Below are 850,622 nucleotides of genomic sequence, written 5' to 3'. Positions count from 1 at the left end.
GGATAACAGTTGGTTTCGTTACCGATGAGCCTTGATGGGAACTCCCCCAGCTGTTTTTTATTTATAAAATAAAGCGATTGGGAGTTCCTGTTGCAGCTCAGTGGAAACCAATCTAACTAGTACGCATGAGGACGCAGGTTTGATCCCTGGCCTTGCTCAGTAGGTTGAGGATCTGTCGTTGCCGTGAGCTGTGGTGTAGTTTGCTGATGTGGCTCAGATCCCTCGCTGCTGTGGCTGTGGTGCACGCCAGCAGCTACAGCTCTAATTCGACCCCTAGCCTGGGAACCTCCACATGCTGCAGGTGGGGCCCTAAAAAGAACCAAAAAATAAAATAAAATTAATAAAATGAAATAAAATAAAATAAAAACTTTTCCTGCCCCAGACCCCAGGACATCGGAGAGCTATGTCCTTATTCCTAAGGGGGAACCTGTTGGTGGGCTTAAGGGGATCTCCTACAGTTGCTTTCAAAATGTGTGTGTCTTGGAGTTCTCTTATAGCGCAGTGGGTTAAGGATCCAGCATTGTCACTGCAGCAGCTTGGGTTGCTGCTGTGGTGCAGGTTTGGCACCTGGCCCAGGAACTTCCATACACTGTAGGCACAGCAGAAAAAACAAACAAAAACAAAATGTGTGTGTCTCTATGTGCATTTTTCTGGGGGAGGGTCTATCGCTTTATGGCACAGGTGTTCGTGGCACCGAGTTCCTTCTCCTGCTTCCCATGCCCTTGGAGGCTAAGCCTCCCTTAGGGGGTGTTCACGGTAGCCTTGTTGCCGGGGTGGAGTCTTATCAACAACCTGATGGCCTCTGGGATCACGATCAGGTGGTTGAATAACCCAGGGCGCAACAACACTGGGAAGACCAGGCAGCTGGCAAAGAATGAGATGGGGAACACAGGCAGGCACCGAGGCAAAGTGCACGGGAGAAGCAGAGACTCTGTGTGCGTAAATGCACAGAAAATGGTTACCCAAGTGTCCTCTCAGGAGAGAAATCGGAATTTTCATTGTATGGGAGTTCCCGCTGTGGCACAACAGGATCAGGGGCATCTTGGGCGTGCTGGGACCCAAGTTCGATCTTCAGCCCAGCACGGCGGGTTAAGGATCTGCAGCAGCTGCGGCTTAGGTCCCAACCATGGCTGGGACCTGATCCCTGACCCGGGAACTCCATATGCCGAGGGGTGGCCAAAAAAGAAAAAAGCATTTCCATTGTACGCTCTTTTACAGCGTTTGGGTTTCATTTTATTTTTAAAACTTCTTTTGGATATTACCATTTTTTCTTCTTTTTTTGTCTTTTGTCTTTTTTTAGGGCCGCACCCGAGGCACATGGAGGTTCCCAGGCTAGGGGTCTAATCGGAGCTGTAGCTGCCAGCCTACACCACAGCCACAGCCACACCAGATCTGAGCCATGTCTGTGACCTACACCACAGCTCACGGCAACGTCAGATCCTTAACCCACTGAGCAAGGCCAGGGATCAAACCCGCAACCTCATGGTTCCTAGTCAGATTCATTTCTGCTGCACCACGATGGAAACTCCTGGATGTTATTTTTATATGTGCTTGGATTGCTTTTTCATTGGCTCTTGTTAGTTTCTTTTATTTATTATTATTTTTTTTTGGTCTTTTTGTCTTCTAGTGCCACACTGGTGGCATATGGAAGTTCCCAGGGTAGGGGTCTAATCAGAGCTGTAACTGCTGGCCTACACCACAGCCATAGCAACGCTGGATCTGAGCCGCGTCTGTGACCTACCCCACCGCTCACGGCAACACCGGATCCTTAACCCACTGAGAGAGGCCAGGGATCGGACCCGCAACCTCATGGTTCCTAGTTGAATTCGTTTTCTGCTGCTCCATGACAGGAACTCCAGTTTCTTTTAATTTTTAAAATTGTATTTAATTTATTTCTTTTTAATTTTTTGGCCATGTCTGTGACATGCAGCAGCAGCAACCCGAGCCCCTGCAGTGACAGCACCAGGTCCTTAACCCACCAGGTCCTTAACCTACTTTGTAAAAACTCATTTCGGAATGACCCAAGCCTGACGTTGTCACTTCCCAGGGCCCTCCCTGCAGCCCTCTCCGCTGCCCCCTCCCCACTCCTTGCCCCTCCGTCAGCCCCCCATACCCTATGGTGCTAACCTCCTTCCTTGTCAGACTTACTCCTGGACTGAAAGATAGGCTGGGAGTTCCCGTTGTGGCTCAGGGGTTAACAAACCTGACTCGTATCCATGAGGATGCAGGTTCGATCCCTGCCTGGCCTCGCTCAACGAGTTACGGATCCAGCGTTGCCGTGAGCTGTGGTGTGGTTCGGATCTGGTGTTGCTATGACTGTGGTATAGGCCAGCAGCTGCAGCTCAGATTCAACCCCTAGCCTGGGAACCTCCATATGCTGCAGGTGCAGCCCTGAAAAGACAAAAGACAAAGAAAAAAAAAAAGATAGGCTGATAAGAATTACGGAAGATGAGACATTTGGGCAATAGAACCCGTGCTGAGGAAGGAGGCTGCTCTACCTTCAAGCTGCAGATAGTCTAAGAGCAAAAACAAAGCTACGACAACTACCAAGCCAGCTGGGACGAGCCTGGAAAGAAGGGCCTTGTCAGGGCTCCAAAGATGCGGCAGAGGGGAGCAGCCTGGGGAGGGGTCCTCGCTCAGTCCCTCTCAGCGGTGTGAACAGCTTGTAGGCAGGCCATGGTCTCCTTCTGAGCCTCAGTCTCCTCATCTGGGAAATGGCACAACTAGAGCCTCGACCTCAGAGGGTGAGGTCCCCTGGGTGAAGCACTGGCCCCCTGGTCCTTAGTGAGGGCCCCACAAATGGGGGGGAGGGGTTACAAGCAATTACAGGAACCCCACACTGAGTCAGAACAAATCTTCCTTCTCCACAACTTCTAGAGGGGACCAAACTAGGGACCCCCAGGTTAGCAGGCTGAGTAACGGCTGTGCTGCTGATGCTATTAATGCCGTTTCTCCTTTGCCAAGGCCTGACCCCATGCCAGGCAACATGCCTCAGCTGCCTGCCTCTCCCCAGGGACCTCCCCACCCCCACCCCTGCCCCCGTGAAGCAGGCACCCCCCCCCAGTCTGGGAGGAAGCTCTCTCATCTCAAGTTCCAGGGAGAGGCACTGATGCCCTGAGAGGCTAGTGCCCCGCTGGGCTGGTCCCTGGGTTCCCCTGCTCCAGCACTGTGATCTCAGACCCCCACCCGCCTCCACCCGCTGGGGCCACGGGGGCCAGACTCCTGCTGACTCAGCTGGGCCGGCCCAGGCGCTTCGGGGAGAGTTAGCAGATTGAGGGAGGAATTCGAGTTGAGCTTCACCATCCGTCTGTCCATTCTCTAAAATCTGGGTTCCCAGCTGGTTCAGCTGTGTGTGTGTGTGTGTGTGTGTGTGTGTGCACGTGTGTACACACGTGTGCGCGACACTGCGGGCAGGCCGGATGGGGTGGGAGCCGTGTCCTGGCCCCGAGCATCCTCCTCTGGGCAGATGGGATTTGTTTGGTTCCACGGGCCGTCTCCTGCCAAGTGAGTCATCCGCTCTGCCTGTGACGTGGGGCGGGGGCTTGGGGACGGTGTTTGCTTTCCTGGGCTTGACGTGACGCTTAACCCCTCGGAGACAGTAAAGATGGTACCTGGATGGTACCCTCCAGTTTCCTGGCAACCAGGCCTCCTTTGGCCCCTGAACCCTGTCTTTTCTGTATGGCTGGGCCAGGCTCCCGGCTCCTGGGAGGCCACCACGTTCTGAGGGTCACCCACACCCTCCCTGTTTGCTGTCATTGTTTCCCCAGCAGCTGGAGAGGCGCTCACTCCCCTCCCTGGCTGGCTCAAGGTTTCTGTGAACCAGTTTGAAACAAGAAGAGCAGCATTCTCGGAGCCCTGAGAGAGGGGCGTGCAGGACCAGGGCAGAGGTCTGGCCTATCCTCCTTCAGACAGACAGCCATTCTCCTCTCTCCGACGGCAGGGCCTCACCCCCCACCTGGGAGGAGTTTAAAGATGCAGAGTCCTGGGTCCTTTCTCTGTGATTAGAGTTGGGTGGGTCTGGGAAGGGCCCAGGAAAATGCATGCTAACACACACGTACCCCCCGGGATGCTGAAGCAGGTGGGTTTCTGAGCTGCGCTGAGAAACATAGCTGTGAACAGAAAGAGATGCAACACATGCTCAGGCCCTGGTCTACTCCTGCCAGGGAAGAACCCACAGGCTGAATGCAGCTTGAGGCCAACCTGGGTTTGAATCCTGGCTCTGCCATACATCTAGCTGTGTGACCTTGGGTAGGTGGCTTAACCTCTCTGAACCTGGTTTTCCCATCTGTAAAATGGAGAAGAGCCAGTGCTCCGGGATGTGTGCAGAGCACCTGGCAGAGAGGCCCTCCGAGGGGACAGGAGGAGCTGGCCTGGCTTCACCCTGTGTTTTGTAACATGTATTTACTTTTCTTGCAGGACAATGCAGATGGAAAATCATGCTGGCCCACAAGCCCACATGGCTGACTCACTTTCAGCCCTGGGCTGGGGGCCTGGTGAGTTCCCCACAGCCCCCCTGGGACAGGAGGAGAGGCTGGGCCCTGGCAGCAGGACAGGAGAGGGTCTGTGGTGAGTCACCCACTCTGCCTGCCCCTGAGTCATCCCCCAAGAATGTGCCTCCCCTCCACCACCCCCGGCCCAGGCCCCTGGCAGGCTGCTGCATCCTGGCCACCTCCCCACTGCACCACCTGGCAGGCAGTCCCACCCTGCTGTCCCTAAGGGAAGGGTAACCCTCCTGTCAGCCCCCTCGCGATGTAGGTGGCACCTGTACAGCTGTGCCTGCTGTCAAAATATTGAAACAGCCTCTGACCAGTGGTTGAAGAGTGGCTGCTCTGAGCTCCCAGTGCTCCTGGCCTTTGCCCACAGACCCTGAGGGGTTAAGCCTCTGCTCAGCAGGGGCCCTCTTGGACCCGGCCTTACCCACAGGCTGCCTTAGCAGGCATCTTGCACATTCAGGCCTCATCCTGAACCCTGGATGGCTTTCCAGCAGCACTTACTCCTCAGATGGACACCTCATTTCAAGCCCATCCCTGGGCCTCTCAGGTCAAGCTGCGAGGGCCACCCAGTGCGGAGGTCACGCTGTCAGGGCAGAGAATGGAGCTGGGTGGGGCCATGAGCCAAACAGGCTCTGCCAGGCCTGGGATCCCCGCAGGACAGGCTGCCCGACCCAACCCCAAAACTCCCCTCCCCACCACCAAGCCTACTTCCTCCTGCCCCACCCGCCAGGGCTCACGCTGCCCAGACCGGTGGGGCTACATTTCTCTGGGGCCAATGCGTGCCGGCCCCTGGGGATCGCCCAGGTCAGGAGGTCAGGACCCCGTTTCCCTCCTGAGCCTGGGGGCCTGAGTGATGGCCAGGCCAGGCCACATGGGACAGAACACAAATCAAATCATGTTTTCTGCTTGAAGCCTACCTGGGTTTGCATCCTGCCTCTGCCACGCACTCAGCTGTGTGATCTTAGGCAGGTGGCTTAACCTCTCTGGACCTCAATTTCTCCATCTGTAAAATGGGAAAGAGCAGTGAGCTAAGAAGTCAAATCCCTGCTCCTCCATTTCCCAGCTGTGTGACCCTGGGAAACTGGATTCAACCCTCTGAACCTCAGTTTCTCCGTCTGCAAAATGAGGACATCCTGGGACCAGCTCCATAGGGTCTTTTTTTTTTTTTTTTTGGTCTTTTTGCCATTTCTAGGGCCACTCCTGCGGCATATGGAGGTTCCCAGGCTAAAGGTCTAATCAGAGCTGTAGCCGCCAGTCTCCACCAGAGCCACAGCAACGTGAGATCCGAGCCGCGTCTGCGACCTACACCCCAGCTCATGGCAACGCCGGATCCTTAACCCACTGAGCAAGGCGAGGAATCGAACTCGCAACCTCATGGTTCCTAGTCGGATTCGTTAACCACTGCGCCATGAAGGGAAGTCCTCCATAGAGTCTTTTTTTTTTTTTTTTGTCTTTTTGCCATTTCTTGGGCTGCTCCCTCGGCACATGGAGATTCCCAGCCTAGGGGTCGAATCGGAGCTGTAGCCGCCAGCCTACGCCAGAGCCACGGCAACATGGGATCCGAGCCATGTCTGCAACCTACACCACAGCTCACGGCAACGCCGGATCGTTAACCCACTGAGCAAGGCAAGGGATTGAACATGCAACCTCATGGTTCCTAGTCAGATTCGTTAACCACTGAGCCACGACGGGAACTCCTCCATAGAGTCTTGAAAGGATTCAGTGAAGTAAGACATGTGACAATGACAGACAATAAGTTTTGTTGAGTGTTTACTATATGTCAGGCCCTGTGCTAAGCCCTTGCCTTGTGGGGTTGGCACTGTGTTTTCTGGATTCACTGAGGTGTGAATGCATATACACATATGTATATATTTTAATATATATAGAAAAAAAATATATATATTTTTTGGCCATGCCTGAGGCATGTGGAAGTTCCGAGGGTCAGAGATCCAACCCATGCCACAGCAGTGACCCAAGCCACACCAGAGGCAACGCCAGATACTTCACCCGCTGCCCCACGAAGGAACTCCCAGGAGGCACATAATAAAAATGTACCATTTGGGAGTCCCCTTGTGGGTTCAGCAGTAACGAGCCTGACTAGTATCCATGAGGATGCAGGTTCAATCCCTGGCCCCACTCAGTGGGTTAAGGATCCGGTGTTGTCACAAGCTATGGTGTAGGTCGGAGATGTGGCTCAGATCCCATGTGGCTATGGCTGTGGCTGTGGGATAGGCCGGCGGCTGTAGCTCCGATTCATCCCCTGGCCTCAGAACTTCCATATGCCGTGGGTGCAGCCCTAAAAAGCAAAAAAAAGCAAAAAAAAAAAAAGACATCCAGTGCCTACTCAAGGCGATCAGGAGGGGCCCCGGAATTTATACCCTGCAGTCTGAGCCAGTGCCCTGTGTTCCCTCCACCAGCACCGTTCAGCAGCCGGCAGGCACTGAGCAGGCGCCCGCAGAGCATTCATTGTGTTGAATGAATGAGCGAATGAATGAATGAACAAGAGGGTCCCTGCGCCATGGCCCCAGGGAAGCCCCCAGAGGAGGATCATTGAGGGTTCGGAGGTCCTGAGTCAGAACCGTGGTGGCAGAGAAGGGAGCCCTTCGCTCATTCCCCCCCCAGTTACCCGGCACCTACACTGTCGCAGCCCAGGTCTGACACTCAGGGTACAAGCTGAGTCCAAGGGACACAGGTTCCTGCCCTCGGGGAGCTGGCGGCGGAGGACTGGGGCGGGGAAGGGGGACCATGTAAATATGAGGTCCCCGTGGGTGGATGATGGCACCTCTCCCATGTCCCCAACAATGGAGCAACCCAGGCAAAGGCACAGACCGGGTGCCTGGGGACACTGATGGGAGGCACAGGACCCCAGGCTGAGGGCGGCCGAAGGCCTGGTGGGGAAGCCAAGGGAGCCCCTCACTGGCAGGGACCCCGGTTCCCTCTACCTCCTCCCTCCTCCCTCCCAGCACCCACATGTCCAAGGAATCGGTTTTCCCCAGTCCAGCCTCGGGGTGGGGAGGGTGTGGGAGATCCTGACCTCTTGCCTCCACAGTGCCTCCCACATGATGTCACCCATCCATTTATGGAGCACCTACTGTATGCCCTGCCCTGGAGGAAGCAGCTAACAGGATGCGGCCTGCGTGTACCATCTGGGCAGGGAACGGGATAGAAAAGCAAGCAGGCAAGGGCATTTAAAAGAAAAATGAAGTGACCTTGGAGTTCCTGCCATGGTGCAGCAGAAACCAATCCAACTAGGAAGCACGAGGTTGCGGGTTCGATCCCTGGCCTCGCTGAGTGGGTTCAGGATCCAGTGTTGCCATGAGCTGTGGTGTAGGTCGCAGGCCGGGCTCGGATCCTGCGTTGCTGTGGTTGTGGCGTAGGCTGGCAGGTGTAGCTCTGATTCGGCCTGGGAACCTCCATATGCCGCGGGTGCGGCCCTAAAAACCGAAATCAATTAATCAATCGATCAATCAATGAAGTGACCTCAATGCCCAGTTGTGGAGCAGGGGCTGATGAAGAGTGGAGCCGCCAGGCTCTGGAAAGGCGGGGGGTGGAGGGGGGGTCAGGAGGAAGGGCCTGCAGGCCTCCCCGGGAAGGGGACCAAGGCTGTGCTCAGGAAACCAGCAAGTGCTGGGTTTTTGCCATTTGTGCTTTAAACTAGGGCTGCCCCATCTCGGCCACGTTGCCCTTCTGCCTGTCCACCCGGGTCTGGACCTGCCCGGGCCCTTTGTCCGCCCTCTCTGCTGAAGCCAAACATTCCTGCCCTGGACCCAGGAAGCCAGGCCACCGCGGGCCATTCTCTGGTCACCGGCTCAGGCTTAATCCCTCACCGGGGCCCAGGCCTCGGAAATGATGAGTCAACACGAGTCAGTTCCAGACAAACACCCCCTCCTCCCGGCCCTGGGGTCCCTGCTCCACCCCCACCCAGTTCATCCTGTTCCCAACAAGGGCCCAGCCTCTGCTGGTCCTGGACGACTCGGAGCAGCCTGTCTGATGGCCTGCCTGCAACCATGGACACACTCTCATTTTAAGGCCAGCACAAGCCACACACGCTACTGAGCTCGTGAAAAGTGACTCATGCACTCAGATGTTCAATTTTGCTGGTTAGAGTCTATTTATTTATATAGATATATGACACCTTCATATCCATTTAATTAATTTAAACAGCTGCCTGTGGCTGGTGGCTATCACACTGGGATGGGGGGGTGCTCCAGGCAGGCAGAGAGGTGGACGGCCTGGAACCCTGGCCTCTCCCCAGGGTAAGGCCAGCTTGGAGGGGCTGGCCAGGTAGCTGGGGCCTCAGGGACTGACGTGGGAGGGGACCCTTGGGGGCCCACTGAAGAGGCCAAGCTTCGTTCTCAGTGCCCGTGGCTGTCTCCCTACACCTGCCCAGCTGCTTGGTCTCACCCCAGCCTGGACAGAATCATAACCTGGCCTAACTTCTTTTTTTTTTTTTTTGTCTCTTTTTTAGGGCCGCACCTGCAGCATATGGATGTTCCCAGGCTAGGGGTCGACTTGGAGCTGCCGCTGCTGGCCTCCACCTCAGCCACATTAATGTGGGATCTGAGCTGCATCTGTGACCAGCAGCGCCGGATCCTTAACCCACTGAGCGAGGCCAGGGAATCTAACCTGTGTCCTCATGGATGCTCGTCAGATTTGTTTCCACTGAGCCACGACGGGAACTCCCTGGGCTGACCGCTTAATGCTGCAGTGCCAGCCCTGTGGTCCAGCCTCCTTCATCTCCCCCCAGACCTCTGGCTGCCGGCCAGCATCACGACCCCCACCCCCTGCCCGCCCCGCGCTGTTCTGACTCTGAATGGGGACCCCCGCCTCACATCCGATTGCCCAGGGAGACTGATTTTCAGTTCCAGAATGGTCAGAGAATAGATTCGTGTTGCTGTTTAAGCCACGGAGTGTGTGCTACTCCATTGCAGTAGCAGCATTAGTGGGAAATTCAGGCTTGAGGGTCCCTCTCCCTTGCCCCACAGGGGGCTTTGCTTGCAACTGTCAAGGTGACTTGGGACCAAAGAAAGGTCAGGGCGGAGGTGGGACAGTGGGGGCTGGGGAGTGGGCATCTTCTTCCCGCTCTGCCCCCTCCCCTCCCTGCCCCCGGGGAGCCGCCCAGAAGGTCCACCCTGGACACTTTCCCAAGGGTAGGGCAGTGTGTGGGTGGCCCCCCCAAGGCCAGCGAGATGATCCACCCCAGGGGGAGAGCCTTACACAACACTCCCTGATGCTGTGTTTGTGGGGTGAGCATTCACCCCAAGGAGTTAGTGTCAGACCCAAGTTGAATCCTAGGACCCATGCCGTGTCAGAAGCGTCATGAATACAAAGAGTTTAGCCATAAAAAAGGAAGGAAGCACTGAAATTTGCTACATGAATGAACCTTGAAAACGCAATGCGCAGTGGAAGAAGCCAGACCCCAAAGGCCACGTGGTGCAGGATGTCACTCATAGGAAAAGTCCGGAACAGATAAATCTATAGAGACAGCAAGTAAACGAGGAGTTTCTGTCATGGCGAAGCAGAAACGAATCCGACTAGGATCCTTGAGGTTGAGGGTTCAATCCGTGGCCTCCCTCAGTGGCTTAAGGACCTGGCGTTGCCTTGAGCTGTGGTGTAAGCCAGCGGCTGTAGCTCCAATTAGACCCCTAGGCTGGGAACCTCCATATGCTGCAGGTGCGGCCCTACAAAGGAAGGAAGGAAGGAGAGAGGGAGGAGAATGGTTGCCCGGGTCGGGGGTGGCAGGGGGATGAGACATGACTTGCAAAGGCTGCGGGGCTTCCTTGGGGGCTGATGATGTCTAAGTTGGCCGTGGTTGTAGGTGGTGCCCTCCGCAAACCGGTGGGCTGTGCGGCGATGGTTGTTTCAGTAGCGCAGAGTTATGACTTCCCGATACGGCACCATCTCAAAGCCACCCTCTCAGCAGAGTCCCCGGGGGACCGACCCTCTCTCTGGGCTGGTGCTAGTTACCACTATTTTGTTTTAGACTTTTTCAACGTGATGTTTTTGTTATTGTGATCAAATATATAAAACAGAACTTCCAGAGTTCCCATTGTGGCTCAGTGGAAACGAATCCGACTAGGAACCATGAGGTTGCAGGTTTGATCCCTGGCCTCGCTCAGCGGGTTAAGGATCCGGTGTTGCTGTGAGCTGTGGTGTAGGTCACAGACGAGGCTCAGATCCCGCGTGCCTGTGGCTGGCAGCTGTAGTTCTGATTCAAACCCTAGACTGGGAACTGCCATGTGACGCAGGTGTGGCCCTAAAAAGTAAAACAAAACAAAACAAAAAAACACCGAAAAACAAAAAACAAACAAAAAGAGCAGAACTTCCAACTGCAACCATTCCGCAGGGCTTGGGTCAGCAGCACTAAGTACACTCACGCTGTTGTGCAACCATCACCGCCATCCCTCCCCGCAACTTTCTCAGTTTGCAAAACTGAAACTCTGCACCCATTAAACATTAACTCCCCGCTTCCCCTCCCCCTGCCTGGCAACCAGTCTTCCACCGTCTGTCTCAGGGACCCGACCACTCGAGGCACTGCACGTAGCTGAGCTCCTGCAATATTTGTCCTTTTCTGCCTGGCCTCTTTCCCGGAGCATACAGTCTTCAAGGTTCAGCCATGAACTTTTCCTTACTTTTTTTTTCTGACTGCACCCGAAGCACATGGAAGTTCTTGGGCCAGGGATCGAATCTGAGCCTTAGCTGCACAGCTGCAGCAACGGCAGATCCTTAACCTGCTGTGCCACAGCAGGAACTCCTGCTTACTTTTTTTTTTTTTTTTTTTGCTTTTTAGCGCTTCACTTGCGGCACATGGAGGTTCCTAGGCTAGGGGATGAACTGGAGCTGCAGCTGCCGGCCCACACCACAGCCACAGCAACACCAGATCCGAACTGCTCTGTGATCTATATCACAGTTCACGGCAACGCCAGATCCTTAACCCACTGAGCGAGGCCAGGGATTAAACCCACAACTTCATGGTTCCTAGTTGGATTCGTTTCTACTGCGCCATGACGGGAACTCCTCCTCCTTACTTTTTTTTTTTTTTGTCTTTTTGCTATTTCTTGGGCTGCTCCCGCGGCATATGGAGGTTCCCAGGCTAGGGGTCGAATCAGAGCTGTAGCCACTGGCCTACGCCAGAGCCACAGCAACACGGGATCTGAGCCGCGTCTGCAACTTACACCACAACCCACAGCAACGCCGGATCCTTAACCCACTGAGCAAGGGCAGGGACCGAACCCACAACCTCATGGTTCCTAGTCAGAGTCGATAACCACTGCGCCACGACGGGAACTCCTCCTCCTCCTTACTTTTTAAAGGCTGAATAACCTCCACACTATCCTCATTTTACTATTATTATTATTATTATCATTATTACTATTTTTGTATTTTTGCCATTTCTAGGGCCTCTCCCGCAGCATATGGAGGTTCCCAGGCTAGGAGTCTAATTGGAACAGTCTAATTGGAGCTGTAGCTGCCAGGCTACACCACAGCCACAGCAATACAGGATCTGAGCCACGTCTGCAACCTACACCACAGCTCACGGCAACGCCGGATCCTTAACCCACTGAGCAAGGGCAGGGACCGAACACGCAACCTCATGGTTCCTAGTCGGATTCGTTAACCACTGCGCCACGATGGGAACTCCCATATTATCCTCATTTTAAAGGAGGGACCCTGCAAGGTGACAGGGCCAGAACCCACCTGTAGGCCCACCTGGCTCCAGCATCCACCACTCACCACATTACCATTCGGCCCCTCCCTAGCGCCCAGCTGATCCCCCTGGAGGCATCCTACCTTTGCTCTTGCTCCCTCCCCTCCTCCCTGAGAGCTCCTTGGACTCAAGGCTTTTACTCCCCTTGGAACACTGACTGCACATGCAGTGTCTGGTGGAGTCCCAAAGCATGTGTGGAGGTGACCGGACTTGGGGGTGGGCTGGGGGTTGAGTTGAGTGGAGCCTAGCTGTGTTGCTCTCTGCATTTTTTTTTTTTTAATCTTTATAGGGCCACACCCACGGCATATGGAGGTTCCAAGGCTGGGGATCCAATCAGAGCTGTACTTGCCAGCCTACACCACAGCTCACAGCCACACAGGATCGAAGCCACGTCTGCGATCTACACCACAGCTCGCAGCAATGCCAGATCCTTAATCCACTGAGCGAGGCCAGGGATCGAACCTGCATCCTCACGGATGCCAGTCAGATTCGTTTCCACTGAGCCACGACGGGAGCTCCTGTGCAGCCCTCTCGGTCAGGCTTCCCCAGATCAGTCTACTCAATCTAAGCTGCCCAGTGACCAGGACACCTACAACCTGCTCACTTGTACCTGGCCACCCTGCCAATGATCCTGAGGTTCCCAAATCTAGGAGGTCTCTGAACTATGCTCTTAGGAGAGCAAAGAAGGAACATGATTGTACACAACCCCCGGGACAAAGGAGACACAAAGGAGACACGATGCAGGAACCAGGGTGTGGGAAGGAAGGAGAGGTGACTGGTTGATGGGTCCTAGTTTTCTTTTCTTTTTTTTTCCTTTTTAAGGTTCCACCCATGGCATATGGAAGTTCCCAGACTAGGGGTCGAATCAGGCTACGGCACAGCCACAGCAACATCAGATCTGACCCCCGCTGTGACCTACACCACAGCTTGTGGCAACGCCAGATCCTTAACCCACAGAGCGAGGCCACAGATTGAACATGCATCCTTGCAGACACTAGTTGGGTTCTTAACCTGCTGAGCCACAGCAGGAATTCGGGGTACCAGTTTTCTTTTGGGGCGATGAAAATGTTCTGGAACTAGATAGCAGTGGTGGATGACCAATCTTGTGAATGTACTAAAAGCCACTGAGTTTTATATTTGAGAATGATTAAAACTGGTAAGTTCTATAGGATGTGTATCATGTCACAGCAAGACAGCACCCCCCTCTCCACAGCTTCAGCACCCTCCACGCCCTTTATATATTCCAGGGCCCAAGTCAAGGGCCCTAGTAGCACAGCGAGCTTTCCAACTGAGGGCATGTCCCTGCACAATGCTTTCTGGGGGCCTCTGTGTTTGGACTGGGTGCAGCATTTTACTCAAAGAAATGCATTACTAATAGTTGAATTTCCTGTGGCAGGGGTCGAACTGCGGGGAGATAGTCAAAGATGTGCGGTGATTGCTGGAGTCTTCAAAACCCACCCTACCAAAACACAGCTTTGGCTCAGTTCCTGTAGGGCAAGTAGGCAGCAGCAGATAGAGGCCGAAGGTCCTGCCTCTGACCTTCATGACCCCAGCGTTCCCATCAAATCAGACCACCCTTTTGGAACCTCCTCAATCCTGAGCCAGGATGCCTGGCTATCTTTGCAGTTCAGGCTGCAAAATCCCATCATCCAGGTCCTTCAGCTAGAGCCCTGGGGGAAGAAGCCCTGGGTTTGAGTTCCTTATTAGCTGTGTGACCGAGGGCAAGTTGCTCAACCTCTCTGTGCCTTAGTTTCCTTATCTTTAATCTGAAGGGTAACAAGTTTTTGCCTTAAAAGTTTTTTTTTTTTTTGGTTAGCTTTAATTCAAGCCTAGTTATATAACATAAAATGAACCATTTTCATGTGTACTGTTCGGTGGCATTTAGTGCATTCAGTGTTGTGCAAACGCCACCTCTTGGCGTGCCAAAACATTTCATCACTGCAGGAGTCATTTTGGAGGATTAGATGTGTGAAGGTGTGTAAAGCCTTAGAGCTATGCAGCAGGTGCTAAATAAGTGCTCAATAAATGGTAGGGTGATTGATAGGAGAACTCGCAAGAGGAAGCAGGTGGAAGGTGGTGTGATTACTAATTCGCTTCCATTGGCTGGAGGAGGAGGGAGCTAGGCTCTCACTTCCCTCTGGACCCCTACCCACGCAGCTGGCCACCCCCGAACTCCCCACCTCCACCACCCCCTCCCCTCATGTACTCACCAGATGGGGACGGGGGCGGAGCGGCGCTGAGAGTAGCCTGGAGACCGGGAGCCTCCCCGCAATCTTCTATGCTGCTTGTGGCTTTTCTTGACCCCCCTGCTCCCCGCATCTCCCACCCCGCCTCCTACTCCCACGAGCTGTCACCTTCGGGGGCAAAAGAGACACGCGTGGGGGCGGCCAGGAAGATTCTGCCCGGGTGGAAGAGAGTAACGGGGGCGGGCGGCCACGCCCACATGTAGGAGGAGCTCTCGGGAGCGACCTCCCCCTCCGGAGCGCACCACCTCCCTCCCCAGGGCTGACAATTACAGCCGAGCATCCTCGGTTCCCTAAAGAATCCCCGGGAGTGCCCTCCAAGATCTGCCAGCCAGCACGGCCAGACGCGTCTGTTTAAAAGAACCACGTGAGGAGCTGACGAACAAGCACGTGCCCAGGCTCTTCTCAAATGGTGCCCGAAAAAACAGATTGCCCCTCCCGATCCTTTCAGGTGTAAACATTCCGCTCTGATTATCTTGTGTCAACTCAAGCCTCTCGTGTTGTCACAACCGCCAACAGTGTGAACGAGCACTTGGTGCCCTGCACGGACGCCCGGGAGGAGCCTGGGAATTTCTCTGATGAACCTACAGTAGAGCGGATCTTCACTCTACTCCTACCTTGCCCAGCAATTTCCCCTTCTTGAAGACCCAAGGAGCCGTGGACGGGCTTTTGCTGCCACAGTGTGGCGAAGATGGGGGCCGTGCACTCTATTTTCAGCCTTACCCAAGAAGGAGCCATTGACAGTCTTTTGCTGCCACCTTGTGGCAAGGATGGGAATCGTGCGCTCCATTTCCAGCTTTGATAACCTTAACCAAGAAGGAGCCATTGACGATCTTTTGCTGCCACCTTGTGGCAGTGATGGGAATCGCATGCTCCTGGACAACCTTTAGCCAAGAAAACGCACTGAGCATCTACGGCTGCCAGATCCCCAGGAAGACCCTGCTGCCGTGGGGCAAATGAATGAGACAGACAAGACACAGTCTCTGCTCTCGCGGAGCTCACGCTCTCCTTGGACAGACCTACAAATAAATGAATGAATGAATAAGGAATGTGATTGCAGAGTGTGACACAATGCTAGGAAGGAAGAAAAAGGATTGGTTGTCACAAGTGCAATGATATATCTGTCTCCCTGTACACACTCTCCCTGCCGTATCAACCCGCTGAGCGGGGCCAGGGATCGAACCCGCATCCTCATGGGTACTAGCCCAGTTCATTTCCGCTGAGCCACAACAGGAACTCCCTCACTCCTTGAATCCCTTCCCTGTTTATTTTTTTCACCTTGGCATTTTCCCCCATCTCACATAATGCTATATATTTGGCTCATTTATCGAATGTCTGTCTCCCCCACTGGAATGTAAACTCCACAAAACTCTACCTGTTTTGTTCACTGATGACTCTTCAGCACTTGATAAGTCCTAACACTTAAGCGCTGTGTAAACGACTGCAAAGTGAATGAAAGATATACCAGATACCGACAGGCCCGCTACTCGGGGCAGAACCGAGAGGGTTCTGGGGCGTGGCCAGTGGAGGGACCGGACTCAGAGCCCAGGAGGAGAGAGGGTTGGCCCGAGTTAGGGAACTGTACTGGGATAGAGGGGCGGGACAGGCAAGGGTTCGCCTGGAGGCAGAGCTAGACTAGAGCCGGAGCCTGGGGGCGGGGTCTTCCTGGGGCTGGGCCACGCGCGAGGCGCGAGCTTTAGGGGCGGGACCTATGGAGGCGGGGCCTGCTTGAGGCGTGGCCATACGGGAGGAAGGGCGGGGTGGGGCGTGGTCAAACAAGGAAGTGTAGTGTAAAAGGCGGGACTAAGACTGGGATGGGGCCAGTCCAAGGCGGGGCCAGGCTGGGGCGGGGCCTGCCCAGGGCGGGGTAAATCTGGGCGGGGCCATGGCTGAGCCGGGGGCGGAGGGAAGGGGTTGGCTGGGGGGACGGGGGCGGAGCCAGTCCAAGATCTCCGCTGTCCTGGGTCCTGGAGCGCTCCCGCCCTGGCAGGGCTAGCTCCCGTCCCTTAAGTCCCTCCCTGACCCGCCCGGCCGCAGGGTGTGCAGGATCAGACGCCCCCGGCTCAGCGACCGCAGCTGCACCCAGCCCCAGGCTCTGAGCTTCGGGCCAGGCGGCCGCAGGGGACCCTGGAGGGCTCAGCTCCGCACTGCCCTGGGGCTGTGTCCCGGGAGACTCCGAGGGCGACGGTGAGCAGGGCTGGGGGTGGGGGGGATGTGCGTGTACATCGGTGTGTGTGCATGTGTGTGAACGTCTGTGCGCATCAGGAGAATTATATGGGAGCCTGGAGTTGGGTAGGTGCGTGCTCCAGGGAGCTGGGTGTGTGTGCAAAGTTGAGTGCGTGTGCAAGGGCAGCCCCGTGTGGGAGGGCAGTCGTACGTGTGTGTGTGTGTGTGTGTGTGTGGCCCCTGCGTGTGAAACTTGGTGAGGACTGAATGTTAGTGTGTCTTGGAGGAAAATGGGAGGGCAGGTGCAATGAATCTTGGGGGGACTGTGTGTTCCGGATGTCGGTGGCAGGCTGTGGGCTGCGTGGGTGAAGGAATTGTGGAAGTGTGAGAACTGCGAATGTGTGTATTTCCATGTGGGTGGACTTACTGGGTTTTCCACGACCCTCAGCATGAAGGGGTGGGGCAGGAACGTTGTGTGTACCAATTACTCCTGAGGAGGGAGAGTGGTCGGGGGCCAAGGGTAACGGACAGAACAGGGGTTTGGGGACTGGCCCAAAGTAATCTGGGGATCCCTGGCGCCCTTGACTTGAGATGTGTGGGTGGCGTCAAGGGTGGGCCTGCCCCTGGTTAGGGAGCAGTGGGCAGGGCTCCTGCTTCACAGGATGGGTGCTGCCGCCTCACCAGTCGCCCTCACTCAGGCTCCGTGCCCACTTCCTGCCTGGGTGGCTGTCGCTGGTCGTCCTGCAAGAACATGGTGCAGAAGTACCAGTCTCCTGTCCGCGTCTACAAGTACCCCTTCGAGCTGGTCATGGCGGTGAGTGACCCCAGACCCTGAGGTCCCTTGTGTGACAGGTGGAGGGATACCAGAGGTCAGCTGTGATGGGAAGAAGAGGGAGACCCCCTTGAACCCCCCAATCAGAAGGAATTAATGAGCTACTCCACTGACTGGGTGGGTCCAGCCTCTAACCAGGACCCTTCCGCCTGGCTGTCCCACCTTTCATCGCAACTTCCGGAACCCTTGCCCACTGACCAAAACACAAGGTCTTTCCCTCCTTTCCTTGTTGAAGCTTATCTGTCCTCTCATCTCGGTCCCCTTCAATAGAAAACAAGCATGTCAGGGGCCAAACCACTGCTGTCATTTTGTGTAGTAATAATAGTTATTATTATATATATACTAATGATGATGACAGTCTGCGGCATTAAGTCTTTACAGATGTTATTTCGTGTAATTCCCAGGAGCTCTTCTCATTCTCATTTTACCTCTACTAAAGAGAAGCTTGGACAGGTGAAAGGACGGTTTTAAGTTCTGGGGCCAGGAAGAGGGAGAGCCAGGCCTGGATCCACAAGGGGGTGTGGGCGGTGGCTCCAGAACCTAGAGTTTAGCCACAACATCCCCAGTGTCCTCCCTCTGCTCCCCATCCCTCCCCTCTGCTCCCCTTCCCTCTCTTCCAAGAAAGCTAAGACCAGGAAAGAGGGGGATGCCAGTGGGCAGGGAGGGCCTGAGAGCGGCTGTTTTCAGGGTTCAGACTAACTAGGTGGCACAGAATTGGCTCCTGAGCCCTCAGCCTCCTGGCTCAGTGGTCTGCGCACTGTGGGGCAGGAGCTGGAGACAGGTAGATGAGGGGTTCCTTCTTGGGGCCACCACTCTGCCTCTCAGAGCCTCCCTCCCTGGTAAGATAGGGCAATGCTGTGGGGTTGTGGTGCAAAGTCAATGAAACGGTGTCTGGTGCCTCTGGCTCAGTGCCTGGCACACACTAAGTGCTCACAAAATGCGGCTGATCCTTCTATTACACCACAGAGTGTTGTAAGTGATTATATTGAAAGTGCTAGAAACACCAGAATCTACCCCCATCCTCCTCACCCTGCCCCTGGCTTCTTAATCCCAGCCTTCTATCCAAGGTCTTTCAGAGCACTTGATGGCTCTGTGTGTGTCCTGCCTCATCTATTCTCTGAATCTACCTACACGTGTTTACAGTCAAATAAAGGATTAAAAGGCATCATTAGTGTTCTCCATACATGTTGTGCTATTAGATTTGGATGGTTCCAGGTCAGGAAAGCAGCAGGTGCAGGCTGGGTTTGTATGGACAAGCTGGGTGACCCTGAGCAAGTTACTTAACCTCTCTGAGCCTACATTTTCCATATCTAAAGTGAGGATGACATGGTTTCCAAACCTGGGCATCTGCTGTAGATTAAATGAGTCAATACATGTAAAGATCTCAGGACAGGGTCCAGCACAGACCAAATGCTATTACTGTTGTTGTTACTGTTATTGTTGTGGCTGTGTGACTCTCTCGGACACCTAGGGATGATGAAGGGACCTGGGGATATGCAGGCGGAAGCGCTGGGCCCCTGCCGTCGCTCGGCCGTGCTCTGGCTGCATGTCTTTGGAAGCTCACTGAATTTCTCTGAACTTTTGTTTCTTCCTTTGTGAACGGGACTGGTTATATGTGCCTCATGAGGTTGTTATTAGGATTGAAGGCGATTATGGGGTGTGTGTGGCAGATGCCTAGTACAGGGCCTGGTCTATACTTAACAGACAATACATGCCAGCTAAATACAAATAATTTGTCCTCTATCTAAGGCTCCAGGCAGCGCACATATTCTAAGGCCTTAGGACACCGTTCATCCACCCATTCATTCCTTCATTCACTCAATAGAAGAGAGACACTGCACCCACCTGTCTGGGACAACCCATAGCCTAGAAAACCATGAAGTCATAAAACTGGGACAAAGAGCTATGGAATGGAAAACTAATAAAATTTTTTGGCCACGCTCAAGGCATGTGGAAGTTCCCGGGCCAGGGACTGAACCCAAGCTGCTGCCGTGAAAACAATGGATCCTTAACCCCCTGTGCCACATGGGAATGCCTGGAAAACGAATACTTTTTAAACTATTGCCTGGGCTTAATAAGTGTAAATTTAATTTAGCATGTTTAGGATTCTCAAAAAATATTTACAATCATTGCACTTTAAAACAGAACATGCCAGAGTTCCCGTTGTGGCACAGCAGAAACGAATCTGCCTAGGAACCATGAGGTTGTGGGTTCGATCCCTGGCCTCGCTCAGTGGGTTGAGGATCCGGCATTGCTGTGAGTTGTGGTGTAGGTTGCAGACACAGCTCGGATCTGGCGTTGCTGTGGCTCTAGCGTAGGCCAGCAGCAGCAGCTCCAATTAGACCCCTAGCCTGGGAACCTCCATATGCCTCAGGTGCGGCCCTAAAAATACAAAAAAAAATTTTAAATAAAAATAAATAAAAATAGAACATGCTGGGAGTTCCTGTTGTGGTTCAGCAGAAATGAATCTGACAGGTATCCATAAGAATGTGGGTTCGATTCCTGGCCTCGCTAAGTGGGTTAAGGATCCAGCATTGCCATGGGCTGTGGTGTGGGTTGAAGATGCGGCTTGGATCCTGTGTTGCTGTGGCTGAGGTATATAGGCCTGCGGCTGCGGCTCCCATTTGACCCCTAGCCTGGGAGCTTCCATGTGCTGTGGGTGAGGACCTAAAAAGCAAAATTTAAATAAATAAATAAATAAAATAAAATCGAACGTGCCGAAGTTCCCATTGTGGTTCGATGGGTTAAGAACCCAACCAGCATCCATGTGGATGCAGGTTTGATCCCTGGCCTCGTTCAGTGGGTTAAGGATCGGGCATTGCTGTGGCTGTGGCGTAGGCGGGCAGCTGCAGCTCCAATTCAACCCCTAGCCTGAAACTTCCAGAGACCGTGGGTGTGGCCAAAAGAGGAAAAATGAAAATAAAAATAGATATAAAAGGTAAAATAAATAAAATAGAACATGCCTGCTAATGTAGCACTTACAAGTAGGTGGTATTAACAGGACTGCTAGAATATAAGAAGCATATTTTGTGGGCTTCACGCTCCATAACTGAGGGCAGGAGGGCTCAGTTACTCCCCCGGCTATTAACATTCTCTGTAGATGGAAGACAGGCCCGTGGGTACAGCAGGAAACAAAGGTTCCAGATATTTACTATCTGTATTGTGCTCATTGGTCATTTGTATGTTTCAAATCCTCTGTCACCTCATCTCCACACAGTCCTTGCTGGTGAAAGGGCCCTAACTGTTCCAGCAGCACCCACAAAGCCACTCTGCCGACTGTTTACAAAACATTACTGTCCCCAGAATAGCGGCATAACTCAACACAACTTGCTTGCAGGGTGGACACAAAAGGGGTTTTCTGCACTTAATATCGGTCTTTGTTTCTCAGCGAAACACTTGCCCTCAGTTTGGGTCAGATGCCAGGGACGTTTCAGATGAACTCAGCTATTCTGACCACATCCGAGGCAGCAGACACGCCAGCCTTCTGGGTTGTCTGTTTAACGAAACTGACTTGAGAATGAAAACGGTCACTTCGCTTCTTCAGAGATCCAGCCGGCACTGAGGTCCACAAACCACTGACCCTGGGTTCGTGGGATTGGTTATCAAATAGCACGAAGGCAACCTTCCTAGGTCCAGCTTAAAATTTTCAAGAAAATGGTCTTTCCTTTAAAAAATGCAACGAATCCAGTGGATGGGTGTCTCTCTCCTTGTGCCGCATTCCTTGATGTGAATGCCGTTTCTGAAGGATGGAATTCGGTCTCTAGTGACCTCGGCTTTCATCCTCTCTTGATAGCATTCTGTATCACTGGGTTCACGACAATGAGTTTGCATTATCTTGGTCAACAGAGGAAAACAATGCAGACAATGGAGGCGGCTGTGTGTCTGGGTTCCCAAAGGATCCCTGGTCCCTTTGCATGTGGGGGTTCCAGAAGGTGAAGGGTCTTGGTGGAGAAGCCAGGATGCAGGACACAAAGGCATTTGAGCCCTGAGGGCCATGCTCTGGTCAGCCTCCGGCCCCTTGGGAGTGATTTCCAGCTCATCTGGGCTGTTCCCCTGCATGAGTGGACGTGGCCAGCCAGAGCCATCAGGCTGGGTCCCCGTTCCAGCCTCTCACCTGTGAACCAGAGAAAATAAAAGGCCCCTGCTCCTGGAGAGTTGAAGTGAAGGGACCTGGGTACCTGGACAGTGCCTGGCAGGATGTTTTCTGCTTGTAAAACATCCCTCAGGTTTATTATTATCATTATTTATGGTGGTAACAGCTTTTTTTTGAGCTATAACTCACCTACCATACGATTCACCCATTTAAAGGGTCCGGGTCAGTGGGCCTTCAGTATAATCAGAGAATTGTGGGACCATCACCTCTGTCAGTTCTAGAACATTTTCATCACCCCCAAAAGAAACCCCATAGCTTTAACCGTCATCTCCTAAACTCACCCCATCCAGCCTGGCCCTAGACGACAACCACTAATGTACCCTCTGTCTACGGATGTGCATATTTTAGACATTTCATATAAATGAGATCAGACACCAGGTAGCCTTTTGTGATTGGCTTCTTTCACTGAGCATCATATTTTTAAGGTTCATTCCGGTTGTAGAATCGATCAGAGCCTCCCCCCCCCCGCTTTTTTTTAAGGCCTCACTCATGGCATATGGAAGGTCCCAGGCTAGGGACTGGAGCTGCAGCTGCCAGTCTGCACCATAGCCACAGCAGCACTGGATCCGAGCCACATCCGTGACCTATGCTGCAGCCTGCGGCAATGCCAGATCCTTAACCCACACTGAGCGAGGCCAGGGATTGAACCGCATCCTCATGGATACCATGTCCGGTTCCTGCTGAGCTGTAATAGGAACTCTGGTAGATTCTATTTTAAATTTTACTTAACAAACACATACACAGAACCTACGAGGCCCCAGGCTCTGTTCAGAGTCCATTCAAATGTGAAGTCATGTGCTTCATGAGCCTGGGAGGTCCGGCGGGAGGCCCGCCTCTACAGGTGAGGAGCCTAAGGCCTGGGAACGATGAACGTATTACCCAGGGCCACGAAGCAGACACATGGCAGCTGGGGACACTCACATTCCCACTCACGAGCGCTGCCTCTTCTCAGGGCTGAGGCTCTGAAGTTACTGGGGTGGCTTCTGGGCTGAGGAAGTGGCCCCGCTGGGGGAGTTACCATCAGGACTGCAGCTGGAATGGCTGCACCCCATCAGGACCCCACAACGGGGAGCAGAGCCAGCCCCTCGGGCCAGCTCAGAGGCAGGTATTTTATAGCAGCCTCCGCTGCCGCACAAGAGGAAACAGGCTTGGAGGGTCGAGAAGACTGTTCCTGAGCCCAGGCATTTGCTTGCTAGGGCTGCGTCACAAAACAGCACAACTGGGTGGCCTAGACCCACTGAAATGTATCGCTTCCCAGTCCTTGAGGTCAGATATCTGAGATCCAGGTGTGGACAAGGTCTGGCTCCCTCGAAGATGCTCAGAAAGGATATGTCCCGGGCCTGTCTCCTGGCATCCCTGGCTTGTGGCAGCACAACGCCGACGTCCCATGGCCCATCCCCTGGGCGTGTGCACCTGCGTCCAAATTTCCCCCCTTTACAAGGACACCCTAGTGACATCATTCTCACTTGATCACCTGTCTAACAGCCATGCCCCAGTGCAGTCCCATCCTGAGGCCGCCAGGGTTAGGTCGCCAACCCGGCTTTGTTTGCGGGGGAAGCACAAGTTCAGCCCACACATCTCAGTGAATGACCTCATCAGCAAGTGGCAGAGACTGGAATTAAGGGAGTCAAACTCCACAGCCTGGGTGCACGCCCAGACATTCTAGATTCTGGTTCTAATGATCGGGAGACATCAGGGCGCCCGTGGCCAAGGCAGCTTCAGGAATGACCTTCCAGGAGTTCCTGTTGTGGCTCGGTGGTCATGAGCCCAACTTGTATGCGTGAGGAATGACCTGCCACCTTTTAGCGGCCACTGTCCACGGGTCCCTGTGGGGCTCCAAGCCCTGTGGCTTCAGGTTATCAGTTTCTGTGAACCTGGAGAAGGAAGATGGTAGAGGATAGAATTTCATCAGCATAGGCTGTCTGTGTGGAGGGGGGTGTATAGAGGTGACGGCTGTCAGTGGCAATTAAGTGTTAAAATATTTAAAGACCTGGAGTTTTGTATCAATAAACAGTTCGTCACTTAGCAAATGGGTTATTAACGAAGAGCAGCCTCTGAAGGTGAATCCTCACAGCCCAGGCCCTCCGCAGTTACTACGCTGCTAGAATCGTTGTTATGGATGTAGTTTTAATAAAGCAGCAGGGGCCTTATTTAAATGCGATTGAGTGAGCTCCCTGGAGCCTGTCATCTGATCCTGTTGCTAACAGACTAAGGGAAGCAACATTTTCCACCCGGGGTTGCTTACAGGGCTCTGATTTGGGCTGGGAGGTCATCCACAGCTCAGCAAAGTCATCTTCTGATTTCAGAGTAAACTCCAGCCCTCCCCCCGCCCCCCCCGTTCCTAAGGTCAATGCGTTAACTTATGCACACAGGCATTCCCCAAACACTTACTGTTTCCACTCTTTGTGCCAAGCACCGTGCCAGGGGCAGGAGCTACAAAAGAGGTGATTCTTAGCACTTTTGGAAGATGTCATTACTCTGTGAGTTGGCTTGCCTGCTTGTTTCTATGGGATTTGCTTGTTGTATGGGTCTTTGTCATTAAATTAAGCTTTGGAAAGGTGGAGCCCATGTCTGTCTTGTTCTTGTTTAGTCTTGACCTGGTTTTCCTGGCATGATCCCTGCCTGCAGTGTGTGTGTGGGGGGGCGGAGAGAGAGTCAGAGAGTCCAGGCGAAGCCATGAGAGTAACCCGGGGAAGAAAGAAGGAACACACAGACGAGCCCGTTGGTCAGCAGCCAGAGGCGTTTTGGGTCAGCCAGGCTGAGCCCTGCTGGAGGGGGGACGCCCGCCCCCGCCGCCCCCTAGGCAGAGGCCCGCGAGGCAGAACTTGTCTCTCTGAAGAAATGGATGTGGCTTCGTTGGGCCCCTGTGAGTTAGAAAGTGGCTAGAGGGGTCAATGTGCTTCCTCGAGGATTCGGGGAGCTTTGGAAGGTGTCGAGCAGGGCAGGGGCAAGATCAGAGCTGCAAGTGGAAAGTGGATTGGAGGCGTCATTCCACTGTCACTCCATTTCTCCCTCCCTCCATCCCTTCCTTCCTTCCTTCTCTCCCCCTCCCCTCCTCGCCCCTCCCCTCCTCCTCTCCTGCCCTCCCTCCCTCCTTCAGCAAACACTGGCTGGGCGTCTACAGCATCCCAGGGGTGGAACAAGGGCACCAGGGAATCCAGTGGGGGAAGAAAGCAGACCTAGCAATGGAGGCGTTGCCTACCAACAAATAAACACAGACACGACACCCTCTTCCAAGCCACAGCCTGGTAGGGCTATAAACCACCTTTTTAAAAAACCGTGCTAAAACAGACATAACACAAAGGTCACCATGTTACGCCTTTTTAGGGGCACAGGGCAGTGGCGTTAGTGTGTTCACACTGCTGTGCTGCGGTCACTGTCACCCATCGCCACAAGTTATTCCTCCTCCCCACTTAAACTTGGCCCTGTTTAAACACTAGCTCCTCATCCTCCCCTCCCCCCGGCCCCTAGCAACCACGACGCCAGGTTCTATGTCGATGATTTGCCGACTCTAAGGCCCTCATGTCAGTGGAATCATACAACATGTGTCCTTTTGTGTCTGGCTTCTTTCGCTGAGCATCATGTTTTCGAGGTTCATCCAGCCACGTTCAAAGCGTCCTTCCTTTTCATGGCTCCATAATATTCCACTGTATGGCCGGACCAGATTTTGTTTACCATTTGTCAGTGGACATTCGGGTTGTTTCCACTTTTTGGCTTTTGCGAATAATGCTGCTGTGTGCACGGATGTATGGATGCCCACTGAAGCCCCTGTTGGTTTACTCTTGTCCATTAAAAAAGAAAAAAACAAAAAACTAGGAGTTCCCGTCATGGCTCAGTGGTTAATGAACCCAGTTAGTGTCCATGAGGATGTGGGTTCAATTCCTGGCCTTGCTCAGTGGGTTAAGGATCCGACGTTGCTGTGAGCTGTGGTGTAGGTCACAGATGTGGCTTGGATTCTGTGTTGCTGTGGCTGTGGTGTAGGCTGGCAGCTACAGCTCCAATTGGACTCCTAGCCTGGGAACCTCCATATGCCTCAGGTGCAGCCTTAAAAAGACAGGAAAAAAAAAAAAGACAAAAAAACAATTTGCTGTGGGAGTTCCCTGGTGGCTCATGAAGTTAAGGATCTGGCATTGTCATTGCATGGCACAGGTTTGATCCCTGGCCTGGGAACTTCCGCATGCCATGGATGAGGCCAAACAACAACAAAAAATAATCTACTACATGGTGTCTGGTACTGTGCTAAATGCCTTACTCATCTTATCTCCTTTTAATCTTTTTTTTTTTTTTTTTTTTTAGGGCTGCACCTGTGGCATATGGAGGTTCCCAGGCTAGGGATCAAATCAGAGCTACAGCTGCTGACCTACACCACAGCTCATGGCAATGCCAGATCCTTAACCCATTGAGCGAGGCCAGGGATCGAACCCGCAACCTCATGGTTCCTGGTGGGATTCGTTTCTGCCACGCCATGACAGGAACTCCACTCTCCTTTTAATCTTTACAGCCGGCCCTTACAGAGTCAGCATCGTCATCGTTATCCTCTTTTCCTGAGGAAACTGAGTCTCAGTGAAGCTGGGGTCAGCCCACTGGCAAGTGGCAGAGGAGCATCTAAAGCCCATGCTTTGTCTCTGCCCTGCTCCCACACCCTGGCCCTGCCCCCTGGCCGCGTCCGGGTGCCCTGGCTGCAGGGTGCTTCTGATGCTTTGTCTCCATCTTCTGGGTCCCCTCAGCTGGCTTTGATGAGAATAGCAGCAGGTGTTTCAGCTGCTGCAGGGCCATCTGGATACAGCTGCTTCCTTCCATAGACAAAACAGTAGTCATTTCAAAAGGTTCCAGGAGAGCGTAGCCCTGAGCCTCCCACACCTGCGTCCCTTCATCAGCTGGGACAACACTGTTGCCATTGGGTGTCTGATGCTCCTTCACCAGGTCTGAACAACTCTGCCAAGAGGTGGGGGAGCCACACAGTGGAATATTATTCGGCCACGAAAAGGACAGAAGCACGGACATAGGTGACAACGTGGCAGAACCTCAAAAACATGGCCCAGCGAAAGATGCCAGACACAGAAATGACATGACTCCATGTGTATGAAATATCCAGAAAAGGAAAACCCCGAGGGACAGAGAGGGGATTAACGGTAGCCTAGGGCTGGAGCAGGGGGGATGGTAGTGACTCTGAAGGGTGTACGGTTCCTTTTGGGGGGGTGATGAGGCATCTGGGATTAGATAATGGTAACAACTTTGTGGATGGTCTACAGCCCACCGAATCGTGCACTGCAACAGGGTGCATCTAATGACGCGAGAATTAGGTCTCAGCTTAAAAAAAAAAAAAAGAGCTGAGGCAGCTGAGAAGACTGACGGTCTGTCCTGGGGTTCCCCGGGGCTTGCAGGGGAAGCTGGGGGGTTCAGGACAGCTCCTGAGGAGAGCAACAGGGAGGGGGGCACTTTTGTGCGACGGTCACACTGAAGTGAGTGCCGCAGTCCAGCCTGCAGCGCAGAGGGGGAAGGTGACGTCTTGGCTTAGATAAGACACCGGTGCGATTTGGAAGGCTGGGCTGTTCCTTCCCCACTTTGGGTGGAAGGTGTGGGGCGAGCAGCACGCCTGTATCCTCCGAACGCTCGAACAAATGTACGTGAGCAAGAGCAGGAAGGAAGGAGGGAGGGGCAGGGAGGGCGGCTGTCAAGTGATTAGCAGAAATAGCTTTTCTGAGCTGTACTCTCCCTCTTTCAAATCTGCATGCATTCAGCACAAGCTCATGTAGAAGGTACCCTGGGCCAGGCAGCGCTCTCAGAGCTTCACCTTAATTCCCACCCAGCCAGCTCCAAAACTCAGGAGCGTAGCAGGCTTTTCTTATTTTCCCTTTTTAAAAATGTTTCTAAAACTTCTTATTCTCCTTCTAACAAATGAAGGAAGGAAGGCTCTCTGAGCTTGAAGACTTCTCCAAGGCCAGAGAGCTGGGGCCGAGCAGAGCAGGGATCCCACCCCGACCCCAGGACCCACGCCCTTGCCAACTGTGCTGCCCTGTCATCCACGCTTTCGTCCTGTAGTGTCCACGTGGGGCATTTCGACAAGCACTGGGGATGCTGGGCTGACGGCTTTTCGCTTCAGCAGTTGTGACACAGGAAGGAACCTGAGCATTCGATGAGGTCCCCTTTACTGATGAGCCTCAGGGAGAGGAAGTGCTGAGTTCAAGGTTACCCCACCTGGAGGTGGGCAAGTCTGGCTAGGAATCCAGCCTCTCTCTCTATGTGCAGAGTGCGTCGGTGTGGATTTTTGCAGGCCGGGTAGCCCATGGAGGCCTTCAAGGGTAGTTTCCATTGGCTTCTGCCTGCCCTGCTGTGGTCCTGCCTGGCCGTGTCTGGGGCCTTGGATCAGCTCCCTATCTGAGCTGGCAGGCTTGGGTGTCCCTCTCCAGCCACCGGGCAGCAGGGCTAAAACGGAATCCTTCTGCTACCTCGTGAAACTGAGGAGGCCACACCATGTGTTTGTCCGGCAGGGAGACGCTCAGGCCTGATGTGTGGGGACGGCGTCAGTGTCTGAGGCTGCTGGGCGGGGAGAACGCTGGCCATGTGAGCCACTCTCCAGCACAGCAGGGGCTCGTGAACAGCCTGATCCTATAAGACCCTCTGAACTGCCCAAGGCAAGGGGTCCCCAACCTCTGGGTGTCAGGCCAGCAGGACTCAGGATGTCCAAGTCACTGACACCTGTGATGGAGCCAATGCCCCAGGACAGGGTGGTTCAGGATCCGGGTCTGGGGCAGACGGGCCTGCGCTCCAACCCCGCTGTTAGGGGACCAATGACCGAATCCGCCCACCTTAGCCAGGCAGGACAATAGCCCCTTGCAGGAGTTGTTGCACAGCAGGAGCCCAGTAAGGACCGCTGTGCTGCCCTAAAGACGGACCAGGAGGATGTGGGGGGGCCGGTAGGAGGCAGGAGCCGACCAGCCTCCCAGGATCCTTGGCACTGAAATCCATCTCGGCTGAGAGATGCCGGCGCCACCTAGAAGGACCCTGAGCCAGACCACATGGGGGACGAGGAAGACGATGGGTCAGAGACAACCCGGCAACTAACTCTATTCCCGTCAAACCAGAGATGGCGAGTCACACGGCAGAGTAGTTCCCCGGGGTGCCCTCGTCATGCTGCTCTCCACCCGCGCCCCGTCCCAATACAGTCCCTTGCTTTGTCAGCACGTGTGTCTCCTCGGACAGTTCATTTCCGAGTGTGAGACAAGAGCCCACGCTCAGGCCCTGGAAGGGGTCCCCCTTCCTGTGACGCCGCCACTTACTGGCCCTGTGAGGAGCCTCAGTTGGCTCATCTGTAAAATGGGGAACCCTAGTTTCTATCCCAACAGGAGGTCCTGGGGACAAAATGGTGCAGTCAGCCCTCACACATACCGTCCTGACAGTGACATCCAACACCCGCCCTCATGACCACAGGGACTCCCCAGCTGACAACCTGCTGACCCTGGAGAGCTGGCACTGGGACAGAGCCCTTAGGTGAGGGCCCTGGGCACTGGGGGTCCCCGGCGCCTGGCTCCACCGTTAGAGCTGCCACTGTTTACTTGAGGAGGCAGTGCCTTCCGCTGAGAGTCAGGGAGACCAGGGCCCATTACCTGTCTGCTGCCCACCAGCCCATCCTTATCTGGAGGCTCCAAACCAGGCTCTAGGGAGGAGAGCCTGTTACAACAGGAAGTCGTCTGTCTACAAGCACTGAGCTCACGGCCTGTCATTCCCCTCCCTGGGCCCATGTCCTGGGGCTGTTTGGGCCACTGGCAAGGTTGCACTCTTTCTTTTCTTTTCTTTCTTTTTTTTCTTTTTCTTTTCTTTCTTTTTTTTTTTTTTTTTTTGCTTTTTAGGGCCACACTTGCAGCAGATGGAGGTTCCCAGGCTGGGGGTCCAATCGGACTGTAGCTGCCAGCCTGCACCACAGCCACAGCAACACAGAATCCAAGCCGTGTCTGCAACCCACACCACCGCTCACAGCAATGCCGGATTCTTAACCCACTGAGCGAGGCCAGGGATCGAAGCTGCAACCTCATGGTTCCAACTCGGGTTCATTAACCGCTGAGCCGTGATGGGAACTCCTGCATTCTTTGTCCACTGGCTTTTATTAGGCCTCATGTGTGTCAAGAACTGAGATGGGTGTGGGTCTGAGGCCAGTGCCACCAAAAAGCACATAGCCCAGGCCTTGGGCACGTCTTGGGCGAGCATGGATGTGGTTAGAAGTTGCCTTAGGTGCACAGAAAATGAACAGGACTGAGAACGGGGGAGGAGGCAGCCTTGCAAGGGAGACGGTACGGGAGGGTGTCCCAGGAAGGGGGACCCGCACAGACAAGCCCCTGATCCAGGTCCCCTCCACTGCAGAAGCCGCCAGGACTCAGGCCTCCCCACCCCTTCACTGCCAAGTGGATCGATCAGTGTTCCCAGCAGAGGAAGCAGCTGGTGGAAGGGCCTGTGCAGGAACAAGCTTGGGGTGTAGATGTGTCTCCTGTGGCTGCCATGACAAAGGACCATGAACTGGGTGGCTTAAACAGCAGACGCTTTTTACCTCACAGTCCAGGAGGCTGGAAGGTAATCAAGGTGGTGGCCAAATTGGTCCCTGGTGAGGGATTCTGCTCGAGGCCTCTCTCTCGGCTTCTGGCGTGGCTGGTAATCCTTAGTTTTCCTCATCCCACTTGGTGCCTTCATCTTCGCCTGGCGTTCTCCCTGTGTGTGTATCTGAGTCCAAATTCCCCCTTTAAAAAAAAATAAAAGACAGGAGTTCCCACTGTGGCTCAGTGAGTTAAGAACCTGCCACAGTGTCCATGAGGATGGGGCTTTGATCCCTGGCCTCACTCAGTGGGTTAAGGATCCTGTGTTGCTACAAGCTGCAGCACAGGCCACAGTTGCGGCTGGGATCCCCCGTTGCTGTGGCTGTGGCTGTGGTGTAGGCCGGCAGCTGCAGCTTCCATTCGACCCCAGCTGGGGAACTTCCATATGCTACAGGTGTGGCCCTAAAAAGCCAAAAAAAAGGGGGGGGGCAGAAGTTATCCTGTGGCACAGCATGTTAATGATCCGGCGTTGTCACTGCAGTACCTCAGGTCACTGCTATGGCACAGGTTCAATCCCTGGCCCGGGAACTTTCACATGCCTTGGGCACAGCGCCCCCCCCCCCAAAAAAAGGACACCAGTCATATTGGTTAGGGGCCTCCCCCCACTCCAGTATGACTCCATCTTAATTAACTATATCCCAACAAACCTATTTCCAAATAAGGTCACATTCTGAGGTCCTGGGGGTTAGGAATTCAGCGTATGAGTTTTGCCACAGGGTGGATGACACGCAATTCAACCTGTACCGGTGTGTTTCACACACAGCAGGAATGAAGGAGGCTGGGTGGGAGGTGGGCTGGAGGGACAGAGCAAGGCGTGTGGGGCTCGTTCTGCGCAGCCAGGCCTGTTTGGAGTATGTCATTTCATCTAGGGGACAAGAGAGAGACTGTGGAACAGAGAGAATGGAGTGGCTCGGGGCAGGGGCCACTGCCTGGCAGGAGCTGAAGGACTGAAGGAGAAGAAAGGAGAAATCATGACCCCTGGAACTGTTTCCAAGCTGCTGAGCAAGGGCTTCCTGAGGGATCGGGGGCTGAGCCGGTCTGGGATTCAAATTCAGGTTCACCATTTTGCACTGTGTGACCTTGCATAAGTTACTTAGCTTCTCTGGGCTCCAGTTTCCTCATCTGTCAAATGAGGATGACATTTGGAGGAGTAAAGGGAAGAAAATGCACAGCTGGAGGAATGGAGTCAAGGCTCACCGTGTGTCAACTGCTCAGAGACATGATCTGGTGACATCCTTACCTCCAGCCCATTGTATAGATGAGGAGATGGAGGCTCAGAGAAGGCAAGTGACTTGCCCAAGGTCACCCAGTGAGAAGAAGCAGAGACTCGAACTAAGCCTGACCAATTCTGAAACATGCACCCCTTTTCCTCCACACATTTTCAAAAACTGTCAGCATCCCTCTGCCCATCATGGAGGTGGCCTGAGTCCAGCTCCTCTGGCTCCCTCCACTCAGAAGGGGCTGGAACAGAGCTGTCTCAGGTTCTTGCAAAGCTGTGCTGTGCCACCACTTGAGTCTTGCTGCTCAGGGAAGGGAAATCGTGGGTGCTTACCTGGCACCAGGCTCTGCGTGAGATACTCGCCCTGGCACATACCCATTTTCCAGATGATGAAACCGGCTTGGAAAGAAAAAGGAACTTTCCTTTCCTTTGGGAGGAGGTGAAGCTCGGCTTCAAAACACCCAGGCTCCTCTCACTTTGCTGTGCAGCTCCTTCCTCAGTGGAGGAAATACCTTCCTTTTTTTTTTTGCTTTTTAGGGCCGCACCCGAGGCATATGGAGGTTCCCATGCTAGGGGTTGAATCGAGCTACATCTGCCAGCCACAGCCACAGCCACAGCCAACGTGAGATCCGAGCCACATCTGTGACCTACATCACAGCTCACGGCAGATCCTTAACCCACTGAGCAAGGCCAGGGATCAAACCTGCATCGTCTTGGATACTAGTTGGATTTATTTCTGCTGCGCCACAAAGGGAACTCCCAAGAAATACCTTACTTTGTCTTTTTTTTTTTTTTTTTTTTTTTTTTGCTATTTCTTGGGCCGCTCCCGTGGCATATGGAGGTTCCCAGGCTAGGGGTCGAATCAGAGCTGTAGCCACCAGCCTACGCCAGAGCCACAGCAACGCGGGATCTGAACCACGTCTGCAACCTACACCACAGCTCATGGCAACGCCAGATCCTTAACCCACTGAGCAAGGGCAGGGACTGAACCCGAAACCTCATGTTTCCTAGTCAGATTCATTAACCACTGAGCCTTGACGGGAACTCCAGAAATACCTTACTTTGAAAGAGGGTTTGAGGCGGCCTGAGATGTGTAGGGGAACACAGTTCCTAGGGGGCCTCCCTTGCCAGTACTCTTGAGTGCAGACTCCTCGGGGCCCCACGGCATATTCTCCCCTGGGGAGAGTATTCTAACCCTGGGTGTTTGTACAAAGCAACCAGCTTCTATATGTGGAGGCAGCCCTGTCCTCCTGATCCTGGAGGAGGACACGCTAGGCTGGCCTTGAGGGACCTGGGGTGACACCAAGGACACCAGGCATTTCTTCCTTCCCCCTCCCCCACTGCTAAGCTGGGTGGTGTTGCCTCTCTGCCAGGCGCCAGGAGCGAGGAGCCATGGGGAGGAGGTGTGTGTCCTCAGATGCCAGCACTATTTTGGGAGCTCACTTTGATCCTGATTCCAGGACACGTGGGCTGTGACAGGCACTGGAGCAAACCCTGCTTGAATACTGTTAGCCACAGATGCCAGATGCCCGCACGCCCCCCAGCGGGCTGACCCGGGGAACTCGTGGAATGGGGCTCTCCAATCTGGATCTTCCAATCTGGATGCCCTTTTTTTTTTTCTTTCACTTGCCTAATTGCCCTGCCTAGAACCACCAGGACAATATTGAATGGAAGCTGCCAGAGCAGACATTCTTGCCTCATTCCTGATCTTAGCGGGAAAGCATCAGTCTTTCACCAAGGATTATGATGGTAGCTGGGGTTTTTGCAGGTGCCCTTTATCAGCTGGGAAAGTTCCCTTCTATTCCTAGTTTGTTGAGTGTTATTGGGTTTGTTTTGTTTTGTTTCGAAATCATGAAGGACTATTGGTTTGGTCAAACTTTTTCCCTGAAAGATGTCCCCAAGCTAGCCCACGTTTCCCAGGGCAAAAACTCAAACTCAAAAAGTGATTTGCCAAGTCATGGCTCAGGCGCTCCTGTGTCACTGCTCTAAAACAGGTGTTAGGAAGTTGGTCTTGGTAACACAGCAGTTTCATGGACAGGGACGCAAACGAGAAAACAGCCCAGCAAGGGCAGGCAGGAGAGGGGTGTGCGTACTCTGGCGGCCCCAGCCCCCCTGGCGCTCACTCGCGCTCTGTCCCCAGGCCTATGAGAAGCGCTTCCCCACCTGCCCCCAGATCCCGGTCTTCCTGGGCAGTGAGGTCCTGCACGAGTCCCGGAGCGCCGATGGGGCGGTGCACGTGGTGGAGCGGAGCTGCCGGCTGCGCGTGGAGGCCCCGCGGCTGCTGCGGAAGGTGGGTGCGGGGCGGGGGGCTCCTGGAGAACCAGGAACCCCGGAGGAAGGTGGTGGGGACGGGCGGGTGGTGGGGACGGCGGGCGGGCGGGTCCAGGCCGAGGGTGGGATGGAGTGGGGTGGTTGTGCGTGTGTGTGTGTGTGTGTGCGCGCGTGCGTGCGCTCGCGCGCGCTTGGAGAAAAGTTCTGGGGTGGGGATGAGAGCCTGGAGGCTGGGCTGAGAGTGAGGTTGTGCGGGGCAGGAGGGGGTAGGACTAAGGCCAAGAAGGGCTCCAGAGTTGGGAGGCTGGGGGAAAGGGGGATGGAGGCGGGCCTCCGGGCTCCAGCTCTTGGGCCGGTTCCGGGCAGGAGGCCGGAGATTGAGGAATCTGGGGGTCAGGGGTTCTGGGATCCGACGATCCAGGCTGGGCTGGTGGGCACGTGCAGAGAGGGGCATGAGAGGTCCTGGGGTCTGGGGGAGGGGACAGGCCAGCCTTCGGGGGTTCCCGCCCCCAGCCCTCCTACTCACGTCCTGTCCCTGCAGATCGCTGGAGTTGAGCACGTGGTGTTCGTGCAGAGAAACGTCCTGAACTGGAAGGAGCGGACGCTCCTCATCGAGGCGCACAACGAGACCCTCGCCAGCCGCGTGGTGGTCAAGGAGAACTGCAGCTACACGGTGAGCACCCTCCCGGCCACCGCCGCCCTCCCAGGGCGCTTTCACGTAGGACACGGGCGCTCCGTGAATCTGCAGTTCACAGACACAGTCGATAATGGTATACGTACACCGTAGTTTAAGCAGCCTTAAAAACTGCTTTCAACATACTCCGAAAACATTATCCCTGCTTATCTGAAATTCAAGTACGACTGCGCCTCTTGCATTTTAGTGCCTGAACCTGGCAACCCTGACGCCTCCCTCCCTTGCCTCTCCTTCCTTCATGAAACTGTGCCTCCCTTTCTTCATCTGTAAAATGGGGTTAATGATGGCCCCTGTCACATAGATGATGGTGAGGAGGAAATGAAATATCTAAACCCTTTAGAGTAGTGCCTGGCACATACTAAGGACTGGATGTCAGGTTAACTTTAAAAAAAAAAAATAAATTTAATTGGAGTGTAGTTGACTTGGAAAGTTGTGTTAGTTTCCGGTGTACAGCAAAGTAAATCAGTTATACACAGTCATACATCTGTTCCTTTTCAGATTCTTGTCCCATACAGGTTATTACACAGTACTGAGTAGATTTCCCTGAGCTATGCAGTAGGTCCTTGTTAACCTACATGTTAACTTTTTTGTGTGTGTGTCTTTTTAGGGCTGCACTGGTGGCATAGGGAAGTTCCCAGGCCAGGGGTGGAATCGGAGCTGTAGCCGCCGGCCTACAGCAGAGCCACAGCAACGCCAGATCCGAGCAGCGTCTGCGACCTGCACCACAGCTCACGGCAATGCCAGATCCTTAACCCACTGAACAAGGCCAGGGATCAAACCCACGTCCTCATGGATACTAGTCAGATTCGTTTCCAGTGAGCCACAATAGGGACTCCCCCTACATGTTAACTTTTAATATAGTTAATGATAATTATTATCTTCTAGTACATACTGATTGAGCACCTACTATGTGCCAGGTTTCCTGCCAAGTCTTGGGCACATAGTAGGGCTTCAATCTGCCTGATCTTTGCCCTCACGGAACTTCCACTGCAGCGGGAGCCACAGATGAGGGAAAAAAATCAACACATACTTAAAACTTTGTCACAGGTGCTAAGAAAGGATCTAGCAGAGAGGTCCTGCCTTGGCTCAGCGGGTTAAGAACCTGACTAGTATCCATAAGACTGCAGGTTTGATTCCTGGCCTTGCTCAGTGGGTTAAGGATCTGGCATTGCCGTGAGCTGTGGTGTAGGTCACAGACGTGGCTTGGATCCCTAGTTGCTGTGGCTGTGGTGTAGGCCAGCAGTTGTAGCTGATTTAACCCCCAGCCTGGGAACTTCCATATGCCGTGGGTATGGCCCTAAAAAGCAAAGAAAAGGCGGGGGGGAGATCTAGCAGATGGAACTACAGAAAATAAGAGGAGGTGACAGTGTCTTAGTGTCCCCCAGGCCTCTCTGAGGAGGTGCCATTGAAGCTGTCATTGAAGGGCCGGGAAGAGAGTTTGGGAGGAGGGAACAGCATGTGTGAAGACCCTGAGGTGGAGGGGTGAGGTCTGAGAATGGGGGCTGCAGGGGCCCGGTCCTGCTGGCCTCGGGGGGCTGCAATGAGGAGTCTGGAGGTATTTGCTGGGATGGAACCCAGCTCTGCCCCTCTCCTGCTGAGTGACACTTCCCCACCCGGGACCACCTTTCCGTATCTGTAAAATGCGGATGTGAGCAGAATCTGCCTCACTGGGTGCTGGGAGGAACAAATGAAATAATGCAGGTAAACCCCTAGTTCATCCCAAAGGGTAGCGTTAATGGCGGCAACCGAGGGTGGAACTATGGCACATTCCAGGTATTTCTGATGTGGCTTTGCCCAGCTCCCACCCCCCAGGGGACCTCGCCCTGTTCATCTATCTGATCACCAGGCACTTATATACAGCAGGCATCCAGTCAATGCTCAGCACTCCTCTCACACCTCCAACTCCTCTTGGGGTTTCCTGGAAATGGGGTGTTTACCTCCGGGAGGTGTTGGTGGGCGTTTTTTGCTTTGTTTTGCATTTTTTAGGGCCACATCTACGGCATATGGAGGTTCCCAGGCTAGTGGTCTAATTGGAGCTGTAGCTGCCAGCTTACACCACAGCCACAGAAACGCTGGACCCAAGCTGCGTCTGCAACATACACCACAGCTCATGGCAATGCCAGATCCTTAACCTACTGAGCGAGGCCAGGGATCGAACCCACAACCTCATGGTTTCTAGTCGGATTCGTTTCTGATGTGCCACAATGGGAACTCCCTGGTGGTCAGAATTTGTAAGTCACTTTTAGTGTAGTGTTTCGTCGAGTAAGGTCTACCAACAGCTGTGATCGGCATTACCAAAGCTGCTTGTAAATACAGATTCTTAGGCCCGCCTCGGACCTGTTCGGCCCAGACATCTGCATATTTGACCCCTGTGTCTGCCCATGGACATTGGAGAGGCGCTAAGCCTGGGTCTGCCTAGTAGCTCTGTCAGTGAAATTTGTCTTTGCTTACATATATATGCATATTTGTTTGTAATAAATATATAAGTACATGAAAATGCAACATATATAATAAATTTTTTTTCTTTTTTGTCTGCCACCTGGCATATGGACTTCCCAGGCCAGGGATCAGATCCAAGCTGCCGTTGTGACCTACACTGAAGCCGTGGCGATGCTGGATCCTTAACTCATTGTGCCAGGCCAGCAATCAAACCTGCTTGCTGGCACTGCAGAGATGCCACTGATCCTGCTGTGCCTCAGTGGGCTCTCCAATAAATATTTCAATAATATGAAATATACTATGTATTATAATTTATTTATAATGAAATATTAAACATGTTATTTAAATGGATTATGTATGTACAACTTTTAAGAGCCAGGAATGTCAGACCCACTCTCTTCTGCACCTTCCTGAGAAGGCTCTCTGTTCTCTAGGCAGGGCCCCTTGGTACTGCTGCTGCCCTTGGGTGTTGCAGGCTGTGATATGCTGCCCACTGCAAGCTCTGGCTGGGTCCAGGTCCCCAGGAGAGCCCCCCCAACACCGAGGCCGTGTCACCACCCCTGCTTGGCTTTCAGGTCCACCCTGAGAACGAAGAGTGGACGTGCTTTGAGCAATCCGCCTCGCTCGACATCCGGTCCTTCTTTGGTTTTGAAAGCGCCTTGGAGAAGATCGCCATGAAGCAGTACACGGCCAACATCAAGAGGGTAAGAGGCCGGCTCCTTCAGTCACAGGGAGGAAGGTGTGCAGACCTTGGAGCCTGCAGACCCCGCATCTGCCACCCCGAGACCCTTAACCTTCCTTGGCCTCAGTCTCCTCATCCATAGAATGAGTTTTCTAATCAAGGTCACATCACATGAGATAATGGATGGAAAGCACCAGAGTCATGGTCTGATGCTCCCAGGCTTGTACGCTGAGCTCCCTGGACAGAGGGACACTTTGTGCTGTTTGGTTTAGAGACCTCAGGCCCGTCCCTGAGTAGAGGCCTCTTGCAGTGAAATGGGTGAATTTCATTTTAATAATATATTTTATCCATGTATTTCTTTCTCTTTCTTGTCTTTAGGGCCACACCCACGGCATATGGAAGTTCCCAGGCTAGGGGTCGAATCCGAGCTGAAGCCGCTGGCCTATGGCACAGCCACAGCAACCTGGGATCTGCGACCTACACCACAACTCACGGCAACGCCAGATCCTTAACCCACTGCTCGAGGCCAGGGATTGAACCCTCATCCTCATGGATGTTAGTTGGGTTTGTTAGGCTGAGCCACAACGGGAACTCCTCCACGTGTTTCAATGTAAAACTGACTCGGGGGCTATTTGATATTCCTCATTTGGTACTTGGTCTTGGACATCGGTGCGTCTCTGACCTTCCCAGCACGTTGCCACTTGGGCCGGCTGAATTTCAACCTCTCATAGCCTCGTCAGGCTTTGGCCAGAGGGGGTGGGGCTGACCCCCAGGCTGTCCTCCACCGTCTCACGTGTCTGTCTCTCCCGCTTCCAGGGCAAAGAGGTGATCGAGCATTACCTGAAGGAGCTCATCTCCCAGGGCACCTCTCACATTCCCCGGTGGACGCCAGCCCCCGTCCCACAGGAGGACGCCCACCCTCAGGGTGGGCTGAGGGATCCTGGCTCCCTGGAGGTCTGCAGGCCTGGCAGCGCTGGGGGGCCCAGCACGGAGACGGTTGGTACTGAGGGTAGGTCGCAGCAGCCCCCACTCTGGGCTGCAGAGGGCTTGCTCAGTCCCAGGGCAGGGGGTGGGGGAGTGGGGAGAGTGGCCAAGGATCCCCTTGGGGTCACGACTCAGTGTCCTTGCTCTCCTGGCTGCTTTGCCTTCTCTGTGTTCTCAGCCAGAACTGACTTATTTCTAGATCTGGAATTGATTGATCTGGTGCCTCATGGCTGCCCTTTTCTCTGGTTTTATTACCGTGGTAAATTACGTGAGCAATGCAATCATGGGAGGAGAAAAATTCACACTGATCAGAAGAGGCAGGAAATAGGAAGTACTGCTTTTCCTTCCCTGAAGCTTACACCAGTTTTCCTGAAATCTAGGAATAAATACATCCATAACATGCACACACATGCGTACATACATGTGTAATCCACGCTGGATAACTGAGAGCGTATACACATTCCATTTGATATCTTTCTGTTTTTAATTTTCTTTTAATGGACATACCCGAGGCATATGGAGGTTTCCAGGCTAAGGGTCAAATTGGAGCTGCAGCTGCTGGCCTACACCACAGCCACCCCAGATCCAAGCTACATCTGTGACCTACACCTCAACCTGTAGCAACGATGGGTCCTTAACCCACTGAGTGAGGCTAGGGATCGAACCAGCATTCTCACAGAGACTATGTCAAGTTCTTAACCTGCTAAGCCACAATGAGGATTTTTTTTTTTTTTTTTTTGCCACCCCTGGCATGTGGAACTTCCTAGGCCAGAGACTGAACCCAGACCACAGCAGTAACCAGAGCCACAGCAGTGACAATGCCAGATCCTTAACCCACTGAGCACCGGAGAACTCTTTGTTGTTGTTGTTGCTATTTTAGGGCCTCACTCTTGGTGTATGGAGGTTTCCAGGCTAGTGGTCAAGTCGGAGCCGTAGCCACCAGCCACAGCCACAGCAACCCCGGATCCGAGCCACGTCTGCGACCCACAACACAGCTCATGGCCACACCAGATCCTTAACCCACTGAGTGAGTTCAGGGATCAAACCCGCATCCTCATGGATCCTCGTCAGGTTCGTTAACTGCTGAGCCACAAAGAGAACTCCCAGGGATTTCTTATTTTGCTTTTTTTTTCACTTACTAATGTTGCTTAAACAGCTTTTTGTATCAGTGCATGTGTCTCAGCACTTGGCAGTATTTTGTGGTGTGGTTGCACCGTAACTTATTTCTTAATAAACATTTATTGGAGTTCCCGCTGTGGCGCAGAAGGTTAAGGATCCAGTGCTGTGTCTGCAGCGGCTCAGGTTGCTGGTGAGGCACAGGTTTGATCTCCTGCCAGGCGCAGCAGGTTAAGAATCCAGTGCTGCCGCAGCTGTGACAGCTGTGGCGCAGATTCGATCCCTGGCCTGGGAATTTCCATATGCTTCAGGGGCGGCCGGAAAAAGGAAAGAAAGAAAGAAAATGTTCAGAACATAACCTTAAAGGAAAAAACCTTGGATACAAAACTGCACACACCTCACGATTCCAGTTTTAACCACGTGCACTCATGCTCATGATCACTCTTTTCTCTTTGGGGCCGTGGAGTGTAAGGGCTTGCCTGATGCAGACAGGCCACGCGACCAAAAAGACATCCGGGGCTGTGTTTCAGGAGAACAGAATTTGTTTGTTCAACAAATATTCATGCTGCACCCACTGTGTGCACTAGCTGGCTGTCGTTGTATGTATGCTTTTAAACTATTCAAAAAAATTTTTTATTTTACAACCCTGCACTTCTCCTCCCCTTCTGTGCACACACTCAGCAGGTCATGCCCTGGATCATCCCTATTTTATTTATTTATTTATTTATTTTTGTCTTTTTGCTATTTCTTGGGCCGCTCCCGCAGCATATGGAGGTTCCCAGGCTAGGGGTTGAATCGGAGCTGTAGCTGCTGCCTATGCCAGAGCCACAGCAACGCGGGATCCAAGCCGCGTCTACAACCTACACCACAGCTCACGGCAACGCCGGATCGTTAACCCACTGAGCAAGGGCAGGGATCGAACCCGCAACCTCATGGTTCCTAGTCGGATTCCTTAACCACTGCGCCACCACGGGAACTCCTCATCCCTATTTTATACCAGGCCTCCCCTTCCTTCTCCATCCGCACTGTCCACCAGCAGAGCGGTACTCAGGCTGGCTGGCAGGAGGCAAGGTCATGCCCCTGCTCCCCTGCTCTGAATCACTGAGCCTTTGTGCTGAGGAGAAAGGGCCTCACATCTGCCTGGAGGCCGGAAGGAAGCTGGCATCTCCTGCTTCCCTCGTGTTTCCTCCCTCATCCCTCATTGCCCCTCCCCGTCTCCAGCATCGCTGCTCCTGACCACTCTGAGGTGTTTCGGGGGTCACAGCATCCGTCCTGCCTCTGCTGACCCCAGTGCCTAGTGACGCAGCTGGCATGACCACCAGCCCTTGGAGGGAGGCGCCAGTCCTGCTGCTGGATGTTCAGACACTGTTTTCTTATGATGCCTTCTGTACACAAAGAATGGGCTATGCCCACAGGGGCTGCTCTCTGTGGACCATTTCCACCCATGGCCGAGATGCTGAAATGCTGAGACGCTGCACCGTGTCAGCATCCGCCACCCCAGGAGTTAAGAGTGGGCAGCAGCAACTCAGCTTGGAGCCCCGCCTCTAAATGCCGGCACACGCGGGCCTCCAACTAACCAATCGTGGAGACGAGACTGAATGGTGGGAATGATCCATGCAGCTCCTGGGCTGTATTTTGGGGTCAGGGCTTTGTCTACCGAAAGCCTCATAACCCTCAAGGGGGCTGGGAGGTGGGAAGGCAAAAGGAACTGGTATTTATCCACTGCCAGCTTTATGCTGGGCACATGACATGCATTTACCCTTTGAAGTTAACAGAACTTCTCTTGGCCTCCGCTTTGTCTTCTCTAACGTGGGAACAACAGAGACACCCTCCTCCCCAGGGCTGTTGGGAGAACTTGCAAGATGATGCAAGTCAGCAGATGTGAACTCGTATTGGTCTTGATCTTCAGAGGGTGGGAATTATCTTGACTCCTGAGGGTCAAAGGGACACACCAGTCACCACAGTAAGGTCCAGGCTTGCTTGAGTTTTCAGAACCGCCACGGAAATGGCTTGCAAACACTAGAAGCTTTGAAGACCAGTGGCTGTTTGGTGAAAGGGCCACCGTGCACTTTGAACTACGGTTCAGAATCGAGGTGACCAGTGAGGCCAGGGTGCCAGAAGGGGCAGACCATGCAGCATCTCCCTCTTGCCCTGAACCCCCTCTTCTCTTCCAGGAGACAAGCTGGAGACAGATTACATTGAGAGGTGCCTGGGCCATCTCACGCCCATGCAGGAGAGCTGCCTGATCCAGCTGCGGCACTGGTTGCAGGAGACCCACAAAGGCAAGGTGGGTCAGCGCCTGGGCTGCAGCTCCTGGGCCTCAGGCATGGCCCCAGGGGGACGAGGGAGAAAGCCTCATGTGAGGAGGTCTGCGTAACTAGCAAGGCTGGACACTTCTATTTTGCCTTCTTTTTAGTATGTCTTGTTTCATGTACTCTTTTTTTTTTTTTTTTGTCTTTTTGCCATTTCTTGGGCCGCTCCCACAGCATATGGAGGTTCCCAGGCTAGGGGTCCAATCATAGCTGTAGCCACCGGCCTACGCCAGAGCCACAGCAACACAGGATCCGAGCCACATCTGCAACCTACACTACAGCTCACGGCAACGCTGGATTGTTAACCCACTGAGCAAAGGCAGGGACCGAACCCGCAACCTCATGGTTCCCAGTCGGATTCGTTAACCACTGCGCCATGACGGGAGCTCCTCTCACGCATTCTCTTCGTACCACAGACAGCAGGGTTTCCATCCTCGGTGCTACTGACATTTGAGGCCGGATGGTTCTCTCTCTTTTTTTTTTTCCTTTATTTCCTTTATTTTTTGAGCTGTTATTATTATTTTCTTTTGGTGGCTCCCAAGGCATGTGGAAATTTCCAGGCCAGGGATCAAACCCATGCCACAGCAGCAGCCTGCCCCATAGCAGTGACAATGCCAGGTCCTTAAGGTGCTGTGCCGCTTGGGAATTCCCCAGAGGGTTCTTTACCGTGGGGTGTCCTGTGCTCTGTGGGGCGTTGAGCAGCCTCCCTTAGAGGCCAAGAGTTCTTCCCCAGTTGTGACAACCAAAAATGGCTCCAGACATCATCAGTGTCCCCAGGGGAGCACTGTCACCTGAGCACAGACATAGCTCTGTGGCCCCACGTTCACAAAACCAGGCATAGAGTTCTTTTCTAAGAGATTTAAGGACTTCCAAGGGTAGACTGTTGAGTGCATGTGGACTCTGAAATCAAGGTGTCAGTGGGGGTGGTTCCCTCTGGAGGCTCCGAGGGGGAGTCTGTGCACCTCTCACCTCGGCTTCTGATCGCCACCAGCAGTCCTTGGCTGTGGCTGCATCACTCCAGTCTCTGCCCCCGCCTTCACGTGGCATCTCCCCTCTTCATGTTCCGTGTCCCTGTCCAAATGTCCCTCTTAAAATAAGGACAAGAGGCATGGACGAGGGCGCCCCTAATCCAGTATGACCTCATCTTAACCAGTTATTTCTGCAAAGACCCTGTTTCCAAATGGGTCACATCCAGAGGTTATGGGTGGATGTAATTTGGAGGGGCCCCATGCAGCCCAGCACAGGGGACATGCACCCTGTCTCGGGGGGTGTCCCAAACAGGACCTCTTGATTTGTCCTCTCTTTCTTTTTGTCTTTTTAAGGCCACACCAGCAGCATATGGAGGTTCCCAGGCTAGGGGTTGAATCAGAGCTGCAGTTGCCAGACTACACCACAGCCACAGAAATGCAGGATCTGAGCCACATTGGCAACCTACACCATAGCTCAAGGCAACGCTGGATCCTTAATCCAGTGAGCAAGGCCAGGGATTGAACTGACATCCTCATGGAACTAGTTACCAGTTTGTAACCCACTGGGCCACATCGGGAACTCCCCCTTTGGTTCTTGTATCTGTTTATTTCTGCTTCGTTCCCTCAGACACACTTCCCTGCTGAGCTCGGATCTTGGCCGCCCATGGCCTTCAGTGCCACCTCTGCCTCTTTAGAAAAAGGGGTTTATGCAGCTTTCTTTTTTTTTTTTTGTCTTTTTTAGGGCTGCTTCCCTCGGCATATGGAGGTTCCCAGACTAGGGGTCGAATGGGAGCTGTAGCTGCCAGCCTACACCAGAGCCACAGCAACACAGGATCCGAGCTACGTCTGCGATCTACACCACAGCTCAAGGCAACGTCAGATCCTTAACCCACTGAGCGAGGCCAGGGATCAAACCCTCAACCTCATGGTTCCTAGTCGGATTCGTTAACCACTGCGCCACAGGGAACTCCCATGCAGCTTTCTTCAGATTTAAAATTGTCTACATCCTGATTGGTCTGGCCTGGACCGTGTCCACCTGAAGCTATGGAAGTAGGGTCCTGTGATCAGCTATTCCAACTAAAGCCCTGGTTGGTGTTGGGGAGCAGCTTCCCAAGAGAAAGAGGTGCACCCCCAGCACAGGAGGAGGACAGTTGGCCCTCCAAGCTCACATGTTCACTGCAGTCCAGCCCTGACTGTGCTGTGGTTGAGTTTAAGGTCCTTTTCCCATCTGAGGGTTTTGCAGATAAGACAAGAGACCCACTTCCAGTCTTTGCTCCTGGGTTGGGGAATCCTGTGCAAAGGACTTTCTCCTCCTTCTCCCCCCAGATCCCTAAAGACGAGCACATCCTTCGGTTCCTGCGGGCTCGGGACTTCCACCTGGACAGGGCCCGGGAGATGCTGTGCCAGTCGCTGAGCTGGCGAAAGCAGCACCAGGTGGACCTCCTCCTGCAGACGTGGCGGCCTCCTGCCCTCCTGCAGGAGTTCTACGCAGGGGGCTGGCACTACCAGGACATAGGTGCGACCCTCACCCACGTGACATGAGTGCATCCTTGGGTCCCTGCCCAATGTGCTTTGAATGCCTCTTTTCATTTTAGGTTCTGATTTTTCCTTTCGGCTCTTCTGGGCATCTGGGGATGCCTTGGAGGTGACAACCCAGCCGTGAAGGCAGAGCTGGGATAGATGTCTGGGCTTGAGACGAGATGTTTTTCCCAGGGATTGGGTCAACTCATCATTGCTTTCTGGCTGCAGGAACACTTCATTAATGTCTTGGGGCTACCGCAGCAAATGACCGCAAGCTGAGCGGCTTAAAGCAACAGAAATTTATTCTCTCGTTGTTCTTGAGGCTAGAGGTCCCAAATCAAAGGGTCGGCAAGGCAGTGATCCCTCCCTCTGAAGGCTCTGGAGGAAAATCCTTCCTGCCTCTTCCAGCTTCCGGTGGCCCCAGGCATTCCTTGGCTTGTGGCCACATCACAGTCTCTGCCTCTGTCCTCCCATGGCCTTCCCCCTGTATTTGTGTGTCCTCTCCTCTTCTTATAAAGACCCCAGGTCACTGGATTTAGGACCCGCCCTGATCCAGCATGATTTCATCTCGAGATCTCTGACTAATCCCACCTGCAGAGAGCCTATTTCCAAATAAGGTCACATTCTTATTTGGACACGAATTGGGGGGCCCTTTTTAACCCACTACAGATATCATCCTTCGACTTTTTTTTTTTTTGTCTGCACCCAAGGCACACATGCGTTCCTAGGCCAGGGACTGAACCCACACCACAGCAGCGACAACGCTGGATCCTTAACTGTTAGGCTACCTGAGAACTTCCCATCTCTGGATTTTTTTTTTTTAATGAAACTGCCATTGAAGACAGCGCCTGTTTTGCTTTTCAATGTCCTTTAGTTAAAAATTCATGTATATTATTAGGGCGATTGCTTGACTCTCCTGAAGAACTGGTTGAAACACTTGCTTTCAATATACAGTCGATCTTTGCTATTCATGGATTCCGCATGTGTGAATTGGCCTACTCACTGAAATTAACTTGTAACCCCCAAATCTATATTGGGCGCTTTCACTGTCCTTCACGGACGTGTGCAGAGTGATGAAAACCTGAGTCACCCAAATGAACACGGCCCTCCGCAGCTGAGGTTGAGTAAGTGTCCTTTTGCCTCCCTGCTTCAGCTCCTACTGTAAACACGTGTCCTTTCTGCAGCCTATTTAGTGATGCTTTTTTTTTTTTCTTTCCCATTTTTGGATTGATCTTGCCCGGTACAGAAGCACCACATTGCCAAGTACAGGAAGGCTGTGATGCACCTTATGAAGAAGACAAGCTAAGCGCCATTCAGGCATGGGTTACAGTGTTGCTGGCCTCCTTCAGTGTCAGTGAATCAACAACATACATTAAATAAGGTGTCCTTAAGCAGAAACACATGCAAAACAAAGTTACCATCCATCGGTGACAAGAATGTCCTGACCGGAGGCTGGCAGGAACTTAACCTCTTACTCCCCCTAGAAACAGTGGTTCTGTGCTCCCTGACTCAGTGGTATGACCTTAGAGAACATAACTACTGCAGATACGGCCCTAAAAAGACCATACATACAAACATACATACATAAAAATAAAAGTATGTAACTCTGTTTCCCTTCTGTCCCCACCTCGCTCAACCCTACCCCGAAGACGGCCGCCCGCTGTACATCCTGCGTCTGGGCCACATGGACACCAAGGGTTTGATGAAGGCTGTGGGGGAGGAGGTGTTGCTACAGCACGTGAGTTGGGGTCCCCAGAGCCTCCGGGCTGCCTGTGGCTGGAAGAGCCAAGTCCACGTTCGCCAGCACCTTCTCTGCCTTCCAGGTTCTTTCCGTCAATGAGGAAGGACAGAAGCGCTGTGAAGGGAACACGAAGCAGTTTGGCAGACCCATCAGGCAAGAACCCCGACGGGGGCAGCCCCACCCCCACCCCAACAGTAACAGCAGCCAAGGTTTATTGGCACAGGTGCCATGCCAGGGAGCCTGCTAGACACTTTTCAGAGGTGCCCTCACCTGATTCTTAACCCTACGAGGCAGGGGCTCTTAGTATCCGTGTTCTTTGTGGACGAGGCTCGGAGTGGTGAGGTCATTCAAGGCTGCTGGCGGGGAAGGGGCAGAGTTGGCAAGTGAACCTGTTCCCATCTGGCTGGGACTCAGGGACTTTCTCCCCATGCCATGCTGCCTCCCAGACTTGGCTTTTGGAGACCCGCTCTCCCACCTGAGATCCACCTTGGCTGTCTCCCAGGCAGGTGGACCTTGCAGGTGCCACGGCACATCCAGGGACCCACTGCCTGTCCCTGGCTGCCCCAAACTTCTTTTCTTTTCTTTTTTTTTTTTTTCCATCTTTTCTAGGGCCACTCCCAGGGCATATGGAGATTCCCAGGCTAGGGGTTTAATCAGAGCTGTAGCCACCGGCCTACATCAGAGCCACAACAACAAGGGATCCGAGCCTCATCTGCAACCTACACCACAGCTCATGGCAATGCCAGATCCTTAACCCACTGAGAAAGGCCAGGGATCGAACCTGCAACTTCATGGTTCCTAGTTGGATTTGTTAACCACTGTGCCATGACAGGAATTCCCAAACTTCTATTCTTGCACTGCGTTTCCCATAACAATACCTAGAGTGTCACCACCCCCAAAGGCACTCAGGCTTTCTGCGCTGTGGCTTCCTCTTCTCTAAACCCTTCCTAGGGCTTCTTTACAATTTCTCCAAAACAATGACTCAAGAGGTGATGCAGACACGTACCCACAAAGCACTTCCTGTGCAGCAGGAACTCTCCCAAGCTCCTTGGTTCACGTCACCCTAAGCAGTCTCGGAGGGAGGGACAGGCAGGACCTGGTACTGATGCTTTTCATCCCCAAATAGCCTGATCTTTGAGAGAATTAAGTTACTCTGCTATCTGGAGCTTTCCTAAAGGGGCAGCCAGTGGGTTTGGGACGGGGAATCTATCAATCAGGGTTCTGGCCAGAAGCAGAATGCCCCCGTATGGCTCAGGTGACAGGATGTCACAAAGGGGTCCTTGGAGCGGGTGGGCAAGGTGAAGGGAACGAAGCTGGATGGACAGGTTCCCAAGGACCAGCGGCTGCAGCAAAACGGTCATTTTCCCAATGAATTAGTTCTAATGATGTGGAGGCACAGAGAGGTTAAAGTAGCCTAGCCATGGCCACGCAGCACATGGCAGAGCTGGGACTGGAACCCAGACCATCTGGCAGTGGAGTGTGTGCTCTTAGCGCTTACGCTCTGTTTAGCCACCAGCATCTTTTCAGCAATCAGTGGTAACAGCTGGCTTTGATGGAGCGCGTGCTCTGTGCCTGTCCTTGCAGAGAGCTTTCCACAGACCATCTCATTTAAACCTAACTATTGACGAGATGGGGACTGTGACTATCACAGGCCATGTCTCATGGCTCAGGCACCTGAATTTGGGTCTCTGAACCTCTGAGCCATGTGGCCTTCCCACGGTAGCAGGATCCACAAGTGTGTCCTGAGGCCCCTGCCTCCTCCCCGGCTCCCAGTGCTGCTTTACTGAGCCTCCTTGTCCATTCCTGTCTGTGGGCCCCCTGGGCCCTCGAGGATGCTGCCAGGACCCTGGGAGGCGGCTGGGCAAGGTGGAGTGAGGGGGCGTCTCTGCCGCAGCTCTTGGACGTGCCTGGTGGACCTGGAGGGGCTGAGCCTGCGGCACCTGTGGCGGCCGGGGGTGAAGGCGCTGCTGCGCATGATCGAGGTGGTGGAGGACAACTACCCTGAGACCCTGGGCCGGCTGCTCATCGTGCGAGCCCCCCGCGTCTTCCCTGTGCTCTGGACACTGGTAAGAAAGAGCAGGAGCCCGGGATGGGAGGGGGTCCCGTCGGTGAGCGGCCCCACCCACTTGTCATGTGCTGTTTCTTCTCAATGACAGTTTTTTTGAGATATAAGTCATAGCCCATAAAGTTCACCCTTGTCAAATGTAGAATTCAGTGGCTTTTTTTTTTTGCGTTTTAGGACCACACCTGCGGCATATGGAGGTTCCCAGGCTAGGGGTCTAATTGGAGCTACGGCTGCCAGCCTACACCACGGCCACAGCAACACAGGATCCAAGTCACGCAACCTACACCACAGCTTATGGCCACGCCAGATCCTTAACCCACTGAGCAAAGCCAGGGATCGAACCCACAACCTCATGGTTCCTAGTCAGATTTGTTTCTGTTGCGCCATAACAGGAACTCCATCAGTGGCTTTTAATGTAGTCACAGAGCTGTGCAACCATTACCACTACCCACATTTTCATCACCCCAACAAGGAAGCCCCATCCCCAATAGCAGCCCCTACCCACTCCTCCCCCCAGCCCCTTGCAACCATGCCTCTTCTTTCTGTAGGGATTTGCCTGGTCTAGACATTTTTTTCTTTCTTTCTTTTTTTTGGCCTTTTCTAGGGCCGCTTCCTGCGGCATATGGAGGTTCCCGGGCTAGGGGTCTAATTGGAGCTGTAGCTGCCGGCCTACACCAGAGCCACAGCAACGCAGGATCCAAGCCGCGTCTGCAACCTACACCACAGCTCACGGTAACGCTGGATCCTTAACCCACTGAGCAAAGCCAGGGATCGAACCTGCAACCTCATGGTTCCTAGTCGAACTCTGTGTTAACCACTGAGCCACAAAGGGAACTCCTAGATATTTCATGTATGTGGAATCCTGTGGGGCTTTTTGAGTCTGATTTCTCTTACTTAGCATAATTTCAGGTTCACTCCTGTTGTAGCCACAATCAGTACTTCATTCCTTTTTATATGTGAATAATATTCCATCATGTGGATGGACCCCATGTTATATATTCACTGTTCAGCTTTGTAGACCCAAAAGCCATGCTTAGGATTCCACAGTGTTCCTGGGACTCCTGTGACCTGATTCTGAGGAGTGTTGGGATCCTGTGCTATAGGGATGTGAAAACTTTTTGCCCACAATTTATACTAAAAAACATACTTTAGGGAGTTCCCACTGTGGCTCAGTGGGTTAAGAACCTGACTGGTATCCATGAGGATGAGGGTTTGATCCCTGGCCTTGCTCAGAACATCAAGAATCCAGTGTTGCCGTGAGCTGTGGTGTAGGTCTCAGACACTGCTCAGATCCTGCGTGACTGTGGCTGTGACACAGGCCGGCAGCTATGGCTCCGATTCAGCCCCTGGCCTGGGAATTTCCATATCCTGCAGGTGTGGCCCAAAAAGAAAAAAAAAATAGAAAAGAAATACACTTTATGTTGCAACCTGGTCTCCTCGTGTGTGCACATGGCCTGGGTGTACACACATGTATACACACACACACACACACACACACCCTGAAACAACAGATTCTCAAGTGATGGTTCTCGCTAACCATTTACAACATGCTTTGCTGTTCTCTTCTAGTTCATTCCAAACAGGCTACTCACAGCACCAAGGTGATTTCACAGCCACCACCAGGTTATCGCTGCAGTTGAAAAGCTCTGTCCTGAGGCCTTGCTACTGAAATGCGGCCTTGCAGGCCAGGGCAGGGTGCCAGGCCCCCTCTGTCCTCCAGACTTGGGGTCAGCATCTTACCAGCCCTGGGGATTCGGTGCCTGGAAGCCTGAGAATCCCTGCTGTACTGAGAGGCTCAATCAGGAGGGAGATTCAAGCGTTGAGAGTTAAACGGGCTCTGTTTTAAAGCACCTCCTGTGTGCCGGGCACCTGTCCCAGCTGCGGGGATGTAGTGTGTCTCCCCCTGTGTCCAGGGGGGTATGTTGGGAGAGAAACTCGATAGCCCCACCCAAGAAACTGCTTCACAAAGCCCTGTAACAAGGGCAGGGGGCGTCCAGGGTTATTGGGGAAGGAAGCCGGGCGGGGACAAGGGGGGGATAACTTAGACTGGGGAGCCAAAGGAGGTCCTGGCTGAGACCTGGGGAAGGAGCAGGAGGAAGGGTGTGGCGGGCAACCCACACAGCAAGGACAAAGGTCCAGAGGCAGGACCCAGCCGGGTGCTTCTGAGGGACTGAAAAACCCTGCAAGGTGACCAGATGCTCAGGGGCCAGTGCCTGTGGAGCCCAAGATGGGACCTTGTCCTGGGGCAGCAGGGAGCCAAGGCAGGGCTGTAGGAGGAGAGGATATGAGCAGACCTCTGGGATGGAAAGCTCCCTGGCTCCTGGGGCTGCCTCAAGGCTCTGACGGGGCTGGATTGGGGGGCAGGAGCTGCAGGAAGGACAGGCAGGACTTGCTACTGAGACGTTTTATCTCCAAGTGGCCTGATTTTTTTTTTTTTTTTTTTTAAGGCCCGCAGTCCTGGCATGTGGAGGTTCCCAGGCTAGGGGTCAAATTGGAGCTACACCTGCTGGCCTACACCACAGCCACGCCAGATCTCCAACCCAGGGATCAAACCCGCATCTTCATGGATACTAGTCAGATTCATTTCCATTGCGCCACAATGGGAACTCCTCCAAGTAGCCTGATCTTTGTGAAAATTAAATTTCTTTGCTGTTTGGAGATTTCCTAAGAAGATGCATGTTGGGTGGGGGTGGGAGCCAGTCAGTTGGGGTCCTGGCTGGAAGCAGGATTCACCCACATGGCTCCACTGGGTGGAGGGGTGACACAAAGGAACTCCTCACAGGGGTGTGGGCAGGATGGAGAGCCGCTGCCGTGAGCCCTGCCCACCCCAGGGCCCTGCCCACCCAGGGCCACAGGGACAAGAGGCATGTCCTTGTTCTCAGAGCCCCAGGGGAGCTGGGACAGGTGAGGGTGGGGGCTGCCGGGGGCACTGGAGCAGGGAGGGACCAGGGGAAGAAGGTTCCCCTCCCATCTCCTGGTGCCATGTCCTCCTTGGCCACAGCAGATGGAAGCCAGCACAGGAAGCCAGGTTGCTGAGCCCACAGGGACCACCTCCCGGCATGTAGGGTGGGGGCTGAAGGCGTGGGACCCACATAGGTAGGGTTTCTAGTTCCCAATCCATCTTTTGCTGGTGGCATCCCTTGCTGAGCCGGTTGGTGCTCTGCCACTCTAAGTGCCTGGCTATTGCCTGCCTCCCTTCACCAGCTACTTCCTGCACCAGATACCACCCCAGCATTAGGACACCGTGAAAAACCAGATTGACATGCAGCTTAGAGCTAGGTGTTGAAATCCTTTCCATCTGGAAATAAATAAAACATGGTCATCCACATGATGGAATATTATTCAGCCATGAAAAAGGAGTTCTGACTTGGGCTACCACATGGATGAACCCTGAAAACATGACCCTCAGTCAAAGGAGCCAGTCAAGAAAGGGCTCATATGTGTGATTCCTTTTTTTTTTTCTTTTAGGGCCACACATGCAGAATATGGAAGTTCCCAGGCTAGGGATCTAATCAGAGCTATAGCTGCCAGCCTATGCTGCAGCCACAGCAATGCAGGATCCGAGTTGAAACTGTGACCCACACCACAGCTCATGGCAATGCCGGATCCTTAACCCACTGAGCAAGGCCAGGAATCAAACCTGCATCCTTGTGGATACTAGTCGGGTTCTTAACCCACTGAGCCACAACAGGAACTCCTGTGTGATTCCTTTTCTATGAAATCTCCAGAATAGGAATCATAGAGACAGAAAACCCCAGAGAGCCAGCCTGGCGGTTTCCAGGAGCTGTGGGGAAAGGAGAAGGGACCGAATGCTAATGGGTCTGGGGTTTCCTTTTGAAGTGACAACAGTGCCTTGGAATTAGAGGTGATGGTTGCCCAAGAAAGTGAACTCAAAGCCATCAAATTGCTCACTTTAAAATGGTTAATTCTGTGTTCTGTGAATTAGACCTCAATTAAAAAAAACCAACTTTGCATCTTGCCCCATCTCCCCCACGTCAGATCAGCCCCTTCATCAACGAGAACACCAGGCAGAAGTTCCTCATCTACAGTGGCAGTAACTACCAGGGCCCCGGGGGCCTCGTGGACTACCTGGACAAAGACGTCATCCCCGACTTCCTGGGGGGCGAGTGCCTGGTGAGGCCCTGGTGCTCCTGGAGGGGTTGGGCTGCAGGGTGGAGGGAGGCTGGAGAAGAGCGGGCCGCTTTGTGCATGCTCTTACCTGGGCAGGGCCATGCTAGCTCTCTGGGGGCAGAGCTAGTTTTAGAAGCTGCCCCAAAGAGAGGTAACTGCTCCCCAAAGAAGGGGCCTTCCTTTCAAACATAGTGAGTGAAGCAGAAGTTTCCTGGAAGCTCAGAAACCACGCCAGTCAAAGGCTTACCCTTCTGTATCCCCATCCAGGATGTTGCTAGGCAGCAGTCAGAGTTTACCTGCTGGCTTTGCACCCTCTGCTGCAGGGGGAGGTGACGCAAATGTCCCAGCGGCCTGGACCCTGGAGCTGGTACCCAAAGGGCTTTATCCCCAACCGCTGCCACACAGCAGGGGACAACCAAGCAGCTGCTTCCAGGGGAGGGGGCCCCAGGCCCCCTTTATTGCCTCCCAGCTTCTATTGCCTCCTTATCTCATCTGAGTGCAGAAGGGCCGCCCCTATTCCTTCTCTAACGGAAATATCAAACAGCCGGCTCGTATGATTTCAACATTTCCTAGGAATTTTGCCAAGCTTGCCAGGTCTCTGCGGTTGTCAGGATATGTATGCATGTTCTAAGTATGACTCCAGGGGTCTCCGAGCACCTTTCCGTGGGTCAGCCAGGCCTAGCTGGGCCCCGACCTGTCCCTTGTGTCTTTGTCCCCCAGTGTAACGTCCCCGAAGGAGGGCTCGTCCCCAAGTCCCTCTATGTGACAGAAGAGGACCAGGAGCACGAAGACCAGCTGCGGCAGTGGACAGAGACCTACCAGTCAGCCAGCGTGCTCCGCGGGGCCCCCCACGAGGTGCGGGGTCCCGGCCTGGGAGGGCCCGCTGGGCTGGGTGTCATCCTACATCAGGGATCCTGCAGCCGAGCTGGCGATGAGGGTTCCTGGGCCAGGGATTGGTAGAGGGTGTGTGCTCAGGAGAGATCTGTGAGGAGGCTGGGGGAGGATGAGCCTGAGGCAGGAGCTAAGCCACGAGGCGATTTTAGCCCTGGTCTGGCCCACCTGTGGGGGCTGACCTCTTTTTTGGGGGTGAGGGTTTTTTTGGGCTGAACCTACGGCATGTGGAAGCTTCTAGGCTAAGGACTGAATTGGAGCTGCAGCTGCTGGCCCACACCACGGCCACAGCAACACAGGACCTGAGCCCCGTGTGCACCCTACGTACACCACAGCTCACAGCAACACTGGATGCCTGATCCACTAAGTAAAGCCAGGGACTGAACCTGCACCCTCACGGACACTACCTGGGTTCCACTGAGCCACGACGGGGACTCCCTGAAGGGGGCTGGCCTCTTGTACCCTCACAATAGCCAGTCCTTGGCTCGGGGTCCCCCTGCAGTGGGGTGGAACCTCCCAGGCATTTCAGACAGAGGCGGGTCTGCCTGTTCAGAGCGATTCTTGGACTGGGCGTGGCTGGGAGCCCACACCCCCTGCAGCTGACCTCTCTGCCCCAGCCCCTTCCAGGCCGGGCGTCCAGACCTCACCTGGCCCCTGTCACCTGTCCACATGCAGGTTGTCGTGGAGATTCTGGAGAGAGAGTCAGTCATCACCTGGGACTTTGACATCTTGCGAGGGGACGTGGTGTTCAGTCTGTACCATGCCAAGCAGGCGCCCACGCTGGGCCCCCAGGAACCCAGGGCCAGGGCCGGCGGGCAGCGGACGGATAAAGGCCGGGCGCTGGGCGGAGACTACAGCCGGGTGGAGGCCCCCCTTGTCTGCCGGGAAGGAGACAGCATCCAGGTTCCGGTGCTTAGTTCATTATTCATTCATCACACGGACTGCATGTTTGCTGTGTGCCAGGGTTCTGGGGACACAGCAGTACACAGACCAGACCTGGTCCCTGCCCTGAGGGACCCTGTGGACCGTCGGGGGAAGGGACAGATTCTGGCAGGTCTACGGCCTGGGGCCCCAGGACCCCATCCTTAGAATCCCGAGATTTAGAATCAAAGATGCAGGTTGCCAGGCCCCTGTGGGCGTGGGGCCTGGCGCTCCCATCCCTCAGTCTCTGCCTGGTTTCTGATGCACAGTCTAGTTTCAGAACCGACACAGCAGAGAAACTGTGAGTCTGGGAACAGCCCTCAGACATGTCACCAGAGCAGAAGCCACCCTTGCTGACCCCTCATCCTCCACGAGGCTGGTGCTTCACACACACACACACAGGCGAGCACTGCAGATCTTACTGAAGGTTTCATAGGGGAATTGAGAAGACAGCAGTCACATCACACACCAGCACCCCTGCTCCCGGGTCCCACCAAACATCCAAGGTCACCCTTTTTATAACAACTAACACCCGCCTTTCTTGCTGTCCCCTGGCCCTCAGCAAACTCCAGGCACCTTCAAGCTCTGACCCAAATCCCTCCCCAGGGAGGGAGGTGTCAATTTGCAAATCCCACTCAGCAGGACAGAAGCCCAACAAAATCCAGGCTTCTAACCAAACCCCACCTCTGTTGGCCTGCAGCCGCACCCCCAGACCTCACTGCCCCCAATGAAGAGGGAGGCACTCAGCTGCCAGGGATGTGGGGTAACAGCAGAGAGGGGCAAGGATGGCTTTGGGGCACCCCAAAAGGAAGGGTTTGCTGGGGGACTGGTTCAGAAGGGGGCTCCAGTCCCCAGGCAGACCAGGGCCTCAGGCGTGGCTGCTGTGTTTCAGGGCTCCCACGTGACCCGGTGGCCTGGCATCTACCTGCTCCAGTGGCAAATGCACAGCGCCCCCAGCCACGGGGCCTGCAGCCTCCCGGGCGTGGAGGACGTCCTGACGGCCCTGCAGAGCCCCGGCCCCAGGTGCAGACTCCTCTACTACTACGAGGTGCTGGCGTCCGAGGACTTCAGGTACCAGGGGCCGGGACTCCCCTCCAGGTCAGGCCCCCAGCATGCCCAAGCCCCCTTCCCTCCCAGCTGGGGCCGCTGGATTCACCTCCCAGACCTGCCCTTGAGCTTCCCACGGTGGGTGGCGTTAAACTTTCCAGGGGCTCAGCACCTTCTCATGAGCAATCAGGCTGAACGTGAGGTCTGTCTCAGCCTCAGCTACAGAACTTTCTCTTCAAATAAGACCCCAACAGAAGCCCAATATACCAGATTGATGGGTTGGGGGTGAAGGGGAGCCCCCTTATTTGTAGCCTCCCTCCCCTAGAATTCCATGCACTAGGGTTTGGACTGCTCTAGAACATTCTCGAATAATGCCCCATAGACAACTCTCCCCAAGTGTTGCTGTCAGAGAGACAGAAATGCAATGGTTAAGACTTCCTACAGAGTTCCTGCCGTGGCTCAGCGGAAACAAATCCGACCAGGAACCATGAGGTTGCAGATTCGATCCCTGGCCTTGCTCAGGGGTTAAGGATCCAGCGTTGCCGTCAGCTGTGGTGTAGGTGTCAGACACAGCTTGGATCTGGCATTGCTGTGGCTGTGGTATAGACTGGCAGCTATAGCTCCAATTAGACCCCTAGCCTGGGAACCTCCATATGCCGCAGGTGCGGCCCTAGAAAAAGGACAAAAGACAAAAAAAACAAACCTCCTACAGAGTTTCCATCGTGGCTTAGTGCTAACGAACCCAACTAGTGTCCATGAGGACACAGGTTCAATCCCTGGCCTTACTCAGTGGATTAAGGATCCAGTGTTGCCATGAGCTATAGCGTAGGTTGCAGACATGATTGAGGCTCCCATGTGGCTGTAAGCTGTGGTGCAGGCCAGAAGCTACAGCTCCAATTTGACCCCTAGCCTGGGAACTTCCATATGCCGTGGGTATGGTCCTAAACACACACACACACACACACACACACACACAAACACACAAAAGACAAAAGACCAAAAAAAAGACCTCCAGCACTTCCTGATTGCTGTGTGACCTCAGGCAAGTCACTTTACCTCTCTAAGTCCCAAATGGTAAATGGGGACCTGGGGAGCCCCTACGTCATGGGGTTGTCCTAAGGATGAGATGGTTGGGGAGGGGAGCCTGTGCTTCATCTGGGCATACAGTAAACATCTAATAGTGGTTTATTCCAGGCACTGTGTTTTATCTTTTAAAAACAAATGGGATGTTGCATCCTGCTTTTCTAATGTATCTGTGTTAGTTTCCTTCTAAAAATGACACTTTAAATTCTTCACTATGGAGTAAAATTTAGGCTCCAAGAGGGTGTTGCTTGTGGACCCCCGTCCCACAGCCAGTGGAGAAAAGCTGGGCCAGCTTCTCTACTTCATTTTTATTATTTTTATTTTTTGTCTTTTTCAGGGCTACACTGGCAGCATTTGGAAGTTTCTGGGCTGGGGGTAGAATTGGAGCTGCAGCTGCTGGCCTACACCACAGCCACAGCAGCGAGGGATCTGAGCCACACCTGCGACCTACACCACAGCTCACAGCAACGCCAGATCCTTAACCCACTGAGGGAGGCCAGGGATGGAGCCCATGTCCTCATGGATCCTAGTTGAGTTTGTAACCAGCTAAGCCACAATGGGAATGCCTCGCTTCTCTACCTCAAAGAGAGACTCTGCCAGGTGTCACAGGGTACAATGGTGCAATGTTCTCTTTGGGAAGGGGCTTTTTTTTCTTTTTTTTTGCCTCAGACTACAGTGACTTGATGTGGGATCTCAAACCCCAGACCAGGGATTAAACCAGACTGCAGTGGTGAAAGTGCCACGTCAGAGCCACCAGACCACCAGGGAACTCCCAGAAGCAGCCTGTTTTGGCCACTGGGCCTCCGTGCAGGGGACAGAGACCGAGGCCCAGAGGGACACATGCATGTAGATGCTACTTGCCAGCCTGTCTGGTCTGGTCAGTTTGGGGGGACCCTTGACCACATCCTCAACAGAGAACCAGCTCAAGGCTATTTTGCTCAATGGGCAGGCTCTGGGCTGGCCCTGGGGGGATCAGACAGACAGGGTCTGCCATCACGGAGCAAGAGACCACGTGACCACACCCGGGCAGAGATGGATGCCAGGATTTATTCCAGCCTGGGGTCCTTGCCCAAGGTCACACTCCAGGAGGTGCCCAGAGGCCTTAACATGTGGTGCTATTAGAGCCCAGAACCAGGCCTGGCACAGGGTGAGCAGGGCTGTGGGCGAGGTATCTGGGAAGTGACACTGGAGTTGAGTTCTAGGTGGTGTGCACACGGTCATCTGGGGGGCTTGTCAAAATGCAGACTCTGATTGTGCAGCTCTGGGGCAAGCCCGAGGAGTCTGCAGCTCTAATCAGCTCCAGGACATGCTGGTGCTGCTGGTCCCTGGACCACACTCTGAGTAGCTGGGCCCTGAGGCCTCACTGTCCAACTTGGGAGCTACTAGCCAAAGAGAGCAATTTAAACACAGCCATTAGAGTTCAGTAAAATTAAAAATTTAGTTCTTGGGTCACACTGGCCACATCCCGAGTGCCCAGAAGCCCCACCTGGTCAGTGACAGTCACACTGGATGGTGCAGATATGAAATGTGTGCATTACTGCGGAAGTGCGAGCTCCTGAACAGCTCTGCTCTGGAGCGAGTGCACTAGACTAGGTGGGCAGGAGAGAGAGGCTTTTGAAAGGCAGCAGGCACAGACACACAGCCCCCAAGACAGGGAGGTGGGTGTCAGAGGAACTGAAAGGAGGAAGGGGTGAGGCTGGAGATGATGGGGTGCCCCCGGGCCATGCTGGGTCCTTGGGTCAGTGAAGCCCTGGGCCCTGTTTGGGGGGCAAAGGGGTGCAGGGAAATGGGTGTGGCTTCCTTTCTCATCACACCTTCCCTCGCGTTTCCCTCTGCACCTGCCCTCTGTGCCTGGGGTGGATACCAGCCTGTGGAAAGAGCCCTGGGGCCTCATTTGCAGCATCACCAGCTTTCGCACCGCTGCCTGTGGCCCCAGGGCTGTGTCCCCACCAGGAGGCAACGTGTGTGCCCTTCCTCCCCAGGGGCTCCATGTCCAGCCTGGAATCCTGCACCAGCCGCTTCTCCCAGCTCAGCGCCGCCACCTCCTCCTCCTCCTCCGGCCACTCCCACAGCAGCTCCCTGGTCTCCAGATAGCCAGGCCCGAGCCGTGCGGGGCAGCTGGCTCCCCTCCCACGTCCGCAAGTGTCCATGAGGCCTTGGGACCATGTGGGCTGCAGCCGTGGGTCTGGACACTGCCAAAGTTGGAGTGTCTGGAGCTCCATGGGCTCTTCAGGTTGTGAGGACAGAAGCATCTACAGGCTCCATGTAGGAAAAGCCAAGCGGTGGGTTGACCATGTTTGGGCCTGGGGGCTTGGGGATGTCATCAGGCTCAGTGCCTTCTCCATCTCTGGCTCTGCTCCCTGGGGTGGCCTCCTTCTCAGGGGCCTTCGCTATGTAGGGGACCCCATCGCCAGGAGGCTTCCTCCCTCCCTCCCCCAGCTCAGCTGCAGAAGAGCATCTGTCTCCTGGCAAAGTCTCATCCAACCTCCCAGAATTGAGCCTCACCATTTGCTTGGGTCCCAGGCTGGCCCCTGAACCAACCACAGTTGCCAGGGTATGGAGAACATGGATTGGCCTGCAGGGCCTGTGTCCAACCTGGACCAATCACTGTGCAGAGAGGGCCTGGATCACAGGCGTGTCCCTGGGGCCAAACATCTGGTCTGAAAAGCACAAGGGTGGGGTGCTTCTGAGACTACTGGGGTTCCCCCCATGAGAAGCTGAAATGATGGGGTTCACCATAGCATCTAATCCCATAGCCATGCCCTGGGACCCAAAATATGCCCGTGAACAGTTATATGAGTCACAGGCTCCATGTTCTATGTGGACTTAGAAATTCCCACCCACTCTGGACTTGAAATTCATTTATCCCGGGAAGGCCTAACCCTGACCACCCCCGACTAGAAGAGGGTGGGAAGGCCTAGGGTCTCTGTTGAGTTCTAGGCAGTGATGAGGCAGCTTTATACTCTCTGGAGGTCCCTTTCTCTCCTGGGAATCTGTTTAATTATGACTGTTCTGGTTATAAGTCACCTCCCAGTGGCTTGAACAAAAAAGGATGACCAGTTATGGGTGCTGTCTAGGAGGTCTTGCTTCAGGCAAGGCTGGATCCAGGCTCTCAGCATGGCAGCAGGACTCCTCTGTGGGATGGGGGTTATGGCTTTGCTGCAGCTGCTCTGGGGCAAATCTGACCCTCAGAACCAGCTCCAATACTGAAAGACGTGCCCCAAGTTCCTACATTGGAGGGACGCGGGTCTCCCTGGAGCCTGAGGACATTTCTCCTTTCATTTCCTGGGCCTCCAAAAAAAAAAAACAGGTCAGAGGTCACCACTGGCAACCTGCAGTCTGATCTGGCCTGCTTTTAGTATTTTCATTTTTTGCATCAACAAATGGTTTAAAAACTGGGGGATTCCCCAATTCCAGTTCTCTTGTGGCACAGGAGGTAGGGGATCTGGCATTGTCACTGCAGCGGCTAGGGTCGCTGCCGTGGCATGGGTTCGATCCTTGGCCCAGGAACTTCTGTATGCTGCAGGCATAGCCAAAAAGGGGGGGAGGGGCTTCCACACAGAAATCAGGATTTCCAGCTTCCCTAAGGCATATAGGAGTGCTGGCAAAAACAGAGCCACCACTGCTGTGTGAAGGGAACAGAGCTGTGCCCCTGGATGGGGTCGTCCCAGCCTCCACCCCTCTCTATCGACCTACCCCTGCCCCCTCTGGGCCACCTTATCTTGCCTTATCTGCCTGGCAGGGACCTCACTGACATTGCTCCGCAGTCTGGGATGGAGAGGCTCAGGCTTACTCTTCTCTCGCAGCCTTGTTTACGGCTGGGGTCACCCCTGGCTGACACCCAGAATCCCTGGACCTCGCCTGGGGGTGGGTTCACAACCACAGGGATTGTCACCTCCATGTGGTTTGGCACGATGGGGCAAGAACCTATTTCCATGCCACCCCCAACCCAAACCTAGAGCAGAGGGAGGGCGCTGTCCTCAGAGACACCCTCTTCCCCGCGGGGAGGGAGCCTCGCCCACCACCCACCGCAGTGGTGTCTGGTCTGCATCTCAGGTATAGGAACAAAACCCCCAACTCTGCATCAAGGTGTGCGTGTGCTCGAGGGAGGGAGAGAGGGAGGAAGGCCGGAGACAACCTCAAAACCAACAGCTCCCGTGTCACCAGCACTTACTGCCGAGAGCACCTCGCAATATTTTCAACCACCTAGGTCAATCTCTGTCTTGTCTCTACAAACTAGAAGCGTTCTGGCGTAGGCTGCCCTGGCACGCCCTGCACACTTAGTGCCCAGGACCAGCACTCCCTGAAGAATGGAGAAGCCTTCCCTTGGCTTGGGCTTATACATGGCTTGTGACAACCAGATCCTGGATCTGCTGGTTGCAGGGACCAGGGTCTGCCCTCAGCAGCCCAGACTTTAATGGCAGCTGTGAGGAGCCCTAGGCCTCTACTTGAGAGCTCTCGCTCCCTATCTCCCTAGGGAAAACCCCAGTGCAAACAGGCTTAAGCAACAAAGGGAACCCCCGGCTCCTGGAACTGGGAAGGCTGAAGGTGGGGCTTGCTCCAGGTATGGCTGCATCCAGGAGTCCAGGGTTTTCAGGCTCCTGTGCTCATCCTTAACCTCACTCAGGCCTCTTGGCTCTATGTCATCTTGTGCGCTGGCCTTGTACCCTCCTCCATCTGGAGGGAAGGTGGCTGATGGCAGCCCCTAACCTACAACCACAGGGTTCTCAGTCTCTAAGGCAGAAAAGAGACCCTTTGCATCTCAAATCCCAGGGAAACCTCTGCGCAAGTCACGCGCTCACTCCTGTGGCGGCTCACTCCATACTGGCGAAGGGGCCGGGGCCCTGTGATCGACATTTCCTCTAGAATTAACCGTGGGGTGGGGGAGGGCCAGCCACCCAGTGGCCAAGGGGAACTGGGCCCCAGGAGCATCAGACGGTCACAGAGGAGTCCGCTATGGTCCTCCTCCTGGGGGCCCGGGGGCCCACGTTGGCGCATCATTATCAACAGCCCTTCTTCCTACCTTTGGGAGGCTTGGGATTAAAAGCCTGCCAAGCCATGGCTTCTAAACTGGCCCAGACCCAAGGGCTGGGAGCTTCTCGGCTTGGCTTCTTTCTCCATCTTGTTCATTAACCTAGTGTGGACTGGACAGAAACGGTCCACTAGCAATAAGGACCTGCCCAGACACTGGGTTTAGAAGCCTGGGTCTTAAAATTTAGTCAAGGTGGGGGGTCAAACCCTAGCTGTGTGACCTCCAGCAGGTGACTTAACCTCTCTGTGCCTCAACATCCTCATCACCCTTAGGGGATAGCAGTGCCTACCTCATTCACTGGGTTGTAGTGGGACCGCCTGAGAGTGGCCGTAAAGTCCCCAGCCCAGCGCCCAGCACATGGAAGGTGCTCAGTAGGAGTTATTGGTTATTCTGATTGTCTCGCTTCTCATCCAAAGACTCAGAGGCCTTCCTAATAGGAGGCTCAGCACCACGGGCATCTGGGTAGCAGCGGGGGTCGGGATCCTATCTCCCTCCCACTTGCCCTTTGTAGCCACTCCTTGCTCTCTGGGCACATCTACCAGTCGGAAGAGCATCATTCCAAATGGTGTTCCCCATGACTGGCTACAGAATATCCTTCCTACGGGTTGAAATAAAGGGCGTTTGAGACTTTTCCCCCTATGCTGCCTCTGGAATCTGCCCCCCTATGAGATGAACGGATCACACGGTCTGTTTCAGCCAGGAAATCATGACATGTCTTGTTCACCTGATTGTTTGCTCCACCTGAGCATTAAACGTTTTAGATTTGGATCGACCTCTTTCTGTTGTCACCCTGGAGATCTCCCTGGGTGTGTTCAAGAATTACTTGGCTGGGGTTTAAAAGACTCAAGAGCATGTTCAACAGGAGTGACGCCATTCTCAACGGGTTGCAGATTGGTTCTTAGGGCCGGGGAGGAGAGGTACAAAAATCACTTTTTTTTTTTTTTGCTTTTTAGGGCTGCACCTGCCATGGCATATGGAGGTTCCCAGGCTAGGGGTCCAATCAGAGCTACAGCTGTCAGCCTACATGACCGCCACAGCCACGCCAGAGCCAAGCCACGTCTGCAACCTCCACCACAGCTCACGGCAATGCCGGATCCTTAACCCACTGAGTGAGGCCAAGGATCGAACCTGCAACCTCATGGTTCCTAATCGGATTTGTTTCTGCTGTGCCATGATGGAAACTCCAGCTTCTGGGGACTCCTGGTGTTCCTTGGCTTGTGGCCACATTACTCTGGGCTGTGCCTCAGTCCTCGTGGGTCTCCTCCTTTAGAAGGATATCAGGCATTGGGTTTAGAGCCCCACCCTGGCATACAGAAGTTTGAAGGCTAGGGGCCAAATGGTGGCAGCTGCCGACCTATGCCACAGCCACACCAGATTGGAGCCACATCTTCAGCAACCCTGAATCCTTAACCCACTGAGCGAGGCCAGGCAGCAAACCCACATCCTCATGGATCCTAGTCGTGTTCTTAATCGGCTAAGCCGCAATGGGGACTCCTTAGGGCCTCCTCTAAATCCAGTATGATTTCCTCTCAAGATCCTTAACCAGGAGTTCCCGTCGTGGCGCAGTGGTTAACGAATCCGACCAGGAACCATGAGGTTGCGGGTTCGGTCCCTGCCCTTGCTCAGTGGGTTAACGATCCGGCGTTGCCGTGAGCTGTGGTGTAGGTTGCAGACGCGGCTCGGATCCCGCGTTGCTGTGGCTCTGGCATAGGCCGGTGGCTACAGCTCCGATTCAACCCCTGGCCTGGGAACCTCCATATGCCGCAAGAGCGGCCCAAGAAATAGCAACAACAACAAAAAAGACAAAAAAAAAAAAGATCCTTAACCAATTACACTAGCAAGGATCCTACTTCCAAATAAGGTCACGTTGTGAGGTTCTGGGTGGACACAATCTCGGCGGGGCGGAGACTGCAGATGCACACAGCGCAGGAGCATCTGTTCACGTACATGACTATCCGTGCAGTTCGTCAGTGCATTAGATGCAGGCCTCTGGGTCCCACTCAGCACTGCCGGCGCAGAATCTTGGGGGCTGGTTCCCAGATTCTACTTGCCAGGTGCCCAGGTGAAGGTGAGGGCCTGCTGTCCATTGTCCTGGGCTGCTCTGCCCTGTCCCTGGGTTTTAATCTAAGTCCCAGAGTCGCATCAGAGGACAGCCAAGACCTGATGTCAGGAGAGGGTGGGGGCCTGTCCAAGGGCACCCGCCCTTCCTGTGAGCGTGCTCAGGACACAGAGCAGGGGGCTGGCTGCTGCAGCCATCAGGGGATTCTGAAAAGGGTCCTTTGTTTGGAGGTTTTTTTTTGTTTTTTTGGGGGGGGGGCTGTGCCCACGACATGTGAAAGTTCCCAGGCTAGGCGGTGAACCACAGCGGCAACCCAAACTGCTGCAGTGACACCACCAGATTCTTAACCCACTGCACCACAAGGGAACTCCAAGGGTCCCTTGTTTTGGAGCAGGAGACCAAGGACCATCAGCTGGGAGAGCACAGACGGTATGGTTTCTGTGGCTGCGTTAGGGCCCTTTCTACACAGGCTGCCGTTACCCAGCCCTGCCCAACACACCAAGTGGAAGGAGCGGAAGTGGCCATTACATGATGTGGTACAGAGCCTGCGCACACACCCCCTGCCACTTTCACGCACTGCTCTGGAGCTGCGGGCGAGGGCTCCTGGGGGAACCACCAGCTGCCCATGGGTCTGAGAAAGAGCCCCCTGGGGCAGGCGAGCTGGGATCAGTTCTGAGCCGTGGGTCACTGCTGACGTCTGGGAGGCCCCACGGGGTCTGGGTCTAGAGAGGGCAGATCACAACACACCCGGCCTCCTTGAGGCCCAGGGCCTGCCTCTGGGACCAACTCTTCGACGCCAGGGGCCTCCGCAGAGGAGGCGGGTCTCGGGGGCTAGTGGCTCCTGTGGGAGTCTGCGCCGAGCCTGGAAGGAGCGGGCCAGGGCCGCGCTGGGTGGCTCTCAAACGTACCCATCCCCTGCCCATTTCCCCTCCCCTCCCTTCAGTGCCCCCACCAAGGCACTGCTGAGAAATGTGAATCCCCTAAAAGCACAATCTGAAACCCCTGACCTAAGATCTGGAGCCACAACACGGATTCTTTGAGAATCTGATGAGAGCTGTGGCATCACATTTGAGTCCTGTTTCCATGTCAGGGTCCCTGAGCCCAACTGTTGACCCCAGGATTGGAAACTTTTTCTGGGGTCTTTCCATGCTAACATTGCATAAAGAGCACCCCAGCAGCTGAGATACGTGTCACCACGGCGACTGCCCGGCCACAGTCCCACACCAAGCCCCTGGACTTCTAGTCCACATTCTGTGCTCAGGGGTCTTCCCTCACCCCCACAGGGTGGGGAGGGGACCCTTGCACTGCTGTAACTCGTCCAGGTTAAACCCAACCAGCGATACTGATGACTTAGGCTCTTGTTTGTGTCACCAGGGTCCCCCCACAACGACACCACAGGTAGGTATTGGAATCTCAGATACTTTTGTGTGTTTTTTTTTTTTGGTCTTTTTTGCTATTTCTTGGGCCGCTCCCGCGGCATATGGAGATTCCCAGGCTAGGGGTCCAATCGGAGCTGTAGCCACTGGCCTACGCCAGAGCCACAGCAACGCGGGATCCGAGCCGCGTCTGCAACCTACACCACAGCTCACGGCAACGCCGGATCGTTAACCCACTGAGCAAGGGCAGGGATCGAACCCGCAACCTCATGGTTCCTAGTCGGATTCGTTAACCACTGCGCCATGACGGGAACTCCTGGAATCTCAGATACTTTTGTATTTCCTGCCCCATGTCCCATCTGAGCTCTGCAAATGCTCATGTCCAAAATGTGCCTCTGCTGAGGTGGCATGTCATATGTTTCAGACTCTTTGGGTTGTCAGAGACCCCCAAATCCAATGCAAACTCCCTCGGGCAAAACGGAAGTAATTGGAAGTCCAAGAATGATCTTGCTTCAGGTATAGCTGGCTCCAGGGGCTCAAACAACGTTCTCCTCTTTTTTTTTTTTTTTTTTTTGTCTTTTTAGGGCTGTATCCATGGCATATGGAAGTTCCCAGGCTAGGGGTCAAATCGGAGCTGCCGCTGCTGGCCTACCCACAGCCACAGCAACATAGGATCCAAACCTCATCTGCGACCTACACTATAGCTCAAGGCAATGCTGGATCCTCAACCCACTGAGCATAGCCAGGGATCAAACCCTCGTCCTCATGGATACTAGTTGGGTTCATTACTGCTGAGCCACGATGGGAGCTCCCATCCTCATTCCTTCTTGGTTAGCTTCTTCTTCACTCTCCTCTACCATGTGATCCACACCCTGGAAGCCGGACAGTCCTGGTGGAGAGGTTCTCACCCCTACTTCCAGAAGAAGTTCCAGGGCAGGTTCTGACTGTCCAACTGGGACAGATGCCTATCTCTGAACCATTCACTGACACCACCTGGGACCTGGAGGGAGGGAGGGGGCAGTGCTGGCCAAACCACAAGGATGGAGACTGGGGGAGAGGCAGTGCCCCAAGGCCACACCAGGGAGGTACATGGCCTGAGGCCTTGGCTAAGGCTCTGGATGCCCAGCCCACCTTTCCTGGGCAGAGGGCATCTGGATGCAAGAACCTGCCACTCTCTCTGATGGCGACGTCTGCCCACCCTGCCCTGTGAAGGGCAGGCTGGGAGGGCCCGGGAGTTAACCCCCAGGAGCGGCCCTCAATGCAGTGAATGAATATAGGCTTCTAAGTGCCCCGGTTCCCCACTAGCGTTGGCCAACTCCGAGCTCCTCTTTCCACCACCCTCCCCACCAGGAGGCCCCAGGGGTTGAGCCGGGTCAGTGGTCCACAGAGGGAGCTGCTCACCCATGTGCTGTGTACGCACTGCCTTCCCTTCCCCACCTCACTGTTCTGTCCCCCAGGAGGGCTTCCTGGGGCCACTCCCCAAATAAACTACCTGCCCCCACATCTTTATGTAAGGTTTTGCTGTGGGGGGACCCAGCCTAGGACAGGAAGGTACTAAAAGAAGAGAGACTGGAGGTTGGACAAAGATAAATACCTGCCATGACACATTTTTTAAAAATCCATGGGCCACAGGGAGGGCGAAAGTGGGCAGGACTCGCACTGCTCATTGCGTCCCAGGGACCCTCAGGCACAGACCCTCCCAGGTACTGCTGGGCCCCCTCTGGCCTGGAGTCCACTAGACACAGTGCTGTAACTCGCCACCCAGCTGCCAGCACAGCTAAGAACAGAGATACCCTTGGTGGAAGACAGAGCCTTCAGGGCAAGGGTTTCCAAAGCCCGCTGACTTAGGACCCCTGGGGGTGCTCTCTGTAGATCCCTGGACCCCTCTCCCCCTGAGCTTCTGACTCCGTGGGTCACTCTTGGGGAACATGTTCAGACTGGCAGCTGGGCTTCGGAGCTTGTTTAGGAATACACCAAAGTGAGTCTGAGGTGCCTGGGAACTTGGCTGAGCTCTGTCACGATTTCATATCCATGAACACAAGCAGCAAAATATCAAAGCAGCCCAGGGGCTCATTAAAAAAAAGAAGAATACAAAACTTCCAGGTGGAGATGAAACACAAGGTCCTTGGAGGAACATGACACCCTGGCTGTTTGTTTCTGGAAGGAGGAATAAAAACTTCCTGCACTGCTGGTGGGAGTGTGTATTGGTGCAACCACTATGGAGAACAGTATGGAGATTCCTTAGAAGACGAAATATACGATCCAGCAATCCCACTCCTGGGCATATATCCAGACAAAACTATAATTCAAAAAGATACATGCACCCCTAAGCTTGTAGCAGCACTATTCACAATAGCTAAAACATGGAAACAACCTAAATTTCCATTGACAGATTCATGGATAAAGATATGCTGTATGTACACAATGGAATACTACTCAGCCATAAAAAGGAAGTAATGCCATTTGCAGCAACATGGATGCAACTAGAGAGTCTCACACTAAGTGAAGTCAAAAAGACAAATACCACATGACATTGCTTATATGGAGAATCTAAAATATAACACAAATGAACCCGTCTACGAAACACAAACAGATGACGGACATGGAGAACAGACTTGTGGTTGCCAAGGAGAAGGGGCAGAGGGATGGACTGGGAGTTTGGGATTAGCAGGTGCAAACCAGTATACATAAGATGCATAAACGAGGTCCTACTGTGGAGCACAGGGAACTACATTCAATATCCTATGATAAACCATAATGGAAAAGAATATTTAAAGAGTATATATATATACACACACACACGCACACACATATATATGTATAACTGAATTACTTTGCTGTACAGCAGAAATTAACACAACATTGTGTATCATCCATATTTCAATTAAAACAAAAAACCTACAGCATTTGCCTGGATCTTTGGATGAGAGGCGGTCAAGTCCCTGGACATGCTGTGACGGCCACCCCTCCTCCCTGGTCAGGATCCCAGGACAGGAGCTGAAGGAGGAGGTGGAACTTAGCGGCTTGGTGAGGGTACTGTGGGCTGATGGGTTCACCAGAGGCAGGATCAGATGTGCCCCAGAACACCAACAGACTTTGGCCTGAGGCACCTACCAAAACAGCCAATGCCTACAGCGTGCAGGCTGGCATGGTGGCTCACCACTCCCCCATCTTCAGGGGAGACACAAAGACACACACCCGCAGACGCCTGCCTGCGGGAACGTGGAGGCTGGGAGCTGGCCTGAGACATTTCACGTCTCTGAACCAAATTCTTCCTACTTTTTTTTTTTTTGGCCGGTGGGGTGGGGGGAAGGCTGCACCAAAGTTCCCAGGTCAGGGATTGAAACTGAGCCACAGCAGGGACACCGCTGAGTCTTTAACTGCTAGGCCACCAGGTAACTTTTTTTTTTAATTTTAATTAATTTATTATTTATTTATTTTTAGGGTTGTACCTGTGGCATATGGTAGTTCCCAGGTTAGGGGCTGAATTAGAACTGCGGCTGCCTGCCTATACCACAGCCACAGCAACACAAGATCTGAGCTGCGTCTGAAACCTACACTGCAGCTTGTGGGAACACCAGATCCTTAACCCAGTGAGCAAGGCCAGGAATCGAACCTGCATCCTCATGAATACTAGTCAGGTTCTTAACCTGCTCAGCCATGACAGGAACTCCAGGGAACTTCTTTTAAAAAAAAAAAAAAAAAAAAAATGCTTGATATTCTCTTGTGGTGCAGTGGGTTAAGAATCCAGCGTTGTCTCTGCAGCAGCTTGGGCCACTGCTATGGCCAAGCCGCTGCTGTAGCAAGGATTTGCTTCCTGGCCAAGGAACTTCCACATGCTGAAGGTGCAATCAAAAAAAATATTTCTTTTAATTTAAAAGAAATTTCAAATGTTTTTGGTCACAGCATGCAGCAGCTGATGTGGGAATCTCAGTTCCTAGACCAGGACTCAAACCCAGGCTGCATCGGTGAAAGTGCTAAAGTCCTAAAGACCTGGAACTCTCCCTTTCTAAAGTGAAACCACATGCTCAGCTGCAGTGATAGCTCAGTCAGCCTCCTGCACACATGCCCTATGCAGCTTTTCTTCAAGGGGTTATGCTTCAAGAAGCCTCATGTGCTTCTCTCTCAGAATCCCTGTCTCCACCTTGAACCCAAGCCTGAGCCACCCTCCTGGAGGATGAGACACCACGCAGACCAGATCTACATCCTCAGCTGTGGCCACCCCCGACCAGGCCCCAGCTGGCCCCTCAGCTGATCGCACACACAAGAGTGAGCCCAGCTGGAAACAGTGACCCTAACCCAGATCAACAGAATCACCCAGCTGACCCTAGAATCACAAGAAGCAATTATTTTCCAAGAGAAGCAATGACTTTTTGTTTGTTTGTTTGAAGGGCCGCGCCTGTGGCATATAGAGGTTCCCAGGCGAGGGGTCAAATCAGAGCTGTAGCCAAGGGTCCACACCACAGCAACGCAGGATCCAAGCCGGTCTGAGACCTACACCAGATCCTTAACCCACAGAGTAAGGCCAGAGATCGAACCTGCAACCACACGGTTGCTAGTCGGATTCGTTTCCACTTGGAAATAATGGGACCTCCTGGTTGTTGTTTTAAACTACCAGTTTGGGGCCAGTTTGTTGGGCAGCACTATGCAAACCACTGCAGTTATCATCCAAGAGGAAGGTGCCGGCAGATCCCATCCTAGGTGAAGGCCCCCTGCCTGCTTCGCAGGCGATCCCCTCCCGCCACGTGCCCACATGGCCTCGTCCTTGTGTGCACATGTGCCCGTGCGGGAGGGTGCTCTCGCGTTGCTTCCTCTTCTTATAAAGACACCACGCTCATCACATCATCTAAACCTAATTTAAATAAGCCAAAGCCCCCACCTCCTAATACCATCATACTGGGGGGGTGGGGCTTCAATATGTGAATTTGGGGGGACACATTCAGCCTGCAACGTGCATGGATCTGAGGATCTGACGGAAGCAGCAGCACCGCCCCCACTTCCCCTCCCGAGAAGCTGCTAAACATTCACGGGGCACGCTGTCCCCAGGCACTTCCTGAAGACCCTTCGGGACCACAAGTTACAAACTCTAATACTCACGGGGATGCAGGTCACAGACGAAGGAAGCCGGAGGATGGGGCTCCGAAGAGCTGGAGGCAGCGGAGCCAGAAGGGACCTCGATTCTGAGCCGGCAAACCGCTTGCTCACGGCCTTGCAAGGGCGCCAGCTTGGCCTGCGAGCTCTCTCTCTTCTGATGAGAAACCAGAAACCTGGAGTTGTTACGCTCCTGAATGTACTAGTTTGGTCGCTTAAAATACAGTGTGGACTTAGCCTTTTTCCTTCAAGCGTGGCCCAGGCGCCCAAGTCATCACCACCCAGGAGCTCGCGAGACTTGCGCACTTGCGGCCCCGCCCCAGGCGGGAATCGGAGGTTTAACGAGCCCTCCAGGTGGTTCCAGTGGATTTAAGTGAGAAGACCCCCACCCCCCACCCCATTGAACAACACAGACCAGGGAGCTGGAAGTTCCCTGTTGTGGCTCAGTGGGTTAAGGACCCGACACAGTGACCATGAGGATGTGGGCTCCATCCCTGGCCTTGCTCAGTGGGTTACAGATCTGGCCCCAGCACGGAATTCCCATATGCTGCAAGTGCGGCCCTCAAAAGGAAAAACAAAAAAACCCAACAGGGAGTTGGATGTGTCCTCTGCTGCCGGCTTATAACCCCTAGGCAGCCCCACCTGTCAAGACCTAGGCGGGCCTCAAGTCCGCAGTTCCGAATTCAGAGGGTGCTCATCCTTTGATGGTATCAATTTATTCAAGTGGTAAAAAAAACCCTCTTGGCAGTAGAGCCTGTAAACATGATTTCACCCCTCTTCCCTTCTAAGGATCTTCCCTTGACAGGAAACAGAATTCTAGTTGGCAAACTCAGTGATGAGGTCTGTAAAAAAGGGTCCCGTGATGTGGCCGTTGCCCCTTCAACCCACCGGGTCCGAGGGGGCTGGCTGGACCCTGCACTTGGCCATGGCTCAGCCATGACAAGTTCCATTCGCTGGCAGCCCCATCCCAGGAGGCTGGAGGCTCTTTGGCAGTGGGGCAGGCCCTGGGGGATGGGCCTCCAAGCAGCAGACACAGGCAGGCGGGGAGGGAGGCAGTCTCTCCAGGAAGCGCTGGACTACTGGGGTGGCATGTGCCACGGCAGGCGTCCGGGTGAGGAGCTGAGGCACAGGTGCTGTCAGGAAACCACCCAGATGGTCAGGGCCTGGCATTTCCCCTGCAGAAGCCGGAGCTCGTGGAAACAAGCCCTCAAAACAGGCTGTGATGGGTAGCCGGAGGCTTCAGTCCTTGAAGGGGTTACAGGTGTCACCTGGCTGCTCCTTCTCAACGGCCAGGAGCTCCCCATTCGTCTCCTGCAGCGGGTGGTAGGCATAGGCCCCGACCAGATGCCGGCTCCGCTTTGCCCTTGACCCAAGGAACAAGGACACGTTCACAGCCATGCTGATCAGCAGAAGGAAAACCAGGGCCAAGGTGAGGGCCAGCCAGGTGGTCCTGTGGGCAAGAGAGAAGCCCCGACTGGGGATGATGTTGGGTGATTCAGGCTGGGGTGTGCTGCAGGGGCCCAGGGTCCAGGACTGTGCAGGGACCATCAGGAGCAAACGGGGCTGGGTGGGGGTAGGCACTCCACGCCTGCTTGGAGCAGCGGCAACAGTTCTCATGTGGGACAAAGGCCAGCACTGCCACATCTGATCTTTCAAGAGAAGCCGTTATATGACTGTTACTGATTTTCAGATGTTGCTAGTAAATGATACTTTTAACTGCTCAGGCCAAATGCAATAGTTTGGGATCTCGTCTGCCCTGGGAAGCAGGGGTTTGTGTCTTGTGCTCCCAGGGATGCTGCCCACAGAGACCGGGCTCCCTCCAGGGTCTTCAAAGCAGACAGAGCAGGGAGGACCCACACCGCTCCTCTAGGCAGGGAGCTGGTGGGGGGATGGATGGGGTCCTTCAATGATCTTTTTTCCTACACAGTCTTTGCCTGAGCCCTCAGCCCCAAAGAGGACACAAGCAGGAGTTCCTGCCGTGGTGCAAAAGGATGGGCAGCCTGTCTGGAGCACCAGGACGTGGGTTCGATCCCTGGCCTGGCACAGTGGATTAAGGGTGGGGCATTGCCTGAGAACTCCATATGCCGCAGGGCAGGCGGGGCGGGGAAGCAGACTGCTGGACCCCTCAGCCTGCCACAGCACCCCTCCTTTGCTCTAGTTCTACATGGTCTCATACCCAAGGAACCTCAGCTTGGGGTGTGGGGCTCCAGGGGGCCACTATCCCTGCTTTCTGCATTTCTCAGCATGCTTCCAGGATTTTCCTCTGGGCTGCACTCAAGTTATGGGGTCAGGACCTACAGGAGGGACCCAGGATCTGCATCTGATGAGCTCCCAGGTGCTGCCTCCAAGACAAGGTCGAGGGGCTCTTCGTTCACACCCACGCCCGTTCCCACCTGAGGGGGTGGGGCTGGCACCCAGGGCTGGGTTATGGGCTGTGAGAACCATGGGAAGTGGTTCTTCCTCCAAGAGTTTCTTTGGGCTCCCAGACCAACCACCTCAATTCTTGCACCCAGATACTTTTTCTTTTCAGGGTCACACCTGCAGCACAAGGAAGTTCCCAGGCTAGGGATCGAATCAGAGCTGCCGCTGCCAGCGTACACCACAGCCACAGAACACCAGATCTGAGCCGTGTCCATGACCTGTGCCACAGCTCACAGCCACATCAGATCCTTAACCCACTGAGCCATGATGGGAACTCTGCCCAACTCTCTTTTTTTTTTGTCTTTTTTGTCTTTTTTGTTGTTGTTGTTGCTGCTATTTCTTGGGCCGCTCCCGCGGCATATGGAGGTTCCCAGGCTAGGGGTTGAATCGGAGCTGTAGCCACCGGCCTACACCAGAGCCACAGCTACGCGGGATCCAAGCCGCGTCTGCAACCTACACCACAGCTCACGGCAACACCGGATCGTTAACCCACTGAGCAAGGGCAGGGACCGAACCCACAACCTCATGGTTCCTAGTCGGATTCGTTAACCACTGCGCCACGACGGGAACTCCCCAACTCTCTATCTTACTGTCTTCGTCTTTTTAGGGCTGCACCCACGGCATATGGAGATTCCCAAGCCAGGATTCAAAATGGAGCTGTAGCTGCCAGCCTCTGCCACAGCCATGGCAATGTGGGATCCAAGCCCTGTCTGTGACCTACACCACAGCTCATGGCGACACCGGATCCTCAACCCACTGAGCAAGGCCAAGGATTGAACCTACATCCTCATGGATGCTAGTCAGATCAATTTCCTCTGAGCCACGACGGGAACTCCCCAACCCTTTAATACACCCCCTTGCACTAGAAAACAGAGATAAAACCTCCAAGATAAGGCTTGAGCACATGGGGGTGCCCAAGAATGAAGTGAATTCCTCAGGGCTTCACGCTTCTGCACTGGGAACAGAGAAAAGCAGCCCACAACCTGCTCCATCAGTTCCACTGGGTTGGTGGCTGGGGTCCTTCTCAGCATCTCCCTGGATGGTTCAGGTGGCTGCAAGCATCAGCTGGGACTCTTTGTGTGCTTATGTGTGAGAAATGTCACATGGGTGCCCAGCTGCCACCCCCCCAGCCCCGCCCAGTCCCTGAGCAGAGGCCACACCTCCTCTCTCCTGCCCCAGCTCCCACCAAAGCACCCACCTGGTGGAGACAGAGAGCTCTTCTGTCTTCAGGGTGGCCCCGGGAGGCGGGAGACACTGCTTCACTGCAAGATGCCAGGGAGAGGCTGAAGGTGGGGAGGGGAGGGGTCTGCCCGCTGCTGCCCCAGAGGGCCCGGGAGGGGCTGTACCTTGGGAGAGGAGGCTGTTCAGGGTGGGTGACCAGGTGAGGCTGCAGTTGCCCGTCTGGGGGTCACAGGGACACTGGTGCTCACACTTGCAAGGGCTCTGGCAGCCTGGCCCGTACCAGCCGAGGGGACACTCTGTGGGGAGGAGGCAGAAGGACACGGGTGAGGCCTTGGGGGCGGGGCTCTCTCTGCGAGGCCAGCATGGGCCCCTGTGTGTGCAGAGCTGGGCTGACACAGAAGCGCCCCAGGCGGGGCTCCCTCCCTGCTGATGCAAGGGCCATCCAGCTTACCCTGCACACATGTGTCTCCAGTGAAGCCAGGGGGACAGGCACAGGTCCCCCGTATGGGGTCACAGGTGGCTCCATTATGACACTGGCACTTCTTGGCACAGTCCTCCCCAAAGAAGCCGCTGGTGCAAGCTAGGATGGGGGAAGGGGGGCGGTCTTTGCAAAATCCAGTCTTGCGCCACCCAGGCCTGGGCCAACAGGATGGCAAACACACCCAAGTGGCCCCACAGGTTCAGGCATTCTCCCTACAGCTTGTTCCAGAGAACTTGCTATGCGGCAGGCCCTGGGGCTGCGCCCTCGCCAACTTCCGGTCTGGCAGGACAGGCAGCCAGCGAGCCAGAAAGCAGGTGTCAAAGGACAATGAGGACACAGGTGGGAGGGACCAGACTCAGGGTGGCAGCAACAGAGCACAGAGGGAGGGGGTGGGGCGGGGAGGCCTCCGAGGACACTGAGGCTGAGGCTTGGAAAGCGTGGTGATGCTGGAGCACCCGGGGCCTGGAGGACCAGCCGAGGAATTCAGACTTCTCTCTTAGCGCCAAAGAAAGCCACTGCAGCATTTAAGCTGTGGATGGCTGTAGTGGACTGAACTGTGTCCTCCTGCGAAGACACATTCTCACCCCCAGAACCTGTGAGATCATTTGGAAAAAGGGTCTTTGCAGACATAAGTTAGGGATCTCGGGATGAGAACACCCTGCATTGAGGGTGGACCCCAAATCCAGTGGCCTGGAATCCGTGTAAGAAGGCGGAGAGGAAGCCTGGACACAGGAGAAAAAGCTGTGCTGGTGAAGCCAGAGGCAGGGACCGGGGTGATGCAGCCATAAGCCAAGGACTGCAGGAGCCACCAGGAGTGGGGAGAGGTAGAAGGGACCCTCCCCTAGAGCCTTCAGAGCGAGTCTGGCCCTGCTGACCCCTTGATTGCGGAGTTCTAGCCTCCAGAACTGGGAGAGAATTAAGTATTGCCATTTTAAGATCCCGTTTGTGGAATCGGCTGCAGCAGCCCCAGGACACTAACTCGCTGATTCACGCATGAGGCAAAAATAACAGGCAAGAGGCAAGTGACCTGCAGCCCAAGAGGCAGGCTCGGCCGCTGCCAGGCTCCCCCTGTCCTGTGTGCCTGGGGGGCCAGGGAGGAGGCTGGCCCGGTGGCTTTTACCTTCACTGCAGTTGGACCCTGTCCATCCAGCTTCGCAGCGGCAGCCGGCTGCCAAGACAAGACCGAGAAGGCCAGGTGAGGGCCTGGGCAGGGTGGCGGCAGCGAGAGGGGGGTGCCCGGGCTGGAGCTGCCTCCCGCAGAGCCCCACTCACTCTCCGTGCAGAGCCCATGCTGGCTGCAGTTGGCGGGGCCACAGTCCAGCTCGTCGCAGGCAGCACCCCGCCAGAAGCTCCCCACGCACTGGCAGTGCCCCTCCACACAGGTGCCATGGCCGCTGCAGTCAGGCGGCTGGCAGCGGGGCTCGTGCACGCACACCACAGTGGACACGCTGCGGGGACAGCGCCACATGTTGTCCTGGCTGTGGGAGACAGGAGAGTGAAGCAAGGCTGAGGTGCTGGCCCGCAGAAACCCCTCAAAGCGCCCCCTGCATCCCTGAGGGCTGCCTCTCCCTGCCTCTCTCCGCTGTGCCTTCTCTGGCCTCTTAGAAGGTCTTCCCATCCCCATGATCCCTTCCATCCCAGGGCCTTTGCACGTGCTGGGTGTTTTTTGTTGTTTTTTGCTTTTTAGGGCCGTACTTGTGGCATGTGGAGGTTCCCAGGCTAGGGGTCCAATCAGAGCTGTAGCTGCTGTCTGCGACAACCATAGCAATGCCAGATCTGAGCCACGTTTGTGATCTACACCACAGCTCAGGACAATGCCGGATCATTAACCCACTGACCGAGGCCAGGGATCAAACGTGCATCCTCGTGGATACTAGTCAGGTTCTCCTCCACTGCACCACAACAGGAACTCCCTGCGTGTGCTGTTCTGTGCCCACTCCCACCCAGCAGCTGCCTCCTCACCCTCCAGATCTCAGCCATGCTTCACTATCCCCAGGTCTTTCCTGATCAATCACCCCCTTCCATCCACCTGGGCAGAGCGGGCATGTATACTTCCTGGAAGGAGCGAGAAGCGGGGGTCTCCGTGCCCCCTCTCTCTGCTGAAGCTCCAGGGCCTGGCACATAGTAGGCACTCAATATTTGTGAATGAGATCGTCAGGGACAGGCCTGGCCTCGAACCTCAACAAGGGGGCTGTGGTAGGCTTACCAGTGATCAGACGGGTAACTGGCCAAGGTCCCGTTGAGCACGAAGGTGGCGGAGCCCCCTCCGTCCAGGTTGATGGCGTTGACCACGTCCTGTTTCAGCAGGAACTCTGCCATTTCCCACAGATTGATGCTGCAGCACAAGAGCGGTGTCGCTGACCATACCACGGCCGTTTTCCGGTTGACACATCTTACTTTCCATGGTGGGGGTGGTATCACACACCCACTGTGGCAGGCAAATTTCTGAATGGCCCCCTAAAGGTGTCCCCTTTCAGTCCCTGAAGCTCTTGACTACAACCAGAGATCACTCTCGTGACTGTGTTATGAAACGTGGCACAGCCATCCGCAAATGGGGACACTGTCCTGGATTATCTGGGCGGACCCAATGGAATCACAAGAGCCCTTAGAAGCTCAGGATGTTCTCAGGCTGGGGGCAGAAATGGAAGTGAGAGAGATGGGAAATACAAGGGGGTTAGATGGATTCGACACATTTCTGCAGCTTGAAAGAGGAACATCGGTGGCCTTAGGAGTGGAGAGGCTCTGCTGACAGCCAGCAAAGGCATAAAGCCCTCAGTCCTACAATCGCTGCATCCTGCCAACCTGAATGAGCCAGGAAGAGGAGTCTTTCCCAGAAGCTCCAGATGAGCACCCTGCCTGGCCAGCAGCTGGACTCTGGTCTGTGGGACTCCAGGAACAGAGAACCCAGGTGAGCCCTCCCAGACTGCCGACCTCTAGAGCGATGTATGATCTAATAAATTAGTGCAGCCTGGGCTAGTTTGTTACACAGCAACAGCAAACTAGCACACTCACTTTACAGAGGAGAAAAGAGCAGCTCAGAGAGAGCAAGGGACTTGTCTGTGGCCACAGACCTAGCAGCTGGCTGAGCTCGGACTGGAACTGAGTCACCTCCCTGCTACCACTGTGATACTTTCCTTTCACCCCAACCACAGCTCAGAGATGAGGCCCTAAGTTGGGGAGACTGAGCACAAGTGTGTGGAAGATGACGAAGTCTTAGAAGTGGGACAGACCCAGGGACCCTCTACTGGTGGGAAGACAGGGTACAGACGGGTGTGATCGTCCCCAGGGGATGGCTGGGGGTCAGAAGAGCAGCTGCTGGTGGGGTGAAGTTCCTCAGAGCAGGACTCAGCCCTGGCTAAGAGACCCTGGCTCACAGCACTCACCCCCGCTGCTCCGTCTGCCCGTCCACATGGAAGAGCACCAGCTGCCCCTTCCGGTCGTGGCCCACAGCTGTCCGGGCCGATATCACGTTTATAAATTTGCTGAAGGAACCTGAGGGAGAGACAACCTAGCTGAGCACCCAGGCTTCAGGAGGCTTTCTGGGCTCTGCCCACTACTTCCTGCCAGTCCAACACCACTCTCCACCTCCAGTCTATGCAGCCAGCTCTCCCTGCCTCCCCTGCCCTGTCCCAGTGGTCTCTACAGAGTAGCCAAAGGGCTCTTCTTCAGTGTCGATCAAGAAACATCAGCCTCCAAATGACAACACTCCAACAGTCTCCCATGTCCTTAGAAAAAATCCAAATGCCTTACCAAGGCCTGGCATGACCTCCCTGACCTGCTTCTTCTACCGTATCTCCTGGGGGCACCCTAACCCCCTCAACACCTGCAGCCACCATCTGTTCCTTCTGACCGGACTGTGCCTCTCCTTGGCTCCTCCCATGGCTTGCTCCTTCTGACTTCAGTCACCTCCTCCATGTGCCTTCCCTGATTGCAGGGTCTCAAAGAGTCCATTTCCTGAAGTTGCTGCTGTGGCCTAGCAGGTTAAAGATCTGGTGCTGTTCTGCAATGGTGCCAGTTCGATCCCCTGCCCGGAGCAGGGGGTTAAGGATTGGGTGTTGCCACAGCCGTGTAGGTCACAGCTGCACCTGAGAACTTCCATATGCCGTGGCTGCCGCCAAAAAAATAAAATAGCCTTTTTCCACATCAGGGCCAATGGCATCATCCCTTCCCTGTCCCAGCATTCCACATCCCAGTGGTTCTCAAACTGGAACATCAATCAGAATCACCCGGGGGGCTCCTTAGAGCACACACTCTTGGGTCTCACCCCCAGGGATTCTGATCCTGTAGTTCTGGGGTGCGGGAGAGAGAGGGAGGAGGAGGGCAGGTGCTGAAGTTGTGCATTTATAACAAGCTCCCGGGCAATGCTGATGCTGCTGGTCCATAAACAACTTAGCAACACTTCTCTGTTTCCTTGTCCATGTGCCTTTCCTCCAACTTTATTTTTCTTTCTTAGCACTTACCCCTTCTTTTCAGCATACTCTATATTTATTTTCCTCCTCATATGTTCCATGAGAGCACGGATCTTATCTGTCTTAATCCACACTGATTCCCCAAGACCTAGAATAGCACTTGCTGAAAAACTACACCTCGCTGGCCAGTCCTGCTTCTCAAGCTGTTGCCAACACCCCCACCCTTCACCCACATCTCACTGCAAGCAATGCCCCCTTCCCTACCTGTCTCCTGTGTCTCGTCACACTCAGCCACCTGACTCTCATTGATGTGGATGCTTCCATTGCGAATCAGCCACACGACCCCACTCAGCAGCTGCACAAAGGGGTTCTCAGTGTCCAGAACCTCCTCTTCAGACAGGTACCTGGACACAGGGAAGGCAGGAGATGAGATTCATCCAACAGCAGTGGCAGCCCCACCCCTGGTCTGGCTACTCGATCCCTCCTCATGGCCCAGGAACCTTCCAGGAACTGGAAGCAGCATTTACAAATAATCTACGCATCCCAGTCAACACTTCATTTAACAGAAACAACCGTTCCCAACAGGTCTCAAGTCCACCTATGGTGGCCCTCAATCTCTCAGGCTGTCACTCCAACCAAAATACCACTTGATGCCAGAAAAAGCCTCTTAATTGGTCTCCTTGCTTCTACTATGACCTCATGTCCAGTCAGAGTAAGCTTTTAAGGAGGAGTTCCCGTCGTGGTGCAGTGGTTAACGAATCTGACTAGGAACCATGAGATTGTGGGTTTGATCCATGCCCTTGCTCAGTGGGTTAAGGATCCGGTGCTGCCATGAGATGTGATGAAGGTTGCAGACGCGTCTTGGATCCTGTGTTGCTGTGGCTCTGGCACAGGCTGGCGGCTACAGCTTCGAGTAGACCCCTAGCTTGGAAACCTCCATATGCCACAGGAGTGGCCCTAGAAAAGGCAAAAAAAAAAAAAAGTAAGAGTAAGCTTTTAAATAACCAGAGTCAGGAGTTCTCTTGTGGAGCAGGTTAAGGATTTGCCGTTGTCACTGCAGTGAAGCAGCTTCGATCCCTGGCCCAGGAACTTCCACCTGCCACAGGTATGGCCAAAAATTAAAATAAATAACCAAAGTCAGTTCTGTCCTCCTCTGATACTTTGCTCCTTCCTTCAGTCCCTCATACATACCAAACCCTTCTCTGCACCTCTCGCCTTAGCACTGGCTGTTCCTTCTGAGGCAATGCTCTTCCTCCAATTCTGACACTGGCTGACTTGTGATGATTAATCTTCAGATCTCAACTCAAAGGTTACCTTCTCAGATAAGCCAATCCTGATCACCTTCCCTAAATGTAACACTCTATTAACAATCAGTTCAACCTGTTCATGGCTTCACTGCACATATACAATTTGATTGATTTTCCTGCCTTTTGTTTATTTTCCCTAGTCACGGGAGAGGTCTGTGAAGGCAAGGACCGTGTGCTTGTTCACAGCTACATCTCGGGGTACAGCACTACTCGACACAAAGCAAGCGCTCCACAATACGGGAACATGAATTAACTTGTAAGGAAGGTATTACTGTTTCCATTTTGCAGATGAGGAAACGGAAGCTCAGCTTGGTTTGGGAACCTTAACACGGAAGCAAGGCTACCCTCCAAATCTCAGGCCCTCTGCCCTTGACAGTCATGGGGCTCCCCGCCTCCTCACCCAGTGACGAGGGTCCCGTCGCGGCGGATCCCGAACTGCGCGTTCTGCAGCCCCTCGGCGTTCCCCACCAGCCGCCCGTCGCTCACAACGTTCCCCAGGCACTCGCCAGTGTCCATGCGGAAGAAGCCGCCGTTCTGAGCGACGCTGCAGGCGCGCTCCCGCGCAGTCTCTTCCACCGTGACGCGGCGCCTCGACGCGCAGCCGCCGGGTCCTCCAGGCTCCAGTACCGAGAAGGTGCGCAGGGGCTCGGCGGCCCGTGTCAGGTGGCCCGCAACTGCGCGGCCTGAAAAGTGTGAGACGAAAGTGCGCACTGAGGGGCCGCGGGCGCTGGGGGTCGCGGAGGATGGCAGCCAGCTCTCATGCTCTCGGGGGCCGGCGCGCACCCTTGCGCAGTCCCGGGAGAAGCGCGTGCGCGCGCGGGGGTAAGGCAGCAGCAAGTCGTCGTCGCGGGAGGCCCTGCGAAGATAGGGCAGCCATGAGTTCCGAGGACTATGCCCCAGGCAAGGAGACTCCTGAACTAGGCTTGCCCCCGAGAGTGGTACTCACCCCAAGCCGAGATAGCCGGACGCCTCACCGAGGAAATGGCACAGCGCAACGAGGAAGAGAAGGCAGCGGCCTATGGAGGCCGCCATGTTGGACTTGGTTGCCGGTCACGTGGGCTCGCCCCACGTGACTCGGGTCCTCTGGCGGCGGCTTTTAGCCCTGAATTGCTTCCTTTCGTCGTTTATCGCGTGATCTCGTCCTGTTTGTATTTTTGTATTTTGTTCTGACGGTATGGTGGCGGGAGTTTTTATTTATTTGTTTGTTTGTCTTTTGTCTTTTTAGGGCCGCACCCACGGCACATGGAGGTTCCCAGGTTAGGGGTCTAGTCGGAGCTACAGCCTGCAGCCTACACCAGAGCCACAGCAACGCCAGGCAGATCCAAGCCGCGTCTGCAACCTACACCAGAGCTCATGGCAACGCAGGATACCCAACCCACTGAGCAAGGCCAGGGATCGAACCTGCAACCTCATGGTTCCTGGTTCGGATTTGTTTCCACTGCACCACAAGGGGAACTCCGTGTTGGGTTTTTTTGTTTGTTTTGGGGGTTTTTTTGGAGGGGATGGAGTTTTTTATGTTGAGGGAATTTCACGTTTAAGGAAAGTTGAAAAAGTGCTATAAGGAACACCCGCATACGTTTTATTTATCTTTACCAATTGTTACCGTTTGTATAAAGTATACATTTTCTATGTATATAAAGTATATTTTTACTGTATATATACAGTATTGTGTGTATATATAGTATTACTGTATAAAGTATTTTACTGTATGTATATTCATGTACATTTTTTCAGAATCATTTGCAGCCAGGCTGCAGACACTACGGCCTTTCACCTGAGCACTTCATGTATCTTCTGCCAACAGATTTTCTTATATAACCACAGGTCAAGTAAAATGAGGACATTTCACACTGATAGAGTTCTATTAACTAATCCACAGCTCACATTCACATGTTGCCAGTTGTCTCTATAAAGCCCTTTATGGCTGGTCCAGGGCAGTGTCCAGGGTTAGGTGGCCTTTTGATGCCACTGTAAAGCACAGGCCACCCAGGACACAGTACAAGTCTAATTGTCCTTTGGTGCCAAGAGTACTCAGGGCCAGGCAGTTGTTGGTTAAGAACCCAACCAGGAGTTCCCGTTGTGGCGCAGTGGTTAACAAATCCGACTAGGAACCACGAGGTTGCGGGTTCGGTCCCTGCCCTTGCTCAGTGGGTTAACGATCCGGCGTTGCCGTGAGCTGTGGTGAAGGTTGCAGACACGGCTCGGATCCCGCATTGCTGTGGCTCTGGCGTAGGCCGGTGGCTACAGCTCCGATTGGACCCCTAGCCTGGGAACCTCCATATGCCGTGGGAGCGGCCCAAGAAATAGCAACAACAACAACAGCAAAAAGACAAAAAAAAAAAAGAAAAAAGAAGCCAACCAGCTGAAGCTCTGATTCAAACCCCTAGCCCTGTAATTTACATATGCCACAGGTGCTGCAGAAAGAGAGAGAGAGAGAGAGAGAGAGAAAAAAAAAAGAGTTCCCATCATGCCTCAGTGGTTAGTGAATCCAACTAGGAACCCTGAGGTTGCTGGATTGATCCCTGGCCTTGCTAAGTGGGTTAAGGATCCGGTGCTGCCGTGAGCTGTGGTGTAGGTCGAAGACATGGCTCAGATCCCGTGTTGCTGTGGCTCTGGTGTAGGCTGGCTGCTACAGCTCCGATTAGACCTGGGAACCTTCATATGCCACGGGTGCGGCCCTAGAAAAGACAAAAGGACAAAAAAGAGCATGCCAGGCGAGCCCTTTTCTGTCCACAGTGCCTGAGCTCAGGCCCCTCTTTGAGCCACTGTCAGGACACTGGGTGGAATAGTGTCTCAGTGTCTCCCCAGATGAACACCCTCCTAGAACCTCAGAATCTGATCTTAACTTGAAAACAGGATCTTTGCAGATGTGATTAGTGAAGACGAGGTCATCCTAGGGTAGGGTGAGCCCTGAATTCAATCCAGCTGGTGTCCTTAGGAGAAGAGAAGGAGACACACAGAGAGCAGAAGACCAGTTGAGGACAGAGGCAGAGACTGAGGGATGCAGCCACAAGCCAAGAACATCCACGATTGCTGGCAACCAGAAGCTCGAAGAGAGGCTCAGAACAGATTCTCCCCTCCAGGCTTCAGAGAGAGCAGAGCCCTCTGACACCTTCGTTTCAGAAATAATACTGTCAGACTTCAAGTGAGCCCCTGGGAGCATCCCTGTGAACTTGAGGGAACCACAGATAGTTCACTTTAGTGAACAACGTTCAAAATGATTGCTCCCCTGTGAGTTAAATGATCTAGCCTGATGCAGATGTGTTGATGTGGAGGGAATGCCTTTCTTATTATTTTTTTGGGGGGCCGCACCCGCAGCATATGTAAGTCCCCAGGCGAGGAGTCAAATTGGAGCTGCAGCTGCTGGCCTACGCCATAGCCATAGCAATGGCAGATCAGAACTGCATCTGCTATCTACGCTGCAGCTCCCGGCAACGCCAGATCCTGTAACCCACTGAGCGAGGCCAGGGATCCAACCCAAATCCTCATGGAGATGAGTCAAGTTCTGAACCCTCTGAGCCACACCGGGAACTCTGGGGGATGTCTTTCTAATCTTTATATCCAGGCGACAGAAATCATCAGCAAACCAGCAAAGCCTGCCACCAACCTCCCTGCTCCTGATGGCCTCTGTTCTCAGTCAACTAGGAGTTGCAGGTGGCGGGCAGTCTTTGCTAACTTCTGGCTTCTCCCTACTTTGAGGTTTGTCACACCCTTGTCAAATTGTTATATGCCTACTAGAGAAGAACAAATGTGACACCATATCAGACCTTTCTTTTACTTTAACCTTTGTATTCTGTTGCTCTTGCTTCAAGTGGAGGATATTGCCTCTAGCCTGAAATATGCAGGGGAGCCCATTCTCAAGACTCTGACCTTTAAATGTGTAACACTTTTGCATTCACAGAGATAAAAAGTTGCAGAACAGAGAATAGCATTTGTCTTGTTGTAGGTTTATAGCAACATGGTGACCTGACATATGCAGACAGCTGCGAGAACAAAGGGTTATGACAAGAAGAAGTTTCCACCAACCAACCACACCCCGTCCTCTTTTAGTGTAAAAGAAGCCTAAATTCTAACTAGGATACTCTAGTCTTCTCAGGATGATGGTTTTCTGAATAAAATCACTATTTCCTATTCCTGTCATGGCTCAGCAGTAACAAATGCAAGTAGTATCCATGAGGACACGGGTTCCATCCTGGCCTCGCTTAGTGGGTTAAACTATCTGAATCTGACGTTGCTGTGAGCTGTGGTGAAGTTTGCAGATGTGGCTCGTATCTGGTGTTGCAGTGGCTGTGGTGTAGACCAGCAGCTGCAGCTCCTATTCGACCTCTAGCCTGGGAAACTCCATATGCCGCGGTGCGGCCCAAAAAAAAAAAAAAAAAATTCCTTACTTTGCCTCTGCGCTTTCTCTATAGAAGACTTTCCTCTGCACCTAACTGCTTCTGGTTTGCTGTTGCTCGTTTCAATTTTTTTTCCTTTCTTTTTAGGGATGCATCTACAGCATTTAGAAGTTCCTGGGCTAGAGGTCCAGTTAGAGCTGCATCTGCCAGCCACAGCCACAGCAACGCCAGATCTGAGCTATGTCTGCAACTTATACTGCAGCTCATGCCACGCTGGATCCTTAACCAACTGAGGGCAGCCAGGGGTCGAACACGAGTCCTCATGGGTACTAGTCTGGTTTGTTACCACTGAGCCACAATGGGAACTCCTCAGTTTATCTTGTAACAACACCCAAAGTACAGTTCTAGCCAAACCAACTAACTCAGGGCTTCCTCCTTTGTTCACACCTACTCTTTTCAGAAAACCTTGGTCCCCTCCCTCTAAGCATCCTCATCTGGGCTCTCCAGTTGAAACTGACAGCACCAACAGCCTGAACCTAGCCAGAACACGGACTGGGACCTGAACCCATGTGCCGGTACTCGAACCCAGCCTAAACCCAGACTGGGACTTGAACCCACGGTTTCAAATTAGAATCACTCACCCAATGTCTGAACTCACTTTAGGTTCTTCATGCCTCCACACCCAAGGAATTCAGCGAGAGATAAAGCGATAGGCAATAGTGACAGAAATAGATTTATTAAGATAGGATGCTTGTGAGAGATACAAGCAGGCAGGCACGGAAACTCTGCCCTGAGGATCCAGTGGGCTACAGTTTTATCATCCAAGGGGAGTGGGGATCGGAAAAGACCGCTTCTTCCTTTCTGGGAGTAGTAGCGACTCCACGGTATCTGGTAAGGTGTGTATTCAAATCAGCAGAAGGGAGGTCCTCAAATGCTTGCCCTGGATCTGAATCTGAAATGCAGGCCTCATCCCATCCCCCACCCAATGACCTGAGGCAGTTCTTGCACCCCCACTAGTCAAGCAAGCCTGCCTTGTTCTGATGGCTTTTTTGAGCAATGTATTTACTTACAATGATCTCCCAGATCTCCCCTAGATTTCCTTCTTTATCTGTGATCCTTTATTGGGACTTCTACAACCACCTGTGGCTATTCCATCCCTATCACAACCATTTGTGGATTCAGCAGATTGAGTACCTTTTCTCTGCTAGATGCTAATAAAACTGGCAGATGGACCCAGCCATGTTGGAGTTTGGATCTGAGTAAGCTATGAGAGTGGAGAAGAAGCAGGACAAAAAAAGAAAGGTGTCCCAGGGGTGGCAGAGAAGGCCTGTGTAAGCCCATTTAGACAGAGACAGAAGGATAGGGAAGGTGCAGCACTATATACAACGGCCAAGACATGGAAACATCCTAAACGTCCATCGACAGAGGAGTGGATCCAGAAGATGTGCTACCCTGGAGTTCCCATCGTGGTGCAGTGGAAATGAATCCGACTAAGAACCATGAGGTTGTGGGTTTGATCTCTGGCCTCACTCAGTGGGTTAAAGATCTCACGTTGCCATGGGCTGTGGTGTAGGTTGAAGACGTGGCTTGGATTTGGCGTTGCTGTGGTTGTGGTGTAGGCTGGCAGCTGTAGCTCTGATTAGACCCCTAGCCTGGGAACCTCCCTATGCCACGGGTGCAGCCCTAAAAAGAAAAAACAGAAAACAAACAAAAAAACCCCCTGATGTATAGCTCTGGGAACTATATCTAGCCACTTATGATGGAGCATGATAATGAAGAAAAAAGAATGTATACATGTATGTGTGACTGGGTCACCTTGCTGTACAGTAGAAAATCGATAGAACACTGTAAACCAGCTATAATCAAAAAATAAAAATCATTATGAAAAAATTAAAGAAGATGTGGTACATATACACAATGGAATATTACTCAGCCTTTAAAAGGAAAGAAATAATGGCATTTGCAGCAACATGGATGGACCTAGAAATTACCGTGTTAAGTGAAGTTAGACAGTGAGACACCACCATAAAATGCTATCACTTACATGTGGAATCTAAAAAAAAAGACACAATGAATTTCTTTGCAGAACAGATACTGACTCACAGATTTTGAAAAACAGGGTTTCCAAATGAGACAGGTTGGGGGTGGGGGGATGCACTGGGGGTTTAGGATGGAAATGCTATAAAATTAGGTTGTGATGATAGTTGTACAACTGTAAATGTAATAAAAGTCATTGAATAATAATAATAAAAAGAAGAATGATTGGGAAGGGACAGCTGTGCGGAGATGGGCGCCAGAGCCCTGTAGGCAGAGGGCACTGCAGAGCCTGGAGCGGTTCAGAACCTGGGGAGAAGAAGAGGAAGATGAGCCAGGAGGGTGGAGGCAGGAGGGCCAGGCCATTGCCAGACCCTGCAGGGTTCCAGGGAAATAAATTCTGATTTCAGTCCAAGAGAAACAGGAAGATTTTGAAGGGTTTTGTTTTGTTAAAAACAGTTTTATTGAGGTGTTTACATACCATACACTCTTTTTAAATGATTTTAGTAAATGTCCAGAGAGACTGCAGCATCACCTTAAAACCACTTTGAGGATGTTTTCGTCACCTCTGAGATCCTCTGGATTCCATTTGTATTCAGTGTTGGGAAAAGGCCAATCTGGAGATGCAGAGAGGAGATTAGTGGTTGCCTGGAGCTGGGGGTGGAACAGGAAGAGGTTGCCGCTTTCCCCAGAGATAAAGCTGGTAGGATGGTGGTTGGGTGTTGTGGCCTTTCTTGGAGCCCTCAGTTCACAGTCCTTGGCTGTTCTTACTCTGCAGCTTTGGGCCATACATCTGATACATACACCATCTTTCTTTTTCTTTTTTTCTTTTTTGGCTGCCTTGTAGCACATGGAGCTCCCAGGCCAGGGATCAGTGCTGAGCCACAGCAGCAATGCTGGATCTTTAACCCACTGTGGTGCACCTGGAATCGAACCTGCATTCTAGTGCTGCAGAGACACCGCCAATCCCATTGCACCACAGCAGCAACTGCAGAAGATGCCTCTTCTGTAGCTATGAGCTTGTTCATACATTTTAGCAGACTCCTTTGCTGAGAGCGCTGAGCCTCAACTGGGCATGGAAAGTAGCAAATATATGTTTCCTTCACCAGGAACACAATCTTTGTGCATTGGTCCATGTTTATCAGTCGAGGGGAAGAAGAACCCCTTTAAGCACCGAACCCAGTCTTTCCTGCCTGCCATAAGCTTGATGTGCTTGGTTACAATTGTCTCTTAGTGCCCATGTCCTCGCCTTGACTGTCATCTCCATGAGCAGGAGACAGACGGGCTCCAGGATGGACATTTACAACTTCTCTCTTGATTACACCTTTTTTCTTTCTTTTTTTTTGTCTTTTGTCTTTTTAAGGCCACACCCTCGGCATATGGAAGTTCCCAGGCTAGGGGTCAAATTGGAACTACAGCTGCCAGCCTGTGCCACAGCCCCAGCAACAAATGATCCAAGCCACATCTGTGCCCTATAACACAGCTCACGGCAATGCCAGATCCCGAACCCAGTGAGCAAGGCCAGAAATCAAACCTGCATCCTCATGCATCCCAGTCAGGTTCCTTAACCACTGAACCACATGGGAACTCCTGTTTACACGTCTTAAGGCAAGAGACAAATACAACCTTCCTCTTGCTTGCACTGCCCGAAGCAGGACATGGGTGGGCTCCAGAATAGACATTTACAACCAGCCACCCATCTATATTCCAAGATAGAAAAAAACAACAAGCACAAGGAAAATACCTGGAACTTGTCTTCTGTGAACTTGTTCAACAGGATCTTTTAACAGGATCCAAATAGGGGTGGAGCCCTGCTTGGGCAATAGACCAAAATGCCATATACTTCCCATCCTCAGGGTCAGGGGGACCCAACTATACACATGCATCCCCTGGGTCAAAAAGGGAGGAGGTGCCAGGCCGTAATAAGTCTAGATAACCTTCCCATTATACTTTGCTTTTTAGGGCTTTACCTGCAGCATATGGAGACTCCCAGACTAGGGATTGAATAGGAGCTAGAGCTGCCAGCCTATGCCACAGCCACAGCAACATGGAATCCAAGACGAGCCTTCAGCCTTCACCATGGCTCATGGCAATGCCGGATTCCCAATGTTGATGCTCACTGAGGCCAGGGATCGAACCCACATCCTCATAGGTACCAGTCATATTCGTTTCTGCTGCACCACAACAGGAACTCCCTTCCTATCATATTTTGTTGAGGATTTTTAAATTTTTTATTTATTTTTATTTTTTGCTTTTTAGGGCCCCACCCCAGGTACACGGAAGTTCCCAGGCGAGGGGTCAAATTGGAGATATAGCTGCCAGCCTACACCACAGCCACAGCAACACAGGAATCCCAGCCGTGTCTTCGACCTACGACACAGCTCACGGCAACACCGGATCCTTAACCCACTAAGTCAGGCCAGGGATCAAACCTGCAACCTTGTGGTTCCTAGTCGGATTCTTTAACCACTGAGCCACGATGGGAACTCCTCAGCCACTGTTTTTAGTACCTCTTTTCAGTGCCTGGCAGTGGCAGAAATCCAAAGAAGTGATGATTCTGGTGGGGTTCACCTTGCAAGTTTTTCTTCTATCTTTGCATTAGGATTCCCTTTTTAAAAAATTTTTATTTATTTTTTATTTTTTGCTTTTTAGGGCCGCACCTGAGGCATATGGAAGTTCCCAGGCTAGGGGTTGAATGGGAGCTGCAGTTGCTGGCCTTGACCACAGCCACAGCCACACTATTTATTTATTTTTTAACTGAAGTGTTGTTGAAGGATTCCCTTTTCTTGAAAATGACTTGTAAGCTCAGCTTTCTCCCAGACTCATTCCACCCTGGTCACTGAAGCCTTCTAAAAGTGAGTCTGTATGAGGCTCTGCTAACTAGTATGTCCCAAATTCAGGAAAGAGGGGTGGGGTGCGGTGGGGGGATTGGGGATGAGGGGTGGGATATAATCCCTACCCCGAACTCCAGTTCCATGCCGGTCTTGGTAATCTTTTGTTTGAACTGCAATGTGGAAGAAATCCCTGAAGTGTACAAAGTGCCGAGTGGGTATTAAATTCTGCTCCTGCTTCCGCTAGAAAACTACAACCTCAAAAGTGAGTCATGCTCGCCAGCACAATCCAGGTACATTCCTGTTGGCCTGACAATTCAAGAGCACCTTCGGAAAGGCATCGGGGGGCTGCAGTAGAGAGGAATAGACCAGCTTCTAGAGGGCTGGTTTATTTAATTTAATTTAATTTAATTTGCTTTTGAGAGCCACACCTGTGGCATATGGAGGTTCCCAGACTAGGGGTCTAATCGGAGCTACAGCTGCCAGCCTACACCACAGTCACAGCAATGCAGGATCCAAGCCACATCTGCGACATACACCCACAGCTCATGGCAACGTTCGGATCCTTAACCCACTGAGTGAGGCCAGGGATCGAACCTGTGTTCTCATGGATGCTAGTCAGATTTGTTAACCGCTGAGCTACAATGGGAACTCCTAAAGGGCAGGGTTAGAAGAAATTACTCCCCTCACTGGATTATTCAGCTTTGCACAAAAGGAGTAAAGCATATTTTAATTCATTTTCCCAGAATTCAGATTCTCTAAATTGTCACAGGTGTTAATGGTGTGGCTCAGTGGGTTAAGAACACGACATGGTGTTCATGAGGGTGTGGGTTTGATCTTTGATCCCTGGCCTCACTCAGTGAATTAAGGATCTGGTGTTGCTAAGAGCTGTGGCGTAGGTTGCATGTGACGTATGGATTCGACCCCTAGCCTGGGAACTTCCATATGCAGAGAGTGTGGCCCTAAAAAAAAATAATAATAATAAAATAAATAAATTTTCATGTAAAGATGACTGTCAGCTACTTTGTGGCAAAGCAAGACGATGGACTTAAAGACCCTTCCAGTCCAACAACTGGGTTTTTCGCCGCTTGCTGACCCCCGACCCTTTTTTGGCTGAGCCCACAGCATTCAGATGTTCCCAGGCCAGGGATCCAAACCATGCCACAGCAGTGACAATGCCAGATCCTTAACCACTCTTTAGGTTTCTTTTTTTGATGCCCATAAAATCAGTACCACAGACACACCTGGGCCCATAGTAAGGTTCTGGGTCTTTTTCCAGACATGAGATTGGTGTCTGAGCAGCATACACATTTAGATGCTCGCACACTGAAGCAGAACGGGAGGGAAGAAGAGCAAGCTGGGGACAAGAGAAATGTCCATGAGTCAGCTGCCCCTTCCCACTGCTTGGGGGCAAACGCCCATGGAATGTGACATCATCACTGTGTGGTAGCAGGTGGCACTTGCAGGGCAGGCATGGTTCTCGGTACTCTGCAGACACGGTTCCCACAGGTGTGGAGGTACCACTGAGGCAGGTGCCATAATTACCCCAGTACTGATGGGGAAACTGAGTCATGGGGAGGCTAGATGACTTCACAAGAACACAGAGCTCATGAGCGGGGCGGCTGGGATTCGGACTTGGGTAGCCGGGGCACAGAAACGCCGCACTAATCACCCTGCTACGCTGCCTTTTGGGACATGACAGGACACACAAGCTCTTTGCATGGGATCTGAAGATCTTCTGTGCTGCCTTTCATGGTCCTATGTGGAGTTCTAGGTCATGACTTGGACTGTTATTTTCTGAGCCCCTTCTTTCTCCCCCACGAAGGATGCACCAGTTGACATCTGAACAATTCACCTTTAAGACTCAAGTTTACAGAGTTCCTGTTGTGGCTCAGCAGTAACGAACCCGACTGGTATCCATGAGGATGCAGGTTCGATCCCTGGCCTTGCTCAGTGAGTTAAGGATCCTGTGATGCTGTGGCTAAAGCGTAGGCTAGCAGCTGCAGTTCCGATTTGATCTGGGAACTTCCATATGCTGCAAGTACAGCCCTAAAAGAAAAAAAAGACTCAAGTTTGTGGGTCTTTAGATCCTGGGTTGCTGGGGTTGAAGACTCAAAACGGAGCCCTAAAAGTTGCCAGAAAGTCTGAGAATCAAGACTCAATGCCCACTTGACGGCACTTCCCATTTATTCATCTGCTCCCGGACCAGGGTCCATCCCAGCCCCACCTCCCCCAGAGGATGACGCTGGGTGGCTTTGCTTCAGCTGCCTCCTGACCCAGGCCCTAGGGCTTAAAGAAGGAAGGACTAAAGGCATGTATTTCATCTTCCTGGTGGGCGACAGGCCTGGAAACTTCCGTGTCAGTGGTCGCTGAGTAGTGCTGGTACAGAAGGCTGCAGCTCTCTGTCTGCTGGGGGGTGTTCCGCCAGGATGTAGAGGAAGCCACCCAGAGCTGCGACGGCCATGGCTGTGTTGTGGGAGGAGCAACCGTCTAGGGGCAGAGGCAGAGGAGCAGCCGTCTGGGGGGCAGCCACCGTTCCATGGCAAGGGCTTTTCAGATGTTCCCCCAGCCAGCCTGGGGCCCCTGGATCACCTGGGCAGGGCTGGGCACCCACCTGCCAGCCTCCATGAGTGCTGGCTGCTAAAGGCTCCTTTCTCTGCAGAAATGTCTTCAGCCAGTCAGAGCCTCCACATCTGGGAGGTTATGCTGGTGATTTCTGGGTGTGTGTGTGTGGGTGGGTGACTCCGTGCTGTGATTTACGCCCCAGGGCTTCCTCCCATGGGATCTGACCTGAGGCCCACACCCTGGTCCACTCCTTCCCACCTTCTGTGCTCAGGCCCCCCGTGAGACCTTCTAGGAAGGCACCTGATGGCCCGGTTTCACAGATGGGGAAACTGAGGCTCAGGGAGCAGAGCTGAGCTCCCAGCCCTGGTGACTCTACAGCTTATTTCTTCACCTCGATGGCCTCCCTCATTGCTGCCTGGGCCCCACCTGGTCCCAGGCCACCCTGAACACCTGCCTGAGCCCCGAGCCCCTTAGATGTTGTTTAATCCTCTGAGCTGAAAGTGGGCAGCCCACCTTTAGTCTCAGGGCAGGTGTGAGGGGCTGGGGCTTTCCCCTCCCCTCCTAGACCTGGAGGAGGAAAGGACCCCAGGCCAGCCCCTTGCAGGGAGGGAGAAGGTGGATTTCCAGGAGCCTAATTACTAACCCTGGTGATCCCTGCTTAGCGGTGGCCTTCCACAGGCCACATGTCATGGGAACCACTTTGCACAATGATCTACCATTAACCCCCATAAAGGAGGCATTGCTTGGTCCCCATTTTACAGATGAGGAAACTGAGGCTCAGAGAAATTGAGTGACTCCCACAGCAAAGAAAGGCAGAAGCAGACTCAAACCCAGACACTCTGACGTTCAAACCTCTTGGTCGACGCAGGTGTGTGTCGTGAGGGAAGGCGGGTGCCTCTGCCTCCCGGGCAGCTGTCCAGGCTGCTGGTCAACCTGCGGGGGCCCCCCCCCCAGGAGGGACCTTGGGCTTTGGAATTCCTGCAGCTCTGTCTCCAGCCTTCAGGTCGGTCCTAGTATCCAGCTGTCAGTCTCTAGGGAGCAGCTAGCTCTCCAGGGAGCACGCAGCAGGCCCCCGACCACCGGCTATCAGCAGCCCCTGCCCCTGAGTCGGGCAGACCTTGCCAGGGCAGGGGGCCTGTGGAGGTATTCTGAGAACTTCCTCTCCCTTCCCCTGCCCAACTACAGCTACCAAACAGACCCATCAGATTTGTGACTTCACTCTCTTTTCTTGTCACCTGCAGGTAGATGGCGAGGCTGTAGGGGGTTGACGCCGAGACATTTCGGAGCTGGAATCACTCCCCGATGTGTGCTGGACGTCTACTCTGAGCTGGCCATCCCACCTCCCTTCCTGTTTTGTCTTGCATCTGTTTATATTTTTATTAATAAAAAACCCTGAAATCAAGTCTTCTCCTTTCCTTCTTTTTCTCTCCTTCCCTCCCTCTCACCATCCCTTCCTTCCACATTGTGTCTTGCTTTCTTCCCTTCCCCAAGTAGGTGTATCCTCGTCTAACTTTCTCTACGGTGGTAGGCTACCCACATAACTGATCATCCCAACCAGGGTACATCTGGAATGGCAGGGGGACTACTCATAACGGCTCCAGGACAAGAGATGTAAACTGAGGATGCTAGGACACGTGGCCACCAGGACTGTGCTGGCCACTTGCCCGCTGGCTCAAAGATCCCCTTTCCGCCCTGTGCTCCAAACCCCAGTGCACCAGCTCCTCCAAACTACACTTCCCAGACTGCCTTGCCTACCAGCAGCAAACTACACTTCCCAGACGGCCTTGCCCACTAGCAGCAGGCAAACTACACTTCCCAGACAACCTTGCCCATGACCAGCAGGCACAGGTGGAACAAAGGGACAAAGACAAGGTATTTCTCCCCCTGCCCCTCTCTGTCTCCTCTGTGTCCAGTTTCCATAGGCTCTGCTCACGGCGCCTCCTTCCTGCAGTGGTGAATTTCTGTTTTCTCACCTTTTCTGTTTTCAGCAACCGCGGCCCCTCTCAGATGAGTTTCCTACGTTCAATTCCCACTGCTGATGTTCCTGATGTGGGTCCTGTTTTCCTGACTAGACCTTGACTGAGAGGGGTTATCAATGCGATTTTCAGTGTGTAATACACTGAACCATTTATATTCCCTGCACTGGAGACATTGTCTCTGAACTCCCCACTTTCAAAGAGGAGGGCATCAGAGACCCCCACCCTTCCCTCCTGCTCCCAAACACGAAGGCCCTCCACCTTGGCTCCTCGGTGAGAGTGGGAGCCTGTTTTCATGTGTGAGCCGTGTATATCCTTTTTATGATCCATTAGTTTCCTGCTACGAAGTTCCCTTGGGTATTTTCATTACCTGTAAATTGTTTTTCTCGCCTCTTCACTCTTCTCAAAGAATGCTGTTGGTGGTGAATGGCTTTAGGTAATTCTTCACCGTCAGCAGCTGGAAGAAGAGTGCGAGGTGAACTTTTCAGGATGGATTTTTAAATGTCATTGGTGAAGCCACCCTGCCCCCGTCCCCCAAGCAACTCAGGTCTTCTCTTGAATCTGGAAGCTCTTCAGGAAGTTTCCTCAAGCTCCTGGTACAGATATTTTCACAGCACCTGAACCTGTATCTACTGAGGTTTCCCAAATTGGTTCCCCAACCACCCATGTCAGAGTGGCCAGAGGAGCTCAGTGAAAATGCAGGTTCCCCAGCCCTTCCACCTGTAGCATCTATAGGTCCAGTTTTCATGTTAAAAACTCCTCTGTTTTTTTGTTGTTGTTGTTTTCTGGTTTTTTTTTTTTTTTTTTTTTTGCTTTTCAGGGCTGCACCTATGGTATATGGAGGTTCCCAGGCTAGGGGTCCAGTTGGAGCTGTAGCTGCCGGCCTATACCACAGCCACAGCAACACAGGATCTGAGCCACACCTGTGACCTACACCACAGCTCACAGCAACACCGGATCCTTAACCCACTGAGCAAGGCCAGGGATGGAACCCACAACCTCATGTTTCCTAGTTGGATTCATTTCAGCTGTGCCACAACAGGAACTCTCCCTAAAAACTCCTCTGTTTTATTTATTTATTTTTTTTCTGTTTTAAAACAGACTATTTTGGAGTTCCCGTCATGGCTCAGTGGTTAACGAATCCAACCAGGAACTATGAGGTTGTGGGTTCGATCCCTGGCTTCGCTCAGTGGGTTAAGGATCCGGTGTTGCCATGAGCTGTGGTGTAAGTCGCAGATGCAGCTTGGATCTTTGTTGTTGTGGCTCTGGCGTAGGCTAGAAGCTGTAGCTCCGATTAGACCCCTAGCCTGGGAACCGCCATAAGCCACAGGTGCAGCCCTAAAAAGAAAGAATAAATAAATAAATAAATAAAACAGACTATTTTATTTCAAAAGCTTTGCTCTTTGTGTATCCTAAGCTTCTCATTTGGGAAGCTGGCATTTCCTGGGAGCCTTGACTGTACCCAGCCCAGGCTAGGTGGTTTCATATGTCTAGTCTTTACAGCTCAGGAAGGTGGAGGTTATTTTGCTCATTATTTTATTTTCATTTTTTTGGGCCACACCCACAGCATATGGACGTTCCCAGGCCAGGGATGGAAGCCAAGCCGTAGCTGTGACCCACGCCACAGCTGTGACATCACAGGATCTTTAACCTGCTGTCCCACAGCAGAAATTCCTGCTCATTTATTTACAGATGGGAACATTGAGACTCAGAGAGGTGAAGCAACTGACTCCAAAGAAGACCAGCTGTGTGGTGTCACAAGGCTGGAGAGGGACGGTGTCCTCTGCCTTTCCACCCTGCGCTTCTGTGTCACCCCCTCCCAGACATCTCCCCTGACCACCCCGCCTAAAGAACCTTCGCCAGTGATCTTCTCTTTCTCAGCCTGTTGTCTCCTTTGCAACCGTGATCGGAACTTGCATTTCACTTATTGGTTTGTTTCGATGGTTTCTGTCTCTTCCTCTTTATTCTATTCCCTGCCTAGTTTCCCTGGAGCCTAGAACAGGGTCCAGCACATCATAGGTGCTCAGGGATACTGGATTAAGAAATAAATTTGGGAGTTCCTGTCGTGGCGCAGTGGTTAACGAATCCGACTAGGAACCATGAGGTTGCGGGTTCGGTCCCTGCCCTTGCTCAGTGGGTTAACGATCCGGCGTTGCCGTGAGCTGTGGTGTAGGTTGCAGATGTGGCTCAGATCCCGCGTTGCTGTGGCTCTGGCATAGGCCAGTGGCTACAGCTCCGATTGGACCCCTAGCCTGGGAACCTCCATATGCCGCGGGAGCGGCCCAAAGAAATAGCAAAAAGACAACAACAACAAAAAAAGAAATAAATTTGTTAATGCAGGCACAGGGGCCCAACATCTTCCAACAAGACTGCCTCTCATCCTTCCAAAGCTCCGAGCTTATTTCCGTGTCTGTGTGTGTGAGCACACATGTGCACACATGCATATTGCATATCCCCCCACACACACCACTGCATCCTTTCCCCACCTGGTGTAGAAGCTCAGTGTCCCCCACCCCCTTCCGGATCCCAGCCAGGGAGGAAGTGCGGCTCACCAGGCCTCCCAAAGCATCCTTCCTGCGGCTTCTGCCAGCTGAGAATGGCCTCCAGCCACCGAAGCTTGTAGAAGTCAGAGAAGCCACCCAGGCCACAGAACATGACTGGAAGCAAAGACAGGAGACCCCCTGCAGGCCAGCCCCCAGGCCACCTCTTACCACTCCACCATGAGGCCACCTGCTAGAGAGGCAGGACCAGGTGGTGGGCACTCAAGCAGCAACTGGAAGGAGGCAGCCCCCAGGGTTTGCCGTAGTGGGCAAAAGTTCCCAGACCCTGGTCATGCCTCCGTTTAGGCCTTCACATGGGGCCACTCAAGGGTCAGAGTCAATGGAGGGTGCTGGACATCTAAGCCAAGGAGCAGCCCCCTAGGGACCCTCTTCTACCTCATATCTAAGGCTTTAAGGGTCTGTTTGCCAATTAGCTACTTGGTCAGTCCATCCAGAGCTCTACCACTGGGTTAGCTTGTGAGGGCAGGAAGTCAAAACAGTGGCAGATAACATATAGGATGCCCACTTAAATTTGAGTTTCCAGGAGTTCCCATTGTGGCTTAGCAGTAACAAACCCAACTAGTATCCATGAAGATGCAGGTTCCATTCTTGGCCTTGCCCAGTGGGTTAAGCATCCCGTGTTGCCGTGAACTGTGGTGCATGTTGAAGATGCAGCTCAGATCCTATGTTGCTGTGGCTATGGCGTAGGCTGGCAGCTGCAGCTCTGATTCAACCCCTAGCCTGGAAACTTCCACATGCCACGGGTGCAGTCCTAAAAAGACAAAAAAAAAAAAGTTTTTAGGAGTTCTCTGTGGCACAGTGGGTTAAGGACCTGGAGTTGTCACTGAAGTGGCTTGGGGTTGCTTCTTGCACCTCTGGCCTGGGAACTTCCACATGCTGCTGGCTGGGCCAAATTTTTTTTTTTTTTTGAGTTTCCAATAAATGATGCATAAAAAGTTGTTAGGTAAAGCGTATGCAATGTTTGGGATATACTTATACTAAAAATATATTCATTGTTAATCAGAAGTTCAAATTTACTTGGGCCTTCTGTGTTTTCACTTGCCTAGCCTGGCAGCCCTAGCTTGTGTGTGTGTGTGTGTGTGTGTGTGTGTGTGTCTGTGTGTGTGTCTGTGTGTGCACGCGCTTGCATGTGCCTGGAATCAGGGACACCCTGTTGCTTTGTTCTTAGAGCAGAATGCGGGGTGGTCCCTACTGTTTTCCATGAAGATGTCCCGGGTGGGGTAGGTGTAGCCGATGGCTTCAGCTCTCCGGTTCAAGTCCATCATGTTGGCGCAGAAGAGATTCATGTAGCGCTGGCTTTGGCGGAACAGCCCCTCCGTGCATCCCCTCTGGGGTGGGGGAGAGGGGAACAACACCAAGAGTCAGGGAAGGTGGTGGTCTGAGCGCGCTCTGATACAGGGAAAGACCCCCCCTGCTGCTGTCTTGAAATGGTTTTGCAAGTCTTCCTCCTTTTCCCAGAATTTTTTTCCCACCCACCTTCCCAGCTTGCTGGGGGCTCAGACACTGGGAGTCAGAGAGATCTGGGTTCGAGTTCCGGCTCTGATACTCTGGAGTCCTGCAATTTCCACTCCCTTGGGTAACCTCTGTGGGCCTCAGGGGTCTTCATAGGGAAAGGGCGATACAGCTGGGAGCAGCACCCGGGGGTGGGGGTGGGCCAGCTCACGGGGCGGGTGGTACCATAACCAGGACCTGCTGGACACTAGAAGTCACTCCAAAGCCATTAGCTGCTGTTCCTACATTTTTTTCTTTTTGTTACTACATTCGGATTCCTGGCTGGCTCTACACCCCGCAACCGCGACCGCAGCAGCTGCCCTCACCCTAGGCCAGCTACAGCGATACTCAAACCCTGGGCCTCGGAGGGGTCTCACTGAGAGGACAGAGGATGAGAAGGGGCTTTAGAAACTTCTACAGCAGTGTGCGAGCAACTTTCTAGCTGCTGAATCTAATAATCACAATAATTTTCCTTGTAATTTGGCTTTTGCTGTATACAAAAACAGGGCTCAGTGGTTAACGAATCTGACTAGGAATCATGAGGTTGCAGGTTCGATCCCTGGCCTCGCTCAGTGGGTTAGGGATCTGGTGTTACCATGAGCTGTGGTGCAGGTTGCAGATGTGGCTTGGATCTGGCACGGCTGTGGCTGTGGTGTAGACTGGCAGCTGTAGCTCCAATTGGACCCCTAGCCTGGGAACCTCCACATGCTATGGGTGCAGCCCTAAAAAGCAAAACAAAAAAACAAACAAACAAAAAACACTGGTCTGCCACAGCTTGCAAATAAATAGTAACAAAGTCTCAAAGAAAATCAGCAAGTCCTTTCTCTGCTAAGAATTTCTGGACATTGTGTAACATTTTTGAATAGAAAAAGCAAGCCCCAATTTCTATATAAATAAATACGTTTAAAATGAGTATTTAGCAAAATTTGAGGGGTTTTTTTCCCCCTTAGGGCTGTACCTGTGGCATACGGCAGTTCCCAGGCTAGGGGGTTGAATTGGAGCTGCAGCTACCTGCCTTCACGGCCACAGCAATACCAGATCTGAGCTGCATCAGCGACCTACATTGCAGCTTGCAGCAATGCTGGATCCTCAACCCACTGAGCAAGACCAAGGCTGGAACTTGCATCCTCATGGATACTATGCCAGGTTCTTAACTCGCTGAGCCACAATGGGAACTCCCTTTCTTTTCTTTTTTCTTTTTGTTTTTTAGGGCTGCACCCGTGGCATATTGAAGTTCCCAGGCTAGGGGTCAACCGCAGTCACAGCAACACCAGATCTGAGCATCTGCGACCTACATCACAGCTCACGGCATCGCTGGGTCCTTAAGCAGCTGAGTGAGGCCAGGGATCGAACTCTCATCCTCACAGATACTAGTTAGATTCATTACTGCCTAGCCACGACAGGAATGACACCCCCTCCCCGTTTTTGACCATGCCCTTTGCCCTCAGCACGCAGAAGTTCCTGGCCCTGGGATGGAACCTGTGCCACAGCAGTGAAAATGCCAGATCCTTAGCTCACTGCACTGCTAGGGAACTCTGCAAAATTTGAGTTCTTTTTTTTTTTTTGTCTTTTTGCTATTTCTTTGGGCCGCTCCCGCGGCATATGGAGGTTCCCAGGTTAGGGGTTGAATCGGAGCCATAGCCTCCAGCCTACGCCAGAGCCACAGCAACGCGGGATCCAAGCCGCGTCTGCAACCTTCACCACAGCTCACGGCAACGCCGGATCATTAACCCACTGAGCAAGGGCAGGGACCGAACCCGCAACCTCATGGTTCCTAGTCGGATTCGTTAACCACTGCGCCACAACGGGAACTCCTGAGTTCTTGAGCTTAGGAGAGTGTTGGGACTGGAGAGGTGTGTGTGTGGGGGGTGCGTTTTGGTCTTGGTTTGGTTTTCTAGAAGCAGCTAGCAACTGACTTTGTCCTAAGAGCTTTTCCATTTGTGGTTTACTGAGTTCTTTCTGCTCTCTCCTTCTCTCTCTCTCTTTCCTCTGGACTTCCCTCTCTCTCGGTTTTTCTGATGCCCTATGATCCAGCTCAGCTTGCAGAGCTCTCCGTGCAGTAGAATCTTGGTCCCCCACCGTCCACCAGCTTGGCTGGATTTCATTGCGGCTGAGTGGCAGGCTACTCACTTTCCCCTCCTGAAGTCCAAAGCACAAGGTTAAAGCCCGCTTGTTTTCCTGGTGTGAACGTACAAGACTACATTGTCAGGAGCCCCTTCGGGCCTTCCTGCTCCTCCTCGGGGTGTGGTGGGCACTCACCATTCTGGCCGAGAGAAAGAAGAGCATCTGGTGGGACAGGCAGTAGCCAGAGCAGCCAGGCTTTGTCATGAGGTTTCTGCAGAAGTCTGAGAGCCTGCAGGGCGGGCTGCTGTCTACCCTGTGGAAGAGTTGTTCCGGGCTGTTAGGAGCATCCTAAATGAAGCCCAAGGGCATGGAGCTTTCCCTGGTCCTGATTCCCCCTCTAGCTATTGGTCCCCAGGCACACGGCTGAGTCAGATAAACACAGGTGTCCTGTGCCTGGATGGGTACCCCCAAATCAGTACCTCCCAGGATGTGCTGGGGGAGACACCAGCAGCTGTGACTTCCCATTGCTCTGTGTGACCCCCAAGTACTGTCTTCCCCAAAACTGCCCTAAACAGTGGGTCCCTGGGCCCAGCATGCCCATTCCCCACCCCTGTGCCAGTCCTGCCCCATAGAAGGGACAGGGCAGGTCCCTCACAGGAATGCAGCCTCTCTGGGAGCCCAGCTCTGTCCTGGCCTAAACACCTCTCTGAAGGATGCTGAGAGGATGGCGGCCTGGGCAACTGCTGCCCCTTCTGCTCATGGGTCCTGGGTCCCTGCAGCCAGGGCTGCCCCTGGAAGTCTGTTCTAAGCTCACTGCACAGGAGGATAAAACAGTGAACTAAACTCGGCTGGGTCCTGTTTTCTGAGACCTATAGCCCTGTCCTGCTTTCTGGGACTGGTTCTTCTCTGCAGATGCAATTTCTGTTTTTATTACAGAACCATAAAACTGGAGAAGTGGTCCACCCTGGGAGGTCAGCCTACTGCGGTGGGGTCAGGGAATGTTCTGGAGGAACAATGCTGGAGCTGGCCCTGAAGTGTGAGCAGTTACTTAGGCCCAGGAGCTGGGGTGGAGAAGGTGGGAACAGACCCCACAGAGGTGACTGCTGGGCACAAGTAGGAGGGAGTCGGTGCCTTTGAGCATCTGAAAAGCGGCCCCAGGGGCTGTACCTGGAGGACAGAGGAGCTGGGGCTTTGTTCTGAGAACAAGGAAGCTTCACACTGGGGTGGGGCCTTCAGATGGGGTTTTGGAAAGACCCCTCTGGTGTGGGGAGACCAGTCAGCTGGGGGAGGTGGGGTGGGAGTACAGGGCGTTTGAACCAGCCTGGATGCCTCAGGTAGAGAGAGAGGGGCTGACTCACATGATGGGGGTGGGAGAGGCAGTGCCAGGGCGGGGCCAGGCTTTGGGCAGACCCCCTGGGGACTTGGAGAGCCAGTGGGTTGGGAAGACTGATGCGGAGCTAGCGCTTTGGGGTTTCCAGGAAGAGGGGCAGGTCCAGGGGGCCCACCCAGTTCCCAGCAGCTGCGCCAGACACAGGTCACTGTGCTCCTCTGAGAAGGAGTCCTGTGGCTTGAACGAGGTGTAGACCATGGAGTCGCTGGTGTGGGTCCAGGCACGCGGGAGCTTCCAAAACCCAGGCTCAATGGTTGGCTGGAACTCTGGCAAAGAGGAGGGGTTTGGGGAGACCCAGGAGCCATGGGCCTTGCCATGCTTACTGCCCCCAGGCTCCTGCTGCTCCAAGCCCAGTTTCCAGAAACCAGGTGTCCTGCCCCAGGCAGTCCTGACTGCACTCGGGTGACTTCAGGGCTCTGAGCCTCGTGTGCAGGTTGGGCACTGCATTTGAAACACTCAGGAAGCTACTTTTCTAAAAATAATTTCTTAAGGAGTTCCTGTTATGGCTCAAGGGAGACAAACCTGACTAGTATCCATGAAGATGTGGGTTCAATCCCTGGCCTCACTCAGTGGGTTAAGGATCTGGCATTGCTGTGAGCTGTGGTGTAGGTCACAGATGTGGCTCAGATCCTGAGTTGCTGTGGCTGTGGTGTAGGCTGGCAGCTGTAGCTCTGATTCTACTCCTAGCCTGGGAGCTTCCATATGCCGCAGGTGCAGCCCTAAAAAAAAATAATAATAGGAAGTGATTAGGATGGGCTCTATGTCCATTGCATCCCATGGAACCTCGAGACATATAAATAGGGTTATTCGCCTCCTTTGTTTTTTCTTCTTTTCTTTTTTTTTTGTATTTTTTTTTATTTATTTTATTTTATTTTATTTATTTATTTTTTTTTTTTGTCTTTTTGCCATTTCTTGGGCTGCTCTTGCGGCATATGGAGGTTCCCAGCTAGGGGTCGAATTGGAGCTGTAGCCACCGGCCTACGCCAGAGCCACAGCAACATGGAATCCGATCAGTGTCTGCAACCCTACACCACAGCTCACGGCAACACTGGATCCTTAACCCACTGAGCAAGGCCAGGGATCGAACCTGCAACCTCATGGTTCCTAGTCGGATTTGTTAACCACTGTGCCACGGCGGGAACTCCTTTTTTGTCTTTTTAGGGCCACATCCATGGCATATGAAAGTTCCCAGACTAGGGGTTGAATGGGAGCTGTAGCTGCTGGCCTGTGCCACAGCTGCAGCAACGCGGGATCGGAGCTATGTCTGTGACCTACACCACAGCTCATGGCAATGCCGCATCTTTTAACCCACTGATGGAAGCCAGGGATCGAATTTGCATCCTCATGGATATGAGTCGGGTTCATTCCCACTGAGCCCTGATGGGAACCCCTACTCACCTCCTTTGGTTCCATTAGAACGTGGAAGTCTTACAAGACAGACTTCTTCAGGATGACACAGGCTGGGGTGGTCTTAGGCACCAGGCCTGGAAGAGGGGGGGGGCCCTGACTGCGGAGAGACAGGTGGGTACTGGGGTGGGGGCCGCTGGGGTGTGGTCACACGAGCCGGCTGCTGTCTGGCCAGTCATCTCCCCTATCACCCCCATGTACCCGGGACCTGGGAGCCTGGGAGGCAGAGTCAGACAACTCAGGGGGCTGGTTTATACACCACCCCTGCCTCACCCAGGAACAACTCAGGCCAGGGCTTATAGGGTGGGGCTCTTGGTGAGGTGACTCATGGCGGACAAGGAGACAGACGCTGTGCCTTATAAGGTACAAGAGAGATGCTAGCAAGACACCAATGTTTGCTGTGCAAAGGACCGGACTGCCTTTCCCATCTCTGCCCCCCACCTCCCTGGGATGAGGATGGAGGTCCCCAAGTCTAGACATGAGCTGAACAAGTGAGGGACACTCGTCCCACCCCTGCTGCGTGGGTGGGGGAGGCATCTCAAGCTGAAGTCAAGGATGACCCAACATCCCAGGGCAGCTGCTTATGGGCAGGACCAGACCCTCTCTTGCACCAGGAGGTTATTTCAATAAACACCCCCAGGTCCTGCCTGGGTTCCTAAGAAACCAGATGCCACCCGTGCTGTTACCTCTTAGGTACTCAGGGTCACTCAGCCTGAGGTAGAAAATGGATCTGTGGAGGAGAGGAGCCAGCTTGTCTGCCAGCTCCCCCACACGCAGGCTGAGCAGCTGCAGCTGGGGATCCCGGGCCCACTTCTCCCGGACGCCTTGGAGCTGTGCTGGGAGCAAGCAGAGTTCATTCATTCCAACATCTGACAAACCATGTGGACAGGAAAAAAATTTGCTGAGCTTATTGGAAATTAGGCCTCCGTGGGGCTCAGCTGGGTCCTGGGGGGTGGGGCCGTAGGGGGCTGAGAGTTTGAACTCTGGAGCTTGAACTCTGGATCTGCAGCTTGAGTTGCAAATTCAGCCTCGAATGCTTTCTTGTTGGGTGAGCAGGGAGTTATTTTCTCTTTCTCTGTCTCACTTTTTTTTTTTGTATTTTTGCCTTTTTCTAGGATTGCTCCCATGGCATATGGAGGTTCCCAGGCTAGGGGTCCAATCAGAGCTGCAGGCAACGGCCTACGCCAAAGCCGCAGCAACATGGAATCTGAGCCGTGTCTGCAAGCCTACACCACAGCTCATGGCAACGCTGGATCCTTAACCCATAGAGCAAGGCCAGGGACCGAACCCGCCACCTCATGGTTCCTAGTCGGATTCGTTAACCACTGTCCCATGACAGGAACTCCTGTCTCACTTTCTTCATCTGTAAAATGGGGATAGTGAGAGTCTTTGCTTCTTAGAGGAGGGGGTTATTAAGGATTAAAGGAACTAAGGCATAGAGAGAACTTAGCATTGTCCAGACTGCTAAGTGAACACTTTAAGTTTAGCTGTTACTATTCATTAGAGCGACTCTCGGTTTGCTGTACAGGAGGGAAAAATGTGAGGGAGGGAATCAGATGGCAGGGTAGAGAGCCACTGTGTGCAGTTGAGCAGGTTGTACACTGCACAAGGGTAACACACATTCCTATCAGGGGTTTGTTCAGGTTTCAAGACCATTTTCCAGCAGATGGCAGTCAAATGACTTGAGAAAAGGGGCACCTTTTTCTAATTCTTATGGGGGTGCTCTGCGGACTAACAGTGGTCCTGCAGGGGTGGGAGAGGATGGTGGTGAGGGGGAGAGGAGGTCAAAGAGGTGGCCAGAAAGAGAGGAGATGTAAAGTATATCAGTGCAGGGCTGAGAGGTTGAGATCAGGTAAGGCAGGTGCCTTCAGGTAGGGCACTGGGTGGGGGAGGGGCAGATGAGGTTTAAGGAGGGTGCTGAGCCAGGCTTGGGGGTGATGGACCCTGTAATACCCTTCCCCCCGACTTAGCTCCCTCTCTGAACTTGGACAAGGCAGTCTAGTTCAGAAGCCTTGTTCTAGACCATTTGGCTGTACCTGCAGATGGAACGTCCTGCATGGCAGCCAGGAGGGCGGCTGAATCATCAGAGTAACCAGGTGAGCCCAACCTGGCCTCACGGTGGTCCTGGTCCTAAGCCTTGTTGCCATCTCTCCCTGCATGTGTGGTGTGGGGCTGCTTCCACATTCTGAACCCCCCTTCACCGCTGACAGAGGGATCCTTTGCTCTCTTAGGTCAATGTCTAGCCCCAAGCAGAGAGCACCTAGGAGACTGATGGCTATTCTGTTGCTCTGGGATCCCTCCCAGAATGTGAGTCCCACCTCTCTTTTCTAGGAACGCAGGCAGGACCCTCATAAGGAGTGCTGAGGTAGCAGCTAATTTTTACCCCCTTTGAGCCCCCTCCCACTTTGCATGGGGCCGACCTGTGAAACCAACAAGAAACTGGGGGATGATGGCATGTGACTTCCAAGGCGGTTGTAAAGGACACGGAGCTCTCTCCTGGGTCACTTGCTCTGGGGAAAGCGGCCGCCACGTTGCGAGGATGCGGAAGCAGCACATGGAGGGGCCCAGAGGGTGAGAAAGCCAGGCCTCCAGCCACCAGCCGGCGCCCACCCGCAGGGCGGAGCACAGTGAAGGAGAGGCAGCTCCTCCAGCACCAGAGGAGCCTTCGGATGACCACAGCCCTGGCCTGCAACCTTGTGTGAGACCCTGCATCGGAACCACCCAGCTAAGCTGCTCCTGGATTCCTGACCCACAAAAACCATGAGATAATAATTGTTGTTGCGAGCAGATAAATTCCGGGTGATTTGTTACTCAGCAATAGGCATTGAAGGGGAGGAGCAGAGACTGGAGGGGGAGGGGGCAGACGGCAGGAGAAGTCTGCAGAGAGGGGCGCCGCCTGGTGGAGGATTTGATGTGGTGCCCGTGGTGCCTGCTTCAGCTGCCACCACCCTCCTTCTAAGCCGCTGCTGCCCTGCATCGATTCAGAGACTGGCACTGAGTCAGACAGTGCAGGGCTCCAATCGACCTCGTTCACTGACTCGCTGTGTGACCCTGGACATTCTTTTTTTTTTTTTTTTTTTTTTTTTTGCTATTTAGGGCTGTACCTGAGGCATATGGAGGTTCCCAGGCTAGGGATCAAATCAGAGCTGCACCTGCCGGCCTACCCCACAGCCACTGCAATTCCAGGTCTGAGCCATGTCTGCAACCTACACCACAGCTCACGGCAGTGCCAGATCCTTGACCCACGGAGGAGGCCAGGGATCGAACCCATGACCTTGTGGTTCCTAGTTAGATTCATTTCCGCTGCACCACCATGGGAAGTCCTGGACATTCTCTAAAGCCCATTTCTTGTTGGTATAAAGGGGATGATGGTGATAATGGACTCAGCTCAAGGGTTACTGGGAGAAGTCAGTGAACACCCCATGTGTGCTTAGCAGGCACTCAAGCAACATTAGCTTTTACTGTCACGTGCACCCCAAAACCCACAGCCCAGGGAGCCACCTGAAGCCCCACCTCTCTCCACAATGAGCCAGCAGACCCACCGGGCTGCTGCTGTCAAGAGCCTGTTGCCTAGATCTGGAACGTTCATTTGACTACAACCAACGCCGTGCTCAGCACCCGGGGGGGACATAAAAGTCAGGACGATGCCGGAGTTTCCGCTGTGGGGCAGCGGTACCGGCAGTGTCTTGGGAGCACTGGGAAGCAGGTTCGATCCCCAGCCTGGCTCAGTGGGTTAAGGACCCAGCATTGCTGTAGGTGAGGCTTAGGTTGCAGCTGCGGCTCCTATCTGATCCCTGGCCTGGGAACTCCATGTGCCACGGGTCAGCCAAAAAAGAAAAAAAAAAAGGACGATGCCTACCCTGCCCGTAAGGGGTGTTAGAGTCGGTGGATTTGAATCTGAGGCCCCTTCTTATCAGCTGTGAGGTATCAGGGGATGACTGAATCTCCCTGTGCCTCAGTTTCCCCACCTGCAGAAGAAACACCTCCCTCTCTGGACTGTTGGGGGATTACAGGCAGCAGGTGCCCAGGCAGCACGCCGGGTGTGTCTGGGGGGCCCTGTCAAGGCTTCATGGGCTCTCTCCTCCATTAAAAAAGCACACTGGAGGAGTTCCCGTCGTGGCTCAGTGGTTAACGAATCTGACTAGGAACCATAAGGTTGATCCCTGGCCTTGCTCAGTGGGTTAAGGATCTGGTGTTGCCGTGAGCTGTGGTATAGGTTGCAGACGCGGCTTGGATCCCGCGTGTCGCGAGACATGTTTCTACAATATTTTCTTAGCCTTTTTGCTGAAAACTCTATCTTGTCCTGCTTTACTTTACCCCATCTTCCTGCTTGAAAAACAGTCACAGTAACTGTGAATGACTTAAGCTTAAGAACAAAGACCTAAAGGCATAAGTTATTCATAGCATCAGCTGAATGAGGACTTAATGCGTTGGTCTAGGCACGCTGGACCTGTGCAGACTGGCACGTGGTTTGCACAGCATGATATGTCCTCTTAAGAATAAAAGAGGAGCCCCATAGCCCCAAGGGGTTTATGAGGGGTCATTAGCTGGATATGCATTAGCAAAGAACAACCGAGGTGCAAACCTAGGCATGCCGTGTTGCTGCACATATGCATGCTGTCTACAGAAGCACAATGGTGATTCTCTAGATGCTCTGCATAGGTAGCTGACACCAAGCTTCCTCAAATGCTAATGATTGTTAAATGCCTAAAGATCAGAGTAAAAGCTTAATCAGCAACCAGCTATGTGACTTTTAAAACAACTTAAAAAACCCCCTATATCCTGCACCTACAACCCCCTTCTCATTTAACATAATCCTAAAAAACACAATAAAAGCAGTGTGGTTTCTTGAGGCGGGGCTCTTGGTCCCTGAGACCTTGAGGGCCTCCCCCCCCCCCCCGCCCCCCGCTGCTGTTTCCCACCTTTACTTAAGATAAATGTCTGTGTCTTGTTTTATGGTAACTTTTTTCCTTAAGTTTCACAGCACCCATTCTTCAGCCCTATCCTGCTGAGCTGGTTTCAACACCTGCGTTGCTGTGGCTATAGCTCCGATTGGACCCCTAGCCTGGGAACCTCCATATGCCTCGGGAGCAGCCCTACAAATGGCAAACAAACGAACAAAAAACCACAAGATTGTTTTACAACTAGATTGTTAGAATGTCTGATAAAAATGGAAAATTATGTATTAAACCATTTTCTTTGACGTATAAGTTCATTTTTCTTCTCCCTAACTTAATAGAAATTAAAACATTTTCGGGTAGTTCCTGTGGTGGCTTGGCGGAAATGAATCCGACTAGCATTTATGAGGATGCAGGTTCGATCCCTGGCCTTGCTCAGTGGGTTAAGGGTCCGGCGTTGCCATGAGCTGTGGTGTAGGTCACAGACACAGCTTGGATCCCTCGTGGCTGTGGGTGTGGCGTAGGCCAGTAGCCACAGCTCTGATTCCACCCCTAGCCTGGGAACCTCCATATGCTGTGGGTGTGGCCCCCCAAAAAAACCCCAAACAAACCCAAAAACCCATTTTCATGGGCCCCTAAAAGTATCATGTACCTGATGGGGAAGCTGGCCCTGCGTGTTTATGATTATTATTAATTTCTACAAGAATCAGAGGCTGGGGCTGGGGTTAAATGTCTTGGCCCACCCCGGTCCTGGCCTGGAGGGGAGGGGCCAGGGTCTCGAGGGTCTCCAGGATCCAGGCTGGGGGCGCAGGGTCGTGGGGAGGACACCAAGACAGTCTGAGGTGTGAGGCCACGACGCAGGCCAGGGAATGAGGGATGAAGCCTGACTGGTGGAAAGCTACAATGGCAACACCGAGGGGTACCAGGGAGCAGGGAGCAGGGTCGGTCAGAGCCCGGGCTGACACCAAGCCAGCTCTTTGTCCCTTGGGTGGGAGAGGGGCACGTGGCAACCCTGTGTGTGTGTGTTGGGGGGGGAGGATGGCTCCCTGTTGGTCTTGGCCTGTCTCCAGCCCCTTCCTTGGGGATCTTATATCCTTCAAAGCTGAATAAACACTTGGTCCTTTTCTCAGCGCTTTCAGGTGGCTTTGGCTGGATGCGTTGGGGGGGGCCCCTGCCACCCTCCCGCGACTACCCCCTTCCCTCTGCCTGCCTCTGTCCTGGCGTTTCAGGAGGGACAGACTGTCCAATGAATCGTTTCCTCCCAGGAAAATAACAATTTCCAAATCTTTTCTCAGTGGGGCTCCAGACACCCAAAAGAAGCAAGCTGCCCTCTGCCCCTCTTTCTTTTCCCTTCCTTTCTTTCTTTGTTTTCCTTTTTTGTTTGTTTATTTTGTTTTTTTAGGGCCGCACCTGAGGCATATGGAGGTTTCCAGCTAGGGGCTGAATCAGAGCTGTGGCTGCTGGCCTACACCACAGCCTCAGCAACGCAGGATCCAAGCCGCATCTGCGAACTACACCACAGCTCACGGCAACACCGGATCCTTAGCCCACTGAGCGAGGCCAGGGATTGAACCCCCAACCTCATGGTTCCTAGTCGGATTTGTTTCTGCTGCGCCACAACGGGAACTCCCTCTTTCTTTCTCTCTCCCTCCTTTTCTTTCTTTCTTTTCCTTCCTCCCTCCCTTCCATCTTTCCTTCCTTTTTATTTTTTGGGGCCACACCTGCAGCATATGGAAGTTCCCAGGCTAGGGGAGCAATCAGAGCTGCAGCTGCCGGCCCACAACACAGCCACAGCAATGCAAGATCTGAACCAAGTCTGTGACCTACACCACAGCTCACAGCAACTCTGGATCCTTAACCCACTGAGTGAGGCCAGGAATCCAACCTGCGTCCTCAGGGATACTACTTGGGTTCTTAACCTGCTGAGCCACAACGGGAACTCCCGCCCCTCCTCCTTTATATCAAAGCAGACTATTTGGGAACCAGAGGTGGGCAGGTCCTGGGGGTGCAGAGCAGGCAGGAGCGTTGAGAACTGGTTTCCCAGAGGCCAGTCCAGGGCAATAAAAGCACACCCACCTTCCAGGACCCGGAACCCCACCACGCCATCCAGGTTGATTTCGGGCAGCCTCTTCTCCAGGAAGGATGTGGCTCTCTCCAGCGCAGAGAGGATGAGGCCTGTGACAGTGGCCTTGCCCTCTGGGGTGTCCAGCGGTGGCAGCAAGGAGGGCTGCAGTGGTGGTGGGGCCAGCAGCAAGAGCAGGAGCAGGAGCCCCGGGCTGGACATGGCTGGCCTTCTGCGAGAGGCTGGTGCAGCGCTTCAGCCCTGGTGGCCTGGCCCCATGGGCCCTCCTCCCACCTCCTCCTCCTCCTGCCTCCTCCTCCTCCCCCTGCAGAGTGGCAGAGGAGTGGCTGGGCAGGGCTGACCCAGCAGCATGGGCACAGGACTGGCAAGGGCAGGTACAGGTGACTGACTGCGGGGTGTAGGGGTGGGCAGCAGTCAGGTCAGCCCTGGACTTGGAGCAGGCTGGCTGCAGGCTGGCTGCAGGCTGGCTGCAGGCTCGGGGGAGAGGTGTCTGCCCTGGGGGAAGGGTGTCTGTCCTTTTCCTTCTCACCCCCCACTCTCCAGGCCGGAAGGCTACATCTTTGCATTTTTTTTTTTTTAAAGGGCCACACCTGCGGCACATGGAGGTTCCCAGGCTAGGAGTCCAATCAGAGGAGCTGAAGCCACCTGCCTACACCACTGCCATAGCAACACGGGATCTGAGCCCCATCTGCGACCTACACCACAGCTCACAGCAACGCCAGATCCTTAACCCACTGAGTGAGGCCAGGATCGAACCCGCAACCTCATGGTTTCTAGTTGGATTCGTTTCCACTGCGCCACAATGGGAACTCCACAGGCTATGTCTTTCTTTTTTCTTTTATTTTTTCTTTTTTGCTTTTTAGGGCCGCACCTGTGACATATTGAGGTTCCCAGGCTAGGGGGCTAATCGGAGCTGTAGCTGCCAACCTACACCACAGCCACAGCAACGCCAGATCCAAGCCGAGTCTGCAATCTACACCACAGCTCATGGCAATGCTGGATCCTTAAACCGACTGAGAGAGGCTAGGGGTCGAACCTGCATCCTCATGGATTCTAGTCAGATTCACTAACCACTGAGGCACGACGGCAACTCCCACAGGCTACATCTTTGATTTAGCAGTTGCAATTACAAAGTTTGTTTTGTTTAAAATAAGTTTGGAATAAACTCATTTGAAGGCACACTTGCCCCAAACTGAATACTTCTTAGAGCGGCTCCCAGCCAACAGAAACAGAATGAGCCATAAAGGCAAGCTTCACGGGTGCTTCAAAATCTTCAAGTGGCCACGTTAAAAGAAGCAAAGAGAAGGAGTTCCCCTCGTCGCGCGGTGGTTAACGAATCCGACTAGGAACCAAGAAGTTGCAGGTTTGATCCCTGGCCTCGTTCAGTGGGTTAAGGATCCGGCATTGCCGTGAGCTGTGGTGTAGGTTGCAGACTCGGCTCAGATCCCGCGTGGCTGTGGCTCTGGTGTAGGCTGGCAGCTACAGCTCTGATTAGACCCCCTAGCCTGGGAACCTCCATATGCCGCGAGTGTGGCCCTAGAAAAGACCAAAAAAAAAAAAAAAAAGAAGCAAAGAGGAGCATGTGAAGTGAATTTTAACAATCTATTTTATTTGAATGCATAGATTCAAATATCTACGATATTAAGATAAGCAATGAGGTCCTGCTGTACAGCACAGGGAACTATATCCAATCACTTGTCATAGAACATGATGGAAAATATATATACCTTTCTGCTGTAACTTCTCCAGAGATTAAACTTCTCTCCTTGCTGGCTGGGAGGAGTGAAAACTTTGTGATCTTTAAAAAAAATCATTTCATTAGCAGACAGAAACTATTATATATAAAATGGATAGATAAACAACAAGGTCCCACTTTATAGCACCAAGAAATGCATTCAATATCCTGTGAAACACCACAGTGGAAACAAATATGAAAAAGAATGTATATTATGTATAATGAAACCACTTTGCTGTACAGCAAAAATTAACACACCATTGTAAATCCACTACACTTTAATAAAATAATTTAAAAAATAATTTCAACTTGCTATCAATATAAAAAACAATAAAATTAATTTTTTTTGCACTCTTTTTTTGGGGGGCCTCATCTGCAGCACACAAAATTCCCAGGCCAGGGACCGAAGCCGCTGCAGTGACAATGCTGAATCCTTAACCTGCTGTGACACAAGGGAACTCCTGCATTCCTTTTTAAGTATTATTTCTTTTCCTACAAAGTCTTTGAAATCTGGGGAGTATTTTACACTCGAGGTGCATTTCAGCTCAGGTTCGTCTCAGCTCGAGCCCACAGCCGTGTGTGCTTCTTGTGTCCCATATGGGACAGTGAGGACTTCGTGCCCCCACGCAGCTCACTCACCATGAAAGTCCATCTGTTTCCAGGTGGCAGTGTCACTGTTGCAGTACTGGGTGCTGCCCCGAACCTTGCTGGGACTACTATGTGTGTGCCATATGACCCTCCTGAAATCCAAAAAATTCTGCGTTCAGAAACATACCTGGCCCCTGGGTTTCAGTTAAGACATTACAGATCTGTAAAAATAATAAAAAATGCCACCACCAAAATGTGCATCCGATGCTCTTCATGGGCAGACTCCAGGTCAGGTTTTCTCATTTCTTTCTTTCCTTTTTTCCTTCTCTCTCTCTCTCTTTCTTTTTTAGGGCTGCACTTTAGGCATATGGAAGTGCCCAGACTATAGGTCAAATCAGAGTTGCAGCTGCTGGCCTACATCAGAGCCGCAGTAACAGCAGATCTGAGCCACATGTTCGACTTATGCCACGGCTTGCAGCAATGCTGGATCCTTAATCCACTGAGCAAGGCCCATGATTGAACTCACATCCTCATAGACACTATTTGGATTCTTAACCTGCTGAACCACAATGGGAACTCTTTTTTATTTTTTTTCATTCTTTTCCTTCCCCAGCCTTTTAAGAAGCTTCTCTGAACATTTAAAGGTAATAGCTTTATTGAGATATAATTCGCATGCCCTTTTAAAGTGTATAATTCAGCAAGGTCTTTTTTTTTTTTTTTTTTTTGTCTTTGCCATTTCTTGGGCTGCTCCTGCGGCATATGGAGGTTCCTAGGCTAGGGGTCGAATCAGAGCTGTAGCTGCCAGCCTAAGCCAGAGCCACAGCAACGCAGGATCCGAGCTGCGCCCGCCACCTATACCACAGCTCACGGCAACGCCAGATCCTTAACCCGCTGAGTGAGGCCAGGGATCGAACCTGCAACCTCATGGTTCCTAGTCGGATTCGTTAACCACTGCGCCATGACGGGAACTCCCAATGTCTTTTTTTTGGCCTTGCCCATGACATGTGGAATTTTCTGGGCCAGGGATTGAACCCTCGTCACAACAGCAATCCAGGCCGCTTCAGTAACAACACTGGGTCTTAACCTACTGTGCCACAAGGGAACTCTGTAGCAGTGTCTTTTACAGAATATTCACAGAGTTGTGCCCACACCACCACTGTCTAAGTCTGGAGTATTTTCATCACCCCAAAAGGAAACCCCACACCTCTTAGCAGCCACTCCTCATTCCCCTGACGCTAGGCCCTGGCAACCACCATCAGCTTTCTGGTTCCATGGATTTGCCTGTTCTTGATATTTCACAGAAATAGACTCATACAACATGTGACCTTTTGTGTCTGCCTTCTTTTACCAAGCACATGCTCCCAAAGTTCATGCATGTTGCAGCATGAATCAGTGCTCCCTTCCTTTTTATGCCTGAATAATATTCCATTGTATGGATAGATCACATTTATCCATTCATCAGCTGATGGATATTTGAATTGTTTCCATCTTTCTGCTATTGTGAATAATGTTGAAATAAATATTTATGGGTTTTGTTTATATACCTAGGAGTGCAATGACTGGGTCACGTGGTAACTCTATGTTTAACGTATTGAAGATCTGCCAGGCTTCTTTCTGCTACAACCACTAGCCATGCAAGTGGGTACCCTGTGTACAGTGTTTGTCCAGAACTCAGGTGAAAATTTTAATACAACAGATATACTGTATTTTGTTTTTGTTAAGTTTTTCTTTGATTCCCCAAGAACCATTTTTTGCTCTCCTGGGTGTGCCACTGAGAATGACTGTCATCACGTCTGTTAATGCTTATAACAACTCCTGAAGTGGGTACTATTCTTATCTTCTTTTATACCTTAAAATCTGAGGCTCGGGGTGGGGGGGTAAGTGACTTATGACCCCCTGTGTCACAGCTGGTACATGGTGGCTCAGGGACTCCAACACTTGAGTCCACATCTTAACTGTTGGGTAATTCTGCCAGGGTTCAGCCTCCTGTCTTTGCCAGGGGAACAATACCCTCTTGACCTCTGGAAGGATTAAATTTCATGTGTGAAGCAAGCCAAGCCGGCAAGCAGGCCGAGCAGGACTGGCTAGTGATGCATCTTGCCTCTCTCTCCCGACAGAATCAATCCCAGCTCCTTCCTTAACTAGGGGTTCACCTTTTGGGCAGGGGCATTTACTCCCGGTGTGTCACAGCTGTAGCACCTGGTCTTTATCCTGTTAGATCATCAGAGCAAGAGGGGCTCTCAGAGGTCTGAGGTCCCTCTTCCTTAGTTTACAGGTCAGGAAAGCAATCTGCCTAAGATTAAGGATCCGGTGAGGTCAAGGTCTGGGGATCCCAGCCCTGTCCCAAAAGGGGCGGGGGAGGGGAGTGGGCAGGGTACATGCAAACGAAGGCAGGTCTCTGTCTGTCCATCCCTCCACCTATACATATTTACTCGTCCTTCCTTATCCTGTTCAACTCGGTTTCCAGCCCTGCCTCTGCGGTACGCTCACGAATGTGTGAACTTCAGTGTCCTTACCTGTAAAAAGAGGAGTCACTGAGCTATTGTGAGAAGCTAATGAGACATGTGCCAAGTTCTGAGCTGGGTTCTAGGGTCCCTGCAGGTTCTGGGGCAGCTCCCAAGGTGAGGGCAGTGGGGTAGCTTCAAGGGGACCCCTTTCAAAGTCAAAAAGCTGTCACACAGAACTCTTCAGTGTCGCTACTTTGGGAGGTGAAATGGGAGGGTCAGTGGGGAAATTTTCCCTTCTTACTACGGATACTTAAAATCATTACAGGAGTTTACATCGTGGCTCAGCGGAAACGAATCCGACTAGAAACCATGAGGTTAGGGGTTGTTGAGGAGCCGGTGTTGTCGTGAGCTGTGGTGTAGGTGGCAGACGCGGCTGGGATCTGGCATTGCTGTGGCGGAGGGTGGCAGCTGTAGCTCTGATTAGACCCCTAGCTTGGGAACCTCCATATGCCAGGGGTGCCCTAAAAAGACAAAAAAGAAAAAGAAACATACTATGACACAACCAGGTCCCTACTGCCTCCCTCCCACTTACTCCCCCACCCTCCCAGGCAGGTCACCTCTGATTTCTAACAGAAAAGAACAGTTTTGCTTTTATAATGGAACTGTCCGGTGTGCACTCGAGCCTCTGGCCTCCTTTCTCAATATTATGCTTGAGTTTCATCCAAACTGTTATCTCACTGTCTATTGAACTTCAAAGAAACACATGTTCCTAGATCCCCACGGAGTGACAGCTTTGCCGTAATAGCTCTAAATCTCGGCCTCCCGGAGGCTCCTCCGCGGTTCCGCGGGCCCCTGCCTGGGGAACCACGTCCAGCCTCCCTTTTCTCCGCCCGTCTCGGAGGCTCGGTCTGCGGCTGCGCGGTCACGTGACGGTTGCCGGCCCGCCAAGATGGCGGCCTCCAGCGTCGCTCTGCTGGCGGTATCCGTAACCCTGCCGCTGCTGCTGCTGCTGCTGCTGTTGCTGGTGGCGTGGAAGCGCTGGCGGTGGGGGCGCGCGTCCCGACACGTGATGGTCGTGGTGCTGGGCGACCTGGGCCGCAGCCCTCGCATGCAGTACCACGCGCTGTCGCTGGCCAAGAACGGCTTCTCCGTGACCCTCCTGGGGTTCTGCAGTGAGTGCAGGGGCTGGGGTCTGGGAGGGAGGCTGCACCCTCAGCTTTTGTCCCCACGGGGCTGAGGTAGGGGCGCCCCTTTTCTCTCTTCCTCCAGCAGCTCTCTGACATTGGCCCAGCCGCATCCTGGCTTGCACAGCTGTTGTCAGGTTTCTGTCCATCCTCTGCGGGGTGGGTCACTAGGAAGAGTCAGCATAAATCTAACGCCTGCCATATGCCACGACTGTGCTAAACTAAATGCACTCAGTGAACAGTCTCACTTGATCATTCTCCTGTAGGTGATAAAATGGACTGCTATCCAGGTGCATGTGACTTCCGGGCCCGTGCTGGTAACCGCATCTCTGAAACTACTCTTGTCGGGCTGTGTCTGAACCGACAGGCAGCTTTTCTCCTCTCCATTCCTCACCCTCAGGGCAGAGCTTTGTAGGCAGGAGATGTTTCATTTTCCCATCATGTCCAGCTTTTTCTCTCAGTGTGCAGGGGGAGGGGTGTCTGCTTCTCCATCTTACTCCGCCTTGACATCTTTAGAGGGTAGCTCAACCCCCATCAGCGAAAAGCAGGAATAGCTCCGGTTGCCTCTGGCCCCTGTATTTATTTATTTATTTATTTATTTATTTACTGAGTCTTTTTAGGGCTGTGCCCTCGGCATATGGAGTTTCCCAGGCTAGGGGTCAAACTGGAGCTGTAGCTGCCAGCCTACACCACAGCCACAGCAACGTCAGATCCGAGCCTCCTCTGCGACCTACACCGCAGCTCAGGGCAAGGCCGGATCCTTAACCCACTGGGCGAGGCCAGGGCTCGAACCTGCATCCTCATGGATGCTAGTTAGATTTGTTTCTGCTGAGCCACGACGGGAACTCTGTGGCCCCTGTTTAGTCTGCTATCCCAGGGCGAGGGGTTGGAGTGAGACTTTCTAGGTGTTTCTCTGTGGTGTGATAATTCTACTACCCAGGGAATCTAGATCAGCTTGAGTGCCTACTGTGTTCCAGACACTGTTACATAAAAGTAGATAGGATTCCAGCTGACCCTCTGTGGGTGGTCTAGTGGAATCTGGACAGCTGGCGTCATTCTCTGTTCTGGCTACTGAAGAACAGAGACAGGTTTGGGAAAGTCTCACTTTCCAAAACTCTTCCCTGTTTAGCCTGGGGTGTGGGATCACCTGATGTTAACTTAGATTGTCTTGTTCAGCACATTAAAGGTGGACCTTCTTTTCAGACTCCAGACCCCGTGAGGAGCTCTTGCAGAGCGACAGAATTCAGATTGTGAGTTTGACAGAACTTCCGAGACTTACAGGTAGGAAGCAGTTAACTTCAGATTTGTCTGAGTCTCTGTGTGTGTATGTATCTGCAAATTGCCAAGAACTCCTTTACTAGTGAGAGCTGTCTTCTGACTTGCAGTTGGGCCCCACATTCTCCAGTATGGAGTCAAAGTTGTATTTCAGGCAGTGCACTTGCTGTGGAAGTTGATGTGCAGGGATCCAGCCGCCTACATCTTTCTCCAGGTACGTGGTAGCTCTGCCTCCCACTGTGAGAACAACTGTGAGCAGTTTTCTTTAGTTTCCGGTTTTTAAAAAAGTCCAAATTGGTGAATAAACTGCATGTTCATGTGTAAGTGTGTAAAAACTTTTAAAAACATGAGTAGGAGCCTCTGGTATGTGTTCATTCGATTTATGGTACCCATGCCTTTTATTTTTCAGTGTCATTACAGATTATATTGTACTTTCTACTTAGCTAAATGTTTTACGTACATTATCTCATTTAATTCTTTACAACATTCATAAGGAGTAGGTTCTCATATTACCTACATTTGAAAATGAGGACCTAGGAAGTTCCCTTGTGGTGCAGTAGGTTAAGGATCTGGTGTTGATGCAGCTGTGGAGCAGGCTGCAGCTGCTGAGAGGGTTTGATCCCTGGTCTGGGAACTTCCACATGCTGTGGGTGCTGCCAAAAAAAAAGAGAGGAAACCTAGACACAGAGAGGTTTTGTAAGTAACATCAAGTAACGTCGACATACACACCTAGGAAGTGCTGGAGTCAGGATTTGAATCACTGACTCTGGTTGTCACTCTGGTTCTGGATTTATACTCTTAATCTCTTCCCTATACTGCTTTTTAAGACAGAGAAACTCCTTTTAATTGGCGGTGTTGTATCTTGACATGTGATTAGAGTACCTAATGTATTTACTTAGTCGAACCTCTTTTTTTTTTTTGGTCTTAATGGACACTTAGATTCTTTTTTTTTTTTTTTTTTCCCACTGTACAGCAAGGGGGTCAGGTTATCCTTACATGTATACATTACAATTACATTTTTCCCCCAGCCTTTCTTCTGTTGCAACATGAGTATCTAGACAAAGTTCTCAATGCTATTCAGCAGGATCTCCTTGTAAATCTATTCTAAGTTGTGTCTGATAAGCCCAAGCTCCCCATCCCTCCCACTCCCTCCCCCTCCCATCAGGCAGCCACAAGTCTCTTCTCCAATGGACACTTAGATTCTTACCGATTTTTTTTACTTTTACAAATAGTGTGACAGAGAGCATCAGTGAACGTGTGTCTTTCGCATGGGTCTGGATTCTTCTTGGGGTAAATTCCTAGGGATGGAAATGCCTGATCAGAGTCCATGCACTTAATTATCTTTTATTTTTATTTTTTAATTTTTTTGCTTTTTAGGGCTATACCTGTGGCATATGGAGATTCCCAGGCTAGGGGTCAAATCGGAGCTACAGCTGCCGGCCTATACCACAGCCACAGCAATGCCAGTTCCAAGCTGTGTCTGTGACCTACACCATAGCTCATGGCAACGCTGGATCCTTAACCCACTGAGTGAGGTCAGGGATCGAACCCGAAACCTCATGGTTCCTAGTTGGATTCATTTCTGCTGAGCCACATTGGGAATTCCAGAGTCCATGCCCTTAAAAAAACATATTTGAAAATTTTAGTTAATTTTTATTTTTTGTTTTTATGTATTTTTATTTTTTGAGGGCTGCACCTGAGACATATGAAAATTCCCAGGCTAGGGGTTGAATCAGAGCTGCAGCTGCCAGCCTACACCATAGCTCATGGCAACACTGGATCCTTAACCCACTGAGCAAGTCCAGGGATCGAATCCACATCCTCATGGACGCTAGTTGGGTTCATTACCACTGAGCCACGATGGGAACTCCCTTTATTTTTATTTTTAAATTTTTTATTTTTATTTTTAATGATTAGTAGTATTTATTTATTTATTTGGCCCTGCCCTTGGCATGTGGAAGTTCCTGGGCCAGGGCCTGAACCTGTGCCACAGCTATAACAAGAGCCACAGCAGTGACAACACCAGATCCTTAATATGCTGAGCCATCAGGGAGCCCTATTTTTGATTTTTTAAATTTTAAATTATTTATTATGCTGCGGTGGGCCCTAAAAAACACACCAAAAAATTATGTATTTTTAATTTTCATTTTTATTTTATTTGTTTATTTTTTTGCTTTTTAGGGCCACACGTGTGACACATGGAAATTCCCAGGCTAGGTTTTGAATTGGAGTTGCAGCTGCCACCCTATGCCGCAGCTACAGAAAGGACAGATCCAAGCCATGTCTGAGACCTACACTGCAGCTTGAGGCAGTGCTGGATCCTTAACCCACTGAACGAGGCCAGGGATTGAACCCGCATCCTCATGCAGTTTGTTTCCATTCAGCTACACGGAAACGTCTATTTTTTATTTTATTTTATTTTTTAAATTTATTTATTTATTTATTTTTGTCTTTTTGCCATTTCTTGGGCTGCTCTTGCGGCATATGGAGGTTCCCAGGCTAGGGGTTGAATTGGAGCTGTAGCCACTGGCCTACACCAGAGCCACAGCAACGCGGGATCCGAGCCGCGTCTGCAACCTACACCACAGCTCACGGCAATGCCGGATCGTTAACCCACTGAACAAGGGCAGGGACCGAACCCGCAGCCTCATGGTTCCTAGTCGGATTCGTTAACCACTGCGCCACGACGGGAACTCCTATTTTTTATTTTTTAATTAAATTTTTTTTGGTCATGCTGTGGTGTATGGAGTTCCTGGGCCAAGGGTCAGATCTGTGCTGCTGTTGTGACCTACACCACAGCTGCGGTAACTTGGGATCCTTCAACCCATTGTGCTGGACTGGGTGGGGGTCAAACCTGGTTCCTGATGCTGTAGGGATCCTGTTGCACCATGGTGGGAGCCATGCCCACGGCATGTGGAAGTTCCTGGGCCAGGACTGAACCTGCGCACCACAGCAGTAACCTGAGCCATAGCAGTGCCAATGTCAGATCCTTTTTTTTTTTTTTTTGGTCTTTTTGCCATTTCTTGGGCCGCTTCTCGCAGCATATGGGGGTTCCCAGGCTAGGGGTTGAATTGGAGCTGTGGCCGCCGGCCTACACGGATCCTTAACCCACTGAGCAAGGCCAGGGATCGAACCCGCAACCTCATGGTTCCTAGTCAGATTGGTTAACCACTGAGCCACGACGGGAACTCCCTACAATGCCAGATCCTTAACAGCTAGCCCACCAGGGAACTCCTCCATGCCCTTTTCTTTTTCTTTTTAGGGCTGTACCTGCGGCATGCGGACATTCCCAGGTTAGGGGTCCAGTCAGAGCTACAGCCTCCAGCCTACGCCAGAGCCACAGCAACATAGGATCTGAGCCTCATCTGCAACCTACACCACAGCTCATGGCAACGCCAGATCCTTAACCCACTCAGCGAGGCCAGGGATTGAACCCACAACCTCATGGTTCCTAGTCGGATTTGTCTCTGCTGCGCCACGACACGGGAACTTCTCCATGTACTGTTAAAATGTTGTGATGTATGGGAGTTAGAGCCCTAGCCTGGGAACTTCCATATGCTGAGGGAGTGGCCCTAGAAAAGGCAAAAAGACAAAAATAAATAAGTAAACAAATAAAATGTTGTGATGTGTTCTCGGTTAGTCCTGGAGTAAGGCTGGGCCAGTTTGTCCCCCACTCAGTGGGGAGGCCTCTCCCCCCCCACCTCACTACCACCAGGCCTTGCTAAATGTTTTAGAGTTTCTCTTATGATAGGTGGAAAATGGTACCTCTTTGCTCCATTTTTCATCGAGGATATCAATGATCTTGGACTTTTAAGGTTAGTCACCTTTTTTTTTTTTTATGACTTAAACCTTTTGGCCAGAAAGAGGGTCTTCCTTCTGCTTCTCGATTATCAAGAGCTCTGTGAAGATAATTAACTCTTTGACGTATATGTTGCGACTCTTGCTTGGTTTATTCGGAACCGTGTGGTCTGGTTTCCTCTTCTTCATCCAAGTCTCTCTTTCCCAGAACCCTCCAGGCCTGCCTGCCATTGCCGTCTGCTGGTTCGCGGCCTGCCTCTGCGGGAGCAAGCTCGTCATCGACTGGCACAACTATGGCTACTCCATTATGGGGCTGGTGCACGGCCCCGGTCACCGCCTCGTTCTGCTGGCCAAGTGGTGAGGGTCTGGGAGGAGGGTGCAGACTCCGACCCCGAACTGTGGCAGAAGGAAGGGCCAGTGTGGAAACCCGGGGGAGCTTGTTCCCCATGTGCTCTGGGGGCGGGGGTGCGGGCAGGGCTGGGGAGTTGGGCTGACGCATGTTACAGGCGATGGAAACAGAGCTGAGCCAAGGAGGGCATCGGTTAGCCCCTGAAACTGAAAGTCTGGAGAAATGGCAGACTCTGTGCTTGGGAAGGGCGTCCTCAGGAGCCCCCATCCCTCTCTCCACGTTCCCTCCTGGAGGTGTTTCTCAGGCTCTGGGAGCTGCTCCCACCCTCCTCCCCACCCATCAGGTTCAGTGGAGAGAGCAGGCCTCTGATCGGCTCCTGCTCCCTGGTGTCCTCTGACCCTCCCTGAGCCTGGGGGGCTTCGATACCCCATTGTCTCAGGTCTGGGACAAGTGCTGCACTGAAGAGCTGGGGTCCTTGGTGCACCCAGACCAGATCCCCAAATGAAAACCAGGGGTGCTGCAGCCGATGAAGCTGGAGAGGGAAGAAGGCCCTGGGGAGCACGTTAGACTGGGAGGCAGAAGTGTCTCCTCCGTGTGGACTTGCAGCCTCAAGCCACTGGCTGGCTGGGGCCTTTTCCCTGAAGGGCATTTGTGGGTGGAGGTCACGGCCGTGTGCCAGGCTGCGTGCCAGGCCGCGTGCCAGGTTTCAGGCCAAGACCTTTATCCCATTCGGTCTCCACGGCCCCCCAAGTGACGGTGTCGTGCAATCACTCTGTTCTTATTTATTTTTATTTTTGTTCTTTTATTGGGTTTAATTAGATTGGTTTTATTGCTGTTATTTTATTTTTCTAATGATTTTTATTTTTCCCATGATAGGTGGTTTACAGCGTTCTGTCAGTTTTCTGCTGTGCAGCAAGCAGGGTGACCCAGCCACACGTACATGTCTACATTGTTTCTGAGTACCCACTGGTAGCATCCTTAATGACCATATTTCTTTTTTTAATGAAAAGCAATTTTTTTTTTGTCCTTTTTGCCATTTCTTGGGCTGTTCCTGCAGCATATGGAGGTTCCCAGGCTAGAGGTCGAATCGGAGCCATAGCTGCTGGCCTACACCACAGCCATAGCAGTGCGGGATCCGAGCTGCGTCTGTGACCTACACCACGGCTCATGGCAATGCCAGATCCTTAACCCACTGAGCATGGCCAGGGATCGAACCCGCAACCTCATGGTTCCTAGTCGGATTCGTTAACAACTGAGCCACAACGGGAACTCCTGAAAAGCAATTTTTATTTTCTTCATTATGGCTGGTTTACAGTGTTCTATCAGTTTTCTACTGTTCAGCAAGGTGACCCAGTCACACATACATGTATACATTCCTTTTTCTCACATTATCATGCTCCACTATAAGTGACTAGATATAGTTCCCAGGGCTACACAGCAGGATCTTATGGCTCATCCATTCCAAAGGCAGGAGTCTGCATCTGTTAACCCCAGAGTCCCAGTCCATCCACTCCGTCCCCCTCCCCCTTGGCAACCACAAGTCTGTTCTCCAAGTCCATGATTTTCTTTTCTGTGGAAAGGTTCATTTGTGCCATATATTAGATTCCAGATATAAGTGATATCATGTGGTATTTGTCTTTCTCTTTCTGACTTACTTAGTATGAGAGTCGCTAGCTGCACCCATGTTGCTGCAGATGGCATTATTTCGTTGTTCTTTATGGCTACGTAGTATTCCATTGTGTATATATACCACATCTTCTTAATCCAGTTATCCGTTGATGGACATTTAGGTTGTTTCCCTGTCTTGGCTGTTGTGAATCACTCTGTTTTTATAAACTGGGACCCCAGGCTGAGCGTCCTCATGTCCCTTACCACACAGCTGGGAAGCGTGGGCTCCAAAATTCAGGCCCAGGCAGTCCAGCTCTGGAGGCTTTCCTTGCATCCTGAGTAAGGAACAGCCCGTGGGACCCACACGTGTTCCGTCACCCCTTTCGTTTCCAGTTCTCTTTCAGTTCTTCCCTGTCATCAGGGCTTGAGTCTCAGTTTGGAGCTAATCTGTTGCTAATGCCCCGCTGACATTAGCTAAACTCCCCTGGTCACACATGGGGAGCGAGCCTCAGCCCCACAGCCATTGCAGGGAATAGCGCCATGTGGCTGAGATTTGATAACGAGGCCTTTATTGTATTTCTTCTTCTTTCATGGCAGGAGAGACTGGATTTTCCCTTCTGTGGTGATAAACGGTTTCCCATGAAAGCAATTGTATTTAAGCCGGAGAACAATATGATTTAAAGAAAGGTGTGAAGGAGAGAATAGTACAGGCAGCGTTCAGAGCAGGCACTGGGAAGAATTTGGGAGACCCCAGCTCTGCAGCCTCTTCTCTATGAGAAGGTGCAGAAGTACATGGCGCTGGGGTAGGGGTGCCCAGCCCAGCTCCGGGCTGACCACTGACATGTCTTTTCAGGTACGAGAAGCTCTGTGGCCGCCTGTCCCACCTGAACCTGTGTGTGACCAACGCGATGCGGGAAGACCTGGCAGAGAACTGGGGCATCAAGTAAGGGCCTCAGGAGGCAAGGGGCCCCTCCCAGCACGGTTGGCTGCTGTGTCGTGTTGCCAAGGCATCGGGAGCTCCAGGAGGTTGTTGCTGGCTTGGGGAGGCTGAGGGCGTTTCTTTCCCGGCCAGCCACATGGTGCAGGCAGTTTGCATGTTAGGACTTCTCTCTGCGCCTCCCCAAGAAGGAAGGAAGTGTCCTGTCGGAGATTTGGAGCCCCAGACATCCTCCTTCTAGATCCTTCTGGGTCTTATATTCCTTACCCTTTCTCCCACCCTCCATAAAGCCCCACCATGATCTCGTTGCAGAGCTGTGACCGTCTATGACAAGCCGGCATCTTTCTTTAAAGAGACGCCCTTGGACCTGCAACACCAGCTCTTTATGAAGCTGAGCCGCATCTACTCCGCATTCAGGGCCCGGTACGTCGGCTGTTCTCAGCCTTCAGCTGCCTTCTGTATGGTCGTTGTGACCTGGCCCCTCCCCCATCTCCTTGCCGCAGACCCAGGGATCCGCGAACCCAAGGCCTGACAAACCTGTGGCTGCGGGCCCGCTGCCTGTTTTTGTAAATGATGTTTTATTAGAGCACAGCACATGTATTTACATGTTGTCCGTGGCTGGTTCTGTGCTACAAGAGCAGAGCTGAGTTTTGCAGCAGGGATGGTGCGGCCCCCAGGCCTGCAGTGTTCTCTCTTGGCCCTTAGGGAAGTGTTTGCCCTGCACTGGGCTGTGGGTGTCCTCCCCCCGCCCCCGCCGCCCGTGGTTCCTGACCCTCTGGCAGGGTCTGGGCACCTGCGTGTTCTCTGGGCATCTCCCAGGGCTAAGGAGAGTTGCCCGGGACAGTTGGAGGGGCCATAGCGGCCTCCTCTTAAGTTGAGGGATGAGGCGTTCCTGCTGTGGTGCAGCGGGATCATTGGTGTCTTGGGAGCTCTGGGATGCAGGTTTGATGCCTGGCACAGTGGGTTAAGGATTTGGTGTTGCCACAGCTGTGGCTTGGGTCGAGACTGTGGCTTAGATCTGATCCCTGGCCTGGGAACTCCATGGGCTGCCAGGCTGCGAAAAAATGGAAAAAAAAAAATTTGAGGGATGCTGAGAACCTTGAGCCCTGTGAGGCAGGAGCTGAGTTGGTTTTATCCACTATTGTGATTCCCTAGCATACATGCTCACACAGAGAAGTGGGCCTCGGGTGGTAGGGCCTCCTAGTGGCTCTGATGTGGCTGCACACTGACCACCGGGAGCCTGTGGGCCTCGCTGTGGCGGGAGATGGCCATCCGCGGCCTGAGGGCCTGCTCTGTGGCAGCTCACAGGCTGTCTCTGCTCCTGCAGCTCAGAGCCCTCGGACTCGGACATGGAGCGGTCGGCCTTCACAGAGCGGGATGCCCAGAGGGCAGTGGTGACCCACCTTCACGGGCGGCCAGCGCTGTTGGTCAGCAGCACCAGCTGGACAGGTGTCTGGACTGCCCCCCCCTCCCCCCAGGCCCTTTGGTTTCATACAGGCCCCTGGCACAGCCTGCGTCTTCTGCGCGGGGCCCCAGGGAGAAGGGGGGGTACACTGAGCTGGGTGGGGACATGTCTAGAAACTGGCCACTGACGCTTGGTTCTCTTTTCTCCCAGAGGATGAAGACTTTTCCATCTTGCTGGCAGCGTTAGAAAGTAGGTGTGTGGCTGTGATCAGGAGGCAGGCTTGTCAGGGGCTGTGGAGCTGGGAGATGCGTGCCTGGCCTTGTGTGGTGTCCTCTGCCATGATCTCAGGGCCGCTGGGCGGCCGGCCCAAGGACTCGGGGTGCAGGTGGCGGGCCTGACTCTCTGTTTGGGTCCCCGAGCCACCAGCCTCGCTCTGAAGGGCCGCCTCCAGGAGGGGGATGGAGTGGTTGGGAGCAGTGCCCCTCCCCCACTCCCTGGACCTCCCCGTCCCGCCTCCCCTCCCCCATCCATGCTGTCAACCCCTCTCTCGGCTGAATACAGGTTTCTAGTTATCACGTATTTCATTTCTTCAACACAGAATTTGAACAGCTGATCAACGATGGAGAAAGCCTCCCTTCTCTGGTCTGTGTTATAACAGGTACCCACCTGGGACTGGGCCTGTTCCCGTAGTCAGTGGGGGCAGTGGAGTGGACGGAACACCCATAACCTTGGTCATGGGTGCCTTCCCCGTGTCAGGCACATGGTGTGTGTGGTTGATCCTCACCTGGTTCTCTGGCACGTGGTTTTCTGCAACAGCTTGGCAGAGGGGAGGCTGAGATCAGAAGGGCTTCCCAGCAGGGCAGAGTCTAGATCTGCATCTCAGGTATCATGACCTGAGAGATGCCGAGCTGCTTTCTTTGCAGTAGTCTTCGAGCATCTTTTTGTTGTTGTTACAAATGAGAGGAGTCCATTGTCCAATGTAAGACTGTTTCCAAAGTTGCCCAGCAAGGGGAGAGAAGCAGAGAAGATTGGGGTGGAGAAGGAGGGTCCTGGCCCTAGTGGCCCACCTAGACAACCCCGCCCCCTGGGTCCCCAGGGGTGGCAGGAGCGCCCCTCTCAGGCTGTGCCATCCTTGGGGGGTGGGCAGTGTGCGGGGCATAGGGCAGTCTGTGAGAGAAGCTGTATTGGGTGCTGTGCTTCCCGGCCAGAGTTTATCCCACCGTGTTCCCATCCTCAGGCCCGCTGGGCACAAGCTGCTGGGGGGAAGGGCCGTGATCTCTGGTCGGCGTGCACACTCCTGGGGGTTTTTGGAAGGGGCTGGATGGGAGCCTGATTGGAGTTGCCGAGTGTGGGCCTCGCAGGGGCTTCTCAGGCCTGGGGCTCTGGGACGGGGCCAGGGGTGGGCTGGTACAGTGACTGGTCTTCTCTGCCAGGCAAGGGGCCACTGAAGGAGTATTACAGCCACCTCATCTGCCAGAAGCGCTTCCAGCACATCCAGGTCTGTACCCCGTGGCTGGAGGCCCAGGACTACCCCTTGCTTCTAGGTAAGAGCATCTGGCTGGAGGCCTCTGGGGAGCGGGCTGGGGTTTAAATGGGTGTAACTGAGGGCAGGGGACAGAGGTTTTCTGAAAAGGCTTAGTAAGTTTTTTACCAGCCTCTTTGGCCTAGTCTTTATTTTTACAATCCTTTAAAGATTTAAAGCCATCTTCAGAGCTCCAATTGTAGCTCAGTGGGTTAAGAACCCAGCTACTATCCATGAGGATGCCGGTTCGGTCCCTGGCATCACTCAGTGGGTCAAGGATCTGGTTGGTGTTGCTGTGAGCTGTGGTGTAGGTCACAGATATGGCTCCAATTTGATCCCTAGCTTGGGAACGTCCATATGCTGCAGATGTGGCTGTAAAAAGAAGAAGGAAAAAAAAAAAGTCATTCTCTGCTCAGGGGCCTACACTCGCAGGCCTCAGGCTGGGTTGGGCCCTGACTCCTGGACACGTGGCCGTTTCCTGGTGCGCCAGCTCCTCCCTGCCTGGTGGGCCCCGGAGCTGTATGCCAAGGTCAAATCTGCATGCTCCAGGCCTCCACGCCCTCCTGTCAGTCCTGCCCTTCCATTGGGCAGAAGGGCTGGTCTGGGCTTGGGTGGGGGCTACTTCCCAAGTCTGAGAGGTGTCGAGTTACACAGTGTGGGTTTGCTCAGGGAGGATGCCCGCCCAGCTCCTTCCGGCTTGCTCCCTTGGCTTGGTGCCCGTCGGTCGCTAAGGCCTCGGTCTTTAGCAGCCAGTCCACGGTCTTGGGGGCTCCTCTGCAGGCGGGAGCGCCCACCCCACCGAACAACGCCGGGTTGCGTCCTTGGCCTGATCTTCGGTGACACGTGGTGTTCCATTGGGGCTGCTTTGGGTTCCTTTTCTATTATTGAGAGAAAATATACATAGCAAAATTTGCCATTTTAACCATTTTCAAGTGTGTGCAATCCAGTGGCACTAATTATATTCATGGTGTCCAACTATCGTGACTGTGTCTTCCCTAAATGTTCCATCATGCCAAGCAGAACCTCTGAATCAGTTTTTTTTTTTTTTTTTGCTTTTTAGGGTACTCTGAACTTATGAGCAGTAATTGTTATAGCTTTTAAGATCTATCTTGGTTGAGAGTTCCCTGGTGGTGCAGCCGTTAAGGATCTGGCACTGTCACTGCCGTGGCATGGGTTCTATCCCTGGCCCTGGAGCTTCTACATGCTGCAGGCATGATCAGCCCCCGCCCCCTAACCACATCACCACATCGTGGTTAAGGAGTAAAAGGGGGTTTGGTGAAGGGTGGGCAGTTTTCAGAAAGGGCCGAGTGGCTGGGGTGGCAGGTGGGAGGCACCTCCGTGTCCCTGCCCCACACGAGGCTGCTGGGCCAACTCCAGGCGGTCATCTGCAGGGTTGGGGGAGATATTACCCCCTCTCCACTCCTCCCCGAAGGCCTCGGTCCACAGTCCCATGGGATGTGTGGTCACCGCGTGCACAGCTGGCACTGACGGCCCCTCACCCTCACGCTCACCCTGCAGGGTCGGCGGACCTGGGCGTCTGCCTGCACCGCTCCTCCAGCGGCCTGGACCTGCCCATGAAGGTGGTGGACATGTTCGGGTGCTGCCTGCCCGTGTGCGCCGTGAACTTCCCGTGGTAGGAACAGAAACCCAGTCTTCCTGGATCAGGGTCTCGCCTCGGCAGTTGGGGGTGGGGGGAGGAGGCAGGGAGACCAGCTCGGTCAGAATCGGCCCCAGAGACCTGCCTGGAGGCCGCGTTGTTGGGGCAGCTCAGCCACCCACAGGGAGCGGGAGCCCTTGCAGACCGGGCGGCTCCCACTTAGGGCTCATATTGGATGAAAGCTCTGAGTTTGGAGTCCCTTGTGGCTTAGTGGTTAAGGATCCAGTGTTGTCACTGCTGTAGCACGGGTTCCATCCCTGGTCTGGGAACTTCCACAGGCCGTGGGCGCAGCCAAAAAACAAAACAACCACCACAAAGCTACGAGCCTTAAATTCTCCACGTGGGGGCTTTTGCTCATGGGCAGGATTGCGCTGCACTTGCCCTTCAACTCACGTGGACCTTTCTTTTCTCTCCCTTTTGTCTGCGCTCACGTAGTTGGATGCGGATCAGTTAAGTGAGTGTGATTCTGTCTCCGCTCTTCCTGGCAAAGATGGGCAGGAGAGGGTGTCTGGAAGGGGCTGTGTTGGAAGAGCTTCTAGAGACAGTGGCCCCACTGAGGGGCCAGCCTCCGCATGGGAAATCCAGGATGTTAGACCCCAGGCTCAGGTCATGTTGGGGTCAGCCAGCCCCCTTATCACCTCCAGGCCTGTGTCCAGCAGAGTTGTCTTGTATCTGGTTTCTCTGCCGTGGAATTAAAAAAAAAAAAAAAAAAAAGCAGAACTTACCGAGCATGTTCTCAAAGAAAAGAGCATGCAGCACAGAAAGTCCAAATACCTCCTTACTGCTCCTCCTTCCCCAAGTTGGTATGGATTTTAATTTTTTTCCTTTTTCCTTTTTACAGTCATACTTGCAGCATATGGAAGCTCCCAGGCTAGGGTTCAGATTGGATCTTCAGCTGTCGGCCTGCACCACAGCCACAGCAATGCGGGATCTGAGCCACGTCTGTGACCTACACCACAACTTGCAGCAATGCCGGATCCTTAGCCCACTGAGCAAGGCCAGGGATTGAACCTGCGTCCTCGCAGAGACAATGTCGAGTTCTTAACCTGCTGAGCCACGTGGGACCTTCCGGGTTTTTAATGTGTATCCTTCCAGGGCTCTTTTTCTGTCCGGATGCCAAATCTAAGAACAGACTCCCTAACCCAGACCTGACCCCCAGCCTAGCCCGCAGGTGGGTGGGGCCTGGGTGGCCACTGTCTCTCCTCCCTGCGGCTTCCAGAGAGCCCGCCTTGTCTCCGCAGCTTACACGAGCTTGTGAAACACGAGGAGAACGGCCTGGTCTTCGAGGACGCGCAGGGGCTGGCAGCTCAGCTGCAGGTAGCATGTCTGCCTCCAGCCTGGGGCTTGCAAGGTTTTGGAGATTCCTTGCTCCTGACCTGGGCTGGGTCTGGGTGAAAAGCGGACGGAGGGAGGGAGCGGTGGTCTCATGGCCTGGATCCCTGGTGGGCCTGGGGATCAGGGCTCACACCACCTGCCATCTGGGTTTACTGAGCCCACACCACACAGGTGACGCTAGAGCCAGGTGGACTGTGTGTGGCATTTAGGGAGCGTTTGGATCCGGGAAGGGAGTGAGGATCAAGGGAGCTTCCTGGACCAGTCTTAGGCGATGGATGGGCATCTTCAAAGGATACTGATTTCTTAACTACATATGACAAAAAGTACTGTCATCATTGACAATCTGTGGATGAAGGGGTGTGGCTGTGTTCCAGTAAAACTTTATTTGCAAAGACAGGTGGAGGGCGGCCTGTGGCGCACAGGCTGGAGTCTGCAGACACCTGGCTTAGTTTAGCAGAGCTGGGAAGAGCAGACATTGCCTGGCTCTCAGCATGGGCAGGATGATGCTGGGCTGAGGCCGAGGGGTGGGTGCTCTTGGTGGAAGGAGCAGCATGGCAGAGGTGGGGGCTGCTGCAGGGCACGGGCTGTGGATGGTGAATGCTGCAGCTCGGCTGTGCTGTCAGGTCAGAGCCGAGTAGGAGATGAGCACGGCCTGGGTGTGAGGGCCCCCCTGTGCCTGGTGATGGAGGGGTCTCGCTGCCTGGGGACACTGGGGTCAGCTGTGTTGAGAAGGGTTCGTTAGCCGGGCCTGGTGTGGAAGTGGGTAGGGGCGGGAGGCCTGCTGGAGGCTTCTGGAGACTGTGGTGGTTCAGGACGTGCGGTGATGGTTTGAGCAGACTCACCGGCCTGGAAGCTGGGGCTGGGGGATGTGGGGGAGCCTAGGCTGCCCGAAGGAGGAGGAGCAGCTCAGGGTGGCAGCTGGGAAGGGGAGGGAAGGGTGAGGAGGTAAGTTGTTGCCTTTATTTTTCTCTTAGTTGCTTCTCTCCAAGTTTCCTGATCCTGCTGGCAAACTGAACCAGTTCCGGGAGAACCTCCGCGAGTCAGAGCAGCTTCGCTGGGATGAGAGCTGGAAGCAGACGGTGCTTCCTTTGATTTCGGACACATGACCCCTCGGGGTGCCCACAGAAACCCCAGAAGTGTCTGTACTGGTGGAAAGGCCCTCACGCGGACGTCCTCCCCTCCCTCTTCCTCCCCAGAAGCCGGTCTGGTCCCCTCCTCTCCTCGCAGCCACCTCCGCTGCTGGCCAGTCCCCGGGCAAACTCTGTAGAGCAGCGCCGCCTGGTGGACGGCAGCTTAAAGGAAGGGGAATTAAGTTACTTTAATCTTTGGGTTTGTGGCCCGGCAAACTGGTTCTGCCTGGTTTCTTTGGAGGTGCTGAATCTCTTCACTCGTATTCTTTTTCAGTCTTGTGAATCCCCCCCCACCCCCGAATCTTATGGCCTTCCTGTTATTTGCTTGTGGCATCTTCAGCTTCTCCTTGTTCCTCTTGTCTCCTGCTGTTTCTGCCTTTCTCAGCATCCGACAGGTCAGGTAGTGTCCCTGACATTCTGATTTCTGTCTTGGAAACAGGTATGCAGCCCACTGCACTGCAGGGGTTGTTAGACCGCCCATGTGTACAGCAGGCTTGGCTCCCTGAGGGACGTGTGTCCAGGCTGGGGACAAACAGACTTTGTGTATGTTTTTATTTGCACAAATGAAATGCTTATCACTGAGCCTTAAATTTTCATCTCTAATGATTTATGGTGATTTGCTCAAGAACTGAGACAACAGGCAGAAAGGGGCACAAACACACTTGAACAGTTTAATGTGGAACAGCGTTTGCGGTTCCTGATTCAGAATTTAATGTTCCTCAAACATTCAAGTCCAATGGACATTTTAGCAGCTTTCCCACATAAAAATTCTGTATATTTACAGCAGAAATCAACAGAACATTGTAAGTCAACTGGAATAAAAAAACAAAAAATTATTTCTAGGGGAGTTCCCTGCTGGCTCAGCAGGTTGAGGTGCTGTCACTGCTGTGGCGCAGGCTTGATCCCTGGCCCCAGAACTCATGCATCTGTGGGTGCGGCCAAAAAAGTCCTAAGATGGTGATTTAATTTTCACATTATTTTTCAAAACTGTAAACCTACAGTGTTAGTTTCAGAATTGTCATCTCCAAGCGCTCTTCATAGGGGAACAGCTTCTGATCATGACCAGGCACCACTTCCCACAGGATCCCAGCTTGGTCTGGAAACAGAACATATGTGTCTCAGGGTGCTGGGGTTTGGGGGGTGGGGGCATATAGACACAGATTTCCAGCCCCCATCCCGACTCCTGGAATCGGCCTCCAGAGGTGGGGCCAGGAGTCTTGTCTGTAAGCCGCTCATGGCAGCCAGGTCTGCCGTCTGTCCACTGGACCATGTGCACCCCGGAAGGTCACGGCCTGGCTGGGTTCCCTGTCACTCCCTGCATCCCCCACCCAATCCCAGGGCACAGCTCGCTCCGAGCCGAGGTTTGACCATGTCTGCCTGACCATTTGGATGGACGTGCCTTTGAAAGGGCTCATGTCACCTTTGTAAGCACAGATGTCTGACGAGCCCTTGGGGAGGGAGGATCATTTGTCCTTACTTTTTATGAATGGAAAATTAGTATTTATAAAATGAAATGCTGGACAGTGTGTAAGTGTCATGATCCTGCCTGAGTAGAACATGTCAGCAATATTAATTGGTGTGTATGCACTTTTCCCATGTGTATGTTAACATGATTTTTTTTAAAATAAAAATGGGCTTATACTACATATACTGTTTAGTACCCTCAGCTTTCTTCACTTGAAATACACTGTGGGGAGTTCCCTGGTGGCTCAATGGGTTAGGAACCAGCATTGTCACTGCAGCAGCTCAGTGGTGTACGTTTGATTCCTGACCTGGAACTTCCACATGCGTGGGCGTGGCCAAAAAAAAAAAAATAACGCATGGATATTTTTTCACATAAGCATCTGAAGAAGGACTTCATTATTTCGAGGCTGAATAGCCCTCTGTCAGTGGGGCATGGTGTACGGGGGTGGGCACTGGTCGTCTCTGTGGCAGAGGCAGCAGTGGGAGGGCTCTGCTTAGTGGGGGTGGTTGGGGCAAGTACGGTGGTGGCCCTGGTCAGCCCTGGCATGTGGTGGGCATTGCGGGGCAAGGGTCATGGGGTTTGGGGGGTGGAAAGTGGAGCCCGCTGCCTGGCTCTAATCTGTGGATCCCTGGGTCATTACTCAGCTGCCTCGCATGGAGGTGTCCTCTGGGCTGAGACAGGAAGACAGCACACCCCACCCCATCCCCACGCTGGAGGGGTGGACACAGGCCACAGGTCGGGTCTGAGGACTGTGCCCACCTGCAGCAGTGAGGATCCAGGCAGACTCCTCCCTCCTCTAAAAGCATCCTTTGCTCTTCATTTACTGTGGGTTTGATCTAGTAAGGACAGCTGCCCTCTTCCTGAGTATGCTCGCATGCCAGCCCCATGCCACCTGCAAGTGGATGTTTCCACTGTACAGTGAGGACGGGGAGAGGCTGGCCCAGCGCCACCTGGGTGGGTGGCGGGACCCAGCTCTAGAGCCCACGCCTGACCTCTGTGTGGCCAGAACTCATCTACCCTGATACCCGCTGGCATCCATACCGTCTCCGTTTTGACAAGGAAACAGGCCCAAAGGCTCTCAAAACCTGCCCTAAACACAGGCCAGGACTGCTGGTCTCAGACTTCCGAGATGACAGTGTAAACTGCCTCCCTCTCCCCAGAGCACCCGCTCCCTCTGCTGACCTTCTGGACGGGGGGGTGGGGGGGGTTGTCTGCCCAGCAGATCATGGTCTGGGGCTCCTGCCTTGGCTCCAAGGCCCCATTCTTTGACTTTCCTAGCTACTGCCTCCCTGGAGTCCTGTGTGGAGCCAGCACAGTGTCCCCGCAGGCCTGGGTGGCCGGCCTCTCAGAGCTAGCAGCCCCGAGTCCTGCAGTGGATGGCAGCCTGTCCCAGGCCCAGGGCTCACCCAGCTCCGTGATGAACAGCTGGCACGTCTCCGGGTTGCGGACAGTGAAGGCAACGTAGGCATCAGGAGCCCGCTGGTCCTTCCGGCACGCAGAGAGCTTCTGCAGTACCCCGACCAGGGAGAGGAGAGTTTCCGGGCAGTACAGCACATCTGTGGTGAGAACCCCAGGTTACTGGAAGGGGCTCCTCCAGGACCCAGGGCCCCAGTGGCCTGAGCTGGGCGATACCTGCTGCAATGACAATGTCTGGCTGGAGGGCCGCGAGCTGAGGGACTGTCACCACGTCCCAGTCCAGCCGGGCCACTGTCACCCTGGGGCTCTCCGCCTGGGGGGTGTCGTGTCCTGGGGGCTCGGAGGGGGCGCTGACACTCGGCTCCAATGAGAAGCCATTGAGAAGGACGTTCCCGCGGAGCTGCTCGAGGACAAGGCTGTGACAGTCGCTGAAGACGAACGCGCGGGGATGGCACGTCTTGCAGATGGCCAGGCCCGTGAGGCCGGCTCCACTGCCCAGCTCGAGGACAGTCCTGGGGGAGGAGGGGCCGTGTCCGGGGCTGCGCTGTGGCCAGGCAGCCCGGGGCCCAGCCCTGCGCCCCAGGTCACCTGTGAGCAAAGGCCGCCGGGTGCTCCAGGGCCCACTCTGCGAGGTAGAGGGCGGCGTTCCACGTGACCAGGCCCGTGGTGCCGTGGGAGATGATGGCTGAGCTCTCAGCCAGCGTGACTGCGTCCCCGGAAGGCTAGGCGGGAACAGGAGAGAGAATTAACCCAGTGACCAGGGCCCCATAAGGAATTAGGATTTGAGTCTACATGTCACGGGAAGCAGAGTTCCCCATTGTGGCTCGGTGGGTTAAGAACCCAACTAGTAGCCATGAGGATGTGGGTTCGATCCCTGGCTCCGCTCAGTGGGTTAAGGAAGTAGCGTGGCTGTGAGCTGTGGTGTAGGTCACAGATGTGGCTTAGATCTGGGGTTGCTACAGCTTGTGGTGTAGCCTGGCGGCTGTAGCTGCGATTCAACCCCTAACCTGGGAACTTCCATAAAATGGGGGTGCGGTCCTTAAAAAAAAAGTCACAGGAAGCCACCGGCAAGAGATATGACCCTTGTGAGGCCAACCTGCCAGTAGAGACAGAAGAGGGAAGAGGTGGGGCACGTGGTGGACCTGGGCACAGAGACCAGAGCCCACAGGCATCCCTGGAAATGCAGGGGCCCAGCCGGGAGAGGACTTGCCCAGCCCAGGAGTGGGGGGCGTGAGGGCTCTGCGGCGAGGCCCAAAGGGCCCCTAGAAACAGAACACGTCATTTCAGTAATAAAGGCTACTCAAAGGAGCTCCAGGGATAAAAACAGAAAACAGATGAACCCTTAGGAGATGGGAGGTGAAAGGAGTGAAATTTTAAAAACCAAAAAGAAATTAAGAGCCTCTTATAGGTTGAATCACTTCCTCCCCAGAGTCACAGGCTGAAGTCCTCCTTTTTGGAGACAGGGTGGGGTCTTTAAAGAGGGAATGATGTTTAACGTGAGGGTATAAAGGCGACCCAAACCCAGTCTGACTGTGTTCTGATGTGAAGGACGCTGGGACACACAGGAGGGGAGACGGCTGTGTGCAGGCTGAGGAGGGAGGCCTGGCACTCATCCTTCCCTCGAAGCTTCAGACGGACCAGCCCTGCCCACACCCGGCTTTTTTTTTTTTTTTTTTGTCTTTTGTCTTTTTTGTTGTTGTTGTTGTTCCTATTTCTTGGGCCGCTCCCGCGGCATATGGAGGTTCCCAGGCCAGGGGTTGAATTGGAGCTGTAGCCACCGGCCTACGCCAGAGCCACAGCAACGAGGGATCCGAGCCGCGTCTGCAACCTACACCACAGCTCACAGCAACGCCGGATCGTTAACCCACTGAGCAAGGGCAGGGACCAAACCCGCAACCTCATGGTTCCTAGTCGGATTTGTTAACCACTGCGCCACGACGGGAACTCCTTTTTTTTTTTTTTTTTTTTTTAAATGTCTGCACCCTTGAAACTAGGACGCTCACGGGCCAGGGATGGAATCTGAGCTGCAGCTGTGGCTGCCACCGCCACAGAGACAACAGACAACGCTGGATCCTTAACTCACTGCACCACATCAGGAACCCCCAACACTAATTCTGGACTTAGAGCTTCCAGCACTGTGAGATGACAAATTTCTGCTGTTTAAGCCACCCATCTTTAGGTCCACTGAATGGAAAATGAAAGCAAAGAACAAACACTGAAAAAACAAAATTCGAGAGACCACTCCTGAAAAATCAAAGATTGGAAAGGCATATTAAAGGAATATACAACTGCGCCCAAGGTCACTGACCCAGAAGGATCTCAACCTTGAGAGGCAGTCTAATAGAATTACTGGACTGGGAAGAAGGAATGCTCTGGCTGTCTCAAAGAAAAGGGCATGGACAAAAAAGGGCAAGAAAATTAAATGATTATCAGGCTTTTGCACAGTAATGCTTTATGGCAAAAAAAAATGGAGAAATATATTTAAGAAACTCAGGGAGTTCCTGGTGGCTTGGTGGGTTGGGGATCCAGCCCTGTCGCTGCTGTGGCATGGGTTTGAGCCCTAGTCTGGGAACCAACCATGCGAGTGCAGCCCCCACCTCAAAACAAAAAACAAAAAACTCAGGAAGAGAAGGTGTGAGCCAGGATTCAAGGATAATCGGCTCAAACTGTTATTAATATGCAAGAACTCAGGACGGTCCACGCCACAAGCCCTTCTTAACCTCTGAGAAAATGAACTTGAGACAAACCAAATGGCTAGAAACATCAATATACAGCCCAGCACAGAGACTGAGAAGAGACTTTGGTATGTGCACAAGGTTGGTACCGTTTCTGCCTGAATCCCTGGACCCTGTGACTGAGTTAGGCCACCTGGCGAAGGGACACTGAAGATGCACTTAAGGTCACAGAATTTGACATTGGGACGGTAGCCTGGATTACCCAGGTGGGCTCGATTTAGTCATCAGGCTGAAGTCTGGGAGATGCAGAGGAAGAGGAGGCAGCAGGCATCTGAAGCGGTTGTTGGCTTTGGAATGAAGGGGGCACAAGTCAGGGGACAGGGTGGCCTCTAGAAGCTGAGAACCACCCCGGTCAAGAGCCAGAGAGGAAAAATGGAACCTCAGTCCTGCAGCCACAGGAAATGCAATTGTGCCAAATGACCTGAACAGCCTGGAATGGTTCTCCCCCAGGGCTCAGTCCTGCAGACGCTTTGGTTCTAGCTCTGTGAGTCTCATGTTAGCACACTTCTGACAGCTAACTACAAGGAGGTACTGATGTTGCTCTGAGCAGCTGAGTTTGTGGTGATACTCTGTAACGGCTCTGTGACGACAATGTAGGAAGGATGAGGATAGACTGTATAAAAATGTTCACAGTTACACTAACCACAGTTGGTGGCAGGGTTTAGCCTGTTTTTGTTTTTTTTTTTGCCATTTTTCTTGGGCCACTCCCGTGGCATATGGAGGTTCCCAGGCTAGGGGTCAAATCAGAGCTATAGTCGCCGGCCTACGCCAGAGCAACAGCAATGAGGGATCTGAGCCGCGTCTGTGACCTACATCACAGCTCACGGCATCGCCGGATCCTTAACCCACTGAGCAAGGCCAGGGATCAAACCCGCAACCTCATGGTTCCTAGTGGATTCGTTAACCACTGCGCCACGACGGACGGGAACTCCTAGCCTGTTGTGTTGAGTCGGTTGCCTCAGTAATATGGGGATAAAGCCAGTAGGCGGGTGGGGAATAGCCTAACGTCATCCCCTGTGACCTTGAGAAGCAGAATTTCCAGTGCAGAAGAAAGCAGATGGGGACACAATGCAGAAAAGGCCGAGTATAAACTCTGCCGTTCTGATTTTGCGTTAGAAACAGCAATAAGGACTCAAGGGATATTTTCTCTTAAATAGTATGGATATGGGAGTTCCTGCTGTGGCTCAGCGGTTAATGCACCTGACTAGTATCCATGAGGACGTGGGTTCAGTCCCCAGCCTTGCTCAGTGGGTTAAGGATCCGGTGTCACCATGAGCTGTGGTGTGGGTCGCAGATGTGGCTCAGATCTGGCGTGGCTGTGGCTGTGGTGGAGGCCGGCAGCTCCAGCTCTGATTTGACCCCTAGCCTGGGAACCTCCGTATGCTGTGGGTATGGCCCTAAAAAGACAAAAACAAAAACTATGGCTATCTATCTCCATTCATATCCTAGCTCTGTCCATGGAAAGGCCTAGATAGCAGCAGGGATCATCTCTAATGCCCAGACTGTGTATATCTGAATATCATTTCCCATTAAGAGAAACCAGGGCTTCTTGAAGATATGGCTGATTTCAGGTCTGGAGCAGGAAACATACAAGATGAGTCTGGAAAAGCTTCACATAAAGTGAAGTAAGAAATCTACGAGGTGGAGTTCCCGTCGTGGCGCAGTGGTTAACGAATCCGACTAGGGCGCCTGCATATGAAGGGAGGTTTTGAGCCAGACCTGGTCAACAGGCAAGTCCAAGTGCAGGTGTCCAGGGGAACTCATGGAAATGAGAAGACCGCAGAGCCAGTACTCTGCAAGGGAGGGAGGGCTGGGATAGGGATGGGGCAGATGAGGGCCCTGTGGCCCGGCTGCCTAAGTCCTTGACGAGATTGACAATTACCATGGTGGCCGTCTTGCAATGATGTAATAATCTAATTCTTTTGTGTGGTTTTCTTTATATACATTTTTTTCTTTTTTAGTCTTTTTAGGGCTACACTCATGGCATATGGAGGTTCCCAGGCTAGAGGCTGAATCTGAGCCATAGCTGCCGGCCTCCACCACAGCCACAGCCATGCCAGATCCAAGCCACGTCTGTGACCAATACCGCAGCTTGCAGCAACACCAGATCCCCAACCCACTGAGGGAGGCCAGCGGTCAAACCCACATTCTTATGGATCCTTGTTGGGTTCTTAACCCTCGGAGCCACAAAAGGAACTCCATTTCTGTATCTATGTTTTATAACAAAAGGTTAAAGTATTCTTTTTTTTTTTGTCTTTTTTTTAGGGCCCCACCCACGGCATATAGAGGTTCCCAGGCTAGGGGTCCAATCGGAGCTGTTGCTGCCAGCCTACACCAGAGCCACAGCAATGTCATATCTGAGCCATGTCTGCAACCTATACCACAGCTCATGGCAACGCTGGATCCTTAACCCACTGAGTGAGGCCAGGGATCGAACCCGCAACCTCATAGTTCCTAGTCAGATTTGTTTCCGCTGCACCACGATAGGAATTCCTAAAGTGTTCTTTAACCATGAAACAAACATGGTTCTGTGCAGAACGGATTTCTGTGGGGTGAGAAGCCAGAAGACCAGTCAGAAGGCACAGCATTTGTCAGGGTGCTGATGGTGGCAGTGGACAGTGAGAAGGGACTGCTGTCCTGTAACATCCATCCACCAAGTATTTACTGGAGTCTGAGTGCCAGGCCCCTGCTTGCAATTCACGTGGCGGTGCTTTAAGCCCAGCCACCTCGTAGGACGACAGGTGTTACCTGTTGAAGGGCTTGGTTTACAGATGAGGCTCAGGAAGGTTAATGGACCTCGTCTAAGACCACGGAGCTGATGCGTCAGGATCTGAACCCACATGAGGCTGACTGCAGCTTGAATTAACTGTGTGTGTGTGTGTGTGTGTGTGTGTGTGTGTGTGTGCGCACATGCACATGTGTGGACGGCGCATGTCTCCTACCAGCAGATAGCTCCGGTGGCAGTGGGTGGACTCCTCGGCCATCAGGACTTTCGCCAGCACCTCGTACAGCTCGTCCAGAGGCTCCGTGTGGACAGCCTCATGCTGCGGGGAGGGGCGGGGAGGGGCAGGGAGGGCGGGTGGCGCTTCAGCAAGAGGGTTAAGGTGACCCTCACAAATCATACCAACCAGACACCTGCTGGCTTTTACTGTGACTTGTAAAAACGGCTGGATGATTTTCACCCTATCTGGAGGGGAGGCTGGGGGTAGCCTGACTTAATACAGGGCACCTGGTTGGGGAACATGGGGGGGGGCTCAAAGAGAGGTTTAGAGAAGGGGAGGGTGCGGTATAGTGAAGGGCAGCAGAAAGGGGGTGAGAGCTGGCAGGACAGAGGGAGAAGGTGGGGTTTCCCACACTCAGGGGTTGCCAGGTGGGAGAAGGCTGGAGACCTCTGGAAGCAGAGAGGAACTGCCCTGGCCTCCCGCTTCCTCCGCCCTCCACGGCTTCTCATCAGTGGAACCCAGTTGGGAGCTGCTGCCCATGGAGCCCCCTGCTGTACTGGGGTCTGCAGGGCAAGGGCATCGGATGATCTGTGCTCCCACTTCTGGAGAGCCAGCTGTGTCCCCAGCGCTGCCTGGTCACCGGGGGATGGTGCCCATCACTGACCTTTCTGATGAGCTCCGAGAGGAAGCTGCGGGCGTACTTTACCGGTGGTGGATGCCTCATGCACAGAGGATGGTGCACGGTCTGTGACAAGGACACAGTGTGGGCTGCTGGAGAGATGCTGCCTTTTTTTTTTTGTGCTTTTTAGGGCTGCACCTCAGCATATGGAAGTTCCCAGGCTAGGGGTCGAATTCGAGCTATAGATGCCGGCCTACACCACAGCCACAGCAATGCAGGATCTGAGCTCCATCTGCAACCTACGCCACAGCTCCCAGCAATGCTGGATCCCAGATCCACTGAGTGAGGCCAGGGATCAAACTTGCATCCTCATGGATACTAGTTGGATTTGTTTCCCGAGCCACAATGGGAACTTCTGAGATGCTGCCTTAAGTCCCCCTCAAGCTTCAAGTGAACACAGGGCAAACCCGTTACTCTATCCCTAGAATTCTGGCCCTGGTTGACCCTCACGCATCTAAGTATAAGCCTTTCCCCAAAATATTTCTCACTACAGTGGCATGGACTGTGGCAGTATTTCTAATGCCCTTTCTGTGAAGGAACATGGGATGCAAGGACTCAGGCTAACATCCTGCTGTGGACTGAATTATTTGTGCCCATTTCAAAGTCACATGTTGAATCTAACACCCAATGTGGTGATATGGGGGGTGGGGTGGGGGCATGATTAGGTCATAAGGCTAAAGCCTTCATAAATTGGATTACTGCCCTTATAAAAAAGACACATCCCTTCCCGGGGTTCCCATTGTGGCTCAATGGATTAAGAAACTGATGTTGTCTCTGCAAGGATGCGGTTTGATCCTTGGCCTGGCTTGGTGGGTTAAGGATCCAGTGTTGTGGCAAGCTACAGGGTAGGTCTTCAGATACAGCTTGGATTTGGTGTGGCTGTGGCTGTGGCTTAGGCCTGCAGCTGTAGCTCCAATTTAACCCCTGCCCAGGAACTTCCACATGCCGCAAGTGCAGCTGTTAAAAAAAAACACAGAGAGCTCCCTCCCCTGCTGTCATGGGAGGACACAGCAAGAAGACAGCCATCTATGAGCCAGGAAGCAGGCCCTCATACAGCAATCTGCTGGCACCTTGATCTTGGACCTCCCAGCCTCCAGAACTGTGAGGTATAAATTCCAGCTGTTTATAAACCACCGGGGTGGTGGCATCTGTTACAGCAGGACCAAGACATACGCCTTCTCAGGGCAGCTGGCAGGCACCAGAGTTTACAGTGAGGACAAACGTGGGACTATCTGGCTCCGAGGAAGAGCCGAGAGCCCACATGGTGGGAAGAAAGCAGATTCTGCACCTGCTCTTCTGGAGCGCACATCTGGGGCTGCAGGGCTGTGGGGCCCGCACAGAGCAAGCTGGCCTCTGCCTGGGATGTGGTGGAGGGGGATGGGGACTCTCAGGGCAACGCTTCAGCTGAAGCCTCGAGAAGCAAAGAGCAAGAGAGGGAGTTCCAGGCAGGAGGGCAGCTTGGGTGGGCTCTGAGGCTGCCCTGGACCAGCCTTTTTGGGGACAGGAGCAGGGAGAAGAGAGGCCTGGTCACATGAGGCTTGTTCGCTGCGGGGGGGACACGATTTGATTCGAGGGCCACAAAACACCCACACGACTCTTTAGGGGCTTTCTGGGTGGCCAGTGTTAGGCTTTAACCCCAGGGTGAGAATCAGAAAAGGCTGTAAGATGGGGACCTCAGAGATGTTGGGTCTCCTGGATCCCCCCGGGGTCTCCCTAGTTACGCCTGCATCTTCGCCACGTGGTGGTCAGATGGGTGCTCTTGGTTTGCTCTCCACACACAAATTCTGAACCTGTGCTCTCTGGATGGACTGCTGGTTGGAGGCAGGTGTGCGACTCACATGCTTTTGTACACGAAACCTACTTTCCTGCTGCATTTTTCTCTAGGGGGAGAGTCCGTAACTTTGGGGTTTCAGAAGGATTCATGACCCTTCGGTGGGTAAAGAGCCCAGATGCAGTGTGATCCACACCTGATCCACAGGGCCAGGGGCAGCGGGGGACAGGCCAGGCAGAGTGGTGGTCCTGCCTCTACCTGCACCTAGATGTGTCTTAGAGTCCAAACCCCACCTCCAAAAAGCAGGGGTCCATCCACAGCTAGAAAAGACACAGGGATGGGCAAGACTCGCCTCCTTGTTTTCCCCTTATACACAAAGAAGAAAGTCTCTGAGCAGCTAGGAAAGTCTCTGAGCAGCTAGCAAACGCTAGATGTTCCCACAGCTGTCATCTTCACTTCCCTCTGTGGACAGTTTAAAAAAAAAATCCCCAGATTCCCTCCTCTCCTGTGGATTTTTGTACATTTTGATGTCTTCATCTAAGAAAACAGAAGCGCTGGAGCTGTCTGAGGTGCTCAAGCCGGATGCAGTGTCTTTTTTAAAGGATACGTGTGCACACACCGTGGGGCTGTTACATCTTCATGGGCAGCTCAGGCCAGTGACCCGTCCCAGCGATTCTGTGATTCTTACCTTCTGCAAAATATCCAGCAACAGCTCAGAACCTGACGAGTCTCTTAATTTCTCTTCTAGGCTCTATCCAAAGAGAGGGGGGCAGAGAGAGAGAAATCTCAAGGGCATTATCACAGGAACATTAAACATGCAATAGGACATGTTGGCAAAGTGCTAAGTGATCTCTCCCCAGAGACCTGGGGCCAAATGATGTGAAGCCACACACGGCTGAAAGCCTGACCTTGAGACGTCCGGGTTACATCCGGATGAGTCAGAGGAAGAATGTCAGAAGACAGACTCCGTTTGCATTAGCCCTGGCAGCTTAGCCTCACCTGGGTCACAGATCAGCTTTGTGGCTGAACTGGTCCGCTAGGAACTAACACCTACCTGATAGGCTCCCTGAGACCCTCTCGTGGAAGGTTGCCTGCATCGCTGCAGAGATCCCAGCTCCTATGTCACCTCCTTGGAAGGCCTTCCCGTTTCTCCTAATTTGATCCGTTTCCCTGTTGTACTTTCCTGCTTATAGCTCTCCCATCTAAGCAGAGCCTTGTTTATATGCTACCCATCCTGGTGTCTGGCTCATGTGCCTTCAGCAAACATGTGGTGACAGAAGAAAAACACTAGCTAACACATATTCATGTAATCTGACCACAGCCCTCTGAGGTTCAGCATCATTCCAACCTCTGTTTTACTTGTAAGGCACAGAGAGACAGTCACTTGCCCAGGGTCACACAGCTTGTGCGGGGTGGGCCCAGGATTCAAAGCAGGCAGGTGGTCTTCCACGTCTGCTCCCAACCTTTCTGGTCAAACCAGTGATAACAATAGTTCCCACTGCACGGAGGCTGTGGGTGTATGTAAGCAAGTGCTTAGCATGGGCCTGTGCAGAGTAAGCACTCACTTCGCCTGAGCAATTATAGTCAATATGGAATTGGGACCCATGCATTGGGGCATCATAAAGGTTTAAATTTTGGGTTAAAAAATGTATAATTCCTTTCTGATGGGAAATGCTCTCCCAGAATGTGATATTGTTTATATCAATGAAAGAATATAAAAGACTAACTACCACTCTTAAGATGGGGCAGACGTGGGGAGGAATATGTGTCCAAACTGAGTCATCCCAATGAGCTCACCGCACATGAATTATGAGTTTAAAGAAGGCAGTGTCCTTAGAACCCCTGTCTTGGCAAAAGGCAGCAGCTACCTCTGCCCTGTGCCTGTGTGGGATGGCAGGTCCCCTGGGCAGGGAGGTGAGCTTTTTCCCAGACAGTTCTGTATCTTCCTGTCTCTTCCATCAGCTGACTCAGAACATTTTGTCCAATGCTACTGATACTATGAGTTCAGGAGGCCCAAGGGGGTCTGTGACCTGGTCACTGCGCTCAAGGCAGCGTGGTCTCCCGCTGTCCTGAGACTGCTGGCTATTTAAATGAGCAGCAGCAGCAGCTGTTACCCAAGGCCAGGATGATAACTGGCTAAAGAAAAGTCACGAACTGTCCGTGACCCTAAAAACTCCAGTGAAAAAAGGGAGTTGGAAGGAAACCTCACATTCCTTCAATTTGAGAGATTCAGTTTGCAAAGTCAGCGAAGGGTAGGAAGGGCCCCAGGGACGGAAGGAGCTGATGGCTGAGCGCAGGGTGGGCCAGGGGCGCGCGGATGGATCTCCTGCTCTGTGCCGCCAGCCCGGGAGAGCTGCGAAGATGCTGGGGGACCCAACGTGTTGCCAGGAGCAGAGGCCTCACGTGGCAGGGAGGGCGTGGGTGTGAGCCCGGAACCCGGTCCCATCCTGACCCCCCCCCCCGGCGCCCCCCTACCCGCCTTCTGTGCGCCCACCTAGCCGCCCACCTGCCAGGGGAAAGTGCGCAGTGCGCGCGCCGCCAGGAAGCGGCGCTCGAAACTCCACAGCAGGCTCGCGGCGTCCGCGGTCTCCTCTGGCGCCATGGCGGGGCGGGGCCGTGGCGTTCCCTGGGAGACGGGGCGGGAGCAGGGCGGAGCCTGGAGGCGGCCCGAGGCCATACGCAGGCAGGGGCGGGGCCAGGCTCTGCTGCTGCCCTGGGAGGCGGGTCTTGGGAGTGTCGAGGCGGGGCGAAGAGCCCAGGAGGAGGGGCTTAGGGCGGGGCCAGGGTTCAGGAGGCGGGGGCAGCAGGTCGTGCGTGCGGAGGTGGGGCCCGGGGGCGGGCCGAGGCGTGGCGGGGCCCTAGGAGGCGGGACTTGGGGATGTGGGAGGTGGGGCCATGGGCGGGAAGGGGCGGGGCAAGAGCTTCGGTGGGGGCGGAGTTAGCGTTTGGCGCCAGGTTCGGCCGGGTGGGGCAGCGAGGGTTCCTTGGGAGCGTCCAGTCAGGCCATGGGCCAGGTAATCATTCTCGCCGTTCCCGCACCTTCTCGAGGGTCTTTTTGGCAGGGCCCTATGGGCAGACCGTCGCCCCGTGGGCCTTTTCCCAGCCCTGCGCCGTCCCTCTGGGGCTGCGTCCTCAAACCCACCCTGGTGCATGTATCTCTCAGCTCTGTGGACCGCGGCTGCCCTTTCTCTCCTTGGAAGGGTGCTGGGGTGAAGGTGTTGGTTCGCAGCCCTCCCCTTACACGGAGGGCGAGGAGAGACTAAGCCGCAGGCCCCTCCAGGTGGTAGGTGGCAGTTTTAATAAGCGAGGGAGCTTACTTGCCAGGCTTGTCTTGGCCTCGAAGCCGATAGCGCCCTCCCGCCAGAATCTTAGCAGCTTGAATCTAGGCCTTCACGGAGCCCCGTCACTGGCCGTCCAGGGGTTTCCACGGCTGGTTGCTCCCTCCAGGCTGCTCCCTCAAATTCTTGAGACTGCTTGGACCGTGGGAACCGTGGGCAGAAGTACATACTGAGGGGGGCGGGGAGCCTTTCGGGGTCAGTTTGGGGTCAGCCATTGGTCACCTTGTTACCCAGCCAGGTTTGTTTGCCAGACGTGCAGCAGGGCAAATACTGAGGTGAGGTTTGCAGAAAGGGTTTATTCACAAGGCAGCTGTTCAAGGAAACGGAAAAAACAAATCTTAACCACTTTCTTTAATGTTGTATAAAAAAGTAACGAGTAGAACCAAAAGTAAATTAAACATAATCACATTTGCTTATACCACAATCTCAGTTTTTCATATGAACTTTACTATTCAAACAGCAGAAAGTAGGTGGCAATTTAGGGATTGGGAAAGAGATAAAACCAAAACCACTTTACTAGCATGATTATTCTATACTGCGTATAGCTTACTCACAGAGATGGCGTCTCTTCTCCGCTGTGTAGGAATTCAGTTTGTATATAAAATTGAGCCTGCTCAGGAGTTCCCGTTGTGGCTCAGTGATGTGGGTTCGATCCCTGGCGTTGCTCAGTGGGTTAATGATCTGGCGTTGCAGTGAGCTGTGGGGTAGGTCACAGATGCGGCTCTGATCCCGAGTTGCTGTGGTTGTGGTGTAGGCTGGCAGCTGCAGCTCTGATTCGACCCCAAGCCTGGGAAACTTCATGTGCCATGGGTGGAACTCCAAAAAGCAAAAAAAAAGTAAAAATATAAAAAATAGAAAAATTGAACCTGCTCAAAAGGTGAGGGAGACTAGAAATGATAGGTCCATATCTGGGTGCATTGTCATACAGTTCAAACAGTGGTGTAGCTACTAGCTTGTAATTTTTAGGGACGGCAAATAAGGCTTTCTCTTAAAACTGAACCAAAAACAACGTCTTGTGTTGCTTAGGTTTTGTAATGTGTGCAGGAATATATGGACACCGAGGAGGTTCAGAATTTGGTCTCCACCTGTTACCAATGCAATCATCAGTGACCCAGTCTTGTAGGACTCCTTCTTGACGACCCAGTATCTCTGTCATTAAGCGTCTTAGCCCTTCATCTTCTCCTGGCTTAAGCTCACCACCAGGTAACTTGAAGAAATTTGTTCCCAGCTGTAGCAGTAACACATGGGGTAGCCGGTGCTCATGGGCAATCAACACCGCTTCTACAGTCCTCCTCGTGCCAGTGTAATCAAATTCCTCCCTCATGTACTGAAATCTGGCGGCAACAGAGCTGACCTTCTCATAGAGGGGCTCTTTTGTACCAAAAGTATAATTGGTAGGAGGGTACGGGTTGATGGTGAGGGGTTCCAGGGTGAGGAAGCTGGTGTGCTGAATGTACCTCCTGCCACACTGATTGACCTCCCCTGCCCCGTTGGGGGGTGCTGCGAGTTATTGGGCAGCACCACGGACATGCTGGCGAGCCCTGGCACTAGCAGTGAGCGGAAAGGGGGAGGCAGGGAGATCAGTGTCCCACTCAGCAGCTGCTGCCTGCCATTAACAAGGGAGGTCAAGAGGAGGCCAAAAAACAAATGTTTTGTTTGTTTGTTTTTGTTTTTAGGGTCACACTGTAGCATATGGAGATTCCCAGGCTAGAGGTTGAATTGGAGATGTAGCTGCCAGCCTACACCACAGCCACTGCAATGTGGGATCCGAGCCACGTCTGCGACCTACACCACAGTTCATGGCAACACTGGATCCTTAACCCACTGAGCAAGGCCAGGGATCACACCTGCGTCCTCATGGATGCTAGTCAGATTTGTTTCCACTGCGCCACAACGGGAACTCCCAAAAACAAATCTTAAATGAGCCTCCCCACCCCTGTTTACAGGCAAAAGAAGCAGGGTGGTCTGGGATGTGGGTAAGGGGGTTGGAAATAAGAGAAAAGGTGAGTTAGTTGTCGTTTTGAAACCGAACACGGCCTGTGGGGTTCCTGGGCACAAAAGCCTTTCTGTGTCCCCTATTTCTTGTTCTTAGGAAATGGGCCTCATTCAGCCTCTGTGACCTCCCCTGAGTTCCAAGGGGCAGGTGCAGACAGGTGCTGATCAGGGAAGGAAGGGGATGCAGAGACAAGGGAGGAACCGTCCAGAAACAACAGTACGGCCTCGGGGCAGGACCCTGGTTCCCTCTCAAGGGAAGCACATAATAATATAGGCATCTCATACGCCGAAGAGAAAAGTTAGATTCCTTATTCTTCTTTTTGAAATGAATACTTCAACACTGAACAGCTTAGAGTCCTTCCTTGTCCTTCTCCCTGGCTTAGTTACACCCTAAACACAGTCACCTGTAAACTAAAGATCAGACACCCTGAGCACACTTGCCTGTGGGTTAAAGATGATTAGCACGTGATGTTTTTCAGGAACTTTCCTACTTTGTTCTCATCTCTGATCCATATGCCCTTTTTGCAAGTACTGTTACTCTAGGCAAGAACTCAGAAGACCCCCAGCGTGGTCAGGCCTAGATCTCCCAACTCCAGCTTTGATGACTGAGATTCCTCCAGAGAAGAAAGAGTGCATGTTTGTCCCAATCCTGATTCCTCTCTGAAAACCTGTTTTTCTCCTTTTTACTATAAAATTCCTCACACTTCTTTCTAATAGGGGCACAGTCTTTAGGGCATGAGCCTTCTGTGACCCTCCTTTGCTTGGCAAAGCAATACTCTTTTTTCTCCTTTGCCCCAAACTCTGTCTCTGTGTTCCAGGTTGGCACTGGGAGACAGAGGCCGAATTCTGGCAATGGTTTTGCGTGGGTGCAGCTAAACTACAGGCATCTTCAGGAGACCCTTGTCCAGAATATGCCTGTTCTAAGGGTGAAGTTCTAGGTCCTCTGACGTCAAAAGGTCACGGGAGGTGGGGGCGGGGGGGGGGAAACTCGCGCATGCCCAAAAGGAGGGGAGGGTTAGCCATGCTAACCAGTCTTAACTGGCTCCAATTAGACACAGCTGACTCCACCTTCCTGGAAAACAACTTGGGTGAACATCTTATTGTTTGGGCTACATGATGCTTGGAGGACATGTGAGTCTTTTGTAGCAACAACTAAAGTGAGCTTGAGCGGTGAGGGCAGGTTGCAGGTGTAATAGATTTAACCATGATGCCCTGGGGTTCATCAGCCTCTCAATGACCTCCTCTAAGAGGCGGCGGGAGCCTCTGCTCCCCCAGCCTTTGGGTCTGTTCCTAACCCCAGAGTCTTTAGTTCACCAAATACTAAGCACCAGCTTAGCTATGTGCCTGCCATTGTCAGGCATTGAGGATGCAACAGTGAGAAGAACCAGGAGTGGTTCCTGGGCACAGGGTCTCATGGGGGAAGTGGGTATTGAACTATCGCAAAAATAGGAGATCCCTTTGGGGCTCATCGGTAACAAACCCAACTAGGATCCATGAAGATGCAGGTTCCATCCCTGGCCTCGCTCAGTGGGTTAAGGATCTGGCGTTGCCAGGAGCTGTGGTGTAGGTCGCAGTTGTGGCTCAGATACCAAGTTGCTGTGTCTGTGGCGTAGTCCGGCAGCTGCAGCTCCCATTTGACCCCTAACCTGGGAACTTCCATATGCTGTGGGTTTGGCCCTAAAAAGCAAAACAAACAAACAAAAAACAAATAAGAACAAACAAGAACTCTCACACAAATAAATCTAAAGGCACAATGGCAAAGTGCACTGTGCCACCAAGCACACGGAGCTGTGAAGGCTTCCCATAGGAGTTTTGACTTTGAAGGGAAAGGAATCCAGAAGAGTAGAGGGCTCCTGGGGGTGGGGGTGTGGTGGTACAGAGGGGGGATGGGGAAGAAAAGAAAAAATTACTTCCATTCGACCTTATTGTGTCTTGAGTGAGGAGCAGGACAGTGAAAGGCAATGGTGCTGCCTCTGGAGTTTGAAGTGTGTTCAAAATCTAACTCGTTTACCTTCGCAAATCTCATAAAATGCCACGTGGAAGTGGCTTGGGAGCTCATTTGTTAAATATGTTCGCACAAGGTGGAGGAGGGGGAGAGATGAAATCTTATTACCCCTTTCAGATGAGAAACATCTGAGAACAAGTGAGGAGAATTAATTCTTTTTTTTTTTTTTTTTTTAAAGGGCTGTACCTGAGGCATATGGAAATTCCCAGGCTAGGGGTTGAATTGGAGCTTTGGTCGCCAGCCTACGCCACAGCCACGGAAAGGTGCGATTCGAGCTGCATCTGTGACCCACACCACAGCTCAGCTCACTGCAACGCTGAATTCTTTAACCCACTGAGCGCGTCCAGAGGTTGAACCTGTGTCCTCATGGATACTAGCTGGGTTATCACTGAGCCACAGTGAGAACTCTGAGGAGAATTAATTCTAATTGAATGCATTTATTCTCTCCTATTTGTTCTTCCACCAGAACCATGGGAGCACAGGATCTAACACAAAATTTTTGCTTTTATTCCATCAATGCTTAATTTAAAGAGGGCAGACTGTGGTTATTGTTGTGTTTTTACATGGAATTAATGGTGTTGGGTCTGAGATGTTGCATGAATCCTTTGAGTTACAGCATCTTGGGGGAGAAACACCTGACACCCACTCTGGTTGCGCCTTGGTCCTAAAGGAACCATGTCGGAGCTTCCTCAGGTGTACTGGTTCACTTGTGCTGTTTTGATCAGCTCTCTGCCTGCAGTAAACAATGGTGACCAATGAGAATGGGTCAAACTCATAAATACTGAGCTCTTATTAACACATGATGGCTATTAATTACCTTTCTTCTGAAGAGCCAAAGGGGCACAGTCAACACTGGAGTAAGTGATACCGCATGATGTTAGAGTAAGATATTAAAAAAATCTAGGCCGATCCAGCCTTCCTGATGCCCCAGATGGGAGGCTGACCGGGGAAGGACCCTGAGTGGGCCATCCCACTGAATTGCACACAGAAGATACTTTGTTCTATGCGTGTGGGTTCTTGGGAGGGACAAAGGTCATAGCGTCACATATCTCAGATCTGAACCTGGAAGGCACTCAAGGGATTTGTGATGTCCCCTGGGCTTCATAGCTCTGGTGTGTTCAGAGGTAAGTGAAGATTAGGGCTACTGTTTTTTTTTTTTTTTTTGCTTTTTTTAGGGCTGCACCCTCAGCATATGGAGGTTCCCAGGCCAGGGGTCCAGTTGGAGCTATAGCTGCCAGCCTATGCCACAGCCAGCCACAGCAATGTCAGGTCTAAGCCGCCTCTGCTATCTACACCACAGCTCCTGGCAACACCAGATGCTTAACCCACTGAAAGAGGCCAGGGATTGAACCTGCAACCTCATGGTTCCTAGTTGGATTTGTTTCCACTCACCACAACAGGAACTCCTAGGGCTGCCGTTTTAACATAAAACATGAGAATTCCAGGTGATATTGACATGGCGAGAAGAACGAGGATATATCCATACTGGTGGCAGAGCCCATGTGTATGTGCATGTGTTATATAGCAAAGGTTCAACTTCTTTAGATTTGAATTTGAAAGAAAGATTTGAGGCTTTATTAATAATATAAGTTAGTGCATTTTAACGGTATGGAATGGGTTGCCTTTTAGAAATTATGCTGCGGGCATGGCTGTTCCATCAAGACATTGACATTTTTCCTGTCTCTCTCTTATGGCTAATGGTTTTTGTAGAAAAGGGCCAATTGATTTCTTTCTAAAATGTTGCTTCAGGGTGTAGAGACCTTTGCAGGTCATGTTTCAGCTTATAGGAAAATTTTATAGTTACATATAAGTTATGTTAAATATGGGCTTTGTAATGGAGTTAAGGTTAGGTAAAGGTCTTGACCTTGCTTAGGCTGTTGAGCATGTTCAGGAGGCTCTGGTGCAGCTGAGACAGGTGCTCTTTGAAAGCAAAGGAATGGTCAGGATTGGGTGTAACAAAGGACAAGGGAGTCTCATGATATACCTACGGAAATGTGGAAGAGGGTGCCTCGGGACCATATAATGCTTGGGTTGATGGCAGGACCAGTGCCATGGGTTGAATTGTGTCCCCCGCAAAGGTTGGAAGTCCTGTCCCTGGTACCTAGGAATGTGACTTGATTTGGAAATAGGGTCCCTGCAGGTATGGTTAGGTCAGGAGGAGGACACCCTGGATTACTGGGGGCTCTAAATCCCATGTGAAGACAGACACAGAGAGAAGCAAGCCCTGAAACGGTGGACGCCGAGATTGTGTCTACAAGCCAAGGAACGCCAAGGGTTGCCGGCAACCACCAGAAGCTTGTAGAAGCAAGGAAGGATTCTTCCCTACAGACTTCAGAAGGATCACGGCCCTGGGACACCCTGATTTCAGACCTCTAGCCTCCAGTTCTGTGAGACAAGGATACATCCATACTGGTGGCAGAGCCCATGTGTATGTGCACGTGTTATATAGCAAAGGTTCAACTTCTTTAGATTTGAATTTGAAAGAAACACGTGTCTGTCATTGTAAGCCACCCAGTGTGTGGTTGGTACCTTGTTAAGGTAAATGAATGCAATTGGAACATAATTTTTGGAGCACAGTGAAAAATGAAAATGTGGGCCCTTTGTTAAAAAAAAAGGAATCAAGATTTTTAAGATCATTCCAAGCTGGGGCTTTTCTTATCTCTGGGCCCTGTATGGCTGCCTAGGCTGCAAGACCATGAAGCTGGTCTTGGTTTCTGGGTTCTCAGAGTGCTTTGCCCCAAGGCACTCAGGAAGTGGCTGAAGTGAATTATTACAATATGCACTTATCACCTACATGGACCTGCAGACTGCTCACTTCTTTTACCAACAAAAGGCTGTGAATGTCACACCAGCAACAAACAGAACTGCAAGTCCTCCTGTGACAACCCCAAGACCAATTACTATGTTTTAGAGAGCAGATGCCCTCTGCATTTCCACTCCTGCTAAAAAAATCAGACGGTTTTAAATTGTCTGATTATTGAGAAGCTGCTCATGAGTCCCTGGGAAGTTTCCCATCCAGGCGCTAGTGAATATTAATTACAGAAATGAAATGTACATTTAACCCAAGGAAGTGCTCAGTGTAGAGAAATCTCACAGGGCAAGTCGTTGAAAGCCGATTTACTAAACGACCTATTTGCCAGATGACCCATTTGCCTAATGACCACTTTTACCAAATGACCAATTTGCTAGAAGCCAATTCACTGAAAATCAGTTGGTGGGATGTCCTGCTTATCAATAACGGATGGTCAAACATACCTTACCCCAGGCTCCTGGGACTATGGGACAGGGTTAGGGGCTAGAGAGTTGAAGGAAAACTCTAAAAGTTAAAAAAAGACAATAATTTAGAGAATTGTCATTCATTTACTTAGTTTTCTGCAAAACAGTCTGCTTCCTATAAATTCACAAGAGGATTGTGGGCAGTGGCTTGGAAGAAGGGAAGAGAGTGCAGGAAGCCGTTCGTTCTTTGTGGTCACTCTAAGCATCTGATAAATCACTGGGCAATGTCTTTTTTTTTTTTGTCTTTTTGTCTTTCTAAGGCCACACCCATGGCATATGGAGGTTCCCAGGCTAGGGGTCAAATCGGAGCTGTAGTCGCTGGCCTACACCACAGCCACAGCAATGCAGGATCTGAGCTGCGTCTGTGACCTACACCACAGCTCACGGCAACACCGGATCCTTAACCCACTGAGCGAGGCCAGGGATGGAAGCTGCATCCTCACGGATCCTAGTTGGATTTGTTTCTGCTGTGCCCTAACAGGGACTCCTGGACATTTCATTTAAATGAAATCATATAGTATGTGGTCTTTTGTATCTGCTTTCTTTCACTGAGCATCATGTTCTCAAGGTTCATTCAAATTGTAACATGTGTCAGTACTTCATTTCCTTTCGGTGGCTACATAATATTCCAGCGAATGGATAGACCATATTTTGTTTATCCATTTATCAGGTTATGGGCATTTGGGTTGTTTCCACCATTTGTTTATTATGAATAGTGCTGCTATGGGCGTCTGTGTATACATTTTTATGTGAACAAGATTGACTTTTTTTTTTGGATATATGCAAATGGGAACCTTTTTTTTTTTTTGGTGAATCTTTTGGTGATCTATGCGTAATTATCAAACACAAACACATAGGCTTGAGTTCGGATATCAGCCTTGCATTTCTTTTTTCTTTAGGGCCGCGCCCAAGGCATATGGAAGTTCCCAGACTAGGGGCCAAATTGGAGCTACACCACAGCAATACTGGATCCGAGCTACGTCTGTGGCCTACACCACAGCTCATGGCAATGCCGGATCCTTAACCCACTGAATGGGGCCAGGGATTGAACCCACATCCTAACCCACATCCTCATGGATACTAGTCAGGTTCTTCATTCGCTGAGCCACAAAGGGAACTCCAAGCCTTACATTTCGAATCCCAAACAGCTTTGGTTTCTTCCTTGTTAAAATGGGGAGATAAGAGCATCTATCTTTAGGGTTGTTGGGAAGACAAAAATGAAATAACTCACATCAATTTTTTTTTTTTTGGCTTTTCATCTTTTCCAGGGCTGCACCCACGGCATATGGAGGTTCCCAGGTTAGGGGTTGAATCCCGCCGGCCTACACCACAGCCACAGCCACCCCAGATCCGAGCCGCGTCTGCAACCTACACCACAGCTCATGGCAATGCCGAATCCTTAACCCACTGAGCGAGGCCAAGGATCGAACCCGCAACCTCATGGTTCCTAGTAGGATTCGTTAACCGCTGAGTCAGGACAGGAACTCCAACACATCAAATTTTTAACACAGCCCTGGACACTTAACCTTGGTCAGGGATGTTTGTCGCTATCATTGCGTTGTGATAACGTGGGCAGGGTTGGGTGGCTGGGGTGTGGAGTCGGGTGTGGGGAACACTTAGAAAGCAGGGGGTTATAACTCATCATGCCTGTACTTTTTAAAAATTTAATTTATTTAAAAATTTTTATTATAGTGGATTCACTTTTTAAATATATTTTATTATAGTTGGTGTACACGCCTGTACTTATTATGTTTTAATTTTTTTCAGAACTGCCCTTCCCTCGTTGCTGCCTCCCAGATCCACGTGGACTTGACTCATTTTAGAAGCTGCTCACCCCATTGATGTTATAACCAGGGTCTGCATACATCACAATTGGCAGGACCCGCTCATGTTTGGCAAAATGGAAGCATTCTGGAAGTTCCTTCTTCTTACAGACATTGAGGGGAGGGTGTGCGTGCTTCAGCGCTTGGTCAACAGCTTCCTCCTGCCTGGGCTTGGGCAGGAGCATCCCAAAGCTGCCGTAGTCCACGATATCACACTTGACCAAGTCCCTGAAGCTGATGTAGTTGCTCAGGAGGATCTTGGTGACATTGGGCTTCTTTTTCACGATGGTCATGCCGTGGTCTGATGTGATGATGACGTTGAGGTGCCGGGTCAAGCCGTCCCTCTGGATGGCTTCCAACAGGTACCCGATGGGTCTGTCGATGGGCCGAATCCTCACCCTCCTGTCCTCTGTCTCGGGCCCGAAGCGGTGCCCCATGTCATCAGAGTCACGAAGTCAAGGTTCGCCTCGGTGAACCAGTTCACGACGATCTCGATATTCTCCTGCTCTTCTGCCTCATTGTCCTTCAGGTGAGGGTATGACTCCACCAGGGACCGCCGGCCGGCCTCCCCTTCATACTTGGCACCTCCCTGGGATAGTGGAATGATGCCCTTTCCCTCCCCTGCAAGGCCAAGAAGAGAAGCCTGTCAGGGGCATTTCTCTCTTACTGTGCAAAGCCCAGTGTGCCAGCCTCCCTGCCCTGGTCCAGGGGCATCAGAAACACGTGGGCTGCGGACGGAATTGGGTGGGGCTGGGCTTCCTTCCTGGCATCACCAGGATCTCGTGAAATCTAAAACACTCCTAGTTGTGAGATGTGCCTTTATTTTACATACTCCTGTGAAGAAAAATGCTGCCAATGACAGTAGGACGCGCCAGTGATTGTAGGATGCATTTCGATTCTGGACGGCAAAATGAACAAAAAGTGCCTGGGGATGGAGGAAGAATGGTACTAAGGTGGTGATGGTGAGTGATTTCTTTCATCTCTTAGTGCTTCAGTGCTTCTACCTGTAAAATGCCAAAAAGCTGATGGGATTTTTTTTTGAGGATTAATTTAAGTAACTTTCAGATAAAGTGTTGGGCATCGTCTTAGGGCACATAGTGGGCACTGATGTCTTTGCCTCCAGACCTAACAAGCCACCACAAGCCTTCCCATTGCCCTGGTGGCTGGTTTGGAGCCCCTTGAGGGTTCGTCTCCCTGCTCTCGCTCCATGCCTGCTTCGGGATGGGTGGGCCCCACATCAGGCTGCAGAGGTGGGATGTGGCTCTGGCCTGGTCAGCCAGGGGACATTGCATCCTCTGGCCACAGTGGCTGCTTCAGCCTTGGGCCCATGTCCCAGTCAGAGTCCATGACATGAGATCGGGGGACTTCTTCTGGGACTGTTGGAGAATCTGCTTCACTGGTTCCTGTCTCCAGTGCTTATAAAATCCGGGGGTGTTTGCAAGAGGGGGAGACTGTTATCTTGTTCCCATGCAGGTATCTGCTCAGATGGGGGCTTGGAGACCCACCCAGAGGCAGAGAACAGGGCAGTTAAAGGTGTGCTCGATGATGGGTTGCCTGGTTTACCTCCTCTCTCCCACTTGGGTACATGCTACTCAAATGCTCTCCACCTCAGTTTCCTCATCTGTAAAATGGGGATGTTAATGCCACATCGTGGGATGGTTGGAAGGACTAAATGCACACAAAGCATGTTAGTAAGTCTTCAGTGGGCTCAGCTTTTATTTTTCCTGAAGAGAAACAAAGAGCATTGGGCAGACCATGTGGTCAGGCGAGGAGGGGGCAGTGATCATTTCCTCTGGTTTCTGTCTCCTGAGGGGGACTGAGGGTGGATCTGGAATGTGCCTGTAGACCCCAGGTTTGGGGGTCTGCAGAAAGAAGATGAGATCAGGGGCTCTAGTGATGACAGAAATGGTGTAGCAGGGGGTATGGGTTTCCTTAAATCAGAGGAATATGTCCTCCATGAAAAGTGGCTGAGTCTTGCAAGGCCTGGGCAGGGCCTGGGGTTGCTGCTTGACCCTGAAAGCCTTGTCCCTGGAGCCCAGTGACCTTCACCTTGTAGGCAGGGCAGTAGATCACAGGCAGCAGGCAAAGGGGCCCTGCCTCCCCATGGGAGGAGCTGCTGTCTCTTCCCTCTCCTTGTCCCCAGTGGATAAACCAGGGAAAGAGGGGTGAGGGGCCATAGAGAACAGACCACAGGTCACACTCCTTCTACTCCAGGCTTCTGAGGTCCCCAGAGGGTCTACGGTGAGGGTGGGAACAGGCTGGGGAGCAGGGCTTTGGCTTGGATCCAAGATGAAGGTTTTGCCATGAGCAGAACTGAATCTTCAGACTGAAAATGAGGCTGTTTGAACAACAGAAGTAATTTCAAAGTCATGAAAATATTAAGTGATTTGCTTATCAGCAGAAAGGTGATTTTTGACAAAGCCGGGTAAAATAATTAGGAAAATATTTTTTTTTTTGTGCTCTCACCACAGAGTTAACAGTAAGATGGACTCATCTCCCTTAATAGGTTCTGTTGTAAAGCAGCAGCTCAACCAAGACCTGCACAACATAGGCAGTCGATAGATTTCTGGTTCTATGAACGACTGACCTGCTTATCTGGGAAGCACGTATTTTCCTTCATCTCAGCCATTAACTTGAGGGCTCTTCTGTGACACTTCTTATGTCACCCAAGGTTTGGATGTTCTGAAAAACACTCTCAAGTTCATTGGCTTTAGTAGAACCAGGAGAGGGAGCTGGGGTAACGGTGTCAACCTGGTATGGAGAATAAATGGTGGAGACAAACTGTGGGATAACAGCACCTGTGCTGTGGCTGTCTGGTACCTGGTTCATGTCTATCTGGCCTGCCAATAGGCAGAAGTGTATAACCAAGTGTGATGCCAAAACTTCCCACGTACCATGTGTGGGAGAGAAGCAGGAAAGCAATTTGTGAGTTGTGGGGGCTGCTGTTGGTGTCCCACCTAGATCCCCTTGCTGGGCTAGTGCACCCACACCCATTTCTCTGAGGCTGGTTGCTACTGTCTCAGAGCTGCTCCATCTTCTGGAAAATTCCCTCACCAAGCAGCTAGGTCCTGCCTTACTGGGCAAGTATCCTATACTGTTCCTCTATCCCCAGCAGCCTGTGGCCAGTGATGGACAGGAGGACATAAAGCCAGCTCCCTGGCTTCAGGGTGGGATAAAATGGGGGTGCAGTCCATGCTCCAGAGCTCCCCGTGGGTTCCGGCTGAGGCTGGTCTCCAGCTGGGGCCATGTCTCACTCAGCTCCTTGTCTTGCCCTGTCACTTTTCCACACTCCCATCTCCTGAGAGCTCTTCCTCGATGCATTACCTGCACTGAATCCCTGCCTCAGGCTCTGCTTTGAGGAAGCTTGACCCAAGACAAAAGTCAGTACTAAAGACTTTGCAAGGTTCTAGAAGCTTGAAATACTGTCCCCTCTGCCCTCCTCTAGAATGTGAGCTTTGGGAAATCAGGGGCTGTGCTGATTTTGTTGATAGCATTTTTCCTGGGACCTAGAACAGGCCTGGCTGAGTGCTGCTGCCTGCTGATTAAATGTGGGTTGAATGAATGCATGAATCACATATCCTTTTAGGTGTGGAAAACCCATGCTATTCTCACTCTTGATTAACTTATGGAAATAGTTACAGAAATGCTTTCTCTTTTGGGTTCTAGCATCTTATTTGTAACCTCCACAGGTAACACATTTTCCTTTCTGATAATAGAATTTCTATGGTTGCTTTAACTTGCAAATCCTCTAATATTTATTTATTGCATTTCTGATTGGCATTAGACATAATTCTCAGTTTTCAGTGACGGTACTTTGTTTAACTTCCATGTAAATCGACTTTGCTTTCCAGTATGGAATTGACTGGAAGGATGAAACTTCTAACATTTTGTACAACATATTTGACTGGCTATTTTATTATGTGGAGTAAACTGACATTGACATTGTGAGGGACTTAGGCAACCCTGCATATTCAGTTAAGTTCCTGGTGTTTGCATTGTTAAATCTCAGATATTCCCAACTTGAAATTGTTTTCTTAGGCTGTGTTCTCAACACACACACTTTCTTTAAAGATATCCCAAACTGTAGTCTTAGGAAACTATGTTCTTTTTTTCACTTGGTTCCATAGGAATTTTATGAATTATGCCTCTTTGTGAAATGAGTTCCAGAGAGAACTGTATGTGTGTGAGCATGCATGTAAACACACACACACACACACACACACACATGCACACACACACACGCACGCACGCACACACGACTCTGTTTATTTGGGACCCATGATAATCAAAAGCGCTGTTTTCAACAAATACTTCTGAGAAACAATCCGAGCACTTAATTGGATGCAAAAGAGTGGGTATTTACTATTCTACCCTTTAATTAGCATAATCAGTGTTTCTAGTAGCAATAGCAATTGGAAAGCGCTAGTTTTATTAGGTGCATTATTCTTCTTTAGTGTAGTGTTGCATCAGTACGGCTATTACTCTTAAGTTGCTTCGTTTAAAACAAGAGTTGGTACTTATTAGGGCAAAGCCCTAAGACTGTTGTACAGAATCTACCAAACTCTTCAGAACCAATCATTAGAGGAAGAGTTTTCTGTCTGGTTTTGCATTTTGTCTTGTCTCTTCCTTTAAGGGACAGCATTAATGTCACCCTTAGGAAGGCCTGTGAAGGGTTCACCGCAGTTGTGCTTTGGTGGAGAGTGTGTGCAGTGGTTTAGGGAAAGGAGTTAGTTACTTGTTCTAGGGAGTGACTAGTAGAAAGAGGCGGAGTGCATATATTTGAAATCCAGGAGGTTGGTTCTGAGTGTTTTCATGGCTTTCTTGTGTCCTGGAGGAGTCTGTGGACAGAAGGACTGGCTAAGTGTCTGTATTTTCTTATCCTCCCACACCCTTTTGGAGGTCAGATTATTATTGTTATTATTATTATTATTATTATTGCTTTTTAGGGCTGCACCGATGGCATATGGAAATTCCCAGGCTAGGGGTCAAATCAGAGCTACAGCTGTCAGCCCACGCCACAGCCATGGTAATGCAGGATCTGAGCCACGTCTGTGACCTACACCACAGCTCATGGCAGTGCTGGGTCCTTACTTAACCCATTGAGCAAGGCCAGGGATCGAACCTGCAACCTCATGGTTACTAGTCAGATTCGTTCCTGACTCCCTGGAGGTCAGTTTATTATTCTTAGAACCTTTATGATGTGTGAGAGAGACATGGCTTGGGCCAGTATTGGGATGTGTCATCTTTCCATTAATTCTCTGTTAAGCAAAAGCTGCTGACCCCTTTTTCTCACGGCTCTTCCAAATTTGGAGGCGGTGTCTGGGAGACCGGCTGACACCGAGAGCCCTAGCTGCCCTCCCCACCCTCTCTCCAAACTCCCTCCTGGAGTAGCCTCCCATGGTCCTGTTCCAGACTCTTAACAGCCACGAGGATTCCACCCACATCATCCCTCTGCCATTTCACATCCTAATAATCTCTGCGGCTCTTCCACGGAGAAGAGAAATGTGCCCTTAGGTTTTCCTGTTTTTTCTGGGTCTAACAGTCAGAGCTGCCTGCCTTAGAGAATTAGGACTTCTGAACGGGGTGAAACCCCTCATCATTGATCAGATGCAGTTATCCTGGGAGCTCCTTTAAAATCCCTGCCTGCTTTCAACGAAGCCTCTCTGTTCATAGCCCGACCACTCGACAAGTCTTGATGGCATGTGATTATGCTCACGGACCATGGCGAGTGGCCACAGAGGTGGTCAGGAATCCTATTTCTAGGCATTAGCTTCCAAAGCAGGCCGCTTCTCCTGGATCTTGATGGACTCTGGCAGCATTAGTGTTACTGAAGGAAAACATTTCAGTCCTATTAAAGGTTAATGCATCAATCTCCACGAAGCCTGACTGGAAGAGACTCAGAAGAAGCATGGCTTTCCCCAATGATGGATACAGGGCAGGCCTCCTCCTGCAGCCCTGCCTGGCAATGCAGATGTGCCCTGGAGTGGCATTTGGCATTTGTCCCCCTGTTTCCGGAGGGCTGACCTGGGGCCACAGGCTTGCTCTGATTTCAGCAGCTTTTGTGCCAGCTCCTCAGGGAGCTGGCTGATGGCCCTGTCCCAGGCAGGAGCTGCCAGTGGCAGAGCACAATATACCAACTTGACGTTCACTGGCCAAACAAGTGGCGTGTTGTCAGTCGCCTGACCCCACACCAAGTTCTCTTTTTGTACAACCATTTATGGATTCAGCAAAGAGGAAAAGCACTCTGATCATGAGTTGAGAAGAAGGAAACAAAGTCCTGCAAATAAATGACAAGGAGACGCGAACCGCGCATCAGAAAATGCCAGGGAGGGAGAATATCGCTAGAAGCCTCATGCCAGTGAACAAATTTCATAGTGAGAGAGGCTCTGGGTTTTGAATAATGAATTAAGGAAGACTAGGCTCATCCCCTTGGCAGCTAGGCAAATACAAGATTCATTCTGAAATCCATGCCTAAATGCTTTGGCCACAGAAGAAATATTGTGTCATGGTTAACGGTTAAGAATTGCTTAGAGTTCCGGTTGTAGTGCAGCAGAAACGAAACTGACTTGTATCCATGAGGACTCGAGTTTGATCCCTGGCCTCACGCAGTGGGTTAAGAATCCAGCGTTGTCATGAGCTGTGTTGTAGGTCACAAACATGGCTCGGATCTGGCGTTGCTGTGGCTGTGGTGTAGGCCAGCAGCTGTAGCTCCGATTTGGCCCCTAGCCTGGGAACCTCCAAATATCTCAGGTTTGGCCCTAAAAAGCAAAAAAAAAAAAAAAGAAAAAAAAAGAAAAAAGAGTTGCTGAACCCAAGGTGAGTTCAAATCTTAGCTCTGCCTCTCACTAGCTTTGTGGTTTTGAGAAGTTATGATATCCCCAATTTATCTCAATTTACTCATCTGTTAAATGGACATAATCATAGAACCTACCTTAGAGTGGTTATAAATTAATGTACATAAAGTGCTTAAATCAGTGCCTGGAATAGTGAGTGTCCTGGATATTATTTTCTCCGGAGGACAGAGTTTATTTGCATGGTCTATGCCTCAGAGTTTAGAAATGCTGAGACAGAAGAGGAAGGAATCGAGAGTGCTGAGTCAGGGGGAGAAAATGAACCTGAGATAGAGTAGGGTCACAGACAACCCTTGCGGTCCTTCTAGAGCTGTGTTGTCCAGGATACTAGCCCCTCATCTGTATGGTATTCAGACTTACGTTGAAATTACTTAGAATTAAGTACAGTTAAAAATTCAGTTCCTCAGTCTCACTAGCCACATTTCGAGGGCTCAGTTTTGACCTGTGGCTTGCAGTTTCCACGTTGGACCGTGCAGGACAGAACCTGTCCATCATCATAGACTGTTCTATGGGATAGTGCTGACCTAGAGCTCTTTTGACCACCTGAAGTTGTGCTAAAACGATTCTGCTTCCATTCATAAGAATGACTGATTTTTGAGCAGGGTCGAGCCATTCGTGCTAAGCACCTTACTTGTGTTATCTCAGTTAACCCTCCCAATGAGCCTAGGAAGCAGGGATCCTGACAGCCCTCATTCTAAGGGTAGGACAAGTCAAACACAGAGGAGAGGTCATCACCCAAGGTCACACAACTGGAGCAGAGTGGAGCTGGTTGGATCTCCATGAGTCTGAGTCTACAACCTGCGTTCTGAGCTGCTGCAATGACACCCCCTTGCAATGCAACACGCACGACATGAGCTGGGAGCATGGAGGTGAAATGTCAGGGCCTGGGGTAGCTTGGGAGCCAAAGCTGGTGTCTTGGGGGAAGAGGAGGAAGATCTATTCTGAAGTGATGACTTTGGAAGCTCATTGAGAAAATGCAACAGGTTGGGGGCTGGGAGTTCAACACACAACCCTGATGTCTGCCTTTTGGAAACAAGAGTGAATGGCCGCTGGGTTACTTTCAAGCACATGTTCTCATCAGAGTTTCTCATGCCTTGAACGATCAACCTTGTTCCTAAGGGCTCTTATGTCTAAGTCAGAGGCAAGTGTATAAAGAGATATTTATTAAAGAGCTGCTGGATCCAGACTCTGTGATGAGCCCTGAAGGTCCAGCCTTGATTAAGCCAACTCTGCCCTCAGGGAGACTCATCTATCCAAACTGCTAAAAGCCACTGAGCTATGCATTAAATGTACATCTTATTTAATCCTTACATCAGCTCTATTAAGTATGCACAACACCATGATCCCTATATCATGGTTTTTTTTTTTTTTTTTTTTTTTTTTTTTTTTTTTTTTTTTGCTTTTTAGGGCTGCACCTGAGGCATATGGAAGTTCCCAGGCGAGGGGTCGGATTGGAGCTACAGCTGCTGGCTTATTCCATAGCCACAGCAATGCAGGATCCGAGCTGCATCCTCGACCTACACCACAGCTCACGGCAACGCTGGATCCTTAACCCACTGAGCAAGGCCAGGGATCAAACCTGCATCCTCATGGATCCTAGTTGGGTTCATTAACTGCTGAGCCATGAAGGGAACTCCCATGATCCCTATATCATGTTTAGGGAAATAGATGCTGAGAGAAATAAGTCACTTGTCCAAGGCCACACAGCTTGTAGCCCATCCACGTGCCTAGGAATGAAAGGCCATGTCCCAGGAAGTCAGCCCAGGGTTTCCAGTGGTACTTGTCCCTGGGCAGTGATCCAGAGTGGGAGAACGCCATTGTCCCACCACTCAGTCTTGTTCTGGGCGGCCCTGAAAGAGTACTCCGGCGTGTCTCTGTGTTAAAACGTCATGTTGTGAATGACTCATGATCTTCAATCAGCGACCTTGGGGATAAAGGAAGGAAGGTCTGTAAGTGCTGTGAACGGATGCTGCCGGGGGTCCACGTGGGCTTAGGACCACATCCCTTAACATCCTTCCGGTTGGCCTCCTTCATCTGGGAGCTGCCCCTCTGGGCTTCAGACCTCTTTCTCTGGGGCGCAAATGTTGGCAGCCACAAAGGAAGAGCTCGTCTCATCTCATACCTTCCAGATTAGATCTTCGTCCTGAGCAGACCTCACAGCCCAGGGGGAAGTTGGTGTTGGCTGTGGAAGCTGATGAGGGAGGCAGGAAGACAGGGAGGCCAAGTTCCTCGGGCTAATCTGTGTCCAGAAGCTAAGAGTCTGGAGTCTGGACACTTCCTGTGATCTCACATTGTACCAGGAAAGAGGGACTGCATGTCTAAGGGGTGAGCTGAGATCCAAGGGGAGCGCTGAGTGTCCACTCCTCTGGCCTCCTGGGAGACGAAGCCTCTGTGTGACTCCACTGATTGTGATAAGGTGGTGATGATTTCTCCTGTTGTTTATGGTAAGCAGGACCTTCTATGACTAGAACCTGATGGTCATGGGCACAGAGAAGGGAAAAGCTCTCCAAGGGGTCAAAAGTGCTGCCAAACTCCTGGTGGGTAAAGTCCCCAGCCCCCAATTCCCACAGCTCCTGGCGGCCACTAATCTGCTTTCTGTCTCTGGATTTAGCTATTCTGGACATTTCCGTAGAAATGGACTCATACCTTATGTGACCTTTCATGAATGGCTTCTTTCCCTGAGCATCACATTTCTCAGCTTCATTCATGTTTTGGCATGAATCTGTACGGCATTCCTTTTTTATGGCTGCATAATATTCCATTGTCTGGCTAGTCCACAATTTTTCTGTCTGTACATCAGTTGATGAACGCCTGTATTGTCTGCATTTTTGGCTGCTGTGAATAATGCTGCCATGAACGTTCATGTGCAAATAGCTATTTGAGTTCCTGCTTTCAATTCTCTTGGGCATATGCCTAAGTGTAGAATTGCTGGGTCATAGGGTAACATTATGTTTAATGTTTAATAGACTACCAGACCTTCCCACCAGCAGTGTTCAGGGGTCCCAGTTCCGCCATATACTCACCAACACTTACTGTTTTCCTTTTTTAATGACCTACTTAGTGGGTGTTATTGTCCTTTTGACTTGCATTCCCCAGATGCCTGATAATGTTGAGCACTACAGCCTGTGAATACCATGACTGAGAGTCCTCTGATAGGGGGCTAAAGGCCAAATGGGCAAACATTTTGGAGCCTCACAAATGAATAGACTTCTGAAATCTACAAGGAACACTCTTGCCGTTATAGCTTCCTGAGGGCTGAGCCATGCCTCACAGCAGATGAAATAGAAGCGCAGAGCTAACTCACCCAGGTGGCGGCTTGCCTTTGCCTTATTTAAACTGTAACATTCTGAACCCTGTTCTGTGTGTCTCTTCCCCCCAGTAGAGAGCAAATCACTCTGGAATTATGAACCCCTGTCATTTCACCTATTCCAGTGTTTTTCCATGGTGTTTTCCACCACCAACATTAGAATCGATTGAGTTGTTTGATAAAAACACAGATTCCTGGGTCCCTACCCTAGTCCTTGCTGAATCTTGCAGTTGGGACGTGGGGTCCAGTAGTCTGCATTTTAACAGCCTCCCCAAATACTTTGATGTCTCATGACACATCAGCACCACTGGTTCTGGGGCTATTAGTCATTCATATATGCACATGGATTACTTCTAGCAGATTGCCCTTTTATTATTATTATTATTATTTTGTCTTTTTAGGGCAGCACCCGTGGCATATGGAGGTTCCCAGGCCAGGGGTCTAATTGGAGCTGTAGCCACCGGCCTACGCCAGAGCCACAGCAATGCCAGATCCAAGCCTTGTCTGTGACCTACACCACAGCTCACGGCAATGCCAAATCCTTAACCCATTGAGCGAGGCCAGGGATCGAACCTGTGTCCTCATGCATACTAGTCAGATTCGTTTCCACTGAGCCACGACGGGAACTCCCAGATTGCCCATTGATCCCAAGATCTGGATTGATAGTAACCCTAACCCCCACTCCCTGAGGGACCTGGGGAGGGCAGGCAGCCATCAGAACCTGGGTTACTTTGGTATCTGGGGAAACCTGGGGCTCCAGAGCCACTGGGAGGATGTGGGAGGAGGGATTGGAGGAAGCCACAGGCACAGAAACGTCCCCTTCCTGCTCTGAATGGATTCTGGCATCCATGCCCTGGGACCCAGAGGTCATCTATAACATCAGCTAAGTAGACTAGGCTGGGAACCAAGCATAGAATCCATTTCCCCCTCCGAGCGATATTACCCAGGTTTCAAACAACTAACCTAAAATGAGCTCAGGGAGCATGACCTCCCATCCTGTGGCTTCGCTCGTCCCAGTAACCGTATGAAGGGAGCCATCTCTGCAATGTTTGGGTTATTTCCACCCTGACACTTAGAATCATGTGCCAGCCAGTGGCTGGGGACCATCCATGACTCAGCAGGGTTTCCACTGCCTCGTCAGTTCTTCCTTCTCCCTGCTCAACCTCTTATCCTGGTCGGGGGCAAGTTTTGGACATGTGGGCAAAAGAAGACACAGGAGAGGGAAGGCTAAGAAATAGGCAGCTGAAGGGGGCAGCCATCCCAGTTTTACCTGAATTGCATTTTCTACTCTGGAGACAATTGGGGGGTGGGGGGTGGAGGGGCTGGCTGGAAAAGCTGTGTGAAGGCTGTGCCTGGGGTTCCAGAGCCTGCAAAGGAGCTGGTTTCACTTGGGTCCCATGATGCTGCACAACAGGGGCTGGACTTAGAGGGAGGATACCTGGTCTTGGCTCTTGCCGAGTGCGTGCTCTCTCCCTGGGCCTCAGGCTCCTGTCTGTAGCATGAGTAGAGTTCTAGCCATTTCCAAGGGCCTCTCTGGCTGCATCACTCTGGGAGTCTCTCCTTGCTGTCATTTCCGTGTCTGGCGAAGTGGGTAATTAGGCTAGTGAAACAGGACGTGGATGAGCTCTCCCAGTGAATGGGATGCCTGCTGCTTGCTAACTATGCTTTAATCGGGGTACAGTGCACACTCCCACATCGTTTCGGTTATGGCAAGGTGCGGGTAGTTCACCCAGCCGAGTGTTTGAGGCCTGGGAGCGAACCCAGCTAGACACCACTCCTTCCCTTGGTTCTCAGAGACCAATATTTATTTTTTTCCCAAATACTTGCAGAGTGATTTGGGAAACCAGGAAGTCCGGAGTTGACCTGGCCTCTTCCTTGCTCCTTCCCTTTCTCAGGTATTTGGAGTCAAGTCCTATCGTAGCGTGCCTTGGGGTGTTTCCACTCTAGGGGGCGAGGGAGAGTTAAAAGTAGAGTGAGCACCTTCTGGGCGCCTGCAGGGCTCCCTGTGTCTCCTCTTGGAATTTCTCTACTCATAAGCCCTGCTGAAAGGAAGGTCTTGGCATTGTGTTTGTACCACATCTCCTCTCTGTGGTTATTTGGTTGGTTGGAAACCCAATTCTTAATTTTTTTTTTTTTGTCTTTTTGCTATTTCTTTGGGCCGCTCCCGCGGCATATGGAGGTTCCCAGGCTAGGGGTTGAATCGGAGCTGTAGCCACTGGCCTACGCCAGAGCCACAGCAACGTGGGATCCGAGCCGCGTCTGCAACCTACACCACAGCTCACGGCAACGCCGGATCGTTAACCCACTGAGCAAGGGCAGGGACCGAACCCGCAACCTCATGGTTCCTGGTCGGATTCGTTAACCACTGCGCCACGACGGGAACTCCGCTTAAATTTTTAAAAAAAAATTATAGTTAATTTACAACTGTTGGAAACCCAATTCTTTCTCGAGATTTTAACCAAGAGACCCAGTAACTAACAGCAAGTGGCCAGTGGTGGGCTCTGCTGTCTTCCACGATGAACCAGGATCAGAAAGAGAAAGCTGGTCACAAGTGAGGGAAGCAGAGCGAAGAAAACCCATAGAACTGTTAAGAAAGACCACCGGGCTTCTGAGAGCCAGAAGGAGGAAGTTTGGTTTCTATAATTGCAGTTTTTATTCCTGGATTCCCTTTAATTTTGTTCCCAGGCTTATGAGTTTGCCCGCCAGAGCCTTGCCTCCAGGTCCTTTTCCTTGAGCTACCGTGAATGGATTTCTGTTTCTTACAGCTGCTGTTCCCTGAAGTGGCTGAGAGCAGGGCTGTGCGTCATTTATTGTGATGTCTCCCCGGCACAAAGTATGGAGCCTTGCCCTTAGTAGGCATTCCACCAGTGTTTGCTGGGTTTAATCAAACAAACACCCTCTGCCCATTTGTAGATGGCCAGGAACAAACCCAACAGGTAGGAAGTGGACCTCGATTTATTCAGGAGTCAGGCCAACGGAGAAGGGCTTTCTCACTCCCCACCTCTTCCTTTAATGTGCCAGCAGGAACAGAAACATTCTCTCTCCAGGAAGCTGGAAGCAGGAGTTCCCGTTGTGGCACAGTGGCTAACGAATCCAACTAAGAACCATGAGGTTGCAGGTTCAATCCCTGGCCTTGCTCAGTGGGTTAAGGATCCGGTGTTGCTGTGAGCTTTGGTGTAGGCCGGTGGCTACAGCTCCGATTAGACCCATAGCCTGGAACCTCCATTTGCCACGGGAGTGGCTCAAGAAAAGGCAAAAAGACAAAAAAAGAAAAAAAAAAGAAAAAAAAAAAGAAGCTGGAAGCAGACAGCCATACTTGCATTCTATCTGGGAACCCTCGTGACACATAGTTCTACTCTTGGCCTGCCTAACTGGCCACTGTCACCAAAACAGGGATCCGTCCTCTCCTGTGTTTTTTCCCTCACTTCATTTTTCCCTTACCAGTGCCGTGGGCTAAATGGTACCCCCTGCCCCTCCCCAAAGATAGGTCTACAGTCTTAGTCTCAGAACTTGTGAATGTTGCTTCATTTGATTTGATTTGTTTGGTTCTTTGGCTGTGTCCATGGCATGTGTAAGTTCCTGAGCCAGGGATTGAATCCATGCCACAGCAGCAGCCTGAGCCTCTGCAGTGACAATGCCGGATCCTTAACCTGCTGTGCCACAAGGGAACTCCATGTTGCCTTATTTGAGCACAGGGTCTTTGCAGATGTAATTCAGTGAAGGGTTGTGAGACAAGGAGATTGTCCTGGATTATCTGTGTGGGCTTAAATGCAAAGATCTGTGTTCTTATAGGAGGCAGAGGAGGACAAGACACAGAAAAAAGGAGATGGACCAAGGAGGCAGAGGGACCAAGGGGGCAGAGGGGCGTGATGCAGCCACAAGCCCAGGAGTGCTGGCAGCCACCAGACATGGAAGAAGCAAAGACAGATTCTCCCCTAGAGCCTCGAGAGGGAATATGGACCCCTGACACCTTGATTTTGGACTTCTGGCCTCCAGACTTTCTGTTGCTTTAAGCATCCTATGGCACTTTGTGACAACAGCTGCAGGGAACAAATACACCTGTGCCCTCAGTCTCAGGTGGTTGCAGCTTCTCCTCTCACTCCAGGCCTTGGAATCCCGAGCAGTCATGACCTTTTTGCTCCATTGCCCTGGTGTTTCAGGCTGACCCTTCCTCTTGTGTGATGCGTGGACCTGCAGCATTGGCCTCCACTGGGGGCTCAATGGAAATGTAGATTCTCAGGTCCCACCCCAGACCCACTGAAACACAGTCTGCATTTTAACCAGATCCCCAGGTGATTCACGAACACATTCAAATTTGAGAAGCACCAGTGGAAGCTCTCAGGTGGCAACTAGAGCATTTCTCCTCCCGCAAGTATCCTAGTTTCTTCATGTCAGATCTGTTAAATATGGTGGGGAGATTTTGTAAAAAGAAACCCAACCCTTAGCTTAGAACTGCACATTGATGTGTTATGGATGCAATGGCGAGATGTCTGAACTTTGCTGTAAAAGATTCAAGGAAGGAGAGAAGGAGGGAAAGAAGGAAGGCAGGGAGGAAGGAGAAGGCTTTGGGTGGGGATAGTGGAATAAGACTGGTAAAATGTGGACAGGTTCTTGCACCTCCATGTTGGGTGGAGGGGGCTTCATTGCGCAGTTTTCTCTGCTTTTTCTGCATGTTGGAAATTTCCATAATGAAATGTTAGGAAACATCCTGGTTTCCCAGCCTTCCTTATGTTTAGTTTTTTTCCATGGCTCTGTTTTTTTCTCTCCTCATGGTAATGGCTGGTGCTGGAGAGACATCTTTTCTGTCTCGGCCTGTGCTTTTCTTTGCTCTGTTTGTTCATGTTTGTGGCTTTCTTGGCTTCTGGGACTTTTTCAGCAGAGAGTTATTGCTGGGGGAGTAGGATGGGAGCTGATTAAGGTTTATGGCCTTGTCTAACTGGGTTTCCAACAACATCTGCTAGCCTTGTATTGTTACTGGCAGCAGGAATTTAATTTCCCTTCTCTTTCTCTACTCTCTCACCTCTTTTAGACTTTGTCCACTGGCCAGAGTATCACGTTTGGGAGCTTTGGCTCTCTGATTTACATGTGATTTGCATATTACAATCTAGTCCAGGGATTCCAATTAGGGGGTGAGTTTACCTCCAAAGGAACATGGGGAACTGTCTGGAGACATTTTTGGTTGGCTCGACTAGGAGAGGGATGCTGCTGGCATCTAGTGAGTGGAAGCTGGGGATACTGCTAAACACTTTATAATGCACAGGGCAGCCTCCCCGCCCCCACCCTGGTCCCTAAGACAAAGAGTGATCTGGCCCCAAAAGTCAATGGTGGGACATAGAGACAGCCCGATCTAGTCTTTTTTGTTTGTTTGTTTTTTGTTGTTGTTGCCATTTCCTGGGCCGCTCCCGAGGCATATGGAGGTTCCCAGGCTAGGGGTTGAATCGGAGCTGTAGCCACCGGCCTACGCCAGAGCCACAGCAACGCAGGATCTGAGCCGCGTCTGCAACCTACACCACAGCTCACGGCAACGCCGGATCATTAACCCACTGAGCAAGGGCAGGGACCGAACCCGCAACCTCATGGTTCCTAGTCGGATTCGTTAACCACTGCGCCATGACGGGAACTCCCCGATCTAGTCTTAAAGATCATCCAAGTGCACTTGGCCACACTTTCTTTGCTTCTGTCCCATGAAGGAGAGGTGGATTCATGGCTTATGACAACATCCAAAGGAAAGTTTACTTCTTATAGGTTGATTTTGGCAGTGAATGCAAGGGACGGCTCATTTGTGCAGGTTGTGCCCTGCACACCTCCAGGAGGCACCACCCACAAAATATTCATGAAAACAACCCTCTCAGAATTTCCTACACAGCTCTAAGTGGTTGTTCCGGTTTTGGGGTTGCCCTAGGGGTTCTGGAACTGGGAGAGACTTTATATCTGGCCCTCAGGGGCTGTGAGCATGCCATCGAGGGTCCTTTCCAGAAGGGAGGAAAAGTGGAACTGTGAGGACCCCACTTGCATTATTCTTGACCACCATCTCATTATGGAGTTTCTCCTTTTCACCCCTGGGCCATGGCCTTTGGACTAGATCTAAAATTGTCAGATTATAATATCACGGCTTTTGTTTGAAATATGGTGGTGATAGCTTCTTATTTTCCATTGGTTCCTTGGGGGAGGAAATACATGCTGTTGCCATAAGACTTCCTATCCACCCACTCTTTGCTTGGCGGGATTTCCTTAGTTTCACCAGCATAATTTATTCTTGCTGGCCCTCAATCACTTTGCAATAAAAACTGAGATTGCAAAAATGTTCATTGTCATTACCAGTGATGGAGCAGTAAGTACAGGCTTCTGGAGAGAGAGGGAGGAAATCAGGTGATTTAAAATAGCAGAATGAGCTGCTCACCCCCAGAGAATGGCTTTTCATTTTGGCAAGATCTGAGGGGAATTACGACAGAGTTCAGGGGCACGGAGGGACAGGGCTGGGAGGTATGGTCACCCATTGCACTGGGAGCCTGTGCCCTGTGGGCAGCCCCATGGATGGAGCTTTGATTTCTTGGGCCTCAGTACTGGGTCACTGGCTGCAAACCCATCATCACACCATTGGGCCCAGGCCGGATGGTAGACCACTGAGGTTTCTGCCAGGCCTCTTCCCTTACTCCTCCCTCTGATGCCAGTCTTGACTCCCCCCTGGGGGTCCACCCCCTCCATGGGTGACATGGTTTGTGTGGGGCTTGCTATTGCTCGCCTTGACCTGGAGGTGGGCGTAGGGGCCCAGCTTGGGTGGTCACCATCATTCCATCCCCCTGGCCACAGAGATTGGTTGTGAGAAGCAAACTGGCCCAGTGAGAGTCAATCTCAGTCACTCTTAGGAAAGAGAAGTAGACAGAAGAATTGGAAGAAGTAAAGAGAGAGCTCCATCATTCTGATGACATAGTTTGGGGATCTGGATATAGCCACGCCTATAGCTTTGGGTTAATTATATGTTACAGTTTCAGTCACGCTCCTCACAAAAGATAGGGTGGCGTCCTGAACCCCAGTGCCTCTGAATGTGACCTTCTTTGCAAATAGGGCCATTGCAGAGGTGAGGTCATCCTGGAGTAGTCCCTTAAGCCAAGAGACTGGTGTCCTTATCATAAGATGGCCATGTGAAGACAGAGACCCAGGAAGAACCTTGTGGGTGGATGGAGGCTGAGAGAGAGGCATCTCCAAGCCAAGGAAAGACAGAGATCACCAGCAAACCAGGGGAGGCTTTCAGAGGGAGTATGGCTAGATCAACATCTTGATTTCAGGCTTCCGGTTTCTAGAACCATGAGACAATGAATTTCTGTTGTTTTAAGCCATATAGTTTGTGGTACTTTGTTCTGGCAGCCCTAGGAAATTAATAGAAGTACTTTCAGATGAATAATCCTCCTCTTTCTCCTCCTCTTTCTAAATCATCCTCATCCCTTTGCCTGAGCAAAAGAAAGGGTCTCCTCCAGATGTGGAGACTGATGTGCAGAGTCCAGACTCCATGGTCACTCAGTGCCCCTCTTCATTGGCTCCCGGGCCTCGGGTTAGACCATAAGTCTGGGGCTTTCTGGAGCTCCATGCTGGAGAACCACCCCTATTACCTGTTGCCTTTACACAAAGGCTGATGCTCACCTTCTGGTTATCTGAGCTCCATCCAGGACCTATTCATGGTAGGCAGAATTAAGATGGTCCCAAGGAGGGGAGATGCGCTTGGGTTTGGGATGGAAATACTATAAAATTGGGTTGTGATGATTATTATACAACTATAAATGTAGTAAAATCTGTAAAATTCATTGAGTAATAATAATTAAAAAAGATGGTCCCAAGATCCCTGTCCCAGATATACATGCCTTGTATAATTCTCTCCCTTTGCATATGGGTAGGACTGGTGGCTGGCTCCTAACCAACAGAATGTGGAAACATTGAAGGGATTTTACAGATGTAACTCAGGTCCCTGAGCAGTTCACTTTGAGTTAGCCCAAAGGGAGATTATCCTGGGTGGGCCTGACCTCATCAGGTGTGCTCTCAGAAGAGGGTCCAGAGGAGAGACTCCTGCCGGCCGTGAAGAAGCAAGCTGACACAGGTTCTATGGCTGCAAGGAAATGAAGTCTTCCAACAGTCACATGAGCTTGGGAGAGGACCCCAAGCCTCAGATGAGAAGCCACCCCGGCCGACACCCTGATTTCAGCCTCGTGAGACCCTGAGCAGAGGACTAAATTCAGCTGTGCCCTCTGAACCTGAGAGATAATAAATGAGCATTGCTCTAAGCTGCGAAGTTTGTAGTTATTTGTTATGCAACCACAGAAGATGAATACATCTTTCCATTTTAAGGAACTACCAGGTGCTGTGGCCAAGACCTCCAAGTGTGTGTGCATGTGTGTGTGTATATGTGTCTGTGTGTACATGGAGGTGGGGTGATAAAGGGTGACTGGTGGAGCTAGATGGGAAGAAGGAGGGCCAAGGCGGGGTTTGCCAAGGGGGGCAGTGGGAGGAAGTGATGGCCCTTTGGATGAAGGAAAGGAGCAGCCTGATCAATATGCAGACCTGCTCAGGGCCCAGCCTGGGGCTCTGGAGGGAGAACCCAGCCCCCCAGAGCCAGGTCTTAGGAGCCTCCTTCCTAGACAGAGGCCCCCCTTCCACTGCCTTGCAGGTGGTGCTGAGGGGCAAATACTTGGAAAAACACACCTTTTGTGAGGACGCCAATTTCTTTCTCATGTGAAGAGATGATGAACGGGGCTATTTCGAATTAATAACCAATTTTATTTAAAAAGTCCTCTCTCCCTTCACTCAATTTAAAAACTCTTTCCTTGGGAGTTCCCTTCGTGGCGCAGTGGTTAACGAATCCGACTAGGAACCATGAGGTTGCGGGTTCTGTCCTTGCCCTTGCTCAGTGGGTTAATGATCCAGAGTTGCCGTGATTTGTGGTGTAGATCGCAGCCTCGGCTCGGATCCCATGTTGCTGTGGCTCTGACGTAGACTGGCAGCTACAGCTCCGATTGGACCCCTAGCCTGGGAACCTCCATGTGCTACGGGAGCAGCCCAAAAAAATAGCAAAAAAGACAAAAAAAAACAAAAAACAAACAAAAAAAACCCCCAACTCTTTCCTTCACTCAAACAGCCAGGGCTTCTGTTTTTCATGCTGCAAGGAAAGGATGCCATGGGAGGAAGTGGAGAAAGCAGAACCCCTGGCTTCGGATTTTCACATTCTTGGCTCCTTATGGGAGCCACAGAAGAGTTGGGGTGCAGAGAAAAGTTTAGGGGATACAGGAGAGTAAGAACCAGTCTCTCCTGTCTGCTTCCCTGAGGAAGGAAGCAAAGATGTGGAAAGATCCCCAAGAAGAGGCGCTTTGTCCTTGACACCAGCGGAGCTCCAGCTGGAAGGAACCATGACCCCACCCCTCAAAAACAATATCTGTGGGATTTGGGAGCAGAGGTGCTGGGAGCCTGAGCTGATGACACAACCCTGGAGACATATCAGTGTGCAGCTGGCCACCATCTATACCGCCTGGCCCAACAGAGATGCTCAAACAATATGTGTCAAATGAAAGGATGAGTGCATCTCATACTAAGTGAATTAAGTCAGAAAAAGAAAGACAAATATTATGTGATATCACTTCTATGTGAAATCTAAAATATGGCACAAATGAACCTGTCTACAAAACAGAAACAGACTCACTGACACAGAGACTAGACCTGTGGCTGCCAAGAGGGGCAGTGGGAGGGAGTGGGATGCACCGGGAGGTTGGGGCTCATAGATGCAAACTATTCCATTTAGAATGGATGAGCAATGAGGTCCTACTGTACAGAAAAGGGAACTATATCCAGTCTCTTTTGATAGAACATGATCGAATATGAGAAAAAGTATGTATATGTGTGACTGGGTCACTTTGTTGTGCAGCAGAAATCAATAGAACGTTGTAAATCAACTATATACTTTAATAAAAAAAATTTTTTTAAAAGGATGAATACAACCTAAGCTGTCTAAAAACTCTCTGGGAAGATTTTCTCTACCAGCATCAGAAAAGCTAATGAGAGTCATGTGGTCCTGGCTGTGGGGTGAGGGCTCGGATATCCACACATGTGACAGCCCCTAGGCACAGGGAGGCCCTGCTGTCCAGGTGTGGACCTGAGGGGCTCAGAGTTCTGACCCGACCAGCCAGATCAGCTAAGCCTGATGCCTGGGGTATGGCCTCCCCCTGCCCTGCTCCCTGCCTGGGACCACCATGCCCCTGGGCCCTTGGACTCATTTAGGAAGCTTGCAGGGGTGGCCATGGGGCTCCTCAGACCTGAACCCTTTGAGAGCTGCCTCCTGGTGCAGAAGTGGGGCAGCAGCAGCATCTCTTCCCTTCTCTCCCTGAGCTAATGTGCCCGAGAGGTGTTGCTTGGAACTCCAGTTAGTTAGTCCTTGGGCCAAGAGAGCCCCTTAATCATACTTTGTGTCAAGCCTACCCCTGGAGTCCAAAGAGGTCTTTGGGTGCTGGCAGCACCAATTTTTATCCATTATTTTTTCTATTATGGATGATGCTTTTCCACATTGGAGTCAGACAGAGGTTGACTCGAGCCCAGCTCATGAAGACAAATGCTGGTGCTTTTGCTGGGTCTGGGGTGGGCTCTGTGTCATTAATACAACATATTCAGGGTGACTACCCATCGCGCAGGAGAGTGGAGAATGTGCAACATTCAGAGATGTTTGGAGTGAGGCCTTAATTGGAAGGAAAATCCTGGAGGGCTGTAGGCATGCTAGTGGCAGGGATTGTCCCTGCATCTGGAACCCGAGGCTGAATTCCCTACGTGGAACCCTATGTCCAGGGCTGAGTTCAAATCCTGCTCCTGCTTCTCAGCCGCTGTGGGACCTCAGGAGAGTTTTGTACATTGGTGGGCCTCCGACAGCTCACCTGTTCTGACTTCTGATCACTGTGACAAGAATTGAAGGCTATGATGATTGTGGGAGCTGGTAAGCCTTTTTGTAAGCCAGGAAGTGGTTCAGCCACTCAAGACTCTCAAGTTTCAGCTGGGGGCCAGGCTGTTCCCCAGGGGGTGTTGGGAAATGCCTGGAGACATTCTTGGTTGTCGCAATAGGAGGTGGGGGCACTCCTGGCACCTTGAGGGTACAGACCAGGGATGGTGCCCAACATCTCACAGGGTGCAGGATGGTCCCACCATAGAGAAGGATCCGGTCCCAAACGTTCGTGGTGCTGAGGCCGCAAAACCTGTTTTAAAGCAGAGACTGTTCAGCAGCTCGATACATGGGAGGCCGGTTATAAATAAGAGGGACAGAGGAACACGTTTTTTTTTTTTTCTACAAGGGAGGAATTAAAAAGGGTACTTTTTTTTTTTGTCTTTTGTTGTTGTTGTTATTGTTGTTGTTGTTGCTATTTCTTGGGCCGCTCCCACGGCATATGGAGGTTCCCAGGCTAGGGGTTGAATCGGAGCTGTAGCCACCGGCCTACGCCAGAGCCACAGCAACGCGGGATCCGAGTCGCGTCTGCAACCTACACCACAGCTCACGGCAACGCCGGATCGTTAACCCACTGAGCAAGGGCAGGGACCGAACCCGCAACCTCATGGTTCCTAGTCGGATTCGTTAACCACTGTGCCACGACGGGAACTCCAAAAGGGGTACTTTATGTACATACATTTTGTTATTTATAGGTAATACACCCACATGGTCCAAGATCTGAAAGGTATGCAGGATGTACAGTCCAGAGTCTTCCCTTCCTGTCCTTTGCTGGAGGAACCCCTGTTGCCAGTTTCTTTCTTTAGAGCCTTATTTATTTATTTAGAGGTCCTCTGTGCATCTCTAACCAACTGCATGCACATATCCACGCATAGCATATGCACTTATATGTGCACACTAAACATATTCGTGGTACCTTGCTTTTGTCACTTAATCCATTTTGGAGATCACGTCCTACTGGCTGCAGAAAGCTTCCTCACTTTTTCTTTCAAAGGTGACAAGTATGTCATTCTAGGCATGTCTAGTATTTATGTAGCCACTCCCCTCTGGACGGACAGTTTGTTTTCATTCCCTTTGCTATTATAGTCACGAATGTAATGAATAACTTCGTCTGTACATCATTTTCCACCGAGCACGTATGTGAAAGATGTAACATTAGGATAAAGTCCTACAGGTGGAACTGCCAAATAAGAAAGTTCGTGCATTCCTAATTGTACGGGATGTCACCAAATTACCCTCCCTTGAAGCTGTACCCGTTTTCGTTCCGATGGCAATGAATGTAGGAGAGGCGTTGGGGTGATTCTGTAATTCAAAAAATTTGCTTCTCACTGTTTGTATCTTCTCATCAAAGGCCTCCGGGGAATAAATAGAAGGTGGGTGTGCCTTACAATATTTTCGTGCCCATTGTATTCTCAGCAATCAGGACCTGGGATCTGCCCACAGGAGATCTTTTAAGTGTTAGGAAGTTAATGCCTCTGAGAAGTGGCATTCACTTTCTCCAGAAAGGGCTCTCTCGTTCCTGCTTCCTGGTGCTAACAGTTCCCAAATGACTTGCTTCTCAGAGTTTACACATAGGAAAATCTCTCGGCAAATCTCCCTCTGAGTGGTTGCCCTGCTTTGTTTTAGTTTCTGACTCAAGTGTCCCTTTGAGAGTCTTGATGGAAGTCGTGAGACTCTCTCCTTGCAAAAAGGCGCCAGCAGTTTGCCCATCACTTCAGAGATTCCTGGACCCCAGGGAGCAGCTCCCTGAGTGGGGATGAGGCTCCCGCTGCCAGCACGTATCTCTGCCCCTCCAGAGGGGTCTGCGGATTCCTACTTCCTGGGTGAGTGATTGGTCAGTTCCTCAGCCTTGCTGAGCCTTAGCTTTCTCATCTCAGGAATGGGGACAACACTTCCTTTGCAGAATCGTAATGGAGATAACGGAGGCAGAGCACCACTGGAGAAATGGAAGCTATTGTTAGTCTTACTATAGTGGAGTCCTTTGCATCTTTAAAAAAAAATTTATTCTTTTTAAGGCCACTCTTGTGGCATATTGAAATTCCCAGACTAGGGAATTGGAGCTGCAGCTATCAGCCTATACCACAGCCACAGCAATGCCAGATCTGAGCTGCATCTACAACCTACACCGCAGCTTGTGGGAAGGCTGGATCCTTAACCTACTGAGCGGGGCCAGGGATTGAACCTGCATCCTCATGGAAACTGGTCAGGTTGTTAACCCACTGAGCCACAACGGGAACTCCATGGAGTCCTTTTCATCTCGACTGTCTCCTGCTCTGCCTCTCTTTTAGACTGGAATCTCTCTATTTGGTAGCAACTGGGATTCTGGAACAATCATGTTCCTTCCTTTCACAGAGACCTCGTATGTGCTGCTCCCTCTGCCTGAAACACTTTTCCTTCTTCTGGACGCTCAGAGTCTCTTACTCGCTGGTCCACTGCCCCTCCTTGCTGATGCCTTCCTTGCCTCTCAGATTTCTAATGGTTTGCCCTTGCCGTCCTCTCTCAGGGAAGCTCTCCTCTTCCTTCTTGGTGCCCCTGACTTGTGATGAGATCTGCGTGTTTGCTTATCTAACATCTGTCTCCTCTGTTGGACCACACCCTCCAGGTGCGCTGGGGGGACTGGCACAGGCAAAGGCCCTGAGGCAGGTCGGGGCTGGCGGGAGGCACAGGCAGGGACCTCTGTGATCTGGCGCAAAGCTCGTGAGGGGAAGAGAAGACGCGAGGGGCCAGACCGAGGGGACCTTCTCTTGCCGAGAGACAGAATTTGAATTTTCTTCAAAGAGCATTGGTGTCCCTTCAGTTTGCCAGTATTAAGCAGGGGAGTTACCTGACCTGCGTTCTTTCAAGTTTTATTATTTTTATAAAATTTTTTAATGATTCGCTTTCAAGAAAGCTCACTGGCTGCAGTGTGAGAGGCAGGGTGGAGGGTGGGGTGGGCCTGGGCATTGGAGAGATCCCGGGAGGCTGCCGCTATGGTCCCTAGAAACAGCCCTGGGCGTTCCTGGATGTTCTAAGCTAGTGCTTCTTCCAGGGGGTGACCCCGACTGGATGGGTGGCCTGAGTCTCCCCAGAGCTCACTGACAATGGACTCTGTTTCAGGGAACAACAGATGCTGAGCTTCCCCCAGCATCGCAGGCTAGCTGCAGGGTGGAGCTTACCCGAGATGGTGGTGAAGTGGGTTGGGGAGGTCATTGTCACCGAGGGTGGCCTTCATGCCCTCCTGGGCCAGGCGGTCCCTGTTGGGGGTGTCCATGTCCCGGTCGTAGTCCCAGCAGAACCCATCGAAGGAGATCAGTGGCCGCTTGTGGAAACTCTTCCTCCTGGGGATGGGGATGGGGATGGGGACGGGGACGGGGACGGGGTGGCAGCTGGCCCAGTCCAGCAGGATGGACAGCAGCAGCATAAAGACCCCGGGCCCCGTCATGTCCCCAGCGCCTCCCACGCTCACATCACCCAGTTCACTGCCGCTCCGATTTTCTCCCGTTTTCATCTGCGGTTGAGTGAAGTCCAAAGTGCTAATTCCTCCCTGGCTCTGTTATGGATCAGAATACCTGGGGCGTAGTGAGATGGCATGTTTGACGTGATGAGAAAGTTCTGGAGGCGGTGGTGGTGGTTGTGCGACATTGTGAATATGCTGAAGGCTGCTGAACGATACACTTTAAAAGGGTAAAAAATGCTAAATATTGTGTGCAATTTACCATGATCAAAAAAAAGGCAAACCACATGAACCATTGTGGACGCTTATACAATGCCACTGTTGTGAACATTTGGAGAACAAAGTAGCCTGGTGCTTTCCTCTGCTCAGTGTAGCCTGTTTTTATAGGGAGAACAAATTACTGTTCATTATGACTCTGAAAACAGCCGCTGTGGATTGACTGCTCGGGAGGGCGAGGAACTGGGTATACATCACCTCCGCCATCCCATTTAATGTTTCTGTGAAATCCTAGAAAGGTTATCCGTTGAAAATTCCCCATGCGAATTAAAAACAATCATTGTGGTCAAATACACATGAGATAAAATTGACCCTGTTAACCAGCTGAAAATGCACAAATTCTGTGACAGGACATTCACAGTGCTGTGCAGCCACCACCTAGGTTCAGAATATTTTCGTCACCCCCAAAGGGAAATAGGACTCCATACCTAAGAGCAGTCACCCCTCTTTCCTTCCTCTCCCAAGCCCCAGCAACCACTAGTCTGCTTTTTGTCTGTCTGGATTTACCTATTCTGGACATACCATCAGAGTGGAATCATACAATATCTGGCCTTTCCTGTCCAGCTTCTTGTACCGAGCACCTTGTTTTTAAGCTTCATTCGTGTTGTAGCTGTGTGTCAGGGCTTCCTTCCATTTTATGTCTGAATAATATTTGGCTGTATGGGTGTTCCACGTTTTATATGTCCATTCGCCAGCTGATGGATATTTGGGTTAATTCCACCTTTTGGCTATTGTGAATAACGCTGCTGTGAACATTTGCATATGAGTTTTTGTTTGAACACTCTCTGCTTTACAGTTAAGTTTTGCAACATATCTATGAGGTGGGTTTTTTCTTTGCAGCTGAATAAGCAGCTCAGAGAGGCTATGGATCCACTCCAAGGTCACAATGGAAGGAAGACTGGGACTGCAGTTTTAATACCTGGCTACACTTTTGCTGCACACAGAGGGGTTAAATTCCCCAAGGGAGCAACGTGCTTTGAGCAGGCTTGAGCATTCACCCATCCACCCCACATCTATTGAGCACATGCTATGTGCTAGGTGCCAGAGATACAGGCATATAGATGTGGAGGTTGCCTGTAGGTGGCTCAGAGTCCAGGGGACAGGCAGACAAGCAGAGGGTTCCACACAATGGAAGGGCCCGGCCACAGGTGTGATGGGAGGTGATGCACGAGCACAGGGAGACGGTCCTAGCCCGGAGAAGCCGCACAGGGGAGGGCTCCCTGGAGGAGGTAGTGCTCGACCTGAGTTTTGCAGGCTGGGGGGAATTAGCCTATTGGAAGCATCATTGCTTAGCTGCTCATCCAGCTCTGACGGCAGTCTCCTAACAGATCTGCCTGTGGCTGCTTCCTACAGGTACCTGAATGACATTTACTTTCACAGCTTTAGAAAGATCTGGGATTTTCATAAAGAGGTCACCAGTGGGTCTTCCAGTGACAGGAGGTGACAGTTTGCCCAGGATGGTTTGTTTGTTAGTGTTTTGGCTATACTGTGCAGCAGCTTGACGGGGGATCTCAGTTCCCAGACCAGGGATTGAACCTGGACTGCTGTGGCGGACGTGCTTAATCATAACCACTAGATCACCAGGGAACTCCCTTGCCCAGGTTTTTTGGTGAAGTGTTTGGAAGGTTTTGTCTTGGTGTGGGTGTACTGCAGGCTGGATATCAGACCCAGATAAGGTGACCTGTCTCCCCTTTCCTGAAGTTGCTTGAGAATTCTGTTCCAGGTATTTGCTTAGGTTGAATTTTGGGGGTGAGGCGGTGGTGTGTCAGGGGAGTTCCATTTTGTGTTTGCACAGCTTGGCCTCTTCTATTAATTAGCACGGTGTTTTGCTATATGGAGAAGTTTGGTAGAATTTTATGATGAGCACGCAGCAAAGCAGTTGAGAGCGTTTTGTAGCTTGTAGGCCAGGCTTACATCTCTGCTCTGCCACTTACTACCTGTGACCCTGAGACAAGTCCCATTGCCTTTTGTGCCTCTGTTTCCTTCTCGGTAAAAAGGAATAGTGATATACTTCCTGGGGTTGTGAGGCTCCAACGAGATAATGCTCTCGGCAGGAATGTTTACTGCTCCTTCCGTATCCATGGGCTCTCTTTCCCCTCCCCGCCCCCTTGTTATCATGGCCCCATGAATTGTGAGTGGAAGCCACAGGTATCACTTCCAGGCCGAAGGTTTCAAGGGCTGGTGTATAACATGGCTCACCCTTTCATCTCCTGCCCCAGTGACTGTGGAAGCCTGGAAATGGTAGAATTTCCAGCATTCTGGGTCTTTGACTGACCACATAGAATATAGTCCCTGTTTAACCCTTGGTGGGCATGGAATGTGAGAAGTCAGCCTTTGCTGCCAACCCACTGAGCTCTGGGGGTTAATTTGTTACTGTGACAGAACCTGGTCTACCCTGGGCTAATGCAGCAGGTAAAGCACTTACATTGGTCCTTAGTATTGACAAGTGCTCAACAGATGTTAGTTACTTTCAGTATAGTGATAAACTGCCACTGATGCCAACGGTGCTATTTTGTGCTTGGACAAACTGGACTTGGCATTCCTTCCAGCAGGTGGAAGGGACATATGATTGGGGGCCAATAAAGCATCATTATCATTATCATTATGTCCCTGGATACCCTGGGTGGCAAACAGTGATGTATGCCACTCTGAGAGGGCCAGGCCTTGGGGAGACCCACTCTTGATTCCAGGATTGGGACTGCCCCAGGCCAGGCATCCTTTGGTCTGGAGAGAACTTTGAGTCCCTGGTGTGTAGATGCTCCGAGGAAATGCAAATACTTGTACTCCATGGTTTGGCCCTCTGGGAACTGTGTATTAATCACTTAGGCCCTTTTGGGGGTAATTCACAGCTCTCTTGATATTCTGGAAACACATTAAAAACAGCCAGCAGTCCTGCAACGCTCCTCCAAGTCCATTGAAACTTCTCCAAAATGCAACATTTGGTATAGTCAGGAGCGCTTTGGGGAGGTGGCTGGCTAGAGAGACGTCTCATTATAGTCACAGGATGCCTATGGTCACAGCATTGCCATGCATCTTGTTTTGTCTTTGGTGGGTACTGGTCTGGAAGGCATCAATCCATCATTTGCTTAGCAAATATTTATTGCACTTTGCATAGGATGGAGGATAACATATGGAGAAGACAGTAAATCTCTTCCTGCTGCTATGGTTTCAGGCTGTCCTGGTACTCAGCTGTGGGTCATGCACGCTTGAGGGTCCTGCGGTTTCAGGAGCATCTTGAAACCATGCCACCTGGACTAGAATCCTCTTAGCCACACAGTAGAGCCATCTCTGACTCTGATTTTCTTTTGCACGGCTGTTGTATCAGTCATGGGGAACCGTTACAGAAGGGCAGTGCATTTTTTGAAACTGATGGTTGATCAAGAATACCATTAAATTTGGTAAGAAATCTATTTTATTTATTTATTTAGTTATTTACTTTGTCTTTTTCGGACTGCACTCGCAGCACATGGAATTTCCCAGGCTAGGGCTAGAATCGGAGCTGTAGCCACCGGCCTATGCCAGAATCACTGCAACGCCAGATCGAGCCATGTCTGCAACCTATACCACAGCTCACGGCAACACTGGATCCTTAACCCAATGAGTGAGGCCAGGGATTGAACCCATATCCTCATGGATTCTAGGTGGGTTCATTAGCCACTGAGCCATGATGGGAACTCCCAAGAAATCTACATATTTGTAACATAGGCACTGGGATGGAGATGGGGAGATTTCTAAATGCATCCAGTCATCCTAGCCAAAGGTAATCATCAGAACTCTTGGTGGAAATGACAGAAACCCACATCTTACCAGTGTAGGTAAGAAAAGGGACCATGCTTTAGTCTGGTTTTCCCTCAAAGCCGACCCTGAAACAAGGATGGAAGTGCCAGTGGCTTATCTGGGAGGTGACCCCAGGGAGCACCCAGAGGGAATTGGGGAAGTGATTGGAGGAAGGGAAGGAGGCCAACACGGGGAGCTTCAGTCTGGGATGCATGGCGAGTACCAGTGGGTCAAGAGCAGGGCAGCTGGGATAGGCTTTTTGGGCATAATTTCCCTTGCCATTGAAGTCACTCTGCAGAAAGGCAAGGATGCAGCTGGGCTTGAGGAGCCAGGGCCTCACACACCGGTAGAGCTCTCTCTCCATCTCTGTCTGCCTCTGCATATCACCTTAATTTTCTCTCACTCAAGACTTTGTCCATAAGGTGAGGCATATGGCCACAAAAGTGCCTTTCTGTTTCACTCCACAATTCCTGACATCACAGAGCATGGCTATATTCTACCAGTTCCAGCTAGGAAAAACAAATCCGAGGGAAAACTCTGATTGGCCTATTTGGATCGGATGCCCATCCCCGGACCAATCACCTGTGATGACCAAGCGGGTGGAGTCATGTAAGAACACGGCAGCTCCCCCTGGAACCACCTGCCTGGGCTAGGAAGGGACACAAGTCACCATAGAAGGGAAGGGTGGTAGGCGGGAAAAAAAAGGTGTCTGTGATGAAAGGACAGCATTAGGGGCTGTGTCTTGTTAAGCCTGTTAACGATCAGGGCTTTGAACATTTTTTTGAATATAAAGTTTCACTGTGGTTCTCTCAGCATGACTGAGCAGGAAGGAAAAACCTAGCATGAGCTGGACTTTCCTATCCACAGATCAATTACAGTGCTTCTCAAGGGGTGTAAACTCTGATAGGGTCTGCTTATGATGGGGCTGAAGTCGAGCAGGAGGAGAACTGGTATGTAGGACTCTCTAATGTCTTTCCTCCATTGAGGACTGTCGAGTTTAGGTTCTGGCTGGCAGTGGATGCACCTCAAGTGTGGGTTCATACAAAGGACTCTGTGTTTGTGTGTGTGTATGTGTGTGTGTGTCAGGTATTATCCAAAGATGAGTGAAACATCCCACAAATGCCCTTTTGCAGTGTGATTGCAAACTGTTTATTAAGAGGTGGAATTTATGCCCCTCCTCTCACACTGGGCCGGCCCACGACTTGCTTTGACTAGTAGAATGTAGCTGAAGTGATGATGTTTGACTTTGGGTCCCGGGCTTAAGAGCCCTATAACTTCCCTTATTTTTGCTCTCTTGGAAGCCAGCACCAAGTAAGCCCTGGCTGTCCTGCTCCAGGGACCTGGGGGAGAGGGCTCTGGAGGATGAGAGGGCACATGAAGGAAAACCAGGTTCCTGGGCACCAGCAGCAGCACCTGCCAAGTGCATGTGTGAGGCTATCATTGACCTTCCAGCCCAGCTGGACCTCTAGCTGCTTGTAGCAACATAAGTGAGCCCAGGTGAGACTAGCGGAGAAAATGCCCAGCCAACTCACAGAATCACGAGAAATAATAAATTGTTGTGGTTCAGAGCTACTAAGTTTTGGGTGCAATAGAAATAGCCCATGAGACTTGGAGAACAGACTCATGGTTGCTAAGGGGGAGGGGGAGGGAGTGGGATGGACTGGGAATCTGGGGTTAAAAAGCAATTATTATTAACCCCAGATGAGCCATGGGGTTAAGCAATGGAGTGGATAAGCAATGAGATCCTGCTGTATAGCACAGGGAACTATAGCTAGTCACTTGTGATGGGGACATGATGGAGGATAATGTGAGAAAGAGAATATCTGTATATATGTGTGACTGGGTCACTCTGTTGTATAGTAGAAATTGACAGAACACTGTGAATCAACTATAATGGAAAAATAAAAATCATATATATATATATATATATATATATATATATATATATATATATATAAAGAGAAATAGCCCATGAGGATGTGAGCGTGTGGGGTACACAGTGTCTGTCTGTTGATCCCTGAGTACATAGGACCCAACCCAAAGCCAGCTTATGTCCTCATTGCTCTTTGCGTTTGAAAATTTTATGAACATTTTCTTTTTTTTTTTCTTTTTCTTTTTTGTCTTTTTGCCATTTCTTGGGCCACTCGCACGGCATATGGAGGTTCCCAGGCTAGGGGTCGAATCGGAGCTGTAGCCGCCGGCCTTCACCAGAGCCACAGCAACGCGGGATCTGAGCTGAGTCTGCAGCCTACATCACAGCTCACGGCAGCGCCGGATCCTTAATCCACTGAGCAAGGCCAGGGATCGAACCTGTAACCTCATGGTTCCTCGTCAGATTTGTTAACCACTGTGCCACGATGAGAACTCCTATGAACATTTTCTTTAGATACAGTATGTTAAGAGCGGTTTTAGGTTCACAGCAAAATCAAGAGGAAGGTACAGAGATTCTCCATATGTCCTCTGCCCTGCAGATGCACAGCCTCCCCCCTTATCAACATTCCCACCAGAATGGTACTTTTGTTTCAGCTGATGAACCCACACGGGCACATCATAGTCACCCAAAGCCCATAGCTTACATTACAGTTCACTCTTAGTGTTGTCCATTGTATGAGTTTGGACAATTTCTATGAAATTATCACAGATTTGGACCATCCTCAGGGAAATCCCAAAGCTCAGAAATTATGTTGCCTCCTGGCATCTTCTACACGTAGTTGAACCTTGGCAATTCCTAAATAGAATCTGAAATAAAAAAAATTAACAAATGTATTTAAAAAAAAATACAAGCAAGATTTATGTTGAGTGTTCAACTAATTGCTAGTGTTAAGTTAAGCCAGATCATGTTTTCGAAGACTCCTATGGCCCCAAGGTTGGCAGGATCTGAATGGCCTCCCAGCATCTGTGACATCCGTACAAGGGTCGGTTCAACTGCATTGGACTCAGGTCTCTCTGGGCTAATAGGCTATTTCCTGAAGACTCGTGCCAGCACTTCACACCCCCTCCTCAAAATCTCCACAAATACAACCCCAGAAGCATTGGCACAATATTGTTTTAACTGAAGATCTCAGGAGGACATGGAAGAGAGTATGCCACATGCCACATGGTGAAAACTTATTTTGTAAATTTTCTCGTTGTATGGTCACATCACTCTGTCCTTCCTCCCTGTAATTTCTTCCCTCTGCTCTCTAGCCACAGCCCTTTCTCCAGCCACACCCTGCCTTTCAAAACCTCTTTAGCTTGCATGCTTCCTTTAGCAAAATCTTTAGCTAAACCTGTGCATGCCCCTGGGGGATCTTAGTCCACCTGACAGCTATGGACTTCCAGTGACATCTTTCTGTTCCAGGCAGCCCTTCTGGTGTGGCTTCCATGCCTCCTGGAGAGCTCATCCTTATCTTCAGCTGAGCTCTTGTCCTGTAACTTCAATCTATTGCAACCTGTCTGATATCTTGGGCCACGCTGAACACATAGAATTCTTCTTTCTTACAATAGACGTTTGAATATAACTGTATTTCTCCTCTTCTTTTCCCTCCCTCCTGCCCTCATTCTCTTTTCTTTCCAGAGCAGGGGTTGGCAAACCTTTTCTGTGATGAGCCAGATAGTAACTATTTTAGACCTTGCAAACCTGACAGTCTCTGTCACAACTACTCAGCTCTGTCACTGGAGCACGATAAGCAGCCCTCAACAATGTGTAAACGAATGGAGGTGTTCTGAGTTCCAATAAAACTTTATTGGAACGGCAGGTCAGATGTGGCCCTTGGGCCATTGTTTCCTGACCCCTGCACCAGGATATTCTCTTCAACCTGAACATCTCTGATTCTTTTGATTATTGCTTATTTGGTGTGGCTTTGGTTTTCTTCTCTATTGTAGCAACCATTTTCTGAATGCCTGTTAGTTTGTCCATCTCTCTGAAAATGTGGCTCTGAAGAGTTCCCTGGTGGTTCAGGGGGTTGATGAGCTGGTGTTGCCACTGGCTTGGGTTGCTGCTGCGGTGCAGGTTCGATCCCTGGTTTGGGAACGTCTGCATGCCGCGGGCACGGCCAAAGAAAAATATGGCCCCCAGAACAAGATGCATACCCTGCAAGTGTAATGATGTAACACCTTCTCCTGCCACATTTTGAGCAGGAGAAAGAGAGCAGGAGTGACTGCCACCCTTGGCAACTCGTGAAAATCTGGTGAGACATCTCTGTGAAGGAGGTAAACCCGTTCACCCACAGGCTGGCAGGAAGGCGACTGGGAGTGTGATCTCTTGAGCGTGAGTTTAATATTTGATGTGCAGAGATCTCTGGCTTGTCTGACTGAGATTAGAAGGGGAGGACTTGTCCACAGAAAACAATTTCTGTCCCCAAGTGAGGATCCCGCAGATAATCGTGTGAGCAGAACTTCCTGAGAACAAAGATGAGGGGAAGAGGAGGTGTTAGGAGAGTGAAAAGGTCAATAATTAAGGCTGTGACTGTGCTGGGAGAGGCGAAAGAAGAAAATTAGACTGCCAGGCGTGAATAACGAGAAATCTGATGGAATTAGCAGTGCAGAACCGACACTGAAAGCTTCTTTATTACTCTCGTCGTCAAAAGTTTTTACTTAGACTGGATGGGGGAGGAAAAGGCAGGTCTATTGAGAATCCCACTTCACTAAGTATGGAAGGAGGATCTTGGAGAAGGTCTCAGAAGACAAAGAGACACGCGAGGGCTCAGTAGAAGTCTCCAGAGGCTGAGCCCCCTTTTGGTACAATACACAGTTGGGGAGTTCCTGTCGTGGCTCAGTGGTTAACAAAACCGACTAGGAACCATGAGGTTGTGGGTTCCATCTCTGCCCTTGCTCAGTGGGTTAAGAACCCGGCGTTGCCGTGAGCTGTGGTGTAGGTCGCAGACGTGGCTCGGATCCCAGGTTGCTGTGGCCCTGGTGTAGCCCAGCGGCTACAGCTCCGATTCGACCCCTAGCCTGGGAACCTCCATATGCCGCGGGAGCGGCCCTAGAAAATGCAAAAAGACAAAAAAAAAAAAAAAAACCACAGCTGCGGGGGGGGGGCAGGCAGATGGCATTCAATTGGGTCTTTTCTTGTCCAGCACAAGCACCTCTTAAACACTGGCTGTTCTCGCAGGCTAGTTCAGATATTCTTCTCTGCCCTCCTAGACTTGCTCTCGGGTGAGCCCATCCAAGGCCCCCGCTTTCGCAGCCGCGCCTCAGCTGATCACCCTCCACGACCCATCTCCAGCTCACACTTCTCCTTCGAACACCAGACGTACACATCCAGCGTGTTTCTTGCTTTTCTCCCCTTGTCAACAAAGTCGACGTCTCATGCTTGACACGCCCGCAGCCACCAAAGCCAAACTCTTGCTTTTCAACCCCCCCCTTCCCTGTGCCCCAGCCGTGCCTCCCCCGTTCCTTAAGTAGCATGCTGGCTACCCAGCTGTTCCAGGCAATGAGCTAGATGTTTTCCTCTTTTTCCCTCTCTCCTCATTAGCCAGTCCCGTGATTCTGAACTTTATCTCAACTTGCTCACTCGCTCCATCTTTGCCGCCGCTGTCTTTTGCTGTCACATCTCAGCCAGGCTTTGGTTGTAGCCTCCTAACGGGTCTTCCTGCTTTTGCTCTCAGCCCTCAGCAATCCATGTCCCACCTGGGAGCTAAAGGAACCTCAGCGTCTCTACTTTGGCTTCCCATTTTCTGGAGAACAACATCGAGACTGTGAGTCTCCCGATGGCTCCTGCCCTGCCCGCGCCCCAACCCCGGCCTACTCTGCTTCAGTCACCCTGGCACCATTGGATACTTTAGACCCAACAAGCCTTTTCTCACCTCAGAACCTGTTGTTCTAACCTGGAATGATTTTCCTCTGCTCTTCTCCAAACTAGCCTCTGATCATCCTTTAAGTGTTAGCTTAAATTTCATCTCCACGGAGAGGTCTTTCCTGACCTCCTTTATAAGGTGGACTCTGTTCCCCATCTCACTCGCTTGCCACTCTCTTCAGGGACTTTTGGATTTTGTGTTTGTCTCCCCCAAGAGCCCATCAGCTCCTTAAGGACAGGGGCACACCTACCGTGTTCATCGTTGTATCACCGGCACCCAGCACAGTGCCTGACACAGGATAATTGCTCCATAAATAAATCCAGGGTGAAGAAATAAATAAATGGAGAGTTACTTCTATGAACTATAGATAATGAGATTAAACACTTCATGTTTTCCTTAGTCAGGCATTATGTGCAATTAGGCATACAATAAATGATGCTAATGACAACATCTGTGTCTTGCCTGATGTTCATCACCAATCACTAAATTAGTCAGTTGTGCCTCTTTTGACAGTTCTGTTTTCAACCTAATGATTTGTCTCTTTTAACTTATGGCTGTTGGCTTCATTTGGGTTTGTTAGCCTGACAAACTGGCAGATTGTGTTAGTATTTGCTCTTTTGTTTACAATGACGTTAATTTTAAAAATGTCTTTGCTTTTGCTAAGGAAGCCCTAGTTAGGACACTGTATTAGTCAGGATGGTCTGGGTTATGCTGCTGTAACAACAATCCCCAAATCACAGTGGCTCAATGCAGCAAGGTTCCTTTTGTTGTTGTTGTTTTAGGCCACACCAATGACATGTGGAAGTTCCTGGGCCAGGGATCGAACCTGTGGATCTGCAGTGACCTGAGCTGCTGCAGTGCTAACTTCAGATCCTTAACCCACTGAGCCACCAGGGAACTCCTGCAAGGTTTACTCTTGGTCACATTACATGCCTAGTGTGTATCTGTGTGTTTTTGCAGTAGTCCATCCAGTCTTAGTGTCTCAGGGATCCAGGCTGGTGAGAGCTCCACCTGCATGTGTCTCCTTGATCACCAGCACAGGGAAATCACAGTCTCTTTAGCCCTCCACCTGGGAATGACCCAAGTTACCTCTGCTCATATTTCATTGACAAAAGAGAACACATGGTCAAGCCAAATCACCCTGTGCCCGGAAGGAGAACCAGAATATTTGTAAACAGCCTCACTGACAACTCCCATCAGTCAGACAGAAGACCTCACCAAAATACAGTTACTTATCTGTGATTCTTCCCAAATTCTTTCTTTTTTTTTGTCTTTTTGTCTTTTTATGGCTACACCTGGGGCATATGGAGGCTCCCAGGCTAGGGGTTGAATCGGAGCCACAACTGCCAGCCCATGCCACAGCCATGGCAACACCAGATCTGAGCTGCATCTGCGACTTACACCACAGCTCACTGCCATGTCGGATCCTCAACCCACTGAGCGAGGCCAGGGATTGAACCTGCATCCTCATGGATACTAGTTGGGTTTGTTAACCACTGAGCCACGACAGGAACTCCCCAATTTCTTTCTTTTTCTTTTTGGCTGCGCCAGCAGCATGTGAAAGTTCCCAGGGCCAGGAATTGAACTCCTGCCATGCAATCACCCAAGCTGCAGCAGTGACAATGCTGGGTCCTTAACCTGCTGAGCCACAGAGGAACTCCCTTCCCAATTTCTGAAGTGAATTATAATCCATTAGCCTTCAGAAGATATGTGCATTTCCAAGCTATTAATTTGGCACTGTCTTTTTTTTTTTTCCCCCCAGAATGTCAGACTTGTTGGAGGATAGCAGGTGTGATGGTTAAAAGGAGGGCTTTGATGTTAGTTTGCTTGGGCTCAGGTGCTATTTCTACTGCTAACAGGTTGGGTGATCTTTAGCAAGTTTCTTTACCTTTTTAATGTTTCATCAGTAAAATGGAGATAACAACAACAACAATAGTATCATTTATCCCTATGGGCCACAAACATATGGACTCAAACTACTACTAGTTATTATTACTGATTTGGGAGGCTGTTACTAAATTTTGTCAAAATTAGGAGTTCAGGAGTTCTCATTGTGGTGCAGCAGAAACGAATCAGACTGGTATCCACATGATGCGGGTTCGATCCCCGGCCTTGCTCAGGGGATCAGGATCTGGCATTGCCGTGAGCTGTGTTATAGGTGGAAGATGCGGCTTGGATCCCTCATGGCTGTGGCTATGGCATAGGCTGGCACCTGTAGCTCTGATTTGACCCCCTAGCCTGGGAATGTCCCTATTTACTTCGTTTTTTTAGTGTATGGCCCTAAAAAAGCAAAATAAATAAATACATAAGTATAAGTAAAAATAAAAAAAATTAGGAGTTCAATAACTTTGAACTCTTGGTTGGGATTTATCACTGAAGGAAGAGATTTCTGAAGAGCAAGCCTGGGGGAGAGGGGCCAAACTTAGTGGATGTTTTAAAGGTTGTGGACTTTAATTGGATTGTTATGATCTTTATACAACTACAGATGTGATAAATTCATTTGAGTAATAAAACAAAATAAATAAAAAGCCACTAAAAAAAAATAAAGATCGTGGACTTTAGTTTTATGGACTCGGGACTGAATTCTAGCCCAAGTGCCAGAAAACAAAGCAGCCTTTGTTAAATTCCATTGCTTTCCTGGGCCTCAGCTTCATCTATGACAAATGGAGTTAACAAGATCCATTTTTCAGAGCTGATATAAAGATGATTAAGTAAGAGAGAATGGAAGTAACTTCTGTCTCTGTCGTTGGTCAAAAGCATTTGTTTACTTCTATATTAAAATTCTATTGCTGGGTAACAAATTACTACAAACTTAGCAGCTGGAAACAACCCTCATTTATTATCTCACAGTTTCTGTGGGACAGGAGTCTGGGCAGGGCTTACCTGGGTCTCACAGGCTGTAATCAAGGTGTCAGCTGATGCTGGGGTCTCAGCTGAGGCTTGGGTTATGCCTGGCTTATTTGGTTTGTTGGCTAAATTCATTTTCTTGAGTGTCTCCATGCTGCTCCTTGGAGGCCAAGGTGTGAATCTGTCTGACACATCACCTTCTTTAAAGGGCTCCCCTGATTAGGTCAGGCCCACCCAGGACAATCAATCTCTTTTAACTCCAGGCCAACTGATTAAGGACCTTAATTACATCAGAAAACCCCTTCTCCTTTGCAGTGTAACCTAATCATGGATTCTGACCACACTCAAAGCGAGATTATACAGGACGTGGACACCAGAGGGCGGGAATCTTGGGGACCATCTTAGAGTTCTGCCTTCCTCATCTCCCCCCCGCCCCCCAGAAGAGTATGTGGTGGGGGAGCGGGAGTATCATAGATGAGCACATCTCAAAAGTTGAGAGAGCCTGGCGCTGGGCTGGGATGGAGGAGGCTGAGAGGCGAGTGTGAGACTGTTCATTTTGTGTTTTGTGGGGGCTGTGCTTTCCCAACCTGCCCAGACCAAGGTAAGACCTGGTTGTTTAGATTCCTTTTCTCTCTTCCTCCTGAAGCAGTGCCTGCAGCCCCCCAGCCCTTCCCCTTCCCATGTGAGACCCACCAGCTGTCAGCTGAATAACCAGATGCCATGATCAGAGATGCAGGTGAGCAATAGGTGGTATCACAGGAACAGAGCAACACCCATGATGCTTCTTCTCAATGACTTCACAGACCATGGGTCAAGGACAAGCCTCAGGTGACATAAAACCTAGAGAGAAAGCAAGTTTCTTGTTTCTTTTTTCGGGCCACACCTACAACATATGGAAGTCCCCAGGCTGGGGGTCAAATTGGAACTACAGCTGCCAGCCTATGCCACAGCCACTGCAATGCAGGATCCAAGTTGGGTCTGTGACTTATACCAAAGCTCACAGCAACGCTGGATCCTTAACCTCCTGAGCAAGGCCGGGGATTGAACCCACAGCCTCATGGATATTAGACATGTTCATAACCCGCTGAGCTATAATGGGAAATCCAGAACCTAGAGAGAAAGCTCTAAAGCCTGGCATTTTAAGTGGTGGTGTTTTTCTTTTGAAACTGCCAGAGGTTGGCGGCTCCTTGAAACCACACAGTAGTGCTCAGTGCTTCAAAGGAGGCCCCAAGAAGCTGGTGTGAGAACCAAATGACTACCCACCTGTGCAGGAAGAGAGTCGCTTCCTGCTCACAGGGCCATGGGGCGCAGTTGACGATAAGTGATACAGAGGTCAAGGTCGCCTCAACACAAAAATGCACTAACCCTCTGGTCTCTAGATTCTTTTCAGCAAAGGCTTGAGTGTAATAAGGTCACTATCAGGGATCGAGCTGAGAAGGTCACTCTGAGGTCGTTTTCAGAGGAACTGTGACAGATGCCCACAGTCCCCTAATGGGACTGCAGGGCCGGAAGCACCCGGGGATGTCTTTTTTTGTTTTTTGTTTTTGTCTTTTTGGGGCTGCACCCATAGCATATGGAAGTTCCCAGGCTAGGGGTCCAATTGGAGCTGTAGCTGCTAGCCTACACCACAGCAATGGCAGCACAGGATCCGAGCTGCTTCCGAGACCTACACCACAGCTCAAGGCAACGGGGGATCCTTAACACACTGATCGAGGCCAGGAATCGAACCCGAATCCTCAAGGATACTAGTCAGATTCGTTTCCGCTGGGCCACGATGGGAACTCCCACCCCAGGACGTCTCCATCTGCCCCAGAGCCCCCTCACTTCCCTCTGCAAACGCAGCTTGTCCTGCACTTTTAGGTACACTCAGTACTTGTCAACATCTGCTCCGCAGAAGGGATGGAAAGAGCTTGCTTGTACATCACTGCCAGGCAGGATGGAGAAGGACCCTCCTCTCTCAACAACAAAAAAAATGGCCTGATAGAGTAAGATGGAGCATCGGTTTGCATCATGAGGCATTCTTAGAATCGATGCAAGTCCAAAGGGGGAGGGAGGGCCCCAGCCGGCCTGGGGCTGGGAATGACATTGATAAAGCCAGTGTCACTCGGCGGGATACAGATTAGAAGCAGCTTTTGTCCTCGCCCCAATGCTAAATGGGCTGCCTGTGAGATGAACTAAAATTCAGAGTCAGGAAACAAGTGCAAAAGCTCATGTACCATCGAGCTTGTTGATAAATGTTAATGAAACAGGAGCAAGCGCCGAGATGGGGCAATATTGATTAAGAGAGGAAAGAAAAAGCACCGAGTGGTTCCTGACAATCTCAGGCATTATGTTTAAAGAGTCTCTTGCCACGGCATACATCCTTGTAACATGGGCTGTGATGTATGCAGTATGTGGTGATTGTGTTCCCTCCCTGCTCCCCTCCTCTCTCTCCCATTCATTCTGTCTCTCATGCATTCATTCAACAACCATTTGAGTGACTGTTATTATAGTTAGTGCCTACTAACTATGCAGGGCCGCTTAATAGGGTTAAAATAGGGGGCACACAGACTAACTCCCTCTTGGAGTTTATGTACAGTGGTAGGAGAGATGCTTTAAAAGGCAACTTCAAGGCTTGGTGGATAACGGGAAAAGACAAGGGCCCCTTCATGGGGATGGGGGGTGGGAAGGCTTCTCCGGGGAGGTGGCGGCTGGGCTGGGACTGAAGGATGAGGAGGAACAAGATGGGGGCCAGGAGGAGGGATGCTGAAAAGCATCCCTGTGAAGGATTGGGGGAGCAGAGTAGCGCTTCTGAGGGTTGTGGTGGGCAGCTGGGGTGGGCAGGAAGAAGGGTAAGAAATGAGGCTGGAGGGGCATGTGGCTAGTGGTAGGCACCCCGGGTTAATTTGTGTCCCCTTAAAAGATGTGTCCCTGTCCTAACCCATGCTACCTGTGAATGTGGCCTTATTTGGAAATGGGGTCATCGCAGAGGCAATCGGGTTGAGATTGTACTGGATTGGAAGTGGGGAGGCCTAATCCAAAGACTACTGTTTTCACAAGACAGAGAAGAGGGAGGTTTAGATCTGGAGACACAGAGACACAGGGAGAAGGGAAAATGCAATGGAGGCAGAGACTGGAGTGATGAGCTACAAGCCATGGGATGCCAGGGATTGCCGGGAGCACGAGCAGCCGGAAGAGGTGAGGAAGGAGTCTTCCTAGGAGCCTTCAGAGGGAGCACGGCCCTGCTGACACCTTGATTTTGGACTTCTGCCTCCAGAACCACGAAGGAATAAATTTCTGCTGTCTTAAGCCCACTGGTTTGTTACAGCCGCCACGGGAAGCTAACACAGAGGGTGGACATGTTGGGGAACACACCTGTTCCCTCAGTTGCCCAAGGAGGAAAGCTGTGTGATGTTGGGAGCCGCCAGCTCCATTGCCCACAGGTGCTAGAGGGGCAGGGGGCAAACAGAGGCCCCACTGAGAGGGACAGCCACCCCTCACCTTTGGTTGATTGTGCCATGTGCTCTGATTCTTCAGTAGACGTTAGAGATCAGATTTTAAAAAATATGTGAAAATCCTCATTTAAAAATATGTGGTGGCTCAGGGGTAACTAACCCGACTAGTATCCATGAGGACCTGAGTCTGATCCAGTGGGTTAAGGATTCGGCATCGCTGTGAGCTGCGGTGTACGTCACAAACACTGCTTGGAGCTGGTGTTGCTATGGCTGTGGCCTAGGCTGGTGGCTACAGCTCCGATTCGACACCTAGTCTTGGAACTCCCATATACCTCGGGGTGCCCATAAAAAGACAAACAAAAATTTGGCAGCTAATTAACAAATATGTAAAAACATGGTGCAGGCAAAACCAAACAGGTGCACAGTGTTGCTGTGGACAGTTGTCTAACTGCCCAAGACGTCATGAGAGAAGTTTAAAAGCCAATGACATCACCTATGTCAATTGCTACACACAGTTCTGTCTCTTTTGGGACAATATGAAAATGACCAATTTCCCATTAGCATTGCAAAGAAAATACGCCGGAGAAGAGCTGGGTGCTGTCTCCAGGGAGACCGAGAATGAGCCTCAGCGAGGCAGCTGAGGTCTATTATCCTCTCACCCCAAACTTTCTGAGGCAGCGTCCCTCCACATGTAGAGGACCTCAAGCTCTATTCTGGGGACAGTGGGAACTTCACACTTTAATGTGTACAGACAAGTCGCAAGAGGATCTTACCAAAATGCAGATTCCGGTCCGGGTGAGGCCTGAGGTTCTGCGTTTCTGATAAGATCCTGAGTAGGTGCTGATGCTCATGCTGCTGGCCAGGGACTCCACTTAGAGCAATAAAGTTTTCGAGGATCTGGGCTGCCACTGTGCACATCAGAGGAGAAGTTCCTCAGCTCCGACACACGTTGAGCCTAGCCTGCCTGCCCACTGTCTGGGGCTGGATGGGGTCATAAGCAGGAGAGATGGGAATTCTGTTTACTTTCAGAAGCCAGGGCTAGGGAGTGTTGCTCAAATTGACAGAAAGACTTGGAAGAGGTTCCCCTTGTTGTCTTGGGCAGGTCTGACAGGCAGGAAACGAAGGCATCTGGAGAGCCAGCTGCGCTCCCCAGACCAAATTCCAGCTTCATCCTGGGGAACCCCGCTGTATCTCCTTCTCACCCAGGCCTGTGGTGGCTGGCCATTCTTCTCGTGCAAACATTTTTCTTTGCTTTCCTGGAAAAATTGGACCCATAAATTGTATCCGCCTTCAGGCAGTTTAACTTGCGTGGCCAGCACTTACTCAGCAGATAATCACCAGCCTCATTAACCTTGGCTCATTCTCAAGAGGGTCTTTTTTTTTGAGGAAGTGGGGAGTGTTGGTGATGGTTGTAGTGGTGGAACTTATGAATGACTCTTTGATAATTTCGGGAGTATGTTGAGAGCAGAGTCATTTATTCTGCTGAGTCAATGCAGTTGGTGTCCCAAGCCCTGTTTGTTGGTGTTGATGTGTGTGTGTGTGTGTGTGTGTGTGTGTGTGTGTGTGTGTGTGATGTGAGTTCAGGTGTACACAGTCAATTTATATGCTGAGTAGTGACCTCTCCCTGGAGGTGTGTTTTACCCACCTGGTGTTGCCAGGAGATCTGAAACCTAATGCCTTGGGTTCTGTTAGCACTGTGTTTTTCAAAATGGGGTCCTTTTCCCACCTGCGTCACATCACCTGGAGAGCTTGCTAAAGTGCAGATTCCTGGGCTCCACCCAGACTCTCTGGTGCTTGGGCCTAGGAATCTGCATTTTATCAACCATCATTGATCCTGATGCACAGAATCTGGAGAATCGGTGCTGTAGGTGAGATGCACAGAGTTCTCTCTGCATGTCTGCTGGGTCGTCCCAGCACCTTTGGGTGGTTGTCTCACTTGTATTTTAGCTTAAAAAGGACTTGTGTTTCTCAGGGATTAATGGGTTGATGTTTTGTTTTATTTTATTTTATTTCATTTTATTTTATTTTGCTTTTTAGGGCTGTACCCATGGCATATGGAAGTTCCTAGGCTGGGGGTTGAATTCGAGCTGCAGCTGCTGGCCTACATCATAGCCACAGCAACACCAGATCCAATGCCGGATCCTTAACCCACTGATCCAGGCCAGGGATCTAACCTGCATCCTCATGGATCCTAGTCCGGTTCGTTAACCACTGAGCCATGATGAGAACTCCTGGGTTGATGTTTTAAATGAACACTGTGGCCCGGTGGGATGACCTTTGCTGCTCACCTTCATGTCCTCATGTTCTGCCAGCAGCCCTGGTTAACAGCTTAGGACTCTTGCCTCCCTTACTCCCTCAAGACTCCACAGCTGGTAGGTGGTAGAGTGGGGCTTCAACCCCAGGCACCCTGGCTGTGAAGTCTGTTCTCTCTTTCTTTTGTGTGTGTGTGTTTGTGTTTTTGCCTCAGAAGTTCCCAGGCCAGGGATTGAACCCATATCTCAGCAGTGACCAGAGCTATAGCAGTGACAATGCTGGCTCCTTAACCTATTGAGTCACCAGGGAGCTCCTTGAAGTCTGTTCTCTTGTCCACTGTAGCATGCATGCAGCTGTAGCTGACTGGGGCCACTGATCAGCACTCACATTATTTTGCACACAGAACTTCTTCCTGCACCCATCACCACTTGCTTGTCTAGCCATGCATGGGGTAGACCAGATGTACCAGGAAGTACCATGCCAGGAACATCCTCAGCCAACCACTAGCAGGCACTGGAGGGTAAACAAAACCCAGCTTTGGAGTTTTCATTGTGGCACAGCGGAAACCAATCTGACTAGAAACCATGAGGTTGCAGGTTTGATCCCTGGCCTGGCTCAGTGGGTTAAGGACCCAGCATTGCTTGAGCTGTGGTGTATGTGGTGTAGGTCGCAGACACAGCTTGGATCTGGCGTTGCTGTGGTTGTGGTATAGGCTGGCAGCTGTAGCTCCTATTCGACCCCCAGCCTGGAAACTTCCATATGCCATGGGTGCGGCCCTAAAAAAAACCCAGCTTCCTTCCCCTTCAGGAGACTAGGTTCTGAGACTTGCTTTAGGCAGTATCCCTGAATTTCCAAGAGTGAATGAGCGCCAGTTGCCCACAGCAGGGACCTACTCATCACCCCTCTGGTATTGGCTTCCTCACTATCTCATGGCCCCACTTCCCTATGTGAGCTTCTTAGGATCACCTCCCAGATCACTACTTCTCCCCAAACCCTCATCTCAAGGGATCTGCATCTGAGAAATCATGTGCTTGAACTGCCTTCAGCATATCATCTCATTTAATTTTCACATCAGCCTAGCCCAATAGGAACCATCATGGTCCACTTTATAGATGAAGAAATGGAGGCTTAGGAAACTAACGCCCCTTGGCCAAGCCTGGGAGTCAAGCCAGGACTGGAACCCAGGTCCATTGGCACCAAAGCCCAAGCTCTCAGCCTGTACTTTATACAGTGGAGTTTTGGGATAAGTAGTGGGTTGTGTGTGGCATGTGTTGAGGTGGGCGAGTTTTGATCTTCTTTTGTCCCACCCGCCCACCTCCTAGCAAGAGGGACTTTGTGGTGCACATCTCTAAACTCAGTTTGGGTAGAGAAGGTGAGAACCATGATATCAGGCCCCATGCCATGTGTCGAGCCAGAGTGCCTACCTTGGGCTCAGCTTACTTGTGTCCATGCCTTTTCTTTCTTTCTTTTTTTTTGGGGGGGGCATACTTGTGGCACGCAAAAGTTCCTAGGCCAGGGACTGAACCCTCACCACAGCAGTGACCCAAGCCACAGAAGTGATAATGCCAGATCCTTAACCCACTGAGACACCAGGGAACTCCCCAAGCCTTTGGATAATGACTTGAGCTGAACTCAGCACAGTGAACTCTAGGCAAGACAGACTCTTTCTGGTGGAGCCCCCCACTCCCCACTGCCCTGAGCCTAAGCACACTGTGCCCCCTGCGTCCCCTGTGAGCTGACCTCTGAGTGCCAGCAAAATGCTTCTGTCAAAACCGACTTTTCCTGTTGGGAAGGCTTGCAGGGTTTTTGTGTTGATCGATTTCAAGTCTGTGATCTTGTTTGCAGCTGCCTGGGTGGTTCTCAAGGTCTGCCTTCATGTTATAATTTTGCACTTGAGCCCACAGGCTATTCTGCCAAGAGCACAATTTTTATTTAAAAAAAGTAAATAATAAACTGCTCTGGAATAGTAATAAACTTCCAGTGCCTCCTGGGGTCCAGTCTCTCACTTGCTCGTATGGTGAATTCGGCAAGTTCTTAGGCTCCACAGGTATAAGACAGTGAAGCCACACACTCACCTGGCAAATATCTATGGAGTATTAGTATGCACAGGCCTGTGTGTAATAACAGAGGAGGGAAGTGCTATTCTGGAGAAGAAATGGTGATTTGAGGAGTTCCTGTCGTGGCTCAGTGGAAACAAATCCCACTGGGAACCACGAGGTTGTGGGTGCGATCCCTGGCCTCGATCAGTGGGTTAAGGATCTGGCATTATTATCTGTAACAACCATAGAAGATTCTCTGTACACACAGTCATGTAAAGCACCCATAAATGTACAAATAAGTGGGATTATACCGTGTGTATTATCTTCAATTTGCTATTTTTAAAAATTTAGAATATATCATAGACCTCTTTCTAAGTGCAGAAAGAGCACTTCATTTAGAAAAACTCCCTGTGACAGAAACTTGCAAACATATACAAAAGTAAAAAGAATAGTAAAATGAATCCTTTATCCAACTCAACAATGATCAACTCTTGGCCAAAAATATTTCATCTAGATGCTCCCTCCACCTGCTTCACCCCTTCCCACATTATTTTTAAGAAAATCCCAACTGCTGTGTCACTGCATTTATAAATATCTCAGTATGTAACTCATTCCTTTTAACTTACTGTGTAATAGTCCACCAATAAGTAGAGCATAACTTATTTATCGTGTCTCCTGTTGAGGGGCATTTCAGCAGTGTTTAGTTTAGGTAAAGACATTCGCTAGTTGTAAATATGAATTAAGTGAAAGGGTTTTTTCCCCCCCTTCTCTGAAGGGGCCCTTATATTGAGGATGCAGATTCTCTAGGCCTGAGTAAGACAAAAGGTTGCTTCATTGCTGCCTCCTTCTATGCCATACCCAGTGAGGAGGAAGGGCCAGGTCCCTAAGCTAGGCAGAAAGGGAAGAGGTCTACTGGCCATGGGGTGGGGGCGAGGTGTTCATCCCCACGGCCTGGTCAGGGAGACACAGAAGGTTCACCAGTGGGTCCCATCAGGGGTTAGGAAGAGACCTGGGTATGGCAGTTTCTGGGGCTGCCACAGCAAACTGCCACATCTGGGTGGCTTAAGACAACAGAAGTGTATTCTCTCAGTGTTCCGAAGTCTGGAGTCAAGGTGTTGGCAGGGTCATGCTCCTGTGGAAGTCTCTAGGGGAGATCCTTCCTGGCCTCTTCTACATTCCAGTGGCTCCTGGCATTCCCTAGCTTGGGGCTGCATCACCGCAATCTCGGCCTCTGTCTTCATCTGGCCTTCTTCCCCGTGTATCTGTATGTGCTTTTCTTAGAAAGATGCTGTCCTTGGACTTACGGCCTAATAATCTCATCTTAATTCGTACCTTAATTATATCTGCAAAGACCCTATTTCCAAATAAGGCCATATTCTGAGGTTTGGGGTGAATGTAATTATGTTGAGGGGATACTCCTCAAACTCCTATGGGACTATCCTAGTGTTTCCAGGGGCTCAGGCAGAAGGCCAGGGCTTTTCAGAGGCTGAATGGGTGTTACTGTGGTGGCCGGATAGTCACAGGCCAGGCCACAGGGCAGTTAGGGCACATTCACCTGCTGGAAACCAATAACCCACCTTTTGGCATGTCAGCGGGAAGATCCAGAAGAAGCCTGGAGGTTGGTGTTTCTGGGGATGGTTCAGAAGCTTCATGACATCTGGGCTCTGTGTTGTGGATTCTACAGTTCTCTTGGCTTTTCCTTGTGGTTATAAGATGACTGCTGTGGCTGAAGCAGAAAACCTAGAGAGAGAAATAAGGAGAGAGAAAAGAGAGAAAGGGAGGGAGGGAGAAGAAGAAGGAGGAAAGAAGAAAAAGGAAAAGGGGAAAAAGGAGGAGGAGGAGAAGGTGGAGGAAGAAAAGAAAAAGAAGAAGAAGGAGAAGGAGGAGGAGGAAGAGAAGGGGAAGGAGAAGAAAAAGAAGAAGGAGAAGAAGAAAAAGAAGGAGAAAAAGAGAAGGAGGAGGAAGAATGAGAAGGTGAAAAAGAAGGAGAAGGAGAAGGAGGAGGAAGAGAAGGAGAAGGGGAAGAAAAAGAAGAAGGAGAAGGAGGAGAAGGAGGAGGAGGTGGAGGAGGAGAAGAAAAAGGAAGAAGAAGGAGGAGGAGAAGAAGGAGGAAGAGGGAGGAAGAGAAGGAGGAGAAGAAAAAGAGGAAGAAGGAGAAGGAGGAAAAGGTGGAGAAAGAGGAAGAGAAGGAGGAGGAAGAAGAGAAGGAGGAGGGTAGGAAAAGAAGAAGGAGAAGGAGGAGGAGAAAAAGAAGGAGCAGGAAGAGGAAGGAGAGGAAGAAGAAGGAAAAAAGGAGGAGAGGAAGGAGAAGAGGAAATGAGATTAGTCTTCCTATGAAGGGGGAGACCTCTTTCTCAGGAGACCTCCCTTTGCATCTCACTGGTCAAGACGGGGTCATGTGGGCACCCCTAGCTGCAAGGGGGGCTGGGAAAGCAGGCATCTCTTTTGTTCAGCCTCTGTAGATGGAGCTAAGGGAGAAAGAAGGAGTGGAGGAGGGGCCTCGACCTACAGACCAGCAACCCTCCACCTCTTCCAAATAAAGCTCCAACGAATTCATTACGCTCGCCTATTTCCCTGCATTCAGTTTCTCTGCCAGAAGAAAGTCGTATCATCTTGCTATCGCTTAAGATGTACGTGCATCAGTTCACGCCAGGGCTCTCCTCATTAGGAGGCAGCTTCTATTTGGAGGGCTCCTGCCCCAAGAGGGGGACCTTCTGGAGTGACCCTATTAAATCCGTAGCTTTAGTTTTGTTCCCCCTACGATTAGGACAGTGCTGAAACGAGCATCCTTGTCCATAAATATTTGTACAGCCACCACTGTATTTTGGTGGGTTGCGCTTGCGGATGGGGTTGCTGTGTTGGAATACTCGGTATGTTCTTGTTGGGAGCTTCCTCTGGGGCCAGATGAAGATCCCACTTGCTCATCTTCAAGCTGACAGTAACCCAGAATTTTCAGGGAAAACGATGCATTTCTCTCGCTTCCCTCTCAAATCCATTATCTCGGCCTGCCGTGCCTTCCCTGTTTTGGCAGCGAGGTTCTCTGATGACTCTGGTGCTGCTGTATACATTATTCATACATCTTTTTATATCACCTACTGTGGCACCAGCTGGGGACAGCAAATACTACAAACATGGCACCAACAAAAAAGAATGTATAATCAGTCTTTAAAAATTCCTTCTTGTCTGCCAAGGCCAGCACGTGAGGGTGGAAAGTGAGCAGCTGGCTGGTCCTGCTAATTTTGAGGCAGCTTCACTCTGAAAATGACGCCTGCTTCACCCCCAGTCTCTCCCTGACCTCTGGAAGAGGCAGGTCCCAGGAACCCAGCAGATTTTATGGGGGGGGAGTACATGTTTGGTGCTGTGAAAAAAAAAACAAAACGAAAAACACATTGAGGGTTATTATTACTGGCTCTATCTCCCAGATGCTGATGGGAAGTGGGGCTTTTTGGTTATTGCTTATTTATTTCTTCCTTCTATTTTGTTGTCGTGAGACATAATATTTATAAAGTGCATTAATTTTAAACAATTTGATGATTTTTCTTTTTACACATGTGTACACCTGTTGTTGCGGGTTGAATTGTGTCTTCACAAAACATAGGTTGAAGTCCTAACCCACAGGACCTTAGCCTGTGACCTGCCTTGGTAACAGGTTGTTGTAGATGCAACTAGTTAGGATGAAGTCACACTGGATTGGGGCCGGCCCTTAGTCCAATATGACCGGTGTCTTTGTAAGAAGAGGGAAATTTGGACACAGACCCACACACAGGGAGAAGGTCATGTGAAGAGGAAAGCACAGAGTGAGATGATGCCTCTAGGAACTAAGAAGTCAAGGTTGCTGGCAGCTTGGGGTTCCTCTTGTGGCTCAGCAGGTTAAGGACCCAGTGCTGTCTCTGTGAGGATGTGAGTTCGATCCCTGGCCTGGATCAGAGGGTTAAGGATCTGGTGTTACCATAGCTGTGGTGGAAGTTGCAGAAGTGGCTCCGATTTGACCCCTAGCCTGGGAACTTCCATGTGCTCCAGGTGCCGAGTGGAAAAAAAAAGATTGCTGGCAACCACCAGAAGCTGGTAGGAAGTCATGGAAGGAAGTCTACTTCCTTAGAACTGTTGGAGAGAGACCATGGCCCTGATGACATCTTTATCTCAGACTTTTGACCTTCAGAACTTTGAGATTGCAAATTTTTGGTGTCTTAAGCCACCTGCTTTTCTGTGTGTTGTTGTGGTAGCGTAGCAAACTGATATTCCTGTGTAACTGCCACTGAGATGTAGATAGAGCATCTTTTCAACACCCAGACATTTTCCTTGGGCTCCTGCACAGATCATAACTTCCTACTCCACCGAGGTAACCATCTGTTCTGATTTCTATGGTTATTGATTGTTTTGCCTATTTTTTTTGTCTTTTTATGGCCACATCCATGGTATATAGAGGTTCCCACGGTATATAGACAGGCTAGGGGTCTAATCAGAGCTACAGCTGCTGGCCACAGCCACAGCAACACAGGATCTGAGCTGTGTCTGCAACCTACACTACAGATCATGGCAACGCTGGATCCTTAACCCACTAAGTGAGGCCAGGGATCGAACCCACAACCTCATGGATCCTAGTGGGATCTGTTTCTGCTGCATCACGAAGGGAATTCCCAGTTTTGCCTCTTTTGACTTTTATATAGCTGAAATCATCCAGCAGTACCTCTTCTGTATGCAGCTTCTTTCACTCAACGTCACGTCTGTGGGATTCCCCATCCTGCTGCATGTGGAGATTATTGCTGATTTTCCATAAACTGTTATTAATCGCCTGCAGTATGCTGGTGCTGTGCTGGGCCCTGAGGATAGGGGTTCCTTGTCCAGTTTGGAGGGGAGAATTGTAAACCACTCACCACGAGATGGTGTGGACACTCACTGATGGGGGTATGGGGTTTGGGAGCCTGCAGAGCACAGGGAAGCCAGGCAAGTCTCCACAAAAGAGGTGGGATGTTTGTGCTGGACATTCTGGGTTGGTGGACTGGATGGAGCAGAGGCATGGAGTTGGGGTGCAGAGTTGTGGGAGGAATCCGGTGTGGCTCAGGAATAAAGCATTGCAGGTGAGTGAGAGAGAGCTATTGACTAGTGCAAACGACAGCCCAAACTGGCCTACCACCTGCTTTTGTAAATAAAGCTTTATTGGAATCCACTCATGGCCATTCCTTTACATATGATGTTTGGTTGCTTTTGCACTCCAGCTGCAGCCTTGAGTAATTTAGGCCATGTGGCCCACAGAATGTCAAATATTTACCCTCTGGTCCTTTACAAAAATGTACAATACATGAACTCTGGTTTTGCTGATGCCAGGAGTGTTGCAGGCACCCTTCAATTATGTTCCTGCTTAATAACCACAGTAGCCCTGCAAGGCAGCCGTTACTGCTCCCACTTTATTTTTTTTAAATTTTTTAATTTTTTGAGATTTAATGATTTTTATTTTTTCCATTATAGCTGGTTTACAGTGATCTGTCAATTTTATACTGTACAGCAAGGTGACCCAGTCACACATATATGTATACATTTTTTTTCTCACATTATCATGCTCCATCATAAGTGACTAGATATAGTTCCCAGTGCTATACAGCAGGATGCTCCCACTTTAAAGATGAGGCTCCTTAGGCTCAGAGAGGTAAAGCGATTTTTTATTTTATTTTTTTAATTTTGGCCACAACCCACAGCATGTGCAAGTGCCTGGGCTGGGGGCTGAACTCACCCCTCAGCTGTGACAACACCATGTCCTTAACCGGGCCACCAGGGAACTCCTAAAATGATTTTTTAAGGTCCCAAGACAGCAAGAGAAGGAACCTGATTTCAAAGGAACTTCTCCGGAGTAACTGGAATCTCTCCAGCCATCGGCGATTATTGGACTAGGTGGAGGCCAGATTGTGGAGTCAGCCATGCTTTTTTATTCTTGGGGAATGGGGTCGGGGGGACATTGAAGGTTCTCAAGGAAGGGAATGGTGTGATCAGACAGTCTGAGACCGTCCCATCCAAGCCCTTTGCTGGGTGTGGGGTCCAGGACTCATCAGGCTGAGTTTGCACTCACCCACCACCTTCTTCTCAGGAGGGTCGTTCATCTGGGAAAGGAGGGAATGTGCTGACCAACATCCTGTATTTCTTTTTTTTTTTTGGCCGCCCCACAGCCTATGGAGTTCATGAGCCATAGTTGTGACCTAAGTTGCAGGGGCCGCAACGCAGAATCCTTAACCCACTGTGCGGGGTCAGGGATTGAACCTGCGTCCAGCGCTCCCAGGACACTGCCGGCTCCCATTGTGCCACGGAGGGAACTCCCATCCCGCATTTCGGAGTTAAGCCTTGAGGATGGTGGGTAGAGAGGAGAGTCGTGTATCAGCTCAGGGCCGGGATTTTGATCAGAGCGCGTGCCCGCGTGAGGCGCGCTGCGTGGCGGGTTTCTGCACGTGAGCTCATCTCAACCGCATTACAGACCAAGGGGGGGGGGGCGCTGTTCCCAGCGCTTCTGTGCAGGTGCAGAGGATAAGGTCTCATCCCTCAGAACCGAGGTTAGTGGTTTCAGGGCCTGCTGGGAGCGGGGCATGTGGAGTGACTGCTAGTAGGCGTGGGGTTTGTTTTGAGGCAAAGAAAATACTCTGGAGTTAGAGAGTGGTGCTGGTTGCCTCACTTGGTGAATTTGCTAACAACTACTAAAGTGTACACTATTGCAGTGAGTCATATCTTAATATTTAAAAAAGAATAATAACAACAATAATAAAAGACTCTCTCATCATAATGTCACAAGGAACATGGTCAGGGCCAAGGCTGAACCCAGGCTGTCTACCTCCAGGGTTCAGATGTTCATGTCATACCTAAGAAACCCCAAATTACTAGTTTTATATGCTTTATTTTTATTTTATTTCAACAAATTTTAATGGAGTGTAGTTCATTTACAATGTCGTGTGAGTTTCAGGTGCAGAGCAAAGTGATTCAGTTATACATATGCATATATCTTTTCAGATTCCTTTCCCATGTGGGTTATTACAGAATATTGAGTAGTTTTATATGCTTTCAAGGGGACACATACACAGATTCAGAAGACAATGGGGCAGGGTTGTTGCATTGATGATGGAAGCCCAGCCCTGCCACACATCTGTGGTGCCTCTGTTTCCCTGTTTGGCAAAGTGTTTGGTAAAAATAATACTGATCTCCTAGGGTTGCTGGGAGGAGTGAAGGAGTTAACACAAGTGGTATATTCTGCAGTGTGTCCGGCTGGTAGCAAGTGCTGAGTAAATGTTCTCCTGTCTCCTTCTGGGTTGTCAGGATGCTTGCGCCTTGTCTTTGAGCTTGGACATGCCTGCAGCTGCCTACCTTTGTTTGCCCAAGATATCAGACTGATGCTGTGGTCCAGGTAAAATGTGAGGGGCAGAAAACCCCCAGGGCTTGAGAGCACTAGACCAACCTTTGTTCTTGTTCTCCATTGCCCTGATTTTGAGCACGATGGGAGTCAGGCTTAAAAAGATCTGATGGTACAGGGGTCACATAATAATTGGACTGAGTTCTAATTTTTAAATGAGCATTTGAGGGAACCCGGATAATCAAAAACTTTTGAATTCAACTGACTCTCCATTCTTTGCTGGGTCTTTCCAAGGCCAATCTTTGAAATGGCCATACATTTGCATAATAGCTTCCATAAAGCTAATCATTTTAGGTCTGGAAGCATTTTTGCCTGGGGCTATGATGGCCTTCCAAGGGTTCCCTAGCTGATATGTGAAATCAGGGGAATTGAGGATTTTTTAAGATGGAACAGGTGGTGTTGAGGACTCCTAGCTGTGGCCCATGTGGAAGATGGAAGGATAGACCAGGCTCCGGGAAAGGTGGCATTGACCTTGTTCCTCCTGCCATTCTGGGGTGTGTTGGGGGAGGGAGAAGAACCCAGAGGAGACTGGTGACAGTCTGTAGTGGGTTTATTTATTATTTGGGAGAAATTTCCCAAGTCGGTCCTGAAAGCAGTTTCTGGCAGACTCCCTTGACTTGGTGAATACCACGTAGCAAATGCCATCCTGTCAGATTTTCTTCCTATTTTTGCCTCTGCTTCCCAGATACCCAGGAGCCCCAACCACTGGGTAGTAATCATTCTGTTTCCATGCTTCTTGAGTTGATACATTTAAAATAACCTGAACCTTGAAAATCTGTATGTCATGGCAATGAAGGGAGGTTTCTTCCTTCCTTCCTTGCTTCCTTTCTCTCTCTCTTTCTCTCTCCCTCTCTCCCTCCCTCCTTTCCTTTTTAGGGCCACACCCAAGGCATATGGAGGTTCCCAGGCTAGGGGTCAAATTGGAGCTGCAGCTGCCAGCTTACACCACAGCCACAGCAACGTGGAATTCCAGCCGCATCTGTGACCTACACCACAGCTTATGGCAACACCGGATCCTTAAGCGACTGAGAGAGGCCAGAGATTGAACCTGAATCCTCAGGGGTGCTAGTCAGGTTCTTAACCTACTGAGCCACCACAAGAACTCTATGGTAGGTTTATTTTAATTGAAAGTTAATTATTTTTCTATTCCAGTGGTACAAGACTCCAAAGGTACAAAAGACCTCCTAGAGACTGAATATCTTTGTCCTGTGGCCCACCCCCCAGTTCATATGTTGAAATCCTAACCCCAAAGGTGGCGGTATTTGGAGGGGGGTCTTTGGGAGGTGATTAGACCAGAAGGGTGGACCCCTCATGAATGGGATTAGTTCTCTAGACCCCCAGAGAGCTCCCTTGCCTCTTCTGCCCTGTGAGGACACAGTGAGATGACAGCTGTCTGTGAACCAGGAGACACTAAATCTGCTGGCACCTTGATTGTGCATTTTCCAGCCTCCAGAATTGTGAGAAATAAACTCCTGTTGCTTGTAGGCCACCCAGTCCATGGTGTTCTGTTACAACTGCCTGAATGGCCTGACACTGGGGTACACACTGAAGAGTCACCCTTCTACCCCTTCCCTCTGCCTCCAGTTTTCCCCCATAAGCATCAGTGTTATCAGTTTCTTGCCCCCTTCCATATCTCTATCTCTGTACCTATACCTACCCATCTCCTATAAAGGATAGCTTACCCTAAACACTGCGTTGTGCCTTATTTTTTCCATTTAAATAATGTACGGTTTCCTATTGCTGCTATAATAAATTACTGCAAACCATACCCCAAACAGCACTAATTTATTCTTCTACAATCTGGAGGCCAGAAATCCCAAATGGATCTCTCTAGGCTAAAACCAAATTGTTGCCTTTCCTTGTCTAGTTTCTGGAGGCTGCCTGCATTCCTTGGCTTGTGGTCTCTTCCCTCCATCTTCAAAGCCAGCAGCATAACGTCTTCAAGTCCCTCTCTGACGATGGCCCACCTCCCTCCCTATTATAAGGACACTTGTGATTGCATTGGGTTCAGTTGGATAATCCAGAGTAAGTCTCCTGATGTCAAAATCCTTAACGTAATCATACCTTTAAAATCACTTTTTCCACGTGAGGGGATATATTCTCAGGTTCCAGGGCTGGCACATAGACTTTGTTTACTGGGATTGGGGGGGCGGGGCGCATTATTCTGTCCATCATCTTGGAGTTTGTTCCATGTTAGGACATAGAGTATTCTTTACCTTTTATTGGCTGCACACATTTATCCCATTGTTTGATGTGCCCTAATTAACCAATCCCCTCCTGATGAACACTTAGCTTGTTTCCAGCCTCTTGCTCTTAGAACCAGTGCTGCAAGGAATAATACTTTATGTGGCACGTCTGCTCATATAGCTGATGAATTTCACTTGCTGTGTCCAAGGGAATGTAATGTTATTAGATTTTTCAAGATTGCTCTAAGGTGGCTAAACATTTATTACAGAAAATTTCAAATGTATCAAATATAGAGAGACTAGTTTAATGCATGATGTATATCCATGATGCCATTCAACAATCCAGCAGGAGTGCCTGTCTTGGCTCAGCGGTAATGAACCTGACTAGTATCCATGAGGATGCAGGTTCGATCCCTGCCCTTGCTACAGCTCTGATTTGACCCCTAACCTGGGAACTTCCATATGCCATGGGTGTGCCCTAAAAAGATAAAAACAAACAAACAAACAAAAAAACAATCCAACAACTTGGAATGGATTTACAAGCAGATCCTGCTCAGTAGCATCGAGAACTATGTCTAGATACCTGCAACAGAACAAAGGGTGGGGGAAAAATGTATACATTTAAGAGTAACTTGGTCCCCATGCTGTATAGCGGAAAAAAATTAAAATAATAAAACAAGAAATAAAATAAAATAAAACAAACAAAAAACCCCCAAAAAACAAACAAACAAACAAAAAAAACAATCCAGAGTTTCTGTCATAGCTCAGACAAAATGAATCTGACTAGTATCCATGAGGATGCAGGTTTGATTCCTGGTCTCACTCAGTGGGTTAAGGATCCAGCATTGCTGTCGTGAGCTGTGGTGTAGGTCGCAGACATGGCTTAGATCTGGTGTTGCTGTGGCTGTGGTGTAGGCCAGCAGCTGTAGCTCAGATTCAGCCCCTAGCCTGAGAATCTCCATATGCCGCGGGTATGGCCCTAAAAAGGCAACAAACAAGCAAACCAACCAATCAACCAACCAAAGACAATCCAGCAATTGCCAGCTCATGGCCAGTCTTTTTTTTTTTTTTAACTTTTTATTTAGTGATTTTTTTTTTCTTTTCTATTTCTTGGGCCGCTCCAGTGGCATATGGAGGTTCCCAGGCTAGGGGTCCAATCGGAGCTGTAGCCGCCGGCCTACGCCAGAGCCACAGCAATGTGGGATCCGAACCGCGTCTGCAACCTACACCACAGCTCATGGCAACGCTGGATCGTTAACCCACTGAGCAAGGGCAGGGATCGAACCCTCAACCTCATGGTTCCTAGTTGGATTCGTTAACCACTGTGCCACGAAGGGAACTCCCTATATAATGATTTTTATTTTTTTCTAAAACTCTCCAGTCTTGTCTCATCTACAGCCCCTAAGCACTTCCCACCCCCACCCTTAGCACCTCTGTTATTTAGAAGCAAAGCCCAGACATCATATATTCCAAAGGAGAGATTAAAAGTTTTAAACAGATAGCATCTGTAAATGAGACTCTTGTGGCAGGACTGAACAGAGAGGAGAATGCTTTGCAGGTGTTACATTTGGAACACTGTGTTCCTAGGACAGTGGACCCCCCCCACACCCCCCGGAAAGCCTGGCCATCTGCCATCTGCCATCACTGCCGTGGTTGTTGTGGAGATGGTGACCCCCCCTCCCCAGGTGGCTCCTTTTCACCCAGAGAATGATCTCAGAAATCAGCATTGCACTGCAGTTTTGCAGAGACGATGTTCTGGATGGTTGAGTGGCTGGGAACGAGCTGACTCAGCCCGCTGCTTTGGAACTCTGACACCGAGCGGTCAGGAGCCATAAAAAAGTACTTTTGACCTGCCGTGTCTGCACGTTATCAGCTGGTGAGAGGCCTTGCTGTCACAACACCAGAACCTTGGTATCTTGCCTTATCAAATTTTCGCACCATTTTTTTTGAGAGTCATAAAAAAGGATCTGAGTGGGGACAGGCTTTTGGGGAGACTGGCTCTCTGTGTGTGTGGGGGATGCTTTCCTCCACTGCTCGTATCTTAACGAGAGATGGACCCTATCTCCGTGAGTCCTAGGGTGTGGCCTTTCGATGGTGTAACCGGGAAGGGAAGTTATCCTCCTTCAGTGTCAGGAGCCTTGGTTCCTCTCTGGGTCACTGACTCTAACGAAACATCCCAGGGAGGCAGGCACGGTGATGTTGTGCCCAGTTTCAAGATGGGGAAAGAGAGGCACAGAGACGTGAAAGGACACCGACGTAACCTGGCTCTGGAGATTTGCATCCCCTGTGTTCCAGCGGTGATTTCTGGGGGCTTCTCCGTGCCTCTGCCTCCACAGCTCCCCTCTGCTCCAGGCCCACTGGATCTCTCCTCCAGGTCATTGCAGCCTCTCTGACGGGCTCTTCTGCCTCTCTCCTTCCTCCTGCAGCAGCCAGGCTATGTCAGCCCCTTGCTCACAGCACCTGTGGCTCCATCTCACTGGGCAAAGCCAAGATCCCCCGCTGTGGCTCTACCCAGGGCCCCCCTCACCTGCTCTAGGTGATTTCTGCAACCAACCAAGCCTCAGGCCACTCACTCTTGCTGTTCCCTTCCCTGGAATGCTCTTGTCATAAGAGAGCTGTAGGACTTGACCATGGCCTTCAGGGTCATCCTCCATGGCCAGGCAGCTAAGACTGCAGCCCACGCCCCGTACTTATTTCCTTTCTTGATTTACTTTACCCTTTAGCTCTTAGAACTCACTCACTTTCTACCTGTATGTATGTGTGTGTGTATGTATATATATATGTATTTGTATATGTGATGTGTGTGATTTATACATGTAATGTCTCAATATATAGCTATATATACATATATTACCACTGTATATTAACCAGCTATAATACTATAGTAACACATTCCATACATGATGTATTAATAACACATGTTAATATATTAATTTTCTTTTTTTCTTTTTTGTCTTTTTAGGGCCATACCCACAGTATATGGAGGTTCCCAGGCTAGGGATGGAATTGGAGCTGTAGCCTCCGGCCTACACCACAGCCACAGCAACAGGGGATCCGAGCTGCGTCTGCAACCTACACCACAGCTCACGGCAACGCCGGATCCTTAACCCACTGAGCGAGCCCAGGGACCAGACCAGCGTCCTCATGGATTCTAGTTGGATTCATGACTGCTGAGTCACATTGGAAACTCCCTTCTTTTTTGAAAGTTTTATTGAAGTATAGTTAATTTACAGGGTTGTTGTAATTGCAGCTGTGCAACAAAGTGACCCAGTCGTATATTTGCATATATCCATTCTTTCTCAGATTCCTTTCCCACATAGTTTATCACAATATTCTGGGTTGAGTTGTCTGTGCTATACAGCAATTACATTAATTTTCTTACTGTCTGTCTTCCTCAACTAGACTGTAGCCCCCTGAGATCCATGATTTTTGTCTGTCTTGTCCGCTGCTGTATTCTCAGTGTCCGAAGTTGTACCTGGTGCACAGTAGGTGCTCAATAACCATTTTTTGAGTGATGCCTGGGTCTAAGGCTGGTCAGAGAACTCTGATTACAGCAACCCCATCTCAGAGTGGACAGGCTGTCTGTTATCTTGAGAGCGGTAGTTTCAGCAGGGTTTGGCTACACCTCTGTTGGGCCCTGAACCAGGCACCACCGTTGTAAGGAAACTTCATCAGAAATCCAACTTGTTCCTAAAAGACAAAAAAAAAAAAGCAGAAGTGAATGATTTCACGCTAGAATTATAAAACCTGCAGAGAGCCATTACAATTCAGGCTGACTTTTTTTTTTTTTGTCTTTTGGCCTTCTCTGGGGCTGTTCCTGCTGCATATGGAGGTTCCCAGGCTAGGAGTCTAATTGGAGCTACAGCTGCCAGCCTACACCACAGCCACAGCAACCTGGGATCCGAGCCGCGTCTGCGACCTACACCACAGCTCCTGGCAACACCAGATCCTTAACCCACTGAGCAAGGTCAGGTATCGAACCCGAAACCTCATGGTTCCTAGTTGGATTCTTAACTACTGAGCCAAGACGGGAACTCCCAGACTGACATTTTTAATGAACTTTGGTGTTTCAGATGTGGGAGGGGTGAGCAGTTAACTATTTGGGATTTTCTGGTGCCTGAAACATATCCAAAAATGTTCCAGGCTCAGGGAGTTCCTGTCGTGGCTCAGCAGTTAACGAACCCAACTAGTATCCATGAGGATATGGGTTTGATCCCTGGCCTCGCTCAGTGGGTTAAGGATCCGGTGTTTTGGTGAGCTGTGGTGTAGGTCGCAGATGCGGCTCGGATCTGGCATTGCTGTGGCTGTGGTGTAGGCCGGCAGCTGTAGCTCTGATTAGACTCCTAGCCTAGGAACCTCCATGTGCCTCAGGTACGTCCCTAAAAAGACCAAAAAAAAAAAAAAAAACCCCCCAAAAAAAACCAAAACCACAAAAAACCACAAAAAAACCCCCCAGAGGTTCCAGGCTCATTCCCAGAGCCTTGAATTGTTAATATAAGATGGGGCTACAGGCACCCCCTCCCCCATTGGGGGAGAAGGAGTGAGTAGAGGGGTGCTGGAGGCCTCCATTCAAGGACCCCTGGGGGTACTGCAGCACGCCTCAGTGGGGGAGGCGGGGCTGTGTCTCCTTTCCTCCAGAACCACGTTTTATCCCCCATCTGCTGTTACATCTGTGGTGATAACATCAGCCTCTCAGAGTTCACAAGAGTACATCAAACTGGACACTTGGGAATCAAATTCCCTTCTGGAATTTAACTCTTTGCTAGATGTGGGACTCCTGGGTTCTGGTGAACCTGCAGTGGGACAAGTGGGGTCATGTAAGGTGTCTCCTTGGGAGACCCTGCTTGGAGACATTCTCAGGTCAATTCTTAGTCACATTACCAACTGGTCTGCTTTTAGCTTTTCGGCAACTTCAGGTCAGTTTTTAAAAATTTTATTTCATTTTTAAAAAAGTATCCTTCTAGTTATTTAATTAATTTTGAAATGATTTCTTTTCTTTTTAAAAAAATTAATTAATTATTTTTCCGCTGTACAGCATGAGGACCAAGTTACACATACATGTATATGTATTTTTTCCTCCCATTGTTGTGTTGTGATGTAAGTATCTAGACATAGATCTCAATGCTACACAGCAGGATCTCATTGTAAATCTATCCCAAGAGCAATCATCTGCATCCATTAACCCAAAGCTCCCGATCCCTCCCACTTCCTCCCTCTCCCCCAGGGCAGCCACAAGTCTGTTTTCCAAGTCTATGATTTTCTTTTCTGTGGAAGCGTTCATTTATGCTGTATATTAAATTACAGTTATAAGTGATATCATATGGTATTTGTATTTCTCTTTCTGACTTATTTCACTCAGTATGAGAGTCTCTAGTTCCATCCATGTTGCTGCAAATGGCATTATGTCGTTCTTTTTTATGGCCGAGTAGTATTCCATTGTGTATATATACCACATCTTTCTAATCCAATCATCTGTCAATGGACATTTGGGTTGTTTCCAGTTCTTGGCTATTGTGAACAGAGCTACAATGAACATGTGGATTCATGTGTCTTTTTCAAGGAAAGTTTTGTCTGGATATATGACCAAGAGTGGGATTGCTGGGTCATATGGTAGTTCTATGTATAGTTTTCTAAGGTTCCTCCATACTGTTCTCCATAGTGGCTGTACCAGCTTACATTCCCACCAACAGTGTATGGGGTTCCCTTTTCTCCACACCCCCTCCAGCACTTGTTATTTGTGGACTTATTAATGATGGCCATTCTGACTGGTGTGAGGTGGTATCTCATGGTAGTTTTGATTTGCATTTCTCTAATAATCAGGGATGTTGAGCATTTTTTCATGTGCCTATTGGCCATCTGTATATTTTCCTTGGAGAAATGTCTATTCAGGTCTTTTGCCCATTTTCCCATTGGGTGGTTGGCTTTTTTGCTCTTGAGTTGTATAAGTTGCTTGTATATCCTAGAGATTAAGCCCTTGTCCGTTGCATCATTTGAAACTATTTTCTCCCATTCTGTTTAAATGATTGTTATTTTTTATCTTATATTTGGTTTACAGTGTTCTGTCAGTTTTCTACTATATAGCAAAGCAACCCAGTTTTATATATATATAAAACACATTCTTTTTCTCACATTATCATGCTCCATCACAAATGACTAGATATAGTTCCTAGTGCCATATAGCAGGATCTCATTGCTTATCCACTCCAAATGCAATAGTTTGACTCTATTAACTCAAAATTCCTAGGCTATCCCCCTTCCTGCCCCTCCCCCTCGGCAACCACAAATCTGTTCTCCAAGTCTGTGAGTTTCTTTTCTGTGGAAAGGTTCATTTGTGCCATATATTAGATTCCAGATATAAGGAAAATATGGAACACTTCACGGATTTGTGTGTCATCCTTGTGCAGGGGCCATGCTAATCTTCTCTATATCGTTCCAGTTTTAGTATAAGTGCTGCCGAAGTGAGCACTCAAGTCAGTTTGGATGTTGCCTCAGAGGAGGTTTAGGTATTTCTCTAAGTTCATTTCTCTTGTTAATTTATTGCTTTTTCTTTTAAATTGTGCAGTATTTCCAACATGCAGACAAAAACAGACCATAAGGAAATCATACCCCCATTAGTAACATAACATTGCAACATTTGCTTCAGCCCTTTTATGGTTTCTAGGAAATGACATCACAGATACAGCCAAGTCACCCTACCCCATCCCATATCCCTCCTTCCTGGAGGGAAGCACTGTCTGAAGCTCCTTCCTGCACCCGATTCCCCAAGCACATTCTTGCCCCACAGGCTTCTCTGCAAAGTGGCTCCTAGGAAGGACCTCCTATGTCTGGGCCACTCCAGTGTCCTGGACCCGGGAATACCACCTTGGTATATGATGAGACAAATGGCCTGAGAAGCTAAAGAGAGAAAAAGATACAATTGGTTTTCCGATTTTCTTTCACACATGTATGTACTTATTTTGCACTCCTATCTCTTTTCTTTCTCTCAACTGCAACCAGCTGCCAAAAGTTAAAACAAAATGAGAATGTTGTGATGGCTCAGTGATTGACTTTTAGTTTCTGTCTGGATGCTCAGCACAGCAAAAGAGCTGCCCAGGGAATTGTTTGCGTTTGCAAATGTGTGCTTGCTCACTGTCCCCTGCCACCACTGCCCTACCCGACCAGTAACACATAGTTGCTCCATCCATGGTTGTGTTGCTGAACAATTCAGCTCAGTGTTTAGCTTTCCAGAAGAAAGGTATGTTCCTATCAATTACAGGTTGGCATAAAAATACGTAGGGGTGGAATAAGGAACTACTGCCTCCTTGAATAACAGGATGAAAGTGAAAGCCAAGTAGCTGAATGAATCCATACGAAAAAAGGCATATATATATTTAGTTTTGTTGTCATTCATTTATAAATATTTAGGAATTTCTATTGTGATTTCTCCTTTACCTCATGAATTATTCAGAAAGATATTTTTAATTTTCCAAATGTATGCTTGTATTTAGCTGTCTTTTTGCTGTTCATTTCTAATTTTGTTGCATTATAGTCAGAAAATATCATCTGAATAATGCCAATTATGTGGGCTTTGTTGAGATTTCTCTTATGGCATTATATGTGGTCAGTATTTTCCATACGTGGCATACATGCTTAAAAGGAATGTTGGTGATCTGCCTTTTAGGATCATTTGTTTAATTTTAAAATATATAATCAAGATTAGCAGTGTAATTAAAATCTGCCTTCTTTCACCATCTGCTAGATCTCTCAGAACCTTAAATGTTAGGCAGGGTAATGTGGTGTGGTGGTCTTTAAACCACCGCACCCCAGCAGAAACTGACTTTCTTGGCTTTTGCTTCCGTAGTTCCAGGCTATGTTGTTGACAAAAGCTATGTTTTGCTGTTAAGAAAAAAACAAAACCAAACCAAAACCCCTGGAATCTCAGCTGTTTCACGAAATGGCCATTTAGTTGTTACCCACATTACAATCCAGTGCAAGTCAGGGGCTCTCCTTGGTGACCCTTCTCCAACAGTGTTTCAGAGATCCGGGAGGTTTCGGTCTTGTAATTCTGCCATCTCAGAGTTTTTAATTTGTAGTCACATGAATGGAAGAAGAGGAAGCATGGAGCACTCACACTTGCTTTTAATTCCCTTTAACCAGAAGTGGCATGTGATTTCTTACATTCCTATTGGTGGAAATGCAGTCACATGGTAACTGCAAGGGAGGCTGGGAAATGTAGTCTATCTGCATGTCCAGGAAGAAGAATGGTGTCGTGAACACAATATTGTGCCTGGTGCATGGAAAGTGTGCTAAATATTTCTTTTTTAAAAATTTTTATTATTTATTTATTTATTTATTTTTACATTTAGGACTTTTCCCCTAAACTATTTATTTTATTATTTTTAATTGTTTTTTCCCCAATACAATTTTTTTCCTATTGTATTGCATGGGTTACTTTTATTGGGGATTTGTCCGTCTTTCCATATAACTTTCTCTCTCTTTTTCTGTCTGCACCCATGGCATATGGAAGTTCCAGGGCCAGGGATCAAATCTGAGCCACAGGTTCGACTTACACCACAGCTACAGCAAAATGGATCCTTAACCCACTGTGGCAGGCTGGGGAATGAACTCACACAGTCACAGAGACAATGTCAGGTCCTTAAACCTACTGCACCACAGCAGAAACTGACTTTCTTTGTTTTTGCTTCGGTAGTTCCAGGCTGTGTTGTTTGGTATATTCAGCTTAATGATTATTGTATCTTCTTGGCCAAGTTGTCAAGATCTGTATTAGGATGAATGAAAAATATTTTAGGGCGTTTCCACTGTGGTGCAGTAGTAACGAATCTGACTAGTATCCATGAAGATGTGGGTTTGATCCCTCACCTTGCTCAGTGGGTCAGGGATCTGGCTTTGCAGACACGGCTTGAATCCCGGATTGCTGTGGTTGTGGTGTAGGCCAGCAACTGCAGCTCCAGTTTGACCCCTAGCCTGGGATTTTCCATATGCTGTGCTTCTGCCCTAAAAAAGTCACACACACACACACACACACACACACACACACACACACACACACACACACACACATACACACAGAGAAAAGTATTTTATACGGTCATGGAGGGGTGATATTTTCAGGGGTCCTTGAAGACCCTCCTACTCCTCCATTTCACAGATAAGAACAACTGAGTCCTGGAAAGGGAGGTCACTGGTCTCAGTAACTAGTGGCAGAATTGAGATCAGCACTGCAATAGCCTTGCCTCTCTGCCGTCGTGTTCTTCCTCTCTCTCCACGCTACTGATTTCTTCGGTTTCTCCCCGCAAACCTCCCAGTGCTGAGTACATAAAAGATAGTGATTAATCTGCGCTTCTCAAGAAAGTCCTTTCCTGGTTGGCATTGGGAACAAGAAATCTCAGTGGATAAAAAACATCAAATCGTAGCACTTCTGTGAATGGCTCCCAAATTAGTCCCTTTACCTTTTCTCCCCCCATGAAGCACAGTTGCAGGGAACGCACTTAACCTGAGATGAAGCACATATTAAAGCAGGGTTCTCTCCATAGCATTATCTATTACTCTAATGAGCATGAAAAAGGGGAGAGAGGACGCGCTCTCTCTAGCTATTATTACCTCCACTATAGAGTTGACATACACAAGCTCATTATTGTGTTATGTTTTATTCAACAAAATAACTTTAATGTTGTAGCTTAAATTGAATTCGCTAAAACATCTTCATCTCCAGCATAATGTGCCTCAAGTGTCTTCTTGGTGCCTGCGTTTTCTCCAGAATTATAGTGCTGAAGCTATGGAAATGGCGAAATTATATGCAATCTGCAAAACAATGTGGCTATAACGTGGTAATTGGCCTTCCACATAATTAAAGGAACATTTCCTCATCAGAGCTGTACCATCAGAGACCCAAAGGCTATCGTTGTACAAATCATCCACTTAGGAAAACCTTTATTCCCAGTAGCCTATAAAAATCTGGTTATGCAAACAGATTTGCTTATTCAGTAACATTAATGACTTCTCACAGTTAAAAAATAATCAAGGTGATTGACCTATAGTCTGCCTCCTTCGTGACCAAGTGTCATTTTTATTTCGACAGTCGGGAGCTTTTTGACTCTGTGAAAATTATTCACAGCTTGCATCAAGACCCAGGGAAAGCGTCTCAGAAACCAACAACCTGTGTATTCCCAGCCTGTTAATCAATAGAAAATCACTTCAACTGGATTAGGGTCTTGTACCTGGCAGAAACACTTTTACAGACAATGGAATTGGATTCTTACACTTGATGTGATACCCTCTTAAGTCAGACCACATTTTTGTTTGATAGGCACTTGCTAGAAAATTGCTTCAGGGTCTGTGCAAGAGCTGAACTCCTGTTTTTTTAAAAATTTAATTAAAAAACAGTATTAAATGTTTCAAGTTATTTTGAATATGATCTTTAAATATGGCTCTGAATAACCCATACCGAGGAAACCTCCAATCAGTGATTTTTGAGACGGCGTCTGATGGTTGATTGGTTTTAATCATGGATCTCTCCCCTTCATCTGTCTCCTGGGTTCTATTCTTACTCCTTTGCCCCTTCTACTGGGGGATCACCTACTCCCAGGTCCTCCAGTCTTTATTTACATACCAGAACTCTCTGCACAACTCCACTCTGGCGTTTCAACCTGTGCACGGGTCACCTCCACTTGATGTCACCTCCCTCTTGCACTGACCTCAGCTTACCCTTCCATTCCTGATTTCCTCTTCTGCCTGGGCTCATCAGGTCCAACTCACCTGACCATCCATCATGCTCCCAAAAAACTTAGATACCATCATGCCTTCTTCCCTTGCCTCCACTGCCATGAAGTTAGTCCCCCTCTCCTCTCTATCCACATCACCACAACCCTGTTTCAGCCAACCGTCTTGTCTCCTTTGGGTTACTGCAGCCTCTTACCTTGTATGCCGCCCTCCCATCCACTCTTCAACCAGATTTCTCTCTTCATAGCTCAGAGAGCATCATTACACTGCTTAAAGACACCTACTGGCTTCCTTTGTCCACGCGCTAAACGTGACTGACAAGAACCTTTACAGTTTGGTGCCAACTTAATTCTGCATCCCTCAGGTCTTACTCTAACAGTGATATGACCTGCTTTAGGCACCTTGAGTGTTCTTCCGTCTCTTAATCTTTGCATATGCTGATCCTCTGCTTGGAACAATCTTCCACCAACGTCCTTATTCACCTAGATAACTCTTCTCACCTTCTAGCTTTCCACTGAGGGGTTGTCTGATGAGGGAAGTATTTCTGACCACTTCATACTAAATTAGGGGCCCCTTCCACTGCCCATGCAAATCTTATCCTAGCATTTTCCAACAACCAAAGCAGATTACAAACAAGGGTTTGGCCCAGAGCTTGGGAAAAAATATTTCCTCCCCACATGAGACTCTAAGATGTTAATTGGGATACCCTTGCAACTTCCTCTTTTCTAACCCAAGTTCAGTGTCACCCGGCACTTGCAGGGCAGGGCTGGTGACCGTACAGGGAGCAGTGATGCTTTGAAAGTCAACTGGAGAACAGTGTCATTGACAGATGGCACCTCAGAGTGCAAATTAATTCAGAGAAAGAAACACACCCCCTGGAGAAAATGTCCCCAGCCTAATGACCATGCTGGAACATGAAGGTCATTTTTTGTGGGCTCTTGTATGTGCAAATGGCCAGAAGGTTTTGCTTTCTGGGAGGAGAGGAATGATGTTCCTTGGGTAAATGTCCATTTCTGTTGCATTGATTCAAAATGCTTCCAGAAGAGGTTTGAGGAGAGTGGTGACAGTGTCAGTTATGACTCTGCTGGCCATAACTGACAGGGGAGTGGGTCACTCTGCGTGGCCGTGCAAGGATGTTTTGAAAAGTGCCTTGGTCCCCCACCCAGGAGTGACTGATCTTGCAGCCTGATTGAGGCTATATTTGCAAAGGCCCAAAACCATGTGCTTGCTCAGAAGCCTAAAAAAATCTTACCTTTCTGACCTCGTCTGCTAAACTCCATTTGCTCCTTACCCCGCGTCTCCAGACAGAAGGGCTTGTAGTATCCTTTACCCATAGCCCTTTGCGAGTCTCTCCTTTAACTGCCTCTCAGCAGGGAGCAGGAGGAAATCCTTGATGAATCCATTTTACAAGAGGGTTTGGAGGACTCTGGTTAGACCCTGAGGTGTTTGCATTTTTAAATTGGTTACTAGTTATCGCAAATGAGTTTCTAATGAGTAGAGCTTCAGGCATTGTAGGGAAATGAAGTGAAAATATGTAAATATTGTGGGGGAAGTCTCCCTTCGCCAAGACTGCCCTATGAGTGACTTTTACTTTCCCTAGCTGCCTTTGGAGTTCAGTGGCTTTCTCAACTCTTATCTGGGGGTCCTTGGGAATGGGTGGTTAGGGTGGTTATTTTAAAGTCAGGTTTGTAAGTTAGGATAGCCTGGTGAAGTTATGCAATATCCTGTTTGCTGTGGCAGATTGTAATAGCAATACTATCTCCCATCCCATGGATTCTTCTAGAAGTCCGCCACCGCCCCCCTCTTTGAGAGGTGGAGTACAAAAGTCCCCCCCCTTTAAATCTGTTTCCACAGAGAGGGCACAGCATTTGTAACTCTCCATGACTTGGGAGGCTAAGTTCTCTTTGCAAGCTCAGGCTTTGAACCCAGCCACCATGCTGTGAGGAAGCCCCAGCAGCCTGTGGCAAGGCCCATGTGGAGAGGAGCTGCAGCCTCTGGCTCATGGCACTGGCTGGGCTCTCAGCTGACACTGGCACCAACCTTCCAGCCATGGAATAAGCAGTCTTGAGAATGATCCCTCCAGCTCTCAGTCAACATGCCCCAGCTGATACTGTTCAGAGCAGAAACTAGCCTTTCTTGTGGAGCTCTGAACGATTTATGTAATTCTTTTTAAGCCACTGAGTTTTGGGGTGGTTTTTTATGCAGAAAAGATAATCAGAGCATCTCCTTTGCATAAAGTTCTGTGGAGGTGATTAAGAGGACTCGAGTCAGAATGCCTGTGTTGAAATCCCCTCTCCACCTTGCATCACTAGGGGACTTATGGCAAATTCCTTAACCTCCTTGTTTCTCAGATTTCTCACCTGTAAAATGGGAATGATCATAACATCCTCTTCATGGATGTCATGAAGGTTTAATAATAACAGTAGTCGTAATAATATGGATGGGTAATTCTAGCCCTTGAATGGGAGTTTCTTTACAAATACTTTTGGAATGCCTATTAGATGCTTGACTTTTCTAGGTACTGAGGAGAGAGGGATAAGAAAAATAGCCTTGGTCTTTCCCTTTTAGGGCTTACAGTGTAGGGGGGCACATGGACCTTAAACAGATAAATAACAAGTCAATATGATGACCAATTATGATAGCTTTTCTGAGGAAGTAATATTTAGACTGAGGCTTGAATGAGGTATGGGCATTAGTCAGATAGAATTCCCAGGGAAGAGCATGTGCAAAGGCCCTGAGGCTCTAGAGAGAGGACTCCCATGGTCCCAATTTGGGGCTCACGCAATACATCACTATTACACCTTTCCTCAAAGCATCTGTAAGTGCTTCTTCCTGGCAAGTATCTACGTGGCTTCTGGCTTCTTTTGGTAGAATTGCACTAATGCCCATGGTTTGAAATATCCTTGTGGCTGCTGGCTCCGAAAGCAAAATGCAATGAACACAATGAAGTGTGCATCAGTCAGGATTATTGACTGCAAGCAACAGAAACTAGCTCCATCTGTGAAGCAAGAAGAGAGTTCACTGTAAAGTTCTTACAGGCAGCAGAATACATAGGTGGCTGGAGGACCAGGCTTGGGGAATGGGCAGGAATGTGTGTGTGGACTGGGGGGGAGCTGTTGGATCCAGCCAGCTGGAGCAATTGACTCATGTCTTTGCAACCCTTTATCAAGAATCTAAGTCTTGGTAGGAGGCATCATGAGTGTTTGGGAAGGGGGTTGGCAGTGGGAAACAGGCTTTGAGATTTGCCCCCTGCCAAGGCTGTACAGTGAGGACTTCTTCCCAAAGACAGATCAGGTTGCTAACTGAGGTGTCGGCCACAGACAGACAGATGTCCACCATGACACCTTTCCTGGAATGCTTTTCATGGAGAAAGGAGGGTGGCTGTGTTTCCTGGCTACTCTGGCTTCCTTGAGAGAAGTAGTGACTCAAGAATTCATTTTGGATTCATTTCTGCCTTCTCTCCACCTTCTCCTGATGGGAGGCACCATCGGGGTCTGAGAACGTATCTGACCAGGAGACACGTGCTAGCCTCGTTGTGAGGCAGCAGCCTTACATAAAGATGTTCTCACACGACATCATTGCCTTGGACCCCTTCCTAATTCACCGGTGGCTTTTATAGCCTTGGCTTCCTGACATGTACGCACAGCATTTGTCACTTATGGGACTTGGTGCAGCTTCAGGCTGGTCTTCTTCATTTCTCCTCTGCTCTGTATTTTCATTTCATTGGAAATAAGCCAAAGCGTTCTCTCCTTTGTGCCTGGCACACAGACCCTGGCTCTGAACTTGAGACGGAAAATTGTGCTCCTTTGTCAGTACATGGGTGGGTCTGATCATCCAGGCTTTCTGGGCCTCCCTGGAGTGGGCTGATGGGGAAGGGCAGGGATACTGAGCCAAGTAGGGGTGGGGAATTGAGTCAGCTTTAATGAGGGGGTGGTAAACCCTAACATTCTCATTACTCTGTTCAGAGGGGGTGGAGAATGTGGGCAGGCCTTGGTGGGAGTTGATGCTATATGAGGTGGTTCAGCCATGGGGGTAGAGCCAGAAACTGCAATTTTTTTTTTGTCTTTTTAGGGCTGTACCCACGGCATATGGAAATTCCCAGGCTATGGGTTGAATCGGAGCTACCTCTGCTGGCCTACGCCACAGCCATAGCAACATGGGATACAGGCCTTATCTGTGACCTACACCACAGCTCATGGCAACACAGTATCCTTAACCCACTGAGCGAAGGCAGGGATTGAACCCGAGTCCTTGTGGATACTAGTCAGGTTCGTTACCACTGAGCCACTATAGGAACTCCAGTAACTGCAATTTTGAACCAGTGCTGATGCTTGATCCAATTTTTGTAGCCTGAGAAGTGGGGGAAAGGGTTCTATCTGGCGCCTGAAGGTGTGGGTGTTGGTGATGGAGTCCGGTCTCTTGAGGGGGAGCTAGGAGGGTCTGGGCAGAAGTGCACCCTGGTCTCATGGCTTTGTAGTTAAAAAGATCACACTGGGAATCCTGGATGTGCCATTGATTTGGTGAAAGTGACTTAAATTTCTCTCTTTGAGTCTCCTCATCTGTAATACGGGGTTAAAAATGGAAGTCATACCTCATAAGGTTATTGTAAGGATTAATTGATAGGATGCCTGGTAAGCTCTTACCATGGTTCCTGGCACCTAGAAAGTGCTCAAAACATATTAACTATTGTTAATTAAGACTGGGGAGGCTGTGGCTTCTTGTCCATGAAGGTGGGTGCCCCTGGCTTACCCCAGGACCACCACACGTAACTCTATAGCTAAAGGTGGCTTCCAGGAACCACTGATGGTATCCTGTGCAAGTCTGTCCAAACTGGGTTGGTATCTTCAATGCCCATGCCTGAGGCTGTGGGTTTCCTCCAAAATGTCTGCAGCTACTCTCATCTCCAAAGACAGTCCCTTTAGACTCTCCCCTGCTTCTCTCTGATACTCTCCTCCCCTGGGACCCTCAGATCCCTTCTTTCTGCCTAGACTCTTTGGATACCCAACTTGTGTCCCTGTCTCCTAGGGTTCTGCTTTTCTTTAGGCAGCCCATTAGCTAATGGTCCCCAGCAAGTGCCAAATTCATGTTCTTGAAAACACAACCCCAGGCAGCCCAAGAGCAGTGGTTGGGTGCCCCTGAATGCCACGTCTTGGTGAGGGGTTGGCTCATAGATACGAGGAGTGGCATCTTCTCCAGTTCCTTCCAGCTGAGGAGGATGGAGGGGCAGGAGCCAACAGCCTTTGCTCTTGGCTGGTGAGAAATCTTGGTCTTTCAGATTCAGCTGAGTTGGGTGTCGAGGATCAGTTAAAGTATGTGAATGTTGATTTTGGTAAAGGTCAGAGGGATGAATGTCTTGTCTTCATCTCTTTCTGGGGTATTCCTCCAGGCTCTAGCATCTAATCCACTGAGGCAGAGAAGGATATGTGTCGACTGATGCAGCCAGACCATGGAGCAGCTCTCTCCTGCCCATTTTCTCTCCACCTCTCCCTTCTGTATCTTTGTTTTTGTTCCCTCCTCCAGTAGTTGGGATTTGTGTATGGCAGGGGAGGGGTTGGATCTTGGCAGATGTGTCTTGGCCTTTCATTCTTATGGCTTTGTCAACAGGAAGAAGATTGACTTTCTCTTTCCCAGAAAACTCCCAGGAAAGGGTTGTGATGGGCCCTCCTGCGTCACTTATCCACCTGTAGAGCAGGGGTTTGGAATATTATGATTGGCCCAACTTGAGTCCAGGGGCAGGGTTGGATGGATGCACCTGTTAGGAGAAGAAGGCTGGTGGGGGTGGGGCACAGACAAGGCCCCTGGGAGAAACCACTGTGACATGAGTCTAACACAGTGGATGATTCTGGTAAAGCTCTTTCCAATGCGCTCTTTTCTTAGCCATTTTAATCCCCCTTTGGAATAAGGCAGGCCATCAATACATTTAGTAATAAAATACATGATTTTGTTATGGCAGAAATTAGTGTGACGTTAAAACAAAGAAACCCACAAAGAGTTGCCAGTAACTGAGAAGTGACAAATAGATTATTTCTTATTATTTCTGTCTTATTATTCTTTATTATTTGTAGTTTTCGAAGTATGGATGGAAGTTCCTACCGTGGCTCAGCAGAAACGAATCTGACTAGTATCCATGAGGATGCAGGTTCGATCCCTGGCCTCGCTCAGTGGGTTAAGGATCTGGCGTTGCCATGAGCTGTGGTATAGGTCACAGACGTGGCTCGGATCTGGTGTTGCTGTGGCTGTGGTGTAGGCCGGCAGCTACAGCTCTCATTCGACCCCTAGCTTGGGAACCTCCATATGCTGTGGATGCAGCCCTAAAAAGACAAAAGAAAAAAGATAAAAAAAAAGAGAAAGTGTGGGTGAATATGAGATCAGGGTGACGGTGAGTTCTTAGGCTCTCAGCCTGGAGAGAGTTTGAAAGTGGAAACCCAGTACTTCAAATCACCGTGGGAGCATCTTCACAAGCCTTGACCAGACAGAGGACATGGGCTGTGTTGCCCATAGGAGACAATGATTCCAAGACTTGGGAAGCTCTGCAGACCACCTGAGGCAGCTTCTCTGGGGTGCCCTGTGTTACAAGTACAGCCAAAATGTTGCATTTGAGGTGGCTGTATAGAAATATTTTGGAAATAGCTTTATTTTCTTGTGTGTTTAATTCTACATTGCCCTAGAGGGTGGCCTGCGTGGTTTTTAGCTTCATCATATACAAGGTGGGTAATGTTTGCAGAGGGATGAGGTAACTTAACTACAGAGGCAGTGCCACATTTTTAATTAACTATTGATTTGTAGGATTTGTGTATGGAGGTTAATCAGGTACAACAAGAACAGATAACTTTACTTGGCTTCCTTTAAACTCAAGTATATAAATCTGATGTGGGGTGACTGTATATTAGAAATGGAGCTCTCTCTCTCTCTCTCTCTTTTTTTTGTCTGGAAGTAATCAATGCAGCCTCGGAGCTGAGAATAACAAACACAATTCAACCTTCTCCTATTTGTGAGAATCTGAGTTTTATTTCCTTCTTGGATTATGGAGCAAAGGGGACATATTTCTTTCGTGGGTTTGGAAAAACCTCACTTCATATGGTGAGCAACAGCCTTTCCTATGGAAGGCACAAATGCAGTATTTTCCCACTGAGTTGTCACCTTGCACACCCCAAGATCTTTGGAGCTAAGGTGCAAAGATTTGTCAGGGAAAAAATATTGTTGAGCTTCCTACTAACTCAAGAGTATCTTTGGGTTACCTTTGAAGTTCCAGTGACAAGGCTGGGAAAAATACACCAAGTGAGATTTCAAACTTGCTGAAAGATGACTGTCTCTTGATGCCAGATGTATAGAGCCATGATTGCATTTGTCCTGAGCATGGGCTCCAAGAGTGAATTTTAACCACATGGTTCTTTACCTGGAAGCCTCCCAAGAGGTCCTGGAACTCACATCTTTCTTTACTGAATCAAAACCAACCAACAAACAAGCAGCTCACCTACATGTCCTTTTGGAATTTGGGAACAGCTATAGTTTTGAGGGCCCAGAGCATCCCTCTTGGTGATGATCTTAGAGCCCTTTGTCATTTCCTGGCTTCTTTGGACCATGCTGTTGACCACTGGGTACAAAGGACAGGTTCACCTCTACCTTAGGGGGACCACTCTTTCCTACTTTCAGAGTAATCTTGATTAGTTTCTGTGGTTCAGGGTAGTCATGGGACTCAAGCTTGTTCAACCAGAGGGCTCTTTGATAGTAAAGCAGAGCTGAGCTGAGGGATTAAAAAGAGAGAGCAATACAGAGAGCCCTGAGGACACTGTTCGAACCTGGATCCAGCTGAACCTGAAGCTAGCACCATCCCCTCAAGCTTCCTGGGTACATAAGTCAATGGCATTTTAAAAAAAGTTATTTTATTTATTTATTTATTTATTTATTTATATTTTAATTAAATATCTTAAAAAATTGTTATTTTCTCAATGTAATTTTTTTTGCTATTGTACAGCATGGTGACCCAGTTACACACACATGTATACATTCCTTTTTCTCCCATTATCATGCTCCATCATAGGTGACTAGACATAGTTCTCAGTGCTACACAGCAGGACCTCATTGCTAATCCATTCCAAAAGCAATAGTTTGCATCTGTTAATCCCAAGCTCCCAATCCATCCCACTCCCTCCCCGCCCCCCTTGGCGACCACAAATCTATTCTCCAAGTCCGTGATTTTCTTTTCTGTGGAAGGTTCATTTGTGCATACATGAAAAAATGCTCAACGTCCCTGATTATTAGAGAAATGCAAATCAAAATTACCATGAGATACCACCTCACACCGGTCAGAATGGCCATCATTAATAAGTCCACAAATAACAAGTGCTGGAGGGGGTGTGGAGAAAAGGGAACCCTCCTGCACTATTGGCAGGAATGTAAGTTGGTACAACCACTATGGAAAACAGTATGGAGGTACCTCAGAAAACTATACATGGAAATATGACCCAGTCAATAGCATTTTAATACAAACTAGTTTGAGTTGTGTTTCCGCCTTTTGCAAGTCAAAGAGTCTTAATGAATGCATTGGCTGAATCTGGAAAGTTGCAGACATAATACTCCATCCAGAGAAAGAGGTGGTATCAATATAGGGCAAAAATATGTTGCTGAACTGTTTTATTAAAACAAGACTATCTAGGAATTCCCGTCATGGCTCAGTGGTAATGAACCTGACTAGTATCCACGAGGAAATGGGTTCGATCCCTGGCCTTGCTCAGTGGGTTAAGGATTTGGTGTGGCTGTGAGCTGTGGTGTAGGTTGCAGGTGCACCTCGGATGCGGGGTTGCTGTGGCTGTGGTGTAGGCCTGTAGCTATAGCTCCGATACGACCCCTAACCTGGTAACTTCCATGTGCCTAGGGTGTGGCCCTAAGAAAAGAGATTAAAACAAGACTATCTGCAAATGGCATTATTTTGTTCTTTTTTATGGCTGAGTAGTATTCCATTGTGTGTATATACCATATCTTCTTAATCCAATCATCTGGGTCACCTTGCTGTATAGTACAAAATTGATAGAACCCTGTAAACCAGCTATAATGGAAAAAATAAAAAATAAATAAAAAATCAGAAAAAAAAGAAACCCAAAAAACCAACAAGACTATCTAATGGCTCTAGTTAGAATGGTTCTGACCAACCCTGCTTCCCACTGAGAGGTGGGATCTGTTCCCTCCCCTTGAATCTGGACCCATGACTGTGGTGAGAGTGGCAATTTGTGACTTCTGAGGCTGTGACGTAAAAGGTGATTCAGTTTCCTCCTTCCTCCTCTCTCCTGGGACACTTGATCCCGGAACCCAGCCACCGTGTCGTGAGGAAGCCCAAGTAGCCGAAGGAGAGGACCACGTGGAGAGCATCTGAGCCCCACAGTCCCTGACTTTCACTGAGCTCCCAGTCAGTTTGCCATTCGTGTGAACAGGTTGTCTTGAAAGTAAGTTTTCCACTAACCAGGGTGAGGCTGCTTGGAGCAGAGATGATCTGACCCGATTTATGAGCAGAATAAATTGCTATTGTTGTGTTAAGCCACTAAGTTTTAGAGTGGTTTGTTATGCAGTGAAAGGCAACTGATACAGGTCCTACAGGAGAAGTGGGGGTGACCCTGCCAAGAAAGGGGAACGGATACTTGGTGGGCAGTACCATCAGCTGTCTGACCAGTGCTACCACTTGGCTGCTAGCTTGGCTGTTCACTCCAGATCTCATGTGTATTCTATCAGTTTGCACACAACCACTGAATCAAAAGAAGTAAAAGATTCCTTGAAGTTTAAAAGAAAAGAGACAAGGGCAATCAAAAGGAAGTGCTGTTTTACCCAGCGGGTGATAAGCTCATAGAACCTTGTTAGTCTAAGTGGTGATTTGGCTGAAAGTAACAGGTGTGTAGTGTCATTGGTGTTGACTGCCCAGCAGCCTTTGTACCTCATCTGGCCCGTTAACCCAGGGACCAGCAAACTCTTTCTGTAAAGGGCTAGGTAATAGCCATTTTAGACCTTTCAGGTTATGTGGTCTTTTGTAACTTCTCAACTCTGCCTTTGTAGGGGGGAAGTAGCCATGGACAGTATATGAATGAATGGGCATAGCTGTGTTCCAATAAAACTTCATTTACCGGAGTTCCCTGCTGGCTCAGTGGGTTAAGGTTGTAGCATTGTCTGGCTCAGGTTGCTTTACCCATTAAACTCTCACTCCCACTCTTGGCTCCCCTAACCACCGTTCTACTTTTTGTCTCTATGAATTTGACTCCTCTAAGCCCCTCATCTAAGTGTATTCATGCAATTTGTCCTCTTGTGTCTGGCTTATTTCACTGAGCATAATATCTTCAAGGTTCATCCGTGTTGTAGCATGTGTTAATTCTATTTCTTTAAAAGACTGAATAAGGAGTTCCCCTTGTGGCTCAGTGGTAATGAACCTGACTAGTAACCATGAGGATGTGGGTTCAATCCCTGGCCTCGCTCAGTGGGTTAAGAATCTGGCGTTGCTGTGAGCTATGGTTAAGGTTGCAGATGTGACTGGAATCCTGCTTTGCTGTGTCTGTGGCATAGACTGGCAGCTGCAGCTCTGATTTGACCCCTGGCCTAGGAACTTCCATATGCCATGGGTGTGGCCCTAAAAAAACCTGAATAATATTCCATATGTGCACATATTACCTTTCTTTCTTTAGTATTATGAGGCCATTGGTATTCTTTTTAAAAATATTTTTTCTCAACTCAGTTTTATTTTTTATAATGATTTTTATTTTTTCCCATTATAGCTGGTTTACAGTGTTCTGTCAATTTTCTACTGTACAGAAAGGTGACCCAGTCACACATACATGTATACATTCTTCTTTCTCACATTATCATGCTCCATTGTAAGTGACTAGATATAGTTCCCAGGGCTATACAGCAGGATCTCATTGCTTATCCATTCCAAAGGCAATGGATTGGGAATTTGGGGTTGATACATTGCCTTTCGTTTATTTTTTATTTTTGCCTTTTTATTTTATTGATTTATTTTTTGGAGAATGACTCTGTTTTAGAAGGTGTTATCCCAAACGCTGAGGTCACAGAGACACAATAAGAACTGAGAAAAAAAGTGTCAGTTCATACCCCCAGGCTCTGCTCAATGTCAGCACTTTTGGCTGTTTTAGCTTCTCTTTATATATTACCAGGATGATTCCTTGGAACTATGCTCTGATCTCCACCCTGTCTCTCTGTGCTGAGACTCTGTCACAAGGTAGAGTGGGTAGCCATGGAATCTTAGGGTTTTGAGCCTCAGTTTCTTCATCTTTAAAATTGTGCATTATGAAAAAATGCTCAATGTAACTAATTATTAGAGAAATGCAAATCAAAACTATAGTGAGGGACCACTTCATACCAGTCAGAATGGCCATCATTAGTAAGTCTGCAAATAGCAAATGCTGGAGAAGGTGTGGAGAAAAGGGAACCCTCCTACACTGTTAGTGGGGATAAAAATTGGGACAAATACAATGGAAAATAATATGGAGGTTCCTCAGAAAACTGAATATAGAACTACCATATGATCTAGCAATCCCACTCCTGGGCATATATCCAGACAAAACTTTCATTGAAAAAGATACATGCACTCCTATGTTCATTGCACCCCTATTCACAATAGCCAAGACATGGAAACAACCTAAATGGCCATCAACAGATGAATGGATTAAGAAGATGTGGTATATATACATAATGGAATACTACTCAGCCATAAAAAAGAACAAAATAATGCCATTTGCAGCAACATGAATGGAACTAGAGATTTTCATACTAAGTGAAGTAAGTCAGAAAGAGAAAGACAGATACCATATGCTATCGCTTATATGTGGAATCTAAAATATGGCGCAGATGAACCTACTTACAGAACAGAAACAGATTCACAGACTGGATAGCAGATTCGAGGTTGCTGAGGGGAGGGAGTGGGATGGACTGGGTGTTTGGGGTTAATAGATGCAAACTATTACATTAAAAATGGATAGGCAGGGAGTTCCCGTCGTGGCACAGTGGTTAACGATTCTGACTAGGAACCATGAGGTTGTGGGTTCGGTCCCTGCCCTTGCTCAGTGGGTTAACGATCCGGCGTTGCCGTGAGCTATGGTGTAGGTTGCAGACGCGGCTCGGATCCTGCATTGCTGTGGCTCTGGCGTAGGCTGGTGGCTACAGCTCCGATTTGACCCCTAGCCTGGGAACCTCCATATGCCGTGGCAGTGGCCCAAGAAATAGCAAAAAAGACCAAAAAAAAAAAAAAAAAGGATAGGCAATGAGGTCTCTCTGTATAGCATGGAGAACTATGCCCAATCGCTTGTGATGGAACATGATGAAAGATAATATGAGAAATAGAGTATGTATAGCTCTATGACTGGATCACTTTGCTACACAGCAGAAATTGACAGAACAGTGGAAATCAACTATAATAAAAAATTAAAAAAATAAAATGTGTGTAATGACTGTAGTGTATATATGTGTGTGCATATGAGTTGTGTGTGCATGTATGTGTGTATGCATGTGTGTGTGTGCATGTGTGTATATATTTAGAAACACAAATGAAGTCATGCTCTCTACAACATTCTGTAACTTCTTTTTTTCATAAACAATCTATCTTGGAGATCATTCCATGTCAGTGCATAAAACTTTGCTCTGGTTTTCAGTGGCAGCATGCATTCTGCTTTAGGTTACCCCATAAATTCATTTAGCCAGTCTTCCATGCACAGACATGTAGGTTGTTTCTGGCTGTTTGCTTTCTCAAACGATGCTGCAATGAATTTCCTTGCAACCCCACCCCTTGGCTTACTCACGTGAACGTATCTCTAAGATCAGTCCCTAGAAGTGAGATTTCTGGGGCAGAGGGGATGAGCATTTAACATTTTGAAAGATATTACCTAAATTAGACAGTTTAATTTGCAAGTGTGTCTTATTAGGAGAAAATCTGTTAGATTAAGTCTGCCCTGTAAATGTTATATTTGAGTAGTTCATTTATTAAATTGATTTGTGTTCTGCCTCTTCCCCAAAAGGGCTCAAGGAAGCTTATAGCAAGAGGAAAATCAAATAAAGGCTGAAAATAATAAACATATGGAGAAAAGCCAGAATGGTAACAGTGACAGCGAACACTTATTTTGAGTGCTTGCTGTATGCCAGACACTGTTCCAAGGGCTTTATAGGTATGAATTAATCTAAACCTCGCAGTCTCACTAGGAAACGATTATTAACATCCTTATTTCATAGATGGGGAAGCTGAGGTACACAGAGACTAGGTTAATTCTTTTTTTCTTTTTTTTTTTTTTTTTTTTGGGCCATGCCCAGGACATGCAGAAGTTCCCAGGTCTGGGATCAAACCCACACCACAGCAGCGACCCGAATAATCGCAGTGACAGCACTGGATCTTTAACCCTCTGAGCCACCAGGGAACTTCTGGATTCCTTGTTCAGCGTCACCCAGTTAGTACATGGTAGAGCTGGATTGGAACCCTAGCAGTTTCAAAGTACGCCCTCAGGAGTCAGAGGAAGGAGGAAGCTAGATAAATACAGGTTATCATTGTTGCTGTGATTTATTCATTTCAACCCTCAGCGTAGTTACTCACTCATTCAACAAATAATTTATCAAGGGCAGCTCTTTGCCAGGAGTGCTAGGGAGAGCAGCAAACAAAAGTATATGTGGTCCTTACCTTTGCATGATTTTGAAGGTCAGTTGCTTTGTAAGGGTGGGCCCCTGTTCGAGGTGTTCACTTGAGAGTAAGGACCCTCCAAGCCCCTGGAACCGCAGCCCCAGTATCCCTGCCTCCACCTCCCTCTTGTACCATCAGCCATGGACCTGATCTTTGTAAATCATCAGGATCCCCTGGGAGGGTCAGAGAGGCAAGTTTGTGGCAGCCCCCTAAGCCTGTGCCTGTGCCTGCAGGACATTGCCTGAGCAGTTACATCCTTATTGCTGAGGTGTGATAGTCTCAGGTCCCAGAGGGAGAGGGGCAGCCCCAGCTTTCTGTTTCCTGCCCCCTGGTGGGAAACGTGCTGGCCACACGGGCTCTCACCTTGCTTAGACACCTGATTGGCCAAGCTTGGATAAAATTGAGGTTTTGTTTTCCATCTGTAAAGTGGTAAAATTCAATGCCATTTTTTCCCCTGTGTCTCTCAAAAGCCTATATGAAGTGAACACAGTGAAACAAACAAAATTTCCACTCGACAAATATTTTTTCTTTTTTTTAAAAATTTTTTCTTTTATAATTTTTTTATTTTCCCACTGTACAGCAAGGGGGTCAGGTTGTCCTTACATGTATACATTATAATTACATTTTTTCCCCCACCCTTTCTTCTGTTGCAACATGAGTATCTAGACAAAGTTCTCAATGCTATTCAGCAGGATCTCCTTGTAAATCTATTCTAAGTTGTGTCTGATAAGCCCAAGCTCCCGATCCCTCCCACTCCCTCCCCCTCCCATCAGGCAGCCACAAGTCTCTTCTCCAAGTCCATGATTTTCTTTTCTGAGGAGATGTTCATTTGTGCTGGATATTAGATTCCAGTTATAAGTGATATCATATGGTATTTGTCTTTGTCTTTCTGGCTCATTTCACTCAGTATGAGAGTCTCTAGTTCCATCCATGTTGCTGCAAATGGTATGATGTCGTTCTTTTTTATGGCTGAGTAGTATTCCATTGTGTATATATACCACATCTTCCGAATCCAGTCATCTGTCGATGGACATTTGGGTTGTTTCCATGTCTTGGCTATTGTGAATAGTGCTGCAATGAACATGCGGGTGCACGTGTCTCTTTTAAGTAGAGTTTTGTCCGGATAGATGCCCAAGAGTGGGATTGCGGGGTCATATGGAAGTTCTATGTATAGATTTCTAAGGTATCTCCAAACTGTTCTCCATAGTGGCTGTACCAGTTTACATTCCCACCAACAGCGTAGGAGGGTTCCCTTTTCTCCATAGCCCCTCCGGCAGACAAGTATTTTTTTCAGTACCCAGGTGTGCCAGGCCCTAACTTGGCATTGGGGCTCTCACGAGAAATAGGATGACCAAGCTCTGCATTCTTGGAGCACGGGGGTAGGTGGGGGGACAGACATGCACCCAACAGTCACAACACAAATAGCTGCAACCATTGATGGAGTGGTTGTGTCCTGCCCGTCGCATTTCAAAGCAACTTACAGAGGTCGGCTCAGTTAGTCCTTATAGCAGCTCCAAGAGGTGGGTGTTTTTATAACTCTTACTTTGCAGGTGAGGAAACTGAGGCTCAGAGTGATTAAGTAACTTTCCCTAAGCCTCCTCAATATGAGGAGAAGTAAGGATTCATTCTCAGGTCCTTGGCTCCCAAACTTGCATCCTTAAACAAGACAGTGTTTTGCTTCTATGCTATAAACTGAGCAGGTGATACAGAGAAAAAGAACAGAATGATCCATGACAGAATCATGTGAGGACCTCATCTATCCCAGTGTGTTTGGGAAAGACCCCTAGGAGGAGGTGGTGCTGGGAAAGAGGGATGAAGGAGGAGAAGGAGCCAGTCTTGCAGAGCTGGGTGTATGTGGGGTTTTGGAGAGAAGCAGAGGGGCAGCACATGCAAAGGTCCTGAGGTAGGCAAGACTTTGGGGGATTTGCAGAATAAAAAGAAAGCCATTGTCACTAGGATCGTTGAATGGTAGGTGCCTTTGGGACTTGATGCAGTGCCTGGCACATTGCCAGGACTCAGTGGAGGTCAGCTCTTGCTGTGTCCTTTCTGAGAGAGGAGAAATCAGAAGAACTGGGAAAGCAGGAGAGTAGAAGGAAGGCTTACTTCCTCGACCCTCTGGGTGAGCAGAGCAGGTACCATGTCAAGGCATCAGCAGCAGGAGCCGATAAATCTCCTTTGGTCACCTCTGGCCTTCTCCAGGTGTGAGTCCTGCAGGGGTCCCCTGGGTGGGGAATCCTGGGAGGGTCTTGGGTCCCCACCTTTTGAGGAATTATTCTTTGTCCAATTTAATGTGTGTGTTTCCTCCCCCCCACCTCATCAGCCCTAGAATGGGAAGAAGAAAGCTCCAACCTTCTTTCAAAGCTGAGCAAATAAAGCTTTTTTACAATTGGTTCCATTGTAGAGAGAGCATTAGACTGATTTATTCAAATCAATTCTGGGTAAAAGCCATAAAAGAGAGCTTAAGAATGAGTTCTGTTTCCCCAGGAAACCCAGCTGATGGATTATCACCTGAAGGAGGGTGGGCACGTGACTGGCTTCAGAGGGGACTTGGGGGCAGCTGGCACTCAGGGCAGACTCGGTGAGCATTTTCCTGGGGGATTGAAGTCCATAGGGGCTGGGGAAGCCCTGATCCTTAAATTCCTGGGTGGGGAGAGAGGGTCCGGTGCTGCTGCTGCTGCTGGGTGTTTTTTGGGGGAGACCTTGAAGGAAGGAGACCTTGTTGTGAAACACCTTTTGGGAACAGAAGCAGCCATCTTTGGAAGGATAAGATAACCTGGTCAGAGCCCCTCCTTTTCAGCAGCTGGAGTGTGGGTGGAGGGAGGGAGGCTAAGACCCAAACAACTGAAGCAAGTTGTAGGAAGAGCCAGAATCCAAAGTCAGTGCAGTTTGCATCACAGTGTTAATGTCTTGGCTTAAGAAAACACACCTTGACAGTAAGGTCTATCATTTACCCAGCCAAAGACACTTATGCTTGGATTCGTCACTTTCCTGTTCTTTGGTATTCCAGACACGTGGAGAAGAACTCATCAGCATTGTCTTTATAAAAATTCCTTGTCGAGATTGGAGCACAGGGGAAAAGATGCTCTCCAAGCTTGCTAAACCCTAATTCACTGACCCTCTCTGCGTAGGACTGTTATTACCCTTTAAACCATGGTGCTCTTGCCTTTTTTATGCTCATGCTTGAGTCTGTCACTCATGAGCTGTGTAGCTCTTGTGAAGTTACTCAACCTCTCTGAGCCTTATTGTTCTTATCTGTACAATGGGGAGAGTGCCTACTTTATGGGGCTGTGGTCATGACTGGATGGCCTGATGCACATAAAGCAGTTATCAGTGCCTGGCTATGTCCATTGCTCAAAAGAGTTAGCTCTTTTAAAATGATTTTTACAGGGTAAGGAGCCTCTTCCCAGGTGGATAACGTCTGTTGTGTTTTTTTTTTTTTTCCCTCTCAGATTGATCTGGCCTGCATCCCATCCTCTTGCTAGGGTTGTTCATGGATGCCTCCCTCTCTCCCTAATCCTTCCTGCTGCCACTGCCCTCCCCCCACCACCAACATGTGTGCATACACAGAGCCAGTTACATGCACACACTTGGGTGTACACAACACACACTGTCCTTTCTTAGTTGTGATAGGAGAGGGTAGCGAGTGTGGGCAGTGAGCAAGAACCTGAGTGCCCACTTCTTAGCCCATTTACTCCTCAGCATTTTCCCTGCTCTGGACTGGGATGGAAAGGCTGTGTTTGGAGTGCATGCATCCTGGGACCAATAAGTGCAGTGTGATCCTCAGCATTTAACCCTTTTGACCCCTAGTTCCTTCTACAGGGGCTCAGTGCCCAAGTCCGTCAGACTTCAGAGCTGAGATGTGGTATCTCCAGGTGGTCTCATGCCCAGGACCCAGGCAAGCTGTGTTTTCTCGGGCAGCTGGATTGGGTCCCTGTGTCTGTCATCGAAATGTCCCTCCTTGGGCACAACTGTGACATCCCTGCAGGTGTGTTCGAAAAGCCTTAGATAGAGGGGAAGAGAAGGAGAGGGAAGGAGGGAGGATGGGGGTGGTTAGGGAGGGCTAGAGAGAAGGGGCACAAGAGGGAGTGAGAGGGATGGATGGGGACAGAGGGTGGATCAGAAATCCAGTCATTCGTGGCCCTGAAGGAAAAGGGGAGGTTTGCTCTGGCCATGGTGCTGAAGAGAGGTCCTGCTTCCAGGGATGGAAAGCAGGGAGCTAGCTAGTAATAAAAACGGTATATGGGTTATCAGGGCTTATGTATTGATTAAAACAGGAGGAAGCGAGGGAGTAGTTATGAGAAGGAGGGAGGGAAAGAGAGTGAGATGGAGTGAACCCTGCCTAGATGTAGATGAGGGGTCAGGTGCCACAGGTCCATGATGGGGACATAGCACATATCTTTTTTTGGGCCATGCCTGCAACATGTGTAATTCCCACTCCTGTCACAGCAGTGACCCCAGCTGCTGCATTGACAACACCAGATCCTTAACCTGCCATGTCATAAGGGAACCCCAACATGTATCTTTTCTGCAAGCCTTCACTTCCTCAGGATCCTTAGATTTTTGTCTCTCTCTGTGTGTGTATGTGTGTGTACGTGTGTAAGAACATGTGTGTATTTCTTACTGTAAAAAATTCCACTCAGCATTGGAGGCATTGCTTGGAAACTGCTTTTACTCATGCTCATAAAATAGTATGGTAGCCGTGCTGGGATGCTCTGGTGGCCTTAGCCACTGGGACTCTTGCTGAGCCCTGGCAGCAATGTGGGAGGAAAGATGAAAGATACGTCTGTTCTATCTTAGGAGACTCTTTTCTCAGCCCAAGAGATGGGGAGTTTCCTCTTCTATTTGTTTCATCAAGAGTATCTTCCAACCCGTATGGTTGCTATTATGTTTCCTCTGGTGTAATCTTCTGGAGGTGACCAGGGACTGGCTGTCTACCTTCGTGCCTCATGTTGACCTTCAAGGGACCTCCCTGCCTGCCATTAAGTCAGAACCTTCCATACAAGAAGACCAGATGTTAGGCAAGTGTCTGCATTGTGGTTTAGCGCTCAGGCTCACAAGACAGACATACCTGAATTCAAACCTTCTTTCCTTCTCTGTGGTCTTGAGTGAGCTTTCTTCACCTCGTGTTTTGTAACTAGCATGGAGGTGCACCTTCCTGGGTTGTGAGTGGTATTTGAACACAGAGAAAACTAAGAATGAGAAGCTCCTGTTGTGGCTCAGTGGTAACAAACCCGGTAAGAATTGAGGAGGATGCAGGTTTAATCCCTGATCTTGCTCAGTGGGTTAAGGATCTGGTGTTGCCATGAGCTGCGGTGTGGGTCACAGATGCAGTTTGGATCTGGTGTTGCTGTGGCTGTGGTGTAGGCTGGTAGCTGCATCTCTGATTCGACCCCTAGCCTGGGAACTTCCATATGCTGTGGTTTGACCCTAAAAAAGACTGAAAAAAAAAAAAGCAAAAAAACCCTGAGGATGAGGTTCTTGCTTAATGGTAAATCTGGAATTATTATAGGACACACTGTGGTCTTTGCTGGTTCTAAACAGTCAAATCAGCCTGATCTTACAGTGATCACCAGACAGTTCTGGGAAGTGGTATCACTGAGAGGTTAAGAGCATGGGCTCAAGGCAGATAAGGGAGATGCAGGTTCCAGCTCTGTCCTTCAGCTTCCACCTCTGTAAAATGGTGATAGTAAATAATAATGATATTGATAATAATAACAACCTCAGTAGTTATTAATATTATTATTACTAAGAGTACTACTCGGAGTTCCCGTCGTGGCGCAGTGGTTAACGAATCCGACTAGGAACCATGAGGTTGCGGGTTCGGTCCCTGCCCTTGCTCAGTGGGTTAAGGATCCGGCGTTGCCGTGAGCTGTGGTGTAGGTTGCAGATGCGGCTTGGATTCCGCGTTGCTGTGGCTCTGGCGTAGGCCGGTGGCTACAGCTCCGATTGGACCCCTAGCCTGGGAACCTCCATATGCTGCAAGAGCGGCCCAAGAAATGCCAAAAAGACAAAAAAAAAAAAAAAAAAGAGTACTACTACCTCCATGGGCTGCAGTGAAGATTTAAATAGTTAACATACCTCAGGTGTTTAGAACAGGGCCTGAGTCATAGCTCTCAGAAACATAAGCTATTATTTTGCTAATATTCTTACCATAGCTCTTATCAACTGGATGGCATGAGGAGGGAACTTAGACTTTCCGTCCTCAGTCATTGAATCTGAAAAAGGAGGCTGTGGATAAGAATTACTGCATAGAGTTAATATGAGAAAGAATTGGGTGGGTTACATCAGAGCCTCACGCAGTGGAGACATCCAATCAGTGTTTCCCTGTTACTCCTTCCCTTGGCCGTGTGCAAGATCAAGTTATAGTAAATATTGACGTGACTGCACGGCGTGGTGGTCCTTGCCTTTTAGGGGGTCATGGAATCCTTTGTGCATGTGAGTTCAGAATCTTCTAAGAAAAACAGAAATATGCACATATCATTTCAGTGGGTTCAATATTCATATGCTCTTAGGGGTTTTTATCCCATTGCCTACAAAAACTCATTTTAATTTCCCTTCACACAGTGAATTCCATAGTTTTCTAGAGAAAAAAGTGACACACAAAAATGTGCCCTTGGAGTTCCCTTGCGGTGCCAACAAGTTAAGGATCTGGCATTGTCAGTGCAGCAGCTTGGGTTGCTGCTGTGGTCTGGGTTTGATCCCTCGCCCTGCGAACTTCCGCATGCCACAGGTGCAGCCAAGAGAAAAAAAAAAAGGCCTTAAATATCAAGATAGGAGTTCCCGTCGTGGCTCAGTGGTTAAGGAACCCGACTAGTAACCATGAGGTTTTGGGTTCAATCCCTGGCCTCCCTCAGTGGGTTAAGGTTCTGGCATTGCCGAGAGCTGTAGTGTAGGTCACAGATGCAGCTCGGATCTGGCATTGCTGTGACTGTGGCTTAGGCTGACGGCTACAGCTCCGATTGGACCCCTAGCCTGGGAACCTCCATATGCTGCAGGTATGGCCCTAAAAAAGACAAAAAGATGAAAAAAAAGTCAAGATAACAATGTTGGGATGTTGAGAGTCTGAGGGTCTCAGAGGGTCTGTGCAGAAGCTTCTGAGTCTGGGACCTTTGCTGCCCAGGAGTCACTGTGCCCATTCCCACTGCTGCCCCATGGCCATGTCTGGGCTGCTCAAGATGATGGTGCTGGGGATGGGGGCTGCTTTCCTCCTCCCCCAGCGCTGTCTTTCCACACACAGGCTGTGTGGGCGTGCCTTTGACGCTCTCTTCTCTCAACTCTGCAATTTATGGTGCAGTCATGCCAGAGAGAAGGCAGGGATTCGTCTTTGTTCTAAGTGTTGTATGTGTATTAAAAGGCTCTTGCAGCAATCAGCACCTCGTGGCAGAAAACAATGGGACCCACTTAGTAAGACCAAGAGGAGGGGAGATTTGGATAATCAAGACAAATAGCCAAGTGCCCAGGATGCCTGTAGGAAGGGCTGGCAGGAATGGATTAGATAAACGCTGACGTCCGGTGTTTGCCTGGTCGTCCTGGCAGACGCTTGCTCACCAGTTTGGTTCAGAACTGAGGGAAAAATTTGGGTGCTGGGGGCATAGGAGAGAGGCTCAGAAATCCTGGGTGTGAACTGTTTAGGCAGATGAAGAGCTGGATTGTGGTGGTCCCTGGGAGGAGGAGAAGAAAAACACAGGATTCTAGACACATCCCAGAATTAAAAGTGAGATGTGACAAAGGCAAAAAATGACATTTTTGAACTTGGAATATGATGACTTGTTGGATTGTCATTTGCATCTTGATAATTACAACAAAAAATTTCAAAATGAAGGATAAACCTTAGCAAGATTATGCCCTCATTGTTGGGCTGATGGAAGGCTCATTGATGGTCCTGGTAGGAACTGTGAGTCCCTGTGTAATTGTAGATGCAGGACACACAGGTACACATTCGAAGTGAGGCAGAAGCCAAGAAACTCTGAGCAAAGATGCGTGGTGACCTGGGGTCCAGTGTGAAGGAGAAAGCCTCCCCGTCCCCAGTGACCATTGATGGGAAGTAAGATGGGGTTTATGGGGTCCTTAGCAATGGTGCAGAATGGCATAAGTCCTGACTTTTTAGTTTGGTACACTGGGGGTCCTGGCTGATATTGGGGGTCTTGGCTGACATTGGGGGTCCTGAATGACACTGGGGGTCATGGTTAGCATTGGGGTCCTGGTTGACATGGGGTCTCAGCTGACATTAGGGGTCCTGGTTGACACTGGGGGTCCTGGCCGACACTGGGGGTCCTGGCTGACATTGGGGTCCTGGCTGACATGGGGTCTTCGCTGACAGTGGGGGTCCTGGCTGACAGTGGGGGTCCTGGCTGACAGTGGGGGTCCTGACTCACACTGGGGGTCCTGGCTGACACTGGGGGTCCTGGCTGACATTGGAGTCCTGGCTCACATGGGGTCTTCGCTGACACTGGGGGTCCTGGCTGACAGTGGGGGTCCTGACCTCACACTGGGGGTCCTGGCTGACACTGGGGTCCTGGCTGACACTGGAGGTCCATACAGCCAGTGGACACACTGTCGGTGATGTGTAAGTGACACCAGGAGATACATGGCTGTGTGTCAGTTACCTGAAGAAGTTATGGGTTTTGAGGGGTCAGCAGCCCCTGTTGGGATTTCTCACTGGAGAGGAAACAGCAGTGCCTTGGGATTGGGGGTCTGTTCTTATGGGAACATGAGTGCCTGGAGAGCTTGGAGGGATGGGAGCTTTGGGGAGAGTGCTTGTCTCATCTTGGTGGATCCCTGGCCCTCAGCTAACAACCTAAGGTGGGTGTTAAGGGAAGAGGGTGGTCTTGACCGCTGGATTCCTCCCTCCATCTCCCTGACGGCTAGACGTTTACAACAGGGATTTCAGCAGGGAAACTGTGGGCTTTATGTTCCTCATGCCCCAATTTATGACCATCCCGAGATGTCAGACTCAGTTTCCTGTGACTGTGACTGACCAGCTCCTGTGTGGGATCCGGCTGTCCTCCTGGCCCTGGCCGCTGACTCCCTGATTTTGATGGTCTGTCGCATCCTTATTCAGTCTCCTTCTTTCTCTCTACCACTGCTTCTGGAAGCCTCAGGACCTGCCAACTTCAGGGCCAGGCTTGCCTTCCCTATAAGAAAGGCCCATGAGGAGTTCCTGTTGTGGTGCAGCAGAAACGAATCCGACGAGGAACCATGAGGTTGTGGGTTTGATCCCTGGCCTTGCTCAGTGGGGTAGGGATCCGGCATTGCCATGAGCTGTGGTGTAGGTCACAGACATGGCTCAGATCTGGCATGGGTGTGGCTGTGGTGTAGGCCAGCAGCTGCAGCTCCGATTTGACCCCTAGCTTGGGCATCTCCATATGCTGCGGGTGCGGCCCTAAAAAGACAAAAAAAAAGGAAAAGAAAAGCAAAGCACCTGAGTTAATAATATTAATGGATACACTTTCTTTGCGAGCCCTTATTCTCTATTAGACTAAAGGCTTTATGTGCACAATTCTATTCAGTTCTCACAATAATCCACAAGGCACTGTCATGCTCATTTTACAGATGAGGAAGCTGAAGCTTCCAAAAGTCAGTTTTGCAGCCTGAGGTTATGTGGTTAAGAGTGAAGCCCTAACCCCACTTGAGCCCTGCCCTCCAAGCCCTGGCTGAGCTAACCTGCTCTCTAAGCCCCGCTGCGGAAGGGCGAAGCCCAGGCATCTTTGGCACCCACCAAAGGACCAGGGTTAGGCTTTGCCTCGGATGTGTGCTTGCCCACATCCCTGCCCTCACCATCTCTGCATAGGCTGATTGCCTTTGCCTGCGGCTCTCTCGAGCCACCAGTATCCACTTAGGCAGAGATATGGGAATTAGAATCCTCTAAGGATGGTCAGTCTAGACTGCGTGGACCCCCAGCTCCCACAGCCTTAGCTGGGACAGCTCTGAGGTGTACCAGCTACACTTCCTCCTTGTTGGATTAGCTCTAGGTGGTCTCAGCGGTAACTTGGTTGACAACAGCGCCTTATAAACTGCCTTCCCTTTTCCCATCCCATGTCCTCAGTCTATCGCCAGGTTCCTGGAATCATCTCCGAAATAAACGACTCGCATTTGAATTCCTGTGTTGGAATCTGCATTTCCAGGCTCTCTTTGGGGTCAGGTTCATATTTTCTGCGGGGGCTGCGGGTAGCGGTGGCTGTCCAAAGACCCTGCCAATGCAGAGGGCGTATAGTCCTTCAAATAGTCCATATCCTCTTTCATAGTTTCCATCACTGCAGCTTGTTGTGTTTTTCTTTTTTGACCGCCCCTGGGCTGGGGATCAGATCTGAGCTGTAGCTGCAACCTGGGCTGCAGCTGTGGCAACGCTGGATCCTTTAACTCACTGTGCTGGGCTGGGGATCGAACCTGAGTCCTGGTGCTGCAGAGATGCTGCCGATCCCGTTGCCCTACAGTGGGAACTCCTGTAGTCTGTCGTTTTATTATTTATTTATTCCATACCTGAGAGGCCTCACGAAGAATTTACAGATCTTTCCTCAAGTGAGGGTCAAAGGGTTTACCTTTGTTCTGTCCCTTCCCCCACCTTGACATCAGATCTAGTCAAACTGCTGGGGGTGAGGCGAGGTCCCTGGGGGATCTAGCCCCACTGGCTTAGCAAACTCATACCCTTTCTTTCTCTCTCTCTCTCTTTTTTTTTTAATTTATTATTTATTTTTATTTTTTGGCTGTGCCCACGGCATATGGAAGTTCCCAGGCCAGGAATAGAACCTGAGCCACAGCAGTGACAATGATGGATCCTTAACTGCTAGGACACCAGGGAACTCCTCAAGTGCTTTATTTTCTTTCTTTCTTTCTTTTTTTTTTTTGGTCTTTTTAGGGCCTCACCCTTGGCACATGGAGGTTCCCAGGCTAGGGGTCAAATTGGAGCTGGAGCCGCTGGCCTATACTACAGCCACAACAGCTCCAGATCCGAACTGCATCGGCAACCTACACCAGAGCTCACGGCAACGCCGGATCTTTAATCCACTGAGCGAGGCCAGGGATCAAACCTGTGTCCTCATGGATGTTAGTCAGATTTGTTCCTGATGCGCCACAATGGGAACTCTCTCATGGCCTTTCTTTAGACTGTCTCTAATTTTCCTGCTTAGTGTCAAATGCTGAAAATGGAAATGGAGTTGACACTGTGACCTTGGGCTGGGCGTGGAGCATGGGGACCAGAATGCTGAATTATACTTTCTTCCTAGAGATGTCAGCTTGTTTTGTGATTAAGAGCACAGCCCCTAAGTCACAGCTCTGCTACTGTATTAATAAACACAGTGTGGGGTTGGGGGCCCACTGGGCCCACAGTGAGACGATGGAACTAAATCTCTGTTGTCCTCTGACCTACACAAACCCTACTCTGACAGGTGGACCCCAGTGATGTTTTAGGTCTCTTGGAATTAGTGTCCGTTCAGAGCCTATGTTCAGTGATCCTGGAAATACCTGCTTTTTTTCCTTTTTCTTTTTCTAGTCACTCTGGTAAAAGGCCATAGGTCCCTTTGGGGAAAGCTGGGAGCAAGATTAAGAGCATACATTTTTGGCAGTGTACGGAGGTCCTTCCTCAAGGGGACCTAGCCTCCCTGGGTCTGTAAACTGGCTCCGGTCTGGGACTTGATTGAGGGGTCAGGACCGTCTGTTTTTATGATTCAAGTTAGACTTCTGTTCGCTTGACCTAGAACTCTCCTGCTTATACAGATCAAGTAAGAGGTCAGTAGGCTTGCATCTGTTTCACTTCTAGGAACACTGTGCTTGACTGGCCAGTGCAATAGCTCTGTGTGAGTCGGACAGTTCTGACTTCTGCTTTGACACTCCTGTCCGTCAGGGTAACCACACCCCTTTGCCTTGGGGGTTGAGAGCCGCCACTTGGCCTCTGCCACCTGGGATTCAGTGACCACCCCCTGCTGCATTTAGGTTTCCCAGTTCAGTGGCAGCGGTTCCTCCCCCACCACATGTTGCCTTGAGCACGTCACTTGCCTTCTTTATGCCACTATCTCCTCCTCTGTACAGTGGGGATAATAACAGGAGTTAATTGGTGCTGGGGGGAGGGAAGAGATGGAAGAGAGAGGAAGGGGCTGGAGAAGGGGAACATGGAGGGTGCAGAGAACTCTGGGTGGGAACAGATCCTTTTCTGCATCCAATGGATGCTTCTTGAGCACCTACTGTGTACCACCCACTGTGATGGATTTAAAGGGTAAAATCATGAACAAAGTCAGAGGCAGTGACTCCCTGCAGGAGCTTAGAAGGGGAAAGTTTTATTTATTAGTTATTATTTTTAAGTTTTAAATTATAGCTGATTTACAATGAGTAGGGGAAAAATTTACACAAGCAATTGCAACGTTGTGCCAGCTCTTAGTTGGGGAAGTTCAGGGAACACAGGAGCCTGGCACTCTCAGACTGCCCTGGATCCTGGGTATAAGACGTAAATGTCCAGAAAATACCTCCTGGCTCAACTCACCACACGGCTGTGGAGGGGGGTCCCACATCGGTGCTAAGGGCACATGGGGCACACTCAGAGTTATCAATTCATCACTCCAGAGCACCTCTCAGGGTCTCCTCCTGTCATCCGTTTGAACTGCTGCTGTGCTGAGCCCTGCAGTGGTCCTCTCCCTGGTCCCGCCCTGTGTGCCTGGTCCCTGGCAACCTCTCGTCTCGCCCACCCTGCTGTGGCCCCACAGGCTTCTTGGTGCTTCCCTCCCGGCCTCCGAGCATTTGCTCAAGCTATTTCCTCTGCCTGAACACCCTTCACCTGGCTGAGAACTACTCGTCTTTGTACCTCCATTCAGTGTTCACTTCCTCTGCTCCATTCCCAGCCCCAGACCTGCTGAGGCGCTTCTGTTTTAGCTACCTTTGTCCCCAGTGCTTTTTCTTTGCAGCCCTTCACCCCATTGGCAATGGCAGTCAATCAACATCTCCCCGCTAGGCGCTGGGCTCCACCAGGGCAGAGACAATGCCTGCCATGGTCACCATTGTAACCCCTGCTTGCACCACCCTGCCTGGTCCATAGTGATGCTCGGTAAACACCCTTGATAGGTAAGCACAGCCTCGAAAGATGGTGCTTTTTTGCATTAAGCACATCATCCTCCAGGCAGAATTCTCCATGTGTTTTTTCAGCCACCTCCAAACCAGTCAATATGCAGAGCAGTACCAAGGACCAGGGTGTCCATCCTTGCAGGGCATTGAAGTCGATGTCTGCCTGTCCCTCCTTCTCTCCCTTCCTTGGGCAGGGAGACCATCATTGTGCGACCTCGGGGCCGGGCTTTGGCTGAGCGGGCCTGGCCCCGGGCCGGTGAGACCCGCGCAGGCCTCTTCCACGCGTGCCCGCGGTGCTCACGAGCAGCCAGCAGGGGGCGGCAGAGAGACAGGAGTGGTCCACGGAGGAGCCCAGCTCCGAGCCGAGCCGCGCGAACCCACCAAGCCCGCGCTCAGAAGCCCGTTCTTCCACCCACAGGCCGCTGGGTTCAGAAGGCTGCCGGGTCCTTCCTCTCCTCCAAGTGCAGGCAGAGTCACCTGGAGCCATGGCCAGCCCTTGTGGCAGCCCCGAGGACACGGGCAAGCTCAGAGGCAGGGATGGCCGGCAGAGGCGGGAGGAGGAGGACGCCCCTCCGGAGGAGAAGAGGTTGAGGCTGGGGCTGGAAGGAGGAAGCGCAGCGAAGGAGGAAGAAGACGCGCCACGTCTGGGCAGGGAAGAGACCGGCACCCAGACAGGTGGCGAAGACAGAGGTGTAAGTGGGGGGGGGGGGCGCAGCAGGAACGGGGCCTGGGGGGTTGGCAAAATGCTCCCATCGGCGCCAGGTCCAAGTTGACAATTGCGCTGCAACTCCTTCGGGCGGGCGCGGTGTGACAGCTTGTGGGGACCTCCTGAGAAACTAGATGCTCCGTTCTTGGTGGCAACTCCCTTCTTGTTTATGTAGGATAGACTTGCTGATTCTCCCGTGAAGTCACCGCTGGCAGGGGGACCAGTGGGCTCTGCAGTTGGCAGAAAAGGGAGGGGGAGCTCTGTGTCCTGGGGAACCCAGAAAGGAAAGGAGGTGGGGGTTTATTCTGAGCAGCCCTCACCTCACAGCCCCATCCGGGGCAGAGCTGTTTTAGGCGTCTCTCTGGGACTTGACTGGTTGTGTGTGCCTTCCACCTGCTAAGGGGCTTGGGTGGGAAGTACCTGGGGACAGGCTTTGCCAACCCTGCCCTGTCAGTGTGTGTGCTGGTGGCAGCTCACCAAACCCCTCGCCTGCCCTTGTCTTCTTGTCACTGCTCCCCAGGCTGGCTGGGCAGCAAGAGTTGAGAGAGAAGGCAGGTGGCTTCCAGCCCTGAAGCCAGTCCTTTCTCCCCATCCCTGCAGAGAAGGACAGGGAAGCAAAGTTCTGTGCATCTCCTCAGGTGCTGCACGGCTCTGGTCCTTGTCCGCCAAGGGTGAGGGTGGTTTGTTGCATATGTGCGCGGGTATGTGAGTCACTCCCTACGTGTATGTGGGATGGACCCCCGGGGCCAGCTTGAACCCCAGGCCCCTGATTTCTGTCCCCTCTTCTGAATCGTCCAGTTGTGACCTGGCTGACCTTACATTTGGGGAGCACAAGTGTCTGGAGGACAAACGAGGGCTGGCTGGACAGCTGTCCCCATGGTGTGGGCTGCCACCTTGAGAGTTTTAAATGGATAATGGGGTTGACCTTTTTGTTTCTTCCAAACATTTTTGTTTTTGACCATTTGCTTGGCATAACTCATCTTAAAAATTTGATTTGTGGCTAGTGAGCTCCACAAGGGAAAGGTCTCCTTGTTTCTCCTAAATCCACGCAGGCAGCAGCAGCCTGCCTCCGGTTCGCTAGGCTGCATCAAAGCCCGGCTGACTCGGCGAGGGGCTGCTCCCAGGCACTGCTTCGGAGCCCTTGCGTCCCCTGGCAGTGACTGTGCTCGGATCATGGGCCACCTGGACACTAGAAGCAGGTGAATTTTTCTCTGAGATGCCAGGAGAAGGATACTGCTTACGGAAGGTTTATAGGGACACGTCCTGGAAAGAGCGGGAAGGGATGTGTCGCAGTGTGGAGAGAGGAGAGGTCCTGGGTCTGAGACACAGCTCTGGGGGCTGCGTGATGCTGTGAAACTTCTACTGTCAGAAGCCCTTCTCTCCTCCTGTGACCTCCCTCTTACGTGGAACTTTGCCACAGACCAGGACACCTGAATGGAGTGAAGTGACCAGGTGCAGAGGGAATGCTGTGGAATGTGGGTTGGAGTCAGATTACTCAGGTTTGATTCCTAGCTCTGGCCCAGCTGGGTGACTAGGGGCAAGTTACTTAAGCTCTCTGGGCCTTGGTGTCCTCAGTGGTGAAAAGGGTATGTTAGCAGGAGGTCCTGTTTCATGGGGTTACTGTTCCTGAGATTAAGTGGAGGTTATGCATAGCATTGCGCCTGGTGTGTAGTATGTGCTCAGTGAATGTGATTTAGTGCTGAAATCCACTCCATGCATCTTGTCTGCAGCCATGCTTAGTTCTGAGGGTGCATCACAAGAGACAAAGGTCTTAGGCCAGCCTCTCCATGGTAAATGCCTTCCAGGGGGTTAAAGGTTTTATGTGCAGATGATGACATTTTAAAAAGGCAGAAACCCGAGGGAACTTTTGGTTCATGAAGGGAAGTGGGCATCTCCTGGTTTAAGGGATTATGTCATAACTGGACAGAAGTCATCCTTGCTTTCTGAACCTGAATATGATTCTCTCTTTTGGGGGAACCTGAACCTTCTGGGGAAAGAGCCATTTCTGCACTCACAGACCATGTCCAAATGGATCAAGAACAACAGAATGCTTTTTCATGAGATTCTGTCTGTGTAGACCATTAGCTCGGCTGAAATGTCAAAAACATCCTTGTTCTTTAATAGCGGATTATTTTTAGATGCAGATCATTTTGGGCTTTCCTCTGCAGAAGCTGCCCGGGCAACACCTCCCTGTCCATCTTATATCTAGATGCTTTTAAGGATAAAATATCCTTTCCTGTCACCATACCTGGTGCTCTGGATGGCTGAGGTTTACATGTGACTAGTTGTCGCTCAGAGTGGCTCCTGGGCTCAGCTCTTGCCTTTAAGGAGGGCATTTCTTCCTCTGGTGGTTTCTAGAGGATGCTTTTAGGAGGTAACCTGGAGCCCCAGGAGCCCTTTCAGCACCTGAGTCTTGCTGGATGTGCGGTGGAAGGAAGTGTGTGTGACTAGTGAGAGCTAGCGCCTCCCCCACCCAGGGATCAGAAATTTTATAGACTCCTTTTGCCTCCTCCAGGACCAGTGATGCTGAGAAGGAATCGAAAAACTGGTCCTCCCAGAGCCCTTACTGATTCTTTTGGAGGGACCCCAGGGTGAGTCTGACCCACAGCTCTTCCTGGAAGGAGAGAACAGCCTTTCCTAGGTCATTGGTTATCAACCCCAGGTGTTTTGTTCAGCTTTTCCCAAGATCGGGCAGCTTGGCATAGATTTATGGGTTGTTGCTGGGCAGAGTTGAGCTTTCAAGTGTATTAGCTCATCGGATTCCCTGAAATCCCCCGATGGACTGTCCACTCCGGAGTCCCTGGGGTTGAGACTAGAGTAGAAGGTTGTTATCAGCACGGGGCTCCCTGTAGCAGTGAATCCAGACTGTGGGTCTTTTCCCTTCACACTGGGATGGTCTGCACCTGGGTGTCTCAGCTTTGACGGTTGGGGCCAGACCATGCTCTGCTATGGGGGGACGTGCTCTCCTTTGCATAGTAGAGATGCTGCTAAGCATCTCTGGCCTCTACCCACTCGATGCCAGTAGCAATGATACCTATCCCCAGTTGCAACAACCCAGAGTGTCCCCAGACATTGCCTGGGGTAGCAGGAGCAAGCAGGCAAAATCGCCTTGGCTTCAAGCCATGAGTCTACACTTGAAAAACATATTTCAGAGTGTGGGTGTTGAGTTTGGATCCCGGCTGTACCACTCATGAGTTATGTGGCCTTGGGAAATTTATATAACCTCAGTTTCCTCATCAATAAAACGGAGATAATGAGATACAGCCTCAATAGCAGGTTATGTGTACACTCAATAAAATAACCAGGTAATAAATAGAAAATGCTTGGCCTAGCATTTGGGCAGAAAAGGTACAAAACAAACAGTCGTCTCTGTGTTTAGTTATTTGGGTGAGTCAGACAGTGTCCTTCATCCCCTCATCCATTCGTGAGGGGGGTACTATCCACATAAACCTCAGGTTGGATTTGGGTAGCATCTCATGCATGGATCTGCATGGAACTCATCAGCTTCCCCCCAGTTCCCTCCTTGGTTCTCAGGGTCCAAGATTCTAGGGGACAGGGGTGCGGGTGGCAGAGCAGGTGGCACGCAGGGTTTGCTCCCACAATGCAGAGTTCCAAAGCTGGCTGCCGGGACAGGGCGTTGAGACCAACATCTGGGTTTCAGGATTCCCATTTGAGCACAGCCGGACTCCACAGGGTGGAAGCTCTCTCTGCCGAGATAAAGATATTTCCCTGGCAACGATCTTTCAGGCTGACATGAAGACATGACCGCCCACCGGAGCGCGGTGTGTCTGCCTCGGCTCTTCTGTAATTTGTGGGGCAGGCTTCTGAGGAATGCTGTGCTCGAGCGGGAAATGGCAGGAGGTTTCCTCATCCTCTGAGAGGGAAGAGTTGGGTGCAGGAGGGTGGAGGGTCCTTGGAGGAGGAAGAAGGCATGGAGGCCATTCCTTTTAGTTGGAACAGAGAGGCTGCATCCTGAATGGTCAGATCCCCCCAGCCTCTGGGAGGTGGGGCTTCTGTGCCCAGAGCAGTTTGGGAGTGTGATCTGTGTTGCCCTTGGCTTTAATCATTTCGGAAATATTTAACCCCATTGCTGGCAAATGGGAGCTTGATTTGGGCTTCTCAGCTGGAAGGACTCAGACTGCAGGCCAATGTCCTCCTTATTTCAAAAATTTCAGCAGGATGGTCATTGTCCCTTTGTGTCCACTGGAATGTGACTTGGAGTTTAGGGAGCAGGAGGGACACCAGTTTGGGGCCTGGGGCAGGAGACTCTGCCAGGGCTGCTGGTGGCTTGGGTGGCGGCAGTGGTGGCATTCAGGAGTGGTGCCTGAATGGAGGACATCTTCTGAGATGTGTTTCCCAGGACTTAAGGATCTCCTGAGTATTGGGAATGAGGAAGATGTGGAGTCAGCCTGACCTCCAGGAAGGCAGGGATGACCATGAATTTGATTCTTGACTCTGAGACCCTGATGGCAACATCTAATTGTTGGGATGGACATTCAGACTTGAGGTTCATCAGTGATGATAGTTGAGGCCAAGAGGCACCTGAGATGGATGGGGAAAGAGAGAGAGGAGGGGCAAGAGAAGAGGTTTTCGTATAAGTCTGGGACATCTTAGGGATGAGAGGAGAAGGATCCATGAGGAAGTCCAGAGGACTAACAGGAGGATGTGTCTCCTCCGACAGTAGAGGGAGAAGGACGCGGGTCATTGGTGTTGAAGGGAGCCCATTTGATTTAATACACTCATGGGCTGTTGCTGAAGTTTTAATGGAGGCCAGTTGAGAGGGGTGCAAAGGTTCACCTGAGTCTGGACAGCCCGCACCCAGCCAGGGTGTGTGCAGTCAAACACTGGACGCTCCATGGTCTCGGCACTCCTGAAAAACTGTAGTCCATGTGTGTAGAGCCTCTGTCTTCTCAAAACACTCAGCTGTCACTTTCCCACGCTACCTTCGAAGCAGGCCCAGCCTGGATGCAGAGCCCAGCCCTGGCTGTGGTCCTCGGCCCAGAGACCCTCACTTCTCTCTGCTGGGGGCCACTTGCCTTTCTCATTCCTTTTCCAAGTATTTGAGCAGCTCCTCTGTGCCAGGCGCCAGGCTAGGTACTGGTCTACAGGACGGATCGGTCCCTGTTCTGCTGGAGACCCTGCTCCGGTGGAGGAGACAGACTCTGGTCCATGAGCCTCATCCACATCCTGCTCCCCCACCCCACTTCCTTGCCTCCTGGCCTGTGTTTGTGACTAAAGGTTCATAGACACACAGCCACACCCATTCATATCATTTGTGTCTGCTTTCCTGCTGCGATGGGAGAGTTGAGTCCTTAGGAAAGAGACTGTATGGCTCACAGAGTTGAAAATATTTATGCTGAGAACCTCAGGTGAAGGGTTTTTCACCCCCAGGTTGTCGCATGGGGGCTTGAGTATAGCTGCCCTTGAAATGCACACAGTTCTGGGGTGAAGTTACAGCAGGTGCTCACCCTGTGGGGCTCCAGACGAGAGAGAGTCAGCTCCCTACTCTTGACTTTCCTGGTCTTTGGCATCAGGGAAAGGGTGGGGGTTCTGAGTGGGGTTTTCCCACTCCTGTGGCGGGGTACCAGACTAGTGCTGTCTGATTTTTGGCTAGGGATAAGAAAGGAGGGAGGGAATGGTGACTTGGTGGCTCTTTCCTAAGCCTCTCTCTAAGATGGGTCCCCAAGTGAGTGTTTGGAGTCCTACGTTGCACAGCTGCCAAAATCTGGTGAGGTTAACCTCTTTGCTTCGACGCAGGTACAGAGCCTATAAACCACTAAGAAGAGAGAGAAAAGAAAGACTTTTTTTGCAAGCACAAGAACTCGGGTTATTGAAATTAACATTTACCCTGAAGTTTTATAATGTCTGGGCATGCATATTTAAGCATCTGCCTCAAAATCTCTCGCTAATAAGCAGATGGTGCATTTAATTCCCTTTTCTGGTTCTCTGAGCCACACAGGGCTTCCTGTACGGCCTTCCTTGCAGACAACTGTATGCGGAGGTGACAGCACTTCTGACCATCAGCACGGATGCCCTGAGAGGCCCATGAGAGCCCTATGCCTCCGGGGCTGTTCTGCAGAGGTGCTGGCTTTCCACTTCTTATCAGTGTCAGCAGGAAGGTTACTTATAGTCTGTAGGGTCTCGGCTGCACCTGACCCTCTAGACCCCACTGGCTGGAGCCAGTGTCCCAGGTGGGCCGGAGGTTTGAGTGCAGCCCTAGAGGAGGAGTGGCCTGGGAAAAACTGCAGAGGAGGAACTCCAAGGACAGGGAGGAGGCAGACAGGCAGCAAGGAGAGGTCTTGTGATTGAAGGTATGAAGGAGAAAGCACAGATTTCCAAAATGGAGAGAGGAGCAGACACTGTTAGTGTGCTCCAGTATGGCTGGGTTTTGTGAGGTTTGCTTGTTCCCTTCTCCTTGGCTCCTCTTGCTGTGTCTCAGGGTGTCACAGAAACAGGCTCTCAGGAGCTCTGCGCAGCTCCAGGTGTCAAGAGTCTTTGGGGAACAAAGAGGCTACCCAGTGGGTTTCCTTGGCTCTGTGGCCCCTCCCGTCCGGCCTCACCACCCTCGACTGTGCGCAGACCTGCCTCGCCTGTCAGCCCTTCTTCCTGGAGAAACCCGGCAGGGCTTGTGTTTTTGCTCTGGGGCTTGTGTCTTGCGTGTGTGGAAAAGGAAGACTTTGTGACTTAGAAACGTGTGGGCTTAAATTGGAAGGCAGGTGGTGCCTGAGGGGGAAAATCTACTGCCCTTTTCATTCTTCTTTTGGATTCCGTGTGCTATATGGTCCTGATGGAGCTGTAAGCCCTGGCCTCTAGGAACAGGGCTGGATGAAAGAGTCTCCATGGTCTGAGTACAATTCCGTGGCTTTTGTGCTGCTTATTAGCAACACATATTAGTGTTTGCTCGTTGTAAAGAATTTACACAATGCAAGTACATATAAAACAAAGAGCCAACAACTCTTTTACCTGCCTTTCGTCAATCTTGCTTCTCAGAGGGGACACCAGGAGGGGAGGGCTTGATGTTTGCCCTTCCAAACCTTTCTCTGCGTGTTCAAACACATAATAATGCACATTGTTTAATTTTAATCTTTTTAAAATAAAATGGGATAGCGCTCCATTTCTTGTTTGGAAAAGCTTCCTTTTCACGCAGTGGGGTGTCTTTGGCATCTCATGGTGGAACCTGGCCTCCTCCTTGCCTGTAAGGCAGTTATCCTGCTCTGTGGATGCAGCACACTTTATTTGTGGTAAAGATCCTCACACACACTGCTTGGGGTTCCGTGCTTGTGTTTCTCTAAGAGGTTCCTAGGGGCAGAATATCCAAGCACAGAAGGGGATCTGTGCTGAATTCGCATCCTGGTTAAATACGTGCCCACCCCTCAAGCCTCCAAGGTGCAGGGTACCATTCTCTGTGGGGTCATCCTCTGAAGCCTGAGGGGCACTGATCAGATGGCATTGCCCGCCTTATTTCCCCTTGGATCCATCTACACCCTGCCACCCCAGAGGCCCAGCCATCCCACCAGCCCCTCCTGACGGCACCCTGGTTTCTGACTGTGGCAGGTGGCCTCACCTACAGGAAAGTTTGCTTCCCTGAACATCCTCAGCTGTGTCGCTGCACGTTCCAAGGCTGGCATTTTCCTCCTCCAGGCCTTGCTGCTTCCCACCCGTGTGCCCTATTTCAGCTGTCTGGTCTCAGCTTCCTCAAAGGTAAAATAGGGATAATCTAGCAATGACAGCTGCCTCCTTGGCTGTTGGGAGGACTCAAGGAAATGACCCCCACTTCTGCAATGCTTGACTTGTTGGGCACGGTCAGCAGGTGCTGGGCAGGTCATTGCTGAGGTTTTGGCATGCTGGGCTGTGGCTTTACCAGAGGTATGTCCAACGCCAGGCCCTTAGTAGCTGCTCAGTAAAGGCTCGGTATGTGATGGAAAGGTAGAGATGGAGCCTGGTGGAGGCAGTGGGAGCAGACGAGAGGAAATGGGTTCATCATTGGGTCCCCAGCCGGCAGGCTCCAGGATGAACCTCCAACCTCAGAGCTCCCACCCCCTGCCCCTACTTGCCAAGGACCACAGGGCTCTGCTGTGTCTTCCAAGCCAGAGCCCAGGCAGATGCTGGTCTGTGTTCTGCTGCACCAGGGCACCTCCAGCCCCAGCTTGGTGCTGGATGCCAAGTGACCCTGAGGTGGCCGGGATTCTACTGGTTCTGAGCCCAGACACAGAAGACAGGGAAGGGCGGTTGGTACAGGACCCACAATTTGACCTTGCTTCCTCCTTTGCTCTGGGCCCCGTGAGGCACGTGGGCTTATGTGTGTGCACGTACGTGTGTGTGCCTGTATGTTGGTGTTCTTGTGTGTGTGTGTGTGTGTGTGTGTGTGTGTGTGTGTGACCTTGTCTGTGAGTTTTCAAGTCTTGGGTTTGTGCAGGACTAGGGTTTCCAGATTACCTACAGGAGGTCTAGTTAAACTTGACTTTCAAATTAACAATTTTTTAAAAAGAGTAAGTATATCCTAATGCAATATTTGGGACGTAGTACACTAAAAAATGATTCCTTGTTTATCTGAAATTCCAGTTTGAATGGCATCCTGTTTTTTTGCTTGCTCTGCCTGGCAATTCTGTGTGCATGTGTGTGGGAGGTGTTGCGGGTGTGTATCTCCTCATGTATCTCCTCATGATGGGCTGTCTGTAGGTACCAGGATGGGGATGAAATGGGAAGACCATCCAGCACTACTTTACTCCCTGAATCTGTGGTGTTGGATGTTCTGGTCCCTGGACCTGGGCTGTGGTCCCCAGCACCTGCCTCCCCCTGCCACCTCTCATCCTGCTGCAAACACAGGGCAAGAGCTGCCCTATCCACCCTCGTTTGAAGCATCGCAGCCCAGCCAGACGAGATGCAAACAGTGTGCCAGATGGCTGCAAAGCTTTTCCCTTTTTCCCTCTGCAAAGGCCCACAGATGAAACGGAAGCCCTCGTCCACACTGCTCCCCCTTCCAGAAAACCTGGACCGACAGACACTCCTCTCTCCTGGCGATTAAACTACCCCATGTTTTGCCAAACAAATAAAGCCCTTCATTTCCACTATAAACTTCTTCACAGGGGCCCCCTGAGAGATCCACCAGGTCTGATTCATCTGGTCTTTCACTGGGTGGGGCAAGAGGCTCAGCTCTCCGGCCCCAGTGAAGAGCTGCTTTCCATCTGAAAGACTCTTGGAGCCAACCACAGCCTTGGAAGAAGCCTGTCTCTCCCCGCTTGGCAGGTTCCACGTGGTTCTTGATATTTGCTTGTGAGTGAGGGTGCACTGGCATCTGGCTGCCTGGGGGGCTGTCAAGGAGGATGTTAGACTTGGCCTCTGAGTCCACTGCAGCCCTTCATGGGAAAATCCAGGAAGGACCTGTGTCCTGTATAACTGTTGACTAAATTCATCGTAGATGGGGTCTCTGTTTCCTTGCAGCTCCTCTGCAGGGTCCTCTGGGAAGTGGGTGCTGCAACCAGCTGCACCTTCACTTGCTCTCTCTAGTCTCTTTCAGGCTCCTCTAAACATGCCTTGCTCCTTTCTGCCCCAGGGCCTTTGCACTTCCTGCTTTCTCTGCCTGGAAAGCTCTTTCCCTCCCCTGTTCACCTGGTCAACATCTCATCTGCCAGCTGAGTCACCACTGCCTCAGGGCAGCCTGGCCACACCGACAAAGTCGTGGCAACCCCTGTTACCTGTTCTCACAGCACCAGGTGTCTCTAGTTAGGTCTTAGCTCCGCTGGAGATGCCTATTTCTTTGGGCATGATTCTTTGATGAATACCTCCCTCCTTCTGTACTATGATCACCATGAGGGAAGGGGCCATGCTTGTTCTAAATTCCCACTGTGTCTCTGGTGTTTAGCATGTGCTCAGGTAGAATTTGATTAATGGATAAGGCATAACCATTTCACAGATAAGGAAATCGAGGCTCAGGAATATTATATAACTTGCCTGGTGTTATAGAGTCCCTCAGAGGTAGGGCTGGATTTAAACCACCTGGTTGGTCTCTGGGCACATGCCCTTAACCACTTCACTGTGGTAGCTCTCCAGCAGCAGAAGTGAGAAAGAGTATGCAGGACATGTGCTACCAGAACCCCAGAGGTCCTCCAGAGGTGATGTGGGATCACATCTGCCTATGGACTGTCTCAGTGTATTGCATAGAATGCCCCATCTTCCTGACTTGGTTTTAGCAAAGGCCTTCAGAGTATTTGAAGCGCAGTTTTCGACGTGGGAGGTCGGAGTCTATATGATATTTAGATCTTGTGGTCTTCCATGACTCCCCAGTCTTCTTCAGTTATGCAAAATCCCCTGATAGCTGTTCAGTTTCTTTTCCCTTTTCAAGTGTTCTTAGAACTTGATCCCATAGAGTTTCCATTGTGGCACAGTGGAAAAGAATCTGACTAGTAACTGTGACATTGCGGGTTCGATCCCTGGCCTCGCTCAGTGGGTTAAGAATCCGGTGTGGCCATGAGGTGTGGTGTAGGTCACAGGCGCAACTCGGATCCTGCATTGCTGTGGCTGTGGTGTAGGCCAGCAGCTATAGCTCTAATTCGACCCCTCGCCTGGGAACCTCCATATGCCGTGGGTGAGGCCCTAAAAACAACAACAACAAAAAACAAAACAAAAGAACTTGATCCCCTAATGAATTTTGCTCCCTAGCTCCATTCCTTACTCAGGTTGACTTGGATTTTGTTAACAACTACTCCAGCCTGTGGTGAAGGCCAGATTGAAGGAAAGCCTTCAAAAAGAGGACGTGTGAAAAAAGTGAGAGCCACTGATGGGTGGGCATTCACTAGGGTCAATCCAGAGTCTGGAAGAAGGGCTGCCTTGTAGGACTGGAGGCATCTCAGGGCTGAGGGTCAGGTCCAGGTGCGCAAAAGGGGCTGAGTCTGCTGGGATGAACTTCGAGTATTTAATAAACCCCTTCTTCTCCTCATGGTTGGGAGAGAATTGATGAGGCTACTAAATTTGATGGTGGGATTAAAGACCCTTTGGGGGAATTTACCTAGAATAGCAGCAGTGTGACACAGCCAAGGTATTGATTATTGATTGCCCAATTGTCATCAGTTCATCAACCTTCAGTGATAGCCATAATTTGCATTAATTATCAGTGCATGCTTTTACAATAAAGAGGACATTCAGAGAGCGGTGACCGAGGCTGGGCACTACCCCAAATGATATGTATTTCATGGGCAAGTCTCTTGCCTGTCTAGCTCCAGGTAAAAAGATTGCCTAAATAACACATTTGGATTTTTTTTTTTAGGGCTACACTTGTGACATATGGAAGTTCTCAGGCCAGGAGTCGAATCAAGCTGCAGCTGCCGGCCTACAACACAGCCACAGCAATGCAGGATCTGAGCCATGTCTGTGACCTACACGGCAGCTCGTGGCAACACCAGATCCTTTAACCCACTGAGCAAGGCCAGGGATCGAACCCAAATCCTCATGGATACTAGTCAGGTTTTTAACCCATGGAGCTAACTCCTATTAGTTCTTTAGAGGACTCCGAATAAATGGCAAACCGTGCTGCTCAAGCCCCTCCCTTCACCCATCCATCTACCCACTCAACTCTTTCCTCCTTCCCTCCCTCCACCCATCCATCCATACACCCAACCCTCCTGCTCTTCCACCATCCATCCATCCATCCACCAAACCCTCCCTCCCTCCCTTCCTCCATCCATCCACACACCCATCCATCCATGCACTCAACCCTCCCTCTTTCCTCCATTCATCCACCCATCCATTCATCCACCAAACCCTCCCTGCCTCCCTTCACCCACCCATCCACTCACCTATTTACCTGATGTTCCCTCCATTTGTCCATACACCCACCCTCCATCACCCATCCAACCCTCTCTCTTTCCATCCATCTACCCATCCACTACAATATCCATCCATCCATCTATCTGCTTGTGCCTCAGTTCATTTATTCACAAAAGACTCATGGAGTTCCCGTCGTGGCGCAGTGGTTAACGAATCCGACTAGGAACCATGAGGTTGCGGGTTCTGTCCCTGCCCTTGCTCAGTGGGTTAACGATCTGGCCTTGCCGTGAGCTGTGGTGTAGGTTGCAGACGCGGCTCGGATCCCGCGTTGCTGTGGCTCTGGCGTAGGCCGGTGGCTAAAGCTCCGATTCAACCCCTAGCCTGGGGACCTCCATATGCCGCGGGAGCGGCCCAAGAAATAGCAACAACAACAACAACAACAACAACAACAACAAAAGAAAAGACTCATAAGCCATCTAGTAGATTCTGGGAAGGTACCTACTGTAGTGGTTGAGAACACAGGCTCTGAAATCCAACTCCCTGGGCTTAAACCAAGTTCCACTTACCTCCTAGCTAGTTCCTTGGGCAAGTTACATCGTCTCTCTGTGGCTCAGTTTTCTCATCTGACAATTGCTATTAATAGTTCCTACTGTTGTAGATATAGGAAAGGTTAAATAAGATGCTGTGTAACTCCATCATTGGAATTCCCGTTGTGGCGCAGTGGAAATGAATTGGACTAGGAACCATGAGATTGAGGGTTCGATCCCTGGCCTCGCTCAGTGGGTTGAGGATCCGGCGTTGCCGTGAGCTGTGGTATAAGTCACAGACACAGCTCGGATCTGGCGTTGCTGTGGCCCTGGTGTAGGTTGGCAGATGTAGCTCCAATTAGACCCCTAGCCTGGGAGCCTCCATATGTCACGTGCGGCCCTGAAAAGACAAAAAGACGACAAAAAAAAAAAAAAGAAAAGAAGTTCATAATCCAAACTCAGGGGCCGTTAGGTTTTCCCGTGTATTCTTATTCTTTGCAGGTGCTGCAGCTGACATGGTGAGCACAGGGAAGACCTGTACTTGAACAAATAGTGGCATACGGGGTGCTAAGTTCTGCAGTAGGGGAAGGCCAGAAAGTTATGGGGTGGGGCCTGGCCCAGTCTTGGTGGCTCAGAGAAATGTTCCCCGAGGAACTGCTGTGTCAGCCGAGACTTGCAGGGTGGGGACCAATTGGTGTCTCACCTGCAGATCCCAGACGGGGTGTGGCCGGGTGACCAGGGCCTGCAGGATTGGGTCCTGATCTCCACTGGCAGCGTTGAGTGACCCCGCCCTCCTGTCCCCTCTGCCGGAAGTCCACCGGATCTGGGAGTGGCCTGGCGGGGAGGAGGTTGGCAATGACCTTCACCCGTCATCACACTCCCTGTGTGGTGTCTGGCAAGCCTGTGCCTCAGTCTCCTATTTGGGGAGGGCGGTTAGGAATTCCAAGTCTGCTTCCATCCCAGGTCCGTTAGGAGGATGAGAGGAGACAGCAAGCGAGGGCCCTTTGGAAATGAAAGCATTCTATGATTTGAATACAAAGTGTTCTGTGGCCGTGATATTTTCCATCTTGTGAAATCGTCTTTGACCCTGAAACTGTCTTCAAAAAATGAACAGAGTTAACCCTTCCTCCCTGTCTTCCCGGGGGAGGGAATCTGTCAGATTGTTGTTGCTCTTTTATATATGAGCACTAAGGAAGGTGCAGAAATGGGGCCAGACCCAGGACGCATGGCTCTGTCTGTGCAGGATCTCAAACAGGGGAACCGCTCCGCGTTCTCTCTGCAGGCTTGCTCTGTAGGAATTCTACAGCCCTCATCTACTATTCAAAGGGGGCATTCCTGTCATGGCACAGCGGAAACAAATTCGACTAGGAACCATGAGGCTGCAGGTTCCATCCCCGGCCTTGCTCAGTGGGTTAAGGATCCAGCATTGCCCTGAGCTGTGGTGTAGGTTGCAGGTGTGGCTCGGATTCTGCACTTCTGTGGCTGTGGTGTAGGCTGGCAGCTACAGCTCCGATTGGACCCCTAGCCTGGGAACCTACATATGCCTCGGGTGTGGCCCTAAAAAAAGAAAAGCAAAAAAAAAAGGGGGGGGGCTTGAGATAGTTTCTGAAAACAAAAGTGGCTGTTGGGTGGGTTCAATCACCCCTACAACTGGGACAGCTCTGGGGTTGAAGCAAGTGGAGCCATCTTTGGAGTCAGATTTGAGCCCCATCTGACTGGGTTTGAAGCCTAGATTTTGACAGTTACAACCTGTGAGAACTTGGGCAGGTTGTTTAACATCTCTGGGCCCCAGCAATCTTGGAAAATAAGATACATTGTATTAAAACTTGTGGGAAACCTCTCACCTGGCTCCTGGAGGAGGAGGGGTGACCAGCAGGGCAGAGTTTGAGTATCGCAGGTTCCTGGCTCTGAGCGACAACACCCACAGCCGTTCCCACAAATACTTCCCTTGTGAGGTTTTCTAAGTATCAGGGATCATGCAGGCAGGATGTTGACACAGTGGTCAGCACAGTAGCCAAAATCTGTGGGTTTATTTTAGCGCTTTCTTTGATGTTTTCCCTAGTTCCATATTTTCCCAACCCTTAAGAGCATCAGAATCATGGAAGGCGGGTATTTATGAAATATCCCCATTCCCGGGGCTCGCACCCAGAGATTCGGATGCTTAGGGCTCAGCTGGTATCTGTGGTTGCCAAAGCTGAGTCTCGAGGAACCAGCCTGGCTCTGCCTTGGGGACCCAGTTTGGGAACCAGTCCTTGGAGCTACTTTGTTTAAATATCAGGGTGAGCTCTTCTACTCCATCTTGTGGGTATTATTGTCCCTGGTGGTCAAGCTGTTTCTTCCCCTTGGACTGAAATCTCCTTGATGTCAGGGGCATCTGTCACATTTGCATCGGTGAACCAAGGTTTCCCCAGGCGCTCAGTGGAAGAGCATCGCTTGCTGAAGGGGATCAGGCTCCAGGGAGGAGTGTGTGGGGGTGTGATGTAAATCTTTGTTCAAAGAACTTTCTTGTCCTTCATCTGCATTTGCTGTCAGTCTGTACAAATTACTTTGATGGAAGCTAGGGCAGCTTAAGCAAGGCTTTGCTCTGAAATAGAGCAAGGTCAGGGATGGGCAGAGCTGCCGAAAATATTTCCTGGGAGATGCTTCAGTGTCGTCCTCGCTAATTGAACTCAAGTTTTCACTCCTGTTGAACACTTCTAGCGGGACCATTTTGGTTTCTCCTGCAGAATAGTTCTGGTGCGATGTCCTGTAAAAGTGTATGCAGGTAACTGGGATTGGGTTTGGGGATGGATGCACTTCATCTATGAACAAAAACCATGCACTATGGACCTGGAGGGACAGTGTCATCATTGGTAACCGCCACGTGTGAGGTCGGACTTGGTGTCCAAAGGCGGAGCCTCCTTTATATCCTCAACCTTGATCAAACTGTTTCTGAATTCCTCACATACACATAGTACCATGATTGGTACTGACTGGATGATACTTCAGTTGCTTCCTGTGCTGGTCAGGAAAATAAACTGTAGAAACAACTTCTTGAGGGTCCTTTCTTTTGTATCAGGGCTTCTCAGAATGCTGGTCTTAGAAACCTGTGAGGGAGTCATCTCAGATGGTTTCCAGACCTGAAGATTCCAAGGTCCTATGTTTTTGAATCAGAACCTCTGACAGTGAGACTACAAAATTAACTGATAACTCAAGAATTTTTCCATCAAGTAGGGAGATTAGATGAGTATATGAATATATGTAATACAGAATAGATTTTAAAAATACATTTATTTTGAATGAAATAGATGTGTAAAAAGAAATTCAAGGAATGAAGAAGACTAGAAGGAATTGGTACAGCCACTGTAGAGAATAATATGGAGTTTCCTAAAGCAAAAAAACCCTGAAAAATGGAGTTACCATGTAATCCATCCATCCTACTCCTGGGCATATATCTGGAGAAATCCATAATTTGAAAAGGCACGTGGGGAGTTCCCGTCATGGCTTAGTAGAAATGAATCTGACTAGTATCCATGAGGATGTGGATTTGATTCCTGGACTCGCTCAGTGGGTTAAGGATCTGGCATTGCTGTGAGCTGCGGTGTATAGGTCGCAGATGGGGCTCAGATCCCTCATTGCTGTGCTGTGGTATAGGTTGGTGACTATAGCTGTGACTAGATCCCTAGCCTGGGGACTTCCATATGCCTTGGGCATGGCCCTAAAAAAAGAAAAAAAGAAAAAGAAAGAAAAGACACATGCACCCTAGTGTTTACTGCAGCACTATTTACAACAGCCAAGACATGCAAGCAACATAAATGCCCATTGACAGATGAATGGATAAAGAAGATGTGGTATGTTTATATAATGGACTATTACTCAGCCCTAAAAAAGAATGAAGTAATGCCATTAACAGCAATATTGGTGGAACTAGAGATTATCCTACTGAAAGAAGTAAGCCAGACAGAGAAAGACAGATATCATATGATATTGCTTATTTGTGGAATCTAAAGAAATAATACAGAGTTCCCATCGTGGTGCAGTGATATCATATGATATTGCTTATTTGTGGAATCTAAAGAAATAATACAGAGTTCCCATCGTGGTGCAACTAGGAACCATGAGGTTATGGGTTCAATCCCTGGCCTTGCTCAGTGGGTTAATGATCCAGCGTTGCCATGAGCTGTGGTGTGGGTTGCAGATGCGGCTGGGATCCTGCATTGCTGTGGCTCTGGCGTAGGCGGATGGCTACAGGTCAGATTCCACCCCTAGCGTGGGAACCTCCATATGCTGAGGGAGCGGCTCAAGAAAAGGCAAAAAGACAAAAAAAAAAAAGAAAGAAAGAAAGAAATGATACAAATGGGTTTATATACAAAGCAGAAATAGACCCACAGAGTTAGAAAACAAACTTAGGGTTACCAAAGGGGAAAGGGGGAGATAGATTAGGAGTTTGGAATTAACACATGCATACTACTATATATAAAACAGATAAACAACAAGGGGCTACTGTATAGCACAGAGAACTATACTCAATAGGTAGTAATAACCTATAAGGGAAAAGAATCTGAAAAAATCAGTTATATATATGTAAATCAATTATATATATATATGTAACTGAATCACTTTGCTGTACTCCAGAAACAAATACAGCATTGTAAATGAACTAGACTTCAATAAATAAATAAAAAGAAAAGTACAAGAAAGAAAAGTCACCTCAAAACTTACCACCCCGAGAAACAGACCTCCTTACTCTAAAGGGAACATCATCCTGGACTCAGCCTGTATGCAGATGGAAGGATGTCTAGAGAGATGGGCAGACCATTCTGATCATACAAAATAGGATTTTTTTTTTTTTATCTTTTGCCATTTCTAGGGTTGCTCCTGCGGCATATGGAGGTTCTCAGGCTAGGGGTCGAATCGGAGCTGTAGCCGCCAGCCTACGTCAGAGCCACAGCAATGCAGGATCCCAGCCGTGTCTGCAACCTACACCACAGCTCACGGCAAGGCCGGATCCTTAACCCACTGAGCAGGGCCAGGGATCGAACCTGCAACCTCGTGGTTCCTAGTTGGATTCATTAACCACTGCGGCATGATGGGAACTCTGGGATTTTTTTTTTTTTTAAAGAAAAAGTACGACATTTAATGTTGCATGCACTTAATTGAAGAAAAAGAAACCGAAGGACTTGGAGATGAGTGGAGGGCCTGGGCCGATGAGGACAGCAAAGCAAGAGGGGAGGGGTGCTGAGGCCGTGAAGAGCAGACTGAGAAGGGGGCTGGGCGGGAGAGGTGGAAGATGGGAGAACGGGACTAGAGGGAGAATTTTAGACCTGACGGCTCTACATGGTGGTGGAGATCAAAGCGAGGGCATTAGAATGAAGCCATTACAGTCCCTGTTTGAGCCTAGGGTGCCTCGATGCTCCCTGGGAGTGTCGTTCATTGATGGTGAGAAATGTGGACATCCTGCACCTGCCAGGGCTTTCTGAGGGACTCGGTGCTCTACTCTTGGTGCCTTTTTTATCACATGGCTCAGAGCTGTGGTCCCCACATGCTGTTCCTTGTACCACGGTCATTCTGTATAAAATGGTCATGGATCGAGGGTGAAACCAAAAACAACGAGGAAGATGTTGTGGGAAAGTGCTCAGGCGCAAAATATTGCACTTTATCCTTTCTTGGGGATTGTTCTTTATTCTGAAATAATGCCTATTCTGTCCCTTTTTTTTTTTTTTTTGGCTGTGCTCATGGCATGTGGAAGTTCCTGGGCTTCACATGCCATGGCAGTGATCCCAGCTGCTACAGTGACAATGCTGATGCTTAACCCACTGCACCACAATGGGACTCCAATTCTGTTTAATTTTATTTTGCATTTTCAGATTTTTTTTTCTTTTACAAATGCTAAGGGGTAGAAATGTCTAATACTTACTCATATCCAGTTCTCATCTCATTCTTGGCCAATAGGAGGATGACACCCCTTCCTCCATTTCCGTGGGTGGGGCCGGGCGAGGGATATGACTGGTACAGGCCAATGGGCTGGAGCAGGGTGCAGAGTGGCAGTTCCAGGCTGGAGGATTTAATGTCCAGTGCCTGGTCTTCCAGCTCTGTCTTCCCTCTGCTGCCGTGGCAGGTGATAGAACCTCTGTTACCTGAGTTAAGTTCATTGCGGAGACAGAATCTCCTCCACCTCCTGCTCCTTGGCATGGAAAACGCATGGAGCATGAGTGAGAAAAACAACTCCTGTCCTCCTAAGGCACCGAGATTTAGGGGTTGTTTGTTATTGGAGCAAAACCCAGTCCAGTTGATTGATTATGGTGGTATTTTTGGGGGGAAGCAGGGTGGAGGGAAATTGGTAGTTTAAAAACATCCTTTCTTAACCCCCTACTCCTCCAACAAAAGCGCAACCTTATGTTGGTTCCCAAATTTAAAAAAAATATTTTACTGGCTTGTGAAATAGAACAGTTTGGGAGTCAGCAGCTTAGAGAACCACAGGGTCAAGTATCCACAAGCCCAGGTTATTTCCTTTGTAGAAGCTTAGCCAACATTGGGAGTTCTTCCGTCTTTCCTGTTCCACATGCCAGGGACTCTTGAAGGCACAATGATAAAATGTTATAGCTTAAATGGTGCCCAGAGCCCACCCTGACTCAGTTCTAGCAGAATCCAGTTCTGCTTCAGAAGGAGCTTTGTGTCATCGTGATAGTTCAACCCTTTGGAGGTATTCTGTCCTGATTACGTTAAAACATGGCCACGGCTTCTGCTTTGTCATCCCCCAAATTAAACACCTCAATCACACAAACACACACTGTTGGACTTAGTACGACAGATTCCCAACTGTCACTAAGGAAGTAATTAGATTATATTTTTTCCAGTTCAACTGAAAGAAAATTGACAATAAAACCCTGATCAATATGTGCAGCTCAGGAAGTACAGCCTGCTTTGAGATGCAGGAGTGTTTGTTTTTAAAATCTATATTCTTGAGTAAAGAAAAAAAAATCTCTCTTTCCTAGAGCAGGAAGACTGAGAGCTGGACTTAGTGACAGCTTGACCCTTAGAGTCTGACAAACACAATGCACTTGCTCTGGGAAGGAAAGGTGCTTTTCTGCTTTTCGGGAAACTGTGCTTGTAGGGTGAAGTTTGCTCTCTGTCTTTGGTGGTGTGTGTCTCTGGGTGTGTGTGTCTGGGGGTGGATGTCTGCATGCAAATAACAGTGTGTACCTGTGTGGGTGTGTGAAAAATTCCCATGTGAACCTCAGCTTTGCGGGAGTCTTAGGGCCTTGAGCCCAGTGGATGCCGTTTTAGGAAAAATCACTCAAAAACGAGATAGAGAGAATTGAAATCAACTCTCAGCTCTAAAGGCACTAGGTGTGTGGGAAGCTCTGGGTTTTATCTGGGGTTCTCCTTCCTCCTTGTGACATTTTTGCTTCTTATTAGACGATGAGAATGGAAGGGTTGAAGTGGATGACGAGCACAAAAGAGTTCGAAGCCTGCGATTCCCTTTACCTCAGGGTTTCTCACCTGACCCTGTTGACATCTCAGGTTGGGCAGTTCCCTGTTGGGACGCTAAGTGCCATCTCTGGACTCTACTCCATCACGGCCAGTCACTTGCTTCCCCCAAGTTGTGACAACCACCAATGTGCTCTGACATGTGCCAGTGTCCCCAAGGGGACAACACTGCCCATAGCAGAGAACTGCCGCCTGACATAAAGTAGGAAATCAGATGAAGCTGATTGAGGCTGTGGGCCATCAGTGAGTAGTGACAGAAGGAGGGGAGGGGGATTCTGCGGGGTTGGGTAGTGCTCTGTTTCTAGATCTGGGCCTTGGTTATGTGAGTGTGTTTGGTTTGTGAGAAATGCCTCAAGTTAGCCTCTTGTGTGTGTAGACTTCTAGGCATAGGTTATAATTCAACGAAGTTTGTTTTTCGTCCTTCTAGGGCTGCACCCGTGGCATATGGAGGTTCCCAGGCTAGGGGTCGAATCGGAGCTGTAGCCACCAGCCTACACCACAGCCACAGTAACACCAGATCTGAGCTGCGTCTGTGTCCTACACCACAGCTCACGGCAACACTGGATCCTTAACCCACTGAGTGAGGCCAGGGATCAAACCTGCAACCTCATGGTTCTTAGTCAGATTTGTTTCTGCTGCACCACGACAGGAACTCCAAATTCAATGAAGTTTTTAAAACGTCAGTCACCTTTCCAGTGGTGACGACCTCCCCACGAGAACATGCCTCTTGCCAAGGGTCTCCTTCATCCCTCTCTGGAAGAGAAAAAGAGGAAACACAAGACGAAGCTGCTGGTGCAGAGCCCCCAGTTCCTACTGCACGGATGCGAAATGCCCAGGATGCTCTAAGCTCACCACCGTCTTCTGTGCACAGACAGTGGTTTGTGCGGTGGCTGTCCGCTGCCAGCCCTCAGCAGGAGAAGCAAGGCTTACAGAGGATGCTTCTTCAGACGGAAGTAGCACTAAAAACTCCCTGAATCAAGATGAAGGGGAAGCAATCCCAGGAAACACATTTGGGATAAAAAAAAATCAGAAGAGGGGTGATCTGCAGAATCAAATGATGAGCACAGAGAATGGGCACCTTAATGTGCGCTGCTGTCGGAGGAATGGGAGGGCCTTGCAGAGTGTGGGCCAAGTAGAGGAGCATTATGGGTTTGCTAGTTACATGGAGGGTGAGGCTTCTTCTTGAGGGCAGGGCAGTGACACAAGGGAAATAGCAAAACATGGAGCTTTCTAAGCAGATGTGCTAAAATCTTGCAATGGCTTGCGCTCCCAGCACACGCCTGTGTCCACACAGGACAGGAGTTCTGTAACAAGGGCCACCCACGGGGTTCAAGTTCAGATGGAGAAATCATGATGAGACTGAGGAAGCTGGCCCTGGTGTCTTGTTGATACCCATAGTTTCTGGGGTCTGGACTGTATTTCTGGAATTCCTGTTGCCATCTGTCTCCCGTTCACTCACCAAATGTGCACGGAACCGCTGTCTGCCTGGAACTTGCCAGGAGAGGAGGATATATTAACTGAGATGTAGATCAGTCAGAGGTGACTGTACCCTAACCCAAAGCAGATAAGAACCCACATAAGCATCTTGCTGGGCAAATGCCTTGGTGGACCTCACCCTGCATCACTTTAAAAAAAATCACATGTGAAAATGTATTGCGCTTCACATAGACAAATGCAATTTGTGTTAACTCTGTAGCATAGCTATGCCTATATCCTTAGCCTTTTTTTTTTTTTTTTTTGAGAGAGAGATTTTCTTGGCCAATCATCTCCAGATGATGCTGAACTAGAGATTTACTTAGAGAAGCAATAAAAAACACAGGAATGCCAGGGCTTACGCAGGAGATTCTAAAGCCATGGGGCAGAGGAACAATTCAATACAGTCCATGTAACTCTTGAAAATCCCCTCCATCTTTCATAAAGTACAGAGCTCAGACTGACCACGGCTCATCAGCTGCCACCCAGCATGTCTTTCTCCAGGGTTGAACAGACAGTGGTTTCTTGGGTGAGCAGCTGATGAAGTCATCGAGGGTCACCTTTTAGGAATATTTGTGTCTTCAGCTCCAGAATCATTCATCATAGTGAGATGTTCTCACTAGGAAAGCAGCCACAAGCCTCTGTTGCGAAGGTTGTGCCCACAACTCCCATTTACCTCTCTTCCCCCGCCCCTCTTTGTTCTTGCCAAGTACCGATGGTTCATTTTCCACAGATTAAAAGAGCCCAAGTGGATCCATACCTACGAGGGGAATTGCTGGGTCGTGTGGTAACTCTGTGCTTTCTTGTTTGAAGGACAGCGAGGCTGTTTTCCAAAGCGGCCGCACCATTTGACTTCCCCACCAGCAGTGCGCGAGGCTTCCGATTTCTCCACATCGTCAGCAGCCCTCGTTACTGGCCGTCTTTTTGAGTCTAGCCAGCCTATGACTGTGAAGTGGATGTGGTTTTGATTTTATTGCATTTCTCCAACGGCTAAGGTTGTTGAGCATCTTTTCATGTACTTATTGGCCATTTGTTTAGCTTACTTGGGGATAGATCTATTCAGAAATGAAAACTTAGGTTCATACAAAATCTTATATGTGAACATTTATAGTGGCATCATTCATAATAGCCAAAGGATGGAAATAACCTACTCGCTTTTCAACAGATGAACAGATGAGCAAACCGTGGTATAGCCACACAAGGGAATCTTATCTGGCCATAAAAGAGTGACGCTCTGGGAGTTCCCACTGTGGCTCAGCGGTCTGAGAACCCGACATAGTCTCTGTGAGGATGTCTGGCCTCACTCAGTGGGGTAAGGATCCGGCATTGCTGCAAGCTGGGACATAGGTTTTAGATGCTTCTCAGATCCAGTGTTGCTGTGGCTGTGTCGTAGGCCTCGGCTGTAGCTCCAATTCGACCCCTAGCCTGGGAACTTCCACCTGCTACCGTGTGGTCCTGAACAAAAAAAGTACAGATTCCTGGGCCCTGCCTCCTGACTCAGTCAGTCTCGGGTAGGGCCTGGGTAGGGCTGAGAGATTCTGCTGCTCGGCTTGACTTGGGGCCGGCTGGGTCCATGGGGAAGCCTCTGCCCTCAGAGCGGAGGTCTTGGTGACGGTGGCTCATATTTACGGAGAGCTTGCCATGTGCTAGGCCCTGTGCTGAACGCTCTCCTCTCATCATCTCCTCTTAATGGCACAACTTCCTTAGAAGGTGGAAATATGACCTCTGCTTTAGAGATGAGGAATAGGTTTTATTCATTTATCTTTATTTATTGATTTTTTCCCATTTTTAAAATTAGATGAATTTATCACATCTGTAGTTGTATAATAATCATAACAATCTGATTTCACAGGATTTTCATCCCATAGCCCGGGCACATCCCCCCACCCCCCAAACTCTCCTCCAGAGACCATAAGTTTTTTCAATGCCTGTGAGTCAGCATCTGTTCTGCAAAGAAGTTCAGTTTGTCCTTTTTTCAGATTCCACATGTCAGCGAAAGCATTGGATGTTGGTGTCTCATTGTATGGCTGACTTCACTTAGCATGATAATTTCTGGGTCCATCCATGTTGCAAAAAATGCTGGTATTTCGTTCTTTTTAATGGCTGAGTAATATTCCATTGTGTATATGTACCACATCTTCTGGATCCACTCCTCTGTCGATGGACATTTAGGTTGTTTCCATGTCTTGGCTATTGTAAATAGTGCTGCAATGAACATTGGAGTACATGTGTCTTTGCGAGTCGTGGTTTTCTCTGGATGCCCAGGAGTGGGATTGTTGGATCAAATGGTAGTTCTATGTTTAGTTTTCTGAGGAATCGCCGTACTGCTTTCCACAGTGGTTGCACCAATTTACAATGCCACCATTTATTGATTTTTTTGGCTGCACCCATGGCAGGCAGAAATTCCTGGGCCAGGGATCAAACCCACGCCATAGCAGTGAGCTGAGCCAAGCAGTGACAACACTAGATCCTTAACCTCTAGGCCACCAGGGAACTCCAAGAAACAAGTTTTAGAGACACGTAACTTGTTCATAGCCCCAGTAGGAAGTGGAGGAGCTGAAAGATGCACCAGGGGCATCCACTCAGGAGCCAGTGCTCTCAAGGCCACAGATTCCATGGTCCATGGATGCCTGAAGCCCTACCTGAGATTTCTGCTGTGACAGGGGTCTGGCTTAATGTCTCAGAACCCTCCAGGCTCCCAGGTATTTGAGTTTAGTGCTGCTGCCTCTGTCCTCTATCTACTTTGATCCAGAGCATCAACTGTTCACATTAATGGATTTTGTTGGTTTGTTGAGACTTGGGGCCAAGGGCAGGGTCACATCACTCTGCACTGGGTCTTGGCCAGATCACTAACTTCTTTCACTTTGCTTCACCCCTGCATCTTTCCACATACCTCCTCCCTCCTGGATTACTCTGGGGACTCTGGTTCTTGTCCCTTTATTTCGCAGAGCACCGTCACTTTCCCCTGCAAAACCCCCCAAAGTGTATAGTTGAGCCATGTCAGTGCTCAACCTGCAGGATTTTCCACAGATGGGATCTGACCTCTGGAAAGTGGTGCTTACAGATTGATGAGATGTTATTTTGTTTTTCACTCTAAAATATGTGGCTTAGCCATCAGACCTTTGGTGCCTGGCTTCAGGCCTTGGCTGGAGGCAGGTGGGGTGGAAACTGCTGCTCTGACACCCAAAGAGAAATGCACTTAAAGAAGGAGAAACTGGTTCTCTTTCGGAGGCAGAGGGAGGCTTCCGGAGCTGATGCCAGTTTGTTTGGAGGCAAAATTGATGTTGTATTAAAATTGCCCAAACTTGGGCTGGTGCCCTGTGTGTTCAGAGCTCAAAGCCATGATTGCTTGCATTTTAAAAAAATTTATTGGTTGATTTTCCATCCTGTTGCTTGGCTGGTTTCTGCTTACAGCTTCGACCTTGAGAGTTCAGTTCAATAGTCACTAACAGCACCTACTATGGGCCATCCTTATTGTACCTACTATGTGTCAGGCATTGGGGATATAAGGATGAACAAGGTAAAACAGCATTGAAAAAGAGACAGTAGTTCCCACTGTCACACCCCCCCCCCCCACTAGAGAGATCTCAGACATCCTTGCACTGCCTCCATAAAGTGAGAAGGTGAAGGGTTTTGGTGTCTGAAGCCTCTTGAAGAGGATTTAGCTGAGTTGACACCAAGGTTTGTGATGTTGGAGGAGCTAGCATTTGTGTTTAGAGGTGAGAAAATGGAGGGTGGCATGATTTTAGAGGAAGCTGAGGTTAAGAAAAGACTTTTTGGAGTGTCCACATGTAGTGGAGACCTCCAGGGAGGGTGCCTGTGGCTGAGTCTGTGGTCAGTGGGATGAGCGTATGAAGGTCTGCTTGTAGCAGATGGCCCCCCAGTATTGCCAGAACAGGAGCAGCTGCAACACTGGTGACCTCCAGGGACCTAGGGCATGCTTGGCTTTCCAACACGTAAGCCCGGAGTTCTTACGTAAACTCATGGAGAAGGAAATGAAGCCCTGATAATGACGAGACCAAATCCCCCACCTGCCAGGCATTCGGGGACTGAGAGCAGATTTAACTGGAGTTACAGAAATAGGAATGTGACATTTCTCACACCCGGGCATGGTGGAGCAAAATGCCTTCCCTCTGGCTTGGAGGGAGGGAGTGTGTCAGCAGACACGACTCCAGGTTTCCATTCTTAAACCCTGTGTCTAGAAATGTGGTTTCTGCTGGGTCCACGGACCAAAGCTCCACAAACACCACGTCCAGTGCTGCATCTCTCCTGCCCGGCACTTTCCCCAGTTCCCTTCTTTGGCCCTTAGAGCAAGGAGGTTCCAGCCTCACTTTGTCCCCTTGGAAATGAGCTGGGAGAGGAGCTTCCATGTCTCCCTGCCCCTTTAGTGAGAGGACACACTGCTCTGGTCAGTGACACAGAGGAAATGCTGACTCAATCCAAGTTCATCTCTCACTGGATGGGTTACTTTGCCTATGCTGCGGCAGTGGGGTTTACCTCCCCAGGCCCCTTGCAGCGACTCCAGGCATTTGAGGGCAAGAAAGACAGACAAGACCTGCCTCTGGCAGAGCCAGCCAGCAAGTGACTGTCCACCCATCTTGAACAACAGGGGTTTATTATCTCAGTCAAATACTAAGACCAAAGATAGCCGAGTCCAGGATTTGTGGAATGAATAGCTCGAGACAACGGGTTTCTTTTTGCCTTTTCTGTGATGCACTTGCCTTTCTCCCCATGGTCATGGAGGCTGCCACGAGCCAGATATGAAGTCCTCACGTGCCAGCACCCAAAGGCAAAAAGAAAGGGCCACGGCGTCTCCCCGCACATTTCTGTATTAAAGTCCCTCCCAGAAAAACCCCAGCAGACTTCATACATCTCAGCCTCATCAGCCCTCAATAAACAGTTGGAATTCATCTCGAGACCTGTCCTAAATCAGTCACTGGTTGAGAGGGGTTTGAGTAACATTAGGATTTAAGCTGTAGTCTAGGGAACAACAGACTTCTGTTAAAAGTGGTAAGATTTTAGGCTTTTTGATTCAGGCAACCTCTGTTGCATCTACTCAGCTCTGCCATTGGAGAGTGAAAGCAGCTGCAGACAACACATAAATGAATGGGCATGACTTTGCTCCAATAAAACTTTATTTATGAAAACAGTCAGTGGGCCAGATTTGGCTCTTGGGCTGTACTCTGCCAAACCCTGTTTAGACCAATGATGCTTCATTCCCTGAGGCTGGGGCAACCCTTCTAAGAAACAAGGCAGCTCCCTCCCTGAGCGAAACAGGAGTTCTGTGAACAAGAAAGAAGAAAGGAATAACCAGTTTCTGGGTAGTTAACAGATAGTGTCAGAGCCAAACCAGCTCTCCCATCTACCTTGTTATGAATAAAGGCAATTGGAGGATCCCCCTATAGCTGCCTGCCTGTTCACATTTGGTTACAACCTACAGAGATAAGGACAATGACCTTTTATCAGTCAGCTGTCCCACCACAAAAGTGCTATGTAACAAGCAACCCCAACTTGGTGGCTTAACACTGTTTGTATTTTTGTGGATCTGCAGATCATCTGAGCATTAGCTGATCTAAGCTGGGTGCATCTGAGAAGCTCTCTTCTGTCCTGGTGTCTCTTATCTTCTCTTGGGACCAACAGGCTTGCCTGGGTGTGTTCCCATGGTGGGGACAGAGGCACAAGAGAGCAGGAAGTACTGCATACCCCTCTTTTCAAGCTTTCAGTCACAGAATGCAGACTGACATTTCATTGGCCACGGCAAGACATAAAGGCAACGTTAAGAGCTGGAGGCACATGCTTGGACTCTTCAGTGAGAAGAACCATGAAATCATATGGAAAAGGGCCTGGATTTAGGGTGTTGAGAAGAACTGGGTCCATTAAGGCACCGCAACCGACTGCATCCCCCTCACCACCAATAAAACCCAATCCATACTTGTTTCATGCACCTGTGCCCGAATGCTTCTGGTTGCAGTCCAGGCAACAGGGACTTGCCCGGGGAGGGACCCTACAGGGTATCGCTGTCCCATAGGTCTGGGTAGAATTGCTTATGGCCAACTCTGCACTATCCACAGCTTACTTTCTTTGTCCCGAGTCCCCAAGGGGCAATGCTTGGCCTCATTCCATTCCTGAGTAATTTTGACAAAGCCGGTTTCAGGAGCCTAGAAAGAAAATCAATTGTAGATTTGAATTTTGCAGGAAGTGAGAATGGTTGAATAGATATAGGCTTTTACATACTGATAATTATTTCCTCACCACAAAGAAGGCTGGCTATTAGGAAGCTGCTGTTAGATGCATTTGCCCCATGGGCTCATGAGCTCTGTGTGTGTGTGTGTGTGTGTGCATGCGTGTGCACACATAATCTACTCGTTGGAGCTACTTCCTTTTATAATAACATTCGCCAATATTTTAAAATAAAGGGAGGAAATTAAATAGGCTTCCCCAGACAGGCACTTTGCCCTTTTAAAGTGCTTCACACAGTGTAAAACAAAACAAATAAAACAAAACTCAGTCACATTGAAAAAAAAAAAAAACCAAAAACCTCTTTGTTCAGTTGGTTTTGGCGTCAACCAAGTGAAAGTCAGGAGTTCCTGTTGTGGCTCAGCGAGTTAAGAACCCGACATAGTGTCTGTGAGGACGCCGGTTTGATCCCTCGCCTTGCTTGGTGGGCTAAGGATCTGGCATTGCCGCAAGCGGAGGTGTAGGTGGCAGATGTGGCTTGAGCCGATGTTGCTATGGCTATCGAGTAGGCCTGCAACTGCAGATCTGATTCAGCCCCTAGCTCGGGAACGTCCATATGCCACAGGTGCAGCCCCCAAAAGGAAAAAAATGGTGGAAACCAGAAGAGCGGAAGGTCCTTGGGCTCACAGCAGGGAGGTCGGTTCTGCTTACAGCAGCCCCACATCTCAGTGCCTTTTCTTAATACATACAAGTTGCTGGAAAAGACCAGGTGTTGAATGTTGAACCTTTGAGGTGATTTTTGGGGGAGGGAAAGTTGGGATGGATTCACCGATTTGGTATTCAGCAGGTATGCACGGATGCGTTTCATCCTAGACATTGTAGTGGGGACTGAGGGTCTGATAATGGGCAAAAGCAGGCAGGGTTCCTGCCTTCAGGGAGTGGACAGTTTAGGGATGCACCTTCCAGTACGGTAGCCACAGCCACATGGGGTCACTGAACTACTTCATTTTATTTTATTTTGTTTTATTTCGTTTTGTCTTTTTAGGGCCACACCCATGGCACGTGAAAGTTCCCAGGCTAGGGGTAGAATCGGAGCTGCAGCTGTCATCCTACACCACAGCCACAGCAACGCCGGATCTAAGCCATGTCTGCAACCTACACCACAGCTTACAGCAACGCCGGATAGTTTAACCCACTAAGCGAGGCCAGGGATCAAACCTGTGTCCTCATGGATGCTAGTCAGATTCGTTTCTGCTGAGCCACGAACTCCTCACTTCCTTTTATAATAGCAGAAAGTTATAATAGTGAAGTGAGGTGAGTATGAATCGAGATATGCTAGAAGTGGGGGAGTTCCCGTTGTGGCTCAGTGGTTAATGAAACCGACTAGCATTCATGAGGATGAGGGTTTGGTCCCTGGCTTTGCTCGGTGGGTTAAGGATCTGGCATTGCTGTGAGCTGTGGTGTAGGCTGGCAGCTGTAGCTCTGATTCGACCCCTAGCCTGGGAACTTCCATGTGCTGTGTGTGCAGCCCTTAAAAAAAAAAAAAAAGATGTTCAGTGAGAGGAGCCAGACGCAAAAGGCCACATATTGTAGGTCTCCATTTATATGTATCATCTATAATGGGCAAATCCTTAGGAGCAGAAAGTAGATGGTCATTGCCAGGGCCTGAGAGTAAGGGAAATGGGAGATGACTGCTAATGGATACAGGGTGTCTTTTTAGGGGGATGAGTATGTTCTAAAATTGTGGTGGTAGTTACCCAACTCTGTGAATATACTAAAAGCCATTGAATTGTATACCTTATATTGATGAGTTGTATGGTATGTGAATTACATTTCAACAAAGTTGTTATATTAAAAAAAAAAAGTCTCCCCCTGATGAGATGACACTTAGGAGGAGACCTGGAGGGGGGATATGTGTTAACCAGGCAAGAAAGGTTGGGAACAGCATTTTGGGGTGAGGTACAGCACATGCGAAGACCCCGAGGTCAAAAGGAATACAGCACATTTGAGGGACGTCAAAGAGGTTCTTGTGGCTGGGGCCTGGAAGGTCAGGGAGAGTATGAGGCGATGGAGCTGGAGGAGGGAGAGGCTGGCTCACAGGGGTCTCCTGTGAAGGCACTGGAACCACATACTGTGTCACCTTGGGCACCTTGCTTGATGCCTGTTGGTGAAATAAAGGGCTGTCTGTCATAGGATGAAACAAGATAATCATGCTCGGTAAAGATGAGCTTGTGTGGGGAGCTGTCAGAAGGGAGTGACCTGTTTGGATGGCCATTCTGAAGATATTCCTGTGGTCTCTGTGTGGAGTCCAGATTGCAGCAGGAGAAGGAGACATGGGGAGACGTGTCCGGAGGTGTTTGTAATCAAATAGCCAGAGACCGTGGCTTGATTTATGACGATGTCAGAGGGTGGCTGAGCAGTGAATGGATTCCAGAAAGATTTAGGAGGTAAACGCAACAGGACTTGGCCACTGAAGGTGGGTTGAGTGGGCTGGAGGTCTAGAGAAAAGGTTTGAGATGAACTGCTCAGTGGGTGTTCGAGTCTGAGAAGCCCTGGGACCTCTGCAAACAGGAGTGTTGGCATTTATGATGCAAAGTCTAGACTTGGAAATGCCATTTGCAGTGTGTTCATGTACCGCCAGCAACTCCCACCCCCACCCTGTGTCCCCAATTTATTACTTCTTTGTTTTAATTCATCACAGAGAGATGTTCATTTGCCTTTGTAAGAGATATGGAATGCTCCTGAGGAAGCATATTAAAATAATCTGGATTGATGTGGGGGAGTTAAATCTATTCAGATCTGCGCTGGTGTTATTATACTGGTCTAAGTCCCCTTCTGGTCGGCTGTGGGAGGACAGTCCACGCTGGACTTGCTTTGACTGGAAAGGCCCCAGCAATGAGTACATTTGGCGTGGCCAGCCGAACCCCTTCATGCCGAGAAGGCAGTGTTAAACGGGCACCTCTGCTGTTTTTTTCCCCCACATCATTTGGCAGAAATGTTGCTGGGAACTTGCTGCTGGTTTTCTCAGGTTTGATCTTGCCGTGGCAAACCTGCGTTAACACTCAGCCGTGTTATCGAGTCGCTGCTCCAGCGTGGGCTGTGAGGGACGTGACCGTGTTTTCCGTAAAACTCTAATGCAAATTGTCTCTGGAGCGCCAACCCCGTCACGTACCCTGAAGGAGAAGGGAAGGCAGCTGGGTGATTCTAGCTGCACATGTGCACTAGAGTTGTCTTCAGAAGCTCGTGCCTCTTATGTGGACTCTGAGGTGTCCCACTTTGACCTTGGGGCAGGGTTTTGGGTGTTCCATAAGTGGAAAGTCAAATTTCAGAAGGAATTTGGAAAGCTGGGTTGGGCCTATGGCTGGAATCAAGGCTGGTCCCTGCGTACCCCAAGGGAAAACAGCATGGATTTTCTTGCCGACGCCCTCTCACTGGATTCCTTGTCCTCCTGTGTCCTAGAGCTGGAGAACTCATGAAACCTATCAACTGGCTGAGGACACAAAGTAGCTAAAAAGTGCCCCACACCCTCGGATTGGGGCTTCCATTGTCACGCCTCACCCCCATCCTGGCAGCAGCCGGGCATAGCTGGGCATCCTCAATGAAATGGGCTTCCCTCCCCTGACTACCTCATTTTATTCAGCCTGAACTCTGTCCACTGCTTAGACCAATGGGTCTCCACCTTGGCTGTACCTTGGAATCTCCTGGGAGATTAAAAAAAAATTTGATGTTTGTTCACTCTGTGTAGTGTTTTCATGGTTCATCCACGTTGTAGTGTACACTGGTACTCCATTCTTTTTTTCTTTTTCTTTCTTTCTTTTTTTTTTATGGCTGCACCTGAGGCATGTGGAAGTTCCTGGGACAGAGATTGAATCTGAGCTGCAGCTGTGACCTATGCTGCAGCTGTGGTGATGCTAATCCTTTAACCCATGGTGCTGGGCAGGGGGTTGAACTCAAGCCTCTGCAGCAACACAAGCTGCTATAGTTGCTTTATTTTTATTTTTATTTGTTGTTGTTTTTGTTGTTGTTGTTGTTGCTATTTCTTGGGCCGCTCCCGCGGCATATGGAGGTTCCCAGGCTAGGGGTTGAATCGGAGCTTTAGCCACCGGCCTACGCCAGAGCCACAGCAACTCGGGATCCGAGCCGCGTCTGCAACCTACACCACAGCTCACGGCAAGGCCAGATCGTTAACCCACTGAGCAAGGGCAGGGACCGAACCCGCAACCTCATGGTTCCTAGTCGGATTCGTTAACCACTGCACCACGACGGGAACTCCCTTTATTATTTTTTTAATGGCCACACTTGTGGCATATGGAAGTTCCCAGGCTAGGGGTCAAATCAGAGCTGCAGCTGCCAGCCTGTGCCAGAGCCAGAGAAGCACTGGATCCAAGACGCATCTGTGACTTACACTGTAGCTCTCGGCAGTGCTGGATCCTTTAACCCACTGAGCAAGGTCAGGGATTGAACCCACATCTTCATGGATACTAGTTGGGTTCTTAACCTGCTGAGCCATGACCAGAACTGCAGTTGGATTCTTAACCCACTGTGCCACAGCGGGAACTCTAGTACTCCATTCTTTTTTATGGCTGTATAATGTTCCATCATAATGACAGACCACATTTGGTTTATACACTCATCCACTGATGGACATCTGGGCTGTTTCCACCTTTTGGATATTGTATATATTTTGTGAGCCCATTTATATGAAATATCTGATGTAGGCAAACCCATTGAGACAGAAAACAGTTTAGCTGGAGGGAAGGTGAAGTGACTGCTAATGGGTGTAAGGTTTCCTTCTGACAGGGTGAGAATGTTTTGGAGCTTGATAGACGTGGTGGTTGCATAACACTCTGAACGTACCAAATGATATGAATTGTCTGTACACTTTAAAAAGGCGACTTTTATTTTATATACATTTTACCCCAATTAAAAAAAAATACTGCTGCTTGTGTTCTACCTCCAGAGGTTCTAAAGTAATTGGTCCAGGAAGTGGAGCCTGGATTTGGATTTTAAAAGCTCCCAGGTAGTTCTAATGTGCAGCATGGGCCGAGAACTCCCGCTTCAATCTCTCTTCCTGGAATCGCCTTTTCATTTTCCTTTACATTTGGGGGGTAACTTGTACACTGCAGTCTAAAGACCAACTGCACTGAATACACCAGGATCCTTGCTGTGTATCTTCTCTGGATCCAACTCTGACTTACCAAGTCAGAATCTCAGGAGTGGGGCTGTACCTAGGGGACAGTACCCATTTCACCAGCACCAAACCAGGCAACTGTTACAGCACAATGATCTGAGAACTTCTTCCACAAACTCTTGGGTTTCCCCACTGTTCACCCCTCTGTGTGTCAGCTACTAGGTCACTGTCCTGCAGACATGGTATGAACAAGACACAAGTGTCCCCTCTCTTATGGACTCTCAGTGAAGCAGCACAGCCTGCAACGTTCCCTCACTTGTCAAAAATGCATGTGGCATTGTCGGTAGGGCTCACGTGTTTGACTCCTGGGCAGAGAGAGGGGAGTGATCACAGCCCAGCATCCCTTCCTCCCAGGTTGGCTCTCCCTGAGGAGTCTGAGAACACAACTCTGAAATCAGGTTCAAGCCCAAGTTTGACATCCTTCTTAGTTCTGTCTAGTACATAAGCCTGTTTATATATTCATTGTCTATGGTTGTTTTAAAGCAAACGTAGTGGCTTTAAAACAATACATGTTTGAAATTCCCTGGTGGCTAAGTGGGTTAAGAATCTGGTGTTGTCACTGCTGTGGGTCAGGTCACTGCTGTGGTATGGGTTCAATCCCTGGACTGGGAACTTCTGCCAAAAAAATAACACTCATTTGTTAGGGTTGTTTCTGTGGATCAGGGATCCAGGGTGGGGGCTTGAATGGGTCCTTTGGTCTGGGTCTTACAAAGCTGCCATGCAAGATGTTGGCTGGGCTGCACACTCATCTGGAAGCTCCAGTGGTGATGGGTCAGCTTCCAAGTGAACATGATTGTTGGCAGCATTGCAAGCTGCCAGACTTAGGGCCTCAATTTTTCATTGGTTGTTGCCAACTGACAGCTCCTTGCCACGTGGGTCTCTGCGTGCTGGTAGCTTACAACATGGCAGCTGGCTTCTCCAAAGGTGGTCAGCTGAAGAGTCTCTTAGTGAGATAGATTTATGATCTTATCTAACAATCAAACATCCCTTTAGCCATATTTTAGTGGTTAGAAGCAGGTCACAGTTTCCACCCACAGGCAAGGGGATGGACTACACAAATATACAAAAGCCAGCAGGTGGGAATCTGCCATAGTTTTCCAAATATGAAATGGAGATAACTATGCTCCCTACCTCCCAGGGTTATAGTGAAGATTAAATGAGAGGATGCATGAAAAGCTTGCTACAGAGAAAAAGCTTAATAAATATTCACTTCACTGTCATTATTATCTGCATCATGATTATCTGTGTTAACATTATCAGATTGTTACCAGTGGTCTTGGGTCTCCAGGATGTGTCAGGCACCTCCCTCTATGGCCCCAAAGTTCCTCCTGAGATCTTCCTATGCTGTTCTCACAGGACCTCCTTCATCCTGCCGTGGAAAGCTAACCCTGGATCCTATATTTGTTTCCCAGTTTGACTTGTCTGGAACATGGGCTTTTAGTTGAAGGTGACATTTTATAAAAAGCAGCATCTTAGAGTTCTCTGGTGGCTTAGGTTGCTGCTGTGGCGAGGATTTGATCCCTGGCCCTGGATCTTCCGCAGGCTGAGCATGTGGCAAAAAAAAAAAAAAAAAAAAGGCAGCAGCATCTTTACCTGAGTTCAAGGTATCTTTGAGGGTCTCTGTCCCTGGTGGTGTCTGTAACTTTGTTCTCTTCTCTACTTTGAGTTCTTCACTGAAAGAACGGGAGGGAGCTTCCTTCCTGTTTTATTTTTATTTTTTATTTATTTTTTGTCTTTTTTCTATTTCTTTGGGCCGCTCCCGCGGCATATGGAGGTTCCCAGGCTAGGGGTTGAATTGGAGCTGTAGCCACTGGCCTACGCCAGAGCCACAGCAACGCAGGATCCGAGCCGCGTCTGCAACCTACACCACAGCTCATGGCAACGCCGGATCGTTAACCCACTGAGCAAGGGCAGGGACCGAACCTGCAACCTCATGGTTCCTAGTCGGATTCGTTAATCACTGTGCCACGACGGGAACTCCCCTTCCTGTTTTATTTATTTATTTTTTAAATTATTTATTATTATTTTTTTCCCACTGTACAGCAAGGGGGTCAGGTTATCCTTACATGTATACATTATAATTACATTTTTCCCCCAGCCTTTCTTCTGTTGCAACATGAGTATCTAGACAAAGTTCTCAATGCTATTCAGCAGGATCTCCTTGTAAATCTATTCTAAGTTGTGTCTGATAAGCCCAAGCTCCCGATCCCTCCCACTCCCTCCCCCTCCCATCAGGCAGCCACAAGTCTCTTCTCCAAGTCCATGATTTTCTTTTCTGAGGAGATGTTCATTTGTGCTGGATATTAGATTCCAGTTATAAGTGATATCATATGGTATTTGTCTTTGTCTTTCTGGCTCATTTCACTCAGTATGAGAGTCTCTAGTTCCATCCATGTTGCTGCAAATGGTATGATGTCGTTCTTTTTTATGGCTGAGTCGTATTCCATTGTGTATATATACCACATCTTCCTAATCCAATCATCTGTCGATGTACATTTGGGTTGTTTCCATGTCTTGGCTATTGTGAATAGTGCTGCAATGAACATGCGGGTGCACGTGTCTCTTTTAAGAAGAGTTTTGTCCGGACCCTTCCTGTTTTAAAAGTCTGCCTCTCCCCTGCATTCCAGGTTCCCGTTTGAGAGATGTTTATATATCCAGTGCCCATTGAGTCCATTTGATGAAAAAAATCTGTTAATGTGCTGGGCCAGATGTTGTGCTTGGTTCCAGGGATGTAAAAATCAATGAGATGTATCTCCTATCGATACATCAGAGTGCAGTGGGGGAATTTAGACATGAGATAGTGTTTCTCATTTTGGGACTGATGTTCGTATTTGCATACAAAGAAATTTTAGGTGGACCAAGGGCTGACTGGGTGCTACACAGACTTGGCATTAAACAGTGGTTCAGTTACATTGTGATAAGGTTATTTACACTTTAATTCTCTCATCTTTATGACCGTCAAGAACACACGCTAGAGGTGCTAAAATGTTTTGTTAAACACTTTATATTCTCCCTTTTAAATATGAAGAGCAGGGTCTACTTCAGACCCTTCTGTAGCCAACAGTATCCAGGTAGAACTGGATAATATTGTTGCGCTGCCATTGACTTTACTTTTTGTAGGCGTTGCAGCAAATGAGTCCTTTAAGAAGAAATGTATCGAAGTAAAAAAAGTTTTGAAAAGAGGGCTGCCATATTTTAGCACCAGTTGATTATAGCTGGATTTACTACATGATTTAAATAAGTCTGGATTTTTCTGTGAAAATGTCTAAATATGCCTGTTGGCTCAAATAAAAAAATATTGTGTGATTCAAACAAAATATACCATAGGCAGCTGGTAGTGAGAAGTGTAACACAGGCAGTGTGTTTAATTTTTGAAGTAATAGTAAGGTCAAATCTTGGGGGAGTGTGAGCAATAAATACATCTCAAAATGCTAGCATTGGATTTCTAGAGTGCTCCAAAGTAAAGACTTTTGTTACTGATATGTGAGAGTTTGGTCCTACACAGCGTAGGTGGAAACTTTCAGGAAGGTTACATGGCATGCCAGGGGTTGGCTGGTTGGAAGAAACTCAGAAATCAAGAGACATAAAAGAAACGAAAATGACACTGAGAGTATTGAAAAATCCAGTGTTCTGCAGAGTGCAGGCTGCACTGTTTGAGAAATCTGGAGTTGTGTGTTCTCCTTGATTTTCAAATAACATACAATAAAATGCACAGATCTTAAGTGTTCAGTTTGGTGAGTTTTGACGGTTGTGTACATCCATGTAACCATCATGCCAACAAGATGTAGAATATTTCCTTAGCCCCAGAAAGCCCCCCAATGACCCTGATCACCTCCCATCACCTCCTAGGGGCAATTGATATTCTGGTTTCCAACATCCTAGATTCAGTTTGCGAGTTTGGGGGCTTCATATAAATGGAATCACGTTCTCCCTTTTGCCTCACTTTCCCCCCAGACAAAATGTTGTAGAGATTGATCCAAAATTGTGTGTGACAGTAGTTTCTTCCCTTTTTAATCTTTTATTGGTGAGTAGTAGTCCATTATATGAATAGTCCATAATTTGTTTACTCATCCACCACTAGATGGGCATTGGTTTCCAGTTTTTTTGTTATTCCGAAGAATGCTCTTGTGAACAATTACTTGCAAATCTTCATGCGGACATATATTTGCACTCTCTTCAGTAAATACTTAGGAGTGGAATTGCTGGGTCATAGGGTAGGTGTGTAGTTAACTTTGTGGAAAAAAAAAAAACAAAACCTGCCAAAGTGTTTTCCGAAGTGGCTGTACCATTTCACATCCTTATAAGCAACAAAGGAGAATCCCAGTTGTTCCATATTGTCATCTGCTGTTGTCATTATTTATTTATTTTCTTGCTTTTCAGGGCCGCACCTGTGGCATATGGAAGTTCCCAGGCTAGGGGTCGAATCAGAACTACAGCTGTCAGCCTATGCTACAGCCACAGCAATGCAGGATCCGAGCCGCATCTGCGACCTACACCAGAGCTCATGGCAACGCCGGATCCTTAACCCACTGAGCAAGGCCAGGGATCGAACCCACAACCTCATTGTTCCCAGTCAGACTTGTTAACCACTGAGCCACGACGGGAACTCCTGCCTTGCCATTTTCTTAATGGTGTTCTGTGATGAGAAGCTACTTAAAATTTTGATGAATTTCAGTTTATCATTTTTTTTTCTTTATTTGGTCAGGGCTTTTTGTGTTTGCCTAAGAAACTTTGCTAACCCCAAGGTTGCAAGAATATTCTCCTGTGTTTTTTTCATAGAAGTTTTATTGTTTCAACTTTGTGTTTAAATCTCTGATCCATCTCAAATTAATTTTCATGCACAGTTTGAAGTAGAGGTCAAAGTTTCCTTAATTCTCAGGTGGAGGTCTAGTTGGTTGTTCTGCCACTAGTTAAGAAAGCATTTCTCTCCTCATTGAATTGATTTGGTATCTTTGTAAAAAGTATCAATTGACCGTATATATGTGGGTCTATTCTTGAATTCTTATATTTGTTCCATTGATCTATTTTCCATCCTTATGATGATACCACACTATCTTGGTTATATGGCTTTATAGTAAGTCTGGAATTCAGGATGTGTAAGCCTTCCAATCTTGTTCCCCTTTCTCAAGATTGTTTTGGCTATTTTAGATTGCTTGTATTTCCATATACATTTTATAGTCAGAGTGTTGAGTTTCCTGAGAAACTCTTTTGAGATTGTTTGGGATTGCCTTTAATCTATAGATCGGTTCAGGGAGGACTGCTGTTTTAACAGTATTATATTAGTTATAACAGTATAATATTGCATCTTCTAATCCAGGAACATATCATGTCTATTCATTTTATTTTGGTCTTCTCTAAGTGATCTTCAGTGTAGAGTTTTTTGTTAATCTTTCTTTCAGATTTGTTCCTGGTTGTTTGATGTCTATTGATACTATTTTATTTATTATTTTATTTTATTTTATTTTTTGCTTCTTAGGGCCGTACCCATGGCATATGGAGATTCCCAGGCCAGGGGTCTAATTGGAACTATAGCTGCCAGCCTATGCCATAGCCACAGCAATGCCAGATCCGAGCTGTGTCTGCAACGTACATCACAGCTCATGGCAATGCCGGATCCGTAACCCACTGAGCAAGACCAGATATTGAATCTGCAACCTCATGGCTCCTAGTCTGATTCGTTTCCACTGCACCACAACAGGAACTCCTATTGATATATTCTATTGATATATATTAAATGGTACTGTTTAAAAATGTTATTTTCCAATTGTTCATTGGCGGTATATAATTTTTTTTTTTTTTTGCCTTTTGAGGGCCACACCCATGGCATATGGAGGTTCCCAGGCCAGGGCTCGAACTGGAGCTGTAGCCGCTGGCCTACACCACAGCCACAGCAGTGTGGGATCCGAGCTGCATCTGTGACCTACACCACAGCTCACCGCAGTGCTGGATCTTCAACCCACTGAGCGAAGCCAGGGATCAAACCTGCATCCTCATGGATGCTAGTCAGATTTGTTTCTGCTGAGCCACCACAGGAATGGTAGATAAAAATTTAATTGGAGTTCCCATTGTGGCTCAGTGGAAATGAATCTGACTGGTATCCATGGGGGCACAGTTTCGATCCCTGGCCTCGATGAAAGGAGGTTGGAGATCTGGCGTTGCTGTGGGCTTGTGGTGTAGGCCAGTGGCTACAGCTCTGATTAGACTCCTGGCCTGGGAACCTCCATATGCCGCAGGTGCGGCCCTAAAAAGACAAAAAAATAATTAATTTTTATGTATTGACCTTATATCTAGATATATAACTAAACTTCTTAATTATGGTGGTTTTTGTAGATTTCATAGGATTTTTCTATGTACAGTCATGTTATTTGCAAATAATGAACTTTACTTCTTTCTCTTGTAATTTTTCTGCTTTTTATTTTTCTTGCTTTGTAGTACTAACTGTGAATTCCCATAATATGTTGAGTAGAATAAGTAATAATGGACATCCTTGACTTATTTCTTATCTTAAGGGAAACACATTTATTGTTTTATCAGGGATATGATGTTCGCTATAAGTTTGAAAATAATGCTCTTGATCAGATTGAGGAAGTTTCCTTTTATTCTTAGTTTGCTGAGGGTTTTTTAAAAAAGGCCATAAATTGGTGACATTTTTAAAATTTTATCAAGTGTTTTTCCTACATCTATTGAGAAAAATCATGATTTTTCTTTTTCTTCTTAATGTGATGAATTATACTAATTACTTAAAAATTTTTTTATTGTTATTTCCCCAATACGATTTTTTTCCTACTGTGCAGCCTGGTGACCCAGTTACACATACATGTATACATTCTTTTTCCCCCATTATCATGCTCCATCATAAGTGACTAGACATAGTTCTCAGTGCTACACAGCAGGATCTCATTGCTAATCCATTCCAAAAGCAATAGTTTGCTTCTATTAACCCCAAGCTCCCCATCCATTCCACTCCCTCCCCCTCCCCACTAATTACTTTTTTTTTTTTGTCTTTTTGCCATTTCTTGGCCCTGCTCCCACGGCATGGCATATGGAGGTTCCCAGGCTAGGGGTTCAATCGGAGCTGTAGCCGCCAGCCTACGCCAGAGCCACAGCAACGTGGGATCCGAGCTGCGTCTGCAACCTACACCACAGCTCATGGCAACGCCGGATCGTTAACCCACTGAGCAAGGGCAGGGACCGAACCTGCAACCTCATGGTTCCTAGTCAGATTCGTTAACCACTGCGCCACGACGGGAACTCCGCCCACTAATTACTTTTTGAGTGTTGAACCAACCTTGTATTCCTGAGATAAACCTCATTTTGTCATGTTGTATTATACTTTTTATATATTGCTGGATTTGATTTGCAAATATTTTATTAAGGATGTTTATATCAGTGTTCATGAAGAATGTTGGTGTGTGGTTTTTGTTGCTGTTTGTATGTGGCTGGCCTTATAAAATGAATTGGAAATGTTCTCTCTTATTTTTGCAAAGAGTGTGGGTATGTTTACATTATTTATTTAATAAGTACTTGATAGAATTTATAAGTGAAGACATCTGAGACTGGCTTTTCTTTGTGAGAAACTATTAAACTATGGATTCAACTTGATTACTAGCTATATGGCTATTCATATTTTCTATTTCTTCTTTTTTTTCAGTTTTGTTACTGTGTCTTTCCAGGAATTTATCCATTTCATCTAGGTTTTTGAATTTATTGACACAGTGTTGTTCATTTCATCTGCTGATTATCCTTTGAGTGTTGATATGATCTCTACTGATATCACCTCTTTAATTTCCGATGGTGGTACTTTGTGTTTTCTCTTCTTTCCCTCTTGGTCCTTATTGCTAGATTTGTTTGAGGGACAGCCTCTAAAGTGGTTCCCAGTTGTCTCTGCCTCTTGGTCTTCACTCCCTTGTGCAATTTCCATCACTTTCGTCTTTGCTGAACCCTGTGAATTACTTTTAATTAACAGAGTGTGGAAAAGATGATGGGATGTTACTTTGGAGATTTTTTTACAAAATGACTCTTGCTTCCATTTTGCACATCCTTTTTTACTCTTCTGCTTGTATTTCTTACAAATAGCACATAATTGATCTTGCTTCTTTGTCCAATCTTTCAATCTGTACCTTTTACAAGGAGTGTATAAGCCATTTACAGTCAATGTAATTATTGATATAGTTGGATTTAAGTCTGCTGTCTTGGGCTTTATTTTTTATTTGTGTCTTCTGTCCCTTGTTCCTCCATTTTTCCTTTTCTACTTTCTTTTGGGTTAATCAATTATTTATTTATTTATTTTTAGTATTCTTTGTGTGCTTTGAAGTGTCCTTTTGGCTGATAAGAAAACTTCAAATTAGAAAATAATCTTTATTATTAGTGCCCCAAGGGAACTCCCTCATCTTTTTCTTTTTTTCAGTTTTAGAAACTATCTTATTTTCCATCCACCAATTTCCATTGTAGGAGTTTGTGTAAGGGGAGTTCCCATTGTGGCGCAGTGAAAATGAATCCGACTAGGAACCATGGGGTTGCGGGTTTGATCCCTGGCCTCGCTCCCAGGATTAAGGATCTGGTGTGGCTGTGGCTGTGGTGTAGGCTGGCGGCTACAGCTCCTAGCCTGGGAACTTCCATATGCCGTGGGTGCGGCCCTAAAAAGAAAAAGAAAGAAAAAAAAAAACACGCCCCCCCCCCCCAGGCAAAGATCTGGAGTTCCCGTTGTGGTGCAGTGGTTAATGAATCTGACTAGGAACAATGAGGTTGCAGGTTCGATCCCTGCCCTTGCTCAGTGGGTTAACGATCCGGCGTTGCCATGAGCTGTGGTGTAGGTCACAGCTGTGGTGTAGGTCGCAGATGCAGCTCGGATCCTGCGTTGCTGTGGCTCTGGCGTAGGCCAATGGCTACAGCTCTGATTAAACCCCTAGCCTGGGAATCTCCATATGCCATGGGAGTGGCCCTAGAAAAGGCAAGAAGACAAAAAAAAAAAAAAAAGAGTTTGTGTAAGAACAACTTAAGACCCCTCAGTGATTATTCCTACCCATTCAGTAGCCTGAGCAGTGGCAGCTGCAGACCAATCTTCAGTAGGGAACTGCCGGATGGGCATAGAGGGCACCTTTATGGAGGGCCTTTGGACCAGTCTGCCACCTCAGGTTGAGTAGCAGTGAACTCAGGAGGTGGAGCAGTCCATTCACCCTGAAATTCCTCCTTGGTCACAGCCTTCTCGGCTGCTGCCTGCTCTTCCTTTTCAGTCTCTTCAGGATCTTTGTAGAAGCAGAGATCAGGCATGACCTCCCATGGGTGTTCATGAGAGATGGTGCCAGGCACATGCAGATCTTCCCAGGTGAGCATCCACCGCATCAGACCCACTGAGTGAGCTCCCTTATTGCATGGGCTGGCAATGTCCACGTAGTGTAGAGGAGAGTCTGAGTTGCACAGAGCAATGGTAGGCAGGTTAACGTAAGAGGCTCTGTGAGATGCTGGTGGTCAGCCCTGGGGTCAGTAACCACCAGAAGTCTCAGCTCTGGGGTCAGTAACCACCAGAAGTCTCAGCCCTGGGGTCAGTAACCACCAGAAGTCTTGGCTCCAGAAGGCTGCCTGGGTTTGGTTAGTGAAGGTTCCAGGAGTGAAGAGGCCAGCACTAGGCGTGACGCTAGTGGCAGCAGCAAACTTCAGCACAGCTCGCTGGCCAGTATTCCTGGAGGATATGACACTGACATCAGCTGGGTTCTCAATGGCAACAATGTCAGGAGCTGCCAACCGAAGTTTCTCCCAGGTTCTCTTCAGATTTATGCTGTAGATGCCATCACTTTTCCTTTTGTAGATGTACTGCTCCATTTGGAAGTCAAGGTTGGTGCCACCTAGGTGGGTTCCTGCTGCAAAGAATTTGAGGACCTCCTCCTCTTTCATTTGCAGGACTTTGAGGGCTCTGGACATTGTGACAGTTTCCCTTTAAGTTACAGTGGGAATCAAGGACAACGCTGTATGGACCCCTGTCTGGGTAGCATGGAAAGTGGGAACTCTGTCATCTTTATTATTATTATTATTATTATTATTATTATTATTATTATTATTATTATTATTATTATTTAGGGCCCACTCATGGCATATGGAGATTCCCAGGCTAGGAGATGAATTGGAGCTGTAGCTGCTGGCCTACCCACAGCCACAGCAATGCCAGATATGAGCCACATCTGTGATGTACACCACAGCTCACAGCAATCTGGATCCTAAACCCACTGAGCGAGGCCAGGGATTAAACCTGCCTCCTCATGGATACTAGTCAGATTCGTTTCTGCTGAGCCACGATGGGAACTTCTTATTATTTGTGATCAGAAAAAATCCTTCTGTGTAGCACTGAGAACTATGTCTAGTCACTTATGATGGAGCATGATCATGTGAGAAAAATGCACGTATACATGAATGTGTAACTGGGTCACCATGCTGTACAGTAGGAAAAAAATATATTGGGGAAATAACAATAAAAAAATTAAAAAAAGAAAAAAACTACTGGGGTTCCCATCATAGTTCAGTGGAAACAAACCTGAGTAGCATCCATGAGGATGTGGGTTCGATCCCTCCTTCTCAGTGGGTTAAGGATCCAGTGTTGCAGTGACCTGTGATGTAGGTCACAGATGCGGCTCGTCATCTGACATTGCTGTGGCTGTGGTGTATGCAGGCTGGCAGCGGTAGTTCTGATTTGCCCCTTAGCCTGGGAACTTCCATATGCCACAGGTACAGCCCTAAAAAGCAAAAAAAAAAAAAAAAAAAAGACAAACAGAACCCCCAACTACCGTGAGCTTATCCTCAGAGGGGCTGTTGGTCTAGACTGGAAAGGACGGTGCACTAATGTGATCATCACAGCGTTATGGGTCCATACAGCACAGGGCACACACAGCATATCACCCCTCTTCTCTCTGGGCTTTGCTGTCAGGCTGCAGCACATGCGCCACACTGGCAGAGAATTCTATGCATGCAGTCCACAGGGTTCAATCTGCTGTAAATATGACTCTTTTCGAGTGTGCATTTCAGCTTCATGGTCAAGCTGTGTCTCTCTCCAGGGGCTTCTAGACTTCTGCTTGCTGTCACCTCTTCTTCCATCATAGCTGCATCTCTCAGTTTGATAAATGTCAGGGAACATTCTGAAACTCTGTGGAAAAGCTGTTTGTGTTTTAGATAAACTTCAGACATTCTTCTGACTTGGAGGGGCTGGAATCCAAGCAGTGCTTAAGCTCCCTCCCCTATCCTATATCATGATGCATATTTTAGGAAAAAAAAGAACCATGCCTTATAGGTGTTAAAGTATCATTCACTCCATTCCTCTCCATTTTTGCTTTGTTTATGACTTAGATTAATTCTGAATCTTTTGTACCTGGACTCCTATGAAAATTCCAATAAAGCAAAAATGATTAAAATTGGATTGCCCATAGATGCTGTTTTTCCCCTGGAGCGAGGTTCAGCATCTAAATAAGGGGGAGGCCCAAACCCTGCATATCAGCCTTTTAAACAAGACACAGTGGGAATACCTCCATTTGGATCCATAAATACCAAATAGGAAATCTTAAATGGGACTTTTCTCTACAGCTTTAAAAAAAATCCAATATGAGATTATAGTTTTGATCATAACTTAATTTTTCATTTCCATTTGAACTTTAATTTTACTTAAATTTTCTTCTGACAAATCTCCAAAGGAATATTTAAGTGACACAGCATAATGCTGGCGGATTATTCATATATCAACCCTTAGGCTACCAAGGAAGCCTTCATCATCTCAGAGTGAGTTTTATTGGAATCTGTAGCTCACAAAATATTGCTTTCTGACAGCTCCTGTGCAGTAGAATTTAAAGGCGTAAGTTTAGGGAGAATTTACACTTTGGCAGCATCCTCTGCTACACCTTTTAGGAACATTAAATCAGCAGGCTCCCCAGTGATACTTCTGTGGAAAGGTGTTAGGTAGGCCCCTTGCATTTATTTCCGGATAGGTGGGGGAGCTTGGAACAGCCCTTGTGCCTCTTACTTTTTGGGGCAGTATAAGTGGAAGGCAGCAGCTCTGCCCTTCTGCTCAATGTACTTTCCAAGGGGAGATCGGTCTGTCTTGGTGATGCGAACAGGGATGCAAAATCCCATTCCAGAGTTGCTGCTAAGAGCTAGTGATGCTCCATTCATTGAACAAATATTTATTGAGCACCTACTGTTGCCAGACACTTTGCTAAGTCTTGGGGACATAGTGGTGAGTAAATCAGACACGTGGGTCCCTTCATGGAGTTCATGAGCTGGTAGGGAAGACAGAAATTAAACTCTAAAAGGCACACATATGTCCATCGTAACTGGTGATGAGAACTATGAAGAAAATAATATCTCCATGGGATTTCAACCGTGACCTGGAGGCCAGGTGGAAGTTAGGCAGATGAAGGGTCTTACCTGAAATAATATACAGAAATGTTTTCATTCATGTTTTCCATGTTCCCCTTGAGTTTGAACTCTTCATGCAGTTGTTGGCAACTTGGATCTAGTTTCGTGAATTTGCTTCTTCATGTCCTTCCCCCACCCTTGTTTTCCAGTGAGCCATCTTGGCTTATTGATTTGGAGGAGTTTTGCTTTTCCTAGGGAGGTTTTAATCCACCTGCACCTTGTGTGCTCTCTGTAGATGGACTGGCATATAGACAGGGACTGAGTGAGAGATGACTGCCCTGCATGGAGCAGTCTGAACTGGTGGCCTCAAGAAAGGCTGGTTTAATGGGATCAGTCTGGGATCAAGTGGGCGAGAGTCTCTGTGGGGTCCGTTCTGTCTCCTACACTGGATTACAGAATCTGGGGCTTGTATGGAAGAGAAATCCAGCTTTACTATTCTGAGCCCCACACTGCAGGGGCTTGGATTGTGAGCAGCAAAACCCTGGCAGGGATTCTTCCCATGGAGTCTCTAAAACACCTGCTTCCTGTCGTTCACCGAGATGAGGAAGGCACGCTTACTTCTGTGGGGGGTAAGGAGGGTGGGGGCTGGCGGTGAACACTGGGGTGCTATTTTTCTCCTCAATATGTATCTCTAGCTATTTCTCTTGACTTCTTTAAAGACCAGGTTTTACTCCATTGATTAGCAAAACAAAGCGGCCTTCAGATGCCTGGTGTTGGGATCTGTGAGATTTTACTCAATGTTTCTCCTCCATGTTTCTTGCCCTTGCAAGAAATTTCTTGTGACTTTCTTTTCTTGTGAAAATAATGGCCACAGAAGAAAAGGGAAATCCCACATCATTGATCCTCCTGTATTTGTCAGCAAATTCCATGCAGTGGGAAGGCAGATACTGTGATGCCATCCTGTTGTGCTGTGCACTGTGCAGACATCACTAGTCAATCCCAGCCTCTATTCTGGTCAAATCTTCAGGATCCTTACCAGTGCAATACTCTAGAAAATTGTTGTCAATGAGTTGGGGCTGGAATATAAATGGAAATTTCTTTGCCTTCTTCACCAGAATTCGTTTGCTTTCACTGTACTACTCCTTCTAGTTCCCCCTATATTCCTTCAGCTTAGAATTTTCCAAGAAGCACTAACCTGACAAAAGAGTTTTGAGGTCAAATAAATTTAGAAAATGCTATACACTCAAATCACTAAAGGATCTCTATTATTGGAGTGAAGCAATGTGCATAATTTAGTTAACTTTAAAAATAGCTCCTATAAAAACATGAAATCTTCTGTCAGAAGTGGTATTCTATTTATTCATCAATTGTAGATGTATTTCTTATAGAACCTACTCTGTGTTAAGTTCTATTCCTGGTAATAGGTGCTCTAGAGAAAAATTAAGCAGAGAAGGTGGATAGTAAGTAGGTTGCAGGGCTGAGCAGTTTCCGTATCAGCAGGATGATCAGGGATGAGAAAGGGTGATTCCCAAACATGGAGGCGATGAGGTAGTGAGACGTGTTGATAGCCAGGAACAGACATTCTAGGCAGAGAGAGAAGCATGTGCAAAGGCCCTGAGGTGGGGCACGTCTGTGATGTTCAAGAAGGGTAACAGGGCTAGTGTGGCTGCAGTGGAAAGAATAAGGGCCAAGGACTAGGGGAGCGGGATTGAAAGGCTGCTGAGGGACTTGTAATTGGTTGGACTTCCACTGGGGTTCAGAATTGTGTGAGGTGGCAGGTGGGCAGAGAAATCAATGAAGAGACGATCAGCAGCATAATCCAGGAGAGAGATGATGGTGGCTTAGGCCAGTGGAGACGGTGAGCAGTGGTAAAACTCTGAATGTATTAAAATTTTTTGTTATTAGAGTATAGTCAACTTAGCATACCTTGCCAGTTTCTGCTGTCCAGCAAAGTGGCCCAGACACACACACACACACACACACACACACACACACACACACACACACACACACTCCCTTTCTCATACTATCTTCCATCATGGTCTATCCCAAGAGACTGGATAAAGTTCCCTGTGCTGTACAGTAGGACCTCACTGCTCATTCATTCTAAATGTAATCGTTTGCATCTAGCAACTCCATTTTTTTCTTTTTCATGTTCTTTTCCATTATGGTTTATTACAGGATGTTGAATAGAGCTCCCTGTGCTGTACAGTGGGACTTTGTTGTTTATCTATTTCGTATATAGTAGATTGTATCTGGTAATCTCAAACTCTTAATTCATCCCCTTCATGCCCTGTCCCCCTTGGCAACCATAAGTCTCTCTCTCTATGTCTATGTTCTCTATGTCTATAAGTTCATTTGTATTATATATTAGATTCCAGATATAAGTGATATCATATGATATTTGCTTTTCTGTCTGGCTTACTCTGCTTAGTATGATAATCTCTGGATCCAACCATGTTGATGCAAATGGCATTATTTAGTTCTTTTTTATGGCTGAGTAAGATTCCATTAAAACTCTGAATGAATTTGAAGGCAGACTTTGGAGGTGGGATTTCCTGATAGGTTGGTTGTGGAGTGGTGTGGCAATAACAGAGGAGTCAAGAATACCTCTAAGGATTTGGGCCTGACTAGCTAAGGAGTGAGTTGGCATAACCTGAGATAAGGATGATTTAGGGAGAAACATTTTTTTTTTTTTAGGGGGTGGGCAGGAGAGGGAGAGGATAGAACAGAGAAGATATCAAGACTTCATTTAGGACATGTTAAGTTTGAGATACCAATTAACCATGCAAATGGGGGTACCAAGAGGCAGACACAGACTGGAATCAAAATGCTTTACCACTTTTAAGCTGTGTGACCTTGGACGAATGACTTAGCATCTCTGTGCCTTATTTCTCTCATCTGTAGAACAAAGAAATGACAGTCCCCACCTCATAGGATTATTATGAGGTATAACTATTTGTAGAATGCTTAGAACAATGCCTGGCACAGAATAAGAGATAAATGCCTGTTGTTGTTGTTGTTGTTACCATATATACAAGTCTGGCTCATGCTCTGTCTCTTGGTGCTGGGCAGCCATTGAGGGTTCCAAACAGGGGGGTTACACTTAGGTTTTAGAATAATGAGTAAAGAAGGGTTAAAACCTTTGCCGACTTGGGTACCAGCTCCTACCAGCATTGCAGACACTTCTTTTTGACAAGGAGGGATCTTGTGGAATGCTGATGATTGGAGATTCATCATAAAAGATTAAGTTAGATGCAGGGGTCATTTCCCCGAGAGCATGCTTTTCTGCCCTGCCCTGGGTCGCTCAGATTCTTTATGCTCTTTATGCTTGGCTGCAGCCCTCATCTGTCTGCACTGCGCTCTGCAAGACCTCAAGGCAGAGTATCAGATCACTGCTGGGTCGGAACAGGCTTTAATCTCCTCCATATTCTCTGCTATCATCAGGGCTTGAGAGATAATTTGGTGTAAAGCGAGAAGAATCATTTCTAGGAGCAGCAGTCACTGGGAATGAAGCTTATTTCGCCTTTCCCACGGCTGGCATCTCAGCACAACGTTGACAATCTCAGTTGGCTGGTTGGAGCAGAAATATGAAATTAGTATCTTCACTTCCACTTAAGCTTCTCAGTGAAAAAGAAAAAGAAAAAAAACCCTGGCTCTTCCTGGAGCTTAGCAATGGAGTTGGTCACTCGCTTATTAAATTTCAGTTGGTGGGTCCCCAGGCTAGTCACTGTCATTACTCTCCGTGCATTTCATGCCTGGTAGGGTTGAGGGTGGCGTTTGACAAGTCCCATTTCTGCGCTCAGATCAGGAGATTTTTCTGGGCACTCAGGTGTGCAGACCTTTCCTCTCTTCTCTTGAATCTGTTTCATATCCACCTGCCAGGGGTCCTGCTTCTCTCCCCACCATCCTCCCCACTGTCCACTTAAAAAAATCACAGGAGTTCCCGTTGTGGCTCAGTGGAAATGAATCCGACTAGTATCCATGAGGATGCTGGTTTGATCCCTGGCCTCGCTCAGTGGGTTAAGGTTCCAGCGTTGCCATGAGCTCTGGTGTAGGTCGCAGATGCAGGTCAGATCCCACATTGCTGTGGTTGTGGTGGAGGCCAGCAGCTGTAGCTCTGTTCTGATCCTTAGCCTGGGTACTTCCATATGCCATGGGTGCAGCCCTAAAAAAAAAGAAAGAAAAAAAAAGAGAGAAAAAAGTAAAAGCAAAAAAAAAAAAAAAAAATCACAGAAGTAATACATGCTGCGGTAAGGCAAATTAAAAGATCAGAGAAATTTGTAGAAGAAAAATGAATATTCTCTTTCTCTTTATCCTATTCCTTTCTAAGGGCACCTTCCCACCCCCATTGATAGTATGGAGTATTTTATTCTACTTTTTGGGGCAGTAACTAACACATACCTGATCTAAGACACAGACACATGCACATAAGGGTCTTAAAATACAAGTAATTAAAAATGGTCATTCTGGGAGTTCCCGTCGTGGCGCAGTGGTTAACGAATCCGACTAGGAACCATGAGGTTGCGGGTTCGGTCCCTGCCCTTGCTCAGTGGGTTAACGATCCGGCGTTGCCGTGAGCTATGGTGTAGGTTGCAGACGCGGCTTGGATCCCGAGTTGCTGTGGCTCTGGCGTAGGCCGGTGGCTACAGCTCCGATTCGACCCCCAGCCTGGGAACCTCCACCTGCCGTGGGAGCGGCCCAAAGAAATAGCAAAAAGACAAAAAGACAAAAAAAAGTCATTCTTTTTTTTTTTTTTAAATTGGAGTATAGTTAATTTATAATGTGTTCATTCCTGCTGCATAGCAAATTGATTCAGTTACACACACACACATTCTTTTTAAATATTCTGTTCCATTATAGGTTATTGTAGGATGTTGAGTATTGTACTCCGTGCTTTACAGTAGGAGCTTGCTGATTATCCCTTTCATGTGTAATGGTTTACATCTGCTAACCCCAACCTCCCACTCCATCCCTCCCCCAGCTCCCTCCTTGGCAACCCACAAGTCTTTTCTCTTTGCCTCTGAGTCTGTTTCTTTTCACATATGCATTCTTTTGTGTCATTTTTTAGATTCCACATATAAGGGATATCATATGGTATTTGTCTATTTGTGTCTTCACTTAATATGATGATCTCTAGGTCCATCCATGTTGCTGCAAATGGCATGATTTTTTTTTTTAATGGCTGAGTAGTGTTCCATTGTGTATGTACCACATCTTGTTAATCCATTCATCTGTTGATGGACCTTTAGGTTGCTTCCATGAGTCTTGGGTATTGTGAATAATGCTGCAGTGAACATAGGGGTGCATGTATCTTTCTGAATTATAGTTTTGTCTGGATATATGCCCAGGAGTGGGATTGCTGGATCATATGGTAACTCTATCCTTTGGGGAACTTCCATACTGTTTTCCATTACCGACTTACATTCCTACCAAAAGTGGAGGAGGAGTCCCTTTTCTCTACATCCTCTCCAGCATCTATTATTTGTATTCTATTTAATGTTGGCCATTCTGACAAGTGTGAGGTGGTACCTCATTGCAGTTTTGATTTGTATTTCTCTAATAATTAGCGATGTTAAACATTTTTTCATGAGCCCATTGGCCATTTGTATTTCTTCTTCGGAGAAATGTCTGTTTAGGGCTCCTTCCTATTTTTACTTTATTATTTTATTTTTTTATATTGTTCTTTCCCCAATATAATTTTTTTCCTACTGTACAGCATGGTAACCCAGTTACATATACATGTACACATTTTATTTTCTCACATTATCATGCTCCATCATAAGTGACCAGACATACTTCCCAGTGCTACACTGCAGGATCTCATTGCTAATCCATTCCAAAGGCAATAGTTTACATCCGTTAACCCCAAGCTCCTGATCCATCCCGCTCCCTCCCCCTCCCCCTTGGCAACCACAAGTCTATTCTCCAAGTCTATGACTTTCTTTTCTGTGGAAAGTTTCATTTGTGATGTATATTAGAGTCCAGATATAAGTGATATCATATGGCTTTTGTCTTTCTCTTTCTGACTTACTTCACCCAGCATGAGAGTCTCTATTTCCATCCATGTTGCTGGAAATGGCATTATTTCATTCTTTTTTATGACTGAGTAGTATTCCATTGTATATATATATATATATATATCACATCTTCCTAATACAATCATCTGTCATGCCTTCCTATTTTTTGATTGAGTTTTTTGTTTTGTTGTTGAGTGAGGTGTTTATATATTTTGGAAATTAAGCCCTTGTCAGTCACATCATTTGCAAATATTTTCTACCATTCTGTAGGTTGTCTTTTTGTCTTGTTTATGGTTTCCTTTGCTGTACAAAAACTTGTGAGTTTGATTAGGTACCATTAGTTTATTTTTGTTTTTATTTCTATTTCCTTGGGAAACTAACCTAAGAAAACATTGGTACAATTTATGTCAGAGAATGTTTTGCCTGTAGTTTCTTCTAGGAGTTTTATGGTATCATGTCTTTAAGCCATTTTGAGTTTATTTTTTGTGTATGGTGAGAGAGTGTGTTTTAACTTCATTGATTTACATGTGACTGTCCAACTTTCCCAACCCCACCTGCTGAAGAGACCGTCTTTTTCCTGTAAAGTGGTCATTCTTATGGCTAAAAAAAAAAGTAGCACAAAAAGGTTTACAATGAAAAAAAATGTGGCTAGTGATTGATCAGTTTCAATTATTAATTCAGACTTCTGGCTGTGATAGATGAGATTTAACTTCATTTCCATCTCATACCCCACCTTTCCTTAGCCTCGACAGATTGTTATTTTTATCATACTTAGTAAAATGAATAGAGCTTATATTATTTTTGCTGTGTAAATGTTGTTCTTTTCAGAGCCAGCGCTAAGGTGACATTGTATTTCTTGTTTTCCCTGGAGTTTATAGTCTCCTTTTTCCCCTTTAAATGATTTGCCTTTGTTGTGTCTTGATTTTTTCCCCAAGATTTTTCTTACATGATTTAGATCTTCTTATTTTTCATAAAGACAACTTTCTTCAATCCCTCCTGGTTCAATCTACACTGTGCAGCTGGAATCCTGGGAGTTTCCTGCTGGATGCAGGGCTTCACTGGGCTTTGCATCTTCAGATCTTAAAGCTCTCTGGCCTGCTTGAAGGCAGGGTAGCTTCTTCCATGGCTGATCCCTCTCACTTCCTGTGTTGTCTTGGCTGGAGTTTTCTTGGCCCTGCTTCCCGTTCCCACTTCCTCACCATGCTCCAGGGATTTATTAAAACCTGTCTTTAACAGATAATTCCTCCCTCTTTCTTTTGATTCATGTGGGTCTATTGCTTTTTAAATGCCTTCATGCCATTTTAAGGGGTTTTTAGGAGGTGATAAATGCATGTACCTAGTCTGCCATTTTGAACTAGAAGTCCCACTTAGGGTTAAAAAAAAGTCTCTCTCAATTTCTGTGTCTCTCTCTGTATTATTATTTTCACTTAGATATAATCTAGTGATGGATGACAGTACTTTCAGACAAAAATAGATAGAATTTAGTGCTTATACTCCACAGTGAATAACGTGAGGGTTAATTCATCTTGAAGGTTACCTAGGGGTTCATGATGCTTTGTCATGCTTTTTAAGTGTCTAAGCCATCTAAATTTTGGTAACATCATTTAATGCTTCTCAGTGATTATGTATGAGATGTGTGATTTATAAAGTGATGAAACAGAAGAAAATCAATTTTATTAAATTTATCTTATTAAAATTAATTTTATTAAAATTATAACATATGGGTACAGATATGCACAGACATATAAAACCACAATTCATCTGATTCCTAAAGACTTTGTTTATCTACCTGACCTTTTTTTTGGGGGGGTCATGCCCACTGCATGAGGAAGTTCCTGGGCCAGGAATTGAACCCGAGCCACAGCAGTGACAACAGTGAATTCTTATCTCCTAGGCTGCCAGGGAACTCCCCAACTGACTTTTTTTAGATGTATCATGGACATCTTTCTTTGAGCCACTTTCAAATTTAAACTGGAGCTGGAACTTCTCCTTCTCATTACTGTGATTTCCAGTGAACTTCTTTCAGGTTCCTCTCTGCTTACTTTGAGCAGATAGGGAGCCTTAAAACCATGGCTGCCATTTTTCTGTTTTCTTTTAAGATTCAGCTCTAATATCACCTACTCTCCCGATTCTTTCCCAACCTGCCCAGGCATGAGCAGCAGAGGGTGCAGCTGAAAAGAATGGACTTTGGGGTTCGGTAGCTTTGTCATAGAACTCTAGTTTCAATGTCCTTTGGGTACAGTGAATGTGGGTGTGTTATTCAGCATGTCTGAGTCTTGTTTGTTCACCAATAGAATGAGGAAGGGAAGGGTGCCTGTCAGTGTCATTTTGTCTGGGATGGAAATTTGTGGGCAGAAGTTCCCCTTGTGACTCAGTGGTAACAAATCCAACTAGGAACCGTGAGGACCTGGGTTCGATCCCTGGCCTTGCTCAGTGGGCTAAGGATCCAGCATTGTTGTAAGCTGTGGTGTAGGTCACAGACTTGGCTCAGATCCTGCATGGCTGTGGCTGTGGCTTTGGCTGGCAGCTGCAGCTCCGATTCAACCCTTAGCCTGGGAATCTCCATGGGCCACGGGTGTGGCCCTAAAAAAATTTTTTTTTGGGGGGGACAGAGACCATAGCCACACACTACTGTAAGCTTAGAATCAATTTCCAACTCATGAGAAACTTGAACAGGTGTGTTGGTGCTCACCTAGAATGACACTACCAGTATGTAGTGGGATCTCATTGGACTTGAGAAATTAATTTATTACTGTGCCATCATTCATCACTTCTTTTTTAATATCTGCAGTTTGCATTATTATTTTTCTCACACATGCAGATATTTATATCAAAGAGGCACCACAGAGAAGTGGCAGAGGATAGTTTTTAGTAAATGACCTGGGGTCCACTAATTATCCATATGGGGGAAAAAAATAAATCCTGACTCTTACTTCACCCTATAAGCCAGAAATCAGTTCCAGGTGGATTTTAGATCTAAATGTGAAAGTGTAAAGAACATTTCTAATAGATAACATGGAATATGTTTGTGACCTTGAGGTTGGCAAAATTTCTTAGAACAAAGTACACAAACTGCAAAGAACAATTGATAAATTGGGTCTCATTGAAATTAAGAATTTATGTTCACCAAAAGATACCTTCTAGAGAGTAAAAAAGGCAGGTGCAGAGAGAGGATAAGCATTGCCATACATTTTTATCTGACAAAAGACTCATGTCTAAAATATGTAACCTACTCTCAAAAAATCATTTAGAGAAAGACAGATACTCCACAGGGGAAAAACGGGCACAGATTTTACGAGGCATTTCACAAAAAAGATAACAAATCATAATAAGTACATACGTAAAGTGCTTCATGTGATGGCATGTGCACACTGAGGTATATGCAATGATTGCCAGCAGGGACCTGCCATAGGGCCCAAGGAACGATACCCAATATTCTATGATCATCTATGTGGGAAAAGAATCTGAAAAGGAATGGATGTGTGTATATGTGTAACTGAATCACTGTGTTGTACAGCAGAATTTATCACAACATTGTAAATCAGCTCTACTTCAATAAAATGTTAAGAATGAAAACAAACAAAAAGAAAAATATGAATTAAACCCACAAAGAGTATCACTGCAGGTGTATCACATGGGTTTAAAAAGGGAAACGCTGACCATCGAAAGTGTTGGTGAGGCTGTGGAGCAACTGGAATTCTGTGCACGGCTGCATTACTGTGAAAACCCCTTTTGTAAGCTCTTTGGAGGTTTGCATTATTTTTCAGAAGGAACTTACACAGATAAACTACCCCCTTAAGAGGGAATAATTACAGAGACCTTGGCCCCTCCTTGTTATCTCTCAGGACGCAGCTTCAGCCCGAGTTGTTCACCAGGAAGAGCTCTGATCTTGTTCCTTCTCTGAACTCCCAAAGTCATGTGCTCCTTATGGCAGCACAGGGATAACTTGTAGACACATCTGTCCTCCCCAGTAAGCGGTGAGCCCTGCAAGGCAGGGACGGCGTTCTGTTACCTTCTGGATGTCCCAGTGCTTAGGGTGGCACCCGATGCCTAGAAGATGCTTAGTGAGTGTTGAGGGGTTACATGAGCAAAACCCCATGTGACTTCCACAGAGGGTCGGTTTGTTATTTCACTACATGAAATAGCCAGGTAGACTTTACAGGGAAGGCAGGTGCAGGAGATGTGGTCCAATATAGGCCATCTGTTGTAAGTGGAACTCACTTGGGGTGAGAGATGGTCTTTGAGGCACATCTTAGGACAAACAGGTTGTCATCTTCCAGGGCTGTTGAAACTTAGGATGGATTTTCCTTCAAATTGGGAAGGCCTGTCTTAAATTATAGATGGCATGGGATGCTTTGCATTCATTGAGGGGGGGCTCTGGGGCCCAGGGCAAGATGGGTCATCCTTTACAGGGGCCGACACTGAGCTTTAAGGACCAGCAGAGGATGTATTGGACCTCATAAGATCCCTTGGACAGGAAAGCCAGAGCATGTTTTCAGATGCAAGCCCGGAACAGGGAGGCACAAGGGCAGATGCTGCATGTTGCAGGATGGAGAGACCACCTCGCTGCTTCTCACATGGGTGGCTTGTTTAGCTGGCTGCAGCTCGAGGAGCTGCCGACGTCCCCATGCTTAATGACGTTCAGGGACGTTTCCCTGGGTGTCAGGGAGCAGGGCCCAGTGAAGCGACGACCTGCTTCCCTTTGTGCAAGGTGTTTAGTTTCATCTTTGCAGCCACCCTGATGCCCTTGTCCTGTTTTGGAGATAAGGGAGTGACCCTTGGGGTTGCTGGCTGCAGGGACTGACGCACAGCAGGTGCCATGATTTGAATGCAGACACGTTGCTCCATCCACTGCAATGCGAGGGGCCCACCCCTCCCTGCAGTCCTCTGGGGTGGCCCCCAGTGTGGCTATTGATGATAGGATACAGGACCAGGCAACCCACAGCACTGTGACTCAGTATTAGTGCCATCCTTGATTTGGGGGAGGTTAGGTTGGTAATGAGTCTCGGTTGGGCTTTTATTCTTCACCAGGCCCCCTTCATGTGGAACCAAGCGGGTCTTCTAAACCTGGGCTTCTTATTCTCTGGGCCCATGGGTTCCAGGATTGGTGGATGAGTGGCTTTTAGAGATGGGGTGGGTGGTGATGATCTGTGCTCCCCTGGAATGTATGGGGCTTTTGGGGTGACCTTTCTCCAGGTAAGGTTGTAGCTCCCATCACATTCTCAAGAGGAAGGGGTCCACCAGCACCCCTAGTTACCCAGACCACCTGTGGTTCGTGGTGCACTTTCCTGGTTTTCTCCGTAAACCCTCCTGGTGACCTGGCGAGGCACATGCTGTGTTTTCCCCACCTATGTAGGAGGATACCGTGGCCTGGAGAGAGTGCCGAGGCATTTGGCTGAGGTCATCAGCTGGGACTGAATGGAGAGGCCTTCAGGACACATGTCCTGCTGACCCAAGAGGAAACCAGCCCTCGGGTAGATACGTCGCTGTTGTTTGTCAGGGAAATGAGGGTGCTGCCACTCAGGATCCCCACCCAGGGAATGTGGGGGGCGCGTAGTGGAGCCCCCACCCCAGGGCATGGGCAGGCTTTGGCTCTGGATCAGCCATGAGGGGGCCCTCTGCCACCTCCTGGGGCCTCTGGAGAGAGGAAGCACCAGGGGCGACCTCTCCACGAGGCGCCATAGGCACAGGGCTCTGAACATGTTCTAATTGTTTTTTGAGTCAGTAGAAGAAACAGAATTTTAGGTTGAAGGAAGGAAAAGTTTACATATATGACAGTGGGAGTTCCCATTATCTTATTAACCCACTTAAGCTCAGCGGGTTAAGAACCCAACATAGTGTCCCTGAGGATGGCGCTCCATCCCTGGCCTCTCTCAGTGGGTTAAGGAACCAGCGTTGCTGTGAGCTGTGGTGTAGGTCACAGATGCGGCTTGGCTCTGGCATTGCTGTGGTTGTGGTGTAGGCTGGCAGCTGCATCTCTGATTCGACCCCTAGTCTGGGAACTTCCAAACGTTGCAGGTGCAGCTGTAAAAAGAATAAAAAATAGTGGTATATTCATCTTTATACTAACAAAATAAAAAAGAAATTAAAAAAAATTTTTTATGGAGGAAAACAGCCCATGAAGTTAAAATGCCTCAGGCCCACAGAAGTTGTGAAGTGCCCCTGGAAAGGCACCTCTATGTGATGCCCTCCCTTGTGCCAGCCGTCCCGAGGAGCTGGCCGGCTTGCTTAGGAATCTGCTTTATCTGCCTAGGAAGTTTATTAGGGTTCTTGAGCCTCATGAATCATGATGGAACCATTTGGAAGATGTCAGCAATGAAATGTACAGATAAGAGCTGTGTGTAGCCCTTGGGGGCTGACAGGGCAAAAGGCTCTGCTGGATGGAGTGGGAAACACTGGACGTGGCCTCTCTGTGAGGCCGGTCTGCTGCTGACAGAGGCTGCCCATCTGTGCAGGTGAAATATCTCAAGTCAGAATTAGCATCTCCATGTCTAACTGCGCCATTACTGCCCCATAGGCCACATCGTCACTGGTGATACGTGGGGACTGGGGGATGTGCTTGGGATTCCTGTCTGTCAGGATCTAAGTAAACAGGGTTAAAAGTACCTTCGTGACTTTTCTCAGTTCCCAGGAGTGGAAATGAGGAGTTTCTTGGAGCAGCTCTTGAGGGGGAGTGGTCTCTGTGTGGAGGGGCCTGGTGCTGCCTCTGCAGGTGTTTTGTGCCAAGGTGACTTCCCTCTGCTTCAGGGGCTGGGCGGCGTCTGGGGACAAGAGTCTCAATTATGCCTGACATTTGTTTAGCAGGGACTCCGATGGTTAAGTGCAGTAAGTCCTTCAGCAGGCAATTAATTTAAGTCCCTTTAATTTGCTTTGCCAATGAAGGTGTTCTTATAGAGCACAGAGGAGGTAATTGTGTGAGTTGCATGGTTCCCTTTGGTAGATGGGGAGAAGGGGATGCCTCCTGCCTTTCCTCTGAGACCACATAGGTGGTCACACTGGATGCCCAGCCTGCTCTGTGCTCACATTTTCTAGAACCTTCAGAAGCATCCTGAAGCCAGAGTACAAAGAAGGCCCATGCACCTGAATTTGGAGAGTCGCCTGTTAGTGGACAAGGCAGGGTTTTGTGACAGATACCACCTGGCCCCTGTGGTCTCAAGTCTCCTCTCTTAGGTTCCCCTTCTTCTGGCCATGAGAGAGCTCATCTCCCCGCTCTTCCCCTTGCCCTCTCTGTTCCAACCATACTGCTTTATGGCTCCTAGATTGAACCACCTTCCTGGACCACAGGGCCTTTGCACATGCTGCCCTTTGCCTGACATGTTCTCTCCACCCAGCTAACTCCTATTCATCCTTTGAATCTCAAATCAAGGGTAACTTCCTCAAGGACACTTTTTCTCCCTCTCTCCTCTCGTCAGAGTCCATATTGCTTTTTTCTTTTTTTCAAACCTAATGAAAATTGTGATAAGGTATATGTTACATAAAATTTGCCAATCAGTTTTTTCTGTTTTTGCTTTTTATGGCCAAACCCACAGCATGTGGGAGTTTCCAGGCTAGGGGTCTAATCAGAGCTACAGCTGCTGGCCTATGTCATAGCCACAGCAACAAGGGATCCAAGCTGTGTCCGTGACCCACACCACAGCTCACGTCAATGCCAGATCCTTAACCCACTGAGCAAGGCCAGGGATTGAACCCGCATCCTCATGGATGCTAGTTGGGTTTGTTAACCACTAAGCCACGAAGGGAACTCATTTTAACCATTTTTGAGTGTAAAGTAGCAGTAAGTATATTCATACTGTCACACAATCATCACCACGATTTATTTCCAAAATGAGTTTCATCATCCTAAATAGAAACTGTGTAGCCATTAAGCAATGACTCCCCTTTTCTCCCTCCCCCCAGGGCTCCATAGCCCTCATTCTACTTTCTGTCTGCATATATCGCTTTTGACGAGGCCGGAGAGGGCTGGTCTGTGAAGGCAGCCCTGGGCCTTCAGCACGGATGTAAAAAGAGCAGAGTCATGTTCTAGACATTCGCGTGGTTATCCGTAGGTTTGGATTCCAGCTAAGACACTTTAACTAGGTTATTTCCACCTACTGATATTAAATCCGGCTGGCATGCCCGAATCTGGCCTCAGATTTTCCCACTCAGGCTTAAGAAGGCTGCTCCCTCCCTTCACTCTGTGGCTTGGTTGGAATTATTTAGTTGGAAATCATAGAAACCTGTTCGTGTTGGCTGAAGCCAAAAAGGAGGCTTTCTTGTATGGAGACTGAAAGTCCTCGCCGTGGTGGACAGAATTCTGAGATGGTCCTTCAAGATACCAGCCCCTGCCCTCGCGTAGTTATTTACATGCCAATCCGGCCACTGCAGTCAAGGGATTTTGCAGATTAAGGTCCCAAGTCAGTTGGCCTTAAGACAGGGAGGTTATTTAGGGAGGCCTGACCTATGTGGACCCCTTGAAAAGCAGAGTTTTCCCTAGATGCTGATGGGCAAGTCAGAGCTTTGTAGCACGAGAAGGACTGGACCTCCTGTTGCTAGAGGCAGCACATGGTAAGGAAGGAGAGTTTCTTGGAGGAGTGGAGAGTGGCTCCTGCATGGCCTTCAATAAGGAACTGAGTTTTGTGCTGAGGAGGAAATGGAAGTGGGGCTTGGTGAGCACATGGCAGTGCTCTCTCTGCTGCAGAGGTGTGTGGGGCTTCTGGGGGTACAGAGGAAAGGTTCTGGAGGAGATGATGCCTGAACTGTGCCTTGAAAGGTGGGTAAGACCTAATGAGCTAAATTTGAGTATAGACATCATTTAGGCAAAGGCACAAAGTGGGAAGTGCATTGGTGTGGATGTGGAGCTGCCTGTCATTTGTGCAGAAAGCAGGATCAATGGCGCTGAGCAAGTTTGGTGCTTTGCTGGAGTTTACAGAAAGCCCAGAATAGCAAACAGGAGGTCCGAGAACAAGGCCCTCCAAAGACTACTGTCTTTTTCTTAGAAGTCTTTTAGAGGACTTGAGGGTCTCCATAAAGCACATCGCATCTCATAGACACCAGACCTGGCAACCTTTTGGCTGCAGAGCCTGTGAAATGTGTCTTGAGAGAGAGGGAGGAGGAGGTGCAGCAACATGCCGTAGCTCTGAATCTATCAAGAGAGGATGGAGACATGATGCTTCTGGGCAGGTTTAGTCATGGATCTTTCTATGGAACTGTCAGGAAGTGGCCTGGAGTCTGCAGGGCCGTGTCCTGGCCTCTCCCCACAGTGGGACCACAGCCTGTTACCCCGAGTTTTGGGGGGAGACCAGGAGGCCCCGGGCATGATGGGCTCCAGGATGTGTATGTACAGATGAGCCCACTGTTCCATTATTCTCCCTGGTGCTGCTTCAAGGGCTGCCCTGTCTCTGGCTTATCATGATGACTCCTGGGGACTTCCGTCCGTGGGCAGAGGTTTTGATTTCCAGATGCTGCCACTGCTTCGGGTCCTGTATGTTGGGTCAAAAGAGACTGTACTTAACTGGTAGGTATCCGGTCACTGGGGACTGGATGCATTTTGACTAGACATAGTTTCTCAACCTCTGGGGTCACATCATCCTTGTTGTGGGGGCTGTCCTGTGCATTGTGGGATGTTAAGCAGTATTCCTGGCTCCTATCCACTAGATGCCAGTAACATCGCCAGCCAGAAATGTTCCCAGGGCGGGGATTGCCACTGGTTGATTATCACTGGGTTAGAATCATGAGAAATGACAGATCATATTTTTCTCTAAGCCACTAGGTTCTGGGGTGGTTGTTATTCTGCAGGAGGTCATGGAGGTGGTGCCTATTACAGTCCATCCTCCAGCCCCACCTGGGACGACCCGGGATGCTTTGGGTAAATGGAAATCTGGATCACTGGCAACAGGAGAGAATCTGTATGATGTGCTGCTTTGGCAGTTCTGTGTGATGAGCAGAGCCGGGTGCAGGGTTCTGGGCTCAGCTTCCTCCAGGGTGACCTCCCTGGGAGGCAGGAGGGACCTCATACCTGGTCAGGCTCCCTTACATGGACGTTACTTATTCGTCACCCGCTGACTGACCTCTGTCCAGCCACCCTGCTAAGCCTTTGTGGGCTTTCTCTGGGCTCACTTTCATATCTGCCCTCTGCTGTGGGTCCTGGGTTATTTCCATTTTACAGATGATGACACTGAGGCTTAGAAAGCTGAAGCATGTTGCCCATGACTCCAGAACCTAAATGGGGACCGAACCCTGGCATGGCTGATTTCGAAGAAGCCAAGCTCTTAACTCTGTTTTCCAGGTCTGATTTTGCTCTTGGCTTCTTTCCAGTCCTAGGCGCTTCTGAGAAAAATCTTAATAAAAGCATAACCACAAGCAGAAGGAAAAGCCCTGTTAGGATAGGTGGTTGAAGGGCTCTCTCAGAGCGCCCATCAGGTGCAACTCTAGCTCATCTGTGTATGGGCTGGCGCTGGGGATGGCAGAGCTGGACTCGTTTGCATGTGTGCGGTTGTGTGCACGCCTGGGGGCTGGGGGTTGGTGAGCCTTTCCATCTGGTGCTGGGATGGGCCCCCTGGGAGTTGGGAGGCTCACCTGCCATCCAGGCTGACTGTTTCTCCCCACAGCATCACTCCTGTCTTAGGAGGCATCCTTTACGTCGCCAATGAGGCTAGTCTCCAAGGCAGCTTGAGCTGAGCCGTCTTTCTCAAGCAGGGAGCTCCCAGTGCGTCAGTCCGACATACTCTCACTCGGTGCTTTTTTTTCTCTTAGCGCTTTCGCGCCACGGGATCCTTGAGCGCCCAGATTTTTCCAGTCTTCAAGCGTCAGCTGAGACCCTGTGGTGCCCATGACACGTATGGTGGTTTCACTTACGAGCTCTGTGACCTTGTGAATCATTTCTTCCCTCCGGACCTTGGTTGATGATCTGAAACACGAGGATAATAATAGTGCCTGCCTCACTGTATTTGTTTTTGTGTTAGTTGTGACAGTGCATGGAGAACACAGAGCAGGAAGCACATGTCCCTGGGAGTGACCGTTGCTAGCTATTACTGTGCCGGCACGTGGAGGTGGCCCTCTCTCCTGAACTTCTGTCCTTGGGATTTGAGGTCTTTGGGACCTGGAGTTTTGTTGAAGATTGTGAACTCTGAAGTCAGGCAGACTTGAATCCCCATCTGCTAGCTGTGTGTCCTTGGGCGTGTCGCTCTACCTCTCTGTGCCTCAGTTAAGGCAGTAGGAATGTCTTCCTTATAAAACGAAATGGTTTAGCGTTCCCAAAACACTTAGAGCAATCTTGGCATATGACCAAATGCTGTATGTATATGTGTGTGTGTGTGTGTGTGTGTGTTGTAACAAACATACTTTCTTGGTGACTCAGTCCACATGTAGATAGATGTATGCAGGGTCCAGCTTCACACAGTGCTTAGCTTTACCATACCCAGTTTATATTCTTCCATTCCCTTCTGTCCTCCTTCCCATTTTTCCAATTACTTAAAAAGAACTGGAGTTCCTGTGGTGGTTTGGCGGTTAATGAACCCGACTAGTATCCACGAGGACCCAGGTTTGATCCCTGGCCTCGCTCAGTGGTTTAAGGATCTGGTATTGCTGCAGCTGTGGTGTAGGCTGGCAGCTGTAGCTCTGATTCCATCCCCTAGCCTGGGCACCTCCAGATGCCGTGGATGCGGCCCTAAAAAACAAACAAACAAACAAACAAACAAACAAAAAAGCTGTTGGTTGTGACCCACTGAATTGATCTCACAATCCGTGACTGGGTCGTGGCCTGAAGTTTGAAAAACACTGCTGGACCAGCCCTTCCCTCCCACCTCGCTCATGTTAATTGTGAGGTCCCCTGGCACCGGAAACCTCTGGCCCCGAGTCAGCAGCCTTGCCTTGTTCTCTCTCTGCCCCACCAGGCTGGGCAAATGCATTGCTCGTTGCACCTTCCAGAGCATCAGATTAATTAGACATTTCAGAGGAGATGGACTTTTAAAGCAATAGCTTCATTAGCATGGCTGTGCTGGAAGCTTTGAAAAGTAAAACGCAGTTATTTGTATGTTAATAAGCCAACCTGGGCTTCAGAAGCCAGCTGATGAGCTTTCAGCATTTCTCCAAAACCTGATTCTGCACAGCCACTCACGCGCAGCCTTGCTGATGGATCTGTGAGACCGCCATCACTGGGGTCCCTGTGACATAGCCTGGGGATAAATGAGTGGGCTTAGGGTTAGGGTTGGGATCTGAGCTCAGGCTGGGTTTACCCGAACCTCTTCATTAGGCATGGAGTTTTGTGATGCTGATGGGTACTCTGCCACGCTACATTTGTACAGCACTGAACGGTTTTCAAAGTCCTTTCCCACACCCTGTCTCAGGGTAGACTCACCAAGGAGCCCAGGCAGGTCTGCACACACATGCCCGCTTTCCTGTGGAGTCTCTTTTGCTGAGTGCAAGGTCCTTGTGCCCAGCACCTGGGATCCTGGACCAGCAGCAGGACCTCTGTAGCCTTTCCCTCCCCCTCCTCTTTCCGAACTGCTTATAAAAGGTACGATTTCTGGTCATGGCTCTGACATGTGGGAACACGAGACCCCCTGGATTCTTTGTATCTGCACTTACTTTATTTGACAAGCTCCTATTCCTGCACAGTTGTGTGAAAACTATATTTAGTCCAATCCAGTAAATTTTCTGCCACATTCATTTTTTAATTTCATTTTAAAATTAATGCACAGTAAAATTTACTTTTTGGGGGTTGTCTGGTTCTATGTGATTTAACACAAGTGTAGACTCTTGTATCCACCACAGTGAGGAGACAGAATAGCTCCATCACACCCCAAACCGCCTTGTGCTACCCCTTGGCAGTCTCACTCTCCTCCACAGCCCTAACCCCTGACAACCACCCATCTTTCTGTCCCTGTAGTTTTGTTTTTTTTGAGAATACCCTATAAATGAAATCACACAATATGTAAAGCTTTTCAGATGACCTTCTTTCATAAGCGTAACACCTTTGAGACACACACAGGTTGTTGAATGTATCAAAAGTTCTTTTTTTTTTTTTTTTTTTTTGGTTGTACTTGCTGCATGTGGAAGTTCCCGGGCCAGGGATTGAACCCGAGCCACAGCAGTGACAGCCGGGAACCCTTAACCACCAGACCACCAGGGAACGCCTCAATTGTTCCTTCTTATTGCTGAGACGTGGTCCATTGTATGGATATACCACAGTTTGTTTACCTATTCACCTGATGAAGATCATCTGGATTTGTTTCTAATCTTTGGCAGTTACGCATAAAGCTGCTTTAAACATTCATGTTCAGGTTTCTATAGAAATAGAAAATTTCATTTCTCTAGGGTACATACCTATGAGTAGAATTGCTAGGTCGCCTTGTAAGTGCCTTTTTAACTTTATGAGAGATGCCACACTTTTCTGTAGTGGCTGTCTGGAAAACGCTTATCAGTTTACATTTTCATCAGCAATGTACAAGAGTTCCAGCCGTCTTTTCCAACACTTGGTATTGTCGGTATTTATTATTTTAGCCATTCTCATAGGTGTGACATGGCATCTCCGAATCCCTGTAACTGTTCGTATTTTCTAAGATTCACTCTGCTTCTGGAACTGGGCCCCCAGGGCCCTGGGGTATTGTAAATTCAGAGAGAGAATGTGACTAGCAGAGTCTCAGACTTTCTAAGTCCTGGCATAGACACAAGAGTCAGCTCACTTTTTTTTTTTTTTTCTTTTCAGGGCTGCATCCGTGGCATATGGAGTTTCCCAGGCTAGGCGTCTCATTGGAGCTGTATCTGGCCGCCTACACCACAGCCACAGCAACGTGGGGTCTGAGCTGTGTCTGTGACCCACACCACAGCTCACAGCAACGCCGGATCCTTAACCCGCTGAGCAAGGCCAGGGGACAAACCTGGATACTAGTCAGATTTGTTTCCGCCGAGCCACGGCGGAAACTCCTTGGAGTCAGCTCATTCTCCTAGGAGACTCGGAGAGGCTCACGCCAAGGTCTTCTCAGCACTGAAAATAACAAAATAATTTTCCAAGTTCCTTCTGATCACTTCGAGCCCCACCCACACACTGGAGTTACGGGACTTCAGGAGGACAGCGTTTCTCTTACATTTATTTATTCAATAAGGACTGTCCCCCTCCTCTGGCTTTCCAGATTGGCAGCGATTGGACAGACCCCCTAATGTCCATGCCCTCCTTCCCCAGTCTAGACTTTATGTCACAGAAAATGCAGGGCACACGGCTCTTACTTTTCCTAGCTAGATTTCAGAGGGCTCTGACTCCTTTGACGTCTGTAAGCATATTCGTTGAGCCAGAAGTAATCCATCTCTGTTAAAAAGAGAAGTGTTTTGAAGCAGTCTGTTAATCGAAAGCCAGGCAGCCTTGATGGTGATGTCTGGCAGTGAATCGGGGGAGGGGAAATACAAGAATGTTTTCTGCCCGTTGGGCACTCTCTGCTCATTCTAGTTTATTTTAAATTTTTATTTATTTATTTATTTTTTAGGGCCACACCCGTGGCCTATGGAAGTTCCCAGGCTAGGGGTCAAATCAGAGCTGCAACTGCCAGCCTACACCACAGCCACAGCCACAACAATGCCCTATCAGAGCTGCATCTGTGACCTGCATCACAGCTCACGGCAACGCCAGATCCTTAACCCACTGAGCGAGCCCAGGGATCGAACCCACATCCTCATGGGATACTAGTCGGGTTTGTTACTGCTGAGACACAGTGGGAACTCCAGCTCATTCTCTTTTAATATCAGGCATCCAAATGAGGAGTGTTATATCTCAGCAGAAAGCACAGATATTGATTCATTCATGCATTTAGTAATATTGAGCACGTACTATGTACTGGGCTCCGTGCTAGGAACTGGGGATGCCGTTGTGAGCAAATACAAAAATCCTTGCCTTGTAGAGCAGATGTGCCGGTGCAGGGAGACGTCGACTGTTGAGGTACATTAGAAAGCGATTAAGCGCTGTGGGAAGAGTAGAAGAGGGCAAGGAGTGAGAAGTCCTGGGGATGGGACTCTGATTTCGGAGAAGAGCACCTGCTGCTCCTTGTGAAGAACTGGGAACAGCAGATTCTGAGTAGTCGTTGAATCAGTTTGCATCTAGAGATTCTGGAGGTCTGCTTTATGCATCCTCTGCATCACACTGCCCTGGGACTTGTGAAATAAGCAAGATTCTGCACCAACGCCAGTCAGATCCTGCCCCAGGACCCTGCCTGGTCTGCAGAATCTTCGGCTCTGGGTGGGTGGGGTGGGGGTGGGGACCCAGGAATCTCGAGTCCCATAGCTTCCCGGTTGATTCTGAAGCACCCCAAAGTTTGAGGAAGTTTGAGGACCACTCTCTTAAGAATCCAAGTTTAAAATAGGACATCAGCTTTCAGTCCCAGGAAGTGATCAGAATCGTCTCAAGCTGGGTCCAATTAAAAGAGCATTCACTGGCTTAATTCAAGTCTTGACACTGCCTGGCTTTGAAACATGCAAATGTTAACGTTGCAGCTGCCGTTGCTTAATTTTAGCCCTCATAAATACCTCGGCCCCCTCAATCGGTTCCTGGGACCCTGATTGGCAAGCACTCTCCCCCCACCTCCTCACTACATGCGGGGCCCAAGCCTCCTAACTTTGGAAACAGCAGAGCTGCACCCCCCTACCCAAATCCCTGGTCTCAGCTGTGAGCTGCCCTACTTTGCAAAATGAGAGTCTCTCAACTCATTAAATCAAAATGAGAATGAAATCCAAGAAGATAATTTTCTTCTCAGCACCTCTCAGAAAGCCACCGGCAGCCTTATCCGTGGTTAAACGTAACTTCTCGTAAGCAGCCGCTGTCTGTGGTTGGGAATGCTTGGAGGTCAAGCTTGGGAACGGTGTCCTTCCCTGGGCTTCCATCTTTCTGATTGAAGTTGTTTCTAAGGATGAGGAGAATCCTAGGGGAGGGGGAGAGAGAGTTCCGGAGAGTTGAAGGCCCTGCGTGAGGACCAGAAAGTCCTAAAGCAAACACAGCCCCACGCTGGTTAGGAGTCAGGCACCAGGACCCGTGATTTCTCAGGTTAAGTCAGAGCCTTTGGGGCCTGTTATGGGGCTGAAGGTGTCTCCCCCCATCTCCCCAACTGTTACGTAGAAACTTCAACTCCTGAGCCAGGGTCCAAATGTGACTCTGTTTGGAGATAAGGCCTTCAATGAGGTACTTGAGCTGAAGCGAGGCTGTTAGGACAGACCAGAAGCCTATCTGACTGGTGACTTTGAAAGAAGAGGAAATCTGGGAGTTCCTGTTGCGTCTCAGCAGAAATGAATCCTACTGGTATGCATGAGGATGGGGGTTTGATCCCTGGCCTTTATCAGTGGGTTAAGGATCTGACATTGCCATGAACTGTGGTGTAGGCCTGCAGCTGTAGCTCCAGTGTGATCCTCAGCCTGTGAACGTCCATATGCTGCAGGTATGGCCCTAAAAAGCAAAAAAAAAAAAAAAAAAAAAAAAAAAAGAGGAAATCTGGATGCACAGTGGACACCAGAGGTGCACACAGAGAAGCAAGACCCTGTGAGGACACAGAGAGAAAGGGGCTGTCTACAAGCCAAGGAGAGAGGTCTTATCATAAACCAACCCTGCCAACACCCTGAGGTTGAACTTAAAGCTTCCAGAACTGTGGGACAGTCAATTCCTGTCTGTGATGTTTTGTGATGACAGCCCTAACAGACAAACACAATGCCTTCAAGGAAAACTGTCTTGATGGCAAAGAATTGCTGATGCCCACAGACACAGACCACGAAGCTTTTTCTAGGCTATTTAATTCAATTACACACAGCAGTTTGAGGTCCACCAAGCCCCAGGTCTGCATATGGCAGATATCATATGGCAATGTTCAGCCCTGCTCAGTCCTGGCTGGTCCCAGGCTTGTGTTGAGTTGCTAGCTGGCCACTTAAGACCATTCCTTGGCCACCACTGACTGGCCCAAGAGTGGCCACCGGATTCAAGCTGGGCCAGTCAGATTTCCACATCTGGGTATTGTAGGGGGAGATATGAAAGCCACATGAGAGACCACATGACCCCAGGCAGAGAAAGCAAGGCTGTGCCTTGATTTCAGGTCCTACCCTGTTCCTCCTACATGTGTGCAAAGGTCAGTGGGGATGGGATAATCCAGATGGGGCTTGGTTTGGGGGTTTGTTCTGTTCTATGCCTTTGTCTCCGCATCTGTTCTGGGACCAGTGGGCAAGCCTAGGCATGTTCTTCTTACGGTCATGGAGCTCAATCACAGAAACTTTCTTCAAGCCTTTGGGGACATCAAATCTATTGAAATATCATTGGCCAAAGCCAGTCACGTGGCCAAAAGCATGTCGGGCCAAGGGTATGGCTGCAGGATGGGGTGAAGAGCGAGAGCCATGGCTTCAGTTCATCAAGGCTCTCAGCAGCTCATGAAATGGCCTCTGGGGAGTCACTGAGAAGACATCCCTTGGAGGGAGAGGCCATTGACCCGCTGGTAGGTAACCATGGCTACTCCAGGTACCCCTGTATCCCCCCAACGAGGTCTGCAAATTCATCCCTCCCATCAGAACACCTCTGTAATCTTCAGGAGTGAACTCTCACTCCCCCACCACCACCGCCACAAGACGTCAAGTCCTAAGAAGGGAGGGGTTTTGGAACCTAGACCTATTTCTAAGTCTTTGAATATAAAATAGAGACTCATATTTGCTCCAACTCAGGGCCACCCTTAATCAAACTGCTATGGAAGCAGGGTACCTTTAGGATTCCCTTTCTCCTTCCTGTGTCTTGACTCCTGCAAATCTCACCTTTCTCCTTGACTGCTTTTGAACAGAACCCCTTTTAGATGTTACATGTCACCCACCCAGGGGCATTTTCCTCTTAATAGGGGACTTTTCAAAGCCAGGATATCTTTTAAGATTAAAAAAAAACCATATATTTTACACATTGCAATTAATAATTGTATATTTTATAATTATGTTTTAAATATTACCTATAATTATATTTATATTACTGCATAAACTTGATAATATATGTATAAATACCCATATATTTTCTTTTGTTACAACCGTAACACCCCTGCATGGTAATAAAAATTCAAATGGTAAGGGAGAGTGACAAATAAAAACGAATATGCCCCTCCCCCCACCTGTCCATTCTCCAACCTGCATCTTACTCCTCAGTAACAACTTTTCACAAACCCTTCCACTTTTACTTGTTCTAGAGGTCCCCTCCCTGGGTGGGGACCATGCTTATACTCCTGATTCTTTATCATTAAACAGTTTTGTATTGACCTTTCACCTTGTGCCTCCACCTCAGTGTAAATATTGTAGAATGCACGAAATGGGTAGGAATGGATAAAGGCGTAGACTTAGCTCATGCCCTGTTCTATACCTCTCCTCCTACCCCCATTTTTATCTCTCTGTCTTCTGTCTTCTTCTTCTTCTTCTTCTTTTTTTTGTCTTTTTGCCATTTCTAGGGCCACTCTCGCAGCATATGGAGGTCCCCAGGCTAGGGGTCGAATTGGAGCTGTAGCCGCCGGCCTACACCAGAGCCACAGCAACGCGGGATCCGAACCGTGTCTGCAACCTACACCACAGCTCACGACAACACCGGATCCTTAACCCACTGAGCACGGCCAGGGATCGAACCCGAAACCTCATGGTTCCTAGTCGGATTAGTTAACCACTGTGCCACGATGGGAACTCCTTTTTTTTTTTTTTGGTCCTGTTTTCTAATGATTAATTTTAGGGCTTGAAATAACACACTCTGTTTCTTTATTTTTTTAATTTTAATTTTAATTTTTTTTATTACATTTTCTTTTTTTCTTTTTTTTTCCCACTGTATAGCATGGGGACCCAGTTTCTTTATTAATGCTAGGCAGTATTTCTTGACTCTGCACAAGGCAAGGCAGGAAGTTAGGATTACTCATTTCCTTCCTCCTGTCCTGCACTCCCCAAGTGCTTTCCGCGTCTTTCAGTGGTGAGGTTTATTGCAGCATTTATCTTTTCTTCTCAGTCTACAGGATGATTCTGAACATTGAACACCAGTAACTGGCACGTATGACGTTATGACTCTAGTTACTCTCTGCAGAATCTAGTTGGGATCCGGTCCATAAAAAAGGAGGTGCATTCCGGACATTTTATGTATAGGTAGAATCATACACTATCTGGCCTTGTGTGTCTGGCTTCTTTCACTCAGCATCAGGCTTACAGGGTTTATCCATATTGTAGCGTGTATCAGGATTTTATTTCTTTTCATTGTTGAATAATATTTTGTTGTCTTGATATACCACATGCATTTATTCATTCATCAGCTGATGCAGAGAAAGGAGATTAGTGGTTGCTTAAGGCTGGGGTGTGGGGAGATTAGAAAGTGATGGCTAAGGGGGGTGGGGTTTCTTTTGGCGGTCCTGAAAACATCCTAACGTAAGCTATGGTTGTGGTTGCATAAATCTGTGTCTATACTAAAAGCCATTGGATTGTACAGTTTTAAGGGGGTGAATTGTAAGGTACGTGAATTATATTTCAGTAAAAATACAATTTTTTTTCTATTTAAAAAAGGGAGATGTAGCCTTAGGTCACTAAATTTGTGTTCATCAAGGGAGAATGTGCCATATTTCGGTGCTTCTACGACATACTGCCACCCCCTGCCCCCACTGTTGTGATATAGATGTGTCTTAAATCAGGGTGACATGTCATCATTTAATTGTCTGTGCTTTGTCTTTCTTAGTGGTTCCTAAAATAATACTGCATTTTAAAACTGATGGTATCTTATTTTTAAAAAATATTTCTTATTTTTAAACAAAATACTTTTTTTTTTTTTTTTTTGCTTTTTAGGGCTGTACCTACAGCATATGGAGATTCCCAGGCTAGGGATCAAATTGGAGCTACAGCTACCAGCCTACACCATAGCCACAGCAACGCCAGATCCCTAACCCACTGAGCGAGGACAGGGATCGAACTTGAAACTTCAGCGTTCCTACTCAGATTCATTTCTGCTGGGCCACAACGGGAACTCCTTTTGAACAAAATACCTTTTATGGCCACACCCTCAGCATGTAGAAATTCCCAGGCCATGGATCAAACGTGTGCCACAGCAGTGACAATGCCGGTTCCTCAACTGTGCCACAAGGGAACTCCAAAAAAACTGATGATAGATGCAATGAAATATAGCAACTTGCTCTGCAAGATTCCGGCACTGCTATGAGCTGTGGTGTGGGTCACAGATGCGGCTCAGATATAATGTTGCTGTGGCAGTGGCGTAGGCCAGCGGCTGTAGCTCCGATTTGACCCTTCACCTGGGAACCTCCATATGCTGTGGGTGCGGCCCTAAAAAATAAAAAAATAAAAAAGAATATCAGGAGGAGGGCAGCAGTGAACTGTAATTCTGTAATCAAACTAATATACAATGCCTTTACTTTATCACTAAGATCATCCAGAGGCTCATTTCTGCTCCTTGTTATCACCTTCTTTATAGATCTGGCCTGACCTCCAGGCGGGTGTAAATCAACCAGCACCACTACTTCCGGTTTGTAAGTGGCCAGGTAGAGACAAATTTTCTTTCCTCAGGTCACATTAGAAGGATTAAATTCATCATTAAATACTAGGGTTGGCAGACGATGATCCGTGAGCCAAATCTGACCTGAGGCCTGTTTTTGTAAATACAGTTTTATTGGAACTCAGCCACGCCGCCATTGATCTGCCTGCTTGTATGTCTGCTTCCGAGTGCAATGTAGAGTGAGTGACTGACTCAGACACCTTCAGGTCCGAAGCCTCAAGTGTTTCCTGTCTGGTTGTTTACAGGACAAGTTTGCTGAGTCCCTGACTATGCAGACAAGGAAAGGGATGCTCCTCACGGGGTCTGCCCCTTCTCTGCCTCCTCTGGTTTTGGGTAGAAGCCCTGCAGATACAAATGCCCCCAGGGGCCCCAGACCTCCTCAGGGAGGAGGCCAAGTCCCGAAGTGTGTGTCCTTCTCCCCTCTCTGGGGACCGCTCAGGTCTAGAGCTTCTTTTTTTGCTATTTCTTGGGCCGCTCCTGCAGCATATGGAGGTTCCCAGGCTAGGGGTCGAATTGGAGCTGTAGCCACCGGCCTACGCCAGAGCCACAGCAACGCGGGATCCGAGCCACGTCTGCAACCTACACCACAGCTCACGGCAACGCCGGATCGTTAACCCACTGAGCAAGGGCAGGGACCGAACCCGCAACCTCATGTTTCCTAGTCGGATTCGTCAAGCACTGCGCCACGGCGGGAACTCCAGATCTAGAGCTTCTCATAGGAGTCAAGCCATGTCTGGGCCGTGTTCAATTTTGGAGGATTCTAGTAAATTGAGGAAGATGAAGAAGGAGCAGAGGAAGGGAGGGAGGAAGGAGAAGAAATAATTTCAAAATGAGATTTTAAAAACTATGATGTGGGAGCTCCCACTGTGGCAGAGTGGAAACGAATCCGACTAGTAACCATGAGGACACAGGTGTGATTCCTGGTCTCTCTCAGTAGGTTGGGGATCTGGTGTTGCTGTGAGCTGTGGTGTAGGTCACAGACACAGCTTGGATTCCTTGTTGCTGTGGCTATGACCCAGGCTGGCAGCTGTAGCTCTGATTTGACCCCTAGCCTGGGAACTTCCATATGCTATGGGTGTGGATCTAAAAAGCCAAAAAAATCCCACAAAAACCTATGGTTTATTTTATTTTATTTTGTTTTATTTTATGCCCTGCCATGCTATGCCATGCCTGTCACATGTGGAAATTGTTCCTGAGCCAGGGATCAAACCTGTGTCACAGCAGTGACCTGAGTTGCTGCAGCCACAATGCCAGATTGTTTACCTTCTGCGCCATAATGGAACTCCTTATTTATTTATAAATGGTATGGTATATTTTATTTTATTTTATTATTTTTTAAATGGTTTTTATTTTTTTCCATTATAGCTTGCTGACACTGTTTTGTCAATTTTCTACTACAGCAAGGTGACCCAGTCACACATACATATATACATTTCTTTTTCTCACATTATCATGCTCCATCATAAGTGACTAGATAAAGTTCCCAGTGCTATACATCAGGATCTCATTGCTTATCCATTCCAAAGGCAGTAGTTTGCATCTATTAACCCCAGAGTCCCAGTCCCCCCGCCACCCCCCCCCCCCCGCCTTAGCAACCACAAGTCTGTTCTCCAAGTCCATGATTTTCTTTTCTGTGGAAAGGTTCATTTGTGCTGTATGTTAGATTCCAGATATGTGATATCATATGGTATCTGTCTTTCTTTTTCTGACTTACTTCACTTAGTATGAGAGTCTCTAGTTCCATCCATGTTGCTGCAGATGGCATTATTTTGTTGTTTTTTATGGCTGAGTAGTATTCCATTGTGTATATATACCACGTCTTCTTAATCCATTCATCTGTTGATGGACATTTAGGTTGTTTCCGTGACTTGGCTATTGTGAATAGTGCTGCAGTGAACATACGGGTGCGTGTGTCTTTTTTTTTTGTCTTTTGTCTTTTGTTGTTGTTGTTGTTGTTGTTGTTGCTATTTCTTGGGCCGCTCCCTCGGCATATGGAGGTTCCCAGGCTAGGGGTCAAATCGGAGCTGTAGCCACCGGCCTACTCCAGAGCCACAGCAACGCAGGATCCGAGCCACGTCTGCAACCTACACCACAGCTCACGGCAACGCCGGATCCTTAACCCACTGAGCAAGGGCAAGGACCGAACCCGCAACCTCATGGTTCCTAGTCGGATTCGTTAACCACTGCGCCATGACGGGAACTCCACGTGTGTCTTTTTTAAGGAAAGTTTTGTCCGGATATATGCCCAAGAGTGGGATTACTGGATCATATGGTAGCTCTATGTATAGTTTTCTGAGGTACCTCCATACTGTTCTCCATAGTGGTTGTACCAGCTTACATTCCCACCAACAGTGCAGGAGGGTTCTCTTTTCTCCACACCCTCTCCAGCATTTGTTATTTATGGACTTATTAATGATGGCCATTCTGACTGGTGTGAGGTGGTACCTCATAGCAGTTTTGATTTACATTTCTCTGATAATCATTGATGTTGAGCATTTTTTCATGTTCCTGTTGGCCATCTGTATATCTTCTTTGGAGAAATGTCTATTCATGTCTTTTGCCCATTTTTCTTTTTTTTTTTGTCTTTTGTCCTTTTAGGGCCGCACCCACGGCATATGAGGTTCCCAGGCTAGGGGTCTAATCTGAGCTGTAGCTGCTGGCCCACACCAGGACCACAGCAACGCCAGATCCGAGCCGTGTCTGTGACCTACACCACAGCACATGGCAACGCCGGATCTCTAACCCACTGAGTGAGGCCAGGGATTGAACCCGCAAAGTCATGATTCCTAATTGGATTCATTTCTACTGTGCCACGATGGGAACTCCTTTTGCCCATTTTTCAATTGGGTTGTTGGCATTTTTGCTGTTGAGTTGTATAAGTTGTTTGAATATTTTAAAGATTAAGCCCTTGTCAGTTGCATCCTTTGAAACTATTTTCTCCCATTCTGTAAGTTGTCTTTTTAATTTTTTTATGGCTTCCTTTTGCTGTGCAAAAGCTTCTCTGTTTCATTAGGTCCCATTGGTTTATTTTTGATTTTATTTCTGTTGCCTTGGGAGACAGACCTGAGAGAACATTTGTAAGGTTGATGTCAGAGAATGTTTTGCCTCTGTTCTCTAATAAGAGTTTGATGGGGTCTTGTCTTATATTTAAGTCTTTAAGCCATTTCGAGTTTATTTTTGGGTATGGTGTGAGAGTGTGTTCCAGTTTCATTGATTTACATGTGGCTGTCCGGTTTTCCCAGCAAGGTATATCGGCTGCACCGCCTTTGAGGTATTTGTCTCCCCAGCTTGCGAGCAGGGGTGATGCCTTATGGGATTCTTGCTGAGTTGTCAGGGAACCTTTGGAAACTGAGAGATGCTTTTCAGGAGTAAGACATGATCATTATTCTTTGTGTCTTCTTATGTCCTAGTATAGTGATCATGGTTGTATGCTAAAGAAATATGTGAATATATAAGAAATATGCTTCTTCCATATATCTATATATCTATTTATAGAAAGTGTCTGAGACTGCAAGTAGAATAAAATACTGTAATGGAAGATAATTTTCATACCGTGAAATGTTTCCCATGACAGCATAAGCTTCCTGAGGGCCAGGATTGTGTCTATTCTTCTTCTTTTTTTAAAAAAATATTTTTTTAATTTTATGGCTGATATATAGAAGTTCCTGGGTCAGGGATTGAATCTGAGCTCCAGCTGTGTGACCCTGGATTGTTTAACCTATTACCCTGGGCTTGGGCATCCAAGCTGCAATTGGATTCTTAACCCACTGCACCATGGGGGACCTCCAAGGATTGTGTCTATCTTACTTAGTCTTCTTCCCCTCAAGCTGCCCTGAAGAGTGTCTGACACATAAGAGTTGCCAAATAACTGTTGAATGTTGAATGAATATGTGATTTATTTTTCTTTGAAACAGCCTTATTGAGGCATGATTTATATACCATAAAAATAACCCATTTTAAGTGTAAAATTCCATTCAAACTTACTGAAAACATTTTCCAATTATGAATGCTGCATATTGGTCTGTAAATTTTAGTGGAGGTGGGGAATTCAGGAATGTAGAAGGTAAAAGCTAAAGGTTCTCCTATTTTCTACCAAATGCTGCTTGTCAGAATTTCTAACAATTTAGTATGGGCCTTCTAGACTTTTTTGTCTGTGCCAACATAACACACATACACAGTATCACCCATACTTGCTTCTTCTACTAGCTATATACTGTCATCTTCTTTGGACTTAAGTCATTTTTGAAAACAGCTGCATGGCATAGCATTGTAGGCATGAACATGTTAAAGTGTATTTTACCAGCTCTCCGATGGTGGATGCTTAGCCTGTTTGAAATTTTGTTTTTGCTATTATAAGTGAGTCTCTAATGAAGAGCATTGAAAGAGTAGTTTTGTTCCCTTGTTGGAATGTTCCTACAGGACAGATGCTGAGTAGACTTACTTTGCTAGATCAAAGGGTTTGCACAGTTTCAGCTTTAATAAACTCTGCCAAAGTATCTTTCAAAAATTGTTTCAATTTCTGCTTCTCACCAACAGCGTTTGGGGTGTCTCTTCCCTCACAACCTTGCTGAGACCATGTTTTAGACATTCCTTACCTCTTTAGTTGTTTTCTTCCCTCTAAATTGCCAGCTTACCTCATTAGCAATTTAAAAAATTCCACCCCCCCTTTTTTTTCCCTTATAGGTTCAGAGGAATTCATGATACATCCTAGATTTTAGCCTTTTGGTTTGTTTGTTGGGTAAATTATGTATCGGATGACTTGCTAGTATGGGACAGAGGTGATGCTCTGGAGGCTCCTGGGTCTTCCGGGGGTTTAGATTTCAGAAGGGGAATTGTGGGGGCGGGTTTTCCCCATCATTTGGGACCTTGGGGGCCACTGGCTTTGCTGTCACTTCCATTTTCCTCATTGTACATGGACAACCAGATTAGAAGAAAAAATGGAAAAATGCTGGATTTTTTTGTCTCCTCCACTAGATGGTAAGCTTGGTGAGGGTGGGGACTGCATCTTCTTTACTCACTGCTGTGTCCAGAGGACCCAGGAATACTGCCTGGCACTTAGTGAGTGTCCAGTAAATACTTATTGCATGAAGGAGTGAATGGATCCTGTCATAGGGTGTCCTCAGACTGTTGAAACTTTGGAATGTCGATCATGATAATGATGATAATATCTGCCATCTACGGACTCTTCCTTTAAGCTGAATACTCTGCCAAACTCTTGGCATTCCTTGTTTCCTATAATCCTCCTAGCAAGGCTGGCATGTATAGGTTATCATTACAGGTGAGAAAACTGAGGCTCAGAGGGGTTAAGTGACTTTCCCAAGGTATCACAGGGAAGAGTTAACCCCGGAGGTGTGGCCTCCATGCATGAACTACTTATTGCTGTGCTTTCTTGGGTTGAGGCTTCTCTCCTCTTTAAGATGCTGGAAGTCTATCTTGGGGCCCTAAAGAACCAAGGAGAGAATGCCTGTCCTACCAGTCTCTGACAGAGGGGGCTGCACTGAGACTCCAGACACGAGTAAGGACTAGAGAGGCTGGAGACAAAGTTTCTCTCTTCCTGGGCATTTTTCTTGCTCGTGACATACTGATTCAGGGCACAGGTTCTCCATTCAGGCCCTGGAGTCTGTTCCTTATTATCCATGCAACATTGGGCAAGCTAGCACCCCTTTGAGTCCCTAGTTTTCTCATCTGTATCCTAGAGATGATACCAGACTTCCCTTACAGGTTTGTTCCCAGGGCTGGATAAGATGATGCATGGAAGTGTCGTCCCTTCTCCAGGCTCAGAGTTGCTTTCGGCACTTATGGACTGTCAGCTCTGTGGAGAGCTTGACCCCTGGTCCTGCAGCCTCTTGGGTCAGTATGCCTCGCTGCCCCTGTGCACACTTGAACTGGCCCCAACTTCTCTCTTCCTCTGTGAAGCAGGTGTGCCTGGCTGCCCTTGGAGATGGGTAGTGATGGCTCATCCATGATGCAGAGAGAGGAGCATCACCCTCCTGTGGAGCAAAGCCATCGCCAGGAGCCTGCAGGGCTTGGATGAGCTAGCCCCCATTTCCTACAGTCACGCATTCCGGGGCCAGCCTTGCTTTCACTCACGACTCTCAGGTGGACTCTAAATGTGCTCATGGCTTTTTAAAAGGCTGCTTTATCTTCTCAGGTGCCAGAGCTAATGGATTTATAGATTCCTCCTTCCACTGGGGACGTAGGAGATGCCTTCTTTTCTCTCACTGGTTGTGTCTTACAACCCCAAGTACCTTCCTTGCTAGAGCATGGGGAGATTTAAGAGGCGCCAAATTAATTGCTTTCCAAGCCCAGCTGGAGAAAGGCAGCCAAACTCTTGCTATTTGCTCTCCAAGTGGGTGGGGAGCAGAGGAACGCTCTGCAGAGCCAGGCGATGGCTGACCTGTGGACAGCTGCCTCGACGGTCTGGGGTTTAGACAGTGCAGATGTTTAGATGACAAAAGAGCTTCCCCTAACTGGGATTTGGCTGGTGGGGCTGTTGACTGGGGCTGTGAGAAGCCCTCCTTTTACCACTGAGAGGTGATGACCTGTTGGTATGTGTTTAAGGTATTAAAAAAAAATTATAAATGTGTAGTGGTGATTTTTTTCCCAAAGACCACTGTCTTTTTCTCGTGGGTGCCCACTGGATATGGGTGGGTGCATGTGTCAGATTTAACCAGTTCCTTCTATTTTCATAACATATATTCAGACAGAGTGATTTGCTGAGTGTTTGAATTAATTTATAGACCCTTTAAAGACTTTTTTGTTGCATACGTAAATGCACAAATTAAAAATAGCCCCTCCTCGGAGTTCCCGTCGTGGCGCAGTGGTTAACGGATCCGACTAGGAACCATGAGGTTGCGGGTTCGGTCCCTGCCCTTGCTCAGTGGGTTAAGGATCCGGCGTTGCCGTGAGCTGTGGTGTAGGTTGCAGACGTGGCTCGGATCCTGCGTTGCTGTGGCTCTGGAGTAGGCCGGTGGCTACAGCTCCGATTTGACCCCTAGCCTGGGAACCTCCATATGCCGAGGGAGCGGCCCAAGAAATAGCAACAACAACAACAACAACAACAACAAAAAAGACAAAAGACAAAAAACAAAAAACAAAAAAAATAGCCCCTCCTCAAACTGTGTAACCTAATATTTCTGTCCGCTTTGTTGTAGCCTCGTTCCTAGAACAACGTCTGGCACAAAATTAGGTGCTCCGTAAATATTTGCCTAATAAATATTGTTAAGTGTCTGGTTTGGAAGTGATGATCCTCTTACCTCTAGGTGATGTGAGTCAATGGGTAGATTGATAAATATAATTCTGGAAGAGATGAATTTTTCTTCAGGCTCATGCCTGCTGTGCCTGACCACATAGTTGAGAACCAGAAGTAGCCTGGCAGCCAAAGGAAGAAACTCTGGGGAGACAGGAAAGGGGGCTGCATTTTTAGAATATAAATAACTTTGGTCTTCTTTTAAGGATAGAGCATGACACAAGGGAGAGAGGCTTTTGGGACGATCATGCTGGCCACTCCGGCTGTCACAAATCTTTTCAAAGTCTTCTCGGATAAGAACTCTCCTATGGGAACAGAACCGCATGGTATCCTTTGGTAGCAGTGTTTTCCCACTGCACCCCCATAATGGCAGATTCTTGGTTCTAGCTGATTGGACAAGGGATGGGCACATGACTTAAGCTGGACCAATCAGGTTCTCTCTCCTGGGAATGTATCGTTGGAAATAGAGATGCTTATTCATTTCTACCCTTGCTTCTCTGTGTGAACTTGAGAGCTGCCAGTTGGGTATTTCTTGTCAAAGAGAGGCAGGGACAACTTATTTACAGAAAGAAAATGAAGGAGACCTGGAGAGAGAAACAAAAACTAAGGTCACTTGATCCTAGAGAGATGGCAAGCATAACCTTTGTGACAGCTTTCCCTGGAGTTTGTCTGCCCCTCTTACCACTGGGTTGTGTGAGACATTACTCTAATATTTAGTGTGTTAAAACTGTACTTGTTATGATAAAATGTGAATTTAAACCAGTTCAGGTGGATTTCTATCGCTTTCCACCAAAATGGCCTTAACGAGGGCAATGATCATTAAGAGACCAGTCTCCAGTTAGTTTTTGGTGAAGAATTTCAGTTTCTCTGACGGCTAAAGCTATCTTTGACAGTGAGTTCTCGGAGGAAAATGGACAGAGTAAATGGGTCAGGGGTGATTGCGAACCTTCCAGGGTGGGGCCCTGAATCTCAGACAAGGATGCTTTGGGGGCCAAGTTGGAGAGCTTTCTTTGCCTGGGGACTCTTGCGGGTCCCCCATGGACCCTGGGAAGGAACCACAGGACCCTAGGTGGCTGTAGGATGAGGGGAGGCTGACAGTGAGGATATGCATCCCAAATTTCAGGTGACCCTGGGAGTCCCATCAGACCTTGGAATGGTGCCAGATTTAAATTCCAAGCTGTTTAGAAACGAGTGGATAAAAGTACATGGTCTGTTCCCCCAGTGAGCAGTGCCAGTAAAATCAACATGAGACTAGATTTAAATTACCTTCAAATAAGGAATCTGAGGTTTACATTCCATCCATTTTTTTTCTAGTGTTTTGTTTTAAGTGAATTTCTTCAGCAGAGGCATAACTGACTCTAGGTTGAATTATGACAAAAGGCAATTTTCCACACCTAGGGCTGTTCTTTGTTTGCCCGTAAACCCAGAGTACATTGTGTGGCTGCGTGAATGTACCGTCCTCAGCCTATTAAGATTATGTATTAAAAACTGAGGTGGAAGGAGGCAGTTGGACCCTAGTAGTGATTTTCAAATCTTTTCCTTCATATTGTTAAGTTAGTATAGAGGTGCTCAAAACATGGCTTGAAGCATAAACTTTTATTATTAGTTGTTTTCTTGGAAGGCTGTTTTGAGAAGGATTCTAAGGCTGTGTCCTGGCTTAGTGGGAAGGAATTCTGTGATCTGTTAGCGATGCCTGATATGGGCATATAATTGGGAGTGCTGACCTCTGTCATTCCTGAGCCAGGAGAAATTTTTGGTAATAGCTAATGAACAGATTCATGAAGCATCTAGTTTACAGGTGGAATTGGGTTCAGCGATTTAAAGGTTTTAGAAATGTGAACTAGCCCTTGCCACTAGGAAACTTCCACTAAAGTTCATGTAAATCAAGCATATAGATATGGAAAAGAAACTCATAAAGTAGTAACTGGTTAACTGAATTCACTTATGGAATATTTGCCACGTGCCAAACTCTGTCCATGGTGCTGGAGACACAGTGATGGATACACGAGACAGATCAAATTCGTGCTCTAGTGTGGGAGACAAGATGGCAAACAAACAGCACAAACAAATTATACAACTGCATATAGAGACAAGTGTTCAGGAGAAAGATAAAGCTGGGTGAGTGGGAAGAGAGTGAGGGAAACGTGGCTATTTTAGAAAAGGTTCCAAGGACTTCTTCTTCAGGGAGATGGCAGTTGAGCAGAGACCTGTATAATGCGAGGGAGCCAAATAAAATGTACATGAATGTCTGAGAAAAGAGTGTTGCAGGTGGAGGGAACAGCAAGTGCAAAGGTTCCTAGGTAGGAACAAGCTTGCTGTGTTCGAGGTCCAACAAAGAGGCCTGTGTAGCTGGAGCAGAGTGAGTGAAAGAGGAGAACAGGGAGATGAGGTTGGAGAGAGTGTCAAGGATCGGACCATGTTTGGCCTCTTGGATCATGGTAAGCAGCTGATATTTTTGCTTTGAGCTGGATGGGAAGCTATTGGAGAGTTTCGAGTAGGGAATGACATGGTCTGATTCATTGAATGGTTGTGCTGGGGCTGCTGTTCGAAGCCTAGGCTGTTGAGGGGTGAGAGAGACCTGGGGAGCCCACTGAGGAGGGTGGTGCAGTAGAGTCTGGGAGAGGGGGATCATGGTGACTAGAACGAGGTGGTCATGATGAGGCTGGTGAAAAGTTTTGAGTTCAGGATATATTTAGAGTTGGAGCTGACAGCATTTACTGACAGGTTGGATGTGGGGTGGAGAAGGAAATTAGGATTACTCATAGGTTTTTCACTTGAGCCCAGGACCAGCTTCATGAACATGCAGTCTGTATGATTGAATGGGGCATAGAATTTTGAAGGTCCAGTGTTTGGTTTAATGCTCTACTGGTACCATCTTGAAATTTGTGATAATTTTTAACAGAGGCTTTTGCTCTTTATTTTGCACTGGATTCTGCAAACTATACAGCTGGCCTTGCTTGAGCCAGTAGGTGAATGGTGGCCCCCTTTATGGAGATGGAGGGGGCTGGAAGAGGGGGTATGGAGTTTGGACCACAGTGAATTTCAGAGGCCAGGTGGGCACCCCAGGGGAGCTGCTGGGTTTAGTTGTCTAGAAGAGTTTTCAGAAGGGGAAGCCTCCCTGCCAGGACTGGAGTCATGGAGGTGATTCTGAAGGAGGTGAGATTTGAACTGGCCTTTTGTGGAGACAATCTACCAAGTTCTGTCCCCTCCCTCTGCACAGAACAGGGGTTGGTGGTTGACAGGGTGCTGGTTACCTCCTTAACGTGGCCATTGTCTTGATTTTTATTCCAGAGCTTGGGATGGATAGTACACGTTGACTCACCAGACAGGCATACTTTTTCTCCTCCTGATTGCTTTGTTCATAGCTTCCTTCCCTCCACCCCCAACATGGTTGTTTTCTGACTCCTGAGGTGACCACCAGCTCCAAAGGTGGCCTCTGCAGTCGTTTCTGGAGATTTGAGGAGACTCAGCAGACCTGGCTCTTGAAACTCAGAACATGGTGACAAGTCCAGGCTTTGAGTGACTCTGTCAAAGGCTTAGGGCTGAGACAGCCTTGGGGGGGCGGGGGCACAGAAAGTGTCCTTGTGGGTTAACACCTCTAGATGCAGTCTCTGGAGTGGCTAGATACAGAGGGCTTGCCCTCTCTCCCTTCCTTCTCTGAGACCCTGGGAACTTCATAAAACCTCCAAGGACCTTGATCTGTCTATTTGTAAAAGATGGATAGTAACATTTCTTACTTCATAATGTTCTTGCTAAATATTCCTACTCCCTTTGGAAATAGTTCTCCCTTCTTCTCTGGGGAAGCAGAGCTGGTCCTAGGCTGCATCGTGAAGGAAGACTTGGCAGTCACCTACTTGTACCTCAGAGCTCACTTAATCTCTTTTGGCTTCCTTGGTGCACGCCCACACCCTTATTAGGACTGGTAAAACAGCATCCAGCATAGAGAGCTGCCTACCTGGTTTTCCTTCTTATGGACATGTGGCTGTTTTCCCAACATCTTCTACTCCTCTAATCATATAGCAGGGTCATGCAGTGCCTGTGCGTGTGCCTGTGCATGTGCGTGTGTGGTGTTCCCAACCCCATATCCAGAGGTAGGTCCCGATTAGACCAATGCAAGCTGGTAATTCCTCTTCCATTACCCCAGTGATTGGCTCAGGGTTGACCACCCAGGCCCAAGTCTGTGTCACTCCATGCCCACATTAATTGACAAGGAGTGGGCACACAAATTAGAATGGTCCAATAAGAATGAGCCTCGGGACTTTTGTTCCTCCCCTGTGAAGCATGTGGCCCTTCTAGTGGCCATTGCTTTTGACACCCATCTAGTGCCCAAAGTGGGCGGGGGCAAAGTAGGAGGAGGGAAAGAGAGAGTGTTTGGTGATGTTGTTGCTTGATCAAATCCTACCTGAAGTCCTACTGCTGTCCTTTTCAGTTGAAGAGCTGTTAAATTCCCTTTAACATTTTCATTTCTCTGGGGTTTAAAAAATTACTTTCATCCAAAAGTATCCTGTGTGTTACAAATATACTCTGGGTGCCAATTCCTCAAATAAATAGTGAAATAAGGCTTACACAGTTCCTATATTTATATCTAATAATGTTTGGATGATTATCCAATTCAGAGCTTTTAGAATAGGGCAAAGGGGTTATTTAATAATGATGACACTCACATTATGGAATGATGACTATACATCTTACCAAATAGTTCACTGAGGGGTACTTACTTTTTGCATGTTTATGCTATGCAGTGGATCTCTGGTATAAAATGTATGCTTATTGCTCTTTAAGGAAACAGTAAAAACCTTTGGACACATGTAACCAAGAGACTAGTCTTTCTTTGGGTTTGATCTGCTGTGCCCTGCTGCAGACTTCTCCCATGCACCCCTCTGCTGTCCTCTGCTTGTCTCTGCTGGGGTGGGATACATATCTTTATATCAGGACGCTGTTGCTATTTCAGAGAAATAATGGTTCTACATCAGTGATTTGTTCAAGGGTTCACTTTAAGAACTGAGCTTTTATCCTCAGCATTTCTGTGGAAGTTTGTTTTCCCCAGAGTCCTCTGCAAACACCTACTCCTGTCTATTGAATACCCTTGATTTTTGTTCTCCATGTCCATGACCTGCAGCTTCCACCCCCCCTTGATAATCCACGTGCTCCCATCCTTTGGTCAGCCCTGTGTTCTACACCGCCTGTGTCATTGGTAGGAGCTGTAAGACTCATTCCATTTTGGCGCCAAAAATAACCTGATTGGAGACCGAGCTGACAGAGTAAGAGCTTGGCATGCCCGCCTGAATCACGTGCACTGACTGCTCCCCATCTTGTTCCTTCTTCCACACCCCACCCCTCCCAATTCACAACTTACCAGTTCGCTGTCCTATGGTACGTCTTCTCATTTAGGTTTACAGACTTTGTACTCAAAAGGCTGTTTCCTTTCATGGGGACCTTTTCTCTGCCATGAGGACACTCTGGCAGCTGGTCATGTTGGGGGAATCTGCTTGGGACTCTCAGCGTCAGTGTTGGATTGGGTCTACATTCATCTCAAATTTTTTTCGGCTTTTTAGGGCCACACCTATGGCATCTGGAGGTTCCCAGGCTAGGGGCTGAATCAGAGCTGTAGCTGCCAGCCTACACCACAGCTCATGGCAATGCCGGATCCTTAACCCACTGAGCAGGGCCAGGGAGGAAACCCGCATCCTCATGGATCCTAGTCAGGTTTGTTAACTGCTGAGCCATGACAGAAACTCCTATCCCAATTTTTATTCTTTGAGATTTCACATTTTCTTTTTCATTGGAAACTTTTATTGAAAATAGGAAAATATCCAACTTTGCACTGCACAGCACCCTTTGAGGAGGTAAGAGTATCATCGCAGTATCTCCAGGTCTCATTGTTGATGAGAAGCTTGTTAGTATCAGTAACCCCCAAGTTCATGTTTTCTTCTCAATCTACAGAAACAGAACGTCCAGGTCTCACCTTGCGATATTCCTCTTCATACCAGTATTTTGACTTTACAAATGCCCAGCTGCCGTCCTGTGCATGTAGTCACCATCACCAGGACATTCCTGTTATGCCCAAGGCAAGGGGCAGGGGTTCTGCCAACCCTTCCCAAATTGCCTGTCCTTGAGTGAGAGGCAGGGCCTGTGCTCCATACTGAGAAGGGACCACCCCCTCCCCAGTTCGCATTGTCCTTTGTCACCTCTGCAGGGGCTCAGAGTTTCCCCAAGTCTGGGCCAGGCCCAGAGGCCCCTTGAGAAACAGTTGCCATGACCCCCATTCCCAAGTCCCTTCTCCCACAGTGCCCTCACAGTAAAATAGTGCAACACACCCCATTTCAGATGCAAACTGCAGCCCTTGTGCATGTCCACGCTCACAGACACATGCCCATGGATGCCAACCACCCCCCAGTTCCATCAGCAGCCAAACCAGAAGATTTACCTCAGACTTAACAGCTCCCAAACCACGGAGCACAGCTCTGTCTGTTCCTCCAACTATCCATGGAGGGTTTCTGTTTGTGTGAAGCTGCAGCATTAGGAAAACTTAATTACTGTCTGCATCTGGCCCCTCACTCAGAGGAGGAGTTTCCTTCCAGTGCATGGGAGATTGGAATGGGAGCTAATGGGCTAGTGCATCACAGGTCACCCCCACCTCCCTCTGGGTTCACGGTTTAACAGGGGGCCTTCTGGCCGTAATGCCTAGACTCACAGGAATGAGGTTAGTGGCACTTTGCAGGGGCTGGTGGGAGATATTTTAGGAGAGCTTGACTTTCCAGAAGTTCCACAACTGTATTGCGTGGAAGAAAACCCTGCTAATTACACCCATGTGAAACTACCAGGGAAATTTCTTCTCCCAAGATAGGGGGATCAGCATGGTATAGGGTACAGTCACCAAAAGCTAGATTGGTGCCTCTGTGCTGGGACTCGGACACTCAAGTGCTTTGGAGACTCAAGTGCTCTTTGCTTTCCAGGAGCCCGCAGCGAAGCAAAGGAGACAGACGAGTCTGCAGATAACCTTGGCCAACTGTGTTACCTCTTCAGAGCTCCTGGGCGCTGGAGGTGGACGGTGGGCAAATCCAGCACTGGGTCCTTCCTATCTGCGTGGCCTCCTACAGGTTATAGCCTTTGGTTGCAGTGTGCCCAGCTAGAAGATGGGAATCAAAACGGTATCCATCCTATACTGTGATGGGAATTAGCACATGCCTGGCACATCTTCGGTGCTCAGTAAGTGTCTGATTTAAATCATGATTTTTAAATAAATTGTCAGGGGAGTAAAACGGAGGGAGAGATGAATTTAGGAGAGAAATATGAGGAAGTGAAGACATTTGAACCACCTCTCAAGGGCTGCATAGGACGTCACATGATGGATGAGAAGGAGACAGTGCTGTGTACAGAGATGAGAGCAAGAGCAAAGACTTTTCCTTTCTTAAACCCAGTGCTCCTGATGTCGTCTTGACCCTTGCATTTGTCCCTTGCTTTCCCCTGTGTGCCTGCCTTGCCATCTCCCCTGGGTTTTGCATGTCCTGTGGTGGAGTGGAGCACACCCTGGCAGGGAGAGTGGGTCACGTCCTGGCTCTCAGGTGTGACCCCCTGCTTGTGGACGGTATCATGGTACAGAGCATGATTTCTGGAGCTGAGCTGCCTCAGCCCAGTCCCAGCTCTTTCAAAGTCAAGTGACTTTGTCTCTCTGTTCCTCAGTTTTCTCTTCTGCAAAGTGGGGATGGGATCAGCACCTCCTTCAGGAGCTGGTGTGAGGGTTAAATACCTGACTGTGTGTTTAGTGCTTGGGACAGCACCTGGCACAGGGCAAGTGCCCTTTCGCTGGTGGCCGATGCCTGCCCTTCGCACTGGCTGCTCTCTCTTCCTGGAAGCTCTTCCCCACTGGGCTGCTCTCACCTCCTTCATGTCTTTGCTCAAGCTTACTTTTCAGGGAGACCTCACCTGGCTCCCTTATTAAAAACCATAATTCAATCTGCCTCCTGGTACTTTGTATCTCCTCTTTTTCCTTCATGTTTCTTCATATATATTTTCCTTATTTGTCTGTTTGTCTTTCCCAAGTGCAGTATAAGTTTCATGGAGGCAGAGACTTTTGTTTTGTTTGATGCTATATCTGTGGTTGTCAAATATTGACTGACACTTAGTAGGTGCTCAACAAATACTCATTGAATGAATGTGAATGAACACAGTCTCTGTGAGCCATCCTTTCATCTCCTCTTAAATAGAACATCTGTCTCATTCATTCTATGCATATCTCATTCATTGGCCTATGTCAGATTACAAGATGCTACTTTATAAGCAATAAACTGCTAGATACATAGACGAGGTAACAGTTATCACTGAAGGCAAGAGTCATATTACATGTATGCTTATTGATACCACACACCCAGAAAACCACTATTTATTCACCCATCCACCTACCCACCCACCCATCCATTTATCCACCTGTTCACCCACACATCCTCCCTGTCATCTCTCTGCCTGACCATCCATCTACCCACTCCTCTATCTACTCATTCATCTATTTCACTTCATTCTATTCCACTCCTTATCCATCCATCCATCCATCCATCCCTCCATCTGTCCATCCATCCACCCACTCATCTGTCTGCTCACCCAGCTATCTCATACCATTCTGGTCTACCCCTCATCCACCCACCCATTCATGCACCCACTCGTCTTTCCACTCACCCATCTCATTCGTTCTATCCCAGTCCCCATGCATCCACCCATCTATCTATCCATCTATCTATCATCCATATGCCCATCCATTCATCCCCATATCCACTCAGCTATCTCATTCCATCCTATTCCATCATCCATCCATCCATCCATCCATCCATCCATAAACAGTAAATGTTTATTAAATGTATACTGATTAGTAGGCATTGGGATAACATTAATGACTAATATTAATAGGTAAAATGTACTGAGAACTCACTACATGCCACACACTGTGTTAAATATTTTTCAAAGAATATTTTATTTCAACAGCCATACGAAGTAGACACCATTACCACACCTGCACTCACAGATGAGGAACCTGAGGCACTGAACGGGTCCAGGATCACCAGTGCAGGAAGTGGTAGAGTCTGGGTTCAAATTCATGTTGGCTGCCTCCATCACACTTTCCCTTAACCCCTTTCTGTCCTTGTTCATACAAAGTTCACAGCCTGACAGTAAAGGCAGATGTGAAACAAGTAATTATGCAAGCAGCAGGCGCTCAGTAAATATATTTAATAGAAATGTGCTCTCTGAGTATTGGTCAAGAATGAATTCTCCTGGAGTTCCCTCTGTGGCACAGTGGGATCGGTGGCATCTCTGCAGTGACAGGGTGCAAGTTCAGTCCCTGGTCCGGCACAGTGGGTTAAAGGATCTGGTGTTGCTGCAGACACAGCAGGTTGCAACTGTGGCTCGGATCTCATCCCTGGCCCTCAGGAACTCCATATGCCTCCATATGCTATGAGGTGGCCAAAAGAGAAAAAAATGAATTCTCACTTTCTGGGGAGAAAGCCAGTTTGTGAAAATTCCCACACTCGGTGCTGTTTTGAAAACCTCACTGCCTTTTCTTCATCCTTTCCTCTGTGGATGGACATTTAGGTTGTTTCCACATCTTGGCTCTTGTGAACAGTGCTGCAGTGAACATAGGAGTGCAGGCGTGTCTCAGAGATCCTGATCTAAACTCTTGGAAAAATACCCAGAAGTAGGATTTCTGGATCTCATAGTCTTTTTTTTTTTTTTTTTTAATAGTTTTTAAAAAACTCTCCATCCTTTTGTCCAGGCAGCCAGACCATTTTACATTCCCACCAAGAGTGTACAAGGGGTCCGTTTTCTCCACATCCTCCCCCTCATGTTAGGCTTCAACAGAATATCCTTCAGGCTCCAAAAAGAAGGGATTTGCGCCCTTTGTGACCACATGGATGAACCTGGGGGACATCATGCTGAGTGAAATAGCAGTCACAGAAGGACAAATGGTGTGCATTCCACTTCTACGTGGCATCTGAAATAGCCACGCTCATGGAAGCAGAGAGTGGAGTAGTGCTTGCCAGAGGCTGAGGGAGAAGGAACGGGGATTGCTGTTCCATGGGCAGAAAGTTTCAGTTATGCAAGGTGGGTGAGTTTAGAGATGTGTGGTACAGCTTGGTGCCTATAGTCAATACAGTGTGCACTTAAAATTTGTTAAGAGGGTAGGTCTTATGTATTCTTATCACAAAACAAAAAGACAGGAAAGAAAACCTCCCAGCCTCTGACTGGTTTGGAAACCGCTGTGGATCTCTGGTCTGGTGGGGACCCTGGAGCTGATCTGGGCTGTGGCTGCAGTGGCCCCTCCTGCAGCATCCCTCAGAGGCTGGGGAAGCAGCTGGGGAAGCAGCCCCCCCTCTGGCCGGGAACGCACTTGCACCACCTCCAGTTCCTACTCACCCAGCGTTCGTTCCCACCACCAGGCATTTGTCACTCCTCTATAATTACCCAGGCTAATTAAATAAATTGATCTGCTGATGTACACTCCACAGTCACTTCTGTGCTGTAATTTGGCTTTAATAGAACCACCGCTTGAGCGAGAGGAAATGAAAGCCCCGGGTAGAAGTGGGATCTTTTAACTTTCAAGAAAAATAATTTTTTCAGGGGTTTTTGGTTCCCTGCGTGTGCATAATGTATGCACTTGCTGTCAGAATTAACTGGGAAACAGCAGCTGTCTGGTAAGGAGAGTAATTTGGGAGCCCTTTTGTCATGGGAAACTCAGATGGTCTCTGAGGCTTGACAGGAAGCTCATAACTTTGGAGGCAAATGGGGCTTGAAGCATATTGTCAGCTGTGGGTTCTGACCTCCGTGGGGATGTGCTGGTAAATGGCTGTTGTCTTGGGTGATACATGGGGTGTGTCAGGCTGAAACCCACTCCAGGTTTGGGAGTGAGGTGCCCCCAGGACCGTGTGATGATTAAGGGACCAATACCAGCGGTTCTCATGTCACTTTTGCCTTTAACAGGTGTGCATGTCTTTCTGCAAGTTGGTCCATTGATGGGAACCTCAGTTTCCTCTTCTATAAAGTGTACCACCTTGTAGGACTGTGGTTGAGGAATGAACAAGAGCTATAGAAACATTAGCTACCATCCATGTTTGTATCAAGGGCCATCTCTCACCCACCCAGCCTTTGTTAAGCAATAGCTATGAAGTGGGTACTGTCCTGGGGATGGGGTGGAGGTGGGGCAGGACACCCTGATGGGCTTAAACCTTGTTAAGATGAGAGTCTCAAAGGGGAGGCTGCTGCCCTGGTTCCACCCACAATGGGAGTCAGGATCTTGACTGCATCAATAATGCATTACTGATTTATTTCCCGTTACTATGTCCAGGCACTGGTTCAAAGACCTTACAGGTACTAGTTCAATAAATGGTAATGGTGTCCTCTGTTGAGCCCCATGTTAGAGCTTTAACATGCATGATGTCATTTTATCTTGCAGCCACCCTATAAGGTAGGTACATTTATCATACCCCCTTTAGGGAAAAGGAGAGTGAGGCACAGAGAAGTTAGGCGATGAGGGTCTCATGGCTAGTGGGAGGGAAAGGCAGGACTTGAACTTGGGACTGCCTGACGCCAGGGTTTTAACCATCTTGTCAAACTGTCATCAAAGATGGGGCTCAGAGGGGTCACACAGCACCCTGACTTATCAGTATGGGCATACAGTCTACTCAAAGTGTTATGACAATGACAGTAAATTTTGTTGAATGTGGCTGAGCCTTTGCCTTCTTGGGAAAGAGACTTTTTTGTGATTTACGTTAGGCCTGTGAGCTAAAGAGCGGTTGAGACCCTCCAGTTAACGTGGGTGAGGGAGGAAGTCAGCTCGGACCCCTGATCTCCTGGTGGCATTGTTTGTGTCTGCGAAAACTAGGCCAGGATTACAGTGCTGTTATCCATGGGCTTTTTTGTTTTCTTCTGCAAAGGGGATGGAATTGATCAATCTATTTACCCCTTCTTAAGGAAAAAAGCTTTATAGAAATATACTTAATAGCCTGTAAAACTAGCTCAGTGTGACAACACAACTCAATAGTTTTTAGTAAATTTGCAGAGTTGTGTGACCATCACTATGATCTCATTTTGGAACCTTTGCATCAGGATACATCAGTGGCCAATAGGCACAGGCAACGATGCTCAAGATCATCAGTCCATTAGGACACTGAGGAACCACCAGGATGGCTATAAAAAGATGATGGATAATAGCAGGTGCTGGTGTGGCTTTGCAGAGACCAGCATACTCAGATGGGGCTGGCAGGAGTGTAAAATAGGACAGTTGCTGTGGAAAAACAGTTTGGGATTTTAAAGAAAGTTTAGCATACCTTCACCATGTAGCCTGGCAATTCCATTTCTAGGCATCTTTATCCTGTCAAGAGTTCAGAAATAACCGAGTCACCCAAGTAGCATTTAGTAAACGTTTACTATGCACACACCAAAGACTCTGGAAACTGGCAGCACTCAAACTAAAACATGGCTTGAGGCTCAGGGGGCTGTTGTTCCAAAGCAGCTTATTAGTGAAAAAGCAATGACTGTTTATTCTTCACAGAGATTGGTTACAACATTAGAATTTTTTAAATGATAAGGAATTGCTCAGTGGTTACCTCGTATCCAGCTTGTGAAACAGTTTATTTATTTTTAAAATGTTTTTTATTTTTTTTCCATTATAGCTGGTTTACAGTGTTCTGTCAATTTTCTACTGTACAGCAGGGTGACCCAGTTATACATACATGTATAGATTCTTTTTTCTCACATTATCATGTTCCTCATAAGTGACCAGACATAGTTCCCAGTGCTACACAGCAGGATCTCATGGCTTATCCGTTCCAAAGTCATGTGCACCCGCATGTTCATTGCAGCACTATTCACAATAGCCAAGACAGGGAAACAGCCTAAATGTCCATTGACAGATGATTGGATTAAGAAGATGTGGTATATATACACAATGGAATACTACTTAGCCATGAAAAAGAACAAAATAATGCCATTTGCAGCTCCATGGAAGGAACTTGAGACTCTCATACTAGGTGAAGTAAGTCAGAAAGAGAAAGCCAAATACCACATGATGTCACATATCTGGACTCTAATATGTGGCACACATGAACCTTTCCACAGCTTATGAGACAGTTTAAATGTTTCACTCATGATGTGAAGAGGCCTAATCCAGACATGTCCCAGGTCAAGTTAGTCTTGCCAAATAAGGTAAGTGATGATTTGCTTGTGTGGCCGCACTGGTTTGGTTGCTCAGGGAGTTTTCAGGGCTGGTCTCCATTTGTTTTTGATGTTAACACTCCTGATTTTTTTATCTGAAAAAACTTAAACCTATAAACAATTTCCAACTGTTGTTTAATGCATATCTATATACCCTTCCCAGTGGTTATTCTCCCTCATTGGATCTCTTTCTCTCTCTTTACAATTTTATGGCCACACCTGTGGCATGTGGAATTTCCAAGGTCAGGGACTGAATGTGAGCCCCGGCTGCAGCAATGCTGGATCCTTAACCCACTGCACTGAGCTGGGGATGGAACCCTTGCTTCTTCAGTGACCTGAGCTGCTGCAGTTGGATTCTTAACCCACTGCACCATGGCAGGAACTCCTCTTGCTCTCTCTTTACACACACACACACACACACACACACACCCTATGAAACCAAATGGAGCGTAAGCAGCAGGTGCTATGACACTTCACCCTTGAACGCTTGATCACGTATCATCTGAGATCAAGGGCATTCTCCTCCATGACCACAGTGCAATGACCACACTTGATGAGTTTAATGATGATATAATACTCTTATTTAATGAGCACTTCAGGTCCCCCTGTTATCCTAATAGTATTCTTTATGGATGCTTTAAAAAAATCTAGCATCCAATCAAAGACAATACGTTGCATTTTTGTTTTCACAGTTCGAAAGACTTCTTTACTCTGGTGGGATTCATTAGCCTTTATGTGTGTGAATGTGTGTATGTATGAGTGTGTATGCATGGGAGTGTGTGGGTGTTCCTCCACATTTTTAAACAATCCAGGTCAGATGTTTGCCAGAAAGTCCCGTTGACAAATATAGGCTTTTACCTGCTTGCTGTCTCCTGCTTGGACTCAGGTGAGCCTTTTTGGCAGGTCCGCCATAAGCCATGCTGCGTCCTTCTCAGTGCATTGCACTGAGACACATGATGTCAGTCTGTGTCATTATCTGTGATGTTCAAGGCGAGGCATTTTAAAGTCACTTTGGTGAGGAGAGTCACTTCCTGCTTGACGCCCAGGCTAGTAACTGATTTCCCATTTGGAACAGAATGCCATGTGGACCACTGAGCCCCCGAGTGGGATGCCTTGGGATGCTGTGTGGTTACATGAGGTGCTGGGGACTGGTGTCTGGAGGGAGCAGCTGTGGGACATGAAGCCCAGAGCAGCGTGGTCAGTGGTGAAACTGTGGGTGTGCATGGGGCAGGATGGACACGGGAGCCGTGGGTGCTCATCCAGGGACCCTGGCTGGTGGCTGCCAACTGCTGAAGCACGAGTCTTTTTCTTCCTTGTCAGACTTGTTCTCCACTGCTTTTTAGTCTCTGCAACCTGGTCTAATCTTGGAAAGTGATGGACTTGAATTACAGCCCTGCCTGCACCCCTTGTGGGCTGTGTGACCTCAGACAAGTCATCTCACCTTGCTAAACCCCAGTTTTCTCCTGCCGGGTGGAGTTACAGGGACGCCTTCTCCAGCAAGGGCACCATGCTTGTCGAATGAGGCAGGTCCATGTTGGCAGGGCCTGACAGAGAAGGGATCAATACATTTGCGCTGTTATTATTTTTCTTTTTAATCTCAAGCTGTTTTCCAGGCCTCAGCCTCTGCACAAAGTGTGCTGTGTCAGCTCTTTATCCCAATGTCCCTGTTGGGTAGGACACCTCATTTTGGAGCCCCTACCGACGCCGTCTTAGGGGCTGCCCTGCTCGAAGGCAAACCTCGGGCAGTCTCATTGATTTGGGAGGTACCAGGAAGGTTGGAAGGAGTGGAGCGCCCAAGCCCACCTAAGGGGAGCTTCTCTGACTCGTGTCTCTTGAGCCACTTATCAGCATGAAGTGGGCAGCCGTGGATGGCATTGGCTTTGTTCTGGAAGTCTTCTTGGGAATGTCCCATCTGCTCAGCTGCTGACATAGATAGAAGGTTACTCAGGGCTCTGTGGCTTGGTTTGTGATCAGTAGAGATCGGAAGATGTATGTGTGTGTGTGTGTGTGTGCGCGCGCCCACATGTTTACGTGTGTGTGTTTATGTATGTGTGAGAGAGAGACAGAGACAGAGAGATAGAGAAACACACAGAGAGAAACAGAAAGAGAGAGTCAATACCCAGACCTTCTCAGCTCAGAAAAGCTGTGCCCTTATTGAATCTGACAACCTCAGACTTCAAGGAAATGGAATTTTCATGAGTTTTTCAAACTTGCATCATTCTGCATGTCAGTTAAGGCCCCAGCAGAGAACAGAGGGCACACTCGAACTGGGATAATTCACAGCAGCTTTAACAGCAGGACACAGGAATAGCGAGGATTAGGGAAAGTGGGCCCAGATAGGTAAGGAAGGAGCTGTTGGTGGACTCGTGAAGGAGCTTGGGGTGTGCAGAGGCCACATTGCAAGGAGTGATTCCCATGGTCAAGGGACATAGCCAGAACAGGGTGACCTGGAGATGGGGGATCGACGTCACAACCTCACTTCTGCCTCCTCTGCATTGTTGTGAAGCCTGGCGGAAGGGCCCTTGATGCTCTTTATCTGTGGTGATTCTGGGGCAGAGAGGAGAAGGATGGAGGGGAGATCTGGCAGGGCAAACAGGAGACATCTAGCATTGTTCCACGCAAAGTTTGCCAGTTTTTGTGCATGGACCCCCTTACTTATTCATTTCTTGCTATTTTTAAAAGTCAGTGTACTTTTATGATTTAATTAATTCTATTTCAAAAAGAAACAACCAGCTTCACTAGGCAACGCAAAAGCAAGGTATCATTCTAGCTGTGTACTTCGCCAGCCCAAGGCTCAGAGCCGGAGGTCGGCTGAAGCTAGGCTTAGACATGCAGACTGGCCAGCTTTGAAGGGGTGTTAGGGACATTACATCACAGGGACTTCCTCCTTGTAATTAAGAAGATTGAAGGAGAGTAGAAAGACGACTGCAGTATTGACAGGTGCCCTCCCCCGAAAAAGATGTCTCCAAGTCCTAACCCTCAGTCCTCCCTGAGAATGTGGCCTTATTTGGAAATAATGTCTTTAAAAAATTTTATTGGCGTGTAGTTGACTTAGAAATTTGTGTTAGTTTCAGGTTTCCAGAAAGTAAATCAGTTATACATACATATCTATATCTGTTCCTTTTCAGATTCTTTCCCCATGTAGGTTATTACACACTACTGAGTAATTACCCCATGCTGTACAGCAGGTCTTATATATAGTAGTGTATGTATGTCATCCCAACCCCCTAATCTAACTCTCCTGCCCCACATTTTCCCTTTGGTAACCATTAAGTTTGGTTTCAAAATCTTTGAATCTCCATTTTTTTAAGTTCTTTTGTATCATTTATTGTTCGATTCCACATATTAGAGATCTCATATATAATAGTTAATGTCTTTCTTGATGTAATTAAGTTAAAGAACTCAGAATGAGATCATCTTGGATTTTGGGTAGGTCCTAAATCCAGTGATTGGTCTCCTTAGAAAGGAGAGGGAGGCATTCTAGTTGTGGCTTAGTGGAAACAAACCCGACTAGTATCCATGAGGACACAGGTTCAATCCCTGGCCTTGCTCAGTGGGTTAAGGATCTGGCACTGCCATAAGCTGTGGTGTATGTTGCAGATGCAGCTCAGATCCCCCATTGCTGTGGCTGTGGTGTAGGCTGGCGGCTGCAGCTCTAATTCGACCCCTAGGCTGGGAACCTCCATATGCTTCAGGTGTGCCCCCCCCCCAAAAAAAAAAGGGAAGAAGAAAGGAGATGGAGGTTTGAGACCAGAGACACAGAGGGAAAGGCCATGTGAAGATGGAGGCAGAGATTTAAGTGAAACTTCTACAGCCGAGTGTATGCCGAATATTGCCAGCAGCTACAAGGGAGGCACGGAATGGATTGTCCCTCAGAGCTGCAGAAGGAAGCAACCCTGCCCACATGTTGATCTTGGACTTCTGGCCTCTAGAACTGGAGAGAATATACTTCTGTTGTTTTAAGCCAGTGACTCTGTGGCAATTTGTTATGACGGCAATAGCCTGCTCTTCGGGGACTGGCTCTCATTATGACTCAGCATTGTTTACTGCCACGCTCATGTGCTCCTTAAGGTCACCTTCATAATGTGCCTTCTAGGACCAGTGGCTGTATGGGCCTGCATATTGGGGAAAATAGATGGGAATGTCAGTTTCGACTTTTGTCTCTTTCTTGTGTCCCCAGTCCTGGCAGGTGTCAGCCACAGAGTAGCCAAGCAAAACCTACTTGTTGAAGGAATGAATAGACACCAAAGGTAACTAATGATATTAGCCAAAACTATGGCTGAAAATGGCAAACCTAATGCAGGCTGTAAGATGAATTCAAAGACCATGGCCTCAGTCTCCTTAGAAATCACGAGACGTGTTGAGGAGGAAGTTGATTGGCTTGATTAAATGGATGTTGTCTAGCTGTCATCATCAGCACCAGTACTAATAACAATGGCTGATATTTATCTGGGGCTTCCTTTGTTACTGAGCATTGGGCTAAATGCTTTACGTCTGTTATTTCACTCAAGCCCACAGGTACCCAGTGAGGTAGGTCCTGTTTATTCTATCTGATAGATGAAGAACAGAAGCTAATGTCTAAGCAACTTTCTCAAATGGCCATACAAATTCAGAAGCAATGGAGCTAGGGAGTTCCCATCGTGGCTCAGTGGGTAAAGAATCTGGCTAGTATCCATGAGGATGTAGGTTCAGTCCATGGCCTCGCTCAGTGGAGGCAGGATCTGGCATTGTGATAAGCTGCAGCATAGTTTGCAGATGTGGCTTGGATCTGGTGGTGCTGTGGCATAGGTGGAAGCTCCAATTTGACTCCTAGCCTGGAAACTTCCATATGCCACAGGTGTGGCCCTAAAAAGAAAAACAAAACAAAACAACAACAAAAATAACAAAAGCAATGGAGCTAGAATGGAACATGGATAGCCCGATCCAAAGCCCGTGCTCTTTACCACCCGCTCTGCCACCACCACCCCAACGTGAACCCCACGAGCATTTACTGAGCACCCCTCTTGGGTTGGCTGCCCCTGGAAACTGCACCTTCTGCCCATCATCACATGATGCAATGGTTGTCTTGCCAGCAGCCATTCTTTTCTGTGTGGTCATGCTCCTTGGCCATGGCTGATTGGTCCAGGGATGAGCATTTGACTGTGTCTAGACCAATAGCTGATTGGTCCAGGGATGAGCATTTGACTGTGTCTAGACCAATAGCTGATTGGTCCAGGGATGAGCATTTGACTGTGTCTAGACCAAGCAGAGGCCTCTGCCAGGAATTTAGAATTGGGACTGAGAAAAAGGGAGCCATAGCTCACCCTGGGATGTAGGCAGGTGCAGAGAGTTGCCATGGTTTCTGCCTTGTTGACAAGGGAACAGAAGAAATCAGTCTTACAGGGAGAGAAGCATGAGGCACGTGTTGAGAGAGAGAGAGAGAAGTATGGACTCCCCACAGCAACTTTAATGTGCATACAACCCCCCTAAGAACTTGTAAAAATGCAGATTCGGACTCAGTCGGCCTGAGGAGGGGCATGAGTGTCTGCATTTCTAACAAACTCCCAGGTGATGCTGCTGCTGCTGGCCCACAGTCCACTTCCAGACTTTCATTCCAGCCTGTGCAAGGTCTGACAGTGTCCCCGTCCTTGGATTCTGACCTGCCAGGCATAGGGCACACCTGTATCCTTAGCTTAAATTGCTCCTTTTCCATACGCTACCACAGAGAATTTCTGTTCTTTGAAAGTGTACCTGTGGGACCTCTGTGCTGGGGTCGCTGACCCATAGCCCTTGTCTCAGGGCCTGTATGGCCCCATGTCCCACTAGATTCCAGAGACCAGGTCCTGGGCTCCTTGCACCATATTGTATCTTGTTCATTGCTATGTCCCCTGCACCTGGCACATGGGCAGCATTCAGAAAGGGTTTGTTGAATGAATGCAAGAAAGAAGATCACATAAGATGCAGGAATCCTGAGGGAAAATCTTGGCTCCAGCAATAACTTTCTGGCTAAATCTCTTTCCTTAAGATATTGTTATTTCATTTGTTGTAGGGATGCTTTTAAGAGTATGACCTATTAGACTTCTCAGCATCCTGTCTTTATGTGATTTCTTTGCTTGATTGTATTTCTATTCTGACTTTGCCTAATAGGAAACCTACAGTCCAATTTGCAGTTTAATTGGTAATTGTGTAGGACTTCATGGATCTCATTTTGCCCTCTGTTCTTGACTTGCTTAATTTTTTAGTTTTCCCTGGTGCTTTTTCATACACACATATACATATTTTTTCATTTGTTCTTTAAATGATGTTTGAAATCCTTGATGAAATGAGATTGGATATAAAACATATAAAATGACAATAAGTAATAATACTAATGAGTTTGGGGTACATTAAGAGGGGCCAGGGGCCTTTATTAGTTTCCTAGGACTTCCAGGCAAAGTATTACAGCTGGGGTGGCCTAACCAACAGAAATGTATGGTCTCACCATTCCAGAGGCTGGCAGTCCAACATCAAGGCGTTGGCAGGCTTGGTCCCTTCTTAGGGCTGTGAGGGTGCGTCTGTCCCACGCCTCTCTCCTAGCTTCTGGGGGTTTGGGGCCACCTTTGGTGTTATTTAGCCTGAAGATCACCCCAATCTCTTTCTTCATCTTCATATGCTGTTCTCCTTGCTCGTGTGTCTGTCTCCAAGCTCCCAAGCTCTCCCTTTTGCAAGAAAAGCAGTCATATTGGAGTAGGGCTCACCCTACTCCAGTATGACCCTGTCTAAAGTAATTATATCTACAATGACCTTATTTTCAAATAAGCCACTTTCTGAAGTGTTGGGTAAGGGGAAGTGGTTAGGACATCAACACATGAATGTGTGTGCCTGTGTGTGTGTGTGTGTGTGTGTGTTGGGGGGGGTGTTGGGGTGAGGCACAATTCGACCCATAACAGGGGTTTTGAGCAAAGAGTTTCCTGCCTGGGGCAGGCGTCTCAGTTTTCTCATCTGTAAAATGTTACTGGAATGGATGATCTCTAAGGGACTTTCTGATTCTGATATTTGATGTTCCTCAGTGACTCTTTTTCTCTGTTCCCACTCCAAAGTCTTTGTTGCAGTGGGAAAAGCAATATAAAAAATGAATTTACTGGGAGTTGCCGTCGTGACTCAGCGAAAAGAATCCGACTAGTATCCATGAGGATACGGGTTCAATCCCTGGCCTCGCTCCGTGGGTTAAGGATCTGGTGTTGCCATGAGCTGTGGTGTATGTCACAGACATGGCTCGGATCCTGCATTGCCGGTGTCTATGGTGTAGCCGATGGCTACAGCTCTGATTCGATCCCTGATCTGGAAACCTCCATATGCCGCAGGTGTGGCTCTAAAAAGTGAAAAAAAATTTTTTTTACTTTGAAGTAATGAGCTCTCACAGGCATCTGCTGATTCAAAGGACTCTGCAAGGATGGCACCACTGCTGGCCTGCAGAGTGAATTGCTCCTTTGGGGGCAGAGGCAGTTGTGGACATTGCCCTGTTGCCTCCTCCTCATCCCACATCTGCAGCCGCCCACTCGATGTGCGGACACGGTGGTCTGGGAAGGGCTCTGCTTGGCCAGCTCCATGTGCTGCTGACATGCTGTAGAAAGGCCGGAGGGCAAAGGATAATTGGAGGACAGGCCCCTCCTGAGATCAGTGCTGCAAACTCGAGAGCCCCTGTGCTTGGGGAGCCCGTCAGCACCAGGCAGCTATGTTTTCTGTGTTCTGCAGCTCAAGACTGAATGTGTAAGTATTTCCTGTGGGAGGGAAGGCACTGGGCTGGCTGGCTTGCCAGGAGCCTTCCCTTGGGCCAGGTACACACACGTCTCCCACCTGCACTGGGAGAGAGCAGCACATCCCCTTTACCCCAGCAATCAGCTTTGTGCTACTCTGGGCTGGGTCTGATGCCCTGTGTGGGTTGAGAACCTGGAAGCCTGCCCGCACTCCCTCAAGAATGGTGTCTGAGTTAGAGTCCTTCATTGCAAACAACAGGAACGACTGTGACTAGCGTAAGAAAGAAGGGGGCTTGGGAGTTCCCTGGCGGTGCATTGGGTTAAGGATCTGGCATTATCACTGCTGCGGCTTGGGTCACTGCTGTCATGTGGGTTTGCTCACTGGCCTGGGAACGTACACATGGTAGGAAAGCATCCAAAAAAAAAAAGCAAAGAAAGAAGGGGGCTTACTGGAAGGATGTAGGGGCACCCCCAGTTGAAGGGAAAGCTGGAGAATCGGACAGCTCCAAAAGGTGTCCAGAGCTGACATGGCCCAACAGTCTTTCTTATCTGCAATCAGTGGATGGTAAAATCAATGAGAACATGCCCCCAAAGTCTCCCATCTTTATTATGGAAGCTCAGGTTAGAGAAGAGTATGATTGGTGAGGTTTATAGCCTGCCCCCCGCCCCCCAAAGAACAAACACCTCAAGAGGGAGATCTGGTGGGAGCAGCATCCACAGCCCCCTTTGGCTTCTGTGTCCTGACTCATATCCAGACCAAGATGGCACTCAGTGCGGGGAGGGACAATGGTGACTCGAGAAGGGCAGGTGGTGAACACAGAGCACCAACTACCTACCTGCAGGACACTCTGCCTCCTGGGCCCATTTAATCTCTGCCACAATCCTGGGGTTTTGTTATCTTTTCTTTCTTTCTTTCTTTCTTTCTTTCTTTCTTTCTTTCTTTCTTTCTTTCTTTCTTTCTTTCTTTCTCTCTCTCTCTCTCTCTCTCTCTCTCTCTCTCTCTCTCTCTCTCTCCCTCCCTCCCTCCCTCCTTTCTTTCCTTCCTTCCTTCCTTCCTTCCTTCCTTCTCTCTCTCTCTCTCTCTTTCTTTCTTTCTTTCTTTTGCTTTTTAGGGCCTCACCGATGGCATATGGAAGTTCCCAGGCTAGGGGTTGAATCAGAGCTACAGCTGCTGGCCTATACCACAGCCCACAGCAACGTGGGATCTGAGCCTCATCTGCAACCTGCACCACAGCTCACGGTATCACCAGATCCTTAACCCACTGAGCGAGGCCAGGGCTTGAACCTGTATTCTCATGGATCCTAGTTGGGTTCGTTAACCGCTGAGCCACAAAGGGAACTCCTCTTTTCAGGTTTAGAGATTTAGAGGACATGGAGGCATGGGAAGAGGTTAAGGGCCTTATCCAAGATCACCCAGTGGCTCAAAGGCAGAGTTGGGATTTGAACCCAAGTCTACGTAGGGCCGGTCTATTATCTTCATTGGTGGTGACTCTTGTCTCTGGATGCTGCCCGTTTCCCCAACATGGTGAAAAGAAGAGCTGCAAACATGAGCATATGGTTGCTGTCCAGGGATCTCAGTAGTTCTTGGCCCCAGAATTAGGTTAGGGAGTGGGCCAATTGGGTAGCTGCCCAGAGGGCCAGTTTATAAAAGAGCCCCAGAGGTACCACTAGAAGGAAACGGCTTTGCTCTTTTGACCATCCTTCCTCTTCCTCTAGAAGGGGCCACCAGCGATGGGCATGGATGGACTTTGATCAACTGCTTTGAGCGGGAGGCAGGGGCAGCTGCATAATTTGCAGGATCCAGTGAAAAATAAAAATGAGGCCTCTGTTAAATACGAAGAATTTCCAGAAGGCAACAGCAGAGCATGGAATGTGGGCCCCTGTGTGACCACGCATGTAGCACACCTGTGAGTCCAGCCCTGGGCTTGGGGTGATGGATGATGGATGCTAAACCTGACGGAGAAGGCCCATTCCAGTTACTTGCAGAGCTAGGCAGGCACTGAGGCACAGAGAAGGCACTGCTCGGGCCGCAGGATGGGTCTTTTTCCAACACACAATTCATGAGTGACCACCGGAATCATCTCAACATTGTGAGAGTAGTTTGAACAGGAGGTGGGTAGTGCCCAGACAGCAGTCCATGAGCAGAGCTGGTAGAGTCACCGCCAGAATTAATCTCTCAGTTAACACAGAGAGCCTAGGATGTGCCAGGTGTGTTGCAGAAGTCATCTTGTTTAACTCTGCCCTCCTTCCCTCTCCAGTCACAGGAGCCTTCTTTCAGATCCTCCAAAATGCATGGACTTCAGCTCTTCCAAGCAGGTTCTTTGCTCTGTCTGGAGCATTCTTTCTCTTTCTCCCTCCCCAGAGAACTCATCCTTCAGGTTTCAGCTGATCTGACCTTTCCAACCCTCAAGACTAGGTAGCACCCTGTGCTTTGGAACTGCGGCTCTTCTATAAATGGTGGGAAGCTACTTGTCCGATTATCTGCTTGTCTCTCTCCCCAAACATCCACGTCCTTGGGGGCAGGGACCCTGTCTGTCTAATTACTATTTTATCAGGATCAGAAGAGGCACGGGGTCTCCCTTGGGCTGCCAGGGGCTTCCAGGAAACTTCATTTCTCAGTTGCTTGGAAGATTCTGGCTACTCACTTACCTGCCACAGTGTTTTCTTGGGTGGGCCACGCGTGGTCCCCAGAGCTCTCCCCTGGAATCCTAGCTCCCAATCTGTCTCCTTTGTCATCCCGGTCAGAGCCTGGATCCACAGAGTCTACAAATGAATTCACAGTTGCGTTGCCAATTTTTCCAAACCAACCCAAAGCTGGCAGTTCTTCGGGTCCCCTCTCAGGAATTCCCCGACTCCAGTTACCAGAAGCAGAAGCCGGCAGCCAGATCCCCTTAATTAGGAAAGCGTTGGAGGATGTTTTGAAAAATGTCAGTGCTCAGGTTGCCCGTAAGTTCATTAATTTTTAAGTTTCCTTCACATTTACTTAGGGACAGTTTCTTCAAGAAGTTCCAACCAGTGCTAAGTTTTAACTGGAATTTTTGCTGTTTTGAGATGTTCATGTATCCTCGGTCCCCCAGGGTGAACAGGGAGGGCACAGAGCCACTGAGTTGTGCTTTTTTCCTTCCCTCTGGACGACTTCAAAGTTGTTGTGCAGCTGTCACTCATTTTCTAGAAACATAAATTAGTCGCCGATCGACTTGGCAACACCTAAGAAACACTCCAGCTCCAATTACAGGCTGCCAACGGCGAGTGTAGCCTCTCTCAGCCAAGGACCCAGCTTCTCGGGCCCCTAGTGCGAAGGGTCTGCTGATAGACCAGCCTTTCATGTTTCTGGAGAAGGTTTCATTCCCTGTGATCATAGTTACTTTATTCTCTACCTAAAAATCTCTCCCAGACGCATCCTTGAAATGCTGCTCTTTGGAATGTGTTCCTTTGTGCTCGGCACTCAAGTTCTCCAGGCATCTTTGGAAACTTCAGGTACCTACTTCTCTTTGGGAAGCGCCAACCAGCTAATAACAAGCTACAAACATTGAGCCCACTCTGTGCCAGAATCCTCCCTAAAAACCATATGAGGTTGCTATTGCTTTCCCAAAGGGGAGATGGAGGGCCACAGAGGGGAATTAATTTGCTCGCACCACTTGTAAGTGGCAGAGTCGTGATGTGAACCCTGGCTCTCTCTGTTGTGTCGTGTTGACCTGTGGGGACCTGTGGGGGGTCTCGTAGAAGCTGGGAGATGCTGAGCAGGAGGAAGCCTCCTTGGATAGTCCTGGTTTGGGTTCTTCAGAAGGCAGACTCAAGATGAGGGTTTGGATGCAAGGGTTTATCTGGGCTGGCCCTGTGATGAGGGAGGGGAGAGAGAGGGAATGAAGGAAGCCAGTGAAGGGCATGTCAGCGAGCTGCTTCCCTCTGTGAGTAGGTAGTGCTCAGTCCTGCCCTGAGACCATGCAGGATGGCACGGAACACCTCTGAGAGCATCCCCACCTGCGGTCCACCTGTTCTCACCTCTCACTGGTTGAAGGTTGATCCAGGGGGTGTCACTCTGCAACTCCTAGGCTGTTCAGAACCCAGGCTGACGGTGTCCCCGGAGCTGGCGAAGGGAACCATCCATGTAGATGGGAATTGTCCCCTGAAGCGGCGGTGACTGCCAAGTTGGCCTGAGCGGGTATGGGCTCCAAGCACATCTGCTACATGGACCACAAGGAAGAAAGAACCCAGAGGGACAGCACTGCTATGGTTGTAGAATTAGATTCCTGCAAACCCTCTCTGATGGGTGCTCCTGTGTTATTTCCGATCTTGATAACAACACCCCAATGCTGGCTCTGTGCCAACCATCGTGCTAAATACTTTATATATGTTATTTTTCTTAATTCTCACAACCGCCCCCCAGAGTTAGAGACCATTACTACCTTAATGCTGCAAACAGCAGGGCCCCCTATGCAGCAAGTAGCAGAATCACATCTCCAACTTGGGTCTTTCGGTTTCCCGCATCACAATACCTGACCTGCCATCTCACGAAGCTTAAACCAATCTTTGAAACAAGGAAAGCTTTGTCCACTCACTCCGTGAATGACAAACCCTGGACAATGAGATCTGCACTGGCTCACTTGACCTCGGGTTATGAGGAGTTCCTCATTCCTGATTCCAAGGAGACCTTCTGGGCTCCACAGGGACCCTTCGGAAGCAGGGAGGATCGTTGAGTGAGAAAGGTGACCACAGGCGGAGAGACCCACACAAGCACCAACTAGTTACAAATCAGGTCAGACCATTAGATTTGTCATAAACGTGTGACAGATGGTAATTCCCTAGTCTCGTATCCAACCTCTGGGAGCTATCTGTTTGAATGATGTCACCGCATAGTGTTTGAAGCCGCTAATGTGATTATCTTGAATCACTGGAGAAACACGAGGCTTGAGCAGATTTCATAATCACTCTCTTTACGCTTGCGATTGCATTTTCATCTCTCACTTCTGTTCTCATATAAGGAAAACCTCCCAATTTCTTCTCGTGGCTATTGCAATATTAATGCTGATAAGAATTGCTTTGCAATGTCGAGGCAACTGACTAGTGCGGCGGTGTGTACCCCCCCCTTCCTTGTTTTTCTTGAGTAAAGAGTAATAAAGAAAATAGCCTACCTTTACAGCAAGGGAAAATAACATCTATTTAGAGGAACTTTAGATGAAAGTATGCTTCTCTCATATTGGGTAATCTAATTCAGTAACTCTTGCTTAGCTTTTATTTCCGATGATTTAAGAGGCTGCAGTACATGGTTTTTAAAAACTCTCACCGCTGTGCACGTTTCTGAATTCTGTTTAAGAAATGAAAATCCAAATCCCATCCTTTAAAGAGTTCTGGCACTTGCAGGAGGAAGGGAAGGTCGATGCCCTGGTTCCATGGGGACCTCTCCAAGCAGGACATCTTAATGTTGATTTCTTTCCTTTCAATCCGATCCAGAGTCTTCTGGGGTCTCCTTGTTCAGCCCCAGACCCCCAAGTGCTCTGTCTCTCATCATAGAAGGCCATCCTATAGCAATGCATGACCATTTTCAGGGATACGAGCCAGGAGGGGATCCTTGGCTTCTACGCTCCGTTCTTACAGCTGTATCACATTCCTTGATATTTTCAAGAACATTGAAGAAGCAAAGAACACAGTTGTTCAGTTTTAAATAAACAACTAGAATTTCCATCCATCCTCCAGCCATTTTTATCCTTATCAGGTCAGTAAGGGCCCTTGGAATAACCAGGGGCAGGGAGCTGACAGATGGACCTGTTTCTCCTGGTCACTAGTGTTGCAGAGGACCTACTCTGCATCAGGCACCAGGCGCAGGTGCCTTTGTGTGTGGTGTCCTCTGAGGCCTGCACACCCTCTGTGCTATGTGCTGTGGTCCTCCCATTCAGGGAGGAAACAGGTGTAGAATTTTTTGGTAACACGCCCAAGTGTTCCCACGTTTACAGTGTGCTAGTGCTGGGAACCCATGCTCCAAACTGCTCTCCCAGGAAGCTGGGAAAACCTGGAAAAAACTACAGACATTTCCAGAGCACATCTACTTAAGAGGTGAGTCTCAAGTGGAATATTGGGTCTGGCTGGTATTACAATTTCCTTCCTTATAGTTTACCTTTTTTTTTTTTTTTTTTTTTTTTAATGGCTGCACCTGCAGCATATGGAAGTTCCTGGGCCAAAGACTGAATCCGAGCTGCAGCTGTGACCTATGCCATGGCTGTGGCAATGCCAGATCCTTTAACCCACTGTGCTGGGTCAGGAATTGAATCTCTGCGGTGACCAGAGCTGCTGCAGTTGGATTATTATTTTTTTTAATGATTTTTATTTTTTCCATTATAGTTGGTTTACAGTGTTCCGTCAATTTATACTGTACGGCAAAGTGACCCAGTCTCTCTCTCTCTCTCTCTCTCTCTCTCTCACACACACACACACACACACATTCTTTTTCTCATATTACCCACCATCATGTTCTGCAGTCGGATTCATAACCCACTGCACCACAACAGGAACTCCTCTTACCCTCTGTTCTAATTAGGGAGGTGGGTCCTGCTCAGCAGTCAGTGGAATGTAGGGCTGGCCACATGAAGAAGAGCCGTGTTGTGGGGTCAGAGGTGGGGCATGTATGGAATTGGTTACAGATTCCCATGAGTGAGGCCCCGGGCCTGTGTGCAGTTCCTGCCTCTGGGTTCCTTTTATGCATTATTCAGTTTATTGAGTACCTACTGTGGGCTGGGCACGAGATACAGCAGGGAACGAAAGGGATGAAAAGATCTGTTCTTGTGGGTATGCCACCTCTTCTTGGAGCTCCTGGGTGCTCTCCTGCCCACTCTTGGGCAAGACTCCTGGATCACTCTGCAGAACCCAGAGAGGGGCCAGCTGTATGCTCTCCATCCAACACGGCCCAGCGATGGAGAACCAGCCCAAGATAGACCCAACCCTTGAGCGCGAAGTCTCCAGCACTATCATGAATTTTGTTTCCTTTCTCTCGCTTAAGTTACTAAAATACATCCTTGGTGCCAGATGCTCTGAGCTGTGGGTGCTATGAACGGGGAGAGGACGCTGTCTGGGGCAAAGACGGCTAATTGGTCCCCTCAGTCCATCTCTCCCTTCCTACCAATAGCCCCCCTACCAATTTTTAGCAGGTATGTGGCTCACCAGATGAAGACTACATACCTGCTCTTGTGAGCTGCTGTTACGATTGTATCCCCCCACATACATATGCGGGAACCCTATTCCCCCTGTATCTCAGAATGTGACTGTATTTGGAGATAAGGTCTTTAAGGAGGCGATTCAGCTAAATGAGGCCATTAGGGTGGGCCCTCATCAAGCTGACTGGTGTTCCTTTAAGAGGAGGAAATTTGGATCCAAAGGGGCACCAGGGATGCACGCAGAGGAAAGACCACATGAGGACACAGGGAGAAGTGCTACCTGCGAGGCGAGGAGAAAGCAACCCTGGCAGCTGCTTGATCTCGAACTTCCAGCCTCCAGGGCTGTGAGAAGATCCACTTCTGTTTAAGCCTCCCAGGCGGTGATATTCTGTTGTGGCAGCCCTAGAGAAGGAGTATCTGCCTCCCTGGTGACTAAAGTCTGGCCAAGGGTGTGTGTATGGGGGGAGGCACGTGTGCAGGATAGTTTCTCTGGTGGGGGTGGGGTGGGGGGCATGTCATGCTCTTCTCCTTTGCTGCTACCTTCTGATGGAAGGAGGGTTGGTAATGAACCATCCAGCCACGTGAGGAGGGTGGTCAGAAATCGAGGGGAAGACACCCAGCCCCTGAGCCACGTTGGTCCTGGACTGTGTGTGCCCAGGCTCCTCTGTGGGGGAGAAAGAGACTTCCACTGTGTTTAATCCATCACGGTTCTGGCCCCTGCGATCCCCTTCAGGGCACACTGGACTACATGGTTGGCCAGACAGGAGGTTTCTCCAGGAATGCATTCCTTCCCACCTTGAACACAGCGGTGTGGCTTTTCTCATGTCACACGTTCTGTGGATTAGACAGCAGGTAGAGCTGCCCGGAGAAGGGGACACAGCTGTCAAGATACAGCTTTGTGAAAGCCGAAGGGGTGCTAACTGGAGATATTTCCTTTCTGGACATCTATGAAGACATTTTAAAGTGACTTTGAAGTGGCCGAGGCTGCCCTGGTGGCTGGCCGAGGCTGGCTGGCGTGATACTGTAGGTCAGAAGGCTTTGTGGGCTCAAGGTAATGAATTGCAGAACTTTATCTCAGTTTCCCTTGCCTCCACCCACATGAGGCAACCACATGAAGCTCTCTTAGTACCAGCCCATCTCCCCCAAAAAGAAGGTACTGATGGGGAGTGAGGTCTGCCTAGTGGGTGTGTGGGTGGAGAGAGAAGATGGAAGTGGCCCAGCCTCTGAGACTCGGATTGCTTTACCTGAAGCCCTCAGGTTGGCCCAGCTTCTGTGTGTGGTGGAGCAGGTGTAGCGGTGGAGGAGGTGTAGGGGTGGAGGTGAGGCTGACATCACCGGGGCTGTGGCTCTCCTGCTCTGGTCAGAGGAGGGGTTCAGGGCTAGCTTTTTCTGAGGTGGTGTCACCCTCCTCCTCGCCTGTCAATCCGAACAGAGTGGGCTTCCCTTGGAGCCGTGGCACTGAGTGTTTGAAGGCCATTGCACGTCCATCTGGTTGCTTTCCCCTAAGATCCAGGTCATCTCTCATTAGCTCAACCCCTTACCACAGAAGGTGAGGCAAGATTAGGAAATGAGAACATTCTTCAGGCTGGGTCGTGTTGACCTGCATGATACCAGTATAGATATTTCTGGAGTCCAAACCTGCTGTTTAAATCCTGTGTATTAGTATGACTTGGCTTCATTACATTTCCAAAGGTGGGGAGATGAACCACCAGTAGAGGAAATTTCCAGACTCAGGTCAACCTCTGCTTCATCTTTTCCACGTTAACCTCCAAGCCTTTTTGCAGGTTAAAGAACTATCTTCTCTGTCTTAATACCAGCACTTCCCACTCCTGTAATGGGTAGGGGCCTTCCTGGGGCGATCTGGGGAGGGGAGGGCCTGGGGAGGTGGCTGAGAAGAGTTTTTCTTGGCAGAGCCCTCACCCCCGAAACCCTCAACTTTGTCCTTACTTGTGGGAACTTGTTTTTGCAGCTTCAAGTTGTCACATGATGCTCAGCTTACAGGGTTAGAGAGACACACCTACGCACAATCTGAGATGGATGGTGTCCAGTATCATAGAGTGATACAGAGATGAAGAGACCTGGAAGTTGAGGGGAAGGAAATGTCAGTTCCACTTGGGGACATCAGGGAAGGCTTCTTGGAGGGGGTGGACTTTGCATTAGTCTTTGAAGAATAGAGCTTGAATGTGCAGAGACTGTGAGGAGGAATTGTAGGGGGAGAGAGGTGTGTGAGCAAAGACACAGGAGCGTGAGGGGTGGGAGATGAAGGGGGAGCCATGAGCAAGTTCACGTGGGTAAAACACAGTGTGTCAAAGGCCCGGTGGGATGTCCACTCGGACAGGTGGGTGGGGGTCGGGCTCAGAAGCTTTGAATGCTGAGGGGTAGATGAGTCTTACTCCAGAAGGGAGCGGGAGGTCTCTGAACACACTCTCTCTCTCTCTCTCTCTCTTTTTTTTTTTTTGTCTTTTTAGGACTGCATCCATGGAGCAGCCCTAAAAAGAGGTTCCCAGGCTAGGGGTCCAATTGGACCTGTAGCTGCCAGCCTACACCACAGCCACAGCAACTCGGGATCCAAGCTGTGTCTGCCACCTACACCACAGCTCATGGGAACGCCGAATCCTTAGCCCACTGAGTCAGGCCAGGGATCAAACCTGCACCCTCATGGATCCTAGTCAGATTTGTTTCCACGAAGCCTTGAGCGGAACTCCTGAGCATTCTCTTAATGCAGGAGGATCAGGGCTGGGCAAACTACAGGTTGCTCCCTGAAGCCCACCCACTGCCTGTTTTTGTGTGATCAGCCTTTCCATTTCTAAAGAGTTGAATAAAAAAAATAAACCATAACAAGAGGCGTAGTTTGTGATGTGAAAATCCTATGAAATTCAAATTTCAGTGTTCTTCAATGTAGTTTTGAATCCTGCTGATACAAAGTATATGGAAATGTGTTCTCTGTCTTTGTTACATAAGCACCAGTGCAATGTAGTCAGTTTTGCCTCTTGGCCCACAGAACCGAAAATATTTACTAGCTGTTCTTTACACGAGAAGTTTGTGAATTCCTGCGGTAGAGGATGGGGAAGAGAGCCTGGTCAGGGATTCCACAGGGGCTGCCATTATGAGAGACAAAGCAGTGGTTCCCAGTCTGTGTCCTGTGGAAATGGAGACAGATTTTAAGTAGGAAAAAAAAAAAATGATTGGGTAGAATATGTGCTTGGATTACAAAGAATTAAACAGATCTTGTTGCAGGACTTCTCGGAGGCGTTTCCAAGTTAATGTCTGTTGTGACTCTTAGGGAAGGTCATATGGCCTCGGTATTTTCCAAAGTTAATTGATGGTGGAACCCCTTTTCTGGGGGCCAGTGTTCTGCGGAGTCCGCTTTGGGAAGTGTTGGTCTAAGGAGTGGGAGGGAAGAGGGCGGAGGGAATGTGACAAGACAGGTATGGATGTGACCAAGCTGTGTGGAGGCGGAATCTCCAAGACTTGTCGGAGGGGGAGCCAGAAAGGCTCCCCAGGTTCCAAGCTCGAGATTCTGGGGATGCTGACAGTGACAGCGGTGGGGGAAGGGGTGCTCTGAATAGGGGACAGGGGAGCAGGGAGGGGAGAATGGTGTAAGGATGGTATGTAGGGACCCTGGCCACTACCCTCATCTCTAACAGGACTTTCCAGCACTCAGTGTTATGAGGCTGGAAAATAAGAACGCATGTAAAGTGCTTAGCTGAGAGCCTGGCCAATACTAACTGAACACAAGTAATAGTAATACCAGTATCGTACTCTCCACTCCTCGGTAAGCACCGTTAACCACGTGCCAGGCGTCAGCAAACTTGTCCTGTAAATGACAAGGTGCCCAATATCTTCAGCTTTGTGGGGCATCCAGTTCCTGTCCCAGCTACGAGCGTCTGTCCTTGTGGCGTGGAGGCAGCCACCACATGTATACGGAGGGGCTTGGATGGTCTAAAACCTTGTTTACAGAACCGGGCAGCGGGCGGCCAGATCTGTAGTCCACCCAGCTGTGCACTGTAATGTACTGGAGTTGAGCACAGCCACCCTTTGCCGTGGGACTTTCTTGATCAGCCGTGTTGGCGACTTGTTCAGGTTCAGAGCTGGTGAGGAGCGGAGGCAGCGTCTGAGCCCAGGCTGGCTGACCCCGAGAGCGTGTTCTTCATCCCACACTACACGGCTGGCTCTCTCATCCATTGCTGTTATTGTTGTTGCGTTCTTTCTGGTGGGTGGGTGTCAGCTGGGGCAGGAGCTCAGATGAGGGGATCATGGAGTTGGGAATGACTGTCTGGCTGTATAATTTGGCACATTTCCCAGGAGAGGGCCTGTAGAGGATGGGGGCAGTGGGCGGGGCCGTCTTCATTGATGAGGTTGGTAGGAGAAGCGTCAGCGGCAGAGGAGAGGACGGGTGAGCAGAGTGAGGTGGGCGCAGAAGGGAGAAAGCCAAGGGGGAGGAGACATTTTAAGATGGAAATGGTGGTCCAGTGTTGCAGGAACACATTTTCAGCAAGAAGAGCATCTCTAAAAGACCAGTGCCTTTGCTGGTGTGTGTGTGTGTATCAGGGGGGAGAGGGGGTCTCCTGTTGTAGCAGAGGCTGCAATGGTCCCCATTCCTATCCTTGTGGTACTCACCAATCTGTGCCATTCTGATGGGGTCCTACAGCAGCACCCACGACTCTCTGCCAGGGGCTTTCTTTCATCCCAGCAGGGGAAGACCGGATGTGCAAGGTGAGGTCCCTGCAGCCGCCCTCAGCCAGTGGCGTTGCACCTGGCAGGGGAGCAGGTAACTCGCCTGCCCACATGGGTAACCCTCCTGATGTCATACCCCGATTGGCTTCCTTCCCTTCCCCCACCCTCTTCTCCCTTCCCGGATCACCTCCTAAATAAACTACCTACACGTATCACCCAGAGAGCAGGTCAGGAAAGAGGCTGGGAATCACTCGCTGGCTCACGCAGTGGCAAGTATCGATGGAGCGCCTACTCTCTCCCGATTACAGGGATGGGCCCCTGGGGTGTGAGCACGAGTGTGCGCCATGCCTGCCTTCACTAAGCATCCATTCTCCTGGGAGCCACAGACTAGAGGGTGTGATGGAGACACACCCTTCAAAGCCATGGAACGCCAGCTACTGTGTATAAAATAAATAAGCTACAAGGTCTATTGTATAACACAGGGACTAGGGCCAATATTTTGTAATAACTTTAAGTGGAGCATGATCTATAAAAATGTTGAATCACTAGGTTGTACATCTGAAACTGATATGATACTGTAAATCAGCTCTACATCAATTTAAAAAAAAACAAATGTGAAATAGTTACAAGGAGTAAAGTGCCAGCAGGAAGCGGCAGAGTGCGGGCAGCGGTGCGGGTGTCCTTCGGATAGAAGTCATTTCAGCCCCCGCGAGATGGATACCCAGCAGCTGAGGCCTGAAGGATGAGGAGGAGACAGTCAGGCAAAGCAAGAGGGGAAGAGTGTTTGAGCTGAGGGAACAGAAAGTGCAAAGGCGTGGAGGCCAGGAGGAGCTTGGTGAGAAAAAGCAACAAACAGAAAACCAGTGTGGGCTGGATGGAGGGAGAGGGAAAGACAAAGATGGGGGAGGAGGGCGAAGGAGGGAGGGAGGGAAGCAGTGAGAGAATGAGAATAAGGGAGGGAGAGAGACCAATGGGGGTGGGGGGTGGGAGGGGGCACTAAGATGAAATGCAAACAAATGGGGAGTTGTTCCTGGTGGGGCTTCCACAGTCCCAGACGAGCCTTGTTGCTCTGGTGGAGGACTCGGCACTCATCAGAGGGGGGGCCCAAGACAGGCCTTCTGTCTCCCCACTTGTCAGTAAGTGCTCCTAACACTGACGCTTAGCAGGAGAAGGGAAATAAGTATGCAAAAAGGACTTTTGAAGCATTCAGGGTGCATTTTAAACACGCGTTGAAAACACAATAACAGGGTCAACGTGCTTTCTCTTAAGAACAGTTTCCATTTGGAACCTTTTCTTCCTTCCCACTAATAGGAACCCATCCAGGCAATTTTCTTTGCTTTCTTTCATTTTAAAAAGACTGATTTTAAAGCACCATGACCTTTACATTTTTTTCTTTCTATGGTCTTTCGCAGTGAGAGCAGGACAACAGCACACAGTGTCACGTCGCCTGCCAATCAGGGAGGGGGGGAAGCTCAAAAAATCTAAAGGGAAAAAAGTGAGTAGACAGAAGCGTGGAGTATGTAGTCGCTAAAGTTGTGTGCGTTGTTTTGGAATATTTGGAATATTCAGCAACAGTTTCTAGTAGGGAAGTAGGGTGATGAACTGTCCAGTTTGCCTGGGCCTGAGGGAGTCACCTGGACTTTCGGAGCTTAAACCTGGAAAGTTCCTGGTGGAAGGGCACAAAGGAATCCACCAGCAGTGGGCCCCCATCTCCCGTGGGCCCTCTTTCTCGGATGCCTGCATCCATACTTGGAGTCCGTATTTTTATCCTGCCCAGCCCAGCAGCAACAGTTAGCACCTCTCTTTACTCCCCAGAAAAGCCCCCATTAACCATGTGACTTTGCCTAAGGCACCCCATAACAAAGAACTTAAACATTCATATTAAGGATTTCCGTTCTCTGAGCTGGCCTCAAGCTGACCCTCCGCTAGGGTGACCAGTTATCCAGTTATGCTGGGACTGTGGGATTTCCAGGACATGATACTTTCAGTGTGTAAGTGGGACAATCCTGGTTAAACTGGGATGGTTGGTCCTCCTCCTGGGAAGGGCCTCCAGACCCTGTTCATACCACTAGTGAACTGGGGGATTGAGGTGATAGATGTTTCCAGAACCTCAGTTTTGTCATCTGTAAAATGGGAGATGATGCCATCTCATCCTTGTAAAGTGTTTAGCGTCGTGCCGGGCGTGAGCTATTTATTGGCTTATTTATTGCGTACTTACTGAATGCCCTTATTTGCCACTATTGAGATTGTGGATTTGGTGAGGTGGGCTTTGTCCAAAAGATTTCAGGGCATGACCTCTCTCATTGAAAATCTCTTCCTGGGAGTTACCGTTGTGGCGCAGTGGTTAACGAATCCGACTAGGAACCACGAGGTTGCGGGTTCGGTCCCTGACCTTGCTCAGTGGGTTAACGATCCGGCGTTGCCGTGAGCTGTGGTGTAGGTTGCAGACGTGGCTTGGATCCCGCGTTGCTGTGGCTCTGGCGTAGGCCGGTGGCTGCAGCTCTGATTGGACCCCTAGCCTTGGAACCTCCATATGCTGCGGGAGCGGCCCAAAGAAATAGCAAAAAAAAAAAAAATAAAAAAAGCCGGAAAAAAAAAAATCTCTTCCTTATGCTGCTGCCTATAATTTTCCCATTAAAGGGTCAATTCCTTTAGCTCAGGATTTCCTAAACTTTTTTACCAAAGCAGGTCAGTGACAGGAGAGAGTGACTTCTTGTCATTAGGGGTCAGAGGTATGATATGGGGCATAGTCTGAAGGTGCTGACTGTGGGGCAAGGTTTATTTGAAGTTTCTGGTTTAATCACAGGTAAAGTACAGATTCATTTCTGTCTTATATCAATTTTAAAATACAAAAGCAGTGTTTACCATTTTTTCCTAGCTGTTATTTAGCTTTTCCATACCCAAGTCTTTCAGTGAAACCGCTGATCCAGGAAGATCTGCTTTGTTCAGTCTCTGGGTTACACTTGGGCTAGCTCTTGTGTAACTAGATTTGAGAAATCTGGCTCAAATGAAAAGTATCATTGAAGATGCTCGTTATCTCGGCACAAGACAGTCATTCACATTTTAGTCTAAACGAGCCCAGGCATTAGAGAAGCTGCAGAAGTTAGCAGAAAGCACAGTGACCTGGCTGGGAGTCAGGTGTGGCTTTGGCTGAATAACTTGCCCCCTGTGAGCTCTAGTCACCAAATCTGAAAAACAAATCAGACCTGAGGAGTGGTTTGTCGCTTGTGTTCTGGAGGACTACAAGGGTCTTGGGGAGATGATGAGGCTCTACATTCCCCCCCCCTCCAGCCACCCAGCTCTGTCCAGCCAGGACTCTCCCTTTTGTCTGCTTTATGATTTAGGGTTCTGAGTAAGGTTTCAGTATTCTGTGCTAAACAAGCCATAAAACTGCTGTACTTGGCCGTCTTTCATGTCCCTGAAGATAAGCACTTGGGACGCTGCCGGAGGGGCCCTTGTTTGCATAACCCTGGGGCCCGAGTGTGGCCTCGAGTGGGTGGTATGGTGTGGGGGCACTGGGAGGGGGAGAGGGATGGCACAGCAACCAGCTGTGACAGGGAGCCAGGGACTAATGATGCTCTTCCTAATTTGGGGAGGGTTAAGGACAATTATTTATTTTGAGTGTGCCCCAGATTGTCGTCATCCTTCCCGTCCTTGGCAGAGACTCTGATGAGACCATCCTCTGCCTGGCTCTGCTTCCTGGCTGCTCTGCTTCCCCAGTCTGACATGCTCAGGGCTTGGCTGCCACCGCGTATCTACTTCACTTCCAGTGGGAGGAAATGGGAACCATCCAAGGGCCCACCAGTGGGGGAGGGGATGCCTACACTCTGGCGCATCCATCCAAAGGATGAACTTGCATTGCTCTTAAAAACAAAGAGGGCTATGTCTGTGTGACTAGTATTAAAATAGCCCCATGCTTTGGTTCAATCATAAAGCACCTTGCACAACCAATATCCAGTGTGATGATCTTTATGGGAAAAGAGCACATGTATTTGTAGGCACCTGTGTAGGTAAACGCATAGCACAGGGTCTGTAAGTCTTCACACCAAGCTGTTAAGGGGGTTCACCTTGGGCGAGGGATGCAGGAGCAACAGGGGTCCCTAAAACATCATGTGTGCCAGGCTCTGAGCTAAGCATTTCTCAGACATTGTCACATTTAATGCTTGAGTATATCTTGGAGTCACAGATGAGGAAACTGAATCACAGAGAGGTTAACTGAATACACAGCTCGTGAGGAGAGAAACCAGGATTCAAGTACAGGCAGTCTGGGTCTGGAGTTTTCTTATCTTTTCTCTTTTCTTTTCTTTTCTTTTCGTCTTTTTTGCCATTTCTCAGGCCACTCCGCGGCATATAGAGGTTCCCAGGCTAGGGGTTGAATCGGAGCTGTATCTACCCGGCCTATGCCAGAGCCACAGCAATGCCAGATCCGAGCCGTGTCTGCGACCTACACCACAGCTCACGTCAACGCTGGATCCTTAACCCACTGAGCAAGGCCAGGGATCAAACCTGCAACCTCATGGTTCCTAGTCAGATTCGTTAACCACTGAGCCACAACGGGAACTCCCCTGGGTCTGGGGTTTCTGCTTTGAGCCTTTTATGGCTTCTCTGATGAAAAGGATTTTTGCTTGGTACCCTCTCCACCTGTGTGTAACTTGAATGTTTTATTTTTAAAAATTTATTATTATTATTTTCATCTTTTGCTTTTTAGGGCCGCACCTGCGGCATATGGATATTCCCTGGCTAGGGGTCCAATCGGAGCTGTAGCTGCCGGCCTACGCCAGAGCCACAGCAACGCCAGATCTTTGCCGCGTCTGCAACCTACACCACAGTTCACAGCAATGCCAGATCCTTAACCCACTGAGTGAGGCCAGGGATCAAACCCACAACCTCACGGTTCCTAGTCGGATTCATTTCCGCTGCACCATGACGGGAACTCCTAACTTGAATGTTTTATGCTGAGGATGCACCCATGTGTCATTTATATAATATTAGAAATAGAAAAAACGAGAGGGACAGAGTGTGGCTTTTGATGTCATCATCCTATGATGACACCCTGGAGTGGCTAATGCGAGGAGGGCACGGCCCAGAGCTTGAGGTTCAGCACCAGAGGTCTGGGTTTCTCCATCAAACAGAAGCAAGAAAGCAGGGTTTGAGCTTTGCAAGAATCCCTGGGAGAGGCAGACTTGTCATGAGTCATTTGCCCCATAGTGTGAAATAGATAAGCTCTGGAAGGGGGAATGATGGCCGAGCAGTCAGAAGGTCGGGATTGGGGTTGCACCTCTTCTCCTCCTGACAGCTGGCCTTTATCCCTATCGAGAGAGACTTCCTGAAAGGCAGGGCAGACCCCGTGCCCTTGGGGGTATGGGTGTGGACAAGGTTCCGTAGTGAGCTCTTTGCTACATCCGTGTGCATTGTGCCTCCGAGCCTGACTTTCCCCTAGCGACTCTCTCTGTAGGCCACACAGAGTGAAGACAGTGCACGCAACCAACATTTACTCTGTGTTTACTTTGGGGCCAGGCACTGTCCTTAGCATATTGCCTCTCAAACTCATGAGTCACTTGGAGATCTGCCCAAAATGCAGATTCAGACTCCGTTGGTTGGGTGGGGGCAGGGCCTTAGATTCTGCATCTCTCGCAAGCTGCGGGTCTGTGGACCACACTGCAAATCCGGAGAATGAAGAGGCCAGGACAGGCTGCTGAGGTTTGGAGATTGCTCTCCCTCCAGCGGGGAATTCTTCGCCATGTTATTTACTTCATAGGGTTGCTATAAATATAGAATCAGATAGTACATACAGGCTCTTGGCACAATGCCTGGTGCAAAGCCAGAGCTTGCTAAATGGTAGCGATTATTATTATTAATATCTCATCAAAACCTTCAGCAGCCCTAGGAGGTACGTCCTGTGATGTCCCTTCATTTGGCAAAGGAGAGAACTGAGGCTTGGAGAGGTTATATGACCCCTCAGGCTCACGCCACCAAAAAGCAGCCTGGCTAACTCCAGAGTAGGGCTTCTCGACCTCAGCACTGCTGACATTTGGGGCTGATGATCATTTTTTGTGGTGGGGGCCTTGCTGTGCCCCTAGCAAGTTTGGCACCACCCCTGGTCTCTACCTTAGAGATGCCAGTAGTGTTCCCATCTCCTCCAGTTGTGACAACCAAAAATGTCCTCAGATATTGCCACCTGCCTCTGGGATGAGAAATCACCCCTTTGCCGAGGAAGAGTTCCCTGGTGGTGCAGCAGGTTAGGGATCCGGATCGCTACTGTAGTACAGGTTTGATCCCTGGCCCAGAAACTTCCACATGCCACAGGCACAGAGAGAAGGAAAAGAGAATCACTCCCTTGCTGAGAAGAATGGACAGAGTCGTGTTCCCCCACCTCCACAAAGGTTCAGGCTGTTTTTTGGGGCATCTTGGAAACATGATATTGTCATTGGGTCCCCTAAGAGTTAACAGAGACTCGGGTGTTATTCGAAGGGAATCATCTCTCATGCAGTGACGGAAGGACTCACGTCTTTTTCTTTTGAAGTGCTTGAATGGTTCCAGTTCAGCTGCTATTCAATCGTTATTCAGTGCTTTGAGAAATTTTGGGTCTGATATTATATATTACCGCTTGTTTGAGTTTGGTGCTATGAAATCATGCCATTTTTGTCTTTTTTGAAAAAGAGACATTGCCAACACCATCTTTAAGTATGCTTTTATTTGCCTTCTGGTATCTGCATATAACAGAGCTTCTGGAAAATGGAATTTATGATTTGCAATCTGTGGCCATTTCTATAGCATTCTGATTGGCAAACGGGCTTCACCTCCTAGTCTGTATTTTTCTTGTGTGCTTCCTTATGTTTGACTAATTTAAGGTTCTAATAGACGCGCTTGTAAAAAGTTGCCTTATTTATCACTGAAGCTGCCTGAGCGGCTTCAATGAAATCGCGCTGACCTCATTTAATTATTTGTAAAACCTGTGTTCCGACTCAGTTGGCAAGGGTGTGCATGTCTTTTTATGTTCAAGAAAATTAAAGAGCAAACATCAGATCATTTATTGAGTGCTTGCAATGTGCCACTGTGGTTTATTTCTCTGAATCCTCCAAGCATTTCTTGGAGGTATTTTATGCCCACTTTAGGGGCTGGAAAATGCCAATCTGAAGTCTCCATTTAAGATCACACAGAGAGTGAGTGGTAGGGGTGGGATCAGAGCCTAGAGACTGCAGGGTTCATGCTTTTTCCTGCTTTGCGGGGGCTGCATTGATGATCATGAGTGGCCTGGAATTAATGCCTTCTTTGCCCACACACTCGAACAACCAGCTCTGACTGTCTGTTTGATGCCACAGTTTCCAGATGCAGTGCTGTCCGTTATCTGGATGTTCCATCTGCCTAATTTCACACTCCAACTGCTGAGAAATAGCTGGATTTCCAAAGCCGTAGAGACACAGCCAACAAGTCTTTATTCATTCTTAGGGAAACAGAAGGATTTCAAGGCAACCTTGAGGGCCTGGTGGAATCTGAAATCCATGAGGTATAAATGGCGCCCACGTGCGTGGATGTGTGTCTTTCTCAAATGGGCTCAGGAGCTGGGGGCAGCGGTGGTGGCAGCTTGGGGGAAAAAGTGGATTGTGTTCATTCATTCAGGTTCTAGCCCTGCCAGAAAGGTAGGCTGGGAGAGAAAGGTACTAAGCCTGAAAGATGACAGCCATTTAGACCTGAGCTGGTACTGCCTCGCTTGCTAGAACTCAGTCTCTGTGGAACCAGGACAGCAGAATGCCAACACGGGGGCAACGGGCATTGATGAAGTACCAACTGTAAAGAGACTGAAAAACACTAGGAACATTATTAAAGACATAGCACAGATGGGCATTTTGATTATTTGGAGCAAGTTTCTTAAACCTTCTGGCCTCACTTCCCCTTATGTGAAATGGGGATACGACTGCACACTAAGTCCCCAGGATCAACTGAGCTTGTGCTCAAGCAAACATTTGGAAATGTTCAAATTGAATTTCATGGCAACATATGTTTGCAGGATATTTTAGGCTACGCCACAGGCCCTGGGAAGATGAGTTAGGATTAATCTTAGGGAACTCAATTAAGGTCTAGGGATTGCGCTAGTCAAGAGTCCATGGGTTACAAGTGACAGAACCGTAATTCTAACCCTCTTTAGTTGAAAAAAAAAAATTTCTTGGTTTACATAGTTGAGGTGTCTAAGGAATAGAGCTACTTCAGGTAAGGCTTGATCCAGAGGCTTGACCAACGTCACTGGGACTCAAGTTTGTTTGTTCCTCCTTTTCCAGTTCTCCACTCTCCTCTATGCTGGCTTCACTTTCAGGAGTGCCTTTCTACCAGGTGGCCTAGTGGTGTCAGGCTTTTTAGTGTCTTGGCTCTATATTCCTGCAGGAAGCAAGTGCATGTGTCCAGGCCAGTGTATCAGGAGTCTTTGGATTCAGTCTCATTGATTTCAGTTGGGTCACATGATTACTTCTAAGCAATACTGTAGCCATGGGTGCTGTATTGCTCTGACTGGCCACCCATGGGTCACAGGCTCCTTCCACGGTTAGTAGGAGGGTCAGTTTACCCCCTTCAAGGACTAGATTGGGAACAGAAAATCAGGGCTTGTGCCAGAAGATGGAGGGGGGGGGGGGGCCTCTGTCCACTAGCATGGATGCAATGGGCAATAAAATCTGGCAAATGCCAACCAATAGAGGTTCTTCCAAAGCTGAAAGGGAGTATGAAAGTTGAGGCAGTAACTCTGTCCTGGGTGGAGATGTTCAGAGAGGGCTTCCAGAAGCAGTGAGTTTTAAGCTGGGTTTTGAAGGATGAATATGAGTTTGTCAGGAGGAGATAAGGTAAGCCAAGCAGAGGGATGATCGAGGAAGGGCAGACTGAGAGCCTAGAATCAGAATGATTTTGAATATAGCGCCAGAGGCGGTGAAGAGGAAATTCTAGGGGTTTGAGCAAAAGAGGGACCTGATAAAAATGAGGTTTTATGTCAGTTTGGGGAGAAGAAAAAATGGATGTTGGGAAATAGCTTCAAGCGGTTCCCAGGATTTGAGTTTTTTGGCCCCCACATAAAAGACAGGGATTAGACCCTGGGCCAGCCGCTTACTAGCTGTGTGACTTTGCACAGGGTGCTTAATCTCCCAATGCCTAGATTTCCTCACGTCCAAATGTGTATATTCATCATTCCTGGGGTGGTTGTGAGGATTAAGTGGGTTAATTCATGTAAAGCACATAGAATAGTGCCTGGCTCATGTTTGTCAAGTTAGAATGAAACCATTTACTGCAGTCTTTCCCAAATACCCTTTTGAGGGAAACCAGTTTCATAGCTATAACAGGTGCTGCCATGAAAGAAGGAAAGAATAGTCAAATGCGTTGTGATAAGTGCTAGGTTCAATATTAACAATGATTTTCATAGTAAATATGTGTTAAGTGCTTACCATGCTCTAGGCTGTATGGTTTTTCCCCTCGAGTTTAATTCTTACAACACCCTGCAGCGTTACACAGTAGAGAGGGGCAAGGGCAGAATTAAAAGCTAAGCATGCTTTACTCCTGATACTGAGCTGTTACTCCTGACACTGCATAGACGGCCTTTCTGCAGCACTTCTCAGAGCCTTCGTAGTCACATGTACACTGAAAATTTCCAATTTCCCAAAGATATTGAATAAAAACCTTCCCTGACCCCCAGTGCATCTTATGGGCTGTGAAAACCAGCCTCTGAGCAGAAGGTGCTTAAATACCAACCAATGATGACATTAGTAATGAGGAGGTCTGTATCCATAAGGTGACATGGAGAGAACAGGCCCCTCAAAGAGCCATGCTGCTTTTCCCCCCTTAAATTACCTGGATCAGCTGCCTAATGGGCTGCCAGTGTCCTTTATAAGCCAAAATGACATGGACATGACAGAATTGGCTGGAAGGCTCCTCACCACTCCATCCCATTATCTGTGTGGTTGCAGCTTTTCTCTGTGTTTTTTTTTTTTTTTTTTTTCCCCCTCAGGAAAGAGAGGTGAGAACCGTCCCATTTAATGGGCTATTTGTTAGGGCCACCCTTGACCCTGCACTTTAGCAGTGACCTTGTCTGTTTTCTGTGAACCCCTCAATCAGCGCCACTATTGAAATGGTCAGGCCAACCCGGCTGATAGAATGCCTGATTGATTGGCCTCATCCTCTGCTGGGGAGGCAAGTGGGGGAAGGAGTGTGTCGAGATTTAGAGTAAAAATGCTGAACCATATTTTTGCACATCTAAACCACAGATGCAAAGAGAGGAGGAAATGAATGCCTCTTTTAAGCTGCTGCCAACAGTTCAACAGTTGTCTAGAGGAGGGACTGTGTTTGCCAAGACAGAGTCATTTATAGATCCCGTTTTGAACTTTGAAAATCTGTAACTTTTTGGTGGGTAGGATGGGGGGGCAGAGTAGTTGGCTTTATCTAGGCTTATTAATAATCACCAACGAAGAGGTCAAAGCTAGCGACAGGAGACTTACATAGAAGCCAAAATCCGTAGGTGTGATGTGGAAGATATAGAGACAAGAATTAGGTTCTGGAAGGCTGAGGGGTGAGGGCATCGTCCTCCTTCACTGAATGACCTCTGGTGGGGGCTGGGGAAGGGTCCCGATAGCATTTGCATCATGAGGGCTCTTAAGAACAGGAAAATAGGCTTAGACAGGTAACACCCTCCCCCTTCCTGCTCCGCCACCCAGCTGGCCCCTCCTAGTGGCCCCAACATATGACAAACTCCTGAGCTTCACATACCTAAACTCTGCTACTTTCTCCCCAAATTACCTGTCCTGCCCTCCCCACTCTGTCCATTTGGCTGTTGACCCATTGACCATGCCACTGTTTCCCTGCACTGGACTTGCGTGTAAGCCAGTCACCACACTGCATTCTTTGGACCAAAGGATTTGTTCTAGAATGGGCATGTGGCTTAAGCAAAGCCAGGGGGTTGGGAGAGAGATGCCCACTTTTTTCCCTCACTGAACTTGAAGGAGAATGCATGTGATGCTGGGGATGAGGCAGCTCTCTTGCCACTATGAGGGGATGCCAGGGCCTGGAGGAAGCAGAGCCTAGACATGGAGAGTGAAGACTGGATCCTGGTGGTATCTTTTGAGGCCTGATTATGCTGTGCCTGAAGCTAGACTTGCCCTAGGGTAGTCTCTCCATCCAGCAGCCTGGCTGGGAGGAAGCTGGTGCAATGTTTTCTCCTTTTCCACCCTTTTATGCTGCCTGCCATCCCAATCAGACTGCAGGAACATTTCCTAGAAATGCGACCAAACACATTCAGTGTCGTGTCTTGTCTTGTCTTGTCTTTTCCTTCCTTCCCTGCTTCCTTCCTTCCTTCCCTCCTTCCTTCCCTCCTTCCTTCCTTCCTTCCTTCCTTCCTTCCTTCCTTCCTTCCTTCCTTCCTTCCTTCCTTCCTTCCTTCCTTTCTTCCTTCTTCTTTCTTCTTTCTTTCTTTCTTTCTTTCTTTCTTTTTTCTTCTTTCTTTCTTTCTTTCTTTTGTCTTTTTGTCTTTTAGGGCTGTACCTGCGGCATATGGAGGTTCCTGGGCTAGGGGTCCAATTGGAGCTGTAGCCGACACCCTACACCACAGCCACAGCAACGTGAGATCTGAGCCTCGTCTGCAAGCTATACCACAGCTCATGGCAACGCTGGATCCCTAACCCACTGAGCGAGCCAGGGAGCCTCATGGATGCTGGTCGGTTTCGTTAGCCGCTGAGCCACCATGGGAACTCCAGTACACTGCTTTTTTTCTGATGAATGCCACTTTGCATGAAGCTCTAAAGAGACTTGGCGCATTAGGTTTCTTATTGCTGCTGTAACAAACGACCACAAATGTGGTCGGCTTAAAACAACACAAATTTAAGCTCTTGTATTTTTGGAGGTCACAAGTCCAAAATGGGTGTTCCGGGGCTGCAGTCAGGGCATAGGCAGGGCTGTGTTCCCTTCTGGGGGCTCTTAGGGAGTTGCTGTGGCCTGTGATGGGAATGGCAGCTCTGAGGATCTCTGAATTGCATTTATGGTCACGAGTCATGCTTCCAGTGTCTTGAACAAGCTCCTGGCTTCTGCTGAGCCTCTGCTCCCTGCTCATCTTCTTATAAATGGCCACTTGCCCCACCCTGAGGGATGTCTCCCAAACATGCTTTCTCCTTCTTTTCAGCATGCATAGGCTGAGATCTGTCCAAATCTTTAAGTTCTGGTTCCTTTTTTTTTTTTTATTTTCTCTTTTTATGGCTGCATTTGCAGCATATGGAAGTTCCCAGGTGAGGGGTTGAATGGGAGCTGCAGCTGCCGGCCTACGCTACAGCCACAGCCACACCAGATCCGAGCCCCACCTGCAACCTACACTTCAGCTTGTGGCAATGCCGAGTCCTTAACCCACTGAGCGTGGCCAGGGATGGAACCCACATCCTTATGGAGACTGTATTGAGTTCTAACCTGCTGAGCCACAATGGGAACTCCTGGTTCCTTTTTGCTTTATAATTCCGTCTTCAAATTATTTCTTTCTTCTCATGTTTTACTCTCAGCCATCGGGGGAACCTGGCTGCTCCTTTAACACTTTCCTCAGAGGTCTCCTCAGTTGAATATCCAGTATCATCACCTGCAAGTTCTGCCTTCCATGGAGCTCTGGGACACAGACACCATCCAGCCAAACTTTGCCACTTTATAAGAAGGATTGCCTTTGCTCCAGTTTCCTCATGTCTGCCTGAGGCCCCATCAGAATGGCCTTTCCCATGCGTATTTCTCCCAGCATCCTGTCATGATTCCTTAGGTATTCTCTGAGAAGGATGAGGCTGGCGTTCCCGTGTGGTACAGCAGGCTAAGGACCTGGGTGGCTGCTATGGCACGGGTTTGATCCCTGGCCTGGAGATGTCCACATGCGACACTAATGGATCCCCCTACCCCCGTGCCAAAAATAAGAAGGTTGAGGCTTGCTCTAAAACTCTCTTCTTTTCTTTCTGAGCGCTCACCAGAATCGCCCTCAGTGGGCAGTTCACAGCTGTGTAGACCTGCCCCTCAGACTCGTCCAGCCTCTACTCATTACCCACTTCCAAAGCCACTTCCTTATTCTTAGATGTCGGTTACCATGGCACCCCCACTTCTTGGTACCAATTTCTGCTTTAGTCTGTCTGGGCTACTGTAACAAAATACCATACACCGGGTGGCTCATAAACGACAGCAAGGGCTTTCCCATTGTTCTGGGGGGGCCAGCAGGTTGGGTCCTTCTGAGGGCTGGAGGATTCTATTCCGCGCTCCTCCCCCAGCTTTGGAGGGTCTCCGGCCTCCCTTGGCTTGTAGATGGTGATCACCCTGAATCTTCACATCGCCCTCCTTCTGTTCATGTCCGCTTCCTTGTCTAGATTTCTCATTTCTATGAGGACACAGCCGTCGTGGATTAGGGCTCCCCCTGATGACCCCATTTTGATTTGGACATCTGCAAGGACCGTATTTCCATAGAAAGTCACATTCACAAGTACGGGGTTGGTGGGGGCAGGACTTGGACATCTTCGCGGGACACAGTTCAACCCAGAACAGTATCTTTGGGGTCATTACTCTGTCTACTGCACTTGGGATGTTTCTGAAGCTCCCTCAACCCTCAATTTTTATACATGGAGGAGACGAACAAATGCAGATGCAGGAACAAATGCAACCACCTGGACCAATAAACCCACCCTAAGTCTGTTTCTGGGCTTGCTGGGGAATCACCCCGGAGCCCATGACGGTGGCAGGAACACCTCACAGACCCTGCCTGCCCCATGCCCAACAGCTCAAGTTGCCCACTGTCTTTGTAACGGATTTATCTATTCATTTTGCAACACACGGGCCAGGCTGATCTCATTCTTTTGTTGCAAATTTAGTGGAGCACTAGAGAGATGTTGAGTGGGATGCGGTAACCCTGAGGTGTAGGTTAGACGTTCGAGAAGAAATGGCCAAAAGTCAGCTGGAGTGGGAGCCCAGGATCTAAGACTGCCAACAGGGGGGAGCCCTGAATCTGGGGCCTCTGCCTGGAGGTGGCTCCCAGAGGGATGGGAATGGCCTCTCGGTCTCTTCCTGTCTCCCCAGCCCATGGGCTCTGAGCACTAAGCTGTGGCTGTTCTGAGTCGCTGGCCCCCAGCACTGGACATGGGTATAACCTCAAGCCCCAGAGTGATTCATCTAATCCATCAATCAATTGAATGAATGCTTAGGGGCCTCCTAAGAGAGTAGGGCCGATCCAGGCAGCCCTGCAGAAAGGTTTGCAAGGCGGTAGCCCTCCCTTCTCTGCGTTTATTCCTGCCCCTTAAGTCATTAAGCAAATACATATGGATTCTGATTTTGACAAAGTCTGAAGAGAGTTGGAGGGAGCTGACGACCAGGGACATCCATTAGATTGTCACTTTCTGAGAACTGGCACCTTGGGTTTCGTCCTGTGAATGTGGGTTCTGTTGGAGGGGAGTGGACCGGGATGCCGATGTTTGGAGGACGCTCAGTTGTGCTCTTGCTTCCAATGTCCCCCTGTTGTCTTTCCCAAAAGAAAAGCCTTTTGCCTCCTCCTTTAGAGTTGGGGTAAAATACACACGACATAAAATGTATTTTTCCCCGTCCTTTGCAGTTGGGGTAAAATACAATATAAAACTTATTTTTTTTCCACGTCCTTTGTAGTTGGGGTAAATACACACAGCATGAAACTTATTCTAACTGTTTGAACTGTACCATTTGGTGGTATTAAGTTAATTTACAGTGTTGCATCACTACTGTCCATTTCCAGAACTTTCTCAACTTCTAAACAGAAACCCTGCACCTGTTAAGGACTAACTCCCCCTCCCCTCCTCCCACAGGCCCTGGTAACCACCATTCTGTTTTCTGTCTTTATGCATTTTCCTGTTCTAGGTACCTCATATAAGTGGAATAATGCAGTGTTTGTCTTTTAGGATCTGGCTAATTCCCTTAGCACGGGAGTTTAACAATGTCTTTTAAGTAATTTCCAGGGCTCCATTCTCTGCCCTCTTTTGACTATCTGTTTTTGGGATTTTTTTTTTTTTTTTGGTTTGGTTTTGCTTTTTAGGGCTGAACCTGTGGCATATGGAAGTGCCTAGGCTAGGGGTTAAATCAGAGCTGTAGCTGACGGCCTACACCACAGCCACAGCAACGCGGGATCCAAGCTGCATCTGTGACCTACACCACAGTTCACGGCAGTGCCAGATCCTTAACCCACTGAGCAAGGCCAGGGATTGAACCCACATCCTCATGGATACTAGTCGGGTTCATTATGGCTGAGCCGCAATGGGAACTCTGTCTTTTGACTCTCTAACCCACCAGGCGTCACTGTGCCCCTAGTTCTGTTCAGGGCAAATTATGCTCAGAGATTGTGATTGTCTTTGCCAGGAATTTATTTGACACAGGTTCACTGTGGGAATTATGATTCATAGTAATAATATTTCACAAACCAATAGCCTACAGGGTAATGTCTCTTAATAAGCCAATAAAGAAGTAACACATAAACCAATGATAGATTAATGACACTATTGTTCCCGGTAAAGAGGAGATGAAAGAAGGAAGTCCAAATGTAGTTTTGTTTTGGTGTGCCTTTCTATGAGCTGGATCCCAGAAGAACCAGTCCTTCCAACAAAAAACTGGGTATCAGCTGCTAGCAGGTGACAGTACCATTGGTGGCTCGGAGGGTTAGTACTCCGGGGCTTGTGCCGCTGCCCACAGAGAACAGCCGTCTCCATCCCTTCACTTCCTGAGCCTGCTGCAGGGTTTTACATTGATGCCACCCAAGAGTGAGTAGCCTGCCCGTGGCAGGAGCAGGTGTCTCGAGATCTCCAAAGCGCTATTAGGTCAGCAAAGGGTAGCCTCGCCCAGATAGAACAACTCTCATGTTGCTGGTTAAACCTCCTGGTTTTTGTTTGTTTTTATTTTTAAGTTCGAGATTGAGTATTTTCTTAGAATGACAAAACAAATGACCATGAGCTATAAAAATTTAAAAGCTAATAAATATTAAAAAAAATCCCCAATTTTTGTTTTTATTTATTAGCCTTTTTCCCTACATTTTGGCTGCATCTTCTTTGATACCCTCTTCATGCAATAACAATTTTGTAACATTTGCTGCAGAAGCAACAGTAAGATCACTGAGCCTTTCTTCCTCCAGCTTGAACCCTCCAGATTGGTGTTTCTTACCGGGAGTTTAGAAAAAGTTTTAGCGACCCTGCTTGTTATTGAAAGTGGCATGTCAATTTCCAGGATTGTCAAAACATGTATTTAAAATCATAACAAGGCAGTTGATAACACCCCTGCCCGCCTCCCCCATTATGGGATCTGGCTCTCAATTTCTATTAAAACTCTTTGACTTTCCTCCCAGCGTAGCTCAAATCTGTCTTTTCTTCTTGTCACCACATCTCTACTCCATCTCTTGCTGTAACATCCTAACGGCCACCTCAGGTCCATCCGGGGTCACTTATAGTCTTATGGTGCTGTCCTCTGCCTACCACTTTCCCCCGCTCCCACTGCTCCAAGTCCCCAATTCTTTCTTTTAAATAATGATTTTATTTTTTCCATTATAGCTGGTTTACAGTGTTCTGTCAATATTCTACTATACAGCAAGGTGACCCAGTCACACATACATGCACACATTCTTTTTTCTCCATGGAAAGGAGCTGTGGGCAGCCTCTAGGGGTTATGGTGGCCTCCAGAAAGAAATTACCGCCCTCCCCACCCTGTCCTGTAGCCACAAGGAAGTACATCCTGCCCACAATCTGAGGGAGTTTGGGGGCAGGTCTTTCCCGGTTGAGTCTCTGATGAGGCCACAACCCCAGTGACATCTCAAATGCAGTTTAGTGAGAGCCAGGAGTAGAGAACCAGTTAAGCTGTTACCAGACTGCTAATAGAAACAGTGAGATATGAAATGCTGTTGTTTTCAGTTCATGAGACTCTGTTCTATGGCATAGATAACCAGTACACTGGGCATATCAGTATCTCTCCTCAGTGGGTAAGCCTCATGGCGGTGGGTAAAGGAGACGAGGCATCTGCATGACACCATGTGGGAAAATGTGCATGAAGGTTAGATGGCATTGCCATTATCATTATCCCTACATCCACGAGCTCGGAACTTATCACAGACAACAGGATGGTTGGCAGGTGGCGCAATGGATGAATGAATATCCTCCATGCAGTGTTAGATTCGGGGCTTCTGCCCTGTAGTCATGGGCTCATCTGGGTCTCAGCTTAACCGAGAAAAATCAAAGATAAATATGATTTCTATTTAGTTGGAACATTTTATTATCTCCTTGAAGTCCAGAGACTCCAGCAGAGAGAGTAGATTGATTTCTTGAACTTGCTTATGTCAGAGAGGTAAACTTCCACCGTGATTTACAGAGACGCTCTGCTGGAAGGGAGTTTGGATAGCCACTCTGTCCAGAGTCCTATCAAACACCTCTGGAGACACTCCCACCTCTTAGCCTTTCTGTAGTTCACATCAGCTTCTTATCTTTAAAGACCAAGGTGTCTAGCTTTTCTGTGCTGTCTTCTGGCGCTGCAGCCCCTCTGGGTCCCAAGCACTGGACTGTTCCCAGACTCTGAGTGTTGGGATCCACTTTACCAGAATAGGATCAAGCAAGTGTCCTCTGCCCTGAGCAGACCTGAAACGACAAGCGGATGTAAGGTCGGTGACATGTGCAGGGTCCAGAGGCAGGACTCCCTCCCAGGAGTCCCGGCAGAGGGAGGATGCCACGTCAGCAGCCCCCCGTTGTAGTTTCCCTCTAAACATATTGATTCGAGGTAGGAAGACCATTTCTGAAGATGAAATATACAAGGACAAGTGACCAGTTTCTTCAACGAATGAAGGACATGACGAACAGGAGAAGAACTGTTACAAATGAAAAAGAGACTCCTCAAATGCCATGTGTGGACCTTCTTAGGATCCTGATTCAAGCAAAAAAGAAAAAAAAACATTAAAAGGTATATTTGAGACCTGAACTCATTTGTTTTTATTAAGGGATCATTATTAATTAAGTTGAGGATGATAATGATATCATGGTTATGTACTGAAAGGTTTTAACTTGTTAGGAATACACACTGAAGCATTTATGGGTAAATGACATCATGTTTGGGATTTGCTTCAAAATATTCTGAGAAAACCAACCAGTTAATGAACCAAAGTGGGAAGGCTGGGCAGATGAAACAAGAACTACAGGAAATGGGAAGCAGTTGGGGCTGGACGATGGCTACGTGGGGGTCTGGTCATGCTTGCTTTTCTGTGTGTATGTTTGAAAAAGTTCATAATAAATGTTAATGAATTAAATGTCTGTCACTTCTAGGATTTAGAAGGCTGAGTCCTGGTGATTGTTGATTCAGGCTGGGGTCAACATCTCTATCTTTAAAATGGGTATAATTCCTTCCCTCTCAGTATTATTCATTGACTTCCATGTACTCTAACTCTTGTGGTATGTGCTTGGTGAGTAAGACAGAAGGTCTCTGCCCCCATGGAGCTCATGGATGGTGAGAGAGACAGATGTTAAATAGCTGTTTGCCCAGGGAAATATTTAATTGAAACTGTGGTCAGAGCTGAAAGGAAAACTAGACATGATTGCAAGAATTTATAACAAGGAGATCCCACACAGACCCAGAGAAAGGGTATCACTAAGGCTTTCCTCTTTTCCTGACATGTAGGCTGAGACTTGAAGGGTGGCAGCTTGCACAAGTGTGTGCATGTACCTACATGAGCATGCGTGTGTGTGCACATGTGTGTGCATGTACTTGCATGTATTGGCAAGGGCCCAGGGACACAGTAACAGCTGTGCAAGAATAGGAGGCACATTCCACTTTGAAGCTGGTGGGGGGAGAGAGGGTGTAAAGGGGGAGCCAGAGAGGGTGTGAGGGGGGAGCTGGTGGAGAGGGGTGGAGGGGGGGGAGGAGGCTGAGGGCCCTGCTCTCCTGATTGGAGTGAGTCGTGATGCCAGGGGTTCAAGTTACTGGGGACAACTCTGGAGAGCAGCAGCACCTTGAGAGCCCTGGGCTCGTTTCTGAGGAATCGAATTTGAGTCTGATTTAAGTTAAATGTTTCAGGCATGACTCACAGTGTCCAGGGACCCTATTATACGCTTCATTTCACAGTGGAGGCTCTGAACCAGAGATGCGGCCGCGGTTGGTGTTTGACGGGGCGCCCTGCTCTTTGCTCCCGGGTGCACTCCTTCTCAGCCCACGTTCTGGGGTCTCAGTGACAGCTGCTCTCTGCGGGGGACTAAGCCCCCTCCTCACAGCCGCTCTGGCCTTGGTGTTTGATGAGAATAAACTGCGTTTGGCTTTCTATTTATTCCCAGAGGACGAGGTGGTTTATGTGCCAGCGGAGAGAGCGGTCACTGGAGTCTGAGGTCTAACTCCCAGCTCTGCCACTCACTCCCTCTGTGACCTGGGACAGGTTAACTGACCGCTCAGCGCCTCGGTTTCTTCCTCTGTAAAAAGGAGATGCTTTCAGCCCCTTCTTCACAGGTGGTTGGGAGGAGTTAGGGAGATAAACAGAGCACATGGCATGCCCAGTGCCATGAGCTGTTGTTGCCAATATAACCTTATTATTAATAATCATTATACCACTCCAGAATTTGTACTTTAGCTATAGGTGGGGTCAAGGGCTCAAACCTTGATTTATGTCTTCTTTTTTTTATGATTATAGTTGATTTACAGTGTTGTGTCTGTTTCCTCTGTGCAGCATGGTGACCCAGTCACATATTCACATATATATATGAACGCATATATATGAATATATATTCATATACATTCATATATGAACATATACGAACGTATATATATGAACATATATGAATGTATATATATATGAATATATATTCATATATGAATGTATACATATGAGTATATATTCATATATTCATATATGAACGTATACATATGAATATATATTCATATATTCATATATGAACGTGTATATATATGAATATATACATTCATATATTCATATATATATGAACGTGTATATATATGAATATATACATTCATATATTCATATATATATGAACGTGTATATATGAATATATATATTCATTTTCTTTTTCTTATCTTCTCTTCCACCGGGGTCTATCCCAAGAGATTGGCTATAGTTCCCTATGTTATACAGTAGGACCTCTTTGGTTATCCATTCTAAATGTAATAATTTGCATCTACCGATCCCAAACTCCCAGTCCATCCCACTGCCCCCGCCCCCCCCCCCCCGCCCCCCCAGCAAACACACGGAGGCCAGACTAGGTATTAGAGCAGGGTAGAAAGACAAAGAAACCAATATATATTTTGAAGTCTGTAAGATATTCCACTTTCCTTGCAGAAAATTTGGGAAGTAGGAAATAAAGGAGAAAAGAATAATTGCATTTAGTCATCCCACTGGGAGTTGAATACCACTAACATTTTAGTGAATTGCCTCCCAAATTTTTCTCTTCTTAAAATTGGATTAATCACAGCTAGTCATGACATAATCTCAGTGTTGGTTCAGTCATGGCCGGTTTTGTTCTTCTGTCATCTGCCTATTCATTAAAGCGAACTATTAAAAATGGCCATTTTTGAAGATCAAAAGCAGTTGATTAGTAGCAACTTCATATGGTTTGCCGTAATAGTGATTTTATTTTTGATAATGTAATAAGAACCCTCGGACCCACCACCTCAGACAAAAGCTAGGTCCTTGGCAAAAACCTCTGTCTAACTGTAGAGTTGTCCTTTCTCCATTCTGCCCTCCACCAGATTCTCATCACCTGCAATCAGTGTTCACTGCTGCTTTTCTTTTTCTTTTGCATCTATATGTATTTCTCCAAAGCATGATATTTATTTTTTTTCCAGTTTTCATATAGTTCTCTTTCAAAACAAAATTGAAATCATACCTTAGAGAGCTTTTTTTGGTCCTGATTTTAAAATGTTACCTCTTGAGGAGTTCCCGTCCTGGCTCAGTGGTTAATGAATCCGACTAGGAACCATGAAGTTTCGGGTTCGATCCCTGGCCTCGCTCAGTGGGTTAAGGATCTGGCATAGCCACGAGCTGTGGTGTAGGTCGCAGACGTGGCTACAGCTCTGATTAGACCCCTGCCCTGGGAACCTCCATATCTTAAAGGTGCGGCCCTAGAAAAGACAAAAAGGACCAAAAAAAAAAAGAAAAAGTTACCTCTCGAATGTATCCTGTGCTCATTAAAAAGTCTCTGAGATTATCAAATGTAATGCTTGCAGAATATTCCATATTGTGATTGGACCATCATTTATTTATAATTTCCCCTTCTGCTTGGGTTTTTTTTTTTTTTTTTGCTTTGGGCATTTTTGATTGATTTCTTTTCTGTTGCAAATAATGCTGTATAAATTTTGATGTGTTCTCAGTGTATTTTGTTAAATTGCTTTTAAGAAAAATTGTAAAAAAAAAACCACATTCGCTCTCTGCTTCCCTTTGTGTTCCTCACCCCCAATGTGTTTTTAAAAAAATATTGCCAATTTCATATGGAAAAGGTGCTATTCAACATATTTTCATATGTTTATTGCTTATTTATATTTTTTCTGTGAATGTCCGTAGCTCATTTTTTTATTGGGGCATTTTAATGTTCTTATCGATTTGGAAGAATTCTTTATGTATTAAAGAAGATACTCCTGATCTCATAGTTGTTTCAGATATTTCCCAGGTTTATTATTTGCTTTTCAATTGAGCTTATGATGGTTTCGAAATAGAGATGTTTTTCATTTTTAGGTAATCAATTCATTCAATCTCTTGGTGATTTTTTTTTTTTCGCACTTGAAAAGCCTTTTCTATCTTAGCATCAGCTAAAATTTTGTCTAGATTTTCTTCAAGAATTTATGGTCTGTTTTTTACATTTAAAATCCTATACACATTTGGAATTCATCTTGATCTGTGTATGAGGATCTAACTTGATTATATTCCCATAAACAACCAATTTTCTCGAAACTGGTTTATGAGTAGTTTTCCTTATTCCACTGGTTTACGACGCCTCCTTTAGCATGTGATCAGTGTTTCTGTCTGTGCTCTGGTGTGGAGCAAGGATGTCTACACTTCAGCTTTATTTCCCCATCACGTCTTAGGCCTCTCAAATGCTCCTGTGGCTGCAGCCTTATGATAGGAAATCTCTTCTTTCTGCTTGCCTTTCTTTGCCTTGTGGTTCTTAGGAATTCTTGGCTGTCTCTTAACCCAGGGAATTTCCTGAATAATCTCATCACTCCTCTTCTAAAACCAATTGGAATTTCGATTGGGACTGTCTTAAACGTGTAAGTTAATTTGGGAAGAATGGATGTTTTTACACCTGTAGTCTTGCCATCCAGGCACGCTTGGGTAGGTCTGATTCATTTTTGGTTAGTATTTTGCTCTCTCTCTTTCTCCATTTTTTTTTTGGTTTTGTTTTTTGTTATTGGGAATGGAATCCTCACACCCAATATGGGTTGATGTTCTGGCTGGAAACAACAGACATACTCAAATTGAGTGATTCAAAGGGAGTTTATACATGGACTGTTTGCTAAGATGTGGGAGAAGGAGACTGTACGGATATCAGAAGATAGTAGATATATGCCCTCTGGGCTGATAACAGGGGGTAGTTAGCACCCCTAGGTTCGAGAGGTAGGAAGAGGCAGCAAAGACCAGAACCTGGTAGGGAGAGTTTTGTGGAGGGGGCCTCCTTGCCAGGCACTGCAACCTTGGGTTGGGATACCCAGCCTATTAGAGGAGACGGGGAGGGAAGGAAGTGGGGGAATAAACACCCCGAGCTCTCCTCCCTCTGACATCCTGCTGGTGTTCTCCATCAGCTAAACCACCTGGAAGCTAGAGGTCCAGGAGCCCTCTGATGTGGTCCACACAGACCAGCCTTGGGGGTGGATGGAGGCAGTGGAGAGGAGGCCTGAGCCAGATGGAAGATACCAACCCAGCAGCCTTCCCTCAGCCTGCATTCTTCTCCCACCGTCTGTATTTGTCCAGCAACGATTGATCTTCTGTCATCATTCTACTACCCAAATGCTTTTCTAAATTCTTGCTCTCTTGCTAATTCTAAGAACTTCCAGTTGGTTCCCTTGGGTATTCCTAGTTGTAAGCATATGATCTCTAAGTAATTGTTTTATCTTCCTGCTTCCAATGGTTGTGTCTCTTATTTTACTTCCTGTTTCTATTGCAAGAGTTGAGCCCTTGTCAACTTTGTGTGTTTTTGTTTTTTTTAATTTTTATTTTTTCATTGTAGTTGATCTACAATATTCTGTCAATTCCTGCTGTCACACAACAAAGTCATATGTGGTTTTAAAGAGGCCCTTTCAAGAGCCTTAATTTCAGTTTTTGAGAGTCATGAGAAATCTATGGCTTGGTTTCTCTATTTCCTCTTCCTTCTGTCTTTCTTTCTTCCCTGCCCCGCTCCATCCATCCATCCATCCATCCATCCAATATACATATAGTAAGTGCCAGCCATATTCAAGCTCTGGGCAATTCAGTGGTAAACAAGAGAGACTCTAAGCAAGCAAACGAACAAGAACAATAAAACAGCAGAGTAGCATTTCTCAAACTTTAGGAACTTATCCCACAATAAGAAATTAGTTTGGGAGTTTCCGTTGTGGCTCAGCAGTAACGAACCTGACTAGTATTGGTGAGGTTGTGGGTTTGATCCCTGGCCCTGGTCAGTGGGTTAATGACCTAGCATTGCTGTGCGCTGTGGTGTAGGCCAGCAGCTGTAGTTCCAATTTGACACCCCTAACCTGGGAACTTCCATATGCCACAGGTGCGGCCCTAAAAAAAAGAAAAGAAATTAATTTGACATTGTGTCCCAGTGTGGGTGTGCATGTGCGTACACACACACACACACACACACACACTGAAACACAAGTTTCATTAAGCCCTTCCTACATGGAAGGCAGTGTATGAAATGTGCTCTGATATTTTCTGTTCGAATTCACTTTATCTGAAAAGAAAAAAAGGGAAAAAGGAAAAAAAACCCTACTGGTTGCCATTCACTCAAATGATTTCTTGCCCCTTTCCTGGGTCCCGAGTTGCAGTTCCAGGAGAGCTGAGTCAGTGTTAGAACCACGCCCAGGAGCAGAGTGGAAAAGAGTGAGTTACGGCATTAGTCACGGGGCCGGGACTCACCTCTGAGGAAGGGTGGCTGATGACAAGAACACCTTAACCGTGTGTAGGCTATGGTTGTGCACAGGGTGGGCGGGAAGCAGGGTTTGCACAGAGGAAAGAGCTGATGGAAACAAGCTTGTTTTGCTTGCGTCTCGGGGGAGGATGAGGGTGCTGGAGCCTGACGGCGTGCCAGAGATGGAACCAGGTGGGCTGACCCTGGACGGGGTGCAGACGTCTGCAGTAGGAGCCAGGAGTCTGGGTATCCATTCATGGATGTTACAGGGATGCATATACTATGTGTGCATATATACGGAGTAAAGGAAAGGGACAGCAGGTGAGGTCTGTGTGCTCTGGCTGCGGGACAAATTACCACACCTGGCGGCTTAAAGCAGACTTGTGATCTCACTGTGGCATCACAGGGTCTCCTAGGGTTGGGCGTGTGGGTTGAGGTCAGTGGGGCCTCTGCTTAGGTCTCACGGGGCAGAAGTCGAGGCATTGGCCAGGGTTATGATTCTCAAGCAAGGCTCCGGGTCCTCTTTGAAGCTCCTTCAGGTTATTGGCTGAATCTGTTTCTTGGTGGCCTGATGACTGCGGGTCCCGTTTTCCTCTTTGGTGTTTCCTGGAAACAGCTCTCATCTCCCCGAGGCTGCCTATAGCTTCTTGCTGGGCAGCCCCTGGAGGCAACACACCACAGCTGTTCGCTTTCTTCCAGGCCGGCAGAGGCAAAACTCTCTGATCTCCCCGTTTGAAAGCACTCTACTGATTAGGTCAGGCCCACCCAGTTCCTCCCTTTTGAGGAACTCACTCAAAGTGACCTCATCACGGGAGTGCTACCCCATCTCATGTGCGGTCCTCCCCACACTCAAGGGGCGGGAGGGACCGTACCAGGACGTGTATGCACAGGGAGGGGTAAGAATTCTGCCCACCACCCACGGGCAGGGATGAAAATCAGAAATCCTGAAGTGATGAAGTCACCGAAGCATTTATTCCAAGAGCAATTCCATCTACCACTGAACTCAGAGCGAGCCCCCTGGGAGCACAGAGTCTTGTCAAAGGAGCAGGATGGTGGAAGAGTCCTTTCATATGGCAAGTCCCCTGAAGGCTATGGCGAGGAGGGGGCACCTTTCATGCCCCCCCTTCATGTCCTGGGCTCTTTTTGGACATTTTTCCATCTGATAGGCCCCTTTAACCAAAGAAGTCTCCCTGAGCAGCCATTTCCGTGGACCCCTGGGAAGCCTCTGGAAATCATCAGTATGCAGATTGGGCTTGGCTATAACTGGGCTGAGGGCAGGTGAGCTCTGTCCACAGCGCTGGTGTCCTCCCTGCCAGCTCTCTCCCCTCAGCTGATGGTTCCCAGGGGGGTGACATTAGCCCTGAGTTGATTGGGGAGCTCTGAACCCCTTTGTGTGTTTAAGACCTGCCCTGGGTGCCTGGGAGGTGGGGTGGAGGGCCTTGTGCATGACCCCCAGGTAGAGTATGTGGTCTAGAAACTGCCAGGGTTGAGATCTGGTGACAGCTAGAAAGAAGAGGACCAGACAGTTTGTGATAGAGAGAGAGACAGACAGACAGACAGAGAAAGAGAGACAGAGACAGAGACAGAGAGAGAGGGACAGAGAGACAGAGAGAGAGAAAGAAGAAGAGAGAGAAAAAGAGACAGACGAGAGAAAGGAAGAGGGGAGACAGAGGAGAAGAGAAAGAGGGAGAAGAAGAGAGAGAGGGAAAGAGAAGAAACAGAGAGAGAGAAGGAGCCAGAGAAGACAAAGAAGGAGAGAGGAGAGAGAGAGAAGGAGAGAGAGGGAAAGAGAGAGAAAAAATGATGCGGGCTTGGTTGTGGCAGGAGGTACACAACGCTTCCCTGAGGAGGTGACTTTCAGGTGAGGTCTGAGAGGAGAATAGGAGTTTGTGTAGTGGGGAGGGATGAGGGAGGTGTGTTCAGGTGGCGGTGCGTGGGCGGGAAACAAAGGCGGAGACCCTGCCATGGGGGGGTCGGTTGGGTACCGGGGGAGGTGAGGCAGGCCCGTGGGTGGGGTGCGCATTGCTTAGGGTCCTCCAGAGAAACAGAACCAGCAGGACACGTACAGATACACAGAAAGGGATTTATCAGGGGGACTGGCTCACGATTATGGAGGCTGAGAAATCCTATCACCTGCCGTCTGCGAGCTGGAGACCCAGGAAGGCCAGCGGGGTAGGTCTGGTCCCCCCCGAGAATCAGGGGGGGACCAATGGTGTAAGTCCTGGTCCAAGTTCGAAGGTCCGAGAACCAGGCTCGCTGGTGTCTGAGGGCAGGAGGAGAGGGATGAGCCAGCTGAAGCCAGGAAGTTTCCTTCTATTCGGGCTCTCGATGGATTTGTTGATGCCCCTCCTGCTTCATTGATGAGGGTGATGTTTCCTCAGTCTATGGGTTCAGATGCTAATCTCTTCCAGAAACATCCTCACAGACATGTGTGCCCAGAAGTAATGTTTTACTAAGTATCTCTTAGCCCAGACAAGCTACCCATGACATTAGCCATCACACAGGGCAGAGGAGGAAAGGTGGGCATGGCTGGCCCGCTTGGAGTCCTGGCTGTCATACCAAGGCCTCTGGGCTTTGTCCCCAGACCTTAGGGAATCGTCTAAACAGTGGGATGATGGGGTCAGATCCACATTTCAGGCAGGTCTGCACAGAATTACCATTTGAGTTGAAAGGCTCTAACAAGATCCTGCTGCCCCGGGACGATTCCGAAATCACGGCAGGGCTGTGGGCCCTTTTTGGCTTCCCCGTGGGCTAATGTGTTTAACGTGATTGCTTATTTAGATGCTGTGAATTATCTTTGATTGGGCACCGATTTCTGTTTCTCTCCTTTATTCTCCTCTACAGCTTCCGTTGAGAAGAGAGGTGGCGTGTTTTCTGCTGCTCGTGGTGCTCATATGCGTGTCCTGAAAGCCGGGTGGGCTGTGGGCAGAGTGGGAGGCTGCTGGGGTGTGGAAAGAATCCAAACTATTCAGAGGCCTTAAGCTGCCATCTGTACTCTGTGGTGGGAGTGGGTTTGATTCCTGTCCTGTCTCATTCGAGCCTGGATGCTGAGGGATAGCTCTTCCCTTTTGGTGTCAGGGCATGACTTTCTGGCTTTGGGTGGGCAGGTAAAAACTATGAACATCCCACACTGTTGGAATTTGGATGGGGTTGTGCAGCTGGGTGGACCATCTGAGGGTAGCAAGAAGGGGGAAGCAGGAAGGATGCCCTCAGCAGATGGCACACATCACAGCTGCAGTGGTCGTCAGCACAGGGCATGTGTGATAAGTCCATTTCGGCAGCCATGGGTGGACAGAAGGCCCTGACCAGCCTCCCTCTGCATCCTTGGGGCTGCTGGACAGAGTTGAGTGGCCCCTCCATGCAGTCTCCTCTCCATGTGCCCCCTCCCCAGTCTAGTCCCCTCAGAGACCCAATGACTCCCCCAGGTGGTATCTCATCCCCTTCTCTATCCTCTTCCAGGCTAGGTGATACTTTGCAAATTTGTCTTCATGGACCTTAAGTGCCAAGTGGTTTCTCCTTTCTCAACAAGCTGTCCTCTTGCAAATCGAAAGTTGGGAGCTTCCGAATGATTGATCCTGATGTATCGAGAGCCCTCTTTATTTTTCGTCTTTTTTTTTTTTAAGGGTCGCACCCACAGCATATGGAGGTTCCCAGGCTAGGGGGTCTAATTGAAGCTGTAGCTGCTGGCCTCTGCCACAGCCACAGCAACACTGGATCTGAGCTGCATCTGCGACCTACACCACAGATCACGGCAATGCTGGACCATTAAGCCACTGAGCAAGGCCAGGGATCGAACCTGCATCCTCATGGATGCTAGTTACTTTCCTTTCTGCTGAGCCACGACGGGGTCTTTAAAGGTTTTAAAGAGCCCTCTTTGAAAGTTAAAAAAAGGGACACTGTTTTTCTCTTTGTACTCACCCAACACATACTTATTGAGCACTTATTATGTGCCAGCTGTGTTCTAAGTGCTGGGGGTGTAGCAGCGAATAAAACAGCCATCCCTGCCCTTGTGAAGCTCATTTAACAGGCAGGGGAGGCACAATGACGTGTGTGTCTCCCTGAGCAGAGGAGATGTGAAACAGGCACAAGAATGCCTAGTTCAAGATGCCATCTTGCTTTGTCCTCATGAAACATCTCTGGAAAAGCAACCAGAATGGCTCAGTCTGAGATTCAGTTCTTGCACATCCCTGCTGGAGAGGGTTCGATCTGTCGCTCGTCACTCAAGGACTTCACTGTGACTCCCACGTGCATATTTAAGTCTGGTCCCCACTGCTTCCCTTCACGAGCTCCATGTCCCTGTCAAACCAAGCTGATGTGCAGACTCCTGCATGTGGGGTATGCTTTCCTGCCTCCGAGCCTTCGCTCCAGCCCTTCCCCTGTCCAGAGAGCCCTCGCCTCTCCTTTTTGACTTTCTGAATTCAGTCCACTCTACAAAACCCAACTTTAAATACGGAAAGTTCTTAAACTTAGTTCAGAGTAAGTCAGTTATACCTGGTTTCAAATCCTGGCTCAGCTTAGGCCAATCACTTGGCCGCTTTGAGCCTTGAATTTCTCATCTCTCCACTGGGTTGGTATGAAGATTAGGTGGGCTAACGCCATGGCATGCCCTCATTCAGCGTGAACTACCATTAATTTCCCCTGTGATGAGTTGAGACTTTGGCAGGATGTTGTGATGGGGTGAATGTATTTTGCATGTAGATGGATGTGAGTCCTTTGGAGCCTGGAGGGTGGACTGCGGTAGGCAGCAAAATGGCCCCCAAAGATGTCAACTTCCTAATCCCTGGAAAGTCCAAATATGCTATCTTACATGGCAGAGGGGCTTTGCAGTTGTGATTAAGTTAAGGATCTGGAGATGGGGAGATTGTCCTGGCTTGTCTGGATGGGCCCAGTGAAGTTACAGAATCTTCTAAAGAAGGGAGGCAGCAGGGTTGGAGTCAGAGGCTGGTTGGAAGATGAGACTCTGCTGGCTCAGGATGCAGGAAGGGTCATGAGCCATGGAACACAGGCATCTTTCAGAAGCTGGGACAGGCCAGGAAACAGATTTTTTCCTGGAGCCTCCAGAAGGAGTATGGCCCTGCTGAGCCCTTGATTTTAGCCCAGGGAGACTCATTGCAGACTTCTGACTTAGCGTGCTGTAAGATAACACGCCTGTGCCAAGATACGAAGTTGGTGTGAACTGCTACTCTAACAACAGAAAACTAATTTACACCCATCTTCAGACATTCCTGCCCTTCCTCTGGTAAACCTGGAAGGTTCAACGGACGTTAGCACTAGCTAGTCAGTATTTCTAGTTAGCATGAAAGCCATGGGCACTTTCTTTTTTTTTTTTTCTGTATCTTTGCTTTGCTTTTTTTTTTTTTTAATTATTTATTATTATTTTTTTCCCACTGTACAGCAAGGGGGTCAGGTTATCCTTACATGTATACATTACAATTACATTTTTCCCCCAGCCTTTCTTCTGTTGCAACATGAGTATCTAGACAAAGTTCTCAATGCTATTCAGCAGGATCTCCTTGTAAATCTATTCTAAGTTGTGTCTGATAAGCCCAAGCTCCCGATCCCTCCCACTCCCTCCCCCTCCCATCAGGCAGCCACAAGTCTCTTCTCCAAGTCCATGATTTTCTTTTCTGAGGAGATGTTCATTTGTGCTGGATATTAGATTCCAGTTATAAGTGATATCATATGGTATTTGTCTTTGTCTTTCTGGCTCATTTCACTCAGTATGAGGTTCTCTATCTCCATCCATGTTGCTGCAAATGGCATGATGTCATTCTTTTTTATGGCTGAGTAGTATTCCATTGTGTATATATACCACATCTTCCGAATCCAATCATCTGTCGATGGGCATTTGGGTTGTTTCCATGTCTTGGCTATTGTGAATAGTGCTGCAATGAACATGCGGGTGCACGTGTCTCTTTTAAGTAGAGTTTTGTCCGGATAGATGCATGGGCACTTTCCTTAAGGACCCTTTGCCACCTAGATGCCTGGGATCCTTGCTTTCCTTATGTCTGAGGGGGTCTATGTTACAGAGGTGACATAACCTGACTGTGCCTGGCAGGGGCCAGGAGTCAAAGGCCTGAGCCCTGGACCTACACAGACCTCTGTCTGAATCCTGGGAGGGCCCTAAATTTCTGTGAGAACTTGGGGAAGTGACTCCCCACCTCCAGTCTTGTATCCTCGACTATAAATCAGGAGCGCTATGTCAGGGCGTCCTAAAGAGCAGATGAAGTGAGGCAGGTAAACTCTGTGTACCATGCCCGGCACACAGTAGAAATACTCCGTGTATGTTAGTGGTTGTTATTATTTGTATCCTTGATTGTTGTTTTTTATTCTGATGCAGTCATGGGCTTGTGACTGTTTTAGGGTAATTTCTACTTTTTCAGGGATTGCGGATGCTGCAGTCCTAAGAAACCCAAACATGATTGCTCACGGATCGCCGCTGCACAGAGCACACACGATTTGATGTGCAGAGACGAGTGGATGCAGAGAGATGGGCGGGATGGCGCCCCGGGAGGAGTTCTGAGTGGGACCATGGGTAATTAGCGACACTGAGTCCCCACTCTGTGCCTGACGCTTGCGAAGGGCTTTGCGTGCATCTGCTGATTTGTTGTCCCAAATGGCCCTCTGCAGAGTGGGAATTAGCATCCCCACAGGACAGAGGAGAGATCGAAGGCCAAGGAGCCACTCAGCCTGCCCCGGGTCCGACACCTAAACTCCGGGCCCCACTGCCTCTAGAGCTTCCTCTTCCTGGGAGAGCCCGGAGTCCCGAGCAGCCCCGCTGTGCCCAAATGCTGGAAAGGCCTAGGGAGACGTGCGACTCCCCCAGGACCAGAGCTTCCCCCTTGAGACAGCGCAGTTCCCTCACTCGCCGTGCGAGGGGGTGGAGTGGAGCTGGCAGGGCCTTCCTGGCGACAGCTCTGGATAAAGCCGCTCAGGCATGTTTTGAAGTGAGGCTGCCCTAGGGGGTGCGTGGGGAAGGGCTGTGCTATTGATGTTTCCCATCAGGACGCTGGCGGTTTCTTCATTTCTTGTCCCTGAGCCTCAGGAGTCCTTAGTGCAAGCTGCCAAATTGCTTTGTGCTCTAGAAAGTGGGGTGCCTCTTAACTGAGAAAAAAACGGGCATTGTCCACCAATAGCCCCCACTGTTAGAGCTTCTTATAATATTAACAAGGTGTCCACAGCATTCCGCAGAAAGCTCTATGCTGCTTTTTCTGTCTTTCCTTTCCCTTGGTTCTTTCTTCCCTCCGTCTTGACTACTGAAGGGACTCTGTCCTTGCTTTGGTCTGGGGCTGCAGCATCTGAATAGTTCTCTGGGATATCCGTGTGGCTGTTTAATTTCAATGAATTAAAAGAAAATTTCAGCTTTCCAGCTGTGTGACGCATAGCTGTGGCTGCCGTGTTGGACCCCACAGACAGAACAATTCCACTGTCGCAGAAAGTGCCATCAGACCGTGCTGGTCTAGAGCATTCATTCCTTCACTCATTCAGCTCCTGTTTGCTGAGCACCTGCTATGTGCCAGACCCTGCTGCAGTGGTCAAACAAGAAAGGAAAATCTCTTCCCAGGTGGAGCGACCTCCACGGTGGGTGAGACGATCAATGGGAAAGTCGTTGCAGGATCCGAGAAGATTCTGTGATGATCTAAGTGGGAAAAGACTGAATGAGAATGGATACATGTATACATGGGCTGAATCATTTTGTTGTACAGCAGAAATTATCACAATCTTGTAAATCAACTATACTTCAATAAAACTTAAAAAAATGGGAGAAGAGCCCTAAAGGAAGCCAGCAAGGGTGAAGTAATGTAGAGAGATGCTGGGAGGGCGGGGACCCAGGTCTAGTTGGGGAGGGTAAAGACCAGGCAGGTGCAGACCCATGTCCCTAAAGTCTCATGCCTGTTGCCCACTCACTGGAGCCTTTGGCTGGGTCGCGCTTGCTCAGAACGCAGGGGAATGAAGAGGAACCTCCCCAGAACGATGGCCTCCCTTCTGCATGGGTTGTGCAGCACCTGGTAAGAGGCTGGTGGCGGCAGGGTGTCAGGTCTTTCCCCTGGGGGAAGGCAGGGTGCTGCCAAAGGAGTCTCTGTTCCAAAGGACAGACTCCTCCCCCAGTTGCCACTCACTTGCCAAGGAATTAGAGTCTGGCCTGAGAGTCGACCTACTTCCACTCTCCAAACACCGTAGATGGATAGTTCCCTCTTTATAAAGGGCTTGCCTAGAGCCGAAGTGGCAACGCCAATGACTTGTCGCTGGTGAGAGGAGATTTATTACTTCCAGCCAGCAGAATGAAGGGTTCCGTGGACATCTGTCTGCTTCTGACCGCAGGTAGTGTCCAGATGAGGGTTGGTCAGTGGGCTGAGGCCGCTCCGGGCCTGGTGTCTTCCATCATTGCTTCCAGTCGGTGTCCAGCTTCCTGAGAGCTTAGCTGGAGGTGACAGGTGGACGGGCATGGCTTCCCCCAGTGTCTCCGTATGGGATAATGGCATCATGTCTTCCACTTAGAAAAATACTGAAATTTAAAAGGACCTCTGGCCGTTTATCTGTCATCTGTCCAAGCAGACAATTACTGCCTGGGTCTCGAGGATGAAGGTGGCCATTGACTGGATATAAGGTGGCAGGAAAAGTTTGGGTTCGGCTTTCACAATCATAGGCCTGGGTGGCATTCTGTGGGAGGGAGGTATGGGGCCAGTGGAGGCAGTGACTGTATGTTTCATCCACGGAATATGGCCCCGGGGTGATATTTCATGCCTGCTCTTTATCCTTGGTGGAGACTTTCATTCTCTCTGTCTGGTAACTTTTATTTGTTGTGTGATCACCAAATGCTAGGCTGGGTGTCTCCATCCTCCGGGTTGCGTGTCTCAGTCCTTCTAACGACCCTGTACATTTGGCCCCATTCATTTACAAACGAGTGAGCTGAAGATCAGACGTTTGAGATAATGTCTAGTCACACAGCAACTGAGCCTCAGAGCTGGGATTCCGGTCTTGGAGTCCAGCTCCAGAACCAACTCTCCTCCTTGGAGTGGATATGCCTTTAGCAGAAAACATTTAGGAGATGGGGCTTGGCTCCAAGGCTCGGCAGGCAACAGCACCCAGTCGGAATTCAATATCACTGTTTGTTTTCATTGCTTTTGTTTTTGCTTGAAATGATATTGCTTCTTTTTTTTTGTCTTTTTGCTATTTCTTTGGGCTGCTCCTGCAGCATATGGAGGTTCCCAGGCTAGGGGTCCAATCGGAGCTGTAGCGAGCCACAGCAACGTGGGATCCGAGCCGCGTCTGCAACCTACACCACAGCTCACGGCAACGCCGGATCGTTAACCCACTGAGCAAGGGCAGGGACCGAACCCGCAACCTCATGGTTCCTAGTCGGATTCGTTAACCACTGAGCCACGACGGGAACTCCTGATATTGCTTTTCTATTTACAGCAGGGATAAAAGTTTCCTCTAAAAGTCAATGTACTTTATGTAAAAAAAGCAATTCTGTTTAAATAAAAATGTGAAAGAAGTAATTGCAATGGGGTGTGAATGTGGGGAAGAGTGACCGTGGCATGAGAATGCCCACACCTCTTATGAAGGCTGAGATGCAGGGTGCTCTTTGCTGGTTCTAAGGCAAAGGGCATCGTAGGTGGGCCTTCTGGGCCTTCAGAAGGTGAAATGCTAGGTGCTACCATGCACGTGCGTGCGTGTGCATGTGTGTGGGCGAGCACGTGAGTCCTTAGGGACCACTGTGGTAGAGCTGAGGGCTGGCACGCGTTGACCGTGGAAAATGGGGAGGGGTGTTTCTCTGAACATCTTAGAAAGGGGAGGTTCGATTGTGGTTAAGTGGGGCAGGGCTGAATTCTCCCTCTCCCTGGGAAACACCTGCACATCTCCTCAAATGAGGTTCCAGCCTCTTGTGCTCATCATCTCCCTGAATCCTCACAACACCCCCCTGGATGCTTGTGGTTCCCATTGTACAGATGAGGACACTGAGGCTCTGGGAAGGATGTCATTTGTCTAAGTCATACATTTCTGTGCAATGGAGCCAGGGTTTACATGCAGGAAGCCTGACTGCAGAAACCCTGCTCTTAGCTTCTGTGTTATAGTTAATCATTGGAGCTGCTTATGCACATTCGGTTCCTCTTCTTTGGACCTCAGTTCTCCAAGGGATCTAGGAAGAGGTGATGATTTCAGTCGTTTTTTTGACCCCTTGGTGCCTGGATGCATGCAGTGACTTCTAAGCTGCTGCACTGGAGACCTTTATGTTGTTTTTGTTTTTGTTTTTGTTTTTGCTTTTTAGGGCATATTGGAGGTTCCCAGGCTAGGATCTTCATCTGCCAGCCTACACCAAGCCACAGCCATGTAGGATCTGAGCCGCATCTGCAGCCTATACCACAGCTCAGGGCAATGGCGGATCTTTAACCTGCTGAGTGAGGCCAGGGATCAAACCTTCAACCTCACGGTTCGTAGTCGGATTTGTTTCTGCTGCACCACGATGGGAACTCCGAGACTTGCATTTTTGAAAGATATTTTCACGGGATGTGGGATTCTGAGATGATAGCTCTTTTTCCTTTGAGCATTTTGTTTTTCTAAAATTTAATTTAATTTAATTTTTATTAAAATATAGTTGATTTACAGTGTTGTGTCAATTTCTGCTGTACAGCGTAGTGACCCAGTCTGTCAAGGGAACTATATCCAATCTCCTTGGAGCACTTTAAATTGTCTCTCCATTTCCTCTGGATTGTGTGGTTTCTTTTTAAAAAATTATTAAATTTTTATTGGAGTACAGTTGCTTTGCAATGTTGTGTTAGTTTCAGATACTGCAAAGTGATTCAGTTATACATAAATTCCTTCTTTTTCAGATTCTTTTCTCGTATGTTATTATAGAACACTGAGTAAAGTTCTCTGTATTATACAACAGACCTTTGTCTTTTTATCTGTTTTATGTATACTAGTGCATATATGTTAATCCCAAATTCCTAATTTATGCCCCCTCTCCCACATGTTTCCACTATAAGTTTGTTTCAAAACCTGTCAGTCTGTTTCTGATTTGTAAATAAGGTCATATGCATCCTTTTTATTTTTTCTTTTTGTCTTTTTAGGGCCACACCCACGGCCCATGGAACTTCCCATGCCAGGGGTCCAATCAGAGCCACAGCTGCCAGCCCACACTACTGCCACAGCGATGCCAGATCCGAGCCACACCACAGCTCATGGCAATGCTGGACCCCCAAACCACCAAGTGAGGCCAAGGATTGAACCTGCAACCTCATGGTTCCTAGTCGGATTTGTTTCTGCTGCACCACGACAGGAACTCCATATGCATCATTTTAAAATTAAATTCCACATATAAGTGGTATCGTGCATTTGTCTTTCTCTGACTTCCTTCACTTAGTATGAGAATCTCTAGGTCCATCCATTGGATTATGCGGTTTCTAATTAGAGGTCTCATAATATTTATTTTTGTTCCCCTAAATGTAATGTGTCATTTTTTCCCTCGTCTTCAAGATTTTCTCTTTATCTCCTCTTTTGGGGCCACGGTTGGATGGAACTTCCTTCCTCCCATTTGAGTGGAGGTGGGATGAAGAAACTTGCTTTGGCCAGAGGAATATAAGTACAAGGTTCAAGAGACTTTGCACACTTTCCCCACTGTCTTTCCCATGGCAAGTGGCAACAGTGTTTAAGATGCTCTGTAGATCCGTTCTATTGTGAGGACAGAGGGGACCAGTGGCTCCAGGTGAACTGTCACGAACATGTAGCATGCAGTATATCAACTGTATGGCTATTAAGATTTGAGGGATGTTTGTTATTGCAGCATAACCCAGCCTACTCTGTCTGATGGACTGTATCACTTTCTTTCAGATGAGGTCAAGGGGATGCATTGTGGGAGAGAGGCCAGTAATGAAAAGTTCTTGCTTGTAAACCTAATGCACTGACAGCCCCAATGATGGAGGGGTAGCAAGGAGGAAGTGTCTGTAGAACAAAAGGAAGAAACACACAACCAACCCTGCAGAATTCTCAGAGACCCCTCACCTCATCTTGTGAATAGCAATAGCACTGTTGGATAATTAAGATGCGTACGCCAACTGACATTAAGCAGCCTTTTGTGAACTGTTAATTAAGATTAAATCAGTCCCATATTTTATTCTTACTGAATTAGAAGATTAGTGTTAATTTCTGGCAGGGTTCCATTACTCCCTGTTGAAGGAAATCAATGTATCCGAACATAATTTAATGAGGAGAAGCTGGTACCATAGTGAAAACAGGCTGGGGCGACATTATCTTGACATTTTAGGTAATTCGGTTAAGTCCAGCAAAAGAGTAGTGATTGACAAAGTCATTATTTCTTCCACCGAGGGGTCGAAAGCACATTTCTGACAACGAATTAGGATTTTGGCAGTGAAGTAGCATGGTGAGAATTCAGAGTGGGGGTGACAGGGTGCCTCGCATGTGGCTTCTGGACAAGTCTCATCAGTCATGGAGTTTGCATTACTGGCTTGAGATGAGGAACATACCACAACAGAGCACAGGTGGGCCAGCCTGGGCTGGTACAGGTATGCTTATTTGCAAGGTGTTTTCAGGTTGGATCTGCTGGGGATGCAGCAGGCACTTAATAAATGACTGCACAGGTGTATAGATGTGAATGTGTCTTCCGAGAATATCAGGTGTCTCCCCACTGAGATCAGTAAACTATGCAGAAATGTCCTTGAAGGTATCACACAGTCTCATTGCACTGAAACCATCTGTAGGCCCATTTAAAAATGTGGGAACAGTAAATGGTCCATAGTTGAATGGCAAACATAGGAGGTGGTATCTGTTTATGGGGCTGATGTTGGGAAACTCCAGCAAGGCCAGTGTGTGTCAGGGGGGCTGGGGTCCAGCTGTGGGTGATGTGTGGGAGCGAGGCAGGGTGGGCCCACAGGTATCAGTGGGGCACAAAGGGGGGCTGAGGCAGCTTCCCTGGGGAGGCTGGTGGGCCAGGGACGCAGTGTGAGGCTTCAGGTCTGATGTGATCAAGCCAAAAGCAATGACTAAGTTAGACCAGGAAAGACTGAAGAATTGAGGCCAGAAGAATTGAGGAGATGAATTCAGCAGAGATTTCTGCTGGTGTTGAAATGGAGCGAGAGTGTGGTGAGGGGTTGGGGGAGAGAGAGAGTGTGTCAGAGGATGCTGGGCCTTGCATGTGAGTGGGAGGCTGGACCAGTTAGTTACGGATTTACAGGCTAAGGAGGAATTCCTGCAGTCCTCTTAGACCTCCCCTTCCCCCCTCCCCCTTCCTTCCTTCCGTCTTTCCTCCCCTGATTCCTTCTCCCTATATTCCCTCCCTCCTCCCTCTCCCTTCCTCCCTCACTATTCATGGAGAACTTACAGCCATGCTACGTCTCTACTAGCAAAGAAAGAGCCCAGTCTATGGAAGAGATGCCCAAAGTGTCCACTGCACAGTGTCACAGACAGTGTGGGAAGGAGAAGCCCCTAGACTGGTACAGGCAATCAGGAGAGCATGGAGCTGAGGTCTGATGGGTCAGAGGTGCTGAAGGACCAGTGAGAACAAGGTGGAGGAGACACCTCAGACAGAGGCCAGAGGCCAAGGGCAGTGAGGGACAGCTTACCGGAGCCCAGCGCTTTCTTAGGGTGTTGTCATGGTGCTCTGGTGTGATAGGCAGGATTTCTAGGAATGGGTCCCAAGACTTGACACCCCCTGCTCCCCAGAACCTGTGCGTGTGAAGAGGTACCACCCCCGTGCCTGTGGCCTCTTACATGGCACAGTTCCTGGTGGGCCTATTCCAATGCTGTGGGCCCTTAAACTAGAGAACCTTCTCTGGCGGGAGTTAGAAAAGGAAGCGAGAGTCCTTAGTGTAGGAGGGACTCAGGGCTTCGGCCAGTGTGAAGATGGGGAGACTGCATGAGGATTAGTGTAGGTGGCCTCTCTGAGCAGAGAAGGACCCCCTGGCCACAGCCCCCTGGGAAACAGGGACCTCAGCCCTACAGCCGCAAGGACCAACAGCTGCACGAGCTGGGTGGCAGAGTTTTCTCGGGTTCCTCCAGATGCAAGCCTAGGGCAGCCAATGCTGTGGCCTGGGAGACCCTGCGCAGAGAGCCCCGTGGAGGCCGCTGGACTGTGAGATGATCACTGGATGCTGTTTTAAGCTGCCATGATTGTGGGAATTTGTTACCTGGCCAGAGCGAACAAACGCACTGGGCCTGGTTTGACCAGATTCACACCTCAGTCTGCATAATGCACGTCTGGGTTGGGGCTATGAGGTGGATTTAAATAAATGAGGTAGGTTTATGTCCTGCCTCTGGTTAGTATGACTTGGTTGCCTTAGACAACCAGCGTAGAGTGAGGAAAATAGAAACCCTTCAATATGCACATTTCCATTCTGTTGAAAGACATTTAAAAATAACACTGAAGATTTTTCAGTGAGTCTTTGTGAATTCATCACACATACACACACCCCCCTCATACAGACTTTGTACCTTCTTTTTCTTTAAATTAAACCATGGGATTTTGAAAGGAAGGCCGCTGAATTTGGCTTTTTTCTCCCGTGCAATCCACTCTAACCCATGGGTCTCTCAAGCCCCACGGCTTTGGGGCCCTGGGGGTGGCTGGATGCAAGCATAGCCTTTGACCTTCTGAATTCTGGCAGAAAAAACGGGGTGAGCTCAGAATGCAGTCCGCCCTGGGAAGAGCTTGGCCTTGAGGAGAGCAGTGAGCCTGGAGGGAGCGTGGGGTGAGGCTCCGTGCGCCCATGACCCTAAGAAGCAAGATAGATACCCGCCATCTAGGAGGGCCTGGGGACCCACAGACCTACCAGAGGGGTCAGGCAGATTCAGTTCCTAATGCCTCGAAAGACATTCGAATGGCAACACATATAAATGAAGCCAACCAGCGGATCTCAGACTTGGAAAATATTATGCGAAGAATAGGCAGAGGAATCTTACAAGTCATCCGGATGAGCTTAAGAAACTGACAAGAAACATGGGCCAGGAGAGGCAGGTGACAGAGGAGCAAATTCAAATGGCCAACAGACACATGAAAGCAAGCTCACAGCTAGCGAGGCGGGAACCAAATCCCAGCGTGCATTTGTGTCTTTCCAAAAGTCCAGAATATAAAGAGTTGGAACACCTGCTGCTGGTGGGAGCACGAGGAATGGATGGCCGTACCCTGTCGCCGAAGGGAAGGGTTTTCTTGAAAAGCAGCCTGTAGCTTTTGGTTAAAATGAACATAACATGAACCTCTCCACTGAGCTGTCTCCCTTGTGGAAATGCAGCCCGTGGAACTGAAAAGACAAGCACAAGCAAGAATAGCTGTCCGAGGACGTTCACTGTGGCATCGTTGGTAGAAGGAGAAGGATGGCTGAATTAATGAAAGAATTAGGGAACCAGGTCTGCCCCTGAAATAAATGAACCAGAGAAATACCAGCCGTGTTGGGTGTCTGTGAAGCTGAGTGAGTGAACACGCTACAGGTGCATGTAATACCCTATTTTAATGAAGATAAAGGCCACCACATGTGCACATGTGCGAAGCACACACACACTTATGGATCGTTACTTGAGGATAGAGAAGAACTTGGAACAGTGCATTCCAGGTCGTCACCTGAACCACCAGAAGGTGTGTAGGAGAACTGGAGGGGGGATTTCATCCATAAAGACGCAAAAGAAAAGATGGCCTGAAAAAATAAACTTGATACCTGTGGTGTGATTACATTTAACTGTTCAGGTCCATTTGCATAGATGTCCGTGGAGAGAAACTTGAAACAGGAGTCCACTGGGCAAATGAGGTTCTGACAAGGCCCGCGAGTGACGTGGAGGAGATCAAAGTGGGAAGGAATATGTGTGCAGTCCAGCGTAATAATCCCTCATCCCCGTAACACCATGTAGGCGGCCATGGCCAAGTGCTGAACAGGATAACTGTGCTAATCCACTGAGCCCGTTTTATCCTGGTGACATAGTCAAATTATCCTCAGTAATGAGAGGGAGAGAGAGATGGAGGAAGAGGAAAGGGAGGAGGGGGAGGATAATGAGGAACATTTTTTCAAAACCTTTTTGTTTTGAAATAGTTATAGACTCAGAGGAAGGCAACAGTAGCAGACAGAGTTCAGGGACCCCTTCCCCCAGTGTCCCCCAGTGGGGAACAGCCTGTACCCCAGTGTCACAACCAGGAAACTGAATGGCTGCAATCTGTGGACTAAACTACAGACCCTGTTGCGTATTCTCCAGTTTTACGTGCACTTTGTGTGTGTGTGTGATTCCATGCAGTTTCCCCCATGTAAGATCTGTGTAACCACCACCACTGTCAGGATGCAGAACACACTACTAAGGAGCCCTCCCTTGTGGTCCCCTCGGGAAGCACTATGGGAACAGAAACCTAAGCATCCCCCGCTGTGTCCTGGCGAAAGTTCCACAGCCTCTAGGCGCACTATGGGCTGTTGCTCTGAGTCCCTTCTGTGCCCCTCTTTGTGGCTTTTGCTGTCTCTCGGTGCCCAGGGGTGGCTCATCCTGGACCGGGCAAATTATTTTGATGTGGCTCTGTCCCCCTTCCCTTGATGGTTGTGGCTTGGATCAGCTCCTAGACTCATCTTGTGAAATTGGCTCTTTTCATACATCACTCTCACCCTGTCTCAGGTTGCATCCTGACTGGTTTTGGCAAGGAGGCTCTTGTTATCTTCTGGAGCTTCAGTGTCCTGGCTTATTCAGACTGTGCATAACTTTTCGTTCAAGCATCTCATGGAAGTTTGCAAAATAAAATGCATTTCTCTGACATGAGAAGCTTCTTACATTGACCCAAAGCTCAGGGCTCTGCAATTCCCATTTCTCAGGTAATTCAGGGAAAAAGAAGGGGAAATCATCCAATCTTGACTGACCTGGACACACCTGTGCTTCTTTGTCCTGGTCTGGCTCCAGTCTACTGGCCACTTTCAACTTGATGCGTTTGCTTGTCCTCTCGTCTGATTTTCTCCAGTGTGTACCTCTGTCTTGGGAGGTATTCCTTTTTTTTTTTTTTTGCCTTTTTGGGGCCAAACCCACAGCATATGGAAGTTCCCAGGCTAGGGGTTAAATCGGAGCTACAGCTGCAGCCACAGCCACAGCCACAGCAACATCAGATCTGAGCCACATCTGTGACCTACACCACAGCTCACAGCAACACCAGATCCTTAACCCACCGAGCAAGGCCAGGGATTGAACCCGTGTTCTCTTGGATACTAGTTGGGTCGTTACCTCTGAGCTACCATGGGAACTCCCAGGAGGTACTCAATATTCACTAATTGCTAAGAAACAAAGGACCGGGGGAGCAACTCGGCACACTGCCAAGGGCTGCGTGAGTATCTGCTGAATTGCATGGCAAGTCAGCACCCCCGATTTGGGGCCAAATTATGTTTGTTATAACTTTGTCCATGCAAGTCCCAGTTACCCGGAGTTTGATGAAGGGCAGATAGTTTATCAGTGTGGTGTGTTGGAACAAAGTTGGTCTGGATGCACAGCTTTGGACAATTTATTTTTCTGAGACCCATCTGCAAAATGGGGATGATAGTGTTTGAGAAGTAAAAGGACAAGATAAGCCAAGTAGGACTTTGACAGGTTTGGCCTGAAGAGACCTGTTGCAGGTGGGGTTGCCTGAAAAGCTAATAAGACAAAGGTGATCACCTCCTGTGCAAGGGAGGTGCCGGAGCAGAAGCAGGGTGGGCAGAGGGAGAAGTGGGGCCTGCCCAGGGCTGCAGTGGGATGCTCTGACACTGGGCAGAGATTGAGCAGTGTCTCCCTCTGGCGCCAGGAGCCTGGCTCTTATAACCCTATGATCTCAGCCTCTGGAGTTGGGCTGCCCCACCTTTGGTGAGTCAAGACTCTTCAACTGAGGTGGTCCCTCATAGGGGCTGATGGCTCAGGGCTTTCTGTTACCCTGAGGAGTAAGACACTCAAGACTGAAGGAGGGTCTGCACGGAGCATCACGGCATCCACCAGACGCGAGAAGGCTAGTCTCTGTGCCCCACAGTATCTCTGTGGCCTGAGGGTAAGATCACAGTAAGCAGGAGGACCTGTTCACTTTAGCTGTCAGTGAGGCAGTTTGTAAGGTGCATCAATTTTCTGACGAAAAAACTATTGACATGAATGGGTGCTTTCAACATGAATATATCTAGGTTTTGATTATGGAGCATTCCATGTGATCCTGGGATCAGAGTGCACCACCTTACTGGATAATTCAGTTCAGCCTGGCAAGGGCACCTAGAGGTCATTCTCTACATTTGCCTTGTCTTTAGGCAGAAACTAATGTTGCATCTGCTTCCAGAATGGCCTTCAAGAGACATAGAAAATAGGATTCCACTATGTCCTAGAATTACCACTGAGAATTCATACTCTTTTATTTAACCCAGGCCAACCTGAGTAAGAGCCAGGCCTAGGAAATATGGTCAGGTCTGCAGAAAAAGAGCCCTCTCTATCTCTGCCCTGGTTTCCTGGCCCCTGGAGGCAGTTGGCTTCAGGATGGTTCTTTACTCTATAGAACAGACGTAGCAAATCAGTTTAATCGGGCAGAGCAACTCAGGCTAATTGCTCATAGTTGCCTGAGTCACTGCATGCAGGACTCTGTGGAACTATCTGGGTTTAGCAGGAAAAAGCATCACGATTGAGTAGTAACGTCTGCCAGGGGACAGGGTAGGATGCTATTCTGGGGCTGCGCTGCTTCATTCCCCACATTTGCGGGAACCCCAGGCCAGCAGGAGAGAAAGCGGCTGGTGGGGGTGTTAGAAACTTCCCAACCTAATTCCCTCTCCTCCTCTCCAAGAATCCAAGCATCTTTGAATGTTACTCAAGGAGGCTTAGCAACATGTGGCATCTCTGAGGCTGTTGATGCCTCGCTGTTGGTTTTTTTTTTTTTTTTTAAGATTTGATTAAAATATTCCCTGAGCAATGCTTTTGCTTTTCCTAAATCTTACCTGGGTGTTCCAAGCCATGTTAAGAACAATGTTTTATTATGTATGCATATGTTTATATGTAATGAAATAACATCTGGGAATGTTAATTTTATTTATATTTTTATATTTTATTTATTATGATAATAAATAGTTATAGCCTATAAATAACACTTACTATTTAATACATGCTTGATATATGCAGGAAATTTATATTCCTTAACCTTTTCAACCTCATAGACACCTTATCCTCATTACCAAGTGAGAAATTGAAGCCGGTTAAGTAACTTTCCTGAGGTCACACAGCAGACACACATTTTATTCCAGTGCTCATGCCCCTTCCACTAGGTCATACTGCCTCCTAAGAGACTCTCAGATTTTTCTTTTCTTACTTTTTCGCCATACTAATATTTCTTTAGGGATTCTTAGGGTGTTTTTAATGACGCCACAAGGCAGGGGAACAAGAGACTGATGTCTAGAGAGAGTCCCAGGCATCTGCTACTATTTGGTGCTCAAATTCTCATTTCCTGATCCTTGTGACTCTTGAGCTGTATAGACACAGTAGGTAATTAGGCATCTCCTTGTATGCCTTATGACTCTTTGGTTGCAATTATAGAAGCCAGATTGTGGTAGCCTAAAGAAAAAACAGGCTTTGTTGTGACTCCAGGGGGCATGTCAGGAACCCTGAAGTCAGGGAGCCAGCTGGGTTCGAGGAGCTGGCACTGGAGCTCCTGGGACCTGGGTGGTCCTCTCTCCCTCTGCTTTGCATCTCTGCCCCTTTCTGCACCCTGAGCACATTTTGCTCTCTTTGAAGTCCAGCTTGCTTTATTTCTCTGTCTACACGATGGGAAATGGCTGCCACCAACAGCTCTCACGTTTTCATGGCCTCTATTCAAGACAGCAGCCAGAGAGACCCGACTCTTGTTTCAACTCTTAATTCCCAGGAAAGGAATCTGATTGGCTCAGCCTGGGTCAGGCGACCAAGCAGCTTTGATCAGAAAGTGCCCTTTTGTTGTCCGAGTGTGACTGATTTGTGCTTGGGAGAGGGAGTTTACCATATTCCTTTGAAAGAGGATAGGAAAGAGGCAGCAGAATTCAATTTAAAAAAATCCAGTGAATTGGGCAATATAAAACTTGGTTTGTTTTCTAAGCCTGCCGCTACCTTATGTGGTTTTGGAAAGCAGCTTAACCTACCTGGTGGGTAATCATACCTCAAGTTTATGGAGAGGTTTTTACATCACCAGATGCTAATTTCAATGCTTTACCTTTTTGGCAATTCTGTGGCTCAGGATAGGGGGACGAGGCACAGAGAGATTAAACAACTTGCTAAGGCTCCACAGCTAGCAAGTGGTGGAGCCGGGTATTGAACCCAGGCAGTCTTTTTTTTTTTTTCTTTTCTTCTTTTTAATGATTTTTATTTTTCCATTATAGCTGGTTTACGGTGTTCTGTCAGTTTTCTATAGTACAGCAAGGAGACCCAGTCACACATACACATATACATTCCTTTTTTCACATTATCCTCCATCGGGCTCCATCATAAGTGACTAGATATAGTTCCCAGCACTATGCAGCAGAATCTCATTGCTTATTCATTACAAAGGCAGTAGTCTGCATCTACTAACCCGAGATTCCCAGTCCATCCCACTCCCTCCCCCTCCCCCTCGGCAACTATAAGTGTGTTCTCCAAGTCCATGAGATTCTTTTCTGTGGAAAGGTTCATTTGTGCCGTATATTAGATTCCAGATATAAATGATATCATACGGTATTTATCTTTCTCTTTCTGACTTACTTCACTTAGGATGAGAATCTATAGATCTATCCATGTTGCTGCACATGGTGTTATTATTTTTTTTATGGCTGAGTAGTACTCCATTGTGTATATATGCCACATCTTCTTAATCCATTCATCTGTCGATGGACATTTATGTTACTTCCATGTCTTGGTATTGTGAATAGGGCTGCAATGAACATGGGGGTGCATGTGTCTTTTTCCAGGAAAGTTTTGTCCGGATTTATGCCCAAGAATGGGATTGTTGGGTCATATGGTAGTTCTATGTATAGTTTTATGAGGTGCCCCCATGCTGTTTTCCATAGTGGTTGTACCAACTTACATGCCCACCAACAGTGTAAGCATTGAACCCACACAGTCTTAGGCCAGAGTCCTTTGTCCCAACAAATGTACCATGCTGCCTGCCATGTAGGAAATGAGGGTGTGTTCCCATGTGTGTAAAGCGGGGTTGGTAACCCCGGCTAATACCGACTCCCCAGCAACAGAGCTGAAAAAGTGATGGAGAAAAGCCCTCAGAAAGTGACCTGAAGTGAAAACTGCTCTTGTCCAACTGGACTCAGCATGGACCACCGTATCCCTGGGTACCTGCCAAGCATCACCTGTCCAGCTCTTCTGGGAGTGAAGGAACGGCCGTGCCCCGGGTCACCATTCTCTTCCCTGGCTGTGTGTATGTCCTTTCTGTACTGAAGACGCAGGGTCACATGAAGCCATTGTGGTCTCTGCTTTTCCACGTGGGGCTTCTACCACATACTTGACGTTCCAGTCATGTTTCTTTAATCAGGAGAGGGAGAGGCTTACATCTCCCTGTGCCAAATCAGGACTGCAAAAAGGAATGAGAAATTTCTAAAAATATAGACTGTGCAAAATCCCATTTCATGGAGGTTCAGGATGTCTTTGGGGTTGTTGGTGCCTGCATCAGGCAGGGCAGAATTCCAACGGACTTTCCCCAGGTCTGGTTCTGCCTTTTTCTCCCATGAGATGATGGCATGAAACATCTTTATCTCCATCCTGGTAACTTCATCTCCTGCTGAATGATGTTTTGAAATTATTTGCTCATGTCCTTTTTTTTCCCCCGATGGAGCATCATTACCATGAAGATCAGAATCTGATCCATCTGGATTTCTCACATACTGCCTTGTGCACAGTGGACACTCTGCACATCTTGCCGGAATGAATAAAGAAATCAAACATCTCTTTGTTAGCCAAGTGAAATTAGTTTTCTATCTTGAATGCTTTTTCCTGTAGTCACTAGATTTTGTGTGTGTGTGTGTGTGTGTGTGTGTGTGTGTGTGTGTTGAAATCTTGTTTATGAAGAAAGGTTTGTCAGAGTCTTTGAGAACATGGGATGGTTGGGTTTTACATTTCTGTGTAAGTTCGCCGCTTGGAACTTTGTCAAAAATGGGGTCTCTCCTCCTGCTGCTGAGATGAAGCCCTTTTGGTGGTCAGCTTTTCTAGGGCAGAGTTGTTATTCTCAAAGACCATCACTGTTTTTTTAAAAATAGTATCAACTGGGCAACACCACCCATATCAGAATCTACAGCTGGGCATAGAGAGGAAAGGGGGTCCAGAGTCCACAATCAATTTTTTTTCCTCCACTGGGTCCCCAAACCTACTAAAGGATAGGATTCCTTCCCCACCACAGCCCCCAAAGCTCTCGCTGCCTTGATGACCTCCCAGGAAAAGAGGATGCAGTGATGCTCTTTCTCAGAGTGGGCCATTGTGCAAAGGACTTTCCTCCTTCATCATGGTCCCCACACCCAAGAAAGAGAGACCTGTGTCCTGTCTCTTTGAATATGGGAAATGGCTCAGCAGAGCAAGGTTTGTGGCGAGCAGGGGTGGGGGTAAGCAGGACTAGAGGAGAGCGCCAAAGAGGGCTTCCATGGAGCCTGTGTGCATGCATGGGGTGAAACCACGTACACCCGTATGCTGGCTGACACTGTCCACCTCTCCCTGCTGACCTGGGAACCCCCTGCTGCATCCCCAAAAGGGGGTCTTGGCAAGACTCATGCTATCGCTGAGAGATATACTTTTGGCTGCTAGTGGCATCCCAAACCCTGACCCTTCCTGGGCACAGTTGTGTGTGCCTTCATGGGCCCTGATGCAAACCTGATGGCTGCCCCTACTTCACTTCACCCCCAGAAGGGGGCAAGGGGGCGGGTATGAGGGTCAGAGCAGAAGCCGTGCTGGCGGGAAGCCGTGAAACTCAAACAGCCAAAATGAAGTCCTTTGAGCCTCCTGGCTTCCTAAATCCGATTTAGCGTTCAAGGGAAATTCAAAGATGTGTTTTTCCCTAAGGTGAGTCCGTTCTTAACAGATGAAGTCATGGTGACGCCAGACCCATCCGCTTCCATCTGGGGCTCCTGTGGTTGGTGGTCCCACCCGAGTTGGGTGGCTGTGTGTCTGAGGGAGCTTACCAGGAACCGCACCCCCAGGGATGTGTGAAGCATCCTGAGCTCTGGATCTGATCTAGGACGTCTGTAAGCAGGAGGGTGGTTGCATTTCTTTGGAAAGGAATAAATAATTAAAAACCACCAAAGTTCCAATTCCACTGAACCAAAGAGACCCAGATTGGACCCAGTGTTTGCAGCCACCGCCAGGGCAGCTGTCAGTGAGGGGAGGCCGGGGTGAGGTGCTCCCCAGGTCAGCACAGAGCCCCCTTGGCCTCCTCTCCAGGGATGCAGAAACACGCTTCCCTCTTTTGTTACCGAATCCTTTGCTGGAGGAAGTGGTCGTTACCTGCTCAGCTTTGAGTCTCGAGATGGCTTTTCACCGGCCTGTTTGCTACAAAAATGGACTTTCTGGAGAGCAAAGAGCTACCTGGGAGGTTTTTCTGTTCTTGCTCCAGGGGGGGAGGGCAGAGAAACTTCTCCCCAGGGGAGCGTCTCCTTCCCAGTCAGGGGTACCTCCTCTGCAAGGAGGTGCCCACTCAGGCCCTGTGACCACTAGACAGTCTCAGGGGTGGGGACCAGGCCAGAGGGTAACGCAGTGACCCAGGAGCTGCAGACATCTCCATTTTACTGATGAGAAAACTGACCCAAGATCACGCCTGAGGAAGTGGTAACGCCTGTGCTCAAATCCACGTCGGTGTCTGGCTGAGTCCAGTCCCAGGGCCCCTTGGCAACCTGGCTCCGTCCCTGGGTGCACCCACGTCTCCTTGTCTCACCTGAGAGCATGTCATACAGGGGCTGGGCATCCTCTCCCCCACTCCCCACGTGTCTGGGGCTGACTGTGACCTGGGGGAAGGCCGGAGCCCTTGAGAGATGTGTTAGGGTTCTGCACAGAAACAGAACCAGTAGGGGGTATGTGTGTGTGTGTATGTGTGTGTGACTGTCTGTCTGTCTGTCTCTGTATGTAGATATGTATAAAGAGATTTATTTTGAGGAATTGGCTCACATGCTTCTGGGGGCAGAGACATCCACGGTCTGCCGGGGGGGGGGGGGGGCGGGGTGCTCTCAGGCTGCAGCCCTGGAAGGGTCACAGGTGTGGTGAGAGTTTGAAGGCTTAGCTGCAGAATTCCCTCTTGCTCCGGGAAGGTCCACCTTTTTGCTCTGCTCAGGCCTTCAGCTGATTGGGTGAGGCCCACCCGCGTCCCAGGGGACAATCTGCTTCACTCCCAGCCTAGTGATACAAGGGCTGATCTCATCTAAGAGCAGCGTCGCGGAAGTATTCAGAATAATATTTGACCACGTATTGGGGAACTGCGGGCCAGCCAAGTGGACACTTAAAATTAACCACCACATACATATACACAATGGAAGACTACTCAGCCTTGAAAAGAACAAAATAATGCCATTTGCAGCAACGTGGATGCAACTAGAGATTCTCATACTACGTGAAATAAGTCAGAAGGAGAAAGACAAATGCCACGTGATATCGCTTATATGTGGAATCTAAAGTGTGGCACAAATGAACCTGTCTATGGAAGAGAAACACATTCACAGACATAAAGAACAGATTTGCGGTTGCCGAGGGGGAGGGGGAGGGAGTGGGATGGAGGGGAGCTTGGGGTTCGTAGATGCAAACTATTCCGTTTAGAAGGGATAAGCAACGAGGTCCTGCTGTACAGCACAGGGAACTCTATCCAGGCTTTTGGGATGGACCATGATGGACGATGGTATGAGAAAGGAAACGTTATATACATGTATGACTGGGCCACTTTGCTGTACAGCAGAAACTGGCTCACCATTGTAAATCAACTATACCTTAATAACAAACTCAACTATAAAAAATAAAATAAAATTAACTACCACAAAGTAGAGTCAGCTCAGGTTGGAAACCCTTGACCCAGAAGCTGCTGCCATCCACGCAGGCACGGTGGGACTCAGGGCTGCGATGTTAATTGTTATGCTACGTGGGTGGCTTTGCCTGTGAGTGCTATTCCCTAGGGAGTAGAAGCAGGGAGCCCTGGGGGTTGCAATGGGCTTCCTCTGTGTGTGTGTGTGTGTGTGTGTGTGTGTGTACTGTGCAACACAAGCAGTGGGACACCCTCTCCATTTCAGAAACACACCCTGGCACACCTCTTGAAGCCAGAGGGATGTGGACCTGCTGCTTCTGGCTTTGTGAAGTGACTCAGAATGTGGCTCAAGCATCCAGCACAGTCCCTGGCACTGTGGGTGAATATATGGATGCTTAAATAGCCAATGTCCCCCGCAGAGTTTCAGTCCTTTTTTCAATGATGACTGAGTGGGGTGCCTACAAAGTGCCAGGCACTGAGCCGAGCCAAGGATGCAGGAACTCCATGGTGACTGAGATGGGGTTCCTGCGCCCATGTTGGCTGCATTCTAGTAGGGAAGGTGCAGCAAAACAGGTCGTCAAGCAGTTAAGTCCAAAGCTCTCAGATTATCCTGAGAGCCATGAAGGAAGCAAACAAGCCGCCCAGCTAGAGGGACCAGGAGAGGGAGGTCCGGGGCGGCTTCTGGGAGGAGGTGACGTTTCAGCTCAAACCTGAAGGGTGAGGAGGATCTGGCCTGTGGACCCCGGGGAGGAGTGTTCTAGGGAGGTGGAGCATCAGGTGGAGAGGAAGCCAAGAGCTGGTGGGTTGGAGAAAAATTGAATGTAATTGAATATAGAACAGTTTGTAGTGACGTATGATTTTGGAGGGGAATGCGGGCAAGCTGGGGACCGTGTGCCCAGACAGAGTCACATGGCAGCCTCTTCCCTGGACCGTCAGTATTTTGTCCCCATATCTATTTGACAAGGTCATCTTTTTGGCTTGTCTCTGTGTGGGTGGTGCAGGAGGATTCCTCTGTTCCAGAAGAAAAAGGGTGAGGCTTTTTAACCGGAAGCCTTGGGGCGGATCTGCTCAGCCCTGGAGGCGTGAGCCCCTCCTGGCTCACTGGGTGGGGAGGGGGCCTGGGAAAATCAGCCTGCGGTGGGCCGGGGCCTCCTGCCCTGTCTGACTCCGAGAAGCACTGCTTTCTTTCTGTTCTCCTTTCATCCTCTCCGGCGGGAGCTTTTCCATAATGATTTACCCACAGTAATCTCTTTGCTTAAGGCAGCGACTCCAGGGAGTGCGCGGGAGGCAGGGTTGGTGTCCAGCTCTCTGCGGCTCCGGGTCTTTTGTGGTTTGGTGGGATTTGTCCATGCTGGGGTCACTCTGCTACGGGCAGGACTCGGAGAGCGAGTTTCTGATTGACTTGACGTTTATTGAAGGATAGCTCTGAAGTGACAAGACTCCTTAATCTCAAACATCCGGGAGTTTCCAGGAGGATTTGGGGGGGGCATGGGGTTCTGGGAGAGTTGCTTGAAGCAGAGCCCAGGTAGGCGCTACCTCTGACCATGGTGGGGTAATAATGTTTGCAGTGCGTGCTTCTGCACTGCGCCTGCGAGGATGAAGTGCAGGCAGCCACGAAAGCCTGGTAATGCCAACCCTGTCTCAGATGGCAGTCACCCCTCCCTCAAACCACCTCAAATGCATCACTCACTGCACCATAATCGTAGTGTTATCAGTGAGAAGCCAGTGCCAGTGTTTGGCCTGCTGTGGTTGGATGAGCATCTGTCGGGCCCCTGTTATGGGGCACACCCTGTGTCAGGTGCCCGGGCGACAATGGTGAAGGGAACAGATGCAGATCCCTGCCCAGGAGCCTGACATCCCTATGAAGATTTTCCTAGAAAATCAGAGTTCCCATTGTGGCGCAATGGAGATGAATCCAACTAGTGTCTATGAGGATTCGGGTTTGATCCCTGGCCTCAGTGGGTTAAGGATCCGGCGTTGCTGTGAGTTGTGGTGTAGGTTGCAGATGTGGCTCGGATCCCAAGTTGCCGTGGCTGTGGTGCAGGCTGGCAGCTGCAGCTCTGATTCGACCCCTAGCCTGGAAAATTTCCATATGCTGAGAGAGTGTGGCCCTAAAAATAATAATAATTAAAAAAAAAAAACCCACTGTCATTGCTCTGCAAGAAATGCAAGCAAGTGGCAGGACCTAACCTGGGTCTGAGTCAAGGGAAGCCTCTCAAAGAGGGTGATAGCTGAAGGGTAAATGGGAGTTGGCCAGGAACAGTCCAGGAGGAGGACATTGCTTGTGTGGCGGTTCTGTGATAAGAAAGAGTGTTTGAGAAGTAGGAGGGGTGGCTGCAGTGTGGGGAGGCAGGGTGAGGTTGGAGGGATGGCTGGACAGGGACCGGGGAACGCAGAGCATGCAAGGGGAAGGGTCTTAAGATCCTGTCCAAGGCTCAAAGGACAAGCCCAGCTGCGGGTTGAAATCCGGACTGTCAGGCTGGGTGACTCCAGGCACTCGGTGGTCAGAGCTCAGGGCCAGCCTTACCTGGCCAAGGGTTTTGTGTACAAGCGGTGTGGGCTATTCCCAAGGCAAAACCGACCAGAGTGAATGCCCCTGTTTTACAACAAATACTTTGGCTCAACCCTTTCCCACCTTGATGAACATACAGATAATGTCACCCACTTTTACTCATAGCATCAGAAGAAATCTTGCCCTAATATAAAGAAGAAATAAAAAGGAGGCAATTTATGAAAAGGAGGTATTTCAATATATAAACGTTCAATTATGCTGGAGACGTGATGGGTAACTGCTCTCATATCTACATTTAATGGATATTAGGATTGAAGATGCAGCATCCAGCTGCATTGGTGATGCTGTTTCTTTTAAGTGGTGTTTTGGGATGGGAGCCACGATCTAAGGCTAGAAATGTCTGTGAATGCGAAGGTATGAAGAGTTACGCTGAGTGTGACATGTACCGATGCCCGCCAGTTGTCCTGGGCACTTGGAACCATGAGGTGTGTTTTTCTTGGTGACAAAACACACAGCAGCTCTTGGCCAAGTTCTGAATGACATAAAGTACAATCTTTTATTTACGTGTCTGAACAGTACTTATTTACTTTTAAAATTATAGTTGACTTATAATGTGCCAAGGCTTGCCATATAGCAAAGTGACCCAGCCCTATATGTGTGTGTGTGTGTGTGTGTGTATTTCTTTCCTCATATTATCTTCCATCCTGTCCTATCCCAAGACATTGGATACAGTTCCCCATGCTGTACAGTAGGACCTCCTTGCTTATTATTCATACAGCACAAATGAGCAGTGTTTATTTCAACTGTGCAAACATACATGTGAAATAGAGTTAGGTTCTTGAAGACCATTTTAAACAGGCTTATTTATTATTATTATTTGCCGTCAAGACTGTCTGACAATCTATCCAGAGTTGTGTGGGACAAAGCGGGTGAGTCTGTACCTTACACTGCGGGATGCCTAGCTTCCTGGCTCCCTAAATGCCAATTGTGGCCCCAGAATCACGACGACGACTAAAATCATCCCCCACAGATTCCCAAAGCTTCCTCTAGGGGGCAGCACCCTCCCCACCGAGGACCACAGTTCTCCTGGGGCTCAAGCCCTGGGTGGGTTTATAAAGGGATTTTTGGGGTGGGGGAGTGTCTGCAGACACAGTCAGCTGACCTGGGGGGAGGAGAGCCGGTTAGTTATGGCCACAGTTGTTTCTGTCTGGAGGCAATAAAGATGTTTCTCCTGGAGACTCTGTGGCCCCGAGACCTTGGCGTTCAGGCCGAGGGAGACCCTGCAGAACTGTGGGGTCTCAGGGGTAGAGAAGGGTGGTGGGGATCTGTATGGGGAGGCCTGCACGTCACACCCATTTGAAAGCTTTTGTGTCATAAAAATGAAAAACTCAATTCTGAAAGCGTGGGACAGAATCAAATTGGCCCGTGAAAATAAAAACATGGTTACGGTCAAAATGAGATGAAATGGGAAAAGGCAGGCACTCACTACAAGGAGCCTGTCGTGGCCACTAACCAAATTAGCCCTGTAATAGCTCTGGCGTCAAGCTCGCGGCCGCCTCGGTCTCTGTCCGGCCCCTGCACGTTGGCCGCACGCACCTGTGTTTGCTGGCCGTCATTAGCCTTCTTTATTGCTCGTTATTGGTGTTGGATTAAGTTAAGGGCTCTGATTTTCTATGATTTTGTAGTTTGTAGTTGTAGCTGACAACTGGGGAGTTTTTTGGTTTGTTTGTTTTTTGTTTTAGTTTTTTGTTCCTTTTCCCCTCCAGCAAAAAGAAACTGGCAAAACAGAAAGAATCACTTTGCTTCTTTTTCTCTTATCAAAGAGAACATGGCAGGTCAGAGGGTTATGACTCTGGAGGACCAGAGCCCCAGTTGATGGACAGTCCCCTTTTAGCTGTCAATTAACATCCTCTGCCCTCCCCAGATTAATGACATCCATATTTCTTGTTGCCTCTTGGGTTTTCTTGGATGGTTGTTAACGGCTGGGGCAGAATCGTGGAACTCTCAAAGAGAAACCCTGACTGCAGGCTTGTGTCCTATCAGAACCTCAGAGCAGGCAGGCATGTTTTGCAAGGGTGGATCATTCATGCCCTCAGCCCATCCTTTCCACTCCTTGCTGGGGGCGAGAATTTGAAGCCGCACGTATGCAGCATGCAGTCACTCTGGCCTGTTGCCAGGGTCTCTGGACGTGGATTTTATGGTTGTAGCTCATGATGGCTTGAGGGGCAGGATTCCAGCCCTCGCTTGGAAATGGAATTATAGCTCCTGACGGCGTCTTCCGGAAGGACAGAGAGGTTGACCTCCAGTCTCTGGGAAAAGGGAGGGGCGGAGTCATTAGGGATTAAAAGAAAAAGAAGGTGGATTTTAAAAATATCCTCTATTTCCTCCAAGTTACAAAAATAACACACGGTTTTTATTGTACCCTTGCTTTGTGTCGCATTTGCTGTGATTAAAATGAATTAATGAATGAGTCATTTGCTGAATAGCTTCTCTCCCCTTCCTCCTCCACATCAAGTCCCTTGGTGGAAGAAGTCTTGCCCACCGCCTAATCCCAGGCGTCTAGTACAGTGGGTACTCAGTCGATTGCTGTTGCCCAGGTGAGTGGAAATTTTAGGAGATGGAAGATATTGGGAAGAAGATAATACTGCACTTAGTGACTCAGTGGTTCTCAGCCCTGGCAGCATGTTGGAGTCACCTGGGGGAGCTTTCAATTTAACCATGCCTAGGCCCACCCCAGAGCCATCCAGTCTGAAATCTGGGCTGGGTGCAGGCAGCGTGGGAGTGGGCTGCTCAGGCATCAGAGCTTTGCTGAGCTCCCAGCTGATTCCTACCTGCAGACAGGCAGAGACTCTCTGATCTATGTCCTGCCTGTCAATGCTCCATTTTGTTTTAAAATTGTATTATTGTTGCAAAACATGCATGTGTGTGCAAGCCAAGGGGTGCAGAAGTGTGTTGCCTGATGGAGTTCTCACTGTGGCTCAGTGGTAATAAACCCAACTAGTATCCATGAGGACACGGGTTTGATCCCTGGCCTCGCTCACTGGGGTAAGGATCTGGCATTGCTGCGAGCTGTAGCATAGACTGGCAGCTACAGCTCTGATTCCACCCCTAGCCTGGGAGCTTCCATATGCTGCAGGTGTGGCCATAAAAAGACAAAATAAAGTGTGTTGCCTGAGAAGCAAAACTTTCCTGTGTGCCCCCATCCTCAGCCCACACACTGGAGGTAATGGATTGGATCCCTGTCTGGGTTAAGTTCTCCTGATGGACACTCTGTTCCTCTAAATCATGCACCAATTCCCTTATTTATTCTTCCCAATTTAAAGCGCCCTATCTATTGATTTTATCAATATTGACTCTAATAGACAAATTACCTGTCTATTGACAGATGAAGACTTTAGCTCATTTGCAATACCTTGCACGTTCCCTTCTCTCCTCATCCCGATTTTTGGTGCTTCTATCATTAATCTTAGACATCCTACTGGTTACCTTTATACCTTTAAATAATGATCTTCAGCCTCTATATTTCATCTCCTTTACACAGTAACTCTTGATTGCCCGCTAAGTAAGATGAAAAAAAAAAAAAAATTAGGTCCCTAGCACTTCTCTCCATCCCTCCTCCTGCCATTAATTTTACATTGTCAGGGTTTATAACATTCCATTTTCTCCTGTAACAGGCCTTGTCATCCAAACTTTGTCTATAGATTGATTTAAAATTTTTTAATAGTTAATAATATTTACTGTAGAACAGATAATACAACTGGTCTCAAGAGAGGGAACTTTTTCTTTATAGCTCCTGGTATGGGTTTCCTCTGCGGAGTGAGTCTCTTTCCTCATTAGACCTCACCTATGAGCTGAATGGATGATTGTGGCAGGGGGGTGGTCTCTCTGTGTGTAAATATCTGATAGGCTTTTGCTTTAGGATATGCAGGAGTGGAGCTGGCGGGCAGGCTAGTCACCCTCTCCCCGATGCCAACATGAGCAGGGATCTTCTGAGAGACAAGAACAGTGTCCTAGGAGCATCGTATCTTCCGTAGGAACAGGGGTCTGTTTCTTTATCAAATGCATTCTGGTTTTAGCATGGAGGTAAACATCATTGCTACCTGCTGTGACACAGGTAGGACCCAGCAAAGCCACTCTACCCCTTCCAGCTCTTAGCACCATCATAGGCTTCTTGTTTATTATTGTTTCCATAGGATTTGGGGCATAAGGGAAGGCAAACGTGTTCTCAAGCTGCCATATTGAAATATCCAATCTCTTACATGGTCTTTTTTTCATGTCACTAAATTTTTTCTGTCACTTAAATTTTTCGAGACCTTGTGGTATTCTACTGTATGGATGAATGTACATACAGCTCTCCATTTCTTGTTGCTTCTGTTATTTTCAACTGTGGGTAGAGTTGCCATGACCAACCCTGGTTCCTCGGTCTGGGCACACACCTTAGATTATTTCCATAGACATCTGAAGCTCTTTCAAGACTTTTAGTGCATAGCTCTAGACTGCCCCTCATGGGGAAGCTTTTTAAGCTTCCTATCTAAGCAGACAAACAAAAAGCTCTGTTTGCAGATTCAGTCATGGTAGGGAGTGGGCAATGCCAGGGGGAGTGCAGAGTGAGGGGACTCTGACACTTCCCTCACTCCTTTGTCTGAGGAGAGGTGGCTCCGTTCTCGGATTTCTGCCCGGGATCATTCAAACAGTGGCTTGTGACTTAGGCTTGCTCATGTGGCTTTTCTTCAACAGTGACAGGGACAAAGATGCCATTTGGTCATTTGGTACCCTTTGGTTTCAAGATGCTGGCACTGGTTTTGGTGGATGGGTCCTGGGCCACTGGAGACCCAGGGCTAGAAAATTCCTATCACTTTGCAGAGCTGGGTGATTCACACTCATACAAAGCCTGGGCTTCTCTGCTCAAAGCACTTTGCTTTCAAGCTACATGATTAAGAAGTGCTTCTTTTGAAAAGATAAAGGAGTCCTCAGAACTCATCTTTTTTTTTTTTTTCCTTCACCCAAGACAGGGCTATATTTGAAATACCAGAAGAAAATAGTTCTTTTGGAGCACTTAAACTCTTTGAACTGAATTTTTAATTTCATCTCAGGCCAAGTCAATCTCAAGAGTCTTTTCTTCCATGTTGAATTTTCTGCCCTTGATATAGACCTGCTGCCCATTGCTGGCAGGAAGGGCTGTTGTGATGTGTCTAGAAAACTGCCAGGAAGAGGCATTCTGATGGGTTAAGTCTGGTATCTGGAGTTGCAGCCCGAACTATTGACTATATCACAGGCCCAGATTGTGAACTTCCACACATTGTAGCAGGAAAATGCCTTGACTTAGAATTCTGTGGTGACAAATGGAAATTTATGGGTGAGAAATTCATAGGAAAAGAAATGGGAGGTAAGGTGCTGAAAGACTCTTTTGAATTATGTCAGAAAATACTTGCGAACAGAAGAGAGAGAGCCAAAGTCACTGTCACTCTGCTTAAAAGCAAACCCATTTTTTTTTTCCCCTTAAGGTAATTTGCCACATCTCTTTTGGGAAACAACTTGATGATATAGATCAAACGTCTTAAAGATATCTTTAACATTAGTCCAGAGAGTCTGAAAATTTCTCAGAAGAAAATCATCCTAAGTGTCATAAAAGCTTTAAGAATAAAAGTGTGCTCAGTGCTGTTTTTTTTAAAAAAATTTTATTAAAATATAGTTGTTTTACAATGTTCTCTTTCTTTTGCACAGCAAAGTGACACACACACACACACACACACACACACACACACACACACACACATTCTTTTTCTCCTATTCTCTCCCATCATGTTCTATCCCAGATTGGATATTGTTCTCTGTGCTGCAGGAGGACCCCATTGCTTATTCATTCTAAATGTAATCGTTTGCCTCTACTAACCCCACACTCCCAGTCCATCCTCAGTGCTGTTTTACTGTTGCAAACAACCTAAGTTGCAAAGAGCCTAAATATCCAACTCCAGGTGAATTGCTAAGACTTAAGGTCCATCTAGTTTATGCAATCTTTCGCAGTCATTAATAATTCTGTTTTGAAGGAGAAGTAGTCTTACTCCAATAGTCACTAAAAATAAGACAGAAAGTTGTTTAAATCTATCCCTGTTAAAGATAATTGTGCCTAGAAACAAAATCAGAAGAAACCATCCCTCCACGGCTGTGTTTGGATGATGGGGCTGTGAGCAATTATTCTGTCCTTTCTTATGCCCCCTATTTTCAGGTCTTCTAAACAAGCATGCCCCTCTTTTATATTAAAAAATGAATCTTAGAAGAACCATTGAAATATACATTAGAAGCACTAATGAAGACAGGGCATTGTTCGCTGGCCGCTGAACGTTACATCTGCACGTACATCTTCCCTCCTGGGGCTCACGCGTTAATATTCAGAGAGGAAGAGTCTGACCACGTCTCCGTGTTGTAAAGGTGCGGGGACCTCTGTGAGTGAAATGGTTCAGATGAAAAATAAATGGGAATGTTGAGCAGGTGCTTGGATGGAAACTCCTTCTTCAGCCGTAACGTTCATACATTTGTAGTTTAAATAAAACATTGCATTGATCTTTTTCTTTGTGGAGATTATACTTCCAATCCACAGGGAATCTGCAAGAAACAGAGCTGGCTAGGTGACGAAGGGGAAGGAACACCTGCTCACAGGAGAACCTGGGTCACACTCACTCCCCATCCGGCCGCCCGAGCCACCTTCAGGATACTGAAGTGTCCAGGTAGCCAAGCCAATGGTGGGAAAGAGGGTGGGGCCATCACTTGATTCATCCCTTCACTGATAAGGTGTTTTTAGGCCAAATGCTCTGTTTCTGGTACTGGACATAAACCAGTGGACATAGACAAGTGTACAGCAAGGCCTCAAATTTCAAGTGCCACCTTGACTTCTCTGAGCCACACAGGCCCCCTCGGTTCCTCAGTTTCCCCTGCTCTTGTTGGATGTGCCCCCAGCCGGCAGGCGAGGTTCCCCACCCTACCAGCCAGACCAGCCACCTTCCACCCTGTCCTCAGCCTGAGGGTCTCCTGTTCCTTGCCGGCTTGTGAAATTCTTCAGACAAGTCCGTCACATTCTCCTGCTGGCACCAGGGGCACCTCACTCCCCGACCCCCAAGACACAGGTGTCCTCCTTCCCCAGCTATGAGTATATGTCTGAATCTCACCTGTGTGAGGCTGGTTATCCTGAGTTTTGCCATCTCATACAACTGAGCATGGGGGTCCTCCCCTCAGCAGCGCGGTGAAGGGGAGGTGATCAGAAAACGAGAGGAGCTGTTTTGGAGCTAGTGTTCGGGGAGGAACACAGATGGGGAGATGATAAAGAAGACATCAATGAATAAATACGCTAACTCTCACTGGTACTAAATATTGTGAAGGAAATGGAATGATGTGGCAAAGGCCTGGGTGGGGCAGGCTGAACTTCTCCTTTGGCTAGGTGATCAGAGGAGCTTCTTTGAAGAGATGACACTGGGCTCAACTTGTAGGTTGGGATGGAGCCAGCCTTGGGGAGGGCTGGGCGGCAGCAAGCAGGGTGGGCTAGGGCTTGACCGGTGCGGCTAAGCCCTCGAGAGTCAGGAGAAAGAGCCAGCAGGATCTTGGAGAGGTGGTCAGGGACCAGACCCACCTGGCTTTGGAAGCCACAGTGAGGAGGTCGGACTCGACTTTACAAGTGATGGAGAAGCACTTGCTGAAGGTGTTTAAGCAGGGAAGGGATAGGACATGGTTCATGTTGTTAAAAGATTATTTATTCATATATAATTGTTTGCCTCTACTAACCCCAGACTCCCAGTCCATCCCACTCTCTCCTCCCTCCCCCTTGGCAATCCAATCTCCTAGGAGATACCAAGATGTAAAATAATATAAAAAAGAATATATATATATGTATATCTGAGTCACTTTTCTGTACAGCAGAATCGGCACAACTCTAAATCAACTATACATTAATAAAAATTTTTTTAAAAAGGAAGTTCTCATTGTGGCTCAGTGGTAATGAACCCGACTAGTATCCATGAGGACATGGGTTTGATCCCTGACCTCGCTCAGTGGGTTAAGGATCTGGCGTTGCCGTGAGCTGTGGGGTAGGTCTCATATGTGGCTCGGATCCTGTGTTGCTGTGGCTCTGGTGTAGGCTGGCAGCTGTAGCTCTGATTCAACCCCTAGTCTGCAAACTTCCGTACACTGCACGTGTGGCCCTAAAAAGCAAAATAAATAAATAAAAAATACAATAAAATCATTTAAGAAAGACCTAACATGAACATAAAAAAGATTCTCCTGGTTGAGTTAGGAGGCCCCTGCAGCAGTTCTGGTGGGAGGTGATAGCGGTTTGGTTCAGGAGGGTGGAGAGAATGGACAAACCTGGGATATGTATCCCAGAGGCAGAACACGGATAAACTGAAGACGAGGGCAGAGATTTTGGTTTGGGTGACTGGATGGAGAATGGTGCCATTTAATGAGATGAGAAAGATGGGAAGAGGATGTGTTTGGGGTGGGGAAGGAGATTGAAATCAAGCGTTGGTTTGGATTCTTTGCTGTCCGAGTAAGTATGCAAGTGATGACGTCCAGCTGGCAGCTGGGAATACAGTTATGTAGCTCAGGATAAATGCCAGAGCTAAAGATATTAGTTTGGCCATTACCACCACTTGATAGTATTTAAATTGGTTCAATAATATGGGGAGATGATAAAAAATTCAGCATGATTTATCCTTCCAGAGTGAATGTCCTGCTAGATATGAGTTTGACTCTGTCAGTGGACTCACGTGGAATAAGACCATTCGGAAACCGGGCAGTGCTTTGCAGATGTGGTGACTATTCCCACCACCCTCGTGGTTGGACCTACCTCGACCTTTGTTATTCTGGGACCTTCGCTCCTTTGGCCTGAGCTTTGTTTTCAGGCACAAAATCCCCTCCCAGTCAGACACAGGTTCCTTAGGGGGCGCCTTTCCTCCAAAGCAGAGACCAAGGCTTTAGCAAGCATTCTTTCTTTTTCTTTTTCTTTTCCTTTCTTCTCTTTCATTCTTCCTTTCATTCCCTCCTTCCCTCCTTCCTTCCTTCCTTCCTTCTCTTTCTTGCCGTCTGTCTTTCTGTCTCTCTCTCTCCCCCCTCTTTCCCCATCCCATCCTTCCTTTCTTGGGCTGAACCTGTGACATATGCAAGTCCTCAGGCGAGGGGTCCAATCGGAGCTGCAGCTGCCAGCCACAGCCACAGCAATGCCATATCTGAGCTGCATCTGTGACCTACAACGTTGCTTATGGCAACGCCGGATCCTTAACCCACTGAGTGAGGCCAGGGATCGAACTCACATCCTCACGTATACTAGTCAGGTTTGTTTCTGCTGAGCCACAATGGGAACTCCTCTTTTTTTTCCTTTGCTTTCCTTTTTTTTTTTTTAATTAGAGTATAGTTGATTTATAGTGTCGTAACAGTTTCTGCTGTGCTCAACAACAAAACAACCCAATCGAAAAATGGGCAGAAGACCTAAATAGACATTTCTCCAAAGAAGAAATATGGGTGGCCAGTAGGCACATGAAAAAATGCTCAACATCACTAATTATTAGAGAAATGCAAATCAAAACTACCATGAGGTAGCAAGGATTCTTACTAAATATTGGAATACTGGAGAACACAGATAACGCTTCAGAGATAAAGATTATCTTGTGTTTAGTTGAAGAAATGTATTTTAGCCTTAACCTAAAAGAACCAGGGTCCCTAGGGTTTTCTGACTTGCAAGGGAGTTTAGAGAATGTGCAATGTTCAATTTTTCCAGGAGCTTTTTTGGCTGAGGCCAAATTGGAACTCTCCATGGCTCTGGGTAAACAGTCAATATTTTATCTCTGCAAAATTCTGGAGATTATGATTTAGCAGCAGGATTGGCTGGAGGCCGTGCTCTACCTGCCCAGGAATCACATGACAAATGGATCTGCTTTCAAGGAAGCTGAACATATGTTTTAAAAATTTTAGTTGGGTGGTGGTGGGTGATGGGAATGAATTCAAGGGCAGTTATTTGAATATCAGGGAAACACAGTGTGATGCTTATGAGTCTGTCTTCTAGACTAACCCACCTGTTTAGTAGTTGAAGCTACTGAGGCCCAGAGAGGTTAAGTGACTTTTCAGAGGTCACGAAGCTGGTTAGAACCACATTTTCCCAACTCATTTTGTTCTGCCCCTCCCAAGCAGCCGGCTCCCCTTTGCTCCTAAATTTGCACACATGTGCATGTGGATGGAGCTTTTCAGAACAAATTGAATGTGAAAATTAAAGTCCTATTTCCAGGCTCAAGGTGCCTTGATATGGGGCATTGTTCTGGCCTAGAATAATGTAGTTGGACTGTTCTGGCTGTTCCCTGAGCCACAAGAAAATCATGGCACGCGGCCCTAATTAAATGACAGGCATGGTTTCAATCTCGTGTTTATCAGATTCTTATAGGTAGAATTGTGAGCATTCATTTATTGATTATTTTATTCACTGGATTTTCTACCATGAGCCTGGCTTTAGGCCTCTTGTTGGGGATACGCAATGGGAGTAGGATCCATCCTTGACCTTAGGAAACTCTTCCTATGACCAAGGAGATATACGTGTAAGTAGGCAATTAAGAGAGAGAGAGAGGGATTGATTTTGATAGCGGTAGGCAGGAAATGCACAATAAGGCACTTAACTCAGACCTAGAAGTTCCAACCAGGAAGGCTTCCTGGAGGAGGTGATGAGACTGGAAAGTAGAGCATGGATTAGTGGGGACATATTTAAGGAGACTGGAGGTGAAACTGGAGCTGGCGAGGGAGGCATGATCAGACCATGAGGCCAAGAGAGCTTAGACTCTGTCCTGAGGGCTCTGGGTAGGCAACGAGGGGTGGATGTCACCACGGGGAAGCCCACGAGCACTTGATCTTATCTGCATGTAGGAAAACCTGATCTTATCTCCCCTCTGGTGTCTGTGGGGAGAACTGCAGGGCATTCAGAGGAGATGACTGGGCAAACTGTTGATGTGATGACAGTAACCCAAACTGGGCATGGCAGTGGGGAGAGAAAACCCAAATAACCAAGGGAAGTGAGAACAGCTATGGCTCTTTAAAACCAGGGGGTCTTGGGGTGTGTAAATGAGATTAGCTTTATCTATGTCTAGCTCCTTTTACTGAGCCCTGCTCTATGCCAGCTCCCAGCCAAGCACCTTAGGTGCAATTTTCTCATTCAATCCTCCTAGCCATTCTACAAAGCAAGTACTATCGTTACCCTCTGTAGAGAACTGAATCCCGCCCGCCACCCCACAAACTGCCATCCCACCAACGCATATCCACCTGGAACCTTGGAATATGAACTTATTTAGAAGTAGGATCTTTGCAGGTATAATTAAGGATTTAAGAGATGGAATTGCCCTGAATTTTTTTTTTTTTTTTGCATTTAGGGTTGCACCCATAGCATATGGAAGTTCCCAGTCTAGGGGTCGGATTAGAGCTGCAGCTGCCAGCCTACACCACAGCCACAGCAATGTGGGATCCAAGCTGCATCTTCAACCTACACCACAGCTCACAGCAACGCTGAATCTTGTAACCCACTGAATGAGGCCAGGAATTGAACCCTAATCCTCATGGATACTAGTCAGATTTGTTTCTGCTGTGTCACAGTGGGAACACCCATCCTGGATTTAGAATGGACCCTAAATCCAATGGTTGCTGTCCTTCTTCCTCTTTTTTTTTTTTAGTTACTTAATGAATTTTATTACATTTATAGGTATACAACAATCATCACAACCAAATTTTATAGCATGTCCATCCCAAACCCTCAGTACATTCCATCACCCCCCAACCTGTCTCATTTGGAAACCATAAGTTTTTCAAAGTCTGTGAGTCAGTATCTGTTCTGCAAAGAAGCTCATCATGTCCTTTTTTTAGATTCCACATGTAAGTGATAGCATTTGGTGTTGGTGTCTCATTGTCTGACTGACTGCACTTAGCATGACAATTTCTAGGTCCATCCATGTTGCTGCAAATGCCATTATTTCTTTCCTTTTAATGGCTGAGTAATATTCCACTGTGTATATGTACCACATCTTCTTTATCCACTCCGCTGTTGATGGACATTTAGGTTGTTTCCATGTCTTGGCTATTGCAAATAGGGCTGCAGTGAACATTGGAGTACATGTATGTTTTCGAGTCGTGGTTTTCTCTGGATAGATGCCCAGGAGTGGGATTGCTGGGTCAAATGGGAGTTCTTTTTTTAGTTTTATGAGGAATCTCCATACTGTTTTCCACAGTGGTTGCACCACTTTACATTCCCACCAACGGTGTAATAGGGTTCCTTTTTCTCTGCAGTCTCTCCAGCACTTATTGTTTGTAGACTTTTTGATGATGGCCATTCTGGCTGGTGTAAGGTGGTAACTTCATAGTGGTTTTGATTTGCATTTCTCTAATAATGAGAGATTCATTTCTGCTGCATCACAATGGGGACACCCATCCTGGATTTAGAATGGATCCTAAATCCAGTGGTTGCTGTCCTTATGAGAAGAAGAGATACACAGACAGAGGCAGAAAATGGAGTGATGTGGCTACAAGCCAAGGAACACCAGGACCCCCCCACCCCACCCCAAAGCTGGAAGAAGCTAGGGAGGATCCCTCCCTAGAGCATTCAGAGAGACCTCTGGCCTTCAGATCCATGCAAGTGTAAATTTCTATTATTGTAAGCCACCGAGTCTGTGATAACCTGTTAGGGCAGCCACAGGAAATGAAGGTAATAGAATAGAATAATGCCCATTTTAGAGTTGAAAGAAAGCAAACTCATGCTTGGAGAGGTTTGCTCTAAGCCTCAGGTCACCCAAACTAAGAAATGGCAAAGATGGGTTTTGACCTCATCATGTGACGTGCAGTCTGTGATCCTAACCTCTCTAATCTTCATGCCTCCCCCAGTTAATGGCTCATATTTATTTAGCAATGACTCTGTCTGGGTCAGGCACCATCATAAGCATTTTGCTTTGATGATTTCATTTATCTTGAGGATTATCCTGCAAGAGATACATTTTTTAGAAAATAGAGGTGAGGACTGTCTCTATTGTGCAGGGCAGTAAACCATTTTTTTTAAGGGCCAGCATTTACCTTCTTTCTTTTTTTTGAGTTAAGCTTGTCCCTGGCATCTCATTTGCCGAATGGAGATTTTCCGCCTTGAGTGAGCTAAGCTGTAGGAGAGGAAGTGTCAAGCATGTCAACCAGCGGCTCATGAAATATTTCATCTTGTAATACATTAATAGAGAAAACCGAGGCAATTTTCAGCCCATTCCAGTAAATTGGTTTTAGCACTAATGAATTGTTCGGTGTGAGCAGAGCGTGATTGGGAAACTGCTGACGTTCATAGTGACACTGAGGTATTTGAAATGCCATCAAAAATTATAATCTCAAAATAAGAGGTTGGGGAAATTTCTGTGTTCTCTTCATTAACATAGGTTGTCTGATCAGTGGTTATCATTGGTGGCTGATTAAAGTATGGATTTCCGCCATGACAGATCTGCAGGGTGGCCGCCTTGCCACCTGTTGCTTCTGATGACCTCATTCCAGCATTTATATTCAAATCCGATGGCTCAGAGCTTCAGTCGTCAGTGGATCATAAATTTCACCCAGTTCCTTTGGCTGCATTTCAAGCCTGTAGACCATGTGCTAACAGTGAGAATGATCGGAAAGACAGTTGTAGACAAACGGAGCATGAAGAAAATCATTCTTATTGGAGGATGTGGCAGAAACAATTTTCCTCCGTACTAGGCAGACATCAGCTCTGTGGAACTGGCCAGAAATGAAGATCGCTCCACTGATGGGCTATAACAAGGGGAGAAGGAGGGCACCGGGCTCCCCCTAACCCAGATGCCCGTGGAGCCATCAGCCTGGCAACACAAAGTGGCCAGAGGAGTTTCTGCAAAGCAAGAAGGTAGGGCTGAGCAGAGGGAGGACTCAGGAGGCGAACCACCAGCACTGTTCACAGAGCCTTCCTCTGTGCCAGGCGCCGTGCTAATGCCATTTCATTTCACGGCAGCCCCGCGATGGAGGCCTTGGGGTAAACCATGCAGACGTGTCATGGTTATAGGTCAAAAAGAGCTGAAGAACAGTGATTTTGTTTAGCTGGACCTGCACTATGGTTAGCCCTAGTTTGTAGCTGAGGAAATTAAAGCCGAAGACACTTGCCCAGAATCACATGCTGGGAAGGCTAGCCTGCTGCCTCCCTCCTCCTCCTTGCCTCTCCTTTTTCTTGGGGGGAGGGGAGGGTGGGCTTTATCAGGAGGATGGATGATCAGACTTGCACTTTGAAGACCCCTGTGGGTTACTCTGGTAGCTGTGGAGTGTGTGTGTGTGCGTCTGTGTGTGCGTGTGTGTGTGAGAACCAGGGTAGACTCCAGCAAACTCTCTAGGAAGCTATTACAATAGTCTAAGTAGAGTGACTTGGTGGCTTAAAGAGTGACATGAGGGAGGTGTCAAGAAAGGGGCTCATCTACCAAAGATGCAAACTATTCCATTTAGAATGGATAAGCAATGAGGTCCTACTGTACAGCACAGGGAACTCTATCCAGGCTCTTGGGATCGACCATCATGCAAGATAGTATGAGAAAAGGGATGTATATGTATATATATGTATGACTGGGTCACTAGGCTGTCTAGGAGAAATTGATGCAGCCCTGTAAATCAACTACGCGTTAATAAAAATAAAATTAATAAAAGGAAAGGACTCACTTGGGAAACGTTTAGGAATGAGACGCGACAGAACATGGTATTTGTTGGAAGCGCCTCATGCCTGGCTCACCCCCCACCGCCCCCAGCTCCCGTGTCTCTGTTGTGCATGCTTATAACATCCAGTGCTTTCTCTGTGCTTGCCTGTCTCCACTAATGGAAAGCCCCCTGAGGGCGGGGTTCATGTCTCTCATTTCAGGGTGTCCTCTTAACGTCTTCTGCTTAGTGGGCTATTGGCATAGGTTGGACAGATGCAAGACTTCAGAGTGAGCAGTCAGTTAGAGTATCTCAGATCCTTCCTGCAGCAGTGAATCTCCATTTCCTTAAATTCTGCATTTCCTGACACAGAGATAGTCAGAAGCGGATAAGTAATGCCCACAACCCACCCTGCCCTCATTCTTCAATTTCTGCAGTATCATCTCAGTAACCCTGGTGGGATTGTCTTGAACTCGGCAGCCTGTTATTCAGTGTTCACATCTACAGGGTGACATGTCTTTATCCATTTCGCTCAGCTCGTTGGGACCATCTCCATTAATTTTTTTCTGGACTCTTTAATGAGGAACACTCTGACCGTACTATATGCTAAATTGCTTTTAAACAAGGGAAGTTCTGTCATCTGCAAAATAAAACCTCTTTCCTCCAGCCATTTTTTTTTTTGAATGAGAATGTGAGAAGTAAAAAGAGCATTTAGCCTAAAGAATCTTTATGGCCCAAACAAATAAAAGACCCTTTAACAGTCACATGGATTTTTGCTGATGGATGTAAAGGTTTTGGAACACGAATTATTATGCTGGGCAAGACCCACTTGGAGATCCAGGATTATACTCTGCGCTTATAAGACATTAATTGTGAATGAAGGAAGACAAATTTTGCCATGGAAGCAACTATTTCAACTGATGATTTGCATCAAGGGGATAAGAGAAGTTGAGAAACTGACACCTGAGGAGAGACACTTGTCAGGTAATAGGGACAGTGATCTGGTGGCTGGTTTCTGTTGGCCAAGCATCAGAGAGGGGTCAGTGGCCTTGAAACACTTAGAAAATCCAAGATGGGATGTGGACAGAAGGATGGAAGGTGGTGGCAGTTACAGAAAAGTCCAGAAAACGCGTAGACTCAGAAGCAATCACTGGAAACATTACTCCCCCTTTTTTTGGTCCTCATCTTTCTCTAAGAATGGTGGAAGGTTCCACCTCTTTAGCCTATTGGGCATCTCTGGTTTTTCTCCCCAAATGGTCCTCTGGGTGAGCTGATGTTTCATCTCCTGAAATGTCCTTTGTATCCCTCCTCTCCACCCTTGCGGCCAAGATGCCTTTCTGCCCTCCCTTCTGGGTTCAACCTGGTGAAAAATCATACACCAGGCAGCTGTGTGGTCTTGGGCAGCACACAGATCTGGGTACACACTCTGGTTCCCCCAGAAGTGGCTTTATAATCTGACATGTGGGTTAATAATAACTCCTGCATAAATCTCTAGTGAGAGGGGTCACTAGGATAAGGGCCGTGAACCTTTGCACACTTCCTAGCACGTAGGGGTGCTCGGTCGAGGCTGAACCAAAACACAGAATCATCAGCAACAGGAAAGATGACGCCACAAGTACAGCACAAGCCTCATGGCTGATCTCTGCTTTCAGCCAGCTTCTCCTTTTGCTCTGCAGCCCCCTCCCCTTACCCTAAATAATCCCCCCCACAAACAGTTTTATCCTGCCACCCTCCTGCAGGGAGCAGTGTATGAAGTTGCAAGAACTCGGTAACCTGGAGTTAAGTTTGGGCTCAGATCCTGGCTTGGGTACAGCTGTGTGATGTTAGTTCTGTGACTCACCCTCTCTGTGCCCCTTTCCCTTTCTGGGTTGTGCATTTTTTTTTGTTTTGTTTTGTTTTGCCTTGTTTTTTGTCTTTTTAGGGCCACACTCAGAGCATATGGAAGTTCCCAGGCCAGGTGTCGAATTGGGGCTGCAGCTGCCAGCCTACACCACAGCCACAGCAATGTGGGATCCTTAACTCACTAAGCGAGGCCAAAGATTGAACCTCCATCCTCATGGATACTAGTTGGGTTCATTACCGCTGAGCCATGATGGGGTGTGCAGTTTTCCATCAGCTTCTCTCAGAATGTATCCACACCCTTTTCCTCTGCAGCCAGTGGCATTCTGACTTGGCTCACTGCTCCGTCTCTTCTGGGTCTGGTGCATGGATGCCCACAGCTATAGTGGCTGCCACTACCCTTTGCCTTGTGACTTTTCAGTTTATCTGCTTTTGACTCAGACCGTGGCCTCTTCCTGCTCGTTCTGTGCAGATTGAATCTGACTGATTCACTGTCCATCATCCAATGGGTTAATTCCCTCTGGGTCAGGTTTCAACATCCAATCAGTTGAGGCTGGCGATGAGGTCATATAGGATACCTGGCAGCTGTGGGAGGTGAGCTAGTGGTGGAGGTCAGTTCCCAGATGACAGACTGGACCGCAGATGCCCTTTGACCTCAGGTTCCTAAGTTAGGAGGTGTTCAGGTTGCCAGGAGGGCACAGGCTACTCCGAGATTCTGAGAGGTAAACCTCCATGGCTTCAGCTCTGAGTGATGTAACATTAGACCCAGACACTCTGTCTCTACCTTCCCTGAACCCCAACTTAAGATCCCAAGGCCACCTCTTCTGTCATCCCCCAACCCCACTCTCCCAACTGGGTCAGTGGGGAAATACCGTGTGTGTCCTAGAAGCAAAGGACCTGACTTCGATGTTTGGGGGACATGTTACCACAAAATGGGGCTGTTCATTGAAAAGTAATGAACAGCTGGGAAATAAGCATCTCTCCTATGTGGGCTGTTAAGCATAGAATTTCCATGAAAATTACCTCACAAAGAGGCAATCACTTTCCAAGGCCTGCTATGGCACATCTTGTGTTTTCTGTGTCTCTGGCCCAGGCGGGAGGCTGGATTAAAGATCCTGGACAGCAGCCTTTCCTGACTGTTCAAAGTCTAGAACCCTGGACCTCCGACTGGCATTGCCCACCATGGACCAGGGCTTGACAGAAGTGGCATCCACCCTAAGTGGATGACTTTCTGAAAAGAAACTATATGAGCTTGCATGTTATAAGTTCAGCAAATATTTTTTGAGCACCAACTATGTGCCTAGCGTTGCTCTAGGCATCAAGACCAAATCAGGAGCAGAGCAGACAGAAATCGCTGCCCCCAAGACATTTATTCCTAAAGCCTGCAGGGTCTGCAGCTGCCCTTCCAATTCCGGCTTGGAACCCGCATTCAGAGCAGCTCCCTCCCCACTGCAGGGCCTTTGCACATGCTGTTCCTTTGCTGGAAATGCTTGCTTAGCCCTCTTCACCTGTCTCCTATTCATCTCAGCTTCCTCGGGGGCATCTCCCCCTTGCTGCCCGCCGTCCGGGCAGTCACTGCAGGCTGCTTTGTTATTTTGTACTCTCAGAATCATGCTGTTTTCCTTCCCATTCCCACAGTGCCACAAACGTCACTTTCCGTTTATACATTTATCGGCATGACTATTTGTCTAATGGTTAATTATAGTTCCTGCCTCCTCAGAAACAAGGAGCTACTGCATGGAGGCCACTTAATTATCTGGGGCCTCGTCAACGGTGAGACCGCACACTGGCCCCTGAACTCCGTGAGGCTCAGAAAGGTTGAGTAACTTGCCCAAGATCCAGAGAGACAAAGTCTGCTCCACTCTCCTCACACAGCCTAATACTGAACTGGAAACATGGAAGCACAGGTGCCACTCCGAGGCTTTGCACATCTCCCCTCCCGAGTTGCCTAGAGCTTTGCAAAGCTCTTTGCTTACGATCGGCTGTGTAAAGATATTAATAACAGCAGCTAACCTTTGCTGAGGTCTCACTGTTCACTGGGCCCCAGGATACATACGTGCCCTCCATGCAGTAGCTCCTTGTTTCTGAGGAGGAAGGAGCTAGAATTAACCCCATTTACAGATGAGGAAGGTGAGGTGTGGGTAGGAGAGATGATACACTTGGTGTCTCCCAGGCAGGGTTTGAACTCGGTCCTGCTGGATTCCCGGCCACTGCAACTTCTCTGCCATCTCCCTCCTGGTCCTCTCACCTCAGGAGGAATGTGGAAATGGGGTACTGGCTAGGGGGTGTGTGTGTGCAGCCTGCTGCTCTGTGTCCTGGTTACACCTGCAGACCCTGAGGCGTGTGGAGGGTTCCAGTGAGGTGGGTGGTGGTGGATCACCTGCAGGGCTATTGCTCCTCAATTCCTTGCCCTGGGCTCGCAGACATCCGAGAGAGTCCGAGCCGGTTTCGAGCTCCCCTCCTGATGGTTCCTTCATGCTCAGACCCTGCTGTGGGAAAAATCAGGGGACTGTGGGAAGGCCTCTTTGGCATCACACTTTTTTCCTTTGCTCTCGCGGGGGCACTGTTTTGCTTGGCTGTACACAAGTGGTTCTACAGGGGAATCTCTGTGCCAGGGGAAAGAGGAGAGATTGTTGTCTGAGGTCGGAGTTAGGACATTTGGGTGGGGGACGGTCTGGGACCCCTGGTGACTTCTCTGTGGGCTCCTCTGGGGCCCCAGTGACTCAAAACTGGACATCCACATTCGAGAGGCACAGCAGCCTGTCTTGGGGAAGTGCGGATGGGCTCTGAGGCAGGCCTGGGAAGCACGATAGCTCCATGACCTGGACGAGCTTCTTAACCTCTCTGAGCCTCAGTGTCCCCATCTGGAGGATGGGGCTGATCAGAATTATACCTCTCAGCATCACTGTGATGGTTAAGTGAGGTCACATGTACACTACTCAGCTGCACCTGGCTTGCAGCAGGCACTCAATGAATGCCAGAAATATCAGTTTGGCAGAGGCTCCTCTTGAGCAATCGGATTCTGTCTGGAGTGGGCTCCTTGAGAGAACCCAAGCACGTCTTCCTCTGGCCTGGTTGGTCCCGGTTTCTAATTTCCAAGACTCATTTAATTTTTTCCCCTTTGCTCTCAAGAACAAAGATATCCTGCTGGAAGATCAGGAACATCAGAGCTAGGAAGGGGATGTCTCAGAGAGTGATGATTTGTAATGACCCATCAACAGGGATAAACTCCACTGCGGCAAAAAATAATGAAACATCGATTCTTGAACCTATTAAAAGTCAGATTTATATGAGAGTTTAAAGAAGCAATTAGCCTGGATTGAAACTAATTAATGCTTCCCCACCACCCCTTCCCCTGTCCTCCAACAGTTCAGCTACAGGAAGGCTATTAAGGACCTACTATGCGCAGGACTTCAAAGGACTCAAAGATGGCAAAGAATTCTACTCTGCTTTAGGGAGATCAGATACAAACAGAAGTGACTCTTATTAGCACAGGGAACTATATCCAGTCACTTGTGATGGAACATGATGGAGGATAAGATGAGAAAAAGAATGTATATATGTGTATAACTGAGTCACTTTGCTGTGCATCAGATATTGACAGAGCATTGTAAATCAACTATAATAAATTTTTTAAAAAAAAAAAACCAAACGCACAAAAAAGAAAAAAAAATGAAATGACTATTATTTAAGGAAAAAATCAATTCCACGGTAGGTGTGCAAGTACAGTGTTGTGAAGTTTCTTTTTTTTTGTTTGTTTCTTTTTTTTTTAGGACCACACCCATGGCACATGGAGGTTCCCAGGCTAGGGGTCCAATTGGAGCTGTAGCTGCCAGCCTACACCACAGCCACAGCAAGGCCAGATCTGAGCCGTGTCTGTGACCTACACCACAGCTCACGGCAACACTGAATTCTTAACCCACTGAGCATGGCCAGGAATCGAACCCACAATCTCATGGTTCCTAGTTGTATTTGTTTCTGCTGTGCCATGATGGGAAACTCCTTTTTTTTTTTTTTTTCAGTGTTGTGAAATTTCAAAAACAGGCATCTTCTCCTGTTCTGCTCCAACTCCATATGGGATCCCTCTCAGCTCTTCTACTCAGCTCTTCTTTCTGCATCAGATGAACTGAGTGTATCTCTGGCCCTTAAAAAAAGTCACTTTGCATACTTTCTGGATGGGTTCAGTCGTGTCTATGGCCCTCAACTATCTCCATATATTCTTGACACCCACCTTCCCCATCTCTGGGCCCCAGCTGTCTGGGTGACATCTCTGCCGGAAGGCCCAAGGCTCAGTCTCACCATCACTCCCACCCAGACCCATGGCCCCTCTGAGTCCCTCTCTAGGTTAATATCACCACATGGCCCAGTCTCCCAAGTGTCCATTCCGTGGACACTCTGGATTCTTCCATTTTTCTGTCCCCGACATCTAAATTGCTCGCCAGGTATTTCAGATTTTGCTTCTTAAACATTACTTGAGACTGTTTTACCCTCCTCATCCTACTGCCTTTCACCAGGACTATTTGATATGGTAAGAGTCCCCTAATTGTTCCTCTTTCTCTCATCTTTTCTGCCCCTGTCTGCCCTCCCACAGTCCCTTGTGGGTGCCAGGATGACCTTTCTGAAATGTCAACTGTATACTTTTACTTTCTTTATCTTGAATTCTTCTGCATCTCTCCAAGGTCCTTAGGGTAATTCACTGCTCATGAGCATTTCAAATAAGGCCTTCTGCAATTTGGATTCTGTTTACTCCTTACTTTGTCTCTTGCAACTTTCTAGCAACTTCCTCCTCTAATTTTTTCCATCCATCCATCCATCCATCCATCCATCCATCCAATATTTATCAAGGTCCTACTATGTGACAGGCAGCAGGCTAAGTCCTTAGTTTACAAAGACAGACATGGTCTTTGATCTCCTCAAGTTCACAGCCAATAAACAAACAGGTAATTAATAACCTAAGTGTGAAAGGTGCCATGAAAAAAAACAAGGTGATGTGAGAGAGAATACTGGAGTAGGGACGTGTACCCAGGGTCTTCCTAGATTTAAAAACATTCAGACTCATAAGGATGCCACAGTTCACTTTTAGCATTATAAGCTCTAGCAGGATAAAGGATGGGAAACCGAGCTGGCTGCTAAGGCAACAGAAGGTGTTTCTCTTCCTCAGTGGTCCCTGCAGTGTCACTCCAGTGCAAGGACATGACTTCACCTTGAGCAGGTGTGGGTCTTCTCTGGCTTAGAAGCTGCATGCATCCCAGGAGCCACTTTCTCTTGTCACAGTGTCACAAGAAGAGCTCTCAGGAACGCTGCAAGGAGCATCTCATCACAGCGTGATAATCTCCAAAGTATGGTGCCCCATCAGGTACTTATAGTCCATTTATAGTTCTTCCCAGGCCAGGTGCGAAGTATCAGTAAGTGGACATTTCCACCCTAGGTAATGTTGCCTAGTAATAGAATTGACATCTCAGCTAATTAGGCTAGCAGGGAGACAGTACTAGGACGTTAAGTGCAGGTTAAGTTCTCATGCAGAAGGGGGAAGGGTTTTGTTATTCCTTTGCTCACTGGGGGCTTTCCTTAAATAGGGTGGTCAAGTGATACTGTTTTAGTTTAGTTCCCAAGCAAGAGGAAGGTGGGGGAAGGGCATCCCAGACAAAGAGAATGGAAAGAGTTTGGTGGGCTCTAGGGGGAGCGAGCAAAAGGGAGAGTCCTAGGAGACAGTCTGGGTCTGTGCTGTCCTGTGTGAGGAGCTTGGATTTTATTGGAAGCTTGGACTTTACTCCTTGTCCTTGCTGATGCAGGGTGAAATGCCATGTTCTCATGGAGTGCACACACACTCCTGGTGTTTCAGGTACGGAGGTGCCCGGCCAAAGTCCTTCACTCCTTCCTCTGGAGGAGTCTCTATCGAGGGGTGTCCTAATATTGCCTTGCTGTATAAAAATCCCACCCTAAGCTTAGCAACATAAAACAACAACTGTTTTATTCAACACCAAGGTTTGGACCTGTGCGATGGTTAATTTTGTGTGTCAACTTGGCTGGGCCACCGTGCCCAGATATGTGGTCAGACATTCTTCTGGAAGTCCCTGTGAGGATTTTTTTGGATGAGATTTACCTTTAAATGGCTGGTCTTGGAGTAAAGCAGACTACAGTTCATAATGTGGATGGGCCTCATCCAATCAGTTAAAGACCCGAATAGGGAAAAAAATAGTCTGCACTGAGCAAGAAGGAATTTTATTGCCTTTGGACTTAAACTGCACATAGTCAATAAAATGTATAATATCTAGGAAGGCATTTTTTTGAGGGAGTTGGTTCACACATTATGGAGCTTGTCAAGTCTGAAATCTGCAGGGTGGGGCAGGAGGCTAGAGACTCAGAGAGATGCCTTCCACTTCCCAACTGGGTGTTGAAGGACTTGGGGCCATGTTTCTAAAATCAACACAGTGTGTTTATCTCACCAGCAAAATACACCTGACCCTCCCAAGATCTCCTAAAAGTATTTCCCATCACACCATCAAACTTATACCATCTTAAAAACCTTATTTAAGGTTTAGATATGGATGGGGATCCTTGAGTTAGTTCCCTGGATATAGATCCTCTAGAGCTGAAGACTTGTGAACTGAAGAGACAAATTATCTGCCTCCCTGCCGCACCCAATATGCAATAATGAGACAGGAGTAGGATTACTGTGGTAAAATTCTCATTCAATACAACCACTATGGAAAATAGTCTGGAGGTTCCTCAAAAAACTAAATATAGAACTACCATATGATCCACTCCTGGACATATATCCAGACAGAACTGTAATTTTAAAAGATACGTGCAGTCCTATGTTCATAGCAGCACTATTCACAATAGCCAAGACATGGAAACAACCTAAATGACTATGGAAAGATGAATGGATTAAGAAGATGTGGTGTATACACGCAGTGGAATACTCCTCAGCCATAAGTATGAAATGACGCCATTTGCAGCAACATGGATACAACTAGAGAGTCTCATACTAAGTGAAATAAGTCAGAAAGAGAAAAACAGATACCATATGATATCACTTCTATGTGGAATCTAAAATATGGCATACATCAACCTTTATACAAAACAGGAACAAACTCACAGACATGGAGAACAGACTTGTGGTTGCCAAGGAGGAGGGGGAGGGAGTGGGATGGACTGGGAGTTTGCAGTTAGTAGATGCAAACTATTCCATTTGCAATGGATAAGCAATGAAGTCTTACTGTATAGCCCAGGGAATCATGTCCAGTTTCTTGGGATAGAACATGATGGAAGATGATATGAGATAGGCACTTTGCTGTATAGCAGAAATTGGCACATTATAAATCAACTATACCTAAAAAAATAAATTTAAGAATTCTCATTCAAAAAGAAGAAAACATAGCAGTCAGTTGCCCATAGTAATTCTGAAATTTGCCTTGGGATATATGGCCCATGTCCTGATTAAGGAAAGATTTGTGTGGCTTTGGCTCCACCTCTGATAGCTTGACTTTGACCTTTGAGTCACCTTCTTTGACCCCCACAAGAAATAGGCCACATTTGCAACTGAGTAGATTCTTCAGCTTCCTTTCCATCCATAGATGTTTGAGGATCCAAAGGGACCCCTCTTACTAGTGTGGTCTCAGTTCTTTTTAGTCCAAGCTGGTATAATTACTAAGAAACCTTTTGTATTTTTTATGTATCGATTTATTATCTATTTCATTTCACCAAAGCTACACACATAAATCTCTTTGAGATAAGCCCCCTGTGGGGCTTCTTCAAGACCCTTAGAAAACCCATCGACTTCAAATACTTCCTTAAGATTCTCAGATGGGGTTTTGTTCAACTGAAATGGCCTAGGAAACACCCTTAAATATTTCTGAGATTATTTAATTGAAGTCTATTTGATCTACAATATTATGTTAGTTTCAGGTGTACAGCATAGCGATTGAGTATTTTTGCAGATTATACTCCATCGCAGGTTATTGCAAGAGAATGGCTATAATTCTATGAGCTATATAGTAAATGCTTGTTGCTTATCTATTTTACATATAGCAGTTTATAACTGTTGATACCACACTCCTAATTTGTTTCTCCCTCCTTCTCTCTCCTCTTTGGTAATTCTGAGATTGTAACCAGTGGATTTCATTTGCCATTGGCCTCATCTTAACTCCAAAACAAATGTACTGTTCTGATAACCATCTGGAATTGATGTGTCCTTTCTTACTTTGAGTGCCCTTTGCTGGCTGGAAAGATTGTCCTGGGCTTTTGGTAGTTACTCCCCACTTTACCCCCAAATGTTATCGTTTATTCTTTATTTGAGCTCTGTCCTCTCCCGGTTTAATATAAGCATCTAGAAGAAGCCAGATGACACATTCGATACTCTGGAACTCTCCTTAGATGCGTCGTTGAGTTCATTCAGTGCATTTCTAGTTTCCAAATTACTGCAGCCAGCAGTGTTGTCATGCTTTCACTACAGAGCAAGGAACCCCTTTTTCCTTAGCTTCCAAGAGTGTTTTCCTTCTTGCCATCACCAGCTGTTTCCTTGAGGCCTGTCACATGGTCCCCAAGTGAATGCCACATGAATTGGGTTTGATTTAGTAGCATCCCACTTCCAGGAACCAGCTTCTGTCCCAGTTATCTGTTGCTCTCTACCAAATGACCCCAAACATAGCAGCATAATAAGATGACAATTTTATTGTGTTTGTGAGTCAGGAATTTGGATGGGGCATAACTTGTCTCTGCCCTGTAATGTCTGGGGCCTCAGCTAGGGAGTCTCAGGTGGCTGGGAGTGACTCACACAGCTCAAAGCTACATCACCAGCTGGAGAATTCTTTACTCTCATGTCTGGTGCCTGGGTCACATGATTGAAAGGCTGGACTTGGCTAGGATTCTTTTTTTTTGTCTTCTTTTGCTATTTCTTGGGCCGCTCCCGCGGCATATGGAGGTTCCCAGGCTAGGGGTCGAATCGGAGCTGTAGCCACCGGCCTACGCCAGAGCCACAGCAACGTGGGATCCGAGCCGCGTCTGCAACCTACACCACAGCTCACGGCAACGCCGGATCGTTAACCCACTGAGCAAGGGCAGGGACCGAACCCGCAACCTTATGGTTCCTAGTCGGATTCGTCAACCACTGCGCCACGACAGGAACTCCCGGATTCTTTTTTTTTTAATTGAAGTGTAGTTGGTTTACAATATTGTGTTAGTTTCTGGTGTACAGAATAGATATATATGTGTGTGAGTGTGTATATATATATATTCAGATTATTTTCCATTATAGGTTATTTCAGGATGTTGGATATTTTCCCCAGCATTATACAATAAATCCCTTTTGCTTATTATTTTATATATAGTAGTATATATCTATTAATTCCATATTCCTATTTTCTCTCTCCCTCCTTTCCCCTTTGGTAACCATATGTTTGTTTTCTATGTCTGTGAGTCTGCTTCTATTTTGTAAATAAGTTCATTTGTATTATATTATTTTTTAAGATTTATTTTTTTTGTATCATAGTTGACTTATAATGTTGTATTACAGTTTCAGGTGTGCAGCAGAGTGAATCAGTCATACATATGCACATGTCCATTCTTTTTTCCCATATGGGTTATTGCAAACTATTGAGTAGGTTTTCCTGTGTTGTATAGTATGTCGTTAATCATCTATTGTACACGGACGGTGGTGTGTGTACGTGTATCCACTGTATGCGGTTTTTTGTATTCCCACCTTCCCAGTCCTATCCTCCCCACAACCATTTCATCTATAGTAACTGTAAGATTGGTTTTAACATCTGTGAGTTTGTTTCAATTTTATAAATAAGTTATTTTGTATCATTTTTATTAGCGTCCCCATATAAGTGATATCTTTTATTTGTCTTTTTCTGACTTACTTCATTTAATATGGTAATCTCTAATTGCATCCATGTTGCTGCAAATAGCATTATTTTGTTCTTTTTATGGCTGAATAACATTCCATTGTATATATGGACCACATCTTCTTTATCCATTCCACTGTCGATGGACATTTAGGTTGTGTCTATGTCTTGGCTATTGTGAATGGTGCTGCAATGGAGTTCCTGCTGTGGTGCAATGAGATCTTCAGCAACTCTGCAGTGCCAGGGTACAGGTTGGATCCCTGGTTTGGCACAGTGGGTTAAACTGTGTAGGTTGCTACTGTGGCTCAGATCTGAACCCTGGTCTGGGAACTCTATATGCTGTAGAATGGCCAAAAACAAGAAAGAAGGACCCCCCCCCCCAAAAAAAAAAACCCAAATAAAGCTGCTGTGAACACTGAGATAACATTTATTTTTTTGAATTAGAGTTTTCATCTTTCCCATTATATGTCCAGGATTGTTATTGTTGGATCATATGGTAGCTTTATTTTCAGTTTTCTGAGGAGCCTCCATACTGTCTTCATAGTGGTTGCACCAATTTACCTTCCTACCAACAGTGTAGAAGGCTTCCCTTTCTCACACCCCCTCCTTGGCTAGGATTCTTGGACAGGGTACCTCCATGGGACTCAGGCATGTGGCTTGGGCTTCTCATCACGTGATGGCTGGGTTTTGAAAGGAATCATGTCAAGAGGGGGTGCCCAGAGAGTATATTTTCCAAGGCACTAAGGCAGAGGCTATATGGCCTCTTATGATCTGGCTTCAGAAGTCAGATAGCATTATTTGTGGGAGAAACAGTTGTGAGCCCACCCAGGTTCAAAGGAAGGGACATAGACCTCCCCTCTTGATGGGAGGAGCAGAAAATGATTTAGGACCAGGTTTTAAAACCATCATAAGAAGCAGGATTTGGAGAATGATATTTAGGATTCTCTCATCCTTACCCAAAGTGACTTGATAAGTTTTCTGCAGTTCTCATCTCCTCCTGAGGTTTCTGTAAATGCTGATTCAACTGGATCCTCTTCCCCCACAGAGCAAGACCCATTATTTCTCTCATTATTCTCCACACCTCTGATTTTCAACAACAGAGAGAGGCAGTGCTGTGGTATTTACTTACATTCTCTTTGCTCATTCTCTTAATGGAAGGAGAGAAGGATGGTGGTATAGCCATGATAATGGTCAAGACGAGGGAGATGGGAGTGAAGGGTGCTTGGCCAGAGAGCCCTGGTCTCGAGAAATAAGTCCTTGAAATAAAGATTATTGGTCTCAGAACATAGTTATCCTTTGATTTCGTCCCTCAAGTTAGGGAGGACATTTATAGCATTAACCCATGGCTTCTAGTGTTTTCATTAGGTATAGTTTGGATTAAATTGACTCCCACGTGTTTTGTTTACTTTTATACTGTTATGAACACCAAGGCAATATGTGCACACTGTGGGTAAAAATGGAAAAATACAGAAAAACATAAAAGAAATGAAAAATTAACAGAAAACTAATGTCAATATTGTGGCAGATATCACTGAAAAAGCCCACAACAATGTGCTTGAAATAAGCAGATTATTCCATGTTCTCTGATACTTAAAAAAATCACAATGCCTACTTCTTTGTGTCATTAAATATAGTACTGGAGCATGATTTATAAAGGTTGCGTAATATTCACTTGTGTAGCTATCCTACACTCAACCAGCCCCCTGTTGTTAGATGTTGAGGTTATTTCAACGTTGGGTTGGGTTGTTTGGCTCCTGTGAGATGTAACCAAGTGACACTCATCTTGTCTGTCATCACCCTTGGCACTTTCCATGGGTTCCATTTATCTGGGGGAAGAGACCTAAAAGGTTGTGCTTTGGACGTAGAAACAGATTTATTCCATGTCATCCCCAAAGGTGTCACCAAGACGTCATCAACAATGACGATGATAGTGATGACAATGGCACCGACGACTAACGCCATTTACTTAATGCATCCACCCAGTGGTTCATGCTAACCCCCCCCCCCCACTCCCCGTAGCTTTGCTTTGTTCCTCTCTCTCTCACCTGCCACACCCAGTCCCCAAGAAAGTCAGTTCAGTGTCCCAGATATTTCTTGAATCTGTCCATTTCCTTTGCATTTCCCTGGATGCCTTCCTTCTTTTGATTACCTTAGTAGATGTCAGCTGTGGAACTGTCTTCCAGTCTGTGTGTTCCTTCTAAAGTGCAGCCCTGGTCGTCCCAACGTGTAAATCTCATCACCTTAATAACATCCAAACGTCTTCTATTGGCTCACGAGATCCAGCCTCACCTTTGTCTCTGTTTGTCTTCTCCGTTCTTTCTGAACTTCTCTTGTGTCTGGATCAGCCCCGTCTCTGAAGACCTTTGTCCTCGTCACCTTGGCTACTCTAACAAACTACCATAAACTGGGGAGGCTTAAATGATAGGAATTTATTTCGCACAGTTCTGAGGGCTGGAAGCCCAAGATCAAGGTGTTGGCTGATTTGATTCCCCGTGAGGCCGCTCTTCCTGGCTTGCAGACAGCTGCCTTCTCACTGTGTCCTCGGATGGTGAAGAGATGTGTCATCTTTCTCACGTCTCTTGTTGGACGGGCACTGTTCCCATTCACTTGGGCTCTACTTTTATTACTTGATCACCTCCCAGAGGGCTCACCTCCTAATACTGTCACACTGGGGATAGAGCTTCCACATGTGAGTTTTGGAGGACAAACATTCAGTCCCCAGAAGCCTTCGAGTCAGCTCTTCTCTCTGCCTAGAATGCTCTTCCTCTCTTTCCCCAAGTTATCTCAGTTCCTATATTGCTTCCTCCAAGAAGACTTCCCTGACTACCCCCCATCCCAAGTCTGGGTTGGGTGCCCTGCTAGTGCTCGGTGTGACTATCTGTGTGGATTTCCTTCCTGGTACTTATTTTAGTTGTCACAAAATTCTCTTACCTTCTGTGAGAATAAAGCCTCTTCCCTCGTCCTACCAGATCTTAGCTAAGTGTCCAGCACATAGTGTGCCCTCATTATTTCTATGAATAAATGAAAGCCATGGCTGCTGCTTCTTTTACAAGATGACAGCTTCTACCCACGTACAAGAACCAGCTCAAAAGCCCTCCCATGTTTGCTTTCTGGGGGGTAGAAAATTGTGTTCTAGGCAGAAAAATGCTTTAAAAACAGAATAGGCAAGCATTTGTGTAAATCATTAATAAATCTGTTTACTATTTTTATTTGCATTAGATATCAAATTAAATATTGCATTAAGTGAGTCAAATATTAATATTGCATTAAATATATATTACATTTTAAAAATTGAATACTAGATGCTCTTCCTTGGAGTTGGATTATGAAGGCTTTAGCACAATCAGCCCAGCATGTGCTAACTGCGTATGGTTGTTTTCTGTGTCACTGTTGATTTATTAGTCTATGGGAATAAGGGAAAAGGCAAGAGGCTGAGGGGGCCTAGGGTGGTGTGCCTAGAGTCGATATCCAATGGCAGGAGGGGGAGGAAATGAGAGGAGGAGGGGGAATATATAATTTATTGTGCACTTATTTGCCACACATTTGTCCTAAGGGATTTGCATGGATTATCTCTCTTCATTTCCTTAGAGACCAATGAAACAGGGGCAGTTATTATTCTACTGTATACAGGTGAGTCTCAAAGATGTTGAGAGGTGTGCACAAGGTCTCAAAGCCTTGGTGGGACAATCATAGGCATTCTGACTCACATTCTTAACTATGACCCTCTAGTACTACTTGGAGGAGGAGCTTTCAGATTGCTATGAATCAAAATGGACACAGAAGTTGTAGGGAATTTAAAATTTTGGCTATCTTTATTCCTGATGACAGGGGAAATCTTTATTCCTGATGGAATTAATTAATTAATTAATTAATTTGTTTATTATTTTTGTCTTTTTAGGGCCACACCTGTGATATATAGACGTTTCCAGGCTAGGGGTTGAATTGGAGCTGCAGCTGCTGGCCTACACCACAGCCACAGCAATGCAGGATCTGAGCCATGTCTGCGACCTACACCACAGCTCACTGCAACACCAGATCTTTAACCTACTCAGCGAGGCCAGGTATCGAACCTGCGTCTTCATGGATAGTAGTTGAGTTCATTTCTGCTGAGCCACAACAGGAACTCCATATGGTAGAGTTTAGACCTACCCATCTATGCATCCTCTATCCATCCATCCATCCATCCATCATCCTCCCATCCATTCCATTCATCTATCATCCATCCATCCACCTGTCCATCATCCATCATCCATAAATCTATCCATCTTACTGGTTCTTACTGATCTCTTGATGGGTACCAGTAATGGGTAGATCTGGGACTATAGGGGTGAACAAGACAAATATAATCCCTATGCTGATGGATCTCATAGTCCAGTGGCAGAAGCCAAGACCACCTGACTCTTGTATCTTAGGCTCTTTCTCTTTCACCACGATGCTTCCTTAGTCTGAAATACTCTGCTCATGAGCTTTATTCCCTATCCTGTGCCTCCAAGAGCCAGGATGGGAGGTGGCACTGAAGGGAGCTCTCTGGCCTCCAGTGCTTAGCATGCCCTGACCTCTTGGTGACTTCTTCAGAGAGAACCTGGTCATCATCATCTTTTCCTGATGACGGGTTCTCCCCTGGTAGGCAGGACTGTCATGTGATCTGTTGTGCCCTAGTGCTCAGAGGCCACAGGTGTCATGCGTTGGGGTCCAGGTCAGATATGCGTCTGGGTCTTTAGGGAGGATCCCTGTCTCCTGTGTTAAGGGCCTCATCCACATCTCTGCCCAGCTGTTTCCTGTCCCACCTGCATGGAAGATACATTATCTATTCAGGTGGCTCCCAAGTCTTCATCACATCCCCATACACTGTAATGGGGCCGATGGGACCCCAAGTAGATTCTGGAATAGAGATAGAAGCCTTAGACTTCCATTCAGACTTCTCATATGAACCCTACACTAGTGTGTCCAGATGCTTTCTTGACCATTCTAAATGGATGTCTCAAGGATATTGCAAATGTCACATGTCCACTTGTCATATGTCTATCAAATACCTTCTACTCTCCCACGAATTTTTCCTTCTCCCCCAGTATTCCCCAGCTCAATCATTAGCATCACCCGTCACTTTGTACCAGTCATGCAATCCAGAAAATGAGAGGCCATGGTATTTCTTCCATCCCCTGGCCTGCAACACACACACACACATACACACACACACATACACACACACACTGATCTACCAGCAAGTACTCTTGCTTCTATCTCTAAAATATTTCTCTAGCCTATCTCCTTTCCTCCATTCCCTCCAGCATCACCTTAATTCACACTTCTGTCACCTTTTGTGGAAACCACAGGTGCCTCCCAACCAATTAAGCTATTTCTACTCTTGCTCACTCTAAACTGTCGTCCGTATGAGAATAAGAGCGAGCCCGTCCCTTCCTGCATACATGTGCAGTGACTGCCCATTGCCCTTGGAAAGAATCCAGACTCCCAACTTGCGGTGGATCCCCAGCCTCCTTTGATACTGTGCCCACCTACTTCTCCAGCCTCACTGTATAGAACCCTTGAGCCTGCTCTGTTCCTCTGACTAGGATGCCAGCCTCAGAGTTCAGTAGCTGCTTCCAGCTCCGTCTGGATTGCCAGTTCTCCAAGCACAGTGGCAGGACACAGCAGGCCCCCCGAAACAGTGGTGGAGTGAACAAATGAAGCAGCCAGGTGACAAGACAGATCATGGTTTCCTCCAAGGTGGGGGCTCTCTTATTTGTAGGGTTGCACACTGGGGCCTTTAAAAGTGGGGTGCACCTCTGATCCTGTGTTCCTTGTCCATTCTGCAGCAGACACAGAGCTCTTCCTCTGAGAAGGGACTCACAGCCCAGCTGTGAATGGTGTGGGCAGATGACGGCCTCCAGCTGTTAACACCTCAGGCCCACCTCAGCCCTTGAGCTGCCCCACTCTTCTCAGGTGGGGCCCAGCCAAGAACTGCGAGACTGTGGCCCCAGGTCCTGGCTGTTTCTGCCGGACGCAGGACTCCCAACCAAGTGATGGGCACTTGGCTCTGGAGTCCCCGTGACATGCCAGAAACTGTGAGCTCTGCATCCCTGCCTGATGGCCTCCCTTGTCCAATCCTGCCTTTTACAGCTCCTGTCAGTGTCCTGTGGCTGCTGCAAAAAAAGAGCACAGAGTTCCCATTGTAGCTCAGTGGGTTAAGAATCTGATTAGTATCCATGAGGATGCAGGTTTGATTGCCGGCCTTGCTCGGTGGGTTAAGGATCTGGCATTGCTGTGAGCTGTGGTGTAGGTCGCAGGTATGGCTCGGACCCTGTGTTGCTGTGGCTGTGGTGTAGGCCAGCAGCTGCAGCTCCGATTCAACCCCTAGCCTGCAAACTTCTATGTGCCATGGGTGTGGCCCTAAAAAAGAAAAAGAAGTGTTCATGAGCTGGGTACCTTAAAATGATGGAAATTTATTCTCTTACAGTTCTGGAGGCCAGAAGTCAAAGTCATGGGGGCCATGCTCCCTTTGAAGGCTTCACGAGGGGATCCCTCCTGCCTCTTCCAGCTTTTGGCACCTCCTCGTGTCCTTGGATTCCGGCTGCATCACTTCAGCCTCTGCCTCTGTCTTCACATCACTCTCTGCCCTGCATCTCTGTCTCTCGTTTCAAATCTTTCTTTACTCCTCTCTCTTAAAGACACTGTCTTTCACAGAGAACAGACTTGTAACCACAGGGAGGAGGGGGTTGGGGGGGATGGATTGGGAGTTTGGGATTAGCAGATGCAGATTATTATATGTAGAATGGATAAACAATAAGGTCCTACTGTATAGCATCTGTGTAGGATTATATTCAATATCTTGCGGTAAACTATAATGGAATTCATGAGAAGGATATGAAAAAGAATGTGTGTGTATAATATAACTGAATCACTTCACTGTACAGCAGAAATTAGCATAACATGGTAAATCACCTATATGTCAATTAAAAAGAACACCATCTTCGGATTTAGGGCTCCCCTAGTCCAGTGTGACCTCGTTTCACCCTGATCATACCTGCAAAGACCTTTTTCCCAAATAAGGTCGCATGCATAGGTTCTTGGGGGGGGGGTGGTTAGGACTTGAACATATTTTGGGGACACTGTTCAACCTCCTCCTCTGGTGCTGTTCCCCGCTAAACCTTTGCTCACTAACTCTGCTTTCTGGAAGACCCCAGAGATAGGCTTCCTTCTCTCATCTGAGTGTTCTGTTCCTTGCCTAGGGCGTTCTGCTTCTGCTTTATTATCTGAGTTTTGCCTTCTCCAGTGCCTTGGAAGTTACCTGAGGGCAGGTGTGTGTCCTTCTGGACAATGCCAAGTGTGAGCTTTTGCTGACATGGAAGAATCAGAGATAAGAGAGATCTTGGAATCAGAATCAGACGAAGCAGGTTTGAATCCCAGCTCACTGACCCCTGGGCCCCTGAGCCCCTGAGCCCTATAGTTCTCTGTTTTCATGATCTGCAAGCCAGATGTAATAGTAATATTGACCTTTCTTGCAGTCTTTTTGTGAGGATAAATGTTTCAATTCATGGACAATTGGAGGGTGGGTTCACTACTCTTCCGTTCACACCACTGCAACCTCTCTTTCCCACCCCCTGTCTTCTAAGAAGCCTGTAAAGCTCCTTTGAAAAAGGAGAGGCACCCCTAAAAAGGGGAATACATGCAGGAGTTTTGCTGGGGCTCTGTGAAGTCTTGGGGCCTAAACAGGAATCTTTATGGACCATTGGCAGCTTTGAGACAGCTGTTGATGGAAGGTTCTTTACAGACGGTGCTGGGGCTTATCATCCCGGGTTATGTGCTCCCCCTCAAAGGTGAGGTCGTTCTGCAGGTCCTGGCCTGGCGGCTGCCTTTAACTACCCCAAAGACTGAATACTCTTTCTTTCTCTTCCCACTCCCGCTGCAGTAATCCTAACCCTCCCAGAGGCAAGGAGGATCCTCTGATTGATGGAAAGTCTTATATAAGGAAAGGCACCGAGGAAAAGCACAAAGATTAATCCAAGTTCTAATCCCGTTGTAGGAACAAAGCGTGTCACCTGCTTGGGCATGGTGCCGCGGCTGTTATGAATATTGCCGCTGGATGTCCCAGGGTCATTGCACTTGTCATGGGGCGGGGGGGAGTGAGGGACATGCTCAGAGTGGAAATTCTGCTCCCGGAACGGAAGATGGGGGAAGCCGTGTCTGTGGAAATACTCCGCTGGGTAGAGGGACAGAGAAGTTGCCGGCAAGCTGGGGTCCTTTCCTGCAGGTTGGCATTCTTGCTGTGCCTTCTAGGAGATTGCAGGCTGGAGAGAAAACCAGAAAGCAGGCCCAGGGGTGACTTCACCCAGGAGTGGTCTTTCTGTTTGCAAGGTCTCGAGAGCAGAGGACAGATCCATTAAAAACATTTTTTTTTTTATTAAAGTCTAGTTGATTTACAATGTTCTGTCGGTTTCTGCTGTACAGCAAAGTGACCCAGTCGTACATAAACATACATTCTTTTTGTCATGCTATCTCATATTATCTTCCATCATGTTCTAACCCAAGAGAGCAGATATAGTTCCCTGTGCTGTGCAGTAAGACCCATTGCATATCCATTCTAAATGTAACAGTTTGCATGTGTTTTAGGAGCAGGGCATAGACAAGAAACACTGGAGCTTCCAGAGAGGCCAGTGCTGTGATGACTAGAGACACAGGTGCCTGCTCTACGCTGTCATCTGTCCCCCTTCTTCCTCTTTCCTTCTCTTCTTCACCTCCTTCCCCTGCAGGCACGGCGTTCCCAGATGTGGAGAGCAGAGGGGGCGGGGTGGGGGGAGGGCAGCCTGCAGGCAGGGAAGGTGCCTCATTATTATCCTGGGCACTGTTCACAATTTGAACTTGGAGCCTCACAGCTCCTGCGGCAACCAGCCAGGCTCTGATGAAAGTTTCATGCAGTTTTCTCTTCCCTTTAAAGCCTGTTGGGACATTTTCAGCAGAGGACCGAGGGGTGGAGTTCACCTTAATCCCTCTCTGTCCCATATTTCTGCCTTTAAGTGGATCCAGGCCCGAGCCTTGTAATTATCTCAAAAATAGACCTGATAGCCACGGTGCCTTCAGTGGGTTTACTTGGCGGTGTCTCATGAAACAGCGCGGCGAGGCAGAGATAGCCTGTTGGCAGGGCGGATAGATGGCCCTGCGTCTGTTAATCTCACATTTCATCTCCGTTTAAGCAGTCTCTGAGCTCATTAATTGTCTTTCTGAGAAGGGCCAGGCATTTAATCTTTGAGAGCCATCTAGCTTTACTGAGTTCATCCGGGCTGAGGGACGGGGAGGGGCAGATTGTAGCTGTCCACCTAATTTTACTGAACAAGTAAAAATCACTGGGCAGAGTGATGGCTCTTCATCTGAGCCTGATTTTTGTATTGCCTGGAGGTGGTGCCGACTGCTGCCCCCACTGATGGTGGATGAGCTGCCACCTCCCCACGCCGTCATGGCACAAAAATCACCGTCTTTTCCTGACATAAGGTGGAGTTCTGTCAACGCCCACGTCATAGGAACAAACATAAAAGAAACTCGGAGGAGTTCCCTTCGTGGCCTAGTGGTTAATGAACCCGACTAGGAGCCATGAGGATGTGGGTTCGATCCCTGGCCTCGCTCAGTGGGTTAAGGATCCGGCATGGCTGTGAGCTGTGGTGTAGGTGGCAGACATGGCTCGTCACATGTTGCTGTGGCTGTGGCTGTGGCTGACAGGTGTCGCTCTAGTTTGATCCCTAGCCTGGAAATTTCCATATGCCGCAGGTGCAGCCCTAAAAAGCAAAAACGAAACAAAAGAAAACCTCAGAGAGCTGCCTCATGCACTCAGAGTTTCTGTCTGTTTTAAACAAACCAGTACACAATCATTCACATTTTATGAGAACGATAAAGTAAAATGACTCTTTATACGCTGCATTTTTTAAAAAACCGTCAAGCCCCTCTGATGCATTTAAAATAGACTGAATGTTGATGAATGAGGAACTAGTTAAATAAATCATGGTGCATCCGTAGCATGGAAATCCATGCAGCTGTTGAAAAGGGAAGTGATGGCTCCTCACTAGGGCTTGTCAACTGGTGGTCCCCTTGGGGGACTCTTGGCCGTGTCTGGAAACATTGTCAGTTGTCACAACTCAGGGGGGAGGATATGGTCGGGGGGGAGGCCAGGGATGTTGCTCAGCACCCCACTATGCATTGGACAGCCCCCACAATAAAGAATTACCCAATCCAGATTTTCAGCAGTGCCGAAATTGAGAAACTCAATTCTATATAAATTATCTGGAAAAGATTTTCATATTCCCTTGTTAAGTTTATAGGAAGTAAGTGTTCGGATGATTATCTATAGCTCCAATCCACACTTTCAACATTAAAAACTATATATTGTGTGTATCTGCCTAGGTGTACATCGGAAGATATGTTTGTACACATTTTGACAAAGACCAGAATAATACATATCAAATTTGTGTGGCTTTTTTTCAGGGGTGAGTTTGGTGAATAGTAGGGCCTTTCTTCATTTATCACTCAGAAAAGAATGGTGGAAAATAATATTGATTTTGATTTATATAGAGTCAATGGACACCCTCCCTTTCCAGGGTCACACATACCACAAAACTGATTTCCACAGGGCAGCAGATACGTGGCTTTTCAAAGGACTGTTATGTAAGGCTCTCTAGATGAATGCTATAAAGGAGATTTTTATAGGGGACTCTTTCTTTTCATTGCCCAGTGTCTGCCATTAGTTACAGCCAAGCCTGGCAATCCTAGGTCTTGATTTCTTAAACAAACAAAATAAAATGAAACTCTGAATATGGGAGAGTAAACAGATCCTGCTGGGTAAAAATGCATAAAATGTCTTTAAGCAAGGAGGTCCTACTGTACAGCACAAGGAACTATATCCATGCTTCTGGGATAGAACATAATGGAGGATGGTATGAGAAAAACAATGTATCTATATATATGTGTATGACTGGGTCACTATGCTACACAGCAGAAATCAACACAACACTGGAAATCAACTATACTCTAATAAAAATAAAGTAGAATTTCAAAAAGTCTTTAAAAACACATCATGGCACACCAAAATGACCAACACTCAGAGAAACAACTGCCGTGTTATATTCATTTTGACCAGATTGTCCTGCTGGTCCCCTTGCTTTCAGCCAAATTGTTCTCAGCAGCACAAAGAGATTCGTTCAGAAGCCTTTGAAGCATCTATTATTATGCAATTATTATGCAGTAACCAGACCGGGGAGGAGAGTGCGAGAGACACAGCTGCTGAGGATCAAGAGGGATTGAACACGCGGATGAGCGAGACGAGGCCCCCAGGCTTCAGCTCAGAGGGCTGGCAAAACTGGGATGCGTTTCTCCAGCCCAGGAGATGGAGCAGGCACAGCTGGTGGAAAGAGCAGGGCATGGCTTGGATCGTGTGCTGTGGAAATGTCAGTGGGACACCCATGTGGAGAGAGCGGGAGGGCAGTTTGTGGTGTCCGGAGCTCAGGAGCGCAGCCAGGGCCGGGGGCCCACATTTGGGGGTCCTTGAGGAGGTGGGGATTGAGCTCTGAGTGGAGGAGGAAATGGTTCCCAGAGAGGGAGGAGTGAGATGCCCCGCAGAAGCGGATTCCTCGGGGATGCTGTGTTCTCGGAATAGGCTCCTCCCAGAGGACAAAGGACTTTGGGAAAAGACGTCAGAGAGGGGACAGACAGAGCTTTAAGACTCCCTGCAGAGGGATCCCCACAAGGTGAAAAGGGACAGGGGACCCTGGCTGTGCGATAAAGCTGTGGATGGCGGGGCCCCGGGCGTTGAGGAGTAAATGAGAAGGCAGAGGGCCCCTATGCGCTCTTCCTCCAAGCTGTCGCCCTTCTTGTATCTGCCCCTCCTCCTAACGGTACGCGCCCTTGGGGACCGTGTCCGTACATGCTTCTCGCCCTGTCTCCAATGTTGAGCCTGGTTCTGGTGGGAAAGGAGCAGAGAGAACTGAGCTTTTACAGTTGCTATAGGAGGTGAGGGAGGAGGAAGCAGCTGGCATAGAAGGAGGGTTTGAAGATAAGGGGAGGGACGATGGACAGAGGAAAGGCTGAGGAGGCACAGGGCTCCGTGCTGACATCCCAGGAGGAAGGTCTCTTTCGGTCCACTCCCTAGTAGGCAGACCCTGGGCTCCCCTTCACCCGTCACTCTTGGTGTGCACCTCCCTTGTAATCTGAGGTCAGAGACCCATCTGAGCCTGCCCAGTGGTCCAGACACTGATGTGGGAGGGAAAGATGGCACTCTGCCCTGCCCGTGCCTCTCAACACGGGCAGGTGGGACAAGCCTTCTTGTTTACTTTGCAAATAGGAGAGAAACGCCACAGGTGTGTTGGGAGGCCATAGGACAAGCTGCTCAGCAGCATTCACTCCAAGGGTTTCCTGTTTATGAATTGAGGCTCTGGTTCTAAGTCATCTCTTTATGTGAATGGTCTGTGCTGGCTGGTCCCAGCCCATGGTCATGGTTAATCTGTGGGGCATGGACTTGACCAACTATGATAAAAAACGTACTAATAATGACTCCAGGTATTTTCTTTCATCCTAACGCTTCTTCGCTGTAAGCATCTTTGCTGCAAAAACTTTTGCCTCATAACTAATTGGCCATGAGGCAGTTTTGCCATAAAGGATAAACTAACTGGTTAACAGTTGGTTTCATTTCTCTACGGATGCAGGACTCCCATTTCTATATTTCATTAATCTCAGCCCTCATGATGGTCTAGTGAGGAACAGATGTGGTGTTATTAAAACACTGGATGGTAACAACTACGTGTATGGATTTGATAGAAAATACGGTGATCAAACTTACTGGAAGTGTTAAATGGTGCAAAGCCAGATTATGTATTATCCTAGAAAATTATAATATCAATTTGCAGATCCTTCTGTGATTTGAAGGCATGGAGATGAACCCGTGTTTCCCATAGAACTTTGGAACATTTACCAACGGACATGTGATAATCTGCCAAGAAGAAACAGCAGTTTAGAGGCTTTCCCAGTGCCATGCAGGGCTGTTACAGACATGCATTCTGGTGTTTGCAAACGGATCCCTCTTAGCTATTTGGTGACATTGTCATGAGTTTGTACTCATTTTCAATGTGTGCAAATATTTTGTATTTCACCATAAAGTCTTTTAAATTTTGATATTCATTTTGCATGTTTGCCTTTTAAACGTCCCTCTTTCCTTTTTTTTTATTTTATCTTTTATGGTGAAATTGCCTTATGGCGGATTAGTTTTGCAGCGAAGATGTTTATGGCGAAAATGCTTGTGGCAAAGATGCTTAGGGCAAAAATGCTGGTCTAGGCTAATGACAGCTCTTGACACTTAGGCTAAACGCCGTCCATGAACCAGGTGTGTGGTATCTCATTTGAGCCCCGGGACCACCCTGTGAAGGGGGTGGGTGGGAGGTAACGTGGAAGATTGCCTTCTCCAGATGGCCCCGTCCGCTGTGCCTGAGCCCGTGGGGAGTAAAGCAGAGCAGTGTCCTCTCTGCTTGTGTTGAAGGTACTGCCCCCGTGAAGCTCAACACAGTTTGTAGGGCCTGAAGCCCTGGTTGGGACTAGCCAGTGCCAGGGGATTTTCATCTGTTCGGCAGAGTCCAGGAAAGAGGTTTTGTTTTTACTCTGCCTTGAGGTCTGAGGAGGTGCGGCTGGAGCCCCCAGGGCACGTGGACGAAGGGGCTTGATCTGAGCTTCGGGTATGGAAAAGAAGAGCTTGTGGGGTCTTCCCTCCCTTTGGGCGGGAAACCATCTCGGCCAATAGAAAATATGGTGGAAACGTGAGCAGAGGGCGGGGAGAGAAAGAGGAAGGAAGAGAAGGTTTACTTGGCTTGGACAGCGATGTCCTGGGCCCAGGGGCAGGCTGGCCCTGGGATTTGCATTTCACAAAGTGTGTGCGAAACTTGCTTCTTTCTTTTCATCTCAGCCAGGGCCCTTCCTGTGTTGGGAGCTCTGAGAACAAGTGGAGCATGTATGTGGGTCCAGTCACAGCACGGGTTCTCTTTGGGGCTACAGAGTGGAGTAGGCCGTGGCTTTTGGCTCTGTGAAAATATGCTTAAAATCTTCTGTGCCTTCCAAACTTGCTTAGACACCAAAACTTCACATGTGGAATCTTTAAGTTCAGACATGATCTGGCCCCTGCCTGCCTCCCTGATGTCTGACTCTCTCCAGATGCTCCAGCCTTCCTGCTTCCTGGCCTTTGTCCACTCAAGGCCCCAAGGCCTTTGTACCTGCTGTCCCTGCTTTGAAAATACCTACTCCATGTACACTTGGCTCCTTCTTGTCATGCAGTTCTCAGTCCCCCCCCAACCCTCAACATAAAGTAGCACCTGTCACTCTCCCTCCCATAACCCATTTTGTTATCATCATTGGACTCTCCACTATCTGATGGTAACTTCATTTATGGCTATTGCATTCTTTATTTTCTACGTCCTTTCTCCTCTCTCCCACCCTCTGTGATAAACACAGAGCCTACAGTAAACAGTACCTGGCCTGTGTTAGGCACCCAATGAACATTTTTGGAATGAATAAATCAAAGATTTCTTCCCAAGGAATGTGGTAATTTTGTTTAAGAGCAAAACAAAGGATAAGCAATTGTTTCAATGTGAAACTCAATATTTCTTTTTTTCTTTTTTTTATGCAGGATCCACTGTCCCTGCCATATAGCCTGGTCGAGGGTCAGGTAAGTACTCATTTTATCTTGACTTAGGATTTTTGTTAAGTCTAGTGGAAAGGAAGGAGATGAAAAAAAGCCTCCTATTGTTTATTACTGTACAAACCCACCCAGTGGGAGTGGCTAAGGAGAAGGGCAGGCATCGTCAGTGCTCACAGCCTATAGTTTTCTTAACCTCCCCTCCCAGTTGGAGGGGCTCCTGGGCATAACTGGCCCGTGTCTGGTACCAGACACAGCCCTCCAATCCCATGGCCAAGGCAGACATCACCAATCAACCACAGCACAATTCAACCCTTACAGAGAATAATTCCTGCTGATTGGTCATGGAAGGCTGCTGAGATGAATCTTACTTGGCACTTTTGATGTGTGAGCTCTAGGTAGGTGGTTAGGTGGCTTCGTATTAGGAACGACGAGAGTGGTTGTGAGGATGGGAATCATGCCCATTCCTCTATTTTATTTTTCATTTGAAGATGAATAAAGGAAGCCCACATCCTCCGGCATCACGCCACATTTTTATTAGTGTTGGAGCCACCAGAGCTTGGCCATGTAAGAATATAATTGAACCAAACAGATCTATACCTTGGGGCAAAGCATTTTTTCTATTGATTCCAACTCTCCATTATTATTGTTGCCTAATGAGGAACTAATGTAATTTCTAATGAAGCCACATGGCCCTCAGATAGATGAAGTAAGTTTTCATTTCCCTTGTGATGCTGTATCCTCTCTTCAATTAAAACCTGGGAAGGAAAATTAATGCAAATATAAGAAAAACGTTTTTTCTAAGGTTAGTGTCAGGACAGCATCTTTTTATGACATAGGTAAATTTCCTGGGTGATAGAATTGGAGAGGCTGTGCCTGGTCCTTGAGTGGCCTGGAGAGGGTTTACATGGAGAAGGAGGCTTCCTGGAGAGGCTGGCTCTGTGATCTGTGTCATTTGAGTGGTGATTAGAGTAAGCTCTGTGCTCCACTGCCCCTGCCCCTCCCAGTGTCACTGTCCATTGGAGCAGTGTGCTCCAGCATCCTGCTGTTGGCTGCCAGTTATTGGTAGAAGAATTTGAGGAACTGTGGGTTGATTTTGGGGGGGGGGTAATTTATTGAGGAGAAATTCATGTAACATAAAATCATGCATTTTCAAGTGAACAATTTAGGGGCATCTGGTATATTCAAAGGTCATGCACCCATCACATCTAAACATATTCGTCACCCCAAAAGCTAACCCTATTGGCAGTCACTTCTCTTTCCCCCTCCTCCTAGCCTATGGCAACCACTAATCTTCTTTCTCTCTCTCTGGATTTGCCTGCTTTGGTCTTTTCATATAAATGGAACCAACCATAGGCAGCCTCTTGTGGCTGGTTTCTTTCACTGAGCATCATGTTGAAAAGGCTCACCCATGTCGTAATCCTGTGCCAGTGCTGCATTCCTTCTATAGATGAGCACTATTCCATGGCATGGATGGACCACATTCGTTTATCTGTTTGTCTCTTGGTGAACATTTGGGTTGTTTCTTTGGCTGGTGTGAAGAGTGCCGCTGTGAACATGTATGTACAAGTGTTTGAATACCTGCTCACTTCTTTGGGGTGTATACCCAGGAGTGGATTGGCAGGGGCCTCGGGTAATTCTGTGTTTAACGTTTTGAAGAACTGCAAAATTTTCCCATCTGTAACGAGGGGAAAAGGAGTCTCAGCAAGGTCTCCCGTGTCTGCTAGGACTTGAAGCCTGGCACGCTGCCTCCAGGGCCAGTCTTTCTAACCACCATGCCGACCTACCTGCGGGAGTCAGCCCTGTTTGGCACGTTCTACTCTGTGCTCTGCCAGCGGGGCTGGGGGTGGGGGGAAGCAGGGGTGGAAGGAGAGCAGAGGGGAGGCTTTTCTCACATCGAGGGACCAAATGTATCCTTCCTGGCCAGTCTCCCTCTTTCCCTGGGGCATCTTGACCCTCTAACTTTGCACGATCTGTGCAGCTGCTGGGCCACTTGATTGAGTGGTTGCTTGATTTGATTGCTGGGGTGGTTGACATAGCTTCTCAGTCTCTTTCTCTCGCAGAGCTGACAAAGTCAACTTGACAAAGTCATGACAGCTTGCTGGTTATCATGGGGCCAAGTGCGATAATACTGCTTGAGTTAGTCTGTTTTATTTTATTATTTTATTTTACTTTATTTTATTTTTAGGGCTGCACCTGTGGCATAGGGACGTTCTCAGGTTAGGGGTGGAGTCAGAGCTGCAGCTGCGACCTACGCCATAGTCATAGCAATGTAAGATCCTTAACCCAGTAAGTCAGGCCAGGGATTGAACCTGCATCCTCATGGATACCAGGTGGATCCTTCACCCACCGAGCCACAATGGGAACTCCTTGAATTCGTCTCAATCTCCACAGTCCCTAAGCAGACTAGGTCTCATCAATCCTTTTTTCCTACCATGGAGGGGCAGAAGCCCAGAGAAGTGAAGTAACTTACCTGTAGTCACACAGCTTATAAGTGACAGAAGTGGAATTTGAACCCAGATCTGTGCATCTCCACAGCCTGGATTCTTCCTGTTGTGTCTGTGTAGGCTTCTCCAGGACCCCTTCCCCTCCAGGCATCAACATTTTCCACACTAGTGTGGTGAGTTTTTAAAGATCCCATCACAGTTTGGGCTTTCCTGGATCCACACAGTCCCCAAAACATCTTGAGATGCTGGGAATGTCTAAGTTGCTTGTGAGAAAATCGGAGTTCCTGTTGGGGGAAAGACATTCCATTCTTCTCTCTTCCTAGTTAAACCCCTAGGAAGCGTATTGCAAAACAGATGATCTGGCACCTACAGTCAAGGTGACTGCTGCTTAACTGACTTTGTATCCTGCCTTCTCAATCCATTGGCAGCAACGGGGGTGAGGTCTGGATTTGTTGTGTGGAGTTGTTTATCCTGCTTCCCCACTCCCCTCAGCTGGATGCTGCACAAAACCAGACAGGGAGGGTCCAGGTCCTCAGTGGTGCTGGCAGCCCAGGAAGCGGAAGGTGGGATGCTCCTCGAGGGAAAGGGAGAGGAGGGTGATAAAGACGACATGGGCAGGTAGGTCCTGTCCCTAGGGAGTCCCTGGCTCCCCAGGCACCAAGCAGTTAAATGCTCTGCCTGGAAAGTAACTTCCCCCAGGTTTCCTCTCCTGAGCGTGATGAAGCGCAAGGGGGAGCTGGGGCGTATTTACACCTGCTCCGTGCACAAGTTTCAATGGCAGTAATTCTCTGACCTTTTAAAATGGATAAATCTCCTTGGCAGGGGCATATTTCTCAGGCTTAGCTCGGAGTGGGGGCTGAGGCACTGGGAGATGTGGCCAGACCAAGGAGAAGATTGATTAGCCCTGAGGGGGTCTGTTCTGGACACCTGCCACGCCCACAGCCCCACTCGGGGTGATTTGGATGGAAAATAAAGGTATTTGGGGACGGAGTGTGAGTCCTTGCATCACCTCCCAGATGGATGAAAGCAGGCAGGCTGTTTTTCAGATTGTGGCGGATTTATTCCTTTGATCACCTGCCTCTGTCTGCCTCCTCTGTGAGTTCTGATGGATGCTCTCTTCTCCTGTCTCTGTTGTTCTCTGTCACAGGGAACACAGGGTGAGAATCTTATTATCACGGCTTCTTTAACTCCCTTGCAGCATCGCCGGGGAGTATAATAACCTCTGTGGGTGGCGGTTTCCTTCCTTTTATCCTCCTTTCCTTCCCTGTCCCTCCAGAGCTTGCCACCAAGAGGGGTGGGAGAATCCAGGGAGAAGGGTCTGGTGTTTCTCAGACCTACTGTGCATCAGGTGATCCCACATGAAACCCATTTGCAGGTGGGGAGCCTCATGCCCAGAAAGGCAATAACTGTCCAAGGTCCTCCAGCTCACTGGAGGCAGGACAAGGATTGAAATCCAGGTCTGATGGACTTCAGCATGTGCTCCTTCTGCTGCTGCCTTGAGGACCGGGGGTTGACTCACCAGTGAGTGTCTTTCCCAGCGTCTGGGCTCCTCACTTATTTGTCAGGGTGGTGCCTTCGCTCCTGCCTCACCTCCTTCCCTCAGCGGTTTTTAAGTGCATGGCACCCTCCCTGTTTGAGAGGCTAGGACTGGCTTCCCAGCGATCATTTCCTAACGAGGAATGCTTTACCCTGCTCAGCCAGTGTCGGTTCATAATTACCAGTGTAATTAGAGCAGGATTTACCATCTGAGGCCCCATGGATGTGGCAAGCCTGCCGGCACTGGTAGCTCTGTCTGGTTCCCCATGGAACCCAAGGTGTCTTCGGAGCCCCGCAGAACCATATGGAGTTACCTTAAGTACCCAGGCAGATCCAGAGGCTTCCCGTGGTTCTTAGAATAATGCCCAGACACCCTGACAGGAGCCAGCTCCTAGCACCTTTCTGACCTTGGAGGCTCTCAGATCCAATGCCATCTCCTTTTAGGAGCCTCTGGCCAAAGAATCTGCCTCTCTCTGCCCTCCCCCCCCCCAATGCTCTTTTCTATTGCTCTGTTTTACCTTCTTCATGGCACTTAGCTCTATCCAAAATAACATTCTTTTCCTGTGCTCAGGTTTGACTCCCTCTTCCTAAAATATAAGCTCCTCAGGTAGCACCTGTCTGCACGTCTTGTTGAATGAAAACCTGAGACCTTCGCTGACACCTTATTACTCCTGTCACCCCCTTGTTTATCTTCATGCCTCCGTTTTTAATAACTTTATCTACTTACCTTTTGTTTCTTTGTGGTTGGAAAAGGTTTGTAAAATTCCTGACAGCAAGTGCCTTATCTTTTTATTCCACCGAATCCCTAGCACCTTCTGTGGTATCTGGTAGGGAGTAAATTCTCAGTGCACATTGGATGGGTGGGTGGATGGGTGGGTAGATGGGTAGATGGATGGGTGGCTGGGTGGACAGTTGGATGGATGGATGGATGGGGTCAGGTGGATGGATGGATGGATGGGAGGGTAGGTGGATGAATGTATGGATGGATGGATGAATGGATGGATGGATGAAAGGGTAGGTGGATGGATGGGTAGGTAGATGGTTGGGTGGGTGGGTGGATGGATGAATGGATGGGTGGTGGATGGTTGGGTGGGTGGATTGATTGATAAATGGACAAGTCTGGCTGAATTTTCCTGAAATATCTCTTGGACACTTATAAAATTGTGCTATATGGCCTCGGGTCCTTTTTTTTTTTTTTTTTTTTTTAATAGCCATACCTGCGGCATATGGCAGTTCCTAGGATAGGGGTCGAATCTGAGCTACAGCTGCCAGCCTATACCACAGCCACAGAAACACCAGATTCTTAACTCACTGAGTGAGGCCACGGATCAAACTCACATCCTCATGGACACTTTGTCAGGTTCTTAATCCACTGACCCACAATGGGAATTCCAGGTCCTTTAAAAAAATCTGAGATGGGTTGGTTAGGGTTTCCCAGAGCTACTATATTTCTGTGGGTTTCTTTTGGTCCTGGCCATTGTTTGGGCTTTATCTGTTTTGAATCTATGTTCTCTGACTCACCAAGGTGGCTTATTGACTAGCACTGGTTATGGATTGAAGTTTTTATTAATATACAGTGACTATCTTGAGCTTGGGTAATGCTTCCTGCCTTGGGTTTTTCTAAAATCCATGTTGCTTTACCATATGTCTTTGGTTCCCATGAGCCTGGAAACATCCTTTCATTGTTACTTTTAGAAATTTCCTCTTGGAAATGCAGATGTCTTTTGGAAATAGCTCATGGATGGATCTTGTTCATTCACCCCACCTGAGCATTGTAGCCTTTTAATTGAGAGTTTGGTATCAGTGCATTGGCCTACATATATATGTATGTATGTGTATATATGTGTGTGTATGTAGCTATATGCATGTATATGTACATTTATTTTATTTTTTTTGGATCCCTTGTCATTTAAAAAATTATTCCTTAAAAAGAACTTTCTCTTGCTGCTTCATTTCTTTTCTCCCTTCTTGGCTCTGCAGATTCTGTTTGATTTGCTTTTATCTTACCTGCTGATAATTAATTCTACATGTGGTTGCCTTTCACTTCTTTGAAAAGGATGCTGTAACCCTTGTTTCTCTAATGGTCAAAGTCAAGAATGAAATGGCGTCTTTGAACTCCATCCAGGCAAGATGAGGACAGTCAGCTCACTTGCACTTTGCATTTCTCTGCACCCTCTTCCGTGTTCCCAGGCATTGTCGCTATAATTGGGACCTCAGAGCCAGCTTTGTGCCCATAAGTGATAATTTTGACATTGACATAGTAATAGATAATGCTTGGGGAAGGGTTAATATGTAAGAGGCCCAGCACTAAGCACCAGATAGAGAGTTTCTTGCCTCATCTTCTTGACAGCCCAGTGAGGAAATGTCCTTTGCCTCCACTTTCCAACAGTGAAAGTGAGTCTTTGGGGTTTCATAACTTGCTCGAGGCCACACATTTGAGTGAGTAGCAGAGCCATTAGTACCTGGAACTGGCTCTAGCTCTTAACCAGGACTGTCTTGCTCGCTGTCAGAGATGACGGCGGCCAGCTGCTTGTGGCTTTGGAAATGTATTTGCGTCTAGTCACTCACTGGGGCTCTGACCTGCTCTGTTTCCACCCACAGTGCTCCTCTAGAACTGCATTTACTTTACTGACCCCCCACCTCCACACCGGCACCCCCACATTTTTCTGTGTTGAGGCAGCCCCTGGGGGCTCTGGTTGAAATGCAGAATCTGATTCAGTAAGTCTGGCGTGAAGCCTGAGATCCTGCATTTCTTCTAAGCTCCAAGGTGATGCTGACACTGCTGGTCCGAGCTCCTGTCTGTGACAGCAAGATTCTGGATTACTCCAGAACCTCATCACTCTGCCTGCTTAATTGGCTTTGTTTTTATCGGTGCTCTAGCTCATTACTCTTTAATGCAGTGGTTAAGCAAATAGCCCCTGAAGACAACTGCCTTGATTCAAATCCCAGCCGGGCTGCTGACTCACTGGGATAACAGTACCCGTCTCACTAGGTTGTTGTGGAGTTTAAGCAAAGCAAGAGAAACGAAGTGTTTCTTACAGTGTCTGGCATATGGTGCCAGAAGGTACCTACTTGGTGTTATTATTTGCTTCATCAAAGCCCTTCAGGCTAGGACAGCTCAGACCTTTCACTCTCTCCCCTCCTCCCCCTTCCCCTCCTCTAGCTCCTTCCCCAGCCTGCACAAGCTTGTGCAGATCTTGTCCTTAACCTCTAGGTTCTTCCTGTTTCCTCTACAAGAATCCTGTCCTGAGGATGGCAGGAGCTCACCTCTTCCATGCAGCCCTCCTGGCTAACCTTTCTCAGTCTGGCCCTCCCAGTTAGTCTTACAAACACGGCCACTTCTCCATCCAGCCACAAGAGCACTTGGTGAACTCTTAGGAATGGACATTTTCATGGACATGCATTTGGAAAATACACTTTGATAAGCTATTTTGGACTGGGGACAAGAGCCCTGGGGTGATTTGAGTAAGAACAGAGCATGGCTGTTCTTCTGGAGTGAGGTGTGCGACCTTAGATTCAAAAGGGACTTGGTTAGAATAATAGAGGCTTAGAGGCTTGGCCGGCGGGGGGGAGGGGGGGGGTGGGGGGCGGGGAGCGAGAGGAGAAGGAGGGAAAAGAGAACAAAACAGCTCCATGTGGAGGAAAATTCTGGGGAAAGAGCAGGGATCTTTGAAAGGAATTGTCGGGAAGTTCTGCACTGTATGTACCACCTTTTCCCTGTCCCATAACCCCGTGAGCTGTTCGGCGACATGTCCATTTCCTCTTTGTGTTTTTGGTATTGGCTCTGCTTGATGAAGTGCCAGGTGTGGTCTCCTGCAGATGTGGCAGGGCTCAAGCTGACACATTGTTGGCTGCCGTCTACATAGGTAGCTCATCTACCCTGAGGTGAGGCTCAGGTGTTAGGAGCTCTGAAAATGTCCCTAGTGATTCCAGGGTACTGGATCAAGGTTGGGGACCACCGACTTCAAACCACGCGCCCCCTGTTGGTTGTGTACGGTGTTCATAGTGTTCCATGCCCAGAGCGTTTTTTTTTAAAGGTGGGAGTTCCTGACTGGCTCAGCAGGTTAAGGATCTGGTATTGTCACTGCTGTGGCTTGGGTTCCAATTCTGGTCCAGGACCTTCCACAGGCCATGGGCGTGGCCAAAACCAAACAAACAAAAGGTGGCGTTCATGTTATCATCGGTTTGGCCAATTTGGGAAACAGTTATTTTGGTTTCTTCACTGCAGGTCTTATCAGCACTTTGAATATGTTCATAATATACTTTGTCCCTACAACCTTTTGGGGGAGTGTCTCTTAACACGTGGGCACTTAATGCCTGCTGGTCCGTGAGCCCTAGAGCCAGTTTCAGAGGATGCCTTTACTTTGGCAGATTGGATGATGGTGCTGGTGAAGGAGACAGTGATTTTGATGACAGTCACCTCATGACCAAGCAAAGGCCCAAAGAACTAGGAGAGGAATGCTCACACTCCTGTTGAGGACAGACTCTCTTCCCAACCAGGTGGCCTGGACTGTCACTTCCAATTTGGGAACCGATCTTACTTTGCATAAGTGATTGAAGTAATTGCCCCGGCTGTTTCAATCTACAAGATGCTGAGTCGGGGCAGGACAGCTAAAGGAGTTAGTTCTGATTTTCCCTAGATTGTTTTTGATCTGCAGTCCCTGCCTTATTGCTCTCCCTAATTGCAAGCTCCATATGGAGGAAGGAGCTGGGGTGCATGTGATACCTCACACTCCCCTCTTCTGATGGGGTTGTGTGTCAGGATGGATTCCTCATGGCTACTTCTTTTGTGGGTGCCTCAGAACTTTCTGATCCCGGAAAGGGCTCCCTAGAGAAGGAAGGTTGCAAAACAGTGTATCTTGTCACTGAAGGGAATTTCTGGCTCAGGCCCTATTGTCCGTCCCCAGCCTTAGTGTGATGTTCTCCATCGGCTCAAACAGAAGGGTTGTGGTGGAAAGATTAGCTCACCCGACAGAAATGCAGCTCCCTTCCTTTTTGCTGCACATCCTGGCGGCCAGCCTGGCTTCCCACATTTAGGCGATCCCTCCTTTTTGCTTCAGCAGCTCAGAAAGGAGGGAGTAAGGAATCTACAGCCCATAGAACTGAAATTCTGCATCCCCTGGGAGGAGCAGGAGTCAGAAGAGGCAGCCAAACATTCCCAAGTCGACAGCCAAATGTTACCTCTTCCCTGGAGGCTCAGCTTGGTGGAGTAACTTCCAGAACCTTGGTGTTTTTCACCCCATTTTAGGATAGCCTTGCCAAGGGAGTTTGATTTCTCAAAGTGGAATGGTCTTCTGAGCTGACTGACAGAGAGAGGGAAGGCTGTGAGCATTTACAGGGTTGCATGCTGCTGGTGCTAGAGTTCCCAGTGTGCCTTCCAGTAATGGGTAATAAATGTGCAGTTATTTAATTTGGAGCCAGAGCTGCAGCATTATCGATTACCTGGAACGTCTAAAGCTCTGGACAGCGAAAGCCCCTTGCACAAAGATGTGCATCTGTAGCAAATCATTGGGCATTTAAACAGACACACAAAACACACACCCATGGTAATTCTCATTGGCCCTACAAGTGCAGGTTTAGAAGGGCTGGTGAGCTTTGAGGTGCCATCCCAAGATGCAGATATGCAGAAGGGTGGATGGGCGGATGGGTGGATGGCATCAGCTTCTCTCTCTAGATCCACCTGCTGCTCTCCTCTACCCTCACAGTGCCCCGGGAGCCTTCCCTGTATAGACCACAGTACCAGGCTCCCTTGCCTACTGGCTTCCGGTTGGGTTTGGGCAATAGGGAGCCATGGCAGGTTATGAGAGGAGGGAGGAGAGGGCAGGTTCATAGACCCTGCTCCCTCCCCTAGGCCGTTGCATCCCTAAACTCTCTCTGTCTGTATCAGGCTCAGAGATGGTGGCAGAGCCTGGAAGCCCCTGTCACTAGCCCAAGAGCACTTTGTTATCTCTTGGGGCTGCCCTACCCCCCCGGCTGCACCTATATAAATTGTGCTTTGATTCAATTCCTCTCAAATGATCCTAATTCAAGTGTGCCATCTGTTCCCTTCTGGCTTATACCATGGGCAAGACATGGCTTATTTCACTACATGTAAATGGAGTCACAGCTTACATGCCATCTTCTCAGAGCCACCTCCCTGACCCCTGCTCTCTATTACAGTGTCTGTTTATCTCCTTTACGGCACTTGTCAGATCTTGGTGCTGTCATTCAGATGGCTTATTGGTGTGCTTGCTGCTCATTTCCTTCCCTAGAGCAAGGACTTTAAGCACAGAGAAGTTTAGTGACGTGTCTAAGGCCACGCAGCTAGGAGAGGGTAGAGATAAAATTCGAAGTCGGGATTTTGGTTCCAAAGGCCCAACCCCCGAGCCACATGAAGAGGCCAAGCTGCCAGTGGGGTACGATTTCCTTGGAATCACTCCACTCCTGTTACCTGTATTCATGGTGGACAGAGAAAGTTAGACTTTCTGAAATATTTCATGAGCCTTACGTTGCCTCCTCTTTCCTACCAGGTGTTTTTTCCAGATGCAAAGGCAGAGCCCGGTCCTCAACAGCCTGGCCCCCTCCCTTCCTTGTTTCCCTCTCCCCATCCTCCAGCTCAGCCACCAGGAGCTCAGGAGCTTGTCTCTTGTCCACAGGCCCTTCTTTCTCTAGTCCAGAGGTGGTTTCTAGAGATTATCGTGCTAATTGAAGTAAGTCACACAGAGAAAGACACATATCATATGAGGTCACTTATACATGGCATCTAATAGAAAACAATTCCAAAGACCTTATTTACAAAGCAAAAACATACTCACTGATTTTTTTATAGTGATTTTTATTTTTTCCATTATAGCTGGTTTACAGTGTTCTGTCAGTTTTCTACTGTTCAGCAAGGTGACCCAGTCACACATACATACATACATTCTTTTTTCTCACATTATCATGCTCCATCATAAGTGACTAGATATAGTTTCCAGTGCTACATAGCAGGATCTCAGTGCTTATCCACTCCAAAGGCAATAGTTTGCATCTATTAACCCCAAATTCCCAGTCCATCCCCCTCCCTCCCACTCCCCCTTGGCAACCACAAGTCTATTCTCCAAGTCCATGATTTTCTTTTCTGTGGAAAGGTTCATCTGTGCCATATATTAGATTCCAGATATGTGATATCATAGGGTATCTGTCTTTCTCTTTCTGACTTGCTTCACTTAGTATGAGAGTCTCTCGTGGCATCCATGTTGCTGCAAATGGCACTATTTTGTTCTTTTTTTATGGCTGAGTAGTATTCCATTGGACTCACAGATTTTGCAAATCAAACTTACTATTACCAAAGAGGAAACATAGTGGGGGAGGGATAATTGAGGAGTTTGGGATTAACATGTACACACTGTATAAAACAGGTAACTGACTGGGACCTACTGCACAGCACAGGGAACTCTACTCAGTATTCTGTAATAATCTATATGGGGAGAGAATCTGAAAAAGAGCAGATATATGCATATGTATTACTGAATTGCTTTGCTGTATACTTGAAACTAACACAACATTGTAAGTCAACTATATTCCAATAGAAAATTATATTCCAAAAAAAAAGGGGGGAGTTCCCATTGTAGCTCAGCAGGAACAAACCCAACTAGGATCCATGAAGATTCGGGTTCCATCCTTGGCCTTGCTCAGTGGGTTAAGGATCTGGCGTTGCTGTGAGCTGTGGTGTAGGTTGCCGACGAAGCTCAGATCCCACATTTCTGTGGCTGTGGCGTAGGCTGGCAGCTACAGGTCGGATTCCACCCCCCTAGCCAGGCCTCCGTGTGCTGTGGGTGTGGCCCTAGAAAGACAAAAAAAAAAAAAAAGGAACAACAACAGCCAAAGAGGTGGTTTCTACATCGGGATCTGCTGGGCGTAGAGGCTGCTCAGTCCCTCCAGGTGGTAGAGTTCTCCCCAGAGGCAGGGGCTGTCTAGGATTCACAGGAGGGACTTGAGATCTGGTTTCCTTTCAAGGGAAAAACACAAAAGAAATCCCTGCTGTGCTCTGCAGAATCGCTAATGATGTGTATTGAAGCTTTTGACCACAGGTTGCAGCCCATGGGGGATTTTCTTCTAATCTCCCCCAACGGTCCCACGGAGGTTGAGATAAAAGCACATGCATACCTGTTACACATCTAGAAACACCTCACCCATTTTACCTCATATATAGATGAAAAAACAATCCCTACAGCCTTGTTTCTCCAAAATACAAGAATAAAGAAGAAAACAAAAAATATTCTGTGATCCCACCACCTAGATAACTCCTGCTGACATTAAAAATGCCCTTGATTAGACAATTCACGTGGGACAGAAAGGTAGAAAATGCTCCTGTCCCCTAGCCCAGCCTGTCCTACTTTCCAGTGGCTTCCTGAATTTCTTCCATCTAAGGCTGTGCGAGTGAGTGAGTGTGTGTGTGTGTGTGTGTGTGTGTGTGTGTGAATGTGTACAGCAGCTTTAAACACAGGTACTAACGTGGTCACACAGAACACACTCTTTTTCTTTTTTTTAAGGCCGGCCCCATGGCATAAGGAAGGTCCCAGGCTGGGGGTTGAATCACGGCTGCAGCTGCCGGCCTACACCACAGCCACAGCCACAGCAACGCCAGATCCTTAACCCACTGAGTGAGGCCAGGGATTGAACCCACATCCTCATGGACACTATGTCAGCTTTTTAACCTGCTGAGCCACAAAGGGAACTCCTTTTGTGGCTTGATTTTTTTTTTTCCCTTGCATCTTGGAGCGCTTTCTTTTTTATTTTATTTTTTTAAATTACAGGATAGTTGATTTACAGTGTGATGCCAATCTTGGAGCTCTTTCTCTATCAGCATAATCGGTGCTATTCCTTTCTTTGTGACAGCTGTGTTAGATGTGATCTTATAGCTGGGGCATGACTTGTTTGATCTCGACAGGCTGTTTCCATGGATTTGCTCTCAGGAGCAATATTTCCGTGAACATCCCCGTGCATACATCTTGCCGTATTTTACAGGGAAACCCGTACGGACTATATCCCTAAAGGTGGAGTGGCTCGGGCAAAGGTCAGAATGTTTTAAATTCCAATAGGTATCGGGAAAGTACCCTTTGTGATGGACATGCCAGGGATCCTATCATTGAATATTGGCACCTGGTTCCCCACACAGGTGTATTAAGTCTGAAACTATTCAGACACTCACTGTTGGGAGTGGACGACTTAGTCTGTTGTTCCTCTTCACGCTGACATTGGTCCACCCGACCTCTGTGGTGGTACCTTCCATGCTGAGTGGAATGTTCTTTTCCTGTCTGGCTCCCTCATTGCACTGGTGTCATCTAAGGCTGGATTAGGGTCTTACATTAAGCATCCCACCCAACTCAGTAGCGAGCTTACAGCTGACAACCATACATGCTGGTTTGCATCTCTCAACTCTTCCCTACGACCACCACTCCCATGGAAACACGTTCTCAGCTCCCAAGGATGCGATTATCACCCAGCTGCGTGTCTTTCTTCCTGACCAGGGCCAGCTGCTGGGTCCTGGGAAAAAGGAAGAGACCGTGTACTTCCTCAGGCTGAAATTTCTCGGTCAGCCTTTGCATTACTTTGCGCAGGCAGCTTAAACAACAGAGATGCATTTTCTCACTGTTTTGGAGGCTGGATATCTGAGAGCAAGGTGTTGCAAGGGGGTTTTCTTCTGAGGCCCCTTTCCTAGGCTTGTAGGTGGCTGCCCCCTCCTTGTGTCCTCACATGGTCACCCGGCTCTGTGTGTGTCTGCATCCTAATCTCCTCTTCTTAGAAGGACTGCAGTTGTATTGATTAGGGTCCACCCATATGACCTCATTTTTCCGTAATTACCTGTTTAAAGACCCCATCTCCAAATACTGTCACATTCTGAGGTACTGGTGGTTAGGTCTTCCATGTATGGATTTTGGAGGGGGCACACTTCAGCCCATAACAGCCTTTCTCTTAGGTAGTAATGACAGGGGCACCTGCCTCAGGTAGGATTCTACGCTATCAACTCTCACTATGGTAATTGCATGACATGCCCACGGGACATCACTGTTTGCCATCGCAATGCCTTTTCCCATCTCTTTCAGAGACCTAGCACCTATAAGATTCCTGGTCCAGGTGGGCCTCTGAGGCAGAATAATAACTCAGCTCATCACTGTAGGAACACAGGCTTCGATGCAGTCTTTGATATGGATATTGATTAACATTTGTGGCTCAAGGGCTCTAGGGAGTAACATCCCCACAGGCCTTGTTTACTGTAGAGAATGTGCCTACGCACAGATGGACTTGCGACTCAGTTTACGGGAGGAGAAGGGCAAAGAAACCATGAACCTTATGGGACATTTCCACCCCTGAAACCCTATTGGACAAGGACTGATGTAGGTAACTGGGCAAGGCCAATGGGAGAAAACCACATTTTTCTGGACCCCACGTTGATACCCCCCCATCTTTAAGGGATTAAAAACCCCTATAAGACGATGTGGGGGGGGGCTCTTCTCCCCCATCCAAGCTGTCCTGGGATCTATTTGCTTTCCTGTAATAAAGACTGCTTGCTTGCCGCCTGCGTGTTTGCAAAGTTCATTCTTCGGCTACGTGAACAAGAACCCAGATTCCGGTAACATCTTTCTGGCATCACCTCGAAGCGTTTGGGGCTGGGCAACTTGGACCTTATCATCTCTCAGGCTGTGAACACAGGTGACTTTCTTGGGCCTGGTGTTCCTGCAGACTGAAAGAGTCTTACACTCCATGCTGCACTGGGAAACAAGGAGTTTGCTTCCCAGGCTGAGGAGAAGACGGGCAGATGTGTGTTAGGCTGTTTCTCCTGCCTCTTGGAGCCCAGCCAGGGTTGGCTGATGAGGTGTGACTTTACATGGGTAAAGCCTGTGGAGGAAAAGAGAGCCAGGGCTGCTCGTTGTAAAACTCAGAGCCTGAGCCAGGCAGGAAGACAAAATAGGCACTTGATTCACATCTAATGTCCACACTAGTATCGATGGATTGTAGGCAGTGCTGGAAGTGCTGCATGTACTGGGCTCTGAGACCACACCCGGGTTCATTAAGAAAGAATGTTTTGATTGATTAAGAATGCCTGCCAGTGTCTTGATCGATTAGGGATGCCTGCCAAGGCTACAGAGCAGAGTATGGGGGCACCCGTGCTATTCCTGATTGTAAATGTTCCACCGTTGTGCATAGAGTAGGCTGTCCTGGCATGAACTAACTTTCCAGAAGCCTCTGGTGAGGAGATGTCCCTGGGAGTGAGAAGGAGTGGTCCTTGGGCTGAGCGGGCTACTGGACGAGGAATATTCTCCAGGTCCAGAAAGGCAAACAAAGGATGAGAACCTGTTTTTCGGACACCGTAAGCAGCTTGTGGGCCAGAAGACCCTTTTCTGATCCCTTCCTTTTGAATTTTCTCTGAGAATTGGCTGTATAGGGCAATTGCTACTCATCATCTATCACAGTCAATGAAATTGGTCACCCTCCAGGGTCACAGAGTTCTAACCCTAGCAAGAGCCTTCATGTTTGTGGCTCTGTGTAGGGGAGTCCTTAAAGCCTTTCGCAAAGCATGACTTGGGACAGAGGGAATTGCTGCAAACAATCTCACCATCAGAGTTCAGAATCCTTTACAGTGTGGGGTCCTACAATGGGGTATTGTCCTCTTTTGTTCTGGAGTCATTCTAGAAGCACCAATGTTAGGGGTGGCAAATGTGATGTTCGTGCCACCAGATGCTCTTGGCCAGACAGTATCAGTCCATCAACATGTGCTTGGTCTCTGCTGATCTGCGATCAACTCCTTCCCAAGCCTTGTTCCAGATGCTCCTTGAGGAAGCCTTGCTTGACTAAGCCTGTTAGGCATGTTTCCCCACTGTTCATAACACAGTGAAGTTGCTTTAGATTTTTAAGGCTCCTTTCACACCAAGTCTCTGGTTTCCACACATTTCAGATCTCATCCTGCAAACCGACAGCTTCCTGTCTGTATGGCCGTCTTGGCTGTCAGGCTTCATGTGTGAGATACAGCACACCTCACTCTTCCGGAGATGCCGATTTGTCTTTCATGATGCTGCAGACAGGATCAGAGCTGAAACTCACCTTCGGATCTGCTGATAAAGCACAAGCCTTTTGAGTGACTACAAATACAGATGAACATATTAGTTATCTGGTGCTGTGTAACAAATTACACCTTCAAAACTTTGTGGCTTAAAAGAACATTTATCCTCTCTCGGTTTCTGTGGGTCAGGACTTGGGCAGTGGTGGCATGGGGGCTCTGCCTCAAGCACTCTTGCAGACTGCAGTCAAGACTTCAGCCAGGTCTGCAGTCATCTTGAAGCTTCACTGGGCAGGAGCTATTTCTAAACTCAGACGGGAGGCTGGTTGGTCAAGAGCCTCTGGTCTTGGCTGGCTGTTGGCTGGAAACACGAGTTTCTTGACACGTGGGCCAGCTTCCATTAGTGAGAGAGGTGGACACCTAAGGCTGCAGTTTTTTGGTAACGTAACCTCAGAAGTGACATCTTGTTGCTTCTGCATCATTCCTCTCGTTAGAAGCAAACCAGTAAGTTCATATCACACTTAAGTGGAGGGGATTAATAATTATATGTAATTATGATGATGTGAATACCAAGGGTCAGGGGTGATGAGGGACCCTCTTGGAGGTTGCCTGCAATACTAGGGGTAAATGATGATGTGCTTAATAATGACAACATTACAAATACGAAGCCTATACCAAGCCTGTATCATAATCAGGGACTTTTATGGATTTTAGGATGTATTCCTCATGACAGCTCCAGGAAGGACATTCCATTGTCTCCATCTCATAGATGAGGGAATAGAGGCTTACAGAGGCTAGGTGACTTCTCCAGGCTGTCTGATTCTGAAGCCCGGGTTTTTAGCCAGGAGGCTCCCTTACCCCTGCACAACTTTAGAGAGGTTCCTTAACCCTGTCGAGAACTTCAGATGTGAATGTGGGAACACAGGGATGAACATGGATTGGAGACCAAGTTAGGACGTGTGCTCAGGTACCTTCTCTGCCACATAACTCAGTGGCCTGAGGCATATTATTATCCTCTTGGACCTCATTTTCTCCTTCTGCAAAAGGGAGGTGATCATAGTTCTTTCATTATAGGATTATTGTCTGGATTGAGAGGCAACCATGCAAAGGATCCAGCTCCTAGTAGGATTTCAGTATGAGCTAGTTTCCCTTCTCCCTGCTTCCCAATAATTTATTCTAATTTTGACAATTCTTTTCTCTCTCCTGAAGCCCTTCCTTTAAGAACTGCTTTATTCCAGTCATTCTTTGAAGCAGTAACACTTACAACCCTATCAACATGCTCTGCAGCTCAGACTGCCTCCCAACTAGGAAGTCTCAGTGATGGAGGCTTGACTGCAAATCTGTCCAAGTTATGGAGACCACTCTTTGAGTTCCATCCTGGGTCATCTTACTTCCTGAAACTGCCCATGATGGAGAGACCATTTGGAGGAAGGGACAAGGGGGCTCTACAAAACTTCTTGTTCTCCATCTGGCCTCCATCATGGACGCCTTGACCGCTGACCAATGGGAGAGGAACCAAGGGGACCACTGAGAGCCTGCAGTCCTGGCAGACATTAAAATGCAGCTCCATCGCTGTTTGGAGTGAACAGTTTTAAGTATGGGCTCCCTGGCAAGGGCACATGGGGAAGCTGGGGGAAAGAAGGTTTGGGCAGATGGCAGCAGGTGCATGGGATGCCCAACTGCCGGTTACCTGTCAGTTCTGCTTGATTTGGAGGAAACGATGCTCTGTTGAGAAAAGTACCAGAAGGTCTCTTTCTCCCCTGGTCAACTTGACCAGCCTGTAAGTGTTCTGTCCCTCTGAGAATAAGTCCACTTCTGGTTTTACTTGGATCACTCTCTGAAGCCAGAGAAGTCATTGAGCAAGGCTTAATGCCCTTCTCATTTCTGAGCGTGAAGGAGACATTGGTAAAACTCAGATATATTTTTCCTTTAACTTAAATGTTTTCTTTAATGGCTTTCAGGAATTAAGAATAAAATCCAAGACTCTTGACTTGGCTTAACAGACACAGAAAACCCAGAATGCCCTTGATGTTGTCAACTTCATCTCATACTTCTTTATCCTCAAACACTTTTGCTGCAATGGAGATTCAGGTTCTGCCCGCCCCCCCCCCCCAGCCCCGCAATGCCTCTAGGCTTTTGAACAAGCTTAGTCTTCTAAGAATGCTCTTCCCCAGTTCTTCTCCCTGTACCTCTCCCGTGAGAATTCCTACCCACTGTTCAGAGCTCAGCTTTGGTGTCACTTCCTCAAGGAAGCTTTCCTGGACTTCCTCCATTATGTTAGCCTCCACCTCTCACGTTGTCAAAGCTCCCTGTGTTTTTCCTCCTGGAACCGATTGCAGCTGTACTTACACCTATTATTATCTGTCTAGTGTCCAGCTGCCCCCACTGGACTGAAGGCTCCTTGACTGTGAGGATAAGGACCATCTTTTTCCCTACCGTTCCTTGATTTCCTAGGAAAAAGAAGATGCTCATTTATTTATCTATTTTTTTTTAATGCATAAGAGAGTGATGTGGATAAACAGAGAGGAGGAAGCCAAAGATGGTATGAGATTCTTAGATCTTGCAGGACCTGGCAGCATGGGTTGGCTCTGGGCAATTCTGGATGGAACCTAGGATTGAGATATACTTGGGCCCTTTTCTCTCTCTTAGAAACTTGAATCTGGAGGACATGGGCCTGGTCTCTGTCCTGGGAGGTTCAGAATCTGTTCTGGGGACATGGAGGTATTAGAGTCTACAGTACTGTGCCTGGGATTCTCTCGCATGCTTGAGGCAATGGCACATGGTGTCTAAAGAGCAAGACAGAGAAAATAGTTTTGTCTTCCAAGGTGCTACAGCTGCGTCTGCCTTGCATGGAAGGAAAGCTTTGTCACCCCTTTCCTTGTCATCATTGTGCTACGCCTTTGATACACATTATCTCCTTGAAATGCTGATAGTGTTGGTGATAATGATGGAAGATGCTTGCGATGGGAATAGGGGATGATGCTGCTGGTGATAATGGTGGAGGACGGTGGTGCTGATGGTGCTGATGCTGATAATGATGATGGATGATGCTGGTGATGATAATGGAAGATGCTGGTGATGGGAATAGGGGATGATGGTGATGATAGTGGATGATATTGGCGATGATAATGGAAGATGATGGTGATGATGATGGAGGATGGTGGTGCTGGTGGTGCTGATGCTGATAATGATGATGGATGGTGTTGGTGATAACAGAGATGATGATAAGGAAAAAAGTGGCATGGTGGTGGTGATGTTGATGATGATATAACAGCTAGAACTCAAGTGCTGATTTATATGTCAGTACTCTGCACATTATGTTCAAACACATTATCTCATTTAGTCCTTGCAAGGACCTTTTCCTGTAGTTTCCATTTCTGACATCATTTGCATTTCCATAAATGAGGACACTACAGTACAGAGGGGTCACCTAACTTGCCTGAAGTCACACTGCTAGTAAGTGGTGCAGCCAGGCCTGATCTCCAGCTCTGGCTGATGCTGAAGCTCTGTGGGCAGAATAGAGAGAAGGTGGGGGCATTTCTGCATTATGGGAGTCCTGGGTCCCTGAAATCTCACACAGCTTTCTTTTCTCTTCCTCTCCCCCACCCCCACCCCCACTCCCAATCTTTCCCTTGCCTGTGCTCAACTCTTTACCGTAAGTGCAGTGGGGACCATGTGGTGAGTTGAGTGTTAGCTTTCTTGAGAGGGGGGTAGAGGACAGGGATTGGGCATAAGCATCCCCAGTGTCCAGGCCTTGCCTCCCCAGGGCTTGGATGAGACAGTGGCTTATGTTCTAATATAGCGAGGAGGGTAAAAAGCAAGGTTCTGAAACTAGGCAGACGTAGGTTTGAATCCCACTTTTAGCCCTAATTGGCTGTGTGGCCTTGGGCAAGATTATGTCCTTGTCTTTCCTTTTCTCTGAACTCAGTTTCCTTGTCTCTGAAATGGGAACCATAATGCCGACCCATAGGGCCATAATAGTGTGGACTAAGTCCTTACCCGTGAGCTGGCATTGTTGTTAACGTGATCATCTCATGAGCTCAGAGCCACCCAAAGGGGAAGCAGTACCCCCTGAGCTGCATGAGGTACCAGATGCCTGACCATGACTGCACTTGGCTCTCCGGTCAATCCTATAAGACGGGCGTTTTCCCCAGGAAACGGCCCTCTGAGGGGGCCAAGTAGCTATTTCAGGGCCATGCAGCTAATTAGGTACCAGAGCTGGGATGAGGAACTCAGGGGGCTCCCAAGCTGGCATCTTGCCTCCACTAGAGCCAGGTATTCCAGGTAGCTGCCAGGTTCTTGGCACCATAAGTGCTGAATCCTGAGACATCTTAAAGCCCAGAGCATCTGGAAGGAGGGCAGCCCCAGGCCTGGGCTAGTGTTTTCCATGGCTGTCAATCTTGATGGTAACCAAGGCCAGGCTGACCTCCAACACCATCACTCTGATCCCAAGTCCTTGAGCTGCAGCCCCTGGCCTGCCTGGCGTGAACTGGTTCTCAGCCTCTCCAGGAAGCAAGGCTGGATGGGTCTAAGGAGCTGGATTCCTACCGCCCCTCTGCGATCACCTTCTCTGCTGTTTAGTTCCGTTGTGTGTCTTGTGCCGTTTGGTAGGAATAACAGCTACTGATCGTGCTCTGAGCCAGACGCCATAATCCCAGGAGGTGGGCTGTATCACCTCCTCCTTTTACAGACCAGGAAATGGAAGTTAAGTGCTTTGTTCAAGGTCACCTAGCCGGCAATGACAGTGCCAGGACTTGAACCCAGCTGGTCCCGGCTCTTGATCACAGTGCCTCTGTGTGTGTGAGGCCTTGGGGAGGCAGAGAAGAGAAGGGCCCTGGGAATCCAGTTCAGTTGCTATCCTGAGCTCTCTTTCCGGTGGAATTGCTTTGGGATGCTGAGAGCTTTGGAGAACAGAATTTCCAGACTGCTGTGGTGCTGAGCTGAGGGCTGGGGGAGGTGGGTGTGGTCAGGCCTTGCCCCAGCTCCTCCTGGCACTCCTGCCTGTGAGCTCAGAGCATCTGCTGAGCTCTTCAGGCCGCCCTGAAACTTCAAGGCCAGGCCAGCTAGATTCCAGACGGGAGCTGGGAGTGCAGAGTTCCTGAGGCAGCTGCGCCCCCTGCAGCTCGTGGGCTGGCAGTGCACCTGCTTCAGCACCACTAGTATTTCATTTTCAATAAACTTAAAAAAATTGACGTATCCTGTATCTACAGAAAGGCAACCAATCTCAAGAGTACAGAGTTATCACAAAGAGCATATATCTGGGCTATCACCCCCCCCCCAGGGCCACCCTCCCCCCAGCACTTCCCCTCCCCAGCACTGTCTGACTTCCAATGCCATAGGTTAAGTTTCAACGTCATATAAATGGAATCATACAGTATGCTTTCTTTTCTATCTGGCTTCTTTTGCCCACAAGAAATGCATATGTGCGTCCACCCAGTGTTGGGTACTAGAATGTTTATAGCAGCCCTATTCACAGTAGCCCCAAATCATCAACAGCAAGCGGGTAAAAACACTGTAATATATTTATAAATGGAATTTTTACAGTGATGAGGGCAGATTAACAACTTCTATGCCCAACTATTCTAATGAATCCTCACTGAGCTTTGCTTGGCATTCTCATGCCCTGGGAGCTGTGCTCTCAGATGTCAGGCAGCCCTGAACTTGCTCTGCGAGTTGGGGGGGCGGTGGTGGGGGTGGGGGTGGGGTGGGGTGGAAACGCCCTAGGTCATTCCCAAAGTAAGTGCCATTGTGACTGCGGATGGCCAAAGCCATATGGGAGCCCAGCCCCCAGGACAGCTCTTGCACAATAAACATCCTGTAGCTCACTTGCTCTCAAGCCTTTTGCAAATTACAACCTCCCAAGGAGCTTTAAAAAAACAAAAGGAGAAGGCACAACAAAAGAAAAATGAACAAGTTCCATCCTCAGAGATTTGGATGTAATTGGTCTGGGGAGGAACCTTGACATTGATATTTTTTTATAAAGCTTCCCTGGGTGATTCTAATATATGGCCAGCGTTGAGAATTCAAACTGTGATCTCTGGACTAGAATAAAGGAGACAGAATAGCAGCATCACCTGGGAGCTTGTTGGAATTGCAAATTCCTAGGCTCCCTCCCAGACCTGACTCAGAATCCTGCATGTGGGGCCTGGGAACCTGTTTCAGTGAGCTCCTCGTGTGCTGCTCCTGCATGGCTCCCCTGTCTCTCTGCAGAGACTGAGGGTTTCAGTGAGGATTGGTTGGGTGAGGGGAACTTGGAGATCACAGGTCATCATGGTTTCCAAATCTAGCGAAAGCCTTTCACACTGCTGGCTCAGAGTGACTCTGTGGAGGCGGTAGTCCAGGGAGGGAAGAGGGACTGTCACGTGAAGACACAATTGCAGTTAAAGCAGAGAATGCTGAGGGCTTGGCAGGAGTGGCAAGCACCCAGCAGGTCTTCTCTGAAGGATGTAACCTTAGCTGAGGCCTGAAGATGAAGAAGACTTAATAGAGTAAAAGTGGAACAAAGAACATCTGAAGCAGAGGGAGTATAGCATGTGCAAAGGTCCTGTGGTCAGAGGTCTAATGGGTGAGCCATTTGGATGGAATGACATTTACCTTCTCCCACCATCAACCACCAAAGTAAGGCAGGACTTGACTTTTTTCTTCTGACCTTCAAACAGTGAAGGAGGGGAAAGCTCCTCGATCAGGGATTGGCAAACTATGGCCTGTGGGTCTAATCCGGTCAACTGCTTGGTTTTTGTAAATAAAGTTTTATCAGCATACAGCCATACCCTTTCCTTTATCTATTTTCTATGGCTGCTTTCATGGTATAATAGCAGGGTAAGAATGTGTGACAGAGACTCTCTGGCCCCTACAGAAAAATGTGCTGACTCCTAGCCTATGTAAGTCTTGAAACTTATTTAGATCCTCCAAACCTAACTTTCACTGTTGTCCTGATCTTCTTCCTCAAGACAGACTCTCTCCTGTCCTCTTGCTTTTTCTCCTCTGGCAATAAGAATCACCTGAAATCTAAGGTGTGACTTAAAACCAGAAAGAATTAACTTCAACCTTGAAGCACAAAAAACCCCTTGTCTCCATCTGCCCAGCAGAGCTTTGCGAAGTCCCCACTCCCATTGGCTTTCCCTCATGCTGATTGATTTAACAGAATATTTTCCATGCACGCTCAGGTTGGGCAATTGTAATAAGAGCTGAGGGTGATGACAGTACTGATATGGGGAGATTGATGGACTAGCCCAGGTTTCTCCCCAATGAGGCCAAGCCGAGTGTTGACACAGCAATATGTTTGCCTGCTCTGCTCATTAAAGTTTAATGTTTGAAGACTTCTTCTCTGTCTCCCATCAGAGATCATCTCAAACGCGGGAGGTAGCCACATGAGAGACTGATTAAATCTTTCCTTTTTGCACCAGGGTTTGAGGGAAGTTATTTCTGCAACGGTAGCCAAAATAAGAAATTAATCATCTTGCCTCATTTGGGGCTGTTCCGAAAGAGACAGTGGGAGAGGAAAGAAAGGGGAAAGGAAAGATAATAGAGGGATTTCCAAAAGGCAGATCCGGGAGCTTTGTAAAGACTTGTGGGTGTGGTGATTAACTTCCCTGATGGAGCAGGATGTGGGGCCCCAAGGCAGTGATGGTCTGTTCTGTCTCCTGTGTCCCTGGTTATGTGCCTTGGTGTCCTAAGCAAGCCGAGTCTGGACTCTTCATATGCTTTCTTCCCAAACCATTCCGTGCCATCTCGCTGGTGGACCTTGTCCTCACCCAATACCTGTTCCCCAACGCCAGGCATTTGGATTCCAGTCTTGATGCTAGAATCTGCAGACTGTGTGCCCCAGAGCTGACACTGGACTCTTGTGTCCAGGGACAGTTGTCAGACCCTGACCTTCCTCGTGGAAGGGAAAGCACGAGAGAGCAGAGGGCCAGATGTCGCCTCCCTTTCTTTCCACAGGCACGGCATCTAACGACGAATTACTCCCGGGGCATCGATGGACCTTGGGTATGTACCCAAGTTCTGCCCCTGAGAGTCCCTGCTTTGGAGGGCACGGAGGAGCTGATGGCAAGCCGTGTCCATGGGCTGAGGAAAGGAGTGGACAAGGAGGTCATTTCCAGGCACCCCAGCTCCCCTAAAGTCTCTTGGAGACAGTGTGTTCCTGGGGCCCCGGGTCATTGACAGAAGAACCACATCCACCAGGCAGTCAGTGGACATGTGTGAATTGGTATAAAGGGCTACTGAATAGTAGAAACTGATGCAGAAGGATCAAGGTGACATTTGGAATCAGATACTGTCTTGGTCCATTTGGGCTGTGCTAATAAAAATACCGCAGCTTAGGTGGTGCATAAACAACAGACAGACCTTTATTTCTCACACTTGTAGAGGCTGCAAGTTCGACATCAAGGTGCTTCGCAGCTTTGGTGTCTGATGACGGTCTACCTCCTGGTTTTCCCTGTGTCCTCACGTGGTGGAAGGGGCCAGGGAGCCCTGTGGGTCCTCTTTTATAAGGGCGCTAATCCCGGCCCTGAGGGCTCATGGCCCAATCATTCCTCCTAATACCGCCACCTTTGAGGTTAGGATTCCAGCATAGGAACCTGGGGGGAGACACCAACATTCAGTCCATTGCAGAGAGCCAGTAGCTTTTGCTTGCTGGGCATCTGGGGTGGAGCCGTGGAGGGGCCTCCGAGACGAAGGAGGCAGATCAAGGTGATGGAAAGCCCTACACGGCCCCGCCTCCACCCCTTGTTCATGATACCCTAGACATACGGTCATCTCCTAGCTCCTCTTCGTGCCTTTGCTGATTCTCTTTTCCCCATCTTCTCATGTCTGGCTCCTCACCACCTCGTCTGGTCTTAGATGTCCCGTCTCTGAGTGGCCTCCCCATGGGCAGTGGCCTCTCTGTTCCCACTGCAGTCCAGCAGCCTCTTTATTCCTTTCCTCTCACACATCTTGACCTGTCCTTATCTCATCTACTCATTTGTTCACGTGTGTCTGTTGGGAGGAACTGTTTCTCTCTCGTTTATAGCCATTGTCCAGCGGGCAGGCACCGAGCAAGCACGCAGAAAATGATGTGTGAGAGCAGCCAGCGCTTTGTGGGGACGTGGTTCCTTCTTTGAACTCCCTGCGTTGCCCGAGAGTTTGGTGGTCGTTACATCTTTATTTGCAACTGGCTGCAACATCCCTGTGTTGCGATTCGCTTCTAGTTAGAGATCATTTTCAATTAAAAAGCCCATCAACCACAGCCAAAGCGCTAATACGTTTCTGCTCAGTAGAAAGACCCAGATCATGGATTTTATCATTTGCCACCATTGATTTTCCATGAGTAATAATTACATTTTATACACAACATCTGCACTAAGTGATATTTATATCTGCAATTATCTGAAGTAACTTTTAATGTTAAAAAATATATTTTTTTTTCAGGGAGGGGGACGTTGAATAAATTGAATTTTTTACTTTTGCCATCACTTTTTATCCAGACAATGCTCATTCTCGTATGAAATAATAATTTAGCAATCAGAGCCTGAAATGGTTTTATAAATGAAGTTTGAATTGACATTTCCACCAGCTGGGATGGTAATTTTCAGCTTTCCCCGGGTTGGTGAATTCACATCCACTCTTGAAATTTACTTTGCTATTATTATCTTTGAAATTCTCTGGAGGGTTTTCTCAGATAACACAAGCTCTTTTTTTCTTCTTGCTGGGTGTTGCTTCTTCTGTGAAGCTCTTGGCATATAGCCCTTTTTCCATAGCTTGGCATTCAAGGCCTCTTATAGCTGATGCACTTTTTTTTTTTTTTTAAAGGCTGCACCTGTGGCATATGGAAGTTCCCTGGCTAGGGGTGGAATCAGAGCTGCAGCCGAGGCCACAGCCACACCAGATCCTTAACCCACTGAGTGAGGCCAAGGATCAAACTCACATCCTCACGGAGGCAATTCTGGGTCCTTAATTGCGGTTTTGCCTCTGGGTTTCATGCTCCCCACCCTCTGCCTTGCTCATCACGCCCTCCCCACCTGCTGTCATCCCCGTGTTCTTAGCTCAGGTCCACAGTCTCTCCTCCAGGAATCCTCTGGCCACCAAAGGCCTGCTGACCCCTCCTGCTTGGAAGTGCTATGTGGGTGGTTCTTGTGCAGCTGGATGAAATGCAGTTCCTAGAACCTCCCTGCAGGGGATCTGGTTCACTAGGTCTTCGCTGGGGCCCTGAGGTCTGACGTCTCACAAGCAGCCCGGGTGATGCCGATGCTGGCAGCTCTGTCTGGCTCTCTTCTGTCTTCTGCCACTTCAGCCAGCTTATGTTGTATCAAAAGCCCTTGGAGAGTAGAACCAGGCGTTATTTCATGTTTGTCATCCCCCTGGGCCTGGGTCCGGTGCTATGCGTGGAAGCGGTGCTCAAATATCTGTCCGTGCTGGTCACCCTGTCCTGGCACAGATGGCATCACCCTCTGCCCCCTTTTGCTGGACTCTCTTTGCCCAGGTCTCAGGTTGCTGCCCTTTCTTCCCCTCTCTCATACCTATGACCTTTTGGTCCCGATTCGAAAGTTAACTCTGCATGGAGCCTTTTACCTCCTCTTTATAGATGAACAAACAGAGGCTTAGAGACTCTACCACTTGATCAAGACCCATGGTTCTAAAGGGCAAGATGAAGATTCGAACCCAGGATTCTCTGACTCCCCATCACTCCATCCCCTCATTCAGCAAATCAATCTTTCCTTCCTTCCTTCCTTCCTTCCTTCCTTCCTTCCTTCCTTCCATCTTTCTTCCTGTCTTCCTTTCTGTCTCTCTCTCTCTTTTTTTCTTTCTTTCTTTCTTTTTTGCTTTTTAGGGCCACACCTGGGCATATGGAAGGTCCCAGGCTAGGGGTCGGATTGGAGCTGTAGCTGCCTGCCTACACCATAGCCACAGCAACGCCAGATCCTTAACCCACTGGGCAAGGCCAGGGATCGGAATGCACATCCTCATGGATACTAGTTGGGTTCGTTACCACTGAGCCAAGATGGGAATGCCATCTTGTCAGCCTACCACGTAGCAGGCACCAACCTTTTGCTGCCTCTCTGCTCCCTCCTCCTGTCCTTAAATCCCCCTGGGTCTGCCCTCAGGAAGAGTAGGTTAGAGCTACTCTCCAGCAAGTGTCAAAACTTCAAATGTTTGTAGGCCGCTCTTGAGCTTCCCCCGAGCCATTCGACTCTTGTATACGATTCCCCATGTGACTCAGATTCTCTCCCACCCGGACCCTCCCCAGGCACACCCTCCCTGGCCAGGGCCCCTCACAGCGTGGACCCACTTTTGGAGGTTCCGGGTCTGGTCCCATCAGGGCAGAGGGGTCCTGCCAGCATCTGCTGGTGCAGCCTCTAATTCCATAAGCTCCTGGGATGGTAACTTCTCCACCACGCAGTAGATTCCCCAGCTTGCTGGTCTCCCCAAAGCCAGCTTTCCTCCGTAGTTATGAGCTGCCTTGGGGATCTTTTTTACCTCTCATCCTCCCCAAATCCCAGAGAGACAGATTTGAGGACAAGGAATGTGTGAGTAAGAGAAGTTAATGCCCCAGGGGTGTCTCTGCATGACCAGACCTCATCATTTTTAATATATGTTTTTTTTTACAACAATTGCTTTCTACATTACATGAGCCCTATAAAAGAAAACATGATTATCCACTTCCCAGCCAAGCAGGCTCCGAAGTTTCTAAATCAATTAATAGCAGACGAACTCTTTGGTCACCCGGTCCACCAAGTGAAAGGGCTGGCGAAGGGCGGAGGGAGGCAGGGAGACGCCTGTATGAAGAGGGCTGTCTCTGGAGGCAGACGGGGCTGCAGTCAGACCCCAGGCTGGCTTTGGCGAAGTTGCCTAACCCCTCAGAGCCTCAGTTTTCTCTGAAAGGCAACAGTGGTGTCTCACTCCTAAGTTGCTGAAATATTAAATGAGATGGCGCGTGCAGGCCTCTAAATACAGTGTGTGGTGCGTGGTCAGTGCTTAATGGAGCTCAGCCTGACGGCCATCACCACTGGGGGGGCAGGCCGGTTAGCCGCTGCCATGCAGAGCGATCCGTGGGGCAAGCAGAAGGGAGCTGTTGGCTTGGCTCAAACAGGGGAGGGAATTGAGGGGGGCCTCTTGGGGGGGCGGTGAATGAGATGGTGCAGAGGGTGGCTGATGTGGGCTGAGGGATCCGAAGATCCTCAGGGCAGGAAGAGAGGAACGGACGCCCTTCAGCCCCACAGGATGCAGAGGAGGTCCTTCCTTCCGCTCAGCGTGTCCCAGGGGCTGAGGGGCTTCTGGGTGGGGATGTCAGCAGAGTATTCCCCCCTGGCCCGGCCCGAGGATCCGGGAGGACTTGGGTGTCGGCTCTGGCCCCTGGGCCCCATTTCTCCCCTGTAGTGCCCTGCTACTTCTCCAGGTCTGGCTGGAGACCTGCCTTTTGTTGAAGCTGCTGTAGGTGGCAGCAGAAGCCCAACAAAGCCCATCTATTTAGGGCTGCGAGAGGGGAGGAAATGCAGTCAGGCCTGGGGAGTCTCTAGCCTGTTATCTCCACTGTGCTTAGACTGGGAGCTGAAGGGGTGAGGGCAGGCAGCAACCATACACCTGGAATTCTCTATTGAGTTATAACCTTTGTGCAGACGTCTGCGGAGCCTGCCCCGCGAGTCAGAGCTTCATCAGATTGATTTTTGTCGGCTCCAGGCTGCCCCTGCCTTGGGGGACCCTGAGAAACACCCAGAGCAGGGACACCAGGGCACAGATGCTGAGCCAGATCAAGACCTTGAGTGACTAGTTGTAGAAAAGATGGACTCCCCACTGCAGCTTGTACTGAAATGCAGCGAAGTTCTGTTCTTGCTCACGACGGGTGCTCTGATTACTCCATGGAGCTGTGTCAAACGCCCACATCTCTCCTACAACTTCCTCTCCTCCTTCCCTGGTGCCCCAAGCAAGTGCTTAAGGTGCCGCCAGAGGCAGTACAGCCTAGGGGTTAAGAGCGAAGTCCTGTTACTGGATAGGCTAGGAGGAGGCTGGACCGCTGTTTGTTGCTGTGTGGCTTTGGGCAAAAGAATGAACCTTTCTGTGCCTGGTTTTCTCTTCTGTGAGGTACCTCCTACATCTTAGCTCTTACTTTTGTTCTTATGGGAGGATCAGAGAAGACCTTAGGTTTTCTGGACAAAGAGGCACGTCTACAGGAAGTCATCTCCACCCCTCCCTGCCCCAACTCTCCCTCTTGTTTTAGTAAAGCTTTGAGAGATAGTTCCCGTACTATGTACTTCATCCACTTAGGGCGGGCAAGTCCATGGTTTTAGGTACAACTCAGGTATGCATTCCTCACCTCAGTAAGTTTTAGAGCACTTTCATCACCCCCAAAGAAACATATACCCTTTAGCTTCAAATCCCCACACTCCCCACACTCCCCAGTCCCAGGCAGCCACTAATCTGCTTTCTCTCTCTGTGGATTTGCCTCTTCTGGACACTTCATAGAAATGATCTCTTTCCTTCTTTACTGGGCGCCAGCCATGTCCCCCTACCCCCATCATAGCGAGGGGAGCTAGCTTACCCGTTTCCCCTGGGGCTGGTTGGGGGCTGCCTCGCCCGCCCCCTCCTCTGGTCCAGAGTGGGGGTGTGAGGAAACCTGCCAGCCAGGCCTCGTCGCTCACAGCACAAACAGCTTGGCTCCCGATTACTCATTTCAAACTCAATTTGTGGCTCTGCCAAGAGCAGCAGCATCCCCTGAGCATGTAACTGGATTATTCCCACCCTGCACTGGGCCCTGGGAGCCTGGAGCACACGGCAGGCAGCCTCCCAGGACCGGCAGCTGCCCTGGGAGGCTGAGCCTGCCAGGAGCCCACTGGGCTTCTGTCTCTGCTCGGAGGTGCCTGACCAGCTTGGCCCCAGCTCCGGGATAACAGGCTGCCCTTGGCTGTTGTCTCCAGGTCACCAAGAGACAGTTTCCTGCAGTGAGGCTGGTGGTCCTGACCGTTAATGACCACAAGCCTGGCCAGACTCACCGTCCACATCAGCACCATCCTAAAAAGGCCCCATTCATTGAGCAGGCTCTGGCTTAACTTCCATGTACAGCGCCCCTTTTTCATCCTGGTGGAACCCAGCACCGTATCTGGTCTCCAAGAGAGTGCCCTCTGCTGTCCCCATGAGGCAAGCCAGGCAAACACACAGGAGCAGACTATGTCACCGTTTGCTGAGCACCTTCGGGGCCCAGGCCCCGCAGTAGGCGCTCACTTGTGTAACCTTCCCTGCAACTTGACCGGGGTTTGGCACCACTTTTGATGAGGGTGCTACAGCTTAGGAAGACAGAGTCACTACCAGGCCATGAGGGGGCAAGGTTGGAGCTGGGCTGAAGCCAGACATTCTGGCTGCGGAGCGCACGTTGATGCCAGCAAAGAATGAGGCCGTTCCTATGAAAGGTCCAGAAGGGGCAAATCCATAGAGACAGCAAGTAAATGAGTGGTTGCTAGGGGCTGAGATGATGGGACATTTGGGAGGAGATGGCTCAGGGTAGGGGGCTTCTTTTGGAGGCAACGACAGAGTTGTAAATTCCATTGCGGTGTTGGTTGCGCAACTCATGAATATGCTAAAAACCGTGGACTCCTACACTTAACTGGGTGAATTGTCTGGTGTGTGAATTACATCTCAATAAAGCTGTTACAAAAAAAGAAGAAATGAGGCATTGATGTTGCAGCTGCCCAAACCTCTTGTCCCACACCTTCCCCAGCATCCCTTAGTTAAAACCCTTAGTTAAAACCCGGAAGGTTTCATCTTCCCATTTAACCCAAGGGTCGTTGGCATAAGAGCAGAAGCCATTGTCCGAACCTCAGGTTGCCTTGCCCCATGGCTGCTGTCTCGTTCCACTTATACTGCTGCTCCCAGAATCCCGGGAATGTGCCATCTTTTCTTTCACATCCTGTCTACGCATTTTCACTGAGCGGGGGAGTCCGGGGGAGTTCTGAACCATCTCTCTGGTTCCTGAGCAGCATTTGCAGTCTGAGATTCTAGGGATGACCTGTGCAGGTGAGCAGAGACCCCACCCCACCCCACCCCGTGGCCTCTCTCCTGCTGCCCTCTTGTCTTCGTGGTGGCCCAGCTTTGGGGAGAAGTCTGAACACAACCTTGACACAGGCCCTGTGCTGAGGACCCCTGCCTCTTAATTTGCAGAGAGGGCATCTGTCTCCTTTTCAGCCCTGATTGCATGACAGACAGCCCTCCTACAGGAGGCGTGAGTAACAAGGAACAACCATTCCAGCCCACGGCGTTGGGGGGCAGGTCGGGACTTCCCTATGGGGGTGTATTTGGGGGAGTGGAAGCCTTACGCTGCAGGATGTAGCTGCCAACAAACCCAGCCCCAGCCTCACCTTCCCTGGCTGGAGACATTTTCTTAGCCTCCCTCCCCCCTCTGACCTGGTCCTGGTTCCGTGACCTGTGTGCATTCCCGTTAAGGAAGAAGGGATGATGTTGCCTGCATTTCAGGCTGGCTCTGGGATCCCCGGATCCTGGAACCACCAGGAATGAGAATGGGGACCGTGCCCTTGCCTTTGAGCCCGTACTGCCTTATGCACATGGGTTGGCCAGCTGGGCCCTGAAATCAGAATTGCATCCATCTCTCCTAGCGTGTGGGGAACTCTCTGAAGGCAGGGATCCCCAAAACCCCTCCTCTGACCCTCCCCTACCCCAGCGTTCAGCTTGGCACCTGCACCACCAACAAGCTCAGGCCCCGTTCAGATGAATACAATGCTGGCAGCTGGACAGCACAGCGATTCAGGGTGGACAGAGGCTCCTTACATGTCCCTGTCCAGTCTCTTCATGCCCCTCTCTCTCCCCATGGACTCAGTCTCTCCTCTTGCCTCTGCTGGTCTCCTGGCCCATCCCTTCTTGGTCTCTTCCTAGGTATCCAAGTCCAGGTAGGTGAAGCCAGACCAGAGAAAAACAAACAAATTAGGAATGTCCCCGGTGCAAAATGAATATAAATAAGGAGGCAGAAGCTTCTGCTCACCCACTGATTACTGTTCCAGAGGCATCACTGGCCTCGCTCAGCTCCAAGGAATTTAATGATAAATTAAACCTATTAATCACCCCAGGCCGTGGGACCCGCCCAAGCCGACACCGGCAGGACGGAGATGATGCAGCAGGAAGGGAACTGGAGGTGCCTCACAGCCTCCCCGGGGGAGGCGGCCCCGCGCTCTTTCATATCCCATTTCTGAAAGTGCTGAGTTCCAGCTGGTCTCTATTCCATTTGACAGGACCCCTGGGTATTTCAGAAGCTGTCCCCTTGGGTGGGGCCTGAGCCCTTCACCGCTAAAGGTTATTTTGCCATCTTCACACCTTCCATTCACAGCCATCTCCTTCACCTGCTGCAACCTGGCGTCCATCCTACTGTTCATTTAAGCCTTGGCTCAAAAGTCCCCTTCCAGGGACCACAGTTCGAAAGTCCTATTCCATCCTCCAACCCTGGTTGCTTCATAGGAGTCCCTGGAGCTCAGGAGCCTGGGTTTGCATCCTGGCTCTGCCATCAGTTGTGTGCCACCTCTCTGGGCCTCATTTTCCCACCTTTAAAATGGGGTCGAGTGATAGTTACTTCATGGGGTGGCAGTGAGCATGAAGAGGGCAAAGTCCCACGCAATGATTAGAACAATGCCCACCGTGGAGTCAGCAACATTAGCTGCTATTGCCGTGGCTGTCGTTACTACTGCTGCTGTCATAATTCATATGCTTTGCTGTGATCAGAAACCATCTCCTTATTTGTTGGTATTGATCGTCTTGCTCCCTTCAGAATATAAGTTCTGTGAGAGCGGGGCTTTCTCTGTTCCCCTTAGTTTCTCCATCTTGAGCAGCATGTGTGGGGATTCAATAACATGGGGTGAATGAATGAACCAGGAGTTGGTGGGAGTTGGGGTGAATGACCAGTTTCTCAGAGGGCTAGAGCTGGCCGAGACCCACGTGCTCTGTTTTCCAGGCATGAAGACAGTATCTCTTGTGGGTGGAATTGTGTCCCCCTCAAATGCTATGTTATTCAGAAATGGGGTCTTTGTAGAAATGGTCAAGTTAAGATGAGGTCACACTGGATTAAGGTCGACTCTAAGCCAGTGATTGGCATCCTTATAAGATGAGCTAGCTCCGCCCCTTGTATTTCCCATCCAACATGTGGGGCCTCTTGATCTTTTGGGGTTGGCAGGGGTGCGAGAGGGAAGCAGAAACACAGGAAGCCTGTGAAGGCTTTGCCTCAGAATCAGCACATTGTCAATTTCGGACCAGGCACCACTGGCCAAAGCAAGTGAGTTGAGTCCAGACTCAGGACAGGGAAGAACGCCTCCCAGGGAGAAGCCGGGGCAAAGGCAAGAATGGTGGGGGATGGGAGGAATTGGGGCTGGAGGTTCAGTCTTCCAAGGTCATCACTTCATGGTGGCACCCGCCTCGTAGGTAGTTAATGTTAATGTGTCAGCTCGGCTGGGCCCCTTGGTGCCTTAGTTGGTCAGACATTATTCTGTGTGTTTCTGTCGGGGTGTTTTTGGATGAGACTGACATTTAAGTTGGTGGACTTGAATAAAGCAAATTGCCCTCCCTGTGTGGGTGGGTCTCATCCAATCAGTTAAAGACCTGAATAGAGCCAAAGACTAGCTTCCCCTGACCCAGAGGGAATCTCCAGCTGACAGCTTGTGGAATTCCTCTGCAACATGGACTCTTGCTACCTGATTGGCCTTGGCACTGGAATGCCAGCTCTCTTGTGTCTCCTGTACTGCTGGCCGGCCTATAGACTTTTGCATTTACCAACCTCCATGACTGCATGAGCCAATTCCTTATAGCAAGTCTCTCTGTTTCCCTGTCTATGTCTGTCTGCCTCTCTATTCCACTGGTTCAGTTTCTCTGATGTGTTTGTGAGCAGTGAACAATGAGCTGCTACATGCAAAGCTCTTAGAACCCAGCCTGGCACATCAAATGATCCATATAAACCTGGGTGTCTCAGCCCTCAGCACTATTACACCTCAGGCCAAATAATTTTGGTGGTGCCATCCTGCTTATTGTAGGAAGTTGGGCAGTGTCTCTGGCCTTACCCACTAGAGCTCAGTAGCCCTGACAACCAAAAATGTCCCCAGACACTGCCACATGTCCCCTGGTGGAGAACCACTGGTGTCAAGGTTAGTTATCCTTAGTCTGTTTGATTTTCTGCATATTATATGATTCTCTGCATAAAGTTTCTTTTTGCTGTTTTACCTAAGTCATTTCTATAGAAGAGGAGGCCTATTGGAAAGCAGGAGAGGCACAGCATGATGCAGTCAGCTATGAAAAAAACAGTGCAGTTTATTTTCACAAATTGTCTTCAAAGGAATTAGAAAGTTTCAAAGAGCTCAGCCTAAGCCCTGGCCCCCAAAGGGTTCTCTGGAAGAACAGACTAGCAATTCTTGTCACTTATAAGCAGCAGCGGCTGTATCTGAAACAGTGGCGCCGGCTGATCACAAACACACTTGGTTTCAGAACTCTGGTCTGAGGATGTGTGGAAAGTGAGCATTCTGGTCTCTTCACTCTGTTTTCTCAGCAGAGATCCTAAGGGAGTGCCTTTATTTTTCTTGTCATATAAAGGGTTTTCATTTTGTTTCTCTCTCTCTCACACACACATACACATACTCCATGAACAATTATTAACCTGTGAGATAGGTTTCAATTTTACCGCTGTTTTATAGATAAACAAGTTGAAACTCAGAGAGGTAGAACAACTAGCCTGGAGCTGCGCAGCTAGTCAGTGATACAGCCAGGATTTGAACCCATGTTGGTCTGATTCCAGTATTCAGCCTCCTAGCCACAATGCAATGCTTTGTCAAGGTGAATCTAACTATGCCCCCAAACCCTCAGAATTGCAGGATGGGGGAGACCAGAAAATTGAACTCAATTGTTATTCCCCAACTGTGTGGAGTACATCCTGAATGAAGTGTATAAAGCACCAGGTATTAAAGTTTATGAGTCTATTAATCCACGGCTTTGGAGGAATTAAAGTTTCATATTGATGATAAACCTTCCCTAATAAAACGTAAGGGAAGCGGGAATAAATCTCTGATTTCAAAGGACCCCAAACCACTTAAACAATTGTATGCAAGATGGATAGGTATGATGGCAATGGGGTGATATGTCTTGTCTGGTGGAGGGTACTTTGGCAAAGTGGTTTTTGCTTCCGCTAAGTGGTAGAGATAAAATGATGGATGTGTGCTATTGATTTCATGGGAGTTTGTGCGAGGGTGAGCACAGCTGGATAGGAAGCCCTGGTGCGGCTGAGAGCTGCTAAATATGCATTTAGGGAGAGGGGAGACAAAAGGCATTTCGGTGGCCAATTTCATCGAGTGGTGAAAAGCTGGCAAATATATGGCAATCAATCTCCCTCCCTCCTTTCCTCTGTCTCTTTCTTTCTTTTATCCTTCTGTCCTCCCTCCCTCCCTTATTTTTGTTATGTGGAAAGTGTCTCAATGTGAGTAGGTGAGCCATAGGGTGTTGGTTCACAGTCCTGGATTAGAATCCTAGCTTTGTCATTTATTAGCTCTGTGACTTTGGGCAATTTACTTAATCTCTCTGGGCCTCAATTTATTTATTTTTTAAAATAAACCATTTGTTTTAGAGTCATTTTAGCTTCATAGAAAGGTTGCAGAGACAGTGCAGGGAGCTCCCATACATCCTGGACACAGCTTCTCCTGCTGCCAACATCTTACATCCTGGTGGTACATTTGTTACCATTGATGCACCCGTACTGATACATTATTACCGACACCCATACTTTATAAGGGTGTCCTAAGCGTTTACTCATGCCCATTTTCTGTTCCAGGATCCTATCCAAGGTGCCATGTTGGTCACTACAGGTCCTCGGACTGTCCTTGTTTTTAATGACCTTGACAGTTTTGAGGAGGACTTAAAGACCATCCCTCTTTGGGAGTTGTCTGATGTGTTTCTCATGATTAGACTGAGGTATGGGCTCAAGAGAGGAGGACCACAGAGATAAAGGGCCATTCTTATCCCATCCTATCAAGGGTACCAGCTCTCAGCATGACTTATCCCTGCTGATGTGTGTGTCTGTCAGGTTTCTCCACTGTCCAGTTCCTCCTTTCTGCCCTTCCTCTGCTGTAGTCCTCAGAAGGAGGTCACACTTAAAGGGTGTGGGGTTGATGGTCCCCTTCCGTCATAGGGGTAGGTGTCTGCATAAATTATTTGGCATTCTTCTGAATGGGATATGTATCCATTATTCCACATTTACTTATTTGTTCAATTATTTAATTATATCAGTGTGGACTCATGGGTATTTATTTGATGCTTTGAGTTATAAACCAATACCACATTATTGATTTTGTTGCTGAAATTATCCCAGCTTCATCTGGACCTTACTTTCTTAATAGATTTATTTTTATAAGGAAGACATGGGAATAACCAGGGCTGAGAATATGGTGAGGTGAGTGGTACAAAAGTTAAGGAGGTACCCAAAAAATCAGTAATTAAGATAAATAATATATTAATGTAAGAGTTAAAATAGATCAAAATTAGGAATTCCTGTTGTGGCTTAGTTGGTTAAGAACCTGATAGAGCCCATGAGGATGTGGGTTCAATCCCTGGCCTCGCTCAGTGGGTTAAGGATCTGGCGTTGCTGTGAGTTGTGGCTCAGATCTGGCGTTCCTGTGGCCGTGGCTGGCAGCTGTAGCTCCGATTTGACCCCTAGCTTGGGAATTTCCATATGCCCAGGTGTGGCTGTAAAAAGGAAAAATAACAACAACAACAACAAAGAACAGATCAAAATTAATGAAACATATTTCATGATGAACAAAATGTTAACATTTTAAATGAGGACAGGATCAATAATGTACTTAAACTGTTTAACCAGGTGCCTAGTATTTAGTACATATTTAATAGAATTTAATAGATTAATTCCATCAATTCATATGAATGTGCTATCATATCAGTGATTTCTTTCCCAATGATGCATAACAAACTATCCCAAAGCTTGGTGGCCTAAACCAGCAAGCCTTAGTTTAGCCTTAGTTTAGCTTAATTTAGGTCCGGGTCAGCTTGAGGGTCCTGCTGGCTTGCCGAGGTTCACTTGTGTGTCTGTTGGTCCACTGTCTGTCAGTTGGCTCATCTTGGATGGCCTCGGCTGGAACGACCTGGGCAGCCTGGCTTTGCCTCCATGACTCTCATCCTTATTCTGGAACAGGCAGATGGGCTTGAGTATGTCCTTCTCGTGGTGATGGCAGAGAGTAAGAGGGGACGTGGAGACAGGCAAAGCCTTTTGAAGTCAAGGTTCAGAATCGTGCATGCTTTTTTTTCCTGTTTGTTTTCTGCTGGGCAAAAGAAGTCACAAGGACAGCCCAGGTTCAACAGGGAGGGCAGTAAGATCTGCCTCTTTAGTGAGATGAATGCAAGTCATATGGCAAAGGGCATGGTGTGGATACAAGGAGAAGCAAAGAATGGGGACCCTTCATGCCATTGGTCCACCCCCCCCGCCGGGGCGCTGGCGAGACATTGGTGAACAGAGCAGACCCAAATCTCTGTCCTTGGGGAGGTCATTGTGATTACAGTGAGGATGAAGAAGAAGGGACAACTTTGGTCTCTCAGGGGGCCTGTGGCTACTGTCAGCTCCTGTGGACGGGTGGAGTGGCTTTTGGCACCATTCTCTGCAGCATTTGGCACATTGAGGAGTCTGCTTCACCATCAGCTGTGTGTGTGTGTGGGGGGGGGTGCATTGAGTGCAGGGAAAGAATCCAGCCTTGAGGAGGTGTGTGAAGAGGCACACTGTCCTCTCAGGGGCCTTCTGTCTTATTGATCTGCTTGTTCACTAAAATCAAATCAATGGCTCCTACCTTGGCAAAATGGAGGCTGTTTTAATTGAGATATTGGAAGATATATTTCCTTAATTTCTGCCTAATGGAAAAATCCTTATGCCTGATCAATTCAGGTCAGTTTGAAGCAGTTGCTTCTATAAATGGAGTTCATCTAAGGTTATTCGTGTTAAAAAATCAATACGCAATAGTTTGGGGAGATGTGGCAAGTTCTGCTGTAGAGATGCTTTGGAAAGTACCAAGACTGATGGCAGCTATTGGTTTGTGAAAAGTGCCATTCCATTTAGCTAAAATGGTGGTACATAACTCCTATCACCCCTCCTGTGGCTTCTCAGACTCAGTGCTGGGCATTTTTGCATGCATTGTTGTATTTGATCCTCACAACAGCCCAGTGAGGTCCTATCACTATGTCCTAATTTGTACAAGAAAAACTGAGACCCAAGATAGTGTCAGTGAAACAGTGAGTGATAGGGCCAGGATTTGAGCCCAGGATTGTAACCACTATATGGCTCCCCTCTCAACTATTTCCCAAGGTAGCTGGTGCCAGTTGAGTGCACGTTCCCACCTCTGTTTGGAGATGGTCAGTAAAGGACACTGATGAAGCAGGGGTGGCTTTCTGAGTTTTGTCTCTGGTCCCAGGACAGAAATGTCCCCCCTCCAAAGGAAGTTACACTTGATAGGAAATGAATAAGCTGTGAAATCAGCTCAACCTATCTCCCATCATTTCCAATAATCCATTACTTCCTGTTCTCCCCAACCTCCTGCCTCCCAATCACTTTCTCTTTCCCATGACTTCCTGTCTCCCATCACTTCCTGTCTTCCATCATTTCTTATCCTCCCTTCCATCCTTGCTATTGGCCTTAGATAAGTTACTTGACCTCTCTGAGTACTGGTTGTTGAAGTGTTAAATAAGTGTGCTAATACCTGTGTTTCAAAGTAACAATGAGAGTTAAAAATGATCGTAGATATGAACTGCCTACTGGAGATGCTGATGTTCTTCTATCGTTTCTCATAGTAGGTACTCAGTAAATCTCAGTTCCTCTCCTGACCCATTTCTTTCTGTTCTTGTCCTCAAAAGTCTCCTGGACAAGCTGGTGCATACAAAGGTATGAAAGTGATGAAATGGATGTGAAAAGGCATGAAGGAAGCTGAGAGCCATGGAAAGGACCCTTTGGTCACCAGGCACAGAATCCCACTCAGGCTGGCTCAAGTCAAAGGGCTTTGTTGAAGAGAGATAGGTGTGTCTCATGGCAGATCCTCTGGGCCTGGGCCTGGGATGTGGGAACTCAGCAGGATTGCCCAGCCAGCCTCAGACTCCTTCTCAGAGGTTGCCATTCCTGCTTCCCTCTGCCTGGCCACTTCACTCTCATCCCGCCATGGAATGGCTTCCTCTGCTCACTCCTCCATCCATACCCAGCCCTCGAGAGCTTCTCCCTAGTGGAGCCCCTGCTCTGGGTTTTTAGGTCAGGACCTATCAGCTTGATGTCCAACAGCTTACTGGCTCAATCTTTCAATATATTGATTCCAAAACCCCAGAAGGGAAAATCTGATTTGTCCACATTTGAACAGTTGTCTAACCCTCGTCCACGTGAATGCGAGTGATGGTTCTGCCTCTACCAGGGGTTGGACAGGGAAAGTTCTCTAAGAGGTGCTACTTGGGAACTAATCTTTGGCGTCTCCATTTAGGTTGAACTTTCTGCAAATTCATGAAGGGGATAAGGCACAAGCCAGATCAGAAATAGATTGAGGACCATCCTCTCCTTTCCCACCCCCTTTTAGTCCATGTAGAAATTCTTATCCAAGGGCCTGAGGGCTATAGAACAATGCTGTATACTGCAGCATCTCTCAAGCTCGGGCATTATAGGTGCAGTGGCCTTTAATGGGAAAACATTTTCTCATGGAGCCCCAGTGTTGACTTAAATTATTTACATTAATGGTAAACTTAAATTAATATTATTTAAGCAGTACAAACATAAAACTACCTATAAATGCCTTATGCTCATTGTTCTACAGCTGTTAAGCTCAAACAAATTTATAAATATAAACCTATAAACAAACCAAATTTATTGAATACAAACAAACCTATAAAGCCAATAAAATCCAAATTAGCAACATTAATTTAATGTGATGGATGATGTTCCTTGGCAGAAACTAAATCACTTCTCATAAAGTGCAGAGGGTCTGACGGCTGGAGTTTGGTTTCTTTTGAGTTAGATGTGGCTGGACTGCTTTCTGTAAACCCCAATGATCTGCTACTTTCTGTCTCCAAAATGACAGTTTTGACCTTCACCGTTGACCTTCATCATGGATGTGTTACGATTACTGCTCTTCTTTCCTATCTGCTCAAGGCAGTTCAAGGTGTATTGCTTGGCACCAAAGAGAGTGTAATCACCACCACAAGTGCCCAAGCATGCAGTTAGATGAACGAGTTAAGGGAGTCAATGAGGTGATACAGAAAATGCCTGTGTTAGGTTTAAAAAGATCACCCTTGGGAGTTCCCATTATTGCTCAGCCAGTTAAGAACCTGACATAGTATCCATGATGATATGGGTTTGATCTCTGGCCTTTCCCAGTGGGTTAAGAATCTGGCATTGCCACAACCTGCAGTGTAGTTTGCAGATGTGGCTTAGATCCGGTATTGTCGTGGCTGTGATGTAAGCCTGCTGCTCTGATTCAACCCCTAGCCCAGGTACTTCCCATATGCTACAAGTGTGGCCATAAAAAGAAAAAAAAAAAGGGATTACTCTGGAAATTAAAATTTAGAATTATTAAAATAAAAAAATTCAGAGGAACTCATAAATCCACAAGGATGTATCCATGCCAGAGCTCCAGGACAAGACTTGAACTAGTGGGTTCTGGCTTCATCATTATTCTACAGAGCTGCAACTGTGGGGGAGTCCTTTTATCTCTTGATTTCTTTACTTGTGAAATGGGAATTCCTGCCTTGCCGCCTGTACAAGCCTGGTTGTAAGGAACACATAAAACAGAGTACCTGCTATTGCATAGAAAACCACAAGTTCAAGAGGTAGTGGCTATGAGCTGAACCACGTCCCTCGTTCCCTGCCCCAGGGTTCATATATTGAGATCCTAATCCCCAGTGCCTCTGAATGTGACTGCCTTTGAAGATAGGGTTTTTAAAGATGTGGTGAAGGTAAAATTAGATCATGTGGGTGGGCTGGTGTCCCTGTAAGAAGATGAGATTAGGACATGGACAGACACAGAGGGATAACCGTGTGAGGCCACAGGGAGAACACTGCCACCTACAAGCCAAGGAGGGAGGCTTCAAAGAAAATCAACACAGCCGACACTTTGATCTCCTAATTCTCGCTTCTAGAACTGTGAAAAAATAAGTTTCTGTTGTTTAAGACCTCCAGTGTGTGGTACTTTGTTAGAAAACCGATACAGTAGAAAAATTAGCAAGAATGAAGTACTGGCCAAGTTGGTGTTCTGGTGCTAGCATGGCAGTTTTCCACACCTGGGGGCAGTTATTCTACTCTTCTGGTTTTACGCTCTGTATGAGATGGGGAGATCTGTAGCTTCTCTCTTTCGTCCTTATGGAGTATACACGAGGGGAAGGGGTGTGCTTATCCATGCTTCATTAACAAAAAAGGCTGTAAAGTACCCTAGAACTATTTTTTTTACCTGCTTCTTTTTATTTATTTATTTTTAATTAGGGTATAGTTGATTTATAGTGTTGAGTCAATTTCTGCTGTTAAGAACCATGATCCAGTCATATATACATATGCATTCTTTTCTCATATTATCTTCCGTCATGGTCTATTCCAAGAGATTGGATATTGTTCTCTGTGCTGTACAGTAGGACCTCATTGCTTATCCATCTGAATGTAAGAGTTTGCATCTACCCAACCCCAAACTCCCTATTCATCCCACTTCTCCCCCCTCCCCCTTGACAACCACAAGTCTGTTCTCTATGTCCATGTGTCTGTTACTGTTTTGTAGGTAGGTTCATTTGTGCCATCTATCTCACACTGGTCAGAATGGCCATCTTTAACACGCCTACAAATAACAAATTCTGGAGAGGGTGTGGAGAAAAGGGAACCCTTCTTCACTGTTGGTGGGAATGTAAATTGGTACAACCACTATGGAAAACAGTATGGAGGTTCCTCCAACAATTAAATATAGAACTACCATATGATCCAACAATCCCACTCCTGGGCATATATCCACAACTATTATCTAATGACAAGGCAGACTAAGTGACATGCTTCCTTGGTAACCTACTCATCCCTTAAGACTTCTCTTGAGTCTCAACTCATCTCATTCATTCATTCATTCATTCATCAATTCTTTGTTGAGTCCCCACTCTGAGCTCAGGCACTGTGATGAATTCATGCTATAGTGGTAGTGGTTGATATAGCTCCTGTCTTCAAGGAACTTGCAGTCTATTGGAAGCAGATATTCAAAGGGTAAACTAATAAACATATAGTTATTCAATGTGTGTTGTGCCATGAAGCAGAGGTAGTAGGAGGTGATAAAGACATTCAAAGAACGTGGGGAGCAGCATTCTAGGAGGAATGGACTGCTTATGTACAAGAAGGGAGAGGAGGTCAGTGTGTCTGGAGTGTTGAGTAAAGGGGAGAAGATAGCAAAGGCAGAGAGTGGGGCTTGTTGTTGCAGGATCTTGTAGGCTGGGATAGTCTTTGGATTTCTTACCCATTAGAATTTTTTTTTTTCCTGAAAGTAGAAATGTCACCTTGACATGGCTTGAACAATAAGGAGCTGAATCCTTTATCATAAAGAGCACTCTGGAGGCAGGAGAGTAGGGCCAACTCCTTTGGAGGGCTAACTCAACCCCCATCGTCTTAGCCACCTTCCACATGTGAGTGTCAATGTGATTTAGTTTTGGCCAATAAGCTGGCACTGAAGCTGCTCTGGAGTTTCTGGCAAAATTTTACACCACTCTCTCCCTTCCTATTTCTTTCTGCCTGGACTCGGACAAGATGGCTAGAGCTATAGCAGCCATCTTGTAACCTTGAGGAAAAAAGGCCATGAGGTAGACTGTGTTCTTGATCACATCTATTTGTCCCTTTCCTATAAGGACATCACATGCCGTCTTCTTGGTACATGGCTTGCAAAGCCTCCTGTGGGAGGAGCATGCTTCCACTCTGCATTGTCAGGCCTGGCCATGTAACTTTGGCCAGTAGGACTTTGGTGGTCTGGGTAGAGGCCTTAAATGCAGTTGTGTGGCTATATTTTTTTAATTGGAATTCCCTCTGTCAGTAGGATGGGCATGGCCCACATGGGGTCTGCTCCTTCAGTCTATAGCCTGGAATGAAGTCACGTGAGGCACAGTCACAGCCGGCTGTAGCCTATATGTCCTTTGAGTGAGCCATGCATATTGTTGTTGAAAGCCTCTGAGATTTTGACATCATCTGCCACTTTAGCAAAGTGGATTAATGGAGGCCAGGAGGATAGTCTTAACAGCCCCTTATTTCTGAAATTCTTATTTTTGTGAGAGAAACTCCTATCTGATTAAGCTGCTGTAGTTGGGTTTTCTGATCCTGCTTCATTCACCTGCTTCGTTCATTCTCAAGTGAGATGATGAGTTACAGGTTTGCTTGACTCAGAGGCCTGTGGAATCACCAGGGCCCCAAGCTCCGTCCGTCTTTCCATCTGCCATGCCTTGTGTATCCTCAAGCAGAGCCCACTCAGATCTGCAAATCCATAAAATTACTGCCTCCAGTGCAAATGATCCATGCAGACTCAAGAGCTTCTACTGGGAAAAAATACCATGCCAAACATGCATGTCTGGTTTTAGAATCTAAACTCATCTCTTAGGAGCCCTCAGCGGACATCTCAATCTCTCCAGCTCTCCCCCACCCCGCCCCGCCATCTCATTGAGCTGAATGGGTTAACACATCCATTCCTAAACCTACCACTTAGATTGGGGGAGACCATATTGATCTGGGTAGGTTAGAATTTCACAGAGTTTTGTGGGGACAGGTGGACACCAGAAAGCTTTTGGGGCTCTGGCAGCATGGAAGGGAGATTTGCTGCCCGATGAGAAGACAATGGCACCTGTTAGGATCTCCTCTGGAAACCCCTTCTGACCCCAGGACTGGGTTATGGGCTTCCATTCCCTGTTCTCAAATACCCTTGTTACCCAGCTTTTTCGTACTATGCTGTGATGCTGTTGTTTACTAATATGTCTGTCATCCCAGGAAGTTCATATCTTCCCTCTCTCTGCATCCCCAGTGTTTGTCCAGAGCCTGGCAAATGGCAGGTGCCCAGTAAATGGAGAGATGAGTGGATGGAGAAAGTGACCCATTCAGACTATGAAAGGGCTGGTGGGGAAAACACTGGCTAGGTGGTAAGAAACACTGGCTAAGTAGGTCAGTGACGTCTTATCTCTGTATTCCCAATGCCCAGGGTTTAGCGGGGGCAAGGTGTTTCAGGACATATTTGCAGGGAGAATAATGCAGGAGCCAAACTCTCTGAGGGTAATTATCCTGCTTCATTCACCTTTATGGACTGCCCCTCCATTTTTTGAAGGCGTGAAGCCCACAAAGGAGTTAAGATCTGGGTTCAGATTTTGTCTCTTCCACTTTTTTGTTGTTTTGTGACTCAGGCAGGTCATTCTGTATCTTTGAGCCTCTGTTGCCTCATCTATAAAGTGGGGCTAATAAAAGGTCCTATCTTAGTGTCATACTGTGTGTAAACCTCTTTATGAACCTTGAGTGTGGTAGCGCTCAAGAATAGTGCTTTCCTTTCTCGGTGCCTCCAGGACGGGCAGAGGGTTTGGAAGTGGGGAGGGAACAAGCTGTAGAGCCCCCCTGGAAGATAAAGCAGAGGGTCCCTTAGGGGCAGCACCATCGTGGGGCTATTGCATCCATCCTGGACCTTCTGACCAACAGTCAGTGAGGGGGTTAAAAGCTGCCAGCACTATCCTTGCCTCCTGCTGGCCCAGGACAAGACAAATGGTCTTTCAGTGTGCTGCCTGTTTAAAGCTAGACGATCCACTGACACCTCATAAACCATACTGTTCGTAATTTAAAAGGTCTGTGGTTGAGAAAGTGCTAAAATTCCTTCTGCCAGACTCACAGGCTGCAGCAAAGACACACTCTGGGAGAACCTATTTAAAGAAAACTAAATGTGAGACGGGCAATCACTAAAAGCTGAAACCAAGCCGAGCTTTTCAGCTTCCAGAGCATCTGTGCTCTGTGGCCACACCAGCTTACCTGAGCATAGCATAGACCTATTGGTGATTGTTGTTGGAGGAGAACTGTGCTCTGAACTGTCTAACTCCTTCCCTACCATTAAGCCTTTATTCCTTTGGGTCAAGCATTGCCCTCAATAAGCTCTTCTTTTAAAATTCTCCGGGGAGGCCCAGCCCAGTAAGTAACATTAAGATATGTGTATTTCATATTTAATTGGAGAGGTGTCCCACCAGGATTTCTTGGGGCATCTGGGGGTTTGGGAACTCTGAAGTGGGACTTCAGGGAAGAGGAGGATGGTTTAACTTCAGCAAAGCCTGTCTTTCCTCCATAGATGTTTGCTTGCTTGCAGCTGCTCTTTTTTTTGTTCTTTTGGGCTTGCTGTCCTTCCTCCTTCCCTCATTCCCCAGGACCTTTGCACATATGGTTCCAGCTGCCTGGCACAATAATCCCTCTTCCTTTCCGCTACTTTAATCCCTATTCCTTATTCTGCTTTTTTTTTTCTTTTTCTTTTTTTCTTTCTAGGGCCACACCCGTGGTGTAAGGAGGTTCCCAGTCTAGGGGTTGAATTGGAGCTGTAGCCACCGGTCTACACCACAGCCACAGCAATGCAGGATCCGAGCTGTGTCTGTGACCTACACCACAGCTCACAGCAATGTTGGATCCTTAACCCACTGATCGAGGCCAGGGATCGCACCAGTGTCCTCAGGGAGGCTAGTCGGGTTCGTTAACCGCTGAGCCACGATGGGACCTCTTATTCCTTATTCTGCTTTCAGTTTGTCGTTTCCTTGGGTGAACCTTCCCGACGAGTTTCCCATTCTCCCTTATCCTCCTGCCCCACCAGGTGCATTTCTTTCAGGCACAGTAACTTTGTTGTAATTTAAATTTGTGTGATTACATTATTAATGTCTGTCTTCCCCAACAAAACTTAGCATTTACAGGGCAAGGAATTTCCTCTTTCTTAACGTTGCTTTCCTGGTGCCTAACCCAGGTACTCAATGAATGTGTTGACTGGATGTGCGGGAAGAGGGCTGGGATGTGCCGTGGGAAGTGTGGCTTGTCAGGCGGCCTGGAGCCTGACCTTCCTCCTTGCAAGGTCAAGGACTTGGTCTGATCACTATCCTTCTGTTGATTTATAATTAGCCTTGACTTTGACAAAGGGCTTCTAAGAGTTTGACATGGACTATCTCATTTCACACAACCGTATTACGAGGTGGTTACTCTTAGTCTAGTTTTGCAGTGAAAGAAACAGGCACAGAGAGAGTGAGTAGCTTACATAAAGTCACACAGGAAGGGTGGGGCTCAGGTTCACACTTCTGACATAGCTCCCTTTGTTAGATTGATGCTTACACTAAGTGCTGACTTTTTATTTATTTATTTATTTAACAATGATTTTAATTTTTCATTATAGCTAATTTACAGTAGTCTGTCAATTTTCTTTTTTTTATAATGATTTTTATTTTTTCCATTATAGCTGGTTTACAGTGTTCTATCCGTTTTCTACTGTACAGTAAGGTGACCCAGTCACACATACATGTATACATTCTTTTTTCTCATATTATCATGCTCCATCATAAGTGACTAGATATAGTTGCCAGTGTTATATAGCAGGATCTCATTGCTTATCCATTCCAAAGGCAGTAGTTTGCATCTATTAACCCCAAGTTCCCAGCCCATCCCACTCCCTCCCTCTCCCACTTGGCAACCACAAGTCTGTTCTCCAAGTGAATGAGTTTCTTTTCTGTGGAAAGGTTCATTTGTGCCATATATTATATTCCAGATATAAGTGATATCATCTGGTATTCGTCTTTCTCTTTCTGACTTACTTCACTTAGTATAAGAGTCTCTAGCGGCATCCATGTTGCTGCAAATGGCATTATTTTGTTCTTTTTTATGGCTGAGTAGTATTCCATTGTGTATATATACCACATCTTCTTAATCCATTCATCTGTCAATGGACATTTAGGTTGTTTCCATGTCTTGGCTATTGTGAATAGTGCTTCAATGAACACGTGGGTGCATGTGTCTTTTTCCAGGAAAGTTTTGTCCAGATATATGCCCAAGAGTGGGATTGCTGGGTCATATGGTAGTTCTATGTATAGTTTTCTAAAGTACCTCCATGATGTTTTCCATAGTGATTGTACCAATTTACATTCCCACCAAAAGTGCAGGAGGGTTCCCTTTTCTCCACACCCTCTCCACCATTTGTTCTTAGTGGACTTATTAATGATGGCCATTCTGATTGGTGTGAGGTGGTACCTCATGGTAGTTTTTTTTTTTTAATTTTCCCACTGTACAGCAAGGGGGTCAGGTTATCCTTACATGTATACATTACAATTACATTTTTTTCCCCAGCCTTTCTTCTGTTGCAACATGAGTACTCATGGTAGTTTTTTTTTTGTCTTTTGTCTTTTTTTTGTTGTTGTTGTTGTTGTTTTTTTGTTGTTGTTGCTATTTCTTGGGCCGCTCCCGCAGCATATGCAGGTTCCCAGGCTAGGGGTCGAATCGGAGCTGTAGCCACCAGCCTACGCCAGAGCCACAGCAATACAGGATCTGAGCCACGTCTGCGACCTACACCACAGCTCACGGCAACGCCGGATCGTTAACCCACTGAGCAAGGGCAGGGACCGAACCCGCAACCTCATGGTTCCTAGTCGGATTCGTTAATCACTGCGCCACGACGGGAACTCCATCATGGTAGTTTTGATTTGCATTTCTCTAACTATCAGTAATGTTTAGCATTTTTTCATGTGCTTTTTGGTCATCTGTATATCTTCTTTGGAGGAATGTCTACTCATGTCTTTTGCCCATTTTTCAATTGGGTTGTTGGCTTTTTTTTGCTGTTGAATTGTATAAGTTGTTTGTATATTTTAGAGATTAAGCCCTTGTCAGTTGCATCATTTGAAACTAATTTCTCCCATTCGGTAAGTTGTCTTTTTTTTTTTTTAATGGTTTCATTTGTTGTGCAAAACTTGTCAGTTTGATTAAGTCCCACTGATTTATTTTTGCTTTTATTTCTGCTGCTTTGGGAGACTGACCCGAGAAAACATTTATAAAGTTGATGTCAGAGAATGTTCTTCCTATGTTCTCTTCTAGGAGTTTGATGGTGTCTTGTCTTATATTTTAGTCTTTTAAGCCATTTTGAGTTTATTTTTGTGCATGGTGTGAGGGTGTGTTCCAGTTTCATTGATTTACATGTGGCTGTCCAGTTTTCCCAGCATCACTTGCTGAAAAGACTGTCTTTTTGCTTTTTATATTCTTGCCTCTTTTGTCGAAGATTAATTGACTGTAGGTGTTTGGATTTATTTCTGGGTTCTCTATTCTGTTCCATTGGTCTGTATGTCTGTTTCGGTACCAGTACCACACTGTCTTGGTTACTGTGGCTTTTTAATATTGCCTGAAGTCTGGGACAGTTATGCCTCCTGCTTGGTTTTTGTCCCTCAGGATTGCTGTGGCAATTTTGGGTCTTTTGTGGTTCCATATAAATTTTTGGATTGTTTATTCTAGTTCTTTGAAAAATGTCATGGGTAATTTGATAGGGATTGCATTGAATCTGTAGATTGCTTTGGGTAATGTGGCCATTTTTACAATATTAATTTTTCCAACCCCAAAACATGGAATATCTTTCCATTTCTTTGTGTCCTCTTTAATTTCCTTGATTAATGTTTTATAGTTTTCAGCATATAAATCTTTCACTTCCTTTGTCAGGTTTATTCCCAGGTATATGATTTTTTTGGGGGGTGCAATTTTAAAAGATATTGTATTTTTATATTCCTTTTCTAATATTTCATTGTTAGTATACAGAAATGTGACTGATTTCTGAATGTCAATCTCATATCCTGCTACTTTGCTGTATTCGTTGATCAGTTTGAGTAGTTTTGGGGTTGAGTCCTTAGGGTTTTCTGTATATTATCATGTCATCTGCATAGAGTGACAGTTTACTTCTTCTCTTCCAATTTGGAAACCTTTTATTTCTTTTGTTTGTCTGATTGCTGTGTCTAGAAATTCCAATACTATGTTGAATAACAGTGGTGAGAGTGGGCATCCTTATCTTATTCCAGATTTAATTAAATTAATTAATTAATTAATTTATTTTTAAAATTTCTTAAAATTTATTTTTACAGCAAGCTGTAATTTACATAGACTAAAATATACAACTTTATTTCCCCAATACATTTTTTTCCTCTACTGGACAGCATGGTGTCCCAGTTACACATACACGTATACATTCTTTTTTCTCACATTATCATGCTCCATCATAAGTGAATAGACATAGTTCCCAGTGCTACACGGCAGGCTCTCACTGCTAATCCATTCCAAAGGCAATAGTTTGCATCTATTAACCCCAAGCTCCCAATCCATCCCAGAACAAATGAAACTTTCCACAGAAAAGAAAATCATGGACTTGGAGAATAGACTTGTTCCAGATTTTAGTGGGAAGGCTTTCAGCTTTTCTCCATTGAGTATTATATTTGCTGCGTGTTTGTTGTAAGTGGCTTTTATTACATTAAGGTATGTTCCCTCTATACCCACTTTGTTAAGAATTTTTATCATGAATGGATGTTGGACTTTGTCAAATGCTATTTCTGCATCTATTGAGATGATCGTGTGGTTTTGACCTTTTCTTTTGTTAATGTGGTGTATGACATGGATTGATTTGCATATGTTAGACCATCCTTGTGAACCTGGGATGAATCCCACTTGGTCGTGGTGTATGATCTTTTTTATATATTGTTGGATTTGGTTGGCTAAAATTTAGTTGAGAATTTTTGCATCTATATTCATCAAAGGTATTGGCCTATAGTTTCCTTTCTTGGTGGTGTCTTTGTCTGGTTTTGGTATTAGGGTGATGGTGTTATCATAAAATATCTTTGGGAGTGTTCATTCTTCTTCAACCTTTTGGAAAATTTTAAGGAAGATGGGTATAATTTCCTCTTTGTATGTTTGGTAGAATTTTGCCTGTGAAGCCATCTGGTCCTGGACTTTTTTTTTTTTTTTTTTAGGGCCACACCCATGGTGTATGTAGGTTCCTAGGCTAGGAGTCAAATCAGAGCTGTAGTTGCCAGCCTACACCACAGCCACAGCAATGCCAGATCTGAGCTGCATCTGCAACCTACACTACAGCTCATGGCAATGCCAGCTCCTTAACCCACTGAGTGAAGCCAGGGGTTGAACCCACAACCTCATGGTTACTAGTCATATTCATTTCTGCTATGCCACGATGGGAACTCCCCTGGTCCTGGACTTCTATTTGTAGTGAGTGTTTTTATTACATATTCAATTTCATTTCTAGTGATCAGTCTGTTCAGTTGATCTGTTTCTTCTTGATTCAGTTTTGGCAGGCTGCAAGTCTCTAGAAAGTTTTACATTGTCAAATTTGTTGGCATACAATTGTTCATAGTATTCTCTTATGGTTCTTTGCATTTCTGCAGTATCTGTTGCGATTTCTCCTTTTTCATTTCTTATTTTGTTTATTTGGGTTTTTTCTCTCCTTTTCTTGGTGAGTCTGGCTGGAGGTTTGTCAATTTTGTTTACCTTTTCAAAGAACCAGGTCTTGGTTTTATTGATTTTTTTCTATTGTTTTTTGAATCTCTATTTTATTGATTTCCTCTCTGATCTTTATGATTTCCTTCCTTCTGCTGACTTTAGGTTTTATTTGTTCTTCTTTTTCTAATTCATTTAGGTGGTGGGTTAGGTTATCAATTTGAGATTTTTCTTCTTTTTTGAGGAAGACCTGTATTACTATGAATTTCCCTCTGAGCACTGCTTTTGTAGCACCCTGTAGATTTCGAGTGGTTATGTCTTCACTATCATTTGTCTACAGGTATTTTTTAATTTCCTTCTTGATTCCTCATTGACTCGGTTTTTTTAGTAGCATGGTGTTTAGCAACTTTTTAAATTTATTTTTATTTATTTATTTATTTATTGTCTTTTTAGGGCCACACCTGCAGCATATGGAAGCTTCCAGGCTAGGGGTTGAATCAGAGCTGTGGCTGCTGGTCTACACCACAGCCATATCAATGCTAGATCTGAGTTGCTTCTGTGACCTCACCACAGCTTGTGATGACACTAGATCCTTAACCCACTAAGCAAGGCCAGGGATCAAACCTTCCTCCTCATGGACGCTAATCAGTTTCATCACCACTGGAGCCACGATGGGAACTCCCTAAGTGCTGACTTTTTAATATTAATGTTTGATAAGACATAAGAGGTCTAAAGCTTGCCTCTTCCCTTGAAGACATCCCTCATGTAAACTAAATTGTCATGTGAAGTTTGCTTGGGAAGCATGACTGCAGAGAGAGGGGAATAGGTATCAAGACTGATGCTTGGGGACCATGATAGTTGGTGCCACAATGTGGGTGGGCCCAGTTCTGAGAGTGGACAAGGGGTCACAAGTGGAGCACACTGACCCCTAGGCATTGCACAAGTGGATGCTGCCAGTCCCTCTTTTTCCCTTTTCTCAGTCTCCTTGGTTGTTCAGGCCCCTATCTGCCTTCAGGGGGGCTGAAGCCACAGGGTAGATCCAACTAAATGACATGGCTTTTAAGCTGCTCTGGCTCTGGGTGACCTTGCCTGTCTCTCTGTCTTGATATTTGTGTGTTGATTTTATCATTAAATTTTTAGGAGGAAGTTTCAGTTTTCCCTAGTTTCCAGAGTCTTTCATGTCCTGGCAGCAAACTTAAGCAACAGGAACTCTTTCCTCTCCCTTCTAGGAGGCTCAGAGGGGCAGGGTAATTTTTCCAAGTTGTACAGCTAAGGGAGCAGAACTGTCATGCAAACCCAGGTCTGTTTGATTGCAGAGTCTGAACAGTTCACCCCTATTGTATCCCTCTGTCATCCCCAGGATAAACGTACATCTTACCAAACCTATGGCCAAGTGCCTGCTGTGCACTAATCATAAAACATTTGGAGAGCATGTGTATCATTATGTGTAGAAGTGTGGGCTTTGACATAAGACTGCTTGGATAGAAATCTGATGGAGTGTGTGACCTTGGGTGCATTGACTAGGCTCTCCAAGCCTCAGCTTCCTCATCTGGGAAGTGGAACAATAACAGCAGTCCTTCATGGGGATTCTGGGAGAATTAAAGGGGTAAATGACAGCTAGCACAATGTCAGTGGGGCATCTTTCAGTAATTGCAACAGAAACTTGACTCTCCCCAGTTTTTAAAGGGAATTCGATGGCCAAATAACTGGAAAATCTGATGGTAAATTGAAGCATGAGGCTTGGTTGGATTCAGTGGTTCTTTCCTCCTTTGAGCTCTGACTTCAGCATGATGAGTTCTGGGCATTCAAGTCCCCTTTTGTCAGGTGTGACCAAGTTTATCTCCTTAACAACACAGACAGAGGCCCCAAGCCAAGACTCATTACTTCTGACCATCCTACTTCAGATCTTCCTTCCTTCCTTCCTTCCTTCCCTCCTTCCTTCCTTCCTTCCTTCCTTCCTTCCTTCCTTCCTTCCTTCCTTCCTTCCTTCCTTCCTTCCTTCCTTCCTCTCTCTCTCTCTCTCTCTCTCTCTCTTTCTTTCTTTCTCTCTCTCTCTCTCTCTCTCTTTCCTTTAATCTTTTTAGGGCCTCACCCATGACATATGGAGATTCCCATGCTGGGGGTTGAATTGGAGCTGTAGCCACCTGCCTATGCCACAGTCACAGCAGCACAGGATCCCTGCTGTGTCTTAGACCTATACCATAGCTCACGGCAACCCCGGATCCTTAACCCACTGAGCAAAGCCAGGGATTGAACCTGCGTCCTCATGGATGCTAGTCAGATTCATTTCCACTGAGTTGTGATGGGAACTCCCCATGTGCCCATTTTTGAACCATTTTCTCCAGGAGGCCTGGGTCACATGACTATCTCTTGGGTTCAAAGGAAGACAACCCTATCAGAACCAAATTGTCAGAGAAGTGGGGAGGAGTAACCCCCATATCAGAGTGGACACCAGGTGAGGAGCTGAGGAATGTCTGCTTAATGCCATTATTATTGTCATCATCATTATGGCTACTGTCATAATTATCATTGTCTTTGTTACACATGATAAGCTGGGTTGGGTTACATAGATGTATGAATGGGAAAGAGAACAGATCTTTACTTCAAATCCATTTCCCCTTCATGGGTCCAAACTGGACCCTAATGCTTCTGCTCACATTTCATTGGCTAGAACTCAGTCACATGATCACAGCCAACTGCAAGGGAGGCTGGGAAATGGAGTCCACAACCATCCCACATGGCATCCTCCATGCTCTTTCCTCTTCTGCTGGCTGGATGCAGATGAGACTGACAATCTTAGGAGCCACATGTCGGACGTGGTGATGGAGAGATGGAAAGTGCCCAGATCCCTGCATCACCACTAGAGAAGAGCTTTTCTCTGACCTAGAACAGTTGTTTTGAACTTAACATGAGCAATAAATATTTTTCTATTGTGTTTGAGCCATTATAAATGTAGAGGCTTGTTCATTCCAGCCTCTAGTGTTGTCCCTCCCTTGTACAGTGCCTATCATCTTCTCTTCTCCCCTTCTTATCACTGGCAGGCAGGGCATGGGTTGGGGAGGTCTTGGTCCTGAGTGTGAGCAGCAGACAGGTGAGAGACTGCAGGAGTCATGGTCCCTGTATGTAGCTCCTGATCTCTCCTGAAACCCTCAAACTTAGTATTTGAGGAGCTTTGAAAGGCCCTCTATATGACAAGCAACTATCATGAGCCTTTGGGTTTTATCTCTGATAGCCCAGGTAACAAAGTGGGTTTATCCAAAAAATATTAGGTATCAGTTTAATTGTAAAACATAGAGGCTCCCTTGAGAGCCAGCACAGTGACTTCTACCTTTATGGGAGATTTTACAGCTTTAAATTGCCTGTCAGGATGTTCAAACAGCCCTTCGGAGCATCTAATAGTGCCCTCATAGTCATTACATACCACTAATGGGTGCTGAGCTTTCCAAACACCTATTTACTGTGTGGATTTAGTCATCCTGGAGGACCTATTTCTGATTAAATAATACATGATTTCAATGTGTTTAAGTACAGTGTATGTGCCCAAGGCTGTCCTTCTGGGTCCTAAGGTTCTCCAGCTACAGACATTCCCATGAGCTTCCTTGATGGAGATCAAAGAGACATTCCCCTTTGCCAGAGTCCTGAAACTATAGGGGCTGTCCGTTTTCCTTGGAGTGTATAGGAAATGTGGAGTCCTGGGCTCCACCCTAGAGAGTCTGACTCAGTAGGTCTGGGGTGTGAAAACTGCCTTTGTAAGAAGCAAGCCCGAGTGAGTCCTTCATCCCATGAATATGAGTTGCACACTTACTTTGGGTCAGGCTCTGTGCTGAGAACAGGGCAGATCAGATAGCTGTTCATACGGCACTTACTGCCTAAAAGGCACGGAATTGTAGGGCAGTGCAGTGTGTCGTCTGCATATTCCCTCAGCAGTTCTTTGTTTCTTTTTAGGCTTAGCCCTGCTTGATCCCTAATTCTCTAATTTTCCAACTATTACCCTAAAACTTGATTTAGTCTAGTTGCACTCACCAGAGTGACCACTGCGTACCCTCCCCTGGGTCTCTTGCTTGTGCCAAAGACCCCACTACCCTGTAGCACCTCCATGCTCTAAATATTGGTGTTCAGTAGAAATTTTTCTCTCCAGAAGGATTTCTTAACGTCAACATGATTGCCATTTCAGTTGCAGGGATTCTTTGCTGTGGGGGGCTGTCCTGTGCATTTGTAGGATATTGAGAAGCGTATGTGGCCTCTATCCACTACGTGCTAATAGCTTACCCTCCTGTCCCAAGCTGTGACACCCAAACTGTCTCTAAACATTGTCAAGTGTCCCTTGGGAGGCACCATGGCTTCAGTTGAGCACCGCTGCTGTAAGGGATATATCTTTTAAAAGTGGCCCAGGAAAAAGGATTTAAGGGGCAGGGAATATCAGAGCATGCTCGGAGCAGGACTTCCCCACCGTGTGCAAGAAACACACTGTGGTCTAGTGGGAAGGAGCCTATTAATCCACATACTGTGGGCTTTTTGGGATGAGCTGTGTCTCCAGCAAAGGGGCAGAGAAGAGAAAGGCTGGGGTTTTATCTTGGTTACCATTTGTCTTTGTGGTAATAGATCTCTGAAGTATGGAGGAAGAGGGTTGGGAGCTCACAATTAGTTTATTTCCTTACCTCACTATTTAATTCACTCCTTAAGTACCTTTTGCATGGGACAATGACGAGGAGCTTTGTGTTTGAGGAGTTCCTGTTGTGGCTCATTGGGTTAAGAACCAAACTTGTGTCCATGGGGATGCTTGGCCTCCCTGAGTGGGTGAAGGACCCAGTGTTGCTGCAAGCTGTGGTGTAGGTCACTGATGAGGCCCGGATCCAGTGTTGCTCTGTCTGTGGTATAGGCTGGTGGCTACAGCTCTGATTTGACCATTCGCCTGGTAACTTCCATCTGCCATGGGTGCGGCCCTAAAAAGAAAAAAAAAAAAAAAAAAGAGAGAACTGTGTTTGAGTCTTGGCTCTGCTCCATCCTAGCTGGTGACCTTGGTCATGTGTCTTAACATCTCAAGTTTTCTCACCTGTGCAGTAGGACTAATCATACCACATACCTTTAGGGGTTGTTGTGAGGATTAAATGAATCAATGTATTTAAGGTGCTTAAAGTTTGCCTGGTACAGTGTGCGAGCTCATCAAATAGGTAGCTTTTAGGGAGTCTCATTTCTGGTGGTGGAGCTAGGTTACAGAGACACAGCGAGCTGTTTGTGAGTGAGCAGTGTTTCTCAGCCTTGGCACTATTGACATGTGGTGCTAGACAGTTCTTTGTGGTGGGGGCTGTTCTGCGCCTTGTGGGATCTTGAGAGAGATCCCTGGCCTCTACCTGCTATATACCAGGAGCACTCTCTTCCTCCAGCCATGACAACCGAAGATGTCTCTGGATACTGCAAAATGTTCTTGGTAGGGTGAGAGGAGCAAAATTAACCCCTAGCTGAGAACCGCTGTTCTAGGTTGTAAGTTCCTTGAGGTCTTCCTACTCAGTAGCTCACCTGGGAGCTTGTTAGAAATGCAGAATCACAAACCCTATTCCAGGCTTACTGATCAGAACCTGCGTTTTAACAAGGACCCCAGGCAACTCAGACACATCTAAAGATTAAGGAGCAGGGCTTTTGGGAACAAATCTGAAGAGTATGGCCCAGAGTAGGCAATGGACTAGCTGAATGAATAAGTTACTGAATTGTAGCCAAAGTAAAAATTCTTCACAATTACCTGCATTTTCCACTCATGTTCTGAGCTTGCTGGCTCAAACATGGCCTGAGATCAATGCTTTATCAAGGGCTCTACCCAGGAATCCTCGTTCATCGAGGCACCTCCTGGATCAGGGTGAATTGGGGTGGTGGGTGGTGGCGCAGGCAAAGGCAGCTCTAGGCAGGATTGTGAAGTCTATGCAGTGTATTCCCAGCCTCTGAGTGGATTCTGCCCCTCCTTTTCTATCTGGAGACCTTGATATGGACAACCTGGGGTGGTTACCTGGAATCAGTGTTTTTAAGTGCTTCCCAGGTCATCAATAGTGATGCTGAGGAGTTAAGCATATAAATAAATTATATCCTCCTATTTTTTTAAAGTTTGTGTTGCAATGAGTTTATAAGAAAACACATTTCTTCAAATGCAGTACTTCAGGATTTTTCTTGTTTTGCTTCTGAAAGTGCAGCAAAGGTGAATGGAGCAGAAGAAAGCAGTATTTCTCATAGCATGTAGGAGAAGGAGGCAGAGAGGAAGAGAGATGCATTTAGAAGGCAGATAAACACTCTTTATCCCAGGCCAGAGGCTGGCGACTTTGAACCAGTGCACAAAGGCCCCCCTTTGCATGCTTCAGTTCTGAAATGTCAAGCAGAATTGCAGAGATTGAACACTAATGCTTTGAGAAACAAGCGTTATGTTTTAAAAGGGCTTATGATAGCTGCCAAGCCAATTCCAAGAGGAAATATGCCTTAATAAATACTCTTGATGGTGGTGATGAGAATTATCCTTTGGTGTGGATGATGTTTCTGGGGAAGTGATGGTGAGCTGCTGCAGACTGACAGAGAGAGGCTCCCTGCTTAAAAACACATTTTTCTGTTGGTGGCGCATGTGCTCGTGTGTGTTCCGGAGATGAACACAGCATTTAAGGTCTGAGCAGATTCCATGACAACTTCAGATAGAGGCTTGGCTGAAATCCCGCCTGGGCCCTGGTAGCCACCTCAGCATGGATGAGGTATTATCAAGTCCTGATGAAGATTGATTTTAAAATAACTGGGTTCTCGAAGATCCTAATTCTGGAAATCAATTAGATTAATCGGCCTTGTAAAACGACCGTGTGGAAAGTGTTTCAAGGTTACTGGGGAAATTCTGAACCCATCAAAATGATTAACTCGCCGGGTGTGCTGTGGTCTGTGCTGTTGGTGTGTTTATTTTGGGTTACAGTGTGGCTTGGCAATGGAGTTGAGTTACTTTCTCCCAAGGTGAGGTGAGCAGGGCTTCTCATTAGAGTTCATAGACGCAGGAGACAGAAAGTGACTGAGGATGACTTGAGGAACACCCTGAGTCCTGAGACAGTGACGAGGAGCCCACACAGCCAGAGGCCAGGTAGCCAGAATCATTGCCTAAAGTCACACCGTTGAACTAGTCACAAAAGGATGGGATTTCTTCCACACAAGAAGGAGGCTGCAGATGCTTTGCAGCGACAGAGAATGACAAATATTCAGTATAGTGGAATAAACATCCATTTATTCATTCAAAATATTTATTGAGAGCTTAGCATGAGCCAGTTCTACATGCCTGGGAAACCACAGTGAGGAAAATAGATGAAAATACCTATTCTCATAGGATTTTTGAGGGGAGACAAAAAAGAAATCAGTTATGGAGCTGTGGTAACCACTAGCCATGTGCAGCTACTTAAATTTATGCAGGTAATTTAAATTAAATAAAATTAAACATCCCATTCCATAGTCATGCTAGCCACATTTTAAGTGTGGCTAGTGGCTACTGTATTGGGCAGCTCATAAACTCAAAGTTCAAAATCTCATCAGCTCATCTAAATTTTCTAAATTCGGTGTTGGGAGTCTATGAATATGATCCATCCTGTGGCACAATTCCTTTCTGTCTGTGAACCTGTGAAACTATAGAAAGAAGTTATCTGCTCCCAAAATACACTGGTGGGCAGGCATGGGATAATAGCTGTAGGCATTCTGGTTCAGAAGGGGAGAAAAATGGACGGTCAAAAGGAGTCCCTAAACCTAGACAATTTATAAAACAAACCAAGAGAATTCCATAAGGTTTTGAGCCCTAGCAATAATCCTCTAGTTATATCTCTGCCTTCAAGGTTCATGGTTCTGTCCTGCATCATCCTTCCTTTTTTATGAAAGGTATCATGTATTTTGCAATTGAACCATTTTTTAAAATTTAGTTCATTGAGGTATAGTTGATTTACAAGGTTGTGTTAATTTCTGCTATATGGCGGTGTGATTCAGTTACACATGTGCATATATTCTTTTCCATTATGGTTTATCACAAGATATTGAATATAGTTCCCTGTGCTATAGAGTGGACCTTGTTGTTTATCCATTCTGTATGCAATAGTTTGCAGCTGCTAACCACAAACTCCCAGTCCATCCCTTGAAGAGTTTTATCAGCATGCTTCTTGACTATAGAATTTGGAGGACTGACGGTCTTCTTCATTTTATACTCTCCTCTCAGTCCATGCTGACAGTGTTTCTGCTGATACACATTTCTTAAGAACTTTGTGTTCGTCACCAGGATTCACCATGTTAGATAAGAGCCTTTTTCATAGATATTTTTAAGATAATCTCTAATTTTGGCTTCTGCTGATATGGCCAAAGGGGCCTATGAGTCACTCTAAATCTCTCCAAAGAGCCTTTTTTGACTGAATTTTTCAAACTTTAAAATTTGAATTTCCTGCTGAATTAGCAAAATGTTACATAGCCACACCTTTAATTTTTTTTCTCGTGTGCCCTTTCTTGTGTGTGAATCTTTTAATTTTAGCATATATTTAGATTAGAAGTTCCCAGATCATCTAGTCCTGCTTTTTAAAAAAATCATTTCCCCCCCTCAACTTATTTCTCTTCTTGTATATTCTACAATAAGCATTAAGAAAAAATCAGGTTGCGACTTGAACACTTTGTTTGGAAATAGGATATTAAATATCCAAGGTTGTTGCTTATAAGTTCTGCTTGCCACAAAACTGCAGAAAACTTTCTGCTAAACTTTCTGTCACCATATAACATCTTATGCCCAGGTTTTAATAATATGTTACTCACTTCTTTCTGAGTACCCACTGGTAGCATCTTTAATGCCCATATTTCTTTTTTTATGAAAAACAATTTTTATTTTTATTTTTTTCATTATAGCTGGTTTACAGTGTTCTGTCAATTTTCTACTGTACAGCATGGTGACCCAGTTAAACATACAAACAAGTACACATTCTTTTTTCTCACATTATCATGTTCTGTCATAAGTGACTAGACATAGTTCCCAGTGCTATACAGCAGGATCGCATTGCCTATCCATTCCAAAGGCAATAGTCTGCATCTATTAACCCCAAATTCCCAGTCCATCCCACTCCCTCCCCCTCCCCCTTGGCAACTACGATTCTATTTTCCAAGTCCATGATTTTCTTTTTTTGTGGAAAGATTCATTTGTGCCACATATTAGATTCCAGATATAAGTGCTATCATATGATATTTGTCTTTATCTTTCTGGCTTGCTTCACTCAGTATGAGAGTCTCTAGTTGCATCCATGTTGCTGCAAATGGCATTATTTGGTTCTTTTTTATGGCTGAGTAGTATTCCATTGTGTATATATACCACATCTTCCGAATCCAATCATCTGTTGATGGACATTTAAGTTGTTTCCATGTCTTGGCTATTGTGAATAGTGCTGCAGTGATATTTCTACCAAAAGTCTGTTCACCTTGGCTTAGGTATTTTCTAAGGCAATTTGGGTTTTCCTATAATGTTTCTCACTTCCTTCTGAGCCCCCACCAACAGAGTCTTTGACATCCGTATTTGTACTAATACTGTTCAAGGTGATCTAGGCTACTTCTGTCATGGTCCTTAAAATTCTTCTGGTCTCTACTCATTGCCCAGTTCCAAAGCCACTTCCACATTTTTCAGATGTGTCATAGTAGCATTTCTCTTTTAGATAGCCAAATCTGTATTATTTTTCTATTTCTGCTCTAACAGATTACCATGAATTTTGTAGGTTAAAAGAAAGCACTTTTATCATCCCACGGTTCTTCAGATCAGAAGTCTGACACCAGTCTTACTGGGTTGAAATCAAGGCATTGGCAAGGTTTCCTTCCTTACCGGGGGCTCTGTTTCCTTCCTCATTGAGTCAGTAAAACTCACTTCCTTGTGGTTATAGGAATGAGGTTGGTTCAGAGTAACAGCAGGAAGTGATGGGAGAGATGGGTCCAGGGGAGGCCCTGGGGATGCTGCAAAGTGCATAAGGACCTGGACTTCATCTCTGAGGAAGAATGTGGGGGAATAACTTCATATCCCTGCTTCTTTGTTCTTAAATCTTGTTTAAGGGTGAGGTGGAAACAATTGATTTGCAAGTATGAGGAGATTATGAGAATTTTCTTTCATTTTTCCATTTCCCCCCTCCAAATTATATATTTTGTTGGACAATGAAAAAGAAACTAAAAATAAACTTTGATTTCTGCTTAGATATATTTTTCAAACATTAGGATCTTACAACCTGGATTTATGATTACAAAAGTGACACGGAATTTTTTTAAAGGACTTCATTCATTTTGATCATCAGGGAATTTAGGAATTTAACATGTAAGAGGCAAGTAAGCATTTTATGCATATTTCAAGGAGGATTTACAAGGAGATCCTGCTGAATAGCATTGAGAACTTTGTCTAGATACTCATGTTGCAACAGAAGAAAGGGTGGGGGAAAAATGTAATTGTAATGTATACATGTAAGGATAACCTGACCCCCTTGCTGTACAGTGGGAAAATTAAAAAAAAAAGAAAGAGAAATTAGCATTTACCATCACATCAAAAAAACAAAAAACAAAAAACACTAGGAGTAACTTTACCTAAAGAAGCAAAAGACTAAGACAAAGTTCTCAATGCTATTCAGCAGGATCTCCTTGTAAATCTATTCTAAGTTGTGTCTGATAGGCCCAAGCTCCCGATCCCTCCCTCTCCCTCCCCCTCCCATCAGGCAGCCACAAGTCTCTTCTCCAAGTCCATGATTTTCTTTTCTGAGGAGATGTTCATTTGTGCTGGATATTAGATTCCAGTTATAAGTGATATCATATGGCATTTGTCTTTGTCTTTCTGACTCATTTCACTCAGTATGAGATTCTCTAGCTCCATCCATGTTGCTGCAAATGGCATGATGTCATTCTTTTTTATGGCTGAGTAGTATTCCATTGTGTATATATACCACCTCTTCCGAATCCAATCCTCTGTCGATGGGCATTTGGGTTGTTTCCATGTCTTGGCTATTGTGAATAGTGCTGCAATGAACATGCAGGTGCACATGTCTCTTTTAAGTAGAGTTTTGTCCGGATAGATGCCCAAGAGTGGGATTGTGGGGTCATATGGAAGTTCTATGTATAGATTTCTAAGGTATCTGCAAACTGTTCTCCATAGTGGCTGTACCAGTTTCCATTCCCACCAACAGTGCAGGAGGGTTCCCTTTTCTCCAAAGCCCCTCCAGCACTTGTTATTTGTGGATTTATTAATGATGGCCATTCTGACTGGTGTGAGGTGATATCTCATGGTAGTTTTGATTTGCATTTCTCTTATAATCAGCGATGTTGAGCATTTTTTCATGTGTTTGTTGGCCATCTGTATATCTTCTTTGGAGAAATGTCTATTCAGGTCTTTTGGACCATTTCCATTGGTTGATTGGCTTTTTTGCTGTTGGGTTGTATAAGTTGTTTATATATTCTAGAGATTAAGCCCTTGTCGGTTGCATCATTTGAAACTATTTTCTCCCATTCTGTAAGTTGTCTTTTTGTTTTCTTTTGGGTTTCCTTTGCTGTGCAAAAGCTTTTCAGTTTGATGAGGTCCCATGGGTTTATTTTTGCTCTAATTTCGATTGCTTTGGGAGACTGACCTGAGAAAATATTCATGATGTTGATGTCAGAGAGTGTTTTGCCTATGTTTTCTTCTAGGAGTTTGATGGTGTCCTGTCTTCTATTGAAGTCTTTCAGCCATTTTGAGTTTATTTTTGTGCATGGTGTGAGGGTGTGTTCTAGTTTCATTGCTTTGCATGCAGCTGTCCAGGTTTCCCAGCAATGCTTGCTGAATAGACTTTCTTTTTCCCATTTGATGTTCTTGCCTGCCTTGTCAAAGATTAATTGACCATAAGTGTCAGGGTTTATTTCCGGATTCTCTATTCTGTTCCATTGGTCTGTCTGTCTGTTTGGATCCCAGTACCACACTGTTTTGATGACTGTGGCTTTGTAGTATTTCTTGAAGTCTGGGAGAGTTATGCCTCCTGCTTGGCTTTTGTTTCTCAGGATTGCTTTGGCAATTCTGGGTCTTTTGTTGTTCCATATAAATGTTTGGATTGTTTGTTCTAGTTCTGTGAAAAATGTCATGGGTAATTTGATAGGGATTGCATTGAATCTGTAGATTGCTTTGGGTAGTATGGCCATTTTTACAGTATTGATTTTCCCAATCCAGGAACATGGAATATCTTTCCATTTCTTTCCATCTTCTTTGATTTCTTTGATTAAAGTTTTATAGTTCTCGGCATATAGGTCCTTTACCTCCTTGGTCAGGTGTATTCCGAGGTATTTGATTTTGTGAGGTGCAATTTTAAGAGGTATCGTATTTTTGTATTCCTTTTCTAATATTTCATTGCTGGTATACAGAAATGCGACTGACTTCTGAATGTTCATCTTATATCCTGCTACTTTGCTGAATTTATTAATCAGTTCAAGGAGTTTTGGGGTTGAGTCCTTAGGGTTTTCTATGTATAGTATCATGTCATCTGCATACAGTGACAGTTTTCTCTCTTCTCTTCCTATATGGATGCCTTTTATTTCTTTGGTTTGTCTAATTGCTGTGGCTAGGACTTCCAAAACGATGTTGAAGAGCAGTGGTGAGAGTGGGCATCCCTGTCTTGTTCCAGATTTGAATGAGAAGGCTTTCAGTTTTTCCCCACTGAGTATTATATTTGCTGTGGGTTTCTCATAAATGGCTTTGATTATATTCAGGAATGTTCCCTCTATACCCAGTTTGGCGAGGGTCTTGATCATGAACGGATGTTGGACTTTGTCAAATGCTTTTTCTGAGTCTATTGAGATGATCATATGATTTTTGACTTTTTTTTGGTTAATGTGGTGTATGATGCTGATTGATTTGCGTATGTTGAACCATCCTTGTGAACCTGGGATGAACCCAACCTGGTCATTGTGTATAATTTTTTTGATATGTTGTTGGATTCGGTTGGCTAAGATTTTGTTGAGAATTTTTGCATCTATATTCATCAATGATATTGGGCGATAGTTTTCTTTTTTGGTGGTATCTCAGTCTGGTTTTGGAATGAGGGTGATGGTGGCATCATAGAATGTCTTTGGAAGTATTCCTTCTTCTTCAACCTTTTGAAAGAGTTTCAGGAGGATGGGCACCAATTCCTCTTTATATGTTTGATAAAATTCACCTGTGAAGCCATCTGGTCCTGGACTTTTATTTGTAGGGAGTGATTTTATGACCTCTTCAATTTCATTTCTAGTGATGGGTCTGTTCAGTTGGTCTGTTTCTACTTGATTCAGTTTTGGCAGGCTGGAAGATTCTAGAAAATTGTCCATTTCTTCCAGATTGTGAAACTTGTTGCCATATAGTTGTTCATAGTATTCTCTTATGGTTTTTTGTATTTCTGCTGTATCCGTTGTGATTTCTCCTTTTTCATTTATACTTTTGGTTATTTGGGTTCTTTCTCTCCTCTTTTTAGTGAGTCTGGCCAGGAGTTTGTCAATTTTGTTTACCTTTTCAAAGAACCAGCTCTTGGTTTTATTAATTTTCTCTATTGTTTTTTGAGTCTCTATTTTATTGATTTCTTCTTTGATCTTTATAATTTCCTTCCTTCTGCTGACTTTAGGACATTTTTGTTCTTCTTTTTCTAATTCATTTAGGTGGAGGGTTAAGTTGTCAATTTGGGATCTTTCTTCTTTTTTGAGAAAGGCCTGTATTGCTATAAATTTCTCTCTGAGCACTGCTTTCGCAGCATCCCATAGATTTTGAGCGGTTGTGTCTTCATTATCATTTGTTTCAAGGTAGTTTTTAACTTCCTTCTTGATTTCCTCATTGACCCATTGGTTTTTTAGTAGCATGTTGTTTAGTCTCCATGCAGTAGGTTTTTTCTCTTTCCTTTTCCCATGGTTGATTTCTAATCTCATGGCATTGTGGTCAGAGAAGATACTTGAGATAATTCCTATGCTCCTAAATTTATTGAGATTAGCTTTGTGTCCCAAGATGCGGTCGATTCTTGAGAATGTTCCATGAGCATTTGAGAAGAATGTGTATTCTGCTTTTTTTGGATGTAGTGTCCTGAAGATATCAATGAAGTCTAACTTTTCTATTGTTTCCTTTAGGATCTCTGTTGCTTTATTGGTTTTCTGCCTAGAGGATCTGTCCATTGATGTGAGGGGGTATTAAGGTCTCCTACTATGATTGTATTCTCATCAATATCTCCCTTTATGTCTGTTAATATTTGTTGTATGTATCTGGGTGCTCCTGTATTTGGGGCATATATGTTGACAATAGTAACATCCTCTCCTTGGATGGATCCCTTAATCATTAAGTAGTGTCCTTCTTTGTCTTTCTTTATGTCTTTTGTTTTTTAAGTCTATTTTGTCTGATATGAGTGTTGCGACTCCTGCTTTTCTGTCATGTCTATTGGCGTGAAATATTTTTCCGCACCCTTTCACTTTCAATCTATATGTATCTTTTGTCCTAAGGTGAGTTTCTTGTAGGCAGCATATTGAAGGTTTTTGCCTTTTTATCCACTCAGCCACTCTGTGTCTTTTGATTGGGGCGTTCAGTCCATTGACATTTAAGGTGATAATTGATAGGTGATTATTTAATGCCATTTGAACCTCGTGTTCCAGTTGATTCTATGGTTCTCCATTCTTCCTTTCTTTCTTTTTTTTTTTTTTTTTGGTTGGATGGTCTCCTGTTATTATCTGCTTGAATGTATTTTTTTTTTTTTCATTTTTTGCAAATGCAATATTTGGTTTTGGCTTGTGGTTGCCCTGTTTTTTAAGTATGCTAACCCCTTCCCATAATTGTGTGTTTTAGCCTGATGGTCCTGTAAGTTCAAACACTTCATTACTATATTAAAATTAAGAAGAGAAACATACAAACAAACAAAAAGGGTTATTTACTTCCTAACATCCCTTGCCCACATTTTATGGTTTTGATGACTCTTTTTTCTTTTTTCTTTTTAATTTTATTTTGTTTGAAGCATGTTCATGATTAAATCTGTATGCTGGCTTATTTGAGTGACTGCTCTCTGATTGCGGTTTCCTCAGTCCTAGTTCTTCCTCTTCTTCTTTTTTTTTCTTTTCTTTTTTCTTCCCTTTCCTTCCTTTCTTTTTGGTTTAGAGAAGCCCTTTCAATATTTCCTTTAACCTGGGTTTTGTGTTGGTGTATTCTTTAAGTTTTTGTTTGTTGGAAAACATTTTTATTTCCCCTTCTATTTTAAATGATATTCTTGCTGGATAGAGTATTCTAGGTTGCATATTTTTTCCTTTTAGCACTTTAAATATCTCTTGCCATTCCCTCCTGGCCTGTAGTGTTTCTGTAGAGAAGTCAGCTGATATTCTTATGGGGATTCCCTTGTAGGTAACATTCTGTTTTTCTCTTGCTGCCTTTAGGATCCTCTCTTTATCACTAACTTTTGCCATTTTTATTATGATGTGTCTTGGTGTGGGTCTATTTGGGTTCAGTTTGTTTGGGGCCCTCTGTGCTTCTTGTATCTTGAACCCAGTATCCTTGAGATTTGGGAAGTTTCCATCGATAATTTCTTCAAATATATTTTCCATCCCCTTATCTTTTTCTACTCCTTCTGGAATTCCTATTATGCATAGATTGGCCCCCTTTATATTATCCCATAGGTCTCTTATATTGCTTTCCAGTTTTTTGATTTGGTTTTCTGTCTGTTGACCGGATTGAGTGATTTCCATTATTCTATCTTCCATATCACTGATTCGTTCTTCTGCATTATTCATTCTGGTTTTTACTGCCCTTAGTTCCGTTTGCATCTCTGCAAATGAATGTTCTAGTTTTTCTTGCTCCTCCTTATATTTTCTAGTTCCTTTCTGAGGGTATCTGCATTACTGTTCATATCTTCTCTTAATTCCTTCAGTATTTTCACTATTTCTCTTTTGAACTCCAGGTCTGTCAGACTGCCGAGATCTGTTTCATTGTTGACTGTTTTAGGTGAGTTCTCCTGTTGGTTTGACTGGGGGTGGTTTCTCAGCTTCTTCATCTTGCTTGTTGTTTTCTTTCTCCTGAGGGAGTTGTACTCTCCGTTATCGGGCAGTGTTTGCCTTGTCACTGCCGTGGAATATTTCCCGAGGGCTGGCGTTGTTGGTCAATCTTTTTTGAGGCAGTGTGGCTTTTCTGGAGTGTCGATGGGGCTAACAGTGTTTCTTTGAAGCAAAGGAGGACTTCCTGAGGGCAGACAGGACTGGGAGGTCCACACCACGATGGTAGCAGATTTCATTTGGTCATGCAGAGCTTGCTCTGGTGTTTTTAGGCTGTGGGGTTCTTGCAGGGGGTTGGCGGTGTTGGCAGCTGTTCCTCAGGAGTGCAGCACCCCCTGGGGGCTGGAGCAGCTATCTGGGTCACTGAGAACCTAAGAGGCTCTTCCCTAGGGCAGCCCAACTCAGAAGGATGGCCTGCGAATGTAGGCGGATCTTTTCACAGTCTGGCCAAGCTTGTTGCAGCTTTTCTGGGCTGCAGGGGGTCCTCCAGGGGGCTGGTGGTGCTGAGCAGCTATTCCGTGGGAGTGGGGCACCCCCTAGGGCCTTGGGCGGGTAGCAGGGCCACTGGAAACCCAAGAGGCTCCTCCCTGGGGGCAGCCCGACTCAGAAAAACCATCTGAGATCTTTTCCCGACTCAGCCAGGCTTGTTGCAGCTTTTCTGGGCTGCAGGTGGTCCTGCCTGGAGCTGGCAGTCCTATGCAGCTGATCCACTAGTGCACCCCCTGGGGGCTTGGGCGGGTAGCAGGGCCGTTGGAAACCGAAGAGGCTCCTCCCCAGGGCAGCCCGACTCAGAAAAACTGTCCGGGAATTAGGCAGATCTATTCACTGCCTGGCTAGGCTTGTTCTAGCTTTTCTGGGCTGCAGGCCTTTTCTCGGGGGCTGGTGGTGTTTGGTGCTACTCTGCGGAAGTGTAGCCCCTCCAAAGGGCAAGCAGGCCTGTGCAGGGACAGCCCCTGCGGTGGTAGGCTTCAGGCAATTGTTGAGGCCAGCCCTCCTGGATGGCAGGCAGCCCCAGGTTCCGCGAGAGCGTAGGGGGTGGTGGGGGTGGGGGGAGGGGATGCACTGGGAAGCACAGCTTTCAGCTAGCTAGCGGGCCTGTAAGCTTGCTGTGGCGTGGGGGGTATTCTATGGGGACCCACCCCTTCTTCTCTCCCCTCCCCAGCACGGGCGCAGACCAGGCTCTTTTCCCAGGTTCCCTCTGATGTGGCTTTCCACTTCCCCGCCCCTAGAGTATTGCTCCCTTCCTCTGTGACAGCTTTGTTTTCTACTCCCAGGCAGTCTCTGTCAAATGGTTTCTAGACCTCCCAAGCAGTTTCCGCTCCACCCCTCCCCCCCAGCCCAGGGACTAACCTCTGGAGCCTAGGTCTTGGTGCCCTGCCCCCACCCAGGTGTCCCCCAGCCCTTTCTCGGGGACCAACCTTTGGAGGCGAGTTCTTGGTGCCCAGCCCCCACCCAGGCGTCTCAATTTTTCGTGACTGTGCCCGTAGTTCAGATGGTCCATTCGGTTCTTGATCGGCTTTTCCATACTCCAACTTACTGCTACACTCTTCTCTGTGTCTGGAGATTCCTCCGGTTCATTTGATCTTTCCCCCGTGTAGGTGACTTTCCAGGGTGCGGGATCCCTTTCTCCTCCGCAGTTCCCTTTCGGGAGCGCTCGTCCTGCTGGGATTCACCTTCTCTCACTCTCCTCTTTTCTCCCGTTCTGCTCCATAATGTCACGAACTTCTTGCCGTTATTGGAGTTTAGGTTCTTCTGCCAGCGATTGGTTGCTGTTCTGTGCGAGTCATTTATTCTGTAGATGTGCTTTTTTTTGTTGTGTTTGTGGGAGAGGGCGAGCGTGTCCCCCGACTCCTCCGCCATCTTGTCCTCTCACATTTATTTTTAAAAATCAAAAAGACCTACAGTCTTAGACATCATTTGGCACTCTAAAATATTTGCTCATTCCCTTGAGCATAAAATTCTCCAAACTCTTGGCTCTAGCCTGTAGGTTGTTAATCTATGCACAGGAGAAGGGAGGTGGACGATTGGCATGAATAATTTAAAATTGCTTTTATTAAAACTACAGAACTTTCAGAGACGATGCATATTATGAAGTACCAAAAGTGGGACAAAATTGCCAAAATTTCCCCAATTTATTTGACCACACTTTCATTGATTTGCCCGCTGGTTTGATGTGTGGTACACCGATTTCCTCTTAGTATTACAAACTAAGTTTTAGGAATATTGCATATTTCTCTATGGAGACATCTGGTTGAAGTTGAAATTGAATGCTTTAATGAAATCCAAGAAATCCAGTAATTGTACAAGAGTGGCATTTCTCAAATTGTGGTTCATGAAACAACTTGTATCTTAATCTTCTGAAGAGTTTGTTAGAAATCCAGAGATCTGGGCTTTATTTTATTCTAGTTTTTATTTTTAAAAAATTTTATGGCTGCACCCGTGGCATATGGAATTTCCCGGGCCTGGGATTGAATCAGAGCCACAGCTGCAACTGCTGCAGTCAGATTCCTAACCCACTGCACCACAGTGGAAACTCCAAAAGTGCAACTGATTTTTTTTTTCTCCTATGGCTGCACCCACAGCATATGGAAATTCCTGGGCCAAGGCTTGAATCCAAGCTGCAGCAGTGACCTACGTCACCATGCTAGATTTTTAACACACTGCACTGGCTGGAGATTAAACCCATGCCTCCTCAATGACCCAAGCCACTGCAGTTGGATTCTTAACCTGCTGCACCACAATAGGAACTCCTAATTTTAGATCTACTAGGTAAGAATATCTGGGGCTAGAATTTAAAACACCCCAGGTCTCAGCTGCTGAAAGGCTCTATGAGCCAACAGCATCAGCATTGTCTCGGAGTTTGTTAGAATGCAGAATCTCAGGTGCATACCAGTCCTACTGAATCTGAATCTGCATTTTTAAGAAGATCCCTATGTGATCCCTGGGTGGTATGTACATTTGAAATGAGAGGCACTAGATTAAAGAATAACATGTCTCATTTTACTTAGGTATTTATGTAATTTTTATATCTTGCTCTAATTATGCATTTTGTTTAAACAGCTACTTGAACAAGGAGTTCTATTTTGGTTAAAACAAAATCATAATTGAAGAGATAGACTTGGTGACCTCTGTCTTAGTTTACTACTCTGTAGCAAGCATTACTGTTAAGATCATGGATCTTTTAAAAAACTGAAAACACCACTCTTCTACTGCCATCAGTGTGTACTAACTTTATTCAAATTGCCCAGAGAAAATAGTCTCTTGGGGGCTAGTCTTATTTCAAATTTATGGACATGATGATAGCTGTCAGATGCAGAATGTGGAATGTCTGTCAAGAGTAATTGACTCTATATAGCTTAATTCCACCTCCTCTTCCATATCATCCATGAAATGCTTGTAGTCATCTCAATTTAATAACTCAGATATTGATTTTACTGAATATAACCATCTTGCATCTCAGTCTAGGAAAACAATGAAAGAACAGATTTTGAGTGGACAAAAAGACCACTCAACATTTCCACTGATATTTATAAATGCATTGATTTTTTTTTTAGGAAGGAGAGCCCAAACTGTTAGTTTGAAATACTAGTTTCATGAGTCTTTGAGTAAGTAGGCCACCATTATGCTTTATTTCTTTGTAGGTTCTATGATTTGATATTTGACCATCCATGTTAATTGATGATAAGGCAGGGTTCCAGAAGGCTCAGTGACCCATGCCAGAAAACATAATCTGGCAGCTAAAAATTGCTTTCAGAGCCATTCATAAGGATTAGAGGGAATGGTGCCCGCTGCTCATCCATGGCTCAGAATAATGCCTGTTTCCACCAGCCAGAGTAGAAAACCTCATAGTTCATGAAACATTGGGTAAAGTACTCAGGAGATTTTTGCCTCAGTAGTGGGGATTAATTAGCCCTAGACTGAATATGGCTTTGGTCTCATCTAACAAATCTTAAACTTAAAGCTGGAAAGGATAACCAATTTCCAAGTAATTTAACTGCATCCCAGCACAAAGCTCAAGAATATTTATAAGAATACAAAGATGTCCAGCCCTATCAGTACATAAAATATCTTTAAAACACAACCTAAAATTAGGAGAAAAATCAATTGACTGAAACCAGTACAGAATTTATATACAGAAGTTAGAAGTACTAGATAAGGATAACTTAAAAAAAAATTAAAGAGAAACATGGAAGATATAAAAGAGACCAAAATCAAAGCTCTAGAGATAGAAACGTATTAATGGTCAGTGCATAAATGGCAGATTAATAATAGCAGATCACACACACACATGATCAGGGAACAGGATAACGTAGCAATAAAAATTATACAAAATGAAACACACCAAGAAAAAAACAATCATGGGGTGGGGGGAAGTGAGCATAGAACCATAATAGGTGTAATAGTAGAATACATGATAGCAATAATACAAAGGCTGTGGGACAACGTTAAGCAATTTAATATATTTGTAATTGGAGTCCCTAAAGGAATGAGAAAGAGGGAGAGATAGGAACAACATATTTGGAGAGAGTGGCCAAAATCTTTCCAAACTTGAGAAAACCGTAAATCCAGAGACCCAAAGAAGCTCAGTGAATAACATGCACAAGAGAAATGAAGTAAACTGCACCAAGGCACATCACGATTAAGCACTCAAACCCAGATGTCTAACCCAGAGATAGATAGATAAATAGAAAGATGTAAAAGCATCCAGAGAATAAGGACAGGTTACTTGAAGAGGGCCAAAGATCAGGGTGACAACGTATTTCTCCTCAGAAACAAAGCAATTAAAAAAAGGATAGTATGAAAAAAATATTTAACATGTTGAAGTTAAAAAAAAACTATTAAAGTAAAATTTATGCTTAGCAAAAAATCTTCAAATTGAGCAAAATAAGTGCTTTTTTCTCATGTGAAAGCTGAAAGAATTAATAACTGGCACATCCACACTAGATGAGATATTTTAGGGAGTCCTTGAGACAGAAGAAATGATACCAGATGGAAATAGGGAATCTATAAAAAAGAATGAAAAACACCGGGAATAGTAACTACATGGATAATACATGTTACTTTAAAAATGTATTTAAATATAACACTATAAACATGGTGTGGTGATTAAAATATGTGTAATAGTATAATATATGATAGCAATAATACAAAGGCTAGGAGGAGAGAAATGGAAGTACACTTGTGTAAGATTTTCAATATACATGAAATCATATAATGTCGTTCGAAGGCAGACTATGATGCATTAAAAGAATCAACCACTCAGCCATAAAAAAGAATGAAATAATGCCATTTGCAGCAACATGGATGGAACTTCACTCATACTGAGTGAAGTAAGTCAGAAAGAGAAAGACAAATACCATTGATATCACTCATTTCTGGTATCTAATACAGGGCACAAATGAACCTTTCCACAGAAAAGAAAATCATGGACTTGGAGAATAGGCTTGTGGTTGCCTGGGAGGAGGGGGAGGCAGTGGGATGGACTGGGAGCTTGGGGTTATACTTTTGCTTTTGGAATGGATTAACAATGAGATCCTGCTGTGTAGCCCTGAGAACTACGTCTAGATACTTACAACGGAGCATGACAATGGGAGAAAACATTATGTATACGTGTATGTGTAACTGGGTCCCCATGCTGTACAGTGGGGAAAAAAAAGTGTGTTGGGGGAAATAAAAATAAACAATAAGTAAAAAATTAAATTATTAAATTAAAAAATCAAAGGGTTATAATGGATAGGCCAAAAAAGAAGATAAAATGGAATCATTAAAAATAATCGATACAAAGTATTTTTGGCAGCAAAACAAACAAAAAGAAGTCAGAAAAAAGAAGGAAAGTGAACATAGAACAAATTTAATTAGGAGAAAACAAATGCAAATTGATAGACTCGAAGTAAACATACCAATAATCACAATAAATATAGATGACCCCAAACACCCTGTTTAAAAGACAGAGATTATCAGATTAGGTAAAAACACAGTCCTGAACCATATGCAGTCTATAAGAAATGTACTTCAAATATTAGAATACAAATAGAATAAAGTAAAAGGATAGAATAAGATACAGAATGCTAACAATAACAAAACGCCATTATATTAATATCAAAGTAGATTTCACACAAAAAAAAGACAAAAAAAAAGGAGTTCCCGACGTGGCGCAGTGGTTAACCAATCTGACTAGGAACCATGAGGTTGCGGGTTCGGTCCCTGCCCTTGCTCAGTGGGTTAACGATCCGGCGTTGCCGTGAGCTGTGGTGTAGGTTGCAGACACGGCTCGGATCCCGTAGTGCTGTGACTCTGGTGTAGGCCGGTGGCTACAGCTCTGATTGGACCCCTAGCCTGGTAATCTCCATATGCTGCAGGAGCGGCCCAAGAAATAGCAAAAAAAAAAAAAAAGACAAAGTAGATTTCAAATGGATTATTATCAGGTACAAAGAAGGTTTTTTTTTTTTTATAATGATGGGATCAGTTCATCAGGAAGACATAGCAATATGAAATTTCTAGGCACCAAATAACAGAGATTAAAATGCATAAAGCAAAACTGATAGACGTGTAAGGAGACATAGTCCAAAGCTGATCCAACTGCAAGCCATAGTCAGATCCCTAATTACAGTTGGATATGCCAATATGCCCCTTGTAATAATTGATATGAAGAGTATACAAAAATTCAATAAGGATAGAAAAGACCCGAACAAGATAACCCACCAATGTAACCTAATTGTAGAGCCCTCCACCCAGCAACAACAGAATGCATATCCTTTTTAAGAACACCCAGAACATTTACTAAAATAGATTGTGTTCTGGGTCATAAAACCACTCATTAGATTGAAAAGGATTCAAGTTATACGAAGTATGGTCTTTGGTCACAATGGAATTAAATTAGAAATCAACAGCAAAAGAGCTCTGGAAAACCTCTAAGGTATTGGACCTTAACACGTTCTAAATAACACATGTGTGGAAAAAGAAATAAAAGGAGAAATAATAAAATATGTTGAATAGCGTGAAAATGAAAATATGACAAATCAAAATTTTGTGAGACTTTTAAAGAGATACTTGGGAGGGGTGTTTATAGCACTAAATGCCTCTATTAGGCAAGAGGAAAGATCTCTTGGGAAGCTAGAAAGAGAAGAGCAAGTAAGCAGAAGAAAGAAAATAATAAACACCAAAATAAAATGAATGAAATGGAACATGGAAAAGTAATAGAGAAAACCAATGAAATTGATTTCTGGTTCTTTGACAAGATCAGTGAGTTAAGAAACATCTAGCTAGAGTGATCAAGAAAAAAATCCCAATTAACAGTATTAGGAGAGGTGACAGTACTACAGATTATTCAGATATTAAAAGAAAATAGGAGTTCCTGCTGTGGCACAGTGGATTAAGAATCCGATTGCATTCCACTCTTGGGCATATATCCAGACAAAACTCTACTTAAAAGAGACACATGCACCCGCATGTCCATTGCAGCACTATTCACAATAGCCAGGACATGGAAACAACCCAAATGTCCATCAACAGATGATTGGATTCGGAAGAGGTGGTATATATACACAATGGAATACTACTCAGCCATAAAAAAGAATGACATCATGCCATTTGCAGCAACATGGATGGAGCTAGAGAATCTCATACTGAGTGAAATGAGCCAGAAAGACAAAGACAAATGCCATATGATATCACTTATAACTGGAATCTAATATCCAGCACAAATGAACATCTCCTCAGAAAAGAAAATCATGGACTTGGAGAAGAGACTTGTGGCTGCCTAATGGGAGGGGGAGGGAGTGGGAGGGATCGGGAGCTTGGGCTTATCAGACACAACTTAGAATAGATTTACAAGGAGATCCTGCTGAATAGCATTGAGAACTGTCTAGATACTCATACTGCAACAGAACAAAGGGTGGGAGGAAAAATGTATACATGTAAGGATAAATTGATCCCCTTGCTGTACAGTGGGAAAAAAAAAAAGAGTCCGATGCAGCAGCTTGGGTCACTGTGGAGGCTCAGATTCGATCTACAGTCTGGTGCAGTGGGTTAAAAGACACGGCCTTGCTGCAGCTGTGGTGTAGGTCACAGCTGCAGTTCAGAGGCAATCCCTGGCCTGGGAACTTCCATATACAGTGACTGCACCCATTAAAAGAACAATAATAAGAGTATATTATAACGATTTTATGCACATAAGTTCAACAACACAGATGAAATGGACAAATTCCTTCAAAAATACAAACTACCGAAGCTCACTCAAGAAGAACTGGATAACGGATTATGCATTGATCTATTTTACACAATTCAATTTTTAGTTAAAAGTCTTCCCACAAAGAAAATTCCAGATCCAGCTGGCTTTATTCTTAAATTCTAACAAATATTATAGGAAAAAATAATATGAATTCTACAAAAACTGCTCCTTCAGAAAATGAAAGAGTAGAGAATATTTACTAATTTATTTTATGAGGCCTGCATTACCCTGATACCGAAACCGAAAAAGCCAGAAAAGGAAACTACAGACCAATGAACCTCATGTATATAGATACAAATATTTTTAAACAAAATTTTAGCAAGCCCAATCCAACAATATTTTAAAAGGATAATGTGTCATAGCTAAGAGTGCCTAGGATATGCTGGTTAGTTTAACATATACAAATCAATGTACTTCACTGTGTTAAGAAAGAAGATGTTAAGATATATGATCATATCAATGGACACAGAAAAAATATTGGAAAGAATCTAATATCCATTCCTGATCAAAACAATCCTCAATGAATTGGGAATAGAAGATACTTTCTGAAACCTGTAAAAGGTATTGATGAAGCATTTCCAGCCAGCATCATACTTAATAGTGAAAGACTGGATGCTTTCCCCCTAAGATCAGGTATAATCAAGGATGTCTGCTTTCCTCATATCCCTTCAATACTATTTTGGAGTAAGTCACTATAGTTAGATGAGAGGACTAAATAAAAGACACCTCTATTGGAAATAACTAAAAGATATCTACATTGGAAACAAATCAACGGTGTTTATCTGTAGATGACATATTGGTCTATGTAGAAAATGCAGGGAGATCGACAAAGAAATTCTAGCAGAACCAACATATGAGTTTAGAAAGGTTGCAGGACAATGAGATCAGTATACAAAAAGCAATTCTGTGCAACTAGAAATGATCACACTAAGGGAATTAAGTCAGAAAGAAAAAGACAAATACCATGTGTTATCACTTATATGTGGAATCTAAAATAGGGCATAAATGGGGGTTCCCGTTGTGGCATTGGAAACAAATCTGACTAGCAACCATGAGGTTGTGGGTTCAATCCCTGGCCTCGCTCAGTGGGTTAAGGATCTGGCATTGCCCTGAGCTGTGGTGTAGGTCACAGATGGGGCTTGGATCTGGAGTTGCTGTGGCTGTGGCGTAGGCTGACGGCTACAGCTCCAATTTGACCCCTAGCCTGGGAACCTCCATGTGCCACAAGTGAGGCCCTAAAAAAACAAAAAATAAAATAAAATAAAATAAGGCACAAATGAACAAAACAGATACAGACTCACAGACACAAAGAACAGATGTGTGGTTGCCAAGGGGGAGGGAGTGGGATGGACTGTGAGTTTGGGGTTAGTAGGTGCAAACTATACATTTGGAATGGATAAGCAATGAGGTCCTTCTGTACAGCACAGGGAATCATATCCAACCTCCTGGAATAAACCATGATGGAAAATAATATTTTTAAAAAAGAATGTGTATTTCTGTATGACTAAGTCACTTTGCTGTACAGCAGTAAGTGGCACAGCATTGTAAATCAACTATACATTAATTTAAAAAATAAAAAAGTTGTATTTTTAGATGCTAGTAATGAACACCTGGATATTGAAGTAAAAACACCATTACATAGCATCAAAGGATGTAGAATACTTAGTGGTAAATTCGACTAAATTTGTATAAGTGCTGTATACCAAAAACTATAAAATATTGATAAGAGAAATTAATGGAGGCCTAAATAAATGGAGAAATGTTTATAAAGCAAAAAACCTGAATATTTTAATGGTTGCAATTTCCCAAATCGATTGACAGGCTCAATGCAATTCAAATTGCATTTTCAATAGGTTTTGTGAGTTTTGGGTAGAAGTTGACAAGCCATTTCTGAAATCTGTATGTAAAATGAAAGACAGAATAGCTAAAACAGCTTTGAAAAAGAGCAGACTTGGTAGGCTAACATTAATGTGATTTCAAGATTAATTATAAAGTTATAATAATCGATAGTGTAGTTTTGGCCTCAAGATTGATAATTAAATCAGTGGAATAGTAAAAAGAAAGACTAGTCTTTTCAACAAATGATGCTAGGACAATTGGATCACCACTTGCAAACTAATGAACTCCAAACTATACCTTCCAGGATATATAAAAATTAACTGAAAATGGGAGTTCCTGCTGTAGCTCAGTGGGTTACGAACCCAACTAGTATCCTTGAGGATGTGGGTTTGATCCCTGGCCTCGCTCAGTGGGTTAAGGATCTGGCATTGCCGTGAGCTGTGCTGAAGGTCGCAGACACGGCTCAGATCCTGCATTGCTGCAGTTCTGATTTAACCCCTAGCCTGGGAACTTCCATATTGTATGAATGTGGACCTATAAAGCAAAGCAAAACAAACAAACAAACAAAAAACCTGAAAATGTATTTCATATCCAAATGTAAAACTTAGATCTGTAGATCTTCTAGAAGACACCATAGGAGAAGAATCTATATGACTTAGATATAGATTAGACAAAGGTTTCATAGAAGTGACACCAAAAGAAAACCATGACTTGTAAAAAACTAATAAATTTAATGTAGTCAAAATGTAAAGCTCTGCTTTTTGAAAAACACTGTTAAGAAAATGAAAAGCCACAGACTGGGAGAAAGTATTTGCAAATTGTATATCTGATAAAGGACTTGTATTTAGAATCTATGAAGAACTCTCAAAACTCAATGATAAGACATAATAAGAAAACATGTAATAAAACAATGATAAAATATTTTGACAGATGCTTCTTCAAATTAGATATATGCAGTAAGTAATCACATGAAAACATATTCGACATTATCCATCATTAGAGAAATACAAATTAAAAGTACTGTGTAATACCACTCACTATATCTATTAGAATGACTACAGTTAAAAAGATGCCAGATATAAGTGATATCATATGGTATTTGTCTTTGTCTTTCTGACTTCCTTCACTCAGTATGAAAGTCTCATATGATAACACTTATATCTGGAATCTAATATATGGCACAAATGAACCTTTCCACAGAAAAGGACATCATGGACATGGAGAATAGACTTGTGGTTGCCAAGGGGGAGGGGGAGGGAGTGGAGTGGACTGGGAACTTGGGGTTAATAGATGCAGACTCTTGCCTTTGGAATGGATTAGCAATGAGATCCTGCTGTGTAGCACTGGGAACTATGTCTAGTCATTTATGATGGAGCATGATAATGTGAGAAAAAAAGAATGTATACATGTATGTGTAACTGGGTCACCATGCTGTTTAGTAGAAAAAAAATAATATATTGGGGAAATTAAAAAAAAGATGCCAAACCAGGTCTTGACAAGGATGGGGAGAACCTGGGACTCTCACATGCTGCTGATGGGATGTAAAATGGTGTGACTATTTTGGAAAACAGCTTGGCAGTTTCTTAATTAAACACACCTACCATGAGATTTAGCTGTTCCACTCCTAGGTATTTAACTAAGAGAAAGGAAAGCATGTGCCCAAAGACATATATATGAATGTTCACGGTGACTTTATTTGTAAGCAATTTGTAAGCACCAAAACCTAGAAACAACCCAAAAGTCTATCAACAGGTGGGTGGAACAACATTTGTGTCATTCGTCTAAGGCAATATTACTGCACAGTATAAAGGAATGAACTATTTATATGTGCAGTGACATGGATGAGTCTCAAAAGCTTTATGCTGAATGAAAGACACCAGATGAAACAGACTACATACTATATGATCCCATTTATAGGAATTCTAAAAAATGCAAATGAATGCCAAGTAATTTGTGGGAACAGAAAGAAGATCACTGGTTGCCTGGGGATGGGTGGGGGTGGGAAAGGGTGGGAAGGAGGGATTGCAATGGGGCACAAAGAAAACTTGGGGGCTGATGGATATTTCAGTATCTTGAGTGTGATGCTTTATACATACCAAGCTGTACACTTGAACACTAAATTAAACTTTCTCTCAGTTAAAACGCCTTGTTCTTACCTAATCTCAGGGATCTCAGCCAAGAAGATGCAAGGGCCACACAGGCATTTCTGCCAAATGAAACACCATGCACGTTGCACATCTCCTCTTTGCTGTTTCTTTCTGAAAATTGTCTCTTACTAATAGCAGATGAAGGGCGATTTCATTTAACATGGTTTCTGAAATAGCTCCATGCTGGTCACGAAGCAGTGCTATGTAGATCCTCTGTTGAAAAGGGAGAGTCTCCCAGAGGAAGCCAGCATTCAAGGGTTAACTTGAATGCATTTGCTTGTTCCTCTGTCTGCACTTCATGGGTGGTTGTTCCTGAGGTGGTCTTAAGCAAGTGGAGAAATTGTTGGCAGAGAAGTGAAATGCAGTCAGTGTTGGGGAGAGCTGGGGAGCCCCATCTTTCCAGCTCAGTGACATCTCTGTCATCTTATCCCACTCTATCTCCTGTCCATCCTGGGGTGAACTCTCTACTGGTAACGGGTTTGCTTATGGTCACCCCCACATCTACGGTCTGGGGGATCATACTGATCAGAAAGAAATCTTAGTGTATCAGAATTCAGAGAAGTTAATAGGTGTACGAAATGTATCTTGTAGATGATTCTGTTTGTTAAAGTTATACTTTTTCGTTTTATTTTTTTTTATTTTTTATTTTTTGTCTTTTTTTTGCTATTCCTTTGGGCCGCTTCCGCGGCATATGGAGGTTCCCAGGCTAGGGGTCGAATCGGAGCTGTAGCCACCGGCCTACGCCAGAGCCACAGGAACGCAGGATCCGAGCCGTGTCTGCAACCTACACCACAGCTCACGGCAACGCCGGATCGTTAACCCACTGAGCAAGGGCAGGGACCGAACCCGCAACCTCATGGTTCCTAGTCGGATTCGTTAACCACTGTGCCACGACGGGAACTCCCCACTTTTTGGTTTTAAATACTTGGAAATACTTTGGTAGAAGAAATGGCTTAGCCAGCAAAGTGCTTAGAGATGCAGATGTGATAAATAGAAGATGATGCAGTCAGTTCAGCTATCATGTGACACGTGTGTTCCTATAAGTTATTGTGCTGTGCAGAATTGCAGAGTAAAAGTGTGTGGGGAAAATGGGATTGGCGCACACCATGCAAAAACTTTATTGGTGAGACATTTAACATAGGTAGACACTTAATGCAACAGTAACACAGTTTTACACATGTTCAGTGGTTAAGAAGTATGCATATTCTACAATTAATGTCACACTTTACCTTGGAAAAAAAAACCCTGGAGTTTGGTCAGAAACAGGTGTTGGAAACAGTGCAGTTTGTTAGCTACTGAGCCAGGTAGAAGAAGGGTTATCCAAAATCAGATGAAATTTGTGACTCCAGGTGTGCACAGGTGTGGCTCCTAACATGGGCAGTGAACTAAGGTAGCTGGTACATGTTTGAGTTTGTGTATGTTTGTGTGTGTGTGAGCACATGTGCTTTGCATACTCCTAAGTGCCTCGGTTCAGCTGGTTATAGCTTTCTGCGTTCACCCCGTGTTTCTCTTGCAGACAAAATCATGCATACGCAAATGCAAAGTATGTGTTATGCTCAAATTGCTCCCTAATGGATCAGTCGCATTGGAACAAATTCATATTTTCAGAACATGCGTTATCCAGATCTGACTGTGTCGTGATGAGAGAGGGGCCATGTGTGGGAGCATTTGAAAGGAGCGTTGGTGGAAACCAATGACTGAGGTTACATGGGAGAGGCTCTAGGTAGGACTGAGTCTTAAGATCTCAGGAGCACTGAATTGCGGCACCTGCTGTAAGTATTCCTGTCAATAAGCCAAGAGTCCATGAGCCCATGTTTCCTTGTCTATCCTGCCAGCATTTCTATGTGGGAGGAGCAGGAAGGGGCACCTGGTGGCTGTTATGAGTTGACATGATGTTATTTCCAGATGTTATTTTAGACCTGTAGCATTAAACAGACTTGAAGTCACTGAGCTAATATTGCCAAACAAATCTAAAAATATTTATTGAGATATTAAGTACCAACTATATAGCAAGTACTGTTCTAGGCACTTTGGATATATTAGCGAATAAAGCAGACCAAAAAAATCTGTCCCTTTGGAATTTATATTCTGATAGGACAGTCAGATAAAAGATGTTTCATTTTTCCCAATAAGGGCATCAAAATTTAAACATTATCGGAGTTCCTGTCGTGGCGCAGCAGAAACGAATCCGACTAGGAACCATGAGGTGGCAGGTTTGATCCCTAGCCTCACTCAGTGGGTAAAAGGTCCAGCATTACCATGAGCTGTAGCATTAAACAGAATTGAAGTCACTGAGCTAATATTGCCAAACAAATCTAAAAATATTTATTGAGATATTAAGTACCAACTATATAGCAAGTACCATTCTAGGCACTTTGAATATATTAGTGAATAAAGCAGACAAAAAAAATCTGTCCTGTGGAATTTATATTCTGATAGGACAGTCAGATAAATGATGTTTATTTAGCTGTGGTGTAGGTTGCAGACATGGCTCGGATCCAGCATTGCTGTGGCTGTGGTGTAGGCCGGCAGCTACAGCTCCGACTAGACTCCTAGCCTGGGAACCTCCATATGCTGTGGGTGCAACCCTGAAAAGACAAAAAAAAAAAGTAAACATTATCAATAACAACAAAAACTCATACCTTTTTATTCATGTCTTTTTTTCCCCCTTTAAAAAATTTTATTGGAGTATAGTTGACTTGCAATGTTGTATTAGTTTTAGGTGTATAGCAAAGTGAATCAGTTCATTATATATATATATGATATATACATATGATATATATATGATGTATATATGATGTATATGTGATATATATATGATATATATATGATATATATATATATTTTCATTCTTTCCCATATAGGTTATTATAGAATATTGTGGATTTCCCTGTGCTATACAGCAGGTCCTTGCCAGTTATCTATTCTATACGTAGTAATATATATATGCTAGTCTCATCCCCCTAATTTATTTTTAAAGAGCATCATTATACCAAAATGTGTGGGGCTCATATTATTTCAGAATGAAGAGCTGGTCTTTCCAGAAAACCTTACATCCACATACAGACCCTTGACAACCACAGCTGCAGAGCAGAAACCCTTAGGCCATGAGAAGGAGCCCAGTGGGTGTCTTATTTCTGGCCTGCGGTCTCAGAGATAAACTGTGCCTCTTGCGTAGTCAGAGCTCAGAGATCTGGTGTGAACCATCAGTGGAGGAAGCGCCTGGGTCACATTATATTCCTAAGCACCGACCCCCAGGTCTGCGCCTGCTGGGCACTTTCTCTTGCCACCCTCGCTTCACTTCCCCTCTAGACTCTTAAGAGTTGAGGGCGGTTTCCCTTCCAGTTTTGAGTAAAGCTGCCTCTGGAGATTTAAATCTGTCTTAAAGGTGAGTGACTTTCTCTGACAAGCACTTCCCTTCCCTGTTCTGAAAATTCTACAAGGGCTCTTTTGAGGACATGGGGCAGCCATGTGATTCCCTGGACCCTGGACAGTGTTAGATCCATCCCGAGAGTGGATGTTCACAGTCCCAGATTGGGCTGGGCCAGCCTGACAACCAAATCCTAAAAGGTAGAAGTGCTCCCATATCTTTAATAAATGAACTTCGTGGTTTTTTTTTTTTTTGCCATTTTTGAGCTCTTTATTTTTCTAGCTTTATTGAATACAGTGGACATATAATTTTCTCTTTCGTTTGTGGGTTCTCAAAAGCTCTTGGCACAGGGTGGAAGCCCCTCTTGCCTGGTCCTGGGGTGGTACTCTCTGTCCCTTCATCAGCTGCCCCCCATCTCCCTCACTGGGAGCGTGGTGGTTTCAATTCAGTGGACAGAATAGAATTAGTAGAAAGGACTGCGTGTTTATGTTGGTTTCTCTGGGGTTGGGCTTGCCCTGGGCTATGCTGTCCATGAGAGGGGCTTCATTTGCAGGCCAAAAAAAAAAAAAAAAAAAAAAAAAAAAACTCCTTTGAAGCTGTTGGTAAAATGGTGTGTCTAATTTACAATTTCAGGAGCTTGTTGAGTGGGGTACGGCTGTTGAGATGGGTCTTGGGTAGAACAGTATGTAGAACAATGCCAGACATGGGGGCACTTGATGCTGGGTAGATCGGTCATGGATAAAGGAGGAAAAGAAGAAATCCCTAGAATTACTTTGCTTCTGACATGTTACCACTATTTAAACCAAAGAGGGTACCGAGGGATCCCCAAAGTGTCTTTATAAAAATACTTTATCCTTTATCCTTGCCATCTACAGGGAACAAAGGTTTGTGGTTGAGTAAGCGCTGACTTAGTAATATGGGAATGAGCATAATGTAGGATAGACATGAAGAGCCACCCAAAAGCCAGAGGTATACTGGCTTCCATTGGGTCCTTTATTTTTCTGTGTTGGGCACACTGGCAGTGAATGTGTACAGCGGGATCCATAGCAAGAAATCAGCCCAGATCAGTGGAAGTACATATAGGATGGGGTTGAGGAAAGCCCTCCTAAACCCACAATGCAACCCCTAAGCAGATGGGATCATGCCTGTGAACCAACTGTATCTGCCCTTGCAGATGTAACCAGCTAAAGCAAGCTGTGGCTAAAGGGGGCTGATCCCCATGGTTTGAGACTTGGTTTGGAGGAAGAGGGCTGTATGCAAATGATACATGGAGGGGGTCTCAGAGTTTTGTAACAAGGTTATTTTAAAACATTGTACCCTTTTCACTGCTATGGAGGCAGGTGCCTAGTTGTAGCTCTTCTGAAGTGAGGGTGGAGATTTGGGAAGTTTTTGACCAAATGTATGCCTTAGAAAGACTCCCCACCACCACCAGTGCCCTTCTACTTTTATGATTTATGCCAAAGCCAGAGTGTTAGAATGTATATTGGGGAAGAATGAACACATGTTCGTTAAAGAACACATTTCCCTTTTGTGGTTGTGTCTGTAGAGTCTGCAGAGGGTCCTCGTCAGAGGAATGCAGGGTTTGCTTTGCCTGAAGAATAATTCCAAGCTTGCCATCTACAGAGAGTGTTATCAAAGGGAATCTCACTGTAAACAGTGGCATTCGGGACTGGCTGGGGTGGGGGCTTGCCCACCCTCCCCGGTAGCTGCTGAAATTGAGCTGTCAGAGGAGGAAGATGAAATGCTGCTTTGTTCTGTGGCTCCAGCTCCCAGAGGCAGCGTTTCCAGGTCATTTGACATTAGTTCAGAGAATGGGAAAGTATTTATCTTCCCCCTTCCTTTTTTTTTTTTTTCCTGAAGCTTTTAAAAAAATGTTTCCTGCTTGTTGGTAAGTGGGAAGTGACAGCTCTCCAGGTTGGCTGCCTGCATGTTTGAGGAGAGATGTTGACCAGGATGGCTGGTGGTGCTGGCAGAGGATGCCAGCCCTACCCCTCCTAGCACAATGGGCACTTTGTTCCAAGCTTCAGCCCTCAAGCACCCCCCCCCCAGCACACACTCCCCCCACTGATAATCTTTAAAGCAATGTTTTCTGAAGAGCATTCCTTGGGACATTAGTTGAGCACAAGATGTTCCAAGGGGAAAAAATTCCATGAAAAAATAAAAATAAAAATGTTCTGTGGCCAAATGATTTTAGGACACACTGCATGCTGTATTTATCCCCCTCTGTATTTATCCCTCTTAACACAACTCAGTGTTTTAAGGCTCTGAGGATTCCTACAGGCAAGAAACTTGTTAAGCTTTGTTTAAGCTAGCATCTCCCAAATTTATTTGAACTCTTGGTGTTTTCAACAAGGTTTTTGAGTTTCTATTATGGGTCTGGCATTTTACAAAGCACAGATATGAAGGTTACCAAGGCCAATTAGGCAGATGGACCTTATGGGACCTCCTGGAGCTTATAGACAGATAATAAACAGGTAACCAGAACAATGAACAGTTACACATTGTGCTACCTGATGTGAATAAGTAGGTGGGGGTGCTGTAGTGAGGAACAGAGAGAGGAGTGAGTCTGATGAAGGACTGGGAAGGGCCCCCAGTATAGCAACGTTCAGCTGATAACCAGAGCGTGAGAAGGTGGCAGCCATGTGAAGTATGGGAGAAGGCATGGGGGAGCATGTGCAAAGGTCCTGAGACAGCACATGCTCTTGGTCTAAGATATGCCATTTGGGAATTTTTGTTGTGGCTCAGAAGGTTAAGGGTCTGGCTAGTATCCATGAGGACACGGGTTCCATCCCTGGCCTTGCTTGGTAGATTGAGGATCCCTCGTTGTTGTGAGCTGTGGCATAGGTCACAGACACAGCTTGAATCTGGTTTTGCTGTGGCTATGGTGTATGCTGGCAGCTGCAGCTCCAATTTGACCCCTAGCCTGGGAATTTCCATATGTTACATGTGCAGCCCTAAAAATAAGAAAGAGAGAAAGAGAGAAAGAAAGAGAGAAAGAGAGAAAGAAAGAAAGAAAGAAAGAAAGAAAGAAAGAAAGAAAGAAAGAAAGAAAGAAAGAAAGAAAGGAAGGAAGGAAGGAAGGAAGGAAGGAAGGAAGGAAGGAAGGAAGGAAGAAAGAAAGAAAGAAAGAAAGAAAGAAAGAAAGAAAGAAAGAAAGAAAGAAAGAAAGAAAGAAAGAAAGAAAGAAAGACCATTTGAAGACCTATAGCTTTTGTTAAATACCTGGGACCTTAACAGAAGGTCTTAAGACCTTTACATAGGGACTGGTACAACATATACAATACAAGTGGAATTGGTCCCCTTTTTTTCCCTCGTCCCTGGGATTCTGACCATGGCCATCAAGAAAGGCCTTGGTCTTGGGCAAGCACCATGACTCTCTTCCTGCCTCCTCTAAGGCTTGCTCAGCAGCCTGTGGGGTGGAATTCTGAGACTGCCGGCCCCTCAGAGTAGAAAGGGTCAGTCTTTGCAGCTCTCCGGCCAAAGCTACCTATTTGTATCAAGCTGTGCAATTTATACTCTATTTGAGGTGCAGTAATGAGAGTGCAAAGGTGTTAGACTTCTAGGGCAGGAGTTCTCAAACATCAGCATAGGAAAAAGACACCTGGAAAATTGGTTAAAAAGGCACAGTCTGTGCCACCCGCTCCCCACCTCAGACCCACCCAGGATGCTTTGCACACCTGGGCCCAAGACTTATTGATTAGGCTCACAGCATTTTGGTTCCTATTGTAGTTCGGGGGTGTTTAGGCACAGTTTGTGTGTGTATATATATATATATTTTTTTTTTCTTTTGTCATTTTAGGGCCGCACCCGCAGCACATGGAGGTTCCCAGGCTAGGGGTCCAATAGGAGCTGTTGCTGCCTGCCTATGCCGGAGCCATAGCAACGCCAGATCTGAGCCATGTCTGAGACCTACACCACAGCTCACAGCAACGCCCGATCCTCAACTCACTGAGCGAGGCTAGGGATCGAACCCGCAACCCCATGGTTCCTAGTCGGATTTATTTCCGCTGCACCACTACAGGAACTCCCAGTTTGTATATTTTTTGATTTATATACTCCATTAGTACATCTTAAGGGCCATAGTAGACTTTGATTTAGAAGCCATTCCTTTTGTAATCTAGTGTGGCTGTGACCCCCAAATCTGAAATATGGTACCTGGTAGGATAATAAATCAGGAAACAGACTTATTTATGTAGGCTTAAAACAAGAAAAACAAAGCCACAGTTTCTGCAGGAAAATGAAACCCACACCACTGAGAGGCCCCAGCCAGGTTGGGGCGTGGCCATTTGGGGCAGGGGAAGGTGTTCTTCTCTGAACCCGGTCTGATCCTCTGTTCTAAAGGGACCCCTCCACCTGTGATCTTGAGTCTTCCCTTCTCCTGGCAGCTGCTCTGTCATCTTATCTGTTTTTGCCTTGTTTTCCCCTCTCAGAAAATAAACTATCGCCTTTCTCATCCTAAGACGGAAAATGCCCCCTTGACCGGAATCTCTTTCCTGCCACTCATCATCTTTTGCACAACTCTAGGCTCTTGAGTGGTGATTCACCCTCTTTGTACCCCTGTTAGCAGGAAGCTCGGCCCCCTAGCATGGCTTTCCAGGGTTCTGCATAGACCAGCCTGCCAGCTGCATGTCCTGCTGAACTCCCTTGCTCGCTGTACTCCAGCCGTCCTGAAATTGTTTCATTCTCCCCACCCTCATGGTGGTGTCTTTCTTAGCACGATCTGTTTGAGTCTGGATGATCATGTTTGCTTATTGTCTGCCTCTCCCTGTCTAGGTTGAAAGACTAATGAATTTGGGAATCTTATCTGTCTTGTTCCCTGCAATATTTCAAGCATCTAAAACAGAACTTATGTAAATGGGTAATAAATATTTATTATTTAAATGAACACACTCATTCTCTTTCTTCTGGGTATTTGCATATGCTGTTTCATTTGCCTCACAATCTCTCTTCTCTTATTCCCTCCAGATGCATGCTTGGTCTGCTCACTCTTACGTATCCTTAAATTCTTAATTGGTAGGTCACTTCTTCCAAGAGGTCTATGTTACTTCCTTTAGGAAGCATATGCCACTTCCTCCAGGAAGTGCCATGTTACTTCCTCCAGAAACGATTACCTGACTTTCCAAGTTTGGGATGGGTTTCTCCTGTGTGCTCCCACAGTTCTTAATACTTTATTTACAATTGCCTATTCTTATGTTTTATTCCTCTGTAGACTGTAAGTTACAGGAGCACAGGGTCCTGGATTCCTGCATACTTTTGACTCTTAAGCCCCCCGACCCCAAGGTCAAATATAGTGCCTGTCCTTGGTAGGTGTGCAATAAGTATTTATTGAGTAGTGATTTAAAAACCTCCCTTTTCTCTTATTTTTATCCAAACATCTCAAGAGTGGTTTATACCCAATGTATTTTTATCTCAGCCTACGACAGGTTGACTCTGGGTCCTGCCATTGCACTTCTCTGGGCAAGATACGTGTGAATTCCGTGCCTCCAACCCGAGGATGCCCTCCAGCCCTGACCTTGTTCGCCCTCTCTGTGGCACCTCATACCGCCAACCAGTCCTCCTGGACACTCTGTCTATGATGGCTATCATGGGGCTCACGTTTTTCATAATGTGCAGAAATTGCAGAGGGATTTCAGGAGCAGAAAAAAGATTTCATTTACTACTGGCAAACTCCTGTGGCGTGAGAATGGATCATGCCGAGACCTAACCTCATGCAAAGAATGGGGCTTTCATCAAGGTTTTGTCATAATTTGGGGGTTTGTCAATTCCCCCTTTCCTCCTACTGGTTCTGCCTCTTCCCAACCCAACATTGTACCCATTCCATCCTTCAGGTTGAAGGAAAATGGATGGAGGTTTCTGGCTGCCTGCCCCTTAGTCTCTGGGGCAGTGGGTGGAGAGGGGCTTACACAGTAACCTTCCCAAGAAATCATGAGCATTCTCCTCGATGCACTGTGGTCAAAACTCAAAAACTCTCGATTCTTTTATTTTGACTACCAGATCATGGGAACCAGACATTTTCCTCCTTTTAGGTCTTACAGATGTTTCTGGAAAGAGGTCTGTTTAACAGGGGTATTCTAACTCAATTAGCTAGGAAGAAAATGTACAAAAGAAAGCCATTATGCAAATGTCAGGCCTTGTGAGACACCAGGGAAAGGTGGTAACATAGGCGTCGGAATGTTTTTTTCCAGTTTCATTTTCATATTAGGCGTTGGTATGATGATTATTACCAATAATAAGCCTTCGTGCCCTTTGCCCTCTTCCTCTTGGTTTTCTTCTCTTTAGGCAGGTCCCTGTCCTCTCTGCTGGAGTGAGAGTGTCACTTGTTCAACTTTCACATGTATTTCAATAGACATTGCTTGAGAACCATGGTCTTAGTGTTTTGTTTTGTTTTTTTAATTAGAGTATAATTTATTTACAATGTTATATCCACTTCTGCTTTACAGTGAAGTGACCCAGTCATACATATATATGCATTCCCTTTCTTATATTATCTTCCATCATGTTCTATCCAAGACAATGGATAGAGTTCCCTGTGCTGTACAGCGGGACCTCATTGCTTATCCATTCTAAATGGAATAGTTTGCATCTATTAACCCCAAACTCCCCTCCATCCCACTCCAGCCCCCTCCTCCTTGGCAACCACAAGTCTGCTTTCCGTGTCTGTGAGTCTGTTTCTGTTTTGTAGATAGATTCATTTGTGCCATAGTTTAGATTCCACATACAGTTTTTTAAACAGCTTACCTTTAGGGTAATGACCTGGAATTGGCCACCGCCCCCCCCCCCCCCAGTGTCATATCTATTGAGTCTATCCTATGATATTCTTTCCAGGACCTCATTCTTCTTATCACTCATTCATTCAGAAGTTAATGTATTCACTCCTCCAATATGGTACTTTGGCTACAAGGATGCAGAGAAGATGATATTTTTTATTGGCTGGTATTTTATTTCCAGGGTGAGAAGCTTTGAAATCCCTGGCACTAATTTCCTCTCTGGCTCACAGGCAGAGTTCTTTCTGAGCTCGTGGCAAGGTTAGAATGACCTCTCATCATTCAGGAAAAAGAAAGATTTGATGGAACAGATTTATTTCTTTTCCTTCCAAGTTTATTTCCAAGGACACCATCCATGGCAAAGTGTGGTAATCGGGGATCCGCAGTGATATGTCAAGTCGGACTGGAGCTTCCAGCAATTTCACTTAGAATCTGTGAAGGCTGCCTTTTCCCTAGATATTGGAATTGCTGGGGTCAGGACTCAATGAAAGAACCTCCTGTCTTGTCACCTTTGGTTATGCATTAGATCAAGCCTGTGATGGTCAATTCCGGTGCCAGAAGCTACTGTGAAACACCTGGAGTGTACAGAGCAATTTTTCAGGGTCAGGAGAAGAAGGGGAGAAAAACTGAGGAGGAAAGAAAATTTAGGGGAAATTGTTTTGGGGATCAAAGGATCAGATATGGCACCACTGGGCTCTTTCCATGGGCATGGATAACAAGGTCCTCAAACTGGCAAGGCTGGGGCACCTGCCATAGTGTTCTGGGTGCAAGACCACTGATCTAATGGACTACTGGCCCCATTTTCCTGCCCCTGGTGTGCCTCTTCTATAGGTTTTTGAGGTTTTTTGGTTTTTTGCTTTTTAGGGCTGCACCCATGACATATAGAGCTTCCCAGGCTAGGGGTTGAATTGGAGCTACACCTTCTGGCCACAGCCACAGCCATGGCAATGCCAGATCCAAGCTGCACCTGCAACCTACGCCACAGCTCACAGCAACACTAGATCCTTAACCCACTGATCGAGGCCAGGGATCTAACCCACATACTCATGGATCCTAGTTGGGATTGTTACCACTGAGCCACAACGGGAACTCTGATTTTTGTTTTTTTAATAACATTTTTTTTTGGTCTTTTTTGTCTTTTTGGGGGCCGCACATTTGGCACATGGAGGTTCCCAGGCTAGGGGTCTAATTGGAGCTGTGGCCACTGGCTTATGCCAGCGGCCACCGCAATGCCAGATCTGAGCCATGTCTGCGACCTATACCACAGCCCACGGCAACACTGGATCCTTAACCCACTGAGCGAGGCCAGGGATCGAACTCTCAACCTCATGATTCCTAGTCGGATTCGTTTCCACTGCGCCATGACAGGAACTCCTTTAATAACATTTTTATTGAAATAGAATTCTCATGCCATTCAATTCACCCATTAAAAGAGTACAGTTCAGTGATTTCTAGTATGTACACAGATTGGTGCAGCCATCATTCATGGCAAGCGTTAGAGCATTTCAACCATCCCCAGAAGCCTCATATCTCTTAGTACTAACCTCCCCTTTCCCGTCCCTCTCCCAAGCCCCGGGAGTGTGTGTGTGTGTGTGTGTGTGTGTGTGTGTGTGTGTGTGTGTACCGTCTGTCACTGACACTACACCGTGAGCATCCTGCAGGCAGAAGAAACCACATCTGTTTTTTCCACCACTCCAAGTACACAATATGCATTTGTTAAAAATATTAGAGACGAGAGTTTCTTCTCCCTGCTCCGCACCCTATAACGTGTCATTTCTGCCACTTGGTGATGTCTTCTCTCTGGATTAAATTTTCATTTCCTCCCACGGAATCTGTTCTAGCTCCTCTTGGATGGTTTTATTTCTTCAGTGTAATAAATGACTACAATAGCTTTTTTCTTTGTATCACATCTGTGTTTCTTTTTTTCCCACGTTTTTGGAAATATAATTGTCTTACAACATTGTGTAATTTGAAGATGTACAAGGTAATGATTTGATATATGTATACATTGCAAAATGATAACCACGATATGGTTACCATGTATAGTCGCCATACATAGTTACATTTGTGTGTGTGTGTGTGTGTGTGTGTGTGTGTGTGTGTGTGTGTGTGTGGTGGGGACTTTTAAAATCTACCCTCAGCAACTTCCAAATACACACTGCAGTGTTCTTCACTGTAGACACCACATCCTCACATGTATAACCAGAACTGCGTGCCTTTGACCACCTTCGGCATTTACTCACCCTGCGATTGTTCCTGGCTGCATACACATATTTCTATTACGTGATCTGGGCTTTCTCTTCCACTTCTTCCTCTTTGTGAAGGAAATGAATCCTTCTTGCAGTATTGGGTTTATTCCCTCCTTTCAGTGTCACGCGAAGCCATCTGTGGGTATGCCAAAAAAGCAAAAGTGCAGTCCCACCTGCCTGTCACTTAAAGAATAGATTGATCATTTACAACTCCAAGAAGATTTGTTATAAGGTGAAAATCACACATTTTGGACAAAGGGCCAACTGTCCAATACATTTTTGGAATCCATCCCAGAGTTCTTGCTTCTCTAGCTAGTGCTCCATCATCCTGGTCATCTCACCTCCTAAGCAAGTGTCCTGTTAGTGAGATGCCATTGGGTCAGACCTTGACCTTGGTGGCCACCATCAGTTCCTTGTATGGATTAGTCCTGTAGCTTCTGTAGATTGAAGGATGGTCCTTAAAAGAGTCCCAATCATCCAGTCCCAACAAGTGCCCTGCCCATTACCAGCAAGCAGGAGGCAGTCAGTGGTGATGTCAGGAAAAAGGGAACATCTGAGGTTCATTACCATGGCTGCAACCTTGGGGAGATACTGACTGAGGAGGACATGGACGAGCCAGATAAACAGGGGTCAGAACACGCAAGGACGGCTTCTTTTCTGAGCTACCTCCATGGTATTCTGGGGTTCAGAAATAGAAGTGGTATCTGTGCGTGTGTGTGTGTGTGTGTGTGTGTGTGTGTGTGTGTGTGTGTGTGTCTGTCTGTCTCTGTATGAATCACTCGACATTAGAATTTGAAAGTCGAAGTTCCCGTCGTGGCGTAGTGGTTAACGAATCCGACTAGGAACCATGAGGTTGCAGGTTCTATCCCTGCCCTTGCTCAGTGGGTTAACGATCCGGTGTTGCCGTGAGCTGTGGTGTAGGTTGCAGATGCGGCTTGGATCCAGCGTTGCTGTGGCTCTGACATAGGCCAGCAGCTACAGCTCCGATTCGACCCCTAGCCTGGGAACCTCCATATGCCATGGGAGCGGCCCAATAAATAGCAAAAAGACAAAATAAAAAATAAAAAAATAAATAAGAATTTGAAAGTCACTTTTCCTCCTCCTTCATGACGACCTGTGGAATCCTATCTGTAAGCCATCCTGAGATATTTACCAATAGCCAGTCTGTTTAGGCTGGTGCCACGTGGAAGTGAGATGTAGGAAAGACTCCTGGTGGTGCGAGACTTAATCCAGCCACTCCTAGTCTTCCTCCTTCCAGTCCCTCTCGGTTTTCATTCTGAGGTTATTATGTGAGCCTGTTTAGATGGACTTTTGTCTGCATTCCAGTTGCCTTCCACACACCAGGAATATAGACTAATAGACTAATCAAACACATATATACCCATTGGCAAAAGGTGTGCAGTACGTGAAGTGTGAGGTGTGTGAGGGCATTGACTTTGGATGGAGGGCTAAAACAGTAACGATTTGGAGGATGGAGTTTAGTACACACTGACCCATTCCTTCTGGTTATTATATTTTGCTTCTGGCTAATTTCCTGATATTGGCTGATTTCTTTTTCCTGTTTTTGTTAATGTGTCCCATTTCCTGGAGACTGCAGAAAAACAAGAATAAAACAAACAAACAAAAATCAACCATAATATGGAGAAATTGCCTGGATGGCTTTGGAGGGCTTTGAAACTGTTTATGTTTTGTAGCCTATTAGACAGGAGACACAAACGAGCCATGAGACAATTCACCCGCAGACACTCCACATCGACTCACTCCCTTCTCGTGTGTTTAATCAAATAGCAGCATAATAAATTAGCAGTGATCTCCGGGGATGCCTAATACCAAGCTGTTCTCCAAAGTGACCTGGATTAATGTCCATGTGTCGCAGTTCATCTGCAGGAAGTGGCTTCACCACTGGGAGTCCAAACACGCTAACGCATTTCTAGTCGCCCTTCCACGTTCACCGTCAAAAGATGTTTGGTTTTCTGCCTTAGATGGTAAGCCTCACAATGAGTGAGACGGGAAATGCCAAACAAAGGCCCTTGGATGGATTGGCTCTCCCAGAAAGAAAGGCTGAGGAAAACCAGAGGGAGCTCATGCCCAGGAGAGGAAGGATGCACCCTCTAGCTCCATTCGCACCCCTACCCCCGCCCCTGTGGGCTCGTGGATATATGGGCACCCCTGACCCCAGGGCTGCGTCACCTTTGGAGTGGCTGTGAGTTATGGCACACTGGTCAGAGTCAATGCTGATGTTAATAGCTAACATCTATCGAGCCTTTCTGAGGCACCAAGCGATCTTCTAAGTGCATTGCATGCACTGCATGTACTAACTCATTTAATCTTTCAGCCACCCCACAAGGTCAGTGGCACTATAGTCTCCACTTTACAGACAGGGAAAATGAGGCATCCAGAGGGAAAGTAACCTGCTCAGGGTCCCCTAGTGTGGTGGTGGATCAGGTCTTCAATACGAGGCTTTCTATAGAGAATGGGGCTATTTCTGTGTCTGTGCACTCTTCAGATGAGCAGCAAAAGAGCCTTCTGGTTGGAAGAGCTCTGCCTGTGTTTAGGCGAAGTCGCCATCAAGACTGCCATCATCACGTCCACCACCCCTTACCATCACTGTACTTTGATGGTGCATTTGGTGTCAGTGTTGGTGGAGATGGGGCAGGTAGCAGGGAGAGCAGGGGTCATGAGGATAAGGACATAGTGCTTTGGAATTTAAGAGTTAGTCACACAGTGATGTAGGGATGTGTGAGCATTGTCACTTTGTCATCAGTTGAGGGCTAGCTTAGTTTGGATAAATTCCATGGCTTCCTGCAGTTCCTTCTCTGCCCACCATCGTATGGGCGGCTCCTCTTCCCTGCCTTTTTTCTCGCATCCAGATTTGTGTCCTCAGCTTTGCTCAACGATTGCCTTAAGGACTTATGTTTTGAAGTCAATACTTGAGATGTTTGATTTTTCAGTCATTCTGCCAAAAAACTGGGTTTGGAGAGTCATGGCCCCTCTCCTTCATGTGCCGTCATGAGGGGTTGAAACCTCACTCCTGACTCCAGACATTAGTCAGGGAAGATAGAATCACTGTTAAGGGTTGACTGCCCTGGTCGGGGTGTCCTTGACTTAAGTGAATGGTTTTGAAAACAGACACATTTGAAACCCGGTTCTGACTGTATCTCATCTTGGGCCAGTCACCTACATCAGCTGATATTCTGATTACTTCTCTTTAAAATGATTTGGGGTTGCTTGGGAGGACAAGAGCCCTGCCAATGTACTCTGAATACAGGAATGTTGGCTTTGGGGGGATTCTTTTAAAGATTGTTTTTAACCAGGAAATGCAAGTATGTGCCACGCAAGCCGCAATCGCCCGTCAGGTTCCTAGGGCAGGCAGTACTAATCAAGTGCTGCATTTCCCTGCCCAGATGCAGTCTCAGAATCCATCCCGAACACACTTGGAGAGGCTGCCCCAGCTGACATCAAACCCCATCTCTGGTAGGAGAGTCACAGGGTGAGGCTAGAAACGGGGAAGCAGGGTCCCCCGCCACGTGGCTCCTCGGCAACCCCACCTGGACCTGGGTGCAAGGTTATGTCAGCAGCCTCTCAGCTCCTGGTCTCCTCGGCAGGTGGGAGCGAGGCAGCCAGCTTCCCAGGGCCCATCTTATGAAAATGTTATCCGGGCCCCACCTGCTCTCCCTGACTCAAACCGCCAGAGCCGTTCTGAGTAAACGCCGGTTAACCTTCAGCAAGGAACTCAGGCTCCCTCACTTCCACCAACTTAGAAAATTCCGTGTAAATGTCAGATTAAGCGCCTCAGTCCTTTGCTTTTAAAATGAGAGATAAAATTTAGCTCCCTATTCCCAGATGTTAAAATCTCTGCTTCTCCCCGGGGCAAAGAAATCAATGTGAGTAAGCTCCGTATTCTTTTCCCTTGGAACACGACCACTTCCAGCAATTTATTTGACTGACTATGCCTTCTATTACCATGTAAATTGTTTCAGACTGCAGGAAAAAAAAGTATTAATCTCCTCTCAGTAAGTCATAAAATAAAGAAATCAATTTCAAGGTCAATTTAGCCCAAATAACACCTGCTGCCCCTTTTTGTAACATGCAGGCTCCTCTGAAATGCTAGGCTGTTGTCTAAGACATCAATATGCAGCTATGGAAAACTGGGTTTCACATCCATCAGGGCAGCACCAGAGGAGACCCTGGCCCCGTGACCCAAGGGCTCTGAGGGTGAATTTGGGAAGGAGAGGGTCACCAGGACTCAGTAAACAATCCGCTGCAGGTCAGAGCAGGGGGATGGAAGGCAGCTGCAAAGGGGGTCAGGTAGAGTTCCAGGAAGGAGTCTGTGTGACTCCAGGAAAGTTACTTAACCTCTCTGAGTTTCAGAATCTATATGTGTAAAATTATTTTTTAAAAAAACCGAAAATAATTGAGGGCTAGGTCATCTTACAGGACCCATCCACCCAGTTAATTGTGGATTTTGTCAAAAGTTAGACACCCAGGGTTTTTTGTAGCTACCCTTCATCAAGAGACAGACTAGTGTAGCGATTAAGGAAACAGGCTGTGGAGTCTGACTGCCAGCACTCAAACTGTCCTGAGTCCATTGTGAGCCTCGTGACTTTGATTGAGACACTTAATTCCTAGGCTCTGAGTTTTTTCACCTGGAAGATGGCAGTAATCACGTCACCCATTTCTAGAAAGAGAGAACCACCACACTCCTACAATGAAAGTGAAAACTGAATGAGGAGGATGAGATTTGCCCAAGGTTGCACAACTCAGGGGAGCAGCTCAGGTCTGAACCCCGGAGACCCAGTCTCCAAGCCATCACAAGCCACACACCCCTGCCCCCGCCCAGAACGCGGCCTTCCAGTTTTCCTGGCGTCATGATGGATAAGGCACCACATAAGCCCTAGAACCTATGGCAGGTAGTCACAGCCCCCATGAGATTTTCTCTCCAAAATGCTGTGGCTGAAAAAGGCATCTCCCTGGCACACCTCCATTCCCTCCATCATTCCAAAAACCACCCATAAGGAGGTCACAGAACGAGGTCAGCAGCTTCCCACAGGTGGTTAAGAACCTAGGAGATCACTGGACCATCACCCATCAGGTTCCTCCTCACCCTGGTCCCAACCTGACCCATGGCCTCACACAGGCTTTGGTTTTTCAACTACCTTCAGATGCCCCTAGGGAGCCATGGTATCCAGGGAGCCACAAACCATCCTCTCTTTGCTTCCGCAAAGACCACCCCCGTATTCCCACCTGCCCATCCAGTCAGCCCCCGAGCTGTACCACTTTACCTGTGAAATATTTCCACCTGTGGGCTGCCTGTCCCGTATGGCAGCCCCGATGCTCATGCCTCAACTCAGAGCACCTCCGCTGCAGCAGTTCCAACTAAGTACGGCCTCCCTGACCCCACGTTCTCTCCAACTAGGCCCATTCTCTATGCCAGAGGGCATGTCTTCAAGTGAAAAGTGGTTCACATTGCTCCCACTTAAACACTCTTTCAGTACCTGCTCCCAAGGTCATGGGAACACTGCGGAGTGCAGCTCGATTGGGGGGTGGGGGGTGTATCATGGTCTGTCCCTTGAATGTGTCCCTCGGTCATGGAGACATGAACAGACCACATCTGCCAGCACTAGCCCTGGTGCAGTTCTAGAGGAAGTGCTGGACCTCCCGGGACGGGACGCTAGGCTAGAAAAGCAAAGCTCAGTTAAATGCGCATTTCCCATGTGCTTCAATATATGTGATGACACAGCTCGTTACCTGTCAGAAGCTAGACGGTGACTTGGGCTCTGTGCCACAGAGCTCAGCCACTCTCTCTTCAAACAGGTTTATTGTGACCAAATTCACACAACATACAATTCTCTCATTTAAAGTGTATGCTTCAGTGGTTTTGAGTATCCTCACAGACATGTGCAACTACCACCATTGTCATTTTTAGGGCTTTTTCACCATCTCAAAAAGAAGGCCTGTATCCTTTGGTTATCACCCACTCTCCCTCCAGAGCCTCCAGTCCTTGGCAACCACTGATATACTTTCTGTCTCTATGAATTTCCCTAATCTGGACATTCACAGAATGGAATCATACACTATGCGGACTTTTGTGACTGGCGTAATATTGATCGAAGCTGTAGCATGTATCAGAACTTTGTTCTTTTTTTATGGCTGAAAAGTATTCCATTGTATGGATGGAAATGGACCACACTTTGTTTCTCTGCTCGTCTGTCGATGGACATTTGGGTTGTTTCCACCTTTTGGCTCTTACGAGCAATGCTGCTATAAATATTTACGTGCATGTTCTTACGTGGACATATGCTTCAACTCTCTTGGGTAAACACAAAGAGTAGACTTGCTGGCTCGTGTGGTAACGCACATGGCAAAGCATAATGGTCCTATGGTTTAATCATGTGAGGAAGACTGTTCTCAAAGCAGCTGCACCATTTTACATTCCCACCAAGAGAGTTCCGATTTCTCTGCATTCTCGTCAACATTTGTATATTACCTGTGTTTTTGATTGGACCAACCTAGTAGGTGTGACGTGGGGTTTCACTGTGGTTTTGATTTGCATTTCCCGGATGACTGGCCATGTTGAACATCTTTTCATGTGCTCGTCGGCCATTTGTGTCCCTTCCTTGGAGGATTGGCCATTCAGATCCTTTGCCTATTTTTAAACTGGGGTATTTGTCTTGATGTTATGGAGTTAGAAGTGTTCTTCTTACAGTCTAGGTACAAGTCCCTTATCAGAGAGATCATTAGCAAACATTTGGAACTATATGGTCCCTTCTGAACAGCGTCTTACACCAAAGCAGCTTCATCCTGTCTGCCATAGATAAGGAACCAATGTTGCAATGTGAAAAGGGGCAATGTCACAGCACCTTCTCAGAGCTTTCACTCCTGGCTCTTCTGAGGGTTAGGACCTGGACATATGTTTTGGAGGTCACTATTCAGCCCTTTCAGCAAACAAGAAATGCCAGGACTTGACCCCACACAAATCAAGCCAGGCTTTCTGGAGGTGAAGCATGAGTTTTGGTCATTCTTTACCCTCCCTAGGTGATTATGATGGACTGTCAGGCTGTGAACTGTGGGTCAAAGTCCAGAGGTGATGCTTTGGCGGTTTTGGGGGGCTGTTCTTTGAGGAGTCAAGATCACCCCACGGGGTGGCAGGACGCATGGAAGTAGCAGTTCCAGATTCCCGATGGTGAGATCCCATGGTTCTCATGTACCCTGGCAGTTCCTAACCCTCTGACTGCTCTCTCCAGAAAGAGGCAAGCGAGTAGAGACAGAGAATATTCACAAAGGAAAAACCATCTGAGTGCAGAGGGCAGCCATGGATCCCGGATAACTGTCTGCAAAGTTTAAAGACCCCAAACAGAGCCAAAACGTGGGAAACAACCCAAATGTCCACCAAGGACCGAATGATAAACAAATGTGGTCCATCCAGGCAACAGTATTATTTAGTCATAAAAAGAAATGAAGTTTGGATACATGTTGCAACATGGGGGAACCTTGGAAATATTATACTAAATGAACTAAGCCATGTACAAAAGCCACATGTTGTATGATTCCATTGATGTGAAATGCCCAAAATAGGCAAATCGGTAGAGACAGAATGCAGACTAGGGGTTTGGAGGGCCTGGGGGGGGGAGGGGAGGAAATGGGGAAGAACTGCTTAAATGGATACAAGGTTTTGTTTTGCAAGATGAATATGTTTGGGAACTAGATGGGGATGATGGTTGCACAATGCTGTGAATGAACCAAATGCCACTGAGTAGTTCACTTCAAAATGATTAATTTTATGTTATGTACATTTTACCTTTGTTTTTTCTTCCTTAATAAAAACCAAAAAAAAAAAAAAATCCATCAGACCCAGATATCTCTCCCCCTTTTGCTGCCTGGACCATATATTTTTTTTTCAAATAAAAATAAACATGTAAAACCACCCTACTATATGCATCTGTACCATCAAGAGAAACTTTCTCCTCTGTTCATCTCAAAAGCCATACAAATGAATAGGCTATGTATCAGGAAGGTCTAATAGGGTTACTGACTCTTTGCATCAAGAAATAAGCACAAGCAGGAGTGGAACCTTGGTCCCCTCAATGTGTGGAGGGTTTCAGTTTCCTGGGAGCAAGTGAGGTACAGTGAATGGGTCACTCCTGGTGCAGGGCTGACCTCTGACTCCCGAGGTAGCTGACACTCAGGTGAAGGACAGCCTACCTGCGCAGGCTGCTATGCAAGGCAAGGGTTCTGAGCATGGAAGCTGGAAAGGTATGACGTGTCTGGGAGAGAAGCAGTGCTTCATCACCCTGCCCTTGCAAGGAAACACAAGGCATGGAAAGTGTCACTGGCACATGGGCAACAATATCTAATGAGACGTGGGGAGACGGGGCATACAGAAGTCCCGGGAAAAAAAACACTGGGAGACGCTATGTGGAGATTGAGGAGGGCATTAGCGATGCGAGAGGAAACTCGGACATCTTTCTGGCTGGAGACGCTGAACATGGCACTCAAGTTTTCCCAAGGACGAGAGCAGCGGGGGGCTGGTGAGGGAGACGTGGGTTATTACAGGAGCTTTTGCAAAATGAAGTCGGGGAGAATGGCAAAACAAGTGAAGTGTTAAATAAATACTTCCTGAATGGAATCACAAGGGAGAAGACTAAAATTAGGATGTCTGACAAGGGCTTTTTATCCAATCTGCCCAGGATTTCTTGAGGGTTCCTGGGAGAGACATTGTCAGTAACCCGCACAAAATCATGGGCCATTTATGCAGAAAAGGGACACTTGGAGTATGGAGCACTGGGCAGGCTGATTAGAGGGACGTGCTTGGGGCCCCATGGAACCAGAGATGCCTGGAGGTGCCTGAGATCTCTGGGCCAACCCTGGAGGCCAGTCCCTGCAAAGAAAAAGGCACCAGCCAGAGAACCGCTATACCGCAGAGTTAAGAGTGTGGGCTCTCTTTCAAGCATCCTGCTCTTGCAGTAGAACCATGACCTTGACGAGCCCTCTCTGCTTCTCCAAGCCTCGGCTTTCCTATTTGTACAACAGGGATGACAGCCTTCATCACAGGAGGCTGTTCAATGAGACGCTCATCAAAGCCCGATCAGTCATAGCTGTTCTCATCCCCGTGTCACAGAGAGGCAACTGAGGCCCAGGATGTTAGATAACACTCATGGATGCCCCTAAGCTGTGTACTGGCTTTTGCTGTGTGTGTAGCATTCTGCAGCAACAACTCTGCATGAATCACGTCATTTGATCTCTAGCACCTATGAGACTCAGACACCAAACTGGACCTCTCCCTAGCTGTGTGACTTTGGGTGTGTTATACAACCTCTCTGTGCCTCAGTTTCCTCCTCTGATAAAATGGGGAGCACCCGAGAGGCTGCTGTGAGGCTAAGTGGGTTCCCAGGCATAAAGGTCTGAGAATAAGACCCGGCACGAGCTCATAAACATGACTACCGATATTATCACTGACATCAGCTCATCTCACAGTCGAGGCCCAGGGAGGTTGAGGAAGGTGCCCAGAGGTTTGCGTGGCTATGTGCACACACTAAAAAGGGATAGCGTCTGTCTGACTATCTACCCTCCACTCTTCCTTCCTTTGCTTCACTCAGTGATGCCTCTCCTGGGAAGTTCCCAGGCCCATCGGGACACTGCATGGTGCAGAGGTTACGATGATGTGCTTTGAGCCCAGACCAGCCTGGGTTCAAGTCCCAGCTCTGCTCTCACTTCAACATGTGACCAGAGAGGGGTCTTTAACCTCCGTCTTGGTTTCCTCATCTGTAAGGGGGGTAGGGACCCTAACAGCACATCGGACCCTCAGTACGTGGTAATGTCAGTGCTTTCTGCTGGCTCCAGTCAATGCCGTGTAGACGGTAAGACACTGATCGTTCATCACCTCCTTGCTCAGCTGCTCAGAACCCGCCCTCCCCAGCCTGGCTCTGCCAGTGGCCTGTGTGCGGTCTGTCTCCATGGCCAGCCAACAAAGGACAGCTTTGTGGGAGGGTGGGCTGGTCCTCAGGGGGCCGGGTATATAAGCCAAGTCCCCGGGATTAGGGCTCCCTCGAGACCGCCTCCCTGCCGAAGACGGAACCATCAGCTCTTTTCACAGTGAAATAATTGCAAGTTTGAACGTGGATTCGATGCCGAACAACTGCAATTAGAAGCCACCTTCTGTTCAGAACAACTGCTGCTTAAATGTAATCCCTGCCTTGTGCGCAAACCCCAAATGAGTGTCTCAGTTTTGCCTTCAGCTACGCTTACTCGTCCACATTAGAGCATCCTCGCCTCCGTGCCTAACGCTCCCACTTCTCGACCTCTCGGTGCTTCTCTCTGTTCCTCGGCCAAGTCCACACACCCTACCTGGGGCAACAAGGCCCTGCCTGTTGTCTGACCCCGGCTCTCTCCTTCATGCTCTTCCTCCATGCCTGACCCTCTCACTTTCTCTCTGGCTGCACCTGCTGTCACCCCCCACCCACCCTTGGAAAGCTCTCTAGTTCTGTTCTGCTGTTGAACTCCTACACATCCTTTGGACCCCAGTCCAAACATCACCTCCTCCAGGAAGCCCTCTATAATGTGCCACACCAGGTAAGAAACCCCTGCGACATACCCTCATCCCACTTGCAGCACTGGGTATATTGTGGCACTTCCTAAAACTTGCAATTACTAATTTGCATTAGTTATTTGCATCCCTTGCATAATTATTAAGTGGGTTATTAAGTGGATAACAGTCTCCAAGAATTGTGCCCCATCTGTGTCCCACAGGTGCTGCTTTTTCTACCCCCATGCAGTTTCCACTGGCACACAGAAGACACCACTACATATGTGTTGAGTGTATTTAGCCACATAAATGGCTTATTCTCCCTAATGAGTGCAATCTGCTGCAGGTAGAGCCTGGGTCTTGGCCACATCTAAGTTCCTCATGGAACCCAGCATGGTCCCTGGCACATAAAAAGCGCTCAGTCTGAATGGAAGCATTTTTTAAGCAGACTCCTGCTTTAGTTACTATTATTGTTTTTGTCAGAAAAGTGCAAATATGAGCCCAGGGCAGCCCTTCCCCACGTTCCTCTGGATCCAGTCAAGTGCAGTCTCTGAGAGCCTGAACTTGAGTATTTGCACTTACTCCAAAAGACAGACAATGCTTTCCATCTCATTCTGATCCCACCCCAGCCCTGACCACAGCCTGCAGACTTCTGTGCAGGAGGCCTGGAGATGAAGGAAATGCCTCTTGTTTGGCCTGTCCCAGGAGAGCTCTGGCCTGTTCTCACCACCACCACCCCCTACCCCCACCCCGTGGGACTAGGAAGTGGCAGAGAGGGACCCACCTCCATGTATGCATACGGCTCCAGGCTCACCTCTGAGAAATGAGATCATTAAGACGGGTCGCAACATCAGTGTAATGCCATCTGCTGAACAGATTCCTGCCTCTGGGTTGCCCTTGGCTGGAATCCCACCAGTTTGCCTTTAATTAAACCTGAACGTAGGAGTCTCCCCCCCCCACCTGCCCCCACCCCACGCAGGCGATGGAATCTGGAAGCACTGCCCTGGAGCAAAGCCGGGGCAGCAGCAGTTGCCAGGAAAGGCAACGTTTCCATCCACCTCCCAAGATGGCATGCATGGGGAGCTCGCAGCCCACATAAAGCAGATGTTGGGAGGCTGGGCGCCTCCCAGGGAGAATGGTAAGTGTTGAAGCAGGACCAGCTGGAGGCGCAGCCCAGCCAAGCAGCCCGGCCTTAGTCTAACTCCCACCTTGCTGGCAGCCTGGCATGGGAAGCATCCAACTTGCCGGATGACGGATGATGAAGTGAAGAGTCTGTACCTCCCCACAGGGTGCGGGGGAGGGAGCCACTTCTCCCGGTCCTCGAGAAGATCCGCGAGCTCAGACGGCACTTATCCCACGGAAGCCATGCCAGATGAAGCTGAGACCCACGCAGCTGGGGATGTTTTCCCACAAGCTCCGTTACCAGTCAGTCCTTGCAGCTGCCTCCAGATTAGAGCGGCATCCAATCAGCCCCAGCTCTGGGGAACCCGGAAAGGCAAGGCTGCGCTCACCGCCCCTCCAGGCACCCCCCTCACCCACCCTCCTCCTTTGCACCATCACTGGGCTCCACGCAGGGGCACTACTGCAGAGGACAGAAGCGGGGTCCCTGCCCGCTCAGGGCTTAGAGTCCGTTGTGGGAGATGCTAATCAGGGAATTACAGAATTAACTGGGTGGTTAGATGAATGAATAGAGCCAGGAAAGGAAAAGCCTAGGGCTGTAAGCAATCTCCCTGGTGCATCAAGATCCAAGAATGACAGGAGCTGGCAGGATAAGTGGGGCTAGAAGCATTCCTGGCAGAGGAGGCAGCTGCAGTGAAGACCCTGGGCTGGCACTTTTTGACCAAACTCATGTCACCGGAGTGTGGCATCAGGAAGAGCTGGAGAAGCAGGCAGGATGGGCAATTCAGCATCGTAAAGGCCATGCTAAGAACTTTGACTGTTCTTGCAGAGCAGCAGGTATCTGAGCAAGGCCAGCTGTGTTGAAAAAGACCACTCTGGATTTAAGGGGTGCCGGAGTGGATGGGAGGGAGGCAGGAGGGGGATGCAGGGGGATCCAAGAATCCAAGATGCCGGGGAAGTGGACAGAAGCGGGAGATGGAGGGGGAAGCGTTCGGGGATTAGACTTCCTGGGATGGGGGAATTTAAGGGGCACGGGGAGTGAGGGAGGAGAGGAAAGGATGACTGCAGGGTTTCTGTCTGAGCACCTGGGTGGGCTCTCATGCTGCTCCCTGGACTGGGAAACCGCGGGGACCTGCAAGTTGGGGAAAAGAGGGCGGGTTCTGTTTTGACCTCCCTGGAGAATTAGGGGTGTGCCACCTCCATGCACGAGGACCTCTGGGGTTGAGGGGGCAGAAACAACCCAGCCTCATGGAGTTTTAATCTTCATTTAACCTCCCTTTCCTACCTGGTTCATTATTGGTACATCACAGAGGGGTTCCTGAGGATCCATTTAATATCTGCAGAGAACGATGAAGGCCTCAGAACTAACAGCTGTCAGAACTAAATTAATAAAACAACAAGGCAGCTTTTCTTTTTCTTTTTTTTAAAGCCACGAGTCACTGTGCAGGAATGTTTGCAGAAAGCACCTGATCTCCCAGTGGCTTTTCACGTTTTGAAATTGACAATTCTTTCATTCCAGTCAATAAACTTCTAAATGTCAGACCATGGATGGGGTTTTCCTGCCGGGGTTTGGGGTCCAAGGTCCTTCTTGAGATGCAGGAGAGATGCAGGAGCTGAAATCTCTCTCTCTCTCCCCCCTATTCTCTTTTACACTTACACCCACACAGGCATATGTGTGCACACTTGCACACACACACCCTCCAATAAACAGAAATTGGTTACCCCAAAGAACAGAGGCCAATGGGCCTTCTGCCAAATGAGGGCAAGTAAGTAAAAACCCAGGTCATCCATCAGAAATTCCAAAACCTAAGACCACTTTGCAAATGGAAATCGTCTTCTTAAATCTGACTTCGATTCACCTGGTGAGAAATCTCCCTGACTTAACACGAGACACATTATATGAGGTTGAACCAGAAGAAATCTCCAACATCCGGCTGGACTGTTTGTGACCTAAAGAATAGCCATTTGCTAGCCTAATGGTATTTGTTTATCCTGCTTTAGTGTGAGTATCGGCTTTTGCAGAAATATTAATGTGTTGGTTACGGAGTGCTGCCCCAGGCACCCCAGGAGGTGTGATGTAATGTGTAGCACAGGCGCCTCGGAGCTTTTCTAACATCTGAAAAATGATGAATTCCAGACCGCACCTGGCCCCGCGGGTTTGCAAACCCATAGTAATAGAACAGTTGTGAAAACCATTTAGGGGGCATTTCCATGTTGCAAAGTACCGGTGTCAGATGATTCACTGGTGGGGAGGGTGAACAAGGAGCACACGAATGCTAATTACACAGATACACAAAAAGCACCATCGTTCCCATGAAAATCTAGTTGCTGAAGCCTGTCCCTGTCTCTACATCACAATGCCGGAGCGACCCTACGCCCAAGACAGGCTCACGCCTCTTTAACACCCCACCCCATGGGAAGGAAATCCCTGATTTAGCTACAGGAGTGGAAGGTGTAGTTACAGAGCCCATCCATCTAATAGGGTGCCCCTTACATCCCAAGTCTGCTGTTCTCAAATCCTCATGAAAGAATTATACTCTTTTCTCTCAGAAAATGGTTTTTGTTAACTTGGGGAAATGTGTGATGTGATAAAGACAGCCCATGCGGGGCTCTTAGGGGTGTTCAATTAAGAGAGACAAACCAACCTGGAAAAGGTCCCGACAGTATCTTGTATCAGACAATCTGGAGGTGGGGGGACGGGGAAAGCGGGGGAGGGAGACCCAGGATGGGGGGAGGGGCTTCAGCAGAGGGCACTGAATTGTAGCTATGGCTCCCAGTGTATATCCGTGGCTTAACAACTCTTTAATCTTGGCCCAAGCAGGGTAATAAGCCATTCTTAGAACTTAATAACTGCCAGGCATCCAATCAATAACAGCTCTGAAACAGCCCTAGTCTGCATTTATTTAGTTCTCTAGCACTCGGACACTTCAGCTCCGACTTCCTGGAAGACCTGCATCCACACCTTGCTTCCTCAATGAACATGGCAGCTCCTGACCTATCCAACCGAGAGGTGGGCCATTAAGAAATGGGCTCTGATGGCAGCTGCCCATAATGGGCAAGCAAGGAGGACCTAAGGAATCAATGGCTCAGCTGTGCACAGTGTCTCCAGAATCAGCCTAACATTGATGTTGGCCCTTCTCCTAGTTCCTGTTCATGGAAAATGCCATTTGGATCTTTGGGAGGAAGGGGCCAGAGGTACATCTTTTTGGATTCATCTGGGAAATTATCACTATCCAGTTAAGCAAGATGCAGTACTCACAAATGGAAAAAAAAAAAAAAATTTAGTTCTTCTCTTGGGTGAGTCAGTGGAGGCTATTTCCATTTATTTTTTAAACTGTTTTTCTGGATGGATATGGACTTTGGACTCAACAGAAAGACAAGAGAGAGGAAGCCAAGGAGAAGAGGGAAAAGGAACATGAAGTCCACCTTGAGAGGACACCATCCAAAGGAGAAACGGCTGCAAAGCCCCTAACCCCGGGAGCCCCAGCCCAAATGAGCAGGCAGCCTCATTGCAAAGTGCAAACACTGGTGATCCATTCGCTGCTGACGTCATGTAATGCCAGCTTTTGATGCTATTATAAAAAGTGAGGGCAAAGGCAGCATCTTGGTGCAGGATCCTCTGGGTGGTGATTCCAGCTCGAGAAGAGGTTATATCCCATACCCGGCTGAGGGCTTCTTCCTCTTGTGATGGAGAGGTGGGCAGCTCACTGTGATCAATTGAGGTTAGTTGATGTATTTCCTGGTTAGGTCTACACAACGGGTCACCTCTGACTGTTTCATGTGCCTGTGGAAGGGCTCCCTCTCAGGTCGCTCTACCCTAGTTGACATGGGTCCTGCGTTCCACACCCTTCAGAGAGGAGTAGTCACCAAGGAATGTGGGGCCAGGAATTGCTGCTTTCCAGAGAGACTGTGACAGCTCTGGACCAGGAATTTGACTTTTCCGAGCCCCAGCTGTCTCCTCTGTAAAGCGAGAAAGGTTGTACCTGAGCTGTTAGGACGATCATCTGAGACACAGCACATGAAGGACAAGTTACAATAAACAGGAGCTGTGCTGATGATCACCATGGCAATGGAGGTGACAAGGAAGTGACGATGACAATGACGACAGTAATGACAGGGATGAAAGGGGCGCTGTCATGCTAATGAGGGTGATGAGATGATAATATTGATGGTGATGAGGAGGGGGACCTGCCTTTCCTTTATTCCACCCAGTCCCCAATATCCGACTTCTCAGAATTAAAACGAAGAAACAGACCATTCAGAGAGAGAAAATTAGGATGTTTTAGAGTAAGGGAAGCCTCATAATTATGATGAAGCACATCCCTGTTATAAAGCAAATATGCTTCTGTGATAATAAGATAACCCCAAGGAGAAATCCCTCAGAGGCAGTTGTAGCACAAGGTGAATGACCCTTATTATCACAAAGTTGTTAACGTATCCATTTGCTATCTGGTTAGTCTGGGGGACAGGACCAAGGCCGATTTAGCACAGTATTTATCAAGCAGCAGGACTGGAAAAGCCGGGCTCTCCGCACGGTGGTTGGGCTGCCACCGACTTCACAGTTCACATCTGGCTTGTAAGGCTTCCCCTTCTGGAGCCAACACTTTCTTGCGAAATGGAAAAAAACATGATTTTTCAAGGGTTTCCTTACTGCCCTTGATTTCCTTACACATTTCCCCAATTCCCTCATTTTCCAGAGCTCAGGGGTGTAGGGACTGAACTATGGAGGAGTTAGCAAAGTGCCGACACGCAACGCAAAAGATGTTAACATTTTCTTAAGTTAAAAGCAAAAACAGATGTGGCAGGACCCTTCATAGGGGCCAGAAGGCAAAAGATTCTGAGGCAACAGGGTCAGATCTTAGGTTTTGCAGGTGAGAGCAACTAGCAGGGTTACTTGTGTCAAACTGCACAAAATTACTTCTCCTTCAGAGCTTGGTTTCCTTACCTGGAAAAAAATGAAGTCAATGTTCTCCATGCCTTCCCTAGGGAATGGTGAAATTCTACCATTCTAAGATGATAACTCTGCCTGTTGTCCAGTCACTCAGCCCTTCATTCAAAACAGCAGGTGAAAACCTGAAGATCTCATCAGAAGAACAGCGCCAGGAGGCAAAACAAAGAAGCTAAAAGATAAACACGATACGGTAACAGGACAGGCCTGTTTCTTAAAGAGGAGCTTTGGGAGGCCTGGCTGGGGCAGCGGAGGATAAATACAGGGGCTGAGGTTTGGAACTGGGGACAAAATCAGGCAAAGGAAGGCGCCTCTGCGCTAAGCTCTATCGCTGGTGCATCTGCTGGGGCTGGAACTCTTGAAACAAACAGTGTCCATATCATCCAGAGCTTATACCAAAATGCAATTTCCCAGGCTCCTCCCCCCCCCCCCGCCGTTGCCAGTAATTCTAATTCAGTATACTGGGAGGGGCCCAGGAATCATTTTAATCAGCACCCCAAAGTAACGACGATGCAGGTAGGAGGGTGGGTGTGGAAGAGCTTAAGGCCAAAGCAGTGATGAGAAAACTGAAGAGCAGCTATTTTTAGGGCTCCCTCCCTCCCTCAAGGCTGGAGACAAGCTGTCAGGGAGAGCTCTGACCTGCGGCTCTTGCACTGCTCATGTTAGTCACCCCTGAGGCCTCTTGCCTCCCACCACACCTCTGAGTCACCAGTAAATCCTCCTCACTTTGCCCTTAGAACACAACCAATGGAGCTGCATCTCCGTCTCCACCGCTCCGGTCTGGACCACTGTCCTTACGGCTGCCTTCTCAGTGTCCTCCTGCCCCGTATGTCAGAGCATCCTTCCTAAAAAGATGTCAGGTCACGCTGCTCTGTTGAGTAAAGGCTGCAGCACCTCCCACCCTGCTCAGAGAAAGAACTTTCCACGGCCATCTGCCTCCAGCTCCCTGCACCATGACCTCATCCCCCAGGGCCCCTCCCCCTGGTCAGGCCACTTCACACACATTCTCCTGTGCCTTTTGATGCTTCTGCCCAATCTCTCCAGCTGCAGATGTCCGCAGGGGCCATTCCCTCACTCATTATGTCGTCTCAGTGGGCTTTGCTCTGCTCACTTTGTAGAACAGCCAGCCCCTCCCCAGAACCCCCCCCCTTGGTAATTGCTCTCCATGATGCTGTTTCACAGGTTATCATCTCCCTTCCCGTAGAAGAATGACTTCCTAGCCATGGGTGGTTGGCCCCTAGGAGCCACCTGGCAAAGGCTGGACAGACCCTGGTGGTCACAGCGAGGGGAGAGGATGCAACTGGCTTCTAGTGGGTAGAGACCAAGAATGGTGCTAAACACCCTACAAAGCACAGGACCTCCCCCCCACCCCCATAATAAGACCTCATCTGGCCCCAAATGTGAATGGTGCCGAGATGGAGAAATTCTGCCAAGAATATAAAGTCTATGAAGTCAGAGATTTTTTTTCTGCCTCGTCCCCTGCTGTGTCCGCATTGCTCAGGAGAATACCGCAAACATAAAATCCACTAAGTAAATATTGTCAAAAGATGTAATGAATAAATGACTGGGTCCTTCCCAGACAGCCTGGAGAGCTCCTGAGTCATGTTCCAGTCTCCGGACTCTGAGACAGGATGGACTTGACGAAAGATTCCTGGGGCCCTGCGGAACCACCTGGAGCAAGCCATCCCGTTCCCAACAATCCATTTATTTAAGTTACCACAAGGGACGGGAAGACTCTGAGGCGTGCAGCAAAGTCTCGCTCTGCACCGTGAGAGACACACATGGTGTGCCTGTGATGTTCCTGTTAGAAGAGAGAAAGCATCTGCTGTACACAATAGTGACCCAGTCATATATATATATTTTTTTCTTCCATCATGTTCCATCCCAAGAGATTGGACACAGTTCTCTGTGCTGTACAGTAGGACCTCCTTGCTTATCCATTCTAAATGAAATAGTTGGCATCTACCAACCTCAAACTCCTCATCCATCCCACTTCCTCCCCCAGCCGCTTTGGCAACCACAACTCTGTCCTCTGCCATATTACTTTTTAAGGTCTCCAAGAACATCCAGTAGTAGACTGCCCGTTGGGGGCTAGCCTAGACCCATCAGTGCTAAAGGCCCCGAATGGTCAAATGGCTGACGTTTATTGAAGGCTTGCCGGGTACTGGGAACTATTTTAAAGGCTTCACATGTAAGCCTCATGACACATTTTTATCCCCATTTTACAGATGAGGAACCGGAGGTTCATGGCATACAGCAAGGGAGGGATAAAGTTGGGATTAGAACCTACACGTTCTGGTTCAAACCCATCATGTATGCCGTGTGCAAATCCAGCTGTATAATACACTTTGAGTTAGAAGGAAAAGAGAGAACAGATAGAGGAGCAGCCAACACAGGCCATGAGAGGCTCTGCTGCCTTGTCCTGTGCTTGGTGGATCAGAAGGACACAACCAGGTGCCCTACCATGTGTGGAGTTTCCATGCCCTGTGAGATGCTCCTCCAGGAATGTCACTGCGTGTTGGTGCTATGACAAGGCTGATAAGGTTTAAACCCCACTCCTGTTGTGGGAATTCTCCCTTAACTGCCAAATGCCCATCACCCCGGCTTTTTAATCTTTACAACATCAACAGTATGACTGACAATATATCCTGTTCTTTCACTAGGATCTGTTTACGTAAGAGGCAGAAGAGGATGAACCCCAGAAAGAACCACAATGAGAAAGGAAGAGGAGAAATATAATCCTTATTTTTCATCCCCATACAGGATACCCCAAATATAAATCATAGAGGGAGGTTATGAGGAAGGGAGAAAGGAGAGTCCTTGACTGAATATATGACCCCTCTATCATGCTGAGAGTTTAAGAGAAATGGCTTTGGAGTCATTTACCCCAAATCATTTGACACATTAGGCAAACTAAATTATTTTTCAGAAAATGTCTAGAAATGACTTTGGACCCAGAGGGCTTTGCTAGTATTTATGTGTACTATTCCCTCAAATTATTTTCCTTTCAAAATAAAATGTTAAGGTCAAATAAAGATTGTAATTGATAATATGTGCCAGACCAGAGCACACATTTCAAGAATGTGAGAAATAAAATTTTCTCTTTCCTATTCCATCCTGCTCAGCCAACTAGTTTCTCTCTCTATAATCAGCACTGTGTTTCTCATCTATTCCTCTGGAGGTTGCAGTGCGTGTGATGTATATGCATGTATTCTTAAAACAGTGACCAGACTGTGGCACGCTCTGCATACCACACTGTGTTTTATCATTTCCCCACCATTCTGTAGTGATCCACATCATTATATTTTCTAGGGGTGTCTGGATGCATCATAACTTATTTACTTGGTCTCCGAATAATGGAAATTTACGTTGCTGTTGATGTTTTGTAATGAAAAAAATTGCTTCAACAAATATCCTTGGTATTGGCCATTTCTCCCATGGGCAGACACTCTATAGCAGAGATTCCTAGAAGTAGAATTGCCAGTTTTGGAGTTCCCATTGCGGTGGCTCAGCGGTAATGAACTTGACTAGTATTCATGAGGAAATGGGTTTAGTCCCTGTCCCTCTCAGTGGGTTAAGGATCTGGCATTGCCTTGAGCTCTGGTGTAGGTCACAGACATGGCTTGGATCTGGTGTTGCTGTGGCTGTGGTGGAGTCCAGCAGCTATAGCTCCAATTCAACCCTTAGCCTGGGAACTTCCATATACCACAGGTGTGGCCCTAAAAAAAAAAAAAAAAATCCAGTTTCAATACTATCAACTTTGGCGTTCTCTGTGGTGCAGCAGGTTAAGGATCAGGCATTGTCACTGCAGCAGCTCGGGTCACTGCTATGATGCGGGTCCCATCCCTGGCCCAGGAACTTTCACAAGCCATGGGCACAGCCAAAAAAAAAAAAAAATGCTATCAACTTTTAAAATGTTGCTCAATGTCTAATTCCACTAAGTATAAGAAAATGTGTCTCTCTGCACTCTTATGGCCTTGACACTTTGTTTGACTTTTATCTTTGCCAATCTTGGTTAAAAAAAAAATGACATCATCTTAATTTGCATTTTGTTTATTATGTGTGAAGTCGAGGACATCTTAGTGTCAGTAACAGACATTTGCACCGCCACGTCCTCTGTGAACTGGCTGGACATCCCCTCTGCTTTTTTTTTTTTTGTATTATCTTTTGTTGTCTTTTTCTTTATGGTATTATTTTCCATGCAGAAAACTTTTTATCCAAAAATTTAGATAAAAAAAATAAAGGAGGCATGGAAAAAAATAAAAAGAAAATGACAAAAAATTCAGATTTTCTAGGTTTGGTGTTATAATTAGAAAGGCGTTCATCAGTCTGAGATGATAAACAACCTACATGATTGGATTGAGTATGTTATGTCCTCTAACAGTTCACAAATTAAGGGGTTATTTTGACGTTTTGCTTTGGCACATGCAGTCTCCACGGGTGGTGGAAATATGTGTTGTCTGGGATCACCTAGGCTTAGGCTCCTCAGCCCACCCTGTTTCTCTCAGCACCCAGACTTCTCAAGGAGCACCACACCCTCGTGGTCGGGACCTTTTAGGGTGCAGTGGGGCTGGATCGCCTGGCAGAGCCTTGGAGAGCTGACCCCATCTGTCTTTCACAGCTGGGTTCCCCACAGGTCTTACTGGCTCTGTCTCTGAGACCCCACTGTGCCCCCAATCTCTCACCTTCTGTCCATCACTCAGGAGGCTTTAAGTAGCCACAGTCTTGGTCTTCTGTTAACCTGAAGGATCAACCCTAATGCTATCCAGGAGCTCACACCTGTTTGTGCCCAGTCCCTGAGATGGTGAGGCTAGATGGTCCCCAGGGGCTCTCTGCCATGGCCGTTGTTTAAACTGGCTCAGGAGTTCCCGTTGTGGCTCAGTGGGTTAAGAACTGGACATAGTGTCCGTGAGGATGCAGGTTCAATCCCTGGTCTTGCTTAGTGGATCCAGCATTGCTGCCAGCTACAGTGTAGGTCACCAATGCAGCTCAGATCCCATGTTGCTGTGGCTGTGGAATAGATTGGCAGCTGCAGCTCTGATTGGACCCCTAGCCTGGGAACTTCCTTGGGCCACAGGTTTGGCCCTAAAAATAAATAAATTAATAAATGGGCTCAGTCCCTGTCCCTGCTGCTGGCGATTTGTACCCCAGCTTCTAGAAGCTGTAACTGAGTCACAAGAGGCAGTAAGTCCAAGGGCAGAGGGCTGGACTTCCCAGGAGGATGTGAGGCCCAGGGAAGGGGGGCAGCTGCACGTGGGGCAAAGGGAAGAGAGGGGGCAGCATCTGGGGAGATGACCAGCTTAGGGGCCTGTCTGTGGCCCGCGGAGGGGAGGCAGCCAGATCTCTCTTGTCCTGAGGTCTCATTAGGATGGACCAGCCTGAATCAGAAGCTGTGGAGGTTTCACTGTAATGACCGAGGGAGACACGCAAGGCTTTCTGGGAACGAAAACCATGTGAGACAGCTGGTGCCCCCCTCCCTGTCTTTGAGTGACGGTGTCTCTTACCTCATCGCTGTCTCCCCAGTCTGGCTTAGAACCTATTTACATGCCTCTTGTTGTTTTCAGGGTGAGGAGGGAGACAGGGACACTGGGCTTGGGTGTTGAGTCGGCTGCTTTGTTCAGGACAATACAGGGCTGTGCTAAGCGGGAGGGGGGCTGCCAGCACAGGCAGGTGCGTGCACCATGGCAGGGCTGTGGAAAGGCCTGCAAGAGGTGGGAAGGGCAGAGAGGGGCTGAGGAGGAGGGCACCCTGAGCTGGTGCGGCCCCTCTCTCGGGGTGAAGGCTTCTCTGCTTTGGTGGATTGACTTGGAGGGAAGCACAGCTCAGTGAGGGATGGTCAGCCGAGTGGAGCCGGGGCCTCTGGGACTCCGGGCTCAGGCGAGTGGGGAGGGGAGGCCCCTAGCTGGTGGGAGGGGGCGGGAAGTGAGCATGGGGCAGAGAGAGGAAGATGCACTACAGGGGCAGCTGGGAGGCAGTTCCTTGGGTGACGAGGTTTCCAGGTAAGGTCATATTTGCACGTAAGTTAGTTGTTTCTTTCCAGTCCGGGGATTCGGGCCGCTGGGGGAATGGCTCACCTGGGACCTCTCTTCTCATCCCTCTTAATCAGCTTCTTCTGGAAGGCTCTGAATTTTGGTTTCACCCCAGATTCACCTTCCCAGAACTAGTGGCTGCTATGGAGCCAATACTGGCTTTGAACAAGAATACTTTGGAAACATAGAGCCCATGACCATCTCCACCTTGGCTCCTGCTCCTGAGGGAGAGCCCATGACCAGTGCCGCCTGGGCAACTGTGCATCTCTAGACTGGAAGTGGGCAGAGGGATACATCACCTGGCACAGCTATGACAGCAGGGTCCCTTTCAAAGAAAAGTCTGTACAGGAGACAGGGATCCCAGGGGCTCTGTAACATTTGAGTCTCGTCCGCTGGTTGAGTCCTGCCGTTGGGCTGAGCTCATCACTCAGGCACAGCTTTTGGTTGGTGTGTCTATATGTCTCTACAATGAGGCCAAGAAGGAATCGAGGGGAGCCAGCCATTCTCAGGCCAAAGGACACCTGTCAAAGGAGAACTGGTGCATCTGTCAGGAGAATCGCCCTTTGGCCACGTCCTCCCCCTCCTCTCCCGCTCAGGCGGCTGCTCTGGACAGTCGCTGGACAGGGGACTATGATTTGTGCTTAAGTCCATCCCTCCCTTCCTTTTTTTCCTTAATTCATTAATTTGTCTTGGTAACCTGGGGAGGGGGCGTGAGGTATGCTCTCTGTGGACAGGGAAGAGAGGTTCAAAGACAACTTTGATCTTCTGTTGTCAGCGTTTTCTATAACTGCCGACCATGGGAAAACCGCAACATTGGGAAATGACAAGCAGAGTCGGTTTTCTCCAGGGGGGTTCAGAACTGTGTGCAGAAATGGCTCTCAGGACGGCCGTGGGGGTGGGTCTGGGTAGCTGGCTGGTGCCGATCCTTCCCTCGTTCCCTCTCTTCCTGTCTTTAGTCTCTGTCTCTTTTGGTTTCTGGGTCTCTGTCCTTATCTTGATCTCTCTCAGGCATGGACACACATGCACGGACACACACACACACACACACACACTCACGCCGACACGCTCACACACATAACACATATGCACACATATAACACACACGCGCACATGCACACACACTTGCACACACACATACACACATGCACACATGCAAATGCACATACATGCGTGCATGCCCCCCCCCCCACATGCACACACATACGCATGCCTCCCTTTCTGCCCAGGAGGCTTAAGGGTGACTTGAAGTGAAATCCCAATGACCTTAATGAACACGTGGAGCTTTAGGCACTGCTAGCATCTCTTGGAAGGCGCTGGCATCAGACTAGGATGGGGACTGGCCATGACCCGTCCCTGTGGGCAGCGTGTCCTGGAGAAGTGGCCAGAGGCATCAGAGGGAGAATTCGGCCACAGTGACTAACACCCACCTGCTCACATCTTGGTTTAAGTCTGGCTCCACAGCATCCGTGCTGAGTCACCTGGGACAAGTTCTCAGCCTCTGTGTGTTTCTCCGCCTACAACATGGGGCCGAGATGGAAACCTCCTTCTTTGCTCCCTGTGAGGGTTAAAGAAGGAAAGGCATGAAAAGCACCAAGCGGATAGGTGCTCCATAAACGTGGGCTGTTGCCACAGTGGAAAGTAACAGGGTGGCTGGGTGTGGCTCTCCGGGGCCCCCTGTGCCCTCAGGCTAGGATAGAGTGTCCACACTCAGAGAACAGCTAGACCAGCGCTGCCTCATAGAGATCTCACCAGAGCCACGTGTGAATTTAAATTTTTCTAGTAGACACATTAAAAAGTAAAAAGAAACAGATGGAATTAATTGTAACAATATATTTTGTTTGAAATATTCATAATATATTTATATATTTAAATCTAATAATACACTTTATTTTTATATATTATTAAATATTATCATTCTAACATGTAATCGATCTGAAAATATTAATGAGATATTAATATTAAAGGAATATTTTACTATTTTTTTTTCTCGTTAGTGTCTTTAAAACCCAGTGTGCAGTTTAGCGCTCCAGCACATTTCAATTCAGACCAGCCATACGTGGCTAGTGGCTGTCGTACTGGGCAGTGCAGGTCTAAACCCGCTCTAGGAGTGGGGGCAGGGGAGGGTGGGCACGCCCAGTGCCCCAAGCTGGTGAGAGACCCAAGGATCATGCTAAACCAGGTTGCTCCGAATTAGAATTTTTTCCTCATCCTGGGTTCCCTCACCTATTTTATTTATTATTTTTTGCTTTTTAGGGCCACACCCACAACATATGGAAGTTCCCAGGCTGGGGGTCTAATTGGAACTACAGCTGCCAGCCTACACCTCAGCCACAGCAATGCCAGATCCAAGCCGTGTCTGCGACCTACACCACCGCTCACGGCAACGCCGGATCCTGAATCCACTGAGTGAGGCCAGCGACCGAACCCGAAACCTCATGGTTCCTCGTCGGATTCTTTTCTGCTGTGCCACGCCGGGAACTCCCCCTCACCTGTTTCTATCTTTGTTTTTGCCAGGACTACACATCTGAAAATTCAGCCCTCCTGTCCGGTGCCAAGAACAGCCCACAAGACCCAGTAAGTAGAGGCATTTTGCTGAACAGATTAGCGTTTGCTTTTGCCTCCTTTTCTGCCTCCTTTGGTCACGGTCATCAATCACCGGGAGTGGTTTTTACCTGAAACTGATCTTGCGGGAGAAGTAACTGGGTTTGAGGGGAATAAAGGTTCCCAGGCATCACAGAATTTCTATTAGCAAACACCCGGGGCTGGGTCTCAGCCGTGGCACATGATAGGAAAACTGAGGTCCTTTTGAGAAGGGCAGGTCTCCTGGGGAGCAGATCGGGGGAGGGGGCCTGGTTGGGGGAGGGGCCACAGGCCCGTCTCTTTGCTTTTGAATGTGAGGATGGGCCCCAAGGTGCTGGGACAGTGGGAAGGAAGTTTACCATCCCTGCGGGAAAGACAGGCATGCTCACCGAGCCCTGCATCGTGGCATTGGACTTGGGGTCTTTCTCGAATGAATGTGACTGTGGGTGGTGCAGGATGTGGATGCCTGTGCACTCCCACCTGTCATCCAGGTGTACGCCAGAAAGATGCCCCCTGCGTACAGCTCCAGAATCCCTCCTGCCGGCCTCTCTAGGATGTGTTAACGGTGTGATGGCTCCCAAACTGCGGTCTGCTTGGGTGCCGAGATGAGATCGAGGGGTGCACAGACTTTCGCTGTTGTGGTTTTGTATTGATCATTCTGTTTGGTTTTATGATGAGGTGATCCTAGCTTTCTAGTCATGGTAGTGATGTGAAATTTCCTTAGGAAATATTTACGGGAAAACTAAAAAAGAATTGGCTTAAAGAAAAAAAAGCGTGGACATTAGAGTATGGAAAGAGTAACGGTGCAGATAATGGTGAGATGTGGGGACAGTGATACGGGGACGGCAGAGAGGAGGGTCTTTTACCAGAGATGTTCGCCTGGCCCCGGGCAGGGTCCATGTGTGTGCTCTGTATGTCGGGTCCTTTCTTCTGATGCCCCAATCATGCTGATTCTTGGTACAAAGCTTGATTCTTCAAGGTCCCACCTCTTGGCCTCTGTTTCCCCTAAAAGAATTTTGAGGTTGGGTTTTTTCAAATAAGAAACCTTGGGAGTTCCCGTTGTGGTGCAGCGGAAATGAATCTGACGAGGAACCATGAGGCTGTGGGTTCGATCCCTGGCCTCGTTCAGTGGGTTCAAGATACGGCATTGCCATGAGCTGTGGTGTATGTTGCAGACTTGGATTGGATCCCGTGTTGCTGTGGCTGTGGTGTAGGCTGGCGGCTGCAGCTCCGACTGGACCCCTAGCCTGGGAACCTCCATATGCTGCAGGTGTGGCCTGAAAAGACAAAAATAAATAAAATAAAACAATAAACCTAATGGCTGGGTCACCTGAAAGAAGGATTTATCTGCGATGTCAAGAGGAAGAGGAGGAACGGTGATGAGAAAGGACAACCACACACTGAGTGTCTTGCCCCCCGTTGCAGTCGAGCAGACGTTTCATCTCTGTCCCACCCAGTCCCTGGGAAGACCCCATAAGGTACGTGCTGTCTCTGTCTTCACTGGTGGATGAAGAAACCAAAACTCAAGAGCAGGAACGTGCCCCAGGGCACAGAGCCTGGACCCACACTCTGACCCGCTCTGTCCCAGACACAGTCTTCTGACTTCACCCCAAGCCTGTGACATCACCTCCCCATCTTGGGAAGATGGATCACAGAGCAGGAAAGTGTTGTTGTTATCTCTTGCCATGTAAAAAAAAAATAACCCTGCACCTTAGTGGATTTAAGAGGCAAACGTTCATTGTCTCACAGCCTGTGGGTCAGGGATCTGGGAGTGGTGGTGGTGGTGGTTCTGGCTCAGGGCCCCTCATGAGCTGGAGCTGCCATCATCTGAAGGCTCGACTGAGGCTGGAGGACCCCATTTCCAAGATGCCTGAGCCCCTATCATCAGCTGGCCCCCATACCACCTGTGCAGATGTCTCCCTAGAGCTGCTTGAATGTCCTTATGACATGGCTGGTGGCTTCCCCCCTGGGTGAGCAATCTGAAAGAGAAAGAGAGAGAGCAAGAGAGTGCGGCAGAAGCCACAATGCCTTTTATGACCTGTCCTTGGGAGTCTCATGCTGTCACCTCTGCTATATGGTTGGGGGCCACTTTGGAGGCCACCGCACTTTTCCTAATCTTAAAACAACCAGGTCTCAGAGTTCCACACAGGATCCTTGTAACCTCACACCCAGTCTATGATAAGAAAGCATAAAGACCCTAAACCCATTTAGCAGATGGGAAAACGAAGCCTGGAGCAGGCAAGTGACTCCCCAAAGAGTCCTGCAGTGGGGGTGCAGGGCAGAAGCTTTTGCAGAGAAAGGAGCTGGAAAGATGGGGAGAAAACTCCCCACCTGATGTGCTCGTTGCCTGGAGTAAGACCCGCGATGGCTGAGCTCTCCATTTTCATGCGCTTGGGCTTTCATTGGTTGGGTTATGCTTTCCTGGCCCCCAGCCTCACTGCATTAAGGCTGCTGGGTTCTCTCTATTGGAGGCAAAGATGCTATCTGGCTTGTCCCCCCCACCGCCCTTGCCGCAAGGCTGCAGCATTTTAGAGGCTTCCTGGGATTCATGCTGTGAAGGTCAGGAGACCCTAACCCTCCCCTCCTTCCCCACCCTTGACCTTCATGGTGCTTCTGGTCCGGGTCCTTCTGACTGGAATCCATGGCTCAGCCTCCCCCCGACCCAATGCGTCGGGTAGAAGTGGTCATTGACGTGACTTCTGTTGGTGGCAGCACATGGTGACTATCCCCCTGGATGGCAGCTTATTTCCCATGTTTCCATGTGCAAAACGTGTTCATTCTTTGATCCCAGCAATCACATTTCTGGGAAGTTACACCTGGGGGATGATTATAAATGAGTGTGAGTAGCTGCGTTTGTGTGTTTGGTGAGGGATGATTGTATTAGCAAACATACTGCAACGAGGAGTTCCTGTCATGGTGCAGCAGAAACGAATCTGACTAGGAACCATGAGGTTGCGGGTTCGATCCCTGGCCTCGCTCAGTGGGTTGAGGATCCGGCATTGCCGTGAGCTCTGATGTAGGTCTCAGACGCGGCTCAGATTCTGCGTTGCTATAACTGTGGTGTAGGCCCGCAGCTGTAGCTCTGATTTGACCCCCAGCCTAGGAACCTCCATATGCCACGGTGTGGCCATAAAAAGACAAAAAGAAACAAAAAAACCAAAAAACCCTAAAACCAAAACAAAACGATACTACAACAATATGCCCTCAGTAGCCATCAATAAGGAATTGTTTAAGTGAGTTACATGCATTTATAAAGCCCACTGCTGAGCTGCTGCTAGGATTTCGTGGTGAGGATTTATGTTTATTGACTTGGAAAGATGCTCATGACATATTGTGGAGTGAGAAACACAGCATATATCATATGATTCCAATTACGTGCAATTATATTCATCTATCTCCCTTTCTCTGAAAAGCAGAGAGGTCAGAAAGGCAGATGGGAAATTCAGCTCGGTGACTTTTGTATTTTTTTTTTTTTGGACTCTTCAGTTTTTATTTTATTTTATTTTATTTTACAGTGAGTGGTTGTTTTCCATGATAGTAGAAGTAATAATAATAATATTGATCATGACTATTTTTGAAATTAAACAGAGAGTGCTGAGCTGTTAAGGGAGATTTCCAGCACTCTCAGTTGTCATAGAAATGCTACAGTCCCCTTGGAAGAGTGAAAATGAGACTTATGGGACTGACCAGGCTTGTGGGAACCCCAGGCGGCAGCGTACCTCAGGCCCTGGCATCTTTCCACTCACTGTCCAGAGGTGCCAGGAAGCTCTGCAGTTCCTGACCCCCGCTTTCCACTTTCACACTGCCTCCCAGAAAGGGCCTTTCCTGTATACAGCAGGTGCCATTCGCTTGCATCCAGAATAAGGAAATAATAATGATAGCTAGTGATACTAGGCGCCTGTTAAGAACTTGGCATTGTGCACAGGGTTTCAAATACATTATCTCATCCATCCCCTGGAGCAGCCCTGTGAGGGAAGAACTGTCCCTAACCCCATTTCACAGATGAGCACACTGAGGCTCAGAGGAGAGTGACTCACTGAGTCTCATAGCTAAGGGGTGTTGGCCCAGAATGCGAACCTAAGCCAGGCTGTTTCCTGAGTCCAACAGAGCTACCCAGTTGTGTTTGGTAGTACAGGCAGCATTTCTGGGACTATCTTAGATGGGGGGTTGACTCCAGAGCCAGCAGGTAAGGCAGAAATCACACCTGGCTGCTGACCTGCTAAAGATCCCACAGGAGGATGCCCGGCTGGAGAGCAGGCTTTCTGCCCCTCCCTACGTCTGACACAGCCACGCTTTTCTCGACTATTAGAACAGACTGGAATCTCGGCTTAGGCCCTGGACGCAGTGGCTGTGGCATCATACCCTGATGCATGGCACATACCTGTCTTTAAACATCAGGGGTCATTGCTGTCAAATGGTCATGTGATGAGAGGCGCTTAGGAAATGAGAGATGCTCACTCGCTTTGGGGGTTCACTCTGGAGCAGATGGTGGTGACACTGCCCAGCACATAGAACATTCCATTCGCATTTTTCTCTCTTTCTCTATTATTCTGGAGAACACGCTGCAGTTAAGAAGCAGAATCCAAATTTCCACTGTGTTCTGCCTCATTCCAGAGCTGCATTTCATGACCCCTATATGTTTCTGTAACAGAAATATATTGTATTCCCTTTCTTTGGCTACATAAAAAAATCATCAGAAACTTAGCCGTTTAAATCACCTGTTTATTATCTCACAGTTGACACAAGTCCAGGGTCCCGGCCTTGTGTCTCACGAGACTCCTGTCAGCTGGGTCTGGGGTCTCCCTGTTGCTGGAAGAGTCTAGTCCCTTGCAGATGTAGGAGAGTGGACCTCTGCTCTAGAGGCTGCCTGTGGATCCCAGCCCCCTGGCTCTCTCATGGGCAGCTTCCTTTCTCAGGGCCAGCGGGAGACTCCATAGGGCATGCCAGCGAGACGGAGCCTTGGGTCTGTACATACGAGCGTGACCATGTGAGTGGCAACCCCACCTTTGCTGTCGTTTAGAGCAGCTCACAGGTCCGGCCAACCCTCCAGTGAAGGGGATTATAAGTGGCATGAACCAGGGGTCTGACCACCACTGATCCTGCGCTCTGGATGTCCTAAGATGCGTCTGAAGTTCTGGTCTTGGGGTCAAGGGCACTGGTCCAGGATCTTTCCATCCACTAGTAGATGGCTCACAGCTCCCCCAGGCTCAGCCCCCCACCAATGCTGGGCCCTCTGACCATCCTGACCTCGGCCATCTGGCCATCACAGGTGTCTTAACTTCCTCCCGTGTTAATTTTGAGCCTCAGCAGCAAATGAATTTTTAATGGAATGCTGCCACCTTTTGGAATTTGGCAAAAATGATCTGTGTTGTTTAGAAGGGATGCTTGGGAAGCTCTGGGAAGAAAACAGTTTGGTTCCTTTTACGCCCGCGCCGGCTTGCCCAGCCTTTACTTCCACTGGGAGCTGACCAAGGTTTGATGCCAGATTCTAGAAGGAAAAAAAGAAAAGGAGCCAGTTTCTTCTTGAGGCAGGTTTTTTGGTCATTTCTGCTCTGGTCCCTAATGACCGAGTGTTGACAGGCCTGTGGCCTGTTTGACACTCCAAGAGGCAGCAGAATAGACAACAAAGAGCTCCAGGCTGGCTTTTACCCTGGTTCTGCATCTGTGAGATGTGTGTCCGCCAGGCTCTTTCCTCTTTCATCCCTCTGATCCCAGGTTGTGGTGCCTGTGACCAGGTAAGGGAGACAGGTGACACCCCATTTATAGATGCCTTGGGAATGGTGCCATGGCCATTCAGCATGGAGTGGGACCGCCGATTATAATGATGGGTGATTAGCGGGCAGGGGCAGCACAGGTGCCACCCCGGTGCCAGGTGTGTCCTGGAGACTCACAGCAGCCAACCTGGAGCTGCCTGGCTGCCCGCCTCTCCTGTGGCTTCTCTTCCTGCACATTCAAAGCTATTGCCACCCTCCTGTCCTCTAGGCTCCTTTTTCTCCCTCTCCGACTCCCCACCTGAAGTCAGCAGAGCTTATCCACTCTCCCCTTGGCACATGCCTAGTGGACTGGCTGCTCTGATCCATGCATTCCTTACGTCACTTCTGGATGATATAATCAGCTCTAACCGGCAACCACTTCCTGCTCTTCCCTCTCCAACTGGTCAGCCTCCCTTGTTTGACCAGCATTCTCTTCTTTTCATCATGTTTCAGTAGCTCCATGGGCCCTGAGAATACAGCGCAAATCCTCCAATTCCAAGCCAGCCTTGGCCCCCTCTTGCTGCTCCTCCAGCGCTGGTCCTCCTGTCTCCTTGTGCCATCTTCCTGGACTGTGGACCCTTACTCAGGTTATTCCCTCTGCTAGAGGTCACCCCCCAAATCTAACTGCCCGCGTTCCTAACCATCCACCAAGACCCATCAGAAAAGCCTTGCCCCCAAATTCTTCCTAAGTCCCTCTGGTTGCATTAAGTGTCTCCATCCACTAAATGCTCTCCCCCCTCCACTTCCCCCTCCTTCCTTGCTTCTCCTTCTCCTCTATCCCTCCCTCCCCCACTTCAACAAACTGTGTTGTAGTCACTGCTAAGAGTCAGAAAGTACAAAGATGACAGAGACGCAGATCCTGCCCTCCAAGGGCTTGCAGTCTATGAAGGATGGCAACAATGATTAAAAAGAAACCCACAATCAAGGCACCATCTGAATGCATCTTCGTGGAGCCAGAATACCAGATTTGGTGGTGGCTTGAATAGGCAGTGGGAGAAGGCTCCAGGAAGAGGTGACACAGAGTCTTGAAGGACAAAGCGGAGTCTTCTCACTGACTGCAGGGGTTGGGGGGCTCCAAGTAGAAGGGGCAGCCCGGACATGGACTTCAGGCTGGCTGAGGTTCTGGAGGAGGATGTTGGGGATGCGCAGGAGGGGGGGGCACACCCCCATGCTCCCTGGTGGGCAAGGAGTTGGGCTTTTGCTATGATTGGTGAGGGACCACAGAACGGTTTTAAGCTGTTGATTGCCTCAATCCTATCTGCATTTTAGAAAGACTTCCCTGGGACCTGGCTTAGGAGCTGAGGGATGGAAGGGGAGCCTTGGTCCTCCTTGGGCACTATCCACCCCTGTGCCCCACAGGGAGCTGGCCTCCAGAGCAGAGGGGTCATCGGCTTGACACCCAGGCTTCCAGGCACGCTCTGCTTCTCATCACTAATGTGCCTTTCCACAGCATCTGCTCGGCAGAACACCAAGTGTGCAGACAAGATAACAGCATTAAGCAGAAGGACAAAGCTGATACTCGGGGCAGTGAGACATGGAGGCTTAAATTCTTTCCCTTCAAAATGTCGCACATGATTGTGGCCACGTGGTCCTGATGAAAGCAAGCCAGGCTTGCAGGATGAAATGCTAAGTGGTGCTCGCGACCTCAGGCACAGCGAGTGGGGGTCTGCTGCTCTGACGAGCAGCCCTGCCATTTCCCTGCACCGCTTGCTGCCAGATAAAGGGGCAAATCTCTTTAGTGAGTTTCCCAAATCCATGAGGATGCTGTGCCCCCTGGAGACACAGGGATTCCGATAGGTTTCCAGTGGGAGCATCACACTCTGGTTGGGGCTGAGCCTTCTCCCCACCTCCTGAGGGAATGCCTAAAATACAGTCGGCACTCAGTAAATGCTTGCTGCTGAAATGAATCAGTCTTGGTGATGTGGGGCACCCCTGAAGGCTCCCTTGCGCCTCATCCAGGTCAGGACTACCTCTTGCCAACCACCCTCCTGATTTTGATCACCAAGGATTGATCTTGCTCACTGGCGAACTTCATTATGAACAGACCCCTACACATGCATCTGTCGTGTTTCCTTCAAAATCATTCCTGGGCAATTCGGTCATGTTATTGCATGTATCAGTAATTGTTCTCCTTAAAATTGTTGAATCGTGTCTCAACATTTGATTATACCACAATTAATTCATCCATTCTCCCACTGATGATGAGCACTTGAGCTGTTTTGGGTTTGGCGCAATGCATCTGCTGTTTGATGGGCATGTGCCCCCAATTCTCTTGGGAAGCCACCATGGGGTGTATCTGGTCGCAGAATAGACGCCTGTTTAGTTTTAGGGGATATGACCCCAAACTTTTTTGAAGCGGTCATACAGATTTTCACTCCCACCATCAATACATATGAATCTCCCTTGCATGCCAAGCCCTTTGAAGGCATGTGTTGTGATTCTTTATAATGCCCCAGAGGGCTGATGTGGATATTGTCACCTCCCCACCCCCATTCACAGAGGGGCACGCTGAGTCTCTGCTAATCCGGTGAAAGTCATTCAGGGAGGTGGGCATGGTGGGGGACTTAAGCCAGGGCTCTGCTTCCAGAACAGCGGCAGCTCTTAGAGCAGCATCGTAGACCATGAATTCTGGGCACCTGTGCTCTGCCGTGGAGATGCCAGTGTCCGGGAATGGCTGCGAGACAGAGGGCAGGGGGGTGAGGTGGTTTTGTTCACAGACTCGGGGACCAGGCTGCAGGCACTGACTTCGGGCTCTGCCACTCCCTCCCGGTGTAAGACTGGCCACGCCGCTGGTCCCCTGTGTACCACGTTTTCACGCCAGGAGTTGGTAAATCAGGCTGTTGTGAAGATTAAGTGAATTAACATAGGTAAAGCGTTAAGGGTGGGCACTAGGGAAGCGTTATTGTATTAACACTACTGTTGTTTTCTCAGCTCTGCCCAGTTTGTGTGCTGGACTTGGCTCTTTGGGAAAGGGGGCTGCAGTCTTAGCCAGGTCTGAGAGCTGTCAGGCAGACTGCATAATTCTCACGCCTTCCCCTGCCCTCTGAAGGTGGCTGGCTTTCTGGAATCTAATTTCGAGCCCCGATCATTGGTTTCACAAAGCCTGCTGGTGTGCAGTCTGGGTGGTCCCTTCTGAAATGAGTCCCTGCTCCTTAGTGCCCCTGAGAAGATGCAGCTTGTTTGCTCAGGGTTTTCCCCTTTATAGAAACGGTCAGATCCCTCCCCTTCTGCCATCTCCATCCTGCAAATCCATGCCAAATATTGATGTTTGATAACTACAAATATCACACATAGCTTTTAATCAAGAGAGATGGAGGGGAGATAAGAGAAGTAAATATGTCTCTGTAAGGTAGTTCAATATTCTCAGTAATGATTGTGCGAAGAAATACACTGACTGGAGGGAGGGGAGAGGGCTCTGTGACGTGCATTGAAAATGACTGGCCCCCTGGGAACAGGCTGGACTGTGCCTGGGCCCTCGCTTCCAGCCTGAGGCTTGGATTTAAGTTAGATGTCCTTTATCGGAATCGGGAGATGCGACCTCATTTTACGGAAGGGAGAGAGAGATGTATTTTAAATGTGAGTTTCCAGTATGCCAGCTGCCTATCCCATTTCCAGCAAAACACACTAAGCCAACTTCTTTCCTCTGTCATTGCTTGAGACAGGTGTGGAATGTAACTGCACCCTGGAGAGAAGTCAGCCCACTGGAGGCCGAGCAGAGGTCAACCTTCAGGCTTTTGTCCACCAAGGCTGTATTTCCTTCACGTGGGGACAAAGGATGGCACCCTCCAGTTGGGTTTGCAGGTGCCTCGCATTTAGAAATGTTTGGCCAAGGTTGACCCAGGGCTACCCAGGCTAGAGGTTGACCAAACCAGGGGAGGCACCACAACCTGGATCCAAACCCTCATCCACAAGGTGGCCTCAGTGACTCACAGCAACCCTGGCACCATCCCTGTGCCCCCGTGCCAGGAGGAGCCCAGCTCAGGCTAACTGAGCACATGAGTGAATGAAGGAATTGGTCGTCCTGCCTCAGTACCAGCATGATTGCTGCTGTTTCCTTTGGTTCCTACTTTGGCTGTTCTCACCTTTTGATGGTCTTTGCATTGTATTTTGATGTCCTCTAACTGATAAAAATGGTCAAACTCAGAAACCATTGTCCGCAAAACCAGTGGTTCACCTGTCCAGCCATTCATCCACCCAATTTTGGGTACTGCCCTGTGTCAGGCCCTGGGCAGCTGCTCAGGCTAGAGCCATCTGTGCAGACACACACAGCCAGCCCTTCTGGAGCCTACTTTCTAGTGGGAGAGATGGAGATTAAGCAGATAAACACTAAAGGGAGTCCACAAATGAGGACTGTTGTTCTGGGAGGGCCTGTTACAATGAAGCCTGGCCCAGATGGTAGGTATGTTTAGGGTTCCCCCAGAGGGGCCTCATGAGCTGAACTCTCAATGAGAACAGAATCAGGGCAAGGGCAGGGAGGAGAGCCTTTCAGACAGAAGGGGCAGGAAGTGCAAAGTCCCTGGGGCCAGAGGGGGTGGCTACTTCCAGGAACTGTCAGTGGCTGCCAGAGTGGCTGGATCCAAGATGAGGCCGAAGGGTCAACAGGACAGAAGTCAGCCTACACAGAGCTCCCAGGCCATGGCAAGACACTGGCCTTTATCCCAAAGCAGTGGAACATCTTGGAAGGTTTTATGGGAGGTGACCCAGTCGGCATTTTGTAAAGATCCCTCTGGCTCCTTTGAGAGGCCTCCTCTGGATGGAGGCAGAATTGCGGAGTCTACGGAATGGGAAACAGCTGTCGGCATGGCAGGGGTCATCTCCTCAGGCTCCAGCAGGACCTCCTCCTGCCATCCAGGTGGACCTCCTTCAAAACCCTCCACACACAATATGGCCGCTCCGCGTCTGCAGTTGCACAGTTGAAGATGGATTCCCCAATCTAACCTTCTTGGCAGAAAGGGCATAAGTAGGCATATTTCTGTGCATGGGCTGCAGCAGTACTCTCACCTTGTGCATGCATGTGGGATCTCCTGCTTGCTTTCGAGCCTGCCCAGCAGGCTGATGGAGCCAGTGACAGCCCAGCATATGACTCCTAGAGGCTGAAGTTAAGTTGTCTAAAGACAGGATGGGGGAGTTCTTGACATGGCACAGTGGAAACGAATCTGACTAGGAACCATGAGGTTGCAGTTCGATCCCTGGCCTCGCTTGGTGGGTTAAGGATCTGGCATTGCCGTGAGCTGTGGTGTAGTTCGCAGAGGTGGCTCAGATCCTATGTGGCTGTGGCTGTGGCCTAGGCTGGCAGCTGTAGCTCCGATTGGAACCCTAGCCTGGGAACCTCCATATGCCACGGGTGCAGCCCTAAAAAGCAAAATAAATAAATAAAATAAATAAAAACAGGATGGGGAGAGAATGAGGAGAGGCATGGTCCAACCAGGAGTTTCCATTCCTAGATGTCTGCAAGCTGACTGTAACCCCAGAACGTCAGGTCCTGCTCATGGGACTGGCTCAGCCTCTAATCCTGCAGAAGGAAGCCTTCCAGTACTGGGGCAAAGCTGGAATCATGTTAGCAGGGCTGGGCTCCGCCCATGCGTGGAGGGGTTGTAAGCATCCTTGATACCCACGTGCTTCAATGCCTTATCCTTATTTTATTCCCCAAGTCAAAGAGGGTGTGGTTATTTTTTTCAGCTCTCATCTGGCGAGTGGTCATGGAGGGGCCTCAGAAGTCTCACCCTCCGATCTTTGTTGTCTTTCTCTCTCCTGCTCTGGGGTTCCCTTGCTGCCTGCTGCCCTGCAGGGCCCACCCCCATCAGTTTTCCCCTCAGGGGACTGTGGGAGGGGGTGTCACATCCCTTGGGGGCCCTGACAAGAAAACCCAGCCTTCTTGCTAAGACTGGCCACCTCTTTTGCAAAACGCTCATGTGTTCTTACACTCCCCAGGTCTCTTTTCTATCTTATCAAACACCTCTCTTGGTTAGGAAAGGGGGTTGGATGGGGGACCCTCTTCTGTCATATATGGCCTGAAACTTGAATGTTTCTTTCAGCGACTTGGACTGCAGACACTTTTAAACCAGAAGGAAAATGCCTATTTGGGCACAGGTTAGATACAAACTCCATCTCCCTCCAGGACCCTCTGGGGCTGTTCAGGAGGGCTCCGGACAGGTGGGGGAATTTTCAAGGTGGCTCTCATCTTTCTGGTTTTCCTCCCCGAGTCCACGGGGATTTCATAAACATTATGTTGCTCAATTTCAGTTCAATGGCACAGAGTCGTTCCAATGTGTTCTAATTACTCAGACGTAAATGATTTCTGGTGCACTTTAAATGATTTCGGATGCACTTTTGTCTATCAGGCTGCTGATTTATAACTCCCCAGGACTTTGATGTTGTGCCTCATTGATTTCTTTTAAGGCTCTTCAGAGGTATATTTATTATAGACGAGACATTTCCCTGTTCATTTGCTCCGCAATTCTGCAACACTCTCATTTTCCAGTCGTCAACACTCCACCCTTATCCCCCTGCACTTATGCTGTACCAACAGCAAGAAGACACATTTACTGAGTGCTTACTGAATGCAGATCCAGGTACCAGAGGCTGTGGATGAGTGGAGATACACAGATCACATTAAACACATCTTCCTTCCAATGGCATCCTTATCGTTTAGACAAAGGGACAGCACACATATGGACTCTTGTGACATGAGGGTTTGGTCCATGAGCTGCAAAGGATGTTTGGCAGAGAAGAGGGATGAGAGATGGGCGGGGTCAGATCTCTGCAGTGGTGGCCCATGAGCCTGCTGCTTGGACAGGCATCCGAGTGTGGTCCTGAGGATGTGGTGGGAGTTTCAGTTTATTCCCACTCTCGTGGGTCTTGAGCTCACCGCTTGATGTCCTTGAGCCTTAGTTTTTTCATCTGTAAAATGAGATGCATCTATCTTGTTAGCCTCTGTGGGTTGAGCTCTTAGTATGTGCCAGGCAGGGGCAAATCCATGTTTTGTGGGAACTGAGGTTAATTAATTGGGTTGGTCTTTTAAGAAAAAGAATCCGTGGTTATGAATGTGTGGATGGATTTCTGCCCTATGGTAGAAACACTAGGTTTAGCACAAGAGTGTTCAATGCTTTCTAAGCCCTGGACTTATTTTCCTCCTAATTATTTGCGGCATGGATGCCCAGTATGTAAAACAGATAGTAGTGGAGATTCTGTGTTTGGGAAGCCCTCCTTCCCCTCGAGCCTGGGCTCTGAGGCACCTTCTGGAAACACCTTCTGTTACTATTCTTGGGATGGAGTCTGAGGATCGGGACTCAGCCCTCCACCCACTCGGCACTCAGGACGTTTCTTGTGGAGCATCCCTAAGGCAAGCCCTGACTTGAGAGGGACAGCGTGCACCCGTTTCACGGGCAGACACGGAGACGACGTGGCCACCACAGGCCGCTCTGCCCACCCCGGGGGGCGGCGGCAAGCATCCATCAGCGGCGGGACCCTCCCTCCCCTTTTCTGAGGTGCCAGCCTCAGCTTCCCGCCGCGAAGAGCTGGGGAAGGGAAGGTGAGGAGCACGCGCCACCTAGTGACCGTTTGCTGGAGCTGCCACTCCCCGCGCCGCCAGCGAGGAATTTCTCTGGGCAAAGATAACCCCAGGCTGCTCTTTGTGAGGGCTTGGCCCAGGTGAGCATTTTGCGGCTGTCACATGGCCCTTGATTCTCCCCTGGAGCCTCTACTACTGGGAACATGGGCTCCCAACAGTGATGCTTCCCTGCCTCCTCTCCATCACTCTCTTCCCTCTCCTCTCTTCTTCCCTCCTGCACCTCCTTCCTTTCCAGTCGCCTCCTTGCCCTCCTCCCCCCCCTCCCCCTCTTCTTTCTCCCAAGCCTCCCAATTATCTGCCTCCTTCCTTCCTCCTTCCTCCCTTGGCTCAGCCAGCCTTCCTTTAAATACTTTGGGTGGTTCTGTTATTTGATCTAGGTGGAAGGGGGGTCAGATGTTGAGTTAGAGACTAAGCCACGAGCCCCAGCTGTGGATGCTGAGGCATTCCTGCATTCATTCATTCACACAGGTATGCATGTATGCATGCCCTCGCTCATTCATGAGAAATATGAATGCACAGATTCAATAAATACACTTTGAGGCCACCTGTGTGTGGAGCTGGGCACAGACCCCACTCTGGCTTTGACCCTGGCCATGTAGCTCAAGGTTTTCCTCTCTTCTCTGCCTGGAAAGCTCCTGTGGTCTTTCACATTCCAGTGCAGTCGAGGCTGTGAGCACTCATGCCCACCCATCAGCCGTGAGATTTTTTGGAAAGTTCACTGTTTCTGTCTCTTCCAAACCATGTCCAGGGGTGCCTAGCAATCAAGGCCAGCCTTAATTGAGTCCAGACTCCTCAAAGATGGTTTTCGTCTGCCTGGGCTCTGTACTCTCCAGGGCTTGCTCTTGTCTTCCTCCCTAAGGGCACCTTGTACACAACAGCATCCCCAGAAATGCAGACATCTGGGCACCAGCAACATGGGTAGGGCGGGTGTGTGTGTGTGTGTGTGTGTGTGTGTGCGCCTGCGTCCTTGGGTTTTACCAACGCTTTCGAATAGCACTGTTTATTGCCAGGGATTTCATGAAAAGGAGCATTTTCTGAGGACTTACTCCTAGATGTCTTGTGTTCTATCTTGGGTTTGCTCTCTCTTCCTCTGTTTTCCCAAGTTAATGGTGAGGATGGGGAAAGTAGGCTTGCAGTTGTGTGTGCCATTCTGGAGCGCAGTTCAGGCAGCCAGTTTTAAGACGAGAGGCATGGGCAGTGACAGTGCCTCCATGTGGCAGTGTCTCCCGGGGTTATCTGTGCAAGAGACTACTCTCACCTGAGGATGATGTGCAAGCCGGGGTCTAAGCTCTGGTATAAAGTGGGTGCTCAATAAATGGTTGGCAGTTTTAAAAATCAGGTTGTAAGTTATGGATCATAAAACATACATCTTAGAGTTCCCATTGTGGCTAAGTGGTTAACGAATCTGACTAGTATCCATGAGGACGAAGGTTCGATCCCTGGCCTCACTCAGTGGGTTAAGGATCTGGCGTTGCCGTGAGCTGTGGTGTAGGTCACAGACATGGCTCGGATCCCACGTTGCTCTGGCCATGGTGTAGGCCAGCGGCTTAAGCTCCTATTCAACCCCTAGCCTGAGAACCTCCATATGCCACAGGCATGGCCCTAAATGAAAAGACAAAACACACGCGTGCGCGCACGTGCGCGTGCACACACACACACACACACACACCCTTAAGTGGCAGCTCCATGAATTTCCACAGGTATGTGCCCATGTGATACCCCCACCCAGTTCAAGACCTAAAATGTTTTCATACTTGGAAGGTTCCCAGGAGCCCCTCCCAGTCAGACACCCCCGACCCCGAGCCTCCACTACTCAGCACCCTCTTTAGTCAGTTGTCTGCTTTGGAGCTTCACATAAATGGAATCCTTGCTTCTCTTGCTCTGTATTATCTTTGAGCGTGGCCCACATGGCAGGGTGTGGACTAATCTGAACTTGCGCATTGAATTTGTCCTCCAGGCTTTGACTCGCATCCTGGGTCAGGGGGAACCCATCTCAGGAGGGTGAATCAGGTTCATTTCAGTTCAAGTTCGTGTCTGCCTACCTTTGACACGGGCTTTGTTGAGCCCTGGCACCAGCGAGTGTTGGGTCCCTTACCGGGTCTCCTGTTGCTGCCAGGTGGGATCATGGGATCCTAAGAATCCACTGTGGGCGTGGGACATCTAAGTCCTCCCAGATCCTTGCTCCCTGGGGTCTCTGGGAGCCTGGCTGTTTCGACCTCCTGGACAGGACACAATGTCTAATGTACTTACAGTCTCTGTAGCTTGTGCCCAATTTGCAACCATGCCGGAGCCTCATGAGGGAAGTGACCGTTTACAAGCCATCCCAGGGGTCGCCTGTGAAGCCATAGCTCTGAGGCTGCATTCATCCTTGGGAAAGCATGTTGGCCTTGTTCCCTCCCCACTGAGAAGTCTGTAGGAAGCTCAGGGACCCGGCTTCCAGGCACCAGGGTGGACGGTCACCAGGAGTCTGATGATCTAAGTGGCCAGCCAGGAAGCGCCCTCGGAGGGACCTGTTCAACATGAGATTAATGGGCCCTGGAGGGAGGCTCGGGGACCGGGGGCTCGGACTAGATTGCTTTGCGAGGTAAGCTCATGATTTCATGACCTCATCTCTCGCCCCAACCCTGAGACTTCACTCACAATCCAGGTTGTTAACACGGAGAGATCTTATCCCGTTGGCCTTTCACTCCTGAGAAATTGGATTGAAAATCTCGCCAGACTGCACTCCGGACGGAGCTTTTCCATCAGCCATGAATGACCCTCCGACGGGGAGAGTTGCTTTCCTTTACACACCATTAGCAGGGGACAGCAGGGAGGGTGCCACTCTGTCCTGCTGCAGTCAGGAACTCTTGGAGAGGAGGGTCCGCCGGAAGCTTCTGCCTGACCCACAGCGAGATGTGAGAAGGTCGCTCCCCCTCTCTGTGCTGGGGTCCTCCCTTAACAAGGTCTCTGTGAAGACAGTCACACCTGGACAAGTCACCTGGGTCAAACCCCTCTCCAGGTTCCCTAGGGAAGGGCACACGTGCTCTGCTATACCCATTATTTTCCCTGTGCTCTGCTGCTTTGTATTAAATCTCTGTGCCATGTGGTCAATTCCTGGGGTACGTAGAAAAATTCTTAAATTCCCCCAAGATCTGAACTCGTAACAGCCCCTTGGTTGGTGCCCACTTTCTCCGTGGCCTGGTCTGTTCTGGTCCAGGGAAAAGCAGCAGTGGCTCAAGCTGGAAAACGCTGCTCCAGCAACCCCCCCACCCCCCCATCCCCCGTCTCTGGACATCACAGACTTGGAAAGTTTGTCAGATTTTGTCCAGCCAGGGGTGTCCGATGACAGTGGCCTGGGTTGGCCACCACACCTCCAGCATCCTGCAGAGCAGCCACATTTTTCTGGGCAGTTACTGTAGCCCAGGCCCTGGGCTGGAGGCTTTGTGACTATTTTCATATGATGCTCTCACATCGTTGTTTGCATTATCAGTATTTGGTGGATAAGGAAAGGGAGCCCAGAGGGAACAGACACACCCAACCTGAACTCAGGTCTGTTTGATTTCTAAGCATGTTCCCAGCTCCACTTCAGTGCATGGTGTCTTAGCGTGCAGACGGCTGTCTTCTCCGTGTCTTTGTACGGTCCTCCCTCTGTGTGTGTCTGTCCTAATCTCTTTTTTTGTGTGGCTGCACCATGGCACATGGAAGTTCCCAGGCTAGGGGTTGAATCTGAGCTGCAGCTGCGACCTGTGCAGCAGTTGTGGCAACTCTGGATCCGTTCTACTGCACCAGGCTGGGGGCTGAACCCACACCTCTGTAGAAGCCTAGCCACTGCAGTTGGATTCTTAACCCACTGCACCAAAGTGGGAACTCCCTTAACCCCGTTTTCATGTAGGAACATCAGTCATCTTGGATCAGGGCTCACCCTAAAGACTCCCTTTAACTTAATTACTTCTAAAGAACCTACCTCCACATAACCGTCACATGCTGAGGTCCTAGTGGTTAGAATCACCTAAACAGTTGCTGGAAAGGCATCTTTCCAAGCAGATGGAAACTATTCCACTTGGAACGGATAAGCAGCGAGGGCCTGCTCTATAGCACAGAAGTCTCTTGGGATAGACCATGATGGAAGATAAGATAAGAAAGGAAATATGTAAATAGATGGCTGGGGCCCTTTGCGGTACAGCTGAAATGGGCTCCACCTTGTAAATCAACCACACTTTCATTTTTTCAAAAAGACCTCTTTCTAGGCCCTTCTACTGGTGATTATGGGATGGGGGCCCAGGAATGGATTCAGTTACTGATTCAGCACATATATATACTGAGCACTTACTATCTGCCAGGAGCTCTTCTAGGGGCCAGACAGACCCAGAGAACCTGCAGATGGAGCCCCTGGCTGCTCAGGGCTTCCATCCTAGTGGGAAAGCTCAGGAGTCGCCACCCGCCTATCCCTGTGGACAGTAAGGGGTGATGAGCTCCCTGAATAAGGGAGAGCAGGGCTGGGCTCCAGACAGTGACGGGGGTGGCAGGGAAGGTCCTGCTGCCTTTGAGTGAAGACCCGAGGGGGGCAAGGCAGAGAACCTGCAGGGAGAGACAGGGAGCGGGACCCGCCTTCTTGTACAGCCCCTGGGCGATGCAGTGCAGGTGGCCGTGGACCACACTGGGACAGCTACTTTCTTAGGTCCCGGGAAAGTATTCTCGCCTGCTCCTTCCTCTGTCCCTCTCTGTAAGGTGGTAACTGCCCACCCCCCCCCCCCCGCCACGGCCCTGCTCCCAGTCCTCTCTTTCCATCCCTCCACGTCTCCCCCACCCCCTGCAGAATCTTGCTAAGGGCTGACATGATGTCCCAGATGGCAGTATTCCTTCACCATTTGTAAAGGCTTTTTTTTTTTTTTTTTTAAGATGAAAAACAGTTTTGTTGGAATTCCCACTGTGCCACTGTGACTCAGTGGGTTAAGAAGCTGACTACAGCGGGTCAGGTCACCACAGAGGCATGGGTTCGATCCCCAGCCTGGCACAGTGGGTTAAAGGATCTGGCGTTGCCGTAGCTATGGCTTAGATTTAGTCCCGGGCCCAGGGAACTTCCATATGCTGCGAGTGTGGCCATTAAGCCAATGAAACAACAACTTTGTGATATAACTCACATACTGTAGACTTCATTCCTTTGGACTGTACAAGGGAATGGTTTTTAATATATTTACAGAGTTGTGTGACTTTCACTGCAACCAACTCACGCACATTTTCGTCACGCCAGGAAGAAATTCCACACGAACTATTTTATTTTATCCTTGCAGAACCCCGTGAAAAGAGCAGGGCAGACAGTTTCCACCCCATTTTGTAGAAGGGCAAACAAAGTGTTGGGGAGTTTAGTGATTGGCAGAAGCAGTTTAGAGGAAAACGTTAGGTCCTTTTTAATGCTAGGAGATGCCAGGGAGCCCCTAAAAAATAAGCACATGGAATCTCTGAGCTCCCGGGGTTTCTTCAACACAGGCTCCTGTCCCTCAGCCTCCATGTGGGAGACATAAGGACAGTGGCGGCGACTGTGGGAGTGGGGGTGGAGGAATGGACTCAGGCTGCCAGCCACTCCCGGAAGGGCTCTCTCTGCCCTGACTTGAATATGCATCAGGCTGGCTGGCTTGGACACAGCCACCAATGAAGGATCACAGGGCCCCAGGGCTCGCCTCGGGGACCCTTCAGGGACCTCGTACTCTGAATGCCAGGTGGCACCACAGAGCTCTTATTGCGGCACAGCGAGACAGAGGTTGTCACTTGCTAAATGGCTCTGGGATAGGCGATAGGCCTTTTGAGACCGACAGATAGGTTTATCTGGAGCCAAACAGCGAAATACAGACATCTGCAAGGGCTCGGCCCTGATTTGGGGAACTGTGATTGAGGGTGACCGTGGTGCCAGAGAGCCTGGCAGGAGAGAATATTAGCGTCACTCATCATGGGCACCGCCAGATTATATTTAAAATGGGATTCAGGGTCACTACACAGAGTGAAGTGAATTAGACTAAGCATTAGAAATTTGCATTTACGCTATCCTTCTCTTTCTCTCTAAAGGACCCTTACTATAACTATTAGCTAACCTCCACCAGAAGATCAGCCCCACAGGGCAGGGTGCTTTGTCAGTACCACGTGTCTAGAGCAGTTCCTGGACATGGTATTGGCTCAGGACATATTTGCAGGATGAATGAAGCAGTAAATTTGCTGAGTAGTCCTTCTGGGCCAGGTGCCACTCTACTTGGGTCCTCCCTGCCGTTCTCAGAGAGGTCAAGGAACTGGCCACGAGTCACATAGGTCCTCAGTGGTCTGGTTCAGTTTTGAACTTGGGCATTCCCTTTGGGCTAGCGTGGCTAACCACGGTGAGGTTTCCTAGTTAGCCACATCATAAGGACTAGTTTGGACTGACTTTGTAATTTCTTGAGTCCTCAGTTCATCCTCCGAGGGAAGAATGATCCAGTTAATAAATCTGCTTTATCCACCACTGGTACAGTGATGCAGAAACAAACTCACATTCTGCTCTCATGGAGTTACGGTATAATTGGAAGAGAAGAGACAGAATTTGTAGCTTCATCAGAATATCTGACACCCTGTATTCACCAGCTAGGGCTGACATAGCAAAGAACCACAGACCAGGTGGGTTAAACAACAGAAATTTTGTTTCTTACAATTCTGGAGGCTGGAAGTCTGAGATCAAGGTGCCAGCAGGGACAATTTTTTTCTGAGGCTTCTCTCCTTGGCTTGTCAATGGCCACCTTCTTCCTGTGTCTTCGTTTGGTCTTTCCTTTAAGTATCTCTGTCCTAATCTCTTCTTATAAGGACATCAGTCACACTTGGTTAGAGCCTACACTAATGACCTTAATTTTACCGTAATTGCTTCTTTAAAGACCTTATCTTCAAATACACTGACGTTCTGAGGTAATGGAGGTTAGCACTTCAGCATGTGTAGGGGCAGGGGATACGCCTCAGCCCACAACAGACCCTACCCACAAAGGGTCAGGAATCCTACTTTTAAATTTCACCAACATCATTTCTGCCCTCAGTTCCCTGCCCCTCCCATGGGAATCCGATGTCAAATCTTAACATGATCCCCATACTCACTAGTTCTAAATAGCTTGTTACACTCACATGTTGAAGTGGAAAAGAGTTCCCTTAATTTCTTGTGATGGATCTTGTGAATTGGGTGGAAGTTTCAACCAGAGGTTAAACAAACAAACAAACAAACAAAAAACCCTCAGCTCTTCGGCTTTCTTCAGCTCCCTTCTGAGCACATTTAAGCAATCATTTTATCTAAGTCAATTTTTTTTTCCATAAGAAAGAATTTTGCTTAATTGGGTCTCATTTCTGTTCTCCCCATAACAACCAAGCATCTACATTTCTGTTGGGATTGAAAGCCCCAATCAGTTCAGATAAATCAGCTTCTTTTTAAATTATGATCTTGGAGAAAATAATGATCTAACTTACTTCGTGTTAATTACTTTTAGGTGAATTAGACATCCCGGCTCTACAGTCCCTTATTTCCTCAGAAGTATTTAAGCCCTCAAATCTATTTAAACCTTTCTTTTACTCAAATTAAGATGATGAAAAATTCCACAATTAGAAATAATTTAGTTTCTTTTTTTAAGTTCAGCTTCATGGCTCTGTGGTTTTAAATAATTTGAGCTGAAAATGATTCTATTATGTCCCATGTAGTGGCACCAAATTACCATTTTCCTTTCAAAAATGTCTCATGTTATTGATGCATCAGATTCAGTAAACAAATAAATAGAATATAGAGGCAATAAATAACATAATTCACCAGGTAGAATTGCAAAACATAAACCAAATTCTGTACCCAATAGATATGAATTATGCCTTTAACCACAGTAGTCATGGGGTGTGTGTGTGTGCATGTGTGCATGTGTGTGTGTGTGTGTGTGTGTGTGTATTCCTGAGAAAATAATCAGTTGTAAGGAAATGCAGTAGCTTTGAGCACAAGGCAATATATCTAAAAATGAATAATTCAATTTTATTATGCAGAAAATTCTAAACCTTAGAAATAAAGTAAGGAGCTCATTAATGACAAGGATATTAAGAAGGGAATTAATGTTTCATGAGAGAAGCACATAATCTACATAATTAAAATGTGTGAGAAGCGGCCAAAGAAGTACTTAGAGGCATTATCATAGCCTTAGGTTTTACTGTCTCTTGTGTCATCTGAGAGAGGAATTTCTTATATTTTGAGTACTAAGTTAATTAGTATAAATGTGGTGATCTTTCTGCCTCTTCCACTCCCTCTCAATCAGTATGGACTTTATACAGTGTTTCAGTCCTTGGAACAGTTTAATATCTGGCACTGGGTAGCTGCCTTCATATCAGATAGTTTATTGATTAATATAATGCAGCCCAGTGTCTGAATTAAGGGTTCAGGGATGAAGGAACCCAAGAATTGAAATCTTTACTATGAAAATTAAGGTCCTATCTGTGATGCCAGTTCTTGTTGACTACATTCTTTCTCTCCTTTATTCCTTCTCTTTATTGTCCTCTCTGAATCCTGGGAACATTCTCCACTAGGTACTAAGTCAGAAGGTGATCCTGAATTCTGGGGAACAGAAACCACTGATATAGTTTAGGGTCCCAAGATCTGGGCTGGAGAAGGAGTCCTTTAAGCCAGCTGAGTAGTATTTATCATAGGAAAGATCCCAGACGTGAAGGCTGAAATCCTGTGGTGTTATTGCTCTGCCTTTATCCCCCATGAGAGTGGATACATTCTAAGAACTTCCAGCTGATTGAGATAAATGACAGAGGAAATCTTGCTATTATGGTCCTTGATAGCCAGCCAGGACCGGCAGAGCCATCTCCTGTTTTCCACCTGCCAAGGTCTGAGTAGAGCATTTGATATCCCCAAGAAATGCCAAATCTGAGCCGCTTCATGGCTGCTCCCATGGGGATCCCATAGGGCCTGTGTTCATCCTTTGTCAAAATGCCTATTCTCCATATGCTGTAATGAGTCCTATGGCATCTGACCAGTTAGTCCTAACCTTAGTCAGATCAGGCACAAAGGAATCTTGTACCTTTGTGTTGATAGCATGCTATGTCTGATGCCAAATATCATCAGCATAAATGGCGAATGTGACTGAATGCCTTCCCAATGGGGCTAGCCAGGCCCTAAGCACCCACCATAGAGCAAACAAATGTGCTGGAGCTGCAGCAAACACTAAAGAGGAAAGACAAGCTCGTGCTCCAAAGGGAACAAGCTACTGTACTCTATATTCTCCAAGAATGCAAAGCTAGATGACTCAGTGGTGACTGGGGGCCTATTGAGACCTGAAATCCACCCCAAAGTGATCCTGGAAGGCCTTCCCTCTATCCCCACACCTCAATATTTTAAGGAGGTACCTGAGTAATGTTCAATATTTAACACCCCATAGGGCTTAGATGACAATACAAATAGATACAGCAACAAAACAGAGCGGATTCAGCTATAAAGTCTGTGTAGCTGTGCCAGGTGAACTAGCTGACTAACAGCAGTGTGCCATGCCCTCTGTTGTATCTTTAGGACTTAGCAGATTCTTAGACATTCCCCACAGATTCAAAGCCACTGCCCAAAGAGGAATGCATAGGCTACTTAAGCCCTGGAAATCTCAGAAACAAAGGAAGAGGGTGGACAATGTCTGAATATAGACCAAGAAGTCAGTGCAGCTGAGGGCCAGTGCCACAGCTGCATCCTCGTTCCTACAAATGACTTTGCCCTTGGCACCTCCTTGGGTTCTGGTATGACAGTGGCTTCCCTGAGCCTTAGTTTCTCTGTTCTCACCTGTCTTCTTTCTGGCTTAAGGTTTATTTACGTAGCTGTCTATTTCAGCAGGAGGATCTGGGCTCAGTGTTTGGCCCTGTGCATTCAGTTGGAGGCAATAGAAAAAGACATTTGAAAGGGCAGATTTTGAAATCCATTAGGGTCAAATCCTGACTTCTTAGAAACTTGGTTTCAGGTCTCATTTTCTAGATCCCAGGGAGCATGCAAGTACCCATCTTATGTTGTAGTGAGAAGGACTCACTGAGCTAATGCTTAGGAAGCACTTAACTCTTTTTTTATGCCATAAGCTCGGCATATGGAGATTCCCAAGACCAGGGGTTGAATCTGAGCTGAAGCCACCAGCCTACGCCACAGCCACAGCAACAATGGATCCTAGCTGCATCTGCGACCTACGCCACAGCTCACAGCAATGCCGGATCCTTAACCCACCGAATGAGGTCAGGGATTTAACCCATGTCCTCATGGATGCTAGTTGGGTTTGTTAACTGCTGAGCCATGACCAGAACTCCTGAAGCACTTAACTCTTAGCAGCACTCGTCACCTGGTAACTCTTCTTATTTAGTTGGGGATGGGATTGCTGTCTGTCCTGGAGGTGTTCCTTGCAGGAGGTCAGTGAAGATGATCTCAGGACCCTCTGTTCTCCCTATCTATCTCCATCCATCGCTCACAGGCCATTTGAGGCTCTGAGCCTAGGGGTGAGGTGCTTTCTGCAGGAGGAGGGAGTGAGGAGCAGGCGTCGAGACTTTAGGCATTGCTCCTGACCATCTGATTAATAACCATCATGCCTACAAAAGTTTTTCAGGCTCTGTTCACAGATTCCTCTCAAGATGTTTCAAGTACTATGGGGCAACTTGTCTGGCACTCTCCATGGACAAGTGTCTAACTGTTGGTGCCAGGGCCATCATGAGTTGGCTTTTCCCAGAGACAAACCCATCTCTTATGGCAGTGAAGGGCAAGGGCTTGTCATTCAAACATAGGCAGGATCTAGGGGGCTGACCCCTAACTCTTGTCACCCAAATGGTTAGAGGAAAGGCTGTGCGGATGAGGAAGTCATTTCAGAGAGGAGCAAACCTGAGCTTTGCATTTTTTGGTTGCTGATGCTTAACAACCAAATGTGGTTTTTAGATGGATTCTGATGTTATTTTCTCCATCTATTGCAGAACAGCTGCAGAATGGCAACAGTTGACATTTAAGAGAGGGAAAGTAGGGCGGTGAAGTTATTTCCCTTGGAAAGGTCACACTTGCATCTGGAGGTTGTCCACGACAAATGGCCAAACCAGTTTCCAAAACGATGACTGTAGACACTTGGAGGGGCTGTATTTGTGTTTAAAAAACAAAGAAAAGGGAACAAAGCTCTTCTGATTGTTAACTAGATGTCAGAATTTTCTCTGATAAAGGTGATGAGGTCGATGAGCGTGACGATGCTGGTGACCCACCTTACCAGCTAGGCTCTCAGAGGCTCTTCCAACCACCTCCACCCCATGTGTTTTATCATCTCTCTTCTATGTACCTATTGCAGCCTTTACGGTACTTGTATTACGTACAATTTATCATGTGAACTTTTCTTTTGAGGAGCCAGAATTTTGCCAAAAGCATCTCCCAGTGAGGGATCATTTCCTGGGATGGACACTTGGGTGGGAGACAGGTGAAATGGCACCCACACATTGTAAAGAAGGGACAGGCCTCCATATGTTTGCTCCCTGTGAGCTTCGGTCCAGAGTTCTCAAGGGATTGGATGCCTGAGATTTTTTTTCCAATGCTACTTATGTTAGGAAGCCAGGGAGGGCATGGAGATGCCAGAGGTCCCTTCATAAGGACACAGAATGCAGACCAGCCACTTAGCATGGCACCTGTCACATGAACACAGTCAACACCTTATTATCATCATCATCATCATCATTATTATTCATATTATTTTATAGCAGAGAAGATGTAAGATAACCCAGTTAGCCATGGTCTGATGTTTGAGAACAGGATGTATTTCTGCTGGGTTCGTATTCTACACCACTAACTGTCCCTTGGGAAAGTCACTATGACCCTCTGTAGGGTGGAGACAATTATACCTACCTTGTATTTTTTGGTGAGGATTAAGGTCAGTAGATGAAAAGTGCTCAACGTAGGAATGACTCAGTGAGTGAGAGCCGTCATTTTTGTTATTGTTATTGTTTTATTCAATGAGGTAAGGGCTTTGGTGTCTTATAGGAAGAGTTGAATTTGGACATCACTCATATCAATAGTGACACATCCAGAAATAACAGTCACCACCAGTCTCTGCTCACACGCCACCTAACCCTGCCTGTGTTTATTTTGTCTTCTGCTTTCAGAGCCTCTGAGGGGACAGTGGGAGGGGTGACTACAGGAAACACTGATGGTGCTTCAGTGAGCATTTACTCTATGACAGGTGCTGTGCTAACACTTGACAAAGATGCTCATGACTTAGCCCTGTCTCCATCTCTGTGAGGCAGGTAATGTTATCATCCTTTAACTGGTAAGAAAATTGAAACACATAGAAGTTAAGTAACTTTCTTAAACATATCCAGGAAAATGCAAGTCTGGGAAACCACTCATTCATGGTTGCTTTTCTCAACCCAAAGCATAGACAGCCAGTTCCTTATTATTAACAAACCTGCCATGAATGTAATGGTGAGCATTTCCTCTACTTCCATCTACGTGCACATGAACTTTAAGTGGTAAGTGAGATGTTGGGGCACAATTTCTGAGGTCCATCTTTCAAATAACCTTCATTCTTTAGCTATTAACAAATGAACATTTTGGGTAATTGCATGCTGGTTGCTGCCTGCTAGCTACTGGTTTGGTTTTGGTAAAATGGCAGTTTTGTCCTTACTCCAGGGCTAGTGCAAGTATTTGAGTATTTTCTTCCACTTTTGTCCTTAGTATTTTACAAAGAGTGGAAAACAGGCAAATTAAAATGCTCATACAAGTGATAAAAAGCAGGGATCTCAAATACAATTGAGACAAAAATAGAGACTGTTTAGCTTTAATTGGATACTTACTAGATTCAAACTAATTAATCATTTTAAATTGCAAAGGGGGAAAAACAAAATCAAAGAACTTGCACAAAATGCTAAATATTCATTATCAAATACCTAAGTGTGATTAAAGATACATATCCGTCCTTTCTGTAATTGAGTACAAGTCAGGATGTTTTCAGTGACAGAAACTACATCAAATTATTTAAGCCAAGGGAAATTTATCAGTTTACATAATTGGGAGGGATCTTGGGTCATTTGGAGAGTTAAGGAGGAAACAGGGAGTTGGGGTGGAGATCCAGGAGTCAGGGCCAGCAGATTCTTTCCATCTGTCTTTCATTTCAGCTAACTTTGGATTGGTTTCATTCTGCAGACAGATTCCTCCAGATAGCGTAGATGGTGGGGAACATATCCACAGCTCCTTAGCTTTGTAACCTCATACTTAGTGACACCAGAAGAAAGAGAATCTTCTGCTCAGAACCTTTATAGACCAATCCCAGGACAGATTCTGATTGGCTCTCCTTGGATGCTGCATCTACCCCTCCACAAATCACTGTGTGCAGGGGAACAGAGTTACTATGATTGGTCAGAACAGGGTCACATGACCATTCATGTGATCAAAAAGGCCCAGAGTCTGTTAACTAGAAGAAGGAAAATGGAGGGAAAATATGCTAACCAGCTACCACCACAGTCCATCACTAAACCATACTCCCTCCGTATCTTTCTTTCATCTTTCACTTTTGACTTTTGTACAGTTTCATCACATTTAAAAGAAAAGCACTGATTGTCTTGGTGGTCAGCCATCTGACAGAATCCCAAGGTATTCAGCTGTATCAACCTCACTGCATAAATTGAATAAATAATTTACATTCTGTACAAGGATCATACAAATAGTTTTGGCATAGTGGGAATTTGCATCCTCTCAGCCTGTCCCTCTCTCTGAATGTGGTTCCCTAGGCAGCAAAGTAGCGGCATCTGTTTTGAACACCTGGTGGCCCCCATCCCTCAAGGAGGTAAGCTGAAAGCTAAAGAGAATGAAAATGGGGCCAGGGAATGGAGAGACTTTGTCGAGTAGAGCCTTCTGGCTTTGAGTGACAAATGTGTTGAGATGTGAAGGAGAGAAATATGTATCCCATACAGATTTGTTTTTCATGTAAATAAGTGTTTTAGCCTCAAACTTTCTGGCATTTCATTATGCAGGTGACTTAGTCATTGACATGCATGCGATTTGCATTTCCCCCCTTCTCTGCCAAAAGTGCAGAGACTGTAACTTGGCCAAATTACACATCCTGGGTGCACAAACACACCGCCATCTTGGGTGCATTTGTAAATACTGAGGGATAGATAGAGCCAGCCAAAAGGGCTCGGATCCTGTTGATTTGTAGGACGAGGCTTTTCTAGAGGGTTTTATCCTATTTGTTTCCTAGGAGGGCACCCATTTCTCATGTTCAGAATATTTCAACCAGACATGTCTGGGGCGGGGTGGGGAGGGGTGACCCTAAAAGCATTTCGCAAGCAACCAGGTGTGGACACCCACAGATCAGGATGGATGCTGGCTTAAGTGAAGTGCTGGAAAAGGATTTGAAGACCTTCAGGTCCAGGCATTAACCCTTCAGTTGCTGGGTCATAGAGAGGTCAAGAGGGCAATCCCATGGCCATTTTCAAGGTCAGGGCAACCATTATTTACTAACTGGTGTGGCAAGATGCCAGTGATTTACCAACTGGTCTCAGCACTCTCATGCAGATGGGCTGACAGCTAGCTCTTGTAAGCAGACAAACATATGGAACTAGTGGAATTCTTGGTGGACATGAGATCAGACCCCGGGAGAGCTGCCTAAGGGGCCCTGGGCAGCGGACCAGGAGTGACTGTGGGGCTGCCTTCCAGAGCTGCTCTTGCTTGTTCTCATTTTCAAATGGGAATTTGATTTAGGACCGGCCTTTGGTTTCTCCCAGACCGGGGAAGTAAACATTTCTCATTCTCAAAACCCACAAATTAATCATTTTTGCAAATCAGAGCTGAGCTCTGAGCCTCTGACCAGGAGGCCTGAGCCTGCTGGCCTCGGGAGCCTGGATTTGCCAGCGTGCGCTGCTAATGCATATGCATTTGTTCTTCTTGTGGGAGCTCGGGGGCCGCAGGCTTCAAGGGGTGAAGCTCTGCTCACTAATCATAATGCAATATCAGTGTTTTCTGCAAATCCCCTTATTATCTCTGCATCATTAGCAGTTTCTGAGCTTGTCTACAACTAATTTCACAGTGAATCTTATTTCTACCCAATATTTTAAATAAGCTATCATGCCGGGCAGCAGCTGACATGCCGCTGAGAAAGAAGCAAATCAACCCAGAATGAGCTTTCAAGCCACCTCCAACAATTAAGCATTGGGTCACCATCCAGGGTGGGAGAGTGTGGCAGGCTTCTTAGAGCCCCTGCCTCTGACCCCAATATATTTAGTCATACCTTAGTTGTGAGAGGGGTGATTTCCAGAGCCAGCTTTCCAGGACTCTCATTTCTGCTCTGCTGCTTCCTCCAGGTGACCCCTAGTATGTGATTTAATGTCTCTGAGTCTCAGATGATAAAATAATATCTACTTATAGGTTCCTGGGGGCTTAATGAGTGAATGTTTATAACATAATTTAATGTAATGCGCCTAGCATATTGAGTACCTGGTATGCTCCATAAATATGGCTTTTTATTATTTTTGGTTCCTGTAAGAACTGTTTAATGAGTGACCCCTTCATGCCTTGCGCTGTACAAGGCACTGACCCCATCTGTCCACTCTCCACTTCCGGTCAACCCAGTAGTTGGCTGAGGAAGCTGAAGGGGAGGATCCCCTGCAAGTGCAGACAGAACTGTACCCCCAGGTTGCAATAGGGAAGAACACCCATCCTCATGCTGAAGATCTTCTGTCCCAGCTTGAATGCTGAGGAAGGAGGGCAGCCAGGTCTACAGCACTCTGGGCTCCAGGGGTCCCTCACACCTGCTAAGCTATGGACAGCTGCCCTCTCCTGGAGGAAACACACCCTTTTCCTTGGTTGAGCACCGAGCCACTTTGGGAAAGTGCAAAGGACTCCATTATTCTGAAATATTTCCTCTCTGAAGATATGGGAAGTCCACAGTGACTCTGCCCTTTGGGTAAAACGTACAATTCCCCCTGCCCCCCACATCCATATGGGAGCTCCTTTTCTAAATAACTGAAAGCACCAAGGAATTAATCATAATAAATGTTACAAAGAATTTCCTATTTCTACATATAGTGCTGAGCACAGTACATATGATTATTTAATACCCTCTATAGCCGCATGGAGAGGGTACAATTTTGCTGTCATTTTAATGCTGAGTTGAGGGGTGTGGAGAATATTGTAACATGCTCCCAACCACCCAGATAGGAAGTGGAATAGCCTAGAGCCTGACCAAGACGTTCTAATTCTGCCACCACCATTGCACTCTGCCCGTGGCATGACTTTGACTGAAGATGCCAAAGACTGTTCAGTCAAGGTGGCTTGTGGGCAGACAGACTGGGGTCATGGTGTACTGCTGATTTTGTAGGCTGGGGTTTATAGAGGCTTCCGTTCTATCTCCCTTCACCTCTGCCTATTGCTCCCTGGAATAGTACCCCTGCCATACCCCACACCCCTCTCAACAAACTCAGTGCTCCCCTGCTAGTGTCTTTGGGTCTAAAGGAGTTATGGTAAAGTGGCATTGTAGCACTGGATTGTGTCTTCCCACCATTAACCTCCGCTTCTTCTCACCATTAACATCTGACAATAACACTCTATTTTTTTTTTTTTTACTCTCTATAGTTTCTAGATGAGGAAGATTAGAATGGGAGAAAGAAAGGAAAAGATTAAACATTTTATTATTTTATTATTTTTATTTTTTCCATTATAGTTGATTTACAGTGTTCTCTCAATTTCTATGGTACAGCAAAGTGATCCAGTCATACATACACATATACATTCTTTTTCTCACATTACGCTCCATAATGAGTCATCACAAGTGACTGGATACAGTTCCCTGTGCTGTACAGCAGGATCTCATTGCTCATCCATTCCAACGGCAATAGTTTGCATCTATTAACCCTAGATGCCCAGTCCATCCCACTCCCTCTGCCTCCCCCTTGGCAACCACAAGTCTGTTCTCCAAGTCCATGAATTTCTTTTCTGTGGAAAGCTTCATTTGTGCTGTATATTAGATTCCAGATAGAAGTGATATCATATGGTGTTTGGCTTTCTCTCTCTGACTTACTTCACTTAGTATGAGAGTCTCTAGTTCTGTCCATGTTTCTGCAAATGGCATTATTTTGTTCTTTTTTATGGCTAAGCAGTATTCCATTGTGTATATATGCCACATCTTCTTAATCCATTCATCTGTCGATGGATATTCACTGACCCCATGGATATTGTGTCATAAAGCTTTAGTAGGTTTCAGAGACATCCGAGGAGGGGAAGAGAGCAGAGTTAGATTCTAGGTGGAGTGGGCCTAGAGAAGTCAGGAAGAGAAGAAGCTTTGTCACTTGTGGTTCCTTTGGACCATATCCTTCCTCTGAGTAAATTCCTACACATCCCATAAAACCCAACCCAAATAGCTCCATTATGATAGTCTCCTTGATTCTTACAGAAAATGCCATTCCTTCTACAGCAGGTAGGAGGAAGGAATAGCATACTTGCTTGGAAGTATTGGGCCTCCTAAGAATGGTGAGATCAGTTCTGATCCCCTACATTCGCCTCCGTCTGCCCTGTCCTCTTCTCATCTCTATCTGTGAGATTCCTACATTCCTCTAGGCTGGAGACTGAGCTCTGTTTGCATAGAATCCTGAATCAGGATGGGGTTTCACTACCCACCTGATCTTTCCTTGGCTTCCTATCACAGGAAATGCTCTAGAGTTATGTGTGCAAGCTCATGCATGTGAATGTGCCCTCAGTTAAGTGCACAGTTGTGCTGATAAGCTGCACAAATGCTGGAACTGCAAATATCTAGGCTGTTAATTCTCACAAATATGACCTATAGGTCTGCCTCATCCATAAAATAAAATACGATGTACTTTGCTTGCAGAGTTGTCAAAATTTTGAACTTACTTATCAATATTTTAAAACCAGTATTTTTTAAAATTGAAGTACAATGTTGTGTTAGTTTCAAGTGTATAGCAAAGTGAATCAGTTACACATATACATATGTATATATGTTCTTTTTCATATTATTTTCCATTATAGTTTATGACAAGATACTGAATATAGTTCCCTGTGCTCTACAGTAGGTTCTTATTGTCTACCTATTTTATATATAGAGATTTGTATCTGCGAATCATAAACTCCAAATTTATCCCTCCCCCACTTTTCCCCTTTGGTAACCTTAAATTTGTTTCTATGTCTGTTTCTATTTTGTAAATTAGGTCCTTTTTGTCATTTTTAGATTTCAGTGTAAGTGATGTCATATGCCGTTTGTTTTTTTCTGTCTGACTTACTTCACTTAGTATGATCATTTCTAGGTCCATCCAAGTTGCTACAAATGGCATTATTTCATTCTTTTTATGACTGAGTAGTATTCTACTGAGTGGCTTTCTATTAGTATATATTAATCTATCTATCTATATGTAGTATATATACTATATACACCACATCTCTATATAGTATCTATATATATATACATACCACATCTATACATAGCATCTATATATATATATATACACACACCACATCTATACATAGTATCTCTCCCTATATATACATACCACATCTATATATAGTATCTATATATATACATATATACACCACATCTATATATAGTATCTATCTATATATATATACCACATCTATAAATAGTATCTATATATATATACACACTACACATCTATATATAGTATCTATATATATATACATACCACATCTATATATAGTGTCTATATATATACATACCACATCTATATATAGTGTCTATATATATACATACCACATCTATATATAGTATCTATATATATACATATATACACCACATCTATATATAGTATCTATCTATCTATATATATACCACATCTATAAATAGTATCTATCTATCTATCTATATATATATATACACACACCACATCTATATATGGTATCTATATATATATACATACCACATCTATATATAGTATCTATATATATATATACATACCACATCTATATATAGTATCTATCTATATATATACACCACATCTATAAATAGTATCTATATATATACACATAGCACATCTATATATAGTATCTATATATATATATACATACCACATCTATATATAGTATCTATATATATACTACATCTATAAATAGGATCTATATATATACACACCACATCTATATATAGTATCTGTATATATATATACACACCACATCTATATATAGTATCTATATATATATACATACCACATCTATATATAGTATCTATATATATATACACACCACATCTATGAATAGTATCTATATCTATATATATATACACACCACATCTATATATGGTATCTTATATATAGATACCACATCTATATATAGTATCTATCTATATCTATATATATATATATACACACCACATCTTCTTTATCCATTCTTCTGTTGATGGATATGGAGGTTGCTTCTGTGTCTTATTGTGGATAGTACTGCTGTGAACATTGGAGTGCATTATCTTTTTGAATTAAAGTTTTCTCCAGATGTATGCCCAGGAGTGAAATTGCTACATCATATGGCAGCTCTTATTTTCAGGTTTTTTTTTTGAGGAATCTCCATACTGTTCTCCACAGTGGCTGCACCAATGTACATTCCCATCAACAGAAAGCCAAAGGAGGGTTCCCTTTCTCCACACCCTCCCTCTCCAGCATTTATGATTTGTAAACCAAAACCCGAAGGCTTAATAAAAGTCTCGATGAGTCAGAGGGTCTGGTAACATTGGGTCCATATTCCAAAATGACACTAGCCATCTAGTTAACAGCTTCCCCCTTTAGAAGGAGCATGAATTCTGTTTGCTACAGTCTCCACCACTCTCTGTTGCCCCTCAACACCTAGCATCTGGGTTAATTTCTAGTCATCATCCCTGTAATGCTGCCACTTGTATCTGTCCTGCTTCACTCCTGTACCTGTCAAGCTACATACAGGGACTGCAGCAGGGACCTGATAGGCACTTGAGCAGAACCAGATGACTGTTTATTTGGATGTTTGTCAGAGTGTAGACACTGTCTCTAGTCTCCTGGGTTGGTATCACTCTGCTATCTTTGTTATGATTGTTGATTCCTTCACCTCGTGCCTTTGAAGGCACACAGTGTGGGTTATGGGCTGTTTTCTGCTAAAGTAAGAACCATTAAGTTAACCAGACAAACTAAGAATCTCTTTTAGCCCTCCCTGCACAGAGCTGGCTTTCCGACTAGTGGTGTCCACTGGGCGTTTGGCTACTTCTTTTCATGGTGCCAGGTGCTGCATCTGATGGCGACTGTGCGGCCCATCTTTGCCTTATGTGCAGCCCAGGGAAAACTGGAAGAATATAAAAGGGCTTCTGTAGCAGCCAAGGAGAAGTGGCCTCTTGCCCAGGTGTGGGGCCCTTTCCTTGGCGTTGAGCTGGACCACATCCCCCTCTGAAAAAATCTGCAGAAATGAAAAGGGATTTTTTGCACAGAAGTTCAGTTTATCCATTAGCCCCACATTGTTGTGAATCAGAAGACGGAGAATCTCTAATCTTATACATGTACACACACATGCACATGCATGTTCACACAGCATACATGTACCCATACACATTGTGTACCGGTTATTAGACAGACTCTGTTCTAGGTGCTGAGAATGCAGTGTGGGTGGTGGGGTGGTGGGGTGGTGGCAGATACAGAGTCCCTGATTTCGTAGAGAATGAACGCTACCAAAGGAAGACAGGCAATAAGCTCCATAAGCATATGGACACGTGATGTGGTGTCAGGTAGTGGTGAATGCAGTGAACAACGATAAAGAGGGTGGGGAGGAAAAGCGTCATAGGAGGTTTTTTAGCTAATGGTGAACAGTAATTCTTCTTCGAAAGGAGGGCACTTACCCAGATCCTTGCACAGGGCAGCTGTACCACCCGACTCCTGGGGGCAGTGGCTCAGGAGCCATGGACAGTGCTCTTTATGTCCATGGCTACGTAAATAGCACCCCTTGAGGTGTTCCCAGGTGTGGCTTGGGAAGCACACCTGGCCAGAGGGCACAGCCAGGGCAAATGCCTTGAGACTGGGGTGTATGTGCTGAGTTTGAGGAACAGCAAGGAGACTAGTGAAATAGAGTGAGGGGTGGTCCATGCCCAGGAGGTGGCCAGGAGTCAGCTCGTGAAAGGCTTTAAAGACCAGCCCATCTCTAATCACCTGGGGGTTTGGCTAAAAGGCAGATTCTGGACTAGCGGGTCTGAGGTCGGGCTCCCAATTCTGCATTTCTCATGATCTCTCAGTGAGGCTTCTTCCACCACGCTTTGAGGAGCAGGCTGGGACTCTGGTCTGGACTTAGGGAAGCCCCTGGAGGGTCTCGACCTGGTAGTTTATTCTGCTTGGCTGAAGAACCCTTAAGAGTCTGGGTGTTCATCGACTGAGTCCGGGAGGGAGCATTTTTGATCCCTTTGCTGCCCAAGCAGGCAAGGGGAGGCTGCTGGGAGAGATAAGGAAAGGTTTATTTATGTCGCTGCTCGAACTTGGGGCTGTTTATAGGCGATGAATATCTGTCTTTAAGCAGCTGTGTGAATTATCCAAAATACATGAAAGCAATCCATTCGAGATCAAAATCCTTAATTCCAGACCTTTCCAGGTTGATACGTCTTAAAAGAGGGAGGTTTGGTAACATTGTTGAACATTAATTAGGTAACACTTGTGCGGGACTAGGAGGATGAAAAGCCTTCTGTGTGTAAGTGCTTGGGGGCACTGCTGTGAAATGGCGCAATCTGAGGCTGGGATTTAAATGAAAATTTCACATAAGCAAGTGCTCATCCCCATCAGGTGCGGTGATTGGAGATTGTGCGAGTCTGAATGTGCCCAGCCGCCCCCGCCTCCCCAGCAGCACAGCCTCCAATCCTCTCTGAATAGAAACCGGCGTGCAGATGAATGGGGAATTTACTAGAGGTAATTGCAGGAGGAAGGAGGGAGGCCCCATGTGCTCTGGGGAGGGGAGGGGTCTTTCTTTTTCTTTATCACAAAGGACTCTTTCCTCTGATGGAGTCCTGGCAGCCCGTGTTCCACCCAGGACTCAGCTAAGAGAAGGTACCAGAGGCTAGGGGCTCTTGTGCCACGTGTGGCCCCTGGAAGGGTCTGTCTTCAATTGCACAAGCTCCATGTGCCTTTCGCCCATCCCTGCCTGTGTGCCCAGCTGGTCTTCCTTTTCAGTTCTGCCCAGGGCTTCCAATTCCAAGAGCAACATGAACAGAGCTCCAGGGATGTGGTTCCTGTGCTGTCTTGTGAACGCATTCCTCATGCACGACCACTCTCGTGCCATCCATTGACCTGAAATTTCCACTGATGCCCAAGGCAGGGTGCCCACTGCTTCCTCTGGGAGGGACTTCTCAGAGCCCTGACAGGAATCAAAAAGATTAAGTCCTAACTTTAGTGCTTGATCTGTTCCCTCTTCTCCAGGTCATGTGACATGGAGAGGTGCTCTGGGTTCCTTTATTTTCTTTTATTTTTTATTTTTATTTTTATTTTTGCTATTTAGGGCCACACCTGCGGCATATGGATGTTCCCAGGCAGGAGTCAAATCAGAGCTACAGCTGCTGGCCTACACCACAGCCACAGCACCGCCAGATCCAAGCCTTGTCTGCCACCTGCACTGCAGCTCACGGCTGATCCTTAACCCACTGAGCGAGGCCAGGGATCAAAACCCCATCCTTAGGGATATGAGTCCATAAGCCACCATGGGAACTCCTCCATGTTCCTTTTGAAAGACCCTCAGCAACAACCCACCCCAAGGGAGATCACCATCCCTGATGTAGATGAGAAAACAAAACAAAATGACGTCAGGATCGGGAAAATGAGGCCATCGGATTAACTTCTTAAGGTGTGTGGGTGGAGTGCCTCGCCGTGAGCTCGACTGACTGCCTCTCCGTAGGACTGTCTCTGTCCTCCCGGCCACCTTGATCATCCTTGGCCTGACACTGTTGACCTCTGCTCATTTCTGCAGGCACTCAGGAAGGTGGCTGAGCATCTTGTGACAAAATTTCCTTCTTAGTGCTTCTGCGGATGTGGACTTGGCCCCTTTTCCCGGCCAGGACACTGGAAGGCTTCCTGAAAGCCCCAAGGAGGGTAGCTCTGCCCCAAGGTGTAAATGCTGGTATCCGACTTCACACACCCAGCCTAGGGATGTCCAGATGTGTATCGTGCATCAGTGGGGTGGCATTGCTTGATTTCTTGTTGTCAGACACTGTTGCATCACAGCTGATATTTTAAAGTACAGAGTCCCCTGACAGCACTTAAAAAACCATCTGATGTCTCAAGGCCTGCTTTGCCCGCAGCCCGAGTCTATTCAGATGTGGATGAAGACACCCTCTATTTTACTTATTCTTTTGTTGCTGTGAGACTCGCTGTTCCACCCAGGCTGTGGCAGAACCTTCCCCGTCTCTGGTGTCCCAAAATCACAAATTCAGCCGATAACGTGCCGGGGGCACGAGAAGGGAGTCACATGACACCGAGCTCAGCTTGCATGCACGTAAACAATATGAATAAAAATTAACTTAAAAATCTTTTCTCCCTCCTTCACAATGACATTATACCAACGGGGCCACTTAATTTCTTACATTTGTACCTTTTCAAAAGGGCCCGCTGTTTTACGATGTCAAATGTGACCTTTACAACAAAACGTGCAAACTGCGCTGTACACAGAGGACTCTTCGAAGCTAGTAATTTTCATGATGCAAATTTCAGAGCAGAACGAGCCCATTAACCAAATTAGCAATTCATAATAGCAAAAGTTCATGGTCAGGAAACAATCGCGTCTTTTTTGTAAGGTATCATTTTATCCCATTGTAGAGTTAAAGTGTGTTTCTCCCCCTCCCCCCTGAAAAAAAGTAAATTAGGACTCTAATTAAATAGGTTAAAGCTGTATATGAAAGAGAATGCAATTTATGTGCAGGAAAGTGAATTTGGGATTCATAAGAAGCCAAAGACCCTTGGTCATGGCATGATAACAAATGTGAATGATGGTTTTGGTCGTTGTGGAAAGGAAACACCCACGGCAGAGGTGGTGGATGGAGGGAGAATTTCTAAGAATTTCTACGGCTCTTGGGTCAGATGTAGGTTGAGGTTGGGCTGTATACAGCGGAGGCCAGTTTCCACTCCCTGCCTCATAACTACCCGTGTAGGCATTCTATGGGGATGTGAGCCGGCCTTCAGCTCAAGAGACGCACCTTTTCAGGGACACAGGCAGATAGGCAGGTAGGGCTGGAAGAGGTGAGACTGGCTATGTTTCTGATAGTCTATCTTTTTTCCTCTAAAAAGTGAAGACATGAAACATGATGCCTTCTACAGCCTCTTTCTGACAATTAACTGAAATCATGTACATGAAGAGCCCCAGGTATAGCTGAATAATATTCCCATTGTATGTGTATGCCACACTTTGATTATCTGTTCATCAGTTGATGGACATTTGGGTTGTTTTTTCCTTTTGACTGTTGTAGATAATGCTGCTGTGAGCGCTTGTGTGAAAATTTTGTTGGAATCCTTGTTTTCAAGTGTTTTGGTTATATACCTCGGAAGAATGAAGTATTGATACATGTTACAATGTGGATGAGCCTTGAACACATGATGCTCAGTGAAAGAGCCCAGACACAAAAGGCCACATGCTGCATGATTTTCTTTCTATGAAATGTCCAGAATAGGCAAATCTATAGAGACAGAAAACAGATTAGTAGTTCCCAGACACTGCGGGGTTAGCGTGACTGCTTAATGGGTACAGGGTTTCTTTTCAGGATGGTGAATGTTTTGGGATTAGACATAATGTTTGCATAACACCAACTATACTAAATGCCCTCAACTGCTCATTTTAAAATGGTTAGTATTGTGTGTAGGTAGATTTTTACGTTATGTGATTTTTGTTTCATTTTGAAATCCTGGTTTCTAGTAGTGCTTGGCAACTTTCAAGCTCTTGGTGAACAACACCAACCACTGTAATATTTGCATTAAAGTGGCATGCTGGACCCTGGGCAACACCCTGTGGAAGAGTGAGGAGATGAAGAGCTTGTTTTCCTCATTTCTGGAGGCTTTGCTCAAGTAAGAGATGAGCATATACATTGTTAAAGAAATGCAAATCAACCCAACTATGAGATACCACCTCACACCAGTCAGAATGGCCATCATCAGTAAGTCTATAGATAGCAGGTGCTAGAGAGGGTGTGGAGAAAAGGGAAACCTCCTACACTGTTGCTGGTAACGTAAGCTGGCGTGACCGCCATGGAAAACTAAATATAGAACTACCATAGGACCTACCAGTCCCACCACCAGGCATATATCAACAAAATTATAATTCAGAAAGATTCGTGCACCCCTATGTTCATTGCAGCACTATTCACAATAACCAAAATATGGAAACAACCTAAATGTCTATTGACAGATGAATGTATTAAGAAGATGCGGTATATATACACAACAGAATTCTACTCAGCCATAGAAAAGAATGAAATAATGCCATTTGCAGTAACATGGATTCTACTAGAGATTCTTATACTAAGTAGAGTAAATCAGAAAGGGAAGGACAAATACCATATGATATCACTTATATGTGGATCCTAAACTATGGTACCATTCAACCTGTCTACAAAACAGAAAACTGACTCACAGACATAGAGAGCAGACTTGTGGTTGCCAAGGGGAAGGGGAGAGGAAGTAGGATGGACTAGGAGTTTGGGGTTAGTGGATGTAAACTATTACATTTAAAATGGATAAACAAGGTCCTACTGTATAGTACTGAGAACTATATCCAATCTCCTGTGATAGACGATGATGGAAGCTAATAAAAAGAATGTATATATATATGACTGAGTCACTTTGCTGTACAGCAGAAATTGGCACAACATTGTAAATCAACTCTCCTTGAATTAAAAAATTAAGTAAGTAAGAGAGGAGCATGCAGAGGGAGGTCTGCTATGCTGGTAGGTGGCATGGCACAGGGGAAGGGGCATACCAGGGAGCTGGGCAGACAGGGTAATGGCAGAAAGACAGCATGGAGGAGAAGCAGGTGCTAGCCTGGGGCTGCTGTGGAGGCTGCAGGGGAGGGTGTGGATGTTATTCTGATGTGATACACTGTGTATACTTGTGATCCCCTTCTGAGAATCCCTTCATTGTTTCTAAGTGCTTTTGGGATGTGTGTGTGTGTGTGTGTGTGTGTTTAATACATCACTAGACAGCAATGGGCCCAGTTATATTTGAGTTACTCATGCACCATTTCATTGAATATGATCATACCTGGTTTTTATACATAAAAACGGTGGGTCATTATTTTGTTCTTTCGAGACATGAATAGTATTCCATTGTATACAGTACCATATCTTAATCCATTCATCTGTCAATGGACATTTAGGTTGTTTCCATGTCTTGGCTGTTGTGAGTAGGGCTGCAGTGAACAAATGAGCCCATCTACAAACAGAAATAGATCATGGACATTGAGAGCAGACTTGTGGTTGCCAGGGGGAAGAGGGGAGGGAGAGGGATGGACTGCGAATTTGGGGTTAGTAGATGCAAACTATTACATTTAGAGTGGATGAGCAATGAGGTCCTACTGTACAGCACAGGGAACCATACCCAATCTCTTGGGGTGTAGAACATGATGGAAGATACTATGAGAAAAAGAATGTGTATATATGTATGATTGGGTCACTATGCTGTACAGCAGAAATTGGCACAACCCTATAAATCAACTATTCTCTATTAAAAAACAAAACCAAAAATGAAATGGTGGGGTATAGGGAGGTTAGGTCATTCACCCAGGGTCACTCAACTTGTAAGTGGCACAGCTGGGATTGAATCATACTATACTGCCTCAGAAGAAACTGGATTTTAGAAGGCCCCTTTTACTCTTCAGGGTGCCTGCGATTGCCACAATTAACTATGATTCTTCAGTTTCATGTTATCTCTTCATCTGTGAAATATGAATACCATTGTTGCAGGATTATGATGTAGTTGATAGAGACAGGTTATTGAAAGCTCAGCACACACAGTTGGTCCCCAGCAAGTGTTGGTTCCCTTCCCCAGACACCCTTCTCTCCTCTCTTTCCCCTCTCCCACTTCTCCTGTATCAGGGGTGAGGGATTGGGTGGGCAGAGGGAAAATAGAGCGAACCTTAGTGAGAGTTGGCTTTCTGAAAGGGTATCAAAGATGACACATGGCTTAGCATCAAGAACCTCAAGGCCCAGATTCAAGACTACATCCTGTCCCTACATAGCTGCAGGGCCTGGTACAGGTTGCCTGGCTTCTCCGAGCCTCAGTTTCCACATCTAGGCAATGGGATAATAACCTCACCTCCTTGGGTGATACAATTCAAACCCCGTGTGAGAAAATGAATGCAAATGCTGTACCAGAAGAGAAAGAGGAATGAAGGAGAGGCTTTCATTTAGCCAGCGGTTCTCATCCACGAGTGGTTTCACGCCATGAGGACATTTGTCCATGTCTGAAGCATTTCGGTCACCACAACTCTTGATGTCTAGCAGGTGGAGGCCGGGGATGCTGATGAACATCTCAGAGTTTACAGGACAGCCCTACAGTAAAGGACGATCCCGCCCGGCACATCAGCAGTGCCAAGGAGCTCACCTAAAGGGAAGAAGGGGGCACATAGCAGTTTGCCCAGGAAACCATTAAGGGTAGACATAGGTTCTCCTTTGTCCACACTGTTCTTACATATTAAAAAGATCAAGTGCAGTTTCAAGGTACAGGGAATTTTTTTAGGTGGAAAATGAATATCCACATTCTAACCACTGACAATCGACAGTTATGTCTCTTCCCATATTTCTAATAAAATTTTAAAAGGCTACCTTGTCTTCTCCCTTTTACAGGCTCTGTCATGAATTTATCTTCTCTATCCTTTTTTTTTTTTGTATTTTACCAATATCAGTAACTGTGAACAAAGAGTTGTGTGCATTTACTTTTTTTTTTTTTCGATGAATGCAATGAACGATACCACTTGCAACTTGCTTTTTTTCGTTCAGCCCTGACAACTTGTAGGTGGGTTGGATTGCATCTGGGTCCCCAGAGTCTAGTTGATCACCTTTGAGTGGAGCTTATTAGTCCTCAAGAATGTGTAAACTGCTTCATCAGAAGGCGGTGGCTCTGGTGCCCCAGAGAACTGTCCCCAGTTTGGTACCTCCATGGCGGAAGTTGAGTCCGTGAACTTAGCTGAGAGTAGATTCCATGCACTTACCACATCTCTCTGCATCCACGTTGGCCAACTGGGCTGCATAAGTAAACAGGGGCTTTGAAGGTAAGTTGGGTGGTGCTTGTGGATGAGCTGCCACATTATTTTTGCTCTCAATAATAACCCTTGCGTTTTGGGCAGTGACTCCACAGCCTCCAGCCCCTGTACTCCTGGTGAAACGGCCTCAAGATGAGACTCTTGATCTTATCTCCGCAAACAGAATGATGCTCAGGCCAGAGGGGTTGAGGCTGATGGTGTCATGAGACATGAAGTGTCCTTCCTGGGCTTCCTGGCCACACTCATGCTCTTCAGAGGCAGCCAGGGCCTCAGGGATGGAGGGGGGGCATCCTGCCCTGTTGAGGGGGCCCCTTCATCATCCTGACATCCTGCACTGGGTCAGGGGGAGCTGAGGTGAATGCCCAGTCTGCATTTTTAGAGACAGAGATGGAAAATAAAGCAGCAGCTTCCTGCTATTAAACGGGAGTGTGATTAGTTATAGGAAAATCAATTCATTTTTTGGCTTTGGGGAAAGCTTTTAAGTGTGAAAGGGGATGCTAATCCCCTGAGAAATGATTTTTAAGCAAAACTGCCTTAGTTCTGCCAGCTGCTTAGATAAACACCAGAGGGGAGGAGACAGCTTGGCTTTTCTCCTCATCTAACAGGGGTTCCAGAGAAGCCTACCTTCCTCCCCAAAATGCTGCTTCTTTCTTTCTTCCCTCCATCCCTCCATCCCGCCCTCCCTCCAGCACTTTTCCACTCTGTGCCTTGACCACAGACAGGAACCATCTTTGCTCTCAGGGAGGATGAGGCAGCAGGAGGTGGAGACAGAAACTTGGCCTGGTGGGCGGGGAATGCTCTGGGCAGTGCTGGCCGCCGCTGTCTCCCTCCTCCTTCGTCTTAGTTTGTACTCCTTCCTTTCCTTCTGGTTCATTTCTCTCCCCATCCTTCCCCCATGGCCCCCTTCATTGTCACTTCTCCTCTCCCTTTCTCTTCTCTCCCTCTCTCCCTCTGTTCCCCGCCAAGATCCTAGCATCTTGACAGCCATCTCTGAAGCAATCCAGCGAGCCCCTCGGCCTTTGCCCCCATGCAGAGACTCACACAGTCCTGCTTCCTGGCCACTCCCGGAGCTGCAGGACCCTTTAGGATCTGCATCAGTTTCTGCCCTCCCAGGGTTGTCAGGTGTCAGCGTCCCTTTGGGGAAAAGAGCACCCGTCAGCGTCCCTTTGGGGAAAAGAGCACCCTTCTTCTGTTCTGCGTGTGGCCTTGTTCACCACCACCCACCCCCTGGTCCTTCACGTGCAGCAGGATGCTCCCAGCTCTCCCCATGAGCCCTTTCAGCCTGCTTGTGTCCACACAGGCTCCCATCGCTTCCTCCATCTTTTATGCTTTCCTCTCTGGATATACAGGGGAGTGCTTGTTACATAATTTCTTCTAATCAGTCTTGCCCAAACACAAGCTTCATTTGCATATCAGTGAAAGGGTATAATGATTACAAAATATTTTTAATAATGATGATGATATTTGCAGAGCTAACACAGCCTGAAAGATTACTAGTCATCAGACACAATGTAGCACTTCATATATTTGATCTCATTTAATTTTTACAACAGCCTCGTAAGGTAGCTGCTATCATCAACCTCTGTTTTGCAGATGGGAAAAACAGCCTCAGTGAAATTAGTGAACTCACTCAGAGGACCCGATCCAGGAGGTGAATACAGATGTGTCTGACCCCAGAACCTGTGCTCATAATCAGTGGCTTTCCTACCTCTGTGATGTGGAAGGAACAAAAGAAGGAGCTGCATGTTACAGGGGGCTAAGAATTAGTTATTTTTTAGCAGAGCCCTCCCTCAGCAGGAGTGGGACAAGATCATATTTGTGTAACCTTTGCGTGCTTTGCCAAGACCCCACAAGCTTGACCTCCATTCCAGAAGTCTTGGCACATCCTTCTCCAGACCTTTGGCCAGCCACCCAGTGCTCCAAAACTCAGCCAGGACCAGTGCTTGCAGGAGCCCAGCTACATGGAAGGTGAACTGTGTCCCTTTAATGGAGGTAGAGGGAATAACACAGGATTTGTTTTTGGTTTTGTGGTTTCTTTGCCTGCACCCACAGCATGTGGAAGTTCCCGGGCCAGGGATCAAACCCGCACCATAGCAGTGACAACAGCAGATCCTTAACCTGTTGACCCACCAGGGAACTCCCAGAACATAGGATTTGGAATCACACAGACTGGAACCCAAATCCCTATCTTGCCACTTCCTAACTGTAGGACCTTGGATAATTTACACATCTCCTTTTCCTGGCTCAGCTATCGCACCTGCAAAAGATTTCCAAGTCGCAGGTCTACTGAAAGGACAAGTGGGTTATTGCATGTAATGTACCCATCACATAGATGGTTGGTATCACCTCTAAGTTTTTTCAAGCCAGAGTGATGGGTGCCCTCCTCCCAGGCTTCTCTCTGCTCCATCCTGCATATCTACATGAACTTGACTGAGTGGAGAAGTTGGGGTACTGAGCTGTGTGTTGGGCTGGGGGTGACTGCCTCCTGCCTGCCTCCTTTAGGAATCCCTCCCCTGATAGAATAGCTTTTTCTTCCTCATAAATAGCTACCCTTCTCTCTTTGGAATGCTTGGCTTCAGGGGCAGGTCCTGATATGGGAGAGATTATTCATTTTCCCAAAGTGCTTAGAATTGCTCATTTCCACAGGCCAGGGTGGGGGCAGGGCTCAAGCCCAGCTGGTTTACCTGCAGCCACTGAGTCTGGGCCATATGTGCCCTCTCAGAAAGGATGCCGAGTTTAGGGGGCTGTGCAGAGCTCAGCCAAAGCCAGTAGGCAGGAGGGTTCCCCTCGGCTCCTGAAGGATGAGGGGATAAATCCAGTGTCGGCTCGTCTATCTTGCTTCTCACTTTGTGGCTGTTCTGAGCTCCCATCTGGTCAGTCTCTCACCCACCAGGGTGGGCAGGTGGGGGTGGGGGTGGGGGGGGAAAGCTGGCGTGAGCTTTTGGTGGATGAGTCTGATGTCAAGTGTTTGATGCTTGCCCTGGAATGTGCATAGACTTCGAGGTGGGCTAAGTCTGGGTCAGCTCCTAGCTCTGTCATTCTCTGGCTTTGTCACTCTAGACAAGTCAGTTTATTCTCTGAGCCTCAGTTCTCTCATCTGTAAAATGGATTCACAATGAAAACTTCCTAGGATTGTGATTGTTCATTGAGATAATGCATGTAAAGTCGTTCTTCGAGCCCTTCTTTGTCCCATAATCAGTGATGTGCTCGTGAGCCTGCCCATATCAGCTTCTAAGAGCCAGGTGTTAAAGTTTTCGGAACGTTGCAAACTCTGGTTAAGCTGCTGTAGCTTGAAATTGGCCATGTCACAGTGGGAGTCTTTACATCATGGGAGTCAGCAAACCTGCACATCAGGCCTTGCTCTCCCTCCTTAGAACCCACAGCCCAATGCATGGAGGTTGCTGAAGGAACGTTTGTTCCTTTCCCTTTTCCCTCCTCCTAGCTGTGTTCTTTTCTCCAATTGGGATCATTCCCTAAGACTCAAAGTACCGATATTTCTGGGCCAGCCTGATCTGTACTGGACACGAAAACACACTGTTCCTTTCCTACCCAGCCCCTTTGGACCTCTCAGAGCCCCAGGTTCTTTCACGTCTTCCCCACAATGTGGCAAGACAGCCTGGGGTTGAGGCAGGCTAGGCCATCAAGCATCGTACTGGCTAGGACATGCCCCTCCCTCCTGCAGCTCCTGTAGTTTTCATTCTCTTCCTCCTTCTCTCTCCCTCTTCTGGCTTCTAAAATGTCCTGCCTTTATTTATAAGCTCCTGGAGGGTCGAAAGTGTCTTTTCCACATCTTGGCACCTGTTCAGCACCTAGGACAGCCCTTCCCAGCCAAGTGAGGCTCTCCAGCTGTGGGTTATATTTCCCATTGTATGGCAGTCTGTGTCCAGACTGTGCCTCTTGCCCCAGACCAACCTCTTTAGACTCAAGTTAGAACATCCTCAATGAATCTTATTATTATTTTTTTGTCTTTTTGCCATTTCTTGGGCCGCTCCTGTGGCATAAGGAAGTTACAAGGCTAGGCGTCGAATGGGAGCCGTAGTCACAGGCCTATGCCAGAGCCACAGCAATGTGGGATCTGAGCTGCGTCTGCAACCCACACCACAGCTCACGGCAACACGAGATCCTTAACCCGTGAGCAAGGCCAGGGATCGAACCCACAACCCCATGGTCCCCAGTCGGATTCGTTAACCACTGCGCCACGATGGGAACTCCCCTTATCTTTTTTTTTTTTAAATAAATTTTATTAGAGTATAGTTGACTTAGAAAGTTGTCTTAGTTTCAGATGTACAGCAAAGTAAATCAGTTACATGTACCTATATCCATTCCTTTTCAGATTCTTTTCCCATATAGGTTATTACACAGTACTGAGTAGATTTCCCTAAGCTATGCAGCAGGTCCTTGTTACCTACTTATTTTATATATATGAATACTTTAATTTTACAGCACTATGTGGTTAACATGATAAGGGAACTCTTGACGCAGTGGGGTGCCGAGGTCCAGAGAAGTGAACTTGTCAAAGTTGTTTAATTAGGGAGAATCATCCCCTCTGTTGTGCACACTTCATCTTATGCCAGAGCCTGGCTATCTCACTGTTATACTAACCTGCCTTTTCATTTTTTCCCTGACATCTAGAAGACATTCTTAATCAACCACAGACAGTCTGATTAGCCAGCATTTTGGTTCTTGTCCAAATGACTTGCTCCTGTAACTGGTGTTGGGGAGGAGGACATTGACTGGCTACTCACCAGATGCCAGCCACAAAGCTGGGCCCTACCATACCGCTGCCTCATTGAGCTACTGTCCAGTTTATTAAACGTAAGGACTGCTTAACTTTGTCCATTGTCCAGGTAGGAAAATGGAAGATCCTAGAGTTTAATTAACTTGCCCGAGGTTGTACAGTTATGTCCAAGAGTCAGAGTCAGGGTGTTTATCAACTGACTCTCCATGATTTTCTGCCTTTTCTTATACTGTTTTCTTTAGGGCTGCACCCACAGCATATGGATGTTCCTAGGCTAGGGTTTGAATCAGAGCTGTAGCTGCAGACCTATACCACAGCCACAGCGATGCCAGGTTGGAGCTGCATCTGTGACCCACACCACAGCTCATGGCAACACCTGATCCTAAACCCACTGAGCAAGGCCAGGGATTGAACCCATGTCTTCATGGTTGCTCGTCGGGTTCGTTACTGCTGAGCCGTGACAGGATCTCCCCTTTTTCTTACCATCTAAAAATATCCTTAAATTGTCTGCTCTTGAGAAAGGAGAAAATATGTGATAGGTTTTAAAGAAACAGCAATATGGTAAATAATGTGTGAAATGGGTATTAAATCAATGGAACTAGGTATAATAGATTGAATATATGTTTAATTGCTGCCACATGCTGGGCATTAAAGTGGATTAATAAACACTGATGTGTGGATAAGAAGGGCAGAGAATTTAAATGAACCCTAGAAAATGAACTCTGGGCTCCTGTTTCGCAATGGACAGCCAGGCTGGAAGGGATTTCAGAACCTCAGCCCTTAGCCTCATGCAGAATTCCCGCTACAATGTCCAAAGACTCCAAATAAATACCCCATGTATTCCAAACTCACTGTATTCCAGTTCTTTCTCAGGTAGCTGTAATTATGAGAAAGGTCACTCTCCCAGGGTGTCTCAGGGCCTCTCTTGTGATGCCATACCTTGCTTCCCAAGGCTTTGAATCTGTGATAGCTGGTACCGTGTCTGCATGCTCCTCACTGTTCCTCCAGCCCCCGACACAGGGCCTGGCTCATATTAGGTGCTCAACAAATATTTGTTGAGCAAATGAATGGATGGGTGATGAATGATCCTAGTTCTTCCCTGAAAACCCAGAATAAATTTGATCTCTCTTTCCTATGCCAGGCTTTTCAGGGTTGTGAGTTAGAAATCATATCTTCAAGAGGAGACTCTTCTGTTAACTGTTATTTTATGTTTGCAGAGGTATGGGGAAAGGATATAAATGAAGTCCTTTCTATGTGCCAGATGTCTTAACCACTTTGCATGTATTATTTCATTCTGTTCTCTCGACATCTCCGCGAGGTAGGTCATGTGACGCTTTCTACTTTACAGGTGAGAAAGCTGGCACATTGAGAGCTTGTGTGAGTTACCCAAGACTACGTAGTAGCTGAATCAGGATATAAACTCATGTATCTCACCAACTATTCTAATGATCCTCATTAACAAGGCTTGAGTTCACCTGACACTTGGGGGTTTGCCCAACATTTGATAAAAGTAGAGAGAAATTCAGGCCTTGAATTTTCTACCCTCAGAATCAGAAAAGAAGTCATGAATAATAGGAGATCTGCATTCTCCTAGAATGATGTGGCTTCTCTGATGATGGAAGTTACTGTTTGTGATAAAGTGTGGTAATGATAAGACGTGTCCCATGAGTCTTTTCAGTATAGACTCCATGATAGTTTTTATTCATTTCATAGAGTGAAATTGGTGTGGTGAGAGCAGAAAGACCTCGAAAGTTGCAAACGTTCTCTTACTGGTTGGGATTGGAGGTTGATTGAAGCTTTTTATGGACACATCTGGCAGGAAGTGACATCTGTAGCAACAGCTGGCTGCAGAAAGACTGAGGGTGGGACAGGGTCAGGTTTAAATTCCTCCCCAGAATTTTCCAAAGCAAGTCCTGTTACAACTACAGAGGCAATCTGGGGTGAGGAGGGGTCACATGTGCCTTCTGTACGACAAAGCATCCTGTATGTCCTTGCTCAAGCTTTGCAGGCAAATGGAATGGGTGTGCATTTGGGGATTTTTTCATCTCTCACAGGCACAGCACAGACCTTGAGGGGGTTGGAAATTGGAAGTGGGATTCAGTAGCTTCAGAACTTGAGAAGACACCTAAGCCTTAGGTAGGTGTCTTAAGTTTTCCTACTAAGGTATAAATTAGTAGGAGATGCCATTGAAGGCTTCTTGTTATTTTGATTTCTCTTTGGAAATATTTTATACAATGAGAATTATTTTTAAAAATATATGTAATTATTGACTAAGCATCACTCTGATCTACTGTCTCTAGATATCAAACTCCAAGAATGGGGCAGAAGGGTGCCCACCCTGCCTGTCTGGTCCACTGTTCGGGCATCAGCAATATATTTTTTTGTCTTTTTGCCTTTTCTAGGGCCGCTCCCGCGGCATATGGAGGTTTCCAGGCTAGGGTCTAATCGGAGCTGCAGCTGCCGGCCTATGCCAGAGCCACAGCAACTCGGGATCCGAGCTGCGTCTGCGACCTACACCACAGCTCACGACAACGCTAGATCCTTAACCCACTGAGCGAGGCTGGAGATCGAACCTGCAACCCCATGGTTCCTGGGAGGATTTGTTAACCACTGAACTCCTAGTGCATCAGCAATTTTCAATGTCCTGCTTGTGATAGGTGTTCCATAAATACTTACTGAGTGATTAACTGGGAATCTCTCTTCTAGAGTAATGAATACTAATATCAATTATCAATAATGGCAAAAACATTAACAACACGAATGATTTGGGGGATCAGGCAAAACTGGGTTCAAATCTCTCCTTCACAACTTGCAAGATGCGTGTGTGTGCTTAGGCAAATCATTTTGACTCTGATGTCTTGAATATCCTGTTTTATAAAGCGTGAACATCATACCTGCCTTAAAGGGTCGTTGTGAAACCTGAAAGAAATGATGCACTTCAAGCTCTTAACAGAATGGCTAGCGTACAGTTAAAACTGATGTTTGTTGTTAATAGAATTTCATTACTAACGTGTCTTGCCACTCTATCCCATCATTTGAAAGTGCTGGTTGGGAGAAGCTTGCATTATTATGTTTTAAACCATTTTATTGAGGTGGGATGGGCATTCCAAAAGCTGTACATATTAAGCACATATAACGTGTAGAGTTTGGAGATACATATACAGTCTTGAAGCCATCTCTGCAGTCTATGCCGAAAATCGATCCGTCACCTCCAAAAGTTTCCCCCTGTGCTGCTACTAATGATGATGAGGATAAGAATATAAGATCTGCAGATCCTACAGCCACCACCCTGTTTGTGTGGTGTATGTCTCTAACTGAAGACCTGATTTCTGATTTTTCTTTGGAAATGACCTGTTTGCATTATAAACCTCTGGTTTCACCAACTTCAGAGCAAGCACTAGTGGTCTTAAGAACCATAATTTTCTAACAGCATCAATAACACTAATATAACAGCTATAAACACTTACTGTAGAACAAACACTTTGCAGCCTTTCCCCTCCTTAATCCATGTAACAAGAGAGTGCGGCGGACCCTTCTATCAGTGTTTTATGGAGGAGGAAATTGAAGCTGAAGTGAATAAAATATTTACCCAGGATCACAGGGCCAGTCAGTGGTGGAGTAAGAATGTGTACCTAGATGGTCTGGCTCCAGAGTCTGAAATATTGACTAGTCCTCTCTCACATGGAGGTGTGCTCAGCATTCATTTGTTGAATAAAGGAGGGGTGGATTGAGACGTGCAGCTTCTTTTTCATTTTTTGCAGCATATGGATGTTCCCAGGCTAGGGGTTGAATTGGAGCTGCAGCTGCCAGCTTACACCACAGCCACAACAATGCTGGATCCAAGCTGCATCTGCAACCTACACCACAGCCACAGCAATGCTGGATCCAAGCTGCATCTGCAACCTACACCACAGCTCACAGCAATGCCAGATCCTTAACCCACTGAGTGGTGCCAGGGATCGAACCCACATCCTCATGGATACTAGTTCGGTTCATTACTGCTGAGCCTCTATGGGAACTCCGAGACTTGCAGATTCTTAATCCTATTTCACAATCTAGACTGTAGGACAGGGCTGGAGAGGGTACCTGCTATGGGGCTACAAGTCAGTTGTGCATGGAAGTGATGCCAGGATTTACCCTGCGTGTGGGGTGGTCAGAGGGGATGAAGAAATGACAGGAGACTGGGGGTGCTTGGTTCTCTTCAACTGCTTGAGCACTCAGGCAAACAGTCTGCTAGGAAGCTTTGACCCAAGACTAAGATGGCAGGTAGGGTTGGAAAAGTCTCCTGATACAAGAAGAGCAGAATTCTCATTGCAATCTAAGTTTGGGGATGAAACAAGCCAGCAGGAACCAGGCTGTTCTCCTGACTATCTGCTAGGATCACCATCTAATTTTGATCATCACATTGGGACACTTGATTTATTGGATGAAACTTGGACTGGAGCTTCTTGATTCTGGACAAATTGCAGTGAACTTTCAATTCAGTCACTCTGTTGATGGCTCATCCATTCTCTACTGTTCCTTTGCCAGGACAGAGTTTGACCATGGGTATTACATGGCGGGGAATTCTGGGCCTCGGTATCAGACTTGGAAGGCTAACTGGATATTGTAGCTGAAGGGGTAAAGATACACTTGCAATCATGAATATCAAAAATGCAAAGACTAGTATGCCCACCCACCCATCCATCCACCCACTCGTCCACCCATCCACCCACCCACCCATCCATCCATCCACCCACCCATTCATCCACCCACGTATGCATTATTCCATACAAATATTCATCTATCCAGCAAATATTGACTGTTCCTGTATGCTGAGCACTGGGAGTATAGAGTTAATATCAAAGATATGGTCCCTTGACTTCAGAAAGTTTACACTCTTAGGGAATGAGGATCTGTAGCTTCTAGTGGCTAAGAACTGTATCTTTTATCTTTGTTTATTTCTGGCTTGAAACCCTCTCTGTTACATAATAGGTGCCCAAGAAGTGTATGGATGTATGAAGGAACAAACCACACAGACTGTTGAAAGAATGCAAGGTCAGGAGACGTGGAAGCTCAGCCCAGTTTAAAAGACAGGGCACAAAGCTGGGAAAGAAGGGAAACACCAGTTTAGAGCCCAAGACTGGTGGAGCCGGAAAGGCAGAGACAAGCTCAGAGGGGGACCCCTGGGACCAGAAATAAATCTTCCAACTGGCTGCGGTTTGCAGGAACCATGGTCCAGATGCCTGAGGGTTCAGGACGAGACCTGTGGATCTGTGGATAGAATTCAAGGAGTCTGTGAACTTGGTTGTGAAAAAAAATGACATCTTTATTTACATTCACTCTAATAGCAAAGCTAGCGTTTCCTTCGATTATGAATGTCCTGCAAATGATAGTGAGTTTTAGCAGAATCTGTGGCTGCCATCAATCGAATCATGGATCTTTTCATATCACATTACAGTTGTTGCCAATATCCCCAAATATTATTTATGCCCATCACTCATTGCTTTGAAATTATGGTAGTGATTAGGTCTTCTGCTAGATCTTATTATTTAATGCATTAATAAAGAAATTGATCTCTTGGAGTTCCTGTCGTGGAGCAGTGGAAACGAATCTGACTAGGAACCATGAGGTTGCAGGTTGAAATGAATCTGACTAGGATCCATGAGGTTGCAGGTTCAGTCCCTGTCCTTGCTTAGTGGGTTAAGGATCCGGTGTCGCAGATGCGGCTTGGATCTGGCGTCGGTGTGGCTGTGGCATAGGCAGGCAGCTGTAGCTCCAATTCGACCCCTAGCCTGGGAACCTTCATATGCCGTGGGTGTGGCCCGAAAAAGACCAAAAATTCAAAAAAAAAAAAAAAAGAAAGAAAGAAAGAAAAAGAAATTCATCTCTTGCCAAATTATGAGTTTGTTTAAATTTTTTTTTTCTTTTTAGGGCCACAGCCGCGGCATATGAAGGTTCCCAGGCTAGGGGTCGAATTGGAGCTACAGCTGCTGGCCTACGCCACAGCCACACTAATGCCAGATCCTTAACCCACCGAACGAGGCCAGAAATCAAACCTGCGTCCTCATGGATACCAGCCAGATTCATTTCCTCTTTGCCACAACAGGAACTCCCTAAAAATATTTTGATAACTCTGTTACAATAGTATTGGCACCCTTGGTAATCCATTGTATTCTATTTTTAGGGACTTAAAACCATTCTGAGAAGATGGTTGTGGTCTTCATTAGCCCAAAAGGGTAAAGTTAAGAACCCCTGGTTTAGGACACAAATGCCTTTTTGTCTGCATTTGGTGACCAGGAGACTCAGATGGACTGGGGGGCGTGGGAGGCTTGAGGTCAGGGAGACAATGTTTGTAGCTAAGGTCTTTCCGTGGGCAGGCATTCTCAAGTCCCCGTGGAGAGAAGTAATTTCTTGCAAATGCTCCACTCCCTGCTGAGTTTTTATGACCAGGTTCCTTCGGGACCAGGAAAACCTCAGGGAGCTTCCTTCACTGCCCCCTGGTGGGCCTCCCACGATTAGAAAGGAAGCTTTAGCTGATCACATCCCACCCAAAATCCAGAGGGAGACACCTCTCTACAGGTACTGATGCCAGACTTTCAAATTTGTTATCCTTTCAACGTGAGTGATGAAAGCCATGTGTTGTGTGACATGTTCTTATAGGTTCTTTCTTAAGCCACCAGGGTGCCCATCCACTTGGATGTTTTCATCATCTCTCTGGAGAATTTACGGATGCAGTTTGCTCTGTTTAGATAATTTTGACATCTCCCACTCCCCCTGCATGGTTCATAATTTTTTGGCCCTTTTGCTGTACAAGTAAAGTGCTTAAAGTAACTAGTTGAGCCCTGAGCTGATAGACCCAGCAGACCCATCGATCATGCCATGAATGATCCTTTAAGATGCCTGTTGTGCCTGAGAGGTGAGCCCAAGCGGGTTGGGTGGCAGATGAGCCTGTGTGCCCTGAGACAGAGCAGTAGATGAGAGGACCCGTGCAGAGCGGCAAGGACTCTGAGCTGGCGTCTATTCCTGCCGTAGCTGCCGTGTATGCAGCTTGACACGGAACTGTCAGTACATCCAGGAGGGAGCCCTGTGCCTCCAGGAATGGCTTGAAATAGGGTGGAGGAGGTGAGTGCCATGTTGTATGAGCCCCAAGCTCTGTCCCAAGGTGGCCAGGAGCCATGGCTCAATAGTGGGCCTGCGCAGCTCTTGGCTTACTTTGCCCCTGCTGTTTTTCTTGTGAGATTTAGTTTTGAGACACGGAAGCTCCTCCTGTCTTCCCTTCCCATATTTCTTTAAGACTCAAAGTTAAGTTTCTTTTCCAACTTATTTATATGTACAAACATATGTAGAATTTAAGAGAATAATATAATGAATGAATCAAATAATGTAGGCTCATACTAGCCGCCCAGATCCAATGACCGTTTTGTCACTTTTGCTTTGTTTACACATATGTGTGTATTAAAAAGTATGTGTGTGCATGTGTGTGTGTGTGTTTGAGTGTGCACCTCTTGAGTGGCAGGTATCAACACTAAAGCTTTTAGCCTGCACCTCCTAAGAATGAAAACATTCTCATAGCCATGCTTGTCACACACCCAAGAAAAAATTAGCAGTAACTCCCTCATGATGTCTAAAATATAACATTTTGATTTCCCTAGTTACTCCCCCCTAAATATTCATTTAAGTCCTCTTTTAAAAACCAGGATCCCTGGAGTTCCCATTGTGGCTCAGTGGGTTAAGAACCTGACATAGTGTCCATGAGGAGGTGGGTTTGATCCCTGACCTTGCTCAGTGGGTTGAGAATCTGGCATTGCCACAAAGCCGTGGCATAGGTAGAAGATGTGGCTTGGATCCGGTATGGCTGTGGTGCAGGCCTGCAGCTACAGCTCTGATTCAGCCCCTAGCCTGGGAACTTCCATATGCCCCAGGTACAGCCATTAAAAAAAAAAAAAAAAACGAAAAACCCCTCAGGAGCCCATCAAGGTTTACACGTCACATTTGCTCATTGTACATTTGAGTTTCTTTAAATCTGCAAAGGTTCCCAGTCTTTGAGATTTCAGGATCCCTTTACACTCTTAGAAATATTGAAGAGCTTTTTGGAGTGCCCTGGTGGCTCAGTGGGTTAAGAAGCCATGGATGCGATTAGAGATTCTCATACTAAGTGAAGTAAGAAAGAGAAAGACAAATACCATATGATATCACTTATACGGGGATTCTAACATATGGTACCAATGACTCTACCTACAGAACAGAAAACAGACTCACAGACACGGAGAACAGACTTGTGGTTGCCAAGGGGGAGGTGGAAGGAGTTGTATGGATAGATGCAAACTATTACATTTAGAATGGATAAGCAATGAAGTCCTACTCTATAGTACAGGGAACTATATCCAGGCTCTTGGGATAGACCATGATGGAAGATAATATGAGAAAAAGAATATATATGTATATTCTAATAAAAATAAATAAAATTAAATTAAAATAGAAATAAAATAAAGTGATAAAATTTTTATAAAATTAAAATAAAATAGTAGAAAATAAAATAACAAGGAAAAATGGGTTTAAAATAAAATAACAAGGAAAATGGGTTTAAAATAAAATAACAAGGAAAAAATGGGTTTAGTCAAGTTGATCATCAGTGGAGAGCTCAGGAAATACAATCTGATTTTGGATGTTGGTCTCCTCCAAAGCTAGCTTATGTATTGATTACAGTCAGAAATTACAAAGCCCCTACTGAGCAAAGGCACTGTGCTTGTGCTATAGGGGTGCAGCCATGTAGAACCCTGTGTGTCCAGAAGGCATGAAAGCAGTTGGAAAGCTGGAAGGACCAGGCCATATTCTGGGTCACCCCCGATCTGCACCTGTCCTAGCCACTGGTGCTTCCAACATCGCAGATGATCAAGAGGCAGCTGTGAGTCTTAGACGTCTTAAAGTTTTCGCTGAAACTTGGGTGGAGGGGGAAGCCTGCCTTGGATTCTTCTGTTTTGTGTTGCGAGTAAGGCAGATGTTCGTCAGCAGGGTGGTAGCCTTCTCTTTAGGGACCAGGCAGCACTCAAGATGTTGCAGATGCTGTGGGTATCAGAGGTGCTCCCTGGGGCCCTGTCAGGAGGAGGAGACAGGTGTTTGCAGCACGCTATCTTCTCCCACAGATCCTGCCCTTCTCACGTTCACCCTCTCGTGCTGGCTGCCCTGTTTACCTGCTTTGTGCTTTGTTTTTTTGAGTGGCTGACTTTCAGTTGCAGCAACCTGAAGGAACTGCATCTCTTGGCTCAGGAGTTCTCAAGCCCACCTGTCTGCCAGAGTCAGTCTTGATCTGGGTGAAAACACAGATTCTGGTGCTGCTTCCCTGACAAGCTGCAGGACCCAGTAAAAATTTTTTTTTTTCCTTTTTAGGGCCACAGTTGCGGATATGGAAGTTCTCAGGCTAGGGGTTCTAATCAGAGCTACAGCCGCTGGCCTACACCACAGCCACAGCCATGCCAGATCCGAGCTGAGTCTGTGACCTACACCACAGCTCACAGCAATGCTGGATGCTTAACCCAATGAGCGAGGCCAGGGATCGAACCCGCAACCTCATGGTTCTTGGATTCATTTCTGTTGTGCCACGACAGGAACTCCCCCCTTTTTTTTTATTTTTTATTTTCCCACTGTACAGCAAGGGGGTCAGGTTATCCTTACATGTATACATTATAATTACATTTTTCCCCCAGCCTTTCTTCTGTTGCAACATGAGTATCTAGACAAAGTTCTCAATGCTATTCAGCAGGATCTCCTTGTAAATTGATTCTAAGTTGTGTCTGATAAGCCCAAGCTCCCGATCCCTCCTACTCCCTCCCCTTCCCATCAGGCAGCCACAAGTCTCTTCTCCAAGTCCATGATTTTCTTTTCTAAGGAGATGTTCATTTGTGCTGGATATTAGATTCCAGTTATAAGTGATATCATATGGTATTTGTCTTTGTCTTTCTGGCTCATTTCACTCAGTATGAGATTCTCTAGCTCCATCCATGTTGCTGCAAATGGCATGATGTCATTCTTTTTTATGGCTGAGTAGTATTCCATTGTGTATATATACCACATCTTCCGAATCCAATCATCTGTCGATACTCTGGTTTCTCTTCATATCGTATAAATCTTTTGCCTTGTTTATGTTTTTTAGAACCCAGTAATCTTGATGTTAGCAAACTCCTGTAGGGATTGTTGTAATTAAGGTGGAGAATCTGTGCCTCTGTCCCAGAAAATGTGCTTTATGTGTCAGAAACTAAGAATTCTATTCCTGAGAAATGCTGCCACTTCATCCTTGTGGTCCAAGTTCCTTTTTTTTTTCTTTTTTTCCTAATTCCTGGAACCCATAGAAGGATAGTGCTGCTCCCAGTTTAAAATCCTCCTTTGCTGTCTCACTGTCCTCAGAGTGAAATCGTCCTTCCCTGATGTATGAGGTGCTGCACACTGCTCCTTTTGCACCCCTCTCACCACCCTGGACTGCTCTCTCCCTGTTCACGCTGCTCCACTCTTCTCTCGGCTCCTTGGGCAAGATGTTTTCTAGCTCAGAACCTGTGCATTTGTGAGCTCTCCCCTCTGCCTTAAATACCCTGCCTCTTGCTTTCAAAGCCACTGGCTGTTTCTTCCTGAGGCTCAACTTTAATTCCAGCCCATCCGACAGGCTGTCTCTGAACCCTTCACCACTAAAAATGCATACTTTGTTATCTTGCATACCGTCCGTGTCCTTCCCTTTCTAGCAGTAGCCACAATTGGTGAACTGTATGGGATTGTATGTTTGCTGTCTCCCTAACCAGTAAGGACCACAGAGGGTGGGACCTTTGTGTTAACACTGTGGGCCCAGCACCTGGTTCAGTGTTTAGCATATGGTTTGCACTCAGTCAATATTTAGTGTATGGATGGATGAATGAATGAGTGATGGATGGCTCGACTTTCCCTAGCTGTTTCCCTAGGTTTCCCAAGTGCTATGCATCTTAGAGCGGATCCCAGAAAACGCAGGTTGGGTGCAAGGAAAGGTTCCTCCAGCCCCTCGGGCCTCCACCTGGGGTCCTAGTCCTGCATTCAGAGCCCCCCACCCTCCACCCCTGTTCAGATGTCTGCAGAGGCCAGGCAGGGCCTCATGGTGCCCTCAGAGCCCACAGAAGTGGGGGCAGGCGTTAGCAGGTCCCAGCCTCTCAGAGGCATCTGCTGAAAGCAGTTCTTGGAGTGAGTGTGTCGGGAGAGAAGCAGAGCTGAGGAAATGTCAGAGGGTGAATGGGATAATCAGGCCCCAGCCGTCAAAACTGCCACCCACTCAAGCCTGTCAGACTCTACAAGAGAAATCTTCCAGACGTGTCAGCTTCTTCATGCGTCTAATGGTAGAGAAAAGGGTGCACCCAAGCGAGGCTCACTGGACTGGTGCTGACTGACTGGAGCCTTCCCGAGCCCTGACTGGGCAAATCCAATGTGGGTATGAAGGCCACTTAGAGGGAGTGGCAGCTGGAGAGGAAGGGAAGGGGTGTGTCTATCTGGTGTGGTGTGTCTGATTAAGTTCCCAATGTGTGAAATGAATGCCTGAATGTGCCTCATTGTCACATTTCCATTTCTCCTCTCATTTCTTCTATGTGGATGCCCACAAAACAAGACAAAAGCCTCACAGTCCCTGGACACAACAAATATAGAGCTAAGAGTAATCTTCAGTAACCTGGCATATTATTCCCATGACAAGGTGCATTACTCCATTTAATTAATATTATTCCATGGATCTCTAAGGTATTATAGAGAGTCTGGGGGAGAGTAGAAAACACAGACCAGACCCATCCCCTTGGCGCCTACATTCCAGGAGGGACAGACAACATGTTAACAAGATACTTACAGACTGTGATGAATTCCATGAAAGAAGAGAGTGGGTGGTATGACAGGGAGTGGCCTGAAGGTGTCTACTTTAAATGGATGAAGAAGCTGGAAACCTGAAGGAGGAGTGAGAAATCCATGTCTCCTCATTCCCTTTTCATTTCTTCTGAATAGAGAATAGATCTCTATTTCCCTTTTTAGAGAATCAAAGAGAAATCAGGATTTGAAAATGTCAAATCTGGCAGAGAAATGACGTCTGTGAATTTTGCCAAGATTTTTTTCACTGAGTCCCAGGAGGACTAGGCTTGATTCACCATGGCTCACTTTACATGGATCAAACATCTCTCAGCTTGTGGCCCTAAGTGTGTTTTCATTCCATCTCCTAATCAAACGCATGGACAAAATTGGGAAAAGCTTACAGATGTGTGGCTCTGGGGGGTTGGGTTTGTTCTTTGAAGTGCTGTTCAAGGTCCACCCCAAAGTTAAATTGAGGTCAGTAAGGATGTCTTCCCTCCAGCTGCTTTCTTTCTTTTTTTTTTTTTTGTCTTTTGTTGTTGTTATTGTTGTTGTTGTTGTTGTTGTTGCTATTTCTTGGGCCGCTCCTGTGGCATATGGAGGTTCCCAGGCTAGGGGTCGAATCGGAGCTGTAGCCACCGGCCTACGCCAGAGCCACAGCAACGTGGGATCCGAGCCGCGTCTGCAACCTACACCACAGCTCACGGCAACGCCGGATCGTTAACCCACTGAGCAAGGGCAGGGACCGAACCTACAACCTCATGGTTCCTAGTCGGATTCGTTAACCACTGCGCCACGACGGGAACTCCTCCAGCTGCTTTCAGGAAGAATTCTGCTGATCCTTACAAGGTAAAAGAATTTGGCTTTACTGATATACACCACTGTTTTTATAGTGGTTATTGTTTGTTTTGTTTTCTGGTTTCATTAACAGTTGTATTTAACTTTAGTAATTATTTTTTAATATATTTGGGGAGTTTATTTCATTCTGTTCCCCACATTTTGCTAGTTTTTTTAATCGAAAGCCTGGTTTAGTTAATTATTTTCTTGTTTTCTAATACATACATTTTAAGGCTATATATTTTCCTCTGAGAACTACTTTGACTATGTCCTATCAGTTTTGTACTGCAAAGCCTTGTCATTCAGTTCTGCATAGTTTGTAATTTCCATTTTTATTTTCTCTTTAAAAGTATTATTTTAAATTATCAGTACCCCCCCCCCTTGTATGTGTGTGTGGTTTGGGAGGGCCAATTAGGGCTTATTTATTTCTAATTTTATAGGATTGATGGAGTGAATGTGGTTCATTAACTATCAACTTTCAACAAAACCTTGAGGTTTTTTTTTAAGTCTGGTACATAGTCAACTTAAAAAATATGTACTTGAAGATGTTATGTATCCTGATTGTATTATGTGGGTTATTAAATATACTATACCTTTTCTTATTTTCCTCCTTCTCTTTTAATTTATCCTTTCTACTTAGTGCTTCTGTGGGGAAGCTCTATTAGGATTAGTTTTTCTTCTTGCTTAGTTCTTGCTGAAATTCCAAAGTAACAAGAAGAAAAAGAAATAATCCCTTCATTACCTCCCTAGTTTGGTCAAGGGGATGGGTCTGACAATGAGACTTTACGGTGAGCTTATTGATGCAGTAAAACTGCCCATGGCAAGGACATTTCTGCAAAGATGGAAAGATCTGCCTCTAGACTACTTTCAGGGAGTAGCAGTGGTTGCATTAGTTGGCTTCTTAATGAGACATTTCTAGAAATGCAGCGCTTTGTCCACTGGGAGGGAAAAACATTCTAGCAACCACATCATCAACCAGCATGCCTTTAAAAAAGGACTTTTGAAAAGGACTCAAAAAATATAAAATTAAGGTCATCTCTGAGGTCTCTGGCTGAGCTGAATAAACCTTGAAGCAAAAATCGTATCTTTTTCTGAAGCTTAACACAGCTTTAGAGATCTGTGAGAAAGAACAGCACTTTGAACATAAGGCTTGATTGGTAGCATAAAGCACTAGAAGTGGCTCTAATAACTACTGGGATTGCTGGAAAGTACTTCTAGAGTGATCAGTGACACAGTTGTACATTCCCAGGTGTCTCCGCAATCCCTTATCTGGGATCATAAACAGGCTGGATCTAAGCTGGATTGTTTTCCTTTTCAGATTAAACTGTAACCTCCAAAGGCTTTGGGGAATTGACAGGTAGGTGGGTGTGCATAACTCTTCATTTAACCAAACCAGCAACTTCTCCCTCCCCTTCCTACTGTCATAAAGATGTCACCGTTCTTCCTCTGTGTGTGACAAAGCTTTTGACAGCAGTCTCCACCTCTCCTCCCTCACATTTCTGTTTTATATGCCTCTTTTAACACATGAGGTCATTCACCATTATCTTGGAAATGTGTCTATCTGTCTGAAGTCACTGGACTAGTGGCAGATGGAGCACACTTTTGATTCCTCCGTGTGTGTTATATACTCCCTGACTTATTTATCTCATTCTGTTGCCCTGGGCCTGGTTGTCCATGTTTTGAGTAGGGGAAGCATTACGGTAATTAGATGCTATTGCTAGTCAAGGTTCTTCAGGGAAACAGCCGAAAGGATACATCATATTGGCATACAGGTACACACACACACACACACACACACTACATTTATTATCATGATTTGGCTTATGCAGTTACAGAGGCTGAGAAGTCCCAAGACCTGCAGTTGATGTGCTAGAGACCCAGGAGAGCCAACTCTAGGGTTTCAGTCCAAATCTAAATGCCTAAGAACCAGGAGAGCTGATGGTTTAAGTTCAGTATGAGTCTATATCTAAAGACAGAAGACGACTACTGTCCCAGCTTGGAGACAGACAGGCAGAGAGACAGCAAATTCCTTCTCCCTCAGCCTTTTTGTTCTACTAGGTCCTTGAGGAACTGAGCAGGGTCTACCCACATCGGGGAGGGCAGTCTTCTTTACTCAGTCCACTGATTCATACATTAACCTCATCTAGAAACACCCAGATAGACACACCCAGAATAGTGTTTAACCAGATATCTGGGCACTCTGTTGCCCAGTCATGCTGATACATAAAATTAACCATCATAGATAGCTATGTGTGTAGTATTCATGGCATGCTACAATATTTAAGTTCAAACAACCCTTGCCCAGTCAATCCATCAGTATTTTCTGAACACTCATATACACACTTGGAGGACAACAATAAAAAAGTCTCAGTGCAAAACTGAGTTTAACAAAACTAATTATTACTTTATAAAACTTAAATTCTAGAGGATAGGGCCTTTCCTGTTGCCCTGAGGGAATCTGGATGCTCTAATAATGCTTTGAGGGATTTGTATCACTCCACCCATTTCTTCTGTTTTGGCTGCTTATCAGACAGGCTCTCTCCTTTTCGTGGAATGATGGCCACCAGAAGCTCCAGAGTTGAGTTTTAGCATCTTTGCCCACCCAGCAGCAAGTGGGAGCTGAGTTTCTACAAAAGCCTCAGGGCTTCTGTTCCTTGGGTTATCTTGGCTCAAGGTACTCATCACTAAACCAGTCTTGTCAAAGAGGGTGGGTGAAAGTAAGCTGACCACCTGATGTCAAACCACAGGGAAGGATCATGAGGAAGAGGTGATGCTTGAGCAGAAATGTAGTGTGTCAAAACTAGAAGTTAAGCAGAGAATTACTGCAGGACCCTGCAATTCATTCCCTAAGTTTATAAGCCCAGTTAAAGTCTTGTACACAAATGTTTATGGTAACACTGTTTAAAATAGTCAAAAGGTAGAAAAAACCCAAATGTCTATCAATTGATGAATGGATAAACAAATGTGATATATCCATGCAATGGAATATTATTCAGTCATAAAAAATGAAGTACTGATATATGCTACAAGGTCGGTGAACCTTGAAAACATTATACTTGAATGAAAGAAGCCAGAAACAAAAGGTCAAATACAGTATGAATCCACATATATTAAATATCTAGAACAGGCAAGTTTGCAGAGACACAAGGCAGATATATGGTCGCCAGAGCCTCAAGGTGGGGCATTGGGGATTAAAAACTTAGTGGGTATGGGGTTTCATTTTGGGGTGATGAAAATGTTCTGGAACTAGGTAGCGGTGACAGTTGCACAACATTGTGAATGCGTTAAATGTTACTAATGGTAAATTTTATGCATATTTTGCCATGGTAAGGAAATAAACATTAATCCATCTTGAATTTGAAAGAGAAGCTAGAGGAAGCAAGAAAGACATGCTGAATGGGCCAAATCACTCTATAGCCCATGTCTACCGGGAATTTATCGGGGGAAAAACCAACATCAGTGAAACTAGGGATTATTAGTTGAGATGGGGAAGATGTGGAAACACCTGTGTGTACATCACTAAAGCTGCGAGGCCCAATATTCATTCAAAAGTGTTTGCTTTTTGATACTGTCCGAGGTCCTGGCAGCTGTTACTCTTTATACTGTGGGTCCTAGCCTCACACGTTTCTTTCTTTTTTTTTTTTATTCAAATACGATTTATTTTTTATTTTAAAATATTTATTTATTTTTTGTGGCTGCATCCATGGCATATGGAAGTTCCTGAGCCAGGGATTGAATCCAAACCGCAGTGGCAACCCATGCCACAGCTGTGGCAATGCTGGATCCTTAAGCCACTCTGCCAGGCTGGGGATCAAACCCACACCTCTGCAGTGACCTGAGGCCTTGCAGTAGGATTCTTAACCCACTGCACCACAGCAGGAACTCCTCAAATCCAGTTTAAAGTCCCGGGCATCTCACAGAGATGGCTTTCTTATCAGCTCTGCCATATGAGTTTCCTGACTTCTTATTAGGTGCCTGATACTTTTCTTAGACATACCAACCATGCTCAGGTGTGTATTAATGGTAACTCTAGTAACCAATTTTAATTACTATGTGTCAGAGTCTCTGCTAAAGACATTGTTTACTTTCTCATCTGATTCTCACAGCAGCTCTCTGAGATACGTACTGTCCTAATCTCCATGTCACAGATGAGAAATGAGAGGCTCAAGAACTTAAGGAAATGGCCCAGCAGCTAGATGGAGACTCAAAACCCAAAGCCCCCTCATGCCAAAAGTCCCACTCTCAACCATCCATCAGAGTAAACAAGTACACCAGCAAGTGCTGGGGGCTTTTAGCCCCCATGCAAACCAGAGAAACACCCACTCGAAAGCACACATTAGACCATCTTGCTCTCTTGTGTGGGTTTCCTATTTATAGAGTGCCCAGCGGATGCTATTTCTAACTTAAGCTAGAAGGTTTTCTTTGAAAGTTTCAATCTGCAACTTAAAAGCAAAGCAGGAGAAGAAAAGAGCTGGGAGTGCACTTCACCAAAGCTGTTCTGAAATCTAAGAGCAAGGACACAGGAGGAGAAAGATTACCATCTTATTAGCGTAGGAGGATAAAGATGATCAGGCAGGAAGCTCCATTATTTATACGAATCCAGCTCTCTTCTGTACACTTCACTGAGGCATTTGATATATTTGTGCTGGAGATTAACACTGATGTTATTTTCTTTAACGTCTGTTTTTAGTATATGCGATGCATGGTGGCATTCAGGAAATTCAGCCAGAGAAGAAAAACAATAGTATTAATTAGGAATGTCAGTCATGGGTGTTATGAAATTCAAAACTGCCAAGTTTCTGGAGTATTTAGTGGTAATTATAATAGACTGTGGAGACAAGCTGTTCTTCGTTTCCTATACAGAAATGCACAGTTTGATGGGCAAGTGTTCAAAGTGCTAATACAAACCTTTGTGAAAGGAGTGCCTCTTTCACCCCGTTATTTTTAGGACTCAATGCTTTTGCTCATTCAGAGCTTCCCAGAGAGAGGAGACCATCCAGTGAATATGAGACTCTGTGTCTTTTTATAATTTAAAATTACTATTTAATTTTTTACAATATTGCCACACACGTTGGAGTGCATGTGTGTGTGTGTGTGTGTGTGTGTGTGTGTGGAAGGGGGGGTAAGTAAGTGATACCACCCACCCGCCTGGCAGAATATTCAAATTTAAATCACAGCCATAGCCTTTTTCCAGGTAAAGTCACACATATAATCAGTTTTCTCTCCAAGTGATGAATAATAAAAACCCATGCTGTGTTCTTTGGATAACCCAGTTAAAAGGGTAGAGAGATTTGCATTTTTGAGAACTGAAATAAAAGAAGGACCTGGATTTTCTCAGGTTTCTGGTTAAAAATGAATGGTTCTTAATTTGTTTGAGGCATATTCATATCAATGTAGGGGCGGGGAATGGACCAAGTGAAACCATAGGGATATAAGGATTCCATTGTTGGAACCGTAATTTCTTGTCTTACCTTGCATGATGGTCCTTTGAGGCTATTTGGACAGATCCCAACGCCCCCTCTGCTGAGGAAGCTCAGTTTCAGAGATTAGGAAACTTCCCTCAAAATCTTTCGGATTCTGAGTGTCAGGGGGGCTCCTGACTTCATGCCTGGTGCCAGCAGCCCTCCGCTCTACTGCTTCCTGCCATGTCTGGACATACCGCAAGGCCTCTGCATGTGATGTTGTTTGTGTCTGCTATGCCGAACCTCTTCAATCCGGCTTTGGGCACTGTCTTTCTTAACGCACGCCCCCTCCTCTCTAGACCCTAGAAAGGAAAGGTAAATGTTAGGATATTCCCTCATATCTCCCCTGATTTTTAAGTCCAACAGAATTCAAAGAGTAAGTTATAGTGTCTCAGGAAAGAACACAGCAGTGGGAGAGTCGGGATCATCATCTCTGAATTTGTTTTCCTGTCATCACCACCTCCATTAGCTGGAGAGAATGATGTCAAGAGGTGAAAACCCTGGCCTCTGGCTGTTCCTGCTTTGTTTCTAATTTGCGTGACTTATAAGAAGCCCGGCTAAATTCAACAGTATCGGATGGTCTTGGCCAGGTATTTGAAATCAAGGAAGCATGCTAAGTGTTCCTTTGCCATATTTCTCTGTCTCTGTGTTTTTGTTTCTAATAACTAAGAGCAGGTTCTTCTTTGTCCTTTTCAGAAATCCTTGGGGCACTTGGGGTTAGGCCAGTAGTTGCTGGGCAATATTCTGGGCTGTGGACTAGCCTCCCCTCCAGGGCTGGCACGTTGGTGGGAAGGACCTCTCCCACTCCCAGCAGTTTTAGAACGTCTAGCAGCATCTCTGACTCCTTTGGAAAAGCAGGGCACGTTTTCCTGCTGACACACACAAGCCTTATAATTTAGCATTAGAAAAGAAAAATGGTTTAGAACAAGAAAATATATTTAGAGCTCATTATTCAAGTAGGAGTCACAGAGAGGGGGCAAGGACGGAGCCAGTCAACGAGAAAGAGCTCACATTACAGGGTCAGAAGGAAGCATGTGCCTGGCACTCAGAAGCCAGGCAGCTAGGGTGACAGGGTCGGTATCAAGGTCAGTACAGGAAAGTGCGTGAGGTTGCCGTCTCCCTAAGTAACCCCTCCTCCCAAGACTTGGTCCAGAACTGCTCCCTTGCATGTCCTTTTCTCTCTCTAGCTCTCAGGAAAGGTCAGTTCACTGTCAGTGTCCACGTTCCAGCCCCAAGGATGCCTCTGCTTGGCATCCAAATGTTGGCATCACCGTTACCAAGGCCAGAATGTGTCGTTCCATCAAATGACAGGAGTCTGTGGTATAGCGCTCCTGATTTGGTGAAATCACATTAGCCTTTGGGTGGAAAGCCCTACTGCGGTTTCCCTCCATCGTAGACTTGCATTTCCTCACTCCTCTTCTAAGCACCTGCTGTGCCCACCTGTCAGCCATCTGTCTCCACCCATTCACCTTCACCCTTCTACCATAGACACAGGGAGGAACGAGGAAACCTCATGTGTCCCAGTACATCCAGAGGAAGGAGAAAAAGAACTCGTGCTTTCTGAAGACCTACTGTGTGCCAGAGACTGTGCTGGTTGCTTTATAAACATTATCTGTTGCAGTATAATAATTCTTTCTTGCTTGTTCATTATATATGTCTACTGCTATTCTAGGAGGTCGTTATACAGAGGAAGACAAGGCAGTTATATCCCACTATCATGGCTCTTAGAGTTTAGTGGGAGACATGTAGTTTAGAAGGAATTGCAAGTATAATAAATGTTATCTGAGGAGGAGCACAAGGTATTGTGAAAATCTTTAAAAGCAACCGGATATAACTTGATTTAGGGGCCAGAGAAGGCGCCCCTAAGAACTTGATACTTATGCTAAGATTTGAAGGATGAATGTGATTTTTTTCCTCTCATAGAATCTCTCATTTCCTCTAAAATGGATATAATACCAATACCTACTTTTCAAGCGAGGGAATGGAAGTTTTGTTATACATGGTGCTATAGCCAGGTACAAGTCGATAGAGGTGGATCCAGGTGGTTTTTGACTCTGGAACACACCTCTCTTCTGCCAGATTTTGGTTCTTCCTGGGGCTTTTACATCACATAGCGAAAGGTCTTGGCAAAGGGGGTTAGAAAACAGAGAGAGGGGCTTTCTGGCAGTGACCTGGGTCTGTTGTGTTTGGAACTGGAAGCATCTCATAGTATTCATGGGACGTAATATAGTGGTAAAAACATTAACTTTGGTGAAATGTTTGGATTCAGTTCTTGTTTGAAGACGTGTATAAATCCAGTTTGGGGTCAGCCACACCTCCACCCCCATGGTGGAGACCTGTTGTGCAGATTCAAAGACACACCTCGCATGGTGGGTATTTGAAAACAGCATGTATCAGCGTCCTGAGGAAGGAAGAGAAGGATGAACGTCCAAGGAGGCTCTCCTGTTGCTAAAAGGCCTTTTACTACAGAATCATTTCTGGGTTTTGGACTAAATATGTTTTTGCTGGAAAAGAGACAAGAATCTCTGGGTTTTTCAGCCAGGCAGCCACAGATGTGGACAATAGAGAACTCAGCTCACGTGCCCAAGGGGAAGAAGACAATCGCTCCCCAAACACAGCTGTCTCCTTCTCAATTGGACCCAACTTTGCCAGATAATGGAAACACAGCAAACAAGGCAGGGGAAAAGCGAGCTGTTTATGTTTAAACATGGCAATCGAACCTCAACACTGAGCCTTCTTGGATGGCATCCGTGAGGCTGCTGGGCCCAGCCTATGGATTTCTAAGACTGGGCTGTGGCCCATCTGCCAGGGAGAGATGGGTGATTGATGGCATCTGTTTCCGATGTCCTCTCTCCTTGGAGACGGTGTGTGTGGGGATGCTCTGCTCCCCTCCCCCCCCCACTCCTCTAGCAGCTCCTGGAAGCTACAGACATTGTTTGGAAGTGAAGAATTCTTTGGAGATACAGAGCTCCTGCTGGATGCAGTTTTAGGAGACTAACTCCTGTTTCTGGAAACATCATCACCTGTGCATGAGAGCTCTACAGTCTAGTCTTTGTCTACAAACAGGCCACGATGCAGATCACGTGAAGGATAAAGGTCCCACCTTTCCGCCCACCCACTTATCTTTCCACCCATCCATGCGTCCATCTGTTTATCCATCTCCGTCCATCTTTTATTTATTACAATTACATTTATTATACTATTGTTGTGTACTCATCCCCGTACATTATATATATATTTATATATTTTTTGCACGTATGGTTTAGGGAGTAGTTAAGAGTTAAGGGGACTCTGGGACTCAGAAGCCTGAGTTTGAAATCCCATGTCTCCCTATTACTAGTTGTTTGACCTTCAGCAAGCCTCTCAGCCTCTCTGAGATTCACTTTCCTGGTGTATAAAATGCAGATAACAATAATACCAACTCACTGTGTTGTTGTGATGGTAGAATGAGATTGGGCATGGAAATGCCTGGACCAGTGCTGGTCACATGGTAATATTCAATACATGCTAGTGACTATTAATGCTTTTAAAAAATTTAAATTGGGGCATAATTGACATACAGCGTGATACTGATTTCAGGTTACAACATAGCGATTCGATATATGTATATATTGCAAAATGATCACCACGATAAATCTAAAGTGTCTGTCGATGGGTAAATGGATAAAACAAACACTCAGAGGAATATTATTCACCCATAAAAAGAATGAAATCTTGCCATTTGTGATGACATGGATGGACCTTAAGGGCATTAGGCTCAATGAAATAAGCCAGAGAAAGACAAATACTGTATGAGTTCACTTATATGTGGAATCTATTATTTTTAAACGTATGCATTGATGAATAAAACTGATGTAGCAGGATTGGATCTCGGTCCACAAACAGGTATAAAAGAAATATCTCAATTTTTTCTTTCAAAAAATGATCTTTGTCTCAATTCCAGTTTCTCAGCCTGCCAGCCTAGGGGAAAATATTATTAGCTCAGTCATTATTGAGAGCAAGGTCAAATGGCTGATGGGGACGAATCAGAAGTTGAACCCAGGTCTCTCATTTTGCCCACACAGTGCCTTCTTTTAGATAACAGCTATTTGGTGCTTCCCTGTCCTTCTTTTGAAAGGACGGCGGTGCCAGCTCCCTCTGGGCTGTTGAATGGGCATCACCAGAGAGAAGAAAATTGCATGCAGAATATTCTCCCCTAGAAAGGAGAGATTCCAGTGTGAAGTTCACCTGCACATTCTCGTTTTCGTAAAACCCACTTCTGTTCTTCTGAGCAGTGAGGGCTAGTAAGTTGCATCCAAGGAAATACTGGAGAAAATCGACTTTCCAAGGGTCCATGTTTACAATGGACCCTGCAGCCTGGCTGTGTCCAGGGAAAAGATGGCATAAATTGACTAAATGGATACATGGGCAATAGAATGATACATAGACTTTACCTACTATTCCTCTGCTTCCTCCATGTTATTTTTATTAGATGTCAAGATTGAGGGAACTCAACAAACACATACATACTGAGCATCTGCTATGAGCCAGACCCTGTTAGCTGTTTGGATATAGCAGAGAACCATGCGGGCATATTTCCTGTGCTGGTGGAATGAAAACCTGTGCTCATGGAATAGAAACATTTCCTGTGCTCATGGAATGGAAACACAGTGCAAAGCGAATGTGTAGGAGAGGCTCTCAGTTGAGCCTGGAGCAGGGTTTCTCTGAGTTCAGAGGGTGAGTAGCAGGGATCCAGGGAAAGGATGTTCTCAGCAGAGGAAACCACCTGGGCAAAGGCCTGGTGGTGAAGAAAGCACTGAGCTCTGGAGGGATGCACGAAGGACTTGGGAAGATGCAGGATAGATGTGAGGGGGATGGGGTGAGAGACAGAGCCAGAGAGGTAGGTGGTCTTTAAGACCAGTCTTCAGGGGGCTTTGTCTTCATCCTAAGAACCAAGCTGTTTGCTGCAATGAGCGATAGCAGGGGCGTGTGTGGGGAAGGTGTATATGCCTGTGCATTTTGGTGGCTTAGCCTCTGAACTCCCTTCCTGGGTTTAGGGGACCATTGTTGTGTGGGTGTTGATGGGAGTCAAGAAGCTAGAACCACCAGATGTTAACTGCTCCCCTCTCCTGGCAGCTTGATGTGGGCATGTGAGTATGGGCCAACTGGTGCTTCCTCTTGAAACACTGGCTCCGGAGGGAGAACTTAGAGACTGCTTTTGTGACACATGAGTCAGTCGGCATCCTCTGAAGAGGGTAGTGTGGTCCAAACCTGACCATTTCGTGGTCATGCTGGTTATGGTGGCTGATTTTATTTTTCAGCCTCCATAGCAATTTGGTGAGCCATCCAGTATCCTTCCTAAGAACTCCTTTTGTGATTAGACACATCCCTGACAGTTTCTGTTGATTGTAACTGAGAACCCCAATCAGTTTAGGAAGTGGACACGTCTAGGTGTGTACTGGTGGCAGTGGGTTGGGGATGGGGATGAGGGAGCTATGCTTATCTTTTTGACATTTGCAATCAGTGTTCTGTAGTCGAATAGCACACAGAAGGAGCCCTGTCCATAGTTCTGAACAGTTACCTGGTGTTTGTACCCCTCCTGAGGAACTTATTAAGCCACCTCAGTTGAGGTCTCTGCTCTCCCTCTGGTACTTCCTACTGCCATTTTCTTTGGAAAAATGCCACATGGAGTTTGTGTTCTCAGAGGAAAGTGGTGACAATGTGTGCAACCTGGTGGCTGTTAAAATCTACTTTGGGTCAGCCCCCTGTTCCAATACCATTATATATGCTTCTCAAAACTCTCTCCTCCCATCCTTATTTGCAAACCCAGCTCACGAGTAAGGGTGGACAGATTCCGGGGAAAGAGCGATGGCTTAATTAATGGTAATGCGAAGGATGTAGGTGCCTCAGTGATTGGGGCTCTGTGAATGCAGAATTGGTTGGAAGGCTGAGATGCAAAATGGGATAATTGAACTGTTAGCTGAACTGGAATTTAGCAGTTAATCACTTTTATGAAACCTGCATCTCAATTCATTACTCCATTTATGCCTTGTTGCAATACAGAGCTGTTCAGCTAATTGGTAAACAGGAGCCAGGCGGTGTACCCCAGAAAGGGCAAGGCCGTCAAAGGTACTGTGATGTTTTCTATGAGTGCACATCTCTATTCCACCCAGTCAGGAGCTGCCTGTGAGCCAGAGCTTCATGTTCTTTCTTGGGTAGGCACTAAACAATGTAGTGAAGCCATGCTCTTATATCCCAAACAGCATTGCCATCAATTCTGTTTCATGAGGTTCTCTACCTAATTAAAACCTGGTAATGAACTTTTCAGTATGGTGCTTATGGTAATGGGTTTTGGCAGCAGAGCATTCCAAGTTGGGGATGGGATTCTACATAGATTGCCTGTGTGACATTGGATGAGCTAATCCCCTCTCTGGACCTCTCTTTCTATTGCGTCCACCTCAAGTGTGTTGTAGGGAGGATTACATGGAATATGTTTCATAATGAGACCCAAGTATCTACAACAATGCCTGGTGTATATTGCATTCAATCAATGGTAACTTTTTTTTTTTTGCTTTTTAGGGCTATGGGTGTGGCATATGGAGTTCCCAGGCTAGGGGTTGAATGGGAGCTGCAGCTGCTGGCCTGCTCCACAGCCACAGGAACACCAGATCTGAACTGTATTTGTGACCTACACCACAGCTCATGGCAACGCCAATCCCCAGCCTACTGCATGCGGCCAGGGATTGAACCTGCATCCTCGTGGATATTTGTTGGGTTTGTTACAGATGAGCCACAGTGGGAACTCCAATCAATGCTAACTCTTACTATTATCTTTCACCTAGAAATCCTTTTTTGTTTGCTTTACTAAAAGGAAGAGTAAGAAAATAACTTCTCTCATACGTTTATTGAATCATAGACAGAAACTGAAGGGGGGAAATTAGAAGTAAGAAGCTGACCAATTTAATAGGGAGAAGTTTATCAACAAAGACTTCCCAAAAAGGGAGGACTTCTATGGGGCTGACTAGGAACAAAGGAAAGTGTAAGGGACATTTAATTTGGATAGGATAGATGGATACGGGACATCATCAAGAAACCTTTTGTTATTTGGAGTGAGGGGTCTTAATGAAAATAGGGCCTTATTCTCCTGAAGACCTACTTATTTTGCTTGATGGAGGAAGAGCGAGGCTCAAAAAAAAAAATCTTCATTTTGAAGCCAAGACTGTTATAACCCAATATCCTAGTGAACCTTCTCTTCCTATTGAGTTTCAGATCTCTCTCTCTTCCTCTTTCCTGGTACCCAGACATGAAACCATAAGAGGCTAAATGAGGCACAAATCTGAGTAGAGGACTCCACTGTATACTTGGAATTACCTTTAATGACTGAAACTTTTGTATTGAATCAAGCTATATGTTTTCGATAGACTTGCAAACACACTTCTGTTACATCCCAGTAGACAGGCCTGATGGAGGCATGGAAATGGCAATGCCGATTGCCAGTGGTGGTAGGAGCGATAGCAGTGAATGGGAGAGAAAGTGTTGAGAAAGAAGAAGACATCTAAGGACACAACCTTGAAGAATGCCAGCCTTCAGGGGCCATCAAAAGCATTGGCCTCTTGTGAAAAATATTTTTGGACTTAGAAACAAGATTCTTACATGAAGGTGGTTCACTGTTCTCATGTTTGACAAGTATTTATTGAGAGTCTGCTATGTTCTGGGCATAGTTCTAAATGCTGAAGATAGACTAATAAACAAAACATACAAGGTTCCTCGCCTCTATTGTCTTGTATTTTTGGGAGTAAAATTAACAACTATAAACAAGATAGACTTGACATGTCCCAAGTGCTATGAAGTTTTGAAATAGGGTCAAATGATGATAAGTTTCTAGGGAGGACCTCTTAGATAAGGTGGTCAGGAATGAAAGACCTTTCTGAAAAAGTAAGATTTGGTCTGAGACCTGTAGGATTAAAAAGAGTCAGTCATGCAGAGGGCAGTGGGGAGGGGGGATGGTTCAGGCAGTGCTATCAGCCTGTGCAAAGGCCCCAAGGTAGAAATAAGCCAAAAGCATTTGAGGAAGATAGAAAGACTAATCTAGCTGAAGAAGAGTGAGTATGAGTGTTCTGAGATGAGTCTGGAAGAGACAGAACTTTGAAGGCCACTTTAAGGAGTTTGAATATTTTCCTGTGTGCATTGGGATGCATTAACACATCTTCCCCTTGTTGAAATGCATGAGCACTGGGTCTAGAGGGCTGAGATACATTAACTCATGTAGGACACAGGCATAGCTTGGTTTCAGATTACTGTTTCATGTCAGGCACTGGGGTATACGACATTGAAAGCTATTAATGTAAATTAATGATTGCTCCTGCTGGCTTTGTTACCATTTACTCCAATGAGGGATTAATAAATGCGTCATGCCTTGCAAATTTGCATGCATTAAAAACCTTACCATTGTGGGGGCGCCATTGATCCCCTTTGGGGAGGGGGTGTCTCATAATAAAAAAGGAACGCCACGCAGCTGTCGCAACTCGTATTTGATAAAAACCAGTTAAAATGAGATCATCGATGGGAAAGCACTTTGAGAAGAGAAACTCTATAATTATCAGGTGGTGCTAGAGATAAGAATGACAGTCACAGTTTAGGTACCTCTGATGTATATTTGCAGTGGAAGAGATTACCATTTGTTAATCCCTGACTCATGCTAGGAGCTTTCATAAAATGTAATTACTTTTCACCCTGATAACCCTGGGAGGTAGGTGTTATCCCCATTTTACAGATCACGCAACTGAGTTTCATAATAGATCAATAACTGGCCCCAAATCTCACAGCTGCGAGCAGGAAGAGCTCAAGTTTTTATCCGAGATTGTCTGACTCTAATAACACGGCATTGAAAGAGAGGTGTCTAAAACCTTGGCAGCCACACACTGAGTTGATGGAAGAGTTTGAGAGGTCCTTGAATTTTCCTCACCAGAATTGACAGCCAGATATGTGAACTATATTACTGCTCTTTCTTTAAAAGCGAGAACTTCACATTTCAAAGACTCGCTGCAGTAAAACAACGGGTGAGACACAGAGCCTCATAACTTACAGAGGTGGGTATGCGTCCTGGCTCTCTCTCCCTTTTGCTTAAATTCTGTCTGTGGACAAATTACTTAACCTCTTTGGGACCCTGTTCATTCATTATAAAATGGGGATAATAAGAGCACCTACCTCTTAGGGTTGTTGCAAGGATTTACTGAGATAAAGCATGGAAATTGCTTAGCGCCATGCCTGGTGTATAATAAGCTCTTACTGAAAGATACCTATTATTTTTCCCTTCCCAGAGAGATTGAACAATATACCACAGAGAGAGCAAAATTTATAGTCGCAACTACAATGTTAACAGCCACCATTTTGTTGCAAGAACAGACAAGGCAATGATTGTTTTGATTTTGCTGAAGTCTAGAAAATACTACTGAAGTCTCACATTCTTTGAACCTGAGTTTCTCAACCTTGGATGCAAAATTGAATCCCTTGGAGAGATTTTGATAAATACCAGGGGTCCCTCCTGAGAGATTCTTACTTGCTCTGAGATGGAGCCTGGGCCTTGCATGTTTTAAGGCATCCTGAGTTGAGAACCACTGCTTTCTACTGTCTGTGAAGTTCAGAGGCCATGGGCTGTATTTCCTCTCCTTCACCAGACTTGATCCAGTTGGGACAGATGGATGACTCTACACTCGTGTATAGCCCCTTTGTGGCAAACAGTTCTCTTTTACTTTATAGCCATTGACGTGTGTGTGTGTGTGTGTGTGTGTGTGTGTGTGTGTGTGTCTGTCTGTCTGTCTGTCTGTCTGTCTGTCTTCCAGGATTAGCTTCATACAAACATGTGAATTTCTCTCAAACCTTCCAAGGAAGGATACCTGTTTACAAAAATGACCTCCCTACTTAGTGATTTCTGGATGTGTTTTAAATGGGACACAAAGTTGGGAGTGATTCAGCCTCTTCAATCAGCTTCTTCCTCACCAGGGAGCCATTGAAGCTATCAAATTATATTCAGATAGATCACTTCACGCTATAATGAAGTGTATCAAAATGAATGCTTGGCCGGTGTATCTGGGTCCTGTCCTGTGTTGTTTATACTTATTTATATTTTAAGCTTGCTCAGGAGTATTTGGCTCCCTGGGTTTTGATTCAAATGAGTCTTTGAAATATTTTTATGTGATGCTGCATTTGAGTTGCAGGCATCAGAGAGCCCCAGAGCATGGGGCAGGGACAATTTATGTGGTTTCCCAGATATGGAGAGACCAAGTCATTAAAGAGTGGGGGTGGGCAGTGAGCTTGTGCTTGGTTTTATGAGGATCCAGTATAAAGTGCCTCTGATAGAGGCAGGAGTGATTCTCCTCCTGGCTGAGATGAATTGATCTCATAAGCAGATACAGAGAGAGGAGAAAAGAAATATGTATGGGGGGTGGTGTGCCTTCAGCAAGATCAGCAGCAATTGGAGCCATGTAAGTTGGATAACTATACATTGCAGCTCCAAGAGCCAGGTAACACCAGCCTATAAAGGGCATCACTGGCTTTTTGATTGGACATCCAGAAATTGATGCATTGCCTTTGGTTATATTATGTTTTCAAACTTTAATTAAGTTTATCCCTCTCCCACCTGGACCTCATAAATAGTTAGCCTCCAAGTAAGTCATTTGTCATGGAGGGGTTCTTATGAGTAGATTCATCTTCCAAACAACATTATTATTGCCCAAAGTCTTGCCTTAAATCCATCAACTCAATACAGGCTTGAGTGCCTTACTCGATTTTGACATATTATCCCAAGGGGTTATTTCTGGATGGGCAAGTGGCTAATTCATTAAGTTATCACAAGGTGGGAGAATGCAGATATGTTATTAGCTTTTAAAATGATGCAACTGGTGATTAAATAGAATTAAATTGAACTTCAGGGTTTTTTTTTTCTCCCAGTGTAAGTTAATCCATTCTCTCTTGCGAAAGGTCAAGCTCGTGACCCAAGCTGAGACCATCTCAGCCTACATCTAAGGATACCCCTGCTTGAGGTTTGAAGGAGTTGGTGTCATCCTTGAGGGCTGATGGGACTGTATATTGGCATGGCCCCTTGGGGGAACAAATTGGCAGAATCCATAAATTTGAAAATGCGTATTCCTAGGACATGGTGATTCTACCTTTAAGCATATGCCTTGGACAAACTCTTTTACGTGTGTGTAAAGAGACGTGTACAAGGATGTTCATGGCAACCGTGCTGGTAATAACAGACATTTGGAAATAGATCAAATGCCCAATGGAGGCGTAGAGCAAGCAAATGTGTGTATTTATGCAATAAACTACATTGCATCACTTAGGAATACAGGTCGTTCTTTTTTAGATGTGATGCTGCACTTTGATTCCTTGTATCAATATGGACAGGTCCTTGTATCAATATGGACAGGTTCGAACACAACATACAGAGCAACACTGGATATAAAAACACATCAGCAGAAAGACCCACATTGAGATCTTATCAATGGCTACCTGGGAGGGGGCTTTGAGTGGGGGAGGGGATAGCACTGGGTGCTGTGGTGTCAGCATTATCTATAATGTTCTGTCTGTTTTAAAGACTGGAAATAATCATAACAAAATGTATTTATATCTTAAGGTGGTAGGGATATTAGTTTTTTCTCCATTCTTTTTTTTTTTTTGTTCCTCTTACCACTTTTTAAAGGTCTCAAAGGAGGATGATAGGAAGGCTTCTGGGGAGTAGGAAGGGGGGGTTCAGTCAGAGGCAAACCTGGGGTCTGCCATGATGAGCTGTCTTCCACACCTCCAGGGAAGGATTCTAGCTTTGCCTATTCAGGAGGCTATTGAGGGATGTCAATAGGCAAAGCTAGAACAATCAGGTCTCCTTTCTTGACCTCTGATTACTCACTAGGAATTTGGTCTTAGTATTTGACCTACTCCTCCCCTAGGGGTCATGTAAGTCGACTTTTCTCTGTATTTGGATTTGCCAAGACACCCCATTCCAACTACTTGACACTCACATTGTTAATGTAAGACAATTCATTGCGTTTAATGAAAATGATATCTATGACAATAGGGGAAAAATCATGTGTCAATTGAAAGTAAGGTCTCAGTTGCTGTTCCATCAACTCTCTGGACTTCTCTGACTGCTTCTTCTCCTGCCACTGGTTCAGTCATCTTGGAATGGGCATCTGATGCCCAAAATTTGGCCAGTAAATGGAAAGAAGATGCTTGTTCCTCGATGAGATGACATAAAAATTTTAATCCCTCATTTCAGACATGCCAACCAGTATTGGGTTTGGTGCCTGGACACTTATTCGGCATTTAATCTAGTCATGGTATAATTGTGACTTCAGTCACAAACATGAAAATGAAAGGGTAGGGAAGCCAGTATTGGATTTCAGGCTGCAGGGCAGGGTGGAGCTGGCTGCTGCCTTTGCCATTTTCAATGGTGTCATGAGTGGGATGGGAACCAAGGAGGTGGATTGACTGAAGCCTCCAAGAGAACAGTCCAATCTCCCAAGGCTTTTCTGTTTTCTCTTTGCCTTGGAGCCAGTGACATACTTACTTTATTTGACACTTGGGGCTGTATTTTGAAGTTATTTTCTACAATGTCTTCTAACTCTGGAGTTAGACATAAAAAAGTATGAATGCCACTGATAATTTATTGGCTATTAACCATTTGGTAGACCTTGAGCTAATTACTTAGGAAAAAGTGGTGGAAAGAAAAACTTGTACCTTCAAGATGTTCCCAATATAGGACAGAGAGACAGTTAAGGTTGAGTGCAATGTATGTTTAATAGGAATTGCATATGTGCAGAAGTCCAAGACTAGAGACTGTGGTACCTTTATGAAACTCAAAGCACTTCAGAATGGTGAGTGGGGACTGGAAGGTGGAGGTATGTCATATAGACTGCTTGCAACTCCCTTCTCACCTGTTACTGGCTGGCTGACCTTGGGCCAGTCATTTAACTTCTCAGCTCTCTCATCTGTAAAACAGGATACTGCTAATAAAGAGCTATTACGAGTATTAAACAAGGCAGCAAAGATAAAGGGTCACTGAAAAAGCGATGTTTAGATGCTTTGGTACCATGACACAGATTGGGTAAATGGAACCAACATAAAAGTTACCCAAAGTTGATGTCTAGGACATGGGCTTTCCTGAAAGATGTGTTAGAGAGTGTCATTGTAATGTTACTCGCAAATCATCACCCCACCCCAGGATGAGTATCTATCCCAGCTTTCCTGGTTCTGTCTCAATTTTAGCCCTGAAAGTTCCATATCTGGGAAGCCCCTCAGTCCCAGGCAAATTAGGACAGTTTGTCACCCTGATCTGCATGCCTGGCTCTGCTGTCAGTATACGTATCTGGTACTGTGGTCTCCATGTCGAGGCACCTTTTATTTTTTATTTTATTTTCTGTCTTTTAGGGCTGCCCCTGTGGCATATATAAGTTACCAGCCTAGGGGTCAAATCAGAGCTGCAGCTGCCAGCCTACACCACAGCCACAGCAACACAGGATCCATGATGATACTGCCACCTTTGTTATAGCATGGCAGCAACACCAGATCCTTCACTCACTGAGACCGACCGGGATCCAACCTGCATCCCCATGGGTACTAGTTGGGTTCTTAACCCACTGAGCCACCATGGGAACTCCCAAGCACACATCTTATATTTTAAAAAATGGATCGTGGTCACCTTCTCCGTGGTCACCATCTCTGTCCACCAGCTTCAGAGAGAAAACTTTCCTCGTTCTGTACAATTAAGGAAATGGACAGAGTATGTACTGGTTTTGTTTTTTTACCTAAACTCACAAGTGAAGCAGTTCTTCTCTTTCTCTGCAATAGTCCAAATTTTAGTAAAAAAAAAAATATATATATATATATATATGTACTTGGAGAAATCAATACAAGATTTGATCCAACCAGGTCAAGCTCTCCAGCTGACCTAATCTTAATGCATTGTGAAAGTATTTCTATTTATTAAACTCTTATAAATCTATGCAAAAGCTGCAAGAAATGGTATTTAGGTGAGAAAGAAAGGGAGCTCAGAAGGCTAAATTTAGATAACACCTGAGTCGCTTTGCTGCTAAGTAGAATTTAATAAAGGTGCATCTCTGCAATCTTTATATGTGTTTGGCATGACAATTTATTTTGTTTGTCAGGAACGAATACATAAGGGGGAAAAAAAAGAAGCTTTTTGAATTGCAACAGGAATTTCATATCAACGAGGGCCATTTTGATTTAAAGGCTACTCATTTTCCATAGCAAGGGATAATTTATGTTTGGTGCAAAGCTTACTGCCCCTGCTTTGCCAGGCGGAATTCTCAAATAATGCTGGCCTCTCAAAACACATATTCTCTGTGTGTGAGAATACAGAGGTGGTTGCTGCACATCCAAAATGCCCGAGTTATGTCCTTTTCTCTCCAGCTCTGAGATATTGTGATTGGACTGGTCCAAACACGAGCTCGGTGATTAGTGGCCTGAACTGGTATCCATGAATTACACTAGAGAGAAATTCATTACCTATCCAGTGCTTCACATGCTGACACATTGGGCAGAGATTAAAGATCACTCCAGAAAAATGGAGAATTTACTGCGGAAATGTGTTAGGACACTCCTAGTCACCTGAGGGAGTGGCATGGAACCCTGGGTCTCAATAAACAAACAGAGAAAAAAACAATTAGAACTAGAGACTCAGCAATTACCAGGATCCTCTTTTTCTGTCTCTAATCCCTGCTTCTTTTGGTATAATGCATATCAACATCTCTTCCTACAGACCAAATGTGTCTGCCAAATCGAGAGGCTCAAAACTTACCATTCTACCTATGAAAGAGGGACCATTTCTTCCTTTGGTAACTATTAAAAAAAACTCAAAGGTGGAATTTTATTTGGACCATCTTGGGTCAAGTGCCCAACTTCAAATCAATAATATCAGATTTGGAAGGCTTGGCTATGTAACACAAATGTGGTACCTGGGGGAGGGGGTCCCCACTCTGAGTGTCAGGGTCATGTCCAGAGAACTGGAAGTGGGGGGAGAGCAGCCATCCCAGGTAAAGGTACTCACTACTGGTGTTCACCTCCGCTCCATCATTTACATGTAAGACTTAGAGCAAATCATTTGTCAGTTATGGTGATGTGGGTATCAGAACATCTCCCTGGTAGGGTTGTTAGACATAATTAAACAAGGTATATTCAAGGGATGGTATGGTGCCTGGAATACAGAAGGCAGCTGGTCCTTGGTACCTGTGATTGTAATACTGGTGATTTTGGTGAGGAGGGAAGGAAAGGGGAGGATGGTGTTTGTTGCCCAAATTTCTGTGGAGTCCTAAAGATTCTTTGTCATATAGGAAATATTGCCCTGAGATGAAGAGGTGGTCTTATTTCGTATATCAGTAAAGGCTTCTTTGGATCTTAGAGCATTTCTCTTTATCCTCTGCAAAGACCAGAGACTAATCAAGACAGAGATTTCTTGTGGAATTTACAGTTACGTTCATTCATTCATTCTTACATCATATGTATATGTAGTCACACATACATCATCTTATAATATATATGTATATACTTGTACTCTCATGTCCCAGGAACTTTTTCAGAACAGGATAGACAATAGAGAACAACACCGATAAGGTACCTGTCTCATCTTGCAGCAATTGCTGTACTTGGTGAGGGATAGAGACAAATAGAAACTGAAGGAACATATCAATCAATCAATTGTGTATTATGGTCCATGAAGAGAGACGTAAGCTGGGTGATGTGGGAACAATGGAACGGGTGGATCAGAGAGGTCTCTCTGAAGAAGTGACACTGCCCCTTACAGCCTGAGAAGAAACAGCCCTGCCGAGAGCCAGTGGGAGATTGTTTCTGGCTGAGGGCACAGCAATAGCAGAGGCTTTGCAAAGGAAAAGACGTTGGTGTATTAATGAAGCTAAAGGAGAGCTAGACAGTGGTAAGTCCGGAGGAGCATGGCCTCAGAGGTCAGTGAGGTCAGCCCCGTTAAGAAAAACCCTGTTTGGATTATTTCTTCACGAGAAGGAGTCTCAGTTTTCACTTCATGGTCAAGTCTATTTAACCAATTATAAGGCATACATTGAGGACAGTCATACATACACTCCACCCAAATGCACGATTTTTGTTATCACGGCATCATCAATGACAAGGAAATCCTTTTATAGGATAGAGGGTGTCTTCCCCCACCATCCAGTGATGCCATTAAGAAGGGCTTGGGCCCCTGTCTGCCCATCTCTTGGGGCTCAGGCAAATCTGTATACAGCTCTACAAACACTATGGTCAATAAGCCAGTACCTACAAAATGTTGTGAAAACTGGATGATATAATAAATGTAACCCCCCATTGGCATGGTGCCTGGCATAAAGAAGGCACTCATCAAATTCAACCATCACTGCTATCATGACTAATATGCTTTAAAGAAAAATCTCTCCCATTAGATTTTGAAGAATTTAAGGGCAGTTTCTTTTCTTTTTTCTTTTTTTCACTGCAAGACTTCTTTTATTTATTTATTTTTCCACTGTACCGCATGGGGACCAAATTACACATACGTGTATACATACTTTTTTCTCCCATTGTTGTGTTCTGATGTAAGTATCTAGACATAGTTCTCAATGCTACACAGCAGGATCTCACTGTCAATCCATTCCAAGAGCAATAGTTTGCATCTGTTAACCCCAAGATCCTGATCCCTCCCGATCCCTCCCGTTCCCTCCCACTCCCTCCCTCTCTCCCCCGCCCCCCGGGCAGCCACATGTCTATGATTTTCTTTTCTGTGGAAATGTTCATTTATGCTGTATATTAGATTCCAGTTATAAGTGATATCATATGGTATTTGTCTTTCTCTTTCTGACTTATTTCAGTCAGTATGAGAGTCTCTATTTCCATCCATGTTGCTGCAAATGGCATTATGTCATTCTTTTTTATGACTGAGTAGTATTCCTAATTTTACTTCCTCTGCATCTCAGAAGCTTAGCAGGCCTAGTACATATCGGCATTAAATAAATGTATTTTGAATGAGTGGATGGGTAAAGGAGACTGATTCTTTAGGAAGTCACCTCTTTCTCTGAGAAGTCACATTCCCTGGAACTGACAGCAGACCCTGACAACATACATTTCTGCTTTTTTAAATTACAGTTGATTTACAATGTTGTGCCAATTTCTGCTGGGCAGCAAGTGACCCAGTCTTATACACATTCTTTTTCTCATATTGTCTTCCATCGTGGTCTCTCACAAGAGATTGGATAGAGTTCCCTGTGCTATACAGTAGGACCTCCTTGCTTATCCATTCTAAATGGAATAGTTTGCATCTCTAACCCTAAACTCCCCATCCATCCCACTCCCTCCTCCCGCTCCCTTGGCACCCACAAGTCTGTGCTCCATGTCTGTGAGTCTGTTTCCATTTTGTAGATAGGTTTGTTTGTACCATATTTGAGATTCCACATATTAGTGCTATCATACGGTATTTGTCTTTCTCCTTCTGACTTACTTCACTTAGTGTGAGAATCTCTAGTTGCATCCACATATAATTCTGATTCTGCATGGCTAGGATTCCTTTGCCCTTATTGCAGTGGCACCTGGATTTTGCTTTGGGGAACCACTCGTTCCCAATTGGTGGCAGTTTTATAGGAGACTGTAAACAGCCACATACTTCCAAAGAAGGGGAGCATGTGACCAAACACAGGTTAACCTTTCTCTTCTTCCCAGAGTTGAATCTTGAGTGGGGTGACACAAAGATGGAAAATAGTATGGGCTAACTCACCCTCTTTGTAACTCTCAGAGAAGGCTATCCAATAGGACTCACTGTCTGGGTTCCCAGAAGTGGCTTTTAAGTTTTCCCTTCATTTCTCTGAGCTTCCCACTATCCCTCCAACTAATTATTTATTTTGCAGGATCTCCATAGTTAGTTTCTATTGCCTGCCACCAAAGAACTCTGAGTGATAAAAGAAGATTGGGATGTAGATGTTTAAGCAGAGACCCACCTGCAGCACAGAGGCTCTGGGAAGCTGATGGCCCCTTCATGGGCTGTGCTGGTGTGAGATGCACCAGGAAGCTGGGCTTAGCCTTGTAGTTGGTAGACCAGGTCTCTCCTCTGGGACATGCATAAATGGAATGGTGCTGCCAGAGTCTGAGGCCAGCCAAGCAGCCTGTGATTGTAGGAACATTAATTTGTCTCTAGAAAGAGGAAAACATGCTTTAGTAAATTTGAAAGGTAAACAGTAGATGGCAGAATGTTATGTAATACTCTCCAATGAATGTGTTGGGTCAAATTCTTTGTAACTGGTAAAAAGAAACAATTATATCATCAGAAATTGTCTTCACCAAGAGCGCGACGTGTTTACATGTGCTTAAAGCACACCAGCCTCACAGGCCCATATGGGGCTGAATTCAGTGGGACAGGCACTTAACAGTAGGAGCTGCAACATCCTGGAGTCTCCTAGGGCTGAAGATCCCAGGCTGGGATTCGGGGGTTTGTTATGGCCCACCCTGGTATTGGACAGAATTTCCCATAAGTTCAATCACCATTTGTGGTGTGCTGTCGTGCCACTGTGCAGATGTGGAAAAACTTTGGGTGGGTAGGAGGTATGATGACCCCAATAATTCATGCCTCTGTATAATCCCCTTCCTTGAGTTTGGGTAGGACCTGTGACTTGAGTCCAACTAATACATTAAACCCCATCTCCCTGGCCTCAAAAGTAATGTAATGAGGTGTTACTCCCTTGATTACATTTGTATACATACATACTATGTGTATATATGTATTTCTATATTATATATGTATGTATGCATATGTCATAAGCACATATTATATATACCGTTATACCATTATATATCTATATATACTTGTAAGTACATATACCTATACTTTTTAGATTTTTTACATTAAAGTTGTAGTTGATTTATAGTGTTATGCCAATTTCTGCTCTACAGCATAGAGACCCTGTCATGCATAGATATACATTCTTTTTCTGACATCATCCCCCATCATCTTCTGTCCCAAGAGACTGGATATAGTTTCTTGTGCTGTACAACAGGACCTCATTGCTTATCCATCCTAAATGTAATAGTTTGCCTCTACTAACCCCAAACTCCCAGTCCATCCCACTCCCTCCCCCTTTCCTTGGAGACAACAAGTGTGTTCTCCATATTAACTGTATTTATAATACTGTTATTATGTAATACATATATAATAATGTGTATGTGTGCATATATACATATAAATATGTGTATGTATATACATTTAATTATCATTATTTACAATAGTATAATTCTGTAAATTTGCCATATTTTATAGATATATATATGTGCATACAACATATACACACATAGATGTACAATATATACACATATGTATATACGTGTATCTTTTCTCTAAGAATAATGGAACAGTGGATCTGTATTCACTACTTCAGTATTCCCAGTGAATACAGGTGTATTACATATTTTCCTCATAATAGATAATAATCTTAAATCTGGAAAACAGCTTATCCTGGTAGATTCTCTTTTCCCTACTTTTGCAAAAGAGAAAATGGGGTTCAGAAGTGATAAGTGACTTGCCTGAGGCCACCCTGTAACGGGTGCCACAGCTGAGATTTAAACCCCATCTCCCTGGCCTCAAAGCTTTAGCTTTTTGCATTGCTCTTAACTGCCCTCTCCTGTCCCCAGCCTCTGGTCCTCTCTGTAGGAGAGCTGAAACAAGAAGCCAGAGCATTGTCTTGGTCTACCTCAGCTGGACATCTGTGTTGGGCAACTCGGATTTTTCCTGCTATGTGCATTCTTGCACAAATGTCACCAAAAGCACCTCGTGTATTGATTTTGAAGTTTCAAATATATTTCAGCAAGGAGGCTAATTCACAGATACAGAGCCCACCAGTAGTGAGGGTTGACCCAGTGTGTGGGTTACTGCTAATAGATGCCCAGAGAAAGTCCCCTTGTTGGTTTTGAAGAAGGAAGCTTCCATATTGTGTGAGGGGCCTCTGGAAAGTGCCACATGGCAAGACATTCCAGGAAACCTCTAGGAGTTGGAAGCAGCCAGCAAAACAGGGCCCTTGGTCCCTACTTCTGCAAGGAGATGGATTCTGCTAATGTGCTGGGGGAGCCTGGAGTGGATCTTTCCTCAGGTGAGCCTCTGTTGAGACACAGCCCCCACTGGCACCTAGATTTCCACCTGACGAAGACCCTGAGTGTAGGACCCAGCTGAGCTCTTCCTGGACTCCTGATCCAGAGATACAATAGGAAAAAAAGGGTATTGTTTGAAGGCTCTGAATTTGTGATGGTTTCGAGAAGCCATGTGGGAAATGAGTGCTTTACACATAAGCACGTGGGGACCAGCAGCCCTGGCCAAAGAGCTCATCTCCAAACCATCCAGGTGTGATACCTGGTTGTTCAGGATCCAAGCCAGCAGGTATGGTGGGGTCATCAGGACAGGGACCCCACCAAGTGCAAGAGAGTCCTGAGGCCAGGCCAGAGGGATGTGGTCATCTGGCAGCTGAGAAATAAGGAAGCGAGACCACACCTGGATGACCAGGTAACCAATGGAGATGCTAAAGCTAACACGATGGCATAAGCAGTCTACCGACTGAGAGGACAGAGTAGGTGAGGTTCTGAGATTAAAGCATTTATGCAGTTTTGCAAATGTCTAGACTCACTACATAATTCACTGTTTTCCCAGCTGCCCCTGACCCTACGATGTCACGTTAGGGTGTTTTAAGTGTCAGGAAGTTTTCAGATCCTTGCGAAGGCAATATTCTGGTTGCCATGGAAGAGAGCTTAGTGGATGGACGTGGGTGTAATGCATCCTGGTGTGAATTGTTAAGCACATCAACCTTTCTGTTGCCAGCAGCCGCCTTAGATGATAAATCTCCCTCCTGCCAGTGAGCACTTTAACCCTTTCCTGACGCTAATTTCATAAGTAGGAGATGACCGCTTTGGGTAATGAGGCTTGGAAACCATCCAAAGAGTAGACTTTGCATTAAGAAAAAAGGTTGTTCAGTTTACAATTAGTGTGATTCCAATTTATTTTAAATATATGCATGCATACACACTTACACATACATACACACACAGTACAACAACAAAGACCAGAAGCTGCATGGGAACATGACAATGGATGCGCCTACGTGGAAGATGTGGGGGTGAATTTTATTTACTTTTTCTCTTCCACTTATTCCTTTTTGTTCTATACACACTACCTGTGGAACAACAAAAGGTTAAAAAACTCATTATATATTGGGGGAAAGAGAAAGATTCTTTCTTAGAGGTCAGGCCCTTCTTTCAATCATGCTGCCATGGACAGTGGGTGGTGATGGATTTCAGCGTGGGTGTCTGCGAAGGATGCAGCAAGCATTCTGGTTTCAGAACTTTTGGTGCCAGTGAAATGAAATAATATTAAATGTCACCTTCAGGGACTCCCTCCTTCCTGCTCTATCCAAGCTGAATTCCGTAGCTTTGATTCCCTTTGCCTAGAATGCCCCTTCCTACTTCTGCTCCCCCATCCTAGCTCAAGTGTTGCCTCTTTGTGGAAGCTCGCCTCTCCCAGAAGAGGCTGGGCCTTCCCTAGGGGACCCTCCTCTGTGCTGCCTTTGTCCCCCACCCACTATACATTGTAATGGCCCTGGCAGTGTCTGTTTTCCCCAGTTAGAGTACATGTCTTTCTATTGCCAGTGTTATCACAGGGCTTCGGGCACAGTGTAAAGTGCTCCCTAAGTGAGATAAATTTGAGCTTAGCTCTCGTTTTTGCCTCAGAGTTGAAAATGGCTCCATAACCCTAATAGGATGGGAGCAAACATTGTGTAGGACCAAAATGGGTAGCCAGGGATTTTGCATTCTGCATTTTTCACGCCCTAACTGGGGTGTGCATGCAAGCCTGAGGGGTAATGATTTACCAACCTCATTTTCCAAGACTGTTATCCTTCATCTTGACACACTATTAAAATCATTTAATTATCACTATTTTGCCTTGTCATTACAGAGCCACTGTGATCCATTATTTAGGGTTTTCAGGTTTTCTGCCTTCCACCTACACAGTGGAGGCAGAAGTTGAGATTTCCTGCCTGGTTTGGGTTCCATAGCTTCATGAACACAGACTTCTGAGGGAAGTTAGCAGGAATTTGGGGGGTGATTTGCAGGATCAGCTGGGCTCCATTTTCACTAAGAGTTTGAGGATACCTCAACTCATTGCCTCATTGTACTGTAGTTTTTCCTTTTCCACAAACCCTCTAAGATCATCACTGTCCTTGAATTCAGGTTCTCTCTGCCTGGTGCACCCTTTCCAAGGGCTTTGCCAAACCAGTTTCTTGAAACGATACCTCTTAGAGATGTTGGCCCTGACGCTCAATTAAATTAGACCACTTTCCTCTCCTGCCATTATTATCGTATTACTCTGCTCTTCTGTTTGATTTTCTAATTGTAAATGTAATACCATATATTTTTCTTAATAAATTTTTAAATACAGTAGTGTATAAAAGTCACCTGAAATAATCCTACTACCTTGGCACTAATGATGGCAATATATTGGGGGGTATTTCCTTTCAGTTTTTTCCTTTGCATTTAAATTTTTATTTTGTTCTTCTTTTATTTTTAAGTGTATTATAGAAAATTTCATACCCACTGGAAAGCAGATAGGAAAGTATAAGTACCATCCAACTCCAACAATCATTACCCATATATCAGGGCAAATAGTTTTTAAGGAAAGTTCTCCATAGAAAAACTATGGATGCCACAGGTGCGGCCCTCAAAAGACAAAAGCTGAAAGAAAAAGAAAAACCATGGAAATAAGACCAGGCAGGATGGTAAATCACCTAGAAATCCCTAACAGTCGCTAGAAAATCACCATCGTGCAGCTCCTAATGAAATAATAGAGATAGTCAAAAGTGATCAATGACTGCTCAAACCATGAGGTGACAGGATGATGGGAAATTTGATCATGGGTGGATCAGCATGACACCAGCTGAACCTGCTGTTCAATCTTAGAATCATTAAAAGTGGGAAAATCAGATTGTGCGTATATGCAATAGGTATCACCTAGTAGCGCCCATGATGTGGTCATGCTAAAAAGAAAATAAACTGTACCTGAATACAGTGATGCTTTTAGATCTAATTAACAGTTATGGGAAGTAGGAGGTCAAAGGAAAATGTTAGACATGGTTTTAGGTTTGGAGAAAATCAGAGAAATCCAGAAAGGAGGAAATACTAGTAGAGAATTAGAGAATCGTGTCATGAGCCTTCGGTCCCCACCTTTTAGCTTTATTACATCTTTATTTATATCACATCACATTAACTTCAGAATTTATAAAGATTTTTAAAAAACGGATTCAGCCATCACCCGAATTACTGTTCCCCATTCCCATTGTCTTCCTTTGATGCCTGAATTATTATTCCCATGGATATTGTCTGAGTATTTATGAATCCAAAGTATGGTATCCTATGTCTCTTATTGTTTTTTAATTTATTAACATTTTCACATGCCACACTAGTCTATTCAAATTATCTTCTATGTAGTATCTTCCTGCATGACTATACCACAATTTGTTATGGCTTCTTATACTGATGGACATTCAGGTTATTCTGTACGTTTTCAAACAAGGGTCCCATTGAAGAGTCATGAACTTACATCCTCGTGCTGTGATGAAATGTGTGGAAGTGAGATTGCCTAGTCAGAGGGTGTGTGCCTCCTCGTGTTTACCAGGTGTTTCTAAAACCATCTCCAGGTGCCCCAAAGTCTTCACTCTTCTTAGGCTGTTGCGCCTTTAGTGAATTTAAAGAACACTGTGTTAAAGTCTGATGAAAAATTATTAAAATTTTTATAGGAAATAGATTTTAAATATTTAAATATTTAAATATTTATATGAGAAGACTTTACATCTTTATGATACCGGTTTCCTATCTATGAATATGGTATGCACCTTACCATTTTTGAGGACTTCCTTCATGTCTGTCAATAATATATATATATATATATATATATATATCAATAATATACGTAGATGGATATTTATGTTATATAATTTGCATATATATTTAAGTGATTTATGTATAAACTCTATATTGTGTGTATAATATATATTTCTTTGATTTAAATAATATTAACATTTCTTGGTGTCTTAGAGCTTTCTGTACCATATGAATGGGATATTATTTTCTCATGTAAGTTTGAATTGTTTACTTTATTCTGGACATGACAATGCTATTGATTGTTATATGTTGATCTTTATCTAGTGACATTGCTAAATTCCCCCCCCCTTTTCTGTCTTTTTAGGGCTGCACCTGCGGCATATGGAGGTTCCCAGGCTAGGGGTCTAATAGTAGCTGTAGCCGCCGGTCTACAGCACAGCCACAGCAATGCAGAATCAGACATACGTCTGCGACCTACACCACAGCTCATGGCAATGCTGGATCCTTAACCCACTGAGCAAGGCCAGGGATCAAACCTGCATCTTCATGGATGCTAGTCAGGTTTGCTAACTGATGAGTCCTGACAGGAACTCCGTCATTGCTAAATGCTTAATGATACCAGTGTCTTGGTTGTAGATCTTCTCCTCTTGGATAGTCTCCTTATGTTTTCCATATCATTTGCAAAGACTATTTTGGCTTTGCCTCTCCAATGTATAGATGTTATACATACTATAACATAGTAATTATATATTATATATCAAATTTCTATATTACATTATTATTTATGTTTATCATTATGACATATATCTTTTCCATTGGCTAGAAGACCAATGGAGTGATGATGAGTAAAAGCAGTGATGGTAAGCCAGCTGGAGGAAGGATCCATCTATAACCTTTCAAGCATGATTTGATAAATAACCTTATTGGGCTAAGAGAGTTCCCTACTATACTTAGTTGGCTAAGAGTTTGTGTAGTGAATGGGTATTAACTTTTACAAAATGTCTGCTCTGCATCAATTGTAATGATTATATGCTTGCTCCTCAATCTTTTAATGTAGCAATTACCTTAATAGGAGTTCTGATTTTGAACCATTATTATTGGATTCTTGGGACAAACCCTATTTGATTATGACGTATTGTTATTTTTGGACCTTGATGAATCCACTTTTATGGTGCTGTATTTTAGATTTTTACATCTTCTTTGATAAGTGAGAACAGTTTATAATTTTCTCTTCTTATACTGCCCTGTTTGATTTTGTTACTAAGGTATACTACTGCCCTCATTAAGTGAGTCACAACTTTCTTTTTGTATTTTCCGAAAAAAACTGTATAAGGCAGAAGATTATATGTTCCCTGAAAATTTGATAAAAGTTTCCTGTTTTCTTCTTTGCCTCTAAAGTGAGCGTGTTGGGTGGGAAAAGCAACTTTGATCACCAATTCTTTCTTTTCTAGTTCTTGGCTTATTGCATTTTCTCCATTTTTCCTTGAGTCAATTTTAGTAATTTAGGTTTTTCTAGAAAATTATACATGTAATGTACTTTTTTTGATTTCTAGTATGCTTATGGTTTAATCTTTTAATCTTTTGGTTTTAAAGATATATTTAAAAGAAATACCATATGACCCAGAAATTCCACTCCTGGATATATACTCAAAATATTTGAAAACAAAGCTCTGTTCCAAATAGCCAAAAGGTGGAAACAAAACCCAAATATCCATCAACTGAAGAATGAATAGACAAAACATATTTCCATATAACAGAAAATTATTTCTCTGCAAAAAGGATGCAGCTAAGTGAAAGAAACCAGACACAAAAAGTCATATAATGTATGATTCCATTTATATGAAATGTCCAAATTAGGCAAATCCATAGAGGCAGAAAGCAAAAGATATTATTAGGGTTTTGATAGGGATTGCACTGAATCTACAGATCACTTTGGGGACAACAGACAAATTTGTAACATGAAGTTTTCAAATCCATGAACACAGCACTGTCTTTTAGAAGGTGAATTGATCTCTTTATATAGATTGTGATATACATTTAGATTTTTATAAACATCTCATTTTATTATTTTTATTCCCCATATTTTCACTTTGTCTTCACCACTCCCCCCCTTCCCTCTTTCTCTTGGATTAATTAAGTTTTCTTTGTTTCCTCTGTGATGGTTTGGAAACAACACATTGTATCATTTCTTAGTGTAATGGTTCTCCACTAGAGTACAATTTTCCCCCCTTGAAAACCTCTGTCAATGTCTCGAGACCTTTTTGGTTATCAATTAGGGGTAGAGTGTTCCGTGGGCCTGTAGTGGGTAGAGGCCCAGAGTGCAGACAATCGTACCGGAGTGCAAAAAACAGCCCTCCATCTCCAAAATTATCCCACCCACTTATCAGTAGTGCTGAGGCTGAGAAACCCTTAGTTTCATGGCATGGATATTACCAAGCATTATCTCTCCATTCTGTTTTTATTAATTGAAATTTTAGTTTCATAGTTTTCAAAATCGTTATTTGTAGTTAACATTCAAAAGAGATTGCCAGCATAGCTTATCCATTCCTGGGTTCAACTTTGTTACTTGTGTTTCTGCATTTATTCTCTTTATTCTGAAGCCCACTTTGACAGTTCTTTAGACCAGGGTTAGTGGATGATCCACTCTCTTAGCTTTGCTGTGCCTGAAAATATCACTGTGTTGCCTTCACTGCTGAATCACAGATGGAACTAATACCTTAGGTTCACAGTAATTTCTCCTGGTATATCATTGACTTGAGTTCCTCATAAACATCTTTTTTCAATTCTACGTGTCATTTCTTTGTAGGTAGTAAGCGTTTCTCTTGTCGGTTTTTAAGATTTTCCTTTATTCCCTGTGTCATGCAGTGTTGGTAGGATGCATCTTGGTGTGTGTTTTATTTATTCTGATCAGGACTTTCAGAGGACCCAGTTTGTTTCAACTTTGAGCATTTCTCCACAATTATTTCTTCAATTACCCTTTCTTTATTTCTGTCCTCATTTATTTCTGGGAGTCCTATTAGATGCATGTAGGAGCTTTTCAATCAATCATTCTTATCTCTTGCTCACTCTCCCCTTAATCTCCTTGTCTCTTCAGTGCATTCTGCACAAATTCTTCCTAGGAACCTGATTTGGCTCCCATGCCCATATGTGAGCCAGTCATGGGCTGGCCAGACAGGTCCCATATCCACTTCAGGACTTGGGAGTGGGTTTGGTCTAACCCAGAGAGGCTGAGAGTAGCCAAGGGAAGTATGGTTATTCCAAGAAAAATAAAAGAATGCTGCTGACTCCAAAAGGGAGAATGACACTAGGCAGGCAGAAACAGGAGATGTTTGCTGCAAATATGTTGTATTCTTGATCTGGACTTTTCTTCTTTTCTCTGCCTCTCATCCCCATTTCTCCTTGCCCTAACGAGCTTAGCAAACTCTATTTATTGTGGAAGATCCTAATGAATCAATCTTGGCTCCGTGTGATCTGTCTCTTGCACTGCATTATTGGCTAATTGTCTGTCTCCCCTACCAGACCATGTACTGTCAGCATCAGATACTCCATCTTCTCCAGACTTGGAGGTGAAATAGGGCATAAGAAGAAATTGGGCTCCAAAGTAATACCCCAAAAATGGCACAAGGAAATAATGTGAATGTGTATTGTGTTTTTTTTTTTTAAGTTAAGATGCTTCATAGGGGAAAACATCATGATACTTCAGCTTGCCTCAGAAGACTGCTCTGGAGTCATTTGCAGAGATGACAGAAATCTGCCTTCTTAAATGTATAAGTGGGTGGAGAATCCTTTGATGACCATCGACCCAGAGCCACTGATCCATTTTTCAGGGCATCCTTGAAGAATAGGTTGTCTGGAGGAATTCCAGGTCATTTTAGCCTTCCTGGAGCTTAGGTTTTAATGCCAACTTTGAATAGCCTCAAGTTCCCAATTTTTACATACCAGAGAAGTCTGTACGTCCCCTCAAACAATATAACCTACAGGAGAGAGTGGAGACATTTGTCTCATTTGATGCTGTTCTTTCAATGTCTAGAACAATGCCTGGCTCAATAGATAGGTGTTGACTGAGTAAAGAGAAATCTAAGTTGCTATCAAGGTCATGAGTAGCTTTGGTGAGAAGGATGTGGGGAATTAACAGAAAGTCTTCATTATTACTTGACTAGTAAGGAAACAAAAGGATAATTACTGAGCATTCAAACCATCCTGCCCTAACACCTCTGGAGGGGAACAGGGGTCTGGAGAGGGTCGTAAGCTTCTTTGCTTGCTTTTGCCTAGTATTGAGATCTATTTTAACAACAAGCTTCTGTGACCTGAATACATGTTAACCATGAGGCTATGGGTGAGACTATGGCTATTAGTCAACCCATCTCTGAAATGGGGGAGGGGGGTAAGCATGGTGTTGACCTCACAAATACTTTGAGGGATAGAGTGAAGTGATACATGAACATGACACAGGGGACTGGGCATGCAGTGAGCCGTATACTTGCATTGTGGAACTGAGCTTAGTAAATGCTCTCATTCTTAAATAATACAAGTGCCCAAATCATTGGTTTTGGTGGTATTTCACATGTGGGGAGAGGGAGAATGCTTCCCTTTCTGTGTCTGTTACAGCTTGACATACTTGAGAGGGCTTCACTATGCCTCACGATGTATCTTAAAGTTGTTCCTCTCTTAGGACAGTCAGTCAATAGTTACCATGCATTTTCTCTGTGCCAGGGCCAGTGTAGGTAGTGGGGAGACAATGTGAAAAAGAGCCCTTGCCCTCATGACATATACAGTCCAGAGTGTGAGAGAGAAAGTGTTCAAATCAGCAGACCTGTAATTATTTAATAGTCATTGTTCTGCATCTTAGGAAAGTGGAGTACAGGATGCTATGAGGATGTAAAGGGAATCTAGCTAAGAATGTGGCCGGGGGACACTGGGGAAAGTCTTCCTGGAAGATGTGACATTTAAGCCAAGTCTTCTTGAAGGATGTGTAGGGGTTGGCCAAGCAAACAGGACAGAGAGAGTTTGCCCAGGCAGAGGAGCATGGCCTCTGATCAGGATGGAGTTTGCTTCCTTAGAGGGTCAGCAGGAGGACAGGAGAGTGGAGCCCAGACAGCAAGGAGGAAAGTGGCATGAGGGAAGCCAGAGGCCGCATCCCTCAGAGCACCGTCATGTATCCTTGTAAGGACGTTGGTCATTATCTTGTGAGTCATGGAGAGCTCTTTGGAGATTTTAAGGGAAGTAATGTCATGGACATTGTGGCGCATCATTGGGAACATCATCTCTGAAGCCAGGATGTTGGGATTTGGACTCCAGCTTAGCTACTGCGTTAAGTTACTTAGCTCTCTGAGGCTCAGTTTTCTCATACATAAAAAGGGGATAATAAAGCCCTTTACAGGAGACTTCCTACTGTCTCACAGGAGGTTAACGATCTGACTGCAGCAGCTCAGATAGCTGCAGAGGTGCAGGTTTGATCCCTGACCCAGTGCAGTGGTTTAAGGATCTGGCATTCTGCAGCTGTGGCTCTATTTCAGTCCCTGACCCAGAAACTTTCATATGTCATGGGTGCAGTCATTAAAAAAAAAGTCCTTACAGGGTTATCATATCAAGTAAGTGTGTATGTATATAAAATATGTGCAGGAATGTGTGTGTATGGGGGCTTAGAAAGCTGCCTGGCGTACTTGAAATTCTGTAGGAATTGAAATGATCCCAGTTTGAACTGTTACCGTTATTACTATTTTGTCCAGGTTAAACCCTCTCAAATCCATCCATAGGAGTTCATATCTATTCTATCTTCAGAGAGTTAAAGCAGCCAAGGTGTGCCCTTGGGTTTGCTAGGACAGACTTTGCAGGTCGGGGGAAGCCAGCCTTGCAGGTTCTTTCACCTTAAGCAGCAATTGGGGCCCCCAGAAAAAAGCCGGGACCCATCTCCTGAGGTCATGGGATGGGATGAAAGGAGAGGAGGCTATGTTTAGTTCCCCAGCCAGAGGAGGGCACGCACCATGGTTAGCTTCAGAAGCTGCTGGATGAAACCGGAATAATTTGGGTCACACTTGTGCAAAGAGAAGCCCAAACTATCCCATGCTTGTCTGGAGGAACTCTGGAGGCTAATCCATCACTAGAAGCAGAAATGAAACACCCGCTGCTTATCTCCCAGAGAAGAGTTACACGCAGAGAGGCCCCCGGGTCCGGGGGTCGTAGTGACACACAGGGAGGGTGGGGGGTGATTTATTAGCATGTGCCCAGCTCTCTCGCCTTTTTGTCCTTTGAGCAGTGCTGGGAGCCAACCAAGCCCAGCTAGTTTGCATACTAATAAAGATTGGTACGTGTAATTATTCAGCAGTCACACCGTTATTCCTGGGAGATAAATCATCCCTGGTTTATTTACCCTTCTTCCCTCAAGTTATTTCAAGTTGCCTGTTATGCACTGCATCTCAAGTTGAGTGGAAGTGCTGACAGTGACGGTAGTTTTTCAGACATCCTTAGATTGCAAGGCTTCCACTGGCACCATCTATGCTTCTGAGGGGCTATGCCCACACTGGCACTGTCCATTGTTCCTCAACTTCACTTGATTAGCTCGTGTGCCCATGGAAGCACGTTTGATGGCAGAGGGAGCTGGGTCAGTGCCAGGACCCTCTATACAGCTCAAACTGGCTGGGGACGTTTGACATCCTGGGGTAATCTGAGTCAGTTCTGGGAGCTATGCAGATTCCTACTCCTTGAGGGATATACTACCTTCCTTCAACCAAAAAGTCAGGAGAAGGAGGCAGTGGGACCTGCCCCATCTCCAAGGGGACATACATGGACCACCTCTGCCCTCCAGGAACCTTTCCCCCCCAGCCCATTTTTTTTGGCCTGTTTTATTCACTTTGCCCCTTAAATGTTAACAACCCCCCAAGGTACGCCATTGAGGAGGAAGCCAGACTTCACCAGCTGAGATAAGGTAGGATGGATTGCTTGATCCTGTAACCATTGAGCTTTGTCCTGGAAGCTCATCTTCTGTGATGCTTTGTTTCCTTTCCGGAACCACCCAAATCCATCAATCCATGTTTTCCTTGCTCTCTCTGCTTTTGAGTACCTCTGTAATGAGCAAACATTTGGCATTAGTACAGACATCTTTTGGGCTAGCAGCAAGGTAAAAACATTCAAAGACAAATGGAGAGAAGGCAATGGATGTGAGGTCATGAAATGATGGAGCCAAGAGGAGGGAAGGAGACGAGGCTTGACTTTACCGTCCCCGACCATCCTGACAAGGGAATGGAGGAGCTGAAACATGTGGGGACTTTCGGGGGTAGACAGAAATGCTCTACCATTCCCCTAGGATACAGTGAGCGAGGGCCCTTGACTTTACTCACCAACAAATCCAAAATGCCTAGAGCAGTTTTGTGGGAACACCGTAGGTATCCAACAAATGTTTGTGGAATGAACATCTTCTGACCATCTTGTTTATTTTCTTTATGTTCATATCCTGCTTGGAAATGGACATGAAAGAAGAAAGCACATACAGGTGAGAAATATGGTCAGTTTAAACATGCAGTAAGTCTGAGGGGAGAGGGGTGGAGATACAGCTGAAACCATGGTGCCCGGCTGCCCCCCCCTCCACTTCGCTCCCCATCTTCAAGCTCTGTCCTGCTTCTCCTTTAGCAGAAAGCCTACCCTCTGATTTCCCTGGTGTTCTCCCTTCATTGCCGCCAGGTGAGTCATGATGGGGCGATGATTTAAAACGTAGCCTGAGTGGGAGGGAGTTGGTTATTAAAAATGTATTTTCTCTGGGAGTTTGTTTTTAAAACTTTGGGCCAGAAAATATGTACAGGAATGTTTAGCTTTTAATAATTAAATCTTGCATTGTTTTAATTTTCTCCAGAGTGTCTCTCCGGAGGAAAATAAAGTTGCAAATCCAATATTTATGTCTTTCCTAAAGCATTGGTTGCCAAATGAAATGAGTTTTGCTATTTTTTTTCCTCAATGGTTGATTTGTCTCCAGAGGGCTCCCTTTTGAATTTGCAGGAAGGGCTTAATGTTCCATGAGAGTGGGGAGGAGTCACTGGGACAGGGGCAAGCAAGTGTGGGTGTTCTTGGTTTGGGAGCATGCGGGGTCCCGCACTCCCACCCCTACCCCGCCGGTTGCCAGCATCTTTCCTTTGCCTCTTCCCACTTCACACACAGGCCATTTTCAGCAGGGAACAGAAGCCTAGCATCCTGTGCAAAATCAATTTTTTGTCTGAATGCTTTAGGCAACCTCTCCCTCTCCCAGCCTGCTCATAAGGGGGTGTCCTGCCATGTGAAACGTGACAAACATCCAGCCCTCAGAATTGGGATTTGAGTTTTCTAAGACCTTTCACTTCCCAGGCAATAGGAACCTCATCATCGCGTATTTTCCTTCAAGCCCCCCACAGGGGGACCCACACTGATGAATATCTCACATTCAGCCAAGCCCTGTTTAAGCCGAGAGAGGAAGGCGGGGACTGGGGCTGCTCTGCTGTGTACACTTAGAGCTTCTCGGCTGTGCTGCAGATGTTTCAGGAGAAGAATAGCTTCTGTAATTGCTGCTTCTGATGTGTTTGACTTTCCAAGTCAGTTGTGTAAGGGCCTTGAGGCGGGGGGTGCATGCTCACAAAGCTGGGGCATCTCATGCCTCAGATGGTGAACCTTAGTGCCCTCCTCATAAAGGCAGTTGAACCTGCATGTGCTTCAGTAACCACAGAAGATGTGGGGCCCTAGCTGGATGGTTAACACCTTGCCTGCCATCAGCCAGGACCCTGGAGAGTGACTGAGATGGGCAAATATGCCCTCCCCCAACACATTGGCTACAAATGCAGTGTTTAAAAGCACAGTTGTTAAGCACTCAGGGGAATGTGCAACTGGCATTCAGCACTTCTCTGTGGTTTGCTAGTGCTGTATCTTTGGGTGGAAACTGTAACTTCTATGAACATCAATAGCCTCATCTGTTACATGGGAATGTTACATAGGATTGACACTAGTACCTTTTGGGATCCTGTGGAGATTGAGAAGATCCATGTCCATGAGGGACACAGCACAATACTTGGTAATAAGAGGACACTCAACAAAGGTTTCTTAGGAAGGGAGTGTAGGGATGTTTATAATTATACAATGAAATTGTATTTCAAAGAATATAGTCCATGTACACAAAACCAAACCAGAGTCTACAACAGTGTCTGAAAGCTGATCTTATGGGTTTTAAAAAAAACCCTATTGGAACCAAATAAACCTGGGATCAAATTCCAGCTCTGCTACTTAATACTGTTTGTGATCTTGAGATGATTTTTTTTAAGCCTTACTTTAGAGTCTTCAGGTGGGTTCATTTATACTCACCTTGGCAATTTTTAAGGATTAAATTCATCAGTATATCCAAAGTGCCACATGGTAAATTGTGTTGTTGTTGTTGTTGGAAGAGGGAGTGGGTGAAGGAGGTTGGTTGCTGCCTAGGTTCACCAAACCTTATGTCTTCTCTTCTCTGGGCTCCTCCTGGAATCCTTTCTTTCCAAAACACCCAAAGCTGTTGGGTGTATGGAGAGAGAAACACATTCTCCCTGAACTTGAATTTACCTGACTTCATTCATTCATGAATCTGATTTAGTTTGTATATATATTCATTATAACTTTATTTTTATTTAATGATTTTTATTTTTTCCATTATAGCTGGTTTACAGTGTTCTGTCAATTTCTACTGTACAGCAAGGTGACTCAGTCACACATACATACATATATTCTTTTTTCTCACATTATCATACTCCATCATAAGTGACTAGATATAGTTGCCAGTGCTATATAGCAGGATCTCATTGCTTATCCATTCCAAATGCAATAGTTTGCATCTATTAACCCCAAATTCCCAGTCCATCCCACTCCCACCCCCTCCCCCTTGGCAACCACAAGTCTGTTCTCGAAGTCCATGAGTTTCAATTCTGTGGAAAGTTTAATTTGTGCCATATATTAGATTCCAGATATAAGTGATATCATATGGTATTTGTCTCTTTCTTTGACTTACTTCACTTAGTATGAGAGTCTCTAGTGGCATCCATGTTGCTGCAAATGACATTATTTTGTTCTTGTTTATGGCTGAGTAGTATTCCATTGTGTATCTATACCACATCTTCCTAACCCATTCATCTGTCCATGGACATTTAGGTTGTTTCCATGTCTTGGCTATTGTGACTAGTTCTGCAATGAACATAAGGGTGCATGTGTCTTTTTCAAGGAAAGTTTATTTTTTTTTATTGCTATTTCCACAATACAATTTTTTTCTACTGTACAGCATGGTGTCCCAGTTACACATACATATATACATTCTTTTTTCTCCCATTATCATGCTCCATCATAAGTGACTAGACATAGTTCTCAGTGCTGCACATCAGGATTTCATTGCTAATCCATTCCAAAAGCAATAGTTTGCATCTATTAACCCCAAGCTTCCAATCCATCCCACTCCCTCTCCTTGCCCCTTGGCAACCAAGTCTATTCTCCAAGTCCAAGGAAAGTTTGTCTGGATATATGCCCAAGAGTGGGATTGCTGGATCATATGGTATTTCATTATAACTTCATTCCAAAAATAGGTATGAGCAAAAAAGAATGAAGTAATGCCCTTTTCAGCAATATGGATGGACCTAGAGATTATCATGTGAAGTGAAATAAGTCAGACAGATAAAGACAATTATCTGATGAGATCACTAATATGTGGCATCTCAAAAATAATACAAATGAACGTATACTCAAAACAGAAACAAACTCACAGACAGAGAAAACAAACTTCTGGTTACCAAAGGAGAAAGGGGAAGGAGGGTAAATTAAAAGCATGGGATTAACAGATACAAACTACTATACGTTAAATAGATAAGCAATAGGGATTTACTATATAACACAGGGAACTCTATTCCATATCTTCTAATAACCCATAACAGAAAATAATCTTAAAAATATATATGCATAACTGAAACACTTTGCAGTACACCTGAAACTAACACAATATTATAAATCAACTATAGTTCAATATAAAAATGTGTCTGAGCCTGAGTGTCAGGCACTGCCCTGGATTTTGGAGATGAAGGACAGAGGGAGACAATCCCTCTTCTAAAGTGCAGAACAGTAAGTCCTCAACTTCTGTATGTAGAAATTCTTTTGTGCATCTAATAAAAGACACAGCTTTTCTCTCGAGCAGTAGGGCAGGAGAGAAGGATCTTCACAGACATTTCGCTTATAATTTTAAGCCGGTAATAGTCCCACATGGGTCCAGCTTGATCTGCACTTTGCATCTAGTTTGATTCTTTCATATCTGCCATTCTTTCAGGTATAGTATCTCAGCGCTTTAAGCAGCTGATGCCCTGTCCATTCCAGCTATATGTTTTCCGGTTTCCAGGAATTGGCATATTTCATGGACACCCCCATGAACTCACACAGAAACATCCTCATCCACCGTCACATACACAGAGCGCCTCCATTGCTGTGTCCAGTGTGCTCGAGGCAGGCTTGGCTGATAAACCTCTGGGAGGGGTGTATTCAAACAGGGCCCGAGAGAGGATCTGTTCTCTCTGAAAGAAGAATACGTGAGATGAGAGGCTTGAGAGCTTCCAACATTCGGAAGAAACAAGCCTATCACTAATGAAAATTAACCCAACTTTCAAAGAGAAGCAGATACAAAAGCCAGAGAGAGAGAGAGAGAGAGCATGAGGGTGATTGCAGGGGCACCAGGGTGGTCTGTGAGCCCCTTATTTAATTTATTCCTGAGACCAGGCTGAATTCTACCCCTACTCAGATTTTGGGTCTTCAACCCCATGATAAATTTCATGAGTCAGCACATTCTACTTTTGCTTAAGCTCATTCATGTTGCATCTCTGTCTCTCACAACCCAAACAGCATTGGTGGATCAGTCTCCAGATTTGAAAGGCAGATTTGAAAAATGTGACCTTGCAGCTTTGTGGGTTGAGGGTCTAGAGAGAAGGCGGCACAGGTTTCTGTGGCAGCACAGAGCATGAGCACAGACTCAGGAGCTCCGTGCAGCCCGGCTCCATCGTGCCCCTTCAGAAAGAGAAAAGGCTGGCTCTTCTGCCCTTTGACAAGTTGAGGGTGTGACCTAGTGCTGATGAACCAACTGCACTTAATCAACTGGCAGAGTGATGAGGATTTAAAACAGATCCTCGAGGTGGGAAGTTTTCTCTCTCTCTTCCTTCCACCTGCCCAGGTATCCTGGGGTGAGTCTCCAGGAATACAAAAGGCAGCTCCCGGCCTGTGTCCACCACAGCATCCATCCATCTGCTGTCCTTCCAGGTCCCCGCCTGACACTCTGTTTAACAGAAGACCTCATTAGCTGGTTGTGTCAGGTACCTCTCCTGTTGCCTTTCTCCTGAAGGGAAACCTTGTCTCCTTTATTCAGGAGCTGAAGTCAACCTGACGCCTGCTATTCCACCTAAGGAGACCCTTAAACTAATAGCTCCATTTATGAAGCCCCTACAAGTTATCCATTTCTGTTTACATGTCATCTCCTTTCCTCTTCATAATGGCCTTGCAAAGTAGGCATTACTGCCTTTGGTTGCTGATGGGCACCTAACAGGTGGGGGCACTTGCCTGAGAGGCTTTGGGTGTGTCTCTGACATGGGCCTGTTTGAATCCACAGCCCACGTGCTGGAGGCTGATGGTCTTGTTCAGCCGACAATGAATCTTCAGAACCTGGGTTAGCTCCTGGCACCTTGTTGGCTTTGAGTAACTTGTGCTGATAGATGGATCATGCATGTGTCTGAAGATACATATGAGAGATTTTAAATTCCTGGGAAATGTCTATTCTGAGATCCATGAATTTAGAGTCAAGGGTCAGGTGATAGCTGATCTGATTCTACTCTGTCAATTTGCAGATGAGGAAACTGAAGCTGCAAACTGGATCAGGCAGAGCGCATTGTCCTAGTGCGTAAGGGTCAGAGCGAGGCTCGGCATCCATGCTTTTTGCTGTTGCTTCTGCTGCCCTCTGTGTTGGCTGTGGGTACAGCCACCTTCTTCTGTTTTGCCCCCTTCATCTGTCTGCTCTCCGCCTTTTGAGGTTGCCCACCCCAAAGATGGGGAGAGACTTTGCTGGGGCTGCTGCTGCCGTGACAGCACAGGTTACAGTGCTGCCCTCGTTGCCTGTATCATCAGCATGGCAGGCCTGGCACACAGGTGCTCTCGAGGCCGTTCCCAATTAATCTTTTCTTTTCTGATTAAGGCTCCCATCCTGCATTTGTTGTGGTTGGTGGGGGGTGTTGGGGCACAGGATGTTTTAAAGAGTTCCCGTGTGATGGGGTGAGTGGAGGAATTTGGGGTTAACCACGCTCACATTATCTCAGACACGATCGCTTCATGGCCCGGAACATCTGAAACAATATGGAGCCCATTACCGGCTCCATGTCCCTGGGGAGCCCCAGTGTTTTCTGGGCTTGTTGGCAGTGGTTGCATTAGTGTATCCAGCAGGGCAGGGTTGTTGCTGCCATTTACAAGACCTGGGAAGGTCACAGGGGGTTGGAGAGGCCTCTCTATCTTGGCAGATGCAAGGAAAATATTGATGTACGCTGTGCGTTAAGTGTTCCTTCATTAATCAAATACGTATTTATTGTGAACCCTTCCTGCACCAGGTCTCGTGCCTGGAGCTGGGGTGCAGTGGGGAGCCCAAGGAGACATGCCCCCTGGACTCCTGGAGTATTTGATCTTGAAGGGGAGACAGTGAGTAATCAAATTATCATGGTAATGAGTGCATAATTGCAGACAAAGAAAAATTCTCTGGAGGCAAGGGACAGTTTATTAATTTGGTTTGGTAAACACTTACAGAGCACTTACTATGCCTGACGTTATTTTAAGTACGTTAATAATAGCAACTCATTTAATCTTTGTGGATGTCCCATGAGGTAGGTATCATTATTGATTATTGTTGTTATCTATGTTGCACAGATGAGGAAACTGAGGCACAGAGAGGTTAAGCTGTCCAAGGTCATACAGCTAGTAAGTAATGAAGGTGGGATCTACACTCATGCGGGTTTTTTTTTTTTTTTTTTTTTTTGCTTTTTAGGGCTGCACCCATGGCATATGGAAGTTCCAGGCTAAGGGTAGAATTGGAGCTGTAGCTGCTGGTCCACACCACAACCACAGCAACGCAAGATCTGAATGGCCTCAGTGACCTACACCACCGCTCATGGCAACACTGGTTCCTTAACCCACTGAGTGAGGCCAGGGATCAAACCGGCGTCCTCATGGATCCTAGTCAGGTTCGTTAACCACTGAGACACGACAGGAACTGCATACACTCATGCAGTCTTGACTCAGAGTTCATGCTCTTAACCACACGCGATACCCTCTCTCTGCTGAGAATATATTCCAAAGGAGCTGGTCTCTGTCTGGGTGCAGACACGCTCCCTTGCAAAGTGACATTTGGGATTAGATTTGAAGGAGGAAGACATGTTAACTAACACATTGAGAAAGAGCATTTTATTTAAATTATCTTATTATAGTTGATTTACAATGTTCTGTCAATTTCTGCTGCACAGCAAAGTGACCCAGTCATACACATCTATACATTCTTTTTCTCATATTATCTTTCATCGTGTTCTGTCACAACTTATTGGATATAGTTCCCTGCACTGTACAGCAAGACCTCATTGCTTATCCATTCTTTTTTTTTTCCTTTTTCTTTCTTTTTTTTTTTTAAAGGCTACAACACAGCACATGGAGGTTCCCAGGCTAGGAGTCCAATCGGAGCTACAGCTGCCAGCCTAGGCCACAGCCACAGCAATGCCAGATCCCAACTGCATCTGCGACCCACACCACAGCTCATGGCAATGCCAGATCCTGAGCGAGTCCAGGGGTCGAACCCACATCCTCATGGATACTAGTCAGATTCGTTTCCACTGCGCCATGAGGGGAACCCCTGTTTATCCATTCTAAAGGTAATAATTTGCCTCATAAAGAAAGAGCATTTTAGGTGGAAGGAACAGCATGAACAAAGGCCCTGTGGCTGGATGGCAAGTTAGAGAGTCTGAAAGGTGGCCCGTGAAGCTTGGTGTGAGGTGAGAATGGAGAGGTAGACGGGAACCAAACCTGGTCTTGGAGCCCATACTAAGGAATTTTTTTGGAGAGGGGGGAAGGTCTTTACCAGAAAATGAACATGCATCAAAAGGCAGTAAACAATCAGACTTGCTTCTTACAAAAGGTTGCTGTGAACCTGGAAGCCGACGTGTATCTATGGGACCTGGTACCTGGCAGGCTGTTGACCTGCAGAGGATGATAAGGATGATAAAGACTGTAATAATAATGATGACAGCAACAATAGTAATAATAATACCTACTACTTACCAAGAGCTTCTTCAAGATTGGGCACCTGCTAAGTCCTTTGTAGCGATATCTCATTCAGTTCTCACAACCACTTTCTATGAGATTAGGAATAGTGCAGATAGGTGCTCTAAAGCTTGGAAAATTTTAGTCATTGGCTGACATGATATGGCAGGTACCTGGCAGGGCCAGTTTTTGGACCCAGTCCTGTCTGATTCCAGACGTTGGCTTGTCCCCATGGTGATGACATCCTGTTCTGAGGGAAGAGGAGGAAGGGCACATGGAATGTCTCAGCTTATAATCATTTTATGATCAGCAGGTGCCAGCACCCAAGGGGTTTTGCATCGAGTATTATCTCATAACAGCTGGGTGAGTTAGACATTAGTGGCCCCATTTCATAGATTAGGAGATAAAGATTCAGATAAATTTCCCAAAGTCAGACAGTTCATAAAGAGCAGAGTCTCAATTTTAACAAGGTCATCTGGCTTCAAGAATGCTAGTGGTTAGCTACTTAGAGAAGTGGCCCTGAGGAGTTTCCTTCATGGCTCAGTGGTTAACAAACCTGACTAGGATCCATGAGGATGTGGGTTCAATCCCTGGCCTCACTTAATGGGTTAAGGATTCAGCGTTGCCGTGAGCTGTGGTGTAGGTCACAGATGAGGCTCAGATCTGGCGTTGCTATGCCTGTGGTGTAGGCCAGCAGCTATAGCTCCCATGGACCCCTAGCCTAGGAAGCTCTATATGCTATGGGTGTGGCCCTAAAAAGCAAAAAAAAAAAAAAAAAAAAAAGGTGACCCTGATTTTTTTCTGGTCTAAATTCCAAGACCTTCATGCCCCTTCCTTTGGCAGATGTGCTTGGCTGTCCACCCAACTGCTAATCCCCCACTTTTCCATGCTTCAGAATCCCAGTTGTTTTAAAGTAGTAAGCAGTCATGTCCTTCTGGGGAGGCAGGGCAAAGGATGCATCTTGATTAGTCTCTGAGGCAATCCTTATAATGATTGCTGGTGGTCCATTTAAGAATGGTGGCTGTGAATTCATTCTGGCCCATGAGGGGTAAGGAAAATTCTGTTGGGTTGGGGCAACGGGGAAGTTTTTCCTGGTTTTAGAGAGGAAGTCAGAGGTTCTCTTTGGCTAAATTAACCAACCCTGAACCAATTTGCCCCTGGATTTCTTGTAAAATTTCCTAATAAGGTTTTTTTTATATGCTTAAGCCCTTTTTGAATTAATTCTAATATTTCTCGAGGGTTGATCAGGAAATTTCCAGATTTTTTATTCTTTTAAACAGTACCTTCTATAAGGAGCTATGAGGAATGTAGTCCTCTCAGCAGTGTAAGGATTTATAGATAAACTCTCACTCTGCTTCCTCGTGGTCTCCATGTGTGCACAGCATCACAGAGAGATGCACTGGACCTCCTAGTCCTGTCACCCAGGAAAACGACTCCATGTCACCCAAGTCATTAAAGGCAGGTGCTCGAAGGGCTCGACCATTGGACAATGAACTAGGGCGATGCATATCTGTTTTAGACGAGGTAGCAAAGGCTCCATCTGTGCTGACTTCTTGTTGAAAGTTGGGGGAAAGCCCAGAGTATTCAGTTTGTGATGGATTAGCTGTGCCCTTCAGTGACCTCTCTGGAAGGAGTGTGGGGGATTCTCTGACCATGCTCAGGTCTGCTGCCATAATCAGATTTTCGGGAATCTCACTCCACTCCGTGAGCTCTTTAATTATTTAGGAGGTAAAGAAAGACAACCAAGCACCAGTTTATAGGAGCCAGGAATTCTCTAGGGTGTTCTGGGGGGCTTTTACCCCTGGGTATTCTTACTTCTCAGCTGGGCGCCTTCTTTGAGCCCTCTCTTTGCAGCAGCACCGGGGACTATCTTTTATTCCCACAGCATCTCTGTGCAGACAAATGTGGGATAAATTGCACTATAGCCCTAGTTGATCACCCTTCTCTGCATCCATGCCTTTTGCTGTGTAACTTTGCTGTCACCTTCCACTCTGAACCTGGGCACAGCCCAGGGACTTGCTTTGGCCAGTTGCACAAGGCAGAAATGATGGTGTCCCAGTTCTGAGAGGAGACCTCAAAAGGTTCCACATGTTTTTATTTACTCTCTCCGAATTGCTGCCATCCTCATGAGAACACGCCTGGAAGTAGATTCGTTACAGAAAGTAGGTATGAAAGATATGGAGTCAAGATACAACAGCATCGACTCACCCAAAGTTGACCAACCCAAGGCATATGGGCCAACCCATGTGAGAAGGGAGAGCCATCTGGTTGAGCCCTCATGGGCCTCAGATGTGTAAGCACTAAACCCTGAAAGTTGAAAGTCATGGAGGTTTTGGTGTTTATTACATAGCATTTCTGTGGCCATAAATAATAGATACAAGATATGTCAGCATCTGTCACATGGCTTAGTAACAGTCTTGGTGTACCATCTCTGCAAAACTATACGTTCTTTGCATGCATGGAAATAATAGCAAAATCCATAATGATGATGAAGATGATGAAGATAATGATGGTGGTGGGGGTGTGTTATATATATTACAGTCGCTGATTTATCACAATCATCACTGCAGTTCCATGAGATGGAAACTGTCATTGTCTCCACTTTATAGACATGGGAACTGAGGCTTCGCCCAAGGTCATATAGCCAGCATACATCTCAGTGTCTCCAGCACCAAACAGAGCAGTGAGCATAGAGTCAATGCTTATATGTCTGTGTGATGAATGAGTAACTGTTGTTCGAATTATGTTTAGTTGAATAAGCCTGAAGCAGATTAAAGCAAAATAGTACATCTGCCTTAAGAGAACATAAATGAGAAGGATAACTTTTCCTGCTTCTCCTTTTTTAGCTTGTGCAGCCTCTTTGGGCAGTGAACTGTAAATACCTTACATTTATCCATTTTGCTTCATTCCTTGGCAACACATTAACACTAACCATTGGATTATTGTTACGAGCAAGAAAACATACCCTGTTGTCTGTGGCTTTTAACAGCTCTATAAATCAGGTTTGCCTTAGTTCAGAATCTAATTCAATTACAGAGAAACTATACCTTGTGGATGATTAAACTCTATACCGTGGGTGTCCACTGGGTGATTAGATTACTAACTATGTTCCCTGCCATAACTTACCTCTGTCCCTGCTGTATATTGTCCAGGCCTCCCCAAGGATGGGAACATTCTAGCCGACATATACCCCATTGAAGGATATTTATGGTGCATCTCAAACTCGGAATATCTTCTTCAAGGGGATACCAATGCATCATGCAAACTCTTTAAGACTTATGCTTCCCTAAGTGGAAAAATCCACTTGACAGATTTCTGTTTTTCTCTTGCCAGTGCACAGGTATTGGAACTCAGAATTATGAGATGTGACCTTTCTTGTTTTCCACAAAAATAATCTCTGAGCTGTCTCTTCTAGGTCAAGGCATGAAGGCTAAAGGCCTTGCCTTCTTGCTGATGAGTTTCTCAGGAAAGCAGGCCATGTGCTGAGGTTAGGAGTCTTTGAGATGCCTCTGTCTGCAGCAGACGCCCAGGGCTGTGAGTAGAAAGTGCTGGTTTTCAGCGCTTCCTTGGCCCAAAGCAACAAGCAGAGGAAGGGGTTTTGATTTCATTCACTGACTCATTGTTCCTTTAACAAATGTTTATTGAGTTCAGAGTGCCAAGGCTGCTTGAGTGCTGTAACAACATAGCTGTATGTATGTTCTTCACAGCTTGTAAAGCATCTTCCTAATACTTCTCTCATTTGCTCCTCAAAAAAAATCCATGACATGGGCGGGGCAGGAATAATCACAGCGTTTTTAAACTGCCAACAATGATGTTTGCCATTTGTTCAGCAATTATTATACACCAGGGATTACACTAAACACTTTAAGTGTTTTATCTCACGTAAGTTGCAAACAAGTCCTCTAAAGTGGGTACTATGACTAAGGTTCAAGGAAGCTCAGGGACTCATCCAAGATCACACAACTGTTAAGTGGCAGATCCTGGATCCAAACCCGGGCTCTCTGGCCCCTGGAAAGCCATGTCCTTAATCACTAAGTAGCCTGTCTGCTAGCACAGGAGTCTGGATTTGCTCTCTTCTGATATGGCTCTTTCATTGATATTTGAATGCCCTCAGGCATTCATCTTGGCACAAGAAGCCGTACCAGCAGCAGAAAACTGCCCCCCACCTCCCGCTGCTAGATTTCACCTCTATTTTCGTGTTTGGCCATAGGAATGAAACGTTCCTGGAGGTATTCTTCTCTTTGAGAAGGTCTGAGAGCCCAGTAAAAGAATCCAATTTTCTTGGACTTTCATGAGTCCAGTAGAAATGAAAACATTAAAAACAATAATAATAATTTAAAATATCTCTTCATTTCTTCATGTTTTCAAAATGGGATTTCTTAGGTGTCAGGGTCTTGAGTTTTTCACCCAATTTCATCTCTGCCCTTCCTCTTCTGCTTGATTGGCTCCAAAGGGTGAGATTTCCAATGATTTGAAGGTCTTTTGTAACTACGAAGAACAATATTCGTTATGTTTGCAAAGAAATTTACTATTCAAAGAAGCCCTTACAATCAAGATTTTATTTGATCCTCTCAAGCACTGTGTTAGATATGAGCTATCTGTTTACAGACAGACAGCTCCAGAAGGCAGAGGATCTTGATGGCCCTTATTTGAGGCGTGTCATCTCTCCTGGTGGTACATGGGATGCTTGATCACACTGCTTTACTCCCTTCCTGGTATCATGCAGCCGTGGGCTCATGAAGGGCCAAGCAGGTGTCCTCTCTCCCTGACTTTGCTCTTGGCCATGAGACTTGCTCTGGATGCTAGAAAATGTGACGCAGACATAGGATGGAAATTTCCTTCCATAGTGGGGTTTACCCTCATGTACCTCGGTCATTGTCATGTCCCCCCCCCTCCCCCTATAGCTGATATCCTTTCAGCCTGGAACTCACAGTCAGTCTCTTTTGATGGACAGAGAGCAAATCAAGCACCTCTACTAAGTACACATGTAGAGCGCATATGACTCCTCATTGCAGTGAGAAGCCAAGTCCAGCCAGACCTGTGGCATAAAGTAGAGCAACCAACAAGGTCAGCCTAGATCAGCCACTCTCCAGCCAAGCCACATGGCTGTTTGAACCCACAGAGTTTGGGGGGTCAGGGGGAGGGAGTTTGATATATAGTGTCATAGCAACCATGGCCAACTCTCATTATTTTTTTAAAAAAATTCATTGAAGATAGTTGATTTACAGTGTTATGTCGTTTTTTTCTGTACAGCATAGTAATCCAGTCATATATTCTTTTTCTCATACTCTCTTCCATCATGTTCTATCCCAAGAGACTGGATGTACTTCCCTGTGCTGTTACAGGAGGGCCTCATTGCTTCTCCATTCTAAATGTAATGGTTTGCATGTACCCACCTAACTCCCACTAGAAGTAAGCTCCATGAAAGCTAAACTGTGTGTATCCCTCTTCATCTCCACTTTATTCTCCAGAAACAAAGTGTCTGGCACAGAAACCAAATCAAGAACAATTGCTCAGTGCGTGGAGCTTTGATTGAGACTTAGTGGGTTTGATGCTGTGTTGAAACTACCTTAAACATCCTGGCATCATAGGCATCACACGTGTAGTGAAGATACCCTTCCTTAGGTTCTAAGTTTCCTGTTAGGCTTTAGTAATATTGTGTATGTAAGTGACTTGACTATATCAAACACTCAATAAAAAGTTAGCTCTTCTGAGCATGTCTTCAAGTAATATATGTTGAATACATTTTACCCATTTAAAGTGTGCAGTTCCATAGATTTTAGTATATGCATGTGGTTAGACAACTATCAACATAACTAAATGAAAAGGCTTTTTTAACATCCCACAAAGAAACCCCATACCCATTAAGCAGTCCTTTCCCATTTTTAAAATATTTTATTTTATGTTATTTGTCTTTTAGGGCCACATCTGCAGCATATGGAGGTTCCCAGGCTAGGGGTCTAATCAGAGCTACAACTGCTGGCCTACACCACAGCCACAGCAATGCCAGATCTGAACCATGTCTGTGACCTACACCACAGCTCATGGCAATGCCAGATCCTTAACCCACTGAGTGAGGCCAGGGATCAAACCTGCATTCTCATGAATACTAGTCAGATTCATTTCTGCTGTGCCATGATGGGAACTCTCTGATCTATATTTCTGTTTTTGTGCCAGAACCATACTGTTTTGATTGCTGTAGCTTTGTAGTATCATCTGAAGCCAGGGAGCCTGATTTCTCCAGCTCTGTTTTTCTTTCTCGAGTTTGCTTTTGCTATTTGTAGTCTTTTGTGTTTCCATAAAATTTTTTTGTGTGTTTTTGCCATTTCTTGGCCAGCTCCTATGGCATATGGAGGTTCCCAGGCTAGGAGTCAAATCGGAGCTGTAGCTGCCGGCCTATGCCAGAGCCACAGCAATGCGGGATCTCCATAAAAATTTTTTAAAAATTTTGTTTTAGTTCTGTGAAAAATGCCATTGGTAATTTGATAGGATTGAACTGAATTTGTAGATTGCCTTGGATAATATATTCATTTCGATGATATTGATTCTTCTAATCCAAAAGCATGGTAAATCTTTCCATCTGTTTGTGTCGTCTTCACTGTCTTTGATCAGTGTTACACTTTTCAGAGCAAAAGTCTTTTGCTTCTGTAGGTGAAGTTACTCCTAGTGTTTTTTGTTTTTTGTTTTTTTGTTTTTTTGTTTTTTTGATGTGATGGTAAATGCTAATTTCTCTTTCTTTCTTTTTTTTTTATTTTCCCACTGTACAGCAAGGGGGTCAGGTTATCCTTACATGTATACATTACAATTACATTTTTTCCCCCACCCTTTCTTCTGTTGCAACATGAGTATCTAGACAAAGTTCTCAATGCTCTTCAGCAGGATCTCCTTGTAAATCTATTCTAAGTTGTGTCTGATAGGCCCAATCTCCCAATCCCTCCCACTCCCTCCCCCTCCCATCAGGCAGCCACATGTCTCTTCTCCAAGTCCATGATTTTCTTTTCTGAGGAGATGTTCATTTGTGCTGGATATTAGATTCCAGTTATAAGTGATATCATATGGTATTTGTCTTTGTCTTTCTGGCTCATTTCACTCAGTATGAAATTCTCTAGTTCCATCCATGTTGCTGCAAATGGCATTATGTCATTCTTTTTTATGGCTGAGTAGTATTCCATTGTGTATATATACCACCTCTTCCGAATCCAATCCTCTGTCGATGGGCATTTGGGTTGTTTCCATGTCTTGGCTATTGTGAATAGTGCTGCAATGAACATGCAGGTGCACATGTCTCTTTTAAGTAGAGTTTTGTCCGGATAGATGCCCAAGAGTGGGATTGTGGGGTCATATGGAATTTCTATGTATAGATTTCTAAGGTATCTGCAAACTGTTCTCCATAGTGGCTGTACCAGTTTCCATTCCCACCAACAGTGCAGGAGGGTTCCCTTTTCTCCAAAGCCCCTCCAGCACTTGTTATTTGTGGATTTATTAATGATGGCCATTCTGACTGGTGGGAGGTGATATCTCATGGTAGTTTTGATTTGCATTTCTCTTATAACCAGCGATGTTGAGCATTTTTTCATGTGTTTGTTGGCCATCTGTATATCTTCTTTGGAGAAATGTCTGTTCAGGTCTTTTGCCCATTTTCCCATTGATTGATTGGTTTTTTTGCTGTTGGGTTGTATAAGTTGTTTATATATTCTAGAGATTAAGCCCTTGTCAGTTGCATCATTTGAAACTATTTTCTCCCATTCTGTAAGTTGTCTTTTTGTTTTCTTTTGGGTTTCCTTTGCTGTGCAAAAGCTTTTCAGTTTGATGAGGTCCCATGGGTTTATTTTTGCTCTAATTTCGATTGCTTTGGGAGACTGACCTGAGAAAATATTCATGATGTTGATGTCAGAGAGTGTTTTGCCTATGTTTTCTTCTAGGAGTTTGATGGTGTCCTGTCGTATATTGAAGTCTTTCAGCCATTTTGAGTGTATTTGTGTGCATGGTGTGAGGGTGTGTTCTAGTTTCACTGCTTTGCATGCAGCTGTCCAGGTTTCCCAGCAATGCTTGCTGAATAGACTTTCTTTTTCCCATTTGATGTTCTTGCCTCCCTTGTTAAAGATTAATTGACCATAAGTGTCAGGGTTTATTTCCGGGTTCTCTCTTCTCTTCCATTGGTCTGTCTGTCTGTTTGGATCCCAGTACCACACTGTTTTGATGACTGTGGCTTTGTAGTATTTCTTGAAGTCTGGGAGAGTTATGCCTCCTGCTTGGCTTTTGTCCCTCAGGATTGCTTTGGCGATTCTGAGTCTTTTGTGGTTCCATATGAATGTTTGGATTGTTTGTTCTAGTTCTGTGAAAAATGTCATGGGTAATTTGATAGGGATTGCATTGAATCTGTAGATTGCTTTGGGTAGTATGGCCATTTTTACAATATTGATTTTCCCAATCCAGGAACATGGAATATCTTTCCATTTCTTTCCATCTTCTTTGATTTCTTTGATTAAAGTTTTATAGTTCTCGGCATATAGGTCCTTTACCTCCTTGGTCAGGTGTATTCCGAGGTATTTGATTTTGTGAGGTGCAATTTTAAAAGGTATCATATTTTTGTATTCCTTTTCTAATATTTCATTGCTGGTATACAGAAATGCGACTGACTTCTGAATGTTCATCTTATATCCTGCTACTTTGCTGAATTTATTAATCAGTTCAAGTAGTTTTGGGGTTGAGTCCTTAGGGTTTTCTATGTATAGTATCATGTCATCTGCATACAGTGACAGTTTTCTCTCTTCTCTTCCTATATGGATGCCTTTTATTTCTTTTGTTTGTCTAATTGCTGTGGCTAGGACTTCCAAAACGATGTTGAAGAGCAGTGGTGAGAGTGGGCATCCCTGTCTTGTTCCAGATTGGAGTGAGAAGGCTTTCAGTTTTTCCCCACTGAGTATTATATTTGCTGTGGGTTTCTCATAAATGGCTTTGATTATATTCAGGAATGTTCCCTCTATACCCACTTTGGCGAGGGTCTTGATCATGAACGGATGTTGGACTTTGTCAAATGCTTTTTCTGAGTCTATTGAGATGATCATATGATTTTTGACTTTTTTTTTGGTTAATGTGGTGTATGATGCTGATTGATTTGCGTATGTTGAACCATCCTTGTGAACCTGGGATGAACCCAACCTGGTCATGGTGTATAATTTTTTTGATATGTTGTTGGATTCGGTTGGCTAAGATTTTGTTGAGAATTTTTGCATCTATATTCATCAATGATATTGGGCGATAGTTTTCTTTTTTGGTGGTATCTCAGTCTGGTTTTGGAATGAGGGTGATGGTGGCATCATAGAATGTCTTTGGGAGTATTCCTTCTTCTTCAACCTTTTGAAAGAGTTTCAGGAGGATGGGCACCAATTCCTCTTTATATGTTTGATAAAATTCACCTGTGAAGCCATCTGGTCCTGGACTTTTATTTGTAGGGAGTGATTTTATGACCTCTTCAATTTCATTTCTAGTGATGGGTCTGTTCAGTTGGTCTGTTTCTACTTGATTCAGTTTTGGCAGGCTGTAAGATTCTAGAAAATTGTCCATTTCTTCCAGATTGTGAAACTTGTTGCCATATAGTTGTTCATAGTATTCTCTTATGGTTTTTTGTATTTCTGCTGTATCCGTTGTGATTTCTCCTTTTTCATTTATACTTTTGGTTATTTGGGTTCTTTCTCTCCTCTTTTTAGTGAGTCTGGCCAGGAGTTTGTCAATTTTGTTTACCTTTTCAAAGAACCAGCTCTTGGTTTTATTAATTTTCTCTATTGTTTTTTGAGTCTCTATTTTATTGATTTCTTCTTTGATCTTTATAATTTCCTTCCTTCTGCTGACTTTAGGACTTTTTTGTTCTTCTTTTTCTAGTTCGTTTAGGTGGAGGGTTAAGTTGTCCATTTGGGATCTTTCTTCTTTTTTGAGAAAGGCTTGTATTGCTATAAATTTCCCTCTGAGCACTGCTTTCGCAGCATCCCATAGATTGTGAGAGGTTGTGTCTTCATTATCATTTGTTTCAAGGTAGTTTTTAATTTCCTTCTTGATTTCCTCATGGACCCATTGGTTTTTTCGTAGCATGTTGTTTAGTCTCCATGCAGTAGGTTTTTTCTCTTTCCTTTTCCCATGGTTGGTTTCTAATCTCATGGCATTGTGGTCAGAGAAGATACTTGAGATAATTTCTATGCTCCTAAATTTATTGAGGTTAGCTTTGTGTCCCAATATGTGGTCGATTCTTGAGAATGTTCCATGAGCATTTGAGAAGAATGTGTATTCTGCTTTTTTTGGATGTAGTGTCCTGAAGATATCAATGAAGTCTAACTTTTCTATTGTTTCCTTTAGGATCTCTGTTGCTTTATTGGTTTTCTGCCTAGAGGATCTGTCCATTGATGTGAGGGGGGTATTAAGGTCTCCTACTATGATTGTCTTCTCATCAATATCTCCCTTTTTGGTTGTTAATATTTGTTGTATGTATCTGGGTGCTCCTGTATTTGGGGCATATATGTTGACGATAGTAACATCCTCTCCTTGGATGGATCCCTTAATCATTAAGTAGTGTCCTTCTTTGTCTTTCTTTATGTCTTCTTTTGGTTTTTTTTTTGTCTTTTGTCTTTTTGTTGTTGTTGTTTTTGTTGTTGTTGCTATTTCTTGGGCCACTCCCGCAGCATATGGAGGTTCCCAGGCTAGGGGTCGAATCGGAGCTGTAGCCACTGGCCTACACCAGAGCCACAGCAACACGGGATCCGAGCCGCGTCTGCAACCTACACCACAGCTCACCGCAATGCTGGATCGTTAACCCACTGAGCAAGGGCAGGGACCGAACCCGCAACCTCATGGTTCCTAGATGGATTCGTTAACCACTGCGCCATGACGGGAACTCTCATGTATTCTGTTTTAAGGTCTATTTTGTCTGATATGAGTGTTGCAACTCCTGCTTTTCTATCATGTCTATTGGCGTGAAATATTTTTCCCCACCCTTTCACTTTCAATCTATATGTATCTTTTGTCCTAAGGTGAGTTTCTTGTAGGCAGCATATTGAAGGTTTTTGCCTTTTTATCCACCCAGCCACTCTGTGTCTTTTGATTGGGGCGTTCAGTCCATTGACATTTAAGGTGATAATTGATAGATGATTATTTATTGCATTTGAACCTCGTGTTCAGTTGATTCTATGGTTCTCCATTCTTCCTTTCTTTCTTTTTTTTTTTTTTTTGGTTGGATGGTCTCCTGTTATTATCTGCTTGAATGTATTTTTTTTTTCATTTTTTGCAAATGCAATATTTGGTTTTGGCTTGTGGTTGCCCTGTTTTTTAAGTATGCTAACCCCTTCCCATAATTGTGTGTTTTAGCCTGATGGTCCTGTAAGTTCAAACACTTCATTACTATATTAAAATTAAGAAGAGAAACATACAAACAAACAAACAAAAGGGTTATTTACTTCCTAACATCCCTTGCCCACATTTTATGGTTTTGATGACTCTTTTTTTATTTTTTCTTTTTAATTTATTTTGTTTGAGGCCTGTTCATGATTAAATCTGTATGCTGGCTTATTTGAGTGACTGCTCTCTGATTGCGGTTTCCTCAGTCCTAGTTCTTCCTCTTCTTCTTCTTTTTTTTCTTTTCTTTTTTCTTCCCTTTCCTTCCTTTCTTTTTGGTTTAGAGAAGCCCTTTCAATATTTCCTTTAACCTGGGTTTTGTGTTGCAGTATTCTTTAAGTTTTTGTTTGTTGGAAAAAATTTTTATTTCCCCTTCTATTTTAAATGATATTCTTGCTGGATAGAGTATTCTAGGTTGCATATTTTTTCCTTTTAGCACTTTAAATATCTCTTGCCATTCCTTCCTGGCCTGTAGTGTTTTCTGTAGAGAAATCAGCCTGATATTCTTATGGGGGTTCCCTTGTAGGTAACATTCTGTTTTTCTCTTGCTGCCTTTAGGATCCTCTCTTTATCACTAACTTTTGCCATTTTTTATTATGATGTGTCTTGGTGTGGGTCTATTTGGGTTCAGTTTGTTTGGGGCCCTCTGTGCTTCTTGTATCTTGAACCCAGTATCCTTGAGATTTGGGAAGTTTCCATCGATAATTTCTTCAAATATATTTTCCATCCCCTTATCTTTTTCTACTCCTTCTGGAATTCCTATTATGCATAGATTGGCCCCCTTTATATTATCCCATAGGTCTCTATATTGCTTTCCAGTTTTTTGATTCGGTTTTCTGTCTGTTGACCGGATTGAGTGATTTCCATTATTCTATCTTCCATATCACTGATTCGTTCTTCTGCATTATTCATTCTGGTTTTTTACTGCCCTTAGTTCAGTTTGCATCTCTGCAAGTGAATGTTCTAGGTTTTTCTTGGCTTCTTCCTTATATTTTCTAGTTCCTTTCTGAGGTATCTGCATTACTGTTCATATCTTCTCTTAATTCCTTCAGTATTTCACTATTTCTCTTTTGAACTCCAGGTGTGTCAGACGGCAGAGATCTGTTTCATTGTTGACTGTTTTAGGTGAGTTCTCCTGTTGGTTTGACTGGGGGTGGTTTCTCAGCTTCTTCATCTTGCTTGTTGTTTTCTTTCTCCTGAGGGAGTTGTACTCTCCATTATCGGGCAGTGTTTGCCTTGTCACTGCCGTGGAATATTTACCGAGGGCTGGTGTTGTTGGTCAATCTTTTTTGAGGCAGTGTGGCTTTTCTGGAGTGTCGATGGGGCTAACAGTGTTTCTTTGAAGCAAAGGAGGACTTCCTGAGGGCAGACAGGACTGGGAGGTCCACACCACGATGGTAGCAGCTTTCACTTGGTCATGCAAGAGCTTGCTCTGGTGTTTTTAGGCTGTGGGGTTCTTGCAGGGGGTTGGCGGTGTTGGCAGCTGTCCTCAGGAGTGCAGCACCCCCTGGGGGCTGGAGCAGCTATCTGGGTCACTGAGAACCTAAGAGGCTCTTCCCTAGGGCAGCCCAACTCAGAAGGACGGCCTGAGAATGTAGGCAGATCTTTTCACAGTCTGGCCAAGCTTGTTGCAGCTTTTCTGGGCTGCAGGGGGTCCTCCAGGGGGCTGGTGGTGCTGAGCAGCTATTCTGCGGGAGTGGGGCACCCCCTGGGGGCCTGGGCGGGTAGCAGGGCCATTGGAAACCCAAGAGGCTCCTCCCTGGGGCAGCCTGACTCAGAAAAACCGTCTGAGAATTAGGCAGATCTATTCATTGCCTGGCTAGGCTTGTTCTAGCTTTTCTGGGCTGCAGGCCTTTTCTCGGGGGCTGGTGGTGTTTGGTGCTACTCTGCGGAAGTGTAGCCCCTCCAAAGGGCAAGCAGGCCTGTGCAGGGACAGCCCCTTCGGTGGTAGGTGTCAAGCAATTGTTGAGGCCAGCCCGCCTGTATGGCAGGCAGCCCCAGGTTTGGCAGGGGTGGGGGGAGGGGATGCACTGGGAAGCACAGCTTTCAGCTAGCTAGCGGGCCTGTAAGCTTGCTGTGGCGTGGGGGGTATTCTATGGGGACCCACCCCTTCTTCTCTCCCCTCCCCAGCACGTGCGCAGGCCAGGCTCTTTTCCCAGGTTCCCTCTGATGTGGCTTTCCACTTCCCCCCCCCCCAGAGTATTGCTCCCTTCCTCTGCGACAGCTTTGTTTTCTAGTCTCCCAGGCAGTCTCTGCCCCGTCAAATGGTTTCTAGACCTCCCAAGCAGTTTCCACTCCGACCCGCCCCCCAACCCTTTCTCCGGGACTAACCTCTGGAGCCTAGGTCTCGGTGCCCAGCCCCCACCCGGTGTCCCCCCGGCCCTTTCTCGGGGACTAACCTTTGGAGGTGAGGTCTCGGTGCCCAGCCCCTACCCAGGCGTCCCCTGGCCCTTTCCCGGGGACTAACCTCTGGAGCCGAGGACTCGGTGCCCAACCCCCACCCAAGCGTCTCAATTTTTGGTGACTGTGCCCGTAGTTCAGATGGTCCATTCGGTTCTTGATCAGCTTTTCCATACTCCAACTTACTGCTACACTCTTCTCTGCGTCTGGAGATTCCTCCGGTTCTTTTGATCTTTCCCCTGTGTAGGTGACTTTCCAGGGTGCGGGATCCCTTTCTCCTCCGCAGTTCCCTTTCAGGAGCGCCCATCCCGCTCGGATTCACCTTCTCTCACTCTCCTCCTTTCTCCCGTTCTGCCCAGTAATGTCACGAACTTCTTGCCATTATTGGAGTTTAGGTTCCTCTGCCAGCGATTGGTTGCTGTTCTGTGCGAGTCATTTATTCTGTAGATGTGCTTTTTTTGTTGTGTTTGTGGGAGAGGGCGAGTGTGTCCCCCTACTCCTCCGCCATCTTGTCCCTGATTTCTCTTTCTGATCTTTCATTATTAATATGTAGAAATGCAATTGATTTCTATATATTAATTTTTTATCCTGCAACTTTACTCAATTCATTGATGAGCTCTGGTAGTTTTCTGGTAGCATCTTTAGAATTTTATATGTATACTATCATGTCACCTGCAAACAGTGAGTTTTACTTCTTCTCTTTCCAATTTGGACTCCTGTTATTTTTCTTCCTTGATTGCCATGGCTAGGACTTCTAAAACTATTTTGAATAAAAGTGGTAAGAGTGGACATCCTTGTATTGTGCCTGATCTTAGCAAAAAAATGCTTCAGCCTTTCACCATTGAGAATGATATTTAGCTGTGGGTTTTTCATATATGGCCTTTGTTATGTTGAGGTATGTCCCACTTAGAATATTCTCTTATACCATACATAAAAATAAACTCAAATTGGATTAAAGACCTACACATAAGGCTAGATACTATAAAATTCTTAGGGGAAAACATAGGCAGAACACTCTTTGACATAAATTGCAGCAATATATTTTTGGATCCACTTCCTAGAGTAATGAAAATAAAAACAAAAGAAATAAGTGGGACCTAATTAAAAGCTTTTGCACAGCTATGGAACCCGCCCCCCGACACACACACACATACACAAAACAAAAAGACAACACGCAGAAGTGGAGAAAATCCTTACAACAAACAAAGTGACTGACAAGGGATTAATCTCCAAAATATATAAACATCTCATACAGCTTTATATATATATTAAAAAAAAAAACAACCCAATCAAAAATGGTCAAAAGATCTAAATAGACATTTCTCCAAAGAAGATAGATGGCCAAAAACCACATAAAAAGATTCTCAACATCTCTAATTATTAGAGAAATGCAAATCAAAATTGCAATGAGGTATTACCTCACACCAGTCAGAATAGCCATCATCAAAAAGTCTACAAACAGTAAATGCTGGAGAGGGTTTGGAGAAAAGGGAAACCTCATACACTGTTGGCAGTAAGGTAAGTTGGTACAACCACTATGGAAAACAGTATGGAGGATCCTTAAAAAACTAAATACAGAACTATAGTATGATCCAGCAATCCCACTCCTGGGCATATATCGGGACAAAACCATACTTTGAAAAGACACACGCACCCCAGTGTTCATTGCAGCACTATTTACAATAGCCAAGATATGGAAATAATCTAAATGTCCATCAGCAGAGGAATGAAAATAAGATATGGTACGTATATATATACAATGGAATACTACTCAGCCATAAAAAAGAATGAAATAATGCCATTTGCAGCAACATGGATGGACCTAGAGATTATCGTACTAAGTGAAGTAAGTCAGGAGTTCCCGTCGTGGCTCAGTGGTTAACGAATCTGGCTAGGAACCATGAGGTTGCAGGTTCAATCCATGGCCTCACTCAGTGGGTTAAGGATACGGCATTGCCATGAGCTGTGATGTAGGTCACAGATGCGGCTTGGATCCCATGTTGCTGTGGCTGTGGCGTAGGCCAGAGGCAACAACTCCGATTAGACCCCTAGCCTGGGAACCTCCGTATGCTGCAGGTATGGCCCTAGAAAATATAAATAAATAAATAAATAAATAAATAAATAAATAATAAAATTTAAAAATAAATTCAAAAATAATTGAAGTAAGTCAGAGACAGATATCATGAGATCACTAATATTTGGAACCTAATAAAATGATACAAAGGAATCTGTTAATAGAACAGAAACAGACTCAAAGATTTTAAAATCAAATTTATGGTTACCAAAGGGGAAACGTTGGAAGGAAGGATAAATTAGGAGGCTGGGATTAACACATACATACTACTATATACAAAATAAGTGGGTAACAAGAAACTAGGGTATATCACAGGGAAATCTACTCAATACTCTGTAATGACCTATATAGGAAGAGAATCTAAAAGAGAATAGATATATGTACATGTATAACTGATTCACTTTGCTATACACCTGAAACTAATGCAACATTGTAAGTCAACTATACTCCAATAAAAATTTAAAACATATATGCTATATGTTAACATACAGTGAGCTTATTATTTTAATGAAGTAATATATATATCAAAAATTTCAAAAATTCATTGATCATGAACATAAGGGCTCATTTATGGATTCTCAGTTCTATTCCATTGATCTCTATGGGTTGATCTTCATGCCAGGACCATACTGTTTTAATTACTGTGGCTTTGTAGAAAGATTTGAAATTAGGGGTGTCAGTCCTCTAACTTTGTTCTTTATTTCCAAGATCGTGTTGGGTATTATGGATCCCTTGTATTTCCCTATGGCTTTTAGGACCAGTTTGTCAATTTCTGAAAGGAAAAAAAATGAATTTGGAAATTCTATAGGGATTATGTGAAATCTATAGATTGATTTGGAGGGCATTTTCATCTTGACAGTACTAAGTTTTCTAATCCATGAACATGAAATATCTCTTCACTTATTTAGGTGTTTTCAAATTTCTTTCAACAAAGTTTTTTAGTTTTCAGTGTAAACACTTTGCACTTAGGTTTATTCTTAAGTATTTTAATTTTTCAAATGCTATTATAAATGGAAGTTTTCTTAATTTCACTTTCAGATTATTCATTGCTAGTAGCAATAAATACAACTTTTTTGGGGCATCTTACTCTTGTATCATACAGCCTTGCTAAACTTGCTTATTCTCATAGTTTGTGTGTGTGTGTATCTGTGTGTATGTGAATTCCTTAGGTTTTCTGTGCATGAGATCTTGTCATTTGCAAATACAGTTCTACTTCTTCTTTTCCAATATGGGTGTCTTTTTATTTCTTTTTCTTGCCTACTTGCTCTGTCTAGAGCCCCCAGTGTAAATCTGACCAGAAGTGGCATGAACAGACATTTTGTCTTGTTCCTGGTCTTAGGGATAAAGCATTCAGTCTTTTACCATAAGTGTGATATTAAGCTGGGGATTTTATTTTATTTGTAGATTCCCTTTATCAGTGTGAGAAAGTTCCCTCTATTCCTAGATTGTTGAGCATCTTTATCATGAAATGTTGCTGGGTTTTGTAAAATGCTTTTTCTGCATCTATTGAGCTGATCATGCCATTTTTGTTCTTTATTCTATTATTTGCCCACTCTTAATTGTTATGCCTTTGATTGTCTGACCTGTCCCAATCTTGCCCTTGAGATGAGTGTCCCAACACTGTTTACAGAAGACCAAGTTCAAGGTTCCCTGCTTTCAAACACAGAGAGACAAACATAGATTTGATTTTATGCCCACTTTTGCAGGGGGAGGCACATAGGTCTTGACAGTATGTGGTATGATAACTTTTCCCCAGATGGATTGGATTCTAAGTAGAGGCTCAACTTGGCAGAATCACAAATCTTAGGTTTGGGGCTCTTGTCAGCCCAGAGCCCTTATAGAACCAGGTTGCTCTACTGACATTCTGTCTTTTCCACAGATACGTTGGATAGTATAACCAAGTCCTATAAAATTAAAATCAAGTTTGAAATAGGGTTTGTTAATTACGGTATTTAGCTGTTGTCGTTATTGTTTCCTTGGAGATTAATGAGGTGAGTTATTGTAACATAATTAGGCTACAGTGTATCTAATCTCTTACAAACCCTTACCATTCAATGTTGTTCCAGTATCATTTGAAGGTTAATTTCACTTTGCTGGTATAGACTTGGCAATGCGCTTTCTATTGAAATATGTTTTTAATTATATTTGAAAGTCATTAGTCAAGGACTCTTCTGGGTTGTTCTGCACACACTTGCCATGGAGAAATCAGATACAATTAGACCCATCATGGTCATCCATCCCCCAGCCCAGGAGTCCCCAGGGCATTGAGGGAGATTCACCAACAGATGGTATGTGCAACCTGCTTAAGCCTCAGTCTGGTCCCTGGTAGGCATCTTTGCTGGTGAAATATTTGGGAAAAGTCCCTAGCGTGGAATGAGGTCTGTAGGTCAGACTCCAAAGTAGAATCTGAGGTGGCCTCAGCGGTGTGGATTTTCTCAAATACACAGAGCTCCTTTCCACCTTAAGTCTTCATGGATACTGCTACATGCTTAGAATATTCCTTATCTATCTTGCTTCTGGTCATCCATCAGCTTAATTGTCACTCCTTCGAAGGGGTCTCTCAGGACCTCTCCCTCCCAACCCTCATCAGCTACTCCTGTTATCCAATCCCATTTCACCCTGTGTTTTCCTGTGTGGTATTTATTACCATGTGTAATTGCATCAAACATATGTCTTTGTTTGATTATCTGTTTAATGTTTTCTTCCTCCTAAGGCTGAGGCTCTGCCCTTCCCATAAGCACATGGAACACATTGAAAACCATCAGGTGTGGTGGTTGAATGAAAGCCTTGAGGACTAGTTACTAGCCTTGCTTACAGGAGACTCAGCCTCAGCTTTCTACCTCTTCCTTGTATCCTGCCTCCAGGCATTCTGAGTGGCTGGACCACTCCTCCTTATTTCATCTTTTCTCCTGTCTCAGTTCACTCATCTGCACCCTGGAGGACATACATAGGATCTTCCTCAAGGGGGTGATGTGAGATGGTATAGTGACCGCCACAGGGCAAACATTCACCAAAGGCTAGTTTCTCCTCTGTCTGCCTTGTGAGGGGCTGAGGTCTGGCTTCTAATATCCTCGATCTGAGATTGAACAGTTGGTCCACAGGAAGCTGTGGAGGAGATGGTGGGGTTGGCAGCCCCGCTGGCCGCCTAAGTTGGAAGTCCAGTGCTAGTCTGGGTCTTGCTCCATTGTTTTCTCTACAGCAAAGCAGCTCCTACCTAGGCATCTCTGTAAAGAACTCAAGCAGAGTAACATATTTCACAGTGGCTCCCATTTAAAAAAAAATAGATCCTCCTTACAGAAGTGTTTTGGAGTGGCCAGATTCAGAGGAGAAGAGTGTTGGTTGATTGTTCTCGATGTTCCCAAAGCCAGTTGCAAGTGTGTGTGCTTGTGTACACATGTGTGTCTGTGGGCATGCAAGTAGACGGCTCCATCCTGTTGTGAAAAGCAGAAAATTGCTCTTGTTATTGTGTTCCTAGCCTTATCCATTCACTTCCTGAAGGGCTTGGTAGAATTTGGATAGAAGCCATTCTTTGGATCAGTGACTTAAGCAAAGTCTCAAAACAAGGCCTGTGTCTGGGTGTTTGTCTGAGCAGTTGGCTGGGACACTTGCCCACCCAAATGGCCCAGGGGAATCTATGCCCAGAGCTGGCTGTCACTGCTGTTTGGAGAGGTGATCTTGGGGTGCAGGAGTGAACCACCATTGCAGAGACAAACTTTAACACTCCCCGAGTCTCCATGTCTTCATCTTTAGGGAGGCAGGATGGCATGGTGGTTAAGGTGGAAACTTGAGCCAGACTATAGAGGGGTAGCATGTGGGTTGATGAGCATGGCAGAAGAATTTCTTGTGTTGTTAACTCCTTTGCCTGGATTCTTAAGATAAATCTCTATCACCAACAGGTGAGCCCCCAAGAATGACAATATGATACCAATTTTCCACACAAGGAGACTCAAAGAGGCAGTTCGAGGTCTGGGTCACACAGGTGGCATGTGGCAGAAACATTGGGGCACCTTGGGGCTTGCCCATCTGTAGGACCAGCAGTGGGGTCAGCTGCCATCACTGCCTGGCTGAAAGCCTGTGCTTCCCAAGGTGGCACCACCACCACCTTCTCCCTATCAAGGCTGGTCCAGGATGCTAGGGTTCCAGGTCTTCATGTCCTCAGCCCCTTGACTGACACCCGGCCTGGATGAGGCTGCTGGGTTTAGCAGGCTGACCACAGGTGGGGTTTGATCCTCTGCCGTGGCTTCATAGCATCTAACCTTGTACAAAATCACATTCCTGAGGATGGTTGCCAGAGGGGAAAAGTGGGACCTTCCTGTTCCACTGGTTCCATAGTCTCCGGCCCAAACCTGAATCCTGCTTCTCCAGACATCTTTTTTATTTTCTGCACCTTATTTTTTAAAAGAAGCCATTTTCTTCAGGTAGAATAGGTTTCTCTGATTTAAACTCCTCCGGTCCCAGGTCCCAGTTTAATTTCCCTTTGCTAACGTACCATATTGGCCTTTGCGAATCAATCGGTTTTATCCTCCTAGATCAGATGCCTCCCCGAAATGCAGATAAATTGCCCATTATGGAACCATTGTCTCCCTATTCTGGGATGTATTCAGAGAATTCAAACAGATTTGTCAGGCCTGACTTTCTCTTCATGAACCATGCTATGACTGGCCCTCTCTAAATTAAATACTGTGGGGTGGCCCCTCCCAGATGGGGCATTGGATGTCCTCAACCAACCCCCCCCACACATACACCTTAGACTACAGCCCCTCCACTGCCAAGGAGACCACCAGCCTGCCAGGTCCTTGGCTTCTTGGACCCATTCTCCTCCACTCTGCCTGGCTCGTTTGTCAGCCAGCCCCATGCCTTGAGGTCATCCAGGGGCAAATCCTCATCCACAGCCTGGAGCCACGTCACACCTTCCTGCTCTGCCCTTGATCTGAACGCCAGCATTACCATGTTCATACAAGGCTCCTAACTAGTATATAGTCTTAACCTCACTACATACTGCACATATTATGACCAATAACATAACATCATTTCTCATATGGTGACACATGATCATTATGAATATTTTAACATTATCAACAACAGAAATAACAGCATTTTCTGTGGGCTACAATGCTGTGCCTTTTTTGCACTGAGTCTTTTTCTATCAACTTTGTGACTCTGGTACCATTATAACAACGGTAGCAGCAACAGCAAACAACAGTGATGAGGACGAGAGATTTTTGAGCCTTTACATGTTCCAGGCATCTGGCAAGTACACAGATTCCACCTCTCCCAACAACCCATGCCCTGAGCCACTTCTCCCAATAACCTCATAAAGTGGATACTACTTTGGTGTCATTTTATGGTTAAGGAAACTGAGGCTCCGAAAGGTTTTATAACTTTCGCAAGGACATGTGGGTGAGGACTCCCCACCTGGCCTTGAATTTAAACCTAGATGTGAAGACTGATTTCGCATTTTTATTTATGCTGCTCAGGCACTGCTCTTTAGTGAAAAGCTCCTAAGCTGAAACTCCTGTGAGCAAGGGAGTGATCTGATGGGAGATCTATGGGACTATTTGCCCATTTCAAGGGGTTCATTGGTGCCTTCACCCAAAGGAAGGTCTGTACCTGGTGGAATCCTCTGGAGGGAGGGGCCCATGGGCGAAGCACCTGCTCCCCCACTTCGTGGGCTTCCTGGGGGTGGTGGAGGTCGGTGTGGTTAGGGAGGAGGGAAGGTGAGAACACTCTACCCGGCCACCGTATTGCCTCTCTGCTCCCCCCACCCCTCCCTAGCCCATGAAGCCGAAAGTCCCTGGGACTGCCTGGTGATGCCTCTGAGGATCCCCCTCTCTGGGCTTCCAGCTGCTGCTTCTCTCCCCCTGGCTTGGAACCACCTGCAGCTCTACGTGTGGGTTCTGATGAACTCCCCACCACTGTGTGTGCTCGACCCTCTGCCCTCCCCTGCCGCCCCAGCAAAGGTCCCAGATCCCCTCCCATCTACCTGTCTTGGCCAGCACTGTGCATGTGAAACACCCCTTCCCCTGGGCACCCAGACACAGTACCATCTTTCACCTTCAAAAGATGGTGACACACACTGGCAGGGGGAGCCTCACCTGCACAACCCTGGCTCACAACCAGGGTCTCCACCTGATCCCTGAAATCATCCTAGGACTTTCAGGATCCAGATGTAGGGCAAAAGGGACAGGGAGGCAATGATGTATGTTGAGAACTTGCTGTTGCTGAGGAAAAGTTGTAACCAGCTGAACACAGAATTTGGAGACTAAATCTGTCACTTGCAAGCTGTGTGTCCTTGGGCAAGTGGCTTAACCTTTCTGAGCTCCCGTTTGTTGGGGATACTAGTACTTTGTGTGGAGATGCCTAATAGGGAGTAGGAAGCCTTTGGTAGTTTCCCAGTGATTTCTAAATGTGTCTCTCCATCCACTATGAGAAAAATAAGGAGGCCCTGCCACATCTCACACATTAGCCTCTCAATCTGTGGCCCATTATCTCATCTGTTCAGGTGTTTAATGGAACCTCCTGTCTCCTGCTGACCTGAGAGCTTAATGAATCCAGAATCCCCCAGCCTGCATCCGTGCGCTGGGCTTTCCCTTGCAAGATAGCCTCCTTGCAGCCGTGAACAGGGTGATATTTCCCCTTTTCTTCAGATTCTAATGAATAAATGATATTCCTATTGGTTCTTTATCTACTTTTAGAATTTGAATGGAATTCTACTGATAATTACGGCATTTCACCATTTGATAGGAAATTGGCACCTGCTGCATGGAGATAATAGTCCAATTCAGCAACTATGAAATATGGAATTTTCTGCTAATTCCTGCCTTGAAATGTGTAAATCATCAGTGGAGTTGGTTATTAAAATTCAGGAGTTTAAAGGCTCAGAGCCAGGGTGGCGGGGGCGCGGGGGCGGTGGGGGGGCCTTCATCATTAAGATTATGGAAACTCACAGTGACTGCTGGACCGAAGACTCTGGGCCCAGGAAGGCTCAGAGCAATGTGGGAGAGAAGAGCTTCCTGGTAATGGGATTATCCAGGAGACTCAACCCATAGAACAGGAGCCAGCTGGCTGTGGGGCGCCTGTCAGAATGTGCGGACATGAGAGATGGCAGCAAGGCACAGAGGAAAAGGTACAGGCTTTGGGGTCGCACAGATGATGGTTAGAATTCTAGCTGTGTGTGGCTGGAGGCCTCTCTCAGCTTCCATGTCTGCACAGGCAAATTAGAAAAAGAAAATGCCCTTTTCGTCCATGCATAGCTTCTTTCTCTTTAATCTTTAAATCCATTTAAGATCAAATCTCTACATTTCTCACCCATTTACAACAATTTATTACAGATAGTCTACCAGGGTCTTAGGGGGATGTTGGGGAGCAAAACCAGGCTTATTTCCTGACCTTGTGGAGATTATTCCTCCAAATTTGAGGTTTTAGGTCTTCAACAATATTTTCATCAATCCTGAATAAGGGTAAAGGCCCAGAAAGGAAATTTTAAAACTTCTACCATTCTCCTTGATTGATGATAACACCTGCCTTCAGTTAGCACTGAGAAGGCTGACTTGGGGGAGCCTTTTGGGGTGATGGAAATAGTCCATGTTTTGCTTGTGTTGGTGTATATGACTGTATATGTTTGTCAAGACTTATTAGGCCATATGCTTTAAAAAGGATACATTTTACTGTATGTAAGTTCTAGCTTGATAAAACCGACTTTGAAAACAAATACAAAAAAAAAAAAACCCATAAAAAACAAAAAACAAAACCCCTCCTTGGAAATGAAACAGGCAGTGTGATGTGCTATCCTCATTGCTAGCCCTAAAGATTTCACTGACCAGGAATTCAGAATTGCAGACCTCTAGGGCCTAACGTAGGGTTTTGATCCTTGTCCTTGGGCATGTGAGACTATGCAAACCCCAATGGCTACCACTGAGTTTCACCAAGACCTCATGTACTCTGGGCCTTGCCTTGGTGGCAGTTGAGTCAAGAAAGGCCACTGGGAAAGCAGCTTGTCATCATCACTCCATCTGCAGCTACCCTAAAGGTCAACCCCCGTGTGCCCATGGGCCCTCTCATCCTCAGCCCTAGATTGTCCTTCCAAGCAGCAAGGTTGCCAATGGAAGAATGGCAACAAGATGGTGGTGGTCACACCTAGTTTATCTACCTGGTCTTGTCTAGATCAAGGAACCCAGGCTTCAGTGCCCAGGAAATCGTGGAACTCAGCATTGTCCCTGGATGCTCAAGGTTGTTCCTCATGTTGCCCACCTGCACAGACCTCTCCCACACACCCTCCCTCCCTTCTTCCTGCTTCCCTCCTCCCCCCTTCTTCCTCTCCCCGTTTCTCTCCTCTCTGACCCTCTTTCCCATTCTCACCCTTCCTGGCCCATCTATCTGCACTGATCTTTCCCTAGGCACTTCCCTGCAGATGCTGTTTGAGGCTAAAAGAAACTCCTGCTCCCTCACCCCCTGCCTGGCTTAATGTACTTCCCCTTGCCTGCTGGGGCACGCTGGCAGGTGACTTCTCGAGTTAGAGAACATATGCTTTAATCCCCACTGAAACCTGATTTCCCCGGAGCCCCACGGAGTCTTGCCATTGCAAGAGAATCCCTTGGGGAGGAAATGAAGGAGCATCAGCTTTTGATCTTCGGCTGAACTGATAATCTTGCTTAAGTCCATTGAGCTCAGAGCCAGGTTAGGGAGACTCAGGGTGAAACTTGGCTGGCATGCTCCTCTTTGGTGCCAAGTGTCCAAACTATAATGACTTTATATCCTCACTTCTACCCTCAAGTGAGCTTGTCCAAGGCAAGAGCGATGTCCTGTTCTCTGCCACCCCAGGACTTAGTATAGGATCTGGCACGTAGCAAGGTGTGCTAAGATGTGTGGTTGAGCCTGGATGAGCCAAACAGACCCCAAAGAATGATGAAAGAGGAAGAAGACATCTCTGGGGACTACAGCATGACAGAGGCATGTGCCATCCACAGTGGCATGAAGTGGGGGCGGGGCGCGTCCCTCGCAAGGGCAGAGTTTGTTCTGTTTTCCTTGGTTCATTGGTGTCCGTGCTGGATGCTCTTGTGGTCACAGAGATATTGGTTTTGCCCAGGAAATATTAAGGGATCACTTTTTAATAGCGTCCTTATCTCAGTTTAACTAAAGGGAAGAGTCAGGTCAAGGAGGTGTCTTGAGATCTCTGCACATTTCACGGTTCCCATAGCTTTACTCAATCCCAGAGAAGGTCGATCCTGAAAGGCTGCAGAACCGAGCAGGATGGTCCTCCCTCTCCTTTCTGCTCAGTCACATCTGAACTCCCTCCTAACAGGTAGCAAATGTGCCCCTCGATCTTGGCCCTAGAAATGCCTTTTCTTCTGTTAGCGCCTTCCTTCCCCCAAGGCCACCTGAGGACGTCCCTCCCAGCCTGCCTGCCCTCCTGGGACTTCCTTGCCGCTTTCTCACCTTGACCCTTCTCCCATCCTGATTGTTAAGCACGTCTGTGTTGGCTACCTGAGCAGAGGAATGGGGACATGCGTGCACCTTGTTCAGAGAACTATGTCCACAATATGGAATGGGGTGGAATGGGGACATGCATGCACCTTGTTCAGAGCACCGTGTCCATGATATGTCATACATGTGCACTAGATGGGCAAAGGGGTGGGCACACATGTGCTCTTTAAAGCTGGGATGTCATGGGATCTCCCCGTGTCCATAGGGGACCATGACACAGCTTTGTCTTCCACAGAGGGATTCTGGCATCTGTGCACACATTCAGTGCACTTGGTTAGCAGCTCTGCTGAGGAATCCCAGCCACACTGTTACCTATAAATCCCATGAAGCGACTTCTTACCCCTTTGCCTCAAGCCTGGCCACTTGGCACCCCACTACCCATTTTGTGCAGGGAGGAAGTGAACTCAGCATCCTGGAGAGATGCTGGGACTTGTGTTTCGGGAAATTCAGGGTACAGGGCTTTGGAATTCTCAACTGCCTCCTTTGTTTCAGAATCAGACACGTCACTATCTATAGCAACACCCTCTGCGATCCTTTTCCCTTTCCCAAAAGTGCACCGGAGTAGCACTGGGGGAGGTGTGATTCAGCCACCCACGGCCATCTGGGGCTGCTTCTTGTCCCAGCTTCTGCTCTCTCCTCCCCCACAATCCTTCCTGCTTCCCAGGGAGAGAGGGACTCTGCCCCTCAGTTTCCTAGGTGGCCTGGAGGGGGCAAGGGTCGTTTGAACCCTCTGTGAAGAGGTCACAAGGCAGGCAGTGAAGGTTTTACAAAATGCGCTTCATAAACATTCTATCTCCCTGCATTTTCCTGGTCCGTGTCTCTCTGACCGTCTGTCTCTGTGTCTTTCTGCCTCTTTCTGCCCCCTCCCCTCTCTCCATCTGCGTGTGTCTGTCTCTTTGTATCTCTGCCTTTCTCTCCATCTGTTTGTGTGTCTGTGAATCTGTCTTCCTGTCTCTTTTTCAGTCTCTCTCTCTCCTTCTTCCTCCCTCCCTCCTCAATTCCTCTAACCCCCTTCTTCTTTCTCTCTCTAATCCCCACCCCCACCCCATGTTCCCCAGAATCTCCCTAGTAAAACAAAGGTGACAGTAACGGGTACCGTGCATGTCCCATAATTTACTCGGGGTCCAACACCAGTCCCCTTTTCATTGGACGCCTTACTTCAGCAAGCAGTGTTATCACATGAGTTCTGTGTCATTAAAATAAAATGACTCTGGGAAAGTAATTGGGACTTACTATTGCTTAGTCCCACAGAGGCCCTATAATTCCCCTACATTATCCTGCCCCTGTTTGGCTAACTCTGTCCTATTTTTATATGCCAGTAAATCTCTGTTTCTCACTAAGCCAAGGGTCCTGGGCATTTTCCTTCCTACCCAAAAGCCCCCTTGTGTAAAGCTCAAGCTTGTGGTGATGGCTGTAGTGACTCCGTATACATGTATCCCAGTGAAATACCAGACATTATCTCCTGCTGAAATCAGCTGGCTCATCTAAACCTTGGCTAGAGGGGGCTCATGAATGTTAAGTGGAAGCAGGAAAGAAGGGAAGATGGATGAACTCATGTTGAGGGGTAGGATCTGCTCTCTGTGGGTTTTCTTCTCTCTGATGAAGACAGGCTGACTCCTACTTAGCACAAATTCCCTTCCTCTAGGAGGCCTCGCCTGCACCCCAGGTCTAGAGAAAACTTCTTTTTTTTCTTGCTGGAGTACTCCTGAATACCCTGAAATCCTTCTAACAGTCATGCCTTTTCATCCTTCTTGGGTTAAGCAGATGTCGTCTCCATTGAACTCTAAGTGCCTTGAATGTGGGATTAGGTCTGTTTGGCACTTAGTAGGCATGATGTGATTGATTGGGCAAGAGGAGATGACAAGGAAGGAAGGGAGGAAATGACTAAACTAATGAATAAGGGGACACGACCTTACACTGGTCCCCATCAAGCATTCTACAGCCAGCACATGCCCGCTGAGAACACACACACACACACACACACACACAGAGCTTGTTTTGTTTTGTTGCACTTTGCTTTGCTGTGCTTCGCAGATATGGCATTTTTTACAAGTGGAAGGTTTGTGGCAACTCTGTGTCAAGCAAGTCTATCAGCACCATTTTCCAACATATTTGCTCACTTCATGTCTTTCTGTCACATTTGGTCATTCTCGGGATACTGCAAACGTTTTCATTGTTATTATATTTGTAACAGTGATCTGTGGTCAGGGATCTTTGCTGTTACTATTGCAAAAGGATTATGACTCACTGGAGGCTCAGATGATGGTTGGCAATTTTTAGAAATAAAGGGCTTTAAAATAAAGATAGGCTAGAGTTCCCATCGTGGCTCAGCGGAAATGAATCTGACTAGTATCCATGAGGACGCAGGTTCAATTCCTGGCCTCACTCAGTGGGTTAAGAATCTGGCATTGCCGAGAGCTGTGGTATGAGTCACAGATGTACCTTGGATCTAGCAGTGCTGTGGCTGAGGTGTAGGCTGGCAGCTACAGCTCCAATTTGACCCCTAGCTTGGAAAACTCCATGTGCCAAGGGTGCAGCCCTAAAAAAAAAAGGTAGTTGCATTATTTTTAAGACATAGTGCTATTGCATACTGAACAGACTAGGGGATAGTGGAAACATAACTTATTTGGGGCCTTGCCCATGGCCCGTGGAAGTTCCTGGGCCAGGGATTGCCTGTGCCATGCAGTGACCCAAGCTGCTGCAGTGACAATGCTGGATCCTCCTTTACCCCTCTTGAGCCACCAGAGACCTCCCCCCATCTTTTTTTTTTTTTTTTTTTTTTGGCCAGGAAACATAACGTTTGTTTGTGTTAGGAAACCAAAAACATCGTGTGACTCACTTTATTGGGATGTTTGCTTTATGGCCATGGGATGAGCCCACAGTGTCTCCAAGGTCTGCCTGCATGTGATATTCTGTGTGCCTGGCACTGTTCAGGACACCAGGGAACAACCCAGCAGGGGGCCAAACAGAGGTCTCTCCTCTCTCATAGAGCTTGAATTCTGGTAGGGGAGAGACACAGACAATAAACATAAATCAGTTACTCGTATGGACTTTTAGAAAGTGATATATGTTGGCGTTCCCATTGTGGCTCAGTGGGTTAAGGACTTGATGTCTTCTCTGTGAGGATGTGGGTTCAATCCCTGGTCTCGCTCGGTGGGTTAAGAATCTGGCATTGACATAAGCTGCAGCATACGTTGCAGATGTGGCCCTGATCTGGCGTTGCTGTGGCTGTGGTGTAGGCCTCAGCTGTAGCTCCAATTCAGCCCCTTCGCCCCGGAACTTCTATATGCCACAGGTGTGGCTATAAAAAAATAAAAAGAAAAAAGAAGAAGGTAATACATGTCGTGAAGGCATGCTGGTGAGGCGTGTGGACATTTGCTAAATATTTTTCCTTGGTCTTTATTCACCTGGCATCTGTAGGGCAATGAAGCCTTAATATAGAGGGAGAGAAAATGGGAGAACTTTCCGCAGGACGGAGACAGAGAAAGCGGTCAAGCTTTGTTGTTTTGTGTGCACCTTGAGACTTCATGCTGGGATTCCAGGAGCAAAAGGAAGACAAGACATGTGATGCAAACAGCCCTCCTGTTGTAGAAATAGAGAATGTGAGATGGAGGGCGGAGTCAGTGCCTGGGTGAGAGCCCATTTTTTTCGTGCTCCATTCCAGTTTTGTAAGCACAAACGTCGGCAAGTTAAAAAGCTAAAGAGGATACAAAAAACCACAGCCAGAGACAGAGGCTGAGCTGCTGCCAGGCCCCGGGAGGTGGCGTGTGGCCAGCAGTGGGAGGGGTCCATGCTACAAGCAGATCTCGTTGAACTTGGTATTTTTCCACAGCAAACAGAAGCCCAGAGCTTGTTGGCAGTGGAGCCCCATCCCGAGCATAGAGAGGGCAGAGCAGCTGTGGGGAGCTGGGCTCGAGGAAGCAAACGCAGGGAGGAGGCCAGCTTTAGGGCTGTACAATCTGGGGCTCCCTGGAGAGCTGGGCTGGTATTAATATTCACCAGGTGCCCCAGCAACCTGTCATGGGTAGGGAGAGGGGAACAGAGCTGCAGGATGTGCAGCTCACATCCAAATGTGGCATGATCCTGGGAGGTCAGATGGGGGCTCTGCCAAGTGAGTACGTGGCACCGTCCCCAGGGCACAGTTGCTGGCCACAGACAGTCACTACCTCCATGCTGACAACATTAGCCAGCACTTATTGAGGACTTGCTTGTTCAACATAATGCACACTGAACATTATGGGGATTATCTTACGCTCACCACCAATCAGTCTATCAATTACGACTGACGTGGTTACAAGTGACCAAAAATCAAACCCCAAATGATGAGAAGCAGAAAGGGAATTTGTCAACTCATGCAACTGAAAAATCCAGGCGTTTCTAGCTTCAGGCATGGCTGGATCCAGGAACTTAAACAATGTTCTTGGGCCCAGTCTTGTTCTGATCTCTTGACTCTTGCTTTTCATGCTCAGATAGGTAGTCGTGATGGCAAAAGGGCTGCAACCACTCAGTCCTGCATTCTTTCAACATGACGTCCAACAGAACTTCCCATCCTCAAAGTTCCAGTAAGTGACATGGCTTCTCATCAGCTCGAATGGGCATCACATGCCCATCCTTGAAAAGATTACTGTGGCTGCAGGGCTGTGTCTTCTTTCCACCTGCTTCTCCGGAGTGTGGGGTGGACTCTCAATCATCATGAGTTGGAATGGGTGCTCAAATGAAAACAGGTACATGGAGGCAGCTGGGTAAAAATTAAAATGTCCATCCTTTGATGCTAGAATCACCTCTATTTTGCAGGTGGGGAAACTGAGGCTTGGAAAGATGGAGGCACTTGTTCCCACGAGTCAGTGGTGGAGCTGGGACAGCAGCAGCCCAGCAGCATCATCTGTCCACTTACGATTCATCTCCTCTCTGAACAACAGCCTCACCTCCTGCTGCTTGTCCCTGTCCCCTCCCTCTTTCCTGATATGTCCTTGGAGTGGCCAAGTCTCTCCAGGCCGCCCCCCCACCCCCGGGCAAACGTTAGGGTCGCCCTGAAGACAGCAGGAGTTGTCACAAGGCCATGGGCCCATCAATCTTGTCAGCTTCCGAGGACCATTCCCAAGGCAAAGGGTCATTGATACCATCATCTCTATCTCCTTTAATGCTAATTACTTTTTTTCCCATGTCAACATAAAAATCATCTTAAATGTCCTCATTAAAGCAGATGTGATTTCTGACCACAGAATCATCAACTCAGCCTGGGAAAGACTTTCAGGGGAGAAAATGTTCTCCGAGCCCCAAATGGCAATGCTGAGTGATTTAGAATATCAAGTTTGTATGATTTTTAATCATTAAAGGAGATGTAAAAACATATTTTATACACAATCTTTTATCTTACACTTATTTTTATATTTCTCTATAACAATTTATTGCGATGCATAGATCACCATTACATCAGACATTTATGGCTCCATTAAAATTCAATGCCACCATAAATTTGGGCCGGTTAAAGTGGTGACATTTGTAACAGCTTCCACAAGGACATATTTTATATTTAAAGTGAAACTTTGAGAAGAAACTTTTGTTAAAGAAAAAAAAAATCCTTGTAGGGTAGGAGAGGGATATGAGATTTTTCTGCTGTCTAAAACACGTAATGCCTGCCCTAATACCTCCTGTATTAAGAAGCCAGACTTTTGCTAAATACTAGGTGTGCTATTTCTAGTATTTAGGGATTAACGGGAATCATATGATAATACTATCATTGACTAGAAATACTTGGCTCTGCCCAATCCTTTGGTAGCCTGAGCCCTGGGAGAATTTTAGAAGTAAGGGAAGATATTAAATCAGACTTTCAAACAAGGCAGTGTCCATATAATGAAAGATTTTCTGATTTGGGGGCATGAGGGTCTTCAGAGAGTGATAAAATGTGGGGCTAATGATTTTCCATCATTTGGTCCAAGATGGTGAGTTCCTCTACTGGAAAATTTAGAGTCCGTGTGCCTCTCTTTCTCTCTCTGTCTCTCTCCAATCCATCAGAAGGTATTAGAGCAGCTTTTGTGAGTCTTATAGTTTTATACATGACTTGCAAAGTAAGTGGGGAGATAGTTCTTGTTCTGAAGGAACCTTCTATACTGGGATGCCCTCGAGGAAAGACTTTTGCATCCTCAGGAGCCAGAAGAACATCTGACACAAGGTGGATATCCATTAACACCCTTCGTTCAGCTCATTGGGGCTGTTGGACAAAGTGTCCACAAAGACAACTCTGGGAGATCACGTGCCCAACGAGGCATGACTGGGGGTCTAGTTGTACAAAGAATGGATATCCCATATGACTTCAGACAAAGAGGAGTCGAGGAGGGCTGTGCAAGCTCGAGAAGGGCTCACGGAAGAAGAGGCTTCAGGTGGGTACCCTTTGACCTTCCAGAAGTAGCATAACAGGTGGTCTAGGCTGGAAGTAGCAAGTGGGCTGAGTAAGAGCAACTTCAAGAGCCTCTCTGGAACTTCCTGTTGCAGAGCAGTGGAAACGAATCCGACTAGGAACCATGAGGTTGGGGGTTCGATCCCTGGCCTCGCTCAGTGGGTTAAGGATCTGGCATTGCGGTGAGCTGTGGTGTAGGTCGCAGACGTGGCTCATATCCTGCATTGCTGTGGCTGTGGCATAGGCCGATGGCTACAGCTCCGATTCAACCCCTAGCCTGGGAACTTCCATGTGCCATGGGTGAGGCCCTAAAAAAAAGGGGGGGGGGGAAGAGCCTCTCTGGAGAGAGGGATCTGGCTGGGGGGTGTACCAAGGAGTCCTTGAGCTTAGTCAGCCTCATGACCTATATAGTAACCAAGGGCAACCAACCCTCACTGGGCTTGTGTTGCGTTAGGAAGGATGGATCCATACATAACAGTACCAATAGCAAAGGTCTGTTTCCACCTGCTAATAGCCTGGTTCGCTTCTAAGTGCTTCTCTCAGAGGAGCTGAATTTAATTCTCACCATCCTCCAAGGAGCTTCTGCTACATTTTCTGGTTGGAGAGAATGGAGGAAGAGAGTAGATAAGCAAATGATAGATGCATTCTTGGTATCTCCCCTATTTCTCCAGGAGTGTGTCCACTCACCTGAAGAAACAGAAGCTGGAGCATTCATGTCCCATAGGTAGATTTAATTGGGACATTCAGTGGGCATTTTTAAAAATTTTATTGAAGTATAGTTGATTTGCAATGTGTTCGTGTCTGCTGTACAGCAAAGTGATTCAATTATACATAATATACACTTTTCCATATTTTTCATTATGCTTTACCACAGGACATTGACTATAATTCCCTATGCTATACCTTGTCGTTTATCTATCCTATATATACTAGTTTGCATCTCCTAATCCCAAATTCCCATTGTCTCCCACCCCCTACTTGGCAACCATAAGTCTGCTCTTTATGTCTGTGAGTCTGTTTCTGTTTCATAGATGTGTTTATTTGTGTGGTATTTTAGACTCCACATATAAAGGATTTCACATTGTATTTATCTTTCTCTCTCTGGCTGACTCTGCTTAGTATGATCTCTGGGTCAATCCATGTTGCCATAAATAGCATTCTTTCATTCCTTTTTATGGCCGAGTAATAGTCCATCATATATATATACCATTTCTTTTTTATCCAATCCTCTGTCAGTGGACATTTAGGTTGTTTCCATGTGTTGCTTATTCCGAGCAGTGCTGCAGTGAACAGAGAAGTGCATATATCCTTTTGAATTACAGTGTTGTCTGGATACATGCCCAGGAGTGGGATTGCTGGATCTTATGGCAACTCTATTTTGAGTTTATTGAAGAGCTTCCATACTGTTTTCCATTATGGATGCACCAATTTACATTTGAGTGGGTGAATTTTGTTTTCTGAGGTTTTTTTTTTTTTTTTTTTTTTTTACTGGCTGATGCCACTTGTTTTGAATTGTGATCAAGTGTCCTCAAAGGCAATGCCCATGACAGAGAAATCAGAGTTCTTTTCAACCAAATAATGCCTGTCTGGGGCATGTTCTAGGGAGGGAGGGGGTTTTAACCTTCTCACAAATCACAATACCTCAGTACTATGCCTTTCAATGCAGGAGCCATCAGCCACATGTCACTCAGCACATGAAACAGCCAATATCACATATCAAAATCATCGGATTTTTTATGTATTGGGTTAAATAAGACATTTGTAATAATTCTGCCTATTTCCCTTGTTTCAGCGTGGTTGTTGGAAAGTTTAGAATCCCACATGTGGGTTGCACTGTTTTAGTACCAGACAGTGCTTTCCTAGAGTACCTCCTTTCAGTAGAAAGGACATATCTTATGAAATAGAGAAAGATTTCTGAAGGGCTCTTTCCTCCTGTCACCAATTTCTGGCCTGGGAGCTGCTTTCATATAGAACTTTCAACCACATCTGACTGGTTGTTTACTATGCTCCCCAAACACTCATACCTCTTTGCCTTTGCCCATGCCAGCCTCTACCTCTGGAGTTCTTTCCTGTTACCTCTCACTTTGCTCACCTGGCATGCTCCCACACATTCCTCAAACCCTGTCTCCAAAGCCTCCTCCATCTTACAGTTGCTCTTCAATTAACTGACTGCCCTCTGGGCTCCCTCAGTGCCTGGACCCCACTTTTGCTACTGTTGCTCTGATCAGCCTGTGTTTTAGTTACCTGCTCACAAATCCATCTTCAGAGCTGCTCTTGGAATCCCTTGAGGTCAGGGATTCAGTGATCTTGAAGTCAGTGTGGGCTGCTGGAGATGGCTCATACCAGATCACAAGAACCACTTATGTGTGTCTCTTCCCAACTCCACAGCAGCAGCCTCCTGTTGATAACTTGAAAGTAGCCACAGTGGAATATTTACACTGCCGGAATTGACAAACTGTGAGCATTAGGGCTTTTAATGGAGTGAAAGTGAGGGGGAGAGTCAGTGGTCCAGTATTTACCTGCTCTCACTGATCTGTTGTAAATTGAAATAAAAGGCTTTTGCCACCTGAATCGGCCTCAGAAAATGGTCACTTTCTGGTGGTTATGTGACCTATACATGAAGAAATGTCCCTTTCTCTCCCATTCAGGCAGATTAAGGAGCTCTCTCTGCAGGGTGAAATATTCGGCTCTGGTAGGGATGTTGGATTAGAGTAGGTGATTATAAAGTTTCTTCCCAACTCTAAAATTCACTCATTCTAGGCATTTTGCATATCACTCACAAGTAATTAACATTAATAATGCCATACATTTGTGCAGTCCTTATCTTTTTTCCCAAAGAGCTTTCATATGTGTTATGTCATTTGACACCCCTCAGAAGCCACTGAATAGAGAGGTTAATACATCCAGTATAGACTTCTACTTAAATTCAAGTAGGTTTGTACATGGTTGACCTTGGTCTCGAAAGTAGATGGGGCCATAGGGTGATGGCGGATCATGATGTTCTCAGTTCAGGTAGGATGAACGCTGAGGGTCAGAGAGGGCGAAACACTTATCCAAGGTCACACAGATACAGAGTAGCAACGCCTCATCAGCTCCATGATGGCACTGAACATAAGAAACATTTGGGGTTGGCGGCAGCCCAGAAGCACTGAAAAATAGCATATCTATATAATACCAGCTATTTTAATAGAAGGCAAAAACAAGCTGTCTCAGAATCGAGGGAGTTTATCTTTGATTCCAAACCTCTGAATATTAGGAGGGTTCCCTTCCATCTTCACCACTCACCGTGCTATCGGAGCCTCATAACCACGGCGCTGTGCTTCCCAGGAGGCTGCCTGCTTCATGGGTCACAGAATCCCCTTTTTTTTTCCCCTCCAGGAGGCTGCCTGCTTCATGGGTCACAGAATCCCCTTTTTTTTCCCCCCCCAACACTCCCGCTCTGCAAATCAAAGCTGAGCAGGCATTTTACAAAGGTTTCAGAAAAGGTTGGTAACTCATCTCTCTGAATTACTTGTGATAAGAGAACCTGTTAGGAGGCTAAGGAGAAGAAGCAATTTGGGTTTCATGAAACTACTGAGTAATTTAGACCAGCCTGGATATAGAACTTTGCTCACTTCTCTATTTGGGAATTGTACAGCTTTAAGACATATATTGTATTTCAAAGTAGACCAAAAGGCATAAATTTAGAGAAAAGGAAAATATGTACAAAGCATTGTTCAAAAGAGAATGCAAATATCTGTCTGTGCAAGCATGCGCTAAACTCTCATAAGCCCCTTAATAATAATAACTGAATAGTGATGATAGGCATAGCTCTGTCCTCCTCATCTGCTTGTTAAGATTCTAGAACTGAAGGTCTCAGTGCCATTACATAGAAAATTGAAGAGGAACATATCTTGGTCGATGTAGTTTGTTTACGAATTCTATACTTTGTACACTAGTTAATATTATTTACTGCTTATTCTTAAAAAAATGTTTAGAATATAATTGTGTGGAATTTTAGCTGTGTTTTTCAATTGGGAAAGAGTTACCCCTCTGCTTCTATATGGCAGACAGGGAAAACCTCTTCAAATATGTGCAGTGAGGTGGCTCCTCTCCTTAAGAGCTGTCTGTGGGACCTGTCCTCCATGGTGTGTTGGAATCAGCTCATATTGGCCGGGGAGAGTGGATGGTCAAATTTCAAGGAAATCTGCCAGCTGGTTGGTGTCACAGTGGCACCTTGAAATCAGCTATCGTTGGGATATTTACACCATGGAAACCAGAAAACACTGCAAATCAGTGATTTTCATTCCCCAGAGAGTTGATTGGTAAGCATTTCCATCACACCACTGCTAGTCTCTAGATAGGGTACCACTCCATTCATATCATTCAGTCTCCTTTAATTTTCATATCCATGGACAAGTAGACAACCACACAGAAGTCAGAGAGTCTTAATTAGAAAACCAAAGACCTGAGCCCTGCAAAACAAACAAACAAACAAACCGTAAAGGATCCTCTTCATTGCCCATTAACCTGTATGGATTTGACAGTCATCTAACATTAGCTAGCGTATAGCCTTTCTTTTTGATGCTTTTCCTAATCTAGCTCAATGTTCCTCAAGCTTTAGTGCATGGATCAGTGTATAGGTGTTGAGAATGCAAAACTACATATATGGCACTTTGCAGGAGTATGAGGGGGCTTTTGAGGGCAACAGAAATACTTCTGGCTACAGAAATATTTCACTGGTGTTGGCAAAATGTGGTAGTTGAAACCCAGAATACCGGGTTTTGAATCTAGGCTCTGCCACACAAGCTGCTTTACCCCCTCTAAGTTTAAATTTCTTCATCAGTAAAATGAGAATAAAAATGGCACCTTCCCTTGAAAGTTCTTATTAAATGTGTTCATATATGTAACACACACATCATTCCTTGAGCCTAGTTAGGGCTAGGGGTGTGTTAGTTATTATTATTATAAAGTAGAGGAGTGTTTTAATTGATCACCTTGGCAGCCGAGTGAGAGTTAGATTGGATGAAAACTAGGACTGAAAGTCTTGGTTAGAAGCCCGTTGCTTTGGTCCCGCGTGACCCTGTTGGATGACTCAATGATGCCATGTGGCTATTGGGTATTACACAGACTAAGCCAGTGGCTTCTTCTGAACTTAACCTATGACATAAAGGGCATTGGTTGACCATTAAAAGAGACCACTTCCCCTAGGAGTCTGTTTTAACAGTTGCATCCAATTCTCCTGGAGCTGGAGTTCACGAGGAAGGGAGGAGAATGGTAGGAGATAAAACTAGAGATCATGCAAGATCCTGACTTGGAAGACCTCAGAGGGCATCATAGACATCTGGCTATCCTATTAAGCATAGTGGAAAGCTATGAAACCATTTAGGCACTAGGTAGGCACTAGGAGAGATACAAAGATGTAGGTGGTCAGAGGGACTTGCAGACTAGAAAGGTCCACACCCTCCCCTTTGTCAATCGTTACTTCATCTCCATGAGCCCAGTTCTTCTATCTTCTAGAAGAGCAGAAAAATCCTTTCTTACCCCCTGGAGTGGACTGACATGCAAAAAGCCATGGAATTGTAGTGTGTTAATTTCAGAGAAAGGGCGTGCAAATGGTGGGAATTCCTTAGGAAAACTGGAAACCCTACGGACAGGGCAGTGAGAAAAGGCATTTCAGCTTCCCTGGTGCCTCTTCCCTTCACAGTTGCTCATAAGTGGCCTCCTTGGGGACCATCTTTGCTGTCGAGTTTATCACGTCTCTCAAATGCCCAGGCTGGTCCCTTACCTCCTTCCACATCCAGACCCTGTCTCATGTCCAGGGGCCAATAATAAAGATAAATTTGAGAAGTAATGGATAAAGACCCAATCCTTGTAGAGCAATAAAATTTATCATGGCTTAACTAATCTGACACCATTTATGCCTGCCACCTGCCTTCCCAACCACTGAATGACTAATTGATAACTAATTTCCTCAATTTGTATTGCATTACTTATTGCAGCAGAAAATCTTACACCTAACTCTATGAATCAGGTAGTCTCCATGAAATCAGCAGAGATAGCATTTGCCAGAGTTCTTGACCAGTTGGCCATCTTTTCAGGAAAAGTGAAGACTTCTCAATAACACACCTAACAGGTACTGAGTTTTTATCACGTGTCAGGAAATGGGCTAAGCAAGTTGCATGTGTATAATTAAGGGTTGTGTTAGGTGATAAAACTGTGGTAGTTTATCACAACAGAAGTTTATTTCTTTATCAGTAGCTATTTGATTCAGGTGCCCCTGATGGGCAGAGGATGGGGGAGCTTTGGTCCATGCAATCATTCAGGTTGATTAAGTCCCCAAATTAAAACCCAGATGATTCACCATCATCACTGAATAGCTTCCAAGGTTGCCCTTGATGTTGACATTCAGGCAGCAGAGGAGAGAGCGAGCGCATGACGGGGCATAGGTGGGGAGTTTTTAATGGGCTAGCCTAGAAGAACACGTCACTTCAACTCATACTGCATTGGTCCTCGCTCAGGCACAGGGAGACTGGGAGACATAACATAGATGTGACCCATGAGGAAGTGGGTTTCGTTGGACAGGTTGCCACACATGTGATTTCACTTAATCCTTCCAACCGTGCTATGAAGTTGGTCATTATCCCCAACGTACAGGTGAGGAACCTGAGACTCGGAGAGGTTAAGTAACATGCTTAAGGTCAAAGAGCTAGAAAGGGGAGGAACAGAGTCTTCAACTCATCTGTCTGATTTCAAGTCCATGCTTTCAACCACTGTGCTAAAGTACTTCGATCAAGTCAGAGTTGTTCTGACAATGAGTCCTGTTCCTTGCCGTGGTCTGCTCAACACTGAAGTGCTTGACCCTGACCCACCATGCATGTCTCTACTTCAGAGGCAAGCTGGTACCCTTGCCTACCACATGGGCTCGGCTAGTGAAAGCAGGGCCTGGACATCTTGTGAACGTCCAGAAACCCAGGTTTGGGTGCCCGATAGTGCCCGGGGTCAGTGATACTGAATTCTAAGGCTGATCACCCACATGTGCTTTCTCTGTGGGAGGCAAAGAGCAGGTGTCAAACTGAGCCAGGAAAGACTCCGCTAGTTAAAGCTTTTCTGAACTCTTCTGTCCATTGGCTTTTTAACAAGTTATGCTATTAATCTTACATGTTCTCAGTTTTTCATTTGTTTGTGGGGGGAAAATGTGGAAGGCTATATTGTGGTATTTATCCTTGGAATAATGTTGCCATAGTTACCTCTCCACTCCATTATACCAGTGGTGCAATAATTGAAGCAGGGGGACCTGGAGATGCTCTCGTAACTATAAGCTGGGTGCCCAGCTATGAGGATCAACTACCAACTATGAGGGTGGCATGAGATGCATCTCTTAGATTGGAAGAGAAAGAAGGGAGCTTGGCCTCAGCAGTTAACCCCAAAACGCAGCACAGTATTTGATGAGGGTGTTGCTTGGTGATGTCCAGAGCGAGACATTTCTATGAAGTTGCTTTGTTTTCGCATTGTTTTACAGTGACACTCTTAGAATGCAAGAATGTAGTGTCTCCATGGAAACTGGAAATGTACAAAATTAAGATCCCGAATAGGAAAGCTCCTCTGAGCACAGCTCTGCTGATCACTAATAAAGAAATGATGTATTGCAAGTACAAGGTGTTGGGTGTCAGAAGAAGACAGGGAGTGATAAATTTGACATCCTCATCTAACCAAGGACCTTCACTTGGGGGACATGGTGGTGGAAGGTTATGAAGGCACGTTTGGGCAGTTGTGGTCTGTCACACAGGAGGAGGGCTTGTTGATATCCCCTTGTGGGGAAGGAGCTACTGTCCCTCTGTGTGGAAAGGGAACACTGCCTACACTTCCCTGATGAGCCCACCCAGAAAAAGTTGTGGGACAGGAGAGAAATGGCATGAAGGGTGTGATACGGTCAGAACAGGGTTAGGTCTCAGCTCCTCCATCTACCGTCTCATGTCTTGAAGCAAATCCTTTCATCTTGCTGAGCCTTCATTCCCATGTGGGTAAAATGGGGGTGCTAAGCCTGCACACCCTTTCGAAATGTTGTGGGGCTGAAAGCATAGTACACACACTTTACGAATATATATTTGTTTCCTTTCTTCACTTTTCTTCAGATGTTTATCGTTAGCAGTGTCGGGGGTGGGGGGCTTTAGCCTGAATTCCTCTACATGAGAACAAAATTTGGTTTAGGTTGCCTGAACGAATAATGGCGCAGTGGCATGGGATGGACAGTTTATAGAACAGTCGGTGCAAACACAAAGATATCTTCAGGTACAACTGCTGTTTGGTCACCGTGGGGATTGGTGAAGTCCGATGCATGTCTGTTCTGATGGTCTCACTTCCTTAGGGACTCCTCCTCCAAGTCTCTCCTGGTCCTGCCTGTTTGACCCCTGACCTCTCCTTTGCCCCCCGCCCCCCACGCACATCTCACATAGTGCCTTGAAATGTCTATCGAGACATTCAAATAATCAAAATTCTCAGGCTCTGCTTCTGCAGTCACTGCAAGCTCATCCACAGCTTCCGTAGCTATTCCCATCTCTGTTCTTTTAGAAAACTATTAAAAAAATTAAACCCCTTTATTGAAGTATGCTGACATATAGAAACTGTGAACGTATGTCATATATACGACCTGATGAGCCTGGAGATAAGTACATACGCATGAAACCATCACCACAATCTTTGTCATAAACACCACATTGCCTCCAAAAGCTTCCTTCCACCCTCTTTTATATTATTATTTTGTGAGAAGAACACCTAACCTAAGATCTACTCTCTTAACGAAATTGTATCTAATATCGTATTGTTTACTGCAGGTGCTATGCCCTACGTCCATCTCTAGAAGCTTTTCATCCCGTGTAGCTGAAACTGTGTACCCTTTGACCCACATCTGTTTCCTCCATCCCCCCAGCACCCGGCAACCACCCCGCCACTCCCTCCTTCTGTGAGTTTGACTGTTTCAGATTCCTCATATAAGTGGGATCAGGTGGTGTTTGTCCTTCTGTGTCTGGATCCTTTCCCTTAACATAATGTCCTCCAGCTTCATCCCTGTTGTTCCAAATGGCAGGATTTCCTCCTCTTCTGAGGCTGAATACTATTCTACTGTCTGTATACAGTACATCTTCTTTCTCCATTTATCCACCAAAAGACGTTTAGGTGGAATCACTTCTTGACTGTTAACAAATAATGAACGTGTGAGTGCAGTGAATGTGGGGGTGCAGTATCTCTTTGAGATTCTGATTTCCTTTCCTTTGGAAACATACCCAGAAGTGGGGTTTCTGGAGCATATGGTGGTTCTATTTTTAATTTTTCAAGGACCCTTCTTCTATTTTCCATGGTGGATGCACCAGGGTACATTCCCACCAACTGTGTACAAGGCTTCCCTTTCTCTGCCTCCTTGTCAGCAATGGTTATCTTTCTTTCTTTTTCTGTAATAGCTGCTCTAACAGACACAAGCTGACACCTGCTTGCTGTTCTTAGTGGCGCAGAATGGAAGAAGGTTCCTTTGCTTCTAGAGCCAAGCATCTGCTGGATCTCCACTGGGTAGAACCAAAGTGCTCGTAACGCCTCTCCATTCCTGTCTGAATGCTCTGTGCCATTTCCCATGGGCCTCTGCCTCTCTCTAGAAAGAGAGCAGTTGCTGCTCTCCATCATGAGCAGTTTTTTTCCGATGTGTCTCATCTCATTCAGTAGAAGGAAGCAATATTTCCCTCTGGTGTTTGGTGCCTGAAGTGGCTCTTCCTCACCAGGGCAGAGAAGCCCTGATGCTCCTTGAGCATCTTTATCAAGCAGCCTGAACACCACAACCACATGCAGTGGAAAACTTCCATGTTCCCTTCTCTGCACGTGTCAACTGCAGCAAAACTGTGGTTGTAGATAGCTCTAAATACCTCCTTGGGTTAAAAAAAAAACCCTTCCTTTTAAGCCTCAATAGACTGAGACATGTCATGGTCAACTAAATGCTGAATAAATGGCAGGAATTTTAAATTTTACAATATTTATTGAGTAGCTATTCCATGTCACATAATGTCCTGGACATTGGCAAAGTGATCAGCTTGTATAGGTTGGTCCAATTTTGTCACCGAAGTCCCATGTCCTGGGAATTCAACAGTCCCAGGAAAACCAGGGTGGTTGTTTACCTTGGGCTCTGGGAGTGAATTGGTGAACAAAACTTCCCCCCTCAGGGAGCTGACCATCGAATAAACCAGAAAATAGAAAAAAAAAAAACACCCAGCAGTTCCATTCCTAGTTATATAACCCCAGTGATTTGAAAACAGGTCTTCTATCAAATACATGTTCACCTGTGTCCATGGCAGCTCTATTCACAATAACCACGGGGTAGAAACAGCCCAAATGCCCATCATCAGATGAATAGATGCTCAAATTCTGATCTAACCATACAATGGAATAGTATTCAGCCATGAAAGGAATGAAGTAACTGATACATGCTATAACCTGGATGAACTGAGAAAAGAATCATGCTAAATGGAAGAAGACCCAAAAAAAGTTCTCGTAGTGTACAATGCCATTTATAGGAAATATTCAGTGTAGAGATGGCTACTTCTGAAGCGTGCGTAAGAATCCAAAATCTGTGATTGTAGGTAGAATATACTCTGCTTCTAAAATGGTTCTTCAGCCACTCCGTAGCAGTGAGAAAGATCTGCCGCACCCTGCTTCATTTGTCTTTCCAAGTTTGTGTTTGTTTGTGTTTTGTTTTTTTGTTTTTTAAGGACTGCACCCATGGCATATGGAGGTTCCAAGGCAGGGGTCAAATCGAAGCTACAGCTGCTGGCCTGCACCACAGCCACAGCAACACAGGATCCTAGCCGCATCTTTGACCTACACCACAGCTCATGGCAACGCTGGATCCCCAACCCACCGAGCAAGGCCAGGAACTGAACCCACGTCCTCATGGATACTATTCGGGTCCATTAATCCCTGAGCCATGAAAGAACTCCTCCAAGTATTTTCTAGGGAACATATTCCTAAAGACTCTTGGAGTAAAATGATAAAAAATAATTCAAGATGTCAGGTTCTCTGAGGAAACCATCCAACATCCAGTGACTTGGTGCTGGGGCAGGATGCCATGATAAGGACCAGAGAAACTTAGTTCTGGCCCTTATACAGCGTCCCTGGACTGAGTGACTCCAGAATCAAAGCAGGTTTAAACACACACATCCCTCCCGCCTCCCCAGCAGAGTGATGGGGCATGAGCTTCCATGTGGAGTTTGCATTCTGTGTCTGCCCCGACCCTGCATCCTCAGACAGCTATACCCCGCCAGGTGTACATCCTCACCTATAAAATAGGGACAAAGACAGACAGGTTGTAAGGATACATGCTCCCCCTCAAAGCCATAATATACACTGACAAGTAGCAAGCACTCAATAATTATTAATTTTCTCCGTTCTTTCCTCTTCATCCTGAGACTTAATTAAGACATAGCGTCGAAGCTATGAATAAGCAATTCATAGAAAGAGAAACTTAAGTGGCCAGCACACGTGGAGGAGACGTTCAGGCTGGCTAGCAACAAAGGATTGCAAAGTGAAACAACAAGACATTATTTTTCTCCTACAAAATTGGCTGGGAAAAAAAAAAAGGGAAAAAATGAAGTCGGTGTTGCCAAAGAGTTTGGAAGCCAGGCACTAGCATCCTAGGCTGGTAGCGGCACAACTTGGAACAGTGTTTTGGGGGTGATTTGGCAATAAGACTGATATGCTTGTTTCAGAAGCCTTAAATGCGCACTTGTGTTTTGACCTGGCAATTCCAGTCCGAGAAATTTATCCTCAGGGAATAATTAAGGATGTGCTCGCAAACTTAGCCGCAGAAGGCACTCTATAAATAGCTGTGAAATGAAAGACTGAGCCATGCTCATCGCTGCATTGTTTATAATAATGAAAATTTCAGTAACAGGAAAAATCAAATCAATTATGGTCTGGCCATCACATGGAATCCTCTCCAGCCATTAAATCTGATTTGGTAAACACATTTGGATAACTCTATCATTTACATGGGCCCTGGGAAGATATTTCGGATTCCTCGAGTGAGAAAAAAAAATTATGTTAAATGACAGAGTGTATGGCTATGGCTTGTTTAAAAATATGTATCCATAAATAAGACGGGAAAGAAAAGCTCTCGGAAGATGTACAGCGCTACGTGAAAAGCCTTATTGCTGAATGGTGTGACACGGTGAATGGTTTTTATTCCTTCCTTTTGGCTTGGCTGTATATTCTGAGCATGTACTATTTGCACATATTTTTTAAAAACCTTAATGTTAACATAGAGGGACTCACTAGGATGGGGGTGGGTGGCTGGAAACCAAGATAAGAAAGTGGAAGGAAAATGTGCTAGGCAGGAGACTGTGGGGCGTCTGGCTGGGTTAAAAGTGCAGCATGGTTCAGGCAGCCTTCCCTTCCTTCTCTTTGTCATTTTATGCTTTTTTGACTGCAGAGCAACACTCTGAGAGCTCGGGAGGCTTGAGTTGGCTGCCCCTTCCTTAGGGATGTGTCATGTCCGGGAAAACCCACAAATCCTCTCCTTTGTCTTTGCTGCTCCAGGCCCGAGCGGGCTGTGCTTGGGGGCGACTTGCTCCTGGCCGTGTACATCGACGAGAGCTGGTTTGTACCTGGACATCAGAGCGCGCACCTGTGCCCTGAGCAGTGGAGACTGCCTGGCTCTGCCTCCTAGAGGGAGGGAGAGACGGCCCACTCCACAAGGAAAGCTCCCCCCTTCCGGCCCAGGAGACCTTGGTAAGGGGGAAGGGGACGAATTTACCTTTTTCGCTCCCCAGGATTTTCACGGAGTAAATTGCTGCGATGGAACATAATTGCTTTTCATTTTATTTTTAAAAATTGCTGCCAAGGCAGTCTGCTTGCCTCCTGAAGTCAGCACAAATCCAAGAACACTTACTCCAAGGGAATATTTTTAAAACTTGGATTTGAAAAGTGATTTCCCCGGCAATGATGAGCCGGTCGAGGTCCCACAGACCACAGCTACTCGGTGGCACTTTAGACCCAGAGATTCACCAAGCTCATTGCATTGGCTCATTCTGTTCAGGCAGGTCTTTGCTGAAATGTCCAGGAAAACCCTTCCTCAGAGCTCACTGTCTAAAGCAGCAGCTTCTTCCGTCGTCGGCTTTCTTGGATGGTTCTTCTCCCCAGGCGCCTGTCCCACCCTGGCATTAGGTTCTTTTTTTTTTTTTTTTTTGTCTTTTTGTCTTTTTGCTATTTCTTGGGCTACTCCCGTGGCATATGGAGGTTCCCAGGCTAGGGGTCAAATTGGAGCTGTAGCCACCGGCCTACGCCAGAGCCACAGCAACGCGGGATCCGAGCCGCATCTGCAACCTACACCGCAGCTCACGGCAACGCCGGATCGTTAACCCACTGAGCAAGGGCAGGGACCGAACCCACAACCTCATGGTTCCTAGTCGGATTCGTTAACCACTGTGCCATGACGGGAACTCCAGCTTATTTCTTTATTCACCACTTTACTCTCCCACTCCTCCAGCAGCATGCATACACCTCACGTGTTCAAGTGCCATGTCTCTTTCATGGAAGTGTCCCTGGGCTGAGAATGGGGGCAGGCACAGAGTAGAGGCCCAGGAAATATTCAGCTGAATAAATAAGTGAGAAGGTTGTGAAAGTCTTACAAAGTGGAGGATGTGGTGGGGCAGAGAGATATGGGGCAGGATGGTACAGTCACCTTTGGGTCTCTGAACCCTGCAGCTCACCACCAATACCATCCCAAGTCGTAGGCGGATTGTCTATTTGGGCTCCAGAACCCCAACAGCATCTATAATAAAGTTTAGCCTCCATGCTAAGTTCCACTGGCCTTAAGTTTCCCTCTGTGGAAGGCTAGGGTTCCAAGCTGTTGGCTACTTTGTTATACAGGTGCTACCAAGCTGGCTTCCACCATCCATCCAGCTGGGCTGGACTCCCTGGTCTGGCGCACCAACCTGGGCACCCCGGAAGCAAAGACAGCGACAGCAGTAACCTGTGGGCTGGGGAACACTCACAACCCCCCTTCCTCATTCTTCCCACCAAAGCCCAGAACTCTGGGAGTGGGCATTTTTTACTTATAGCAAAGCAGGAGCTCTATGTACAGAGGCTGCAGAGCCAAACACTGGTCTGGGTTGCTTTGTTGGCTGAGTTTGAAAACCTAAGGCATTCCTCCTCCTTGCAGCGACTCCAACCCCTGCCTTTTTGGGTTCCGTTGGCAAGTGCTATGTCTCTCAGCGTTTTTACAGAGGATTCACAGCAGCCACCTGGTAGACAGTAATTCCTTGAGAGTGTACTTATTAAGCACCTACAGGATGCCAGGCACTGAGGATACAGCGATGAGCTAGACAAAGTCCTTGTCCTCACAGTACGTCTCCATGACCCTGTGGTCACTGGTTGAGTTTGGGAGAGAAGAAGAGCTGAGGGTCAGTTTGACACCAATCGATTATTGTATTTTGTTAAGTTTTTTAAAGGGATCTTTTTCAAAGACATGGGTGTTGAAATTTGACTCCCCCTGCCCCTGTCCACCAGGAAAACACCTGGCCTGGTAGAGTAGTTAAACCTGGTGCTTTGCAAAACCCCATTCACTTGTTTTGGTTTGGGGGGGTGGGGTACTCTGCTGCCGGCTACCATGGTCCTGCACTCATTGGGTCTGAGCTCCTGGATCGGAGGTAAGAGTGTTGTTGGGAGCTGGACATAGGAATTCTTTGAGCCTGCTTACTTCAGTTTGAATGAAAATGGTCTCTCAGGTCCCACCTCAGAGCTTCTCAATGATTAGAAAATATGCTTGCAAATCCATGTGGATGGATTTGGAAAGAGACCTGTAACATTTGCTGGCACTTTGTGGTCCACATAACACATCATCAAGAGCCCTGTGAGTCTCGCTGTGACACCTGCAGTGAAGTGGATGTAGACAAGTGTTTCTCCTTCTTTACCTGCCAAACGAGCAGCATGATTTAGTTTCATACGGCTGTTGGAGGGACGGAGTGTGATCCAAACGAGCAGCATGATTTAGTTTCATACGGCTGTTGGAGGGACGGAGTGTGATTACCATAGGCAGAATGTCCCCCTCTGTGAGTGGCATACACTAAGTGTTCAATATATTTTTTAATCTTTTTTTCATTTTGTATTATACTCGATTTACAATATTCTGTCCATTTCTGCTGTACAGCAAAGCGACTCACTTATACATATATACACCTTTCTTTTTTTCACATTACCCTCCATCGTGTTCCATCACAAGTGATTGGACATGGTTTCCTATGCTATACAGCAGGATCTCATTGCCCATCCACCCCAAGAGAGGGGTTCGCATCTACTAACCCCAAACTCCCAGTCCATCCCACTCCCTCTCCCTACCCCTTGGCAACCACAAGTCTGTTCTCCATGTCCATGAGTTTGTTTCTTTTCTGTAGACAGGTTCATTTGCGCCATATATTAGATTCCAGATATAAGTGATATCATATAATGATAAAAACATGAAGGTGAGCAGGGAAGACGGCATTCACCTAATTTGAGGGCTGGAGACAGCGGAGCTCAGAGAGGTTATTGTTTGGCCCAAGTCCAGGTGTCCAGGTGTGAGGATGCTAAATCCAGGTGAGAGTCTACGGCCATACCACCCTGAACGTGCCCAATCTCGTCTAAATCCAGGTGAGAGTATCCTAATGGACCCCCTTGGGCCTCCTGCCAGCCCCCGGGCCGTGGGCATGAGCGTACTAGGGTGGGCACTTTCCCCCAACCTTCCCATATAACTCCCCTTTCATGTATATCTTCGGGAAATCACGGAAGCTAAGGCTACACTTCCTCCGCCTTAGAAGTCCTCTCCTCTCTATCCCTTCCCACCAAGTCCCAACTCATTGCCCTTCATCTCTCATTAGGGATCTACCATCTCCAAACTCATCTTGTCTTTAAACACCTACCTATAGTTCAGTCTCTACTACATCTTATAAATCTTTGCTCCTGGTCCTCCCTTCCAAGCTGTAGGCACATCTCAGCCTTTTGTGCGAGGAAACTTCCACCTTTTAAGACAGAGTCTGTGTCTTGCCTACTTTGAATGTTCCCTCTATAGCCCAAGGTTTAAAGAGGGGCTTTCAGTACCAACCGTAGATTAGAGGGCCAGGGATGGGTGGACAGAAAGTCTCTAGATGCGATATGGAAGCTTCAAGATCGTGACTCATCTTAGCTTCTTATGGCCCACGCTCTTCTCCTTCAGGATAGGTAAGGTGAGGAGCTGCTTGTAGGTTAAGGGATAACGGGAGGGAGGAGAATGCTTTCTGCTCAGGTAGGTCAAGACAAGACGCTCTCCAGAGACCATCCTTGGACATCCACAGCGGAGAGAAATGGCTATGAGCATGAAAGTTGGTGGCTGAGTTCCCGAATGGCCCACCCGCTTGGGAGGGACGGGTGAGGACATGAAGGGGCTGTGGACAGAAAGGAATGGAGCATGGGGTGCAGGTATTCAAGGACCCCCTTATGGATATCACACAGAGATGGGCCTGTCCCAATCTCACCCTGTTTGGGCATCCGAGCTTGCAGACCTCTCATTTCATGTTATTGCCACCAGTCTTCTAAGTACAAGTGTCCCTTGGCATTCACAGGGGATTGGCTCCCGAAGCCCCTGCAGATACCAAAATCCATGGATGCTCCACGTCCCTTATATGAAATGTCGCCATATGATGAATACAGCCAGCTCTCCATATCCTTGGGTTTTGCATCCGTGGGTATGGAATGCTGACTGTACACAACAGGGCTTGCGGGGCTACTCTCAAAATCCTCCTCACGGTATTTATAGGGTGACGTGCTTCTTGACTCATAGAAAGGCATAAATGAGGCATTTTATTTGAAAGGGGAAGCCTGTTTACTGTAATTAGATATTTAAAGACCCTCATTAGTCGTCTTTGCTGGACCTAATACTCAGCAGTATCCAAATGAGAGGCTTTCAGCCTCCCTTCTCTTCCCTAGCATCATTCTTGGAGGATTCCTGTTTGTGTTCCCCCTCGGTCCTTAAGCCTCATGACCATACTCTTGACCTAATGAAGTCACATTTGTTTCTCTCTGCGGATGAAAAAAATACATATATTTTTCCGGTTAGAAAAGGTTAAGAAACAGTCGGGCCACCCAGCAGAGGGAATGCACAGCTCACCCAGCTATGCAATTATCCAAAAATAACCCATTTCCATTTGCAAGAGTAGACTGCATTTAAATAGGCATTCTCTTCAAATAAACTTTCATTAAGTTAGATTTCTCTATAGTGTGCATGCTTAATGAATGCGTGTGTGCCTGCGTGCGGTATATAGCACTTACCTCCATGTTTAGTTTTTTGGAATATAAGAGAGGCTGAACTGTAATGAGATAAATGAATGCATTTTGGCAGAGATACTATTGACTTAACAAAGGAAACACTAAAATGTGCATCAAATGGGGGCTGCTAAGATATCTGAGCTTCTGGGGAAATGGCTGCTAAAATTTCTTAGGATACTGTGGCTTCTCCCCCATTACATCTCATTAAAAACTCTGAATTCAACATGCTCTCTCTGCTTAGACCCCTTCAGAATACCCATTCCCATTCCCCCTCTTCATGGCATCATTGGGACCTGATGTGTGGCTAACAGGGAGCACGGCTACAGGTGCAAAATGCAAAATACTATTTTTCTAGTGTTTTCAGCCCAAATGAAATACCGGCATGGATCCTGTTCAAAAGCTACCAGGTGGTAGCATTTATTTTGGCTGAAACTCTGCATCGTCGCCCAAATCCACTCTTCGGTGCATTACTCTTGTGCGGATTTGAGCCCACCTGCTGTGGGGGAAGCAGATGATTCCGGGTCCAGCCCACGTGGGCGCTGTTGAAATGGGAGGTCAGGCAGCCTCGGCTGCTTCCCCGGGGTCCTTTATTAGAAAACGACTTTTGTTGTGTCCAAATGGAGCTCCTCTCTGTGGGAGACAGGGATGAGATGCCCAGAGGAGGAGCTGGAGCACACCAACCACCTCTGTTGTTGTTTTCAACCTGGTGTATTCAAGGGCTTTACAGGTTCAAAGGAATGAAAAATTAGAAAAGCCAGAGAGTGGGATGGAGATGGGGGTGGGGGTGCCTTTGGCCCCATTAAGAAGTTTCAAAAAGCCCTGTTAGCAGAAAGCCTTGTTGTAGAGCCTATAAACTACCGTAAGGTCGAAGAAAGAGGAGAGTCAGTTAAATATTGATGTCGCAGGAAGTGGAAGACAGGTAAGGGACTGCATTCTAAGTCTGACCGTTGCAGCTGGAAGAACTTTATCTGTGTGTCATGGGTTGAACTGTGTCCCCTTAAAATTCATATGCTGGAGTCCTAACTCAGAATGTCATCTTCTCTGTCTTCTCTGGAGACAGGGTCTTTACAGATAGGAGCAAGTGAAAATAAGGTCATACGGGGTGGGGGGGTGGGGGCGGGTATCCGACATGACCAGTGTCCTTACAAGAAGGAGCGGTTTGGACACAGAGATGTACAGTGGGAGGAGCACGTGAGGACACAGGGAAGATAACCTGTGTCAGGCTGTCCAAAGAGGGACCCACAGGCAGAGTCTTCCTCATCGCCCTCAGAAGGAAGCAACCACGCCAACACCTTGATCCTGGCATTTTAGCTAGCCTCCAGAACTGTGGGCATGAATGTGAAGCCACCTTGCTTGTGGTTGGTAGATAGGGTGGTTGTTATAATGGTGTGAAAATCAGGTTGTGAGCATATGTAACTCCCAGATATTTGCTCTCCTCTGGCTAAGGGAGCGATTATAGGGGGTTGAGGTGGAAAGAAGTTGACTTTCTTTTTTATGAGGGTTAGGGTTCACTGGGGACAAAGTCTAGGAATTTGGAGGCTCTGAAAATTCTAGGAGGTTAAAAAAAAGGCTCTAGTTGGAATTATATTTTAGGGGTGCATGTGGCAGGGGGTGGTGAGCGTACTAATGTCTGAGGTGATGTCATAAGCTAAGTCAGAAACCCTCATGTGGAACTGACTTGTACTGTTTCAACATCCACTATCTGGTGACAAGGCAGGATGAATGCAGCCTAGAACAGGGGAGCACACATCTCATAGATCTCTATCCTGTGCTTATGACAGACATCACTAATTGATCACAGCACTCTTCCCTCTGAAAGTCTTGCTTCCAAATTTTTCTCCACTGGTAATCCAGGCAGGCACAACCAATCATTTCAATGTGGCATATAAAACGAAGCCTGATTTTTTTTTGGTCTCTGGTCAAGACCTTTTCTATTGAAGATGTGGTCTCCAGGAAAGTATCATCGAGCTGCTGGGGGGACATGCAAAATCGGGGGCCCCTTCCACACATACTAAATGGGAATCTGCATTTTTAAACAGGGTCCACAGGTGATCATTATGCACATTAAATGTGAGATGCTCTGAGCTGGAGGGATTGTCCTCCTGAGAGTGGAGTCCGAGTGAGCACTGCATATGCCTGAGCAGTAAAATCTATTCTGATTAAACCAATAGCTGGGAACTGCTGTCTTTCTCAGGAGAAAGCACTTCACTTTGGGATCAGGCACGTGAAGATGTTCCGTGTGAAATTTGATTCCTGCTCTTTTCTAGCTCTTATTTCCTATGTGTCACAGTGTCACTTCAGTCACTATGTTGCTTTTTTAAAGTCTAGTTTGCAAAAAAGAATAGTGAATCCATAGGGCAGAGACCTACCTGGTACCACCAAAAAGGCCTCCAGAATGCCTAGTGGAAAATAGCCAGACTCACCAGCAGGCTCCCTAAAGTGGACCTCTTATGGAATCTCCCCATGTGCTTCTCAAGAATCCATATTCCTGGGCTCCGCCCCCAACCCATTGACTTAGCCCCTCAGTGATTTCACCCCCAAGAATCTTCATGCTGAGCAAGATCCTCGGGTGATCCTTCTGCACCCTCCAGAGTCAGAATCACTTTTTTGTAGGATTGACTTGAAGATTCAACCCAATTATGTGATGGTGAACCTTATGAAAGAGTAAATAATGAGTCATTTATACTATAGGATGGATTAATATATCTGCAAATATAAACATTGATAACTTATATGGGCAAGAGCATAGGAAGGATGCTGGTTGCTAGTCTATTCTGGAAGAGATAGACAACTAAGAGGGAGGTAAGGGGAGGGACCATTCGGACCCTGGAAATCTGACTGAAAGGGGTAGGCTTGAGAGATAACCACTGTCCCTAGGCTCACGGAGCTTATCTGCTGACTGGAGGAGACAGCGCCCCGTAGCGTGGTAGGAAGGAATGAGTGCGGAGAGGAAAGGAGAGCAAAGGGCTGCCTGTTCCAACTTTAAGAGGACAGGAGCAAGTCATGAAGAAGAGGGGGTTTTGTAGAGATCTGGAGGAAGTATAGTCCAGGCAGAGGGGGCAGCCTGTGCAAAGGTCCTGAGGCTGGGGTGTACCTACTTTGTTCAAGCCGAGATGCTGGGGATACAGTCAGCGAGGAGCAGGGTACACAGCCTTCTGTGGAGATGGCAAGGGCTTTGGCTCAAGAGTGACCTGGGGAGCCTTGGGGAGGGGTTTGAGCAGAGGATGAGTACAGTCTGGCTAAGGACTCAGCAGCAGAGGCAAAGAGCAGAAGCAGGGAGACCAGCTCAGAGCTTATGGCAATAATTAAATGCATAAATTGACAAAGCATATAGAAAAAGAAATGGCCTTCCTTCCTACCCATTGTAGCTCACTCCCCAGAAGCATTGCTAACATTTTCATGAGCAACCTTCCAGAGTAACGCCTATGGCCACACACGTGCACACACATACACACTTTTTACGTAAATGAGATCATGCCATACATAAGGCTACATATTTTACTATTCAAATTCATCATTCAGGAGTTCCTTTGTGGCTCAGCAGGTTAAGGATCTGGCATTATAAAGGGTTGCTGCTGTGGACCAGGTTCGATCCCCGACCTGGGAACTTCCACATGCCAAGGGAGTGGCCAAAATATATATATTTCATCATTCACGTATTTTTTTTCCTTTCTTTTTTTAAGGGCCACACCCAGGGCATATGGAAGTTCCCAGGCTAGGGGTCAGATCAGACCTACACCTGCCAGCCTACACCATAGCCACAGCAATGCAGGATCCTAGCCATGTCTACAACCTACACCATAGCTCACGGCAACGCCAGATCCTTAACCCACTGAGTGAGGCTAGGGATCAAACACACATCCTCATGGATACTAGTCAGATTTGTTTCTGCTGCGCCATGAAAGGAACTCCCCCTCATTCACATTTTCTATATCCTATCCCATTTTAAGAGCTGCCAGAGCTGTTGCATATTTGTATATTACTGATGGGCATTTAGGATGTTTTTAGTTTATGGTTTTCCCCATTGTGAGCATTGCCGTGGTAATCAGTTTTTTTTTTTTTTTTTTTTTGGCAGTGTCTATTCTTGTGCACATGAGCATGTATGTGCATGGGATTATTTTCTTAGAAATGGAATCTCCAGGTTGAAGGGCATATGCATTTTGTATTTTAATAGATCCTGCCAGGTTACCTTCCACTTGGGTTGTGGTAATTCCCAGTCTCATCAGTAGGTGATGTCTGCCTGGTGTCGGGTTTTATGCTCACAAAGCCCTTTAATTTCATTGTCAGTTGGTTGGTGATGGGAAGGAAGGAAGCTAGTAGGTTTATCCCCATAAGGCAGGTGAAGAGACTGAGGCACAGGATGGGAGCAGGAGGAGAAAGCCTCCACCAGCCGACAGAGGCACAGACTACCACTGCTGTTCTAATTCTGCGTTCCTAATAATCGCTTTACTTTGACATGTCTGTGCTACTGGAAATGCTTGATTATATCATTGATTATAGTATATGAGCTGGTGTTTCGGTTTCTTTTCTTTGTCTTTTTAGGGCTGCACCCATGGCCTGTGGAGGTTCCCAGGCTAGGGGTCGAATTGGAGCTACAGCTGCCAGCCTACACCACAGCTGCAGGACTGCCAAATCTGAGCCGTGTCTGCAACCTACACCACAGCTCATGGCAACGCCAGATCCTTAACCCACTGAGTGAGGCCAGGGATCGAACCTGCATCCTCATGGTTACTAGTCAGATTCGTTAACTGCCTATGGGAACTCCTCCTACAGAGTATTATTACTGCCCTAAAAATTGTATGTGTTCCATCTGTCCCCCCTCCCTGTCCCCACAAAACCCCCAGCAACCCCTGATCTTTTTACTGTCTCCATAATTTCACCTTTTCCAGAATGCCGCATAGTTAGAATCATGCTTTTCAGAGTGGCTTCTTTCACTTAGTAATATGTTTTTAAGGATCCTCCTTACCTTTTCATGACTTTTTAGCTCATTTCTTTTTAGTGCTGAGTAATATTCCACTGTCTGCATATACCACAGTTATTTATCTGTTCGCCTACTGAAGGACATTTTGATTGATTCCAGGTTTTGGTAATTATGAATTAAGCTTCTATAAATATGTGTGGGCAGGTTTTTGTGTGGATGTAAGTTTTCCACTCATTTGGGAAAATGCCAAGCAGTATCTGAGCTGGATTGTATAGTGAGAGTATGCTTGGTTTTGAAAGAAACCACCAAACCATTTTCCAAAGCAGCTGTACCATCTTGTGTGAATGAAAGCTCCTGTTGCTCTGCCTCCTTGTCAGCATTTGATATTATTCATGTCCTGGATTTTGGCCATCATCGTAGGTGTGTCATATACATGCTTTGAGAAATTGTTTTCCCTGAGGCAACATTATAAACATACACTCAATGTCTACAATTTTTTTTTTCTCTTTTTAGGGCCGAACCCATAGCATATGGAAATTCCCAGGCTAGGGGTTGACCTGGAGCTACAGCCATCAGCCTACGCCACAGCCACAGCAGTGCCAGATCCGAGCTGAGTCTGCGACCGACGCAGCAGCTCACAGCAACGCTGAATCCTTTAACCCACTGAGCGAGGCCAGGAATTGAAGCCACGTCCTCATGGATACTAATCAACTTCATTACCCCTGAGCTGCTACAGGAACTCCTACAAATGTTTAATAAATGTTCACCAGTGTTCAACAAATGTCAGTTCCCCTCTCATCTCTTTTGACAGACAGAGGTCACCCAACTTTTCCAACATACCACAGTGGGCAGTAGATCGGTAACAATGCCAGTGATTTGTGTAATCATCTCTTTACTAGTCATCATCAAACACCATTGACAAGAGTGCCTACTATGTGTCAAGGCTTTAGGATACCATCAGAGTTTCCTTTCCTATCTGCCTAAGGATTTAAAGTTTATTTTTAAAATAGCATCTCCCCCTCTTCCATTTTCCCCCCATTCAAACCTCATTGGAAATTGGAAAGTCTGCAAAGTGCTTATAAAGTCACAGTGCCTGTGCCTTAATCCCTGAGTGGGGCTGTGGATAAAAGAATAGAGTCCATACCCTCAAAGTAACTCAGATCACTTTCTGAGGCTTTCTGAGTATCCCACAAGGGACATTGTATCCCAGATTCCACCCCCTTCCCCCACCTGCCACAGCTGCACCCCTTCCCCCACCTGCCACAGCTGCTCCTAAGCTACTCTTCAACAAATCTCCCCTCCCCAGTGCATCATCCTCTTCTTTGCTCTCTTTTCTCCCAGTTTTCTATGCCCAATATTATGCCTGGGTCTTTCTTGAAGAGGAAAAGGCAGATGTGACTTGGAGGAGCATTATATCCAAAAGTCTGATGCAAGCCAGACCAGAATTATTTATAAGGCTGGGGGAAAACAAGCAAACAAAAAATAAGCTGGAACCATCCATGTTTTCTTAATGTTTTATCCCATCAATTACAGGGTCCCCATGCTGTACAGTGGGGAAAAAATTGTGTTGGGGGAAATAACGATAAATAAATTGAAAAAAAAAAAGGGAGTTCCCATCGTGGCGCAGTGGTTAACGAATCCGACTAGGAACCATGAGGTTGCAGGTTCGGTCCCTGCCCTTGCTCAGTGGGTTAAGGATCCGGCTTTGCCGTGAGCTGTGGTGTAGGTTGCAGACGCAGCTCGGATCCTGTGTTGCTGTGGCTCTGGCGTAGGCCAGTGGCTACAGCTCCGATTCGACCCCTAGCCTGGGAACCTCCATATGCCATGGAAGCGGCCCAAAGAAATAGCAAAAAGACAAAAAAAAAAAGTTGTCAGAGTTCACTGGCAGCCCAGTGATTAAGGATTCAGCATTATTGTCGCTGCTGTGATTTGGGTTAGATCCCGGGCCTGGAAACTTCATCTTGCAGTGGGATTGGCCAAAACAAACCAACCAACAAACAAAAACCAAAGTTGTCCTGTTTGGCCAGAGGTGAGGTTCTGAAATCAGATACCCTGGGTCCACCTGCTGCCCCTTAGGCAGGCCTCTTGGTGGTCTGTCCATCTGTCCATGCATCGATGCATCCATCCATCCCCCATTGTGACGCAGGAGCACGGCCACAGCATAGCCTCAGGGAGCTAGGAAACAAAGGGATGGAACCAGGTTCTTAGTGCTTGCTGACTTACCAGAGTCTCACCGTGCTGCGATGCCCAGAGTGAGGGTTTGGCAAGAGAGAACAAGTCCCTGTCATTGTCCAGATGAGAGAAAATCATTTCTAATGGTGGGAGAAAGACTGCAGAGTGAGGCCAGACTATTCTTCTTCCATTCTGGAGGTGCTGCATCTTGACCTTGAGGTGCCCCCATTCTTGTCTGGACGACTGTTTTCCTCTCCCCAGGATAAACTCTCCATCACCTGGCCCAGCCTTCGGGGCAAAGAGCTCTTCAAGAGCCCCATGAATCTTAATAAAACATGGAAATGGCTTTCCCCCTTCATTTTAATTAACATTATGTCTACATTTCTGGGATAATGGGTAATTAAGTGAGTTCCCTTGGCATTACAATGTTCTTGGAAATAATTTATGGTTTCGTTTCACTCTCTGAAGGCTGTTTGGGTTGGTGCTGAAGTTTCGTCATAAATATTTCCGAGGAGTATTTGCACATCAGTGATTTGTATTCACGTGGCTGTGACACCACTTTCCGGGAAGTGCTTTATGTAATATGTCCTCACGGGCATCACCTCCATTCGTTGCTTGCTTTGGGGCACAGAGTCAGCTTCAGAGTATTGCACTCATGTAGCCACTGTTTTAACCTGGGTTCGTCTGTGGCAAACGACTGGCCTGAGATAGAAACCCAGTGGACCTCCTAAAGCTGGGCTGAGCTTAAGTCTTCTGTCTAAAACAGAAACATTGCTAATGATACAGGTCCATATATATTGAAGGCTGGGTGCAAATATTTTGCTTTTGTTTTCCACATTCATTCTTCATCAGGAACCAATGGCTTAGGAGTGACTATTGTCATCTCCAGTTTATGCCAAGCTAGGAAGTGGCCAAGTTGGGGTTTGAAGGCAGGCAGCCCCCCTCCATCACCCAGGGTGCATGGTGAACCCCTTATGCTGTCCTAATGGAAATATTTGCATGTGTGCAGCCATGCTGACCTTCTTCCTCCAGGAGGCTTTCTGTGAGTGATGGAAATGGCCCTTTCTATCCAGCGCAATGGCCACTAACCATGGAGGGCTATTGAGCCTGTGAAATATGGCTAGTGTGACTGTGAAACTGAATTTAACAGTTAATTAGCTCAGCTTAAAGAGCAGCTGTAGAGCAAATTGTCTGCTCTCTTGCAGTAATACTCTGACTCCACCAATTGCTGCTGTAACAAAATACCCAAACTTTATGGCTAGAAAAAACAAACAAACAAACAAACAAAAAACTCCCACAGATTGACTCTCATACAGTTCTGGAGGTCCACAATCCTAAAGTCAAGGTGTCAGGGCTGTGCTCCTTCTGCGGACTCTAGAGGAAAATGTATTCCCTTTTATTTTTTCAGCTTCTATAGCCTGCCTGCATTCCTGGGCTTATGGCCCCTTCCTCTCTCTTCAAAGTCAGCAGCAGAACACCTTCAACTCTCTGATTCTGACCATCCTGTCTCCTTCTTGCAAGGACCTTTGTAATTACACTGGTGTGTCTGGGTAGTCCAGGACAATCTCCCCATCTCAAGCTCCTTCACTTACATCTGCAAAAGGTATTTGGTCATATGTGGTAACATATTCACGGGTTCTGAGGATTAGAACCAGTCATCTTTGTGGAGGGGACTTATTTATCCTCTCACATCACCCAGATGTCCTTGTGAGAATATCACTTGGGGGTTAAGGACACAGGCTCTGAAGTTACACTCGTGTGGGTCTGTCCCCTACCTCGTCACTTACTCCCTGTGGAACTCAGCTTTGAGCAGATTGCTTTGTCTTTCTGAGTCTCAGTGAATGTATCCTTGGAAGGGGAATGATGCCAACACGAACTTGATGGAGTTGTTATGAAAACCAAGTGAGATGATGAGGGAGAGTACTTAGCACAGAGAGGGGCACATTATAAATATTTCAACTGTTCTCTGCTATTTATTTTATTTAGTTTGGGTTTTTATGTGGTGCAGTAGGATACCTTTCCTACTTAGTTCCTTTAAAAAAAAATCCCTGGGGGTCAAAGCAATTTGGACATGATGACAGCCAGGATCATAAGTAGTCATCTGTTTCACTGAAAATACTTTGTACAGGGCTTCCTTTTATTTCACCTGATCTTTTAAACCACTGCGTGAAGTATGCCGTGGCATCCTCGCTTTGCAGAGAAAAAGCCTGAGAACTGTAGAGCTCCTGGACAGCAGAGCTAGGACCCAGCTCTCACCTACTGGTTCCAAAACCGATGCTCATTCCGCAGTCATACCTGCCTTCCCTTCTACAGTGACCTAAAGGAGGAGCAGGCTCTGTGGGGTTTTGCACATGGGGTGGAAGGATACATTGAGGACAGTCGTGGTGTGGGAATGGTGACCCGGCGCTGGTTGAGAGTTACTGGCCAAGAGTGACTCTCATGGGTTGTAAGAGTAGAATTTCATGTGCTTCCTTGGGATTTTTGAGCCGTGGAGGGCCCCAGAGATCTAGCCGTGAGCTCTGCTCTTACCAGATGTGCCCTCCGCCCTGTAGGAAGGGCTCTCCATCTGACTCCTTCCTGTATGAACGGGGCCAGCTGCGCCCTCTCTGGTCCTCCACCTAGTGGGTAGAATTATTCCAACGCACCAGTCACATTCTCCTGCGGGAACAAGGGGCCATCTCACCCTCTCGTTACTACAGAACTGCCTCCACAGCCCCTGTGGGTTCAATGTCCCCTGTGTGATCCTATGTAGTGTTCAGTGTCTTAGGTCTCATGGGCTGTGTGCATATGTGACTAATAAACTGTGTGGGTCTCATCCAGCCATTGTGGGATGTTGTATGTTAGTCCCATCTCATACTCTTTAGGGTTGAGCGGGGTCCCTCCTTCACCAAGGGAGTGAAAAGGAGGTGATCAGAAAAATCCCCCTGAATTTGAGTTCTAATTCTACCCATTCAGATACTGTATAATTTTAAGCCTTCTCAGTGCCTCAGTTGCTTCATCTTTTATTGGTATCTACACATTATTATACACATGAAAGTTAAACAAACTACATATGTGTTTGTCCGGCATATAAAACACTCGACGGGGAGTTCTCGTCGTGGCACAACGGAAACAAATCTGACTAGGAACCATGAGGTTGCGGGTTTGATCCCTGGCCTCGTTCAGTGGGTTAAGGATCCACAGCCATGAGCTGTGATATAGGTCGCAGATGTGGCTCGGATTCCGCGTTGCTGTGGCTGTGGCGTAGGCCGGCAGCTGTAGCTCCGATTAGACCCCCTAGCCTGGGAACCTCCATATATGCTGCAGGGCAGCCCTAAAAAAAAAAAAAAGCAAAAAAAAAACCACTCAACAACTTCCTCCCTCCCTCCCTCCATCCTTCCTTCCTTCCTTCCTTTCAAATATATATTAAGCACTCAGTGATTTGTGGGGATAGAAAAAAACTATTATCAGAAAAATCCAGACTCCCAATTATGAGTTGAGCTGCCATTCTGTCTAACGACCACCTGGACACGAACTTAGGATATTTTAATGACAAGTTCAGTGTGAATCAAAAATAAATCACATGCCTATTTTTCAAGAAATGAGAGTATTTCCATTTTTCCCTGCTCCCCCACCCCTGGGGCAAACCCCTGTGGATCTGGTTCCTCAATGTATCTTGAATTTAAATTGTAAAAAGTTAAGCCCCATGTAGTTGTTCACCTTCTAAACGTGAGCTTTGCTCCTCCTTGCATTTCCAGCCCAGCACAGAAGCATTTTCATTACATGATCACCCAAGCTGCAGCCGGTGTTCTACAATAACATTCGGCACGTAAAAATGTATTTCTCACTGACTGCATTATATCACCGTACTTACTGAGCCATTTATCACGGAGTGTGGGGCCCCAGCTCTGCTGTATTGAAAGCACAGAATCAAACATCCATGTGTCCACGTACCCCTGCCTCTCTGCTCGTCCTTTTTTGGAGAGAGGTGCTGCTTTTGAATGTCGACAATGAAGCGGTTTTCCCTTTCTATGGTCCTGGGTTCTGTGTGGATTCCATTGGAAATACAACCACCCTCTAGAAGGAACAGCTCCCCCGCTCAAGTGGGATGGTGGCGTTCCATTGCCTCAGCATTTGGCCTTGGATGCAGAATTGTGGCGTGATGATGGGTCCTGATAAAGGAGGCTGCCAGACCTGAGTTCAAATCCCAGCTCTTCCATTTCCCCACCCTCAGACCTTGGGTCATTTTTTTTTTTTTTGGTCTTTTTTGTCCTTTTAAGGCCACACCCGCTGCATATGGAGACTCCCAGGCTAGGGCTTGAATCGGAGCTGTACCTGCCAGCCAAAGCCACAGCAACTCGGAATCTGAGCCACGTCTGCAACCCACACCAGAGCTCATGGCAATGTCAGATCCTCAACTCCCTAAGCAAGGCCAGGCATCAAACTTGCATCCTCATGGATACTAGTCAGGGTCATGAACCACTGAGCCACAGCAGGAACTCTTTTTTTTTTTTTTTAAGTGAGCTCATCTTCAGTCTCTATATTTGTAACGTAAGTGGAGATGACGATAGTACCAAACTCAAAGAGCAGCTACAGCTCCGATTCAAGCCCTAGCCTGGGAGTCTCAATAAAGGCACCAAAACACATATACGTTTAAAAAACTGTTGGGTATAAGTATGTCAGCTATTATTTTCTGATTTTCTTTCATACCTTACTCTCATTCTATAATTCCTTCTGTGTAGAGGGAAGGATAGAGTGGATGAGATGTCTTTCATTGATTCATTGATTCATTCATCCGACACTTATTATGTGCCTACTACGTTATCCTGTATCATTCCAGGCATTGAGGATGCAAAGAGGTTACAATGAACAAGATGTAGCCTCAGCCCTCAAAATGCTGTGCTTATTGCAAGTCAGACACTTAAGCTTTCACTGGCAAAACTGCCCCACTTCCTATTCCCACTCTGTAGCCTGACATACTCTCAAAAGGCTGCTAAGCTTCTGGAATTCCACCCATAAATTGTTTGAGTACAATATTAACAGGGAGCACCTGAGAACGGCCTGCTGCCCATGAGGTTAAGTTCTGGTTATTCACTGAAGCTTGAGCAAGTTGCTTCTTCGCTTTCTCCTCTTTAAAACCAGGAGTTGCTCTAATCTGCACAGACGGCCACACAGAGCAGAACCTATTGTATCCAGAAAGTACTTTGTCAACCCAAAGCGCTGATTCCAACACGAGGAGCCAGGTCCCACTGGGAGAGGTGGAGAACGTGTGATAAAACAAGTTCAAACCCTGCTGGGTATTTCTGTCTCCTTCTGTTAAACTTGGGTTTGGCAACTTTTACAACCCTCCTCCTTGATTCTAAAACGAGGTCCTAAGGGAACCTGTGAGACAAGCTGTCAAACAATAACTGAAAAGTTAGATAAGTTAAGGGAGCTAAGAGAGGGGGTGCTTTTTTTGATGCTTCTTGCCTAAAGATAGAAAAAAGGGGAGGTGGGTGGGAAGTGCATCTCCTTAAATGAGGGAAGTGAAATCATGCAGAGTTTTAGTTTTCTTAGAAGCCTAGGTCTTGACTGTAGCTGCCTCCTCTAGGTTCTGAACCTACTTGGAGAGGGAGTTTTTCAGTGGGGCCACTGTTACAGGGCTGGGCAGAGTTGTTCTTCACAATGCAGTGTAATAACTACACCAAATAAATGCCAGTGGCAGCCCCAACTCAGTCCCTGTGGCAATCCCCCAAACCTACGTGTATTTACAAATATTCTCTAGGAAGGGACCCAGCAAACTTTTTCTGTAAAGATCCATATAGCAAATATTTTGGGCTTTGCTAACCAAACCGTCTCTCACAACAACTCAAGGCAGCATTATAGGATGAACCCAAGCACAGAGGTAGGGACAAACAGTCGTGGCTGTGTTCTAATAAAATATTATTTACAAACACTGGTGGCAGGCTGGCATTGGCCTCTGGGTCATCCTTTGAGGAGTCCTGTTGTAGGGGATTGTGCCACTTTGAAATTCCCTTTCCTTCAGTGAGAAAATCGAGTAGAGAAATAGGCTGGTTGTCCTGAATGGCAATGATAATCTCAGTTATGGCTTCCCTGCAGAAAGAGAGAAGAAGAAGGAGGTGCCAAAAGAGGAGATTTTTTTGTGTTGATGTCTCCCTTCCCCGAATTAAGGTTGTTCAGAAAAACAGAACCAGTAGATGGGTGAGTGGATGGATGGATGGAGGGTGGAGAGATAGATACATAGATGGGTGACTGTTTGGGTGATGGATGGGATTGGGATTGGTACATAGGTAGGCAGGTAAATAAGTAGGTAGGGGGGTAGAATGATTATGAAGGATTGGCTCACATGATTAGGTAGGCTGAGAAGCCCCATGATTTGCCATCCGAAAGCTGGGGACCCAGGAAAGCTGGTGACATAGTTCAGTACAAGTCCCAATGCCTGAGAACCAGGGAAGCCACTGGTATAAAACCCAGTCCTAGGGCAGGAGAACATGAGATGAGAAGTCCTAGCTCAGGCAGTGATGCAAGAAAGAAGGAATGAATTCCCTCTTCTTCCACTTTCTATCCAGGCCTCCAACAGATCAGACGAAGTCCTCCCCCACCCCATTGGGGAGGGTGATCTGCTTTCCTGAGTGTACCATTCAGGTCCTAACCTCAGCCAGAACACCCTCACAGACACACCCAGAATACCAAGTATCTGCACATCAGCTAACACATAGAATTGACTATCGCACCCCCCTGTACTTCTATTTTTTAAAATGAGGCATCATTTGTATGCAATATATGCATACAATTTATGTATAATAAAATAGACAGATCTCAAAAATACGGTTTTGACCAAAATATACCCAAGTCACCATCATCTCATTCTGTATGCAGGCTCTTTCCCTCCCTTCAAGAAAGTATCACATGCCCCTATCTAGGTTCCAAACTAAGGAGACTAGTGTTCTGATTTCTGTCCCTAAAGATTAGTTTTGCCTGTTTTTACACTTCACATATTGGAATTACACAGTTTCTACTTTTTTGCATCTTGCTTTGACGTTTTCGTTAAATAAGAAATGTGGGTATCAAAAATAATATGGGGAAATTTTATCATGAAAATCATCCTAATCCCATAACCTGAAGAGCACATCTGTTTTCACCATGGAAAATTCTCTTCCAGCTCTCACCCATGTGTGCACATATTTTAACATAATTATTTTCATGCTTTCCACACCATTTCCCCTGATTTTTTAAATTTAATGATACACAAGACACATTTTCCTCGTTTCCATGGAATTACCTTAATAATTGTTGAGCGGTGGTCTAAAATTCCAGCCTGCGGATGTGCTCAAATGTACCAGAAGGAAGTGCCAAAATAGATTTTTTTGTTGACATCCTCCTACCCCAAATTAGGGTTCTTCAGAAAAACAGAACCAGTACATGGATAGATGGATGGATGGATGGTAGATGAAGAGATAGATACATAGATGGGTGACTGTCATGGAGAGAGGTGGTCTTTCTCCCTCGTGTCATGGAGAGAGGTATTCTATCTTGGTGGATTTTGAGAAGGCTGACCCTTGGGTCCAAATGCTGGCTCTAAGCCTTGGTTGCTCACCTATGAAGCAGGGATCACAATGGGACCCACTTCGTAGGGTCGTTGTGAGGAGTAAATACATTCTTCTGTGTCGAACACTCAGAACAATGCCCAGGACATCTTAAACACTATCATGATTGGGCATTTAAGCTGTTGTCTAGTTTTTTATAGAAGATGTTGTCGCAGGTACTTAAGGGCATTCAGCTTTTTTTTCACCTTTTCCTGACTTCTGCCTAAGATGAATTCCCAGGAAGAGAGTTGAAGAGATGGAATAGCCACTGGCCCTTGTTGTGTTGTCCCCCTTCCTGGTTCCCTTCTCATCCAATGGCAACCTCACGCCCCAGATCCTTATCATGGATGATCCTTCTGCCTAACTTCTTATAGCCTGTGGAACTGCTAGGTTCTCTGGAGAAGGTCTCCAATTTCTGTGCTTCATTTGTGCTGTCATTACCTTGGCCCCTATCCACCCATGGAGATAAAAGGGCTCCACAGATGATCCTATCATTTTTTCCAGGATCTCCCCAACTCTCTTGTCCTTAGGATGAAATTCAATCTCCTCAGCATGCTCTTTGCCCGAGACCCAAACCTGGACATCAGCCTTGGTGATGCTTTCCTCTCGCTTGGCTGCACCTACTCATTGCATCCCATTTTACGTTTGACTAGCTTCATTTCAACCTTGAATGAGAGGACGCTGCAAAACTGGAACATGGCCCTATTTAGGAGTAGGGGGAGGGAAGGCATCGGAAGGGGTCAGGAAGGGGGGAAGAAACGAGGAGCTAGTGACACTTCCCTTTGTGAAGAAGACCTTGTAATAACTGCGCAGGGCTCTCCCCTGGGAGAAAAGGGAGCCTGTGACACCCCAAGGGCACAGGTGTCTGGGATTCTGCTCCTTGGAGACTTTGTTGTAATGAACATCAGAGGTGTATTCCAACACACACAGGAGCTTCTCTCACCGTGAATTAGGTGGAAGCCCGATGATATCTTCTGACAATGTTCTGAACTGGGAGATGCAGTGTAATCCTCTCTATACATCAGTCAGCAGAACAGAAAGATGATTGGAGGTTGTGGTGTGCTCACCTTAGGCTTATCCATGAGGGGATGACAATGTATAAGCCTGACTCTTATCCTCAAAGGCTCTAAGGTTTAGGTGGGAAGACAGCATATGCACCAGAGGGAAATATAAAGCTATAAGTAATCACATGTGACTGTTGAAGAAGGGGAAGACACAGGAGGATTCGCAGAGGAGATGGCAGAGTGGGATTGTGGAGGGTGGAGTTTGGCATGTGGAGGGAATGGGGCAGGCAGCTCGCGAGAGGGTTACACCACCAGCAAAGGCATGCAGGTAGAGTGAGCCCGGGGCAGTCGAGGTTCGATGAAGATAACTTCCTGAGGGTATCTGCTACGGTGTGCACATCAGCAAGAGCTGGTAAGCCTTGCAGCGAGGGAGGAATATGCCGGGGTTGGAGAATGTTCACACTCAACTCAGAAACTTCAGTGTTCTCTGTTAAGACATCTGGCTTCTTAAATGAACGGGGCAGAGACTGGACAGAGGCAGCTCAGGGCTCAACACTAAGATGTCCTGACTCTGAGCTTCTGAGCTTCTGAAGGGGTCATTCCCTCTATGCCTGCCAGGAGGGCAGGAAAAGAAGCCACGCTGCCCTGGTCGGTAGCAGGGACTAATCTAACAATTGATGTGTAGCCTCCCCTTCTAAGCGCTCAAAACATTATGTGGGGAAAGCAGACTTTGGCCACTATATGGTCACTTCTGGGGCTGCAACGTGGGTCTCTGTTGTTTGTCAGTAATTTGTATTTGCCCTAGATGGAGAAAACAAATGACTGAGTCTGTCCACCCAACTTTTAATCTCATTAACTGCTGTCTTCACTAGAGACACTTAGTGCAACAAAAGCATTAAATTTTTCTTTTAAATATCATGGCCACACCCTGGGCCATATGGAAGTTGTCAGGCCAGGGATTGAGCCAACACTGGATCCTTTAACCTACTGCACCTGACCAGGGAGTGAATACACACCTCCACAGCCACCCAAGCCTCTGCTGTCAGGTTCTTAAAACACAGCGCCATGGTGGGGACTCCAACAAAAGCATTTTTTAAAAGAACAACTGTCCCCCTGCACAAGAGCCAATGCAAGCTTTATTTACCAAACAAACTGTCAGCTTCATCGGGGAGTGTGGGACACACACACGCATACACCCCACCATCCTGAGAATGATGTTGTCAGTGAGAGTCAAATGCCTTTTATCCCAGAATGCACCTCCAATATTACAATAAAAATTGTAAAGAAAAATTGTAATAGAACCCAGAAGCAAGTCATATCTATAACTGCCCCCCCCCGCCCATCCCACCCCCACATAGAGGGCTTTCCTGTGTCCCAGAAATAGGGAATCCTCTTCCTAGACGTCTCTCCCTGTCCAGCTCACATGGCAGAGAACTGTCAGCCCGTCCTGCTCCCCTTCCAGCTGATGCTCAGGAGACAGACAAGCCGTCCACGCCAGCCAAAAGTTTGAGAGTCCTGGAGGCCTTGTGCATAAATCCTTCCCCCTCTCTCTCCCTCTCTCTCACACAACACGAAGTAGGAAGGCCTATCTGTGTGAGGAGGATTCATCAGAATCTCTAATTAAATACATGGCAGCTGGTGAATTAAAGCATTTGTCTTAGCTCTGCCATCCTATAATACCTTATAATCCTGAGAGTCCAAAGTATGAATTAATTATAATTTCTAAGAACCTAGGGAGCCAGCAGCATTGAGGAGGGAGGGGTTGAGAAGGAGAGGCTATGAATGGTGATGGTAAATGCTTGTGAAAAAGGGGCAGAGCCATCGTTGTTATTATTTAGAAGAAAAGGCCACTTTAGGGAGTTGATAAACCTGCATTTTTGCATGTTTTTGGTATGGGTGAATGTGTGTGTGTGTGAGGATGTGTGTGCATGCACATGTGGGTATATTCAGGGTCAAGTTTCAAGTTCTTACTATTGGACATTTAACAGTATCAGTTTAATCAGTAGTAGCAGCAGTAGCTGTAGTACTTTACCAGCTACTGAGAACTTATGATGTGCTCTCTACAGGCTGAGCACTTTTTCCTCCCACATCTTAAGACTCATGACTATATGTTGCCATGACTATGTTGACATAATATCCCTCTTTTATCGATGAGAAGATGAAGCTCAGGGAGGTTAAGTCACCATCCAAAGCCTCCCACAGTTCACAAGTATGAGTCAGCACTCAGATTCAGGCTGACCTGATCCAAGAACCCCCCTCCCCTCTCCCCTAGGCCAGCCTCGGTGACTTTATTATGTGCCAGGCCTCTTGCCTAGTGTCCAGAATATGGAATTTAGTAAGACATGATTCTTGACCTTAAGGAAAGGAGCCTGCTTTTCAGTGGGATGTGCTGGCTAAGATAGCATGTGCTGCTGTAACAGACAAACCTCCATATCTCAGAGGCCTAATGCAGGAAAGGTTGCTATCTCCTCTGTGCACCATGGGACCGTGTCCATGGAGTAGGCGCTCTGTCCTTGCTGTTACTCGGGACACAGACTCCTACCACTCTGGCTTCTCCAGCTTCACCTTCTGGCCTCCAGGGGAAAAGAGGGTGAGGGTCTCGTGGAGGACTTGTACCGGCCAGGTCTGGGAGCAGCAAGCAGTCCTTCCCCTCATGCTCTTTCCACTGTACCTTCATCACAGAGCCATGCCCAGCCACAAGGGAGCTCAAAAATGGAGGCTGCCTGTGCTCCCAGGAAGGAGAGTATGTGGGATGCATGGAAAAGGCTGGTAAGGGGAGCAACCCCTGCATTTCCAGTGTCAAAGTTGCGGGGACTCTGCAGAGAAGGATGGGACTATACAAACACCTCTATTTTTGTCTCTTTCCCCTCCAGAAGTGGCAAGCTCAGTCTTAAAAAGAAAAAAAAAAAGGATGTTGAAAAGAAAATGACTCATAACGCTCAAAAAGACAACACATGCAGTGAAAAGAACAATGCCCTTGGTGCTATCGGGGGTTTGGGTTCACATCCTGGCCCTACCGGGGAAACCATGTCCTTCCCTTACCACACCTCATCTCCCTCCTTGAGAGAATGACTCTGCATGGGGACTGCTGTGATAATGAAAAGAGGCAGGAAAGGAGCATTGAGTGTCTGATGCGTGTTGCATGCCCGATTGTTTCCGTTTTCCTGTCTGCAGCCGCAGGAGGCTGTGCCACTGTCTCTGGAGCTGCTCTCAGATCCCTGTGCTACTTTGGGTAAGTAGATATTAGGTCTTTCTTTCAATTTCTTACATTGCGAGTCATTTAGACCATCTAAGAGCTCATGCTTAAACGCCCACCCAATTATAGAAACAACCATTTTCTTTTCACATTTTCTGTTGCCCTAAAAATCACATAGCTCCTCCTGATGTTTAAAAAGTGATCCCATCATGGCTCAGCAGTTAATGAACCTGACTGGCATCCACGAGGTCTTGGGTTAGATCCCTGGCCTCTCTCATTGGGTTAAGGATCCCATGTTGCTGTGAGCTGTACTGTAGGTCATAGACACAGCATGGATACCCCATTGCTGTGGCTCTGGCATAGGCTGGCAGCTACAGCTCCAATTTGACCCCTAGCCCGGGAACCTCCATATGCCACTGATGATGCCCCCCCAAGAAAATCAGGAGAATGATATTCATAATTATTTTAATAGTATAATTGAGTGATGGCTCACTAGGAGGCACTGTTTTGAGATCTTGACCTGCAGTATGTCTTTAATCCTCACAACATACCTACATTCTGGGTCCCTTTATCATCTCCACTTAGATGATCAGCTGAAAGCTCTGAGTTTTGATGGGTTTTGTTCATGGTTCTGCTTTCAGCACCTCGGACAGTGCCTGACAGGTGGCAGATTCTCCCGTTTGTGGGCTGAAAGGATAAACCCTCCCATTTCCAAGAACAGTGAGGCTTAGCACAGTTGCACCACTTGCCCATAGTTACATGGCTGTAGGTATCAGAGCTGATCCAAAGTCAGAGCTCTCTGCTCCCAGACAGCATTCTTCAGAGTAGAAAAAGTTAGCCAACGCAGAGGTTGGCCCTCATGTATTCAAAAGGAAATGATCTCACAATCCTATGACATGTCTGATTCATCTAAATGCCCTTTGCTGGATTTCCACTTAAAGGGACTTTGTTCTCTGAGAATAAAGAGGTAGAGAACATCACAATTGCTGCTATGGTCCAAATGGTTACTTCGAACATAACCAGCAAGGTGACTGCGCCCACCATCTGGATTTTGTGGGGTTGCCTCAGGCTTGGAGGTTCCCAGGATGCCAAGGACTTTCAGGATGACCTTGACAGGACTCTGTCCTCATGGAGCCTGTTTCCTCTTCCGTGAAACCAGCAACATAGAAGAGAAAACCTCACAATTGGTTATCCTAGATAGATGATTAAAATCTTGGGACCTGTCTCAGGGTCTGTGAAAGAGACCATGGGGCAAGACCATTCTGAAGAAATGGTATTATGTGTACTCCTGGCACAGAGTGACTTCTCCATAAAGGCAGTACTGTTACTATTCCTGTTCTTGTCCTCTGTAATCCTTTCCTAATTTCTTTTGAATATCCTGGGGAGAGAGCACCACAGCGTATAATGCCTCACATTTTCTAAGCCTCAGGCCATGTCCAGGTATGTGTGACAGTTACATCTCCCCCACAAACCCCTCTCTATCAGGCTGACCTCAGTTTTCTCTAGCTTTGTGGTCCAGCCCGTGAGAAGTGCCAGAAAGGGGCCAGGATCCCAGCCCTTGTGTGGCCCCCTGTGCTGGAGGTCCCCTCTAGCTGCTCCTTGCTGGCCATAGGGAGCGCTCCCTGCTCTTACTTTCTGCTGGCTGGCCCCTGAAATCCAGCTTAACCAGGTCTACTTCTGTCTGTTCTTGTTTTGTTAACATGTCATTGAAAAGGAAATACAAACCTGAGGCTTGATGAGACATCTCCCTTGGTGTGGATTTACCCTGACTTTCAATTTAGCATGTTGGCCTAGGTGCTGGGACATAAGTCACTTGCCACTCAAAGATCCTGGAGCTGATATCGTACTGGTGAGAGTCCTGAAAGGGACTTTCTGGGAAGAGCTGGGCTGTTCCCTTTCCCCGCTTCCATCCCTGTCTTTCCCACCTCTTCGCTCTTCAAGAGCAGTGCCCTGGGCTAAAATGCAACCATGAACTCGGAAAATCACCAAGAAAACTAGGAGAGTCCTAGACCTCATGAGGCAGGTGTTCTAAAAGTGTTCCAGGCTTGGAAGGAGCCTGAATCTATGGGTGCACGTACACACCCACACACTTCATGGGAGATTGGAATCCAGGGTTCTAGCTCTGACCCTCATATAACACAGCGACATTAAATGAGCCATTTAATCTCTCTGAGCTTTATTTCCTCATATTATTGGGAAGATCATAAAACTGTGGGTCTTGATCCAACCTCTTATCCTCTCTGAGGACTTTTTCTCACACATCTGATTATTTGTAGTTAAAGGAATGAGTGTTTCAAGTCTCAGCCTTGACCCCATATGTAGTCTTGAACATATGATTTAATCTCTCTGGGCTTCAGTTTCTGTATCTGTAAAATGAGAGCAGTACTAATCTCTACCTTGTGGAGTTATTGTGAGTGTGGTATGATGGTCCATACGGATGGTCCCTCTTCCCCTGTTTTTTTCTTTCTCTTCCTCCTCCTTCTCTTCCATCTTTGCCATCACCTCCTCCTTCCTTTCTCCTCTTCCAACATCATTATCATCATTGTCATCATCTCACAATGAGGCCAAATTCAATTACATCCCTGAAAGTGCTGTGTCATCTGTAAAACATTACACACACTGACATTACTATGGTGTTATAGGTAGACTCACCTTAGGTGAAACTCAGTGTCAGCGTGTGTGTGTGTGTGTGTGTGCGCGCGCGCGCTCAGCCTTTTAGATTTGCTCACTGGTGGAGTATGGCTGTTGGGCAGGTCAGATGCCGTGTGTCAAGGCATGTGGTGAGCGAAATGAGTTTGCTGTGGATGGGGGATCCCAGCCAGAGGAGTCAGGTGGCCCAGCGAGGGGGGAACCAACCAGAATACCTGAAGGATAGCTTCAGAAACTTAGATATAAAACTGAGATTCCTAATGTTTAATTTCAAATGACTGAACATTAACATTTAATTAACTCCTGACTGCTAAACCAATATTAGATCTTGGCAGAGGCTGGTGGCTTCTCTTAAATACTAACAGCCAAGAGGTAGCAATCCTATCATGGTGGCTTACAGTGAGATGGGAACTCACCTCGTCACATGGGATCCCAGTCTATACACTCTCTGTGTGTTTTTTTTAATTAATTTATTTATTTTTTGTCTTTTTTGCCTTTTCTAGGGCCACTCCAGCGGCATATGGAGGTTCCCAGGCTAGGGGTCAAATCAGAGCTGTAGCTGCCGGCCTACGCCAAAGCCGGATCTGAGCAACTCAGGATCTGAGCCGCGTCTGCAACCTACACCACAGCTCACAGCAACGCGGGATCCCCAACCCACTGAGCGAAGATATATGATTCCACCTTTCCCTTCTGCTTATGTCCAAGGGAGAGCATTTGCTTCCTACATAGTCTTCCAAAGCCATGAGAGCCTCATACTAGCCCTCATTCTCCAGTGAGTTAGCTGTTGTGCTTACTCTGCCAGTGACAGCTCTGAGAATACTTGCCACTTGCATCAGTAAGCCCCCCTTTCAGACCTTGGCACTGCACGTTGTGTTTCATGTTCGTGCAGGACTTAGCAGGGCATTCTAGACGGTCATAGATGGTACTGCAGTTCGGCTCTCAGACTGGGGGCATAAGAGCTATCTCTCTGTGAAGACATGGTTGGGCTTTGGCAGGCTATTACAGATGATAGCAATCTGCTCCCAGGCTGGGGTCAGGATGGATGAACCCCAACATCACGGGACCCACCAGCATCTGGAGCTGGATTCTGAAGTGCAACGATTTAGATCTGGAGGGAAACAGATGCACATGGGATAGATTCTGGGGCAGATTTGTCAGAGGAACGAGGTAGCCTTTGCCAAGCCAAGGTCATGAAGAATTAATAAGCATCACATTGGTCCATCCAGCATGACAGCGTGTGTCTGTGTTGATAGAGTGTCTGTTTCCTTGTAGGTCCTGGGACAGTGGAGGGATATAGGATGTGATCAGTGGCTTCAAAGAGTATCATATGGGGTCAGAGAGAGGGGGAGGAGGGGTGCTGCCATGGACTAGGTTGTCAAAGATGAGCTAGAATAAGGTTAGAGAAGCAGATTCCTCTCTCATGCTAATGACGAGGACAATGGTGGGTGATGGTGAAGAAGACAATGAGGATGATGATGACAGTGATGGGATGACAATGGCAGTAGAGCTGACCTTCCATGAGCACTAACTATACTCCAGCTACTGTGCAACCCTTATTTCATACCTTTACCCTGCAAGGAAGGCACTAATATTAACCCTATTTTACAAACGAGGGCACTGAGGTACCAAGAGGTTAAATAATTTGTTGTGGTCATCCAGCAAGCAAGAGGCAAGCTCAAGATCCAAACCAGCTCTGTTTGACTCCAGACCTGGGTGGCTGCCTCTCTGTTCACTGTGGCTTCTTATTTCAGATTACCCTCTGTGTGACCCACTCATTGTTCATCAAGTCATCATCATTTGTTCATCTGTTATTTATTCATTCGACACATATTTATTGAGCATCTACTATGGGGTAAGTGGGGGGCAAGGTCTCTGCCCTTTCGGAACTTATACTCCTGTGATGGGGTGGAAGTGGGGACAAAAGACAGTTAAACGATGTAGGTCCAAATACCTATAAAAGGCTGCAGAGTCTTATAGGTGCTGTAAAGAAAATAGGCTTTGCAATAACTGATTGAGGTGGGCTAGAAGGGTATCTTGCAGCAGTGACGTTTACACTAAGACCTGAAGAGTGAGAGGACCTGGTCCTGCAAGAAGCCTGTGGAAGAGCATTCTTATTTCCCATCTCTCTTGAGTTTCTCTGGGGTATCTAGGGCTCAAAGCCGTATGTGGGGTTTTCATCAGGGATGTGGCATTTCAGGGCATCTTTGGGGCGAGCAGCCTCAGCAAGGTGGCTGTGTGGGACCTTGTGGGATCCCCTTGTGAGTGCTCCTGAGAAGTTACTCCCTGTGGCTCCATTGTCTGCCCTTATATATTCCTGTAACTGAGGGTATATTTGCATTGTGTTAGTCATCTTTGGCTTCCAAACCCTTGTCACAATGGCTCCCCAGGGTGGCTCGACTCTGAGTAGCTGAGGACCAATGACGAAGCTGTCCTCTTCCCTAATTCACTGCTGAGTGCAGCCATAAGCTGACGCAGAAAATCCTAAATCCAGTTAAGTGTTATTTGCTTGAAATATTTGAAAGAGCCAGCTTGGCCCATCTTCAAATATTTTGTTAGCTAATCAAAGCCAGATTGCGGTCAGAGGCCATATCTAAATTTATTAGGAAAATTAATAGACCATTTATATTTTATTGGAATTAAGCTAAAATACGATAAGCAGTCACACCAGCAGATAGTCATTAATTATTACACTGACCTGCGTGATGGGCTCATAATGAAATATTGACTTCTAGGTAAGTCATGAGGCCTTAGGACAAGCAGGACAAGGGCTGGAAGGGTGTCCTCCGTCCATCTGCCTGAGGTTAATTGGATGGGACACACAGGAGAGGCTTTCAGTAAATATGCACCATTTATTCTCTGAAACAGCATTTCTTGTGCCTCTACTGTGTGCGAGGCCCTGGGACTATATAGCACAGACAGCTTGGGATTAAATACTGGTGCCAGCACTTCAGAGCTGTGTGGTTTTGGACATGTTACTTAACCTCTCTGAGTCTCCATTTCCTTATCTGCAAGAGGGGCGGTAAATGTGACGACTAAGGTTGCTGTATGGAATCCTGGAAATTATGTGCTTATCATAGCCCCGGCACAGAGATGTTGCTATGGTTTTAATTCCCATTAGAAGTAGGATAAATAAGACAGATTTTCCTCTTGGAGAATTCAAACAACAAATTACGCTACGGCCGACCCACCAAGCCGAGTTGGTTTATCCCTGCTGTGTGCCACATACATGCTAGCGAGGGTCCGAGAGGGCTTTGATGGGAAAAGAGATGTCTGGGCTCCGTTTCAAAGGGTGACAGGTTTGTTTCCCAGGTGGACCAGGGAGATACAGGGCTTCCAGGTGGATGACACGGTGTAGGGCGGAGGCAAAGGCACGGACAAGCTGGGAGGTGGTGGAGCTTTAAATAGTTCAGCCTGACTGCGTTGTCTTCACTGGGTTATTATTAGGGCAACAAGGATTGGAAGCCTCGTGCTGTGCTCTAGATCTTCACTTTTATGCTCTTCTCCATGAAATGGACCTGTGTCACATGCTACCTATGAGATGCCTGTTCTGTTTACTTACTTTTGCCCAATGTTCTGCTTTGATCTATGGCATCAGAAGGAAATTTGTAAGTGTTCCCAGAGTCAATGACGCATGAGGGGTCCGAGCTCTGAGGTTCTTCCTGGGGACCCCGTGCGTGTGGGCCCTGCATACACTCCTTCAGGGTCCATGGAGGTGTAGCCTGGAGGCACAGACCATGACCTGAGTCAGACAGGCCTGGCTTCAGGACCAGCTCTACCCTCTGCTTCCTGTGAGAACCTTGAGGAGCCTCTCTTGTGCTCAGATTCTCCCTCTGCACAAGGGAGGTTTCTAAGGATGACCCCAGTGGGCTGTAGACAGGATCATTGAAAAAAAAATTGAATCCTACATAAATAGCTCTTCATGTAAGCTCCCCAGTACATCTACATTTTCAACAAATGTTAGTTCCAAGAATATCATGTGGTGTGTTTCATTTTTTAATCAATTAAAAAAATACATAGAGGAGGTTTGCTATATCTGGGTGTTCTGTTTCATGTACTAAATATACATCTGTCCTCCGAAAAGGAATATGCGTTTCTCCAAAGATGTATATGCATGTTCTTGTTCTCCTCTTAAGATATATGTCTGTTATCCATATGTGTGTGTATGATATAATTATCTAACTATATAAGCTCAAATCTATAGATATCCATCCTACTTATACACCGAGAGACATATGTAAGTAAGGCAGAGTTGATATAGGAAACTGTGGAATACACCGGATTGTTCCAGAAAAAGTAGGAGAGGCTCTGAAACCTGGAGAGCCAGACTAACCCCACCAGCCACAGGTGCCGACCTGACCCGAGTCCAACGGTGAGCTGCTTAGCTCTGGATTAGCTACCGGTGCTAGGGGACACTTGGTCACAGCATCCATCCTATGTCTCCTGGATAACGGTGTCCATTATGATGGGCAGTGAACAAGGAGAAAGGGCGCACCAGGGCAGGACAGCCTGTGACCAGGACCTGAAGGACAGGACTCGGAGGAAGGGGAGCTTGTGCCTTGTGGGAGAATAGGCTCTGCTCACACCCTCAGGGTGCCCTGAGCCCTGGCAGGGCTGCAGCTGAGCTCGAGTGGGATCCTTTGCCAGGCAGTGGCAAGAGCGGCAGGGAGCAAATTAAGTGCCTGTTCGCCCTGACGGATGGCCGTGGAATCAGGGAGAAAGGGGGCCTGAAAGTGACATCTTACCTAGTTTCAGGGTGACGTTTGGAGGAAAAAAAACCAATTTGACTACTATTGCCATTGTAGTATTATTGTTCTCATTATCACCATCGTCATTGTTGTCACTGTCGTCATTGCAGGGAGGCGTGACCAGAATTATTTCTGGCCTCAGTTGGGGGTGGGAGTTCCTCAACAGCTAACAGGACCACAAGGCAGCCCAAGCAAGGACGACCCTCTGTGGCTGTTGGCTTGGCTGCTTGCTGCTGTTACTACCCTTCCCCAGACAAAAATATAGACCAGCCTCTGCCTGGACGGATGACACAGCAAGGGAGGGAAACCCCCAGGAAAATGAGTTATTACTGAAAAGTACCTTGCCACAGGAGGACAAATGGGACAGAATCACTGGGCGTCTCAGAGTGAGGCCAAAAAAGGGGATATTTCATGCAGGGCGCCGGCCAATCATAGGGTCACGAGTGTTGGTGAAGATGCCCAGGGGTTCAAAATAGTCCCGGTCCCTCGTGAGGAGGAAAGCCGGCCTCCAAGTTCCCAGGCGCATGTGTGACAGAAATGCAGTGGGGCATTTTAATTAGATCCCTTTACCAGAAATCCTGACCTTCTGTGTAGCACATTAATGTATTTTGCTAATTATAAATGCAATTAAAAAGTACTGAAATAAAATTAGGCTGATCTATCTAATTTACATTAAGCACTTTCAAATTATGCAGATTTTAAAGTCTCTTCCCTCTCTCTGTCTCTCTCTCCTTTTTTTTTTTTCCTTTTTCAATTTAGGTTTCAGGGTAAAATTGTCTGCATTAAAACAGCTGGAAAACAACCTTGTAGGAAAACAAATTTCTTTTCTGTGATTATTCTCAGTGTGCAAGTTAATTTTCGAGGCAGTAATATACTTAGCTGGCATCGAGCAGTGACTCATAAAGCTAAAGACATATGTGTCCGGATGTCGGACGCAGGAATAGGGTCAATGGGGGGATTGAGCGTGGTTGGGTTACTTGGGGGAATAAGGTTGAAAGGCCAACTAGGCAAAAAAATACTAATGTGATGGCCGCTAAGCAGTTGGGATTTACAAAGAGTGAGATGTCACGGCAGGCAGGATGGGCAATTGATAGAGATGAACCATCTGGTGGGTTTATCCAACAACACAGTGATCTTTTTTTTTTTGTCCCTCTATGCTGACGGGCGAAGAGAGTGATCCGGGTGATGAAATTACTGCCCAGCGTTATTAAGAATCAGGACATTCAATTTTGCTGGCGATGGAAGTTACGTATGCCGAGCAGCTATATATTAGGCGGGGAAATGAAGCATAAAGGAGAGTGGATGGTTACTGTGGACGCTCTCTTCACAACGGCTGGAGCCGTGTGTGCTTTTCTGCCGAGGCTGGAGAGGGAACCACAGTTCAGCCCGGGTCTGCTGGAGGCTGTGTACCCGGAGGAGGAGGAAGAGACCTTGACAGGACCTCTTTACAGATTAAATCTGATCTGCAGGTTCCCTGGAAGCAGAGGTGTAATAAGCTCTTCTCTGGAGTTGCATATAAGCTCCTTAAGACGTTCCCGGTGTGGTGTAACTTTCCTTTGCACTGTGCACTCAATTTTATTTGCAGCCCAAACTTTGCCCTTTAAGCTCCCCCATCAAAAGGAGGCCTAAAATAATTCTCCAAATTGGAGCTGTTAAGTCTCAGCCAGGAGGAGATTTGGAAAGCCCTTTCCCCTCTTTTCTTTCCCCCTTTTGGATGCCAAAGGAATCTTTCTCCTTCGTATTCAGGGCAGCAGTCTCGCCGACTCTCATGTGGAAGCTAAGTCTTCCCATCACCTTCCCTAAAGGATGGTTCACCTGCAGGGCACCACCCAAGTGGAGGAGACAGGGCTCCTTGCCTTCCAAGATCTTGCAGCCGGGGAGGGGGCAGGCAGGGCTCGCTAGAGTGAAATGACTCTTTGCCCCTCCATCCTCCAAGCCTCCACCACCAAAAGTTCAAGCAGGAAGTACTATTGATGGAACTGCTTTTTAAAAATCTCATTGTATCAGAGTATGGTTGATTTACAAAGTTATGTTAATTTCAGATGTACAACCAAGTGAATCAGCCATGCGCGTAAATATATCCATTCTTTTTTCCCATATAGGTAGTTACAAACTATTGAGTAGATTTTCCTATGCTCTACAGTAGGTTCTCCTTAATCATCTATTTTAGACAGGAGTGTGTATAAGTTATTCCCACCCACCCAGTTCTTCCCTCTCCCCACTTGGTTTTACCTATGGTAACCATAAGTTTGGTTTTGAAATCTGTGAGTTTGTTTCTGTTTTTAAAAAAGTTTTTTTGTATCATTTTTATAGATCCCACATACAAGTGATATCATATAGTGTTTGTCTTTGACTTACTTCACTTGGTACAAAAATGTCATTATTTGTCTTTTTAATGGCTGTGTAATATTCCATTGTATATATGTACCACAGCTTCTTTATCCATTCCTTGGTTGATGATCACTTAGTTTGCTTCCATGTCTTGGCTGTTGTGAATAGTGCAGCAATGGATGGATGGAACTACTTGTTAATCCATGGAGAGAAAATGTTAAAATGTGGCTGGCCAGATGCTAAATTGGAGGTAGACGCTCTGAATTTCTTTTTATGAGGACCCAGCCAACAGCAGGAATCAATTATATGGGAATGCAGCCAGTTTCCCCCCACCAAAAAAACAAAACAAAAACAAAAACACACACACACAAAACCTTACTTCCTACACTTTCGTTTCTATCCTACAATCCTCCCTGATCACCTTGGCATTATGCAAAGTGCCCATAACCCTTTTGGTTCCAGGCTTTGTCCTTCACTGACAAACACATCTCCAAGGATCCTTTGTCCTATATATGGTCCTCTTTCTTCTGACTTTGGGAAGGAGTTGCAGAGAAACACTGGGTATTTTGGAAAGAACACCTCTGAATTCCAATCCCAGCTCCCCCAGCCCCAGCTGTGGAGCCTTAAGCAAGTTATATAACTTCCCGCAGCTTTAGTTTCCTCATCTGCCTTTGAGAGCAATACCGCTTTCCTCGTAAGTTTGCAGTATGCGTTAAAAATGACATCATGAACATGAAGCACATGCATGACACCTGACATTCATTCTCTCACTGAAAAGATGGTCATGGAGGGTGTGCTCTGTGCCAGGCACTGCTCAGTCCTAATATATTGGGGTTAATGAGTGCCCACTATGTGTGCCTCTGTCCTGGGCATGTGTGGTGGACATTCATTAAGCACTTGATGAAACAGGGCTGAATTTGTAAAATGATAGAATTCTGGAAATAGTTATTGAGTTCCCACTCTATTTATGACACTGTATTAGGGACAGAAAAGATACGGCAAGTTGGGCAAGATGTGTTTCTCCTCTCCAGGATCTCACATTTCACCATGATTATGTTGCTTCATGGAGATGTTTTAAAACTTCAGAAGACATCCTTTCTTTCTTAGTCTTCTGTCTCACCTCTTAAAATTCCCACCAGTGATCAAACATCCATGCCTTTGCATATGTTACTCTCTCTGCCTGGAATGACCTGGCCCATCCCAACTTATTCAAACTCATGCCCTTCCCTACTTGTCAAACTCCTGCTCATCTTTCAAAATTCAGCTCTGAAATCTCCTTTGGGAAGCCCTGCCCTAGTACTGCAGATGGTCTGCTGCTGTTTTCATTTTCCCTGGGGCCTTTTACCCAAGTACGTATCTGTTTCTTTCTCTAGACTGAGAGCTCCTGGAAGTCAGACGTTGTCTGATTCATCTTGGTATCCTTCATGACTAACATATTGTCTGGAATTGAGTAATAGCTCAATTAATGCCAGTTTAGTGAAGAAATAAATTCATGAATTAATGAATGGGTTGTTGGATGGATGGAGAGAGAGATAGAGGGATATGTGGGGCAAAAATTCATACATGAATGGATGGAGGGAGGGTTGGTTGCATGGATGGATGGATGGAGAAAGTGAGAGAGAAAGACAGAACATGCAAACATTCATACAAATGCATGGATAGATGGATGGAGGAAGAGACAAATGACACAAGGCACAAGTAAAGACACACTTGGTTTAATGATGGTAGTGATGAGTTTTTGTCTGTAATCCCAAAGGGCTTTAGTGAAACACCAAAGCAGAACTATTTGGTTCTGAGAGGCTTTGAACCCTGAGGACAAGGCACTTGTCCTGAGGAGTTTCCAGAGTATGTCGTGAGCTAATAAATATGAGGTCAAATGACCAGGTCGACGTGCTGTGGATCCCAAGTATGAATTGCATCCCACCCAGTCCAGGGGGAGCCTACCTTCTGCATGCTGCATAAGCCCCTCACCTTGCTTCGTCCTCCCTCCCCCTCCAGGGGTGCTGTGATGGCCAAGTTCTAATGAATTACGGTGGCCTTTCAGCAAGCTGGGCCTGGACACCAGGGTCGTCTCTGTAGCCAGCTGCCCTTGGTCCTTGCCAAGCTCACTGCCCGGACAAACATACTTAGCAGGTGTTTTCCCCACATTAATAATCAGAATTGACATGTTCTAAATGAGGATTTCCTTGTCGTGCAGGGCAGCGCTGATGGATATGTGAGGGAATTGACGGCCCCTGAGAAATGTTTTTGCCATTCCCAGCATTTCTCTGACAGGCTTTTAATAGTCCCACTAAAACTGCAGTATTTTGGAAATTTTTGTAGATAAAGTGCAAAGGGCTGTTCTGACTCGGAGGCTCTGGAGTGGAAAAATACAGTTTCGGGGACGCTGAGTTCCTCAAATAACGGTGCTCTTAGAGGAAGCTGGTCTGATGTTGGGTTGGCCTGAATGCTGCAGAGGGAGCAATGGCCCAGGGCCTTTGAGGAGTCGGGAGTTGCAAGAGCACAGCGAGGCCTGGGAACTGTAGATGAAGCACATGTGAAGCCCTGAATACAGCCTGGATTGACATCCTAGATTAGAAAGGGTCAGATTGAGTGGGTTTATTCCCTCCTTTATCTATCATCTACTCAAGAAGTATTTATTCACTTCTGACTCATGAGTCACAAATATAAATTAGACTCCACGCACTGGAAATTCTATTAGTTAGTGTATGGCCTTGGGATATATATGAAGATTTAAGGTCCAAGCCTCAGTTTTCTCATCTGCAGTAGGGAGCTAATAAGGCCTCTTCTTTAGAATTATATTTGAGGGTCAGGGATCACATAAGTTTGATTCTGGGAGGGCCAGGGTCCCTGGCAGGAACAGATGTCATGTACTAATGGGAGCCTCAAGGAGAGTTTAGTAGGGGGTTGCTTCTGAGAGGGGGGCAGGGTTACAGGAAACATGAGAAAAGGGGCAGCGCCCTGGTGCTAGCAACAGTGGGGAGCCCCTCGGCCTCAAGGGTGGGAGAAGGGGACTTCCCTGAAGCCAGACGTTGCCTGACTTGGCTGTGACCTTCAGGAGAGGGTTGAGCCACAGCCAGCTGGCATTCCAGCAGAGGAGTCAGGAGAACCTTCTCTGATCTCTCCTTCCTCCCACCTTCGACTGTCCTGGTGATGTCTCTCTTCGGCCAAACTCCATGGGGAAGGGAGTAGTTCCCATCACTACAGTCCATAAAGGTCAACTTTGCAGGGCACAGAGCCAGGCGGAGTGTGGCCCCGGGGCAACAAATGAGGGCTATTCATCTGGCACATACACCAGCACAGCTGGACTCTCAATGAGTCAGTAAATGGTCATGACTGTGGGTATAAGGTACCAACATCCCCATGGGGATAAGGGGATGACCAGTATTCTTATTTCCACTTGACACGGAGGCTTAGGAAGATAGGATGGTCCCTCCGTCTCTGCTGGCAGCCCTGCCTCCCCCCTGATCTCACAGGCTCTCATTTTCCCTCACTTCTTTGGCTACCAGAGGGAGGCCAACAGGTGGCAAGCTTGTTCTGATTTCCAGGGGTTAAAATCAGGCCCTGAGAGTGAAACCAGCTGTCTAGATTCCATTAGGAAATCAGGTCCTTGCCAGGGACTGGAGTCAGTGGGAGAGATGGGATCTGAAAGCTAAACAAAGCTAGTGATGCCCTGGGATAAGCTTCCCTAATTAGCGGAGGTGGCTGCCGGATCATTGATGCACTCCGCCTGGCTCAGCCCTCCGGGAGCTGACACACCGAGGGGCGGGGGGTGGGGGCCTTCTTACTCCTCAGCCCGCTGATCCTCCCAAAGGCTCTTTCTAAGCCTCTTAGAGCCAGTTTCCCAAGCAGTCAGCCTTTCTAACTGGAGGGGCAGAACTCTCAGGAAAAGATGGAATGGGCTGATAGACCAACAGCTTTGCAAGACCTCAGGCAGAAACGAATGTTGCTCTCAACAGTCCCACCAGCAACCGCTGAGCCTGGCCCAGAGTGAGTGTTAGGCACCCAGCTGTTGTCATCAGTGGTCTGGGTTCAAATCCTGACTCCTCTGTTTACTCACCGGATGATGTGGGCATGATGACTTAACTGTTCTGAACCTCCTTTCTCTCCCATGAAACAGAGTGACTGAACCAACCTCCATCAGTGCCATGGGCCTTGGGGCAATGGTGGTTGTTCTCCCCTTTCCCTTTGTTGGGACTGGGGACCTCCACTGCATGGCCTCCGGTCCTCATTTTAAGAACTCCAACCATTTCAGCACTTCTGACATCTCCTTTATCATTTGGCAGCATCTTGGGGAGACCACAGGGCCAGGACCCTCTGTGAGCTGGCTCCTCCAGGGTCATCTCTGAAGGCTGCCTGGCTGAGAAAGGTGGATCTGGGATTCTGGGCTAATCTCACTTCCTATGGCAATGGGTCATTACTGAGCACATTTGCATAACCAGGAAATCGATGGGGTGCAAACCAGTTTGCTAATAGAACTCCTCAGAGTCTTTGTATAACTTAATTGCATAGGTAACCACACAAGCGTATAAATGAAGATGGAACAAAGTCGGGGAGGGGCTTCTGAACACGGATCAATCCTGGAAATCCTGGCTTCTGTGGCGGAGGGGAGCTGGGAAGAAGATGAGACTCTAGATCAGAGCTTCTTGGGCTTGAACAGGAGCAGGAAGCACCTCTTATTGCTCAGGCTGGTTTAGTAGGTCTGAGGCAGAGCCATAGGTTTGCATTTCTAACAAGCTCCCCAGTGATACCAGTGTGGCTGGTCTGGGCCACATGCTGGAGAACCAGGAACTGGACCATCAGCATTTCCAGGAGTCACATCTGCCTGAGGCAGTGCCACCAATAGAGAACATTCCACGTGGTGTCACACAGGGATTTCCCCATTCTTTCAGCGTGCTCTTCCTTCCTTGCTGTGGCTCTTGGATCCCCGTCAGCCTTGCTAGTTTTACACCTGTATCCTCACAAGATGTTACAGCTGAGCTGTGTCCACCCCTGAAAATTCAAATGTTGATGTCCTAGCCCTTAATACCTTGGAATGTGAACTTATGTGGAGATGGTGCCTTTAAAGTGGTAATTAATTGGGAATGCAGTCATTAAGGTAGACCTTTATACAGCCATGCTACTCTCTCTTCTGTATGATCAGACCTCAAGAGCAGGATCTACATAAAATAAACCTAGATTTCCATCTCCCTTGGGACGGAGACTTCATCATAGTTAACGCTGATTAATAAGCACTGAGCCTCACCCCTGGTAGCTCACCTCGGAGTCATGGGTGTGCCTGTGAAAGGTGATAGCCGTGAAAAATCAGTTTGCCCTCAGCTGGGAACCTTTCTTCCTTAAAAAAAAAAAAAGATTGGAATTAACAGATATGCACCACTATACATAAGATAGACAAGTAAGGATTTACTATATAGCACAGGGAACTATGTTCAATAACTTATAATAACCTATAATGGAAAAGAATCAGAAAAAGAATATAGATATATGAATCACATTTACACCTTCAGGCTATACACCTGGCACAAACACAATATTGTATCCCAGCTATAGTTCAATAAAAAGACACTCATTGAGGTATAACTGACACCCTGAAAATTGCATGTATTTAAAGAGTGAAATCTGGTAAGTGTGGACATTTGCATATACCTTTCAAAACCATCATCACAATCAAAACAGTGAAAATGCCCATCACTCCCTGTGCCCAGCCTCCTCAGGCAACCACAGATCAGGTTTCTGAATCTCTAGATTGGTTTGCATTTCCTAGAATTTTCTATAAATGCAATCATGTAGTATATATTGCTTTTGTATTGAGATATAATTGACATACTGTGATAATCACCTATCATTTGTATAGGATGCAACAATTTTTAGTGAATTTATGGAATTCTGCAGCAGTCACCACAATCCTGTTTTAGAACTTCCCCAACAGCCCCAAAATACTCTATTTGCAGTCTGTTTCCACTTCCTGAGCCTCTAGCTCCAGGCACCTTTGAAGCCTCAGGAAACTACTGATCTGATTTCCATCTTTATGAATTGGCTTTTGGGGGGCATTTTATATAAATTGAATAAAAAGTATATTGTCCTTAGCACCTGGGCACGTGTTGTAATGGTTTTGGGGTTCACCCGTGTAGTTGCCTGTATTGGTATTGCATTCTTTGCATTGCTGAGTAGAATTCCACTGAATGGATGTACCACATGTTGTTTACCCATTTACCAGTTGATGGACATTTAGTTTGTTTCCAGTTTGGGAGTATTTGCCGATAATGCTGATGTGAATATTTGTGTACAGCTCTTTGTATGTGGACTTATGCTTGCATTTCTCCTGGGTGAATACCTAGGTGGAATGGCTGGATTGTTTGTAGGCGAATGTTTAACTTTTAAAGAAATTGCCCAACTGTTCTCCAAAGCAGTTGTACCATTTTATATTCTTACCAGCAACACATGGGTATTTAGTTCCTCACATCCTCACTGACATTGGTATGTTTAGTATTTTTAATTTTAGACATTCTAATAGGGGTGTAGTGCTATCTCACTGTGGTTTTAATTTCCATTCCCCTAATGACCAATGACGTTAGGAGTCTTTCACTTGCTTATTTGCCATTTTCATACACTCATCCTTGGTGAAGTTTCTGTTTAAATCTTTGGCCCATTTTAAACTTTGGGTCGTGGGAGTTCCCTTCATGGCTTAGCAGTTAACAAACCCAACTAGGATCCATGAGGATGTGGGTTGGATCCCTGGCCTCGGTCAGTGGGTTAAGATCCCGAGTTGCTGTGGCCGTGGTGTAGGCTGGAAGCTGTAGTTCCGATTTGCCCCCTAGCCTGGGAACCTCCATATGTTGTGGGTGTGGCCCTAAAATAGCAATAAATAAATAAATAAAATTGGGTTGTTTATTTTCTTCCTATTGAGTTATTTTTATTGTGTCAAGATACTAACATTTAAAACATTTTTTCTAATATTTATTTATTTTAAAACTTTTATTAAAGTGTAGTTGATTTCCAATTCCCTGCCAATTTCTGTTGTATAGCAAGGTGACTCAGTCATTCATATATATATATGGCCATTATTTTTCTCATACTACCTTCCATTATGCTCTATCCCAAGAGATTGGATATGGTTCCCTGTGCTATACAATAGGACCTCATTGCTTGTCCATTCGAAATACAATACCTTGGGAGTTCCTGTTGTGGCTCAGGAGGTTAAGAACTTGACCAGGATGCTGATTTGATCCTTGGCCTCATTCAGTGGGTTAAGGACCTGGTGTTGCTGTGAGCTGCAGTGTAGGTCACAGATGCTTAGGTCTGGCATTGCTTTGGTTGTGGTATAGGCTGACAGCTGCAGATCTGATTTGACCCCTAGCCTGGGAACTTCCATAAGGTGCAGGTGTGGCCATAAAAAAAAAATGTAACAGTTTGCATCTACCAACCCCCAAACTTCCATCCATTCCACTCATTTCCCACTCCTCCTTGGCAACCACAGGTCTGCTCTCTGTGTCTGTGAGTCTGTCTCTGTTTTATAGATAGGTTCATTTGTGCCATATTTTAGATTCCACATATAAGTGATATCATATGGTATTTGTCTTTCTCTTTCTGACTTACTTCACTCAGGATGAGAGTCTCTAGTTCCATCTATGTTGCATCTAAATGGCATTGTTTTGTTCTTTATATTGCTGAATAGTATTCCATTATATATATATACCACATCTTAATCCATTCATCTCTTGATGGGCATTTTGGTTACTTCCATGTCTTGGATATTGTGAGTAATGCTGTAATGAACATACAGGTACATGTGTATTTTTGAATGAAAGTTTTATTTGGGTATATGCCCAGGAGTGGGAAGTGCTGGATCATATGGTAGTTCTATATTTAGTTTTCTAAAGTACCGCCATACTGTTTTCCATAGTGGTTGTACCAATTTACATTCCCACCAGCAGTGTAGGAGAGTTCCCTTTTCTCCACACCCTCTCCAGCACTTGCTATTTGTAGGGTGATTAATCGATGGCCATTCTGACCAGTGTGAGGTGGTACCTCATTATCCTTTTGGTTTATATTTCTCTAATAATTAATGATGTTGAGCATTTTTTCATGTGCTGCTGGCAGTCCATATGCATTTTTTGGAGAAATGCCTGTTTAGGTCTTCTGTCCATTTTTCAATTGGGTTATTTGTTTCTTTCTTTGAGTTGTTAAACCATTTTTAAAGCATACGATTCAACGATATTAAGTACATACACAATGTCATGCAGCCACTACCACCCTGGTTCCAGACCCCAAATAGAAACTCTTTACCCCTAGCAACCACTAATTTACATTCTGACTCTGTATAGTCTCTTCATACAGTAGACTGTTACCTGGTCATAAAAAGGAATGGAATACCAATACACACCGCACTTATGGGGTGGACAAATTATGCTCACTCAAAGAAGCCAGGTGTGAAAGGTCACGTGTTATAGAATTCCATTTATATTAGGTATCAGAATAGGCAACTCTTCTTACTGAGTTTTAAGTGTTCTTTATAGAGTATCGATCCTGTACCAGATATGTGATTTTCAAATAGCTTCTTTGTGTTATGGAGTTGCAGAGTTATCCTGAGGATTAAATGAGCTAATATATCAAATACTTAGTATAGTGTCTGGCATAGACCAAGTACTTAATATATATTAGCTACTATTGGTATTTCATTATTTGGATCCAGTATCATTGGGAATTTCAGTGATTTGTTCTGACCCTGAGCCCCATACAAACGAAGCCCTTTATGTGTAATTAAAGGTGCTTGTGGTTGAGTTTGGTCCCTGGAATTATGGCAGGTGGAATTCTAGCCCATGGTAGATTCTCACCTAGGTTTTGAACAAAGTGGCTTAATTAAACAGTAATAATGGAAACAACAATAGCAGCAGCAACAATAATAATAGATTTCAGTGACCGACCTCTGTCTCCAAGTCAACTACCCTGTCATTCCGCTTGCCAGAGGGCCCTTCCATATTTAAACTCCTCCAGAAGAAGTTCCTCTGTGGTGCAGCAGGTTAAGGATCTGGTGTTGCAGCAGCTGTGACACAGGTGGATACTGTGGTGCGGGTTCAGTCCCCGGCCCAGGAATTTCCATATTCTGCGAGTGCATCCAAAAAATTTTGATTTAATTTAATAAATGTTTAAAAATAACGAAAAAACAGTAAAAATGAAATAAAAGAAAATGAAACAAAACAAAATGAAATTCTCCAGAGAAGAACTCTCCACACCCCTTCTTGGTTGCCTGAATCAGACTGTCAGGGCCCCTCGCTGGCTCTGGACCACATCTCCTGACTGTCCTTTCTCAGCTTTGATGGAAGTCTCTTGGGCAAATTGTGTACACCATTTCCTTGCATGCTTTTCCGAGTGAAGGAGGGGTGAAGGAATTTTATTCCCTCAAAAGCCTTTGGCTTATGAAAAGATCACCCCCTCCCTGCCCCAAATCCCAGCCTCACCAGCCTTTTCCCTCTTCTCAGTAACATCAACAGCAGAACAGTCACAACAGATGTAGATTCTGTGCCAAGAATTTCCTTTGTTTCGGTTCCTTGAAGCCTTCTTCTGATTCTATCCATGCCCATTTCACAGATGGGGAAAATCAGGCCCAGAGGTCATGTAACTTGCTCAAGGTCACGGAGGTTGTGAATGGTGGTTGTGGTGATTCCAAGTCCAGCATCTTGACCACTTATGTACAAGGCTGCTTTGTTCTTCTTACTTATTCCTGACTTACGTTCTGATGTTTTAATCACATGTGGGTCTCCTTTAAATGCCCCAGTGGGCAGCAGCTGGCCTGGGCCTTGGGCATCGGGGGTCTGGTCCTTCATCTGCTTTGAATCACTTCTCATGATTAGAGTGGGGACAGCTCTGCTGACCAGAAACCCAAGCCAAAGTGGCTAAGAAAAGAGGCTGAAAAATGGGCATTTGGTCACTAATGGACCAAAAAGAGACCTGGATTCCGTTTGGACCCCACTCAGAAAGTCCATCTTCCTCTCTCGGGAGGAGCCTGAAGAGAGCAAAGTGGACTGTGTTCCAGGAAAGAAGCCACAGCTGCTTCCACAGAGGCAAAGAGAATCATTTTTCTTAGGTGTGTGAAGGTCCTCGAAGAGTGAGGTAATAGGTTTCTTTATTAAAAATTAATCTTCTTGTAAAACCATTGCAATACAATGCACTTTAATAAATCACCCCACGCTTCCGAACACATTTATTATCCCTTCTCGGGAAACCGTGGAGCCTGGAGAAATTGATGCTGCAGAGAGCACTGATGCTGTGCTCAGTAATGAACTCTGGTGGGGGCAGGGCTGGGGCCTGAGGCTGGGGGCCGGGTTCCGGCCTGAGTACTGCATGGGTATCACAATTGGTTAAAACCTGTTGGAATTATTTGGCTATCGCAGCTCTTAGGTGTGTGGCTCATGGGACCTTTGGGTTGGGAAGGGGACAACCCAGTCAGTAGGACGGAAGCTCTTGCAATGGCCGCTGGAATTAGCCTCCAGTGAGAGGCTCTAGTTCTTCTTGTGGGTGCTCTGGGCAGACGGGAGGTTTTGGTTCTGATTTGCAGGGAAGCACCCACCATCTGCACCTAGGAGTTCCTTCTAAGGAACCCTTTAGATGCTCTTCTTCATATGCTCCATTTTATTTCCCTTGCTGCATCCTTAGGTTTTGAGCTACTGGAATGTCAGAGCCGCTGGGGTGTTTAGATACACTTTTACCACATGCCACCTGTTCATCTAAGCCCTATTCCCACCTTGTCTAGGAAGGCTTCCCCGATTCCTACCTAGTGCTTGAAGGTACAAGGCCCTTCTGGTACCTCTGAGCCTCATTGGCTGAAGCAACACATTTTCCTCTGTAGAGACAATAAGACCAACTCTTCTTCATGAGATGGGCCAACTGGGCCCCCAAACCATGCCACCCAAACCCCATATTCCAGTGTCTCATAAAAGCTTCATCTCCTATCTGAATCTTTTTTTACTGTATTTCTTTATCCCAAGATCCAGGCTGAGAAAAATGCCATTCCACCTTCTCTGTGTTGTTTTCTTTCTTGGGAATCCAAAAAAAAAAAAAACAAAACTTACTTTTTGGGCAGTACCTCTTCCTCCCACGCAAGTCAACACCCTGGGCTGGATATCCACCCACCTATCAGTAAATCCCTGAAAAAGCAGACTCCAAATTCCATTTTGGGTTCAGCCAAGGACGCCTCCTTTCCTGTACTCCCTCCCTACTTTATAATCTGATTTGGGTGTCTTTTTAGGTCACGTGTGTGTGTGCTGGAGGTAGATGTTGGATGTGGGGGGGGGGAGAAGAGAGGGGAGAGAGAGGGAGCTCATCAAGTCAGGGCCAGAATGCAAGCAGGAATCAGATAGTAGTGGGTCTTGTGAGCCATATTAAGTATATTCGTCTTTATCATGAAAGCAGTGGGAACTTCATTTTGTTTGTTTGTTTGACTTGTGGGGGATTTGGGCCATGCCCATGGCATATGAAAGCTCCCAGGCCAGGGATCGAACCCCAGTCACAGAAGCAACCCAAGCTGCTGCAGTGACAAAGCCAGATTCTTAACTGAGAGCATCAGGACCTTTGAAGGGTTTTAAGCAGAGAAGTGATGGATGAAGGTGTTAAATAATCTTCATCATCATCCAGATCGATAATAGCAGCAAATCACTAGAACTGTCACCATTATTAGCATCATTACCAATTATTGAACAGCAGCTGAGGCAGGCCATGTGCGGTCTGGCTTCCATACCTGGCCCAGCAGTGCTTCCAGGTGATTGACACCATCATCACTATGCATGTGGGGAAATGGAGGCTCGCAGAGGGGAGGTGATCTGTCCAAGGAGGGGACCCTGAGTTTCTTTGTAAGTCATGCCTTACAAGTGCCTGCATCCTATGGCTCTGAAGTTCCACATGTAAGGGAACACTGGGAGCCCTAGTTCCTGCTCTTGGGGGACTTGTAAACAGCACAGGAGCTTCTGCCTTCCTTCACTCAGTCAACAGGTTTCTTGGGCACCAATCACAGTCAGGTACTATGCTAGACACATCTTCTGAAGCCCTTTTTTGAAGACACACAGAACCTCTGGATGGGAGATGATCAAAGTCCATTTCTAGCACATTTCCCTCTGCTTGCTTTGGGGAGGGAGCACAGAGTAGGACTCAAGGGCTTCCACAGAGACTCTTGCTCCCATTCCCCCTGCCCCATGACCGCAGTCTTGTCAACAGTTCTTCGTCCACCAAACACATCATCCTGGACTCATCTCTCCCTCATTCCCACTATTCCAGGGCTGAACCTGCAGTCCCATCCTTCCCTGTCTTTATTCCCCCTAGAATCTCCATGAATCCCAGCCTCTACCCTCCCCTCTCTCCTCTCTTTATCTACAGGGCCACCCTCCTGCCCTGGGAACTTTGCAGTGTCTTCCACATGGGACTCCTCTGCTTCTGGCTGTGCCCCACCTTTGCCCCAGAGGGTTCTTTCCAAAGCTTCACCTCATCAGACCTCATCTTGGTTTGACCCCACAGAAGCTCCACTTTGCCTATAGAAGTAATGCAGACTATTTGGAAACCAAGCTTCTCTGAGCTGGAGCCTGGACCCCTGCTGCCTTGCCTTCTGCCATTCACCCCTCAGGAGCCCAATGTCCCATGAAGGCAGACCTACCTGACATCTTATCAGATTCTGTCTCTATGCCGCTGCCCACATGGTCCCTCTGCCTAGAATGCCCTTTCCATCTGCTGTGTCTGCCTGGTGAAGCATGGTGTGTCCTTTAAGACTTATCTCCATAGTTATGTTTTGAGCACTTTTTCTAAGTGCTAGATCTGGCCCCAGGCAGGCTCTGGTGCCACAGAAATGACTAGTATGTGTTCTCTGCCATGAGGGCTGACTTTATCTCTTAACTATCACCTCCTCATTTCCTTCATGGATCAACCAGAGAAGGTTGGCCTTTCCATTTACCTCTTGTTCCATCACCCTCAGTTGAAGTTACTTGTGCAGAAACCAGTCTCCCACTGGACTTGGAATTCTGGCGAGGAGAGGTGGCATTATAGCCTCCAGGTAACTTAATCCAGTACTCATCAGCTTGTCAGGTATGAGGACGAGCTTCTGCTCCATCCTATGGATTCACATTCTATCTTTCCGCTAACTCTGTGGAGCAGGAGCTGTTATCCCACTTTATAGACAAGGGAGCTGGAGCTCATGGGATTAAAACACCTGCCCATGGTCACCATGTAAATAAACCACAACCCGAGCTGCAAGTCTGTTCTCTTCACCACCTTGCCACCCTGCCCTTCTCAGCCTTGTGACTTCAATACCTTGCATGGTACTAAAGATACAACCATAGGGTGCAGGCACTTTGCTAAAGGGACCTGGCAGCCTGCAGCATCAGTCTGAGAGGAGGGGAGGTAGGGGGAGCGTCAGGGGAGCATTTGAGGCCAGGAGGAACCCTCTGCATAGCCCCTAACATGTGGACGGACTGTGTTCAGAGTGTCAGCTTGAAGAAAGAAGCCCCATCAGGCTCGCAGGCAGCAGGGAGGGGAGCCATCACTGAAGTCTTTGGCACCACCCGCCCTGCACATTTCTTCCCTGGCTTGGATGCCAGGCTTGCTGGTCAGTTGTCAGGGGCATCTGAAGAGGAGTGTGTTTCTATGAGAAAGATGTGAAATCCTTCCTCTTGAGAGCAGGCAGCAGCCTCCTGAATCATTGCCTGTGACTCTAGCAGCATCCCAGTGACACCATGTCCTGGTCTGTCTCCTGGGCTCTCCCAGCCTCACAGGGTTTTAGGTGGATCAGACAGTTAAACACACCTGTCTGCCTCCAGCCCTCTCTTTGACAGCCATTGCTTAATCAGGGGAAACCTTGGTCCCAATTTCAGGGAGCACTGTCCTCTCTCTAAAGGACAGTTTTCTTAACCTTTGGCCCCCAAAGTCCAACGTAGTTAAGATGGTCCATCATCACAGTGCCCATTTGTGAGCCCACCTGCCCCAGGCGGGCCCTGGGGCTACAGAACTGACTAATGGGGGGAGAGGGGAGGGCCCTCGCCGGCTATTAGCCCTGCTAGCTTCTCCCTCCTTCCTCTCCTGTGGACCCACTGCTCAGAGGGGTGCCCACCAGGATCTCTGCAGCCCCCCACCCATCCTGAAGCCCACCCCAACAGGACAACATCATTGCTTGGAGAGGGCCAAAGCTCTTTTCAGCAGACTGCTGACATTTCCTGCTCACCTGGCCTCAGAGATAACACAAGAGCCACCTCAGGTGCTGGAGCCTGTGGCCACAGCCAGTTTGCACACCATCCATCCAAGCTGGGGAGGGGCAGTAGGTTCCCATCATTCTCCTGGCCTCATGGCTGCCCTCCCAACTGGTCCTGGTCAGTTCAACCCTGCACATGCTTATTCATTGTAGCAGGGCAGGGTGGGGGAGCAGAGGTATTGGGCACATTGTCTAAGAAACTGGTTTAAAACGTCATCTCTGGAGCCAGATTCCATGACTAGAAATTCTGGCTCCACTTCCTATGATCTGTGAGCTCTCAGGCACCTAACTTAGCCTCTGCTTCTGGTTTTTAGTTCTTTCATCTGTAAAATGTGTCCCACAATAGCTTTATCTATCACAAAAATTGTGAAGATCCAGTGCAAAGCTTTAGAGCACTGAAAAGAACACCATGCACAGAATAAATAAGAGCATTGACTGTTCTACTATTGTTATTATTATTATTATTGTTAGTATTGCTGGTGAGACCCCATCCTGCACTCCGCTCAGAATTCCCACTTCAGCACACTTAACCCCCTCAGCACCCATCCCCTTATGCATCTGCCTCACCTGATTCACTGAGGGTCCTGGAGGGCAATGGAGCCCCTAGCATGTAAAGGGCCATCAGATATTTGGGCTACAACTGGACAAACACCCACTTGATTCTCATTTGCCAGCATGTGACTTGTACAGAGTAGGCACTAGGGTAACTCTTTTGCGAGTGATGGGGGTGGAGGTTCAGAGGCCAGACTCTGGCTTTGGCTCTAGGTTCTGCCACTAGCTGGTTATGGAAACTTGGGTGAGATCCCTAACCCGTCTGTGCCCCAGAGCTGGAGGGGCTCACCTCTGTGTTAAGGGGTATGAAGCCAAGTTTGAGAATGACTGTGTTCATTTTCTCAGGGTTATGGGGATGGGAGGAGGTGGTTCCAGAGTCTGAACCACCATTTCCTGTTATTTCCAAGGACTTGGGAAGGGCCCTCCGTGATGCTGGATGAACAGGGGCAGAAAGACTGTCCAGGGGCTGCTGCCCTGCTCGGCCCCCCGGGTGAGCATGTCACTCTTGCCAGCATGAAGATTGTCTGTCTCCTCCTTGACAGGGAGAACGAGAGCCAGACAGTGTCCTGGCGTCTGGGGCAAAAGGCCATCTGGTGTCTCCATTTGTCTCAGAAAAGCCAGGGCACGTTCCAGGGCCCTGCTCACGCTCCCTCCGTGTGTGGGCTGACTCCAGGCTGGTCAGCAGCCTTCGGGGGTGATTGACATATGCAATTTCTCTCCTCCTGTCTGGCCGAGGTGTGAAGGGAAAATTGGATGTTGTTGAATAATTGAAAATGAAAATCCCTCCAAATTGATTCCTATGAAAACAGAATTGAGTTCCACAATTAAGCATACTGCCTTCACAGGGCATCTGAGGCCTCTGCCTTCACAGGCTGCGGGCTCAGACCTTGGCTTTTCACATGCTCCCTGCACGCACAAAGCCCTGTGGTTTCAGAGGTCTGAGGGCAACTGCACAGTAAGCAGCATACAAACCCAGAGCATCACTAGGAGGGACCACTTGGGCCTCCTGTACCTAGTTCCTGGGTGCCCAAGGTGGTGTAGGAGATTTCCTTTTTCTTGCACTTCCCTGGGCCACCCCAGTGATAGAACCACATGCTCCATCCTGGCTTGTGTGCCTAAGGGACTTGGAAGTGGGCTCTGTCCCTCTACTTCCCTCCCTGGGACATTAACCTCTTGCTTTTCTGTCATACCTCAGCATCATTAGATACACTTTCCAATCCATGACCTGAGTATTTCTCTAAGAACTCAAGACTCTTGGAGTATGGAGGTTCCTCACTAAATATAGAACTACCATATGATCCAGCAGTCCCATTCCTGGGCATATATCTGGACAAAACTATAATTCAAAAAGATACATGCACCCCTATGTTCATCATGGCATTATCCATAATAGCCAAGATATGGAAACAACCTAGATGTTTGTTGACAGAAGAATGGGTAAAAAAAGATGTGGTGTATACATACAATGGAATACTACTCGGTCATAAAAAAGGAATGAAATAATGCCATTTGCAGCAACATGGATATAACTAGAAATTCTCATACAAAGGGAAGTAAGTCAGAAAGAGAAAGGAGTTCCTGTCATGGCACAGTGGAAACAAATCCGACTAGGAACCATGAGGTCATGTGTTTGATCCCTGGCCTTGATAAGTGGGTTAAGGATCCGGCATTGCCGTGAGCTGTGGTGTGTGTTGCAGATGCGGCTCGGATCCTGCGTTGCTATGGCTGTGGCATAGGCCGGTGGCTACAGCTCCGATTAGACCCCTAGCCTGGGAACCTCCATATGCCACAGGTGCAGCCTTAAAAAGACAAAAGACAAAAAAAAAAGAGAGAGAGAGAGAGAGAGAAAGACAAATACCATGTGATATCACTTATATGTGGACTCTAAAATGTGGCACAAATGAACCTATTTATAAAATAGAAAAAAAAAACTCACAGACGTAGAGAACAGACCTGTGGTTGCCAAGGAGGAAGAGAGAGGGAGTGGGATGGATGGAGAGTTTGAGGTTGGTAGATGCATTGGAGGATATGAGATCCAAGCTAACTCTGTTAAGACTGTAAATAATTTACTTCAATAGAGAAAAAAAAAGGCAAATAAAGTGAATATAATAGCAAAAAAAAAAAAAAAAGAGAGAGAGAGAGAAGAACTTAGACTCCTGGAATATACTCAGATTTTTCCCTGGAGTTTGTGGATGGAATTCAGGGAGTCCATGAGCATGGATGGAAAAAATATATCATCTTTTTTTTAGTGTGTTTTTTGGGCAGTAAGAAACACATAACATGAAATTTACCATTTTTACCACCCGAAAGTATACAATTCAGGAGCATTAAGTACATTTACAGTATTAACCATCCTCACTATTCCAGAACTTTTTATCACCCTACATGGAAACCCCATGTCCATTAACCAGTCACTCCTCCCCACTCCCTAGTACTCTTCACCTAACTTTTACCAGAAACTTACTCTGCCCCTCAGTGTGATTTTCAAAATGAACTTCAATACCGCTCATCCTACCTATAGTCCTATCACTAATAGAGATTCCAGGTATTTTCATACTATGTTACAGTGTCACAGATATTTTGAAAGCCCTTATGCCAGAAGTTGGTGAACCTTTTCTGTAGAAAGCCAGATAGTAAATATTTTTGGTGTTGTGCTCCATATGGTTGCTGTCTCAACTATTCAGCTACACTGTGTAGCATGAAAGCAGCCTTCATATGTAAACAAATGGAAGTGGCTGTGTTTCAATAAAACTTTATTTACAAAAACAAGTTGCGAGAGGACTTGACCTGTAGACCATAGTTTGCTGAATCCTACTTTATACTCATTTGTACTTTAAAATTAGTATTGACTGTCCCTGGATACTGTTATTTAATGTGTTAATTAAAAAGCACAGACATATTGTTCTATTACAAAGTTTTATACCTGTATTTTAATATAGGTTCCCTTTATAAATGTACGTATATTATGTGTGCATTTATAAATGCAATTCTGAGAAGTGGTGCTTAGGTTTCATGTGACTTCTAAAGGAGTTCATGACACAAACAGGTTAAGAAACCATAAATCCTTGACCATTCATCTAGGCACTGCTGAAATATTTTACAGTGTTCTGGAAAGTGGTTTTTTAGTGTCCCCTTGCATACCTCCAAGACAGAATGCTCACTGCCTCTCAGGGACACCGACTCTGGGGAGCAGCTCTGATCCTGAGAATATTCTGTCTCCTATTGAGCCCACACCTTTCTCTTTCTCACACAGCGGTCCTGTCTTCAACCCCTTTGAAGCCGCCTAGGACAACATCCATTCTACTTCTATACAATTCTTGAAGATACTCCCTCTACCCACCCCTACATCAGAAGTCAGCCAACTTTTCCTGAAAAGTTGTAACTATTTCCAGACAGTAACTATTTTAAGCTTCCAGGTCACACTGCCACTGGCTTGACTGCCCAGCTCTTTTTTAGTGTGGAAGAAGTTATAGACAGTATGAAAAAAAATGGATAGGGCGGTGTTCCAATTAAACTTCAGTTGCCAACCCCTGCTGTAAGTTAAAACCTCCCCAATATAGCAACCTCCTCTTGCTGTATGGGCCAGCTTCCTCTGAACACACACCATTGTGCCTATGTAGCATCTTTTCCTCCTCATCCATCATCCATCTATCCAACTGTCCATCCATCTATTAAACTATCCATCCATCCATCCACTCACCCCCCTACTATCTATCCATCCACCGGTCTGTCCATCCATGCACTCATCCATCCATATATAAGGGAGAGAGTCATTTGGCTCATATATCAATAATTTATAATTACTAACCATGGTGAGATCTACAAAGGGAATCAAAGAGCTAAAGGTTATTAAAGAATCGTTGTAGGGGTGGGAGGTAACTACCTAGATGGTGTGATCAGGTGACCTCTCTGAGAAAGTGAGGTCTTAGCCTAAAAAGAAAAGATGAAAAGCATGCAGCCATATGAAGGGCAGGGTGGAGAATTTCAGGAAAGGGCAGAGTATGTGGGGGCCCTGGGATAAGGAAGACAGTACTGGCCCTATAGGCTGAAATAAGAAAAAGGTGGCTGGATATATTAGCTGTCTATTGCTGTGTAACAAATTACCCCAACACTTAGCACTTCAAATAGCAACATTAGGTCAGTAGTCCAGATGTAGCTTAGGTGGGGCCTCGGTTTCAGGCTCTCTCGAAGACTGCATTTATCTAAAGGTTTAACTGAGGAAGGACCTTGTTTCAACCTCTGTCACCTTTGCTGCCTTCTCTGCATTAGAAACAAATCTCTAAGTCTGGCTCACATTGAGGAGAAGGGACCCCACAAAGGCAAAAATGCCTGGAAGTTGGGTTCTCAGGAACCACCCTAGAAAGTGCCAATCACACTGGAGGACAGAGGACAATGGGGAGATAGAGGCAGGTTCAACCCTGCAGAGACTTCTAGGCTGTAGCAGCACAGGGGTGGGTTATCCTAAACACTGTAGGAAGCTCTGGAAGGGTTTTAAGCTGGGAGTCACATGATGAGCTGTGTGTTTTGAAAAGATTATTTGACTGCTGTGTAGAAAATGGATTGAAGGGGTAAAGAGAAATGAGGGGGGCCAGCAAGAGACTGTTTAAGTCCTAAGGGTGACTTGGACCAGGGTGGTGGCAGCAGGGGTGGAGGAAAGCGGAAGGATGCCAGTGGTATTTTGGAGACAGAGCCTGGAGCACATCCTGAGGAGCTGCATATGGGGACTCTGGTCCTCCTCTGCCTCCCCCCCATCCCTTCCCCCTCCTCCCCCCTCAGCTGTATCCCCTACCCTCCATCTCCCTGGGCTTCTGCGGGCTGTGTAGCTGTGCTGTCCATAAGCCAGGCATTGACGCCAGAGAACAAAGACATTGCTAATGCTGTAAATCCTGGATCCAATTTATTTGTTATTTCCACTCATTTGAAATGCACCTGTTACCCTGAAGGCCTTTGAATGCTATCACCAGCAACTACAGAATCAAAGATAAATTGGAACCTTTTGGAAAAACTCTCAGTTCAAAGAAGAAACAAACAGGAAAAAAGTTGTTTTTTTTCTTCCTTAGATAACTTATTGCCATAAAGGACATGAAAGACCCCCAGGGGCAAGATCCGAGGATGTTTGCCTTTCCTTTCCTCTTGATTCCAGTTCCTTCACTTGCTCAGTTGATTCAGATGGCCCTACCATTTCATTGCAAGTTTTCAAACCCATCAAATTGCTGCTTTCCTCTGGGCTAGGATTGTCCAGCACCTGTTATGGGCTGTAAAGCCATTTGCGAATTGTCTCCAATATGGTGGCTGCTCAGGATCTAATGCCACCTGGCTGCCTGAATGTTAGGTTGGGTGGAGTTAGTGAAACTTTGTCCACACTAGGCACCAAGCCTTACTATGCATTTTACGATGACATTGGGTGTGGGTATCATTTCAGCCCCAGCTAAGCAGTTCAGTTGTCTACAAGCACTCAGGAGCATAAAGGAATCATTGAGTTTCTTCACTGATTCATCTTCTGTTCATTGTTTTTCTTTTTTTTCTATGAAAATGCATGTGACTCAATGAAGGCTCAATATCTATCACAGACTAGCAGCTGGAGGAAAGAGGATGATATGGGGCCAGGACTGTGTGGAGCTGAGTGAGGTCTGGATGACTCCCGGGAAGGGGGGAACCAAGTCCCAGCAGGAATACTAACATCATACTCAAGGGTGAAAAGTTGAAAGCATTTCCTTTAAGATCAGGAACAAGACGAGTATGCTCACTCTCCACTTTTATTCAAAAATCACATTTTTTGGAAGTCCTAGCCATAGCAATCAGAGAAGAAAAAGAAATAAGAGGAATCAAAATCAGAAAAGAAGTCAAAATTGTCTCTATTTGCAGATGACATACAAAGAAAATCCTTAAGACGCTACCAGAAAACTGAGTCCCAGCAGAATTCCAGCTCTGTGTAGGTGGGTGTCTGTGGGTCTGGTCTGGGAGGAGAGACTGCTGTGGGTGAGACCCAGGGGAAGATGACAAACCCAAATCAAATCACACTGATGTCTCCACTATCCACATACAATGACATCCACATCCTCTTCATGGCTACAGGATGCTTAGTGGGTCTTGCTGCCACCCACTCCCCAAGGGATTCCACTCGCTCTGCCATTCCTTGTGGCTCTAACCCTGACCATCTTGTTTCAATGGCCTAAGGTCAGTCCTGCCATGAGGCCATTTCCTAGCTGTTCTTTCTGCCCCTTGTGCATAGAATGACCAGCATCTGCCACCTGACATGCCACCTCCTCCACTGGACTATTCCAAACCATCCCACCTGCATGAGGCTCCTACCTGCTATTCTGTCACATGTCCCAACTATGTTTCACCATGACCCCTATCACTGTGTAAAATAGTTTCCCAGTGTACTTGTGGGCTAGTTGAACGTCTGTTCTCCTTACCCATAATAATACAAACGTCTACACTTCATGTTACATGGTAGGTGTTCTTTAAAGATTTACTGAAATAGGAGTTCCTGTCGTGGCATAGTGGTTAACGAATCCGACTAGGAGCCATGAGGTTGTGGGTTCGATTGCTGGCCTTGCTCAGTGGGTTAAGGATCGGGCATTGCCGTGAGCTGTGGTGTGGGTCGCAGATTTGGCTCGGATCCTGTGTTGATGTGGCTGTGGTGTAGGCCGGCAGCTATAGCTCCGATTGGACCCCTAGCCTGGGAACCTCCATGTGCCATGGGAGCGGGCCTAGAAAAGGCAGAAAGACCAAAAAAAAAAATGATTTACTGAAATAAATGAATTTTTAAAAAATGAATAGCTAGTCCATTGACAGACGAATGGATTAAGAAGATGTGGTATATATACACAATGGAATACTACTCAGCCATAACAAAGAACAAAATAATGCCACTTGAAGCAACATGGATGGAACTAAAGACTCTCATACTAAGTGAAGTAAGTCAGAAAGAGAAAGACAAATACCATACGATATCACTTCTATCTGGAGTCTAATACATGGCACAAATGAACCTTTCCACAGAAAAGAAAATCATGGACTTGGAGAATGGACTTGTGGTTGACAAGGGGGAGGGGGAGAGAGTGGGATGGACTGGGAATCTGGGGTTAATGGATATAAACTATTGCATTTGGAATGGATATGCAATGAGATCCTGCTGTTTAGCACTGGGAATTATATCTGTTCACTTATGATGGAGTGTGATAATGTGAGAAAAAAGAATGCATATAAAAAAATGAATACCTAATCTCCTTTAGATCAGGGACTCAATCCTGTTCACCTGTTCCCACGGCCTAAAATGGAGTCTGAGACATGGGAGGTGCTTAAAAGATATGTATCGAGTGTCCTCATTCTAGAGAGAAGACATGTCCATTTGGCTGAAGGGAGACCCAAGCCAGCAACAGGTCATGGTCCAGGCCTGTGCTGAGGTCAGGGTAGAATTGGGGCCTGGAAGAGAAAGACAAGTGAGTGGGCAAGTCAGCTGGGTCAGGGGTCATCTGAGGGGTCTGCGGGAGTCTGAGGCCTGTGTGCAGGCCCTCCCGAAGCTGCGGTGAAGGCAGGAAAACTAGATCCTGCCTAGCATATTCCAGACTGCACTGGCTAGTGGACTGGGGAGGATGAACCATAGAAGGAAAGCTGACACGGGTAGGGGCATGCTATTCTGCCACTTCCTGGCTGTGTGACCTTGGGCTGGTTTCATGGCATCTCTGTGCCTTAGTTTTCTCATTGTGAAGAGGAGGATATAAATAGATAAATATAAAATAACAGCCTAACTCTTGGGGCTGATGTGAAGTTTAGGCAGAGTGCTAGGTATGAAATGCTTAGCTCACAGCCTGGCACACACATCATCATTATGCTTCTGATTGTACTGTAATTCCATCTTATTGATGTGTCTCTGCTCCATGAGGGCAGGGGCACAGTCATGGGACATTCTCTGCACACCTGTCAGATGTCCAGGGGATTCTTAATTGGGGTCTCATGGACTCAGCAGTCAGGAGAAGGCTGGGTTCTGAGCCTTAGAACAGGAAAAGGCGGTGTCGCACAAGCTGATCCGCTGTGGACTTGAGATCTCTGAGACCCCTGCAGGAAAGCATGTGCCTCTGGATGTGAATGGAAGCCTCCTGCATGTGACCTCGGAGGTCGTCTGGGTCATCCCCCCGCTGTATTCTCCAACGGTGCTTCTGGCCTTTTTGTGGCCACAGATGCTTTTGGGAACATGGCGAAAACCAATGACGCCCCCCCAAATGCATATTTTATACTCAATTTCAGGGTGTCAGACCTTTAGAAGCTAAGCAGGGAGGCCAAGGGTCTGCGTAAGAACCCCACTCTAAAGTCTTAGTCATAAACAAGTCTCACCACCTTTGCCAAGAAGCCCCCTGTGAGGAATAAAAGGTGACGGTTCGGAGTTCCCATCATGGCTTGATGGTTACCAACCTGACAAGTATCCATGAGGATGTGTGTTTGATCCCTGGTCTCAATCGGTGGGTTAAGGATCTGGCGTTGCCATGAGCTATGGTGTAGGTTGCAGATGCGGCTCAGATCCCATGTTGCTGTAGCCATGGTATAGGCTTGTGGCTATGGCTCTGATTTGGCCCCTAGCCTGGGAACTTCCATATGTTGCAGGCACGGCACTAAAAAGACAACAACAACAACAAAAAGGCGTACAGGTCATCATGATCCTATTTCAACAAATATCTATATTGAAAAGATGTTTGCAGGAGTTCCTGCTGTGGCGCAACCAGATTGGTGGCATCTTGAGAGTGCTGGGATGAAGGTTCAATCCCTGGCCCGGCACAGTGGGTTAAGGATCTGGCATTGCCACAGCTGTGGCTTAGGTCGCAACTACTTCTTGGATCTGATCCCTGGCCTCGGAACTCCATATGGCACAGGGTGGCGAAAAAAAAAAAAAAAAAAGTTTGCAGAATGGCCCAAGTGAGGGAGGCAGTGTCCTGGATCTTTCAATTATAAAAGTTAACAGAATTGCTACAGTGTTGCCTATCCAGCCAACTGAAAGTTAAGGATGGTTTGTGATCAGTAAACCAAGAACTGCCGGGAGTTCCCGTCGTGGCGCAGTGGTTAACGAACCCGACTAGGAACCATGAGGTTGCAGGTTTGATCCCTGGCCTTGCTCAGTGGGTTAACGATCCGGCATTGCCGTGAGCTGTGGTGTAGGTTGCAAACGCGGCTCGGATCCCACGTTGCTGTGGCTCTGGCGTAGGCTGGTGGCTACAGCTCCGATTCGACCCCTAGCCTGGGAACCTCCATATGCCGCAAGAGTGGCCCAAGAAAATGGCAAAAAGACAAAAAAAAAAAAAACTGCCATGTTTGTCGGTCCTGGCAAATTTCGATGTTGGAGAGAGAACAGAGGTATCTGTTCCTTCAGTCCAGGCCCTGTCCAAATTATATTTGGGGAAGATAGGAGTCTCGTGTGTGTTTACTGGGAGGTAATAAGATGCATGCATATGCTATTCTCTGTCTCCAACCCGGATGGGGAGGATGGCCTTTTGTGGCACGTGGTTGAAGCTCCCTTTCTGAAAGGTCACTGACCTTCTTGTCCTGCACATGCACGTAAAACAGGGGAACGTGAGGGACTGGAGCCCCTAGGGGATGGGACCTGTGTCCTCCCCAGATCAGGTGCCTGACCTAGACTTGGACATCCTAGGAGATGGGACACGTGAGCTGAGCACAGAGCGAAGGCGGAGCAGGCACTCCTGGCGCAGCTGTGCACTGCTTTGTGTGACCTGCACACGGACGGCTCAGCTTTGGAGGGAACATTATCACACATCTCGTTCTGATGAATTCTGATGGGGAAGCTTAGTGGAGTAACAGGGATTTGCAGCCCTCGATCCTAGCATTCAGACTTTATGGGTGTCAAAAACCCAGCCTATTTGTTGAAAAGAATCCATGTTCCTGGCCCCCTGCCCCTGGGTCTCCTGAGTCAGCATCTTCGGAGACAGGGCCCAGGAATCTGCATTTGCAGTAAGCCACCCCCGCCATGGGATTCTGAGGCAGGTGGCCCTTTGAGAAATGCTGGACTAGTTGGTCTCCAAGGACCCTTCTTTCTCAAGGTCTTATGAGGAAAAGAGTTTCATCTGCGCCCCCACAAAATGTGTTTCCTGTCTCACCCATTTTAGTTCTTGATTAAACTCAATTTGGCAAGTTGTTATATCTGATTACTTATTCATCTTCTTCTGAAGTCTTTTTGCGGGGACAATTGATGATGAGCTTTCTGAGAGGCCATGCCTGTCCTCCTGTCCTCCCCCGGCACTATCCCTGGAGAGACCCCTGACCTGGCCTCTCTCGGCTTCCTCCGGGTGGCGGGGACACGGTGATGCCCAGGGAAGGCAGGGGACATTGAGGGCCAAGGCTGCTCGGAGGAAGGCGCTGGGCTTCAACTTGAGAACTCAGATTAGTCCCTGCCAGAAGTTAGAGCGCGAGGCAATTTAGCAAATTGTAGCTTGCTGCAGATGTCTAATTAGCCATGAGGCTGGGGGGCGACTGAAGTCTGGGGAGGGGGAGGGCAGCTCCGCCTGCCGCCGCTGCCGCCAGCTCCCAAGGGACATGGGCTCTGCAGCTGGGGGCAAGGCTGGTCCAAGAGAGCCAGTACCCGGCCCAGAGAGCAGTGCCGGGGTGGGGCTCTGGATGTGGGAGGCCCAGGGGCCTGAGGGAGCTGACAAGCTCACCCCGGGGTCAGGGCGGGGTGGGGGGGCGGGTAGCCACCTAGACTCTTTGTCCAGACAGCCTGGAGCTCTGGAGGAGTTTTCGTCTGCTCACGTCCAAGGCACTTGCCTCAACATGCCCGCAGTTGAGTTTTTATCCTCACCCCTTCCTCGTTGCTCCTTCTCTGCGCTCCCCACAGCCGCAGAGGGAACCGTGATCCTTCCTGTGACCTAGGATCCATCCCTTATCCTTCCATAGTCATCAACCTCCACCTCCAGTTCATCACCAGGTCTGCCAGTTGTGCCTTCTGAAGACAACCCCAACCCACCCCTCCATCTCTCAATGCCTGGACCTCTCAGCCTTGGCACTGTTGATGTCTTGGGCTGGGTAATGCTTTGCAGCAGGAGGCCAGCCTATGCCCTGTAGGATGTTTAGCTGCATCCCTGGCTTCCACCCACTAGAAGTCAGTACTGCCCCACCCCCGCACCCACCCCAAGCAGTGACAACCCGAATAGTCTCCCCTTGGCCCCACAGGACGACCTCACCTGGTTGAGAACACTGTTCCACCCCAGCCCAGGCCACCTTTCTCCTCAAGCTCCAGCTTTCTGACTTTCTTCCATCTCCAGCCTTGCCTCCCCAGTGCATCCTCCACACTGAGCCAAAGGGATGTGTCCCTAATGGAAACTGGATCATGTGATCCTTTACCCATGATCCTCCAGTGGCCCTGGGCACCTGCACAAGGATCCGAATTCCCTAACGTGATTTGGAGGTGTCTCATTATAAGGACCAGCCAACACTTCCAGCCTCCTCATCAACCACGCTTCCTCTAACATGCTCTGCTCCAACCCCACTGGACTCATCTTCCTAACCGTCCCTCCCACGCTCCTCCAGGGAGCCTTTGCACATGCTCGATGTATTCCAGACCCACTCGACTTTCCTCGGTTCCTTGAATGCACACACTGCTCTGACATCCCTCAGGAATGCAGCCCTGAGGGCCCCGGGGTAACACAAATGAGGACAAGGCTTTGTTCAGCTGGCAGAATCCCAAGTGATCATATTGGCTACCTGGTTTGTTCTTTGGTCCTCACCCAAATCTGATCAGAGACAGCTTTCTCAGAAGTTACATAAGCCTCACAATCACAGGGACTCCCAGCCCCACCCCCTCATCTCCTCGCTCTCCACCCCACCGGTTTCCACCCACACCCTCTTGTTGGGGCAGGAGGAGATGGGGAGATGCCTTTTCTGGAAAGCCGACTGGCTGATGTCAGCATCCTCCTCTGTCCTGGGAGATTTCTGCACCTTGTTTGGGGAAAAGGTGGCAGAAGTGGTGTTTTCTGGGTCTACTTCCAATTGTGGCTTAATCCAGAGTTCTGTGTGATTCCAAGGGCACCTCATCTGTCATTATTTGTGTGATGGTGGAATTTCCAACCAGGCTTCGTGTGGGCAGGATAGACCTGCTCAGCTTACTGATCACCGCATCCCTGCTATTTACCACGGTGTCTGGTATGAAATCTGTTCCCAGTAAATACCCTGGAGCCAACAGGCACTGAGGACGCTGTGAGAGGCCATGTAAGGCTCTCGGGGGAAGGCGGGCTCAGATTCTGCTTTAGAAAGAGACACACAGGTCAGCATTCAGGATCCCTGGATTCTGCTTCTGGGACTGGGTATGTGATATTGGCCAGGTTACCTTCTCTCTGGATCTGTTGTCATCTGGAAAATGGGGACTTGGATCGATGGATACCTCCATCCCTTTCAGTTCTGATGAGTGTCCATCACACGGTGGACTGGGCACAATGTGCCTCACAGAATGGTTACCACCCTAGCAGTTAACCTGGGCGTGGGCATCTTTGGCAGGCTGCCTCCATGAACCCTCACCCCAGCCCCAGCAAGGAGTTCCCATTATTCCCATCTTACAGACAAGGAAAAGGAGGCCGAGAGGAGTCAGTCTCCTTCCTCACAATCTATTAGGGAAGCGTGTTTCTCATCCAGGAAAACTTGCTCCCCGGGAACATCCAACAATATCTGGAAACACTTTTGATGTCACAGCTTAGAGGAAGGAAGTTCCCTGGTGGTCTAGCAATTAAGGACTCAGCCTTGTCACTGCTGTGGCACGGGTTCAATCCCTGGCCCTGGAACTTCCAGTTGCTGCAGACATGCCCCCCCCCCCAGAAAAAAGCTATTGTCTTGGGTTTGGGGCATAATTCTTTCAGCCCCTTCCCCTCCCCAGCCATTAAGTGTCTATTGGCCTTATCTGGTCCCGACTCACTAGATAAGCCCCCACCTGCACTGCCCCAGTCCCACTAAGGAAATATTTATGAAGAGCTCCATCAGCTGGAGTGCCCTGAGCTGCAAGCAACAACCCCTGGCCAACAGGAACTTGTCGACATGGGCACTACGTGTCTCGCTCAACAAGAAGCCAGAGTCAGGTGACTCCGGGACTAGTTCGATGGCATCAAGAATCCCAGCCTTGCTGTCCAGTTTTGCTTTGCCACCCTCGGCACAGACTTTCATCCCGATGTTTTCGTGATTTCAGGTTTCATGAGCACAGCTTGGCTGCCCCAGCTCCAGGCATCACAACCTCCCACCGTGTTTCAAGGCAGGAAGTAGATGAATGAGAGCGATGTCTTCTTGCTGCTCTTTTCATCCAAAGAATTGCTTTCTGAGCAGATGCCCTCCCTGGAAGTGCTCCTCTTGCAGCTCCTTGGCTAGACTCCATCTTGTGGTAACACCTAGGGGTTGTCAAGATGCGGCAACTAAGACAGACAATGGAGAAGGTGGTTGGGAATGGCTGTGGGGTAAACTGTCACCAGTGTCTGCCACAAGCACCTGCTGTGTGTCAGAGAGCACTCGAGACCCTGGGAATGTACCCAGGCACACAGGGCCCTGCTCCCAGTCCCTCTAATATCTAACGCAGCAACACTCCCTTGCCTCGATTGCTCCACATCCAAGGTCAGCAAAGCATCATTAGGTCCCTGCTGTGTTCCAGAAACTGACCCTGACCTCGTGTCACGAACCAAGAGACAAATATAGGACGGTTTTCCTACGTCTCCATCCCAGCCTCCTCGTGCCTCCCCCTCCTCCCTCGGTTCTGTCCTTGCTTGAACCAGGCAGCGCATCTGCACCGCAGTGAATCAGACACTCTTCTAAAGAGTCTGGAGGAACAAAGCCACTCCCAGAGAGGCCGCCCCCTCTCTCTGGTGGCTGACGGCGCAGGGGCTGAGGCTGGGGCCGCAGGGAGCGCTCTGCTCTGCTGGGCGGAAAGCCATTGCGTGCTGGCTGGCCTGCAGGTGGCCTGGCTTTGCCCCTCCCTCCTGTGCCCCCCGTTCCCGTGGGACCCAGCTCTCCCTGTGTTGCCCCGGTTTTCACATAAACACAGAGCTCTTGGACGGAGAAAGGAACTCCGGGGATGAGAATCTGGGCTTCTCGTGTGGGAGGCAATGTGAGCAGTGGGCACTTAGGTTAGTTAGAAGGGGGGCCCATGGTCAGAGTTACCTGGAGGTCCGTGTGGGCAGCAGAGGGAAAGAACCCCGTAATAGCAGGTGGGTTCCCATGAGGACAGGGCCGCCTACCTGGGGAGGTAGTGAGCTCCCCGTCCAGGGAAACGTGCTGGCAAACCCTGGAGAAGCACCTCTCAGGGTTGCACTGGGGGAGCCTCGGCTGTCCAAGGCCTTCCTGCAAATAGGTCAGCAAGCTCCCTGCTCCCAGATGTGCTCCTCAAGCCGGAAGCTGCTGCTTCTGGAGGAGGCTGCAGGGAGCCCGTCCCCAGCAGGGAAGGCCTTTTGAGTGTCTTTTTTAAAGCATTGTCTTCCTTTGGGTCCAATGCACTTAAGGGAAGGAGAAGCAAGCAGAGGGCTCTGGGCATGGAGGCCCAGTCTGAACACCTTCCCTCCCCCTCCCTCCAGGCGCTTCCCCCACCTCCTGCTCCCCAGCCAGACTCTCTCACCTGCCAGGCATGAAAGCCCCAGGGGACCCCAAGCCCAGTCACATGCTGTAGGTTTATGGGGTTCATTCTTCACCCCCAGGGATGAGAGCACATCAGGGTGGTGGCTCGGCACCTGCCTTCTCTGCCACCCCTGGTCGGCACTGTGACAGTTTGGCTAACCGTGCCTCCAAATAGGGCCAGGCCCCCAGAACCTCACTTGGCAAAAAAGGACTTTGCAGATGTGATTAAGTTAAGGGTCTTGAGTTGGGGGGTTTTCCTGGATTATCTAGGTGAGCCCGGTGTAATCACGAAGGTCCCTATGGGGGGAGGCGGGAGGAGTGGGGGAGCAGGTGACGTGATGATGGAGCGGAGATGGGAGTGATGTGCTCTGGAGATGCAGGAAGGGCCCAAAGCCAGGGACCTGGACGGTGGCTGCTGGGAGCTGGAAAGGGCCAGGCCGAGGATTCTCTTCTAAAGCTGTTGGGGACATGGCTCAGATCGTCTGTGTCGGAAAATGAGACACATGAACATGGGGAGAACTCGACAAGGCTCTTTACTTCTGCAGAAGGGCACGGATACTCAAAAAACACATGCAAAGAAGACAGCCTTCCTATCTATCCCTAACGCAGGGGATGGAGCTGCCCCCTTCCCATGGGTCAGGTCAGGGCGCACATTCTTCTCAGCTGGCTCATTTGAAACAAATTGTTACGGGGAGAAGAGGAGAAAGAGGAAGGGGGTTTGCAGGAAGTAACCAAGATTTCCTTTGATAGAAAAGACGTTAGGTTGCTTTCCACAGAGCCTCCAGGAGAGAGGAGGGGCACAGCCCTGTCAGCCCCTGACTGTAAATCTCCAGAACTGTAAGGGGATGCATTTGCCTTGTCTTATGCCACTGAGTTTTCGGCAATGTGTTCCGGCAACCACAGGAAACTAAAACAAGTAGTTAGATCAGGGCTCAGCAAACTTTGTCTCGGGCCAGCAAATCAATATTTTAGACTCTTGGAGCTACATGATCTCTATGGCAACTTGTCAGCTCTGTCCTTATAACATGAAAGTTGCCAGAGACAATGTGTAAAAGAATGAGTGTGGCTGTGTTTCAATAAAACTTTATTTACACAAAACAGACAGCGGCAGGAGTTTGGGTCAGGGAATGGAGGAAATCGCCTTGCACTGCAGGTCACCGTTCCAGCGCTCGAGCAAATGCGCCCTAGTGCATCTGCCAGGGGCCATGGAGTAACTGCGGTGCCTAGTGACCTGGATTGAGTGTGTTCCAAGCATTGCGTCCAGCACCTTTCATAGATGGTCCCACTTCACCATGGCACACGCTGTATAAAGCGGGTACCATTACACCACCAGTCCTGTTTAATAGATAAAGAGATGAAGATATGAGAGGAAGTCACTTGCCCAGATCTGACAGCTGAGAAGCAGCAGAGCCAGGATTTAAACCCACAGAGCTGGACCTAGAGGCTGTCCTCTCAACCACAGCATTGTGCTTCTGTTCAAGCGGCCTCGGACTCTGAATATTCCACCCCTTCTCTTCTTCCTTGTCCAGAGAGTAGGGACCTGAGAGAAGGATTTCCTCACTTTGTCCCTCCCACACAAAGTCGCCAGATGTGACAAGTAAAAATGCACCATGTCCAGGGATCCTTGAGTTGCAGAGAAACAACACATATTTGAGCATAAGCATGTCCCGTACAGTATTTGCGACATACATTATGTAAACACCGATATTCAGTGTTGACATTTAAATGTAAGTCGGTGTCCTGTATTTCACGGGGCAGTCTCACTTTTCCCTCCCCACCATCAAACAGGTCTGATGCAGCCCTGTTGTCCTTTCAGCCAGGATCAAAGCTTCCTTCTGTGACAGACAAAAAGCAGCAAAAATAGATGTGTCTGCTTTAAAATAGCCCACTGCATCCCCTCGGCCGCCTCTGCCCAGAGCCCCAGGTGTGCTGCCAAGTAAAACACCGCAGTATCTTTTCTCTGGGAAGAGTCTGAATCGCCTCCCTGAACCTTGGACTGGACGCTTCAGGTTCCTGGAGAGAGGCCTCTTGAGAGGGCAGGAGGTGGGGCCACGGAAACCAAGGCCAAGGCTGGGCTTGTCATTAGAGGGAATGGTGTTGAAAAGGCGAAGGGAACGTGTGAACGGCAGCTGTTCCCAGCACCCAGAGAATGGCGATGATTTTCCTGGCGAGATGCAGATCATCACTTGAGAAGTAGTTAAGCAATAATTTGACACTGTTGTTCTCCTGGGCGCTGATGTGAGCTGCTTCTTGGTGGGGCGCAGAGAGGGGGGCCGGGGGGGTCGTTCGCTCTCTCAGTGGGAAATCACAAAGCCCTTCACTTTGATTTTCATTTAAATCCCTGAATGTTTGGTTGTAGGTGTTCATTCATTCATTCTCTCATTCATGAACACTTATTAGGCACCTCCTATGCACTGGGCCCTGATTCATTTCTCTCCCTAAATATATATATATTTTTTAAGGGCCGCACCCATGGCATGTGGAGGTTCCCAGGCGAGGCCAGCCTACACCACAGCCACAGCCACAGCCACACAGGATCCAAGCTACACCACAGTTCACGGCAACACTGGATCCTTAACCCACTGAAGGAGGCCAGGGATCGAACCTGTGTCCTCATGGATGGGAGATTCGAGATGAGCCGCGACGGAAACGCCTCTCCCCAAGTGTTTGTTGCAGGTAGTCATATTCATTTATCATTCATCATGAACAAACATGCAGGTATTTATTCATTAATTTGTTAAGCAAACATTTTCCAAACCAACTGTGTGCCAAGCTCTGTGCTAGGTGCTGGGGAGACTTGAATCTAGGATTTAATGAGGCCCGTGCTTTCCCTTCAAAGAATCAATTGCTTGAAAGGGGAAGTGGACAGCAAAGCGAGAAAGGAAATTACAAGGGTCAATCTGAGAAGAAGCACACAGTGGGGCTCCGTTTATTCAGCACGGACTGTGTGCCAGTCCCTTTAGCCACATTGTTATTTATGACACATTCTGCCCAAGCCAGTCCTTGAAGCGAGGTAGCCATTAGCATCCCTATTGTGTGGATGAGAAAAGAGAGGTTCTGAGAGGTAAAGTACCTCACCCCAAGCTAGGCCGCGCTAAGTAACAGAGTTAAGACTCAAACCCCAATCAGAGCCCACGTCCCCACTTTGCTGTGTTGCCTCAGGCGCAGATGGAAGAGAAAAATGACACAGGAGCAAAGAGAATCCAACAGCAAAAAGCTCCGATAGGGACGTCTGTGTCGGGCTCTGGAGGCTGAATGTAAGAGTCTTGCTGTCAGAGATCAGGAGCGCTTTCCTAGGGAGGCGCACAGAGCATCGTGAAAGAACGAGGTGTTTGGGCACCGAGGGGGGAAACGAGAGACTTTAGCGGGAGCGATGGGGGAACCCCATTTCTGGGCTGCCCCGCTCATTTCAAGTTCGTGTGTTCTGCTGCAGCAAAGGGCTGAGAGTCTGCAGCTCTTCCTAGGAGGAGGGCTTAGCATTTTATTTTTTCCCATTTTAAAACATTTTATTGAAGTTGATTTACAAGTTGTGATAGTTTCCGCTGGACAACAAAGTGGTTCAGTTACACATATACACACATCCATTCTTTTTCGGATGCTTTTCCCATATAGATGATCGAAGAATATTGATTGGGGAGAGTTCCCTGTGCTGTATCGCGGGTCCCCATTGGCCGGTCATTCAATATACCGCAGTGTGCATGTGCCCATCTCAAATTCCCAGGGCTTAGCATTTTAGAAAGCCAGCCGTCACCCGGCCTGAAGCCTGCAGTAACCATCCGCGTGAAAGTTTCGGCCGCCTTAACCTGAAACCTCAGACTTAGACCCTCCACCCACGCGGCAGGGCGGAGCTGCCAGTAAGCAATGATGCGTACCGCTTTTTAAAGTCTCTTCGGCGTGGCTGATTATATATGCTGTTCTCAGAGCCCTGGAATCAAGTTCCTTAGCCCACAAGAGTCAAGCCTGGTCCCCAAAGTAATTGCCACTGCATTATTGATAAAGGCGTTAGGCCACGCGAGCCCCGTGCCATCTGTCTTTCTCCCTGACACCCGATGCCCCCGCGGCTCCGCCTGTTCACCTTGGGCACACGTGCTCCTCCGAGGACACAGATGCCCCACTGGCAACGTCAAAACGTGTGCTGTGTCCAAGGGAAAGAGAATGGCGGGCAGAGGGATGTTGCAGCGCGTCCGTTTCAGAATATTTGTCCTGACTTTTTTTTTTTTTTTTTTAATTAAAAAAGCAGACTTCTGTCCTCTTGGCCTATCTCTGCCATCTTAGAAACTGGATGAGTCATGACTAAACATTTTAAAGTGGAGGAAACAGAGGGAGAAGTTTGCAAGGGCACACTGCAATTTCCATCTTAACAGAGGCGTCACTGTCAGGAGCCGTCACCAAGGCGGCTTGTGTTCCGCCTTGCCATCCTGGTAAGGAGGGTCTTGTAATGACCCGTTCCCAGAAAGAAATAGCTCTGCTCCTTATTTGCCATCAGCAATAACCAAGAGTTTATTTGCAGAGAATTGGGTTTAATTCAATTAGCAGGAATTGTGAGGCATTCACAACACAAGGTATATTAGCCTGGCACTTGGTTTGTAATGAGACCCAAAAAGCATTTAGGGAAAGAAGAGCTAATTATCCAAGAGTCTTCTACTTTTTTTTTTTCTCTTCAATAACACGGAGGGTTTAGTCCAAATTTCAGAGGCCTGTATTCCCAAATCCCTTAAGCTTTAATTAATGACTAACAGAGCAGCAGGATATGGAGAGGGCCCAGGAAGCTTTGCCATGGAGTCAGTGCCAAGGGGGATTATTAATAACCCCACCCCAAGACAGCACTTCACAGTTTGCAAAGCGTCTCCACAACCATTCTCTGCTTTGAATATTCATGTCCTCCTTTTTCTGGGCCAGTTCTCCGGAGCTGGGGATCTTTCTACCCTAGACCATCGTGAGGTTCCGATCTCAGCCTGAGTGACTGTGGGAGACCTCGGCCAGCCTGACCTGTCGCTTTGGGAAGTGTGCCTGCAGCCCTGACTTCCACCTTCCTCCAGCTCTGGGCCCTGGGCGGTTGAAGAGCTTCTTCAAGCTTCAGTTTATGTTGGTCCCCCCCCCCGCCCCCCCGTCGGTAACTGTGTGGTCCAGTTGGGCGGCCACTTTCACCTGTGGCGAGTTAAATGTCAGCAAATTAACGTTCAATGAAAAACCCACTTCGCCGATTGCACAAGGCAGGGTTCAAGGGTTGCTCGTGGCCGCTGGCGGCCGTGTTGGGCAGCACAGGTGTGGTAAATCTCCGAGTTTGCTGGGCGTCCTGGGGACAGCACCCCATGAGCAGCTTTCACCCTTTGAGAGCAGTGCGGGGAGAACTTAGAAAATGCACAGGAGGCCTGTGGCTCATGACAGGTGCACATCACAGCATCTGTGATGGAGGAGGCGGGGGGGAGAAGGGGAGAAAGGGGGCAGTCCCGCACTCAGCCGCCCCTGCTCCCTTTCCATTCTTAACACGGTGGAAGGAATAATGGAGGAAGAGCAATGGAAGGAAGAGAAACTTCTATTAAGCATACTTGATGTGCTCTTATCTGTGCTCTAATTCAACCAGTATTTATTTGGTGCCCACCGTCGTGTGTATGCCTCACAGTAACCGAGGTGGGGGGGGTTCTGTCCCCCACTGGACTGGTGGGTGGAGCAGTGGTGGCTCAGGTGGGTGCATGGTGCACCCCAGCTGCAGAGCCAGAGCACCTCGGAGCCAGCACCCCCTGTCCTGAGGTCCACCAGACCCATCTTCCCTCCCGCCTCCATTGGCAGAGTGCAAGCTGGTTCTTATTACTATAAGGACTGGACACCAGTGCTCGGGGTGGGGGTGGGGGCAACAATGCCCTATGTCGCAGTCCTTACGTAATGAGCCACATGGTCCCTGGACAGACTCCAGCAAGCCCCTCAGCGCCTGCCTCCCTGGGGACGGGGAGCTTCCTTCAGAACAGCTGTGGAAAGGGAACACTTTTGCAGGGAGCCCGGCAGTGCACACAAACTGCCTTATTAGCCAATAAATCAATTAGTGCATCAGGGGGCCCAGGCCACACGGCACAGCCTGGACAGATGGCCGTCCGTGTCTCTACCCCCTTAGCCAGGGCCTCCAGGGAACATATAGACTCAGAGGCCCCTTAGAGCGTGGATTAGGAATCGCAAAACGGCTGTGCAAGGGCCAGGTGGTTCTCTGAGAGTCATTTGAGGAGTGAAATTGAATCTCATGATGGGCTCACGGAACCTCGTGGACCGAGAAACCCGTGACTTTCGGGAGGTAAACATGTTAGCCGGAGGGAGGCGCTTACTTAATTGAGAACCAGTAAAACCTGGGTTCCACTCTGGCTTTGCAACCCACTCGCCGCAGGGCCTCCGGCAAGCTGCGTAACCTTTTGGGCCTCAGTTTCTTTATTTGTAAAACAAGGACAAAAAGAATTGAACAACTCTAAAAATAGATGCCGCGTGCCCTCAAGGATGAAAACACCCTAGCAGAAGTTTCAGAAGAGACCTCCGTTTCCAGATCACAGGAGCTCCACTGCTGTTTGTAAGGGAAGATGACCGGGGCATTGGTGGACATTTCGGAGGCTGCGGTTGTGTTCGAGGTACGTACGGTGCTGCCTGAAAGCTGGTGGGACCACATGCTTAGTTGCTGAGTGATGTTGGTTTGTTCCCCAGTTCACCCTTTCTTGGTAATATTTTCAGTAAAGCTGGTTGGTGCTCAGACCCTGCCTTACCTGCCTTCAAATCCCACCCCAAGCCTTCTCGCTGCGGGTCCTGGGCTGGCCAGCTCTTCCATCACACCCCCTCCTTGTCCCATCAACAGAGATGGCAGCCACTTCTTAGGGTTGTCATGGGGGAGGGGTGTCAATCAAACTGAGACCCATACAGGTTTGGGCCGGAATAATCACTCAAACTACGTGAGCCGTCCCTAGTTTTCCAGCTAAGTGCCTTTGGTTGTGAGCCCCAGAGAACACTCTGGAACACAAGACAGAGCAGGGCTTCATCTGGTCCCTGAGGACCTCATAGTCTAGTGCAATGGCTGTGACATCTCTTGGGATCAGAAAGCCTTTGGAGTGTTGGATAAAAGCAATGAATCTCTTACACACACACACACACAAATAAAAATGTAATTCTTGGTCAGAAACCACCCAAAGCCCATAAACTTCAGGTTTTTGGGTTAAGAGACTAGCTTGGGACTGCGGATAAACCAGTATTTCCAGCTTGTGCAAGAATCTCTCTAGCGATGGGCAAGCCTTGGTTGCTGCTGGGGTTGGTAGGGGGACAGGGAATGCTTCCTGGAGCAGGTGACACTGGTAGGGTGGGAAGAAGCAGGAGTTTATTAGAATAAGTTGGGGTGGGGGCAGGGTGGGAGCCCCCAGTCCAAGAGACCCCAGTGCACAAGGCAAGGACAGCAGGAAACCCAGGCGAGAACCCTTGGGTGTTTGGTGTCCCGTCAAGGAGAAGAGGGCAGGGTTCATGGCTGTCTCCTGCGGGGTCAGAGCTCAGGTAACGTTTCACTGGCATTTCCAAGTTTAGCTTCGTGCGCGGAGGAGGTCCCCGAGTTTAGGAACAACGAGGTGCCCTGACTTCGGGGATGACGTGGATCTGGGTAATGGCAGTGACAAGGGTTGCTGAGTGGTTGATCCAAACAGGAGTCTGGAGGCTGCCAGAGTTCCCCCACCCCCATGGGGATCTTGCTGACTTAGGGACCAGCACCCCTCACCCAGCCAAGTCCTTAACCCCAATCCTGTCCGACCCCCACCCCCATCCTTGTCTTTGGCTGAATCCCGAAAAGCAGACCCCGAGGCTAGGCTGTGGATGTAAATGGCTTATTTATTTGGGGGGAGTGGTCCCAGGAAGCAGCTGGAGAAGGGAGAGTGGGGCGAGGCGGCCAAGGCGGGTGCTGGCAGGAGCAGGTCACCACGCGTGCAGCTGGAGCTGCAGTTGCAGCCCTGAGACCTCAGCGCAGGAATGAGGGATGTGAATGAGGTACTCACGGCCCTGGAACAGCAGCCACCACCAGTCCTGTCTGGGAGGGAGGCAGCAAGGCCCCAGGTGTGGCCACCTCCAGAAGCTTCTCTCTGTGCACAGCCCCCTCCTCCTCCCTCTGAGGCACAGGCTAGTGTGGGCTCTGATGTTTGTTTATTAGAGTCCTCCTGCTGCCCAGCTTCCCTGCAGCTCACTTGTGATCCTGGGCTGGGGCCCTCTCCTCCCGTGGCTTTGGCACTTGCAGCTGCACTGTCATTTGGTCCCGAGAAGGAAACACAGAGCCTTTCTGTTCCCTTCAAAGTGTAGCCCAGCAGGATCCCGCCCCGAACTCAACCGGAATGTTACATATCGGATTTGTTTGCCTTCCCACATCAGCTGCTCACAGATGTTTGTCCTTTGGCTTGTTTCTTTTTCTAATTAATTTTTGATTAAGTTTTGAAACACCTTCTGTCTCCACCAGGTCCCCGCCACCCCAGGTAATCCTATTTACTCTGAAGCCAGGCTGGGGAGCCGGGCTCTCCGTGGCTTTGCCGTCCCGGTGGCTGAGACAGAGGATGGGGGCTTTCAATTAACTGGTTAAGTGGTCTTATCCCTCTTATCCAGACAAGAGAGGATGGCGCTGGGAGTGAGGACGTGGGATGGATAAAAGTGGAGGGATCTGAGACCGCTCGGGAGGGAATGGGGGGTGTGGGGGCGAGGGAAGCGTTCGTGCTGGAAATCGCCTGCCAGGAGGAAAACGGTGCTGACACGCTGGTGTGTACTAAGAACACATGGGTGCACATGCCTGTCCTTTGAACCAATAACTCTGTTCTTTGGAATTATTTAGAGAAAGGAGGAAGAAGAAAGGAACAAAAATGCCAGTTGCTAGTAGCCTGGAGCAACTAGCAACTGTACTCCTGAGCGCTGTGCTAGGTTCTTTACCGAAGTAGCAGCAGTGGCGGCAGCAGAAGTAATAGCAGGAACAGTCGCATAAAGAGAGCAGATGACACTCATTGCATCTTTGCGCCAAGAACTCTTCCCAATGCTTTGTGTGCATTACCAACATACTCCTTAAAAACCCTACATGGGGAGTTCCTGTCCTGGCTCAGCAGGTCAAGAACCCAGCTAGTATCCTTGAGGATCCCTGGCCTCACCCAGTGGGTTAAGGATCTGGCCTTGCCGTGAGCTGTGGTGTAGGAAGGAAGCAGCAGCTCTGATTCATCCCCTAGCCTGGGAATTTCCATGTGCGGCTGCAGGTGTGGCCCTAAAAAGACCCCCAAAACCAAAACCTACATGGTCCCCATTTAACAACAGGAGGAAGCTGAGGCACAGAGAGGTTAAGGGACTTGCCTCAGCTCACACAGGCAGTAAGGGGCAGGGCTGAGACTGACCCCAGGAGGAGACGCTGGTGCCTGCCCTCATCCTCACCTGCCACCTCCCAAGGGCCTTAGTCCTGGTTTACGTTCAGATTTGAGTCACCAGGCAGGGAGACAGCTCAGCCTGGGGGACAAGGTGATGAAAGAGGATGTTTCAGAGGCTGGGGCAGCCGGGGTGCAGCCTGGCCGCAGCATAACGATGTGTCGTGCTGCACTGGCCCCTGGACCCTTCTCCTGCCTGTCAACCCCAGCTTCCCAGGGCAGAGTGAGCCCCAGCCACTGCTACATCCCTCTCAACATCCCTGCTTTCTGCACCCATGACCTGTGGACTTACCCTCAGGCTGCGGTGCCAGGTCGTTCATGGTAACTCTCCTGATAGTTATCATTACGATGCTAAATTGTATTCCACACCAGGAAAGAGGGAGACCAGCATCCACTCAGATCAGTGCTACAGGTCATGGCTTAACCTGAAAGGAGCTGCTTTTCTGCCACGAAGGGTGGGTGCTCCGCCTGCCTCTCCCATTCAGGTGCTGACAGATGCCAAGGGGCCACCCAGCGGGTTTCTTCTCACCCTCCTCTTGCATTTTGCCTCTGGACCTTTCCCCAGGCCTGACCCTCCCCCTTCCTCAGTTTCCCTCTGTGTCTTTTCCAAGGCATTCTCCACTCTGCCAGGGGTGTCCTAAAACCTGCCAGCCCTGCCAAAGGCGATGAAATAGTCAGGGGTTGCCAGGCAGGACAAGGTAATAAGAAACGCAAACTGGCAAAGCAGGCCCAGCCTGGCTGAAGTTGCCCCTGAATTTCGAGACTGCAGTGGGGAGAGCAAAGACAGCAGCGAGCATAAACCTTGTCTCTGTGGCATCCACGGTTCTGAGCCATCCTGCCTGCTGTCCTTTTGGTTTTGGCTCTGTAAATACCGTGTCCTTTTAAAAGGAGTCACGGAGCATGTACATTCAAAGGTGGCAGATAGGGAGTTCCCATCATGGTGCAGCGGAAATGAATCCAACCAGGAACCATGAGGTTGTGGGTTCGATCCCTGGCCTCGCTCAGTGGGTTGAGGATCTGGCGTTGCTGTGATGTGGTATAGGTCACAGACGCAGCTCTGATCTGGTGTGGCTGTGGTGTAGGGCGGCAGCTACAGCTCTGATTGGATCTGCAGCCTGGCAACTTCCATGTGCCGCAGGTGCGGCCTTAAAAAGACAAGAAGACAAAACAAAAAGGTGGCAGATAAACCACCAGCTTGGTTCCCCATGTGCGGGGTTTTAAAGGACCTCTCCACTGCAGGTGGGCGAGGGGAGGGGGCAGGATGTCTTGCCCAGGTGTTGAAACTTTCTGAGAACTTGGACCATCTTGTCTGGAGAACAAGGACTCTGCTCAGACTGACCTAAAGTCACATCTCCTTTCCGCCACGTATTAGCCATACCTCTTGGGGCCAACTCCTTCACCTCTGACCAACTCTGCATCTGAGAGGTGTGATGAAGATGGGACAATGTTTAAAAATATTGAGAACACGGGAGTTCCTGATGTGACTCAGTGGGTTAAGGAACCCGACTAGTATCCATGAGGATGTGGGTTCAATCCCTGGCCTTGATCAAGCTCAGTGGGTTAAGGATCCAGCACTGCTGCAAGCTGCAGCATAGGTCAAAGATGTGTCTCTTACCTGGCATGGCTGTGGCATAGGTGGCTAGCTGAAGTTCCAATTTGACCTCTATCCTAGGAACTTCCATATGCTGCCAGTGTGGCCCTTTTTTAAAAAGAAAAAATTGAACAGAGATTTGGGGTGTTTCATTTTTCATAGCCTATAGGATAATCCTTAGCAAATGTTAACTTTTTATTATTATTATTCGTATTATTGCATAAAAAGCTTTCTGACCTTCCAAAATCAGTGCCTGCCTTCAAAACCTTTGCCCATGCTGTCCCTGCTCCCTGGTGTGCCCTCCCCTGCTCCCCAGCCTTAGGTCAGGGTCTCTAGAGGCAGCACCAAGAGGCAATTCTTGTGAGTCCTGAAGGAGTGCTCTTCAGAGGACCCTGTCATGAAGGGAAGGCAGCTGGAGATGTGCTTTGACTGAAGTTGAGCCTCAGCCCAATCCCACAGGAAGCTCTGGGCTGCAAGTAGCATGCCCTGGAGCTAGTGAAATGCCTGTTCCTACCACTGTATTAGTCAGGTCATCGGCTGCAGGCTGCCCCTGGCCGGCGTCAGTCTGGGCTTCCCTTCTCTGTCATCTTTTGATCACGTGTGATTCTCCAGAGAAGGTGGCAGCCACGGCTCACAGCAGCTGGGGGTTTGATGTGCCAGGCTGATAAAAGGATCTGGGTCGGGTACCACTTTTCCCTTCTCAAGGCACGTTTACCCATCCTCCATCCACCTTGGCGATGGCCCTCGTCACACTCTAACGGAATTACATGCTCGCAGGTCAGACCAGCCCTAGCAAAGGAGACTGCAGATATCAGAGTTGCCTCTTACGTGGAGAGAGAAGGCAGTGATGAGGTGGTGCGAGCTGAATGGGGGCAATGCCGAGAGGGAGTGGGCGCCCCAGGGAACCATGGACTCATCATTTCAGCCCCAGGGTGGGTTTGGTGTCCTGGAGCTGGGCAGCTCTGATCTCCCAGCCAGGCATAGGGATTGCCTGGAGATGGTGGAGGGAATAAGAGAAAGCCAGGAGATTGCAGTTAAGTTTTCCCAAAGGTAGGGAACAGGAGTAAAGCCTGGGGAACACACTGGACCTCTGGCCTTGGGCGCAGCTGGCCCCGCCCCTTGCTTGCCTGGGTTTGGCAGGCAGCATCCCACGTCTGCCTGAGCCAGACCCCAGGCCTGCCCAGCTAACCGCGTCATTTACAGTCCACCGGTGCCCGACTACACAGAGCCCACCGGGGAGATCGCCCTTGGCAATGACGTCCTTGACTGTAACGACAAGGTTCCCCCTTTGGGGGATGGTGGTGATGGTTTGAGCCCTCGGAAGAGGGAGCCAGCGGTCTGGGACTGGTCCAGCTCAATAGCGTGAGAGAAGAGGGTCCCAGGGGACGGGCAGTGGCAAAGCAGGATGGCATCTGGCTGAGGCTGCTGGGTTTCAGATTCTGGCTTGGAGGCTGGCCAGCTGTGTTACCTACCGTACACTCTCTCGGCCTTTGTTTCTGTGTCTTTAAAATGGGAGTCGTGTAGGAGTTCCCGTTGTGGCTCAGTGGTTAACGAATCCGACTAGGAACCATGAGATTGCGGGCTTGATCCCTGGCCTTGCTCACTGGGTTAAGGATCTGGCGTTGCCATGAGCTGTGGTGTAGGCTGCAGATGCAGCTTGGATCCTACATTGCTGTAGCAGTGGTGTAGGCCAGCCGCTGTATCTCTGATTCAACCCCTAGTCTGGGAACCTTCATGCGCCAAGGATGTGGCCCTAAAGAAAAGCAAAAAAAAAAAAAAATGGGGGTCATGTATGTAATTCGAGGGTGATTATCGTTTGGTGAGCTTCTACGGGGTTTTCTGGCTCTGACACTAGTGCCATTTTGGGCCAGACAGTTCTTTGCTGTGCAGATCTGTCCTGTGCATTGTAAGGTACTTAGCACCGTTCCTGCCTTTACTTACTAGATGACAGAACCCCCCTCACCCCCAGCGTGACATCCAAAAAAGTGTCTGGACATTGCCTCTTGTCCACTGGGGAGAATTAGCCCTGGTGGAGAGCCACTCAGTTACTACAGGTAAGACCCTGAGCAAAGAGCCTGGCATATTCTAAACATCCAAATGTTAGCTATAGGTATCAATACTGCTAGAATCGGCATTGTATGACCCGTAGTAACGGGATGTATTAGGATAACGCCAGCCTCTGTTATTAAGCAATGCCCCAGTTACAGTCCTCTACCACAGCAAAGTTAATTTTTGGCTTGGGTAGCTGCCCAGTGCAGGTGTCCCTGGTGGTCTGCCAGCCTTCCATAAGGTGATTCCAGGATCCAGGCTTCCTCATCTTGTAATGCTCCCTCATCTCCATCCTCAGAGGACCCATGAACAACTTAGAAATGCCTGGGGAAATATTTAGAAATGTATTCTGAAATTCTTGGAGAAAGAAAGGCACACCTGCCTTATAAGCTCCTTGGCCTGACCATCGGTCACATCCCATTGGTGAGAACTAGTCACATGGCACCATCTAGACATCTGGGAGCCTGGGAAATGTAGTCCCTGACTGGGCAGCCATTTTTCCAGCGGCTGCTCGGCATGTTGGAAGGAGAAGCATGAATCTTTGAGGATGGTTACTGGTTCCTACTGTAATGAATAGGAGGGTCTAGTGGTCCTGACACTCTCCTGCCTGCCTCTGTGTGGTCCTTTTGTGATGCCTTCTGGTCCTTGGGACCACATTCTGCTGTCCCTGCATCCAACAAAAGAGAATCTGTTGGGGTGGGACTCTCAGAGTCTGTGGGAAGGTGGGAGACCCAGCTTGGAAAGAGGCAAGAAGTGAGCTGGCTCTACAGTGCTAAGAAGAAGAAATATGCTCCTAGCAGAACTGGGCTGGGCAGAGCCCCATTGTCCATGGGATAAATGCATCCCAGCCTGTTGTTTCTGCCCTCATGTCCCTAACACAAGGGTTTGCGATATCAGGAGAGAGGGGGCAGAGCTTGGTCATGTGTGTCCCCCACTGTCCTGGGAAGTTTGCGAAGAGACATCTGGAGAGCTTCAGTGACTGCTGTTGTCCAGTCCCCTCCCCAGATCCATGGGCTCAGAACCCCTGGGGCTACCCTCTGGACAGCCGCTTTCCCTCGATTTCCTATCACTTGGAAGCACAGCCAGCACTAAGAATCCCTGGCTCTGCCCTCTCATCATTGCTGTGGTCAAAGGGCCACCTCAATTCCCCTCCTCGCTGAGACCATGCAGAATTGGGGAGAGGCGATTTCTTGGCATGGAGAGTGAGATGTTTTTAAGAAACAGGTGAGCTGCTGGACAACCCCAAAATGATAAATGGCCACACACACCCCCCCCCCCCCGCTTATAAATTGTGCCCTGCCTGCTGCTCCGCAGCATGAGAACACCCCAGGTCAGGGTGTGCGTTTCCCATCCCACGCCATTCTTGTCCAGCCGTCTCGCCCGTTACCTCTCCCAGCCTGATATGCATTTTCAAAGAGGATGCAGAGGGACAAGTGTCACAGCAGCTTTCTAACCTAAGGGAAAGCATCTCCAGTTTTGGAATTCCAGGCAGTGGAAGAAAGGAGATAGTGGTGAATGCTGGGAGATCCGGGAATGTTTGTTTCCATAACAGTTTAAATTTTACCACAAGGGCTTTGGCAGGAAGGAGGTAACAGCTGCCCTCCCTCTGTGGCTGATGGTGAAGAAGGGTTGGGAAGGGGTTTGGAATCAGGCTCACATCCCTACCCTTAACCGCTACGTTGTCTAGAAAAGGGGGCTCTTGGTTCCCACAACGTTGGCAAGATGCTTGTGATAGCACCTTCCCAGCAGGAATGTAATCAAATGTCCCAATACAGTGTTTGACTCATGGAGATGCAAAGCTCAGGGGAGGTTTCCTGTCTCTGTTTTGTGCCGTGTGGGGTCACACAGCCCAGCTTTGCTCTGGAATCATCAATCCCTGAGGAAGAAATGGGTAGGAAAACGGGTAGACTATTTGAAAGGACTGGCAGGAACTCAATGGTGTCTACGCAATAGCTTTCTGTACATGTGTTTACTAGTGAGAACCTAGAAAAGACAGAAACGGGAAAGAAGAAAATGAAATACCCAGTTTTACCTGCCAAAGAAAAACACGGCTAATACATGGTTTTTTACAGCATTTCCTTCCCATGTTTCTTCTATCCTGTTTTAACATAATTGAGATCATGTAGTATATGTCATTTATGTTCTTTCTTCTTCTTTTTCTTCATATGTAAACATTTTCCCATGTGATTTCAAACTCTGCTGGACCATCATTTTCGCAGGCATATAGTGGTCCCTGACAAGGGGACTTGGCTCACCAAGGCAATCCCCAATTGACGTCTCCTAAGATGGATCTGTTTTCAAATCCCCAATTGTTGGACAGCTAGATTGTTTCCAATTTTTTTTTTCCATTGCAAAAATGTTCCACAACCTTATTTTGTGCCACAAGCTTTTGCAGTATTTTCAGTTTGTTCTTAGGAGAAATTCCTAAGAGGAGAGTTACTGGGTCAAAAAGAAAGAGGGTGTTTTTTTGTTTTTTTTTTTTTTTAAGATCTTCCCATTTCCAGATTGCCGAGCTAAATTTGAAAACAGGACCATCTTAGGAGCCTTTTTTTTTTTTTTTTAATGTGCAGATTGGCCTCTCCAAAGCAACAAGGGACTGTTTGTAAGGAGACGTGAATGGTGACAATTTTCCCAATGGTTACCGGATAGATGCGGGGTTGGGGTTAGGGGGCAGGGTGCAGGCAGCCCCAGAAGCTCCCTCCTCATACCAACCCAGCCTCCTGTCTGCCTCATAATTAAGCTTCAGATAATGTTTGCAATCTCTCGGTGTTTTCCAGCACGTGTCAGGCTGACTGATGGGTTCGTCTCAGCTCAGACACCCATCAACCCAGCGCTGGAACTACTTTAACCTTCCTAATACACCAACTTCAAGGGCAGACCAAGGGCAGGGATTTGTCAGCCCTTCTGGCTCAGCCAGCCCTCCCCACCGCAGTTTTTCCTGCCCTGCATCTCCTCACTCCTCTCAAAATCATCTACAAGGTGGACCTAAGGTAGTTGTTCATCCCCATAAGTGAAACTATTCTTAGGTTACAAGCTGCTACAATTTTGAAGCAAATGCTTGTAAATATTTCATTTCTGGCAGTGAGAGTGGGTAAGAGAAACCTTGTGCATTTTCTAGAGGGATTTTAAGAGACGTTCATTCTTTGGAGCCTATGAGACGTGGTTTCTTGTTGGGGGGATGGGTGTTGTGGAATATTGTCTGTGAATGGGCTCTTTCTTTTCTTACACTTGCATTCAAGAATCTGGGCTGAGTTCCGGCAGCTCAGCGGCTGGAACCAAGTCCTGGGCTAGAAAGGAAGAGAGAGAAGGTTGGGGACGGGGGAAGCCGTCTGCTTTCAGAAATTCCCCTTCAGGTGGTCTGCTCACAAGCCGCTCCACTAAGAGCAGCGGAGCTCAAAATATAGGAGCGTTCCCATGGCTGCTACTGTAACAGGTACAAAACCAAGCCAACAGTTATCTGTTCTCAATCTCCAGCTCTGGGCCAGACGTTCCCCTTGAATCCAGGCCAAAAGGCAGCGAGAGAGATTTTTGTCTCTCTTTTCCAAATGAGCAAGTGAGGTAGCTCTCTCTTGGTGGTGCACCCAGCTTGGAAGTGGTAGAGCAGGGGTTTATAAAGCCCGGGTTTCTGACTCCAGAGCAATCCATACATGTTTTACCAGCCGGAAATCCAGTCGAGTACTCCGAGCATCACTGCTCGATGGTACATCAAGATGATGGCGTGTGGAAATGCACCAAGCACAGCACACGTGCTCTTAGATAAAGCCCTCAGCTTGCACTTTAAACATATATGTTTTACTTAATTCTCAGAACAATCTTATAAAAAACATATATTCTCTTTTCTAAGTATAAAATCACAGGCTTAGAGGGGATAAGTACCTTTCGTGGTGATCATCTATGGCCGTGTATCAAAGTAGCCTGAAACGTAATGGCTCAAAACAGGAACCATTCCTCAGAGTTCAAGATGTTGTGTGTCAGGGTCCTGGGCAGGGTGTGCCGAGCATGGGTTGACTGACATGTTTTGGTGGCATTCCGCTGGCAGGGTCTGAAATGGTACATTGGCCAGGCAGGCTGGAAGTTTGTGCTCGGTTGGGACTATGCATCAGATGCCTTGATGTAGCTTCTCCTGGGTGGTGGTCTCAGGGAGTCTGACCTCTGGTAGACAGCTGAGGGTGCCCAGAGAGGGCCCCCCTGGGCAGCAGTGGAAGTATCCAGTTTTGTAAGGTTGGTCCAGAACTGGCACATCCTTTCGGCTGTGATCTGTTGGTCAGGGTCATTTTAGAGCCTGCCCAGATTCAAGGGTTGAGAACATAGATCCTCTTGATGACAGAAGCACCAAAGAATGATACACACAGCGCAGTGAAGCAGGCTTGCAACCCAGGACTTAGCTCCACGACTTGCTTCGAGTTCCTAGTGTTGTCCAGGGAGTGAGACATGCCAGATGGATGCTGGAGGCGCCGGTGTTTATGATGCACGAGATAACACAGAACCCACACCACCCTGGGGGAGTGCCCCCCCCCCATCCTCAGGTGATGAAGACATCAACTCTCTCATCCCCACTGTGCCCTGGCAGGAACCCCATTTGTCTCATCCTACCCGCTTTGTTCTGCTTCACTGCCTTTTGATGATAGCGCTTGAAAGTGTTCTGTTGACACCCGTGAGAACCAGCCCAGAGACACAATCTGTTCAAGGAAAGAGTTGACCCAAATTGGTGACACATTCACAAGTCTTTGCAGGATGCTTTGGTCGAGGTGACTATAAGACATTTCCTGTTATCCCAGAATAGATTGTTAGGACCTTAAGTGAAGGCAAAAGAATGCTGAGCATCTCTTGCACTTGAAAGAGGGCCAGGCAGAAGGGGTCCAGGTACCTCCTTGGGGTTCTGTGAGAGGGGCGGGCCAGCTCTCCTGTTACCAGTACTGACAAGACACGTAAGCACAAGATCAGGGAGCGTTCGGGGGAGAGAGGAATTACCAGTGTCAACCCAAAGGAGAGCAGAGCTCTGGAGTGGCCTCTTGTAGACACTGGGAAGAAGCAAGAAGAGGACTTGGTCGGCTGGTGCAGCTTCTCATCACTCCTTTTGGCTGCATCGAGCAGGGAGAAAGGCAAATGGGGGGAGGCGGGCGTGCAGGAAGGAAAGCTTCCCTCTGTGCTCTTGCCAGGGGACTGGTTAGCTTCCTGTGGGTCCAGAGGACACCACAGAAGAGCTGGTTGGAACAACTTGGGCGGGGCCCCTCCACGGCCCCCTCAAGAGGACCAGTTTCCAGGTGAGGGGACCTTAGCCACAGGAGATGGCCTTATCTGCCAGAATCCCATCCCCCTAGGAGAAGTCTGGGGAGGTCGAGTGGACATGGGTTTTCTCTCAGTAAACCGTGGGGATGGAGGGATCTCAGGCAGGGCTCTGCTGCCGTGAGGTGTGGCCAGGCCTGCTGGCGCTGCGCTCATAAACCATCGTCTCCTCTCTGACATATAGCTCGACTTCATGTCCACGCCCCATTCTGTTGTGCGTGGCCCTGGGACAGAGCTCTGGCCAGATAGGATGTGAGCTGAAATGATGTCTTCTCTTCTAGGTCTGGTCCGTAAAGACCACCCACTCGTATTCCTCTGTGTATCCTCCCCCTTCTGGCTTTCTGGTCACGGTGCCCTAGGAAGCCACCTATTAAGATGGCAGGGCCTCATTCAGCCTAGGTTCCTGAGTGACCGCATGGAGGACAGCTGACCTCAAATGCGGTTTTCCACCCAGTGCTGTCATGAGACCAAGACATGAATATCCCTGCATGAAGCTGTTATACATTTGCTTCTATTTGTTTCTGCAACCGTGATGTCCCTGGTAATTACAGGAGGCCTGCACCCACAGGGCTCCCCCACATTTGCCTGTGACCCATGAAGGTGCCAGCATGTGGACACCTTCCATTCTGAAGGCATCTGTGATCACGGAATTGCCTGAACATCAGCGCTGACAGCAGGTGCTGTCCTTTGCCGCATGCTCAAGTAGAAAGGAACACGCACTTTCTCTTCCCTCTAATTTGTCTGCCCAGACCCAGTGGCAGAGCTGGCAAAGCCAGAAGACCAATGGGAGAAGAAGGCAAGAAAGAGAAAGCCATTCATTCTCCGTAGTTAATCCCTCTGCTCAAAGCCTGGCCAGCACAGTCAGGGCATTGGAGGAAAGGAACACGAAGGTGGCTATGAGCCGGGAGTTTCGCCCTCAGCTAGATTGGGCTTCCCCACGCCTGCAGGTGGCTGGGGAGCTCCGGGTTTCCCCGAGATGTCCTTACAGATGGGAAAAAGGCTAGATGGGAGGAGAATGGGTGGAACCCGAGAACCCTCACGTTGGTGCTGTTCCCAAGCAGATATTTCCATAAACTCCTTCCACCCAAGCCAAGGCCAACCTGGCAGCCTGGCAGACACTGCCTGGTAGATGACAGGGCACAGGGAGGTGACACTTTCGTTTGAATGACGGTCAAGGGAAGAGATGGTCCCAATGCTGGCACAGGAAGGATGTCCTCACCTGCCCGGAATGCCTGTTCGAATGACACCCCGACTTCACAGGTGGAGGCCATGCTGCCTGGCACAGTGGGGTCCTTTGCTGCTGGGGAGGCAAACCTGAAGCCCCAGCAGGGTCATGTTTGAGGAGAGACGGGATGATTTGGTCTTCCTGCCTGGCAAGCCACTGGTGACATCATCCGCACAGCCATGGGGGCCCCACAGCAAGCCCTGGTGGTGGGGGGAAGGGATGAGAGGGAGCCAGAGGCAGAGAAGAGGTCACTCACTGAGACCGGGATGTCACAGGGACACACCCTCCCCTGTGTCCCTGGGTTTGCGCCTGGTCTTCAGTCACGGAGACCTGCTTTCTCTTCCCTTGTCTCCCACTTGCTAGAGAAGTCAGGCAACCTCTTTGGTTCTTATCTGGGTCCACTGAAAGTGAACTCTGTCGGGTGATGGGTTCATACATCTTTTGTGTCCTTGAGCTACTTTGAGTGGGTTCTCTCCCATCTACTCCTCCCCCTGCAAAAGGGGTAGAGTGGTACCCAGCTCGTTCAGCACAGACCACGGAATAGTTTGGAGCATCAGAACCCTGGATGGTGTTTGGGCATCTCAGACACAGGTGCGGAGGGAGCCACCCACTTAGCCATTAACTCCGTCCTCACATCGGCTAATTTGGGGGAGCCCTAGGAAAAGTCCTCATCTCTGTGGGCAGAATGCCTGCATGGGTTTTGAGGGACGTTTTGGCTTCTGACCTGAGTTCAAACCCCGCCTCTGACACTCTTGCTGCGAGTCTCGGGAAGGAACTTTGCACCCCCACCTCAGTTTCCCCGTCTGAAAATATGACAGGAGAACCAGCTCCTGGGGTTGAGGTGGGGATTGAGAGACTCATGCAAGTACATCAATTTCCCCACACAAGCCAAGAGAAAACCCTTAATGTCGGCCTTTGCGATTTCAAACACAGGTAGAGAAAGGGAAGAAGAGGAAGGGAAATGATTAAAGGGATGGGAAATCGCTGGAACAAAGCTTTAAGAAGTGTCCTGCCAGGAGTTTCCTGCGTCCCTTCTGTGCCCTGTGCTGGCCCACTGAATGGCCCACCTCAAACGTGGCTCTAATCATATCAGCCCCCTGCTGGGAGCCCTCTGATGGTTGATGCTGACAAGATAAAAGCTCACAGCCTCAGCCTGGCACCCGCAGCCCTTAAAGAACCCTCACTCCCCAGCCGGCCTCCACAGTCCTCTGTCTGCCCAAATGCCACGGTGGATTACAGACAGGCCTCGAGGTCTGTGGGTACCATGTTCCTGAATGACCCTGAGCCATGTGTGTCGGAAGCGAATCTAACATAATCAATCACAACCACAAACTCAACACTGAATGCGGCATGTAGAGGATTCCGGTAACTTTCGCCATTTGCTTTTCATATGTCTTTCTAATATGTAGAATAATAAATCATAAATGAAATACGGTTTATTTCCGGTTGGCCACAAGCCCCACCATTCCCTATTGCATGACCACACAACTCCCTGTTACTCTCTGTCATCACATATATGAAAGGGTGAGAGAATTGTCTTTAGTCCTCTCTTCACTGAAACAAGCCAACATTTCTATAAGGTTTCTTGTTAACCTTGAGAAACTGTAAAGCTTTGTTTTCGTCATAGTTAATATTTATGCTTAACTTGACAAATAATAGATGGATACATTCTCAGTGAAAATGTCAAATGATTCAGAAAAAGAGGACATTCCCCACGCCTTTCCTTAACCCATCAAGTTCCCATCAAGTTCCACATTCTTCCTCAGAGGTAATACATGTGTTGGTTTGAGGTGTGTCCTCCCGGGCGTTTTGTAGCCATACTCCTGTGTGTGGGTGCGTGGGGGTGGTGAGGGCAGGAGGAGGAATGTTACCAAACCAAGTTGGGGTGCCCTTGCCCTTGCATAGCGAAGCCCATCCACTGCTGAAGAAAGCTGCAGCATTTATGCAGGTGCCAAACAAGGGACCTTGGGCAGCCAGTGCTCAAAATACCCCATCTGCCAGGTGGGTTTCAGGGAGGGAGGCATTTTTATTTATTTTTTTTCCTCCTCCTTTCCCTTGCCTCCCCTCCTTCCTTCCCTTTCGCCACACTTGCAGCATATAGAGGTTCCCAGGCTAGGGGTCGAATGGAAGCTTTAGCCGCTGGCCTACACCACAGCCTCAGCAACTCGGGATCCAAGCCACGACTGCGACTTACACCACAGCTCATGGCAACACCAGATCCTTAACCCACTGAGCAAGGCCAGGGATCGAACCTGCAAACTCATGGATCCCAGTCAGGTTCTTAACCCGCTGAGCCACAACAGGAACTCGTCAGGGAGGCATTTTTAAAGGCCAGGTGACATGCCAGGCTATGTGAGCCACTTGTGCAGTTCTCTGGTTGATGCGGAGGTCACAGGGCGGGGTCACAGGTGTGCACATCATCCATCCTTAGGCTCCAGTAGGCTCAGGGTCATCAAAGAGTTAACACCTCCCATTCGCTGGGGGTTTTAGTCTCTGTAAACAAGTCAGGAGATGGGCATCTGACACTGTTATCTAGGTCCTTCTGGGAGGAACTAGTGCAGAGGATATGGGGGAGGGGTCTGTCCCAGGAAAGCCTGGTTGGGTCCTGCTCGGTTATAGGAATCCTTAATGTATATATACTGCCATTATTTTTTTAGAATTTTGGTACCGTCGTATGTGCACTGCTCTCTGTCTTTCCTTGTCCATTAACAGTATGTGTTGCAGAACGTGAGGACTCATTGCTGGCTTCTAGCTGCAGGATCCTATGTTATAGCATGGCTGGGTCCGTTCGTTGGGCTGAGAGGATCACATACCGGCTGTCTAGGAACTAGATCACAGAGGCGTTGTGTTTGGCTAGAACCACATTTTGCCTTTTATAAATGGGATGCACATGGTTTTAAAGGAGGTGTCTCATGTTTTGCCGCAGATCTCACCATTCCCTAATGTCTGGCAGACTGTTCACGTTGTATACTTATATGACTTGTCTGGCCCCTGGAGGCCTTGGAGGGTTTAAACCCTGTATTTAACCATTCTTTTATCTGTGGACGTTTAACATGTTTTAGCAATGTCTTGGTATCATGAACAAGGCAGCAGGACACAGACAAGTCTTTGCCTCTTTATGTTGGTATTGATCTAGGGTAGATGCAAGAAGTGGCCTTGCCTCATGGGGGGAATGAAAGGGATCATGCAATGCAAAATGAACAGAGTGAGCAGACACACGCCAAAGTATGAAGTGGAAGGAATTAGAGGCATCAGCTGAGAACTGTGTTGCCCACGTGCTCCCTGAGGCCTGTGGCTATTGAATAGCACGTTTATTCTTCACTGATGCCTGTCAGGGTGGGGGGGAGTTCCTGTCATGGCACAGTAGAAACGAATCCAACTGGTGTCCATGAGCACGCGGGTTCAATCCCTGACCTCGCTCAGCTCAGTGGGTCTGGGATCCTGCGTTGCTGTGAGCTGTGGTGTAGGTCACAGACGCGGCTCGGTTCTGCTGTGGCTGCGGCTGTGGTGTAGGCTGGCAGCGGTGGCTCTGATTGGACCCCTAGCCCGGGAACGTCCATATGCTCCTGCAGGTATGGCCCTAAAATGCAAAAAAAAAAAAAAAAAAAAAAAACAAAAAACAAACAAACAAACAAAAAAAGCCTGTTGGCTTACAGCAGGAAAATGCAGGCACACACAAGCCATGTACACACACGCACACACACACACGAGTTTGTGTGGCCAGGGCTCTTCCACACTTGGGCTTTAGGGATGTGGCTACTTGCTTGCTTCAGAATCAGCTCCTCTCCCAGCCCCAGCTCGGAAAGACAGGGGGAGGGGAGCGGAGGCCCTGGGCTCTGACTTCCCTCCCTCACACTTTGGAGGTTTCTCCAGGCTGGCCTTGGTAAGCCTCGGGCCACAGCTCATGCATCCTCCTGGCCAAGGTCAGTCTGAAGGCTGGCCTCCCGTTTAGGAGGCTAATGATGTGTGAAAGCTGCCCAGTGCGCAGCAGGCGCTGCCAGAGCTGCTTCGGGGGCCGCTGGCTTAGGTGCGGGCGGGCATGGTGGCTTCAGGGTGAGTGTGGGGAGATGGTGCTGGGCGCTGGGCTAAGGGGCTGCTCGTCCACTGCAGGAACCCACACATTTTCTTAAAATTTTACTGACGTGTAGTTGAATGACAATGTTGTGTTAATTTCTGCTATACAGTAAAGTGATGCCGTTATGTCTATATTTTTTTCATAGTCTTTTCCATTATGGGTTCTCATGGGATAGTGAGTAGAGTTCCCTGGGCTCTGCAGCAGGACCTGGTTGTTTATCCATCCTGTATATGAACGTTTGCATCTGCGAATCCCAACCTCCCAACCATCTCAACTCCCTCTTCCCCCGCCTCGGCAACTTTCTTTTTTCTGTGTCCGTGAGTCTGTTTCTGTGTTGTAGGTAGGTTCATTTGTGTCTTGTAGATTCCGCATGTAAGTGATACCATACCAAGCATTCTTTTTTTTTTTTTTTTTTGCTTTTTAGGGTCACACCCATAGCATATGGAATTTCCCAGGCTAGGGGGTCGAATGGGAGCTGCAGCTGAGGCCTGTGCCACAGCGGTGGCAACACCCAGATCCTAGCCATGTCTGTGACTTATACCACAGCTCACAGCAGTGCCAGATCCTTAACCCACTGAGGGAGGCCAGGGATCGAACCGGCATGCTCATGGATACTAGTGGGGTTTGTTTCCACTGCACCACCATGGGAACTCCCATCCCATGCCTTCTTAGGCCCTTAGTTGGACAGCGGTGTGCTGATACTGGCTTGTCTTAGCCTGGCTCAGCATAACAAAATACTCTAGATTGGATGGCTTCAACCGCAGGGGTTTATTTCTTGCAGCTCTGGAGGCTGGAGGTCCACTGCCAAGGAGCCAGCAGAGTTGGCATCTGGCGGGAGTCCTTCTTCCCCCTGGGTTTCTGGGTTTCAGGTGATGCCTTCTTTCTGTGCCCTCCTGGGGGCTTTCCTGGGCAAACAGGTGGCGAAAGGGAGAGACGGGAAGCAAACTCTTTGGTGTCTCTTAAGGGCACTAATCCCATTTTGTGGGGCCTCACTTGGGACCTTGTCTAAACCAAACTACTTCCCAGAGGCCCAGCTCCAAATGCCACCCCACTGGGCCTCAGAGCTTCACAGATTTGGGGTGGCGGTGGACACCGTTCTGTTCATAGCTGTCAGGTAGGAAAACAGCTGAGAATGGCCGGGTCAGCCTCACGTATCAGTAGAAAGTTGCAGGGCCGAGAGTTCCAGGCCTTACCAGGGCGACAGATACCCCATCTGCCCCTAGATGGGAGCTCCCTGGTAGGCAGATGTGAGCATGATGATGTGGGGTCTAAAGCAAATGCTTTGTACAGAGCGGGGTTGGGTAGGAGCCCCAAACTTCTGTGACTTTATCTTGTGTTTAAGTCCGACTTCCTCAACTTAATAAGTTCCTGAGCTTGGAAAACTGACTTTTCTAAGCCCCATGTTCTCATCTAGGAAATGGAATAATAACAGTTGTTCTGGGGATGAAATGAGCCAATCGGCGTGAAGGACTTGGCACGATGCCTGGAACCACTTTTTTTTTCTTTTTTAATTCTTATTTATTTATTTAGTCTTTTTGCCTTGTCTAGGGCTGCTCCCGCAGCATATGGAGGTTCCCACGCGAGGGGTCGAATCGGAGCTGTAGCCACCGGCCTATGCCAGAGCCACAGCCCACATGGGATCCGAGCCGTGTCTACGACCTACACCACAGCTCACAGCAACACCGGATCCTCAACCCACTAAGTGAGACCGGGGATCGAACCCGCAACCTCATGGTTCCCAGTTGGATTCGTTAACCACTGCGCCATGACGGGAACTCCTGGAACCACTTTTATATCATATTTTGAGGCATTTTGGAAACAGAAGGCCACTGTCACTATAGTTTGTGGTTTTACCTTCTTGTAACACGGACTCAAAACTTTAAGGGGGAAAAAAAAAAACACACCCTTGATGTATTCCTGCCTTTGCTTTGTCGGTGTTCATTTCATCATTATCAGTGCATGGGCACCACACACAGCCCTCCCCCCCTCTTTTTTTTTCCTGGCAAGATTGTTATAATGTGTTGAAAATATTAATTATCCTCTGCACCTTATACACAGGATTGGAAAAACAAATCTGTTCCTGTGCTTGCTTGAAGAAAAAGGGCTTCCGTGTGTGTGTGTCTTGCACCCCTTGTCCCCTTGGGTCATAACAAATTATTGATGCCAGTGCCTTTAAAAAGACAATTAATCCAATTACCTTCTTATTGAATCAATACTAATGTCTTTTTTTTTTTTTCCTTTAACTTGCAGGTTTCGGCAAGCCTGGCTGCCAGCAAAGCAGAGGTAGGACATGTGGTTTTGCTGTTTTTTTCAGAGGACATTTGGAAATGTTATGATGATGACGATTTTGGTGGTGAATGAAGCGGGTGTTCTGGTTGCACTTGTGCTCTACGCAGTATCCTGGTGGTTTGGATGGTGTGTTGTCCATTGTGTGGGTTCCACGGGGCTGCCCGGCTCCCCCGCTACCCTGTGTGGTGTGTGTGCTGAGTCTCCTGGTAAAGACGGTTGATGGTTTCCAAGCTGGTTCTCCTGCTGCCCTCAGAGTCTGGGTACCGCCATGGCGATTCCAGCTCCACAGACACGCCCTTGCTTCGGCAGTGGGACCTTATCGGTGTCATCTCTCGGATGGCTTCCATCCCTCCCTCTTTCTCCTCTCCCAGTTCAGCCTCTGGCGCATTAAGGGAGCTGTGGAAGATGCAGACAACAGGCACAGAGTACAAAGATGCTGCTCAGAGGTCACCAGCAGAGTGACCATCCTGGGGAATGTTAGCTGGCGTCACCTGATGGGTACCTCCGAGAAACGGAGGGTGGAGGAGCCGTGGTTTTCCCACTCGCAAGTTACTAGCTGTGCAGGTGAGAGAGCGCCAGCTTGGGTCTCAGGAGCCTGGGGCTCTGTGTGGCATCATGTGTCACCTTAATGGCTCAGGCTCACTTTCCTCATGGACCCTGTGCTGGTAACTCGCCTCCTTTGGACCCATCGCGTGGGTGTTGGAGGGGGATGTGGAATAAAGAGCTCGGAGGCAGATTCTGGCAGCCCACAGGTTAGTGGGGGATCGTTGCAAAGAGTGGAAACGCCCATTCAGATGTCTCCATTCTTGGCTAGGGGAGCTTGGTGTGCAGAAGTTCTCCGGAATTGTGGTGCATTAATGGTATAAATGTTATTTTAGATGCCTGGGGGGTGGATGCCTAGGATGGGGAGGGGGCCAGGAGGCAGAAGGATGGGGTGGGGTAAGGAGCCCCACGTATCACCTGCTTCCCGACACTCTGGGACCAATTGCTTGAGCTAGTCTTGAATCTCCCCAACGCGGTTTCCTCGTTTTCAGAATGAGAAGGACTACACATTGCATGAGGTTGTGGCGAGCATTAAAATGGCAATGACAGGGAGTTCCCACAGTGGCTCAGTGGTAATTAACCCAACAAGGATCCATGAGGTTGCAGGTTTGATGCCTGGCCCCACTCAGTGGGTTAAGGGTCCGGCATCTGTGTGAGCTGTGGGGTAGGCCTTAGCTGCGGCGCCAGTGCAGGCCCTGGCCTGAGACCTTGCATATGCCTTGGGTGTGGCCCTAAATAAATAATGATAATAATTACCAGTGGGGAGTTCCCTGATGGCTTAGTGGGTTAAGGGTGGTGTTGTCACTGCTGTGGCTCAGGTCTCAACTGTGGGCATAGATTCAGGCCATGGCCCAGGGACGTCTGCATGCCTCAGCATGGCAAAAAAAAAAAAAAAAAAAAGGAATTATCAATGGATATATGAAATGACCTGTATGAGTTTCACACATCGTGTTGAGGTTTTAAACATTCAGAATCAAAGCAGTACACCCTGGATGATTTCATTTACATATGTAGAAAACCTCACTCATCTCTGGGGAGAAAGTACGTAGTGGTTGCCCCCGAGCAGGGGCACTAAAGAGCTGATTGGGAGGTGGGACTTTTCAACGCCTTCATCTAGATGTGGTTGCAGAGGCTGCCGTCAACATGACACAGCTCTGCCTTAACCTGTGTGTACTTCATAGCATGTCATTTGTATACGAAAAAAAAAAAAAAAAATGAAGCTCTTTGGTTAAAAAAAAAAAAATGACAGCAGCAAAAATGAAAAAGAAAACACAAAAACTATAAAACATGGTAATGAAAAAAATGAAGATGTGTAGGAACGCTCAGAAGACAAACCAAAAACTGTAGATCAGAAATAGCCTAAGCTCACCCATTCATCCACACATATATTCATTCATTCAGTTTTACTCCAGGCTCCTATTTCCCAGATGGGGAAAAAAAAAAAAAAAAAAACCCAATGCAAAACTTTTCCTTTCTCCTAACCATTGTTTCTAAGGCTCAATTGTAATTGCGGCAGCCAGATCATATTTTTTGCACTACTTCGGGGAGGTAACCTTTTATTAATTGAATTTCTAATGGCAATTCATCAAAGCAAGCCACCACCGTTATTTAATGCATGATCCATATTCATGGCATGTTCTGTTAGGTAAATAATAGTGACTCTGGAAAGTGCTTCCATGAGGTCCTTTTCCTTCTCGAATGACTTTCTTTTTCCCCCCTAAGTACAGGCCAACAGTTGTAATTGAGGCAGAACAAACCCCACCTGTGGAGGAGACGCTGGGTTAAAGCTAGACAGAAGAATGACGACCCCTCAGAATGCGTGAGAATGAATGGCTCTGCCCCTTCCCTTTCTCCCCGCAGCTTGACAGTGAGTGTGTGAATAACGTTTGCTAAATCCGGACTCTGAAAACATGACAGCAAGCTGTTTGTGCCAGTAATTTTTCATGGCATATGCCACCCCTCCCCGCACCACACACCGTTGTAATAAGATGGCACATGGACTATTGAGAAATGTTAAAACCCCGCAGAGGAAAGAGCTTTATCTTCTGACCAAATTCTGCCTGGCAGTGTTTATGACAGCTGAAGAATTTATCTTAAATTCCCTCGGCTAGCCACAAAGCACATGGCCCTTTGTCCCCGAGCAGCCTGTGAGAACCAAACTAAGATGTCACATACATAATATAACAGATAAATGGCCCAATTTCCGTGTCCACATGATAAATGGAATGCAAGTTCAGCACACACATATTTGCACATTAATTGGCCCTGCATGGTTCCATTTTGTTCGTGAGTCGCCAGTGTTCGTCTCCTGGACTCTCTCCCCTTCAGAATCATTAAGCCCGTTTTATCGCACAAATGCATACACATTTCCCCCTATTTATCGTCACGCAGCTCGCCCTGCTGAGAGAGAACCGAGTCGCCTGGGCGCAGCCCTCGAACACCTACGTCTGAGTTCGCTGTGCCACCAGCTGCACAGAGACACAGAGATCTGAGTCCCAGCCCCACAGTGGCTCTGCCGACAGCCAAACAGAGGAGGTGGCGGGCGAGGCTGTTTTTTAAAAAATCGTTTCTTTTCAGTTACGGGTTGGTTTCTTGTCTCACCTGAATGATTTCCTGTTGATAGTTTAATGGTGACAGAAACCCAGTGGAGGGCCTCACTTTTGACAAATTGGCCTGTTTCCATTTCATGGCAAAGCAGTCGAACTGAGAGTGATTGATATTGCGGTTTTGCTATCCCAAATAATTGCAGTGGGAACCAGTGCAGGTGGCAAACCCCCACTGCCTTTGGGAAACACAGGTGGATTCTTATTTCCACCGATCTTTTTTTTTTTTCCATCCAGGAGGACACTTTATCCCAGGCCAAGGTATCACATGCTTTTCCTGTCTCAATCCTGAGTCTCACAAAAGCAGATCCAGGGGCTTCAGAACCTCTTAGAATAATACTCTGATGCATTTGGAGAGAAACCAGTGCTTTTGAGAAGGGACTGAGTTTCTCCTGCTGTGAACCAAAGACCAGGCCTGGCCACTCCAAGTCACTGGAGAAGCCAGAACATTTTGACAAGGGCACTTGAGCTATTGCACCAGGAGGGTTACAGCAGGAGCTCCCTGGTGGCTCAGCGAGGTGAGAATCTGCCATTGTCACTGCTGTGGCTCAGGTCGCTGCTGTAGTGCAGTTTCAGTCCCTGGCCCAGGAACTTCCACATGCCACGGGTACAGCCAAAACAAACAAACAAACAAACAAACAAAAAACAGAAGAAGGTACAGTGGAAAAAGCATGAGCTTGGGGTAGGTCACTTAGCGGCTAAACAAGTCTCTTGTCAGCAAAAGGGGAATAAATGAAAACCAACCTCAAATGATTGAATTTTAAAATTCGATAATCTGTACGCAATGCTCAAGGCAGAGCACAGCGCAGATGATCCGTAACTGTTATTTTGCTTCCTCACCTGTCCTTTATCCCTTCAGTAAAGTAAGACGTACATAACCAGACGTTGGAGACCCGTGGCTTGGAGAACTTGCCGTGGGGGATTCTGCATCATGGCTGACTCAGCCCCTAAGCAGGCAGAAGTTACCTACATAGCTTCATTCACGTCAGAGGTCATGGCCCTCTCTCCTCTCCACGAAGGACACGATCCACTTGAAGATCAGCAGACTTTTCCAATGAGCTCACTTGGCTTGGTCTCATTGGCCAGTCACACTTTGATAGTCTTCCCTGTCCTTGAAGCCAGCTCCAAAGAATGTTTAAAGAACCTTTAAAAAGTCATCAGGTCTTAATTCAAAGGCCCAGAATTCTCACTTGGAGAGAAGGTTGGCCTTTTGTAAAACCTTTAAAGACATTTAAGCGACAGCTCTTCTCTTCTAGGCAAAGCTCTGGGTTCTGGGATGCATATACAACTTTGACGTCCAATCCCACCCTCAAAGAACATACGGTCAGATATGCTGGGGATGGGGGGCGGTGCTGTATCATAAATGGTATCTTGTTATTTGTTACATGGGGGCCAGCATGCTCATGAGAGCAAAGCCCTGTCCATGAATCCTGCTCCAGAGACCTTAAGTCTTCGATCTGGGTTCAGGCATAAATGAGCCTAGATGGAAGTGGCATAGCTATGGAGGCCTCCGAGAGGAGGCAGTAAGCAGAGCACAGCCTTTCTGAAGAAGTGGAGAACATGAGAAAAGGCACAGAAGGGAAAGAGCTTGCACTTTCAGGGAAAGGGCTATGGGAACAAGGAAGGAGTGTGGAATTGACCACAACCCACGTGGGGCAACCAAGGCCAAGGATCTCATGGAAACCTAAGGGGAGGAGGGTTGCAAGAAAGGGGCGAGGGCACTGGATGATTTGTTGAAGTCAGGGAGGCTGGGCACCGAGTTGAGGGCACCAGGTTTGGCAGGTGCACGATCGTTAGGGTCCCCAACCACAGCCTTCCCAACGTGGGTGGTGGGAGCAGAAGATAACTGTGGATGGCTTAGGGAGTGGATGGAAAGAGAAGAGGCATAGACACCATTTAGACCAGCCTTTTGAGGGGCAAGCAGTGGAGCCAAGGCAACGATGGTCGCTGGCTTGAAGGACTTGTGAAGACGGCAGAGGCTTGGGTATGTCCTGGGCTTGGAGAACGGGTCTCGGGGGATATGACCATGGGGATCCAAGCACAGATGGGGTTTACCTGCTGACACGTGATCCAAGTTCCCTGAGGGTACCATGCTGTCCTCACCATGTGTGGCCAGGGTTCAGCATTGTGCCAGGGAGCTATGGCATTGACTGGATGGAGGAAAAACATCTTTTCCTGTGACAGAGAAAGAAAGGATGGAGAGTAAGCATGGATGAGTTTGGAGAAGGAAGAGAGACTCAAAGAGGTTGTGCTTGGAATCCTTCATATACCCAGGAGAGAGCAGAGGGAGCTAGATGATCCGAGAATAAGGGGAGCAGAGGTAGACTTGGGGGTTAAAGAGGATAATTAAGCATGGGGAGGGAGCGCTAATGGGAGGCACTGATGAGAGGCTGATGGACCAGCGGGATCTGTCCAGCAAACTGACATCCGGGAGCGCTGGGGAGGCAGCTGAGCCTGACAGTAGCAGCCATGATCGCACGGCATCATTCACCCTGTATACCATGTGCTGAGCCTGCCTTAGCTTCATGGCCCTCTTTAAAATGAGTGTCACAAAAAAAATAATAATAAAATGAGTGTCACCATCCATATGGCACAGAATAGGAGACCAGGATTCTAAGAGGTCATGTGGGTTGACCAAACTTCCTCAAGAAGTAGACAGCAGGGACAGTGTTTGAATCAGTACCTATCTGCAACGCTGATACATTCTACCATGAACATGACTCTTGTGGGTGTAGGTTGTGGAGTCCGAAGCACAGATTCAAACCCCAGCTCCAGCATTTCTTGTCTCCAATCCCAGCTAGAGGTAAACCTCAGGCAAATAACCTTTGTGTGTCTTCTCCATAGAGTGACTGAATATAATTAAAGATGGGACCTTAGAGCTTTTTGATTAACGCGAAAAGTCACGATAGAATGTATGGAAGCCAGGTAGCATATTACCTGGTGTATAAGCAGCCCTTGATATATGCTAGTCATTATAGGTATTTTTATTAGCATTATTGGGAACTCATCCTAAGTCACAGTAGGAAACAGAGGTGATTGGTACCAACCAGAACCAATATCAAAGCCCCCAAACCAAATCAATGCATCAGGTTTTGAGTCTTTCAGAAGTACCTCACTCCACGGAAATTAATTAAGCTTCCCTCGAAGAAGGTAAACAGTCCATAAAATTCTCTTTCTACTGCTTATATCAGGAAAAAATATGGTTTCTGTTACTGCCAGGTTTTGAGGATGAATTAGAAGCATCTCACCACTTCTACATTGCAGTGGGGTTAGTGAAAAAGAGTAACCAAAGGCAGGGGGAGGAGAGCCCACTGGCTTTTAATCAGTATCTGGTTAAATGCCAGGCATTCTACAGATCATTTTATACCTTATTTAATTTGACCCTTACAAGAGCCCTATGAGGTGAGTGTGTTTTACAGATGGGCAAACTGAGGCTCAAGCTGGTTAATGCACTGAGTCATGGCGGTTATAGGAAAAGGATCAGGGATCCCTTCCATGACTCTGAGACTCCAAAGCCAGTCGAGGTGATGGGCTAAAACCAGAAGTCACCTCTTGTGTCTCAGAGGCAGTGGCTGGACTTTCCTGCCCTCGTGCGAAAAGTCCCATCTCTCCTCTTCTCCGTTCTCTGTCCTGCCAGCCTTCCCCTGCCACGGCTCAACCAACCTCCTCAACTCTCTGTTTTAAGATTTTGTGAGTGCTCTGTGATCACAGAACCCATTCCCACGCCATAAATTATTTCCCACCGTTTTGACACCATTTATTTCCATAGCATTATACATTCCAACCTTCTGACTGTCACAGATCAAAAGATGTGCTCGGGGCTCACATTTCACTCTAACTCTCAGACTCGATGCACCAAATTAGACCAAACAGTGGAGGCTCCAGCCCGGCAGAGTCTCTAATGTTACATCATTCCAAGGGTCCAGCACGTGTTTATCCATGGCAAAGGAGAACTGGACTGATGCATGGCGGGAGGGCTTCCAGGGAGGAGATGAGGGAAGGTTTAGGGAAAGGACAGTAGAAGCGGGCTGTTGGGATGTTCAGAGTCAGCTGAGTTCAACTGGTTGTGGGAACCAAGGTCAAACGCAAAGGTTTATAAAGGTCAGTGACCTGTGGGCCCCCCCGAGAGAATCATGGAAATAACGGGGTCTAGTGACAAGGGCAGATGAGGGGTTGTGGCTGGATTTCAGGCTGGGCTCAGAGGTTCTGCAGGCGAGTGGACCTCTTTGGAGAACCACGCCCTGATTCAACAGGCTGAAAGGACATCTGCTATGTGATGGCTACCTTTTTAGACCCTGGTCACAGAAAATGAATACAACACACTTCCTGCCCTCATGGAGCCTGTGCTCTAGTAAAATACACAGATGTATGAACAGATGCTTCCAGTCAAGTTCTAAAATACAAGTGGGGGAGTTCCCGTTGTGACGCAGTGGGTAACGAATCCGACTAGGACCCATGAGGTTGCAGGTTCGATCCCTGGCCTTGCTCAGTGGGTTAAGGATCCAGCGTTGCCATGAGCTGCTGTGTAGGTTGCAGACGCGGCTCGGATCTGGCGTTGCTGTGGTTCTGGCGCGGGGCGGTGGCTACAGCTCCGATTAGACCCCTAGCCCGGGAACCTCCATATGCCGTGGGAGCAGCCCTAAAAAAGGCAAAAATACAAAATAACATAAAATAAAATAGAGGTGGGGATCATGGACTTGGAGAACAGATATGTGGTTGCCAAGAGGGAGCAGGAGGGAGTGGGATGGACTGGGACTCGGGTTAATAGATGCAAACTATTGCCTTTGGAACGGATTAGCAATGAGATCCTGCTGTGTAGCACTGGGAGCTATATCTAGTCACTCATGATGGAGCATGATAATGTGAGAAAAAAGAATGTATACATGTATGTGTAACTGGGTCACTTTGCTGTACAGTAGAAAATCGAAAGAACACTGTAAACCAGCTGCAATGGAAAAAATAAAAATCATTATAAAATTAAAAAATAATAAAGTGGAGGTGGGGGGAGTTCCCATCATGGCTCCTCAGTAATGAACCCAACTAGGATCCTTGAGGACGCAGGTTTGATCTCTGGCCTCACTCCGTGGGTTAAGGATCCGGTGTTGCTGTGAGCTCTGGTGTAGGTCACAGACATGGCTTGGATCCCATGTTCTGTAGCTGTGGTGTAGGCTGGCAGCTGTAGCTCCGATTCCACCCCTAGTCTGGGAGCTTCCATGTGCTGCAGGTGCAGCCATAAAAAGACAAAAAATAATAAAATAAAATAAGAGGTTGGTTCAAGGGAGCGAGTGAGCCCCTGGAGGGGGCGGTCACGTTTCCAGGGGCAACTTGGACATGACGCACCTTCCTCTCACACTCCCTCCCAGCCCCTGGCTCTAAGGCCAGTACAGGACTTTGGGGGTCATATACTGGGTACCATGCGGCGTGGCACATTTTAATAATATGGGTGGAGTTTGGTGAACAGTGAAGAGACTGCTTTGGATTGGCTGTGGGTGCGGACGGGGGACGAAGCGGAGAGGAGAACTGAGATCCGTTGGACCTGTGGATTGGCAGCACATGACAAAGGGGCCGCAGCGAAGGGGACATTTCATGATGGTGGTGATAGCGGTGGCCTTCGAGGGTAGCCAGCATGTACTGAACGCCTGTCGTGTGCCAGGCTCAGCGCTAGCATTCGACACGCGTGACCTCTTTTACTCTCTTTCCAGCAGGCTTGGGTAGATGCATATTCACATACCCTTCATTTCATGGATGAGAAAACCAGGGCTCACAAGAGCTGATGGGATCCGTTCACGGCCGTGTGGCTGGTAGGCAGAGTTCGTGTTTGATTCTAGGCAATTTGCCTTCTGAACCGGCAGCCCAGCTAAGATGGGGGAAGTAGGCTCGAAAACCCCCTTGGGTTAGTGTCTGATTGCTCAGCACAAACCTCTCATGACAAATGATGCTAGCACACTTTGGAGAAACTTCATGACTGTGCCTGACTCTCGGCACTAATGTAGCTTGACTAGAGGCTGCTATTCCACTTATCTCACCAGAATGACAATTAGGAGGAGGGGGGAAAGAAAGAGTTATTGCTATTCTGGCTTCCTCTATTGAGCTATGAATAAATGATGATAGCTGTGAAATAGTGTGGTGTTTAGATCATTTCTGGTAAATTAAAAAAAAATAAAAATTGAATAAAAGTGGTAATCCATGTAGCCGTTTAAACGAGAGGAGTGGAACAAAATTAGTAAACTCTCTGAGTGTCTTCCTGGCCTTGTCATTCTAATGTAATTAGTTTGCAAAAATATTAATTAATACTCAAACAGCTGATTCGTTCTGCATGTTGACTTGAAATGTGTTAATGACGCTTCGTACATTGCCCCTGTGCTGTCCTCAGGAGCGCCATAGACCGGAATTCTGGTCCTACACGCCCTTCCCCATCGCACACTGGCAGCCACACGGATATTGAGAGCCGTTTGCAGTGCTCTGAGCTCCTTGCACCTTTGGAGTGAAGGAGAGAGGATGCCGGAGAGAAACAGCACCTTCGTGGTTTCAGCCCTGGGAGCACTGAACACAAGCACAGTATCTCAAGGTACTCCCTGAGCTCCAGGGAGCAGTGCTGTGCCGGGTCAGCGGGGTTTTCAGATGGTTCCTAGACGCGGGAATGAGTGACCCTGTAGTCCCTGGACTGCTATCTTTGGGCTAGATTCTGCCCAGATGTTGCAAACGAATTGTCCACTCATGTGCAGAATTCTAGGTGTGTCTCCTGCAGATCCAGGACCTCATGAGGAAATGTCCTCTGCTGCTTCGTGGTTTGCTTAGGTTCCATGTTAGGAGAGGTGAGGCTGTGCTGAAGGAACAGGTGACAAGGACCTCTCCATGGCTGACCCAGAGGCATATTGCATGCTCAGGGGACCTGCCCCGTGAGCCTGCGGTGACTCTGCAGAGCAGCTCTCTCCTAGTGATCAGGTGATACAGGCTGCTTCTGTCTTGTGGCAGGAATGAGAAGGGGGGAGCTCTTTTGTGTTTTTCATGGTCTCAGCATAGAGATGCTACCCATCGCTTTCACCCAAAGTCTGCCAGCTGCAATTTGTCCCATGGCACCGACTGCAAGGGGTCTGCGAAACGTGAGGCTCTCCCAGGAGCACTGAACACCTGCCACCACGCAGTAATGCTGACAATGATAATCTCTGTTGTCATTCTAACCACCGGGCTTCACCAAGCCCTGCACGTGGGTCACTGCTAGGTGCTCTGTCTTGCACTTTTTCTCATTCCACCGTCATTCTTTCCATCATGAATAAGAGGAAGCAGAGGCTCAGAGAGGTGACAGTGTTGGTCCACAGCCACATAGTTAGCAAGGGATCCAGCCAGGACTCCGGTCACCATATGACAGCAGTGCCTCCAGGGGCCTCCCACAGTTCTTGGCAGCTTCCTTTGTGTAGCCTTCTGGGAGGACCTGGGAGCAGCACTCAGAAGACTCAGAAGGGGCCGGGAGAAGGGTCTGTGGAGTTCCCAAAGCACGTTGTGGTTGACGCCCCACGTTTGTGCAGAACCTGTTCTTTTCAGCCACTAGATTCACATTCTGCATCACGCTTGGCTCTTACGATGATCCGACATAGGATTTGGGAAGAATGTGCTTAGCTCCTCAATATAGAGGCAGTAGCGAGGGTCCGGGAGGATCCCTGGATCGTCCCAGCATCTGGAGTTCTGTCCCTTCGAGCGTTTAGGACCGAGGGTCCTCAAGACCCTAAACTGAGGAGCTGTTACCTTTGCTGCTCCTTGAGCTCCTTTGGCATCTGAGGGGACCCGTGGGCCCTTTTGAAGATCAGAGTCTTAAAAGACACAATGTAAGATACTTAGGATCACTAAGGAAACCATGTGTATTGACATGCATTTACTAAAATAATAAATGTGACCTAGCAAAAGGGTTGCCTTCTTTGTAAATACATTAAATAACAAGCATGTCTAGTAAGGATGGTCATTTGGAAATAGCGATTAGCCATTTTTGTGATATTTTTGAGAGAGCTGTGACTACTGGAATGTCATGTGACTGCAAAAGGCTCTGCTCTCTGTTGGTGGCAGAGTCACAGGCACTGGTAACCCTACTGTGATGTGTTGCTTACGTTCGTAATTAAAGGAATGCAAGCTCACAGCGACAGACTAGTAGAAATAAGGTTTCATTCTTCCTGCCCACACGCATGGACCCGCTGAGTCCTAGCTCATGACTCTCGATGAATCTAAGGTCCCATTTCATGAGCCTCCTCCGTCCTTGGCTGTGTATTGCCTCCTGATTCTGCTGAGCCAAAACCCAGAACCGGATGGTGGTTGTCAGGGCCATATCGTGGAAAAGGTGAAGTTGGGTGTTGGTCCAGTCACCCCCTTGTCTCTACCACCTCCGCCACGTCATCCGTGCCCAGTGCCGCCTCCTGCCCCTCAGAACCTTCTTTTCTCTCTTAAGCATTTACTAGAACCAGACCTTATTAAAGGCTGACTTTTTTCTTTTTTTTCAATACCAGGTATCATGGTAAGGCTTTATACTCATTATTTTTGCTTTATTCCTGTAGATTCCATTGTTATACTACAGACTAGTGTATAATAATGATTATGTTATTTTTCAGAAAGTAATGACAGTTAACATTTATGAATGCTATGCACTAGACACCCTTCTAAGCACATCTTTTTGCTTTTTAGGGCTGCAGGTGTGGCATGTGGAGGTTCCCAGGCTAGGGATCGAATTGGAGCTACTGCTGCCGGCCTATGTCAGAGCCACAGAAACATGGGATCTGAGCCACGTCTGCGACCTGCACCCCATCTCACAGCAACACCGGATCCTTGACCCACTGAGTGAGGCCAGGGATCAAACCGGCATCCTCATGGATACTAGTCGGATTCGTTTCTGCTGCACCACAGCCGGAACTCCATTTTTTGTTTTCAGTGTTATTGTCATATAGCCGATTGCCAAGGCTGTGATCATTTCTGCTGTACAACAAAGTGACCCAGTTGTCCCTGTACGCACATCCGTTCTGTTTCAGATTCTTTCCCTTCATAGATGACCACAGAACACTGGGTAGAGTTCTCTGTGCTGTACAACAGGTCCCTGTTGGCCAATCCTTCCATCGACCTCGGCGTGCACATGCTAGTCCCCAGATGACAGTAAGTATGATAACAGTCGTAGCAGCAATAGTAAGAGTGGCAGCTAAGACTTAGGTAGTATTACTAAATGCCAGAGTTACTGTATCTAAGCATTTTATACCTTCATTTTTAATTAGTTCCACCACATTACCATCCAGTGAGTATTAGTTGTTCCCCTTCTAGAGGATGTTAGAAACCTCGCCCAAAGTCACCTAGTAAGGAAGCAAAGCCTTCAACTTGGATTTCAGTGTCTATGAAGTCCATCACTAGCTCTATTGTCGTGTTTCTACTTCATTCATTGTTGATGAGAGCAGGTCCGGGGGCGGATGCTGGCTTGGCCCCCATTGAATAAGTCAGAGGAACAGAGAGGTGAAGTTGCCACAGCGTCAGCTTTGTTCAACTCAAAGACGGAAGGCGAAAGCGTGCAGGCCACCATCCAGGGAACTTAAGTCACAGGGACTTTCTGCCACCTCCCCCTGGCTAGAACTCAGTCACATGGTCCCACTGAGCTGTCAGGGAGGCTGGGAAATGCAGTCTGATTGTGAGCCCAGAGGGGAAAAGACAAGGGTTTGGGTGAAGTGTCTCCAACACAGGCGCTAAGAACAGCTTGGAGAGCCCACGCCTCGGGGCAAAGTCCAGCCACGGCAGAGGCAGGACTGGATGGACTGATCCTAGTTCCCGTGGGGTCCGTAGCCCCTGTGGTGTCTGGGCTCCAACGGTCAGCTGCCTTCTCAGCCAGGCACCCATGCTGTCCCCTAGGGTGGCCTCTAGACCGAATTGGACACACCTACACGACTGCGAATTAGCGAACGTGAAAAATCTCATGCTGTGGGCATTTGGACTCTGGGTCTATTTTTTAAAAGCCAAGAAGCGTCTGCCAACGAAGGATTGTCAAATAGAACACAGATTAAAATGTGTAAGAGTTTATTACTATACATTCAAATGAACGTTGGCTCTGTAGTCTTTATTATTATTTTTTTAACGAACTTGTTATTGGCTTTTCCCCCTTTGAATTTGCTTCGTAGCTTTAATTTGAGTGAGTCAGCCCTGGCCTGAGGCTTTTCTGCTCAAAGCCTCCCCCTGTGGCCCGTTTTATTGTCTCAGGATTAGGGTGAGAGAGGTGGGTGCTCCAGGCAGGAGCCATTTAGTCCCCTGCTCTCTCCCCCTCCTATTCTCTGATATCGGGGCTTAGAAATCACAGCCACTCTGTGACTCTGTTCTTCTGCACAGAGAGGAGAGGAGAGGGGACAGAAACAGCGCAACGCTGACTTTAAAACACGTTCTGATGTGTCAGAGTTTCGCCAAATTAGGGGCCCATGACGATGGGCAAAACCCTCCCCACACCCCCCCGAAGAAAGCAAACCAGTAAACAATAATAGGACTAGAATAGAAATGCAGCTTGACCCCCATGGTCTCTCTCTTTTTTTTTTTTTCCTGCTTGTCCCTGATGATCCTTTTCTGTACATTTTCCAGAAGGGAAACGAGGCTGCTTGATCAGGCCCGTCTCTCAGCATTCCCTCTCATCTGTGGGTGCAGAGTCTGACAGCCTCAGAGGCATGTGATTCCAGATGAGGGTGACAGACCTTCCCAGGTCCCCATGTAGGACGCCAGCAATGGCTCTGAGCGAGGAATCTGTGGCCACACGTGCCTCTTCTCCTGGAATTTTGAAGCCTGTTTGTTTGAAGCTGAGAGCATGCCAGGCGGCTCTGTCTGATAAGCATGGGATGTGGGGCCGTCTACCCTTTGTTTCTTTCTTGTTCTGACTAGAACACCAGTCACGTAAGGCAACTGGATGAGAAAATCGCTTTGATTAGTGACTTTCCTGTGGACATATTTCTTTTCTTTCATATTTCACATACTGAATATTTTATGAAAATGTTTCCCTTTGCAAGTGAGCTAATGCTGTGGTTGAAATAATACGACAAGGAGGTAGAAAGCCTATTTCTCAGCACATAATCTTACTGATGGGAAGAAAGACCCACAAGCCTGAAAAAGCCAGTGGAGCAAAAGCACTTGAGCTCTGAGATCAGGTTCACCTGCGTGTGATATTCCCCATTCTCTTGTGACTCACTGGGCGACCTGTCAGCATTTCAGCTTCTCGTTTGCAAAATGGGGACGGTCATTGTCATGACCTAATGCCGACAGGGTGAGGATTAAAGATGACAAGGCAATGAGAGCACAGGGTTCGTTGCCTGGCACATAGCAAGTTGCCAGTAAGTAGTGGCTCAATTTTGCATTTGAGCTGTATCCCAGACAGCTCCACAGGTTCTCTGTAGATAAGTTTCACCCCCGTCATCTCCACCAATGAGTGCTGTCCAGATATGGATTTGAAAGCTTTCAGTGTTAACTGTGGGGATGAGCAAGATGGGTGATTGAAAGATGATAGAGTGTGGTTTTGAATCTGGCTTCCCAGACTGATGGAATCGCCCCAACCCCATTCCTTTCCCCTCTTGGGTTCACAGCTACATTGCCCAGCACCCCTTAGGGTTTGATGGGACCCTGTGGCTGAGTTCTGGCCGACTCTGGAAGGCAGGCAGAAGTGATGCAGGACTTTTCCAAGTCTCAGCCATAAAATCTCCCATGGATTGGTCACCTGCAGTTTTGCATGTTCCCTCTTTGAGCTGAAGAAGCAAGTTTCTTAATGGCTCCGTGTCTCAGTATGGTCAGAAGAACATGCAGTTTTCATGAAAGACCTTGACAGGTGATGGGAGAGGTCCAGAGAGCCCTGTGAAGGGACACTGGTGCCTGGCAGGCAATGGGTAGCACCAGCCTGGGAAGGAATTCCTTCTCCTATGTCACCGTGCTCCAGGGTTCCTAGAGTCCCGTTAGAATCACCTCTAAACAGCTGGGGCTTCTGTGGGGGCATCTGATTTCCTACTTGGGCCCAGCGGTGGGGGAACTCACCATTGCCTTGAGAGCTGCATCTGGATGGCGTCCAGGACGCCCTGTTTGGTCAAGTCTGGGCCCCAGCCTAAGTTCTTTGGATCCCTTGTGGATGAGCATTTTCCAGTGGAGAAGCCCCCTCCCGCCCCCATCGCTAACCTTTCCCACTTCTGTGGGGGGCAGTCACAGTCTCCAGGCTGGTGCTGCTCTCAGCCCAGCTGATGACCTGCCGCCACAGAGAGGTTTCATCCATCCTTAAGAGACATGTCAGATGCCCACATGTGGTGCTGTGTTCTTCCCCAGAATGTGACATTAGACTCTTAGAGGCTTTAAAAAAAAACCCAAAACTTCAAATACAACCACATTTTTCCCCTTAAATCATCCAATCTGCCATCTGATGCCCCAAAAGGAAGCTGCTAGTAAAATAGCAACTTACAAAGTTAAGAAAAGCATCACACAAAATGTTAGCTAAAAATGTGAACTTTTGCAACCTGTGCTTAGGGAATGGAGTCAGGGGTACACAGGCAGCGATGTCTTGCTTTTTCAGACACTCCTTTCCCTCCTCAAAGGGAGGAGCCGAGTGACAGGGCTGTGGCTAATGTCCCCCAAAAATCCTGGCTTGATTTGGGTTCTCTATGCCAAATTTTCCCGGTGCTGATGTTTTCAGAAGACATCTGCTTTGAAGCCAAAATAAAGAAAAATCATACTTCCTCATGGAGTTTGGGGGCAGGAAATGTTTTTCTTCCTTATGCCCTCCGTGACAGACCAGGTTCTCTGATGGGTCCTGTGGCTTCTGCTCTGAATCCTGGGTCTGGCTCTCAGGCCACTTGCTGGAGGCAGGGCTCGAATAGCCCTGTGGAAAGTGCTCTAATGCATGTGCGAGCAGCACTTGGGAGCCCCCCAGCAGACGGGGTGACCCTACGATGCTGCTCTGGCAATTCGGAGGTGTAGGTCTTTCCCCACAGCAAGCAGTTCTATGACCCGCCCTCGACAGTTCAGCTGAATTCAGATGCTATCTACCTGAAGACGCAGGGATAGCATCAGAGCCCTAAGTTAAAGGTTCAATCATTCCAGAGGGCCCCACTGTGAATGGGATGGACTGGGGGTTTGGGGTTCATAGGTGTAAACTATTACATTTAGAATGGAGAAGCCATGAGGTCCTGCTGTGCAGCACCGGGAAGCTTGTCATAGAATGTGATGGAAGATAATACGAGAAAAAGAGTGTGTGTGTATGTCTGTCTGTATGTATACATATCATTTTGCTGTATAGCAGAAATTACCAGAACATTGTCAATCAACTATAATAGAAGAAAAATTTTTAAAAAGAATGAATAAGCAGTGAGGTCCTGCTGTACAGCACAGGGAACTCTATCCAGCCTCTTGGGACAGAACGTGATGGAAGGTAATGTCAGAAAAAGAACGTATATATAAGTATGACTGGGTCACTTTGCTCTACAGCAGAAATTCGCACAACATTGTACGTCAACTGTAATAAAATTTTTTTTTAATGTTTAACAAAACAAAAAAATCAATGCCCTCCTTCCACAATTCAGATGCCCGTCCCAGGTACAGGTTGTCACCTGTGCTTCTGACTGCACGACTATAGGTCAGAGGTTCCAGTGACTACACCTGCCTCCCTTGGGCTCAATTATTTTTGTGGCTCCCAGAACACAGAAACATTTGACTGAGTAGGTTACCAGTTGATGGAAGAGGGTGTAACACAGTAACAGCCACATGGAAGAGAGACAGAGGACAACGCAGGTGGGAAGGGAAATGTGCAACCTCTGAATCCTCTCCAGGTGCCACGGTCCCCAAGCCTTTTCATGTCCGCAGCCTGAACGCTCCCCCAACCCTGTCCTTGGCGTTTCTGTGGAGACTCCCTTAAGGAAGCCAGACGGACTAAATCCTTGGCTCCTGGTAATTGAACCCAATCTCTGGCCCCTCCCCTCGCCTAGGGGTTAGGACCTAAAGTTCCCAGCCTCCAATCCCTCCGGTGGAGTTGTAGCTTCTGGGAGAAACCAGCCCAGTCCTTAGCAGACCCCAGGGCTTTCCGAAAGCCACCTCATTAGCATCACAAAAGGCACCATGATTGCTCGCCACCCTTAGGAAATTCCAAGCGCTTTAGGAGCCGAGTACCAGGAATGCAGATGAAGGGGAAACACGCATTTACTGGGCATCACAACCTCACAGTCCTACTGAGTACTGGATGCAGTCAGGGTGGGGTGTTCAACACCCTGAGTTCCAGACCAGAGGTTCAGGTCCCTTCTCTTCCACTTACTAGCTGTGTTACTTACCTTCATGAGGTCATTTAAGTCTCTGCATCACTCTTTCCTTATGTACCATTGGGAGGATGAAAGTTCCTGAGAATTAAAAATACATCACACACATACCATGCTTAGCCCCGTGCCTGGCAGAAATAAGGCTTACAAAATATTGGTTATGACCAGTCAGGAGAGGGGTCTTCAAAGAGACCAGGAGATAGGTTTGGTTCACATGTAAGCTCCTGGAATTGTGGGGAGCTCTGTTTTTCTCTGGATCATTCAGGGTCCCAGGGGTGTTTTAATAAAACAACTGACATTTGATCATCTTGTATAAATAAGAAACATTGGGTTGTTAAGTGGAGAACGATGCATTATTCAAACCATCCGTCTGTCCATATAAGCAAACAGCCTCTTATTCCAGGTTTTCTCAGCCTTGGCACTGTTCACTCTCGGGAGCAGATACTTCTGTTGTGAGGCATCCTGCACATCTGCAGGGTCTTTTCTGGCATCCCTGGCCTCCCCCCCCCCAAAATGCCAGTAGCATCCCCGTTTCTCTGGTTGTGACAACCAAAAATGTCTTCTGATATTGCCAGAGAAGAGTCCCCGCATAGCTCCTGGGAACTCCTGGGCCCTGAACGTCCTTGGGTAGGAGCGTTTGCCGCGTCACTTTGCACCCCAGGCCCTGGGCTGGGCAAGATGCGGTCAAATAATACGTTGATTCTTCCTCTTCAATGAAAAATGCCACAGTGCATACATTTAGTAGTTCCAGAGATGACTATTAAGAACTTACTTTGTGGAATTCCCCATCGTGACTCCGTGGTTAATGAATCCGATCAGGAGCCTGAGGTTGCGGGTTCCATCCCTGGCCTTGCTCCGTGGGTTAAGGATCCGTTGCTGTGAGTTGTGGTGTAGGTTGCAGACGTGGCTCAGATCCTGAGTTGCTGTGGCTGTGGCGTAGGCTGGCGGCGACAGCCCCGATGAGACCCCTCCTCTGAGAACCTGCATATGCCGCGGGTGAGGCCCTGGAAAAAGGCAAAAAGACACACACACAAAAGAACCTACTTTGTGCAGACACCATTCTTGACAGGGAGAAAAGGTGCAGACAGGCTCCCCGTAGGTCCTCAGAGAAGGACAGGTGCCTATCCACCGCTGGCTGAGTCAGTCCAGGGCAGCCAGGTGTTGAGAAGCAGGTCCTGGGCGGGTGGGGTGGGGTCTTATCCCTCAGGTTGGGGAAGCCTCTCAGAGGAGTTCCTGTTTAAACTGAATCCTGACAGATCAGCAAGTGTTGGCCAGACCCAGAAGCAGCAGCCCATGTTAAAGCCAGCTGAACCCCTTTCTGTGTGGGTGGGGAGCCGAGAGCCAGGACACAGCCCAGAGTGCATACCTGGTGGGAGAAACAGCCCCTGTATCCCGTCGCCCATGTAATGCTCATGATGCTAGAAGCAGCCGCTTCCCTCCCTGCCCCCTTTTCCAGAAGCAGCAAGGCAGCCCAGGTCAGGAGACAAGGGCCCTGTTGTTTGGAGATTCTGGGAGTCCTGGTTCACCATGAAAAGACAGCACAACTCCAGATGGGAGCAACCTGTCATTCGCCCATTTGCGGGGGAGGGAGAAGAGCGCAAGCTTGGGGACTGGGGATGAGAGTGGCTCCTGTGTCCCTGAGTAAGTTCTGTGACCCTCTGAGCCTCTTTTCCTTGTCTCCGAGGAGAATAATAATAAGACCATGAGCCCTGGCATGCTTGTAGTTTGTCAGACGCTGGCTCGGGGGCTCCTCCTGCCTCAGCTCACTTCCTCACATCCACACAGCACCCATTGCAGGGCCCAGGGCCACGGCAGTGAGAGTCAGCCATCAGGGGGCTCACCCTGAGCTCCCGGCACCCACCCGTGGAGGTGCTGGTGTTCGCCCACCTCCCTCTGTGTCGGGGCTGAGCTGTTAGTCCTCACCATACAGCCATTTAGGATTATTAAGAGGATTGAGAGGAATCATCCACCTCCTGGATTTGGTCTGGCACAAATTCACAAGTGTAATGCGATCAGGCAGATGTGGGCTCTCATCCCGGCTCTGTCTCTTACGCGCTCAGTGGCTCCTTCCATCCCTTCATCCCTCAGGGCCTCTGTCTCCCTATCTTTGAAATGGGAGTGAACAGAGGTCCCATCTCATCTGATCAGAGCTTTGGGCGAGCGAACGGCCTCAAATCCCTCAGCACGATGCCAGGGGCACGTTGGTGCTCAGCACGCATCACCTCTCCATAGTGTTAGGTGTACAGTAGGCACTACAGCGGTGTCAGCCCTCCCACCTACTCTCTCAGGTCTCCGTTTTGGCACAGGGGGCTTCGGAAAGGGCAAAGCCCCTCATCTCTCTGGGTGTGTCATAGGCCAGGGCGTCTCCTGTAAGAGGCAGCAAGAGAAGTCTCTTATCGGGAGGTGGGGCCTCGGTGGTTGCCCGGCGGCTGATGGCGATGCGTGGCCAGGTAGGAGGATGCCCTTGGTTAGAGGTTCTTTGTGTTCTTCCCCCAAAACAAGCGCCTTCGGAGCTGAGCCATCTTTCCTGCACAACACTTCAATTTACATCTTTTAATAACTTCGGTTGCCATGGAAGCGTTGGAATTCAGTTTTAAAATAGACAAACTAATTGTTTCAGTGAGTTTGGGTATTTGCTGTCAAGGAAACAGCCAGCTCCCCCCATCCCCCGGCCCAGGAACCCATCTAATTGGATACACGAGGTGGCAAAATGGCAGAGGGGTATTTACCAGCCCAAGGCCAGGAGGAGGAGGTACCAGGAGGCTGCCCCATGAGGAAACCCAGCCCTGGCTGTGTGCCTAAGAAAGGGGAGGCCTGAAAGCAGGGGGAGTGGCCATGGGGGGTTACCTCCTGATGCAGAGCCAGAACAGAGCGTTCTCACAGCCATGCATGGTTCCTCTGACCTTGGGGTGGAGGTCTCGAGGCTCTCTACCCTCTTCTGAGGGATTCTGGAAACACCCACAATAACACCCACGGGCCTGGGGCCAGAGCCCACCTCCTCAGTGGAACCGATGGAGAAGAATGGCTCTTCCGCCTCACAAGCAGTGCTCAGTGTTCACTGACCCAGAGGGCAGACGGCATCGTTCATTTATTCAGTCACTGGGTGGATGTTTCTTGAATTCTTGTGAGGTCTATCCGTGAGCACGCTGGTTCTCTGTCCTTGTGGAGATTAGACTCCAGCAGGGCAAACAGACAACAAATAAGAGGGATAATGGGTTCTATGGGATGCTGAAAACTAACCCACAGAAGGTCAAAAGGGAAGAGTGGAAGGGAGAGTAGGAGGCTGGGAGTTCAGTATTACCAGTGGGCTGGTTAGGCTTCCTGAGAAAGTGAGCGCTGAGCCAAGGCTTGACAGCGGGGAGCTCATTAGCCAAGCAGGACCTTGGTGACTGAGAGTGATGAGGAGTGATTAGGGGGAGGGGGAGGGAGCAGGATGGACTGGGAACTTGGGGTTAGTAGATGCAGACTATTGCCTTTGGAATGGATGAGCCATGGTATCCTGCTGTATAGCACTGGGAACTATGTCTAGTCACTTATGATGGAGCGTGATAATGTGAGAAAAAGAATGTATGTATGTATGTGTGACTGGGTCACCTTGCTGTACAGTAGAAAATGGACAGAATACTGTAAACCAGCTATACATGAAAAAAATTAAAATCTTTTTTTTTTTTTAAAGTTCTGACTCTGTTTTGGGAGCACACCTGTGTTGGAATTCCAGTTTTCATCACTGACTTCCCAAATGACTTCTTCCCATGACTATACCTCTTTGTGCCTCGGTTTTTTTGTCTTCATGGGGAGGGTGATGGTACTTTAAATGGCTGAGTTAGTGGCTGGCATGGAGTGAGAGCTCTGATGGTGATGGTAGTGGTGATGATAGAGTCCATAAACCAATAAAGAACAAAAAGTAAGAGATAAGTAGAGAATCACTGACCATTTGTTACAAGCCACACTAAAGGCCAAGATCCTTTGAAAGCTCAAAAGAGTTCCAACTCCACCCTGTTAAAGATGGCATTCCTAGGCATTCCCATTGTGGCTCAGTGGGTTATGAACCCAACCAGTATCCATGAGGATGTGGGTTAATCCCTGGCCTTGCTCAGTGGGTTAAGTATCCGATGTTGCTGTGAGCTGCGGTGTAGATTGCAGATGCAGCTTGGATCTGGCATTGCTGTGGCTGTGGTGTAGACCAGCAGCTGCAGCTCCTATTCGATCCCCAGCCTGGGAACCTCCATTGGATGCAGGTGCTGCCCTGCAAAGAAAAAAGACAACTTTCCAGAAGTGATTCTTAAGCCAAAGTCTGCAGGAGGGGCAGGGGCTGTCCAGGAGCCCTGGTGAGGAAGTGCTGTTCCAGTCCACGGGAACAGCATGTGAAAAAGCCGGGTGAGAAGAGAGCACGGCCAAGTCAGAGCACTGGGAAGAGGCTGTTGGCTCCAGAGCTGAGTGGGTCAAGACGGGACTGTCTTGAGATGAGGTTGCAGATATCCACAGGGACCTGGAGACCTTGATAAGAATACTGAATTTTATCCTATAGCTGGGAATTCTGACAAATTCCTCCTAAGGACAGAGAGGAGTGGGTGAGGCTGCTCTGGAGAAGGATGGGGTATTGACGTGGCTGGAGTTCTCAGTGGTCCAGGATGGTTGGGAAACATCTTTAGAGTCTCCTGTGTCAATATCAAACACACAGGTACATTTGGCATTTGGCTCCATGTTACATCGCATTTCCTTTGATATCAAACTGGTGTTCTAAATTACTTACCATGCAGGGAGTTAAGTGGATGCTCCAGAAAGATGTCCCCATTCTCTTTTGGCTTTGAGTAAACCGCCCCCCTCCACACACACACACACACACACACACACACACACACCTTTGCCCTCCTGTGTAGATGCATATCGAATATGCAGGTGCCCTTGGATGCTTTAGATCCCTAGTGACAGAGCCGGGTCTCTGTGTACAGTGATGAGTTAGTTGCAAAATAAGGAATTACGGAGAGCCAAGGAGTGAGCCAAGACTGAGGGCTGGCCCGCCAGTAGGGGGCGTTTGCGAACATCCATCAGTGGAAGACGATGATGGCCTGGGCTGTGGTCATGGCAGTGCTGGTGGAGGAGTGGAGAGGTGGCTACTGGGAATATTTTTTTTTAAAATATGCCACCAGATTTGAATACAACCTCAGTGGTCTGGTTTTCCAGGTGTTCCCTCTAACAACACACAGATTTGGTCTTGTACTATACCTATTTAAAGATCTGAGGTAGACTGATACAAACATAACAAAACATCTAAAAACAATTCAAAAACATTGTAATAGAGAACAGACTTGAGCTTGCCAAGCAGGAGGTTGAAGTGGGGGGAGGATTGGGAGTTTGGGATTAGCAAGTTCAAAGTAGTATATATAGGATGGATAAATGAGGTCCTACTGTACAGCACAGGGAACTATATGCAACATTCTGTAATAAACCATAACAGAAAAAAGATGAAAAAAGAATACACTTGTATATAACAGAGTCATTTTTCTGTATAGCAGAAATTACCACATTATAAATAACTATACTTAAGTAAAATTAAAAAAATAAACCACATTATAAGAGTGGACATCAAAGATAGAGCTTGTATTTATGAGGGCACAGAATTCATCTCTGAGGTCCCCGGCAGCAAAGGCAAAATGAGGAACACATTGGGTTATTTAACCTGTGTTGCTTAGTGAGAAGGAACACAAAGTTCGTTTGCAGGAGGGAACATTGCGTAAGCGCTGAACCCTGAGAGGGAGTCAGTCTCTTGCATCTGTATTTAATGGGTAGTTTTATAACAGAAAACAATGTCTTCAACAAAAAGTTTGTCCACATTGACATTTCCTGCCCTCATCTGTTATAAATGCTGAGGTCACGGTGTTAAATCCTAACTTGGTTGAGGCAGTTTCATGGGGGGAGATAACATAATATGGTCCAGGTGCCTGTCTCTCTAACTCAATACAGGACTAGCGCTTAGAGACCCTAGGAAATGGATGACTCACAGGCGCATTAGATTATCTGCCTCAGATATTAGATTTCTCAAATGAGCTTCTAGAAAGAGGAGCTGGATTTCAGTCAACTCATGGCTGGACTCTCCGGTGAATGCCAACCTCTGTGTCATTGACTAAAGAGGCAAATGTACGGGCTGGAAATACGGGGGGCAACGGAGTCCACCTTTCTGTTCGGAAATGCGAATTGGGCAGCTTGATCTTGAGTCTTACCGAGCCAGGGAAGGATCCTGTGTGGCCTAGAGTATAGAAAAAAGGTGTTGGCATCGAACAAAAACCTGGTCTGAATCCATTTCTGTCGCTAACACAGCAGGTGACTCAGGGGCAGGTTAGTTGACCTCTTCTAAACTCAATGTCTTCCATTCTAAACGGGCAAAATGGACCTTGTCTAGGGCTGTTGGGAGGATTGAATGACAGAACAAGTGTCAAGTCCCTAAATACCGCTTCGAACAGAGGCATTCAATACATCAGAGATGTGATTCTTCGCATTGTAAACTGAAAATTGCGGCATCTTACAGCCAATCTCAGAATATTATCACAGCCCAAGAGGCACATTTCCAAATCCCCAAGGAGGCGAAGACACAATCTGTATTCCCGAGATGTCCTGGACGGGAGAGACCTGGGGGAGGAGGTGACACCGCACACAGCGTCAAGCTTCCTGTCTTAGATGCCCTAGAAGCAGGAGTCAGAGAGAGGGTTCTCATTAGGAGGTGTACTGGGAACGGTCTTTCTGTGGCAGGGGAGTGAGAAGAGGATGGGGAAAATAAAAGACTAAGCAAGGATGCGGATTCAGCAGGGATCTACTCTCAGGCTAATCCCACAGGAAGCCCTGGAGCATGCACCACACCACAAAGTCGGTCCCATCTTCTTCCATCTTGGCAGGGTAGGCATAGCCTCCCTGGTGAGGGCCTTTCCATTTGGAAAGAGGGGGGGCCGTGTTAGTTATTTTCAGCCAACGCTCCAGCCTCTGGGGACTGATGCTTTGGCTGGGAGAGGAGCCACCCACCGACAATAGGCACTGCACTTCTAAACAGCACCTGTCAGTTCCCAGCGTCCTCCCCTTTCATCAGCTGCCCAACCCTCTCTCCTTTCTCTCCACAGTCCTCTTTTGCAGCCCCCAACTCCTTTTCTTCAAGTCAAAGCCCCGTCTTTCCTCCCCTCGGCCGAAACCTACCCAGCCCCTTTGCAACACGGAAATGCTTCCATGCTGCTTTCTTTCCTTTGCATCTTTATGCCAGCCTCCTTAAAGGCTCATAGAGACTTACACTTTCATATTTCATATTCCTATCATTACTATCTCCTGGGAAACGCGAGGAGGATCAATGTTATTCTCAAAAACCAGCTTTGAATCTGCAGAACACATGGGGAAGGATACAGTAGCCACCCTCGAGGTTTGCTCCACTTAATTTAAAAGAGAAACTTTGTGTTAAAGGACACGCTTCAGCACCCCGGCAAGCAGCAAGCCTAAAGGTGGCCCTCTCGAGGCTGGCATAAGGTGAACAAACCTTTTCAGCCCTTCTGCCCATGTCTCAGGAGACTCATTGGCTGTCCTTCGGCTTTTTTTTTTTTTTTCTTCTTCATTCTTTTCAGTCTGAAGATAGCCATATGCGAGAGCATATCACTAGACAGCCAATAAATCATGCCTTTTATTGCTGTTCCCTTAACTCCTCTCTTCTTGGAGCAAACTGATTTCACTCTGAAACATTACAGGTTTGCGCTTGGTGCTCCAGATGTGTTTCCATCATTCCGTAGCAGGCCAGGGGGTTAGGAAGCGCAGCACAGAGCCAGGTTCCAACTGCGCTACCTGAGAGGCAGGGCAAGGCTGACTCATGGGGTGTTTCTGAAAGAGCTGGCAGAGCCCTGGCTCAGACACGGAGCTTGTCCGACCTCAGATGCATCCAGGCCTAGAGGCATGTCCCTGAGGCCAGAGTCCATCGTCCCACTGGAGCGTCACAGAGCAGTGGCAGTAAAAATCGTTAGTGGTGGCAGTCACATTTGGGGACACTTACTTGTTGCAATAGTATTTAATCCTATTAGGAGTATTGAATAGTCTTTAATCCACAGCCTACACGGTTCCGTTCTCAACACCATTTTGCCAATGAATAAGTCCAGGTGCCGAGGGGACATTCCACAGAGGCATCCGAATGAGCACGCCTGAGCTTGGCACAGCTTCCTTCACCACATTCTCCAAGTTGACAACTGCACCCTTCCTGGGGTGGTTCATTGATGAGTTTCTAAGGTTCTCCCTGTTCTCTGCCTGTCATCGGTCACTGTGGTGTGCAGTTTCTAACACAATGACAGGCACATAGGAGATGCTGAATGCGTTATTCATGGATTCATGAATGAACACATGCAGATGGGAATGAGGAGAGCAGAGAGGACAGTTGGGTATGTTTTCCAGGCAGAGGGAATAATATGAGATGAAAAGGTATGTGTGTGTGTGTGTGTGTGTACGCACGCATGTGCTTGGCGGTGGGGGGGGGGTGGTGGGGAGGGAAAAGAAAACTCCCCAAACAACTGCATTTCTGCGAAGACGCTTATTTCAGTAGCTGTGAGTACAAAGATGGAGCTTCTCCTTCCTCCTTCGCCCTTCGGCCCTGCTCATCCCAACCTCCCTGCACCGGCCTCACAGAGCCACATCCTCATCCGTATTCTTCCCAGGCCATCCCTCCAGCCCAGTGATCTGTTTCTGTCCTTTCAAGAAGTTAATAGGACAAAAACAAATCACCGCTCCCCAGCATGTCACGCGGGGTTCCTGGGGACCTGGCGGCCAGCTCCTAGAAGGATAGGGGCGTGGGCAGTGCCAGGAATGGCAAATCAGCCTCCATCAAGACATCCTGGAAGGCGCAGGAGCCCCCTCCAGGCTATGCAGCTCCCATGACCTGCGGAAATTAACGAAAGACAAACCTTTTCCCTGGGAAAGAGGACAGAGCAGCGGTTCTGTTTGGGAGCCACGGGAGGTACAGAGAAGCCATTCTTCCATCCGAAACCACTGCATTGGCCCCCAAAATGCCTGCCTCTTCTTTATCCAGCTCACAATCCCGTCCTCACTCGCTCCTGTGCCTGGCGTCACCAGATGCTGAGCTGCTCTGATTAAATTTCACGTCTCCACATCCCCTCAGTCCCATTTGTCTCCCTTCACCGTCTTGACCCGCCATCTCCCGAAGGCTGTACATGGGGCTGTTTTCCACATCCATCCTCTCCTCTGCATTCTCACCGGCACCGTTTATGGCAGGTGCCTAAAGACCGATCTTCCGAATAATTTTAGGTTCTGACAACCTGCCCCTCTCACCCCTGGGATCCCTGTTTAGATTCCTCTTGCGCTCCGCAGCTGGAATGGCTTTCCAGGGCCGAACTGGGATGGCTTAGATGCCAAGGATGCCGTGGGGGCCCTTCTCATGGCACCCAAGACCCTCCCCGGTCTGATCTCAATTTGTTTGTTCAGATCGTTGGCACCCACTCCCCCTTCCCACCTGTGCTCTCCAGGATGGGAGCCACCAACCACACAGGACCCTCACATTGACCTTTAAAGGAATTAAAAGGGAATAAAATTCAAAATTAGAAATTCAGTTCCTTAACAGCCCCGTTTCAAGAGCTCAGCAGCCACACGGGCAACCTTATTGGACAGTAAAGATACAGGAAATATCCATCACCATAAAAAAAGTAGTTGAGCATCTTATTGTCTTACACATCGTAAACCCAACCAAACTGTACTTTTTGCTCTTATTTTTTCAAACCCTCAGCTCTTCTGCCTTTCTGCTTTTGCTCAGGGTCTCACCTCTTCTGGAAACATTCTCCTTCAGTCTCCCTGGGCCCAGACATTCCTGCTTCTTCAAAGTTCCTTCGGGAAGTCTTCCTTGCATCTCTCCCTGAAGTGACTCGTCCCGCCTTTCAACTCTCTTAGCCCCCAGCACTCCTGACGGTGCTCGTAACTCATTGTCACGCATGGTTGCACCTGTCGTAGTACCTGTGACATGTGTGGGGTGCTGTGGATGTTGGTTGAATGAAGGAATAACAAGCCCTCCTTTGGACAGTAAGTTCTAAATACTGACAATTCCCCATTATTGTTCACCTACCATGGGTCAGATATTCTAGGAACTGTATTTGTAGTATCCCCAATCCTTACAACAGAACCATCAGGTAAGACTTACTAGTCCCATTTTAAGATGAGTACACGAAGGCTCAGACATTCAGCACCCAATCCCACGGTCCACGGTTGACCAAGAACAGAGCCAGGATTTGAACCCCCGTCTGAACAACTCTGAGACTCTGTTTTTACCCAGAGTAACACTGTGTTGCTTTTCCTTGAAGCAAGGCTCCCTCATTTTCTCATGGGGGGACGTCCGCAGAGCATCTGTCTCTCCTGCCCACCCTCCTTTCCACTTGAAGCCCACAGACTGGCATGTAGTTGTTGCTCTTTAAACACTGCATGATAAACTTAAAAGCCACAGACACCTCCAAGGCCTGGTGCTCACCTTCAGGCTCTGCCCACATGGACTCATAAGCCGGTAGCGTTGACCGTACTATTAAGCTTGCCCTTGGCTATTGTCTTGTCCATCTCAGGTAAGTCAGCTGAAACCCTGCCACCCTCAGCACACAGGTGCACCCCATCCCAGCACCATGGTTGGACTCTGGGCCCCCAGCCTCCTCTGGGACTCACCTGAGCTGGATGACTTGTCGTTGTGTATGTGTGTCTGTGTGTGTGTGCATTTTGGAGGAGGTATGTTCTCTACTAGAAATTATAGATAAACCCCAGCCAGTTTTTTCGAAGAAGCTCCCCTGAGTCAATACACGCCATAATAATGGCCTCTCCACCTCTTTCTTCTTCAATTCTTCCAACGACTTTTCTCCCTCCTCCCAGCCTTGCTCCTGGTCCAGTATTGCTCTTCTCCCTCTAGAAGTCATTCTTGATTTCTCTGCCTTCCCTGGTGTTTCCGTAGCGTGCAGGACCTGCTGTACACAAAGACACACACGGCTGCTTAGATGCTAATTTGCATAAGGGGGGCCTTCGTTAGACCCACTCGGTATGGGTTCTTCCATCTCTTCTGGTCCAGAAAACATCCTAAGCTCATTTGCACGGAGGTGGATGATACGTGGATTAAAGGGTGGGAGGGTGGGGCCAGAGAGACAAAAACACTGTCTCTTTCAGCAAGGTGTATCTGCCCTTATTTTTCCTGCAAGACTCCAGAGGCTTCAAAAAGGAAAGCTGTTCTAAGCTGCCCTCTAAAAGAGGAACTTGTTTTCAAACCCTGGCACCCTGGCGTCTGATCCTTTTTCTTCACTTTGTCTCCCCGCGCCTCCTCCCCCCAAACCACCTGTCAGAACTCAGGCACTGTCGTGTCCCCCAGGAGAAATGCATCACCATCCTTCACCAGTCCTCGCTTCAAGGACCACAGGGAAGCAAATCTGGGGACCTTGGGTGTGCGAGCCAGGCATGCGCACTGCCGAGCTGGCACCCTCTCCCCTTGCCAAGGGAAGCCGGTGGAGGCACGTGTCCTCCTAAGCCAGGCATATGTCACCTTCAGGCAAAAGATGAGCTAATAGAATTGAGATGAATGTAATTGGCAGAAGGTCAGCGAGGGAGCCATGTGCGTCTGGAGCTTCCCGAAAAGGCCAGTGTGTTGCCTTCTCCCCTGTCTGGCCATTAGTATGCAGGTAAGGCAGATGGGCCTCTGCAGAGTAATTGGATCATTCGGAGATCGGCAATGCCTGGTGTATGTACAAAGCCTCAACAGTGATTAGATCCTGCCCGCTCATCTCGGCAAGCCTTGAAATTCTCCCCACTGTGAAAAACTAATTTTCTGTGGGAATTTATTAAATAAGAAATCTGCATGCCACTTTACCTTGTAAGTCAGGCTGGCAGAATACAAAGATTCCCCTCGACTTTGATGCGTGTTCTTAGCAGAGACATCCCCCGTCACTTGGGGAGAGGTGTTTAGGAGTTGGTGTTGTTTCAGGGCCTTGTGTGTCTTTCACTGTGTCCCCCAGGCAAAGGGGATGGGGAGCCCCCATAGGAAAAGCCTAGAATGAGAGAGCATATTGGGAGAAGTGGAACGTGGGGTGGGGTGGGGTAGGTGTGAAAAAGTCAGGCCCATGCAACCGAACCGAACCGGGATAAGTTCTCCTCCCCTGCTGTGGACTGAGTTGTATCTACCCAAATTCATACGTTGAAATCAGTCCTACCCCCACTCCAACTCTAAGAATCCCAGCATGCATTTCTATTTGGAGATAGGCTCTTTAAAGAGTGATTATGTTAAAACGAGGTCATTAGGGTGGACCCTAATTCTATAGGACTGGTTTTCTTTTTTTTTTTCTTTTTCTTTTTTTTGCTTTTTAGGGCCACACCCACGGCATATGGAAGTTCCCAGGCTAGGGGTCAAATTGGAGCTCTAGCCACCGGCCTACACCACAGCCACAGCCATGCAGGATTGGAGCCACATCCGTGACCTATACTACAGCCCACAGCAACATCGGATCCTTAACCCACTGACCGGGGCTAGGGATCAAACTTGTGTCCTCGTGGATGCTAGTCAGATTCGTTTCCGCTGCGCAATGACGGGAACACTGGTTTTCTTATAAGAGGAGGAGATGAGGACCCGACATGCCCAGGGACAACCACGTGGGGACACAGGGAGAAGGTGGCTGTTTCCAAGCCAAAAGAAAGCCCTTGGTGTCAGACTTCCAGTCCCCAGAGCTCCGGTTAGGCCCCCTGCTCCATTTGGCAGGCTGCTTACGGCAACTTGGTACCCTCATGCAAGCCTTCCTCATTGTCCCATTTGGAACGATTCTCTTTTCCCTCCCAAGTCAAAGATAAGTGGGCTGCATCACCGTATCAACGCCGGGTGGTAAATGGCCACCAGAAGCTCTGCGTCAGGATGCAAGTCTCGGACTGGATCCAGACAAGGGGGATCCTGTGCACAGTTACGGCTCCAGCTGAGGGTGGGATGGCAGCCACGCAGCTTCCCTGCTTGATGTGTTTCTAAGCGAGCACGCCACACCTTCCTGGGATTGTCCACAAGAAGAGCGTTCCGAGCTGAATGGCGCCGCATCCTAGGTTCATAGCTTGGTGCCGTAACCTCCAGTGCCTCAGAAGGTGACCCTGTGTAAGGACGATCGGGTCATTGCAGAGGTGATTCATTTACACGGGGTCCTGCTCCGAATCCAGTGCGACCAGCGTCCTTATAGAACGGGGACATTTAGGCATTCCCTGGTGGCCTACCAGGTTAAGGATCCGGCGTTGTCACTGCGGTGGCATGGGTTCATCACTGGCCCAGGAACTTCCATGGGCTGCAGGTGTGGCCAAAACAAGCAAGTAAATAAATAAATAGGAGAAATTTGGACTCAGACACACACACACAGGAAGAACAGCATGTAAAGATGAAGGCAGAGATGGAGCTGGGGCTTCTAGAAGAAACAGCAGACATTGCCAGCAAACCACCAACAGCCAGGAGAGAGGCGTGGAACAGGCAGTCCTTCCCAGAGCTCGGGAGTGACTAATCCAGCCAACACCTTAACCTCCGACTTCCAGCCTCCAGAACCATGAGACCGCACGCTTCTGCTCTTCAAGCCTCCCAGTCCATTAGAGCAGCCCTAGAAGACTCATACGAGGATGCCGGTTCTTTCCTATGAGAAGCGCCCTGGATCGGGGATCTGGACATCGGAGTTCTGGGTTGTGTGTCATCTCCGAGGTGGGTGTGGGCAGGTCAGGTTTCTGAGGAAGCAGCTCTGAGATGGTTGGCGAATAACCCACATGGGAGGCTTATCAGGGAGTCTGTGGGATCAATGCCTGTGGAAGGGAAGCAACCGGAGCAGGAGTCAGGCAGAGGGACAGGTGGAGCTGCAGTGCCCTCTCAACAGAAGCCTAAGCCAACCCGGTGGAGAGTCTCAGAGACTGAATGGCCGTTTAGAACTGACTGCACTGGGGCAAGAGGGCCAGGTCTTCCCACCTGAGCTGCTGCCCCGGATGAAGATAAAGAAGGCTGCCTCGAGGCTGCCTCTTCAGTGGAGGCGTTCCCAGGGGCTGACAGCTGGGGGCTGTCTGCTGCCCACACTTCCAGAAGCTATGGGAGTGAATCCTCGATTCCCGAAGGGGGTCTGGGTAGCTCATGGCAGCAGCCAGCCCAAGGCTGACCTTGCTCCCATCTCTGGATGAGAAAACGCTGGATGCGTAAGCCTTGCTGGGTGTCCGGGAAGGTGTGTGGTTGCATTGTCTGCGCTCCAAAGGATGGTTTCCTGATTTGGAGAAATGAATCACTCCGGGGGGTGAGCACTCCACCACTGGGGGTGGGGGGAGTGTCCAAACGGAAACGTCCGCAGTGCCTTCCTAGGGGCACGAGGGAGGAGAGCCGGGGGAAGGGAGCATTTGGTGGGCACTTTAAACCTACCCTCCCTCAAACCTTGGAAATTTGGCAGGTTTTCCACCTGCAGTGGTTTCAAGGCAACGTGAACAGACCCAGTGATTTCTGTGAGAAAACATCTTGCAATTGAAAGAGGATAGGATTTGAAATTGAGGCATCAGAGCTCCCATCCTGCCTGGCGTCCTGAGCGTGACCTGGGGCCAGGATCTTCCACGTTAAATGCCTCAGTCTCCGTATATGTCAAGGGAAGAGATTATAAACTAGATAGGTGCGTTTGTCTCTGAAACCATTCCAGTGGAGCCCTGCTGCTTCCCTTCAGAGCACGTCACACTTTTGTCATTATGCACGTAATTCGTGTGACATCGCAATGCACATCGTCACTTTCCGCTGGCTGGGGAGAGGCGGGGCTCGCCTTGTTCAAATCACATGACTTTCCAAGCTAACGTTAAGTGTACATGAGCACAGGTCCAGCGCGGGAGGATTCATTCAGTTCTCACAAAAACCCCATGAGGTGGGACTCGGTACACCCAGGAGCATGGGGCGGGGTGGGGGGGAATGGGTAGAGTTGAGATGTGAACTTAGCCTTCTGCGTTTTTAAAATAAAATATCCATACGACACTTCAGTTTATTTTTTAGAGAAAGTTGGAACAAAACAGTTGATCTGGAAATTATACGCCAGGGATTTAACCCAGCAAGGTGTAACACATTTGTAATTGCACGGTCAAGTGTATTCTTTGGTAAGGGGAGAAAGAGGTAGAAAGTTAGGTTTTGAGCCTTTTGTTGGAATGATGATACTAATTAGCTAATATTTATTGAAAGCTTGATACACTGTTCTGAGCCTATTACATGTATTAAGTCATTTCATCCTCACAACAACCCAACAGAGGAATTTTTTTTTTTTTCCAGGAGGAAACTGAGGTATAAAGGCATAAATCCCACAGCTAGTGCAAGTCAGAATTTAAGCCAAAGCAGTTTGACTTTGAGTCCTAACCTTTTTTTTTTCAAACACTCTTTAAAAAATATATATATTCTTTTCCATTATGGGTTTATCACAGGATGTTGGAGTTCTCTGTGCTCTACAGTAGGAATTGCTGTTCATCCCTCTATGTAATATAGTTTTGTCTCCTAACTCCAACCTCCCCTCTGTCCCTTCCCCAACCCCCTTCCCCCTCAGGAACCCCAAGTCTGTTCTTCCTGGAGGTGAGTCTCAGGTAGGCTTATGCATAATTACTCTAGAATACTCCCTCCCAGAACCCAAAACTACAGAGGAATATTGAGAAATTTAGTTTCTACTTGATGCATGTGTGCATGAAAGACTCTTGGGCCCTTTCCTTAAAAAAAAAAAAAAAATCTTCTGGAAAAGCCCAATATTACACAAACGCAAGGAGAGCTGATCTGTTTGTGGAATATGATGCCAGGGCAGCTGTGCCCCCTGCCAGGAGAAGGAATTCCTTTGACTTTGGGATTTGCATAAGTTAAATTACCAGGGAGCCCAACTCTGCAGGCAACTTCCACTCTTGGCACCTCTGCCATCTGAGAGCCCCTCAACAGGTCAGTTGCTGGAAGGTGGCTCACTCGGCAAGGATGGAATAAAGTTAGAGAGCAAATCCAGCCTTGGTAAAATGTCAGAGCCTTGAAATCATCTGGGACCTTTCGTATTCCCTGCTAACCCTCCGAAAGGCCACCTGACCCCAGGGGGGTCACAAAGCCCTTTCGGTCCAGCGGTCTATAGTGGTCAACAGATTCTCAGAATTAAAGGGAAGTCGAGTTGGTGGAGAGCTCTCTACAGCCTGGACGCCCCTGCTCCCCAGGCTACTCTCCAGTTGCTCTTAGCATCCTACAGAGAGGGGTGTAGTTCATACAACCTGGCCGCAGAGCACCCCGAACCCCACGCACAGTCTAGGAGGTACCAAAGGCTGCTTGACTGGAGGACAGTCCCTTGTCCATTCAGAACACTTAACTGACAATCAGGTTGTCCAACCCCTGCCTTCAAGAAGAGGAAAACCCTGGCACTAGCAACTCTGGGAGTCTTTTCTGAGCACCAGGATGGGGGTGGGCACTGATAGGGTGGGGAGAAAGGTTCAGGAGGCTGGGAGGCTGGTTAACGGCCTGGAGGAAGATGGCACCTTTGGGTATAGGCTGGGCTTGCAGAGGAAGGGAAGAAGCTGTCCAGGGTAGCTTTCTGGTCAGAGGGGGAGAGGGGTTGCCAGCCTCAGAGTCTGTCCCTCCACCCGTGTCCTGCTCTTGTCCTTGCCATTGGGGTGCACAGCAACCCAACTTCCAGCTGGCAGCGGCTACAGCTCTGCCTGAGAATTTCTTTTTTTGGAGCCATTTGAGTTCCTCTGTGTGCAGTGCAGGCTGGAAGTGCTGGCAAATTAACTTTTCCTGGAAGGGCTCCCTGTTCCATGACAGATGGAAGTTGGTGTACAAATACTCCAGAACCCCCACCCTCTGAGTAGGACCTTGACCTGACCTTGGCTCTCAGGGGTGGGGGTGGGGGTTCAAATTTCCCACAGTGATAATCTGCCAAATACTGCAAGTCACGCCCCTTCCACCCGCCTCCCCCACCCTGCTCCCACCTCCCTACCTACAGTCTCTTCCCTAATAAATTACTTTGTGTCTGGATCTTTGACTCAGGATCTGTTTCTAGGGGAATAAACACTAAGATGCCTTGTCATTTGATGGGTTCTGTGGACGTGGAGTTTGTTGGCAGGAAGCATCTCACCATTTGGGCTGGATGGAGCCACCCTGTTCTCTAAGCTTCACACCTGGACTCTGCTTCCGGCCCAGAAGTACTTTCATCCTCTGTTTGGACTCCGGAGTTATCACTGATGAGGATTTTCACTGGAAACTTGTGGATGATCTGAGGTACTGAAGTTCCTGTTCCCCTTATCTGCTGCCACAGCCATATCTTCAGAGACCTCTGGCTGTTGAGATAAGCACAACCTCCCAGGGGCAGGCAGCATCCCAGTCTCTCACTCTTCAGCCCCACGGCACCGAGCACATGTTTATTTTCTCTCCCGAGAAGAAGGTTAGCAGAGGAGCTTGTGTGCATTGAGAGCCTTCAATGCATCAATCACTGAACGTGAGTCTAATCCCACTTGGATCTTCTGAAGGAGGCACTGAGGCATCCTTGAGGGGAGAGGCTTCAATGCAAGGAAAACCTCAAAACAAGGGTCCTGCTACTCTCTTCCACCCTCACTTCCCCACCCAAGTGCCACCTCGCGCAGAGATTAGTGGAAAGAATAAGCATCGTACGGGTGAGACAGACCTATCTTGGCGGTTTGCTACCTCTGCGGCTTTGGTTAAGTTATTTAGCCTCGGTTTTCTCATCTGTGTAATGGGCATGCTAACAATTACCTCTTAGGCTGTTACTGGGGTTGCAGGAGTCAAGACACAACCATTTCCTAGAGGAGCACTTAGCCAGTAGGAGGAGCATAATGCCATTAGCCCTGGCTTTCACCTTGAAGCACACATGTTTAGCCATTTCGGGGGAGGAGGTGACCTGATGTCAGCTTTGCACTAGTCAGAGATGGAGCATCTACCTTGAGAACAGTGTGGTCTGGGGACACCTTAGAGACATCCCTTGTTCTCCAGCTCCTCCATGTCACACACTTGCAGGCGCAAGATGCATCACAAGTTGAAGGATGTTCATGACAAAGTCATTTTTCCTGCTCATGACCTCTTGCTTTTGTACAAGAACTTAGTAGGTATCTGGCAAAGCATCAGCCACAACCCAGATAAAAGAATAATTATTTCCTATTTGCTTGCTGGGGTTTTCAAATCAGTGCAGTAATTTAAGCATGACTCTTGGAGGCTTACACAAAGATGTTATGATTAGTTTTATCTCCTTTGTTAAGTAAAAATAATTACAGTGAAATAATTAGAGGCGGCAGAGTTGACATGAGATTAGGAGAGCTGGCTTGGCACTGCAAGTGAAGTTCTTTTTTTTTTTTTTTTTTTCAAGTGAAGTTCTAATGAGGAAAGCGTCTAGTAAAGGGATGGGTCCATGGGGAAAGTGCCAGGAGCTTGTCCAGTTCCCGTACTCAGGAACATAGGGGAAGCAGCTTGGCGGCCCCTTGGGAAAAGCATTCTCCTAGGTATCATCAGATCCAGACGAAGTTCAGACTCTAGCGCTGCCAAGAGTAGGACGCTTATCAAATGCCTCAACATTTCTGAGCTACATGTAGTAGCTACATGTTGTCTTTCTTCTCTTTCTTTGCCTAGAAGTGAGCTTCATGGATTATAAGTGAGCTTCATGGATTATAAGGACCAAATATAAGTGACTCAGCTTAGTAAATAGAGGACAAGCACCTTGTGTATTGCATTATTATTTATTTACTGCCCCCTCTCCAGCACTCATGAGGTTGTTTGAACTTACAAAGGAGTGTGAACAGGTTCGCGCTCAAGAAACAGTGTTCTGAATGTTCCGACAACGCAGCCAAAATACCGTGGATTCTGTACCTTTGTTAGTGGGCCAGTAAGATGAAAATACCAACATCGTGTTGGTAGCTACCTTTTCAGGGCATCCTTCATGAGTTTACAGATCCTAGGAGGGCACGATTGTCGCTGGGTGGGCTTGTTCTTTCCATTTCCATGTAGACAGTTTGGATAGAGTCCAGGGGACTCAACTGGATGTTGAATGTTTTCCATGTTTGGGGATGCTGGAGCTGGCCGAGGCACTCCGGAGACTAAGGGACCACTCAGTCCTGGTATGTTAGTGATGTCCACTCATCCAGTCAGCAATCCACTGAGTACCTACTTACCCTTTAGGGGTGAGAAGACAGAGGGAAGATGTCAACCTGGAGCTCACATTCTAGTGGGGAAGTCTGACAGTAAGTAAGCAGGATCATTCTGGGTTGCACCAGCTTCTTAAAGGGAATCAATAGGATAATAAAATAGAGAATAACAGGAGAGACCTACTTTCCGTAGGTGGTGAGAGATGATTTTGGAAGATAGCTCATATGACGTGTTACTGTCCAAGGCCAAAAGAACTTGTCCTCCTATTCAAATCCATGATGAGCCCGTTGGGAATGATGCTCCGTCGAGTTGTTCAGTGCACCGCCCTGTGAACTGCATGTAGCACACCTGGCAGGAGATACCTTGCTCATCTCACTAGCCTTTAAAGCAGCTGCGAATGCCTGTCTCTGGCAAATGTGAGATTAGATTGTGTGAGTCCCTATAGACCATGTTAAGGATGTGAAGCTCTATCTCAAAATCAAATGGTAGGCGCTGGATAGTGTGACGCAGAAGCCTGGGTCTGATAATCCGTATGATGCCCGAACTTGCTCTCTGATACCCGGTCAATCAGCACAGATAAAAGGACCACTTTTCCTTCATCACCAAAGCAGGTTAGATGACTTTATCCATAGCAGCCCTGATGGTTCCTCATTCCCCTTTCCCTTGTTGGGGGATGCTATACTCTTTGTTTCTCTTTTTCTGGCTCATTCTCTCTCTTTTCTTTCCCTTCCTCCTTTTCCCAGCTCGCTGTTCATAAGAACGAGCTCAGAGAAAAGTCCGAGGGAAGAGATGTCTATTGACCATTGCCTCTATTAAAACTGGGCCATTTACCATCAGGCTGAAGCTTCTGCAGGGGTCTGGGTTGCCTGCTCTCCCTACAACACCTTCCCTTTGTCATTCAGAAGCGCTGGATCTCCCTCCGCATTCTGGCCTTGGAGCTCATTTCTGAGGAAGCCAGAGGAGGTCTCCCAGGAGGGAAAGCTCATTCTCATTTCCCTTCTCCTAAGCTCCACAGGTGGTTGTCAGGTGAGCAAGCTGCCAGCTCAGCGCCAACCCCCCCCCACCCCCCTATGCTAAGCTGCTTATCACTGCCGCCCCCGTGGCCGCTGCTTTATTAGCTTAACTTCTCCAAGCCCAGCTCCTGGATTGAGCTGGGAGGATGGGAAATGCCGTCCTCTTGGTCCAGAGAGAAAACTCTCTCACCAACAGGTGGGGAGGGGGAGACCATTTAACGTCCCATGGGTACCTCCCTCTTGGCAGTGGGGTTGGGCTATGCCAGGAGGATGAGCCCACGGCTGTCCTCACCTGTCTTGGATGCAGGTGGTATGACCTGCATCCTGTGCCCATAGGATGCCCGGGGGGAGGGGGAGTGAACTGAGTCAGAAGTGATTCACCTCCTTTCTCCCCTCACCCCAGCTGCCAGAACCACCTCGCTTTAACCTGCTTTGCAGCTTTGAACTCACAGGCCAGTGTTTATTCCCATTTTCCCAGCTCGGACACAGCTGTGTGCTGGATGCCCACAGAGCATCAGGCTCTCCTTCAAACACAGGGAAACAGACCACACATCTGCCCTTAAGAGAATCCACCATCCAGAGAAGGAGTTTACCAAAGCCCCCCCCCCCCCCCCCACCTCCCGTTTACAACATCATCCTGTTGGTAATAACGGAGTAGCTAATACTTAGCATGTGCCTTGAGAGTTTCCCTCCAGGCTCTCTGCTAAGGGCTTTATATGCCTCTTATGGGGAATCCCCCCAGCAGCCTGAGAGGTTTGGGGCTTTTATGACTCCCTTTAATTTTATAAAGAAATGAAGGGTTCGAGATGCTTGAGTCGTTTTCTCCAGATTATCCAGCCTCGCAGGACCTGATGATGATCCAGTCCCGGACCATGGGAAGCCCCAGACGGCTGTGACTCCATCCAGGGGGGCCAGATGGGGCGGTGGGGGTGGGAGTGGCTTTCAGGATCCAAAGGAGGAAGGAACTAGGGTCTGAGGAGGGGCAAGTCATCTCTGGGTTGCCCCAGGCACATGGAGGTGATCCCAGCTTATTTCTGCTGGGAGCTGGGAAATCGTGTGGGCACAGACATGATCCTGGGGCCATCCCCTCTCCCCTGGATCCCTGACAGCCTCCCCTGTCTGCTTCCCTACCTGGTCCCCCCACCGCCGGAGGCATCTTCTAATCTGGTCTCGACATGAAGCCAGGATGATGTTTACAGGGTGCGAGCTTCCCTCTTCAGAATGACTTGCCCCCGTTGCAGGGTCTGGCCCGCGGTCCTTTTCCAGCCTCACCTTGTCCCAGCCCTCCCCCTCTCCTGGCAACCACTAATCTACATCCTGTCTCTGTAGATTTGCCGATTCTGGACATTTTATCTAAATGGAATCCTAGAATATTTGTCCTTTTGTGTCTGGCTTCTTCCACTTGGTGTCATGCTTTCAAGGCTCATCCACACTGTAGCATATGTCATGACTTCATTTTTTTTTCCAGAGCAGTTCTTGCAGCATATGGAGGTTCCCAAGCAAGGGGTCTAATCAAAGCTGCAGCTGCTGGCCTGCACCACAGCCACGGCAATGCTGGATCTAAGCCGAATCTTCTGTTTATGCTGCAGCTTATTGCAATGCCAGGTGGTCAGATCCTACACCTTTAGAGTGCTTGTAATTTTATATAAATCACTCACGATGCAAGGTAGAATGTGATGAGAGGTAGAAGCAAAATGCCCCCCTTGGGGAGCTCCCTGGTGGCTCAGTGTGTTAAGGATCCGGCGTTTTCACTGCGGTGGCTCTGGTTGCTGCTGTAGTTTGGATTGGATCCCTGGCCCAGGAACTCTTCCACTTGCAGTGGCTTGACCCAAAAAAGTGCCCTTGTCAGGGGAGAGAAGGAGGTTTGGGCAGCATTTGGATGGGAAAAGAGTCTCATCTGATTTAGAAGAACTGATGAGGGCATGGAGACAATATTGATTTTAAAATGGAGCCAATCTTTGATATTGATGAGACTATTGATCATAGCAGCTATTTGTTGAAGGGCAATGAATGGGATGAGAAAATGGGAAAACGAAGGCTAGGAGGAGGGAAGAGGTAGGAAATAAGAAACCGCAGGTAGAGGGGACCTGGCTAAGGACAGACATTGTCCCCTGGAGCAAGATGAACACACCGGAAGTTTCTGCTTGGCTCAGGGCACAGCAGTTCCTCCCACCAGGCCCTACAGGTGCTTGTGACAGCTCAGCCCCTCTCCTTGCTGGATGCAGGACCCAGGTGAGAGGTGGTCACGGCGCGCCGTCCCAGCCCCCTCTGGCAGAAAGCCACTGCTGGCTCCCCATCGCTGCCAGTAACTGCCTCTCCCCCATGTAATTTATTTATCTATTCATGCTCCTTACCCAGATTTCCATAAACTCCTCCAACCCCATAGTGTATTCAGATGGAAATAAATGAGTTTAATTACTTCAAGTAAATTTGGAATTCAGGGGCGATCATGCTCCATTCTGCATGTGATCCTAGCCACAGGAGGAAGTGTAAAATATTCAAGCCTTTGAAAGATTGCAGCCACTGGGCCTGGAAGACACTGGCATTGTGCCTGCGCCTGGCTGTGCTCTGAGCTGGGTGCAGGAGATCCGGCTGGGGAGGGGCGCCTAGATGGCCTCGGCCAGCTCTCTCCTCTTGCCTCTTTCCACGGGACTCCAGGGAGGCTGCTCGGTGTCCACGTTAACCTCTCCAGCCACTTGCTGGAGCAGCTGCTAATTTCGCTCAACACCCAGTGTTGCCTGCGAGCGATCAGAGGATCTGCACCCAGAGGGGGAAATGGCTGCGAAGGTCGCAGTCATAGGGCAGTTTCCTCGCGACGTCCAGGGAAGGGGATTTACAATTTTTAACGAGAAAAATAATAAACTCTAAATTAATAACAAGGGGGAGAAGCAGCCTGCTCTGGCTGTGGCGGGGGAAGGCGTCTTCCTGACCCTAACCTTCCATAGGTCACTGAACCGAGCAAGAGCCTCAAGTGTGGCTCAAGGGGACATTGGGCGCCCTCAGAACAAGGAGCAGAGGGACGGCACTGAGTGACAAGGAGACCGTGGCCAGGAGGCCCTCTGTCACAGCCCCAAGCTCAAGCAAAGCACCGGGCAGAGGGAGGCGGGATGGAGTATCTACCTTGAGTCGCACCTGATGTGGCCAACCATGAGTTTAGACCCAGATGCTCTGTCTCCAGAGCTGGTTCCTAGCCATCATGCCTTCCTGGAGCTCCCTCGGGGACCCCGAGGGACCTCCCCGGCTTTCCTGCCATCCCAGAACCGTCCTGACCCTGAGACTCTGTCTTCATAGCCTTTACCCCCAGCTATGTGACCTGCGATCCTGGCCTCCTTCCCCAGAACCTCAGAAACTCTGTGGCTCCTGGGACTGGGGGCAACATTGGGCCGAAGGGTCTCCTTTGTGGAGGCTGGAGCCGCTTCTTCTAAGCAAAACCACAAGGAGCCCTGAGCTGGTTCCGGGGACCTTCTCTTCCCCCTCGCACACTCTTGGCCTTCCTGCCGTCTGATTCCCTTCAGCACAGACTCCTGCTGGAGCTGGAGGTCCATGCCCTCCTCTGCCCCTCCCAAGTGCCAGTCCTCAGACCCCAAACCTTGGCAGGCAGACTTCCAATGCCTACAGTGCCGACCCTCCTGCACACGAATGTTCATAGCATCATTGTTCACATTGACTAGAACCTCCCAGGGTCCATCAGCTGCTGGATGGAGAAACAAAACTGTGGTCTGTATCTATGCAACAGAATATTACTCAGCCCTGGAAAAGAATGGAGCATGACATACGCGGCAACGGGGATGGACCTTGAAACCATTCTGCTCAGTAGAGAAGGTCAGACACGAAAGGTCACATATTTTGTATGAATTCATTTATAGGAAATGTCTGGAATGGATAAATCCTTCGAGAGAGAAAAATAGACTGGACTAGTGGTTGCCTGAGGCTGGGGGTAGGGGGGCAGGTGGGATGGAAGGTGGCTGCTAATGGGTGTGGGGTTTCCTTTGGGGGCTGACTAGAAGGGTCAACCTTGTGAATGTACTGGATGCCAATGGAGTGTACTTTCCAAATGGTTCAACGATGAGTTCCCGTTGTGTCTCAGTGGTAATGAACCTGACTAGTATCCATGAAGACATGGGTTCAATCCCTGACCCTGTTCAGTGGGCCGGGGATCTGGTGTTGCTGGGAGCTGTGGTATAGGTTGCAGACGTGGCTCGGATCCCAAGTTGCTATGGCTGTGGTGTAGGTCAGCTACAGCTCCGATTCCACCTCTAGCCTGGGAACCTCCATAGGCTGCAGGTGCCGCCCTAAGAAAGAAAAAAAGTTAAATGGCGAATTTTGCCTTGAATGTGTGTGTATCTATTTTCTATCTGTATCTGTCTATACACACATACTCCAGAGGTGGAAGGAGTGGGGAGGGGCAGGCGCCTGAGAACTACATTTCCTTCTCAGTCTCTCAGGTCTGCTGCACCCCTTCCCTGAAAGAGGCGCTTCCTTTGCTCTTGCATCAGCCCAGGACTCCCCAAGACTGTGGCAGCCCCTCTCCTCTCAGCACCCTGCAGGCCTGCTCTGGCTCCCAAATGGCAGTTCTCAGAGTCTAATGGGCCTCTCGTGGAACGTGCACTGGGCGTTCCCTACCCTTCCCACCTGTCATCCTGCTTACCTGGTGAGAGGGCCCCTGCTCACGCAGCGTGGTATGCTAACTCCACTGGGAACCAGGGGAACAGACTGAAGCCATCATCCTAGGCCGTGCTGTTATGCTTCCTAGTGAAAGGAGAGAGAAGGCTAAAGAGCCACGCATCCCTCCCAAATCCAGGGTGGGATGATGTTAGATCTGTGGGTCACTAACCACGTGGCTCAGGTCCATCCACGTCTACGGCCTGTGCTCACCAGCATAGTTCACCAGAAACTCTATTTCTAAAACACTCCTGGCAGCATAATGGAGGAGGGCTGGGGATGGATGAAGCCTGGAGGTGAGGGGCTACCTTCAGAGTGAGATGCTACCTCCGAGGCGAGGTGCTACCTCCCTTGGGTGTGTTTGCAAATGTGTGCTGAAATTTTGGATTGTTACGTGGACTGGAGGGTACTTTTGGAATTTAGGGCAGGGAGAGAAGGGGACGAGGATGCTAAAAGGACAGCAGTGAGCAGGACAGATGCACCTGATAATTAGCCCGTGCCTGAATATTTATTGCATATTTTCAAAAGGAGATTTAGATTCTGTTGCACAACTGATTCAATCACTCCCCAGGAACCATCATTCAGTAGTTCAAAAATATATCTTTTTTTATGATTTTTATTTTTTCCATTATAGTTAATTTAGTGTTCTCTCAGTTTCTATTGTACAGCAAAGTGACCCAATCATTCACATAGAGATATATATTCTTTTTCTCATCTTATCCTCCATCATGTTCCATCACAAGTGACTGGATATAGTTCCCTGTGCTAAACAGCAGGATCTCATTGCTCATGCATTCCAAAAGCAATAGTTTGCATCTCTTAACCCCAGATTCCCAGTCCATCCCACTCCCTCCCCCTTGGCAACCACAAGTCTGTTCTCCATGTCCATGATTTTCTTTCTGTGGAAAGGTTCATTTGTGCCATATATTAGATTCCAGATATAAATGATGTCATATGGTATCTGTCTCTTTCTGACTTGCTTCATTTAGTATGAGAGTCTCTAGTTCCACCTGTATTGCTGCAAATGGCATTATTTTGTTCTTTTTTATGGCTGCATAGTATTTCATTGGACTCACAGATTTTGAAATCAAACTTACTCTTACCAAAGAGAAACATAGTAGGGAGGGATAATTGAGGAGTTTGGGATTAACGTGTACACACTGTATAAAAGTAACTAAGCGGGTAACTAATTAGTGCCCACTGCACAGCACAGGGTCTAAAGGAGTTGTGGTAAAGCAGGATTGTAGGACTGGATTGTGTCTTCCCACCATTAACCTCCCCTTCTTCCCAACATTAACATCTGATAATAATACCTTTTTTTTTTTTAAACTCTGTAGTTTCTAGATGAAGATTAGAATGGGAGAAGGAAGGGAAAAGATTTGAAATTTTTTCTTATTTTCTTATTTTTATTTTTTCCATTATAGTTGATTTACAGTGTTCTCTCAGTTTCTATAGTACAGCAGGGTGATCCAGTCATACACACACATATACATTCTTTTTCTCGCATTACCCTCCATCATGATCCATCACAAGTGACCAGATACAGTTCCCTGCCCTGTACAGCAGGATCTCATTGCTTATCCATTCCAAATGCAATAGTTTGCATCTATTAACCCCGGATTCCCTGTCCATCCCACTCCCTCCCTCTTGGCAACCACAAGTCTGTTCTCCAAGTCCATGATTTTCTTTTCCATGGAAAGGTTCATTTGTGCCGTATTTTAGATTCCAGACAGAAGTGATATCATATGGTATTTGGCTTTCACTTTCTGAGTTCCTTAGAGTGAGAGTCTCTTGCGTGACCTTGGATAAATCGCTTAGACCTTAATCTCTTGATAGATTGATTGATGGCAATGCCTGGATCCATAGTTTACAAATTACATCCTTCCTTTGCCATATCCTTGGGGTCGGCAGAAATTTCCATCCACATTCAGATTCATGAGAATTGTCTTCCCTCTAAAGGGAGGGCACTTATTTTTTTAAGTTTGAGACACATTAAGCTAAATGGTCATCTTATTTTTAACAGCAGTCATAGAAGACAGCTACTGATCGATTGCTTATTATTTTATAAATCCTCAGAGAAACCTCTTAATTTATATATTTTTACTAGCCCCATTTTGCAGTGGGGGAATGTAGGTTTATGCAGTTTGGGTGAGCTACCAGGCGATAAACTGGGAAGTGAATCCATTCAGAGCCCAAATCCAAACTCTTACCCACCAAGCCATTGTCCCAAAACTTGGTTTTCTTCAACCTCTTTCTTTTTATAGTATCTATGTACCTGCATGACTTTTGCACTATTTTTAGCTCCTAGCTCTATTATTCACTTAATACTTTTAAATTGACTTCATTTTAACTGAGATCTCCTTAAATTGCAAGCCATTATCATTTCCCTTAAAACATACGTAAAACAAAGCAATGCCAGTACATTCTGTGTAGATTCATAAAATGCCCCAAGTGTGAGATAAGAAAGCGTGGAGAATTAAAGATAGACGCCTAACCAAGTGAGATTTTTTTGCTTGATAAATTCCAAAGTATTGGCAAAATATTTTAAATAAAGTGATTTTCTTCTTTCAGGCACCAGTGTCTTTGAATGCCACCTATGAATGATCTAATATTGTTTCTTTAAGTACCATTGGTGGGAATCACTCTACTTTTCCACCTCCATCCGTGTCCATTCCAGCTCTCAGACCCCAGCCCTCTAACTTTTCCATCTGAACACACCTTCCTTGCAGCAATCCCGGCCTCTTATTCTGTGTGGTTCAGCCCCAGGGAAAGAGTCTAGCCTTCTCCTTGGCTGGCCCCATCCTCATCCTAGGGCCTGCCACTTTGGTTCTTCAATGGTCTGACCAGCTCCTTAGGATCCTGGCTTTGGGAGGTTAGAAATCTTTTGTTTTTCCTCCTTTTCAATTACAAAAGCCTGTTTGAACAGCCTCTGTGACAGCCCGTGTTCAAACAAGCTTTTGTAATTGAAAACAGAGCTTGCAAAGTGGCTGCAGGGATGCTTGCCTCAAAAGGAGGAGATGCAGAGCATGCTGTGAGCTGGTCCCTGAGGCCACTTTCAAAGTGTTTAAAGCTTCCTTCCAATTAAAAAGAAAAAAAAAAAAAAAGGAAAGAAAATCCTGTTTAAACACACAGTCCAGACTGACTGGCTTTGGTGGCTGAAAATGGAGATTTGGACCCAGGCCTTGCTTTGGACCCAGGGACGGTGGTCTTCTCGGGAAGGGATGGAAGAGGGGTGCTGCTTCCAGATGGGCATTTTAACCCATCCTCTGAGCCCCTCTTGCCATTATTCTAAGGGGTCTCTGAGGTTGGAGGCACAGATCTCTTCATCATGTTCAAGTTTACGGTCACATTCAAGTTCCATCAATCTTCTTTCTCTCCTTTCAAGCATGGCATTGAACAAGACCAAGGCTTCTGAAAGGATAGTTGGGTTTAAATTCTGGATGGGCAATCTTTTAACCTTGGGCAATCATTTAACCTCTCTGAGATTCAGTTTCTTTTTCTGGAAAACAGCATCACATTAGCCTTTTTCTTAGAAGATTGCTTTGAAATGCAAAGAGGTGATCTATTTACTATTACTGTTTTTTATTATAGTTGATTTACAATGTTCTGCCAATTTCTGCTGTACAGCAAAGTGACCCAGTTATATATACATTCTTGAAGAGGTAATCTATTTAAATGAGATCTTACCCTGCTGCAAGGCAAAGGCTCCGTGTGTGAAAATGTTTAGTTATTCTTACTATGAATATTAATAACAGCATTAATGCTAATATGATAGTTAAGTAAAAGACTTCATAGTGGGTGGTTAAGATTGTAGATTTTGGTTTCAGGTCTGACCTAACCTCCCTGAACCTCTGTTTCTTTTGTCTTAAGATGGAAGTGATAGGGATGGAACAGACACAGGTAGTTGTAGAAGTCCCAATCTGGGTTTAGGCTGGGTTTGAGTCCCGGCATGTGGGTTCAAGTCCCAGTCTGGGCTTTGGCTGGGTTTGGGTCCCAGTCTGTGTTCTGGCTAGGTTCAGGCTGTCAGTGCCATCCATTTCAGAAGTGATGATAGCTTCCCACCTCCTCCATCTCAAACACACACAAAACCAGTCACTTCCCATGTCCCATCAGATCCCACACACTGAGCTCAAGAGGAGAGTGGGCCTTGAATGACCAAATGAGCATCATGTGCTCATCCTTAGAGTTGAACTAGGGCTGTTGTCTGAGCCACAGAGGATTAAAGTGGGAGAAGAGCTGGAGAAGGAAAGAAGCCAAGGGGCCGTTAACAGAGAAGGAGAGTGGTTTTATTAACAGAGAAAAGCAGGTGGCTCCCAGAGCCTTGCAAAGCCTCCACTTTGACTTTCTATGTAGGCCACTGGGAGGGAGGGCAGCATGCATTTTTGAGCCATTGAGTCTGAAAAAAGAGATGAAAGAAAGACCCAAGATCAGTCTGAGGCCATTAAAGGGGTCCAAGTGGGAACTTTCAAGATCAAAGGGATCAGGAAGAAGTAGATCCAAATTTTGTGGAGCCTGAGGCTCTTGTGATTTGGTACTTGTCTTTACAATAAACAGAATTCTAAAACGGTCCACCGAGATTGTCCACTCCTCTCACACACGCGCCCTGCATCTTCCTTGGGACTGTGAATAGGGTGGATTTTACTTCTGTCATTAGACTGATATATGGCTCAACTGATTAAGATATTCTGACATAATCACGGGTTTTCTCCACTTGGTTGAAGAAGAGCAACTTTGATTCAGCAAGAATGCTTTAATGCATGGTTGTTGGCTTGACAACGGAGGGGGCAGGTGGTAGAAAAAGAGAGGTCTGTAGGACTAAGTGCTACCCCTAGCTGACAGCCAGCAAGGAAGCTGAACCTCAGTCCTACAACCTCCAGGAACTGCATTCTGTCAAGAAGAATGAATTTGGAAGCAACGTTTTCTCCAGGGCCTCCAGATGAGAACTGAGCCAAGTCGATGCCTTGATTTCAGCTGTGTGAGACCCTAAGCAGAGACCCCAGTCACACGATGCCAGACTTCAGTCTTAGAGAACCCTGAGCCGATACACGGATGTTGTTTAAAGCCCTTAGGATTATGGTCATCTGATAGATAGCAAGAGAAGACCAGTGCATTCTTCAAAAGAGACAAAGTTAAGATTATAAAAGTAAACCAGGGCCAATTCAGCTGTAGGGTCCTACAGTTTGTTTCATTAGCTTCGTGGAAAATCCAGCTCTGGGGTCAAGGGTTGCATGAGTCATGTTCCCCTGCATTCCATGTGTTCCCCAATTCTCTATCCATATGAGACAGAGAACAATGCGTATGTTTTTTTCTGGGACCTCTGGAGCCCAGTTCTCCACCCTCTAGGGCCCCAGTTTCCTGTACCCTCTACCCCCAATTCCAGGCTACCTGGTCCATTTCCCTTCGTGGCAAAGGAAAAAAAAGAAAAAAAAAGAAAAGCTCTCAAAATTATTAGGTAATGATATCACTTTAAAAAGCGACACAATATTTTAACAGCGTGACGCCACTTAGCTGTGGTTTAATAAAATGTAGAAAGCTCGGAGCCAGGGAAGCTGTGGC

At 47.6% G+C, this 850,622-nt stretch overlaps 7 protein-coding genes, 1 non-coding gene and 2 pseudogenes across 14 annotated transcripts; 3 read left to right on the top strand and 7 right to left on the bottom strand.

Moving 5' to 3' along the window:
* Positions 1 to 16,412: 16,412 nt before the first annotated feature.
* On the top strand, positions 16,413 to 59,731 carry SEC14L5 (SEC14 like lipid binding 5). The gene is made up of 16 exons (XM_047780566.1): positions 16,413 to 16,631; positions 17,309 to 17,424; positions 33,540 to 33,689; positions 34,212 to 34,343; positions 37,379 to 37,507; positions 38,302 to 38,494; positions 41,760 to 41,872; positions 44,192 to 44,381; positions 46,036 to 46,124; positions 46,210 to 46,280; positions 48,022 to 48,193; positions 52,192 to 52,326; positions 53,044 to 53,178; positions 53,890 to 54,117; positions 55,028 to 55,206; positions 58,248 to 59,731. Exons 2-16 carry the CDS (start codon positions 17,362 to 17,364, stop codon positions 58,357 to 58,359), a joined length of 2,091 nt encoding a protein of 696 aa, XP_047636522.1. The 5' UTR covers positions 16,413 to 16,631; positions 17,309 to 17,361; the 3' UTR covers positions 58,360 to 59,731.
* On the bottom strand, positions 44,671 to 80,689 carry NAGPA (N-acetylglucosamine-1-phosphodiester alpha-N-acetylglucosaminidase). 4 transcript variants are annotated; one of them, XM_047780568.1, is made up of 12 exons: positions 80,570 to 80,689; positions 80,024 to 80,479; positions 78,581 to 78,720; positions 77,291 to 77,399; positions 76,114 to 76,242; positions 75,180 to 75,385; positions 75,028 to 75,075; positions 73,878 to 74,006; positions 73,591 to 73,722; positions 73,443 to 73,506; positions 69,830 to 69,980; positions 44,671 to 46,241 (listed from the first exon to the last, which is right to left on the bottom strand). In XM_047780568.1, exons 1-12 carry the CDS (start codon positions 80,653 to 80,655, stop codon positions 46,116 to 46,118), a joined length of 1,776 nt encoding a protein of 591 aa, XP_047636524.1. In that variant the 5' UTR covers positions 80,656 to 80,689; the 3' UTR covers positions 44,671 to 46,115. The 4 variants fall into 4 exon arrangements, with proteins under 4 accessions (XP_047636524.1, XP_047636525.1, XP_047636526.1 ...); XM_047780569.1 differs by lacking the exons at positions 44,671 to 46,241; positions 69,830 to 69,980 and adding an exon at positions 70,521 to 71,297; XM_047780570.1 differs by lacking the exons at positions 44,671 to 46,241; positions 69,830 to 69,980 and adding an exon at positions 70,521 to 71,273.
* Positions 80,690 to 90,994: 10,305 nt separating this feature from the next.
* C5H16orf89 (chromosome 5 C16orf89 homolog) lies at positions 90,995 to 109,518 on the bottom strand. 3 transcript variants are annotated; one of them, XM_047780563.1, is made up of 8 exons: positions 109,254 to 109,518; positions 102,966 to 103,115; positions 100,988 to 101,138; positions 99,678 to 99,795; positions 97,120 to 97,255; positions 95,919 to 96,023; positions 93,737 to 93,823; positions 90,995 to 91,315 (listed from the first exon to the last, which is right to left on the bottom strand). In XM_047780563.1, the coding sequence occupies exons 1-8, from the start codon at positions 109,459 to 109,461 to the stop codon at positions 91,185 to 91,187; spliced, it is 1,086 nt and encodes a 361-aa protein (XP_047636519.1). In that variant the 5' UTR covers positions 109,462 to 109,518; the 3' UTR covers positions 90,995 to 91,184. The 3 variants fall into 3 exon arrangements, with proteins under 3 accessions (XP_047636519.1, XP_047636520.1, XP_047636521.1); XM_047780564.1 differs by lacking the exon at positions 95,919 to 96,023; XM_047780565.1 differs by lacking the exon at positions 102,966 to 103,115.
* A 5,450-nt stretch (positions 109,519 to 114,968) lies between these two features.
* ALG1 (ALG1 chitobiosyldiphosphodolichol beta-mannosyltransferase) lies at positions 114,969 to 130,820 on the top strand. 2 transcript variants are annotated; one of them, XM_047780560.1, is made up of 13 exons: positions 114,969 to 115,202; positions 116,418 to 116,495; positions 116,600 to 116,703; positions 120,496 to 120,644; positions 123,098 to 123,187; positions 123,494 to 123,604; positions 124,509 to 124,630; positions 124,797 to 124,835; positions 125,185 to 125,244; positions 126,020 to 126,130; positions 127,627 to 127,741; positions 129,007 to 129,082; positions 130,075 to 130,820. In XM_047780560.1, the coding sequence occupies exons 1-13, from the start codon at positions 114,980 to 114,982 to the stop codon at positions 130,204 to 130,206; spliced, it is 1,410 nt and encodes a 469-aa protein (XP_047636516.1). In that variant the 5' UTR covers positions 114,969 to 114,979; the 3' UTR covers positions 130,207 to 130,820. The 2 variants fall into 2 exon arrangements, with proteins under 2 accessions (XP_047636516.1, XP_047636517.1); XM_047780561.1 differs by lacking the exon at positions 129,007 to 129,082.
* A 67-nt stretch (positions 130,821 to 130,887) lies between these two features.
* EEF2KMT (eukaryotic elongation factor 2 lysine methyltransferase) lies at positions 130,888 to 143,865 on the bottom strand. Its single transcript, XM_047780562.1, has 8 exons — positions 143,745 to 143,865; positions 141,927 to 141,989; positions 139,453 to 139,533; positions 138,789 to 138,890; positions 133,700 to 133,833; positions 133,328 to 133,623; positions 133,102 to 133,251; positions 130,888 to 131,326 (listed from the first exon to the last, which is right to left on the bottom strand). Exons 1-8 carry the CDS (start codon positions 143,838 to 143,840, stop codon positions 131,226 to 131,228), a joined length of 1,023 nt encoding a protein of 340 aa, XP_047636518.1. The 5' UTR covers positions 143,841 to 143,865; the 3' UTR covers positions 130,888 to 131,225.
* A 1,573-nt stretch (positions 143,866 to 145,438) lies between these two features.
* On the bottom strand, positions 145,439 to 153,406 carry LOC125128415 (cleavage and polyadenylation specificity factor subunit 5-like; annotated as a pseudogene).
* A 265-nt stretch (positions 153,407 to 153,671) lies between these two features.
* Positions 153,672 to 178,217, bottom strand: LOC125128414 (ectonucleotide pyrophosphatase/phosphodiesterase family member 7-like). The gene is given in 5 exon segments (XM_047782769.1): positions 153,672 to 154,120; positions 154,123 to 154,266; positions 154,269 to 154,296; positions 162,307 to 162,400; positions 177,952 to 178,217. Coding segments are annotated over 5 exon segments (981 nt in total).
* A 36,347-nt stretch (positions 178,218 to 214,564) lies between these two features.
* Positions 214,565 to 214,671, bottom strand: LOC125128580 (U6 spliceosomal RNA). The gene has a single exon (XR_007135279.1). It is a non-coding gene; the product is annotated as a U6 spliceosomal RNA (small nuclear RNA).
* A 31,365-nt stretch (positions 214,672 to 246,036) lies between these two features.
* Positions 246,037 to 803,599, top strand: LOC125127492 (uncharacterized). The gene is made up of 5 exons (XM_047780559.1): positions 246,037 to 246,320; positions 450,236 to 450,274; positions 566,394 to 566,453; positions 802,832 to 802,864; positions 803,242 to 803,599. The coding sequence occupies exons 1-5, from the start codon at positions 246,114 to 246,116 to the stop codon at positions 803,497 to 803,499; spliced, it is 597 nt and encodes a 198-aa protein (XP_047636515.1). The 5' UTR covers positions 246,037 to 246,113; the 3' UTR covers positions 803,500 to 803,599.
* LOC125127491 (40S ribosomal protein SA-like) lies at positions 287,931 to 288,853 on the bottom strand (annotated as a pseudogene).
* Positions 803,600 to 850,622: the final 47,023 nt, after the last annotated feature.

The sequence above is a fragment of the Phacochoerus africanus genome, chromosome 5 (genome assembly GCF_016906955.1).
Source record: "Phacochoerus africanus isolate WHEZ1 chromosome 5, ROS_Pafr_v1, whole genome shotgun sequence".
NCBI classification, from domain to species: Eukaryota; Metazoa; Chordata; class Mammalia; order Artiodactyla; family Suidae; genus Phacochoerus; species Phacochoerus africanus.
Note: the sequence above shows the minus strand (reverse complement) of the source record. Positions and strands in the feature narration are given on the sequence as shown.

Coding starts and splice junctions, on each gene's coding strand:
- SEC14L5 (XM_047780566.1), top strand. CDS start 17,362: ATGGTGCAGAAGTACCAGTCTCCTGTCCGCGTCTACAAGTACCCCTTC. Junction 33,690..34,211: donor CCCCGCGGCTGCTGCGGAAG/GTGGGTGCGGGG, acceptor CTGTCCCTGCAG/ATCGCTGGAGTTGAGCACGT. Junction 38,495..41,759: donor GGAGACGGTTGGTACTGAGG/GTAGGTCGCAGC, acceptor CTTCTCTTCCAG/GAGACAAGCTGGAGACAGAT.
- EEF2KMT (XM_047780562.1), bottom strand. CDS start 143,840: ATGGCGCCAGAGGAGACCGCGGACGCCGCGAGCCTGCTGTGGAGTTTC. Junction 141,990..143,744: donor TGCGCACTTTCCCCTGGCAG/GTGGGCGGCTAG, acceptor CTCTTTGGATAG/AGCCTAGAAGAGAAATTAAG. Junction 133,834..138,788: donor GCCACCGGAGCTATCTGCTG/GTAGGAGACATG, acceptor GTTCCCGCCTAG/CCTTCCGGGGACGCAGTCAC.
- NAGPA (XM_047780568.1), bottom strand. CDS start 80,655: ATGGCGGCCTCCATAGGCCGCTGCCTTCTCTTCCTCGTTGCGCTGTGC. Junction 80,480..80,569: donor TCCGGCTATCTCGGCTTGGG/GTGAGTACCACT, acceptor CTATCTTCGCAG/GGCCTCCCGCGACGACGACT. Junction 69,981..73,442: donor GAGCTCTCTGTCTCCACCAG/GTGGGTGCTTTG, acceptor GTTTCTCATCAG/AAGAGAGAGAGCTCGCAGGC.
- ALG1 (XM_047780560.1), top strand. CDS start 114,980: ATGGCGGCCTCCAGCGTCGCTCTGCTGGCGGTATCCGTAACCCTGCCG. Junction 124,631..124,796: donor CAGCAGCACCAGCTGGACAG/GTGTCTGGACTG, acceptor CTTTTCTCCCAG/AGGATGAAGACTTTTCCATC. Junction 124,836..125,184: donor CTTGCTGGCAGCGTTAGAAA/GTAGGTGTGTGG, acceptor TCTTCAACACAG/AATTTGAACAGCTGATCAAC.
- LOC125127492 (XM_047780559.1), top strand. CDS start 246,114: ATGGCCAGCCCTTGTGGCAGCCCCGAGGACACGGGCAAGCTCAGAGGC. Junction 246,321..450,235: donor CAGGTGGCGAAGACAGAGGT/GTAAGTGGGGGG, acceptor TTTTTTATGCAG/GATCCACTGTCCCTGCCATA. Junction 450,275..566,393: donor ATAGCCTGGTCGAGGGTCAG/GTAAGTACTCAT, acceptor TGTTTTTGCCAG/GACTACACATCTGAAAATTC.
- C5H16orf89 (XM_047780563.1), bottom strand. CDS start 109,461: ATGTCCAGCCCGGGGCTCCTGCTCCTGCTCTTGCTGCTGGCCCCACCA. Junction 99,796..100,987: donor GCGCAGCTGCTGGGAACTGG/GTGGGCCCCCTG, acceptor ACTCTTCCACAG/GGTAGACAGCAGCCCGCCCT. Junction 96,024..97,119: donor GGACATCTTCATGGAAAACA/GTAGGGACCACC, acceptor CTTTGCTTCCAG/TCATGTTCTGTGGCCTGGGT.